Source organism: Vicugna pacos, chromosome 20 (genome assembly GCF_048564905.1).
Source record: "Vicugna pacos chromosome 20, VicPac4, whole genome shotgun sequence".
Lineage (NCBI taxonomy): Eukaryota > Metazoa > Chordata > Mammalia > Artiodactyla > Camelidae > Vicugna > Vicugna pacos.
The window spans coordinates 28,770,129-29,923,561 of record NC_133006.1 but is presented as its reverse complement, the minus strand read 5'-3'; the positions used below and the strand labels follow the sequence as shown (position 1 = coordinate 29,923,561).

The 1,153,433-nt window shown below is 39.3% G+C and overlaps 4 protein-coding genes and 2 long non-coding RNA genes across 15 annotated transcripts; 3 read left to right on the top strand and 3 right to left on the bottom strand.

Moving 5' to 3' along the window:
• The first annotated feature begins 151,340 nt into the window (after positions 1 to 151,340).
• Positions 151,341 to 156,266, top strand: SOX4 (SRY-box transcription factor 4). Its single transcript, XM_072945592.1, has one exon. It carries the CDS (start codon positions 152,146 to 152,148, stop codon positions 153,559 to 153,561), a length of 1,416 nt encoding a protein of 471 aa, XP_072801693.1. The 5' UTR covers positions 151,341 to 152,145; the 3' UTR covers positions 153,562 to 156,266.
• A 43,863-nt stretch (positions 156,267 to 200,129) lies between these two features.
• On the top strand, positions 200,130 to 1,143,629 carry LOC116284472 (uncharacterized). Of its 6 annotated transcripts, XM_072945588.1 has the most exons (11): positions 255,656 to 255,686; positions 290,135 to 290,178; positions 421,783 to 421,896; positions 486,942 to 487,075; positions 630,834 to 630,994; positions 893,772 to 893,837; positions 973,384 to 974,733; positions 1,130,412 to 1,130,489; positions 1,134,740 to 1,134,806; positions 1,136,037 to 1,136,268; positions 1,143,440 to 1,143,629. In XM_072945588.1, exons 1-5 carry the CDS (start codon positions 255,680 to 255,682, stop codon positions 630,958 to 630,960), a joined length of 426 nt encoding a protein of 141 aa, XP_072801689.1. In that variant the 5' UTR covers positions 255,656 to 255,679; the 3' UTR covers positions 630,961 to 630,994; positions 893,772 to 893,837; positions 973,384 to 974,733; positions 1,130,412 to 1,130,489; positions 1,134,740 to 1,134,806; positions 1,136,037 to 1,136,268; positions 1,143,440 to 1,143,629. The 6 variants fall into 6 exon arrangements, 3 of the variants coding, with proteins under 3 accessions (XP_072801689.1, XP_072801690.1, XP_072801692.1); XM_072945589.1 differs by lacking the exons at positions 255,656 to 255,686; positions 290,135 to 290,178; positions 421,783 to 421,896; ... (2 more) ...; positions 893,772 to 893,837; positions 973,384 to 974,733 and adding exons at positions 1,092,575 to 1,092,729; positions 1,095,736 to 1,095,809; XM_072945591.1 differs by lacking the exons at positions 255,656 to 255,686; positions 290,135 to 290,178; positions 421,783 to 421,896; ... (2 more) ...; positions 893,772 to 893,837; positions 973,384 to 974,733 and adding an exon at positions 1,122,881 to 1,123,732.
• PRL (prolactin) lies at positions 648,259 to 656,669 on the bottom strand. The gene is given in 6 exon segments (NM_001287199.1): positions 648,259 to 648,560; positions 648,562 to 648,605; positions 650,770 to 650,949; positions 652,996 to 653,103; positions 654,172 to 654,353; positions 656,642 to 656,669. Coding segments are annotated over 6 exon segments (765 nt in total). The 3' UTR covers positions 648,259 to 648,337.
• On the bottom strand, positions 751,394 to 757,725 carry LOC140687623 (uncharacterized). Of its 2 annotated transcripts, none has more exons than XR_012062018.1 (2): positions 757,626 to 757,725; positions 751,394 to 751,759 (listed from the first exon to the last, which is right to left on the bottom strand). It is a non-coding gene; the product is annotated as an uncharacterized lncRNA (long non-coding RNA). The 2 variants fall into 2 exon arrangements; XR_012062017.1 differs by having other exon boundaries at positions 751,394 to 751,714.
• HDGFL1 (HDGF like 1) lies at positions 856,520 to 858,447 on the top strand. Its single transcript, XM_006220447.3, is given in 3 exon segments — positions 856,520 to 856,637; positions 856,640 to 856,899; positions 856,901 to 858,447. Coding segments are annotated over 3 exon segments (834 nt in total). The 3' UTR covers positions 857,357 to 858,447.
• LOC140687783 (uncharacterized) lies at positions 1,073,189 to 1,094,255 on the bottom strand. Of its 4 annotated transcripts, none has more exons than XR_012062316.1 (5): positions 1,093,093 to 1,094,255; positions 1,083,541 to 1,085,359; positions 1,082,561 to 1,082,629; positions 1,078,722 to 1,078,829; positions 1,073,189 to 1,073,811 (listed from the first exon to the last, which is right to left on the bottom strand). It is a non-coding gene; the product is annotated as an uncharacterized lncRNA (long non-coding RNA). The 4 variants fall into 4 exon arrangements; XR_012062318.1 differs by lacking the exon at positions 1,093,093 to 1,094,255 and having other exon boundaries at positions 1,083,541 to 1,083,658; positions 1,085,250 to 1,086,981; XR_012062317.1 differs by lacking the exon at positions 1,093,093 to 1,094,255 and adding an exon at positions 1,086,552 to 1,086,981.
• Positions 1,143,630 to 1,153,433: the final 9,804 nt, after the last annotated feature.

Here is a 1,153,433-nt window from a genome sequence, read left to right as displayed (position 1 = left end):
GTGAAAGCCATCATTTTCTGCCCTACTTAGCGCTATGGCTAATTTTCATCTTCTGTTTATAAAATTATTAGCACTAGTGATGTAGGGAGCAGCTTCTGGGGTGGTGTTCTGTTGAAATTTCAGCTTGGGAGCTTGGAAGGAAAAATCAGATCAAAGTGCAGTCATACAAGGAAATGTAAATATTAGGGGAGCGGCCTGGAGAGGCTGGTGACGCGCCAGTCCCTCTGACAGGAGATTTCCATGGAGAACTGTATTTTCATGACCGGTTCACATGTAAATAGTCAATGGAATGGATCATTCTGGCAAAAATGAGTTCAGAAAATCTGCTTGATAATATTCATTCAACCTGCTTGGCTTTCCTGCCGCTGTCAGTACTTTGCAGCATAAGCCAGTGCCCATAAGCCACACGGAAGGTGGGAAGCCCAGGAGGGGAGTCTTCCCAGCATCAGCCTCCTCTGCGGCATGGAGAGACAGGTCCATCGGGTCTGCTGGAATGGCTTTGAGCCCTGGCGATGACGATGGACCATGAGGTGGCGCTGGGAGAGAGCCCTGCCTCCTTCCCTGACTCCTGCTGAGCCCAGAGTAAGTGACACTAGCACACCTAGGGGTTAACGTGGCATCACTGTTGCAAGGCAGAGGCAGGGCTGATGTGAATTATTTCTCCTTACTTCCGCTGACATGGGTACTGCTCTGGGAGTGACGGCACCATATGTTCAGTGGAGTAACACAGAGAGGTGGTTTTGTAGGAACCATGGACTGAAAAGAGTTCTAAAGATCACTCTCACCTTCACCAGACCCCGGCTGTGCGGGAAATACATTACATCATCAATAGCCTGAGACAGGCAAGCGTTACGAACGGGAGAGTGGCTGGAAAACAATACATTTTAATTTTATTCCTAAACGATGATATCTAATCATTCCTATGAGACTCACACGTCACTCCGTAAACCCAGTGCCGATCGTGAAACCCATGGAAGACCGTCTACAGTTTCGCTGGGGACCCACACCCTTCTATTTCCGATTAGAGGGTCCTGTTTCCAAATCATGGGGGTTTTAAATGCAAAGATGTACTGGTTTGCTAAGGCTGCCGTAACCAAGTACCACCCACTGGGGGACTTAAACAGTGGAAATGTATTGTCTGTCACAGTTCTGGAAGCCAGAAGGTCACCAAGATGAAGGTGTCCATACTGTTGGTTCCTACTGAGAGCTGTGAGGTAGAATCTGCCCCTGGCCCTTCTCTGAGGTTCGGGTAGTTTCTGGCTATCTTGGGTGTTCCTTGGCTTACAGAAGCATCACCTTGATCTCAGCGTTTACCTTCACATGGTGTTCTCTTCGTGTGCACGGGGCTGCATCCAAGTTTCTTTTTTTTAATAAGAACACCAGGCATATTGAATTAAGGCTTACCCAAACTCCAGTGTGATCTCAACTAACCCCGTCTCCCGTGACCCTGTCTCCAACTAAGGTCACATTCTGAGGGCCTGTGGGTTAGGACTTCAGCATATGAATTCTGGGGAAACGCAGTTCATCCACAACAGAAGAGTTGGTCTCTTGACCTAGGAGCTTATTAGCAAGTTTGTAGGATATAGTCTCTGGATTTTCCCCTTTTACTCTTTTTTTTTCTGCCTGGTTTCTTATAATAAAAGTTAGGCAAAGAAAGGGGGGAAAAAAATAAAGTTCAAGCCAATATATCTCACATTGTTGGACTAAGCTTCGGTCACAGGATGGGGATTTAAGTCTTTTAGTTCACAGTGTGTTTAAGTGGCTTCCCATCACAATGATAGGTAAGGAGGTGGTGGCCGAATTAAGAATAAGATATGAGACCTAATCGTAAATGACAAGGATGAAGTAAGGATTGCATTCCAATATAAGTCCAGAGCCATGATTAATATTAACATGTCTTCTTGCAGTGATGCTCCCTGCCGCGTGATTTATTTGTTTGACACCTTTGTCAAGTGTGTGTAAGTGGCAGGTTCTGTTCCAGGCTGGCCTTGGAGAGCCCACACTCCACAGGGCGGAGCTGGTGCCTCCCTGTCTGGAGGTTCAGGACCCAGAACGGGGCTTGAAGTAGATTGTGGTGCATTGAACAGACTGGGGCAGCCTGGAGGGCTTTATACCCACAGATGTGCATGTTTGCAGGTCAGAAGGTGATGCAGCTCTTATTTTTAAAAATCCTCTTTCTTCACACACATCACCACCTGGTTTTCCTTCTAACCCATTCTCAAGATCTCAGTCGTGCTCTCTTTCCATCTCATTCACTTATTTTAGGGGAAATAGTTTGAACAGCCTTCTCTGAGGGAAATTCCTCTGAAATTTTGACCACCAGAGTCTTTCCAGAACATTCGAAAACTCAGCAGTAACTTGGGAAGGTATCGAGGAGAAGATGCTTAGAAAATGACATTTCATTTTGCTAATCACCACGCCACATAGCTCTGAGCAGGCTGTGGTCAGGATTACGGGAGGAAGGCACCAGAGTGGATTACAACACACAGCTGACCTCTTACCACCCGGCTGAAGCTCGAAAAACAAAACCAAATCCCATCTTACTAAACCATACCTGCGTCTTTTCTGGGAAATACCCCAGATTATGAGTTTGTTTGTTTTTTGAGATGGTTTTCCTTGCCTGGGAGAGCCATCCAGAAACTTAAGTCAATAAGGTTCTCGTACTACATGGGCGTTTTGCCTCCTCGGGGCGGGCTTGAGCCCTCCCCCCCCCCCGCAAGCAGGCATCAGACACTTGAGATCGCAGTTTGTCTTGGGCAGGCTATGCAGCTTTAATCTTACAAATATGAAGATAAAAGACAGAATTAGAGCCAAAGCAGGATACTTTATTTTTAAACCAAAGACAGCAGAAACAGCAACAGAGAAGAAAGGAACCCAGCTAGGACTGTCTCCGGGGCCGACGTCCATTGGTCCTGGTTCCTTCTATTTTCCAGTTTGTTTTCTTCATCCCCGTCTCAGCCGCCTGAGCCTCCTCTGTCTTGTCTGCCCCATGTTCTAATTCGACCCCAGCTTCGTCCACTGAAACAGTGAAACTTAAAAGACAGATTTAATCAGATGTGTCTGTGGCCATGCATTTTTTGCTCTCAAGAATAAAGGGAGCTTTGGAGTTGGGGTGATGCTGGGGCCAATGAGTGAATTGCTGATGGTGGCCCCAAAGGGGCCGAGGTGTCTGCCTACTGGTATAGATCCCGCTAATAAATTATTCTTAATTAATTTTTAAAATTAATGGCTAATGCCTATTAAGTACTTATTATGTGTATGTCTGAGAACCCATTTGTATTTGATAACAGTCCATAATGACACGAAAAATGGTTTCATTTCACAAGGGAAGAATTTGAGGGTGAAAGAAGTTAAGTTACTTCACAAGTCACTTGGCATTCCTGGCAGAACCAGGAAAGGATCCCGGATCTTTCTGTCCAAAACATCACCCATGACTCTATCTAACAATAATGGGAGGAGAACAGGGAGGCAGAGATCACTGAGCCATCTTGAAAGTAGAGTCATACAAGACCTAGAAGTTGGAAGTGCCTGGCAAAGTCATTAAGTTCCAGCATTTTCCATTGTCCTTTATCCATGGGGCTGAGTGAGTATGGTTCTGACTATAGATGAGGCCCAAGGAAATGTTAAAACCGAGGTTTAATTAGATGTGTGCCTACAGTGGAGTATTACTCAGCCTTAAAAAAGAACAAAATCCTGCCATGTGCGACAACAGGGATGCACATGGAGGAGGTTGTGCTAAATGAAATAGGCCAGTCACAGGGGAACAAAATACTGCATGGTTCCACTGACATGAGGGACCTAAAATGCTTAGACTCATAGAAACAGAGTAGGATGGCAGGGGGTGAGGGTGTGGGGAGCTGCTGCTTAACAGATGTAAAATTTCAGTTACAGGAGATGAGTTATGTTCTGGAGACCTGCTGTATGACATTGTGTCTGCAGTTAATAATACTATACTGTACATTTGAAAATCTTGCAGTAGGTAGATTTCACGTTAACTGTTCTTACCACAATAAAAACAACAACAAATAACCTCACATGTGTGATGGAGCCAATCAACTTTATCCAGCAATGGGCTGGGGGTTAGTGGGCAGGCAGCAGAGGAGAAAGCCACTACGTGGAGCTTGAGTGGTGGGTTAGAGAGGCAGAGGACCAGAAGAGGACACGAGGCATGGGGAGTGCTGGCGAGAGAGGGCACTGGAGGACCTGGGGTCCACGCAGGTAGGTGATGAAACAAAGCCAGTGACTTGTCTTCTCATGATTCTCTCAGCCACTCCCTCTTGCTCGTTGCCTCCTGGTTGTAGTGTAACTTCGGCGCCTCCAGCTGACATGTCTGCTTCCAATAGAAGAAGGAAAAAGAGAGGTGCCAGAGGTGTCAGTCTCCCTGTATCAGGAAGACACTTTCAAGGACGTCCCCAGTCACGCTGTGCTTGTGTTCCATTGGCCAGAACTCTGCCTCATGGCACCCTGGGCTAGGCAGGCTGGGGAACCAGTAAACCAGCGGGATTGTAACGACAAGGAAGAAGAGGCCCGGGGAGCAGAGCAGCGAGGGCTGCTGCTGCTGCTGTTCACACCTCAGAGTAAATACCTGATCAGTTTGCTTTTTCACCTGAAAGCTGCTACACTGCAAGAAAGGAATTTGGCAGGTAAGCAGGACAGGAGCGGACCCAGCGTGAGGAAAGGGAGGGATGCTTTCGCTGGATGTGCTCTTTGAGAAAACAGGTTTCTGAGGAGTTCGAAGTGCAGATGGTTATACAGGTAGAAGATAGCCAGGCAGTTGAGGGGCCCGAGGTGGAAGCAGGATGCGATGCAGTGATGAAAGTAAGATGTCCTGGCAGCAGTGATGGACCCAACTTGTAATTTTCTCAGGATTGACAGCTTTTCTGGTGTCCCCATTGCTGAACATCTTCTCCAGTGCTTTTTTTTTTTTTTGTCATGCAAACTTAACTTCACAGATACCTGCTATAAAAAAAAGCACACCCAGGACCCTTTCCAGGCCATTAAGAAAGGTGCCAACAACTTACAACCTACAGCACAGCCAGGGCTGCAGGTGGAGGGGCTTAGGTCACTGTGGCCTCTGGGAGTCACCCAAGCTGTGTGGCCCCAGAGGGCTGAGGCCAGGATGACTCTCGAGAAGCTGCCTTCACTTTACTGCAGACAATTGTGGCCAACCTTGAATCAGTTTGTCAAGAACAAGGCCAATCATGAATTAGTTCAGTAGCAAGAGCCAAAAGGAGGGGAGGTCTTAAGTCACTCCATTTAATTTTTCTCTCATTTTTTCCCCAGTTAATTTTAGTTCAGTTTCATCTTGGAAGTTTCTTTGGCTGCAGAGATGTGGGTTTTCCCTGCAGTGAGGTCAAGGCCCTGGGCTGGGGGAGGATCATTTACATTCTTGGTCTCCCGACGGATAGAGATGCTGGCAGCTCTAAAGGCGGACAATGGCTCTTTGTGGACACCGCAGTGAGTGACTTGCCAAAGGTCATTTATGGAGTGAGGGAGAAGCCACGATCCTCAGGAGTTCCAGTTGAACTTGTAGTCCACAGGAAACCGAGAGAAATGTTTGCCCTCTTAGTTTAACTTCTATTATTTTCACCTCAAGCATTTGGCATTGAATTGCTGGAAGATGGTTTGTTAAACTGGCCTTATGTAAAGAGGTTCTGTTGATGTATCTTGCTCCTGCTACCACTTCAGCTTCCTGACACATGAGTAGGAGTGATTTATGAAGACATTTGAATCTTCTACAGTTGTCATTCTTTGAATATCGGTGTATTTTTCTCCCCCATCCTTAATTATTTCAGTCCATGGTGAACTCTGATCGCAGTCCCCCTTAAGTCAAGCTCTCTCTTCAAGGCTAGGTTCTTGTACCTGATGCTTTGATATTACACTCTCCACCCTTGTTTCCTACGATTTAAAAAAACATTTTTAAATCAAATTTTAGAATATTTTTACTTGGAGAAAATCACATAATGAAGGCAGTTCTACTTATTGTAGATTTTTGATATTCTGGTGGGATTAACATGTTGAGACAGTTTAATTAATCTTAATCACCAAAACGTACTTAGCAAGTGCTTGTGCGGGAGATGTTCCATGAGGCAGCATGTAAGGAAAAAATATATATGCACTTCTGGGAAGTAGTCTTCAATCTCAGGAATGAATTGACACTTTTCTGTTCAAGTTTACAAAATTAATTTAAAAGTGATTTGAAAATTAACTGTCAGACAGTTGAGTGTTTTTAGGTTCATCTTACAGATCGTTGTGGATACCACCGTTGTACCACCACATTGGATTCTAACTCTCTGTTTACTTCTCTCCTTTACCAGCCAGTAAGTTACCAGGTGCTTTTGGATGAATAAATAAATGTCTAAGGACGGGAAGGAAAGTAAAATTACACAACAAGCAATGAGTTAAAGCAGTCCTTTAAAAGATGGCAATTACTGGAACGGAAGTGCACAGTTTAAGGCTCAGTCTTATGAAGATAGCAGCAGAAAAACACACAGAAATATTTGCATCTTATTCCCCCAAATGTAGTCAGGGTCCTTCTGGCAGTGGAGGGTAGCAAGAGTGGAAATGCAGGCTTTATTTTCAGACCATCACTATAGTATTGACTTCTGTATTCAATTCACAGGGGTCCTGCCTTCTCTCACACACTCACCACCTCTGGTGGGTCCCACTGCAACAGCTTCCAGGTTTGATATCCCTGGTTTCTCCATTCAGATAACCTTTCCAAATTATGCGTCTGAATGTGTCATTCCTCCTTTAAAAGCCACCCAGTGCCTCCTCATCATCTTAAAGGAAAAGAAAGCCAAGCATCTCAGCGTGCCCTGCTCGCCGGGCTCCTCCACACTCACCCCCATACTACCATCAAATGGACCATAGTCATTAGTTATTGTAAATTTCTTGCAGCCCTTGAACTTGCCATGTTTCACATCTCTGTGCTTTTCACACATGCTGTTTGCTCTGCATGGACTGTCCCTCCTTCCAGGGTCTTCCTACAGCCCCATTCTCAGCCTTCTAAACTCAGCTCAATGGTCAAGTCCCTTGAGAGCCCTCCCTTGCTTCTCTCTCTTCCTTTGTGATTAAGTTTATCTGCTTTTATTGTGATACCTCTTACTCCATGGGTGTGATTTTGTGTATGTGATGGTCTCACGTGCCCTGGCAGGAGCTGGCAGGAAGCATGTCTACTTCATCTCTGTCCTGAGGTTCCACACAGGATGCGATATGTTGCGTTTGCCTGATTTGTAGCTGTGGGAATGACTGAGTGCAGGGCCATATGGAGACTTCGTTGAAGAGATAGGATTACGGGAGATCGCAAGGTGGTGGGGATGAGAGATGTAGAATGGCCTTGAATTCCAAAGTGTGTGTGGTGTGTGTGTGTGGATTTAAGTTCCCCCTTTCTGGTCCTAGAGCAGTGGTTCTTCCAGTGTTAGCCCCAGACCAGTAGCATCAGAGTGACCTGAGACCTTGTCAGCAATGCACATTCCTGGGCCCCATCCCAGACCTAGGGCCAGGACCCAGCAATCTGTAGTTTAGCAAACCCTCCAGGTGATTCTGAAACACGCTTAAATCTGAGAAGCCCTGCCCTAGGGAATGAGGAAGTCAGGATTGCGCAATCTGCCACTTTCCTAGCTTGAATTCAGTGCAAATGAGTGAGTTTACACAGGCTCCTCGGTGCAAGGAACACTTCAGTTTACTTCGTGTGCAAGACACCCCTTCTGATCAGCTCTTCTCTCTTAGACTGGATTTCCCACAGCCCTCGGTTTCTAAGAGCTGAACAGAGAGTTCTGGAAGATAAGATCTAGAATGTTTGATTAACATGAAAAGATATATCGGGAATGAAAAAGGCCTATTTGTATTGGAACAAGTTCATCGGCCTCAGGCTCTGTCGTACCCCACTGAGGGGAGGGAAGGAGACACCAGGAAGCAGTGGACAGATCGTGGTTTTGAAGTCAGGGATACCTGGTGCGGATCCTACCTCCAGCCCTGAGAAGCTGGCTAACTCCTTGGCTTTCGTGGGCCTTAGTCCTGTCAAATGTGAAAGGGAAATGATAGTCCCTAACCAACGCGGGTGTGGTAAGGATCGAACGGAACGTGACATATTCAGGCGCTCAACACACGACTGCCCCGTTCCGTCCCCCACCACCTGGTCAAAGGCGTGTCCGGTGCCAGACACAATGAAATACACAGGTAGGGCTGAGTCAGTCTATGTTACAATCTGAGGCCAGGCTATCCCATGGTGTTCTAGCAAGGTTTGGTAACACAGAAACCCTGGCAGTTTGCTAGCTAAAATACAGGACACCCAGTGAAATGTGAATTTCAGATATATGATGAATAACTTTTTTAGGTAGCATTCGTGTGTCCCATGAGCCCTTTGGGACCTATGCTAAACAGTTATTCATCATTGATCTGAAATTCACATTTCACTAGCTGTCTTGGATTTTTATTTGCTAAATCTGGTAACCCAGACTTGCCTTAGGGTAGAAGCGTGGTCCGTGGCAATGGTTTTCTCCCCACTAACATTTTAATAAAGGCCATCTCTGAGCAGAACATGCTGGGTACAACCTGATAAGGAAACTCAGTGCCGGAATATACTGGGTGATGTGGAGCAAAAAGGGGAGGCCCAGCTAATCGTCTTGGGAATTTGGGAGGAGGATACGGCTGCTGTGGCTGCTGCTGGTTGATGCATCTCAGACTCCTGCCTCCATTAGCAGAAGAACTGGAAGTCACCTCTTGCCCTTCCTCCCACCCCCAGGCACCTCCGGATGTGGAGCTGTGGTCATTGCCCCACTTCTGTGCACTTGCTGCCCAACTTTAAGTCAGAGGCGATATTAAAAGCTGTAACCGTTCTGGTTAGGATTCTGTGGTGCTTGTTTGTATTTTTCAATCTGGTATTAGTGTGGAAACGAGGCTTTGTTCAGTCTAACCAGTGAGCTGGATTTTAAAGCATTTGCTTATTTCCACCCCTTTGAAAGTGCTTAGCAGTTGAATTATTTAAACTAGAAAGAGATGAGGGAGTTAGAAAGGAGGGCTGCCTGCCCCAGGCACAGCCAGGGGAGGGTGCTAAATGTGGTTATCAAGAGATCAAAGACCAAGGAGAGACGCCTTTGATCTGATGCTTGCCAAAGCTGCAATTAGATCTTTGAGGCTCTGCACTTGGCCCCCGCCCCTCCCCACCCTTTCTGCGTATTTATTCTCTTTTCCTGGACACCTGGACGTGCTAGACCAAGGCATGCCCTGGAGAAAGCCGTGTGGCAGTGGGACGTCTGAGTGTGCCCTAGGACACAGGAGACATAATCTCTCCTAGAGGAAAACCCCTTTTCTAAATACAGTTGCTTTCATTCATCATTTTTGAGGGAATAAAAGGTAAATGTGAAATCCCCCCCGTTACACCTGCAGATGCATGTCCCAGTGTGTGAGCCGATAGGAATCAAACTGTGGTTTCAGTGCTCTTCCTTTGATGCAAACAGGAGCGGTACCGACTGGCTGCAACTATGAGTTGCCCGGATTTTCCAGATGTTTGAGGTGGGGGTGGGGGAGGCAGGAGTGGGAGACCCCGGGGAGGTCTGCTGCACACCCAAGCCAAATGCTAACTCTTTTGATTTCTCACTTTTGTTTTCGTGATGACATAGGACTATAGAACCGTCTTTAAGAGGTCTGCTCTGTCTTCCCTTTACTCTGAAAAGCTGCTTATCACAGTCCCTAAGATCTTATTTATGGCAGTCCTCTGAGCAGCCTCGGTCTCGTTCTGAGAATTTTTTACGCAACTTGTTCGAGTTGGAAAAGTACAAGAATAATGGGTACATTTCTGCAGATGAGTCAAACGCTTCATCCCTATCAGGCTGTGCGAGATACAGAATGTCTGTGGTTTTCACTCTTGTTTCCTTAATGGACATGATTTCATATGTGTTTCCTAATCCTGAGCTATTGAAATATTGATTCTCATCCTGACCTGGCCTCCTGGGAGCGGAGCCAGTCTATCTGCATCTCTGCTCTCCACATTTAGACTGTCTTCCTGCTGACCTAGACTGTGAACACCAGGATGAGATTAGATTTGTTTTGGGCAGGGGGTGGGAGGATTGGGGAATGTAAATCCCAGTGAAATCGCTGTCTGGCCTCGTTTCTGTTTGACAGAGTGGGGCAGCTACTCTCGACATTTTTGGCCAGTGTTATCATGTATTTACCCTAATGTCTTTTTTGCTTTTTCCTCCCTATTTGATTTTAATATATATAGGCTGTCCAATGAAAATAGGAAAATAAATCCCAGCTAAAGATTCATTTGAACTTCTGAATAGGATTGTCTGAACAATGTAAAATATTTTACAAGGAATTCCAGAAAGATGAATAATGTATACCACATCAAAAATGTCTTGGGCATGGAAAATATTAGACGCCTCTCCATAACTTGTGTGATCTTTGAGTAGAGATGAAAGATGGTTTAGAAGTAAGTTGTCAGCATCTGGTGCCGGGCACAGTGTCTGATAGGCTATAATTCCATCCTATTTGAAGATGGAGGGGTGGGGAAGTCTGCCAAGTGACCATTTATCATCATCAGTTCAGCTCCTTTGCACCATGACAATGTTGAGGAAATAGAGGTTCACGAAAGTGAACCCTGAGGAGACTAATAGGCCTTCCCATAACGCATTTAATGTCTTCTTCATGGCTGACTCCCCTCCTTCAGCCTTCTCTCTCACACCATTTCCCCAGTTCATACCCAGATCATTCACCTGGACCAGGGTGACGACTTCCTACTTCCTCCCTTCACGCAGGCTTGTGGCTTCCAATATTCGTCCTCCATACAATTACTGGACTGAGGTTTTAAAGATACTTACTTGTTTACAGTCCGCTAGGGACTTCCTACTACCCAGAGTCCCACGGCCCTTTTCTGACATAGACAGTCATCCATGACCCAACCCACCTCCATTTGACTTTCTTCCTAACCTATCTTGAACTTGACTTTCCAGAAATATTCAAATGCCGTGTTCCATGTTTGCCTTTGCATACATAGTTCATTTTCCTGGGAGGTCCAGTCGTCTCGCTCTCCCTTTTGAAGACTCCCCTCAAGCACATCTCCTCCAGGAATCCTTCCACGTTTCCCATCTCTCCCTCCATTAACTCCCTTCCTGGTACTTCCTGAGCAGTACCTGTGTTTGCTTCCATCACTGCCCCACCATACTGACTGATTCCTTTTGACCCATCCATCTCCTTGACTGCATTGTGAACTCCATGAGTGTCAGAGCAGGCTCTGTTTATCTTTGTATCCATGGTGGCTTACTCATTGGAGCAGAGAAGGTGCTTCTGAGGGTTGTGGAACTAAATTTAAGAGAGGATGCTGAGAGTAGAAACAGGAATAATAAAGACAAAAAGGAATGGCATCAATACATTTTGATCTTGGTAGCAACCCTTTGAGGAAGGTTTATTATCTCCATTTGACTGATGAGGAAACTGAGGGTCATAGAGATTGTTTGGCCAAAGGTCACAGAACCATAACCTGACCATAACAGTCCCAATTTGATATGGTAAAATTCGAGAACAGTCTCCTGGATTTAAATATTCATTTGTTAATTCCTTCTGCAAGTAATAATCAAGTATCAAGTATTTTCAAGTGCCAGGCACTGTGCTAACACATGGGGGTGTGCTTTAGGGGGAGCAGACGTGCCCCGCTGAGGCTTTTCTGGAAACTTTTCCGTCTAGAAAAATCCTGGTATAAATGTGAAATGAACTAACCGTTGACTTGCCAGTGGATGAGCTATTTTACCAACCAATATTTACCAATCATGTAAATCATGCACATTAGTAGACCCAGATCACTAAAGCCAGAAGCATTTATGAATCGCCAAGGAGCTTTAGATCTTTTGGGGTTTGTTAGTTGGAACAGAAAGGACTAGAAGCAGACAAGGAAAGTACTGAAAAGACTAGTTGGCTCAGAGAACCTCTAGGACAGCTGGAGGACCAAGCTCAGGAACTGGGCAGGACCAGAGTGAGGCCACGTTTCAGATTTTTGGCTGACATCCACCTGCAGAATGGGCCGATGGGGTCCCTGCCACCGCCCACCAGTCACTGTGGTCCACATGGCTGCTGGTGCTGACCCCTGAGGCCACTGGTACCATGATTGGCATGACTAGAAAAGAATTATCCCGTGTCCCCACCCCTTATTATCATCAGCTTCTCTTCCTTATGGGCACATATAATTGGTGAGCTCTGTGCACACTTGCGTCTGTGCCTTGACTTTAAGGGATGCTGGGAAGGTGGGTACCACACCTCTGCAGCTACTGTAGAGGGTCAGGGGCTCTGCCTCCTCAAAGTCTTATGCACAGGGGACTCCTCCAAACATCGGAGGGGTGTCTAGACAACCCAGCACAGCTTCCACTGTAGTCACTAATAAGGATTTTTTTTTAAACTTAGAATTGAGGTATGTCACCAGTGGCTACATAGTATAATGTGAAAATGAATAAATATTTATTTTGTTTAACACTACTAGTTGAATTCCTGAATGGCCTTGGGTAATTGGCTTCAGAGTTTTGTAGAAATAGTGGTCAGAGTTTTACTACATGCTTTTCTTTCTCAAAATAATAAAAAAATGGAACAATAATATTTTGTGATAATATTTTCCTCCCACCCTCCCTCCCTCCCTCCCTTCCTTCCTTCCTTCTGAAAAACACTTATCAAGTGTCTATTATATGCCAGGCACCATGCTTGCAAACAAGAAAATCAACAATAAAGAAGACACACTCTTTATCATCAGGTTTGTCCCTAACATCATGGAGGAGAGAGAGACAGACATGGAAAAAACAGTTGTCCCGCAATGTTAGAGGTACTAGGATAGAAATTTAGAAAAGTTTCAGCCAAGACACCAAAGGTCGTGTGTTCATCTTTACCCTGTGGGACTGAGAGGTTAGGCAAAGCTTCATAGACAAGGTGGTACTTGAATTGAGTATTCAAAGATGTAAGTGATCACCCGGAAAAAAAGCAGAGCGACATTCCCAGGTGGCAGGGGAACTCGGGATGAAAGAAGAGGGCATGAACAATTGCTGACTAATCAGAGCAACTCGGAGAGCTTGGGACTAGTGTTTGTGAGGATGGCTGGTGGGCTGTGTGAGGCAAGAGCTGAATGAAATAAAATGAAAGGCTCTCGTTGCCTGCAAAGGGGTTTGGAGCTTATCTTGAGGGACTGCAGAGCCAATGAAGGAATGACTTGATCAGATTTATATGTTTGAAAGATCATTCTGGTGGTGGTGAGGAATAAGATCTGGAATGGGATGAAAAACCAGGGGACCAATTAAGAAATGATCACAGTCCACATGGAAGATGGTAAGATCCTATAGTCCTGTCATTGCAGTAGGGATGGAAAGGAGGCTATGAAATAATATTTTAGGAGCTGGAATCTGTAGGACTGTGTATGACTGAGAAGGCTGGTGGGGTCCTTCCTCAGAGAACTCCAGAAGAGGAACAGGATTTTGTTGGGTGGAGACTGAGATGACTCTGTGCATTTTAACCATGTTGATCATCTAGATGGAGATGTTGTGTTGGTGGTTGCATATAAAGGATGAGAGCTCAAAACAGAGATCTGGGTCAAAAATAAAGAGTTTCATCTCTGTAGTTACCTTAGTAAGAAATCTCTAGGCTCTCCTGGTTATTAGAGGAAACCTGATGACATATGTCCCAAAGTCTGAAACTGGAAAATTCAGGCTTAGTCTCAAAATTCCAAAGTAGGAGCTAAAGTTTGCACCCTCCTAAATCTCAGACTACTGAAAGCAAATAATAACAAATTTAGGGGGAATTGCAAGTTTTGACAATGAAAGACACTGTGTTGGCAGTCACCCCTCTGTGTCTCTTATAGAAACGCTACCCATTACTTGCTTTGTCATGGGAGTAAATGAATCTGGACTTGAGTAATTCTTCTCTGCAAAATGAGGACTGATTGAGCTCTGTAGCCCTTTTGGTTCTAAGACAGCCTGAATGACCAGGGTCCCACCTTGGATACACATGAAGCCTCATCCTTTTGATTTTTAAGTTAAATCTAGCGTGGGCCTCCAGAGACTGGCAGGCTCTCCAGTCTCTAAGTGATCCAGATCACGCAGGTCTGGTAATCAACAGCTCCTGGAGAGGGAACTGTTATATATGACTGGTCCACGAGGTAGCCCCCTTGTGGCTGCTTTCTGCTCCACCCCTGCCTTCCAGGAGACCCGGGCTGTCACAGCTCAGTGCTCCTGTCCTCCCTTGTGACGATGCTACTGCTGGTCCGGATCTTTTGCTGAGTGGCCCTTTAGGACAGGATGAGGATCACACCCTCAAGGTCCATAGCTCTTGGTCTGCATTTTCTTACTTGGCTGTTTCACCCCAACCCCAGCACACCCACACTGTCCACCCGACCCTAGGACCACCTCTCCATCGTCCTGCTGTTGTGGAGCTGGGCTTGCATTTCTAGACCCTCCTTTTTCCGTCATGCTGAGACCCCCACACCCTTGGGGTCTTTGTTTGCCAGCAGACCTCAGTCCGTCTACTCTGACCCATCAGAGACTAGTTTGTGGATGCTCACTTGTTCTACATTAAAGTTATTCTTCCCGGAACAAAGGAAACCTCCAGGGGGACTTGCCCTGTCTAGGAAGTGGCTTGCAGATTTTAAATAACTCCCTACTTCATTTAAAAATAAAATCTGTAATTCTGATTAACCAGGCACCCATTTAACACTGCACGTTTCTATGAAGGATGAACAACAGTAAGAGAAGCGGGGACCACAAAAGGAGGGACCAGGAGGGTCAGCATCTGTAGTCAGCATCCCATTAAGCAGATACAGCCGCTGATCAGAAGTCCTTTTGTCAGGACCCAAGGTTTCCACTGAGGCTGTGGGAAATTCTTGTGGTGTGCAGCGGGGTGCTGTCCATCATAACGACAGAAGGGACAGATAATCTATGCCATCCACGCAGTGATCAGCCCTCCACGCGTGGCGGCCACGTGCCTGAGCTGCCCCTCCCGCTTCTCCCAACTTGGACGTGAACGTGAGGGCCAGCCACAGACTGCCTGCGGGTGCGGGCGGGGCTGGGGGTGAGACTGTCCACCCCGCAGCATCACAGGAGAGCCAGCCAGTGGGGGGCCTGTAAGCCTGCTGAGTGATTTTCAAAGAGAAAGGGCAGCTTTGCAAGGCAGCATGGGGAAAGCAAGCTGGATGGATGCAGAAGGAGGCAAAACAAGCTAGAAAAACATCACCGTTTCTTGCCCAATCAACCACTGAATATGTGTCTTCAAACATGAGGCCATCCTCACCTGGCAATAACGCAGTTGAAGTAGATCATTTAAGTAATTTCACATGAGGGGTGAGCCCAGCATGGCCCTTCAACTGATAACCATCCCATAACAAGAACACTGACACAGCAGCTTGAAGTGCAGGAAAATTTGATTTTCTTCATAATCAGCTGAAAATGTTGTGAATACAAGCCAAAGAATAGGCTTGTATTAGATGTTTTTTGGTGCCTTAAACAACTAATTTTTTTTTCTAAGTAGTAACTGCACCATCCTAGATAACTTTTGGGAATGAAGTGAAGAACTTGGGTTTCACTGGGAAATCTACATTCATCGTAGCGATGGCACCCCATATCCTCAACTTGGTTATTCTCCGAAGACGGATTCTTCCAGAATCGGGACCCCGTATTTGCCTTGCGCTCACCCCATGTGTCAGGGAAAGCAGTAAAGGCAAAGCCCAGCAGATGGCCTTCAGCCACGACAGGCTGATGCACAGAGCATGAAATGCATGAGGTCTGTGACTCCTGGACCCCACTCCCCATCTAACGAAAACCTCAGAAGGTGACTTGCTGATCCTCGGTTTCATAATTAGAAGTTTTTGCAGGAACAGACCAAGTCAACAGAAAAAGTACACTTTTATTAACTAGCGGTTGCTCTAATTAAAGTTATTAGTTAAGGAAGGGCTGTTACTCGGGGCAAAACAATCAGAAGGAAGTTTTAGCAATTAAGTCAAATTTACTGTGGTTGTGAGGGTTTGGGCTCCCCCGCCCCTTTCTTTCTGGAAAACAAAACAACCTCAGGCAGTGTTCTGTGCTTCCCAAAGAGTGTCCTGACTCCGTAGTGGCGGGAGAGCAAACGGAGAGCAGCGAATGTGCTGTTGATTCTATCAGCAGGTTAATTAAGAAAGCTGTTGGCAAGGATTAAAAAAAAAAAAAAAAGCGGGCACATTTTCAGTTCACATTGACAAAATTCATGACCTAGGCAGAACTGGTGTTTGTTCAATACTCACAAGACATGCCAGAGGCATTTAGAGGAAAAGGCCGACAAAGAAAGCTGCAAGTCCAGTACGGGATGTCCCCTGTTAATAATGTTAGCAGAATTGATCGTTTGAAATTCCACGTGCTTTTTTCCTCTCATATAAATTATGTAAGCAGAAGTGTTCAGGGCCTCAGACGCACTCTGAAAAGCCCAGTTCATTCGTAATGGAGACATCGTAAAGGAGCGCTGGTTTGGGAGTGGGGAGACTGGGTTCTAGTCTGGGATCTCAGCTAATGCGTTTTGTGGTTTGGGACCGTGGATTCGACTCTGTGTTTCCACTTCTAGCCTATGTGTACCTTCAACACAGCCCAGCGTCAGGAGCTCGGAAACCTTTCTCAGGCAGCATCGTCCTTTGGGGAAATCTGGTCTAAGCTCTTGTACGGGATGGTAGGAACGTATTGCTCACTGGGCGGTGGCACTAGTGAGACCATCCTTCTTCAGGAGCGAATCACTCCTGCTTTCTCTGCTGCTGGGGGCCTGGGCAAAGACTGATGAGGAGTTTGAGAGGAGACAGTACTGGGGGGTGTCTTGTGTTTGCAAATCCTAAAGTCAGACCTAGATCAGGAGAAAGCTCCCAGTTCCCTAGCTAAGCTTTTATTTCATTGACCGTGGGGTTGGCCGTCCTGCTCCCTTCCATGGTCGTTAATCACTCCCAGTCCCTCAAAGTGCGTCCCCTTGGAAACACCACGAGCCATTTCCTCATGTCACCGCCAAGCATGTAAGTACTTATGGGACTGCTTAGGGGACGTGGAAAGGAGTGAAAGGGCCCCTCCTAAACACTTTTGGCTTTGGCATTGGCTTTTGCTGCCTGCTGCCCTTCTCCCTGAGGTTGACCACCACCACTGGTGAATCCCCAGGAGGGACTGAGCCAGTGCAGGAGCCCCTGTAGAAGAAAAGAGAAGGTGAGAGAACAGGGACCTCTCCCAGGTGGCTCTTAGCTGCCAGGAAGATGTAAATCAGAAAGTCAGATGCACTCAAAATGTTATTTTGACACAGTCACCCCCCACCTCAGAGATGAGTTAACTTCATTTCTTGAGGCCTTCTCTGTCTATCATATTGGAGCATCTTTAGTAACTTAAGCTCTACATTTAATCCTGTGATATTCTGGATCCTTTAAAAGTGTGGTGGTAAAAGATAAAAATATTGACTCTCAAAGATGAGTTCAGAGATTTGACTGAGAAATTAAAACACACTTAGGTAATCTCACTCGCTCTGGTTTATAGGAGCGAGAATATTGTGTATCTGGATGAAGTGGCTAAATGGCATCTTGAGAAACCCAAACGAAAATGAGAAGGAGAGGACCTTGTAAGTTACAGGACATCCCTAGGAAAGTCTTCATAGCAAGAGTGGAAGGGATGATAGGAATTGGAATGAATGGACTTGGAAGAACTGAGCTCAGAAAGTACAGAAGGAGATGGAAGCACTACTCGGGGAACTAAACACACCACAAAGTAGATCAAAGCAGACTGGCAAAACTAGAATCTGTGCCAGAGGCATAGACAGGGACTCTTTTTTAAAAAAATATTTTATTTATTATTGTATTATTTATTTTATTTTGGTGGGAGGAGGGGAGAAGTAATTACGCTTATTTATTTTTAGAGGGGGTACTAGGGATTGAACCCAGGACCTCGTGCATGCTAAGCACGCACTCTACCACTTGAGCTATGCGTTCCCCCCCAAGACAGGGACTCTATTGTTTTTAAATGGTGACAGTGGGAGTAGCATGGGACTTTCTTGGTTATTTGCCTCCATTCCATCCTGTTTACACCTCTGATTTATTTGCTTCATTATGGTGACAAGCTTAACTTGTACGGTTGTGTTAACCAAGTTCCAGGCAGAAGGATGGAGGACGGAGTATGGCTAGAAATGGAAAATAAGGAAAGTTGGTGACAATTTGACATCGTATTTTTGACAAGTAGTCCTACTGCTTTCAGGTACACGTGCAGTTTCTCTGTTTTCACAAACTCTTGTTAAGTCTCTAAATATCTTACTCTGATTATATCATTTCCCTAGTCAGAATCCTGTAAGTCTCTTCATGTCTGCGGAATAAAGTGCAGCCATCTCATCCTGGTCCTTGTGAAGGTGCTTTGTTATCCAGATCCACACATGTTAACCTAAAACGTACAGCAGACCTATGCCCGTGTGGGGAAGGCATGTGACAGTTGTTGGTCCCACAGTGGATGTTACTGGTTTCCATCCCACACACATCTCTTTTCTTCCTTCCTTTATCCTAAGATAACTCTGATTTTTCTCAGATCTCCATTTATCCAACACTTGGAAATGTGTCTCAGGGTGAAGAAGAGGCTCCGATTGATCTAAGAATAATCCAAATCCCCTTGCCAGTGATTGTTTTAGGAATGTGCTAATAACACAGTTCTAGCCAATGAGATGTGAGGAGAGATGTGTTAGCGGCCTCTGGAAGTTCCCTTGCTCCTGAGAGAGTCTTAGAGAGAAGCTGAGTCGGCCTTTGGATGCTGCATGTTTGGCTGGATTTCCTGGAAGTAAGCCAACTCCAAGGTTGGAAGAACAGAGAGGCAGAAAGAACCTAGATCCTTAAAGGCATCCCCAGGCTGCTGAAGCAACTGCTAACTCTCCAGTCTGCCCTGCCTCTGGAGCTCCCATGATATGATATGACATTTTTTCATTTAAAATCTGAGTCAGTTTTTCAGCTACCTGCAGCCAAAAGCATTGTACACAGTCTTGTTCCATTTTTATTTTGTTTCAACCTAATTCCAATCCAGATCTTTATCACTTCAGCATCCCCAGCCAAATGTGCCCCTGCTTCTCTATAAATGCCCCCCAAACTCCTGCCCTCTCCAGCTACTGTAGTCCTAGCCATTAAAAACCTTACTAAAATACCATTACCACTTAAGAACTCTTTCCTGATAACCCACTCTTTCCAGCTGCCAGAAAGTTTTCCCTTCTTTGAATTCCAAAAACCCTTTACTTACCTCTCTTCAGGCATCTTTCATATTCAGGCATCATTATTATTTGTGTGAACATTATGTCTTGTTCTAATTGGAAAGTCCTGGAGAATAGGCGCTCATTTATAGTTTTGTATTTACCTCCCACCTAGAACAGAGCCTGTGTTTAATATAAGGCTCTCAAAATTTGTTGAAGGAATCAAATATTACTAGACTGATTTACCACCCACCTTCTGCGAACTCAGTGAACACTAATTGGTGTAGTAATAAAGTAAGAACACTAATTATGCAGTTGATTTTTCAAAATGTCACCTCCGTGAAAGAAATGTAGAGAAATGAAATTTTTAAAGAATCTGGTTCCTCTAGTAGGTCTGATTGAGTGAAATGTAATGATGGCAATTGAATGGCATTGTAAACAACAGTATCAATTCACTTCGAAATGTCTTTGCATTTAAAATGCGAGAGAAAATCGCCTGGAGAACTTGGCTCTGGTTTTTCAGTTGAGTGAAACAGTCAGATGCCCAAATTTCAAAAGCAAAATGGGAACAGAAGACAGTGCAGAAATTATGCTCCCAACTCATCTGATAAAATAATGGCTGGTGGGATTTACAATACTGTGATAAATACTCTCAGAAATCATGGGTCCTTAAGCTTGCCGGTCTCTTTTATGGGGTATTTTAAAACAATGACATTACTTGCTGATCTCTGACCCAAGTGTCACTGTAAGGATACCACTAAGGTTGGAGAGACATTTTGACTTTTATGATATTTTATTTATTTCAGTTAATTTGAAATATTTTATACATGCAGAAAAATCACAGAAGCTAATATTCCAGATACCCTATAATCCAGTCTTCTGGTTTAACATGATAATATTTTGTTATATTTACAATATTTATTTTATATTTTATACCTCATCCTTCTGTGTGATACTCAGAATAAATTTCTGCTCAGATTTTGAATTCACTAATGCATTGCGATTTTGAGTTTTATTTTTAATTAAGAAAAAATTTACATGGCGTGAAATGTACAGTAAATAAATGCGTGTCCAATGACTTTTGACAGACCTACACACCTGTGTAGACAACATCCAGTAAAGATGTACATTTTCATCACTAAAAAGTTTGCTCTTGCTATGTTGCATGCAGTCAGTCCACCTCAAGAAGCAAATCCTGTTCTATCACAATAGATTATTTTTGCCTGTTTTTAAATGTCATTTAAATGAAGTCATAGAGTATATACTGTTTTGTGTCTAACTTCTTTAGCACAACATAATCTTAGAGTTTGGGTTTTATATTGAGATCTGTGGTCCACTTTGAGTTAATTTTTGTATTAATCGGAGTTTTTTTTTGCATATGGATATTCAGTTGCAACACAACATTTGTTGAACATGTACTGACTTTTTAAGTACTCCTCTTTGCAATTTTCCTAAAAATGTAGCTCTAGGGATTTTATTATGCATTCCTGATTTATCACAGTTCACTTAAATTAATATTGTACCACTTCATGTAAAATATGAGAATCTTACAGTAGTATAATGCCATCCACCATCACTCCATTCTTTATCAATTGTCATATATTTTGCTTTCATATATGTTATAAAATTCACAACACAATGTTGTTATAGTTAACTTAAATGGTCAATTTTGTTTGAAATAAATTTTAAAAATAAGAAAGGCAGATTTTAAAAATTCACCCACATATTTACTAAGACTGGTGGTAGTGATTTCTCTGTATAACTGAGTTTCCATCTGTTATCATTTCTCTTCAGTCTGAAGAACTTCCTTGAACATTTTTGAAGTGAGCATCTGCTGGGTATGAATTGTCTCAGCTTTCATTTATCCAGAAACTTATTTAAACCTCATTTATTGAAGAATATTTTCACTGGCTGTAGAATTCTAGACTGATAGTTTTCTCTCTGTGTTTTATACATAACGTCTGATTGTTTTCTGACCTTCGTTGTTTTCTGTGCATAGTAGTCACTCATAATTCTTATTTTTGTCCACTGATACACAGTGTCTCCTTCCTCTGACTGCTTTACAAGTTATCTTTGATTTTTAATACCTGTTTAAAAGTTTTCTCCTACTTTTATTTTACTTAGAGATTTCACTATGAATGCTTACTGAACTGTGTCTTTTTAAAGTCATATATTGGAGTAATTTTCTATTTTCCCTGTAATTTATTAATGGAATAAATTATGTTGATAAAATTCTAATGCCCATTCTTCAATTTCTGTAATAAATCCTTATTTTATACACTGTTAGATATGCTTTTCAAATTTTCAGGTCCTTAACATAAATTAACAAAACAGAATAATAAGCTTTAAAATATAGAGTGCTTTAAACAAAAGAAATAACACTTACTACGTTTCAGTTACTTTGTCTTACTTAAACATACAAAGGCAAGTTGATCATTAGTTGTTAGAAGAAGTTTATGCTGCATTTCTCTACGTGTGCTTCTGAGACAACTGTATACAGCTTCATTGATGTATAGTTGGTGACAGTTGCACATTAAAGACTGAGCTGATACTCTGAAGTGAAAAGTGTTCAGAATCCTAACTCTACCACTTATGAGCCATGTGACCTTGTGTAAGTCACTTACCTCTCAGAGCTTCACTTAACATCTCTGTAAAGTGCGGGTGGAAATCACACCTACCCTGCAAGGTGAATGTGAACATCAGATGTGGTGATGGGTGGGGGTATGTTTTGTACATGATAAGTTATTGTTAGTGGCTATTTTTTTCTCCAGAACTGCTCTACTCTATTTCTTTTCCCCTCTTTTTCTCCTTTTTTCAAAAACTCATACTTTAGTATTGTTTAAAGCAGTTTAAGGTTCACAGCAAAACCAAGGGGAAGATACAGAGATGTCCCATATACTTCCTGTCCCCACAAGTGCATAGTGTCCCCATTATCAACATCCCCCACCAGAGGGGTACATTTGTTACAACCGATGAACCTACGTTGACACATCGTAATCACCCAGAGTCCACAGTTTACATTAGGGCTCACTCTGTTGTGCATTCTGTGGGTTTGAACAAACGTATAATGAATGATATGTATCCACTATCGTGTATCCACTATTACAGTATTGTACAGAGTGTTCTCTCTGCTCTGAAAATCCTCTGCTCTGTCTGTTCACCGTTCCCACCCCAAACCCCTGATAACCACTGTTCTTTTTGTTGTCTCCATAGTTTCACCACGGTTCTCCTTTACCACCAGTGGTCCTCAAGGACTGCACAGCTGACGTGGGGCTGTGGGAAGCTTCTCTTTTGTGGCCCTTGTTGTCACTGTCCATCACTGGATTCACTGTCCAAGCTGCTGGGCAGGACCCCCTGAGGGTCCTGTTGTTGTTTGAGGGGGCATAAAAGGGAAGAAGAAATCCACTCCCATTTCCTGAGAGGGGGAAAAAAGCGAAGAGGAAATTCATTTGTGTCTGAGGGAAAAAGGAGGAAGAAACTTAAAGGGACTTCAGTTCTAAAGAGTGGGATTGTAGGAAAAGCAGAGTTCCCACCCTGCTTCCAATGTCCCTGTTACGTCTAGCTCACTGCTTTTCTTAAAGAAACCATGGGAAGTGATTTTAACACTCTAATTTACCTACCTTAACATTTAAATAAATTTTTAGAGTCAGGGTTGGAAACCTAACCACCTAAAGAATTCTGTTTTTAGGGGAAAAAAAGTGCATTGTAGATTAAACAAACAAACCAAAAACCTTGCAAAGATATTTTGTAACTTAATCCACCTCTTTATCTCTACCCAGATCTTTCACATACAACTCCTCAGCTTGACGTCAGTGTTTATGAAGGGTTCTCTGTGGAAAGGGAGCTTTTGAATGGCCGAAGAAAGGTGATAAGACATCAGGATGTGTGGCAGAGGAGAGCGGCTATTCTGTTTTGGAAAGCCATGCAGATGCTTTGGAATGATCTTTAAGGCGCAGTCACCAGACCTCCAGGTGAGTGTCAGATACGCAGGGCTGCCCTGACACCGGACCGTACGAATCACTGAGAGTGGTGGCCAATTTCAGAGTTGAGAGCGTCCTAAAGAGAATCTCAGTAAGCCTGTTCTTGGCTAAGCGGCCGAAGTTTTACACGTGCCAAATCGGCATGGGTGCCCTCCACTTCGACTCTGGGCAATAAAACTATTAAGTTGCACTATTAGGACTTAAGTTAAATTAGTTCAAGTGAGTGTGCTTAAGTTTCAGATAGTGAGTCAGTTAAGTTCCTGGAATTTCCCTCCTCTTATATTTCTTTCTTCTGAATTTAAATCCTAGTTTACCTACAGGTTTCAGTATTCTGGGAGTATTCAGTATTCTGACTAAAACAGATAAAAAGAGAAGTCCTCTATATTTATAACCAGGACAGAGCACGTTCAGTGGTAGGAGAAACATCCCCATGGTTCAGCTCTAAAACCCTGAAGAGAGCTAAAAGAGAACTTGGGTTGGTGGGCAGCTGTCTGTTGATGGCATGATACATGTAAAAGATCTTCTGCTTTTCATTTGTAATGTTATCTGGTTGGTTGGTAGCCTGGGTTGTTGTTTTTCAGAAAAATACGGCAGAGATAAACATATGCTTCCATGTTGCTCTTCTTTTGGGTTCCACAATCCAGAATATAGATCTGCCTGCTTTCCCATTTGTCTCTCTTGGGAAACTCAAAATTGACTTCTTAAGTTGGATTAGCTTGGGTTGATGCAAAAAAAGGTCAGATACTATTTTAAAATAGTGGTGGAAAAAGGATTAATAAAGAAACCAAACAAACAAACATGGCAGGAGGAAAGAAAAAAAAATAAGGAAGAAGTGAAAATGGTGCTTGATGTTGACGATGCTGTTTTAACTGAGGACTTTAAAAGCTGCAAAACATTGAGAAATCAAATCTGGAAAATAAACTCAGATTACGAAATGTCAGATTGGAGGATAATCTTGATGGGGTAGAATTAGGAGAAACAAATGACTCCCCGCCGCCCCCCAAAACACACACACGAGAACACTGCAAAACTGCTTTGGAAGAATGATTTTTAATTCCTTCCATAAGCTGTACCTTAAGTTCCCTAATGCTTGATGCAGCAACAGCAATCTGTACTTTATATGTGAAATGAGAAATTCTTGCAGGGAAAAGGCAAATATCTTAACTTCCTTTGGCCACTGATGACTTTTTGTTTCTGCAGAGAAGCTGACAGAGCTACTGGCTTTGATTGTTTTTGATTATACAGGACTTCAACCAAAGCTATTAAGAGTACTAAACAGTATGAGTCAAATGCTTATCTGGCTAACTCCAATGATCATATTTAAAACACATACTCCCTTGAACTCTTATTTTGATAAGTATCTTTTCAAGATTGTGCTGAACCGAAAGAATTTTTGAATAGTAAAAAGAAAAGTGTTTTAGGCAGGATGTGAGAGGCAGAACATTTTCTTTGTTCCTGATCCTCCTTGGAGGTTCCCAGAATTTGTCCTGAAGTCACAGTGGGTGAATGGCCTTTTTATGCACTAGTCTGTTACACAAATAATAGATAACAGTCGTTGAGCAGCTAGTCGATGCCAGACACGCTTCTCAGTGCCTTCTATGTGTAAATTCAAATAGTCTTCACTACAGTCAAAAGTGGTAGGTATTATTATTATCCCCGTTTGTAAGATGAGAAAAGCAGGCTGCAGAAAGGTAGGTCATTGTGCCAGGTCACACAGCTATTGGTACCAAGTCCAAGCTCATACTGCTCATTGCACAACAGGCCAATTAATTGAGAGATGAGTGGTGAGGGCAAGGAATAGCAGCTTTATTCGGAAAGCCAGTAGCCCTCAAAGATGGTGGGCTAGTGTCCCAAAGAACCAAGTTAGAGTCCAGGCTTCTTTTACACTAAAGGGGGAAAGGGTGTGGTTGGTTGCTGCAGACTTCTTGCTGCCAGAGTCCTTTGTTATTGCAGCTGTCCGCATAGGTCCCATCACAATGTTCCTATAAAGCTCCAAGACAAATGTTACTCTCTGTTCTGCAACTTTTTCTCTCTATCTGAATGGAAAAGTGTTACAGCTTTAAAGGTCAGAGCCGGGGAAATGGGCTGTCCTATTATATATTTCAGTCTATAGGCAGCACACTTAACTTGTAGCAAAGGCGATAGACTACAAAGGTTAAAGTAAAAGAAACAGATCCATCATGGGGTCAGATTTGTTCTTCCCTATTATAGTTACAAAAGAGGCTTATCCAAGTTACTCTGGCTCCAGGACCCACACTTTCAACCACAATACTGTGGTTCTGAGTTATATAAAGACACTGGGATTTTTAAAATAATCTATTTATGGCCATTGGTGTAAAAATATATTCATTTATCCCAGGAATAGTTTTGTTAGCAAGAGGAAGTCCCTTTTTTTGTTGCCCAGTCGTTTCATAAAATCGGGTTAAATACAAAACAAGTCTGAGTCTTTGCCCTGCCGAAAAGAGTACGGTAAGGCGTGAAGAAAGCAGGAGAAGCAGGTGTTCAGAGGGGCTTGGTTTTACCTTCCTGACCTGAAAGGGATCAAGTTTGGTATTTTCCTTCTTGAAAAATATGGAGCTAACATTTAAAGAAGTGATTTTTATTTTTTTTAATCAATTTTATTTCCGCTGGCCAATGGCTGGTTTAAATTACACAGCAGCGATGAGTGATAAAAGAAATGCTTTAATTAAGAGCAGAGAAGAAAGAATATGTTTTGAATCATGAAGTCAGAAGGTGTGAGAAACCCCTGAGATTCCAGGAGCAGAGCTGCTCTCTGAAGAAAAGAATGAGTTGTTTGCTCCACCCCTCCCAGCAGTAGGAAGCAGTGTCTCTTAACACAACAGACAACTCGACACCAGGGGGTTAGAAAAAGCATTTTTTTTTCCACCCAAAGAATCACTTTAAACAGCCTGTCAAGATGGCTGAAGTGGCTGTAAACTGGCCAGTGTTCCCTGAAGAGTGGAGAGCACACGTCGAACAAAACGGGGAAGCGGCTGGAAGCGAAGTGGAAGAGGTTAGCCCCGGGTGTGAAGGGCAGGGCTGTGCAGAATCAGGAACTCAGAAAAGGGACACAAGGAGAAGCCCAGGGATGGCCGCTTCCATCCAGTCCGTCCGCTACTACGCCCATCACTCTTCTCTTCCTGCTTTGCAGTGTACGAAGTTTGCCATGAAAGTGGAAGAAAGGGTCTTTGTGAGTTTGAGAGCTCAAACTGGTGAGGGGAAAGACATCTAAAGTACCAGTGGTAAGAGTTGAGAAAAAATACTAAAAGCCATGGGATTCCATCAGAACTCAACAGCAGTAACCACTTGTCTTGGATGCCATTGCTCAGAGTCAAAGGGAGGCGTAGCTTAGGTCTCTACTTTCTACACTGATTTTAACAGAGGAAAAGCATGGTTGCTTTCTTTTTACTATGTTTTCTGGCTAGAGAAAAAAATTCCTCAGAATTTTGTGTGCGGAGAAATAGCTTAAATAACTTGAAGAGTTATCTCTTTTGCAAAGAGACTGCATCCTTCCAATTTTAGTAATTAATTTATTTGTGATATCACAGGTTAAGCCCGTATTTGATGAGAATCCTGTTGGATGAAAACATGGCCATACGGTGATTATTACAATGGACTAAGGTTCCAGATTCTGCGCTTGGAGGCACGGGTAAAGCAGGTATGAGGTCTCTTGGTAGATATTTTTATTTGTGAAATGGGACAGTGCTTCTAGGTGCTTTCAGTGGTGGGGATTAATGTTGTGGTGGTGCTGAGGAATCGTTCAGCACTGCATAGTGCTGGGCTCGATGACCAGTGAGTAGAGATTTGAGAACTTAGGTGTTGCAATAAGAAAGGAATTATTATCCCTTGTCATCTTTTAAATTATGGAATTACATATAGCAGCTCTTCCTGCAGACTGCACGTGACGCCTCTCAAAGGCACTTTACTTCATGGTTTCTGGTGTGGGAAAATTATGATCACCTTTATGCAAATCCAAAAAAAGAGTGGAGATTGGGTTAGACTTCATGGGAGATATGCGTTTGGATGACCCTTATTTGCACTATAGTCAATGTAATGCCAATTTACAACTGAGATGAAGAATTACAATTCTACTGAAGGTTTGTATTCTTACCAGTTGTATTCTGTATTCATTTTCCAAAATTATGCCCTTGGTGATTTTGTCATAAAGTTAATGCCCATTCATTAAAATATAGAAAAAGAGAAATCAATATGGCTCTCTTAAAGAGTCACGTACCTTGACTAATTCCACAAGGAGTGAGAGTGGACACTGAGTTAGAAACCAGGGACTCTGATTTCCAAACCAATGCTGTCTTAGCTACATCACAGTTTAGAGTTTAGTTAATGTAATATTTTCCTTTTTTTTTTAACTTAACATTGTACCATAGGCATATTTGACTTAGAACTTTCTTGGGGCAAGGTACAACGTTCTATCAAGTACCCCAATACTGGTTTTGAACATTTAATAAAAAGTCTTGTGGAATGTCAGTGTTTAGGGTGAAGATCAAGGGCGCTGGAAGGTCCGCACTGTGGGGTCTGGACCCCTCTGGAAACACAGGCTATCTATACCCAACAGCCTGCCCTGCTAATCCCACTTGGGGCTATATGTACAGTCGGTAGGAAGAGGCGGTGACCATGCCTGACCTCATTTCCAGGAAGTCAGAGAATGGTTTCATAGACTTTAGTTATGAGGGAGACAGAATTTTTAAGGGAAATATTTAAATCGTAAGCTAAGAGAGAGAGATGGGAACTTGTTTCCTGGGGAATCTCTGAAGAAAGAAAGGAGAAAAGTCTCATCTATCCAGCATGGGTGTAAAGTGTGTCTTAGATGAATGTATAAGCGTGTAAATTAGTTGCTTCTAAGCTTTAGATCTGTAGGCAATGGGAAAAAGCACAAAAACAAAACTAAGCAAAGCAAAAAGGGTAATTCAACATAATACTCTCAAAAGGCAAAGCTGAGTAATACTCTCACCCAGGTTATTCTAGGACGTGGATTTTACGATGGCAGGATGGGGAACCCTCCACTCCCCCCGGGTGTCCCCTCCACCTCCTCTGCTCTCTCCCAGGATGCTGTTGGCTGTTCCTTCATCCCCTGTTTTCTGTGCAACCCAATTTCCTTCCAGGAATTCACTCCATTCCACCAAAGATACTTGGCATGGATACACCTCCCATGTAGATTTAATCTGTAGTTACTGAAGTATCAGACTCATTTAACAGTTTGTATATTATAGTTGGATTGGGGCTTAGCCTCTCTACCATAGCCTTTGCTGCTAAGAGCTGCAGCTCGCTTCACGTGCCTTGAGTAGCCCCCACCTCGGCGCCCATCAGCGAGATCTGTTTTCTCTGCAGAAGCACATGCATTGCCCCACGCTGACAGTCACTTGGTTTAGCATTGGCTAATCACCAGTACCGTTCTGTGAAGTGAGATTCATAGATGCTGATTGCATTTATTGCATAAATTACTTCATTATTAAAATCAGGTCATTTGAGCCTCCAAACCATTAACATGAAGCTTATTAACATAATTTCATAAGCTAATAAGTCAAGCACAGGAAAAGAATTACAGGGTTCTTAGTGATAAGTGTTTCTTCAGAGATTAAGGAACACAATTTTCTTATGCATATATTAACATTTTCTGAGTAGGTTCCTGTAAGCAGTTTCCTTCTCTGCATACATGACTCAACACTCTGTCTTCTTCATACTCGGCCTCTGAAGCTCATTTTCAAAATTAAGGGTCTTTTTTTTACCTTTTCAAATAACTATAAAGCAATTTTCAACTGAACCCATTAGCCTTCTGTGATATCCACTACCTGTAAAATTGTTATCTTTTCACACTTCTTAGATGGCAAAAGCCTTGGGATGGGGAGAGCAGGTCAGGTAGAGTTGGAAGGGAAAATCCCTTGGATTGGTCTCAGGTAATGCAATTTTCATTCTAGGTGCATTTAAAATGTATTCCTAGTCTTAAGAGGTTCTGGTGAAGTTCTCATTATCTCTCTAATTACAACACATACTGAGGTTAAGTGTTCTTATCAAATGGTGCATTAAAAATGGGTTTTATTCCCGGGCTGGATCTAATAGGCTGAGACACTGGCCTGAACACACAGAAATTGGTTCCCTCGTTCATTTCACTTGCCAGATTGTGAGCGATTTGGAGGGACAGAGCCATCATTATCCAGTGCAATGATGTTGCCTAGAAACGAAGATAAGTTCCAATTTAAATTAGACTATAACAACTTTATCCGTTGTGCAATTTGTGTAATGTCTTTAGCAAATAGCAACTGATGGGTCATAATTGAAATACACGGAATGTTGTTAGTGAGCATTGCATGTAATTTTACAGGTGGATTTGGGAGATGGGTGTGACCAACGGTTCTTTCCAAGCACACGTGTAGTGATCACACCACGCTTTTTCCTCTCTAATCTTCAGTGACTACAGATATTCCCTTGAGTAAAGCACAAGCTCCCCTGGACTTCCTCCTCCCTGCCTGCTTAAAAACTTTCAACAGCATGTCATTGCTCTTAGGATTAAAACAGTATCTCTCAGCATAGCGCACAAGCCCCACGTGGTCTAGCCTGCCCTCACTGGTCCAGCCTTGTTTCACAGCTTGCTTTGCTATTCTGCTTGCTTTTTTCATAAGTGCTTTTTTTCCCTTCCTATCACAGGGCCTGTGCACAGGCTTCCCTCTCTGATGATAATGCTTTTTCTCTGCTCTCTGAATCCATTTACTTCTATTCATTCTTCAGATCTGACCTCAGGAGCCACTTCCTCCAGGAAGACTTCCCTGACCTCTATGATTAGATCACATCTTCCTGGCTGTGATAATACCATGAATGTCTCATTTAAATGTTATGTTTGTCACAATTACCATTTTAAATTTTATGGTGTTTTTTTCCAATGATAAATGTGGTTACATGATGAAAAAAATCAAAGTGAAATAGAAAGATATATTCTAAACTATCTAGCTTTCATTTCTGTTCTCATTTACCCCATTACCTCTCCTTTTAGAGGTAAACTTTTTTTTTAATTAGTTGCTTATTTATCTTTTCTTTTTTGCAAGGACAAATGCAAATCTATATCTTGTTCCTCCCCTTTTAAACACAAAAGTTAGCGAACGTACTTTGTACCTGTTGTACACCATGCTTTTCTTCCCTAACCATGTACTCTGAGCTTATTCTGTATCAAGACATGAAGAACCTCTCTCCATTTTACAGCTGCATAGAATTCCACTGTGTTAACTCTTCGTTGATTCTGGAACCAGTTCCTTAATGCTGGCAGTTGAGTTGTTCTCAGTCTTTTACTTTTTTTTTACTGAGTACAGTCAGTTATAATGTGTCGATTTCAGGTGTACAGCACAATGTCCCAGCCATGCATATACATACATATATTTGTTTCATATTCTCAGTCTTTTACTATTACAGATAATGCTGCAGTCAATACTCATGTGTTCCTGTCCCTGTTATGTTACGCATGTGCGAAATACCCACAGGTGGGGTGGCTGGGTCAAAGGACAAATGCGTCAGTGATTTTGATAGACATCGCCCTATTACCATTCCTGTGGGTTGTACCATTTCCCACCTTTATCAGTAACACATAAGTGCCCATTTCTTCACAGCTTCACCAGGGGTGTTGCCCAACTTTTGATGGGGAGGTAAGAGATGGTACTCAGGGCAGTTTTAATGTGCATTGTTCTTATTTTGAGTAAGATCTTCTCATCATGTGCTTAAGGAGAATTTGTAGTTCTTGTGTGCGTGAACTGTCTGTCCACGCTTCTTGCCCCTTTTCTGTTGGGTGCTTATCTTTCCCTTCCTGTTATCTCGGTGCTTTGAATGGTGGAGATTAACCATTTGTCTGTGATATGTGCTGCAGTATTTTCCCCAGTTTGTCATTTGTCAGTAGTGTTTTTGGATAGTTAATACCTATTTCTTTTGCTAAGACATTAATACCAGGGAGGGCAAGTCTCGCATCTCCTGTGCTACCACTGTGCCCCCCCCAGATCTGTTCCCTCATCTGTAAAAAATAAAAGCCTTATTAGAGGGCCCTCTCACCTCTGAAAGGCTATGATTCTGCTTTCTCTTCTTACTTTTCGGTTTATTAAGGTTCCCCTGTCTTCCCCACCTTTGGGTCCCATGTACCACTGGGAAATGTGGGGATTAATATAGTGTCACCTGAGAATGCCTAGAAAGGCTCCCTCCCCCAAGTATCCCACTTGGTTTTCATTTGAAACTTTGCCATTAGTGATACATTTTGTCTTCTCAGTTCCCACTAGCTTTATTCAGGTCTCTGGTACTTGCCACCTGGACGTAAGCCAGTCTCCAAATTTGTCTACCTGGATCCTGTCTTCCCCTTTCAGTCTCTGTGCTGTCCGCCTCCAGGTGTTGTTTCTTATAAAACAGCCCACCTGATCGGGGACCTTTCTCACCCACCTTTCTTGTAGTGCCCATTTCTTTTATTAAAGTGCCAGGTCCCTTCATGATAAGGTCTCAAGCTGCATTTTCAGCTGCGCGTCTCATGATGGCCTCCTGGTCCCTTTCGTTCCATCACATAGGCTCCTCAGTCTCATCCACCTCCACCTCTTCTCAGGCTGGTCCTTCCACCTGACATGCCCTTCTTTTATTCAGGTCGGTCTGATTCTGCCTACGAAATATTACCCATCTCTCACCATCCTCCTGTTGGGCTGGGATTGAGCTCTGCTTTCCCAGTGCACTCATAATAGTTTGAATAAAAGATCATACTGGGTGTTTTTCTTGGAAAGTGTGTGCATGGCTCTCTGTCTACCAGAGGATAACCTCTTTGAGGGCAGAAATGTATTCTTTTCCATCCTCACAGAGTCTGTAAGAAATAGTCCCTTAGGCATTTATTGACTAGAATTAAAGCAGCACTCACTCCCAGGAACTTTAATTTTAATTTAATTTGTACAATACTCCTGGGATGGTAGCAAGCCTTAAATAGATAAAAGTTAATTAGTTTAGCTTATTTGGTTTTTCTTCTTAAATTATGGTTCAGTGAAATATTAGTGTGCACTTTTGTGTATGGGTGCGTGTGTGCGTGCATGCGCAGAGACACACATGCACACACATACGTACACAGACTATTACATGCTCATGGGAAGGGAATAGTGTTGAAAGGGAGGGAAAGTATGTAGAATACTTAGAATAGAGGGGCACTGAGGAGAGTAGCCTTCACTTTATGGTTTTGCCAAAGAGCAGCTCTGCTCGTTCCTGAAACAGCCTGCCTCAGTGTCCTGCCAAATTCTATCTTTCCCATCTTTCTGATTTTGGATAAAATTTATCCATGGAAACTTTTCTAGTTAATCCATAACCACCACGGCCCTTGTATCACTCTGATTGGTTAACACACTCTGCAGGAATATATCTTGAGGTTATCTGATATATCTTGAGGTTATCTTATCTCCTCTTGATCCTTCCTGAGAAATAGCTCATGAATATCTGAGGGTGAAAGAATTCTCCAGGATATTTGATCTCGGTCAGATCCTAGTGCTCCTCCCCCACCGCACTCTCATTCAGCTGTGCCCTTGACTGCCTGGAATGAAGACGTCATTCCCGTCTCCCTTGCAGCTAGTTGTGGCCACGTGACTAAGTTTGGGTCAATGGGAGACGAGTAAAAGTGCCACATATAACTTCCAGAAATGGTTTTTGAAATAAGAAGGTGCCCCCTTTTGGACCCTTTCTCCATCCAGTGGAAAGGGATAGTCAAAATAATGGATGAAGTTGGAGGAACCATCTTAGACTATGAGGTGGCATCCCTTTGCTGAAACTGGCAGTATAGCAAGATAGACCCTGAGTCTGTGATGACTCTCTGCCGTTGCACTTCTCAATACCTGCCCCCCAGACTTCTTCTACATGCAAGAGAAGTAAGATGTTTATCTTGTGCAGGTCTTCATTATTATTTACGGTTTCATTATTCAAGGCCAAACCTAATCCTAACTGAGTATAGTCATAAAAAAGAGCAGGACCTGGAGAATTACAAAGAGCCCTCAAACAAGACCCAAACTGATGCTCTGTCTGGATAATAGTCGTTTTTTTTTAAATCTTCAAAAGGGAGGGGAAGAAGATCCAAATTGTATGCTATGGGGCATCTTCCCTTCTCCATGGTGAGAGCAGAGCATGGGCCCATCACACAGCCAGAAGTCTGGAAGGGCAGGAAGTACCAGAGAACTGAGGTACGAGCAGGAGGACTCCCGCAAAGCATAAGGAGCTGGAAGGTAATGAATGCTGGCATTTCAGGCTTCCAGAAGCTGAGTGCAAAATATGTGTGATGTAGACTTTGCTGGCATGGGATCTTCATTCCTCCACCATGGAACAAACTTTTGCTTATGGTAATTAATATATTAAATGACCTTGTAGAGACATAGAAAACAAACTTACGGTTACCAGGTGGGGAGGAGGATGGAAAGGGATAAATTAGGAGTTCAAGATTTGCAGATACTATTATATAATAAAACAGATAAACAAGTTTCTACTGTACAGCACAGGGAACTGTATTCAATATCTTGTAGTGACCTATAATGAAAAAATATGAAAACGAATATATGTATGTATATGTATGACCGGCCTATTACACTGTGAACCAGAAATTGACACAACATTGTAAACTGACTTTACTTCAATTTTTAAAAAACGACCTTGTAGTGATAATACCTCACCTTGTTTAAGCCACTTCTATTTGGAATTTGAAAGAAGAGGGCAAAGAAATTCCAGGCTGGCATGATTCCACAAAGCAAACTATCCGAGAAGATTCTTGTCAAGATGCAGCGACATGGGCATTACATGTGGTAGAGAAACTGCGCTCCGGAAGGGAAGGTGATTCTCCCTAAACCACCTCTGAACCCGCTCCCTTGAGGCTCCTAGGCCAGTTCTTTCTCCTCAACACTATTTTATCTGTGAATTTAATTTACTCTCCATTGGGAAAATTGGTTGTGCCCTGGGAAACTGGGCTGAAGTGGAATGGAATATTCATCTTTCTCCTAAAGTCATGGGTGATCAAACACTGAGCTTTCATCTACCACCCATGGAAGAGAAACGTAGCTTTCAAAATGTCTGCAAGAAAAGTTTTTTCAAATTGCGCTTGTTTCTGACTGTAAGGAATGAGTCTTGTGTGAGATAACGTGTGATAAAACACTCCGAGGTGCAGTCGTAAGGTCTGAATCTTCCCTGTGGAGTCAGAGATCTCCAGGTGGACAGTCACAGCTACAGAGCTGTGTGCTGGACAACGAAACAAACAAAAAATAAATATGACAAACGTTTTCTTTGATATTAGATGACAGTTTCTCAATGCACAGAGCTCTTCAAACAATAATACTTCTATTTTTAAAAAACCCAACGTGTTATTTCTTTCTACTAAATCTTTCAGCATATTTCTTACTCATTACAAATTTCTAACATCTGAATGTGTATAAAGGCACTAAATCCAGGTTGGATATAACAAATCCTCGTATCATGGGAGACGTGCTTTTTCAGACTCAGTTCACCATCACTTTAGGGAAGTGGCCTATCTTAGAATCTGAGGTTTTTTAACATTGAAAGAAGCCTCTTAGTTCAATATGTAAATAATCCAGTCCCTTCCTTTGTAAATGAGAAAAATTGAGGTCCTAAGAAATCTTTTTGGGCTCAAAGTCACAAAGCTAGTTGAAGTTTTAACAAATACCTTTTCAATTCCTTTTATATCTTTGCAGAACAGATTAAAAAGAAATAATTTTTTCTTCTCCTTCTGTTTCCCCATCCACTCAGCATTCCAGGTGAGGTTTCATGTTTGGAATCATAAACCTGGGACAACAAAGTACTACAATATACAATTTATCAAAGATTTTTTTTTTAAACTCTGAAGGCACAAAATGTATCATCACCATTCATTCTTTCTCACTTTTGCTGTCAGCTTTTCATGCATGGACTGAACTGGCTGTGCTTTGCACTGAGGTGTGCGTATGAAGCTGTCAGGTGTTAACAGCTAATTAGGAGCATTTCATAGCGGAAGCAGACCTCGCTAATACAACCAAGTTTCTGTGTCACAGTGGCGGTGGCGCTGGTGCTGGCGCCGGTTGTGCTGCTCTTTGGTGTCAACAAAGAAAGCCCAGCATAGTGGCAGCATTAGCCCAAGGCTGGGAGAAGCCTTCTGAGAGCAGCCAACGTCCTCATTTGGAGCCTGCCAGGTAACCGTGTTGGCCGTTGGTCTGAGCAAACTGCTAGATGCCCCAAGGCCTCTGGTAACCCAGGGCTGGCTTCTCTGACAGATATTTACATGCAGCAAACCACAGGCACCCAAAAGGGGGACCAAATACTTGTGAAAAGAGCCGGAGTCTAAGAGAAAGAGACTGAGATGGTAGCCACCAGTCTACCTCTAAGTGGGCGATGTTTCCACCCCATCCACTTGCATTGACAAAATAGCGGCTGGCCAGGCTTTCAGCCCTCAGGCAGATGTTATTAGCAAGAAGTAAAACAATTAATGAAACAGCAGGCTCTGGGGGAAGGAAGAGAGAGAATGACATGTTAACATCACATAACTGGGAGGTGATAAAATCCACGTCCTCTCTTCATAATTTATCTGATTTACTGTGGGCAGTATCACTAGTCTATAAAATATCAAAGTTCTATTTGATGCATTCCAGAGAATTCAATATTTTGCCTTCGCTGAAATTTATTAGGATGTAGTACTTTTCACTTTTAATTTCAGACTAGCTTCAACTCAAAAACAAACCCAATGAATGAATTCATCAGTATTTATTCAGTAACAACTCTGTATGCCGGGTACTGTGTTCAGAGATAAGACGAAAGCTTGGACCTGCACAATTCTTGGAGTACATTTCAGGCATCATGTAATCCATACAAATGCCCTGTTGAGCACCTGTTCTGGACCAGGCAATGAAGGCTGTTTTGACATTACTGTTTTGAGGTGGCCACTTGGTAATTGCTACCTTCACTTCCTTTTTTACCTCCTTCCCAGGGAATACAAAAATTTCTGAACTCTTGTCACTGATATTTAGTGCAAACTACTAGAAACTGATTGTCAGATGGGACACAGAGAATACAGTTGGTTTCACAATTATGCAGTGCTCCTAAAAACCAAACCATAGGGACTTCTAGCTAAATATGGCAGGTAGAAACTAAAAACAAAACAAAACATGACTATCCCTCCAGACCTGCTGAAAGTTCCACTAAGATGACAGCAAGAGAATGTAAAACACATGTCAGGAAGGATGCTAGGAATTGTGGATGGAGGCTTAACAGTCCCCCACAGTACCACATGAGTCCCTGGTTATGACTCAGGAAGCAGGGCATTCAATGCAGAAGTACCTCGGAAGCACATCATGGGTCAGAACGTCGCAGATGATTATAGAAGAGATGGAGATCACCAGGGTCTTTAAAAGTGATCTTCTAGAAGAGGATGGGGATGCTCCCAATACATAAAGAAAAACAACTCCAGTCATGACGGAGGAGATGGACGCTATACTACTGTACGAGACAACCCAGTCTGTCAGAAGAAGCCTAAGAAAGAGGCTGCAAAGAAGAGGTGCAAGTCTTCCAGGGTCTCTGGCTCAGAAGAAAGGTCAGGTAGCTCAGAAGAAGGCAAGTCAGGAGTGGACCACTGAGAGACAAACCAAACCACCATCTTCTATGAAGGTTTTTCCAATAAAGACAATAAACTTACTAACCAAGCAGCTAAAACATCACCACCACCACCAATAACAAAAACCTTTGTCACAGTAAAACAAATGAAAACAGTGTTTAAAATAAGAGGAAAATAAGATTTAAAAAGTTAGAGTATTCATAAAGGATATCCAACAGGAGCCCTAGAATAAAGCAGAAAAGTTACTAGATTGAGTCAGCGTGCCCACAACATGAACGAAAAAAGACCCCTGTCGAGACACATCGTTGTCTTTTCTTTCCCCCAAGAAGTTCAGTAGTAGAGATGACTGAAAAATTCTAGAGAAGAAAGCCTGATGGTGGACAAGGGAACAGGCATCAGAGTGGTCTCAGCGGTCTTAAAAATAGCTTTGGAAGGTAGAAAAGCAATGCCTTCACGATTCCGAAGAAAATAATTCCCACCCTCACTGTTAAACAAGTCTGCAGGTGGGCCAGTGTTTCGGACATTCCGAGTCTCAAAAAGCTGTCGCCCATGCACCACTTTTCAGGAATCCACCAGAGAATTTCCTCCAAGATAAGGAGAAAACTTGGAAGATGCTAGTGGACAAGAAATGGCATTCTACAGAAGAAAGTAGCCAAGGGGACCTCAGAGTGGTTACTCTGCGACAGGCCCACAGAAGACCCAGTCCAGGTGGGAACAGAAGGTTAGAGAGGTCCAGAGGGGTGACTCCAAGTGGGTGGGGGAAGAAACTGACCGTTCATCTGCTGTACCTGTTCTCAGGAAATGTATGCTTACTGCAGAGTTGGGAGCCGGATTACCAAGTACATAGATAAACTTAAGCAAACAGCTCAAAACAGTTATTTACTCTGAGGATCAGAGCACCAATCCCTATATAAGAAAGAAAATATAATTCTAGTTCACTATGAGATCTAGTTATAAATAAATGCCCGTCATTATAATAGAGTCAATACTAAATACTCAACTCTGATTGGTGATGTGCTATGTCTGTATGAGGGGAATTGTGGTGTAGTGGACGTGCAGGTGCATGTAGGAGCTCCTGGTGTCTGGTAGGCAGATTGCAAAAATGGCCACAGTTCTCTTCTCCGTGCATCCTTCACCATGTGACTTTACCGCATGTCCCACCAAGAGGTGCAGGCTGTTCGTCCTCTACTCAAATCCAGCTGGCCTTGTGAGCAAATGCAATGGGAGTGCCAGAGAGCCTGGGCCTCAGCAAGTTTCATGTGCTCCCACGGGGACCTTTGGAACCCTGCCCATCCTCTGTGTGAACAAGCCCAGCCTCACCTGCCATACGGAGTGTGGAAGAGCCACCCCCAGCTGAGGCCACTGGGGCCAACCAGCTCCCATCCACCTTAGCAACTGACCACAGCTGACCTTGAGCTCAGCCAAGACCAGGATTGTCCAGTCCAGTCCAGTTCAGATTGCTGGTCCACAGAATCGTGAACACATAAATGGGTGGTTTAAGCCAATACATTTCAGGATGATTTGTTACAAGCAAAAATTAATTGATACTGTGCATACATGTACATGTGTGTCTACAGGAGGATGTTAATGCAATCAAGCTAGGTTTTTGCGTTCTATAATGGGAAATCAATACAGCTACCTAAATCTGAGAACGCAAGCAGCACAACAGATGAGGTTATTTAGAAACAAGGGGACAAAACAGTGAAGGGATTTGAAAGTGTAAATCAGGGGTCAGGAGGGATAGAGTTTTTCATTACAGGCTTTGTAGAATTGTTTGATTTTTTAAAAAAAATTATGTACACATTTAATTTTGAAAAAAATGTAAATTAAGTGGAAACAAAAAAAGAAAAATAACTAAGCCTCCAAATTATTGATAGTCAGCTGGTGAAGAGCGTCTGTCACCGCCAGCAGTTGTCATGTGTTCCGCACATGCCCTGGCAGCTGGAGGAATTTCCTAAGACGCTAAGCCGCAGCCAGCCCGGCTTTGCCTTTGGATGAGTATTCAGTCCTCGTGCTTGCATACTTGTGGCTAGTGCACAGTGGGAGCACCGGGGGAGAAGCACATGGAAAAGTTGGATGCAGGGCCTCAGACACTGCAGGTGTTCTTCGAGTTGGTAGTCCCCATTCTAGCAGAGTCAAATAAGGACCACAAACATCAAAAAATAATGGAAAACTGACTGCAGCCAAAATGAGGGCATGGCAGAATTGGTCATTAAAAATCATTCTGTGGTAATACTGTTGAGTTGACATGGAGCAGATCACCGTATTTAACAGAGAAGTGGCACTATGAAAACAGAACACACACAACGGCAGGAGAAATGGTTCTCGTCAGACAGGCACTCTCTTTCTTTGCTCATACCATCCTCTCTGGGCTTTAAATGTATTTTTCTCTTGGTAATTATTATTTTCAAGTGTATTTATTAAATTTTCTCTCCCCTGTTAGGCTGGGACGAGATCAGCAATATTTTGAAAAATCATAGGAGGTAAAAATAAGATCCTAGGTATTAAGTGATGTGGTTATTAGTCGGGATAGACCACCAAGATAGAGGCTGTAGTCGTGAAAAAGCCCAGATCTCTGTGACTTAACATCACAGGCACAGTTAGGTCTTCAGAAGGATGCTGGTTACCTAGTTCACTCGAAGATCCAGGCCAATACCTGGTACCATGATCGCTTCCTCTCAGAGCTGACCACATGTGACACTCATCACTTCTGCTCCTACGTTTAAGCCATTTCACATGGCTGTGCCTAAATTCAGAAGGGTGGGAAAATATAATTCTAGCACTTATCCAGGAGAAAACTGGAGTATTTGTGACATATTCCAACTCAGTGTGCTTTTCTCCCTGCTGTTCAACCTAGTCAGACGTCACCTAGAATATAAATTCGTTATGTGTATTTTTATCGTTGACTGTCTTACTCCAGAAAATTATGATGCATTAGAGGCAGATGATGAATCTGGCTAAGGGGGAGCGCCTGGGAGCTTACATGAGGGATGAAAGTTAAGTAAAGTAACGTGGTTTCCCTTTCTTCTTCCTGCGGCTTAATGATACAGCACCGTATTTGCAGACCAGTCCTGGTCTTCCTCAAGTGGTTTCTATAACAAGATAATTTTCTTTCACCAGATCACTAACCAATGTGTTTTTGCTTTCAAGTAGAGCCTGATTTTTGCTTAAATTTTGAAGACTGTGAATATAGGGGCATGCCACTTTCTGCCTGTTTAAGAAATAATCTGAGGCAGCCTGGAAAAGAAAATGCTGATGTGTGGGTGAGGAAACTTTATTTAAGTAAGATCTCAAAGCAATGTTTGCGTTTTGAGAAGGAGAGGTTAAGGAGAGCAGGGCCTGTGGATCTGGAGGGTCAGAGAAGTCCAGCTTTCAGAGGAGACACATGGAGTGCAGGAGAGGAGCTGGGTTTCCATCTCTGGGGTCGAAGGGAGGAGACTGATTTTCCTGCTGATTTGTGAAGAGCTTCAGTGATAAGCACTGGGCTTCTCTCTTGCATCAGGATGGAAATAGAGAAGTAGGGGTTCCAAATATTTAGCCAAAGTCCCCAAACCCTTTGATCCTAAAACTTCAGATATGCCGTGCATCCCATCCAAGTTCGGTTACACTTCCTTGCTGAAGTCCAAACAATCAGAAAGCTGGAATAATTAGACCTCTCTATTGCCTGGGACTAAGGGGAAAAAAAAAAAAACAAAACAGATGGCAAGTAAATCAGTTGAAATCAGGCACACCTTCAAAAGAAAAGCAATTTCCAGAATGTTTCAGAGTTAAGATTGATTTCAGCCAATTTCTTGACTTTTCTGAAACACGTGGCACGTTCAGGCCGAAGTAAATTTTGCTGAGATGAACCATTTACCATACTTTGCTCATCTTGCCCTCTAAAATCCTTACTCTGGAAGGTCCCAACTGGTCTGAATCATAAGCGGTAAGTTGTTTGACATGGGACCTAAGGAGATCTGTTGCGAATATTGGTTGTGGATATTCATGCCCGTTAAGTATGTGCTTTAAACTTCAAGCCATGTATTTAGGGCTTTTCCTCATGAGCATGGTGGTGACATGTGACAACCAGGGTCTGAAGGAGTGGGCTGCTCCCTTGCCCCAGTGCCACAGCAATGGGGCGCTTCTGGCCTCGGGCCTTTTATATTGCAAATGGAAATCTATTAGTTATGGATTACTATGTCACATAAAGTCCATTATACAGACACAGATTGTACATTTGTCACTGGTTCACTTTAAGCTTTCCTTATACTTTATGAATTGATTTCTCTAGATCAGAGTTTCTCAACCTTGGCACTATTGACATTTTGGGTGGGTAATTCTCTGTCATTGGGGGGGAAGACTGTCCGGTGCATTGTTAAATATTTAGCAGCTTCCCAGGGGGCCTCTACCAACTAGATGTCAGTGGCATCTACTCTCTCCAGTTGTGACAAATAAAAGATGTCTCCAGACATTGCCAGATGTCCCTTGGGGGCCAAAATTGCCCCCATTTGAGAAGCACCAGGCTGGGACTTACCCCCCCTCCCCCACCCCCCACAACTGTCCTACAGAAATATAATGCAGGATGTGAGGGTGAGCCTCAGACATAACTTGAAGTTCTCTAATAGCTACATTAGAGAAAATGTAAAAGAAACTAGCAAAATAAATTGTAATTTTTTTAAATTTAACCTGATATGTCCAAAATACTATCATTTTAAGATGTAACAGTATTAAGAAATTATTCATGAGGTGTTTTCCATAGTTGTTTTTTTTTTCTTACTAAATCTTCAAAATCTGGTGTACATTTTACACCTACAGCACATCTCCATTTGGATGAGCCTCCTTTTGAGGGCTCAGTGGCTACATGTGGCTGGTGGCTGTCTTGCTGGACAGCACAGGTCCAGTTGGCTGTTAAGGACTTCGTGTTTGTCCCTGCAAAATTTAGGTGTTGAAACCTGACTCTGATGGATGGTGTGAGAAGGACGAGTTCGGGAGGGAACTGTGTTTAGCTGAGGCCATGAGGGTAGAGCCTTCCAGGCTAGGATTAGTGTCCTTTTAAGAAGAGACTAGCGCTTTCTTGCGGGGCACTTGAGGACACAGCAGGAAGCCTGCTCTTTGCAAGCCGGGAAGAGGGCCCCACCAGACACTAGTTTTGCCAGCGCTTTAATCTTGGACTTCAGCCTCCAGAGCTGTGAGAAGTAAACGTGGGTTGAGCCACCCAGCGTGTGGTGTTCTGTGCTAGCAGCCTGAGCAGAGTCAGTGGCTAAGCCTAAGTCAGTGGCTTTGCTTTTTTCCCCACTTCCTCCTACAAAACGCTGCCCATTTGGCTGGTTGATGGTTTGAATGCCATGGTCCTCTGACTCCGTAGCTAGAATGTAGGTTCTAGAAAGGCAGGGACCATAACTTTTCAGGCTCACTGCTGGAAATCCATTGCCTAGTACAGTGCCTGCCACAAAAGCAGTGCCCACTGTTGAATGAGTATGATGACACACACGTACCTGGGCGAGATGCCTTCTCTCTGTCACCTGTGGCCCCCTGCTTGCTGTGCTGGTGGAAAGGGCTGATGGAACACAGACGCTTCTGCTTAGTCACTTTATGCCAATTTTGTGTGGGTACGTTTTCACCTAAAGAATTGCCCAGTGAGGGATCAGCCGAATGGAGATGGATGGAAACTGAATTGGGGTCAGTGGGCACACTGTAGTGTACAGGAAAGTAGAAGTATAATGTGCACATGAAACTTACATCATGTTATAAATCAGTGTTACCTCAATAAGAAATAAATTTTAAAATTATGTTCAGAATACATTATATGAAATGGTATAAACATCCTTATTACTAATTATCACAATGTTGGATTAATTAAAATTCTCTACCAAGCATTCTGGGGGATAGCAAATTTGTCATTTTGTTGTTTGGTTTTATTGTATTACATTTTTGGATGAATCCTACTCTAACACTGGTCAGTAGAACAGTGTACAACAAAGAGGGTATAAGAAACCTCAGTGATAGTTGTTCTTCCCGTAAAGAGCCTTTTTTTTTTTTCATTTAAGACTACCATTTAGAGAACTGAAACAGGTCACAGAGTAACACTTGAATTTGAGCTAGTGGCACTGGGTCTGTTTCTTCCTTGGTAAGAGTGATCTCCTCTTCTCTGTACGTTATTTTCCTTTGTGTTGCTCCATCCGTGAATCTTCGTGCCCGAGAGCCATCTCCAGAAATGCTGCTGAAGTGATGAGTAAGACACCCCCAAACAAATGGCTTCCCTTTCATCCTTCTGTTCTAAAACAGAGTGTTCTTAAAATTTTCTAACACCATCTCCTTTCCAAATCTTCAAGATCATCAAGGTCCTTTCCAAGGCGGGGGGGGGGGGGCGGCGGCGGGGGGGGATGTTTAAAAAGACTAAAGGGAGAAAAAATAGAGATAATGGAAATGAAAAAAAAATAGACAAAGAGGATTATGAGAATCAGGCCATTTCCAAACAGGAAATAAAAAGCAATATGGAAGTGTGTCAGGCAGTTAAGTAGTAACATAATGTTATTCTTCTCGAAAAAAATTGTCATAAAGAACTCCACCTCTAGAGATGATATTTCGTTAGCTCCATGGGAGGTCCTGATCTTTGCATGTTTTTAAACTTCGTGGATGATTTTGATGATCAACCATGTTTAGGAACCAGTGGATTAATTTCCTGTGTGAACTAAAAGAGGGTTATGCGGTAGGGAGCTGTATCCTAAGATCCTTTGTTTTTCTCTTGTGAGCCCTTCTCTGGGCTAAATAACGTCTTGTCCAGAAGTGAGTGTAACATTCTGGATATAAATGAGGGTTAATGAGAAGTACTTTGAGCTAAAAGTGGAAGGCAGCTAGGTTTGATTTTGTTACTGACAGTCTGTCTTTAAATAGGTCATTTATTCTTGCAATCAGTTTTCCTACCTGCCAGATGGATTTTGTAAGCAATGACCCTTACTTTATGTTTTTTGAAAATGTGATTTGAAATGTATTTTCAAATACATTTGAAAGGCTGCAGAAGGTGATTTAAATTGTTATGATTATTCACAGGTATGTAAAACAAAAGATCAGACTTGCTTCTCAGTATTTCCTCCCAAACATTTTCTTGCTGCCTTATTCATTGGTAGAAGATTCTTTTTATTGTTCTCGTAAGAATTCACCTTAAGAGTCAGTCTGATGGAGATACAAAGACGTAGGACCACAGATAAAAGAGAGGAAGGCACAAATACGGTTTCTCTGATCACAGGTGAAATCCCAAATTAACACAAAATTAGTTCCAGAAAATTATTTCTCATTGATAGTAATATTTTAAATATGTCTTTTTTTCTTATTTAGGTAATATTTCATATTTAATGCATTAAAATTTAAAGCATCTAAAACATTCTTCTATTGATATTTTCTAAATGATAGGGCTAATTTCAATGAGACAAAAGAAAACTGTGGTTAATAACTAAGTACGAAAACAAGGCTAGTTAGAATTAATCTGCATATGTAAACCTAATTAATGTTTATTTTATTCAAATTGATAAATTTGCATAAAATTTGAAGGGTATTTCTTTTGTGGCATGTTTTCATTTTGTTAAAGCTCTGATGCTTTATGAATATCGCAATGGCTCCAAACAGTTATTATTCTGAGATAACAGGGTGTTTAAAAGATAGCTCAAATTTTGTGGTGAATTTATTTTCATGGATAGCCACTATCATAGACTCCATCAAGTAAGTGCATTTAGGATCTGTCTCCAGAGACAAAGGAAAAACACCTACTTACCTGTCTGTGTAAAATCTTGATGATCTAGAAAAATGGAAGGTAGTGTCACCCAGCACGGGGCTGCTTTGCCAAGAGGGTACTTCTCGGATTGGTCTTATGGCTCATGAGAGGAGGCACACACGTGGAAACCATCTCAGACCGAAGCCAGCACCATATGCCTCTTGTAGAATACCACCCTCTGAGGCAGCAGAGAAAAGCTCTTTATCCCCATCTCCACCCCATTTCCTGCAGCTTCTGTGAAGTCACAGAATTCGGGAAAATAGTGACACTTCCTGGCCTAGATTTATCACCATCTGGGAAGCAGAATGAGACGCCTGGTGCTGCCACCACTGCTTTCATCTGCCACGTCCTCGGAAATCCCTTACCCGTAGGGTGAGTCTAGCCAGTGCAAGCCACCCTCATCCTTTGGGAAGAGAAAGAAAGACTGGGAAGTGAGTCCTGCCGGAAACCTCCTCCGGGCTGCTTCTGTTTGCTACCACATCCTGTGTAAAATGCTGCCTTAGGCTGACTTCCAAGGCCACCAGTAATTTGGCCCTGCCCTGCCAGCTCCTCCCTAGCCAAGCTGGTCCCAGGGATCCGTGAAACACGCTCATCTCTGCTTCTGTCTTTATAGAGATTGCTGTTCTTCCCTGTTATCCTTCCAGGGGGGCGGCCCAGGCCTCCGATCTCATAGAAGTCCTCCCTGATTCCTCCAGCTCGCACTACAGCTCCTCCCTTCTGACCTTTCATCTGTAACAAGTAATGTAGAACCTAGTTATCTACTGGGATGTATTGTCCTTTGATTATTTCATGTGTGAATTTTAGTTCCTCCAATTAAATTGTTAGCTCCTTCGGATAACTTTTGTGATTCATGTCTATTTGCTGAACTCCTCACCTTCCACTTCCTCTAGTAACTATCAGAGTGCTAAGTCCATAACAGATGTTCAGTAATTCACAGCATCTTAGAGTCGGGACTTTGACATCCAGCTAATAGATAGGCAAATAAACTCTGCTGTATTAGAGCAATACCTACTTCCGTAGTCCTTTGTCCCTCCCTCCTTCCCTCCCTTCTGTCCTCCAGTCTTCCCTTTCTTTCTTTTTTTCCTTCCTCCCTCCCTCCTTCCATTGCTTCCACATTGATGCTGAGTTGAAATCTCTCCACCTTTAACTTGTATTAATTTCTTCATTCAACAGAGACCCTTGGGCACCTACTAGGAGGTAGACCTGGCAAGGCTCTGGGGAAAGACAAAATAATGAACACAATGCAGTGTGAACAGAATTGTGCTTAGAAGAAGGTTTAAAATTGCCGAGAGCACACCCGCCTCCCCGAGGGTCTCAGCTCTGCAGGCCTATCAGGTCAGAGCAGGTCGTCACCAAGGCTTAGCTCACGTTGATTGAGCTGTGAAGACCTCCTCAGATTGCTAGCAGGACAGTGGCTGAGGTTGACTTAAACTCATACAGGAAGTATGCAACTTATGTACCAGTGGTGTCCCAACAGCCCACTGCTAGGAATATTCTTTGAAACTCTAGAACACCTTTTTCTAATTCAGACACAGTTCTGTGTAGTGTGTCCTTGGGCCAGCACTGAAAAGTCTATCATAGCCACTAGGTACCTGAAGTTCAGCACAGGATATTAATACTATAGAATTTAGCCGTATGTAAATGGATTTTTTTCAGAAAACAATAGAGCTCCAACTTTGCACTTTGGGACCATGGAGCCCTTCCCCCACCCTCCCATTACCTAGGGAAGGGGACATGCTCTCCTTATCCTCCCCCCTCCCCCCATTTAAAAGACATTGGACTAAGTAGCCACAAGCCTCTTTCATGGCAGCCTGGGACCAAAGTTTCAAGGAGCTGGGAGAACGTGGCAGAAGAGTAGGAGAGCTCTGTGTACCAGAGCCACATTTTCTTATTAAAAAAATTGGGGATAATGTGACCAGGGATTTTTGCACCGTTTTCTTCCTAGGAGAGGCAATCTAGGAGATACTGCTTTGTCACCAATTTCTGCAATTTCTAAGACATTTTATCCCCTCCTGGCTTGTTGTAAGGACTAGAAAGAATGAGTGTAAAGTATCTACTTGTGTAGTAACGACAAGTATGAGTAAACTAAGTTTAGTGTTAGTGAGGGCTTACTGTTACTACTAGATACAGGTTAGACACTAGTAGACATTAGCAGAGATACATGCTATTTTAAGCTATTTATCATATTATCACTTTGAAGTCTCACTACAGCCCAATGTACTATTCCGGCCGATTTATTAATGAGAAACTGAGATTTAGAAGGTTGTGGAAAGTCACTCAGTGAGTACATGACATGGCAGAGCCGGGATTCAAGACTGGGCTCTCTAGTGCCAGCACTCTAGCTGTTGTTGCTACTGTCCACAGGGCCAGTAGACCTGACATTTAAAATAGAAGCTGTCATAGAAAATTCGAGACACCTGCTCTTCGTAGTTTCCAGCGGGTGGGCCAAGCCAAGGGCACAGAGCATCCCGTGTGGACGTGTGCGAGGGGTGAAGTGGGGATTAAGCAGAGAGCTGTTGGGCGCCGTCTGTCGTAAGCCCCAGCCCCCTCGCCCTCGCTCGCCCCTTGCCGCCAACTCACGCACACACTCCTGGGGCCCTTTTCAGCTCCTAGGCAGCGCCCTTTCTCCTCCGCCCCACTGGTCTGCTATCACACGTCCAGTTTTCTCTTGCATGGCTTTTAGAAACCAGGGTTCCTTTCTTCCTTGATCTCAGAGTTTTCTTGTTTTGCCATCTTTACAGCAAACACACAGAAGTTTGGGGCTTCTGCCTTCCCCCGCCCCACTTCTGTCTTTGATTTCAACCAGGAAAGGAGATAGATTCATTAGATAATAAAAGCTAACAGCAAGTTATTCCCCAACACCATCATTTAGAGTCAAAATTACATGTGTTCCTCGGGATCCACAGTGGATTGGATTGATACCAAAATCCAAAGGTGCACCAGTCCCTTATGTAAAATGGTGTATGTAGCATTTGTGCATAGCTTACATCTTCTCTTAGACTTTAAATATCTCTAGATTATTTATAAAGCCAAATACAATGTAAACAGTTGTAAATACAATGCAAATCACTTTCAGCACACGGCAAACTCAAGTTTTGCTTTTTTTGAACTTTCTGGAACTTATTATGTTGAATATTTTCCATCCAAGGATGGGTGAGTCCTGGGATGCAGAATTCACGGATACAGACGGGCACCTGTGCTCTTCTATTCTAGTAAAACCCCAGCTTCAGGGTACCACTGAGGACTGGCTGCCAGAATGGAGGAAAAGAAGCTTCGAGGGCTTCTGGAAAGTGGAGCTGGGGGTGGGCACGAGGTGAGGTGAGGAGGCTGTTGCAGGTGGGGAGGAAAAGAAAGGAGCGTCTGACTTCTCTCGCGCGCTTCTCCCTTCGCCCCTTACCTTTATCTGTTCTGAGGTCACAGTGAGATAAGGGCGGTGCCTGACAGCGGCAGCTGGAGAGCACCGAGGCCCGGGGGCTGGGTGGCTGCTCTGGGTCCGCTTGTGTGCAAGGAGCAGATGATGTCAGCTGGCCCAGTGCATTGCACTTGCCTGCAGTTTATTTTATTTTATTTTATTTTAACAAAATTCAAATGCCCCATTTAACATTTAGAAATTAGACACACAGTGCAGAGTGACTGTAGAAAAATCAGGATGCCTATTAATCCAGACTTTACTTTTGCTAATCTCTTTTTGTTCCATCCAAATAATGGAGTCTGCCTTCATGTCAGCTGCCTGCTCATCGTTTGTGGTTTTATGCTAACTTCAGATCTGAGGGATAATCTTAGATTTAGATTATTGGGGGTTCATGACTATAAAGGACTTCAGTAACTCCTTTGCTCCTAGTCCAGGCTGGAAACAGAAAGTAGAATAAAATCTATAAAAATAAACACAAGGCAAGACAAACTTTCGGAACCAGCATTTGTAATTTTTTCCAATTGAATGTATTCTAGCCCAGTTTCTTTCTTTCCCTCCCTCCCTTGCTTCCTTCCTGTCTCTTTCTTTCTCTCTCTCTCTGTGTCTCTCTGCCTCTGTCTCTCTCTCAGGCAATGATTTTGCCTACTTGTAGAGAAATGAGTTGTCTCAGGAGCATTAAATATTATAACTGATAGCAGTGAAAGATGAACAGGGAGTGGGCCGGCATGTTACACAGCTGATCCCATCGTGGACTAGGTAATAAGAGGAGAGGAATCCCAAAGTGATCATGGGAACTGTGTTTAGGTAACCTTGAACTCCGGAGAGCGGCTTGCAAAGAAAACCTGAAGTTGATGACTGCCTTTTGTGTGGAGAGAAAGGGAAAAGGTATGGATTTACGGCACAACACTCACTCATTCCTTGGCCGGCCACCGGGCAGAGTTTGGGGGGAACAAGACACCTCAGGACTGAAGTTTTGGGGTTTCCACACACCCCATCTATATTGTGCTAGGCGCTGTGGCAAATACAAACTGAAGCTTGCCTTCTTCTTAAGGGATCATAGCCTTACAAGGTGCCTCCTGGTTCTTGGTTTGCCAAGTAAATGTGTAGAACTGTGCCCTGTGAATGTGCAACTGGGGAGGGAAATCAACAGGGGACCTAAATTTGAAGCCGTAAGCCCAAAGGAAATGATCTTCCCATAGATAAACACCGTGTTTGTAATTGGAACCAAGTCAACCACAAGCCTGTACTTTGCTTCTTGACTAATGGCAGGTAACCTTTAAAGAAAAGAAGATAATTAATGGAGGCAGAATAATACAGAATTAACAATCATAGAGACCACTTTAAGGGACACTTCCTCCCCAGGCTCCTTGATTTGCGTGTTCTACAGCTGCCTGCCCATTGCTCGAAAGGTAATGAAGAGGTGATAATGACACGTATCCTCCCTTATCAAAGTCATCAACACATTATTACTGTTGTGAGCAGGCTGGCCATTGCCTGGTCATAGAGATGCTGCTTTAGGAGAGAAGTCTTTTAGTCTACCAGGGATTTCTGCTGTGATGAAGAAATTACAGTTTGGGAATGAATTAGCAGGTTACCTTCTCTGGGACTCTTTTGAGTCTCTTATTTTCCCAAACCTTGCAGGTTTCTGAGAACCCCCAGGGCCATTCTGACTCTCAATTTGACCTACAACGTTCCTCCTTTCCAAGCTGTTCTCTGTGAATCAGGAGTGGAACTGTCCCTCTGTCCATCAAATTCCACATCCATCATCCCTGAAGATTTGGCTCAAATCTTCACCCCTCTATCAATGGTGCTTTCTCTGAATTTATATTCAGATAAAGACTACAAATTCTCCCAACATCAGTTGGTTTCCCTGCTTTGGTTAGAACGTGGTATCATGTAAAAATGCACTCAGATTGTGGTGAAGTTTTGTAATTTTGTAATCTCTTAAATATCTTGGGAAAATGTGGGAGCATCTGCTTATACAACTTTTTCACATTTTAACGATTTCTACAGATTGGAGAGGAGAAGGGGGAAATGCATTCAGATTGGTGCTGAAATCTTCCAGGCTTTGCTGTATTAGAAAATGGTCTGTAGGATTTTTCTCAGCTTTGTGTTTAAATTGTATCATCCTTGAGGGCAGAAGTGTATCTACTTTACTTTTGATCATAACCCTCCTTAGAACCAGACTTATCACAGCTTACAAATAACTTCAAATTTATACAAATAAATATATATATTTTAAGAATCAAATATTACTAAATGGCTTTTGAAAATAGAGACAAAAAACCCACAGTAATTCTCATGCTCCACCCCCTTTACCACCAGTCCCTGCAGGCAACTACTTTAAATTAATTTTAGCAGTTTCTTCTGGTATTTACTTCCATATTTCTAAGTAATATATGTGTTCTACTAGATCATTATTTACAGTTGGGAAGAAGTTACGTCTCCTATCCCACAACACTGCTTCCTCTTGTTCCCCTTTTTGGTTAAATCAATATTCAGGATTTATATTATTATAACTGTGTAAATAATGTTCTCCACTGAGTTAACATTACACTATAATTACCTTTCCTTTCTTATACAACTTTTTGTTTTTCTTGGAGTTAATAATCGCCTTGTTTTTTTCCATCAGCCTGACTTTGTATATAACTGTCCCCAAGTTCTGCCACAACTTCCAACAGTCTCCTTCAAACTTTCCACATAGTAACATAGAACATGTGGCCTATCGGGTCTATGAAGACCTCCTTTCTGGAGCTCTTGACTTCCTTTTTCCAACCTGGACTAGTTTCTTTTGGGCAACTATGCCACTGTTCTCCCAGGACTTCACTCTCTATCATCCTGTTGATTCTCTTTGCCTCCTTCCTGTGTTGGAGCCCCTCCTTTCTGGTTCTCCTTTCTTGCTGTACTCCCTCATTTTGGTGGCACACCCTTCCTGAGAAAGAGTGCATGTAAGGTAAACTTACTAAGAGCTTTCCTGCCTGAAAATATGTTTATTCTACCCTTGCATTTATTTGGTAGTTAAGCTGAAATTTGAATTCTAGATTAAAAATAATTCTCACTCTGAATTTAAAGGCGTTGCACCATTATCTTCTAGCTTTCAATGTTTCTGTTCAAAAGTCCAGAGTCATTCTGATTCCCTGTGATTTTGATGTGAACATTGTGTTTACTCTGGAGTTCTGAAATTTCAAAATGATATGCCTTGATTGGGTCTCTTCTTACTCGCTGTGTTAGGCATTAAGTGGTCCTTTTAATCTAAAGATCCATATCCTTCAGTTCTATGAAATTTTCCTGTAGTGTTTCTTCACTAGTTTGTTTCTCCCCACTCCAACCCCCCCACCCTTAATTTCTCTTGTGGAATTCTTACTCGTCAGTTATTGACCCTTCTGAATTAATCTCACATTTTCCTATCTATTCTCTCCCAAATGCCTGCTTTATCTTTTTGTTTTACTTTCTGGAAGATTTCATCTACTTTATCACTCAAACTTTCTATTGATTTAAAAATATCAGGGCTCATATTTTTAATTTCCAAGGAATCTTTCATGTTCTAAGATTGTTCCATTTTTTTATTACACGTACCCTTGGTGCTATTTTATAAATGCAATATGTTTTTTAATCTCTCCGTGGAAATTCATCTTACTTTATTTGAACTGTTCTTCTGATCCCTGCATTGTTTTTCTTCCCTCTGACTTCCTTGTTTTCTGTTTGCTTGTTTTGTCTCTGCCTTTCATGTTGGAGGTTGTCCCTCAAATCTTGTGATCCTTGGCTGTGAGGGAATCGCATGCCAACTGAATGTTCTGTGTGGGTATGTAAGGCTCACCAACTGAGGAATTCACTATAGAATGATGGTCAGTAAGCCAACAATCTTACTAGTGTACCCCTGAATTCTACATATCTTTTCCCTATCGTTTAATTTCTCCGCAGAAGGATTTTCCAAAGATCTTCCTGGGGATTTTAAACCTGGCTGTGTCCTTCTGGGTGGTAGGTAGAAGAGGGCCAGAAGAGTCTTGTGATCAGACTTTTGTTAACAGCCCCTGTTTTTCTGTCTTCTGTGCCTTGGGTCCCTGGTCCTGATCTGTTTGGTTCACTTTTTGAGACAATAGGTCACCTGTCTCTGGAGATGAGAAGTGATGATGATGGATGGACCTAAGGAGCTAGCTGCTTTATGTTGACCTTCAGTTACCCTTGACATCATCCCTGTACCTTCTGCAGGCCATACCGCTAGTTCCTAAGTCTTCCCAGAGTTCCAAAGAATGGCTAGCTTGTTTCTTACTGGGATGCCTCTATGGGCACATAGAATCCAGCCTTTTCTGTTCTACTGAAACTGTTCCCACTCCTCCAGTCATTCTCATGTAGCAGATATTTGTTGACATCCTTGATGTCCTCTTTGCTGTTCTGTTTTTCTCGTGGGTTCATTATACTTTTGTATTCTTTTACTGACATGTAAGTGGGTTTCCAGGAGGGAGTGGAGATAAAAATATATATGTATGTATTCAGTGTCTCACATTTAAGTGGATATGAATTTTGTAACTTGATTGATGATTACTTCTGAGTTGCAGCTTATTTCTTCTAAGGGATGTTGGACCTTGTATCAGTAAATGAAATCAGAGTGGAAATTTATATACCATAAAAACATAGCATTTATTTCAAGGTTGATATGGCAGACCCAGTCTTCTATTATATATTAAATGAATAATATGTAAAAGTTGGATATGGTAACTAGGTTAGACCAGGGCCAGGGTTTGTCTGATTCGGTATTGTGTTGACTGTTCTCCTAGGACTTAGCACAGACTTTTACAAATAAACTTAAAAACAACAATGAATGAACAGAGCTGCAGGGTTTTTTTTCTTTTCTTTAGTAAACATTTTAATGGTCACCTATTATGTACAGTGAATTGCTATATAAGCTGGAGATATTATGATGAAGGAAACAGAGTCCTTAGCCTGGAAAACTTTGTAGTCTAGTGAAAGAGACTGATAAGAGAACAGATAAATATTAGAAATGTAATTCATCTTAGTTGAGAAACATGCACCCAGTGCAATGAGTACCAGCCCTTCCAAAGGTGATAAAAATGTCTAGGTCACTTTTTCTTGATGCTTTTTTTACATAGGATCCATGGCTCTGGCTAGTGTGAAAGTCGGAAATGTGTACTTACAGCTGTATGCTATATCATAGAGCTACAGCTATGTGTGATAGATAGATGGACAGACGGACAGACGCTCTATTTTAGCAGGCCCTGGACCTTAGAGGAGTATCACCAGAGATGGAAGGAGCTCTAAATACATCTTCTCCTCATCATGGGAAGATTCCCCAGGCTCTGCCCTTCAGAGTCGATCCACTGGCGTGTGTGGGTTCTAAAATGCTCAGTGCTGATAAAAGCCCTGGGCAAGCCTTGAAAATGATGTTATTATTACGATAATCATATCGTCGTTATAATTTGTAAACATCTCTGTAATCTCTGACAGCTGACAATCTCATTCATTTTGGGGAGGTCACGTAGTGCAGGGCCAAGAGCGTGGTCTTTTTCAGGGGAGCTGGGCCTGAATTCCACACATTAGCTGTGTGACTTTGGTCAATTCCTCAGTCTTGCTGCACCTAAACTTCCTGTGACATCAGAGCAGGATAATGACACCTAACTCCCAGAGTGGTTGTATTAAATAAATGAAACCAGATAAAGGGCCATGGGCGGTTCTTGATGGGAAGTAGGTAGAGAATAAGCGGTGGGTATTTTTTCTTCCTTCTCCAGCAGGCAGTGAACCTCTCAAATGGAGAGACCATACGCTATTCTTACGGGTAGCCCCACCCTTCGGGTAATGCCAGGCATGAAGTTGGCACTTAATGCATATTTACTGAATGAATGAATAAACGAAAGAATGTTTGGATTGCACAGGCTGAGGTATTTTCCTGATATATGAATTATTATTTGCCATTTTCTTCCTTTAGAATGTATTTCCCTATTTGCTGATACTCATAAGCCACTATTCTTTCCTGGATGACTTGTTCTGTGGGGCTGCAAACAGAACTAAGGAACACTAACATTATTTGTAAATGCCCAAATAACACTTCAAATCCAATGCTGCTTATGTACACCATAATTAGAAATAAGAAAAGGTAACAGATAGTCTCCATTCTTTGTGTAAAGGAGCCTTTGGCAGGTCTGCAGATGAGAGAGTCTCTGGCCGTAAGACTCTGCAGTGAGAGGAAAAGGCGAAAGGAGGTGGTGAGACGAAGCATCCGTGTGTCCTTTCATGCACAGTAGCTTTCATCCACAGAGCTGCAGTCTGGTGTCTTCTGATCACATCCGCTGTTCACTCTTCCTTTCATGAATGCAAGAGTGATACTGGGCTAAACCATCCTTCATCCTTTTCTGGCTTGGGCACTTACATTATATTAGGGCTATTTGTATTTAAAAAAATATTCTAGCCTCAATGCCATCCTTACTGTAGCAATCTGGGCAGCATCTGCTCCTGCTCTTTGTGGAGTCAAAAGGCTCCTTGGCAGCCGGCATCTTGAACCATCATAGAATGCCCCACCTTCCATAGCTGGCATCTTGCATTTTAGCTCTGAGTTTTAATACCACTCTTTGGGGCAGCTTTGCCCTCTCAGTTATTGTTGGAAGTCCTTTGTGTGCTGAGACCTTGCCTTCCTCATGTATTTCCCACTGTGTGTGGCATACGCCCTGCTCCGAAGAGATCTACCAGCCAACGGCCTCTTGTCTGTGAGTGTTTCCTTGAACTCTGCAACATCTGACTCTCTGAAACACCTTTTTAGTAAATTCTCTTAGAAGGACTTCTTTGATTATGCTTTGCAATTCTTCAGTATTATTGTAGATCATGTCTTTTTCTGTCATTCCCCACCCCTAGGAGAAGCCCACCTACTTCCAGCATTCTGATTGTGACTTCTATACTTATGACAGCCAGTCTACACACTCATCTCCACCTCTTAGGAAATTCACAATCAATACACCTAAAAGGAAATGTATTACCTTTTTGCACAAATTAGTGTTCTCCTCTTTTGAAATTTATTTTATTCTATCTTGTATTTACTTAGTTACTTTGGTATGTTTCACTTGATTTTCAACTCTCTCTCTTTCTCTCCAACTATACCTGTCAGTCTGAATCTATGTCTACAGGGATCTCTCTTTGTATATTTATCCCTGTACCTCTCTATCACTTGGGCTGTGCCTAATGACTGTTTGATGGTTTATCTTAATTCACTGTTCTAGCCTTACATGTAAATAAGGTTAGGTCAGAAGGGCAATGTTTCCCTTGAAGATCCTTCCAATTCCATAGGAAGGAACAGATCTGGTGTGTTCTTCAGAGATAATTATAGGGCTTCAGACCAGGCAAATTAAAAATAAAACTGTAAGAACATAAATACACAACCTTTTTAAAAAGTTAATTTTATAAAGGAAATCCTTAGGTCATTACAATACCAGATCAACTCAACTAGAATGTCTTAATTAGCTCAAGGTTGGATTTTTGAGGCATCTGGGATCAAGATTAGAAGAATTTGGGCAATATTATAGGGCACACGAGCTAAATCACCTTTCTTAGAATAGTCTTAGAGAATATCAGTTTTCATTATTTCCAAGAGATTTCAGGAGTGGTCCTTGAAACACAAGGAGAGATAACGAGGTTGTCCTTTAAATTTAAGAATTGCATAGACTCACCTTATCACGAGTACCTGGTGGTAAGACTGAGGAACACATCATCTCCCAGGGATGCTGTCAGTGTCCCACCTAGATTAGATGGAGAAAGCCTACTGACCTTGCCAGGCCAAAGGCGGGTGAGTCTGCTAAAGTGGTCCACTGCCTTAGAAACCTCCCAGCCAATCTCTCCCCTTGCCTATGACCATTTATCATGGTGCTTCAGGTCCACCAGCGTTGTGCATACCCAAACATCCCAACCGTGCAGACGTGCAAGGGAGGGAATCAGAACCTGCCTTTTCAACCCCAAGGTGTCTCCCTGGAGCCTCCATTCTAGTCTCTGTTTAGACTGGACCTTAAAATGCTAAATGTGTTTTTTCTCCACTAGACACTTGGAACAGAGGCTATGAAATTTACAGTGCGATTCATATCATGGCAAGAATATTTTAAAACAGTGGTTTACAGTGTTTAAGCAAGCTGATTAGTCAGCAGGGATTTCTGCCGATGCTCCTTGGGGTCTAGAGTTAAGAAGAGCTGGCTGCACGTCTGGGTCTGGGGTTTTGAAGTGCTTTGGTTTCTTGGGCCACATTATCGCAGACTTCAGTGCATTTTCAAACAACGCACATAATTAATGACTTCTCCAAGAAGCGCTCTAGGGCTTACCTGGATCCCTCGCTCCTTGTTTTGCACTCCATCATCTGCTGCTTACATTTAAAAGCCTTCTGGAGACTGTTTTTCATCTAGCTCACTAGTGAGGAGTAGTTTCTCATGAAGAACTGGGTGGTTGAAGTGACTGTAATTCTTCTCCCAACAGTCTTGGCACCGGAGTCAATTTAAAAACGTACACATTTAGCCGGGTTACTTTGGCTTGTCCTATTGATGATGGTGGATTTGGGTTGAATTCTCAGGCCCGTACATGAATATTCACATGCCTCAGTGCTTTAAGTTAAAGGAGTGTTTATAGATGCCAAGTCTCCAGTTAGATGCTAGAATGGTGAATATTGTTGGAGAAACTAGAAACAACAAAACTTTGCATGTGACATGGAAATAGCTGTGTATTAAGGTCCTGGTCTTCAGGCTGTATTTCTACACGCTCTCCTACCTGACAGTAACAGTGCCAGACGGTTAAGTAAAAAGGCTGATGGACGTAGAGATCTTTTGAGCTCACTTAGCACAGAGCACCCTTCTCTGCTTCTCAGAGGCTCTTGCTGTCTGTAACTAGACATAATTAAAAGATTAAAGAGACATTTAGAAATGTGAAGCCGGTCACTTTTTAATCAGGGAGATTGATTTCCCAATCCCAATGTGAAGGTGGAATTTTAAATAATTTATGGGATAGAAATCAGTGGCTTGTAACAACTTGGCTAAAAAGATATAAAGGCTGAGGGAAAAGAGCGATGTAACTTTCCCCTAAGTGCCTTATGGGAAGGCGCCTACAAGGGAGTGAGCCATGCTTCGGTTGTTAGGGATGTTTCCCAGCCTCTGTATCTCTGCTGGAAGAACGAAGATTAGGTTGGTTCCCTCCCGCCCTCCTTCCCTTTCTCCCTGGGGCTGGAGGTCTGGACAAATTCTCTTGACTACTCAGCAACATTTCTCTTTTATCCTACAGATACCAGTCAGGTTCCAGTGGGGTTAAGACCAGAGTCTCCCGAACAGAGATCATGACTGCAGTACAGTGATGCTTCCATTAGCCAAGTGAGGCATTCCAGGGACACATATTATCAGAGACTACACAATCAGAGTCAGAATATCAGAGGGTTAAAGGAGGGCCCATGGTGCTACATCAGGGCATTTCCGGTACTAGAAGAAAAAGGCTTCCAGTAGTAATGCAGGTTTCGGTCGATAGATACAAGTAGATGGTAAAGATGTGTCTTAGAAGCCTGGGTGTAAAGGGGAAGAATTGATTGACTGATTGACAGTCAGAAGCCAGAAGAAATCCTGCCGGGAGCAGATTGCCAGCTGAGGCTGTTCTTTTAAGAGGATGGAGTGTTCAGGAAGGATTGAAAACATTTTCTTCAACTCCCAGGTGGGCCAAGTTGGCAGGTCTTCCCCAAGTCAGGGGGCGTCGGGCAACAGAGGCTACTGCTGGTCCCTTCTGAGCACACACCTATTCTAATGCCTCTCCCCTTCCCCAGTGAGTCTTCAAGATTAAATCAGACTTACCTTCAGACAAAGTGATAAGCTTAGTGAAATTTCCAAATTTGGTTTGCCCTCCGCCAAGATCTCTTGGCTGCTTTTAAAGTCCAGAGTGGCTTTGCCAAAGTGAAGGGTGGAATGGAGAAACCCTTTAATCCTGCAAATACCCTCTGAGGTCATCGTCTGCTGTAGATGAGCTGCTGTTAAATGCATCGATCAATAAGGGAAGTGAGTGACGGCAGATGCTTCTGTAACCAGCTCTTAGTCATCTTCCCTTGCTCTTGGGGAAGGAGGGACTGGATAGAGAAGAAGGCAAATAGGTGAGGGTCAAAGAGTGCACACTGTGCTGGAGGGAGGTAGGAGGGAATGACTCCCATCAGAGGGAAAGAAGTATCGAAGAGGCCAGAGGAGATGGCCTCACATGGCATCTGTCTGCCATTCATTTGCTGGAACAATTAGAATCCGAGCACTGAGACATTTTTGCTACGCATCAAGATACACCAATTGAGTGATGTATTTATAAGGAAACTTCCTCCCATAGAACATACTAATTAGAGATATTACTGTAACAGGGGCCCAGGGCTTCTTAAAAGGATTGGCTGAGATTCCTGGCCTTCTCCTGGCTTCTGAGATGGTAATGAACAGATTAGATGGAGGGACCAAAATCCAACTCTCCAAATAGTAGACGGTCTGGCTGGATGTAACGATGAATTTCTGAATAGGGCATTCAAGGGCCACTTTTTGCATTCATGCTTTATACCTGTGCATTCCTTTTCCTGGGCAAGGTGTAACACGAAAGTTCTATATGATAGTTCTGTCATTTCTACAACCCTGTCTACTTGCCTCTAACCCTAAAGCAGGGTTTTTCAACTGTAGCACAATTGTATTTTGGGGTAGATAATTCTTTTTTGGAAGAGACTTTCCTGTGCATTGCAGGATGCTGAGCAGCATCCCTGGCCTCTATCCATTCGATGCCAGTAGTACCACCCCTGACTTGTGACAACCAAAAATGTCTCCAGATATTGCCAATAACTCCTGGGAGAATGGGGCAAAATTGCCCACAGTTGAGAATCACTGTCTTTAAAAAAAAAAAAAACCTACAATTTATATTGAATTAGTAGGCCAATTACAAATCAAACTGACTCTTGGCTTATTTGTGAAGTTTTCCCACAAATAAATAGTAAGTCCCCAATGGGCATGTGCCTCTGGTTTGAGCCATGCTGGAATCATTCTCTCATACTTGTTACCTACTCTGTTCACACCAGTGTTGCAATGCAATCCTTAATAAGACTCAGCACACAGAGTTGTCTCCATCCTTATTTCAGCTTTCTTCCTCTTCACCTCTTTTGGTAGCACCCCCCTCCCACTCTCTTAACCACCAACTGACTTCAGCATACCTCTTTGAAGAATGTCTTCCAAAAGGCCATGCCTAATGTAAGGAAATGATTCACTCTTGGTGGAGTGTCAGGCAACAGAGCTCAGGTCCTGAAATGGGAGCCCCTCCCCTGTTGCTAAATCATACCAGGCAGAGGCCACCAACCCCTCTATTTGTATGGTTGGCTCCGTCAGAGCAGATCATGTTATCAGTGTCCACTAACGACCGTCAATAGTAGTCAGTTTGGGGTAACTGTGCTAGGAAGCAGATTTGGTTTCACAGCGAAGGATACTGTCTTCAAGGGAATAGAGGCACTTTGCCCCAGGAAAGGAAGACTTATGCAGTCAGTGGTTCTCCCAGACCTCTTTGTCCAAGCAATTTTGGTCAGGTTAAGTGTTCCAGCAAATTGAACAAAGTCTTACCGTCGTAGATTATGAACTGCAGAATCTAACTTTAATAAGGTCACCAGTAAGTGTGGGAGTTCTGGGCCAATAATGGGGAATTCTGCGTGAGTGAGAGCCAAAGAAAGATTAGTAAGGCCAACCAACCAACCACAACCTGTAGGGGAACCATAACGAACTATCCACTTGAAAACGAGATGAGAACGGAGGAAAATTTCCACCTGTGAAACAGAGGGCAGTCATCACTTAGACGCCTTCAACCATAGCTTGCTTAATAAGTAATATCCTGTAGCCTGCCTTCACGGAATAATTGTCCTTGCAAACTGCATACCCTCTGAGCTTCACGTAGCTCGGGCAATACTCTGCCGCCTACAGATAACACGTCTGATGTATGATTGCCGTGGTAATGGCCGATTGAGTCGTTCTTCAGGAACGTGGAGTCAGCTTCTGTCCAGCTGGAGTCTGAGCCAGTTGAGACTGGCTGCGACCCCCAGCCCTCCAGCTAGGCATGCACGAGTGTCCACTCAGTGACCTTTTGCCGTCAGAGGGTCACAAACACCATCCTCAGATCATGCTAATGCCACCATTTTCCGAACATGTGTCAGATGGAAAAGCATGTAACTCAGATACGCCTGCACAGAGCAGTGATGACCTCACCTCCTTCCTGCCTCCAGTCACTTCCCTGCACCTCCCCCTGCACCTCCAACTCCCTTATCCTCTTCCCAAAGCCCGTTGCTGTGGGGAGGCTGATTTGCGACGTTTCTTTCAGCTCCTAGTTTAGCTGCCTTGTAGGTAAACCCCTTTTCTCCTGCAAACCTCAGTGTCTCAGCATTTGGCTTGCTGCAAGTCAGGCAAACAAACCTGGTTGCATAACATCCGCATTAGCACAGCACTGCAAATGATGTTTGATTATCAGGCACATGTCAGAGAGGACCTCCGTCCAAAGGGTCTTTTAGCATTTATGCCGCTCGAGGAGGGAGTGGGCATTTGGGGCCACTGATACCCAGGTCTGTCTGAAGACTAGGCCCTGAGTAACAGCCCGTCCCTCCAGCAGCATAAGTTGATCTATTCCTTATCATTCTGCTGCTGAAAAGAGTGAAAAAAGAAATGATCTTGTGGGTTCAAAATTCTCATGCTATCTATTTGTAAAAGTGTCTCCAATGACTAGAAATACACTTGTTTATTCACGATAATAAAATGAAACGAAACAAGACGGAATAAACTCAGAGGCAGCCCATTCTGTGCTTCTAGCTTCCCTGCTCTGGGATGGTGCTCCTGTTAAGAACACAGCGCCCCTGACATCTGCAGAGCAGAGGAGGCAGCAGGCTGTGCTCCATGACTGTCAGGTTCCCCCCCTTAAATCAGCTCCTATCTGTCTTTGGAGACATGCCGTCTTTCCTGTCTGTACATATGCCTTGACTCTTTCCTGAACCATTTTGAGATGTCTGGTGAAAACTGGATCTGGCATATAAATGCTTGCTGAGTTTCCAAGCTCTGTCATGCCTGCTTCCCTCCCCACATAAATGATCTGCTCAGCGTAAGTCAGGGCTGTCTGGTTTTTAGTTGACTTTCAAACTCTGGGTAACTCACTCCTAGGTGATCTTCAGTTTCATAGTTTAAATGCCATCTGTTTGCTGATGTCCTCTAGTCCAGAATCCAACCTGAACTCCAGCTTCTTATTCAGTATCACCCCTCGGATGTCTCTCAGGCATCTCAAACCCAACAAGTTCTGACCTCAACTCCTGGGTTCCATCCAGCAAACCTGTTCTTCCTGCAGTCTTCCCCATCTGAGCAGATGTCAACTCCACTCTTCCAAACCATCAGGCCAAAACTTTGGGATCATCCCACCCGTCATTACCCACATCAAATCCACCAGCAAAATGGTTGACTCCGTCTTCAGAGAACATCTATCCAGAATCAAGTCCTTTCCTCCTGCCTCCATGTCTGTATCCGGCCCAAGCCCCGCCTTGTCTCTCGCCTGCTTAAATGTAGCAGCTTCCTAACTCATCTTCCTGCTTCCTCTCTCTTGTGCCCTTATAGCTGTTTTCTCAGCACAGCAGCTACAGTTCTTCTAGAATTGCTGCTTTGCTTAGGAGCATCCAAAGTCTTCGCATCTTAGAGTCAAGCCAATGTCCTGTGGATGTTGGGGCCTCAGTGATCTGAATTGTAATTCCTGCCCCTTTTTTTTTTTACTGTGTTGTAAACCCACTGTCCTTGTTTTCCTTAAGTCCACCAAGAATTCCTCTCTCTGGGTCTTTGCACTTGCCATGACCTGCCTGGACTGCTGTTTCCCCAGATTGGAATCTGCCCTCCATCCTCCCTAACTTTGGGTTTCTGCTCAAATGTCAGTTTACCAGTAAGGGAGTCCTTGACCCAGTTGTCCAAAGCAGCACTTGGACCTTTGCTCCCTGCATACGCCCCTCTACCCACCTCCCTGACTTTTCTCCGTGGCATTTGTCACTTTTATTTGTGTCCTTTGTCTCTTCTACAGGGACATAAGGTTGATGAGGGCAGGGCTTCATTTTGTTAACTGCTGTCCCCCCAGGGCTGGTATCAATGACTGGTACATCCTAGGACACATTTGTGGAATGAACAGCACCTTTAAGTTCCATGTAAATGTTACTTTTGTAGGGAGCTTTCCGTGATCCTCCAAGTCTGGGTTAAACGTCCCTCCCACCACTCTGTGTTTTCCCCGTTGCACTGCTGCTCACAATGCATGATGATTTCATGGGTAACATGAAAACTCCGTACGAGCTGTTATCTTTTTCATTGATGAAGCCCCAGCACTTGCAAAGCGGTCAGCATATTACTGACACTCAAATATTTGTTAAATTAAATGCACATTATATATAATGAGACAGGCTTAAAATTCACATATGGAGTTAACTTTTTTAAGGCACACAATTCAGTGGCATTTCGTACATTCACCATGTTGTGCAGTCATCACCTCAGTTCAGTTTCTAAGCATTTTCATCAACCCCAAAGGAAACTGTACCTTATAAGCAGTCAACCCCCGCCCCCCAACTCCCTAACTCACTCCAGCCCCTGGCAACTACTAATCTTCTATCTCTATGGATTTATCTATTCTGGATATTTCACATAAATGGAATCATACAACATGGGACTTTTTTGGTCATTGAGGTTTTAATATATGTGACTTAGAAAGCCTTTATTATAGCAAGACTCTGTTTTTAATACTTTTGTCATGTGTAGCAAAAAGTTTAACCTGTAATCCCTTTCTTTCAACTACATATCGCTTGCAAAGGCCAAACGAATTACTGTGAAGGACTTTCTTCCAAGTTATCACTGATATTTTACTGAAAGCCTTTTCCAGTGCAATGGCTGACTGGCTGTCATCTTTCCCTCTGCCCCCCATCAAATGGCTTTTATTCCATCCTCCCCCTGCCCCTCCCCCCCACAGTTTACTGTCTCCGCTCCCACCTTGTTCTTGATGCTTGCTGGGATGATGGTATTGGTGGTGGTAAGAGACTAAAGCTGGAGGGAACTGAAGAAAGTCTTGTCAAGTCATAAAAGGTAGGGAAAATCTGTGAAAGAACTTGTTCCCCAAATCTCAGAATCTTTTTGAAGCTTAAAGGAGTTAGTTTAAGGGGAAAATAAAAAAGGAGTTTTATTTTATGGAGTAGATTGGATACATACAGGACTTGTTACCCTGGTAAAAAGATAAAAATAACTTTAGGGTTTAGACAAATACACAGACAATAATTCAGTAACCGCTGGGGAGAGGAGTTCACATCCAAGGGTAGTTCTATCCTCTCGCACAAATGCCCCCTCACTGGGGCAGGCACTGGGCTGACGGGCCAAGGGTGGGTCCCCCGGTGACAAGTTAACTGGGGCTTCCCCAGTGGATCTGCTCTTCCTCAGAAATCTTCCTGGAACTGCCATCAGATTTGGATTTTCAGAGGCTAATTTCCCAAACTCAGTGAACTTGCCCTTGGGTTGGACATTAACATATTTCTGACTTCGGGCTATTTCAGAACTTGGAGGTGAGAGGGTGACAGACGGAAAGGAAGGCGTAGAAGCCAATACATGATTTTCCTTGTTATCAAGAGAGGATTCAAATTTTCTCTTGGAGGAGGCAAAAGTAAAGTTTTTGTTTTACTTTAGGTTTTCACTGGCCCAGTTAATTACCATGGAACATTTGAGAATTAGCTGAATAGTTCCAAAACTTGGTATTTGATGAAACATCTTATAGAAGGAACAGTACCTCTGTTTTTACCCTTTGACTTCAGCTTGTGTTTTCACTTTTAGGTTTTGTAGTAATTTGGAGAGGGGGCAGTATTGAACCTGTTGAATTCAATCTATTGTAATATCCCAAAACAAGTGTCTGAAACTGATTTGGTCCCCAAATATTGCATTGTTTACCAGATTAATGTTAATATGTATGGTTTAAACTGGGGCATGGCAAAAGTTTCTCGGAAACAAATAGATGAACAAAAACCAAATATTGTTTCCTTTTGCCTGTGAAAACAGCTGGATGGCCGAAGGGCACTAAAACCAGCGTGGTGAGATTTTTTTTTTTTCCCCAAAAGCTTCGATCTCCAAAAAAGGTGACTAAAAAAACTCACAGGAGTTTTGACTTCTGAAATTGAGGGTGTGTTTTTCTTTTCAAAATAAATCTGGTGAAATTTAGTGTAAAAGTGAAAATAATGTCCAGGCTTTAGGCATGATGCAGAGCTTATTAATCTGGAAGCAGAAGGCACTTGGCCAGTTAAAATAATGACTTTAAACAAGGACTACCACTTTCCCAGCAATGGCTGAAACCCAGTGAGGTCTTTCCAACTGGAGTTGTAATTCGTTCTTCCAGATTACGCGGTTTGGCTTAATACCGAATGAGTAAACTTTCTTAGATGGGGAAAATATAATCAAAAGAAAATTAGATTGTAGAGTAGCCTGCCCTGAGCCAGCATTCATGAGAGGGGAAGGCGCATTTGCTAGTTAAAGAGGACATGCTACAGCCTATGGCTAGGATGTCCCTTGAAAAGAGATGACAAATCGAAGACAAATGTTTTTCATTTGTATGGCTTCCAGCAGGAAATAACGAATCAACGCCCACGTGTTTGTTTAGGATCTACTTCACCTCCAGCCCTGTGCTGGGGATTGTTGGGTCCCATTATCTGGGATGCTTGCATCCCCCATTGTCCTCATCATCATCGCCACCAGCAGCAACACAGCCCCCCGGGTGCAATGAAATGTGTCCCGCACTTTGAATTTGTTATTTCGTTGAATGTTGGCAAATCCCCTGCAAAGGAGATTTTATTTTACCTATTTTACAAATAGGAAAACTCATGTTCAAAGAGATTAAGAAACTTGCCCAAGGTCTTTTATCAGTGGCAGAGTCCAAACCAAAAATTCTACATTTTCAATATCTATAAATCTGATTAGAATTTACCAAGTTTTTTAAAAATGTATGCTAAATCTTTTTAGTTTTAGTTCTCATGTACTTTGAGGAAGTTTTAGTTCAAAGCAAAGCTGAAATTTCCATTTTCCATAGTACAACTTAAAGTCATCTTTGAGGCTTTAAGATTATTTTTACTGTACATACATATTAATGGAAAGCGGCCAACCTTTTGTTCCTCCAAAGACAGTCTCTAATAAATATAGTACATCTGAAATTATTTTATCTTGGCTAACATTTATTTCAGGGATCTACTTTTTTTGAGAGAATTCACATACCATTAAATTCATCTTTTTCAAGTGGACAGTTCAGTGGTTTTTAGTATATTAACAAAGTTATGCAGCCATTACATTTTCACTATCCCAGAAGAAGGAGACCCTAACTCATTAATAGTTAACACCCCATTCCCCCCTCACCTTAATCTCAGCAACCACTAACCTATTTTCTATCTCTATAGACTTGCCTATTCTGGACATTTCCTAAAGTGGAATCATACAGTATGCAATCTTTTGTGTTTGCCTTTTTTCATACAGTATAATGTTTTCAAGTTTCATCTGTGGTGCAGATGTAGCAGTAATTAATTCTTTTTCGTGATTGTATACTATTCCATTGTATAGCCGTATCTTTTTTTGTTTATACATTCATCAGTTGATAAACACTGTTTGTTTCCACTTTCTATTATGAATAATACTTCTGTGAACACTCATGTAAATGCTTTTGTGTAGAAATATGTTTTCAATTCTCTTGGATATATACCCAACAGTAAAATTGATGAGTTATAGAGTAACTTTTTGAAGAACTGCCAAACTGTTTACTATGGCAACTGTACCATTTTACTTTCCTGTCAGTAATGTATGTCATTCTAATTTCTCCAGTTTCCCTACTACTTATTATTGTCTTTTCAATTTTTTTATTATAGCTATCCTAGTAGGTATGAGGTGTTATCTCATCATGGTTTTGATTTGCATTTCCCTAATGACTAATGATACTGAACATTTTTACATATACTTGTTGGTCATTATATATCTTCTTTGGGAAAATATCTATTCAGGGCCTTTGCCTATTTTTAAATTGGGCTGTTTGTATTTTTGTTGTTGGCAAAAGTCTTAAGAGTTCTTTATGTATTCTAGATGTTACTAGACTTTTATCAGGTACACAATTTACAAATTTTTTCCTGTTCTGTGGCTTGTCTTTCAATTTTCTTGATAGAGCCTTTGAAGTGTGAAATTTTTTAATTTTTATAAAGTTCAGTTTATTTTTTCTCTTGTTGTTTGTGTTTTTGGTATCATGTCTAAGAAACCATTGCCTCAAGACAGATCAAAAAGATTTATATCTGTGTTCTCTTCCTGGAGTTTTATAGTTTGCTCTTATATTTAGGTCTTTATTTTTGTATATTTTGGTGTGAGGTAGAGTTCCAACTTTATTTTGTTTTCTTATTGCTAAAGTTAAGTGTTTTGGCAGAATAGCAGAGTGATTTAAAACCCAGGCTCTAGAGTCTAACTGCCAAGATTTAAATCCCTCTTCTTCAGTGGCTAGATGTATGATCTTAAGGAAACTCCCTAATTTCTCTGTGCCTCATCTTTCTCATGTAAACAGTGATAGACTAGCAACTATTTCGTTAGTCTATATTAAAATCCAAATCATAGAATTCATGTAAGAATTGAGTCTGTGCATTCAAAGTGCTGACAGACAGTAAGCACTGACAGATAATAGTTTTATCAGCATCTCTGGCTCCATGAGCTTTCCTTACACCATCTCCTCTATGTATATGTTTTCAGTGATGGACCTGATAAGTGTCTCATCAAGAATAAGACTTAGATTTATTTAACACACCTCGAATGTTCCAGCAGGGTTGGATGTGGGCCGAGTTTATAGTTGTAGCTCACTATGAAAAGAAGCCAGGTATTTGGAGAAAGGCATTTCCCATCTTTAACAGAGCTTCACACAAATAGAGACTAAAGCAAGGTGAATGTATTCGTTTGCTAGGGCTGCAGCGACAAAGTACGACAAACTGGGTAGTTGAAACAAATTTATTTTTTCACAGTTCTGGAGGCTAGACATTTGTCTTCAGTTTCCTCTTTTTATCCTCTTTGGTAACCCCGCCCCCTCACCTCCACCCCTCTGGGGGGGCCTGTCTTCTGATCTAGCTAGCATCATTTTGATCATGTAGAAAATTAGACACAGAAGCCTAATTCCTAATGTGCAAGCAACTTAAAACGTTACCTGTCGATCCAATACTGGACTTCTTACCTGGGTAGTACCACTGAACTCTGAACTCCATGTATTTGACTCTCAAATAGGAGGAAAACCTGAAAGCCGAACCCTATTTGCAAAAAAAAAAAAAAAAAAAAAAAAAGCTGCAAGTCCTGGTGTAACTTGTGGCACCCTGCCACGAGTGTTCTTCTGGGGCCAGCTGTCCCACGATCCCTGCAGAACTAACCCTCATGCTCCAGGGCCCGGTGTGGCCCTTCTGACCCGTCTCTGCTGGGCCCCCATCCACATGAATGGGTTCCAGTAAGAACCAGAAATTACTCCTTCCAGGGGTGGTACATTTTGATGCAGAGGCAAAGGCAATGATTAACTCTAAAACTGACGTATCTGTTGTGAAAGTTAGGCATTCACAAGCCCGCGAAGGCAGAGCGTTGGAGAGGAACGCGTTTTTGTTAGTGCTCTCATCTTTTCATGCAGACAACAAACTGCCTTCGTAGCACTTCGGTCCTACTGAGATGAAAGGTCCTGAATTTGGGTATGAAAATATTTACCAGGGAACTTTCAGTGCATGTAACAAGAAGCTTCCAGGTAATTGAGAATTATTTGTCTTCTCATGTGAACTCAGTATTCTTAAAAAGAAAAGGCAAGTGTTAGTTCTTCCTGGGATTTGGCTTCAGCTAATTAATACACAATCGCTAATTTCAGCGAGGGGAGTGGGCAGGGGGTAAACGTGTTGCCTAAGGGAGCCTTCTGTCAAATGGATAATTCAAAAAAAGTCATTCCTTTTGAGCTCGGAGTCATTAACTCCTCTAGGAACCAACTGTGAGAGTTGTGTTTGAGCTTGTCTTGAAAATGACTTTAAAAAAGGAACAGACAAGGGGCTGCGGACTTGGCTGCCGGTTTATTTACACGTCTTGAGCAAGGAGCTGCATATACTTGTCTTAAGATCCTTTTGGAATACTACCAACAACCTCTAGGATCTGATAGACAAATCCATCTATGTTAGAATCAGCCCCTGTTCCAGTGTGGGCCAGGCTCAAAAGTTGTCCTGGACCCTGGATAACTCATCCCTGTCTTTTTTAATCCAGGGAAAGTAATATTCAAATACATGTTCTTACATACTCCATCATTTGAGTGGATCAACTCAAAGGGAACTCTTGTAGGACAAGCTCACTGGCTGGTACTTCGTTCAACATGGGACAGCTCACCGAGGAGCTGTCACATTTGTTGGTTCTTACTCAGTGTGATGAACACGAGGAAAGGAGAGGGAATTCCAACTGTCGTAGGACCGGGGGCGGATGCGGGTATTTTAGTTTGCTAGTGCTCCTGTAAAAAAGTAACAGACTGGGTGGCTTCAACACCTTCAACACCAGAAGTGTATTGTCTCGCACTTCCGGAGGCTGGGAAGTGGAAAGTCAAGGTGTCTGCAGGGTTGGTTCCTTCTGCGGTGGTGAGGGAAGGCCCTGCTCCCGGCCTCTCCTTGGCTCGCAGTGAGCCATCTTCTCCCTGTGCCCTCCCGCTATGAGTGCTCTGTGTCCAGAGTTGCCCTTTTATAAGGACGCCAGTCATACTGGATTAGGGCCCATCCTAATGACCTCATTTTAACTTGCTTATCTCCGTAAAGACCCTGTCTCCAAATAAGGTCACATTCTAAGGTATCGGGGTGTTAGGACAGCAACACATGAATTGGGGCGGGGGATGACATTCAACCCACGGTGAGGAGGAGGTGTGGTATTCAGTGAAAACCCGTGTAAGAAGCACCCGCTGCTACAGAGACGCTGACTTCTGGTAGCCTCGCTGATACACTCAGTGCAATAACAAATGCTTTCAGTGTCTCAAAAACAACCCTCCTAGAAACAGTCAGGTTAAGTTCACTGCGTCCTATTAACTAATGCACAGAAGTGCCCAGCACCTTTTGGAAAGATTTTTCACCAGCAGCTGTGAACAGTTTGAAAGACTCAGTATTGGATGGGCCATCGTTGTAATTATCAGAGACTTTAACCTCTATGTTAATACCTCACTCACTGATTATTCATTCTGACTAACTGAGGTTCCTGTATTGAAAACTGTGCTGTAGCGTATTTCATTCTTACCCAGAGGATAAGACAGTGTGTCTTCAGCACTGAATAAAGAAGACAATCTTAATGACAGCTTTTTTAAGACTCCACGCTTTGGTGACTGATAGATCTGCCTCTTAAAACGTGGATTACTTTGGGCGCGTCCCTTAACCTTTGTGTGCTTCTCTTTCCTTGCCTGTAACGTGGCTTAGTAATACCTCCCTCATAGAGTTGGAGAGACAGATGGGATCATGCGGGTAAGCTCTTAGTTCGGGACCTTGCACATAGTAGATGCTCAATAAATCACAGTTGTTGCAACTTGATTATATTTTGTATCTTTATAAACCAAGAATGTGGATCAGGGGCCAGATCTTCAGCGTCTACAGGCTGAGAGCAGGTGGGGAGGGCCACTTGCCAAGAAGGGGCACGTCCTGAGTCAGAGAGGGGCTCTATAAGCAGGGTGATGCCGAGGAGAGGGCAAAGATAAAAGGTGGTGGTAATGGGACCCACACTCTCAAGATCCTGCCCATCTCTGTAAACTGCACAAATCACAGTATCATTGATCTGATTGGGACTTCCTGTGGGCATTGGCATGAAATAGAGGTTGACGCAAATCTGGTAGAGAGTGCAGGGTGGAGACGAAGTCAGAAGGGCAGAGAGACAGAGGAATCTATGAGTAAGTAAGTAAGAGCTGAAATTCAGAGTATTCAACCCTTTAATCACCTACAAATAAATGAGTGAGTGAAGCCCATGTTGTTTAAGATATGATACATCTATTGATAGAAAATCAGAAAAATCTCCTCAATCTTGTTATTTCAGTATTCTTCAATGTAATTCATCCCTTATTTAACTTTCAGTTTTCCCTCTAAAGTCTATTCTCTTGGTTCTCTCGGTTGTTTGGTCACTGGCTTTTCATCTGTATCACTAATCTCTCTGTGTAACTTTCTCCCAAACAGCTTATTCAACTATATCTATTACTTTCCCTATATTTCCGGCTACTTCCAGTCACTTAGGGTCCTAGTGGGGAGATAGCACTTAGTGGGAAAGTTCACCCTGATCAGCAGACAACTTAAGACCACCCAGAATGAGCCTCTAAACCATTTTTCCAGCCTCATTTACCACCATTCCTTACAACAAACCCTTTAATCAGGGCAAATAACTTACTGTTTCCCCTGAGTTCCCATTTTCCATGTTTTTTTTCCTCCTTGGAATAACCCTACTTATCTCCACCTCTTCTTGATCCTATCCCCCCTACTTCCCACCCAAGGCACACATACAAAACTGGAGCCTCCAAGTTCCAGCTCAAACACCACCCCTGCCCTTCCAAGAAGACATGAGTCCACTGGCTCTCCTAGGGGATTTTCCTCCAGATGCTATCACACACATCACCTAACAGGATTTTCAGTTGTATTCTTAATGATTTGCATGGTGGGACTCTCCCCAGAGCCTAGCTCACTGCTTGACATAGAAGGGAAACTCAATATGGATTTTCAAAAGTGAACAGTAATAGGGAAAATCCCAAACATCACATAATCCCAAAGCCATCTATATGTGACTTTGGAATGTACTTTAATACACACATTTAGAGAACATCAAACACAAAACTTCAAGCACAGCCACGAAGCCAGGCCTGTGCACATCCCAGTGGGGTGGGGTGGCCTGGAAAAAGGGTGGGAATCCCTAACAGGAAGGGAGGAAGCGTCTCACCCACCAAGCATCCTTCCCCAGCCTCAGTGGCTTATCTAGAAATCAGAGCAACTCCAAATGGCTTAGAGCTCAAGGGTGCAGGGCTGGGTAATTAATAAATGACTGTAATGCCTTTGGAAATGGAAGTGCTGTGCAAGTGCTAAATGATAATAATACAAAAATAATCATCTTCCATTATCTTCTTTAAAGATGTAAATGACATACTCTTTTAAATCTAAAGAGGGTTCAAGAAACAGCAGTAAGTTTAACAGGGAGGTGCACGAACCGATCATGCAAACCCATTCAGCGTTCTGAACACAATTATCGAGCTGACCATCAGCCCTGAAAACAAATTACAGTAGCTAATGACAGGGAACGGTAATTAGCATGTTTTTAGAAAATTACTTGGAAACAAAACTGTCAACAAAGACCACTCAAATATAGCTGTACACAGCTTAAATAACAGAATACTGTGGTGGCCTATGCCCCAAGTGACATGAAGAAGATGTTAAAACATATTCAGGGTCCCAAGTCAGTGTCTTCCAAGCGATTATGTACACTGTTTTTAACCTCAGCCCTTCTGGGTCATTCAAAATGTGGTGGAGCGCAGAACGCCCTTGAACATTCTGCTGTTTAGTAAGTCTTATCCGGGTTCACTGGTATATTGTGGATAAGTCTCCGTCTCCCCTCTCCTTTGCATTTTTTGTTATCTTTGGCATTCGTTTTTGAAAAAACACGCGCCTCACTTGGAACAAACCCACAAAAGCAAACAACCTTAAAACTTTCCCAGAGGCCCCCACTGCTGCGATCCCCAGGCAGCCCCAATCCTGTAGAGCCCACCTCCCAGGGATTACAGTGCTGGTGGAGACCCTGGCGGAAGAGTTTCTGGTTAGCTACGACGGAAACTGACATTTACATATCTCCATGTTAATTCCCCGCAGACGGTGCAGCTCAGACCCATGATCAGCACGCGGTGGGAGGGAGTGTGTAGGGAAAAAAGGCAGGAGCGGAGGAGGGTATGGAACAGGAGACAAGGACAACTGCAAGCCTGAGATTGAAACATGTTTTCTTAGTGTTTCATTAGTAACAGAGCAAAACCAGGGAAATCTGAGGAGAGGGTTCAATAAAAAGTTGCCACTTTTTTTTTAACAGGAAAGCTCAAGTATAATTCCTCATTTATTGCCTGTAATGAAGGACTGAGCAATTCCTTGCAGTTGTGTGTGTGCGTTTTAAGGCAAAACAAGTACCAAAAATATTTTTTAAAAAGAAACATATTCAGTGGAATTCTTTCTAAAATGTGTATTCCACATGCTTCTCTGACGAGACAGCATCCCAAGTAGGGTAAAGTGTCTTGCTATTGAGGGCTCCAATGTCATTGTTAGAGCCAACTGCCATGGGAAATGCCGGAATATAGTTAGCTTGGCACCTCATATTACATCATTTCCAAAATGTTTTGGTCCATTTTGGGGTGGTTTTCTCTGTCTCTGGACTTTACTGTCAGGGTGGCAGGTGTCACGTTTTTGCAGCCCCATACACTTTTCAGTTTCCTGCAGTTTCTCACAAGCTATGGCCTAAAACTGTAACTTGTTAGAATTGTGGCAAGAATGTAGGCTCCTGACTGGCTCTGAGTAGGAGCCTGAGAGCAGAGTGACATTCACTGCTTGCTAGAATCCTTTTACTTTTTACTTTTTATCTGTTTCGTGGCCACATTCCAAAGATTTGAGCTGACTATATAAATGGGGTACCACTGAAATTAAGAAGAGGTGAATTTCTAGCCTAGAATCTAGGCATCTGATAGACCCAAATTAGACATAACTTTGGCTTTGAATTTCATATTTTCAGGATGATACAACATGTAAACATCATATTTATTTTTAATTAATTTAATTTGTAAAAGTTCCACGAATTGAATGAATGTAATTCTATTATAGAGAATTTGTTATACAGAAAAGAGAAACAACCCAAAAATCCATAGTCCTATGGCTCTAACACCACCATGCTTTGCACTTTGCTGTACATCTTTTGATGTTTCCTGTGCATGCTTCTGCAAACTTACTTATACTGACGTCGTCTATATAAGTTTACATCCCGTTTTTACTTTTTTTTTAATTGAATTATAGTCAGTTGCAATGTGTCAATTTCTGGTGTACAGCATAACAGCCCAGTCACGCATATACATACATATATTTGTTTTCATATTTTTTCACTAAAGGTTATTACAAGATATTGAAAATAGTTCCCTGTGCTATACAGAACAAAATTTTTTTTAATCTACTTTTATATATAGTGGTTAACCTTTGCAAATCTCAAACTCCCAAAGTTATCCCTTCCCACCCCTTTTCCCCCGGTAACCATAAAATTGTTCACTATGTCTGCACATCTGTTTGTATTTTGTAGATTACTTCATTAGTGTCCTCTTTTTTCTTTTTTTTTAAATTCCACATATGAGTGACATCATACAGTATTTTTCTTCCTCTTTCTGGCTTACTTCACTTAGAATGACAATCTCTAGTTCCATCCATGTTGCTGCAAGTGGCATTATTATTTTTTTTAATGGCTGAGTTGTATTCCATTGTATAAATATACCACAATTTCTTTATCCAGTCATGTGTCGACAGACATTTAGGTTGCTTCCATGTCTTGGCTATTGTAAATAGTGCTGCTATGAACACTGGGTGCATGTATCTTTTCGAATTATAGTTCCCTCCAGATACATGCTCAGGAGTGGGATTGCTGGAGCCTATGGTAAGTCTAGTTTTTTGAGGAATCTCCATATTATTTTCCATAATGGCTGCACCAACATCCTGTTTTTAAAACACACGATCTCCTAACAGTTTTCCTTGTTGCTATATACCTTTATGGCTCTTTTTTAATGGCAACAGATTACTCCACTGAGTCACTCTATAATCATTTACCTAACTATTTTCTTATTATTGGAACTTGAGATTATTGTCAAATTGTTACTATTATAACCCTGCCCTGAACATCTCCCTGAACACAGCTTATGTTTGCTTGACCTGGGCTTCTATCCTTAGGAGTCTCAGAAGTAATATTACTTTAAAAAGACTATGACAACTGAGAACAAAGTCTTAGAAGAGGACATTTTTTGGATGGGTATTGGTAGCCATGGACAGCAACTGAGAGCGGCTCCAGACCAGCTGGCACGAATCCCAGAAACGAGAGCTATTGGGCCAGGGAAATGTGTTCCACAGCCCTGCTGTTACCCTTCTCAAGTATACATACAGCTGTACTTATTGGTAATAAGGATTTTGCCGTGTTTTAAATAAGATAATGTGAAAAGCATACTTGAATCATTGCTGAAGTGTGGCAGCTATGTGGGGATATCTGTTTCGTGGCAACAGCATGCCTGTGTTCAGGTTGATTCTTGTGAGGGACAAAGCAAAAGAACTAGCCTGAGAGAATCCTTCGAAAAGCGTTCATCCAGAAAGGACTTTTACCTGAAGGCCAATTAGTGACTGCCCTATATACTTCAGTCCTTGCTGGATGCCGTATGAGTGCAGTGGGATGGTTTTAGCAAGTAACTAGAAGATCCAAATTCAAACCTCAACAGGAGGGGCTAATTAGGGCTAATTACTTCGCATAACAGAAGTTCATAAGGAATAATCGTTTTAATAATTCAATAAATAAAAACTGAGGACTAAGTCCCAGGTATTATCTTAGGTTCTTAATATGTGTTGGCTCATTTACTCCTTTATATAAAGCTCATGATGTGCCCCAAACTGGAGGTGAGGCAACTGAGGCATGGAAAGACTAACAATTGCCAAAGGGGACACAAATACTAGAATTTAAACCCAAGCTGTCCAGCTTCAGATCCTACTCTTTTAACTATGACAACAGGACTATTCTCAAATAGTTATTCTGTGTTTCTGTGGCTTTAAAAATAATAGAAAATGCCAGTTCAGCCATACCAACTGGTTTACAGTTGGTGTTCCTTCTGATTGGTTGGTGCCTGTTTAAGTGTGCTGGTCTTAAATATCTGTTACATCACGTGGACCTAGGTAATTTCCAGCTCTCTCCTTTGACAGCTTCATCCCATCAACCGTGTCTTCCTTCATGCTTCAGAGAAACTCATTAACTTGAAGGCTCACAGATACAATGATGTTCAGTAAAGAGGAATCAGACATTTTCTTTCTTCCTCTTAGAATTTTATCCCTTAGCTTCTTAAATAGTTTAACATATATACACAAATCTTAAATGTTCAGCTTGATGAATTGGATTTTCTGGTAAAAGTTCATTATCACACAGATCAAGATACAGAACATTACCAGTGCCTTCTGCCCCTTGTAAGATTCCTACAGTTTTTCTGATGAAATTCTCAACTTTTCTATTTTTTTAAACATGTGAATCAAAGTCACTTCTTCCTTGTCTGATAACTTCAATCCCTTAGTCACCCTGAGGTCTCTGTATATAATCTGTTTTTCTTCGTTGGCTTTTGTCACTTGATCCCATTTGTTCATACACTGAATGTCAGACATTGGGTATGAAAAATTGTAAGGCTCTGGCTGATGATACTTTCATCCAAAGAGGATTTAAATTCCTTTCTGGAAGGCAGAGAGGCTGTTTTCAGGTCAGCTTGATTTGGCTGCGGGTGGATCCTAGGCTTTCTTAGGCTTCATCTTTTCATGCTTTGTTCTCTCTCATAGTAGACTTGTCTGGGGTCTCAGCACCACCTAACTTCAACCTCTATCTACTCATCCTCCTTGGAAACTCCAAACCCAAACTCTTTCCAGCCCAGTGAGATTGTCCCTCAGCCCAGCTGCCACTTTCTGCTCCACCTTCACTCCCCACACCATCAATGGGTAGAAGTAGTGTGTCCGGATAATGGAAAAGAATAAATAAATAGTTTCTTTCAGTTTGTCTCCTACCTCTCTAGGAATTTGGCCACTCCAGTCCTGTCTGCCTTCGTTATTCTTTCATGGCTTTCAACAGTTGGTTTAAATCTTTTATCAGCCTTTATAAGGAGGGGGAAAATCTATCCAGAATGCCCTCAACAGAATACCTCTCAGGTCCCAATGGCAGGGTTGCCTAAAAGAGTCAATGACAAGGGCAGGAGACCATCAGATACAGTTTAGACCAACTAGGCACATGGGCCATCTGAGACAAACTGAAGCTCTGCCAGAAAAAAACGGGGGGACTGGGGTTCCAGACCACCCATTTATATGATGAGGGCTTTCCTTACAGGGACCGTCGCCTGTTTGGATTATTTGGGGCTCTCCACAATCTTAATCTTCTCCAGATAGGCCCACCTTCTGACACAGGAGCTTCCTTTCTGCTTTGATGCCATTAATTTACATGCTCCTCTAGACCCATTCTCTGCCTCTCCTTATATCCCCAATCTAAAAGTGTCTAAAATCTAGACAAGTGAGGTTCCATTATGAATCATTTGATTTAAAATGTCATTTTCTTATGTGAAACCAAAATAACATTAAAAAGTATGTTAAAATTAAAGGTCATCACAAAACATGGAAATAGACAATTTTCTTCTCAGTACCAATAACTCTAAAAGGTATTTAAAAAATTACTATGGGAAGTTTGTATTATAGAAACCTATATAAATTATTTACACTTGGTTATATGTATACTTTTGTTTTAAAAAAAAAAGTGCTCAGCCATTATAGGATGTCTGCAAAATTGCAGAAATGCACAAAGAAGAGAACAAAATTAACTTCAATCTCACCATCTTGGGATTTACATTGTTAACTTTTGGAGACTAACCATCTGATACTGTTTTCCTCTGAGTGTGTGTGCACAAAATTAAAATGGTTTTTTAACACTGTGGGCATTTTATACATTTTCAAAACAAACTTATTTTTTATTGGTTTTTTTAAGATACAGATAAAATCTAATATTAGATTATCTGCATATTAGGGCTTCTGATTTAATAAAAACAATGTAAAAGTGATAATTCCTTGATACTATTTTGACAGTGTTCCTCTCCATTTAAAGCATATGACCACAAATCCTGGGAGTTGTGAAGAAAAAAATAAAATTTTATGAGAGTCAGGTCACAGTGAAAACAAACAAGGAATTCAAGAACCACCTGTGGAGTTTCACACTGTCATGCTTACAACTTCACAGCAAACCCTTGAGATTAAATTGTGACATTTCCAGACTGAGATCCAGAGCGCCAAACCCTTCTGTTTTATTTCACTAACATTTGAAGAATGCTGGTGGTCTCCTAAGAGGACCCAAATAGAAAGAGGAAACAGCCAACACTAGGGGATAGCCTAGGAAAAGAAAAATATGACTTCCTTTCCACCAGAAAATGTAGCCACCTGCTCAGCCAAAAGTAGTCTTTGCTTGTGCAAAAACCATTTATTGGGGTGCAAAAAAAACTATTAAAACTATCTCTTTAATTAAAAATCACATTTTCTGTATATGTCTTATATCAATACAGTAGGACTATAAATTAGTATGTATATGTAGATTGAGGTTAACTAAAATTTCTGTGTATTTACACAAAAAATAAAATATTTTCATGATAGGAGTACATAAAACAGTTGGAGATGACTACTTCAAAGTCACTTTTTAAAAAACTGAAGTATAGTTATTTACAATGGTGTGTTAGTTTCTGGTGCACAGCATAGTGATTCAGTTATACATGTATATACTTTTGCATATTCTTTTTCATTATAGGTTATTACAAGATAGTGAATGTAGTTCTTTGTGCTATATGGTAGGACCTTGTTGTTTATCTATTTTAGATACAGTAATTTATATCTGCTAATTCCAAACTCCCTATTTTATCCTTCCCTCTGCACTTCCCTTTTGGTAACCGTAAGTTTGTTTTCTATATCTGTCTCTGTTTCATAAATAAGTTCATTTGTATCATTTTTTACATTCCACATATAGGTGATATCATTAGTTACTTGCCTTTCTCTGACTTACTTCACTAAGATAAGCTCTAAGTTGCTGCAAATGGCATTATCTCATTCTTTTTTATGGCCAAGTAGTGTTCTATTGTATACATATGTACTTCATCTTTATTCAGTCATCTGTTGATGGACATTCAGGTTGCTTCCATGTCTTGGCTATTGTAAATAGTGCTGCTGTGAACATTGGGGTGCATGTATCTTTTCAAATTAGAGTTTTCTCCAGATAATATGCCCAGGAGTGGGATTGCTGGATCATATGATAAGTCTATTTTCAGGGTTTTTTTAGAAATCGCCATGCTGTTTTCCATAGTGGCCCCACCAATTTACATTCCCACCAACAGTGTAGAAGGGTTCCCTTTCCTCCACCCCTTCTCCAGAACAAAATCATTTCTTTACTGGAGTCTGAGGTCGTAAGTGTTGGAAAAATTACATCCTCACTGGAAAATATGCTGTTTAAAATTTTTATTTACATCTTTGAGAGCTAATTACTGAATGGAGTCTGGCGAAGGAAGAGGAAGAGGACCTTCTTTCCCAGCCCTTTCCCTGTGCTGATCAAGAATAGATTCATTCACTGGTTCAGCAAATACTGAGCACCACTCTTTGTAGAGCACTGTCCTGAGCCCAGTGAAGGAATCAGAAAAGATTAATGGTCCAAATGATAATCCATTCAAGGAAAAGTGAGAATGGTCCAAATGATAATCCATTCAAGGAAAAGTGAGGAGGGAGCTCTTAGTTCAGACTGGAGGGTACCAGGAAGGTTTCCGAGTGCTGGAGATTTGCACAGGCAGGGGAGCGCTGGGCAGTCCTGGATGAGGAACGAAACAGCCATGCAAGGACAGGAGGCATTTGGTCTGTTGGAGATGCCAGTAAGTAGTTCAGAGAGACAGGATCCCAGGGGACTCGGTGATAGTGCTGTAGACTGGACTGGAAAGGAGAGCCTCAGGTCTTGGATATCATGCCAAGAGCCTGGGCAACAGCCCTGAAAAGCCATATTACCACCCCCGTTTTTACACATGAAGGAGCTGAGGCTGAAGCTTAGTCACAGTGTGAGAATAGAGAACTGGCCTCCAAGCCGACATTCTCTTCACTTTTCATTTGTAACTTTTGACATCGAAAAAGAAAAATGCAGTATAAAGTGCTTTTCTGGCGTTATTGCTTAATTGTCATGTGGGTTTAGCAGAGATAGATTGAAACACCTAACAGTCCTTTTATCCCTTTCTATGATCAGTCCTTTTAAATCAGTGTGTTTGTTTGAAAAGTTTCTGTCGTGCTCACAACTGCAGTTGTTACAGCGTTAATGACAGAGCCTGCAGTCTGTCTCCCTCTGCATCCCCAGTGTCTGAAATAGTGCCTGGGCCCTCGCAGGCACTCAGTAAGCTTGAAGGAGATAAGCCAGTTCTTCTATCTTCATTTTAGAGTAAAGAAGTCTATTAAATTTGAATTCAATCAAGGATGTTGATTAGGGAAGCCTGCACACAAATACATTTGAAATGAATTTATGACCCTCAATTATGGATTTGGAATTTTATTTATGAAGACTAGGGTTTTTGAATTTCCAGGTAACACCTACCTAATTGTAGTACTGAACAGAGCACTAGTGATGGAAAAGCATACAGGACTTAGGAGTGAGACAGAATCAGGTAAAATTTTGGTTGTGTGCTTTAGTTACACATGGCTAAGACTTTACATTGGACAATTCCTACAGGTTGCAGTTTTCTCCTCTGTGACATAGGAATATTAACACCACTTTGCAGGGCAGCTAGAAGGGTCAGCGGCGTGAACTGTGTCTATATAAAGTCCCTGTCAAGCGGCAGACACTGAATACATTGTTGCTGTCATTATTTTCTGTTTTAATTTTTTTAAGACTCTTGTACTTCCTGACAAATAGTCATTTTGCTGGATGGAATTCTAAGCTTGTGAAATCTATGAATATGTGATTTTCTCAAATTTTGTATATAAGAATCCTGCAGGTCTGGAAAACTTCAGCTCAGTTGTTTCCTATCTGTGAAAACATCACCATTTATTGAACAACTGATGTCAGAATAGGATTAAAACAACCTACAAAATAGTAGTGAAATTGGGTTTAAACAAATCTGTTTATATTTAATTCCCTCCACTTACTGATAGAATGAACCGTTTTATTAGAAAATAATCGGCATGTGGATCTTTTTTTCCCTACACATTCTCTCCACCTTCACTACACAGACCCTCTTAATCTCAATGGTTCTTGTTGGGTTCTTAACAGATAACAATGAGTTTTAAGTATCTACCGCCTTCTTCATTCTCTGGGGAAACTGATTTGATGGGAACAACAGATTTGAAGTTCTAACCTGGGGCGATGTGGAGAATTTACAGAAAAAATAGATAACTCGGCAAAGTAAACAGTATCTTTAGAGAATTTATCATTCCCTCTCCAGAAGAGGCTAGCAGAGGGGTTCTTTTGCAATGTACCTTATTTTGTTAGAGACATAAATCTCAGTTGTAAAATCAGTTGAGGACTCTACTCTGCAACTTTGTGAAACACGAGCTTGTGGGCTTAACAAAGTTTCCAGGTACTTGGAGCATCCTAGTCACTCCCCATTCCCTCAGGAATATTTCATCAGAGGCTTGAGATGTGAGTTAATAGGGTCCGTGATCTCCATTCTGTTTTTCCTCTAAGCAGGTCTCCCAAGCGTCACTAATTTACGCATTCTATTTCAATAGAGACTTTCACACTAAAAATGTCAAATTATTACCCACAGAGTTTTTGTCACTTATTAGAGAAGTCTCAGTTCTCCTGTCCCCCTTCACCTGGGAAATTCTGAGGAGATGAGTTCCAGCTTCTCCACAGTCATCCTGCTGAAATTCAGTACTCTGGAAATTAGGTTATGTTTGCATATCTCAACCTGCAGGCGAACATTACCTTTTCACCTTCCACTCCCCCTTCAATAAAGACAGGTTTCGTCCTGCTAGGTAGGAGACATTCGTTAAATGCAAACAGTCCAGTCTTTTTTTTTTTCCTTCTGTTTTTGCCTTTTTATCAGCCGTACAAATTCCCCGAATTGTTTGCTTTTCTGGTAAAAGGGAATTTACACAAATGGGACCATCTCATATGGTAATGAGTTCTTATTTTGTGGCAAGAGTCCAAAGGTCTTTACAGAGGGTCCCTTGTAGTGTGTGCTGGGCCTCAGCCAGTCTCCATGAAGGAAGAGCAGAGTGGGAGGACCCTTGGCGTCCCCAGAGACCTCTCCTTGGTTTCCTGCTCCAGTGGAACTGGCAACCCTAGGTAAGGCATGGGTCCTGTACAAGTCTACATTAGACCCTTGCCTTGAGCCCACTGTCTAATGGAGCCGTGGATTTACAAGAGGTCTTCTCTGACCTTATAGGTCCAAAGAAAGTGGAAGGGCCATTACTGGGGTCAGGGAGGGAAGGGAATGGGGAGTTACTGTTTAATGGGCACTGAGTTTCAGTGTTACAAGATGAAGAGAGTTCTGGAGATGGATGGTGGTGATGGTCATACAGTACGAATATATCCAATACCACTGAACTTAAAATTGTTTAAGATGGTAAATTTTATGTTATATGTATTTTGCCACAATTTTTTAAATGAAGAAAAAATAGTAAGTTCAGAGATACCACCCCACATTTAAAGGAAAGCAGCAGCTCCTCGCAGCCTCAGAGCCTGGGCCAGGACAGCACTTGCGCACATGCCTCTCGTTCTCACCCCAGTCTCCCCAAAGGGCAGCTCTGGGCCTCCAGGCGTTGGTCAGTTTCTTAGCAGGAGTAATTGCCTGATTCCCCCTGGGGGACCCTCTGCACAGCTCACATTTGAGGTATGAAGAGCAGAGCCCCAGGGCGGCTCAGTGACTCCAAGGCCCCACTGCTTCTCCCCGGGCTTTGGTTGACTGGGTCAGCCTGATTCCAGGCCTCCATCGACAGCACAATTGTGAAGATGCTCTCTATCTTGGGGATATTTTATTTTAGATGATTTTTCACTGAGGGGGAAGGTGAGGTAAGGGCTCAGATGCTCTAAAAATTCAAGGACCCCCCAACTCCAAAGATTTTGCCACACCCTGCCTTTTTCCTAATGAGCCTCTCCTTGCAAACATGCCAAGGGAGAGAGTAGCTCTGATGTGAGGTGCAGATTCTCTCCTCCCACAGAGAAAGGCCTCCTGAAATGAGACCGTCCAGTCCTCTGCTCCGTACCTTTGCATGGTTTCCGCTCTCGGTTAAGTGGGGTGGTTAAAGTGGTCTCAGGGCTCTGCATGACCTGCCCCTTTGTCCCCCTTAGACCTCACGCCTCCTCCCTCTTTCATATTCCATTCCAGCCCCAGTGGCCTCTTGACTGTCTCGCCAATGCGGAAGCATGCTCCTGCCTCAAGTCTTCGTGCACACTGCCCTCGGCCTCTATCTGCAGAGCTCACTGTGGCCACCATTACATCGTCACTCAAAAGCCACCTTCTCAGCCAACACCTTTCCTGACCACCCTATCTAAAGCTGCACATATAATTTCCTACACTCCTCCCATCCTCCTCCTCTGCTTTATTTTTATCCTTAGCTCTCAGGACTGTCTAAGGTACTATGTAGTTGGAAAATACAGATAATTATTATCTGTCTGCTTTTTAAAGCATAAGCCCCAAGATGGTGGGTCTTCCATCCTTTTTGTTCGTTCCTGTATCTCGGGCACCTAGACTAGTGGATGGTGTGTGTTAGGTGTTCAGTGAACATTTGTTGAATGAATGTGAATGCATGAATGAGGAATAGACTGAGGGCGAGCCAAGGGCCTTTTACTGCCACTCCTGACTGTCCTTGGCCAAAGACATCCAGCGCTTCCTTTCCCAAGGGCTACACAGTTCTCAATGATGGCACCTCTACAGTTGATCAGAGGTGCTCCACCGACTCCGGTTGTGCCCCTAAAATCTGATGGAACCCCCACCTTCACTGGTCATTGACCTGGTGGGAGCTGCAATGGTGGAGGTGGCTTTCATATGCATAAACTGAGTCTCTCAAGCCTCACCCTTGTGTGGATACAAATGAGATTATATTTACATTGAATGATAAATCCTAAGAGCTCTCAGCTCCCATCCCCTGTAACTGCAGGACCTCGGCACATCTCCCTCTATGAACCTCTGTTCACATTCCTCCACGCCAACTTGGCCAAGGCACTTGCCCACCATCTCTGCTCCTCATGATGCCTTCCACCTGAACCTCTGAGAAGTCTCCTCCTCTCAGCCATGGAGCCTCTCTGGGGGCTCTGGAGGAGTGAGGGGAGAGGGGAAGCAGTTCTGCTTCTGCTCGGACCTTGGCGACCACAGCTGCTTTAGGGTCGGAGCCTGCAAGTAACAATCACACGGTCTGTGGGCAAACCCCCTGGCTGGTTGGGGGGGGGTAGAACACGTGTTCCCCTTTCTTCTGCTCCTTCCAGGTCATCATGTGAAACAGCACCCCTCAAATCCTGCACCCAACACAGATGTCTCTGTGCAAACGCACTCTAGGGGCTGGGCATCGGGAGTCATCACCCGTGGGCCGGAAGTCTCCCGTCTCCGACCTAACAGCACCCCTTGTAACTCATCCTCTAACCCTACCTAGAGGGTCCCTTAGTGTGCCAGTCCACTCTGTTTCTGACTCATAAGTTCACGCACTGTGGCTCCAGAGGCAATTCTTACTCTCCCCTGCTGGGAACGCAATCCCACTTCTCTGAAGGGTTTCTGGGGAAACCTGCTGCAGATTTCTGTGCACAAAGTCACATCTTTCTGTCTTTATGTATAAACTCACTGAATGAAGCAAAAACCAGCACAGCCCTAATGGATTTAGGGCCACTTGCTCTGAATTCAAAAATCAGTATTCTTGTACATCATAACTAAGTTTCCTCGCAGAGAAAAAAAAATACCATTCTGAAGTCATCCTCCCATGACCTCTTCCCTTACTTTTAAGATCCAATCTTATGCCCTTTTCTAAGTGGTGTTGGGAAAGCTGGACAGCCACATGTAAATCAATGAAGTTAGAATACTCCCTCACACCATACACAAAAATAAACTCACAATGGTTTAAAGACTTAAAACATAAGACCGGACATCATAAATCTCCTAGGAGAGAACATAAGCAAAACATTCTTGTATATAAATAAAAGCAGTGTTTTCCTAGGTCAGTCTACCAAAACAAAAGAAATAAAAGCAGAAATAAACAAATGAGACCTAATGCACAGCAAAGGAAACCATACATAAAATGAAAAGACAACCTACAGACTGGGAGAAAATATCTGCAAACGATACAACTGACAAGGGCCTGACTTCCAGAATAGACAAACAGCTCATACAACTCAATAACAAAGGCCCGATCAACCCAATCCAAAAATGGGCAGAAGACCTAAACAAGCAATTCTCCAATGAAGACGTACAGATGGCCCAGAGGCACATGAAAAGATGCTCAACTTTGCTAATTATCAGAGAAATGCAAGTCAGAACTACAAGGTATCACCTCACACTGGTCAGAATGGCCATCATTAAAAAGTCCACAAACAGTAAATGCTGGAGAGGATGTGGAGAAAAGGGAACCCTCCTACACTGTTGGTGGGAATGTAATTCGGTGCAGCCACTGTGGAAAACAGTATAAGATTACTTAAAAAACTGAAAATAGACTTATCCTATGATCCAGCAATTCTACTCCTGGGCACATATCTGGAGAAAACTCTAATGGAAGATACATGCACCCCAATGTTCACAGCAGCACTATTTACAGTAGCCAAGACATGAAAGCAACCTGAATGTCCACTGATGAATGTATAAAGAAGTTGTGATATGAACGCGCACCCCCCCCTACACACAAACAATGGCCATAAAAAGACTGAGATAATGCCATTTGCAGCAACTTAGAGATTATCTTAGTGAAGGAAGTCAGAGAAAGGCAAATATCTTATGATATCACTTATATGTCGAATCTAAAGAATGATACAAATGAACTTATTTACAAAACAGACTCACAGATACAGAAAACAAACTTATGGTTACCAAAGGGGAAGAGGATGGAGGGATAACTTAGGAGTTTGGAATTAGCATACAACCTACTATATCCAAAGCAGATTAACAAGGACCTGGGAACCGTATTCAATAGCTTGTAATAACTTTTAATGAAAAAGAATATATATATATATATATATATATACGCACATAACTGAATCACTATGCTGTACACCAGAAAGTAACAACACTGTAAATCAACTATACTTCAATTTTTAAAAAATTCTGTCCTTTTCCTATCTCTTCCATGCACTTTGTCCCCCTCCCTTCTCCTACACAAAGCCTTGGTCAATTTGTGGCACTGTATAGGCCTTAGGATTGAAAAACATGGATTTTAAACAAACTAAGGTACATCCTTCAAAAGGGAATATGCTTTTCAGCATCTTTTAATGATTTGGTTGCAGCTAAAAGACACCTGAGATGGTGGCAGTGGAACGAGGAGGTATGACTGCCTGAAGTGACCGGTGTCCGGTGCCCACCTTGGAATCAGGAAGGACAGTCGCCCAGCAGTTACATGTCGTCGGCAGTGAGCTCCACACAGCAGCTCCCCTGAGCTTTTGAGGTCTTGAGGCGGCTCCTGGGCCCCACCCCTCTGTCTGGTGTCACCGTTGTCTGCCGCGTCCCCTGTTACTTTGCACACTTACCCTACACCTTGCTATAGCTTTAGGGCAAACAGCAGTTTGCTGAAGCTCCCAACATGTGCTTCTCTTTTTAAATGGCTCAAAGCTGAGAAAACATTGAAGATCAACGTTCCCAGAGGAAGAAGAAAGTATGCAGGGCCTGTCACTTCAGGAACAGTGAAACTGCACTTCCACCCAGAATTGTACATTAGCCTTTTCCAAAGGCTGTTTTCAAACACCCTGGCTGGTTCTCACAGAGCAACAAAACAGTCGGCCCAAGTGGGATGGTGGACCGATTCAAATCTCTCACCCAGGAACCTGCTGGCCTCAGGCCAGTTGCAGGTGAAGCTTTTTGCAAGGTAGTGGCCTGGTTGGCTGTGTTTCAGGCTCAGTTCAAAGTCCACAGTTTTCATCAACAAATGTTTCTTGTGCAAAGGGTGTTTTAAGGTTGCTGTTTTGAGAGTCTGTTTTCCAGAAAATGTGAACTGTTTTTATTATCAAATGTCTTTTAGCCTTGTGACCTGAAACAAAGTATCACTAAGGTCTGAATGTCATCAACTTAAAAACAAAACAAACCAAAAAAAAAAACCCTGCCTACTCCAGCATTTTAATAAGTGAACATGTCAATTTGTAATTAAGGCTCAGATTTTCAATCGCCTAAGTGGCTGACACCGATTCTACTTGGCATCACTGCTGATTTATTTCTCTTGGAATACATGTAGTGCCATTATGTCTTGGTGACAACAGAAATAAGCTTTGGCCAGGTCTGTGAATAGTTTGGGGATGAAGAAAATAAGTTTTGAAAGGCAATGGGCACTGCTGATTACAGACTTTTATTAGGAACAGATGTGGGGCTCTGGTTTTGAGTGGTAGACAAACTGTTATTGAAACAAGCAGCTAAGGGCTATACTATCTTCTTTTTTAGGACAGAGAAATAACAAATTGAATTCATCATTTTTTTTCCTTCCAGGGATTGCCTAATCATCAAAAATAAGCTCTAAGATATTTATTTATGCATATGTTGAACAGTGCAGAAACGAGGTGGGGGGGACTGTTTTTGTTAACATATCTCCAGGCTGAAACAGAGGTTTAGAAAGTCATCATACAGTACTTCCTTTACCACCGTGCCTCAGACCTCTCCACTTCAACTTTGTTTATGGCCTCCCCCTTCTAACAGTTTCATCCATTTAGGGTGTAGCAGTACCAAGGCTAAGTTATATACTTATGATCATAAGCAACCTCAAAACTCCCTTTCCACAAGAAACAAAATGATCATTTCGTGTATTCCTGGCCGATGCCCCTCTTCCTTCCAGAACAGAGTGAGCATCTTGAATTACCGGCTGCCCAGTCTGGGGCTGGGTCAGCTGAGGGGGAGGCTTCAGACATTACAGATGACTTCCATCTCTCTCTGCCATTCCCTTCTTTCTCCAGTCATGTATTGAGACCCCCTCCCCTTCATTTAATAACACTTCCCAGATATTTCCAATGATGCTTCCAATCACATACCACTAGCCAGAACTTACTCACATGTCCACACTTAGCTTCAAAGGAGACCAGGAAATGGAGAGTTATTCTGAGTGGCCATGTGCCAAGTTAAAGAATCTGGGTTCAGCTTTGTAGAAAAACAAGAAATGGATATTGGCAGTAACTAGCAGGCTGTACCAATGGCTTGTACCAATTTACACTCCTGTCAGCAGCGTATGAGAGTTTCTTTTCCTCCGTGTTTTTATTAAAATTTAGTATTTTCAAACATTTTTGTCAATCTGAAAGACACTTGTTTATTTAGGGGAAAAAAATCCTTTTATACCCATATTATACTCCCATCCTCTCCTCCTCACAGACAACCAATCTATTTAACAGATATCTCTGTTTATATTGTGCATGATGGGTATTATTTGGTATGCATCTATTTTTAATTGTCTAATTCATCAAATTGTTGCATTGTATGTCTTTTTTCACTAAGCACTGTTTTCAAGGTCCTGTTCGGTGTGCATCTGTTCTATTGCTCTGTCTGCTACTTAGTAATCTGTGATTTTCACCCACACATCTTGCCTGTCTGTCTTCCCAATGATGGACACTCAGATTACCTCTAATTCCCCCAAAGCACTTATGCCTTACAACGAGCCTGTGTGATGTGTATTATCGTCGGTTTTACAGATGAGAAAACTGAGGCTCAGAGAAGTTTAAGAATTTGCCCCCAGTCCCATAGCTAATGTACCTTACTGTCTTAGGCTAACGGTCTCTAGACAGAAAAGAAAGAGTGCAGAGACAATCCACTTGTACATATAAAGGATGTCTGCTGTGATTTCAGAGATTCCGGGTAAGCTCTCCTGTTCCAAAGTATCTCCTCCAGTCAGCTTCAGTGATGCCTCAAAGTTTAAAGCAGAGACTCCTTTCTTTGACCTAGTATCTGTCAGAATCCAAATGCAGACCTCACTGGTTATTTATGCCTTGTGATTAACGGTTTTCAGCCCCTTTTTGGAGGTAAAGGATGAGGTGAGCTGTACAGCCATGGAGCGGTTAGAGGGCAGTGTATCAGTCGGGACTGTACTCAGCTATGAATATATAAAAATAGTGGCTTCCACGGATGGCAATTCACTTATCCAAGTGGTTTCTGTCCTGGAATGATTGAGCATCACCTGGGAACTTGTGTCAGGCCCAACCCCAGATCTTCTGAATCAGATCCTCTGGAGGAAGAGCCCAGAAACCTGTGTTTTAACAAGCCTCCAAGTGATTAAGATGCCCACTGGAGTATGGGAACCACAGGGTTATCCTGTACCAGGAAGCCCAGAGATGAGCAGTCTGGGCTGGTATCCTGTCTCAGTGATGCTGAGGACGCTGCCTCCTCCTCTCCCCCTGCCCTGACATCTTCAGCATATGGCTTTCATCTTCGTGGGAGCAAGATGTACTCTGGACGCCACGTCTGCATTCCAGGTAGGAAGAAAGGGCGAATCCAGAATGAGTGGGGCCTATATCCAGAAACAAAAATCTTTCCCAGACATCCTCCGCCTATGTCTCCTTGACAGTAAATGTCACACAGCCATGCCTGGATGCTGTAGGGTCTGGCTATAAGTGAGTATGTGTTAACTGTGTACACTTCCATTGTCCCCTTGCCCCCAAGCTGGGGTTCTATTAGCAACAAGAATGGGAGGATGGATGCTGTGTGCCAGCAAACCAGCAGGTTTTGCTATTTACACTTAAAAGCAGAGATGGGAGAAGCCAAAACCGAGCAGTGAGCAGTCAAGATGGACTTAACCTGCGTCAGAACTGTTCTGGAGGCCATCTTACTATGGAGAGGAGAGGTCACCACTCCTTAGAAGCCGGCACCCTCGAGAGAGGTTGCTGTTTCACCCTGCATGAACAGCAGTCGCTCGGGTTTGGGGCCAGTCGTCTCCTCTTGTCCTCAGAGATCAAGAGACCCTCTGAAATTCACAGTAACTGAACCTGACACACTGGCCTCAGCACCGAGAATGCCTCCTATCCTGCAAAACCACAGAAGCGATTAGCAGCCGGACAGAAACAGATTAAGAAGGGCTTGTTATGAAGAGTTTGTTTACATGAGCTCCCGGCCATCCAGAAGGGACGATCATTTATTTTTGCCTCTCGGCCTTGAGCCTGTCTTTTTCTTTTTCTTTTTTTTTTTCCCTGAGTATCTCTGCCTGTTGACTTACTCTCCAGCTTGGGGAGTTTCTCCACTTACTTTCTAGGTGGACATGGGAACAGGATCCCAACTGGAAAGAAAATAACTATCTTTCTCTTAGTCCTCTAAGGGTCACCATTTGAAAAGGGAAAGCCAGTCTGCACTGTCTGAAGCCTGGGGAGGTAACAAAGTGTAAGAGAGATGCTCTACCCAGCAGTCCTCGGGCAGGCTCGCTTCCTGCTGCCTCCTGCCTGGGAGGGGCGGGGCCTTTCCTGTCCCCCTGCTCCTGGGAGTGGGCGGTGCCCCTGACACTACAGGTGGGTCCCGTGCCAGTGCCAGACAAGCAGCTGCACAGCCCAGGGACTTCGAGCTGTTTGCAGCTCTCCTCTCTTTGTACCCCTGCCAACTCACACACACCTGGGATCTCACCAGCTGCCTGCCCACCACAGCCCCCCTGCCTCCCGGGACCTAATCCTCCTTACACCTGCTCCTCTTCAGGGCAGCCAGCCCCGTCCCCACCTCGCCTCCACAAGGCCTGGGGAGGGTTGAACAAGACTGACGTTTTTCACGCCTCCAACAGCCAACTCCCACTCATTTCATGGCAAATTAGGAGGGATTAAGGTTTACTGTGGAGCAAGGCTGGAGCTGACAATTAATCAGCTTGGTCATTGGGGGATCAAATTAAATTGGACCTGAGACCTCGGCTCTAAAATGGAATCAAATTCTCTCTTTGGCATGGTGTGTGTATTGGCCTGAGATTGTAAACACAGACTGTCCCCACCTTCCTTCTTTGCATGTAGATGTCAGCTTGTAATTTTAAAACGCAGCAAGGGGTGAAGCAAGTACTCCAGTTTGGGTTTTTGAAGTGAATGCCGGGCTTTAAGTCAGCAAGAGTTATTTTGTCCTTCTGTCTAAGAAGTCTCTGGGGTGCTGGGGCAAGAAGTCCGAATAATCTCAGATCTGTGTCCTCGGGGAGGTCAAAATCCAGTGAAGAATACGGAAATGCTATTAACATCAATTTGACTTTCTAGCACTAGAAGTATAAAAATCTGTAGAACCTCCCAGTTCTCCTGGGGGCCTGGCCATGGCTTCCAGAGGAAGTGACACCTGAGCTGAGTTTTGAAAGATGAGTATCATTTGTACTTTCTCTCTTCACGCAGACACTGGGGGGTGACCTGCAGGTGGGATCTCTTAATTGTGCTTGACACTGTCTTCCACCATCGTTGCTCCTAACATTTAGTGCCTGACTGCTGTCCAAGGCTAAAAGCGGTAATCACCTTTGGAAACTGCCAACAAACATGAATAACTCTTCTGGGGCCAACTTTTCTCGAGGAAGTAATAAATGTACCCTGGTGGCGAATGACAGCATGAACGTCTCTTTCTGCCTCCCTCGCTGCCTTGTGACTTTGGACAGGAAACATCAATTCATTGCCCTTACAAATGTGGTTTCTTTACGATGGTTTGAATCAATCAACAAATGAGTTGTAACACTCACTACATGCATGGTACTATTCATTGCCACTTCTCTGAGTCACCAGATTGCAGAAAAGACGAAGAATAGGGACCAGAAAGCATGCTAATGGCAAGATATAAGTAAAGAAACAGCCTTGTCATTTTAAAACAGTATCATCTTCAGAAGTCACTGGAGTGGCCGCTAAAGGTTTTATGTGGTTTGCAAGATTTAGGATTTTCATCACTTTTCTAATAACTTTTGGCCCCTACTCCAGTGCTCCCCTGATTAGAGATTGTTCATCATGGTAGATGGATAGGCAGAGGTGCTCACCAATATTTCTGGTCGTCTTTTTGGGAACACAGAGGGTTGCATTGCTGTAGCTCCCTGAGTTTAGGCATAGCCATACGTCTTGGTTTTACCAATGAAAAGTGGCATTCACTGTCTGAGTCAAAGCATCTGATCACCAGTGCTCAGTTATGTAATAGGGAAGAACAAATCCGACTCCTTGTTAGATGAGTTCCTTTAGCCCTAAGCCAGTGCTGCTTCCTGGGCTCAGTCATGCTGGTTCTGCACCTGCTGTAAAAGAAAGTTGCCTATAGCCTGAAATACACAGGATGGCCCATTCTCAAGGCTCTGACCTTTAGGGTAGAACACTTTTCCATTCACATAGAGATAAAAAGTTGCAGAACAGAGAATAACATTTGTCTCAGTGGAGGTTTACAGGAACATCATGACCTGACCTAGGTGGACAGCTGCAAGAACAAAGGATTCTGACACTAACAAGTTTGCAACAACCAACCACACCCCTCCCCTTTTAACACACCCTAGGTAGGACTGACACACAATCACCTCAAAGTATTTCTGTGCATCAAAGGCTGTTAACGTGCAGGCCTGTAGCACCCTCACATAAACAATCTCATTTTAATCCTCACAACAGCACTAGGTGATAGATACTACCACCCACATTGCACAGATGAGAGGACCAAGAATCACAGAGTTCAAATAACAGCCAAGATCACATAAAAGTGGTCAGCCTAATGCCCAAGCCTATATTCTTTATCCTTGCTGCCTCCCAAGATGTTTATCTAGGTTGTTCCCTCTTGACTGTATTATTTTATTTTATCCATATTCACATAAATCCAAAGTCCTCAGACCAGACCATTAACTTCTGTTTTTTAAAATAATGGTCTCTACCTTCAGTCCCACTTGAATTCTGAATCGTGTCTGATGATGTCATTTGTCAAACAAACCAGAGAGGAGACTAGAGACAGCATGGGGCAAATCTATCCCAACTTCTGGCAAAAGCAAACCAGATTATTGGCCAACAGAGTCATCACTGCGTATGAAAACCAAGCAAGAATTTTATGTAATACACAGATAAACAACAGAATTTAAAAGCTCTAAAAAGGTTGTTCTAAAAGTGATTATGTAATAGGGAGGAACAAATCTGACTCCATATTAGATCTATTCCTTTAGCTCTAACCCAGTGCTCTGTTTCCTGTGCTTCGTCATGCTGGTTCTGCACCTTTTGTAAAAGAAAGTTGCCTATGGCCTGAAATATACAGGCTAGCCCATTCTCAAGGCTCTGACCTTTAAGGGTATAACACTTTTCCATTCATACAGAGATCAAAAGTTGCAGAACAGTGAATAATATTTGTCTTGTTGGAGGGTAACAGGAACATCTTGACCTGACCTAGGTGGACAGCTGCAAGAACAAAGGATTCTGACACCAAAAAGTTTGCAATAACCAACCACACCCTACCCTCCTTTGAATATAAAACAAGCCTGAATTCTAACTTGTGTAAGATGGTTCTTTGGGACACTAGTCCACCAACTTCTCAGTGAGCTGGCTTTCTGACTAATGTTGCTATTCCTTGCCCCAACAACTCATCTCTTGATTTATTGGCCTGTCATCCAGTGAGCAGTATGAGCTTGGACTCAGTAACAGTTGTAACCCAACCAAGTCAAGTGTTAACAGTTCTCTGACGTCAATGATCGCCAATAAAGTTTTCACAATTTCATGAAGTAATTTGCATTGCTAGTACCCCTGACTATGGAAGTTTCTCCATATTGGCACACGGCCTTGCAGTCCAGCATCAGATTATACACAGGACAGAGTGAGGCTCTATGAGGGCAGGGACCATGACGATCTCATTACCCACTGGACCTCAGTGCCTAGGTTGATGCTTGGGAGGCAGTAAGCTATTACAGATAAACAGTTGTTAAACAAATAGAGGAAGTTAAACAACCCATGACCACTGACAAAGATGACAAAATAAACAGAAATAAGAATGTGGTTTTACCAAAATGAAAGCTCGCTTTAGCCAATCACATGAAGGATTGTCGCCTAAGATCTGCTTATGTAACCATAACTAGGTTGCATAGGTTTATTGGAAGTCTGTATTCAGAAATGAAAAATGATTCCTCCCTATACATTTAAGCTGAAAACCTTAGGTTTTTCTGTCTCACGCATATTAATTTAATATTGATAAGGATTCTATTATTATTCCTAATATAGTCCTTTGGTGAAGGATGAAATTTAAATTGGGAGCTTTACATGATAAAAAAGAAAACATAGGCAAAACATTCTCTGACATAAATCTTAGCAATGTTCTCCTACGGCAGTCTACCCAGGCAATAGAAATAAAAGCAAAAATTAACAAATGGGACCTAATTAAACTTGTAAGTTTTTGCACAGCAAAGGAAACCATAAGCAAAACAAAATGACAACCTATCAAATGGGAGAAAATATTTGCAAATGATAAGGCTGACAAAGGTTTAATTTCCAGAATATGTAAACAACTTATACAACTTAATAACAACAAAAACACCCAATCTAAAAATGGCCAGAAGACCTAAAGGAGCAATTCTTCAATGAAGATATACAAACGACCAATAAGCATGTGAAAAAAAATGCTCATTATCACTCATTATCAGAGAAATGCAAATCAAAATGACAAAGAGTTTATGACCTAACACCAGTCAGAATGGCCACCATTAAAATGTCCACAAAAGATAAATGCTGGAGAGGGTGTGGACAAAAGGGAACCCTCCTACACTGCTGGTGGGAATGTGGGTTTGGTGCAGCGATTGTGGAGAACAGTGTGGAGATTCCTCAAAAAACTAAAACTAGACTTACCATATGATCTAGCAATCCCACTCCTAGGCATATATATCCAGAGGGAACTCTTAACTCAAAAAGACACACGCACCACAATTTTCATAGCAGCACTATATGCAATAGCCAAGACATGGAAACAACCTAAATGTCCACTGACAGATGACTGGATAAAGAAGTTGTGGTACATTTACTGCAATAGAATACTACTCAGCCATAAAAAGAATTAAGTAATACCATTTGCAGCAACATGGATGGACCTAGAAATCATCATTCTAAGTAAGCCAGAAAGAGAAAGAAACATACCATATGATATTACTCATATGTGAATCTAAAAAAAAAAAAAGACAAACTTATTTACAAAATAGAAACAGACTCATAGACATAGTAAACAATCTTATGGTTACCAGGGGAAAGGGGGTGGGAAGGGATAAATTTGGGAGTTTGAGATTTGTGAATGTTAGCCACTATGTATGAAAACAGATTAAAAAACCAAGTTTTGTCTGTTTAGCACAGGAAACTATAGTCAGTATCTTGTAATAACCTTTAATCAATATGAAAATGAATATATGTATGTATATGCATGACTGGGACATTGTGCTGTACACCAGAAATTGACATGTTGTAACTGACTATACTTCAACAACAAAAATAAATAAATTGGGGGTTTTAGAGAATTTTGATTGGGGATATGCTAGCATCTAGACTTGACTTTTACAAGTGGAAACAAAAGCTCAATTGAGGGACAGTGGACATGCCCTGCGAAGTGAGGTGCCATGGCAGCAAGAGGCTGTTTGAAGAAGCATACATTCCTGTTTTAAGTGTAACCATCTGCTGGCCCAACAACACCCAGCAGGCCACTGGACTGTTCAAAGAATCTACTACTCAGCCATAAAAAAGTTTATTAAAAAATAAACTATTCCTTATTTGGTAAGTCTCATTTCAGTGTAGGTATCATCATTCCATTGAGAAGGTAAAAGATGAAAGTCACCAGAGGGATTTTATCAAGTCTATCTAAACCTGTGTGGTAGATATCACAAAGATGTACAATACAGCATACACAAACCAATGTATGCCATGAGGGTCCAGCTCTAGGAATCTGCAACTTACTGTGAATATGCCTCATTCTCCTGCATGAGGTCAACTCCGAACCCATAGCTCAATTTTCTTTCCTCTCTGCAGTTAGTTGTTAACATGTGTGTAGTTTTAAGGAAGGGTTTAAATAAATGCTTTGTCCACTAGAATCACATACAATGGGATTGTGGTTAAGGAACATACATGTGTAACCAGCTCATGAGTTCCATACAGGCAGACTCCAATATGACTACAGCTGACCCTTAAACAATTCAGGGCATTAGGGGTGCCAACCCCAAAACCCCCACAGTGGAAAACCCACATACTGCTGTCTCTGCCTCAAAACAAAGGAATTGATAAATGACCCACCCAAGGGCAGGCAGCTGAAAAAGTTTGACCCTAGTTCTTTTTTTTGGTGGGAGGGGAGATTAGGTTTATTTGTTTATTTATTTTTATGGAGGTACTGAGGATTGAATCCAGGACCTCGTGCATAATAAGCACACACTCTGCCATTGAGCTATACCCTCCCCCCTCGAACCCTAGTTCTCTTGATTCTACATACTGTGATCTCTAATCAAACACAAACTTTTCCCCACACTTAGTTCATTTAAAGATCTGTAAAATGGGAATACAGGTACTCTAATTTATTGAAAAAATCAGCTTATAAATGGACCCACGAAGTTCAAACCCATGTTGTTCAAGGGTCAACTGTATTTTAAAAAATACTTACAGCACTTGGCCTTGCATTACATAGGTGTCTAGCAAATGCTTGTCCAGTAAGCTCAGTATATACAGACCTTCCTCGAATTATGATGGGGCTACATCCAGATAAACCAATATACTTCAATAAATAAATAAAAATTAAATTTTAAAAATTCAAAGTGCAGTTTCTACTGAATGCATACTGCTTTCATACCATCATAAAGTTGAAAAGTCATCAGTCTACACATTGTAAGTTGGGAACCACCTGTACTTGTATCCTGTAATAAGGCTAAGTACATATTTGTGCAAAGTCTACAACAAAGAGGTTGCTGATTGCATTTTATTATTACCATTCTTATTAAAGACTTCATTTTTCAGAGGAGTTGTAGGTTCACAGCAAAATTGAGAGGGAAGTAGAGATTTTTCCATATAATCCGTGCCCCCACACACGCATGGCCTTGCCTATTATCAGCACCCCCCACCAGAGAGGGTCACTCGTTCCAGCTGAGGAACCTACACTGATGCGTCGGCATCACGCAAGGTACATAGTTTACTTTAGGGGTCACTCTTGGTGGTGTATACTTTATGGGTTTGGGCTATCCAGTTTTTTGATAAATAAAAACTTGTTGATTTTGCTTTTAAGATGTATTAGGTTTGGCTTTAGACTCATTGTTTTAAAAATGCCCCATTAAAATTTAAATTTCAAAGTAAAATAAATTTAGCTACAGTACAAAGAACATTTCTGAACATTTGAGGGTCAGTGGTGCCCTGATGCCCCATCACTCTGAATACTTCAGTGTGATTTTTCCATAGTATTACGGACCTTCTACATGAGCACAGTACCACCATCAACGTGGTGGGAAAGTCAGGAAATTAACACTGATACACGGCTGCCCGCTAATCCTCAGGGCCTACTCACCATCCTTCGGTTCTCATCAGTGTCTCAACTTTACAGCTTAAGGATCCGATCTAGAATCGCACATTGCCTTTAGTGATCACCCATCTTCACTCTCCTCCTGTTGGAAACAGTTCCTCTGTCTTTTTGGGGGGGGGGGGTTCATGAGCTTGCCACGCTTCTGAAGTGTATAGGACAGTTACTTAGTAGAATATTTCTCCGTGAGGATTTACTGGCTCCTCTCTGATGACTAGATTCAGGTTACACATCTGGGGCAGCGGTAACACAGAGGTGGCGCGCTGTTCTCTTCGCATCCTGCCAAGTGGTGCACTATTTCAACTTGGCCCCTTACAGGCAGCGTTCAGTCTGACTGTGCCTAAGCTAACGTTTGCCTAGCTTCTCGACTGCAGTTATTACTAATTTTTTTCCCTTTCTAATGAATAAGTGATCTGTGGGGTGCTAGTTTGTAACTATATAAATATACCATTCCTCATTCAATTTTTACTGATTAATACTTAAGGATTCATAGTTCCCTATTTTATTTGATTTCCTAAATCTCTTTATATAATTATTTACCTTAATGCTCAGAGTATCCCACATTTGGCCAGTACAAGTCCATTCAAGCAGCCTTCTGTGCTTTTTTTACCTGACACCATCATTTTTGAGTGCTCCTTTAGTTTCTGGCATAAAGATGTGTTTCAGGCTCCTGTTGTACTTTGCCTGCCCCAACCCTGGAATTAACCATTTCTTCAAGGAGCTGTGGTTCTATTTAGTAGAGACGCCAAGATCTGGACCCTGACTGTGTTCATTCCCCAGACACTCTAAGGGGACAGAGCTAGGAAATATATTTATTTGCACATACACGTTTTCATGTACATTTACCTCTGTATTTCTAGATCTATCTCTATATTGAAACCCTGAGTTTGTGCTAATGTCTCCACTTCCAATCCAACTGCACCACTTCATTCTAGTTTTCTCCCAGTATGTCTTTGTCATTTGTACCCCCCTTCTCTCGTAGCGAGAGATATCATAATGTAGACTGAATTGTATCCCCATTCCCCTCAAATTCACATGCTGAAGTTCTAACCCTCAATGTGATGGTATCTGAAAACGTGGCCTTTGGGAGGTAGTTAGGTTTAAATAAGGTCTTGAGAGTGGATCCTTGTTGATGGATTTGGTGCTTTTATAAGAGGAAGTGGGGAGGACATAGCTCAGTGTTAGAGTGTGTGCTTAGGATGCATGAGGTTCTGGGTTCAATGCCCAGCATCTCCGTTAGAAAAATAAAAAATAAACCTAATTACCCCCCCCAAAAAGAAACAAAAAATTTTTTTAAACCCCAATAGAAGAGAAAGAGACACCAGAGCCCTCTGCCATGTGAGAAAGGACACAGAAGCCATCCATGAGAGAGCCAGGAAGAGACCCCCGCAAGGGGACCACTCTAGCACCCTGATCTCAGATGTTCAGCCTCCAGAAATATAAGAAAATGAAGTTCTGTTGTGTAAGCCACTCAGTCTGTGGTATTTTGTTACGGCAGCCCAAGCAGACTCATTCTTGGTGTCCACTACTCTTGGTATACTTGTTTGATCAATCTTCTTCATTTGGGATCCGATCCTCCATTGTTGGCTACCGCTTCCTCTATGGGGACACCTTCCTCACCCTACTTGGGCTCTGATTTTCCATTCTAGCCGCCCTGCCCCCCTCCCTCCCCACACCGTGAACTTCTACTTTCCTCTGCTTCATCTGCTGGCTTTGGGACTGAACTATTCAGGAAGAGAAGGAAATGGATTTTGTTTAGTTCTCTAAAGATATCACCGGATTATTTGGAGAGATTTGCTTTTATCAAGCAAAAGCCTGAAAAGTTCATTATAATCATAAATTTGAAGCTAGAAGGAAACAAAGATAATCCAACTCAGCCATCTTATTTCATTTAGTAACTAATTTATAGGGACAGTTTTTCTTCTTCTGACTAATGAGTAATTGAGTCATTAAAAAAAAGCTTTTGCATTAATGGAACTGAGATTATTTAAAAAGCTTCTGGCATCAGAACCACTGCTTCATAGAACCTCCTTTTTATTTACAGAAGCTCCATGGTTACTGGGAATGATGGAAGAACTAATGGTATGTAACATTTTTAATGTAACCCATGGCTATTCATGTTATTTTTTCATCTCATTCAGTGTGTATCGCCTACTCTTTGCATTTCCAGGAAAGGGACCTGAGAAGCAGATGAACAATTGAGACTTTGCAGCAAAGTCTAGGCAACACAGTGACCACACTTAAGTATTTTACTGGGGAATTGTGTAGGGCTCGGTCTACAGGAGAGACTACAGACAAGTATGTGCCTTTAAAGATGGAGCAGATTTAGGGACGGGAGCAGAGAAGGAGGTAAACCAAGAATAAATAGAGTCCCACACACCTATGGTCAATTAATCTTCGACAAAGGAGGCAAGAGTTTACAATGGAGAAAAGACAGTCTCTTTGGCAAGTGGTGCTAAGAAAGCTGGACAGCAGCATGTAAGTCAATGAAGCTAGAACACTCCCTCACATCATACACAAAAATAAACTCAAAATGGCTTAAAGACTTACATATAAGACAGGGCACCATAAATCTACTAGGAGAAAACATAAGCAAAACATTCTCAGACATAAATCATAGCAACATTTTCCCAGGTCAGTCTCTCAAGGCAATAGAAATAAAAGCAAAAATAAACAAATAGGACCTAATTAAACTTATAAGCTTTTGCACAGCAAAGGAAGCCATAAACAAAATGAAAAGACAACCTACAGACTGGGAGAAAATATTTGCAAATGGTGCCACTGACAAGGGCTTAGCTTCAGAATATACAAACAGCTCATAGAACTCAATAAAAAATGAACCACCCAACCAAAAAATGGGCCGAAGACCTAAACAGACATTACTCTAATAAAGATATACGGATGGCCAATAGGTAAATGAAAAGATGTTCAACATTGCTAATTATCAGAGAAATGCAGATCAAAACTACAATGAGGTATCACCTCACACCCGTCAGAATGGCCATCATTAAAAAAATTCACCAACGATAAATGCTGGAGAGAGTGTGGAGAAAAGGGAACCTTCTTACACTGCTGGTGGGAATGTAGTTTGGTGCAGCCACTATGGAAAACAGTGTGGAGATTCCCCAAAAAACTAAAAATAGACACATCCTATGATTTAGCAATCCCACTCCTGGGTGTATTTCCAGAGGGAACTCTAATTTGAAAAGATACATGCACCCCAATGTTCACAGAAGCACTATTTGCAATAGCTAAGACATAGAAGCAACCTAAATATCCACTGACAGATGAATGGATAAAGAAGATGTGGTATACACATACACACACAGATATATATACACACACACACAATGGAATAGACTCAGCCACAACAAAGAATGAAATAATGTCATTTGCAGCAACATGGATGGACCTAGAAATTATCATACTAAGTGAAGTAAGTCAGACAGAGAAAGACAAATACCATATGGTATCATTTAAATGTGGAATCTAAAAAAAAAATGATGCAAATGAATTTATTTACAAAACAGAGACTCACAGACATATAAAACAAACTTACGGTTACCAAAGGGGAAAGGCCGGGGGAGGGACAAATTAGGAGTTTGGGATTAGCAGATACAAACTACTATACACAAAGCAGATAGACAGCAAGGTCCTACTGTATAGCATAGGGAACTATATTCAGTATCTTATAACAACCCATAATGAAAAAGCATGTATGTTTATATAACTGAATCACTATGCTGTATATCAGAAACTAACATAACACTGTAAATCAACTATTCTTCAATTTAAAAACATAAAGAATAAGTAGAGAAAAATAATAAAGGAAGCAATGCCTTCATGAACCTGTTTTGATTGGGGAAGGGAGGAATTTATAAAAGTGCAGTGGAAAAACAGGGCCTGCCTTGAGAATTTGAATTGATCTGACTCTTTGGCCACATGAAGTCTTTTAGATAATGCATTTCAGATAGTACTGAGGTCAACTGCAAGTAACAGAAAACCCAACAATAGTGGCTTAAAGGAACAGGGGTGGATTTTTCTTATTAGAAGTTTAGAGGTTAGTGGTTGCTGGTTCAATAGCTCAAAAATGTAAGACCAGTGTCTCTGTGACTTTCTTGCCCTTTCCCTCATGGTTCCAGGATAGCTACTGTAGCTCCAGGCATCACATCTGCATTTAAGACAGGAAGGGAGGAAAAGGGCTATTGCAAGACATGCTTGTGATAGTCTACCAGGAAGACAAAAACTTATCCATAGTCTTTCTTCATCACTACCCCCAACAGATATTTATCCACTGAACATTAGCCTGAGTTTATACTCACATCATTAATTCTGTCTACAAAGGAAGCTGGGGTAGTGACTGGTTAACTCCTCCAGATTCTATAGTGAAGATGGAATGGGAAAAAGTGATTAGGAGTGGATGTTAGGTCTATCAGTCTGTCTTCCACAAGAAGCCTGATCAGTTATTTTCCATCTATCATGTAGATGACAGAAGTTGTTTCAATTGGATGTAGATAAAAGTTTCTAACCCTCCAGTCTGACTACTGAGGAAGACAGTGATGCCTCTCTCCTTCGAGATCTTGAAGTTAAGAAATATTCATTATTATGTGTCTTAGAAGATTTAGACATTCTGTTACCTGAAGCCTGGATCAGGTGATTTCATTAGGTCTATGATTATTTGATTCACTCTTTCAAAGCTTTACATTCCCTGCCTCTCAAGGCACCATGAAATACCAGAAAATACAAGAACACCTCTTTCCCTCTCCATCTAGTTCATTGGAAAACTTCTAACAGCACTTTGCTTTTTGAGGTTCTAAGAGTAATGCCATGCCTCTTGTTCAAAACTAGTTTCAGGTATGTCAAGGAAAAAAAAAAAGAACTGGATAAATGAGGTCTAAGTAAAAGACCAGGAAATCAAGATTTGTTTAGTTTACTGAGATGCATTTGGATAAAGCTAAAAAGCGATCTGAGCTCCAGTGAGGGAGATGTGAAGCCATGACTTGAATATAATGTGGGCACTTGATGGTGGAGTCACCAAACTTCCCTAGACATAGCATTATACAAGATTATGTGTTACACTTACTTTTTAAGTAAACACATTTGTAAATCACTTGGCAAACGGGTCGAGAGCTCATGGTTTATTTCTACTTCATGCTGCACTGTGGTCTTGGCTACACCAGGTTCCGTAATGGCAACAGCTAACCTTTTTTTCCAGACAACCCTCATACCCCGGAGCAGAAAAGACGATGCCCTATTGTGAACTTACACAAGATTTGCAAATGTGGTGCAATTCGGGTGTACCAATGGCCTGAACTTCACAAACCCACCGAAAATTCCAGCTAGCCTGTGCTTGTCAGCCAGAAAGCATGAGGAAAACCAGGGTAAAGCCCCTTCTCTTAACCGATTGAAAAGACACTTTCTTCCCCTCCAGTCTTTTAAGTGTCCAGAACGAGAGTTGGGATTGATTTCACAATAACCAGACAAATCATCTCTTTCGACACATAATTATTTTTGTTACATTGCTAGATCAGTTTAGGGGAAACTTCTAGTGCTTCTGTAGAGCTTTGATAGCTAAAAACCCTTGTTTTCACCACGTGCCAGGCTCTACAGGAGGGGCACCAAACGTTATCTCAGATTCATTTCATCCATTCAACAGATTTAGCCCAGCATCTACTAATGAGCTGGTGTTCTAAGTGGCGGGAGGGACATGCTATCACAAACCCGTACAACATTACAAAGTAGTTATTACATACATTGTAAAAATAAGAAACTAAGGCCCAGAGAGAGTAAGTAACTTCTTGAGGTCACACAGCCAGTCCACAGCAAAGCTGCTTGAAAGGGATGTCCGTTTCAGTCCCTATTTCATGCTTTTTACCCAGTATCTTACTGCCTTCCTGCCATCAACTGGCCTTATCGTAACGGACCATCATTGGAAATGCATGAAATCTTTTTTGAGACTACAATTCCTGAACGTTCACAGTTCCTCTACTGAAACAGCCAACACTCGTAGTATGAGAACGCAAATGGGCTCTGCCTTTGTTGAACTTGGTCTAAGAGTTCACTCAGTCCTTTCCTCCCCAAACTGCTCATCTTCAGAATTTGATTTCAGAAGCCTTTAAGCTGTAAGGAGTGCTGTCCATGCTCCTGTGAATTGTCCTGGCAGGCTAGCCTCTGACTGGGCAGCAGCTGGGGCCTGGCTGGAATTGTCTCAGAGGGGTGAGGAGAGAACCCCGAGTCTGCCCAGGAGCTGAGCCTCCAATCTGCTCACTCACCATCTGGATGGCTTTCAGTTGTCTAAATTCTGTAGGCTCCAAGTTCGAGGTCAAATTGAGAGAACGTAGCTGAGAGTGGTTTGAAGACTGGAAAGTAGTATCTAAAGAACAGCCATTATCCTAACTCACAAAGCAGAAGGGACTGGAAATTCAAGGCAGCACGGAAGAACACTTCAGCTTAACTCTGCAACCTTTCTAATAATGCATCATTTAATGATAAGCCTCTAAAGAGGGATAATGAAATTAAACACTGTCAGTCACAGCACCTTTCTTACTGATACCTGGGGCATGAAACTCTGAAAAGCATTCATTCTTCTTGAGCATCAACACCAACTGTGGTCAAGAGTGGCTCCTTTTGACCCAGCAATTTTCTAAATACCAAGAAAGGTATGTAGTGGGCTATCAATCAGTTTCTGAATGGCAAGATCAGAGTGGATCAGAGGAAAGTGTAGGCCAGGTGGCTGGTTTCCATTTGGCTGATGGACCCCAAATCACCTCTATGTGTCAGTGGGCAAGAATCACAGAGGACGGTTTTTAAGTGTCCTGAGGTCTCAAAGAGGCAGGCAGAGAGGAAAGAGAACCAGAATAATTTGTGTTGGCCTCAAACCCTCTGGAAAATGAATGGTAAGAACTTTGACCCACTTCTTAAACCTAGAGGTGGGCACATCCTCAAGGCTCATCCCCTCACCTTCCCAAAGCCCCGCCACAAAAGCCCCGTCTACTGTGTTCCTTTCCGTCATCAGCTCCAGTTTTCCAACCAGCTTGCTTGTCCAGGTTTTACGCTGCTGTTTCTCGCTTTCTTGTAACTCCTACTTGGAGAGATCAGCCCTTAGTCTAAAGTACACGCGGTGTCTTATAGAGACTGCTTTAGAAGAATGGAGCCATCTAACACAAAAAAAAAAAAAAAAAAAGCAGCCCCAGGAAGGGAGGGAGTGGGCCTCAGTTCTTGCATGCTACAGCCTCTTGGGTAAGGGCTTTAACTTGCCTGAGACTCAGTTTCCACATCTGTAAAGGTGGGAATTATCCTTGCTTGTTTGTTCCATAGAAATCAAATGAGATGTTTGTGGAAATGCTTGAAAACATTCTACAAACATAAATGGTCCCATTCTTCCCCCAGTGATGTTACTTTGACAAATGCAGTCATTCAGCAAATGATTATTGGGGATCTCTGATGGACCACACTGGGCTGGGCCCCAGAAATACAACAGAAAATCTGGCATGTTCCCTGACCTCAGGGAGCTTACCCAGGGTTGGGGTACAGCAGGGTAAATGAGTAATTAAAATATACTCTGCTAAATGTTAGCTACTATATATAAAAATAAAGAAAACAAGTTTTTTCTGTATCGCACAGGGAACTATATTTAGTACCTAGTAATAACCTTTAATGAAAAAGTAATATGAACACAAGTATGTATGTATATGCACAACTGGGACATTGTGTTGTATACCAGAAATTGACACATTGTAACTGACTGTACTTCAACAAAATAAGTAAATAAAATACACTCTGCTGCATTTCTTTACACTAACAATGAAATATCAAAAAAGGAAAGTAGAGAAACAATCCTTTTTAAAATTCCATCCAAAAAAAAAAATACTTGGGAATAAATCTGACCAAGGAGGTGAAAAACTTATACATGGAGAACTACAAAACACTAAGGAAATTAAAGATGACTTAAAGAAATGGAAAGATATTCCATGCTCTTGGATTGGAAGAATTCATATTGTTAAAATGGCCATACTACCCAAAGCAATCTACAGATTTAATGTGATCCCTATCAAATTACCTAGGATGTTTTCCACAGAACTAGAATAAATAATCCTAAAATTTACATGGAATCACAAAAGACCCAGAATTGCCAAAGCAATATTGAAGAAAAGGAATGAAGCTGGAGGAATAACCCTCCCAGGCTTGAGACAATACTACAGAGCTACAGTAATCAACACAGTGTGGAACTGGCATGAAAACAGACACAGATCAATGGAACATAATGGAGAGCCCAGAAATAAACCCACAGACCTATGGTCAATTAATCTTCGACAAAGGAGGCAAGAATATATAGTGGAGAAAAGACAGTCTCTTCAGCAAATGGTGTTGGGATAACTAAAGAGCTAGCTGCATGTAAATCAATGCAGTTAGAATATTTCCTCACACCATACGCAAAAATAAACTCAGAATGTCTTAAAGACTTAAACATAAAAGACACTATAAACCTCTTAGAAGAAAACATAGACAAAATATTATCTGACATAAATCTTAGCAATGTTCTCCTAGGGCAGTCTATCCAAGCAATACAAATAAAAGCAAACATTAACTAATGGGACCTAATTAAACTTACAAGCCTTTGCACAGCAAAGTAAATCATAAACAAAACAGGAAGACAACCTATGGAATGGGAGAAAATATTTGCAAAAGATGAGACTGACAAGGGCTTAATTTCCAGACTATAAACAGTTCATATAACTTAATAAAAAACAAGCAGCCCAATCCAAAAATGGGCAGAAGACCTACACAGGCAATTGTCCAATGAAGACACACAAATGGCCAACAGGCACATGAAAAAATGCTCAATATCACTAATTATCAGAGAAATGCAAATCAAAACAACCATGAGGTACCACCCCACACCAGTCATAATGGCCGTCATTCGAAAGTCCACAAATGATAAATCCTAATTAGAGTGTGGAGAAAAGGGAACCACACTGCTGGTGGGAATGTCATTTGGTGAAGCCATTATGGAAAACAGTATGGAGATTCCTCAAAAGACTAAAAACAGACTTACCATATGATCCAACAATTCCACTCTTGGGCATATATCTGGAGAAAACTCTAATGGAAAAGATACATGCACCCCAGTGTTCACAGCAGCACTATTTACAATAGCCAAGACATGGAAGCAATCTAAATGTCCACTGACAGATGACTGGATAAAGAAGTTGTGATATATTTATACAATGGAATACTACTCAACCATAAAAAATAATAAAATAATGCCACTTGCAGCCACATGGATGGACCTGGAGATGGTCATTCTAAGTGAAGTAAGCCAGAAAGAGAAAGAAAAATACTATATGATATCATTTATATGTGGCATCTTAAAGAAAGACAAATGAAATTATTTACAAAACAGACTCAGAGGCATAGAAAACAAACGATTACTAGCGGGGAAGGGAGTGGGAAGAGTTAAAACTGGGAGTTTGAGATTTGCAGACACTAACAAATATATCTAAAAGAGAGAGACAGGTTCATACTGTATAGCACAGGGAACTATATTCAGTATCTTGCAGAAACCTATGGTGAAAAAGAATATGGAAGTGATTATGTGTCTGTTCATGTATGACTGAAGCATTATACCATACACCAGAAACTGACACACTGTAAACTGACTATATACTTCAGTAAGAAATATATATACAAAAAAATATATATATATACCCTTCTACATCTCCTAAGTGAACATCAGAGGGGCGCCCAGCTCAGACCAAAGGGTTCTGCAAGGAGAGAGATAATGCAGGAGCGAAATCTTGAAGGATGATAGGAGAACTCGCTAGGAAAAGAAAGGGGTTAAGGTCATTCCGGGGGCAAAGCAGCATGCACAAAGGCAAAAAAAGATGAGAGAGTGGAAAGCTGGAGGATAACAAGTATTTCAGTATAGCTGGGGCCTGAGGAGAGGGGAGCACGGAGAGATGACACTGGGGATTCAGGAGGGCGCGCGGCTCCGAGGGCACGCTGCGTGCTCTGATGACGGTATTTACATCGTGCTCACCTGGTGCCAGAACATCACATGTATTACCACTTTCAACTCTCCCAACAACCCCATGAAGTCAGTCCTGTTGTGACCCATTGCTTATTGAAGAGGAAACTGAAGCTCAGAAGTTAATTTGCTGGCAAGTTTGCCCAAAAGTTGGGTTTTTCCCTGGCTGTTGAGAGGTCACTAAGATTTTAAGCAGGCTTTGAGGAGCCAGTTCAGATTTCATTCTATTTATTCTAGTGCCTATCTGTTTCCAGGCTTTTAGATAATTTCTTGACAGTCTGCCTAACTGGCAGCGTCTGTCACTTTCTCATGTGGGAATGTATGCTGTCTCCTTAAATACTTCGTGATTAACTATCGCTTGGGCTTATCAATAAAGTAATCCAGTAATTGAAGTCTTCTGAGATGGGGTAGATTGTAAATGGAAATGTATACTTAATGACCAATTTAGCTTGGCTAATTTTGCTTTTCCTCCTTTCCTTAACAATCCTTTGTGAGGGATAAACAGAAGAATCAGTGGACTTGACAAATACAGAAACTTCTAAAAAGACAAAGTATATACATAAAACCTTAAACTGGACTGCTTTTTTCAAGTAATCTCATTTCTAGGAATTTATCGTAAGATCATCGGGGATACTAAGGTATACGTGCAGAAGAGTTAAGTCCACCTGATACTTGGGTACCATGTCATCTTTTGAAACAAAATTAAATCTGATTTATCACCACCAGCCAGGGTTCGTGGGATGCTCAGCCATTTTTCTGAGTCTGAGTTTCCTCTCTCATACTTTGGGATTGCGGAGAATCCTTGGGTTTAAGCAGCACAGGAATTTGGGAAAGGTAGTTCCTAGCAGTTTTACTCTCCAGGCTTGCATGCACATTGTCAAGGCCAGTGGCCGTTCTCACAACATCACAACCCTCTAGACCCAGCTCAGCCACAGGAATGCAGAGCAGTCTCCAGGCATCCCACAGTCCCCCATTCAAAGTTCTGCCACCACCATCTCCTGAGGATTGCTTCCCCCCTGAGGAACCCCCCGCCTCATTCCCAGCCTCGAAATAGTCTACCCTTCTGCTTCTGGTCTGGCCCTTTTCCCTCTTGACTCTAGAAATTCAAAGCCTCCAACACTTTCTTATGTAGGACTCTCAATTGACTCACCTCCCTGAACACACACTTGTGAAAACACAAGGGCCCACTGACTTGCTCCTGGGACCAAGGAAAGTTCAGGTAGCCACAGCTCGAAGCCCTGCTGGGAAGAGGAGGAAAGACCTGGGCTGTTTTATAACGAACCTACAGCCTGGAAACAACTCAGTTGGTTCTGAATGTATTCTGCCACATTAAAGTTATAACGTCTCCAATTACATCTGTAATAGTGGAAATCTGGAAAAATCTAAATGTCCCACTGGAAGGATTAATGGCTCTTTTTTTTTTTGATGTACTCATTAAAAAAAAGTAGGTTACAAAGTAGGATATGCAATTTAAGTCCAATCATTATAATTTATTTAGACACACACACAAAATTGTACCATATAGATAATCAGTGCTTGTCTCAGTGAGCAGTGGGATTAATGCTGAGGCTTATTTTATTTTTATGCTTCTGTGCATTTTCCCAATTTCTTTCATATATTTATTTTTGTAATGAGACAAACTGCACAAGACAATGATGGAGTAGGGGTGGGGGGGCATTGGCCCTTTTTCTGGAGTAGTTAACTCACTCAAGTGAAGTAGTGACCTAACTGGGCAGACTTATTGGCTGGAGGTAAGAAGTTAACTCAAAAAGGGAGTAACAATGTGAAAAGCAATATATAAAATACAGAAGGGGTAGGACAAAAACTTAAAAATATATCAGGATAACTGTACTGCAGTATTTTTTACGGTTCTTTTTGTTTCTCTTTTAGACGTCTAATAAGTGACACAAATACGTATTTTATTTTGGCCATAGTCAGCTCTTGGGCAATATGCCACTCTCAGAAATAGGTCTGATATTTGAGTGTGGTGGATGGTGGATCTTTTATTAATTCACTGTGTGACTGCGAACAAGTCAATAACCTCTCAGGATTTTAATTTTTTCATCTTTCATTTTTACTGCGTAATTTAACAAATGCTGTACTGCACCTACTCTGTGCCAGCACCCTCCTGGTGTTTTGCAAATATTACCTTAGTTAATCCCCATTCCTACCCTATGAGGAGGATACAATTACCCCTCCTGTAGGTATGAGAAGGGGTAAAAAGCTCCAAGTTCACACACATGTTTGCAGTAAAGCAACAAAAACCAGGATTCAGATCCCAGCTGACTGGCTCCAGACTCTGCGACATTAGCCCCCTTGTTTTATGCTGGACTAAGTGACATTAACACGGGGGTCATTTCGTGTGTAAAACACCCACACAGCCCCAGGCATACTCCCGCTCCGTATTTCCTGAATCCCTTTTTGTCCCCTGAATTTTCTTCTGGAAATCCAGTTGAAAAAAAATAGATTCTCCAGGATTTATTTTATGAAACAGCGACTCTCCGACTACTGGCTATTCATTTCTGAACTTCTCTGCCTTAAACGCGCCTCCTTCAGTGCTGAGTATTGAACTGAGTACAGTGAAAGAGGCCACGTCTTCAAGTCGCTCAATGAAATGGCGCAGTTGGGGCCACAGCTGTGCGGGTCCCACCTGTTACCCATCCAGTTCAGAGAGCTGCTGGCTTTCTGGTTCGGTCAAGTACAAAAACAGTTTACCTCTTTACTACACCCGTAGAGAGTCGTTTTCACCGCTTTCGCATACAGAAGGTTCTACATGTAAGCACAAAATGGACCTTTCATATTTTCAGAATTTACTAACTTTAGAAAACTTTTTGAATGAAAAACCTCAACCAGAGAACAAACTTTCCAGATCTTGGTGAATCAACAAGCTTCTTCCCTTTGTCCTAACAGTAAAGATTTACTTGTCCACCAATACAGCAGTAGCCAACCAGTCAAGTTTTGGGGGGAATTGGGGCCTTCCAAAGCCAGCTCAGGTTCAGGCCGTATACGAACGGAGGCCTCCCTACCACCTCTCAATACTTACAAATCAACTACAAATCAAGCCAACAGGCTGGTAAATGAAATAAAGCCGACTCTCTTACCTTGACACATAGGCCCTCCTAAGACCAGAATGGAACTACGTTGTCCCCCCTGCTCCGGGGTCCTGGACCAGGATGTGGCGGCGGGACCAGCGGGAGCCTCTGGGCTGACCACCCCTGCCCACTCCCAGCTCTTTCTGGCGTCAGGAAGGCCTTCCCCACCCGCGTTACTGAACCAAACTCGGGTCCGCTGGCCCGGGCGCAATAAAGCCGATCTACTGCCGACACCTGGGTGGTGAGGCCAGGGCAGCGTTTACTGCAGGAACCCAGCAAGGAGCCCCGCCCAGCTCGTGCTCAGAGCACGAGAAGCCCTCCGTGGGTTTCAGCAAAGCATTTTTAAAGGCCAGGTTGAGGGCGGGGCATCCCAGGGTGTGTGATCAGCGCATGCACATTCTCTGATTGGCTGATGGTGAGGTTAACAGGGCGGGTTAGGCTGGGGGGGGGCCCAGGGACTGCATTCTCAAGGTCATCAAGTAGTTAACACCTTCCACTTGGTGGAGTTTTCTCATCTGTAAAACAACTCAGGAAACGTGAATCAGCTATTGTTATCTAGGTGCTTCAGAGAGGAGCTAAAGCTGAGGACATGGGGGAGGGGTCTGCCCCGGGAAGACCCCTGCTCCCCTCAGCCTCCTCCACCCGCCTTGCAGGCCTAGGCAGGCACACACTGGCAGCATCCTTCATCCTCAGCCTGGCGGGCCTGGAGGTTCAGGAATGCTTCTGCAGAGACTCAGGACTCCAGGAAGCATGCTCTAGGAACAGGTGAAGCACAGGCTCTGGGGGCACATGTCCCCTTGACCCACTGACTTTTTGTCCTTGGTGGGGGGTGGTGGTGGAGGCTGTGACAGGGAATGACAGCGGAGGGGCAGAGCAGGGCCTTCTAAAATGCAGCTCTCAACAGCGTGGTGCCCAGGGCACAGGCCCCCCTCTCTGGGTCTAAAGGCTTTCTTTCTCTGGTATAGCCTCAGGCATCTGCTATGTTGTGTGGGCTGGAAAGGGGCAGGATATGATGCGGTAGGAAACTGAGCTTCCACAATTCCACCTCTGGGCCTCCTAGGGGGAAAGGCCCTGTGCCTCCCCCTTTTGTTAAAACTAAATTAAACATACGCGTGTGCATAGCCCACAGTTTGATTTTGGAATCTCCAATTCTCAAAGAATGAGGGCAGGCTCATGAGGGACACCTGAGGAAAACCCAGAGCGCTCACCTGGAAGAGCTTAATCATTCAGTGACTTTGTTGGCTGTTTCTGCTCCCCACCCAACCGAAAACCTGGGGGAGGGGCATGTTTAGACCTTCAGTAAAAGGGGGAAATTTAACAGGAGGTCCATCAAGATATGCAAATTTGGACATAGGAAGAGAAGGCAGTCTGCTAAGATCTGTTACATAGCCCCGATTGGTGGAGGGCCAGCTGGGTTCTGGGATGACTGTACCTTCGGTCGATAAGGTGATGGTGATGGTGAGGATGATAACAAGGACACTAACATACACTAAGTACCAAGTGGGTGCCAAGCATTGTGCCAAATACATTATGTACACATATCTAATAAAATAGCATATAATTACACGTTATGTAATATATACCTTTTATGTATATATAATTATACAATTTATAATTATAAATAAAATTTTCTAAATTATAAATTGTATACTATTTATATATAAATAAAGTGTCTATATTCTATCATATAAATAATTTAACACTCACAGCATCCCTTTGAAGAGATGAAGCTTAAAATGGTTCAGTAACTTAGCCTGGAGTAATGTTGCTAGTTAAGTGGTAACACAGATTACAAGCCAGGTTTGTCTTAACTACAGAGCCTAAACTCTTAGCCAGTGTGTTTATAACCAGTTGGTACTTTATAAAAATAGGTAAATTGGTGGCCATCCAGCCAAAGATAGACCCAGCCACAACTCTCTGATGTCTTTCCCACCAAATGAAAGCTTTAGGCATGCTGACCTGAATGAAGAAAGATGGCCTGAGGGAGCAGTCCCCTACAATGTGACGGCCAGGTGCACGAGGACCAAAGATCTGAGCATTTCCTCAGCCTGAGGGGTCAGGGCCAAGCATAACTTAAGAGGCAGGCCTTGTGCTGCTTCTGATGCAGAGGACCAGAGCTAGTGACCAGAAGCTGAGTCCAGGAAACTTAGCAGATGTGGGAAGTAGAGAGAATGTTCTCATGCATCAATACAAATCTTAGAGAAGCCGGGTCTAGGGTTCAGTTAAGAGAGAACTGGATAAATCTCACCGACAAGACTGGATCCAAGAGAGGGATTCATGAAGAGGGGGAGAGGGCAGGCCTTAACTCACTTACGTTTTCATTAAGACCGAGAGAAACGAATCCTGTAAGCGTTCTTGTGATTCTTTAACTTTGTTAAAATTACATTTGTTTCCCATCATCATTTCCTTGAAACTGCATGCCGAAGAATGACTTGAAAGATGAAGAGATTTGTTCCTTGGTTCTGAAAAAAACTATTAGGAGCCAGAAGGGAAGTGGAAAAGAGAAAAGCCAATCGGGAAAAGTGGGAGAGGAAAGGGAAGAGGCGGAGGAGAACAGCTGGTGACTTTTCAAGAGGCAAATGGGTTACGTTTCAAGGGCCTGCAGGGAAGAGAAAGGAAAGCTGGTCCAAGAAGGGGATAGACCTTGGGAATTAATTACGTATGTCCTGACACCTCCTCCATCCCAGTACTGATGTTGAGTTACCGGGGTCCCCAGGCTCAGAGGGTTAAGGCTCACCTGGGCCACAGGGATTGAGACTGGGGAGGGCCCGCTCCCCTCCACCATAAATGTGGGATTTGCACGTTTCAAGTTAAAACATAGGATCATGGGCGTTTGCAGGCAGCCACTCATCATGTTAAAGAAACAATGCCACATAAACAACAGTACGTTGTTTTCAAAATTCTGTTTTCATCATATATAATTTTAGTTAAAGGAAAGTACTGTAAACAAATGTTGAAGTCTAGTTAAGGTCTTCAGCAGGCATCCCCTTAAGGGTAGAGTATACTAGTGTCTGCAGCTTACTCTGAAATGCATTGTCAATAAGATGGATTGATGGATGGACAGAGGAGAAGAAAGCTGGATACAGATGTGATCAGGACAGTACAGAAAAATGTCATTTACAGAATCTAGGGGGTTGGTATATGGGTGTTCACTCCTTTTTAGCTTTTCTCTATGTTTGGAAATTTTCATTTAAAAAATGTTGGAAAGATTCTCTTACTAGAAAGAAGGGCCTCTTTATAAAGATAGTCCACAGACACAAGATTTTCAAACTTTTGATTGTGCCATTTTTTACAAAAGCCCCCCTGAATAATGTGGGTGCTTTCGTTTACCTTTACCTGTTTCTTTTGTCTCACCTGCCTTTTTCTCTATGGCAGCCTAGGGGAGCACACATATTGGTACTTGGTAAAGGCATGTTTCATTCCTACACACTTAAAACTTAGGGTAAACTGTACTATGTCACTGTCCTTGTTGCATATGTTAATTAGAGAAATCCCATGTCAACTAGGAATAGTCTATTTGACTATATGCAAAATGCATCGGTTCACCACAGTATGCATCTTGCAGAAAAGACTGCGATTATGAAATGATAAAAAGCACCAGGCATTTTTGTGGATTCTGAGTGTGATTCTTGATGTTTACATTTAAAATCACTCCTTGTGATTGTTGCTGATGCTCTGTAGTGACTTGGGAGTTAGGAGTTAGGAGGGAGGGGAAAACTATCTTTCTCGTGCTTACCGAAAACACACACACACACACACACTCAAAAATAATGTCAAGCCATGATTGTCTGAGATTCACCCAAATTAACCCCTGCTAGTATACTTTCACAGTTGTTTCTTTGCTTTTTCAAATTATCTGCAATTGTAAATTTCTTAGTCTTTTTCAACTATGTTATGCTCATCTAGAACGTTGTAAGACATATCTGTAGTGAAAAAGTTGGCAATAATGGATTAGAAATTATCTAAAGAACTGATTTTAAAATACTATGTTCAATTACGTTCAGTGACTCAGAGTTTGAAAAGAGAATTTAATTTTAGATAAACATTGGAGTCCGAGATTTTTAAGTTAGCAGCTCGAGATGATGAATCTTTTTTTGTGGCAAAACAAGGGAATTTCAGGATCATCAAGCACTAAGATGTGGCAGTACTAGTGGCACCTGCATCCTAAAGAAATAAAACAAACCCCTCAAAATTTTCCAAGAAAATGAAATACAAATACTTGAATCATAGAGCTACCAGCTTCAAATTTGCTATTTTTATCAAGTGAATACAAGTGGTGTCTGACTCCCAAAAAAGTAACAAAAATAATTTCCAATTATTCTTTGAAAATTTTAGGATACCTGTTAATACTTAAATATCAACATGTAAACCAGTTTGCTCAATCAGTGATTAATTATCCTGCTCCAATTTTGACTATTGGAGAGTTTTAAAACGCCAGAAATTAAAAACCCTGTGCAGACTATCAAAGCTATGTGTTTTTTTTAAATACAAAAGAAAACACTTTGGCACCTAGGCAGTGTGGGCTTGTGAAAAGCTCTTTGTCAGTAACAGCCAAGCTTCTTTCTCAAAAGATAAGAATAATAGGTCCAGAAGTAGAAATGTGAGCTATCGCACAAAACAATATGGTAACATAATTGATCTCTAGTGAATCGCTTGCTCTCTTTAAACAAATTATTTACTACGTAAAACTGTTTTCCCCTTTCCTTTGAAAAGCCTTAAAACCTTGAATATATTCAGAACAAGGGAACAAAAACTATATTTAAAGCATTTTTTTTTAATACCATGTTTTCATTTGTATTTAGAAAAAAACACAGGGGAAAAGAAAGTTGTTAGTTATCCCGAAGGCAGTGAGAATAACCGTAAGTGGAAAGAAAGTACAACATAAAAAACTCATAGCCACTGAAACCAGACAGCAAAGAACATCATCAATCATACAAATGATGAGAAATACAACTTACCTCCTTCTGACAGGCATTTGCAGGAGTGTGGGGAGGGGTAAACCGGAGTAACAGATTAAGAAAGATACCAGAGTTCAGGGGCTTCAGCAAACAACTCATAATACCAGACAGGTACGTGTCAGACCTACCTTCCCCCGCCCCCCGAGACTGTCAGCCCTCAGAAACCCCACCTAGACAGTCAAACTTAAGTCGCCTGACTAGGAGAAACCCACATACTGTTCTCATCATGTTACTGAAAGTGAAATTCCCTAAGTCACTGTGCCTATTAAGTGACTACAGTCCGTCCTCCACGCAGGTGTTAAGAACCATGCCACTCTCTCAGGGTGGCACTGTGAGCCCTGAGATTCAAAGTACAGCAGTTCAGGTGAGACTTCTACCTAGCGAGCAAGCAGACACAACCCCGACCAAAGTCTAGTCCCAAAGCTTCATTTACTCACTCAGTCAGACACACATGCTGTTAATAAAGGCTGCACAGGGTTATTCCTGGATGTGTCTCTTGAGCTTCTTTTCAGTCTGAGAGGTTTTTAACTCATCACACCAGGACTGTAATGCCCTGAAAGGCTCTCTGACCTGAAAGCAGACAGGGGTTTCAAAGAAGAAACAAAGGCGAACACTTCGTCCTGGCTGCATTTTTAAACTCCTCTCCCAGAACACAGTCTTCCCTCCCTTCTGGTAAACACATGCTTATATATATTAAAATTAAAAGGGTGTATAAATGAACAAGGCTACACTCTCCTGTATCGAAGGATCAAACCCAAATCCATGACAGCTCACCATTTCCCCAAACAGGCATTTGGGGTATAGGCATCGGAAACACACACACACACACATAGAAATGCAAACCCAACAAAAGAGACATTGTAACCTAGGAGAATGTTCTTTGCTTTGGGAGTTAAGGTATCACACACACTGCGTCACTTTTGTTCCAGTGCAAAAGCTCACGGGTGCCAGGCATGGTGACATACAATGGGCTTTAAAACCACACAGTCTTAGCAAATTAGAGATCATTTGATGGTATTCTATTGTTGCTATTGTAATCACAGTAATTTTCCCTGGTAATGGTGCTTCGTGATGAAGTGCAGTTCTCACAGGATAATTGTGAAAGATACCGAAAGATTCAGGGATGCAGCATCTGGTTTTAAAAGCTCTTCAGATTCCAATTGGCATTTTACTTTTATCTTGAAAATTTATTACAGATTCAGATCATGCCGGTTTAAATGGAAAGGTGAAAGCAGGGTAATTTCAATCTATGAATTATTCAATCTCAGCCTGGCGAAATTGCCATCCATGAACGGAGGCTCTGACAGTCCTCTCGCAGAGCCTCCATTACGCTTGTCATTTTTATTTCTTTATCTACGATCTCCTTCTCAGTTACCGAGCTGTCCCTTAGGGCTCAGCTTCACAAACCAAAGTATTTCCAATTGGCAATAACCTAAATGTGCAGCTGTCTCAAATTGCTGTCTCCACAGGCTGCATTTTTTTCTTTCCCAAATCATTAAACACACACACACACACCCCCATGATAATATCTGTTAGGCTGTTCAATTAGATGAAAACAAACACACATACACATACACACCCCACACACACACACAGAGGAAGGCATCATTGCGAAGAAGAGTTATGTTCCGCTAACATCACAAGAGAAGATACAGTGATGCTTTCTGCTTCCTTCTTTGTTGTCAGTGTGACCCATCCTAGTTGCATAACATCACGCAGGAAGGAGCCAGCACTAAACAGGCTCGCCTGGCACCCTGATTTCCAACCAGCGCAGATGAAGACTGCATGGAAGGCAGACTAATCCAGGCAACTGTATACTTAGCGAGCACGATTATTTAGGAAAATAAGAAGCCATCAGAGGACCGCAATTAAACTGTCATTCTCCCAGGCTCCACCTGCACCCAGACTGCAGTCGCAACGACTCTCCACTTGATGGCTGGTTGTGTCACTGCTAGTCGACAGCTGTCCCTGCATCCAGAGAGGACTGGGATGGATTTAGGTCAGTGAGTCTGGTTTCTCCTTTAACACCGTGTTATAACTGAGAAGTGGGGATCTGCACCAGCCCCGGTGACCAGCCAGAACGGGGAGCTGGGAGAGTCACACAGCATCCGTCCGGGGGAGTCTGCCCGCTCAGGCCCCAGCCGGACAAAGCTTTGGCAAGCAGCATCTCCTTTGTCCTAGCCTTTATTCCTGCAGGTGGAGCAGCGTGGCGTGACAAGCCCGCACACTATTCCCACAAGTGGTGGGGAACCAGCCGGGCTCCACCAGAGGCAGTCTGGCCCCCAGGCTCCGAGCAGGACCTGCTCTGCTGGAAATTCACGCTGCCAAGGGTGAAGCCGTCGTGTACATGCAGACTGCTTCTCTGCTTCTGGCTAAACCAAGGTAAATACTCCTCACGTCAGAAATGCTGAGCGGCGGCAGGAAAAAGAACACTTTCAAACTCTGTCGCTCTTTGCCTAGTTGTATGCCTGGTGACGTGGAGCCGGCAGCAGCCAGGGCTTGGGCAGCTGCGATGACACGGCAGTCAGCTGACTTGCAGGGCGTTTTATCGTTCAGTGTCCTCTCCAGAATCAGGCACCAGCCAGACGACCTTGACTCTGAAGCGGAGCTTCAGGAGGGCAGCCTTCCACCGGCCCCACCTGGCAGCACTACCCCCACACCTGGCAGGGACATCTCACAATGCGTGTCTCTCAGGCAGAGTTTTTAACTCCCAGCCTTCGGGACTTAACTATTTCTGTCCTGCCTGCTAAGATGGCAGGTGATGCTTGGGGTGACTGGTCCGATGTGAAAACAGGTGAAAATCCTCACTGTCCCTATTGCGTGGGTTAGTTTCAGCATCCACAGAATCATGGTGGGAGAGTTCCTGCCTGCGTTTTGATTTTAAAAAGCACATTGCTTTTTTGTTTAAAGCAGGTAGAAATTCCCTTAAGCTACTTGTATGCTGTAATGAACTAGTACACTGTACCTCACGGAAAGGCAAGAGCAATAAGAAAAAACCCGAAGGTAAATTAGTCCAGCAAGAGCCTTAAATCATGGTCCGGCTGCTGTAAAGCCGTGTGCAGGCTCTACTGCAGAAAGCAGGTCGTGCATCCCAATTAACTGACAATGGAGCAAAAGCCTTATATGGTATTACCCTAGTGATTTGAGGAATGCTAAAATAAGAAAGCAGTCATTACCAGGCATTTGTTTAATGACTGTAATCATACTGAATTAATTTAACTTGCTGCCATGTTGAACAGAAAGTCAATTATAAATCTGGGCTAAAAGAATAACAATACTAGCGTTTGCACGGCACCTTCCTCTGAGGAGACATCCCCTGAAGATAATCTCCTACCCCCGATATTTACCGAGCACTCAGGATGTGCTAAGTGCTCCGGAACAGCCCACCACCAGCCCGTCTGAGGACAGGTGCTTATTATGGTTCTGAGCCAGAAGGGCACATACATAGCACGCAGCACACAGAGGGTCACTGTGTGGGCCACTGCAAGTCATTTTATAAGGATTCCACAATTTTTTTCCCCACTTGTGCCTCATGAATTTAATTTTTCTGTTTGCTTCTTATTTGGTTCTCTTGACATGAATCCCACTGGAAAGAGGAAGTTTTTAGAGACCAAACAGACAGGTCAAAACTAGACAGGAGAGCATCATCCCTGTAATTTGGGAATGACTGTGAGTGTTAAGTGACATTTAAATAAAGGACTGATTCTGCTTCGAGGCGGTGGGCTGGTGGGAGTGAGCCTCAGGCCTATGCTGCAGGATGCTACCTGGACAGAGTCGAAGAGAGGCCTTCTCTTCTGTACCTTTTTCAGCTCTCATTCAAGAATCCAACTCTGAGAAATTCGCCTTGCCACCTTCTTTCAAAACCTGCTGTCAGGAAATGAGCCCCCAGCGATACAAATAACCAATCAGTTATAGTGTAATTCCTCAGAGGCACTTAGAGTTTTGCAGAAAATAAACCTCCCAGAAAAGGCATGGCTCTAGTAGGGGAATTTCAAACACGAAGGCTCCCAGTAGGAAATCATTTCTGTGGGGCAAGGAGGCCTTCTGGGGAGTCCACGTCTCCATCATCTGGCAGGTCTGCGTCCAGGGTGCTGACCTCCCAGTGGAGCGGGTGAGGCTTGGCCTGGAACCCGAGGAAGCCAGCAGGTGCCCTGGATGTGCGCGGTCGGTGTGGGTCATGGGGGGCACAGGAGACTCTGGCAGCCCGTCCTCAGGGCATCCCATCTTTCCTCATGATTTCCCTCAGGCCTCCAACCACCAAGGAAAAGTGGCCCAAACACCGGTATTTTTCAAAAGCTCCCCACACCCCACCACCACCAGGTAATTAATTCCACCAGGGATCCAAGATGGAGAACTGCTGATTAAACACTGCGACGCATTCCTTTATGCATGTTGAATTTCTGGTTGGAAATTCAAACACATAGAATATATCATCATTGAACATGAGAATAAAGAAATAAAATTGAGTCCTTAAACATGTCTATCTTTGCTGTTAAAATTCTGTCCAAATGAGTACAAAGGACATGATTTTATTGAGGAAACCTATGTGGTATGTCCCTATGTCCTCTGTAACTGGGGACAGTCTGCCACATGTGGTAGTCACACCCTCCCCGAGCTCCTGGCTCCCTCTTTTCTTCCAGCACCTCGTGTCCGACTTTTTGCTCACTTAGTGTCTTCCTCTGTGGACTTAGCTCTTCCCAGGCAGGGTCACAGGGTCTTCACTCTGCCTGGTCAGTGATGTGTCTTCATTATTGGCAAAAGGAACGGGGGAATGCTAAAGGACGTTTCCCTGTTAGAGAAGACACTTCAGCGACGTCCAGGTTTCCAGCATGAGAACATCAAGCTTTTCCTTCATCGTGTAGATTATCCTGAAATAACAGGCTTCCCAATTACTGGGGAAAAAAATGCTCATTTTCAACTATAAATAGTGATTCAAAGCCAAGGGAGCAAAGAATTAAAAAGGGTGGAATAGGTGGAAAAATGGATGACAGGTTTTATGAAAGTCTATCAAAATCCCATTAGTATTTAATGGCTAATACATTTCAGTTAAATTTAGGTGTTTGTTGCATGTATTTTATTTTCCTTTTCATTTTGGAGAGTGAGGCCAATGAGGTGGTGGCTCTTCATATTTTTACTAGGAATCTGCCCTCTCTCAGCACAGATGATGAAAAAAAATTCTGTTCCTAAACCCTCTGGAACTCTCCATTTGGATATGTTCACATCCTTTTAAAAAAACAACTGATTAATTAATTTTTTAACAGAGGTACAAAGGATTGAATCCAGGACCTTGTGCATGCTAAGCACACACTCTACCACTGAGCTACACCCTCCCCCGAACCCCCCATATCCTTTTTTTTTTTTTTTTGCCGTATGCTCTCTGGCAATCTGGTAAAGTTTGAGGATCAGTTCTCAACAATGCTTTTATATGCACATACAGTACAATAGATGAGATCACAAAGGAAACTAATTGTCTTCAATATCCTAGCCTTAGAAAATCAAAATACTTTCCAAGGTGAAATTGCAAAGTGACTTTGCCTCTTTTCCAACAATTACCCAATAAGAAAGCAAGTTCAAGAAGAGCCTGGACAAGATAAAGGGGTGGAGAGGGGAATAGATGACTGAATGTATTGAATTTCATTAAACTTGAAACTGAGTATTTCTTCTCAAAAGTAGGGACCTTCTTAATGACTAGCAGATTCCTTGGGTAGAGAAATAGCTGAAAAGAGGTGGGGCAGAGCCATGCTTACTTCCACTCTTCCCAGCCCAAGCACAAAAGAGCAAAAATAGAATAAAGTTACCACCGTGGTACCCTAGACTCAAAATCCCAAGGGAAGAGAGAACAAATTCAGGCAGTCCTTACAGACCGAGTGTTATCGGTATTAAGTTCTGTCAGTTCAAAGAAAGGACAGGTCTCCAAGCTCTCCCTGCCCTGCCTCCTTCCACACGTTGTGGGTCTCCTCGCCCGCCTACTAGGTTCTTGCTCATTTTTAGAGCCGAAGGTCCACTCCTGGAAAGTGGCATCCAATGTGACAACGGGAACTCTCCCAATAGCCAGTCTGTGGCCCAAGAGACATCACCTACTAGGCCCTAAAGAAAGGGGTGTTTTAACCCAAATACCAATGCTATATAATAACTACTGCAAAGAGAAGACCAAAAGCAATTCCCACTTTGTGAGTGTCCACATTGTGCCCAGTGCACATGATCAGATCGTCTTCCCGATTAAGAACAAAAACAGACACATGGCACTTTCTATGGCCAGAGTTCCGAGTACTTTCCATAAAATAACTCATTTAATACCCACAGCAGCACCATCAGGAAGACACTATTACTCCTACAGCAGCTCCATTAGGTGGGGAACCCAAAGCTTGAAGAGGCGAGTATTATTCAAATCACACATCTGGTAGATACAGGCTTGTGGATGCAAACCCAGGTTGTCTGATCTGAGTTCAAATTCAAATCTATGCTCTTAACTATTAATATTCAAGAATGAGCTTCCTACAATTCAGTGTTCACTTGTGACAGTCTCTCAGGTGGGTTGGAAGAGCCTAATAGAAAGAAGGAAAAGTTGGAACTGAGGCTTGGAGTCACTCAGGGGAAGGGTTAAAATCTAAGAGTTGGTGAGTAGGGAGACCCTGTCCCATATCAATTATTAGAAAACTGGGCTTTTCAGTGAAGTGTTCCTTCAGCGATGTTTGAACTCAGTGGTATGCTGGGAAACTGACTTGGGTCGGGGTGGGGAGCCCTGGCTTGTAGTGTTTCTCAATTTTCATGGTGTAAATATTCCCACTTTGGCTGACTTCAAGATTCCAAGTAACAGCCTGTTCCCAAGATCCCTGCGTATTTAGCAGTTGGTTCTCACAAGCTAGTAGGAGTTGCCTTCAGCACACCACAGTTTGGGCTCAAGCAACGGATTGCCCTGCCGCCTCCAGAAGCCAGATCATTTTATGACGCTTCTGTGTTCAGGACAGACTTCATCTCTCTGATTAAATCCCAGCTCTCTGATGCTTCAAGGTCTTAGATGGTTTCCTGTACCTTTCTTGCTCTCCCTCCCCTCCCAACCGGTATGCTTGTACTTCTTGCATTTAATGAAAGATGTTTTTGCTTGCATTGTTCTTGATCTTAAAGGAAGGTGAGACATTCATGTTTCTCTTCTCTTGACCATCTAATAAACTTAACAAAGGTGTGTAGCTTTTTAAGTGGGAGGGACCCTGGACTGACTGGGTAAAAGGTTCCTCTCCATGAATTGGCCAGCCTTTGGGGACAACTCAGGAGCCTGCAGGTGGGTGTTTACACGTGCCCATCCATACACACATGCATTCAAATAATGTAGATTGCAAGCCTTGGATAGCCAGGAGCAGGTACAAAAACACCACAGCCACCATTTTGGATTTGCATCTGTTCCTAAGTGTGTCCCCGTCCTTGAGCCAGTGCACAGAATCTGGAGACCCCAACAGCCAAGCAAGTCACTGTGAAAGTATCTGATTACCACGAGGTCACGATATGAATTTAGACCTAGCAAATTAAATTGTAATTACCCTTTGAGAAACCATGTAACTCTAAGGATAATCACCATGTTCTGTGTAATGTTTTTTTAGATCTTTGGGGGCGCTAATTTGTAAAGCACATATAACTAAATGAATAATTACAGCAAGGGGCTGAAAGGCAATTACAAAATAATTGCATACTATTTGATCTCTCCATGCAAACATGTTTAATAGAAGATTCCCCTAAACTGTTGCCTGTACCTGTGGAACACTTTAAAGTTATTCCTTTTGTCCTTAGTTCTGCTTAATGCTAAGCCATAGCTCTTTTTTTTTTTCCCATTGCGTCTTTTTAATTGAGGTATAGTCAGTTACAATGTGAGCCATAGCTCTTTTGAATAAAGTTGTTTGGTAAAATATACTAAAGTGTAGGCTCTAACTGAAGGTTAGAAACTCAATACAAAACTTGATTTTTTCCCTGTTATGTAGAGTAAAGGTTACTAGCCTTTAAAAGCTGATCATAAATGCAGTCTATTTCAGAAAAATATATAGCAGTGCAAGTTGCTTGTTGTGTATTAATGTCGGGCTTTTTCTAGCATCTAGATGTGCTTGCAAAATGCTCCTCAAGTATCACTGGCTTCTTATCCCATTTCCTTCGAATAACAAGTCTGGCTGCATCCCTCTCTCCCTGTCGCCTCTCTCACTTCAGGAATGAAATCTAAGAGATCAGAGAGAAAAGTAAAAAAGTGTATATATGTGGCGTGGGGGGCAGAGCTTTGAGCCAGGAGATCGAAGACACTGGGCAAATCACTTAGCTTCTCCACCTCAGTCTTATTCATTTTAAACTGGGAATGAATACATTTTGTGAGTCATGCACACAAATGCATAATGCATGTAAATGTGCTTTAAAAAAGCTGGAAGTGCTATTTTAAAATACAAGCACTAATGTAATAGCAGTCTTGAAATGTTGGAGTCATTCTAGAACTCAAACATGATCTGCTTATACACCATGGCTCACTCTCCGTCCCCAGCCCTCAGTGCTCCTAGACTCTGCCTCTCCATCCTGCCTTTGGCAATTTCTTGTTCTGATCATGCTTTGCAAATGGTCGAGAAAAAGGTGCAAAATCCAAAGCTCACAGAAAACTTGTTCTTTATATCTTAACAGGAGATTAAGTTAATTACTGTTTCACTTCTATGTTTAGGAAGTTTTAGGACTTTTCCTTGAAGGACATTGCTTGCTACAGTCCACTGGATACAGAAGTAGTGTAAGAGATAAAATTGAAGAATTAGAACTTTTGAACACCCACCAGTATTCCTGATATATTTGAGACGGTGAAGTTTAGAAATATATTACATTATACATGCAATCGAAACATGTTTTTCCATACCTTTGTGAAATTATCTACTTACAAAGTGTTTTGCCAAGAGGACTCGGGTCTTGTCCATGGTCAGAGGATGTGGTGCTGGCAGGGCCAATCCCAAGGTAGATGCAGACAATACACTTTCTTTTCTCAGATCCTCACGTCCCAATGCTTATTTCACTGATAATTCAAAATGGAACCAGCCAGTTTTCACTGACTGTATCACTCAGCATACCACCATTTCCATAACAAGTTAAATAGTGTTAAAGGCATCAAAATTACTTCCGAAATAAAAAAGAGCTGACATAGTCAGCCTTCTTATGTTAAGAATAATATGAGAAAACCAACAGTGAGCCAATAAAATCATACAGAGTTTAGGTTCACATTTTCAAGGTGAATTAAAAGTCGTATCAATTTAGTAGAACATGCTTGTGAAAGCTAACTTTGTAACAGACTTATGCATGCTTTCTGGACACAAATCAGATAAATGAGGAGCCCTTAAGATACAAGCATCCGACAAGCATCTGCTTGGTCCACTGCTTCGGCTTCTAAAGACGGCTGCCACCGAGGAGGGACTTATATTTTGCAACTGCTGGTGATGTTCAGCATAGTTGGAAACCGAGGAAGGTGTGAACGGGAGGTAAGGGGGCAGAGACAGCATGTGTTAAATATTCTTTTAAGAAGTATGGTTAACAAGGACTTACTAGAAGGAGTAGTTAAAAAGGTACATATTTCTATACATGAGGTTTGGGGGGGTTATTTATTTAGGACAAAAATTTTTTAAATAAATTCACTGGTGGAGGAAAAGTTAATTAGTAAAAAGCAATAAGTTGGAGATATGTGAGATAGAAGGGTCAACTGATGGAGGTCCAGAGAGACGTGGGATGGGGCCAAGGGCAAGGGGGAGGAGTTGGCCTTGAGCATCCTTTCCATCCTCCAAAATTGAAGCAAAGGTGATATGGGTGTACAAAGGACTACTGGTTCCTGTCTGAATGTGGTTTCTAGAATTTAGACCAACACTGCAAATAGGTTCTGATCAGACAAGACAGAGACTCTTCTCTTCCTAGACATAGATATTGTGATACAGTTAATGCAGCCCAAGACTGAATTAGCTTCTTTAGATATCACTTTTCCTCAGAAAATAGTATAAACAGAGGTCGTTAACAAGGGCCCTGGCCTTAGGTTCAAATCCCAGCCTAGCCACTTACTAGCTAAAGGACTTCGGTCAAGTAACTTATAATTCTCCATTTTCTCAAAAGTAAAATAGGGATGATGATGATGATGATGATGATGATGATAATATAATAATTTAAAAATCTATCTCAGAGAATTACTATGAGAATTAAATGAGATGTCATAGTAAGCAGTTAAGAAATGTAAACTAGTATGTTGATTGCTGTTACTACTCTCTCGTGGTAAATTTAAATTAATAGAGATTTTTACAAGGTGTGATTAAGAAACATTTCCCCCATTCTTCCTGTGTACAGTTGCTTCTTTTAGACTCAAGGGTGAGGCTTTAAGGCTATTGAATTCTGCACATCAGATTCATCTTATTCCCTTCTCCTGAGAGCCTTCTGAGGACCACTCAGTATATTTACCATCATTCCCAGATCTGTGACCCTCATGAGAATTCTGGCATCCACTGCTGTTCCATCCCCAATATCCATTTTCACCTTCTTCTTTACTAACAGATGCTTGATTTGGTTAAATTGTAGCAATGGGCTCAATTACAGTATATTCGATCCCTGAGCAACGTGGGTGTGCAGTGCACGCAGTTACACGCTGATTTTTCTCAGCTGTAAATACACCAATGCCACATGACTTGCAGCTGGCTGAAGCCATGGGTGTGGGAGCGCAGATGTGGAAGGCGGACTATAAAGTTACACTCAGATCTTCAACTGTTCAACAGTCAACTGTCCTCTGTGTCCCAGCATCACCTGCAGCTGGGGGTGGTCATGGGATACTGTTCTGGCCAATGAGGTTAAGATCAGAAGTCACTGGGTAGGCTGCCAGGTGAGGCCAGATCCATGAGGATGAAAGCCAGATTCTAAGAAAGACAAAGAGGAAAGAAAAGTAGCCTGGGCATGATGCCACTGTGTCACAGCTGGGACGGCCCTCACTCTGCATCCCCGGAGTCCACGACTTGTTACCAACACCACCCCTCTTTAGGCAAGCCTCTGTCATCAGGGTTCTGTGACATTTAGCAAGTGCAACTTCTGTGGGCTACAGATGCCATCTGCAGTCTCATCTAAATGTTTGGTTGGAGGGGGAGGGAAGGAACCTACACAGAGCAGAGCTAAAAATGTCAACAGGTAACTGTTTCACCTGTGCTAGGCGAGTCTCCATTATGAGAGCGTATAGATGATGTCTTACTTCCTTTGTGTTTGACATGGTGCCTAGCTTTCTCACGGATGGGCGGTGTGGATTTGGTATAAATCCATCAAACTAAAGGGAGTTTTGCAATGATCAGTTTCTCATGGTACAGATAAGGAAACCGAGGCTCAGGTGCCTTGTTCCCAACTCGGGCTTCCAGCAAGTCTTGAGGTCCACAGTCACTCTGAGAGTCTTAGCCAGTATTCACCTCACTGCACCACGTAGTCTGAATAACTCATGCAAAACCTCCTTTCATCTGACACCCTCTCTCTTCAAGATCTCATTTTACTGTACCCAGAATTATATTATTAACCTTTTCAATATCCTTGGGCATTAACAAGGAATTAAAGACAATTTTTGTTTTCCCGGTGAATATGCTTTGGCTCTGAGACCTGAGTGTCCTGTCCACAATCACAAGGAACCAGTGGCGGGAAGAAAAGCACACTTAAAGGCTTTTGCAACTACAGGAGCCATGGTGCCCAAAAGGAAACAGACTGATAAAGGGTCTCAAATCTCCATTTGGACTTGATTGCCTGGTCCTCACTCCCACTGTTGGGGTCTCAGTGAAAATAACTTTTCCTCAATAGTGACTGTCACTCTTTCTAAGTGCAAAAATCATTGGTAAGTGTCTCTTACTACCCCAAAGTGGGACAACACTGGCACAAACATTCCCTTGATATTTAATAACTCCCTCACTCCCTCCAACTGCTGCAGCTGCTGCAGGACAGACACAGGCAGAGATTAGATACGCGCTTGCACCTGGCCAGCTATAAACTGTTTCTTAGTTGCATAAGGTTAACAGGCCCAATTCCCTTCTCTCCTCAGACCCAGGATGTGGAAACATGAAAGAGAGCTGTAATTATTTATAAACAATAAAAACTTCTGTGGAGTGTAGAAAAGGCATGGATTTATTTGCCGACTCAAGAGTGGAAGCAGACGTGTCCCGGGTTGCAGGCAACTTTGGTCTTGTGCTTACAGACGCCTCCTCCTTGCCTAGTCCTTTCTATTCAAATGTTGGACGTTTTGAGGTTCTGTTTCTCCCGGAGGGGTGGGAGTGAACTCAGTGTGATTGTGTGTTCCGTCTGCTGGTTTTTAATCCTACCCTTCAACAGGTAGGACCTTTTCGCTCTGTAACTTGGCCTTGGTACTTCCTGGTACATCGGCGTCCGGCTGGCCTCCGCTCTGGCCACTCCAGTTTTCCTGACCCAGCATCCAACCTGGGGTGGGAGAAGTGTAGCTCAGCCTGGGAAAAAGGGTGCAGTTGGGTGCCTTTCACGGAGTCCTCTCCTTAGTTACGATTCAGTGCATCCTGGCTGGCTGAAAGCGTGATTAAAATGACTTGATCGACCTCCACAGCCAGCTGTCATCTGCTTAACCGCAATGTGGTAATTTGAGAGCATTGAAAAAAAAAGACTCCACGTTAGCAGATCATTTGAATGTGCTCCTTCCCTCCCGCCCCCGCCCCCCAAATCCCAATGCCCTACGCTTTTGTTGCCAGTGTGTTACATGAGCAAGATTCATTCTTAGACGTGAATAATTCCTTTGACCGTATGCAATTCAGAGGTACACAAGGAACTTCAGTTCAGACAGAAACTTGCTGTATTTGTGGCCCTTTCCACTCCTTTTTTTCTAGTAGTTTCCAAACGTTTCAAGTATGAGAGCCCATGTGTCACCTAAGAATAGTTTTGTTTTAGTCCTTGTTGGTTGACAATATCAGAGCTACCACGAGATCAGCGTATTTTGTCTGTATTAATTATTACAACAGCAACTTACACATGAAAAATGGTAGTCATATAGCCCAATGCATTATTTATTCTGTGCTTCATAGTACTTGGCATAAATATAGATTCCAGGACTCCTTAAAGTAACTCCAAGGGTTCTCAAGGGTTCAGGGCCCAAATTACAAATATAGCCACTCTTCAAAAAAAGGAATGACTCTTGCAGAAAGAATTCAGAGGGAGGGCTGTTAACATCATCTTGCAAAATCCTTGCAGAATAAGATCCTTGGTACACCAAGTTCCACGGGATCAAAGCAGAGAAAGCCAGGAGGAGAGCTTCTGCGTTTCCAGCAATAACTTAAGGTGTGATGCTTCTGCCATTCAGCTGATCTGCAGATACTGTATTTTTTTTTAATGGACCAGTGTAATTAGATAAAATTCCTAATCAGCTCAAATAGTTTTATCTTCTTAAAGTGCATAACCCTTAACCAGTACAGTCACCGTACATTAGCAATAGTAAACTACACTTGAAAATCCCTATTGAGTGAAACTAAATTAAGTAAAATATGAAGTACATGGTGCACAATCTGATTTAATTTTGATATGAGATTAACAAATACTGATCTATTATGTATTATCTAAAATCGTGTTCTCTCTACTCAGATCTGTAAAATAATATTCAGGTAATTGGATATGTATTAAAAGTTATTTCTAGCTTCATTTTCCCCTTTGGATTTGGTGCAAGCAATGGTTTCTAAAAGATTCTCCAATTCATACCTTAAAACACAAAGCAGAATGCTAGTGTGAGTTCTAGTCCTTTCTCCTCTAAGAAGTGTGGAGAAAAATACATTGTATCCCATTTTTCAGTAATCCCTGACAGTTCAGATTATCTCCTGGGAGTCTGCTCTTCCTGATGGAATTACATTCAGTCTGTAATCTGAAAACCTGATGTTTTCACTGGGGGAGAAGACATGAAAAGAGCAGCCTGGCACCTAAAACTCTCTCTTCCCAAGATAATCCTTTCCAGACAGCAAACAGCAGAAAGAGCACAGATAAACTTCACATGGGCGGCTCGAAGCCTGCGTATCCCTAGGAGGAAAACTTCCAGACTTCCCCGCGTGCCTAGTTACAAAAATGGTATGACCCGTGGCAAGAAAAGATACACATTCCCATGCAGAGTTTAGACGAGTCAAATAGTGACCCCTACCCAGCAGCCAGGGGCCCTGATAACCTCTCCTAGCTGGGCTGCCCAGAAAGATCTTTGAAAGCCAAAGGGCAGAATACTGACATAAACTCCACTGCCCTGACAATACGCAGTTAGCCTGCCAACATCTTATGGCTACACACCTTTGCAGACCTTCCAATAGGCCAAAAATCAAAGGCTTTTACTCTCAGTCCTGTTCTGAGCACAGGGTTGCATTCTTCACATAATGTAACACCTTCCTTCACCCCCAAGACTTCAACTCCCTCTCCCTGAGCCCACCACTGAGCCCACTCTTCCTGGATTTGCATCCAGGTGCAAATTCATCCATGTGGTGGGAATCCTTCATCCAGATGCAAATAATTTTGCAAGATCAAAATTCTTTTGCTAGGGACTGTCAGGGCTGGCCTCTAAGAAAATTTGCATTTTGACTAGTGATGTAGGCACAGCCATGGGCTATAGAAATGAAGGGACAAAGAGATCATTACAAAATCAAATTAACAAACAAATGAGACACAAATATACTCTATTAACTGTCTACATTTTTTTGAAACAGGAAGAGACTTGGATTTAGAATGCTGAAATGCACCCAACTGAAAAGGGGCAAAAAGAATTTTAATGAATTACAACGCAACTTGAGATGCAGACTGGATAATTAGAGCCTCCATTATTGTAACTCAGTGGAGAGCTGGCGTGATTTAGTCCCCTTCCGATGATTTGTTAGAGAAAACGACTGTATTTCAAAGTAAGAGTTCTATATTGCTTGTGGTTTAAGACAGCTAAGTTATAAAGAATATTCAAATGAGTATTGGAAACACTAATAACATTTCCAAAAAAAATATTTTTCAATAGCTCGCTAATATAACCTTTAAAGACAATATTTTTTATAAGAAACGAAACCAGAAAATTTTCCCAAATTTACTTCGAAGAAGTCACGTCTCATTTGTTCTTTATAGCATCCTCGTTAAACCAAATATATTGACACTGAGAAACTGAGATACCTAGAGTCAGTGATGTGGATTAAGTGTGAGGGCAATAAAAATGACTGATGGGAAAAGTACCACCTACACCAGCAATTTGTGAGATGGAACTGGAAGTACCTTGACGATTGAGGAGATCTACAGTGAAGACACAAACTTGGACAATGGCCAATGTCATACACCTTTGAGCCCCGTGGTTGACCTGGAGGCCCCTCCCCACCAGACACACAGATTCACATTCTCAAGAGCTTTGTGGGTACACACTGGCCCTGCGCAGGCCTGAGCCACCTCTGCATACAAGCTAGAAGGGAGTCAAGGCTCACCTGGTGGCGGATCTCCTGACTTGGATACACAGAACACAGTAAGCTCAGCCTTAGCAACCATGGGGAAGGAACGACACCAAGTGCATTTTCTCGAGTGTGGTTAAAGCTGTTCATGGACAATGATTATAACTGCTAATGTATTATTCTCATATGATTCTGAAGAAGACTGAACGTTTCTTTAGAGCAGGAAAAGTCTCTCTGCTGCTGCTCCTGCCAGACCCCTACCCCAACCCAGCGGCTGACATTGGACTGGTGAACCACTGGCCATTGTAGGAACCCTAGGCCAGATCAGCTGAGGGCGTCTATTAGGAATCATTTAATGTAATGACCGGCACAAAATAACCACATAGTGGTCTCTCTTCCTCTCTCTTCCCAGCTTCCCTTTCTGTCTCTCTGAAACCAGAGCAGAAGTGTGTGTGCATGCACACTTGAGTGAAGGTCCTATTCACATCTAACTGCAATTGTGTAACTCTTCCGTGTCACAAAAGGCCTAAAAGGTGTACCTTTATTAAAAGAAAGAAAAAACTGACCCCATCCCTACCTCCTTAACCCATCTCCATTCTACCAGGAAAACTTCCATTCCTTGATGCCACAGGGAGGTAACAGTTACATTTTTACAAAGTGTGCTTTCTTAACGCTTCCTTTAAAGAACATGTACTTAATATTTTCCCATTCAATCCCTCCCCAGAGTCAATATTGGACTCGAAATTCAACTATATTCCCAGGTCTAATAGCTGTTGTATAAGGTAGTCTGTTTAGGAAGTGCAAACTCAATGTCAGGCATCTATTAAGTATTCAGTGAAAGTTCTTTGCCTTTCTACCCCTTATCCTTAAAGCTAACTGAAGGTTAGATGTAGCTTATCCCCTGTGCCGTTTACTCCACTGAAAAAGCTCATAGTCTTTACAAACCATTTGAATGTTAAGCCTCTTTATTTTCTGCATGATTTTAAGCTTATTCAGAGTTCATTGTACATAACGTTATTTCTTTCCTTCAGCCTATGGTTCATTCAATAGACATTCATGCGGTACCTTTTACGAACAGGACCATAGAGAGACAGAGAGGTGATGTAATGCTGTGGTTAACAGAGCAGGCTGGTTGAGGGTGGACTCAGGAACAGCCTCAACCAAGTTACTGACATGCTGTTCCTCAGTCTCCTCATCTGTAAATTGGGGCTAATCATAGTATTTGCCTCATAGAGTTGTTGTAAGGAATAAATGGGGCAGATCATGTGAAGTGCTCAGAACAGTGGTAAGCATTTGTTAGGTGATAACTGTTTTTATGTATCTAGGAACTAGTGCACGGACTCTTAGTCAGGGGTCCATGAACTCCTAGGGTCCACAGATGGATTTAGAGTGTCCCAGAACTCCCTGAAATTATTTGCAAAATTTAAACTACTTTGTGTAGAGAGTAAGTTTACATCAGATTCTCAAAGGAGCGTGTGAAGCAAAAAGGGGAGGACCCACTAAACTAGGGCTGTAGAGAGACAAGCCAAATCTTCCTTTAACAGAGGAGGTGGACAGTTAGTGACAATAAATATGACAGCAGTTATGGAGAAGTGGTCCAAGGGGCAATGCACACAAAGAAGAGGCACCTGAGGTCAGCGATGCCACAAAGCTTCCTAGAGTAGGTGGCATTTCAGAGAAGTCCTGAGTATGCACAGAGATAGCCGGATGCCAAAGGGAGTAAGAGTGCCCCAGGGCCAGTGGCCATCACATGCGAATGTAGGAGCTAGTGTGGTCTATTTGAGAAAGAGCTGAGAGTCACGTGTGAGTGGGCCAAGAAGAAACTATACCAGAAGTAAGGAAGATAGGAGGCTAAGGCATTAGCCACAAGGTGAAGCACTCAGCATCCCAACGAAGGCAGTGGTCTTGGGTGGGGGACAGTAGGTAAGCTTGGCTCCTTTCTCATGCATCGGGAGCTCGTGGGCCTGCCAATTAATAATTGCAAATATGTACTGAGATGAGGCCTCTAGCGTATACCTAAAGCATATTATTCCTACCAACCAAGACTACCAGCTGTGGTTACTGATTTTAATGACAGGATTAAGAAAATCTATTGAGGGAAAAAAGGGCAAATTTGATGGCTAACTTATTTATGAAAAGGCATTTCCAATTCCATTTAAATTTGTTTCTACAATCTCGTTAGAATGACCTAAGCATTCCTTGTGCAGGCAACATAAAAGGTATCTGATCATTTCAGTGCTGGTGATGAGTTTTACATATTCTGTAGCTAAACAGAATTGATTCGGTAGCTTCCTAATGATCTGCCCTGAGGAGTTGTTATTCCTGATGGCAATTAATCAAAATTAAAACAGACCGCATAGAATGAAGAAAATTCAAACCTCCGGCCTCAGAACACCTGCACGTTAAGATTAATCATGCGCCCTGCTTGAATGTGACAGGTATATCGATATTATAGAGAAAAGAGAAGGGTAACATTTTCCATCAGAGTTCCAAGTGTATTTCCAAGGAGCAAAGGTTCTAAACCTGAGTCTATGTCAAATAAAACCACACAAAATCCATAGTTGTCCACTGCATTAAAATTAGAATTATTTTCTTCCAAAAGGCTTAGACATTTGTGTCAATTTGCATTAAAAAACATAAAGTGTAGAGAGTGGTGACAAAATGGAGGAATTTCACTGTCTTCCCCCTAAAGAACATCAATTTTGACATTCACTCACAAATGAGAGTGCCTTTGTGGAAGTCCAAGAGTCCAACAGAGAAGTTCCAACACACTGTTGGAGAAAAAAAATCCAAGATTGAACATATTGAAGAAGGTAAGAGGAACAATTTCACTTTACCCGTCACCTTTCTTCCCCAAGGTGGTACAGCTCAGTGCTGAGAGAGAACTATGCCAGTGAGTGAGTGCCCACCTTCTCCAGCTGTAAGAAAGGGATGCAGATTCTACTAACTGCTATGCAGACTCCATCAGAAGCTCAACCAGTAGTCACTGGGGATGTCTCATCTGTGGACCCCACCAATTGGCCCACAGGCACCCCCAACATTCTGTGCAGCTCACTCACACACATCACCACCACCACCTCCACGTGGTTGACTCCCTGTTTGTGCCCTCAAGGGCAACAAGTGCATGTCTTTGCAGACAGCTAGTGAGTAAGTGCAGAAAGGCAGCCCAACTCTACATGGTTGGGAGAAAGCATAAAAACTTGAACATTCAGCACTGCCCTAGGGAAGGCAAATGAAGACAGTCAGTAGAGACTGCAGGAGGTGAATGCTTCTTCAAATGCAAAGATAGCAAAGTAAGACTTCAAGAAACATGAAAACACAAGGAAATATGACACCACCAAATGAACACAATACTTTCCCAGTGACCAATTCTAAAGAAATGGAGATCTGCAATTTGCTTAATAAAGAACTGAAAATAGTTGTTTTCAGGAAGCTCAGTGAGCTACAAGAAAACAAAGGAAGACAATTCAATGAAATCAGGAAAACAATACATAAACAAAATGAGAAATTTAACCGAGACATAGAAATCATAAAAAAGAACTAAGCAGAAAGCCTGGAGTTGAAGAATATAACGGATGAAATGAACAATGCAATAAAGAGCATGACCAGCAGACTTGATTAAGCAGAACAAAGAAGCTGTGAAGTATATTCAGGTCATTTGAAATTATCTAGTCAGAGAAAGACAAGGAAAAGAGATTTAAAAAGAGTGAAGAAAGCCTATGTGAATTATGGAATATCATCCAGAAAAACAATCTACAAATTTCTGGAGTACCAGAAGGAGAATAGAGTGAGAAAGAGACAAAAAAATTAAAGAGATGATGGCTGAGTACTTCCCAGATTTGGGGAGAGATGTCAACATCCAAGTTGATGAAGCTCATAGGTCCTTAAAAAGATACTACTCAAAAAGATCTTCTCTAAGACAGGCTATAATAAAATGGGCTAAAATCAAAGATAAAGAGTGTTTTTGAAACCAGCAAAGAGAAAAAAACTTCACATACAAGGGGATCCCCATAAGGCTATTAGCAGATTTCTTAGCAGAAGCCTTGCAGGTCAGAAGAGAGTGGGATAATATAGTCAGAGCACTGAATGAAAAAAAATTGCCAACCAAAAAGACTTTACCCAGTAAAACTGTCCTTCAGAAATGAAGGCGAGATAAAACTGTCCCAGACAAATAAAAGCTTATGGAGCTCATCACCACTAGACCTGCCTTATAAGAAACAGTGAAAGGACTTCTTCAAGCTGAAATGAAAGGGCACTAATTAGTAATATGAAAAGATATAAAAATACAAGATGCATCGATAAAGGCAATATATAGTCAAATTCAGAGTACTCTAATACTGTAGTATGGTGATGTGTTAATCAACTTCAATCTAAAGGTTAAAGGACAAAATATTAAAAATAACTATAGCTACAATAATTTGTGAATGGATACACGATATAAAAAGGTATAAATCGTGATATCAAAAATATGAAATGAAGATCGAGATATCAAAAACATGAAATGAGGGTAGAGTTTTTGTATATGATCAAAGTTACAGGAAGAGGGTGTAGCTCAGTGGTAGAGTGCATGCTTAGCATGCACAAGGTCATAGGTTCAATCCCCAGTATCTCCATCAAAAGTAAATAAGTAAACCTAATTACCTCCCCCCACAAAACTGATCAAAGTACGTTATCAGCTTAAAACAGAATGTTATGACTATAAGATTTTATGTAAGTTTCATAGTAACAACAAAGCAAAAACCTACAATAGACACACAGAGATAAAGAGGAAGGAATTGAAGCATACCATTATGGAAAATCATCAGTTCACAAAGCAAGGCAGCAAGAGAGAAAGGAAGGAACAAAGGAGCTACTAAACAGCCAGAAAACAATTAGCAACATGGCCTTATTAAGTCCTTACTTATTGATAATTACATTAAATGTAAATAGATTAAATTCTCTAATCAGAAGGCATAGAGTGGCTGAATGTATAAAACAGGAACACCCAACTATCTGCTGCCAACAAGAGACTCACTTCAGCTTTAAGAACATACAAATGCCCAAAGTGAAGGAACGGAAAAAGACATCTCATGCAAACCTTCTAAAGAGAAAACAGGTAGTTATATTAGACAAGATAGACTTTAAGTCAAAAACTGTAACAAGAGACAAATAAGGTTATTATATGATGATAAAAGGAGTCAATTCAACAAAAGGATGTAACAATTGCAATATATATGCACCTGACAGTGGAAAAATGAAATATATTAAGTAAACACTAACTGATCTGAAGAAAAAAAAACAAACACCACAATAACATTTTTCCAAAGAGGGCATGCAGATGGCCAACAGGTACATGAAAAGATGCTCAACATCACTAATCATCAAGGAAATGCAAATGAAAACCACAATGAGATTTCCCCTCACACCTGTCCGAATGGATATCATCAAAAGGAACACAAACAACAAATGCTGGGTAGGATGTGGAGAAAAGGGAACCCTCATACACTGTTGGTGGTGTGTAAGTTGGTGAAGCCACTGAGGAAAGCAGTGTGGAGGTTTCTCAAAAAACTAAAAACAGAACTACCATATGACCCAGCAGTTCCTCTCCTGGGCATATATCTGAAAGGAACAAGAATACTAATTCAGAAAGATACATCTACAACAACAACAGAGGGAAAAAAAGGGAAAGAAAAGAAAGATGAAAACAACGTTCCTATCCTTAGAGAGTTTACAGTGTAGTGAGGAACACAGCTGAGTGAATAGGCAACTCGTGTACAAGGTGAGACGTCCTTTAATAGGGAAATGGCAGGGGGCTCTTTTTAATAACAGGTCCCTAGAACTGAAAGAGCAAAGAAAGCTTCTCAGCACCAAACTGAGATCTGAAAAGTTTACTGTGGTGATGATATTATCAAATTTGCATATTTGAAAAGATCACTGCCTGAAGGGAAGAGAAAGGATGGAAGGGGGACAATACTGCAGGGAGGCAGGAGACTGCTGCAGTGACCCCGGTTAGAGAGGACGGCAGTGGGTAGCGGGGTAATGGCAGGAAAGCTGAAGAGAAGTGGCCAGATTCTCAAGATGATTATGAAGTAGAATTAATAGAATTTGGTAATTGCCTGGAAGAAGAAGAAGAAAGGAAGGGATTGGAAAGAAGGACTGTGTCTTACTTTGCTTTTCCCCAGAAACTGACCTCAAAGAAAAGGTTCAAGTGCAAGTAGTTCATTTGAGAAGAACAGGGAATCTGGGTAGGAAAGTGAGGAAGTGATAACAGAGAAGGAAATGGAGCCAAGAAAGAAAGAGTGCTTTATCAAGCCAACTATGCTATTAATGTCATGGAGAAATCCTGGGAAATGGTGTAAAACAAAAGTCTCAGAGTTCTTCCACCCAAGAGGTTGAAGAGCTGGGGAATTTATAAGCCAATTGCCATGAGTCATTGGCTGATGGGTTTAATTCCCCAGCATTTCCAGTCTGCTCTGCACATGCAGAGAAGCTTACTATTGCTTCTTAAGAGGTCCTGGGCGAAAAAGACACAGATCCAGGCCTTTGGGAATGGATAGAATTATATGGAATGCTGAGGCCCAAAGACTATCTGCCGCAGATGACACTCAGTCTCCGGTGGGGGTCAGTGGGGTAAGGATGAAGTGGGGTAAGGGAAACCCATGGGGTGAAAGCAAGACAGAATGGTACTGGGGAGCAGAGATTATGAATTTGATTTTTGACATGGTACATTAGAGATGCCTGTGGGACATCTAAGTGAAGGTGTTTGGTAGAAAGTTGGATATATGAATGAGTCTTTGGAGAGCAATCTGATCTAGAGTTATAGATTGGGAAACTGTCAGCATGTAAATTCATGAAATCCAATGAGAAATTGTATAGAGCAAAGAACAAAGATGGTTAAGGGCAGAAACCAAAGATTACCAATATTTAAGGGACAGTGAAAGGAGGAGAAATCTGCAAATAGTTGAAAAAAAACTGAAGGTGAGTATCAGGTTAAGGGAAGAGTTTTGGTGAGAGAAGGACTGTTTATACAAATGGAAGAGACTTAAAATTTTGATGGGGAAGAGCCAATGAAGGGGATGGAGAATGAAGGGAGAGGAGAAGTGATTAAAAGGCATGGAGATTTCTAGAAGACAGAAAGGGGACTGAGTCCAGAGACAGGGGTTGGGAGTAGAAACTGAAGACTTTACATGGACTTTGTTTCTTTTGTTGCATGCAGGAAGGAGAAAAGTGATGGGTGCAGATCAAAGCTACTTTGCAGATTTGGTGGCAGGAAGTTAAGAAGGTACCTGTGTATTTTCTCCATAAACCAAGAGTTGAAGAGAAAGGTGTGAAAGGGGGAATCTGTGATATCACGGGATTAAGGAGTTTATGGCTAGAATGAAATGCGTCGGCAGGGAACTGAGAGAAAGATGAAGAGAAACACAGCTGTGTGGTTTCCTCTCACAGTGCTCAGCTGCCCGGGTGTGAGCCCAGAGACTAAATAGTTGGACTGTTTCAATATTGGGCTTCAACAAGTAGGTGGAAGAGAAAGACGGCAGGGCAAGAGAGTTGCAAGGTGGCTAAAGTGAGGATAACAGAAAACCGAAGCACACAGGGAAGAATGAAAGATAGGAGGGAAAGGAGCCATTCCCAGGAATGGTGGTCTAGGTTCCAATCAAGGGATTCTATTTCCAGGGCTTGGGGTGAGGAGAATGCCCGCTAGGAGGGAGACTAGTCATGGACAGGGAACTGAAAAGTGATGAAAATTGACCGACATGGACTAGCTTCTCATGGCAGAGGGATGAAGGAAGAGATGGCTCAGAAACAGAGGAGGAAGGAAACAAGGCTACCACGGCTGAGATGAGAACCGGCTGGCCCAGAGTCTAAGGAGCTAATGCTGTGGTCAGGATACGTCCACTGTTCTTCCCGTCCCTCTATTCTGGGCTGAATTGTCTTCTCCAAAAACATATGCTGAAGACCTAGATCCTTATGAATGTGACCTTCTTTGGAAACAGGGTCTTTGCAGATGTAATCAAGTTAAGATGAGGTCACTGGGGTGGCCCCTAAGCCAATATGACTTACAAGAAGAGGAGGAAAGACACAGATAAAGACACACAGGGAGAACACCATGTGACAACGGAAGCAGAGACCGGAGTGATGTGTCTATAAGCCATGGAATGCCAAGGACTGCTGACAACATCAGAAGATAAGAGAAAAACCTAGAACAGATTCTTCCCTAGAGCCTTTAGAGAGAGAACATGGCCCTGCTGACACCTAGAGATCAGATTCTAGCATCTGAAACTGTGACAGAATAGATTTTTGTTGCTTGAGGCCATCCTAATTATAATATTTTGTTTCAGTGACTGTAAGAAACTCACACACCTTTTGTTCTTATATATGTCTTAGCCTGTGTCATGAGACTATTTCCTAATGTCTCAGGGAACCAACAGAGGTCAGACTGTGGTTGACAAATACTGGGGCAATTCTCCATTTCTAATTAGAAATTGGACATTTTCATTATTAAGTGATGTTTTCAGCTCTCATCCAGTGATACAGTAATTCAATGCACTGTTATTCCCAAGCCAGGATGTCTAAAGGTTAAGTTCATCCAATAGGAAGAGAACTAAAAAGAAAGGCAAAATGCCTTGTATGTAAATTTAGAAGTGTCAGGATATTTTAGACTAGAGTCAATCATAGTGCCAGAATATCTGGTGTTTACTGTATTTTTTACTTTTAAAAGGAAGTCAGTGCACTTTTTCTGGTGACAGTACGTGCCCATTTTGTGTACTAGAATTTTTTTTTTCACAGCAATATTGACATACGATTTAATGTTCCCATCTCTGCTGAATGATTTGGCACAAACAATGCATGTATGTGCCAATGAATGAGATCTACGTGAGCCCCTTCTCCCTCTCTCACTAATGCACATGTACACACAGAGAAGACAGAAAATATATGATTATTTTTCATGAGAACAAATATTGAGAATAATGATTTAATCAACGAATTAATGAATTAATAATACCCTATGGATTGTTCCCCAAAGGCTCAAAATCAGGATTCTTTTATCAGCCAAAGACTTGATGAAAATTAGAGATTTTTCATGGCCTTCAAATTCTGTTAGGTTTTCAGCTTTATACCAATTACTTAAAACTTAAAGTTACAAACAGTTTATGTAAGTCGGGGAGGCAAACACAACCACCCTCAGAAGTTGGGCAGGTAATAAAAATAACTGAAGCAGGCCAGATTGTATTCTTGGGACGTCTTTTGTTTACACATTAAACACCCAGTTTCTCTTCCACCCAGAAACATGTTTTCTCCCACTTTTCCTGAAACACAAGGCCCTGCTCAGTCTCTCTCTCATTTTTTCATCTTTGCAGAGGCACGACTATAAAATTACTTCAGAATTATATAAATTCTGAAAAGAGACCAACAGGGCAAGCACGAGGCAGGCTGGCTGAGGGGGCTAAGGCCTCAGCGGTGAAGAGAACACAGTGAGGAGCTGGGGACACAGGCTCCAGTAAGGGGAGCAGGGCTTCCCGGGCTCCAGCTGGTCTACCCAAGTAGGACTGTGTGGCCAGCATGGGGCACAGACCAGTTTTTAAAGGAGTTTTATACAAAATCTCCAGATTTCTAAATGTTAGACATTAATTTCTTTTCTTCTCTTTTCTTTCTTTTATTTATTTTTATCTATTTGTATTAATCTTTTAGTGGTTTAGTGGCTACACTAACAATTTGCATATGCACCCTTGACTTATTATAGTTTACTTCTTAAACAATGCCAGAAATTTACAGCAGAAACTCCATTCACATCCCTTCCACTCTGCACTATTGTTGCCATATATTTTACTTCCATATATAAACCCATAAGACATAATTATCATAATTGCTTAAACAGTCAATATTCTTTAATATTTATGAACATACTTACCCCTTCTTATGCTTTTCATTCTTCCTGTGCTTCTGTGTTTTTATCTGAAATTATTTTCCTTCAGCCTGAAGAATTTCTTTTAATCCTTCCTACAGTGTGTGTCTGCTGGAAACAGAATCTCTTAGCTTTTGTTTGTCTAATTTCTTTTTCTTTTTAACCTTCATTTTTGAAGGATATTTTTTATTTGATCGAATTCTAGATAGTTTGTTTCAAATTTATCTTTCAACACTTTAAGAATGTAATTATATTGTCTTTTGACATCCATAATTCCTGTTCAAAAGTCGTAATTTTTATTTTTTTATTCTTTTAGTATAATGTGTCTTTTTTTTCCCTCTGGCTTTCTCTTGCTTTTAAGAGATGCACTTAGGAATAGTTTTGTTTTTAAATTCCTTGAGGTTCACTAAGATTCTTGGATTTATATCTATCACTAATTTTATAAAATTTCATCATCATCTCTTCAAACATCAACTCTGACTCATTCTCTCTTCTCTCCTTATAAAACTTTAATAACTCAATGCTAAACCATTTGTCTGTATCCCTCATATCTCTAGCACTCTGTTCATTCTTTCCATTTCTTTTTTCCTGTACTTACATTCATGTATTTTCTATTGACCTGTTTTTGGATTCACTAATCCTTATTTTCCAGTTTTATGTAAAACATATTCAATGAGTTCTTAATTTAAGATAGTCTACTTAATATTTCTAAAATGGCCATTTGTTCCTTTTTTAAAGACTCCAGTTCCCTGTTTAAATACTTTATCTATTCATCCTTTTCCATATTTTCTTCTATTAAACATAGTTATAGTAGTTAAAGTCCATGGCAGCCAACTCCAACATCTGGATGATCTATGGGTCTGCTTCTGTTGTCTATTTTTTTCTCTTGATCAATTAAATTTTTCCTGCTTCTCTGCATATCTTACAATTTGGTATTATATGATGAATATTAGATTTAAAAAAAAAAAACTACAGAGGTTGAAACTGTTGTTCTTTCTCCCTCAGAAAGGGTTTGTGGCTTTGCTTATTAAGCAGACAAAGTGAGAGGCTTGAGTGACAAGACAAGAATGGTGGTAGTCTGGGTGAGACTCAGTCCATCTGTGGCTTCAAACATCTCGAGGGTCAGATCTTCTGTGTTTATTGCAGACTCCACCCTCCAGTGAAACTTTGTCTCTGAAGTACCAGGAGACTTCAAGAGATTTTATTTTGTGTTTCTAGTCCAGTCATTTTCTTGGGCATGGCCTCCCTACAGTTTTGACTGAGAGGCTGGTGGGTCTGTCTCTGTCTCCGTGACCCTTAATGTGTATATTCTGTGTATATATACACATATATGTATATATTTCTCTTCAATTTTTTTGCATGCCTCTTCCTCTAGCATGACTTGTTCTGCAACTGATTTTGTCTTTGCGGCTCAGCCTCTTACACTGCCCAAGCACTCAGAAAATATCCCGTGGGAGAAAATGGCTATTTGATGATCCTGTAAATTCCACTTTGTCCATGGCAATCAACATGGATATTAAAAAAAATTGGTTTTCACCTTATTTGACTATGACAGTGTACACCCAGCCTTAGCAGATGCTCCCAGGCAAGAAAATGACCAGCAGCCTCAGCCTCTTCTCTAAACTGTATTTCTTCTAGTCTTAAATTATTCTAAAAGCTCTCCAGTACTTTTTTTAAACATGACTTTTGTAATCTTTCTAGTTGTGATAGCTTCCTGCTACTACTACATCATACTTAGAAGCAGAAGTGTTCATGTCTTTAATGATTTTTTAATCTTAATGTGGTTAAAAAAAACAAAGAATAATATCCTAAAGTGTTAGTCAAGGTTAAATTTTTTCCCTGGAAGAATATAGTTTTGATTTTAAATGCAGCTGAAAGAAGAATAGGATTTACTTAAAATGAATTCACTTTATAGAAAATTTAGTTGAGCTATATCAATTCCGTAAGTAATGTGGAGCAGATTTCTATTATTCACTCATATCCATTTTTCTTTTTTCCTAGGGCACAGATGACAGTCATATTTTCAAGCCTTCAGGCAGGGCCATGTGCCTAGCTGTATCCAATGGGCTATGAGCACAAATGACTTGTGCCCCTTTCAAGAAGAGGCATTTAAGGTTGAGTAAGAGTTCTCTTCACTCTCCCTTTTATGACAACCACGAAGGTCACATGTTTAGGTATGGAGCCACTTAGCTGCTTCCCTAAGCCACTGCTGGGCAAGGGAGCCACTCTGGAGAGTTGCTAGGCTCACAGTGGACTTGGTATCAAGAAAGAAGTTTACTGTGTAGAGTCATTGAGTTTTCAGGACATGTCCCACATCTCAGTACAGTCCATCCTTATAAAGGCAAATCTAGTAAGGAATGCCTAAACTAACACAAAAACACAGCATCTTCTCTGACTACTTTTTTTTTAATCCTCCAAATTCTAATATTCTAGAAACTGTTGTTTGGACTACTAGCTATTGGAGCCAATGGCTATCATAATAAAATTATTTCTAAAGGAAGATTAGCAAAGAATATCCTTTAATTACATGGTATGGCGTTTCCTTTGGAGTGTTTTTTATTTCTTTGTCATTTTACCCTTGAGGCATATACAAGAAAGGGAACGTATATCAATTCTGAGCTAAGCTGTATCATACGTTAAAATTGAAGTAATGTTAGTAATACCATTGTGCATATCAACATCAGGGACTTTCCAATCTCAAGAAATTAAAGCTGTATGTTTGAAGAGGGAGGCAAATTTTAACCTTTAGCTTTTCCTTTTCTCATCCACCATACCATACCCACTAGTGGAGAGCTCTACCTTTAAACCTTCCCTTCTCAAAGTGATCTCTTTTTCTCTCTCCTCAACCCCTCCTGCCCATGTTAAAACCTACTTGAACCTACTAGAAAAGCTACTATAAAGAACTGTACTGTAAGCTATTGTTGCCTACTAGTAGCTCAATGCAACACCTTCTTGGATAATCTGCATTTTAATTAGAAAATACGTACCATAACCTAAAGGGGTGAGTTGATTGGGGAGGGTGGTAGGTACCAGAAGGGATGATAAACATCTTCCCCATTTTCCATCAAAGTGCCTTCTTGGGTGGCTACTTATTCAACCTATACTTAACGACCATCCTTGAATAGTCGTTTCTCTAAGGCAGGGCTGTTGGTAAACATCTGTGATGGTTGATTTTACGTGTCAACTTGACTAGGCCATGAGGGACCCAGATCAAACATTGTTCCCAGTGTTTCTGTGAAGGTTTTCTCTAATGTGGGTGGGCTTCATCCTATCAAAGGCTTGAATAGAACAAAAAGAATGACCCCCCCTCAAGTAAGAGAGAATTCCCCCTGCCTGACTGCATGTACATTGGTACATTGTTTTTGTTTTGTTTGGTTTTGTTTTTTCCTGCCTTAAGATTCTAAATGAAACATAAACTCTTCTTGGATTTCAAGCCTCCTGGCCTTTGGACTAAAACCACACCTTTGGCTTTCCTGGGTCTCCTGCTCACTGACAGCAAATCTTGGAATTGTCAGCCATATTTATTATATACTTGGCCCCTTCTCTGTATATACATCTGCTGTTAGTTCTGTTTCTCTGGAGAACCCTGACTAGTACACCATCCCGTGGCATTAGAATTATACCCTGTATGTGACCACTACACTTTCCCAGGGTCTAGAGAGTTGATACTCATCCCACCCCCAACAATTGACTGAAAGAAATTTACAAGCAGAACCAGTGACCGAAAAGCCAAGATAAGCTAAAGAATCAAATAACTGAAGGCATAGTATAGTTGGTCTGTTTACTGATCATAAGTGAATAAATGTTGAAACAATAGCAGAAAATGAGAAGTGAGACTAGGAAGAAGGAAAAAGAAAAAAAAAAGTAGTGGAGAGAAAGGAGCTAGCCAGGAAAGGCCACAGATGGCAGAAGGAGTGACAGAGGTGACAAACAGCAGTGCCAGGGAGCAGCAGGTCTCCTGAGAGGAGAAAGAATTTCAGGAAAATCTGGGAAATGGCAAAGGAGCACCACTTGCAACAAGAGTAGATGAGCTGCCTGGGTTATTCAAGTCCAGCTAACCCCTATATCCACTATAGGTATTGATGAATATATTGCCTGAACTCATAATGAAGATCTGGAGTCATTAAGAAAAGCTGCCTTGTTGGGTGGATTTGAACTTTAGCATTTATCCCATGGTATTGTAATTAACACTATTCTGTCTTCTCTTACTGCATAACAAGCCACCCAAAACACAGTGATTTAAAACAACAATTTACTGTTCTCATAATTCTGTGGGTTGTCAATCTAGGGATTCTTCTGCTGGACTCATCTGGGAATCACTCATGTGGCTGAAGTCATCTGACAATCCTACTGAAGTCCAAGATAGCCTCAGTCACATGCATGGGACACTAGAGCTGGCAGGGCATCACGTTCTCCCCATAGGGCCTTTCATCCTTCAGTAAGACAGATTAGCTTCTTCAAAACACGATGCCTTTAAGGTTTCAAGTGGACAAACCCCAATAAACGTGCAGGCACTTATCAAGCCTCCTCTTGGGTCATGTTTGCTAATGCCATATTGGCTAAAGCAATCCACGTGACCAAATCCAAAGTCAATGGGGGAGAGAACACAAAGGCATAAATATCTGAAGACAGATTTATCGGAATAATCACATCCACTGTGAGTTTAAGACTTTGGCATATCAATAGCATTCCCATTTCTTGCCTGGCACTCTTAGTTTGCAACTCACATCTGGGAAGTACTCCCTGGGGAGAATTTTAGAAATTTGGGGATGTTCTAGTGAAATATAGCCTGGGCATTGCACATTTGTAATGTATATTATTGTATTATAAACTGTGTGCCTAGTTTTCCTTTATATTTTGGCTTGAGCATTATGTTGATTTAAAAAAATACAGTTTTATGGTCGACGAATTTTCTCTCAGAATGGTAAAGTTACATTACAAAATACTTGTTCCAACAAGGCAGTGTTCTGAGTCTCATATTTATGAAATTAATGAGTCAAGTTTTGAGTGTTCAGGAACTAGGTTTCAGTTACTCACCAGCCATTCTAGCCCAGATTAAGTACCACTAAATTATTATTTTTAAATTATTGTTGTTAATTTCTATCTGTGTTGTGAGAATGGGGGACAGGAAGCACGGGGCTGGGGGGGGGTAGGACAAGGAAGGGTCACTCAGACTTCAGGAAGCAGAAGAAAATCACCAACCTTTCATACCTTACTCTGCCAGACGCAACACCTCTCCAGACCCTCAAACTGCCTCAACCACCCTCCTTGGCATGGCGAATTATCTTATAAATTATCGTTCGAATTGTGAATTTATTACACAATATACACAACAGAACAGATGGTGCAGTTCCCGAGCCCAGCAGCTGGAGGGGACGCTCGGCACACAGTAGGAGCACCATAAGCATTGATTGACTGGCTTCATTGCTTCAGTTGACTCGAATGCATCCTCTTCCCAGGCAGGATTGTCGTATCTCTCCAAGCCCACACCCCTGGCCCGAGAGGCGGTGAGCTCAGAGCAGATGGCGCGTCCCGGATGCCAGGTGTGCAGCACGCCCGGCGCGGTCTGGGGCGCGGAGTTCTTTGGTCCCTGCCCCACCCCACCCCTCCTATCCCCAGAGCAGCCGTCTGCGCCACACGTGACGTCGGGCAGAGGCGGGATCCGGGGAGGGGAGGGCTGGGAGCGAGGAGATCTGGTGCCTGGCGGAGCCCGCGCGTCCTGCGCCCGCTGCCCACTAAGCGCCCGCCTCTCTTCCCGTCTGACCCGCGTCACCTGGCAGCCCGTGCAGTCTCCGAGCCTTCCCATTCTCCCTCTCTGCAATCAAGCGCCTCTCTTCCTCCTCCTCCCCTCTTCCTCTCTTTCTCTTATCTGACATTTTGATTCGCTTCCCTCTGCCCACTCCCCAGCGGGTTTCCCTCCCTGGCAGACGCGTCCGCCCCAGTCCGCCCTCGCACAACCTCCAATTGTAGGTCAGCTCGTTTGCTAACGCTGGCTTAGGTTTGCTCTTGTTTAAGCGTTTTTCCATAAGTGAAATCAGCCGCTTTCCCCCACGGGGCTCCAACTGTAATTGCTTCTACTTGGCTGTTGAACTGCGGCTGGGGATCCCGCGGGATGTGCTCTCATCCACACCGCGTGCTGGGGTCACTGGGATGGTTTGGGGCGCCGCGCGGAGGGGTAGGCAGCCCCTCCAGGACGCTGGCTGCCGCGGTGGCCTGCAGAAAGGCAGAGACACGGAATCCAGAGGGGACAAAGCGAGCCGTACCCCTCCACAAGGTTGTGCTTCCACGTAACTGCGCCTGGGGCGCAGCCCTTACCAGTAATTTACCTGCCAGAAGACCCCTTCTCCTAGACCTGAGACCTGGGGGCTGAGTCACTGGGGGCGTCGGTGCGCCCATACCGATGGGCCCTGGCACCCGGGGCGCCTCCATGGCCCTCGGGGATTCGGCGACTTCCCTCTCCTCCTGCCTTTCCCGTAGGAGGAAGGGCACTCAGGCCAGCCAGCTCCTCCTAAGTCCCTGGGGAGGGGACGCTTGAAGATTCGGGTGCAACCAATTGTCAACCTCCCTTCTCCGGGTGGCTTTTTCCTTTCCCTGCTCTGCCTTCCTGCAAGAGATCAGGCAGCTGCACGCTCAGTGGAACCAGGGAGGGGGTGCCCAGCCCATGCACGAATGTCTCATGCCAGCCGGAGCGTGGGTTCCAGACGCACAGCGCGCAGTGAGCACTTAAGAGTCCAGAGCGAAGGCGGTGGGCGCGCGGGAGACAAGGGGGCCGAGTGGCTGTCAGTTCCGGTCAGGAGCGGAACTGGGCACCGTGGCCGAGGGGGTGGGGATGGGGTATGGTGGAGCCGACCGCCCGGGAAACGACTCCCCCACCCCCACCCACCCCCGGCTAGCGGCGGCCAGTTGCAACTTCAAAGAAGGGCTAGGAGCTGGCGAGGGCGCGGGGACCTGTGTGTGTGTGTGTTGTGTTCTGTGTATCTTGAGCTTCTTCCCCTGTCATAAACCTAAACGGAAGATGGGTGTTAAAGTGCTGCTGACAGGATCGCCTGAAACATGTTTACAGTACGAAAGGCTTTCTTCCAAAAAGCACTGCCTGAGTCGATTCCAATTTATTTCCTCCCTGTAAGTGAAATCGAAAGGTAAGGCTCAGCCGCGGCGGCGGAACGAGGCAGGGCACCATTAATCCCCACCGAGTCCTCGCCGCGCTCAGGGCAGGAAGAGCGCCGAGCCTGCGCCGCCGAGTCGCTGCGCTCCGCGAGGCGTCTGGCCCAGGGAAACCATCTTTTCAGGAGGAGGGGTGGCCTTTGCGTGGCGCCTCTGCAGCGGCTCTTGGAGGGCGTTCTAACTCGTTCCGGCTTCAGCAAGATACGGACATGGTAACTGATAATCTCCCGGGCTGACTTACTAGATCCAAACGGGAGCTAGCCTTGGCTTCCCCAGTCTCTGGAAGATTCTGACAAGTGAACGGGAGACGGCGGTTCGCTGCCCTAAAACTTGATTAATGATTTAAAAAAAATCACAATTCACCGACACACCCTATTAACCGCTGATCGTTTAAACCGCTACCTAAAGAAGGTAGACTAGTAGAGGATGATAGAGGTTCGGGAAAAAAGGATAGGGGAAAAGAAGTAAGTCTGACCGTCCCCACGTTTTACCACGTCTCCTCGCGAGCGCAGGGAGGCTCAGCGCTGCCACCTGGCGGCCGCTTCTCCTCGGACGGGGAGCCTGCTGGCGGCGGAGCGAACCCAGGCTCCCGGTGGGTGTGCCTTGCTTCTGCGTCGTGAAATGGGGCAGAAGCTCGTATTCATGCTTCAAATCTACGTGGCCCCGTGGAAACACTCATTTTCTGTTTGTTCTCATGAGAAAATTGAAAGGAACGGAAAATTGAGCTGGCGCTGGTATGAAGTGCATACATAAACCCTAAGAGGTGCTAATCACTGATTAGAAGGGGAGAGAAAATCGTAAAAATTATTATAAATACAAGGTTCTTATCTATTAGTTTATTCTAAAATAACTCATGGACTTCATTTTACCCCAGATCCTATTTTGATACTTTGCAAAAAAGAATTATTCCATACATTGTTTTTCAATACTAACCGCCCCCCTCCGAAATCCGTTCCAATGAAACTTCATCAGCCCAAAAAGATGAAGTGCAAGTTATGTTTGTCTACTTGACTGACAAGTAAATCAGCTTCAGATGGAGGGTTCTTTTCCATAAAGTGTGGAACTTCCATAAAGGCTGTGGCCTTTCACTTGGCAAAGGCCAATGACATCAAATTTCTCAGGCTTGGTACCTGCCTGCTAAAGTTACAAAGACAAGGTTTTTCTTTTCTCTCTCTCTATTTTCTTTGAACTGAATACTTGTCAGGTCAGACCAGCTCCTACAGTCAGTTTCTACAACCAAGGCAAAGCAAAATCTTGCAAATCAGTGCAAATCCAAGAGATTTGTTAAACTAATTTCCCTTCAGGTTTTTTTTTTTTTTTTGGCTGCTATGCTATAGGAATATATTAAGCAGTAGGACAGAATCTTATTTCCATCTATACCCCATACCATTTTATGGATGTGAGATTTTATGCTGTGCAGGTGTGTGAGAGCAGAAGAAAAGAAATGAACTAGCAGATATTACATTACATCCCAAAGAGAGTTCCATTATTTAATGGAAAATAAATAAAATATTTACCTTGATTCAAAATTGAAATGTCTAGCATCATTGCTAATAAAGACAATTAGTCTGTTATTCTAAAACAGGATTTTTTTTGTGCGAAATTATCTTGGTTTACTGTTAATATGGCTTAAAGAGTAGCATTAAGAATTACTTCATGTGCTGCAAAGCCAGCAGAGGGAACACTGAGTACTGATTTAGTAGGGGCCACCAAATATCTGGTATTTCGGAAAAAAATGTCAGTAATGGAAAACTGGTTACAAAACATGTTAAGTTAGGTAATGAGAACACAGAAATCTTTCCTCATTATTTGGTATTCAGAGGCCCAACACATTCCAGTGTGCACATACTCGGTGAGAAAGATGACTTTAATAAAGGGCCATGTGTCACATGTTTTCTTACATTTTAACAGAACTATTAACACATAAGAACAAACCTGCTTCAGAAGCCTAAGCATTCATATATACTACAATAATCTTATAAAGTCAATGGAAATTACTAATACTGTATTTCTTCAATTCAAAGAAAAATTTGTCCTTTTCATTTTTAATATCTTAGATGTCTTACAACCCTGGGGATGTCAGTTTCACTGGCAGTTGCTCTCCCTTAACAGCATGTAACAATGGTATGTCTTAAAGACACCGATATAGAAAACACATCTAACCATAGAAATAGGGCAGTGCCTATTGTTTTTTAGTACACACTTTAAAAAAATCTGTGTGCTTTAAACATAAACAAAATTACTATGACTGCTTTGGTTAACTTCCACTTTTCCCTGATCATATTCACTGGTAGAACCATAATTGATTTTGGAAGTATAATCAATTATATTTATACCCACCTTGACTGAATTATGACAAACTAGCTACACCCTCTAATCATTAGCTGATACAAATCCCAAAATAAAGTATTGATTCTTTTTTTATTCTGGTGAAAATATTGATTTTATAAATAATAGACTTCTTAGAGTAATTTTGATGTCAGATTGACAACACCAAGGGGTGTCGTCTGGTGCGCACAGCAAAGAAAATGAAATGTAGGCTAACACACCCGACTTTGCTATATGCAAATGAGGTGCCTGTGGGCTTTTATTTGTTTGTTTATTTTTAAGATTTGTTCCTCCTTCTAAAAGAAAAAGTATATAACTTGGGTAGCTAATGGTTAAGAATTATTTGCTTTTACCCACAAAAACATTCTTGCTTGTGGTTGATCCTTAGAGATCCAGTCAGATGTCTCCAAAGGGTGTTCTTTCCAGTACAATTCCAAATCTGACAACCTGGGCCTCTCGCCAGCCTACATACTTTAAAAGTTTGACAAGATAAATAGAAATCTGCTGCCTAGCACTAGTTTGATCTGAATCAAAAGCTGACTTAATTAAGTTGGGTTAGCCCTACCTAACCACCTATCACTGGCCTGTAGGCCATCTGTCACTGGCCTGTTTACTATTATGGTGTGAAGGAAGACCAATTTTTGCTAGAATTTTAATTTTCACATCTTAGAACAAAGGTAATTTTTCTGGTAAAATTAACGTGTGTCCTGACTACCTAGGTACCTTTTCTTTGCCACATTCTTCACAACACTTTTCATGAAGTTCCTTCCTTTTCATATCATTGGGGAGACAGGGTTCCCACTATGGTCCCTGGATGGTTCACATCCATGACCTGTGATTATTTTTTCACATCAGTGGCCATCCTTGATTTTAGCCTCTCGAATAACAGGCTGCTTCTACTAAAGGGACTGTCTTTGGAATTCAAATGATCACGGGAAGGATAATAGCATTCACTGAGGACTTGCTATGAATCAAACTCACTGAACCCTCAGAACAACTGTCAAAGTAGTTGTTCCCACATCACAGACGAAGAAAACTGAGACTCTGTCACATCCCAAGTTTACAAGATCAGTAAGAAGGACTAGCCTCCAGGTCTAATATAAATCCAGAAGTTCCATTCTCTTTTGCTACCAGTTACCACTGCCTTCTACACTTTCTCTTTACCTTGGCCTTTTGGTTCCATTTGATCAAAGTAACAAATATACAGGTGGAATAAATAGGAGAAAATATTTATAAAGGATAAGGAGCAGGAGAGTTTGGGGGGATGAGGATGCAGAACGAAGCGATCTTTAGTTTTGAAAATGTGGAAAACAAATATTTAGAAAGTACAATCGATTCCCATTCTTTACTCAGCACTATCATTTTACTCAGAGTCCGATGGAAATTATTCCATCGAGTTAACCATGGAACACTGCCTAATGTGTTCCAGTGGAAAGCTCCTCTGTTTGGGCTATCCCGGATTCATAGAGGGGGGTTAAATCATTAAATAACCATGGTTAACCCCTGTTTGGTTAAGAGAGCAAGTAATTCTTGCAAAAATTCCTCTTCTCTGACTTCCACGAACAGCACCAAAATTGCTCTAAAGGGATTTACACAATACATCAACATCTGCGCTGTACCTAGAGTTGTTAAAATAACTGTGATGACAGGTGTCTAGGTACCACTTTCTTAATGGTTTTCAATATCCATTGATTTATTGCCGTGGCTTTCCCTCCCCCTTTTACGTCCTTGGCTTCGTGAAGGAGCCAACGAACAGATTTTACACTAGAAGGCTGATTCTTTATTCCAATACTGAAAAGAACTAATAAAAATAATCACTTGGCTTTTAAGCAGAAAGCCTCCATTTACACTATTTCACTCCCCCCGCAAGCCTCTTGTTATCTAACATAATGGTTAGAATACATTTCCGTCTCTCCCCTTAATAATTTCATGCATTAACATCCTCTTCACACACCACACACGCGCGCGCGCACACACACGCGCGCACAGCAAAAGGAAAGAAGGCAGCAGAAATCTCAGCTGTACTTCTAGCCCTTTTAAAAAGTTTGCTCTGTAAATTGGAATGAGGTCAGATTTGGAGCTTCTCATTGCACGCGGAGATTATTATTGCATCGGGTTCCAAGCCAATGGGAAGCCCGGGGGAGGGGCTTGGCACGAGGAAGCGTTGGTTACAGCGGCTGATTGGCCGCGGCCAAGACTGGGAAAGGATAAAGAGGCGCGAGGCGGAATTAGGGTCTGCTCTAAGCTGCAGCAAGAGAAACAGTGTGTGAGGGGAAGAGGCCTGTGTCGTTCCCGGGTCTCTAGTTCTTGCACGCTCTTTAAGAGTCTGCATTGGAGGAACTCTGCCATTACCAGCTCCCTTCTTGCAGAAGGGAGGGGGAAACATACATTTATTCATGCCAGTCTGTTGCATGAAGGCTTTTTGGCTTCCTACCTTGCAACAAAATAATTGCACAAACTCCTTAGTGCCGATTCCGCCCACAGAGAGTCCTGGAGCCAGAATCTTTTCTGCTTTGCATTGTAGGAGAGGGACTAAGTGATTGAGACTATGTTGCTTTCCTGAGCTCCTGAGAGCGCTCGTGAACTGGAATCAACTGCTTCAGGGGAAGGAAAAAAAAAGCCAGACTTGCCTGGGAGGCGGCGAGAAACTTGCATTGGAAGAAGCTTCAGCAACCAGCATTCAAGAAACTCCTCTCCACTTTAGCACAGCCTCCAGGACTCAGAGCCGAGGAGAGACAGAGCAAACTGCGGCGCGGTGAGAGAGACAAGAGCGAGAGAGACAAGAGCGAGAGAGAGGGAAGGAGACTCTCCAGCCTGGGAACTATAACTCCTCCGCAAGAGGCGGAGTACTCCTGCCCCGCATCTTTTGGAGACTTTTCTCTCTTCGCCCGCCTCCGCCCCGGCCGGGAGTTGAGCGGCCCGCCCGGCTGCCGCGCGCTTCCTCCCGCTCGGCGTGCGCTTGGCCCGGGGAGCCGGGAGGGCCCGGCGATCGCGCCGCGGCCGCCGCGAGGGTGTGAGCGCGCGTGGGCGCCCGCCGAGCCGGGGCCATGGTGCAGCAAACCAACAACGCCGAGAACACGGAAGCGCTGCTGGCCGGCGAGAGCTCGGACTCGGGCGCCGGCCTGGAGCTGGGCATCGCCTCCTCCCCCACGCCCGGCTCCACCGCCTCCACGGGCGGCAAGGCCGACGACCCGAGCTGGTGCAAGACGCCGAGCGGGCACATCAAGCGGCCCATGAACGCCTTCATGGTGTGGTCGCAGATCGAGCGGCGCAAGATCATGGAGCAGTCCCCCGACATGCACAACGCCGAGATCTCCAAGCGGCTGGGCAAACGCTGGAAGCTGCTCAAAGACAGCGACAAGATCCCTTTCATTCGGGAGGCGGAGCGGCTGCGCCTCAAGCACATGGCTGACTACCCCGACTACAAGTACCGGCCCAGGAAGAAGGTGAAGTCCGGCAACGCCAACTCCGGCTCCTCGGCCGCCGCCTCCTCCAAGCCCGGGGAGAAGGGCGACAAGGTCGGTGGCAGCGGCGGGGGCGGCCACGGGGGCGGCGGCGGTGGCGGGAGCAGCAACGCGGGGGGAGGAGGCGGCGGCGCGAGCGGCGGCGGTGCCAACTCCAAGCCCGCGCAGAAAAAGAGCTGCGGCTCCAAGGCGGCGGGCGGCGCGGGCGGCGGGGTCAGCAAACCCCACGCCAAGCTCATCCTGGCGGGCGGCGGCGGGAAAACGGCGGCCGCCACCTCCTCCTTCGCGGCCGAGCAGGCGGGGGCCGCCGCCCTGCTGCCCCTGGGCGCCGCCGCCGCGGCCGCCGACCACCACTCGCTGTACAAGGCGCGGACTCCCAGCGCCTCGGCCTCGGCCTCGGCCGGCCTCGCTGCCCCAGGAAAACACCTGACGGAGAAGAAGGTGAAGCGCGTTTACCTGTTCGGCGGCCTGGGCGCGTCGTCCTCGCCCGTCGGCGGTGTGGGCGCCGGCGCCGACCCCAGCGACCCCCTGGGCCTGTACGAGGAGGGGGGCGCGGGCTGCTCGCCCGACGGGCCGAGCCTGAGCGGCCGCAGCAGCGCCGCCTCGTCGCCGGCCGCCGGCCGCTCGCCCGCCGACCACCGTAGCTACGCCAGCCTGCGCGCCGCCTCGCCCGCCCCGTCCAGCGCGCCCTCGCACGCATCCTCCTCGGCCTCGTCCCACTCCTCCTCCTCCTCTTCCTCCTCCTCCTCGGGCTCGTCGTCCTCCGACGATGAGTTCGAAGACGACCTGCTCGACCTGAACCCCAGCTCAAACTTTGAGAGCATGTCCCTGGGCAGTTTCAGCTCGTCGTCGGCGCTGGACCGGGACCTGGATTTTAACTTCGAGCCCGGCTCCGGCTCGCACTTCGAGTTCCCGGACTACTGCACGCCCGAGGTGAGCGAGATGATCTCGGGAGACTGGCTCGAGTCCAGCATCTCCAACCTGGTCTTCACCTACTGAAGGGCGCGCGGGCTTGGGAGAAGAGGGCCGGGGGGCAAGAGAGGAAAAAGGAAAAAAAAGAAAAAAAACGGACGGAGAAAGAGTTGCAAGAGAAAAGGGAAAGGAAAAAAAAAAAAGAAAAGAAAAAGAAAAAAAAGGAAAAGGAAAAAAAAGTGAGCAGAGCCGGTTTCGGCCGCGTCCCGGAGAGCAGCGCGGCGGCGTTTGGGGCCTCGCGCTCCCATCCCCCACCGCCCCGGCCGGAGGGACGCGGCGGAGGCGGAGGTAGACAGGGGCGACCTTTTATTGTTGTTATTGATGTTGTTGGTGGTGGCGAAAAAGCGACTTCGAGTTTCCTCCCCTTTGCTTGAAGAGACCCCCCCCCCCCGCAACGAGCTTCCGGACTTGTCTGCACTCCCCGGCCAGAAGCCGAGTTGGGCTTTTTTTCTAGAGACTGAAGGAATCTCGTTCCTCTCTCATCGCCCCCCTTGGTGTTTTTGTTCTATTTTATTTTGTTTTTGTTTTTTGGATCAAGAGAGGAGGTGGAAAAAAAAAAAATCCAGCGCGCCCCAGGGGGATTTAGTTCTCCGCATCCCTGCCCCCACCTTCCCCCCTTCCCCGAAGAAGACAGAAGGCTCCGGGGCGTCGAATTTGACCGACGGCAGATGTTGGGGGGTTGAACGGCCTCGAGCGCCGGGACTGAGAGACTCCACGCTGGCGAATTCCCGATTGGTTTCTGGAGGTGGTTTTTTTTTTTTCTCCCCCCCCCCCTTTTTTTTTTCTTGCCCCTACAGCCAGAGGAGGAGATATTGATTGACCGGCCCTCGGAAGTGACCCGAGAACCTAGTTGGAAAGCCACACCAGCGAGGGCTAGGGGCGGGGAGGAGAAGGACACGAACTGGAAGGGGCGAGTCATAAAACTGAAACGGATTTGCACGTTCGGGAGAAGGTGGTGGCGTCTCCTGGGCCTCCGCCTCCTGCATCTCTGAAATCAGTGAGGTGAGACTTCACAGGCCCGCAGGCGTGGAGGAGAGGAGACTGATGTGGTCCCGGGGCTAGTGGAGGGCGAGTGGTTTCGGGGGAAAAAAAAAGGTTTTTTTCTTCTCTTAATTGGAATCGTGATGGTGTTGGATTATTTCCTGGTGGGGTTAATATAGCATGTTATCCTGTCTATCTTTTAAAGATTTCTGTATAAGACTGTTGAGCAGTTTTTAAAATAGTGTAGGATAATATAAAAAGCAGATAGATGGCGCTATGTTTGATTCCTACAACAAAAAATTATCACCAGCTTTTTTTCATTCTTAACTCTTTAAAGGATTCAAACGCAACTCAAATCTGTGCTGGACTTTAAAAAAAACAATTCAGGACCAAATTTTTTCTCAGTGTGTATGTGTTTATTCCTTATAGGTGTAAATGAGAAGACGTGTTTTTTTCCCTCACCGATGCTCCATCCTCGTATTTTTTTTCCTTGTAAATGTAATCAGATGCCATTTTATATGTGGACGTATTTATACTGGCCAAACATTTTTTTCTTACTTTGTCCCTTTTTCCTTTTTTTTTTACTTTCTTTTCTTTCTTTTTACTTCCTAATTTCGTCCTTCCTTTTTTTCTTTTTCTTTTTTTTTTCTTTCTTTCTTTTTTTTTTTTGGTAGTTGTTGTTACCCACGCCATTTTACGTCTCCTTCACTGAAGGGCTAGAGTTTTAACTTTTAATTTTTTATATTTAAATGTAGACTTTTGACACTTTTAAAAAACAAAAAAAGACAAGAGAGATGAAAACGTTTGATTATTTTCTCAGTGTATTTTTGTAAAAAATATATAAAGGGGGTGTTAATCGGTGTAAATCGCTGTTTGGATTTCCTGATTTTATAATAGGGCGGCTGGTTAATATCTCACACAGTTTTAAAGAATCAGCCCCTAATTTCTCCATGTTTACACTTCAATCTGCAGGCTTCTTAAAGTGACAGTATCCCTTAACCTGCCACCAGTGTCCATCCTTCCTCCCCAGTCTTATAAAAAGGGGAGGAGAATTAGCCAAACACTGTATGCTTTTAAGAAAAACAAATTTTTTTAAACAAAATACTGTTTTATCCAGAGGCTTTAAAACTGGTGCATTTACAGCAAAAAGGGATCCTGTAGCTTTAACTTGTAAACCACATCTTTTTTGCACTTTTTTTATAAGCAAAAACGTGCCGTTTAAACCACTGGATCTATCTAAATGCCGATTTGAGTTCGCGACACTATGTACTGCGTTTTTCATTCTTGTATTTGACTATTTAATCCTTTCTACTTGTCGCTAAATATAATTGTTTTAGTCTTATGGCATGATGATAGCATATGTGTTCAGGTTTATAGCTGTTGTGTTTAAAGATTGAAAAAAGTGGAAAACATCTTTGTACATTTAAGTCTGTATTATAATAAGCAAAAAGATTGTGTGTATGTATGTTTAATATAACATGACAGGCACTAGGACGTCTGCCTTTTAAGGCAGTTCCGTTAAGGGTTTTTGTTTTTAAGCTTTTTTTTTGCCATCCATCCTGTGCAATATGCCGTGTAGAATATTTGTCTTAAAATTCAAGGCCACAAAAAACAATGTTTGGGGGAAAAAGAAAAAAAAATCATGCCAGCTAATCACGTCAAGTTCACTGCCTGTCAGATTGTTGATATATACCTTCTGTAAATAACTTTTTTTGAGAAGGAAATAAAATCAGCTGGAACTGAACCCTAAATCTTGACTTTTGTCATTATTATGCCCAGAGCCTAAGACTGGGAGGGCCCTACGGTGTGGAGAAACTACACCATCTGCCTTAGCTTTGAAACAAGTGAGTTCTCAGGGAAGTCTGTTAAATGCCACCTTGTTGAGGAATACGGAGTTCCCCTTGGCGGATTTGGCAGGCCCTAACCCTGAAATGATGGCATCAGCTGAGTGTGTGTCAACATCTACATGCTTTTTAGGAATTTTCTGAGTTTGCATCATTTAAGTCAACGCCCTTTGTCTTGAAATTTTCAAAAGAGGAGAAGGGAGGGGCAGCGTGGACAGAGTTCTTTACAGGTGGAACCAGCTGGCTGATCCTTTTTTAACATGCTCCTAAAGCTGCTTTCTTCTTCACTTTCCCATAGGTACCATCTAGCAGTGGCTAGAATTGCTTCCCACAGATGAAGAACAAATAAGCCTGTTAAATTATCAATATATGCTAGAGGACAAAGGTTATAAAATATAAAAGTTGTCTGAATTTTTTCCTCAAAAGCAGAAAAGTTCACGTGGTGCTAAAATAATCCGTTTTGTGCCATGACCAACATGGTTATTCATGTCAGTGAAACAGCAGTAATAGGGGTGACCTGGAGAAGCTGGCTCCGGAAGGACTAAGAGGAAAGCTCTCCCCACCCCCACCTGCAATCCGAGAAACAGCACGCATTCAGCTTGTGGAGACATATTTTTTATAGTCATCAGGTGCAGGGTTATTGAGACCGGTATGCAAGCAGAAAAACTTGGATTTCCTAAGACCCATTAGTATTTGGTTTGGAACCTGCAACTTGCAAAAGAGCACTATTTCCTGTTTACTTTGAGGGTTAACAATTGCCATTAACTAACAAAACACATCTTCACTTCCAAATGTTCATTAAAAATGTGTGCTTTATATGTCTTCTCTTTTTTTTCCCCTCAACACTGGCGAGGAGGGGGTTAATAAGCAGCCATCTGTGGAATAACCCTTTAATCATTAGGACGTTCTTGTACGCAAGGAAGTCTCCTTCGTCCTGGAATATACAGCTGGAAGATTTTTGGAGCCTGTAGTCCCAAAACAAGCAGTTTTTTTGTTCAATGAAAAGCAGTAATTCCCTCCTCCAAAATAATACAATTATTGTGTTTCAATATTAATTTCACTCTTTAAAGATCATTTTAACTACTAGTCTCTCATGTATTCCCTGATATATTTAGTTCTACTTGCATTTGTGTCCTGCAATTGTAATACCTAATTTAAAAAAAAAAAAACCTTCAAGACTGGTGTCTTAAGCCTCTTCAAAGACCTTTGCAAAAGGAGGAAGGACTCATCTATCAAGTGTTTACATATAATTTTTGTTCACTGTTTAGTTTTTTCAGATTCAAAGTGTCAAAACCTTGATGTAAATGAAGACTATATGGTGCAATTTTTTAAGTATATTTCATTTTGTAGGATTCTCCTGCTAGAACTCTATTTTTTCTCCCTTGGCTTTCTCTGTAAGGGCAGATGCTTTAACTATTTTAAGAATTTTGATAACATTGTTTTACAAACAAAAGCTTAAATGAAGTGCATGTCCTTCCCAGGAGGTGACAGAGTAAATGTAAGGAATGTTTTTTGTACTTTCTTTCCTCTGAATCAATTTTGATTCATAGGGGTACTTATGTGGTAGGTAGTACCAGGCATAATAAACTTGAGAAACAATTTAGTATGACTTTTTCTTTCAGATCATTTGGATCAATAAAAAAGAATAAATTTTAGACTTTAAGAATAACAAGCCATTTTTCTTTCAAGATTCTGCTCTGGCCCTGGGCTCCATAAGAAATGTGAATCCGTAATACTTGCTTAAGCAAGTTTTGTCCATTCCTAGTTGAATACCTTAAGTGCCAAGAAAAAAATGTAAGCTGGTAGGATGGGCTGAGTACCTCAAAAGGCTTCCTGGATTCTGTGTTCACATTGCTGGGGGGCGGGGTTGCTGGAGGCATTAAGAGATTCTGAAAAAAGTGAGAAAGCGAAGGGCTGGGAAGCAGACATCCACATTTACTATTTCCTGTGTTTGTAGGGTACCCACAAATCAAAAAAGTGGTTTGCATAATAATGTTAGGGTTTGGACTATTTAATCATAAATTTAAAATGATTTCTTTTAAAGGTGCATCTGGATAGATCCATATGTCAAGAAAAGGCTAAGAATTCTGGTAAGAATACAAATCCATCTTACCCATTTGGATTTCTAAGGGTGGAAGGTTGGTATGCTTTGTTTTTCTTTCTGGTAGTTTTTGTTTTATGCCTTTTTTTTTTCCTTTTAGGCCTATAGTACAATATCTCTTTAACCCATATTTATTAACATTTACCCTACCCCTCCAATTCTCCTGGAAAATTCTCTCCACATGCATTTCCAGATCTTCACTCTGGCTGTCATTTGAAAGCCCAAGTGGAGAGGAGGGTCGGGAGGGATGCAATTCAGGCATCAGCATGGTGTTCAGACCCTTCTGAAAACCCACCAGATTCCCCCTTGCCCAGCATGCAGCACAAAATGCACATGTTGCCATTCCGGGCCCTGCACACAATGATTTTAGCCCATCTTCCAGTTCTCCAAAACTCTTAAACATAGCCAAACCCATCTCTCCCATCAGACTGGGATTCTTGGAAGACAGGAACGAGGTCTTAAATACTTAAGTTTCCCCAAATTTGCCATCTCTGTTTCATTGTGTAATATAAATATTTGATTGTTACTTGTTGACTTTACATTGACGTTGTTTCAGTGGCGCTTTAAGAGCTTCCAAAAATGCTTTTGCGTGTTAGGCTGTATTTTAGCTGTAGGAAGGGGGAGCCTGGGATTTGTTGAAAGCCTGGGTCATGGTGCTGCCTCTTAGACCCACTAGCTGTAAAGGACATTGGTCACTGTTCTCAGCCTCTTGATGCCTCAGTGTTCTAAATTGTTGACTAGGAAGAATGCTATGTGACATACAAAGCTGTTGCGAGAATCTAGTGGAATGACACATGTGGCCTTCCTGGCATGGTGCCTGGCTGCCTCTGTGGGCTCCTGAATGCTAGGTCCTTACCTCACGGGTTGTTCTAAAAAGATAACACATGTTCCAGCCTAGCATAGTGCAAGCGATACAGAAGATACTGTGTTCTTGACAGTAAATCCCCTGAATTGGTACCTCTCGGTCTGGTACATGAACCCTCACGTTGCAGAATTACCCCGAGATTCTTGTTACGGGCAGAGATTATAAAGATGATCAGATTGTGGGGCTGGGGATCTCCTGAGTCCCCCATACGATGCTCACTGAAGTTAGAGAATCACTGCTTCCGTGAGAGTTTGCTTTAGCATTTTCTCCTAATAAACATGAAGCAAGGGTTTAGGAGTCCCTTTTGTTCGATGGAAAAGTGGAATTAAGTGGTTCAGTGAGGTCAAAAGAGAGAGAAAAGGCCCAGGAACCCCTTGGCTTGAGCCCTGGTTCTGATTTCCATAAACAGATGTCTTTCCTCCTCGGGTCATGCAGATGGAGACTTAGCCCAGGCCTCAGGCCGTGGAGGAGGATTGGCAGGCCTCTGACTTCCTGTCCGTTTCCCAGGGACACCCTTCAGTCTCCCTGGTTGAAAGGGTGAGTGTCCCTGATTATCTGCATGTGCGTCCATTTTCCAGGTCAACAGACGCGCTAAAATAAAAGATGAAGTCAGGGACTGAGTTTTGGAGGAAATAACTGAGGCAGAACAGAAAAGGAGCGATATAAATACGGTGAGTGGAACTTCTGCTATGTTATCTGAAAGTGAGATAATTGGAAATTATTCAGAGGAGCATACTCAGTCTGTATAGAGAGGGCAGCAGCCTACCCATTATATCCTAATGAGATTGACCGTTGGCTACAGTTAACTTGAAGGGTTTTATGGTTTCCTGCATGTGTTGTTTTCCTTCTCAATGTTAAACAGAAGAAGAAGAAAAAAAAAAAAAGCCTCGCATCGCCAAACGGTATTTCCCAGGGGGCTGTTGGACCAGGCTGCTGCAGTTTGGTTTGTGCCTTGGTTAGCAATGCACCTTCATGTATGTGTATCTGTGGATCCAGGTGATAATAAATTTAGCCCATTTTGTTTTCTTCTGACAGGTTCAATGCAGGGCAGTTGGTTTATGGAGTACTGCCAAACAGGCCAGGCCTAAGTCAAGTCAGGGCAGGAAGCTTCACGTTTGGGCCTTCCTTTACCCTGCGGATGTGTTCTCCGAGGACCACGTTGTAACTCGCTGGTGTCTCAGTACACAAAAGTGCTCTGTATCTTTGCATCACACGCAGGACATTCAAATGATATTCCATTAGAGGTGTTTATTTTTAAAGGATAGGATGTAAGAGAAGAAACAAATATCATATTTATCATCATTTAGCCTGGTTGGTTCTTTAGATATCTACCCCCAAATAGAGTTCTTTGGACTGGTTCTTGGACAACTAACGAATGTGCTGTTTCCTTTCACAATGTGCAGCTAAAAGATGGGAGGCAAATGAAAACACTGAGGGTTATCTTTAGGGGGCTCTCCATACGCTGAATGCCCTGCGGTGTAGCATGACGATTGGCTGAAGTGTATGGTGCCTGTAACTGCTTTTATGAAAGCTGGGCAGCCAGGCCCTGTTTAACAGTCAGTTAGCTCCTGTTGTACGTGTGGTTAATTACCACTCTCTCACCAGGGCTTGTCCTAACTTCCCCAGCTCCAACACCTAAAACCTGTGAAAACGGTCTCTTCTGGGACTCCTGACCTTCAGCCTTGGCCTCTGCTTTCTTCTTCCCCTTTCCCACACTCCCGATGTGGGCCTTTTATCTCTCTTGTTTGCCAATCCTCTGAGGCTTTGAATAATTTATGTGAAGTTCCTGGGAAGTGGTGGGGCCCTAGTCTTAAAACACATTGCACTTTGTTCCTCCCCTGGCAGAAGCAGGTCCAGGAGCCTGTGTCTGAAAGAGGTGATGCTTAGGACATTTGGCGATTTGCTGACTTCTCATTTTTCGGTGAGCACCCAATGAATCCAAAAGTTGGAGGGGAAAAAAAACTAGGATAGGGGGCAGGGAGGTGTCGCTGAAGGTGAAAAGTTCTTTGCTTTTCCCAAATACTCTTTGAAAGAATGTCTCTTAAGATTCTAATAGGTGTTCTGTGAACAAATATCTTGTGGTCAAGTAAATTAAATGCTGGTTAAGAAGATTTTCAGTTTCGATTGTCATAACGATGTCTGTTTGTTCATATCTGTGCAAACATGTGAGAGATTTTCTTGACCAGCTTCTAGGAATGAAATTGCTAAATCTTAGCGTTAACAGACATCGGCTTGTGACAGGTTTTCCACCCTGGAGCTGGTTCAGTGTAAAGTGGGTGGGTGTTGGGGAGAAAAATTAGTGATAGGTCTAAGTGAACTAAGATTAAAAATTAAAGTAGACTTTGAAACAAATCATTTTACACCTCCCCCCACCCCCAGAGTATGAATAGATTATTTTAGCATGTTAAATGGGGCATCGCAAATCACTGTGAGATGATTTTCCTATCCCAAGTCTCTGATAACATACCTGATTTTAAAAAGAGAACAATGACGGACATAGCCCTTGACCCCCACGTGGTGACAAAGCAGAGGGATTTTGTGACAACTGAAATGTACATGAGGACAGAGATTACCTCCTTCTGGTCATTTTTCTTCTTCTGTTAGAATTCACCAGGCTCCTGTGTAACTGGCTCTACTTTTTTTTTAGGCCCTGTGATTGCAAGAAACAGACTCACTCGACTAACTTAAAATCAGGGGGCTTTATTGCAGAGAAAAGCATGACTGTCAGGGAACTAGAAATTTCGTGAGAGTTCTGAGAGAAACATCATTCAAGATCCAGGGCTCTAGGGAACAGGTTCATTATTTGCCCAATTTAACATCAAGACCGAGAAAATATTATTACTGATCAGATATTCTCTTGGTTTTCCTACATGTCTTAACTCTCTCCCAACTCCAGTTTCTTGATTCTTTTCTCCATATTTGTTCCTTCAAATTCCATTTTAAGACAGGACTTCGCATACCCAATTATGTCATCTATCACTTGCCAGGCGGCCAGTTGGCTGTTTCTGGGTTTCGTGCTCACTGCTGAGCCAATTGTTGAGTGTCTACCCACTGATGAGTTGAGTATATTCTTCACTCTCCCATCCTTCTTTTTTAACCTTTGCTCCTGGGGTCTGAACGCCCTCCTACTCCCACCTGTGTTCCTCTGAGGTCTCCCTGTCCTCCCGGAGGGCAAGCCCAACACCCATGGAGCATACGCCTTTCCTCCCCTGCCGTCCACAATATCGTCACTTGAAACAGCTCGGTTTTTATCTATTTAATAGAATGATTTTTTCCCCTTATAGCTTTAATTTTGTCACCAATGCTCAGAGGTACAAACACAGGGATTAAGTATACCACATCCTAAAGAGAGTGCCCAACATTGGAGGTCAGACAGCCCCTACGCCAGTCATCCAGAGCAGAATGGATCTTGATATAATCAGCCTTCTCTTTCTCACCCCACCCACCAAGTCCGAAGAAGATGACTGGGGAAAAGGAAGGAAAAGAATTGAGTCCAGAAACACCCTTGAGGGGAGCACAGTAGACCCTCACCCTGTTGTGTTTGGTCATACGCTTAGGCAACTGAGTTGCTCCACCAGAGAGAGAGTTAGAGAGAGAGACATGGAGAGAGAGAAAGGGAGGGAGACAGAGGGAGAGGGAGGGAGGGAGAGGGCCTGGAGGGGCTTGTTGACTTTGCTTTCTACCATTTGACACAGAAAGGACGTGACTTTGCACAAGTCAAATACACTAAAGTAGGAATCTGAGAAGCCAGTAGGGAGTACTTTGGAGAGCAGGCATTAGAGAAGTAAGGAAGACTCCAAGCTGGAATCCTCCAAGACAAGGGAGGGAAGGGGCTTGTCATCAGAAGAACCCACATACATGCCCTTGGGAAAACCAGCATTTGGATGCCCACTGCTCAGAAGGCCATCAGTGAACAGTAGGTGTTCACTGGAGATCAACACAAAGAGACAGGGCGACAGCTCTCGCCAGGTCAGTACAGGGATGTCCATACCATTCTCTCCCCTGCTCCCTCCCCTCATCACACTGGAGGAGTTAACGTTTTGATGTGGCACAGGGAGACAGTATTTTTCCACTCTGAGCTGCTGAAGTTGACTCTGAAGAGGAGAGAAGAGAGGAGATTTAAGTCAAGTTTGAGGGTAAATGTAAAAACTGTATTAGCTTTTTAAGAACTGGAAATGACCAACAAGTTATGGACCACACCACAGTGTCATTAGATGCTCTATTTTTCTTTCTTTCCTGCACCAGATGCCAGTCTTATCACACTATATCCTGCGAGGGAAATGGCCCGTGTGACAAACTGGCAAAACATGTTTTGGGATGGTGTAAGGCTACTTTATATAATCGGAAAGGGGGTCCACCCTGTCTAGTCCTCATAAAGCCCAAGGGTCACTACCTTCCTTTTCTTTCCCCTTTACACAGATGTGCTCAAAGAAACCTACATATAGACACACAACCAGAACAGTTCCTCTTTTATCTGCTTTACATAAAAAATTTTGCTCAAAAGTTGAAAAAAAAAATACACCACTGCTTTAGGATATGATCATAGCGTTTTAAACTTTTTAGGCAACGATATTGGAGAGGCCATCTGGCCCATTGCCTTACACTGATCCTTACTTTGCTTTACAAAAATCCTCCACCTAACCCTGGAAAGCAGTCCATGCCCCCAAATTAACTATTACCAAAATTGTTATTAAAAATCCCTGTCCCCTCAAAACAAGATAAAACCCAGTGTCTTTCCTTGAGGACCACTGTCAGGTAGGCGTGAGAAGAACATCAATATGGTTGAAACTTTTTAATGAAATGATGCTCAGTCTCTTAACTGCTAGACTTGTTTACATTTTAAAAAGGAAAATGCTGAGTTCAGTAAAGCCATTTATTTGTGGAAGGGTGAGTAGTTTGACAAAATGAAGTGAGAAAACTCAGGAAATGTGGGCGATTTCTTGAGCTGTAGAAATTTAGTCATCGGTCACCATTTGGGCAGACCCGCTGGTAGCAGGTCTGCCAGAGGGTTGATTCCTCTAAGTCGTTTCCACTTCTCCCAGTGAATTCCCCTTCCCCTTCCAAACTCACATGCTCTCTAAAAGAGTGGGAGGGTGTTAAGAGCAGCGTGCAAATGTTATAGGTTCAAATATGACTGACAAAATTGGCTAATTTCTCAATAAACCACAGGCATTTTATGAATGAAACGTAGCCTCAAAGTTTTAGGGAGTAGAAAAATCCAAGATATCCCCAGTTCTTCCAAGTCCATTTGTAGGAAGACAGATATTTGCAGACTAGGACTGCCAATTGCTTTCCCCTTTGGCTACGATTAACTGCAGCCTTAACAATCGTGGAACATTTAAAAACTAAACCCAATAAAAGATCACTGAAACCCTTCATTTCTAGCTCTTCCTCGTGTAAGAGGCTGGGGACCACTGTGGTTCTGTAACCTGTACGCGTTCATCACAGTCAGCGGAGGCCCTCCCCATCTCCTACCCTGGGATTCCTGCATGGCCTGGTCCCTTGGGAGGGAGCTCTTTTCTCTCCATCTCTGTGCCATCTCTAATTCACGTTGGTCCATCTGGAAGTAATATTACCCAGGAGTTTATATCCCGAGCCTGGCTCTCCACAAGTGACTGCATGTTTCCTGAAACCAACTATTGGCAGCTGTTACAGAGGCATTTTCTGCTTTTTAGATACCTATAATTACACCAATTATGCCAATCATTGATGTTTATAAAGGATTTAAAATTTTACACACCCAGAGGGGTTGATCAGAAAGCAGCATCTGAGGCAGAGGGACTTCCCCAGAGGGTCCCGTTTGGCCATTACACTTGCCGCCGGGTGTCCCTTACACTGAGCATCGCAGAGTAAGTAGGGCTGCTCATGCACCTGTATGTCCTAGGCTGGTTGATCCCATCACTGGAATAAAAGTCTGTTTGCTTAAGGACCACAGAACTCAATCTAACTTTTATTTTCCAAGGAAAGAGCACTGTCTCCAAGTTAATGAAATCAAGTTCTTTGACCCCAAACCCTCCAAACCACAACAGGAGGATGCGATGGTTGGCATTCCTGTGTCCCAAGGTCCACTTTAGATGCAATAAAAGGCTAGACAAGGACCATTTAGGCAGGATGCTGAGCCGGAGGCAGACAGCCATCCTGGCAGTGCCCAGCGGAGCCACACTAGAGCCTGGGGCAAAGGGAAAATAGGGTCGTACTGATCCTATATGTAAAATTTTGATACTTGGTTCATCATGGATTTTTTTTTGCATTGATTTTGATTTTTTTTAATTTTTATTTTTTTGGTGGGGGGAGGTAATTAGGTTTATTTATTCTTAGAGAAGGTACTGGGGATTGAACCCAGGACCTCATGCATGCTAAGTATGTACTTTACCACTTATGCCCTCCCTTCCTTTTTAAAAAATTTTAATTGAAGTGTAGTTGATTTACAACATTAGTTTCAGGTAGGCAGCAAAGTGACTCAGTTATACATACACATACATATGTATTTTCTTTTCAGATTCTTTTCCATTATATGTTGTTATAAGAAATTGAATATAGTTCCCTGTGCTATACCATAGGTCCTTGTTGTTTATCTATGTTGTTACATATAGTCATGTGTGTGCTGACTTTGATTTTTTAAAAAATACTTCATTAAGACATTATTTATCTTGATTACAGAGTTTTTTGGGTCCCCTGTAAACTTTGCACCCCGGGTGAGCACCTTCCTTGCTTCCCCCTTGTCCTTGCCCTGGGTTCCCTAGTGCAGGTTTGGTGTGTATGGTTTCCTGGCTTGGTGACTGGTCCTTCTATCTGAGTCCTTTTTATATGCTTTTATGTGCAATTTATGTTTTTGCCATTTGCCCAGCTGGCAGCTGGGCAGAATTTAACTATTTTTATTTGAGTTCTTGATACATTCGAATGGTTGTCCTTCATTGTTAGTATTTGTAAGGATCGTCTGGGATGTTTGTTAAAAACACAGATTTCTAGACCTCTTGCCCAGTTTGGATTTCCTGTGCCGAGGTGGAATTTGGATTTCTGCCTATCTGCGTTTTGAAATGAAAATGTTTCTAATGTAGGTGGTTTACAAACCACATTTGTCTAAAAGCCACTTTGCAGGGGGTAGTTGTATTTTGCAGGTTATGCCCTGTTCCATCAGGGCAACAGGGCTTACTGGGGACTGGCAGCCGCCTATGGAACAGTCGCCAAAAAGGTAACAGTAACAGAGTTACTCTCCACGCCAGCCCAGAGCCAGAAACTTCTGTTATAACAGGCTGTTAGCCATCTCCCACAGGTAGGATTGTCTGATAATTCAGCAGACATTAAATAAAACAACACATGTGTAAGCACTTAATATCTAAAAGCAGCTCACAAATGCAAGGAGTTATTGTTATTACCTTTATTCAGTGTTTTTAGAGACACTTAAAACATTGCACAAAAAGTTACATTCCTTTATAAATCCCCATCCTGCCAAATTCTCTAAATTGAATAGGATTATCCCCTAATGGAATGCTTTCACAGTATTTCTCCAATCGAGGTCCTAGGACTACCTCTTTATTGTGCAATCCGCAGATCAAAAGGTGGATTTTCCTGAAAATGTTACCTGAAGCTCCCCGCAAATGCTTTGTCCCAGCCTCGGGCACTTGGGGAAAGATGCAGCAGGATCTAAATCAAGATGGGAAGCCCTTCACAGCGACAGGAGTGGACACACGGTTACTGGGGAGCCTCTATGCATTGGCATGGATTCCCTACGGCACTCAGTTCTCCCACAGCTGGCAGGGACTTCACCCAGGGTCAGCGGGGGCAGGAAGTAGGACCCCGGAACAGAGCACTGAACCACCGCCCTGCGGCTGGCACTGCTCCAGGCTGTGCTCCTGCCGAACTCCCTTCCTCTCCAGGGTAACATTCCTGACCCTCTTATCAATCCTTCTCCCCTAGACTGCTTTTCAGGTAATCCCCCATCTCTGTTCTCTGCTGGACATTTCATATTTGTAAAGGGCCTTTGAAGACGGAGGACCCCCATCTTGCAGCATAAATCCAGTGTCATGTGTCGGGCTGGCCCCAAACCTTCCTAAAGTCACCCCATCTTCTGGGAGCGTGCCCACACTGCCGTAGTCTCTGAGTTTCCTGCCCTCCACAGTGTGGACTTCCTCTTGTGTGGTTGCTAAGCCTCAACATCCTTATCTGATTGTTGTGGGACCTGCAGTGTATCCCACTAGAATTTTATTTTAGAGTAGCATTGGCTGGTGTAGAATGATTTCGATCCCATTTCTTCAATGGTACACAAGCACTGACCTCAACTCTTTTCACTATCCCACACTGGCTGTGGTGAGGCATGATCTGTGTTTGGGATTCTCTGTTATCTTTCTGGAACAAGATTGGCCCAGGCATCTGGTTTGGCGAGTCCCACAAGGAAGGGAAAGAATGAAGTGCCTCCTTAAGGAAGGGCAGAAGCGGAAAAGATCTCTGCCCTCATCTGCGATATGCTCTGCTGTAAAAAGTGGCCGTCTAGTTCTCATGATTTCTGCTTTACTTTTTCAGGAGGTAGAAAGCTTTTTCATGTCCTGACTTTCTCTTCTCGGGGGAGGTGGGGAGCAGGGAGAGGGCAAGAGCTGGGATGAGAGGTGTGGAGGAGGGTGGAGAGGGAGTCAAGCCTGGGAATTATCAGAAAGATATCAGTGGATTTTTTTTTATGTTTGGAAGTTCACAGGGTGAAGTTAAAGGCAAATCTGCTTCCTTTGTCCACATTCTTTACACACGCACACACACACACATTCAGTCCCTTATGCCTGTTTCTACCACCATTCTCCTGTTCATTGCTTAGAAGAGGAAGGTGATTTTTTGAAGGACATTTGATCCACCTAATGGAAGAGGAAGCAAACGGGGAGATGAGATCAGGGGGATTTCTGGGAAAGAAGGCGTGAAACACAAGGGACAAAAGAGTGAGTCATCAGGCCAGAAGCAATCAGGAGAGACCATCTGGCTCAGGGTTTCCCAGTTGTTTTGTTTTGTTTTGTTTTGTTTCAGGGATATTTGCAAATTTTTGCATTGGTTAATAATTACCTGCTTTGCTGCCTTTAGGAGGTGGGGATGGTATGTTTATTTTTTTCATTACGTCTGGCAGTGAACATTTGTGCAGAGATTGAGGTAGGGCAGTATATTTTGCCTTAGTCTTCCGAAATGGGCCTTTGAAAAAATATATCTGATTAATAATGAAAAGGAGAAGCAAAGGTGAAATAAGGAGGCGAACACCGGTTCACCCTTTTTCTGGGTGGGAAAGTGGGAAATCTCCTTTCCCACTGTTGTGGCTGCAAGTGGCAGACACTTAATTCTCGGCCTCCCGTTGGGCGGGACCCACCGGGTGTCCCAGGAGATGAGCTGAGGGAAAGGCTGCAGGGCAGGGGAGCAGGGTGTCTGAGAAGGATTTTCTTGCCGGATGATGAGCCTGAGGCCTTTGATGAGTGCCTGTTCCTGTTTCCTTCCTGCTTGGAGCAGCTGCAGTAGCTTATCCTGTGGCCATGAGGGAAAAACCCAAGAGAATCGTGGAAACGCTGACCCGGAGCCATGACTCGGTGAACTGTGGAACCAGTTCAAGAATGGCACCACTGAACTTCTTGTTATGTAGGGAAAATAAATTCACGTTGACAAAGACGCTCTTAGCCAAGTGGTCTGTAGCTGGCAAAATCTTACCTGATAACAGATAGAGAAAACCATTTTCATGCAGAAAATATTGACTGGCTTGCTTGAAAGCAAATGAAATGACTACTAAACAGCTACCACCACTCAGAGCATCAGCATTTGTGGAGCACTGTGTATATTTGTGCTTTATGTCTATTGTTTCATTTAATACCAGCCCTTTGAGATAGTTATTATTATAGAGAAGGAAATAATTCAGTTGCCCCAGGTCTAATAAGTGGAACTGAACCTGTGTAATTCCACAACTGACCCTCTTTTCCATTAGGCATAGGACAGAAATTTTAAAGTATGGCATATATTTTAAGGTAATTTCTAGAAAACAGTTATCTGTGTTGTTCACTCATAATAGCATTCATTTAACCATCACATTTACATTGATCAACATGTCCATTTTTACAGTCATTTTTGAATAGCAGTTTAATTAGAATTCCTTTTGCAAGACTGTCCAATATCTGAAGCCATAAAAGCTTGCCAAGAATGAAATCACAAAAGAAAACAAAAGGCACTTCGGAAGAATCGTCAAATGACGAGTTTGAAAGCGACTTGGAGGATACCATGTGACTTTGTGAAATGTTTTGCTGAAATCAGAATTTACCTTAAATACAATATTCATATCTTCCAGATTAGTAGCCCCTAGCTAAGAAAGAAAGAAAGAAAGAAAGAAAGAAAGAAAGAAAGAAAGAAAGAAAGAAAGAAAGAAAGAAAGAAAGAAAGAAAGAAAGAAAAAAAGAAAGAAATCAGCATGTAGTGTCTTAATGAAATTTAGTTTGGCTCCATGTGATTGCTGAATTATTTTCTCAGTGATCACAGTCAGTTAAAAAGAATGAAAATGGTGAGTTTCTCTGGAGCATAATGTAAAGCACTTTGGCCGGCAGTTCATCTTACCCCTTACCTCCCCTCTTGAAAAAGAAGGAAGTTTGCCTTCTCTGCCTGTCTCTGTGATTGCACAGAGATGCCCAACGGTGGTCCTTCTGTCATCCATCAGCCTTTAGGGCCTCTGGGAGGCATTCAGAGACTCAGCCCTGGGGAGACAAACAGGGGAGATGTCACTATCTGCCCCCATCTGGGGCCTTGGTTGCTCAACACGCTCTTTTCTTTCCAGAGTCAAGTCTTCTGAAGGTGAAGACGGAAACAAAATGGAAGCAAAATTGTTCTTGAGTTTTCTCTGGACCAAGAAGTGGGCCTGTCCCTTTCTTTTTGTGCTGTTTTTCTGAGCCACAGAACTTTTGCTTTCAGGGATGTGCTTCAGAGGCCTCTGGGCATAAAGCTCTCTGAGTCTGTTTCAGGTTGATGCCCTTCTGTCATCATCGTGGTGGCGTCCTGCTTTCACGTCCAGCTCGTGCCCTTTGAAAGTCCGAGCACACCAGAGAGCTTCCCTGCAGCTGGCTTGCAGCTGCCTTCACCTTTTCTTCCTTGGGAAGGTTCTAAGAATACAGTCGCAAATGATCCCTATTTTAAGAGTCCTCTGTTCTCTTGCACTAGTTCTCATTTTCAATTGTACCCGTCCTTGAATATTTGGAATCTGCTCTCCTAATCTCTCAAAGAATATGTTGGACTTTGCTTAGCTTCTCTTTATCCAAATTTCAGTGTTAAAGGGAAGTTCACCTATTTCAGAATTAATTAAAATCTATAAATAAAGGAGAAAATGTATTCTTTACTCTTAAATGAATTATACATTGTCCTCCTTACTGGAGTTCATATAACGTATTCCTCTTAGGGCGTTACAGTTTATAATGGTGGCTCAAAAATCACACATAGTTGTGTTGATTTAATTGAAAGATTTTTGAAGTAATTTTTTTCAATTTTTTTCTTCTTTTAAAATTCTATGGACGCAAAACTTTAGTTGCACTGTGGCCATAAATCATGTTTATTTTTAAGAATCCTAACTTGACTGGTTCCTCCTAATTTTTTTAATGGAGCCTGTTTTCAACCCTAATTTTTTAAAAAAAATTAAAGTAGCTTTTGCTACTTTTGTGTTGGTACAGAGTGACCTTTTCTAGTTTTTTACGAGAGATCAATTTGGACTAAATAGTGAATCTAAGTGGTGTGACTAAACCTCCTTTGTTTATTGTTATAAATGGAATTCTTACTCTTTGAGAACCAAATGTATAGTCTTCAGTGCATAACACACTCTGTGTGCATGCGTGTGTATGTGTGTTGTGTATAATCATTTCTTTTCATTGAACGTATGCATGTGTTGCATATGAAATCATTTCTCTTGATTGAGAGGGAACAAACACCCTATTTAAAAATGGGTTTAATGTTTAGGGTCACTATCTTACCCAATAAGAAGTGAAGGGAGCAGTTCCTGATTGGTTGACCAGATTCACAGCATCATGAGAAACCCAGGCTCTCTCCTCCTTGCTGCTCCACATCACTTGGCCAAATTAATGGGTTCAGCAGCTCCAGGCATCTCATTCTCACTAAACAACCTCCAGAAGCAGGAAGGGAGGAGTTTCTCTTCTTGTCTGTCCTTTGTCTCTGTTCTCGCTCTCTTTCCAGGGAGGAAAAACTTTCCTAAAAACACTCCCACCACACACACACACACACACACACACACATGTATACATGTACATATATCTTTATGTCTTATGTACATGCATTTATAATGAAATTGAAATTTACAATATTGTAAATATTGAATATATTGTAAATTTACAAACATAAGCTACAATTTAAGCATTATGAAACATTGTTAAGGCAAGAAAAAATTAATTCTCCTTGCTCTCATTATTTAAAAAATTAGATAAGTAAACTGAGAAAGAAGAAATCCTTGAAATAATACAGGAGATGAGGTTCATTATCACCCTGATTTAGGCATGTTTGTTGATAGGTGGCATTCTCTGAAAGTAAACTCTACCAGCAGAAACCAAATATAATGCTATGGACTCTACATGAGGGATTAATTAACCTCCAGCACAAAAATTATAAAAAAGAAACCAGTTAATTCTATTAAAATAAAATAAGAGGTATGTACATATGGAAGACAACAGAACATTTCAGGACTAAACCTTAAATGAATCACTGTGCTGTGTCTGCAGATGATTGGAATTAGAATCATGTTCTAGGCTTCATCTAATCACATTTCACAGATGCGCACTATATTAACTGGTTTGAGTCAACGATAGCTTTTACATGTAGACCCAGCTTTGACCTGATGCCTCAGCCAACCCATTTCACAGATGAGCCAGTACATGAAAGTGAATAATTATGAAAGCTATAATTAAGGAAAGGGCATATACAAGTCCCCTGCTTATTTAATTGCCAACTAAATGAAAGTACTTGAAAAAAGTTTTAACTTTATAATTGGCATAAAGCCTTCAGCAAATAGAGTTCTAGATGAGCCCTTTGTTTCATTCAGGAAACTCTATCAGATGAGAACTTGAGTCTGGCTTCCATTCCCACAGGTCCCCTGACCCAGCTCTCACCTTTTCAGTCAATGCCGTCTTTGTTGCTAAATCTACTGTTTGCTCTTTGATCCTGATCTGACTGGCCATCCCTGAAGTACGGGACACTGCCTGTCACATCTTCCTGCTGGAGCTCTCCTCTCTTGGCTTCTGTGATGCCACCTTCTCCCAGGTGTCCATTGCTCCATGAGTGCTTCTCTTGGACTTTTTTGCTGCTGGACCACGTCTTTCATATTGGTGGTCTGTGATTCACCTCCCACCTTCTCCGGGCAGTAAGAGCATTCAACTAGCATGCTCTTGTTCACCTCCTTGGCTTTATAAGTGATATACGTTGTATACCTGTAACATATGTAATATCAACTATACATCAACTATACCTTAATAGAAAAGATTAAATTAAAAAATGATATACAAACTGGTGGCTCCCAGAATCTATGTTTATGTGCCGTAGCCTCTCGCCTGCTCTCCAGACCTACTAAACAGCTCCATGTGGACGAGTCACGTTGATTTCAAACTCACCTGTCTAAGCATGAACTCCTGGGCTCCCCTTCAAGACTGCTATTTCTCTCCCAGTCACTCTTGTTGATGAATGACACTATTGTCAGCTCACTGGTGCAGGTCATTAAAAGGAAGAATTCCAGATGCCTCCTTCAGCTTTCCTTCACTCCCGCGTCCAGTGATTTACGAAGTCTCCTGCAGTCGACCTTCTGGATATCTCTGGAATTTACCTTTCACTCCATTCCACTACGGTAGGCAAAGCCTTTTATCATTATCTCACTTGGGATTTTGTGGTGGCCTTTCACCTGTTCTCCTATCTAGTCTTGCTCTGTTTCAGTCTATTCATCACACGGTCCCCAGCATGGTCTATTTAAAATACAAGTCCAGTCATTTCACTCCCCTGGTTGAAATCCTTGAATGCCTCCACATCACCTACTGGAGGGTTCAAATGCTGTATCATGATTTACAGTACTCTGGGAACTGTTCCCGATTTAGCTTCTGATCTGGGTGTCATGAATGACCACCCCTCTTTCCTCTTTTACGATCAACCTCTCTATATTCTATACTTCAGCAGCACTAAAATGTTTTCAGTTACCAGAAAGTACCATGCTTTCTCACTCTGATGCTCCTGATATGGTTTTTCTGGCTTCCTCTTATGTCCTTTCTCCAACTCTTCACCTGCTAACACTTCCCTTGAGAAATCAGCATAGGCTTCCACGTTTGGTGAGGGCGTCCCCACACCGGTCTGGTTTAAGCCACCGCTGATGTGATCCCTGCTACTCTGTGAATATCCAAGCCCTTATTTTATAGCCATCTGTTTGCCTGTCTTTCCCCCTTCACCACAGAATCTTTGAGGGATCAACTGTGTCTTACTGGTCCTTGCAAACTCCCCACTTTGAATATGCCATTACTTAATATATGCTCTGAATGCAGCATAATGAGGCAACTATTAAGACAGGAAATAAATTTAGTAACTTTTTTTAAGAGAAACAAAAAAAAAGACATTTACAAATGACAATATGGGGTCATATTTTGGCAGGGAAGAGGGAGATTTTGACTGTAGTGGAAACATTAGCTTGCTTTTTTTGTTTACTTGTTTATTTAATTGAAGATCTTTGTTGAGGTGAAATAGCTAGGACATTGGAGGCAGACAAACTCGTCTTCAGACACCAGCCACGCCTCCTCTAGTCGTCTGCTCTTGGGTGAGGTACTTACACTTTGGAAACTGGTTTTTCTCATCTGCAGAATGAGGCGTGTGTTCCCCTTAGAAGTGTGTTGTGAAAGGCTAAATAAGAAACTTACCTGAGAAGGACCTGGATACAGTTGAGTGTCCAGTAAATATTGATCACCTTTCCCTTCTTTGAGTAGCTTATTAACCTAAGAGGTTAAGAGATGATGTTATTTTCAGATGAGAGAAACATCATTTGGCCTTCAGATAATATAGATTATAGAATTTAAGTCTCTAAAGATTGGGCCTAATTGTTAATTTCTTTAATTATAGTAACTTCATAAGTTGTGGAATAAACTCACTTTATAGCAATTAATAATTATATAAATTTTTTTCTCTGTAATCATATAGAAGCACCTACAATTTCCCTGATTATCTACTATAATCTACTACCACTACTAATCAATTATCTACTACTGGTCTGTTGTGTGGAGTAACACATTAACAAAAGTGGCCTCATTTCATTCCTTGCTGGAAAGCATTTTTAGGTACACTAAGTAACGTGTAAGTCTGCAGAGTTAGAATAAATCCACATGACAGTATATTGAAAATTACTAGGTGGGAAGTCATTTTATAATTTGTTTCTTTGCTATTCCAAGTGGCATAAAGCTGGGCTCATAATTCTGGGAAGTAAATCACGTGGCTCTGGCCAACTGGATTAGAAAGGAGACCATCATTCAGACAGTTACGAAAATAAATTTTCAGACAAAACAGCTAAATCTAGGCGGTAAATTGGGCACTTTAACATTTTAAAAATATTCTACAAACATTTGAAATGGCTTTTTAAAGGTTTTTAAAAGTCAGTTCAGTCCTTTTTTTAGGGTAAATAATTGCTCCACTTGAAAGCCTTGGCAAAGGATCGCGGGCTTCCATTCGCAATCCTCTTCACTTTATAGGTTCTTTCACCCCCAGATCTTTAGCAGGTTAAACTGGCTACACATTGGCTTCCTTTCACAAGATATGAGTAATTACTTTAAATTGCCCTGGTTTATTAAGTGAAACCCAAAGTAGCATCTGTGCCTCCTTAACACTTAGTTAATGAGCACAGTGGTACCTCCAGCAGATGAATGGAGCTTTGATAAGGGGGAAGCAGCGCATCTGGATTTCTTTGGGAAAGGGAGGGAATTATCCATATATTAGGATGCCATTTCATATAATTACATTGTAATTTTGGTTATTTATAATATTTGGGTATTTGGAACTGGAGGATAACTAATATAAGTATTTGAAATCTCTAACAAATATTAATTGAGTGTCTACTAGGTTCAAGGCTCTGGGGTAAGTATTGTGATAAATACAAGGAAATACAGGACTTAGTATCTCTTCTCCAGTAACGTACAGTGTAGAAAAGAAATTCATAGGGTCATACGTGTACGCACGACCATGTCTGGAACACTTCCATGTATTTTCACTTGATACTGTAATGATCAAATTTCCACTGAGCTGTCTGTGTAGGACATTGTGTTGATGATACCAAGAAATATTAAACATGATTTGTTCTTTTACTTAGAATGTGCATTGAGGTAAAAAAGAAATAAGTGAAAAGCAGCCTATGATAAGGTCAGATATTAATAACCCTGATATTTGCATAACACTTGAAAAGTGCTTTCATAGATGCCTCATATTAAAATTGTTCTTCTTAGTTCTGCTTCCCCCTGAAGCTACAGATCTACTGCCTTTTTCTAGTCACTGTCTCTTAGATTGTCTGAAAGTCTAATTTATAATCATGTCCCACTGCTGAGCCTTTCTTAACCCCACTGTGATACTATTTTCCCTGTCCACCCTTCCGAAGCTTTTCTCCCATTAGCCCAAATTAATGCCCTCTTTCAGCTCGCTTACCATTGAGTCTCTGTGTCATGGATGACACCAGAAGCTCTCCTCTCGTATTTGAAACTCACCCTGTGGCTTTCTTAAAACCGCTTTCTTCTGCTTCTCATTTGTCTCTGTCACAGGAGATGGAAGGAATTGTCTTGAGCAGCATTCTCCAAAGTGGTAGCTTGCCCCTGGTCGCCCCTGAGTGGTAAGATAACTTTATATGGTGCATGAACCCACACAGACATGGGGGTAGCTGCCCGGAGAGAACCTGAGGGACAGGAGAAGGAGGGTGGGGTGAGAATTTTAGGAAAATACAAATGGGAACAGGAGAGGGTGGAGATTTCCCTGTCTAACACCAGGTCTTTTGTGGCAGCCCCTTTGCATGTCCTCAAACACTAGTGCCAAACTTCCTTCTCTCTGGTTGCTCTGAGAATCTGTATCCGGAGCAGCCCGACACCCAGGGCTTAAGGACAGTCTAGGCTATTCCAAGGCCCATCACGGGGAGTTTGGGGTTAGTGGTTGGGGAAGATGGGGGCTGTAGCATTGGGTTTCAATTCAGCCGGGACCAAACGAAGAACAGAGTGAAGAGCCGCTCTGGAACGAGACCTTGGGTTGAAATTGAGCTGTGCCACTTACTAGCTCTGAAGCCAGAGGAAACCAAGGAGTCCTTCCTGCTTCTTCTCTCTCACCCTGAATCTTGGCACACATCAGCAAGTCTCGTTGACCCTATCTCCAAATCCACCCACTTCTCTCCACTGCCCCTCTGGTCCAGACCACCAGAACTTCCGGCTGGGCCAACACATGAGCTTTTCACTTTGTGTCTTTTTCTTTTCCCCTTTGTACATTTTTCCTCACATACCATCCAGAGGATATATTCGAAATGAAATCAGATTATGCTGCTCCTCTAATTGAAACCCTGCACGTGTTTTCCATTGCGGAGAATAACTTCCAAACTCTTCAACAGAGCCACAAGGGGTTTCATGACCCTGAAGATAACGTTCCCCACTGCTCTGCAGATTCTAGCCCCACATTCTTTCTTTTCCCTGAATGTACCAAGCTTGTTCTTGTCTCAAGGGCTTTGTAGGAACTGTTTCTTATGCCTAGAATGCTCTTTTCCAGTCTTCACAGGGCTACTTCTCATCATTCAGATCTCGCCTCCAACGTCCCTTCAGATAAGACTCTCTCAGCCACCCCTGCTGCTCTCCCTCCCCCATCGCATCTCAGGTGCGTAACTTACTTTCTACATAGCTGATCACCATCAGCAATTATCCTGTTTATTCCCCTTTCTTTCCCCAACCATCACTAGGACACAAATGACCAGACTCTGTCTATTCTGTTTGTCTCCATTATCTCAATGCCTCGTACACAGTAAACCATCAACAAATATTTGTTAATGTTGAATGAATGAGGTCACTACATTTCTTTGAGCCCAGAGTTTCCATTAAGTGAGAACTAAATGAGATTTTGGACATATCATGCATATGTATCTTATATAATTTATTATATATAAAATCTCATTTCGTATATGTGTATGTAATATGTAAAACCTCATTATATATAATATATGTACATAAAATGAGATTATATAATATATAAATGACAGACTATGTCTATATCATCCATGCAGCACTTAGCAGAGTATCTGGCCCATGTTAAGAGCACAGTGTTTTGAGAAGCTGTTATGTTTTCCACGCATAAGACACGATAAACAGGATCCTGGGGACAAGTTCTGAAACTTACATTTGTTCTGCTAACAGTACTTACTGAAAAACTTATAATTTCTTCAGAAATGTTTTCTGAAGAACTTATGAAAACATGTTCAAAATTATGGGGGAGCCACTTAATAAAAGGTTTTCATGAGTATTTTCTCAAACCAAATGGCTGTGATTCAGGGGAAAAAAAAAACAAAACAACCCTTTGAAAATCACTGTCCTGGGTTTTACCAAGTAACCGGCCCATTCAGATGATTTGGGAGTTCACTTCAGAAGACTACTGGGAAAAATAAAATTTGTTGAACAAACACTTAACATCATTTTCAGTAGGAGCTAGTTCTTAGTATCCCACCTTTCCTGAGAAGTCCTTTAAATGCCTTTTGGATGTTCAGTTCATCTTTATCCTGAACTAAGAAATGTTGAACTGAATATTCATTTTCAATTGGTAAGAATGAAAAAATGGGGCTTTTCCATATTTTCAGGTGTACGTTTTTGCAAAATAATTAACTTTGTCATTACTACTTGAAGATCATTATTTTATTATTTTTAAATTGAGTAGCATTCTTTTGTTTTCATAGTATTTGCTTTTATAATTATTTTCTCTTTATAATGTAAGACAGTGCTTATGGTGGTGATATAGTATCATTTAAAAATAAATTTATTTAAATAAAAAAGCAATTTTCTTTAAAGAAAATTATTGAATGCATGATACAGTTAGGGTGCAGATATGGCAGACCCATGAGGATGGCATATAGCCACTGAAGTTTGAGAAACAGAAGTGTAGAGTAGTTATTTCTATCTGTGGTGAAGGACCAGTTTTGTTTTGATGTTTACATTTTCAAGCCATTGCAGGATCTTATTTTTATAAAACACAGTAATAATTAATTACCAGAAAAATAAAAGTCTAAAAATATCAAAGACAGTAAAAGAACAGGCTTAAATTTTGAATTATTAAACATTCATAGAGTCAACATTCATAAAATAATTCTGTCAAATTGCTAAAGTAGTTTTAAACCTTTACTCTCAGTTTCAGAACTGACCTGCTTGTGTACTGGTGATGGTTTGCAGACTGGCAGGCTGGTTCAGAGACAACACTCTGAGTAACACTGGCCCAGAGGCTTCCAAAAAGTCACCACTAATTCCCATTCATTCTTTTCTCTCCATTCCTGTTGCCTTAGTTCAAACCCTTCCTTATTAATCGAGTATACATGTATTATTTTATAAAAGGGTTGTTTCTCATCAAGTTGTTTTTTTAAAAATGACACCTATAAAAGTTTCTAAGATACTATCCAATGACTATTGAAGCCGTTGTTCTGTACATAGCTCAAAATCTCTTTGAAGGTGGACCTGTAAAAATTTGCCTTTGGAATTTAGTACCAGGAAAATATTCTCTTCTTAAGAATCAGTATGTTTCCTTTTATTCCTTCAATCAGACAATGAGACTTACATAACACACCCTGTTATACACCTCATGGAGTTTTTTTTTGTCAGGAAACTCAAGGGATAGATTTAAGATACAATCATAGTAATTATATTGCTATTCCTTGTTCTTCCTCCTTTTACATCAGTTTTAGTTTTTATTATATGAATCCCCAAACTGAGAAAAGGAATAACCATTGGAAAATCAAAGATGTGGTTTCTTTTTCAGTATTTCCTTCTATTCAAGTAAGGTGAACGAGCTTAAATCTTAAGAAAAAGAATTAATAGGGGGAGGGTTTAGCTCAAGTGGTAGGGTGCTTGCTTAGCATCCACAAGGTCCTGGGTTCAATTCCCAGTACCTCCTCTAAACAAATAAATAAATAAGTAAACCTAATTACCTTCTCCCACACACACAAAAAATTAATAGACATTGAGTCAAAAAAAAAAAAAAAGAAATTAGTCTTACTATTTTTGTGAATTTCTGAAGTCTTCTAAGAGTTCTTAGTAGACAAAGCCCACAGAGCTAGAGATTGAAATGTGTATGTGTTTTAATTGTATCTATTTCATTGGCATGGAATTTAACTTGTCTTCTGAGATCGAAAGCGTTAACAGGAGAGATCATGATAGAGCTAGTTCTGCATGTATTTTCTGGTTATTGTTAGTCGCCTGTTGGAAGTGGACCTAGATTTGTTCAGGATATGAAGTAGGCATGATTCATCCATTTATTTTGAAAGGGTTGTCTGTCCCAGTTCCGGGAGCAATGCCGTTGTTTGTCTGCTCCGCTGAGGAGGAAGGCAGACATGCGGTGGATTGTATGACACCATGATTACTGAGCTGAGATAAGGAGTTGAAACTGCCGTGTCAACCTCAGGGCATCCAAGCCAAAGTGGAGGGGAATGGGATTTGGAAATACCAAGAGGCAAAGCCCTTGCCTGAAGTCATTTCAACTCTGTGTTCCTCCAGGTCCATTCCTTGTTTTGTTTTGTTTTCCCACAGTTTAACTTACCATGCATTCTTGCGGGAAGTCCAACAGTGACTCTCATTTTTCACTATTTCCTGTGTAACTGTTGGTCAGGTGGAGATACCATTCCCGGCCTATCCTGTAAGGTAGTCGAGGAGGAACCCATGAACAGAGTGTCAGTGTCAGGAGGAGATGACATCTTCGATACAAAGTATAGAAAAGTAGGTAAACAGCGAGTTTCTACTGCAGAGCACAGGGAACTGAACTCACTATCTTGTAGTAACCTATAATGAAAAAGAATATGAAGATGAATCTAAGTGTGCATATATATAACTGAAAAATTATGCACCAGAAATTGATACCACATTTCAAATGGACTATATACTTCAATTAAAAAAATAAACAAAATAAATAAACAGGACTCAAATCCAGAGCTTCTAATTTCTAAAAAAAAAAAAATAAAGTAAGAAAATATCATGGTTTTGGTGGCAATGATTAATTTATTGCAATTTGAATTGATATTTGTATTTTTCATCCACCCATGAACACTGATGTAGTGTCAGAAGCATATTACAACATTAAGATTATCATTCTTTTACTAGTGATTGAGGTCTAGGAAATCTTTAATGTGATGCTCAGTTGATTTAATAAAGAAGAGATGAGAGAGGAAACAAATCCCTGAAAGTACTGGCTGCTTGCTTGTCTAAAATACAGTAACACATTTAAGACATTTATATAAAAGTCACTTCCCCGATCTTCGTAAGGTATGTATTATATGTGAGTCCTGGCTGCATGGAACGTCTGTTTTTATTGGAAAGAGCGTTAGTACAGAAACTGTGACGACATTAGTGGTTTACCTGTGGTAGAAGGAATGAGACAACTTCTATTAGCTGCCTTTAATGTAAGAAATTATTTCCCAGCTGGATTAGGAATGTTCTGGAGTAGAGCTGCAACAACATACCAAGAAGTCTGGGCTAACACATTAAATATTCTATTTTATACTGTAAAAAAAATGATAAAAAGCAATGGACTTACTGATGTAGCAATACTGTTTGTTGCAAAGAACAACCAAAAAGCTAAAACAAATGCAAGCTTGGCAGAGAAGCTGAGCAATGTATAAACAGAAAAGTCCATGCTAGTTATGTTAATAAGTGATCAGATTTCACAAGTAATAGGAACACATCTTATGGAACTAGACTGTCCCTCGTATTTTGGCAGTAATTTAAATAGCAGTTCATTTTAAGACTTGCTGTCACTGTAGAATATTTATATTGCTGAAGTTGATTTGACTAGAGCTGATGCTTCTACCATTATAATCTAATTTTATAGAATTATGAGATTTGAATGCTAAAAATAGCAGCAAAAGAGTTATAGTCCCTTCTGACCATAATGAGAATTGTTTGTAATTCATATTAATATCCTTAGGTTATTCTGTGTTCAAGCTAAATGGTTACTGTGGGATTCATTTTTTAGGATAACTAAATTATACCTTGACATTAGTTTGACTGAACAGGTATTCTAGCATAAAATATTTAGTCACTGAGAAATTAGAAGTCCCAGAAGAACTTTTCTTTTTTTGTATTCCATATTCTCTAGACAGTTTTCCACTCAGATGAAATATTTCAAAAGCATGAGGGAAAATAAAAACTTTCTCTGTAAATAGATTCTAGTGTTTCCAATGAAATCTTTTAAACACACTCTGAAACTTTTCCTTTTCATGGCGTCCTTGTCACCTAGCAACAGGCTATGTAAGTAATCAACCTCACAGTATGTAGGAATCAAATTGTGAAAGTTTTTTATATTCCCTTTACAGTTGCTTTCCAGAATCTTCTGCTACTTACAGCACCATCATTTTCTAGACCCTTAATAAATCCGTAAAATTGCTAGAACCCCTGTTCTCTGTCTCTTGCTATGTAGTGCACTGAATTCTTGTGACTTCTCACGGGGATTTAGGTTATCATTGTCTTCTCTGGTTCTGGGCACCTTTTACTGCTGAGTTATTTAAGATTTGTGACTGTCTGTTGATAATGTTTTCTTAGCATCATGTTGCGCTGGGTAGGAAATTCATGCTTGGTGTTTTTTTTTTTTTTAAGTGCCATCAAAAAAAAAAATCACATCCAGAAGCATCCCCGCAGTGTAGAAGTCATTATTAAATATCTTGTCAGAGCAGAAACACTTATTTGTGAAAGTTCAATGATCTTCACTATGAAATGTTCAGAAGACCTGGCCCTGAGATCCTTTGACCTTTTCTAAACATGGGCTTTGGCTTCTAGCAATATTACTGTCTCTTCCTCTCTCTTTTCTCATACCCAGATATTATGGATTTTAAACACAGAATCACTGAGTATTCTTCATTACCTTTGCCCCTGTTGGCCCAAGCCCTCACCTCCCCACTAGCAGCTTAGCAAGGAAACCTAAACAAAGACAGTTCCTCCCCTAAAGCCATTCATTCTCTTGTATTAACCATTGTAGATGCCAAGATCAAATTTCATGCCCTCTGCTTTATCTTTCTTTTTTCATTGTTTGATGTAGGATTTCCAGTAGAATTCTGAAAAGAAACTGAGAACTCAGCATCTCACCTTTTTTTCTGATTAAAAAAAAAAAACTTCTGACAGTTCACCATTATGCATGATGTTAGCTGTAATTTTTTAAAGATACCCCTTATTATATGCAGAAAGGGCTGATCCACTCCTAATGTGCTAAGTTGTTTGTTTTATCATGAAGGGATCTAGAATTTTAGTAATTGTTTTTCTCAAATCATTAAGAAGATCTGATAATTATTACCCTTTAACTTGTTATTTTGTTAAGTAACTTCAAAAGATTCTTCTAATGCTAAATGACTCATGTATCCTTGGGGTGCACTATGCCTGTTCATGAGGTATTATTTTTAAAAATACAGTGGTAAATAAAGTTGTCTAATACTTAATCAGGGTTTGGGGAGGGTCTATGTTTATAAATAAGATTAAACTACAGTTTTCCTTTTTTACACTGTCCTTTGTCGATTTTGGTATTAAGGCAGTATTAGTTCCATAAAATGAAGTGGGGGACCTGCGCACTTTTTCCAATTCTGGAACAGTTTATGAAATTAGAGCTTATCTTTTTTATTTTCTATTTTTTTAAATTGAAGAATTGTCGATTTACAATGTTGTGTTAGTTTCTGGTGTGCCTCATTTTTTTTTTTTTAACTTAGTGAAAAATCACTATAAAATCATTTGGCTCTGATGCCTTTTTTCTGGGTAGATTTGTGCTTACTGATTTAATTTTTTAAATAATTACAAGTAAGTTCAGATTTTCTCTTCTTGAATCAATTTTGACATTTTATGTTTGTAAATAATTTTCAATTTTATATTTTCAAATTCATTGGCATAAAGTAGTTTCTAATATTTTCTCATGATTAAACATAAGACACATACAGATTCGTACAAACATCCTTTCTTCTCTCTTGACTACTCTTGGTGTATTCAAGATCTTTCTAGGTTGATCATCTTTGTAATGTCTTTGTCTTCCATTGCGATAATTTCTGTTCTTTATTTCCATAGAGATATCCAACTGTTCTGGCACCATTTGTGGTAAAGACTTCTCTCTTCCTATTTAATTGTTTTGATGTCTTGGCCAAAAATTAAATGACTGTATAAGTGTGAGTCTTTCTCTGAACTTTTTTATTTCGTGCCGAGGATCTGGTTGTCTGTCTTTACGTGAGTTCCATACTGTTAGATTACCCTAGCTTTAGAGTTAAGTTTTGAAATGAGATAGTAGACGTGCTGCCCTTCCTTTGAACAGCACAGGTTCCTGAGAGTCTGCTCATTTACATTTCTCATGCAGAGCCTACTGTTACTATTTGAGTACTGATCTTTCCCTCAAGTCGTATTTCTTTCTCACTACAAGTTGAATGACCAATTGTGAGGGCCTTTGTAGATTCACAATAGCTTTATGTTGCCCTTTTTCTTGAATGATAATTCCGCTGAGTATAGGAGCCTGTTATTTCCCCTGAGCACTTTGCTAATATTATTATATCATCTTTTCACCTATGTTTCTCTGAGACGTTTGCTATTCCTCTTACTGTTATTTGGTTTTGTGTACGTGTATATGTATTTCTGTCATTCTCTCAGGGTGCCTTGTTACTTCTTCTTTGGTTTTTCCAGCTTTTGCTATGTTGTGTCTGGACATATTTTGATTTATCCTGGGAACTTGATTTTTCAATCTATTGATTCATGTCTTAATTCTGAGAAGCTTATAAGCATGTATTTAGATATATATAATTATATATAATATATTTATGAATTTATAAATATATAATTTATGTGTATACACACATAATATATATATTTATATTTATATATACATAAAATATATATAAATAAATTGTCTCTTCCATTTTCTCCCTGTACAGCCATCCCTTAAAGATCCTGCAGCTGAAGTTCCAGGCCACAATAAAGCAAACATCACAATAAAGTAAGTCCCATGAAATTTTTGGTTTCCCACTACATCTAAAGGTTATATTTACACTATACTGTAGTCTGTTAATTTGCAACAGCATTAGGTCTAAAAATGCAACGTGCATACCTTAAGTTTTAAATGTTTTATTGCTAAAAAATGCTAATCATCATCTGAGCCTTCAGCAAGTCATAGTCTTATTGCTGGTGGAATGTGTGAAATATTGCAAGAATTGCCAAAATGTGACACAGAGATAGACCTGTGCTCAATGCAGGGTTGCCACAAACCTTCAATTTGTGAAAAAAATATGCAATATCTGCACAAAGCACAATAAAGCACAATCAAATGAGGTACGCCTGTGCTTTCTTCCTGAAAATTATTTAACGTATGATTGTCCCTCTCATTCTAGCCTCTAAATCTTTTCACTTCTCTTTCATACACTTTATCTCTATTTTCTTGCTTCATTCTAGGATATTCCGATGGTCTCTCTTCCAGCGTATAATGTCTCTCTTTAGCTGTGTTTCAGTCTGCTCCTTAACTCGCTGTAGTGTCAGCAGCCCACTCATCTCCTTGGGAACTTTCATTACTTTTTGGCTGACTTCCAGCTGCCAGTATTGCTTTTTTTTTTTTTTTTCCTGGAACAACAGGCTGGAAGTGTTGAGAAATAAACAGCCCTCCCACCAACCCCAAATGACTAAAGCAACAGGTAATAGAAATGTGGATTCTTTATCCATATACGGCACAGTCTTGGCATTTTGGTTTCTCACAAGACTTTCTTATGCACCAGATCTGTAATCTGGTGAAAATTTTCTCTGCTGTGTTCCTTAGTGGGAGATGGAGTTTTTCTGGCTCCTCCTTCATAGTATAGGAAGCCATATGCAGGGATCTCAGCTATAGGCTACAGTCTTGTGGGGCAAAGAGCACATCTTCCCTTGTAGCACAAAAAAAAGCCCCATGGATTAGGGCTTCATCTGGTGTCTGTTGCTCTTCTGAGTCTCTGGTTCCTTAAGTGTTGCTTTTACTACTATGTTTGAAGTTCTTTCTTTCTCTCTGGCACTTTGGTGCTTCCGTTTTATTCATGTGTGTGTGCATGTGTGTGGTATTTCTATTTGTTGGTAATGGTGATGGGAGAGGGAGGGGCACATCCGCTCAGTCTCCCACTCTGCCATACGTTGAATTTTTGAGATCATCTCTTTGATGAACAGATTGTTGTTGTAGCACCGTGATTTTTTAGGGTACCCTGTTTGTGGTCATTGTGTGATCCCCTGAGCTGTGCAAGGCTACAATGCTGGTGGTCCAATCCATGGCATGCAAACGCAGAGGTATGGGTTATAATGAATGGAAAAAAAGAACGTGTTTAAAATCCAGAATTTGGATGAAACAAGGTATTTCACCTCTGAGAAGGAGGAATTCCAAATATGGAAAGATAGAAGAAATATTTGTGAAGAAAATATATAGCCAAAGTAAGCAGGGCCCAGTGATAGATCTTTTCAAAAAGGGCTGTAGCTAATGAGTCTTTCTCTTTGATTTCTGAAGATGAAAATACAACCAAAGATAGGCTGTATTTGACACATGCTAACTACACATTCATATGGATTTCTTTATAAATACAGTCATCATTTTTAAAAATTGCATGTAGATTTTTTTGTCTTCTAGGAAACCACAAGCATACTGATTACTTCTGACTTTCAGTGTGAGACTCTGTGAGCAAAAATATCGCCACCATCTTTACAGCCACATGTTTCTAGGGTTTTATGTTCAGTGTTATATTTCTACTTTCAGGCAAGTCCAGACGTCTTTAATTGATGTAATAGTGACGATAAGTACTTCATGCAATCTTCTGTTTATTCAATTAATGTAATTTTTGAATAATGGTTTTCTAAAACATGTTTTGAAACTTAAAACTCACCTATTTCTCAACATTCTTTATGCCTCATACTCTATACCATACTTTATGTGCTAATATTATTTTTTATTACCAGCCTCTTTTTGAAGCTGGTGTATCTAAATTATGACAATGTTATTACTCTGGAACAGATTGGGTTCCTGGAAGTCCTGTTACTAATCTTCTGTTATAAATTCCAGGGACTCAGGGATTGTTTTACCCTAGAATCAGTGAGTTGTTTATTGGCCATATTGAAGTAAATCTTGAAAAATGCCCATATGGGATATAGAAGAATATTAAAAGTTAATAAATGGTATTTTTGCCTAGAATGGGGTAGTTGAAATATGTCAAACCTGAGCATAGAGACCCAGTAGGATATATGAGTGTATCTCAGATCATGTTCAAATTTTCTAATCCACCATCCATTCCTCTAACTTTCCTATGTCTTTCATCACACAGATTGCAGTCAAGAGCTCAAAGTTCAACCAGCCATTTTACAGGAAAGAAGGAGATTGAATAGCATACTGTGGGTTTATACTTTCAAATGGTTTTATATCTCAGTATAGAAATGAAAAATGGATGGGAACTCGAGTGAGCTATATCTGGGTTTGAATTCTGGTTTTGTCCCTTGGTACTGCTCTTTGAGCTCAGACAAATTCTTAGCCTCTCCAAGAAGTGGGCATAATTGATAATGCTGCTTTCTGGGTTAATATAGGGATTCAATGAAATCATAAACACTAAGACAGCACAATTATCTGTCATATAATAAGCTCATAGCAAACACTTTTCCTTCCTCATTTTTCTAACTAGTTCTTAGCTTTCTTATACATGTCAATATTACTATGGAGTCTGTCCAAAGGAAGAATTTTATTCTGAATTTGTCTCAACAAACATTTAACAGGTACCTCTCTTCTGGCAGCACGTGCTACACCAGAGTTAGTAATACAGGTTCTCAAGGAACAGACTGTGCCTGAAATTGATTTGTCCCTATTTAATGTATTAAGCTTCATAAATGAACTTGTGTTTCAAGTGGGTGTGTATTGATTTATCCACAGTGTTTCACTTTGTCCTCTGTGTGACCCAGATCACATGTGCTTCAGAGTGGGCACAGCAAAGGCTCCCTATGGAGAGAAGAAGTCCAGGGCTTACCTGAGGTGCTGTAGTCAAGACCGTGACATTAGTTTACCGGCAGGGCATATACATGGGCCAGGATCAGGACTGAATTCTGACGCTCCATTCCAACTTTTGTCCAAAACATCAAAGCAAGCAAAAATCATTTTTTAATTTATAATATTAAATAATTAATAGCATAGGAGAAAAATAACTTATGACCTGGGCAAACAGCAACTTTTCAAGGAAGGGTAAATGAGAAGCCTAAACAGAAGGAAGTTTCACCCTGTACATGATGGGGAAAGATGACACATGGTGGCCCAAGACCAACAGATGGAGCCTCCCAAAATGGAAGCTGAATGGGGAGCCAGTGTATAATAGGTACAGAGTTTCTGTTTGGGATGGTGAAAAATTCTAGAAATGGATCACAATGGTTGCACGACAATGTTATTGAACCTAAGGCCGCTGAATTTTGTACACTTAAAAATGGTAAAAATGGTAAATTTAATGTTATGCATGTTTTTTACCACAATAATAAATAATTAAGTAAATACACAAATTTATGTTTTAAAAAGCACAGTGGCGATGCAGTCATCCCCACCCCACCAAACAAGTGGAAGTTGGCTGGTTAAATCTGGGGATTCTCTAGGAAACCATCTCCCTTCCTCATTTCTGTGGCTAAAATGCTGAGGCATTGCGTTTCCCCTTTTTTTTTAAAACTTATGAACCTGCACATGGCTGTGTCTATATATGTGTATATATCTCCTGTGACCCGCTCGACTTAAAAGAAGTCAGAAGCTTTGTATATAAAGTATCATTAGGCAGCGATGATAATGATTTGTTTTCTGACTCAAAGCCATTCTCTAATAATCATATAGCACTTTATAGTTCTCAAAGTGCTTTTATATCTATTATCTCAATTGATCTGCAGAACCCAGGGGCCATTACCTTTGTCTTACAGATTTGAGGGAATGGAAATGCAGGAAATGGAAATCCAGGCCTTGCTAGAGTCTTAGTAAATAAGCAGGACTAGAACTTGTGTCTCCTGGGCACTGAGTTATCATCCTTTCGCTAGAAGACAGTTGGATTTTTGTTTTACAGGACTGACACTACAACTTCTTTGTGAAGAGTGAGAAGAGCCACTAATCACCTTAATGTTTGCTTTCAGTGATAATCACTAGGACCAACACCAAGATTATGGAAGTTTTTACTTTCTATCCAAGTGTTTTGACATTTTATAGTCAGACCCTGGATATGGAAAGAATTTATTACAAATGTTGGCTCAAAAGAATGTTAAACCAGACCATACTTGTCATCATAGATAGCTAGCTAGCAAATGCAAAAAGATAGTCCAAAAAGCTAAGTCTCATTGGATTAATCAGTCTTAAAGCTTTTCTTAAACTTAACAGCTTATCAGGGCATTTAATTCCCACCTTTGTAAAAAGAGACAGAAAATTGTTTGTGCCCTGATTCATGAGCTACATTTTACATAAATGCAAAATATAAACCTGAATTTTTGAAATAATTTTTTGGGGGGATGGAAAGTAAGGGTAGAAAAACGAATAAATCAAAGGATAAGATTTCACTTACAAACACACTTACCTTCTTGTCCTGAGTAGGTGCTAGACAGGAGAGGCAACGTGGGCTTCACATTTCTAAAGAACAGAGCGAAGAGGGAACCTGCCTAATTGTAAGATTTATCCATAAGATTAAAGCCAAACTATAAATGAAACACTTTTTCTGAACCTAAAACCTATCAAACATTCCTCCTGTAGATGATTCACATAAAGAGAACATGGAATGATACAGTGAAAGTGTCTTTAGCAACATTGCTCCAAAAGACACAAAAATGTCTCTGGGTCTTCAATATCCTTCAGTTGAGGCCAATGGCATTATCGCCAAGGCACATTCTACACGAGGTCACTAAGAATCAGTGTTCTGAAAGTCTCAACTTCACATGTAGTAAAAATCTTGGAAATATCAGACAGTTTGAGCTCAAATGCAATTTCAAAGTATATCTAAAATGCTTAAAATATTCATAGTAAACTTTAGCAAATCCTAAGGGTATGCAGACTAAATTCCAGTGTATATCATAAACAGTAAGGGAGGAGGTGGGAGAAGGAACAATAACCTTAAAAGCACAACATAATGGGCGGGACGTTCTTGTGACCAACTTTATGCTTAGGCAGATATGGTTTAGAGAAAAAGGTTATCAGGGATTGGATGGCAGTTGAATTAGGTGAATAAGTAAGCAGGTGAAATGTGAAAGTAATTAAGATAATGAATTGATATCAAAGTAGAGGGAAATTTGAATGCCCTTTCTCAGGGCTCTCCCCAGGACATATTAATCCCTTTATGAAGTCAATGACTTAGCTGAAGGTGCAGGATTTGTGATGGGTGTATCCATCATATTAGATCTAACTGCCAAAACAAAATCTTGTCAGATTGGAGTGATGAGATAATTCTAGCAAGATCAAAGTCAACAGGGACAAAATAAGGTCACCTACTTTTGAAGTAATAGGAGGGGAAATACTGTCTTGATATCTTACCCATCTTTTCTGTCACTCTTCCAATTCTTCAACACAGGAGTTTGGGGGAGACACAAACATTCAGTCCATGACCGAGACTCTTACAGTTTTTCAGTTAAAAGATGTTGAGGGCCTGAACTGAGTAGTAACCATAGGACAGGAAGAGAAGGACATTGGAGATGACAAGAAAATAAGAGACTGTTCTCTTCAAGTGTTTAGGCATTTAGGTATGGAGAGAGGCCTTTTTACCAGTGTACACGTCAGGGTTCTCCAGAGAAACAGAATCAGTAGAGTATATGCACCAATAGACTATGTAGATATCCTGTTGATCCTACTGGTTCTGCTTCTCTGGAGAACCTTGATATATATATGGGACTTACTGGCCTCTATAAACACGTGAGTCAGCTGAGAAGTTCCACAATCTGCTGACTACAAGCTAGAGAACCAAGAAAGCCAGCTCTGTAGTCCAGTCCAAATCCAAGTTCTAAGAAGCGCCGATGTCTGAGAGCAGGAGAGATGGACGGCCCAGCTTGGCAGTGAGCAAATTTGCCCTTCCTGTGCTTTTCTGCCCTACTCAGGCCCTCAGTGGATTAGCTGACACCTGCTCACATTGGTGAGGGTGATCTTCTTCACACAATCTATCCATTCAAATGCCAATCTCTTGCAGAAACACGCCGATAGACACACCCAGACATGGTGTACTAGCTTTCTGGGCAACCTTTGGCCAAGTCAAGTGGACACAAAATTAAGCATCACAATTGGTTAGATGGTAGTACTGCTAATAAGAGGAAGGTTTGTGGGGGAGGGTTTGTGATTTTGAGAAAAACTGGTAAAATTATTTAGCTTGAGTTATGTTAAATGTGAGGGATTTGTGGGACTTGTGGGTGAAAACCTCCAGTGAGCAGTTGGATTTAGAGGGTCAAGGAAGAACAATCTAGGCTGGAGGTACAGGGATGAGGGTTGTGAACACTCAAAGCCACAGTGGATAGGGACAGCATGGGTAGGCAGGTGGAATATAAAAAGGAAAGGCCAAGGATTAATTCTTGGGAAGAAACTGGGCATGGAGACACCAAAATCCCTTGTTAAACATCTTATTACTTTATTTTAAATTTAGGGGAAAGAACATGGAAATACTTTTGGTGTAATCATTTATTTATTTATTTTTTTGGCATCAGACTCTCACCTTTATTCTTAGTAATTTTCTATGAGCACATCCACACCTTTATGCTGACTCCAAGTGATATTTTTGCTAATAAAGGAGAGAATTCTCTGGAAGGTGCTGTAACGAGTAAAGGATTGCACTTAGCTGCAAATTTAACCTCTGTAACTCCGACTGCAGAATGAAGTCATTTATTACAGGGAGAAATCGCTGGCTCTCCAAGGAGAAGACAAATGGTCGCCTCTTTGCCCTCGTTTAAATAGGATGATGGCTCTAGCACAGTTCCTTAAAGATGAGGGTCTGTTCTGCGGAGGCCACTGGCAGCCAATTACTAGGCCAACAGTATCCCAGCTGTTATGGGGACCAAGTGGTTCCTCTTGGAGGATGGGAGGCCTGTTATCTGAGCTCCTGACTGTGCTCTGGATCAAGGGATCTGTCTCTAGGCCTTGTTATGAGGGCTAGACTTGCCAGCAAATAGAAAGCAAACTAAGTAAATAATGAGAGAAGAAAATACTACCCAACTGAAGGAAATCTCTTATGAACTAAGATAAACTGAAATGGCAAAGGAATATCTAAACTGAATGCATAAAGCCTGCTATTCTATGGCAGGTGCTGACCCCTGCAAAGTTAAAAGATGGTCTGTTCCAAATCATGGTCGAGAAAGCGTAATCAGCGTTACTATTGATACACGGGGCAATCAAGTAGAAAGCAAGGGAGAGAAGGCAGGTGTTTGGGGGAAAAACTACCTTGTTTATGCCTTGTGTTTTTAATTGTATCTATTAGTGATAGGCTTCCTGGACTGAGTAAGTCAAAGCTATAATAAAAAGTGTCTTTCTGAGAAACTTCTATGACTAGGATGACCTTGACAGGTTTTTTTTCAGCCTAGAGGAGAAAGTTTAATAATACCTTTTACACAAAACAAAATATTCATCAGTTCTCTTCTTGTTTAAGGCTGTTATCATCTCAAATAAGTATTTCCACAGGAAATACAAAGCAAGAGCAAAGTTACATGAATTCGGGAGCACAAAATGTTGCAAAAATTGGAAGAAAACAGGTAAGACCATTTCCATTACATTGTACGGGCTTTGGTCAAAGATTTTTCTCTAAGTTGGATATAAGGGGTAAATGTCATGAAACAGAGAATCAGGAATTAAAACCCCAAATTATGCCTTTTCACATGGAAAAGCATCAGGTTTTTTCCCCCTGAGGTTAAAGATATTACGGTTGCGTAGTTACTTTACCCTGAAGGACTGCTTTAGACAGCGTGAGTAATCATCCCGCAACATGAGTTGTAATCAGAAGTTGTGATGTACATTTTCCTAACAAAGATGACACCCATCTATCTAATCCATGAAGAAGGTTTCAGAGAAAGCTCTGTACTGGATGGAAACGATTCCATTGGGGGACAGACGTTATTACAGCACAAATGCAGGGATGGTTAGATGTTAGGAACTGGGTGAGCAACAGCAGAATGTGCAAAGTTGCTGGAGAGAGAAAGAAAGAAACCTCAACAGAGGGAAATGTTTAAATCTGTTTTTTAAAGATGCCATGCTGTTTTAGAATCTTCTAGAATAATGACATGGAAATGATCTGTGGTTCAGATGGGAAGACAGAAACTACAGAGTCGTAATGCTTTATGAAATGCAAGCAGACGCTGATGGATTGTGTTGGACAGATGGAGAGTGGAGTTTGTTAGGCTCTGTCCTGCACTAAAGTGGAAGAACGCTGCTTGTGGAATGTGTGACAAGACAGATTTGTACCAGTACGTTTCCAAACGTAAGGGAAGACGTAGTCCCCAAATTATCCTTCAGAAGAGGAGTCGGCCTTACACAAAAGTCCTTATGATATACTCTGTCAATTTCTCAACTATTTTATTTCAAACACATTATACTTGGTGATGCCACATTGCCTTCAACCTTTGGGGCTCAAGCTGGTTTTGAATGCTTATGGAGGTCCTCTAACAAATTTGAAATATAGGAGGCGAAAAAATTTTATCAAGACGTATTTATTTATTTATTCTTTTACAAAAATTTTATTTGGAAATCATTTGGAATTTACAGAAAATTGCAAAAATAAAAACAGTATAAAGAATACCTTTACCCAGATTCCCCTGCTATTAATATTTTACTCCACTTGCTTTTTATCATTAGTTTCCTCTCTTTTGCTTGCTTTCTATATATATCTGTGTACATATATATACATACACATACAATTTTTTCTGAACCATTTGCAAGTAAGTTACATACATTGTGGCTCTTTCCCCCTAAATAGTCAGTGCTTTTCCCAAGAGTAGGCATATTCTCTTACCTGTTTACAGTACAATTATTAACTTCATAAATTTATATTGATAACAATATTTTTCACTTAATCTACCATCTATATTCAAGCTTTGTCAGTGTACCTAATAATACAATTTATAGCATATTTTCCCCTCTAATACAAGATACAGTCAGGAGTCAGGTATTATTTTTAACTATCATGCTCTTTAGTTTCCTTTAATCTGGAACATTTCCACAGCCTTTAAGACTTATTTGTTTTTAAAAATTTGTTCCTAGGGATATGATCTCACATATCTCACCAAGTTTTGCCATCTTTGTAAAACAAATCTTCTAAAGATAAGGCGAGTGTTATGGCTAGCACAAACTATACATTAATAGGAAAGAGGAATCTTTTTTTAACGTTTATGATTGACTCTTTGTGGGTTGGGGTAAAATTTCCAATTTCTGTATCATTATCAGTCCGAGAAGAGCTGTGTTTTCAACAATTTGAATAGAAATAAAGATAGCGAGTTCTGATAAGAGGAGATAAATTAATCATAGTGGCTAGGGGGATGACAAAGATATGTGAGAAGAGAAAATAAAATTGTTTCATGAACTGTGAGTGGCAAAAAAAGAGAAATGCTTCTGAATTGTTATTTCTAAATTTATTAATGTGACTAAAAAATAGAACCATATTAAATAGGCAGATATATGATCTAAAAGTGTGTGTATTCAAATTGGCCAAGAAACTTTTAAAACAATCTTCTTATTGGGAAAATAGAGAATCACCATAAGAGTACTCAGTCACATACAGTACATAGAGCAGAAAGAGTTTCCCAAACTCCACTGTAGTGCGGATGCAATACTCTTTAGTCCAATACACGGACAATACATTAGACTCCTTGCTCTTTCTGAAACTTCCAGTGGGCTACGCTGGCCTAGATATATTGATGTAAAGACTGAAGCACTATTGAGTGGGAAATCTAGTTTCCGGTATAACTCCTGTAGCACAACTGTCTCTTGTGAGTTTGGGTAGCTTTTGTTTTCAGTGTCCATCATCCTTAAGGAAGAGAATTTACTGAAGTTCCAGACCTTTCTATCTGAGAAGAAAAGCTGAGAATCAAAATGAAATTTACCATCTGCTCTTGTACTACTTTAACTTTATTTACATCTACTAGTGATAATAAACACCCAATAAATGACAGCTCTTTTTATTGCTGTCAGGTTTATATGCTTAGCACTTTACATTTGTGATGAAATTTTGTCTGTGCAATCTCATGAAGCAGGGAGTGTTATGTTATTTTACACGTGGTCGCCGAGGTCAAAAGGTGAATGACTTGCTCACAGTCACACAGCTGGTGAGCGGCAAAGCCAGGTGATACACACCAAGCTGATGATTCTAAAGCTCACTTTCTTAATGAAAAATTCTGCTCCCTCCTGAAAGGACAGAGATACTCAATGGGATTAACGAAGAAGGAGCGCAGTCCCCTTGGGGGTTCCGGAAGGACGTCCTACAGGAGACGATGGTGCAGAAGGATCTGAAAGGTGAGTAAGGAAAGAAACAGGAAAAAGATGGGGGAAATGTTTTTAGTGAGAACAGCATGAGTAAAAGCATGTAAGGCTGAGATGGCATTGCTACCAGCAACTTAGTGTTACCAGGGCGTGAGGTGTGAGTCATTGATAGGAAATACCGATTGAGAGGGTGGAGAGGCTTTATGTGGAGGACCTTATATTGGAAGCTAGGGAGCTTGGGATTTTACCTTAGGAAATGGAAATAACTAGAAACAATAACAGTAGCAACAGCGAGTACAAAACCAACAATCCTTGGGGCTTAGAAGTAAAATGGCACTTCAATTTTCCAGGTATCTTCTGGGAAAGGGAAAAGATGGCTGTTCATTATTCTTAACAAAGTGACTTGTCCAAAGAAATTTAGTTGAAAATGTAGTATGATAAAGACTCATTGTGCTTATTACAGCATTGGTTAAAGAAGTTCTGAAAGTTGGTAAGCCAATGTCAGAGACTGGGGAGAGCTAACTTTTTCTGGGAGCAGATGCAAAAAAACATATGTAACTCCACAAAGTTCTACCCTCTTCTCAGTAATTTGTTGGTGGGCTTTTTTTTTTTTTTTAACAAGAAGATAAACTAATCTTTCATAAAGAAAACAATTTACCCAGCACAGTACCATTAAACTCGAAGTCCAGCTGGAAAATATTATGGGAAGTTCATGGGAGCTACTATATAAACTTTCCAAGATCTAAACCCATAAGGAAACCAAAAGAATAACTTTGCAAAGATAAATGACTGAGAGTATCTGAACAAATAAGAGTCAGCCAGGTTATGCTGTGATTACACACGACCCAAAAATCTCAGCGGCTTATGACCAGAAAGTGTTATTTTTTTGCTAACACAAAATGACCACTGAGGTTGGCTGGGGGGCTTACTCTGGTGCCCAGGCTCACTCAGCCCCCTTACCCAGCACTGTAGCAGATGGAAAGGCGGGCACATGAAATCATGCACTGGCTCTTAAAGCTTCCACCAGGAAAAGACACATATTATTTCTGCTCACATTTCATTGGCCAGAACAAATCACATGGCCACATCTGATTCAAGGGGAGTGGGGAATTGCATTCCCAGGATGTGCCTAGCAGGGGAACAACAAAAACTTGGTGAATAGCACTGAGGACAATCACAAGATGAAATGAAAAAAAGAAATCAGCAGTGAAAGCAACCCAAGAAAGAAAGTTCTAGGAGCTAGGGATGGCACTGAGGCTTATAATTATGTGGCTACTTGAGGACTTATTCATAATGACGGTTAAGAGGGGAATAAAATATGATATATAATTTCATAAAAACTGTTGCAAGAGTTGGCCAATTTATGCTGAGAGAAGTTTGCTGAAGAACACTGTCGGATCTGTCATGGGGAATATGACACTGAGACACAGTAGGGAATGTGTTCATTAGCCTCTTTCACTCTCACCCCTGGCCCAGTCAAAGCCCTCTGTTACTTTTACATCATTTTTTTTTTAAAAAAAGGAGATTCTAATAGAATTTCCTGTTGTATTGCTGTCTGTTGGCATTAGACTTAAGTAACTTCTTTATGACTCTATGTACATAAATTTCACACATGAGATACGATTTTATGTATCGCTACTTCTAAACTTTATTCAGTAATATATCTAATTTTAAACTATTACCTAGAAAATAAACTAGATATCTTAAACACTTTTCATGGCTGAAATAACCTATTTTCCAGAGAAAATCTGATTTTGTAGCTTCGTTCTCTGAATAGAATGGATTCCTCCCTTTAAAAGCACATATATCTGAGAGGTATCTTAGGTTGAGTTCCCCCAGAAGCTGACCCTGAGATTTGAGGGCAAGTACTGTGCTCTGTTTGCGATACAATGGCAGAAAGCACTAGAAGTAGAGGGAGACAGGTAAGGATGGCAGCCAACATTACTGCTGGGGGAAACTGAGGCTCAAAGTTGGGGACAGTGGGAGACTGTAGAATTCAACTTAGTACATAGAGTCCTACCTCCAGGTGGGAAGCTGGGGTAATTTTAAACTGACCTTCATCCTTGATTGCTGGAAGGCTGCTCTGAGGGGCATTATCTGCCTGGCACTTCTGGCTGGCATCCCTGCTCTGGCAAAGTGGGGTCTTCTTCTGTTCAAGGAAGCCCTTGAGCAGAGAGGCAAAGAGGAGAGAGACTTGCTGTAAGCTGCTGTTAGGCTGCGAGTTGCAATGAGAGGGGTGGAGCCCTAAGTGGGACTCCCATATTACCAGTACAGAGTGGAAATTTCGGTTTCTAAGCCCATTTGCTCATCTTTGAGCCTGGATATTAATTAATTTTTAAAAAGTAATAATATGGTGGCATCTGAGAAAAGATGGGATCCTTTTAAACAGTAACAGTGTGTAGGTCATACACCGAGCAACCCAGGAGGGGAGACGCCAGGAGAGTTCTGACTAACCAAGGATCAAGATTCTGGGAAGGAAACCACTTGTTCCCAATCAGGTTGGGAAAGGGAGAGACCTCAAACATACAGTGTTTCATACAGCAGGGAGAAGGCCTTCCTGAAGCCACACTGACTGTTCCCCTGGCACTTGGCCGCCCTCCTCATTCCTTGAGAAAAGAGGGGAGCAAGCAGAAGGTATTTTCAAAAGGTTTGGTAATATTTGAATAGATTCAATCAGGCCACGATAACAGTAAGTGGAGTATCGGGTATTGTGTAGAAGTTAGCAAGTCTCTGTTCATTTATTCCATAACTCGAGTATTTCCGCGAGACAGCAGAATAGAACTCTCTCGAAGTCCTGACTTTTCATTATTTTCCAAGCAGATCCCTGAGGACAGCGGAAAGTAAGGGTTTGTCAGCGGGGAGAGTAGACTTCTCCTAAAAGGAGAATTCTGGAAGTCATCATAATTAAACAAAGAAGAAAATGTGCCAGACTGGAGTGGGTGGGGGCTGTTTTCTCTTTGTGGTTGGCTGTGGTGCGTTCAGGATCCCTAACCTAAGACGAGGCTTCCGAGCTTCCAGTAGGCGAGTAGCCGCCCGAGAGACCCGAGGCTCCGGAAAGAGGCGGCGCAGGTGTCGGTGATGGGCCAGGTGAGCGGGCCGAGGCGCCAGGAGGCCGGGCGGGCGGGCCCGCGGTCCTGACTCTGCGGCGTCGCGGCTGCTCGCTGAACTCGGAGGGCGGGACGGGGCGCGCAGGAACCCGGCCCGACGGGCGCGGCGCACACTCGCGCTCGCTCCCGCGCCCTGGCCCGCGCCTCACGCGGCAGCCGGGGCAGCCGCCCTCCGCCTGCCCTCTTCCCGCTTCTCTTTGCCACCTCTTCCCTCGACCCCACTACCCAGCAGTGCACACATCCAAACTGTTAAAGAAACGCCTTTCCTTCTCTTAAGGGAGCCGGGCGTGGGCTACTCTCGCCCTTGCACCGTGGGTCGCCCTGCGCGCGGGCTGGGACCCGCGGCGCATGGAGTGGTGCTTCTCGTCCGGCATCTCTGGCCCCGAGATAAAGATTGCCTCCGTTGCTTCTTCTGTTCCCTGCGCCGCGCGCGGTAACTCTGAGGGAAGTTGGTTGCAAAGTTTCCGAGAGCGGCGTGGGCTCGTGCAGGCGAAGCAGAGGGCGGGGTGCGGGCGCTGGGAGGCGAGGACAGAAGCGCTCCTCGCGGCGTCTTTGTTCTGCTCCGGGGGAGAGACCTGGCGAGGAGTCGCCGGGCGAGTACAGGGACCGCCAGCCGCGACATTCCGGACTCAGCAGGGGCTCTTCGCTCCTTCCCCCGCCTCCTCCCTTAGGCATCTCCCACCCCTAACCCAGCCCCGACACTGTTCCCAAGTTCCCAAGTCTCCTTCTGCCTCATCCCTTTACCCCCAAACTTCACCAACACCCAAATCCCAAGTCTGGGAAGGGGAAGGAGAAAGGGTGGAGGTAAAGGTGCGCAATGGGCCGGATACCTCCTGGAGGGTGGACGTTTCCTTTGGAATGTTTGGGTTTTTTTCCTTTGCCCTAGAAACTGCTTCCCATTGCGGGTCCGCATTCTCTCCCATTTCCCCCACCTCTCGGCTTTCCTCCTCTTCAATTCTAGTGAAACCTAGATGGAAAATTAGCGCTGCTCTGAGTCACTCAGAGAGCCACTGCTGTGATCCGCAGTTAGGATGAGGGTCTAGGGATGGGCGAGATGAGATTGGGGGTTCCCAGTTGAGGACGTCGGGAACGGACCTGGGGGAGGGTCCGGAGCGGTTCCTGGTCCAAGACACCAGTTTTGCCCGGGGCAAGGCAGTGGGGGAGGAGACCGAAAGGCAGGATGCTCTGCCTCGCCAGGGGGTAGAGGATGGGGAGGCGGTCTGGGTCCCCGAATCAGATCTTGGGAGCGAGGACAAGGCAGTGGTGTAGGGAAGGGAACGGGTGGGGAGTGCTTGACTCCAGGGTCAGAGGGAGCGCGGTCACCCAGAAGCCTCCTTGCCATCGCGGTTTGAGGTTAGGGGAAGTTTGGGGTCTGAGAGGTGGGCGCGATGCTAGAGGTGGGAATCCGCCCTTGGAGCCCCTGGACCGAATTGCGCAGCGCCTGCAGCAACAGGTAGCCCCGAAGGGTGGAGATCCTGGTGGGACCCTGAGCTGGGCTTTGTCTTGCAGATTACAGGGCGCTCCCAAGGGACAGAATGGGTGGGGGGTGGGGGTGGCCGGGAGAGGGGAGAGTTTTCTAACACTTCTTGAAGGCCCTTTGAGTTGTTTTGGTGTTTTGGTTGGAAGGGGTGAGCCAAGCGGAGAAACCAGGATGCAGAGCCTAGTGTGCGCCCCACCTCTGATTGTGTAAGCGCCTTTATCTTCTGGGGTTGACCCCTTACCCTTCGCATTTTGTCTCTTGGGATGAGGAACTGACAGAAACTCGATGCCAAAGTGGATTGCTCACATTGATTGGCACGGAAAGTGCAAACAAAGAGGTGCATCTCCCGGAAACAATGATTTTGGAGATTCCGCCCCCTCTCGCCCCACTTGCGTCGGGAAGGGGGGCGGCAGTAAAAGAGTGGCGGGTGTGGAGGAGACCAGGATAGACATCTCCCGGGAAAAGTTTCGAGCAAGGTAGTGGGAGGAGAGGGTCGGGGCAGAGTTGCGATGAGCTGGGGACTGAGCAGCCCCGGCTCGCCTCGGAGGTTCCCGAGCCGGGCGGGAGATGCGGGGAGAGGGAGGGGGTGGGGAGGGAGGGGAGGGAGAGAGGAAGAAGGGGTGAGAGGGAGAAACCTGCCGCCGCTCGCCGCCTCTTTGTCTGCTCCGGGACTTGGAACAAAAGGGGGAACTCTGATAAACTCTCTCCTCCCCACTCCCCCGGACGCCCGGGTATCTCCCTCTCGCAACTTTGCTGCGACGACTTTCTCCGCTGTCAGGCCACACTAAGTGTCCGAGAGCCTCGCGGACCACAACGAGGGAAACGTCTCTTAAAAGTGCGATGAAGTGGGGAAGAAGGTGAGTGGGGATTGTTTTCTTGTTTACCTCTCTCCCCCTGAACTCGCACGGCTCCCCGCCCTTCGGAAAACAGAGGAGCAGTCCAGTGGCGAAGTTTGGCCAAGTTGTACCTCCTTTCCCCCATTGCCTTCTCTTTTGTTCTTTAACGAACTCGCGCAGATTGTTTTATTTGTTTATTTCTAATAGGCAAAAGCCAGGCGGGCATTTCTCTCAAGTGCCTCTTCTATGAGGAGCTGGGGGGATGGGGGAAGGGTGTCTCAAGAGGGCATCGCCTCGCTTTCTCCCAGCTGCGTGCAGACTGGAGGGAAGCGTGCTGAAATGGATGGGGACATGCCCGGTCTCACCCCGACCCCGGCCCTGACTTTGCTCTTGCAGAAGACAGAGATTTGGAGGTGGGGGTCATCTCCTCACCATTTTATAACTTAACTGTCTGCGGAGCGCTGTGCTGATCCAAGGCACGCTACCCAAAGCTGTAACAATAGAATGCAGAAGAGGTTTGAGTGGTGGGGCACTGGACTCTAGTGTTTGTGGTCAAGGGGGTTGAAGCAAACAGGTAAGAGTTCAGAAAGTTTTCTTTGGGGCTGGGGTAGGGTGGAGGAAGAAGCCACAGGTTCCCGACTGTCAGAGATGCAGGGATGGAGGGATGGGTCCTGGACCGCTAGTTAAGAGTGGGCCATCCCGTCTGCCCCTTTAAGTTTCACGACCCACCCAGAATAACCTGGGTCATGAAGATCCATCATCAAGTCTCTCACTTTACGCGCCCCACGACCCCAGCCCCATTTAAACGTGTTTGAGTAAAAAGGGGAACGAGGGCGCCAGAAGCTCCTCAGACCTAGCAGTCCGCCCCGCCTTTTGTGTTTTAACCTTTTGTTTCTGTCTGCCACGCCCGCACAAAAGAGGGATGGCTGTTGCTGCTTCTGCGGGGTGGAGAGGCAGCGCAATTCCCTCCGTGTTTATAGGCAAAAGGAAGACTCCCTAACTTTGTTTCCCAAGTAGCTTCGCTTTGCAGTGTTTCTAGGTTGGTTCTTGCTCAGACGAGGCGAACACAAGTAAACATCGCCACTTGATAGGAAATTTCATTGTGCGCTTTTCTACTTTATCACAAAAGTTGTTTATCCGCCCAGACACTTGGTTCACAGAAAGACATTTAGGGACAGAAGCTGGGAGTTTGTTGAAAGTAGGAAGACGTAGTATGTTCTAGCTATGTTTAATTAGGAAGGTGTGGAACAGGGTTCTTCAATTAAATGATGCTAATTTAGGTCGTTATCTTCAGGTATGTTTTGTGGGATCGGTTTAAATACCAAGGTAATTTATCACCACTGTCCTCTCCTATGCCCATTCCCGAGCTAGAAGCTTTCCTCATACCTTTTGCCTTTCTCCCCCGCCTTTAGAGTTTGACAGGACAGATGAAACATCAAATGGTACAGCCAGATACAGTCTACTTGAACTTTTTCAAGTTATGATTTTGTATAGTAGTATCCGTTATTTAGAACTTACAGCCAGAAATGATTCAACTGCCAGAACTCTATGTAGTTTTGAGTTTTCATGTCAAAGGAAAAAATATATTAATGCGATGGTTACCTAAAAAAAAACAACTGAGTTTGTCAAATGACATGGAAGCTAACATTAATTAATTTCAATTGTATAGGTGTGATGACTATTGTCAACATCTAGGAAGCATCATGAGTGATTGACCTCCTCCATTCTGCATTGTTCTTACTGGATCTTTCTATCAGTGTACATTATGGAAGCACCAATAAGACAAGTCATTTCTGGATCAAAAGTTGTCAAACTTCTTCCTTTGGAGTTACTTAAAAGTTAAAATGTTGGGATTTTTGATGATGCCTTCCTTATATGGATTACTGCAATTTGATCACTGGGCATTCACCACCTTGAGAAGGTATGTTGCTTTTTAAATACTCTACAAGCACTTCTTTTTTGTGGCTGGTACTTATGCCATCAGAGAATTGTCCAGTTAGTTTGAGCTGTTGCCTGATCAAAGTGATTTATGACTTTGGATTTCCTTGTTTTGAACTGGTTTTTGTATGTTCATTTTCATGTGGAATGATAATGTGTGGGTACGTCTAAGGAAATTTTTATTAATTTTACAATGTCTTCTTCAACATTATCCCATATAATGAATGTAGATTTATATGGTCACTAAGGAAAGTTATGTAACAATAACGGGTTGGCTAAGCAAATGTCCTATTTTATTTATGATTGATTTTGTTTTTAAATATCACAGTGAATGTTTCTATATTAGCAGAACTTTTGTGGTTTTCATTAGATTTTTCACTTTTGACATTTCATTTTGGTAAACAGAATCCAAAAGTGGCCAGAGAGAAATGAATTCCTTATAGCTGGGAGTCAATATAAAGTACAATAAGTTCTATGAGAATGAAAACTTCACTATATGATAACAGAAGAGGCTGCACATTTGTTTAGTCTTTATGGTATACATGGAGTGTTTATAGTGGTCATTAAGAGTCATATATTCCTTCTTTTACATCTTACAATTCATTGTTGATCATCTCTGTGAGAGAGCAGTTAAAAGTTCACATAAATACCTGGTAATTTAGAAAGTATTTTGATACAGTATTTACTTCCCTTGGTTAGCAATTGTTTGTCATGGAAAGTGAGAGTTTTCTTCGTTTAGAACAGGTTGCTTTGAAATGATTTAAGTTGTGGGATTTGGTCCTCAAAATGACTCAAGTTCAAGTAGTTTTAAATGTTACAGTTGAAGACTATCATTGATATATTACTGTAATTGAGAAGTGTTAAGGTGTGCTCAAAAAAGACAGTTGGGAATTGGAAATATTTTTATCCTGCTATATGTGCAAACTATCATGATTTGCTTCTTTCTAGTTGTGGAAACTTGGACAAGCTACTTAACCTTCCTGGTTAGTATATTTATCATCTATAAAGTAAAGGGTTAGGTTAAAGAAACTTGAAGAAATTTTTAGCTTTAGGATTTTGTGATTTTTTTTTATTGCTGTTATAACTAAGGAGCATCCTCTCTTGAAAAGTTCATTTTTAAATTATTGAATAATAGAGTTACAGACATGGAAAACTTTGTGTGTATGAATAATGATTATTTTGCATGACTGCTTAGCTCAGGGAATATTCGTTCAGGGAACAGGCTTTAAAATTCCTGTGTAGTATACTTTCAGCAAAGTGTGTTGTATGTAAATGTCAGATTTCCTGAAATGTTTTCAACAAAAGTTTATCTGCTGGAGTATTTTTTGGGGGGTGTAGAGTACAGTATTATTTCCCAACAAACATTTTACCTACAAATGTCTGACATGAATATGTTTGAATCTGTTCTAAGGGCTACCCAGAGTTGGGCTCAGAGGTTTAGAAACAGACTTTGGAATGAAACAGAGTTTCATCCCAGTTTTAAATCCCAGTTCAGGTGACTCCTCATCGTGATAACCTTGGCCAGGTTTCTTGACTTCCTGGGGTCTCACTTTTCTCATTTGTAAATAGGGAGTCATCACACGTATCCCATGGGGTTGGTGTGGGGAATATATTTTTAAAAACCATATATATAAGGAAAAACTTAGCAGATGGCTCAGCATTTGTAAATATGTTGAAATATAATAAAAGCTACTATTACCTTTCACAATGAATCAGTGATGTTTTGATAATTCCAACTTTCTTTGTTGACTGCATTGAAAGTTTCAAGCCACGTTAACCAAAAGTATTCACTGACGTATTCAAAGTCAGTTTGGATTGAATTTTTCACATGTTTGGATATTTTTTTTTCTACCAAAATATGTTCTATTAAACTCTTTTATCCAGTGAACTGTGAATTAATTCACTTCAACAAACACTTACTAAATATTGCTACGGGTCAGCCTGTTGGCAAAGGTCATGGTTTCCTCTTGTAATGTGTGGTCTGACCTTTTCTTTACAGAAATTTCTGTAAACTGAGATAAGTGCAAGTTTCTAGAATCCACTGATACAAATACTCTATATTTTCAGTGTTGTCAATTATGAGTAGACTTAGATATAGTTTTAAAAGTTTTGTTCATTCACTTTTCCCTATGATATAAAGTGATGGTTCAGTGATTTCTTGATGAGGAAATCAATCAAGAACTGGAACACATTTTCTGATATTATTTTTTAGAGAATGGTCTTTATTTAAATAAAAAAAACCTCACAGTATAAACAGCACTTAGAAGAATAGCGTATCATTGTGAAATGAAGTTTAAAGTCTTGGATTTTCATTTTCTAGACCTGTAATTTAGTAAAATACATTGTCATCTGTGAGTGATGATTAGTTTGAGGAAGATGATATTCATTTGCCCTTAGGAAGTTTCTGATGAGAATTTGAAGTATTGCTCCTTCTCATTGGTAATTTACCAGCAGATAGTTGCCTAGAAGTGATAGCATTGAAAAGAAAAATATGCGATAAATCAATATTAAAATGGGAAAAGTTTTTTTTTTCCTGATGTATTCAAACTTTGTTTGTGGACAACATTTATTTTAATCAGCCAGTTATGTATCTTTAGGATAGCAACTACTAATATGGTAATTTGTAATTATAGTGTTTAAAACGATAAATTCCTTGAAGTTTTTCTATATGATGTTGATTGTTAAATTATAACCAAATATACTTAATAATTTTTCTACATGTATCAAATTTTATAGCCTTGGTTATTTAAAATTTTCGTTGACATGGATTACTTTGAATTATTGAAACCAGAACCATCTGCCAAGGTATTCACAAGAAACTTACATAGGAAGAAAATCTAAACTTTCATCTGTGCCTTCTAAAATGATAACTACAATACATAATAAGCATCTTGTAAGGAAATAAATATCATTTATTTAACTTGGAACTTCATAATAAGTATAGAGGTGATTAACCAGATGTTTTCTTATACTTTGAGTACCATTTCTGCTTATTTGCTATAAGTTTCTTTAGGAACATTAAGTGTTCCCAAATTTACTTTGATTTCTTCTTTATGGCCTCAAATTTGCTGATTTTAAAGTGTCGGTCATTTCTAAGAACTTTAATGGTATTTCTACCTATTATTGTTGAAGATACAGGTGTTTAGAAATGTATTTATCATGAATCTGTGAAGTCTACTTTGTTGATTCATTCTTTCCGCATTCATTCTTTTAAAAGTCATGTGGCTTTTGTGTGTCAGGCATTGCTCTAAACTCTGGATACAAAAGAAATAAAAATCCTTGTACTCTTGGAGCTTTTACAAGCGACAGAAAAATATATATTGAAAAGTGACAACTACTATTGAGAAAAATAAGCCAGGAAAAGGAGTTACAATTTTCAGTGGGATGGCCAGGACTGACCTCATGGAGAAGGGGACATTTGAGGAATGGTACGAAGGGAGTGAAGAAATGAGCTCCATGGTATCAGGTAGAAAAGCATTCAGGCAGAGGCATGGCAGATGTCAGAAAGCAAGGAGGGTGTGGTGGCTGGAGTGGTGTGCACAGAGGGGATGGTGGTAGGAGATGAGATCAGAGAGGAAACAGGAGCATGGTGAGCAGATCACATGGATCCTTAAAGACCATTGTGATTTCACACTGAGGGAGATGGAGTGCCATTGAAGGGGTTCAAACAATGACTGACCTGATAGAAGTAATGTTGTAACAGAAGGACTCTGGCTGGTGAGTTGAGACCAGATCAAAGATGGGCAAGAGCAGAAACAGGGAGACCATTTAAGAAGCTATTTTGGGTATCAAGTGAGAGATGGTGGCAACCTGCATGAGGGTAAAATTAGCCTGGATGTAGAGAGAAGGGATTGAATTCTGAAGATAGGTTGGTGGGAGGCTTTTCTGGTGGATTGGATAAGAAGTATGAGAGAAAGAGGGGAGTTAACTATGATTCTGAGATTTTTTTTTTGACCTGAGCACCTGCATGGACCCAATGTCCATTAACTGAGATGAAATGTAGGCTTGGGGGAGGGGGAGACTATAGGAGCTCAGTTGGTGAACATTCAGATGAAGATACTTTTAAAGCATCTAGGCAATTTGATACACAAGTCTGGTTTTCAGGGAGGAAGTGTCCAGATACAAATTAGTGAGTTGGAAGAAATTAAATGCTATTTAAAGCCATGAGACTGGATGAGATCATCAAGAGAGTAGGTATGGAAAAGAAGGAGGTCTAGATACTGAGCATTGGGGCCCTCCACAAAGACAAGAGAAGAAGATGAGAAGGGGCTGCCACTAAGGTTGAAGCCCAGTGAAGAAAGTGTTTCCAGGAAGAAGGCAAGATCATCTGCTGATAGACTAAGCAAGATGACAATCGGAAATAGACCTCTGGGGTTAGGCATTTGGGAGGTCAGTGCTCCTGGGTAGTCCTGGCTAGAGCTGTTTTGGTAAATGGTGAAAGATCACATCTTCTTCCTAACTGGTGTGGTCCATTTCATATCTTTAAAAAATCATATCTAGTCTAACTAAAATTTGTCAATACTTTATAATTGATAAAATGCTTTCCCATGTTAAAGTCTCATAGTAGCTTAAGAGAGATGGGATGATAATATCTATGTTTATATTACAGAAAAAGAAATTGAGACACAGAAGTGAAGTAATTTGTCCTAAGTCACCCAAATGTAAGATAGAGCTGGTTTTTCTAAACTTCACACCCTTTGCCATTCATAATAGGGGAGATATAAATGATAAAAGCAAAAGCCAGTACAATGTGACAAAGATGGTAATAGCAGTGTGTACAAGATATATAATTAAATCAGGGCAGGGAGTGATTATCTTTTGGGGTCAGAGAAGACTTTCCCAAGTTGGGATTTAAAAGATGCATGGCATTTTAACATGTAGTCAAAGGGAAGAAAATTCTAGGCTTGGAAAATATGATGTGCAAAAAATATGGAGGTGTGAAACATGGGACAATAACTGGAATGTATTTGGGATGCTGAAGGCATTCGATTCATGCTGAACATGAAAGAGGGTGGATGAGAGATAGGCTGGAATATATCAAGTACTAATTCAAGCTTGGATTGAAATATGGTTTTAATAGAATAGCTGCCAGGTGCCATCTTAAATGTATCTCACGTCATATAAGGTGGTTATACGCAACCTAGTTAGAAATGCCTGAACGTATATACATCACCACAAATGCATTGCCTTAGTCAGTTTGGTAACTGCTGTAACTAAGTCCCGTAGACTGGGTGGCTTATATACGACAGAAGTTTATTTCTCAGTTCTGGAGGCTGAGCAGTCCGAGACCAAGGTGCTGTGTCTGGTGGGGGCTGGCTTCCTGGGTCATGGGTGCTGTCTTCTTGCTGGGTCCTCACATGGTGGAAGGGGCAGGGGAGCTCTCTGGGAACTTTTATAAGGACACTTACCCCGTTCATGAGGGCTGCACTCTCATGACGTAAGCACTCCACGTCCAAATACTGTAATGTTGATATTTTTAGGTTTCAGCATATGAATTTTGGGGGGATACAAACATCCAGTCTGTAGCATGTATATTTTCAAAATTTTATTCTTCCTTCAAAATTAAATGTATATTGTGAATCATATACTGCTAAAGAAGGTCTGGTGACTATATTTTTAGTCTATATCAATCAGGATGCTTTTGGCTTCAAATAAGAAATGCTTAACTAACAGTAGCTTAAAAAGGGAAGACTTTTTATTTTACTTTATGTTTTGGTTTCACCTTAAATAAATTTGATTAAGGGCTATTTCAAGACTTGGCGGCTCAGCAGTGTCACACGTGGTTCCTGGTTACCTGGCTTTCTTCTTCTGGTCCCGAGAGCTACTGCAGCTTCAGCCATCATGGTCCCACTTGGGAACCCAAGATAGTAGGAACTGAATCCATATACATATGGTGTGGGCTTTTTTGGTATATGTACAGAGTTGTGCAACCATGTGCACCTTTTTTAGAATTTTTATCACCCCTGTGCCCATTTGCAGTCAGTTTCTGTTCTCACCTCCTGATCTTAGGCAACCAGTAATGTAAAAGTTTGCCTTTTCTGGAAAATTTCATAAATGGAATTATACAATAGTAGTCTTTTTGTGTGGCTTCTTTTGCTTACCCTAAAGTTTCTGAAGTTCCTCCGTATTGTAGCATGTATCAGTACTTTATTTTTTTTCTATGTTTTATTGTATGGTTAGACTGCATATTTCTGTCCATCAGATGCAGGGCCTGTGGGTTGTTTCCATTTTTTAGCTATCGTGAATAATGCTGCTAGGAACATTCATGCATAAGTTTTTGTGTGGACACCTGTTTTCATTTCTTTTGGGTAGATGTGTAGGAGTTGAATTGCTGTATTGCTTGGTAAATTTGTATTACACTTTTTGTGAAACTGCCAAACTGTTTTCCAAAGTGGTGACAGCACTTGGCAGGTTTGAGGGTTCCACTGGTAATGTAGGAGGATTCCAGGCTCTCCATATCTCGATCCTTTATATCTTTTAAGGAAGGAGAAAAACTTTCAAAGTCCTTGAGAAGCGTTCCCAGGGTAACTAAAGAAGGCCTTGGTGAAAACTAGTCATTAACAAGGGGAATGTGTTTGCTCTGAGAAGTTCAGACTGATCAACCAGCACCCAGGGCCTGTGAGGGGGCCCCTGATGTGTATCAGTGCACAGTGTCAGAACAAAATTGAAGGGGGATGGCTGGTACCGAGGTAACCTCGTGTGTCAGGCTGAGGATGTATTACTGATGTAAACATACAAAGTAGGGCCAACTGCTGTGTTTATATGACAATTACCATTTAAACAGTAGCCACAAACTCAAACAGAAATAGTCCATTCTGTTGGAATTCAGGTTATTCTCTGTTTATCATGTGGAGAATTTGTGGACATTAACCTGCCCAAACTAATAGCAGAACGAGTGTAGCCTTGGCGGCTGACCCTGTGGGCGGATGCATTCCTTTCCTCTGAAGCACATGTAACTTTTTTGGCATCCTAGTTTTTTTTTTTTTTTTTTTTAATAATCTTGGTTAAGGGTAAGCTAACAGCCAACAAATCCTGTCTTTATCCTTAAGATACAGGAAGATACTTAGACTGTGTTAAGTGTTGGACAATTTGGTGGCAACTTGAAAAAAATTATTTGAACTTGGATAGAAAAAAAAAACACCCCACACAAGACTACACTTTCATAGTCCTATAGTTTTGTTAACTCTTTTAAATGTATCGTTTATTGGGAGGTTATGTCATACATTGGACAGATAAAAACCTGCTTTATGTGTAGGAAATTGATGCTACTCTGTGGGACAAAATCCAGAATACATGGGCCAGTCGAATGATAGAGTTTCAAGTGATTCGTACTTGAAAGTCCCAGAACATCTGATGCAGAAAATTTGGTAATTAGAATGCATCAATAAGTAATTCTAATAATTTCGGCAACTATAGGTAATTGTGGGGGAAAGTATGTTTGAAATTGATTTCTGTGACACTCCTGCTCTTAAAATTCTTTTCATCCCTTTCTCCAAATCTTAGAATAGGTACCTCTGTAGACTATGATACCTCAACTTTTGTACTGTAGCTTTAATACTAACAATTCGAATTATACAGTGACTTTAAAAAATCCAAACAAAACCAGTAATTCTCTTATAAGGAGTAATTTCATTCTAGAGATGGAGAAAGCCAAGAAGGGAAATTTAAGTTTCTTAATTATTGGTCTGAGTGGGTATAAAGCATACATCTAAAAATTCATAGTTCAGTACTCTATTTTTCAGAGAAGTAATAACCATTATAGAAACCTCAGACATTTGTGCAGCAATATCTTTCACATCCTCTTATTTGAGTCCCACTTCAATCCCAAGGTAGTAGATGTTAGTGACAGTCTCATTTTCCAGGTGAAGAAATTGGGGTTCTTAGAAGTATCTGGCCCAAGTAACCAAACTGGCAAATGGAATATCACAAATCTGTTAATTTGGGGCCAGCCGTGTAAATAGAGACAAGAAAGAATATCCCTTTGAGAGGCTCTGCTGAACCTGATAATTTTTCTACTTTTATGTTGATATGATTTGCTCTTATCCTGCAAGTTCTGCAAATATCTTTTGAGACCCAAACATTTAATCAGGCTTAAAAAGAGGACGGTCCGCTCTGCTGGTGTTTTTAAATCCCTGAGAGATTGTGTTGCAAGTAGCAGGTGAGAAGCTGGCAAGCTGGTGAAATTAGTCGATGTTCAACAGTTTTACTTGTCAGATTTTAATGGGATGGTGTCATCATTTGTAATGCATTTTTATACCTTATTTTTAATGGACTATATAAATAATGAATATTATTTGCAATGTTCTGGATTTTGCAAATGATGTATCAAAGGTGATACATAACAGTGTTCATAGAATCCTCTTTCTGTAGCCAAAGAAAAATGGATTTTGAATCTTTTCGTTTCATTTCTTCTTCAAGGAGGATGTCCAAGGAAGAGCTGTGGGCAGGCTTACAATTCCTGAATCGAAAACCCTGAGTAGAGGACCTCCCTGTGACTTCACCTTGCTTTGTCCTTGGCCTCTGGTCTCTCTCTCTCCATACATATGTGAAAAGGGACTCTGTGCGGTGACATAATCTTTATCCAAAGCCCTAGCTCCTATGCTTGGGTTGTCTGCTGCGGTAAGCAGCTGTTCTGGACTGTGATGAGGCCCTGGGGCCCCTTCTTGGGGACTAGGCCGGAGGTGGACCTAAGCTACCTCGTCCATCCTTCTTTCCCTTGTCCCTGGGACTGGCCTTACTAGCCTTCTGGATCGTATAGCCCTCGTGGGGGGAAGGGACATCTCTAAAAGTCTAGAGCAAAACTGGGCCCAGCGGGAGGTGCTTTGCTTCCTTTCTCGTGGGTCTGGGTAGGTGCCCTGTTTGATGTTGGCCTTTCCATGGTATGGGAGTCTCTTTTGGGGGAGATTGGTATACAATTTCTATATTTTATTGTATTCGTGTTTAAATTTCACCATTAAAGAGCATAAGTATATGCTGGCCTCATGTTCAAATTTTCAAAATGCAAAGATAAATGGACCAACGGCTTTAAGAATGTGATGGATTAGACCCTGCAGAATATATTAAACAATTAAAGAATCTAGTGGGTGGTTAAATTCTCTCCTGTACACATTTACACAGTTAATGGCATAAGGAAGCTCTAGGGACAGGAAAACAAACGTAAAGCTTTGGGTTGCAGGTGGAGGAAAAGCCTGCTCAGGGGTTGTGGGTGTCTTTCATTGGGAGACTTCCTGAAAAGCAGGGGTTTTTCAACAGTGGAAGGAAGAAGAGATCTTGAACCTCCCTCGACACTCCACACCAGAAGTTCTGTTGCCCACACTTTTTATGGCCCTCATTTTGTGTCCCGAAGGCTCATTTTAGCCAGGACTTACGTCTTCATGGCTCCTGTTTGGATTGAAGGGTGAACCCTTAGGTATTACCGTGAGCAGGCTGGGTTATTAGAGTGCACAACTGAGCCCCTTTCAATCCTTTCATTGGGATGCAAGTAAGATGCAGAAGAAAGAGGTTATCCCCAAACTCAGAGCAGACAAAGCTGGGCAGTTCCTGGCTCTCACTTTGTGCGGTGACCCCATGTTTCCACCTTTCATTCTAGTTAGCCCTCACCTCAAGTTGACTTTCTGGAGGGCTGTCCCTTCCTGTCTGCATCCTTCCTCTGGAAAAATCTCACAGTATTAGCACATCCAGGATGCTAGCTCCAAATGGTGGATCAGTGAAGAATGAGAGCCCATTAGGGGGCGGCACAATTAATTAAATATATGTCAACCCTGCTGGAACACTTCCTACTCAGTGATTAGAATAAAGGGAAGGTAATAACAAAAAATTACTAGCCCATGTGTCCAGCTTCTTTTGTATTCTGCAGGTTAGTATAGTTAAAAGAATAAATAAAAGGCACTTGTTTTCATTCTGTCTTTGGGATAAATAAACCATGGTTCTGTCATGATACATTTTCAGCTTTTGTCTCAGTGGGGAATGCAGGTGAAAGTTCCTGGAATGTTTTTTCTTCAAAACTTTCTGTCAAATTCTGCCTGACTCTGCAGCCAAATTCCAAATTCTCATTTGACTGTAATGATTATATTAGTATACCTAAATATATTGCGTAGGCTTTTAGCCAAATGGCTGTAAGAATATATTTGAGATGCAAGCAAGCAAGATCAAGAAGCATCGCGTTATCATTATTCTACTGCCAAATCCTTGCTGTGTGGAGTGGCCTCCTGAGTTCCCACAGTGTGTGCATTCTGAGGCTTCCAGAGCCAGGGATGGGTTTGGCTAACTCTGGCTTGATAGTCAGATCACCTTTGGAACATAGAGGGGAATCCAGGTGCCCAGAAAAGGGGCACAGATTCTGAGCATCTTGTGACTCCCATCTTATTCTCTTGACTCCTGGCTCTGCATCAAGTTTAATTCTTACTCACCTGCTGATTCAACATTCTTACGCAAATTCCATGACTTGGTGCACAGATTCAAATCGTTTGTCTTTGCATATCCTGGCCATTTGTGCTCCTCAGTGGTTTTGTCACTGGCCTTAACTCTGCCTGGTCCTATCCTGCCACTGCTTCTTGTCCTTGGTTCCCACCTCCTTTAGACCTCAGTCCTCAGGGCTGGTCAATTTCAGTGGCTCCTGGCCAACCCTGGACATCTCAGGCTCTAACTCCTGTTCTTATTGGGTCCTAATAGTCTGCTTTAAAAAAAAAAGTAATCTAGCATATTTTCCAAATCAGAACTGTCTATTTGCTATCACTTTTGCCTTTTCCCAGGGCGTTGCACTGATCCATAGACCAAAAATGACATCTCCAAAGTGTGGTGAAATACAGAGCCTCTCAATCATCTAAAAAGAATTAAGCTGTGCTAAGTACCATTTCTATGTCAAATGTATCCGAGTGTTCTGAGTCTTTGAAAACTGGTGATGGGGGAATCCTATATGTAGTGGTCCTTTATTAACCAGACTATTTGATGAATCCACACAAGGAATTGTAACAAACTAGCTGAAACAGGTTAGCCTTGCTGGAAGACCTTCTGGAGTGATGAATAAGAGTAGGGCATTTTGTTTTCATTTACTCATTTACCCAGAATGAGCAGTATTTAATTCTGAGCTTAATTTACAAGCAGCTGTTGACTGAAACTCTGTTGCTAGTAAAACTGGATGCTTCAGAAAGGAGAATTGGATGCCTGGGTCCAGTGGAAGGAAGGATAATTTATTTTCATGACATATTCTTGTATATCATTTGAATTTTGAACTATGTGACTGTATTTCACCCAGTTGAAACAGGAGGATAAAAGGAAAAAAAAGGAAGAGAGGGAGGGAGAGAAGGAGGAAGGAAAGAAACTAATACAGGAAACAGTACATCAATTAAGTAATATTCCTAAGTCATGTGCTTATATGAAGCACTTTGCAAGGCCCTCGGGAGATGAAAGTGTAGACTGGAAGGAACTCTTCAGAGATGACTATATGCTGGTCTTTAGGGAAATGATTCCTCTAAACCTGTCAACCACCTCATAAGAGAGGCACTGTTATCCACATCTTGCAAGTGAGGAAATGGAAGCTATTAGCGGTAGAGCTGGGAGTTGGACCCAGGTGTGTCTGGGTCCACACACTGCGCCGTGCTGTCTATTGCTTGGGTTGCTGTAACAAAATACTGCAGACCGTGTGGCTTAAATACCAGACGTTTATTTCTCACAGTTCTGGAGGCGGGCAAGTTCAGTATCATGGTGTGGGCACGTTCGGTGTCTGGTAAGGGCCCTCTTCCTGTTTTGCTGGCAACTGCTTTCTTGCTGTATCCTCACTTGGTGGAGAGAGATCTCTGGGCTCTTCATCTCCTTACAACAGAACCAGTCTCATCGTGGGGCCTCCACCCATTCAAATCCAATTACCTCCCAAAGGCCTCACCTCCAAATACCATCACATTGGAGACTGGGGTTTCAATGTATACTTTTTTGGAGAGACACAAACATTCAATCTGTTGCTTGCCTCTCCAGCAAAGACGTAGCATAGGGATCTGCAAATAGTCTCAGTATCAACTCCCTGCTCAAAATTGACTTTGAGCAAAATTGTCATTTAGGGGAAATTTGACTGCTACTGTCTGCTCTTCCCATTTTTTCAACCTCCTTTTCTCCTTTTGCCAATTTGTCTCTTTCTCTTTGTCCTCTTTCCTTTTCTGGATCATCCAGAGCCATTGAATCTCTGAAGATGTTATTCCTTCCATCAATCCATCCACCTTGCTTCCACCATACCTTCCACATGTAAGGACTGGACCAGATGCTGGAGATACAAAATTGAGCAAAAACGGACATGGTTCCTGCCATCATGCAGCTTAAGAGGAAAAGAGGCATCTGTGTCTGAATATGTTTGGAGAACTCTACACACTGTGAAGCCCTTTTTGGAGGCTCGGCAAGCCCTCTAAACACACTGAGATGCCCAGTGGTTAGAGTTTCACTTCTTTTTTGAATATGGAATCATGCCCCCTCTGATTTTTTATTTTGTTTTAGTTTTTTTTAATACTCAAAGAACATTCATTAACAAAACACCACAGAACTAATCTTTTGACAAATATATGTTTTAGAAATAATGAATCTAAAGGTTTCTTTCGTGAAGATTCATTAAGTCCACGGTTTAATGTGTAATCACTACAAAATAATATTTGAATTGAAATGGTGGGCTTTAGTCCAGAGAAGAAATGTGAGGAATTTTAGGCATTGTGATATGTCCCGGAAGGTAATCATTTGGGGCAACAGGAACCTTTCTGTGTCCCTCAGGTCATGTAAGGTGGTTGCTCACTACAGCTGTGAAAAGATTAACCCTAAAGCAAACAACAACAATAAAAACAAAAAGGACAACAAAAGAACTGTACCACATTGTAACGGGGTGGGAAACTTGGAGTGAGTGCAGTAGAATAAAGATGAGGCAAGCAAGAGACCATTAAGAACAGCCAGGATAATAATACTGGAGGGCTGAGAGCAGCCCTTCAGAAGCTCACGAAGTCATCTGAGGGTATCTGAGAGAAGATTAGCAGAGCCTCACCCAGTCCCAGGAGAACCATCCCAGTCAGGCAGCCTGGACCATATTCCCTGAACTCAGGCAGAAAGTTTGCTGATGCCACCCAGTTTACCACCTCTTAATGCTGCTTTGCTTGGTTTTTGGTCACTTCAGTTTGATGGCTGGGAGTCCTGCCTCCCAAACAGATAGGTCCTAATAACTGGAATGTGTAAATATCACCATAGAAAAAAAATGGTCTTTGCAGATGTGATTAAGTTAAGGATCTTGGCGTGAGGTGATTGTCTTGGGTTATCTGGGTGACCCTAAATCCAATTGTAAATGTCCTTCTAAGACAGAGGCAGAAGATCATCCCCATGGAGCAGAGCAGGAGGTGATGTGAAGATGGTGGCAGAGATTAGAGTAATTGGGCCACAGTGCAAGAAATGGCAGCAGCCACCCCAAGCTAGAAGAGACAAGGTGTAGATTCTCCCCCGGAGCCTGCGAAGGCTCCTGTCATGGCCCTGTCAATACCTTGAGTTTGGACATACGGCTTCCAGAATCATGAGAGAGAAATTTCCATGGATTTAAGCCATGGAATTTGTGATAATTTGTTACTGCAACCCTAGGACACTAATAAAGGCTGTAAACCTCTGAGGGCCAGGCAATGTCTTCTCCTCTGTACTGGACTTCTACTCAGTATTCCGAGGTATGCACCTAATGGGCACTCAAATACTCAAGTACCTGAACTGACTTCTTCACTGGTTCAGCCATTCAGAGCCTCAAGACTTGTATTTAAAATTTTATTGGAAGAGAAGTGAGCCCAGCAAGATCTGGCTATTCATTTGCAAAAGAAGACGTTAATACCCCCGAGGCTTAGTCTCTTGCGAGTTTATTGCATCTTAAAGCTTGGATTTACACTGCCTTTTAATGTAGCAATTCTTTTGCTGGAATATTAATAATACCACCAAGAAGACTTCATCTAGCAGAGTAAGAAAAGCGAGTCATTCCAGGCAATCGTTTGACATCTTAATTAGATACTACCTTGGTGCTGGCTTTTTCTTCTTTAGCACTGACAATATCTAAGTGACAGTGTTCTGGGATTTCTGGTTCAAACCCAGAATGTCTTCTGCTCAAATCTTCCATGAAATGTCATTTTGAAACGATGAGCTTGGTTCTTATTCAAGCAGAACCCTTTGTGTATTTACTGGGACTTTAGTTGAATGGACTGCGGGATGGTGTTCTTTGGGAAATATACAGTTTGTTTTTACATATGGAGACACTGTAGAAAAGAATCTGGAATCTTGACTCAGTAGGCTGGCCTGGGGGTGAACATTGTTCTCAATATTCAGTGGCATTTCTTTGTTGTTCTTCCGTAGGGAAACAGGGTTTCCTCTAAGACCGTTCCTCTAGGATCTCAATTACGTTATAAAGCCAGGTAGGAGTTAAAATAAATTGCTAGAACATCTAACCATATTATTAAACTAATGGGAAAGGAAAGGCAAATTGCACACCATACAGCATCGTGGAACATGTTGGTTTTGTGTCCGTTGATATGTACAGTGTAGGTAGTAGTTTCTTTACAGACTTACTGTAAGATTCATTTTTTAAAGCACTTACATCATTGCCTGATGCCACACAGAAATGTTAATACACTCTTTGACTTCTTTAGTCACTTTCATTGTTTTTAGTAAGAAAGTCTAGCAGATAATTACAATAGTGTGACTAAAGTGAAATTCAGTTCATCCCCACCTTGGCTATGCAGGTGGGGTGAGAAGTAGATTTGAAAGAGATCCTTGTTCTCCCTTGGATTGAATGTGCATTTTCTTGATTATGTTAACTTCTGATTGAGGCTGAAATTGACATCGGACTGTTTTAGCTTTAGGTCACCCCACCCCACGTGTCCAATTAATGAAATCCTTTAATCATTGTTGGCACCATCCTCATCTCTATCTGCCGTATTTTAAATATGCTCCAAATATGCCATTTAATTTTTACTAATAGCTACAGCCTTATCACTGAAGTATTAAGTGGTGTGATGGGAACCTTGCCTGAAAGGTCCCTTACGAAATTCCCAAAAGACAGGTCCGTGGATCAGACTTTGTATTATTTTGCCAAGGACATAGCAGTTGCTCAGTAAATAATTATTTACCTGAATGAGTTAATGATTGAATAATGATTAAAATCCATATGTTTTGGTGCCAGCAAAGCTTTCTCTAGTAAATTAGGTGTCATGGGCTCACGTATCAACCTTGTAACTCATCTTGTGGTGGGGATGAGCACAGAAGGGTATTCTTAACAGTTTATGCAGTGCTGTCCAAGAGAAATAGAATGCAAGTCACAGAAGTGACCCACGTAGGCAATTTTAAATTTTCTAATAGCCCCATTAAAAAAGGGAAAAGAAACTAATGAAATTCTTTTTGTGACATATTTTAACTCAGTAAGTTGAGCATATAATTTCAACATGTAATCAAAATAAACATTATTAATGAGATATTTTACCTTCTTTAGTCTTGGCAGTCCTATGTGTATTTGAGCTTGGAATACATCTTAAATTGGCTTTGCCTGGTTTCAAGTGCTCAAAAGCCACATGTGGCTAGTGGCTACCATATTGGATAGCGCATGTGTATACCATCTGGAGGCTCCTATTTTAAGTAATTATTCTTGCTAACTAGATGTAAAATTCGGATTTTATAAGCTATTGAGTGGAGTACATGTATAGTCCTGTCAATGAACTGATAGAAAAGTTGTATCAGCTGTGCAACTGAAACAGATTTGTGCAGCTCAGACAAAATTTACAAAAAAAAATTCATCATTTAGAAATTGGTTAAAATGTGCAATGCTTTGTAAATTTTGGGGTTCATAGCCAAGCTTCTGTTGCTCTGAGCTTTTATCTGTGTTATATAGTGGAGCAAAGTTACTTATCTTCTCAAGCCCCAGCTTCCTCTTCTGTAAAATGAGGATAATATTTATCTTAAGGTGTAGTGTCAACATTTGCAAAGGATTCAGTGCTGAAGGTTTGAGTACTCACTAGCTGGAATTAGTTCTTATTTAGAATTTTCTTTTGTACACAAAACTCCAGGGAAGAATGGGTGATTTCTCCCCTATATTTGCGATTCTTTCCGTATTATTTCTTTCCAAAGTCAACTCCTCTTTATGGCAAGAACTTGTTGTGATTATTTAATGAGTATAAGATAACTGACATTTTTGTTTAAATTGGTTCCACATGGGCTTCTCCAGGTAGCTCCTCTACAGAGGGCTGTGGAGAAAATGCCAAGAAAATACAAGGCTGGCATTTACAGGTAAGAAAACTTGGGAGACTCTTAGCTGACTTTCTTGAGCTAGTGAACTGAATTTGGAGCCTCCATGAGTGCATTTCCATTAAACATATACCAAGTCAAAATTTATTATCCAGTGGGGAAAGGTGATCATGGTAGGGAATTAATTACAGACACATCTAGACTGTTCATTCTCCATAAGACCTATTGCATCCTCTGTACTTTTCTGATTTTATACATTTAGGGAATATGAAATGCATGCCAGGAAAATGTTCTAAGCCATTGTTTGTTTGCCTTGCTTCGGGTGAGGGTGAAACAAATAGTAAGAGATTACTGGAGATAATTACTAACATTTCTTCTAGCATCCTGCCAGAGCTCATCTCAGCTTGGTCAAACACTTGTTTTCTAGTTTTTAAATGATGTAAATATGTTTGGAGTGTAGGAATTTCCTCTGGTACTTACTAAGAATTTTCTCATAAGTACCTTTATTTAAATGTAGCCACTGATTCTAAGTAAGATGATCTTCATGGTAAAGTGTGGATGATAACTATAATTCTGTTCTTGGGAATCCACAATCAGTTCCCTATTACTTTCACTAATTAAGTATTGTTCTGATCTTCCTTTAATTGTGGGAAAACACTTATCAAGGGAAGGATATATAATTTCAACAATATTTGACAAAATCCTGATAGACTTAGGGAGAATATTATTATTGAGGCCGATGTTGATTAAGATTCTTATATTTTCAATTTTTTTTCCACTTGGAAAAAACCCCACAAAACCTTTGTCTGGCTGATATCAAATCATGGCCCCCAAACTGCTGGACTTTGGAAAAAAATTGTTAACTCTGGTTAAAAACAGAGCTCTAAAATGTCTTAGTAACAGCAACATACCTTTGCTAAATACTGTATTTTCTAATAAATACATAAATTCAATGCTTTTTTTTTGCTTTTCATATTTATGTTAAGTTGAAAAAATATACATAAAAATACACAAAATGGACCTTGCATTTTTTTATGTTGCACAACATGAATGACTGTTTAGTTGAAATAGATATTCACTTAAATGGAAAATATAGCATTTCTCTTAGCATTTCTTTTAAAATGTTGCTGTTGAAATATTTGGGTACTAATGATGGTGAATCTAGATCATTGAAGGCAATGATTTTCCTTTTCTCTGAATCGTTGATTATAAAAACCACCTATTTGGCTTATTTTTGAATAGGTGAAACTTGGCAAACCTAATGTTTGTTTTTGGGTTTTTTTTTGAGGAAAATCAGTCTGAAGATCTCTTTGATTGTGAGGTCAAGGGCATTTGACCTCTTCTGATCTTTTCTTTGACATAGCCCACCTTAATGGAAATGTTGGAGACTCTTCTCCGAGACAGAATAAATTCTGCCTGATTTTGCACTGCACTTTATCCTGGGTAGAAAGCTCACAGAAAGGGAACCATCTCTGCAGAAGTTTCCGTACAAGTTGTGTCCTTGTAGTATTGAAGGGGTGGAGCAGATAGGTACATAGTTCCCCTCCTGTGAAAGTAAGATAATTACGCTGCAGTGTTCCTGAGTCAGGAAGCAGTTACAAAGCTCTAGATATCATATATAGCTTAAGGAAAATGAGGCTGTTTATTGAAGGGGGAAAAGAATAAGGAGAAGCAAAGAGCTGGTGAATTGGAAATAGAAATATTTGTTTTTCCTGTATCTCCTTGCAAATCTGGTTTTTCCTTTATTTTGTTTGTAAAGAAACCTAATAGGTGTGTGAGTCATTGCTTCATCTTGTGATTGTGCTTTTGAAACCTTTGTTTCAGCTTTGTTATGACAATCGTTGGAAATAGAGTGATTTTCCTCCTTGGACCTGTGCTCTCTTAATCATTTGATAAGAAACTTCTCATTGTCAAAGGAGCCCAGAAGCAGGTCTAGCTAATAGTTTTGAACCTAGGAAATATTTATTATATAAAATATTGTTCAGCTGAAGGGTTAGCAGGGAATCCCTGGATAAGATAGCTTTCTTCATGGTAAGAAGAAAATGTAGCTCAGTTACTTTTCTAGAGAGCTTTTTTGTTTCTATTTTCTGATAACTGTTCTTAGATTATATAAGCAGCTTATACGACATAATAAGAAAAAAAAAACAACCCAATCCAAAAATGGGCAGAAGACCTAAACAAGCAATTCTCCAAGGAAGACATACAAATGATCAATAGGCACATGAAAAAATACTGAATATCACTAATTATCAGAGAAATGCAAATCAAAACTATGATGAGATATCATCTCACACCAGTCAGAATGGCCATCATTCAAAAGTCCACAAATGACAAATGCTGAAGACGCTGTGGAGAAAAGGGAACCCTCCTACACTGCTGGTGGGAATGCAGTTTGGTGCAGCCACTGTGGAAAACAGTATGGAGATTCCTCAAAAGACTAGGAATAGACTTACCGTATGACCCAGGAATCCCACTCCTGGGCATAAATCCAGAAGGAACCCTACTTCAAAAAGACACCTGCTCCCCAATGTTCATAACAGCACTATTTACAATAGCCAAGACATGGAAACAGCCTAAATGTCCATCAGCAGATGACTGGATAAAGAACAGTTGGTATATTTATATAATGGAATACTATTCAGCCCTAAAAATGACAACATAATGCCATTTGCAGCAACATGGATGTTCCTGGAAAATGTCATTCTAGGTGAAGTAAGCCAGAAAGAGAAAGAAAAATGCCATATGAGATCACTCATATGTGAAATCTAAAAAAAAAAGAGAAAAAGAACATAAATATAAAACAGAAACAGACTCATAGACATAGAATACAAACTTGTGGTTGCCAAGAGGGAGGGGGGTGGGAAGGGACAGACTGGGATTTTAAAATTTGTAGATACTGACAGACATATGCAGAATAGATAAACAAGATTATACTGTGTAGCACAGGGAAATATATACAAGATCTTTTGGTAGCTCACAGCGAAAAAGAAATGTGACAATGAATATATATATGTTCATGTATAACTGAAAAATTGTGCTCTTCACGGGAATTTGACACAACATTGTAAAATGACTATAACTCAATAAAAAATGTAAAAAAAATTCACTTTTTAAGTTTTCAATTTTTTATCTTTTTATTGCACTATAATCTGTTACAATGTGTCAATTTCTGGTTTACAGCATAATGTCCCAGTCACGCATATATATATACAAATTCATTTTAAGATTCACTTTTAATAAGACATGATGCTGCTGTTAAATCCCAATGTCACTTTTTTAGTTTTGGGATACTTGGTTTTTATTTCATAAGTTAAAGGAGTTCTGTTCTTGACAATAATGATAACTATAGAGCCCTGGCCATCAGTCTTTGTTTAGGCAATAAAGTTTTATTTGCTTGTTCTTAAAAGCTTGGTTCAAAAGCCCTGACAGTTAGGTGGATATTATATATTTAATCCAGATTTCAAATATCTTTCTTTGAAACGAGGCAAGGGCCAGTTTACTTATTGGCTGTGATCTGTGAGAGCATTTTGGTTGATGTTTTCAACATTACCTGACACTCTCAGAGATGGTTCATTCTGGAACAGATCCTTGGGTTGTGAGAGAGGTGAGTGGTTCTTTCCACCAAAGCTGAGTGGTTTATTTGCCCAAAGGGTAAGGTACACAGCTGGAGATGAAGCCTTACCCTGCTATGCAGAGAACAGTGCCCGTTACTTGCTCTATGATTCAGATGGTCATCCAAGGAAAAGTGGGAATCAGTTTTAAGGAACATTTTTCTGGTTAGTAAAATTTGAAATTTTCCTAAAAGATTTGGTTCTTTTACATTGTATTATGGAAGAATTGGCTGGGTACCTACATTTTTAAGCACCAGAGACTTGCAGTAAGATTACTTACAAGTGTTTGAATACTTGATCAATATTATGTGTGCTATGCAATATGCCGAAGTTTTTGTAGTTACCACTGCATGCAGTGAAAGCAAAGCACTGCAACTCCATGAACGATTTGGGTTTCTTGCAGGCATAGAAGAGCCATCACAAGGCACAGTGCTGCCTTCAGGAAGATTCTGGCTTCTTGAAGACAACTCTTAGCACTGTAATACTGTTGTCATCTAATGGTTTAGACAATCTGTGTCCCTGAAATAGAAATTCTGTAGCGGGAGCACTAAATTCATTTTGATTAATATTTGGTTATGCATCATTTAATTATGTAATTTAACTAAAAAAAACCCCACATTCGTAAAGTTAGGTCTATGCAAGTATCCAGAATAACATGGTGATTTTACCCCCATCCCTCCCTTTCAAGAAAGGACAATATAGGTGTGGGCTATTAGCCTGTGTTCGGAAGTGATTGAGTGGATGTTAGCTGCTTCCAGCACTGAAAGCTTTCATCCCCTAGGCGATTTGGATTCTTCTCTTACACTGAATGGTCTCTAGGAATGTCTGATAACCTCGAACTCTGCAGATGGTGGCTACTGAATATTGAAAACACATGTCCGCCAACATTTTAAAATGCTGTGATGCCGACTCCTCACTCGTCATTACATACTGAGTATGTGGACCTGTCAGTGTCCCTCATTAATTACAGGGCTTGACGTTTCTAGGACTAACCAAGAAGATGCAGTCGGTTGTGAATCACTTTTTCCCCTGCCGAAATGCCAAGCTTCTGTTTTATAGCACTAAAGATTAACAGAGTCGTCACTATTCTCAGTACCAGAATTTTTTTGCCTCCATCCACTTGCTGATGCAGCATTTGTATAATAAAAAAGGACCTCTTCACCTCTTTAAAGTGCTTTAAATTTAGACAAATTTATGTTTTATCAAAAGGTTAATCCTGACAAATTACTGTAAATTATCTTTGGAAGGTCTGCTACAGGTGCAGCTGAATTAATTCTCTGCTATACGTAGCCAGATGTATGTTTTAGGAAAGATTTACTGCATTTGCTTTGGTATCAGTAGAACTAGAAGACACGGGATGCTCACAATGGGACCAGGATCTTTGCCCAACTGTGAGGATAGGTGATGTTCATGAAAGGTTAAATTAGAGCTTTAATATTCTTCAGTGCAAACACTCTACTTTTTAGTGTCATCCATCTTTTTCTGTCTTTGTGACTTTTTTTTTTCTCTTTTCATGTTCTCTTTTTAGTGGGAAGGTAAAAACCCCTATTCATTTATTTTCTGAAGAGAAGTGTCCTTTGTGTGTTCATGACAAGCACTTCTCATACCCATTGTTTCTAGAAGCAGGAGGACTTCTTTCATTTCTCTGCTTCCTGGGTCACAGAGATACAAAGAGAAGATGAAACAAAAGTGGGCCTTGAGAGAGGAATATAAATTAATGTTTCAAGCCAAAAAAACAAAACAAAGCAAAAAAAGTAACATGTTGAGTGCATACCTGCAGGAGATGGCTTGGTAAGTGGAACAGAGGAATTAGATGCAGCCCCTACCTTAGAGGAGCTTCCAGTCCAAGACCCACACAGACAGGATGTAATAGCAACTCATGAACTGATGTTAATTTGAATTGAACTCATGAACTGATGCAGCGAAGTTTCTGAATTTTGCACTAGGAATGGTCTGTTAGTTTGCTTGGGCTGCCACAACAAAGTGCCACAGGCTGGGTGGCTTAAACACCCAGAAATATATTTTCTTATCGTTTCGGAGGACAGAAGTCCAAGGTCAAGCTGCTGGTAGGGTTGGATTCCTCTGTGGGCTGTAAGGGAAGGATTCATTTGAAGCTTCTCTCATTGGCTTGTAGATGGACGTCTTCTTCTGTGTCTCTTCATATCACATTCATTTTGGGGGTGTCTATGTCCAAATTTCCTCTTTTTATAAGGATACTAGTCATATTGGATCAGGGCCCATCCTAAATGCCCTTTTAACTTAATTACCTCTTTAATGATCCTGTCTCCAAATAGTCACATTCTGAGGTACTGGGAGTGAGAACGTCAACACATGAATCTGGGGGAAACACATTTCAGCCCATAACAAATGGTTGCACTTATCCCTGAATGCTAACACTCATACTTCTTTTTCTTATTTCTTCGGTTCTTTCAAGTAGCTGAGAAATCAGAATTTTAAATGTTTTGAAGTTTCTCTTAGACTCTTCTGTGCTAATGAGCTGGAAATTGCTTTTAGAGTTTCTCAGTGTGTTTCGAAGTTCTGTGGTAGCCCTCACCATTGGGTGTAATTCAGTGACTTATCATTTCTTATTTTCTGGTAGTATCATTATTGGTCTGGTATTGAATAAAACAGTTAGTAAAAAGAAGGAAGGAACTTTTGAAGGATGAAATGTTGGGTTGGTCCTTATGGAGAACAATGTCCTCCTCAAACATTGAATACCTGCCGTATGAGCCCTTTCAGATAGTTCTGAGGTCAATGAAGTGATTTTTTTCCCCCAGTGTGTCAGCTGAGTTAAGAATTCTTGGGAGAAAAAGAAGACGTGAGAGTAGCATCTCTTGGGTATATTTTTTTATAATCTTTTTACTAAGTATAATATACATGAAGAAAGCAGACCCATCTTGACTGCACAATTCAATACATTATCACAAAGTGAACTCTGTAGATTAACAACGTTGATAGCTTCCTTTCTGTCCTCAGCTACTCTTCCCCCCAAGGGTAACTGTCAAGACTTTTATCACCACAGATACACATTTTATTCTCTTTTCCGTGAATATAAATGGAATCATATACTGTATACTCTTGTGTTTGGCTTTTTTTGCTCAACATTTTGTTTGTGAAATTCAGCCACGTTGCTGAGTGTAGCAATAGTTTCTTTGTTTTCGTTGCTGTTCAGTTTTCAGCTCTTTGGATGTGTCACAACATGCTGATCCATTCTCCTGTTGGTGACTGTTTGGATTGTTTCCAGTCTTTGACTGTTACAAGTAGTGCTGCTATGAATATTCTTGTAAATGTCACTTGTTGAGTGTATGTATGTGTTTCTTTTGTGGGATGGAGTCATAGGGCGTACATTAAGCTTTAGTAGTTACTGGTAAACAGTGTTCTAAAAGTGCTTGTACCAGTTCACACGTCTGCCCGTAATGTGTGAGCGATTCTGCATTACCGCGGCATTGCTCGTGCTTGATGCTATCATCAGTTTTTAGATTTTAGCCATTCTCTTGGACGACTACTGGAATCTTGTTGTGATTTTATTTTAAATTTCCCTGATGGCAAATAACTTTGAGTATCTTTTCATCTATTCCAACCATTCAGTTATCTTCATTTATGAAGCAGTTTAAAGTAATCGTGGCCAGCAAACCTTCCCTCTTATTTCCCAGAAGTTTTCTAAGTCTTATGCAGGCGAATAATGGATTGATCTTTTTGCACATTTTGGTTCCTTATTGCTAGGGTGAAGCAGCTGGTTTGCTTGGGGGCAGTCTAGGTATATACTTTTAAAGAGAATCCTCATTCACTCTCTAGAAGTGTCCCAATTTGGACAATAAGTTTATGGTCACCCTATTTATAGCTATCATCTCTTCTGTATTATTTAAAGCTTTCTTATCTGAAATTACTTGTTCGTTTATTCTGTCACTGCTGAGCTGTTACTTTATGCTGGTGGTGTGATAAACACTGGGGGTATAAAGATACATGGAGCTTCACTACCCTTAAGGTCTTAAGTATGGTGGGAGAAAACAGATTATAGAAGAACTGTTTCACCTGACTCAATCATAGTTCTGTAATTGCAACTGTAAATTCCAGTGGAGCTAGATTTCTGCAAGAAGAATATCTATGCTAGTGAAATGGTTTGTTACATCCAGTAGCTTGTGTTGATGATTTATGATATATTTTATGCTACAAATGGTGACTTAGCAATTATATTTGGCCCAAATCACTGGGAGAATTCATTGTATGTTTTCCTTTAGCTTTGTGAAGGCAGTAGTTAAAAAAAAATCCCTTTTGGCACTCCATTTGTCTCAAGATCTTAAACTGTGTTGTGTATTTATGGCCAGAGAATTCTATCATCAACAGCTTCAGAGAACTCATGGTGCAGATACATGCTTTAAACCTTTGAGTTATAGTAAGAGAAACTGGTCTTAATGAGTTGAACGAAATGTCTGTTTTAAAAAATCATTCTGGTCCCTCTGTCCTCATTCAGCTGGATCCAGCTGTGTTAAAAAGGCAATTTAATACTGCCTCTTATCCAGCAGAGAATACTGCTTTAATTTAAATGTATCTTCTCACATCTGCCCAGGTGCTTAGCTATCACTCTGTGCACACCCCACTGTGTGTATAAACCATAAACACTGTCGTGGACTTGTCTGTTTACTTGTCCACGTCCTGGATTAGATTATGATCGACTCAGAATTCCTGGCACCTGGCAAGATGCTGGTCGAATGAAGTGAGGATAAGCAAATAATGTGAGAACCTAAACTTATTTACTCACTCATTCGTTCTTCCTTGCCACATGTAATTACCGAGAAGCTATAATGTACCAGGCACAGTACCAGGCACTGGGGCTGGATAGGTATGGCCCCAAATAGATATGCCAACTGCCCCATAGGCTTAGAATTATGGGGTGAGGAGCAGACAATCATTAACTAATCACACAAAGTGGTGTTTAGTTACAGATTGCGAGGAGTGCTTCGAAGCAAAGGAGCCTGTGAAAATAAGCCTGATCCAGATTTGGAGGCTGGAAAGGCCTTCCAGAGAAAGTGGCACTTGGCATCTGAAGGATGAACAGGAATTAAGTAGAGGCAGGAGGTGAGGCAGATGGGAAAGCATCTCAGGCTGGGGAATGGCTTGTGCAAAGGCTCTGTGGTGGGAAGGACTGTCTGTGTGTTGGACCATGGATTTCCAGAAAAGAGAAACCCGGGGAGACAGGTTAGACTGTTCCTGGCCCAGCAGGATTCATGGAAGTTGCTGTTCTTCAAGAGCAATGGTTTGCCTTTTGAAGGTTGTCCAGGAAGGTATAGGAGTGCTGTGATCAGATTTGCACTGTTCGAGGAACTAGCTCATTATTTTGCAAATGTAAATAAAGAATCAAATATTCAATTCACTGTGAGTACAATTTATATTTCAAAGCAATTAGCACACGAAGAGAAGTTTCTCTATAGTGTTCCAGCTAATACCTGAAAAGGAGAGAGAGGCTACCACCCTTTCGCAGTCCTTAATGCATTGTATGTTTAGGCAATCATTATCAACAGCTGTGAACACTGCAAAAGGAGCTCTTCCTGGAAGTATATAACACCACCATTTGGTAGACTTGTTAAAACAATCAAACCTAAATCTGACCAGGCTTCTAGATCTGACGAGCATATTTTCAGGAAATGTGATGGGCAGAGGAGTATGCTACCCACATCACCACGGGATGCCATAAGTAAAATCCGGATACTGGGAGACACTACAGCACAAACGACCTTCATTATTTCAACGAAGACATTGCAAGGAGAAAGAAAGAGAGATGGGGGAACCTGTAGATTAGAAGATTGATATAAATGTATAATATATTACAATTGATATAAATGTTTGGATTCCGATTTGAACATGCTACTGTAAAATAAAACAAAACATCTATGAGACAATTGGGAGAACTTGAACACTGGCTGGATATTTGGTGATATTCAGGGATTATTGTGAGTTATTCTTGTATAATAGTGCTATTTGATTGTGTTTAAAGAATAGCAACAGAAGGAATCCTTATCTCTTTAGAGGTACTGAAATATTTATGAAAGGAATGATGTGATGTCTGAGACTGGCTTCCAATGAGGAGTAAAAGTGGATGAATGTTGGAGCTGGGTGAGGGTCAAGGGGAACTTGATTTAGTTTTTTTTCCCCCTTAACAGAGGCACTGAGGATTGAACCCAGGACCTTGTACACTTCAAGTACACCCTCTACCTACCGCTGAGCTATATACCCCTCACCATCCACTTTTATTTATGCTTAGCATTTTCCATTATAAAAAGTTTTGAAAAGTTATAGGTGAAAAAAAAGATGACTTTGGGTTTGATTTTTCTCCTCACCCCACCAAATTCTCAGTATGTTCAAGTTGAAATTTTATCAGCTGTTCATATTTTAATATATTAAAGTATTAAAATATTTTAGTTTTATTATCTTGATATATTAGTATATTTTAGTGCCTATTAGAATGATTAGTCTTTTAGAAAATTAATACTGTTAATTGTGGGAAATTTGGCTGTTTAGGAGAAACCCAACAAAGACAATTAATAGTGATAATCCCCTCACCCTGGACAGAGCTAATGTTAATATTTTTGGGTGCCCAGTCTCATTAATGATATATACATATGAAGTATAATTTTAATCATAAAATTATTTGATTGTATGGTAAGTTCTTTGGTTCTTTTTCTAACAGACTGTTGTGAACATTTTCCCAAGGCATTAGGGATTCTTTTATAAACTCATTTTAGTGGCCGTTTAGTACTATATTGTCTAGACATTAATGACAAAATTTATTTAAATAGTTTCTTTTTATTGAACATTTAAGGGTTTTGTTTTTTGTTTTTTTAAATTTTTCACTATGTAAAGGATGTGCTAATGAATAGCCTTATAGATATATCTTTGTGTACACTCTGATCATTTCCTTAGAGTAAATTCTTGTAATTGAATAGCTGGGTCAACGAGCGTGTACTCTTAAGCAGTTAATACATAGCCCTTCAAAGTGTTGACACTGATTTGCACTCCCATAGCTGTACATGAGAATGTTTATTATTTCCTATGCCTTCATTAACTCTGATCAATTTTCTATAATTTTTTAACTAGTTTGTTGATGAAAATGGTATTAAAATGCTTTGATTCGCATTTCTCTGATTCCCATTGAGCTTGAACATTTTTTACTATTTATCACTGCATTAGTCTTTCAATTGCCAGACATGTCCTTTGTATGTTTTTCTATCTCTGTGTTCTCTTTTATTATTGATTATGCATACTCTTTATATATTAAGGACAGTATCACTTTGCCAGTCACGTTGTAACAATTTTCCCTGTGTGTTTTTAAATTCAGCATAAGGAATTTTTTGGTATAGACATTACATATTTTTATATATTCAGATTGATTAATCTTTTTGTTCATGGATTCTCTCCTTGGTATTATAAAATCCTTTGCCATTTTAAAATTGTTATATTTGCTTTTTGTTTTTCCTATTTTTTCACTTCTTTTATATTTGACTCTTTAATTCACAATGACCTAATTTTGCTATATTGTTTAGAATAGGGATCTAATGTTGTTTTTCTAGTAGTGACCAATTATCCCAGAAATTGAACAAATCTTCTCTCTCTGGTTTGAATTACTACCTCTCTCATATATTAAAGTTTTTTATACATAGGCTTTCCATACCATGCTACCTAATCTTATGCCGGTATTACAGTATTTTAAGCATTGCAACTGTGCAGATTGTTTTAATGTATAGTATCAATATCTGTCTTTTTAAAATTTTGTTTTATTTTATTAAAAAGAAATGTCTTGGCTTCCTTCCCTCTCTCCACCCTTTTAATCTTCCAGTTGCCTTTATCATTGTATTAAGGTTCAACAAGAATTTTCTTGTAGCCAGTGGGATGACTTTAGACTTATTTAGGAGAGATTTGATATTTTTACATTATTCATTTTCTTCTCATCCAATAATGGATTATCTTTTACCCTTCGACAGTGTTCTTTTCTGTGTCTCAGACAAAGTTTTGTATAGGCCCTGCATCTTTCTTGTTAATGCCTAGATATTTATACTTGGTGATGTTATTGTGATTATGGTCACAAAAATGTAACAATTTTACTGAGATATAATTTACCTTCTATTTTGGGGCTCACTTTCAAATCTGATCTAACCCCTAGGTCAAAGCATACATACTATTTTCATGATACTTTTAGTTTTCTGTTTCATCTTTTTAAGGATGATTCTGACCATCTGTTGTTGTATATTGTCTTTCAAGACAGGAAATGGGATTATGTAATGTGGAGATCTCTGGATTAGGTATATGGAAACATTAAATTCTGGTCTCTGCTTTGTCATCACGTGGCTGTGTGATCTTAAACAAATCACTTAACATTTCTGGACTTTGTTTTTCTCTAAGGTTCTCTCTAGCTCTATATTTCTAAATATATAATAGCCCCTCAAAATATTTCAGCCTTGCAATTTATATTCTAGAGAGAGGGAAACCAGAACTGAAATGGTAGCATAGCAAATAAAATGCTACAGAAATAAAAATTTAAAATATATTCTGTGTTTCCTCCTCTTTCTATTTACCCACTAGAAGCTCAATTTTGCGTTTTCATTGCTCAGAATATTAACTCTGAGTCCTAAGTCTATCAAGCGTGACTAAGAATAAAGCATGACTTCATTCTGAAGGATCTGTCACCCCTCTATTTTGGATGCTAGTTTTAACACTTCTGAGGGGGAGAACACATTTTTATTTTCAGGTTTATTTTTATAACAGATGACCCAACTTGAATATTTTGAACCTGGTAACATTTTCACATAGGCTGTTTTTTTTTTTTTTCCTGCTGATATAAAAAAAGAGTTCACTGAAGTTGAGATCTGAAATGCTTATTGATTATGGAAAAGAATGGAAAACTGATGGCTGGTAATCCATGCCACAGACCAGTTGGGCAGAGAATGTGTTCCTGGCGGGGTGCTGACTATTACAAACTTCTATTCGTTGCTCTTCATTTCTGCCACTGAATATGTAATAATGCTGGGTTCTCAGAAGCAACTGAATTTGCAGTAATAGCTCATGAAGTCATTTTCTATTTAAATGACCTGCACTCTGTAGACTAAATACTCTTTAACTGGGACGATATTAATATATGTCTTTGACAGCAACTGCATTGAGAAGACAGCCTTTGCAAAAGACTTTTGTCACCCATCCAAGTATGGGTCTTTTATGACAGATTGTTGTGTATCTGAAGGAGCTATTGTGTCAACAAAGAGCATCATAATGAGTCTAAAAATCTGACTCAATGGAACAAATGTGTTTTAATGGCACGCATTTTACTTTAAAAGGATGTACCAAAATAGAGTGAGTGTCTGAAAGCAGGGCATTATTTTATAATGAAAGACTAATATAGGGGTAGTTCTAAGGAAGAATGGAACTGGGAATGAAAATTGACTTAGGGTGGATAAAATCACTCCCATCAGCAAACCACAAATGCTATAGGGGCGTCATCTGCAGTGGTACAGGAGGGAAAATTAAAAGGGGTACAGACCCCCCAGTCGGTCATTCACCGAAGTTCACCCCAGTGAGGTACAGGGTTATGTGGGGCATAAGACTGCCTTCCAGTGGCACTCAAAACACCGAACAGCTTGTTTGGGGCTTGCAAAATCACATTTACTAAAATGCCATGCAAGCAATCCTAGAATAGCCTGTTTCTGTCAATGTTTAAATTCTACTTATTAAGTGGCTATAATCCTATGGGGGCAAGAATTAAGTTTGGAGACTGAGATAAATTCTCTAACCGGTTCAGCACATAAGGGATTATTTGTAGGACTCAGGACCAAACTTGTATGTAAAAAGGGGATATTACATAAAAACAATTTTCTTTGAAATTGACATTGTTGTACTTCTGGAATTGATTTTTAAGGACTCTTTATTACTGATATTTTTGGTAAGAAAATTTGCATTTTATGAGAATATAGTATAGGACATTTTCTGCATTTGTATTTTTCGATTTATCTGAATCCCTAGCCTGAGATATTGGAAAACCTGTTCATGTGTACTTATCTGCAAAAAAAATGATGCATGTGATGTCAACCTGGGGATTATTTCTTCCCTTTTTTTCAGTATCTATGACTAGCCACATGTTTTTCTGTGTTGCATCTGCTGGCTGAAAACAAAAGCAACATCTATTCCATCAAAGGCCCTTAAGGAGGTGGATCCCTTTTTGGCAAGAGAGAACAGAGAAAACTGAAAGGAGAATATGAGTCCTGAAATGTCACTTAAGACATTTTATTTTCTGGGCAGGGTTTCCTGTTGACCCCAAGGCACCTTTTATGTCCCTTCCCATCTCCTCTTTCCTGCTTAGATTGCTACAGGGTTCTTTCTGGTTTCGTTTGCAAATTGCTCACTTCATAAGTGCATGGTGTGGTTCTTTTCTCCTTCCTTTAGCTGCCTCCTTTTAGCTACCAGTAACCTGGCATAAGGCAGCAATGCCCTTTTTAGAAGTACTGTGTGGTTTGCAACTTCTTGGGGTGGAAGTCTGGGGAGAGAGAAATAGCCACAATAATTAGGACGAGCACTGCAAATTGAGCGCCGCCACGGCGGATACGTGGACTCGTATGCACAGAGGTCTCCTGAGGAAGGTGTCTTACCCTGAAGTGCAATTCTGGGCGCCCTTGGGCAGGAAGCATCTACAAGGTTTGCAGACTTAATACAGAACAAGGGTTCCACGATCTGGAGCCAAAGGGTGGTGAAGCTCAAGGCGTATTTTCCAGTCTTCTAGGTTGACGGGAATATGATCCACCTTTAAGAAAGTAAAATGGACCAGCTACTTTGGTGCAAGAGGTACATGTTCTTAGAGCACAACTGTATGCTGTCTCTGCAACCATGTTATAAACTATTTAAGAAAACAGTCTGTATCCGTCTACCTCTGCCTTGTCTCTGAAACAATGCCTCCCATTAAGGCACAGATTGCTGTGGCCAAATGAATTAAATCGACTCTCAAATGCTAGTTTGAATGAGAGAAGAAAATTAAAGAACCATCTCTCCAATCCAAGCTCCTGAACCCTTTGCTCATCTGTCCTGTTAATTTCCCCCACTGATAAGAACCTGGGAATGTGCAGATGGCACAAAGAAGACATTTTTGTCAATTGGCACCAGGGAAAGAAGGGCAGAGGTTAAAGAGAACAAGGAAAGGCAAACTTTGGGGCTGAAAAGCAACCCCCGGTTGGTAAGGTGGATGGGGAACTCTCTTGCGGGGAGATGCCTCCATGAGTGTTGAGGCTGCCCTGGGAGGTCATGTAGCTCCATGCGAGGTCCCAGAAGTGAGCTTCTCTTCACAGAGTTCCAGACTAAATTTCAGTGGACAGAAGGGGGTCTTTTGTTCTTTGACAAACTGCACATTACATAGTCTAATATGGCGAGGTCAGGTTTGTGAATGATGGAGGGGTTCATTTAAGGAAAAGCCATCTTTGTTGAAAATGGACTGAGTCAAGGGTGGGAAGGTGAGGCGAGGCAGGTGTCTTTTTGTGTATGGTAGGACCCCATTTTCTAAAACATAGCTGTTGAGTACTAGGTGCTTAATACCTAGTTGTTGAGTGAATGCCTGATGGGTCTTTGGGGCAGTATTTGCAGTATATGTTTCACTAGAAGAGTGTGAAGAACTGTCCCTCTCCAGTGAGGGACAGTTCTCTTTCCAGAATGAAGCTTACCACCAGGAAAGAGTGTGTCTTACTGAAAACAGACTGGAACCGTTGCCTTGGTTGACATGTTCTTTCTGTGCTTAAATGAGTTTCAGAGTGCCTTCGGAAGCTGCTGGTAGAGTGGATTCCTGCCGGGTAACCAGAAGGCCAGCCCTGCGCATGTCTAGGTTAGACAAAGATAGAAATGTGCTTCTGGACTCCCTCCTAGCCTAAAACTACTCACTGGCACCAGAAACTCTTTTCTGTATTTAAAAATTATGGTAGTCTGTAATTTTGCACACTAAATTTGTCTGTGTTGGTATTGGCATCAGTTAACTCAATCTCCTTTTCCAATGCATCGCTCACCCACACATTTGTAACCCAAGATGGTGGCATAGGAAATATTTCCAGCCTGGAAACATAGTAAAGAGAGGAAGTGCTCCTTCAGGAAGACAACTGGAAACCTGCTGTCACAGTTCCTTAGCCATCTTTGGGCTTACCTTTTCAACCGTTCTACCTGAAATAAATTTGCTCAACAAAATAGATCTGATCATGGAAAAATTGGAGACAGGAACTTTGGGAAACATTAATTCACAATTCTGTGAACACTGGTTGCCCCTCCCTGTCCAATTTTATGTTAGGCACTCTCGTGGGCTTGGGGGCAGTGGTTATGAATAAGGCAGCCACCCATCCCTGAGGGTGTTCACTAAATTCACTTCTTCTCCAAGGGAAGTAAGCTTATGAGATGACACTAAATTTATGAATTACTTGGTGTTTTTTTTTTTTGCCAATCTCTATGCAAAGCCCTTTATATTCCTGTCCAGTCTCTGTGCAACGCGCTTACTCCAGTTATTGCTTAGAACAACTCTGTGAGAAAGATTTTGTGGATGTGGAAACTCCAGCTTCGAGGGTATGGATAACCTGTGCAAAGGCCCATGGATGGAATCAAGATTAGCCCTGGATCACGCTGACTCTAACAAGTGCTCCTGGGTCCAAGACAAGTTGCCACCTGCTCCTACATGCCCTGTGCTCCCACATACGCTGATGGGACCTTCGTGCTTTGTTCTTAGTGAGGGGAAGACCTGACACAGCAGAATTTCAGAGTTCTCTAAAACAAAGTCCGTCCCTGCCACCATGTCCTGCTTCTTCCTTGAATGCTTGGATACATACTTGTCTGGGCCACCACACTCTCTTCCTGAAGTGCTTACTTGGAAAAAAAAAAAACAAAAACCACAACAACAAATCTTGGTTTTCTTGAGACCCTATTGAACTATCAGTCATTTTTCATTGATGCAAACATACTAGCCTGGTGTCAAAAGAAGATACTTATTTTATTCTGGGAAGAAAACCTTGAAACTTAAATCTAAATTTTCTTCAAATCATTGAGAAGAAATGAGATCTTTTTCAGTAATCATACCTCCTAAAGTTATTGCTTTCTTGTTAAGAACTCAAAGTTTGGTATTATCTCAATTTACTGTGTTTCTCTAATGCAAGCTATAGCCAAAAGGTTGATAAATGGAGTGGTTGTTTTGGTGGTGGGAGGCAGGGGTAGGTAATTAGGTTTACTTATTTTTATTTATTTATTTAAATGGGGATCCTGGGGATTGAACCCAGGACCTCATGCATGCTAAGCACATACTCTGCCACTGAGCTATTCCCTCCCCCTCTGAGTTGAGTGTTCTGACAGACTAATAAGATGGCAAGAATCACTAGCAGAAAACACCAGGGGAGTGCAGTTGACCCTTCACAGGTTTAAACTGCATGGGTCCACGTATATATGGATTTTTTTCCAGTAAATATATGTAAATATGAATTCCTCTTTCACATTAATCATTTCATTTTTCTTGTCTACTCTTAATAGAACATATAACATCTAAAGTGTTTTGCGTCTCGTAAGACAATGATACACGTACTGATAGAAGATTCATCTTGTAAACAGACAACAAACACTTATGGTATCAACAAATACAATACAGTACTGTATATGTATTTTCTCTTCTTTATGATTTTCTTAAGGTGTTCTTTTCTCTAGCTTACTTTATTGTAAGAATAACTGCATAACACGTATAAAATACAAAATATGTGTTAATCAACCATTTATGTTATTGATGAGGCTTCTAGTCAACGATAGGCTATTAGTAGTTAAGTTTTGGTGGAGTCAGAAGTTATACTTGAAATTTTGACTGTTAGTGGTTGGTGCCACTAACCCCTGCATTGTTCAAGGGTCAACTGCATTTCCTATTTCTATGACTTTACTGGTGTCTCTAAAGTCTTCATCCTTCTTTGGATGCAAAGTCAAAGAAGAGAAAGGTGCTTCATTTATAATTTAGTAACACTTGCATGCCTTCCCCTTGAGGACATGGCATGCCATGTTTAATATTAGTTGCTCCTTTAAAGCAGTGCTGTTTTATTTAAGCATCTTAAAAAAGTGTGGCTCCACTATACACTTTGCTTGTTTCAATGGAAGTTAAAAGGAAACTATCGCACTCACACACAGTTGTAAGACACAGTTGGGTGTTTTATTGCTGAAGAGCGTGGATTCAGTACACAAGTTTCTAGCTGTGATGTACTCTAGAATGTGGGATTCTCTTATGATTGAAAGGATGTGGAGTAGCCTTTTGAGGACTGCCTCACATATTTAATGTATAGCTTGTTTTGTCTGGGGACTGCTGCTCGGAACTCTGCCATCTGTAGTGGGTGGCAACCAAGTCTCCGTCTTGAAGAATTCATCTGTTAATTTTCTTTCTTTCTTTGACTTGATGACACCATTGTGGTTACTTCTCCTCCCTCTCCAATCAATAACATCTCATTTTCCATTATTACATCTTAAGTATATTGCCATGGTTGCAAGCTGTTACATTTTCATTTTGGAAATGTGATGGCTGGAAAAAAATCTGCCTGGAAAAAGTAGTTGGAGTTCAGATTCTCCAGACAGGATGGTCTTTCAGATGAATTAGTGCTTTGATGGAAGCACAACTCCACCTGCCTACATGTCTCAGTTTGGCTCACCCAGCCGTGTAACCATTTTATAGAGGAAGACCCTGAACCTTGGGCGCGAAGTCACCTGCCCTCACGGGATGGCTGTAGCTCTCAGAGTGCTGGGTCCTGACTCTGTTCTGCCTTGTTGCTTCTTTTAAGCTTACATTTGAAAGAATACCAGGAGATTTTAGAAGCAGAGTCTTATTTCCATTTGGCTCTCAGGAAAGACGTGTTTGACTGTCAATAAAAGTCATCCAGAATTTTCTGTGTTATTTTCTACCTAAATGTTGGTGTGGCAGTCCTCATACAGTGACTGGACTTGAAGTCACAAGTTGGTCTTTTGACAAATGGAAGAAATCTGGAGGGTAGTTTCCTGTGTTTCTGTGTCAAATGGTTTTAATGCCTTGGTTGATCTCTAATGGACACCACTTTTTGGGGGGAGCTGGGGAGGGTGTTCTTACCTTTTACTAACGCATTTCAAATTTAGAAAAAATAACAGCGCATGTTTGAAAAGTTGTCTGGGAGCCTCTCTTGAAAAGACATGGAACTGTCTGGGGAACGTGTTCTCAGTCGGAGGAGGAGTGTGGTTCGGGAGTGCTTGGCTTGGAGGGGCTGCGCGCGTTTGGGACTGACGGTGGCTGCGTCTAGCCTGGCAATACCCGTGGGTGAGCCCATTGTGGGAAACACTTTCTCCTTCGTGGTTTGGGCCGGAGTGGTGGTGGGAGGCTAGGTGTGGGGGTTCTGACTTTCCCCTTCCTCCAGCCTTCCCGCCGGCCTGCATCCTGGGGCCAGGGTGGGGTGGTGGTGGTTCTGGGCTGGTGAACACAGTTGGGGAGGAAGGGGAAAAATTCAGCTCGTGAGCCACTGACTGCATTCTTTCAGGGAGCCTTGTCTTTGTGCAGTTTGAGTTAAAATGCAAATCTGGGTTTATTTCTATTTACAGGGGGTACAATTATGCCCCTTTTCCAGTAAAGAATAATCCTTAAGTGGAAGTGGTGCCCCAAGAAATGGGCTGAGCTGATTTCTCTGGTGAGAATAGGCCCATCTTCTCGACATCCGTTACTTCTTTCTCTCTCTCTCCCTCCCTCACCCTCACCCGCTTCAAGTCTATTCAGTCAGTCAGTTGATTCTGCCTTCATCATGTTTTCACGTGGGTTCCTGCCCCTGGGACACTGCCGAGGCTTTCTCATTGTAAAACTGAAAACCACTCACCTCACCCTTCCAGACCGCCCCTGTTGAAACATCTTAAAGTCCTCAGGAGCTGTGTGGACTTAGGTGGTTACCTGGCCTCTGAGTGTCCAGGGGCTATGTAAAATGAGCGTAATTATGGTACCTACCTCTTGGGTTCTTGTGGGGTTTAGATGAGTGAACATACGCAAAGCACTTCAAAACCGGCCAGGCGTACAAAGGTGTATTACCAGTGCTGGCTGTTCGTGTTGTGATGGGTAATGCTCACCCGCCACCCAGACTCTCGAATGGCTGAATCAATTGTAGGGTAGCATCCAACGTGGCCTGAAGCCGGCCTCCTCCCTTAGTACTGATCTGCGCCAGGAGCCAGCCTCACTGGGCTTCTTTCCTCTCACCTTCCTCCCCTTTGGTTGGGATTCACCCTCTAGCCCACCTCTCCATCTTCTGAGTTTGAACAAAGCACCCCTGTCTCCTTCTCTTCTCCCTCTGTTGCCTCCTGCTCTGTTTCCTCTTCCTCCCTCTCCTCCTTCTGCTCTTTTCTTTCACCTTCTACCTCCACCAGCCCACCCCCACCCTGTGTTTTATTATTAAAACAGCTTGAACACTGGGAGGTAGGTTGCACTGGATCGTGTGTTCTTAGTGGTCTGGCACATAGCAAGAATGGGTGACCAGAAAGGCTGAAAATTTACATTAGCAAAAATAATAGGCTGAGAGGACCCTGTGATGTCAAAGAAACCCCCTCTTTGTTTTTATGGAAAAACCATATTTTAAATTCTAGAGACTTCTACCTAATTCTTTTGACTTGTGCGTGTCTATATGTGTGATACACATTCGTTTTTTTAAAAGAGTCTTACTGCTAACTTGCTAAATTTACATCGTGTATGTTGTGAATAGGAGGGACTTATTTTAATACCACATATGTAAATGTTCTTGTGAAACACAATATATCATTTTTGAATAAGCTCTTTCCCTTTTGTGGCTTTTCATTCATTTTTACTCCAGATTTCCTATAAATCTTTCTGATAATGAAGGTGAATTAAGCAAGGCCCTGGCATTCTGATAGATTTATTTAAGATCTGGTTCGCAGCTTTTGTCTTCAACTGGTTTTGTGTGATAAAGGCCTTGCATGCTTAAAAAAATTTTTTTTGTAACCTCATCTAATAATTGACGGGACACTGAAGTTTGCAGTTGCAAAATATCCAGAGTTGAAAATGTGAAAAATAAGGCTACAAGAGCATGTTCCATTAACATGGTGAGTAATAATTCTTTCTTTCTGAAGCAAGTCGAAGGCTTGCCTTGGAAGGGTAGGTATTTCTCTGTGAGGTCAGGAGGTCGTCTCCTGGGTCCGAGAACAGGTGTTTAGAAATCAGCTTGTTGGCCTCCGCAGACATCAGGGGAGAGTTCAGGGTAAGCACGTGCCTCCCCGCTTTTCCAGCTGTCACCTTCCTTTCTGCCTACAAAGCCCACTGATGCTGAGCTGGTGAGAGCGGATAAATAATTTAGATGATAGTATCAGCTTTGTCAGAAGCCCGTAAAGATTTCTTGGAGGGGTTGGATCTAAACTCTTTCTGAATTAAGCCCTAAATTATTAATAATGTGAAACTAGGGTGTATTTCTTGCCTGTGGTGTATATGCTGCTGTATTTTGAAACTGCATGATTTGTGGGTCCCTTTACCAGTTGTTCCGCTTTTTTGGTCTAATGCAGACGGCGTGGAGGAGATGGAAAGTTCTAAGCATTTTTATAATCACCACTCGATGTCGTTTATGGCCCTGATAAATTCAGGAGACAAAACAGAAGTAGTTAGTCTCTCGGGCCTCAGTTTTCTGATCTGTAAAATCAGGAGAGGTGTTGAAGATTCCTTCCAGCTTTAAATTGCATGACTCGTTCTTTTAGAATTTAGGTGGAATTTGTAACATTAATGGGAACTAAAGTCTAAGCCATTAAAATACGAGACAGAAATCAGGTTATCAGACACAGGGTTGTTTTTTCAGCCTAGCCTCTGCCAATCCAAGCCTTGTTATAACCACAGTGTGGCCAGATCTCATGTTCCATTATTATTTCTTCCACTTGAGAATGCTTCAGCTGTACAGATCTATCATAGTGGTTGTTACACTGTAAGTTTCCCCATATCCATCAAAAGAAGAAAATCCATCACGCTTTTGACTGCTTTTCCTCTCCAAGAAAATGATCTTTAAGAGAATGACATGTAATATAGACTTTATATTCTTAAGGCATCGGAGAAACTGCGTCTGAAATAAAATCAATACGTGATGCAGTGGTTTATTTACACTTAGAATATTGAATGGCAAAGCGTTTTATCAAAGACTTTGGAACCAAATACACATTCCAGAGTTGCACAAAGTAAAAGGATAGAAGGATGTAGAAATACAGTTACTACAGTTCAGTTACTCTATGTATCTCAACTACACTAACCGCATAAAATAGATTTAGGAGAGATTAAGAAATTTGATATTAGGATTGGTATGTTTGGAGATTTTTTTTTTCAAGTTGCATCCCATAATCTCAATTTAAATTATAATAGTTACTAGGCAACTGAAAGGCACAAAAGCATAGTCTTACCCTTCATATTACTAGTTCTATTTTTATTTCATTCTGTTTTATAGGTATAGGTATAAATTATGTGTTGCTGTTGCATCTTTTTAGAGAATTCCTTTTTTTAATGTTCTGTAGCAGATCATATAGCATGGAAATTACTGGTCCTTGAAATTTAAAATAATTGGCCAATAAAAAACCAAATGGGCACTGAGTCTTTTTCTTGGTGTAAACTACTTGACACATTTTTTAATTTCTTCTATTTATCTTGCTTTTGAGAATTCAAATCTATGCAGAAAACCATCAGGTACATTAAGATTTTAAATTTTACCATGAATCATTTTGCGATCTGTATCAGTATCAAATCATACTGTGTTAAATTTACACAAATTATGTGTCAATGGTATATTGGTAAAGCTGGAAAAAAGACGAATAAAATGTTGCCATGAAATTATATGTTAGATACTCTACTTAATAAAAATTTAAACACATAGTTATTTCTAATTTTATTTGTGTTTTCTGTTTTTCTTTAATTAGAGCTGTACATTTCCCGCCACAGAATCTAGCCCTTAGATTCCTTTATTTATTCTAATCCTTTTTAGTTTTCTGTTTACTTTTTGATGTGATCTTTGATCTTTCAAAAGGTGGCATCACATTCACAGGTCAACCCGAAACCCACTGGCTTGTAGTCCACCCTGGGAACAGAAGGCCCTTTGCCTCCTCTGTGGAGAATTTTTTGTCTCCTTCATCCTCCAGAGGAAGGATGTAAGAACTCACAGGTTTTTACGTCTGTCTGACTCTTTCTCGCCCATCTCCCATCACCTGCCTTCGACTCTTGGCCCCATTGCTGCTCACAGGCTCATAGTTTACAGCCACCATCACTGTGCTGGGTTCAAATAGGGCATGCCCTCCCCTTGTCACTCTGGTCCGAGCTTGGACAGAGACCCCTCCCATTGCTCCTCAACAATTTCTGAATTGAGGCTATAACATTTGACGTGACTGGATGAAAGTTGAGGCTAACAGGAGCACAGAGGATGACTTACAGTTAGCTGTGAGCCATGGCTGTCATGGGAGCCAGAGGTCTGGGTCATCCACAAGGTGCTATTTTAGGGTTGATGTGCTCCCGGGCTCTAGCTGTCTTCCGTGGGAGTGGAGGTCAGTATCCTTCACCATTCTGGGGTACCTGTAAGTACATCTATACCCCTGAGTGTCCAGGCCAAAGTCTCACTAGAATTAGAGAAAAAAGAGAGTTTCTTTCTCCCCTAAGACCTTCCTTTCTTTATTTCCCGTTTCTGGATCTACTTCTTCCTGGCATGCCTGTGGAAAAAATACTCAGTTCCATCGAAGGAAACATCCCAGCTTACCCAAAGTGCTATTACCTTAACCTGTAGCCCTAGCCAGACAACCCCATAATCCAGTGGTCCACATGTTTTTAGCTTTATGGACACAGGCTTTGAGTGATCCACGAACACCGTGAAGCTATGTGCAAATTTTTGTGGGTGTATGCTTTTTTCTGGGGAACAGATTTATAGCCTTTATCAGACCGTTAAAATGATCTGGCATGAAGATTAAGAACCACTTTTTAGGAGTCTGCTTCCAGTCTGGATTACTTAGGGCATGTACAGTTTCCTCAAGGTAGGAAATTGCTCAAGGTGTCACCTGTAGTCCTTTCTCCATCAGCACATAAATATGGGTATCTTCTCTCCAGATATCTGTGTCTCTGCTTTTGATCTTTTACAAACAATTGCTCAAATGCAGAGATCTCCATGCAATAGTCTGTAGGAACCAAATGGTCCAAATCCATCCTTGGACAAGAAACATTTCTCCAGGACAAGAAACAGAGCCTGCAGGGATGCAGTTCTGCCTAGTCTTATAACAATCTTCATTTCATCAGAAATCTTTGCATAATGAAACTCTTATTAGGCTGGTTTTCCTACGGACAAAGAGATAGCCTTCTGCAAAGTGGTAGGATTCTGAAGATCTTAAAGCCAACACTTAACTAGGTCTGAATTCTTATGACCACATGTACCTCCTTTTCCCAGCAGTCTTTGCAGGATGGAGACTTCTTTCAGGCACCTGCCCTAGGACTTGGAGCCCCAGCAGAGAGATGATGGGAGCAAAAGTTTTCTTTTCTCTTATCACATCTAGCTTCAGACATCTCATTTCCTGCTGTACTTGGAACCTGGGCATCTGTCCTGGCTTGATGTTGGATTCCTCAATTTTCTCACAGTCCCCACGGACTCTGGCAAAGTTCCTCTTTCTTTGCTGAAACTGCAGGGCAGCTTAATTTGCATTGTAATGAGCCCAGTTTATGATGCCTGGCAATGTGTTCACTAAATGCTGTTTGTCTTTTTGTGTGTGGGACTCATTCACTCTTTCAAGTACTGCATGGATGTTCACTCTGGTCCAGATTTGGGGTTGGGAGTAAGACTGAGGTCAAGTCATTGCAGCTTTGAAAACTGGGAACCAAGGCAAATAGTCCTGAGGCCTCTTAACATAAAAAGGCTGTCCAGGGAAAGCTTTTTGGTGGGGCTCTCATCCTGCCTCTCCCATCCACTCTCAGCATTACTTATTAATTTGAAATAGGATCACTCTTTTGCCTTTGTCTACTGTTTTTCTATCTTATGTGGCTCTCCTTGTTGGAGGTGGGTTCTGGGGCTTTGAAAACTACTTGCTGGATAGTTTCTAATGCTATTATTAGATGTGGAAAAAGGAAACCCGAGAGATGCGAATTTGGGTCACTGGCCTGGCGGGTTGTCCATTTTCTCAGGATAATGTAGTTTCTCGCTCAGGTGCCATCAGTGAAGGTTAGCGGAGGCCTCTCACTTCTGGCCCTCACATCGTAACTCAGGAGGTAGATTGCAAAATGGTGTTTCTGAATCTCGCCACAATCAGTGCAAGGGTGGAAAATGTCTCCAGATTCTGATCATGCCTGCTTTCTGTGTTTGTTCCCGTGGTAAATTTCTCTATCTGTTAATATATTTTCATTTTATAGGAAGCTCAGACACTTTACTAGTATATGATTTCACTTGAAATTTTGAAAAACATTTTTTATAAAAAATGATTATACAAAATTGCAGCTTGTGATCATTTAGGCCATGAATAGGGAGTTCTATCCAATTTAAAATACAGAATCTTTCCTAGAGACTTTGAGAGTTTGGAATTTCATGTAAAGAAAATGTAAAATCAAGAAATGCCTAATAGAATTTAAGATTAAGAGATCTTTGAGTTTAACTTTAAAGTGTCTCAGTGAATTGTTTTATTGTAACGGATTTTATAGCCCACTTTAGTGTTCACGAAATGTCTTATATTGAACTGGGTTACAATAACTATTTTACAGCATTATTAGCACCTTAGTTTAAAACACAGTGTATGTAAAGAAATGCTGTTTCATGATGAACCATTTTGTAATTCGGACCTTCTCTAAATGGCACGGTCTCCCTCTTTATTACGAGCTTTAATGTGAATTCTTGTTCTTCTTTTGTGGGTTCTTCTTATTTTTAATACACTTATTGCCACATATGCTGGGAGTCTCTTGAACATTGTTAAATATAAATTGTTGAATAATTTCAAGTATTGGTGTTCATCGGTGCTCATAAGTACAAATGCCATTTCTGTCCCTTAAAGTGTACAAAACATAGGAGTTTGAGGGCTTCCCAGCCAGCACACAGGTACCTTTATTTTGAAATTTGTTTTGTGTGCAGTTAACAAAAGGTTAAAAAAAAAAGTCCTTTTTGACGGTTTGGCTAAAGTCCTAGAATTTGTACATGACTGTGCAGTATGCTCTTACTGCATCACATGTTTAGTATCCTTAGCCCCTGTTCTTGGGTTCTTCACCTGACCAAGGTAAAGATTAGTGGAAGAGGATTTCTATTCTGCTTCCAAGGGATTATATCACAGTAAATATATATATATGTACATATATATACATATATATATATATTAATTGAAGTGTAGCTGACTTACAATATTATATTAATTTCAGGTGTACAACATAGTGATTCAATATTTTTATAGATCATACTCCATTTAAAGTTATTATAAAATACTGGCTATATTCCTTGTATCATACAATATATCCTTGTAACTTATTTATTTTATACATAGCAGTTTGTATCTCTTAATTCTCTGTCCCTATCTTGCCCCTTCCCCCTTCCCTCTCCCACTGGTAACCACTAATTTGTTCTCTGTATCTGTGAGTCTGTTTTTATTTTGTTATATTCTTTTGTTTCTTTTATTTTTTAGAGTCCATATATAAATGATAACATACGGTATTTGTCTTTGTCTGACTTATTTCATCAAGCATAATACCCTCCAGGTCTTGCTGCAAATGGTGAAATTTCACTTTTTTTATGGCTGAGTAGTATTCCATTGTGTGTGTGTATATTTATATTTGTATCTCACATCTTTATCCATTCGTTTATTGATGGATACTTCCTATTGTTTCTGTATCTTGGCTATTGTAAATAATGCTGCTATGAACATTGGGTTACATGTATCTTTTTGAATTAATGTTTTTGTTTTCTTCAGATATATACCCAGGAGTGGAATTGCTGGATCATATGGTAGTTCTATTTTTAAGTTTTTGAGGAATCTCTATACTGTTTTCCATAGTGGCTGTACCAATTTATATGCCCAGCAACAGTGTATAAGGGTTCCCTTTTCTCTACATCCTCACCAACATCTTTTTATTTGTAGATTTTTTGATAATAGCCATTCTAATAGGTGTGAGGTGATATCTCATTGTGATTTTGATTTGCATTTATCTAATGATTAGGGGTGTTGAGCATCTTTTCATGTGCCTGTTTGGCATCTGTATGTCTTCTTTTGAAAAACGTCTATTCAGGTCTCCTGCCCATTGTTTAATTGGGTTGTTTGTTTTTTTGACACTGAGTTGTGTTTGGATACTGAGTTGTATATATACATACAACTATATATATATATATTTTTTTAGGATATTAACCTCTTGTCAGTCATAGCATTTGCAAACATTTTCTCCCATTCAGGAGGTTGTCTTGTTTTGTTGATGGTTTATATTATGGTAAATACTTAAAATTAATTTTTAAAAATTGTGGTAAAACACACATTACATAAAATTTACCATCATAGCTCTTTTTAAGTTTACAGTTCACTGGCATTAAGTACATTCACATCATTCTGCTATCGTCACTGCCTTCGGTCTCCTGATCTGTTTTCATCTCACAGAACTAAAACTCTGCATGGTAAAATGTATTGTATATACAAATACATCCATAAAGCTGAAATAGTAAAAAAAATTTTTTAATATTCTTCATGTATCTTATTCTTTTTTTAACATTTTTTATTGATTTATAATCATTTTACAATATTGTGTCAAATTCCAGCGTTCAGCACAATTCTTCAGTCATACATGGGCATATACACACTCATTGTCACATTTTTTTCTCTGTGAGCTACCATAAGATTTTGTGTATATTTCCCTGTGCTATACAGTACAATCTTGTTTATCTATTCTACAATGTTGAAATCCCAGTCTCTCCCTTCCCACCCTCCACCCCCCTGGCAACCACAAGTCTGTATTCTATGTCTATGAGTCTTGAAATAGTAAAATTCTTATGGTAGAAGATACAGCTTGATTTGTATCCTCTCTTTTTTCACCATTTTGGTGTCTTTAGCTAACATTTATATGGTGTTTTATTATAAATATTCTTGCTTACAATTCAAAGCTCACATGAGGTAGACATTAATATTCCCATTTTATAAGTGAAGAAATTGAGGTGGTCATAGAGAGGTAATGAAGGAGTCAGAATTCCAGCTTAGTGCCATTATCCTTAAATCCTTTCTTTTCTTTTTTTTAATTTTTCTTTTCTTTTTTTTGTTGTTGAAATAGAATTGACTTACACATTGTGCTAGTTTCTAGTACAGTGAAGTGATTCAGTTATATACATGTATATATATGAAATGAATGTATAAGATATATAATATTCTTTTCCATTATTGTTTATTACAGGATATTGAATATAGTTCTCTGTGCTATACAGTAGATCATTGTTGTTTATTTTATATGTAGTAGTTTGTATCTGCTAATCCCAAACTCCCAATTTGTCCCTCTCCACCCTCTTTTTCCCTTTGGTAACCATGAGTTTGTTTTCTATGTCTGTGAGTCTGTTTCTGTTTTGCAAAAAAGTTCATTTGAGTCATATTTTCGATTCCACATATAAGTGATATCCTGTGATATTTCTCTTTCTCTTTGTGATTTACTTCTCTTAGTACGATCATCTCTAGGTCCATCCATGTTGCTGCAAATGATATTATTTCACTCTTTTTTATGGCTGAGTAGAAGATGTGGTATACACACACACACACACACACACACACACACACACACACAATGGAATACTGCCTTTAAATCCTTTCTCTTTCTGCTATACTACACTTCAAAAGACTGTGATTAGTCCGTCCGTCCTGCCTGCCTGCCTGCCTGCCTGCCTGCCTGATCTATCTACCTGTCTCTTTATTTGGTAGCAATGGGGTGGGTATAGAGAAGGTGGATTTCTGGAGTTTTGTTTTAAATTATGGGTCTTGCCCTAACAACAGACCGTCTTGTTCATAACCTTGGGCGTTCTCATCAGAGCAGGGATTATTATGCTTTGCCTAAGCACTTAGTAGATACAGCAGATGTCTATTCAAATATCACTTTAAAAATGCCTGGAATTGTATTTAAATTGCTTCCATTATTCACTAATTAAATTGCAGATTGTTTCTCCTGGGGATTTTGCACTAGGCTGAGTTTCTTCAATTGTTTGTGTTGGACAATGATAAAATAAATCTATTGCATTGTAGCTTAGTGAAAAATCTTGCTGAATAGGCTAAATAATTCCACAATCATCCTACAGCAGACCTTTTTTTTTTAGTATGTTTTCTTTTTCCTGGCAAGACTGAGCATGGACAGATAGTGGGCTTTTGTTTGTTTTTATTTGCGTAATTTGATCCTGGTGCTTAAAATACCTGGAGGGGTCTTGGATACCAGGGAGACCCATGTGTTCTATTGAATGTGTCAGCTTCCTTGGTCTGCATGGATTTTACAAAGAGCTGCACAATGAAATTCAGATATTTTAAAACGACATGTGTGTTTTTCACATGGCTGCCACTATTTAAATCCTGAATCAGTCTTTTCAGGAGGTTGGGCGGAGCAACCTCTTCACCTGAAGGCTTCATCTAGGGTCCTTGTCAGCTGCCATTGCTTTGCTAGGTAGCAGTTACATTCTTCTATGTGCCATTTTCATTTACACTGAGAGGGTGAAAAGAGGAAACAGAATTAGGAGGAGTCAGCCAGAAGAGTTCAGTGCTCCTGCAGACCTGGGGCTTGTCACAATATATACCCTTGATGTTTTTGAACAGGAATGCTTGCTTGCTCTTATGGAAATGATTTCCATTCCCCTGAAAACAAAACAAACAAACAAACAAACAAACAAAAAACGCACAACAATCTCATGCTAACGTTCACTCCTATCCACAGATAATTGTGACTTTGCTCTCAAAATAAATAAATACTTGATACTTACATGAGTACTGGCTTTGGGGCAACCAGTGTCTCTGCTAAGCCTCATATACGTTATCATATTTCATCCTTACAACCTGGTGAGGAAGGTGGTATTCTCCCCATTTTACAGACTAGAAAAGTGAGGCTCAGAAAGGTTAGGAGACTCACTCAAACGTCCCACTGATCACAGGTGGCAGATCTGGGATCGCATCCTTTTTGTGATATAAGTGCTCAGCTTGTTTAAAAGTGCTCATTTTTTCAGGGTTGTTACTGATATTAGTGATCTTTAGACTGGAGAACACATACCCAAGAAGTGCAAGCATTAAAGACAATTTCAGACAAAGTGTAAGAATTCAGTTCTGTTCCATAGTGTGCTAATATGGCAGAGCTGAAGCGGGGGAGCTGTAGAGCCACCAAAATATTGGATGGGAAACGGAATGCTTTTTCAAATCAAGCGCTTTTGAATAGTGACCCTGGACAGTTGGTGAGAAAGAGTTTGTCACCAACATAAATAATCAGAAAGACATGTTGGATGAGTTTGAGGCAAGCGGGCGAGCCCCACGTGGAGCTGTTAAGAAGAAACCAGGGAGTGTGAAGAAATGCAGGTTGCTTGGTGTCCAGGATACAATCAAGGATGGGTCTTAGCATCGCAGATGGAAACTGCAGCAGCAAATAACCGAGAACCAGAAGAGAGACATTTCCATCTGGATCCGTTCCGAAGAGGATGTCGGACAACTCTAGCCACGAAAGCCAATAAATCTCCACTGGTTATGTCTGATCCAGATGCAGGACAAATTCAAAATGAGCCCTTTGCATACATATTCCTATTTGGAGGCGCCCTAAGCCGTATAAATTCTGTTGAAGGGAAAGACCTATTTTAGCCTTATATATTAAGTATATTTAAAACAAACACTTCTTTCTATAGAATCTCCTACCACTTTATTGTTCATTTTCAGAATAAAATGTAGATATTTTGTTCTTAATGTTGTTTCCCAGTGTCTTAGGAGGTGAGGTGGCAGACACAGTAGCCGTGATGTAGTGTTTGAGGAACGTTGAGGTGGTTCAGTAACCTTTTGGACGGTGGTGATGAAATTCAGAACTGGAGGGTGATTTATAGGTCAGTAGCAATAAAATGTTGCTGTGTGTTTCTGAAGTCATGTGACAATGACCTACTTTCTGTTTTGCTTATGTGTTTCCTGATTCAAGTTTTTCAGGCATAAAGAATTTGGGGGCCTTTGCTCTTTTTTTGCTGCCTTGTCGCCTACGATTTTTGTGTTCTGACTAATATGGGTAATATGGGTGTGTCTGCTAATCTGGGTATTTAAATCAGATTTTAAATGAAAAGGCATGGGAAAATTTTTGACACATTTCATTAGACAAATGGAAATTGTGTTGTATTTGTATACAAAAATGTTTTCTTTATTGAAACTGTCAGGATTTCATGAATTTAGGAGTGTGTGTGCAGGTGTATCACAGGCCCCTCTGAGAATTTCTTAAAAGCAATGGAAACTTGCCCCAAGAAAAAAATCCATATATTCACGCACATAAGATTTTCTCATACAATTTCAAATGATGGATTCATCCCTGAACTCTTGGTTATGAATCCTTTGTTCTGAGTTATCTACAGTCATTTTGAATGTACTTGGCTTTGGGCACTGGCTTTTTGTGTGATCCCCAGGGAAAGGTGGACTTTTGAGTCTGTATGAGACCTAGCAGGAGATTTGGAGATTTCTAGATTTCAAGCGAATGCGTTCTCAGCCATAATCACAGAGAGTGTGGCAGAGAAAGAACTTGACTTTGAGAATGTGTATCCTGGGGATGTTGGCTGGTGGAAATGAGACTAGAGAAATATTTGGAAGCATAATTAATGACTTATTAGTAAATTAATTAGCTTAAAAAAACTTAGACTATATACTCAACCGGAGGATTTCCAATAACAAACACATTGAAGACAAATAAAAGTAAATCTTTATAGCGACATTAGACCTTGAGAATGAAGGATGGAGATCCTTAAAGGAGGGACCATGGCCCCGTGATGTATGTTCAGGGAGCTCCTCAATGTGACTGAGTGCCTGGCTCTGGGAGTGGAAGAGGCCAGTCTTCGCTGGGTCTTTTCTGGGAGAAGATGGTTTTGGGTTCAGTTTCAACTCGAAGCTTATTGGATTTCAACTCTTTTCTGTCAAGGCATCTCAATGACATAGCACCTCGCTTGGGAGAAAAACCTAGAAGAGTTGTGAGACCTCCCTGCCCTCCTGCCCTCCTCCCTCCTCATGGCGGAAGCACCGTCACCCTCCAGCTCCAAAATTGCTCTGGAGGGAACTGCAGCTTAACAACTCTGGTCTAAAAGGAGCCCAAACTGTGCTCTCAGACCACACCTACCATCCTTCCAGCAATGAAGAGTAAAAGGCCACAAAACCAAAAACATGTCTTCATCTTCCTGTAAATGCCCATAATCCCCCTGTGTATACCGCACACCTAACATCTGTACAGAATGGCTTCTGATTGCCTTAGTTTGCCTACCAGATTGAAACGTCCTTAGGTTAAGGTCTGGGAGCTTCTCTCACACCATGCGACAGTCGTTTCCCAAGTGAAGCAAGCCAAGCTGATTGCTGGTATCCAGTGAACAGGGGCTGAGCGTATCATAAAAAGGCCAGTCAGTATCTCTTAAAACCTCTCAACATTCTCTTTTGAATTGTTTCCAATGCTGATCAATTTGGAACCACAATTCAAAGTTATGTTGTCAGAGGCTGAGCTGTTTGCTTGTAGCTATGACAATTAGTCTTGTAATTGACCCTGGATTTGCACAGCAAGTAAATGGTCGCCCTTACGTGTTTGGTTTTCCATTGATATTTATGATGTATAGACTTGAGATGGATGGATCTACAGTCAGGTTCTGATAATTTTGTTGTATGAATGAAGCAGATTCGTTCATTAAATTACCATTCATTGACTACCGTATACTGGGGATTATTTTATACACTGAGGATATCAGTATGGGTAAGATACCGTATCTGCTTCTAATCTGTTCTCACCTTGGTAAGGGAGACAGATCCATGAGTGGTCTTTGCAATATCTAATGTGTTAAGTGGCTTGAGAGAAGGAAGGAAGGAAGGCCAGAGAGACTACCTGATTCTGCTTGGGGGTGCCAGGCACAGGACAGGGTGAGGAATGCGACTGGAATGGCGACATTCCAAGTGGAGGGAAGAGCCAGGGCAAAGCACAGAGGAAGGTTCTCTGGGTAGTACTCCTGGAGTGTAGGTTGGGCCCAGGCATAGCTGGGGTGAGATAGAAGGGTGGTGTGTAGATTCTCTGAGTGGTTTTAAGCACCAACCCCTCTCCCCCACAGCTTTCCCACGCAGAGTAGTCTGGATTTTCTGTTGTAGCCACTGGGTGCTTCTGAATGGGTAAAAGCCGGTTCTGACTATCAGCTTTTTTTAGAGTAAACATCTACACTCAGATCTCAGTTCTTGCCTGGGGTAAATAGTAAATAGGGACTGTAATTGGCCAGAGGAACTACTGCATCACACTCCAAGGAATGATCAAGGAAGCTTAAGCAAAATTCAGGGTCAGGCAGGGTGATTGCCAAATTACCACAAAATCACTTTAGAGTGTATGTGTGTATGTGGGAGGGAGGGTCCTCTTGAATATACGTTTGCTTGTTTATTTGTTTGATTAGAATGAAGAGAAGTAAGGGAGAACTTTAAGTGTTTCTCATTTCAGCACTTTGACTCGGGATCTGAGTTAGACTAATGGTGTAATCCTTGCTGCCCTTTCTCAGCTGGCTATGCATCCGCCTGACGTCAAAGGGTAGTGGCCCGTGGTGTTGATGAAATAGAAGCAACAAACAGTCGAATACTGCATCTAGGTCATCTTGCGCCTGATGGGACAAGGAAATTACTTTAGACCCAGCGCCAGTGTAACCTGCATAACTGGATTTCCATGTTCTGCCCCCTGTTCAGAGTCTGAGAAGTAATTTTAATGTTAAAAAAAGCCACGTTGTCATATACCTCATAGCATCATCTGGTTCATTCCTTTATCCAATAACAAGTATTTATTGAACACCTACTAAGTGTTACTCTTATAGGTTAAACTTTAAGAGGGAGAGGGAGGATGGTACAGTGAGGATGGTGCCGGTGTTTGTAGGAGTATGTGCCAAGTCCAGGGTGAGAGAGAGAGAGTGCGTGTGAGTGTGTGTGGAGGATGAAAAGCACGCAGCCTGGCTGTACTCTGGAGTGTGAAGTGGAAGCAGAGAGGTTGGGCTGAAGCTTTGTTCAGAGCCCAATCATGGTTTGAACTATGTCCAGGTGTCTGGAATTCTTCCTAATGCCGATAGGAGATTTGCTTCCTAGAAGGATCAGTTTAGCTGGTGTGAAGAGTGGATGGAGTAAGGCAAAGTTGAAGATACACCAGTTTCGAGGTTTCTGCTCAATCTGGATGGGAGATAACAGTAGCCCTAACTGGGGGAGAGGCTGCAGGAGTGTAGAGACGTGGCCAGAGTCCAGAGAGGTTCAGGAGGTAGATTTTAAATGGGACTTGTTGACTGACTGGAGGTGGCGGGGGCGGGTCTTGGGCAGCAAGAAGAGGATGCTCTTTCTTGATCTGGGAAACACAATATTTATCTACGAGGGGGTGGGTTGGTAATTTCAGTGTAATTCAAAAACTATCAGAACTGATCTAGGAAGCCTCTGCGTTCCCTGCTTGCTCAGGCAATGAGTAGGTGCATTGGAGACGAGAGGAATAAATCAGAAGCATGATGCACTCCCATTCTGAGTTTTCTCTCTGCTGTTGAATTTCCAGGCCAGTAGCGGATGCCTCGGTAGTTTGAGGGAGACTGTGATCCTGTAGTCTTTTTTATTTTCAGAGAATTAGAGAGATGTAAACTTCCTTAGAGAAGGTGATTTTTGCAGCCCCTGAATTGAAAGCACAGCTAGTTCCACCTTTAGCTGAAAATCAATAATGTCTGGTGTTTATCAGAAGCCACCCAACACTCTTGTGTCCAGGTCACCAGCACTCATATTTTATGCTTGTCACTTTGAGCCAAATAATGTCCAGTGGTCCCCAACTGCTAGGTTATTGAGGCCCTGTTCTCTTGGATCTTCAAGTTTTTTTTTTTAATTAAAAATTTTTTTTGATTTCTAGAAAAGCACATTTGATTGTTGCTAAATTAATACGTTTTTCTCTTTCTGAACATGTCATCCAGGTCATTAAATGGAAAAATGTAGTCTATGATGCTATAGAGCTTGCCCTTTTTATTTTAATATGTACGTTTTCAACATAAAAAAAATCGAAATTGTCTGCACTTTGTTAAAAGAATGTATAGCTGGAATTTTAATTTGATTATCTTTCCCAATATTCCCAGGCTTTCATAGGCCAGCACTTTGTTTGAACAGCTGTACTTTTGTAAATCTTAGTAACAAATGAATCAGGAACGATTTTGTGGAGCAAGTCAGATGAAAGGAACTTCCTAAGAAAGGTCATTAAGAGAACGAAGAAGGAAAAAGCTAGCAAAATTTTGAGAAATTTAACAATTGGTTTTTTTAATAAGGCAATTTGTTCTAGTAATTCTTTTCTGATAATCTTAAAATATGCTGTCATTAATAGAGAAAGTGTCTTACTTCCCTTTAGGTTGTAATATCGGCTAGAAATAAAATTGAAAACTAAAGTCAGCAGGAAAAAACAAATGCTAACAACTGAGAAGCATGAAAAGGAAGATAGAGCAATGCAGTCAATTTTCTATTATCTGTAATTTTCTGTCATCTCTGTGTGTGTTATCCATGTGCTGGGGCTGGCGGGATGGAAGAGGAGAGGGTGGAATTGTGAACTCTATCTGCCTCCAATCACAAAAAGATCAAATTAACATGTGAAAAGATATTTGCCAGAGCCGGAGGATGGGAGGGCTTTTGCTTTTAACGTCTTACCTAGTGGATAGATTTGAACGCAGAAAATGAAGCTAAACTAAATTCAGGGAAACACTGATTCACACAACTGGGTAAACAATTTACTGAATTTGCTAATTAATCAACTTGTGCTTCTCCTTTCCAAAACAGATTCGCAGGCAATAAAATAAATTAAATCAACGTTTCCCGCACCAACCCCCCCAACCTCTCCACTACTAAAAATAAGCCTGCTTTCCCGGGTAACTCGGTCATTGAAATTCCCATGGCTGTCCTCCGGCAGTCCACTGCAGGAAGCAATTGTATGGATACAAAATCAGTTCTCTGCAGATTGCAGAGTTTGGGTTCTGAGCGTTACACCTTAGCCCTCTACCTAAGCTGATGAATAAAATAAATATTAACTGAAGTAATTTTTAGAAATAAATGGCCTACGATGATGCTGATCTGCAGATAGAGGAGCCTGTGACTTACAGATAGATCTTTTATGAAGCTTGCATCTCTGTTGATGGTAGGAAATAATGACTTTGGAGGAAAATCCTGAAAAATTAAGGATATTTAGTTTGAAGACAAAGTGTGACAGCGAAAATATTTCAGTTTATTAGTCTGCAGATCTGGTACCTACGGTTGAGTTTGCCTAACTTTAAACCACTAGGATAAGACTCAGTTTTAGATTGCATGTATATACCTATAATCATTTTATACACACATACATTCACTTAAACACAATATACAAGGAAACGTGAAGAACAGAATAAACAGGGATGAAAATGAATCAAAAGGTTGCGAAGTAAACAACAGGGTCATACTGTAGAGCACAGGGAACTATATTCAATAGCTTGTGATAACCTATAATGAAAAAGAACACAAAAAAGAATATATATATATATACGTATAACTGAATTACTATGCTGTGCACCAGAAACTAGCACAAGAGTATAAATCAACTATACTTCAATAAAAAAATTTAAAAATTAAAATAAAAAAATATTACCAAGTGGTGAATGACAAGTTTTACACAAGTCAGGCAAAATATAACACAGGGATATCCTAGTTATCAAGGTAATTATGAGTCAAGACGGTGTCACTAGGTTTTTCATTGTTTTAAAGGCATGATACTCAGATGCGGAAATAGGCGGATAGCCGATTAGAACTGAGAAAGAAAACAGTGTTGATAATAAAGTTCTGCTCACACTTGCAGCATTTCCTTGCCTTCATCATGATTGGGCACCCTTCCAAGGAAGGATCTAAACGGAAAGTGCTCCCAGCTGACTTCTTAATGCCACTAACCTTAATCACCTTCTGGTGCCCTTACCTTGAGGATCAAGACTCCCCAAGGACTGCCTTTCCTCACTTTTCCTTTTCTGATGGACCTATTCTGATTCTTAACAGTCTTGTTCACCCTCGGATATTATGCTCAAAACTCATTTACATGCTCAACTAATCTTAATTAAAATGTAAAGGAAGATCAGGGTGTGATCACATTAGGTTCTGAATATACTCAAATAGGTGGGCATGAGTGTAATGGATTAAACAATTCTAGGAAGAGCTCCTCTTCCCCATGGTGTCTTAGTCTTGTTGCCATTTCTTAGTATTCTCTTCAACTTCCAGTTTTGAGCATTGGCTGAATGTTCTCTTTTAACTTACAGACTATTTTGCTATCTGGAAACGCATGCCCATGTCTTTGCGCGTCAGAATTGCTTTCCTTACAGTCTGATGGGGAGAGTTGGTAAACATTGAAATGTCCTTCTGAGGTGGGCTATGGAATGTCGTGTAAGTTATTAATATTTTTTTTGGAATGCAATGGATTTTCATGTTTTGCTGGGATAGCTTGGGCAAATCTGTGGAATTTCCTTCTGTTTTATTGAGGTATAACTGACCTACAGCATAATATTGGTTTCAGGTGTACAGCAAAGGGATTTGCTTCTTTTATATATTGTGAAACGATCACCCTAGTCTAGTTAACATCCGTGGCCACACATGGTTACAGAATTTTTTTCTTTTGATGAGAATTTTTATGATTTACTCTGTTAGAGCTCTCAAATATGCAATACAATATTATCAGCTATAGTCACTGGGAATTACTTATTTTATTTTTAAACTGAAATATATCTTTTGAATCCCTTCACTCATTTTGCTCACCCCCTGTTCTGAACCATCAATCTGTTCTCTGTATCTATGAGTTTGTTTTCTTTTTCTTTTTTTTAAAATTTTGCATATAAGTGAGAACATATGGTATTTATCTTTCTCTGTCTGACTTATTTCACTTCACATAATGCCTGTAAGTACCATCCATGTTGTAGCAAGTGGCAGAATTATTCTTTATGGTTGAGTAATATTCCATTCTGCGCGCGCGCGCGCGCGCGCGCACGCGCGCACACACACACACACACACACCTATATACGTTTTCTTTATGCATTCATTCACCAATGGACACTTAGGTTGTTTCTTTATCTAGGCTATTGTAAATAATGCTACAATGAATATTAGATTGCATATATCTTTTCAAATTAGTGTTTTCATTTTCTTCAGATAAATACTCAGCAGTGGAATAGCTGGATCATATAGAAGTTCTAGTTTTAATTTTTTGAGGAACCTACATACTGTTTTCCATGGTGGCTGCGCCAATTTACATTCCCAGCCTCAGTGCACGAGGGTTCCCTTTTCTCCACATCCTCTCCAACACTTGTTATTTCTTGCCTTTTTGGTAATAGCCACCTGACAGGTGTGAGGCGGGAACTCATTGTGGTTTTGGCTTGCATGTTCCTGATGGTTAGTGATGTTGAGCATCTTTTCATGTGCCATGAAACATGTACCATGTTGGCTGTCTGTATGTTTTTAGAAAAATGTCTGTTCAGATCTCCGAAGTTTCCTTTTAAGCCCTGTGAGTCTCAGTCTTGTTGCTGTTGGAGTTTCCAGTGTGACCTCCTTGATGAGTGAAGATGTAGAGGGCAAAGAAGTAATTTTATTTAATAATACTATAAATCTGCCATCTCCATACTGTTAGGTGGTCAGATGTACTCAAGATTAAATGAAATGTTTCAAAATTGGTTATCATGGATTTGATTGTGCAGATGGCCAAACTAAATTGATTTCTAAGAATTTGCTTTGTTAATTTATCAAGTTATCCTTAATGTTCAAATTAGGAAATGATTTGGCTAGATGTGGGTGAAGAAGACGAACATGACCTTGTTTTAATAGTGATGGCCAACTCATCCTTAAAAATGCACCACTTCTCCTGTGAGATCTTCTCAGACCTCTCTCTCCACTGTCCAGCCATTAGTTACTACCTGAGTTGATCCATGTGCAGCACTAAGCATATAGTGTCTAGGACCATGAAAATGTGATCATAAAGGTTAGCTTTCACTATTATTATTTTTAATATTTATAATACAGTTTACTTAATAGATATAAAGGATTTACTTTCATTTTATAATTAAAATATTTTTATCTACTGTGTGCTCTTCTGTGACTACCTGTACATCATACGTGTATTCAATCAGGCATCGAAAATGTATTGCTTGCCTAATGTGTTTTAGGTGCTGGCACTAGAACCCAGAGATAGATGACTAAGGCAGAGGTGTCCTTTTGAAAATGATATTTTAGCTCTTACAATAATGTATTATGCTAGTGTATTTATTTATGTCTTTTATGTTGTGAGTTCATTTGAGGTCAAAACCATGAGAGCCAAAACATTCATATCAACTTGCCCTGAAATAATTCAGAATTAGAGAGATAAATCATTACAAAGTAACCCTGCATTGGTCAAACTACTTTTATTTTTTAATTTAAATGTTTAAATTTTTATTAGCATTTAGCACAGTATCTGACACCTAGAAAACTTTTAATAAGCACAATTACTATTATCAGGCTGTTTATTTCAATGTTGCACCCTGAATGACTTTTCATGAAACCTACTATTCAGTAAGGAGGCCAAAAAAAGGGTAGAACATCATGCTAAAAGGTTAACCATTGCTGAGTTTTTAACCCCCAGTTTGATTGAGATGTAACTGACCTGTAACATGGTATATGTTTAAGGTATATAACATGATTTGATAGATGTACATGTTGCAAAATGATCACTATAAGAAGTTAAATTAACATCCATTACCTCATATTGTTTTTTTTTCTCTTGTGACAAAATTACTTTTTAAAACACTATTCCGTATTCAGTTCTGGACACATTAGGAATGCTGAGGACTTCAGCATATTGATATTCCTATTTATCCTTTAGGAGACCATTTCCTATGAACAATAACTACTCTCATCAGCATCACGATTACTCCTTACTGCCAATATGTAGTGTTGTATGGGGCTCCCACACCTTAGAATAATTCTATGTGATGTGGAGGGCAGCAGATTCTTTTGTATTTTTTGAATGTGGTCAACCTTCCCAGATAACATAAGTGATTTCCTTAAGCTTATGCATCTAGTAAGTCTAGCATCAGGGCTCAAATCCAAGTTTCCTCAGTTCAAGTCCATTGTGTTCACCACTAGATGATAATGGTGGGGATATTACTTGGGTAGTTGAAGAAGCTGAGGTGGTTTCATTGTAAAAAAGGAGAACTATGTGGAAAGATGATTGCTGTCTTTACCTGTTTGAAAGCTCATTCTGTAGGCTTACTCTGAAACTTCTCAGGGTAAAAGTTGAATGTGTTTGTTGCTTATGAATGCTTCTGTTTTGGCTTAATAAGGAATTTTTTTTTTGATATGCAGAGCCAGAAGTCGGCAGGCCCTACCATGCCCTTGTGCACTGGCCTCTGTTCACTCATTTGCTTCATTTCATCAAATTCTTCCCCATCTCATTCACAACTCATTAGTCATCTTTTCTACCACAGAGCCTTTGCACTGCTAAGCCCTCTGCCTAGGTTGCCATTCTCCTTTCCCCAGTTTTGCTTGCTTGAATCTCTCATATCCTTTTGGACTCAGCTGAAAGGTTGCTTGGTTGGCTGTCTTGGATCTTTTTGGACTCAGCTTAAAGGAGAAGAATTTCCAAAGAGAATGAACGTTGTGTGCCAACCTCACAAAAGAGTCAGGAGTGCAAGCAACAGAAAATGCACTCTAACCAGAAGTGAAGCTTATTGACAGGATATTGGGAAGCTCGTGGGAGAGAGCCCTCCTTGGGAGCACTGAAGAACTAGGAACACAGTTAAATTTTTAGGAACAGTGTTCAGAGCCATGCCAGAGAACTGGCCCAGAGAGGAATCTTCCACCACCCGTGCTGGCCCACTGAGCACTAGAGGCTGCAGTCTGCACTGCTGCCAGGAAATCTGCTGTGTTGCATCTGCTGCTGGCAGTCGTGCTACTCTGGGAACTCAGCCTTGCCACCAGTGTTGGTCCCCTAAGCTGGACACCTCTGTTGCCATCTTGACCAGTAAAAGCAACTGGAATCCACACCATTTTGTATGGTCTTTCGTCTAGTTGTTCACATGTGAATGTCGGTTTTGCAAGGGTGAATCCAATGGGTGGTGCTGAAGTCACCGAAGCTGCAGAGAAGGCTGGAGAGCTGACTTTCTTAAGCTCTGTCTTGGTAAAGTGGGACTCAGAAAGCCAAAAATGACCCGGCTACATCCAGGGTGTTTCAAAGGTGCTGGCCAGCCAGAAAACAGGGCAAGTATCCTGACACTAAGACCCAAGGTTCTCATCTGTATTAAGGCCAATCAGACCTACATTACAGGGTTGTTACCAGGATTAAGTAAGGTAATTTAGATGAAACTGTTTAATAATAGATATATTTTTTACTATGATTTATATCTTTCGCCAAAGCATGAAATTGAGTGCTTAATAAGTTGATTCATCTCTAATTCACTTTAGAAGCTTTTAGAATAGGAAGGCCATTCTGCCTCTGCAAAAGGCACTGTAAATGTCTTGGAGAAATAAAACAACAACAACAAACACTTTCTTATATCCAAGAGCTGCCCTCATACATTTATATCATCTCCATATTTTAATTTTTTTAATGGAAACATACAAACTGATACCAAGCATAGAAATGGGAGTTTTAAAATTGGAGTGGGTTTTCAGCTACTTTTGACTTGTTTCTGAATTTTAAGTATTTGTTCTGCTTTGGTTTTTTACTCTGGTTTCATCGTGAATACAGACCTCTTGTTCCAAACCAGACAATGGGCTTATTCAATTCTCAGTGCCCTCTACATTTGGTTGTTCTGCCGTGGCCTTTCAGTGACTCTACTGGAGGGATTATTATCTTAGAAAAAATGTGGACGTGACAGATGAGTTTTTAGCACAACTAATAGCAATTGTGTAAAAGAGGGTGTGAGTGTAAATCGCTGGAGAAGTTGCCAGATTTGCATTAACGCTTATGCAATGGGAATTAGTCACATAAGGAGAGGTCAGTTTCAGTGTAATTTCAGTGGAGAAAGGGCTGTTTTCTTCTTTGACAGAAGTGTTTCTCTGTATAACATCTCAAGCTTTTGAGTTGGGCTACTTAATTAGCATTAGCTTTCCTTTTTTTTTGGGTAAATATTAAATAGAAATGATTGCTAGAAAAAGTAGCACATGACTTAGCTTTGCAATGCCAAATGCCAGGTTGTAATTGCAAGATTTTTTTTTTTTGCCATCCTCAAGTTATATCTTATTCAAGAATATGCAGAATTTTAAGATATGTGTTTTCAGATTTCTTCTTACTTCAGCAATGGTTACTTCATACTAGATTGAACTGCCTCCTGGATTTCCAAATCCCTCATGTTGAATTCAGGGGAATTTCTTCTTAATATATTCGTCTCTTCCTCCACATCTTCTCAGCCCTTTTCTCCCCATCTATACATATGTGCACACACAATCACTCATTCATTTATGCTTAACCTAAATAGGACATTTGTTTCAGAACATTGGAAGTCTGGAATTGTGTTTTGGTAGAGGTCTTAGCTTGAAAGTGGAGTCTATCTTATAAATAGCTTGTAGTCAGTAGAGCTCACTGGGGTAAAGAGAGCACTCTGGCTAACAGTAAATTTTGGTGATTCAAAATTTATTTCGATGATCTGCTATGTATAACTATTCGTGTGATCTGTGAATATTTTCCGGCCCTGAAAATGTCTAATTTCATCTCTTGAAATACGTACTGTGCATCAGGGAGCTGATGATTGGGGAGGGGGATGAGGTGGATGAGGGACATATGAAACACTCAGTGCTGAAGCTTTTGCTTTAATTGCTGTTGTTGAAAGTGACTTGACACTGTCCACCCCCACTGCCCCAAGTCTGCAAAGGAGTTCTCAATGTGGGGGTATTGTGATTGCCTTTTCTTTTATTGACTCACTAAATTCTGAGATTACTCTCTACCATTAGATATTGACAAACCATAAAATTCTTACGGAACCTGCTCAGTTGTGACTTATAAAGAATTATCTTGTTAATAAACTGAGCATCATTTGGAATTCAAGTTTAATTAAAATGGAAAAGTAAATGATTATGTAAAGATTTTTCCTCATGTAAGCCTGTATACTTTTATTGCCTCTGCCTTTTCTCTGAATTCATGGATTTTTATTTCAAACCCATTTTTGCAACGTGAATTTTACACAATCTGTTGTAATACCTGCTCTCTTGTTAGCTTTTGATTTAAAGATTTTTTTTTCTAACTGAAAAGGTTGAGAAAGGCTTCTGAAGTAGAGTCTGGGGGAGGTAAAAATGAAAAACAAATCTTTGGTATCCAGGGGGTTTCATTTTTAAGGATTCTATTTAAAGATAATGATTGTTTATGGACTCTTTAAAGATGTTTTCTCGTGTGAGTTGCTAGATAACAGATTAGTTATCTGAGAGTGGTTTGAAAGGCCTTTTGAAATTGCCTGGGTGACAATATTACCTTATGGTACTTATAAAGCTCCTTTGAAGTTGGCTTTTTATATTGGAAAACCAGAAAGTATTTTTTTTTTCTTCTTTTATTAAACAGAAAGTAATACGTGGACCAGAGATTTAGTAAAATGTTGTGGAAGAAATATACTTGTTATTTCTGTGACTGACTCGATTTTTTCATCTTTTGGTCTTTGTGGGTTACAGGATTTTTCTGTAAATCAGATTCTTAGAATCATGTGTATGCTGCTTTATGTAAATAGTGCATAATTACCAAGTATACACTGTCATGCCTCTGAAATTGAGGCCGTCTTCCCCTTTCTCACCTTCTCTTTACCTCCAGATATTATTTGGTGCAAAGTCTGGATTGCTGCTCCCAAGCTTGGTTGTTAAGAGAGCTTTGGGTTGTAGGGCACGAAACATTCCTGCACAACCTTTGTAATAAATACACAGTCACGCGAAAAGAACAGGGTCATTGGGATGGGCTGTCAGGGTCCAGGCTAGACACTCACAGAGGCAGATACTGTACTTGGGGTTGGCGGGAGTGTATGGGAACCCTCTTCAGTCCAAGCTTATCTGAGCTCACAAAGGAACTTCACGGTCCGCTGCTCTCCAAAAGCAATTTAGGCAGGCCCTTTTCTTCCCAACTAGCTTTTAAGCGCTCCTGGGGCCTTCAGGCCTATTCCCTTGGGCCTCTCAGATTATGAATGCATAAACCTTAATGATTTTGGAATCCTAAAGAAAGATATCCAAACCAGAGTATCATCAAGACATGATTCTGCTAATCGAATGAACAAATACATAGTAAGGTATCACAGATTCACTCGATTCTAACAGTAAATACAGCAGGTAGTCCCTGCAACCCTTGAAGAGCATTGATTCTGTTTTAGCCTTGATAGGATGGTTGACATTGATTTCAAATTTGCATTCAAATAGTGGAACCAGTCTCGTGTGAGAGATTAACAACTAAGAGCAGCAGAAATGATTTTAGTTTTTATGGTTTGACAAAAGACCAAGGCATTTGATGAATACACACGTTGGGTTATTTGTAGCATCTTGGAGCCTTCATCTTCCCATAACCCACAGTTACGTAGATGATGCAGCTTTTTGCCCCTTTCAGTGTTGTCTTTCAAAATAAAAATTGTTATTGGGATTATTTTAAATATATAGTTTCTTAAAAGACTTTAAATATTCGATTGTTTTAAGCAATCTTTGATGTTAACCTGAATCCAGCCCAAAAGCCCCTCATGAGAGGGTAGAAACATTCATATGGAATTTGTTTTAATAGGATTTAACCTATAGGGTTCTGATTCTCTCTTCCCTTCAGTTTTTATCAAGTTTTTAATTGCCCACCAGATGATTTATTTTAGAATTGGCCTACTTTTTTTTTTTTTTCACTTCAGTGCCTGTGGGCAAATGTAAATTTATAGCTGAATTAGCAAACCTGGGATCTCTGTATAAGTTAATAACTACAATAGGGACTCAAGTAACTGATTTCCCTGCTCTCCTAGGTTGACTGTGCTTGTTAGGTTGTGGAGCTAGGATCGGGAGATGAAGGGGTTCCTGGGGGCATAGCTGACTCCACAGTGTTTTATTTATTAATATAAAAAGAATATATGTTTATTGTAGAAAATATGGAAAAGTGAAAAAGAGGAAAAGAAAATCTATTATTCCTCCACCCAGAGATAGTTATATGAACACTTTGGTATCTTCTATTTCTGTCTTTGACTTTTTAAAAATATATTATATGTAAAAAATATACATATACTTCTGCAATAGATATATATATATATCTAGCATATATAAAAATATACAATTATGTTTATAAATATATAAAATAATATGTAAAGTATACTACATACATTTCTGTAAAAAAATAATAAAATGCCTACCTGTGTGTCCGCCATCCAGCTTAGCAGAGCATCACCCACTTTGTTTCATCTCTCAGTCGTGTCTCCTCACTTCTGCCCCGGTGCAGTTTTTTTTTTCCTTTTCAGTTAAAATTTTTCTTCCAAAAAAAAAAAGTTACTGTGATTATTATAAACACACTAAGTTCTCAAAATATTTTCAATAATTCAGTATCCTGGATTTTGTTGGTGTCCTTTTCTTGGGTTCCTTTATAATTTCACCACACATGTGTGTGCCCCTAAATAATAATTGTTTTTTTTGGTATGTTTTAAATCTTCAAATATTTAGAACTGTATTGCCCTTCTTTTATAGCAAGTTACTTTTTTCAGTTAACATTTTATGTTTTGCTACGTGTGCACCTGTAGTACATTTGGTTTCACTTCTCTAGAGTTTTACTTTGAACGAATGTTACCACAATTTACCCATTTCCTGTCGATGGACATTTGGGTTTCAGTTGTGCAGCAAATTCTGTCAGTGCCTCACCCATGACCCTTGGATCTTTCTCGGTGCTCTCACCAGTTTCCAAATGCTGTTGCCTGCATCTATGCCTGAGGAAGTTTCTCTGCACTATCTGCAGGGATGTGCAGCGAGTGCACAATGTAACAGGCCTGATGTGCCCATGGGAGTAGCTCTCCACCAGTGATGTTTGAGAATTGGGGTATAAATACCTCCCCTCCCTCAGATCACTCCCATCCCCATAGTTTACCCATGAGGTGATACTCCAGTGATCCATGTAGCACCTGGTATAATAATACAGTCGTTCCTTGGTATCCACAGGAGATTGTTTCCAGGAGCCCTCGTGTGTATCAAAATCCATGGATGCTCAAGTCCCTAATGTAAAATGACATAGTACAGTAGGTCCTCTGTATTTGTGGGCATTGCATCCCTAGATTCAGCCAGTCATGGGTGGAAATTTTATGGTTGACTCCATGGATGCAAAACCTTCAAATTTGAAAGACCAACTGTATTTATTGAAAAAAATCCATGTATAAGTGGACCCCTGCAGTTGAAACCCATGTTGTTCAAGGGTCAACTGTATACTCTTTACTGGCTGCCTTTCCTTCCATATGTTACTTCTCCACACATCTACCTGTCTTCTTGTTTATTTTTCCTTCAAAGTAACTTTAATCCTTACCCCAGAGTCTGCTTCTAGGAGAAGCTAAACTAAGACAGGTTGTTTATTGCTATGGACATGCTTGCACACGTATCCAGTTAGCCAGAGCAAGTATTTCTCTGGGCTTTATTCCCAAGCAAGATGACTGGGTTCCAGGGTATGCCTATGTTCAACCTTAGTAGATGATGCTGATGTCTTTTCTAGGAAGTAACCAACACTCATGAGTAGTGTGTGGGTATTCCTGCTATTAAACATCCTCGCTAACTCACCTTTGGTATTTTTGTGAGAATAAAGTGGCTTCTCATGATTTTATTTTGGGCTTTTGGATAATTAATGAGATTGTGTATCTTGCCATATATTATTGGCCATTTGTATTTCTTTTCTGTGAAGTGCGTATTTGTATCTTTTGTCGCTTTTTCTATTGGTCTGTAGTTTCTCTTTGCAGGAGCTCTTTATATATTCTAGCTACTAGTGTTTATGTGCTTTAAAGGTATCTTTTCCCAGTTTGTGGCTTGTTAATTCACTTTCCTATGAACACTTTCGATGAATAAATATTAATTTAAAGTAGATGAATTTAGAAGAAAGCATTAAGTCTTTCATAATTAAGTATATTACTTGTAAATTTTTCTTAGATGCCCTTTTAAATTGGAATGTTTAGCACATTTGTATTAAATATAATTGCTGATATGATTGGGTTTAAATCTATCATCTAATTTATTTTTTGTTTTTCTTATTTTCTTTCTTCTTCCTCCCCTTATTCCCCCTTCTCTTCCTCTTCTTGTCTTGTCCTATTTAATACTTCACACATATAAGCAAAAATCCAATAGAGTAAAATCTTGGCAGTGTTTTTATCATGTGGACAAGTGGAAGATTCCTTTCTCTTCTGAAATTGCCAGCTGTCTAGTAGATACCTGGAATACAATGTTTCTGACTGAATGGGTTTGGACATTAATCATATCGTGAAAATTATGGAGTGTGAGTTTGTAATACTGTGCCACATTCAGTGGGTGACGTTGTTTGCTAATAAGGTGGCTCTTGAAATGCCACAGAACCAGACAAATATGCTAGAAAACACCAAACAGTTGAACATGATACCTTTGAAGGGCTATGTGAAACAGGTAATGGGAAACATGTAAAGAGTGGAACTTAGAGGAAGTTCTGTGTGCAGCTCATCAGGTCCGCGACCGAGTTATTCTCACATCAAGGGTCTCGTGCAAGAGACCACCCAAAGCCGCGTCTTGTTTCATTCATCCAATAAAAGGAGGCTTGTTGCTCAACTTTCCTGTGATAATCTGCCAGTGAGCTGAGCAAACCTCTTTTGTCTTTTTTTTAAAAAAAGTAACTGAAATGACTCAAGAAAGCTTTATCAGTCAACCGAAGTCTTGCTGCTTTAAACATCTTAGTGTAGAGGACTCCTTGTAGTGTTTATAAAATGAGGTTGTGTGAGGTCACTTGAGTGGTGTTTGTTTTTCTGGCAACTACTGCAGTGGCAGTTATATACTGCTGGAGATGCTTTGTTTGGGAATGTGTAATATCATAAGCATACAGCTTTTTTGGTCTGTACTTCCTAAAGCAGCATTTCACTCTGTGCATAGATAGCATGGTATATAATAGTTCTTGTGATTTTAATAACAGAATTCTAATGTGTAAGACCTACAGTGGGTCTTAGACATCATCCAACTCTTTCCCTTAATGGAAAAATAAATAGTCACGGAGAAATTAAAGAACTCATTTCAATCATGCTGACTAGGAAATCTAGGTAGATCATGTAAAGTGGAGATTTAACTCAAAAAATGTGTTGGTGGTCGACTACTGATCTGGCAGAACCATTCATACAATTTTTTCTTTTGACTCTCAGGTCCCTTAATTCAGAAAGTAACTAAAGTTTCAGGAATGAGAAGGACAGGCTAAGTTTCAGGAGAATGTCTATTTCTCAAGTGCTGCATTCAGTGGACAGTGGTGGGATGGGGCATAGGAGTCATAAATCTATGCCTGGGGGCATTATATCCAGTCTCATCGGATTCTGAAGGCCGAATCTCATGCTTCCATGTCTTTGGGCAGCCCCTGTCAGTGATTGCTTAAGAAAGAGAGGATACTTTAAAATGTTTAAAATGGAAAATTTTATGTTATATATATTTTACCACAATTAAACAAAAAAGAAATACAAAATTAAAAAAAAAGTAGGCTGTGAATTCTCACTGATTTTTCTAGTTCCTTGGGTAAGACAGAAGGTGGGTTCTAATGGGTGTAACTTCTGTGACGTTCCTCAGGGGAGCTGCCAACTCCTGCAGACAGGGGTCCCTTGTAAAGGCGGAGCTGAGGGGTCATCAGTGAAGATTTGAAAATAAAAATTGGCCTGGATGAAGGAGGCCACCCAACCCTCTTCTTTCTGTCTTGTCAAATGACACTTCATTCCTTTTGCTCTGGCCCTGGTGCTGTGCATGACTCATGACTCCACGTAGGCTTCAATGGATGGTATTTATTCAGTATCTGTATGTGTGAGGCAATGTACTGGAGACTGTGTATCCATTTTCACAACTGTTTGTCACAGTCGTGTGCTGGAGGCAGTATTATTCCTATTTTACATACAAGAAAATTGAGGCTCTGAGAAGGGAAGGAAAATTACCATCCAGCCTCATGCAAATTGTTAAGTTAGAGTTAACTCCAGGTCTCTGTTGTTGAAATTCTCAATCTTTTTACTATGACATAATTCATTCAAATTTTTTATCCCATTGAAGTTAAGTGGGGGCAAAGATTTAGTACCTCAGACTTGGTACATATTTTTGCAAGAGAAATGAGTATAAGAAATAGGATTTTTTGTTTGGCATGAAATGAGCACTTCAGTCATTCATGAGGTTTTGAACGAGTCCACTTTGCACTAGGCACAGTGATCCGTAGCCCTGTACAAGATAGACATGGTTCCTCCTTACAGGGGAAAATAAATTATGCCAGAGCTGTGTAAACCCACTTCATCTGTATGCAGAGGTTTATTTGAAACCTAATTAAGAATAAAAGTAGACCTCTTAACCATTTCTCTGCTACTTTTATTACCACTAAGTGTTGTCTGGTTTAGCGGGAGCAAAATAGACTAGTTCACCAAAATGTCTTTCTTTGGAGAACTCCCCAAATACTACAGTAAAAATAAATGCATTTGGAGGGAGGGTATATCTCAGTGGTAAAATGTGTGCTTAGCATGCGTGAGGTCCTGGGTTCAATCCCCAGAACATCCATTAAAAGAAATAAATCAATACAAAATAAATAAACCCAATTCCCCCCATCCCCAGAACCGCCCCCCCAAATAAATACATGTATTCAGTTCTTTTTATTTATGGTAATTATACCTTATGAAATCACTGTGAACACTGAATTTGCAAATATGGAACCATTACTCCTAGGGGAAAGACAGGGTTAGGTTCCTATGAGCCTCTGGTCACTACATTTTTGTCAACTGAATAACACATAACCTTGTTTTATGTGTGTTTCTGTTTAAAGACGCTTGATTTAATATATATTGTTGATTGATTAACATTGAACTCACAGCCAACACCCCGTAACTCATGCCTGTAAGAAGCGTATCTAACACAAGAATTTTCTCCCTAAGCACACCATAGCCTTCCTGTGCACAGGGACGCTGGGCAGCACTTCAGCACCATCCTTAACAGTGGAGTCACCAACAAAAGCACAAAAACATGAAAAATGAGCACCATATAAACCAAAGGAAGGACATCTGTCTGCTGTAGGAGATTTGAAATGAGGAATCCTTCCCTGGTCAGTAGCACTTCATCCTGTTGGACCCCGACCTGGGAATGTGTGCCTTGAGCATCTCAAAATTTTTGCTGCTCTCTGCTGGTCCACCAATGAATGTGAAAGCACCAAGAGTGTTGATCTGGGGATTACAAAGAAATTTTAGCCAGTGAGACAAGCTTGTAAATACAAAAATCTATGACTAATGCAGTTGGACTCTACTGTTTTCAATAATAAAAAAATGATAGTGAAGAAAAACATCAGATGTTGCCCCGCAGAGAATTTAGGAGGGTGATGCAGAGGCCCCAGGATGGGTGTTGCTGGTTGGGAGGTTGGGTGAGGTGCCTCCGAAGAGACTTCCTCTAAAGTGGGATCTGAATCACAGGAAGGAGCTTGTCCTCTGAAGATCAGGGGAAGGGCATTGGACATGGGGGGAGCAGGCAGAGCAAGGGCTCAAGACAAGAAGGAATTGAGTATAAGGAGCCCCAAGAAGGCTGGTGTGACTGCTGAGCAGTGGGGGAAGGGCAGGACAGGTCACTAGGGCCTCGTAGGCTGGGATGAGGGGTGAGGATTGGAGTCTAACACCCTGGGACGCATGGGGATGGTTGAATATCGGTGCTCCTGAAGGTCAGTTTGGGGGCTGCCTGCCAGCTGGAGGGATTGTAACAGTGTCATGGTTATGTGAGCTCTTTAAACTATGTCTGGAAAATTCAGTTTTCCTGGATCCCACCCTCGCACAAGCCTTCCCTCACTCCGCGAGTGCCTTTCCTTGCTTTGCCGACAAATCTCTGGCCCGGAAGCCCTTCCCTGGTCAGAAGCACTTGATCCCGGCCACTGCTTTGTTCTGCATGTCCTGAGCACTCTTCCGAATTCCACTGGTACTCCGTTATGGATTCCTGGTCTGTTTCTCTGTCAATGTTATACCATTAAAAAAAATTTCCCAGTCACCTTCCTAAGTGCAGGGGTCATTTTTGCTTCTTTATTCTCTCTTGGTCCCCCAGGCACAGTTGCCCCTATGCGTGTTGAGTGACACTGAACCATTCGTCCGGTGGGCATTACGGTGGAGAGTGAAACACAGATGGATGATGGCATTGGAGTTGGCTGAGTGGTAGGGGCCGAGTGGTGGGGATGCAGGGAGAGGGCAGCACTTACAAAGGGTGAAAGTTACCTGTATGCCCCAGGACTGAGTTTTCTGTAATGGAGGCATAGCAATATTCGCCAGGAAACAAATGGATGGACCAAAGCATTTAAGGTCTTTGGTAATTCTTCTTCTTCTTCTTCTTTTTTTTAATGCAGAGGCTTTTAAAATTGTATTTATTTATTTGACGGGAGGAGGTAATTAGCTTTACTTATATATTATTTTTAGTGGAGGTACCAGGGATTGAAACCAGAATGTTGTGCATGCTGAGCACACACTCTACCACTGAGCTGTACCCTCCCCACCACAGGAAATATATGGCTTTATGATGGTCATAGAGCAGTGTAGCTAGCTCAAACTCTTGGGGAATGTGGCAAGGTAAACATAAAGATAATATACTTTACTACCTTTTGGCGTGTCGGTGACTCAAAACTGTGGCTTTGAGCATTTGATGCCATAGTAACCAATAGTTTGGTTCCCCGTTATCTGTATTCCTTTTAATCTCTGTCTGGGTAAACTTTCAGTAAATGCAGCTTCTTGCTTCTGTTTAGAAGCATTGACTGAAGGTGATAGAACTTGAGAGTTTTAAAATTGCATAGAACCTACCTTGTCTATTGTGTTCGTCAGACATCCTTCAGCATATTTGGTGAAGGTGGGCAAATTAAATTTGCCTTATCCAATATCCTCTGAACCTGTAATGAGCTGCTATATGTTTTGTCATTTTTTTTTCTGCCCATAGCTGTTGTTTTCAGTGAAACTGTGTTCCAGAATTCTTTTTTCCTATGAAAGTCAGTTGTTTCTTTTACTTTTCAAGACGACTTCTGTTCTTCTGCATGCAGGTGCCAGATTTAGTACAATATAAGGTGTGTAAGAAAAAACCTGAAAAGCTATGGAATCTGGTATATCCAGTATATAACTGACATATTTATTTAAGAAGAAACATGTTACCACAAAGGACATGTATTTCTTAGCTTTGGAAAAGTTTTCAAGTGCATCAGTACTTTAAAAAATCACCCTTGTGTTATCCAAATGTGAGGATGAGTGATTTGTCAGAAAGAAAAAGTGTGTTCCAAATAGATCTCAAGTGATTTCTTTAATCATACATTCATATTATAGGCCTTTCTTTAAAAAAAAAAAAGGAAGCTGAATGTTTTTACTAAACCCTATGAAAATGCAATTATAAGCTACTGTGTCAGTTAGGAATTAGAAGTTCTTAGACCTGTGAATTCTTCCAAAGATCCATGAGCACACTAAGTTTGCGTACTGGAATTCATTTTAACCATGATTAAACAGAAGGAGAGCCTTTTAACTACTTCACTGCTAGCTTTTGCCACCATCAGCCATGGTTGAGTTTAGCAGGATCAGATGATAGATTAATTTAACAAAAGATTTTTTTTTGAGAACCCTAAAAAATACAGGTATTTATAAATATTTTATTCTAGTCAACATTTTCTTCATTTATGCAAAATTATAATTTGGTTTTGGAAAACACCCTGATTGGTTTTTATCTCGGTTTTAAACCCCGAAAGAAGTTCAGTCTCTATTAAAGCCATGATGAACCAGTGGATGAGCTAAGTGTGTTTGTAAACAAACCCACACCTTCAAGATTAAGAACAAAGCCATCTCGGTTGTGTGATGGGCTTAGTTAGGGATCAAAGACTAGACTGGAAATTGTGGCTTTTTCTTTGCCCAGTTGCCTGCTGCAGGCCACTCATTGAACACAATGGTTTACATTGAGAAAAAGTGACAATTCAGCCCCAGATACATCTGTCATGATTGGAAATGTAACTCAGAGTATACAGGTCACTAATAGTAACTTCATAATTAGGTGAGAAGGGGAAATTATACATTAACCCTATGTGCATGAAGGCAGAGCCATTTAGAGTTTCCATTATGAATAATGGGATAATTTTATGAAAATATTACATCTTTGGCAAACAAAAATGTATATAGTCATCCCTTGGTATACTCCAGGGATTGGTTCCAGGTCTGGTCACAGATTCTAAAATCCATGGATGCTCCTGTCTCATAGTTGTCCCTCCAGTATCCTTGGTTCTGGGTCCACAGATTCAACCATCAACAGTTTGTGGAGTAATCTGTGTGTTTATTGAAAAAAATTGCACATATGTGGACTTGTGCAGTTCTAACTCATGCTATTCACGGGTCAGCTTGCATACATTTGTTACTATGTTAGTAGACATGAAAACTCAGCAGTATGGGTTTCTTATGGAACTCTGGGGGTCAGTGTCTGGGTGATGGGTGACCTTATAGCAGATACATACAAAAATGGCACATCTGACATTTAGGATTTTTTAAAATTTGAAGTTACAAGGGAACCTATTTAAAAGGAGGTTGAAGCCTCATTTTTACAACGTGCACTGTTATATTCATAGTAGGAACATTATACACTGCCAACCACGTCTCTTCTGCCTGTTCATTTATATCATCTCTATTACCCTGTATCTCCCAGAAAGTAGCTGTTGACTTGCCTCGTAACATTTAGTCAAAATTTCCTCATATCTTCATTCCATAGGTTTTGAAAAGTTTGAACTCACTTCCCTCACCATCCCTTATCAAGATTTCTTTGAATTTCTAGGGATCTTTTGGCCATTGGTTGTTTTAAGCTCTTTTTCCAACTGAGTTCTTAGTTTCATTTATGTGTCTCCTTTTCTCGCACAAAATCAGACATGAGCCTAAAATTTCTTTCCATGATTTTCACAGGAAAAAAATCACACCCTGCATTATGAATGTAGAGGTTTTTTTTTTACTGAAAGAGGGTTTAGAATCATAGTAATAGCAGTAATTTAAAACTGATAGCAAACATCCCTGTCTGTCAGTGTCTTACTGGCCATCCTTTCTCCATAGACTGGGATTTTTCAGGTTGCTGATCCTTTGTTCTCTCTCTCTTTCTCTCTCTCTCTCAAATTTCCATAAAATTGTTGCATAGAGAGGTTTAGCTACACTGTCTCCTCTCTCTCCTGCCTCCCTTGCCCCCAAGTGACTCATAAAGATGTTTTCCTAAATAACGGCAGTTCAGTAATTCTTGTTTTCCCCACAACAAATACACTTGTCATGCAAAATACTGCCAACTTCTCAGCTCATTAGCTATCTTTCTCTCTGTGTTTCTCTATCTTGGAGCTTATCTATAGATTTTTTTGTTTGTTTCATATTATGGCAGGCTTTGATTACTCTGGCCATCTGTGCCAAGGCAGGAAGGCATTGGTACTCACCAACCCAGTGGCAAAGTAAGAGTCATCTTGATTGCTTCTCGTGCTTTTCCACATTGTGGCCCATAAGATATTGTAAGGCACACATGCCAGAGTCAACGGATAAAGTTGCACATGGCCAATGATGACTGGTCTGGGGCCCCAGCTGTTCCGAAGTCTCTGGCCATCCAGGCTCCATCCAGCCAACCCAGGACTGAGGAGATCAATATGGAAGCACAACTGTAAACATCGCATGGCCACCTGTCAGGAAGGCCTAGAATATGGTAGCCTCACTCGGGCCAGGGAAAAATCAAAGCAGCTCCTCATCTGTTTGGGTCAAAAGGCTCTATTTGGGACTTCTTGTGATACTTCAAGGAGATGTATAGTTTTTCATACATAGTTAAGTATATATTGCATTAAGTTGTATTACCTTCAATTGTGGAACTCTTGAAAATACAAAACCCAAAGCCTGCTGTACACTACCGGTGTTACTGGGTTGTATTTCTTTAAGTCAGGTTTCCAAATGTACTACATTAAGATGCATCATAAAAACACTATCTTTTGTGTTTATTGTTATTTTAACATTCTAGGCATTGCTCCTTTTAATTAGCTGGATAATTTAAAGGGGCTTTAGAACATCTGTAGGAGAATCACCTTAACACGTGGATGGTTAATTCCAAAGCTCATTTTCAAAAGACATGGAGTGCTGTCATTCATTTTTGTCATTCAGTTATTCATTCAAGAAATTTTGGCTGGAGGCTGGGTATGTGGTAACGAGAGAAAGTAAAAAAGTATGGCAAAATTGCACCTTCCAGGAACTATGGAAACTACAGTCCAACAGAGAGACAATCCTGGGCTAGTTGAAGCATTAAATTTACAGATGAAAGAGTTTATTGTTAAGTGCCAAAATTGTAAATAACAACAATGGAAGAGGAATTTCCCCCCAATGCCTGCTCAAGGTGAGGGAGCATTGTTAGGGAGTAAGGTATAATTTTAGTTAGTTCTTGAAGGATGAGTAGGATCCAGAATAGCTGGAAGTGAGGCAGCCCTAAAACCATGGGTTCTTGCAGAGTTCAGTTTAGTGTAATAAAGAACTTGAACCTAAATGTCTATCAACAGATGACTGGATAAAGAAGGAGTGGTATATGTATACAGTGGAATACTACTCAGCCATAAAATGAAACAATGCCATTTGCAGCACCGTGGATGGACTTAGAGATTACTATATTGAGTGAAGTAAGTCAGACAAAGAAAGACAAATATCATATGATATCATTTATATGTGGAATCTAAAAAAAAAGATGCAAATTCTATTTATAAGACAGAAATAGACTCACGGACATAGAAAACAAATTATAGTTACCAAAGGGGAAAGGGTGTGGAGGGATAAATTAGGGACTGGGGACTAACAGGCACATATGACTATATATAAAATAGATAAACAAGGACTTACCATATAGCACAGGGAACTGTATTCAATTTCTTATAATAACATCTAATAGAGAAGAATCTGAAAAGAAAATATATATGTCTGTATATGTATAACTAAATCACGTTGCTGCCTACCTGAAACTAACATTGTAAATTAACTACGCTTCAATAAAAAAAATAAAGAAAAAAAAGAAAGGGTTTGTTTTAAAATAAAATACCTTTGAGAAGATTGGTAAACATTGAAACTAAGAGTTTTTCTAAGTAAAATTGTACTTATTTGAATGAAAGAGAGGGCAAAATGAAGAAATGATCAATGATGTTGGCATAATTCTAGTGTAAAACGATCCAGAATAATTTATTCACTAAATATTGGCAAAGGACCTCGTGTTAGCTGTTCAGATGGGCGCTTATTGTTCTGATAATGGAGAATAAGTGTGTCAAAATTGTTGCCTGCTAAGAGAGCAGAAATAGGAATAATACGCATTTTTAAGACCCTGTAAATATTTTATTTGTTCATAGCCAGCACCTTTATTGAAGGGAAACACTTTTGCTATTTTGTGACAATTTATCTTGTTAGACGTGCTGCAAGATCTGATTGATGATGAGAGAAATAAGGATTGTCCATCTGCCTCCTCACCCCAACTCAGAGGAACTCGCTTAAAAGTTATTTATTTTCCTCTTTTCATAAGAATTCCTTTAGGGACTGTAATAGAAATGATGTAAAACTGTGATTTTTGAGTTCCTCTGGGCTAGGGGGTCAGGACTGTTTTAAATCCCTAGAAAGAAGCAAGACAAAATTCTTCTTGGTTTTGTTCTTGAATGTCCTGGTCTGAATAAATTCTTCTTCTGAGTTTTGAAAATTAGTGTATTTGGAAAGTTGGCAGAGAATTAGAGTGTAGAGGGGTCAGAGAGGGAAAAAAGCAACACAAAAGAGCCTAGCTATCCTGTTTTTGTTGTTGTCATCAGTAGAACAAGTCAAAAATTGAGATTCTTTTTGCCAATTGAGAAGAAATAGACTCTTAGACCCGCTGAGCAGGTTAAACTTGTTTGGGAAGGCTTGCAATCTGAAACTTGAAATTGTTCACACAGTTCAGTTTATAAAGCAGCCACCTAGAGCATTTATCATTCATTCATTCATTCACTCATTCATCCTTTAATGTTTTATACCTACTTCCCAGGTAAGCTACCAGGTGTGTGAGGGTGGCCACACTTCTTTTTGTGTTGCTTGTTCCCCCCCCACATATTCATACAGTATGAGCATCTTTCCAAGCCAAAACATCTAGATTCCATTTACTTGTATGAGTGGCTTGGCAGTATTGGATGTGTCATAAATTATTCAAGGAGTTTCCTTTAAAAAAGTGCAGGAAAACTTGTCAGTTCTCATAATTAAGTTAGAGTTAGAGAAGACATTTAATATTTATTTATTTAATTTATTTAAAGAATTCCACAAGCCTTCAGAGGGGGGTCTTTTTATGCGAATTAGATATGGCACATAAAATACTTCAAATAGAAAAATCCGAAGCTAAAATCACCCCTAAAGGACAAAATACATTATGTCTTTACAGGTCCACACACAGCGACAAGACAAGCACTCTCTGGGCTGCATGAAAGTCTGCAGCTTGCACTGGCCTCCATTCTTTTCAAGGAGGAATCTGCTGTGGATTGTTCCATTGCCTTCCTCTGCGCATGTTCCATCATGGCAGGACTTTCGCTCCCTAACTGCTCTCCATATTCACGGAGAGGCACCTCCCTTCCCAGCCTCTCTGAGCTGGCAGGCATCATGCATAAGTTTGAGTGTCCTGAAGATGTGTGGAAGCCTGCCCACCAGGGCATCTTCTAGTCAAGACTTACTCTGCTGTTTTATTATGAATAGAGCTGGAGCCCCTCTTCTTTAAGGTTTGGTACAAGACCTGGTCCTGTTTTTGGAGAATCTGCTTCCTTCCCTCCCTCTGAATGTCTTGATGTTTTGGTCTGGCTGACTATAATGATCCTGATTTATTTTATTTTACCTACATGGGTCAAAAATATCAAATCCATCAATTCACATCTCTGTAAACATCATTATATAAAAGTAATTTGAAGATGGTTTTCCATGCAACAAAGAACAATATATCATATCTTTAATTTTGGCCCCAAAGTTGAAATAAATAAGTGTTTAAACAAAATGGATTCATTGGGAAGTCAAACGCAAACATTGCTGAGGAAGAAATGTGGTATGTATTATCTCTTTAGGAGTTTACCAAAGATAGCACTTTTGGAATTTGAGAAATAAATCCTTGCAGAGATATACAGAATTAATCCTACCTTTTGAATTATTGTAGTGGGAGAGGGCTTTTTTTGTTGTTGTTTGTTTAAAACTCAGTGAAGTCTGATACTTTTGTCTAAAATCCACTTGGCTTCATTTTGTTTGACATCACTGAACAGCACAAAGCAACCTTATCCAGCATGACTCCCATTCTTTAAAAAAAAATTAAAATGGGTCAGTGAGAAGATAAAAACTTAATTCCTTTTAAACAGAGGAACTTGAGAAAACTATAAAGTGTCTACCCAAAAGAAGATATTTCCACGGATTGGTAGCTCAGTAATTTAGAATAGATTGGTTGATGTCTAAATGTAAAATGATAGCTGTACCAAGATATATTTGCGAAATAGGAAATCTCTAGAAAATAATGAAAAATTATAAGCCATGCCCCCTACACAAGAGTCAGCAAAAACAGATTGTGGAAATACAAGAAGACAGAGTTCATGTTAGTCATGGTAGGGGGTGGAGAAAATTGGAGAATTAGGCACACTCAGAAAAGCCCTGTGCGGACAACAGTTCATATGAAGGCTGCCTGATTGCAAGCATTTCTCTTAATATCATCTTATAGCACTTATGTCTACCTGTGCACTGTCTTAAAAGAACTTACACCTCTCGACAGTCTTGGTTCAGTGCACACCATGTCCTTTTATTGTTCTGAGCCATATTCATTTCACAGGGGTGATGATGCAACTGATTACAGAATCAGTTAATTTGAAATAGATACAGCAAAAGAACTGTGAGTCATGAAATGTTTTTATTACTTCTTTTAGATTCTCATTTCCTTTGGTCATGGTCTTATGGGAGATTTAAGCAGTAATATAATTTTGATTTCTCTTTTTGGCAGTCTTTGCCCATGAGAAGGCAATCTTCCCTGTACTGTTTTTATAGAGTATATTCTGTGTTTTAAAGAAATCAGTTGTTCACTCACTGATAATGTATCAAGTACCTACTAAGTGTCCAGCACTGCATTAGGTGTTAATCTGATATTATTTCCATTTTTTTTCAAATTGTCTTTTTTACTGGATTGAAAAAAAATGGGCATTTGCATAGACTAGAATGGAGATTTTTGTTTTCTTTACCAGTTGTTTGCTGGTTACCTAAATGTGGACTAAATGGTTAGTTTCTTGGTGTTCCCACAGCATCTACCCTTCAGAGTTTTCAAGGCACGACTATGGAATTAAAATGAATTGATTCCCTCAGTGCCGGCCAAACTCATGGATTGGTGTTACTTCAGAATAATGCTGACTTTTAATGAACAGAATAGATTTGTATGGAAATGCCATTTTCAGAGAGAGAACCAGAGTTGGGATTTAATTTTCCCCTGAAGTTTTGCATTGAAAATTTGCCCCAGGCCTGCTCTGTCCTTATCCTTGGGTCATTCCAGAATTATCGCTTTTTTCCTGCTTGGGATTCATAAAGGTAAGAAGGGCAAACAGTCTGTTTTGCAGTGCAGTTATTTTTACTTTCCCATAAAATCATTTTCTCTGTCTTATTCCAACTGCCTTGTACAGATCACACAAGAAGAGTGAGTGTGAAGATGAATTCAGGGCAGCACTGAGGTCCTTTGCCTGCCCTGAACTGCAAGATTTTTTTTTTGCATGAAATTACAAGTTCATATTCACGGCTCAACTTTCAAACTTTAATGGAGGAGCTAGTCTTTCTTCTTCAGTGGTGTTATCAGTCAATTAAGTTTGTATTCTGCATCCTGTCTTAATATTTCCCTTCTCTGAGCTTCTCTGCAGCCCCAGAGATCAGATTCTCTGCATGTGTCAAACTTCCTTTTCTCTCCTCGTATTTCTTTCTTCTAGGATCTGTAAAGTGTCCAAGTTCTCAGAGCTCTCTTAAAAACGGATCAAGTCCAGAGGGACCAGTGCCGACTTCTCATTAATCTTGCAGCATTTCAAATGCACGGGTTTGCACCAGGAGAGGTGGGAGAGAGAGAGAGTGAAGGCTTCTCTCCAGGAAAGGAAGGCACTGCCTCCACGTCTGGGGCAGGGTTCCTGCCTTAAAGTTCACTCTCTTCAAGGTGAATCCTGCGCTGAGTGGTACGGGGACCAGTCACTTGAATTTACGGGGTTAAGTTTGGCTGGGACCCTGTGACTTAGCTCTGTGGTCCAGGAAGCATATGTAAATTCACTGAACTCCCAGGCCTTTCTGTCCTAAAGGAAGAGGATTAGGGGAATCCAAGAGTCTTGACCTTACTCGGAGGCTGAGTTATAACTCGAGCCTGTTTGAACTAGCACAGCTTGAGTTGCATACTTGAAATGAAGCTTAAATCAAAATATTCTCCACTCTTCCCATATTCTGATGGGAAATTTATTAAATGTTCAAGTCTAATCTGAAAGCAAACGTATCTTTGAATACAACTGTGCAGTGCCGTTTAATAGTGTTTATGACTTGAGGGATGAGTGTCTGGGACTAATAACCCAGAATGGAGAGGGAATTCTTGGCCCTCCTTCCCAATCTGGACCTGTCTGGAAGTGTTTATTTGTACGAAGTTTTCCATTCTGAACGTCTGTTTCGTTGTTTAGATTCTGCCTGAATAAACAGGCGGAATGATAAACTTCCTCTTCAGGTGAGGTTTTTAACTTTTGAACCAGACCATGGCCTCTAAGCCATGGCTTTCCTGTCCAGAAGCTGCATGATTCAGTTCTGCAAATGCTTTTGGGAGGCCCTACTGTGTGCCCAGACCTGCACTGTGTACTCATGCCATAATGATAATGACTGATACATAGTCCCTTATGAAGTTGTAGTCTTTTGGGGAAAGTGAATCTGACACACATGAAATAAGATGCTTATTTAGGAAAATCCTCAAGTGGATGTGGTCAAATGTCATAATGTCAAATGTCAAACTCAACTCAAGCAGATGTTTTAGCAAATTCAACGTAGCAATCAGGAAGAGGAAAAATGAGTGTTGGAGAAAAAGGGGGAAAATTTGATGAAATAAATTGGATTTGAGATGATCTATGTAGAATGTATTCAATTTTGGGTGCCAGATTTTTAAAAGAGTAACCAACACAATTAGATGAATCTTTCCATCTGGGTACCACGCATGGGTTATATGTGTGCTACACAACCGTGACCACAACCCCGGGAGGGGCCTGAGCCGAGAGTCCCCACACTGGTCAGCACTGCCCCAAACCCTCATCTGTTTCTCCCAAATGCTGCACCAGTATGATCATTTTCTCTGTACATATGACATGAACGATAGGCAGCACCAGATTAGAGAATTTTTTGGATGGCAGAGAGTTTTGAAACCAGGTCTCATGAGGAATAGTTGAAGGGTGAGACCAAAATAAGCTTGAAACTGAGAAGATTGGGGATAAACATAATAGTAGTTTTCAACATTGCGAAGACTATCATGTTACAAAACAAGGTGGTTTGTCAATCTAGGTGCGGAATTGGGCCTGTTGGATGGATGTCTCAGTGAACCTACAAGAATTCAGCTCAAATAAGAGTTTTCTCACAATTCAAATGTCTTGACAGAGCACTGTTTTTCAGAGCAGTGATTTCCTCATCCCTAAAAGTGTGAAGGAGAAGTTGGATGCCTGCTTGTCCGGCTGTGTGGAGAGAGTGGCAGGGTTGGACTGAGTGGACTCCATGGTTCTTTTCCATTCTAGTAGCTTGATCTCTGGGTGTGTATTTAGGGAACCCAGGCAAGTAGACAGTAAGGTGGCAGAGAACCACAGCATGAACCATCATGTCAGGGGAGCCAGGAGGAGAACTGGAGATTTCTCTGCGTCAGGTGTGTGTTGAGGGTGACAAAAGCATGAGATCGATAGCTGAGAACTATACAGATTCTGATGGGCAGTGGGGAACATCTTGCTTCCTGTTCTGGGACAGGATATGATAAAACCAGCATTGAGGAAGCTTTGCTTTCTATCCTATGTTCAAGGGATGTAGGAGAGAAGGAGGGAAGGGGAGAAAGAGAGAGAGAGAGGGAGAGAGACAGAGAGAATGAGAGAGATTGGTTCCAGGCAGGGAAACCACTTAGGAACTTTCTAATTATCCTCTGCCTTACCTAGGCTATGGTGGGGGGAATGGAAACAGAGAAAAAGGGAGCAAAATCAGAATTTAATGGAAAGACTAATATGGGTCTCCTTAAAAGTGGCTTTGAAATAGGATTCTTCAGATTATTATTTAAAAGGTGTGTGGTTGGGTTTTTAGATCAGGAGACCACAATCAAGTATTTACATTTTGTTTGCCTCTCCAGCTGACCAGTGACCTGGGACGAGTCATTCAAATTCCTCTCATTCTCATTCCCTGCTTGTATCATCCCAGTCAGAAAGAGTGTTTACAAGATAGTCTGAGCCCTGGATGCAAGGTGCCTTGTTCTGTTAATACCAGGCTGTAATAATTCTTCTTATTGGGGTTATTGTTCTCAGTTACAATGATGATGCAATTTTATATTTCCTACCTTGGGGATGTTTTTGTCTTAGCAGGATTCTGAAAGTAGGCTTTCCTGTGAGATTTTCTTCGAAAGACTGACAAATCTTTCAAATGTTTGTTTTAATATTGGTCCATCAGGAGAAAGTGAAAAATGTGGAATATTCAAGATGATCACTCCTATTCCCCCTCAACCTAATACCTAGCATAGACTGGAAATCCTTTGGCCTCATCTATTTACAAGAAACTATAATGATTTAGATTGGTGCTTTCCTGGGGTACTGATTTTTTTTTTCCTGTGGAATTCTCTGAACAGAGCTTTCCTGAAAAGAATACATTAAGACTGTCAGAATGATTCTTTTCAGCAGGCTAAGCTCTGCAGATGCCCTTTGTTGAGGGAAAAAATGCATTATTCTGAAAGTCCTTCTGATCTTCAGGAAAACTGAAAATATCAAATGTTCTTCTACCATTTGAACTTCCCTACAAGAAAACCCCAGAAATTTTTATTTTCTGGAGTAAGATCATTCAGAGCTTATGGTATTTTAAAACATGAGAACAGAAATGTCTGGGAGAGAAAATTAACTTTCAACATATGCATTTGCTGAGAGGAAGACGGCTCTGATCTTGAAAAACAGAAATCTTTGTGCCCCTTTCTCTTTTCCATTTAACACTTTTTTGGACCTGAACATTTTCCTGGATGAAGTGATGTGTCCAGCATAATTATCCTGGGATATAATTACTTAATGTGTGTCAGTAAGACATGGTTCCGATATTCAGTGGGCTCTGGTTGGCTGTGTCCTGAACAAGACTGTGCTATTTCAGAACTGCAAAAACCACTCCAATGCATTGGAAAATGTAAAAAGGAAGACGTTCTTCAAAAAGAGTTGGTTTCATGGTTTAGACATCCATTTTGTGCTGGTACCGGCAGACAGAGCTTAAGTGGGAGAGGACTCGCTCTGATTTACAGGACCTTATAAAACGTGCTGCTCTTTGTCCCCACAGACCTGTTGTTAATAGGATGTGCACCTGGGGTCTTTTTTCGGTTGGTAAAATTGATAAAGCCCAACAATAACCTCTTTGGGAAGCTCCTCAAGGAGAGGAATGAGTCTGTTAACTACAGTTTGGACAAGGTTTGGCATGGGGCCACAAATGTCTTTGTTGTTGATGACTACGGGAACGGGGAAGGGAGTAAGGAAGGAGCCCAGGTGTTTGCTTAGCATCACAGACAGGAGGAGAGCTCGGAGGTGGGAGAGAAAGATGGATGGGCAGGACAAGGACATATTTTGGCAGATGTTTTTTAAGAAAAAGGAAAAATGGCTCAAATGATCTTCCGGGAGCATCCTGGTCTCCTGCGGGGAAACTGGTCCCTGGTTTGAAGGTGTTCACCATGATTAGAGGTGAAAGGGCATTTGTGGCAGAATCCTGTCTTGTCTTTGCTGTCTGCTTACCCTGCCTGATCTTTTAGGCCAGTCCCTCGGCACCTTCTTTTCCTTCCTCTTTTCCTTTCTTCCTTCCTCAACTAGTCCTTCAGTGCTGCTTCTCTTCTAGGCTGGGAAGATCCCACTCTTCCTTCCTGTTTCTGGAGACCGTTTCCAGGAAGGTGGAGGCATTTCACATCGGCATATGCACATGTGAGGAGGCCGAGGCTTGCTTAGGGACAAAAGGGGGAAACCTAACAACGTTTTCTCATGTGCGTGTTGTATTTTCTTACCCCTATGGTGGATAAGTGTATCGATGGACCGTCCTGTCCGTAGGATGAATATAAACTTCAGAAATATTGTGGTTGATTATTATTATTTAAAATGTACTCGTTGAAAGCAGTTTTGTTGAGAAAACCTCTCAGTTTGGGGGAAGAGACAAAGAGTACAATGCCATATGCAGTTGTTTTATTGCTGAGTCATTCTCTTTCCTTCTCCTAAACTCTTTATTAGTATCAGGTGGAAAGAATTTATCTCTGCATTATGTCAAGGAGTAGTTTAAATAACTCCCCAAATCGGTTTCATGTCGCGTAGGATAATATGTTATTATCAGACAACTTCGCCTCTTGTTTTAAAGAAGCAAACCGTCGCAAGAGGCTCAAAATTTTTGTGAAAATAAATATTTAAGAAAGTAAACCATAAATGTAATTAAACCCCAGTGCAGTACATTAAACAAGTATTGGAGAAGCCACTATTACTCTGACCATCAACATTGTAGTAAGAAGTAAACAGTCTAACTTTATAGGGTTATTTATTAATCTTGCTGGAAATGAATCCCATGATTTTGAGAATGGAGACTCTGTATTTTTCCCTTTAGATCCTGAATAATAGGTTGAGAATATGGGAAACCCACATTACACAAGTCTCTTGATTCCTTCTCTGTTTGAGTTGTTCTTGAAGTAGCAAGAACAATGAAGAAAAATTTCTCTCAGGCAGTATAATGCAACTGAACTGAAATTCTAATTTGCACACATGTGCTGGTGAAAAGTTACAGTAATTTTAGAATTGAAAAACCTGTAAAACATGTATGTTACTAGTGAATAGTTACCCTAAATCTAGTTTTTTGTTGAAAAGATGATTTATAACAAAAGGAAGGAAATACACAGAAGGTATACAGTTTGCTATACTTTTAAAAGAGATATTGCATGCAAAAATTACTGTGATTTTGGATACAAATTTTTATTTTAAGATGTTCTTTTTAGTTTGATTCATAGAGCTCTGTTCAATGAGCACTTCTTACTCTGTATATTGAACAATAAACATGTTTTCTTCTCTTAATTTTTAATTCTTTTACTTAAAAAATTTTAAAATTGATATATAGTTGGTTTACAATATTATGTTAGTTTCTGGTGTACAGCATAATGTTTCAGTTATACACATATATATTCCTTTTCATATTCTTTCTCATTATAGGTTATTACAAGATATTGAATATAGTTCCCTGTGCTATACAGTAGGACCTTATTGTTTTATCTATTTTATATAGAGTAGTGTGTATATGCAAATCCTGAACTACCAGTCTATCCCTTCACCCCCTACTTATCCCTCTGGTAACCATAAGTTTGTTTTCCATGTTTGTGAGTTTGTTTCTGTTTTGTAAATAAGTTCATTTTTGTCATTTTTTTCTAGATTCCACACATCAGTTTGATATCATATGGAATTTTTCTTTCTCTTTCTGGCTTACTTCACTCAGTATGACAATCTCCAGGTCCATCCATGTTGCTGCAAATGGCATTATTTTATTATTTTTAATGGCTGAATAGTATTCCATTGTATAAATATACAACAACTTCTTTATCTAGTCATCTGTCGATGGACATCTAGGTTGTTTCCATGTCTTGGCTACTGTAAATAGTGCTGCTATGAACATTGAGGTGCATGAATCTTTTTGAATTGAAGTTACCTCTGGATATATGCCTAGGAGTGGGATTGCTGGATCATACGGTAAGTCTGTTTTTAATTTTTTGAGGAATTTCCATAACGGCTGCACCAAATTACATTCCCAGTGTAGGAGGGTTCCCTTTTCTCCACACCCTCTCCAGCATTTATCGTTTGTTGACTTTATAATGATGGCAATCCTGACTGGTGTGAGGTGATACCTCATTGTAGTTTTCATTTGCATTTCTCTGATAATTAGCGATATTGAGCATTATTTCAGGTGCCTATTGCCCATCTGTATGTCTTCACTGGAAAAATGCTTGTGTAGGTCTTTTGTGCATCTTTGGATCAGGTTGTTTGTTTTTTTGTTAGAGTTGTACACATTTTCTTCTGAAGTAAAGACCTCCAACCTGATTTTTATCTCTGTCCCCAGTGTGGTCTTCTTTAGGGGGAGTTTACTTTGTCCTATACTCTGGATGGTGGTGGGCCTTCATGGCCACAGGAAGGAAATGTTATTCCCTGTGGTTTCTTCACTGCTAGAGGTGGGATGACATGCACCAACTCCAGGCCAAGTTGTTCCAAGAAACAGGCTGTGTGCTCTTTGCATCGGGAACAGCCCAGTGACCATAGTCAATGGTGTCTCTCCTTGGATCCAGTTTTGCTTTAGGCTTAAAGTGACTCTACTCTCCAGCTTGTCCGAGATACTCCCATTGCACACCTGCTGTCCCAGGGTAATAACTAGCAGCATGTCTTTCATTCTCTGGGTTTATTACTGACTTTCGTCAGGTATTAGTATAGAGAGGCCAGGTTCAAAGTGGGCGTTACTTTAAACCCCATACTGTTGTATTGGGGCAGAGAAACCATTGTTGTCAGTAACTTAGTAACAATAGGTCTACATGAATAGGTTTCTGATCTGGGAAGTGGATCTCAATTATTTATTTAACAGATATTCATTCACTACCTATTTTGTGTCCGATGCAGTTCTAGGTATGGGGGGAATGTAGATGTGAAGAAAACATAGTCACGCCCTGAAGAAGCTTAAGTTTTGGCAGGGGAGGCTGACAAAGATGAAAGTAAAAAAGATATAATTTAATGTCAGGTACCAATAAATGCCATAACAAAATAAAGCAGAGGATGAGGATAGGGAGGCTGCTAGAAGGGCTGGTTTAAATGGGGTGTCTGGAGACATTTTCTGGCAAGGTGACATCTGAACCATCATCAGAGTCATCTCAGATCCTTACAACTGAAAAGGCCTCCTCAGATTATCTCAGATGCTCCTGGAGTAGCCTGGAACCTTATGAGGGGAGGGTTGGTAATAGTACAGTGGTGTGGCAGTTTGTTTGGGTCTTATCTTCAATTGCTGTGAACTTGCTTTCCACATCTTACCTCAGCCCTGACAATCCTATATCAAACATCTGTTACCTGGCATTTCCCCCACATTCCATTTCCATTCAGTTTCAGAGCTCTAAGAGGGATGGGGAGAGGTGGGCGTTTTTTCAATATGGCGCAGCACCACTACAGAATGTTTCCTAAGGCTGTTTTCTGTTGGTCATGTGGCTCCATGGGGAGGCATGCTGGGAAATTCTTCCTCTGCCCCAGGTCTTAGTTCAAAGCCTCCTGCCATCTGAGGGGATTGGAACATTTCCTGAACCTTAGAGAGTGAAGGGAAACGGGCTCCTATATCCACAACCTTCAGATTTAAATGTTTGCCAAGTGCTTTGCAATCTGCCTTTCCATAATTCCTCTCATTATCTCTGTGATGGGGTTTATCATGCCGGGACTGCACTTCACTGAGTAAATGGGACAGATGGAGGTGGCAGAATGGAGGAGAAGAGCAAGAAATGACATTGAGCTGTGAGCTCTTCGCAGGGATGGTCCGTCTGTGGGCCTCATGGGGGGCTGAGCATGTGACTGGCACATGGGATTGGCTTTCCGTAAACGCTGTGGCATGAATCAGATACGCAGGGTGAAGCTGAGCTGCTGTTTATGAGAAAAGTTTTGAATACAATTAGGTTGTACATTAATTAAGAGATCCTGCCATTGAAGATGACTGTTCTGATCCTTTTGCATGGTGAATTTTTCTTGATCTGGATTTTATGAAGAATTTAAAAGAAATGGCATTTGTACATTTTTAGTAGATGAAGAAAGCATGAACGGTAGGGTGGGTCAGCACACCATCCCGTAGAGTCTGAATTGCTAATAGTGTGTTGGATGCTGTAGCTGATGGCTGGTTGGTCTTTCCCTGAGTCCATTTGTCCATCTGTCCATCCATCCACCCATTCAAGTTTGTCATGTTGGAAGAGGTTCTATTACTTACCAGTGGTGTGGTTATTCCTCTCACAAGGACTCAGTTTTCTTATCTATAGAATGATGGGTTTTGTCTATATTATTCAAAGGGTCCTGTTAATTCTAGAATCCTGAGCTTCTGATAATTTGATTATGTGCAAGACATTGAAAAGGATACAAACAAATTAAACATGGGTCTCACCATCTCCAAAAAGCACACAGTGGTAGGTGTGCTGACCTCTAGAGGGGTAGTGGTCAGGCAGTCAGAGTGCCCAGGAACCAAACACAGCTGTTATTTGGGAGGGAAATTCAGAGAAGGGAGAGTATTTTTGGCTGCAAGTTAAGGAAGATTTGGGGATTTGTGGGGAGGTGGCGTTTAGTTTGAGGGGAGGGAACAAACACTTAGGAAGTTGTTGAGCACCCTTTGATTATCATCCTGGTCTCACTTAAAGTTCATGACAGTGAGATGGGCTTTATCATCCCCATTTAGCAGATGAAGCAACTGAGGCAGTGAATGAGATTAAATCACACGCCCAAAGCCACCAGGCTGTCTAGAGGCAGAGCTGTGATCCAGGAGGTCTATTAACCCCGTTTCATCTTACTGTCTTAAAGGGTGAGTCTGTAGATACATGAGGACGGCCTGGGCATTTCAGGTGAATAAAAGACCGTCACCATTGGCAGGACTGGACGGAAGTGCCCTGGGTGCATGAAGAACTGCAAGGTGGCCTGGGACCTGGAGCACCGCGAGCCCCAGTGCTATTAACAGAGACCGAGCCTTGGAAGACATTTTGAGGTTTGATAGGGGAGACTCCCCAGTGTCTGGCTATGCAATCTGGCCTTTTTTTGCCCCAGATGTGATTGTGTGCAGGGACAGGACATGATTAAAGGAGTACATTTCAGGGTGTCTGTGATGGTAAGACCTTCCCGTGGTTCTAAAATACTTTCTTGCAACTAAGCTCTTCAGTGTGGTCCTGAAGAAACTCCCACTCCACCGTGTCCCCTGCAGTCTAAGCCCTTGAGAGTTTTCATCCCAGAGTTTCTGGACTAAGGAACACCCGAGCCCTGGCTCCTCCATCCTGCCATTCTGAACATAAGCACTTTAAAAATTCCTGCCCAGTTCTTGGGATTTTCGAGAAGAAAATTCCTTAATTTTCCTCCTCTGTACCATTCCCTTGGTTTTAACCTATTTCTGCTATTTCAAAACTTCTGCTGCTTGATAGATGAATAATTAGATGTTCTTTGGCTTTGCTGGTGAAAAAAATAGCATAATATTTAGATTAAAACAGTGTAATAACGACACTAGAAAAATAGATCCCAGTTACATGATGAATTCCTCCTTTTCCTTGTTATTCGTGGTATCCTCGGGTGGCCTACTGGAGAAAAAATACTATTTGATTCTCCCTGGGTGGTCAGACAGGACTTGTAAAGACTCTTGTTTGTTTTGTGTTGAGGCTTCAAAGGCATGCAGGCTTTCCTACATCAAGCTGTACTAAGAAAATAGGGATTTTTTTTTTTTGAAGTTGTTATGTATAAAGGGAAATTCAGAGCAACCGTCTTCCTTTAGAACTACAAGCTAATGTGATTAGAGGGCTGCTTTTTGCCAGTTATCTTTGTTGTCTCCATCTTGGGTCTTTACCACCAGTCTGGCAGGGAAATTTGTACTTACAGAAACCATCTCCACCTGTGGTTTTTTTCCCCCCCCAGAACATCATACAAACATCTTGTAATTTTTAAAAGTATATTTATTGTGCATATTTAGATTTTTTAAGAACTGAAATTCTAAGTGGGGTGTGTGTGTGTGTGTGTGTGTGTGTGTAATTCAGGACTGTCTGGAGGTGTGTGCTAACAAAACATATTTTAGGCCACGTGATCTGTACTTTCCAATTAGTAAGGCCCTCCTGCTGTGATGTAGGAGAAAAGTTTGGATTGGGGTTAGGGCTGGCTAAACGTAGGATACTTTTTATTAATGCATTCTTTGCAGAAGTCCCTTATTACCACCTCGGGGTCAGTGGGAACTCGGGGAAGCTGGTGTCGTGTGCACAGCTGGTATTTTCTGCTGAGCGTGGTGTGTCTCAGCCATTTACCCAAGCTCCCTTTTCCCCATTTCATACAATTAATTGTATGTAATGGGGGAGGTGGGTAGTGCTGAGTTATTTTAAGCCTGGAGGGAGCAGAGCAGCTGTGTCCTAGATCAGACCACTGATCTATCTAATAGGCTGTCTTGCCTCCTGATTCACTGGACGAATGTGCGTGGCCAATTATGTGCATCCCTATATGGAAAGAAGAATGACCTTGAACCCAGAGAGCCAGACAGTTGCTTTATGCAGTGTATTCACCCACTGAAGCTGTTTCACTGCCTAATAGGAAAGTAGTATTTTGAATCCCTATAAATGTATTTCTCCTTTCAAAAAATAGCCACTGTGTGAAATAGTTGAATCTTTCATGACTTGCTGAAACCTTTGGTTTTGGAACTAAGTGCTGAGAAAATAAGTAGTTTGGGGATGAAACCTCTGATAATTTTAAGTGAGATCAGAACCTCTAAGCTTCTTCTTTGTTGTATCCAGACATAACCTGCTGGTATAAACTGTATTTTTCTGTTAAATGAGGAATATAAGAGAAAGGAAAATATAAATTTTTAAGTAAAAGCATTTGACGTGTTATAAGCTAATTTTGCAGGGTGTTCTGTCAGGCAATAATTTTATAATCAAATGCATTTTCACCAAATATCAGATTTTTTGAAAAGATAAGTCTGGGCACAGAAAACAAATTTAACCTTTGATGTAATCTTGCATGTCTTTGTAATTCCTGGAGTCAGAGTTCACGGTGGCTTCGATGTGACGGTACCAGCAACAGGATGGTACTTGGTCAGTCACCGATGGCGTAGTGGGAAGAGCTTCCCTCGAAGGGACAGCCAGCTCCCAGTTTTGATCCGTGACTCTGCTATTGCTAGTTCTGTGACCTTGGGCAAATTCCTGCACACTCTCAGCCTCAGTCTCTTAGTCTGTTACTGTCATGACTGGCCTTACAAAAGGGTTTTAGAGATTAACTGAAATAAGCTACAGAAAAGAACGATCTAGGGTCTAGTATGCATAGTTGTGTTCACTCCCTTTCCTTCCTTCCGATTACATCTCAGGGCTAGTATTTTTTCCAGTGTAGCTTTATACTGGAAGTCACTATGGTGAACGTCTGAAAAGCCTATCATTTTCCAGATAATGACATTAGGGCCCAGAAGAGTAGAGTGACGTGGGTGCAGTGCCTTGTCTTAGGAGAAGGAGGGCTGGTGCTAAAACCGTGCCTTGCTGGATGCTTACCGTTTTACTCCGGGTGGGAGGAGGGCTTAGCGCACTGGAGTGAGACCCTGGTGTGGCTCCAGGGCAGTCAAGTCCAAGGTGGGTCTTAAAGGTATAGTTTAAGAAATAATCAGCTTTCCAAATTTCCCTTAGGAGCCTTCAAGTTCGACATAACCATGTTCTGAAACTTTATTCTACCGTGTACTTCTTCCGTTTACTTTTACAACTTTTGACTCCCTTTCCTTTTCTTTCCTAGTACTCTCAGGTGACAGCAGAAGCGTCTACACCCAGCATATTCAGGTAAGAGACTTTCTGGATGGGGAAGATTTCCAGATAAATCCCTGACTCCCTTGGTGGCTACTGCTTGTTGCTTACTCTCTTCTGGGCTGCCCCAAAGATCCAAATGGTCCCCACTCCCTTGGGTCTTCTCCATTTTGCTTTTATTTGTTTTAGTTTCTTGTGTATGCTATTATTTTATCATTTTTTTTCCCATTGAGTTATAGGTGATTTGCAATGTTGTGTTAGTTTCAGATGTACGGCACAGTGATTCAGTCATATATATACATTTTAGATTCTTTTCCATGATAGGTTATTACAAGATATTGAATATAGTTCCCTGTGCCATACAGTGGGTCCTTGTTGTTTATGTTACATGTATGCGTGTATGTATGTTAATCTCACAATGGTTTTATTTTTATGCATTCAATACATGCATGTTAGAACGATATAAAACATAATGGGGATGGGAAATCTTACCTTCAAGACAAGGGTTGTCCATGAGGAAGATGGCAGGGTACATGACAGATGGCTACTCTGTCTGTAATGTTTACGTGTTTTTTTTCCCCCCATTGTGTGTCTCTTAAGAACTTCTTGTTTTTTAAAACATAGCTACAACATTTTTTTACACCTGAAACAATAGGTAGCAATAATTCCTTTATATCAAATGTCTAGTCAATGTTCAATATTCTTATTTTAAAGACAGATTCTGCAAAAACAAATCTCTTAGGGGATATAATGTAGAAAATGATGACTATAGTTAACATTGCTGTCTGGTATATTTGGAAGTTTTTAAGGTAGATCTCAAGGAAAAAAATTTTTTTTTCTCTTTTTTTTTTCTTGGTACCGCTATGAGATGGTGGATGTTAAATGGATGTTAAGTAAACTTACTGTGATAATCATTTCACAATATATGTAAGTCAAATCATTACACTGTTCACGTTAAACTTGTACAGGGCTGTATGTTAATTTTATCTTGATAAAACTGGAGGGAAACATGAAAAAGAAAAAATTAAAATAAAAGCAGTCTTTGGTATTTTGAATGTTTGTAGGTGCCGGAAGTTTGGTGAGGCCAACAGCACTAGCATCACCTGCGAACTTGTTAGAAATGCAAATTGTTGGGACTTTACCCTAAATGGACTGGATCTGGAAACTCGGGGTGAGGGGTGGTTTAACAAGACCTCCAGGTGGTTCTGATATCTGGTGGAGTTAAGAGAACCACTGGTCCAAAGGAAACCAAAATGTTATGCTCTCTACATACTCTGTTTTGCCTTTGTGTTTAACACATAGCAACATATCCGAGACCCTCAAAATACATAAGATGGTGCCCTTCTACCTGGACTGCTGTGATACAATAACAAATTTTTGGGTCTTTGTCTCCGGCTCCTGGCCAGAGGAGACAAAGGAAACTACCTAAAACCTTGGTAGTTTCCTAAGATAAGAGCAATAGGAGCATTTTGTTCTAAAATTTGGTTATTGTCCTGAGCTTCTGAAACAGTGCTGAAGGTGAAAAAGACCACCTTTTGTTATTCAAAACAAGCCCCTTTCAGCCAGTGCTGAGTTTACTTCAATGAGGTGATTTTGGAAAGCCCCTAACTGTGGAGGCGGGTTGCCAAGGGAACGAACCTTCTGATTAGAGGATAGGTACTTTTAGCCCCACCCCCTGGCCTCCCGGGCCGGAGATTGGTGCTGGAGGTTGGGCTCAGCACCTGTAGCCAATGAGCTAATCAACCGTGCTGCCGTGCTGCCGTAAGGCGTGCTGACGTAAGGCGGCGTCCTGAAGCCTATAAGAAGGGGGTCGGCGAGCAGCTGGGTTGAGTACACGGAGGTGGTGGGAGGTTGGCGTCCTCTGAGGCGGTTTGGAAGAACTAGACACCTAGCTGTATGCGTTTCTTCCTTTTGGCTGTTCCTGAGTCGTATCCTGTATGATAAACCAGTAATTCGGTAAGTGAACTGTTTTCCTGAGTTCTGTGAGCCGTTCTAGTAAAATTGTGGAACCTGAGGAGGGGGCCGTGGGAACCTCTGCTTCTAGGCGGCGGGTCAGAAGTACAGGCCACAGCCTGGACTTGCCGTGGGCATCTGCGGAGGGGGGCAGCCTTGTGAGACACCCCTGAACTAGTGAGGTCTGTGTAAACTTTGGGCAGTTAGTGTCAGAATTGAATTAAGTTGAAGGACACTTACTTCATGTCCATTGAGAAATGGAAAATTGCTTGGTGTGAAAAAAAAAACCCATACGTTTGATATCAAAAGTGTTGGGTGAATAGAGAGAAATGGGAATTTTTTGCTCTTTATTTTGTTTTCTTTAAAATTTTTATTTTTAATACGATTTAAAAGGTTGTTTTCCAGTAGTTAGTACAAAATATTGGCTATATTCCTCCGTATTGTACGATACATCTTGGAGCCTATCTTACACCCAGTAGTTTGTACCTCCCACTCCCCAGGTTTTAGCTTTTTCGTTCCCAGGAATGGAGCTGAGTGTTTCATGGCCTTGCCCCAAGCCTGCTCCCACCTGTAGCTGTGGAGAGTTTCAAACTCAGCCTGCTCCTTTGTTGGAAGGTGCGTATGGTGATGGTAGCAGGAGTGGAAGTAATGACCAGAGCTTTCTGGAACAGGACAGCCAGCTACCGTCGCATTGAATTTGATGGAGAACCTAGCTGCTTTTGTCAGGAGCACAGTTCTAAAGCTGTGGCTCTCATTTCCTGGCTGTGCATTGGAATCACCTGGGAGGCTTTTAAGAAACACTGCTCACCTGGTCTGACTTCAAGAGATTCCAGTTTCAATTGAGGTGGATGTAAGAGAAGAATGGGGTGGGACCCAGCGTCCCAATGGTGTGAAGGCTCTTCAGATGATTCTAATTGCAGCCTATGGTTTAGAACTACTAGGAAAAACTTAGGTTTGGTTTGGGATTCAGATGAGAAAGTGAAGATACCCTGGAAGCTTGTACTTGTAGGGATCTTACCCTTAAATGAGTAGTGCTTTTCGAACTGTTGGGTTTGTTAGACACCTGATTTGGGGAAGTGTTTTTTTGTGCCAATCTCTCACTTTTTTGGTTTTTGTTTTCAGCTGGTGCTGATCTGTTGCACAGTATTTCTGGCCAGTTCTAGGTGAGGGGCTTTAATTATGGTTTGTCTACTCATCTGTAGGTGTGTTGGGAGAAGACTGTATTTTTATAGCACACAAATGACACCACCTCTCACCTCTGTGATTCTCTTTATGTAAGGGGATATAGCTCCAGGAAAGAAACTCACATAGCCTGAGATTATATCTTGCAGCATGGGGCATTTCAATTTTTCTAATATGATCAATGGAACCAGAGACTTCCTTGCAGTTTTGAAGTTACCGAAAGGAAAGATTGAGCAGTATTTGTTGGTTGAATGTTGAAATATTCCATGGAAAAAGGAAAGGGAAACAAGTCCTGCCACTGATTTTTCTTGGCAGGGTTTATCGCCTCCCTCTCGCCACCCCTAAATTTCTGGCAAGTGTGATTAGAAATTGACTTGCAGGATTTGCTCATACTAGCTTCCCGAGACCTCTTTTGCTTGCTTGCTGCTGACTAGCAGTGGTTAATCTGCTATCTCTTACACGTGTTATCCAAAAATCACAGAACTCATTAGCAATAAACAGCATGAACTTGGTGGGTCACATGTGGAGGATTAGCCAGATGTAAATCTGGGTTGCACTTGGGAGGTTTCGTGTGCCTCGTTTTAAAAATAAATAGAACTCTAGCCTTGAGTAGAAACAGATTTTTTTTTAATGAACTATCTTACTGGAAAACAAACTTTATTTTTCCAATAAAAAAATAGGGGAGGAGGTACGTTTTTCTTGACACCAGTGCTTATTTGATTTCATGCTCTTTTACTTCTCCTTGCTGATGTTAGACGTGGCAGAAATAAAGACCCAATTTCATCGTTCAAAATGGGAGAAAAATTTAATCAATTCAGGAATTTATTCTTAACTGACAGCAGACGTTTAAAATCTGATTGGTCACGGTTGACTAATGTGCCTTTTCGGGAAATAAACATTTCTGTATTTCCCCCACCTTTTTGTGCTCTCATGACTGCACTACAGGTTATGGAAGTGTTGGCCTTGAAGATCCGATTCTTAGACCTTTTAAAAAAGTGTTTCTCACTAGGAAATGGTAAAAATAGGAAAAGAGGTATTTTTCATGTGGTTACAATTTATGATCGATGTGATTAGAAAATTTCTGGGTTTTGTTGATAGGCAAACTCACTGCCAGTGTTACCAGAGACTCATATGCACCTGTTTTTAATTCCAGCAGAATTTATTAGGATGAAATAAATACCTTACCTTTGAAGAGTCAGAAAAATAATTCAAATTTATTGAAATTTTTTGTTTATCATTCCAGATCATACTATATCAGATGAGTACATAAATGCCTGGGGGTTGATTCTACCAAGTAGATTTTGTTTCACGCAGACACGTGAATTAAAGACCTGCTAGACTGCTCATGAGCTGATTCTAGCACTCCCCAAATTTAACAATTGTATATCACACTACCTTCTGTTTTATATTTATTTATTATAAAAATGACTAACTGTAACCTGCCGTAGTAAAACATCTGCTTTATTAAAACCTATGCAGGCCTGTCAGCTGTCCTGTCTATCTTTTTGCCCATGAAATCATTGATTTTCTGTTTCTCTTCAGTCTTGAGATCCCATTAACAACGTATGTGTCTGCTGTTTTCTAGGGAGAAAGATAATTTGCCCAGTTAACTTTTATTGAGTGTTTCGGAAGAAATAGATGGTCAGATTTGCAGCAGGCTGACTTTCCAGAGTCATTAGAGAAGGGCTCTTCTTGGAAACTTCTGTCACTGAAGGTGTGTCATGGGGGATGTGGGAGTAGTGTGACTGATCTTCCTTACTTCCAAAGAGCTCTTCTTACCTTAAAAGCTCTTTGGTAGCAAGGTAGTATAACATTTCAATAAGGGAGGCCGCAGGGAAGGGTAAAGGGAAAGACAACATGAAATACCAGAAGCAAATAGTTGTATCCATATTCATATCATGTCCATATGGCCCAAGAAATGGATATTGAAGTGGCAGAACCAGGCTGCTTCTTGGTCCTTATGATCTTAATTTTATGTATTTGCACTTAAAAAGGATAACAGTGTTAGATCTTAATAGGATTAACCTAAGGGAAGTTTGTTACGTTTTGCTTTGACAGTAAAGATGATGGATGGCTCAGGTTCCATTTTGAGATTGTAGCTTCAGATCCTGTAACTTTCACCATTGCTTCTCTGCTGGATACCAAGGCTATCCAACAGAACTTGTGTGCTACATGACTGAGACTTGGAATATGAGTAGAGTTTGAATATTTTTCCTTTTAATTTTTTGGAGGCTAATTTTTAGCCTATTTTTATACTAAAGTGAAGTCTCTTCAGGTAAAACAAAGGGCAGCTTTAAAACAAAAAAGTTAAGACAGTGTTGATAGTTTGTTAAGGTCTCTTTTGCTCAGAATTATCTAGATTAACTGTTTTAATCCAAGTTCACTGATACCTACCTGTTCCTCCTTTTCCTCTGTATGTGTTGGAGGGCCTCAATAATAGCTTTTTGTGGTAAAAGATACATAAGATTTACCATTTTAACCATGTTTCATGTACAGTTCAGTGGTATTAAGTACTCGTCTTGTGCAACCATCACCACCATCCATTGCCAGAACTTTTTCATCTTCTCAAGCTGAAACTCCTTATGATTAAACATTAACTCCCAATTCTGCCCTCCCCTAGGCTCTGGAAATCACCATTCTACTTTCTGTTTCTATGAAATTCTCTATTCTAGAGACCTCAGTAGAGCTCTAGAATCCTACAGTGGAATCCTGCATGCTTGTTTTTTGTGACTGGCTGATTTCCCTTAGCAGAACGTTCTCAAGGCTCCTCCACGTTGTAACATGTATCAGAATTTCCTTTTTTGAAATTGAATGATATTCCATTGTATGTATACGCCACACTTTGTTTATCCAGTTGTCAGTGGGACAAAATGACTTCTTACACGTTTTGGCTATTGTGAATACTGCTACTAAGGACAGGTATACAGATATCTGTTTGAATTCCTAAATATTTTTTAATTGCTTCTCTGCAAGAGATGTCTTTCCAATTATTTAGTACATACTGATGCTGGTTTTGATGCTGATTTAGTGACTTTAAATGTTTGTGACAAAAGTCTTTTATGTAGCCTAATTGGAATTAGTATGTTGGATATGCGTTAAGGTCTCCAAAAGCATGTGGGACAGATAAACACACGGCAGCAAAAACCCATGTAGAATATGCCTGCCTTGATATCATGACCTACTTTCATTGATAAAGACCCATATGGAGAGACTTTTAAAAAAAAAATCAAATTTACTGTGAAGATCTGTGTTTTAGCATCTTTATTCAAAGCAGTGTTGCCACATGACATCTGGGAAAACCAAAGTGTAAAAATGACCTGTGGAATATCCTCTGAACCAAAATCCTCAGGGTGGAAGATAATCCATGGTTTCAGATCTATGTCTCCCCTAGAGGAGAGTTCAAGTTCTCTCTTAGAACGTAATGCAACAGCTCATATGGCCAACATGTATCACCCTATCCTCATGCTCTTGGTGTTTTCAGTGTGTTCTCTATTTCCCCAAATAGCGTTGACATTTTAATTCTTTTGGACACCTTACACTTCACTAGACAAGCTCCTCCTTGCAGTTAATACTGCTTTTTGAGCATGAGCCATATTTCAGCTATGATCCTATTACTAGCTAATGTTTATTCAGTATTTGGCATATATTGGGCATTGTTCTAAGTTCTTCGTATGTGTTACAGTTTATTTGACCGTCCCAACATCTCAATGTATTTGATACCAGCATAACCTCATTTTACAAAGGAGGAAAGTAAGATGCTGAAGTTAACTTGACTGAGAACACAGTTAGGAATTGGCAGAGCAGGACTCAAACCCAGGCATATGACTTCAGACCTTATGTGTTTGACCACCATGTTGTACTGACTTGATGCTTTTCAGTTGATCTAACTTATGAGCCATGTGGGAAACATTCTCTGGAGGACAGATTCTTTTTGACATGTATAATTAGAAGTTGTGTGTGTCTGTCTAGAAACCCAGGCCGTATTAAATGATGACAGAGTGGTTAAGAAGTTCAACACCAAAGGACCAAGGAGTCTAATGAACATAATGATCTTTATTTCACCTTTAAAGGTGAGCACATTTCATAGAAAATGAAATTCAAGAAGACCATGCTTAAGAATATTAAATACTTTAATATATTTTTATAAATGGTGTTATTACTTCTCTGTGAATTCCTGTATTGAAAAGAAATTACCAGAAGTCTATATTAGGAATCAGCCTCACTCAGAAATTGTTATTAAAGAGTTTGTAAGGAATACCTTCTTAGTCCACTTGTAAAGAGATTCCTCTTAATAGAAGATATTGGGGGTTTTGAAAGTACTTATAGCCACTTTGATTTAAAAATACCTACCTTTATTTACTTGTGTTAGCAAAGGAATGATTTTCTTAATGAGGTCTTAATTCTTAATGCTCATGGTGAGGTTTAAAATGTTTATTATAGTTGAAGAAACATTCATTGAGCAACAGTTTTAGTTGCCATACACTTTGCTAGATGTTGGGGCTTTGAAGACATTTAAGGACTAATGGTAACTTTTAAGGTACGCTTAACCTATGAGATAATAAGAAGTAAGAGGAGACTTCATTCTCTTGAAGAAAGAGGCTAGGAGAAAATAACTAGGCGGGAGCTTGGTTTTGAAGGTTGAATAGGAGTTTTTCCAGGCAAGGTAGGGTGAGAATGGTGTTTGGTGGTCTGAGGGAGAGAAAAAGCCATGCTCAAGGGCACTGAGACAAGAAGCAGCAGGACATGTTCCACAAACCTTACATAAGGAGTTGATTATAAAGACCATAGGCTTAGCAAACGTTTAAAAAACTACTCTTAAGTCTTGTTTTTACCCTCTCCAAAAAAAAAAAAAAAAAAAAAAAACACCAAAACTTGAGTCTCAGACGCTTTGGTTTTTGTTTTGAGGTTGAAAAATAATATATGTAAATTGTTCAGTAAAGAACAGTTTAATGACAAATTTAATTTTAATATTGATATTATCAATGATTACTATCATTTTAAAATTTCTGTCTTTTGGTTTACTGTTTTGAATAATACATTTGCATAATTCAAAACCTGAAAAGTAGAAAAAGCTCCCATCTTGGTGCCTCATGTATCAAGTTCCTCCTTTTTAGCCCCCACAGGAAACCACTGTTCTTAGTTTCTCATGTATCCTTCCTTAGTCCTTAGGCTCCAGAAGGAAATATGAGTACCATTTCTGTCCTTCCTGCTTTTTCACAAAAGGTAGCATATTACGTTGTGAAGTACCTTCCTTTTTTTTTTAATTAACCATATATCTTAGATCTTTCCACATAGTTTATAGGTAACTTCCTCATCCTTTTTTTAAAAAGGTGCTTTTTGTTTTTATGTAGCTTGACTCATAAGAAATTGCAGTGATATTGTTAAAGTTCCTGTGTGATCATCACCCAGTTTCTCCCAGCGATAATCTTACATAACTAGTGCACTGCCCAAACCAGGAAACTGACGTTGGTACAGTACTATTAACTCAGATAGAGAGCTTGTTTGATTTTTGTATGCGTCTTTTTGTATGCAGTTTTTATAGGATTTCTTTGGTGGGGGATACATAATTCTATGAGATTTTACCATCCTTACATATTCAAGCAACCATCACCATAGTCAGGGAACAGAACTAATTGTTTCTCACCACAAAGGAATTGCCTTCTACTACTTTTTAATAGTCACACCCTTTCTCCAGTCCTAACTGTTGGTAACCCACACATTTTATGTGTGCCTACTTTAAGAAAACCCCACCATATATTATACCTTCCTCAAGGGTAAGAAACCTTTCAAATTTTTATATTCCCTATGGGCCTGTGCACTTAATGGGTACTTAAGACTTGTTGAAGCACAAGAATCAAAACCAAGGCAATGCCAAGTCAAATAGACAATTCAGAGTTGAGAAACAAATGAGTCAGGATAATTTGCTTTGCAAAATAACAAAAGTTCAGACTTAAATAGGCACTCCTCAATGTGAATTAAGTGATAATTTACCATTTCTTTCTGGCAGGACTCACTCAGTAACATAAAAGTGCTAATGATCGGAAACACAATTTCTCTAAAACATCACTTTACACTTTTCAAAGCGTTTTCATTTTTATAATTTTTTTTTTCATTTTAAGGACCTCTGTCACTGCGATTTGATATGGTTTGTTATCTCTGGTTGACAGAATAGAAAACTGAGCCTGAGAGAGAAGACAGTGAACAATCCCTGAGTCTTAACTTGCTGTTTGATTTAATCTCCCCAGCTCTTTGGTCGACTTTGCTGTTCTCATTCTGCAGAAGAGAAGGGTGCTTAGAGGTTCAGTAACTTGTCTCTGGTCAGTTTATAACAGACAAGATTCCAAACTCCATACTCATCACCACTCCATTATCAATACTCTATTTGATTTTTAGCCTTTTTAGAAATGGTGGTGGCAGTGGTATTTCAGTACATCGCTCACTTTAAAAGGATAAATTCTGTAGTAGTTCATAGAAATGGTTAAGGGCTCTTGAAGTCAGCCAGACTTCTATCCAAATCGCAGCTCAACCTTCCTCTAGTTTCGCTGACCACGGACATACTGTTTTTGTTTATTGAGTTCGTGTTTACTCATCTGTAAGATGGAGACCCTCTAGTTCTTCCATCAGGCTGAAGCAATTAAAGGGAATAAAACATACAAAGCACTTAGCATAGTGTCTGGTACCTATCTACCACTCCTTCAAAGAACAGCAGCTGTTACTATATCTGAGCCTTCATTTTATGGACTTCCCACTTCTAATATCACATTTTAAGATTGTGTTATGTGCAAAACAACGTACTATTGATGGAGTTAATGTGGCTATATAGTGACTTGATTTTTAAACTTAGAAATTTAGACTGCATTTTGCCTCTATAATTTAAAAATTTGTCATTAAAGTTGCTGTACCTTCATATCTGAGGCTACCTTTCACCACACCCCTTTCACAGTTGATGATTTTGACCTGTGAATGAGTGGACTTCCCAGACATGAAGAGTTTGTATAGCATGGGACAACTGTGAATGAGCTTTTTGTGGCTTAGCTCTTTCTAAGGTTCTGGTAGTCTTACCCCAGTATATCCATGAACATGCATTACCTGAGAAATGGTGCAGTGAAGAACAGGTAGCTGGTGTGTGTGTTGAGGGATACTCGTGTACAGCTCCTGTAATAAGAAAAGATAAGTGCAGTCAACAGGCATTGCAGTCACATCCTTTGAATTGTTCAGAGAACGTACTTAGCTCTGCTTAGTGGCATGTTTGCTTAGGGTAAGATTGACGGTTGAGGTATCTGTGAGAAGCATTTGTATCACAGTGACGCTGCAGAGAGCTCTTTCCTGGGTTAGATTTCTAGGAGATTGGATAGGACCTCCTGAGAAACTTTCCCATGCCTTCCCTCAAGACACATTAGAGAGGCAGTGGGTGGAGGAGGGCCAGAGACTCTCTGGGAGTGAGCTGTGACTCCCACCCCGTGTGGTGTACAAGCCTCCTGTACTTGGGGCGCCTGCACAGAGCAGCCTGGAGGAGGCTTGGCACATCACGGAAAGTGTGTTCATGTTCCTCTGGGGGACTCTTGGACTTCCTCCAAAACCTGATCACCTCAAATGTTTCAAGTGTCTGTGTGATAAAGGTTGATGCTGAGTGAGTGGGGCTGAAATCAGATGGATAGAACAGTGGCTCTCCACTCTATATGCAGATGAGATGGGAGTTCTCTTGAACCTTCCAGATGATTCTATGCTACAGCTGGGGGTAAGAGCCACTGGGATAAAGAGAAAGCAATCTGACAAAAGGGCAAGAAAGGCCCCCCCCCCGGCCCTACACTGGATGGCTGGGTCCCCAGGCTTCCCAGGGAGGCCACTGGCTGAAGTTTCTCTCTTCACGTTCTGGGTATGGATGCACTGGGCAGAAGTGCTGTGGACTGCTGCATTCACCCAGCTGCATTTCCCGGCTCTGCTGGCCTTGGGAGTGAGGGGCGCAGCGTTTCTCTACTTGCCTTTGGAATCATTATTATTTAAAGCCTTGGTGCTCTGGCTTTAGACAGAAATGTATGTTACCTTCTGAAGGATATTGTGTTTAAATCTTAATAATTTGTCTCTTTCATAGAAGAGAAATAACTGTGCAGGGTGGACAAAAACCCTCGGAGAAAACCATGTGTTTCACATTTGCTAAGAATAAGTCATTCCCTCTCTTGAGCTCTCAAGTCATAATTTGGAAATCATTCTTTTCCTGTGAAAGCCAGAAACCTGGTTTTTTTCCCCCTTGTCCTTTTGATAGCAGCTGTAACAAAGGTTCCCATAGGCAAGAGCTCTCCAATTGACAGGATGCAGGGGCTAGTCGTGGAAAATGCATGGATGTGCTTCTTGTCCATTATGTCTTTTATCCCCTGTGCTGTGTGTCCGACCATGATGTCACTCACATGTCTTTGGTGCATCCCAAGTCCTTTTCTAAACATGAACTACGGAAGAAGCAAAAACCGGTTGAGGGTATGATGTACATTTCAGGAACATTTCAGGAACATTTTAAATGGTCTGTTTTGGAGGCACTCAGTTCCAAAGTATTTACTGACATTCATCATCCAGCTTCAAATGATTAAATGTCTTTCTGATCACATGGTGCCATGTTTTGCATAAGGTGACATATCTGTCCTCTTTTAAATGCATGGGCATTGGCAACAATCTCATTTCACTGGTGAGTTTGCTGAAGCATTATCATGGGACAGCCAGAGTGATGGAGCAGTGCTCTTCAGGTAGGGAAACGCTGCCAGCTTGGTTTGTGTTTGGTCTGCCTAGAGTTTTACTTCTTAATTGTCTGTTTTAGTTAAGAGTAATCCCTTTTCATGCTAGGAGCCATAATTACATTATAACAGACTTAAAAATTGTCACTTCCCAGTAGTATTTCTCAGAGTGTAACCATTTTTATTTCATGTAAGATTGCTTTTAATTTCCCCCCTAACATTGGGAGAGAGACACCAATACTTAGATTTCCTAGTTTTAATTGAAAGAACTCAGAGTACGTTCTGGTCAAGTGGAGAAGTTCAGGAGTGATGGAGGGAAGTCCTGGATCCATATGAAGTGGTAGCGATATGACTTTAATGTGATAGGAGACTTCATATACCTTGACAGTTTTTAAAGTAACATTTAACATTTTGCCTGAGAATCTGATGCTTTTGGTAAATATGGGATCTAGTGAGGCATACTCATTTCTGCCTCTCCCCTTGTTTTCCTTTGATCATGTTTGTTTTTGTGCCTTTCTTGAAGGAACCACATGTCTCTCCCTGACTGGACAGGCCCGGAGATGGAGATAAGTAGGGCCTTCATAGACACCTATTTCAAGTTTGTTCTTGCAGCAAGGCCAGGAGGGTGGAGGACATCTCTCTGTTTGGAAAGTGCAAATGTGTAGGTAATTTTTTTTTCCAAACATGAAACTGCATTTGGACTTAGTTAATTTTCAGGTAACTGAGCCATAGGGCATATGCCTTTAATAATAATAACTTTTTGTCTAGGACTTTTTTCATCTCACCTTTTCTAGAGTATTTTGACTGGTACATCTTTCAGAGAGCTATATTTTTTGGGCTTAAGATATACATTCTTTTTATTAGGTCTTTCCCCATTCAATACTAGGTATTTAGGAAGTTAACTACATGTTTGGAGGATGTGATACCATGATATTGCTCAACTGATTAATTGTATGGTTGTTGCAGTATGGACTTATAGATACTGCAGATAGTGTTAATGGTTAGTGGTCAGATAGGCAGAGCGAATTACTATTTTAAACTGGCAGGAAAATTGACTTTAAATGGAGGTTTCTGATTGGCTGCCTAAGGCTGTTACAGTGATGTCAATCTTAGAGAAGATGAATTGGGAGTATTACTCATTTTCATTTATGAGTTTAATCCTATGGGTAAGCAGTGTGGGACATCCAGGCAGTAATCCTCTGGCAGTTGGCACCTAAAGGCTGTGCGACTCTGTAGTAAGATGTGGAAACACATAGTTCTCATCTCTTTTGGCGTCTGTTTTTTTCCCTCCTTATGTTTTGGGTTCATGTCTCCTGATGGTCTAGGGAATCACTGAGATACACGAGTTTTATATTTTGGTTTCTTTGTAGAAAGGCAGCAAACAGAGTTCAAATTAAGTTCACAAGTATTTGCTTGGCTGCAGATAACTTTTTACCAGCTGATGATGGTCAGTGAACATGGAGCCAAGCCAGGGCAGGTGGAGAGGAGAGGGGTCTGTGTGTGTAAGTATATTTTCTGTCTCCCACAGCTTGGTTCCGTTGGACCATCAAAACTAAAGATGTTGATTGGTTTTCTTCCTGGGATGGTCTGTTTGATTGGCAAGCCCTCAATCAGCTATTGAATCCCACTGCCTAAGCCTTAGAGGGGTAAATCAAGTTCCTAACTGATGGAAGTTTCCAGCGCTGACTTGAGTCTCTCCTGCCCCACCCTCCACATGTGCTTCGATAGTCATGGAAATGGAGAAAAGTCCAAAGAATCAGATTTCCCACTTGGGTTTTACTGATTTAGAATTAGGAGTTGGCTTAATTAAATACCATCTTATTTTCTCTTAATTTGAAGAAAAACAGAGGCTGTGTGTGGGAGTTAGTGTGACCTAAATTGTAGCATGGGTATGTGACACCTATTGGAGGCTAGATATATTTTAGAAATGGGACTTTTGTACCCACAGTTGTTGTGGTAATTATGTGTTGGCTGGGCCAAACTATCAACATCTTACTTTGTTATGTTATGCCTCTCAGAGTAATCCAGCTTTTTTTAATTGTGCGATTCGGATGAACCTTCAAGGCAATTAATGTGAGTTGAGTTATATTGAACCTGCATTGCAAGATGCATGATGACTTCAATTTGTTCCATGATGTGCCAACTCCTATGATCTTAAAATCAGTGATGGGCAACATGTTATGACATTGGCCTCAGATGAATGCTTCCTAAACCTAGATTTTTCTTTTTCCCTAGTAGTAAACCAGACTGTTAACACCAGCATCGATGACATTCTTTGGCTGCAGTTCAGTCATTTGAGAAGAGTTTGAGAGGCTTTTTAAAAGTTCATGTATCTGTACTGTCTCTTCTAAATACAGAACCATATCACACCAAGAATGTTAAGTTCTGCAGTTAAAAGTCCGTTTCACGGTAATTATAATGACCACAGCATTAAAATCAGCTTACCAAGAATAAAAAAAGAGGGGGTAGCTGGGGACTGAGAGGAGCACTTTGGGTTTAGGTTGATCCTCTGGGGCTGGCAGAGTGTCTGGGCAGCAGAGCTCAGAGCTGGATCCAGGCTGCACCCTGTAGTTTCTCTTTCCACTTGGACAGAAATGGGGGTGCTGGGCCTTTAATCTGGTCCTTGCCCAAAGCCAAGTTAGTGTTAGGCTGCATTTCTGTTTTGAACACATTTGTCCTCATTTCCCCTTTTCTCTGCTTGCCCACTAGGAGGGAAAAAAATAATCAGATGTACTGCCTGGGTGGAGCCACCCTGGGATCCCAGTGCCCCGGGATGTTCTGGATTAGCCAATTTGAGCTTTTCAGCTGATGAGGAGGGGGTGGGCTGCAGCTGCTCTGTCCTGCCTTCTCAGGTTTCCTTCCTCCCCTCTCACTCTAAAAAGGTGAAAGCCCTGTTGTTGAGCTTGGAGGACATACTGGTTGGGAGCTGGGGGGCTGCTGACAGCAGCTGTGTCGTTTTGTGGGGAGGAATTCCAGCATATTCTTGAAAGGTGTGGGATGAAAAATACTCACCTTTGCGTTTGATACTTGTGTAACCTTTCCGTGTGTGCCTCGGAGCTCAGATGTGGATGTGCAAGGGTGGGAGGATGGTGTGTCTTGAGATGCTGCTAGTGAGGTTGGGTGGGGAGGAGATTGGAACCTCTTGGGCACCATCAGAACGGGAGTCAGCATCCAAGGAGGCAGAGACATACCCTTTGGCTTGCATCCTTGACGCTCCCCGGGTGAATTAGAAAGAACCGTGGCCCATTGTGTGGGAGATGGGAAACCCAGTGAGCCAGCTTGATTCCTCCTTGGAGGAATAAGACTTCTCAGACTGCCTCCCCCTTCTCTCTGCTGGGGGTGTGGAAGAGGCAGTGCGGGGTGGGGAAGAGGGAGGTTTTCTGCTTGAGTTGATTGAAAAAACAGCTGTTCTTCTCCATTCCCCTCCTTACCCTCGCCCGCCCTCCCCTTCGCCCCATCCTTCTTTCTGAGGCAGGATACAACAACTGTGCTGTCAACTTTGGCAGCGGTGAAGCATGTTAATACTTTTTGAAACGGAAACCTTTTTTTTTTTTTGTCTTTTTGGCATGGACCTGTTAGGTTAAAACTGGGGGAAAAAGAGCATAAGTAATATTTGATACAGTCATTCAAGAAATGATTTGTATTCATCTAGAAAAGGGTCAGAGTTCAGTGGGTTTGAGTCTACAAGAGCCAAACTCAGATAAGGGAACGAGCCAGCATTCGGAGCTGGCAAGCTCATGCTAGAACTTGAAAGCATGTGTGCAGCTCCTCCTTTATTATCATAACCTCTTGAACAGAATACGTCGTTTGAATCGACAGTAAATGCTTCTCGGTGGATAAGTTTATGACCTAGTTTTTTGACCAAGAGCACTTACGGGATTGAGCAGCACAGGGAAGAGCCAGGGAGCTTGGACACCATTGGCCAGAAGTTCTGGGCAAGCCGAGGAGCTCGGGGCTAATTAGGACCCTGAGACATTAAGCAGCAGCTGTTTTATGGTGTGAACTTTTGCACAGAGGGTTTCACGAGGCTAATTCTCCTTGGAAGGCTGTTTGCGAAGTGGTTCTTTCCTGGCTGTTGCTTCATTCTTCTTTGGAGGCCTGTTTTCACTGAGTTTGAGCATTTTGTGCCAAACCTAGCAATGACCTTATGGTTCCTGGATCTGCCGCACGGACCTGACCGGCAGGGCAGGGCTGGGCTGGGGGTGCACTGGCAGAACTGAACCAGGAGGGCAGGGGTCTTCTCTAAGCCCGCTGGCTCTCAAGTTGGTCCAAGGGGAAGAGAAAATGTTTCTTCTGCCTTTTCTGCTCGTAAAGGGGGGTGCTGGGCCCCCTCCTCCCTCTTGCTTCTTCTCTGAACTCTCACACCCACTCTCATCCTTCACCTCTGCACTTAAGTCTGAACTGGCTTTTTTGGTCCCACTTAACATGTGAGTGTATTTTACAAGGAAAATTTTGAAAAATGAATGAAAATGTATCCAAAGTTCACTAAGGTATAGGCCTTAGGGTATAATTAACAAGTTTTCTTCCCTCCCTCCTGTTTCCTGCCTTCCATTCTACACGATTGTTTTTTCTTTCTCTCCTCTCACAAGCATTTGCTCTTACAGTGAAACTACTCAGCTAAACATACTTAGACATGTTTTAGAAAGGAAAATCACTCTCTAAAAAGTGCTATTAAAGGCACAATAGAGTCTGGGATCCATGAGAAATAGCAGAGTTAAAAAGGGCGAAAATTAACATCAGTTATTTAATTTATTAATAAAAAGTTACTTAAATGATTAAGACTACAGAATACACTGAATTTTCATATTATGGCATTTCTTTTTTAGGAATGCATATCTTGCATTAAAAGATACACACACTTCTCATAGACACATGAAATCTCCATGCAAAAGGCTCTTTAAGTGGGAGAGGACTGTATCTCTATCATATACCGATAGAGAAATAATTACACACATTAAAGTGCATGAGAAAATATTGGACATTAAAACTGTTGATGCATTGCTTTTATTTACATTTAAGTTTGATTTACATTGGAAAATGTAAAAGGAACTAAGGTCACAGATACAATCCTATGTATGTAAAAATGCACTTCTGAATGTTTAGAAGGAGCTATGCCTGAGTATTTAACAGAAGTTGAATAGGGGTTATGAACATGTGAAACTATTTTCACATTTGCTTCTCTATTTTCTATAATCTAGCAAATCTGATGTAATTATAACATTAACCTTTGCTAACGTACTTTAATGAATGAGCACTAGAATGGCTCTCTCCTGTGTGTCTTTCTCTGACGTGATTCAGATGAGACGGGTTGCAGAACTTCAGCAAAAGTTACGGTTATAAGTCTGTTCACATTTGCAAGGCTTCCAATCATGTGTGTGACTTACACCCTTTGGAGTGAGCCTGGTGCAGGTGGTTTACACCTGGATCTCCAGAAAGAGACTGGAATGTTTTCTGTCTTCCCCGGTAGCCTCCCATCTTTCTCCTCCATGCTCACTTGATTCCTTTTCTTTGACTTCAAGGATGCGTCCTTCCTCCCTGTTCACATCCTGTTTCTGTGTTTTCCTTCTGGGATCTTGCCCACCTTCTTCCTCACGGTTGCTGCAGTGTATTCTCTTTCTGCCACCTTGGAGATGATCCCTGAATTACCTTATTAAAGATGACTCATAATCAGGGAGCCACCAGTCGCCAGTAAAGTTAATAGAGCTTTTCTGGGACCCCATTTGTGGCAATAAAATTTGCAACTAGGCATGAGCAGTTTCAATTTGCAACAGTGTCCTAATTGTTCGGAGGTGTCTATAAAAAGAGTGTGGCAAATTAAACTCGCTTGTGAACAGAGATGTTTTTTCTTACCATAAGAGGTGCTCCCTGGAAAGCACCCCTCTTCAGTGGTGACACCCGACGGTTGCCTCAAGCATTTGCTCTCTCTCACTGTACTTGACGTATGGCGCAGGGGTGCCCATTTCTCACAATGCAGGCTGTCTACATCTTGTCGGAGAGAACACTTAAACCAGAGGTAGCACCACCCAGGTTGGTGAATCGAAGAAATCGTTGTGTTACTGATGCATTTTAACCTTGAGTCAACCTTTTTACATACCACCTAATGAAAATCTGTTTGAATTAATTCTCATCATCCCCTTCCTTAAACCCTAAAAGCCACAAGTTAGAAATTAGAGTCTTAGGATAACCTCCTCCTTTTCCATGTTCCCAATCTCCAAGGGTTAAGCTGGGGGCGAGGGGATGTCTCTAAGGTGTCATGTTTTCACGAATGTCTCAGGCATGTCTTTCTATTTCTTGTCTTTATCTGCCCTTCTTACCTTCATTTTTCTTCGTATCATCCCCTCAACCCACCCTGTTCCTAAATCCCTTCAAGGGTGAATGTCAATAAATACCAGATTGTAGCCTACTTGTAATGCCTTTGATTTTGAGTAATGTCTTGTAAGGTGAAAATTCCTTAACAGAAGCTGTCACTCGTTAAACTTGGACGTATTGATTCGACCCGAAGTATTCTTCTTTAGTGGATAATTGGTGAATATTTCAGGCTGAATAAAGACGTTCTGGGTAGAACTTAACTATACTTCATACCAAGGAGAGAACTGAAGAAACATTTGAATTGTTAACCAGATGAACCTATTGCCTTGGTAACCATCCTCTAAAACCTAACAGAAGTAGCTGATTTGGGGAGTGAGTTTTGGAGTCAGGCTGCCTCATTCTGTAGATAGTTGGTGGCATATAAATAGGATATACTCTATATATTTGGCGGGTGGGAGGATACTAGTATATCAGAAATGAAAATGGAAGGTGAGCAGGAGACGTTTGGATCCCCAGGAAACTACCTTTGCTATCACTAGTAATTTTCCCTTAGAAATGCAGCTGAGAGAATCTGATAGTGTTGTGACCTCCCACTGACAGGAAATAGATTGCTGGGAGGCAGACAAGTACACGCTCCAGAATCAAACTTCTGAGTCCCTTACCTCTCTCTACCTTAGTTGCCCCATCTGTAAAATGGGGATGCCTCACAGAATTATAAATTCTCTCCTCTGAAGGAAATTTGGGTAACCCGGGCCTGGCTCAGCTTGGGATCTCGGAGCTGGCCTGTTGAGCTGCAGGAAGGCCCTGAGACCCTTCTGTGATTCATGTCCTGGGCTGGACATGTCAGCATCTCTGACTTGACTTCCATTGTGGACTGAGATGGTGGCGCTCAGTGATTCTCTCCCTTAGATCTCTCTGACCTCGGAGAGCCTGTCTCAGGGAGGCTAAGGGATTCCTTGTGGGGACCGCCATGCTTGGAGGGCAGGAGTGCTATTCTCCAAGCCCAGGTCTCTCTCCGCACTGATTCCCCTGGGGACCTGGGAGGGGCATCTTCATTGTGCTGGGTGTTAAGGACTTGGCCTTAACTGTGAACAACAACTTAGGCAGAGGTGGGCAGTGTTTCCAGAGTGCCCTCTTCTCTTCCCCTCTCCAGTGTGATTTTATTACTTGTGAGCAGAGCTGACTTCTGGAGGAAAAATAGAACCCATTGTAACGCTGAAAGAAAAAGAAACAACGACAACTCCAGACAGCTATTTGTGCTTGTTTTACAGCAGGACCCCACCTCCCATCATTCTTTCCAGTCCCCTGTGGGGTCCTGGAACCTTCTTTGCTTCAGACTCCCCCAGGTTAGACTTAATTATAAACACTAGAGCTGAAGGGTTGGGAGTGGTCCATATGCTCGGACAGAGCAGAGGACAAAGCTCTGTTTGTCCCCACATTCTGAGGCCCTTAGCAGAGCACCTTCCTTTTGAGCTGTTGCCTGAACTTAAGTACTTAACTTTCTAGGCAAAGTCACTTGTAAGCACACAGAAAAGTTCATTGTGTCTCCCAAATTTCTCTTGATCTTTGTGTTTGCAACGTTCTCATGTTACATCTTGCCAGTGACAAGATAGGTAAAGAACTTAAGTAGGGAGGATTTCCTCAATCTAAATTCTATCCATTTCTATCAGATCAGATTTTCTAACTTACGGAAGTGAAAGCTTCTGCTGTGCTTCTTCGGAAGGAATCAAAATGACAGTTTGTTTAGAATCTTGTTTGAATCAACTCTGTATCTGAGGGCTGGTTTCCCTCTGGAAAGGAAAATACTGTATTTTTTCCTAAAACTTTTTTCTCCAGCCCCTTTAGAACAGTGACTTGTGCACAGTTGATGCTGAATACATACGTGTTGAATGAATTAATAAACACTTTACCTAAATCTTGTCTCACCGTCTGTTTTGCACCCTTTGCTATTGCTGTAGTTGTTCAAAATCTGCTAAAGTCAAGCGAATCTGCTTGCTGTTTTTTTTTTGAACATAGCACATGAGTTTTCACTTCTGTTACTTTGCACAGTTCTTTGTACAGATTCTTCCCTCTGCCCAGGTTGCCCTCCTTCCCCTGTTCAGTAGCTTTTATTGCTGTTACTGACATTCTAGCTCAAAACCTAAACCTTCCAACAAATCTTCAGTGAGCAGCCCCCATCTCACAAGGTCTTCTCTACCCATTTACATCTCCACCACACACTAGTCTGACTTGCTCTGTTTGGAACACCCAGGAACGTGAGTGTATCTTTAAATAATGAGTACACTTTTGTATGATGGAAGAATGCGGAGTGTGGAACCTGGATGTTAGAAGGAACAGCTCGTCCTCTCTGGGCAGAACACCCCTGGGCTGACAGGTTGAAGTTCTTTGATGCCATGTTGGTGGCAGTCCTGAGTCCCTGTGAGCATTTATGGGCTCACATGTCCCTGAGATGAGGCTTATTTCAAGATGACTCTTCTTAGCCCTTCTCTCTTCTCTGGCAGCAGTCATTAAGAGATTAGATTTCTTGAAATATCAGCATTTTTTTGGCCCCCTGGCTGAGTAATGCTCAGTAGCTTAAGGAGGAAGGGATTCCAGAATAGATCTTCAGCAGTAAAGAAATGCTGAGCTTTGAAAATAAACTTTCATAGTGGAATGCACTTACTGTGAAGGGGCATATGCTTCTTAAAAACATAACTCAGTCAAGGGTATTTAGAGGTGCTGGTAGAGAGGGGAGGGGATTTGGAGTGTGGGGCGGTGGGGGGTGTGACTGGGGGAAGGAAACTGACTTTGGTTTCTCATCCTAGTTGACAAACATCATGCAGCAGTATTTGAACATCCCAGTTTTTAGAATATGTACACTTCTTACTTGGAAGGAATTGCTCAAATGGCTTCAAGACTTAGTTTTTGGATCACTGTTCATAGAACAAAAGGTTGCAGTATTTTTTAAAATTTAATTTAATTTTTTAATTGAAGTATAGGCAATTAAAATGTGTCAATTTCTGGTATACAGCACAATGTCCCAGTCATGCATATACATACATATATTTGTTTTCATATTCTTTTTCATTAAAGGTTATTACAAGGTATTGAATATATTTCCCTGTGATATACAGAAGAAAAAAATTTAAATCTGTCTTTATATAGAGCAGCAATATAGTGGCTAGGTTGCAGTATTTTTGAGTAAAATTTCACTCTGGCCTCTTTAGCAACAGAGAAGGCTAGACTTTCTGAAAGATGGTTTGTGGTTCTGAAGTGCCCACTGATGTCAGGAGAAGGAATGAAATGAGGCTGAGAATGCAGAATTGTAGTAAGATCTGGAAGCAAATTATGTTAAAATACCTACCTAAACAAGGGAAGGATGTGGCCGCTTAGGTGTCCTGGGTGAGCCGTAGGACTGCTTAGCACCTGAAAATGGCAGATGGAGTTTGGTTTGGTAATGAGAATACAATCCTGCATTTATATTTTTATATCTTCTTTATTAAAAAAAATACTAGTATTGGAATCTCTTTGGACAGGGAAAAAAGGGCAGAGTTGTATATCTATCATCTCCAAATCCATTAGCCCGATGAGTGAATTGGTTACTGTTTAGTGAACATGGGTGGGATTGCATTAACCCAAAGAATTGGGTTGGTTCTGATAAGGATACAGAGAAAGACTTTCTATTTGACTCTACTGCAACCAACTAAAGCTTGCAGCTAAATGGAAACCCAGTAAGACGAGATAAAGCATGATAAAAGACGAAAGTGTAGTTTCTCACAGTTGGAGCAGGAAGATAAGGAAGCTACACTTGGCCTTTGAATAGAATTTGTACATGCCAAGATCCCATGTGCATTAATTCCTGTGTTAGCACCTGCTTTCACTCTATTGCTGATGTTTAATTTAGTAATAAATCCAAAAGCCTTATGCTATGTTCTGGGTCTTCCTAATAGACACCGTGTGTTCACAGCAAATCACCTCTTTCCTGCCTGTTTCTTGACTCATACCTGGGAACCTGCTCTTCCAGGTACAACATACTATAGTCATTTCCTCCAACTTTTCTTTCTCCATTTGGCTGCCTATCCCAACTTCTCTCCCTAGAGTTGAAATGAAAATGTTGTGTATCTTAATATATTTCACATGGTCTATAACAAGCCAAAATTTGTGGCTGAAATATTTTGAGAATCATGTATATTTCAGCAATTCCTTGCTTCACTTCATTTGAATAATGAAACATATACATTTTCATCATACTTTTGGTGATAGAGCTCATGACAGCACATTGACAATGAAGTAAATTCCATCAGTCTGAGGAATTTAACCTAAAATGGAGCTAGTGATGGAGCCTGGAGCATGGGCAGAGTTTAAGACAAAAATGGATAGTAGGCACTAGGCAAGTCTCACATTATCTTCTCTATGAATCGCTGGTAGGGTCAAGAGATAATTTTCATCAGCGTCTTGACTTGTCTGGCTAATTAAGAAGACATGTCTCTGCAGTGTAAGCCTATTAAGTGAAAAGGGTTGGGTCTTATTGGGTATAATTGTAATTAAGAACAGTCCACCATCCCTTTTGTAATTTTACCAAAATATGTGTATCCTAAATAGAACAAAATCACGGTTAAGCAAAGCAAAACCTGTGATACTTATTACTTGTTGAATGATGTTACACCGATATCAATATGTGGATTTCATAGGGTTTTCTTTTTAATTCTGTGGGATCTGAGACTCATTTGAAATAACTTTGGCAGAAGAGTATTAGCTACTCAGAGCTATAAAGGATATTTTGGGCTGGAATATAAAAACCACATGTAGTAATTAATATAAAAGCAGCTGAAAGTGCCTGAGGTCAGTAGTTGCTACATCTATATTGCATGTAAACAGAGTATTAGCCAAAATTACTTTCAGAGGACCCTAATTACATCTGTTTTAAATTAATTTAGTCTGATTTAATGATATTTTTTTTATATGAATTTGCTTCACAGTTACTCTGATTGCAATTTCCTTTCCCTGAGAAGAATGTATACGAGATGAGATCATTGTAAACTTTGGTAATGATATCCAGGGTCATCAGACGAAATACCAAAGTGTGGTATCTTATTGCATAGAATCATCAGTCGAAAGAATATGAAGCTAACAGATACAGAGCCAGTCATTTTGGCCTCATTTCAATTTGTTTATATATCTTTTTCCATGTAAAGATTTCATACAGTGAAGTGCACAAATCTTGTGTGTATGAATTTTGACAAATGCATACACTTGTGTACTTTGGACTCTAGTCCAAAAGTCATTCTCTAGATCTTGATAGGAGAGATCCAGAGTATTCGCTAGTGTTAACTCTTGTCCCGGCTAGTTCTGCTCCTTCCTATCACTGCCTCACCGCATCAACAGGTAACCATTCCTCTGCCTTTAACAATTTTCCCGTTGTGGATGAGGTTAGCCTCTCCTATAGCTTCATGTAAATGAAGCCTCACAACATGGACGGTTGGTTTAAGGCTTCTCTCACTCATAAGCTTCATTGTCATGAATCGTTTTCATATCATGTATAATAGAAGCTAATTATAAGCGGTTGTTTAGGAATAAAGCAGAGTGGTCCTGTTTCAAGGAAGGAAGGTAAAAATAATTTTGAGATGCTTAGGCTAGCATAACATTGATCTGTTTTCTAATTGAAATTTTAACTGAGGTAATTATAGATGCACATACAGTTGTAAGAAGTAATGAAGCCTTTAACCAGTTTCCCCCACTGGTAACATTTTACAGAAATACAGTACAGTGTCAACCAGGAGATTGACACTGATGCAATCTACCAAGCTTGGTCACATTTGCAATGTAACCTACACTCTGGTGTGTGTCTGTATTTAGTTCTATACAATTTTATCCCCCGTGTAGGTTTGTGTATCCACCACAGTAAAGACGCTGAGCAGTTCAGTAGCAGGAGCATCTGTCTTTTTGCCCTTGTTAATAGCTACACCTCATTTCCTCCCACCATTCCTCTCCTGTCCCTAGCCTCTGGAAACCACTAATTGGTTCACCATTTCTTAAAAAAAAAAAAAAAAAGCTTTATGTGCATGGAATCATATAGTTTAAAACCTTATGGATTGGCTTTTTTGACTTAACATAACTGTAGATTGTTGCAGGTTGTTGCATGCATCAGTGATCTGTTCCTTTTTATTGTGGGATAGTATTCTATGGTACGTATATACCACCGTTTAACCATTCACCTGTTGAAGGGCACCTGGGCTGCTTCCAGTTTTTGGCTGTTATGAATGAAGCTGCTTTGAACATTGGTGTACAGGTTTTTGTGTGAACATAAGTTCTCATTTCTCTGGGACAGATGCCCAAGACTGAAATTGCTGGGTCGTATGTTAATTGCGTGTTTGGTTCGGCAGTTTCTTTTTAAACTATTTTTCGGAGTAGCTGTACCAATTTATACTTGTCCAGCAAAGTTGGAGTGATGTAGTTTTTCTGCATCCTCACAAGCATTTGGAGGTTTTTTTTTTTTTTTCCTTTAAATTTTCGTTGCTCTGATAGGTGTGAAGTGAGATTTCATTAGATTTAATTTGCATTTCTCTGATAGCTAATGATGTGGAACATCTTTTCATGGGCTTATTTGCCATCCATGTTATATTCTCTTCGGTGAAGTGTCTTCATGCCTTTTACCTGTTTTTCTAATTGGATTAAAAAAAAAATTTGTGCTTAAAAGACAGACTAAACAAAACACAACCCAAGTAGCTTTCAAGAATGTTTAAGAAATATCCCAAGAAATACCTCACTTGACTTGAGATGCTTTTACTCGCTAGGTAAGTAGGTAAATAAATTGAATCACTTAATAGATGTTAATGGTTGTTTTCCAACAAATGGGTGGAAAGAATTGCAAGCTTTCTGTGGCTCCCAGTTTCCCTGTCAATAGCTTGGGCTTCTGATCACTCCAGTTTTCCCAGGTTTTGTGCCCTTCTTGTCTGCCCCAGTTCTTCTGTTCTCTATTCCTTTTCTCTGTGACAAGCCCGGTGACAGATCTCATCCCCTTGACTAGTTTAATTCTGAAGCATATCGATGGATTCCTTAAATGGACTTTGTGGATCAAATTGTTATTTATTTATTTATTTTTTGGTAGAACTTGGACATTTGAGAACACCTATCTTTGCACAGTCCTGTAGTGTTTGCTTCTGTCACTGCAAGGCAGTGTCAGAGTTACCTTGACGGGGACGTAAGAAAGAAGCAGTCAAGTGACAGTGCAGAAAACCTTTTGAGTATACTTGGTAATGAAGTGACTGTAGAGTGTTACACAGGAGTCATCGGAATGTTTCCTTCGATGATGCTTTTCTGACCAAATGATTAAAAAAAAAAGAGCCCAAGACTTAGAGACAAAAGGACCTGGATCTGTGACCTTGTTCTGCCCTTATTAACTTACTGACATTGGGCAGATTACTTAACCTCTCTGAGCCTCCACTTAATGATTTGTGAAAATGGGTAATAATTCACATACTACTGCAGTGAGTTCTAAGGATCAAAAAGGATAATAATGCATTTGTGAGTGATAAAGCACTCTGGAAATGTAAGCTGCTATTATGTTTGTAATAATTATGCTTCTCCCCACAACTAAAGCAAACAAACACAACCTGGAAGAGAAAGTCATATGCATGGAATGAGGTCAAATGATCAGTGTTTCCTAAGGGCAAAGGGGGGGACCTCTAAACATTGTTTTCTTAGATGTGATTTTAATTCTGTTGGGTAGGCAAGAAACTGCTGAAAAATTTAATCAACAATAATTGCACTTCATTTAGGCTATGATATGGCCATTAAAGAAAGCTACCCAGAGTTAAAGTTGAGTTGCTTTAGGAGTTTTCTGATCTTACCCACTGAAATTCTATTTTTAAGGATGGGTTAGGAATCTATTTGCCAGTCAAAGCCTTATTCAAGGTCATAATTCCCCCTACTTAATCAACAGCTAGATAAGACTGATGGTGAAGAAGCCAGACAGACCTAGGTACATACAAGGAGGAGTATTAACTGGGTGTGACCTTGGATGAAAGATTAGCTCCCTCTTTATCCATACTACAGGTCCAAATGAAACTGCTCATTGATGGTGTAGGTAATAAACTATCCGAACATCTGTCTTTAAATAATAACTTTGAATGGTTTTGTACATAGTAGACACAGGTAACAAGGTAGCTGGTATCCCTGTCTAGAAATTGAGGAGTTCAGAGGAAAGGTCGATGAGGGCCTGCTCAGCAGCAAAAGCTTTTTGTTTAAAAATATGTCACTAAAAAATGTCATTGACGAACAATTGAAGATTTAATGAAACCAAAAGCCAGTTTGCATGCATGCAATTTCCCTCCACCCCACCCCCCATTTTAGTTTAGGCAATTTGTTTTTGTGATTTAGGATAATTAAAAGTTCTTGAGGCTGTTGTGAAGATCAGATAAGATAAATGTATGTAAAAGTGCTTTGGGAATCTTTATGTGTTACGCAAACTTTGTCTGTTTTCGAGGGTAATAGTAGTGCTGTGGAATGTCTTCATCAAGTTGGAAAACGTGTCTAAGAATATTTCCAGTCGTTGGATAGTATAGGACAAAGTTTGAAACTTGCATCCCCGATGCCATGTATATCACCACTCTACTCTTGGAACACACAGCCACAAATTGAATCACTGTCTACTTTGCATTTTTAACAATTCAGTTGTAGGTGGTAACGTTTACAAAATTATCCATGAAATCTGGGAGAAGCAATGCAGTGACTTTGGAGAGCACATGAGGGGAGACCCTTAGTTTAATGGAAACCCAGCCAATGATTACATTAGGTGACAGGAAGAGGGTGGAATGGATTATGGAAAAATGAGAAAGGAAGTGAATAAGTCATTATGCTCTTAGTTACAGTATATTTTTACAGTTGATTCTGTGGATGGTATATTGTTTAATTCATTACAGGTTTTAAGGACCAACTTCAGTTTAAAAGCATGAATGATTGAAGCTCTCACCAAAGTCTAATCCCAGCTACTAGAAGGCGATGACTCTTTAAATGTCCTTGAATCTGAAATAGAGTATAGTTTTCCTGTACTGTCGGACCCCTCCAATATTTGTTTTCTCTCAAATACAAAGGTTTATTTCACTCTTGACAAACTTCTAAGGCAATTGCTTCCTGCCTTTTAATATAGGATATTGGTATCTTTAAAAATGTGCATGTTTTAAATATGTTAGAAATTTGTTTAAACCTTGTCCTTCTTTTAAGAATAAAAAATACCTGATGATCATAGCAATGGTATAACCTTTGTAAAGTATTATTATTTATGTTACTTGGATCTGATGGTATGATCAGCTACTGTATTCACTTACTACCTTGAAAAAGAATTTTAGTGGAATTCAACAATAGCTTTCCTTGGATTCCTCCCTCCTTTTGTGACTGATTTCGCGTGGCTCTCGACGTGTTAAGTCAGCCCTGTGAATCATGTTGGTCAGCTCACCTGACAAGATAAAGCATGTGCCTGTATCCCTTTGTTTCAGAAGTAACCAAACAGATCAAGGCATCTAGCCTCATAGGTTTCTTTCCTCCTCTAAAATTCCTAGATGTTCATTAATTCACATGTGTGTAAGCAGCCTTCAGCTTTTCATACTGACCCATAATTGTGACTCTGGAGAGTGGAGTTAATATTATTCTTGTTGGATTTAGTCGATATGATTTAAAGGCATCAGAGAAGCTTTCTCTGTCTACCCTACTTAAAAATAGCAAAATTGCTCCCATAATCCTTTGTCATTTTCCCTCTTACTCCATCTTGCTTTCCCTTCCTGGCACTTGACTGTTTGATGTTATGTTAAATATTTGACTGGTTTATTGTCAGTCTACTAGAATGGCAAGGAGTGTGATCCTGTACATTAGGACCAGGACTGTGCCGGGAACATGCACAAGGATTGGTTGAACCAATTGATGTGATACATGAAACACAACCAACCTATGAGATAGATTCTCCTAGTATTTAAATTCTGTCAAGTTCTAAGTGCTTTTCTCATTCTGGCTTCTAAAACTATCTTTTGTTGTATGTTGTATTGGAGGAATAACTCCTGAAGAACATTATTCCGGGAGGAAGGAAGGCAAGTGAGTGTGGGTGTCAGGTTATCCAGTAAATTTTGGAACAATTTTAGCCTATGATTGGTTTGGGAATGTTTATTTTGTTCAAATGTGTTTGGTCTGACCTTGGAGTTAGAATTACTTAAGTTGCATAAATGTTAATGAATGTTTATCATGTGGACTGTAAGCTGAAAACACTTAAAACATAAATATTTAAGCCGTATGTTAGAGAGTAACCAGAGCATTTTGGCTGTTTTGGATTGTGTAGGGAAATTGCCTGATTTATTGACAAGAGCTGGAAATTTGGGAGTCCTGGGTTCTGTTTCCATTCCTGGTTTTGACAGTACTTCACAAAATGTCTAAGTTGAATAAATGTTCAATAGGACAGAACTAATCCCTTTAAAAATACTTTTATATCACTTAGACTTTTTTGTGCTCTAGTTGCTCTGGCTTTATTGATGTTAGTCTGTTTTTCAGGTTTTTTAAAACCGGTTGACATCCTCGTTTTAGTGCATGTGTGTGTGTATTTGTGGGGAGTTTGATTCCATCTTACCAGTGCCTCTCTCGTGCGTTTCTCTCCCTTATGGTTGTGTAAGAGTCACCTTAAAAAAAACAAAAACCAATGAATGTGGTATTTAGAATACAAAAAATAGTATAACTGTACCTAATGTAGCAAAAGTAACTTAGAAAAGTAGGAGCAAAAATTAAGATGAATGGGACAGATTTTGATGGTGCTAGGGAATGTCGTTCCCAGTGAAAGTCACCAAAGATGAGAGCCTCCTCTAAAGCAAAGAAAGTAAATGGGCTGGACCTCAATAAATCCTGAAAGAAGGCAACCTGGCACAAACAAGGTGCCCTATTTAAAGAAGCCCCATTTACCACCATTAGCGTTATCAGGGCTTTCATGTTCGTCTTTTTTCTGTCTGGTGTGTTGGGTGAATTTTTAACTGCACAGGCTTTACAGTTAGAGCACTGGAATAGATGATAAACAACAGCTAAAACCACTTGAGAATTCCAGGGGCCTGACTCAACTCCTCTCACTTGGCTCCCTCCTCCTGTGTGCTCACCCCCACTTGCTGGAGCTTCTTGAGGGGTGGTCCTGGGACCACTGGCATCCAGTCACTTGGGGCACTTGATCAAAGTGCTCGTTCAGGCTTCCCCAGTAGACCTGCTGAACCAGAAAACACGGCGGAGGAATTTTGAAATCACTTTGAACAAGCACCTCTCAGGTGATTCTCCGGCACTTCATGATTCGAGAAGCACTGGTATGTTATTCTGAGTTTAGTGCTGTCTCTTGCCTTAGAGTAGCAGGTGACTTTGACATCTTCTGGATCATGTTAGACTGTGAATGGAGGGGAGAAAACCAAGATAAGGAGAGACCTGTTTTCCTCTGTGGGGTCCAGTTTCTTAGTAAAAGTTGTACTGAGAAGCCACACGCACTTCTGCAGTGAGCCCACTCTAGTGGGATGTCCTGTGTATACTGGGTTTCATCGTGCTGATGTATATTTGCAAGGACAGCGTCCTAGATAGGAATGAGCAGCTATGAGCTCAGCAAGATCATACTCACTGGTGCACATAACCACGTGGAAGAGGATGCCATCTGGGTAACCAAGCCGGATGCGCTTAGTACACAGAGTGAGTTGGGGCTGACATTTCAGTTCTGGGTGACATTGAGGACTTTTAAAATGAGATTGGTATGGAGTCTTCTCTCAAAGTAGAGGTCTGTGACCACCCAAAGGTGGCTCTTGGGAGAGGGTTCAGGATAGAAACACTGCTAGAGGTTCTAACATGAGATACAATGTCATTGCACCCTTTGTGATATTTATTCAATGAAAAATTCCTTTAAGGGTCTTGGTTTCCTAAGACAGCCCATCTCATGTAAGAATACAGTCTACTTGAGACTTTGAGCAGAGGAGCAAGGCTTGAAAACCTTATCAGTAAGGAATTCTAGAGGTTTTGACTAACCACGGAAAAACTGAGTTTCCTTCTCTTAGGTTGAGCACCTGCGATGAAAGGAAAGAAAACAGTTTCCTGAGTTTATTTAAGTCAATAAAGAAGGTTGGTGTGCCTAGCTTTCATTACATCATTCATCAAGAGACTTCGTGTGGGAACTTTGCAGGTCTGGCTCCCTGCATGATGTGATGGAGAGAGTGATTAAGATACGGAACTTGCTCTCTGTTTGTGCTCTTCACCATCTCCAGGTGGGGGAAGATTTAGAAGTTGAAGCACAGTATGGAGAAGGAACTTATTTTGATACAGACAGATGGTTCAATCATGAGAATTGGTTGAAATGCCTTGATAAACTGCTACATTCGATAAGTAGGGGGTGTGTGTCTGGTTTTAAATAAACCAAAGGGCTTGAAGAGACCCAGGAAAGAGACAAGGTGTGCTTTTTTCACTGATGTGACAGGACGCACGAACTTAAAACTGTAGGGCTCAAGAAGAGCTTGGCTAGGCTGTCGGAAGAATTGTGGGTACACACAGGGCTGGCATGTGGGGCATTTGGGAGCTGGTGGCTGCACCCTCTTCTCATCCCATAACTTATCCAAGACATGTGGACTCAGAGAATCACACCTTCAGAAGAGATTCACAGGTAGTCTTGAGAACCAGTCCTGATGGAAATTCCTCCAGCTGCATCTGGACTGCACCCTCCTTGAGTTCCAGCTCAAAATTTAGATTCTGCCTCGGTTTCGCAGGCTTGTGGGAAGGATTAAATCAGACAACATTTATAAAGCCTGCGTCCAGTTCCTGGTGTATAGTAAGTACTTGGCAATATGCAGGTCCCCTCCATGAAAATAAATGTATGGATGGAGTAAAAGGAATGATTCCAGAAATGATAAAGCAATGTTGCTGCCAGTGGCCTTTGAGCATTTTCTCTTCTACCTGTTTTCACTGGAGACAACCCTAGTGGCCTCTTGCCTTTTAGTACTACATGAATTGTGTGGCAGAGCGCTGTTTCCTTACCTACTGCGCAGATTCTTCACCCCTTAGATGGGACCACTGAGTGGAGGAGTTGATGACTGTTCTTGCCCTTGGAGTTTGGAAGTGGGCATAGGGAGGCAGAAAACGCTCTCAGTGACAGAACCTAAGCTTGTTGGCCTGGGACAGCATAAGAACAAGCAGAATTGAGGTGTGATGAGTTGTTCATTTCCAGTAAACCAAGATTTGAGAAGTCACCTGTAATATCAGACATTTCAACAGAGCAGGCTCATGGTTTTGTTTTGATCCCCTTTCTCTGTGCGGATTCTCTCCCCCAACCTCCTCTTTTTTTTTTTTTTTTCTTTAAAGCATAGGATGGAAGAAGACCCAGGATGTAGAGGTTTCAGGGACCACCTTTGACTGAGGGTCGGCCTGGGGGCTGGACCTTAGAGCTCGCCCTGCTGATGTGAAGAATGACTAGTCAGATGGGAGCTGTGGAGGGAGGCCCTAGGAGATGGAGAGAACGCATGGTGGGCCGCGGGGCAGCGGGTGGGGAGTGTCAGCTTTAGATGTTTTGACTTTTGCTTTTATTGCTTAGACTTTTTGAGAAGCACAGCTTGACTTAAGATTAGCCAAAACTACATCTTAATTGAACTAGTAACAGCTATTGGGACAACCAAATATAATTAACTTTGATGTTTTCGAATTCCTTTTCCATTCTTCGGTTTGCCTGTGCTTTGATCCTTAATGATGTGTGCACAGTGAATTACACTGGAAGAGAAATGTCTGTGTTCACATTGAATATCACCAGACCATTCTTTTCATTGAGTGCTGGGGCATTTTCACCTCATGGCAAGGATTGGTAAGGAACACACTGTGCTCTGCTAAGTATGTTTTCAGTAGAAATGACAGCCAGCCAGCAACCTCACAAATTCAGGGTCAGAATAAGCTGTCTTCCACGGCCTAGACAAATATTTGTGATGTTAGGAAATGCAAAAGGTTATGAAGACAGACTCACAAGATGCCAAATTTCACTTCATAATGATCAGTCTTGAAGCAAGTACACTGCCTACTTACCTGTGAGGAACTTTGCCTCAACGTTCCTGACTTGGGGGTAGTTGGAAATTCATTAGGAATTTATTTTCCTGTGGCTTTTATTCCTCTTATTATTGTAAATTTACAAAGTTAATAATAAATGTAACCTATTACCCAGGAATCAGACGACATGAATTGTGGCTCTCTGGTCACTTCTTATTTTGTATCATTTTGGAAAAATCACTTAACTTTCCTGAATCTCAGTTTTCTCACATGTGAAAAGAGTGTGCCTTGTTGAATTGTGGTGGGATCAAACGAGAGAAATAAATATATGTGAAAATGCCTTGGAAACCCTAAAATTCTTAAATAGGGTTCTATAATCATGCATAGAGGAAGGCAGCCCAGACAAAGCAGGAGAGCATACATGCTGTTTTTCAAGGTCTAATGATTTATCTCACATATCCATACTTGCTACAAAAAGTGCCCTTCTCCAGGTCTGTGCCCTTCACGTTAGTCTCCCTTTGCCTGTCTTATCTCTGTATTATTTTGGAGCCTGTGGCCATTAGATGACATACTGTTCCGTGGAGTACACTGACAAATTGTCAGGAAATTATTGCTGGTTCAGTAAGCCACGGTCAGTGAGAGGAAGGGGAAATACAGCTTTTCTTCCATGGTTCTCCGTTTTTCCCTCTATTCCTTCTGCTCCCAACTTTTTGGAACATGTGTACTAAAATTTCAGTATATTAGTACAAATTTCTAGATCAAATAATGGATACAGGATTTTGGACCCATTTTATCCAGAACGTGTTTTTTATTGTCAAGATAGATGAGCTGGTTTATAAACCTGTGTTTAATCATCGTTTGTAATTGCAGCTTAAGAACTTGAGTACATTTCACCAGGTTGTTTCTGATCCTGCACCTATTATGTATGGTGAAATTCCGTTTCCAGCAGTTGAGTTTGCATTTTTATATTTTGATCATCTCCTGGCTGGATGTTAGGTTAGGAAGGTGATTTGAAGCAATTGATTCTGTCAGGTTTGCTTGATGGCTTCATTACATGCTTGTTCAGTCATTTCTCATGTGAAAACGAACCCATCACAAAATAAGACATAATCCTTGCAGTAAGTGTGTACTAAGTATTAGATGAGCGTGGTGCTGGCATTTAGAAATGCCCACCCCCCTGGTTGCCTTCAGTGTATTTTCTTGTTTTGTTCTGTGTGACATCGAATTTACACTTGTCCTTTTCTCTTAGAGACAAGCCGTGGGAAGGAAAAGACAAGATCGTAACATTAAGATTGAATGTGTTTCTCAATCTTCACATCCTTAACTGGTTTCTTTGATGCATTTGAGTTTGCTATAAAATGTTAGGGGAGGAAGGAAGGCAACCAGTGATAATCAAAGGGGAAGAAAGATCAGGGTAGGACTCGGTGACATTTGAGGCTAAGTTTTGGAGCTGTTGCAAGAGTTATTGCTGCCTGTGACTGTTTGGCCTGGCTACATGTCCGAGCCATTAACTTCAGAATAACAGAGCCTTTAAGAGAATGTCCTCTTTTAGAAAACTCCTCATTAACTTAATTTATGGGGGGGGAGAGGAGTTACTGAGCAGAGAGTTGGGAGCATGGGGTTTCAGCAGTGCCCTGAGCTGAGGTTAGGGGGGAATAACGTACACAAAAGCTGTAAATGCTGATTACGTGAATTTTTTTTTTAAACGGCCAGCTCTGCCTCAGGTGTTCTGAGGCCCGTCCTCCTTGAGATGGAGTTGACTCCACGGTGATGGCTTTTGAAGCTCAGTCCCTAACATGGGTCCCAGACAGGAAATCTTCAACTCTCATTAAGCGTTGGCTGATTTTGATTCTCTTCCAGATTTGTGGCTGAAGAGCTTTGTGTATATAGCCTTTTGCTAACAACTTTTCCCACAGTAGGAAAACGTACCTCTGTAGTGTTGATCCTTAACCCGAAAGGCTTTGGCCACCATCTCACAGGAGGTGGGGGACATGTGTACATCCCTCTCCCTCTGGTTCCCTACACACCCTTCACCAATTTGGGGAATGGAAGGAATAAAGCAGCCCTCATCACTAATAGAAGAATGGGAGAAGACAGCAGTGTCTGCTTCCGTGCAGCCATGGGAGCACGCCAGGACTGGCCATTCCTTTCTCTTAAGTGTGTTTTGCCCTGCCTTTCCTGGCCTGGGTAGAAGAAGTGGGAGAGATGGAGACTGAGTTTAAATCAGTAATGAAGTCATTCAAAAATAGTTAAACCTCCGTTTGTCATGTGTTCAGATCTGAAGAAAGGAAGGATGGATGTCTTCAGGCCAAGTCATCGCAAGGCAGCAATGGTGTTGCCGTGGTGCTGTGTATGTGGTAACATGCTAGCGGAGAGTGTGTCTTGGAGAGGCCAAGGGAAACTACTGAGCAAGTGGCGTTTTGGCCGAGAATTAGAGCGTAAATGTTAGCAAGGTTTTGGAGTGAAAGGAGGATGTTTGTGTGGATGGAACATCATGGAAAAGGGTGTGGGGGAATGAAAAGATAGGTCCACAAGTGGTTTATTATTTCTGTAAGTCATTCACTTGTTGATTTAATACATATTTAAGTGCATTTACTTTGTACTGAGTGCTGTTAGGTACCAGGAGTAAAACTGGTGAACAAGCAGAGAGTCAATAGAACTTTGTGATGTGTTGCAAAATGCATATGGGAGAAGGTCTCAAGGTATCCAGCACACCACCTAGATTGATGGTGGTCCACTTACCGAGCTTTGACAGGGATCCAGGGGTGGGCATGGTGTGGGTGGCAGATGATGAAATGATTTGGATAAGCTCCTTTGACATATCTCAAGGAAAATGTTAAATGGGTGGTTGGTTTGACAGCTTTGGAGATTCGGGGTGTGAGAGAGAAATCTTAGATGGTTATAAGTATATGGAGAGTCGGCAGAAGACCTAGATAGACATTTCTCCAGCGATGACATCCAGGGGGCCAATAGGCACGTGAAAAGATGCTCAGTATCACTAATTATTAGAGAAATGCGAATCAAAACTACAATGAGATATCACCTTATACCAGCCAGAATGGCCATCATTGAAAAGTCTACAAATAATAAATCCTGGAGAGGTTGTGGGGAAAAAGGAACCCTCCTACACTGTTGGTGGGAATGTAAATTGGTGCAGCCTATGGAGGACAATTTTGGAGGTTCCTTAACCTAAAAATAGCTGAAGCTGTTTTAGTGGCAGAGCTTGTCGCCTAGGGAGTGTACAGAACTTTCCTTTAAGTATATATATGTGGGCACTGTTTCTATGCAAATCTTACTCCCAGAATATTCAAAACTCCTTATAGGCATGGTGGTTTTGATTATTGAGGACAAAATGAGTTGAAAAATCAAAGGGAATATCGTTCCATCTTTGCTGAATAAGCTTAATTGGACTTCAGTGTGGGAGATCCGTGAACCTTCTGATACACAACATGCCTCTTGGTCTGGCTGCCTGGTCCAGCCTGGGGACCAAAGGTGCTCCTGAAAGAGACTAGTGACATGGTTTGTGACACAGGAAGGAAGGTTATACTGAAAACCGTGGCCAGTATACAAAATCAGGGCAGTTTATAGAAATGGCAGCTATGAGACCTGTTGATTGTTAAGACCCCTGCCCACCCCTCACCCCGACCAGTTGGTTTAAAAAATTTTTTTTACCTGCCTTTGAATTTTCTTTCGCCTTAATAAATCAAAGGCTAGAGTGTGTGTAATGATCCCAGTTTGGGTTGAGGTATCTTCAGTAAGGAGATTCTAGCTTTATCACCTAGATAGTCACTTCTCATGCAGTTCCTTTCTTTGACTCATTGACATTGGAACTTGCAAGTAAGATGTAAAATTAATCAAGTAGACTTTGTTTAGCTCTTGACTTCTGCATTTCAAAAATCACACCTTTTTGTGTTGTCCTCCTTTCTCTTTACCATTATGAAAAGTGGCAATGGTAAAGTTAGACCTCATGTGAAATCTGTATTTCTCTCCTTCTGGTAATTGAGTAACAGATTGGACAAGTATTTTTCACATGTTTCTTAGTCAACACTGGATGCCCTGAGCTAGAAGTCCAGGGTCTCCAGCCCTTACCCTGATTTTCACTGCTGGCGGGTTTCACTTTTACGGTTTAAAATCACGAAGTCGTAGGCTAGGAGACTGACTTCACAGGGGAGAGTCAACACATTTAAAAGCCCATTTGCAGTGCCAGCTGCGGCTAATGTGTGTCAGCATTTCCATCGTCATAATTCCCAACATTCAAGGGTTTATAACAAGGCTGTTAAGTTTTACCACAAACCGAAGCTTGGTATGTAAGGCTAGAGCCTGAAGCAAACTTTTTCATTAAAAAAAAAAGTAATTTCTCTATAAAGCCACTAATAAAGAAACAAAGCTAGTGATTATTGTTATAATACCCAAACTGTTTGGTTTACTTAATACTGCAGAGACATTAGTCTGTAACGTAAACCAGTCACTTCAGGAGTTTGGGGAAAAGACTACAAATGTGAGTGATTTTTAATTTTGAAGGGTGTCTGTTTGAACAACTGAAAACATTTTCTTCTCAATTTTAGTATAATTTTCAAGGTTTGTTTAACTATCCCGTGGGGCAAGAAAACTGCTTGTGACTCAACTCAGTAGAAATACACTAATGCTCAGGACCTCAGGCAGAGCCCTTCCTCCCTCAACCTAGGAACCGGAGCAATGACACATGTGGATGAGGGCGCCATGTCCCCTTGGCTGCCGTAGAGCTGGGACTATCTTGATTTGAGAATGTGGTTTCACTTCCAGGTAAACTTGATCTTGAAGGACTGCTGTGGAGAGGGCAGATACCTTGAGAGAGACGTTTCTTACAGTAATGATGATGGATTTCTGTGGCTACACCCTCATGCTCTGGCCCCCGTTATGATGAGTGAGAAGCATATGCAAGCTGCTAATTTGAGTGCAGCACAAAATCTGTGCCCCTGGAACAGAAGCAGTGTGACTCACATATGGTTGAACCTGTAACTTCGGCCTCTTAGCGCTCCATGTTTAAATCACCCAGGTGACTTAGCCCAGGGGTTAATGAATGAAAGGAAAGCTCAAGATAAACTTTGTGGGTCAAGTCCTGCCAGTCTTATCCTCCCTCTACTGTGTGGCCCATAGACATTGATTCCATTTTCCTTCTCTTTGCCTTGTACTGACTCATCTCCTTCTTTTCATCTGCATCTCCTTTTCTTGGTGGATCTGCTCTTTGCTCTTCCTTTAGATGACTTAGACCTGGGATCTGTCTGCACATGCACTGCTAAGTACTAGGTGCCGAGCTCCATGTTATCACATATATTCATTACAAAATTTGAATGGGTGGACTCAAAATTATTGAAATGATGTACATATATATTTATATGTATACATATATACACAAATACATGTATATATTAACAAGTAAACAGGCATATTAAAATTAAGACGTTTGAGCAAAAATTGATTCTACTTGGGCAGCATCCAATCGAGCAGTGAGAAAGGAGCTCTGAGGAGCTGTACGCAATGAAAGACTTACAGTTAGAAAGGAGCAGGAACAAGGAAGTTCTACCAGGCAAAAAAGTGGATTATTGCGTGACTACTCTTCTCTAGGGGGGGGTGGCTGAGGTCTATCAGGCAGGGTACAGAATGTGTGCTGATCAGGTGCGTCCTGATTGAATGGCTGAAGATTCCGTTTATGGGAGAGCCGAAACTATAAATTAAGCTTTATTATGGTGATTGAGGGGCTTAGCATAAGTGACTCCATTTTGGGCTTTTTTTTTTTTTTTCCAAACAGTAGGTATGTTTATAATCTGACTCCAGATACCTCTGCAACTAAAAAACCTACCCAGTCAGGCTGTTGAGGTTACAGGGTTATGGAAAACTTTAATAAATGAGAAAAAGATGTCCCTTCTGGTGCCAGGGCATGTGTGGTTGGCGAGCAATGAGGACTGACAGTGTGTCCCCGCTCACCTCTTTGCTTAAAGCATAGTTGTGGAGGGCAGAACTTGCATAGCCCGACGGAGTAGGCCTGAAGATGTCATTAATGAGCATTCATCTTCTCTCCAGTGTGCGTTTCTCTACTACTCAGTGTGGCCCCAGTTCTAAGAAAAGTGTCATGAATACTCAAGGGATAATAACTATTAATATAATGTAAAATTCTTTGATTATATAGAGGAGGATGTATCTGAATTTTCAGGTGTCTAGAAGAGGCAAATGATCTGAGGAATTATGTGTGCAGTTATCTATCTAGCTGTTTATTATACGGTATAATTTGCAGGCAAGGATTAGCCAGGCCTCTGAGTGTAATCTGTGGTCATTTCCCCCCTCTCAATAATTTAGAAGGTAAATCCAAGCATAAACATCTTGCTTTGTACCAGATAGCTAAGTACTATACATGCCTGGGGTAGGCCCCTTAGATTCCTCGAATTACATGTCTGGAGAAATAAGTATCTTAGTAATTGTTGTATGTTTTTATGTAATTCATATCCAGGCCTTCTCTCCAAATCCAGTGGCTTAATTGTAATTAGATAAAAGTTAAGAACTAAACCCAGTAAATAGGGAAATTTGGAGGATTGCTTTAAGACACTGAACTTACTATGGACTCCTGTATGCGTGTTTAGAAATGGGCTTAATAATCCTACCCTTACCACACCTGGTCCTTTTCCATACTCATTCATTTTCTTTCTCCTGTGTATGGAAACCATGACACATAATGCTGATAAAACTATGCTTTTAAAATCTCAACTATGTAGCATTGATAATATAAACATTATACTGACACAGCCTGTTAACTGCAAATGTAAGAGAATGTGACTATGAATCTGCTGCTCCCAGTATGAGACCTTATTTTTAGAGGGAGACCGAATCATATAAAGCAAGATGAAATGTTTGTAAGAACTGATTTAGGTCATTATAAACAGATTGAACAGTTTGGTTAACTTGGAGTATATTGTTACAGAATAAATGTTAACTCGGAGTTCTGTCTTTTTCCTTTGAAAATGATGAAGTAGTTTCTCAGGTGTGAGTCACTTCCTGTTTTGGGAGACAGAATGCTGGATAAATGGCAAGGCCCATAAACGTCTGCCCTGCTGGCTTTGCACATGGATCGAGTTTCCATTGCTTACCCAAGGAACAGGGCATAGAATTGTGCCTCTTGTCAAACTGGAGCAGTCTTCCTAGAAACAGAAGGTGATGCTTTAGTGGTATTTTATCCATAAAATCTTTCTGTTCTTTGGCCTTGGCTTTACTCTGTTATAAAATGACAAATTTCAGTTGGTCATTTTTATGTTTAGAGAAGACAGCTCATCATGTGTTGTGTATAAGAAGTGATTCATAGCAACTTAAATATGTCTCTCCTACTGCCACCCTACCTGCAGCAATGGCCAAGCATCTAAAAAAGTGCGTGTTTTACCTGAGATTTAAAATTCCTTTCCTAAAATCTCAGACCTATCTTCATTTCTGTGGTATACGTCAAATGCACATTGAAAATAACACCTGTATTTGATTTGCCCCAAACAGTAATCCTCTCCCAGTGTTGGGGACGAAAGGAAATTGTACTTGGGGTCAGGGAGGGAAAAGAAAATGATGATGGTTGTTTACTGCATTTTTTCCCGTATTTTGGGAATACCCCTCCTACATACATTTCTTTTCCTAAATTTTCTCTCAGCCATTCAGAAGCAGACATGATGCAGCTTCTTTCCACAAAGGAATCAAAGAAAAAATATAAAATTGGATGGATTTGAAAAACGACAAAAAGTTTAGAGTGAGATGAAGAGTTAAAAAATAACACCTCATGAGAACTTACATGCCATCTGCTTGGGAATATTGAGGAAAGAATTCATAATAAAGATGTCAGAGGAAGTAGATAGTGTGACAGCTAAACATACATGAAGGCTTCTTGTACTTGTTATAAATAGGAATATTGGCCTGGGTTCCCCTGTGTCTATTGAATCAGATTATTGGGCAGTTCTTCTCCAGGTTTCTTAAGACTTAGGATGGAGTCTATGTGTGTAGCCTCTGGAATCCCAGTTGGGGTCCGATTCAACAGGCCATTTCTGACTTTAATAAGGGTGTGTGAATTGTGAATACGTATGTTGGATTGGAGTTAGAGATCCTAAGACGTACAACAGCTTTACCTTTGACGAACTGGAGGAAGGATCGGGTTATGAGCATGGAATATTAAGGAAGGTGACATGATTATAATGATGGAACTACATATGTATTTTTTTAAATTGAAGTACAGTCAGTTACAATGTCTAAATTTCTGGTGTACAGCACAATGTCCCAGTCAAGCATATACATACACATATATTCATCGAAATACATATTTTTGGTGCCTCACCACCTCTCAGACCTGGACACATCTGGTCACACCGTTGCTTGAACCCACGATGTCACTGGCACATCTAGGCCTCAAGATGCTTACCAGCTCTTGCACGCTGAGTTGAGGCCAATTCTGTCACCATGATTAGCTACATGTGGATAACTTAAGACAATTTAGGACAAAAATCCACAATTGGCTTTTTCCTGTCACCAGCCGGCCACTGTCTGCAGTCGTTAGTTGGCTTGTACTGAGGGAATATAAAATTTAAAAATCTAAACTAAACTTAATTAGGGAGGGAAATTTGTTGCCAACATAACCACTCTCATATAATAAAACTAAAACCAAATGTAACTGATTTTTGGATGATCCAAATTAGTTTTCTCTTCTGCCAACTACCATGGAGCACCAAGATGAGAGAGTAATAACAAGGCTTTCTAATAGGTAGGTTTTGAAAAGGGCACTGGGAAGAATGCCCTTTAGAAACACTTAAATATTTATTTTTGGATTTATGATACCAGCATATTGCCTGCCAATTTGTTTCTTTATCGTTGAGTGCTCAGATTTTCGTGTCTTGCTTTTGATTTTTGTCCTGGTGATTTTTTTATAACTTTCAAAATGACAACACCCATTGCTTAGCATATGGGACAGAAGGAACTTTTTTCTTTTTCCTATCTTGTGTGTTTGTTTTTTTTTTTTAAATAAGGCATCTAAAACTTTTCATTTTTTTCTTCCCATTCTCCTAGGCCCTGGATGACCTAAGGATTTAGAGGTCTGGATCAGATTCCTTTCTTCTTCACTTCACACACAACTGTCTTTTCCTTACGTTGTGAGCCTTGTGATTTGTATGCGGACTCTGCAAGGGGAAGAGGGTATGTGGGTTGTGCATAAAATACATAAGCTTTGAGATCTGGCAGGGAGAATCTTCTCTACTTCAGCTTATGTAGGTGCATATGAAAAGTTAGATGATTCTGATTACATAGCTCCTGAATAGTCAGGACCCTAATTCCTCTTCTCCCTTTGAATCTACTTAGTTTACCTTTGGCCAAATTAATTAGGAAAAGGGACAGCTATATCACTTTATTTGCATGTTTTTGGCATCTAGGAAAGTACAGGGTGGGGCTCATCAGAGGCAAATTGAAAGAAGCTTGTAGACACTGAATTTACTCTGAGCAGATTAATTTTTTTTCTCCTTGTACATTATTAAATCTGTTGGAAAGAAACATCAGCTCAAGATCTGTCACTCTGGCTCCAGGCCAGCATGCCAAATTCTGTCATCTTCGCGGCATGGCCAGGCATCTTTATTACATGTTATAATTCTGGTTTTGGGCTGGATCCAGCTATCCTGATACAACATCAGATGGCTAGGAGTGTAGAAAGGGAAGCAGGCTATATTCATCTTCAGGCGAGGTTTGGGGAGAAGTGTGAGCATGTTGCACTTGTCTAGGGCAGGGATTTTTTCACGGATGTCATAAACGTCTTCGCTGTGCTGCCTCGAATTTGAATTACGTTATCAGTTTCTGTTGAGATTGATTTTAGACTGAAGACGACTTCGGGCACTGCTCCTGTTCTGGACACAGTGCCTCAGAGCCCCTCAGCAATCGGCACCAGCTTTGAGAGCAGTGTCAGCATCATAGATGTGCTGGTTTCATCCCATTGCTCTGTTCCTGGGACCCCTTGAAGACACTTGGCCTCCATCAGTCTGGGGAAGTGGGAAGCCTAACTCCTGAACTGCTTCTGCCTGGGCCGGCCTTGGATTAAGCATTGCAGGGTTAACTTTTCTCACTCCTTCCTTCAAAATTGCTTTAGAGGGGGAGGAAGTAGTGGGAGTAGATATAGTTAAAAAAAAAAAACAAAAAAAAGAACAGGAGGGGAAAATGTTTGCATTCACTTCTTGAGTATAGAGAGCCTTGACCCTGTCGTGTGCGTGCAGTCTCTCCTTCCTGCTCTTAGGGGTTTTGCAGATGAAGCGTTGGCTTTGGTTTGTTGGTGAAGGGCTGCTCTGAAGCCCCAGAGTGTGTTTAGCAGCTCTGCAGGAAGCGGTGACACAAGGTCCCAGGCACCTTCCCTGCCTTCCACTTATTGTTTCGGGATTGTCAGAAAACAGGCTGGGGTGAGGAGGAAGAGACACTGAAGGTGGGTTTTTTTTTTTTTTTTTTTGGCAGTTTGGCTGCTGAATGAAAGCAGGCACTTTATTTAGAAGTGAGTAGGGAGGGAAATGCAGCTTAGGGTTGACACCCTTCTGGTGCTTACCCATAAATATGAAATGGTGTTAGAACACCCGATACCAGAGAGCTTTCTGATTGGCTGCTGGTGATGTCATCTTGTCATTAATACTGTGCTCAGAAAATAAACTGATCTGCCTGTTTTCTTTTTCTTTCTTTCTTCCTTTTTCAAAGCTGAAATGTTTAAAATCCATTTTGTAATCTAAAATGAGGCACTTGAGAGCATTCTGAAAGAATGCATTTCTTATGTGCTCAGAGTCATTCTGGCCTTCCCTTGAGGAGCTGGGGCAATCAGCCACAAGTGTTCAGCCCGTCTTATCTTACTGCTTATAAGTAAGGCAGGCGCTTTTGAACACCTGGGCACCCACAGCCGACATTTGCCCACTTGAGGTGCTAATGCAGTAGATGGGAGTTTCTTCCTGTCCGTCTTTCAACATCCTAGGACGCTCAGATCCAGCACTGACACTTCTGGGTACGGGAGGGATGTGGATGGGTGATGAAATGTGCTTTTTAAAATTTTCTGAAATCCTAGTTTGGTTTCTCTATGTCTGATAACCCTGCAGTTAAACCTAAACCAGCCTGCTTTTTCACTTCATGCATGCTCTTCTCATTGCATGGTGTGTTTCAGCTGGAGGATCACACTTGTGGCACGTCCAGGCTCTGTGTGTGTGTCTGTGTATGTATGTGTGTAAAATCCAATAGCATTCTTGCTACACAGGAGTGGAATTCTCTGGAGGAAAGCCACTGCCCCAGCCACTCTTTGATCCCTGCATTGATTTGTGACCCTGGGGGTCTGGGAAGGTTGGACAGTCCTCCATCCCTCCTGGTTGACTCTAATCGAAGGAGGCATGCTGTGTTTCAATTAATGCTTGGGGAGCATTTTGTATAAATACAGCTCTTTATGATTTTTTAAAAATGTCCTTTTGAGGGAAGGCCAAGAGTCTTTATCATGAGAAATTTTGGTTCAAATCATCTTATTCTTTCTTGTAATTAACTTCGTTGGTGGATAACCCTTTAATAATATACTCCTTTGTCGATGTACTCTTAGGTGGAATCTTCTGATACCATGTACAAGTGTTGTATAGATTCAGCCTCCTCCCCTAGAAGCCCTTCTCTTTTATAGTGGAAGTGCATCTAAGTTTTCTCTGTCACTGATGAAAGGGCTGTCCAAGTTAATTGTATGCATGCTGTGGATTTGTTACTTGGATTAGCAAAATGCCCAGAGAGCAGATGTAACTCATTTCTGCCACACAATTGTAGCTCTCCTTATAGCAAGATGCCACATTACGTTTCAGTTTTCCCTCGTTTTAGTAAGGTTAGAAACCACAGATTTAGTGGCCTTTGGGGTCAAAGGGAAAAGAGAAAGACAATGAGTCTCATTCATTCTTGGGAGCTCTAATGAGTCATAGAAATAGTCTGTTTTCCAGGTTAGAGCTTTTTCCCTGACAGGTTTTAATTATCTGTGAGCTGAAACAAGGAGTGATAGAGACATGCAGAAGTCTTTCAGGAACAGGTTTCTGAGGGAAATGAATCACTCAGGTCCGTGTCCTGCTTCGTTCTTATGCAAGGGACCCAGCTCCTTCTCACTTGCCACTTGATCACATGACAGCTGTTTGCAGACTAAAGGAAAGAAACGATCCTTCACTAGCAGGAAACTTAATCCTGGGCAGGTGCAGTTTGAGTAACGACTCTGGGTCTGGGGGTCAGCGTGGTTGCAGACCTAAGCTTTTGCAGATGGTCTGAGTGGGAGGAACGAGATCCAATGGCCCTTCTCCCATCTGCAGCTCCCGGACCGTCCTCTCCTCTGGGATGGTGCTGCCGTTTCTCCAGATATCGCTGAACTTTTGAACTCGAGTCCAGTGCAGTATTTAGGATGTTTGTTTTATAGGCTTCAGATAAAGCAGTAGTGGGTTTTAAGGAAGCAGTAGAGAGATCCATTTTCCTCTTTCCTCCAGTGATGTTGGCGATCTAATTAGAAGTCAGTGTTTCAGCAGCTTCCTCTGTGTGTGCTTTGTGCTGTCTTTTTCTAAAAGACGCTCATGGACCTGAACAAAAGCCGGATGTCATCCCAGAGCGCTGAACAAGTGCTGCGCGTTAGATATGTCTGGAGTTGACACACCACACTTTTCCTCTGCAGACCAAACGAGATCCTGTCCGGTGTTATGACTCCTTATTTTCATAGTCAAAGCCGTTGTTTTCACTCCTTAACAGTGTCCCTCTGCCAGCACCACTCAGCCATAAAAAGATGATGATTTGCTATTTGCAACAACATGGATGGACCTGGAGGGTACCGTGCTTAGTGAAGTCAGTCAGAGAAAGACAAACACTGTATGATACAACTTATACGTGGAATCTTAAAAAGTTAAACTACTGAATATAAAAAAAATCAGACTCACAGATACAGAGAGCAAATTAGTGGCTACCAGTGGGGAGAGGGAACGGGAAAGGAGCAAGATAAGGGTGGGGATTGAGGTACAAACCACTATGTGTAAAATAAGCTATAAAGATACATCATACAGCACAGGGAATATAGCCGAAGTATTATAAAACTATAAATGGTGCATAATCTAAAAAAATTGTGAATCATTATATTGTACACCTGAAACTAACACAATATTGTAAATCAACTATACCGCGACTTAAAAAAGTGTCCCTCTGCCATTTTATTTCATATCCATTACTCATGACTGCTCTTTTATTTATAGTGCTTGAAACTAATTGAGATTCCAGGTGCAGAAGCATGTCACACCCAAGGGCTTGGGCGTTTGGGAAATCATAACAATGATGGAAAAGGATCAATAGTCGTCCTTTCTGGGAGTTAGCGGGTGGGTACCAAAAAACTCAAACAATAGTCAAGTAAGGATTGTGGGAAATATCAAATAAATTTGTAGGGATAAGAGTAACATTTTCTCAGTTGCAACCTTATTTATTGAAAACTGATTTTGGGGAAAGCATAGGATGTTTGCTAAACTAATCCACTTCTCTGACTAGCCCCCTCATTTCTTGTGGCTTGTCACCTAAAACTTAGAAAATCCACAATTATACTGTATAGATGAGCCTTGTTCTATATTTAGTGTTTAATCTCCACACTCAAGACGGACATATAGTCATGAGTACCCACTTAAGAGCTAAAAATATAAGTGACTGCCCACTTTGTCCTGAATTGGAAACCTACATAATTGCTCTATGCTTTAAAAGTCTTCCTTTGAGGAAAGAGTTCAAGATCAAGTTAGTGGACAATCCCGTATAAAGCCGAGAGCCATTTAGCCCTTCAATGAAGCTAAGTAAATTCTTGTTCTGAATAAGTGAAATAAATGAACCAGGAAGAATTTGCACCTCTCATTGCTTAATCAGAAAGTAAAATGGTGAGTCTAGAAGCTTTAGACTCGTCTTAGAAGTAAACACCCATCACGAAATGGGCATAGAATATCTAGACGCAGTAACTGGTAAGCTAGGCTTCTTGAACTGGTAAAAATACAGTATGCGAAGTCCAGTGGCTTCCAAACCTGACTGTTCATCAGTCATCTTGTCAGCTCTTAAACAACAACTAGCAAACGAAAACCACTGATTTCCAGACCTAATCTCCAGAATCTCTCATGTGTAGCCAAGGGACCACTGCCTTTGTCCACAGATCAGAAATGCTGGGGTTGAGTCAGGGATCTATGGATGGGGGTGGTTCAGGAAGAGTGTAAGCCAGAGAAATGCCAAGACTCCGCCAAGATAGACCAAAGGAATTACACCATCTTTCTGGTTTGTTTTAAAATAGACTTAGCAAACATTTATTGAGCATAACACATTGCATCACATCTTGTGATAGAAGCACACAAAACAAAACTCATTTCTGCTGACGGGCTCAGACAGATCTGTCTTGGACAGACTCACAATGCCACTTCAGGGTTAAGGACTTCTGGGCAAAATTACTACAGGAACCTGGAGGGGGTATATCTAATGGCTGGATTTGAAGAAGTCTTCATAGGGAGGTGATATTTAAACTGGCATTCTGAAGGAGGAGGAGAGTTTTTCCAGACAGAGGAAGGCCAAAGGGGAGCCTAGGAAGATGAAAGATCAAAGAATAGGAAGTAAGAAAGAACCTGTTGTGTTTGGGGAAATGTGGAGAAGACACAGGACAACAGGCGTAGCTCTCACCTCCAAGTGCCCATACCTTTGCTAGACTAAGACCTTCGAGATTTTATACCATCAGCAACACTTGTCCTCACCTACGGGGACAGTGTGGGTTTTACCTCCAGCAGAATGTAAGCCCTCTAAGGGTAGGGAAACATCTTCCAGAGGTGATTCTCATTCTCAGAAGCATGCAGGAGGCACTAATAACTACTCTTTGGCTAATTAAAAGACATCTAATATATGCCTCGTTAAGCAGAATAATCAGCTTCCGAAAATGCTTGTATGCCTTATTTTTCTCCTTTCAATAAAGACAAAAATTAGGGGGATAATAAATAATTACGGGCAATCTGCTAGCCCTCCATTTTCCCCCCTTGGTAATTCTTTGATTCTTTTCATATCTCTCTGTTGGATGACTTTCTCCCTCAACCCTGGCCTCCACCGATAACATGAAAGTGAACATAGCGCACAGAACCAAGAGGGTTTAGCACTGGTCTGTTACAGTTGACACGGCTTGCAAGTTGGGGCCACAAGGATGTGGAAATGGAGGGACTTTGGAGATTTGTGATCCCTGCCCCCTCCACCTTTAACACTGAGAAGCCTTCACAGCCGCCTTAAAATACAAAATGGCCCATATCCACAGGCCAGAGATGCTGTTTCTAAGAGCTTTTCTTGGTGCTCATTTTTACTGCTGGTTTGTTTCATGAGATAGAAAAGGAATGCTTTTTTCCCTTCCTTGAAGGATGCCAAATCCAGGTGGGGAGTAATGATCTTGATGAATTCTGGTGCTTGTCAGAAAATGTTCAGGGAAAATGAATGAAAGAGAGGATGGATTTGCTCATGGGCTCTCACTCAGTGAGGCAAGGCTGCAGCCACTTCTGTCTTCCTCTGCGTTTGAAGTGAAGAACTGGAACTGAATAACGGACAACCTTACAACATGAAGCATTATCAAGCTTGGGGGGGGGGTTTACTGGGTTTTTTGATATGTCGTTGTTTTCCAGTTTGCCTTCGTCTTTGATCACTTACTCTTCTGACAGAAATTTGGTCCTGTTACTGCTTTCCTCTTTCCCCTAAGCTTATATGATAGGAATAATTTCTCCTTTTTTTCCCACTTTCTTTTATTAATGTTGTTGGTTGCAAACAAATTATTTGTCTAGACCTAGATAAATATACCAATCAGTTGTAAATCTGCTTTTGTTTTCCCTTCAAACATTTTCAGTTTTTCCGTTTGTTCATAGGAAAGAATGTTAGCTATATGTTAAAATGTAATAGAACTTGTCAACCTCAAATGTTGGGCTAAAGTGTATGTTAGCTTGGTAAACCTTTATCAGTGCTTGAAATGAACAGCTAAATGATACTGTGGTAGATGGGGTAGTGATGGTGGGTGTCTAAAAATCCTAGAGGGTGAACCAGTTCTGAGTGTCCTCAGTACTTCCGAAGTCTGTTTCCACAGTGGCACTTGGTAGGGTCGTCATAGACGATTCTCCTGTGTTCATTAAAATAGGAGCCTGAGGCTCTGCTGACCATTTGTTGGCTTCCCATAGGTTGAAGATAATAAAATTGCTTTGCTTAAAAAAAAAATCTGTAATTCAGAACTTTGACTAATTCAGATGAGCTTTCTCTCCACTTTTTTCCCAAGTAGGTAATGAGAGGAGTTCATTTTTTAAATACCTCTGAGTAAATGAGCAGGTGCACCCATACTATAGAGAAGGTGTGGGCTGTCTTGGAAGGTGAATGTGATTGTTTTTATTGACATGGTGCCCAAAGGCCTGCAATTTGAAAGGCATGTTTGTTAATCCTCTCCCTCTTAGTTCCTGCAATCAGTCTCTATCCCCTTGTTTCCAAAAAGGGTATATATTTTTTCCTAAAACCGAAATTTCCTCAATGAGACAGGTATTTTTAAGAATGGGGGAAAATTTGAAAACATACCCACACTATAGCCAAAAAAACGGAAGCGACCCAAGTGTCATCAGCAGAATGTGGTGTTATACATACAGTAGAATATTTATTCAGCCTTAAAAAGGAGGGAGGTTCTGACTCATGCTGCCACATGGATGGACCTTGAGAACATTATGCTAAATGAAATAAGCCAGACAGAAAAGAACAAGTACCGTGTGATTCCACTTATGCCTGGTACCTGGACTAGTCACATTCGAAGAAACACAGTAGAACAGTGGCTGCTGGAGACTGGGGTGGAGGAGTGGAAGTTAATGTTTAATAGATACAGAGTTTCAGTTTTGTAGAATGAGTTCTGTGGTTGGACTGCGGTGATGTGTGAATGTACATAATGCCACAGAACTGTGTGTGCACTTAAAAATGATTACAATGGTGAAGTCTGTTAACATTTTACCACAATTAAATTTTAAGGAAATGTACAGAAAGGAAAACCTATTGGTTTTAAAAACTTAAGTTAAAATAATTGTGTCATTTCAGCTAATTTTTAATGTTTCAACAAGCAATATAGATTACAAATTGTTTAACACTATGACACCATCTAAAAAAACCAAGGATCCATGATACCTTTATGACAAAAACTGCATTTAATCTAAAAAACCAAGTTCGATTAGATTTTTGTCATTTGTGGTATTTGTGTCTCCTATAGACGCTTTGTAAAATCTGGATTCCCATCATAAGATAAATAAAATTGCTATGTTCTTTTTTGAATTCACAGTTCCTGAAACACATGAACATTGTCACATGTTCAAAAACAAAATGGATTGAAATGGCGGGCTATTTAACATGCATGTGAAGCACCTGGAGGTTTAACATCCACATTTTGATTTAGTGGGTCTGGGTTAGGACCTGAGATTCTGCATTTCTCTCCCTCTCCACCTACAGAGGTCCTTTGATTGGTTCTGTTTTGCCCAAGGCTAGTGAGGTGGTGCTCATATTTAGTAGGAAGTTACCAATCCCCTTTTCATGATTTGTGGCTGTGCGCTCGTTGTTGGGGGTCATCAGCTTTTCCTTTCATACCTAAAGCTCATTTGAGTTAAAGTTTCTTGAGCACTAAGCATGTGCTGGGTATTATGCTTGTCTTTGGGGTTGATAGGTGTGGCTCTTGCCTTTAGGAAACAGGTCGTATATGCCTTAGTGGGAAGACAGAGGGAAAGGTGCTCACATGACTTTGTGGACAGGGTATGTTCTTTGTCTGTCATATACTGTAGGTGACTATAAGTTTCTTCTTCAGAGCCAGCTCCACCACTGTGCCACATTTATCCCCAGGTGATCCAACTTGATGCGTTTTGTTTTCCACCCCTATTGTTAGAATGATTAAAGTGGAAAGAACCATACTGTCATTGGTTTCAAGCAGTAGAACATGCTGGTTTCTGTGAAAGGTTTTTGTGAATTGCATCCATGCCGCTTCATTATTGGCATTTCAGACAGAATTATTTGTTGTAATTAGGCAGTGTTTTATGGAGGGAGGTGTGAATAAACACAGGGTAATAACATTGTGAGGAAGGCAGAATTCTAATAATGGCCCTCGAGATTCCCTCGTTGACTCCTACAGTCCGTGCACCCTGAAACATCCCCAGGACTGTGAATATGGTGGATTCAAAGTTATGTTACATGGCAGTGTTGACCTTAAAATAGGGAGATGATCTAGGTGAGCCTGACCTAATCAGTCAGCTCCTTAAAAGCAGAGCTTTGCCTGGGTGATTGGAGACAGCATAAGAAGGATTCAGAGTACCCTTACTGACTTGAAGATGGAGTGGGGCCATGTGGCAAGCAATGCAGACATTCTAGAAGATGCCTGCCAACCATGAAATGGGACCTCGGTCCTACAACTGCGAGGAACTGAATTCTACCAACAGCAAGAATAAGCTTAGAAGGGATTTTTTTCCCCCCTGTTAGAGTCTCTAGGTGAGAACTTGTTCCACTCTACACTGATAGTTCAGCCTTTTGTTACATTGAAGAGAGAACCCAGTGATGATGTGCTGGACTTCTGACCTAAAAACCTGTGAGCTAATAAATGCTTCTTGTTTAAGCCAATAAGTTTGTGGTGGTTACACAGGAGTAGAAGACTAATATTCATTGCATATTCGTGTGCAGACTTAAAGGAACATACAAATCACAGCAGTGAAAACAAGCTAGGCAGCTGGACAAAGAAAGTCCAGCTCCTTGACATAAATGTCACTGAGACATGTGGTCTCAAACAGTGGAAAGAACATAGATTTGGACAGAAGAAACCTGATCAATTTGTGGCACTCTCACTGCCCAGTTTAGGCAAGGTACTCCCTTCTCTGGACCATGCCTAGACAAATGAAGAGGTTGACCAGGTGGCATCTCTTCACAGTGCAACCACTGGTTTTATTTATTAAGCAGTATACTCAACTCATTTCCATAGTTTTCCTTAATCCATCTTAGCCCTGACACAGTAGTTGTAGAGAGGGGTGCCTGTTATGTGACTTTCTAGGTAGTTTTTTAAAAAGCAGATGAAATTTTTCTTTCTTTTTTTTTTCTTTCTGGGTTGGTGTTTTGTAGGACCAGTCAAAAGTGTTCCCATGTCAAAACATTCTCATGTTTGCACCAAAAAGCTACATCAAAATATATTTCTTGGAAAAAGTAATGTCTGAGATCTGCTCTATTTCTAACAAAATTAATGCCCATGAACAGTTTGCAAATCCTTAAAATCTAGAGATTCCCTTTTTTGTGTGTTTAAAATAAATGATGAGAAATTTATCTTTAAAATTTATTTTTAAAACCTAGGGTAGTTCTAACTAGAACTATTTCTGTCTGGAACACCTGTTTGACTTGAATTCATTCTTACTGTGTTTCTGCAGCCTTTTGGGGTTGAGTGTGTAGTCCTTAAGCTTCACTGTGCATGAGCCTGGTCCCTTGAACTTAGTCATGTGCGTGTCCACATCTGTGTGTGAGTGCTGAGGTTGTAAAGGAAGTGGCTGCGTGGAGCTAAGTTGCCAGCCTTCCTCCTCTGAGATGATTCTTCCTTGAGCTGAAGGGTCTTGTTCACGTTGTGAAATGAAAATCTGCAGAAAATTAAGGATACTTGAAATATCTTCTCAAAATATTGTAACTCAAAGGCAAGATGCTGATTATGGTGAGTTCTTTCCCTCCAGCACCTGGAGCTGCTTTCCCTGCTGTCAGTCAGCGGCTGACTCCCATGCATAGGGCCGTAAGCCGGGAGAAAAAGACCCGGTAGCTTACTCACCAGGAAGAGGGGGGAAGGGGTCTCCCAGCCATTAGAAAAGGGGGAGAGACCATCTTACCCACTGCCAGCGTGCGTTGTGGAACATGCGTTCTGAAAACAAAGTATGGAAAACCAAGCTGCCTCCTTTGGCTGTATTTAAAACAAGAACTGCGGAGTTGCTCTCCTTTGTACTTTAAACCACATGGTAAAAAGCCCAGAGGTGAAAATACCGAAGTGATGTGGTTCGTGGCTCCATCAGAAATAACGGAGTCCTTCATTCCATCCACCCAAGGGGCATCCCCCCGTCGGGGAGGATCTGTGGTGTGTCATGTCCCCCTCCATCACTTCTACAGTTCTCCCAGACTTGCCACTTCTCATTTGACATTTGGCTTGTGAAAATCACTTGTGGAGCTACTGTCCCCTCAGTTGTTTTTAAACAATACTGGAGAGTGGGGGGAGAGGGGAGGGGCTCACAGCTCCCACACAGGCAGATGGCTATTTCAGAGTGCAAAAGCAGTAATGTCCCAGGAATAGCAACCTTGTTTTCCTTTCTTGTCCATTCTTCATCATTTGTAGATAAAATGTATTTTCTGACAGGGGTTGAAGGCCCAAAACCTTGGTTTTCTCCCGGTCTGCCACAGTTTTGAGAATGCTGTCTTGCGAATACATATACACGGTGACACTCAGTAACCATTACTGCCATGTCGTCCTAGTGGAAACCTCCCCAGTGCTCTGTTCTTGTGGGGTTACAGCAAAATCCTTCTTTGGAGTTGTAGTTCGGTAAGCACTTTACAAATGGTGAAGCCTTATGCGAATTAAGCTTCCAACATTTTTTCAAACAGTTGAACACTTAGAACTTTAATTTCCTCTTTCTCAATGTGTGTGATTTATAAAATAGAGGGCACCAGAGGTCAGTAAAAGTGTTTTGGTCTTAGAGTGCTTATGTATTTACCTCTATGCAGAATTTCTGGTAATCCAGTGTAGATAGATTGAGCCAGTTTTAATTTACAGGTTGCCTAACTTTCCACGTTACCAAACTCAAGAGATTTTTAAGCCATTGCTATGACCTTTTGAGCTGCAGTGGTGAACTAGTCCACCGTTTTCAGATCTTCTGGCCCCGTGAAGCGTCAGTTTGATGGGAGCATACCTAGAGTCTTCCTGACGCACTGGGTCCCCATGCTTTCTTCTGGAGCCATTTATTGTGTAATGAAATTGGAATTTCAACTGAAGTCTCAGGTTTGAATACTGGTTCCTCAACTCTTGGCAAATTGTTTCTCTTTTGGGGGCTTTCATTTCCTTATGTGGGAAATGGGTATGATCATAGCTGCCTCGTAGTGTCTTATGATTAATTGATTGTAAAACTAAGTGCCAGGTACCTGCCGCAAAGCCAGATCCTTAGTGGGCAACATATAAGTTAGCTCTTCCTTCCAGGTTTGCTTTTAAAATATGAAACATGATCTTAATGACATTAACTTACTCTCTTATGGATAACAAAAACAATGCCAAGTTATGTTTTATATAATAGTTTTAATTGTATAACTGACAGCACTGGCTCTCCCAGAACATAAGTTTAAGTAGTATTTCCTTTCCCTTATCTTACAATGTTTCCAATAATTATTTGGGGGCAAATCATAAAGAACAATCCAAGGAGAGGCTTGGCAAAGACAAGAAGCCTGCAGGCCTTGGGGTGGAGAACTCATTCCAGACATTTCTTGTTGGGCACCTTCTTGGTCTCGTCTTGGGAGTGAGTGGTGTCCCCCATACCAGCTAGGGTTTTGACTTTCTTGGCTGTTGCGGTAGGTGTGAGGCCACACATAATGCAATTAACAAGTAGATCACTATGTTCCTTTTTCCTTTAAACATAAGGAAAGATGCAGTTAAAACATGGGTGCTGCTTGCCAGCGGTATCTTTGGCAGTGTTTTCGAGGTAGGTCCAGGCTGCCGTGGCAGTGAGGTGTCGGTGTGCCGATGTTAGTTTCCATCCTTTGTTCCAGGCAGACCCTGTCCTTCAGCCCAGTGTTGTGAGTGTGGCCTTGGCTTCACCCTCTGCCGGGATCTTCGTACTGCCAGCACCCACTTCGTGGCCTTGCAGAAGGGCTCTCTTTGAGATCTTCAGAGGAGTGTGACAACTTCTCCTACAGCCTCCCACTCCTTGTATCACTTTCAGGTCTCTCTTTGCTGCTGGTCAAGTCATTTTGTTTTTCTTGTTTTGTCTTCAGAGATCTGTAATCTCACTAGGTCCGCTGTTCTCGTGGTCTCCGTTTTCCAGTGGTACCTTGTTTTGTGTGTGAACAGCTCAGATTATATTCTACCCTCTTCTCTTCCCCACTTCCCATCCTCGAGGTCCCTGGGCAGGAAGCAGGAGAGGCTAGTGCTGTTACGTGGATTGCTGGGTTCATGGATTCTTAGGAGTCAAGACCTAATCTAACTCATTCTTCTTCCTCTTGATTTCCTTGTGTTCTTGTGCCACAGAGTAGGGTAAGAACTCAAATTGTAGAAGCTGAGAAATCTGGACTATAGGCATTAATGTTTACTACAGTAGAAGTCAGAAGACTTGCTTCAAGTGCCTTCTGCTATTTTTCAGTTGTAAGGCTTTTGCCAAGCACGTTAACCTTTTTTAAACTTTGATTTCCTCATCTTTAAAACAGACATGGTATCTGTCTTTTCTATGGTGCCACTGGGAAAACCAAGTGAGATAGTTCATGAAGAACCTTCAAGTTGTAAAATGAGTATAACTAACTTGTCTGAGGTAATATGCTCAGTGTCATGGGAGAACTAGTCTACCTAGAAGAGTTTTAAAAAAATAAACCAGGCAGGGTTTAGAGTGAGAAGACCTGGGGTTGAGTCCCAAGCATGGTACTTGCTAGCTGTGTGATCTGCATTAAATTATTTAAACCTCTTAGAAGTTTACTTTCATAGACTTAAAAATAGAGATAATAACGTGGGGCATGAAGTGATGATGTGGTGTTAACATCAAAAATTACCATGGGTGGTGCAAATGTCAGCTGTTCCATTATTATTCTCCCAAATTGTGTAGTGATTCGAAGAAATAATTTTTGGATATATCTAAAAATACCATATTGTGGAATCCTGAGAAACTAGGGAATATTTTTTTATGATCAAGGCTGCAATTACCATAAAGGGGCTAATTTTGGAATCTACAGTTAACAGAAGGACACCAGCCAAGTTCCCTTAGCTTCCACATAGATAATAGTTCTCTTGACTAATGAAGTGCATTCTTTTATTTTTTTGGGATCTTGAGATAAAGAAAATGTTCCCTATTTCATCCTTTTTCATATTCAATAGACTTAATTGGATACCTGTGCTAGAACTTTTATTAAACCTTTGGCATCTTAATGTTCACATGTTTAAAAGAGAGATTAAAAATACTTGCCTTGCTAGGTGGGAATGTTGTCAAGGCAAAGTTGAGATAATTATAAGATTTTGGAAACATGAAAGCTAAAAAATATTATGCCGTAATTTCAGTGTTTTGAACCAAACATTAACCTTTTGTCTAAAAGTACTTCGTTTTGGATGGACTAAAAGATCCTTAAAAAAACAAAAACATAACAAGAAACTCAAAAGAACTAGGATTGCTCATTATTTTAAAAATTATTTCCTGTTGAAGATCTGTTTCATTATGGTGGCCTTGAATTTCATAATTCAGTATAATATGAAATATAGTTGAAGTCATTTCTTTAAATAGTAAAGATAAGTTTTAATACTGAAACTTCATGTATAGAATAACAGGAAAATTTTTACTGTCCCAGCCAGAAACAAAAATCTGAAGGGCAATATTATTTTTCCCACAGGGCAATTTTAAGGAGTAGTCAAACACCTTTCAATGTCTGGTGAGGCAAATACACAAATACCAAATAAGGGAGCTAAGGAGTCTATCAATGTAACTAACAAGAATTAAGAATTGAGGGATGTATTGTATTTTGTACCCTGCTGAGAATGGACTTTTTACATGCAAAAGACTTCTTCCCAAGAGTTCATGTCACTTCTACTATTTTTAAGTGTTAAAATAATTTGGTTCTATACAGTTAAGTTTTTTGGTAATAATTGAGTTGGACTTTTCTGTTGTCTTAGAATAGGTGCTTTGGGCTTCAGTTCAAACTGGAAGATTTGAAGACCTTGCAGTCTGAGAGTCTGGACCATTTGAGGCCGGACACCTCTCCAAAGAGCTTAGCAAAGGAAAGCAAAATTGGCCCTTCTGCCACCAGTTACGAACTCCTACCCTTACTCTGAATATTTTCTTATCTGCGTAGAACACTGGGGAAGGAGGGAAGAGAGAAAGATTCATTAGCTTTATACCAAAAATGTGAGGGAAAATTCCAAGAGAATCACCCACGGAGAGATTGAGGGTGCCTGGAAGAACGCAGGACTGGTTCTGGATTTTCTCGTTAAATGTCCACTCGGGCAGACTTGCCTACCTGCCTCTGTCCCTAACTGGGTTGGAAAAGAGCGAACTGGAGAGGCACCACAGGAAGTGGAGCAGCTGACACATCCCCTGTTTAGTTTGGCAAGGATGTGGGAATTCTCCAAGGTGAAGTGAACACTGAGAATGATCTTGAGCCATCTTGCTTGACTCTCTCCATACGAGGGTGGCTGCTGGTAAAGGGAGCCAAGAGGTGGGTGGAAGAGGTTGAGTCAGCACTGGGATCAGATCTACATCAGAGAAGCTGAGTGGTGAGGAGGTCCTATAGGGCCCTTGGGAGGATCCACACGCCAGCCAGCATTAGCTAAAGAAGTGATCATGGCCACTCACGTAGGGAGACACTTGACTTTCCGTCCCTCCTACCAGCTGCTTGCAGATCAAGCCCAGAGGAAGGGAATGAGTGAAAGCAGATCCCCGCCTTTCCCGTTTGCAGTCCAGGCCAGAGCTTTGCCTGCTGTTGGAGTGGGGGTTTGCATAAAACCACAATCCAACTTGAGAATAAAAATTTAAATAGGCCTGGAATTTTAACAACCAGAAGTGACCCCTAGATGTGAGGTCTGCCTAAGGTGACACTGCAAATGGGAATTGGTAGCTCTGATGTGAGTAAAGTGATTTTCTGTTAATTGCCCACTAGAGAGGATAACATGAATAAATCCAGTTGTACAAATTCTCCCTCTTGTCATTTTGATATCAAATACTCATTCCAATATCCAGATTCATCCCACAAACATTGGTATGAAGTGACTAGTCTCCAGGAGTCTTACTGTTAAGCACGTCACCCTTTTTCATACTGTGTATGGTGTAAAGTGTCTGTAAGGATAAGGGGACTCAAGGCACTAGATGGTGGCTTACGTGAGTTATCTGTGATACTTGGGTGGCCACTTTGTATGTGACTGGAAACGTCTTCATGGTAAAAGTTGGAGTTCTGAGGTTGATAGAGTGCAGGGCAGATCCCTGAGACATAGGAAGGCTAGACACTAGACAAAATTATGCAGAGAGAGCTTGATGGGGTGGAAGAAGCTTCCGTGCTCCTTATTTGCTTAAGAAGACTAAGTGCCGTATGTCAACACAACCTGGTGAAATGCTGCCTCATAAAGGGAGAAACGGATACACGTCTTCCCTAATGTTTTCCAGGAGGTCAGCAAGTGAACTGAGAGGTGGATCCAAGATTTCATGTATCAGCACCGTGGGTTTTATCATGTATGTAATCCTTTTTTCCCCCGTTACTGTCAAGGTTTTAAAGGGGGATTATGGTTGGGGTTAGAGAGAGAGCAGGAGATTCAGGCACACGGCACCGAGTTGTTAACTCTCAGAGGCTTGAGATTTGTTGGCTCCCTTTCAGTTGTGGAATAAGAGCACTCCAAGGGAGTGCTGTGAGGAGCTGGCTTCATGGAGAAAATGTAGCTTTTGGGAAGCTGGCTTTTGAAGCTGAGACAGGATAATAGGTTGGTGAGTGTGAAGAGGGAATTTGCTTCTGGTTTAGAAAACAGGGAGGGAGAAGGTGATGGTCCCATGCGGTCTTGGGCTGTAACCATCCTTCAGCAGGAGCAAATGGTTCTCTAGGTGAAGCTCAGTTTTCCATCGAGTGTGTTTTCTGAGTTTCGACAAAGCCTGGGTGTACCCTCTCGTGAAGTGTCTATCTCTGTGTGTCCCGATTGCCAGGGCTGGGCTGTCCTCTTGGCCAACTGCCCATTTCCTTTGTGTCTGAAAGGAATATTTCATTTCAGTCAAATCTTACAGATTTAGGGCTTGGGAAAAAGAAAGTGTCAACAGCGGCTCTTTTCCCTTCTCTCCCTCATGTTATTGAAAGTCCCGTGCCCATTTGGCAGATGAGAACACGAGTTATGCGTAGAAGCAGACACATTAGGTGTGAGGCTGGGAAGGAGAGGAAGAGCTGCCCCACCTGGGCTTTGCTGAGTGGGGAGTTCGAATCTAGGCAGTGGACAGAATAAGATGTAGGGAAGAGAGGCGGTGGGACTGCGAGCTCCTTCAGGGAGGGCATTCCAGGACAGGTCCCAGCTGCTTGGGGATGACAGGATTCCAGGGAAGAATGGAAGCACCTCAGTGGCCCCACCTCCGGCTCTTGTGCACACTGTTTTGATTGCTTCACAGGCACTGAGTCACCTTGTTAAGTGACATCCCTAATAGGGAGGTGGATTTACTCCTTGCCCCAAAGCTACTGGGAGCTTAGTCAGGAAAGACACGTAACACAAACGTGCAGATACCTACGCCACCAACGAACAGGGCTGCTGTCATTCAGTTAAGTGGCTTGCCAGACGGAATGAGGTTATCTTGTCGGGAACCCTCTGGCAGAGGGTTAGATCAGTTGCGGAGAGATTGGCAATTGCATGTGACTGCCAGGCATCAGCAGCAGTGTCGTGGGGTCGTGCTGCCTTCTAGGGAGACTTGCTTTTGACATAGAGGAGGAGAGAGTTAACGGTTCTCATCCGCCATGTGCTTTAGTGAGGTTTTTTTTTCCCCTTGAAGATGCTTTGTTTGGGATTATGAGAGTGCTTAAGTAGGTGCCTTGCTCATGCCACTGTATCAAGTCTTAGAAGCCCATGAATGTGATGGCCAAAAAGTCCCGGAGGCTCCCTGGGTCAGACACAGAGGGGCACATGTTTCCATGTCAGTTTCCATGTGGGTTAGAATTCTGGGCTGGAAGAGCACATCTGCTCTTTATTTTACAGATGAGGAAGTTGAGTCCCAGAGAGGGAGCAGTTTGTCCCTTCCCCTGAGATGAGCCAGCAGAGTTGATATAAAAATCTAGATCTTCTGATGCAGCCCAGTGCCTTCCTCTGTATGGGGAACTGTTTCCCTCATTAACTTGAGATTTGCTGGAGCCGCAGGACTACATAATGGTTGCGCATATGTGGCTGTTCGTGCTGCAGCTGAATTAACTCATCACGTTGGTCTGATCCTGAGCGCGTTTCCGCAACACGTGGTGAATTGGTCTTGGAACTGGGTGCCAAGAGGAGGTAGCATCTTCATCCAGGATGGTTCTGTCTGCTGCAGGCTCTGTGTGCTCTTCTCCTCTGCCTCGACTTGTCGCAAGTCTTTTCCGCCCGGAGGCAGGGACCCAAGGGGTGGAGCCCAGCGGAGCTCCTGTAAAGGCATGTAGCCCCGAGCTGAGCCAAATTTGAGCCCATGGAGTGGTATTAATTTTGACTCAATATACTTAAAAAAAAAAAAACAAAAACCAAGGGCAATCATGGTTTCAAGTTGGATTTAGCCCTGTTTTAAGACATTTGTTTGATGTGTTCTGAGACTGAGAAGGAGGAGTATTGCCCAGGCTTCCGGTGATGAGGATTCCCTTGAAGTTTCTCCTTCAAACTCATGTTACCTCTTACCTTATTTGTTGGCAGATTTGGTGCAGTGGATTTTTCTGATAAGAAATTCAATTTTTTTTTTTGGCTAGCTTTGTTTTAATTGAAGTATGATTGATTTATGATTATGTATTCGTTTCTGGTGCACTGCATGGTGATTCAGTTCTACATACACATTCGGTAAGGAATTGAATTTAGATCATGCAGTTATACGTAAGGTGATTTCTTAAGGGGACTTGTACCATTTTAGGCCAGCACTGCAATCAAATAGGCCCCCACGCTGTGGGATTTGGAGTGTTTGTGTTGTGGTGATGGTCACCCTCCCTGAGTTCTTCATTTAGTACTCAATGCATGGTGTATCAAGTTAAGTAACTGGATTGAGGGACCCAGACAGCAGCTACACACGGTTCCTTACTTCTGCGTGAAACGTGCTGGCCCCCATCACTGGAGTTACGCTCACTTCATTCACTGCCCATCCTAACTTTGTGCCCTGACACTCATTCTTAGAGAAATAAGAAAGGTTCCATTTCCTAATGTTTCAAGTGGCCCACCAAATTGGCTTTCACGGTGGTTTTTCTCTGGGTGCCTGATTCCTGAAAACCACTGTCACTAGAACCTGCCGCTCCATGCAGTGGCCTGAGGCCCTCGAGCTGCGGTGGGGGTGCAGCTGCTTCTTCTGTCCCAGCCCTTCTGAGGCCCCCTGGGTCTCCTCATTGCGTCTTCTGCTCCCGGGGTCCCAGGGACTGGTTGCTCAGTTAGCTCTGCTGCCTATTGGAGGCCTGTGCAGGTGGGAATTACCACACTTGGGTCTCTGGTTCTGTCTTCTTGAGAGCTGGGAATGCAGAGGAGGATGGAGGGCAGAGAGCTGTCCAGCAGGCCTATGGAGCTGGAGTGGTGGTGGCCCATTGCTTTAGCCAGATGCTCAGAGGCGCTGGGAGAAGGTAAATAAAAGCACGCTTCCTTCCTCCCTGTTCCTACAAAACCCATGTCCTCCTTGCCCCTGCCTCAGGCTCTTTCCTGCATAGGTTCTATAAATTACTAGCAGTTATCACCTTGGGTAGATATGGAATGAGAAAAGTTTCTGTGCGCCTGTATGGAAACGTAATCACTATTGTACGATACTGTTTCTATGAGACAGCTGTATTCTGGGTTCCAAATGAATTACCAGCCTTCCTTAGGGATAGGAACCAGGTGTGTGTTTAGGAAAGTAAATGGAGCTTTGATTTCTGGGTCTTTTTAAGCTAGTTCTTCACTTTAGAATCCAGAATGGTGATGGTGTTGAAGCTACCCAGAAGGGCAAAGAGCATCTTCTTCTCTGGCATTACATCTCGTTGGCTTCCTCCACCTGCTTCTAACGTCTCTGTTTTCCTTTTGCTGAATATCTTCCAGAGGATCATGTTTTGATTTTTGGATAATTTTACTTTGCGAATACAGCCGATAGTTGGGACTGGCTTTGAAAGTACTAAGCAGAGTTTTCTCATTTTAGAATTTTTTTTTTCTTGACTGACTTTGCTTAATATTGTAAACTCAAGAGGAGCTCCATGGTTGCAGGTCTGGTATTGATTATCATTAATTCTTCCCTTTATAACTTTGCCACTTAAATACACATTTAGAAGCAAACCAAATAAACATTGAATAGCGTAAGTAAATTTTTGACTTGGGTGGTCCAATTTCAACATGTGCTTAGCTTTGAAAGGTGGTTATAGAAACATTACAGTTCACCAACCCATTAAATGACTGCCATAGATTTAAAAAAATTTTAAAATGTATTAATTCAGATATTTTTAAAAAGAAACCTTGGATTACTTATAATTTATTGAAATACAAAATAACTGAAAAGGTAAATCGCACATTTGGGTGCTTAGTCTCTTTCCATTTGGCCGGTATAACCTGATAGACTGTGACTTCCAACTCTGTAACTTTGTTTAAGCCACTTAACTTCCTGAGCTTTAGTTTCCTCATTTGTGACAGAGAATATGTGCTCGTTGGTTCCCAGGCTCTCTCACTTCTGAAATGCTAGGACTCTGTATCTCTGTGAATGTCAAAGTTAACGTTAAAAAGGATCATGTGAAGCCGAAGGTAAGCTATTGACTCCACAGTAGAAGTGAAGAGATGGCAAGTTGTGGAATAATCAGTAAACGTCTAAAATTAGCATATAATCCTGAGCCTTCTTAAAAAAGTCAAGTCTTTATTTATTGTCCTGTTTATTGAACTGTGCCTACGGTTGGGAAAATAGACGGGGCATCTGGAAAAAAAATATTAAAAAAAATACTCATAGGCAGAGACTATGTGCCTTCAGTATGTTACATTGTGATGTGTGGTGACGCTGCCATTAAATGCGGTGCCAACCGCGTGAGTCAGCCCCCTGAGAATCAGTTTGGATTTGGCCCATTGGTGTTCTGGTGGCTTCTGGATTGTGGGTTTAGAAATCAGAGCTTCTTGAGTGGATCTTTTACTTCCACAGGCTTGTCACTCCCTAGTAAAGAGAGAAATCCATTTCCTTTTGGTTTCTGTTCCACATCTTTTTGTGACTATCTTTACTTTCCCCCTCTGGTGATCCATTTCCCTACATGACAGTTAGAGTTTCTTTGGGGGTGATTAGTTGTCCTGAGTTATTTCCATTAAGGATTCTTAGCTGGTTTCCTTGAGAAAGAATTGGGGATTAGATGTAAAACCATTGTAGAAAGGGTAGTTACATACAGAGCAAAGATACTAAATGTTTATTAAAAAAAATGACCCTTTAACTTAAGAGGCTCAAAACCAGACGTGGGTTGTTGTTTAAATCTGGTTCCTGAAGCAGAGCAGAGCCCGGGGCAAGGCACTGTGATTTGTCACAAAGGCAGCCCTTGGGCAAATGCTAATGACACCTGAAGGAAGAGTGACCACAGTGTTTCATTGAGGTTCCTTTGATCACTCTTAACTGGTTTTTAATATTACACCAGCATTGTATGAGAAACCAAAACATTTCTCAGTACTCTGGAAGTCGTCTGCCCCCCTTCTCTGAACTGAGAATGAAAGATGACTGTTTTCTCCATATCTCATGTAAGCAACTCTGTCTTAAACTGTAGCGGTGAGGACTTCTGAGTGTTCCTTCGCATTTGTTCTGGGAAGAGAGAGAGCACCAAGATCGTATCTTCCTACTGTCCCAGAACCCTGCTCAGTGCCTGCAATATAGGGGAGACTTGCTGCTGTTGGGCTTCTTGTTGAATTGGGGTTTTGAGGACCCTGCAGGAATCTTGCCTTGAAATCTTTATAAACCAGATAAAATCTAATTGGTCGGGGAAGGCAGAGAATAAGATGAACCTTGTCTCTTTTGTCCTTCTGTTTAATCTTTTTCAGAAATGAAGAGTTTTTTCCCCCTTAGAAGTGTAATCATGTGTTTTTTTAAACTATAAATGTGGAGTGTTAAAATTTATTACTAAATGTAAATATTAAAGCATAGAGTTGATGAAATAATTTAATAAAACCCCATAAACCTTATCGTTCAGTAGTAAGCTAGTGAAATACGATTAAATCCTTAGAAATCAAAGGAGACAAAACTCAAAATGTTTTAGGGACCTTGTTAGGGTCATGAGTTGCTTAAAGTGGGACAGAGTCTGGCCACGTGTATTCTGCCTTTTTGTTGAAGAAACATGGATCTATTACCATCCCGACTTACAGCTGAGTTTTGGGTAGGTCTTTTTCTGTATATTCTGTGGCCATGTTTTCGCTGTTACTTTGCCACCTCCTTGCTCGACTCGACACATTTACGTTCCTCCAGAATCGGTGGTTCTGCTGTCAGGGCACCCTGCCTTCCAGTCCCTCCTGCCGAAGGAGCTGCAGTCCTGCGCCGGGACCAATGTTAGGGCTGCAGGTCTGTGCAGCTGCGTCGATGCCTTGGGTACCTTTGGGCAGAGCTGTGTTTGTCAGTTGGTGGTTTTGACAAGTTATAAGTAAAACACCATGAAAGCCTCTGTCTAGATTCTTATCTTTCACTCCAGCAGAATCAGAGAAATGAAGTTGAATGTTGGGCCGCCTTTGTTTACAAAAGGAGGTGCTGGTGTTTGGAGCAACTCAAGCTGCTAAAACAGAACAGGGCCTAGGGATGGGGGAAAGACAGCATAAAGCTTTATGTTAAAAGCCCAATGTGTGGAATTCAGTTTATTTCTGAAAGACGGAAACAAACCATCCCGGAATGTAAAGGTGTTCATTTTATGAATAGAATGAAATCTTCCTCAGTATACCTGAGATCCCAGGATGGGTTAGTAAAGATACACTCTTAGATGTGAAACATGATCTCCTTTTAAATGTTTCCCTTTGTTTTGTGTTCATGAAAAAAAAAAAAAAAGAGAGAGAACTCCCAGGTAAGTCTGAAGGGCCGAGAAGAGGTCTGTTGTTAAGGCAGAGGCGTTTTGGCAACATGGGATGTTGCAGGGGATCTGAGTGATTGTGGGACTTATTTTTAGACAATACAGAGTCACCCCTGTGAGCAGGGAGGAGTTGGGAAGAGTAGATGTGTGTGGAGCCAGCTTAGCCTGGAGTTACCTGTAGTCGCTTGAAGCTTGTAGAAAACTGGAAGAAGAAGAAATTACCAACTAGAGACTCATGCAAACCTGCTCATATTGTGCTGAAGCCACGTGTCTGATCTGTGACCCTCCCAGCTTGCCTTATAAGGAAGATGATTGGGGTTAGAGGAGTTATATTTTAGTCCACAAATTCCTCTTTACCCTTCCTTCTTTAGCCCAATTGCAACTCTGGTAAGTGGGGAAACTGATAAGTAAGCACAAGTAAGAAGATGAAGTCATTTACCTTGAAGTTTCTTTAAACCTTTAATTATTGTCAGCAGAAGATCTCGTTTCTTTGGAGCTCCTGGTGATGTCTTAGTTTTGTGGCTGTTGGTGTTTTTTTGACTCTTATCAGAATGAGTCATCCTTTGATTTGGAGATCTAGAATAACATACCATCTACTACAAAGGAGTGATCATAGTTGTTGGTCTTGACACACAAAAATTGGATGAATAAGATTATCTAAAAGTTTTATTTAGTTCGTGCAGCAAGCCTGTGTCTGTGTTACGCCGTGGCACTTTGAAGACAAGACTGCTGTCCCCCTGCTTTCGCGGGGCTCTGGGGCTCTTCTGGCCAGTGCATGGCTGATGGCTCAACTCAGTTATCCCCGTTCCTCAGGAAAGGAAATGACAGAGATGCAAGGGAACATAAAGCCCTTGGCACACGACAGGTGTTTAGCAGACACGTGGTGGGCAGAATTCTGCAGTGGATGGTTGGCGATGGAAAGCTGTAACTTACCAGCCCCATGTAGACTGCGCAGGCTCACACAGTGTGGTCTGGGAGGAGAGCTGCTGGCGCTGACTACTCCCTTGCAGACTCAGCTTAGGGGGGCTTGGCAGTAGATGTTGAATCTTGATCCATGTTGTCCTTCCTCTGTGTCCCTGCTTTTGAAGGCATTCATTTTCTGAGGAGTGTGGTTGTCCTGATCTCGTTACCCTGTTTTGGCCAAGGATCAACAGGGGAAGCCTCACGCCCCGAAGACCTCCTGCAGCTTAACTGGTGGTATCAGGACGCCTGATGCTGTGCAAGCAATCTCCTCACTGAGAGCTTTCAGAATGAGATTGCTCTTTGAAATGTTAAAAGAAAGTGGAATAAAAATGTGCTTGCTTTTCCATGTAGATTGATTAGCTGGCGTGGAGGGATGGCTGGCCTTTGAAATCTATAGGCTTCGTGTTGCAGGCCTGACCCTCCTGACCTCGGTAGATTAGTGATGGTCTACGCAGCCTGCTCTGTCAGCACGTCTGGCCGGGCCAGCACAGATGGTGCCAGTTGGAGAAAATCGCTGCTGAACGCTGCAGTGCAGCCTCGCCTTGGCCGAGGAGCCTCGGGAGGAGGAGCCGAGACCCGGTTGTTTACAGATGAGTTGCTGCCCAGTGCCTTGGAACAGACCAGTGAGGATGCCAGCCTGGGTTTAGGATGCATTTGCAGATTATGACTTAAGTAATGCTTTCTGGTTGTAGCTCAGGCTCTCCTGGGCCATTAAGCTGCTGAGATTTCTAACAGGGTCTGTGGCCTTGGGGTTGTTCTGAAAGGGAATTTGAAACTAGGACTGAGCTCATTCCAAGGAGTCAACATAATGCAAGACTTGTTTTCCCAGCCTGAGGAAAATGCGAGTAGGCTGGAGTGGGGGCAGGAGGAGTCTTAAGAGTTTGAGTAATCAACTTAACTCGGGCAAAAAGAATTTTGTTTCAGAAAGTGGCACACATGACCTCTGTCCTTTCAGCTGCCAACGGTGTCTGGGTTGTCAAATGGGACCCTGAGAGTTGATGATTAATACTGCTTGTGTGGGGTCAGTCCTAGAAAAGGTGACTCTGCTCCCCAAAGATAGAAAAAGATCCTCATTAACATGTGTGTAGCCATTGCCTGGGATAGTCTCTCCACAGAGTTGAACTAAGCTGAGACTGTAAGTCTGCTCTTCCGAATTAGACATCGTACTCTGCCAGTTCTGGATTGGAGTTGCACTGGTAGCCTAGTGTTAAGGGAATGTATCCTTTTCAAATACTTGTATCTGAGCTACATCCCCACAGGTTGAAGACAGGAGGAAAACCTGTTGAATGTAAGATGTGCAGGTGTCTGTCACTGCAGAGCACCACTCAGGCAGTCCCTGGACTTCCACCGTTGGTAACTTTAATTTGTGTTCTTCCTGTCACATTTTAGCTCTTTAAGTCTCCATCCAGGTGAGTTCTGGCTTTGCAACTTATTACTGTTTAACTGACCTATGTATGGGATTCCTTTTGGGTTTGTTTTATGATATGCGTTGTTGTCTCACTCTTGAAGAATCTTCCTTGGAGGTGCTACCGTTGCAAAGTGAGCTGCTTTTTTAAGCTCTCACTTGAGAAAAGAAGTTGACAGTGACTTCAGAAAGCGGATTATGTTTTTCCCCAAAGATGTAAGGAAATGGATCTAGTGCGCTGCATGCCGGTGCGTTTGAAATCGGGACGTAGGGGCATGGCCTCGGGGGAGCTCTGGCAGAATGAAAGGGCATTTGCTCCGCTCACGCAGTGGGCACTCTCTGAAATACAGCGCCGCTTGCTAGAGTCTGGACGGGAGACTCGGCGGACTTCAGTCTGACAGAAGTCTAGCTCTTCTTGGTTAATAGAGCGTAGCTCAGGCCAGGATGGCTTTATTGATGAGATGTGAGGCGGAAGGAGAGCGGGGAGTCACGGATGACTCCCGAGAGGAGGTAGGGGTGGTGGGAAAGCTGGTGGGTGATGAAATGCACTGGCAAGAGGAAGATGAGCTCAATTTTGAGCAGTTTGTACTTGAAATGCCCATTAGGTCCTTGGATTTCAGGGTCGGGATTTGAGCAGAGAGGTCTGATCTGGTGTAGAGAGAGAAACTGAGGAGTTGACACACAGCCCATAATGAAGCCACAGGAGTGAATCCGGTTGTGCAGAGAGCTAAGGGGAATGGGAGTGAGTGAAATTCAGCAGGGAATGAAAAGCAAACGGCCAACCCCCTCCCACTCTGGTATTTGGACAGTGACGTGTGTTTCCCTAGAAAAGATGAGGAACCACAACTACTGAGTGACTGTGTCAGGGCCGTACTTGTATCTTCGATAGGAAAATGTGTAATAGTTTTTGGAAACGCAGAAGTTCGTCAGTAGCCCCGGAGCAGCATTCTGGGGGGCTGCGGTCCATCTCACAGATGCTCTTCCACTGGAAACAGATGCCAGAACAAACCAGAAGACAGAGAGCCAAGAGTCGGTGGTACCCAAAGCAAGTATGTACTGGTGCATTTAGCAGCGGGAGCAGAAAGAGCAGAGGGGACAAGAGGGAGGCAGACACCAAGAATAAAACCTGGTCAAGAGGCCACATCCACCCTGCTTGGCAGACAGGCCTCGTGGCTTTGGTAATTACACCAGTGCCTGCTGCACTGTGTGCCTTTTCCACTGAGTTTAAAATTAAAAAAGGCTTTCCTCTAACTACCGGGTCCCCTAGAAGTTGGGCCACTTCTGCCCTTGGTGGTTTTATTCCTGTGGAATCTTTGTTGTGTCTGTGGTGCCTGGTGTGTCTGCGACTCCACGAGGACACCTCGGCCCTGCCCGTCCCCTCCTGCCTGAGCTCCTAGAGGGTCCACGAGGACAGGCCCTTCCAGAAGAGCCCAGCAGACACCACGTGACCGCGTGGCTAGACTATCACACGTGGACTTGACCAAAGCCTTGTCTTTTTCTACTTTTTCTCTCTTAGTGCTTTTGCCATAAATCACCTGTAACCATTCTAAATCGGTAGAAATTTCAGAGTAAGGCTCATAATGAGTGGTGAGGGCTCATTAACACTGGAACTTCCTTTGGATTAATAATTTTATTTTGAAGAGAACACTTTTTCACACCTACATTTGCCACCAATTCTGTTTTCAGTTTCTAATTGTGGGAACAACGAAGGAAGAACGTATACTCAAGCTTGAGGAAAATGAATTCTGAAAATCTGTATTTTATGTATACCTCTGCCATATATAGCCCTGTAATAAATATCCAAGAGACTCTTAATTTTCATCCATAGCTGGGGTTTTGCTTGTGTTCATTTCTGAAAGAAGACAGTGAAAAGCGCTGGTTAGCAGTTTATTTTCTTCCTGTTACTGTATTACCCTTTAGAAGGGGACACGGAGTACATTGAGACTAGGATGTCTTAAGTATTTGCAGCTGTAAGTACTTCTGACATTGGTGGAAATTTTTGTTGTTTTAAATCTCCATTCTGTTTGTACATTTGTTTTCTTTTTGCCCTAGTCAGTATCTCTCTTTTAAAAAAATACTCACCCACAGCTTCCTTTATGTAAATACTTAGGTAATGATAAAAGTAAAGGTTAGCCTTTTCCCCTTCCTGTCATGTACTAGGCCCTGCTCTTCCTTCTGGAACTCAAAGATGAGGAAGAATGGTTCCTGTCCTCAGGGAACTTAGAGTCTAGTGTTGGTGGGTGTGAACATAAACAGAGGCTTTCAGCACAGTGCGGAAAGGGCTGTGGGAGTGTAAATAATCCATTTGGGGAGCTGGAATCAGAGGGTCACTTGTGGAAAAATGCTCTCTGATTGTTAAGAACGAGGTGAAGTTAATCTAGGAAGAGTGGCCTGTTTTCTAGTCAGAGGGGTGATCTGAGTTTTAAACATCATGGGACAGGCAGTGCAGTCATTCAGTACTGGCCAGTTCTAAGAGGGGAGGGTAGTGTGATGGGAGTGAGGTTTGAGAGTAAAGCCAAGGTGAGGTCTTGAACTAGGGGTCATCTCTCTAGTTGATGATGGGGTAATCATCTTTAGTGTGTAGTAACAGATGACTCCTCTAGTGCCATAGAGAATCGATGGAATTGGGAAATAGGAATCCAGTTGAGCGGTTAATGTGAAACAGGACAAAGGCTTGAATTAGGACGTTGAGTCAGGAGGAGGTGGATGTGAGAAATACTTGGAGATGACATTGGCGGGACTTTGATGTGGCGGTTATGTTATGTGTGTAGGGGGTGACAGCAGGTAAGGGGTGGAACTCCCGTCTCCTGATGAAATGATGGAGTAGCTGTCACCATCTGGGATTGGGAACAAAAGAGGAAGAAGAGTTAGGTGGGGATACCAATTGTGAGTTTATATCATTAACATCTCTTAAATATTCCTTCCACTTTTAAACTGCATCTCACATTGTGTTTTACTCCTTTGTATGTATATTCAAGCCTGGCAGTGATGATTTTTGAAAGTGTGTCTGTAAGAATTATTGGGTGTTTTGGACTTTTATGTCTAGAGGCATGAATTTCGGGAAATTGGAGCTGCCCTATTCTCATGATTTTGAGGACTTTCCACATCTAACCCACTATAAAGCCTGTCAGCTCATCTTTGTGATAAATTCAGTTTCTGATTGCTTGCTGTCTCACCCTTACTACGTAGCCTGCTCACTACCTTGATAATTTGCTCTCTAGAAAGCAGCAAGGGTGGCCCTTCTGTAACATAAATCAGATGATGTTACCCTCTGCTTCAGCCTCCAAAGACTTCTCATTTTACTGAAAGTTTGAAAAGAAACAAACAAACAAACCCCGAAAGACAAAAAGAAGGTTGTGAACTGAGTTTTCCAGGATATGAACTCAGAGTCTGCGATTTGCTTGTGGGAGGGCTCTCAGGAACATCACTAGGAGGGGCCAGGGAAGCAGGACTTGAGAGAGGGAGAGGTTGAGCTGTGATGCAAGAGAAAGCTAGCTGATCTCACAGGCACCACTGAAGCTGGGCTGACCCTTCAGGCATGTCCCAGTTACCCTTGATTGGCCAGTCATGGATCTGCCCAAGGAGGAGTTTCCTTTGGCATCCGCACCTGGAGAAGTACTGAGCTGGGAGCCAACAGCAAGCAACATTCCCAGCAGCGAGGAATGAGTGTCTTGATCCCGAAGGAATGTCTGGATGGCAGACCATGGCATCCCCTCCATGTGGCCTGCGACACTCTGTGTGGTTCGACTACTTACTCCCAGCACCTCTGTGACCTCTTTACTCATTTTCTTGTGATTTTTTTTTTTTTTTGGTCATTTTGCTGTAGCCACGCTGTCAGTATATCCCTATGACGTTATATACATTTAGATGGGTTTTGCCTGTCTTCTGTTATGGGAGTGTAAGCTTTGTGAGGGCAGGGACTGCTTAACATTTGTGTGTTTTTGCTTGTGTATCTTCAGTTCTTCTTGGAAAAGAGAAGAAAGCCTTAAAGTTGTGCTTTTTTTTTTTTTGAAAGTAAACATTCAAAGATTGAGAAGTGCAAATGAAATATAATTTAGGTGATAGTTGATACAGTGGTTTGATTGTGGTGAATTTACCTAGGATGTTTGACATATTATGAGATTTAAAAAGACTTTGCACATACCCTAGTTGTCAGGACTACGTCTATTGTATAAAATAATGTTACCCTTTTGTACCTTGAAAGAGTATACTAGTTTGTCATTGCAATATAATCTTACCTTGGACAAGCTTTAATGAAATAAATGTGTATTTATCTGAAGGCAGAAATTATGCTAGTATCATTAATAATTCAGAAGAGTTTTCAATTAAGCATTAACGACATCATTGCCTTTGGCTGTGATCTGACTGCTTGAGCTCATAATATCGAATTATTTTTCTCAGTAAAGATCAAATTAAACCCAAGATAACCAGAACTCAAATTCCAATTCTTTATTCAATATAGGCTCTCTTAGAGCAGCTCTCTTAGGAGAAAGAGGTACATGATAGTAAACATATCAAGGATTTTAATTCCTGTTAGCGTCTTTTCCCAGATAAACCGTGTGATCTGTGTACATTTGGCCCAGTATTGTATGATAACATCATCACACTTAACTACGTTAAAAATTCTGAATCAAAAACATAATTTTGCACTACTTAATTTAATCTTTGAGGATAAAGAATTTATGTTCTTTACATGGAAGCATGGACTAATTATTTCATTCCTAAAGATCTCTGTGATAAGTACAGTAAGGCTTCCTTTTATTGGGTGAGAGATTTGATTGGATGATCTGTATTGTCCTTGCTAACTTTTTTCTCCAATCAGAAGGTTTGAACCATAAATGGTTTTCTGGCTAATCTTTAATGGAATCAGAAACTCAGCTAACTAAAACACCTCATTCCACCTCTAGGAGTCTAATAACGCATTGAGTGCATGTACTTCTGGTCAGAAGAATCTTTAACATTTAGTGATTATAGACATGGGAATAAGTACTCTGGAGCAGTAGTTGATGCTTCTGTGTTGCAAGTAAACAGTGAGTTTTCAGACTGCCAGAGGTGTTGAAGGTGCTTGTATGACTCGGCATGCCTTCTTGTGTGTGTGTATGTGTCAAAATGGTGGTGGTACTGAGATTTTACCTACATTTAAAATTTTTAAAAAAATTTTTATTTTGCTAGGGTAATGTATTTTCATCCAGCACACTTCTAACTGGTCTGGCATCATACCCAATACTTCACATTCACCCCTGACTTTTTATAAAAAGGCACTTTCCCACCTCAGACACTAATTATTAAGATGGCATGATTTGTCAGACAAACATGACTCAGCAATGGTATTTGAGCAACAAATCAATGAGCAAATATTGATGCAACACATGTGTCACATGAGCGTGACACCATCTGTGTTTCTGTACATGATTTATATGGAAAGACACAGCATCTCTGCCTTTAAAGGGCTCAAAATCTAATTAATAGACTGGGGAGAAAAAGCAGAAAAACACAACCAAGACCAGTTTTCACAGTGTCGAGTGTAGTGTTTTTGCCATCCACACATTGAGTATTTGCTGAGGGTTTTGCTGCTTGTCAGGGGCTGTGCTGAGGGCGGGGGCTGGCGGGGTGGACGGGGAAGGAGACATAGTCCCGGTCCTCTCGGAGATTCCACGTGGGGCTTACTAGCCTTTGACCTTATACTCCATAAGATGAAAAGATGCTCTTCAGTGGTCCAGAAATGAGTGAGATAACTAGATTACCTAGGAGTAATTTTCTGGAAGCTTTAATATCTGACTACTGCAGGAAATACTCATCATCACTGTTAACTGGTAGATTTCCCTCTGGGTCCCTAGTACTGCTTAGAGCCTAACTACTGATGCTGGAGTTCACAGTCTTGGTTTTAGGATTGACCTTGGAATTCATCAGCTGTGTGAAGTTAGGTGCATAACAAAGTCCTGTGCCTCCACTTACACATCTGTCGGGAAAAGGCAGTAAGAGATTCTCAAGAGGTGTCCACCTCATGTGCTACTGATGGTTCAAAAGAGACTTATGTGAAACGAAAGGAGTTGGAAGATTACATTCTGTGTGTATTAGTTGTTGTTAGTACTGCCTGCTGGAGGAGGACTGGTCCTCATTAAACACACCTTTCCAACACAGTTTGCAGTTTTTGAGGGGTAACTGTGGCTGCATCCAAGGGGGATGTGTTACAGGTTGTGGGCTGAGTAGTACGATGGAAGTGGGAGGGCTGTCTCCTGCCTTTGATCACTGATAAAAAGAAATCAGTGGAGCCACTGGTGACTCCAAGCCTCTAAATTTCATGTGCAGTGAGGTCTGGGCTTTCACGAATGTAAAGAACTAAGTACAGGCAGGCCGTGCGCATGCTTTCTTTTGCACCAATGAGTAAATTTCCAAGCGATCAAGAAAAAATACTGTTAGCTCTTTAATGTTCCTCCATTATCCCCTCCAGTGTCACTTGCAGGTAAGCTCAGTGAAGGCTGGCATTTTCATTTGTTTGGTTCGTGGCTGGAACCTAGCGGCCAGGGCAGGGCCTCATCAGTAACAGACACTCAGTGGATTTTCCTTAAATCACTGATGCTGTGGAGGGCTTGGCTGTGTTTGAGGAACTCTGCAAGACATCTGGACAAACTGGGAAAGTAAATCCAGATTCCACAAACCCAGGGACCTCATCATCCAACAGGGAGAAAGAAAAACAAACAGAAAATCACAGTTTGTGACAAGTGCTCCCGTGGGGGAGCTGGGGGAAGGCTTCATGGAGGTGGTGGTGATAATTGTGTTCAAAGTCATGTGGTAAAGAGTGGGGGTGGGGGGCGGCGGCAGAATGTGGGCATGCTCCCAGCTCCCTGTATAGGCAGTGAAAAGGTTCATTGTAGAGAATTGTAAATAATAAAGCGGACTAAAAGTTGGTCTGCTGTTTTATTACTATTCAGGGAGCATTTCTAAGTAAGACCCTGCTTAAAAAATACTCCTCCTCCAGGGCTGCTCCCCACAAACCTCACTCCCGTCTTGGTGTGCGGCAGTTTTTCTGGTTGGGGTTTGTCCTCTTGAGATACTTGATCTTCAGAGACCATTGTCTCTGAGTGAAAAGCCTTTGCGCTTGGTAGTAATCATTTTACGTAAGTGTTCTGAAATAACACAAATAGTGAAAAAGCTTTAACGCTGTATACATACCTAATTCGAGACAGCGCCATAGATGTTTTCTGTAACACTCAGAAGTCAGGAAAGGCTTTCTTTTCCATTCTTTCAAAACATTGTGATTTCTTTAAAAAAAAATCTGCTCAATTTAAAAAATGGATCCTTTCTTGAATCAATTTCATGTACCATCACACTTTTGTTATCAAACAGTGACCTTTCACTTATTGAAAAATAAAATTCAAAAATCAATTTTTGGCAAAAAGCATTTTCATTTTGAATGTCTTACCGTGATCTATCAGTTGGTTATGGTTATGTTAGGTTTTTTTTTTCCTGCATTTAAAAAATTAACCTCTCTCTTGTACCAGCTAACTGTCTTCCAAAATTCACAACTTAGTGGTCATCATTCGCTGTCAAATTTTTATCTGAACATTGTCCCATATTTTGGATCTTGTCCATGTGACAGACAAATAAGGAACTGTTACCTCACTGGTTTTCTGGTGTATGGAATTAGGTGGGGCATTATTCTCAATCCATATAGCAAACAAAAAATCCATTTGAGAAAGCTCAGAATTCCCTGGGATGGATTTTCATTCCTTAAGGCAGTCACTTTAAGGCAGTCACTTTTCAGTGGATAGATGTACCCACTGGAGTACCTTGTTTACCCGGCAGGATCTACACCATTGATTTATGTAGAGTAAATCATAACGGCCTATTAACATTCCATTATGCTGAGCATGGGACTAATAAGGAGACCGTCCATGAGGTCAGAGAGCAGGAGTAGGTTTCCGAATGCACTACTCAAAAAAGGATGGAATGGACACCATTTCTGGAGGCCTGCGGGTAAAGCAAAGACCTGAAGGGAAGGTGGCAAAGAGCGAACCTGTGTAACTTTCAGTCCAGGGGATATTACGGCAAATTTTAGCTATTGCTAACCTCATACTCTTCACTAAAATTGAGCTGGCTTGAATAGGCAGACACCTTTTGAGCTTCCTTCAGTTTTCTCTTATTTGAGTTTTAAATGTTTCATTCAACTAATTGAGTTAGAAAATGGAGAGAAATCACTTAATGTTCTCATTTCATTTAATGCTGTTACACTAAGGTGAGATCCTCTGAGGGCTGACTTGGCGGTGGAAACACAGCAGGCGGGGAGTGGCAGCATCCTGTGGAAGTTCCTGCAAAATAGCTTGGGGTCTCTCTGATACCCACATGGCAGGGCTCTGAGAACAACACCATAAGGACAATGGAGTTATTCTGCCTCTGCTTTAGCTACTGTCTGGAGCTCATGTTGGACCCTTATGTGGCCTTGGAATGAAGGGGACAGTTGAATAGCTGGGGAACTTTTCTCAGTCAAAGCTGGCAGAGTATGCTACGGAGAGCGACTTTGAAGGTGAGAATTTAGTTATACTAAAAGTACATTGAACAAGCATCTTAAGGTTTATTAAGTGTCAGATACTGTGCCAGACCGAGGTGTAAGGCACATGAACTGGAATCCCTGTCTTCAAATAACAACTCTGGAGGACGTGCATCCTGGAGGCTCTAGAACCTACAACAAGCCTCCAAAGAACCCTGTGGTTGTGTAAATTAGTTTAAAGTAAATCTTACTTGGCTACTCATTTAGTTATCCATTAACCATTGTTTGATGGAAATTGGGGAAGAAAATCTATTAAGAACACGATAAGGAAAGGGATTACCAGGAGAAGATGGTGTCCAGAAAACTGGAAGAGATAATTCTTAGAAGGAAAAGGGTAGGTCAGATAGATCCCTTGCTGCATAGAATCTAAGATTAGCTCACAAAACTGAGTGGCAGTGGTGTGGAGCTAATGGGTGACCTCTGGGAGAGCTGTGTAGTGGGTGCGTGTGGGGAAAGGCTGATTGCAGAAGGTTGATGAAAGACATTAGAAAGTAGAAGCAACGGCTTGTAAGATTCTTTTGAAAATGAAGGGCAGGTGTGAGGTAAAGGAGGTGACGTATGAATCAGGTACCATCAATTTGTGATGATGATCTTGGACAAGTTATTTCATCACTTTGGGCCTCAATTTACTAGTCTGTAAAACAAGGGCTGATCCTAGTAGCTACTACTACAGAGAATCAGGTAAAACCATTACACTAAGGACATTCCTATTTGATGAATATCTGAAGAGAGGTACAGCAAAAATGCAATAGTAACTTAGAGCAGTTACTTCCAGATTGTGGCCTAGATATGTTTCTAACACTTTATTTTCAATTGTGGCAAAGACATAAACTTTGCTTGAGATAAAACATTTAACTAAGTGTTCAGTTCAGTAGCATTATGTATATTCACATTGTTGTGCACCAATCTCTAACTTTTTCACGTTGCAAAACTGAAACTCTGTTCCCATTAAACAGTTAACTCCTCTATTCCTCAGTTGTATTATGGTTTAACTGTTCAACTGATGATGTTCTTTGGCTCTTGGTCACTAGATAACTATATGATGCAAATTTCTGCTAAGGAGTTAATAGCTAGCTCTCTTATCAAGGGGATTTGATATCCAAGACACAGCATGGGGATTTGGGTATTGTGACAGGCAACTCAGTAAGAGATCATTTTGGAGAAGGAGGGCCTCTTTGGTGCTCCTGAAATAGTAGGATGTATGCTTAGGGAGCCAACTTTGTGGCTCTGGCTGTTCTGAAATATACTCAGTGTAGTGTAAATTTTTTTTTTAAATGCAGAGTTTTCTATTACTCATCATCATAGATTTTTATGAAATGTTACAGCTGGAAAGAAACCAACCTTGGTCTGGTTCTAAAGATCTTTTTCATGAATCAATATATGTATGATTTGTTGCCCTCTCTTGGGGTGAGAGACGGCAGGAAAAAAAACCCCAAAACAACCCTGGAGCTGTGATTCTCACTAGCAAAAAAAAAAAAAATAAATTTGGCCCAGTGACTTGTAGCGCTGAGTGAGATGGGCTGGGTGTTTGTGTTCTCAGGTCAGTAGTTTATTTAGCTGGTGTTCATTTGGGGCTAAATACTCAAAGCAATTTTACCTCGTGCCTGATTGTTTTAAGCAGTGGTTGTGACCATATATTGAAACATGCTAGGAATACATCTTGCTTTTGTAAAAAGAAAAGATAAATGGTGATTAGAATTATTAGAAAATGAGAGTTCCTTCTTGACTGTTTGCAGAGAAAAATCAAGACAAGACTGCTGTCTTTCACTGAGTACTTGGTGTCTTCTCCCAGCTGGTCCGGTTCTTTTTAGGTGGCATTTGTCCTTGAGTTGGTGTGAGTCAGCAAATGGATAACAGCAGCAAATGTTCAGCCATCTTATCGGTGTCAAGTCTAGCAAATTGGCAAATTATATGACTACACCAAATGCATAAACAAGTTGAGAGGAGCCGTGTATTCCAAACGAGAACAGCAGCTGTCCGTTCTGTCCTTAAGAACAGGAACGCCCCTCCTGATCTTCCAGTATTATGGCCCCTGGTTGGGAGATGTCAGCTGTACAATTTATAGATCGAGGGCTCGGGAGAACAGGTTGCCTTTTTGAATTTTTCATCTCCAAGAGCTTGTTGTTATCCAGCCATATTTATGCTTCCCTGTATAATTCTTGAGTCATGAACCACATCAGTGGTAGGCTTAACAATTTTTTTTTTTTTGGTTGGAAATTGATAGAAAGCCCTCATCAGTAAACTGTGAAAATTTTCAGATGACGTTCCCTTCAGCCAGTAAACTCTATTCATACTGGTACCTGGAGTACAAAACTCTTAGACTCAAACTTGTTTTTCTGTCTGAGCTTAGTTGAACCTGAGTGATACCCCTGGGATAATGGAAAAAATTCAGCCCCTCCTCTGCTCGTCCGTAACATCAGTCCTTTTTTTCTGTGCATTTTTATTCTTACTCCTCTCTCCTTGAACTTCCTCTTATAAATGTTGATGTTTGAAAGATGGTTTTATGCTTTGGAGGATTGTTGCTGTCTAATTGAAATTGAATATCTGTGCTTCATTATTCAGTGCTGAACTTGATAGGGGCGGCATTTCCTGGTAAATCAATAAACCAGCTTCATGGCTCAGTGTAAATTATCCAGTGGCAGGTAGAAGGGACTTCTGACCTGGTTGATCCTCTGCTTTTTATCAGAGAAATGGGTAAACTACTGGGTCTACGAATCTTCTTGTCTGCGATTTCAGAGTGTCAGGAGAACATTTCCATGGATATTTTGTTTATGCAGAAAAACAAAAGCCTAAAAGTTCAAGCTGCCGTTGTAAAAAAAAAAAAAAACCCACAAACTCTTGGGCTTTCATTTTGGTTGCAGGCTCCCAGCTGCTTTCTGGCTGTGTCCTATGTGGTGGGTGAATGAGTGTCTGATGGGTGTGCATTTTAAAGGCAAGGCAGATGTAAGGTTATAATTTAGTGACGTTTTGCTGAGTGCACTCTCCGCTATGCATGTCTCTTCATATATTTTACTATTTTAACAATATTTGGTTGTCTCAGCCTACTTGAGGCAGGCCTAATAATTTTGTGACTGTTTCAAACACACGAAGTGGCTCAATAGATGTGTCCGATGATGACAGTAGCCATTCTTGGTTTACGTTAGTGCTGTTTTTTGGCTGGATGTGCATATTTAACAAAGTGAGCTGACTAAATGTCATTAAATGAGTTGTCTTTATTTTGGCTTATGCTCTACCCCAATTTTAAGTTTTAGTGTCAAAATTTAGCATTCAACTGCTGCTTTTGAATCTCTTGCCTTTTAATTTTGGATAGCAAATAAGGCAGTTACTCAGGTGGCCAAGTAGACTCTTTCTGACCTTGAATGTGGTTTGCTGGTACTCCATTTTTTAAAAAGTCACTGTTCACTGTTTTAGGACAGCATAAGCCATGGGAGATTTTCTGAAGATCTTCTTTCAAATCTGACATGCAGCTACCTGACATCTACAGTATTAGCTTGAAGGTGCCTTTCTTGGGTTCATACTTAAGGGACCGTGGAATGCAATGGAGGGATAGTTGGCTGTGGGTTTATCTTGGGGTACATCATACCTGACAGGCGCCAGCATCATTTTTCTTTTTCATATAAGAAGAGTCTGTTAAGAACAGCTTTATTAATATGAACTATTAATACCTACCCACAAACTGTAAAGTGCTAAGAAATTTAAATATCTAAGTCGTAGCAAACAGAATCTGTGGTAGATGTTGCATTGTTGTTTAGGTCTAATAACAATCTCCTAAGCCTGATGGTATCGGGGGATATTGACTATGACTGATTTTCTTCCATTTGCATGGTTTCAAGCTAGGGGTAAAACATAACGCAAGTGTGATTTAAAAGAAAAAAATCATTCAAAAAGTAATCCATGGCACCAGTAAGGTTGAAGTAACCCCAGAAACTCATGTTTTGTGGTGGGATGTTCATCAAGATGATTTCCTTTTGTTTAGTAACTTATGACCATATACTTTAATATGGATGCCAGATATCTATTAATATAGGTTTATTGTGAAAAGGAAAATTTTGTATGCATGTACATTCAGGCTTAGTGTTTTTCCACAGTGCAACCAAGAAGTCAAAGCAGAGACTTTGGTTTTAATACAGTGTTAATGGAGTCTGGGTGAGAGAGTCCTCAGTTGAAAGTAAAGCAGACCACAGTTCATTCATACGCAGTCGAAGAGCTTTTGGCCCTATAATGTAGGGCATCTAATCTTATTAGAAAGCCTTGAAAATCAATAAAAAATAAAACAGCCTTAAAAGTGTGGTAGCACTGAGTTCATTTCTTTAAAAAAATCTATTTTCAATTACATTACTCATCTTTAAATGTGCCACAATGGTTTTTATTTAAAAGATACTTTTATTCTATGTATATATTTACCACTGTCAAAAATGTGTGTACTTTTTCGTTGTCCTGCAAATCCCTGTTTTCAACCATTTTGGAGCCTCCTCCTTGAGGAGACCATTTTGCTGGAAAGCAGTTAAAGCTGCCTGTTAGCCTGGTCTGGTTCTTGCTGAAAGAGTGTCATAATGCATTTCTTTGCCCAGAGTGAACTTTAGTTCCCTGTTTTTGAATGAAATAAAGTTAAGGTCAGAGAGTCAAATATAAGAAATAAATCTTGCAGACAGAGCACTCCTTAACATCTAATCATCAATCTCTCAAATCTAGGAGCTGGGAGACCATTGTACTGTTATCATGCTGATACTGAGCTGATATCAAATTTGATGAAACACACTGGCAGTTGTGAAGGGCAGGTGATAATCATGGTGCAAACTCAACAAAAAAGTTAGGAAAATCTGCAGGAGGTGTTTTCTATCATTTGGCTTTGTTCTGTTGGCTGTTGGCTTTTGATTGGCAAGAAGGAGGAGTTGTACTTATCTCCCCAGCTAGAGAGATTTTTAAGATGCTTAAAAAAGGTATTGAGCCTACACTTCTGTTACTGCCTCTCCCCAAAAAGACAAGTAAATGGAAGTCATACAGTTGTATACTGAGTAGGGAAAGCCACCCAGATTCATGCAATTCACGTAGACCTGAAAAGAGTTTGCATTTTTTTAATCAAAGTAGGCTCTGTAACTATTAAAGCTCTTTTTGTCTTTCTGTTCAAAAAATAGTAAATGGGCACAGTTTCTTAGAAAATGAGGGTCACCTCAGATATTTTTATTTAGGATTAATACACAGTGGACCCTGGAACAACATGGGGTTTGAACTGCATGGATCCACTAATGTGTGGATTGTTTTTTTCAATAAATGCATACTACAGTACTGCATCATCTGCAGTTGATTGAATCTGTGGATAGAACCTTGGATACCCAGGGATGACAGTAAAGTTATATATGAGTTTTCAACTGCATTGTTCAAGGGTCAACTGTATTTTGACTCTTAACTGTTTCTGTACAAAGTGAAATCAGATCTTTTGTATCATTGTGTGGCATCTTAAAACATGTGATTGGTCATGTTTCTGCCCTGCCAGATTTACAGGAGGAAAGTTGTTCTAACCATAGGGCCAGTCCCACTAATTGAAGTCATGTGCAGGTGGGTCAACATGATATAGATGTTTGGTTTTAAGAGAGTTTAGAAAGGGTACCAAGTCCTGAAATATTCTGTTTGGAAAGCTCTGCTCTATAAAATTGGCCTTTAACACGGCCGATGACTCTTAATTAGAGTGATATACTGGCTGATGTGCTGTCTATTTGAGAAGAAACAACACTGGTGTGCCTGAGCATCACTATTTGTAATGTATGAAGATACTTTCTCTGGTATGGCATTTCTGACTGCCAGTCTTCTCTGCTGTGCTTCAGGTGTGAATCATGATAATGTAGTGAAAGACGGTGATTTACTGCTTGGGGGGCATGTGTGTGGATGATTAAAGGGTGTAAGTGCAGGACTCCAAGATTTACTTCCTTCCTGTTGCAGCGAGGATAGCTGAGGAGAGTGAGTAATGGGATAATTTATAACACTGTAGGCCTTTCGTCAAGAGACCTCTAGTCAAAACAGGAAGATAAAACTCAAAAGATTTCAACCAGGAGAACACAACTTTTGATACTCTCTGGACATACCTCTTCATTGCAAGCGGTAGAGTCTTCAGAATTTTTCTTTTACTTTTTCAAGGTGACTTCCATCAGAAAGGTTAGTGTGTCAATCCTAGTTAAATTTTAAACATCTTTCCTCCATGATTTTTGTTAATTTGATATTGTGATGTTTTTGGGAAATCAAAGAAACCAAGTGGCCTCATATAGGACTCAGGTTCTTTCTGTGAGGTCAGGGTATTGTCCAGTGTTAGTATCAGGACAAACTCAACATTTTAGTGGGGAGCTTACCCTATTTTTTTTTTTTCTGGAATCTTTCATTTACATGTACTTCATTCCAGTTTTGACATGATGAAATGGGGGTTGGGTGAATAGTTTCCTTCCCAACTGTGTGTGTTTAGGGCAAAAGGATTTAACTGGCTTTGGAGAAGACTTTATCCAGGAATTTTGATATTGCAAACATATACAGGAGGAGTTGAACGGGATATTTGGTAATGTTCAAATGGTTTGTTTTATCACCAGTTGCTCTAGATAAAGGCTTCTGTGCTGTTTTCATGTTTTTAAAACATGCCGGATACAGCATTTAGAACACAACTCATCCTACAATTAAAGTGTATCATCACTTTGGAATTGCTTATCATTCAGAGGTTTCAGGCACTGTTAGTGCGATGAGGTCTTCTGATTTGCTACTGTAGGTGACATTAGATTTTGTGAAAATTGAATACCCTGAGTGATATTTTTATGTTAAAAATACTAACTTTATCTTTCACTTTGGAGTGTCTTAGTGGTTAACAGTAGGCTTTTTTAAAAATTGAAGTTTAGTTGATTTACAATGTTGTTAGTTTCTGGTGTACAGTGTACTTATTTAGTTATGTGTGTGTGTGCATGTGTGTGTATCATACATATACATGCTCCTTATGTTAGAGATCATTAAGATAAAATGGGAACAGTTCCAAGCTCTTCCTTTTCTCCCATCTGCCTTGGGTACCGGTTTTTCACGGTACCCTTTTGAACTGACCTTCAGTTCCATGTGATGTAAATATTAACGGCCTTGACATTTCTTGGTATGTGCACAGTTCAGGGTGTGCACTATTTCCAGATAACTAAAAGCAGGTGGATAGGAGGGTAGATAGCCGTGAGCTCACTGATCCCCATAATTCAGAGGGGCCCTTGCTATAGCCCTGCTTCTGGATTTTGTGCAGGAGGAATGTGTCAGAGGCAAAGTTCAGGTCTTTGAGGCATTTCTATATTGCAAACTCCCTGTATTGTCCCCATGTTAGTCTGGCCTTATAATACATCATCTAGGGCAAATAACATGTAGGTGAGCTGTTTTTCCTTCCTTTTAAAATTATGGACTCCAGTTCCACTACCAGGGTGATGCTGTATCATACTTAAATGTTTGGGCTCTGGAGCCAGAGTTTCCAGGTTCAAATCCTGGTTCTACTGTTTATCAGCAATGTGAACCGCAGGCAAATTATTTAACCTCTCTTTTAAAGCCTCATTTCCTCAGTTATAAAATGGGGATAATAATAACATATCAGAATTAAATGAGAATTGTCCAGTTGTGATTAGTACTTTAGTAAAGAAGTCTTGAACGTTAGTCGTTAATAAGCCTTCAGGTATCCTGTACCTAGAGACTAACCGGCAAAACTGGTAAGACCTACAGCTTAAGAAAATCTATACCAAGGGTCACACTCCTGGAGTATTTATTTGGTTACATGAAAATCATATATTTAAAGAAAAACATAGCACTGACTTTGTTAAGAAGCAGTTTAACAAATGTTATTTTGCTTCTGGTTTTAAAGTAAAATTTCCAGTTTTATGCAATGTGTATTAGGGATGGAGATGTTAGAATACTTTCTTCATTGTATTGTCAAGCATTATTGGTAGCCTTAATTTATACATCCATTGTGCTATAGTTTTAGTTGCAAACTACCCCCTGCAGGGATTATTGTAGCACCTTAGGGGATGGAATGACTGCATTCTGTTTTGGGTACTTTTTTTTTTTTTTTACACTAAGAAGCATGGGCACCATGAGATGGTACTTACCCATCTGTCTGTCGAAGCATTTATATGTATATTACCTGAGCACATAGGCACACCACCGAGAGAGGGGATTTAAAATGAAGAAAGAGGAAAAATTGAAAACAAAATAACATGATGGAAATGACAAAAGCCTGTTTGCAAAGAATACCTAAATAGCTCTTAAAAACAGATTTAATAGCCAAAAAAAAAAACCATTCACTATTGTCTTTAAGAAACAAAACCTAATCTACAAAGTTGAAACTGAAGTATAAATCTGGAAAATTTCCAGGGAAGTCAAGCAAGCCAGACTTCTAGATCTCAAATTCAAGGTTGGAGGAAAATTTTAATTTACAGAATGACTCCTTAACATTGATTGTGAGCTGTCTGTCCATGTTTGCTGGGTAGATCCTGAAACATTAACTGATTAAATTCTTCAATGCTATGTGGTCATGATTATAGTCTCACTGTTGAGAGCTTCTAAATTTGTGTATTGACACCTGGAATGTTCACTAAATGAGGAGTAGAGGGCAGAGTGGAACACTTTGGGCTCAGCTTGTCTTTCTTAAGGAGAACCAGTAGAAAGATGGTGAATTCAATTGAAATAAGATAGAACTGATGGACTGTGCCGTGTAGCACCTAATAAATTGTCCTGTCCCTTTAAAAACACCCTCCATCTGCCTCATTCTCCCTTTATAGTTACACTAGATACAAAAATACTCTGTACTGGTAGAGAGGGAAGATTTCAGGTGGACTTCACACCACGGGACTCCCTGCCAGCCCTTCCCCTTTGTGGTTGTGATGGCTTACACTTTTGAATTCCTCTTGGGGGACAAGGTGATGTGTTCCCCGCCCTCTATATTCAATGGTAGTAATTTTTTCTCTAGGTGACCACCACCTCTGAGAACATGTTTTCACAGAGCTCTTTGGCCCATGAGGTGAGAGTAGGGTCTGGCCTCCCATGAGTCTTTGTGTCTGTTCACACTTAGAAACCTGTGAGCTCAAGACAGAATTTTGATGGTGACAGGGATGTGGAGATCAACTTCATTTTATGGATGCAGAAACTGAGGTCCACAGAGGTGAGGAAATGTCCCCAAGGTCATCCAGCCAGCAACAGTCAGGGCAGTACTTGAAAGCAGTACAATTTTGGCTTTTGCGTCCAGGGAGGGAGATGTGTAATAGGTGCTGGGCTCCACGATGGTTAACAGGTTGAAGTGGACTGATGGAGGAATACGAGAAAAAGGGTAAAAGAATGAGAAAACGGGGTTTGTCTGAGATTATATTAAAGAGACATCCTTAGTCTGGAAATGTGAATGTTCTTACAGATAAAGAAAGGAAAAGATGAAAAGCACAATGAACACTGGGTGTCTTTAGTGGTTTACCTCTCACTGAAACAACGGAACAAGGAATATTCACCATCAGGTAATTTAGGGTGATGGAGTCTGGACAATTTCCGGTTCTACCTTCTTCCCTCCTAGGGTCCTTTGGTTTTGCTACAAGAAAAAGCAGGTGAGACACTTTGCAGAACTGGTACCTGAATCTCAGGTGAAATGACTGGCTCCCATCCCAGGGTGAGGTCACATAGTCTGATATTAGTTGGGTTTATGTCACCATGCTGACCCAAGTGCAAGGCATGTTGCCATGACTCCTCCTCAGCCGTTTATCAGGTCAGTAGAAGTGACCCTGGGTCAGTTGTGTATTGCATCATTCAGAAGCGTACCCCATCCATGGGCACATGTGTATCTTCTTTTTCTATGAGGAGTTTTAATTACTTGTGGAAGATGTGACTTAGTTGTAACTGGTGTCATGGCTTTGGCCCTCTGTGTTTCATTCACATTTTCAAAGTCACACTTGTCTGGGCAAGTCTGGAGATCTGGTGTTTTGATTTCCAGGAGTCTCTTTTCATCATTTTTTGTGGAAACTTGTTCTATGGGAAGACTTAGTTGAATTGGACAAGATATACTCAAGGCTACCATTGCTGACGCCTTTCTCAGAGCAATTAAGTATCTGTAAATGTATATATCTGAGAATAATGCTCACGGTAACTAATGGTTACCGAGTGCTTAAACCTGATGGAGTTAGTGCTGTTAACTCATCTTACAGACAAGGGAATGAAGAACAGGAGTGAACAGAAGAGACTTGCACAGTCTCAAGGAGCATATGGCGACGGTAGACAATTAAAAATACTTTGCTCAGTCCCATTGAATGCCTGTTAACCTCCTACTTTCTTAATCTGAATTAGGAAAATATGCGTACTTCCTGTGGTTGTTGAAAGGAGCTTGCAGTCAAATGGAGGAATGTTTCCTTAAACCAAACTTGAAGCTATGTTAATAGAGGGGAGGAGGATCTCAAGGAGAGCGTGCTAATCCTCATTTGGGTTACCTTCCAGTTGAACTCCTCCTGGAATCATGTTGGAAACCTAGGGAGACTGGACTGTGTTAAAACCGAAAGCAGAAACTCGAGAGAACTGACGTTACCAAAATTTTGTGCCACATTGAGTATGTGAAGTGACACCAGTAACTCCATCAGGAATAAGGTTGGCAGCCACAAGAGTAGGTGGCTTGGGCAACTGGGAATTGGCATCTTTAATGTCTCAGCAGCTAAATGAATATGTTGGGCATTAGAACCACTGATGTTGGTTCTCAGTGGCAGGTATCACTGGATAGGACTGAACAGGAGAGGAAGAAAGTGGCAGACAACTATGTGATGGATGAGGACATAGTGTTCAGGAAATCCCTAGTAACAGTTTCACACTTCAGTTGGGGTGTGCTTTGGGCACACGCATTCCATCAAGTGCCATTTAGCAGGTGCGTGTTCTCACGTAGCGCTGTGCCTCAGTCCTGTTTGGAAAATGGGGATAGTAATGGAGTTTACCTCACTGGGTTTGTTTACGGCTTAAATTAGTTAATACAAGTCAAGTGCTAACATTTGTGCCTATGAGCCATTATCTAAGTGCTTACTCTGATGATGGTGATGAAGAAATAACAGAAATCAATTCTCTAGAGTAAACGATATGAGACATCAGCCACTCTGCTAGAATCCCGGATAGGTTGTTTTTTCCCTCAAGGAGACTTATATCTTGTTGGGGGAGATAAGATACACATGATTGTAAAAGTAATTAACTCAACAATATCCAATTCCTATCTATCCATACCTGTCCAGACCAGGATTACCATTTACTAGCATGCATCCTCTTTCTCCCTGGCAAAGCCAGAGAACTCACATCACCCAGATTAGATTCTCTTCTGTCTTGGTGCATTTGCATATGCCATTGCCATTAGTCTAAACTTACTTTTTTTCTTTTTTTAATCTGCCTCTTGAAATCCTCTATGCAGTCTTTATTTCTTGCCTCAGCCCCTCAGGTCAGCTTCTAATGCATTGGAATGAAAGCTTGTGCCTTGGACATGCCTATTTGGAAATTGTTTGACCTGTGCGTTTCTCCATTAGATGTCGAACTCTCTAGAGGAAATCTATATAAATGGTCAGATTCTGTGTAGTTCAGCTTATTGAATGAGTGATTATTTTTGTAACTCCACTGTAAGGTCTTTGAACTTCATTGTCCTCATCTGTACAATGGATTACTTACAAACATCAAGAACAATGATTAGCTTTGCAGTAAGCACACATTAAGTGTTGGTTATTGTTATATAAACATAACTTTCAGATAGGTTTTCAGCACACTTTTTTAAAAAAAATAAAATCTGGTTTTATTTTACTATTTTCAGCCTGATTACATCTTACCTCTTTTTGTATCTCTTTTTTTTTAACTTTTTTTTTATTGATTTATAGTCATTTAGCACACACTTTTTGTTTTGTTTTTTATTAAGGTAGCTGCAGTGGCTGCTTTACATTTAATTATTTCTAAACTCCTAATCTTATTTATAAAAGGACTCTTCTTCCACTCCTATCAGGAGTACTTCCCTGGGGCCGTTTACCTCCCACTAAAAAGCAAATGAAGCTAATCTCCGTGGCTTGAAATCAATTCCATCTAGACCGGAAAGAATATGCTAATCGCCTTTGCTAAGTGCTTTTTGGCCAAAGGTGTAAAAGCCTGATTCTGCTTGGGATGGGGAGGATGGGACCGAAATTTCTGTCTTAAAATTTGTGATTATGGAATTTGCATCTAAGCATAAATTTTTGGCCCTTTTGATTGAAAGAACTACAGCAAGGCAAGATTTCTGTGACATGGTATTTAACTCTTGTTACATTCGATTTAATTTTTGTAGAAATGATGCAAATCTCTCTCCCCGCATATCAGTGACATGTTCTTACGAATGTTTAAGACCATTCATTTTCAAAGAGCACAGGCTGTTTTAAAGAACAGTATTTAAAGGCTGTCAGGCTGCCTCAGTTTCTTCGTCAGTGAATCTAACCCTGGCCACCTGCATACCTCCCTGGAGTGTTTGGGTGAACGGCTCTGAGCTTGTAAAGGACTTTGAATTTCTTGGATGAAAGGATCTCTGTAAGTACAGGTCTTATGAAGGTATTATATGAGGGCTTTCTAAACTGCCACACAGCCTGTTTTGCAAGAATGCTAATGCACTTCTGGTTTAGGGCTGTAAAAAGATGTGCGTTCAGAAGCCTCAGGCTGCATCTTGTGAGGTTCCTGAGGCATGTGTCACTGCTTGCTTACCTCTAGCACAGATTGTCTCTGCACTGCAGGTAGCTACAAGCACGCTTAGGTAGAGCAACCATTTGGATTTACAGCTGCCTGGGTTTGGCTTCTGCAATATGGAGGAGAAAGCCCTGGATGCTAGGAGAGAGGATGGGCTGGGTGTTCCTGGACCCATGGCCTCACCTCTTGGTAGCCTCTGGGTTTGCCGTAATGAGAGCACAAAGAAGTGTTGCAAGAGGCAGAGCTGAAGGTAGAGAGTTTGCTGGAGGAACTGAGCTGAGACCTGGATTTGAGGTCTGACTCTTCCAGTTACTGGTCTGTCCTGAGGCAGTTGGTTCTTGGCCTTGGGCCTCAGTTCCCTTCTTACGGTTCTTCATTCAAGGGTGGGGGTGGGGGGATGTGAAAGGGTATGAAAAGAGTGATCACAGAACGAGAGCGTGGTGTTAGGAGTTTGTGTGAAGCACTGTTGACCGCAGGAAGTACTCATGCCCTTTGGAACCGATGTTCTGGAATTTTTTCACTTCCATTCATCCGATGTTCATTCTCCCCTGGGTTTCAGGCACCGTCCTGGGCCCTATGAGAGGGTGAACATACTAGAGGAGACTTTAGTCCTTACGAATGGATCCTCTAATGGAGGTAACATGTAAACAATTTCAGAGCAGTTTTTGGCATATGATAATCACTTGAAGGTTAACAATTGTTCGTATCTGCCTGGGTCCCCGTCGGCAGCGTGAACTCAGGTCCTCTCCTTTCCTTTCTACTGTCTGCCTCAGAGAAATCTTGCCTGGACCAAGTCACACGGTGGGTGTGTGCAGAAAGAATTCTTTTCAGTGCCCTGGAGTGCTGTCCTTGGGATTCAGCTGGGTTCTCTCAAAGGGGGCTCACACATCTGGAAGGTCGTGGTATACTTATCCCAGCTACTGTGAAGCCACTCAGAAGTACTTGCTGCATCGGGTATAAATTTGTGAGACTGAATAAAGGAAAAGTCACCTCCTTCTCTCCCTTTCGTCCTTTCAACTTGAATTGCATTTTAAAAGTCCTTCTCTTAGGATAAATAGATGTTATTTGATCTGTGAAAGGGCCCATCCTTCCTGCTTTGGGGAAGGATTTGTAAATACCTTCCTGAAGCAGATGAGATGCTTTGGCTGCTGGTACCCTTGGTGGCAGAGGAGCTCCAGTTCCTGGTTTTGATCATTAAAAACCAGCTAGAAAGACGAGCACAAAAAATTATGTATGGTGAGGCGTAATTTTGACTATCAGCAGCTTCTCCCCTAGTAGACAAAAGAATCAGCCAACCTTCAGCGTGTATTTCTCAAAATTGACTACCCACGATGGTTTATCCTGATAAATAGGATTCTTCTGTTACGCAGATCGGTTAATTTTTGTGTATAAGGTGGTGAACTTTGTGTTAGAGAAGTGATGATACGTGACTGAGTCCAAAGAAGAGGGCTCAACCCCCTTTTGTGATTTTTCTTCTAGAGAAGTGAATGTGATTTTTAAATATCTAAAGCAGTACCTTTTGGGGTCCATACTTTATCCTTCAGGAGAGACTCTCTTTGTACATAACCTTCTTTTGGGGAGAAACTGTAGCTGTGGTTGCATTTCTGTTTTGAGTTAGTGGTGTTTCTCCCAGGCAAGTCTCTCAGCAGACTGATAAAAGGAACTTGCTGGGTTTTGATACCTAGGGTTTCTTCCCGGTTTAAAAAATTCAGTGATTTAATTCAACAAAAGGATAATCAGTGGAAGCTACAAAGTGTTTCATAACCCTGGCTCTGTGTCAGAATCATTCACTAGCCCACCCCTGTCTCTTTTTTCAAAATTCACATGCCTGGGCGCTGTCTACCACTATTCTGATTTAGTCGGTCGGTCAGGCGTGGGGTCTGGGGGTGTGTATTTTTCATAAAAGTTCCCTAGGGATTCTTCTGATGCACAGCAAGAATCGAGAATGACCATTGGCTGTTAGTGATTCTAAAATGGGGAAAGTACTAGGAGTTCTTGAGAATTTGAGAAAACTATGGACATTTTCCGAGAAAACCCTATGTGCACAAATTTTAAAACTGCAGTTTAAGGGCATTTGTGTTTAACAAATCTTAGGAGTCCCTGATCCAGAAGTCACTTCTAGGACTCTGGGTTTTTTTTGTTTGTTTGTTTTTTTCTTTTTTGGAACTTCTGCTCATCACCTCTCTAATGCCAAACACAGTGGGATTACAGTGACTATTGATGTGTCTGGTAGGAAATTCCACTGAGAGCCAGAGACACAGGAATTTGTCGAAACTAAGAAATAGTGGAAGCAGGATGGTTTTTTTAAATTTTATTTTTGCTTTGGCCTTATTTACTGAGATCTGACCTTTCTGATAGGTTTCATGACTATTTTGGAATGCAGAGTTGGGATACTAATATTTACCCCCAGGCAATATTTATTTAGTGATGTGAGAACTCAGGGCATTAGTTGACTGCAAGTGTGATTATTAACAGGACCCAGGAAAAAGCTACCAGAAATAATGGCACCTTTGTTATCGCAGTTTTTTTTTCTTCTTTTTCTTGCCAATAGCGCTGAAGGAAAAGTGATATTTGCTATCAAATCAGGCAGAGAATTTACAAATGATAACATGTTAGAGAGGCTGCATTCTTTCTAGTATCTCACTCTTGTAGTCGCAAATATCTTTCTCCCTTGGGAAGATAAAAACACTTGACCAGGGCCATAAATTCGCTGTATTCTATCACCAGGGCCTTCGGAAGTCTGAACAGCCTTGACCTCCTCCTGATCTTCTTTTATTGAAACGATGCTTATTGTGTGATTATTGTTTTAGGAAGGCAGAGGAGAAACAGTATAGACATCAGCAGAATTTCCCAAGAAGGAAGATTGTGGCCTTTTGGAGGACAGAAATACATACTTCTTGTTGTGGTGACAGTGGTGATGGTAAGTCCCCCCTCCTCCTCCAACGCACACAGACACAACATCTTACACAAGAACTCTGCACAGAAGTAGATGTGAATTGGATTGTTTAAGAGTAAGCACCAAAGGAAACAAAAACAAAACCCAACTTGTCTGTGTTTTCTAAACAGGTATCAGATTTCTGTTCTTCCCTGTTGATAATACTTGCCTAAATTGCTGCTCACTGTTCAGGCAGGGGTACAGCTGTTGCTGGCTTCAGTTTTTATAACCTGGAGGAGTGGCCTTGGGCAGTGATGGAAACCGATGTCCTGTTGAGAAGAATTTAACTTCTTTAATTTGAATGTGCTTAAACGGTGCTTCATGGCACCGTCTGAAGCAGAGTAACTTGTAGAATGAGTATTTCCCTGCATATTCTGAAATGCCGTAATTCGATACACAGTTTACTACCTCAGTATCCAAAATGGGAAGTGTCATTTCTGTAGGTCATTCGGAGTCTAGATTGATCCAGGGGGAGGGGACACTGGGGGCGTCTGTCTCCAGTCAAGCTGCCTATGGTGCTGTAATGGACCTGAAGCTAGCAGTTGATAATGATGTCATCTGTTGCTGGCATTTTTTTTTCTCAGTAGACTGGCACTAAACTGTTTTTCAAAACACAAAAGAAGGAATTCTGGCTCACTTTGCGTATCCGATAGGCTTGGCTGTTTCTTATGAGTGAGGTGTTGTCTTCATGTTTATCTCCTTGCAGGGAAGTGTCTGTTGACGCAGTATACATTTCAGTCACCTTTATCACAGAGCCGTCTGTGAAGACTTGAGGGCAAGTCAGGAAAGCCCCCCAGAGCAACTTCTCAGCCCCCGAACCCCGCCTAACCAGATACCAGCAGTTTTTATTTCTGTGTTGCTGGAGATTTCTCCTACGATAACGAGAGACCTCACAGAATCTTAAAGCACTGGATTTAGAACTGTGTGTTAGAAGTGAGCACAAGTCTCCAGGTGTTGTTCTCCCTCCTTCAGTGCAAGACTGCTTTGCTTTTGTGTAAATGAAGTTGCAAAGCTCAGGTCAACCTGGGGTGTTTGTTCTTTTCTATTCCAGACCCTTTGTTCTTCTCTATTTTCTGGCCCCTTGGAATCTTTTACAATATTTGGCTCGAAGATTTCTGCTAAGAAGGCTATTAAAATGCCAGCTTGAGCTGCTTTCCCAGCCTTGGGTCTTCCGGGTTCTGGCCGTGCGATTGCATCCTCTCTGGAGTCTTGGCTGGGGGCCTCTCTCACCTCCTGTTGGCTCTTGAGTGGCTAAAATTTGGTGGAGCCTTCCTTGCTCTTTCCCTCCACTCAGTCCTCCTGCTAGCAGTTCTGCCCACTTAGAGGTAAGCTAGTTGGACTTCGATGCCCCCAGATAATTCTAAGCAGGGGAACCTTCATTCTGCTTGGATTTTCTGATTCCAGCTTCCCTTTCTAGTTCTGACCCTTCAGCTGCTTTCTACAGATGTCAATAGCAATGTTTCTCCTTACCACATTTATTTTTGAAATAACATTATATTTGATCCTTAAGCTGCCTGCTGTGGGAAGAGTTAATAGCCTCTTTATGGCCTCCAGATAAATTCACAACAAAAGCGGAGGGGAGGGACAAGGCTGGGGGTGGGGAGAGGAGAGAAGTGCCCCGATGAGTGAGGGGTGGACGTAGCTTGGGTGTTGGCTGGAACGTCAGCAGAAGAGGGCCGTCTGTGCCATCAGCCGTTGGAACCCTTCCTGGGCAGGGGGCAGGCGTGTTGTTAACTCCCCTTCAGAAGTGGAGTTCAGTGTTGAGGATAGAACATTGTCTAACTATTGCCTTTCGTGATGACCATTTTAGAAGAGTGCTTTGTAAACTTCTTGAACCAAAGGAACCTTAATGTGTCCTAAGCCTTAATCACTTTTCAATCAGTGCTCCCTTGCCAAGGAAGCATTTATTAGAGGAATCACAAGAATGTATTTTCCATGTTTGATTTCGTCTATCCCCAGAGACTTCAACAGCTCATCAACGACTGACTCCTAAACTTTGACCTGTGGCCTCTTGACTCCTGAACCCACACTCGTGTGCTCACGGTACTGCTTCAAGTCTCTGTCTGGTTTCTGTCTGCGAGCTTCATCACATTGGACACCAGCATGTTCAAAACCAATTCATTATCTTCTTTGGCCCAAGTTTTTCCTCTTGTATTCTCTGTCTTTAGGATATGTTCATGCTACAGGCTGGGCCTCCTTCCTCACAGTTTGGTCACGAAGTCCGTTCTGTTTTATCTACTGAGCACCCCGGATGCTGTCCTTCCCCCATTTCTGTGGCTACCGTTTGAGTCGAGTCTTATTTGTTGCTGGGTAACTGCAACAGGTGCTACCTGTCTCCGGAGTTTGTTTTTTGAGGAAACTTCTCATCATGTCTCTCCTTTGCCTTAATCCTCTGGGGTACACAAACCCTTCCCCAGATAAGTCCTCTCCCACCTTCCCCCACCTCATCCTATGTTTAAAGTTCCTTAAGTTCCAGTGTTACTAAGGAATAGCGTGCTTCCATGTCCTGTCCTTCTCTTGGTTCTCCTCTTCCCCTCACTTCTCCTGGAGACTGTCCTACCTACTCAAAAGTCCAGCCAAAGGTCTTCTGTGAAGCCTGTCAATATCCCTTTGTGGCTCCGTTGTTATAGCAAATATCATATTAAATTGTAATTGTTTCCTTCTGTGTCTGTCTGTCTCTCCACTGAACTAGGAAATTCTCAAGAGTAATGACTGTATCATGTCTGGCACCCAATAGATGGTCAATATATATTTGTTAGATGAATGTAAGCTAAGGATGGAGGCTATGGGTGTTACTTTTTTTTTTTAAATGTAGATCATAGTAAAAATGCATATTGCATATCTATTAATTATATCTACACTATTTACTTTCTGGCATACTTTCCTTTTGCCTTTACATTGCTACCGTTGGAGATGAGAGTATAATTTGAAATTAGAAAATTAATTGCTGGCATAATATACATTTAGAATATTAAAATATGCTATAACCAACCCCTCCTTCATTTGACACGTCTGATAGAATATCTCAACCCTGACCTATGTTTTTAATAAGTCAGACTTTATTTTCTGTAGATTAGAAAGTCTTCTGAATGTCTCAAGTGTCTAAAAGACATTCACATTTCAGGAGCTGAGATTCTTTCAATCATGGAATGTCTGAACTTATCTAAAGGGAGGAGGAGGCGGCGGCGGCTGGATATACTGGGTCAGATCAAGCCTAGAATCTCAGCCTTGATGTAGTTGTATTTTCGAGCCCTGACCCCTTAAGTGTATATTGCTGTTTAGTGACTTATGAGCAACTACTGAAGTTGTTCCAGAGTATGGCTTAGAGGATTCCTTTAAATTTTTTTTTCATTTAAGTGTAGTTCATTTACAATATTGCGTTATTTTCAGGTGTACAGCAGAGTGATTCAGTTATACATACTCTTTTTTCAAATTCTTTTCCATGATAGGTTTTTACAAGATACTGACTATAGTTCTCTGTGTTATACCGTAAGACTTTGTTGTTTGTCTATTTTTTATATATAGTAGTGAGTATCTGTTAATCCCAAACTCCTAATTTATCTTCCCCCTTTCCCCATTTGGTAACCATAAGTTTGTTTTCTTTGTCTGAGTCTGTTTCTGTTCAAATGGTTCCTTACTGTTCCATACCAATGATGCCAGTATTATAGTGGCCATAGACTATATCTACCTTGTGACTGCCAAATGGCTAATTCCAGAGACTTAACTCTCTCATGATTTTCTTTTAAATGCACAATAGACTTAATTCGATGTAGCTTAAAGATTTTCAAGTATTATAATAACACATGTAAATGAAAGTAGTTTGAATGTACATGTTGAAATTTTATTTAAAATATTGGAGATTCTCCTGGTATTGATTTCTAGTTTAATTACATGATGATCTGAAAATAATGTATGACTGCAATCTTTAAACACTAGTTGCACTTTTTTTTAAGGCTCAAGTTATGGTTTATCTTGTTGAATGTTTCATTTACTCTTAACAAGAATGTATATTTTGCTAGTGTTGCATGGGGTGTTCTGTATATGTCAGCTGGATCTAATTGGTTGATGTATTATTGTTCAGTTCTTTTCTATCCTTATTGATTTTCTGTCTACTAGTTCTAACTATTAGTGAGAGGGGTGTGTTGATGTCTCCAACTGTAATTGTGGATTTATTTACTTTTTTCCTTAGTTCTGCTTTGTGTATTTTGGGCTCTGCTGTTAGGTACATATGCATATGATTGATACGTCTTTTTGGTGAATCAGTTCTTCTGTCATTATGCAGTATTCCATCTTTATCCCTGGTAATTTTCTTTGTTGTGAACTTTACTTTGCCTGTTAATATAGCCATTCACTTAAGTGTTTTTCTCTATTTGGAAAAAAAAAAAGGTAACAACTTTATATTGAGAATTGTACATTCACATGCAGTTGTAGGAGTGAACTCTTTACCTAATTTCCCCTGATGGTAATATCTTTGACTGTGCCACAGTATCACAACCAGGAAATTGCCATGGATACAAATTACTGATCTTATTCAGATTTATGTGGTGGTACGTGTCCTTGTGTGTGTATTAGTCAAATGCAATTTTAGCAAATGTGTAGGTTTTTGTATTTACCACCAGTCAAGACACAGAGTCACTTCCATTATTACCACAAGGATCCATTGTGTTGCTCTTTTATAATCACACTCATTTCCCATCCCCCTTCCCCCATCCCTTAGCAACTACTAATCTGTTCTCCATTTCTATAATTTGGTAACTTCAAGAATGTTACATAAATGGAATCATACAGCATATACCACCTTTAGGGATTGGCTCTTTTTCACTAAGCATAATTCCTTGGTGATTCATCCAACTTGTATGGATCAGTAGTTCAGTTTTGTTGTTGAGTAGTATTCCAGTATTGAATTTTATAAGAAACTAAATGTTGTTTAGTGGCTTTCCAGAATGGCTGTATCATTTTGTATTCCCATAAGAAACATATGAATGATTCAGTTTCTCTGCATTTTTCCCAGGATTTGATGTTACTGTTCTAACCATTCTAATAGATGTGTAGTAGTATCTCATTGTGGTTTTAATTTGGATTTCCCTAATGGCTGATTATATTGGAAATCTTTGCATGTGATTGTTAGATATCTTCATATCCTTTTCAGTGAAATGTCTGTTCATTATTTTTGCTTATTATATAAATGAATTGTTTGCTTTTCCAGCTTTATTTTGGTTTGCATTATATTTTTCTGTTCTTTTACTTTTGACCTACCTATATAAATATTTTTGAAGTGAATTTCTCATAGGTAGCATATAGTTGAGTCGTTTTAAACAATCGCTGACTTTTAATTGTTATGTTTAGACCATGTACTTTTAATATAATTATTGACATATTTGGATTTAGGTCTACCTGTCCATTAGTTCTTAGTTTCCTATTTTTTGTTCCTCTCTCTTTCCCTATCACGCTTTGGGTTATTTGAACATTTTCAGATTTCCATGTTAATTCATTGAGATTTTGACAATATCTCTTTGTATAACTTTTTTAGTGACTGTTCCATGGATGACAAAATATATATTTAACTTTTTAACATATGGCTTATATCTTAACACTTCATTTGGAATGTAGAGCCCTTATAGATCCCTTTACACTTCCTCCTTGGTGCCATTGATGTCTTAATGTGTAGCATCTACATGCGTTGAAAATGTCATTTTTCACTTTCAACCATCAAACACGTTTTAAAGAGCCCAAGAGGAGGATAGTCTATATTTGTCCGGATTCATTTGTTCGTCTTTTGTTCCTCTCGAATCATGTTTCCTTCTATTGACATTTTCCTTCTTTCTAAAGCTCTTCCTCTAGCAGTTCTTTTGGAGTAGGTCTGCTGTGAATTCTTAACACTTCCCTTCATCTAAGAATGTCTTTATTTCACTTGTATTATTGATAATGTTTTTATTATAATCTGAGATGACACTTCTTTTAAAATTTTGTGCTATTTCTTTCTAGCCTTGAAGTTTTGTATGGATAGATATCCACAGCCATTCTAATCATTCTAATCATGTACATATCATTTTACTCTGGCTACTTTGAAGATTCCTTTTTTTTCCTTTTAATTGTGGTAAAATACTCAAAATATAAAATTTGCCATTTTAGCCATTTTAAAGTGTACAGTTCCGTGGCATTAGTTAAAATCACAATGTTGTGCAGCCATCACCACTCTCTTGTTCCAGAACTTTTTTATCACCCTGAATGAAATATCTTTAGTTTTTAGCAGTTTCTCTTAGGATAAACCCCAAAAATTTCACGTGGCTTGGGATTTGCTCAGATAATTGAATCTGTACATTTGTCTTTTGCCAGAATTGAGAAATTTTCCACTCTTGTTTCTTGAAATGTTTTTAGCACACACTTTTTCCTGTATCTTTCAGGCACTTCAATGACATGAATCTTACGCCTTCTGCTATTCAGTCACACATCTCTGAAGCTCTTCTCATTTATTTATCAACCCTTTTGTCTCTGTTCAGATTAGGTAATTTCTGTTGATTTATCTTCAGATCTGCTGACATTCATCTGCAATCTCCACTCTGATCTGGAGTCCATCAAGTGAATTTTAAATTTTGGTTATTGTCAACTCCAGTTTTAGTATTTCCATTTGTTTCTTCTTTATACTTTCTATTTCTTTGCTGAGGCTATTTATTTTCATGTTTGTTTCAAGAATGTTCATGATTGGTCATTGAAACATTTGTATAATAGCTGCCTTAAAGTTTTTGTCACATAATTTCAACATCTGTATCATGTCGGCATTGGCATCTGTTGACTATCTTTTCCTGTGTGAGTTGAAATTCTCATGGTTCTTGGTATGTTGAGTAATTTTGGAATCTGTCCTGGATATTTTGAAGATTACATTATGAGACTCTGGGTTATGTTTAAATCTTATGAAGAATGTTGCTTTTTTTTTTTTTTTTTTTTGAAAGCAGGCCATTGACTTAGGTTCAGGCTACAAGTTCCAACCTACCTTAAGGGAGCTATTTCAGTATCAGTCCACTTTTCAAAGTCATGATAGTACTCTGGTTCTGTTCTGGGTGTGTGCAACCCATTGGTCAGTCTGTCACCTGTGTAGTGTTCCATTTGAGAATTCAGTTCTCACGGCCTTTGGTATGCTAATTACAATCTGGTTGACACATTCTTGACTTGGTGACAATCCCTGGAATTCATAAACGATGTTATAGGGTCACTTGCCTGAGCATCTTCCTCCCTGGTACATTTTAGTTCCTTAAAGTTTAGCTTTTCAGTCCTCTTAGAATCTGCTGTGCACTTTGCCATGTGGGCTTTTTTTTGGGCCCAACCAGCAGGAGGAGAGAGAGAGTAAAAGAAGCGCAGGGGTTGGCCTCAGCTTCTCGTGACCACACCTCCACCTAATGGATAGAAAGATTCCCCTCGCTTAGGGTTTTCACTCTCTCTGACCTCCATTACTGGTCACTGCAACGGAATTTCCTGGGAACAAGGTCCTGAGAAAAGTGACAGAAAAAGGAGGGAACAAAATTGTGGAATTTCCACGCTCCCATGAATATTGAGTCTCCTTTTTTGTCCCATGAGTGAGAATTAGAGGGCTCCTAGAGCTTTCTCCTCTGCCACCACAATGCTCATTTCTAGGTTTCCAGCTATTTTAAGTTCAGGCTAGAGGATACAGCTGGAAAATAAATGGTAAACCCACTGCCAGTTTGATTGTACTTCAGATTCCAGTGGACTTCTGAGGTTTGCCTGCTGCTATTTACTTTTCAGAGGTTTCAAATAGCTGCTCTGTGTCATCTGTCCAGGTTTTATAGCTTTATTCAATAGTAGAGGTAGGTGAAGTATGTTTTACACCATCTTATCCAGAACCAGAAATCTGGCCATTACAGTATTGATTGTAGAATAACATAGTGGGTGACTTTTTCCCTCTCATACTAAAGCAGTCATGCATGTAGATTGGAAGGACTGTCTGGATTTCCATACTGTTGATGAGTCCTACATGGTTCTAGGTAATCTGAATTATGGAATATAGTTAGGTTTTTTTTGTATACAGGAATATGGAAATCTATGTAATCGGACAGAATTTGAAAGGCATATGGTATATAAGTATGTATGCATATATACACTCACATGCTTGAGCATGATGATAATTTTGATAACCTTAATTTAAAAGCAGACTTTTTAGTAATGATATAATTGTCCTTAACTCAAGAAGTGTCACACTGTACTTAGTGTATTGGTCCTTTTCTATAGGATAAACGTAAGGAATCCAGAGTGTGCATGTTTGTCAAATGTTTGAGGTGGAAACTTGTGTTTTTTTCCTACTTTACCATATTCTGTGTTTTTGAAAATTAAAGGAAACTCATAATAATGGTTTAAAAAAATGAAAGAGTTGCTGTAGTTAGAAAACTGTCTTATTTGCAGATACTACTGTATATGTAAAATAGATAAAGGAGTTTCTACTGTGTAGCACAGGGAACTATATTCAATATCTTACAGTAACCTATGATGAAAAATAATATGACAATGAAAAAAAAAGAAAGAAACCTATGTCTCATATACTAATATTTAACCTTTGTCCAAAAGGGATCAGAAGAGGTGATTCTGCTTCTTGGCAACTCATAGTCACAGGTCAGTCAGGGACATGGAACCTATTTCAAGCAGAGAGGGATTTAATACAGGGGATTTGGTCACAATTGCTAAAAGGGCTGGAGAAGGAAGTCCAGATCTGGGACTGCAGGAATCTGCTACTGCTGGTGTGTGTGCTCACTGGCCCCAGCACTTTCCACTCAGTCATTGCATGGTAGCAGGGCTCCATGCTGCCCCCACTGCAGGGGCCTGGGCTGTAGGATTCTCCTGAAATCTGTTGCTGCTGGAGTCAAAGACAAATGAATTCTGCCATCTCCATTCAAAAGTGTGTCTTGTTCAAAGACCCCAAACCTGAAATCCTTGCTGGCAAAGGAATTTGAGAAATGTAGTTTCCAGTTTTCAAGCCCCTAAGATTGGGTGAGAGCTTAGAAAAATAGGGATGGTACTAATTAATATAAATGTTTAGTCATTGATAGATTTTAGTTTATTTTTGTCATATAATGTGTTTGGTAAACAAGGTGCTAAACTGCCTGAGGGTGGGAATAGGTTTTATCCTCTTTATTAACCTCACAAGGCAGAGCACAGAGCCTTGTGCTTGCTTAGTGCTCTGCTCATAGAATTGTGACCAAAACACCAAGCCTTCAAGTGAAAGATTGATCATCTTTATTTCTGGTTGGTTCTAGAACCATCAGCTAAAGAATATGAGGCCTTCTCTTTAGTCCTTGGGGCAAGAGCCTGGGAAATTTAAGACTGTATTTCATGGGATTCCTGGGCTTGGTCGTCATCACACAAGCAGACCTCAGAGATACTGCAGATTTGGTTCCAGAACACCGCAATAAAGTGAGTCACACGATTTATTTGGTTTCCCAGGGCACATAAGATACATTTGTACTATACTGTCGTCTGTTAAGGGTGCTGTAGCATTATGTCTAAGAGAATAATGTACATACTTTAATAAATCTTATTGGTGAAAAACGCTAACCATCGTATGACTCCCAGAGTTGCTAAAAACCTTAAATTTGTAAAAAAAAAAAAAAAAAGTGCAATATCTTCGGAAGTACAGTAAATGAGGTATGCCTGTATGATATTTATTTACCTTTTAAAAAACAAAATTGTCGTATAATATGAAGACTTCTGAGGTACAGGTATATGTAGGTAGGTCAGTTAGTAGTTAGTTACCCAAGTGACCTCGCATCTACTGTCCAGGAATTGTTTTTGTGCGTTTCCTATCTAGTGGGACGAGGGTGAATCTCTCATTTACCCTTCCAGCTGTAGTGAAAGAAGATCACAACATTCTGTTGCTGAAAAAACAACACACTTTTTCTAAGTATAACAAATTAAAAAAAAAAAAGCAAAAAGTCACAAAAAACCTGTCTACTTAAATACTGTAGAGATGTTGGCATATTTTTATCTGGCTTATTTTCAGTCTTTTTCTATTATGTTTTTCAGTTTGTGTAAGTGATCTTCATGAGTGTACTTTTTATTGTTGTGTGATATTTCACTCATTAGATATGCTAAAATTTACATTTCCTTACTTTTGAATATTCCTTTTTCACCATTATAATAATGCCACATGACATATTATGCCTAAAATTTTTCATATTTGTCAGCATTTCCTTAAGAAAAAGTTCTAGATGGAGAACTACTGGGGTCAAATAAATGAAGCATTTCTATATATATATCCATCCCCTCTTGTCGTCCTTTGGACTTGTTTGACCAGACACTGAACTCTGTATAGATGGAATATTGTTGTTTGTCTTTGGAGCTTGTCTTTCTCTCCCCTATTCAACATGCTGGAGAGATTAAATTTGTTTTAGTCACCCTATAAAATTCTTGTCTATGAATATAGACTATCCACTTTGGGCATAGGTTTTCTTATTTTTGGTGTTGTGAGTAATGATGCTGTGAACATTTTTCTTCAAAACTTTCGATACATATGGGTGTTACTGTTTTGTTAAATATACACACATCTATACAAACACAGGCTCTAGAAGCAAAATTGCCAGGTTGTGAAGTTTTCACATACTCAATTTTAATAGGCAATGCCAAACAGATTTTGAAACTGATTGTACTTCTCTATACTACCACTAGAAGTATAAAGTTTCTCATTGCTCCACATCTTTGTGAGGATTTGCCGTTGTCAAACTTCATTTTAGCCATTCTGCTGGGTGTAGGAGTATCTCTACATGATTTTAATTTGCATTTCCCTCTGACGGTTAAGAAGGTGATTATCTTTTCTTATTCTGAGGGGACATTTGGGAAGCCTCTTTCTAAGGATATTACCCAAATTCATTGCCATTGCCCATTTTTATTGATTTTTTTTTTTGACTTGTAAGAGTTCTTTGTAAACTTCGGAAATAAGTCCTTTGATAGTTGTGTGTTACAAATATCTTTGCCTGCTCACTCTGTGGTTGTCCTTTTTGCTCTCATAATGGTGCCTTTTGATGAACAGGAGGTATGAATATACTCAGATTCATCAGTCTTTTCCTCTGTGATTAATGTCCTTTGTCTTCTGTTTAAGATTTTTTTTCTATCCCCAAATCATGGAGATATTCTTCTATGTGTTTTCTGGAAACCTGATTGTTTTTTCACATGTAGATCTTCAGTCTACTGGGAATTGACTTTTATGTTGGTTGTGAAATAAAGGACCATTTTTTACCCCCTAATGGATATCAAAATTGAACCAGTCATTTGTTGAAAATAGCATCCTTTCCCAAATGCCCTGAAGGGCCACCTTTGTCGTAAATCAACTTCTGTATATGTGGGCTGCTTCTCATCTTACTGCAGAATGCGAGATGCCCTTGATGACTGACTTCTCCTTTGGTTGGTTATGTCCGTTGTGCCCTCTCCCCTCTGGCTGGGCTTGATGCACTGATTATCTTTGCAGTCTTTTATTGTAAGATTTTAGTTGTGACACTGCTACATACCTCTCAGACTAAAAACATAGTGTGACCACTTCTGCTTGGTGCCTTATGAATTAGGCATTCTGATATGTCTCTGGGTACCTGAAAGTGACCAGCACAGTGGACTTCTTCAGCATTTCTAAAGAGCTTGTGGGCTGTGATTAACTTTTCATTATTTATCATGCATGTGTTGACTCAAATAATTTCAAGCCCTCATTTTTAGCTGTTACTTCTTCTCCTTAACTTTTCGTCAGAGCTAGCTGAAATGCTAAATTACTCCATCTGTTTGATTTTTGCCTTCCCATTCTTTCATTGTTCGATAAAGGCAGTTTACAATCAGTAGAATTATCAAACGTGAAAGAGGTGAGGACAGTTGTGAGGAAAAGGGCAGAGGATTTGACTAATCCACAAAGTAATTAACCTCTTCTTAGAGAACCTGGAGGCGGCTTGAGAGTGGATTAGGAGTGCTAAGGGGTGGAGGGGTGTTATTTTAGGAAACTGACTTTAAAATTCTCTATTTTCCGTGGATATATTGTTATTCTCTAATTTTGCTTTCAGAAACCTTCAGATAGCCTCTCTCACAAGCAGACATTAGCGCTTCATGTCTTCTCATATCCTGAGACTAACTTGCAGAAAAGAAAACTTCATCAAAAATTTGTCCTGAGTTTGTTAAATTAAAAAAAAATAATTAGGCACAATAAAAAGAAGAAAGGATAAACACTGCACACAGTACTTTAAAAAGAAACATTAACATCTTTTAGCTGCACTAGTTGTCAGTGTTGCCTGCATGTTTTTGCTAAAGGTTAACCAAATTGTTTAGACATCTCCAATGGTTGGACATCCGTCTGCTATACCCAGCTGATTAATGTGCTAGATTTCTGAAGAATATTCCTTTAATTTTTTATTATGAGCTGAGAGTGGCTAATTTTCTGAAGCAAAATTGCTATATTGAAATTCTTTGCAACCCAGGGAGTTAGCAAATAGTCTGTACAAGGAAAAAAGAGCTTTTGATTCTTTGAAATGCAGTTGTATAACTACTGTTGGTATAACAGTGGCAATGTACGAAGGCTTTTTTCCTTTTATTTGCTTCTGCAACCATACAGCAATGCTCTGAGGACGGGAATGTTATGTTCTTATAAAGAAGAAAGCAGAAGCTCAGATTTCAAGGACTGGGGCCCAATAACTAGAAAGCTGGTGGTTAAAGCAGCTGGGGTTTATTGAGTGCATAGTGTTTCCTGAGAACTTTCCTAAGTGCTCTCTACATAGTACATAGGAAAGTTTTCAGTCTTCGCATTAGTCCTATTACAGAGGTACTGTTGTCCCTATTGTACCCATGGGAATGTTGAAGCATGAAGCTGAGTGACATTGAAGATCCTGGTAGATGCAGAGGCAGATGTGAACCAAATGTGGGCTACACCACTGTGCTCTAGTTACCAGTACTTGAACTCATATTTTTGACTTCAAGTTCAGGGCTCTTGTTGCTTCACAGTCGTGCCGCAGGGTGATACTGCTGGTGATGATGATGTGTGTGCATTGAGATACCCCACTCTTCAGTCACGGGTCCTGAATTGGAATCTTGGGTCCTGAGTCTGTTTCTGCTCCGTGCCCAGCATAGTGGTAGGGATGGAAATGTCTGAATTGATTTCAAATCTGATTCCTTTGCCTCCCATCTCATCTTTGTTTTTAATAGTTACCGATGCACCACCCTTGCTGTTCTTACGACACAGTCTCACGCTGTTTGTGTGGTTGTTGTGTGTCCCTCATCACTGTTCTTCCTGCTGCCATCTGTCTGTCCATCCGTCTATCCATCCATCCAGGAGAGCCAACTTCATGCTGTGTCTGTGACCTGGAGGTTCTCACTGCCCCCAGAATTCACTGTCCCTATGAACATCTCCACAGAGAATTCTCTGGCTTCAATATTCTGTAAGTCTCATATGTATGCATGTTGTGTTGGGTCCCAAACCCTAGATATCAGGCTGCCCAGCAACTGCATTTTGTCCTCCGTTTTCACACATTACTGAATCTGTGGTGGGAATGATTCTGTCTGATGGTCTAGCTGTCAGTCCTGCACTGTATTAGCTTGTCCCAATGACTGACTTTATTTAAAGAGCCTTGTTCCCTCGTAGGGTATGTCCTCCCAAGTTTTTGTTCTTGAAAAATTTTGTACTCTTTGCCTTTTGGTTTTCTGACTTAGGATTGGGCTTGTCGTGGTCCGCAAAACAGCATTTTTATTGATTGCATTTAATTTGTAGATTATTTGGGGGAGAATTGAGATTTTTCAGTTTTGAACTTATCCATTCATGAGTTAATTATCTGTCTCCACTTACTGTAATTTTCTTTTATTTTTAAGACAGTGGTCTTACAGTTCTTTAAAAAATTTTTTTTCTGTTGTACATGGTTTTATGATTTTTTGAACAATTTTAATGATTTATAGCAATGCTTCTAATTCTCTTCTGTTCAATATATACCCAGGGACCTTGTTAAATGTTTCTTTTATTTTTTGATTGTTAGATTTTCTGTGTAGACAGCGTGTAGTCTACCAATAACAACAGTTGAAAAAAATTCCTTTCTGGTTATTCACCTATTACATTATGACTGTTATTTTGTTGGTTAGGACTTTAGTACAATGTTGACTAAAAGGAGTTATAGAAGATCCTTTTTTCTGATTTTAATGTTTTATCAATTCTTGCAATGTTACAGTTTTTCATATTAAAGTTGTAAACTTGAACTACATCAAGACATCAACTATAAATTTACCTTTTTGTAAAATTTCCATCCTCTAATGGTAAGTACCATTTAGATTATGTTTCTTTGTTTTCTCAAAGTTCACATAGCTGTATCTATTCCTGAATATACACATTCACACACACATATTGCAAAATAACATCTTTATGTATTAATCTTCATCTGTTTTTTACATAACAACAGATCAAGGATAACTTTATAACTTAGCATATTTATAGGAGCCATTCTTTTTAAGGCTAAGTAATATATCTTGCTTGGGTGTATCATCCATCTATCAGTTTCCCTATTAGTGTACAATTAGGTTTCTTCCTTTGTGTCCTCCCTCCCTCCCTCTCACTCTATATAAGTATATGTATACACACTCGATGTTTGGGTTTACTAAGTATCGTGTTCTTTTGTTTTCTGTGTGTCCTATAAATTGGTAGTTAGGTTTAGAGCTGAACTGTCCAATAAAATAGCCATATATGAATATTTAAAGCTAATTACAGTTAAATGAAATTAAAATTTAATTCCCCAGTTGCACTAGCCACATTTCAGATGTGTAATACTTACATGTAGCTGGCGGCTACTGTATTGGATAACAAATATGCAGTGTTTTCGTGATCACAGATCTCTTGGACAGCACTGGTCTAGAGATTTGCTTGGATTTAGATTTTTGTGAGAAGGGGGCAAGAATTATCAGTAATGTTGTGTTCTTCCATCAGGAGGCTTGTGATATCTAGTCATCTTTTTATGATCTTAACAGCCATTGATAATCATCATGACCCAGTTGGATTATTTCTTTAGGATTTCCAAATGGGCAGTGTACTAATTCCTCAATTATTAGCTGTGATAACTTCGATAAAGAGAAACTACAGAGCTATGTAATTCAAAATTCTATTGGCATAAATGGTTTAGGTTCTCTTATTTTAATCTCTCTTGTGTCTTTATATGGTTTTATCCTTCCTGATATAGTTTACTTATGCTTTCTCTTTTTTCTTAACCTTGCCAGAGCATCATATCTTAATTTTTTAGAAAAGCTTCTGGCTTACTTGGTCATTTCTGTATTTCATTTATGTATTTTTTAGTATCTTTATTGTTTCCTTCCTTCTACTTTGTGCATATTCTTTTTCATCTTAAGTTGGATAATTAACTCATTATTTTTCATTCTTCTCCCATTTAAAGATTTAAGTATCTCTATTTTCTATTTCGACTTTAAACTTCAAGAACAAGTTCTATATGCTGTGGATTCTTTGAACTGTTATTGAGACATCATGTTTCACTTAGTACAGTGTCAACTTTAGTAACTGCTTCATATGTATGTAGAAAGAATGGATATATACTAGCTTCTGACTACTGGTTTCTATGTGTATTTTTGATACATAAATAAATCTTTTATAATTGTTCACATCATTACTAATATTTTCCTTGCTTAATAGTGTTCTACATAGGTGTGTTAAAATCTTTATCGTTTTGGGCTTGACAAGCTCTCCCCACAACTCTGTTAGTTTTTATTTTCCTTTTTAAGGCTGTATCTTTCAGTGAACCCAAGCATCTGATGGTTACAAATTCATAAATTATTCCTTTTATTATGTAGAGTCGTTCTTTAACCTTTAGATGTTTTTCCCTTAAATTCTACTTTTTCTGATATTGGTATCAAAATGGTGCTTGAAGTTTGTATTTGCCTGGTGTATCTTTTCTGATCCTGCATATTCAGTCTTTCTTGGAGTGGTGTTTTGGATTTCTCTTTTGATCCTGCATCGGATTCTCTTTTATTGTGTTTTGGAAATTCACACTTACTGTAATTACATACCTATTTTGACTTATTTCTACCCGCTTAAAACTTAGTCATTCCTATTTGCCATTTTTTTCCTGCCCCCCTCCCCCCATTTGCTGATGTGACTCCATAGAACTTCTGCTGATATTTTTCCCTCTCTGTTGGACTGGAAGGCATAGATGAAATTTCTAGTGTTTTCCAGTGATTGCTTTTAAATGTTTAATATCCTTTGTATTATATAACTATAAATTTTTCTAAAAACTATATGCTTACTTATCCAGTTTACCCTCCTCTTGAATGTGAAAAACACTTTAGCATGTCTTAACTCTCCATTAAACAGTGCCCCTCAACTTGTTTTTATTGGCCTGGATTTTTAACTTTACCCAGTTTAGCTTCAATTGGTTATTACTTTCTCAGTCAATCAAATCACTGATATTTTGCCAATTTTTGGTTTATTTTCCCATTTTTTTAAAATCCCTTGGATTCACTTTTTATTTTACTGAAGTACATTCTTTAATACTTGCTTTTGATTTTTGTTTTAGCATAATTTTTCTTAGGGCTCACCCCCCCCCTGTTTTCTAAAGGAGACATTTAAAAGTTATTTGGTAGAAAGAATACACACACCCCCAAACACATACTATATATATATGTATTATGAAGCATAATATTAAATGAATACCTGGTAACTTACCACAGGCGTTTCTAATGCAGTTCAGTTTACCTGAGTTTAATCCCTTACTTCCTCCCGAGAGGAAACCACTGGTCTGAGTTGAGTCTTACCCTTTTGCCTTTAAAAACACACACATTTGGTTTTTAAAAATAGGTTTAAATTGGTTTTAAAAATAGATTTAATATATTTAGATTTGCTTATATTAGAACTTCGTAGTACTATGAGCACATTGTAGGTAGTCTTCTGTGACTTGTTCTTCATTCAAAATAATGCCTCTCAGATTCATCAGTGTTACCCGTAGCCACAGTTTTTCTACTGTAGCTATGAATGTTACATTCTACATATACTGCAGTGTATTTGTTCTCCCATTAGTGGTGTTGTGTTTCCACTGTTTGCTATCAGGAGCAGTGCTTTTATGGACATTGTTGTGCCTGTCAACTGAAGTATGGATTTCAGTGTTTCTCTAGGGCAGTACACCTTGGAGGGAACCTGCTTGCTTATGGACTATGCTCAGTGACCTGTCAGGTGTCAGATTCAACCACGATTACCTTGGATAGCTCTGGATTCCAGCATCCTGTGCTTTACTCTCTTGCTAGTGGGCATTTTTGGTCTGATTCTGATCAGTAAAGATGTTTATGAGTTTTGTCCCTTGGGACTTCTCTTTGAGTGTTGTAAGGCACCATCATATGAAATCACCATCATTTCACTTGAAATGTTTAGTGGTCAGAATGGAGACCCTTCGTGGAATTTTAAGGTTGAATCCTTCGTATGATGAAGCTAGAGTTTTCACAAATTGTGTTTTTGTCTGTAAGAAATGAAGATGCAGCTCTACTATTTTGAGTTTAATATATATGATTATTTTCCAGCTGAGGGTGATTTTTGTCCCCAGGGCATTTGCCAGTGTCTAGAGACACTTGATTGTCATGAACAATAGTGGGTTGAAGATACTACTTAAATCTAGTGTCTGGAGGTCATGGATGCTGCTAAACATCCTATAGGACAATGAGCAGGATGCCTCCCCCACAACAAAGAAATGCTTGGTCTGACATGTCAGTGGCACTAGGGTAAAAATAAAGCTAAGCCTACAGTGTATAGGACAGCCTCCCATAACAAAGAATTCTTTGGTTCAGTGTGTCAGCAGTACTAGGGTAAGAAACTGACGTACGTGAGGGTGATCTGTCATTGTGTTCTGGAAGTACCAACACTAAATTTGACATAGTCACAACATTTTTTGCTTTTTCTTCTCATGTCACATCTTTGGAAGTGTATGTTGGGAATGCCTCGGTAAATAAGTTAAACAGATTCCTGGTATAATTTCTATGAAGTGCTTAATTAGTGCGAAATGAAAGATTACTTATCAAGAAGTAACCTGTACTGATCTGCTCAGCAATATGAAAAAAGCCGACACATAGAACATTTCTATTTCTGTATATGCTGGTGGGCGTTTTCCCCTAGGCTATTGCTCCTCATTCCTGACCAAAGGCTGGGAGGAGTCCATTCCTGCATGTCAGGAACATCTGGCTGTGGGGTGGCGGGTTTTGTCCATGGGTTTCACTGACTGTGGGGGTGGAAAAACAGGTCATACCTCCCACTACTCATTGGCCCCAGCTCAGCTGTAGGACTACTCAATAAATGTGAGTGAACAGGAAGTTCCCAAGTCTGATTGGCTTCCTTTTGGTTCCAGGTCTCTCCTGGTCCAACTGCTGAAACCTGAGAGTGGGCTCTGATGGAGGGAGGGAGGTGGGGGATGGAGGAAGTGCAGATAACAGCCGAATGTAATCAGCGTTTTTATTACCGTCCTCAGGAAGTAGAAATGGGGGGGGAAAAAAAAGAAAAGTGGGTTGGAGCAAGGAAAGTTAATTATGTGAGGTTATTTGACAGGAAATTACTAAATACAAACAGACAGAAGAAACACATTTTAAAGCAGGGTAGGAAATCTCAAGTTACTTCCCTGTGTGTATTCAAAACCTCCAAAGCAAATTCTGAAAATAGCCATTTAAACAAAAGCTATCTTATCTGATAAAAGTATTTCAAACACAAAGGAAAATTTATATATTGGGCAAGCAGTCTTAAAATAAACCGATTCTGTTGATAGCCTTGCAGATTTAATAGGGGGAAAACCCTCCTCAGATGTCTATATTTATCTTGTAAATGTTTTGAATTTGTTTTGAATCTGCCATTTCACTTCTGTCAAGGTGTGTGTGTGTCTCATCCTGGAAAACTGGGTGTGTGTGAAATGAAATGAAAAGTACCTATGTGCGTTTCTTTTTAGTATGTCAGAACTTTTTTTTTTTTTTGGTGCATGTGGTATTATCAGTTTTTCCAGAAGAGCATTATGTCAATAAAGCATAGAACTCAGAAAGTGTTACCTAAAATATTTATTTCCAGAGGTCTTATATTTTAAATGTTTTAATTATTCTGTGATTGAGTGATATAATATCATTTGTTGTTGCTTTGCAGCAGTTGGGGAAGCTTGCAGAATTTTTGTAAGCTAGCCAGATGTATTTGATTGTTTCCATTTAGAAGTCGAGTGATAAAGCAGCGGGGACCTTTTTCTACCCTTGATTACTTCTGGTCTCTAATGGCCTACTGCTAAGGAGTCCTGGGTGCAGACCTAGAAAGCGGCGCCAAAAATGGCTGTTGAATATTCTGGCCCTTTTAGCTAAGATGGCCATTCCCCCCTATTTCCCCTAAAATAGGCATGCACACGTAATTATACATGTTGATTATAGAATTATTATGCATTATTATACATGTTTGTGGAATTTACAGGGAAATGTTGAAGACAATTTATTTTCTAGCTCTCCCTTGTGAGATTCTCTAAGGACTTTTTAAAATTTTAAATAGTTGAGATATTAAGAGCCGTGTCACAGAAATACAGCCTGGGTGAATGTAAAATTGCACAGTCTGTGGATAAAGTTACACAATCCAAGTTAGTTCAAAGAAAAAGCAATATTTTGAAAACGTAAATGGAGCTCAAAGTCTGCATTCCTTTTAAAAGGCCAACACCTGTGGAAGGAATGCAGGTTGTTTCCACTTGACCTTCAACTGTGGAGCTGGGCAAGGTACTTAGATATTATGGTGATCAAGTAGGAGCACTTATCGCCATTGCAAAGTCCCAGGGGGCAGCACCTGTCCCGTCTGTTGTCAGGAAGGGGAAATATGGCAAACAGGAATAGTCAGAGTGCTTTGAGCTTGCTTTGTAGACCACTCAGTCACATAGTGATGAATGAGTGGGTGTAGATAATGTGAAATAAGCCATAACCTCTCTAAGCAATCAGGCTTCCATTTTGCAAGTCCTGGGAAGCCCCAAGATGAGACAGTGTTAGAACACTTTGCCCAAGTCCACTGTGAGTCGTCATCAAGGGTAGACATCACTGATGTTCCAGACAGAGAGTCTCATCATGCATAAATAATGCCTTTGGTTGAAATTAGCTGCCTCGAGTGGTGTTTCTACTCCTTCAGGTTACTTGCACTTGGTCAGCAGTTTACTGTGGTGTCTGAAGGACTAAATGCTCAGTTCAACATCAGAAAGAAAGTTACACAGAGAACATGCTTTTAGAACAAAGCATTTATTAGTCCACACTACTTCTGATGCAAAAGTATGGAGGTCTGGCCCGTTTGTTGTTTATTCGTCAATTCTTTATTCATGTGTTCAAATATTCCTCAGTTGCCTCCCGTGTGCCCAGAACTTGTTAAGGCTCGGGACACCGTGCTGAGCCGGAGCTGATGCACTCTGCACTTCCTAGAGCACCAAGTTCACTGGCACATGGCCATGCCTCCCCTGCAGCCCGCTTTGTGATCTTGGGCATGGGACTATTTCTCTCTACCTCTGTTTCTTTGTACAAATGGAATAGTTTTCCCAGGTGACCTGTAAGATCCTGTTCAGTGCTAATATTTTCTGGATATATGCTTTTGCTGTCAAATATTCCTCTCCCCGGGACCCTAGCTTGGTGTTCCAGCTAGTGCCTGAATAAGGTGGTACCGAATAGATCAGCGTAGATAATTATACTCAAATCAGAATCATTGATTTGATTTCCATGTGGGCTAGTTATATTTCCCGAGTACATACCACTTTGGTCTTTTCCAGCTGTTTGACTGGCTCATGTATACACGAAGTTTCCTAAAACTCAAGGTTAATTTCCACAGATGCTGCAAACATTTCAACAGTCCTGAGGCATGGTCTTCAAACACAGAAGATCATTGTCATATGTACTCCTTTGATGAGACATGAGCCCAGGGCATTTGGATTGTTTTTAGCTCAAATTCAGTACGAGCTGACAGAACTCTGCTTTAGAGACAGGGTTATTGAAGTTTGGATCTTCCACAATTTAATATTGGTAATGCTGATGAACTCAACCATTAATTATGTCAGTTGGTTTTGTAAATAAAGTTTTATTGGAACAAACCCATGTTCACCCATTCACAGATTGTTTATGGCTGCTTTTGGGTCACAAGATCATAATTGAGTCATTGAGACAAAGACAAAACCCAAAATATTTGCTGTCTGGCCCTTAATAGGAAAAGTTTGCTGATATCTGGATTGTAGGATATACTTGGAGAATATGAAGCCTCAAATTTTAGTTCTTAAGGTTGTATAGGGCCATAATGTATTTTTTATTTTTCAGGAATCATAGTTTGCATTTTTGTAACATGCTTGCGAGGAATGAGCCTTGTTAATTTGTAACCTTTTGATTCCATGTGATGGAGATTTGGGGGTGCTTGTTAGTGTCTGTGAGTAGCTTTGTCTGCTTTAAAAGCTGGGAACCCTAAATTATTGCTAAAGCATTTTATTCTGTTCAATAATTGGTCCTATGGAGCCCGAGAGCCTAGCTTTCTTCTCATTTCAGCTATGAGGAGAGATGAGACAAAACTTAAGTTGTGTAAGCCGTGGGAGACATGTTCATGCTCCTCCTGCGTCGCTTCCTCTGTGTGTGGTTTAGGGAGCTCTAGGTTGGTGTGCCTGGCCTCCAGGAGTGCTGAAGTCAGAACTGAAGAAAGCTGGGATCAGGCTCAATTCTGGCCGTCCATCCATCCATTCATCCAGGGAGCTGAAATGCAATGCCTCTGACTCAGCTTGGAAAGCTGAGTCCTCTAAGTGTCGGTGTGGTGAGTGGATGGCAGGGAGTGAACGACGGAGGTTGGTCTTCAGCATTGTCTCGGGGGTTCAGAATGGGTTTGTGTAGACCTGACAGTTCCATTTTAAAAGGACTTAGAGGTGCGGAACAGAGCTCCTCAGTAAATGTTTACTACAACAGAAAACATAACATTAAGGGGGAAAGAAAGTTTTAGGATCAAGCAAGGTTGCTTTGGAGTTCAAATTTGCTTTCTGTGACTAGTCCTAACAATTTCTGACTAAATACTGGTTTATTTAATATAAACCCCTTAGTAGTTGGAGTGAATCAAAGAGACATTTGACTTGAGGCTTCATGTTTGTAGCCAAAGTACTGGAAATTCTTAGTGTACCTGGCCTGCTTCTATTGAGCGCCTAGTATATATGGGTATGTTTCCTGCCCTCTTGGGGCTTACAGTCTATTGGGAGTGATTGAGAGGTTAAGATACTTTCCTAAAAAGGTGATCAATGTCCCAACTCCCCTTGAAAAAAAAAAAGATCAAGAAACCCAGTAAGATATGTAGTGGACCATAACGATATGGTTGGGGGGGTACCAATTTGGAAAAGGGGGAGTAGGGACAGGGCTATTCTGAGAGAGTTCCTGGAGAAGGAGAATGTTTTATTCTGAGCATCCCTGGGGATACTGTTTGTCTTAGAAGGGGCAAGTGTGAAAGCACAGATCCAGGCCTCAGAGGAAGGGCTGGGGAACTCCCCACCCACCACTGTCCACCTTCACCCACTTGAGTTTTTCCCTCCACCTGGTCCTGTCTGAGACGAGACAGACATTTCCAAGGACCCTGGTTGTGTAAGACAAACAGCTTCCGTCCTAAGAGTGAGATGGATTAAGTCATACCCTGTTGTGACCCAAACCGCAGTGCGCAGTGTCACCACTGAACTGGACAGATGACTGAGTCAGGAGTCCCCCCCGACCCCCAAACTTAGAACCTGGCCTGGCTTTCCGTGATTGGTTGTGCTCCTTTCCCTGGCATTCTATAGAATCCTTCTTCCCAGGAGATTTTTATAATTAAGTGAGATAAATAAAGGCAGGAAGTCCGTAATAAAGTACTAACTTCCATGGATGCCAGATTAAGGGGAAAAAAAACAGCCCACAGAGTAACACAGTGTGGTGGGAAGAGATCAAAGGGCAGCGTCTGACGGGCTGGCACAGGGCTTCTTTCCCAGGCCGTCCACATCCTGCCCTTCCGCGCGGAGGCCAGTGGAGGAGGAAGTGGTGAGCAGAGGCTGAGGGAGTGTGGTTCTCAGGGATGCGGCCTCAGTTCGGGGCTCCGGCTGCCTGCCTCCGTGGACGACAGGGATAAGCGCACATCTGCTTGTGTTCACAAACATGGCTCCAGGAGACTGGGTTTTAAGTTACCCCTCCTGCCGCTGCTAACATCCCCATAATCCTGGAAAGATGTCAGGGACAGATAGGGCTCTCCCCTCCAAGGTCTATCTGACAACCCCGTATCAAATAGCTGGAGAGCCTGGGGATTGGGTTGCAGCAGGAATACCCTCATCTTGATTTCATTGTTTTCCCTCTCCCTAAAAGGGTGGGATTGGATTTGAAGGTGGGAGGAGAATCTGCACTGGGGTTGCTGACACCATGTAAGGAAAACCTCAGAGGCCTCGATTCCCATTTGGAGGGCTCAGCAAAAAAGGCCAGCAAAACAAGCCTGCCTCTGTTCCATAATCCTCACCACCGGATCACACAAAGGCAGGCAGGCAGGCAGCAGCTGCCGCGGAGGGGCTGGTGCTGTTCTGATGAAGGGAAGCTGCATGTTGGTTTAGCTGAGCTCTGGGATTGTTACCTGTAAGTGCAGGCAGGCCAAGTGACTGCAGCTCTGACTGGGGGGCGTGGCGACCCCTCCCATGTCGGGCTATCAGCGCTCTGAATGTCCAGAGGAGCTGGGGGTTTATGCTTCCTTTGTGGTCTTTCTGAGCTTCTGTAGATATACTTAGCAATGACAATGCTGGTTTGGGAATTTCCCCGGGATGGGCCAGGACTTGTTTCCAAAATAACACCTTTCAAAGCATGCAGAGACTTTTAGAAATTAGATAATTGTGTGATATTTATAAAATGAATTACGTTGTGCTAACAAAGTCTGGGCAGCTGTTTCTTATGCTTAAGTAAATAACACCTTATGATTCATGAAGGTTGGGGGTGGGAAAAGACCTTTTTTAAAGTGGCTACTTCACAGCTGAGTCTTTGCAAAAATTTTAGACAGACTCACAAAGAAGGTAACAGTTTGAAGATAAAATGTTTATGTCTGGGTGTGCATAACATGTTCTGTTGCCCTATTTCGTTCATAAGACACTTACTGAGCATTTAAAATATGCTTATGCATGTATGCAGAGAGACGGAGATAACGCTTTATTGCTCTTGTCCGCGGTGAGTTCTCAGTCTAGTGAGGGAGGCAGACGTATAAACAGATAATTGCAATACAGTGAGCTAAGTGCTAACAGAAGGATGAAAGAAATGCTATAATGGTATGAGAGATGTATCCACTTACAGTACAAATGGAGAGGAGGCAACAGTTTCCCAGGGGAAGTGATATTTGAACAGCATGTGATAGAAGAGAAGGAATCTTGAAAGCAGAGAAGGATATTGTCTTCTTTAGGCTTCTCCTATTCCCCGGCCTCCTCTGAACCCCAGGGCCTTTGCACATTCCTTTCCTTCTGCCTGAAAAGTTGCTCTCAGCTCTTCTCCCTGGTTCAGTCCTTTAGATTCCAGATCCCATGTTACTTCCTCAGGCAAGTCTGACTTCTAAGTCAATTTCTTCCTATGAGAAGAGCTCACCTTTAGAGTGGTTATCACAGCTGTGCTTTGACATGATTTGCATGATTATTTGAATGATATCTTTTCCCCACTAGGCAGAGACTGTCTTTTTGTTCAGCTTGGTTTCTTGACTAAATATTTGTTGAGTGAATTACATGAAGCGCATTCCAGGTATGAGGAAATACTGTGTGTTCAACAAAGGGCAAGTAGCTGGATATGTTGGATCTTGGGGTATGCAGACTGGAGGAGGCAGAAATTTAGGTCACTTTAAGGAACTTTGGAGTCCTGAGCTTCTGTTTGTGTACAAGCTCAGTTAATATTTTTAAACATCAAGACATTTCGAAGATCTGCCTTTCAGTTATTACAGTATCATTATCAGATAGTTTAAGTTGAAGGTGAAGTGTTAAAAATATTTTAAAAATAAAATATTTTTGTATTTTAGGGGCTTAAAATTGTTTGTAGTTTAGGGGCTTAAATAGATACAACTTAAAACTGTGATTAAAGTATAACTTATGTACAGAAAAATACATGGTTCGTAACTGTACACCTGGGTGAATGATCATGAAGTGAAAATACATACAAGTCCCACACAAGTCAAGAAGTGGGTCTGCGCTCTGGAGCCTGAACTGTGGGAGTAGGGGTGTGCTGCATTGGAAAGGAAAAGATGAGGTGGATGATCCTTGGCCAGGCTGGAAGAAAACGCAAGCCTTCTGGAGAAGAGAGGAGAAGGATTTTCATAGTGCTTCCAGGCTCACTTATGAGGAAGTAGAGAGGGAGGGATGTAAAGCCCACCCCCTCCTCATGCATCCCCCAGCCGGGCAGGAGTGTGGAGTGGAGGGTGAGCTGCAGAGGAGCAGCTCAGGTCTTATCCAGGAAACCTTGACTCCTGGCTCACTCCTCACCTGGAACCCTGCTTCCTTCGCCCTCCCATTGGTGTGGAGCGGAGGTTTGAGTTTAGATCTTGTCACCCCCAGCATTCTGCAGGGAATGGCGTTGACTTAACCAGCTTCAAGCTCACAGGCGGCTTCGGGGGTCACCTATAACGAGATGGTGCTGGTGCCACTGGGTCTGAGTCTGAGTGCACGTGTTAGCTGGGTGTCCACTAGTTGTTTGTAGTTATTTCCTGTATCAGTTTCCTGATTTATTGCATGGGGATAATAATGTAATGGACTACATAGAGTTGTGAGACTTGATGCATTCATCTATGTAAAATACTTAAAACACAACCTAGCATGAAGAAGGCACTGGATACAAAAGACGCCATAGTTGATAAGACCTTGTTTTTGGCTTGTAATAATGTGGATTTCCCTACTGAGCTATCAAAGTCATTCCAGGACTTTTGAGAGACAAGGTAGTAGAGTCAACATTGCAACACTGGTAGAGGGGAAAAAAGTACAGGAAAGGGAACGACTGCCTTTGTAAATGAAAACAGGGATGATTTTTTAGGCCAAGCTTGCATATAAAAGTGATAGTCATGGATATATGGGTGGAGTGCATCTCAGAAAGGAACAGGAAGAATGCATGTTGAAAAGGAACATAAATTTGATCTTCATGCAAATCCAGCATTAGTGGGGCTGCCTTAAGGAAACTCTAAGGATGGGGAAGGTAACAGGGATGATCTACACTCAACAACCACAATAGGGGACATACCCATAATTACTAGAAGCAATATCCGGGGAAGGAGATGAGTGTTTATGAATGCAGGTTATGGCTTGGAGAATAAGGAAATATGGAATTAACCCAGAGAAGTAAACACAGTTGTCCAGATGGCACTGAAATAGGGAAGTACCCCTCTTGGATATGGTCATGGGAAGAGAGCAGACAGAAAGGAAGAGTACATGCACATGTGTATGTGGTTTGTATATGTGTATCTTTCTATCATATCAGGTGCCATGTGTAGAGATTTCCACTTCTATTTAGAAAGCAATCCTTAGAACTCAGTATGATGAGCCACATTTCACAGATAAGAACACTGAGATGGAGAAACAAGTTACATGTTACACATGTAACACCATGTAGACACTGGACAGAAGAACTAGGATAAGACCTCACACTGTCTAAATGTGAACCCAAGGCTTGTGTTCTATGTTGACTCTTACTTATTAAAGAGATTTGCAGCTATATTAAAAAACAAAAAATAAAAAACAAACCTTTGAACCTGAAGGTAGAAGTACTGAGAACAGCATTTGGGGAAGATTAAAAGGGCAAGAAAAAGATGTTACTACTCTGGTTCTCTATGAAAGAGTGCCAGGTCCGAGGGAGGAGTTCTTGTATGTTTGTTAAAGCTGGAGTTACAAAATTAACATAGTAAAAAGAGATGACGGAGGCGGGACTTCAAATGTTCAGACCTTTGCAGAGAATTTCATTTTTGCCAAGAACAGCATGTGGTGAAATCTGGACTTGCCTTTCAAATAATTTTTATCATTTTATCCACTGAAGTTTAAGTAAATAACCGAGGAACCTAGAGCACAGAGTTTAACTTTACAAATAAAGAACATTTGATGTTGTTCTGGAAGTGGCAGAAACCTGGGCAAAAGCAACATCATTTCAAAGCTCAGAATGAAGGGAAAGTGGATTGGTACAGTTTCATGTATACCTCAGATGCTGAATGGCCAAGAATTTGTACTGAATGGCAGTTCTCATTGGATGTGTTGTTTTCTTATGAAGTCTTTTAAGACGAACCAGGAGAAATCAGTTTCTGTAGGTGTTGGGGAGGTGGCTTCACATGTGCCGAGTCTACCCTCACTTTTAAGAGTGAGATTTGACCTAAAGAATACGTTTACAAGATACCAAACTTTTTATTAGCTAAAATGTTGAGGTATTTTGTTCATATTGTAAGTCAGGGCTTTCCCACCAATGCATTTTCAGTTCATTTTTTAAATCTTCAATGAAGGATTTTCTGTTTGTTTCTGCTAAACTCTGTGATGTGAGTTGGGGCCCATTGCTTCCTCTTGTCAAGATTTAGCTTAGTGGATATTTATGTCAAGGCTCTGGTGTGTGGAACTCTTGTGTTAAATGCTGTAGAGAGATCACTGATACAAGAGTCTCAGACAGGTTGTGCTGTAGGGATCAGTTTAAAAAAGCAACAAAAACAAACGTCCATCCCATGATGTTCTCACAATTCTTCTGTTAAAGGAAGGACAGTGTATTCAGTTGTGGGCAGTCAGGAAAGATAACCAGAGAACCTCTACACTGGGAAGACAAGGGGTATGATCTGTCTTTCTGCTGTAGAGACTAATACAGTGCCTGGTACAAACTTGACAAAAATAGGCACTTAATAGGTGATAAATGTTAGGGAAACTTAAAAATAAATCTTGAAGGAAGGACAGCTTTTAATGGTTTGGAAATGATTGGATGGGAATTCAAGGTATTCTAAGGGGAAGTGAGGTAAATACATAGCTCCCAATCATAGAAAGCTTTTCAGTAAAAGTGAATTGGTTAGTTTTTGTGGTATGTGGAGACATATTTTTGAAATTTGAATATTTAACATAGAATTCTATATTTTCTTTTTTTCATTTTCCTATTCTTTTTCGTTATAGGTTATTCCAAGATAATGAATATAGTTCCCTGTGCTACACAGTATAAACTTGTTGATTTTATATATAGTACAGTATTTTATATTATGCCATTCAAGTTACTAAAGCAAATATTGAACAGATCATGCAGAGACCTAATGATACTCTTCAGTCTTTAGATCATCAATCTGATATTTTCAGATCTACTTAAAAATACTCCTTGGGAGAAATTGTACAACATCCTTCCATCTGGGATTGTTTTCCTTCTGCCTTAAGAGGTCCCTTTAGAATTTCTTCAGGTTTTCTGGTGATAAGCTCCCTCAGATTTTATTTATTTATTTTTGTATCTATATATATTTATCGAAGTATAGTGTTTACAATGTGTCAATTTCTGGTGTACTGCATAATGCTTCAGTCATACATATACGTACATATATTTGTAGATTTTACATAAAGGACTTGATGTTGCCTTTATTTTTGAAGGATATTTTCACTGGGTATAGAATTTTTGGAAATTACCTTCAGTGCATTAAAAATAGCATTTCTGAGGTCATGCCTCCTGGCTACCATGATTCTGTTGAATCTGTTGGTCTGTCTTTTGCCATTTGAAAATACTGTCTCCGCTGTTAAGCTCCCCTCCCCCACTCTCTGCAGCTTTAACAATGTTCACTTTTTTTTTTTAAACAGTTTTAAGATTTTGTTTGTCTTTGGTTTTGAGCAGTTTTTCTATTATGGTCTAGGTGTGAATTTCCATGTGTTTACCTAACTCAAGATTTGTAGCACTTCTTGAATCTGTGATGTTACAGTTGTTTTTAATTAGGACAATTCTCAGCCATTATCTCTTTAGATAACAGTTTTACCCCTTTTCTTCTCTTGTCTAATTACATGTATAGTAACCTGGGTTTCATTTATTGCTTTCCTTTTTTCTTTTTTTCAGCCTTAATCTTTTTTTTTTTTTTTAATTTGAGTATAGGCAGTTAACAATGTGTCAATTTCTGGTGTACAGCATAATGTTTCAGTCATACATATGCATATATATATTTCTTTTTATCTTCTTTTTTATTATAGGTTAATACAAGATAATTGAATACAGTCCCCTGTGCTATACAGAAGAAGTTTAGAAAGTCTTTTTTACATATAGTAGTTTAATATTTGCAAATCTCAACTCCCAATTTATCCCTTCCTACCACTTTCCCCACAGTAACCATAAGTTTGTTTACTATATCTGTGTGTCTGTTTGTTTTATAGATAAGTAGTGTCCTTTTTTCTCTTTTTTTTAGATTTCAGAAAAGAATGATATATGATTTTTCTTTCTCTTTCTGGCTCACTTAGAATGACGATCTCCAGATCCATCCATGTTGCTGCAAGTGACACTATTTTATTCTTTTTTATGGCTGAGTAGTATTCCATTGTGTAAATATACCACAGCTTCTTTATCTAGTCCTCTGTTGATGGATACTTAGTTTGTTTCCATGTCTTGGCTATTATTGTATATAGTGCTGCTGTGAACATTAAGGTGCTTGTATCTTTTCAAATTAGAGTTCCCTCTGGATATACGCCCAGGAATGGTGTTGCTGGATCATATGGTAAGTCTACTTTGAGTTTTTTGAGGAATCTCCAAACTGTCTTCCATAATGGTTGCACCAATTTATACTCCCACCAACAGTGTAGGAGGGTTCCCTTTTCTCCACAGCCTCTCCAGTATTTATTTATAGACTTTTTAATGATGGCCATTCTGAATGGTGTGAAGTGATATCTCATTGTAGTTTTGATTCGCATTTCTCTGATAATTAATGATATTGAACATTTTTTTTATGTGCCTGTTGGCCACTTGTATGTCTTCATTAGAGAATTGCTTGTTTAGGTCTTCTGCCCATTTTTGGATTGGGTTATGGTTTTTTGGGGGGGGGTTATATAAGATGTTTATATATTCTGGAAATTAAACCTTTGTCAGTCACATAATTTGCAAATATTTTCTCCCATTCTGTAGGTGGTTTTGCTTATGGTTTCCTTTACTGTGCAAAAGCTTTTAAGTTTAATTAGGTCCCATTTGTTTATTGTTGCTTTTATTTCTATTGCCTGGGTAGACTGCCCTAGGATAACATTGCTAAGATTTATGGCAGAATATGTTTTGCCTATGTTTTCTTCTAGGAGGTTTATGGTGTCTTATGTTTAAGTCTTTAAGCCATTTTGAGTTTATTTTTGTGTGTGGTATGAGGGTCCCTTTTTCTCTTGATGCTCTAATCTGGGTATTTCCTCCTGATGTAGTATCCAGTTCACTTTTATCTCTTCAGCTATCCATGGTATGCTGTTAAACCCATATTTTGAATATTTTCATACCAGTGGTTATATTTTAATTTATAAGATGTCTTTTTGATTCAGTTTATGCTGAAATCCTTTAGTTGGATGGCTCATTAAACACACTCATCACATTTCTCTGAAGTCATCTGATAACTACAATGTCTGAATTTCCTGTGGGTCTGTTTCTATTGCTTCTTACTTTTCTCTTGATTTTTCCTTAGTTCTTATTTTTGTAAGCATGATTATTTCAGATGAATGCTGGGCATTGTGTATTAAAAGTTTAGAGATACTATTTAGCTGTGAATGATAACTTCCTTTGAAGTGTTTCCTTTTCTTCTGGGAGGCAGGCAGGGTAAGGATGAAACACCTTGATACATGGAGGTAATAACTGCTCCAAAGATGGCCCTTAGTGTTGGTGAGGGCTGCTCATTTACTGGTGTATTACGCATCCTCCTTGGGTTTAGAAACGGGGAATCCCAACCAAGGGTCTGGATTGTTATCAGGGAGTGCCCCTTTCCCTTAGCAGGCAGTGAACTCCAATTTTTACCTGCCCAGTTCCTGAGTTGATTGAGCTGTCTAGTTCTTCTACCGTCTGCAGTAGAATTAGCAGATGTGCTTGTTAAAGAGGAGGCAGACATCAGGCTCCCTTGTTTCCACAGTCATGGCCCTTCAAGTCTTTGTGCCTTAAAGCAGAGTCTTTGTTAACAAGTTTTTCCATAGTTTTTAAATTCTCTGTAGGGACAGTTGGTCTGGTCTAATCTAGTCCATTTTATTGAAGTGGAAGTTGAGGTGCTTGAAGGTGGTCTAATCCTAGATGTTTTGAAACCTTGGTACTATGTTTCAATAATTTCCAATGCCAACTTGCCATTTAGTTATTAAAATTTTTCCTCTGACCTTAATAAAAACATCACAATGTCATATGTTTGCCTTTAAAGATAGGTTCTAAATTTTTCTTCTATTATCTCATTGAATGTTCACAACAGCCATATGATGTCACACATTCCAGTGAAGTTCTCCGTGGAGACTTATCAGACTTATCCACAGTTGTAATTAGTGAATCAGTTGTGTCTTTATTCATTTATCTCCTGTTTGTGAAATGACTATTCTGGAAAATGGGGATGGGGAAAAGGGGGGCGGAGTTTAGAAGATGAGAATTTTCAAGGACTTGGTGACCAAGTGATTGTGGAGTGAGGAGGGAGTAGTGATTTTGCTTGGATAAACTGAGGCTATGGTAGTTCTCCCTTAAAAAAAAAAGAAGCATATTATAAGAGAATTAAGGTTTAGCAGGGGCAATAATGAATAGAGAAAATTAGTACTGAATTGTACTCCCAGGGGGAGAGTTACTGTCCCAGAGCGAGATTGTTAGTGGATGTTTTAAAGACGAGGAGAGAAGGGAAGGAGGGCAGTCTTGGGGGGGGGTGCTAAAATTAGAAGTACTCTCATCCCCTTTTCCCCTCTCCCCTGCTCCCCCTAACCTTCCTGTTTGAGGGCTCACAGAGTGCCAGGTGCTGTGCTATGTTTGTATATATGTTCTCATTTCACCTTTACTCCTGTAAGACAGTTACGTTTACAGTCCCACCTTAGAGCCTTGTCCATTTGTCAGGCACTGAAACCACTGTCTCTGAAGGAGCAACGTGGTAGAACATAAAGCTGAGTAGGAGATCGGTGCCGGTAACAAAGATCTTAGAATGGAGTCTGAGTGTTTAGAATTTCACTCTGAAGATGACTTGCCGGGACTTGAGCAGGCAGTGGAGCCCCTGGTGGATGGGAGGCTGGTGAGGAGGTGGGAAGAGTCTGTGCTGCAGAGGGAAGAACCACTGGGGCTACTTCAGGCGTGCATGTTGCATAACAAAGTCCTCTACAGAGAAGAACCAGCAGGCGGGGAAAGATGGGGCAGCTGTGAGATGTCAGAGCTAGAAAGGTCAGGTCTAAAGACATGAAAGATGCAGGGAGGAGTGACACAGACAGCCTCACGCCTGGGGACACAAGTTCTCCTTACTGCTCTCTCCTGCCTCCGTCCTTCCCACACACTTACTCTAACTCACCAGGCAAGCAGAGCAGCTCCTCTTCAAGACTCCATTCTCCAGCTTCTGCTCTCAGCCCAGCCTTTCCTGCCCCTCCCCTCTCTTCCTTCTGTCCTTGGACGTAGCTTTTCCCTCCCTGTTGCAGGTTTCTGTTACAGGTGTACTACAAATACTGTAGTCTGACTTGCTCTCCTCCTTCCTACTCTCCTTTCTTCTTTGCTCTTTAAAAAACATTACATACCTAGCACGACACTGAGCTCTTTGAGTGTAGACTGTGATTTCTTCTGGATTTTACTGTTATTATCGCATACTATGTCTGATATGTATTATATGCTGAATAAGTGAGTAAATAAATAGGAAATCATGGTGCTCCTGTCGGAAAGAGGTATAAATGAACAAAGCTCATAGTGACGTAGAATGGAAGTCAACTGTAATTGACTTGTCAAGTGCTGTTCTTCCTTTTTGTTGCTTTACAAAAAAATTCTACATGACTTTCAGGATATTTCACCTGTGATGACTCCACAGAATAATAGTCAGCTCCATAAACTATATTTTGAGACAGCAGTAACCAAGAAAAAGAAAATCAACAAAACATGCTACGCCACGCTAGTACTGATGAGTTCTTCCGTTGCCTGTGATAACTTCCATTTCTTTTGACAGTTGAGTTTACCCTTTCTTGTTCAAATTTTCTGCTTGATAAGATTTTGCTTGATAAAGGTTCTGATAAATTGGAAAATGCCCAGATATTGGACCAAAGAAGGGAGAGAAGGAGAGGAAACACTTGACAGAGAGACTCATTGCTTCACAGGGTTGAAGATAATGGAGTATTAGGGAGTGACTGCCAGTTCGGGAAAGCAGACAAAAACTGCACAGAGCTGAGAAATTAAGAGAGGAACTGGGGAACAAAGGTCTAAGAAAATCTGTTAATTCAGATCTAGATAGAGAATTTTTACATTAGGATGAGAAAGGCCAGCAAGAAGAACTTACCACCTCATCTCTAATCCAGCGTTATGTGTTTAAAAATTATGGTCTTAAGGTCGTTAGCCGGCTGGCGAGCCTTTCTAGCGGGTTCCTCTTGTGGCAGGGAAATCACACAGCCATAACTATAGCGTTTTTATCCATCTCTTGAAGGAGATTCTCTCTCGGCCCTGTGTTTAGTTATCTGACTGTCTCTCATAATGTAGGAAGGTCAGCATGTGCTTAGTAATTTTTAAGTTCCTGGGACCAAACTTGATTTCATTTGCAGTTTGTACAGTGACAAGCACATTGGTGAAGAAAAACAAATATTCACTATAATATTTATTAGTTCATGACCCAATTGGATATCAAAGCTGTGAAAAGAGTTTTAATAGCTTTTCCCAATCCCTGAAATGTGTAGCTCTCCGGTATCACGTGAACAAAGGTGGTAGCTGGATGCCAGTAGTACCTGGGATGCTGAGCATAAGGAATATAGCCCTGCTTTTCTATTGAGCTTCAAAACATGATATTGTTCTAAGACTAGGGAGAGTGGACTTTTCAGTTTAAATCCCTTTTGTTCCCTGTAGGTAGGACTGTGAATTTTAGATTTCATGGATGAATAGGTAACCTTAGTGAGTGATTTGAGACTACAGTACATAAAAATATGTCAATAGTTCAGGATGACTGATAGCTCCTCTTGTAGCGTAAGCCACCTGCAATTTTTTATAGTCCTACAGCATAAGCCATCTTGAACAGATAATCAATTCTATTGCACAAACAGTCACTTCTATTCACCAAGGGGGCCCACTTTCTCTCCCCTAAGCAGGACTATAAAAAAAAAAATCCTACATAATCCAAATTATCAAAACTCCTGAAATATTGGGGCACTTGCAAAGCTAGCCTTCTGCACCTCCTCTCTGTCTCGCCTCTGTCTTCCGTTATGAGCTGAGGAACAGGGGAGCCAGTGAGGCAGCAATAACAAACACATCAGGGAGAACTTCATAGACATACATGCAAACACACACACACACACACACAGACACACACACACACACACGCATGTGAATGTTTTGGTCAAGGTATTGTTTTCTTGGACAACTTTTCCCTAGAATTTTAATCTTTAAAGGATTAGGAGAAAATTTACTTTTCTCAAGCATCAGATTGCATTGTAACAACAGCCTGTCAACAATGGAATTCATTTTTCTTGAATGGCTTTCTTCATTTCATTGAATTAAAAATTTAAAGTTTGAATTTGCAACCTGAATTGCATGAAGTCTTTACTAAAAATACGCTTGTGAATTAATGTTTTTGATTAAAGATGATTGTTACAGATAAACCATTCATCAATGTTTTCTTCTTCCATTAAAATGCCATTGTCCTGCTAAGTTAGACATGCAGGGTCATTTTTTCAATATAGTATACACAGTATCATATTTGCTGTTTAACTATTTATTGAGCTTTGAATAGGTGATAGGTGCTGGTTTTCACTGGTGGGATTGGGGATGCAATGTTGAACAAGACAGTTTGTGTCCCCGCCTGTTGGAGCTGACTTTTGAAGAATGTAGTTATCAGGATCTAATGAATACAAATTTTAAATTCTCTCAGCAGCAGCTGGGCCATTAACAAATAATGATTTTGAAGGAAGCATTAAACCCCAGAATTTCACAAATGGGAAAAATCAATAATAAATGGTTCTGGCTTGTCATGAAACACTGTCTCATATCTGGATTTCAACTTCAGACATGGTTGTTACTACTTAAACTCAGGTACTTTTGTAGTGGTGATCAATGTCAAATCCAGTAGGTTATATCCTTTCTGGTTTCTGGCCTACAGCTTAGAAACCGTATAGAACACTCAAATTTAGAATTTTTTTTTTTTTTAATGTTAACTGGCCTTTCAAAGGATCCTTCAGTGACCTGGCAAGCTACATTCTCAAGTCACTGTTTTCAGTGTTATGAGAGTTTAAAGCAGCAGTGTTTCAACTTTTTTTTCATAGACCCTTTAGGGTCCTTGAGACCTTTTCAGTGGATCTACAAGGTCAAATCTATTTTCATAATAAGACTAGGATGTTATTTGCCTTTTTCATCTTCTTTCGCTGACACATGTACCATGAAGTTTCCCATCATACATTTGGAGCCTGTTTGCAACACAGTGAATCAATATTTTCTAAATAACCAGTGATTGATGTTACAAAACTGGGCATAGGTAAAGATCAAGTGCTAACCCCATCAATAGATTTTAATGTATCAGAGTGTGAAAAATTCACTGATGGGTTCTGATTCCTATGGAAAGTCACCAGCTGTTGAGTTTTGGTGTAGTATCAGGGAAAGAATATCAAAAATCATATGAAAAGGCTATTACGTTATTCCTCCATTTTTCAGTTACATATCTTTGTCAGAATAGGTTTTCTTTATGCACTCTAACTAAAATAAGGTCACAACAGATTCAATACAGCAGACAGACTCCAGCTGTCTATTAATCCAGGCGTAAAAAAATTTTACAACCCTGTAAAACAATGCCAGTGCATTTTATAGCAAAAATCTAATTGCTTATAAAAATAATCTCACTTAGGTTAATAGTAACGTGTTTTTAGATTGTTTTACGTGAACTAATAAGTATTAAATACTTATTAGTTTTAATTTGCAACATGGTAAATATTTGAGTGAGTAATTTTTAAGATGAGTTAAAGTATCTTGTAATTAACCAACTTCAGAACAGCTGATCTAAAGGAATACATTAACAAATCCACCTTCAGGAAGTTCAAGTATAGAGAGAATTTGCAAGAGTTCCATTCTCTGGGATCCATGATCTGCTCTTCTCATTTTGAAACAGTTTAATAGGAAGTTTAGATGGAATCTCCTTTAATGGCTTGGGGCTCTCCAGTTCTGTGTGCAGTGACGGAGGATGAAGACAGAAAGCCTGTACAGTAATTTAGTCAATAGAGTCCATTTTTAATCTCCAATCTCCTGTGTCCAAAGTCATGAAATCCTCCAGAACCATTTAAGAGTTTCAAACTGCAGCTACGGAAAATGGAGCATTTTGCCAGGGCTTCACGACATTTATTCTTCGAGATGCAGCTTGCAGCTCCGCATGCTAAAAGGCAATCAGAACTGCTTATCTGAAACATCTTCATCATCCATTTGGAAACGAAGAATCGCGCTTTTTCTCCTTCATCCCCGCAGGAAGCTACACCCAGCTGACTTCTCATTCTGGACTTTTTCTCAAGGTCACCTATGTAATTTTTTTTTTTCTCCCAAATCCTCAGTGTCCTTCCTCTTCTTGGAGATAATAGCACCTAGCCTCTGAGTCATCATTTCCTTGTCCTCAATTTTCTTTCTGGCTTCCTGCAATTTTAATCCCAAGCCTCTGCAGTTCCTTCCCATGGAGGTTTAAGTGGCTCCATTTACAACCAATTTCCAACTAATATTTGATGCATTCTTTTAAAATAAACCAAACTGTTCTCCTCTGCTGGCTTGGTACCTTGGACTTAATAAAATCAAAGGCCTGATGGGATGGGCTTTTAAACTGGTGGTTTTTGTTCTGTGATTTTTAAAGAAATATACAGATCTTTAGAAGTTGGAGGTAGATGGTTCCTGATGGATTAATTTCAGAATCTAGTGCTGTCATTAATGAAGGGAAAGAAATGCCTCTCTCCTCTGTACTTAGCTCCAATTCTTATAAAATGAGAGTGGGGTAGATGAGTGAAAGAAATCATAAATTTTCTTCTAGGGGCTGTTTCCTTCTAACCTCCTTTGGATCCCTTATCTCTGGCCCCTTCTGTAAGCTGATCCAGCTCATATCAGCCTGAGACATGAACCATGCAAAGCTGCTTTTTAAAGAAATTTTAATTCCTGCTTGATGGGCTAGGCTGAAGCCCCTGATCTGAAATAGGTGTTTTTTTTTTTTTTTAAACAAGACTGAAAGCCACAGTGCACCTGGGATTTCACTGCACACCAGACTTCCAGACTTAGACACACACACACACACAGATTCTTTTCTAGAACGGGGGAAAAAGCCAGTTAAAAATAGCTAAGCTTTAAGTAATAAAATGCAGCTTAGTTTGCCAGGAGTCACGTATTAAGAGCCACCATTTTTGGCGTGCCTGAATACTGTTTCTATCCCTGATCTGTTTTAAATCTTTTAAGGGTTTTATGGTTTTTTCCGCCTTTCCATAATATTAGCTTGCTGAATATATATACTTTTTAATCCTAGTCTGAAATTTCACCCTTAATTAGCCCCTGTGTGGTGAAGTCTCAGAGTACCACGTCACAGAAGATAAATGACATCTTTGGGCCCAACATACTTGGGTTTTTAACTCACCATGTTTAATTGTCCTGGGTGGGGGTGGAGCTAAAACGTAGGCTCAGCCTTAAGGATTGTGAGGCCAGATCTAGAAAAAAATGGAATGATTTAGGAGTTGCCTATGTATCCTCTTGCAGATACAAAATGAGCTGCCTTTTATTTACAACCAAAGCCAATTTCAACCAGCTTTTGTTTCCTGCCAGGAGTAGACATTGCAAGCAAGGTGAGGGTCTGAAAGTAACGGTAACTCTCATAGTAAGGGGAGAGCATGGTGGTTGTGCTCTGATAAGGTGGTGACGATGGGGGCGCTGTCACTTATTAACTGGGTGCTGGGTGTCAGACTTTGTGTTCGACGTTTTACATAATTTTTTTTCTCCTTTAATTTACATACCAGCTCTGAGCACCGGGTGTTGTCATTTCCATTTTACGGAGGAAGAACAAGGAAACTAGGCCACCAAAAGTTGAAGCGACCTGCTTAGTGGGATGCTTAGTGTAAGCTTGGTGCCAGAGCTGATACCCTGTTGCACAAAGTTGGTTTAATCAGCTGTTTAACAGAAACTCTATTTACATCAAGGGGAAAAGAGCCACTTAGAACTGTCTGGTGCAGCTGCATTTACATAAGCCTTTCACAGGCACTATCTTAATCCTCCTATACTGCTTAGGAGGCAGGTGGACTTATCACCCCTTTTTTGCACGTTGTCTTCTCTTTGGTGCGCTGGTGACTGATACTAATTGTGATGTCTTGAAAGAATTGCAGCATGCTAAAATAAGGAAGGTTTTTTTTTCCCCCTGGTTATGTGAACTCTGTTTATAGTTCAGCATTTGAGTAAGTTTTATTAATGTTCCCATGGAAGAGATTGTGCTCTTCTCATTATTTAAAACAGGCTTGCTGCATTCAGGAGTATAAATTTCGCTCGTGAGGGCTTACAGCACTGTGTGCTTCTCAGTGGGTGTATTTTAAAATTGTACATTAGTTACTTAGAAAACACTTGAAAGGTAGCATCGCGTACTGATCTGGAAAGTCCGGGTTCGGATGGTGCTTTGCTACTAAATAGCTCTGTGACTTCAAGGCTTGTGACCTTTCTGGGTCCCACTTTCCCCATCTCCATTATAAGTTGGGTGGGATGTTCAGTAAGGATATACTAGAATTTCTTTTATCCCTTTTGAAAAATTTGACACCAGGTTTATGAAACTTTTACCACTGTATAATATAATACATCACTTCTTGGTGTAAGTAAGTGAGTAATTATGTATCTCACACACATGGAAAGACAGATAAGAAGCCATTGGAAAATAACTTTTTAACTCTGTCTACTACGAGTTTCTGAATTCTATTTTATTTTTGGTTGTATTTGTAAAAGAATCTCACCAAGTCTGATTAAATCAGACTTTCAGTTTTGGAGTTTTATGAAACCGTTGTATCGAGAAGAATATAGTTTTACAAAATCAGGACATTTCTGGACAAGTGGAATGGTTTTGTACCTACACAGAGTCATTCAAATTTGACTAAGAATCAAACTGTGGAGTGTCCTAGGGTCAAAACTATGAATATTACCATGGTGGTGAGGCATTTTAGATTAATAGGACTATAAGTGAGTGCTCTGGAGTCAGTCTGCTGGGCTCACATCCCACCTTCATCACTTACCAGATGTGTGACATTAAGCTGGTGAACTAACCTGTCTGTTTTTCATGTCAATGGTAAAGTAGCTAATAGTAGTACCTATGTCATGGAGTTACTGCGAGGGCTGTGTGATTAATACCAGTAAAGTACTTAGGAGGATATTTGATGTAGACTAAATGCTGTGGAAGTGTTCTATTATTGCTACTCTTGCTACTACTACCACAGTATCTATAATTTATGTGAAGACTAGAGAAGTTGGTTAAAAGAAATTCCACTTGGTACTTGGAAATTTGGTTCCCTCATATACACCGATGAGAAAGAACGATAGTAATGCCATTGATTTTTGGATATGAACACTGTGCACTGGTGTTTGTGTGTAAGATGCTTCTCTTATCCCCAGAGCCAGCCTCCACCCTCAGGCACACCTTTGGATTTAGTTACTGTTTTTTAACAGGGACGGCACACATTTTAAATGTTCAAGAAGAACAGCAGAAATGAAGACAGGGTCAAAACAAGATACAAAGAAAGCAAGATAGAATCAGAATCAGAATCCAAAGGAAAATGTTTACTTTGGCCGAAATATGTAGGAAATATAATGACTGCAGGTCTTATTTCAGGTTCACAAACTGAAGTTCAACAGGTTTACATATTTGCAAATGCGAGTAAATTTGTGCACCAAAGTAGCCAGTAAACATGGACCATCCCTGAAGGGAGGGTTCTGTGCTGCTGTGACTGTTGCCTGTGAGGTGCTCAGCATCCTGCCACCTGCAACGGGCTTGCAAGGGTTCCCTTCTCTCAAAGGACAGCGGTTCAAGCTCCTGACAAATCACACATGATACTTAGCATTAAACATGATGCTTTTTTATTTATTTATGCTCTGTTCCTTTCCTAAAAGGGTTTGAAGAAAGAAATCAAGTTGCATATTACCCTAATGAGTGCTAAATTATCTAGGACAGACCAGCCTTAACAAAATATAAAATGAAAGAAGAGACCGGTTGACAAGAGTGAGAGGAGAGATTTTTGACCAGTGCCTAGAGGAATGGGTGATGAATGACTAATCAGAGGAAGGAAATGATGCTGGCAGTGGAAGTGGTGAGGGGCTTCACAGGATGTATTTCCTTTTGTCACTGATGTGGCGTTTCAGACCCCCGAGCAAACTGTGGTCAGCTAGTTGAGTGGACTCAGGCATAGGAGAGCCGGAGAAACGTCTCAACACAAGGTTCATTAGCTGCAGTTTTGCTTACAAAGCCCAGGCCCCCTCCCTTTCATTTGGTCTTTTTTCTCTATATTATCCTGACTGTAGTATTTTGAATTTTGGGTCACATTTATGTGTTTGGAGAAACTCTAGCACTCGAATGGGAATGAGTTACCAGGAATTCTTCATGCTCCTGAGGCTGTTTGAGTCTTCTGTGGAGTAGAGTATCTGGGTGGATGTCAGACAGTTTGAGTAGTGATGACAAACTTGGAACCTAGAGCCAGAATCCCTGGGTTCAAATTCTGGCTCTGCTGTTCATTGGCTACTCTGTTTTCGTCATCTGTAAAATAGCATTGGGATAAGAAACAAATGAACTTATATGCAAAAAAGCACCTGCAACAGAGGACACCTTCAAAATGTGCTGAACTAGTCTACCTTTGTGTAATGAATAGAAATCAGAAACTTTTGTACTTTTTGAAGACTTGGTGTATTTACATAACTCAGTAGTAACCATATGACACCTTTCTTTCACACAAAGTTCTAATAAATCACTGACTTCTGTCCACAGGTGAAATCATCTGCTGAAGGTGCTCCCTTCTCATCCCTTGGAGATCTGGATCTTGATTTGGAGGTTTTGACAAATCTTCTCTGTCTGACTGAATCGCAACATTACCAACTGAAGGTAAAAGCCAATTTTATTCATTTAAATATGAATTACTAGTTAACTGATTTGTGGAAAGATAAAAAAATGCACATGACTTAAGATCTGGAGCAAATGGAATAGACTCCTGGTTTCTTAATGTTGAAAAAAATTAAGAAAACTATTTTTAAGAAAATACAATGAAAAAGGAGAAACTTGTTTCCCCTGGAGGTTATGAAAAGCTTTATGTAAGCCATCTTCATATTGATTCTTGGAGTTTACAGTATCTAGTTGAAATAAACCGTAAAATATGAGGAAACTAAGGGGCAACTTACTGCAAGACTTCAGCAGTTGACAAACTGAATAGGAAAGACTCGGAAATGATGTAAACATTCCTGTTAAAAAAAAAAAAAGTAGCAGGAAGCGAGCCTAGGGCTCCTCCGACTGTGTAGTCCAAAGATGCAGGAGGTTTGACTGAGGTCAAAAATCTGTTGAGACCCCGTGTTCATTTTGTGTCTAAGGAAACTGTTTTATAGTGTAAATGTGGAAGCTGATTTTCTTTCTTTCTTTTTTTAAAGGAAGTATGGGAAACTTTCAATAACTGGCTTATTTTCCAGGCACCGCTCTTTTCTATTCTCCTTAGAGGTGGTTCTTACCTTCCCACTCCTTCTTTCTCTCTTTTTAATTAACATAATTCACATGCCTTAAAATTCTCCATTTTGAAGTATACAATCCAGCCCTTTTTAGGTTAGTCACCAAGCTCCAGGACTATCATCGTCTAATTCCAGAATTTTCATCACCACTGAAAAGCACTCCATACGCATTAGTAGTCACTCTTTATTCCCCCATTCCTCTCCCCACTTCTTGCCCCCTGGACACTGCTAATCTGCTTTCTGTCTCTGGGAGTTTCCTTATGCTGGACATTTCATATAGATGGAATCAGACAATCTGTGGCCATTTATGTCTGGCTTCTTTCACTTAGCATAATGTTACCAAGATTCCTCCACATTCTACATTTTCCAGCATTTATTAATACTTCATTCTTTTTTCAAGACTGAGTAATGTTTCATTTTGGAATGTTCCACATTACCTTGATCTGGTCATCAGTTGACATTTAGGCTGTTTCCACTTGGTGGCTATTTTGCATAATACTGCTGTGAATATTCACGTACACATTTTTGGGTGGATATGTTTTCAGTTCTCTTGGGTATATATCTCAGAGTGAAAATAACTGGGTCATGGGGTAATTCTTTGCTTAACATTTTGAGGAACTGTCCAGCTGTTTCCCAAAGCGGCTGTACCATTTCACATTCCCACAGGTGATGTATGACATACGAGGGTTCCAGTTTTTCTAGGTCTTCCCCAACACTTGTTATTGTCAGTCTTTTATTATTACCACCCTAGGGGATGTGAGGTGGTTCTTTATCTCGTAGTCTCTTTTAGGCATCATTTTCTCTGGGACTCTTCTGAACACCCCCAACTCCTCCCCTCTTCAGATTATGCTGAAATTACCTTTATTTTTTTGTATCACCCCATGCTTATACTTCCAACATCCCTCATCATGCTGAATTACAGTTGTCTGTTACCTTTACCTCCTCCATTTGAGTGTGAACATATTAGGGAGGGTATTAAAATACCATTTCCTGTGGTTATCTCCCAGGATTAACAGTGTCTGGCAGAGTTCTTTAGTCTTACCTTTTTTGAGGGGAGGGTCAGGAGGGTTGGGATCTTGCAGGTTAGACTTCATAACATTACCATCTGGGCACCTGAACATAAGCAGGGAAGTATCCATTGCTATTAATTGTTAGCTAATCCTTAGTTGTCTGTGAGAGAAGACAGGATTTTTTTAGCCTGTATGTTTGGTTTTCTAGGAAGTTAAATTTTCTCGACTGTTGTATGAATACAGTCCAGTGCTTTAATTTACCAAGAAGTTGGAGGGAAAGAACTTAGAGATACCATACAATATTACCATAAGCGGAGAACAATGAGGTGACTTTTTAAAAAAATTTGGGGGCGGTGATAATTAGGTTTGTTTATTTGTAAATGGAGATACTGGGGATTGAACCTAGGACCTCATGCAGGCTAAGCAAGCACTCTACCACTGAGCTACTCCCTACCCCCAGGGGTGACTTTAAAAATAGAGATCAACTAGCCATCTTTACTTTAACCCTTTGGAAAAGCATAACTGAAAACTGACTGTTCCTTAAAGAAACACACACACACACACACACACACACACACACACACACACACACACATACACCCCAATTTCATATATTACACTAAGTGGGTAGTCACCAAGGAGCTCGCCATGAAGCATGTGGACCATCAAAACTAATGCTTAGTTCTGAGAAGTTTAGTTATAAATATCAGAAATCTGAGATTCATTAGCCTCAGTAGAACAGGTAGGGATCAGTGCTGGGGAGCAAAAACTGGAAGTGGAATTAAACATAAAGGCTTAAAAAAAGTTTGAATTAAAAAGTACATGCACTTTGAGGCTGACTCATAGTAAATTATAATGTCCTGTGCATGAGCACAAGACTAAAAAGGCATGTTTCATTAGTTCTTTGGAGCTTTTCTCTCCAAAAATCGATTTGTCTATATAATCAATATTTGGATAATTTTGTTTCCAGTCATTATTTATGGTCTCATAAAGTTTTGCTTTAGTGTTGTAAGTTTTTCTTAGTCGAAACAAGGTTATGCTTGGGCTAGATGGCTATTCCCTTATATGATAGAGTTTTCCGTGTGTTCTTGGAAACTCTATCCAGCTTCTTTGGTATGATTTTTGGGTGCTTCTGGGATGGAGAGGAAATGAGGGAGGGAGGGAGAGAGGAACAAATGTAAGCTGGACCCAGATCAGTGAGATAGCATCAGATGAGGCCAGAATGAGTTTGGCAGATTGTCCTCTCATGTTTCTCACCCGAGCGCACACATACTGTTACTTGGAATACCACTTGCATTTCTGTCATACTTCTAAGATTTTCTTCAGCTTTAGTAACAAACTTTAACTTCAAATTAGAGCCAAGAATGAATACTGAGTGTTTTTTTTTTCTTAAACATGTGAATGTGCTTAGAATGAATATTTTGCTGTCAAGGTTCAGTTAGTAAGTAATAGAGTAGATGCTTTTCAAGCTTGGAAATGAAAATGTGGATGGGCAAAGACAGTGGAAGGTGTGTCACCTTTAGAGTCATGTGGATCTGAGTTTGAATTCTCATTTTACCATTGAATAGTTGCACAACTTTTGCACATTGATCTGGTGAGCTTTCCTTACAAGTAAAATGGGCACACTAATTTATACTTGAGAGCATTGTTGTGATAGTAAAGGAATTTAATGACACCCAGAAGGCACTCAGTAAATGGTAGCTCTTCGAAAATTGTCTTCACTGGAAAAAAAAGGGGCTCAGTAATTCTTAAGGGCAAAAGGTAAGTTTCTTACCAAACATCCTTTTTAATGTTGGCTAAGCATTCTCATGACATTCAATTTAGGTGTATCTGATAGCTCAATTTCCCTGGTTTCTGTATGTAAACATGATGGACAGAAATGAAAGACCTGAGAATATGTGAACTTGTATAGAAGAGAGAGTATGGTACCATGTGGTAATAAGTATTTAATGAAACTTTATTAATATTGAATGGGAGTAGAAGGGATTCAGTATTTCATTTCTTGTGGTATGTAGGTCACTGCAGACAACTGGGAATTAGCTTTGGAAAAAAATGTCCAAAAGAAATACATATTCAACTCCTATATATATCTCAGATATGTATTTGTGTTATGGAGTATGTCTCAAATATTACCATATATGAAGATACATTGATATTTCTTGATCTATTGGTATTCACAGGGGAGTGTTTGCAAGACTCCCCCAGATACCAAAATACCTGGATGCTCCAGTCCCTTTTATGAAATGGTATAGTATTTGCATATAACATTCTCCCCTAATACTTTGTCATCTCTAGATTCCTTATACTATATAATCCAATGTAAATGTAATAATGTAAATAGTTGTAAATGCAGTGTAAATCTTATGTAAATAGTTGCCAGGCATGCAGCAAATTCAAATTTTGCCTTTTGGAACTTCCTTGAATTTTTTTCCTGAAGATATTCGATATATACTTGGTTGAATCCGTGGATTCGGAACCAGTGGACACGGGGGAACAACTGTTTCCAAAGGAAAAAAGAAGCTAGCTAACCTTCCAGAAGGATCATTCTCATTAATTCTTTAAAAATTTATTTAAAAATAATTTTAGGTTACAAGAAGGTGCAAAATAGTAAGATTCCCATGACCCTTCACCTAAGTTCCCTGAAGTGATACCTTGAATACCATAGTAAAATAATCAAAACCAGGATATTAACATTCGTGGTTTACACTTTCGGAACTTAACCCATTTTAGTCTTTCGGAAGGGAGGAAATTCTTTCACATGAGGCACTTGATTTCTCATTCATGTGTGCTTTTTAGAGTCAGTATGTTTAAGGAAAAGACATTTCAAAGTAAGAATGCTTGGGGTTAAGTCTTGGCTCTGCCACTTACTTCTTCCTGCGTAACCCTTGAGCATCTATGGTGATCTGTTCCTCCATCTGTAAACGGGGATATCACTCACCTTAGAGAATTGTTGTAAGTGTCAGCAATTATATATCATAAAGAGCCTTTCCAGTGAATGGTAGCTTTCAGGGTTGCTGTTCTCTTGCCATTATTTTCATCAAAATTGAAAGTAGCAGGTCTTTATCTTTAACATGACATGTGTATTTTTGCACTTTGTAAACACCTGTGAGTCAGGGACCAGTAACCGGTAAATATACTTGGACAATTGTGTTTCCTCTGTGTCCATCTCTTTTTAATGAACCTATTACAGTTAATTAGCTTTCCTCCCTTTCCTCCTACCCTACCTGCATAGCTAGCTCTTAACCTTTTTTCTACCCGACAGGTCAGAAGCCATTCCTCTTTTTGTATGAACTACATTTCTTCTCCAGGTGTCTTTTGTTACATGGATTCTTTGGAACCCAGCTATTTTTAGATTTTTGTTACGCCTTCATAATGCCTCTTCTTAATTCTGTTCTCTGAGTAGTTGATTATGGCCCTAGGTAGATGCTGACTTCAAATGCAAGCTCATACACCAGTTCCTGGGTATCCTTGCACAAATGTTACCCTCCAGGGAACAGTGTCTCCAAGGGTGTATGTGTGGGGCTGGGGGTGGGGGGAACTTTAGAATTCTGTGGCCTCTATGTCTGTAGAGAGGGGTGATGGTCTGTTTCTAAACCTGTCTGCACCTTCTCCTCTCTGACCTTGGGTGCAGCTGCAAAGGAAGAAACAAAAGTTCTGTGTCCTGCTCCTCATTGTCATTTTTTTTTTTAAACCTCATTTAGCCCAGAAGTGTCTAACCCTATTTAAATTCTTTAAAATGACTATTTTCAGCACTGATCCAGTAAATGTGTTTTCTGGTAAGACTTCCTGATATAAGGAAGATCTAAAGCTGCTCTCAAAAGACAATTTTCAGTTGATTTGGAATGTAAATTTTTGTTTACTTTTAATTTTTAATTATTGAGCTACAAATGGGAAGGACTGACGGACTTTTCTAGTCTCTTAGGCAGATTTCTCCTCCTACTCTGACTTAGCTTCCTGCTCTCCTTAAGTCTGTGTAACTTAACTCCTGTTTCCAAGGCTTTTGTTTTATTATTTTGGTCCTTAGCACGTCTGCCCGTTTCATATCTTCCCAAACTTTCCATGTCCAAGAGAAGGACCTAATTTTTTTTTTCTATTTACTGTTGTGTTTTTTTTTGTACACACACACACACACACACACACACGTATAATTGTGTTTAAAGAATGTTTTAAAACCTTCCTTTATGTTTTAAAATATCCCTTTATACTTTAGCAAGTGGCGCATCATTTCCTGTTTTAGTTTTTCTTAGGCAGACGAGCCAGGGCTGAAGTAGGGGTGAAAAGTTCACTCTCAGGAAGTGCTGCGAAGGTCCAGATCACGTGACAAGGAGCGGCCGGGACTCGCAGTAATTCCCTGTGAATGTGAGTCTCTGGGACAAGGCAGCACAAGAGAGGCATTTTCTTGATTCTGCTTTCTATGCTTCGGTTTTTAATGAATGTGTGGCCTTACTATTATATCCCAGAAACTCACTATAATGCTCTTATTATCAGCTAGATCTGTGCCTCAAAATCGAAAGTTGTAACCCCATAGGTTAATGCGATCAATTTAGAAGATAGAGATTAGCATTAAAAATAGGAAAAAAATATAAATGGAGTACTTTACATGTAATAAGAATGTTATTCTGTAAAACTTTTGGTACGTGTATACACACGTATAAACACACCTTTTCCCCAGGCCCTACTTGTGTTTGTGCACTCAGGCATGCTGGCATTGGGACAGTACCCTCTATCCCCAGTTCTGTTCATTCAGAAACACAATTTTCAAAATGTATGTGTTTGTCAGTGAATGTGTTCTTGTAAGATACCCGTAATTTCATATTTTGAATTTCTTGTGCTTGCATTTTAATTTATGTAAATATGTTATAGATCTTATTTTGTTATTTTCTCCACTCAGCATTGGTTTAAGGTCCATGAATATTGCTACGTGTACACCTAACCCATCGCACTCAGTGCTCCTAGCATGTTACAGAGCTCCTGGGACAAGGATGAACATCCACGCTGTCTTCATCTTCTCTCCCCACTAACAGGGCTGCTGTGAACAGCCTCAGACAAGGCTCCTACTGGAAAATACCAAGAGTTTTTATTTGGGCTCTAGACAAATACTAGAATTGCTGGGCTGAGGGGCATACGTCCACAGCTCAGATAGTGTAAAAGAGTATGATTTCACTAAGTACTCTCAGATTAACCTCCACAATGATTCACCAGTCCACACTGCCACCAGCAGTGTGAACGTTTATATACCCACATTCCCTCCAATACTTAGCATTAGTACGTTTTCCAGTTTTCCCTGTTTCTGTATAGTGGGTGTACAGTGCTATCTTTTTGTTGCTTTTATCTGACAGATGAATTTGATCATCTCTTTATATGTTGCTATCTTTAAGATTCTTTTTTTCACTTCTGTAAATTCCCCCTTCAGATTTATTACACATTTGTCCACTGGAAGTTTCTGTATTTTTCCTGTTGATTTACATAAGATCTTTATATATCCCAGCTAGTCCCTAGCTGCTTTTAGACTTCACAAATCTCCTAGCTTGCCATTTTTCTATTACTTTGTCCATTGTGTTCTTTTAGTGAGTGAAAAATCTAAATCTTTAATGTAATTTAGTTCATCAAGATTTTACTTTGGGGGCTTTGTGAAGTAAATTATTCCCTATCCCTCTGTCATAAAATTTCTATTATCTATTATACTTAAAGTTTTACCTTTTGGCATTTAGGTCTCTGACCCATTGAGAGTCCATTTGTGCACTTGCTAGTGGGCAGGTGTCCAGTTTTATTTTTCCATATGATGGTTCTTGTTTCCTGGGCAGTGGATGCCACTCTTATGCTCCATTGGTCCCTTTGCCTTGTAACCACAGTTCATGCTGTTTTGTTACCAGAGCTCGGTCTTATATTCCAACATCGAGCAGAGTAAATCTTCCTTATTGCTCTTTTTCAGAGTGGACTTAGGTATCTGCAAGCTCTATTTTTCCATATGAATCTTAACTTCTGTTACGTCCCTCAAATACAACTGAAATTTTGGTTTGGAATGTATTTGAATTTATAAATTAAAACAGATATAGCAACATCATTTTAATAAGTCCATCTAGGAGCTTTCTCTGTTTCTCCATCTATTCCATCATCTATGTACCTTATTACAGTTCAGATTATGAACCTTATTACATTTCAAATTGTTCTCCGTAAAGATAGAGGTACGCTTGTCAGCGGTTGGAGTCAATAGAAGATGAAGGCAAATAAGACAGATAATCCACAGAAATGATTGTGAAATAGTTGACGTATAGAAATGGAGGGTTCAGCGTTGTTTCAGTAACAGTATCCTTTGATCTTAGATTATTTGTGTAAGAAGAAATCTTAAAGGTAATCTCAGATATCCCAACATGCTATAAATAAGAAGAAGAGTTCCCAGTGAGGTCAAATGACTCACTGACGATTACAGAGTCAGACAGTGAGAGAACCTCAAATTGAAATGAGGTTTTCTGACTTAGTTCATTACTTTTACCAACAAACCATGCCTGTAATCACCATATACCTCTAATGCCTTGACTTTCAGTGTGTGTCTGTTTTTCCTGGTAGAGTTAATGCTATGGTTTGCTTTTGCTTCAGAAGAAATTGGCTTCTTTTCTCACTGATGTTCACAGAAAGAATGATTGACCTGCCACAAAGCCCTAAGATAGGAGGAAAACAAATTCTTGAGTGGCGTATTGTTTCTTACTAATAACGGTGTGAGCTAGCATTTGGGTCATTTTCCACAGTTAGGTCCCTTGCATTAGCTGGGCTTGCTAGAGACTTTAAAAGATACAGAGGGAGGAGCTTGCGCGCGGCAGAGCGGGCCCACATTAGCATGTTAATGAAGTGCTGGATTGCTGAGCAGGGCAGCTCGCTGAAGCCTGGGAGACAGGCTCTGTCCTCACCGCTGCATCAGCCAAACGACACAGTCCAAATGGAGGCACCGTTAATACTGGCTGGCAGGACGTTGTTCGTTCCTGACACACATTTTCTTCCTCCCACCCTACCCCTCCTCCCCGTGCGTGTTGAAACTTGGTTTCTGCTGCCTTTAACCTATCTAATTTCCCCCCAAATAAGTTGGTTTGGGAACAGAAATGAGCACTCTTGCTTGTTTTAGACGGAAAGCAGAACTCATAAGGGAATAATTACAAGACTAATTCCTCTGTTTTAATGACATCAATTGAGAAACATTAAAAAGTCAAGGCCCGCATGATTTCGTAGCATTTTTATTCAGCACATTTGAATCTAAATAACGTGTCATTTTGCTGTGAGTCTGTCTGTGTTGTAGGGCCTTTAACTTAAACTGAATTCTGTGTGTGCTTCTGGGGCAAATCATGTTGGTGGGCAGCAGAGAAAATTCCTGCATGTTTCCTGAAGGTTGGCAAGATGTCAGTCTGCTCTTGTAGCCAACGTAACACCACTCTCCCACGTAGAAAACCGTAGAAATGCTGCCGAACCCCCGTTGGTGGAGTGACTCCAGAGCCACATCCTCAGGCTCAGCCTTCCTTTGGAACTTGAGTTTCTTATTTCCACTCACCTGTCAGGATTTCTTTACCCAGCTGTTCCCTGCATGCCTACCACCCATCAGCTCAGCACTTGTAAAACCAAGTTCATTGTCTTTGGCTAAAACCCAGGCCTCCCGCAGAGCCCTCTTTCTTGAGCCTTTGGTAACAGCACTGCCTCTCCCAGCCTTGTTGGCTCATCCCTCCCCAGGGCTAGTCCACCGGGTCTTCCTCATGATAACTGCGCATTGTCCCTTGTGTGTGCCCGCCTCCCGCTCCTGCCACTGTCCCCTCTGTGCTGGCCTCATCCTGCGCTCCTGTAGGCCTGTTCCTCTTTTTACCGTACTGGACAAGCTCTTGGTCAAAAACTTCGTGGACTGTGGGTGTCAGACATGACCTTTTTACTCTCTTCTCCTCAGGCAGCTTACTTAACTTGTATGAGCCTATTTTTTTGACCCACCAAGTGTGAGCAGTAACAGCCCAAAGAACTGCTTGGAAGATGAAGGAGATGCGGAATGCCCGATGCACACTCAGTGCTGGCATACGATGGGGGTACCACCCTCCTCCTTGATGTCTGTCAACAGTGGTTTCTTTCTTTTCCCGTCATAGGACAAGCTCCTCCTTGATGTTTGTCCCCAAAGCTCCTCTTTTTCAGCTCAGATTCCTCTTTCCCTGCTGGACCCCTACTTGCCTCGCCCCGCTCTGTTACAGTCTAGCACATGGCCTTTAGAGTTGGGTTTTTAAAAATCTCTTTCTCTCTCGACATGATCTTGCATTTATTTGTCTAACTTTTGCAACCTGTTCTTTTTCTCATTCTGCATTATAATGTGAGCTCCCTAAGAGCAAAGGCTGTGTCTGCTTGGCTGCTCAGCCTAGAATGAGCGAGGGAGCCTTAGAAAGCTTCTTAAGGCTTACGAGTCTCAACTCTCAGCCTTCTCACACGCAGCCCTTAGCCATTCAAAATATAAAGCAGCTGCAAGCAGGGAGAGGATGGAGAAGAGGCTTCTAAGGATGGGGATGGACCCTGTAGGGGATGAGAACTAATCTTGATAGGCTTTTGTGTTTTATACCCAGAAGAATCACCCTGGGCTGATAATGATGAAGACCCGAGTAATTCCTTGAAATTGTGTTTCTTCCTGTTGGATCACTTTGTTATGGCCATCACATTCCTGGCGTTGGATTTCTTTCAGTCTTGCCCCAAACTCTGCCCAGCCCTTATCCTGCCTATTCCATTGCTAGGGCCTTCATCCTTATTTATAATCCTACCACAGGCTGCCCAACGCTTCCTTTAGTGACCACAGATAGAACCTTGCTAAAGGCTTGGCCTCTGCATGGCCGATGCCCTGCTCTAGCCTGCTTCTGTGTGACCCCAGAAAGGCTTGCAGCATCACTGTCTTCTTTTCCCCGTTCACTGGGCAAATAAGCACGTGCTTTGTATACTGTGTGAGGCGCTCCCATTTCACTTCCAGTGTGTTAGACCAGAGTAGAGCACAGCACACTGACCCCCCCACTGCACGGATGAAAACTTGTCTCCAGGGCTCTGTTACCTCTCCTCCAACCCCTGCCTCCACATTTCCTGGCCTCCAAGTCCACCGCTTTGTATGTATTGCTCTGCTGCTGCAGAAGTTTCAGTGCTTTGCCAGTTATCATTAGGATGAGCTTTAAATTCTTAGACTGTGTTCCAGGCTTGCCCAGACTGGACTCCAGTTAGTTTCCAGTCGTGATATCTAAGTGGGAATGCTTTGCCCTGCTCCACCAGATACATTTGTGCTGCAGTATTTTAGCTTTGCCACAGCCACGTCCCCGCCAGCAACGACCCGTCTGCTCCTTGGCATTTACAAGTTTGAGCTGGACTTCAGTTGACAGTTCACTCTGGTTGTTCGAGGAAGCATCTCCAGCTATTCCAGTTAAAACTGACCCTTCCCTCCCCTGGAACTTCTCTCTCTTTTCTGCTCAGCCCTCATTTGGTGGGTAGCTTCTGCTTCTTAGGATGCTGCCCATGTCACTGTGAGTATGTTGGGCCCCTGATTAGGCTTGAAAGCCCCATAAGGGAAAGGATTTGGTTTATTCCCTTGTTTGGAAAAAAAAAAAAAGAGTAATGACTGTAGCTGTTGATTGCTGGAGATGATGATATTTGTTATTTTTCTGGGCACTAACTTTCACGTACTGTGCTGGTGTTTTGCATGCAGTATCTCATTTAATTTTCCAATTACCCTGTGACATAAAATTTGTACTGTTTTGCAAGAGAAAACTGAAGTTTATTTCATTTGGCTAATAGTTGGTGGGGAGCCTTGTTTTTAGATGTATCTGTTTTTAAAGCGTGTGCTCTTTCCACTGTTGAAATGGTATGCACTTGAAATTTGGATAATAGATATCAGAAAGAGGAGAGTGAGATTTCTAGTATGATCTGAATACTCTGGAACCTGCTACCAAAGAGAAGGTATAATGTACAGGCAGGGAAGGAGTCTGTTAGTGAGAGACACACACACAAAATTCTTTACATAAAACTGGTTTCATTCTCGTTTCCCTACTGGAAGATGAATGGGCAGTCAGTTCAGTTGAATCAGGTAATGGGAAACATTGACAGATAAGATGGTATCATTGATATCTGAAATGTATTTTAGTCAGTGGTTTTCAAGAGTCCTCTAAACTTGTTACACTAGAGATGTTTACAAGTAAGAACCCTGTTGGTTCTTGACTTTTTTTCTTCTAGACTTTCTTGGGAGGCAGCTTGTTTAGTGGAAGGAACATTCACTTTACAGCAGCAGGCAGTGTGGTTTTAGATTTTCATTGCATGTAAGAGGAGAAGGATGTAAGTGTAATTTTCTAAGTAGGTTGCTGGAATTACATTTGTCTTTAACATCCAGCGGGTTATATATCATTCTATATTATTATTTTGGGGCTTTTTACAAAGGTAAATATTCTCTCATGGGTTCATTTAAATCATTGACCTATACCATTCACTTGTGTCCTAAGGGAAAAAAACTATAACCTTAATGACAGTAAATGATTGATACTCATTTTTTAATGAATATATTATAATTTGATATGATTTAATTATTGTCATCATCACTTAAAAAGTCCCAGTAAATGGATACTGGAATCATCGAAGCCCTGAGCTCTAAGTAAATATTGATGTTGGCTTTTGATGCAATGTTCTGTGACAGAAGGAGCCCAGGAATAGAACTTCTGAGAAATTTGGGGCAAATGGTTTTACCCTCCAGGATCCAGGCTCCAAAAAAACCAAAATTAGAGAATCAGGCTGGATGGCCTCTAAGTTGAACTTTGTTTCAGAGTCTGTGCCTTTGGGTCCACTTCTTGCCTCATTAGTCTCTCCTCCAAAAGAAGACCTAATGTCTGACAGTGTCTGAGGAAATAGAAACAGCATGTTGATAAGGCTTGGAAAGACTATGGGAATGAAGTGGTTATTTCCTTCGCTCTGTGTTAAAAACAGCAGTGTGTGTCTTGAACATCAGAGAATGAATAGCATGCATCAAAGGGACTGTTAGTCCTACGTGATAAAGAAGTTAATGTCCTGTTGTGCAGCGTTTTTTTTTTTTGCTTGTTTTGTTTTGTTTTTTAACCTGTCTAAACATGGCCAAGAGTGGGTTGGGACTAAGGGTGGTAACTGTCCTGGAGCTTTTGTAACTTGAAATAACCAAAGACAATCTTACTATCACAGTGTGACTCCTAAAATACACACGTATTATTTGCTCTCTCTCTGCAGAGCATTCTACCCAGGACTGACTGAAAGTTAAGTCAGTATTACAGTCCCCATTTTTCAGATAAGGAAACTGAGGTGTAGGAGATGTGACTTCCGCATGGTCACACCAAGTACTAGAGTGACCATCAAGTTGCTTCTAATTGTGCTCCACCACTATCTCAGGTCGTTTCCCTCTGCTCATTTCTGTTAATATCAGGCATTTGGCCTAAAGGATTATTTACGGGCTCCAGGTCCAGCCCCCTGTGTCTGTAGTTAGCTGTGTATAGTGTGTTTGCTGAAACTCACTACCAGATCTTTTTGATGTGGTGACTTAATTAAATGTTGAATAATAATGAAACAAACTAGTATAGGAAGTGTGAAAATGCTGTTTACACCTGACAAAATCAACTCACTGTTATGTCTATCAGGGTACAAGAAGGCAAACTGTAAAGTGCTAGACAAAGGTCTTTTCTATCATCTTCTCATTCTCAAACTGAGGGATGAACAAAACTGATAGGATAAAATGAGTATTTGTTTCAGTTGTATGTTTCCTTCCCAAAATACTCATGGGGCAGTCTGATTTCCATTTTTAGAATAATTCATTGCCTTATTTTCTTGTAGATCCTAATATTGTATGAAAAATATATTTCATTAAAAAGTGAAAAGACACAGTATTTAAAAATAGATGTTTTGGGATTGATACCTCCTGGTAGCTTTCACCTTGGTTCCTAAGGGTAGTTGCCTCAGATGTTGAGAGTTGTCCTATGTTTGATCTGTTGACATTGAGTTGAAATTGTAGTTGTAGAATTTTTCTTCTATTCTAGGTTGCTGAGTCAGGGCTCAAGTAATGAATTTTTTCCTACTAATTGAACCTTCTGTCTATTTAAATTTAAAATAAAGTCAACTAACATTTAAATAAAAATGTGGCTATTTAAATTTAAAATAAAGTCAACTAACATTAAATAAAACTGAAAATTCAGTTCCTCCCTTAGGAAGAGCCACATTTCACATGCTTGTAACTGGAGGCGACCAGGCTGAAAGTTTTAGATACAGACCATTTCTGTTATTGCAGGAAGTTTTGTTGGACAATGAGGATTTAAGGTCATTTTAGTGATTTTTTTAAAATACTTTTATTTTTATGATAATTTAAAAAGTTGACTATTTAGAGGAATTTAAGGTTCACAGCAAAATTGAGAGGTTTTCCATATACCCGAACTCCACACATGCATAGCCTCCCCCATTTTCAACATTCTCTCACCAGAGTGGTACATCTGAGAAACCTACATTGACACATCATCACTGAAAGTTCATAGTTCATTTTTGATATTGTACACTTTTAAGGTTTGGACACATGTGTAATAATACGTATCCATCATTATAGTATACAAAGAATTTTCACTGCCCTAAAAATCCTCTACTTTACACCTGTTCATTTCTCCCCACCCCTGGCAACTACTAATCTTTTTACTGTCTCATAGTTTTGCCTTTTTGCACTTTTCCAGAATGTAATCGAGTTGGTATCATACAATATGTTAGCATTTTCAGATTTGGCTTCTTTCCCTTAGTAATAAGCATTTAAGTTTCCTCTGTGTCTTTTCACAGGTTGATAGCTTATTCGTTTATTTATTTTTTTTTAGAATTGAATAATAGTCCATTATCTGATTATACCATAGCTTCTTTATTCCATTCACCTACTGAAGGGCATCTTGGTTGCTTGCAAGTTTTGACAGTCGTGAATAAAGTTGTCATAACTGAGTGCAGGCTTTTATGTGGACATAAGTATTCAACTCCTTTCGGTAAATACCAAGGACTGTGGTTGCTGGATCATACGGTAAGAGAATCTATGGTTTTGGAAGAAATTGTCAAACTGTCCTTAAAAGTGGCTGTACCATTTTGTGTCCCAACCAGCAATGAATGAGAGTTCCTGTTGTTTCGCATCCTCGTCAGCATTGGTGTTGTCAGTGTTCTGGATTTTGGCCATTGAGATGGGTGTGCAGTGATATCACATCGTCCTAATTTGCATTTCCTTGATGACACATGATGAGTTATCTTTTCATATGTTTCTTTGTATATCTTCTTTGGTGAGGCATCTGTTAAGATCTTTAGCCCATTTTTTATTATGCTGTTTTCTTATTGAGTTTCAAAAGTTCTGTGTATATTTTGGCTAACAGTCCTTTATCAGGTGTGTCTCTTGCAAATGACTTTTTCTCTCATTCTTGTGACATTTTCTTTGACAGAGCAGAGGTTTTTAATCTTTTTTTTTTTAACAGAGGTTTTTAATCTTAATGAAGCCCAGCTTATCAATTTTTTCATGGACTGTGCCTTGGTGTTCTATCTAACAAGTCATGATCATACCCAGGGCCATCTAGGTTTTCTCTTTATGTTATCTTCTAGGACGAGGTATATAGATATGCATTTTACATTTAAATTTTCTGTGATCCATTTTGAGTTAATTTTTGTGAAGGGCTGTGTCTAGGTTAATTTTATGTGAATGTCCAGTTCTGGCACCATTCGTTGCAAATGCTGCCCTTTGTGCATTGTGCTGCCTTGACTCCTTTGTCAAAGACCAGTTTTGCACTGTATGTATGTGGGTCTATTTCTGGACTCTCTATTCTGTTCCACTGATCTGTTTGTTTATTCTGTAGGCAGGACCACACTGTCTTGATTACTGCAGCTCTATGATAGTTCTTGAGGTTGAGTGGTGATGATCTGCTCTTAATTATCTGTTTATTTGGATTAAAACATTTTGAACTGGGTTATTGCCATGAAAGGTAGCCAGATCTTGTTGCTGGAAGAAGTTCTGGTATGTGAAGTGTGCTGTGGGAACTCAGAGAGAGATCTAATTCCACCTATGCAGCTGTGGATTATGTTGTTTGCTGTAGTATATGTAATAGCATTGGCTACTGTAATTTAACCTTGTTTCACAGTATATATTCTAAAGAACTGTAATTTATTCATGACATTGCGCTGCTGATTTTGACTGGTTGTCTCTTTGGCAAGTGGACTTGGTAATAAGCAGCCACAGACTGAAACTAATTTAGTATAAAATCTGAACACAGGGAGTCTTAAGTTACAGAACTACTTGTTAAAGTTCTTTTTGTAGTCTAGAGATTGTCCTGCAGAAATTCACCCTTGAGGACCACAGAGCTGAACAGACTGTCTGGTGGCTGTCTGTCCAAGTTCCTTGAGGCAAAGAATAGAGACAATGGATCCTTGTTCTTTGACAGCTTTATTGAATGTATTCGGTCCCAAGTTTTGAATAATTTGTTCAACTAGAGATATTTTGTGCTGTGAGTAAAATTTTTTTTTTGGTATGAAATTGAATCCTTATAGTATCTTCAGAGTAACTTTAACATTTGCCAGATCTCTGTATCTACTGCCTGACTCTGGCTAGGTGTCCAAATGCCTTTACCATTTGAAAAAACTCTGCATTTCTGATTTTTGTCATCCTTAGTAACAGCTGCGAAGTGTAGAAAGTATGTTTAAAAAAGATATAAAAATGATAGGTTTTAATGTTTCTATCCTGCTCCCTCCAGGCATACAATGTTTGATCAGTGTTTCCTAACTCATGTGTTTTTCACTTACAGATTAACCAGTAGAGCATTGTATAAGTGATAATTTACAAGCTGCACAATTAGTTTAATGGCAATAAAAGAACAACTGGACAGGCGTCCTCCAAGGGCTTATATGAAATTGAATATGAACTTGGAGGATACTTTGTTTTTAACTGGTCCTGATGGTTCTTGAAAATCTTTGGTGGTTGTGAACACTTTTGCTTAACACTGTTTGCTGTGAGTTAGCTTGATATGATGCTTTTTGCTTTGTCAAGATGTTTTTCTTGTTCTGTTGCTACTATTTTTAAACACCAGACCCCATGTATAGTATTAGGGTGAAGGAACTGTTACCTCCTGGGCCCTGGCAAGCCCCCTCATTTAAGATAACTCTTTATGGCGAGGGCTGAAGCAGGAGTGAGTGGGTACGTTGGTGCCCCCAGTACTGTGATCTTAGCTTCCTGTGTTCTGTAGCTTACCATGGGTGTCAGCTGTTTATCATCCTTCCACATTCTGTGCAGTTCAAACCTGGTGAAATGAAAGCTTAGAATACTTCTGTAGTCAATTAAGAGTGCATGCCAAAGAGTCCATCTGGCAGATGGCTTCACAGCATTTACTGTCCTAAGAGTTGTCTCTGTTAAGTGATGACCCTACCGGTTGTGGTTGCCATGCTAGAAACCGGCCCCCTTGAAAGTGGTATGTTGTTTAGGTTGCGTTGGTTTTATGATTCACTTTGGTTTTAAGTAACTCGAAGAATTTAGTTAATGTAATCATCTCTAGTCCCTTTCTATTCTCGTGAATGATTTACCTAGATTTGAATAGCGATTGCGCAACCCTTCCCAAGTAAACAGGCAGAAGATGTTCATTTTGCAACCAGGCGGGGGCGGCACTTTAGAATTTGTTGGCTTTGTTTGGAGGCTCAGAGCAGAAAGAGAAAATGGATGAGGCCTATGTTTCAGAGTAGCCAGTGGCTCATGGTTATGCTGGAATACTTTAATATGAGGAGTTGTGGGAGTGAATGAAGGAAGAGATACGAGTGCAGTGTTGACTACTATTAAAGTAATACTGCCCAAATTTGAGATGCTTCTCATTCTGTGTGAAAGGAAGCTGTGAGTATATATGCAGGGGGAAAAAAAGAGATCATGCAAAGTTTGGTTTTGAAAAGTCAGAGTCTTTTTTTTAGTCCCTGCTTGGTATTAGGGATTTCAAGAAAACAGTATGTATTTGTATCTTCCATTTCTGGTTAACTTGATTTTCTAATCTTTCATATTTGGCCAGCTACTTTCTGAGAACATATTGTGCACATGTTCTGATGCTGTGTGAAGGCCCTCTGAGAGACAAGAGTTGATTGAAGGCTCTCAGTTCTACTGAAGTGGGTGGCCACAGGGCTCACACCGAGCAGCTGCCGCACATTCACTGAACTTTTGTCATTTATAAATTATTTTCCATGCCATCTGGAGCAAGAATGGTGCCATGGTTTAGAGATACACTTCGTGGGGTGCGTTCACACCCAGTGCTTTTGCAGTGTGCTCAGTACTACAGTCAACTGATGTTTTAAAATCTTGGTTTGCTTGGAGACTGAAGATGTGAATCAGTGAGTGATTTCTTTAAATGCCTTATTAAAGACACTACCTTACACCCTTTCCAGCTTTGCCCCCTTCCTCCCTCTGTCCCTTCCAGGGACTGCATCCTGCCTGCTTTCAGCTCCAGTGGAAAATACATTAATCCCAGAGTCTCCATGAGGTTTCCTGTTTGATGACATAATCAGAAAATCCTCCTCACTTTGCCCTTGGGGTTGCTGTCTGGATGTTATGTTGTCTTGGTGGGCGTAACTCAGACGTCAAAAAAAAAATTGACATAGGCTGTAAACTCAGAGCCTGAAATGCATTAATATCCTGGTAAAAGAAATAAAGTGGTGGGCGTGTCTGCAGCCCTTGTGGGGAATTTCATTAATCTGCAGATTCTTGCTGGCATTGCAGGCACTGGCTGGTGACTCCCATGCATACGGCGGCGTGAACTGGTGCAATGGCACTAGCAAGAGGCATTTGAACTGCTCTAGAGTCAGCTGCTAGACCACACCTTGTGGAAAAATACTATACGCTCTTGGCTACTCGGCTACTCGACTTCGGTTGTGTTGATTTAAGTTAGTTCCCCCCGCCCCCAGCCTGTTTACCTAAAGAGTTTTGCCTTTAGTCACAGGAAGCTGGGACAAAGAAAACTACTGGAAAGAGTCAGAAGGTGGGAATACGTTTTAAAATAGGGAAAAAAAGCAAAAAAACCATGAGGGTATCTGACATGTAAAGTAGTTTGTAAAAGTTCTGAAGTTAAGCTGTCGTGAGGCAGAAACCTCGTTAGCTGTGAATTCCTTGGAAAGGAGAAACTGCCATTTAAATGTTGAACCAAGAGTATGACCTGTAGCGCCAAAGGCCAGGTACAGTTTTACAAGTGTAGACGTTTATGGCCATAGGAAAAGTAATGTATGCTCAAACATGGATCTTCCCTTCAGTATTTGGAGCATTTTGCCTGGTTTTTGTTGCTGTTTTGGGAGGCTGCCATGACCCACCATTTGGTTGCCTTAGATTGAGGTCTCTCCTGCCTTGGATCTCGGAAGTCCAGGCTGGACTGGTGCTCGATCAGCACGAGGACAAGGAGCAGGCCCCTTTGCAGGATTTACACATTCAGGATGCGGGCCGCCTTCATGACTCTTTCTCCTGTGTTATACGAGCCTCTCAGGTTGAGTGCTGCAGGGACCACTAAGAACAAGAGGACAGATGTTGCCAGATGAAGTTGCCCTGAAGGAAGTAAAAGAAGGAAGGAGAGGGCATTAACCCCAGGCCCAGCAAGTTGAAAGCTTGGGGAGAAATGTCACCTTTTCTACTTCTTATGTTGGAGATGTCTTTGGGTTTCCCATATTACATTCTAAGCACCAGTATACCATTGACAGCTGCTACCCATGTGTTTGGGGGAGTTTGGACCACATGACACTGGAATGAAAAAATACATACTCCTTTATGGATGTGGTGAACATTTTTGAAGTTTGAAAATCACTGCTGCACGAACTCTAAAGCCTAAGAGTTCTGTGTCTCAAGTCCTGTGATTGGTGTAATGCTGTCGTGCCTGCACATCCACACTGTGAGCATTTACTCTCAAAACAGTTTCTCTTAACCATTGCCTTGTACTGCAACAGTGGTACTCTCAGGGTGGGAAAGGATCTGAAGTATCACATCTGGGTGAATCACTTTTTCTACTGATACTATTTTTTCCACATGTTTCCTGAGCTGAGTTGAGTGTAGCTGATGACAGAGTCCATACTTTCCAGTGTCCGTTCAGTCTTTGGTTACCTCACACACTTGTATTGGTCAGAAATCTAGGTTTCCTTTTTGGTGACTTAGTACTGCCCCTACTTCGCTAAGCTGAAACTGCAGTTCTCCAGAGTACTTTTCTCTCAAGAGTCCCCTTGTGAGGATCTCGATTAGGCTTGGGCACAACAGAAATGTACAAGGTTTCAGAGGTGGACGTGAAGGAGCAGCCGGTTTTCAAGCTCTGGGGACTGGCGTAGGGAGCCAGGCACGGTGCCTCTCCCATGCCTTGTTCACCTCTGGCCTCTAGTGCTGGGGTGGGGCTGCCCTGGGGTCCTCTCCTCTTCCATCTGCTCTTTTGGCTTCTCCAGGTCCTAGGGCTGTGCAGAGCGTGTGGCTCTGTGGCGAAGGCACCACCTTCTCCTGCAGGTCCCACCTCATCGTTCATGTTGGAGATGGTGAGAGATGTGGGTCTCAGTTTTTCCTTGTTTGCCCTCACTTCATGTCCAGCTCTCCTTCTCAGCTGTCTGCCTACATGAACTATTGGCAATTCCAGACCAGACCACAGACACAGCTCCTACAACTGCATATGATTTAATTCCTTTAGTAAATCCTTTATATTTTATTACTCATAGTGCTGTATATCATTTCCTGATCAGACTCTGACTAAGGAATGCTTGAATTGTTCTTTCTTTCCTCTCATGACATAGTCTTAACACATGACTTATATTTGAAGACAGCTGTTTCTCTTGCTACACATAGATAGCCTTTTCTCTAGTTGAACACCTGTCATTCCTTCAGTATTCTTTATTTGACGTGATTTCCTATAACCTCATCATCCTGATAACTGTTCTCCAGTTGTCGTCCATCCCTCTTATGGCCTTGTCAAAATGTTGAATGGTACCACTTAGGTGGGTTGTGACCAGCAGAGAGAAGGGTCACTGTGATCCTTCTTACTCTTGGTAATTAATACAGCTTGGCTGGATTAGCAGATTTACTGTCTCATTAAACTCATTGGGCCAAATGTTTTCGAACATCCATGTAACATCATGGCACCCATCTGGACTCACTGGGACTCTATTTGATGTCATTTCTCAGATACTTCCCCTGACTTAACGCTTGTTAAGATCTATTTGTCCTGCATCTGTAGTTCTTTACTGTCCCAAGTTTTAGTCAAAATGTGAGGTCAAAAGACTTGAGGTTAAGTCCCAGCTCTATTTTCTAGCTTTGTTATTTGAAATGAATAATTTAACCAGGATTTCTGTTTCCTCACTTATAAACTAGAAAATAATGTTTTAACTCCCTCATTGAATAGTTGTGAAGGCAAAGAGTTTGTAGTTCAGGTAGAGGTATTTGTAGGTCAAAAAATAATGTACAACACAAATATTTTCATTTAGCAATTTTAAGGTAAGATAAATACTCTTTCTTTTGTTTCACCCAGGTGATTGTTTAAAAAAACAAAAACAAAAACATGGTGAAGCAAAGGGACCAAGGACAAAACCTGATCTCTAGGAAACTTCCATACAATAGTATTGATTGGATGTTCATGGCATTTTGATTCAGATGCTGATTAGTCTAACAAAGTGCCCTGGCGTTGAGCCCATTTTCTTACAGCTTGTCCTTTATGTTGTCATGAGAACCTTTGTCAGATTCCTTCCTCAATTCCAAATGTATCTTATCTGGTGTCTTTTCCTCATCTTCCAGGCTACTCGCCTTGTCAGAGGAGGAAGTGAGGTTTGTCTTGTTCTTGGGCCCACATTGTGTGCCAGGATTGTTGCTTTCTCTTCTGAGGAACGATTTTCCAAGAACCTTGCTCAGGATCGACAGCTGAGTGCACTGGTGGGGTGCAGTGTTGGGATTCTTTCTTGTCATTTTTCTCTACTGTCACTTTGAAAGTGGGAACTTTACTTTCCTCATCTCCAAGCTTTTGGCACCAATTCTGTTTCTCCATCAGTATTCACAAGAAGGGAAATTCAAGAGCAATTAACTTTTGGGCCCAGATTGCATTTACATTGCCTTTCTGATGCCTCATCTCATTTTTGCCAAGGATGTGGTAAACCCTTAGCAGCGGTGCGGTGCGTCTCCTGTTGTAAAATCAGATCAGTTAAAATCCATGCAGATGGAAGACCTTAGAAATGTATCCTTAAACACTATAAGTGCATTTAAAAATACAGTTTTGCTTTCAATTCCTTTATGAAAGCAAAGCAAACAACATAAAAAGCCAATATATTATTAAGGATATTATAATAACAGAATTTTATTTTTGAAAAACTGTATTTGTTTGTAAGTGAAGAAAATCTGAGAAGCCTATTAGATTTTTTTTTTTTAACTGGGCCCTGTTAATGTAATGTAGACATGGACAGATGATAGAATGATTTGCTCTTAGGGTTTTGTTCTCAAATAATAATACTAATAAAATAATATTAAGCAATTAACTGCTATGTTCTATGCTATATTTCAGACATTTTACATGTATTAGTACTCTGCAAGGAAGGGGGTTGCAAATCTTGGAGATGAGAAAACTGACTGAGACAATTTGAGTAAAATGTTTAATAAGTGCAAAGCTGAATTGAATTTAGATCATCTGATTGCAAAGCTGCAGGTTTTTCCATTATACCAGAGAGTAACTTTCAATGACATTTTCCATTTGACTTTAAAATTTTTTACTTAATATTGTGATGACCATGCTGAGTGACCTTTAACTTGGGCCATGTCAGTGGGAATTCCTTTAATAAAGCTGTTTTATAGTAATAAGTTGAGTGATTGTTGAGTTGGACTGCTCTATAAACTTTACGTTAAAGAAGTTTACCAATGAAAACAGAGCTGCCTTTATCAATTGCTGGTCCTAAGTGGAGATTTTGCTTTATTTATTACAAATCAATTAATGGTTCTTTCCTCTAACACCCCATCCATCAATGTATAGAAGTTGCCATTGATAAGGATACCTCACCAGAAGAAATCAATTCTCCTTTGTCATTTTGACAGGAATTAGCTATAAAGGTGGATTAATCCAGAATGCAGTAGGGAAATACCTGCAGGCTAAGGCCAAAACCTAATTTTGTAAAATCAAAATTGTCTTAAGAACATTTCACAATCGATGATAACAAAAGGTTTTGCCCCTTGTTGCCATCGTAAACGGATTGATTTGCCTCTCCTATGTAAGAACTGAAAACCATTTTTGTTTTTTCATTTCTTCAACCTAGTCCCATTGCCAAATGCTGTAGAAAGGCTCAAGAAAGTGTCTGCTCTGTTTCCCAAGGCTTGGTTTGGAATTTAAAACGTTTTAATAGGGAACTGTATAAGAAAATCTAGTGTCATGCCTGAAAAATGTACAGTTGAAGATCTTGATGAGGCTGTTTGCTGGCTCTGATACAAGGTTTCTGTAAGAGTGGTCCGAAAGAATCTTTGCAGAGGAGAATTTCCATTAACACAGGCTCACCAGAGGAATGTTTGAACCGTCGCACAAACTAACAGCTCTGTGCGCACTGTGGTACTAACAGCATATTGGCTTGTAGCAGCCCCAGAAGCTGCATCTATGGAGTCTTACTTTGAAAGATGATTGCAACATGTGAGTAGTTATCATGATTCTGGCCAAAATTTAGGGCATGCTATTTCCATAGTGCTTACGGAAATTCATTTTTAAAGAAGTTTAAGAATTAGACATTAAAAATCCTGTCTACTTAGTTGTGTGATACAAAGTATTCAGGAAACATTTTTGCTTCTTCTAGTTCATGTTTATCCCCAGGCTGAAAATTTTTAAAACATTTTTAGCCCCTTCCTTTGAGGATATTGCCTTGAGTTTTGATTTATATAATTTAAATTATGTAGGTCAAGTCCTTGACTAGAAACTCTGCTAAATAAGGTTTGCTTCTGAATCTCAATGTTTAAATAGCTCTGGGGGAACTGTACCCCTAAATGGTTTTCCCTAAGGTAAGATAGTGAACATTGAGTAGTTTGCTTTTTCATTAAATCTTTTTTTCTCAGTATTTTTAAGTTACCATCCTTTTTAGAAATGTAGAAATAGTTTTATATGGTGGTTTCTCCTATAATATATTCGGAAGTCTTTGGAGAAAAGGTTCACATTTTTACTGTATATAACTTTTATGTATAAAGCTTCTTATTGGACAGTCTTTTATTGGAAATTTCTTAATGAAATCTCGAATTCCAGTCCAGCTCACTTTGCCCTAGGATAAATTTTAAGATTTCTTGGTCTCTTTATTGCTTGTACTTGACTCCTAGAGGTAGGGTAAATGATTAGTATCTGGTTTAGATATTTCATGATGGGCTTTAAAAAATGGTGTAACTCTAAGATATGGTTATACTATTTTCAGCCTCTTTTAGTCAACGCTTTAGGTAAAAAGAGAATACTTATGTCACTAAAAATAAATACTTTGTCCATTTTCCATAGGTGGCAATCAAACTTTCACCTAATAAATTAAAATTTGTTCTTAGCTTGCTTCTCCTTAAGCAACGTTATGATATTTTGAAGCAATATAGCCACAGTGACTACAGCTATGTTAAAGTATGTTACTTTATTTTAATTCCAAGTGGGAGACTATATGCTGAGATATCAAATAGGTCTCTGTAACTTAAAAGGAATTGAAATCATAAAGTGTATTCTCTGATAACAGCAAAATTAGAGGTTAATAACAGAAAGCCGTTTAGAAAATTATCTCCATTTGGAAATTATACAACACACTTCTAAATAACCCATATGTAAAAAAATTACATATTTTGAAATGGCAATAAAGCAAACTCAACATATCGTAGTCTGTAGGAGATACAGCTGAAGGACCACTTAAAGGGAAATTTATAGCTTTAAGACTTTGAAAGCCGTTATAATTTTAGCAATTATATTGAAGAACTGCAAAACTAGAGTTAGAAGAGCAGTTGCCCTTGATAGGGGGTTTGTGATCTGGGAGGGACCCACAGAGGGGCTGCAAATGTTCAGTTTCTTTACCTTATGTGGAATATGGGTGCCTGATATGGGTTGAATTGTGTTCCTCCAAAATGCATGCTGAAGGCCCAACACTTTGTACCTCATTATTTGGAGATAAGGTCTTTAAAGAGGTGATTAGTTAAAATGAGGCCCTTAGATTGGGCCCTCATCCTATCTGACCAGTGTTTTTTTTAAGAAGAGGAAATTGGGACACACTAGAGATGACAGGGACACAGAGAGACATAAAGCACAGAGACAACTGTCAAAATGTCTCCAAGTCAAGGAGAGAAACCTCAGAAGAAACAAACCTTGCTGACACCATGATCTTGGACTTCCAGCCTTCAGAACTGTGAGAGAATCAAGTTCTCTCATGACTCTCAGTCTGTGGTATTTTGTTACGGCAACCCTAGCTGACTAATACAGTGTCCATATTTTAAAAAAATTTTTTATGCTGCTTTTTCTCGCTGGCCTGAGGTTAAATACATTTTGGAGTGAGACTGTGAGTGTACTCTTGGGGACAGACTGTTCTGCCTCCAACATGAACACTGTTCTCTGCTTTTTTGGGACTGGTCGGCAGCAGCAAGACAGTGAGACAAAGTTCTTGATCCAGGACTGCTTTCCTTTAGGGCCACGTCTGTACTTTCTCCACTGGAAATCAGGAAAGACAAGGGAGCTTTTGAGCTACTTAGACTCAAGTTTGTGGACAGAGAGGCACACAGGCTGGTGTGCATGTGTGCGTGTGCACGTGCACATATGTATACTTAACATCAGGCATGTATAAATTTACATTTGATGTGGGGATAATGTTAGTAGTCACAGTGCTGTTGATGGGGGATCAGAACAAGTGTAGGTGGAGTGTGGTGTTACTAGAGAGCAATGAGAGTTAAGCAATTTCTCCAAAAACTTTCCCCCTAAATAAGTCTTTCTCCCTCTCCTTCCCCCTCCCTTTCTCTCTCTCCACCTCCCTTTTTCTCTCTCTCTCCACATCGTGCGTGGGATTCTATAGTTTTAAAAAGGTAACCTGCGGATTAAAGACGTTACTGTCTGTTCTAAGAATTTATTTTCATGTGATGAATATTCTTGGACAGTAAGATGTTCCATGTGAGAAGCTGACTCATACTGCTTTCCCACATGGTAGCTGGCCTGAGAGTAAGGATGGAGGAGCCTGTCTGGAGGCAGGTCCATCAGTTGCCTCCGCAGTCATCTGTCCAGAGCATATACCCTCAGGGAATTTGCTTCTCTACCAAGGCGTTTCAACTTTCTGTTTCTATTTTGATAACAATAATAAACTGATAAAAACACATCCTGAATCATCTGAATGGTCATGTTATAACAAGGTTATCCCATGAAACTCAGCACCTGTGTTAACATTTGTGCCAGCCTCTGAGTCGTAGTCTTTGTTTCTGGCTAATGACTGATTTCTCAGTGATGAGTTTCTAGCAAGTTTAGGCTGGATGATAATCCTTTTCTGATGGAGATTAGTGGAAAAAGAGGTGGGAGAATTGAACCATCCTGCTGCCCAGAGCAGTGCAAGTGCTCCTAGCACAAACGAGCCTTGGCTGGAGCATCAGTGCCATAGTCAGGCTGCAAGTGACAAGTTAGTAGTAGCAGGGCCTCAACGATCACATTCAATTCGTGGTGTTAAATTGTGTTATTATAGCTCTTTTTGTCTTTTTCTTATAAATGTATTTTAGCTCTATAGTTGTTTAGGCATTCAAGCTTAAGGAGTTTATTTCTAGTTGTGCTTATATACATATTTTTAAAATCTTATAAAATAGGTCAGTACTGGGAGGTTGAGGAAACCTTAGTAGATTACTCAAGTTTAAGAAATGCTAGCCTGATGTGTAGCAGAGAGTCGGGACAGGGTGGGTGCTGTAAGGGGGGATCTTGAGGAAAGTGTGTGAAGGGAGGGGGCGGTTAAGATGAGGGGTGGGCTGCTTGGGGATGAAGGACATTTGGTAGGTTATTTTGTAGGTGTCCTGGTTGAACACAGGGGAACTGGAAAAGGATTTTAGAAGGTCCCCTAAATCTTGATTGACTTTGCAATTTAACCTACAACTGGCACTCTTAGTGAGTTATTAAATAGTGGAAGAGCTAGCTCAGAAAAATCTGACATCTCTTTTTTGGATTATTTCAAAAACAAATGCATTTCTAAAGCAATTCATTATGAAAATTGAGGTCAGTGACCTCTGTAGAGAAAGGTGAAGTGGTGTCAGACCCTTTCCATTTAGCTACTAGCGGGTCCCTGGGCCACATGTGGGGTCTTTGGCTGGCACAGGGGAGCACATGGAGTCAGCAGCAGACAGGCAGGTGGGGGGCAAGCAGACAGCCCGAGGGCTGAACCCCATGCCCCACGTGTTTGATGGAGCCTCATTGCTAATGCTCAATTCCTGTGTTTAAACTGCTTTTGAAATAATACTGTTTTTTTATGTCCTTTGTAGGTCTTCATTAACTAATCCCTCTGGTGGATTCAAAGATGAGCTAGCTTTACATCAAATTCCTAGAAAGGGAGTTGTGTCCCCAGGTTCTCCTGTGGTTGAAACACATTTTCAGGAGGGGAGCCTGAGCTAAATGGCCGCATACTCCCTTTTAATTTAATAGAAACATAACCCTAAGTCTAAATAGAAACACACAGGTTTTTTAAAAAAGTTCCCAACTTATGTTTATTAACATCTTGCTGTTTCTGTCTGAAACATTTCTGCATAGAAAACAATGACAGTGCAAAGTAAAACATGGCGTTTTATGATTTCTGGGCCTTTTGGCACGTTATAGTGTACTAGAAGAGCAGGTATCCTGCAAAACTCAGGCATTTTTATACTAAACATATGCTAATGAGACCAAAATAAAATTTCAGAATCTTCGTTTCTTTTTTTTAATTGAAATATAGTCAGTTTACAATGTGTCAATTTCTGGTGTACAGCATAATGTTTCAGTCATATATATACATATATTTATTTTCATGTTTTCTTCTTTTTCATTATAGGTTACTACAAGATACTGCTTATAGTTCCCTGTGCTATACAGAAGAAACTTCTTTATTATTTTATATCTAGTAGTTAGTATCTGCAAATCTCAATCTTATTTTCTTAAGTAATAGAATCACCACTAGATTACATTAGAGAGGATGTAAAATTGTTTAAGCTTCTATATATGTATAAATATTAACATTTCATTATGTGTCATGAGAAATTTACATGTTTTATATATTCCATTTCCAGGCATACTTCATTTTATTGTGCTTTGCTTTATTGCACTTTGCAGATGTTGCATTTTTTTCCCAAGTAGGTTTGTAGCAACCCTGCATTGTCAGGTGATGGTTAGCATTTTTTAGTACTGAATTATTTTTAAGTTATGGTATATATATCTTTTTTAGACATAATGCTATTGCACACTCATTAGAGTACAGTGTAGTGTAAACATAACTTTTATTTGCACTAGGAAACCAAAAAATTTGTGGGATTGACTTCGCTGTGATAATCGCTTTATTTTAGTGGTCTGAAACTGACCCTGCAGTATCTCCAAGGTATGCTTGTGCAGTGACAAACTCAATATATGTTGTGTAGAAAACTATTTTTGTTTTGTGTATTTATCATGTTTCGCCCCGTTGTGGAGAGAAATACTTTGACTGGAAATCAAATCTTTCCACCTTCAGAGGAGTAGGAGACCATGTTCTCATGGAGAGCGTGGACCTCATTCAGCAAGTGGGTTTGAAGCTGGATTTAGTTGGCAGCTTATGCTCTCTGTCACTTAAACTTTACATCAACATCAAACACCAAAAAGCAATCCTTCTGAAAGGAAACAGCAGGGTGGGAAGGGCAAAGGGAGAAATGAGACTGGAGTTTTAGAAACTAACAGTGCTGAAAATATTTATGTGAAATTAACTACAACAAAATTGTTACCTAATGAAAATTTAAAAGATAACTTAGAAGACCTGAAAGAAGTATGAGACCTGGAAAAAAAACCCAAACAAACAAAAAACCAAAAAAAACAAAGCAAAAAATGATGTCGAGTGTGAGGTATAGGAAAAGATTGAAGAGATACAGATAGGAAAGAAAGAACAAAAAGCAAATACCTGAAATGTTACCAAGTAGGTTTGAGTTTCAGATCTTTCCTTAAATGACACCTATTAAGACTTTGTTAAATTAATTTATTATCATTTTGTAAACATGTATTTGATAATGAAAGATTTCTGAGTGTGTTATTTTGGATTGTTTAGCAATAAAATGAAAACGTGTGCTCCTCCTTTTTCCATACAAGATTCATGAATGTGTTCAGTGAAATGAAAAAACCAGTAAGATGTAGGTTTTTCTTTTGTGAGTTTTTCCTTTGATCAAGGAAACAAGAAAACAGTATCTTTCATGTTTGAAGTGATTCTATAGGGTGCTAAAACCATGTGCAGGTAAAAACATGGTTACATATATGTAAATGAAGGACAGTATAACACAAACATACAACTTCCACAGATAAGGCAATATCAGAATTGTAATTTAGATTGCTTAATGGATTGCCCAGTGATGATGATTATTTGCTTCAAGTTGTATGTTATCTCCCCTGTAGGAGGTAGGGAGGATTTAGGGACTGTAAATATTTGTGACTCCCACAGCAAGCCTTTTCTTTTCCTCTTACATGTAGTAATCCACTCAACAGCAGTAGCATTAAAGGGAGCACAGTGGAGGTTTTTGTGCTCATCTTGTAACTGCAGTACCAGCCTTCAGGATAAGTCCTTTAGTTAGATTACAGGGATGTAATAATGGTAACATGTATTGCGTGCTTTCTTTGTACTCAGCAATGTTGTAGGAGTGTCATGAGTGTTATCACATTGAAATGTCACAACAGCACAATGGAGTAGATAATATTTTACATCTGTTTGTCAGATGAGAAAACTGAGTGAAGCTCAGAGAAGAAATAGATACTGCCAGATGCTTAGTAAGAAATGGAGCCAGGATTTGAACCTAGACCACTTGCTCCAGGGCTTTTAATTTGTGCCCTTGATTGCTTCCCAAGGGCAAGTTTGCATGCTCTGTAATCTCTGCCACAGAACAGTAATTCTAGTTCTGAAATTACATGAAAAACTGCTTTTGTAGTGTTTTCTCAGTCATTCTGTATTTAATGGCATATTTATTTTTTTCACCTAGTTAAGAAAGCCTCTTAGGCTGGCCATTTTCCTATCTTGAGCGGTTTTTCAGGTGGTTAGTGTGTACTGTACAGCTGACCTTGAAACAACACACGTTTGAACTGTGTGGGTGGGTTCACTTATATGTGGATTTTTTTCAATAGTTAGTACTACAGGATCCTACAGGAGCCTACAGGATTACAGTTGGTTGAATCCATGGATGTGGAACTACAGATACAGAGAAACTGTATATAGACATGTAGGGCCAACTAAGTTACACTTTTTTTTTTTTTTTGACTGTGTGGAGGTTGGTGCCCCAATCCTCCTATTTTCAAGGGTCAACTGTGTTCTCACCAGGTTATCATACAGTTACTTTGAAGTCCAGAATTCTTTGTAAATATTCTGCCCCTTCAGACTTCTGTTACTTTTCTTGGTTTGACTTGCCAAAATCAGATACTGCTAGGTATGAATTTACTTCCTCCATAGAGATGAGTATACCCTGTAGTCACTATGGTGTTTAGATGGGCTAGTATCATCTGAGGTTCCCTGAGAGAGAGAAAGCTACATAGATATTCTGGAGAGGAAATAAAATAAGACTTTTGTATGCACCACATAAATATATTAGAAGTCACAAATTTAGACGTACAACGTAGAGAGTAAGGAATGGACTTCATGGTCACCAGAGATAACAGAAATCCCAGTGCTGCTCATTTTCTTAAAGGCCTGAGTATGTTCCGTGTTCATCAAGTTATTGTTACAGAATTCCTTTGAGATGTCAGTTTGCAGACCTAGGTTGTGTCCTTTTGGTAATTTCTAAAACAGGACAAAAGATTTTTCAGAGATTAAAAATATGCCCAATTAAGTGTTTGGAGTCTTCCTAGTGTCAGTCTGTTACTTAGTGCTGAAAGCCATGCTTGGCATTTCAGTACCATTTGAGTGGCTACTGGCAGGGGTTTTCAGTTCATCAGCATTTGTGTATAGTGTCTGCTCTGGTGGAGCAAAATACTCTATTAGATATAGTAGAAACCAAGAGCTTAGAGCCTCTTTTCAGCCAATCCTTGGATAGTTGGGGGACCAGACATCTGTGCAGCAAATATGGAACCCTTAATCCAGGTAGTAAGTAGGTGAGTCCTGACAAAGTGCTGTTTTTACTTGGAGGTGGCCTCTTCAGGGGGAGGTAGGACAACATTATGTGGAAGAGACATGGGAGGTGGGACTTTATCTCCAGTGTCAAAGGATTAAATTGAATAAAATGATGGTAGAATTTCTAGCACAGGGAATGGTCTGATTAAAACAGTGGAGCAAATCTCTATTGGGGACAGGGAGAGGTGATGGACTGGACCAGAGGAGAAGCTTTCTTTCTATTGGCGAAACTGGGATGTGAGATCAGCATTGATCATCAGAGTTGTCAGTGTAGCTTACTGATTATGATGAAGGGTAATTTGGGGTCAATTTCTGAAGTCTTAGTGCTGAGCTCAGGCGTTGAGAGCAACATTTTCCAAACTGTACTTTATGCAGCCCTGATACCCTATATTTTTGAAAATGCATTCCCTGATCAAATAAGAGTAGGCAACACTTCACAAAGTTTCTCAGTGTATTGAATTTACTAACGTATGCTATACCTTCCCAAGAAGGAAGACTCAGAGCATGCCATGGGTCTCACACTTTAAGCACAGAATCTTAGTTTCTTGGAACACCCCTGGGCAGCTACCTTGGATGCTAGTTTTATGCTCTTAAGGAAAAACTAGCTCAGACTGTTCTGTGTAGGATGAAGCCTTAAGAACCATCTCTGAAGAGGGCAGTAATAAAGTATGATTTAAAGTTTTATTCTGCTTATGCCTGCCTACAGTTTTTTATTCTCAGGGGCATAAATACATCTAAGCTAAGATTTAAGAAGTCAAAAGAATTCCTAAAATTTCATGGAATCCCCAAGTCTTTTATATAAACTAATTTCACGGCATTTAAAAAATTTAGTTACTGAAGTGTTATTAATTTGAATGCTGAACTTCTGGCTTCTGTGGGTCTCATTACTGACGCTGGGGTTAAAAGAGTTTTTCTTTGTGGATCTTATTTCTCAGTTGAGATGAGCATTACGTTGGGCATTGGGTACTGTTAGAGGTGTGTGGTTAGGGAGAGTGAATCATGAGCACCCACGTTTCCTGTAACATTGTCCACACCCTGGTGGTGTTGGAGGAAGGCTTCATTAGGACCTCAGGTCATGGATGAGGACCTGGTGGGCCTGGGGCTGTCCCTGCTTTCCCTGGCAGCTGTCAGTAAAGCTTTTAATGACATTTCTAGCACTCTGCTTCTAAAACTGTTGTGATAATCTGGCCTTGTATAACCATATGATTTATCTAATACTTTATGTTCTGTGTTGTCAACCCTGGATTATCACAGGATCACAGAAGATTGAATCGAAAAATTACTTCCTCCTCTACCCATATCTGAAGTAGAGTCCCATAAGAAATTGCATTTCATCGAGACATCGTTGGTGGCTTTTTTCTCTGCCTTTCATTAGGACCCTTTTCTTCTCTTAAGTTTTGAAATAAGGTAGCAAATAAATGTCTTAAAGAAAAATATCCCGATGAGAACGTTTGAGCCAGAGAAATGGAAGGAGAATCAAAATACAATTAGCTTGATTGTTGGTTACTAAGGCCTTCAATTAAAATCTATTCTTCAGGAATACAGGTTAAAAATCAATTTTAAATGAAAGTTGTCATGCCTACCAAGGATCATGTGTGAGATGCTTATGTAATTGTTTTAAACTCAGATTTAGACTGCAGTTAGGGAAAATGAGAAAATTAGGAGAGTGAAGTGCATAATGAAGTCATCTCAAGAGAAATAACTGCATTTAGTCCAGTCTACTTTAAAAAGTGGACGAATGTCTGTGGGAGAATCGCTTTTTTCAGGAGTGGATGGTTCCAACTTGTCTTTTAGTGAGGCTCACTCTATTTTTTTTTCCTTGCCACCCTTAATGGTCAGCAGTTTCACTACATCCAAATGGAATCTTTAAAATTTTATTTAAAGTATCCTCAGAAAGTGTGTGTTGCTATTTTCATTTGGTTTGTTTGCACTGGTACTCTTGGAGGTTTTTGCGATAATCAGAAAACACTTATGTCATAGACTGTGTTTACTGTCTTTAAACAATGGTTTACTTTTTTTAAAAATAGGAGTTGAGGTGTTGGCTCATGTATTTGAGAAAAAGAATAGACAGTGTGGGTATTCAGTGTGAGACACTGGAATCTCGCTGAGATTGAAATCCTGGCTCCACTACATTTAAGGATGTGACTTTGGTCAACTTAGCCTCTCTGTGCTTTGGTTTCTCCTTGTATAAAATGGGGTTGGTGATAGCAGTACCTACTTCACACGGTCTTTGTGGATATTGAAGGGCTTAGAGCAATACCAGATACATAACAAGTGTTAAATAAATATTGGCTATTAATTGCCAAATAAAGTAGTAACAAACAGGCATCATTTTTAGATTTTCCTATTGTCGGTGGGTGACTTCAGGAGGAGAGATGAAATGAGACAGAAGGGCAGTTTCCTTTTCTTGTTTGTTGTATGATGACTAGGACATCTTTAACTGGAAGGTAGGACTTGATGGTTAAATGTTTCTGTGCAGGAGCTGTGTCCTTTCCCTCCAATTAGCGACAAGCTCCAGACCCCTCTGTGCATGGTCTATGCGGCTGTGGAAATCTCTTCGAGCTTTGAGTTCTCTGCCAGAAACTTGAAAATAACCCAAGAGAATATTTAGTTTACCTTCCTACTTTCAGAAACCTTCTGCAGCTCTTAGACATGGAAGCTCGCAGAGTTTAAGGTCCTAAGAAACCATGAACATGGAGGTCAGTGGTTATTACTGTGTTGTCAACGGCAAGACGGAAAGGGCGCTAAAAATACCAGACCCTACGTACCTATTGGTGACACTTTTTTTGGTCGCAGTGTGATTAAAATCAAGTAATTAACCATAATTTATGTAGTTAAATTCCATAGAAAGCAATGTAATGTCATTACTAAATTTTGAACTCATTATAGAATTGACAGTATGGTATTTTAGGGTGACTTTTGCTTGTTAGATACAGGTCTTTTGAAATATTTTGAGAAATACGGTCCCTTTTGTAAGTCCAACCTCATCTTGAAGTATTTCCAAGTTCTTTAATTTAAAGTTTTGCTTAAAAGTTTGTCACTAAAATCAGAAGTTGTGATGTGTTGGAGAAATTCCTAAACCTTTTTATCCCATAGCCCCTGAATTCATTGTCTGAATGGTTTCTCTAAGCCTGTATTTGTTATCTCAATATCCCATGAGAGTGATCACTTCTAACCCGGGATCTTCTGTCCACAGGACTCACAGTTGCTGTTACCCTTACAGATGATACTTTATGAGAGTTACACTGTTTGCACCTCAAATTCTATGTCTTCAAAACAATCATTTTTCAAACTATGTCTGTCTTCCTTCCTGGTGCCTTATTAGTGGTATCCTTACTCTTCTGGTTACTGAGCTGTAATCCCAAGCAATTTCTCACCTTTCCCGCTATTCCTTATCTTCTTCATCTACAGTCACTGAAACCTTAGAATTTTCCCTTAATTCTCTTTTTTTCTGTAACCATCCCTCTTTCAGCATTTTCCTTGCTTCCTTCCTGGTGAGGAACTCATGACTTCATGCCTCCTGTACCAGAACAGCTTACTATGTACTGTGATATACCAGAGATGGTTACAGTCTGTTATAGATGGCCCTCATGGCCTTCTAGCTAGTCTCTAAGACACAGGTGTTCAGTCCTCTTCCCTGCGTAGTTTTCTGATTAAAGCTCTTATGTTTTATTTCACTCCTGATGTAAAACCTACGGTGGTAGAGCCTAGACTCTTCAATCCACTTGTCTTCACTTGGCCTTACTGTCATTTGCCCTTAACATCTTCTGTTCTGCAGCAGGATTTTTTTTTATGCTGAAGTGTCATAACTTCAGTCACATGAGGCTTATAACTTTTTTGATCCAATCCTTTGGAATCTTCTTCACCCATTTTCCCCTCATGTATCTTTTTATTCTCCCCTCAGGAGCTTTCCGTTGTCCTGCATGTATGCACCTCACTTACAGACTTATGACCTATATTTTTCTGTCACTTCTTGCCTTGTATGAACACTTAACTGTCCATTTTTTATTTCCGTTTTATGTTATCCATTGCTATAATTCCGTGTTTTATATTTTTCATTTAATTGGTTTCTAATTTCCTAGGGGCAGGTATTATTATATGTCACCTCAGTATGATTTTTATAGTGGGCACTAAATTAAAAATGTGGAGTGAATTCGTGGTCAAAACTTGGGGAAGTCAGCATACGCATGGGTGTGCCAAGGATCAGACAAGATACTTATGAAGCAGCAGTGTTCATACAAAGACAGTGCGGACGCAAGGTGGTGTGATGGTTGCACATGTTTTGGGCTTTGCTGATAACGTCCTCTATTCTGGAATAACAGCATTCCTCCTGACTTTTCATGACCTTCAAATTTTATTTGCAGACAATGAGATGTGTTTCCATAATAGGTCTTGCAAATACAGCCCTGTTTGCTCATGTTTTTTTACCTACATATATTTGACTTGGTCGTTTATCTGCTCACTTACAGATACTTGTTGGTCTGCCTTAGTACAACAGCTTACTAAGATAAAGTTATTGTTGTATTGTCACCTCTGTACTGCTCTGGTCTCTTCACTGTAGGACCAAGAACCTTATTTGTGTGAACACACACAGTTGCTCAGGGGCAGCGGTTCTATCAGAGTCCTCTCCATCTTTGCATTATATCTTGCTGCCCTCCCCTCCCCTTGTCACCCTTACCACATTATCTAATCTGGAATTTCAGACCCTGCACCCTGGAAGTCATTTCCACATTCCCACTCGTACCAGCTGTGAGAAATCGCAGGCTAAAGGCGAGAGCTGCCTGTGTTCTGCCACAGATCGCTGTATACCTGAGCATTTTGGTGACGGGGAATATGGTTTCTGTAGCTCTAGGGAACAAATGAGGTGTTTTTTGTGGGAGGGGGCATCTGATCAGTTTGCATTTTCTTCTGCAGAAAATCTGTGTTTTTTTTCACTCGTCTCTTTTCAGGTGGTTGTTAGTAAACATACTGGTTTCTCTTTGTAGGACCTGTATTTACTGCGTTAGTGGTGTCTAACTTGATGTCTTCTGCAAATACAAAATGTGAACCAACTTTTCCATCATCAGGTAACCCCGGGGTCACCACTGAAATCTTTAACTGCTTCTGAGCCATGGATAGCTGTTCTGTTGTGCATTTTACTAGATCTCCTTAAAACTAACAGAAAAGGGGGACAGCTAATGGTAAGGTTTCCCCACCTCTTAGAACATTTCTGACTTACTTTTAAGTGCTGCCAATGCAAGGTTTTTCTTATGAGTGGGTGGTATGACTGTAGTTCAAAAATGTTGTGTTTACGGTATTAAAATGTTAGGAACCATTTTTAGATTCCTTTCCTAAGGACAAAGCAGGAGGAAGAAGACTGAAGGAGTGTGTTACAGATAACTTTTGCAAGTATTCAAGTATTTTTGGCGTTGAGTTTTCGATCGGAGCGTTCTGTCGGCTTCTGGCTGTCACCCTTGGCCTGACCCGCCAGTGCCGTGAACTCAGTATAACCAGAGAGCAGCTCATTCTGCCTGTTCTGCTCTGACCTTTTCCTTTGAGTTTTGTGCTTCAAAGGTGGTGGTTGTCATTTGCCTGCTGCTCCCACGCCCTACCAATCACTCATTCCTTATTTCAGTAACTTACCATGTGCTCCAGATACTTTTCTAAGCCACCACCGTTTTCCCATTCTTACATCTGGCTGCTATCATCTCCCACCTTGGCTGGTTCAGGCTCTTTCTTACTGGGCTGTCTGGTCTCCTGTGGGTATCCCACCCTGCTCCCATCCTCCTGAAATAGATCTTACTGAGTTATTTCCTTTATTGACCAAAGAGCACATTGCAAGATTTTTAGCATTTCATATCCCGTTGGCCTCTTTTCCAAAATCTTCCCGCACCTGCATCCACTGCTGCCTTTGATTTGATGGTCTAGTCCTGGTCTAGTTCCTGAGTCAGTCCTGACTGAGCCAGGGTGCAGGTAAGTCTTTTCCATCTCTTTACTCTTCCTGCATGCAATGTGTACTTTCCCTAGACCAGGATGTGGTGGCCTTGTGATGCCCTCTGAGTTGCCTGTCATCCATATCACTGTCATCGTGGCCAGTTTCCTTCCTCTGTGTGTCATCACATAGTGTCCTTACTCTGCAGCTCTCCCACCCATCTTGTTCTCACCTACTCTGGACTTTACTGGGGCCCCATTACCTAAATTTTGCTAGTTACTCAGTGTAATATTCTAGACTTTCTCTAAGACGTCAGGTTGGACCTCAATGTCTCGATCAGTGTGAGATGCCTTCCATCTGAATTATTCCTCTCAAGACTGGTGAGTGTGACACCTGAGAGCACCTGGGGGCTGGCTCTCTGCCCACTGTGTGCATTAGTTTCCTATGACTCCTTACTCATGGCTACAAACTTGGTGGCTTAAAGCAACAAATTTAGGTGTTCACAGGGCCACACTCTTGCCCAAGTCCTAGGGGAGACTCTGCTCCTTGTATTTTCCAGCTTCTGGTGGCCGCTGACACTCACTCCTTGGCTTGTGGCTGCATCACTCCAGCATCTACCTCCCTCCCTTCTTCTGTCTGTAGTCCAGTCTGCCTCTTGGAAACAGATTTGTGATTGCATTTAGGGCTCAACTGGATAATCCAGAATAACCTCCCCATCTCAAGATCCCTAATTTAATTGCATATGCAAAGTCTTTGCCTTACAAGGTAACATTTACAGGTTCCAGGGACTAGGATCTGCTGTCTTTGGAGAGCATTATTCATCCAGTTACACTGTGTTTTACCCACCTTATATGACTGCTTGCCTGCTCCTGGAAACCCTGGTCCTGACCATCCCTGAGTCATGGTTACGCTTGCCAAGCCTGCTGGCTTCTCTGCCTCCTTACGCACTTCATCTCTCCCTAGAGAACTGGTCTCAGCAATGCTGCCAGTTTTCCTGGGGTCTGTCTCATGCCCGCGGCCGGCACCACCTCCCCTGCTCCTGTCCCTTTTGCCTCAGTCTCCTATATTGAGTTGTTGAAATAACAAGTCCTTTAAAAATGTCTTCCTGGGATGCTCTTTCTCCCACGAAGACTTGGGAATTCAGGCCCTCCCAGATTGTCTCCGTTGCTCCTCACCTAACGAGGGTGTATGTATGGGGCAGGCCGTGAGAATAGGGGCTGCTGTTTGCTTACCTAGAATGCTCTTTCCTCTTCTTTTGTGTTTGGTGTAGTTCTGTTCATCTTGTAAGGTCCTGTTCAAGTGTCAGAGTCTCTGAGACTCTTCTGAACCCCTCTCCTCCCTCCCTTTCTCCCTCCCTCCCTCCCTCTCTCTATGCAAAATCAATTACTTCTTTCTTTTTCCTCAGCCCTCTGTACTTGCCTCTAACCCTTACCACATTGTGTTCTGCTTTATTGTGTTTGCGTCGTCTCCTTGCTAGACTTTGAGGTTCATGAGAGCCAGAAATAGGATATTATTTACCTTTTTTAAATTTAGCCTGACACATGGCCCACAATAAGTGCTTGACAATACTATAGAACGAATGTGTTTAATCAATTCAAGTTTCAAATTTTCCATCATCCAGACTCTCAGTATATGTTTAATACTTCTCTCCTGATTTTCCTTATGAGCCCCAATGTAATTGTTTCTTTTAGGTGGCTACATACAGTCCACTTTGTTTTTTGTTTCCAGTACAAATGGATTAAAAATACCCCATGTTTTCTGTGCTTAAATTTCATTCAGTGTGAGGATATCATTACACTTACTCCTCTATGGAACCAATTTAATATGAGACTTTACTAAAACTGAAAAACTGCGAGTGTCATGTTGCTTGTTTCTCTTCTTGTAAATGTAGACCTGTAAGCAAGCATTTGGTCATACTTGTCAGGATTGCTTCTTTTGACTTACTAGTGATTTGTCGAAACAGGACTGTATTTTCCCCCCCTTCTCTGGATGTTTTGTTTTGACTGAGGAGATCAGAATTTCAGAGTTACTTCCCCCACCTTTTCACTAGAAGCTGGGGAAAGAACTGCCCACCGCCTCCCTCATCTTAAATGTGTGAGGTGTCTGCCCTGCTGAGTTGCTGGTGTCTATTTCCTGTTTCCTATATCCTTGAGCCTCTTAGGAGTTGTGTGAGGGTGATGGTATTTTATTAAATTGCGTGTCTTACATTTATGAGAAACTCAGAGGGCTTTGAGGATTTTCCTTTTTGGTATCTAATCTTCTAACAGCTCTCTGAGGTAGGTGGTGTGAAGTGTTATCTCCATTTTGCAGATGTTATAACAGAGGCATAGCACAACTTGATGTGGGCCCCATAGCAAATCAGGAGCTGAGTGGAAAATGTCTCCTGGGTCTTTCAACTTCCGTTGCAGTGATCTAGATGCCAGATGACTTAATTAATAATTTTTAACACCTCTACCCATTTTGGTGTTGCATGAAATACTACGGTCAGCATTCATATGGTAGCCAGTGCTCCAGTTTTCGTATTTTTCTGTCTTAAGCACTTCTCGTTCATTAACATGCACACACACTTGTGTGTGTATAATAAAAAAATGACGTGTGTATATATTTCTTTCAAAAGAAATATATACAAAATTAGGTTCTGCAGAAGGTTACTTGGTATGGGGTCTTCATGCAAGTAGGAGATTCCAGCAGCATCAGCTTACCTGATACTTTTGCCTAAGCTTTTGTCAGCTGAACATACTACATAGATGTGAAAATATTGTAAAATGTAACCCATGACAAAAAATACTCTAAAATTGTACTGTAGGTACTTAATAAGTGAAATTTTTTTTTTTAGGTAATTCTTCCCTGCAAATGACAGTATCCCCAAAGTGAGCCCCTACTGTCTCTTTCACATACTTTTCCTTAACAAATGTTAAGATTTGTTGTTGTTTGTTCTCTCTTAATTTAAAATTTTACTGCAGCTGTTAAGTTCTTGATCAGATCTGCCTGATACTTTAAAGGGAATGTCTCCAGGGGCTTTGTGTCTGTGGTGGAGGGTGTGTGGCCAGGCTTCTGTCTCCCTGATGACTGTGTTCGGAATGCCCCTCTTTTTGGCCAAGTGGCATTCATTATCCTGTTGCTCCTAGAGCATTAAAAACTGCCTGGCAGGAAAGTTTCCCCACAGTTTCTGTAGTCTTGGAGGCACAGTTTCAGTTCATTGCCATGGAATGGTGGGGAGGCCGATTCTGACACGGCTGCCTTGAGGGTCAGTCTGGAGACCTCTATGTGATTTCCCTCAGCCCAGAGAGGGGATTTAGAGCACCTGGTGAGGGGATGCAACTTGCCAGCCTCCACTTTGTCGGCCTGCCCTCCCACCCGTGCCCTTCGGAGCACCACCCAGCTGCAGTGCTCTTGCCTTGAAACTATTTGGAGCAGCTGGAATGGAGGCCACCCAGAACTTCTGTGAGCAGCTGTGGCTGCACGGCTCCTGTTGGCCAGAGCAGAGACGGTTCTCACTTATCTGCACTGAGCACGGGTGGCCGTGATCCCTTAGGATAATGCAGTTTCTCACTGTCTAGGGGTGGGAGCTATTGTCCTCCTTTCCAGCTTGTTGTTTGAAGTCCTTTTGCAAGGCTTCCGGCTTTTGCTGAGTCACAACAGACACACACAGACACACAGACACACACACACAAACACCGTGCCTGCCTCACTCCCCTCTTCATCCCCATTTAATGGCTTTTGAAGTTACTAAGGAGATAACAAATCTCCCTGCTGGGGGAGGGTAAGAACTTAAATAGTAAGTAGAAGGAACTGTTCACACAGGTTCATAAACGTCTGAAAAATTTCCTGTTGTCCTCCTCTTTCATTGCTGTTAGTGTCTCTGTTCCTGTCTCCCCCTTCCAGCGTTCTGAGCTGAACCACAAGCATCAGTGTGGTGGGCATGTGAGGACAGAGGCATACTGCACACCGGGGGTTTGTGCAGATGCATGTTGAAGGGTGCTATTTTTGTTTCCCCGATAGAAAATGGCCATTTCTCATGAACATTTTATTTACTTATTGAAGTACATTCAGTTACAATGTGTCAATTTCTGGTGCACAGCACATTGTCCCAGTCATGCATATGCATACATGTATTCGTCTTCATGTTCTTTTTCTTGGAAGGTCATTGCAAGATACTGAATATAGTTCTCTGTGCTATACAGAAGAAACTTGTTTTCTTTAAAATTCTATTCTTATATATAGTGGCTAATATTTGCAAATCTCTGACTCCCAAATTGATCCCTTCCCACCCCCTTTCCACTGGTAACGAGAAGACTGCTAGTGAACATTTTAGGAAGGCAGTTTCTTCACTGTCTGCTCTCACTTGTGCCGACCTGTAATGGAAAGGAACGGAAATCTGGATCCCTGGTGCATGCACCTGGGCTTTTTGGGGCGTCTTTCTTAGCAGTCTGCTGTGAGAACCACTGGCAGGTGATTTTCTAAAGCAGAAAATCAAGCTTACTCACAGGAGAAGCTTATGGTTTTAGAAACCACGTGGTGACGAGCACTGTCATTTCGCAAGGTTTGGCAGGCGCCAAGGAACCCGGGAGCCACGGAGACCAAAAACGGAGAAAGTCAGCTTTCCTACTTAATTACTTTTAAACTATGTTAGCTCATTCTCCGGGTCAAAACAACAGCTTCAGTCCTTCACTGTAGTGGTATTTTTTAGTGCAATAAAATAATTTTTATGAATTGAAGAAAAATTGAAAGAGTGTGTAGACAGCATTCCTACCTGGTGGTAGCATTTATAAACTTCTTATATTAGTAACAGGTACTGGCTCTGCACTTGGGACTTTTCGAACGTATTAGATCATGACTTGCCCAATTATATAAGCCATTTAACTGATAACATGTTCACCTTTCTCAGTGATAATTTAGACTGAGACCAAGATTCAAAAAATAGTGTCTGTCCTCTATTTTATTGTTACCAGTTCATGAAAATACTGCCAAAGGGCCAGAAAACACAATTTTCTCAGGTTTTACAACACAGCTCGTCAAGGTCCCTGGGCCTAATTTGTTCTTAAGTAATTTTCAAATAGAACTCTGTCCTTTAGCTCAGTGTCGGTGTCTGGACTCTCTTAAAGCAAGTTGCAGCCAGATACAGACACTCTGCCATTTTCTAGGCAATGGAAAGTTCTGGAAAGTAGATCATTTCCCCTCCGTGGTAGGTACAGTGTAACTGTTTGATGTCACGTGTGTGATGTGGTATTTGTGTTTGTGCTAGGAGCTGTATATGGATATGTCAAAAATCAGAAGCCTTTCACTTTCCCTAAGACTTGTCTCCAGTGCTTGTGCCTTGAATGCAGATGGTAACAGACAGAGGCAGGCTCTGTCTGGAAGTACGGGGTGTCTCTGCTTGAGCTGGAGCCCTTGTTCCAGGCCTCAGGGGGTAGAGACAGAGGGTTGTTTCCTAGCTTGCCCTTGGAGCCCCCAAGCCTCTGCAAGTTGATGTAGCTGCCTTTATCTGTGTGCAGAATCTTGCCTGCGGCCTCCCACAGTGTGGGGAGAGAGAGTCAGGGAGAAGTGGGAGGAGGGAGATGATTCAGCCTCTGCTAAGTCAGGCACTGCCCTGGGTACTGGACATCCATGCCAGTATGTCTGGACCACGGCTTTGAAAAGTAAGTAGTTCATAATGAGACAGTGTAGAGGTCAGATGTTGGAGCCAGATTGCCCTGCTTTGAATCCTAACTTCGCTACCTTCAAAGTCCGTGACCACCTGGTGCCTCAGTTTCCCCGTTTGTGAAGTGGGGATCATGATGAAACCAGCCTCCTCTGTTTGGGATAAATAAAAGCTGTAAAGTGCTTCGAAGAGCATCTGCCATAGTGTAGTAGGTAAATGTTAAATAATGGGATAGGAGCACAGGTCAGCAAACTGCCCGGTGTGTGTAAGTGGCTGGGTTAGGATTAGAACTTGGATCTGCTGGCTCTAAAGAGGTGATCTTTTCATCTCACCACCCACTGTACTTTCTTTTCATTTTGGTTGCATTTGAGTTGGTGTCCTGAGTCCGTCCTCTTCCTTCCTCACCTGATCAGGGGTGGTCCCTGCATCGCTCTGGTTTTCCCTTGTGCTTGCCCTTGTAGAGACGCTGTAGGGTTTGCCTCAGTGTGAGTATTTAAGGCGGTCCAAAAAGACTGGAATTGAACTGACATTTTAATTACATGGTCAGTTTTTCAGGGTAGAGTAAATGATCATTTGTTGTTTCCCATTGTTTTAATGTGTTTTCTTCCCTCAAACATGGGAGTGTCTTGTGGGCGGCTTCTGTGTCCTATGCTGCGTGTTACACTCCCCCTGAGCACACAGGCAGCAGCTTGTGGGTATTTGAGTTGAAGAAGGAAAGCACCACATTTAATGGCTGCTTCCTGTCTCTAAACTTAAAATGCCATGAGACAGCGTTTTTCCTTTTCATGGTGACGGGATCAAGAGTTTATAGTCTGGATTTTGGGGTCTTTGACCTGTCCTTTGTTTCGTCGGACAATTTCTGCCAGGATTTTCGGATCCAAGCTGTGTTCTGCTACCCCAGGTCTCCAAATGTTGTAGAGTTGGCTTGAACTTGTGTATTTGACACCAACTTTCCTTCTTTGCACTCTTTAAGAAATGGCGCTGAAGATGTAGAACATACTTACAAAGTCTTCAGGTGTGACGATGAGGAACATAACATTTGGTCTCCAGTAAGGAAAATAAGGGAGGGATTTGATTACTTTTGCCCCATTCCTTCCTAAGTCCAGTTTATTTAGGATGGAAGTTTTCAGTAATGTTAAAGTTTATGTAAAGTACAATGGGGTAAGGATGCAAGGTCTTTAAGGCAAGACAACGCTATTAATAGAATGTGGATGTGTGTGGTTTATTTTTGTTTTCAAAACTGAAATGTTTCTTTGGGGCTTTGGCATGCTCTTTGATATGTTGAAAGATGAGAAAACATCATTTGGGAAACTCAGCACTTCGACCATATTAGGAAATTTACAGTGCTTCACATTTCACATTTAATGTTTTAATTGCCTGGTTTGGTGGTAGAAAAATTTCAAGCTCCCCTCTTTGATTTAGAGTTACCACCACTTTAGCCCCCTCTCCAGCGGTGGGCTGTTGCTGGCTTCTGCTTCCTGCCCCAGCACGGACTGAAGGTTTGCTCTGAGAGGGCAGTGCTTCTCATATCGTTTTAAATGAGTATCATGTTGGCTTCTGATGTACTGGGTAATTTTTTCTTTTCTTTCTTTGTTTTTTTTTTTTTTGTGATACTGCACAGGCAGTTGTTTTCTGTGGTGCTTGTAAATATCCTTAAACTACAACGGAAATTGAGTTGCATTTTTGAAACTTCTAAGTTGTTTTTGTGTGGAGGGTGCTACTCTAAACATTATCTGAAGAACTGAAGAAATCAGAGACAGTGCTACTATGCTGGTCTGAGGGCAGCATTTAAGAGGACCGCCTATACATTGTGAAAGAGAAAGAGGGATGTTGGGAGAGAGGAGATGGCGGGATGCGGGGAAGAACAGAAGAAAGAGAAGGGTTAGGATATTCCTTGGGGTTTAGGCTTTCAAAAATCAAGATCCAAAATAAAGTTGACATTTACTTGTATAAATACTTCCTTAGGGAAAAGCAATGATGCAATAACTTGTGTAAGTCATTTCTCGTGCACAGCAGAACGTGAGGGGAGCAGCCCTGCACGTCACCCTTAGAGTCATCGATAGTTACGGGTTTAGAAGGATTAAGGCTCTGTCACTAGGCAGCTCAGAGGGGGAACTCTTTTCACCTGGCATGAACAGCTCTCTCTAAATGTTGTTAGCAATGAAAATGTTTTGTCTTTCAGTATCCAGATATAATTTTGAATTATATAGTGATCTATGCTTAATGTAGAAAATTTGGAAAATATAGACATACCTCCAAAAAATAAAAGTAACCCATAATTATATAACCTGGAGAGAATTTGAGTGTATTGCCTTTTAGTACTGATTTCTATGTGCTTAAGTCTTATATGCATTTTTATATAGGTAGGGTCACACACATTTTGAATTCTGACTTTCTTCCTGTAACAACAAAATTATCATGGTATTTAATGATTGAGTTGCATTTCTTAATGTGACTGTATCACAGTGTATTTCACAAGCTCCCTCTGGGTTTTCTGCTGTACTAATTGTGTTGGTGGTGGTTTATTTTGTTAGGTAAGCTGTGCTATAAAGAGCATCTTTGGGCATGAGTGGTTTTTTCCGTATTCCTGATTACTTACCAAGTTAGCATTCTGTATGGGAACTACTGTGTCTATTAAAGGACCCCTGCCCACATTGCTAAACTGCTTCCCAAGGAAGTTGTATCCTCCTCCCAACCATAACATTTCAGATTGCCCACCTTGCTGCCCTTCAGCCAATACTGACCTCCCTGTTTGTTTCTTTAATTTAACACTTCCCTAATCTATCAGGAAAAATCTTTACTTGTTACATTTAATTCACATCCAGGCATCTAAAATTTAAGTTTTATCTGGTGATAAGTGCTTTGTAACATCACTTTTATTTCTTTGTTTTTTTTCCTTTAGTTTTGATCCTTCTTTCTCTTCTCTTTCTACCTAAATTCCCTTCACATTTTTCTTTCCTTTTCTACGTAATCTGTTATCGCACTTACTCAGCCTGCTTTCCCAAATTCGTGCCTTACCACTATCCCAACCAAGCGTTATTACTCCCCCCCCCCACCGTGTATCCGTGTACCTTGCAGATTTCACTTCCTTTCTGCGCTGGTTTCCATCACTTGACGTGGCAGCCCAGGCCCTTCTTTAATCTTCTAAGACAGAGCAGTCTCCCCGGGATGACGTCAGCGTGCAGTGCTCTGTCCTTCATTTCTCCACAGTGCTCGTTTCGCACTGTTCATACACCATTTTGTATCTTTTCTCAGAACATAGTAAGGAGGTACTGAAGGGTCTGGAGACTGAATGACATGATCCCGTCTGTGGCGTAGAAGGACCCCCTGCTAGAGGATAGCCCTCAGCAGAGGTCACACCGTGATTCTCTTTGGCCTTCGGAGTAGCAACCTGGCGGAACTGAACGGCCTCTTCCAGAGCACAGCTATCATTAAACGAGACCAAGAGTGGAGTCTGTGGTCTTACATGATTTGGATCCAAATGCACGGGCCTTGTTCCAGTTCTTGTTAACATATGTGAGCCTCAAGTGAGGGAAATGGCCTAAAAAGCCGTAGTGTCCACATAGAGCTGGCATTCAGACTGCTTTTCCCAGCTCGATAACTAAGCACAACTTTGATGCCATTAAAATTGTATACTTTTTTGCTTCCAAGATGTGGGTCTAAAACACAAGCTGTTTTAAAAATGAACATATTTTCCTAAAAATTTAGAAGATTGTTCAAGTATCTATAGCAAATGTAACTTAAAAATCTGTAAAATACAAAGTGTGGGTCCAGAACTTTTCACTGTGGACTGGGCTCACACTAAGAGCACACTGCAAAGGAAAGCGAAGAAGCCTTTTTTCTCTTGTAGTCCGTTCTGCGTTTTTCTCATGAGCAACTCCCTTGAGATAATACTTGATTTTCCCTTCTTTCTTCCCAAAAAGAGAGCTGGTAGAGTATCCCAAGTTATTGGTGGGAAGGCACCCGGGGCAGGGTGCAGGGGAAGGAGCCACCGAGGACTTAGGTCCATACAGTCCCTGGAGAGCTCTGGGCTTGCTGCATTTCCCTTCAAGGGCCCACTGATGGCCTCACTGTTTCTATTACCTTCGTAGAAAGAGTGTGTGACTCCCCTGCCCGCCTGGCCGTCTCGTTGCTATGGAAACTTCCATTCCACACACCTGATTCACACATCATGCTTGGCTGAGTCCAGACAGAGGTCACAGACTGGCATTTGCCCTTTGTTTCCCCTTCTGGTGTTTTCCAGACGCTTAAAAATGGATACAGAGAGATGGGGGTGGGGGGCGGTGGAAGTGCCTTGTGTGAGAAAGCTTTGTTGTCAGGGGCAGAAGTTTGGGAGTTTCAGAAAAATAATACCTGTAAAGGGAGGAGAAGAACAAATGGAGAAGTCTGTGTAGTTTTAAGCTTCTCATAGCAGGAAAGGCTTTGATCCTCTGATGCGTCTAAAAGTGGTATTCTGGGTTTCTGGGGGGAGCGGAAGTGAGGAGAAGGGATTTAGGGAGCTGTTGCTCTTTAGTGAGTTTTTGTCCCATTTTCAGCAAATGGTCCAATCGGAGCTTTGTGATGAACACGCTCCTATTGTAACCTGGGTTTAGGCAAACCATCAGTGGCAGCTGTGTATTAATCAAGTCCTCTGATGCTGCTTAAACATGACTTGACTTTTATGTACGGTGTTATGTTTTAGAAAGCATGAATAACTGAGGACGTTATTGATCATTAAGCGTCTACACACTTGCTGCAGTCTTTTTGTTTTCCCTCTGATGTTTCCCTCTGCTTACATATGTAACTTAGAGAAAAGGACACTGTAGGAGAGCAGATTATTAAGTTTGAGGCCGAGTTTCAGAAATTAAAAAAAAAAACCTTCAAATTAACATGGTAACCAGCCCTCATAAAATATTAAGTTTCCAACCTTGTGTGCAGTGTAGTTGGGTACCACTCACGTCTTGGCAGTGGAGTTAGCTAGCCAGTGCCTGCTTAGATTTTTACCCCTCCTGACTTTTCTCTTTCCTCTGGTTTATTAATATTCCTCCGATTTGGATGGCCTCTGTGTTTGAAGTGTGCCCTCACCGCCAGCAATCAGGAGCCCTAGTTTGGAGCAACCAGACCTGAGTGAAAAAAAAATCTCATCTTCCCTGTGCTCTCCGACAGATGATTTTGTTAATCTCAGTTTCCCTCGTCTGTGAAATAGCCTTAATAGTGTAAAGTTGCTGTCGAAAATATTAAAACTTTTAAAGTACTTCGGGCCATGCCTGCTGCGTAATGTCTACTGTTACTACCTTGCTAGATCATTTTAGGTATCACTTATGGCATCTGAAAGTATATTTACCATCAAGTATGGGTAATTTTTGTTGTTGCTGACTTTGACAGAGGTGAGGACAGATGGGGTCCAAGAATAGGAACAGTGGGTTTAAAGAAATAGATCATTCTTACCCAAAAGAGAGCATGTGCATCCACTCTCCCTTTCTTTCTCTCGCTTGTTTGTGTGCCCTTGGTCTGATGTTTGAATCTGATTGCCAGTTGAAGCAGCAGAATGAAAAGGAAGTACATTTCTTGGAAGACAGAGTGCTGTCATAGAGACCATCTGGTTCAGAAGCAGTGATGCTCAATCAGCACTTGAAGGCAGTCATGGGTAGACGTGTGAATTCCTACTCGGACGATGCAACGGTCATTCTAATCTTCCTGCCCCATCCGGCTTCTCACCTCCTTACCTTTCCTCTCGTCATATTTTCTTTTTCAGTTATGGTAAAATATACTGAACATCGAATATATAATTTTAACCATTTAAAAAGTCTGTAATTCAGTGGCATTAAGTTCTTTGGTTTTGTTCGGTAGCCATCATCATCATCCATCTCCAGAACTTTTTCTTCTTCCCAAATTGAGACTCTTACCTATAAAGCAATAATTCCCTATTCCTCCTCCCCTCTGCCTGGACAACCACCATTCTGCTTTCTGTCTCTGTGAACTTGACTACACTACATACTTCATATTAGTGGAATCTGGCAGTATTTGCCCTTTGGTGGCTGGCTTATTTCACTTAGCATCATGTCTTCAGTGTTCATTCAGGTTCTAGCATGTTAGAATTTCATTTTTCAAGTAATATTCCTTTGTATGTATATGCCACATATTGTTGATTCACTTGTCAGTGGACATTTGGTTTGTTTCCACCTTTTGCCTGTTGTGAATACTACTACTATAATAATTGGTTTACCAATATCTGAGCACATTTTCTTCTTTTATTATTGTAAAGGTTGCTGAGATGTTATGCTGGGTTATGGTCTCCATTGTGGACTCTTTGGTAGCAGTAAAACTGATCATGCTAGGCATGCTTTCTTCTTTGTGGTGGTAAAAAAAAGAACAACCTTAAATTACCATCTTAACCATTTTTAAGTGTACAGTTCAGTTAAATATATTTACATTGCTGTGCGTTAGATTTCTAAACATTTTCATCTTGCAAAACTGGAACCCTGTGCCCACTGAACAACAACTCAGCTTTCTCAGCTTCCCTCGGCTTCTGGCATTCACTGTTGTGCTTTTTTGTTTCTATGAGTTTGATTACTTTAGATGTCTCATGTAAGTGGAATCATACAGTGTTTGTCCTTCTGTGACTGGCTTATTTCCCTTAACACAATGTCCTCCAAATTCACCCAGTTTGTAGCATATGGCATTTTTTTCTTTAAGGTTGAATAATTTTCCAGTGTATGTTTAAACCACATTTTGTTTATCCATTCATCTGTTGATGGACATTTGGGTTGCCTCCACCTCTGGGCTGTTGTAATTAATGGTGCAGTGAACATGGCTTTGCAAGTAGCTGTTTGAGATCCTGCTGTCAGTTCTTTTGAATTCATACCTGGAAATGGAATTGCTGGATCTTTCATTTTTCTTGAGGAACTCCCATGCAGTTTTCCATAGTGGCTGCACTGTTTTACAGTCCGACTAACTGCACAAAGTTTCCAGTTTCTTCATACCCTTACCAACACTTTCTATTTTATTATTTTTCTTTTACAGTGGCCATCCTGTGTGTGAGGTAATAACTCATAGTGCTTTTGATTTGCAATGAATTTTCTTAAAACAGAATTAAAGAATATCTTAGAGGCAAATAATTGGACTGAGAGAACCATTATGTTTAGGATGAGGAGAAGCTTAGAAAACTGTGGGGTTCCCAGAAGAGCTGTTTCGTGTCTGTCTGGCAGTTTCTCAGAGCGTGTGCTTGGTCTCTTGCTCTGCTAAGTCTCCGTCATAGGACTGAAGGTCGTTTGGCCTTGGTGGTGTGGCCTGGCCGACAGTCTGTCGCCCTCTCATCCTTCTGGAGTCCTGGGTGATGAGTAAGCATTTTCTCACAGCAAGTGACTCAGAGTGAAATGTAGTTCCAGATACAAAAGTTATTTCAAAAAACGACTGTGCCTCACTCTTTTTTAACCATTTCTATTGACTGCTTCTATGTTGATATAAAAATACTAATGCTGCTCTTAAGTCAGCATTCTTTCTTTCATTCAACAGAATCAATGGGATACCCAGAACCATGCTGTCCAGTAGAAATATAATGCCAATATGGTTACTTAAGTATAAAATTTTAATGTGATTTAAAGTTTTCTAGTACTCATGCTTAAGAAACTGGAGAAAACCAGGTGAAATTAATTTTAACAATACTTTAACATTTTTTACTGATTTATAATCATTTTACAATGTGTCAAATTCCAGTGTTCAGCACAATTTTTCAGTCATTCATGGACATATACACACTCATTGTCACATTTTTTTCTCTGTGAGCTACCATAAGATTTTGTGTATATTTCTCTGTACTATACAGTATAATCTTGTTTATCTATTATACAATTTTGAAATCCCGTCTATCCCTTCCTACACTCCACCCCCTTGGCAACCACAAGTTTGTATTCTATGTCTGTGAGTCTGTTTCTGTTTTGTATTTATGCTTTGTTTGTTTGATTCTTTGTTTGTTTGTTTGTTTTAGATTCCACATATGAGCGATCTCATATGGTATTTTTCTTTCTCTTTCTGGCTTACTTCGCTTAGAATGACATTCTCCAGGAGCATCCATTGCTGCAAATGGTGTTATGTTGTCGGTTTTTATGGCTGAGTAGTATTCCATTGTATAAATATACCACATCTTCTTTATCCATTCACCTGTTGATAGATATTTAGGCTGTTTCCATGTTTTGGCTATTATAAATAGTGCTGCTATGAACAACAATACATTTTATTTAACCCGGTAGACCCGAACTATTACCGTTTCAGTATGCAATGAATATTAAGAAAATGAGATACTCTGCTTTGTTTTTCATACTAAGTCTTTGTAATCTGCTGTGCATTTAAAACTTGCAGCACTTCTCAGTTTGGATTGGCCACATTTCAAGTGCTCAAGAGTCATGTGGTTCTGGTGGCCATCCTATTAGACTATGCAGACCTAGCATATTCAGCCAAGGACACAAAGTCCAGAAAAGGTCAGCCCTCCACCCTGCCTAGTGGGCAAGATGCATCAATAAAGCACTAATGATGGTGGTGAGAAGTGCTCAGAATGTCACAGGAGCCCGGAAGAGCCCGACTTGGGTCATACTGCCACCTGTACCTCTCATTCCTTTGAACTCGTCCTCAGTCAGGAGGGCACTGAGCTGGAGTTTGGTGTGGGCCCCAGTCCATCAGACATGAACTTTTGGCCTTATGTGTTATGAGAGCTGCTGGCAAGTTTACATTAATTACAGGCTTTGCTCTGGCCATGGGTCTGGGAGCTGGGATTTCAGTATCACCACCTCACCGCTCCCCGGGGCCGGCCTTTCATTCCCATGAGCAGAATCACTCACCTATCCTTCGGGGGGACTGCTTCCCGGCCAGGCACACCCCCTCACCTTTTTGGGCTGCAGCACCTAAGGAAAGCTTCACAGTGTGGTGCTAAGAGATGGGAAGGAAGAAAATGTTTTGATTTCTTTGTCCAGACACCCCTCTGCTCACCTCTCAGAAGTGACGCCAGGAGCTCTGGTTGTTAATGGAAAGGGCTTCCTTGGATCCAGCCTGTCCCCGCCCTGACCTCCCTCCATGCCCAGCCTCTCAGGGCCTTCCAGGCATGCCCGGTGCGGGTGGCAGGGCTCCCGCGGTCAGGCAAGCCTGTGCAGTCTCCCCAGGCGCCTGCTGGGGAAGGGTGGCCAAGCTGTGTTTACAGACAGGAAGCACAGGGGAAGAGGAGGAGCTGTTTCCACTTATCCTCCCACCTCTTTTGGCTTTCCCCTCCCGCCTTGCCTGAGGCCAAAAAAGGGATGGGAATTTGGCAAAATAAACGTATAGGAAGGTATTTCCCTACCTCTCTAGCTCATCTCCCTCCTAAGGAAGCCGGGCTGGACTTTTTTTCCCACCTGTGTCACTTCACACGCAGGGACTTGAAATTCCTTTCCTACTGCTGATGTGGAAGAGGTTTGGAAATAAGTTTCTTTCCAGGAGATGAGTGATATGGCAGAAGGGCAGGGTCAGATGAGGCCAAGGGACTGGAGCCAGAGTCTTACCAGACTCTGTCAGGCAGCATAGTGACTGCCTGGCATGCTGTGCTGAGGAGGGGGGAGGCCTCGGAGCTCCACGCAGTCCACTGCCCAGACTCCTCCACCGACTGGCGGAGTCAAGGAGGGTAGGGAGGACTTTGGGCTGGAGGGGAGGCAGCGATGAGCCTGGCCCTTCCGCAGATGCTGCTGGTATATGTTGATATGTTATAAGGTGGAGCAAGTAATGTTGCCAGTCTAGGCTCTGCTTCTGACAATGCCTAATTTCTTTTAATCATATTTTAAACTTTTTACACTATTAACATAGATGGCTCTGGGAGGTCTATAAACCTTCCACCCTTAGGAATCAGAACCATGTTGTAAAGATCATAACAATTTAAATAATTATCTAAATTAAAGAGGAGGCCGAAGTAAAAGTACTACTTCTCCCAGAGAAATATAATAGATGACAGAACAGCCACTCCTCTCACTAGCCTGCACTCCTGAATCTCCTAAAACTCAATGTTCGCTTTATATGTATATTAGCAGGTGGGATTTTTATGGACAAAGAAGTGCAAGAAGTATTCAGTTAAGGAGTTAACTCTGGGAAAATTATAACTGATTAAGAAGAGGGAAAGACTACACTATTTGAATGTCACATGTGCATGTTTGTTTTCTGCTGGAAGAACAAAAGAGGGTCATTATTACTACTATGGCCTGGGAAGCTGTGCATTTTGGTACCAAAAGTATATTGTATTTTTCTCAGTTTTACCAGATGAATGGAGTAGAAGCTGGAGTCCCTTCAGCGTGTCAGTAGACCAGGCCAGAAGCTAGCTGTGGTTATGACGTGGGCTGTGGTCAAGTGCCATGAACAGTGGCCAGTGTGGCAGGATTGTGGGCTCTGGGTTTGAATCCTGACTCCGCTGCTAATTAGCCCTGTGTGAATCACTCAGCCTCTCTTAACCTCTGTTTTTATCTGTAAAGTTGGAATTATAAATTTATATTCATGTACTGATGAAAAGTGATTCATGGACTACGGACTAAGTGCCTGACGAAATTGTGTGGGAATATTAATTGCTGTTAACACTTTAGCTGCAAATGTGGAGTATAGTTGGCGATTAAGTTGCCTTTTTAACTCTTTTTGTTCCCATGGCAAAGCAACACATTGGTTGCTGTTTGCTTGCACTCTTCGAAAAATTCTTCAGTGGTGTGGACTTTTTCTTTGTAGCATGGCATGGTGTGTGTGTGTTTGGAAGGCCAGTAGTTTTCTCCTGCAGATGGGGCTGCCCAAACAGTCTTCCCCATGGCAACTGAAAAATAAAAAAACGAGGTTACATAAGTGGCGTCACTGGACTTGGAAGTGGGGAGATCACGAAGGGCTTTTGGTGTGTGTATGTGGCTTTTGGTTTTCTTTTGATTGAAGGTGTTGGGTGAAGATACAGAGGTCTTACTGAGTAACTGAACAGGATGCTGTTGCTTGCTTTGAAGTGAGTAAATTGGTCAAAAGTGCACGTCGGAGGGGAAGTTGAGGTTTAATGAAGAACGGTCTTTATTAATGTTTCCATGGTTTTAGCAGTTTAAAAGTTGGGAGTTTAGATAAGGTTGTTGGTTGTGGGGAAATCAGGCCACAGACATTCAGACATGGTTGAAGCTGAGTCTTTTAGTCTTCATTTTAATCTGAAAATAAGGAGCCAAGGCTTCTGAATAATAGCAGAGGGATTGCTTTATAGCTTTAATAGTGAATGCTAATTAGCACATGTTCACAATGCCAGAAGATTTAGAAAACTACACCATTCTTTTCAAATCCCAATTACCTGGAGATTTTTGGTGGGGTTTGTTTTGTTTTGTTTTGTTTTGAGGGAGAAGAAAGAATATTACTGCTTTGGAATCCTAACCCTTCTTTCAAAAAGACTCACATTAACTTACCAACTAAGCCTGGGTGGAACCAAGATCACTAGTTTTCAGTGAACAGGTGGTGTCCTTTTCCAACATTTATAAAATTTATAAAATCTTATGTACATTCACTTGGTATCCTCTACGAAGGTAGATGACTTTATTTGATTGGAAGATAGGACTGACTTTTCTTCTGGGGATTTGGTCCTCTTGATTCTAGAGCAAAGACAGATAAACCTATTAGCCTCCACCTCCTCCCACCCCTGCCCCAGTGTACATTCAGCTCATATTTTTATTTCCAAAAATTGGATTGTTTTTCCCTCCAAAGACCCAAGAGATAATATAAAGCCAACTTTACATTATTAATAATAAGTTTGGGGCAGAAAAACATGGAGAGCTGAAATCTATAAATTCTCCGAAAACACAGTCTTCAAAAACCTCTCTACTGCTCAGCTCTTTTAAGGATGGAAGAGGAAAGAGATAAAATACTATGTTCAGTAAGTGCCCATGGTTTAGTGCACTTGGAGTCAGGAACTCTGGATTAGAAACCAGCCTCTTCCAGTTATCTTACTAGTAAACACTGGGAAATGTTTGTAACTTCTCTGAGTTTTCCTTTGGTCATTTGTCAGATGGACATGTTTACAATGCTTGTTGTTTGTGGTGGTTTTATTAGACAAGCTAGCAGATTATCTGTTGGACACTCTTTATCTCTCTCTTTCGATTCACTTGATAGAGACGAGGACGAGGCTCACACAACCAGTTGCCTGAGTTACATGTTTTGTATCATTCACCCTGGATTATCAAGAGTGGACTGTAAACCAGCAACCTTCACTGTGTGACCTCCAACAGCTGTAATTGCCCCAGCCTAAGAGCTGTTATTGGTAAGATAAAAATCAGTAAAATAAGATTCGCATCCTTCTTGTTCATTCTTCCTCATCCATGATGGTCGATTGAGGGTATTTACTTTGTTCTGACCTAGGAGGCTAAATAAGTGAGGGTTTTTCTTTTCTTTTTTTTTTTTTTTCCCATCCTCTCTGGAGATCGTCTGCCATCAGTTTCAGTCTTCATATGTTATGGGAGCTAGGGATTTCTTTTTTCCGATTTCTTGCTTCTTTCACATGGATAGCCTAGGGAACAAAATTTGAAACTCTGGGGAAAGAAATGGAACAGTGGCAGTTTCCTTTAGCCTGAGAGCTCAGGGCTTTTGTAGTATCTCTGCTCCAAGGTTCTGTTCTACTTAGTTTATCCGGGACTTAGGTTAAGAAAATTTCTCTCTATCCTCCATCATCTTGGCCTTATTATAATCTTACAGAAGTAAGTCTTTTCTAATAGTTCTGCCTTACTTTATGGGTTTTTTAAACCTTCTCTTCATTTAAGAGTGAGATGAAGATCTCATCTCTCTCTGAACTGGTTTTGGTCCTAACCAGGGTTGAAGAGTGGCCCTGTGTGTATGTGCTGGGGATGTGGCACACTGGCATCTCCTCTCAGGCTCCACACTCCATACAGTAGCCAGTGCTCTCATCTCTCCTAGGGTGTGCTTATGTCCAGACATGAGCATGTACGTGGTGATCCCAGGACCCTTGGTAAATTCTGAACACCAGTTATTAACATTCAGCCATGAGAAAGGAGTGAATCTGTGGTCTGATTAGAAATGGTAGACAGTATAAAAATTCATTCAGTGACATAATAAAGAGAAATAGGAGTCTGGACTGGAGATCTAGTCTTGCTTTTGCCACCAATTAGAATTGTGAATGCAGTGGAATAACTTGAACTTGATTTTTATGAACCTCATGCCCAAATATGAAATTATTTCCTATTTGAATTTATGAAATTAGATTTTAGTCTGAATTATCTTTAACACTTCTCTCAGCATTATAATTGTCTGTTTTCTAATATTTCTGATTATAGGTTAATTGTTTTCTAAAGGATTACAATGTTTGTACTTTATATTACCTAAAGAATATTGTATGTTATTCAAAGTTGGTCATTTCCATTAATATGTTCAACACTCCAAGCGCATTAGAGATATAATATAGTTCTCTGTGACTGACTAATCTTGTCTACCCAGTGGGGCATGGATAGTGGTCAAAGACTATTACCTCATAAAAGGATCCAAAGAAAGAGAGGTGAAGACAGCTTGGTGTCATGCCTTTTATTGGGTCTTTGGAAAGGAGACTCTGTGTAACTAAAAGATCTGCTGAGCTGAGTTCAGGACTAGATATTTATTGTTTTTGGAATCACTCCTTTAAAAATGGGATCACCAAACGATTCTGAAGATGGGAAAATTTTAATTGGCCTCTAAAGACTGAGTCTCAGCCTTGACCAGTGTTCAGATGCTTCTCTGTAACACCAACCTTTGTTGATAGTTGATGGTTTCTTTTCAGGAGACATTTAGAAAAAATACATAGATGCTTATGAAAGCCAACAGAACTGTAGTTGGAAGGTAGGTGTGTTCATGTAGAAAGCTTTATAGGAAAGCCTGTTCCTCAGAAAGATGCAGGAACAATGAACCAGCCTGTCCTTGTTCTTGTTTTAAAAAAACATATTGGAGACTTGTAGTTGGCTCCTGGGGACCGTTCATGGAGCCATTTAAGGCATAAGCTCTGCCTTGGTATTGAACCAACTGAGAAGAAGCTGTTTATAGCCTTGTGTACCTTTCCAACATAAATACTATCTCTTAAGTAAAACATTTTTATGTTGGTTTATATATAACATGTGGGAGCTTTTTCTTTCACTTTTTGTCTGATCTGGATTTCTAGCTAGGCATTCATATTCCCTGATGGTGGTATTCTAGGTTATCTTTTTATGTTCCAAATTTGTATTGAAAATTGAAGCAAAAAATGGAAACAGCTTTAAAAAAGCTTTATGCTTTTAAAAAAGTACCCACTGACTTTATTTTCTCCTTGTCAAGGGATAGTACTTATTACTATATCATACTGTACCATTACTGTATCATAACCACTGATCACATCAGTACTTTTTAAAAGCTATTTCAATTGTCTGCCTACATATACAGGTATACCCTTTAAATGAATACTTGTGTTGAGGAACCAGGAAGTGTTTTTCACTCATTTATATCTCATCTTTACTTGTCCTCATCCTGAAATTGTTTCTGTAGAGGGTCTTATGGAGCTTGGTTGTCCATGAATATATATTCTGTTGATTATATATATATATATGTGTGTGTGTATATATATATATATATATATATATATAATCAATATTTAAGAGGATAAGGAATTCTGTGCATTTTTTCAAGAAGATGAAAATTAAAAGTGTCAGTATGACTATATTTTGTTCTTTGGTTCCCTTTTTTAAAAAATTATTTTTTAGAACAGCTTTAGATTCACATCAAATGGAGAGGAAGCTACAGAGATTTCTCATATATCCCTTGGCCCCCAGATATGCATAGTTTCCTCCATTGTCTGTATCTCTCATTAGACTGGTACATTTGTTACAATTGATGAACCTACATTGACATATCATTACCACCCAAAGTCCATTGTTTACATTAGAGTTCACTCTTGGTGCTGTACATTTTATGGGTTTAGACAAAGGTATGATGACATGTATCCATCATTATGGTATCATACAGAGTATTTTCACTGCCCTATAAATCCTCTGTGGTCCACCTGTTCATCCCTTCTCATCCTCCCAAACTCTGCAAACCATTAATCTTTGCATTGTCTTGTTTTTGCCTTCTCTAGTGTGCCATAGAATTGGAATCATGCAGAATATAGTCTTTTTAGATGGGCTTTTTTCAGTTAGTAAAATGCATTTACGTTTCCTCCATGTCTTTTCATGGTTTTGATAGCTTATTACTTTTTAGCGCTGAATACTAAATCCATTGTCTGAATGTACAAGTTTCTTTATCTTTTCTCCTGCTGAAGTCATCTTGGTTGCTTCCATGTTTTGGCAATTATAAATAAAGTTGCTCTAAATATCTTTACAGATTTTTGTGTGGATATGTTTTCAACCCTTTTGGGTGAATACCAAGGAGCATGATTGTTGTGTGGTAAGAGAATAGTTTTATAAAGAGCTGCCACCTTGTCTTCCAAAGTAGCTATACCATTTTGCAATCCCACCATCAGTGGTTGAGTTTCTGTTGTTCCACATTCTTGTCAGCATTTGGCATTGAACATGGTCTGGGTTTTGGCCATTCTAGTAGATATGTGGTGATATCTTATTGTTTAATTTGCATTTCCCTGGTGACATATGATGAGGAGCATCTGTTTCTGTTTCTTTGCCATTTGTGTATCTTCTTTGAGGCATCTGTTAAGGTCTTTGGCCCATTTTTAAATTGAGGTGTTTGTTTTCTTACGATTTTAAGAGTTCTTTCTGTGTTTCGGATATACAAAATACTTTGAGATGTCCTGCAAATATTTTCTCCCATTCTGTGAGTTGTCTTCTCATTCTCTTGAGAATTTCTCTTGCAGAGCAGAGATTTTGCATTTTAATGAAGTCCAGCTAATTGATTATTTTTCAATGGATTGTGCCTTTGGTGTTGTATCTAAAAAGTCATTGCCGACCAAATTCATCTAGTTTTTTTCCTATGTCATCTTCTAGAAGTTGTATAATTTTATGTTTTACATTTAGGTCTGTGATCCATTTAGAGATTTTTTTTTTTTTTTTTTGGTAAAAGGTACAAGGTCTGTGTCTGGATTCTTTTTCTTTTTGCATGTCTTGTCCGGTTGTTCCAGCATAATTTGTTGAAAAGTCTGTCCTTGCTTCCTTATGTTGCCTTGCCTCTTTGTCAAAGATCAGTTGACTATACTCCTCTGGGTCTATTTCTGGGCCCTCTATTTTGTTCCATTGGTCTCTTTGCCTATTCTTTTGCCAATCCCACTTTTGTCTTGGTTACTGTAGCTTTATAATAAGTGTTGAAGTCAGCTAGTGGTATTCCTCCAACTTTCTTCTTGTCCTTCTGGCTGTGCCAGGCTATTTCATTTCCTTTTTATGTGTTTAATGGATTCCATGAAAGCTGACCTTGGATTTTCACAATCTAGAACAGTGTTGTTTTTGCAGATAGAGTCTGGATGTAGGAGATAATCATGATAAATAAGGTATATCCTAGAAATTTGGATGGTTGGAAAAAATGACTTGTTGACCAACCTTTCAACAGACCAGAAAGCACTGTTGGGGGAGAATGGTTTCCGTTATTTAAAAAAATTGTAACTGTCTATAAAACATACCATATCTCTTCCTCTTAAACATGTCATTTTCCTAATAAACACTTGTAATGGCTCCTTATAACTATGGAATAAAAGATAGTAACACTCACTGGCCACCATGAGTTGGACTCTAATCTGCCTTTCCAGGAGTGGCCTCCACAGCTCTCTGTTGTGAATGTGTATTCTCAGAGGAGGCATAATTTGATGGGGAGGGAAAGATGCTGGCTTTAGAAAACTCTGAGCTCAAATCCTTGTGCTGCAGCTAGAAGCTGTGTGAACTTGATTAAATCACAACCCCCCTCTGAATCTTAGTCTTCCAAAGGCTATATACATATAATTTGCTTTCGTCTGTGATACCATGTAAGTAAATATCGTGTAGGGTCAGAAATTTAGATCTATTTCTTGAACTACTTATTGTGGCTGGTATTTGCAGTATATGAACATAGTATATGTGGAATTTGAGAAAATCCATTCTTTCCTTGTCATTTATTTAGGTGGCAAATTCTTCTTTTCCTTTTATCTAATATCAAAATCTTTGGCCACAAACAAAGATCATTTAAATAATAGATTTGGGGGCACAAATAAGCTATTTAAAAGTTAATAAAAAGGCTATTACACAAATCTTTTTGAAGTTTATGTCCAATTTTTAAAAATATGTTGCTCAGTTATAAAGGGGAGAGAGAACATAAAAGCTGGTTTTTATTGGATAACTTACATGCACTGTATCATATATTTTGGTGTTATCTAATTTTGCAGAAATACTTGGGAAGATCTACAGTTCAGTGTTCTCAGATACTACTCACCATCTGTTCTCAAAGTGAAAAATGAGCATCATATTATGCCTTTATTTCCTTTTGTCTTCTAAGTCCAAACTCAGGGGAAAGAAGTCACTGTTTATTCTGTTCACAACTAACTTCATATGACCATTTCATGTTCCTTGGTCTGCTTTCTTTGTATAGTTTTACGGTAACTACCCTTTCCTGGCTCCGTCACACACTTACTACAACAGATATCCTTGGTTTAAGGAAACAGGGAACTTATTCATCAGGAATGTTTGATTGGGTTCTTCCAGAAACAGAAAATTGTTGTATTTGTTTGTTTGTTTATTAGTTTTAGTTTTTTGGGTTTTTGTTTGTTTTTTCTCACAGACCTGATCCAAAGTGGAAAGGAGAGAGGAACAAGAGAATCTTGGAAACCTGATGTAAATCACAGCAAGTCCACAGGTTTAGATAGAAACTGGGAGGAATAAAAATATAAAGACTGCCTGAATCATCTGTATATTAGATGCTCTTCTAGACATAATTTAAGTTTTATCAAAGCATTAGCTATGGTGAAGGTTGTGACAATGACTAATGTCATTGGACAAATAAGGAAACAGGCTCTGAGAGGCAAGTAACCTGGCCCAAAACATTTTGTTACTAAGCATTGTAGGGTTTTCCTTCTTTATTCTCTTGTGTGTGGCTCAGAAAGATTTTTTTTTGTGTGTAATCATATGGATTGTAGTGCAGCCAGTACTATAACTGTATTTCCTTTTAAAACCTTCCATGGTTTCATACCCTATAGGAACATAATTTTATAGAATCAGGTTTTTATACTGTCAACTCTGCCTTAGGCTCAAAATGGCAGAGACGTTATGGCAGAGGTTTGCTGAGGTGGGGCATTTTCTTGTCTTCTGGAAATGTTCTAGGACAGCAATCATTTAAACGACAGGAACATTTGAAGATTACCATGCAGCAGTAGCTCTGCTATTTAGGCTGTTTAACGCGTGCCGCGTGTGTGTCTGTTGGCCTCATCTCTGTTGACTCCACTGCTCTGCATCACGCTCCTGGCCAGTAGGCACCATTATTTTTTCCTTTCACAGGTGAAGAGGCTGAGGCTCAATAGGATTTCTAACTTGTCAGGGTCCCACAGCCAACGTGCACTCAAATCCAAGCCTTCTTGCCCCATAGCAACCCTACAGTGGAATCTTTAGCCTGGTGCGTTAGTGGCTGTGGCTCTCTAGGAGCTTTGCTTTGGCCTCACTTGACTTCGGAAATGATTTCATGTGTGTGTATTTCCAAGACTATCCTTTTTTTTTTTTTTTGGTAAATATATACTCTTTTTAAAATTTTATTTTATTGAGTTACAGTCAGTTTACAATGCTGTGTCAATTTCCAGTGTAGAGCACAATTTTTCAGTCATACATGCACATACACGTACTCATTATCACATTCTTTTTCACCATGAGCTACCACAAGATCTTAAATGTATTTCCCTGTGCTATACAGTATAAACTTGTTTATCTATTCTGCATATGCCTGTCGGTATCTACAAATTTCAAACTCCCAATCTGTCCCTTCCAACCCTCCTCCACCTGGCAACCACAAGTTTGTATTCTATGTCTATGAGTCTGTTTCTGTTTCATAGTTAAGTTCATTTGTCTTCTTCATTTTTTTGTTTTTGTTTTTTTAGATTCCACATATGAGTGATCTCATATGGTATTTTTCTTTCTCTTTCTGGCTTACTTCACTTAGAATGACATTCTCCAGGGACATCCGTGTTGCTGCAAATGGCATTATGTTGTCATTTTTATGGCTGAATAGTATTCCATTGTATAAATATACCACATCTTCTTTATCCAGCCATCTGTTGATGGACATTTAGGCTGTTTCCATGTCTTGACTGTTGTAAATAGTGCTGCTATGAACAGTGGGCTGCAGGTGTCTTTTTGAAGTAGGGTTCCTTCTGGATATATGCCCAGGAGTGGGATTCCTGGGTCATATGCTAAGTCTATTCCTAGTCTTTTGAGGAATCTCCATACTGTTTTCCACAGTGGCTGCACCAAACTGCATTCCCACCAGCAATGTAGCAGGGTTCCCTTTTCTCTGCAGCCTCTCCAGCACTTATCATTTGTTACCCTATTTTTTCATTAATTATAAGTAGTGTACACTTTTTAGGATAGTAGTTGTAATGTACCCCCAAGCCATAGTTAGAGGATGGAGGAGGAGTAAGTCGTTGGGAATGATTGGGAAAAGCTCTCTGGGAGCCTTTCCAGGGTGGTAGCTGGGCCTTAGGACTCTGAATGCTTGCAGAGAGTGGGAGATTTTGTGCTTTCACACTTAAGTGTCCCTGCGTTATTTTGGTGTTCAGTCTGAACCACTCAGCGATGGAAAAACAAATCGTGGGTAAAGATGAAAGGATAGGACTGAAGGAAATCCCACATAGGTTTTGAAAGACTAGAATTTCTCAGGTATAATTTATAATGCCTACTGTTCTTGTGATATTTTACATGAGATGCTTATCTTTTTTCTGTTTGGGAGTATATTTCCCTTTGTATTGAAGAGTATCGAATCCTTTCAGTATAATGATTGGAGCGGCAGAAATAGGGGAACTAGGTTCTTTTCCTCCTAGCCTTTTTTCTTTTAGTCTTTGGGGTGACTAAAGACTTTAGTCTTTTCTTTAGTCTTTCCATGTTTCTTGAGTCGCTGGCATAGTTATTCAGCAGATGTTTGTTGAACACTTGCTGTATTCCAGACTCACTACTAGACTCTGGGGATAAAAGATCAATAAAATGCTGAATCTGTCCTCAAGACATTTGAACTCTGGTGGGAGAAAATGTCCTGAGCCCAACTAATCAGGGCTGATGAGGAAGTCGGGTGTAAGCACAAAGAAAAGTTCTGTTAAGGGTACAGAGGAGGGAGGAGGCCACTCCTTCTGCGGTTTTCAGCAGACGTTTGAGCTCAGTCTATGCAGAGTGTTTGGCTGGGTAGGTGAAGGTTGGCAGGGAGGGTGTGGGAGGCTAGACTGCTCAGAAGCCTGGAACAGTGGGAGGACCAGAATAATTGTCATCATCTCACAGCTAGGAAACTGAACACTGATGAGCTGGGTTACCGGTGAAGGAAATGCCACCATCAGCACCCAGGGTTCAGGGATCTCCCTAGCCAGTCTTCATTCATTACTGCATAAAACGATAAAATGGGGCTGCTGCTCCTCCTTCCCCTCTCCTCCCCCTCCCCCTTTGATAGATGTGAATTAGGTATAGGCATTTCCCACATTAGGCCAAGGAAGTAGGGGAAAAAAAACCAAGTTGCCTACTGTCGTACAATGGAATACAAGGTTTTCTGCCATTTGTTTCTATGTCATTTCATATTTCTTTTTCTCAGGAAATTCTGTTTTTCATTTCTACTGTTGGAATATCTCTTTGATCACTAAGTGCCTGTATTCCTGCTTCTCTTGGGTTTTTTGTGAGCCATCCTGGATAAGTGTGGCATGTCAATGGGGAGACTTCCTTTGTTTAGAATGAGAGACTGGCTAATTTGGGGTTTTATACTGGGACAGCAAAATACTTGTATTTAAGTAACTCATAATTCCTGGGAAACTCATAAAACTGCCTGACATGATGTTAAATAGTTCGTGCCTATAAGAAGCTTTGCAGATGGCTAAGATAAGCATGAAGAATGTTTTATATGTTTTGACTTACTGTCTCTTCAACTACATTATATAAAATTCAGCAGATTTCTCTGTGATCACTAGGGAAATGAGTGATTTTCCTGTCATAAATCCCAAATGCCACAAACTACAGAGGACTGTCATTGACAGGTATCCATCAGTAGTTTATTTATATTCTCCAAGAGGACCCACAAAAATGTAGTGTCCACCATATTTATTCAGAAAAATATATTCTTAAAGAAATAAAATTACCCTGACACTGGCTGCTGTAGTTAAGCAACTTTAAACATTTCAGTTGCTCACTTGGCTTAGTAAACTAACTGGTGTCCCAACCATGGTTGTGTAAGACAGATGAATACATGCGTGTACACATACACACACTCGCATACCGTTGAATACACTGTTTACAATGTTCTGATACAGCAAAAGTAGAAGATGATTTGGAGGTATTATTATGACCAACGTCACATTTATTCCAGAAAATGTCACTTGGGGAGAAAATGCACTCTTGGCATGCAACAAAGCCCCACATTTTGTCATATAGTTCATTTTGTGATTTAAATTTTTATGGTTTATTCAATAAATCTAATACATAAGGTAGTGTTGGATAATAAGTAAATTTAGTTTTATGAGTTAAAAAGTACATGACTGATCTACTGAGCTACCAGTTTACAGAATGAACCCCTGAATTGTAGACATGGATAGGGTTTTGGAGGAGCCTCTCCTCCTCCTGGTCTTCTAGCTCCATCCATGTATCCTTTCTTCTCACCCTAATTTCCTTTGATCAAAGGAAAGCACTTTGAGGAAAGAAATCTTTAGGCATTTTAATGTAATGACATTTAGGATGACAGTTGGGTTCAATGTAACATCACTGGCTGATTTAGTAACATCTTGGGTTCTGCCCAGACTGGAAAGTACTTTGGGTGTCCATTGTCCATTGCTGAATACTACTGTTGTCCTCATGCTTTCCTTCTGGGATTGAGCTGGACAGGAGTTTGGTTTTTAAATACGTTCTAGTGGGTGTAAGCACGTTGTCTAGTAAGGATTTCCTTAACCTGGTTACAGTAGAAATGGTCCCGTCCCCTGCCCCTACATTTTCTCCTTGAAACCAGAGATAAATGACGTGCTGTGACCTCCGTCACCTTGATAATTCTGTCAACAGTGGTTTACAAAAGCAGCTTTGGGGTTAGACCCTGGGAGAGGCCAGGATGGAAACAAAAGTGGATCCATGTTTTTCTTAAGTTATGCATGGACAGTTTCATAAATTGAGTTACCAAATTACGTTCTGTGTTCTCTTCACATAAGAGGGAACATTTTGCCAAAGAAATCTGTTCAAATAAAATTTCCTTTGGAGTATTTTTCTTCTACTCTGAGGACACATGCCTTTTCCCAGTCCATTTTCCCTGCTCCCAGTACTTTGTGTATGGTGAGGAGTCAGGGAATGAATCCCTCTGGCCTTGCGTCCCTGCCTTGCTGAGTGGAAGTCTGCACCCGCACGATAGCTAGTGGATGGTCTGTGCTGGGAAGTCCTGGGCTCGACTTCTAAAGCGACTTCCCCATCCTGACAGGGCAGAAAGTGTCCTCCTCGGGCTGGGAAGTCACAGCTCTATCCCCATTCAAGATGACACCTCCCTTGTGCTTCTTCCCTTCGCAGGAGTTGAGTCCACATGTGGCTGCCAAGAGGAGTCCAGAAAAGCCCAAGAGCCCACACATGTCAGACCTGCCCACAGCCACACACAGACCCCGAGGATGTGAGCGAGGATCAGTGGGGAGAAGAGAGCTGACCAGGTGAGCATCAATCTGAGGGCTGAAGCAGCAGGAATTCTCCTGGGCAGTTCTGTTTATTTGGCAAGATGGGAATATGACCTGAGCTTTCACTAATTACCTCACAGTGAGTTGGTTTTTTTTACCAGGCGTTATAAATGTTAAGATGACTCCGCTGAGCTCTTGGGCTGACTACAGATGAAAACATCACAGACGACTCATTTGTTTCTAGGTGTGACTGAGGAAGTGTTTCTCTTCTTGCAGGAGAAGGTTAAATCCCAACTTTTTGTCTCCCTTGAGAGCAGGTTCTTTTGTGCAGAGCCAGTATGAGAGCTTTAACACAGAGGCTTCTGGTTTTGGAAGGTATTGGTGTGGGTGTGTTTGTGCTTGTGGGTGGGGTGTGAGTGTGTGTGTGTGAGTTTGTGTATTTCCACAGGAGGTGGCCAAGGCTGTTTTTCCTCTGTAAATCTTTATCTTTTCTTTTTTTTTTTGCTATGTTTGTGTCTGTATGTTTTGAAGCTACCTTCTAGGTGAATTGAGTTAGACTGTGCTATATTTTTTAAGCCTTGTATTAATGACATTCACTGGTTGGAGCCTTACACAAAATTTGATGCTGTAACAGGATTTTCCAGAGTTCCATTGTGATTCTAAATTAGTTTTAAATTTCTTCCCCTTGCTTTCCTTTGCAGTTACGTTAAATGTTACTATTACGTGGAGGGAAGGTTTTTTAATAATAGCAGGATGCATATAGAAACACCTCCTGTTCTCCTACTTCTAAAAACTGTGTACAGTATGGACTGAATAATTCTGTATTGTCGGGGTTTTTTTCTTGTGTATTGTGAAATTTAGTGGCACCCCGGATTCTACCCACTAGTTGCTGATAACATTTCATACCCCTGTATGCAGCCAAAAAAGCACCATGGAGAACACTATTGCTCCCAGTTGAGAACTGCTGCTCTAGGGATAACTTTAACTATAGAAAAGAAGGAAAAGAAATTAGTGAAGATGTAGAATATGGAGTTACTGTTTTTGCTTTTAAAATACGTTACCTGTGTGGTTCCAAAGAAAGTACCTCTTTAGCAGTTGAAGTCTGCCGTTAAAATTCCTACTTCTCCACCAATTATCTATCCATTGTTGACTGAAATTTGGTTTAGATGGATACAACAACTGCAGATCACTTAGAACACGTGTTGATTTTGATGCTCATTATCAACTGAAGAACTTCCAGGTGGTTATATATCCTGGAGTCTTTTCTTTGAAGGGGCACCCTGATCCCTCGTGTTTTTATAAAAGTGCCGGCTTCCTTGTTGGTGAACAAGATTCCAAAGAGGCGCACTGTAAACTTGAACTGAATGTGTGAATTGAATGAAGAAACACACCCACTCCACATCTGACTTCAGTTTTGCGAATGGGAGGTCAGATACACGATTTAGACACGTTTCACCGAATTCACCGTCTTTTACTTACACTGAAATTGTCCTGAATATTACATTCTTTCTGTATAAGACTGTGATTCATTTTCTCTGTACTCAATCTCCTTCCACATTTACTTCCACCTCTGTGCTAGAATGTTTGAGCTGCCAGACAAGGAGGATCATATCCCTACTGTGATTTAACCTTATATGTCCTGCTGTCTTTATTTCAAAAAAATGTTTTTCCTCTTTATTCTCCCTTCCCGTGAAAATACATGTTTGGCAGGCACGTTCTTGCTTTTCCTTTCTTCTCTTATTTTCCATCCCTCTTGCCCTTGTTTTCTTCCCTTTTCTCTGAGTATGGAAACTGTCAGGTAGCCTGGCTGGCATCATCCTACCTTTTTTTGGGGGGGGAACTGTGTTACCCAGAGACTCCATTTATTATGTCTCGGGCCCTCTCTCTCTTTAATTCTGTCTCTCTCCGCGGGATAGTTAATGATCTTCGCAGCAAATGAAGGTGAACTCTAGCCACATTATTGCTATAATACAGCCAACTGTATGGAACAGATTGTGCTGCGCTTTGAACAGCTGGGGCTGGCAGAGTGAGTCTTGACTCCTCTCGGAAGAATTCCAGAACTGCCAAATCATCAAACTGGAAGGGGAGAGAGGGACAAGAAAGGTTATGGGGAGAGCGGTTCCTGCCGATACTTTTTGCCTTTGTGATCTGCCTTTCTGAAATTTCCCCTGGTCTGTGGCTCTGGGAAAGCACAGACTAATAGAACCCAGAGGCTGCCGTCACCGCTCTTGGAGTTGCCTGCTTAGTGGCTGGGGTGGGATCTGACTGTCCTTTTGCAGGTACTGACCATGGGAGAAGATGGATGCTTCTGTTGTTAAAGCTCGTGCCTCTCTTCAGTTCACTGAAACCATTGGTGGTTTTAAGGAGGGTTTTGATTTGCAAAGTGTACGGAACTCTAATGTAAGCTAATAAGGGGCTTCCGGACTTGGACTGTAGTGTGGCTCCTGATGGACAGAGGCTATGGGCACCGGGCGGGCTAGGCAGGTGCTCCAAACTGGTGGACCACAGAGCTGAGCCAGCCCTCAGACGCGTTGTGTGCCCTGCAAGGAAGAGAGAGTGTGTGTGTGTGTGTGTGTGTGTGTGTGTGTGTTTAAAGAACTAGCTACTAGTATTTTTTTAATTACATAAAAATCTGGTTAATCTTGACAAAAAAGCCAAAAGATCTGGCTTCTGCGGAACGGTAGTCTCCCATGGTAAATGTCCGTTGAGGATAAGTACTAGCTATGCTGTACCTGCCTTGAGTAGACAGGGCAGGGGCTTGGCAGCTCCTTAGCGTCCCACCTCCCACCCTCACGCTTGCTCCCTGATGGGCCTCCGCAGGAGAAGTCAGGAGAGAATAGATAGAGATTTGGGATGGGGAAGAATTGGGTTTGACATTGAGCTTCACCACCTGTTTTGTCTGTTTGGGCAAGTTACTTAGTTTCTACATCTTGGTTTCCTCATGTGTAAAGTGGAAGGAGGATTCTTCACCTCAAGGATTGCTGGAAAGAACATTAGTGAGATAGGATACTCGACATCCTTAAAAAAGAGCTATGTATGTGCCTAACACGTGCTACACACATGAGCCGTCACTGTAATTTTTGGTTGCTATGTTTCTTAGGTGAATTGATAGCAATTCTTTGGAGTCACATTGACGATGCTATTACTTCTATTATTAATAACAATAATAGTACTACAGTAATATATAATATTATAATAATGCTATTACTATTCTATTAATGCTTCTATTAGTAAAATGGGAGGACTTGTGTCTGGGATTCCCATATTTCTATTTTTGTATTGCAATACAGAATTTACTGTCTTTAGGGAAACCATACTGTAGAAACTGAGTTCTTGGGGGTGGCATAATCTGAAGAGAGAAAAATCATATAATTTAATTCATATTAGGTAGACACTTGGTTTTCTTTTGACTGGATCATGACTTTGTGCTTTTGTTCTAAGCCCCTTAAGTTTCTGTCTCCCCATCCCCACTGCAGTTACATTCAAAATCAGGTTGGTGACAACCCTGAGGACTGAAGACACTCAGAATCGTCATGAAAGGAAAGATACAGAAATGAGAGCACTCCATCAATTAATACATTTTCTTAAAAGTGGGACTTGAATTTAGTCTTTGTTAGGCTTGGTAACCTATTGAAGACAGCCGTTTATCAGTACTTTGTGCTCATGGATTCTTTAAAAATTTCCAAGGATTTTTTTCATACATTATTGCACTCAATTGGCATCTTTTCTGTCTAATCTGTGACCTTTGACATCTGTCCAAAGGTTCTAGCACACTTTTGGCAGCTACACTAGGTAGGGGTGTGAGGGCTTCCTGATTATTATATATGTAGTTAATTTTTTTCTGTTAATTTTTCTACTTCCTGCAAGGATGGGTTTCCTTTAGATGTGGATATTTGACTTAAATGCATACTCTTCTCTCAAAGTGGTAAAGGATACCAGTGCAGTAATCTTACTGTACTTGGTGAAGGTATCTGGAAAACTCTGCTGTGTTCCACTGGGAAGCTTCTTGGAGAAAGCAAGGTGACTAGAAAATGTCAAGGCAATTCTGGACCAGTGGGAGAAAATTGATGTAAAAGGTGAAAACTGATTTGTGACGAGCTCAGTTAGAGAGTTCAAAACCCAAACCATGTGGTGTGTGTAACCAGTTAGGTTTTCAAGGGTTGTATTAAATTCACCTTGGATGAGTGAATGTCACTATTAGGATAGATGGTCCCTGAACAGAAGGCATGAGTGGAGAAGACATTTTTAGAGCCCTACTTTTAAAAACTTTATGAATGGGTGTACAGGTCTACCTCTGGACCTGGAAATTGGGCTCAAACCCAGATCTGGTTCCAGGTAATTACTCAGGATCCCGCCTCCGTCTGTTCAGGGAAGAGACACAGGGGAAGAGGGAAGGGAATGAAGAGAGAAAGAGGGAAGAATATGGCTGAAAATGGGAGGATTTAGATAATGAAGCTTCTCTGCACTTCATAAGCATTCTGTCCAGATCACCAGAGGTATTGTGGCATGTAGAAATCTAAGGAAATAGGTTGATCCATGGGAACTTGTCAGTATTTCAATTGTATAGAAATGGCAGTTTTTCATAGTTCAACTAAGTATAGTTATTATATTTTTGCTAGAATTTCTACAGTTCTATCCCCCAGTTGGGTGTATGGAGTGGTTTCAGAAGCCAGAAATGTTTTGGCATCCAATTGGTGATTTTTTCTTTTGCATATATTTTGTTAGAATGTACAGGTATTTTCTGGTTAGATTTTTCTTACCAGTTTTTTCTAAAATTATAGTTATTGCTTCAAATGTCATAGTAGAAGAGACGAAGAATAGCATGGTGTCAGGGGTGACCAAAGCCTGTGGAATCTTACCAGATTGTTCACCTGGGGACGTGTAGGGGTTTGGTTGTGGGGCACCAAAGATCCAAAGTTGGGTTTTTCACTTAGCTGATTTTATGTTTGTTTTGTTTTGAAAATAAGAGATGAGTGTGAAAGATGAAAAGCTATCTACATGGACTTGATTTATTACCTCATGTCCATGCTGGGGGAGGTTGAACCTTGTTCAAAGTTGTGAAATTTGTTCAAGAAGGTGTCTTTTCCCTCTATTTTTGTGGTTCAGAATGATTCCATGAAAACTGTTACACTTCGGGCCAGAAACAAATTCACTTAGTCAAGAAAGATTAAGTCTCTCAGAAGGCCTGGAGGTGATGAAGTTGATGGTCCTCAGGTGGTGGTGGTGGTCGCGGTGGTGAGTGGGTGTGTGTGTATCTGTATGATTCCTGGGGGTGGGTGGTTTTTCAATGAAAGAAACAGATGCTTCCTTTGCTTGCTTGTTTCCTGGTTTTCAAAGCCTCTTTGTTGTTTTATTTTAAGTCTGGGTGCCTTTTCAGTCCGTCAGTGAGGGTGTGGTGAGCCCAGGGGCATGTTGTTCCTTGTGTAATAGCAAGTGGAAGTGCAAAGCACCACAAGCTGATTTGAGCCGAGCCCACTTCCCTTCACCCACAGAGACCGTGAAGCAGTTACACCAACATCAGTCAAGGAAAACCCAAAGGCTGCACTCACACCGTTGAAGCAGGTGTGTGAGTGAGCATCCCCAGCAGACACACGTGATTGAGGTGTGCCTCGGCGTCTTGCCCACAGATGTCAGTTACGATGAGTACATGGCGCTGTCCCTACTCTTTGCAGAGCCAAGACAAGCCTGTCCTACTTGGAGGACAGAGGAAGTATAGCTCTTGGCATCTCAGTAGCTGGTGTACTGAGACTAAGGGGAAGAGTCCAAGGTGTAGTATCTGTGTGTGTCTGTGTACATACATGGGTGTATACCAAGTATATGTATATGGATGCATGCATACACATATATATGTAGGTCTGTGTGTACGCACACATGTGTACACACACGTCCCTGTGTGCATGCACACACGCCATTTGGAGCAAAACTCAGATGGGCCATGAGATAAAGAGAGAATATGAACACTTAGCATATTCTTCAGTATCTGATGAGAAGGGAAGGTCATACTTTAAAAAAGAGACATTGTCACCCTAAGTTTCACCATTCTGATCTGTATTGAACTTTAGGAAATTTCTACGGAAGTGTTGGATGATTCTTTGAAAAAAAAAAAAAAGAAAAAAGGAAACATTTAACCCCAGGACTTCAATATATATTGTACCTTTTAAATAGTATTAGGTGCCCAAAGCTTCTTGTACTTCTTATTGAGTTGCTTCGAAATACTATGCGTATTATTTATATTCAAATATGTGAACAACCAGCCTTTCTCTAAGCCATGTAAAGCAAAACACATTTTTTTAAACTATCAAGACTGGCTAAGTTTGAGAATAATCATAAAATCCAGTGTCACTTAGGTATGGGAAAAACACACTATTTGGGGGAAAATGTGTATATGGTATCTGGAGGTTATTTTGTAGTATATAAGATCAGAGGTCACAAAATGTGTTTATTCTTGCTCCTGGCAGCATGGCTTCCAGGCAGATTTGTCCCAAAACTATGATGGAACATGTGTAGAAAGATTGGACTTCAAGAAGGTTTTATCACAAACTTTTTTTTGATGTATTTTGTTACTAGTATCTAAACATATTAGGGTGTTCAAATAAGTTATAGTAGAAATAAACAATAAAATACCAAATGAAGCATTCAAATAATGCTATAGATTTTTCTGTGATTTTATTTAAAAAACAAAACAAAAACAAAAACCCCAGCCTGCTCTGCAGGCATACATGAGCAGGTCTGCACTGAAATGATTTAGGAGGTTATATATGAATCTAAAAGTTATTTAATTATTCTCAAATCACCTAGAGATAATGCCTTTATTTTGCTTATCTGTTTGCTAATATTCATATGTATTACCTACGTATTAAATGCAGCATAGGGCCATCATGGAAACAGCATTTTAAGCATAAAAGCTATCTAGAAATATTTGTGAAGACCAGGAAGGGAAAGAGCTTTTCTTTTTTTTTCCCCTAGATGTTTAGCAGATGTCAAAGACTACTGGTTAATTCAACAATATATATATGCCTGTGTGCACCAGGTACAATGCTGTGATGTTGCTCTGTGCTTTTTACATGGCAAATGGCTTAATTGGTTCTCTTTGATGTACTGGTTAATGTGGCTTTACTAAGAGTTAATAATATCAATACAAAAGTTCTCATATGGACATGTAGATGTTAAGATTAAACAGTGACCTTTTGCTTCATGTTTTTACATGTTTTATCTGCTCTATACTGTCCCACGTGGTTCAACTTTTTCCTACCATGTGGATAGTTGGCAACCTTCAATGTTTGGTGAACCAAAGGCGGAATGGAAAATCACTGAGAAAACTTGACACCATTCATGAGCAATTTAAGGGACACTAAAAAGCTTATCGGCAAGTGCTTTGAAAAATTTGACCTCTCCTTATTTTGTAGGTTTTGGCTTTGAAACTCAATCTCGGTTTAATGTTCAGCAGGTGTCCTTTGTGGAGTTAGGGCAGGATTTGAAGGGTGGCAGATTAGTGTGATGAATTCGGTGTCTGTCCATCTGGAATGCTGAGATGATGGAGGATATAAATAGGTTTAGATTAGGGATGTCTGCTTGGAGGAGGATCAGGATTTGGGCAGACTGGGGATACTCATCCAGAGGGTTTAAGTGCTTTTTTGAGACCCCAGGATTCTGCCCCAAGGTGGTCTACTTCTGATGTTCAGTTTCTTTCTCACCATGATGATCCTAGAAGTGTAACTTTCCCTGTGGCCTCTCAACACCTTGACCTCTAATCCTAGTACGACATTAGAAATTTAAAAATTCCAGTCTGAACCACCCAAGGCTCCAAAATAAAAAGATTTTTTTCATGAATACAGATATAAAAATAGCAAAGATTCTCAATAAGAAGGATTTGTTTTGGATGAGTACCAGTTTGCCAAGTTGCTCTGTGTGTGTGTGTGTGTGTCTGTGTGTGTCTGGGGGAATGATTATGGCTTCGTTAACTTGGTTCATTTCTTTCCCATTGGTGAAGGGAAGAAATTAAACTTAACTTTGGCTTTGGTTCTATTTCCATTATCCAGTGAATCAGGAGAGTTAGCTCCATTTGTTACTCTACTGCTGTGGGAAAATTTGTCATAATCACCTCCTCTTTTTTCTCTCTATCCTTCTCTTGTTAAACTGGTACAGTGTCCTTAATTAATTGCCTTGGGATAGTCTGAAGTGTAAGGGGTGGGGGTGGGGAGGTCTACTTTGAGCTATTCCTGAGACAAGCCCAGAGTGGTAAAATCAATAATTTAAGGGATCACTTGCCTTTAAAAAGAACAACAGACAGACTGGTAAATAGAACAAGACTGTGAAAAACATGTCTTTAGGCAAGCTAATCTAATCACACAAGAAGGCAGCCTGTTTTCTTACTTGCTGGACCACTTCCACTGTATATTCTCCCAGGGAACAATATATTAAGTGCAGTGTTTAGAAATATTTATTGAATCCTACTGTCTGATTTTGGCAAATCCCAAGGAAAAAAAAAGAATATATGTCTTGGACTGCTTGAGCCTTCCTGGAGGATGTTGGAGTTTTCCCAGAGAGGCTGGCTTCACATGGTGGGAAACTGGTTTAGTCGATAAGACTGTGTGAATTTATACTCAGAGGGCATTTAGTTTTCTTCAGGTTTTCGGAGCAACCACAGCTGATCTTACATCTCTCATGATCTGAAAGAGCCCAAAATATATGCTAATCTTTCCTTACGTTGGCGTCGTCATTTCCTTTTGAAGGGCACCCTAGTTTGTAACCCCCTCATCCTGTTACAGCAACAGGCTGAGCTCACCAGCACCAAAATACCCAGTATCAGAAGAAAAGACGTGGGTGACAACAAGTGAAAGTGGGTGAAAGATAGGGCAACATGGGGTGAGATATCCACTGGCTAATACTTTTTTTTCTCATGGAATGTCGGAGCGTCCAGATTAAAACTCCTAGAGGAAAACATAGGCAGAACACTCTGACACAAATTGCAGCAATATTTTAGGGATCCATCTCCTAAATCAAAGGAAATGAAAGCAAAAATAAACAAATGGGACCTAATTAAACTTAGAATCTTTTGCACAGCAAAGGAAACCATCGATCAGAGACAACCCACTGAATAGGAGAAAATAGTTGCAAATGTTATGAGTGATAAGGGGTTAATAGCCAATGTACATAAACAGCTCATACAACTCAACATGACAAAACAAACAACCCAATTAAAAAATGGGCATAAGAGCTGAATAGATATTTTTCCAAAGAGGAAATGCAGGTGGCCAACAGACACATGAAAAGATGCTCAGCATTGCTAACCACCAGGGAAATGCAAGTCCAAACCGCAATGAGATACTACCTCTCACCTGGCAGAATGGCTGTCATAAAAAACGAAACAAAACAAAACAAAGCAAACTCAAATAACAAATGTTGGTGAGGATGTGGAGAAAAGGGAACCTTTCTACACTGTTGCTAGGAATGTAACTTGGTATTGTGGAAAACAGAAAAGCTAAAAATTGAACTATCATACGACCCAGCAATTTTACTCCTGGGTATATATTTGAAAAAAAAAACAAAAACAAAACCCTAATTTGGAAAGATCCATGCCCCCCAGTGTTCATAGCAACATTATTTACAATTGTCAAGATACAGAAGCAACTTAAGTGTCCATCAACAGATGAATGGATAAAGTTGTGTGTGTATATGGTATGGTGGAATACCACTTAGCCATAAAAAAGAATGAAATTTTGGCATTTGCACCAACACAGATAGATTTGGAGGGCTATTTGCTAAGTGAAGTAAGTCAGTGAAAGATATACTCTTATGATGTCACTTACAGGTGGAATCTAAAAAATGGAACAAACTAGTGAGTTTTAACAAAAATGCAGACTCACAGATGTAGAGAACAAACTAGTGGTTACCAGTGGGGAGCAGGAAAGGGAGGGACTCAACATACGGGTAGGGGATTAAGAGGTACACACTGTTAGGTGTAAAATAAGCTTACAAGGAAGTGGGTCCTGCAGGTCTCCGTGCTTGCGCACTGGCAGCTGGGGCAGGCGCGGGAATTCCTGCGCTATCCAGCTGCTCTGTCTCGCCTCACGTGGTCTACACCGCCTGTTTGGAGGGGATACCTGTGGTAACCACATGTGACCAGGTGATGCCAAGGCCGAGGAAGCCTCAGCGGTGCCGTCCCGCCCGCCCTGAGACCCGTGCCCGCGGCAAGTGAGGAGAACCTGGGCCTTTGCCCATGATGAGGGCTCCCGGCTGCCCGAGAGCTGGAGGCCGAGGGCAGCCGGCCTGAGGAGGGTGCGGAGTTGGAAGGAGAGGACGAGATGGAGGAGGAGGTATATATGTTAAAAAATAAATTAATTTAAAAAAATAAGCTACAAGGATATACTGTGAAACATATACCATGGGGAATATAGCCAATATTTTATAATAACTATAAATGGAGTATAACCTTTAAACGTGGCTAATCACTACCTTGTGCACCTATAACTTACACGATATTGTCCAGCAACTGTACTTAAATAAATGAAGAAAAAAAGGTTTTGGCAAAATCTTAACCTCATTTTTGTTTAAATGTGATCATCACACAGCATTGACATTGATGGAGTAATTTAAATTTGTGACGAGTATAAAAATGAAATATTCAGGACGTAGAGTTACGGCCCCTCTATTTAAAAGTGTACTAAAATAAAAGTGTATTCTGAGGAATGCAAGTGACACAGATCCCTTTAGTTGAAGTTTCTCAGCATGTATCTGGCATAAAACCATTTTAATAGAGCTTATACAACGTAGGACGTTACAGCCTTACTGCACTGGTGCTTAAGGGAGAGGAGACGTATCTGACCACGTTCTTTTGCTCCTTAGCTTATAACTTCGGGAAGTTATGTAACCTGTGATGTTTCATCTCTAGAAGAGAGACAAGAGCATCAACCTCAGAGGGTTTTTTAAATTAGACTTTATTTTAGAATAGTTCTAGATTAACAGAGAAGTTGCCAAGAAAGGCAGTGTATTCATACACTCTTACCTCGTCTCCCTTGTCCTTACCACGTTACCTTACTGTGGATGTTTGTCAAAGCTAAGGAACCAACACTGGCACTTCATTATTACCTGAACTCTACAGTTTATTTGGGTTTCGTGAGTTTTCCCCTAATGTCCTTTCTCTGTTCCCAGGTCTGATGTTGGATACCATATAACATTTATTCATCATGTCTGCTTAGGCTTCTCTGATCTATGACAGTTTCTCAGACTGGTTTTTGATGATGTTGACAGTTTCGAGGAGCACAGGTGAGTATTTTGTAGGATGTCCCTCAGTTGGGGTTTGTCTGATGTTTTTCTCATGATAGGACTGGGTTATGGGTTTTTGAGAGAAGGCGTTCAGAGGTGAATCATTACTCCCAGCTCGTCATGTCAAGAGTACATACCCTCAACATGGCTCGTTACTGTTGAAGTTGACCTTGTTCACGTGGCTGAGATGATGGTGGCCAGGCCTCTCCTTTGTAGAGTTACTCCTTTCCCCCTTTTCCATATTGTACTTTTTGGAAGGAGATGACTAGGCATAGCTCATAGCATTGTTTTAAGGTTAAAGATGCTAAAGCTCTTACCACAGAATCTGGTACTTAGAAAACCCTCATTAAATGCCGGTTGTGACCATAGTCATTGCTTTGGTACTAGTCTTCCCCTTCAGTACTTAAAAGCTGGTAGTCTTTAAAGCATCTTCCTCGTAGTTATACCATTCTTAGTCATTTATTGATGTAGATCAAAAAATAAAAAGAAATGAATTCTCAACAAACTTCTCAGGTGAGGTGTCTGTGCTCCAAGGCACTCGTGGATGGGGGTATATGAATTCACTCAGGCTTCACTGCTGAAAGGCTCAGCAGGGATCAGCAGCATGTCGTCCTGTTTCAAGGGCTGGTGTCAGTAGTCAGGGATGAGCATGGAAGTGGGGGAGTGGGGGTAATGGTGCCTGCAAGTCTTGGGCATTATGGGGAGAAGGAAAGTAATTTAGGTGCTGAGTCCACAGTATGGTGAGGCTTGTTTTTTTTTCTTCTCTCCCATGATCAAATTTGATCGCTTTCAGGTAGAATTTAGAGTTCTTAGAAAAAACTTCTTCAGCACTTCTATGTAAAATGAAGGCCTTGTTCTGTGACCTGAGTTGCTTCAAAGCCCTTGCAATTGTTGCTGGAGTAGTTTGCTGAGCCTGGATAATAGAGCTCAGAGTCCTGTGTAACCATGTCTGTTGGAGTAAATAAGAACAGCTGGTCTCCTGTATAGATACTGTTCGGCATGAATTTTTTATTCAAGTCTCTCCATGTGTCTAGTAAACAATAAGCAGGATTCTAACATTACTAAAAGCCTCCCAAGTCTCCTTCCGATACATTTCCTTCACTCCTCCCCATTTAGAAGTTCAGGGTGTGGGGCAGGGTTAACGTACCAGAGAAGGAATGCTAGGCAAGTGTTTCTGAGCTGGAGGGAATAAGGTTTCTCTTCTATGTGTTCTTGACCTTCTGCTTCTCTCTTAGATAAGACATTTTTTGGGCTGTTTCTTAGGAAAGCAAGAGTTGTGCCGACATTCTTTTACTGGTCTGTATGTACTAAGTGAAGAGACATATTTGTATCAAGATGGAATACCCTGTCCCTGAGTGCTTTGTGGGGAGAAAATTTACATCTGCATTAAGGGTAGATGGGTGAAATATTCTCTTGGTCTTCTTTAAATGATGAGCAAGGAAATTCTTTCCATGTATCTGTGAGTTTCTGTCTTGACAAGGTTACTTGAGACTGAGTACCCCTCTCCTGTCCTGCAAAGAATGCAGGGAGCACTTGAAGAACAATCATGGCATCCATCGTTTATTCTGCTATCTTTGTTAACAGCAGGGAGAAGTTTTTTACTTAACCTGCCAAATTAGTGTTGGGGTCCATAGGAGTAAAAACTGTCATAGATAAGTTACCCAGTCTCTTTTATTCTCTCTTCAAGCAGACATTGAGTTCCCTGGCCTGGGGGCTGAGGATGTAAGTAAAAATAAGATGGGATGTATGTACCTCAATAACAGCTGATAATCTTCATGAGCTCTAGGAGGTTTTTTATTGCTTTAAGCCTTTGTAGGACTCCTGCGGTCTTCAAGGATGCTCACGAATGTATCTGGGCCTCTTTGGGGACACTGAGTACAGTTGCGCTTTCTTGCCTCTTGTTGGGTTAAGTATGACCACATGACTGGCTTTTGCCCATGAAACGTGAGCAGAGGTCACCTCTGTTACTTCCCAGGTGAAGCTGCAGAGTCATTGCCTCCCAGCTACCTTAGTGGCAGCACACATGGAGGTCGGAACCTTCACCGTCCGGTCTCAAAGGGCCCCTGAAGGAAATAGCTTTGGACCTAGGTCGGACTGTGGTGCAAGCAAGAAGTAAGCTTCGGTTACTCCAAGTCAGGGTTTGGGGGTGGTGTGTTGCTGGGTATCGTCACTGTCCTGACTAATGCTGTTGGCGTTATCTCTTTAGAGTCACGGGAATTGAGTCCTAGATGTTTGACTTGGGAGGGGTGTTCACAGCTGTGATTGTGGCAGTGCTAGGAAACTGTACTCATGGTAGTTCCTGTGACACAAAAACTGAGTGCCCAGCTTATGCTCTGAGAGATGTGCCCTACATTTCAGTATAGTTGTTACATTTCTTCAGGGAGATGACAACCCTTCTGACCTTCTGACACGGCATGTATACTTCTCAACAAATATCTTACATAATAGAGCATATTTCTAAGGAAGGAAAAATGAAACTGTACACACACACACACACACACATTAACTTACCCTCCCAAGAGTCATATGAGAGATGTTAATGCCAAACTCCTGGTTGTGTGCCAGGAAGATTTTCTTGGGTGGACATAATGCTTAATTTATATTTAGGGAATTTCCACTGCTGAATCACAGAGCTTGTAAAATTTGAAAAGAGGAGGAGGGGGTGGAGAAGTGGGAAAAAAAAGGGGGGGGGCCCAGGGATGTGGTTGACAATATTCCTTTTAGTTTAAAGCCACCTGAAGGCTGCAGTTGAATAATAAATTCCCATATGGTTTCCGTCCTTTCAATGTTCGAAACTCAGAAATGTGATCTACTTTTAGCCTTGGCTTCTCCTTGCCTCTTTGTCAGGCTGAGAATGCTTCCCGTCTGCTTGCTGGTAGGAAGTGTAAGCCAAGCCCACTGCTCTGGGGGCCACTTCCCAGGCTGTACCTTCTGCTCGGGCAGGTTGACTCTTCTGGCGGGGACAGTCCACTCCCTCAGGGCCCTCCTGACTCCTGGGTGGACAGGGACGGCCAGTGCCACCACTCTAGATGACTTCATGCTTCATTAGTGAGAGAGCCTCCTGACAGGCACTTTCTCAGCCCCCTTTTGTTCTTCCCAGCCGAACAGCTCTGTTTACAATAAACCTTTCACTTCAAGGAAAAACCCATCATCCATTTGGGTTTTGTTGTTTTCCCTTGATGTGTTTTTGTAACCCTCAGAATCTTTGGAAGGGCAAATACCCAGTAAATCCTGAAGCTTGAATATAGAGGTATTATCAATTACTTGTACTTTCATTTTCAATTTTTCCTCTTTTCCTTATCCTGTGTAAATTTACTTTCCTCCTGTGTTAGGGAGTTCATGATCAACCCAGGAAGTTTATGAAAGAAGTAGTTTTACAGTATGAGGATGCCTCTAAACACAGCTCTGCCTCCTCTTTTCTCTTAATTTCCCTTTCAGTATCAATACAAAAGCTACTTCATGTCATATATTAATGGAAACATACCCACTTTTCTTTTGAGGGAAACTTCAAGGAAGATGGAGATCTATATATATATTTAAATTTGGATCAGAAGTTTTTCAGTTTTTCAAGTTGATTAAATTAAGCTAGCTAAGGACTAGAATTCCATTATGACTGTGTTCTCTTGGTTGTGTGAACTGTTCTGGTCTGAATTTGTGAACTTCTGTGCTAATGTCATTAAAATGACATAAGATAACCTTATTGTGGCTCAAAAGGAAGCTACCTATAAATTAGAAGGATTTTGATCCTACCACCTCGTGCTGGTGTCACTATTTAACATCTATTCCTGCTTATCCACTTAAACACTGAGATGTTGCTCCGTTTTCCTGTCTTCATGGAGATGCAAAATGATTTCTTCACACAAGTGCAATCAAAATGATAAAGTGGCCTGAGTCTTTGGAAGAAAAATCGTGCAGAAGTATAGGTAGCTGGAGGTAGAGGAAGACTATTTTATATGGAAGAACAAAAGTGTTTGAAAAGAAATGGGGTTACCAGCTATTTGAGCTGGCGAGACAGTACCAAGTGAAAGCTGTTCCCTTTCCACCAGAGCCAACCTTTTGAAGGGGACACTCTGGCAGAGTTGCTGCATTAGTTTCCTGTTTATTTGAAATGAGAAGGTACGTGTTGGGTACTGAGGCACTTTAAAGATGCGCTCCTGTCAAAATAGGCCTTCATGATCCTCAGAAATCACTTGTGGGATATACTGTTTGGATGGAAATGGTATTACCTGGCTTGTCAATTAAATGCTAGTTTCTATCACCTGCGCAGTGTGTCCCCAAGTGGTATTTCATGTGTTTCTAAAAATGCCTTCTGGAAACTAGACTAACATACAGCAGTTTTTCCCCTTTTTGCTTGATTTTTAATTGTCAATTGCTAATGGAGTGACTTTGAATCAAATGTAAAACAGAAGATCAAGCATGATCCCAGCACCAGTTTCATTCGACATGAACGTCTCTGTGTCCTATACTTGTTCTCAATACAGATTTTTCAGTGGGTGTATCACTTGGAAAAAAATAATAAACCCTGGTTTCTTTGGATAAGTTTACAGTAGTACATTTAAAAATCTGCTTCATGAGTTGAGGATACAGGCATTTTATCCTTTACCCTAGCTCTTCCTAGCCTTCTACTTTCAAACATGTATCAACTGTACATTTCCCATTGCTGAAGTTAACAATTCTGTAACTGTTACGAAGTCTCCCATGGTACACATTCAGATTGTTACTAAAAATTGAAAACCAATCATCAGTGTTTATGCTGTATCTATGCAAATAATGTTCACTACAGGACCAAGTAAGATGCTCTGATTGTATTCTTTTCCAGTTTCATGATCTCTGTGAAAGGGGTCAGATGAAGACTCCTTATTTAATTGTATCAATTCATTGAAACCATACAACATTCAGTTTGCTTCAAATGTGACCTCCAAACTTACTAGACAATTTGTTAACTCTGAAGTATTAGATCTTTGTTTTTGGGTGGGAAATAAATACAAGCCTTTAAAAAAATAAATTAGATTTTGCTTCTAGATTCAATGTTGTTTTCTTAAACTTTTGGCCCTGGGCCATTTTCTTTTATTATTTTGATATGTTTTCCTTAGGCTTTTTCTGTTCTTTCTTAATGGTCTTCCTGTCAATCAGATGTTGGATCCTCTGAGTGGATCTTCTATGTTCCTTATCTTTCCTTCACATTTTCCATCTTTCTGTCTTTGTCCATATGTTGTGAACGATTTTAACTATCTTCCAATCCTTAGTGGTTGTTAGCCATGGCATTTTTAATTTCTAGGAGCTCATCAAATTTTTAACTTCTTAGTTTTATTTGTTTGGCTTGTATTTTGAAATTCATTAAAATAGTTGTGTAAAGCACCAGCATTCTACCAGGGATTTGTCTGTTGTGAAGATCTACACTATGGAGTCAAAATTCCCTATGGGTATTTGAAGAGACATCTAGAATTACCCTTTAGTTTTATAATCTGTCCACTTGAGAAGAAAATGTCATCAGGTTCTCATTGGCTGTCTGATTTGATTTTTAGGTTACTGATAATGAGTACTGGACAGCAGCAATACAGAGTGAGAGATAAAAGACACACAGTTGCTGCCCTCAAGGAATTTATGGTCCAGTTGAAAGAAAAGACAAAAAGCAGAAGCATCTTAAGAATAAGAAAAAGCCAAATTATGCAGCATGGGGTTTTAAGCCAGGAAAGCTTATTTTTTAAACTAAGATGAACACTTTTGTACCCACAGTTTTTGGATTTTCTTGTTTATTGGAAAGTCAGATTGTTGGATGGAGACTACTGCTTTTGGCGTATAAGTTCGTGTTCTTTTTATAGGGCCATCTATCTATCACAACCTCAGATCTACCCAAATCTTACTAGCAGTGGGTGTTGTAATTTTTAAAAAACTGAGTTACTTATTATGCATGGAAAGTGGCATTTTATTATATTAGCTGAATTATTTAATTGCTATATTGCTACCTTTTATCATTCATTGACATTTAGGTATAAATCATAGTATACCTATATGCAAAAGATATTATCTTTTTCTCTTCTTCCTCCTCCTCCTCTTCTTCCTCATCTTCTCTGTCTTCTGCTTGTTCAGTCTTACCTATAGTATTGATACAAGAATATACCTGTCCGCCTTGTGTCTGAATATTTTCTGCACGTCTTCTACTCAGTGCTATGATGACATAGGATTATTTCCTGAAGAAGTGGTTGATGTATGTTACATATACTACTGGTTAGGGACAGTGTTAATAATAACAGTAGGCCATCTGTTCTTAGACAGTAGGAAATGTAAATATGGATTCTGTTGAGTTAGGACTTGAGTTGGAGAGTGGCAGACATTTGTTTACGCTCTTAAACTTTTTCCTGAATGTTAATTTTCATAATTTGTTTAAAGGCTATCTTCACATGGAATGCAAGAACCATGTTTGAGGAGTTGGATTCTAACCTGGCCTTAGAGAGGGATTTAATTGATTCAGCTCCTCACGGTGTTACTTCTGTTCTGATAGCTTTCTACAAAGTCTAATGATTTCATTGGAAGAGAACAGTAATTGATCCTACTTAAAATATCTAAGTTTCTATCACCAAAAAAGTTTTGAAGTTTGGCTGTCAGTATATTTTGGCTCAAGAAAACTCAAGAAATAGTGTACCATTTGGAATTAAGTGGTATGTCAGTTAACTATTGACGAAAAGTCTTATTTCTTGGGTACACCAATTCTGAAAACATAAATGCATCTTACGTGATATTTAGAGTAAAGCTATTTGAATAGGATTTTTAGGATGAGAAACGAGGCTGCAGCTATAGTAGCAGGGTAACCACTCTGTGTAGAGTATTGGTAGTTGCATAGTATGTTATAATACTTAGATTTTTATCATACCAAGTTTCACATTCAAGAGAGAAAAATAGCTTGCTTTAATTTAACCCAGAAGAATTACCTTAAGCTAGTAGGTAATTAACATCTAAACACTGTGATGATGGTCAGAGCTCGGGACGAAGGTATATAGTCTTGAAAATACTGCTGTTGCTTCTTTGAGCACCATCTGGCAGAAGGACATGTGGTACAGACGACAAGAATCCTGGAGACAAATTTAATTCAGTTAGATGACTTACAGAAGAATAGAATTATTCAGGTACAATGTAAATGTGGAAAGTCTGTATCAATGTAGCTTTTAATTTCTTTGATTAAAGCAGTCAGTACAATATAGGACTCTCAAACTTCGTGTAAACAAGTTCCTGTACTACATGTCACCTTATGCCACAATATTTGTAGGATGATGTTGATGAATGACTTGATTGCTTTTTTTCTAAATTGTTGGTAATAAATGACAGTGATTTATCACTTTACTTTTAAGTGGGCTGAAATGATGGTAAGGAACTAACCTATTCGATAGAACAGTGGACCTCTCTGTTCTCCCAGAAGCATATGTCTAAATATTAACAATGGAGAGTGAAGATGAGGAAGGAAACTGGTCTAAGGATTATTCTGGGAGTGTTCCTTACAGTCAGAACTGAATGGAGGGCTCCTTCTCATGCCTGCCTCTCTATCTCTTTGTCAGCAGCACTGGATCTTGTATCTGGATCTTGATCAGGTTACTACTCCTGGTGTCTACATTTTCATTTACCTTGGCTGCCATTTAATTAAAAAAAACCAAGACAAATGGTTAAGGTGAGGGTAGGAATGCAGCTGAGAGTCTCTATTAGAGTTTGAGTCTGTCATATCACCTGTGATGTCTGTGATGGGGTAAGTTAATAATTTTATCAAGCCACATTGCCAATTCTTTCCTATTTTTTGTACCTTTTTATAATTTTTTGAAATAGTAAAATTAACGAAAACTCTGAGATCCCATTTCTAGAAGTAGGTCTCTTTCAAATTGTGTTCTAAATAATCTTAAGTACAAAGATGCCTCTGAAAGGATGGAAGAGACTAGGAACATAACATCTCTCTGAGCTTCTCAGAAAGAAAAGACTTCATCCAGGTCTCTTATATATTGGACTTCTATAAAATTCCTTTTAGAAAAACTGCTAAATCCAGTTTGAAAACCGTTAGTCTAGGCCACCATAAATTCTGAAACGTCTTCCTTCCTCCAGTAGCCCAGCATGGACAGTTGTTGTTTTCTGCACTGTACAACACATTTGCAAAAAGCACTTTGACGTGAATCATAGCTGGAGCTACTTTTCTCAGACCTTCATGCTTTCCCTAGTGTCATAAATGTTTCTGCTACAGGGTAGGTGGGTGGTTAAATTGATGGGTGGACACATAAGGATAGGAAGAAAGGATGGAAGGAAGGGCACACAGTTACTTCCATTTGTCTATTCCTTTATGTATATGCATATATTTTTATATTATTTAATTATATTTCTTACCACTTAGGGCAGGAAATGCATCTTGCCCACATTTCATTATCTCATATGCAGTTGCAATCATAATGAACTCACCAGTCACTCCCCTGTGTACCTATGACTCAGGCACCATTCTAGAAGTGAGGATATAGCATTAAGAAAACATAAAAATATGTGACCTCATGGAGCATCTTTCTAGTTGTAGGAAAAACAGTAAACATAGAAGTGAAATATGCAGTGGGTCAGTTAATGAAAAGTGCTGTGCAGAAATAAAGAACAGCAAAAGGAAAGAGGTGACTGTTTAATACCCAGTGGTTCACTGACATACACACAAGACCTGAGGGAGGGGACTTGGTAGCTCTGTCGGTTAGAAACGTCTAGGTGGAGGGAGCAATAAACGCGAAGTCTTTCTGTAAGAGCTTTTTTGGTATATTCCAGGAGAAGCAAGAAGAACATGGAGCTAATTGCTATGAGGCCAGGGATGTGGGGAGGGACTCTGCCTTCATTCTCTTTAAGTAAAATGGGTGGTGTTGACTACAGACTTCCTGTTTCTTTTCTTTTTTCTTTTTTCTTTTTTCTTTTTTGTGCAAATGTAGCCATGAATAATACATAAATGAATGGCCATGGCTGTTTTCCAGTGAATTTTATTTAAAAAGACAGATGGCAGCTGGATTTGGCTTACTTGTGAGTTTTGCCAATCACTGGATTAGACCATTTGCCTAGTGGTTTTGAATTGCGTCTGTGAGCTGGTAATGATTGTGTATCACTTATCAGCTGTAACACACCCAGGACAGGCTATCATCAACTGATAATTTTTGTGCACATCCCCATCTATATAATTCATTGGTTATCACTTCAAAGCTATAGATATAATTTAGTAAGTGTTTACTGATGATTTAAGAAGATGTGTTTACTGAAAGTTAGAAGAACATAGGTTTTCTGTATTAGTGTTTTTATATCAGTCTAAGGAATTGGCTATCTGGGACTGTTCTGTAGTAATTCATTGTAGTGATTATTCTGAGCCCTATTTGTGCTGAGAGCTTTCTTTCCTATTCACTCTTCTCATTGGTTTAGCCCAGTTCTGTCCAAGAGAAATGTAACGTGGACCTCAAATGCAAGCCACGTCAAGAAGTTTAAAATTTCTAGTAGCCACATAAAAAATGTGAAGGGAAACAAGTAAATATTGTTTTATTTAAACCAATATATCAAAAGTGTTATAATGTAATATGTAATCACTGTAAAATAATATATTTTTACATGATTTCATACAAAGTCTTTGAATCCCAGTATGTATTTTGCAATTTGGACAAGTCACATGGGAAACACTCCATGGCCACATGTAGCTAGTGGCTGCCGTATTGGACAGTGCAGAACTGTAGGTATTGGAGAAGGTTAAGAACTCAACCTTCTTTGATGTTAAATGTCATTATGTAAAAGCCCTAACAACACTGAAAACCTTATTATAATCATTAAGCTAGCCTATGAAAGGAGTTTACTTTTTCCTTGAAAGATTATAAATATGGACCACTTTAGAAATGGTGTGATCTAAGTCCTTATTGCTGTCCTTGGGTTAATCAGCAATGAGTAACAGCAAAGTATGACATAAGGGGGACTTTTGATATTCAATGTATTTCTCCTTTCCTAAATCTTATTTTTTCCATTTAAATTTCTCATATGCTTATGGATAACTGGCTGTAAACATAAAAATAGCAAAAGTCAACTCTTGGCTACCTCCCTATCCCCACCTCCATCCCTCAGCTCAACAACTAATTCCCACATGATTTGGTAATTCTTTAGAACTGCATGGATTGTACCTTTCCCTCTTTGATGGGAATCTTCTATGTCCTTTGTCAGTTGTTTCAAAGTGAAACAGAACTCAGAGGTGGAGGGTGGTGATGGCCTAACCTATGTGTACAGTTTATTAGTAGTCGTTCTGCCCAACTGAAATATGTGCACAACTGAAATATTTGCAGTTACTTATCTGTAACTGCTGCCCCCTCCCCATGACACATTTATCTGGAATTTGGATAAGTAGCAAAGATGAAATCTAAACTGCAGAAACACCTAAATCGTTAAAAATTTTTTAATGAACATATGAAAACGTAGGATTTGGGAGTTGGGGGAAACAGCAGAAAGCCTATTAATACAAACCTACAGAGCTGTTAGACTGACAATTCTGAGACAGAGAGAAGCTTGCAGCCCCATGGCAGGCTCCTCCTGTGGCTTTCGACACCAGGAAAAGCAGCCTTCCTCTCCTTGCAGAGGCCGCCATTTTGGCTTTATCCCTGTGAGGATTCCCACGCCGTAGTGGGAGTGCCCAGTGGTGTGCACAAGGTCCTCACAGAGAGAACTGGGCTTGGGATCTGGTGAGAGACATGCTGATAAGGAAGGGCTAGGAAAGTTTGAGTTATCCAGGCTTTCTGAAACCACAGTTGATACTATAGGGAGGTATGGCCCGGGTGTCTTGCTTCGGTTATTTTCAGGCACAACCAGGCAATTGAAATAGTAACTGTCAGTTATAAAAGGGCCCTTCCTTGTCCGTGTCCTTGTGGATTTGTAGATACACTCTTCGACATTAAATTTTACCTTAAGCCAAATAATTTCAGTTTTTTAAAGGAAGGAGCTTGGCAGATACTGAGATGGATGGGGCCACCTGCTGCTTGGAATTTTTTTGAAATAGAACATTTTTGAATCTAGGGGGAAAGCGGAAGAAAAAATAGTATTTATATTCTGACTGGTTCTTAGATATCACCTCCTCTGGCCAGGCACAATTTTAAAATGCTTTCTGTCAAACTCATTCTCACAACCACCATGTGAGGTAGGTATTGCTTTTTTCCCCATTGTAGAGTGGAGGAAGCTGATTCCAAAAAGGCTTCATAACTTGCCCAGGGTCACACAGCTTTTAGCTGGTGAAGCTGGGATTTGAGCCCACGCCACCTGACTTCCCAGTTCCTGTTCTTAATCACCACACTAAGTAAATATCCATATGCATGATGAATGGATCCCTGAGAAATATTTTACAAATTAACTCATATTAAATGCTTTGAGTTTGAAATGTAATGCAGTCATCCACTGAAGCCTTGTGAAAATGACATACATTGGGGGCAGTCTTACATTAGCAGGTTTTAAATATAAATTAAAAAAAATCAGGCTAAATAGTACCTAAAATAGAGGTCATCTATAGAAAAAGAAAAGACTTTGAGCTGTTCAAGAAATATGTACTAAATAAATAATTAAAGGAATAGAATATTGTAAGGCAGGATAGTTGGTCTAATGTAGAGTTTCTAGGTAAAAAATAGAATCTTTTAAAAATATCTTTTATTGAAGTACGATCAGTTACAATATATCAATTTCTGGTGTACAAAAAAACTGAATCTTGACCTGTCTTGCTTTTAGCTGTTTAAGCCATTCTGATACTTCCTATAGACACACCCATGCGATAGATGAGACATTCAGGCAGGAAGACTTGCAGAAATCACCTAGGATGTCCTTTGTTCCTGTGTTCTCTGACCCAGCTCCTAAGTTACAACTTTGCAGTCCCAGTATTGATACTACCTTGACCCTCTAGGCTCTCTTTCTTTCTTTCTTTTTTTTTTTTTTTTTTTTTTTTGGCAGTTAGTCTTTCCAGTGTTTGAAACTCAGTTTTCCCTAAATAGCTCCTGACTTTCATCAGCTCTTAGACCCTTACAATCACTGTCTGGGTAGGAACCTTTAGTGTGGGTCCTGCCCCCGTGAAACACAGCAACCCCATCTGCCTTCATGGACGATTTTTTGAAACCAAATGTGCTAGTGTAGTGTCTTACTCAGAATTCCTTTTTCTTAGATATCTCTCTGGAGATTTGTTCGGGCTAATGGCTCCCCACCCACTTGACATTTTGCCCATTACATGTTTCTTCCAAGGAACAAAAATATAACTCTCCCTTTCTGACAGCATGGGAGACATTCTCTTGCTGTTGCTCTCCAGGAAAAATCTCATAATCTAACTAGACGAACCCTTGCTGAAAAATTAAACCAAATGGCATTTGCAAACTCCAAGGAAAGCATATTTCTTCTATGAAGTATTTCCTAGCAGTAAGTGTTAGGAACTTTACATTTAGTGATACCCGTTAGGCTCATGGAAAAAATGAAAAGCTATAAACAGCTGGATATACTGTCAGAAATGAACCCTGTCAACCTCATTTTTTCCCTAGCTCTGTTGTGCTGAGAAACGTAGAGTATTTTTAATTCACATTTATGAGATGAATGAGAAAACTGAATGGATGAAATTTAGTTGCTGAAAGAAACACTAGGTAGCTAGGTAGCTCTTTTTTGCTTACGTGGTAAGTTTAAAGGAAGGAAATAATATTAGAAAATTTATGTTGGGATCATGTGCCTGTATCCTCTTTCTCACATTAAAAATTCAGTGCACATTTAATTTATCTGTATGCCTGATAATCATTGGTGGTGGTTTTGTTTCATTTTTGTTTGTTTGTTTGACACATGGTCTAAACTCATTAGGCAATGAAATAACCAATCTTGAGAAATCTCTTTTGGGTTACCAGGGCATCATAAAAACCTAGAGATCTGTGGTGTTTGTTTTCAGTGTCAGACCAAATAAAAATGTTAGATTTGGGGGAAGGCAATTTATGCCACATAAATGTGCTTTTTAAAATAAGGTTCTTTTATTTACTATTTAGCACTCCACTGTCTAATGCATTATAATCTTCTCAGCCCCTTTCTATGATGAGAAACTCCTAGTGAAGGAATAAACAGCCAATGACTCATTTAACGTTTGTAGGCTCTAGGTACACACAATTGCATCATCAAATGTTTGAAACAAAAATGGGATGGAGTGAATGTGTTCTGATCTATGGCTAATATGAAATGTAACTAATGTCATTGTCTGATATGCCTTCTTTTAAGAATTAGATTAGTGGCATGTCTGAAATTGGACCTTAAATCTAATGTATTGTACAGAAATAAATTTTTGTCTTGAAAAAGCAATTACTACTTGCTTTAGAGTTACTTGCTTGTCTTATGTGTGCTATATATTACCCCAGTTTAAGTGATATTTATCTATGCAGCTTATAATCTGTCATGACTTTCTGTGGTACAGTGAAAACTTTAAAGCTAATTGTACCTGCAAGTTTATATCTGACATTTTAGCTACATGTCTTTGGGTAAGTAACTTAATTTCTGTCAACCCTCAATTTTGACAAGTATAAAATGAAGTGTTATATCATTTGAACTGCTTTTATAGATAGAAATAATGCAAATAAAATACCTTACACAGTGCCTTGGATACAGTGATTATCCACAACTACCATGTTGTGGCCCAAATGGTTTCACTGGTGAATTCTGTCAAACAACTGAGGAAGCAGTAACACCACTGCTACTCAAAATCTTGCAGAAAAGAGAGGAAGTGAGAACACATTTTATGTAGCTATTGTAATCCTGATGAGAAACAACATTTTTTTAAAAAGTAGAGCTCTTAACAAAATACTGTGAAGTAAATATGCAGCAGTGCATAAAAATGATGACATATCACAAACTAGTTGGGTTTATCACTGGAGTGCAAAGTTAAGCATTTGAAAATTAATCTACGTAATTCACCAAAGTTACAAAACAGAGGAGAAAAATCATATGATGACATAAATAAATACAGAAAAATCATGTGACCAAATGGAACACCTATTTATGGTAAAAACTTGGGAAAAGTAGAAATGAGGGAACTTTTATTTGATAAAGTGAATCTGTGGAAAATCTACAGCTAGGATCATACTTCATGGTAAAATGCTGAATGTTTTCACCCTAGCACTGGTAACTAGACAAGGGTGTGCACTCACCTTTTTTAGTTATTATTCTTTTGGAGGTCCTAGCTAGTATAACGGGACAAAAAGAAAAGAAATACAGATTGAAAAGGGAGCAGTACAACTCTCCGTATTTATAGAAGACATGGTTGATTGCACCTTCACTTCTAGGTGTTTTCCAAGGATAAAACATATGTCCACAAAAAGACATGTCCAAGAATTTTTCATGGTAGCTCTATTTAGAATCACCATAAGGGGAAATAACCCAGCTGTTCGTGAGGAGGGGAGGGTTTCCTACGTGGAATACTCTTGGGCCTTAAGAAGAACAAACTGATTGACGCAGCAATTTAGATGAATCCTGAAAACCCTTTATGCTGTGTGAAAAACCTTGCACGAGAGGGTATCTCCTGTGTGGTTCCATTTATATGAAGTCCTTAAACAGGTGAAACTAATTTATGATGCAAAGAGAACAGAAGGGGTGGGGGCAGGAATTGATCAGGAAGAGGCATGAGGGGAATTTGGGGGCTGATGGTGATGCTCTTTACCTTGGCGGAGGTTTGTGTTACACAGGTGCACACATTTGTCAAAGCTTATTAAATGGTACATTTAAATTTTATGTATCTCACTGTATGTTATCAGGTGCTATAAGGATTTTGAAGTCTGTCTCATACATGCTGAGTGAAACCATATTTAGAGGTAAAGAGTATTGACATTTGCAACTAACTTTGAATTAAAAACATAAGATAGATTGAGTAAAAGATAGAGGGATGGAAATCTGACTCTAGGTGTTAGGTGGAGCCAGTGTGGGTTTTGATTGTGTAACTCTCAATTTTTCTGTATATATGAAAATTTCATAATAGAGTATTGGGGGAGAAGGCAGGTTTTCTGTTTCAGCGTCCAAAGTTAGAAAAGATCTTAAGTTACAGGCTAAGGCACTGAAATCTAATTCCTCAAAATCCAGAGTTGTTAAACGATAGAGTTGGTATTAAATTGCAGGGGCCTCTAATCCTGCAATCGGTATTCTTTTGGTCTCACTGCACCACTTTCCAAGTCCAAACGCCCAGAGCCCATCCGTTAAAATGAGAGTAGGCATGAAACCTGCTTTCCTCTGAAGCCCTGTGGCTACTCTTAAGTCTTTAATCAACTGACCTTTTTTAAAAAAAGATATTCTTGAGAGAAATGATGGCAGTAGTAGTCAGGTTATTGAACACACCTTAACTAAATACCCATCTAAATATAAGTATTCAGATGTAATCAGTTATAAAATAAGTCTTCTTTCTCAAAGAATTACTTTTCCTCCTGCGCTTTTACACTGGGAATTTTAGATACAGAAATAAAATTCCAAGTATCTTAGAATTATAAAACCAAGCCTGTATGTATTTTTTCCCTAATTCAAGCCAAAATTCAGTGGAGTCTTGGAGGTGATAAGTCAGTCTTCTGTTCAGAGGACGGCCTCTGGCAGGCTTGCTTAGAGCAGCCTGTGGCCATGGAAACAGTGCAGAGCTGGGTGTGCAGTGACTGGGACTCTAATCCCAGGTCTGACCTTAATGAGTCCTGTGACTTTGTATAACTCCCCTAACCTTTCTCAGGGCCATCCTTTGATCTTGCTCTCCTTATTAGTGTGAGGATAAAAATAAAGCAAATTGCAGAGTTGAAAGAGTTGAAAGATACTCAAACCCAACCTCCTTGTTTTATTGGTGAGAAAATTGAAGCCTACTGATTTGTTCAGGGTAACAGAGCTTTGATAGAAGCAAAGCCCATGCCTTAAAACAGTCTTTTCCTGACTTACAGGTTTGTGTAATTGCCCCATCATAATTACCTCCATTCAATCGCTATGAAAGCACTCCAAGATAAATGTACCATAGGAATGCAGAGTGTTGGTGGTAGTGATATTTCTTAAGATAGACGTAAATATTGTGTGCATAGTTTTTCTTAGAGAATAAAAAAGTCTTGTGGATTTTAACATATATACTAAGATTTTATGTTAAATTTGTAACTAGAAAGCCATATGTAGATAATAGTTTATCTGTAGGGAAGTGGTCCCTTTGGTGAAATTCATCATTTTTGTTTAATACCCTGATCAGTATGCTGGACCTTTTTCTAGATTATTCTTAAGTGTAATAGTCAATATATGTAATACGTTAAAAGATTCACTATTTCAATTGTAGATATTCCACTGGGACATGGTTGATAAAAAGGATATAAAAACACTGTACAGTATTGCATTTTGAAATAATAGGATTTAGGCAACACTCTAACTAAATATAATGGCATCTTTTCAAACACATTATTTTTTTATCCTTAAAAAGCCAAAAACCGTTTTGAGGTAAAAGAGGCTAAATGAAATTTCTTGAAGGCAGGTGTGTATTGGCAGCTTTTTTAATTTGGGGTTATGTTTGTGTTTCGTAGCCTTAATGCAGAAGCATTATATATATTTTATATATCGATTGAGGTATAATTGAAGTACAGTGAACTTCATTCACATATTTAATTATAGTTTGGTCTAATTTGATACCTTCATACACCGGTGAAACCATCACTACAATCAAGATGAAGAAAATTTCCGTCAATCTCTTGCTCAGAGCTTCTTTGCAATCTCTCCCTCTTTTCATCCCTGGGCAACCAATGACTTGCCTTTTTTCCCACATAAGTTAGTTTACATCCCCTAGAATTTTATGTAATAGAATTGTATATAAGAATTTTCTTCCTTTTTTCTTTTTGCTTAGTAGTATTCCATTATGTGGGTGGCTTGTCCATCTGTGCGTTGGACATTTGGCTTATTTTCAGTTAGTGTCTGTTTACAAACAAAATGGCCACATCTTTGTGTGGATATGTATCTTCCTTTCTCGTGGGTAAAAACCTATAACTGGAATGGCTAGGTTACATATGTGTATGCCTAACATTTATGAAGCTCTCAAAGTGGTAATACCATTTTGGATTTCCACCATTAGTGAATGAGAGTTCATGTTGTTCAAAATACTTGTCAGTGCTTGGTATGGTCAGTCTTCTAATTTTAGCCAATCTGATAGATGTGTATTGTAACCTCATTGTGTATTTAATTTACTTTCCTCTGGCGACTGATTTGTTTACATCTTTTCATGCACTTTTGGTTGATGGCATATCTTCTGCGAAGTGTCTGTCTAAATCTTTTGTCTATTTTTTTAAACTGGGTTATTTCTTACTGAATTTGCAAGAGTTCTTTCTGTATTTAGAATACAAGTTCTTCATCTGTTGGATGATGAGATTGTGTTGAGAAAATTTCCTTCCTGAATGTGGCTTGCCTTTTCATTTTTAAAGTGGTGTCTTTCTAAGAACGAAAGTTTTAATTTTTGATGAAGTCTGATTTACCAATTTTAGCTTTAATATTTTGTATTTTTTGCTTTCATTCTGTCTATGGAAACTACCATAAGATTACAAATATTTTCTCATGTTTTCTTTTTGGAGTTCTATAGTTTAAGGTTGTACATTTTGGTCTATGATTTGAGTCAGTTTTTGTGTTGAGTGTGAGGTAAAAATTTTGATTTCCAGTTGATCCAGCATCATTTGAAGAAAAGATCTTCTTCTCACCATTGAATTGCCTTGACATGGTAATCAAAAATCAGCTAACCATGTTATATGTGCATCTAATTCTGTACAGTCTGTTTTGTTCTGTAGATCTATATCTGTCTTTCTTCCAGTAACCTACATCCTTCATTATGTAGCTTTATAGTGTATCTTTAAATTATGAAAGCAAATTCTCCATCTTTTAGCTAAGTTCTTTGTATTTCCAAATTAACTTTAGAATCATGTTCTCAGTTTCTACCAAAAGACAAAAAAAGCCTGGTTGATTTTGTTTGGAATTACATTGAATCTATATATCAGTCTGGGGAGAATTGCCATCCATGAATATGGTGCATCTCTTCATTTATTTATGTGTTATGTAATAAAGCAGTATTTCAGAGTTTGTAGTGTAAGGTATTGGATATCTTTTCCTGGGCTTATTCCTAGATGTTCTTGTTTTCCCACTCCTGTAAAAGGAATTGAAAAATTCTTTTCCATTTTTTGCCACTAATATATCATTATAGAACTAACTTTTAATAATAATCTTCACATGCACATTGTTAAATCAAGCCTCCATGGTTTCAGATGAAAATCTTCAATATTTTAACCCATTTCCCTGTGTATAATTTTTATTGATTTTTTTTCTTTCTCTTTTACTTCTGGTGGTCCCGTTACATATGTTAAATCTGTGGAAATTGTCCCATAGGTCTCCAAGGCTCTTTTCATGTATTTCCTTCTTTTTTTCACCCTGTTTTTCTGATTGGATAATTTCTGTTGATCTTTTTCGAAGTTCCTGGTCCTTTCTTGCATTTCCATACTGCTATTGGGTTCCTTCAGTGAGTTTTTCATTTTAAACACTGTATTTTTCGCTTCCAAAAATTTCCTGATTTAAGTTATTTTTCTCTGGGATTGTTACGTTTTCATTATTTCAAGAGTGTTTTCCTTTCCCCATGGAGCATAGTTAAAATAGCTGCTTAAAATGTCTTTGATTTCATCACCTAGATTCTTTTCTTTTCCCCCCTGAGAAGAGACATGTTCTTGGTTCTGCATGGTTTCAGATTGTATTCTGGCTATTGTGAATATTCTGTTGGCTAGAGTCTGTTATAATACTCCTATTATAACCATCTGGAGAATGATACTTATTTTAGTAGGCAGTTAAGCCAGTCAGATTCAGACTGTAAGTTGTTTCTCACCTTTGTTGGGAGGTGGTTCCGGTCTTAATCTGGTTCTCTGAGCCTTGGCTGTGTTGGTTTGAGTTTTCCTGGTGCATGTGCACTCAGATTAGAGTGAGACTTGTATGGAAGGCTCACATCTCTCTGCGGCCATCGAAGCCTCTGATACTCTCATTTGAGTTGGTGTCATGCATGCTTAGCTCAGGAATTAAGGTGATATTTGCTGCATAGAATTCAGGGATCCCTGTCTTTCACTTTTTCATCTCTTAAGAGTCTCCCCGAACTTTCTGGCCTGCAAGAATCCTTATTTCTGATTTATCTTGCCAGAAAAACAGGGTTTATCTACTCGTGCAACTGCCATTGCTCACCATGTTGCAACCGGGGATTTTACCCTTGGAGTCACACTGCATGAGAGAAAACATAAAAGCGAAAACCAAATGAGAGCCATCACTAGGCAGGTCACTTTGCCAAGTTTTGACTCTTCCATAATCTGCCAGCTTTTGAGAGTTCCCAGGTGGTTGAGGTGTGTGTGTGTGTAAAATTTAAAGTTTTTAGTTGTAATCAGCATAAGGAATGGGTGATACTGGGCTTACCCAATAAGCTTAGCCAAACCATTGTGACTAAATTCTCTTCATGTGTAAGCTGTGTAAAGTAGAGCAGAAGTGATTGTCAAATTGTGTCCATTACCCACACACACAATTGAAGAATATAGTTTCTATTATATTTTAGATTGTACAGTCCAGCTATTCTTTGCATATACTGTGATTTCAAGGACATGGAAGATAATACTGTTTCCTTCCTCCCCTGAGTTATTAAATATAAAATCGATTACATATGTAAAGTGCTTAGAGCTATCAGAGTCAAAATCTGTATAAATTAAAGTGGTGTTATTACTTTACTGCACAACTAATTCTTTAGATACTGGTATAGCTCCTCCTTAGGATCAATTCTTTGTGGTGATTTACATCTATTTTAATTAAAGAGTTTAGGAATTAATGTTGGTGACAGTATTTCCTGTTGTGAAATGTGTATAATAGATCACCTTTTTTATGAAATACAAAGTTTATAAAATATAAAAATCAAAGGACAAGTTATTATTTCTGAATGATGTGTATTTTGGAAATAGTACAATATTCCAATATTCTTTTTTTCATTTCTCAGAATGATAAGAGGCTGATGGGAATTGTGTGTTATGTATTTCTACTTTTTTTTGGTAATCATTTAGTGACTCAGAAGGAAATGAAGACTGAGGGCAGCAAGGCCATTTAATGTAACAATGAAATTACATTGTGGTTGAAAAAAATAATATATGGATTTATGATAAAGCATAAGATTTTTCCATATCCTTAAGAAACCCTTCTGACCCTGAATTAGATCAAGTTATTTAAATAGGGCTCAGTTAAGTAGCACATGACAGTTCAGGTGAAAGAATTTCCTAATCGGCGCTTTCCAAGCATTTATTATTCTGTTGGGGTTCTTGAAATTGTGGGTATAAAAATAGCAATTTTCTGAATTTATCTTATTTGTAAAATGCACTGTTTAGTTAGATATTTTCTTATATGGCGACCAGAATTTTAAAGATTATTTACCTGACTAATCTCTGTTGTATCAGATTACCTTGATGTTTTGCATTTTAAAAATTAAGATCTAATTAGCATTCAGTAAAACACACAAATCTTGTGTAATGCTTGCACAAATACATTTTTAATATATGTAACCCAGGTCAGGATAGAGAACATTTCTCTCATCCCTGAAACTTTTTTCCTTTCGGTATCTTCCAACCAGAGTTAATCACATTTGATCTTTGTCCAGCACATCTTAGTTGCCTGTTCTTAAATGTCATATAAATATATTATACATGATGTTTTCAGATGCATATGTATTGTGTGCATCAGTAGTCTTTTCATTTCTTTTGTTTAGGAGTACTCAGTTTATCAGTATGCCCCAGCTTGATTATCCATTTTTCTCCTGCTTGCTTGCTTCCATTTTGGGGCTACTATGAATAGAAGTACTTAGATCTCACTTGTACTCATAATTTTGTGGATATAGTTTACATTGTTCATATTATATAAGTTCATCATAAATTATTTTGAATATAGCAATTTGTTGAATTTCTTTTTGTGTCAATTTGTAGAAGATATTCTGCTATAAAATGAAAAACTGGTCCCAAGATGTAAAAATTACACTAAGAGACTGTAACACGTTTTGAAAGACTATTTTCCCTTTTTTCAAAACATGGATGGTCCATATTTGATTCTGCTGTACAAACTATAAAGAAAAAATAAATTCTGTTAATCTATTAGATGCATATGAAAACTAAAATGCACCACATATGAAATTCTTATCTTTTTTTCCAAATAGTTTATATGACTATTTCACCACCCCAAGGACCAGCCACATGGTTCTGTATCTTTTCTCTGTTACGCTGTTTCACTGTAGTTAGTATACGATAAGCAGTTTATGTGTCCATCTCCCTATGAGACCATAAGCTCCTTGGAGACAAAGACCATCTGTGACTTACTCTTCTGTTCCTAGCATCTAGCACTTTGCCTGGCACATGGTAGGTACACATTATATATTGAGTGAACTGAATAACTACCTTTTGTCTGGAGTGTTTATTTGCCTTGCAAAAGTCATCTTTGCTATGGAAACATAACACACACTTAGCTTTAACGCAGGAGTTTACTATACCCTTTATGTCTTAAGTCTGGTTTAATACATGAGCAGGCTTTTCCCAGTTTCCTGTTTATACAGAGTAGACTCTTGACGAAAATACACACTACCAAAAACCTGTAAAAGATTTCTGATTTATTTAATATCATTATGTTAAACTTCACCAATAGGTCATTGAGAAAAACAAGTTCGAGTGAAGACATTCTGTATATGCACACAAACACATATATACACACACATATACATACATTATATAGATAGATTCTTAACTCATCTTTGCTTTTAGGTACATATTACTTAGTACATGATATATTTAGTACATGGAATATGCACATTTTATTTATCTTTTTTTTAATATTGGCAAAAGACCCAATATCTGTCTTAGACAATTAAAAGACCTTGAAATTATGCATGATTTTCATCATACTAGGATTTCTGTGTTGAATCAAAGGTCATTATTCTAATCGTCTCAGGCCTCTCTTTTTTCCCCTAGTAGATCTTTGCAATGCCCATCTGTCTGTGGTTCATGGTATAACGTTTTCTGATAGGGGCAGGATGGCAGATGGGCAGCAGATGGGAGTTTGCCCTGCATCTTGGTTCAGATCCTGGCCCAGGCAGAAACTGTCAGGGACTGTCAGTTTGTCCTCGCAGCTTGTGGGCTCCAGTACTGTGTTCGGCATCCCAACTCATCTCTGAATTGATGCAGAGCTGGACCAGCTATTGGTCATTGTGACAAGTTAATGGTTAAAGACTAACAATAAGGATAGGAGGCAGCCAGTGGGTCTGTAAAAGCACTTGAGAGAAAATGTCCTCTCTGTTTCACTGTGCACAGGGTCCTCAGGACCCGGGAGTCAGCTTGTTCTCAAGATCAAAGTGGCAGAATTAGGAAATAGTATTGTTGCATAGGTGTTTACCTGCTTTTGAAATATATAACTCAGTTTCCCCAAAGTCCTTCTTTCTGCACAAAATCATACAAGGAAGTGAGAAATAGAGATAGACAGTCCGTGTCTTGATCCTTAAACCAAATATTTTTGTCTAAATTATTGAACATCTTGTCATCTTCTGGAATTCCTAAGGATACCACATGATTAAAATTTGGACTAATGATAACATTTTGAATGCAATAACTATAATATCTTCTACCAAAGCATTAAAAAACAGTTTCATGAAATTGCTAGTCTTTCCAAAGGGAAAGGAAAAGGTTTTTGAATTCTGAGCTATCAGCGCATACTCGTTTTTTTAAAAAAATGTGTACATGAATTTGCTGCTTTACAAGTGACTCTCTTCATTTTAGACTGAAACCAGATTGGAGTAAACAGATGAGGCTGGGTAAATCCTCCTAATGGAGCCTTGGCAGTGACCATGAATAAAAGGCAATAATGAGTCAAATTGTATGCTGAGCGGAGAGCTTGCTTTCTTTTCTTTTCTTTTCTTTTTTCTTTTCTTTTCTTTTCTTTTCTTTTCTTTTCTTTTCTTTTCTTTCTTTTCTTTCTCTCTCTCTCTCTCTCTTTCTCTCTCTCTTTCTCTCTCTCTCTCTTTCTCTCTCTCTTTTTCTCTTTCTTTCTCTCTTTCTTTCCTTATTTAGTTTCTTTAGACTTAGAGCTTCACAGAGATCATATTGTGTCCTCTCCTCAGCTGAGCTGAGTCCCAGATTTGATAGCACAAGAGAGTTTATGTAAGGAATATGTGTCTGTGGGTCTCTAAACAATTGTCCATCATAAGTATAGGAACAACAAAACTATCACACTCTTTCTACTGAGCCGTTGTAACTTATCACTCAGTATTAACAGAGAAGCCTAGAATACTCCATGCCTTTCCTGTAACCTGAACTAAACTGAAATATTGTGCTCTGCTGGTTAATAGCATTTCTGTTTATGTAATAGGTAGATGATAACATGATTGCAATAATTTACTAATACAAGTTGTTTATATTTAAATATTTTCTTGTGTTCTGGGAGTCAGTGGTTGCTTATACATATGTGTAATAAATTGTGCTGTTCCAGATTATCTCAATAATATTGAATGGTTTTACTCAAATTATGTTTGGATCAGTTCAAGAGATTCCTTCAGTCTGATTTAGATACTTTGTAGTGTTAACCACCATAGGGCACTTTAAAATCCAGGCTCTAACAGTTAGCTGGTCAATCGTTTACCTAAATATTGAGTAAACACGTATGAAATGAATGTATGTTGTAGTCCATATCCCATTAGATATTCTTTTATCTTTTTAATTGTCTTCTTTCTTAATAAATATATGTAAATTTTTAGAACCTCTGTACTTATGTCCACAGATGAGATTGTGTGTGTCTCTGTGAGGGAGATGGGGGGAGAGAGAGAGAGAGATTATCCATAAGGTTATATGCTTGACAGGTGACCAAAGTACCTTAATTTTGGAAGCTTGGCACTCTATCTCGGGCTCGCTTGAAACCAGCTCATTTATTCACTCCTTTTAAAAGAACCTTGAAATAGAAAAATCTTGTTACATTGCTGCCCAGGATGGCCTAAGGACTGTTACACACCAGCTAACTCTAAATGTACTTGAGCATGGATCTTGCTAACATGATTTCAGGTGAGGTGTAGACAGGATCTAATTAGTTATAAATCTGTAAATGTTTGAACAGAGGCTTAGGTTGAAATTCTCCATCTGACTGATACCACTGCAACACTCTAAACCCAGAAAGCTGTCTTATAATGAATTCCTATTAGCCACGGAGTTCAGGCAAAGTCATGAACTTGAGGAAACCAAGGAATCCCTGTGACTTAATCAGTTAGTAGGAAGCTCTGCTTTGCCAGTGTGCTGTCTGCTTCCCCTGACTTGTTCTTGCCTTGGGGTGGCAGCTGTCAAACCACAAGGAGCAGTTCTGTAGACGTTTTTAAGCTATCTTACGTAGAACGTCTTCCATGAACTTTTCCATGAACAAGCTCATTTCTTGTATTTAATCATCCTTTAGATAGTATAGTGTTGGTGGATTTCAAAGTGCTTTACTCATGCTTTATTTCTTTTGATGTTTTAATAACCTACCCACCGCATTCAGCAAGCAGAGAAGAAATCGAAATAAGCAAGAAAACAAATCGAAGTTCAGCATCCAGAGTTTCGTTGATTATTGCCTTTTTGTCATAGTCCTTATCATTGGGTATATAATGGCAATCTACAAAAAAAAGTCCTGACCCACAAGAAACTTACATCCTAATCGGCGATGCAGAAAATAAATAGACAAATATATGCTAGAATGTCAAATGTCAGATATTATCACAAATATTAAGGCAAATCAAAGTGTCAGCGAGTGAGAGGGAAGTGGTACTTTATGTAGAGTGATTGGAGAAGGTCTGTCTACAATTGTGTGTATGGTTTTTTTTTTTTTGCATCTTGCTTTATTAAAATACGGTTTACAGATTGAAATCACACAAATCTTATGTGTAGAGTTTGAGTTTTGCTAAGTGTATGCACCTAGGTAACCTTTACCCTATCAATATATAGAACATTTCTGTCACCTTTCCCAGATAGCTCTGTCATCATAGCTCCCCAGGAGTCACTGTTCTGACTCACCATAGATTAGTTTTGCCTCTTCTGAAACTTTGTGTAAGTAGAATCATACAGTGTGCACTCTTTCCTCCTCTTAAGGTTTTTGATGTTCATCCATTCCATTGCTCTATTGTGATCATTCATTTTATTGTGTTCCATTGCCTGGACCTGTCAGCGATTTGTTCTTTCTCTTGCTGATACGCATTCATTCGGGTTGTTTCCAGTTTGAGGCCATTATAAATAAAGTTGGTAGGAACATTTTGCATCACATTTTTAAATGTATGTGTTTATATTTCTCTCAGGTAAATACCAGAGGGTAGGTTTAACTTTATAAGTAATTTCCATGCCAGTTTCAAAAGCACTTGTACCATTTTAGAGATTGTAAGAGAGTTCTGTTTTTTTTCCCTACATCCTCATCAACATTTGGTGTTGTCAGTCTTTTAAATTTTAGCCATTTGAGTGGGTGTATATTGGTGTCTCATGTGGTTTTAATTTGCATTTCCATGATGACTGATGATGGTGAGCGGTATTTCATGTGCTCATTGGTTATATACATATGTATATATTCTTTTGTGAAATGCCTATTCAAGTCTTTTGCTCATTGTTTGTCCTTTTTATTATTGCATTGTAGGAGTTAGATAGAAGTCTTCTGTCTTGCAAACATTTTCTCCCAGTCTGTGGGTTTACCTGCTTATTTTTCTACTGATGTTCTTCAAAGAACAAACATTTTAATTCTGATAAATTCCACTTTATCAATTTTGTTTTCATTTTTGAATATCTTCTTCTATTCTTTAAGAAAATTTTGCTGTCCCGAAGATCACAGATACTCTTACTGTTTTCTAAAAAATTGTATAGTTTAATTTTAATGTTTAGATTTATGATAGTCTAGGATACATTGATGTATATAATGTGAGGTTTCATCCCCCCTCACCCCAAATAATTAGTCAATTGTCCTAGTATCACTGGTTGAGAATATTTATCTTCTTTAAGATTTTCTGATAGAAATGCCTTGGTTGGAAAATCAGTATTTTGAGCTTTAAATTTAGGATGTAGAAAGATGAAAAGAGCAATATTCCTGCCTTTACAACAACAACAACAAAGTGGTAGAAAATTTGCAAATGCATAACTTTTCTCGAACCCACGGAAGAGCTGAGGTCTCAAGGAAATGACCTAACCTAGAATCCGAAGAACAAAGGAAAAGTGAGGTGCAGGCACTTGCTTACCAGAGGCACATGTGTATGGACAGTGGTCAGAATTCAACTAACATTTTTAACAAATTGCCGAAAGTCAAGTGTGGGATGGCCAGAGAAGGTAAAACTCTTGAGGACTGTAGATACTAGGGAAATTTGCAGTCATTCCAGGCTCTTCTACTGATGCATAGGTTGTGTATAAAAAAGATGGGCCAAACATCCAGAGAAATCATTCTTGTGAGCAGACTTGGGAGAGTGAATCAGCTACAGCTGGGGAAAAGGCAGGAAGTCCCACCTGTGTCATTTTCTTTTCTCTCTCCTGTAGAGTAAAAGCCTTAAACCACATGGCAAAGAGCGACAAACTCTTGTCTGTAGGGCACTGGGAAAAGCTCACAGCAGCTGAAAAGAGGATATAGAAAAAAACCCTATCTGTCCCTGGGTAAGGTGTACAAATACTTCTTGGGGCCAGACTTAGAGGTTGTTGTGGAGCCAAACCCAGGGGGAGGTCCTGTTTCGAGACCCAGGGTACTGCCCGGTTACTCAGAACAACAGAGAATATATCCCAGCCTCCACCACCTGGCCAGCAAGTGTTGAGTGGCTAATGCTAGCATGATTCCCAACTTACAGATGGGAAACTAGGGGCAGAAATTAAATGAGGTACCCCCAAATCTCACAGTTGGTAAATGGAAAAGCTGACATTTGAGACAAGCTAGTCTGGCTCCCTAGTCCTCATACCCACTGTGCAGTACTAATAGAGGAAGAAGGCAAATCAGAAGAGTGGGCTGTTCCAGAAGAGAGGAAGGAGGCAAATCAGAAGAGTGGGCTGTTCCAGAAGAGAGGGAGGAGCTCCAGGGAACAGAGAGTTTTAAGAAGGGGTGCTGTCAGCAAGACCAGATTCATCCCCACATGAGGAATAAAGTGTCTATTGGACTAATCAGTTTAGAAAATTGCCTGTAACTTGAGCAGTGAGTTGTTTCACTAGAATGCTAAAGATTGAAACCAGAATCCGTTGGATTCAGAAATGAATAGTGAAGAAGAGGGGTCAGTAAAAAATCCCTCACTTCCCCTAAGTTTGGATGAGAAGGGAAGGATTGGTGCATAGATGGTGACATGGCAACAGGAGTGGTTTTTATGGATGAAAATGATTTGAGCTTGCTTACAAGACAAAGGGAAGGAGACAGAATGGGGAAGTTTGTTGTCATAAGAGAGAAAAATAGACCAGAAAAAAGAAAAATAAATAAGGTAGTGTCAGGAAGTTTGTTGCTGTGTCTGGGATATGTATTGAGGGAGTTTTCCAGAAGTATAAATCCCTTATGTACAGTGGTAAAGGATGTATAATTTGTACAGTTTCAGTATATTCCTTATGTCAGATAAAGACTTATCCACACTTAGAGACACAGGCATTAATCTCACATATCTTCCTTGTAATTTTTTTTTGAATGAGTTAGCCAGGAAAAAGTTATTTCATCTTCACTGATGTGTGTTGATATGCACTCTGTCAGAACACAGCTTTTTGGTAATGGTGCAATAAACAACTGTCACCCTGATGTAGTAGTCTGTAGCAGATACAATAACTCAATCATTCCATCTTGCTTGACATAATAGAAAGTGGCTTATAAAAAAGACAACCCAAAGAACCTGGTTGAAACTCCAGGTAGCAGGAGTTTTATCATCTTTGAGGACAAGGGTTGTGTAAACTTCCATGTCTTTACCTTCATTCCTAGTAGAGTAGATGCCTCAAAATGCCTGATCAATTGAAAGAGAGTATACATTTATGCTGAGTTTATTATCATCAACATATGGCTACTTCAACATTTTAAATCTTGTTTCTGACAACTCATAGAACCTCTCGAAATTGTGGAATTTCAACTACAGCCATGAAGTTTCAGTTGACTTTAGAGATTGAGTCATGATAGACAATTACTCTGGTCAATCTAGAAGGCATTTCGCCTGGCAGAACCACTGGAAACATTCTTCCTTTATGTTTCTAAATCCTTGACTGTGTGGATAAGATTATGTGGTCAGGTCCATTTCCGTAATATCCATCTTATTCTAAATATTCACTACTTCCAATAATGCCAATACGGTATGTTTTTATTTTTTTTAATGCATTGCTTTATTTATACCAAACATGAGATGAATTTTCTTATATCTGTGTCTTAAATGTTAACACATACTAATGAATAAGTAAAGTTTTCATTTGGAAATTGAATTGACATTGAGAACTCTAGGTTGGCTGTCATAGTGGGTCACATGGAAGAGCTTGGCCAAGTTTATCAGCCGTATTTGGCCTTGTTTTCTGCATATGTTTGCCAGATGCAAAAGCCAGTTTATTGCTTGAGGGCACAGAAACCTGGAGGAAAGGCTTGAAAATTGTGCCATTTAGTCCATTGGGTGTCTTTCTTTTTGCTTAGATTTTGCCTAGAGAAGTCTGATTGTACCAGGAGACTATAAATAGAAGTCCAATGCTTCTCTTTGCCTTTCGTCAGCTATTGAACTTCGTAGAATGCTCTTGTTCAGCCTTTATGGGGGCACAGGTGAAAAAAAGATTTTAAAAATGAGGTTTGTGGCCAAAACTACAGTTTTAGATATGAGTGGTTGACAGATAAGTAAATTGACAAACATATTTTATTTAAGGGGTCACAATCCCTTAAAATGGGACAGCGTGAAAACATTTGTATTCATATGAAGTTAGTCCCATATGTAACATATTTCAGAAATTTTGACAAATCAATCACACAATTAAAGGTCATATATTTATAGCTGATTCAAATCCCAGATGAATAGAGATGTCAAAGCTTTGAGCATATTGGACGTTTACACATGAATAAGCAAGGTGGCAGAAATTGCTTTCAAGCAGATTTTTTTTTTTTGCCTTTGTATGTTTTTTGGTGGTTCTTCAACTTGCAATTTTCAGTGTTTTCTTCATATTTATATTAGCATGTAATTAGCATATAATTGTATAGTGGGATATGTAAATGATCCCCCTTTGCACAAGAGGCAAATGGGTATGGATTTTTATTTTCCTTACTGTTATATCTCCAGACTACTTAATATTTTGGGAATATGTGTACTTTTTCTTTTTAATTGAAATGAATAGTTTTTTTAAGTGATGCAGCAGCCTAGTAAGTTCCATTTTTAAGTCAAGGATCTTAATATTTCAGGGCAGGTGTCCAAATTCCAGGACTAGGAAGAACAGAATTCTGATATGTTTGTTACTTTCCCTTCACCACATTTGGCATTTGAATACTCTTTAGATACCAAAGAAAATTGTGCGTTAGTCTCATAAAACCTTCACATAACCAGATGCATAAACACGAACTCAGTCACAACATACCTGTGGAGGGAGTCTCCCTGAAACTCTTCTCAGATCGCTGGAAAACATCATATGCGAGGAAATAAAATTTTCTTGAAGCATAGTGACTTAAGTTATAGGTGTACAACATACTGATTCATTGTTTTTATAGATTGCACACTGTATGAAGTTACTGTAACATCACTGACTGTATTCCCTGTGCTGTGCATTATATCTCTGTGACTTACTTATTTCATAGCTGGTAGTTAGCTTGTACCTTTTAATCCCCTTCATCTATGTTACCCATCCCCCCAACCCCCTCCTCTCTCCTCTGGAAGTCACTACTTTGTTCTCTGAGTCTGTTTCATTTGAGAAAAGTGTTTGAATGAAGTTGAACAAATTTATTTCTTTAATGCTGTGTGTGTCTGTGTGTGTTTGTAATAAACTACAGTTGATCCAGAGAGGAGCTATTTGTAATGTGTTGAGACTGTTGAAAAATAAAATGGCCAGTGATAAATGGGCAGAAAGTGGACATGGGTGGCTCATGTGGCTTCCACGTCGCCATATGCTCTCCATGTGTGTCTTTGCCTTTGTGATTTCCAGATCTATTGAAACAGGCACTTCCCACTGAGTAATTCCTCACATCCCAACATGTATAATGAAACTTCTACCGGTAGAATTACTGTGAAGTTCTAGGAACCATTTGAAGCATGAAAAAAAAAATGGAAACCCTGAGAGCCTAATGATAACCTAAAATCCACACATCCCTGAACTTGCTTCAGGGCATTATAATTGCATTTGTCTGCCTGCCTCTCTATATTGTGATTTAATTAACAGCAAAGGCAGTTATCATAAGATTTACAACCTCTAGCCCAGTATTTGTTATGTCAGAGGTAGTCAATAAACGCTAGTTCAACGAAGAAAACAGTGGAGAAAGAAGTTCACTGTCTCGTCAGGATTTCTCTCTTTGGTAGTTTGCTGAAGTCAAGTACTGTTTTGCTTGGGTGGGTGGCAGGGATTCACCCCCGTGTACCCCCTTTTGGGTCGGCTGGCGTTGTCAAGGAACTTCTATATGTACTCTATGTATTGGTCGTGAGAAGAATATTGGAGTTACCATACAGATGCTTGAATTCAACTTTTGGCTTCACTGCTCCCTTGCTGGGCCTCCCTGGGAAAACATTTATCTTCCCCAAACCGTCATTTCTTTGTCTATAAAGAGGACTAATAACATCTGCTCCTGACGATGGTTGTTTCACAAAGTTACCTTTCTTCCTTTATTCAAGAAGCTCTTGAAATCTCCCATAATCTTAAACAGCCCAGGTTATGTAGTAAGAGTAGAATTTTGAAATATGGAATAATGCTTTTACAAAATCCCCTATAAATCTTGCTGCTCTGCAGCTGCCGCACCCACGAAATCAATGGCCTTTATTGCTGTAGGCGTAGGGCAGATAGTCTGGATTCTAGAACAAATGTGTCATTGTGTGGTTGGCAGAGATGTTCTTACGCAAGCCAGCGTTTGTTAAAAATGCAAAACCTTCCATTTTTACATATTGAGAAGAAAGCCTGAGGACTTAAGCCTAGATCTTATAAAAGTGGGACCCCACCGGGGAAGCCCCCACCCTGTGCTGCAGCGTGATACTGGAAGGGGGATTGGGATCGAGAGTGGGGAGATTTTTAAAGAAAACAGGCAGATTGAGGAGGGAGATGAAAGCAAAGGAGGCTGCCTTCCCTTCTGGAACCTTGGAAAACGCCTCTGGGGAATATCTAAGCCACCTTGGCAGGGGCAGTAGAGTTGAAAAGTGGCCTCTTGAGAAAAGACCACCTTTCCTCCTGGTACCTCATCTCTTAGAATTGACTGAGACATTCTGATGGGGCCAGTTTCATGAACAGAGCTTATGAGCAAGAGTCAGTGTGCCCTACAGGGAGGGGTCCCAGGAACACAGAGCAAGAGGATCTGTGGCAGAGACTACAGGGTGCCCCTCCACATCTGGGGTCCTGACAGCAGACACAGCCAAGTCTCTTGAGATGAGGGGTGAGAGCCAATTCTGGCCGGTCAGGAAAGATGGCCAGAAGTGAGGTTTGTCCCATATTTCTGCTGAGAGAACCACCCCATACACTTCAGAAACAGATACAGTGAAAGTAGAGACCAAAACTCAAAGACCAGGGCCAGATCAGCTCTGCCCACTCAGACGAGGCTCCGTCCCTGCCACCACACATCACACCAGCTTCTTTTTGAGGCAAAGCCAGGATATCAGCAGAGGGAGGAAGGGAGAGAAAACCTAGAAAGGCTAAAAGTTGACCCCAAATTGACTATTTTCTGAAGAACCAGAGTTATACCAAATGAACAAATTTTCAGTTTTTGTTTTGTTTTGCTTTGCCTTTTTCTTTTTCTTTTTTTTCCTTACCAGCAAGTGAGAATGAAGTCTTTTGAGCAAGATTAGGTCAGTTATGTGACAGGATAAATAATTTTTTTTAAATTAGTTTTTGTCCATCTGTTATATTGAGTACATTTCAAATCAGCCACACTAGTCTGTCTTCCTTTGTTTATAACGTAACCATGTGTATAGCGTTCTCATTTATAATTTAGGTATTTGTAGCATTTTATAGCCTATGGAAGGTTTTAACATCCACCCTCCTCTCTGTTTCTTACCATAACACGATGAGATAATGTCAATATTTACTGTGCTTATGTTTTGTAAGATTTGTCCAAGAGCAGATACCTGGTGAGAAAGAAGAAAGAGAATGGCTTACAAATCAGGCACTCTTTGCAAGCCTGGAAACTACCCCAGAGCTACTCTGCTGGGCCTCATTATGTTTCTCTCTGGGATTCTGCGCTCTGTTTGCAATGCTATGGTTATTTGTTAGCAGAAAAAAAAATATACACACACATACAAAATTTAAAGAAATATTGTCACCTACCTTTTTTGGATTTGGTTGCTGTAGTCTGCTTCTCAGAAGGGTCTGTGTAGGTGGCACATTATGAGTATATCAGGGGAAGACGAAACAGCCTATGGAAACTCATTCTGATCATTTTATATCTAGGAAAAATGCAGAGAACAACAGAAGTAAGTCAATATGTTACAAATTCAAGGTCAGCATTCTATGTCAATGTCTATAGTGTATGAGTTCCAAAGGATTTGTGTCACTATTAAATTAAAAATGATCCACTTTTATCTGATGTGTAGTGGATTTAGCCATGTAATGGACAGAAACAAACAATACGAAGGATAGAGAGCAAATGCATTTTGTAAGACAATCCAAGCTTCTTATGAGCTTCAATATAAGTAATAGAGACCATCTCATCTCTTTGGCTATTCATCCATCTTTAGCGTTAGTGAATTTGTAGCTTGTGTTCTCAACCTTGACCTGAGCCCTGAAGTGCAACGTGTGCTTCAGCAGATACATTTCAGAGGAGTGATTGTACGTCACATGTTAGATATCTTTAACTCTGATCTTAGGTAGATGGGTACTATTAGAATTGAGAGAGAGGCTCTAGTTTGGCATTTCGGGAATTTCTCCCTGTTTTGTATGTTTATGTGCTGTATGTCCCCTTTCATTGTAAGGTTTTTATTCTCCATATTCAGTCTAGTTGAATTTGTTGAGCCATCGGTCATAGAAATAGATCTGCAGGGTTTTCTTCAATGATATTTTTCATTGCTAATGTATTTTGTAACCAGCCAAGTTTATGGATAACCCAATCTGAGTTCTCTGAGAGGTGCGTATCAAAGCAGGTTTCTCCTCCTTGCTGAGGAATTTCTGTTTTCCATCAGAGTTCAGTGGGTCATGCAGGGCCATGCCAGTCACTCAACTTGCTCTCACTATTGAGGCAATTTCTTGCTCTCACTATTGAGGCATTGTCCTTCTGTATAACTTGTATTTGCTAAATCAGACCAAATTTGCCATTAGAGTGTTGTAAATTCACCTCTTAAATTCCTTTGGAATTTCTTGTTATATTCATATTTTTAGAGTCTTCACACCAAGCAGAGTTTTTGCCGCCCAGCTTTATTATCACTGATGAAAGAAGGCAAGAGGAGCAAATCCCTATTTTTGTGCACCTTTGGCTACATACTTGTAATAATCACTATTTGATACAGAGGACAACTAATTAAAAAATGCTTAAGTTGAATAAGTTAAATCTCTTTATCCAGCACTGTAGAAAAATGACAACACAACATGTGTACAGTTTAAAATGACTTGTTGAAATATTTTTGGCTAGATTGGACAGCCCTCTCTACGGATAAGCCCGTTTGATTTATCACAGTTTTCCATATTATATATTTAAGTCATTATTCTCAATAGCCACAGCTCATTTTTTCTACTGATAATGGCTCTGTTTTGCAACTTATAAATATAACCAAAAATACCTCTACCTGTAATTTTAAAAATTGAAGAAAAAACCCACTTTAATTGTCATGGATTGAATTATGTAGTAAGCTCAGGACTGAAGTTATGTAACTTGAGTTATAGATGGAGGCACAACCTAAGAGATGCCTGGAGTATCGGGAAGGAGAATGGAGTAGGGCACGTAGTGATGTGCTTAGAATGAGCCTACTTCTGCCATTATTAGAAGAGAGTTCTCTTTTTATCTATTATATATTTTACATGCAGTGATCTTTTCTCTTTGGCTCTCCAATTTCCAGTTAGCTCTTTCAGTGGTGTCATCTTTTTTCCCTCTTTCTGACATAAAAAGGGCATTAACTGGAAATTGTAAATAGCTTTGAACTATTTAAGGAGGGGAAGAGAGAGAATTTCCCCGGCCTCACGTATTTCCACATCTGAATCTAGGACATAGAACATATTGATACGAGTTCCCTAGTCATGTCTATTTGGAAGGATTGCATACACACTTCAGTAAATTTTGGCAAAAACCATGTCCTCCGTTGAGGAAGTGCCTGTCCTCCTCTTGTGTCATTTCCCAGCCCTGGAGTCTTGTTTACACCAAGCTCCTTTGTTACAGATTCAACATAAAGGTCTTTGATACTGTGGGGCCTATCCCTGACTCATTATTAGCTGACACTTTGTGTCTGGCTGGCAATTTTTCCATGAGTGGTAAGGTCAGCCTCATACAATATTACACAACCTTCCTCCTTGTCTTGTGCGTCAGTGAGAATCAAATGACTCTTCAGAGTGAAAAACAAAATCTTGGAGTAGGGTAGAAAGATGACCAATCTCTAAATAAAGCAAACCAATGTTCAGACTAGAAGGATTCTCTCATGTTTGTTGTGCATTTTACTGGTTCTCTGTTGAGAGCTTTCTCTTGCTAAAAGGACTCTTAAAAATTTTGTCTTTGCTATAGGTAGTCATCATCTAGAATTTGTGGTTCCCTCTTTAATAAAGTTATGGAACATTTGAAGGCTATTCAGGGTCAGCACAGTGTAGGGAACAAGGTATTGAGTCAGCAGGTGCTCATTGCAAGGACCCTTAACTTTTCACTCAGTCTGTGACTTCGTCTGTACCATGGAAATAATTGTACCTACCTCACAGGGATGATGCCAAATTTAATGTGTGGAAGATAACTTGGCAAATTGTAAAAACTTACTTAAACGAAATGGGCTGCTGTTTATCTAAGAGCCAGAAGAGTTTTCTGTCATTACTTGAGAGAAGGTTGGGGTACTGGGACCTCTTGGAAATTGCAGCATACTGTTTTAGAAGGAGCGATGTGATGAATATTGGCTGAAACTAGCAGGATTTTTCAATAGCTCGATTGCAACACTTTTTGCTTTGCATCTGTAAGGCTACTACGCTATATTGGAAAAATCTTCTCCCCTTAACCATGAAATTAAAAATGGAACTGGGTTTGAGGTAGCTGCTATTCTTTCAGTGACTTTTGGGCAGTATATTTTGAGTAATTTGTTCCTTACAGCTGTTTCTGTGCTGACACCCGTCCTCTTTCCTCAGTCCTTTCTTCATTGCTTGGAGAGAAGCAGTGGGGGATTTCCATTGACTCTTCTCTGCCCAGTTTTTGATGGACATACACTTTTTTTTTTAAAAGCTGGTATATTATTCAGAGAAAATATAATACATATTTTGAACCTAGTGACGGATACACCAATTAAGGAACCTATAAATGAGGTTGAACTTTGGAGCCAAAATGATTGTCAGGGCTCGCCATCTTCATTGTGAACATCTTTGCCATTATAATCTCATTTGGCAAAAATGCCGTTACCCCCTTGGGAAATGCCTTGCCAAATTTTCATCCTTAATTCTGAATGGATGCCAGGCCCAACTGTTGTCTGAAAACTACTTCACATGCTTTCTTTGTGCTCTATTCCCTTAACCTCAAGGATTCAGCATGTGAACATTGAACAGCCAGAAACTGTAAATAGGAGAAGAGTGCTTTTTAAAAAAATTGCAGTCATTAAGGTAGAATGCCATATGGGCCCAAGGGGTGGCAAAGAGGGTGAGCGGCTTCTAGTTCATTAAGGCTGAAATATTTATATGAGCAGTAATAATAGCATCATATTTTAGAATCTGTGTGGTGTGAAATTGAGCACTGATGCAGTTAGATAGTATTGACAGCCCCTATTGGAACTAGGTAAATAGTACCAAGTTCAGGTCTCCCTTTTTCTTCCATTTCCACGTACACGTGCAAGGAAAGGGCTAGAAAGCAAATGCTGGGCTGGAGTGCTGGGCTATTTATTTACCTGGCAGAGTAGCCTGAAGCTTATGTTACTCTGAGTAATTTTTTTCATCCAAATTAAGCACATCTGGTGGCTTGCACAGAAGGGACACACAAATATGTGTTTATTTGGAGGAATGCTTGGTGGTAAAGCATCCACTTAAACGCTGCCAACCCAGTAGGTCCATTTTGAGTTTTTCCATTTCAGAGCTGCGTGTTTGGATCCCACTTGACCAACACCTATGGTTTTCTTGTTACCTTTGGAACAGATCAGTTTAGATGGTTCTCCATAGGGATGTTTTTTATGCCCAGCTTCCTGTCATTCTCTCCATGTCAGTGCAGAAGTATTTGATTAGTGTATTTAAAGTAATAAAGATGTCAAGTCATGTCACCTTGATTAATGCTAATTATCAGTCTTTAATGGTTACTCTGCTTTGGCCACTATCCTTGCAGATTGTGATTTTTATGGTTAAAATAGTACCCTGCCATCCAATGGCTTAATCATAAATTCTGGTCTTTCTTCAATGATTCCAAATGCAGTGGTATAATCCCAGCAACATACATTATCTTCATTCGTTAAAAGCAAGCAGTGACTTTCATAGGGGCTGATTAATGCATTTATAAGGAGCTTGAAGATTCCTTGTTGGGATCACAGCAGAGGTTATGATGATTATGCTTGCTGGGCATTAGAATTAGGGCAGTGTTACGTAGTCTGCCTGAAAGTAATTGAAGATTTTCATGCAGTCCCTGTTTAGCACATTAATGTTGTAAATGAAACTGTAACTGCCACGGTAAAAAAGACTTAGATTTTGCAACCTTAAGATGCCATCAATATGTGGTTGTCACACCAATGAAACGAAGAGCGAGTTAAATGATGGGAAGGTTTTCCTTCTTTAGAACAACAGTCTCGTTGAACAGATTTGGGGTCACTCAGTTTGAAATATCCGTTGATTAAAATGTCTTTTCCACCAGGGTTTTTCAGGCTGAATTTTCACAGTGCTAATATATGTTTAGTCTTTAATCTCCTTACTCTCAAGCCTGGAGATAGAGTTTTAAATAAGAGAAAATGTGCCCAGTCCTCTACACATTTGCAAGACCTTCAAGATATGGATAATTTGCTTATGTAAATATAAGCCTGTATGTACCACACAATAGTACTTCTCTGAAATGCTGTCTCTTACTGAGGAGAAGCTGAACATAAATTAAAAGGATGCTTTATATTTTATAAGAGCTGTTACTGTCATATCTTATAACGCATAGCTCCTTGCACATAGTAGACATTTTAAAAGTATTGTAATGGTGTTACTGAAGGTATTTACAACTTTTTAAAAGATTGTTTTTGAACTAGTATTACTGTATACCTGTTTCTTCTGTGTTTAATTTTACTATTTTCTATGCTCATAAATTAACCTAGATGGAACTTTAATCTACTACAATCTCAAATATGCGAAGTTTTGTTTTCTACTAATTTTATATTCAGTTCTAATGATAATCTGATAATAATCTCTACTAGATCTGACCTCTTACATTTAGACAAAACTCCTTAATTCCTAGGAAGGAGAAAATATTTGAAGAAAATTGAACCATATTCATTTTTAAATAGGAAAATGCCAAATTGCATTATAGGAAGACAGTTATTCCCCGAGTGGTACCAGTTGAGAGGAAGAAACCCAGACCTCAGGGGCCAATCTTAGGAGAGTAGTTCTCTTATAATAGTATATATTTAACATTTCTGGGAAGTGGTGATAGAGTTTTGGATGATGATAAATTCTACCATATATATTTCTTTGGCTGGGCATTTGAGGGTATAAGCCAAGCTATATAGTGTTTATTAGTAGGACCCTCAATTTGAAAGCATGATTTGGAGGCACTTTAAGTTCTTCTTTGGGTTTTTACAATGATGACTCACTGCAGAGTCTTTTAATCTGGCCGTCCTACAGTTGGAGATGGTTGAATTGTTAATTTTTATGTGTCCTAATGTGCTCGTTAGATAATGGGTGAGCCAGTGCACGTCTCTTTACTAGAGTGCTGATGTGGAAAAGATACAGGGGATAACCTCTCCCACAGGAAACCATTTTCTTTTGGAGCTTTGCAAATGTGAGTGGGCCAGGAAGGGATGTTAGAAAGCTTGATAGGGATAAGGAAGGCCAGGATTAATTGAATTAGTATTAATTGGGAGAAAAGCCTGGAATGGGAACTTAAGGGAGTACTCTAGGTGATCTGTACAGTGATTAATTTACCGTGAAGTCAGTACCTATCCCCAATGTGTTTATCTACTTAGTCCCATAAATGTAGCATTCCCCTTAAATTGTGGATGGCGAGTCTCATTAGAATAAACAGAGACTTTTCTATGGGTGCCAAGAATCACTGGATGCCACAGAGGTGTAGTCTTTAGAATTACGTCGTGTATGATTCTGCAAAGAGAAATACAAACTGCTTGATCAGAGGAGGTGTTAGCCGTGTTGCTTAGTCTCTTACTGTGTGATTATTTTCTTTTGTTATTTTGATAAGTTAACATTGGCTCATGTATTCAATAGGAATATTTTTTAGTTTTTTTTTTTTTAAGCCCCAAGGCTTCTGTTAAAAAATGCAGGTTAATTCTCAGGGGCTTTCAAAAGCATTTCTGCATCATGCTACTAATTAAGATAAGGTTATCATTTTAAGTTATACCAGGAATGCAATTAGAGCTTCTAGTGAGAACTGTAGCAATCAATTTTATACAAATTATTCAGACCTTCTAAGGTAGAATACAGTTTTAATAGGACGAGTGAACGTACTGTGGTTTATTAGATATCATGTGAATTCAAATGGCACCTGAACATGGCATCTGTAACCCATCGTGTGCCCAAGTCACTGGGAATTCAGTTCAACAGCCTTTCATGAGAAGAGATTTAATAATATGCCTTCCACTCTCTATTGTTCAGTGCCCATTATTTTGGATTTGAGAGGGATTTTTGTTTTCGGATTTGAATGGTTTTAGACATGAGAAAGTCAGCTGTGGATTACAAAGCATGTATTACCTAGCCCTCTTGTTTGTCTGAACTGACGGGGGCTGCAGAGAAGTCTGCTGGCCCCACTTGCTTGCTTTTTACTTTTGTGTGGTCTGCAGAGCCAGGTGACCAGCTGACAGTGTAATTAATTTTTCTGTGCTATCCGTCTCTGCTGCAGAGTATTGGGTGTTGGATAAGAAAGTTACATGTCTTAACCTGCCAGTGGTCAGTAATTGCTTATTTATTAAACGGATACCTGTCTTCTCAGGATGTATGAGGATGGCAGCGTTGAATAACTCCTGAGAAGGTTGTGTATCTTTTCCTCCTAAGATCACTGCAGGTCATTCAGAGCTCTGCATTAGGACGTGTATGTATTAAGGACACCTTAAAAATATGCACAACATCTTTTCCTTTTCCGTGGTTAGCTTTTATTCTCATTTGACATGTCAGCTGTTGTACATTTCGCTGTGTGCCCAGTTACTCAAATGGCAGTCATTCATTCAGTTTGCATTTATTGAGCATCTATTGTATTCCGTGTGTTGTGCTAAGTATTTAGCATATTGTGATGAAGAAAAGATAGTGCACTAGTGTCTGTAACATGAGCCTACCTTTCCCACCTCTACAGTTAACCATATAACATCCTCTCTCCTTTCCTTACAATTTACAGAGAAAATAAATGCCATCTAGTCCAATCTCCTCCATCTTCTCTCTCCTCCATATCTACTTTCAGCTACAGCTGAAAGGTTTTTTCTTTCTGTTCAATCACACAGAGAATGTCTAATATATATATATATCTCTGTGTGTGTGTGTGTATATATTTTTGCTTTCTTACCTTGTCACCAACAACTCAGGTTTGTTATGAGTCTCCTTATGGTCTGAAACTGATTTGATTTGTTAGTTTTGGCCACCCTCCTGTGTTATTTTCTTTTGTAAAAGAATGGAAGCTAGTTATATGAATGCTTTAAGGCTAGGAGCTAGATTTTTCTCTTTTCCTGGAAGGATTTTTAGGGTCTAACCATTGTCTCTGGAGAACGTTAGCATATAGGGACTTCTCAAGCTGTCTGACCATGTCCGTGAAACTCCTGCATATCCGAAGTTACTGAATATCACATGTCATAATTTAAAGTATGCTTTATGATCATTAATACTCTCCTTTGCAAGGGCTGATTGGCAAATTTAAGACATAATGGGCATAAACTGTGGGTGCACACTTTTTAGCATTGCTTCATTACAGGACAAATTGATCAGAGGCCCCCTGCTAGTATCCTGAAAACTAGGCGTGTCCTTTGGATACAGACTACCAGTCCCTATGTTCTCCTCGGACTCTTGTCTGTGGCGTTTGGTACCTCCTGGGTTTCTGCTCACAGTTCTCCCTTGAACTTTCAGTAGCTTATCTTCTCTGCCTTCATCATGCTACCAGTTAGATTACACACAGAACCAGCCCCCTGCTTGCTGCCTTCCAGAACAGGCCCTGTGTACATGTTACCCATTTTTTCTGCTCAGTCCTGATTCACCAGTGACAATCCAGATAGAAGCTTGCTGTTCTAAGCAATATTTGTGCAAGAGTATTTTCTTTTGGGTCTTTGTTCATATGTATCAGTTCAAAGATCCCTTAGTAGTTCTCTGAAGACATTTAAACAATTTTGTGAATATATGGGCATAATGAGAAAGTACACCCTAGTAACTTGGATACAAGATTGGATGTTAAGAGTTAAATTGGGTAAATCCCCCACAAAATGGTATGATTTATCATAAGTAACAGTTAACCCAGAATTTTCTATAAATACATGACTTAAGATGTTACAAAGCCCCTAGATTCTAACCAAGGTGGTCTCTAGAAAAATGTGCTAATCAGAAGCATAATCAGAGTACTGTATCCTCCTTTGAAAAAGGCTGTGTAAACATAACCGAGTTAGTGACTAAGAAAGGGTAGAAAAGGAAAGTCACAGAAGCAAACGTTGATGCCTATTTAAGTGTAGTCTGGTGGAGAGGAATTCCGGATAAAGGACTTGAACATTCTCAGAATAACTGAATAACTGAGCATGAATTATGGGCTAAAAACTTTCTCGTCACTGTTCTCATGAATCTTCAGAAGGTCTTTTGAGCGACCCTTTTGCTTGGAGGTATCTGCATTTTACAGATCAGGACAATAAAGCTCAGGCAGGTTCAGGGATTAGCAGTTGGCTTCTTACCAACAATTCAGGTCTAGAACTGGGAGTTGAACTCAGATTCAGGGGCTCCAAGGCCCATTTTCACCAGCTGTGCTATGTGACTTTCTTGGACCAAGATTATTTCCCGCAAACAAAAGAAACATCTTAAGATCTTCTAAATACACAACACAATCATGTAGCCATCAAGACCATCAAGTTATAAAATTCCTTACTTCCCTACCCCTCAAAATCCTTCATGCCAGTTTGAAAGCACTCGCTACTCCTGCCACAAGGTCCTGGCAGCCATTGGTCTGTTTTCTGGACCCATCCACATTTCTAGCTGAGATTCACCAACCTGTAGCTAGCTATAACTTGTCTGGGATAAAATATAGGGAATTGTTCAGATTGACGGGAACATCTGGTTGAAGTGACAGTTTCATGTCTCATTGTAAATTAATAGATTGTCATTCTGATTAGAATTTGGCTTCCTATTATTGCTTGCTTAGTAAGAGAGAATTCATTGACATGCTACGTACAGGCATGTGTTTGCTTGAAATTACTCTTTTTTGATAGAATAATAAAATGACGTATGTATGTTTCTGTATTTGTGGGAGTGATAAATACAAGTCTGGATCTAAAAATATGCATACATCAAGTTAAGATGCCGGGTACATTCCAACATCTTTAAATATGACTCAGCTTTATATTGGGAAAAAAATATTATATTGGTTACTAAAAGCAGAATTGTGTTGAGACACATCCGAAATCATATTGAGTTGCAGAGGGCTTTTAGTTTCAGCATGTGTCTTGAGCACAGTTCATTCATCCAACAGCTATATATTGAGCATCTTTACCAGGACAGAAGCTGGATAAAAAGGTGGGGTATCGGGTGGAGGGTAGAACCTTCTCGGTCAAAAAGAAGACATGTGTGAAGTATGTGAAGTGAGGAGAACTTGACATACTGAATTATGGAAGGAGGCAGAGATAGTCAAAGGAGGATGAGGAAGCTGACTCGAGGATGGTAGGAGAGCAGCCTGGAGAAGCAGGCAGGACCCAGGTCTGGTGCTGGTTTCCATGGCGTGGATTACGTAGAGCATCATTTCAGCCTCTGGCTCTGCCTGAGGACACGTGACTATTTGTCTCACATCTGTCTGCTGAAGAATTCACACTGTCCGTCCGTGTGCCCTTTTCTCTCATGTATACTCATCTCCTCCGTCTCAACTGGATCCTTTCTACTGACATTGAAGCTTGGTAAAAGCTCTCTCATCTTACACACACACAACCCTTCCTTGACTCCACATGCCTCCACAAGTACTGTTTTCTCCTCTCCCCTTTATGGCCAGATTTGTTGAAAGTGTTCCTGTCTTCATTTGCTTACTTTTCATTCACCCCTCCCTAGCTTCCATCTTCCTCACTGTGTCAGAACAGCTTTACGATGACCTTCGGTTCTCCATCCCGTGGTCCTCCTCTTAGTAAACTTCCTAATAGCATTAAAAGAATACGTTCTCTTTTGAACACTAACTCCTCTGGACTTCCAGGGTGTTTCAGTCTCCTCTTTTTCTTAATATTTCTGGCAGTACCTTCTCAATCTGCTTTGCAGTTAATGAGTTACTCAGTCTTAGTGCTCTCAAAGTCCCCCTTCTGTTTTACTCCTACTGTCTCCAAAGTTAGTCTCACTCCCTTCCTTTGCTTATTATGAGAGGCAGTAGCCTCATGTGACAGGTAAGAAGCACAAGCAGCAGGGACAGTGCCTGGGTTTATATCCTGACTGTGTGATTGAGGCAAGCACCTTAATCTCTAATAGCTTCATTCTGTGTTAAATAAGGTAATGATCATATCTTCCTCATCTAGTTGTAGTGAGGATAACATGAGTTCACATATGTAAAATGCTTAAAGCAGTGTCTGGCAAATGGCAGGTGTCCCTTGAATGTTTAGCCTCCAAGATCAAGTGCATAGGATTCTGGTGCTTCATCCCCAGGAAAAAAAAAATGTGTGGTCACGTCTAGTGTTTCCTGCCTCAGTAAGTAGCTAAACCATCCTCTTGTTTTACGCAAGCTGGAAAAATAGATCCCATTCCCCGTGACTCTTTCTTCTCACTTCCAGTTTGTCACCAAGCCCTGTCAACTTGACCCACTAAATTTCTATTAAAAGCTTCCATTTTTCAACGTTTCCACTGCCACCAACCCATCTAGAGACATAATCGCTCTCATCTTAAGTACTATAAAAATAGGCCTCTCTGTTTTCACTCTATCTGCTCATCACTTACAGCAAATTCTCTACCCTCTTGCCAGAGTTCTCATTTCAAAAGGCCAACCTGATGATCCTGCTTTGTTTCAGACTTTTCCATGGCTTTTCCATTGCTCTCAATATGATGACCAATGTTCTACTCATGGTCTACCTGTCCCAGCCTCTGAGGACTCTCTAGCCCATCACCCACCCAACCTCCTGCTGCTCCCTGTGGTCCAACCACACCCATTCACTTTCAGCTGCTTATATACACCCTGCTCTCTTCTGTGTGTGCACTTCCCCATGCTGGAGGCCTCTCCCCACTCCTACCTCACTAATGAAGTCTTACGCATCCATTAGATTTCAATTCAAACATCATTTTTCAGGCAAGCCTTCCTTGATCTATGCCATAGGTAACTATGTTATAAGCTCCCACACATTCTTCTTTCAGAGTATGTGCCTCAGTTTTTCATTGTAGTTGAATGTTGGGGGTTCCCAAGACCACTCTTGGGCCCATTGGTTTGCCATAAGGACTCAAGGAAACTGTTATGCTCATGGTTACAGTTAATTACAGTGAAAGGATACAGATTAAAATTGGCAGAGGGAAAAGGTGCATATGTGGAGGCCAAGAGAGACCAGGTATGGGCTTCCAGTTGTCCCCTCTCAGTGGAGGCACAGGTGCAGAGCTTACCTCTCCGCTGTAATGTATGACAGCGTTTGCCAAGTATTGCCAGCCAGGGCAGCTCACTTGAGCCTTGGTGTCCAGGGCTTCTGTTGGGGTTCAGTTATATAGACAGGCAGGTACCTAGCTACTCAAGTCTGCAGCATCCCCAAAGGTCAGATTGATACAGTGTGGCCCAAAGCCTCGGGCATACAGGCAGTTGTACCCGTAGAGATACTCCAAGGACTAGGAGGCTGTTTCCCAGGTGCCAAGCCGAGGATACACTCCTGAAGACGGGAGTGTGCAGGGTTTAAGCAGCCCAGGCCTCCTAGTTTTCCCTTTCCTGCATGATTCCAGCAGTGCTGCTATCTGATTAATGTCTATCTTCCTAACAGACTACATGAGAGCAAAGTCTGTAACTATTTTCACTCAGCATAATATACCCAGCTTTTATCATGGCTTCTGACTGATAGCAGATGCTGTATAAATATTTGTTGAATGAATGAATACAATCTACTTCTTACTGCCTTTCTTTCTTTTCAGTCCATACTGTGCTCTGTATCTTTCTATCTCACTGTTTTCATGTCCTTTTTCTTTATTATGGAGTCTTGTCATGTGTTTTATGCCTAAAGTTCTTTCGTGCTGATGAATGTTATGGAGTGAGCACCTAACATATTTACTATATACCTTTAACCTTCAATTGTATTCCTCTACTTCCAAGTGCTACTGGCCTGTATTTTAAAAACAATTTTCAAAGGGCAAATGTTTTTCACATTTATCCCTGAAATACATGTAGTCAGTATATTGGATTGTGTGATATCCACTTACATCATCAGAGTTATCTCTAGGAGAGTGAGGTATTGATCCAGCATTTGCCTTAAGAATTTCAGTAACCAAGTCATGCTCAAATTGAAGCCAATGACTGCGTTGAATTCTGTCCTGGCTGTATCAGAAATAAAGGGGGAAACTTCCTTGGAATGAGGGCGTGTGTCCCCATTCTCTCTGTGAGATGGAACAGAGAGAATGTCCTCCTGATGATCATCAGCATCTTCATCTTCATGGTCCATGAGACATCCAAGGGCTTTGTTGCACTTAGTCCTTTTGCTGGGCCAGGAGTCGAAAGGTGGCAAGTCCACTTTGGCCAATGAATTTGAATAAATCTCCTTTCAGATTTTCTTTATTATGGTAGTACTGGATTTACAGCCCAAAGTATAAAATAAATATCCATGAAATCTATACGGATATAAAAGAGTTGCATAAATAAATGAATGGGAGAGAAGAGACAAGTTTTCCCCTGCAGGAGGATTCCGAGTAATTTGTGTAGCTATTCTGCCCACGAGTAGGTGGGACGTAACTTCCCACACTCCAGTGTGGACTGCACTTAGGTCCCTCCAAAGAGCGCAGTGTGGGGAATTGGGTGGGGTGCGGGAGGAAGAGTAGTTTTCCAGGAGAGGAGTGCCAAGCACTAATACAGCCCAGTGATCAAGGTCAAACTGTCAAGATCATCAAAATCAAGGGAAGTCTGAGAAACTGGTATCCTAGAGGTGCTTAAGGGCACATGACAAATAAATGTTATAGGGTATCCTTGATGGAATTCTTGAACAGAAAAAGGACATTAGGTAAAAACTAAGGAACTCTGAATAAAGTATGGACTTTAGTTAATACTGTATCAATTTTTCATTGTGACCAATGTAAGATGTTAATAAGAAGGAATACTGGGAACCCTCTGCACTGTTTTTTACATTTACCCATATTCAAAGCTATTCTAAAAAGTTTTTAAAAGATAGAAAATTTTATTTTGTGATAGTGTTTCAGTTCAATCTCAGTGCTTTTCAATGAAATTAACAGTTTTGTGTTTGATCAGGCGTTACTTCAAGTTGATTGGAGTTACTCAGATTTTTTTTTAACGTGATTGTCATAAGATTGATTTTTCTGTAACAGAGAAATCATTGCATCATTGTTGAACTTTTGGAAAATGAATTCCATCTTTTGTGACTATGAATTTCTTAAGATTCTTTAAGAAATTGGAAAGAGTCAAAGATGTTATGTGTTGGAGTATATCCAGTTTAGATGTAACAGGACAGAACCATTAAATTAGCTAAATGCATTGGCATAAAATCAGAAACAGTATTTTTGAGAGTAGGAGTCCAGACAATTTGTCTGTAAGATAGACTTTACAAACTTAGTTTGATTGATTTTTTTGTTTTTCTGAGGATATGATTCTTTTCTGTAATTATGGTTCTGTTTCCCCTGGCAGGCTGTCCAGTCCTGGCCTCTCTAAGCTCCCTGTGAATTGAATTATTCTCAATAATACTCTGTATTATGAAGGCATGATTTGAGTGGCTGTCCACTGTGATCTGGTTATTTGGAGCTTTACATAAAGCAGGTGGTTCTTCCATCTCATCTGCATTTCTTATTATCCAGAATTCACCGTCTGTCAGTGGCTCCTCATACTTAGTCCATTGCATCTGTGGCTCTATCCTGTAGGTGGTCCCATTTTGTTGGGCTTCCTGTTTACATCTTGGTCATTTCTCTTAGCTACTCCAAGTTCCCTTGTTTTCAGACTATAACAGGGCTCATATTACATGGCTGTGTGTTTACCCACACTCTGATTAATTCCCCAAAGACTTTGCAGCAGCTAATTTTATTTGTTTGGCTCTGAGAGGATGCAGGCCACTCTGATTCCAATCAGGTGGCGTTTACTTTCAGTGGGCACAAGACTGAAGCCTGTAACCAAACAGCAAGCCACGTCTGATCTGCAGTCCTGCTGTCTGATCTCAGTGGTGCCATCTTAATGACCCAGATGCCTGGGGTTTGATCCTGTTTGCCTGGACTTCTCTATTGGTCTTTTTTTGATTTAGATAATGCTTTGAACTTGACCTTTTATAATAATGAAACTGATCTCAAGAGCACAAGTTATGGAGTCAAATAGAAGAAGGTGTGAATTCTGCCTCAAAGGTTTGTTAGCTCTTTGATCTTGAGAAAGTTGCTCCATCTCCAGAAGTCTCAGTTTCCTCATCTGTAAAATGAGAATAATAATAGGATTTGGAGAGCTGTTTTAAAAATTAGATTAAATGGTTCTAAAGCTCTGGTAGAAAGCCTGATTCTGTGTCTTGGATGCATAATAGACACTTGCTGCCATCAATAAGATTCTTTAATTGGGTTTATCTACCTCTTCTTGCCTGGCTGTCTACTATTCCCAGCCACGTCTTAGCTCCCCACCACTCCCTGCCCTGTGTTGAGTTGTACATTCACATGCTTTCCTAGTCACTATCTCTGTGGTATTATGAAAACTTGTCCACTTTTGTGCCCTGCTTTAATTTCCCTTAACTCTGGGGTGTCATTGGTTATTTGTCACTAGGTAAACACGTCCATAGAAATGTTTTATTTTCTTCCTTGAATTTTGCTGTCTGTTGTTTTCATAATAATGTGAAGAGCTGGGCAGACCCAAGAGCAAGACCAGCCTAAGATCGCCCTTGAGGTCTGGAGGGAGAGGGGAGGAAGGATGGAGATACGTCAGGCGGAGTGGTGGACTCTAGTGCGAGAACTCCGGAGCTTGACTGCCTGAGCTCGCAGCCTGGCTCCTCTACCTGTGTGCTGTGTGGCCTTGGTCAAGTGACTTCACATCTCAGTTGCTACAGTTTCCTCATCTGTAAAATGAAGATAAAAATAGTGTCTAACTCATGGGTTTCCTTGTGACGATTAAATATGGAGTGCTCAAGACACCGCCTAGCCTGTATTAAGTAATAATTAAGTGTTCAGTATTATTACAAGTATTCTTTCCTCGATGTCTCACAACATTTACTACATCAGATAATCTTACTGATGATATGTATGGTTTGTTACAGCCTCAGTAACTTCAAAGTGATAAGATCGTCTTTATCTTTTTAGTATATTCACACAAAGAAGTTTGTCCTTTCAAAGTACTCATATGAAGAGGTACTATACTTATGTTGCTGTATAAACACTTTAAAATTACCTAAAATTTTTCTTCAGATTTTTCAAAAAGAATATTCTTTTGAATATCCTCAGGAATGACACATATTTGCCTTCTGAATATAGAACATCACAAGTTAGAGCCAACTTTATTTAATTTAAATGGATAATCTAGGTTGACAGTCTCTTCTGTATATTTGTGTAATTTTATATACTTGTGAAATTACATAAATTACCTAAATTTATAATATTACTAAAATATATAGACATAATACCATCTATACACAAAATGTGTGTGTCTGTGTACTTGAAAGGAAGAGTATCAAGAACCAGTGTTTAACATAAGCTGAATTATTTTCATGAAGAGAAAGTTCATCATTGAGTCACAGCTCACTTAAAAAAGCTATATATGACAAACCTCGAAAAATTTTTAAGAAAGTGTGAGTTTCTGATCTTATGGGATGCATTCTATATAAACCATGCATTCAGACAAATGGAGGGAAAAAAGAACATCTGGTCTTTCTGATTCTGGCTCTCTTATCTCCTTCCATGTCTTTATATTCCTATGGACACCACGATACTATAGTTACGATCTTGGGAGACCTGCAGAAAAGGGTCTCACATGCAGGAGCACCATGCTCCTAAGAGATGCTCAGCCTGACTGCAAGTTTCAGGTGTATGCCTAACCCTGTTGCTTGAGAAAGCTGTACTGTTTTAACAGCGAATGATACATCTGTATGCCTCTGGCATCCTAAACATAGTCATTTTAATTATTTTTAAAGTTGCCACTACAAAGTCTGCCTCATGACTTGAATGGAGATGTGGTCATTTGTGATAATTGGATTTTAGAGTCTCTATAATATGGGTGACAATACACTAATGTTTTCAACTTCTCACATCAAGTACCATTAGACACTTAATGAAGTAAAAGTTTACTACCTAGCTCTTCTTTGCAAATATGGAAGAGCATCCATCTCTCTCTTCAGTGCTGCCTGTGTATGGAATACATGGCATGGCGTAGTCTTGGCTTCTCATCAGGCTCTCTGGTGTGCCGGGCGACACTTGTTACCTGAGCCCCGGATCTTAGCTGGAGAACTCTGTCTGACTCACAGGTGGTGATTGGAAACTGAGACAGTATTATTGGACCTGGGGCTCTGCCATGAGGCTTCTGAGGATGAGGCAGTGTATGAGACAGTATAACGTGGGGATGTCCAAGGTCATAGACAGCTGGGAGAGTTTACATATGGAGGACGGAAGACCTTAAAAAGGGGGGAAAAAGAGCTCTGACATACACACACAGACATTCACAGAACTCCTGGCTTTTCAGAGGATGGTACTGAGGCCAGAATGGTGAAGGGACATCACCAAAAAAGATAAGCCCAAAACTGGGCTTGGATTTTAAATCTTTCCAATTTTCATTTTTAGGTTTTTGATCTAAGAGGAAAACTGCAGTCTAATAGTATACGGAGTCAGAAGATTAATGACTGTGCTCTGTTAGGGTTAATGTTACGAGGGTTGGGTGCTTCTTAGCATCTCATTGTGGAGTGAATTTTATTTTAACGCAGGATCTCAAAATGAGCTGGTGTCCTGTAATGACTGTATGCCATCACTCCTTCCCTTCTCACTGAGAATGTGATAGTGTTCCCATCATGTGAACTGCTGATGGACATTAAGCAACTCTGTTGTCATGGCACTAGTTAAAAAATGTGAAGGAAACGAGGTCTTTTCAACCTAAAGGTTCTCTCTGAATAGTTAATTAAAGACATTTTCAGAAGACATTTGGATTATGGGAAAGCGATGATATCACATTATGACATTTATTTCATTCCTTACCCCAAGAATCTCAGTAATTGGTTCACCTATTCAAAACTGTTATTTTATCCAAGGGTAAAGATTCCAGGACCCCCAGTTGGACTCACCTAATTTATCTAATTGGCATCTTCTTTTAAAAACAACTCTAGACACATGAGCTCTTTAATTTGTGAATGTGCCGTTCACTTGTTTTGAGATGATTTAATGTAAAACTTAACCTAATTTCAATGAAGGTTTTTAGGGAATTTTAGCCAAGGGTTAATATTTTATTCACACCATTGTATTAAAGAATGGGTTTTCAGAAATTTAGTTAAAATTTCACGTAAACTGTTGAAACGCTGGGCAGCTCAGGGTACGTTTATTGTTGAGGTTGTCACTTTGCAAACGAAGGTTTGGAAAAAGATGAACGGCTTACCTATGATCATACAGCAGATGCAGAGATAGTTAGCGGTCAAATGGTTAGCAGAACCCAGAGCTATTGACTTCCAGTCCAGTCGTCTCCCTTCTGGTCCGGGCCATCTTACATAGTGGGAGGTATTTCATTTTCTGCAGTGTGATTGTGACACAGGGAAAACAGGAGGTGTACTCCTTGCCGCCTTCTAAGAACTTGTGCCCTCATGGGGATTGTTTCTTCCCATGGAAGAGACAGTGTGTGTATTTACAAACTCAGTTATGTTTCCTGCAAGGACTGTTTACTACTTCTCCTTTCCTTTTTATTTATGTTTTTAATGCCATAGAATCTGATCGTGTATGTCAACCAAACATGAAAGAAAAACTGTCAGAGAATTGCATAAAGTCACTATCCAGTGATTTAGTATGAACGGGCACAGGTGAGCCCAGTGAGTCCGCATTGTGATGTGCCCACTAGGAAAGCACAGGCAGATTATGCCACCTTGTCTGAAATCTGGTCTTTTAAAAGGAGGCAGGTGGTAGTTCTGTTTACTCTGTGTGGCTGCACTGTGGGACCTTGTGTTGTGTTGCATGTGACATATCATTCACTGGGTCACTGATACACTGGAATGTATTCGTAGGCTGGAAAAGAGGATATTGAATGGAGTTGATGTCACAGAGTAGCGGCTAAAGAAACTCAAATATTTCATCTAGAGGAAAACCATCTGAGTGGTTGATGATAGGTTCCCTCTAATATTTGAAGGATCATCATGTGAAAAGCACACTAGACTTGGGCTCCCAAATCTCTCAATTGAGGGCCAATGAATAGAAGCTCCGGTGAGCCTGACCTTTTTGGCTCAAGGCTTCGAAAGATGAAATGTCCTGTCTCCCTCCCCGGGCAGTGCATTTTCAGTCACTGGAGGTGTTCCCTCCGAGCCTGGACGGTTGCATGGAAGAGAGATTTTTAAGGGCAGCATTCACAATTCAGATCTGCAGTTGGACCAGATGACCTTTAAGGTGCTTTCCAGCACCTGGGGTTTTATGATTCTGTTTCTGTTATGCTTCGACGCTGGGTATGTGTCACATTGTTTGAACCAAACACTGGACAGGAGCACAGTTTGGAATGTTGATGGTGCTCACATCTATTCTGTGTTTCAATTTCTGGAAGCGGTCTTTGTCTTTGAGGCAGTTTGGTCCCTGACCTTCTGTAACATTTGGAGCCCAGCCACACTGTCTTTGTTTACTGTAAAGAGCATGGAAAAACTGACTTCCTGACAGTGCTCTGCAGAGTCTAAGGGCAAAGCACTCACAGGTGAACAAACACAGTCCTTCCACCTTCAAGTTGCCATTAGGCCCCTGTGAAATGGATCGGGGTAGTAATCCCGGGTAACAGAAAGAGGGGAAACCAGGGCTCTGCCAGGGGCCAGCAGTTAGTCACTTTGTCATTCTGCTTGTGAAGAGCTAATCTTGATTCAGTATCCATTTTGGGAACATTAGAAAAAAAGGTATGCAGTTTTAAGTACTCTAGTAACCTACTGTATAAGCCTCTACATCCTTCCTTTCTCTACACTCTCGCCACTGTCATTAATATTGCCCAGGGTTGCAAAAACAAGATGTAGCGTTCTCCACTGAACAGGTTTAAGAGTCACACACATTGAATATTCATATCATCCAACCTATTTCCTTTATGGTAAGACCTCAAAGTGGCCTAGATGGGTTGACTTCTTTCATGAAGCCATATCCTTTTTGTTTTTCTTTTTTTAAACCAATCTCTGCTATTCTTGACTCTTATCAAAAGCAATAGGTCCCCTTTGTCAAAGGGGCAAAGTGACTTCCTGGGAAAGAGTAGCATAAGTTCTTGAGGGGCCTAGACAGTGTCTCATTCATTTTACTCTTCTCCCATCATGCTTAATACACCATCTCATGTTAGAAGGTCCACCTGACACATTTGTGTGAGTGTCCTGGAATAAAACGATGACCTTGTTCACACAGTACCCATTTACTCAAAGTCGCTCGCCAGATCCAAGTTTCCATCTTAATATTTAAAGATTAATTACTAGAATTGATTGAAAGCAATATAAAAATATCCCTGACATAATTCACATTTTTTTTCTTTTTTCTTTCAAGAATGGAGGAATACATTTGGCTTTGACTGAATTTTTTCTTCTTTTTTTCTTTTTTCCCTCAGTCTCTAGTGTAAGCAGGCTCTTGAAATGCCCTAGTTATCTAACGTCACTCTTGAACTCCACTTAGAGATGATATACTAGCCTTTTACTAAAATATATCTGGGTATTAAAAGCCCAATTCTTTACTGCTGATGAGAAAGATTATTAACACTTTTTTTCCCCGGCTATAATATGAGGCAATAACACCCCTTTTTCCATGCAGAGCCAGAGGCAGTATGTCACATTTACCTTCATTAACTGCCTACAAAATGAGGTACATTTGTTAATGTAGTATTCTGGTTAGCTAAAATTGTATGCGAAGGCTGATAAACTCGTGTGGTTTGCCTGCTTTGCCTCATGTCAGAAAAATAAAAGAATGGTAAAGTACGTAAGCATGCTGATTTTACTGCCTTGGTAAGTGCAGTGTTTGAATTAGGGGCTGGACCTGGAGAAGGTGGGGGTCTGCAGGAGATGGGCAAAGGGTGACGTGGCTGGAACAGGTCAGGACAAGCACCTCCTGATCCAAATCAACCTGGAGAGGAGCGTCTGAGGTGTGTGGTGGGTGAACACAGGCATCGTTGAAAATCTGGGCCAAAGGTGGAAAGGAAAGATGAGTTCTATTTCTCTTGTCTAAAATTTCACGATGGACCTTTCTTCTTGGATATTCTATGAAATACTAAGTTATCTGTAAAGTTATTCCTTCTGTGTGGCATCACTTTTAATTTTCCCATTTCTTCCTCCATTACTTTCATTTAGTCACTCACCATTTTAAAAAGATTCGTAAAGTGTTGTGCTTGCTACTGGGAAAACAGATTAATGACACACCTCCTAAGCTCAAGGCACTGCTTGCTTTATTTTTCCAGGCTTAACAAGACGTGCAGTCAACTTTGCTGTCATCCTTTTCCCCGTCCCCCGAGAATACCTTAGTAATGTCATTTCTTTCTTTGTAGAACCTCCAGAATCTATCTCAGGTTTTCTTCTGCCACCACCAGAGTTCAGGCACCATGCCCTTATGGTCAGGCTATTGAAGGGAGCCTCTTTATTCCTCTTCTGAAACCTAGTTTTCCTCCCCCCTCTATTTCAGCCTCATTCTCTTACAGTTTGGTTGTTCCCATGGCTTAGGCTGGTAAACGCCCTAGCCTTATAACATGGCTCTCCTCGGTCTCAGTCTCACTTGTACAGAACTATTACCCTCCTTGAACCAAATTGATCCCTTCATGCACCTGCAGGCACGGTTGCGCATTCTCACCTTTCTGGTTTCCCTCCCACTATTTTCCAACTCGGAGGCAGTCCAGCCTGGTGGTCCAGAAGATGTGCTCGGGGCCAGAAGTGCTTTACCAATTGCTCGCTGCACAATCTTGGGCAGCTTACTTAACCTCTCCTCTGTGCCTCTGTCCTATGTCATTGAAAAGAGCTTATTAAAGCAGTAAGTCCCTCACAGGATTGTTAGGATTAAGTATGTTTGTGTGTGAAATGCTTAGAAGAGACCCTGGCACATATTAAGAGCTAGTGTTTGGCTACTGATGTTACTGTTACGACCCAAACCCCTCTCCCCTCCCCTGGCCAGACATTTCATAGCTCACTGCAAATCTCGGGGTTCTTTGGGGATATTTCCCGACAATTTAGGTAGAAGTAGTCTTCGCCTTTTCAGCCCTTCTGCTGTTATTTATGCAACATTCCTTGAGTGGGCAGAGTTAGACCTATTTATTATTTTATAGGAAATAAAACTTGAAGAGATAGCAATTCAAGATAGTAAATGGTTAGTGCTAATAGAAAAGTAGCCCAGATTCTGTAGATTATAGGTTCTTTGAGGGCAGGGATAGTGCCTTATGTGTCTTTTGTTTTTCTTACGGTCTTCTATGCATGGTTATTACCAAAAGTATGCCAGAATTATATTTTTCCTGATTCAGTGGATGCTGTGTTCCGAGGATCAGGAATAGACCACTCTACTTAAATAGATAGCAGCCAGTCAGATAATTTACAAATAGGTAATGTACAATCAGACCAGTGTCTTTACTGGTGGCAGCTGCCTGCGAGAAATAAGGAGCCATCCTCGGTTTTGGACAGAGGACCATCCAGACCACAGGAACAGGGGTTCTGGACATTGACAGCATGGTGGTTTAGTAGGATTCATCTAGAGGCAGGTTGCCCGATGGACTGGAACAAAAAGAGGGAGACCAGAGAGAAGATGGTTGAGTGTGAGGGCATGAGTGCAGAAGCATGGACTCCAGAGCCATGAAGAGGAAATCTTATATTCAAAGGTAGTTTGTAAGGAAAGAATCTGTAGAATTTGGGAGTTCATACGTGATGTTGGCCAGGAACGAGTGAAAAAGTGACTACTGGGTTTCTTTGTTGGATAGCTTTGGAGTATTCAAATTGAGAGAAGGAGAAAAAAAAAAAGGGGAAAAGGGCATGCAGTTACTAGACTGTGAGCTTCAAGATGACAGAGACCACGCCCTCTTGCTCCCCAGTGGATCCCCAGTATCTAGGACAATCCTGGGGGCTGATCAGTGCATCTTGAATGAATTCATGGCCACTTACCTTGATGTCTGCAGTTGAATAAGACAAGTTGCAGACAGTTTTCGCCACCTGTTTAATGATTCTCTGGTTCTAGTTAGCTGGCATGATCTAATTTTCTAAAGAAACATACCTCTCACATCGTGGGCAGGATGTCCTAACGAGGCAGTTCACTTGATTCCAGGATGAGTGATGAAATCTCCAAGGCCCCGAGGCCGTCTCTCTCCTACAAGCCTTAATGAAACTAGTAAAACATACCTGGCAATGCGGTCCCTCTGCAGAGAAGTGCTCCAGAAAGCAGTTGTTTGATCTCGCCCTGCTGAGAAGTAGCAGTATCCATGTGCTCTAGTGCAGCCACTGAGCAGTGTTAGAAAAATATCACCACCATTTGCCAGCATGAGATGCCAGACTGCAAATAAGGGACATGTCAATTCAACGAAGCAGAAACATTTCACTTGTTTTTAATGCTTATTTGCAGGAGAACTTTATTATGTGTTTGTATGCCTTTAAATAAGAAATTGCATTTTTTGAAAATGATGAAAACCGTCTCGTCTCTTCTCCCTACAACGGGACGAGCTTCTCCCACTTGGGTGAATACTGCCTGCGCCACTCGCTGAAGAAAGGGAGCGGTCTTGGCAAGCATTGTATTAGTCTAAAAATAAATTATTCAGAATGCAGGTTCAGATACAGATTGCAGGGAGAGATAATAGAATTGGTTTTCCAAGCCTGATCATGCTATGAAGACATGGTGTGTGCTTTTCAGGAATCCACTTAAGTGGAATCAGCTTTGGCTAATACAAACTAGAAATAATATTGCTGCCATCCAGCTAGTGTCTGCGGTACAGCATCCTCAAAAATGTCTCCAAGCACCCATGGTCTCTTTAGTAAGTGTGCATGTATAAAAGTCTATGGGCATTCCCAGGCATTTCTTCAGAGATGCCTTTTCCTCATTGTTCTTTTAAGGAAATTTCTTCCTGGCAGCGTGTCTCGCTTAATGTTTGTCTCCCTCCTGCTCCCCCTGCCTCGGCAACATAGTTGACCACATCAGCAGCCGACTCCAGTTGTCATGTGGCTTCTCATGTGACGCTGGGTCTGCAGTACTTTGGAGCAAAAGCCTTTGTGACTCGGCAACTCATGGGCAGTATCTTTCAGGGGCAGAAGAGATTTTGGAGGGGGCGGGGAGGCCAATAAACCCAGAAACGTCAGAAATAAAAGTCGCATGAAGTCCTCTGATCTATGTTTTTTTTTTTCTTTTTTTTTTGGAAATTTGATTTTAACTCTTGCTTTTTTTTTTTTTTTTTTTACGATTTGTGTCTGTTTTTTTTTTTTTTCTACCCCCGCAGGCGCTGAGCTGCGCTGTTTTGTGTTTCTTTCCTGTTTTTTTTTTTTTTTTTCCTTCTTCTCATTCTGAAGCCAGACCAGACCGTCTTTCCTCACAGCTCCAGGGCTGCATCGCTGTGGGCACACCAAGCTTCCCCTGGTTACCTGCGCTGCGCCTGCTGTCTCCTGGCCTCCGCTTCGCCATGGTGCACCCCAACCTGGAATCGTTGGTCTACGCAGTGCGGGAGGAGGACCTGCCGGTGGAGCTCTGGCCAGGGTCCCCTCGCAGCCGGACGAGGGGACTGGAGGACAGGGTGACGCAGCAGAAGACCCGGGGTGGGGTGGATAGACAGCGCCAAGGACCGGGGAAGGGGAAGTTAGGAGGAGCACTACCCATCCGATGCCCACCGGTCCTCTGCCGGGCAAGCGCAGCCTCAGCCCCCGCCACACACACTCAGCTCGGGCTTCTCCCGGGGATGAGTCTGTGGGGACAACCTGTGCCGAGATATGGTGGCATTTTACCTGAGAGTGGAGCTGAAGATGGATAAACCAGGTATCTGATGTGTTTGCCTGCCTGACAACGAGGCAGAGTTGGAGAGAGGCAGAGGAGGGAGCGCCTGAGAAGAAAGAGGAGATGCCGAATGCCGTTGTGTTTTTCTGCCGCTCGCTCTGCATTCTCATTCTAGGGAGGATGGCATAATTTATAACCAAGTACATGGATGGAGGAACTGTAAATTGTAGTCTGGATGTTCCCGGTGCTGTCAGGGAAGAAACTGATGGGCTAGGTGACTGTACCAGTGTCCCCGGAGAAAAGAGCAGCCTTGCAGCATGGAATTAAATGCATGTGCATGCATGTAGAAACAGAAGAAAAGGAGAGATTTCTGACCATTTTACACAGGAAGTCTGTCACTTTGCTGGATCGGGCTTGATTGCAGCTTGTATTCTCAGCTTCAGCTCAACACCCATTTCCTGACGAGCTAGAGAGCATGGCCAAAGCAGCTGCCTGCAGAATTTTCCTGTTACTGTGAAAGCAGCCCTCCTCAGCTTTAACTCCTTGAAGTTCTGAGTGCTCTGTGCTTTCCTGGGACTGATTGCAGGGTTTTGTTTTCTTCTTCGTCTACAAATGCCTGTAAACACAGCTGTATTCAGCATGGTGAAAAAGTCTATCCTGTAAATAGAAATCTGATCAATTTAATCAAAATATATGTATCCCAGATGAGTTTGAGACCAGCTGGCTACCACAGGCTTCAGGTGCTACATGTTCAGTGGAGATGAATGCAGTCTAATATTCATGTGTTTCAGAATTCCAGGATCAGTCTTTAATTAAAAAAAGAAAGTCCTTTTCTAAGGAAGATAGGTGGTCCTACCAACTCGCCGGTAGATGGTTAGATACAGATGCGGATGCCGTCATGAGGTTTGGGATCGCGGTGTTGCATTTCCAAGGGCGTGTGCCATGTGGCAGAGCATGGTCATACTTAGTGCATCTGCCTTGCTGTATGGAGAGGCGGGTGCCCTTGGAACAGCCTCTGGTCAGGTTGGTGGAGGCACCTGGGGCTTGTTTTGGATTCAGATGAGTGAGCTGGGGTGCTCTCACCCCAGCTTGGTAGAGTCAGCTCAAATCTGGGGATGAGGCACTTTCCCAGTTGTCATGGGGAGCTCTTCTGGGACGCCTGTCTGGCCCTTCCACTGTTTGTTACTATTTCTACAAAGGCAGCTCTGTGTGTTGGATTATGTTTGGCCAGCTGTTGATGCATTCCTGCGGGCGGGGCTGGGTGGGGATCTTGTTACTGTACTTCCAAACTGTAGATCTGTGTGTGTGTGTGGAGAGTAGGGAGCAGATGGAAAGAAAGCAGGTTGGAGAAGCCGGTCACTCTTACTGATTTCTCCAGGTAGTTCTAGAGCGAATCACAGAAAGAAGGAAAGGGGGAATGATGGTGGGGGAGGAAGGAAGAGGAGAGCAATGAGGGAAAGAGAAGGAAACTGAGCAAGCGCATAGGGAAGAAAAACAGACTTAGAACTTCAAAGCTGCACAGACAAGCAGAATGTCAGCAGCTTGTAATTAGTGGTTCATGGTTGCGTCAGTGACTGTATCTCTCCAAGAATAACTGTGTGATGTGTGCCACAAAGTGAAGAAGATAGTCATAACTAAGTTATCAAACCCAGTTCAAACAAGGGCAAATGGATTAAGGAATTTTCTGTGTTTTTAAATCGAATACTGATGGATTACACGTCTAAGACTTGCTGAATTCTGCATAATTGAAGGCTGAATTACCAGTTTGTTGGGCAGGGGATACTCTATGTTCATTAAATGAAACCATGAACCCTTAAAAACGGAGATTAATCGTGCAAGAAAATAATCAGTGCCTGCCCTATCAGTACAAGATATTTCCCCAACTAGCTGGAAACCGCTCTGCCAGCTTCCCTTATCTCTGCATCCACATGTAATTTTTGTTTGCTTGTTTTTGTGAGTCATTGTGGAGAGGAGTTAAAAATTACATTCAAATAAATATGGTCAATTACATTCTGAAATCCCCATGTTAGCATTGGAAAACTCACATTGGGGTTCTGATTTCTGTTGGTAGCCCTGGTATAAACCTGGAAGGAGCCGTGGCTGTCTTGAAGCCAGACAGCAGTCCCTTGGTAACCCCCTGGGAAGTCAGGGCAGCACAGTAGTGGAGATTTGAAGGCTGTGTTCACTTCCCTCCCTTGGCTCTGGTGCTTAGAGGTTTTGGTGTGACTGCAGCCCCCACAAAGAGACAGTGGGAGGAGCTGATTGGTTGGTAGGCTTAGGATGTTTACTCTTATTTGTTTTCAGCACTCCTCCCGCAGCATTCATTTCGTATTTGTATTTGTGTTCACTCTGCACAATAATTCCTCACCCGCTTTGTTTCTCTGCCTGAAGTCAATTTTAGTTCAGCTCCTGGGTAATATGTGCATATGTATTGCGTTACCCTGTGTATGCATTTCTTTCTTTCTTTCTTTCTTTCTTTCTTTTTTTTGATGTGGATTAGGGGAACCGTCCGCAGGGAAAGCCGTGGATATTAAATCAATAGCTTTTTTGAATCCCATGTAATATAATTTAAATATACTTACTCTGAGGTTGCCAAAGCCGACATGGTCGGAGCCCTTTTAATTTACATCTTCGATTTAGTCAAGGAGTGGAACCTGCCAGATCAGAATAGCGTCTTCTGTGCACCCAACAGGGTGGAAGACATTATTTTGTTTGTGTTAGCTCAAACAGCTGGTCATTAATGCAGTCCCCATTTCTCGAGTGAAGTGCTGGTGGACGTGAATGGCTGCCTGATTAATGCTGTCCCTCCGAGGGTCCTTCCCCTGGCAGTCATGCTCCAAGCAGAATAATGTAGCATGATGCGATTGCTCTCCACCAGGGTAGTATGTCATTGTGTCACCAAGCAATTGAGGTTATTATGGGGCAGGGCAGACAGACGGGACAGTGGGGTTACTAGACCGTAGCATTTTTAGAAATACAGGCCTGACCTACTTAGACTTATTCTCTCTGCCTGGCAGCTGCATGGTCCATAAAGCCTCCTGATAGGCTGAGGCTGTTGCTAGGGGGAATTAGCATGAATTTTTCCACACACAGACTCAGTGACTGAATGATAAAAGCCGACTGGAATTAAAGAGATTTGGTTTAGTATTATACAGATTTATCTGCCCCGTTTTTCTTTCTCAAGTGCGGAGGAAGGGAGCAAAATTCAGATTTTTGTTTCCATTTTGTTCTTTGACCCTCTTGTTCTCCCCACCAAGGAGGCACCAGAGCAAGACAGTTAGGAAATTTTGGTTAATCTCTTAACATCCCCAGGTCATTGAAACGATGTTGCAAATTGTAAGATATTTAAGCTCAAAGACTGCTGCGAATGACTAACAGAAGGTTAGATTATTTTTCCTCTTCTGTGCACTAAGCTGTTTTGAAGTTGGGCATGCATCTTTCATGACTGTATATTTAAACCCTCTTTCCCTTTTGGGCTGGAACAAAACATTTATATAAATTCTTTTCTATCCAAACAGATTGAAGCGTGCAATTTCTGGCTTGTTTAAAATTTAGATAGTAAGGATTCCAGATTTGGACGGGAAAAATATATATAGTCCTTTTTTTTTATTATAAAATATTTTTTTTGTGGGCTATTTTGGGTTTGGCTTATTTTTCAAAAGCCAGCCTGATGTTTATGCTTATGGATAAAACTTAACTGCTCCCACCTTACCCTCTTTTGCTTTACAATGTACAGAAAGATTGAGGCTTTTCTCCAGAAGAAAGAATATCTGTCGAATTTATCTAAATTTTGTTTTTCCTGGTTGCTGACATAGGTCCTGCATGTAGAGAGTTCACATGATCAATTTTATAAGATGATCCTTTTTTTTTCCCCTTCTGCTCCTGTATTCTCCAAGTGTCTCTGTGTTTGTGATTTTTAATGGATCTTTTCCAGGGGAAGATTTTTAATGGCTCTTTTAATGTAAACTGAAAGCCCATCAGGAGAAAAATAAAAGCAATATATAGTCAAGAATACTTTGATTTTTCTTGTTCCTAATTATATACTATCTGTGCTTAAACCACAGTGTCCCTCTGTTGCCTTATCTGTCCCTCTGCTGAAAGTAATCATTATCCTGCCTTTTTGATGTGGAATTAATTTTTGTAAGAACATGCTGTGATATCACAAGTACACACGAAGCTTGACTACATCAGAGAGAGGAATAATGCAGATTTCTTATAAACTTGTAAAGTCAGATTACTTGACCACGTGGAAAAAAAAGAAATTTAGATGTGAGTTTTTCTTTTCATTTAGGTTTTTAAAAAATATTCATGTCTATTTAGCAATATATGTTTTCAGACAGTGATTTCCACTTACACCAGAGACCACACAGTCAAAACAAAACAAAAAATCCTCTAATGGTGTCAGAGCCAAGAAACCCATCAATCTTCTTATTCTCTTTTGTAAACCAGCATTTTTTACGTTTCAGCATAGAAATACAGCTTATTAAGCTAAAATAGAGTGTATTTTCTGATGTTGTAATTCATATTTCACACCCTTCCTAGCTTTAAGAATCCCCCAAATAACATTTTTTGTAAAGATTTCCAACCATACTAACAGTCATCAACTGAATAAAATGCCAATTTATATTTGTTGAATAAAAGGTTACCTTGGTGTGCTGCTCCTTCCAAAATGAAGCAGTTTCATTTATTATTTTAATTAGTGAACATTTTAACTCTTCTGTGGTACATACTTTGGGTCAGTGGATGATCATTTAAATGCTTAAGTTCAAAGTTACAGACATAAAATGTCACTTTAAAATCACTTAAGTAGGTGAAAATGTTAGTATAAGTTTATTAACATTTGTAAAGGGCAGATGCATAACATAAAAATTAAATACAGTCTGCTTCCAGGTACCCAGTCGAATCAAATGTTTATTGTTTGATTCATCATAAATTGATCATGCTGAAATTGTCCAGTGTAAGTCTTACTTGGTGGTTTAGGTTGTTAAGAATTTTTCATTGTTGTGGCTTTCATCTATTACTAGAGAGAGCAATATTAGGTGGATCAAAAGCAAAAGTGAAACAAGACTAAGTGTCACTTATGTTGCCTTGCTGTAGTTAAGCTTAACTTCTAGATACTTGCTTTGACGATGTATATTCATAGTATGACTTTTCATCCACTGCCATTGATCAAAAAGCCAAAGGTGCAGTCATCATCATTTCCTCAATCACTTACTCATTAGGTAAGTATTTATTTTCTGTTCGCACATGAGGCTGGCTTCTACAGTTACAGGGTTCAAACAAGGATCGATGAGTTTTGGGGATACTGTTGGGAATAAACAAAAAAGGGAAAACAGCAGTTGGTTGTTGTAGCGCACCAGACACAGATCTTGAGTTAAATTGCTCCCCTGACTGTGTTCTGCTCGACACCTAATGCTATGTAATTCTTATAACCTGGGGGCAGAGCTGGTGATACCAGTGCTGGAAGCTTGGAGATGATCAGCTCCCCTGATCTCACAAACAGCTCCATCTCTTTCCAACCATCTGACCACTTTTCTAGTACTGAAGATTGAACACTAAGCCAGGATAGGTCTTTATGTGTCTTTTGTGAAGTCATGAAGGCATACTATAACCCAGAGGCTTTCGACATCATGATTTAAACAATTAATAGTATTTTAAAAACCTTTTAAGTGCCCAAATGGTATACTACCTGGAATGGCTTGAGTCACTCTAAATGTTTTTGTCTTTGTTTGGTTCCTCCTCCTTTCCTTTAATCTCCTTCCACTTGTTTAAGTATAACTAGGTTTCCCTCTTGTGTGCGCACCCCTGAGTTTGCCAAGCAAAGGGCTGAACGAAATGTATTCTTGCTTTTTACCCTTCTGATCACCTCTCCAGCAAACTGGTTTTAAATCTGCCTGATTGCCTCCAAATAGCTTCCAGGCGTCCTTCTCTCCGTGCTCCTACTTTATTAGAGTAGACGCTGCATGGTTTTTTGTTTGTCAGTTTCTCCACAAGTCTCTAACCTGTTCTTCATCTGTGTGCCAGGTGCCTACTAGTTGCTTCACAGACATTAGTTGATTAACGACTGAATCAATGAGTAGATTAATGGGAACCCAGAAGACAAATTCTAGGGAAGAGTAACGAATCTCTTATCTGGTGACTTATCAATGGTATAGGGGCAGGAAGCCATAATGTGTTTTTCTGAAGGTGAGACAGTAAATACTTGAGGCTTTGTGCGCCATAATGTCTCTGTTGCAGCTATTCAACTCAGCTGGTGTAGTGAGAAAGCATCTGCAGATGATACGTAAATGAATGAGCATGGCCGTGTCTCAATAAAACTTTATTTACCAAAAAACAGGCAGTGAGCCAGATTTGGCTTATGAGCTTTGGATTGCTGACCCCTGGAATAATCATTACCTGTGATATTTTGAGGGTGTAATTACACAGGATGTGTATCCTGAAGATCAGTGTATTTAAAAAAGAAGAGAATTTCAAACAATTCAATAACAATTAAGACAAAGGAGCAAATAACTATTTACTTGAGATGAGAACTCATTGCTAGTCCACTAAATTTCGTTTGCTTGGTGGTGACACAGATGGAAGGGTTTATTTTAAAATTCAAAGATGAAAGCAAGGATTGTTGGTTTTTCTGAAAACATAATGCTGTTGTACGGTTCTATACATAAGAAGAATGGAAAATTTTTACTTTTCAAAATTACCCTTTTAATGCTGGTTACCTAGGGGCAAGGAGGAAGCCCAACCTCTGTTTGTTCAAATTGCTGGCAGAACATTCAAGACATGCACAATGGTAAACCTGGAAGCCTTGCTCCGTCTCTTGCTGTTGTTTGCAGATTCTTTTCATCAATTTGAATTCTGTGTTATTTCAACAACCTAAGTCAGATCTTCCTTTTTTTCGCATCTCCCCAGTCCCTTCTCCATTAGATGGAAATTAACCAGCAGCATTAGAAGCTCTCCGCTGTCCCTTTTTGTCCCCGCTCTTGTCGTGCTGGGGCCCCTTTTCTTTCTCCCATCATGCAGCAGTATGCGCTGACCTTGGTTGATGGTGTTGGAGGCAGTAAGCAAGTACATGAAGTGGTGCTGAAGGCTTGAGCCTGGGTTTAAATCTCACTCCACCTACCAGCTCTGTGACCCAAGGCCCTTAACTACCTTCCCCAAACTTACACTTCCTCATGTGTGAAATAATGGTAGTGATAGTACCCACCTCATGGAAGTTGTGTGAGACTGAAACGAGATCTTGAACATGAAGCCCTTCTGGCACTTTGTAAGGGTTCAGTGGAGTCTACCTGCTGGTACTGGGGCTTCTACGACTACTCTTGATTTCATTATTGAGAATTTTTCTGCAGACAGAGAAGTGTGTGATCTGGCATTAAGCTTGGAGATATTGATGGCATCATTATGGGTCACCTTCCTTAATGTGAGGAGCTACCTATTTATTTGGGGGAACCAGGTATCAGAAGTCCTGAAGTCAAGAGCAAAGCAGACAGAAGCCTTGAGGTATCCAGAATATCCCAAGGAATTGTGTGCTCACTGTTTCATCTCTTACTTTTTTTTTTATATTTACTATCTGGAAGTGCTCTAGCATATCTTCTTCTAGGACTGTCTGAGAGGCGCAGTGTGGTTCCCTGTCCATGTAGAGGAAGGCCGAGGACTGACGGAACACAAAAGACTGTTGTTCTACCCTAAAGCTACAGTTTCCTTTTGGGCTTATCTCCTACAGAAAATTTATCCTGATTAAGTGGCTTAGGAGCAACATATGTCTGCAAACGTTCCTCAGTCTTAAGCTGATTTTGTGTCAAATGATTTTTGTTTAACGAGCATTTGTTCATCATTGCCTGGCTGACTCTGTCCCTTCCAGGCCTCTCTTCAGTAATCATGTTCCCCTGAAGCCTTTTCTGGCCCCTGAATGTGGCCTCAGTTATCCGCTTCTGTGAACACTCCTTAATTCCCCAAGCAAAACACTTAGTAAATCGTTACTCTTGCTTTTCAGTGCTCTGATCACCACCCTCAGTGGGTCATCAGTACCACAGGGCAGGAGAGCTGTGTCTGTCTTTAGTGTGATAGGCCTAGTAAGTAGGAGAGCATGCTAAGTGCTCAGTAAATATTTGGGGACCAAATGGCTATTAAAGGCTCATTCAGGCTGTATATTCTTTTTTTAAAATTTTTTTTAATGAGTTAGTCATTTTACAATGTTGTGTCAAATTCCAGTGTAGAGCACAATTTTTCCGTTATACATGAACATACATATGTTCATTGTCATGTTTTTTTTTTGATGTAAGCTACCACAAGATCTTGTGTATATTTCCCTGTGCTATGCAGTATAATCTTGTTTATCTATTCTACATTTTGAAATCCCAGTCTGTCCCTTCCCACCCCCCGCCCCCTTGGCAACCACAAGTTTGTATTCTATGTCTATGAGTCTGTTTCTGTTTTGCATTTACGTTCATTTTTTTTTTTTTTTAAGATTCCACATATGAGCGATCTCATATGGTTTTTTTCTTTCTCTTTCTGGCTTACTTCACTTAGAATGACATTCTCCAGGAACATCCATGTTGCTGCAAATGGCGTTATGTTGTCGGTTTTTATGGCTGAATAGTATTCCATTGTATAAATATACCACAACTTCTTTATCCAGTCATCTGTTGGTGGACATTTAGGCTGTTTCCATGTTTTGGCTATTGTAAATAGTGCTTCTGTGAACATTGAGGTGCAGGTGTCTTTTTGAAGTAGGATTCCTTCTGGATATATGCCCAGGAGCAGGATTACTGAGTCAGGCTGTATATTCTATTAACTCATATTAAATAAGTCACTTGGAATTGTGCTGTACTTGATGTAGTCAGGATACATTCATGGTGAAATTCATGAATTAATCTATCTCAGTAGTCATAAGACATCACCAAAAGGTGAAAAGTTCTATCTATATAGTTATGGAATTTGTAAATGAGAAAATAGATATATTATTATCACTTCTGAAATCAGAACCAGCCAATTAGACATTTTATTTTGACATAGTGAACATAAGAGAGAAAATTTTAAAGTAGCAAAAAAAATGGGAAATGTTATAAAGCAAGCATTCTATACAAAAGAATGATCATTCTTCTTTTGTGGGGATTTCATAAAACATGTAACTTGCTCCAGGAGTGAGATGTTCTTAGTTCTGACGAACCATAGAGAAGCTTATTAAATGAAAAGTGTTCAGGAAACATCCATTGAATTTGATATTTTGGCTTCTCTTTGTATTTTTCTTTAATAACAAAAATTCTTTAGCTTTCTATCCACCCAGAAAAATGTGACTTTGATGCTTTTAAGAACCCCTTCCTAAACCACAAGACTAAAGGATATTAATAGCAGAGAGGTGTCGATGCAGGAGGGGGTGGTGGTGAACTGAATGTATCTGGTCTCCCTGGGGTTTTTCCCTTGCTGCTGCTAGTGGCCACAAATGTCCGTGTACCCCAGGGGAAGTCAATGCAACAGCATGAGAGTGAGAGCCTTTTTGTGTTTCCTGCCAATTATTAGGTGTGATTGAATATTTTGAAAGAAGCCAGTACATAAAAATTGGCGTTTGGCTAGTGCCTTATACAAGTGATCTTTTCTCCCCCTGTTTTCCTTTCAAATGTGTTTGATACTCTGACATTAGACTCTGCCTACCCCTCTTGGTAGCAGAGGTATATACACATCAGTCTTACAAAACACTGTAGATGCGAGGTGGATGACATTGGGTTTACGATATTTTTCCTTCTCGAGCACCTACGGGTTTATATGTTTTTCCTTGTTTTGTTACAGGGATGCCTTTACTTCATCTTTTTCTTCCAGGACTGTAATAATCAATGTTCATACCGCAAAGGCTCTTTGGTTTAGGCTTCTAGTTGTAGGAATGAGGAATGCCAATATTGTTTTCCAAGAGTAACCACTGGTACATTTAATTGATAGTAGTATTCAGAATGCAAGACGTAACAGAATTTGTAAGTTTTGTAATTTTATTAAGGTAATCTCTTTACATTTCCTTATTGGAAAAATATTCTAGGGAATTGTGCATTTCACATTATTTCAACAGAAATACAGTGATAGCAGGATGATATTTGGCAATCACTAATCTTTACTAGAATCTTTCCTTTCTTAGAGAATTAAGGAAGCCCCAGGGTTTTTTTTTTCCAGATATATCTATCTATCTATCTATATATAATCTTAAAAAATTGTTTTTTATTGAAGTACAGTCAGTTACGTGTCTGTTTCTGGCGTAAAGCCCTACGTCCCAGTGAAAGAAAGACTCATAACAAAATACTGGTCGCGTGAAGCCAGCCTGGGTGAGGGCCAGCAGGTGAAAGATGAACAGTTGCATCCCTCTTTCCAGCAAACTTCTGTGTCGCTAATTGCTGGGAACCAGGAGTAGGGGGCTTGTCTTCATTTGGGGGCATCACGGGAAGGATAGATAATTAAAAAATCCTTGAGAAGGAAGACTGTGATGCTATGCAAAAAATGTATATGCTTACAGTCTTCATGTCTCAGAAGCCTTTGGAACTTTGAGGAAGCACTTGAGCACACCGTACCTTACTGTATTTCCAGAAGCTTCTACATCTAGTACTTTCTTTAGAACCAGTGTACTCACGTCTGTCTTCTTAATGACACATACAGGTAGAAAGGTAAACATAGATTAAGGTCTGTATTTTTATAGAGCTGTTTTTTTAAGATCAGTTTTTAATATTGGAAGGTCAATGTGGCTATATTATGTACTCAACCCTTAAAGGATCATTAGTTTAATTTCCTTTATATGTTTATACATTGGGCTATAAAATTCATGGGGGCAGGTATTACATCAGTTTAGCTCACTATTGCCTGGCTCAAAAAAGGTGCTATATATACGTATCTATTTAATGAATTTAAAGCAGTGGGAGAAGTATTGAGATATCTTATACCAAAATTGCCTTTGTAATCGATCATCTTTCAGTTCGAAGTGTAAAAAAAAAATCCTATCCATGCAGCATTGTTACAGGTCATCCATTTCCCACTTTTATTTCAGTAAAGTGAAATTTTCTGAAGGAAGATGTAATTTCAACCATGCTATTATTACTTTGTAGGATGCTTACTGCTATAGGAGCCTTGCTCATTGAGAAAAAGGTGTTACAGTAGTTATTGCTGGGGACTTAATTCTTTTCTTTACAGTTAGTAGTATTTGACCAGTCCTCAGAAGTATCCATAAAGAGGACAGATGGCAGCATTTTTTTTTCTTAGTAGATGACTAACTTAGAAAGGTTGTTATTATATAATAATTTGTCTAGCAGGAATTAGAATAAGTATCTTAGAACTGGAAGAGACCTGGGAAATAATCTAATCCTCCCACTGCCAGTCATTTTGCAGATAAGGAGATTGGGTCATGGAGAGGTTAAGAGATTTGCTCAAGGTCATACAGCTAGTTTTCACCAGAGCTAGAGCCAGAACTCATTTTTACTCATTGATTCCCGAGTTGTGCATGTTCTGTAAGCCTGCTTTCCCTTCGGTCTCCTTCCTCACTGCAGAACTAGTCTGCAGTTCTTTCATTATGGAAGTCATTTGTGCTTGTTGATGCCTAAGATATGTATTACTCAGAGCTCACATAGGAAAATATGGGAAAATACTGGTGTGATTCTGTGCAGTAGAAATACATACAGAGTAAGCTTGATTCTGTGACAGTCAACATACTGAACAGAAAGTTACAAAACTAGAAATGGAGATTACCAGTCTCTATCTTCTGTCCGCTAGCTGTGTGAGTTTAGGTGAATCATTCCTCTCTCTCTCGGGACCAGTGTTGTACAGTGAGAGGGATAGCACTTTGATAGTTGTTCGAGGTTTCCTCTGTTTGCTTCCTCTAACAGTCTATCAGTGCCCTGGAAAAGTGATCCTACATTTTTGAAGCTGTGACCAAAGTCTCATTTTAGTCAATCATGGTCTATAGACTCTGTCATGAATTAAAGGAAAGCTGCTTCCAAATAAAGACATGCCACAGTTAAGGTTGTATTATAAGGAACTGTTGCCCTGGTGGTGTGTCTCATATTAAAGGAAAAGAAGAGTTCTGGATCTGAGATTCTACCAGATTTGTACTCATTTCTAATCTCGGGAGCATAATAATAGACATGGTTACCTTGAACCTGTGTTTATAGTTGGGCAACATTAGACAAAAACAGAAGAATGACTATGTAGCAAAAAAGAGTACTGACGAGTGTGCTATCTAATATGGTAGTCACTAGCCCCGGATGTCTACTGAGTACTTAAAGTGTGGCTAGCATGAATAGTAAGGATACAATGCTCTAGATTTTGAAGACTTAGCATAATAACAAGAAAGTAAAATATGTATCTGATTAATTTTAATACTGGCTTCATGTTAAAAAGGATATATTGGATTAAAAATGTTATTAAAATTAATTTTCTTATTTCACTTTGTCAAATGTTGCTTCTAGAGAGTATAAAATTATATGTGTGGCTCACATTGTATTTCTGTTGGGCAGCACTAGTCTGTGCTGTGGCTTGCCTACTTCTAAAGTGGAGAATAGCTCTTTTTGTCTCAGAATTTTTGTGATGAACAGAATTTAAGAGACACTAGGGAGTGTACTGGGAGCTTGGAAAGGACAGATGACTATGGAATCCTTGAGAGGAGTGACCTTCCCACAGTTGGGGTGGCAGCTTCTTTCTTGCAGTTGCTAGCTTCTTCATGATCCTGCATTCCTGTTTTTAATGCTAATGAGCTTACTTGGAACACTGTGAAGTGATGTAGAGAAGAGTGTGATCAGCTACCAATTCACAATCAACTGATTGAAATCAATTCTCAAAACACTTCTAATCTCCACAGTGCCAGATGTCTTGACTTTTAAAGGGTTTTTCTTTTTTAGTACAGTTTGTTGGCTTCAAGTAGATTTAGTCTGAAGTTCTTAGAATGCCAAAAAGGCATAATTACCCAGAGGATTCATGGTAATAGGGAAATTATAGAAGGTAGAATAGAATAGATGGAATAGATACCCTAAAGGGTCATAAAAGGGCTATTACAAATTTGCCAGTAATAATGAAACATTTGAGCAGTAACAGTTGTAAGCTTGTGGGATAACCACCGTCATCATAAACAAGGTCTTTGAAAATAGTATTGAATTTAAGTTTTGAGAAAGAACAGAACACTGATTATGTTAATGATATTCAGTGTATTTCAATATTGCTTTAAACTGTGAAAGTACAACTGCTTATTTAACATTATAATACATAGATTTATCATATCTTAGAGGCTTTTCCTGTATAGTTGAAAGCTCACTGCAGTCTGAAGAGCTGAAGTGGGCATTTGTAGTGATGAGAAAACAGAGGTGCAGGCAGACGGGATAAGCGACTTGGTAGTGCTAGACCTGGGGCCTACATCTCTTGATTTAGAGTCAAGTCCTGCTTTTGTGTTACCTGAGAAATATACTTCCTTAAAGCTGCTATTTATAAAAAAAATTACATTACTAAATGACAAAATCTTTTAGCTCCTAAATCCTCTTGACAACTTGTTTCTTAAATCAGAGAGCCATCTAAAACCCTCAATCCTCTAGTAAAGTTATTTGTTTATGTACAGAAGTGTGGCAATAACAAAAAAAGAAACAAATATTTTTTAAAAATACAAAAAGGGCATCTTGTTTGCTGACTAAAATAAAGGAAAACTTACTTTGACAAACTAAGAGTAATTCTCAAGGTCAGGGCCTCCTGAAACCAAAAAACAGTATCAAAGGAAAAGGAAAGGAGACTTTTGCTTTATGTCATGACTAAGTATGGTTCTGCTGACTGACACTTTGACCAGAAAATAGCTATAAATTCTGGAAAACACAAAAAGCAGTCACTTGAAGGCACTAGAGTAAACACAATAAAGAGTCTAATAAAGAAATCTTGAAGAGAAGTTAAATGGAGTTATTGCCTGTTTTCATGACTTTTAATCTTTGGACATGGCATGCAGAGGAAGAGGGTGCTAGTAAACAAATCTACAGTCCTCAGCAGAGAGCCAGAACCCTAAATCTGGGAAAAACACAGCCAGCGGAGATAAGGGGAAGTTCTAGAAGGGAAAGGGCTGTAAGTGAGATTCCCATATTCTCTTTCCCCACTTACCTGACTTACCTGATTCACAAAAACAGAAAAGAATCAAAGCAATTTGGCTAAAGTTAAAATATCTGAATCAGGACCATTGCTGTCATCCGAAAATGAAAAATTGCAGTTCTGAGTTGAGGCAAGATACTTGTTTGCTAAACCAGAAGGAACAAGACTCATAGGAGAAACATAACAGGATCCAGAATCTCTACATCTTAGCATCTATAATGTTAAGGATACAATCCAAAATTACATACATACAAATAAAACAGACAATAGAGTGTATTCCCATAAGAAAAGGCCACTAACTGAAATCAATACCAAGATGGCACAGATGTTGGAAGTAGCAGATAATTTTTAAAACCGCTATCATGACCATCTGCTAGGAAGTAAATGCAATATATTCAGAGTGAATGGAGGGATAGAAAATCTTCTGCAGAAAAAAATAGAGAAAATAAATAATGGGAATTCTAGAACTGTAAAATTCAGTACCTGAAAAAGAGATGCTCTTGATAGAGTAACAGCCAAATAGAGTTGGTTCAAAGGAAAAACTAAGTGGACTTTAAGATAGATTAATAGTAATTATTCAATATAAAGATCAGGGAAGATCAGATTAAAATAAATATGAACAGAACTTCAGAGATCTGTTAGGTAATATTGAGTGGCTTAACTTACATGTACTTGGAGTTCCAAAAATAGAGGAGAAGAACAATAGAGCACAAAAAAATTTTGAAGAAATAATAGTGAATGTTTTCCCAAATTTGGTATAGGCTGACTTTTCTTTAGAGATAATTGGAGCCAGAAGAGTGCAGAACAGCATTTTCATAATGATGAAGGAAAAAAGAAAACCCCCAAAATGTCGACCTAGAATTCTGTATCCAGCAACAATATTTTTTAAGAAATAGGGCAAAATAAAAACATTTTTCAGATAAAAGAATGCTACCAGTATTCCTTATCAGCAGATTTACTATAAAAAAAAGTTATTCAGGCTAAAGGGAATTAATAGTAGAAGGGAAATTTGATCTTCATAAAGGAATGAAAAGCATGGCAAGTGATAAATATATGGGTAAATTAAAAATATTTTGTTTTGCTTTTTAAAAAAAATCTCTGTATAATCTGCATGGTTGTTTAAAGGAAAATCAGAATTTTACATTTAAGTTGTTTATAACCGATGTAGATGTAAGATGTGTAATAGCTGTAGAATAAAGGAAAAGAAGGTGCAGGGTATCAGCCTGAAACAAATACTAAAAAGGAGTTGCTTTTTTTCAGAGAGGTCAAAAATTAAGTATTTTCTAGAATATCACTATCCAAAACAATTTTATGCAATGATGCAACTATGTCCTCACTGACCAATAGAGCAGTCACCAGCCACATTTGGCTTTGAGCACTTGAAGTGTAGCTAGTGGATCTAAGGAATTAATTTTTTGTATAACTTAATTTTAATTAATTTAAATTTAAATAACCACACGTGGCTAGTAGTTACCACATTAGAATGGCTCTGGAATACATACACTTGAGTCTTCAAGGCAACAATTCAGTGATTTTCAATAGACAGAGACTATATATAGATACTGACATTAAAACTGTTAAAGGTTTTAATTTGTTAAAAACAAATACTTAACGTGCGAAATTTCACGTGAGTAAATGGTTTATCTGTAACTCCCAATCAGCCGGCTATGCTCATGACTGGGATGGTACTGGGCAAATTAGTTTCGACTAAATTCAGAGTTAAGAAATTGAAATCGTATTTGGATAAGATAGTCAATAAATAATTTTAATTGAACAGCTAATGTAAACAGTTCAGAAAGAATATTTCACATTAAACCTTGAAAGGTATGAAGATCACTATCTCTCAGTTATTGAAAGCCACACACAAACTGCTGTTTTGAATCTTATCTCTGACTTGATTTTAAATGATTTTATTCTTCTGATATTTCTAACTGTATAGCAGTTAGAAATATCAGAAGTATATGGTTGGAAAGCCAAAAGGAAGAAAGGATAGGGAGGCCAAAGTAATGCTAAACCCCGGATGGGAAAATAAGATACTGCTTGGCTCCCTGATAATCCTAATAAAAACAGTAATCATGATAACTAAATAACTGAAAGTTACTGAGCAGTCATTTCTACCCATTATTGTTTGAAGCACATAAATTCTCTCTTTTACTTCTCACCGAAACCCAGTATGGTAATCAGTGTTAATATCTCCGTTTTACAGGTGAGGATATATGAGACTTTAATGTGTAAGTAAGCCACCCACAGTCACCTTATTTGTGGTAGAAGAGTCACTTAACTCAGAATATTGTCTGTGTTTCCTAACCAGACTACTCATCTAGAAGGCAGACATCAGTTGTCTAATCTTCATCTCAACCAGAAGGAAAGTCTGCAACTTGAAACAGTTAGTTCTAAGAGATTTCAAAGAAATGAAAAACCGATGTGACTCTGAGAAATCTGAGAAGGCTTTATTTTTAAAATGAGTAACAACTAGGTCCTGAGTTGCTTTTTTATGTCATTGGTCTGATTTAAGCAAGAAAGCTCAAGTGGGGGGACCTGTTATGATAGGACTGTAAACAAAGTTCATACCACCCCCCACAGTTGAAATAAGCATGGTAAAACAGAGCACTCGAGGTAAGAAGAGAGACAGAGAATGAATCAGGATCATGAAGGGCCTTAAAGGCCATTTCAAAATTGCTTTGTCTTATAGTAGTAGGTCCTGGATCAGTAACCTTTCACTTTGGATCTTGACTCCTTAGTAGGTTATGAAATTAATGCATTTGGTCACAGCATATTTGTTTTAATGCAATGGATAGAATAGAGTAGAATGGAAAGAAATCGGTGGCTTATAGTTATAAAGATTTTTGTGAAGTGCTTGTTTTAGTTACGAGCAGTCAATTCTTGTTATTTGTGGTAGTTACGTTCTATGGAGTTGGCGAAAACATAAATTAGTAAATATGGAACCGTTGCTCCTAGGGGATGTACAGGCTTCTCCCAATATTTGAAACTTGAGTGTTCCTATGAAACTTTCTGTAAGCTGAAATGGCATAAAGCAAAGAGGCAGTTACCTTAGGACACAACTTGCTAACTGGCGTACAAAATAAATCAAGATAAAGCACAGATGCTCGTGGACACAGTTTAAGTTATGGTGACTTGATGTTGAGTTGCTGAATGTTTCTGGGGAAGGTGTACTTCCCACCACTGCTTGGGGTGCAAGCTGCCTCTCTGACACCCAGCTGTAAAACAGGATGAGTGCAATTTTTACTCTTCACTTTTTTCTGTAAAAGTGAAAATCATCTTCAAATTGTTTTTCAGTTAGTAAAAACAGGTACTAACATAGGTGTTTTGTGAAAATGAAATGGTGTGAAGTGAAGAATCGGATAGTTAGGTTCTTCTGATCCTCTGGTTACAAAGTTTTCATCAATCAATCAGTACAGAACCTGGTTTTACATGTGTTTGTGTTTAAAGACACCATATTTGATATATACAGTTGATTCATTAACGCTGAACTCACGGCCAGCACCACTACAACTTATGCATGAACAAAACTTGTCCAGCACATATATTTTCTCCTTTAGATACATAACAGCCTTCTTGTGCTTAAGAACACTAGTTAGCCCTTCAGCACTGTTCTTGGGGGACCCTTCTTAAACAGCAAAATTACCCACAAAAAAAGCACGAAAATGCAGAAGATGTGGCATTAAACAGACTGTGAAAAGGATCCTTGTTTGCAACCTGAGAGCTGCAGCAAGGAGGCAGAGCATCACATGTTCAGCCTCCTTGGGGGCATGAGCATCAGGAGACTGGAAGTTTTCATCTCTACACACGTGTGTGAAAGACTGCAGAAGTGCTGCGAGTGTTGATCTGGGGGTTGTAAGTCTATTTTAGCAAGTAGATGAATTTGCACATACCTAATCTGTGAATAATGAGCATCAACTGTATGTGTATAGACACAAAGATATGTTTATTACATCACAATGTAAGATATATTACTCAAGAAAAAATATTTTTTGAGAACTATTACCCTAGATAATCAGGATACTGAGAAATGGCATGGTGAATGGTGTTTTAAGATGGATACAGCATTGATATGCAGAAGGAGGGTAAGAGGCAAAGAGATAAGCTAGGGTAGAATTCTCTTGTATTCTAACCCTGTAAGGTAATGAGGGAAAGAGGAGGGATGGGGAATAAGGATGGAAATTAAGCCAAGAAAAAAAATTTGATGAATTGATTACAAATTGAATATATGAATGAAGAAGAAAAAGTCACAAGGAAATCAAGTCAGTTATTATCCTGAAGATTTCTCGTCTAGAAACACGAAGAGTGGTGGATATGGAGAAATTATGCATAATGGAAGGAATAGCACTTAAGATGCTGGTGGGATCCAGTTTGTCTTGGCTCTATGGCTTTCTTAGCCTTGTGGCCTTTGGCAGATCACAAAGCCTTTCACCTCATCTTTAAAATAACGCTGCTTGAAGTGCATATTAATTATGACAGTCAAATGATGCAGTGTATGTATATATGATACTAAACACAGTAACACCTGGGATCTAAGTAGCTGTTGTGTAAATACCAGGTGATATGTTTATGTATTTAGTGTGTGTGTGTGTGTATATATATATGTGTGTGTGTGTGTGTGTGTATAAAATGCATGCAAAATATACCACATTTTCTCCTGAAGAAATTGGGACTGCTAAAAAGAGGTACTCAACTGGTTAAAAATCTGAGACCAAAATAAAGCTAAGAGGCTAGGGTTATAGATTCATGCATCATCAAAAACAAAGAAAGAAGCGAAAGAAAGACTGAAAGAACCAGGAGTAAAATATTAAGTAAATAAGCAGAATCATATAATTCAGTCATTCACATATATTATGAAAATACATATTATGAGACATTTATAATATGTATTTACAACTCTACATGTATATAACATGTTAAAATTTAAAATAATGTACACTGTATATGTTTATAATACTGTTTTATAATTGTACCAGTTTTCAGAGGTCTAGAGCATAAGAAATACACAGTAAAATTGCCTGACAAAATGTAACTTTTGTTTGAGAAGGCAGCAGCATCATGCAAGCAGCCATAATCACGAGTTATCGATTTTTACCATAATGGCAAAGCTTGGAATTGCTATTAGAGAGGAGCTTCTGGCTGAAAGACTACCAAATATGCAGGCTTTTACTGTAATTTGTTCTACAGGCTAAAGTTAGTATTGTCAAACACTGCAGGCAACATCATAGATTTTAAGGCTTCAGTATCATTATATCTCCCAAGGTATTAAATGCAATTCAAACACAGAAAAATGCTCTTCTCTCATTTTGTCTTTTCTTTTTGATGAGAGATGAATGGATCCACTTGAGAAATGATTATATTGACTGTTGTAGTTTAAAATTTTCTTTAGCACTACAGAGCTGACAAGAGGTGGCAAGCTGGTAAGTCCAAATAGGCTGATGAGGTGTGATTTCCCATCCCAGATCTTTTCTCTGCAGCATAATGGAACAGAGTGTACTGTAATGAGTCATTCCCCAACGAATTACGTCCCTCTTGCATCCTTACAAACCGTTTTCATTAATATTAATCTTACTAATTGTAATTACAACTTGCCAGTGAATAATGGAAATTACGTTTTTACAAATTTGGCCTCCTAAAGACTTCATCCCCCCCAGCCCCCCTAGCATCCCGGTCATAGCAGTCTGATGGCTTTCAAAGAACAAGCCAAATTGTCAAACTCTGTGTGTAATGTCATGTTCGATCTGGAGCTGAAAAATGCGGCCTCAGGTTTCTGGCCTGTCTTTTATGTTGCAGAAGCACAGAATTGTTAAACAATCTGGGGAAATTGAAGGCAGCAAATGTGCAGTAAAATTTCCTGTGTCTTTCAATGCTGCATAACAAGAGGGACCCATAAAGCTTGCTCTGCTCCTGCATTGGATGCTGACTTATCTGCAAGAACACCAATCACAAAAGATGTAAAGAAAAACAGAACTTTTTAAAAAATAAACTTCAGGAAGTAGTTTTAAAGTTTCCCTCTTTCTCTCTCCTCGGAGTTTCAGCTAAAGCTCAAAGCTTTGCTAAAATGTGCTGCTTGAAACTATGAAAATGAAACAAGCTCTACTTTCCATTTTCTCCCTCAATTCCCAGCTTTCAGAATGGCCTTGTGATAATCTGAACTTATGGATGTGTTTTAATTAAGGACTTCATCACTAAAGTATAGTAACATCAACCCAAGATCTCCTGTGATGGTCCTGCTTTATTTCCGGTTTTCCAACATCCTGTGTTTTATCTTGTTGGTGTGTCACCGTCATATCTTGGAGTTTCTTTTGAGGTTGCCAAAAAATCCCGGAAGCTTAAAGGAGAGAAAACATCTTCAGCCACTTTGTCTTTTTTTCTTTTTTTCCCCTTGATGAAGTAATTAATCTCTGAAACCGTACTCAGTTCAGTACATGGGACACATGAGTACCTTTTTTTAAAATGTCATATTTAGATCAAACGAGGAGTGACTGTGTTGAAAAGAAGGCAGTGATTTTAAAAAAGAATTTTTCTGTCATGAGCATTATGTGTATTTTCCTTGCATCAGGCAGTGGGCATATTTTTGATGCCTTTTGCTTTATTTTAGAAAGTGCTTGCACTTTTGTCTTATGTGGAAGGTCAAAAATGTGAGCAGTACCAACTGTTCATCACCTACATTAATGTACGTTGAGATAAAGTGTTAAAGGAATTCTCCTTTCTTCCTCTTTCTAACTCTCAGATTCATCCCTAAAGCTATGATGTGTCTGTCCATCTGCAGCAAGGAAAAAGAGGGGGAGCAGTGATGGCTTAGAGCAGGGTGTCACACCCCTGGGGATGAGTAGGCATTGATGGGAGGGCAGCCTGGTCAGGAGGATGGTCATTTGTGGGGACAGCCTATTGTGGGGTTTTAGAGATAAAGCAGGGGGAAGAAGATACACATGTGTGTAGTTAATTGAAATGTAGGTCCCAAATGGGTATGTCCAGGTCCTAACTCCCAGTACCAAACTCTGTATTAGTTTACCAGGGCTGCTGTGACAAATTACCGCAAACTTGATAGCTTACTACATCAGAAATTCTTCTACCTTTCTGGAGGACAGAATATCAAAATCTAGGTATTAGCAAGGTGTTTCCTTCTGGAATTACTGAAGGAGAAGCTTTGCCAGGCATCTTTCTACCTTCTGATGGCTGTCAGCATCCCTTTGACGTTCCTTGGCTTGTAGATACATCACTCCAACCTCTGACTCTGTCTTCCCATGGCCCTCTCTGCTCTTTCTGTCTCTTATCAGGACATCCATTAATGGATTTAAGGCCATCACTAATCCAGGATGATCTCACCTCGAAATCCTTACCTTAGTTACATCTGCAAAGACCCTTGTTCCAAATAATGCCACATCCTGAAATTTTCAGTGATTGTATTCTTTTCCAGTGGGCTGCTATTTAACCCACTACAATATGGTAGGGGGTGGCTGATCTTGTGGAGTCAGAGATCGAGGGAGATGAGGGGGGCATTCCTGCGGAGGGGCAGTTGCATCAAAACCCATACAGGGCAGAAGAGCATCCACACAGGAAGTGACCTGGCAAAAGTCGTCAGATCCAGAGTGGGGCGAATGGGCATCTGCATGCGAATGGGACAGGAAGGGGATATGAGAACTTGGTTACATACGATGAACTGATCAAATAGGCAGATACATGGAGGGTAATGGAAGCCAAGTTGCTCACTGTCAGAGAATTTAAAAATATGAAAAAGAAGAAAATACTGGAGTTGAACACATTGATGTGAACTCTATATTTTTTAAATTAAATATAGATAGCTATAATAATACATTAAGATGTAAACGTATGTAGATTTGTATATATGTGTTATTCCCTAGCACTATCCTCTGGATGAGCCTGGGAACAAGACACTGCAATAGCAGTGAGCACGCTTAGCACCCATATCTTGGCTTCTGATGATCAGTTTGCATTATAAGAAAAGAGAGCCCCTTGGAAAAAATGGTTAATTTCAGAGTTTGGATAGAGAAAGTACAGTATAAGCCTGGAGCATCTTGTGCCAGAAAATGTGATGGGAATATGTCAAAAGGACCTAGAAGTCATCTTAAAGAGGCTCCCATAGGCCAAATTGGGAATAATTTGATCAAGAAAATAAATGAATATTATGTATTATAGCCTATTAAATTAAGAAAATCATAATTCCATGGTGATAGCCATAAATAAGTGAGTAAATTAAAATTTGATGAATGGGAGATTTAGATACCTTCAAATATTTCCCCATAAGACACTAATGATAAAGGAGGAAACAAGTAACTTTCAGGTGGGAACCCCTGGCAGATACCAACTTAACCAAGTAATGAAAGTGGACACCATCAGTGATGGCGTAAGTCCAAACTGTCACCTGATAGAATGCAATGAGAAACAGCTGTTATTCTTGCCACAGACACATAAACAGAGTCTAATCATGAGGAAGCATCATAAACCCTCATGGAGGCATAGTCTACAAAAGAATTAAACTCTAATTCTCAGAAATGTCGAAGGTATTAAAGTCCAGGAAAGACAAAGGAACTGTTCCAGTCTGAGGCATCTTGAAAGACATGATAACTCATTGCAGTGTGTGATTCTGAAATGGACCGATTGTTTTGAGAATTGGTAAAACTTGAATGGAGTCTGAAAATTAGATTGATGGTAACTCCTCAGTGTATGAATTACTTAGGAAATACCTGGAGCAGAGTATGCACTCGTTAATTTTAGCTCTGATTATGATAAAAAGGAGGAGGAGGTGGAGAAGAAAGAGGAGGAAGAGGTGGAGGGGAAGGAAAACAATGACTGAAGTTCCACATGAAAAATAGATCTGGCAGCTCTCTATCATAATATCCTGAAATCTGGAAGATGAATGTTCTGGATTCATATGGAGAAAACTGTTTCCCTCAGGTCTTGTCAAGTTAAATTGAGATGTAAATGTAAGTTACGTTCTTTTTAGCCCACAGAGAAATAAAAAGCGTTTGACCAGGAAACTCAGTACATGTGACCCAGGAATTGTAAAATTAAATTGTTTTCATGGAAGTGAAAAATTCAGGTTTCTTCCAATGTCTAAAGAAAAGAAACGAACATGAGAGAGGGAGCTTGAAATGTCCCAGCATTGGAGTATTGGGAGCAGTTCGCTGAACTGTAGGTTTGGGAGGGATAATGAAAAGCTTGCCAAGAGCCTCATATAAAGGCAGTTGGGAAGCACTGATTCCTCGTTCCATTTTTCAAGGGAAATATAAATCCCTGTGTAGTATCAGTACTTGCACGTAGATCTTGGCTCCTGTGAAGTGTAGAGTTCAAAATGTGTTGCCATTTGTGGTCAGGGAAGTCCTATGAGTGTCCCTCACTTATGTTGGGATGGGATTTCTTTGGCTTGTGAATTTCCATAGGCCAGTGTTTCAGGAACCCCAACCTCATGCAGCACTACCTCAACTAAGAAGTCTGGAAAGAAAGCATTTCCCTGTTCGCCGCAAAGCCCTTGTCTTGAAACTCCCCATGTTGTCTTGAGTTGTCATGAGTGTGGAGTTGACCCATTTAATACATAATCCTCAACATGCTTGATGATCTGATTTTCCAGAACCCCTCACCTAGGAAATAAGAAATTATTGATAGAACCTTAATGGAGAAAGTTAGTATGTGGAGAGATGGTGGAAACAGAAAGTCGACGCCAGCCACCCGACAGGAGGGAAACAGCAATGAAAATGGTCATGCAGAAGTAGTTTATATCACAGTCCAGAAGAGGGAAGTGTAGTTAGGAGAGCACTTGACAAAGATTAAGACTTGAGTTTTAGTCTTACTTATTAGCTGTGGGAGACCTCCAGGGAATTACACAATTATCTCTGTTTGCATCCACAAAATGGGGACAATGATAACTTCCCTGGCTACCTCACAAGATTGTAGTAAGGAACAATTTTACAATAAAAATGTATCATACATTTAAAAGTTCTACCCAAATGTAAGGTATCATTCTTTTACATGTTTAAAGTGCTGATTGTTCTTTAAATAACATTTAAATATGTTAATCTCTACTTAAGCTCTGAGCAATATACAACAAATATGTGAGGGATTTGCGTTAGAGATAGTGAAATTAAAACACAGAAATGACGGTGCTTTAAGTGGTAAACCCCGGGTAAGTGAAAATTCACTTAGCTGCTGGTTTAAAATTTTTGGTTGCAAGTGACAGAAACCTTAGGTAGGGGAAGCACATACCTAAGAAGTCCAGGATGTGGTTCAGTATTCAGACATGGGAAAATGCTGGGACTGGCTCGAACATCATCTGTGTTTTTTAATTCTTAAGCAGTCTCTTTGCATATGGTAGCAAGGATGAATATCTGCTAATAAATGTCTCTTTTATTAAAGGGTCATTTCAAGCCATTCTAGAGAAGCATTGAAAGGTACTTTGGAAGAGCTGAGAGCATGATGTTTGCGTTCCCTAGTTCATGATGAGTGGGACCCTGAGCTGAGATGTAGCATGATGTCCCATAGTGCAGGGGCTGGGATGGTGTAGCCAGTGGGCTGGAGCCTGTTTTGCAAGCTTTCTAAGAATGCAGCCCCAGCCATTCATTTACATATTGTCTATGGCTGCTTTCAGGCTGCAACAGCAGAACTGAGTAATTGTGACAGAGATAAAAACTATTTGTCCCTTTCCGGAAAAAAAATTGGCTAAACCCTGCTCTGGAGGAATGTATGTGTCTAGTCTCAGCAATAAACTTCTTGGACTTTTGTTTTCTCCTCTTTACAATGATGGCTGCAGACTGGATGGCCCTTGAGACTCCTTTCTGAAAGCTACCGTCTGTTCTCTGATGACTCTCTGGCTCTGTTCCTAAGGCTCCTGAATGCACAAGTTAGTGCCCTGTAATCGCCTTCTCTGTCCTGTTCAACTCATGCCTCTTCACAGAGTTAAAATCCTAGACGTCTCTAAAGTGATTTTCCTCACCTGAGAAGAACTGGATTCAAGATTACCCATTATGCCGCACACACTTTGGTTGGAGAAAAGCACTTCTTTTATGCATTCTGTGAACTTGAGCACCCTCTCAGCTTCCCAGGTAGCAGGGAAGACTCTTCTGCAGCATATATTTTCGAGATAGGGACCAGTCCTTTTTCCTATGAGGGTGATGGAGAGGCGATATCGGGTGACATGGTGTGAAAGAATATTATAAAGAATCAGAATCTGGAGACTTAGACAAAGACCCCTGTGATCCAGTCACTCCAGATTTTAGAAATGAGAAAAATGCCTCCTTGGCAGCTTTCACCTCCTTAAACCACTGTTAGACAATGTCTAGGTACTGGTGTTTAAAAGTCTCATGCTGTCGGTTTTAAACATTTCAAGTGATGGAATTATAAAATTAAGGCACATTAAATAGACAAAACATTCCAGAGCTGGCCTCTTCCTCTTCCCCCTTCATTCTTCCATTGCTGTTGGTTCTAATTTCTCAAACCAGTAGGTGGTCTTTTGCACTTTACTACTTGCTTACTGATGGCCTTTGCCGTTTGTAGCCATAGTAATGGGATCATCTGTACATTTGCGACCTTGTTGAATGTGTGATTATGTCACTAGAGAAAGGACAGTGGCATTCTCTAATTGTGTAGCCTTTCAGCACCTTGACATGGGACCATCATCTATATTCTGTACCTTTTGTGTTTGTGCAGAGGATGGGGTGTTAGTATATTTAGCCTATTATCCTAATCACCAGTGTTTTGGGGAGGGCTGTGTATACCTTTACATTATGATGGCATCGTTCCTGTTTTAATGTAGAGCTGATCAAAGATGGACATAAGCATTGCCTGTTTTTACATAATGCTGACAAAATTACTTAATTGTTGAAAAATTGGAGCTCGACTCTAGGCACTTCGTCATTTCAAGTAACCCTAGTATTTTAAGGCATACGTATACAACTATCTTCAATAACCTGAGAACAAAAATAAATATTTTAACAAGGAAAAAAAGTATGCCTTGACAAGCTGTGACTTGATAGAGGAAGACAAGGAGTGGTCTCCATAGACCAAGAGAAAAATGGGGCCTCAGATATGTTTGTACTAAAGGAATGTTATGAAGATAAAAAGCTGCTTGTCAAAAAAAACAAACAAACAGAAAACAAAAAAAAACCCACCAGACTTTATTTATGTTATTGCAAGACCAATGCTTCTTAATGAATAAAATGTATAAATTTTTTACTCATCTGTGTGTAATCTTAACTTTATATTTTATAATTATGTTGCTGGATGTTTTAATTTCAAGTACAGTAGGATGACCATAACAGTTTTAAGTAAGGCAAATGTGAAAACGTACATAAATGAAAACTAAATAGTGAGAAATGGCTAATGGGTATAAATCTTAGCAGAGGAACTCAGATGTACAAGAAACGTAACAACGTATCTTTCTTTCTTTAAACCTAATTTCGCTTTTAAGCCTCCGATTCCCTGGGTCTTAATTTTGTTCAGTTCAGGGATGCTTCCTTCTTCCTAAGGGTTGCACCTAAGTTTAAGGGGATGGCTAGAGCCAGAGCATGAAGGGGGTGCGAGTTCAGAGGGGCTCTGCTCTTTTGTGGCACCAAACAGCCGTTGGGACTCTTCCCACGCTGACATTTATCCACCCTGGCCTGGACCGAGATGTCTTCTTTCACATGTGATTCTTTGTTCTTTCCTGCAAGGGGTTTTCTTTGTTTCTGACTCATTCTCAAGTATTGGTTCACATGGAGACCTTCTGTTTCTTCCTTATGCTGATCCAGGGGTGGGAGACCCTCTTTGCCTAACCACACCTCCCAGATACTTCTTTCCTGGGGTCTTGCCACCTTCCTGGGGTAAAAGATTGTGCATGCTCTTTCTTTCCTCTTAGACCTTCCAGACACCCAAATCTAACCAGCAGTTTCTGAGAAGTCCACAGAGTTTAAACACCCTCTCCTCTCCTCCCATCTATTCTCCTTCTCTGTGGGGAAACTTTGTCCAGCTTGGAAGTAAAGTAGCCTGTCTTTCCCTCTGGAGCGTAGTCTCAAGACTCTTGCTTATTATTTGAGGTTTTTCATTTCTTCCTGAAGAGTAGGCTGTTAAAACAAAACTTGACTCCCTTTGTCTTTCTCCTTTAGTCTTCTTCTGCGTTATGCCTTCTCTAAAGCAACAAATTAAAAAAAAATGCTTTAACTGAATAAATGGGACCAGGGTCAAGGAGGACAAGCTAATATTTCAAAATACTGTCCTGTTGTAAATGAAAGTATAGTTTAAAATACAGTGGTGGGGTTACAGGTGATTGAAACACTGCCTCCTTCATAACTTCCAATGCTCTTGGTTTTCTAAATAGAAGGGGAGTCTCAGTGGGCTATTGCAGTATCCGTCTGAAATGAGACTCAATTCTTTGGTGCAAGTGCCCACTTATTTTTAAGGTCCAGTGTACATCATTGTATTCATTTATTACCAACTGCTTGCTGGCCACCAGCGGAACGACAAGAGTAATGGGTATTAACTAGCAAGCAGAAGTCTTAGGTTCAAGAGCTGATTCTGTCACTAATTATTTCTGAAAGTCTGTATTTAGTAATTGCCTTCTTTATTTCTCATTTAAAAATATACAATAAAGAAGAGGATTGATTTTTGAGACTTACATTCTCGTTTTATTTGGTTCTAGCATATACCACATTGGGTGAATTTCAGGTATAAAAATAGGTGAAGGGAAGATCTGGACCTTGAACATCTAGGAAATTCAGGCTAATGGAGGATGTCTTGGGGTTCTTTGAACCCCAATGCAATGGAAGAGTTAAGGAGGTTACATGGAGTGTTGTTTGGCAAATAAACATTCCTTATTGAGCATTTTTCTTAAAGCTGTTACATGCCCACGTTTTTAACCTCAGCCAGATTGAGCTGTTTGACTCAGTTGATATTTCTGATATAAAACTCTGTGCAGTAAAAGCTGTGGTTTTGCTGTTTTAGGTACATACTATAAAGTGCCCACATGGATTATAGAAAATCCATCCAAAATCTCTGGTCCCAAAGGATTTGTGTTTGTATTATATAGCACTTTCTATTTTCATAGTTCGATGTAATAGAAATTGCTTAAACATATAAAATGATGACCTTAAAATGTGGGGATGGGAAGAGTGAGAACACTTGACCTCCCTCTATACAGCTGAATTGCTCTTTGTGTTTAAAGTTTTGACAGAGAGAGAGAGAGAGAGAGGGAGAGGGAGAGAGAATATCCTTATTTGGTAATGAAGCCCATTAAAAGGATGGTATATTGCGTTTCATTTTCCTTCTTCACATTCCTGTTTTAAGGATTTATGAGTAAAGTGCTGTGAGACCTCTAGAGTTAAGAGGCTGGAGAGAGGTAGTTTGGAGGATATTTAAAGGGGCACTTAATAGTATGTATAGTCTGAGTAGTGAAGCTTAATTGGCTTCAATTAAATCTAAAGCATACTGAGCAGCTACTGTGTTTCTGACACTGTCCTGTGTGCAGAGGCGGCCTACAGATGAAAAGAGCCATTGACACTTACAGATGAAACAATAACTTAGAGCAACTGATTGCCTGCCCAACACACAGTTAAAAGTCACTGGTGCCTTCTTTTAACTTGCTGATCATTGTCGGTCCCTCATCCCAGATAGGTGGTGTGATACAATTGGAAGATCACTGTATTTAGACTCAAAAGTCCTGGGTTTGAGTCCTGGCTTGAATGTGTATTTATGAATCTGTTAAATGGAGGTAATGACGGTCCCACCTGCCTTCCTGGGTTGTTTTAGGTGGCAAATAAGATGGTGTATATACCAGCTTCTTGCAAACCGGAAAAGGCTCTTCTGTGCTAAGAATCTTGTTATGGGCTGAAATATGTCCCCTAGATTCATATGTTAAAGTCTTAATACTCACATTACCTCACAGTGTGACTGTTATGGTCTTTTTTTAAAAAATTGAGGCATCATTGATACTTAACACACTAGTCAGGTGTACAACATGATGATTTGAAAAAAATTGTGTACATTGTGAAATATTCACCACAATAAGTCTAGTTAACATCCATCACCACGCATAGTTACAAAATGTTTTTTTCTTGTGAGAATTTTTAAGATCTTCTCTTAGCAACTGATCAATATGTAATACAGTAGTATTTAACTGTAGCCACCATGCTATACATTACGTTCCCGGAGCTTAACTTATTTTATAACTGGAGGTTAATACAGCATGCAACTAAGTACCCAAAATGACGATATGGGGTGATATTTGTTAAAGCCAGTTATTAAGTACATATAATTATTTCAATTTATAGCTGTATTCTGATTTTTCAGTAGACAGAGTGAATTATTAGTCAGCTGGGTTGCAGGAACAGAAGAGGAGTTCCTTGATGGACCCCAGTTCTGCTGTCTGACAGCTCTCAGCTCATGATTTTCTGTAGCTCTTGACTTCATCTTCTGGGATATCCTTCCTACTTGGTCTTTGGCCACCTCTGAAGGAAACATTGGGGAATATATCTTCCTTGGGTACTGAGCAGATTTTTCAGCCTAATGTCTCTTTTGGAGAAAGTTGGGGCCACCAAAATTGATTTAAGTTCTGAGTTGTCATAGTCTGTCTTAATCCTGGTTGGTGCCACCTTTGCCAGTACAGCTGTGATATGTCTGTTGCCTTCTGAACTGCTCCACGTGTCGATAGCTGTCTCTACAGTTGTTTTTGAGACATGCCTCTCTGTAGATTTATTTTGAGTTTACTGCCTCCTTGGGTGAGCTACACACACATTCTCTGTATTTTGAGTATCTTTTTCCTAACTGAGATTTCCTGTGGATGACCTTAAACAGTTTATAGTGTTTAACTGAGGAAGTGATGACCATACTTAAGATTTGGTCTTCACCTTGAGATCTAGTCTCATTTTGTTGCTTGAATATTTCTCAGTACTTCCTTTTACTAGTTACAGATGAACAACAACAACAAAAAATAACTGCATCTTTCAACCCTGCTAGAAATGAAGTTGCTGGATTTTCTCTGTATCCTCTCATTCCTAGATTCTCTCTACCTACTTTCATCCTAATTTTGTTGAGCTGCTTTTTCTCTTGTAATAGCTTGTTAGAGGCAGCTGATAGTGACAACCCAGGCACACTAGCAAAATCCTCACTTTGCCATCTCTTTACCTAAAGCCACAAGTTCAATAGGTATATTAGCTGACTCCCATGCTATCACAGAAGACATTTTAAATCAATATCACATAACATTGCTCATCATTTTTCTTAGCCTCAAGTAATATTTCCCTCACCACCTATACCACCTGGCTCCAAGGCCACTGCCTCATATTTTATGTATTATTAAATCATCACCTACTTCTGGTACCAATTTCTTTATTCTGGTTCAGACTTTTTGTTTTTTTTTTCCAGATTTGCTTCAATAGCAACAACCATAAAATCCCATTAATTTGCAATGGCAAACATTTATTTCTTGCTCTCATTACATTTTGGCAGTGAGTGAATCAGTGGCTGCAGCTCTGCTTAATGAGTCCTCGCATCATGAGATGCTCATAGAAGGGACACCCTCTATATTTCCCATCTACATTTCAGCTCCATAATATACATTCTTTCTGCGTGTTGTATCATAGAGAGGAAGACCAACAGGGCTTCCAGAAACAATCAGTGTGTCTTCAAGCTTCTACTTGCATGTGGCTCACGTTACGTGAGCCTTTGGCCAAAGCAGGTCCCATGGCCAGCTCATACAAGAGAATGGGGAAAAATGCTTCGCTTACATGACACTGCAAGTCACGTGGCCATGAATGGGGATGTATTATACTTTGGTAATGAAGAGGGGAGTGAATAATAAAGGAAAATAATATCTCAAAGACACCAAGGCCAATTGTGTCTAAGAAGCTTGACCAACTTGGTAGGATGACTTACTAATGGATTGGCGTTCCTGTATGCTCAGATTTACTGCCAAGACAGACAATTTAGGAAGATCAGAATCCTAGTTACAATAAGAAGAGGTATATTACAAAGATTTTTTTACTGGAGAGCAGTTGAATTGTTACGATGCTCATTATTAGATTTGTTACTAACATGGTGTTAGTCGTATGTACATTTCATATTGATTAAGCCCTTACTGTCTGTCAGACAAAAGAGTAAGCCTTTTCCTGTCTTTATTAAAACCTAACAAGAGTCCTGAGATGTAACTATTTCTCTTCCAGTTTATAGTTGAGAATGTTGAAGGACAGAATAGGTAAACAGTTTACCCCTAGTCACAGATCCCTGCTCCTCCTCACTGTGATATATTTTATTTTTCCATTTTTCTTTTTCACATTGTGCAGATTCTGTGAATATCACCACTCATCCTCTGTTTGGACTTCATGAAGCAGTGTATTTACCAAATTACCACCTCATGAAATAGTGTACTCTAAATTAGGGTAGCTCAAATTACTAGAAAAAAATATGTCTTTGATCAGTTTACCCTATTTTTTCCAATTGATCCTAGTTTTTATTTTATGGAGATAAACGTATAATTTTCCTTCATGTAGTAGAAATATCTTTGAAGTTTTATCTTCTCTAAAGATAATTTCTTCAGCAATTGCTTATGTGACATGGGCCACTAGTTTTCACCATCTCAGCTAACTTACTCTTGGACTGTCAAACCCTTTTAAGTGTAGAACAAGAGCTGGTGATAATATAGCATATATATGAATATTTATGCTAAATTTGCAAGAAATAATGGTTTCTGTTCAACTGAAATATCTCAAAACATAAAAGAGTACTTGATGTTTTACGAAATCTGGCTCCTACCTCTTTCTCTGGCCTGAATTGATATATTTAACGAATGGCTGTATTCTGCTGAGGGGCCAATTCTGCAATTTTTAGCAAAGAATCGAAGTCTGTCTCTAAAACTTTTGTTGAATCCTGGCCTGAAGGCTCCTTGATCATCTCAAAGTTTAGAAAAGGATTAAAGGTGAGTGATGGGTATCTCTTAGTTGCTGTGGTAAATTTATGTCCTCATATAGAACATTAATTTTTTAAGTTAAACTTTGTGACTCAAGATGAACACTTGTATGTTTCTATTTGACACTTGTATTTGTCAAATCCCAAAGCAACGTGAACCCTAAACAAACCAGCTTCTTGGCGTCTCCTCCAAACAACATGCACAGCAAATACTTGAACTTCTGTTGTGCTTTAAAATGTCAGCTCAGTCATTCTTTTACTCATGGGGCTATTAGAGGATCTTATTTAAAAACCCTGAACTTGGAAATGAATATTAAGTTCTTTTTTTAACCATTTGGTATGTCTCTTCCTAGTGATCATATAAATTATGGAATTTGCCATTTCAAAAGTCTGTTTGTCTTGTTCTATGTAATAAGTAGGTCAGGGTGGAGACATTCTAATATGACTATACAGATTAAAAATAGCATGTTGTAAACAGGCTAATCATGTTAAGAAAATGGAAGTTATCTGCTGTATTTTCTAGGACTTCTAATGATTCTAGTGCAATATTTATCTCAGTCTTGCAGGCATTTGAATAAAGGAAATAAAGCCCAGAGAATCCAGTACTGCTTTCTGCCGTTTGATCTCACTTGTTTGTACGTTTTGTTGTTGGAATTGGAGAGCTAATCTTGCACTTGCTCAGAGAATCAGAGTTCTTAAGTAGTGAAACTTAGTTTAAGGCACTTTAAAAAAACAGCTTGCTAGGTCCCACTGCCAGAAAATGGGGCCCAGGAATTTACATTCTAACACATCCCCAGGTGAAGCTGATGCTTCTGGCAGAGGACTCCGGATTTAGCTCAAATGGTGTAGAGAACCTTTGAAATAGATGTCTAGCGGGGGAGTTGAGGCCTCCTCCAGCTATTTGATGATGTGATTCATAACCTACTGATTAATGTGCTTGAAGAGTTCCTCCTTTGAGCTAGAACACTGATTCAGTGTAAAAGAAACAAATCCCAGCAACAGGATGAGGGTGGTCCTGGCTCAGAGATTATTCAGTGTGGCATATATAAAGTAGAACGAGGGACTGTTTGGGTGAATGGAATCATTGTTTAGCCTTTAAAAAATGTATTTTAAAATTTCTATCTTCCATCTATCTATTCTATATCTGTCTGTTTATCAGTCATTGTCTGTTACAAGACATATGAGTACCATTTCCCAGAAGAGAGACTCAGGTTTTGAAGATATTCATAGTATTAATTTTTCTGAAAAAAAAAAAAGAAAAGGATGCATTTTATAATAAGGAAACATGTTAACATATTGCTACACCCAAGGGCCTAGGTTAAGGTTAATACCTCATTAGCTGCATTAATAATGTGACACCTGTATTTGTGATGCATAGTCTTAAAATAATACATACTGTTGCAGCACCTTAATTCAGGGAAACATTAATTTATTTGAATGTTGAATATTTATATATACATTTATTAAATTTAAATGTCTTATCTGATATTAAATTATTGTTCAAGCTTTATTTGATTAGAACTTCCTGGTAATCTTTTTCCTTTTTTCCTATTTTAATTTTTTGATGTGTGTCATTGTCACTCTTGGAACAGAGCAGAATGGGTTTTGAAAAATCTAGTATGAAAATCCCTGTCTTTCAATAAGCAGGTTTTATCCTTTATGTTTATTGTGATTATTGCTGTATCTAATCTTCTGCAATCTTATTATGTGTTGCAATCTTATTATGTGTTTTCTGTTTATCATTTTTGGACTTCTTTTTTTGCCATTAATTTTTGCTTGTTATGGGAAAATTGAAGAATTTTGTGTTCCATTTTCCCCTGAAGACTTAGGTGTTATTCATTCTATTTAACTTCTTTTAGAGGTTCCTTAAATTTTTTACATACGTGCCTAGCAAAGATCCCCCAGAGATGTTCCCAGAAACTGTGAGTGTGCTAACTCACATGCCAGTAGGTCCTCTGCAGTGGACAAAATTAAGAATCTTGAGGTGAGGGAGATTATCCTGGATTAGCTGGGGAATGGGCAGGGTAAACAGTAGGATCTTTATAAGAGTGAAAGAGGGAGGCAGGAGATGTGATGACAGAGGCAGAATCAAAGTAATACAGCATGAGGAAGACTTGACTGTGCACTGCTTACTGGGTTTGAAGATGGAAGGGGCCATGAACCAGGGAACACAGGCAACTTTTAGAAGCTGGAAAAGGCAAGGGAAAAGATTCTTCTCTGAGTCTCAGGAAAAAAATAGAGCCCTGCCCTGCCAACACCCTGATTTTAACCCAGAGAGACCTGTTTTGGACTACTGACCTCCAAAAATGTAACATCATAATTTTGTGTTCTTTCAAGTCATTAAATTTGTTGTAATTTGTTAAGAGCAGCAATAGGAAACAGATACTCTTTTAGATTATTATGATGATTTAAAAACTTAATTGATAACAAGAAAGTGCTTTGTAAACTGAAGTACTATAAATGTTAATTATTATTAATAAAATTAAAATGGGTTCTAACAACTCTAATTAAAAGGATGAGGTCTGTCTCAAACAAAATTTAGGTTAGAAATGGGCTAGTGGGTCTTTGCCATTTTCATCAACTTTAATAGGGTTTCTCTCAAAGTGAATTAACAGAACCATTTAAAGCAACCCCTCTGGGACCAATCTGAAATTAATTTTTCAGCTTGAGCTCCACAACATTCTCTAAACCGTAAATGAAAAGGGAGCAATACTTCTTCTCTGAGTAGTGTAGCAGCTTAAGTTAGAGGTCCACTAGTACAACATACAAGTGACCTTAGAATAAAACAATCTTTGTTGGTTGAAACTTTTTTAAATCAGAGAAGAACGTTTTATATATATGTCATAGCCCATGGTAGTGTAATCCTAATAATAAATGGATTATTTTTAAAATTTGTAGCCTGCAAATATATAGAGGAAACATTTTCTGGTAGTACTAAGCTCAAGAAACTGGTCTAATTCTCCATTTCTCACCTTCCTCCTTCCTTCCCCCAACCTCAGCCTCTGGTTGTTACCACTCCTTAACCCTCGTGGAAAAATACAATGACACTCTTCACTGGTATAGACTATAAAATAACCCAGTTGGTACAAATTCTTAGAAATTACTCCTTTTAAGCCAGTGATTTCCTCCTTTGTGCGCCTGAAAACTATTTTACATTCAGGAACAATGATGTTTGACATTTAAGTCACCCATATGATTGCTTGAAACTATTCACATATATCACATTATATAGAAAAACAATTAATTTTCTAAAATCTTCACTGTTACTCCAGATAAATTTTGGTCATGTTAAAAATAATTCACTTCTGGATAATAAAGCAAGAACCTTCAATATGCTGCATACAAGAGACCCACTTTAGGGAGAAGGACACATATAGATTGAGAGTGAAAGGATGGAAAAGGATATTCCATGCAAATGGAAAAGCCAAAAAAGCAGGTGTTGCAGTACTGATTTCAGACAAAATAGACTTTAAAACAAAGGCCATAAAGAAAGATAAAGAGGGACATTTTATAATGATTAAAGGAGTGATACGAGATGAAGACATTACACTCGTTAATATATATGCACCCAATATAGAAGCACCTAAGTACATACAAGAATTACTAACAGAGATACAGGGGGATATTGATGGGAATACAGTCATAGTTGGAGATTTTAACACTGCATTAACATCACTAGACAGATCTTCCAGACAGAAAATAAACAAGGCAACAGAGAAATTAAATACTACAATAGAAAAACTAGACTTGGTGGATATTTTCAGAGCATTACACCCCCCAAAAATAGAATATACATTCTTTTCAAGTGCACATGGAACATTTTCCAGGATCGATCATGTACTTGGACACAAAAGAAACCTCAACAAATTTAAGAAGATAGAAATTATCTCAAGCATCTTTACTGACCACAATGCCATGAAACTGGAAATCAACAACAGAGAAACAAAGGAGAAAAAAAGAAAAGCATGGAGATTAAACAATATGTTATTGAAAAAACAATGAATCAATGAGGAAATCAAAGCTGAAATTAAAAAATACCTTGAGACAAATGATAATGAAAGCACAACCACTCAAAACCTATGGGACACAGCAAAGGCAGTGCTAAGAGGGAAGTTTATAGCGATACAGGCCTTCCTCAAAAAAAAAGAACAATCTCAAATAAACAAGTTAACCCACCACCTGAATCAATTAGAAAAAGAAAAACAAAAAGCCCCAAAAAGCAGCAGAAGGAAGGAAATAATAAAGATCAGAGAGGAATTAAATACAATAGAGATTAACAAGACCATAGAAAAATTCAACCAAACCAAAAGCTGTTTTTTTGAAAAAGTAAATACAATCGACAAACCTCTGGCCAAACTCACAAAGAAGAAAAAAGAGACAGCACAAATTAGCAAAATAAGAAAGGAAAATGGAGAAATTACAACAAACAAAATAAAAATACAGAATATCATACGAGAATATTATGAAAAACTATATGGAACCAAACTGGATAACCTAGAGGAGATGGACAAGTTTCTGGAAACATACTGTCCACCAAAACTGAATCAAGAAGAAACTGAACACTTGAACAATCCGATCACTAGAAAGGAAATAGAAATAGCAATTAAAAACCTCCCTACAAATAAAAGTCCAGGACCGGATGGCTTCACCGGGGAATTCTACCAAACATACAAAGAAGAACTCATACCAGTCCTTCTCAAACTCTTCCAGACGATTGAAAAGGAGGGAATACTCCCAAACTCATTCTATGAAGCCACCATCACCCTGATACCAAAACCAGGCAAAGACACTACAAAAAAAAAAGAGAATTATAGGCCAATATCACTGATGAACATAGACGCCAAAATCCTCACCAAAATTTTAGCAAATAGAATCCAACAACACATAAAAAAGATTATACATCATGACCAAGTGGGGTTCATCCCAGGGACACAAGGCTGGTTCAACATACGCAAATCAATCAATGTAATACATCACATCAACAAGAGAAAGGACAAAAACCACATGATCATCTCAATCGATGTAGAAAAAGCATTGGATAAAATTCAACACCCATTTATGATAAAAACTCTCGCCAAAGTGGGTATAGAGGGAACATATCTCAACATAATAAAAGCTATATATGACAAACCTACAGCCAGCATAGTTCTCAACGGTGAAAAACTCAAAAGCTTCCCACTAAAATCTGGGACAAGACAAGGATGCCCACTATCACCACTCCCATTCAACCTAGTCCTGGAAGTCCTAGCCACAGCAATCAGGCAAGAGAAAGAAATAAAAGGGATCCAAATTGGAAAAGAAGAGGTAAAAGTGTCATTATATGCTGACGACATGTTACTATATATAGAAAACCCTAAAAGGTCCACACAAAAGCTACTAGAGCTGATTGAAGAATTCAGCAAGGTAGCAGGTTACAAAATTAATGTTCAAAAATCAGTTGCATTTCTTTACACTAACGATAAATCAACAGAAAAAGAGAGTAAAGAAACAATCCCCTTTAAAATAGCACCCAAAGTAATAAAATATCTGGGAATAAATCTAACCAAGGAGGTGAAAGAATTATACACAGAAAACTATAAACCATTGATGAAGGAAATTAAAGAAGACTTTGAAAAATGGAAAGATATTCCATGCTCTTGGATTGGAAGAATCAATATTGTTAAAATGGTCACACTGCCCACGGCAATCTACAGATTTAATGCAATCCCTATCCAATTACCCAGGACATATTTCACAGAACTAGAACAAATCATAATAAAATTTATATGGAACCATCAAAGACCTAGAATTGCTAAAGCATTACTGAAGAGAAAGAAAGAGGCTGGAGGAATAACTCTCCCAGACTTCAGACAATACTATAGAGCTACAGTCATCAAGACAGCATGGTATTGGTACCAAAACAGACATATGGACCAATGGAACAGAATAGAGAGCCCAGAAATGAACCCACAAACCTTTGGTCAACTCATCTTCGACAAAGGAGGCAAGAATATACAATGGAATAAAGACAGTCTCTTCAGCAAATGGTGTTGGGAAAACTAGACAGCAGCATGTAAAACAGTGAAGCTAGAACACACCCTTACACCATATACAATAATCAACTCAAAATGGATTAAAGACTTAAACATAAGACAAGATACAATAAACCTCCTAGAGGAAAACATAGGCAAAACATTATCTGACATACATTTCAAAAATTTTCTCCTAGAAGAAATAAAAGCAAGAATAAACAAATGGGACCTAATGAAACTTACAAGCTTCTGCAGAGCAAAGGAAACCAGAAATAAAACAAGAAGAAAACCTACGGAATGGGAGAAAATTTTTGCAAGTGAAACCGACAAAGGCTTGATCTCCAAAATATATAAGCAGCTCATACGACTCAGTAAGAAAAAAAGAAACAACCCAATCCAAAAATGGGCAGAAGACCTAAACAAGCAATTCTCCAAGGAAGACATACAAATGATCAAAAAGCACATGAAAAAATGTTCAATAGCACTAATTATCAGAGAAATGCAAATCAAAACTACAATGAGGTATCACCTAACACCAGTCAGAATGGCCGTCATTCAAAAATCCAAAAATGACAAATGCTGGAGAGGCTGTGGAGAAAGGGGAACCCTCCTACACTGCTGGTGGGAATGCAGTTTGGTGCAGCCACTATCGAAAACAGTATGGAGATTCCTCAGAAGACTAGGAATAGACTTACCATATGACCCAGGAATCCCACTCCTGGGCTTGTATCCAGAAGGAAATCTACTTCAGGATGACACCTGCACCCCAATGTTCATAGCAGCACTATTTACAATAGCCAAAACATGGAAACAACCTAAATGTCCATCAACAGGTGACTGGATAAAGAAGAGGTGGTATATTTATACAATGGAATACTACTCAGCTGTAAAAACCGACAACATAATGCCATTTGCAGCAACATGGATGCTCCTAGAGAATGTCATTCTAAGTGAAGTAAGCCAGAAAGAGAAAGAAAAATACCATATGAGATTGCTCATATGTGGAATCTAAGAAACAAAAACAAACAAACAAATAAAAACAAAGCATAAATACAGGACAGAAAAAGACTCATGGACAGAGAATACAGACTTGTGGTTACCAGGGGGGTAGAGGGTGGGTAGGGATAGACTGGGATTTCAAAATTGTAGAATAGATAAACAAGATTACACTGTATAGCACAGGGAAATATACACAAAATGTTATGATAAATCACAGAGAAAAAAATGTGACAATGAGTGTGTATATGTCCATGAATGACTGAAAAATTGTGCTGAACACTGGAATTTGACACAACATTGTAAAATGATTATAAATCAATAAAAATGTTAAAAAAAATTCACTTCCGTATCCTCAAAATTACATTTGTCCTTGCTGAGATTTTCAAAAGCATATCAATTGTTGACATTAAAATAAACTTGTCTGTTATAGACATAACCTTGGTTTCAAACAGATTCTGATTAATCTGTCCAGCCCAGCACAAAAGGAAAAACAGATATTGGAAGAATACGGTTTGGCTAGTGGACGTTATAGGGATATTTACTCTGTAATTTCACTTGGACTTTGAATGAGAGAATGTTCCTTTTTGATTTAATTCCTATACAAACTATTTTAATCTAACAATTTAATAGCAAAAACCTCCTGGGGAAGTTTGAGTCACTAGACTCCTGGAAATTGTTGTCGGTTACAAAAACAGAGGAGCTTAAATAACTCTAGGATGAACATGAAATTCTGTCTACAGGAGTTGAAGAGTGCCAGGGAAATACGGGCTTTATTCCTAAGGAATTCTCTTTGGGCCCAAACCTAAGGCAGTAGGGGTGGCATGCATTTCAACAGAACAGAAACCAAGAAGAATTTTGGTTCACTTTGGTTTGGTGTGTTGGCATTGATATACCTAACTATGAACTGTGTTTTTGCATTTGTAATCCTTAAACTGCTCTAGCAGTTGCAAAAGGTAGACTGGAACCTGCTAGTTCTAGGCATTGGACTTCTGCATCCATGTCCCTGGATACGTTCTCTCTAAAAGAACACAGTCCCATCTGACTATTGGATTAGTCCTGTTCTACTAAAAAGCCTTCATGCTTTCCAGTACCTAGTAGCCGCTTCCCTTACTGTCAAGCTGCTCACACCTTTAAACCATACTGAGAACAAGAATGCAGCCTAGCATGGCCGCAGAGAATATTGCTGTTTATTCAGACCTCATCCCCCAGGTTCTTTGCTTCCCCTGGAGTCTGTCAAATGTCCAGGATGGTCTGTGCTTATTCTGTCACTTTCCTCTTCCTTCTCAAGCCATAGGAGAAGCCTCGCCTCTCCATCTATGCTGAGTTGGGAGGATCTTGCTTCCATGTTTCCACTGTTGACAGGGGATTACTGACAGGGCTTTGCTATCCATTTGCACTGTTGTGTCAACTGACTGGCCCTGACCCCTACATGGTGAGATCCCTTATACGAGTACCTGATCTTGTCCCTCTTTCTAGGTGACCACACACTGACTCAGCTAGGGTTACTGTAAGGTATCCCCTGCTCATTTTGTTCAGGTATTTATTTATGTTATGTTCACAGGTGCTTTTTAGCCTAATTATTTTTCATTTCCGGCTCAAGAACTGTATCTTTACCAACTTGCAACACTGTCCATCGCACTTTTTAGAAGACTTTGGTATTCGGCTCACAGTGAAACTCCTACCAGAAGTTTTTATTCTTTGTAGCTGCTTCAGACAGTAACGTCCATTCAATGGAAGGGTCCATTTTCTTATTACTTCTCTTCCTTTTATGCCCAGTATGGGTCTTAGAATTGATTCCACCTTTTACCAGCACCTCTTGGTTTTTTTTTTTAACTGTAATATTTCTGCTCCATTGAGCTACAAAACTTTAGTATGAAATTGATGATATAATTTGCTTTCAGAATTGCCATGTGAAACTAAAAAGGAAGAGAAGAAAGGATGGATGGACCACACAACCCTACCACCTCTTCAAAAATTGTTGGAAATACCCTGTACTGCCCTGTCTTAGACTAGAGCTCTACATTCTGGCTCAGTAGTTCTAGGTGGGGATCAGAAATAGAGTATGCATTTCTGATAAACTCCAGGGGTCACCATGCTGCTCTTTCTCTGATTGCATTTTGAATAAGAAGGCTCTGAACTGGATCTGAGTAATTAGCCTTTTGATTCCAATTTTAAATATGTAATTGATTCTTGTAACTTTTTTGTTCTTGTTGAAATGTATAGCAGTACATTTGCAATCAGTATTGGAATGCTTGGGAGAATTTGAAATTTGCTATATTTGAAGTTAGTTTAACTTACTTAAACTTTAAAGATGTCTTCAGAATGCTGTAAAGATTTTGCTTGTTAAGATCATAAATTTACCCAGTCATGTGAAGTAGAACATTTTCATTTATAAGTGCAGCTTTAAAATTTTAAGGGGATTTAGTTAACTGAGTTTTTTTTTTTTTTAAATGAGACTGGTTGTTTTAAGGTGAATTTAGTTTGTGTGACTTGAGTTTATCAAACACTAATCAAAGTTTCCTCTACAAGTTGTTCTGTTTTATGTAACATTTACTAGATTTCTAAATGAATGAGATTTGCAGGTTGAATTTAAAGCAAATTATGTTTCAACAGTTTTTTTTAAGTTTAGTAGACAAAAATAAATTTAAAACAGCTCTTTTTATGAAAAGAGGAGCCCTTGGATGAAACTCATCTGACACTCTTGACAGTTTGTCCAGCTCTGGCACATGTCTTTGAAAATGCCTAATTTCCTCTCCAGGCATTCTTTTTAAATTTTTGTTCCACCTTGGGTGGACATCTGAAAGTACTTCGTGCATTACTCAGGGCACCCAGCTCACTCCTGAGCAGGTGGGGCTTTGTGCTTGATTCCAGGGGCTTTCTACACAGTCGCCCCCTGCTGGTTTGTCTGGAGGTCTCCCCCAGGTGATTTGTCTCTGTCTCACACTCTCCCTATCCCCACAACCCACCACCTGTCACAGGTTCCTCAAAGACTCCTCTCTATTAATCCCTTCACCTTCCTCTCATCACATCCCACACAGGCAGGGACCTACTTCCCTTGGTTCTTAGTCTTTTGGTCCAGGTTCAGTTCCATCTGGTTTTCCATTGTGGAAAGAGCAGGGTTGGGGGATGGTGTTCAGAACCATGAGGACAGAGAAGGGATTAAGGAAGAGAAAACATCTACAAGACAATAAGAACTTAAGCAAATCCTTTATTATGCTACAAATATTCTTTGACTCTTTTCTGTGAATTGAGTTGCATTACAAAAATCCCCTTCCGAGGTGGATACTGACCTAGCTTCCAAATAGGGGAGCGAAAGTACAGGCCTTGGGAGACAGTTGGGATGGGGTGTGTCATCCCGCAGCATCTCGAGAGAGCACTCTTACCTGGCATTTTAATCGAGTTCATCATAATTCTCTTTTCACTTTTACTTCTGTGTGTCAGTTCCTGCATTCTCCGGCCCGACCCTCCCTCTCAAGAACATGATCTCTTGAAAAAATTTTAAGACTGCTTTTTAGAGCAGTTTAAGTTTCACAGGAAATTTGAGAAAAGGTACAGAGGTTCCCCATACACCCCTTACCCCCACACGTGTGTAGCCTCCTCCATCATTAACATCCCCCACCAGAGTGGGGCACTGGTTACAACTGGTGAGCCTGATGGACACATCATTATCACCAAAGCCCAGAGTTTATGTTAGGGTTCATTCTTGGTGTGCATTTTATGGGTTTAGACAAATGTAAAACAAGTATTCATTATTAGGGTATCATACAGGCTGTTTTCACTGCCCTATAAGTCCCCTGTGTTCCACCTGTTTATCCCTTTTCATTCTCCCCAACCCAGGAAACCACTAATCTTTGTGCTGTCTCCTTGTTCTGCCTTTTCCAGAATGTCACTGAGGTGAAATCATACAGTATTTAGTCTTTTCAGATTGGCTTAAATGCATTTAAGTTTCCTCCATATCTTTCTGTGGCTTTTTTATATAGCGTAATAGGAGCCCCTTCTCATCCCCAGATGACTGTGTTCTGAAATCAATATGCTCACTTAAGCCTCATATCTGGGATGCTCATTAAGCTGAGGCCCTTCTCCCCACCTCTCTAGCCTGTGCCTAACTTTCTAGTTTCCTGGTTTGCCTTTCAATTTCCTGTTGGAAACAGAGCCCTGTCCTGGCCCTTACGTTGATGAGCAGCTTATCTTTGAAAGCCGCAGCCTCAGGTTGATGGACCATGTCCTGGAAATCCAAATAGTTGGAGATTCCACATCTGCTGCTAACCAGTTAACCTACTAGACTGGAGACATGATCTGCCTGCATTGCTAGTACAGAGATTTTGTGGTCTCATGTTCCCTGCACCTGCATAGTAGCTCCTGAATGTATCAGCCTTGATTGCAACGTGAAGTCCCTCATCTCCATGAACTTTATTATTTCAGCTGCAGGTTTTACCCTTGGGGGCAAGTCATGCCACCTGGTCAGCTTTCCCAGCTCTAGACCCTTCCAATCCCTGCTGTCATTAGTCTTCCTGCTGCCCTGCTCATGCTCCCAGCATGCAGAGAGCCCATGTGAGTTACAGCCTCGCACACCCGTGGCTCAACTATAATGGATGTTCATAGGCTAAGTCACTACAGGAGCTATAAAGGTGCCTTCTAAATCATCGAGAGAGTAAATTATGTTCAGTAAAACTTTATTGTTCCCATATTTTCATTTTTTAAAACCTGGTAGTCCACATAGGAAATATGGTTAGCTCTGTATTAATCAGATTCATCAACAGTCCATTCCTGAATAGCTTGAAATTTACTGCCTTAGGAAAGATCTAGGTGATTGAATATTTCATCCCATCCAGATAGTTGACATCATTTACACAGATTTCAGGCAGAATTTAGTTAGAACAGGAAGGTAATTTCTAGAACATAAGCCCTCAGCTCCTTGGTCATTCATGCCAACAGTCTCTACTGTCTGCTCATTCTTTGGTTTTAGTCATTGATGTCTGTAGCCTTCTGGGTCGATTCCTGTCATTCTTTGAAGAATGAAGCACCTGATTCACCATCTCTCTCTCCACTGTTGCCTCCTTGATAATTCTTAATAATGAAATATTTACGTTGTGGCAGCCAGAATTGCTCACTAAATATTCCATGGGCACCTGTACACTTGGTACAGGTTGTGGGGCTGTATGACCAGCTTTAGCTGATGAAGTGATGAGTGGAAATATGAGTGTCATTGTGAGCTGAAGCATTTATGAGTTAGTGTGACATCTCCATTTTCTCTTTTCTTTTGGCAGGAAAGGGGATAGTTCTTTTAGTGATTACAGATGCCACATGTTGAGACACAGAGCCAAAACTGGAAAGCTGCCTGACCCTGTAAGTCATTCAGGGAAGAGAGCATCCTTGGAGAGTCCCTGAGATAGAACTTGGCATGTGTTAGAAATGTGCATGTTTGTTACCCTGAGACACCGGGATTATTTGTTACTGCAGTCTCGCATCACCTGTTCCTGCAATTAATGCTTTCAGCACGCTGAACTCTCAATTCCTGGACCTCTTTTCCTCCAGTGATCTTGAATTTGACCTTACCTCAGCCATCCATTCCCTTGCTTGTATCCTGGTTGCCACCAATTACTATATCCTTCACATAAACTAAATCTTTGGTACCCTACTCTCCAAACACTTACCCCCTAAATTTCCAAATTATTCCTGCTGCCATCTCACCTCCAGTAACTTGTCAGAACCTTAGTTTTTGTAACTCCTCAACCCACTGGATATCCTCATTTCCTGACTTAGCCTATATTCCAGTGTCCACTACTAGGACAATTCCTGTGCACATACCCTCAACTACTTTATTCTTTCTCCCTTCTTGGCAGAGTCCCTGCTTGGGTTAAATGCATCCTTCTTGGAATACCCTCATGTTTGTGTGAACAGGCAAGTGGTTGTAACTAGAGAGAAGTATGAAATACTTCTAACTGGATTCTAATGATTATTTAATTATTCCTACCCTGTTTTCCAAGTCTTTTCACTCCCACACTATCTGGGATGAACATTTCATATCTCCTCCTCTGTCTTTAACTCCCCATCACTTTTTCTGCTTTTACATTCTGATGACTTTGCTTCTTATTGAGAAAATACGAGCAAGCTGAAGAGCACTTCCACACACTCTCACTACCATATCTCCCAACCTGTTTGCATCTTTGTCCACCTGTTCTGCTAACCCATCTGCTACTTCTTAAGGACAGTCCCATTATTTGTGCACCGAATCCCATCTCTGTGCCTACTTAAGTTTATTCATCCTGCAATTGTCTCCCTTTTCTCCTGGCATTATAAATTTCCTCTCTCTCTCTTTTTTTTTTTTTTACTAAATCATCTCATAAACAAAAAACATGCTCTGATATCCTATCTTAGAAAGAACTTCATACAACATAAACATTCCTGCAGTATGTCACATTTCTCTGCTCCCTTTTATAGCTCAGTTTGTACAAGGGATGGTGTACACATCCTCTTCTCCCATTTCCTCCTGAATTCCCTCTAATGAAAGTTTTATACACCTCATTCCAGTGAATTAGTTCTTGTCAGGTGCTCCTCCAGCCTCTGCTTCACCAAATCCAGAAACCAGTTCTCCATGTTCATCTTACTTCATCATTTGGTGTAGTTGCTCCCTTCATCCACATGGTAATACTTTGACACTTGCATTCTCAGACATCACTTTCTCAGTTCCTTCTACCTCACTGTCATTTCCTTCTTGATTTCCCTTGCTTTTCATCTTGTAGACCTCGTGTCATGTTGGCAGGACATGGGGCTTGATTTTCATTCCTTTTTTCTTTTATCTGCTCTGACTCCCTAGTCTGTCTCTTCTGATTCCATGACTTTAAGTAATATGTATATCCTCACTACTTCCAAATATGTCTCCATTGTGGACCTGATAGTCAAGATCTAGAGTAGAGGCACAATTATGGAAAAACTCATCATAAAGAACACAGAGTACCACTGTACTTTATTTTGCTTTTCATTCTATAAATTGAAGTGCAGGAAGATAAGTTTTGCCATACAAACTGTACAGTGGGTCCCTAAGATATTTCAGTCATTCTGTTTGAGTTTTTAAGACATATGAATACTCTGAGAGAAGGGGAGAGACCAATTATACTCATAATTAATTTCAAAAGCATTAAGATTGAACTTAGGTGAACTTGTTTCATTTCTTCTGTCAGAGACTAGGATCAAGTTAACTTTTTCTAAGTTTTATTTTAAAGGCCTTCTCATTTCTCTTTCTGAACAAAGATACGGTTCTCATTTTTCGTTCTCTCTTTTGCCAAATTTTCCCCACAGCTCTAGGGGAATGCATACAAAGAGTATAAAATCCATGAGTCAATAGTTTTGAGACAGATTACAATTTAAATAATTAGATTATCATTTAAATAATTAAGGCTGGGTACAGTGTGTTACACTTAAAGCTTAAGCTAAGTTCAATATAAATTTTGAAAAATTTATGTTGGTACCTACTCTCCTCTAATATTTTAGATTTTATTTATTGGCTTTACTGAAAAACTTTTGTGAGCAGAGAAGATCATTTAAAATTGTAGCAGCTCTGAAAATCAAGGAATATGGTCAATAATTATCCAGAATCTTGGCGGTATTAGTATTAACTAGGTTCGGATGGGCTCTTGCAACATAGTGGGAAGAGCCCTGGACTAGAAGTCATGGTACCTGCCACCAGGCAGTGGTTTTGAATGAGTCCCTTGTCTGCGGACTTCAGCTGCCTCATCCAAATACGTAATAAGGTTGAATTTAGTGGTTTGTGAGGGTCCTTTTAGGTACTTACTTCCTACAACCTCTCCCCCCGCCCCGCGCCCATCTTTTCAAACATGGTTGAAATTGGATGGGAACTTATGCCTTCCTTTTGTAGTATAAACTTTGCAAACTTGTGCATGTGACTTTCCTCGCAGAGAAAGCAAACCCTGCACGTATGTTCTCTGAAGTGGGGTCCTTTGTTTTCTCTGTGTAGTATCCTTCTGGTTTTGTTAGGATGTGCTGTCCCTCTTGTGAAAACTGCTGTTGTTCCCTCCCCAGCCTTGTAATTCTCTTGGTTCTTCCCTGTTCTTAAATACTTCATCTTCTCTTTCATAATGGTTATGAAATCAAGCTGCTCCAGCCTCAAGAGTCTTTTCTCCTGATTATGCGTGATTGGTCCCAGAGACAGGCATGTGACCAAACTGGGCCATCAACATTTTTCCTATAATTGTTCAGACTAAAGATGGGGGGAGAAAGGCATTTCCTCACTTGCGATGAAGGGAAATAGGAAGCAGGTGGCTTCACAGTCTATTGTTTCCTGATAAGTGGAGAAAGTTGGTACGAGAGTGTGATGTGACACAATGAGAAGCCAAGGCAAGAGATGAAAGAGATGGCCTTGGTGGGGCTGGAGTCCGTGGCCAGCTGAATCACTCTACTTCCTGCAGTTACTTGAGCCTCCCAATAAATTCCAGTTTTTGCTTATGTTTGTTTGAGCTTAGATTTCTGTCTGTTGCAACCAAGATTAATTACTGACTTTTGATTTCGTACCCAATCTGACTGGAAAATTTGTGAAGAAATAGTCACTTTTTTCTTCTTTCTTTTCTCCACCCTCCCACACACCTTTTTAAGCTATCAAAATAATTGAGGACACATGGAAGGATTCTGGTATGAATTAGTATCAGTCACATTAAAAAATGGCTTACTATTGTTTTTATTCATTCTACACCTTCTCTCCTTTCTTCTAGTGATAGTCCTTGGCTCCCTGGTCCCAGGAATGAGGACTTGACCCAGGATGCTGTAGTTGTGTGTGGGTTTTTTTGGTTTGTTTTTGGCTCTGGGCACAGTGATTAGTCCAAGATGTGAGCACACTAACAAAACCAGATCAGTGAGGGTCCTTCTCTGGATTTTTTCAAATTGGACCTGAAAAGATACCTCTTAGATTCTTTGGTCACAGAATTTCTATCATAGGAATCTGATGTTTCCATGGCTGTGTTGTCCACAGACAGGATTGAGAAACTACATCTTTGGTGGGAGAGAATTAAGCTGATAGGCAGAGAAAGACAGAAAATATTGGAAGATTCTTAATGCTATGGTGTTTCTGGTTCCAGTCATCACCAGCTAGAGGCCCACAGTCATCGTTGGGTTCAGAAGATGATGCTGAGATGGGGTTGGGCAGTCTGGCTATTTTTAGGGATCAGCGTCCATGGATTGTACATTGTGGGGGCCACATGTTATTTTGCAGGCAAGAGGTCTCTGCATTATTTTGAATCAAGGGAAGAATGCCAGCTTTTAATAGGAATGTGAGGGCCACTTTTGTAGGCTCCAAAGTTGCAGAGCCCTCTGGGGTTCAAAATTTGGAGAGTCCTTTTCCCAAATGGGCCCCATCTCAGATGAGAAGGTCCCATTGTCCCAACAGGTCCTGATCTTCATCTAACAGCCTGCGTTGGGCGGGTAGGGTATTTTCCTTCTCTAGAGTTTGGTTGTCCTGAGTATTGAGCCAGAATCTAGTCCATTTTCTTTCTTTCTTTCTTTTTTTTCTCCTGTTATGGGAAATGGTCTATTAGTGAGGGACCACAGAGGGACCACCTCTGGCTTTCACATTTGGTTTTCTTTGTCTGTTAATCACTTTCACTTTTTCATTAACCTCTTCTAGAGGAGTCCTTTCCAAAGGAGGTCCTAGGAGCAGCAGCACTAGTATCACCTTGGAACTTGTTAAAAATACAAGTTCTTTGGTTCCATATAAGGTGTTTTTTTTTTTTTCATTGAAGTATAGGAAGTTTACAATGTTGTGTTGATTTCTGGTATACGAAATAATGTTTCAGTCATAGATACACATATGTATACTCATTTTCATGTTCTTTTTCATTATAGGTAACTAAAACACTTAAGTATACCTATGGGGAATGTATTTTTTTTTATTAACGTTAATAATAATGATTTAGTACCACATAATCACATAATATATTACTGCTTACAAAGTACTTTCATATGTGACTTCATGTGATCATAATGGTAAAGCTGTGAGGATAAGGGCCAAGCTGATTCTCCTGTAGATGCTTAGGGCTGTCTCTATCTTTGGATCATATTTAGCTTTTCTTTAATTATGATATAAAACATAATACATAATAAAGATAGAAACTTCTGGTTGTTCACTGTAGTGCAAGGTGCTCTCATTCTTCTATTGCCTTTAATTGAAACTTGCTCCTGTAATCTCAGAAGGTCTGAAAAGATAAAGACCTGTCCTCTGACTTCCTCAGAGGCCTCTTCTGCAGGATATGCTGTCACTCGGATGACACAATCCATCCCCAAAGCATATGACAGTATTCAGTGACAGTTTTCCTCATGTTCTCTCTGGGTGCGTATGCAGTTACCAAATGACACTTTTGATCCTATCATTTTGGCGGAGCTCACATTCAATACCACTCAATGCTCTCAGCAAACTCTGATTTACAAATGTTGTTAAGACAGAGGAACAGATTTTTCCATTGCATGGTTTCTGTGTTTTGTATCTACATTCTTGGTCTCTGGGTCTTTAAAACTGAAGTTTTAATGCTCTTTATCCTGTAGATATTTTGATTGTGGATGTTTAAGCCAATCAACCAGAAATCATTTGTGTAAGCACCTAATATGAGGCTGGTATTGTTAGATACCATGGCAGAGAAAAGAAAATAAGTAAGAAATAGTCTAAGTCTAAAATCCACTTTTTGCTTAGGCGAGTCTCTTAGGCTGTTTTCTTTAGATTCTGAATCTGATGTAGGAAATGTGCAAGTGAGTAATTCAGGTGATGCACTCAGGAGGACCCTGCAGGCGAGTGAGGGAAATGGGGTAGGACAGGGCAAGAGGCTAAGCAAATGCATGGTTTCAGAAAACGTCCAGCCACAGATTGTTCTCTTTGCAGAACCCTGCAGAGAGAGTCATACAGCAGAGCTTTCCTTCTCAGAGAAGAGGGGACTGGGTGGTCTTACCTTTTGCACTAGCCAGTCATTGCTGTGGCTCCAGGGGAAGGGACATAGCCTCTCAGATATCTTCTGCGGGGTTGAGTCCCACAGCCACGGGCAATCTTCTGTAGGAAGTTAGGGATAAGAACCCTTGTCCGCTAGTACCTGCAGCAGCTGGGCAGTGGGTGCATAATCCTGGTACTGAGGAATCAGAGCAGCAACAGCATCTTAACACAGAAAAAATACTGACCTGTAATTCTAATAATAATATTAATAGCAGACCGTTTTATAGCACGGAATATGTATCAGACACCGTTTGAGTGTTTCGCAGCTACTTAATCCTCACAACACCCTGTGAGCTAGGTAGTGGTATTGCCTTTATTTTACAGTTAGAAAATTGAATAGTTGGGACCTTGGAAATAATGGAGAAGAAAGGGCAAGCAAAACCCAGGCACAGTGGAAAATGCAACCCAGGCAATGTGTCTTTGGGGAAAGAATAGGCTAGACCTGGTGCTTGCCCGAAAGATGCCATCCAGAAAGATACAGTTCTCACACCAGCAGGAATTGGCAGGTACACAGACAATGGGTCTATTGATGATAATACTCTACTATTTATAAAATACACTTGCTAACAATCTGATCAGATTTCCCCAATAACCTGTTGAGATAAGGGTTTGGATTTTAGAGAAGTATCAAAGTGTTTATGATCGGCTTAATGACACTCAGGAGAGGAGTCCCAGCTAGGTCTCCAGACCAGCCCAGCTGAAGTGGAAATGTTTTCATTTGTTACAAGTATAAGTAGAAAAAAAATATGTTTGAAGAGTGTTCTGGACTGAATTGTTTCTCTGCAAAATTCAGGTGTTGAAGCTCTACCCCTCTGTGTGACTGTTTAGAGACAGTACCTTTAAAGAGGTAATTAAGATTAAATGAGGTCATAAAGGTGGGCCCTTTTCCAATATGACTGGTATCCTTTTATGAAGAGGAAGAGACATCAGAGATGTGCACAGAGAAAGTGCCATATGAGGACCACAGCAAGAAGGCACTGATATGTAAGCCAAGGAGAGAAGTCTCAGGAGAAACCAATTCTGCCAACCCCTACATCTAGAAATTCTAGTTGCCAGAACCACGAGAAGATCGATTTGTGTTGTTTGAGCTGCCCAGTCTGTGGTATTTTGTTACGATGGCATCCCTAGCTCGCCAGCACGAAGGCCACAGTTAAAGAGGATGAGTGACTGAGGCCGCCACTACTAAATGCAATGAACACACCACTGAACTTCAAAATGTCGACGATGCAGGCATATGGCTCAGTCTACTCTGCAGACTGTTAGTTTGCCAGGGTGACCGTAATAATGTACTGCAGATTGGGTGGCTTTAACAACAGAAATGTATTTTCTCGAAATCCTGGTGCCTGCAAGTTTGAGATCAAGGTGTTGGTAGGCCTCCCGAGGCCTCTTTCCTTGGTTTGTACATGGCCACCTTCTCCCTGTGTCCTCATGTGATCTTCTCTCTGTGTGTCCTAATATCTTCTTATAAGGACCCCAGTCATGCTGGATTAGAGCCCACCGTAATGACCTCATTTTCATTTCCTCTTTAAAGATCCTGTCTCTACATACAGTCCCATTTTGAGGTAATGGGGGTTAGGACTTCAATATATGAATTTTGGAGGGGACACAATTCAATTCGTAACACTGACCATTTCTGAAAAAACGCAAAGTACTCTATAGTTGTAATATGTCTCCCTCCTGAGAAAATTCGCTTCAGATGTTTTCTTTTGTCCTAGTTGTCTTAGTTTTTACTATGTGCCTTTACTAAGAAATATAGATTCAGTGGCTGAATCAGAGATAGTCATGAAGGGGGCTCACCTTTGGGAGAATTCTCCTTAATAGCATTGATTTCAGTTGAGCAGGGGAAAATCAAGCCAAACATGCTCTTTCTTTCGGTGGGTTTGACTTCATAGCCTACAAAGAGACAGAAGTTAGAAATAGAAGGTAAAGCAGAGACAGAAGTGCTGAATCATAAACATGGTGCAGTGGTGGCGCTGGGAATCATGATGCCCCCTATGCTAAAAGTGGCCTCTTTGCCCTCTGATTCTTTCTCTAAGCCTCCCCTGCATTGATCTGTGCTACTAACTTCCAGTTACATTAAGCCAGTGGAAGGCACTGGTAAAGTGATTTGACTACAGGAAAAAGGCAGAAAACCAGGGCATTTCCCCAACTCTTATCTCCACTGATGTCTTGGGCGAGACTGTATTACCTTCCTGATTCCGATTCTGCCTGAAAGGGTCTCCTTTGAAAGTCCCAGCTCCCATGAGGCAGGTTCCATTTTTGCCTCAGGTAGCCATGCTTTGTGGATTCTAGTAGCACCATTCTCCCCCTTTGTTCCTCCCGTCCTCAGGGTAATAGCAGATTATTGCTCTTTTTAATGAGCTCTGCCATCCCCTGTAGGGCTATCACCTCTTTTGTCATTTGTAGAACCAATTCCTCTATTAAATTCCTTCTACTTGAAATACCTAGAGTAATTTCTGTTTTCCAGGCTGGACCACAATTTCATCCTTTTCAAAGGAGATGAATTCTAGAATTGGTGTTAAGATACCATAACCCTAACAAATTGCGAGTAGCTTTCTGTTTCCAATCTTTGATGGGCATTGCGCTGATAGTTTTTGGAGTTTCTTTCCTTTCCCTTAGAGCTTTCCACTATATCCTTCATTTAAAATACGTTGAGCGTATTTCTAATTCTTGCAACCTGAAAGAGTCCAGCATAACTCAGGCAATGACCTATAGGGGAGTAGAACTCTTATCAAAAAGGATAGATTCTGATAGCAGTCTTCTTATCATTTACATGGATGTTTATTCCATTTAACCCTTTATAAGCTGGAACTCTTATACTGGGCCCCACCAGGAATGGCATACATACTCTGATTGGAATATGAATCTATTTCAGAGCTACTGTAACATTTAAAGTTATCCACCCCACCTCAGTTACTCAAACAGTGGAGGTGGTCAGGGTTATTTTTTAATTATCCACATTCCTATTAGACCTCAGAGTTAATCTTATTATTGCAACAGAACCGTAGAAAAATCTTAAATAGCCTGATATATTGGGATAGAGTACAGGCAACTTGGGGCCAAGGCAGTTAAAATTTTTTAAACACCCCATAGATGATTCTGATAACACATTCAGTGCTGAGAAGCACTAGTATAGATTGGTAGAATGATACAATGTCTTTACATTTTTTTTCCCAGTAATCATCTTGGCTGTGTGGTAGATTTTTGTGCTCTAAGTTGACATATGATATTAAAAGCACATTTGGAAAAATAAATATGATTTGGCATTATTTCAAATTGAATCCACAGAAAAGAATTTAGCATGTTCTGGAGGATATCAGTGGCTAGAGCATAAAACTCAACTCTCAGACCGAAGCTGAGCCAAGAGGAAGATGGTAGTGTCACAGTCCCTGGCTGTCACATGTCAGAGCCATTAGTCCTGAGTTTTCCAGGCAGTTGCAGTGGTGCCACTTAGAAAAACATCCTCATTAAATCAAACGATAGGAGATTCCACATGATAGTCTGGAGTATTGCTCGCTGACAGATTTTAAGCAATGCTTCTTATAGCACAACTCTGCTGGGAGGAGCTGGGACAACCCAAGCCATTTGCTGAACATCATGGTGAGTGGACTGACCAAAATCCAGTTGAACAGAAGGACTACTTTAGAGGCAGCCAAAGCTGCCTGGTGGGAAGAAGACTGATGAGTAAGAGGAACTAACAAATCTTCCTAGTTATGGGGTGGACAAGAGGTAGAATGCTGATTTACTGGAAAAGAACCTTGAATCTGACTCTTCATGCTTGCCGGGATGGAAGGGGGACTACCTTGGGCTAATGTGCTCTCAGTTTCGGGGATGGCAAACCCAGAGTAGGGTCACAGTGGGAGTTCTGGATAGAATTTTACTTACATAGCTGACCTGAATAGTTCTTGGAAATGGCACATTCTAAGGGAATAAGAGAATCAAGAAATGCAAGGCACAGGAACTTTCCCCTATTTGCATCACCCTGTGGTAATGGGGTGGGTTTTCACATCAATCCGGGCTAGTGGCATCTCTGGGGGAAAAGGCACTGCCAGGGGATGGTGGAACTGGAGCTCCCAAATGGGCAGAAGAGGGAACAGCACCAGGAATATGAGCCGAGTGTTTTCACAAAGACTCTGGGACCACCTCTTTTCTTAATGTGGTCAGTTTTGTTTATGTCCTTATAATTTTTCAACTGATGCTTCTTTCTTACAAAAGAAAAAATGCCAAATCATGAAGCATGTCTGTATTTTACTCAAATGATAACTTATTCAAATGATCTGTGTAATGTTACTCATTTCCATATTAATGGAATCACGGTGATTAAATAGATAATATTTTATTGATTTATTTGGAATAGTTATTCGTGCAGTTATTTTACTAATATTTTCTATTTATGGTGTAAGGCTAGTAAGATAAATCATTGTAGGTTGATGAGGAAAATAAGGGAAAGACTGTAGTTTTTTTTTCCTTGAACTTTAATGCTTCCAATGAAAGGACCTCAAGGCATATGCTTCTTTGAGATAAAATACACTTTACATCACTGTCTTTCCCCTCACATCATGGGTCTCTGCCTTCACGCCATCGGATGTTGGCTCAGAGGCATGTCTTATCTCTTCCTAACATGCATCCTGCCATGTTATATTTCTTAAATGAATGGAAACCTTGTTTAAACAGAGTAGAAATATAACGATCACCTCACCTGTTTAAAATGACTGCATGAGTACGCTTTGGTCATTGTCATTAAAAATGTATTTACTTGGCAAGTTCTAGTGCTGTATGAATTACTCTATAAGAATTCCCTACAATAGTTATTAGGAGATGGAAATATAGTTAAGTGACTACTTAGGCATGTATTTTAAAATTAAAGGTGGCAGTTTAATAAAACGAAACAGGAATAAATTTTGGAGTTGGAGCTTAATTCTGATTCTAGGTTTTCCATTTACTTTTTGTGTGACCTTGGCCAAGACATATGACCTTGTTAAGACCTCAGATGCTTCATCTATAAAATGAGAATAAAATCCATTTCATTAAGTTACATTGAGAAAGAGATGCTTTATAAAAACACCTGGTGGAATACTTGGCACAGAGTAGAAAGATAAGCATAATTTTTTGCTTCTTTTAGCATTTTCATTTTCATATTTTTAATTCTTCTACTTGAGAACTCACTGGTAGTGGTTCATATTTTATTATATAGATGTTTAAAAGCTGATTTTGTATGTCTTCCAAGAGTGAGTCTCATTTCTCTTTTCTTAAGATAACAGATAAGAGAAACTTGAGTGAGGGTACAACTGATAGGTCAGGCTAAGGCAACTCTGGTGATTTTCTCTTGCCTTTTTGCTCATTTAGCATCATTTTTTTTTTCATTTTAACTTTAAAACATCCAAGTGTCAAGCAAAACAAGCATTTTCTAGTTCCACAGAAAACAGTTCAAATTTTACATTCTAGAAAGGACTAAATCCGTGGCAGTATTCTGCATACTTGCAAAAACAGCTTGGCAAGTTCACTTTAAAGAGAAAGGAACATAAGTAATGGGCATTAAAAAAAAAAAAACCCTCCAAAAAACGCTTACAGGCACGAATTCAAGCTGCTTGACTTTCCCAGAATGACTAGTTTACAGTTTTAAAGGACCCACATAAAGAGCCCTTTCTATAGAGGAGAATGGCATGATGACATCACTGCGGCTGGCAAGGACAGCTGGGACGCTGGCTAGGTAACAGTCAACGTGTTGCTTGGCTTCGTTTCCTTCTAAACAAGGGCATGTTCCACATTTTGGACAGAATACCTATCATTTCAGAGATGGAGAAAGAAACCAGGTTTAGAAGCAGTGCGGAGTAGTAAAAGGATTTGAGTTTTGGAGTCAGATATACTCAGCTGAGGTCATATGACAGCTGGACACATTTGAGGAAGTCATTTATCCATTAGTACTTAAGCATCTGAAAAATGGGGACAGTGTCATCCAGTCTGCTGGCTGGTGGTGAGAATTTGAATGAGGTGGCTGGCATATATTAGACCCTCAATCAGAGTCACTGTTTTTATTTTTTTATTTTCATTTTTTTTACTAGTAATATTCTTATTTGTAATTTAATGGTTAAAACAAGCTAATCCTAAGAGGCCAAGAAGATTTGGAAACCTCAGAGTTCTCGTGAAGAAACCTTTTAAGAACTTATGTAAGATAGTATCATAAACACATGGAGTAGATTTCCCACCCGAACACAGTGTGGCCTCAAGATTAAGATGAAAATTATTGACTTTTACCTTTCCTAGAAAGTTTGACAGGAGTTCAACACATATGACCTCTCACAAACCTAAGTTTGCCAACACCCAGGAGCCAGGAAATGTTAGATGAAGAAATTACCTGCATCCAAGCCTTCAGAATTCACCTGATTTAACGTTCAGGGTTATACATACAGCTGACCTATTGTGAGACTGACCATGGAGACATCTTAATTTTTTCCCCCTTCTTTCCTCGATTTACATTTCTGGTGGCGCTTCTTAGAGATTAAATCACTAGCTCAACCAAAGCATTTCCTCCAGCCTTACTCTCCAGCTCATTCCCAAAGTTATGCTACAGTTGGATGAGGTTCAGTTGCTTCTGAGAGACTGTTCTTTGACATTTGGATTCCATTCACATGACTTTATCCTTCATAACTCATAGATGATCATTAATAATAAATACTGTCATAAGCATGTTATGTGAAAAGTAATATTTAAGAGGCTGAACTAAGGCAAGACCTATTAAGCTATGGTAAGACCTCAGAGTTGCAAGGAATCTTATTGCTTCTCTGAATTATGCTCAATCTCAATCTTTCTGATGAGGCTTCTCACCTTAATGCAGTTGTATTATAGAATTAGAGATTTGGAAAAGGTCACAATTGAGAGTTCATGAATCCAACTTCCTATTTTTACTGGTAAGATAACTGACAAAAAAATGTTTTCTTCAATGTTTTTGTTTTCCATGATGTATCTTCATACTTGAGACCAAGTCCAAATTTAGGAATAGGAAACTAAGTTGCCTATATGCCCATTGAAGATTGGAGAAGAGAGAAAACATTTTGGATTTCAACAAATTGAGATTCACCTCACACTTTTTCTAGTTATATGACCCAGGTACTTCACAAAGCCTCAGTACCTTTAATCTTATAAATGAAAGAATGTTACCATGTAGGAATGTTGTTAAGTATTGTAGTAAACATGCAGAGTACCTAAAACAAACCTAAAATATAGTATTTCCCCAATGAATGGTAATTCTGAACTCTCATATTAACCAAAAATATATCGTGGATCTGAATCACCATAAGCCACAAGAACTACGCTCTTTGAGAGACAGAAAATGATAGATAGCTCTAAACGCCCTACTGCTAGTCCAGAGTTATAGACCAACCTTAGCAAATTTGAATGATTAAAAGTCTTGGTTTGCTCAGTGTAACAAGATGACATTAGATATCACCAAACAGCCCAGGTCATGAGATAGTAGAATATGGTGCAGACTCCTATGAGCCCTGGGGCTTGGAGACCTAGGTTTGCATCCAGGAGCTTCTGCTTCCTATTTATGTGATCTTGAAAAAATCATTTAATCACTCAGCTTCAGTTTCCACATCTGCAAAATGGTGATGACAGTAATATCTCTCAGGGTCGTTGTGAAGATTAAGTGAAGCAACTCATACAAAATGCTTAGTCCAATGCTGGACACCCACTAGGAACTCTGTGTGTGTGTGTGTAAATATGAATTGTGGCAAAGTATATATAACTTAAAATTTACCATTTTAATTATTTTTAAGTACACAGTTCAGTGGTATTAAATACATTGACAGTGTTGTGCAACCAGCAATACCATTTATCTCCAGAGCTCTTTTCATGTTGCAGAACTGAAACTCTGTACCCCTTGACAATAACTCCTCAGCCCCCTGGCCCCTGGCCCCTGGAAACCATCATTGCACTTTATCTCTCAATGAATTTGAATTAGCTACTTTACCTATCTCATGTAAGTGGAATCATACGGTATTTGTCCTTTTGGGATTGCCTTATTCCACTTAGCATAATGTTTTCAAGGTCCATCTTTATCCTAGCTTGTGTCAGAATTTCTTTCTCTTTAGGTTGAATAGTATTCCATTCTGTGTATATGTCCCATTTAGTTTATCCATTCGTCTGTTGATGGACACTTGGGTTGTTTCCACCTTATGGCTATTGTGAATAATGCTGCTATGAACAAGAGAATACGAATATCTTTGAGATCCTGCTTTCAGTTCTTTGATTTATATCCAGAAATGGTGCTGGATAATGTGGTAATTCTGTTTTTAATTTTTTGTGGAACTGCCATGCTTGTTTTTCTTAGTGTCTGCACCACTTTACATTTGCACCAACAGTGCATAAGATTTCCTAATTTCTTCACGTCCTCCAACACACTTGTTATTTTCTGTGTTTTTTAAAAAATTATAGCCATCCTAATGGGAGTGTGGTGGGTAAATACGTATTTTTTAAAATGCCAGCTTCATATTATTACGTGCGTGATTGTCTTTTTGAACTATGGCTTAAGGTCCCCACCGCTCAACAATCCTAGGCAGAGATGAATCCTGGAATAGTAGATAAATTCAGTATTAGGACTGGAGTGAGAGGCTTGTTCGACAATGGGTATGTCTGTGGAGTGGAGGAGGCTAAAAGAATCTAAAGCATGGGGAAAATGAGGAAGGACTATGGTCATAGGAGGAGATAAATCAACTTCTCCTGGCCACAGTAACCATTATTAAAAAAAAAAATTTGGGTTGTTGTAGGTCGTGACACTTTGAGCTTCAGCGAGGGGCATCTGAATGGCCCACTCCTTGAGGTGGTGGTGTTGAGAAGTAGAGTTGAAATGAAGTTGACATGATGGGGATGATAAAGAGGTTACTTTGTGGTTTGCAGTGAAATCTGGCTGGAGACACTCAAGGTAGCAAGCCTGCTCTCCTGAAGCCCATGCTGTCCAACCTTGGGCTTGAGAGGCACCTCTGAGCCCCTACTTTCTCTGTGGTCAGGGACACTAAGCAGGTCCCCAGGAGGGTCAGTGTGAGTGGTGGTAGGAGACCTCCAGTGGTAGGAGCAGCCACTAGACAAAGGGCGACTAGCCTTCATACTGCGCTGGGCAAGTTATGGGCTTGGAGACCTCACAGACTGAGTGTTTAAAGTGTGGTTGTACAGTAGATCTAAACCCAGGGAACGTGTGCAAGGTAGTTATATATGTTAATACCCTCCACGTATGTCGATTCGCAGAGCAGCTCAGGTCTCAGGAGTGTTGCAGCTCGGAATGTGGTGGATCAGCGTTTCTTTTAATTTGCTGTGACCACTGTTCACGTCCAGACAGACAGCAGAGAGCAACAAGCACATTTATGTGCTGGGCAGAAACTCAAGTCCATGAAGGGCACTGCAGCATGAAAAGAGAAGAGCGATTACTCTTGAAATCTTAAAAAGTGGGGAAAAAGCCAGAGAGTGTGAGGTCTGGTAAGAAATGGATAAGAATATTTTAAATAATTGTCATTGATATCTCAAGTTACCGACTGGTGAGGAAGGTGAAGATCTGAGACACGTGGCTGGTTTTGCATCGTTGGAAGGGGGTTGATGACACGGCATGAGCAGTTTCAGTGCAGGAGTGGGGACAAGTCAGACTACTGTGAGTTGAGGAATAAAGAGGAGTAAGAATGCAGTGTCAGATAGCATGGAGAAAGTTTCCAGCAGAGTTTCCAGAGAGGAGGAGGGGGAGTGGAAAGAATACAAAAATCTAGTGATAGAACTTACGTGAAGGTGGAAAAGATCTAAATCTGCACTGTTCTCTATAGTCGTCTTTTGCCATTTGACATAAGGCTAATGCCGCTGAGGAACTGAGTTTTTAATTTTATTTAATTTTAATTAATTTAAGTAACTACTCGTGGCTAGGGACAACCACAGAAGACAGCAGAGAGCATGGAATCTATAGAAAGAGATTTCATTGAAGGGTATTGATGGAGGTTTTTGTTTGTTGTTTTTAAATGATTTTCAAAATGATAAGCATTAAGCAGCAAAAAAGGAGCTTTTAAAGTTGAAGGCCAGGAGCAGGGAAGTAATCAGTCAAGTCTGGGAGAGATGTGGTGAGATTGGTGAGACCTGAAGGAGAGAAGGATGCTTTCAGAATACATGGGACCGTGATTCTACAGGAAGAGTGAGGGAGAGTCGTGGGTTTGGATACTGTTAGGTGTGTAGGCTGGTGGCAGGAAGTGGAGTCGGTTTCCAGCTGACAGATTCTGTTTTCTCTGCAGGATGGGAGTTGAGGTCATCTGCTGTGAGGGAGGGGAAGTAAGAGGTTTCAAGAGTTGAGAAGATTTAAAACATCTTTGTGGAGAGGACAGGAAGCTGATGAGGGAAACATATGAAGTTTGTTGAGCAATTCTTATTTTTCAGGTGGGGAGACTGAGTCATAGGGAGGTCATGTAAGTTGCTCAACATCTCTTAAGTCCAGGGGACAATGGAGCCTTGAATTTTTCTAACTCTATGGCCATGGTTCTCTTTTTTTTTTTTTAAACTGAAGTGTAGTCAGTTTATAATGTGTTCAATTTCTGGTGTACAGCATAGTGTTTCAGTCATACGTATACACACATGTATCTGTTTTCAGATTCTTTTTCATTATAGGTTACCACAAGGTATTGAATATAGTTCCATGTGCTAAAGAGAAGAAATTTATTTCTTATCTATTTTATATATAGTAGTTAATGTTTGCAAATCTCAAACTCCCAATTTATCCCTTCCCTCCCCTCCCCCTTCCAGTAATCATAACTGTGTTTACTATGTCTGTGAGTTTGTTTCTGTTTTATACATAAGTTCATTAGCGTCTTCTTTTTTCTTTCTTTTCTTTTTTCAGATTCCACATATGAGTGATATCATATGGTATTTTTCTTTCTCTTTCTGGCTTACTTCACTTAGAATGACAATCTCCAGGTCCAACCATGTTGTTGCAAATGGCATTATTTTATTATTTTTATGGCTGAGTAGTATTCCATTATATAAATATACCACAACTTCTTTATCCAGTCATCTGCTGATAGACATTTAAGTTGTTTCCATGTCTTGGCTGTCATAAACAGTGCTGCTGTGAACATTGGGGTCCATGTGTCTTTTCGAATTAGAGTTCCCTCTGGATATATGTCCAGGAGTGGGATTGCTGGATCATGTGTTAAGTCTCTTTTTGAGGAAGGAGTTTTTTTGAATCTCCATACTGTTTTTCATAGTGACTGCACCAAACTATATACCTACCGAGTGTAGGAGGGTTCCCTTTCTCCACACCCTGTCCAGCATTTAGCATTTGTGGACACCTCCACAGTTCTTAGCACTGCCAGTAAGCTAACTGGCCTTTGCCAACCTCCTAGCACCTTATCTGTGCCTCTTATGACACTTTTCACCTCCATCTTTTACATGTATAGTTATTCATGTAAAGGCTCTATTTCTCTCAGTAAATTCCAGGTGTGCAGGATCTATCATCTAATTCACCCTTGTATCCCGTGGTGCCCAGCCCACTCCATGCACACAAAGGAGGCTCAGGAAATATTTATTAAGCAGTGGACGGATGAATATAGAAAGGGAAGATGCATGAGGCAGAGGAAAAGCCCCTTTCTCATCCCTGGATTCACCCTCATCAGTCATATGCATGATTAACTCCATTTCTACTTGGCCTTTCTGGCTTAGACATAGCTGAAGCCTCTCCCTATTATAAGAATGGTTTGGAGAGGCATAATTTAAAATTGGGTGAAGTGATGCAGTGTGAAAAAGAAGGGCTGTTATTGTTGAGGTTTTTTTTTTCTTTTTAAAAAGTGTCTTATTTTGTACTTTTTGGGAGTCCAGACATGGCTGGAAAGCTGACACTTGGGAGGTTCCCTTTTCCTCAATATGACTGACATCACAGAGTTCACTCCCTTATCTTTCATTCTCAAGGATGTAAACAAACATTGAGTTTGGGCAGAGCCCTGACCTTGTGGGTGACTAAGGCCCCCTGGAGTTAAAATCTAACTAAGATTTTCCCCCCGGGACTCAAATTCTATCATTTTGTGCTGTATTTACCAATTATGTTAGACTTTATCTTAGCAAATATTTAATTTGTTGAGAGAAAACATGTCATGAATGCATTACTCATAAGTTTCCATATTTCCCAAAGATTCTGGCAAGTGGCAGAGATGGACCTTCAGGGATCCTGTTAATACAGTTGAAACAAAGCCAAGTGCCAACCTGAGTGGATTCAGAGGGGCAGAGATGGGTGTTGTGCAGAGGCTACAGAAATACACTGAATGATGGACATGATATGGCTTTTCCTTTTCAATGGTTGGCTTAGCTCTGAAGTCAGATGGTGTTTTTTGTTTTTTGTTTTTTTTTTAAGAAATAGGCATCTGAGAATCAAGAAAATATAGCCTACTCACTGAAAATATGGGAAGCGCATCTTTTCTTTTCCAATTCCATTCTCCTCTGTCCAATTAAATATGCATGTAGCTGCCGAGGGATAAATCTAAGGATTGACTGAAATTTTGCATCACCTAATTTTTGTGCTAATGTAGAAGCTTATGAACTGAAACACCTCTGAGAGAATACAGTACCTCTTGTCGTTGATGGTTTTGAGACTACCGAAATGCATTGTATTTTAGAAAACCAAAATAGGCTGTTTAGAGAAGAGTTTTTTTTTTTTTAATTGATAAGCACCCTTAAAACCTCGTTATTTGTACTGAGAGGTGAAATCTGACCATAGAGGCTGTTCTCTTGATTTCCCAAGTGACCTCATAAAGGGTTTGGGCTTTCTCTAATTTCAAAATCCAAAGAAAATAAATTTTATCCAGATGTTGAACTTGGAGATTCGTGTTACATTACAAACAAAACTGAATATTTGTTTTTGGAAAATCTTACTACTGTATATAATTGGAAGTAAAGGTTATATGTGTTTCTTCATTCTTGTCACAGCTTCTAGTTTTTTTACCCTCTGAATGCCACTCTCCCACTTCTGAGTCTCAGGCACTTCTAGGTTTGTTGACAATGCCCATGATTAAAATGGTATTTTCATATTTCAGTGTAGTTGGGGCTCCTTAAAGCAGAGGGTTGTAAGTGCAAAAAAAAAAAAAAAGATATGCAGTTCCCTAATGGCTTATTACCATCACATTTGCAATTCAGATCAGCTCTAAATTGACTGAAATTTTTAAACACATAGCAGGCAGTTTAAACTAATGATTGTCTGGAGGTTCACATCTGACATGAACTAAGCTTCTGTTCAAAACAAATTGCAAATAATTCCTCCCTTAGAGTCAAAATGTCACTTTTAAAACTCAGTGTTATTGCTAGATTTTTGTCAGTTACATATAAAAAAAATCTGCTTTTATAAGCGAGTGTTCTACCTTTGAAAGGACTGAGTGACACCATTTCCCTATTAAAACACACACACACATTCAAGACTGACTATCTATCTATCTATCTATCTATCTATCTATCTATCTATCTATCTATCTATCTATGTGGCTCTACATCAGTTTCACTAGGAATCACCCCCCTTCTTCCCCCTCTTCCCCTTCAGAAATCCTAATTGTAAAGTAAAACACCCTTGGGGCAGTGGTAGGCCCGAGTTGCTTAGCAACCCTCAGCAGGTAGCTCGGATTCAGCTGCAGGTCCTGATTCCTTCCTAAGAACCTTCTTATTACTGTTTATGTTAATCTTTAACCAGGTTTTTAAACCACAGTCTTTCTCTCAGGTCCCTCGTTGTGAGATTGCAGAGGCCTCCTGAAATGTTGTCCCAGAGGTAATGGTATTAAGGGTGGCTATTGAATGTTTGAAGAGTGATAAGCACTGAAAGGGATTAGAATTGCATGTTCCAACTAACCTTATTTTACATTCTTAAAAAATATCGAGAAAATTGCACCCTAATAGGAACAATGGTTGGTGTTGACACACAGCGCTGAGCCTGCTTTCTCTCCCAGCTTGTAAATATGATGAGGCCACCTCGCGATAATTGTTCTTTTTAAAAGGCCCACATTCTCCTACAAAGACCACGTAACAGAATTCATTTAGAATGTGTCGATAGCCTTAGACTGAGTCCCAGGTCTCTTGATTTAATTACAGCAGAGCTAGATATGGATGAGTTGACATAGAGACAGATTTAATAAAGGGTTGAGAGAATCTCCCTCTTTAGAGAAATGTTTCTGCCTCCATCAGGGGAGGAGGGTCTTGACAATCTGAAAACTCTGTGGTTGGACTTAAATTTGCCCAATTCTTCAAGGATATATCAGTGTCCTGTGATGAGAGAAGCACAGGTACTTTTAAAAGTGTGGAGATTTCTTTTCTTCCTTTTCTCTGTGGTGAGGTTTGGATAAATTTCAGAGACCACCCACAACTGTTATTAGCCAATAGGAGTAAGCTCATAAAATATTTAAAAATAAGGTTCTTTCTGCATTCCCATTACACAACACAAGGCAGAGTGTCGATGACACAGCTTCTTTGAGGTCTTTTCACTCCTCCTCAGTAGATTAAAAAAATCATCACAGATGAGTCACTCCCAGGACCTTGATTCTGTGTCATTTAAAAGGAATTCAGGCCTTTTTCCAACATAACATTTGGCTACAGACCTGGTCCTATTATGCAACATAATATGTGCTTAATAATACTGATTAACTGACTTGGAAATTGGAGAAAGGTCAGAGCAGATGTTGGAGATAACATTTTCGTATTTTCCAGACCTTACTGAAGTTCATCTCTATCGATACAATCTTCAAATTTTGGATTGAACACACACACACACACACACACACACACACACACAAACAAGACATTAGTCCCCTGATTTTCTGAATTCCATTGCTATTCTCCTTTTGTTTGAGGATATTTTAAAAACGTTTTGATCTTAAGTGAAAAACAAGAAGTATAGCATCCTCCAAAAGATTGACAGTAAATAGGGTCCACTATCTGCTAAGACATGTGTGGACCAGTTCATTTTTATTCCTTTGATCACACCAGACATCTAACACAAGAAAAATACCTTCTAATTCTGATGGAGAAACTGAGACAGGGAGCTGGTTACCCAGTTTTCAGACTGCCACGTATGGGTGTCCTGAAAATCCCATGATACCAGGTAAGTGTCCCCCAGTGTAAGGTGGCACTTAAGCTGCCACTGAGATTAGTTCTGCGTTTAGAAGACCAGCTCATTGTCTTTCCTTGGCCATACCATTTAGAAATAATAACCCTTCTCTCTAATTTTGATTTGTATCCTATTTAAACTCCAACCTCTGTCTTTTACGTTTCTCTTGCTCTAAGATAAATTATTTTGTTACATGATGATTGCCCAAGTGGGTCAATTAAATTCTGGATACAGCTGGTGTTGATTACAATTCTGCTAATGAAAATATCTTTGTGAAATCTTCAAGGCAACTTATAAAAATAAGCTATTTGATGAACCTAGGAGAAAATGTAAAAAAAAAAAAACTATCCATAAACATGTTGATGGATTCCACCCTATCAATCAAAACTTGCTTTGTCAAATAATAATTTGTCAAATGCCAGTAGAAGAGAATACCAGTTTGAAAGAGCACAATTTGAAACAATGTGCTTGTGTCTAGGTTGTAGAGCCGTTTCATGGGGTTGAGTTTGGACTTTGTCTCTGCAGGTAGTGGGAACAGTGGCTCCACACCTCCAATCAGCAAGAGCCATGTTCCTGGTATCCCCCTGTTCTGTCTGTGTCTACTCAGAGCAGAGAGCTTTGTGGACCTCACACCCTCTCCATTTTTTTGCCCGAGACCTGTAGCCTCAAAACCATCAATCCACATGGCAGAACTGCAACCCCAGCCCTAAGGCTTATGTTGTTGGGGTGCCCATTGTAGGCTCCATGGCTTCCATTGTGATTCATTATTTAGATACAAACACACATTTTTAATTTTTCTAGAGCCCCAAATTGCCTTCATTTTGGCTTTTGAATCACATTTTATTCCTTATTACTATAGTTTATGTTAAGTGGTGAAGATTCTTAGATTTGTTTAGGCTAGGGTTTTTGAACCTTGGCATATTGCTATATACGGCATTACTGATATTTTAAGTCCAGTAATTCTTGAGGGTGAGGGCTGTCCTGTGCACTGTAGAATGTTTAGCAGCATTCCTGGCCACTACCCACTTATGCCATTAGCACTTGTCCTCAGTTGTGATAGCCAAAAATGTCTCCAGGCATTGCCAAATGTCCCCTGGAGGCACAAAACAGCCTCCAGTCAAGAACTACTAATTTATTCCCTTGCTCAGTGTGTAGAATTTGTCAGTGCATCAGCATCACCTGCAAGCTTGTTAGAGATGCAGAAACTCAAACTCACTCCAAACCCACTGAATGAAAATCTGTGTTTTAACCAGATCCTTGTGTGCCTTCATATGGACATGAATGTGTGCGAAGTGCTGCTTTAGTCCATCATCTTGAACAGAAGTCTGGACTTATTTATCTCTTAGGCTAAGACAGCATGATCCCCAGGTCTGAAATGTAATTCTAGCGGGATACTCAGGCTGCAAATTGTTGTATATATTGACAGATATCTTTAGAGCAAGATTAATTGAAATATTTAAGACAAAATAAAAGGCACTGACTAATCTAAAAATCTTTTTTTCTCCCAATATTTATCGTAATGTTTTCCATTTTGGCCCACTTCATACCGTATGAATGGAAATTAATGATACTAAGAAATATTTTTGTTATCTCCCGAGTTAATCCATCAGTAACACTAACAATAAATACTAGAGTTCATCAGATGTTTATGATCTACTAAGTGTGTGATAAGGTACCTTAATCCTCACAATAACTCTTTGGGGTGTTAACCCCATTTGACAGATGAAGAAACTGAGACTCAGAAAAATTAAATACCTTTGTCTTCATCACACATTTCTGCAAAGTGAGAAACCCAGCACCCAGGCCCATGTTCTTTCCATCCTATTACTCTGAGAAAAAATAACAATGAACATTTTCTCCAGCTAGTTATGCCTAAAAACATCCATTCGGATTCTCAGCCCCAGGAGTAAGCAAGGGGAGAGAATCATTATTTTTCTTTAAAGCCCTCTTTTGCTCTGCCTTCTTTGGCAGTCATCTCATTATGTCTTGAGAATGTCTGAGTGTCGCCAGCAGCTTGAGGTGAAGGACCAGACTCACCCATCTCCATCCCTTAGCCCTGACAGAATTAACATTCAGCAGCGACAAAGCCGCGCGGTCCATCGTAAGACGCATTCTTGGAAAGGATGATTTTGTCTCTCGTTTTTGAGATTCGCCCACTGATTGCTAGGAATATGTACCTTGGACTGATTAGCTAGCCCAAGGGTTTGATGAGTAGACAGAAAGAAAACTAAATGTGGCATTTACCTGATTTAATTGGAAACTAATACCTCTGGAATTTTTTATTTTTACTTCAGTAGAGAAACCCTCCGCTTTTGCTTCTGATCCTTTCTTTGGCTGAACCTTTCCTGCTGTATCACCAACCTGTTTTTTAATTCAACCCATATTCCATCAGAGGTATTCCCAGCTTCCTTTTATCACCATGGTGACACCATGTGCTTATGCCTTTATTAAAAATTTATCTTAAATAGATCTTCTAGGAACCAGTCTTTTAGGCAATGACAATTTTTCAGTTTCAAATCCACCATTATGTCCAGATACTGGGAATTTGTGTGCAAATATTATTCTACTATTACTATAAAGGGAAATAAAGCAAAGTGTTTAAAATTAGATAGCTGCTATTCCTGCTAGCTGCCTATGCATGGAAAAAGACATTTTATATGCATTCCATTCTTACTTTCCAAGTATACTTGGCACACAGTCTTTTTAAAGAAGAACTTTTATGTAATCTTGAATTAGGTTATATGATCACTTATCACTGGTAATTTTTTAACTTTTAAGCTTAATGTTGCCTTTCCTGGAACATGTCCTACGAGAAAAAAATTGGAAATGCTAACGAAGATTAACATGCATATAATTCGCCTCACATTGTTTATAATAAAAAGCTTAAAAACTACATATATGTTCAGCAATGGGGGAAGAAATAAATAACAGTGTAGCAATTTATACGATTGCTATTGTATGATATATGTTGCATAGTATATAGTATAGTATAATTGCTATAATATAAATTGTTCAAGTATAGTAATGACTGAATATTATGTATTCCTTAAGAATGATACTGCAAATAATTTTAGTAATGGAAAGAATTATGTTAATTGAAAATATAGTAAACTTACATGATATGATTTCTATCTTTATAGCTATGTCTATAGCTCTTTAGTTAGTTAAATATCTATGATTATATGTGTATAGATTTATAAAATTGAAAAAATTCCAAATATTAATAGTGGTATACTGTGAATAGTTCAGTGATGGGCAAAGGATTATAATATATTAATTGAGAATACACTGCTTACATATGATATGACTTCTATCTTTATAGCTTTGTCTATAGATCTTTAGTTAATTAAATGTCTTTAGTTATATGTGTATCTGTCTATTATTAAAATTGAAAAAATACCAAATATTGATAGTGGCTATACCTGGTTGGTGAGTTTATGGTTGATTTTAGCTTTTTGAAGCTTTTCTCTGTTTTCTATGGGTTTTTTTAGTGAACATAAAATGCTTTAGAAATCAGAAAGAAAAAATGAATATTTAAATATAAAATTAAATAATTTAATTCTGCCTGGATTGTAGTAATGTGATTAAGAGGTCCCTGGGACTTTGTGTATTTTTCTTGTATTTAAAGAGTCTATTGTTAGGGAAACTACTCTTAACCTGGTACTTCTGTTTTAAAAGAGGATTTCAAAACAATTATTCCAGATGAAGGACAGAGACTATTGTCTATACCATAGATAATTAAAAATGAGTTACAAGGAGATAGGAACAAAATCAAGGGACATTGTCCCGAGTGTGTATAAATTAAATAGCTAATTTTTCAAAAGGTCAAATCTGTAGTCTGCAGATGGGTTTGACAAAAGAAAAGATTGCAGGGATATTTTTCATTATAGTTAAACAAAAATGTATTTAAATAAAGCAAAATGTAAGAAGATGCGTTTATATAAGGATGCGATTAATAGGTATTTTCAGGGGAAATCCTCAAAGGATGGTGCTAGGATACTAAGAAAAAGGCATAGGATTTGGTCACAGGAAGCCTGGGATTCTAGTTGTGGCTTCCATTTCCAAGACTTGGGTAAATCGTTGAATTGTCTTTTGGCCGCAGTCGCTTCACTTTATAGTATAAGGGGTCTGATTGGAAACTGTCTAAAATCCCTTACAGCTGAGAGTCTGGTTTATTCTGTTGTTCAACGTGTCCTTGAAGCACAGATCACATTATGAGTGTTTACACTTCTGAAACTTAGGTCAAGGTCTTGGCTGATTCTCAGCAAGAACAACTGTGTGGGCATCTCTGGTGATGATAGGAATTCTTTGGTGCCCAGTCAGCTCTGTTTTTCTCTCCAAGTAAATGAAGCCAAGCAATATGGAAAGTAGGCCTGGACACACAAAGTCTCCTCTTGATTTCCACCAAACAGTGCTTTTTCGTTTGGAACACTGTTTCCACATGTGTTAGTATTTCATCTTTCATGAAGTGCTTAGTGTAAATTTGTTACGAGAACCAGCCAATGGTGATAATAGCTCTTTTGTTTTATGAATGTAAGTATCTGTTAAATATATCTAATATGAACTTGTATACAAGAATGTGCATATTAAAAAGATAAGTAATCAGTAAGTGTAGATAACTATTTTTTTTCAAATCAGTTTTACTCAAGTATAATTGATATGCAACAAACTGTACATATTTTAAATACACAGTTTGCTGTTTTGATATAATATATACACATACGTCTTCACCAAAACCAAATTAATACCCAAAACATCACCCCCAAAAAAGTTTCCTTGTTTCCCTTTGTGATTTCTCTGCAAACTCATATGTGGTATCAAGTATGGATAAAAGTTTTTTCTTTCTTTTTTTTTTTCTTTCCACATTGTGGATATCCAATTTTTCCAGCACCATTTGTTGAAAAACTGCCCTTTGTTCCCCTTGCAACTTTGTTAAAAATCAGTTGCACACATATGTGTGGGTTTATTTTTGAAACAACTGTTTTGTTTCATTGGTGTAGTTCTCTGCCAATAAAACACATTTCTCTGCCTTAGTTGCTACAGTTTTATAATATGTCTTGAATTTAGATAATATAAATCCTCCAAATTAATTTTTATTTTTTCCAAAGTATTTTTGGTTATTTTAGTTCTTTTGCATTTTCATATGAATTTTAGAATTAGCTTGTCAGTTTCTCTGAGAAATCTTGAGATTTTTATTGGGACTGCATTGAATCTCTCACTCAGTTTGGGAAGAATTGATATCTTAATCATACTGACTTTTCAGACCCATGAGCACGGTACATCTCCCCATTTATTTAGGTTTTATTTCTCTCTGCTAAGTTCTTTAGTTTTCAGTGTATAGGCCATGCATATCTTTTGTCAAATTTATACTTAAATGTTTCATATTTTGATGTTTATAAATGGTATTACTTCTGTCGATTTCCATTTCTGATTATTTATTACTAGTCTGTAAAAACACCATTGATTTGTCAGTATTAATCTTGGATTTCATGATCTTATTAAACTCAATTTTTGGTTCTAGTAAATTTTTTGGGTAGATTTCATAGATTTTCTACAGGGATGATTATCACTTGTGAATACTGATAGTTCAACTTCTTTGTTTCCAATCTGAATGGCTTTTATTTCTTTTTTCTTATCTTATTACAGTGGATAAACCATCAATAAAATAATGAGTAGACGTGGTGAAAACAGACATTTCCTTCTTCCAGACTTTAGGGGAAAAGCACTCAGTATTCCACTATTAAATATGATGTTAGTTGTGCATTTTTTTATAGCTGTCCATTATCATGTTGAAAAAATTTCCTTCTAATCCTACTTTCCTGAGATGGCTTTGGATTTTGCTAGAATTTTTTGTCATATATTAAGACTGTGTGTATAGTGTTTTAATCATTAATATGGTGAATTCCATTGATTTTTTCCATTTTTCAGTTTTATTAGGTAAAATTGATACAGTTTGACTGCACACATGCAATATATTGCATGTAAATACATATATACAACATATTGCACATATTTTAAAATTTACATATATGTACTATTTATTGTTTCTAAGAACGGTTTAGAGCTTTAGCTTCTTAAACTTACATAGTTATCAAAGGAATAAAGCCAACCACAAAATAAGAGTCAACAGAATGCAGTCATCCAGTCATAAAGGACAGTCAAATGTGCTTAACATATATTCAAGAGATCAGTCATCTAAGTTATAAATAGTAAGTAGTTCTTTTGTTTCCATTTTTTTTTTAAGATTCCACATGTAAGTGATATCAAATGGCATTTTTCTTTCTCTTTCTGACTTGCTTCACTTAGAATGACAATCTCCAGGTTGCTACAAATGCCATTGATTACTTTCTAATATTAAACCAGACTGATATTCCTGGGATAAACACTACTTGGTTATAATGAATTATCTTTTTAGAATTATTTATTGTTGGATTTGATTTGCTAAAATGTTAAAAAAAATTTTTTTTTGCATTTGTGTTCATGAGGAATGCTGGTCTGTAGTTATCTTTGTCTGATTTTGGATTTAGAGCAATGCTATAATAATTATCATAGAATGAGTTGGTAAGTGCTACTACGTTCTCTTCAAATTTCTAGAAGAATTTGTGTTGAATTTATTTCTTCCTTCGTATTTGATAAAATTGACCAGTAAGTGACAGGTGGTAACTAGACTTAGCATCATGATCATTTCATAATGCTGAAAATATCAAATATCAAAAATATATATTATGTTGTATACTGGAAATTAATATAATAATGTTATGTCAATTATAATTAATACAAGAGGATTGACCAATAAAGGCATTTGTACATGGAGTGTCCTTTGTGGGAAGACTATAAATTACACATTGGATTTCCTAATAGATACAATGCTATACAGATGATCTGTTTCCTCTTGAGTGAGCTTGAGTAGTTTATGTCTTCTTAGGAATTCGTCCTTTTCATCTAGTTGTCATATTTATAGGCATAAAGTTTACAATATTCCTTTATTAGCTATTCCAGTTATCAATTTATTGCCTCTCAGCTCCAAATCCACTCTTCTTTACCTGCTCTGTAGTAAGGGAGCCTTAAACATTTCTCCTTTGCAGCAAGCATGATAGTAAGGTTTGTTAGTGGAAGGCAGTAGAGGGCATTATAGAGGAGAGACTTGTCTTTCTCCTTTCTGTTGGGAGTCAGTGTTCTATGTATACGTTCACGTGTTTGCTCAGGGCTTTGAGCAGAGAACATTGGCACCTGGGTTAAAGGATGATTGACTGGAACCATAAAGATAGAGACATCTGGAGAGATACACAGGTTTATCTCCCCAGAGCCATTTGTTTACATTTGTTTATATTCCAGGGTGGTGATTTAGTGGGGAGAAGATGGACTCCCCAGAGAGGATTTGTTTATATTCTGGAGCAAAGGTCTCTCTAAAGAGGAAGCTGGCAGGTGTGCCAGCAGCACTGTGTAAGCTTTGAATTTCATCATTTTGGAGTTCCTTTCCTGTGGTGCAAAGCTGATTTTTATGCATAAGGTACATGTGTCTTACCACATCACAGCACATTTTCATCTGGAACAATTTCCACATGGGGAAATCGTGATGTGATGTGGAAATAGAGCATGTGATGTTCCACTGCATCACCCTGTGGGAAAACTGAATCATGAGGAATGGACACAGACGGCTCTGTATGTAAAAGTACTGTTGCCTGAACAAGAGGTTTACACACACACACACACACACACACACACACACACACCCCTGTGGCAGGCGCACACACACACACACACAGACACACACACACCCCTGTGGCAGGCTTACTTGTTAGCTTTTACAGATTGCATAACATTTCAGATCTTCCAAAGTTTCAGACTTAAAAGTCCCAGTTTGCCACTGTCTCACCACTTCTTTGCTCCTGCTGAGTGGCTGTCAGCAGTGCACTGCCCCAGCACATCCAGAGTGCTCGACCCCTTAGGAAGCTCACAGCCCTGGCCATGGTGCTCACTGGGGCCCTGCTGACGTGGACACCATATGCTCCAGGTGTTGCTCTGCCCTTTTGGTCAGTAGGCTCCCAGCACTCCAACCTCCTCTGCACAGTGTCCCACCACCCTTGACCCATCTGTACCCCATAGGCTTGTTTCTCACAGTCCTCCTGACAATGACATTCATACCCCTGGCTGCTGTCCCTCTACCTCGGCTCCTTTTGTGCCCTCATTGATCAATATTGTTTCACCTGAAACTGGAAGAGGTTTTAATTTACTTTTTTTTTTCCCTACTTGCTCAACATCTGTGGACCAGCTCAGGCTTAGGCAATTCAGCAAAACGTCTCTGCCATTTGGTGAGCTACAAGTTCACCTTTTCCAGGAAAGTCTTAATTGAGCTTTGGGGAGGGGACCCCCTTCCGAGTTTGTTCCTCCTTGAGTATTCTCTCTCAAATTTATGTTATTCTGTAGAGTTTTCTTTATATTTTCATTGTTACCTTTCATTAAAGTTCATTATTCTTTTCTATAGTTACTGCAAACTTTATTTATAAAGGAGTCTTAAATTAGTTGTATCATGCCTTGTGTTTGTACCGAGTGCAGTGACCCTTCAGAGCTACGGGAGAAGGGCTCAGTAACTCAATAGTTAATTATTCTTTTTATCAAATCTTCTCTGTTCAAATCACTGTGTGTTTTCTGTCGCCTGATGAGAGTCTATCTGATACGTTACTTACGAAAACAAATTTGCACTCAGCATACAATAAACTGCACATCTATAAAGTGTGCAGTTTGTTATGTTCGACATATGAGTACACCCATACTATACAATCAAGATATGAATGTATCCATTATCCCCAAATGTTTTTTTCATTTCAAGTGGTATTGTGGGTACATCGGGATCAGTTTATGGGATTCATAGTCACTTTCATGTAGAGTTAAATCACTGCTGGTCATTCTGGTTTAGGAATGGCTTCTGGAACTACTTCTGTTGACTCCTACTCTCACTAGCATCTGTATAGGAAGGATCAGGGCCATATGAACGTGTCCTGTGGTGCTGAGCATGGACCTGTGTGGCTAATGGAGGAAAAATAAGATGTATAATATATAAACATATGGATCCAAGAACTTGTATGTGGAAGATTGTTCTAAATTCTGCACTCATCTTAACAAAATCTTGATAGAGCTTGATAGAGGTTTTTGTAAGTTATCAACAAAACTTTTAATTACATTACTAGTAATGCATCAAGAAGCTAAAAACTTTAAAAAAATATATCGATAATAAAAAATATATCAATAATAAAAAATTTAATTAACCATGCTCAAGGAGAGACTAAATTAGCTACCATCTTTGCAAAAGAGGCAATCAAAGAGACTGAAGCCAAAAACCACGAGCACAATTTATTGTAGAGGTGAGCCTGTCAGGTTATTAATAGGAATGTTTATTTTCCTTTGATTATTTGTGGTATTTATCAGCTTTTATATGTTGAAATCTGTTATGATTTATTTTTCATTCCAAGTATTTATACTTAATTTTGAACTCATAATTTTGTTTTTTTTCTTATAATGTGTCCCCTAAAATGCTTTGATCCCCACAATCTGGATCTGCCCCTATCTCTAGGCATCATTTTACTTACATGTGTGAAAATCTACATGGAGTATAGGCTCCCAAGAGGAAGTAGGAAGACGAGTTCCTCCTCTATAATGTCCTCCAGCGCCTTCTGTTGACAAAGCTTATTGCCGTGCTTGCTGCCAAGAAGTGTTTAAACTTCCATTATCAGAAAGCCAGTAAAGAAAAGCAGACTGGGGCTGAAAGGCCATAAATTGCCCAATATATGGAATTTTTTTATGATGACAGAGACCATGTGAGGGTCTTGAAAATGCTGAACATGGTGATGATCATGACAATGGCAATAATGGATGGTGATGACAGTGATGATTGGTGGCTGTTTTATGTTTAGAGACCAAGTTAAATGCATTAACTACCTTTGCAGATTTGAATGACACATCAAAGTTTTCTTCTTTATCTCTTATCAAAATTGTACCTATTACAGTTTAAACTTACTCTGTTTTGGTATACTCTTAACTACACAGTGAGCGCCTCTGGTCGGTGTTTATCCTGTATTTCTACATGTGATCAGTGTCTGTGATGACTCTGTTTTATGAATCCAAAATCAGAGCACACAGCTTTCCCCTAGGTGACACTTTTATGGCATATACGGCATGATATTTAAAGCCTTATACAAATGTCCAGTTAATTTGTATTTATTTATGTACTTAATTCATCGCCTTTATTATAAAAATACATGAAAACTGAAATTATTTTGAGTAAACATTTCACATAGATATTAAAGTACATGAAAACTGTAGTGGAAAATTAGGGACAATGTTATTTAGAGTATTATTTGTCTAGTCTTCAATTGTAATGTTTTCAGGTGTGTTTTTTCGTTTAAAAGTTAGCATCGAAATTGGTGGCTTCAGGCCTATTTTAGGTTCAAAGCAAAGGTTAGAAATGCTCTTGTGTAATATGCCTTAAGAATTATTCAGCAGAGCATAAGACAATTCATAACTATACTTTTATCATCTTTTATTTATCTGACAAACATCTTTTTCAGATGTCTATATTTTGCTTTTATTCTTCATATGTATCTTGTTAGTTTGAATTGATCTCTTTCCTTTTTTTCTCTCTTTGTCGTTTTTTTTTTCACAGTCAGGTTGCTCAATCCCAAGACAAAGAGCTCTTGGATAATGGAATAGAAAAAGGGTTAAAGAATGGTTTAGAACTAATTCAAGAAAGAACAATTCGATTCCTACTTGGTGAAGGACACAGAGACTGAATCAGATGGGGCTGTGGAGCCTGGGGAGGAAATTGTGAGTACTCACTCTTGATTGAGTATCATTATCCTCCTGTGGTCGAGGAAGATGATTGTTATAATTAGCAACAAATGTCATGGGCAACTATAATTTACCTTTCCCTGTAACAACTGATAGTTTACCTTTTTCAGTGCCTTCTTCTATCTACCCACCTTGTCAGTCTCCCCGCCCCTCCATCACAATCAAGTATAGAGTGAAATGTATTTGTCTTACAGTGTTGTATTTCAGTGTATTCTGACAGCAATGATGTGACTATGAATTTTTTAAAAAGTCATTAAATAGTCACTAATCCAAATTTCACCATCTTTTAAAATTAAAGTCCCTACTAGGAGAAATTAGAAATCACAGGGTTACATATTAGGCATGCACGAGAGATCCTTTGAGATATTTTAGGACCATTTCTTATTAATCTTACTTGTAAGTATAGTATAAATGGATGCTGTTTATTTTCTTGCACCGTTCCTTTAAGGACAATTTTAATAGTCTTAGGATTTTATTTATAATGTATTTTTTCAGTTCCTCTTGAATTTATTGTCATAATTCAATAGAAGTACGTGTGACTCAACTTGAATTTTAACAATAGATTGCAAAGCACAGTGTTTTATAAAGCATCATATAACTAATTGTGAAGAATATTTCACTAACATTTATCTGTGCTAGGTATTTACTCTATGATAGAGATGTTGAATTGCCTTTATATGAAAGTAGTTCAAGTGCTCTTTTTAGGAAATACCCCACTGTTTTGGGATTTGTACTAAATCTAGATGAAGAGGTCCCATTGCAGATTTTAAATAACAGAATATTATATTGAGAGTAGTAATTAAATGAAAAAAAATCAATGTAGTAAATAAGTGATAAATCTAGGGCAAAGATGAGTGTTCCCACACTGAGGACAGATGTGAATAATACCTCATAATGATGTGTTTTCGTGTCATATGTGTAGCTGCTGCTCTGACATTTCTGCTTCTCTTACTGCCACACTTTTAGGATGAATGGTCAACATCTCATGTCTGTGTGTTTACTCTATATCCTTATGATCTGAATTAATTCTGTATCTTTTCTGAGACTGTTACAGAGTACCATTAATACATTCTTTTAACCATATCTGATGGCCTTGGCTCAGTGTTCATTCTCCATAACATCTCTGCAAATTTTAATATTTTGAACCATGCATTGTTGAAACAATTGTCTTTTGAGGCATTGATTCTGGGCTGTCTTCTGTCATCTGGACTGCTCCTTATTTCACTGGTTTTTTTGGCCACTCTTCTGAATGTGTGTGTTCTGTAATGCTCGTTTCTAGAATATCTGTTCTTTTCCTCCTCCTTTGGGGAATATCTGATTTCTCAACTGTCATTTCTCTGTGGATAAGACTATGATAACTAACAGTTTTCCACCTCTAGACTTATTGTCTTGAATATCCTAGAGTGAAGGAAAATGAGAGAATTAACATAATTAAGGAATTTTTTTTTTTTTTTGCTGTTGATCATAAAACTGTCTATCTAGTTAGAGTGTTGGAACTATGGAAATAATTGGAAAGAGGAAGATTCTGTTAGTCAAAACAAAACTGGTGTTTGTTTTTATTTTTGCTCTAATTTGAAAGACAAATTTTTTTTCTTTAAAATGTATTTTAATTTTTCATTCTTCACTTAAATTTTGAGGTGGTTCTTGTGTTGTTGCATAACTTTTGGCTAAAGGTTAATGAAAGATGTGCTATATCTGATAATTTTCAAGTAATTATTTCAGGTACTAAGCAAAGGTATATAGTTTTTGAGACAATGGGAAAACTCGATTAATGTTTATACTCAAATTTATATTAATAGCATCAGGACAAGTCCATTATTTTAAAACACTTGCTGATTTTACTGGCAATGACTACGGTACAATATAATAATAATTTTTATTTATAAAAGCCTTTTAAGCTACATACTCAGAGTGCCTAGATCTCAAATGACACTCAAGGTTGTCTCTTCCTTTTGTAATTTCACTTTCTGAGGCCTGATGAATGTATTTGCGTAGGGTTCATTCTTCTGGTTTCTGGGGTCACAAAGGCCAAATTTATTGCATGTGTTTAGATTATTATAGGACTACCCAGTAAAGTCTTGATTTTTTAAAAAACCATATTATTCTTGTATAAGGTTAGTATTTAAAACAGAAAAACAAAACTTCTGTGTGAAAGTCCTACACTAGGGCACAAATTAGATTTTTGTTTACTAAATAAAATATGACTATAGGACCGTGAGCCTAATTTTTCTATGACTGTGGGATTTGTCTTATCTTAAAATCACACGCTGACTATTCTTGTTACCATAAGAGAACAAAGAATAGTTCGCTGCCTAACGCTTGGTTTTGCTAATGAAGAAAATATCTCTTCGCCACCACTAAGCTGTCGGAAGGCATTGCATAAAGAGGCTCCACAGTTGCTTCTTAGAAGTTAAGAGCGTATTTGCTTAACAGGTTGATTTTCTCCTCTAGTTTCATTTTGTTCACATTCATTCACCTCTTCTTTATCAGTTTCCTTCGTTTCCAAAATGTTTAGCTAATTATTATTTATCAAATTTAAAATTTGAAAGATAGTTTTACCAAAAAGAGTTTTTTCTTTTGTACCTCACTTTCTGAATTGAAAATACCTACATGTTCACATACAGCATGCAGCATAAAATTGTATTTGACAGTAAATAAAATGTTATACCAAGTATTTGATGGAAGAAATAAAATCTTAAAATGATAGAGAACATATAACTAGAAAAACCACTGCACGTTGTCAAATATTTGTTATAAAAACATATTGAAATAGAAAATCCATGTTACTAAAAACAGTTTTAAAATATGGCTACTCTGAAAATTTTGGGATGGAAATATTCCTGTTAAGCTTTTTTGAAAATTTCTGTTCAAACTAATCAGTAAATTGGAGTACATGAATTACCAAATATTGCAAGACTTACAAAAATACCATCATAGTCACATCCTTTTTAAATTCATTCTATGGTCTAGTGGCTCTAAAACGATAGTAATATTATGATAAAACTGTTGAAGGGAATTTTGGGATATATGTAGTAGTTGAAGAAAATGATACCTGTGTGACATAGAGCAAAAAATTGATATTAGAAGTAATTCACAAAAGATTCAAATTTTATAACAAATGATTCAAGAAGTCTTATAGTATGCTAATTTAATGTATATATACTAAACATTTTGAAATTAGTTCCATTTCACAATTAAACTTTTCACAAATAGTCTTAGCTAAAACAACAACAATAGCAATCTCCCTCATCCCCTAAAAATCTCTGACACTTTAGGGGAAATCAATTTAATTTTATTTTTAAACTTTTAAGAATATCATGGAGTTATGCTTTTCATGTTCAGTTCTGTTCCGAAGCAATAAAAACAAAAGTCCACGATATACTTATTTTGTCCTCCTCCAATCTTAGACTGATTGTATCGTTAGTCATCTGATTAAAAGTGTACACCAGCTTTGTTTTCTTGTCTTTTTTTTTTTTTAAACAAAGCAGGCTACTCAATTCCACATTGTTCCTGAAGAGAAAACAGGTTGTCAGCAAGTCTTCTACTATTGTAGATTTAAAGGAGATTCAGAACAGAACAAGAAAGCATAACATCACTGAGTCAATTGAAAATAATTTAAACTTCAAAAGATTAAGAAAAACCATGATAGGGATATTAAATACATGTTGTACAAACCTCTACACTGCCACAAGTGGACCAAAAATCAGCACTAAGCTTTTTAACAATTAACTGAAAATGGTAACCTGAACAGTTCCATAATTCACAGAGTTTATATGTTTAAAAGTAGACCAATTGTTTCAGAGGCACAATTATTTTGTGTACTAATTCCAGAAAGAAGTTTCATGTAAGGTTTCTCATTAGGAGGAAAGTGTAAACAATGAGGGTAATGTAAACTACATTCTCTGTGAGATTTCTACAGAAGAGTTCAGAAGGTCTATTTTTAAAAAAATGATATACTTTATAGTTAATTGTCTATTATAATATGACATATTAATATATGTAAATTAACATGTAAATACAGCAATTAACCACATACATATATTACATATTAAGTATATGTTTTCTTAGAGTATGACAACAAAGCAGAAAATAGAGAGGGCATCTTAGGTTCTATGGAAGTGCAAGGTGTTAAGTACCATGAACCAGCAAGGGCTTTAACAGACACCTGGCCATGCTATTTGTTCCCAAAGTAGGGGGTTCAGGTGCATCACTCCAAGACAAGTTATTAATTTGGCAAACTATCCATACAACTGCCTTATAATTTATGATCTTATGCAATAGGTTAACCCATTTGTTTCTCTAGGTATCTATTTTGCAATCAGTTTTACTATATAGAGAATGACCTGCTATTCAAGATTAACTGCTCTAAGGGTACTTTCCTTATACTTAAAAAAAAAAAAAAAAGGCCAAAGAGCACGCATGATTGGTTTGCCTGCATGTATAATTTTCTCCATCCACCCTTGCTAGAGAACTTTGGGGACCTGTTGGTCCCTTCATCTGTATGTATGAAATTACATCATGAGGAACTTCTTGCATCTTCCCCTAGGGAGTGAGAGGCTTCCTATGCACCCTATGTCCTGTTGGGTGGGCACATTAGCTTACCTAAGAGAATGTTAGTCCATCCCAATTCAGACATATGCTTCTAAGCTAAGGCACAACATGGGACAGCTGCACTCTAGGTAACTGTCAAGGGATACTACCTGAAGCTCCCTGCTGCTCCAATTTTATGAAAAGCTCAGTTGAACAAAAGTATATTTATAAACACACACACACCCACACCCACCCACACACACACACACCCACCCACACACCCACCCACCACTGGAAGGACATGAGTCCAGCTGCATTAACTACGTTAATTGCTTATTGCTGTTGGCCCCTCGTATAATTGCCTTTACTGAATTGCTTTAGTGCAATGCCCCTGCCTGGAGTGAGTAATTTTATAAGAAATGGTCTTATGAAGCATGCTCCTGCATTTAGTGTAAGAATGCTGTTGGGTTTATTTCATCACCCGGTATCATCTTTATGAGGATTCATGGGGCAAGACTCTCTTACATTTCAAAAATTGCAGAATCTGTCCTGGGCCCCATTCCACCCCCGCCAACCTGTGCTAGGAATAAGGTACCTGATTGGGCCACATCTGAATCCTCAGCTCCCTGGCTCTGTCCCCCAAGGCCCCCTTGCCCTGGATGCCAGAAAAGGTAGGGTCAACATAGGACCTTCTCCTAGCAAAGGTCTGGATCCACAGGCAGCTTGTGTATTCACTTTAGTCTTGTCTTTAACCCATTTCTTCTATTGTCATTTCCCCTTGATTCCATTTTTTATCCTCTTAGTTTTTATTTTATCTTCTCTTAGTGTGGCGTATGGATTTTGAAAGCTCCCTTAAATAATTTATGGAAGTGATTGTGAGACTTTTGAGAACAGTAAAGGCCTTGACCTTTCATTGTTACACGTCCTCCGAGTCTAAGGACCCCTGTGTTCTTTAAGCTGCACCCATGTGCGGTCAGACTGTGCTCAAGATTGGCTCATTCTTCCCTCTGCAGGATTTTTCTGTACTGAAAAAACGGTATTTTACCGCCTTCCCCAGGGAGGGCGTGAAACACGGTTACTGTTGCATGTCACTTGTGCTGTGCTCTTTGCGCATATAGATTTTAATATAAAATTTAAGTGTTCTTGGAAGGATTAGATTCTGTGAGCTTAACGTTTTTGATGACTCAAATTGTCACTCAGTTTCTTGAGTGATTTAGTAAAAGATCTGAACTCTTCTCTGATATAAATACACTCATTTAATTAAAAAAATGAAATGTTACATAATTTTCTTGATAGGAGTCAACAGTAAAGCAGAAATTCTGAGAAATGCTGTTACTAAACATTGTCAGTAAACTCATTTCTCCTGTGTCTGAAGATACTTCTCACTTAAATGGGGTAACAGTGATTCAGTAAATCCTGTGAGTCACTTGAGCAGTCAGACTTTTTGACTAACCGAGAAGAATGTGGGAAAATCATCTTGATCAGTTTATCACTCATTGACACTCACCCTCTATTCCTACTGCCTACGACTCTGGACCCTGTGCTGTTTTAGGTATTGAGGATGTAGTGATGAAAATTCAAAATCTCTGTCCTCGTGGAACTTATATTCTAGTCAGGAAAGACATAATAAACACACTAATGAATTAATAAACAAACAGATGAGATCATTTCAGATGGTTGTGGATGCTATGCAGAAAAAGAGGTGGCTAAATGTGGTGATGATTCTGGTCAGAGGGATGGGACAGGCCAGGGACCTTTGATACAAGACCTGAACGATGAGGGAACCAGCCATGCAGAGATGTGGGGAAAGAATCCTCCAGGCGAAGAGAATAACTAGTGCAAAGGATCTGAAATGGGAGCAGGTTTGCATGCTCAGGGTCCAGGGAGAAGTCCTTTGTGGTTTGACCACAGAAATGTCACAAGTGGAGAGCCAGGAGGATGAGAGGCAGCCAGAGAGCAGGTCACTTGGGTTATAAGCTGTGCAAGTCTTTTCTGTGGGGACCTTGAGAATGTCACCTAACTGGTCTTGGTCTCAGTGTCCAGAAGTAAATGGGGAGGATGAAAGCTACGTCATAGGCTTTTTTTTTTTTGTGTGTGCAGATGTTGCATGTTAATCAATGGTAGGTGCTTGGAAGACTGATTGGCACTTGGTAAGAAGTATATGTGTTATCTATTATTATTACGTAGATAGCCATGGTATAAATTTCCTCTGGCTAATAATCTCATGCCCTGATAGACTTTTAAAGCTAGAATAAGTCTTAGTAATCATATGCAGTCTTGACATTTTACAGATGAGGTTTTAGCTCAAGAGAGGTCACATGGCTATAGGAGTTCCACAACTAGTACGTGAATGTTTAGACTAGAGTCTTGATCTCCTGACTCAAGCCAAGACCTTCCTCTATTAGACAGTGTTGGTCTTTAGTTACCAACCTAGTGGCTTAGATTTATTTTCCTTAGTATTCACCTTGTAGGGTTGTATTTAGAAAAGTATTATTGAACCTGTTTTTGTATATATATACACATATATATATATATATATATATTTTTTTTTGTAGAGAATGAGATAGTTACCATGTTGGTAAGTGAATTTACAAGCTAATGATTTACTGATAATTAAAAGAAATTTGGAAATAATTCAAATTCCAGATTATTCTGTTTTAACTAACAGATTAGCCACAGATTCGAATACCCTATTTGTAGCTTTAGCATTTATACTTTTTGAGTAAGATGGACCTATGAAAATAGTTTTATTGTATCATCCATCCATTTATTCATTCATTCCCTCTTCTGTGGCCAATATGAAGTGCCTGCCCTCATGGAAATTATACTCTAGTCAGAGAGGTAGGTAATAAACACATGAATAAATTAACAAATAATAAAAGGAGTAATTTCAGAGTAGTCCCCACAATATTTTAAAATGGGGAAATCAATCAGTGATTTGTCATTATTATAGATAAGAATGTTAATCACTAAAACTGGAAGAGCTAATCATACTGGAAGTAATTAACTCATTTAAACAATTTATTTTCCAAGCCTCAGTCCTCTAGCCTCACTACCTACCAATAAACTAATGTTTTGCATAAATTTGAATGTAGTTATTATGCATATGATGTTGTTAACACTGGGGTTTAGGTTAATATGTAGCATAGTCTTTATTAAACCATCACTGTATACGGCTACATTTTTTTATCCAAAGTGTATGATTTGGTGACTTGGAATAATTTAAAATTTTAACCTATCTCTTGCTACAACTTTGTTTTCCTCAACATAGGAAAGTTGGTTCCTGGGATAATTTTTCCCTTGGCTCTTTATAGGAAATCACTTACCTAGGAAAGATTTTGTTCCAAAAGTTCATTTGTAAGCCATTTTGAACTCATTTGCAATAGAAGTAGGCTTAACATGGTGATTGGTTTCAAGTACCAGTTCACAGAAATTTATTTCTTTATTCTTGAAGCTGAAAGGTTATAGTAGTGATGTTTCCTTAAGTTCTGACATTTGGTTTGCAAGGAGTAAACAGAGGAGATACACTTCTCTCCTTCTCTGAGTTCAGAACGGGATCCAGTCCATTCCTCGAAGCTGACGTGATCTCCGCTTTGCACATTCTTCTCTGCCTTCTGCACCCCTGCCTTCCCATGGCACCCTTCTCTTTAGGCCCTTGTAAAGTTATAAGGGTTTTTTTCCCCAGTAAAAGCTGTGTCCTTTATTCTGTTTTCCATTTTATTGTAATAGTAACCAAAATTGATAACTGGGTATACAAAATGAATATTTTATTTTCAAGATACCAAGCATTTATTTCACACTGTTGAAATGACTTCTTTTAATGTGTGTTCAGATAACTGTTTTTAGGAGCCAAGAACTTATTTTCTCAGGGTCGCTTTCCTTTCTTCTTTAACTGCACCTCCTGTTCAGTCAGGGCTGCAGCTGACTTGTCCTCCAATGTTCATAGAATGTCCTTGTTTCTTGCTCTGAGACAGTACATGGGATTTGAAAGTCTGTGAGGTATCACTCAAGGCCAGCTTAGTCCTGTAAAGGAAGGCTGAAAAATTATAACGATGTTATTCTATTAGTTTGGGTTCACCCTGCTTTTGGCATCTGCTTTATTCTCTATATTGTCTTTGTGCACATTGCTGTCACTTTAGAGAAATATGCCACACGGAGTCCTAGCCTAAGCAAAAAGCAAATGCAAGCAGTGAGTTTATCCCACACCACTCTAAAGGCAGTGCATAGGTCTGCTGCCCGCCAGAAATAGATGCAGTTTACAGTATGTTCAATGCCATGGCTCGTATTTTTTCATTTCCTCTTCCCAGATGAATAAATGGGGGGAAAAGAGAAAAAATTACTCCCATAAAAAGTACATTTTTCCCCTCTGTTCAATTATGGAGGGACATCTATAAACACAGGCATAGAGCCCATGTTTTCAAAATGTTGTTTGATAGTCACTTTAGCTTCCAAATAAAAATTGTTTGAAAATACATTTAGGACATATAAGCAGAAATATTGACATGTGGTATGTGATGTTTGGCTGAGTTCATGGATGCTATATGAACCTGCCTGCAGGAGCTTTGCTGGTAATTGTGTAACCTAGGAAGACACGGTCACGGATACAGACATTAGGGATCTATGGAAATTTAGTAGTCATGTAGGAGAATTTATTTGGTGATTAAAGGAGTGTAACTTACACCAAATGTGAATAAAATTAATGAGACTTTTTAGAAATAGCTGAACTATTCAGTTTTTATTTTTGCAATTTCCGAAAGATGCAATTTACTGGGCCCAAGGTCACCATGGCAAACGTGACCTTTGTCAATATCTACTGTTGAATTCTGGTTTCCAGGCTGCTTAAGGTATAGCATTTATTTGTTCATTGCAACTTTACCTCTGAAGTTTAAAGCACATATGCTTATAGCATACTTAAAGTTTTAAGGTAAATAGATATATGAGAGAGAGCAAGATTTGCGGCAGTATATGCCCAAAACTGTGTTTACTTGAAAAGTAGAATTTCAAAGAGACAGTCAAATTTATTGGAAAGCACATTGGAGTAAACTTAGGAAACTTTGTTTCTATTTCTACTTTTGCCATCTAATTTTAGGAGTTTAGGTAAGTGACTTAATTATTCTTGTATTTTTTAAAATATATCTCTAAAATGGGAGGATTGTCTAGTTGATTTCCAGGGTTCCTTCCTTTTCTACATATCCAATGAATCCCAGTGGGTAATTATCTGGGTTAAAAAAAAAACCTTTTATATGCCAAGAATATTAGCTGAAATATCTACAAAATTATATAAAATGCAAAGAGAAGAAATCTGAATCATTGATTTTTTTAAACAACTTTTTTACCTGATCTGTGGTATGTATCTGTATTTATGTTTTTGTTTCTGGGCAGAGGCAGCAAGTTTTAGGCTCTTGGGGATAAAGAGAGTTTTCAGGCCCTGCTGCCTGGGTGGTTGGATCCCATCAGTTGGGTCTACCTACTCACCCTTGTATCCCCATTGTGGAAGGGAGTTTGAGGCTGGTGGAGGCTTCCCCGCCAGGTACTTGTTCTGACAGGATCTTCCCTGCTGTGGGGGACCAAGAGTGCTTCCTAGGCTGGCCTGCTTGCCGTGGTGGGATCGCCTTACAGGCGCCCCCTGGACGGGAGTCACAGGCAAGGGGGTGAATAGGCTTCCAGTACCCAGTTGCTTGTGCGTTATCTCTTGCTGTGCCGTGTGTGGCAGCCTCGGAGTCTTCCCCGGGGGAGTGCTTCTCCCCATCCGTCCCCCTTGCTGATTTGCCCAGCTCACCTGGTGTCCGTTCAGATTCAGTCCTGGGGAGGAATGGCCCTACTCAGGCTACCTTATGATGTTAGGTTGGAGGTCAGGACAGTCTAGGCCTGGGTTTTGCCTTCTGCTGTTAGATGCTGCTGTGTTGCTCCTTCGGGTCCCAAAACTAGTTCACCTTCTTCTTACCAACTGTCAGAGGTCTCCTTTAGTGACCTTTGGTTATTTCCAGAATCGGAGTGGTCACAGACTGATCCAAGCCATCCTGTCTGGGCCAGAAGTCTGAGGTCCGGTTTACACCTTGGGAAGACATTTCGGTGAATGAGGTTGTGGAGGAAGGTGGAAAAGACCCCACGGTAGGCAGAGGGGGTGGGGGTCCTGGAGCCCTTTCTCTTTGGAAGACACGGGGAGCTGAGAAAGTACACTAGATGAGAAGCACATTCGCCTCTGAGTGAGTACACTTGCTGCTTCATCCAACTTTACATCCTTTGTATTTCTTTGTTAATTCTCTTTACAAATGGATATATATAATGATATCCACATTACATTTGGAACTGTTTTTACAGGCCATTGCTCAGGTTTTGGCATGACTTAGATTTAAGCCCTTGAAGAAAAGAAATCTATTGTAAAATTTGGATTATTTAGCGGTCGATGAATTGATGGAATAATAAAAGGACTAATGGTAATTACTTAATTGAGCTTACAAAATTTTATGTATGCATATGAAGAGAGATATTCACATATAATTTTATTCCCAACCCCTTGTGGCATTCTGAGAGCTCTGATTTAAATTGTATGTAAAAGAAATTATTTTATTATGTGAGTTAAACAACTGTAGTATAATTGTGTGTGTGCGTACAGAATCCATTAGTCCAGTGATCTTAAAAGTGACTGTCCTCATCCTTTTGGGAAGGAAATATTAGCATTTCTGTTTATTTTTATCTGTCATTTAAGTTGCATTTTGCGTATATTTTTAAATGTCACAATAACTTAGAATAACAATAAATGAATATAATATTTTTACATCATCTGATTTTGAGCACTGATAGTCTAGTGTAAAATGAAAGTAATTTGGAGATTAGTCCTTTGGGAAATGGGAAAGTATCAATTTTCTGCATAAAAAGTTACTTTGGGGGAGTTGACTCTAAGATAATTTATATCATCTTTCAATTCAACTGAAGAGAGACAGAATGTTTAGAACATTCATGTTTGCGTGAGTTTGCGTAAAGCCTCAGAGATGGAAACATTTTTTTAAGTTGTGCGGAAGAGAAAGACATCTGCTTGGACAGGGCAGAGCTTGGGTCTGGGTGTGCAGGAGAGCATGGGTTTGCATGATTTAACAGAGGAAGTCGGCTGTTGCTGCTCTCAGTGAGCTCTAACCTGTCATTCAGAATCACTTTCCTGCCTTCACCAGTACTCCCTGAACTCCTCACTTTGCTTTACTGTTTCTTTTTCCATAACACAGCTGGTGTGTTAACATACTACATAATATACTTGTATTCATGTTTACGGTGGGTTGTCTGTCTTCCCCCAGCTAGAATGTAAGTTCCACATGGATAAGTGTCTACCTGCTTTGCTCATTTTTGTAAACTGAGCACCTACAATAGTGCTTGAGTCAAGTGGAAATTAACAAAATATTTGTTAAATGACCAATAGCAGGATACTGGGCTGGCATATCAGTTTTAGGATTGAGTGGTTTTTAGTAGCTACTGCAGCTAAACTGTTCTGCAGTTCATGTTACAAGGTTAGACACTTTTCTGTTTTCTTTATTAGCATAAACATAAACTACTTTAGGAGATAAGGTTTTAGACCCAATATGCTAGTTAGAATGTATCTTTGGGGAAAAAAAACTATTAGTTGATTTGCTTTTTTAATCCAAAATATACGTATATTCCTTTAAAAACACTTTACATATATATTAGTGTGTATATATATATATATATATGTATTTGTTTTAGGTATACAGCATAATGATTATATAATCATTACTTATTACTAACACTGACATATAACATTATATTAGTTTCAGGTACACAATATAATGATTTGATATTTGCATATATTGCAGAATGATCACAATAAGTCTAGTCAACATTCGTCACTATATGGTTATATTTTTTCTTGTGATAAGAACTTTTAAGACCTTTTAGCAACTTTCAAATACACTGTTAAGTATATTCTTCTTTTGACTTAATGCAGTTAAGTGGGACAAGTGGCTCTGAGTCTTAGAATCGAAGAATCATGTATAAACGGAGCAGAATAAGTCTTAGTGCCAATTCATATAGAGCTTTCTTGAAAAATCCCCCCCACGCCCCGGATTAGGCCCACCTGGCTCCCATCTCACTGGTATGGTGTGTAAGCGTAGCTGTTTTTAAAACATATGTTATCTTTTCCACTTGTCCATGCGTTACTTTCTGAATGTCTTTCAGTGCCTCATTTGTCTTCCCTATCTTTCCTACCCGAGTAGGTTATAATTACTGCAGAAGATTACTGAGTAGCGGATTCGCAGCTGGCTACCCACTGGGCATTTTGGGACGAGGCTGGGAAGGAGTCATTCCAATGTTAGAGTTTTATTTTCAGGGAATTAGAAAGCTTTCCAGTTTCAAGGGTCCTTCAATATGAATATTATCTTAGGAATGGACGCTTTTTAATTATTTGTTTGATTCGTGATCAGCTGACCATCTGCTTAGGGTAAGACAATGAAGGGATAGTAAACAGGGATGGATTCAGGAAAAAGAATGAGAAAGTCTTGGAGAAAGTGGACAGATGTTGAAAGAGAACATTACTTACGGTCTGTTTAGGTTTGGGGTCTGGCTGGCTCTGTAAAGAAATGGATTGTTTGCATTTTATTTCCATTCATCCACTGTGCTTTACAATGTGTGTCTTATTTGAGTGGTGAAAGAGACTGCTGACTTACTGCTTGTTATTACTGGGTAGTGATGCTTTGGCTCTGGTATTTGATAGAGTCTAGGAGGGGCTCTTGAGTGTTATTTCTGTGATTTGCTAACGTAACTAACATTTTTGATGGTTTCTGGTGCAAAGTCAAGGAACTACGAGAAAGTAAAATTTAGATGCACTTGGACAAAACCTTAATTTATCTCCTCTCTTCTGTCTGAATTTCCCCTTTACTTACTCATCTAGTTCCATGTTTTTGGATGCCTTTCTGACTCTTTCGTCTGCCTCCTTCCCTATGTCTATTTAAGGCCCATTTCTTTTCCCACATCTCTCGCATTCTTTGCTTCTTTTCACTTGACAGAGCCCTCTTTGATTTTCTTTTAGCTTCATAATAATATTCCTACCTGTCTCTGGACTGCTGTTTTTTCTCTACTAGTCCCACACTCCCACAACCCTTCAAACCAGGTTAATGTTTTTATTTTCCAATTCTGGACATACTGCTCTCTCCTACTATAATTTTCCGGTTTCCTGTTGCCTTGTAGAATAAATACAAACTCTCCAAATTGGTATAAATGATCCTCCACGATGTGAAAAACATCCTTACAAGATTTTCCCCATTATTACCCTACAGTAATGAGTATAGCATATCATGGGAGCATACTAAAGAGAGATATCACATGTCTCTTTAAAAAAATAAACATTTCTTATGTTTTGGTCGCACTTGATTATTCACTGATACCTTAAAATGCTGTTAAGTCTTACTATCTCAGTTCCTTTTGCCCAGGGTATAGGAGATACATCATAAAATGATTCTCAGTGAATTGGCAGATGGGCTGTCTTCCTATTTTTGCCCATCAGTATCCCATCACAGCTCCATCATAAAGCCACCACAATTGTGTCATTCCAAAAAAACCTCCTTGTTCTCCCATCCAGGTATCTTCTGGCTGTCCTTTGATTCACTGTAGCACTTTGTTTGGCATCACCTCTTATGCTGACTTTTCTCTTTCATATAATATAGTAATTTACATGTTTATGCCACCCTCTCTCCACAGTTTGAGAGCCAACTTTTGGAAAGTTGAGTTTTTTGTTTTAACCTCGATGTAAGTTCTTGTTGTATCCATCACATGCGATTTGCTCATCTGTGAGATCTGTGAACTTCCAGGGTTTTCGTTTGTCTGTGTCTGTTTGGTAACCACTGCTACTGTTCTTACTATAGCAGGGCCATTTCTTCACGTGTAATCTTACATGGAAATCTGTAAAGAGGGAAACAGCAGACTCACTCTGGTTGGCAGGGGAGTGATTGCTGTATACTTTCCAAATATCCTCTTCTCAGCTACCCCTTGCTGACTCTACAGAACACCTATGGCTCTGCTCAGTATTGTCTGAAATCTCCAGTATTCAGTTTATATGTCACAGTCAATCAGGGAGAGGCCTTTCAATATCACCACCTCGGTTGTTTTTCTGAAGTCTTAAGTTTATGCTTGAAATAAACTTTTTAGGAGAAGAATACATGGAGGTGTGTGGGGGCTAGTGGTGAATGTATGTTTCCTACAACTGCATTGTCCCCCTTATTGCCAGATTTCACCTCTGATAAATACCATCCTCTCTGTTGGAAATATCTCGACATTGACGGAAAGTTAAGTGGGTAACACAATAGAATTAGATATTTCCAGCAATAAATGAGTTAGAAAGTGCATACAGGTTTTTTCTCCCCCCATAGTCTTCTGCCTTTTAAAAGAAGAAAGCAGAAATATGAGAGAGCTGACATTTTGCATGCATGCAGGAGCAAAGGGAGGGGTTGATAGATTGGTTTGGGGGAGAGTATTCTGTTGTGTTCTGAAAGGTTTGGGTCATCACAGCTAGAGACAGGAGCCTCTTAGACTGAATAACCCTGGCTCTGAAGGAAAAGGTTGGTTTTGCAGGACAGTGTTCCTATACGTGTGTGAAAGCTTTCTTTGTGTGACAAAGACAATTTTCTTGCCTTGAATTCTGATCCTAGGAGGTGTCCAGTTTTGTTCATTTCTAGAGCTATGGCAAGTCAATTAGTAACAGTAAAGAATAGTCCTAATACAAGGGAAAATTGTAGTAAAGGAAGAGAGGAGAGGAAATGGAAGTAAAAGGAGAATAAGAGATGATATTTGCTCTTAGGGGATAAAAATGAAAGCAAATGTATTTGGGTCTTCACCAAATACAGTATTCTAATAGCATCTTCTCCTTCACAAGCCAAGGCTTGTACTTCTTTTTCCTTCCTTCCATTTCCCTCCTCTTTCCTTTCTCTTCATCCTCCTTCCTGTCTACCTTTTAATTTTGTCTCCATCAGGATGTTGGATGGGCTATTTCCCATTGCCTGTTGCCTAGGGATTCCTGCCAAAGCCTTAAAGATGCTGCAGAGACAGCCTGGCAATACCACTGCCTTCCCAGGAGAGCTAGCAGAGATTGGGCCTCATTCCAGATTGTGCAGAGGCAGTTGAACAAGCTGAGCTACACTAATCCAGTCACCTCTCTCCATCTCAATAAACAAGGGACTAAGTAGATGAGGAGGCTTTTGCAATTCAGGGTCCTTGTAAGGAATGTTTCTAAGGCCAACAATCTAATTGACAAAGATAATTACTCATTGGTCCAAAAGAAGGAGAGAATGGCACCTCACTCCTCAGATGAATGTCTTTTTATGAATCCAACTTTCTGTGTCTCTGTGACCAGAAAGACAAGAGAATTGTCCTGCGATCCCAGGATGGGGTCAGATGCACGCCAATATTATTGCCATTCAGTTGTTTGGAGTGGTTATGGTGTATGACTTTCCTGTGAGAGAGCTAGTAGACAGCTGACCTTAAGCCAGGTAATTCTCTCCAGTAGGGTATTTGTAGAGTGAGGGCCCAGCAGCAGAGACTGGGAGGTGCCAGAATGTTTCCCCTGGTAAAAAGAAAACAAACAAAAAACTATGCAGTAAGTTATTCCCGACTGGTGAACGTCCTGGAAAATCACAAGGTGCCCCACAACAGAGACACTTGTCACTCCCAGGGAATTCCAGATGGGTCACTGTTGGCTGTGAGAAGGCTGCAGTAGCTCTACGTAAGTCTGTGACGTCAGGGTGTTTCCGTCTCTCCTTATCCTCTGTCCCATTCCAGCACAGCCAGAGGAATGAGGATCTTGATTAGGGAGGGAGAAGAAGCCTTGCAGAAATTGACTGCATCTGCTCTCCCTGGGAGGTTCCTTGAGCCTCAGTAGAGGAGAGGAACACATTAAGTAGGTCGAATGTGAGATGGAATTGAAACTTGACTGGACTGGGCTTGTGAAACCCAGAGGGACTAGAACGTATGAAATATGTACAAGATGGCACAGAGCATGGCTGAAGGCAGGGAGGATAAAGCCATTTCACGTTTGTGTTTGCTGTGGTCTTTGGGTCCCCCTTGAAATTTCATGTTGAAATCCTAACCCCCAAGAGGTGATGGTATCCATAGGTGAGGCCTTTGCAAGGTGATTAAGTCATGAGGGTGGAGCCTCATGAATGAGATTAGTGCCTTTATATATGAGGTGCACAGAGCTCCCTAGCCCCCTTCCACCATGTGACACCTCAGTGAGAAGTGTGAGACCGGAAGAGGGCCTCCCCTGACCATGCTGTTGAAATCAGTGTCTGTTGTTTGTCAGTCTCTGGTACTTTGGTAGAGCAGCTCGGAAAGACTACGACAGTATCCTAACAATTTTTAGACAGTTCAGTAAAGCTCATGCTACTGGGGTCCATGGCAGTTTCCTAGCACTTACATTTTCTGTCCTAACGCTGTAAAAGTTGGCTGACAGTATGTGGCCGGCTTTCATAAAGAATCCTGAGAATTCAGTCTTCTTGGGAGCATGACTAGCATGATTAAGAATTACCTAATTCTTTGAATCTAATGACTTGACCCATCATAATTTGCGGTGATTCCAAAATAAGCTGTTAATAGTCTTATTTGTAATGCTAGCCTCTGCTGTTTGTGACAGATTTTAATAGGAACTTCTCAATGGTAGGGATGGATTTTCTTGTGATTGTCTTTGAAATGAAGAGCAGAAACTTTGATAAATTATCTTTAGATTTTGACATCTCTACAGAGTCCATTTTTATTTTTTGAGATGAGACCCATTACAGCTAAGCATGCATTAGGAAGCTATAAAACTAAAAGAAGGTTTCTATGGGATGGATCATTAGGAACTGTCTCAGAAATGGACGGAATGGATGTGGGCTTAGCAGTTGCTGTCGTAGATGATTCGGCACTTGAGGAGCTTGAGATAATTGTCGATCTTATGTGAATCCCTGCGTAGGCAGTGGAGCAGGTTATAAAAAGCAAAAAGGCGAGTGTCTTCATCAGCCATCTGCAGGGATGGAAGTCCAGACCACACAGAGTAGATCTCATTTTCCTTGACTCCAGGATGAACCTATATCACCCAAAAGATAATGACTTATTATTACTTTTATTAGTATTTGCTTATCTTTGTTCCTTCTGATTGTCACATTAAGATTTGGGGAAGACACCATGAATGCAAAACTCTCTAGATGTGGATTTTTTTTTTTTGAGTCACTGTATCAGAAATCTACCAGTAATCTAAAAATTAGAAGCAGAACTCAAATGTAAGTTTTCTTCAATGTATGTGATCACAGATGCAGTCTGCTTGGACAGGAGTAGAAAGATGGGGAACCAGAAAGTTGCTGTTTGAATGTAGATATGAGTGTGATAAAGGGACACAATTCTGTCACTCGAGGACTATTGCTTGTCCTGAATCTTGTCTCTGATGTACATGTTTAACTGTATTTCTTCTGAAAGGTCACCATCATTACTTTTATCTGTCCCCTCTTTGAATGGATACCGTTCCCTGTATAGCATGTGTATTAAAGGCCTTAGAAATGATGAGGATTGTACTAGGTGGTTTAAGGGGCGTATAATCTAATGATGACTGTGACTAAGAAGTTCTGCTGAAATAGTCAGGAGATGTTCACAATCTAGCCAGGACATATAACCCCCTAATTTCCATGAAGAATATGTGCTTTCTTTTGATGTCTCTGGGCTGGGAGGTACTGGAAAAAATACCTATAAAAAGGGGGTGAGGGATCGGTGGTAGGGTGGGGAACAAGACTGTGATAACAAAAGAACCCTAAGCAGCATGAGGGAGGAACTCCATACGTCTTCATACTGATGAACCTTGATTAGTGTGCTGGGAATCCCTGGAGAACCACGAGACCAAGTCACCAGCTTGGGAGCTCTGGATGTCTGCTAGTTGGAAGGGCTTCTACGTACAAATGTGGGATAACTGTAGACCCTGATTTGCTAAACTAACTTTCTCCTGCAGAGGACAGATATATTTTAAACCTGAGATTCCTTATTGGAATTTGAAGTATGTGTGTGTATATGTGTATGTTGCCTTGCTTTATATTTATTTTTTAATTTTTTGTGCTCGAGCCCTAAGACAAAATTTACTGTGCAAAAGGCAAGGATATGAAGAATAAATAAGTAACCAGTGAAAAATAACAAAATGCAGTATTATGGAACAGATGAGTGACCTCAAAAAATAGTCCCACAGGAATGAAAAAAAAAAACAACTTGAAAATCTAGGTGTTGATTTCGTACGTCCCAAGGTTAAAATGTGCTTTGTATTTGTGTTGGATATATTCTTCTCCCCTGAAAATGACAAAAATGACACACAATAACATGTACCTTGTGCACAATAAGAGAAATATTAAAGTGCTCCTATTATGCATATAATCATAGTTTTCTTGAGATGATACATTATTTCTGAGATCTTCAGGAAGCTGTTTAGATGCTACCTCACTCCTGTTGAAATTATCCCATCTAAATGGAGATATTGCAAATATTAACTTAGTCTAAGTATGAGAAATTACTTGGGGAGACTAAATGCAATGATAAAAGTTTTGATTTTGGGATCCCAAAAAAACCCCCAAAATTTAGGATGGGGAAAACTTTCTGTAAATTATAAAAAAAAACAACAACTGAGAAAAGAAGCATCCCCATCTTTTGTGACCCACTGAAATCTAGTGCTTGTGGGACAGCATTCATGCTATAGCCTCATCTTTCAGTCTCCTTCCTTCCCTGACAGATATATCTCCAGCAGAGAGGAGAGGCTTGAGAGGAAGAAACACCGTCCAATCTGATTTTGATTTTCTCTTTTCTCCCTTCCATTCTCATCCTTGGGTTTGGGGCGGACAGAGAAAGAAGATGAGGGAAGAGTCTCAATAGCAGATGTCTTGAGATGCTCTGAAGGAGACATTTATCTTGCAAATTCTATTCTGTGGTTTTCTTTCCCTTGAACGTATTTCAAACACTTGTCCCCAGGAAGAGGCAGGCTTTTGGTGGATTTGTGTGCGGTGTAGGGAAGGCTGCACCTGTCAAAAATCTTGGTAGAATCCTAAGACTCACTTACAAAAGGATCTATCATTGTGAATTACTTGGCTCTTGCTTTATTTAATAGCAGCCAAGAATGTAGAATGCCTGCATCTTGTTTCTGCAAAGTGAGATATTTCCGAACTCATTCCTCATCACAGAGATCACCTGTGAGGAAAGCAAGGCCGCGTCAGGAGGCTGCTCACCTGGCCGACTATCTTCTCCATGCCTTCTAGAAGTCGTTTGTTCTGTTCTTCAATCTCTATGGCTTTTGAGAGGATAGCGTCTGGGGCCTCTTGCATACCCCGCACTTCTGTGACTAGATGGTACAGGGGGTCATTCCAGGAGCGCAGCACTCTGAGTACCAGGTTCAGAAGGTCTTCGTGCTGCGCAGCCATGGGAAACAATCGCAATAAATAAGCCCGATGCAGTGGATTCAGTTACGTGTGATTTTTGCTCAGAGAGGCTGACCTAAAATATCTTTGTTATTCCTGTGTGTTTGCAAAAATTTTTGAAGGTGATAAAGGCTGTCAAAATATAAAATGTAAGCTATGAGCTTACAGTTTGCTAAAATTAAGAAAGAAAAGTCTGGCTTATTTAAATAACTAATTCTTTTAATGAGTTCTAATTTATAACATGAAGAATTTTGTCTTTCCATCTTTAATTCTACCATCCGGTCCCCCAGTGGATTCTCTTCTATGTGACTGCTTTGCTTGTCCACGGAGGGGAACCTGAGCACTTTGTTGGAACTGTATGTGCCGATGGACCCTGACTCGGGAAAGATAGAGTCCGCCAGTGTCAGGGGCAAAGAACCCACATCACTGTCACTCAAAGATTGATTCATATCAGTGGATCAAATCATTCATTAATGTATTCGTTTTTGATTGGTAGCTTTATTTTATGAGATTAGGACAAAGAGATAACAAAGAAGACATGGCATTTGTAAATGGGCTTTCCTCAGTCTGTGCCGACACCGGTCCCCATGCTGCTACCAGAGCAGTCTATGTTGTTGACATAGGTAGATGAAAACAATTGCACAGTAGCAGCATTCATGGAATTCACAGTGGAGGGTTTTGCCCCTTACTACCAGGATCAGGCATGAAATGCCAAGGGGCTTATCATCTGTGATTTAACATGCTTGCTTTCCTGGTGTCCACGTACTAGTCTAGTGGTAAAGGAAATGAAGAATGGAAAGAAATTGCATAGACATTGCAGTGGAAACATGACTAGGATATGAAAATAAGGAGCTGGAAGGGAATGCAGACTGCATAGTGAGTGGCGGTTTGCTAGAGGCATGGTAGCATAACGGTTAAGAGAGTTCTGAACTGGATAAAGCCTACACTGACTACTTGCTACCCACGTGACTGGTGCAAATTCTATAACTTCTCTGAGCCTTGGTTTCCTTACTTCAGTATGGGTAATACCAGTACCTAGGTGATAGGATTTTTTGTGAGGATTAAATATAGTAATGCACATCACATACATTGTATGGCAGTGTAGTAGCTCTCAATAAATGTTAAATTTATTAAAAAAGTTTTCTCCATCTTCACCTTCTTCCTTCATTTTATTGTCATCATCATCCTAATTATTTATGAGCTTAATAGACAGAATGCTGGTGTCATTAGCAAAGTCTTAGAGAACAGACTGTATTTAAGGGAGAGATATATATGAAAATATTTAAGTCATGTTAAGGCTGTGGTTGGGGCAGAGAATCAGAAGGGAGAGATGATGATAAAAAAAAAAACGAGCTAGGATGAATGATCAGAGCTTGATGTGCAGACTTTGTTGTCATCAAAGGAGAGGCCATGGCTGTAGCTGTGAGAAGCGAAACAATATTTTTTAGGACCTGATTTAGGGGGAGACTTACAGTTAAGAATAAGAGGTGACAGAGGAGTCAGTGAAGAATGAAGAAAGAAGTAGGTGTCAGAGAAATAGAAATAGAATCAGGAGAACCTTGAAAATTAGAGGAGATGGCTCGAGTGGTGCAGGGGTCTGTTGTGTTAAATGCTGCTCATGGAGGAGTCACTGGTAACAAGGAATAAATGAACCTGGGTTTGTATTTCTCACATATCCATGAATTTTGAAAATCTAATGTTTTATACATGGAAGTCCAGTGTGGTTCATGCTTTCACACAGTATAATATATGCAATCCTCAGTCTACTGCATGGATTAAAATAATGCATGGACAATTTGTAGATCTGTTACTTGTTTGGCTGCTACACGTCTTTAGTCAGCACTTGATTTTGCTCATACTTCGTCAGCTACGTAGTGCCATTTCTCTTTGCTCATTCTTCCTCCACATTTATCTGCATGTGCAGTTAGCTTTACCTGATACAGAGCAGTTACTGTTACCTGATAACACTGCCTCTAGTAATCTGCAGCCTGGTAACACCTGTGTACTATTTCATTTGGGTGAAAAACTCAAACTCACATGGATCTGTTGGGCTTGCTCTTTGTCTTCAGGGGTGGAGAGAGAAGAGGTGTGGCAACTATTGATGGCTTTGGTCATGAATCCTCTGCCCTGGGCATACCGTTTGTCCTGAAAGTGGTCAAGCAAGTGCAATTAGTTAGAGTCGTTTGGGTATTGAATGAAATGAACCCACTACCAGAATATGGACACATTTGATAGATGTGTAATTTTTAAAATGAGAGCTGCACAAAAAGTCATTCTTTTTCCTACTTTTTCTTTCCGTTATCTGTATAAACAAATTTTTTTCATCTGACGTTTCTATCCCTTCTTTGCTATTCCCTTTTTTAATTTCCCCCACCCACAAGTTATTATTTGGCTAGCAAACACTAAAAATACACAAAATATGAAATGTTAAATATTTTATTCAGTATCTTTTTTCAGTATTTGAACTAAGTATAGTGCATATGTACCTATATTTAGCCATTTAATCTCTTGCTTACTATGTGCCAGAAAAATATGCTCCCTTAACAGAAATTATAAGATTATAACTTTTCTTTGAGTCCACACACCTCTAGCTTAATGTTCATCTTAGATGCAGAATACAGTTTTGTGACCCAAACGGTAAGTCAGAAAAGCATGGCATAAAAATCTAAGAAATACTAAGCAATAGACTGAGAGTAAGAATAGACAAATCTAGCTGACACATTAATAGAGAAAAACTGAACTTCAGCAAAATATGTGAAAATTTAAAGAGATTACTTGGAGGATTTGGAAAAAAAGGCCAGTCAAAAAATGGAGAATGAAAGAAAAACTAGTGAGTAAAAAGAACTACATGAATATACATTTACTACAAACACTGAGCCACATATTTTATGAGCTGTCTGCTCTACTGCCTGCTCTTTGACCTAAAAAGAGTTAACATACAACTTGCAAAGTACCTTCATGAAAAACAGTAATTGTTTCCAATTAAAAACTTAATTAAAGGAAATTAAAAAAAATTAGTACACTCTTGAAGAATCTTCGAGATTTCACAGAACTGACCCTTTCTTCTGCATCTTATGAGCTGATGCATTCTTCTACCCATAAGGTGTATTATTTGAAATTTGGCTGATGTAGCTTTCTTGTTTAGAGTGTGGTGTAGCCCAGCCACTCACATGAAGGTTCCTTCTGGAAAGAAGCCAGAAGTGTGGTACTTACAAACTCATTGAACATTTCCGAGGAGAGGTTATGGATGTAGTGGGACAGGATGACTGCGCGGTCAAACAGGTCTCGAAGGGACACCTGGCAGTTGACAGCCCCGCTGGGACAGATGGGCAGGGAGGCCACGCTCTTGCACAAGAGCAGATTTGACACCAGCAGCAGCAGGAACAAGAGCGACCCTGCTTAAATAAAAACAGAGCCACTCTGAGATGATCTGTTCAGCTGAGGTTATCAAAAGCCGTCCTGTCCAGGGAACCCTTATCTCTCCCGTTGCCCTCAGCATGATTTGGTGCTGTAATAGCTGGGGCGTGGAAGAATCAACACCTTCCACTCTGTAAATTTAGATACATAATTATATTTGCACAAATATACAGTTTGAGAAGTAGGTTGCTCCCTGCATTTTTGTATTGTTCCCAGAAGTGCTTCTGTGCTTTGCAAACATTTGGAGCTTAAATTAATTCTCAGCCAAAGTGTTTAGGTCATTCTCTTAAGATAGTTTAATGTGTTGGGAGTTTCTGCAGATTTCAGCAGCCCGGCTCGCTAGGAGTTGTCATTTTTTAACTCTGTGTTGACTACCATTTGCATTTTAGACACTGAAACAGCCAGAAGAGAACAGTTGATCTTTCTGGTTTACCTTCATGCCTGATAAGAATAAACACATGACAGATTGATTGCTAATATTGAGTTCAAAGAGAAGTCTAAGATACAAAGGATGCTGTAGCCTAGATACGCTAACTCACCTTTATAACCCTTTTATATTTTATACATTTATTGTATTTTATACGTTTCCTTGATACTTTGCCCAAAGCTTTAAAATTTTTAAAAAATTGTGTTTGACAATAACCCTGTGAGATAGCCTTGACCTTCATTATTATCATCAAATTATATTAATGAAATAAGGATTAGGGTATGTGATTTCCCCTAAGTCCCATTATTAGCAGGTGGAAGTGGCTCGACGCCAGTACTGTTATCTTTTCACTTCCTCATGTCACATCACACGTGTGTGGGCTCTGTCTGCATATGTGTAATAGGGACCATGTCACTATCTGTGAAGACTCATAGTTTGCAGAGATCATTGCAATTACTTGTAAAGAACAATGTTTTGCCTTTGATTACATGATTAACAGTGACCCTAGAAAGCTGATTTTATCTTCTTGTTCATTTTTAAAATCTTTGACAGTTATCAGAGATGATCTAGCCACCAATTTGGTATCTTAGCAGATGGACAAATAATTATTTATACTTTCAAAAGGAAAGAAACAATGTATTAAAATCAGTTTTTAACTTCAGACTGCTCCAAAGGAATATTTAATATGAAAATGTGTTTATCAGAAAGCTAATTTCCTGTGGAATCTTCAATATATGTAATTGGAAGTGTCCAAGATAAAACTGGGGAAGTGCTAAGATTTGTGGTTAAAAAAAATACCTAACCCTAAATATCTAAAAATATCTTAAAAAATGATGTAGTATAGAGTGTAACTAATCAGCTTTTAGCTGCAAAGTAAAAAATACTAATGCTGTGAGATGATTCATGTAACAGACTTAATTTTTCAAAAACATGTTGTTTCCAAAGAGTTTATTTTAGGTACGCTGTAGTCATGTAACAGCTGATTAGGTGTCTTATCTCCAAGTATAAATAAAGAGTGCTTTGCAGATAGAGAAATTGGAACATTAGTTCTAGGAAATTCATAACTGGATAGATATTCTTTAACTCTGACTACATTTATCTGTACCTTCATTATCTGAAGGATTTTCACAGTCCAAAATGAGATAAAATAAATGTTTTTGTTGTTTCATAAAATAAATTTTATGGTTGTTACTAATTTCTTTTTCTTACAAATGTCAACCAAGAAAGTGAAGGCAATTAGTTATTACTAGCCTGTTTTTCCTTTTAAAATGTTATTTGGCTTAAACCCAATCAACAAAGTACTGTAGGAGACAACTTTGCTATCATTGTCTATATTATGGCTGCAGAGTTAAAAGTTTTATCAGGCTGACTCATCTTGGCCAAACCACATAAGAGGCCTGGGAACTAGAAAATGTTAGTTTCTGCCTTCTAGAGTTTTGATCAATTAGACTCGGAGACACTTCTGGTCTTATTTCAGTCCCGAGTTTCTCAACTTTGGCATTATTGGCATTTTTGAGCTGGATCATTCCTTGTTCTGGGGGCTGTCCTGTGCATTGTAGTATATTTAGCAGCATCTCTGACCTCTATGCCACTAGAGACCAATAGCATCCTTCCCTGAATTAAGACAACCAAAAACATCTCTAGACTTAACCAAATGTCTCTGGAAGGTCCTCTTCTCCTGTGCCCTCTATACAGTTGCTTTCTGATTATGATTAGATCAATTTTGTAAACTGTGTAATCATGAAACCTCCTGTGAAGAGAGTATTAGCTAAAATTTCAAAGTAATACCCCCGCAGGAGTGTTGATAAAGCCAACAGCTCAGTGAGTTGCTGCACCTACCTTTCTGTGATGACCCTTTGTTGTCCATGGTGGTGATGATTTCGAGAAACACACTCCACCAGAGATCTGGTAGTCCTGCAGCTTTCTCTTTCCCAGATATTGGCTTTATAAGCCTTTGACATCTTCATGAATAGATTTAATCAGGCATTCCCTTCCTTTTGCCCGTCATCTATTTTCGTCATTGAGATTACCCCCATAATTTCAAACATCGAATGGTATTTTATTTCTTATTCATATTCAGGAAGACATACTGGCCAGAAATGAACATCTTGGAAGGATTTTGATTAATTAGACCGAAAGGAAATGAGAGATAATGAAGGTGAGATCTGGAGACTAGTTTGGGTTGGAGGACCTGTAAAATCACAGAAGTCATATACTTTAAAATTTACTTTTATGCCTCTGCAGTTTCTTAAATATAGCATTATTTCTCACTAAGGTGTCTAATGTATTATCAAAGGGTATTCTTTTTTTCACCCACTATTGCTGGGTGAAGTCAAGATTTCAAAACTTACACAGGGAATACCCCGAAATATAGAATAAGGATGAGTAAGTTTTTCAGTTCCTGTTACATACTCAATATATTTCCCTTATTTTTTCTTGATCTTACACACTGGGTTTTGGCCTTTTAAAAATGACATATCTGTATGGTAAAACGTACATTTTCATTTGTTTATCTCTTTCGATTTTAACATGTATGTAAAGTTATATTTTCATCCCCAGTTTACAGATTGAAAAATGGAGGATCGGAGCGATTGAATGTCAAGGATATAGAAGTAATTAGTCAGGTTAGATGCTGAAAGGATTATTGTTTCGAGAGAAATGAGGAGGAGTGTGAAGAAGGCTGATAAATGCATCCTTTAACACACATTGCCACCTCATCTAAGATGAACAAAAACATCACCCTTGAGGTTAGGGGATCTAATCTGGGAAGTGACTCGGTGATTTTTCAAGGGCAAACACACATGCATCCTGGCACATAATGCAGTAAAACAAAGTTCCTGGCAGTCATTTCCACTTCCCTCACAGATAGGGGTGGGCAAACTGTTAGTAACTTACGATCGCTTTATTTCTCCGACCTCGAGCCACTCTAGAGCCAAGATTGCAAAAATTCATCTTTCATGGGCTCAAAAGTTCCACTTGCCTTTTAGAGGTTTCCTGAATGGAATGACTGTAATGAATACAAACTAAGCTGCTGACGACTTTCTCTAATTTTTAAGTCTCTGCATCTAAAGCAGACTGTGACCTTTAGTTTCAGTGTTGCCATATGTCTCTTATGGTAAACTGACAGGTGAGGTAATTTTTTTTAAAAAAATGTCTTTCTATGGCATTTACTTTCTCCATAGTTGCTACTGCTGCATTTGTGCTTTGGCAATTACCTGACTCAGTGCTCTTATGGGGACTTAAAAATCTCAACAAAGACTAACATCACTCAAAAACTACCTTCTTAATTGCCTTAGCTGAAGCAGTATTAGATTTTGAATCATATGACTCAAGCGCGATGGTACAGGCTCTGTCAACCTAAAGCTGGGGGAGGAGTCCATAGGCTTATGCTAGGTATTCATTTCCCACCCCCCACAAAGTATGAATGATGAAGACAGCAGTGCCATGTGTTAGAGATTAATGCCACCCTACGTTTCCCTGCTCTCCTAGAAACTTCAGGGTAAGGAAACCTGCCACAAGAACTGATGACTTAATCTTAAAATTTAAAGGTGCTGCAGCTTTTGTAGCTGGCCAGGAAAAGAGTCATCTAAGAAAACCTGAGTTGTGTTTATTCAGTAGAGGCGAATTGATTTATTTGGCTCCAAAGAGGTACATGTTTCTCTGTAAAAATTTCTTGTGTGGTACCTTGCTGCTTCACAACCCCATATTTCCTGTTTAAGGAATATTGCAATATCTAAATAATGCAAAAGACATGTTTTATGTAAAAGTCATAGTTGTCCTGTATTTTCTCCCCACACGTTACCCCCTTTTCACCTTAGTTTTCATATGTGCTCTTTTGCAGATCTTTCTCTTCATCAAAACCTGCCCTCAGTTTAGAGCAATCAAGAAATTCACAGAATGGACATGTCCATTTCCATTTACGAAAATTCACTTGTTGCCGTTTTTTGTTTGAGGGTTTAGGATTAAATGTGATTGTTTTCTGTCGATTAGCTGAGTAAATAGCTCAAATGATGTGAGAGGCTCCATGATATTTTTAGTACCTGAAACTAATAAACAGGTTTGTCATCCTTTCTAAAGGGCTCTAATTTTTAACACTAAGTAGCAGAAGTTTGGATTTCATTCCTAACTAGGAGCGAAGCTGGTTTGTTCTTTATGTTTTCTTTTGTTTATCTGTTTTTAAGTTTGAAATAATATTTTTTTCTTCCATCATTAGTGATGCAAAAATACTTAAAATACTTGACATGACTTGAAAAATGTCTACTGCATGAAATTTAAAAATGACTAAAGGCATAATGCTTATGGATTTAAAATTGTAAACCTCGGGTTAATAGATCAGATAGGATATGTGTATTTTTTAATTTTTTTATTGTGTTATAGTCATTTTACAATCTTGTGTCTAATTGCAGTGTAGAGCACAATTTTTCAGTTACACATGTACATAAGTATATTCATTGTCACATTTTTTTTTGCTGAGAGCTACCACAAGATCTTGTACACACTTCCCTGTGCTATACAGTGTAATCTTGTTTATCTATTCTGCATATGCCTGTCAGTATCTACAAATTTTGAAATCCCAGTCTGTCCCTCCCCCCCCCATATGTGTTGTTTTTAACATAAAGTATCAGAAAATGCAAAAGGCACGTTGCAGAAAAGATGATCACAATGTGGCTTTCTGGAATTACACTGTTTTCAGGATAAACAAAAGTAATGATTTGATTACATTCTAACATTTACATTAACTTATGCATATTATGGTATACATTTCCCCCTCCTAAGTTCAGTGCTTATCTCTTGCTAGGACTTTGCAAATCATCAACTTCCCTAAGTGACTCCAGAACCCAAGTTCTTAATCTGTCAGCAGTGTCTTGAAGGCATTTGCTCCTTATATAAGAAAGCAATAGTGGAAGCATTGGGAAATTTCTCCTGTAATTTCTTTTTTCTTTTTCTCACTAATAAGATATTCATATCCTCTGATCTAGTTCTGTGAGTTCTCTGTGTTAGCTTAGCCCATGAGTTTCTATCACATGCTTGTTTTGAACCATCTGTACCTTTGGACAAATTTTAATGCCTGCTATAAGACAATGCCAGATCCAAGGATGATGTGTCTTTGAGATTACATTTATTTTTCAAGCAAAAGCATCAAATATTTCGCTATTTACTGATGCTGAGTGTTGCAGATAATAACTTACCTTGTAAAAGATTCTTGATGTTTCTGTATTGTGTGTATGTATGTGTATATGTGTGTGTGTGTGTGTGTGTGTGTGTGTATCTGGAGGGTAAGGGGGTTTATTCTTTGCCTAATGGGAAGTAGATCTGAAGCATGCTCACGTCCAGTGAGAGGGAGAGATTGATTGTCTAATAGGAAATGGGACTCTGAGCCATGTCTTCTTCAAGGGATACTTTTATATTTTATAATTATCACAGGCACCACCAAACAGAACAGAAAGCTTTAGCAATAGACCAGTGTCCTTGAGTTTCCTGGAACCGACAGGCATCAGTTCTTTAATTGTTCCATTGTCATGAGACAGTGGGGGTCCCAGAGGAGGGGCTGGAGCCTTCAGGAGGAGTCAGGGAAACAAATCTGTGTGTATCCTGAGACAAGTATTTGGATGTTGCGATAACTCATAGAGCCATACGTGTGCTGACGCACTGTCACCCCAGCCTTTCTCCACTCTTCATCTTTCTCAATATAATGAGCAAATTCAGATTGAGAAATAGAGCAGGTTCTTCACAGGAAGTAATATCCTCTGGTTCCAGTCTGCACTCCCATCATCCTCCAATACATTTTTCTATTAGAACATGTCTAAAATATCTTAGCTGTGACATGTCCATCTATCTTTTTCCTTACTTATTCATTAAGTGCATCATGGCTTACTAGTGTAATATATGTGCTGATATTCAGGGATTAACTAAAGTGACAACTGTTGGCAAAACTCTATCATTTGGGGTTGAAATATAAATAATTATTTGATGGAATGCTCTGTTGATGAAAGGAAATATATGTATGTGTGTATAGATATATATAGTATGTAAATACAAAGTGTGTGTATGTATATACTTTATACTCTATATATCTATGTATGTAGATGATGGGTAGATATATACTAGGATATATATAAAATATATGTTTTCAAACTGTAGGGGAAAGTAAAGGTACAAGGTGATGATGAGGATTTATGAGATAAGGACACCACAGAATCTTGACTCTCCCTAACTCTAATAAAATGAGCAACCAAATAAGCTTTTTAAACAGCTAGCAAAATTACGCCTCTGTCAAAGGTGGAAGGAGGTATGAGTGTATTATCTTTTTCATGTTTGAGAGCTGGTAAGCAGTAGTTCAGCTGATTTTTTAAAAAATAAAAGATGTCAACACATGATGCAAAGTTACCTTCACAACCACTGGAAGATGGAGAACCAATTATAAACCTTTTAACTTCTCAGAAAAAGGAATACGACACACACACATACACACCCAGAGAAAATGTATTTTCCATTTAACAAAAGATAGAAAAGAAAGGAAACAGAAGCAATAAAAATATAAAATTAGAGGTCAGAATAGAATCAAAACATCAAGCACTGTGTAAATTTATTCATTAAAAGAAAAAAGTGACCGAGTTTCCCTAAAAGTGGCAAATCCCAATTAGATGATATATCCCAACAAAAGAAGTGATACATCCAAAGCAGTTGTTTTCAAAGGTTGAGGAGTTAGGGGTTGATTCTGATCCCCCAGGGGACATTTGCCAATGTCTGAAGACACCTTTGATTGTCATAACTGAAGGTGGGGGTGCTCCTGGCATCTACCGGATAGAGACCAGAGATGCTGCCGAATACCTTACCATACACAGCACAGTCCCCCAAACAAAATGTCATGCCATCCAAAACGTCAGTAACTCCAATGCTGAGAAACCTAATGTTGGGATCTAAAATGAAGTGGCTAAGAAAAGTTCAGGTGTAAGAACACAAAAACCACATCAAGCAAATTATTTAAAGTTGTTGGATTAATAAAACTACTAATAGGCAAGTTTCCATGTAAGGCTATAAGTGTGAAAGCAGAGGGTCATGGTCTGTAATATTGTGTACAACCAGCAGTGGAGACAAGGCTGTCAACAATCTTTTTGTGTATATTAATAGGACCCCAAACATAAAGCATGTACTAAGCAAATTCGAGCGGAAATTAACCGAGACACAGGAGTAGGAGATGATATGTGTGGATATATTTCAAACACCTGTGAAACGTCTATAGTAAATGATGTTATGTTTGGCCGTGATGAATATGTAACAGTTTTCTAAAAGTTAGAACACAGGGCAATAAAAATCTATTGGTAGTTCAGTTTTTGTTTTGCTTTCCCTTAATAGTCACCAGTGATTATTTAATTCCTGAGTCTAAATAACTCTGATAATAACTCCTTTGCTGTCAACACTTCTTGACATTCAACCCTGCATTCTCCCCACTGGCTGTCATATTCAGTGTCATGACTTAACCTGTCATATCCATGAAGATGATCCAAACTCTATTTTTCTTTCCCTGACTTCTGAGCTGCCATCTACTCTCTAGGCATTTCAAACAATATGTTTTGAACCAAGATATGCTGAATTATTACAAGAAAATCTTTAACTCTTCAGCTTTTCTCTTAAACGCCTCTTTTCACCCACACTTAACCTCTCAAAGTTGTGTTTGTTTCCTTTTCTTTTGTCTCCCTTGACTCACACTCAACCGGTTGGTATGTTGCAATTATTCTGCCTCTTTAACATCCATCGAATTTTCTCTGCTCCTCTCTCCAGGTTATCTTGACCTGGATATTTATAATAGCTTCTCTTCTATTTTCTCCTGATTATGTCCATTTCGATTTCGGTCTGTTCGTCCATCGGGAACATTAGTCATCCTGAAGGGCAGCTTCTGAACAGTCTCCAGTTTGTCTGCATCGTAATGTTTGAGACTGGAGGAACCATAGAGTCAATCTAACCAAACACCTCATTGGACAGGTGAAGAAAATGTGGTAAACATAATTGATTATTGACAGAACTGGCACGGAGACTCCAGATCTTTTGCTTGCTGTACCGCTAACTACTTGAGCTCACTGAGTGTCTTCTGCATCTGATAGTGAGCCTTGGTGAGGAGATACAGATGTGACCTTGAAGAAAAATGAGAAACATATTACTTCCAGAAAAAGTGTCAAGGTAATTGGGTTCCCAAAAAGAGAGGAGAGAGAAATAGTATGTTTTCAATACTTTGGCGCCTTTAAGGAAGCATTGCCACTGCCAAAGAGAATTTGAGTATGATTCGAAGTCATGTTATAAAACAATAATTTGTTCAAATATTTCTTAATGAATTATGTAGATAAGGAATGAAAAGCTATTAATTTTATTTCTTCTTCAAATTGGTCTTTGGTTTATCTGCCATTTTGGTCTCTAAGAATTCTTTTACTAATGTGAGTCTTGCATATGTCATAAAATCTTCATTTAACTTTTTCACTTGTCAATTCTACATCATTAGTAGAATGAAAGTCAAAGAATTCTTGTAGATTAAAAAAAAAACAAAAGGTTATCTGTCGACCACTTGAGAGAAGCAATATTATTATTACCATTATAGGTGATGTGGCATTTGAATGTTCTCTCTTTTACAGGCCATTTTGTATTCCTACCTTATAAATTAACTTAGTAGATGAGAGATAGGGTGTTTCTTCCAGAAAGAGGCATTAATTTTATAGAGAAAGAAAGAAAAAGAATATAGCTATAAGTTTATGTTAATAACTGTAGAATAAGAGCTAGATTTTACTTTCAGCTGCACCTTAAAATAGGGGTAATAATGTCCATTTGGATAAACAGAAAATTGTGGATGCATATATTGGAAACTGCTATGAAATTGTGAGACTGTTTTCATGTTTGGTTTATATAAAGCTTTCTCATTAAGGTCACATCAAGCATATAGGAACATGTATTTTACCATTTACGAATATTTTTTGAAGATAAGTCTGTGAAGTAACTCTATCTTCCAAATTCTTGTCTACATGAAGTTGAAAAAAATGAAGTAATATTTATGTGATTCAATCTAAGGAGAACTTTCATCTCAAAAATATCAAGACAGGAGGTTTCTTCCTGCTAATTTTTTCAAGCAATTTCAGTAAGTCCATTTGTCCCTTGGTATCCACAAGGGATTGGTTCTAGGAGCCCTTGGGTGCAAAATCCACAGATGCTCAAATCCTTCCATAATGAGGCGTTTAGGACAGTTGGCTCTACATCGCTAGGTGTGGAGGGCTGACTGTATTCTTTGCATTTGCTTGTGTACATCTGTGTCTTATTTTTGTTCAGAACCTTTTAAATTTTTGCTTACATGTGAGCAAATTAGTTAAAAACAGCCAAAGTGTTTAGTAGGCTTTGTAGACTCTAAGCAACTGTTCGTGAAATCATTAATAATTTTTACTTTTCCAATACCTTGATGACATACTGATGAACCAGTGTTTTTGTGCTCTGAGCAGAATTCTATAACTTGCACACTGATGAGTGTATTTTTTCCAGTACTACTTGAATATTTTAACTTTAAAAATTCAGTAAGTCGCTTTTACTCACTGTATTTGGAGGACTGGCCATAGATGTGTGTGTCTGTTCTGAATTACTCAGATAATTGTCACAGTTTCACTGTGGATCACAAAAATATGTTACACGAAATATATATTTTTATTTCTCATCAGTGTTTTAACATTTTTAGAAAGTATATCTTTAAAAAGATCACATGTAGCATTTCTATTATATGAAATTATTTCTAGCAATACAACTCAAAAATTCTGTAAAAATGATGCCACTGGAGCTTTCAGTGACTTAGCATGAAAGTCAAGGCTATGAAAGTGAAAATAAGGCAGCTCCAATGGATTTAAAATTTTTATATAACATGTATATAAAATAAAAGATGAAAACTTAGGTCTAGATAGCATCTTATCACCCAAGTCCATTTCCACTGATAACCACTACTTCCTTCAAAGGTTAATTAACTCATAAACACACACCTGCAGAATATTTGAGTATTTAAAAAATTTATTGAAGATGGAATATACCTTCCTGTTTGGCCAATTCCTTAATGAATATATTTGCATTTAATAATAGCAGCCCACCTTTAGAGCTTTCCTGCTCATTTTCTCTGCCTTTATCCTAAGCAGCCAGATTTCCAAGGTTAAGACCAAAGGCTTTGTAAAATGTCATGGATTTGTCCTTGTCCAAAAAAAAAAAAACAAACTCAAAAGTCTTTTCCTGGAGTTTACTTCAGTGTCATCATAAGCATAGAAAACTTTATCATCCCCAACATAACACCAAAAATATGTTTTGTAATGTTATGAAATATTTTATTCTATATATTCTCCCTTTTAACTAACACATTTTAGCACAGTTCATAAAAATGACATTAAAACTGCTTTACTTTCATTACAACCCCAAATTATAAGTTTGTATCTTAAGCCTTATCTTTTAGAAAGGCTTATGTCAGAGCAAACTCCAAGATTTAGGAGGGAAAAATATGCTTATTTCTTGGAAGAAATTGTATGTATGTCATTATTAAGAAATTATACAGACCTACGCATAAATCATTGAATAAGAAAGGACCATTGACTCCATTTCTGGCTTACTAAGAATGTACTTGTATGATTGTGATAGTTACTTTATTACCAGATTTAAGGGATGTGATTTGTCATGGCTTATAGAGGTTCCTGATTTTTGCATGTTCTCTTCTGCTCATGAAGCTTACTTTCAGTTCTATCTAATTCTGCCAAGGTATCATGAAATGAATAGGTCAAAGAACTCATTCGGAATAGTGATCTCTCTGTACAGGACTGATTTCATGATGCATTGAATAATGTTAAGAATATTCTTTGCATCTTTCATAAAAGAGACTATAGATGGTTGTTCTGATTATCTACTGCTGTGAGAAAATTACCCCCAGTTTAGTGGCTTGAACAGCTACAATCAGTGTATTATTTCTAAGGGTTCTTGCTTAGGATCTTTCATGCAGGTGGTAGGCAGGTGGTGGGTAGGACTACAGGCATCTCAAAAGCTTCCTCACTCAGATGTCTGATAGTTAATGCTGGATGTCCACAGGAACCTCAGAAGGGACTTTCCAGCAAAACACCTACTCATGGCCTCTTCATGTGGTCTGGGCTTCCTTACAGTATGGAAGCTGGGTCGTAAGAGCAAGCATCCCAAGCCTTGGAAGTTTTTTAGCATCACTTCCTTCCTGTTCACCAGCATGCCCAAATTCAAGGAGACTTCGGGGGTTGCCAGACAGTGACAGAATCTTTCGCTGGCCAAAAAAAAACCTGTTTCTAAAACTATTTCTTATAACCTGAGACACAGTCATGTGAAGAAATAAATATAAGAAACTTCATTTTGGTCTTTCCAGTCTAGATCAAAGGTCAGCAAACTTTTTCTTAAAGAGCTTGATGGTAAATCTTTTAGTCTTTGTCAGCCAACAGGCAGAATCTAGGATATTTTGTGAATACTTATTAAACTACTTAAAAATATAAATAATTTTCTTATCTCATGGGCTGTATAAAAATAACTTGTTTGCTGGAGTTGGCATGCATGCTATAATTTGTCAGCCTCTGGCCTAGATCATTAGACAGTGGTACAAATCAAAAATTTAAAGCCTATGAATTATTTTTCATTTGGTCTTAAGAATGTGAAGATGTTAAAAATCTGACCTTACGTATGCACTGGTCACAGCAAATACTCTGCTTAATGCTTTCAATTTTAATTGCTGAGAATTACTGCAACACAGTTTGATGAGACTTTCAGAAAACCTGTCAATCAGTTGAAGTTATCAAACTAGTGTGGAAGTGAGTCCCAGCTATCAAGAGCAGAAAAATAAAGAGGAAAAAAAAAAAGTAAAAAAACAGTGTTCAGAAAATTCAGTTCCTTTTCTTTCTTCTTTCCTTTTTTCGATGGACCTTAAGTGGGTACAGAGGTAGAGATTATCCATTCTCTCACGATACATCACCAGTATTGCTCAGTGTATAGCTATCTCCATTATTTCTTTTTATCTGTCTGTCTGTCTGTCTTTCTACCTACCTACCATCCTTTTTTGTACTCCCTTTCTTTTCCTTTTCTGAGAAACAACCATTCTAACATGTTTATATGAATTAGTTTGAAAGTGTTTTTATTAGATGTGTATTGTTAAGTAACCATCCATTTTAAATTTACCTAAAAGGTATGATTTTGGATTTTGTCTGATCTTTATCTTGATTTTTCTTCACTCAGTTGTATTTAGAAGATGCATTTAAGTTGCTATGTGTACATCTAGTCTATTGTTTCTAACTCCTTTACAATACTTCCTTGAACCCTTCCACATTTGACTTATCCACTCTTGCAGATTATACCTACTCCCTTCCCACTGTAAACAATATTGTGATAAATTGTTGTGTACTTGCCTTTATGTGAACTGGTGATAGGAAATTCTCTTCACAATAGAGTTGAAATTAGGAATCAAATTACTATTGTAACTAAATCAGTGCTTTACAGATCCCTTTGAACTCTTAAAATTTGTCATAAAATGTAATTAATAACACACACTGAATGTATTGAAAAGAAACAATGCAAAAAAAATTATTAAGGATTGTGATGCCAGTTCTCATTGGCCAAGACGGTGGAGTAGGAGGATTCTGAGCTCACCTCCTCCCATGGGGAACACCAAAATTACAACTATTTATACAGCAACTATCTATGAGAATGACCTGAAGACTAGCAGAAAAAAAATTTTCACAACTAAAGATACAAAGAAAGAGCTACAACAAGAAGGGTAGGAGGAGCAGGATGTGGTGTGGGCGAGACCACACCCCTGGGTAGGTGACCCGCAGTGGGAGGATAAGCACAGTTGCAGAGGTGCTCCCCAAGGAGTGAAGGGTCTGGCTCCATATCTGGCCCTCTAGCCCCAGTATCCTGCTCTGGGAAGATGAGCCCCCAGAATGGCCTTGACGGACAACAGGGCTTGCATATGGGAGGGCTGGAGGGCTGTAGGAAACGGAGACTCCACTCTAAAAGGGCATGTGCAAAATCTCTCCTTCTCTGAGGCCCAGCATGGAGGAAATAATTTGAAAGGCACTGGGTCAGACTCACTTGCTGATCTTGGAGAGCCTCTTGTGGAGGGAGGAGGCAATTGAGACGCCCCCTGGGGATATAGATGCTGGCAGCCATTTTGGGAACTTGTTCTACCACGAGGACACTGGTGCTGGCTGGCACCATTTTGAAGTCCCTGCTCGAGCCTGTTAGTGCTGGGGGCTCACCCACTGACCAGCAGGCTGGCACCAGTTCTGGGAGCCCCTCTACCCCACAGCCAGCAACTCCGGGTGTGCATGGTGACAGAGGGGCACTAGACTGACTGTGGTGATCATTCTGAAATGTGTAAAAATATTGAATCACTGCTATACACCTGAAACTAACATAATTATAATGTAGTATAATTGTAAGTCAATTAAGTTGAGTATACTTCAATTAAAAATAAATTGCAATACCAGTGATTATTCTATTGGAACTAAATTTATTCACTTCCTTAGATTTGATTGAGGTGATAGTCACTGTCTTGAAAATGAGTTATGATATTTGAGTTCTCTTAATATTTTAGTAGTTACTCTAGAAATTACAATAGATGCCTATAACTTTTTACAAATTAGGTATATTAATAATGTCTTATTCCACATAAAGTATAAAAACCTTGAAACTATATAGGTCCATTTTCTACCCTCTCCATCTTTTATGCTGTAATTGTCATATGTGTTATATGTACATACATTGGACAACTCACAAAACAACGTTATGCTTTTTTCTTTAAGCAATTATCTGTATTACGTAGAAAATAAGAGAGAATATATGTTTATGTACTTGTCTGAAAACTTACCGTTTTTGGTGTTCTCCATTGGTTCCTGGAAGTCCCATTAGACCAAAAAACTTCCTTTGGCATTTCTTACTTTCTTCTTTTTGTTTTTTAGCGTTTCTTATATTAAAGATTTGCTCATGACAAATTCTCTCATTTAAAAAATCTAAAATTTCTCTTTTTTGCCTTTAGTTTTGAGGAATAGCTTTGCTCAATATGAAATTCTCAGCTCACATTTTTCTTTTTTCTTTAGCACTTTGAATGTGTCATTCAAATATCTTCTGGCATCCATCATTTTAGATCAGAAGTCATTTGTTAACTAATCACTGTTCTTCTGTGTTTCATGTATTTTTCTTCTAGTTGCTTTCAGGGACTTTTCTATTCTGGGTTTCAAATAGTTTCACTATAATATGCTGAGATATGATATTCTTTGAACTTGTACTGCTTGGGTGTCATTCAGATTTTTATATCTATATATTTATTATTTTCACCAGTTTGAAAACTTACTGGCTATTTATTTATTTAAATATTTTTGCCCCATAGTCTCTCCTTCTGAGACACCAGTTAAATGTAAATTGGACCTTTAAAAATTATCCCAGGGTCCATAAGGCTGTGCTCATTTTTCTTCTATTTTTTTCTTCAGATTAGATAATTTCTGTTGTTCTGCCTTCAAGTTGACTGAATCTTTGTCATCTCCATTCTGTGAATTTTTTTAAGAAAAGATTATATATCGTACTTTTCTAGACTTTTTCTTTGGTTCTTTTTACTCACTTTCTTTGCTGAGATCCCTACCTTTTCATTTATTATGAACATATTTATCTTCATATCATTGATTATAGTTATAAAAATCATTTTAAAGTTATTGTTTGCTCAAGTTCCTCAGTCATCTCAAGATTGAACTCTGCTAATTGTCTTTTAAAGATATAATCCTATGTCAAGTTATTTTATATTGCATTCTTGTAATTGTAAATGACATACTGTATTTGGATTTTGTTATAATCTATTGAAGAGAATTGCCTTTTGTTTGTTTGTTTTAGCTGGCAAGTAACTTAACAAGACTCAAACTTCAAACTCCATGTCTTGTCTCGGACCTTTGTTCAGTTCTTTAATCTTTAGGTGTGCTGCCTAGAGTCTGCCACACACCCAGAGGTTAGCCAGAAATTTGCACAGAATTTATCCACAGAATTTGGGACTTCTCTTCTCTGGGTCTTTACTTTCTGAGATTCTCTCCTCACTTTCGAGTGGCTGTAAGTGCCCAGAATAACTGTGGGTTTGTAACAGAGTTTTAACCACCCAACAGAAGGTTATTGCAGTTTGCTCTCAGGCTAAAAACCAGAAGATACAGAAAAATCATTGTTGTCATCTGCTTCTTCTGGACATGAACTGTCCTCTAGAAATTCCTTGCATTTGGTATTAATCTTCAGTATGTTCAAGTGTGGTTTTGCTTGTTTTTCTTTTCTTTCTCCTTCCTCCTTTTCTTTCTTCTTTCCTTCCTTCCTTCCTTCCTCCCTCCCCTGACTCCTCCTCCTCTCTTTTTCTTTCTTTTTTATTTCCCCAGAGCTCATAATTGTCATCAGCAGAAGGATATAAGGTATAGTGGAAGATTCAAGTACATGTAAATTTGAGGATGATGATAAATCTTTCTTTGAAACTCACCGAAACACAAATCTTTTGATATCCTGCACTGAAAATATAAACATTCCCATGGTTATAAGATGAACCATGATCTGTTTTATATAAAGTATCATTATGTGCAGTTGGATAAAAAATAATTCATAGTATTTTCAAAAATGTTTACTCGTTTTCCTTTTTATAAAAAGGATATCAGGAGACAAGCAAATTTTCTTTTAATCTAAAGTATTTTATTCTTATTGTTTTAAATAATTAAAAAATCTTATTATAAAAATGTTTCTAAGAAGGGAATTTATAAAAGATGCCTACAAAATCTGATGTAGTCAGGTCTGTCCTAAATTTCCTGGTGCCATCAAGTTAATAAACCTTGATATGCTTTTTACCCATGAAACTAGAAAAAAAAATACTGGAACCTGATTTTAGAGTGGAAGAATAATGTAGCTAGTGACCTTTGTACGTAAGCAGAATTCAGCACTGAAGTGAACAAGAATTTAACCTGGACAAGGACTGATGAATGAGAGAGATTTTATCATCCTGAATGAGATCTGAACATGATGGTTTTTCCAATTTATCAGAAGAATGGTAATTTAATTAAGGATAAGATATCAGCACTTATTAGATTTTCTCTGCTCTTAGTCAATTGGAAATGGTCATCGTATCTAAGAACAAAATCGTTATTTGTAATTAGGTGATGAAAACAAAGGAAATGGCCCTCAAAAAGAAGAAATATGTTGGAGAAACGTGGGACCATATCTCTCAACATTCTAAGAGCTTATGGTGACAAGCAAAGGGGAATAATATCTCATGTAACACAGACATGTTTGTGCCCCTGTACTTCTGGGTATAGACACACGTGTGTTGTACATAAACATAAATACACATTTAACCATACGTGGAACTTTGAGCCTTATCTAAATTAGATTTTATATGAGGCAATAAGTGTACCAGAATGCCTTGAGTCCTAGTGTAATCAATCATTTATTGGTAGATGAACAATTGTATGATTTTGTTCTGTTAAAATGTTATTTTATGATCATGTAACATATCCAGATAGCTAATGCATCACGAAAAAGGGTCTCAATGAGCCATCCAGACTGTAAACTGAAGGTCTCAGTTATCATTGGATGACTATGCATTAACCTTATGAGTTAATGAGAAGAATAAACTGATAAACACTATTGTCTTTGACTCAGTGTCAGAGCAAGATGTAATTCCCTGCCTACCTTCACTTTTAGATGCTGTAGTGTCCAAGCATTAAAACCAGGGTTATTCCCAGATGTGGATAGATATGCGCCCTGCCCCAGAGGTTTTGCTCTTGGTGCTGGAGCCTTTCATTCCCTGGTCCACCAAGTCCAAGCTTTCACTCCTGAGCAGCCTCTGGTTCTGCCATTTGCACAAGTCTTTGTATTTTGATTTTCCAAGTTGATTCTCTTTTTCTTTTGATTAGACTCTCAAGCCTCTTGATGATTTACTTTTCAGACCCTCTTGTGCTTTGGTTTTCCTGATACTCATATTTGCTCTCAGATCTACCTCTATTCCCGAATTGCAGTGTCTACACACACCTCACTCAGCTTCTCTTACTGTCTGAATTTTGACTTTTAGCTCCCTCATATTTTTATGAATTTAATTTTCCTTCTGGTGCAGTTTCTGGTATACAAGTTAAGCTGATTCCTCATATCCAGCTTGTTCTTGGCTTCTCAAACAATTTTGAGAACTTTGCTTTGTCTCTAGGGCACACTGCCCCTCTTACTGGTACCATTGCTGACTTTCCATAATTTCACTTCCTGCCTCGTATTCTGCCTTTGTCTTTCTCTATCCACTATACTTTCAGTACCATGTGTCTCTATGTTGGTACTAATATTCATAATATATTGTTAACCTGATGTACCAGAGAATTAAAAGAAATAAAATTGCAACAGTAATAATCAGTCCCCGCAATTATAATCCATTAATGCTCCCATTTAAAAATGATTTTCTACCTATATATTACTGTGATCCCCTAAGTCAGTTTTCCTTACTGGATGATTCAGTTTTGAAATAGGATGTAGAGAACAATGGGTTGATAAACTCTAGAAATTATATGCCTTTTATATGTCTCATCAATGAGTGTGTAAATGTTAGTGTTTGCCCAGTGGGGCTCCTCTGGGCCTTTATTATGGCTCACTGTGGAGTGACTGCAGCCCACAGTGTGCATCCTTCACTCAACAGCAGTCACCAAACTGGTGGGTGGAGAGGAAAGAAAGCGAAGCCAGGAAGACACAAAAAGTTTTTGTTGTTCTAGAAGGAAAAGCTTGCTGTGTCTATCATATGCCATCTAAACTTCAGATTTATCAAAACTCTTACTCTTCCTTTGCTTATCTAAAAAAGTTGAACTATTTGGGGTTTTTTGCTATTGATTTGCATGAGTTTTTAAAATATATTTTGGATATTGAGCCCTTATTGAATATGTAGTTTGCAAATATTTTCTCTCATTCCATAGGCTGCCATTTCATTTGATTGATAGTTAACCTTTGCTGTGCAGAAACTTTTTAGCTTGGTGGAATCCCACTTGTTAATTTTTTTCTATTGTTGCCTTTGCTTTTGGTGTCAAACCCAAAAACTCATTGCCAAGACCAATGTCAAGGAGATTACTCTCAATATTTTCTTCAATGAATTTTATGGTTTCAGGTCCATTTTGAGATGATTTTTTTGTGTATGGTATAAGGTGGGGTTACAGTTTCATCCTTTTGTATATGACTATCCAGTTTTCCCAATTCCATCTATTGAAGAGGCTGTCTTTCCCCACTGGATATTCTTGGCTCCTTTGTCATAAGTTAATTGACCATATGTGTGTGTGTTTATTTTTGGCCTCTCTGTTCTGGTCTGTTGATCTGTGTGTCTGTTTTTATGCCAATACTATACTTGTTTGATTACTATAGCTTCATAATATGATTTGAAATCAGAAACCGTGATGCCTACATCTTTGTTCTTCTTTCTCAAGGTTGCTTTGGCTATTTAGTGTCTTTTGTAATTCTATACAGATTTTAGAATTTTTTTTTATTCCTATGAAAATGCCTTTGAATTTCTATAGAGGTTGCACTGAATCTGTAGGTAGCCTTGGGTAGTATGGACATTCTAACAGTATTAATTCCTTCAATCCATGAGCATCAAATATCTTTCCTTTTATTTGTCTTTTCTGATTTCCTTCACCGGTGTCTTAAAGTTTTTAGTGTATAGATCTTTCAACTCCTTACTTAAATTTATTCCTAAGTATTTTATTTTTTTGGTGCAATTGTAAATGGGATTGTTTTCTTTATTTCTCTTTACGATAGTTTTTTTTGGTGTATAGACACCCAACTGAGTTTTGCATTTGATTTTATATCCTGTAACTTTACTTGAATAGACACATTTCTTTCTGAAGAAGACATACAGATGGCCAACAGGTACATAAAAAGATGCTCAACATCACTAATATCAGGGAAATGCAAATCAGAATCACAAGAGCTATCATATCACACCTGTTAAAATGGCTGTTACCAAAACGACAAGAAATACATTTTGATGAGGGTATGGAGAAAGGGGAGCTCCTATACACTGTTTGTGGGAATGTATATTGGTACAACCACTATAGAAAACTACTATGGAGGTACCTTAAGAAATCTAAATTAGTACTACAAGATGATCTAGAAATTCCACTTCTGGGTATATATTCAAAGGAAATTGAATCATTATTTCAAAGATACATTTGTATTCTCATGTTCATTGCAGGATTATTCATAATAGCCAAGATATAGAAACAACTTAAATGTCTGTCAACAGATGAACAGATTAAAAAATGTGATATGTGTGTGTGATGGAATATTATTTAGCCATTAAAAAGGAAAGAAATCCTGCCATTTGTGGCAACATGGATGAAGCTAGAAGGCATTATGCTGAGTGAAATAAATCAGACAGAGAGAGACAAAAACCATATGATCTCACTTATGTCTGGAATCTAAAAAAAAAAAAGTTGAACTCAGAAACAGAATAGAAAAGTGATTGCCTAGGTCTGGAGAAGCTTGTAAAAGGTTACACATTTTCACTTATAAGATTAATAGAGTCTGAGGATCCCCATGTATAACATGGTGACTAACAAGATTGTGTTGTGTAATTGAATTTGTCTGAGAGAATGGCACTTCAGTGTCCTCTTCAAAAATAAACGGTAAGTATGTGAGGTGATGACAGTGTTACTTAACTCAGAAGAAAGGGGAATTCTTTCACAATATATACATATATCAAATTATCATATTATACACTAATCTTACAATTTTGTCGATTATACCTCAAAAAATACTTACTCTTCATACTAGTCACATTTGTGACATTTGATATATTTGTATTAGTGTCTGTGAGGGGGAAAAATAAACTTGTCCTTCACGCTATCCTCTGAGATAGGCAGAATGCAGAAGTTTTTTGATGGCTTAAGTACCATTTAAACAAAAGGGTTAATATTTAAGTAGTTATTGGTGGACAAAAAAGTCCCTCATCCACCAGCTTCAGTTTTCATAAGACTCTTTTTTATCTTTCTCTTACCTTCATAGGTTTCAACTCTTTCAGGACCAATTAACAGGCCAGCCTTTATAAAAAGGATCATTACTATAACTGGGTGCTTGGTCCCCAGAGGTGCCAAAGTCCCTTATCATTTGAAACAGCTTGTGTGGAATAAAAGCCTCCCCCTCTCTCACTTGCATTTTTGAGGTGATCAAAAAGGCTGAGGTAATGTAATGCTCAGGGAGGCATTCTGCTCTCCAAGCTGGGCTCCTCCTGTCAGGACGAGATCGGCGGTGTCGGGGGTTTTTCGGGCTGCTTGAGCGGCAGTGCAGGTTTCATGCGTGTGCGTGCATGCCCCTCCCTGCCATACAGACCACACGGTAAAGCCAATGGTATGCAGCCAAGAGGTAGAATCCCGCATTCCAGTGAGCGGAGATAAAAAAAAATTTAGACTCCTTGTCTTGTTACCTTCATTCTCTTCTTTCCAGAGTAAAATCTGAATGAAAGAAGTGAAAATACCACACCAGATTGAAATCAGAAGAATCAGAAAAGAAGAGAATTTTAATGTGTAATCAGAAGAGAATTTTAGCTTTCTTCCTGTATTTTTTGAAACAAAAGAATATTAAGAATACTTTTAAAAATAAACATACACGCACGTCTGCATGCATACACACATATACATGAAGTGTAGCTGAGGAAATCTCGTAACAAGGATGTCATTAACTTTTATGTGGCAGGTTTGTGACTGTTTATGCTGGCTGGTCCCTAGAAGGTGGCAGTTTTGGGCCGAAATATGTTTTTTTTTTCCTGGACCCTTCAGGTTGTAAAGGCTTTGTGAGGCTAGGGACGAAAACAGAGAAACTTGCCCTTGTGTTGCTGTTACCATCTTTGTGGTCCATTTTGAACCTCTTAGAGGGTCTTATACACAAAAATCTCATCTGAAACGGCTGCTTTTACAGTTTCTCTTCATTGTGTAGTGCATGTTCTATTTTGAAAATATTTTTATTATTTGTCAGCATAATAGATGGAATTTTAAACTGATTTTTCCAATTTGTAGGAGATGTTACTTATTAAAATGTGCATGTTTGTATGCAAGTTAGAGGGACTTTGCATAAGAATTTTATTTTATTTTTTTTACTTTGACCATTTTAGAGCTGGAAAACATAGTTGGGGTGACCTAGTCTCTTTCATTCCTTTTGCTCGGTTACAAAGTATGAACCACATCAGACGGTGACCATTCTGCTCCTTATACAATTCCTGGGAAGTCCAACCACAGTCTCCTTTAATGATTCATCCATCCCAGGACTCAACAACCCAGACTGTTGGAATTTCTTATTATACATACCTTGAGGCTTGAAGTTGCCCCATGTTTTTTTCTCATTTTCCACAGAGTTTGAAACCTCCTTGGTCTAATAATCCCTAATATACTTGAATGTGATTATTCAGTGATCGTGAACCTAATTTTTTAAGGTAAGCGATCTTATGCATTTAATATTTCTCATGTCTTCCTTTCCACTCTTATCTTTTGTGTATTTCAGTAAATGAATGAATAACCATGGTTGAAATCATTACAAAGCTTCATAGTTTACAAAGGAGTTTGAGAACCATGCTGTCTTTTATTTGGTCCTCTCAAGAACATTGTGATAAACAGGGAGATGAGTTTTTCACGTGTTCAGACAGGAAGGAAGAAATCTCGGAGGAGGATGGAGTTACACTGATGTGCAGTGAAGGGTCAGACAGAAAAGGCGATGTATATGGGAGCATGAAACTATGTGATGCTTGTGTGTTTCAGTGGCCAAGCCATGTAGGATAGATAGATCTGCCTAGAACAGTTTCCCTCTTCTGATTCACTAATTTTCATAGCAAAGTTAAAGCCTCTCATCATTTTTTTCTTTTTTTTTTGCCAACTCTTGCCTGGTCAAATACCATCCTGACCAAGTTGGTACACAAATGGATTGCACACCAGATGTGCATAGACCTTTATAAATGAAATGAGTTCTTTTTTCACATTGTGGCTACCAATTGCTCTTCGGTCTTCTCCTCTTTCCCTCCAGTTTTCTGTAGTCTTTATGTCTGTCCACTTCATCTCTCACTGGGTAGGCAGTTGAAAATGGGGCGCTCAAATATATCTGTATATTAAAAGCTTGAGGATACAGTTGGCTCCATTAAAAGTTAAAGTGTACCTCCTTTCAGGTAGACCTCAGAGAAGTCATTCCCCCATCACCCCACTTTTTATTTTTTCTGGCTACTGCTGAATATGTGTGTTACATTGAAAAAAATCAGAGTAATTTGTAAACTTTCTAACTGAAGGATGAGTCAATTAACTCAGTCCCTCAGTGTTTAAACTTTTAGAACTTCCTTAGGCTGCGATGACCACGATGAGACAGTCAGGGTTGAGAAATAGAAAGTCTGATCTTCTCTCCACAGGGAGGTGGCTACCAGGTGATGCTGTGCTCCGAGTTTGTTGTCTTTGCCTCTCTTCTGGTTGTCTCCAGCATGTAGAGCAAAAAAGCTTAAAAGGCTATTAGGGTTTTGTGGGTCAGATACCCAGTGGCAAAATTTTTCCCCACTCCCCAATCCCACAAAGAAAGCAACTCTTTTTGAAATTGGAAACTTTCAAGGAAGATTTATGAACTTTCCGGTTTATGAAACCATCTGGTGCTTTGGAGTTTGCCGACTGGTTGCTTTGACAGTTCAAAGTTTGGACTGACCCCCACTCCCTGTTCTAGAATAGTTCAGTTTAGTCTCTACATTGATACCTAAGAGGCTAGTCTTTTAAACTTACTGGACAACTTGTAAAAATCAGTAGGATTTCGAAGACTATACCTGTTGCTTTTTAAGGGCATTTTTACTGTTGTTACATTCTGCATTAAGGAGTCCAGTTGGTGAACTCTGAGTTTCCACTCTGCTTAGCTTCCTTGCAGGAGCACTGTGTAATTTTGGTTTTGTTTTGACAGTTGGTGACCTTTGACCCCTCTCAGTAAAATGTTTAGGCTGAGGAGGACTGAAAAGAGCTTTCAGATGGGATATTTCCAACCTCTTTCAAGCAGAGCATTCTTCCCCTCAGCATAGCAAACCCTTATATAGAAATGGTTTTCAGCCTCTATAGAGTGTTCTGGTGGAACAAATCAGATCAAAGGCTTGCTTAATATGTTTGAAAAATGCGCATCCGCATTGCAGAGCAGAAAACATGTTATGGAAATCAATAATATCATATTCAGGCAGCCCTAACTTCAAAGTGACTCCTATGTGTGTTCTCAATTTCAAAAGAAAATGGAGAAAATGAGAACAGGGTGCATAAGTTTTCTCTGCTTAATTCTATTTGTAACTGAGCTGAGATCTCAAATGTCTCTTAACTGCTATTTGACGGGTCCCCCAGGACTCTGGGCGTAGGGCAATCTGCTTATTAATTGCCTACACCTGTGATAATCTTGTACACTTAGGTTACAAGAGTGACAAACTTTCTTCCACCCTGTGCTTTTGGAATGCAAATCATTTACACTTTATGGGAGGAATAGCATTTTAGTGGAGAATATAAAACAAGAAGCACAGAGATAATGTGAATTAGCCCTTTTGATTCTTTTATTCCCAGAAAATTGGTTGTATTGTTAGGTGTTTTTCTGTTGTTGTTACAGTATTTGCTGAGTTCCTGTTGTATGGCTGTCTGCACTCTTGTCGGTACTGTACAATTATATCTTTATGTTATACAACTTTCTAGGATAGGACTTTTTCCTTTATATGTTGAACATGTTTTATGATAACATTAGGATACATAGTCTCGTTTGCATGTATGCATGTAAACTAGTGCATTGTATAAATACTTAGGAAGTGTGTGTCATGAAAACATTATCTGATTTGCTAGAAGCTAAATATTAACCATATTGTGTTGGAGGGATACATAATGTTAACATGTCAAAGTTCATTTGGCAGACTGAGATGAAAACTGAGTTGTGGGTTTTAAATGATACTACACAGTTATTTGTTTAGAAAGTGGGGAGACTCCAGATTGACCAGATATGATGCACTGATATTTGTCTAAATTGGTTCTGAACCTGACTCATCTGTGACTGAATCTGGGTTGCCAGAACTGCATTTCACTTCAACTCCAACTCCAAAAATGCTTCACCAGGTTCTTGTGAATTTACTTTTAGATAATTCCCTTGGATGCAGTTTCTAGGCCAAGGGGCGCCTCCCAACTCTTTACAGAAAGAAATTACATCCCCTGAAATGGTTCCTTCTTACACTATTCAGTAACTGATTGGCATAAAAAAGCAGGCTGACTTGGGCAGCTTTCTCTCCTACTGTTTTGCAGTTTATAGAAAAGAAAAGAGCTCTGTAAGCACTGATGAGTGAATACACAGATAGAGGCTCAAGATTTTAGAGTCACCTTTCACTCACTCACTCCTTTATCATCCTCATATCTTATCCATCACCACTTCTCCCTGACTTTCCCTCCAGAGAGCAGGTATTTCTACCTGACTTTCATGTCAAGTGCACTGAAAAGATTTTGGAGTTTGACAGATGTACCACTGTCAGTTTTTCTAACTTGAAGCACCAAATAAACTCTGTCCTGGGGATTACTGACCTTAAGTCTGCCCACTGGGTTTGCTCAGTGGTTGCCATCATGTTTTAAAAAAGGACATTTGAAAACATCACATGATGTGACTGTCAGTTGTACAGAATCCAGCTGTTGTCCTGACTGAAATATTTAGAAAAATCTCTGAAACTGTATACAAACAGTTTTATATAAATACATATAATTTATAATATATAAAATGTTATATATATACACATATATGTATATATATTTTTTCAAGGGTTATTTATATTATCTTTCCTCACAAACTTCCAAATCAAATTCTAATTTTTGCTCTAAACTTAGTGAAATCCAGACAGTATTTGTTACTGCCCCCCCCCAATGAAATACTTCATCATGGGGTCTTCATGAGTTTTCTGACCTCTAAATTTCACCAGAGCAAACCCACAGTTTGTCTTAAAACCATCACAAGAGTTTGCCACCCTTGACCTCTCAATCATTTGAGATTCTTATACTAACCACACATTTCTGGGTAAGTGAGTACACATATCCATGCCTTTCTGCAATATTATGGTAAAAGCCTTGGTCAGTGGTTTTCAAAGGGGCGGGGGGAGCTGTATTTTTAGTATTAGACTGACCCCTGGGTCCTGGGTAAAATGCCGTTTGCAGAAAAGAAGACATGGCCAGTCCAAGAACTTTGGCCTTTGGCCCAGAAATATATCTTGATGGGTCTCTGGCTGAATTTCCACAGCAATTCTTAGCACAATAAAAATGACAACTGTGAGTTTTCCCCAAATGTTTACACTGTAGTTTCTTAACAACATGTGAACACAATTGAAGCATTTGGAAATAACCTTTGGATTCTCAAAGTTCACAGCCATTTGTCTGACCTTGAAAAGTGCTTTAGGCAAGGAATTTGAAATTCCAAATCTGGAATAACTGGGTTAAATGAGATAATGTATGTGAAAATCCTCTCTAACTACCAGACTGATGTCAGTCATTGGTATTTATAGTTTGATTGTTTTCTTTTGCTTCCATGAAACAAAGTTCATTTTGGGTCAGTATTACTTGGTTTATGTATGTGCCATAGTGAAACATAAGTTGAATGGGATTGAGAGTAACTAACTCTGTTCTTGCTTCTGTGTACCAGATATATGTTGGTTCTGCCTGTACAGTATTCCTTTCACCGCTACTTCTGGGGAATAGTTCTCTCTCTCTCTTTAAATTTTCTTTCAGAAACCAACTGTTCCTTCCCTGGGTCCGTGCCTTTTTGGGGGGGGACTATTATCCTAGTCAAGAGATGGCCAGCTGTTTGGAGCTGACCAATCAGAATTCACTGATTCATTCATGGGTGGGAATGCGAGTGATGCTGGCTTAGCTACACTCATCTGTGGGACTTAGCTAGAACTATGGGGAGGAGTAATCTTATAGCTCCCAGTAGTTGTATTTTCCTTCCTGTGGGGACAGTCTGCCTGAAAATGAAGTCAATGTAGACAAAGCAGAGGAATGGAGAAAAGAGACACAGTCCTGATGACATAGGTCAGATTCCTGTGTCTGTCCATGCTCAAACTCAGTTCCATTGAACTTCCCAGCTCTGTGGTCCAATGAACATCTCCACCTTTCTGTCTAACTTGTTTCAGGGAAGCTTTTATTACTGGCAATGGAGTGTTCTGGTGTATTTCCACTCTGCCATTCACTGACTGGCTAAGTAATCATGTTACCTTGACATGACACCTAACTTTTCTCAGATTCAGTTTTTTCATCTGTGAAATTAAATTTTATCATTTGGAGTTTGAATAGAAAGCAGACAGCGCCCTGAAATTTGAATGTTTCAGGAGTGTTTATCAAGTTACGGGAACTGGATGGCATTCGATGAGCTGGTATCACCCTAAGAAGAGGGGGCATCTCTGGGACCTGAATGTAATCTTGCAGAGGAGGACATCGTCAAGCAGCTGTGACTTGCATCTGGGGCAAACGTTAAAGAGGGCAGCTGGGGGAATAAGTTACTAGCCTCATTCTCCTTTTTTCCTTTCATCCATCTCCTGCCAGGGCTTCCCATTTGCTGATCCCAAGAGGAAGACTGAGGGTAAGGGGGCCTGTTGATGTGTCCCATGGAGTTCACCCCATGGAGGCAGGAAACAGGGCATAGAAGGGCAGAGAGTATGTCTGGAGGGGCAAAGAGAAGGAACCTGGCTCAGCAGATAATCTTGAATTTGTCTTCCAGTTCTAAAATTAAATGAGAATCAATGAAAGACTAGAATGAGCTGACTTTGGGGTCAGTTTGGATTTATGTACATATATGAGTGAGAAAAGCAGAGGGAAATCTTAAAATTTTTCCCCATTTTTCTGCACATTTAACATTCCAGTTCATTAAGAATGGAAGTAATTTGGTCAATGCTATTTTATTGTTTCTAACGGCATGGAAAAGAAGGGCTAGCTAATTTCCTAGTTAAATTAGATAATACATTTATTCGAATTATTCTTGAAAGTTCCTTTGAATAATTAGAGTGGGACTTTGAATGTCAATTTTGAAAATAGATTTTTTTAAAAAGTACTTTTGTATGCAGTGGCTTTCACTTACTCAACTAACATGTGCTTGAAAAAAAGTAGGAAACAGAAAATGTATTTTATTTTATTTATTTTTTTAACAAGAAAGCCACTGAACATAGTCCTGGTGTTTCATCTGGTTTTTCCACTTAACAAACAGCAGTTTATTTCAATACTGGATGAAAAGCTGACTGTGTGAGGCTCATAGTAAGGCTATAAAGTATGTCTCAAACCATGTATATACCATTCTTTGTGGGTGGTTTAAAGAATGTCCAAGAATAACTTTTTTCTCTCTGCATTTTTCCCCCACTGACTTAATTGCTGCGTAAGATGTGACTCCATGGTAATGGCACAATAGAATACTCAGGGAGAAAATAATCATTTTGCATAATGATATGCAGGTCTTACAAATTTAGAAATTCTTTTATTAGAACCACATCCTTAGAAATATGGGGTATAATATATGCATGTTAATCTGTAATATAGAAAGGCCACCCTCCTGCTTGGTGCTAGTGATGGTCTGTGTCTCTGGTTCAAGAAACAGGACAGGCTCTATCTGCCTTGGGATTGTTCTCCTGTGCCCTGCCCTCCAGGGAGGTCAACATGTGGCCAGCTCAGTCTGTGTGTACTCTGTGTGTGAGTCAAACATGGTTCTGCAGCTTGCTACCCTGCCGCGTCCCCCTCCCGCCCCCGCCACTTCCAAGAGCCTGGCCTTGGCCATTGTGGGGTGGAAACTATGTGGTGTCTCAAGATTTTATTCAATCCCAAAGGATTTCATCCTGAAGGTTTAACCCATAGTGGTAAAAATAGACTTCCTGGAAAAGAATGCAGACTCATGGCCTTGATTGTCTTCATAAATTTAAACTAGAAATCTCACTAAACTGATTGAGGTATCTTCTCATAACGTTGAGAAGATACTTTATTGGCTGTCTACATGTTGAATGCCTGCCAACATGCAAAGGTGGACCATTCATAACCTGGTAGACTCAGTGTAGGTGATCTCCACAGAGTGAGCACTGCACCACTTGCCACGTTCACTTCCATTTGCACTGGGGGGCTGTGGTTCTTGCACACAACGTACAAGGTCAAAGATGAGGGATTTGGCCCAGAGAAAAAATGCGACTCGCATCACTTGTGAGAAGCATGAAATTTTATTTCACTTCAAAAATAGGCATTTTCCTCTTTTTCTTTTTTTTTTGAGTTTCTGTTATGCACTGGGCAGTGTAAGAGATGTGTACTATACATTGTCACATTTACATTTTTATTCACACAATCATATGTGGCAGGGATGATCCTTATTTTATAGCTGGAGAATCTTTCTCTCTTGCTTTCCTTATTCCTCCTATATATGGTTTGTTGTAAATTTTAACCATTCTTTTTCCTAATCTCTTACCAATTCGTCTGTTTCTTTCTTGACCTTCTACCACAGACTGATCCATCCCTCTCCTGGATAATCAACAGCCTCCTAATTAATACCCCTGGAATCCCCTTTTGCCTCCTCTCATATAGGCTCTGTTCTTCAGCTAGACTTCGCTTTAAAAACACAAACATAATTGTGTCTCCGCTCCGTAAACCCTTCCCTGTGTCCTTAGAATAAAGTCCCTCTTCCTCTGACACTCTTCCTAGGTCTCCCCTGGCCCTGGCCGCAGCCTCACTCCTGCCCTGTCCTCTCTCCAGTCCAGCCACACCAGACTTGATCAGTTCCTCGAATCCACTGTGATCCTCCACTGTCTTGCTCTCTCTTGTTTGCTTTGCCTAGAACGCCTCCTCCTATGACTTCATCAGCTTTTGCCCACTTACCCTTTAGATTTTTAGCTTATATGGCAGCTCCTTGGACAGTGACTTATAACCTTTTAGACCAGTTCCCCCGGTTAACTGCTCACAATGTGCCCATCCTTGCCCTTTCAACATGCTCTTCAGGGTTGCAATTACTCCTTCAAATATCTGTCTTTTTCTGTACTCTTAATGGAATCAGTGATCTCACCTGTCTTGTTTATTAAGGTATTTTCACCTTGTAATGCAGATTCTGGCCCTGGGTAAGCATTCAGAAAGTAAACATTTATTGAATACATAAAGGTTTTTAAAAACACAGAACACCTGAGAGGTTGAGTCGCCTGCCCTGAGTCACATAAGTCATACATGTAGCAGCACCCGGATTAGAACCCACGTGTGTTTATTTAACAAGATAGCCCAGCTGTCACCCAGTTTTACTGCTACTCTGTGGAAGGGTCTGCGTGACTGGAAAGGTTCATGTGTGCCTTTTCCGATTTTCTTCCCTAGGAATGGTATTTTTGACTTGGTCTTAATTATTGACAGGTTCTAAGTTCTTTGCCATAATAGAACATATACTTTAAAACGGTATTTTGGAAATGACAGATAACTGCTTAGTGATAACTGCATGTTTTGAAAAAGTTATATAACCTGCAACCCTCCTGTGAAACCCATTGTAAACTACTTCTCATTTTCATCTTGTGCTTACTGTGTAGATTTAAAGGAATGTTTGTCTTTTAGCCTTCATTACGTTTTCCCCGAAAGATCGCTTACAAATCACAGTATTACTTGGGTATTTACTTCTGCATGTGCGATACCGAGAGGAGAGAAGTTGCTCCCTTGTAACTCTGTTTGTTTATATCAGTAAAGAGGAGAAGTGCATCTGTTGGCGAGCATTCGCCATGAGGAAAGCGAGTCTGGTTTGTGTTTGTCAGTAGTTAGTTCATCGGTGAAGTTTGTTGGCTCCCGGTGCAAACAGTGGCGAGTAACAGAAGTGCAAACGTTGGCTCTGGTTTTGTTTAGCTTACTTCTCCTGTTATTTATAAACACCTCTTTCGTTGTTAGCAATTTGCAAAGATTACAGATTGCCTGAAACCATAGATAATGAGGGATATAGATGCATCCCTTCATTTCTCCTCCTGGACCTTATTTTTTCAGGCACTTCTAATGAGACGGGAATAACTGAAGACATAGAGACGAATCTCTTTGGATGGCTAGCGGTGGGAGAGTGGGCATTTACGTTGTTTTAAGTTTTAAGGAGCCACTGATATTTAGTCTGTGCTGCCTGGCAGTTACCTGCTTCTAACTGGTGCCAGTTCAAATCTGGAGGGAGGTTTGGGGACAGAGAGGCTTTCTGGAATCCAGTGAACCCAGCTTTCTTACTGGTGAAAGTTTGAAAAGCGGTAGCTGTGGAGATCTTTGCTTTCCAACACAACTTGAATATTAGGGAGATTTATTTATTTTTCTTGTTACCTGCATCCATTTTGTAACTTTCCATGGACACTCTGATTTCCAAATTAACTTAGACAGCTGTGATGTAGAACTTGTGATGTCTGTTGTGTAATGGTAGAATACAATCTTTGAAGGTTTTTATTTTGTTGTTTGAAGAATATTCAGCCTAATGCCACTGCTCTTTGCTTATAAAACTGGCCAGTTACAATAATTGCAGTGTTTAGTTTGTAAACATGAGTGAGCTTAGAGTTTTCTTCAGTTACTACATCTGAAGCAACTGTCTGTTGCTTACTACTCACATTAGAAACAGGTCTAAAATTCTTGGGCTGGAGTGCAAGAAAAGTCATCACTGGAGTCCTGATCATTATTTAAATTCTAATTAGATTGCATATTTTCTGCTGTAGCTTTGTAAATGCCTCATGGGTTGCAAATTTATTTTGAACCCAGGCAGATGCTGTATCAATAAATCATTCATGTCTGCCTAAATGCTTTTGGGTGACAGATCAGTGCTTCCAGTGAAATTAAGAGCAGTATTTTTTTTTTTTACCAAATCTTAATGGTCAGCTTACATTTAATTATAGATGAGACAGTGCCTTGAACTTTCCCAAACCATTCCATTCCATTCCATCCTAATTGGAAAAAAGCAAAATAAATTCAGGATATCTGATAAAAGCCTTTGGATGGCTCAGACAGAGAAAATATTGTGGCCAGGATCATCTTATATTAAAGACATTTTTGTCTACATCAGTCAGGTTGTAATACATTAATTCATTTATTATGTTTAAATATATATTGTAAACACCTTTTCTTAGTACAACATTGCAGCATTTCATCCATGGGGTACAAATAAGCTGAAAGCATATTTCCTACCTAAACAGGCCCTGTAGTCTTGTTGAGAAAACAGGACATATGGTGAGAAAAAAACTTCACAGAATTTTTTCTTAATGATCCCGAATGATTTTAGATTTGAAAGAGGCTTTATGACCTTTCAAATCAAGGTCCTCAACAATGTCTTTCATGGAACCTCATCACATGTGAACCTCTACACAAGTGACCCCCACTTAGTTAACCCTCCAACTGTAGGGATGTCTTCTGTTCTCCTCTAGAACATTCCCCAGCTGGCTGAGTAGTCACCCCAGGGCCGGGAGCCCTCTGTAGCCAGCCCGTCACAGCTCCCTCCAAGTGAGTTACTGCTTGCCCACAGTTTTGTGAGTCCTCCTACTGGGTAATGTCCATGGTGCCTGCTGTTATGACTCTATGATGTAATGAAATACTTTGTAAATCAATGACATAGGAGTGTGATAAGAGAGCTGTTTCAATAAAAACAAAAATCGAATACTTTAATAGGACCCTTGAGTCTAAACACATTATTTTCCAATTAGGAATGGTCTACCAAATGTAAACACTTCAAAAAGTAAAACTTAGGAGTTTGTACTCAGATTTCCTTTCAGTGTCTTTGTATTATTTTACTTTAAAGGAATTGAATTTAGTAATCATAGATGATGTGTAATACATTTGATTTTGGGGGGAAAAAAAGGTGGGGGATGTTGGAAACTCCACTCGCTGGTCCTCTCCATAGAGGCCATGGCCACAAAGGAAGAGAAGCATGGGAAAATGTGTTTGAAGGACTTTTTCAGTTAACAGAGAAACTACTAGTGCTGATCAGTTAGGTTAAGAGGGATTCTACCATTGACTGTGGCTTCCTCGGGGATAATCATAATGTTCATTTGCATAGTTAAGGCTCTGATAACTTCTGTGGGAGAGAATCTCATTTTTTGGCTCAGCATCTCACACACTTTTTGGAATTCACAGCTTTTTTCTGATTTACATTTTGTGGAGTTATAATCCCAAAGCAAAATTTTAATTCCGTACTATTCCTTACTATTTGTGAACTATCAGCAGTGTTAAAAGCTGTGCTATGCTCTATGAGGAAGACAAAGACGAGTCACACATAACCTTAACTCTCAGGGAGTTTACAGTCTAGTGTAGGAAAAACACACATGCATAATTAATTGTAAATATACTGAGGCTGATACAAATCCCATAAGACGCATACAGAAATGTTTATTGTATGTGTAGAGAAATGGGATACAGAGAAGTTTAAATATCTTACCCCAAATTAGGCAGTGTAGCATGGACTAGCAGCCTAATACATCTGACTCCAAATCTAATATTCTTTTCAGTTTAATAGCATAGTATAAAAGATACTCATAAAGTCTGCAGAAAGTAAGCTGCCATAGCTTTCAGCTGAATTCGTTATTTTTAACTCTGAAATGAATTATAAAAATAATTTTATGACTGACTTGAATCCCCAGTTTTGTTTTCCAGAATATGGAATAATAATGTTTAAGAAGTGATATGTACCCTTTTTTTGTATGCTTCATTTTAAGTACTTAATTTTTTTTTAGAATTATTCTTCAATAAGCCAAAGTTCCCCTGCTCCCCTTCCATATTGGGATGGAATGTTTTCTCCTGGAGAGAGAGCCAGTTTGTTGAGATCTCACTGAAATATTCAGAATGCCATATATGTCTAAGGCAGCTAAAGCCTCATCTTCCATGTGATAACATCCAGGAGTAGCACAAGTGGGTTTTTATTGAAAAATCATGTTTCTGGAAAACCTTTTAACAGTTTGTTCCAATTTATTAGATTAAAAGACCAGAGAAGAGAATACAGATAGTTTTTCAGAACTCCGACCTAATATTCTTAGAGAATATGTTACCAAGTCCACACTTGTTCTGCTTACTGCATGGCAGGCCAATAAACTGGGAGCTGAGGCTCTGGGGCAAGGAATAATGACTTTATTTGGAAAGCCAGGAGACCGAGAAGATGGCAAACTAATGTCCTGGAGAACCATCTTGCCCAAGTCAGAATTCAGGTTCCTTTTATACTAAAAAGATGAAGGATGTTGCACACTTCTTGGTGCCCGAATCCTTTGGTCTTGCAGCTGTCCATCTAGGTCAGGTCATGAAGTTTCTGTAAACCTCCAACAAGCCAAATGTTGTTCTCTTCTATGCAACTTTTGATCTCTATGTAAATGGAAAGGTGTTCTACCCTAAAGGTCAGAGCCTTGAGAATGGGCCATCCTGTGTATTTCAGGCTATAGGCAACTTTCTTTTACAACAGGTGCAGAACCAGCATGACTGAGCCCAGGGTTAGAGCTGAAGGAACAGATCTAATACGGAGTCAGATTTGTTCTTCCCTATTACAAATACACTTGATTAAAATGATATTTGTATATAATAAGCGTAATGGTTATTTGTTGAAATGGTTACTCTTGGACAAGAAACTTAAATTATGTTTTTCCTTTTTCCTTACCATGGTAAGGATCCTCAAAAGAGAGGAAAGAATAAGTTAAGAAAAATAAAAACATCTAAAACATTATTTACAGTAGATACTAAGACCATTATATCTTTATAAAACTTAATAGAGATGTTTAAAGGGCAAACAGATAATAATGTACATTTTAAATCAATGTTTTCATTTTATAAAACTGGAGGATACAAAGTCCCTTGAAAGTTTTGAAATGATACACTTGAGTATTTCAATATTTCATAACTTTCCCTTTTGGCCTTTTTTCTATTTATCTGACAATGCTGCTTTATTTTGCATATCTGTTTGGTTTTAAAATATAATCCCCATGTCTTAAGCAGTAAGCATATCTTCTTATTTCCTGGAAGTGAAACCTGAGAAATGCCTAAATAACTGGATGGTTTGAGAATAGTAGGAATGTCATGTCAAAAGCATGGCTTTGAGTGAGTGAGCTTGTCCAGAGAGCAGCTGAAAGTTTAATGTTCATAATAGTCCATTTTGCCTGGAGCATTGCATATGTAGTTGGGATGTTTAGAATAATTTAGGGTCAGATTGTCAAGGGACCTGTGTGATATGTTGATACATTTGGATTGTATCCTTAAGGAGTGGTGAACTTTGAAGGAGGTGTGAACTTATGCAATTTTTAGGAAAAATATGAAAGCAAAATATTTTTTTCCTAATGAATCTGCTGGACAAGCAGGCTGTAACATATTAGCTGTAGACTCTGAATTTTTTGGTTGTAAACCAGACATCGAAATTGCCATTGCCTCAGGTGTAACCGCTGTGCCTGCTAAGAAGAAAACTGTGTATAACTTTTCTTATATTTTAATTGTTCATTTCAAAAGTAAAGTACTGCTTTAAGTGGTACATTTCTAGAGTTATTTCACCGAAACAGAATTCCATGCTCTGAAACAACTCTCTCTCAGAGACTTCTGCTGCTTTCTCTGCATGAGATTTCAAAAGGGTATTGAGAAGACTGAGAAAAGGTAGGTTGAAAACAAGCTGTTAAGTGGGTTTAAAATGCCATATAACCTGGGGAAAGGCAAACTCAGGGAGGGACCAGGAGGCTGCTTACAGTGCAAGCATGAGGGTCACGGAGGCTGGAGTAAGGCAGTCAATCCAGGGGGGCTGTGCGGAGAGGTTCAAAAGATGTTTTGGTGGGACTGGCACTTTCGGATGATTGTAAACGGATTCCAGTTTGTGATTTGGGCAGCACACTGGATGGTGAGGGAAGAAGACCAGTAAGGTCAAAGAGAAGTGACATCAGTGGCTTAAAAGTAGACTTCTTGGGTTTCTGTTACCAGACCAAGGAGTCTAAAGCCATTCTGTCATTCAGAGGAAGTCTGAAAGTTTCAAAGCGAGAAAAGATCTCCATACTTATCAGGGCTGTGGGTCCCACATGGATTGTGATCCCGCTTCCCGCTAAAGCTACCGAATGTGAGTTTCCGTGTACAGCATGCCCACAAGTGAGTGAAGGGTCACTCTACCGCTCTTACTTGGCCAGACTAAAACAATCCCGGAGTCTGCTTGTGTTTTTTGTAACGTGTTTGGTTACTTTTCAGTAGTTACTGTTTTGGTAGATTTTAATATATGTAGTATTTATTTATATGTGAGAGACATGGTTACCCTCTAGACATACTCAGATCCATGTAATAATATGCTGATATATTGCATTTTTACCAAAGAAAGTAGTTATGTATCTAATTCTGTCTTTCTTACAAAGGCAAATTCCTGTTCCTCAATGTAAGAAACGTTGGTCTGGAGGTTGTTGAAGACACATATGTGTATATCTGGTTGGTTATGAGTGATGTAAGTGATATAAAAAAATGAAGTTAGTGAATATCCATTATATCATCTACCAGAGATTTGACATTCATTGAAAATTGGACAGTATTATTATACTTTATTATTGAAATGAAATGAAACGTGTAAAATGAATGAGTTATATTTATAAGGCACAACCACTTTGCAGGCGATGTATTTGTAACAGTATTTTATTATGCATGTCCTGATGTGAGGGAAATATAAATTGAGATGTAGTGTTCTGAGGTGATTTAAATTTCGGAAGGATAAATGAAATGGAATTTTTGATTGAGATGAATACATTAAATTGTTTGGTTTTACATTTAATTTTTCTTTATGTATAGACTTCCTAATAGGGCTTCAAATACGTAGAAGGGAACCATTCAATAAGCTAGAGTTAAAAATTTGTTTTAAATATTTAATGATTTAATTAAGTTTTATTAGTGTGATGTTCTTTGCTCTGCTGATTAAAAATTGACAAGGGTCTCATCTGTTTTGTTCCATTTTGCATCATATCTTGGCTAGATTTGTTCTGTATTTTTATAAACAGTGATAAATACTAATTTCTTAAAATAATTTCTCACATCTACTAAATTTGCAAAGAAAAAAATAGTAAACAATAGTGACACATTAAAACCCACAAAATTTACTCATTGCATGGCTCTTTTGATTTAAAAACTGATATGTTACACTGTGTCTCTAGAGAAAATTTGATTTGCTTTGCTCCAGTTTTCCCTTTATAGTAATAGTCTTTGCCAAAGTACAGAAACTGTTTCATGTCTTACCACTCAGGCTGGGTACAAATAATGCTTGATATTGCACTGGGCCTTCGGGCCTGGGTGGGAGTGAGGCAAAATGGTGGTCAAGCAAACAAACAAGAAGTAAGGGTAAAGAATAAATCACATGAATTATAACATTCTCAACAATGCGGCTACTATGAGAGGTTTGTAGGGAGTAGAAGTACTCCAAGTTCATACCTCAGAATTATGCATGCACTCTTAGTGTATTGGCTATGGATTTACCATAAAAGTAGAGCGAGACTTTAGCCATATGCATTTTTATGGTCCCTCATACTCATAATCCACTGTATTAATTGACCTAAGAATCTACTACCCAATACATCTACAATCTACATGTATCTCTGGATAACTTGATGGCTTGATAAATTTTACTGATAATATAGGGGAAAGGAAGAGAATCTAGGATGCAATATTTATCCAACACGCTGTTGACCCTCGGTAACAGAATAGGGTTCTCCAGATTTTCCTGACAAAGTCCCTGCCCTTTGCCCTGGTGGTGATCAACAGTAAAACTTACCTTCAAATGTGCTTCTGAAAGAAAAATAAAATATGTTTTAAAGCTAATAGATATAGATAGTTGTTAACTACCCTCTTTTCTTTTTAGGAAAAAAAAATGCCATTATCCAAAATTCACACTTACTTTGTCAGATTTTTCAAGATTCAGGACCACAGCTTACCAGTAGGTAGGGAGTTATGTTGAAAACAGCCTTGTGTTCTGTTGAATGTTGGAATGTTATTACTAAAGATGAGAACTAAGCTTCCTGTTAGGACAGTCACTAGCAACATGTGGTTATTAACATTTAAGTTTAAATGAATTAAATTTAAATAGGTAAAATGTTAGCCCTTTCAGTAGCCACATGTGGTTTGTGGCTGCCACGTTGGACAGTGTAAAAATTTCATCACAGAAAGTTCTTTGTATCGCACTGGATTAAAAAGTTTACGGATATGGTACCTAGGAAACAGTGTTTTTAGTTGGGCCCTACTAGGCATAGCAACAGTAAACACCAGCATTTCAGTAATGAGTATTTCTTGTTCATTTAGCCTCTAATGTGGGTGCTCCTGGTTGTAAGAAAACTTTTGTCTCTGTGGTAAAGATCCAGTCCCTTCTGCCTTGTAATTCTGCCGCGCTCCAAGTCCTTGGGGTCCTGCTTTCTCCTGCGGGAAGGGGAAAGTAAGGGTGGAGAAGCTGTACTGACTTCTTACCGATCTTGACCTGAAAGTGGTAAAATCAACTTCCTGTCAGAATCCATTGGTGAGAGCTAGTCATATGGGCCAGCTAGAGACAAAGCTTTCCAATAGCAACTCTGTCTTATGGAAGGAGAAGGCATTGAGAAACTGCCCCAGGATCTCAGTAGTTGAGAAACTCTGTGAAATAAATATTAATTTTATATGAAAAAGTAAATGAAATGGTCAAGGGGCAGTTTTGTGACTTATGGAACTAGTTGCATTCCCTCATCTTTAGCATGCATATATTGTTACTTTCTACCTTTTTGGGAATTGGTTTTCACATAGTAATTTGATAATATCTAAGAACCAATTAATATCTTTATCTTCCTATTCTTATACATTGAAACTTCTTATGTTTTACAATTAACAACAACCTGGTAAGGCAGCTTCATTTTTACTTATTTATATAACATACATAGATTCATTGGAAATTTAAATAAAATAATTATTTTTATGTCAGCTTTTTATTTTGTAGATTAGTGATACCCTTTGTTGCTAGAAATTTTTCTTGTGGGTTTAAGTATAATTTAGTTTAGAAGAAGAGAATTTGTATAAAATTAGGATTACATGTATTACATAGAGTGAAGTATGCTTGCAAAGGAGTCTTCCTTATTGTGTTATGGAAAGAGCTGTTGGCAGAACTCTCATAAAATTCTCTCTTGTAAATCAACTCTCAGGTTAAAAGGTAAACCCTAAATGACCCATACTCAAAATCTGCATACTATATGCATGTGCATATTGTGATTGGATATCCAGTGCATATATATACAAACATACTTTCCCTTATTGAACCCGGCACTTAGGGGCGCAAAAAAATATAGTTCAAGATTACCCTATGTTTAAATTGATTTTGACCATTTTCTTCTATTTCCCTCTATATATCTCCATTTCTGTCTCTATCTCATCTCTACTTCTACCTCCATCTCTATTAACTTGTCCTGTACCTGTCTATCTAATCCACCATCACCTGCCATTTGTCATCGTCTATCTGTATCTATTGGCAGTCTTCACTTTGCACACTAGTACAAAATTTTACAGTCCCGCTAATGTGGGATTGTAAAAATGACCTTGCAAACTGGAAATGCACAAAGCAATTTGTTCAGTGACCTTTACAATTTTTGGTTAAAACATTAAAAACGCTCTTTTCATAAACATGGAGGGAGATGAAAAAACAGTAAGATGTCTGTTTAGTGTTTTATAACTTAAAACAGAACTATTAGTAATTAGAGTGTTGATTTCTTTGTAAAAATGTGTTGAGAGTAGTTTGAACTTCTTGGTTCAGCCTTACCTTTTTCTCATCATGTAACTAGTGGTATGGAGTGAATATCTTCTAGGTCATGGCAAATTGCTCTACTGCTTTCTAAGTTTGGATCACCTTCCAACATTTTGTCCTTTGTGTTTTCAGTGTCATGAAATATCACTGAGAGTTATTTTATTGTGAAATTTATTTTTACTGATGTTACTTCCTGTGGAACATCTTCATCCTTTTCATCATTAATTATTTTCCTCATTTCTGTTGGTAAGTTCTCTTTCACTAAGTTTTTATGGCTACGTGACCAGAATCTCTTGAACAGTGGCAGGGTTAGCATTCCCATGGTCAGCTGTTGATGTAAGATTCTAATTTAACTTCCATTGTTAGCCCTTTCCTTTCTTTGCTGTACTTTCATCTTTGTTGGCCGTTTCCCTCTTGATTATCCTTTTTGTAAAATGTTATGTGCGATTTTCACTGGGAGACAAGGGGGCAACACAACAATGTGCCTTTCTGTCTGTGCGTGCACTGAATCACAGGTACACAGAGACCAGTCACCAACAGACTTTGGAAGAAGTGCTGTGATTGGTCATGGAATAGGATGCACACCCGTTCTTGACACAGATTTGTGGCCTGAAGAGCAAGAAGCAAAGTTTATACTCCAAGCGATTGCTCACATTTGATACATTGTGGGAACTGAAATTTGAACCATGTTGTTGGAGACTGGTATTATTTCACTAAACTGTAGTAACTGAACTTTTTGTATATTGGAATTGTGCAGACAAGGATTGCTTCTGTGTGTGTTTTCCTTTTATAGAATCCTCTCTCTGGTCCTCGAATCATTTCCCATTCTCTGCTATCATGGCTGCTGCTACACCCCACGTAAAAAACCCTTTGAGCCCTTTATTTACTCTCCTACAGTGTGTCTATGACATAAGCTGGGGCACGTTTGAAGAAAATAAGCATCACCATTGAGATAAACCCATTATACATTTACCTTTGGAAACTGGATATTGCAATGAATTAGAGGAGGATAAAGAACACTGCAAATGGCAGGAAGAGCCTCACCCAAGTCTGTTGATGTGATAGCATTCTAATTTTAGAGTAAAATGTTCGTTACTCGAGATGGAAAGTATAACTTGAAACTAGTTAATTACTAGGTTTGTGAAAGAGCAATGCTGATGTTTACAAATAAATTAGATGTGACTCTGGTGTGCATACAAAACAAATTAAAATAATTCAAAACCCACACTGTAATGAATAAGGTTTTCCCTTGGGTTATCTATAGTAGAATTTAGATTCTTGGTTTTCAAACTTTAAAATGCATTTCAATCACTAGGTTTTTTTTTATTATTAAAACATAGATTCTTGGGTGAAGTGGATTCTGAGATTTTGTATTTTTAACTACCTCCCAGGAAATGCTAATACTGCTGACCAAACATGGAGTATCAAGGATCTAGAGCTACCTAGTTTCAGCTGTGTAGATTTAGAAAGCCAAAGTCTTGAGCAAATAAAGCTTCCTCTTATTTAAAATTGCCTTATTTGGCTACTTTCCACTTTCATGAACGTGGAAAATATGTACTTGTTAAAGACAACTTTGTACCCTCTATCTCTCTCACTCTCAAACTTCTGCCTTGTGTTTGCCTTTTTTTCCAGCACCCTTTGAAAGATTCAACTTTCTTTGCTCCTAATGATCACCTTCTATTCATTCACCAGCTCACCAAGGCTGGCTTCAGTCTAGATCTGCACCTCGTACTTTCCCCCCATGGCTCCAGTCCCCATGTATATTTCAGTGACTCCTAAATTTCCATCTTCCTACCTCCAAGGCTATCATTGTTCCACTCCCATAATGACCTTGGGCAAGGCTCTAAACTATTCTGATTCTCACTTTCTACCGCATGATATTCTTGTGGGGATTAAGTAATGTATTACTTGTGAACTGCCTGAAAGAGTACATAGCATCTAGTTAAGAATGCAAAAAATATAACCTATTATGCATTTGTTGAAATTTTGAGAAAAAAAGAGAAGCTTTTTTTTTTTTTTAAACTGTATGCCACATGATTTAGGCATATCCCTAATGGCTTTGAATAATAATAATCATGAGATTCCTCTGATAATATTTCCCTTTCTCTGCAGGCTACAGTAAATACATCAATTTGAATTTCTCTGGGACGGGGCCCTCTGTTACTAATTCACTTAGTAACGGTTGATTTAGTGGGTGCACCCAATGTACGGATATAATTCCTTGCTCATGGTTTTGGTTGTGGGCATTGCTCTCCGTTTAAAGCCATGCCAAGTATAACTGTCAGTTTTTTCCAAAGATTATGTTATCTGTCAAGAATTTATCTTTATAGATAGAATTTTTGAAATTATTCACATTTGGAAAATATTTGAACTGATTTAGAGTTTACTATATTCTATTCCTCACATTAATAAAAATTTAATATTAACCTAAGCCATAGCCTAAAGAATTTTAGCATGAGAAATGAGCTTGATAATCAATTTATAAATAAATGATATATTTAGTACATTTAATTTAACATACATTTGTTAAATATTTATGAAGGGTCACTATTTGAATTTAAGTCTTGCTGGCCTCAAGTTTTTTCATGAGGAGATAAATGTGTGAAAAATTCAAATTATTTTCTTTTCCAATTTAGGAATGAAAAAAAAAATGAGTCCCAAGGAAGTTAACTGACTAACTTAGAGAGGCAGATTGTTGCATCAATGCTCCCCTCTCCCAATTGTTCCATCTCCCTGCATCTGTTTCCTTGTGGTGTTGCCTTCTACTCTGGCTCAGCTTATGCATATGATTGCTCTCCTCCATCATGGAACAATAGCAAATGTGGCGCAAACAGAGGCTTGATAAGTGCTTGTTCATTGATTGCACTTGCCCTTTCTTCCTGCTGAGAATCCATCTGCTGAGGTGGGGAGGCCTGGGCTGGCCTCCTGGAGGCCCAGCTGAGGCCTCAGACATTTGGATGAAGTCATTCTGCATCAACCTGCACCAGCAAGCCAGCCAAGGGGGTTGAACCAACCAGAGAACCCACAGAATTACACACTAATCATCGATTTTGTTTTAAGGCCCTGTGGTTTGGGGTGATTGGTTCAATAGCAAACACTAACTTGAGGCAGGACCAAAACCCAGGTCTTTATTATTCAATTTCAGCACTCCTTGGAGAATGCTGGGGAAAAGTGGGTAGTTTACTCAGATTTGGAAAACATTGGTCAAAAGGATTTTAAAAATTGAAAAGGGAGAAATCAGATCCTTTTACAGTGATATTAGAGGCTTTAGTTTTAGTTAATTTTTACAAAATTCTTTTATCTTTTCAACTAAATAGTTGTTACCTACAGGCATTTTTTTTCCCTACTTTTATAGTTGCCCTGCACTCTGTTGCATCATAGTATGTGGCTTTTATTATGGGTTAAATTTTCTAGTAAAAATGTAAGATAAAACCATTCAAGCTTATTCATTTATTGTCTTAACATATTTATGACTCATGGCATATGTATTTTACTTTATACAGGCCTATGGAGTTAAATAAAATAACCAAAGTAGTATAAAGTAACATTTTTTATTTTCAAACCTTCCTCTGCAGTGCTTTTGCACACTCACATCAGTAGTTCACAACTGCTTAAAAATAAAACAAGTTATTTTTGCTGTTGTTGTTTTATGTGACACCCAAAGTATTGTGCAGGGCAGAGTAACCCAATGAAAACGAACATCCATTTTTTCGTATTTGTTGTCTTAGTAGTTGCTTTGGTGAATCTTTTTTTCAACTCTTCATCAAGTTTCTTCTGGGTTTTGTTTGTTTGGTGTTTTGTTTTGTTTTGTTTTGTTTTTGGTACTAAGATTGATCTTTTTCAGGCACCAGATGATTTTTTAAAAATTAAGATTTCCTTTGAATGGGGATGGGGGATGGGGTAAAACCATGGCTTTTCAGGGGAGGCTGAGCAACTTTGAAGTCCAGAGCTGTAGCCATGGCTTCATAATGCCTTATTGGGGGGAAAAAAATCCCGCAGAAAAGTAAACATTTTGTCAAGGATCTAGACATCAATTGGAGCTTATCCAGTATTAAACAGAAACACATGCTTTGTTCAAGGCATTTGCAGAAACACAACCATCCTGCCTTGTTTCATTAATTTTTTTTTTTTAAGTTCAATCTTCTATTTATGCTATGTCATGGCTAAAGGAGGCCCTGGAATTGGGGACAAAGGCAAATTCTTTCAACTAAAGCTGCAGCCCTCCCACTCTCCCCTCCCCAGAGCCTTTATTCATGACCTCAGGGCCTATTGCCCACCCTGCCCTTCCTTACCCTCTACTTGTTGCTACAGACTTGGTTTAGTCAAGTGTTAATTCTAAGTGCTGATAAAAAGGAAGCTGAACATACACCTCTTCCTTTGAGGAAAATGCTGTGAGTCAACCCTCTTTTTGGTTTTATTTTCCACCTTATCTGAGCTATACCTGCTTGTGCTGGTGTTCCCTGTGATGTGGAAGTTTCCTTTTCTAGAAATGGGGAACCTATTTCCTCCTCTAAAAGTTTGAAAGGTACCAGGAGAGGTTGTACATGCTTCTTCTGGACCGTACAATGCTCAGATTTGAAGGACTGTGATACATTAAGTAGAATAGCAACAACGTAACATAAAACTCAGTAGTCAAGGGACTTTGTCAATCCAGTGGGATAAATCAGCATCAGACCAAAACAAATCCTCCTCAACTCCAGAATACTTTCATTTTTTAAAATAGTAACAGTACAGTTGGTTAATTAACTAAAATTTGCACTTTTTAGCTCATTATATTGATATGAATTTAGTACCTTTTTTGTTCTATTAAAAACACAACTTTGGAGTATTTGTAGAGTGTGGGTACAATGAAGCACTGACAATGTTTTGGCCAAATTTCTTTAAGAATCACTTATTTTCTAATCACTGTAAAATAATCCTCTGAGTAAGGCAGTTTTACCTGTTAAATTTCACAATTACCTGTTTATAGAGTTTATAGGCAGTGAGATGGAAGAACATCTGTATTTAATATTTCTTTAAAATCACAATTGTAACTGCTATTTCCAAGGCCACCCACCTGAGGGGTGAGGAGGCACAATGTGGTCGTAAAAGTGACTCTAGACCCACATGGTAATTCCATGGTTTGTGCTCACCAGTTGGCTTCCTGGAAGGAGTTTGAGCTCCTATGCTGCTTCTTCCAGTAATTTCTCTGTCAAAGGTAGAACTAAGGCAGGTAGGGGCATAAATAATTTCTCATTAAGAATACCTTTTGTTGTTTAGGGGTGGTCTGTGTTGTTCCCCTGTATCTGTCATTTGTATTGCGATTGTTGGCATCATCTTTTGGATCCTACTGGCCACGGTGGAGATCTCTGTCATTAAAAAAGGGCTGTGGGCTGAAACATTCTGCCATCATGCTACCCGAGGTTAGACTACGTCATCTCCTCTGTCCTGGTTTGGCGCAGGGCCTCTTTCTCACAGCACCTCTAGGGCAACATCTTAACAATCGCTATTCCTCAGAAGAATTAAAACTGCCTTCTCTCTCTGCATGTCACACTCCCTTCACTTGGACTTCAGATTAAATCCCTCATCTATTCACTCCATTTTTGAGATTCTCATCCCAATTTATTTGCTGATTATCAACACCATTGGTTACATGGCAAGTTAATGAATGCTTTGCCCCAAATTAAAAAAATTATTAAAACATTGGATCATTCAACAAATATTACTTGTTACTAAACCAAGGTATCCTGGGTACATGATTTCCAAGGGTTATGCTCATGTAGAGAGTTTTAAGGGAAACAATTTTCAGATTCTCGAATTCTTAATTTTCAGGCTCTCTTTTCTAAATTTTTCTCTCTGAAAAAGCATTTGTATTTGAAGACTCAAATACAGGTCTCTTTCCCACCTCCCCTTTCAGAATTACCCTTATCCTCTTCTATAAAGAAAGGCATGCCTTTCACTCATTTGGAATCTTACCATTGTGTGATGCCCCAGGGTGTACAGACCTCTGGGATGCCAGACAAAAAGACCATTTGAAATACTCTTGTCGACTAAGCCTTCTTTGATCAAGGCACCATGAGCTCATGCTAAGTCTTCATGTCTTTCTGCCTTATATTTATTTCTGTTAAATGTATAGCAAGAAGAGTTTCATGTTGTAACATTCTTAATTCATATATATAATGGAAGAAAATGGCAGGACTGGACAATTTTCATTCAACAACCTTGCTTCTTTGGCTATGCACCTGCCTGTGAACACCTGATTTAAGTGGAAAAGGCAATATGTTTGCAATATAGCAATTATAAGTATGAATCCTGGACTCCAGTAGCACTTGTATGTCTTCCCTCTCTACCAGTCAGTAGCTCTGAAATTTTAGGCAAGCCTCCATTTCCTTATCTCCAAATGCCATTAAAAATAGTGTCCACCTCATGCAGCTGAAGTAAGGATTAATGGAGACAATGGAGGAAAAACATTTCAGAGAAAGACTAGAATAAAATAAATGCTTAACAAATGTTTGTTTCATGTATAACCACACTACAAGATTTTCTTATTGCACAGTTACAACAGGAGAGCATCCCCATGCAAAATCAGCTATCCAGCAGTGTAGTAAAGAACTCAACTTCATCCAAAGAGAAGTCTGGCCTTTGTCCTTGTCTCCTAGGAGCTAATCTCTAAGCCTTTAGAGTGTTTTCTCTGAGAAAAGTTGACAAAAGTTGTCAAAAGTTGACACTGAGGAAACTGCCTTTGTTTACCTGGAGGCCTTGGGCCCAGTATTCTGGAGAGCATGTATTCTGACAACAGTCACCTTCCAGGTGGTAAACACAATTCATGCATTACCTCATTTGGTCCCCATCACAACAATGTACAGTCTCTATTATTTCTCCCATTTTAAAGATGAGGAAACTGAGGATCAGAAAGAAATTGTGAACCTCATGCAGATAGTACAACCAGAAGCAGGATTGACATCCATGATGTCAGATTCCAAAGTCCAGGCTGTTCCCTGCCTGCAATGTCATGCTGCATCTTGTGTTAAAGGAGTCTCTCTATAAGTTTGTTTGTCTCATTTTTTTACATTCCACATATGAATGACACCGTATGATATTTTTCTTTCTCTTTCTGGCTTCCTTCATTTAGTATGACAATCTCCAGGTCCGTCCATATTGTTGAAACTTATTTACAAAACAGAACAGACTCACAGACATAGAAAACAAACTTGAGGTTACCAGAGGGGAAGAGGAGGTAGAGGGATAAATTGGGGGCTCTGGATTTGCAGATACTAGCTACTATATAGAAAATAGAAGACAAGTTCCTACTTTGTAGCACAGGGAACTATACTCAATATCTTATAATAGCCTGTAATGAAAAAGAATGTAAAAAGGTATGTGTGTTTGTGTGTGTGTGTGTGTGTGTGTGTGTATAAAACTGAATCACTATGCTGTACACCAGAAATCAGCACATTGTAAACTAACTATACTTCAATAAAAAAATAAAAATAACGAGAAAGACCTATAGAATAGAAAAGGGCCAGCTGTAAAACAACGTATATGAGTTTAAACAATGCTGTGTTAATAAACAGGCATGTAACAGCAAAAAAAAACGTCTTGGCCAGGCTTGCTGAAGGGAAGAGTGACTGAACCAGCCCTGTGTGAGATGCACAGACAGTGGAATCAGTGCCCACTGCACTGAAGAATCTTTGTCCTGACAAGTGAAGTAAGATTACTGTACAAGACAGAAACATCACACAGGCAAATGAGGACACAAGAAGCCAGCTGGTCACACCTAGGGAGTCATCCACGTAAAGTCATGAATTGCAGGTACCAATTTGCAAGAGTGTGGATAGGCAGCAGAGATGGACCAGCTGGACTCTAAAGCCTGACACCAGGCTCTCATCTGAGTTCTAACATAACTGCTCTTTATAAATCAATCAATCAATCTATCTATCTATCTATCTATCTATCTATCTATCGAAGTGTAGTCAGTTTACAATGTTGTGGCAATTTCTGGTGTACAGCACAATACTTCAGTCATATAGGAACATACATATATTCATTTTCATATTCTTTCTCACCGTAAGTTACTACAAGATATTGAATATAGTTCCCTGTGCTATGTAGTATGATCTTGTTCGTTGATTTGGGAAACTCATTTTCACTTCTTTTGGCCTAAGTTTTCTCAACTATGAAGGGAAATTAGATTAGAAAATCCTTTACATTTCCAAGATTGTGCAAATCTGTGTATAAAATGTGATCTCAGGCTGAGTTTTTGTTTGTGGCTTTCTCAAAAAGAAAATTACCGATTTGTTGTGTAGCTTCTTTGCTTGAATCTTTTATACTCTTCATTACCTGCTCTATCTCACAGTGTATCTGTCTAGCTTCACTCATGAAAATCCTTGATAGAAATAATAACTCTACTGTTACAGGATACTGTTTTTATCTCTTTGGTCTTCCATTTACAAGGCTGAGCTATAGTCAGTGTACTCTAGTAAGAAGAATTATTTCAGAATGTCAGTATGTCACCTTGAAGACGTTTACCAGTTTAAAAATGGGTCTTAAAGTATACAGAAGAGGCATAATTTGCATACTTTTGTTTCCTTCAATAGTGTTTTTCCAAATAACATACCTGTCCTGTCTCTATTTGCTTGAAGCTGTATAGAATGCATCCTCTTGTTGAAAGAGAAAATTAAGTACGCATTAGGTAACTTGTATCTGGAATAGCAGTTCAGATTTAGCCCAGTCATCATCTAATCCAGGATTTAATGTCATTTGGGGACCAAAGTCCCTGGGAGGATGGAATTCATGTAAATTGTCATTAACCTCAACTTGTCATTCATTGTGTTATGTGCAAGGACCCATGCTATGGGAAGAGTAGGAAGAAGAGCAGATTCTGAGAGATTCAGTTTCTCCATCTCTGAGATGCTTACAGTGATGTATCACACAAAGAAGTGAGGTGGTGTATGTAAAACACCAGTTTCTGGCATGGTTGAGATACTCAGTAACTAGTAACTTCAATGCACTGAGTGTAGCTCTTGTTGCCCTGAAGGAACTGAATTTAAGTAGTGGGAATTGGTGTTGTCCAATTAATTCACTATGATATAAGCCAGAATGTGGTCAGTAAGGTAAAAATGGTGAGAACAAAATTAGGAGGCAGCAGGGAGGGAGATGGTACTTTTGTCTAGAAAAATTAGGTAACGATTCATCAGGCGGTGTCCTTTCTTTTGGACCTCAGCAAAGAGATTAGGTATTCATACATAGTGGAAGGATTCTGTGTTGTAGACTCTCCTTCGGGTATCCGCCATGGTGAGGATAATACAGCTCAGAAATTGAACTTCTGTGGTAAAGTATCATAATCCTGTAGGATGAAGTGGATTCACGTGGCCGGTTCAGAGCCCTAGTCAGCCTTTTTTGTCAATGACTTGATTATCACATTATATGACGTGAAAGTGGGAGGGCTAGTGTGTGTTGAATAACAGATTGCAAATCCAGTGGTTTCAAGCTACTAAGATGATGATTAAAAGCAAATGCATTTACAGTTCTACAATTATGTCCAAATAATTAGGCATAAGCGTTTGGGTGGAAGAAAAAAACCTCAGTGATTTTAGTCCACTGTAAGTTGTGGGAGGTAGCATGTGAAATTTCATTGAGATTTTACTGCAGTAATACAATCGTTTTAATATTCAACAAACACCTAATGAAGACCTGCTGGGTGCAAAGAACAGACAGCAGTGAAGCATACACACAGGGATGTTTTACTCTCAGGACTTAAATTTTGATAGAAAAACAGACATGACATGAATTTCACAGTTAAATGTTGCACTACAATGGGGACACATGTTGGGAAGGAAGAGCACATGGTGCCACATATGCACATAACAAGAAGACCCGAGCTGTGTCAGAGTCAGGAAAGGCTTCTGTGAGAAAGTGATTTTGACTGAGATCTGAAAGATGTTTAGGAATTAATCAGGTGAAAGAGAGAGGGAGTCTTCCAGGTGGAGGAAACAGCATTTAAAAAGATCTTTAGCCAAAAATGAGAATATAGATTGAGAAGAAAAGACATGCCAGGATTGAACCTTAAAGGAATTTAGTTCCATTGGTAAGACTTTTGATAACTGGACAACTAATATAAGGTGGAATGTGACCAGTGCTGTGAAAGGGATATGAGTCAAGTTTTGCTAAGTAGAAGGGGTATTTCCATTTGCCTGGGGAATTTGGTGAAGATTCACCGAGAAAATGACATTGCAGTTGGGTCTCTAAAGAAAGCTCTAGTTTTGGTAGGCAGAGTTGGGGTGTTCTCAATATACCAACACTGGTTAGAGGAGGGTAAGAGAGCTGTACTTTAAATTATTAAACAGAGAGGTACAAGGGAAATCAGGAGAATATGAGATCACAGGAGTTAAAAGGAAGACAGCATTACAAGGAGGGTGTCACAATGTGGAATGATTTAACAGCTTTTAAATAATACGAGGACTGAACTATATCCACTATATTTACGGAACTGCAAGTTACTGGTGAACTTAGCATGAATATAAACATAACACGAACATCAGCTGTTAGTGTAAAGTGAGGACATGGAGATAACAAGAGCTAGAAGGATTGTGGGATTCCAATGGCAGGGCCCTTGTGATGTTCGTTTTTTGTGTTTTTGGAAGGAAGCCTCATTACAGTAGACATGTAGTACTTATACAAAAATTAATTTCAGTTGTTGAATGAGTGAATATGTGGGAAAAGAAAGGTTAATTATACTAGAAATAGGACACGACTTTGGGGAACAAGAGTTGAGATTATACACTGGTTCTAGCAAATTACTAACTTTGTGACCTTGGGCAAGTCTTTTAACCAACCACACTGAGTCCTAGTTTCCTCACTTATAAAATGAGGATAATGATAACTGATCGTATTTCTCTAGAGGGTCGGTGAAAGCAAGACACTTTGGATGAATGTACTTTGACTGTAGAGTTCTTACCTAATAAAAGGTATTATTTTAATATTAGAAGGAATAGAAGCTATACCAAAGCATAAAGGACTTCAGTTCCTCCTCTTAAATGACATTTCCCAGTGGCACATGTCTTAGTCTGAGCCAATGGCAATGACCAGAGGAGACGTGTGCCACTTCCAGGACTCAGCCATTGCGACCTCTCACAAGGGCTCCTACCTGCTCCTTCTGTTTCTGCTGGCTTGATGCAGGGGAGGGGGCTTTGGAAGATAGATACTGATGGATGTACAGATTGTTACTACCAATTTGGAAACTAATTTGGCAAGAGCTTCAAAATTTGGACGTTCTCATACTTCAGAGTTCTGCTGTTGTACTCCTAAGAATATTTACTCTGGAGAAACTTGCAAATGCTCTTTTAGAGACATATGTGAGTGGATTTATTGTTTATACTAACTTCAAACTGAAAACAGCCCAAATGTCAAAAGCCAAATGCCCAGCAACAGAAGAATGGAGGAAACGATTTATATTCACCGAAAGATTAAATAACAGTGAAAATTAATCCCTATATCTACGTGAAACTACGCAGATGAGAGTAAGAAGTATAATGGTAAGTGAAAGAAACAGGTCACAAAGGAAAGGACGTGTGATAAAATTATCAAAAAACTAAAAAACAGAGAAACAAATAGGCAGGACCAAATGCTGTATTTTTCAGCACCATAAGCATTTGTGATTTTTTTTTAAGTGGAGGAGAATTGTATAAGTAATCTGTTGCCAAAACAATTCTGTAAATGACGACCTCAAAACGTATTGGCTTCATGAAAGAGACAGGTGCTAATATCTAGCTCACAAGTCTGCTGCATTCATCTGATCCTGCTGGTGCTCTGCTGATCTGGGTTAGGCTTGCTCATACTTCGTGGGGGCTACAGGTAACCCAGATGGTTCTGCTAGTCTTGGTTGACACCTGTTCTCAGCTTGGCTATCGACTGAGCTAAGATAAACATGATCTAGTGTGAACAGCTCTGCCTCACGTGTCTGTCACCATCAGTGGGCTAGCCTGGCCCTGCTCTCATGGCCAGCCCCGGAGGGAAAGGACAAGCAAGCACATTCCTGCAAAGGGGCAAGGAGGAAGAGGCACGTGCTTTCCACAGCTCTACTTGCATCGCGTTTGCTTACATCCTGTTGGCAAAAGCAAGTTACGTGATCCAGCCTGGGCTCAGAATAGACAGGGACAATAATGTTACAGGCCAGAGGCCGTGGGAGGACATTAGTGGAGCTGTGAATGCAATCAATCTGCTACAAGAACACTCACCACAGAATTCAGGATGGCGGTGATGATTCCTGTCAGGAAGGCAGGGGTGGAAATGAGAAAGAATACACAGGGGGAAAAGAACCTTCCAATATATGAAAAACTGAAGGGCCCATTTAGGAAGTCCAGTGGAAGAAACAGCCTCTCGAGTCTCTTTTTGAATTCCTGCAAAATGGGCTATTAATTGTCACTTTTTAATAGAAGAGTGTGACTTTGAGCAAAAAAAAAAAAAAAAAAAAAAAAGAAAGAAAAAGAAAAAGAAGTTGAAGGGCAAGCTTTGTCAAACCGGTGAGAATTCTCTTTCTCCTGGAGACCTCAGCTCAGATTCCCTCAACATAGAAAATGCATGCTGGTACTGCTCTCTTCTCACTTCTCTTATGCTGTTTGTTTCACTCCTGGAACAAAGATACCGCAGTTTCTTTTGGGAAGACTTCCACATGAGTTTGAAAGAGTGTAGAATTTGGAACATGCTGTATAGTTAAGATAAAACTCCTGATTTTTTTTTTTTTTTTCAAAATGCTTCCCCATTGGACCTGGATCCCAGAGCTCTGGGGCTGGATTCATTCATGTGGGGCTGAAACTAGGTTTTTTCACCCCTCTCCAGAGGACTGCGAGATTTAAAAAAGGACACTTGCTGCTGCTTTTTTTTTTTCACATCACAAAAGAATGAATGTTCATGCAGCCCTTTGAAGATGGGGTGTCACGCATGTGCTATTATTAATAATAAACTACAGATCTGCTTCACACCATCTGAAAAACAGGGCTGTGCCCCCATGAAAGGACTTTTATTTCCACCAGTCCTCCATTCTGTTTAGCCCAGATCCAGCTCAGCCTCAGACTGGGGCTGGTCTCAGAACACAGGGAAAGAAAGGAAGCAGCTGGAGGGAAACAAAACAACATATACCACCCAATGTATTAGGAAAAGAAAAAGGAAAAAACAAGTAAAAAGGAGGCTTTTATAACCATTAGACATCAGTGCCACCCACTGCAAGCATTTTAACTGGAACGTGGGTTTGGGATGCAGCACCTGCTGAAGACAGGACTTAAAAGAGGCATATCTTTGATTCGTGATGCATTTTAAGAGGAAAGTGAACATTCCCAGGGTTCCTGAGCCTGCATGGACAGGAAAGAAGGCACTGATCGCAATCTGGTGTTAATCTTTCCTGCTGTATTTGCTTAGTGTTTGGAGTTGTTCTTTCTCTTTTCTGAAACCACTAATACGGTTCCTCCAGTAGCTGTTTTTGCATTTACACGCTCCCTTCACCTGTCTGGGTTTTGAGGCCATAGCTGTGAAGTGAGGCTCCTGGAAATAACAGTCCAGTCAAGACTCCAGGACAGGTTCCATTTGGAGAGGCGAATGCAAACACACAGAGCTGAATGCAAAAGACGGCTTCTGTGGGCCCCACCACCAACAGGCACCCCCGCTGGCCACAGCAGCCTCAGCAGGAGCAAATTGGATAGCCGGGTCTGTTATTTTTGTTGGAAAAAAAATTTTGCACCTGTCTTTGGAGGCAAGATTCTCAACTCATTTCCTCGGTTTCAGCCTACCCTAGGATCTACTGGTTTGGGAGCTTGTGATTCAAAATGAACTCCAACCTTCTTTCTGAATTCCAAGGGTTTGTGGAAGGGGAAAGTAGGTCTTGCTCCACTTCAGGCCTGGACACTGAAGGTGTTGTATGTGGGAAAGGGACCCGGAGAGAGAAAGGGAGAAGGAGAGAGAGGGAGGGAGGAAAAAAAGAGGAGCATAGACGAAACTCAAGGAAATCAAGACCATGCTGTGCAAAATTGTTACAGCTGTTTCTGTTTTTACTGGCTCTTTCTTTTGGCTTCACTTTTTCAGCAAGTGTGGTTCATATGAGCAGGAAGGCATCCAGCATGGCCAAGCTGCACGGGGGTGGAAGGAGGGTGGGTGGGGGAGGCCAGGAGCGGAGAGTCAGGAGGGTGTCTCAATTGTGTACAGCGCTCGGAGGGGAGACACATCAAAGCATTTCTTCCTGATAGTTTTGCAGCAGCCTTAGCAATAGAATTCAGATGCACTTAATAGAAAGCTCCTACAAGCCTCCCATCTCCCTGGCTGGATCAGGTTAGTGGTCCATTTACGGCGTTGTACTGGCGCTGGAAATGACGCTCAGATCTCTCTGAGGAAATAAAGTGTCAGGACACATCCCCTTCCCAATCTCTCCCCAGCTGTGATTCACCTAGACCATTGCACAGGGCCCAACATATGGAGAGTGCATATTTTCCCTGGGGGACTCCATTTCTCATGGTAACAAATGGAATGAGCTATGCGCCTGCTCACTGACCCTACGAGGATCCTGGCAGCTGGGATACAGCGCCATAGGGCCTGGGGTAAGCTGCTCACCCACCTTGATCCCCCTGCTCAGCAGCTGGAAGGTGAGTCAGAAAAAGGCATGTGAGGATGCCCACAATCTCTCTCGCCTACTTTCTTAAAACTCCCTGTTGGTGATTTAAATGACATCTTTAAGGTTTATAAAACTGCTTCAACTGGAGTTCTTGAGTTTGATACAATTCCTAACCACACTTGCTCTAACATACACACATACACAATACGCACACTCACATGCATGCTCTTAATCGAATTAATCCTACAAATGCTATAGAAATATTATTCTAAAGTACTGTTGTCCCCAGATGAGGGCAAGTGGGCAGGAGAACTGGGAGGTAAGGGATGTGATAAGGGGGAAATATTTATTGTACTTATATTTGGTTGGCAGTTATAGCACAAGGGAAAATATAAGGAAAAGTTGACTAATGAAAAAACCCTACATCTGGTGATAAAATGTTGCATACGCTCACACTGAAGGAGGAAAAAAATCCAAGCCAGTGAGTCCAGTTGCAGAGTGAAAGGCGAATCCCAACCCAGTGCCTGTGTGTTGATTCTGTTTTAGAGACATACTTGGTTTTTCTGAACTGGAGTTCTGACTTACTGGGCCACAGGAGGGAAACATCACAACTTACACGCTTCTGTGCTCTCATCTAAAAATGGAGCTGGACTCGGGAAGATGACTAATTAAAGGTTACAAAGCACTTTGAGACTATAAAACCCCAGATAATTGCAAACATTAAATCTAATAACATAATTAGGTGTTGAAGGTTGTGTCTTGGTCATTTTGTTTTCTGAATGCAGGAAAGGACTCCTTCAAAGCTTGTTCTGTTTATTTTCCTAAGGAAGTCATTGAATAACTTTAAAAAGTGGTGATTTGGACTAAGACTGTCTGGACAATTATATAGTTTGAGATGGACCCTGCCTTTCCTGCATTTTGTAATATCATTACTTCTATTCATTATTTCTTTTCTCCTATGTGTTAACAGTGGCTGACAATACATCACTATTAACAAATACTAAATTTGTTTAAAACTTTACAGTTGAGATAGTTGTGGTAAATGTAGAGTGAGGCTGTCTGTTTTTGAAAGGCTTACTGACCTCTTTAAAGAGGAGAATGAATGATTTCAAGAATTAGCAATGCTTAGAGAAAGCTATTCTCTTGTTACAAAGGTTGAAATTGTTCCTCATGAAAAAATAACCTCACCAAATTTCATAGTTAGCACTGACACTTGAAGTTTGGGATAAAGAGTAGTTCATTCTCAGCTCAGCCTCTGACCCAATGTAAGGGTTGGTAATTTTTTTTTCCCTTTGGACTTTAGCCACAGAAAGGGTTGATAGTGCTAGACCCCAAATAAGGTAAGTACAATTGAGGTTTGGAAGTGCACTGAATTTCTCTTCTTTGAGAACATTTTCCCCTTGTGCATCTGTTAGCTGTTACTACAAATCTGAGATCCCATTCATCAGTAGCATCTTTTACAAATGAATAGTAGGTGTTTGCATATTGAGGTTCAGCCAGGCACCCCCATTGGTTGGCGAACATTGAACCTCACTTGCAAAAACATGTTTCTGCTATTATCCTTACAGCGGGCTGTGTGTTCACACACAGGCACAGTTATGAGACTGAGCACGCCCTTCTTTGGGGTGCCCTTTGATCTTTTGTTGTTTTGCCCCTTATGTCCATATGGCAATGTTACCAACCAGCGAGCAGTTCCTTTCCACTATGATTCCTCATCCAGAGTTTCCGCCTGTTGTTTTTTATTTGTGCCGGGCTCCAGATTGATGCCAGTATTTCAAAAGAGTGCACCTCATCGAATTGAGAAGCTCAATTTGCTTTAAGTAGCCATCAAATCTTACACTTAGATTTAAGTATCTGTTTGTACTCCAGTTTTCCTGCTATGCCATGACAACTTGGGCATCTCAAGAGAAACTAAGTTTTCTTGTGAGCCTGGGGAGACCTGTGGGATTAGGTGGGTCATGAATACTGTCAGGGCAGTGCTCTCAGCAGATATCCATATTGGTCTTTACCAACTAGGGGTATATATAATGCTCACCCAGGCATGACCTCATCCAGAGAAAATTTACTGAAAATTTTCAAACCTAAAAAAAAGCTCAATTTGTGGATGGCAGTTTATATCCATTCTTTTTTTTTAATTCTTTTTTTTTAAACCTTTTTTTAATTGAAGTATGGTCAGTTTACAATGTGTCAATTTCTGGTGTACAGCATCATGTTTCAGTCATACAGATACATACATATATTCCTTTTCATGTTCTTTTTTATTGTAGGTTACTATAAGATACTGAATATAGTTCCCTGTGCTATACAGTATAAACTTGATGTTTATGTATTTTATGTATAGTAGTTAGTATCTGCAAATCCTGAACTCCCAATGTATCCCTTCCCACCTCCTTTCCCCCTGGTAACCATGAGTTTGTTTTCTATGTCTGAGTCTGTTTCTGTTTTGTAAGTAAGTTCATTTATGTCCATTCTTAAATTTTCTTCCTATCCCATAGTACCCAGTAACTCTAGTCCTGGAAATGCTTCCTTTTATTATTCTGGAAAATACCAAAGATCTGAGCGCATAGAAGTATGTGCTTACTAAGGGAGCTTGCTTTCTTTCTTTTCTTTTCTTTTCTTTTTTTTTTTTTTAGAGCCTTCTGAAGCTCCTCCCTGGGAGAGATTAAATAAAGTCAGTGCTTCCTCACTTCCCAAAGTTTATCTCCACACATCAAACAAATGAAAATCCTTCCAAAACTCATCTCCCTTCGTGCCCACACTCATATATGCTGTTTTATGTGGGTCGACCAAAGTCTTTTTCTGATTTTCCTCCCCATCTGTTCTTTGAATAAACATACATCCTAAAGAGAAGAAGGACTTAAAGGATCAAATTTGGTTCCTGTATTTGGAAATGTTTTCAAAAGACCACACCGCACTTGGCTATTTGGTCAAATTAGGTTCCGTTTGCTTCTAATAACACTTAATTACCTCCCACATACTTCTCAGACTCTTCCACGTTTTAGTCTGCACAACTTAGCTGTTATGGTGTCCAAAAAAAATTTTTTTTTTCTTTTAATCAAGTGTGTATACCGGTAGAGCAGCTGGTAGAACTCTTCAGGTGACCAGAGCCACCCGTCTTTCCAGGTGACCAGACTGGCTGTGCTGGGAGCCTGGAATTGTAAAAACCAAATCATCAAAGAGATAGTTGGTTTTTAACTTTTTAAGTCGTTGTTTGGTTGCCATAGACACAGTACCTCAATGTCTTTCCTTTATAAATAAATACACTAAACCATGTGCACTGGTGAAAGTACACCTCAGATCAAGTTACAGTATCTTCAAGGTGGGATTTGGTTATCCTGATTAATTAGCTTTTATTTTTCTTTCTCCAGATTAAAAAGGAGGGGAGAGTGGAGTAAAGTCCTTCTGTGATGTGTAATGCATGTTTTCAGTTTTTAGTATTTCCAGCTTAAAACCTCTGGATAGGTTGAAAATATGTTTTTTAATCTGAATTGAATTCCAGTGACATAACTTACAAAGACTAGTTATTTTCATTGTCACAGTTTAGTGGCAAACCTTTTTTATTTCAAAGGGCCAAATAGTAAATGCTTGAGACTTCGTGGATCAAGAGCAAAACTGAAGATACTATTTAGGTACTTATATGATAAGAGAGAAAACTCTTACCTCACTACAGTCCAGTTGAATGCATTTGGGTCCTCCTGGGTGATGGGTGTATAGCTCACAACTGTTGCCAACTGGAGACGTTCTCTAGTCCCAGGGAATGGGTCTTATTGGGCTTGCAGGAGTGTATGGGGCTCAAGGGGTGGGGATGGGAAAGGATGGGTAACCACTAGTCAGAGGGTAGGCATTGTGAGCAAAAGGGGGAACTGGGGTAGAAGGGGACATCCTAGCGTAGCCTCTATGGCTCCCAGTGTGAGGGCCCAAGGGCCACACAAATACAAGTTTTGGTCTGGATTTGGTTTCCTGCCTGTAGTTTGCCAACTCCTGGTTAGACAAATACCTAGATCCCAGTGACTCCCAAATTTATATCTCCAGTCTGAGCTATCTGTTGTACATTTCCTCTTAGTTACTTGGCAGGCACTTGAAAGAAAGGATGTTCCAAACGGAACTTGTTATTATCTTCTTCCCTCTGTGCCCCGTTTCTGTAAATAGCACCACTGCTCACTGGTTGCCCAAGTCAGAAACCTTGTGTTCATTTTCAGTGACTCCTTTCCTTCCTCCTATTCTTTGTGCCATATAGCTGCTGGGCTGGAAGCAATGTAAAGGCAGGATTAGACCTAGCTTATAGTTATATTTCACACTCTTAGAGTGCCCGGAACACAGTAGGCTTTGAAAAACTGGTTGTTGAATTAATCTGTCAATCATCAAGCTCAGTCAATTCTTCTTCTTTCATTCTGCCATTGAAATGCTTCCACAGCTTTCCTTTGGATAGAGAGTAAGTATTTGGTAGATCATGCAAAGTATTAACTTTGTCTACCCTAAGGACTGACTGTATTAACATGAAATATACCAACATCTCTCATCCTTCATGCATGTCTCTATTCAGGCAGTGCTGTTTCCTCTGCCTGCAGGACCTTTTCCCACGGGTTATATATAGTAACTTCCACTGATCCTTGGGGTTTGACTCACTGATCATCTGCAGGAAGCCTCCCCAGGTACCTCCCTGTTCATTGGGATTTTTTTTTGGATGCAGTAGGTTTTCCCATCTTCCACAACGCTTCATCAGGGCTGAGGTTGTTTGCCAAGTGCGTGTAGCCCTTTTGAGATTATATAACAGCACGGAGGCACAACTTTGTCTGTGTATCCTCCTATCTTAGTTTGGCACTTGGAACACGACAGGCAAGAAATTATCATCCAGCCGAACTAAACGTGACCTCTCAGTGTGACAGAAACCTCAGAACACTGTCTGCATCCATGCAGACCTATGAGGGCCTTTTCTAGGCTCCAGTGGGCCTTTCCCAAACCAGTTTTTGTCTTGATCCCTAGGGAGTGAAACCGAGCAGGACCCCACAGGGCCTTCCCCGGGGAACAGATACCTCTCCCTTCTCTCCATTATGTCTGCCCGCCTCGTATTTGTAGAAAAGCTTTAGCTTTTCTTTTTCTTTTCCTCTTGAGAGAAGGGGAAATAGAGTTGGGGGGGAAAGGGGTTATTATGAGATTATATGAAATCATGTGTATGAAACTTTTGAAAATTGTAAAGCATTGTAGAATTCAAATAATTTTTCATTCAATAAAAATAAATGAAATAAAATGTAGAAACAAAAACATTCTCCCTGAAAGCTGTCAGGGGTTTGGGCATTTGAGCATGACCTGCCCATTCTCCTTGCTTGGCCCCACGTTGGCCCCTCCAGCGTTTGGCCTCACCATGTTAAGTGCCCTGCAAAACACTGGTCTTTCCTTCACCACAACTCAGTGTCGATAGACTGGCCTTACTGTATGTCAACGAGCAGACCCAAGTTTGGTTCGGTAACAGGAAGAGACTATAATTAGTCTGTATCAGGGAGTGTTTTATATGTTGAAAGGCATAGGGCTCTAAAGGGAGAGAACCTGGCGGGAGAGAAAGAGGAGGACAGTTGTTTGGTGAAGAAATCCTTCTGGCTCTGGATTTGCATTGCACATAAGACAAGGAAATTGCGCTTATCAGTTACCTAGACAAATAGAAGCGGAGTCTGCCTGGGCCCAGCCATTTGGGGACAGCACTGAGGTGTAAATCTTGTCTTACGAGTCACGACAAGCATGTGCAGACAACTGTAAAGAAGGTTATAAGAATCTCGATATATTTCTTCATATGCTTAAAATAAGAAGAGGCCAGAATGATCACTGCAATCCAGGATTGTAATACCCTCTATGTAGGTGTCAATATTGAAATAAAACAAATGACAACAACAAAATCAAGCCATATACTACTTAAATCCTTTCTTTTTTGAAGTCTAGGTAAGTGGTGAATTACAAAGAGGCAAAACTATGAAGGCTAAACAATCAAATCACTGTATTAATTTAGAGAATCTGAAACGAGGCCCGGTGGCAGTGACAAACAGAGGGAGTATCATATTGGCTAAATTGTTACTTGGATGTAAGCATTACGTTGTTTCATGCATCCATCATGTAATTAGGCATCATTAAAAATCTCTCTCACAGACCTTGATGATTGAGGTAACATAAAGGGAGAGAGAGAGGAGGGAAGATGACAGACTTTTGGAGGAAGCTGTGTTTTTGAGTTTAATAAGGTACCTGAGGACGCTGTATTCAGACTTCCCAGTTGTATTCTCTCTTCAACCACAAGGGCTTGTAAGTTACATGAATTTGAATTATTATTATACAGGAGGAAAAATTACAAAATTGGGTGCTTGGAAAATACCTATTTTACTTTCTCCTCCCCTACTTTCCTTTCACCCCAGTGAAAAAAGGCTGAAGTTTTCCAAAAGTCCCACTTCCAAATGATGGAGAGACAGGTCTTTTTTAGTAACCAAGAATCACCCTCCCACCCCCAACTAATGCAATCAATTCACTAAACCTGTGACTCATTAAAACATCTTTAAAGAGAAAACTTCCTTAAGTTTTCTGGAAAAGAAAGTAATACATAATTCTTTGATCCATAATTCATTACAAGTGAATAGAATTCATTCTTGCCCTGAAAAAGTTGATTTTGGTTAAAAGTGGCTATAGAATTTTCCCTCTATTTTCCTTCTTTCTTTTTATATGTAATAGGGAAGAAACTGGCAGAAATTAATAAACCATAAAATTGTCTGTGGACAAATCAGACCTCTGGAATTAGATCTCTCCAAGGAGAACTTTCTCTAAGGCCAGGTTTGGGCTCTGGGGGGAAAAAAAAGTATACACTTTAAAGATGGAAACTGTTTCCTCTGCATGGTAAAGCTGAAAAGGATTTACCCACAGAATTTCCCCAGGGTCCTCACTAATAAGATAAAGTCAGCTGAAAATCACTTTGCTAAGCATAGACTGTGACTTCTGAAAGGCTTATTGAAATTAATCTGTACATTTCTGTCTTTTACTGTCTTTCTGTTTCTCATATAAGAATGTTCATTAGGACCAAGCGAGGAAGAGATGGTTTTCCAGACACGGTCTTGGCAGGTGTCACTTACTTACAAGGTGGGCTGACACAGGCGGAGAGCGGTTCAGCTTAAAGGTTTTGTCTGTTGCTTTCACTGACGTATGTGATGAGTGGGGCTGACAAGCCTCTGTGTTATCTACTTTCTTCGTTCTGGATTTTTCTGCTCAGGAGTATTTAATGCAGGCTTCCAAGGCAGCATAAAAGACTGAATGACCACACTGCCAGGCAGAGATTAAAGGGAGCAGCCAGGGGAAATGTATCACGTGCTGGACACAATACAAACCACTGGGAAAACAGCATCTGCCTTTGGGGGAGACCCCAGTGGTTCTTTCTAGCCCTGGTGTTTTCATGGCTTACTTTGAGATTCCACCATCAGTGACCTTGTCCTTTTATTTCAGGAATGTCTGTTTTTCTCATCTATTACACTGTCATCTTTTAGAGGTTTGGAATATCTCTGGATTTCTTTAGCCTTGCCATAGAACTTTGTTCGGTGCTGTGAAGAAAGGAGATACTACATAGAATTTGAGAAATTGGATCACAAAGTGAATGACTGAAATGATGCACAAACTCTCACCCTACAGAAAGATAGTCCTGGATTTATCTTTCACTTTTGCCGTTAAAGTGAAAGACTTAAGATCACCTTGCACGTTTATGTGTCAGTTTTCCTTTCTTTAATTAGCATATTTTTAAAAAAGTTTTTATTTTTTTTCTGGCATTTGTAGTTTATAACTCTTTCCTCCTCTTTTCTTAGCTGAATCAGTAAATTTCTAGTGAGGCTTTATGTCTCTTCCTCTAGATCAGTTCTTTCTAATTATAAATCTGTGAGCTCACTTGCTAATTCTTCCATTTTCACTGTTTTCTTGTATAGTCTGGAACTACCTCTGAAGAGGTGGCAGAGATATGCTTTGTGTTCACCAAATTTCAGTTGATTTTCCTCTAACTTGGGTACACGGCACATCACACCTCCTAGCCCCTCTGAGTTATGTGGTGGTAGATGATGGATTCTGGCTAATGAAATGTGAGAGGAAGCAACACCTGTCAGTTCTGGACTGAGGCCCTGAAAAGCCCCGGCAGGATTTTCTGGTCCATTTCGTCCTTGCTGTGGAGAACGTGGAGGCCTCACGTTGGGATGGAACAACCTTAAGGTCAAAGTCCCTTGGATTGTGGGGTTGCTGTGTGGAGGGTGCCTGCATGGAGAATGGCCTGGCCCCACTGCCAGACCTCACGTCTGTTTTGTTAAACAGCTAAGATCACCGGGTTCTTGCTTATGCAGCAGCATCAGCCCAGCTTGTTCTAGCTGATACTGAAGGGCTGCACTAGGGGTGCTTGCCTGCTCCCCCGTGAGCATCTTTGTTTCATTGCTGGTGATGACGTGGGCTGTAAATGATAGTCTTTTTTTTTTTTTGGTAGCAATTTTTTTTAAACAATCATTAACTTTATTTAGATTTCACTGCTTTAACATGCACTTATTCGTGTGTGAATGTTTAGTTCTATGCGATTTTATCCCACGTATAGATTTGTGTAGCTGCTGCCACAGTCAGGATACAGGCTTGTTCCATCTCAGGGGTCCCTTCAGTCATCGTTTCAGAGCGACAGGCATCTTCCTCCCTCACTGGCTCCTTCCTAACCATTGGTGACCACTAACCTCCTCTTCACCTCTATTTGTTGTCATTTCAAAGGTGCTATATATTATGGAATTACACAGTGTGCAAACTTTCAAAAAGTAATATTTCTTTTTTTTTTTTAAATCAAAGTGTAATTGACCCACACCACTATCTTAGTTCCAGGTACACAACAGAGTGATTGGATCTATCTGTACATTACCAGAGAATCACCATAATAAGTCTAGTTACCCTCTGTGACCATACAAATATATCAGATTATTATTGACTGTATTCTCTGTGCTGTACACTTCATCCCCATGCCTCATTTATTTTGTAACTGTGCAAACAACTGTCTTGAGCTTAGGAGCCGAGAGTTTTTTGGATAGTAGGCTCCTAACTTATTATTAGTGTGCTAGTCTTATTTATCAAAGGGTAAAATAGTGAGAATAAGATACATATTGAAGACAAGGTGCTGCAGTGGAAAAAATAAGTATGTTGAAGTTAGATGGCCCTGGATAAGATTTCCAGTCTGCCTCCTATTACCTCTATTTATTTGAGCTTTGTAATTTACTTTCTGGGTCTCAGTTACCTCATCATTAAAATGAAGATAATATCATCTGCTTTATAGAACTGGTGAGAGGATGTGTTGGCATATGCATCTTTCAAAATAAAACTCATTGGATTTTTTTTTTCACCATTAATAAGCTGCATAACCTTGAGAGAGACACTTGACCTTTGCAGGCATGAGGGGTCTTTTATGTTTAAAAGTAGAAGCAATACCTTCTTCCCCCTACTGGGGGGTTGTGGTAAGGATTAAGGAGAATGTATATGTCCTGTGTTGCCTGGGATATGCTAAATCATGATTCCTATCATGACTTGATGAGCAGACTCATTGGGATTTACTCTTCAAAGTGGTATCTCCAAGGGCTGGGTCTCCTACTTTGATTAAGGACATGGTGAGTTTCCCTTACCCATTTAGAGCTGAGTGGTTTCTTTTTATTTGGTGTGGTGATGCAGATTAAAAAAATGACACTGTCCTTTGTTATGCTTAAGTTCTGTCATTCACTGTTTTTATAGACAGACTTCAAGTCCATTTTGGATTCTTCATGGAGAGAAATCAGCTTCAAATATGTTCTCATTCTGGGATTGTGGGGACATAGAGATAAAAACCTAGTTCGAGTTTGCTTGGAATTTTCAAGGAAATTTACACATCGTCTACACTGGTACTTTCACTAGTTCGTTTTTCAAACCATCCTAATCTATTTTGACTAAAAAACACCCAAAGGAAGGGTAAGATAGAGAGTTTGTTCTGCATCTGAGGTCAGACTTTCCGTTCTTGTTTGTTCCCTGTTTTGGACAGTCAGGTTCATTTGAGAAGTGGAAGCACGAATATCAAGCTAGCATCTTGCATCCATTATCTTGCAGTAATTCACAGTACAATAAACAGCTGTTAATGAGGAGTCTCAAAGCAGAGATACTGGTTTTATGATTTACTCTATACAAGTAATTAAAAAAGAAATTTTTATTGCCTCTTCTATCCATCCAGCCCCTTCACAGCATTTATGACTTTTAGGAGTCTTTTCTTAAAATTTTGTGAGTGATATTGTCCCACATTGGCTCGTGTTCCAGATAGATTAAGATGTAACTGGATTCTCTGAAATCCCCACGACTACCATTTTTGCCACTTCCTACACTTTAGATCTTCCACTTCTCAGAAGCTCCAGTACCCTCTGGCTGTCCTGGTCTACCCACCAGCAACCTGTTAAAGGAAATCATTCAAAGTTTGTAATGTCTTTATTATTTTTGTGTTATTTTCTTTTAATTTCACTTTAAAAATCAAAGTATAGTTGATTTACAATGTTGTATTAGTTTCTGGTGTACAGCACAGTGATTCATTCACACTCTTTTTCATTATAGATTATTACAGGATATTGAATATAGTTGTAGGGCCTTGTTGTTATCTATTTTATATACAGTAGTTTGTATCTGCTGTAATGACTTTATTAAGCACTAAATAACTGCATGAATTTGAGCCAGTCACTCACCTCTTGGCGTATTTCTTCATCTGCAAAATAATGACATTTGACTAGATGACATATTATAAAGTCATTCAAGGGCGAGGATTCTAGGACTACCCAGAAATCATGCAAGAGCATTAGGGCTTTCAAATAGAAGACTAGAAGGAGGTGATGCTGAATTTGACCATGTAATTAATTTCTAGTGGTAGACTGTGTTATAATCATCCACAAATGTTTGCTGACCACATCCCATATGCATGGCACTGCGTGTTAGGGTGGAACACACACAAAAATGCAGCAGACATGTTCCTGCCCTGAAGGAGTTTTCAATTCAGTACTGGAGACATGTATATGACTAATGGTATGTCATAGAATTAAATTAAATTAACTCATGTCCTAATGGAGTCACAATCAGCACAATGGCTAGTTTATGTCCATTTTCATTAGCTAGAGTTTGGTAGATAATTATAGCTGATAACTGCCTCAGAAATAGGATCATTTGGGGGGTGAAACCAATGCTTGAAATAGTTGCCAGCATTCTGTTGAGAGATTTGAGGTCTACTTGTTTATTGCAAAGAAAACATATGTGTTCTCTAGAAACACGTTAAAGTCCAACATGTCCTCCATTTTGAATTTCCAGGAAATGAAGGAGATGCACTGAAGATAAAAGGAGGATTTTTTAGTGGCTTACAACAGCCATTTCAATTTGCTGACAGTTGTGTGGGAGTCAAGGATTTAAGAGGGACTCAGCTGGGCAGTTCACCTTATCCATGTGAGTCATCTGGGGTTGGAGGATCTAGTTCCATGAGCCTTCTTCGTGAAGTGTCACATCTGGCCCCTCCTTGTTCCTTGACTTATCATTCTCCACATGGTGTCTCATTTTCCAGTGTCTCTGTGTGTGGTTGAGCTCCTCATGGCAAGGTGGTCTCAAATAATTTTCCTTTTTATCTGGTGGTTAGATTCTAGAAGGGCAGAAGTACCATTCTCTTAAAGGTTAGGTCCAGGAACTGGCTTTACTTCACTTCTATCTTACTCCATTGGCCAAAGCTGTCAAAGGGAGCACTCCTCTTGACGGGAAGAGTGTCAAAGAATTGAGGTCATCTTTAATCTGCCACACACTCTTTAAGTATGTGGTCTAATATGAAATCATATTGCCTTGATTTTTCATTTGCTCATTTTTTTTTTACAAGAAGGAAATAAATGGTTCATCCAACCAACTTTCTTAACAGCATTTAACTGGCATTCTGAGTGAGATAATTCTTTGTGTGGATACGTGCTGAAAGTCATAGGATATTTAGTATCTAACACCTACTAAATGCCATGTGTGCCTAACCCACATCACTGGACAATAAAAACACAAACTAAAACATTTCAAAACTCTCTATAGTAGAGCAGACAGTACTTCACCCAGATGACAACTACAGATCTAACGTCTTAAGATAGTAGATTTCCTAGTGAGATGATAATCAGGTTACTGTTTGGTCTTTATTGATGTAGATAATAATAAATAGACTAGTTTCTGTTCTGTTCTGCTGCAATCCATACAATTCAAAATTCTGACTTAGTACTTATATCCTCTGTATTTCTGTCAGTGCAAGTTGTTGCAGAGTTATAGGAACATACAATATGCACCCTGCCCTCAAGCAGGATATAACATTATTGGAGACATACGACTCAATCTTCAATGAAAAATACTTCATGCCACTTTCAGTAAGAAACAGGCATTTATTATGGGATATTAGAAAATGTAGAAAACTAAAGAAAACACACACACATACCTTCTTCAGTTACATAATTCAGATGTACCACTGCTGACATTTTTGATAGATGTCATTCCAGTTATTAATGTGTATCTTTATGGAAGGATTTTATATATATGTATACATAGATAATACATAGTACTTTATAATAGAGATGCTATTATATATAATACTTTCTGTAATATGATTTTAACAACTCTTACCACTGAAAAACACTATAGTTTATGTTTTAATATAAAATATTACTTAAATGAAGTGTTAGACTCAAAGGGTAAAAAAGTGTGTATGGGGATGTTGACCAGAGTTAGTGACAGTGACTTCATGTGGTGACTGAAGCTTCATCAGGAGCTTGAAGAAAGGGTAGAATTAGGATTAACTAGGTCCTAATCGATAACTTCATGGTAAGAATGAGCATAATATAATTAGTAGACAGTCTAGCTTGTATCCATGTTATTTTTTTCTAACTTTGGTGAATATGATCATGTCTTAATAGGTTTTACTGAGTTTTTGAATTTGAAAATGGTAATACATTCAAGAGAGATGGGGAAATTGGGAGCAGGCATTGGTTTTTAAAAAGCTCTCAAAGATGTCATTAAAATCTGCCTAGCATTCTAAATAAACCAACAGATGGAGTCAGTGACAGCTGTGATATATTGGTCCTACATGAAACGGTAGGGTGGGAATTTCAGAAGTTGGTGAGTGAGGAAATAATAAAAGACAACCTCTAAGGAATAGTCATTATTCACGGTAAGATCAACTCCAGAGTTTCTATCTCTTTCCCAAAGTGAAAGGAAGGAAACAAAGCCTTCCCGTATTGTTTTCAGTTTACTCTTGTCCTGATAAAGAGTAGATAGTTGTTACCTATCACCTTGACAGTAAATATTATATTCAAAACAATACTAATGCATTTTCTAATATTACTCATGGTATAAGTAACCAAAATTACTAATACACTAATAAAATAAAAATAATGAAAATGAATGTGTTACATGAGGGCAGAAACGTAATTTTGTTCTCTTCTCTTTCCTAACCAGTCAAAAGTTACTAGCATATTGTAGTGTTGAATGCCTGGTTAAATGAATGAAAGACTCCACAGTAATAAGAATGTACTTCCTTATGAAAAATGGGAGAAGAAATAAATGGCATGAGCAAAATAAGGGATTACTTCTATAGCAAATGTGAATTTTTGCCTATAAAATCTGTATAGGAAAATGCTGTTTTTGTACTGTTAAAACGTGACTGAGTATAATCTACCTGACAGCAAATCCAGAAAATCTTTGTGTGAGCAAAACAACTTTAGATTCTTGCCAGCATCTATGGCTAATCTAGCTATAATTGATTTAAGACAGTATATTAGAAGTGACTAAAAGATTATTTTGTTATATTTGAGAGTGTTGATTCTTATTAAAATTCATGCAGTTGTATAAAATAGAAAACAAAAATATAGTAGGCAGAGAAACAATGCATTATTTTCAACATCATTTAGTATAGGGAAATAGATAAGTACTTTCTAAATAATTGTTATTGAATGAACAAACGGTCTATTTGTATTATATCATAATGAAGCTGAGTCAGTAGGAGAAGAGGCTACTAATGGTGGTTTCTAAAAAAAAATAATAAGATAGTAATTTTAGTTCATACTTATAAAATTTTTATTAAAAAACAGCCATTGCAAATAAGTGCCTCACTTGATGAAGTCGGTATTGCAAGTAACATTGTTGTTCCACACGGTAGGGTCCATGAGTAGAGCCACCCCTTAGGCACAACAGTGGTTAAACTTAGACGTCAGAAAAATCCGTTGCGAAAGTTGTTAAAAGTCTGATCGCTGGGCCGCAGCAGAAATGATTCTCACACAGAAGTGTGCGGTCAGGTTCCTGAACCTGCATTTCTAACCTGCATTTCAGGTGATGACTGTGCAGGTCATCTGCAATCTGCATTTCAAAAAACAGTTCCTGGAATTGCTGCTACTTTGTCCCTACTTCGAAGATTCAATCTGTAAGTAATTAAGGGACCCAAGGTACTTTTGGTGGGGTCATTTTTGTTGTCGCTTCTGGTCGTTCTTTTGGGGCTTGCCTTGCCACAAGATTGAATTCCCCTAAAATCTGCTTTGCCTCTCTGAAATAATCACTCAGGACGTACGTTCACAAGGTAAGACTGGCTTGAAAATTCCTTTATTGTGTAATCTTTACTGGGTATTAATAACCATGCTATACGTGTCTTCCTTCCTTTTCTATGCTATGGAATGGATTAAGTTGCATTAGAATGAAGTTTTTAAAAGTTTGAAAAATTCCCCTGTGAAACCATGTGGTCCTGGTGCTTTTGATAAGGGGAGGGGACTGGATCTTTGAGCAATTCTTGTCTCTTTTCTTTGTATTTGAACTTTTTGGCTATTTTATCACTTCTAGACTAAATTTTGAACTTCTGAAAATTATATATTTCATTCTTGTTTTCAGATATTTTTGTATTTGCAGGATTCGGTAAACTAGTTTCATATGATTCTTTGAATTCATCCATATTTATGATTATTCCTCCCTGTTTCTTATTTTATGTGTTTTTTTCATCTCAGTCTTTTCCCATCAGTTAGCTTATGGGTGAGCCATGGAGAAAACGGCAAGTAATCTAAATGGAATACTTTTTAAAATTAGAAAAGCAATTAAAAGTGAGTTTCCCCGAAGATGGGAAACGTGTATAAAAACACACATATAAATCTGCCATTTTCCATTCCAATTAATCTCTTAGTGTCCTTGACAAATGGGGCTTGTGGTATTCTAGTGCATTTATACAATACTTATGTGGAAGTAGAAATAAAAGAATTCATTTCTATTTTACCAATAGTGTATGCTGAATATAGACTATTTAGTTTTAACTTCTGACATTGCTGTGTTAATATTGATTACATTTTGAATACCTACCAACCTATATGCCAGGAATATCTCAAAGATACTGCAAGTTTGGTTCCAGACCACTGCGATAAAGTCAATATGGAAATAAAACAAGTCACACAATTTTCTTGGTTTCTCAGTCCATACAAAAGTTATGTTTATACTATATTGTAGTCTGTTAAGTGTGCAGTAGCATTATGCCTAAAAAAGCAATGTACATGCCATAATTTAAAAAGATTTTATTGCTAAAAAATGCTAACCATCATCTGATCACTGATCAGACATAGTAGTAACATGAAAAATCACTGATCACAAATCACCATAACAAATACAATAATAATGAAAAAGTTAGAAATATTATGAGAATTACCAAAATGTGGCACAGGGACACAAGGTGAGCAAATGCTATTGGAAAAATGGTGCTGATAGACTTGCTCAGACAGGGCTTCCAGAACATTAAATTTGTATTAAAAAAAAAAAAAGCAATTTCTGCAAATTGCAATAAAATGACTGCACTAAAATAAGATATTCCTGTATCTATACATAGATTTAATTGGATTAAACTTTTGTTTTTCAAAACTTAAGAATGCTTACAAATTTAAAAATTCTCCTAAGCATCTAATCAAGGGTTGAGATTCAGGAAATATGGTGGAATGAGATGAATAAGGTAGCAATGAATTGTGTTCAATGTGTGTTAGCATCAGAATGGTCATTTGTCCTCGCTAAATCCTCCCTACATCTTACATGTGACTGTTATTGTTCGTCATTTTGTTGGCAGATCTGAAAAGTAGGAGAAATAATATAATATTAAATGTCTTAATTATACTGGGTAATATTAATCATTTTTTACTTATTTCATTCTAATAGGTAGAGTTCCATTAGTCTCATGGGGGTACAAATTTGGAGACTGAAGATAGTTAAACTTGGTATTTTCTGTGCATGAAAGTAAAATTTTCTTTTTTTTGCAAAGCTCATTTGTAGCCCTAGAGAGGTAATTTCCTATCTGTAGGTAAGTGGTGGGTTGAAGGCAGAATTCTAGTAACATTTTCAACACATGTAGACACCTGTAGTCTTCTCTTTCCTTTGTTGTGTGGGAGTTGGGGGGAGGCAGTGGTGGCACTGGTTATGTACAGAATTGCTATGAAAATACCCTCTGTCATAACAGGTGCCGGGTGCACTGCCAGTGCTCAATAACTGATGGATAATGAGAGGGTATATTCACACCTTGAAAATGAGGTGGTGGATTTTTGGAATTTTTTTTTATAGATCTCAGCACAATGAGAATCCCTGTGGAGGTACACAAGGCGCAGATCTGTCCCAATGATAGCAGGTGATGACAGGGGGCTCTGTTTCAATATGTTTTGTACAGGAAATCGCAGCTTTGGTCTGCTGAAACTAGTGAGTTTTCATCAGTTATACACCAGTGGTGTTACAGACTTGTGGAATCTGTCATTCTGAAAGCCAGAGAGTGACTCTTACTCCAGATGACATTGGCATCCCCTGGCATTGAAAATTAAATGTATGAAAGTGAGAACTTCTCTAACAACGAGAAAACACACACAACTTGGAGGGCAATGAGAAGGTGGCGGTGTTTTTCCAGTTAAGACTGGAAAGAAAGAGCTTTTCAGTCTCATTTATAGCAACTCATGTTACAACACAATATATAGACAGGCAGTGTTTGGGGATGGATTTAATCCTATTTACATTCTTTAGTAATTTCAGATTCTTTTTAAGAAATTGTTTACTAGACAATTGGAGTTGGATGCCAGACTGGTATCTACAGGCCATTGTTCTCCTACCAAAAAGTGGAATTCTAAGTGTATCAGTACTCCAGCGGGAGTCTGTATTGGAGAGCTTTATTAAAAGTGACCCTGATTTAGTAGTCTTGAATTTCCCATGCAGACTGTGAAGTCTGTTAGTATTTAGTGGGGCTCATCCAGTGTTATGTATGAAAAATGAAGGGTTACTCTATCAGTTTGGGGGTTTATGTACACCCAAAAAGCAGCTCATTTCCACGGAATAAGGTGAGGACAGATGGGACCAGTCCACCTGCCCCATTCCGCGCAGAGTCATCTTGCTTAGGTCAGAGAACCAGGGCAACGAAACCCTTCCTAAGCTCACTAAGTGAGTTACCTCTTGGCTGCACAGTCCTGGCCAGTTCCTGAGGTCCTACCTGACCTAAAGGTCTGTCCTCTATGGGTTGGGAAAAAGGACAAGGTCGGCAGAGTAGACACTGCAGGTCATGCTGCCCTGCCATCCCTGAGATACAGACATTGGACTTAAAAAAAATAATTATTTCCCTACTAATCTTTTCCTAGTATATATTTTCTTCTTTTCTGATTTTTCCCCAGTTCCTTTCATGGTTCTGAAGGCAGCTGCTTTCCTGAGCCTCTTGCTAGGGTAAGCCTAGCTTTTACAAGCTGCATTCCTCTATTTTAGGTACTGTACAGCACACTTTTGAAAACGTTTTCAGGAATTTTGAGTGGTTTAATTATTTTGCCAGCAAGATTTCAACCCTTAAATATAGTTCATGTAGCCTTATGAAAATGCATCACTACCATGAGGCAAAGGTGAAAGTTTCGAACCGTCCTAAGTATTTAGATAGACCATGAAAATGGAGCCAATTAAGCCAAGTGTGATGTGTCTTAATGACAACACTGATTCAGTTATTCAGCTTCAGTTTCTTTTCTCTAGGATGTGACTAGATTTTGTTTTTATTTAACTTGGTTGATTCTGGTCATCTGAAGACAGTGTTTGTGATTAAACAGCACCCTCTCTGTCCCAGACCCGACATCTACCTCTGGGTTTTTCCTGGCAACTGACAGCAAGTTCCCAGACTCAGGTAGCTTTCTACTTCTTTCATTTCTCAAAGCTGCCTTATCTTTTCTTTCTATATGTCTTAAGGTTCTGTTTGGGCATGCCTTTGAGAGCTTTAAGGGTTTTGTCTTAAGACCCCTGGATTGGAGTCTTTGATTTAAGTTCTGGCCAAGGATCACCCAGGAGTCAGCAGTCCTGCCGCTCCACACTGGCCCAGTTAGCAGCAGCCTGTAGGGCAGGGGCCAGGCCTGCCCCTTTCCCCGGGAGGACAGCTGAGACAGCCTAGACAAGTGTGCGTGCTGGGAGAGGCACCTTGGGGCTCCCCAGAGGCCTAAACTCCAGAGGTTACTTTTCAAATTTAGAAAAACACTCTGAGGTTCCGTGCTACATTCCCCGTTAGCAAAATGCTGACCAGTTGGAAATGCAAAAATGACTCAAGTTTGTAAATAAGTGGAGAATGAGCTCCTGTGGCTATGTTGTCCTCGTCCTTTCCAGTGTCCGGATGTTAACCCGTGGGATTTGGAATAGGGTCACATAAATGCAGGAGTGTTAGGTTTGTCTCTAGGTTTGTCCAAGCAAGTGAGTTAAGGGGCTTTTCTGAACAAAAGTGCTAGGATTTCCAACAGTTCCTTTCTTTTTGACCTAACGAGACATGTGAAAGAGAAAAAGCTATTTTGTTGGCTTTCTCAGTTTGAAAAGTTTCACCTATGGATGTACGGGTCCAGAGTCCAGAGATGTGATCTCCCCAGATGCACCTGAGCAGCCAGAGGTCAGACACTGAGTTTTGAGATGTGGTCACCCTGACGACCACTTCTTGAGCCAAACAGTTGTCATCGTGTGTGTGGGTACATAAGAACCAGGGAAACAAAACTTGGATTCAGCCGCACGGCCTCTGCAGAACTTCTGTTAAGACTGCAGGATCCTTCCTTTCCTCCGACGTGGGCCTCAGGTGGTCACAAACGTGCTACTCAGTTCAAGAACAGATGTTTTGAGACGAGGTAACCTGAATGTCACCCAGCTGTGGTGGTTTCAGGTGTGGTGCAACCCAGATTTTGTAGGAATCGGGTTTAGTATATGGTGAGAAATGAAAAAAACTGAGGTGAAAAAGGAGGAACTCCCCAACACAAGAATTCAAATGACAGCTCTGACAGGAAGCCTCATTTCAAGAGAAATGAGGGAAAGTAATAGCAAAACGTTGAAAGGATTCAGCGATCTTCAGAGCTTCTGTTCAGGCAAATTGAGACCAAAATAGATAGAAAAATGCCTCATAATTTCCCTAATAACTTGGACCTCTGGTTTTCTGTGAGAAGGCTGTTTTAACGGGGGCTTGTGCTGTTGAGAGAGAAGTACACTTAGTGTAAAGGCTGAGGGAATAAACGTACAGATTTGGGAAAATCCAACCAGACAAGTTATTTTTAGGCCTTTAAAATTCACACTTAATCTGAATTATTTTATTTTTCTCCTTGTAGTGTTAACTGAACTAGTCTAGCGAACAACAATCAGCTTTATCCTGATTTTCCTCTTTGTTTTTTCGTCTACCGTATTATTTGATCATTTGAATGTTTTGAGGAATATAAACAATTTCCCATCGCCTAAGTGAAGAATGAAAGATTTAGAATGTAGGCTAACCAGACAACTAGAGCTCAGAAAAGCCAGTGTCTTGTGGGGAGGAACATTGCCCTTTTATCCTTTGTGTTTCTTTATTTGTAGTTAGTCTTTGTCTGAAAACTTAACATTTATTGTCCATGTGATTATAATCTCTATAGGAGCACCAGAATCATGAGACCTGTCTCATTTTCAGACTCCCACAGCAAGATGATTTCTTAGAATGTATTTCCCAAAACATGTATATGTCACAGGCGGTAATTTGTACTTGTTTCAGCTTGGAGTTGTGTAGCTGTGGTTCCTGTCAGCGGGATGGCATCCATTGTTAGGCTGGTTCTGCATTATATTGATGAGCTCTTCCTTCTGGACTCCAAGGACACTGGTTTTCCTCTGCAGAATATATCTTGAGTCAGTGTGAAACTTTCAGCGTTAAATCTGTTGTAGACTTCTTTGTACGACTGAAGGGAATTTTCAACTTACCCAGACTTCTTGTGTATAACAAATTACATTCTGTGTTCCCAGATGCCTTGTGCACACTGGTGTTGTTTATTTTGTTTTGGGAGTCCTAGGGACCTCTAGATCTTTCTGCTTCTCCTAGAAGCTGTGCAGTAGATTTCTAGAACGCCCATCGTGTTGAATGATGATTTATGTTCATCTCAGGGTCTGTAATTTGAGGTTGTTGTGATCATCTGTTTCCAGATGTGCTATTATAATCAGAAAAATTTCCCCTATAAGTGTTTGTATCCTCCCCCTTGCCATCACCTTATGACCAGACAGTCCCTTGGCCTACTGAATTAGAAACAATTAAGATTAAAGTAAAAAGTCATCCAGCCACATCTGACTAGCAGAAAGCAGGGACTCTTGAAATAGCCTGTCAGTTTAAGTTAAAGTGTCCTACTTTTGGTAATGTTTTCATTTTAAAATGTGAAAAAGGATGACATTTGGCTTTCAGAGATAACATTTCTGACGTTTTTGTGTTTATATATTTGTGGTTTTAGGTTTGGTTATGAAGTTGGTCTCAGGTATCTTAGAGCATTAATACAGAATTTATAGAAGTAAAAGTTATTTCTTTTAAGTATATAGATTTAAGATTTTTGCTGCTTGGTGTACTAAATTCATAAGAGTTTCTGTAATCTACATCACCAAACTTACCTCTGTTTTATCGATTTTTTTTTTTTAAATAACTGGGACTGTCCCAGTTTTAGTCCTAAAGTCTGATATCCCAGGAAACTCCTCAGGCCCAGGCAGCTGGGACATCTGGTCACCCTACTCTGTAGCCATGTTCTGGTTCATGAGCTTCCCCTCGAGCCATGACTCTTAGAGCCAATGTCTACATTTGTGTCAAATTGGATTAGTCACCTTCTCTGTCCTTGGGATTCTGAATGCTGAGCTGAGAGAAGCACACTGAGACTAGGAGCTGTTTGCGGCCGTACTATGTTAAAGGCAGCCCTTTAGAGTAGTTACATATTGATTGTACTTTAAAATCCCAGGGGAAACTTAAAATATACTGCTGAATAGGCCTTGACCCCCAAAACTGCTTTAATTGGTTTGGAATGGGGCCTGGGTATGGTACTTTAAAGCAGTCTTATCCAGTGGTTTTAAGATGTAGCCAGAGTCCAATCCACTGCTCTAAAGAAAAGATACACAAACTCCCCAAGCTCCCAGCATTGAGGCCTCTGGAATTGCCTTGATTTCTGCCCTTTCTGAAGCTTGCTAGTTCAGCAGTTTCTTGGATTCCATAAGATACTTGAATTTGTGCCCTTACAACTGTTTACATACATTTACATAGTATTTACAACCTTTACATAGCATTTAGGTTGTATTAACTATTCTAAGTAATGTAGAGATGATTTAAAATACACAGGAAGATGTGCCTAGGTTATATGAAAATCCAGCGCCACTTTGTATCAGGGACTTGATCATATGCAGGTTTTGGTATCTGTTGTGGTCCTGGAACAGGTCACCTGTGGATACCGAGGGATGATTGTACATAAATGTTATATGTAAGTTAAAAAACAAGCACATACGATGCATTTTCACTATGTGTGCGCACAGATACATACACACAGTTACCAAAAATTTTACTAGGACATTTACCTGTACTACCATTATTACTGATTTTTATTGACCTTTCTCTACTTCCTACATTTCTTTAATGACTGTTATTAAAACTAGAAAAATTATGTCCAAAATTGGTAGCCAATATATGTAAAAAACCATTCTCTTGATTTCGTACTATTCTGAAGAATTCACGATAGTTTTTACAGCTGTATTAGTTGTTTCCCACAGGTGTGTATAGTGTTGAGAAAGAAATGGGATGTGTGTATGTAGCTACCATCCTGTGATGGAGGCTGGATGATCTTTGCCTGACTCTGAGTTTATTATTAACAGTTGAAATGTATCCATGAATTGGGTGCATGAGGGAAGAAACTTCTTCTATTGTGTACTTTTAAAATTCTTGGCATAACTGCAGATGTGTGCTTTGATTATAAACATTACAGACAGTCATAAATTTATACGTGAACTTGTTTGTTAGTATTACTAGGCTTTACTACCTTACCGGAAAATTAAGATACAAACCCTAATTGTGATAACCCACAGAAAGTCTCTCCTATGGGCTAAAAGCTACAGTCAAAGCCTTTATGTGAATAGTTACATTTTGGAAGAGAAGGAATAATTTAAACTTTGGGAATACATTGATTATTCTTATTTCGCTATGAGCATTGCCTGTTTCTTAGGTTAAATATATTCATATACATGTGATTAAGAGTATACACAAAACCAAATTTTGTCATGATTTGTTTGACAGAAAATTTTAATAAAGCTGATTAATTTTGATACAGTATTAAATATGAGGTATGAGACTAGATGCTTTACATTCATGTAACTTAATTCTCTTAATAGCCATTCAAGGTATGTAACTATTCCCATTACAAGGCGGATGCAAATAAGTAATTTGCTTATAAGTTAATTATTTTTCATCATCACCTTTATTTTAAAAATACATAGTTAGAATCTAATCCTCTAAATCCTATGATTGATTTATACATTTATTTGGCACAATATATATTTTTTTTGTGGAATATGCATTGTAGGTGATCATAAACTCTCTGAGTATATATTACTGTATTCTAGTGTAAGTAGAATTTGAGGTTATTGCTTTTGAGTCTTTGCTCATAAATCTGAAATGTGTACTACCACAAATTTATTGCAACTATTAATAAAAAATTGGTGAGACTTCTGAAGAACTCCATTAAGCATCAGATACAGTGGTTCAAATTCACTGTTTTAAAATATCAAATTAATATTAAAATATAACATGGGGAAAGTAAAGTATAAAACATTAAATTACACATGCATTTTAAAAAAATATTAATGGCATGAGCTATCTTCTTCTATTTTGTTTTATTAGAACTTGCATCTCCAAAAAAACTCTCCCTATAGTTTTGTTGCAGCTTGTCTGTGGGATGCATTTTTTAAATCCCTAGTGTTCCATCATTACATAAGCTTGCAAAATCCTGGGTTAAGTGAAATTAAACAAGTTATTTGGTGTGGGACTTCACAGAATTTTTAAATGGCTGATATACTCTATAAATTGCCCAAAGAAAACTATAGTATGCACCATTTCTCAAATGTATTTGTTCGCAGAATCCTATTTAAAGAGAACATACCCTGGGACTCGAGTCCTGTGAAACACTGAGAAAGAGTTATGACATCTGGACCTGCTAGAGTGGAAATAATGAAAATGGCTTTATTTTTGGCAACTAGAATGTGGTCTCAGGTGACACCGCCATTCCCAAATGGGCAGATATTTCTCAGCAATAACTATTGCACATACAGACTGTATGTATATACCTGTGGGATTGCTGTCTAAATATGTGATTTGAATTTGAAGACCAGTTGAATGAGTCTATTAGCATATGTGTAATAACATTTGATTCACAAAACAAAACAATACAGCATTTAATATGGTCCTTAAACCTATATTGGATTAACATATCTCACTAAAAAATTACCTTATAATATCTTTATTTAGCAGTAGCAGAAATATTTTTAATCAAAATTCAGCATCAAAAATGACAAGCACAGAGGACGTTGAGGGCAGTGAAATTAATCTGTGTGATACTGTGATGGTGAATACGTGTCATTATACGTTTGTCAAAACCCACGGAATGCACACCACCAAGAGCGAACCCTAGTGTAAGCTGAGGGCTTTGAATGATAATGGTGCATCAGTGTAGGTTTATCAGTTATAGTAAACGTACCATTCTGGTGTGGAATGTTGATTGTGGGGGAGGCTGTGTATGTGTGGTTATGGGAAATACACCTTCCACTCAATTTTGCTGTGAACCTAAAACTGCTCTAAAAAATAGTGTATAAAAAAAGTGACGAGCATATACATTTTCAAAACATGAAGGAGAACCTCTTCTCTCTTCTAATGGAGGCATAAGTTGAATGAAGATGAAAGAACAATGTAGATACAGAATCTGGTGGATCTATACAAGTTTTATACTCTAAGCACATTTTACATAAAAATACGGCAGTAAAAAGTTTTGCCCATGGATGGACAATCACAGCACTGCTGACACCAAATATCTCAATGGCCAGAAATTCTTCAGATGTATTTCCTTTCTCATACAGCTATTTCCTACAGGTAGGAAAGCCAGCTTTTGTTTCAGAGAGGAGCAAATATGCAAAAAATAATAATAATCCCTAAAATAGTATTGATAACCAAGTTTGACAATTTTTACTGAAGTATAGTTGATATATAATATTGTGTTAGTTTCAGATTACAGCGAAGTGATTCACTTATACATATTTTTTCAGACTCTTTTCCATAATGGATTATTGTAAGATACTGAATATAGTTTCCTGTGCTATACAGTAAATCTTGTTGCTTATATGTTTTACATATAGTATAAGTTTGACATGTCTTGAAATTAAAATTTATTTTAATGGATTTTCAGCTTTTAATTAGGAGTACAAGTTTTTCTTACAGCCCTTGAGTTAGGAATAGAAGTGGAAAGGGTAATGTGGAGGGTGTGATAATGAGTTTAAATGAAAATCAATGAAGGTTCGGAGACTGGACAAAGCCCATGAAATCTAGAAAAGATTTTTGCATTCTACCTGATTGAGTCCTTCCAGATTGTAAGTCTCAGGTACAAATGTTGGCATTTGAAGATGTGTGTCCATCTGTTTTCATTTTTATTTTGTCCTTATTTAAAAAGTTGTCGAGGTATGATTGACATACAATATTGTATTAGTTTCAGGTGTACAACATCGTGATTTGTCATTCAGATAACTTGAGAAATGATCACCGCAATGAGTCTAGTTATCATCTGTCACCATACAAAATTAGTGCAATATTATTGACTGTATTCCCAATGCAGTACTTTATACCTCCGTAAGGTATTTATTTTGTAACTAGAAGTTTGTACTTCTTAATCCCCTTCATTCATTACACACTCCACACACACACCTCTCTCCCCTTTGGCAACCACCTGCCCTTTCTCTGTATCTGTGATTCTAGGTCTTGTTTTGCCTTTGTTTGTTTGTTTTGTGTGTTTGTTTTTAGTTAATTTCCAGATTCAAGGTGTTTGGTTAACTAAGTGTATATTATTTCCATTTTTTAAATTCTAGCACTGGTCCTAATCTCAGGGAAGTTGTTAAATGACCAGCCCCCCCCCAAATCAGATTGTCCCAGATCTTCCTAACTCAGCCACACATATTCATCAACTTAAGCCTTCTTAACACCTAGGTTCTTCATGGAGAGATCAAGGTATTGGGGCGTAACACACAAGAAAGAATTACTCCAATCAGTTATCCTGCCTTTCCCTGTATCCCAAGGATGCCCTTATGATTTGAGGATTCTTTCTTGGAATACCTTTGGCCAGGGATGGATGTGATGATAAGGACCTCTCTAAGACTTTGGCTTACTGCCACTGTGCTTTCACCTCTGAGACTTGACTTCAGTTCTATCAAAGTGTCATGTAAAAAGCAACAGATACATGCAATGACCGTCTTCTGAAACCATTGCTACCCTGTGAATTTGTCATCAATAGCAGGCTTTTCACTGGCTTATTTCTCCTTAGATTCTCATTACCTCTTCACTCAACTTATACCATCAGTATCTGATGCTTACATCATGTTTGCTCAATGGCTTCTCTATAATCCTTGGTAAAGCAAAGTTTATTGTAACTCCAAGGCAGCATTTTGGGGGGTCTTTTTTGGTTAGCAATAGCTGACAAAAAGCAAAATTATCTTTTTTAATAAACAATCTTTTAATAATTAGCCATCTTTAATTTTTCTCATTATCTTATCTTACCTTAAGATAAGAAAAACACAAGAAATGGAATAAATGCAATAAGGAAGATTACTTAGTACAGGCATATCTCAAAGATACTGCAGATTCAGTTCCAGATCACTTCAGTAAAGTGAATATCACAATAAAGTGAGTCACACAATGTTTTTGGTTTCCCAACGCACATAAAAATTATGTTTACACTAATCTGTTGTCTGTTGAGCATGTAATAGCATTATATCTAAAAAAAAGTATATATTAATTAAAAATACTTTACTGCTAAAAAATGCTAGCCATCATTTGAGCCTTCATCAAGTCATAGTCGTTTTGCTGATTGAGGGTTCTTGCCTGGATTTTGATGATTTCTGACTGATCAGGGGTAGCTGTGGCAGTTTCTTAAAATAAGACGACAATGAAGTTTTCCTCGTGGATTGATGCTTCCTTTCATGAACAATTTCTCTGTAGCATGCAATGCTGTTTGATAACATCTTACCTACAGTGGAAGTTCTTTCATGATTGGAGTCAGTCCTCTCCAAATCTGCTGCTGCTTTCTCAACTAAGTTTATGTAATACTCTAAATCCTTTGTTGTCATTTCAACAATCTTCACAGCCTCTTGACCAAGAGTAGATTCCATCTCAAGAAACCACTTTCTTTGCTCAGCCATAAGAAGCAACTCCTCATTCATTAAAGTTTTATCTTGGAATAGCAGCAATTCAGTCCCATCTTCAGGCTCCATTTCTAATTCTACTTCTCTTGATATTTCCACCCCATCTGCACTTACTTCCTCCACTGAAGTCTTGAACCCTCCAGAGTCATCCATGAGGGCTGGAATCAACTTTTTCCAAAATCCTGTTACTGTTGATATTTTAGCATTAAAAAATTCTTCCCATGAATCATGAGTGTTCTTAATGGCATCTAGAATGGTGACTCTCTTTCACAAAGTCTTCAATTTATTTTGTCCAGATACATCAGAGGACTCACTGTCTATGGCAGCCATAGCCTTATGAAATGTATTTCTTAAATAATGAGACTTGAAAGTTGAAATGACTTCTTGATCTGTGGGCTGCAGAATGGATGCTGTGTTAAAGGCATGAAAACAACATTCATCTCACTGGACATCTCCATCAAAGCTCTTGGGTGACCGTGTGCATTTTCAGTCAGCAGTCATATTTTGAAAGGAATCTTTTTCTGAGAATAAAGTCTCAACATTTGGCTTAAAATATTCAATAAACCATGTTGTCAACCCATGTGCTGCCACCCAGGCTTTGTTGTTCCATTTATAGAGGACAGGCAGAGTAGTTTAGCATAATTCTTAGGGGCTTAGGATTTTCAGAATGGTAAATGAGCACTGGCTTTAATTCTGGTCACCAGCTGCATTAGCCTTGAACAAGAGAATTAGCCTGTCCTGGGAAGCTTTGAAGCCAGGCGGTGACTTCTCCTCTTCAGCTATGGAAGCCCTAGATGACTCTTCTTCCAACAGAAGGTTGTTCCATCTGCATTGAAAATCTGTTGTTTAGTGTAGCCACCTTCATTAATTCTCTGAGCTAGATCATCTGGATAACTTGCTGCGGCTTCCTTATCAGCACGTGCTGCTTCACTTTGCACTGTGATGTATGGAGACGGCTTCTTTTCCTAAGCCTCATGAACCAACCTCTGGGAGCTTCAAACTTTTCTTCTGCAGCTTCTTAGCTTTCTTGGACTTCATGGACTGGAAGAGAGTTAGGGCCTCTAGATTAGTCTGTTTTTTAAGGGAATGTTGTGGCTGATTTGATCTTCTGTCCAGACCAGTCAAACTTTCTCCATATCAGCAATAAGGCTGTTTCACTTTCTCATCATTCGTGTGCATAGTGGTGAAGCACTTATAATTTCCTTTGAGAAATTTTCCTTCACAACTTCAGTAGCGGGCACAAGAGGCCTAGCTTTCAGCTGATCTCTGCTTTCCCCATGCCTTCCTTGCTGAGCTGAATCATTTCTAGCTTTTGGTTTGAAGTAAGCCTTCCTTTCACTTGGACACTTAGAAGCCATTGTAGGGTTATTAGTAACCTAATTTTGATATCGTGTGTCTCAGGGAATAGGGAGGCCCAAGGAGTGGGAGAGAGACAGAGATTGGTTAGTTGGTGGAGCAGTAAGAACACATGCAACATTTATTGGTTAAGTACGCCATCTTAGATGGGCATGGTTCATGGTACCCCCAAAACAATTACAATAGTAACATCAAGATCACTGATCACAGATCACCACAGAACATGTAATAATAGTGAAAAAGTTTGAAATCTTGTGAGATTTATCAAAATGTGACACAGGAGACAAAGTGAGCAAATACTGTTGGAAAAATGGCTCCGATAGACATGTTGGATGCAGGGTGGCCACAAACTCTCAATTTACTTAAAAAAAAAAAACCTGTAAAGCACTATAAGACAAGGTATGACTGTAATAAGTTTAGGAGCATAAATCTATAACAAAGATTTGTGAGAAATTAGTAAATTTCCTCAGTATTAACCAGCTACTCAATTCAGGAGCTTGAAATTTCTTTGAAGGCTAGTACAGGAGACTCAGATGTGCTTTCTTTCTGGCTCAGTGGTTCTCCAGGAAAGTCCTGTTGGAACGTGGGTAGGAAGTGACTTCTTTTGCAGAATGTCTGATTACTGCAGAACGTTTCATCCCCCACATGCAGTAAGCTCTCTTCAGGCATTCTGACAACCAGAAAGCCACTCCTTGCAACATAGTTCCTGATGGCCCCCTAGGAAACACAGTACTGCTCCAGGTGAGAAACTTCGCTTCAGTGGAGTTGTACTGATCTAATTCATAAGACAATTAACTCTGAAAAAACAGTGTTGTAGAAGCTGGTGAATGTTTCATGAATCAGAATTGCCAGCCCTTTGACTGAGAATTCACTGTACTTTGTTTCTGGGTGCCTGTAATGATTATATCATGTCCTCATGAAGACCAGACCCATTTCCCTCTGTGTGTGGTCCCTTTATTGCCCACCGAAAGTCATACTGACAGAAAGAAGGTTCCTAAGAGTCCTTTAGATGTCCTGAATGCTAAAGCCTCTAGACAATCTGCTAGAAAAGTCTATTTCACTTTTTAATATAGCACATGAGAAGAAAATCAGCTTATTATTTAACAGATGGAATCATTTTAACAGTCACAATGACAAAAGTTTAATTAGTATTTAAGATCAAAATTTTAATAGGGAGGATAAATCTAAGTAAAAGAGTAGGATGTCATAGTATCTTAAAAACAGTAAGTGTCGTAGGAGACACAAGTTCAAAGCCTGGTGCTGATTATACATGGATGCCTGGGTGGCCTGGATTTTATCACCACTTCAGCAGCCCTCAGTTTTCTCATATATAAAATGAAGGATTTATATGTTATCAGTTAGACCTAAAATTCAATCTTTCTGTAATGTCCAGTTAATCTGCACAAAAACAAATAGCAACAGCACCTAAATTGAAAATAAGTATCTCCAGAATTATATGTCATAACTGTCAAAAAATGAGATTTGATCCAGGCAAGATGACCAACAGACTCTTGTTTTTATAATATCACAGCTGTATTAAAGAAAAGCTAATTTACATAATGTTAACTCCTAGTGAAGTTCTGGGTAAGGTAGCAATGACTTCATTTTTATTTTGGGGTCAAATTTCTTGAGAAAGTTGCAGTATGATTATATGGATTACTGTGGATTTATTCAGCCCCTTTTCTGTGTTGAATTGTGATACACAGTACAGAAAATCGCATGGAGTCTAGACATTATTTAATACCACATGCTGCCAAATCGTGCTAAGGGCCCCTTTTGCTGCTTCTGAGTTGTGTTTGGAGGGTGACTTAATTCAAAATGGAAGACAAGTGAAGCATTATATAAAGTCTTATCTCTTTTTGCTCCCCTAGTAGAATGGATTAATAGTTCTTATCCCAGGAAAGGCTGACAAAATGTAGCACCTTCCAACAGTGTGTCTATGCTCATTTTCTTAGCTTGAATTCTTCCTGGCATGGTTAATGAATTCCAGGGAAGAAGAACTTTTTTGCTGATTAACCTGAGGTGTATATAACGTTCCAAAGAAGCCATGTTTAAATGAACTTACTTACTTCGTTCATCTGTCTCCTGTGCCTTTTGGAATCCTACTTTATACCAGGCAATGTGGGAAGGGATTAAAATAAATGTGAACTGGACACATGCAGGGTCATGCAGGGCAGTGTGAAAAACAGACATTGAAACAAATGATTGCAATTCAATATAATTGTTACGGTAGAAAAAGGTGCAATAGTAGAATAAGAAATGGGAATAAGACCACAGTCTGCCTGGATGATTGGGGAATATTTCACAGAGAAGGCACTTGAGACTTCAGGGAAAATCAGAGGGTACACTGGAATTTGGTCTTATAGATTAAGAGCAGGTGGGTGGGAAGAGTGTTTCAGGAAGGGGCACCACAAGGATGAAGGCGTGGAGGATGGAGAGCCTGGGGTATGGGAGGCACTAGAAACATTTGGGGGCTTTGTAGGTTTTATGATCGAGGAAGCTGAGACAGAGCAGACCACGGAAGTCACACTGTAAATCTCTGCATTTCATGCTGAAATGCTGAGGTTCAATCATGTCGCACTTGCTTCCTGATACAGAGTTAATTTAACCTCGGGGTTAAACATAAACATGTTATTGGATACTTGAACTTGCTGGACACCAAAGCATTGTCTTCCTTGAGCAGCAATTCAACTCATCTTAAGTAATGTGAAATTTTTATTGATACATGTATATAGTAAGAATTAGAAAACAAGCATCGTGTATTGTAGAGATTAAACATTACATGTCAGAGAAGTTTCCCTAATGAAGGTGATGTTGAGGGCTACGTGCCCAGAACCTCGGTGGGTTTTTTGCCTTTGCTTTCCTTGATCATGAGGGCCTCTTCACCACAAGAGCTTATGAAGGTTTCCTGGACTCTGATATATTATGAGGTTTCAAAAACAAGTGATGGGGAAAAAGTGGACAAAGCTATTATTTACAATGAAATGGAGTTTAACTTTTTTTTTCTTACAACAGTAAGAAATATTCCCAGCAAAATAATTAAATTTTGTTGTTGGTATCAGCAGCCTTGTTCACGATACTACTGCATCGTGCTTATCAAGCTTAAGGAGTACAATGAAAGGATTCTTCTTCGTTGTATGAGACAATCCAACAGTTTCATATTGCTCTTTAGAAATTGAGAATTAAGGCAGCCCTGAGGGAAGACATATGCCCCTAAACAGATCTTCCAGGAGACATGAGGAGTTGATGACTAAAGTCTAAGCAGTTTTGTCATATTGAAAACTGATATTTTGTATCATATTCTGGCACTGTTATAAAATTGCAAGTAGTTAAATGAAACATTACCTTAACATGAAATCAAGAGAGATAGGCCACAATAATGATTATTTTCTTTTGAGTCTCTCTTGTTCGTGGCCCACGTGGACTTTATGTTTTTAGGGAATGGCTGAAAATCTTTTTTATTTAAAAATGATTACTTGAAAGGAATTCAGTAACAAATGTCACCTGTTAAGCTGAATGCAAAATTACTTAACTTAATTGAAGAAGTGATAACACAAAAGTGAACACAAAATCACTTTACTCAGTGTATTTTCAACAAACCAGTAAGGAAAAATATTTGGTAATTTAAAATATATCAGCTATTTAAAGTTCTAGTTCCTTAAGAGAAGCCTGAAAGCCTTTATTTGTAAAGTGGATGCGATAATAATGTTAATGAAAATTCTGCTTTCTATTCCTATTTCACACCCTTGAAATCTCTTTGACTCTGGCCAAGGTGCTTAGTCTCTCACCTCCTTTCCATTTTGAGAAGGCTATAAAAATATCTATCTTCTTAGTCTGTAATTAAATGAGATAATGCCTATAAACCAGAATATTTTGTGCAAATGTAAGGTGGTGTTATTATTCTGTTAGTGGCCATAAGTAGCCCCTCACAGAGTATGGTAATTTTCCTTTCCTTTTATGAATTTAAATGACCAGTTTCACGTAGGCAAGCTTGTCATGCTTTTGATAGTTTTGTCCGTATCTTGAAATTGAATTTTAGTTCACATTGTTTCCTGTTTTCATGTTGCCTTTTCATGATTTTGTAGTTGTCATATTCTTCCAATTCAGAAAATTAATGTCACAAGATAAAGTAATACAAATGTATTGCAATCACGTTTCCCCCCAAGTTAAAAAATAGAGGCGAGAAAGAGAACAGCCACGTTACTACTACCCAAATACAACTGCTACTTCCTGCCAGTCTTTCTTCCTATTTACTATGATGGTATATTTATAGAATGTTTCATGTAATATTATAGCATAAAGGTTTTTCTAGGTAGTGCTGCCCTTCCTCCTCCCTCCTCATTGTGTGAATCGGGGGGTTCGCAAACCTCTCCTGCAAAGGACCAGATGGTAACTATTTTATTTCAGGCTTACAGGCCATTGGGTCTGTCACATCACTCAACTCTGTTGTTGCAGTGGCCACAGACAGTATGTGAATGAATAAGTGTTGCTGTGTTTCTGTAAGAGTTGACTAATAGATGCAGGCTCAGCGTTAGATTTGGCCTGTGGGTCCATAATTTGCTAACCTTTCAAGAAAATGATTACAAGTTATTTTATTATTTAACTGTGAAATTGTTGGGTTTTTTTAGAGTTATTTTATATTTCTTTCTTTGTTATTTTTTTGAACAGTGATATGAATATAGATCTTTTATTCTGTTTTTTGATAGGGGAAGGTAATTAAGTTTATTTATTTGATGATGATGATGATGATGATGATGATGATGGAGGTACTGGGAATTGAACCCAGGACCTTGTACATGCTAAGCATGCGCTCTACCACTTGAGCTATACCCTCTCCCTTGTTTTATATTTCTTTCTTCCTCAACTCGAATTTGTCTTAAATCATCATTTTTAATGTTGGGCTGATTTTTTTTTCTTTTTTTGGTAGTTACTCTCTAAGAACAAAATGATCACCACAATAAGTCTGGTAACCGTGAGTCACTGTACAAAGTTGCAAGATTTTTTTTTTCTTGTGATGAGAACTTTTTAAAGATCTACTTTTTTTTAGCAACTTTCAACTTTACAATACAATGTTAATGACTGTAGTCACTATGCTATACATTACATCTCCTAACTTCATTTATATCTGGAATTCTGTAGGGCTTGATCCCCTTCATTCATTTTGTTTTCTCTCTAACAGCCCTCCCTTCAGGCAACCATCTGTATCTATGAGTTTTATTTTGTTTTGTTTCTTCATTTGTCTTGTGTTTTAGAATGCACGTGTGATATGTATTGTATGACAAACCATACGGTATTTGTCTTTCTCTGTGGGACTTATTTTACTTCGCATAATAACCTCAGAGTTCATCCATGTTGTCGCAAATGGCAAGATTTCATTCTTTTTTATGGCTGAGTAGTATTTCATTGTATGTATAATACATCTTTTTATATCCATGCATCCCAGTGCACACTTAGATTGTATCCATATTTGGCTGTTGCAAATAATGCCTCAGTGATCATAGGGAAGCATATATCTTTTTGAATGACTGTTTTTGTTTATTTTGAAAAAAATACCTGAAAGTGGGATTCTGGACTGTATGGTAGTTCTGTTTTCAATGTTTTGAGGAACTCCATGGTGGCTGCACCAATTTATATACCCACCCACAGTGTGCTATGGTTCTGTTTTCTCCACATCCTTGCCAGAGCTAATTTTTTGTCTTTATAATAGCCATTCTGATGGGTGTGAGGAATTGACTTACAGTTCCCTGATGTTTGGGTGATGTTGGACATCTTTTCATATTCCTGTTGACCATCTGTATATCTTCTTTGAAGAAATGTTGTCTTGTGAATAGATTTTTTTAATTGGATTGTTTGCTTTTGTTATTGCTGTTGAGTTGTATGAGTTCTTCATAATTTTGGGTATTAACCCTTGATTGGAATATGGTTTGCAAATATCTTCTCCCCTTAAGTAGGTTGCCTTTTAATTTTTTGATCTGTTTCATTTTACATACCCAGTATCTCCATTAGTTTTTTTCCACATAATGACCCATTTCTGTATCCTATCTAAATATCTTCCTTTATCTCTTCAAAGACATTTATTACACTTACTTTAAGTTCTTTATCTGTCTTGTGTATTAACTGCTTTCTCTGTTTTAATTCTTTCAATTTCTTGAATTTTTAAAATAGAATTTGTGTTTAAATGCCTCATTATTTTTCCTCATGAGATCATTTCCCTAGGGTCTTAGTAATGTGTTCTTGGGCAAAAAAATACTGGCAAAATACTAGATTGCATCCCTCCTGGAAGGTTTCAGAAGGGGAATATGTTTCAGGGAGAAGAGTCTTTGATATTGCCATCTATCAGGAGGGACCCCTTCCATGTCCTTCCTTCTGCTGTATCAACTTGACCTAGAAAGTTTCCGTACACCTGAGTTCAGTCACTGCTCTTTCCCAAATGCTGATTCTATGAGTTGTAATTATCTGGTCCTCAAGGTATTTCAGCAGAGTGGAAATGCTCAGGGTCCACAGTGGGCCTACAATTGTTCTTATCCACTCCCTCACTGGTCAGGACACTGCTCTCAAGTGACTTCCAGGCTACTGCTAGCTTGATACGACTGTGGATTTTATTTTATGTTATGTATGTATGAATGTATGTACATATGTATTGATGTTTTCATCCCTCAGAGCCAATGGCGTGCTCAACAGTGTGATACAGTGATGTAAGGGGGCAATAAAGAATGAATAAAAAACTTGCTGTGCTGTCCATTCCCAGTGTGGCTGCTAGCCTTCACACTCTGAATTTCTGTTCCTGTCCCCAGCAGAGGTGCCAGGACTCGGGCTCCTTCTGTTTCGCCCAGAGGATTATTGAGGTTTCTATGATAGTTCCTCATACCCATCAGTTTCCCTTTCACTTCTGTGACATCTCCAGCCTTGCACTGTGGGGGAGAAAGTTACCTAATTCCATGTCTGGTTTACCTTCTCATCGGGAGGACGAATCTAGCTGATTCTTTAAGAAAGCCTTATGAAAACTATGACTCTGCTTTTGTATATCCTGGAAATGTCCATGTTATACTTGATATTTTGGCTGGGTATATTAATTTAGGACTACACTTTGTTTCCTTGGGGCTTCATATGTATAGCTTACCTGTTCTAAGACATTCTGAGAACTGATTATTTTCCCCTTTAAAGTACCTTGATTTCTCTGCTTTGATTTTTCAGATGGTTTCTTTATCTGTGAAGTCTAGTAGTTCAATAGTTTTACTACTGAGTCTGGTTGTTAATTATATGGTAACTTTTCTTCTTAAAACGGCAGATTTAATCATCTTTGGTTTCTGAAGTTTCTTTGAATTAAACATTTAAAAAAATTTCTGTGGTATTTATTTTTTCTCACCTTTTAGAGACACCAATTATGCCTATGTTGAATCACCTTTGTATTACATAACATGCTATTTTCTTTAGGAATTGAGTATTTGTTCACTTCTGTTAAGTATTTCTTCTGTCCTTCTCCATTTTTCTGCTTCCAATGCAGACTTAATTTTGTGACAGTTTTATTATTTGCATCTTCTCTCAAGTTCTGCCAAATCATTTTTCATTTCCTAATCTGCTGTCTCCTCATTTCTTTCTTTAATCTCTATCTCTCTTGTGATCTCTTATTTTATAGACTTAGTATTTTCTTTAATTTCATTTGTGTTCTTAGAAATGGCTTAGGTCATGAAGTTTAATCTGTAGAAACATGTTTTCAGAGGTATTCTTTGCCATTTGTTTTCCTTTTTCCTTTATTGCTTTTTGAAGAGTCTTAAAAATATGCTGCACTTGTTTTGATTATTACTCATCTTTTAAAGTATACAACATACAAAGTTTAATATCTAAAATGAGCCTAAACCATTAGGTTCACAGAAAAAGAATACCAGTATATGTTTTCCAAATTTGATTGATGAACCTATAGAGGTTAAACATAGTAATATTTTAAACTAGCACATTGATTGCCATTAGGCCTCATTTTTAGCCTTTGATTTATTAATGGTATAGGAGTCTAGATGCATAGCAATTTTTGTTACTCACTTATTTTCTCTGGAAACAATGGTTTATTGTTTATTTGTTTTTTTTCTGATACTCTTTATGTAGATTCCAGTTTCTGACTTAACATCATTTTCCATCTTTCTAAGGAACTTTTCTTTTAATCTTTCTTGCAAGGCAGGTCTACTAGCAACACATTTTTTTTTCCATTTTTGTTTGAGAAAGTTTTTATTTCTTCTTTACTCTTAAAGGATACATTCACAGGCTACAGAATTCTAGATTGATGGGTTTTATTTCTCTCAACTCTTAAATATTTGTCTCATTTCATTTTCTTTTTGTTGGAATGGCTTCTAAAAAGAAGTCAGATGTAATTCTTACCTTGTTTATAGGGAAGGTATCTTTTCCCTCTTGTTTCTTTCAAGATTTTTTCTTTATCTTTTATTTTCCATAGTTTGAAAGTGATATGCCGAGGTATAGTTGTTGTGTTTTGGTTTTGTTTTGCATTTATCCTGCTTGGTGTTTTTTTCTGAGTTTCCTGGTCTGTGGTTTGGTGTTTGACATTAATTTTGGAAAATTCTCTGTTGTTGTTTCATATATTTCTTCTGTTCCTTTCCCTCTTTCTAGTATTCCCATTACACATATTTTACATCTTTTTTAAGGGGCCCACAATTCTTCGGTATTTTGTACTGTTTGCTTTTCAGTTTCAGACCTTTTGATTAAGATGTTCTTAAATGCAGGGATTCTTTTCTTCAGCCATGTCTAGTCTACTAATAAGCCCACAAAGACATTCTTTATTTCTGTTAGTGTTTTTGATCTCTGGTATTTCTGATTCTTTTCTTAGAATTTTCTCTGTTTACATTGCCCCTGCATGCTGTCTACATTATCTTTTTAGTGCCCTTAACATATTGATCATAGTTGCTTTAAATTCTCGATCTGATAATTCCAACATCTCTGCCATGTCTGAGTCTGATTCTGATTCTTGCTCTGTCTCTTCCAACTGTGGTTTTTGCTGTTAAGTATGTCTTGTAATTTTTTCTTGATAAGCAGGTGTGGTGTACTATGTAAAAGGAACTGCTGTAAATAGGTCTTTAGCAATGTGGTGGTGAGGTGTGTGGGAAGGAAAAGCATTTTATAGTTCTAAGATTAAATTTTAGTCTAGTAATGAACCTATACCTCTGGGCTGTGAACTTCACACAAGCTTTTCCATCCTACTCTCTTCCCTCCCTGCTTTGAGTGGACAGGATGGCTGCAGGATTCTGGCGTTGGGTATATCCCTTGCCCTAGGTCTGCTAGGCTCTGATAAAACCTCAGCAGCATGGGCTTTGATTAAATTGTGTCTCCTGAGGGAAGGCCTTGTTAAGAGGAACAGAATGCTCTAGCATTTTTTAAAATGGCTCCTTTTTCTCTCCCTCTTCTGGAAGCATGAAAGGTTTAAAAAGTTGGAAAAGGTTAGCCCTGTCCTTTATTTATTGAGACTTAATTTTCTCCTTTGTATTTCCATTGTATTAAATAAATAAATGTAAATGTAAAATTGTAAAAAAAAATATTTAGGAGGATCTATATTTACGTGCCTAACAGTAGCTCTGGGATTTTATCGCCTGTGGATATAATAAAATGTCTATTTAAAGAGCAAAAAAATTTTTTCTAATATATTTTCTAATGAGTCATTTAGGAAATATTTGTTGGGCACCTGTTGTCTGAGAAATAGCAATACCAGAGTCATAGCGACAGATAGAAGATAAATCAGACATGAATGCCTCTCTCCACGAACTTAGAGTGTAAGAGAAGAAAGTCTACATAACACGGGATAGAAAGTAGGAAACAGTGAGGGTTATTAGAAGGGTTCTTGCAAACACCTGGCTGCTCCATAGATTGCTGTGCTGTGTTTTCTGCATCATTAACTCACTAGGAGGTTGAGCCCTTTCTGTGATTCCCACAGCAACAATGTACTTACACAGACTTGGCAGCTAGGTTGCAGGTTTGGTGGAGCTGGAGACTGAAATACATCTTGTAAATAAACAACCTTAAATTCCGTATTAAATTTTCTTTCATTAAAATTTATTTGGCCATCCTGCTGTCTTGATAGCCATCCAGTCCTTGTGTATAAGTACCATTTTCATCAAGAAGTGTTGTGTTTTTAAGATATATTCTCAATTTTGTGCCAACAGCCAGCAAATGAGTATAATCTGTGTATCTCTAATAAGAAAAAAATATTGTTTCGGGGTAAATACGGAGATTCCAAGTCTGCTGTTACTTTGCATGGGCTCCACAGATGCTCATCGTATACTGCTTATGAGGCGTGGGGCACACACAGGGCACTGCTTTTCCATGGGGATCCAATTACTTCTATATGGTCCCTTTATGTGGAACTGGTAACCTAACAACATTTATTCATGGTATGAAAATTGGTCATATGAAAAATGGCCCATGTAAAAAGTCTTAGAATCTCAAGATATTAGACCTTGAAAGGATCATAGAGATTCTGAGCTTAATCCCTTTATGTTACAGTTGAGAAACAGAGACATAGAAAGGTCTACCAAAGGACACCTGGCTATCTTACGGGATCGAGCGATTTATAACCTTCTCTTACAGTTCCTAAGATTTACATGCCATAAAGTGGTGGTGTGAAGTCGTAATACAGGGGTTGTAGGACAAGATTTCACCCTTGAGAATTGTTTTTAAGACCTTTAGAATTTATGTGATTTTCCATCTCCCTAGATTGATCATTTCTGACGCTTTATAGCTGCAAGTTAATACAAAACCCAGATCCAAATTGTTTCCAGAGGAGAGTGGATATCATTTCACAATATAATGTAAAATTAGGTTTTAACTTAAAAATTGAAATGAAAACCCCCTTTCAGAATGAAAATCTTTTCTTTCCTAAACTTCCCTAGCACATAACTGTATCTTTAATATAGCTGTCATACCTTTACTACTTATATAATTATTTACCTATTACATTTCTTCTAATTGACTGTAAGTACCCTGAAAGCAGAGACTACCATATTGACACCTCCCTCATGGGTTACCCCAGTGCTTTCACATAAACATTTGTTCCAGAAATGTTTGATGCATTAATGAATAAATAAAAGGAATATCTACTTGCTAAATTTGAACTTACTACCTGCTTTTCCCCTTAAAAAAAATAGAATGGAGGTAAAATGGAGCGAAGACCTACACTGTGGGTGAATGACCGGCTTTTCTGGCTGATTGAAGTTACCTTGTTGTCACAGGGAAGTAGCTCAACATAAATGGCACGGATTCTTTTCTCTTCGTAGCTACAAGCATTTCATTCTTTCCCTTGGCCAACATGTTTTACTTTTATGATGCTCTTCTATTTCAGTGAACTTATTAACACACAGTGACTTACTGTGGGATTTTCTGTCTTTTTCACTCTGATACTGTTTATTTTTTAGGCTTGACTTGCAGTGTGGATTCACTTTAGCAGAGTCATGCAGTGAGTTTGTAGTGAAGATAATTGTAGGACTTAGTTTTTTTCATTTTACATCATTACTCCTAATTGCTGACTCTCAAATTTAGAAAGATTTCTCATACACTGTCTGCAGATTCATCTTTTGGACCATTTTCCACTGTAGATGAGCCTGTTAACATCAACCTCAGTTCTTTAAGATCATCAGGGTACAGTACAGAATGAATGAATATTTATATTTATATTTATTTATATTTTTATTTATTCAAAAATTTTTGTTATTTCTAGGCTTTGTTTGGTTTTATTTTTGTTTTTTACAGAGGTACTGGGGATTGAACCCAGGACCTTGTGCATGCTAATTAAGCACATGCTTTACCACTGAACTATACCCTCCCCCCATGAATATATTTTAAAAGTGTTATTCCACATTGGGCCTTTGCTTAATTTCATTTTTAATGGAAAAAGCTTAAAGCTCTTCAATAAACCCGTTTACAATCAGTAGTACAAAAAATCATTAAAAAAAGTGAAACAATTCATTATGGATGAAGTGGGGTGGTGGTATCATCCCATGTTATTAACATTTGTAAGTTCCAACAGTTCATAATAAATCTGTAGAGTGGGGAACAGAAAATATTTTTAAATGAATAATTAATTTGCTGGAGGATCATTCATTAAGGTCCGAAGTGATTTACCAATAAGGAAATGAACAGTTAGAAGCAATATTGTATTTCATTCCTGAGAAATTACCGTTTGGCTGAGGAATAGAAAAGATCCAGAGAGCATGAGAGAAAAGTTATTAATCCTAACTATTTCATCTGGAGGAAAGATGTAGGTTACAAACAAGTGGCTGAAGCTTTTTTTTTTTCTCTCATTAGCCACACGTCCAGAGTCTTTTAGGGCCAGTAACATTTTGCTCTGTGAATCAGAATCAGTGTAATAAAAAGGGTGCAGCATGAGTAAGTTAGAAGTTTGTGCTGATAGCGACTAAAAAGCACAGAGTCTAATATTTCTGCCTATAAACTGTTGAGAGTGTTCTAGGTGACATTTTCACTGTCCAAATAGGTTTCCCATTTGGGAGAGAAATCTGAAGATTATTTCAAGAAAGGAAGATCGTATTTCCTACTAAGGAAGCCAAAAGTGGATATGAGTGGGTTGAATAGATATAGCCTTTTCCTGACTCCTGTTAAGAGACACTTGACCTAAGCCCAGCTCCTCCCAGGTCTCTGAAGCTTGAGGAAATGACACAAAGGTGCAGGGTCAGATAGAGAGTTTTTTCTGGCACTGTTTGGCGTTGGGAATCTAACAGTAGAGCAGAAGCTAGAGTCAGCATCCTTTCCATGGCAGCGTCTGGGCTGTGGTCTGCCCTCCTCCATTCTTCCTCAAGCCAGAATTTTTTGTACTTGCCACAAATGCTTTCGGTCACCAGTTTCTTTTTTCCCCTCTGTTATTCAGTGTTTCATGTATGTATGTATGTATGTACATATGTATGTGTGTATGTATGTATTTACAGCTTTATTATGGTATGATTCCTATGCAGTAAACTACACATATTGCAGATGTACCATCTGATGAATTTTGATAGATAAATACACCAGTGAAACCACACCACAATCAAGATAGCTAACATTTCCATTACTCCCCAAGAGGTGCAAATTTCAAATTTCCAATTTATCCCTTTCTACCCTTTTTACCCACTGGTAACCATAAGTTTGTTCTCTATGTCTGTGAGTTTATTTCTGTTCTGTGGTAGGATTTGTGTCTTTTTTCAAGATTCTACATATAAGCTATATCATATGGTATTTTTTCTTTTCCTTTCTGACTTACTTCATTTAGAATGACAATCTCCAGGTCCATCCATGTTGCTGCTAATGGCATTATTTTATTCTTTTTTATGGCTGAGTAGTAGTCCATTGTGTGTGTATGTGTGTATATAAAACTTTTCTCTCATATATATATCTCACATCTTCTTTATCCAGTTATCTATTGTAGTGCTGCTGTAAACACTGAGGTACATGTGCCCAATTTCTGATTAGAGTAACCAGAGTTCCCCCCCACCCCCGCTGATTTATCTGTATTATATTTGCTTCATCAATAAAGTGGAGATTAAAAATTTCACCTATAATATTTGTATTGAGGATTAAATGAGATAATGTGAAAAGTGCTTGAGCCTTGGCTCATTGTGGGTACCCAGCAGTGTTGGCTGTTATCATTTTCATCAGTACATCAACGTAGTTGGTATCCATTAGATTCTGCCCCAAAATATTTTGTCTTGGACAAATGAATTTTTACCTGTTTAGTGCAGTGGAGCTAGACCAAATGACCTTTTATAGCTTCCTCTATTCATTTTCTAAAGGCTGCTTATTCCTCTGGGGGCAGCAGGAGCTTCTGGATTCTTGTTTAGAATGTGGATGGAGTTCTCAAAATAGCCTTGGCAAATTCATTGCATAAGAAGATGCTATTAGAAATGCCATAAATACAGATCACAGAGTAATTTTGGAAATACGAAATCAATGTTTTAGGTCAAAGTTGAGGAAATTTTATGATTGAGTTTAGAATTACATTTCAGTAGATTTGAAACAAACAGCCTCTTTGTGGCTGCTTTGGGTGGCTTGGCCAAGGTCCTCCTTTTTTCTGGGGTAGAAAACTGAGTCCAGGAGATGACTAAGGACTCTTTCTCTACCTTCCTGAGGTCTTGGAGGCCCAGGGTCATACAAGACCAGTATTTCCAGGCTATTGGAAAAAAAGTTAGATTCTGTTTCTTTCCAAGAGTCACTCTGTCTAACTCTCTCCAGAGTGTACCCAATATGAATATCTACATCATGTTCCTCTTTGGAAAATGAGTATACCAATAGGACTCAAGTAGAAATTAGTGTTTTTCACCTAAAGTGCTTTGCATGTTTCATTTAATCTTGCATACCCATGACTAGGAAGACTTATTAACTGTGTATAAGTGGAAAAAACTGGCATACAAATGTTACGTGGTTCCTCCATGTGAGATATTTTCAGAGTGGAGCTAGGAATGAAATACTGGTTTCCTGAAACTAAGCTTAAAGGGTAAATATATGTTTGGTCTCTGATGGAAAGAGGTCTTTTTCTAAAACTGTATTTGTTAACTTTTGATGGAAACAGATTGTTTTTCTGAAGCTTTGATTTCTGAAGATCTAATTTTAACTGATGACATAGTGGCATTCTGTTAACTTGAGATCATGCTTTTTAAACCCCAATCACTTAACTTCATCAGCCACTTTCTTCCCTTCTCACCAAGCTTTCTTCATTCATTCTTTATTTCAGTCAGTTATCCCACATGTTTTTCATGCCTGTATTTCTGCCATATGTCATGCACTTTGCTAGTTTCTGGTAATGTCAAGGTAAATAAGGCATTGTTCTCACCTAAAAATATCTCTCTTCGATGAGGAAGATGGACAAGTGAATAGAAGATTATAATTTAGCAATAGATTTTGTCATGCCTACTCCATCAGCTACTAGATTATCCCAAGAGAGCAGAGACATCTAGTTTCTAGCATCATGTCTGGAATATAATAAACACTTAATAAATATTTGTAAAATTAATGATGTAGGTAAATAAGAGGAGGGGCAGCTCATCATAATAGATAGTAGATTTCATCTATCTTCCACAAAAATTGTCAGAGGATACCATCACACATTGCAGTCTATAATTCACAGATCACTCTCCACTCTAGCAAATGAATATATTTAGTGCTTTTCTTCCTTGTTGGAAATCTGATTTTCATATACCAGTAAGAAATGTGGGTAGGAAGCAAAGAGTTGACACAATGCAAGAATATGGGTTTATGGTAGTTTTGCTATTTATGTCAGTTCTGGGTCTTGGTATACATGAGTGATGTAATTGGAAGTATTTGTCTTTGCCTTGACTGGTCTCACCTCGTACCCAAGCAGTGTATATCACTATTATCCATTATGTTGGCTGGTCTGCATCTCTGGAGGTGAAGGATGATTTTTCAGTGATGGATGTTTTAATTCTTCGTCTGGTCTAATATTATAACTCTGCAGATTACGCCCTTTCTCAATCTGACATCTCCCACTGTCAGCAAATTCTTCCTGGTATTCAGATGAATGATTTCTCTCCTCCTCCTTTATTCTAACCCTTTGTGACAACAGACATAATTCTTCTAAATTTTTTTTCTTCACTCTTAGAAAAATATATACTAAATATTAAAAGTCATTCAATATAATAATAATATAAATATCTGTAGACTCTATAACCTTAATTTATCTCACTCTTTTCCCTGTAGTACTGAAGTCAAGTTAAATTGATTTTTTTCTTATCACAATTAGATGGGTCAGAAACTCATTTAAATTGTTAGAGGATAAGGATAAATTGCAAAATTACCTTAATGTCCTTAATGTTACCTTAATATCCTTAATATTACCTTAATAGTGTCAGTTATTTTCTTAATCTTTACACACTTTTCTTGTGAAACTTAAACTAGAAAACAGATAGTCTAGATCTTTGTTCCCTGGATAAATGAAATACATACATAAATCCTTGGATAGTTATTTAAACTATTTTTTTTTCAGTCATTTCATTCTCTTCATTCTTCTATGTATACGTTTTACTCATTCACTTATTCAACACATATTTCTGATCACTGGTAAGACATGATGCTAACAGTACATGTTAAGAATACAAAAGAGAAAGCCTAACTGCAGGGAAAAATCATGAGGATTGCATGAGCTACCAGGGGAAGCTGATTTTTATTTATCAATATTCAATTAGGTTTTAAATGATTTGTGCATATTTGCATTTTACATTCACATCCATATTCAATGTGTGGAGTATTTCACATTTTTGTTCACAACGTTTAACATGAGTAATCAGTAATTAATTTTTCCTTCAAATTCCTTCCTAAAAAAAGTCTTGTCAGTGTTGATAAGAAGTACCAAAGACGACTCAAAGTTTCGGGTTCACTGTCCACTCATTGTTCATGGGAATATCAGTCTTACTTTACCAGAATGGCAGCTGTATCCTCCCCATTCACTTGATCCTCCCCATTCACAGAGTTTACACACTGCTTTTCACTCCTTTGTGCTCTTTGCATCTCAATTCTCACCTTTCATCGAGATGTACTACCTTAGTGCATGCTATGGCTTTCTGCTTGTGTTAGGGTGGGCTACAGTTAAAAGTTAAACCTGAACCTTCAATGGTTTAACACAATAGAGGTTTAATTTTTGTTCACATCATATGTCCCCTATGGGCTGATTTAGGGGATGGAGGAAAGTGGTCATTCAGAGACCCAGGGTGACATCACTGGTCAGGGAGGCAGGGGAAGACAGAAATTGAAGGATCACATAGTCTTTTTACCACCTCAGCCTGAATTAATCATGTGGCCCCAGGACTAGGAGTCTGTTTCTTTCTTAATGTGTTCTATTTATTTACTTCCAAGTCTATATATATAGTATTTTTTAAATAAACAAATGCATTTATTTATTTATAACAATGTTCAGTGAACTACTTCCAACTCCCTAAGACCATTTTTACTTGGATATCTTTGTATCTTCAAACTGCAAATTTAGCTTTGTAATCTTTCTTCCTTAAACAAGCTCCTTCTGTGAATTTCTAACTTGATACCCAGTGCTCCCCGTTAACCAACTCAAAAACTCTTTAAATCCATTTCTTTACATCTCTCTACCTCATTCCGCATAGACTCAGGTTCTACTAGTGGCTGCCTTGGCATGATCGATTCTCCATCCTCATTCACCCTTCCCAGAGCTGGGGTCCAGTCTGGCCTCCTCCACAGTTCCCTGATGCTACTAAAACGGTTCCTTAGGGCCCCGATCAAATCTACATAAAACTACCAGAGCAGTCACTGTTGGGGTTTTGCTTACATTCACAAAAGTCTCGATCTTCTATCTTCTTATTAATACTGAAATCTGTGTTCTTTTTTCGAGGCTTTCTCCAGATTGTTCACTACCCTAATTTGGGCCTATTTCTCAATGTGTAGCCCCTAATTTCATCAAGTTGGTCAACTTTATATTTTACAAACACACTTGTCTCTTCTCCCTTTTCACTTCCTCATCTCCCTTCCACTTGTTTGAAGCCAAATCCATCCCTCCAAGCCCAGCCTAACAGTGGTCTTGGAGTCTTCCCTGCCCTCCATCAGTTCATTGATACTCTTCTGCTCCCAACTCCTCAAGTCCTTAATTAGTACAGAGTCAGCATCAGATTGCATGTTATTTGAATTCATTCATTCATTCAATTCATATTAATTGACTGGCTCTCTGTGAGAAAACATGCACCTTACTGCATAGGCAAGATATAAACAAAACAAAAAAACATTTCAGCTCTTACAGAGATTACAATGTAATTGGGCAGCAGACAATAAACAAATGATCACCCAAAATAAATATAAAATTGTAAATGATGACTGGAGCCATCCAGGAACGTTACAGGGTGATCTGAGAATTACTGGAAGAACTATTGAGAGATGTTACAGAGTATGGTGTCAAGTACACCGACCTTGGGCAGAGAGTTCTCGAGTTCAAATCCTGGCCTCACCACCTAGAATCTATAAGATCTTTTGCAAATTGCTTCACCTGTCCAGGCCCTCAGTTGTGTGGTGATGTCGTGGGAATGCTCATCACACCTACTTGGGCAGACTGCGTGGGTTAGCTTGCAGTTGTCCATTTCCAGCTCCATCTGATTCATTTCCACTATGGTTATGAAGGAAGCCATGTGCTCTGCAAACCTGCCCTGAGTGGGCCTTTGGGGTCATGTGACGGAGTTCTGGCTCTGGATGAAAGTCCGAAGGGATGTCTGATAAAGCTTTTGCTTTGCTGATTTGGAGAGGTGATAAACACATCTCTAAGAGGTTTAGAGTTTGATGGCTCAGGTTGGTCACTTTCCAGTGGAGTCTCCCAGGAAAATTTGTGACCTGTGGGGCCTGAACACACCTCTGTTCATCGCAGTGTGGAAACTCCTAACGTAGCCACTGTGAGAGACAGTGGGCTAAACCTGTGTGCTGGGTGCCTGTGGAGTCCTCTGTCTGCTCACAGGAGCTTTCCCTGTGCCAGTGCCAGGAGGGATGATACAGCACTTTCTGCTCAGGCTGAGCTGCTGGGCCCACGCAGGGCTTAGATGGAGGTGCCAAGGCTTGAGTGGCTGCTCCCTGACATTTCCTTTATATGCCAGTATGGAAAATTGGGAAAAGTACTCATAGTTCAAAGACATCATCATTAATGTCTTTAGGAGGGAACAAGAGAAATCCTTTGTGGCAGTCCCACCGCTGGCATGACACTAGCCAAATACTCGCAACTCTGGTGTGGCATCAGGCCATGGTATAAATTGCAGACATTAAGGAAGTTTCTGCCCTAGGTAAAGTGGGTTCAGGCCTTTACGTGCTCTCCTTGGCACTCTTGTCTCTTGTCACTCACCTTTTAGCTGACAGTGACCTCTGGCTGCCCAAACAACTCCATAGTCACCCAGCCTTGGCCTGCCCTGTTCAGCAGTGCCCAGTGCCCTCAAATCGACTTTGTAGTCAAGGTCCAGCCAAATAGGCTTTTTTGTTTTCAGTTTCTCTCATTACTTTGTTCTTGGCTAGCGTTAGTTAAACTAAATTATACGCAGGTACTCCTGGAGTTGTTGCTAAAAGCATCACAGATCCCAGTAATTCATTTGTAGGTTAATAGGAATCCTAATGAAAACCCTGAAGGAATCAAAGATTGGTTGCAAATAATACTCACCGAAGACCTGCTGTGAGTTAGCTACCGTGCACGGAGGCTTGGTGGGTATCTGTGAAGCTTCCCAACCTGATGATATGGGTATCAGTATTCCTTTAGTAAAGTTTATACATTTTTGTATAGCTAATTGGTGATGAAGCTGAGATTCAGAATTAGTTCCTTTAACTCCCAGTCTAGTGATGTATCCCCGTTGAGGGTAGAGTGTAGCCTAATGGTTAAGAGCATCAATCCGGAGCTGCACAGCTTGGTTTGATACTGGCTTTGCTGCTAATCAGCTGTGTGATCTTGGACAAATTATTTGATTCTCTGTGTCCCAGTTTCCTCAAACGTAAAAATAAAGATGATGATGGTGATAATAATAATAATAACAACAACAACAACAACAACTATGCCATCAATTGATTATGTGAAGATTAAGTGAGTTGGTATTTGTAAAGGACTCAGAGTAGTACATAGGTCCTAGTAAATGATTGTCAAAGTGTTAACAGTTATTACACTGGGCAGTGGGTTGTTAGTGACGGGGCATTTCAGGATCTCTAAAATGGCATCACATAGAAAACCCTCTACCTGATAAATCTCGTATCTGGATCATTGTGAGATACAAGAAGGTCTTGCTAATGGAAAATGTAGAATATTCTTCCAGGTAGACCCATTAAAGTAGAAGCGATAATTCAGTACATGTGGGACATTTTAGTTACACTGTTCAGTAAAGGCCAGGGCATAAAAGTATCACTTTAAAATAACCTTTTAGCAATTCACCTATGACTCCAACTGGTCACATATCAGCTTGTTTTCCACAAGTCTTTCAGAACCTTCCAAAGAAATGTAAGTGTCATTTTCTGAGGTAACTATCTTGGCTTGTTAAATTCACATTTGCATCCATGTAAAGTTTCCCAGACCCATCCTGTATCGCTAAATTACAGTTGCATTGATCTTAACGTACATCACTTTTATGGCATAGACATTTAATGTAGAGTATAAATATCTTGTCCTCCTAATGTGCTTTGCATGCAGTGATATAGAGGGACTTAAATGGAACTGGGAAAGCCTGCAGCATAATTCCAGGCATGCGGTGGATAGTCTACCCACTATACTTGGTGCAGATGTGATTTAGGCTGATACCAGATCTGACATTCTGCAGTAAATCAGCTGCTTCTATTAGCCTAAAAGGTGTTATCTCATCCACTGAAAATCATATCTGCACACATTAGGTCCTGAGGATATTAGTGAAGCCAAGCAGCGTTACAGAGAGGAAGCCCATGGTTTGCACCCCACATATTCATCAGTCAGCAGATTTGGGTTTAAGTCAATGCAGCAATCACTTATTCAAGTGCTTTGCCCTGGAAATTCTAGTTGTATTAACAGAATTGTAGAAATAACAACACTTTAGCCCATTAATTGTTATCATTAGAAGAGCAATGGAAATAAGGATGAAAGTGCACATGGGGAGTTGTCATACTCAACCGCAAAATACTGGCTAGCTCCATCTTAATTAGACAGTGCAGCAACCTACTATTTAAGGAAAAATTAGAGCACTTTACATACATTGTCTCATTTAATATCTGCCTAATACAGCAGAGTAGGTATTTTCATGCCTTTTAGATAAGCAAATGAATGCTCAGAGAGTTAACTGGCAAGAGGTTAAAGAGACGACACATCACTGAGCTCAAATTCAAATTCACATACGTTCTAAACCCTCAGTGCTATTGAATTTTTGTTAAGACTTCAACCTATGCTTCGTACTATGGTGGAGACTATTTTATTCATTTCATTTTCTCACTTTGTCACCTCTTTGGTCCTATGACAGTCAGGAGAAGAAGTTATTAATATCCTTATTTTTCCAATTGAGTAGACTGATGCTTAGAGAAGTTCAGTGGTTTGGCTAGATCCAAAATTTAGTAAAAATAGGAGCTAGGGTTTTAATCCAATTCTAAGTCCAAAGATAGTGCTGTTTCACGGAAAAGAAAGTCACTATTAAATTTGTGAGATAGTCAAAGTTTGTGTTTGCTACCACTCATTCTTTGTGGGTCCAATCTCAAATCCTGTTCAGTGGTCCCACATTCAGTGGCTAATTGGAGTTTCATTAAATAAGCTAACCCAATAATTATTCTATGCTGTTATAATTAATGAGTATCAATAGGAATGTATAGCTGCTGGTAAGGTTTCAGCCACCCAGAGTTATTTGGAACTGGAGATTCTCTTTGCTCCACCTCAAAAGAGTATGGAAATACCCTGCCTGATTCTCAGAATTGACCACAGTAATCCCCCCATAACTAGACACCCTGTTTGCAGACAAAGTCTTCCCCAGCCTCCAATACCTCCATTCTCATCGCTGTAGGTTCTCATCTTGTATTGAGGTCTTATCACATGTCGTCTGCCTCATCCCTTAGGCACACACACACACACACACACCCCTTTGCCTAAATTAGTGTTGCAGCCTTCTGCCAGTTATTCCATTTCTTTTGTCTGAATGTTGGACCTTCCGTGTTCTGGAATGCTCTATACCAGTGCCAATGAATGAAGTAGTAGCAGGTAGCTGAACCTTGCTACCTGGTGCATGAGTTTTCTAGTCTGTATAACAAATTACTGGAAATTTAGCAGCTTAAAACTATACATATATTTTTTTTATTTAGCTCAGACTTTTGGGAAATCAGAAGTCTCCACTTCAGGGTCTTACCAGGTTGCCACCTAGGTATTGGCCAGACCTGTGTCCTCATCAGAGGCTCAACCAGGGACGATCCATTCCTAAGCCATACCAGGTGGTTGGCAGAATTCATCTCCTTGCAGCTTTAGGGCTGAGATATAGTTTTCTTACAGGCTGTCTTGGCTGGGGGCAACTCTGAGCTCTTAGAGGTTATCTTCAGTTCTTCGCCATGTGACCCTCCCAGGATGCCCTCTCTCAACATGACGGCTGGCTTCAAAGCCAGTAAGTGGAAGTCTTTTGCTGCAGTCTGTTTAGGCAAAGTCTTATATAATGTAATGTAATCATGGGAATGGTATCCTGTCACTGCTGCCATAGTCTGTTGGTTAGAAGCAAGTCACAGGTTCTGACAGGATTCAGGGGGAGAGGATTATTCAAGGGCATGACTCACTGGTGAGAGTCAATTAGAGTGTGTTGACCACATCTGGTAACAATTTTCCTTAATGCCAAAGGCCATTCATGTGGATTTCTGCGACCTGTTACTCTGACATCTTGATTTCCCATCTCTGCCCATTTGATGGCTGAGTTGGACTGAAGTACAGCTCGGACAGTCTGCTGGAATAGGGCAGTGACCTCTAAGCAGAGCTAAGCATCACTGAATTAATCAGAAATATGATGCCAGTAAACTGAAATTTTCATGTGTGACTTTTATATAACAATTGCAATATAATTAGAACAACCTCTAATGAAAAATTTTGAAAGCTTTTCATCTGTCCAGACCTGATGATGTCAAATAACTTTTCAATGTGCAAGTAAGAGTTGGAAGTGGTAATTCTACATGCCCTGGGACCAGCCACTTAACTGGTACCTGGAATCAAGTGAAATTCTGAAACCAAACACTTGGCTTGCCAAGATTTGTCATGAATAAGTGATTTCTTTATTATGAGTTTTAAGCTATTTTGTGGCTCTTTCAGACATTTGTCTACTGCACAAAATCGTAGTTCTAGGGCAACTCCTAATAAAATTTTATTTTCTACGAGTTTTACGTAACGATTTCCTTATTTTGAAGATGAAATATTTTTCAGTAGAAAATTAGTTTTTTCCAGTCCTTTAAATAATGTTTAATAAAGACTTAAAGATACTGCTTTCAAGGTGTACCCAATTTTTACCCTGACTAGGATGTCCATAAGTCTCCATAGGGCCATGCCTGGCAGAAACTACTTTCCCTACTTGTTTCTTACCACCAACTGCTTGCCGAAGTTGCCACATGTTGGTGCTCATACCCCTTTGGTCCTCTGGGTGTCTGCTTGTGTGTTTGTCCCCTTAGCTTGCCTCACTCCACGTGTAGGTTTAGTCCCTGGGGTCGAGCCCCATGCTCTTATTCTACATCAAGCTGCACTTGGAGCTACGATGGAGCTGGGCACCAGGCCGTGCATGGCATTTTATAGTGCTTCATAATTTATAAACAGATAGCATCCTTTATCTCTCTTGATCCCCACAAATAACTCTGGTGAGGGGTGTATTGCCAGTCTTTGCGTATTTCATAATTGAGGATGGCTTTATTGAGAATGGGGGAAGGGAGATAATGTGGTTTGTAATTGGTTCTTGTTTCTTTTTTACAATTAAAAAATTTTTTTGTATATATATTTTTTATTGAAGTATAGTCAGTTTACAGTGTTGTATCAATTTCTGATGTACAGCATAATGCCTCAGTCATACATGAACATACATATATTAATTTTCATCTTTTTTCACCACAAGTTACTACAGATACTGAATATAGTTCCCTGTGCTATACAGTATGAACTTGTTTATTTTATAGATATTAGTTAGTATCTGTAAATCTTGAACTCTCTTTTTATCCCTTACCACTTCCAATTTTATTTTTTAATTTATTGTAGTACAGTCAGTTTACAATGGGGTGTCAATTTTTGGTGTACAGCATAATATTACAGTAATACATATAGATGCATATATTTGTTTTCATTTTTTCCTTCATTATAGGGGTTCTTGTGTTTCTTTTTGGAGCAGCAGAGAGGCCTAGAACTTGCAACCCTGTAGTTTAACTTTTCTGTGATAGTAACCTGGCCCCAGTCCTTCATGGTATCCATAAGTCTTGCCACAGGTTGAGGGACAGACACTTGAATAGACAACATCTCGACCCCATCTACTAACGCTGATCCTTATTTAGCACGATCAGTGATCAATGCAATTGGTTTTTTATTTACACATGACCTAAAAGGTAAGAGAAATTACCATAAAAAAATTACTTTGAGTGAATTAAAAAATGTGTAAGTGCCAAGTTTAAAATCTCATTTACTCTGCCACAGTAGCAAATTGGAGGCTGGAAATGCAGCTAAAACTGATAAAAGATAGAGGTAGACATGAAATGGCAAAAATATAGCTCAGCGGAAGCAAGTTATTGGCAGAGAGGAAGCTAAGCAAATTCTACTTGCCCAGACCTGTCAGAAGTACTTTTTCCTGCGAGATGTGATAGGATGTGAGTCACACAGAATGGATGAGTTAGTGCCTTCAGACCTGGAAAGTCTCCTCTCTCTCTCCCTCTCCCTCCCTCCGTGTCTCTGTGTCTCTGTCTCTCTCACAGTCATTTCCATACTAAGATTTTATACAGCATATTCACTGTCAGAGCGAAGATGCAAGTTCCCTTAGACCTGAGTATCTGTTAATTCCTCTCTTTAGCAGGATTCATGTGCAGGCATTATGTGGTTATTTTCTGTGTGTTATGCTCTGTGGCAGGCGCTGCTAGGTGTAGAAACTTCAATAAGAAACTATCCTGGTTCTTGGAGTGTTTAATTCAATTTAACCAAAAGGGAATGGCTAACATGATGGCCAAACGTTTAGGTTCTAAGGTAGTCTCTAAATTCAGTTTGTAAGTTAAGAGCTCAAAACAAACAACATGCATCTACACTCCATACAGCTGATTTTCTAAATTCTGTGGCCTCATTGGTGAGTTTTTCTGCCTTATGCATAAAAATCTTGCCTGTACTACCTTGTCTGACACCATTCTTTCCTGTTTCCCCTGTTTGTCCCTTTCATAATCTGCTCCACTTTTATTTACCCATCAGATGTTGGTATCTCCTTGGGTTTCCGCTTAGCAACTCTGTCTTTTCAATTCCTTGCACTCCCGTGGCAGCCTTTCCATTGTTTACTGCGTCCAGGTGCTACCTGGGTGCTGACGACTGCAAATCAGTATCTGTGTTCCAGGCTTCTTTCTTTAACTCTCTACTCTTCTTTCTTTTTCTTTTTTGGCTGCCTACTATTAATTACCAACAGGATATCCCACAGGAAAATCCATCATATTCGAAACCAAAATTCTGGTATTTCTCCCTAGACCGGCTCTTGCTCTTATATTCTGTGTATACCAAAAATCTGGACATAATTACAAACGTCTCCCTTTCTGCCAATACCTCATCTCTCACATCCATTTGGTTACAGGATATTACAGGTTCTCTTTACTTAACATGTCTCACCCTGTCAACTGTTCTCCGATCCCAGCCCGACTGCCCTAGTTTAGGTCTTCATCATCTCTCTTGTGGCCTATTTAGAGGATTTCCTCACTGTTCTTTCTTGCGGTGGTTTCTCCAAGTCTATCTTCCACATTGTTGGTAGTTGAGTTTTTTTTTTTTAATGAAAATTATATTATTTTACTTCCAAGCTTCAAATTTACTGGCTATAGAATAAATCAGGATCATCTATGTATGCCATCCAAGGTCTTCTGTGATTTGGTCTTTGTCTACTCGCCCAACTCATCTTCTGTTTTCTTCTGTGTTCAAACTCTGCTTCCATTTTAGATCCCTGGGCGCCCCTTGCTGCTTCAGGTTGTCCTGCTTTTGCATTTATTATCCCAGCCTCCAAGGCTTTCCGCCCCCTCTGCCATCTGTCTGGTGAGTCTCTACCGATCCTTTAGGACAGGACCCGTATCAAGCATGATCTGTTCTGTGAAGAACTCACTCTGTTTTCTCCACACTCTGCATTTCTTCTGTTGTGCTGCTGTAATATCTCATTTGTTGCGCCATGTCAGCCTGTTAATACAATTGTCTGTTTACATGAGCACCTTCTTTAATCTGTTTCTTGAGCTAATAAAATAAATATCGGTGATTTCTAACTTCAGCACTGATCGCAAGTCTGTGTGATGCAGGGTAGGTGAAGGAATCAAAGTAGGAGAGGGCAGAGGAAATATTTTATCAAAATGTTCTAACATTTTAATCAAACTTTTAAGTTAAATGTGATATTTTGGGATCTAGTCCAGTGGAGTTTGCCAATAGAAAGTAGTATCGGTAAGATTTTGTTGCAGTGTTCACTGTGGGAGATGGACAGGCATCATATATACAGACCTTTCTTTTTCTCTTCTTCCCTCCTTTCTCCTCTCTTCTTCCTTCCCTTCCTCTTTGCTGTGTTTCTTCCTTACCTTGCTTCTCTCATTTCCTTTTTCTCTCTCTCTGTCACTCATTTTCTAAGCTCACATTGAATTATTACTTCAGTATTTGCCAGATACTAAACACTGTGCCTTCGTCATAATTACACAGTTATTGGATAAGTCCAAGTACATGTGAAAGAAAAAGAGTTTATGCTGACATTTTGTTTTCCTTATTGAATTACAGATAGACATATGTGAACGTATCCTAACAGGAAAGCAGTGGTTCAGTAAGTTAGTTATTTAGGGCAGCAGTGTTGCAGCCAAGATGAATTGAGGTAAACAATACAGCTCCCCTTATGCCTCAATCCCCTTCTGCTTCTGTGTTGACTGTACTTCTGAAGCCTGGTCTTCAAATTTTATCCTGGCATTTTCTCAGTCTACCAGGAAAATGCCTTTCTTTGTCCATTTGCATGTTTAGTCTTGAGAATTGTAGCATTTAATCTGGTGTCATAAATTCTGATATACTGGGAATTCTAAAGGAAGTGATGACTGAAGCACCCTACTGGCCTTTGTGTAAGATGTGCATGTTCCTGTAGGTGAGGTCTTCATCTGGGTCTCTGATGCCATAGAACATGTATCATTCCATGTGTCGCCATCACAGGCAGGCACTGAAGTGTCCTTCCTGAAGCAGTTTCCAATTCTGTTATGAATCTCTGGAAAATCCCAATCTTAGGTGCATCTTTTCAGGATAGGGAAAAGAAGCCCCTTCATGTTTTTGGTTGCAACCAGAAAAAATTATACTTATGACAGGTGGCCATAGGTGAGTCCTGTTCTATACAAAAGGTAATGTAACACCAGCAAGTAAGTGGTAAGGAAAGAAGGCACCCGATTGTCAATTGTCTCCTGGTAGTGTAACACACTTGCAGAGTATCTCAGGAAAGCCTTCAGTTTTGCATCCGTCGACTGTGACTCCTGTCTGAAATATGCATTTTCCCTTTCATCTTCCTCTTCTATTGAAAATGCTGGGGTTAAAAAAAAGAGGCTTATCCTATGGGAGGAACTGCATTTGCTTGTTGACTCTCTGATACTGACTTTCTCTGGCTCTTACTAGTAAAACATGAAATGCAGTTGTTCCTAAGTGCTGACACATTCGTGTATTGCATGCTCAACGTAGGAATATTAAAACATGTATTTTAGATTTAGTTCCTTTATTTAGAAATGTTTTACCTAAAACTTCACTGTGGAGAGCTTATTAGGACTCATCAGCCAATAAACATGCTCTCCTATTGATTGCTTTTTACTTACTCCTTTATTCCTTGTTTATATTGATAGCTATTATATGGCAGCAACTGTGCTGGGTCCAAAGGTAGAACCAAACCAAACCAGAAAAAGCATCTTCCCTCATGGACCTGACAGTCTAGTGAAAGAGACATGCAATCAAATATTTCATAAACAAATATAAAGCCATGATCTCTATTGGGAGGCATCCCTGGATCAAAGAGATGTGTATGAGAAGGGTTTCCACCTGGTCAAGAAGATCAAGATGGTGTCTCCAAAGAAGTGAATTTTGAGCTGAAGAGAGTCAAGGAAGAGAAGAGTTAACTAGGTGGTCAGGGAGGGACAAGAATTTTAGGCATAAGAAACAGAACTTGTTCAATTTCAAAAGCTCGTTTCTAGTGTAACATGGAAGCAACATCTGCGTTTGTTAGTCCTACATTTTTTTAAATTGAGAAATAATTGACATAAATTGTATTAGTTTTAGGTGTACAATGTGATGAGATATATACATAATATATTGCAAAGTGATCAGCATGTTTAGTTATCCATCACCACACATAGTTACAGTTTTTTTTCTTGTAGTGAGAACTTTTAAGATCCACTCTCTCAATGACACTCAAATATACAATACAGTATTGATTACTGTAGTCACCATGCTGTGTAGTATATCCCCAAGAAGTTAGTCCTACAGTTAAATCTTAGTTTCTATTCCACCTGACTGAGTGGCCTTGGAAAAGTTTTCTTTTCTTTTTTTTTTCCAGCCAAAGATAAAATGTACCTCTGTGGCTTGTTTTAAGGATTATAATCTAAAATTACTAATTAAAAAATTAAAAATTATTTACTTAATTACTAAAATTTTTGTTTTATTGCTTTGTCTTCTTTCCTGCTTTGTTCAGACCAGCTTTTTTGAAGATAAGCCCCTACCATTGGCCATTAGGGAAAGAGGGGGCTAAGAAATCAAGAAGTGTGCATTCTGCTATAGGGTATTGAAGAAAGATTTTAAACACAAGCCTTTTGATTTCTCAATACGTTTTGTTCTATTCATTTATGGTCATCTTTTTCTTTTCTATAGTACTAAGGAGGGTTAAACCCAGTTACTGCTCAAAAACGTGAATTATCTTGTTGATTGTTATTGTTGTCCTTTAAAAATGCAAGGTAGTGACCGATTGGTTGTATTAATTATTCCAATCCTCCCTTCTCTGTTATGATGCCTGTGGTCACATGACTTTGCAGCTTTCCTCACTAACCGGGTAGAGTCTCTTGCCCTGTTTCTTGGATCTGAGCTGAACTTGAAACTTGGCTTTGGCTAATGAGATGTCAGCAAAGACAGCTGAGGCTGGAGGAAGCCTTTGTGTGTTTCTGCTTGCCTTTGCTCTTCTGCCATGAGAATGTGCCGGGGCTAGCCTCTTGGAAGGTAAGATAGGTGGAGGAAAGTCAGATCATTCCAGTTGTCCTAGGGCTTGCCGTCTTCATCAGCAACAGCTGGGTGAACCCGGGCTGGAACTGTTCAGCCAAGCCCGGCTGAGCCAGCCAGAGTCACTGACCTGGAGACTTAGGGAACAAAACAGATGCTGTTGTTTTAAGCTGCTGCGTCTTGGGGTGGTTTATTATGCAGCACTATTGTGTCAGTAGAAAACTGATACGAGAGGAAATTCTTAGTTATAACTTTATTATCTCTTCATGATTTTCTTCAGTGATCTGTATTTGATTTTCCAATGGAAGCCAGTAAGAAAATTGCAAAATAGATATTTGGCTATGAGTAACCTTTCAGGAGACTTTATCTTCTGTGAAGCTGTAGTTAGACACTGGAAGTTTAAGGGGGAAAAACAACTTCCCCCTTTTTCCTATCAATATAATAAAATATTTTCTATAAATATTAAAAAAGATAAAATATAATAAAATAAAATTTATTTTTGTCCCAATATAATTTGTTTTATCTATGAAGAGATTCAGATCACTCTATGACTATGGTCTAGAAATGAAAATGCCCTGTGAAGAGAGCGTGACTATTTGCTTTATTATGAGAGGTACACAAAGCCGTGCTGGGTTGAAGTTTTATCGTATAGAAACTCATGTTAATTTTACCAGTTGTAAAGAAAGTTTCTCCTGTCCCTACTCTTTGGAAATGTGCCTGCCTTCTTAGGCATGGAAATGTGACTGCAGTGCCAAGTTTGACAGCTGATTCTGGATAACCACTTAACTCCACATCCGTGAGAGGAAGTGACTCTAAGAGCAAACACATGGGAATCCTTGAGTTATATAAGTTAGGGTGTTGTGCCCAAGCAGCAGAGTCACACACTGTGTGCGTGTTATGTATATTTTTGATTAGTTTATATTAAAGGAAGCGGTGAGGTTATTAAGAGAACTTTAGGTTTAATTTGGATTGTTTTTCCCAGCTATTCACAAGTATCTTGCCTTCTCCTTGCCAAAAGTCCAGAAGATGGGAAAACTGCCTAATCAGTCATGGGGGGAAGGTTGCAGAATGGGAATAGAGTGGAAGGAGGTCGTGGGGCATGTGAGAGGTCCTGGCCACCTCTGAGGGCTGCTTTATTTGAACACAGCTCATACTGTGCAGATCATGACAATTGACTACATAAAGGTAGCCCGTTTTTAAGAAGATTAGTTCCTCCTATCCAGTACACCATCTTTATGGATATACAGCTATTTACAGTGTCATCAAGTAGTCAGAGATTTACTTTCATCTTTAGGTGATGTTGAAATGATTATTTCATAGACTATCCATATAATGGAGTATTATACAACATTAAAAATGATACCTTTAAAGAAAACTTTAATGGTTTGGAAAAATGTTTTATAATTAAGAAGCAAAAGGCCAGTTTTAAAACTGCACATGTGGAATAGTCATAATTATATGCATGCACATTTATCTACTTGTAACATATCCAAAGGAAGTATACCAGTACATGGTGGATTTATGATGGTTTTAATAACCTCCTTCACACTCTTTTTGATTTTCCCACTTTAAAAAATGATTTCATGAGAATTTATGATTAGAGAAATTAACATATTAATTAAAATATACTGGTTTAGGAGAACCTTGAGGACAAGTGTGTCTTACTTTTTTCCAAATTCGAACAACTGGCACCTAATGCTTAGAAGGTTGTAGGGGGAAAAACATACTTGATGAATACAAAGGAGACCTCAGACAAGGGTTCAGTAGGTTAAATAGGGACTCAATTAATAAACCAGAATGCCAAGGCTGTTTCAAGATGCAGTTACACTAAAGCAGAGATTCTGTTTCCTTAATAGTTACTACCATCCTTATCCTAGAATACCAGGAGCTACCTGAAATCTAGGAGCCATTTTTTCATCACTTGACAACCTTTGGATTGTTTCTTAATTGCTTTATGTTTTGTTTTTTTCTATAGTTATACAAATATAATTATTTCTGAAGGAAGTCTTTCCCTAGAGTAACACTGTTCTAATGGGTATATGATATAAGAGAAACTATGAATGACAAAGAAAATAAAGGGAGCATGTTTTTCCTATTTTGGTGAAAACTTCATTCCTTTCCTCCAGGAAATCGTCCATGATTACTGCAACTACTATTCTGTTTAACTACCTTCATTGCCTACTCTCTTACAGACAAATACTATGCCAAATGCATACTTGGTTTTCTACTTATTCCTTTTGGTACTGTTCTCCACAGTAATCGTTGCATAGAATTTTTCTTTTGCACTATAAAGGGAAAGCTCTGTGATGGCCAAACATGCATGTGATTGCTAACTGTGTGTTGGACACTTTTCTAAGCCTTCTGCATATGTTGGCTTGCTCATCCTCTCAATAGCCATGGGAAGAAGGTGACCCTTGTTAATCTACCATTTTACAGATGAGAAAACTGGGTAGAGAAGTTAAAGACCTTGCCCTAGGTTACATAGCTCATAAAGAGCAGAGTATTGCTGCTCTGATAACACTTTCCTGTTCCCCATCACAAGGATATAGTGCCTCTTCAGTGATATTAGCAAGTGCTTAGTCAATGTGTGCCAATTGCTTAAAAGGAAGTCCCAGATATTTTTATGATTCCAAAACCACCATAGACTGAAAATGGAGAAGAGTAATCATACCTGACAAGTGTGATTACAAAAGTTTGGGAACTTGATCTGACTTGAAATAAGTCCCAAGCAAGTGAGATTTTAGTTATGTTTTTGAATTACTCAAGGGAACACCAGCAGTTGTACCTTTGGGATGAGTGTCTGTATGTGGACACATTAAAACACCTTCTTGTGCTGTTGGGAGAGGTACACATTTCCATTTTCTTAATTCTGCCTTTAGTTTTGGTTCCTGTTTTGTATAGACATCCAGTTTCTAATGCATGTTTAAAAAAACAAACACACACAACCTCTATACCTGTTTAAATCAGGAGGTGAGTTAATGGGATAGGAAGGCTTGAAAACAATACATCGAGTGCAGAGAGTTTGCCCCATCTGGGCAGCTCCCAGGAGCAAAGCAGTCAGTCTGCGTGGACAGTCAGGCCCTATGGAGTCAAATAATCCTGCAGGATGGAACGTGATCTGAGAAGGCCGGGCCTCAGTCCTTTCAGCTGTGCCCCGACTCACATGTGTGCTCTGGGTCGAATCACGTTCCTTCTTTCGGCTTGAGTTTTCTTATCTGTCATTTGGGGAATAAATAACCGGCCTTTCCTTGGAAAGCCTGTTGAAACCATTCCCTGAAAGGTGTTGGTTGTCCCCGTTGTTAGTCATATTGCAGTATCACGGTTACAGGCCAGCCTCGGGCTCAGAATGGAAAAAATGAGCCGACCTTGCCTGACGTGACTGGAGCGCTCTGAGCCTGTCCGCTTTCTTTTCTCTCTGACCCTGATGGCCTCGTGCTACCCGATGAGGCTCAGCCTTTTGACAGCTGGCCCAGGGTCATCGGGTTCAGAGCAAAAGTGGGCCCTGTGGACACAACACTTTGAGGGCTCTCTGAGTGATCCAGCTGGGGCAGGTCCAACTGTTTTTGTGCCAAATGGAAAAAGAAGCCTGCGCTCGCTTGTCCTTGGGAAGCACCGTGCAGGGGGAGCAGTTTTCCCTTTCTCCCAAACTCACGTTTAGTCCGAGCTGCTGCCTTTATATTCTTGATTACCAACCACTAACCACGAACATTTCCACGGCCCGCGTGCTCTGCCTCTTGGCTTTGAACTCTTCAGCTATGACGGAAACTTTATATTTTTATGTCTGCTTGGCTGGAATCTCCTCTGGGAGAGAAAGCAGTAATTGCCTTTTGGGTGATTTCGCCTCCACTCATTCTTGATCCCATTCAGAGAGGGGTTTTGATAAAACCTAAAGAATCAAACCTGCATCCTGGGCTGCATCAACATTAGAAGAGTGGACTTGAGTGGCAGCAGCCTGTTTATAATCTCCTGGGCCCATTTCTGTTTTCATTTTCCTGAAGATTGAAGGGGATGTAGGGCAGAAAACAACAGCAGGATAATTCTGTAATCCCCTCGGCTCCCACACGTGTTCCTCACTAGCATGCGTTCAGAGACGTGTGTGAGGGTCTCCCGTCCTGAGACCCACGAGTAGACAAAGAGGATCCCACAGTCTGTTGCCTATCCCTGGGGAACTAAAAACAAATGCATAGGCTATAATATTCCCGAAGATTAAGTTATTTGAAAGGCATTTTATTTTATAATCATGCAAATACATCTGTTCTTGTTTTTCAGGCTGGTAACCAGATCTCAGACGGCCAGTAAATAATCTCTCTCTCTTTCTTCTTTGCTCCTCTACCCTGTGCTCCTTCCTCTTTGGTCTTTGATGCTGATGATGGGATAGGGGTCATCAGGCACTGAGAAACCACAATTGCTGAGGGTCATTTTTCATTTATTATTTCTTCGGAGGCTTTTGCTTTTCTCGACTTTACGTGGTTCCTTAACCCAGGGAAGGGGAGGGAGAGAGGTTGATGAGGAGGTCAGTCTATTGTGTTGCCTCTGGATTCTGTGTATTTGCTCTTCCTAAGTCTGTTTACACTCTGAATCACTTGACATGCTGCACATTCTTCCGTAAAGTCTCGCTTGGAGCAGCAGCCTTTGGGCACTGTGGAGGTACACTCAGTATTTCTAGGATTTGAATAATTAAAAAAAAACTGGCGGATTTGTTTTTGTAAAGACTTGAAGCCTAGGAGAAGATAGTTTCCTTAATTAGTGGTGACAAGTTCTGTAGTTTTCCTTTTAAATAAGATTATTATGCATAAGATATGGAAGCATTGCTCTTTTATGGGAATAAAGTTTACATGGAATGTGTCCATTTCTGGTTTACTGAACGGAAGTACCATGGCACCTGCTAAGCACTGCTTTTCTTTGCATAAATAATGTAAATGGTAGAATCAAATATCCTAACGGGCCACTAGGAATTATCTGATCTATTATTGGAATTCCAGTAAAATTATATTTAAAAGATTTGGATAGAAAGGACATTTATTTAAGAACACCTTTATGTATTTATCATGAACATATATTGCAGCTAAAGACAGAATGCTAGTAATTCACAAAATCTATCTACCCATTTGCAGATTTGAGAATTAGCGATTAATATATTGTTATTTTTTGCAGGATAGTCAAGTGCTTTTCTAAGATAAAGTTGATTACAGGCATCAGCATTTGAAAACCTTGATTGAATCTGCCTAAAATATGTGATCGATGTATGAAATCCAAACACAATGAAAACTTAAACATATTTATAAGCACAGATGGATATTAAGAAAACTTATAATGATTAAAACGTATTACTAATTTTTAAATATTAACTAATAATTATGAGTAGTCAGATTTCTAGGCAAATCATTGCTCACAAGGAAAAAAGTTAGTGTGTTTTCGAACAAACTTCTTTTAATCGTTTAGTAAGTCATACAATCTGTTACTTTCATTGTAAAATAATCCATAATTTGACTATTTAAAAAATTATTCACTCAATCTAATCTCTCCAGAGTCATTAAGACCTGACTATGTAGGAGTGACATTTTGCTAAACGTGAATCTTTTAGTTTATGCTGGATTCTGGCTCTTATTGGCATTTTGCTGAGTAATAGACCAAAGGGTCTATTCTGTAAATCCAAGTGTGTTACCCTCCTGAGCTTGATCCACCTGAAACCAAGAGACTTCTGTGTGTCACAGCATGGATTCTGTTCCTGATTTGAACAGTGAAACTAAAGGTTGAATTAAACCATTCCTTTTTTCAGTTCGACTCTGTACTGGAATCACTTTAGACTTTATATTTATAGTTTCAGTAATACAAGAATATATGGGAATGAGTGGACGCTTTTAATTGCTTTTCCCTGCAGTGAAGAGTACTTTGTGTTTAGTCCTTAGCCATGGCATTTATTCAGAGCAGCAATTCTTAATGGTGGGGATGGAGAGTGAAGTAGAAGAAAGAAATCAGAATCTCTGGGAAGGAGGCTTGAATTGGGTGTTGGGTTTCAAAAAATATGCTTGCCTACTTGAGAATTGATTCCGTAGTAAAACTACCACTAATGGGATTATACGAGGTGAAAATGATAGGCTTGCAGCCATTGATGTAAAGTGTTTGTAGCAGAGGAGTCAGTTTAAGTGAATGCAAAGTTGTCTCTTTCCCAAAAGGGCTTTTTTCATGAGTTGATATGTAATGAGGAGTGTGTGTGTGGGTGTGTGCACATGCATTCATGAAAGAAGTTTAGAGAGAGGGTGGTGCTATTATCCCACTCCAAATGATAGGAAAGACAGGAAACTGGAGGACAGGGTGGTGTCTGTTTCCTGTCCTGTCTGTGGAGACAGTCCTGACTCAGATATGCCCATGTGCCGTGCCTGTAGGGACTCTAAGAATACCTGAGACGCCTCTGTAGTGGTCTGGGACCCTGTAAGAGTCCAGTCTTGGAGGTGAACCTGTGAAATCCAGCTATTAAGATTGACATTTCATTTTCCTACAGGCTTCTTAGACCTGAACAGACTGGGGTAACATCTTTTTTATCTCAACAATTAAGATAATGGGTATTTTAGTAATTCAAAACTCTATGTAAGTATCACAGCCTGAAGGCTGAATTTTAGAGAGAGAATCATCGGCATCAAGAAAATATAAAAATACTGATTTTTTTTTTTTAAGGAAGAATCCTTCCAGCAAAATAACACATTCTGAGAAACTTTTCACTTGTTGATTAAAGCTAGTGAGCATTTTAAACCCTTAGATAAAAATTAATGGCTGGGATTATTCCTGACTCCAACAATTTATTGGCTGTGTGACTTTTAACAGGTCTTTTAAGTCTCTGGGCCAGTTTTCCTATCAGTAGAAGAAGGTTAACTCATTGCTCTAGATGCTTCAGGAAAAGTGCCTTACTCATGTTTTATTTTCATTCCTTGAATCCGTTGCCTTAAGCAAGGAAAGCTTGTTTGTGAATCTGGTTTATCAGAAAGCAGAGAAACAAAATTTCAGAAAATCATCTGATGGTTTCCAATGTTACAGCAGAATTCTCACGTAATTCCTATTCCCTCACTCCCCCCTAACCACCCCACCCCAAAAAACCAGACCACCCCAAAAAACCACACCTTTGATAGGAATGAACTTCACACATATTATTTATTGTGATTAAAATAATGAATTCTCTTTGCCAGCAGATATCAATATTTTTATGTATAAAATTTCTGAATGTAACTAAGGTGAGTACATTTTGCCTCAAGAAGATTCTTGGACAGGGAGGGGGAATCCAAACAGAATCTCTCAGTCTTGCAGAGTTGAGGCAGATACTAGATTTCAGAAGGTCAATGTTTAGAATCTGTGAAGCATAGAACTGGGAGGAGGGAGCTGCACAGAGGAAGAGGTCCTGATATATGCATAAGAGACCCCTTGAGACCTGTGGCATATAGTTTGCAAATGCATGTGATGAAAACTGCACAAGGCCAGATAAGAACAACTTCCAAGGAAATAGCTATTACTTGGGGCTATAAGACAAAAAAGAAAAAAGAAAAAAAAATCTCGGAGGTCACTCAGGACTCAGAATTTTTTGTGTTCCTTCTAACTCAATCCAGAGTGAAGAGACCCTGGGGCATTCAGGTTTAACTAAGAAGTGGGGCTAAATTTGAGCTAAAATGAAACCCTTCTATGCATATGCCAAAAGGATTTTTAAAACCATACAACAAGTGGGTCAGACTAGCCCACAATCAACTTAACTACTTGTTGGAAAATTCCAATGCTCTTTAAAGGAATACAGCAAAATTAATTGCTCAAAAACAGAAAAATCTAAATGTACAGCCTCAAAAAAAAATCACCAGAGATTTGAAAAAAATGGAAAATATAACACATAACCATAAGTAAATAAGTCAATATAAAACAGATCTAGAAATGGCAGAATGAAGAAATTAACAGAAAAGAAAATATGCCTCCTATGTACAAGATGTAAGGAAATCATGAATATGATGAAGAGAAAAATGAAAAGTATAAAACATAATGCAAATATAGCTTCTAGAGATAAAACAATTATAATATTTGAAATAAAAAGTATACTAAATGGAAATTATAGCAGATTCCACACTGGGAACAAATTTACCAGTGAAATTGAAGTCATAGCAATAGGAAAAATCCCAAACAAAGCATGGTGGATTAAAAAATAAAGTCTTAGTCATCCATTGGATAATATCCCATGGTATAATTTATGTTTAATTGGAAGCCTAGATGGTGAATCAAAAAATACTTAAAAAAATGATAAAAATTTTTCCAAATTTGATGAAAATGATAAAACCCCATATTTCAGAAACTCAGTAAACCCAAAGCAGAGTAAATATTTTAAATGACACAGACAAATGCACATCATAATAAAATTTCAGAAAACTAGTGATAAATATAAAATAGTAAAACCGGCCAGGAATGTTATTTAAAGAGAAAGCCAAAAACCCCATAAGATTTACTTCAGACTTCTATCAGAAACTATGCAAACTCAAAGAAAATGAAGTGACATTTTTATGGTGCTGAAAGAAAAAAAAATTAAAAATTTCAAATTAGTAACCTATACCTAGTATAAATATCTTTAAATAATGACTTTTTCAGACCCACATTACAAGAAATGCTGAAGTAAGTTCTTTATGTGGAAAAAAAAATGACACTAAATAGAAATTCAGATCTGCACAAATAAGGAAAATCAAGAATGGTAAATATGTGGGCAAGGATGAAGTATATATTTCCTCATTTGTAAATTTCTTTTAAAAATATTGTCTAGAGCGAAAGTGATACTGAAGTATTGTGGAATGTATAATTTAAAGAACGGCCGGGCTGAAATACGGTGTATCATTGTAAGGTTCTTAAACTCTGTGTTAAGGAATGTGATAAAGAAGTTTATACTAACTGTGACAATTGTGATCAAATAGACAAATTTCTTAAAAGACAAAAACAAAGATACAAGCTTACCCGCAAAGAAATAGATAACATGAATAGCTTTGTATCATTGAATTTGTAGTTAAATTCTTCTCACAATATCGAGGTGCAACAGGCTTCATTAGTAAAGTTACCAAAAATTTAAAGACATAATACCAATACTACACAAACTTCTCCAGCTGACAGAAAAGGGACACGTCCTATTTTATTTCGTTAAGCCAGCATTATCCTGATACAAATACATTATAAGAAAGTTGCAGACTAACACCCCTCATAATTATAACTAAAAAGTTATTAATGAAATAGCAAATCAAAACCAGCAGTATATAAAATGGATAATATATTATGACCATTTGGAGATTATCCGAGTAATGCAAAGTTGTCTTACTGTTTTAAAAAGTCAGTGGAAATAACTTACCACAATAACAGACAAAGATGGGGAACCATGCCATCATTTCAAGAAAGGAAAGCATAACACAACAATCAAACCTTTGAGAAGAGTCAGTTCACTTTCAGGGTGAAAACTCAGCAACCCAGAAATAGAAGGGAATTTCCTCAACATGATAAAAAGCACCTCCAAATCACTACAGCTAACACCATCTTTAATGGCAAAAGACTGAATATGTTTTCCTTAAGAAAAGGAACAGAGCAAGATTGTTCACACCAACCATCTCTATTTAATACTGTAGTGATGGTCCTGGCTTGTGCAATGTAGGACTAAAAGGAAATTAAATGTACTCAGATTGAGGGGAGAAGGGAGTAAATTCTCATTATCTTAGATAACAAGATCCTTTATTTAGAGAATGATAAGGAATCTCTAAAACAGATACTAGACTAATAAGTGAGTTTAGCAAGGTTGCAGAGTACAAGGTCAATATACGAAAATAATTGTGTTTCTATATATTAGCAGCAAATAATTGGAATTTGAAATTAAAAAGATAACATCAATTAGAATAAAAAGGCATGCAATAGAGAGCTAAATGTAACTGAATATGGACAAAACCCTGACAACTACGAAACTTGGAAGAGAAAATTTGATTAAGTGAATGGACAAATATAGCATGTTTATGGATCAAAAGATTCAGTGTTTTTAAGATGCCAGTTCTTCACAAATTGATGTATAGAGTCATTGAAGCTCCAGTGAAAAAAAAAAAAATCCCAGCAAGCTTTTTTTTGGTAGAATTTGACAAGCTGATTCTAAACTTCGTATTTAAATATAAAGGGCCTAGAATAGCCAATGTAATGGGAAAAAACAAAAAGAACAAAATGGAAGCACTTGAACTACTTGATCTCTGGAATTACCACGAATTTACAAAAATAAAAACAATATAATGATTGATGCATAAGTTAATGGAATAAAACAGAGTCCAGAGATGGAGCAACATGTACATATTTGTAATTCAGTGGACTAGAAAAGAATCTTTTCTTCAAATGATGCTGGAACAAAATTATCCATAGTGGGGAAAATGAACTTCAAATCTTACCTCACATTGTATACAAAAATTAACTCAGTTTGGCTCATAGGGCTAAACATATGTGCCCCAATTATAAACAGAAAGAAAACAGGAGAAAAACCTTATGACCTTGAGTTAGACAAAGATTTCTTGGATCACAAAAAAGAATCACAGACCTAAGTGTAGGAGCTAAAACTATAAAAATTCTAGGAGGAAATCTTTGTGACCTTGGGTGGGATAAGATTTCTTAGATCTCACACAGAGACCATGTACCACAAAAGAAACTTGATAAGTTGGACATCATCAAATTAAGGAGTTTTGTGCTCCATGGTACACCAGTTAGAAAGTGGAAAGGCCAGTCACAGAATGGGAGAAAATATTTACAAAACGTATATCTGATATAAGATGAATCCAGAGCATGTAAAAAATACTTAAAACTTAAAAGTCCCCAAACTGCCCAGAAAAAAACAAGTAAAGGGATTAAATACTTCACCAATGAAGATTACTGAATGGTTAATAAACACATGAAGCTTAGCATCATTAGTCAATAATGAAATGCAAATTAAAACTACAGTGAGTCACCTCTTTGTACATTCTGGAACTACTAAAATTAAAAAGAATGAAAATACTAAGTGCTGGTGTTGATGTAGAGCACCTGGAAATATCCTGGAATTGCCAACGATAATGTCAAGTGATACAGCCTCCTAGGAAGACAGTTTGGAAGTTTACTCTCAAGTTAAATAGCCTGAATGAGTCTAATCTTAAAAAGATTTTCTGAACCACAGTGCAGCTCACTATGCATTTATATACTCATCCACTTATTCACTTAACTATGTGAGCAAGGGTCTTGCAATTTGGTCCACTTATAACTACAACATGGTAAACACAGCTTGATGCTGAAAGAGGGTGCAGTTTAGCTGAGGTGACAGTTAATCGGGCTATGAGTATAGTGTCCAGAAGTGTCTCTATGGGCCCATGTAGAAAAACTGTTACCAGATTTATGGGATAAGGGAAGGCTTTTCAGAGGTAAAGACAGCCAAGTGGGAACTGGAGGCCTTCTAAATATGGTACCATCTAGTACTGTCTATGCCTCACCATGTAGCTTTTCAGATTTGTGCCAGGCTGCACCCCAAAACCAAGGAATCAGGACTACACCACAAAATGATGTCCTCTCTAGTGAGATGAAGTTAGGGAAATGGACAACGAAATGAACTGTGAGCTTTATCGCAAGACAAGATGTACTTGAGCTTGGCCACCATATCTTGTCCATCTCTGTATGCTTAACCATCCATAGAGTGGTTGAATGAAGCAGAGAGGTGCTCTACGAATAATCTGCTGAATGAACAATGAGGGGCTGGCAGGGCGCTACATGAATCAGGACCCAAATGCAGTGGGGATGAGGTGTACTGGGTTATTTGGGGATCCTGGTCTGTGAGTGAACAGTAAGTAACTGCCACTGTTTACAGTGAGACCTAGTTGGTTTTGTGGTAGTGTCACACATAGTGGGATGGGTTTGACTGCTAGATTTGCAGGTAGGATTTGGGGTGACCTACCTCTGCTTTTACTGTGTCTATCATTCTCCTCAAATAAATAAGTACTAAGCCGGGAGAAAAGCTTTCTAACACTAAAAGCTCTAGAGTGATAGGGAAAGCTCAGATATCTCCAGATTATTCTTAATTCACCTTACCAGACTGAAGATTCCTTGATATCTATATTCTCTAAGAGCACAGGACATATATATTATTTTAAACAATTTGGTTCATAGATGGAATCAAATAACAGAAGTGCTTTTATTCACAGCAGTTGATTTTTAAACATCTCTGGTCATAGCAATCTGGACTCAATGTTATTCAGATTGTGTTAACTGAGGAAAAAGATATATTATTTGGTCGCTAATAAAAAAAATGAGTCTTATTTTTTTCAAAACTGGCTAAATAATGGAAGGTCCTGAGGTCATGGAAGTGAAAATGAAGGATTTGGTGTCCTTTTCTTTTTTCATAAAATATAAATCTCTCTTCTCTTCATTTCATAGTGCTCTTTATTTTTTCATTTTTTCCTTTCCATTTTTCCTATTCCAGGTATTTTTACTTCTCATTTGGCTTTGTTTCTATTCCTTAGCTTCTGAAGTTTCTATGTTCCCTGTTTAAATAATGATTCTCAAGCTTGTGTGTACATCAGGATCACTTTGGAGGGTTGGTGAATGCAGACGGCGGGGCTACAGTTCTGAAGCCTCTGATTCAGGGAGAGAAGGAATGTGTGTGAAAATTTGCATTTGTACTAAGTCCTCAGTGAGGCTACTGCTGCTTGTCCTGTCACCACCCCTTGAGAATCACTGACTCAAAAGTTATCCTGCCGGTAGCAGCTAAAGGAGGTTGTGAGTGTTCTAGAAGGGGCTGAAGTGCAGTGTAAGTGGTCTGGAAGCCTAATTGCTTGAGAGCCAGGTAATGAATCTGCAATCTCAAGGTTAATGGCTGAGCTTGTTTTTAACCTTGAGATTAAAAATACTTCTAAAATCTTTTTATAGCAGTTTCAGTAGATGATAAATTCAGAAAGTGTAGAGTTGAGAAACTATTATCATCGTTGCCTCTTCCCTGATGAGTTCTTTTTCTTGGTTTGCATAATCACCTTGTAATCTTTAAGCTTTGCTGAATGTTTTCTATGGAAAACATTATAAAGTAGATGATGGTTCTGACAGCTGAAGAAAATGAAAGGGATATTGTTTGTGTTTAATAGGGTAAGAATGAAAAAGTAATTGGTTAACATAAATGAAAACAATGCAGAGATCTGTATTGTCTGGACGCTTGGCTTGTCACAGGGTTGAGACAGCATGTTTTTTTACTCGCAGGCTTGCCAGTTAAACCCTTTCTGTATGTTTCGCCGAAGCTGAACGTAACAAAATTAATAAATAAAAAGCCAGGATCTTGCAGAATTTCCATCAAGCTTCGGGAAATCTCTTTTCTTCTATTTTGTTCGTACTAGTTTTGGTCTTTCTTCATGGGACATTTCTGAATTTAATTTAATTATATTTATGGATTTGCCATTCAGTCTTTCCTATTCATGCTTATTTGTTTGTTTGTTGTTTGTCTTTCACAGTAAAGTTGGTTTGTCTCTTTATTGAAACTCATTTTAAGCTTCAAGGCTACCTCTTACTCCAGTAGACTTTCCCTCTGACACCTGAAGGGCGTTTTGTGCATTTTGTGTAGGGCATTGATAGCTGGAAACAGTTGAGCCCCTATTAGTCAGTTCAACCTGGCAAGATATGGATTGAGCCCTTTTGATCCAGACACGTGGTGCTTATCACTGGAACTTAAGAAAATTGCCTGCTTCCCCAGCCATCTCGTTTTTGTTGACGGGACCAGGAACCTAGATGATAGGGAACACAGGTGAGGGAGAGAAGATTTTGGAAGAAATACACGGTGCTCATCCAGAATCTTAGGATGCTTTGCTTACCATTAAAAAGAAAGTTCCTTAATGATTAAGGTTTGCTCTTTGTTCTCAAAATGCTTTTAGATTCCTCGTTCATGGAAAGTTCAGGTCAACAGCTAGAGAGGACCACATTACGGACACTTGAGTGTGTTTGTGTGCTTAGGAAAGGGTGGTTGGTGCATACCAGCCATACCAGCACACACGTTACACCTCGGCCCTCTTCCGAGCCCTTCAGGAAAGTCAATGGGATCTTTGTGTCAACAGGTAGCAAAGAACTGGGCTCATTGTGTTTGCTTCTTTGCCTTCGGTCACCTGCATTTGGATTTTAATCTCCTAAACTAAGCCTTGGTGAGTCATGACGGCCTGATTGTCCCCTCAGTCTGTCCAGGCCTCTTCCTTGGAAAGCCTCAGTCATCTGTGTTTTAAGAGGGTACAGATTGGTAGGTGGTGCTGCCCCCAGCTAATGTGTTAGGAATTAATGAATTGTGCCTGAGACTGGCATTGTTTAGGGGCTAGCAGCTGTTTAGGGATTAGTAATATGAAGAAAATGAGAGGAAAATGAGATTGGAGAAGTTATTTATAATGTGGTGGCAGTCCTATTAGAGGCTCGATAGAAAGTTTTTAGGACAAAGAGCTTTAGAAATTCATTCTCATTTTTAATCAGTCCCGTACTTTTTTTTTAATTATCATGATTTTATTCTTTTTTTTAAACATCTTTTTATTGAGTTATAGTCATTTTACAATGTTGTGTCAAATTCCAGTGTAGAGCACAATTTTTCAGTTATACATGAACATACGTATATTCATTGTTACATTTTTTTTTGCTGTGAGCTATCACAAGATCTTGTATATATTTCCCTGTGCTATACAGTATAATCTTATTTATCTATAATGTATGTTTTAATCCACATGCTGCAAGAAGATGCTGTTTTATCAGCGACTTCTTAATGTTCAGAAATCTTTGTGTAGATGTTCTTCCTTCACTGAGATGTTTTTTCTTTTTCTTTTTCTTTTTTTGCTTCTTTTTTTTCTTTTTGCCATGAGGAAGTTTTGTTTGGCCTGAAGTAAATGAAACTTAGAGCCCAAAAGGCTCAGTTAAATTGAGTTTGAAACTGAAAACCCATGACACGCTAGTGAGTGCTGAGCAAAAATGGAGAATATTTACTGTGCTTCACCCCAGTGGAATCATTTGACTTTTCTAGTCCTATTTCCTCTTTGCTTTTAGAAGTAGAAGATTAAAAAAAAATTATGAATATATAAAACTAAACCTTCTGAGATATTAAATTTGCATACACTGGAACTCTTTAATAACTGATGCAGTAATTCAGATGAAACTAATGTTGGTCATGTGCAAACTTTGTTGACGGCGTTGCAATGAAATGCCCTGGCACTTCATGTCAGCTGCCAACTGTCCATCATACAGATGCCACAATTGCGACTGACAGCCATCAGACCTGTGCCAGTTGTCAGCTTGCAAAGTCACAGATCCCACGGAGCTAGAGAAAGTATTGCTCCCTACTCTTGCCTGCTAGACCAGTCCCATGCTCCATTCAGGTTTGGGACAGCCCAGCATAAGCCCCCCTAGATAAAGTCAAGAAAACTCATTAGAGGCACCTGTTTAAGAACTTCACTGGAATGGAATAGTTATACCTGTCGACTCCCTGCAAGAAATTAGTTTCAATGTTAACGTTAAGCCTGATAGAAAATTCCAGCTGAAGTCAGAACACAGAAGTGGCAATGATTTCTTCATTGTAAGCTAAAATTGGTGTGCAGAAGAATGTTTTAGGGGAAGACTTTGAGAGCTGGCTGGCATTTTAAAATTGGTCTCTGCCGTCTGGTTTGGTACATTCCTTATCATAAACCTTGGTAATTACATTTTGTACATCCCTGAGGCTTCAAGACTGATGGGACTGTGTTTAAGGAGAAGGAATGGAGAACTCCCAACACTCTGTGAATTCACCTTACTTGGCCGCATGCACTATGACAGCATCTCTCATCATTGTAGTAATCTCACATAGTAATGCTAGGCAGCATGACAATAAATTGCTTTTATCTTGGCACCCTCCCCTTTTTTTAAGCTTAAAGAGTTCCCTTGTAGCAAACATTTTTCCTTAGAAACTACGTACATTTTTCGTAGTGTTTCCTTGGGGGAGGAAATTGGGTAAGTGGATATGTTTTTACATCTATTTGGTATTTTAGATTTTGGTAAAGAAAATAAATGCTCACGTGTTCAGGGCTTCCCTTGGTTCTAAACATTTAGTGTTACCACATGCACATACCTATCTTAATAGTATTATTAAGAAGGTCTAGCTTTATGCTCAATGTGAAAAGTGAGGATTGGGTCATAATGGGAGGACAAGAAAAGGTAGAGATAAGGTGAATATATTGATGCTACCTAAAACGTTTTAGATAAGGTTTTTGTACACATATAGTCTTGGTGACTAATTGATGCTGTTGGTTTTTACTCTGGTTATGAAGTTGGTCCTGTTTGGACATGAAAGTTGTTTTGTTTCCATTTTGCTTGAATTAGAAGAGAAATTCTAGTCCTTTGTGAATCTTCGTGTTCTCAGAAAAACAGTGAAAGCAGCATTCAACATCAAGCTTCCTTGTATGAGATGGTCATTCAGATTCTAAAGGTCTTAAACCAAAGTGAGGAATTAAGTCAATGCGAGGTGAATAAACCTCATAATAGCATGTTAAAATTTACAGGTGAAATCAAGTGAGTGTAGTAGATTTTTTTTTTCCATTTGGACATTTGATGCTTTGACACATTTGGCGTCTGTTGAAAGAGCTAGAATGGTTTAGTAGTATGTCTTAGATGCTTTAAATATGTCACTTTATTGATCCTAGTAACAGCTCTTGAGGCAGGTACCAGTATTGTCTCCATTTGTAGATAAGGAACTTGAAGACTCAAAAGTTAATCAGTTTCTTCAAAGTTGACCAGTTAATTGTGAACATGAGATCCAATCCAGGGGACTCTAACTCAAGAACTTTTGCTTTTAAATATTTTTAGCATTAGAGACGTGAATATGGCTAAAATTCTGTTGCTTCTTTGCAAACAAACCAGGTCAGTGGTTGTGTTTCTTCTTGTAACTGTCCATTAACCTTGACATTGTACACTCCAGGTTATTTCAGTGATTTATAAGTTTTCTTTGGGTCCTTTGCTGGGTAGTAGGACTTATATTGGAGATTTGTGACTGAAGACCTTTCCTGTTAGGTGTCTGCCCCAAGTCCTTATCTTAGGACTAAATTTTGACATCAAGTGGACCAGAAGGCAGTATCAGCCCTCTGTGGCCCCCTGGGAGAGTCAAAATGTCCTGGAGACTTAGGAGTGGTTGTTGCATCCAGGTCCTTGTACAAAAGTTTCCCAGATAATTAGCAAGCAATTTCTCACCCACAGGTTACTCAGTCTTAGGCCTAATTTGTAAAGTTTCTTTAAAACTTTGGTATCCAAAATGTGGTGCCCAGAACCCCCAGCCCACACCTGGGAGAATGCTACAAATGAACATTCTTGGCCCAACTGAACCAGACCAGCTGAGCTAGACTTTTCTTTCGGTGATTCATATGCACAGTAAAGTATAAAAAGCTCTGCTTTGGAGAATGTGAGTGTCTACACTGCTAGAAGGTCATTCAGAGACGAAGACCCTGCTTCTGTCAGATATTCACTATGTAAACTCAGGCAAGTCACACAGTCTGTGAGCCTCAGTTTCCACAACTGTAAAAGAGAGGAAATAACTGGCAACAGAGGGTCATTGAAGGATAAAAGTGGGGAACACAGGTAGAGCCCTTGCAGTGATGCTGGTGTAAGTTGTCAAATGACTCCGCTCAGCTAACAAGTCAAGCTGACCCTTTGTGGATGTGACATTTTATGGCAGGAAGATCTTGAGGGCAAGGACCACCCCATTCTTTTAGTCCTGTCCTCAGACTTCACCAGGGCAGCACGGTGTGGGCAGCAGTGGAAGAGGTGGGTGGAGTGGTGGAGGGTCACGTGTTCATGATGGCCAGAGGTCTGGAAGCTCTGATGTCAAGGAATGTTCTGGAAGCAGGAGGAAGGTAGAATTCAGGGAGACTTTCTAGCTTCAGCTTCATTTGTATATTAGTTTAATCAGTGTGTTCATAACACATGTGGGTCACCCCACATCTAACCCAAATCCAGAGGCCTGTTCAACATAAGAATTGTAAAGGGGAAATAAGTCAGTAATAAAGGAATTAAAACCTAAGAGCGGAAACTAAGAAGATAGTGAAAAGGGAGTGCTGGCCACACTGAAAATCTGAGAGCTCTTTGAGGATATTAATGCACCCATAAGAAGTGTTCCACGGGCAGGTCTGTCCTTCTCTCTGCCTGCTCGGGGGTGTGCAGGTGAATGCAGGGATGGAGTGGGGATTTTCCTATTGCCGCCGATGGCTCAGGGCACATTTTCAGAATGCATTATAAATACAGCACTTCCTCGGCGTCCTTCACTGTGGTCACACTTCCTGATCGACATGGGTTATGTTACAATAGTTTCTTTCTGTTGACAGAAATGTAGTTGGCGACCTGAGGCAGCCTGCAGCTGGACCTTGAGCCAAAACAAACACACCCTTGGGCTGGTCCTAGCTTCAGATGATTGTAGTTTTTGAATAGGTGCCCTGGCAGCCTGCACTGCTATCAGTGTTATTATTTCAATCTATTGTTAAACTTTTTATCATTCTAGTAAAGATATACATTCCATGATAGGACAAGGGTTAGCTGAGTTCACTGAAAGAAGAGAAAAGGCACAGAGAGGTGGAAAGCTGCCTGGAGCAGCACTCTTCACCAAGGGAGTTCATGACCTTTAGATCACCTTTCCAGTGTCCTGCAGCCTGAGTTGTTTTTCGGATGATATGGGCCGTCTGAGCCCCTGAGTGTGAACTATGCCAACAAGATCCAGAACGTATCGGTTATGTTCTCCACCTGGTTTTAATTCTGGTCCCCTACAAGCAAGATAAAATTAATAAAAACAAATAGGGCTTCAGTTAATTTTTTCCCCTTATTTCCATGATTCATTTATTATTTCCATTTCTATTTTTGTTTTGATACGCCTGGGCATTGGGGATTAATGTGAACCCCTGAGATTGTAGCAAATGGAGGGCATCACAGTTCACTGTATTCTCTCTGCCTGCCTGCAATCTGCTTACTCATTTATTTTCTCTTTCTCCTTCTTGGAGATACTTTCGCTGTCTCCCTGATGCTTCCCGGCTGGAAACGTAGCAGCTGTGTAGGTGCTGGAAACTTCCACTGGGGCTTGTCTACTGTGTCATGCATCCCACTTCCCACAGCACTGCTTCCTCATCCTTTGCCCATTTCCTGCATTTATTTTTATAACTTTCATCTAACACTTGTCATCTGCCTCGGGTTGTTAAGATGCTGGCTTCTCTGACCAAAAGGTGTTGTCACTTGTAAAGTTTCCTCATTTGCATCCTCATTTGAACTGGCAACCTTATTTTGAGCTAAGGAGCTGAGAAGTCTGTGTTTATAAAATTATTTAATTCCATCCTGTCCTGCTCTGGGTCACTAAAGGATGATGACAGGACTTGATAATATCTCTCCGAATTTCCCCAATGCTAAAGAAGTAACCGGACTTCATGGTTATCTCATAGAGAACCTTAATTAAAGTAAATGGAGACACTACCAAGCAGCCAGTTTCCTGTATCCCTACAATCTGTCCTGACTCCCTTTTTACTCTGTCTTAACTTAAATGACCTGATTTAGATAAAAAGCAACAATTGCATCCTCTCTCTGCACCCCTCCTCCTAGACACTGGTCAACATTGTCAGGATATCTGTAAGTTACATATTTCCTTCCAAGCTCCAGAGCAGAGCAACAAATAGATGATCTTTCTTCACCAACTAAGGTCTGGGCTAGAGGGGAGCCTCTGTTAACCAGCAAACTGGCCACTACATAAAACTCATTTGTGATGTTGCCAAAAATGCAACTATAAGAGAAATCTGCCAAAGAACTCAGGATTGCTTCTTCCCTACTATGGGAGTGGAGGGATAAATTGGGAGTTCAGGATTTGAAGATATTACTATACACAAAATTGATGAACAACAAAGTCTTACTGTATAGCACAGGAAACTATACTCAGTTATCTTGTAACAGCCTATAATGAAAAAGAATATGAAAAGGAATATATATATATATATATATATATAAAACTGAATCACTGTGCTGTACACTAGAAATTAACACAACAGTGTAAACTGACTATATGACAATTAAAGAAAGAGGTGACCCATCTTTTGCCTCTATGTATTCCTATGTCTGGATGCGAAGCCTTGCTCTTCTGTAGCCATTGTGTAAGCAGTTGGGGAATTGAACTGAGACAGAGAGTTGGGGTGGATAGAGGGTTTTGATGTTGAACTGCTGAATCAGCCAACCCTGAAATCTGCCCCATATCTACACATTTTTGTGTTGAGAGATAATGCATTTCTTTATTCTTAAAGCCATTAGAATGAGGATTTTCATAGCCTGATATCCGGACATGGCTTGACCAGGTCCTCTGCAAAGCTGTCATCAAGGGGCCAGCCAAGGTTGGGTCTTCATCTGGAGGCCCCCAGCGAAGGGTCCAGTTCCAGACTCACATGGTGGTTGGCAGAGTTCGGTTCTTTGCAGGCTACTGGGGGGCTTGACTTTTTTGCCAGCCGTTGGCCAGAGGCTGCTCTCAGCTCCTTGTTGTATGGCCTTCTCTGTGCGGTAGCTCACATCTCAGCTTGCTTCTTCAAAACCGCGAAGAGAGTCTCTTCAAAGATGGCTGTATAATCCCATGGAATGCAATCACGTACATGTTGTCACCTTTGCTGTGTTCTCTTGTGAGAAGTCAGTCTCAGGTCCTGCCCACACTCCAGGGTAGAGGATCTTACAAGAGCTTGCTCATGGGGCCACCCAGGAGTCTGTTTGCCAGACCTCCTCACTTTAAAGGTGAGCAAATAGGCCCAGAGGGATGATTTGACTTTCCAAAGATGGATCTGCTTGCTAGAACAACTAGGGGTGGATGCTCCACTTCTTTTTTTTCAACCTGAGACGCAAGCTGCAAGCTAGCTCTGTGAAATTATCTATGTTGCTGAATCTATTTGAGCCTCAGTTTTCTGATTTCTAAAACAAGGTTGTGATGTTATTTTTAGGAAGCTGTTTCAGAGAGTTTCATACAGTAACATGTGTATGTGCCTGTCAGGATTTCTGCAGATATTAGATGTTAAAAAATATTAAGCACCTTATGCTTCCTTCCCTTTTCTGCTCTATCGTAGTCTTACTCTCTTATCTTCTTAGTCAGGAAGATAAGAATGTTTGGCTTGTTTGTGTTTTAATTTTGAGTTTTTTAGAATGTTATCTGTTAGGTTGAAAATAATTGTAAGCAGGGTTTTTTGAACCGTGTCAGGAGTAAAGACCTAGGTCCAGAGTCAAATGGGGATCCCTTCTTTAGAAGATGCTAACATAACTGTGTCTTTGCTTTGGCCACAATCTCTGAACTTAAAGTCAAAGCAATTGTATTGCTGCATTGGGCTCTGGGGACTTTTTCTCCCTAGCATTTCGATTTTAGCTTTTTAAATCGAGGTCAGCCAGCTCCAGTGGAGGGCATTTTTTGATGCCAGCTGATCGTCATAAATAATACACCAATAACTGCTTTAAAAGGAGGGTACAGGCTGAATGGTTAATGAAAATTCCTAAAGTGGTGCTGTTATGCTGTGATTCTTGAGATGAAATTCAAAAATTTCCATGGGTTCAAGATAAGTTCACTTCATGAAGTCTGCATGAAAATTCTATTCCTTTCCTCTGACCCACGCTGAATTGTTTTATAGCAGAAGGTCAGTGGGGTATGCGTTCTTATTCACTACACTATCAGACCGCTGTCCTTTGGGGACCCGAGTCTTTGTACACTGGTGAACTGTCATGTGTGATATGAAAGTAATGTCTCCTGATAGACTTTGACAGAGTTAAGAGCCAGACTATTGTCCCCTTATGTATTAAGTTAGGCTCCTGAGGGAGAGATGTGTATTAAGAATGTTTCTACAATACATATGGACCTTTCTCCTAGGTTCTGATTTCCATGGTACCATTTTGGCCTTTATTGCAAAACAGAATTGCTTTAGGTGAAATGATTTTGTAGTCTCTGCCTTGTAATGATCATAAAGACAGCTTGTATTTATTGAGATCTGACTACGTACCAAGCCAAGCTTTGTTCTACGTGCTTTACAAACATTAAGTCACTTAGTCCTTTTAAATAACTCTCACGATAGGCCCAACGATCTTTCGAGGCATGTGTTTTTTAAAGAGATACAGGTACAACATATACCACCAACTTATGTTTGTTTCTTATTTTGTCAGCAAAACACAAAATATTATTCATGGTCTTGCAGATGGAAGCAGATATGGTCTTCTTATTTGTACCTGTCCAGTGCAGCATCCAACTGTTTTATTTACACTTGGCTTTTACCAAAATTAAGAAAGCCAAGGCATAGACTCTTATAGTGGATTATGGAGACTACCCCAGATTCTTGAGGATAAGGACCATTTTACATCACTTCTTATTTTCTTGCTCATAAATATTGTTCATGAAATATTATAAAACTGGAATTGGAGTTAATGTAAATATGCTTCATGAATTATAAGTGATTGATATATTGTTATGCTATGGATTTACTAATTATGTACAGATGTTTCATACATAAGTAGAAGAAAAGAGCATTTCTTAAGATTTACTTGAACATGATAATTAAAATAATTGTGTACAATATTCAATTCAAATGGCCGATGACTATGTATCAATAATTAATATATTTAAACATTCTTAGTTTCATGAGCTTTTAGAAGGGATGCAGTTTCTGCTGGTATCAATAGCACTGTGCCTCCTTTTCTCAGCTGATTTTTATCACAGGAGAGGTGCTTTCTCATAGTTTCTGTGTCATACACAACTATATTGTTACCTGTTTTTATTGGATTACCACTAACGAGCAGAAGTTTGCTTCTTCCCCTTGAGGCGTGAAAGAGGATTGCATGCCTCTAATTTTGACTCTATAGAAAAACTACCGAATTACATAGTTTGAGTAATCACCTTTTAATGGAGGGCTCTAACAAATCAGTCATCATCAGGATGGAAAAAATGATACTCTGCTTAAATATTCTGTGGCCAGGAGATACTTTGAATAAAAAAGTTATTTAATGATGAGAGTTTTTTAAGCTAATAGCTATGAATGATACTTCAAAGATAACCCATGGTTTTAAGTTGTTGCCAAGGCCTTTCTGATGTAGTAGTTTGCTGAATTCCACCTGGTTTAACGTATCTTAGCATCTTCCAGAGGTCACATAGAAATGAAAATCCAGTGTTAGAAGTCATTTCAAGGAAATAATATGCGTTATTATTTTGAGAATTATTCAAAGAATCTAGATCCAGCAGAGCTTTGGAGTTACGTGTCAGTAACTGGGCAAGCTGCTTTTTGTTCCTCAGTGCCAGAATAACTAGGTAACAAAGAACAATGGATTTAGTTTAAAAGTTTTATTTCTCCCATGAATGTTCATGAGCATTAGAAACACAGAAATGGCCATGATTCTTCACATGGCATCTTCATATTCAATAGACAGCTAACATTTTAACTGAACAGATAGGTTCATAAGTAGCTTGGGTGCTAACAGATGGTGGTATTTCCAATTATAGGCCCCTACTATACAGTAGAATGTCTGATTTTTTAAAAAATTTACTAACACAAAACAAAGGTCTCTTAATGTCCATTTCCTAAAATATCTGAAAGAAGTTGCAAAATAGTTGAAGGTGTGCGATATAACTAAAGGGGAAAAAATGTACTACAGTTGATAATCACAAGAATATGTTATACTTAGGAAAATCAAGGCATGTGTATTGTCGGAGAGATTTGCTGTCTTTCAAAGCCTTATACCTGGGCTTGCTTAGATCTTCAATGCCTGGATCAAATTAGTATATCCCAGGAGAAATTAGCAGGGCCGATTACATTCTAGATTGAAAATCCCTGGAAGAGGCGCTTTCTCTTGAAGTCTATAGTGCGTGTGGTGTGGGGCAGCTGTCTACTCAACTCTTAATGAGTTGCTTAACCAGGAGGTCAGATAAAAGCATAAGCATCTGGAGAGAATTAAATTCCAAATTTCTGATGTGTAGTTTTAATATTTAATGTGTAGTTCCGTATTTGTATGTGTATATGTGTGTATGTAAACTTAAGAACACGGTTGAAGAGGAACTTTGTATACTTCAACGGTGAGCTACTTACATTCGTCTCTACCTGAAACATGGTCGTTAACCCTATTTCAGTATTTTTTCCTTTGAAGTGTGCTTTGATTTGCATTTCTCTGTACTGTATTTTGCTTTGAACTAATGCCTATAGGTGTAACTATTTGGCTTGCTTGTTTGAATTCTAATAGTTAATTAACAAAGTGAAAAAACAAAGGTGTGTGTTTAATTTATGTCAACAAATTTATTAAAATTTTGTTTTAAAATTAAAATGAGATTTCTTTGATTTTTAACCAGTATTTGTCTTTTTTTCTTCTTGAGGTTTTCCCAAGGAAAATTCCCTAATTAACTAATTAACCTATTGACATTTCAAATTAATTTTCCACCTCAAACATGCTATTATAATTAGAGAAATAAGACTGGTTAGAATTAAGGGTTAACCTTTACATTCTCTAATAATAAAACTGTGTAAAAATGGCATTCATTATTTGTTACCCTAATTCTCTGTGTGTATGAACAGGGAGAGTAAGTCCAGGGTGTGTGTTAGTAAAGTTAGGCAGACACAGAAATACGTCCACAATCAACTAACAGACATTTGTGTGTGGAACCTCTGTGTTGGTTTATATACAATAGAATCATTTTCTGTTGGCAATTGCTAACTTTTCAGCATGAAATTGCCGAGGGGATGGCCTAACTTTACAAATTGTTAACCCTTTCTCCTAGTATTTTATGATTTCTCAAATTCAGCTTTTTTAAAAATAGAAACAGATTAACAAAATTTAAACACCATTCTAATTAATGATTTGAAGTTTAGCAGCATTAGAATTGCTGGGAAAACAGGTTTTCATTAGGAAATTAACTTTCTTCCAGACAGAAATTAGATTTGCTTCTGGTTTGTGGGCTAACACCTAAGTAGTTAAAAGAAAAAAAAATCTGAAATATAGTCTTTAATTTGACAAATATGAAGATCTTTTGAATAAAACCCTACTAGATAGCACTTTAAGTAGGATTAACTTCAAGTTTCTCCATGGACATAAGACAAGGAATTCATTATAGTAGATATTTCAAACCCTTTGCCTAACAAATGAGAGTAAAATTAGAGTGGCAGTACAGACCTTAAGCTCTCGTGGATCCATGAATGGATTTGTCTATAAAGAATGGATTTACGGGAAGGCACAATACAAGAAGGTCAATGTCTATCTTTGATGTTGGAAGGCAAGGAAAGAAAGGAAGGGAAGAAGTAGGTGTGGGAAATAGACAGTGATGCAACTGTCTTGTTCCCTGCATAACTGTGTTTACAAACAACCAAGAAAACATATAATTCTCTTACCACAGCTTGCTGATTTGAGGTTACTTTCAAAAGCCTTTTATTATTTTCTTGTCATGGGCACAGTAAAATGGGCAGTGAGACAATAAAAAATGGTCTCCTGCTATCCTGGAATTCCAGTAGATTGGGAGATTGATAGGCCTATAAATAACAATTATATCTTCCATTGTTGCCATATTTCAAAATACAGTATATTTCTTGCAAAGAACACAAAGATGGCCAGAAACTCTTTGGGGGAAAAAAAGGAAAAACAAAAGCAAATACTGTATGAAAATGGATCTATAATGTTTGAATGAGTGAGAGTAGATGATACTATTTTCCATTCTTGAGGTCATCCCAGAAGAAGCTGAAAGCTCAGAGTGTTCAAGGCTCTCTAAGTCTACCCCACCAAGGAATTTCAGTAGAACCAGATGAGCTACGGGCTCATAAAGTGACAAAGTCTTTCTCTAGAACTCCAGAAAGCATTAGCACTGAGGGAAAGGGAAATTTGTTTAGTTTTTGGAAAAACTATGGCAAAATTTATTTATGTCAAATTAATTCTTTCTGGCAACCCTCTGTATTTCGTGATCTAGCCCACTATAACCAGTTTTTTCCCTAAGTTTGCTATACACAGTTGACATCGACACTTCTTTCAGATTTAAACAAAATTGTCCAAATTCTGAAATCTGGTAGTTTGTCAAATTACCCTTAATTTTTCTCTGTATGATTTTTTTTTCATTGCCCAGTGTTTTAGAGTAGTACCTGTCTATTCATCTCCTTCAAAGGTTGAGCTTTGTCTCTAGTAGGTGTTTGCATATGTGTGTATATTATCTTTTTTTAGAATAAGTGAATAGGCATCCTTGATCATATATTTTTAAAAATGTTTAGTGGTTTATATACTAGATATAGCAAAGATCTTTTGTATATATGAAGACCAGGAAATTTTTTCTGATGAGAAAAAGGAGAGATTTCTGCGTGTTGAACTACTCTAAGTGATTCCAAAGCACTTATTTATTGGGGGGAAAAAAACTTCATAGAGTTGGATGAATCCAGATGTACTTTCAGATTGTGAAACAGTTCAGGTTATTACGTAGATGTTTGGGTTGTGGTAGAAACCATAATATATTTTTCCAAAAGCCATTGCTTCTTCCATTTTAAATCTTTGTGCTCTTTGAGGGAAATTTAGTCCATGTGTTTGTGATTCATTGACACTTAACTCATCAAAATAATGTTTGCTAAGATCTTTTGGGTATCCAGCAAGCTTCTTAATCTATGTGGATTTCTTTTATAAGTTTCTTTTTCCTCCTTAGAACCAAGAAGATACCTTTGATCAAACACTTGAGTTTTGTTTTTTTGATTTTCCCAAACTTAGAAACCTAAAAGATACAGTAGATTCAAAGCAGCAAGATACTTACTTTCTCTTATCAAACAATTACTTTCTCAAGACAGGGATTATAAGAGAAATCAACTCCGAACAAGTGAACTTTCTAGTGTTGTTAAAACAGGTTACTACAGAATGACTAAAACTTGATGTGTTGGATGGGCAGTGAGTAAAGAATGCAGTGGTGAGGCTTGTCCATTTAAAAGTAATACTTCCTTTGCTTTTAGCAGACACGTTTTAAAAAAAAATAGTCTAGTATGGTGATGTAACAGAAGTGGTCAGTATGGTGACTGTAGTTAATAATGCTGTGTTGTATAGTTGAAATTTGCTGAGAGAGTAGATCTGAATTGTTCTCACCAAAAGCTCCCCCCCTAAAACAAACAGACAGACAGACAACAAAGAAACAAAGTTAACTTTGTGAGGTGACTGATGTGTTAACTTACCCTTACTGTGGTAATCATTCTGCAATATATACGTATATCAAATCATCACATCATCCACCTTAAACTTACATTATGTCATCTGTTATTTATATCTGATAAAGCTGGACAGGAAAAGAAAAAACAGACAAGAAGCAAATGTTTTTAAAAGGGGTTTTGATAAGGCAACATAGACATTACAGCTCTACTTAGAGTGATCAAACTTAAAAAGCACATAGAACATAGTGCTGTCCAAGAGCATCCTCTGGGGGAAAACAAGTGTTTTTAAAGTTCTTGACTCAGAGAAAAAGATACCTATGTAGCTCGTTAGTTCACAGGTAATTTCTCCTCTAACATTTTTGTGAAGTTGGAAAATTATAGATAGGCAGGTGGATTTTGCCTTTTCTGAAGAAATGAAGACTTTTGTGATAGCAAAATTCATATTTTACTGTTGTTGCTCAGAAGAAGTGAGGGGAAAGTGTTACCAAGGAAAAGTGAAGGGGAATATCTACCATGATATCGTAGGCAGCAGTCGGTCTGTGCAGTTCCCCTTTGGGCTGGAGAAGGAGTTTAGATTCGGTTTTAACTGTCATGGAAAACTACTTGTGGATTTTAGGCAGGGGAGTGACATGACTTGATTTATGCTTCATGGATCACTGGGCTGCTGTATGGAGAATGGATTACAGAAAGGCAACGACAGAAAGAACAAGACCAGTTAGGTGGCTCCGGGAGCAATCTAGAAGGAGATGATGGTGGTTTGGCCTATGGTGCTGGCAGCTCAGTTAGAGGAAAATGAACAGATTTGTATTATATTTTGAAGACAGAATCCGTGGGACTTGCTGACAGATTGCATAGTGGGGACACAATGAAACCAGAGATGACTCTGGTCTGGCTTCAGCAACCTGGAATACGGTGGTATCATATATCGAGAGAGAAAGAGAGCTGGTTATAGGGGTCATTTGTTTTGGTTTTGCCAAGTTGCTATGTGGCCTCCTAAGATGACCATTAGATACTCACATATAAATGTCAATCAAAGTGTACGTAGTGATAATATGTATTAGGTATTTTCAATAAATGTGATTGATTGGTATCAAAAAGATTCTTAGGTAAAAATATTCCTACCTGTACCATCTACATGGATTTTTCAGATTATTTTAATGAAAACCCAGGATGTCAAAGTATTATACATGGATAATCCTATTTGAAATTTTCTTTAAGACACATCTACTTAAGGATTTTAAGGAGAGGAAAAATTAATATCATCCACCTGCTATTCATTATTTGTGGAGTACTATTAATTATTTTATACTAAAATTAACTGGTTACTGTTTGCATATAATTCATTACAACATCTCATACTCAATCCTTTTGTTACAGTTATAGAGTTCTTTGGGTGCTACTGAAGATAAGTATCTTTTTAAAAATGCCATACACAAGATGAATTTATTAAAATGGTGTTCTTTTCTAAAAAAGTATATACATGTTAAGTATAAATGTTTTATATGTCATTTTTACATGTATAAATATGTTTATACATCTATTTACATTACATCATAGCTATTTCTGACCCCCGACCCCCCAACAATCCCTAAGTTCTGTTTGTATACTCACAGCCAGTCAGTACTTTCAAGGATTTTCTGAGTTAAGTATGTTTTGCAATAAGTTTTGTTTATCCTGCTGTGGCCTCTCCTTCTGCCAATGATTTATGTTTTGGCAGTTTTGGTCTATTAACTTGATAAAAATAATAGTGCTGAACTTACAACAAAGAGATTAGCAGCATGGTTGTTATTATTCAAGTCTCCTAGTAACGTGAAATACCTTCAAGAAATGGCCCATTATGTGGAGGGAACAATCAGTAGACAATAAGGGACTGGTAGAAGTTCAGTGACATTACAAAGTGCTTCATTCATATCACTGCAGCCTGGAAAAATTTGCCTGGTACTGTATGAACTATACCTGGGAGCATCTATGGCTGGACAAAATGCATCTTTTTAGGGAATATACTGTCATGACATCACATAGAACTGGGTCAGGTAGTGATAAGATTTCCAGAAACATGCCTAATGCAAAATGAGGTGTTTATTTGTATGCGTATCTTCTGAGCTGAATGAGTACCAAATAAACCCAGTGTCAGCAGACCTGGTAAGCATTCTTCTCATAGAATGAGTGTGGGCAAATCTTGTTAGATTTAAAACCTCCCTCGTGTTAAGTGAATTCACTCAGGACAATGTGTTGAAGCAACAGCGTTCAGCTAGGTTTTTTTTTTTCCTCATCATGATATGCAAGTTGAATGATATTTACTTTGGTAATACTTTCTGAAGTGAAATTCCCAATGTCCTAGCTGAAACTTTCTCACATTTTTCCTTAGGGAAAGTTAGGTATAGAAGGATAGAAGTGTATGATAATAAAAATATACAGGTACTCTTATCATTGCTCTATTTGTATTAAAACATGTATATCATACACTAACTTTGATTCTTTGTTATTAATAATTAATTGCATTGAACACATCTCACAGCTAATGGCTGTATTGATGAGTGGTTCTAAGATTCTAAGTATAGCAAATTCGAACACTTTAATGATCCATGTGTGACATCTCTACCCAGAATCAAACCAACACTAAGCCTTAACATTCCACAGTCCATTTTTAGAATGCAGCTTTTTTTATATTATAACATTTGGCAACTTTCCTTTTATGCTTTTTGAGTTGTGTGCCACACTTAGAAAGGCTTTCTCTTTACTAAGATTCTATTTTTAGAAATAAATGTATGTTTTCTTCTAGTACTTTTATGATTTACATTTTTATGTCAGTATTTGGAACCTCTGCTGTAATTGAGCTATGGAGAAATCCTATCACAGATAGCTCCTTTGCTTAAAATAGCTGAAAGACTTCACCACATCTTAAATCTGGAAATAAGGGTTTGCAGACTTTAGAGATAATAATCAGGTTTTAGAGCAAGAATATGCTGTAAAGATGATCTAGTAAAATGTTCTCATTTTCAAGATGGGGAAATGGAAATGAACATAAAGAATGCCAGCATAGTTGGCTGCATTTATTGATTGTCTTGTTTAACTTAAGAGGATAAAATGTACTCCAGGTTTTTAAAGTTTTTTGGAGGGGAGGATTGGAAACTCAGTACAACCCAAGTGTCAAATTGCATATAGTTTACTTCTTGCCCAGATTCATAGTATTGTCACTGGTTATGATAAGTCTAGGGTTAATTATAAAAATATCCCTTAATGTGAAAACAATCTGTCTTTATTTAGCACTTGTAAGAAGGTTGAGAAGAGAAGGGTAAAGAGTTGAGAACCCATCCACTGCCTACAGCAACATCACAGCATCCTAAGTGAGCAGTGTATTTCCCACCATTATTCTGTAGTCTCACTGGATTACCGAAGTAGCAACAGGATGCTTTCAGAGGAAATTGTGATTTAGTGAGATGTAAAATACAGAGCCCAGTTTTCTATAACTCAGACATTATCTAGGTTCATCTTGTTCTCATGTATACAGAGAGGTATAACTGTCGATTGTATGATCTATCTTAGGGAAACCTATGAAAAGACTAGATCTGCTTTGGAGAATATGCTTTCTTTGCAGAGACTACAGATTATGTAGCTATCTCTCCATGGGACTCAGTATTTAAACTTACAAAGCTGCATGCAGATAATTCATAACAGTGATTATTGTTTTAAAGAAACCATATTTCCCACTTGACACCACCCCACTCCCCTCCAAAAAACCCTGCACCTTTCTCACTCCATAGTAGCATATCAGGCTGCTAAAAAAAAAGGGGGGGGGGCAATGGGTATAAATAGTAATCTAATTATAGTTTAGAGAGATTTACAGCTCTAATTACAACTGCTGTTAAATTTCAAAGGGACTGACATAAGCAATCAACACATCCCATACAAGAATCCATCTTGCTATTATAAAAGGTACCTGCCAATTGTTTGTCAGTTGAATGACATGCAACACTGCCCACATTATCTGCAGAATTAGTGATACTGACAGTGTTGCCATGTTTAATGTATGTAGACAGTATGATGCAAAGGCATAGAGCCTAGGAATTACTCAATTAGGGACTGCCGCGTTGCCAGTATATGCATATTTCATCAAATATGTTCTCTTAAATGGCATTTAAAAAATTTAGCTCAATGAATGACATATTTAGAAGTTCTGTATGGACTTCTAAATATATACACATATACTTGCAATCTCTTTATTAAACATCTAGATGAATATATACTTATATATAATACATGTATTATATATATATTCTGTAACAATTAGAAGGTATTTGATATGTATCAGGGTTGACATTTTATAACAATCTCATTTGAGGCTCAGAATAATCCTTCAGTATATATGCTATTGTATCTATTCTTTTGGATAATGTCTGTTGTGGAATGAATATTGTAAATCTTCTGGGATGAGGCAGGCATAGGTGCTTTTTAAGGGGTTTGCTGATAACTTCTACAGGCCAATGAAAATCGATCAAACCATATCTCAGCCCCTACCTTCATCACCCTTTCATAACTGGATACACTGACCTCCACATCTGAGGCCTTGGCCTTACCCTGGATACCTGAACCATCTGGATAAGGCATATTTAAATTCATTCTAGACCAGTTATTTCCTGGGATGTCACATTAGTCATGCTCTGCCATCTGGGATTTGGGTGTCCCAATGCAAACCAGCCAGGAATGCAGGAATGTTCTCGAACTCAGTACTCCCCACTTCCAGGCCTGACTACTTGCTTGAGCTCCTTCTGCCCTGGAGACCCTGGCCAGGAAGAGGAGCTGTACTAACCAGTTTCAACCCAGGTGTAAGGTCCTGCTGTCCTGTATTTGGACCCAATGATGATAACTTCTCACTGACATGTCACCCACTCTCCACGGGTGTGTTACCAACATATTCTTCCTGCTCTTTAGAACCTGCAGTTTTCTGGTCTGGAAATCCAGGTCTGACTTTAGTGAAATCAGGATTTGTGTTAGGATTAATATTCAGATGGTACGAACCAGTGTGAGCACATCAGTTGCTAAAACAGTGAGATCCTTCCCAGCAGTTGGTAATGAGCTGTGTGTCCCAGACCTCCTTCATCTCCAGGCGCTCCTCATTTTCCTCAGCTCTTCTGGGCCCTCTCTTAGGACTCCCAGGCGTGCATCTTACTCAGCAACTGAAGGGTGGTGCCCTGGCACATCAGGAGACATATGGGACCCTAGTCCAACCATAACTCGTATCCATTCTTCTTGGTTGGTGGTTGTATTTGTTGTGCTGTGTCTGTTAGTATTTTGAGTATTACTTCTGACTTTTCCCTTGCCATTTCACTTTGATTTAGACAAAATAGATAGCTCCCTTCTTCAGGCTACAGGATGGATTTTCTGCCAGATCGTTTCTCCTTTTCACTCCTTAGGTTTTCCATGTTGCCCTGAGAAAGCCAGATGCCCTCTTACCACCTTTACTTTCCAAATGATGGATTGACATTTTCATTTTTTATGGACTTAAATTTTTTTTAATGCAGTGATGGACAACAACTTTTTAGTCAGTATACAAAGAACAAAGATGCATTAAACTAGCAAAATGAAAGAATTCTAAAACAGGGGTTTGGCAGTGATAATGCAGCTTAACTAGATTGTAGGTCAAGGCAGTTGGTCACGTCTCTGATCCAATGACATTTGAAAGACATAATTACAGTAAGATGGCTGCATTCATGCCAGCATGAATAGTTTTTTTCTTGAGATAACTGATCCCAGAGGATGGCAGGAACTATTTTCTTATGTATTCTACTGGCATTTGTTTAGTCAGAACATAACAAATTATACATAAATCCTGTTTTATAAATGGTATGCAGTGCTTTAAATACAGCCCAGTATGTCATCCTGTCAGAGATTAGCAATAGCAGACTGTTTTGTTGACTGATTCATTATTCTCAGTGCCCAATTGAAAAAATTATTACCGAATTTATGATGAAAAATTTCCCTTAAATGAATTATTTAAATAGTTTACACTGAAAAAATAATAAAGATGTTTTTATTTTTTGCATGTTAAAATTATGAATGAGCCACTGACATGTCTTCCTTATCCCCCTGAGAATTCCCTATAGCACTAATGATGGATTGGATTGTGACATAAGTGATGTTCGATTACAATTAATGCGAATGTGTGTGACAGCATGAGTTCCTTTTTCGTTAGTACCTGGCATCTTTCAAGAAACTCTGCAACCTAACTTTAAATCATGTTTGATATTTTGTTCCTATTCATTTTCATTTTGAAATGTCTAAATGCCCTCACTGATTAAGAACACATAGCTTTGGCAAACCCGATACTTGTACTTACTATGTAGAAGACTAAACTCAAAAGATTACATCTAAAAGGCACCACTGAATCAGTGACAGAATTAAGCCCATATTATCATTGAAGATTTGACCTTTGTCTTTTGGCAGCAAATAAGTTGGTTGTCTGGTTTTGAAAAATCAAAATAATAAGTTCTTGCTCGGGTTTTGTCTAGCCAATTCCTTTAGGAATCCACAGTTGTAATTCTCTGGGTTGAAAACTTACCACGTTCGCCCTATTTATGGTTTCCTGGTCAAGATTTTTATCACTATACCTTCTGAACTCTAGGCTAATTACCATGAGTTCAGAAGTCTGAGTTTTCCTGTCTGTATAATTTTGACCTAACTTTTTCCTTTCTTTGATCACAGAACTCTTTCCTTTCAACTCAGTCTAAGCAACACTAACTGTGGAACTCTTGTGTTACTTTCTGTTCTGAGAGGCCAGATAAGGACAAAAATTTGATCTGTCTGTGTAACAAGGCAAGGAGTTCCTTTTTATCTCATTAAGGATTAGGCAGTGATCCTCTGGTGATTGGGTAAATCCCAATATGGATTCAGTGAGTCCCCATTTTACTGATTTGGTTTCAACTCTGAAGCCAGAGAAGAAAATCTCCAAAACAGATGACCTGGAAGGGCCTTTTTAGCTTACTTATTCTCATAGTCTTCTAGAGGAGCTCACTCTTTCCCTTCAAAGAGGGAGTTGGAAGACTAGTACATTAAGAGTCTCATTAGCTCATCAGCTAAATACTACCTTCAGCCTAAATAAACATTTCACAAAATTTAAGATTTAGAAAGAGCTGTTAAACTCACACTAACAGAAAGAAAGAAAACCCCTTGTTTGGAAATCCTTTAAACTGTGAGTATGAAGGAATGAACTTCTCTCAAATGCCCTGAAGAAAGCACTAAATCTAAGTCAATAGAACTTACTGGAGAATGCTTGGCGCTAAATAGAAAGGTCGAGCATTGGACAATAACCTAAAAAGAAGTAACTTGAGAATCCTAAATCCAGCCAAACACCCTGTGATAGAAAGCCCCAATTGAGTTCAAAAGAAAATTGAATCTGTATTAGAGACAAATTGTGTACCTTTCTTATACATTTATTAAATTTCTGGGACTTGTGTTAAGAGTCTAGATATAGATTGTTTTGCACTTTAAAAGTATGTTTCTGACAAAGACAGAGTCCTTAATAAAAGTCCAGTGAATGAAAAATTTCACACTGGAGGCAGTCGATATATTCTTGGACTAAATTTACATGACTTGTCTTAAGAGAAAAAGACCTGGACAGTTGAAAAATGCTCTGTTTTCAGATGAAGTAGAAGTCAATTTTTGTCCTATTTAGGATCTAAGTTAATTCTGGAAGTATACCTGAGATGTAAAATTGTTAAATGCTTTCAAATTGTTAATAGCTTTTGTATTTTTGAAAAATCTTTTTTCCCCTGTGGTTAGTGTGAATTGATAAAAATAGACTCATGAAAAGAAATTCATTCTAATGTCATTGCCACCACTCATACCTGATTTCATAAAAATTAAATCACTTATCTTTTCATCCCTATCAGTGCTAGTCTTGAACAATTTTCTATATATATATATATATAAATATGCATATATTCATATACCCACACACACATGCATACATCTCTTAGGTCAAGTTCCTTGGCAAAGAAAGACAGGATTTGCAATAGGCTCATGGAGGAGTGTTCTAGGAAACACCAGTTTCTGGGGAGTGCAAGAAGTGGCATTGGACAGAGAGAGGAGTTGAGCTATGATGCAAGCAATGCCGTCATAACAGAGCTCTCAGCTGATCCTTTAGGAAGCTCTGGAACTGACATCCCCTTCAGAGTTGTCCCACATTGAGGTGAGAGGTCTTGCCTTTGCCTTCTGCCTTAACTAGTCAGTGGTCATAGGCTGCCCCTGGAGAGAGTGTGTAATGGATGAGGTGGTTCTTTGTTTGAGGGTAGTTTCCAGGGAGAGACTCAACTGTGAACCACCAGCACCAGCCACTTGGGCAGTTTCAGTTCTCAGCAGGTAACTGGCCTCCACTTCCTACCACTTGTTTTGTAAAATAATTTCATCCCACCTGAAAAGAGCTTCCCCAACCTTCTGGTTGAGTTCTTTCACTTAGGAAGCATCTAAGAAAGGTGAAAGATGAGTCTAATGTTTCTGGGCTGAGCTATTTGAGGTATAAATGTAACAAACGGGGTAAGACAGAAAGACTTGGGAGGATTACTGTACTGAAGGTCTTGGTGGTATCAGAAGACGTTGGAGTCGGGATATTAAAAGATGTGAGGTAGTGGTCAGAAGCAGAATTCATAACATCAAGGTTATGGGTTGTTTGGAATTTAAATGAATTATTAATGATAAGATTTTAATTAGAGGAGTGAGCATCTGCTAGAGTGTGGAGGATAAGATTTTTGGGGGGAGACCAAGTGAAGGAAGAGGCTAAGAAATTGGAAGGATTGTCTATGTGAATATGAAATCACCAAGTATGTTGACAAGAGTAGTTTTGTAGAGAATGACAACTGACCAATAATAAATACCTACAGGGAATGAAGAGGGGTGTTGTGTTTGCAAAAAGTAGGTGTGTTGTGAGTTTCAAAGCTGGTGTTTTAGGAAGGAAGGAGATTGATAGCCATGTGGTCCTACATAGTGAAAGGGACAGCAGGCCCGGTGAAGGATCCATGATAGAAAAATTAGCTACTTCTTGAGGGTGCTCCAGGGAAGGCTGTGTTTTGAGAATTAGATTTTAGCTAGAGGAAGAAGATGGCATTCAGAGAAGTGGCTAAGATACTAGGGGATTTTGCTGATAAAGTGTCCCATGTTTCAGAGGGGACAGTGGAAGAATTTTAAGAATCAGGAAGGAGCAGAAGATGCAGTCAGAAAAGGGATGTAAAAAAGTTCTATCACAGTCAGAGTTGGGGAATGAGGAGTGACCTGGAAGTCCTGGGCTTCTTGTATGACTGACATAAGTAAGAATTGAGGTCCTAATGGCCCCACGGCAGACAACAGTGGTGAAATGGTGGGCACTGGAGGGGAAGAAGGGCGAGAATTTGGCAGGAGCATGCAGACATCTGGAGCTCCCACTAATAAGGGGTTGTAGCCAATGGAAGGGGGCACATTTTTGATCTCTTGTAACAGCCTTCACTTCTCTACACTGGGTTCGGAAGGAAAATGGAGGCATGAATAACAGTGTAGACAGAAAGCGATGAAGCTTCTGACCATTTCTCTCGGTTCCTACAAAGTCTGCACGTCATTACCAGGTTAACCTTTCTAAAACTCTGATTTTATCATGTAATTTTCTTCCTAAAACCTTCATTAATATCTTATTTTCTACCCTGTATAATATTCCTAGTTCCTTCACTTGATATTTAAGACCCTCTCTAAAGTGTTTCATAACTACTGTTCATTTCTCATTCTTTGATGTTAGCAGTTACCTATATTTATTGAGCACCTGCTTAGTGCAGACACTGGGGGTGCAAATGGTGAATATACACTACCCCATCCCTCTGGGTAGTCTTTTTGTTGTGCTGTTTTTCTCAGTAACATTACACTTGAGACCACTGTTCCTGACCTCCTCCCATCACTAGTGGAAGAAATGTTACACGTACTCAAGTTTGAGCACTTGCTAGAGGTGTTTTCCTGCCACAGCACCTCTCCCATTCCTCTGTATTTACTTATCACGTATGTATGCGTTAATGGCCAGCTCAGTTTTGGTCTCCTTTTCCAGACAATATTCCAATCACAGAAATATCTTCCTTTCTGATGATAGCATATTGTTTTCATCACCAGAACAAAGCCTAGCACTAAATATTTTCTCACTAAATATGTGATGTCAAATGAATAGTAACTGTTAATGCATCATATAATGTATTCTAGAAAAACTGAATTAAAGTAGCCAACAGGAGTGTATCTGTTCATATATTCCTTCTTCAAAATTCACCTGTTGAAAAAGCTATTGTGTGCCAGATATTGTGTTTACTTTATGGGTTCTTTTAAGCTAAGTTGTCTTCTAGTTCTTTTGCCTGACACACATCTTTCTGAAAGTCTTTTAAAATTCATTTTCACGAAAATTGCAATTGACATATGCCTCCAAGTAACATTATTAAGCCATATTTAACATTTACACATCAGCAGATTTTCATTTGATGATGGACTTATTTTAAAATGTCCTGTATTAGTTACCCACTGCTGCTGTAACAAATTAGTACACATTTTGTGGCTTAAGACAGGACAAATTTATTATCTGACAGTTCTGCCATCCAGGGATCTGAAGTAGGTCTTCATGGGATAAAATCAACATTTCATCAGGCCTTTCTGGAGGCTCTAAAGGAAAATCCACTTATTTGCCTTCTCCAGCTTTTAGAAGCTGCCCACTTTCCCTTGACTTATGGCCTCTTTCCATGTTTAGCCTCCCTTGTCCATGTTTAAGGAGCTTGTGATTACGCTGGGCTCACGGGCTTTATCGAGGATAATTTCCTCCTCTCAAGGTCTGTTGATTAGCAACCTTTATTCTTCTACAGTCTTAATGCCACTTTGCCATGTAACCTAATATATTTGCGGGTTTTGGAGCTGAGAATATGGGTATCTTTGGGGGCAGTTATTCTGCCTACCACATGCCCTTTGGAAGTAAGGCATCAGATACCATCGCCTTGGAGGTGCCCAGGCTTCTGAAGGTTTGCCGTTGGTCTGCCCCTCAGTCAACCTTGATGCCTTTGCATTTAGAAGTCAGGGTGCAGGTTTAAAAGTCACCCACCAGCCAGCACTCATTTATTATCATTGTGGATTGAATGTCATTTGGACATGAAATATTTAATATCTAGCTTTACAGGTCTTGGTTAGGGAAACCTACAGTCCTATCATTGAATTAAAGACCTTTTGTCTAGAGAGAAGAACTTAATAGAATTAAGCAGAAAGAACAGTTGAGGGAATTGTACTAAAACAAGAAAATGATAAACTTGGCAACAAGGCAGGTTGTGTTTTGGTTTACTTGCTGGAAATCATTCATTCTCTCTTAATCAAAAAATAATGGTCATTCTGTTCCGATGAATAGAGCTGGGGGTTTATTTGAAATTAGGAATACTATATTTGTACTATACTGTACACACTTCAGAAAAGGGTTTTGTGTTGGTTGGCTCTGTCATATGTCCCTAAAGAGAAAAGTTTAAAAAAAAAAAAAAGGAAAAAAAAAAAACTCACTGAAAGACTTAAGTGAGGGAAACACCCAGGTCAGGAAAACTAACTTTATACAAGAGATATTACAAGGCAGACAATTGTTGATATTTTTTTAAATTAAATGAAATAACTCTCCAGAGAAAAGGGTAGCTAGAGGCTTCTTTTAGTAAAAGGGAAATTGAATGTCTAACATGAACATCAAGATGAAAATCTACTGTATGCACTCTCTTTATCTATGAATTAGAACAGAATTAGCTAAAATCTATTAAAAATTAATATGTATATTATTAAAATGAAAACTATGTTTAAAATAAGTCAGAAGCTCTGTGGCCCATTTATCTAAGGATGATCAAACATACACGATTCTTTCCTAAGATGTACATGTTAGGAATGGGGATGCTTTTTTCCTATCAGTATATTTATCATGCCATAAAACAGAAAGTTATACACACACATAAAATTTTCACTACAACTTTATTTCAGTTGGCTTTGTTCCTCACATTTTCCCTTAGTGTTTCTTTCCAAAAATCCCATTTATTGAGACCATTTTTTCCAATCCACATTAAAAAAGCTAATTGTAACAGAATATCTTTTACTTTTCTTACTTAAGATTTTACTCATTATGTTCATCAAATACTAGGGAAATAATGTGTTGTTTAATTACAGAGTTCTTTTCCAAACGTCTGCTTGCTTTTAGCAATTAAATTGAAGGTATGCTTTCAGAAAACAGATCTTAGCATTTTCAAGATTATTGACCTTCATTTCACTTTTGAAAACACAGATTAATTTGAAAATTGTGGCATCTTAGAATTGAAATGTAGGCTTAGTATTTGTAAGGAAACCATCTATATCTCCGTTTGTTTATTTGATGTTTTCATTTTTACCAACTTGGACACAGTTTGGCCCATTCTCCTTGCCCTGGCAACAGTTCTAAATTTCATAGAGCTGATTGTGATCTTAACACACTGTTCTTATTTCTGACAGTATTTTCAGTTTTAACATCTCCAAGAGCACATTCTTTTCCCTGTGCTGTTGTATCTAGTCCTGTGAGGAGTAGAGACACCATGCTCACCACCTGGATTCTTTCCTTAATGACAGACCCATAAAATTGTAGAGCTGGAGGCAGCCCTTAAGTGTGTGGAGTCCTGGAAGATCTCTGGGGCTCACCCTCAGTCCTCCCCTCACTCTGGCCTGGGAAGGGAAGAGGCTGTCTTAAATATGAATTCTAATGTATCTTTGCCCAGCTGAGGAGGGCCTTTCTGTCTGGGAAACCACAGAGGGGTGTCCAAGGGAAACCTGTCTGGATTTCTGCTGGTCACATCTCTTCTCTGTGTTGAAGGGTGGGTTTCTTTCTCCTTTCAAAAGAATGTGTCTTCCTCTTCAGTTCACTATGAAAGGAGGTTCTGCCAGTTATGTTGCCCTCATGCGGATATATTATAATACATCTTGTGATGAGTAGATAACAGAAGTAGAATAAATGTGATATTCAAACTGTTGGTCAAGATCATATGCATTTTTGCATAGCTCTTTTTCTTCAAGCTGGCATCAAGGGTAGGTAAAATAAGACAGGAGAAAATTAAATAGATACAGATATAAAGATATAAAAAGATATAAAGATAAATACAAAGGCTTGGAAGATGTAATAGTAACTCCACGGCCCAGTAGTGAAATAGAAATGTGAGAGAGAGCAGAGTTGACGTCAAGAGTCTGCTGGAGTTTAGGTCATTAGGTAGGCAGTATGCCTGGAAGTTCTGCTCATCGGGAACCTGAAAGTTCTCAGAAGAAAGGAGTCTGCAGTTCAACTCACGGGTAGAAGCCAGAACCCAACAGGGGCTCTGGCCCTCAAAGTACCTTATCCTCACCCTCCATTTATGTAAAAGGCTGAAATAAACTACTGCCAAATTGCTGTCGTTGGTTCTAGATAATGGAGCTGGTCTAGGTGACCAGGAACTAAAATAGATCAACAGCTAATTCAGCAGTGAGTCCTGCAATGTCTTCAATCTTACTGCAGAACTCAGGCTTCAACCAAACATTTTAAAACCTGCTTCTGGGTATGGTTACCAGAGGGGAAGATTGAGAGGGGGCAGATGAATTAGGATTCTGCGATTTGCAGACACTAACTACTATATGTAAAACAGATAAACAACAAGGTCTTACTGTTTAGCATAGGGAACTATATTTAATGTCTGCAATAACCCATAGATAAAGAATATGAAAAAGAAAAAAAATATATATATGTAACTGAATCACCATGTTTTACATCAGAAACTTAACACCACATTGTAAATCAACCATACTTAAGTCAATCAATCAGTCATTCAAACTTGCTTCTGTAATGAGGACAAAGAGCTTAGGAGGGGCAGAAATAATTTGTAAAATAATAGCAACATCAACAAAACCAAGAATTCAGCAAGAAGAGAAAATAGAATAAGGCTATAAAAGAATGGGACAGCAAAGTTGGAAGGCTTGATCTTATAGACTTGATCCAATGATATGTGATACTCACAAGTCCCAGTCCTCTTAACGAATATGAAATACTTTTAAAGTGCACATGGAACATTTGCAAATATTGGCCACAAAAATGAATTGCAAAAAAAAAAGTCTCGACAAATTTCAATGAATAGGCATCATGCAATCTAATGCTGTAAATTTCACAACAGAATTTTTGTTTTCATCTTTCTGTTCTTACTGTACTGAATAAGCTATCTTGCGAGGCTCTTGTTTCTTATGTCTGATGGATAGTTGAAAGTTGTTATAAGGCTTATAACCAAAGAATTAAAATATGATAGTGGGTTGACCAATGGTGAGATCTAAAGCAGAGAGATCCATTTAGAGGGCTATTGAAGTAATCCAGTTTCAGGTAAAGAGGGATTTATACCCGATGTGATGGGAGAAAGGTAGCTTATATAGAAGTGGAAAGACTAGGCCTTGAAAAGTACAAACTTATGTTGACTTGGAGCTTCATTGATAAGTTATACCTTTCTGAGCCTCTTTTGCCTCATGTGTACAGTGAGGTTAACAGATCCTACTTGGCAGGGTGGTTGTGAGGACTGGAGATAGTATATGTAAACACCTTTGCAGTTCCTGGTGCATAATTACTACCCACCAAATGTGAGATTGGTGGTCATGGGGAGTGAAAGTTAGGGGTGTATGATGTGTCTATGTGAAAAATAGAATGACAATTACTCTGTAATTGACTCTATTTTTAAAGCACAGGAGATTAAAAGACTATTATTGTAGGAGCTGCAGGAACCCAATATGTGAATAAAAATTGAAAAAAGATATGTTTTCTACATTGTTCCAAACATCTAGGTGTTCATAAATGTCCAGATAATTAGCTTACATTTTTTTTAGCTTTTATCCTCACATTTGGAGTCATGTCAGTAGCCCACAGCCTACAAATCAACTTGGCAGTTACATGATTCCTATTTTGACCACAGCTAAAATTTTTAGATGTAAAAATAAATATGAAAAGGTATAAAAAAAATTGCACCCAAAATTTAAAATCCAACTTTTTATTTAGTGAGTGTATCACCATTTTAAAATTGTACTCAGTGCATAAATCAGCCTCAGGTCCCTTTATAATTGAAACATGCACTTTCCCTTGAATACAATGTAAATTTAACTAAATTGTAACTCACGTCATTATTAGTAAAATGGACCTTTATCTAAAGTCCAATCTTTATGTCATTTTCTGTATAGTATTCACAACATAAAATTATGAATACTTTAAATTATTTGTCACTTTTTAAATAAAAATAGAAAAATCAAAGATCATGATATTTAAAATCCTTTTCTTACTGAGACAACTTTACAGCTTGTCTAACTTGTACATGGGCTAGAACAGAGATGGTTAAAAATTTTATTTTCAGTTGAAAGCCATGAGGGGAAAAATTACAAACTGTGAACAGAAAACATGAAAGATATGTGATACTACAAATAAAAAGTTTATCCATGTATTTTAATATTCTGTATCACTAGTTAGGTGGAGACACCAAAGGAAGATGGAGAACAAATTAAACAAGCAAGTAAATAAACATAATAGAGAAGTATGGAAGAAATATGGAAAGCTTGACCTCAAAAATATGAACTAAACAAAGAACTTTGTAACCCTTTTTAGAAGGGAAGCAGAGACACAGATAGAACCTTCTTTAATGTGCTGTTAAGTCCCATATATACTATCCTTTGTTCCTCACTTAAATATCTCTGTATCTGTACCAACTGCCATCCTTTCTAGATGCAGAAGGCATGATGTCCTTTCTCCATTTCAGGAAATTCCAACTGGTTTCTTCTTTCAATCATGTCACCTTCCTTCTGTTTATGAATTATTCAGAAGTGTTTCTTTTTTTTTCTAGTGTCTCCAGTGTCTTCTAGAAATCTAAGTTTTGAGATACACTGATGGCCCCAGAAGCAGCCATGTATACTGTGTTTTGCTCTGTTTACATTATAAAATGTGTTCATTGAGTTTAATGCATTCACCACTTTGCTTTTCTTGATATCTGGTCACGTGTAAATTCTACCACTCTTAACTGAGCTTAATTCTTGCTGAGCAGCAATAATCCAACTAACCAATCCAATGTTCTTTTTAAAGTCTGCCTTTTAATAGTATAGATACCTTCCTTCTTGTTCAAGATCTCTTTGTCTAGGTTTGTAAAAGCACAAAATCCTAGTTCTTCACCTAACCTCCCAGACTTTTCCTTTTTTTGCCTCTTTTAGAGGTTTATTTCCTCATTCCACCCCCCCTCCATCCAAACACAGATTTTATGACTTTTCTTGTTTAATACCTACTTATTCATAGAGATCTCACCCACCTTCTCAAATGTTGATAATCACTTTCAACATAATGACTTCCAAAGATCCAAATTGAACTCTTTCATCTGCCTACATGGCATCTATCTTCTTCTGTACTTTCCCACCTGGGTGTTTACCTACCACTTAAAAGCTAGCACATCCAGAAGCAAATGCCTCATCTTCCTCTCTAAGCATAATGACATCCCTGAGTTCAGGAGATTTGGAAGTTGTGCTTCAGTCTGGTTATGCCACTCTTTGGATCAGCTTATTATGTAATTAGGCCTCAAGAATAATCTGGATTATTCTCTTCATTATGCTTTTTGAACATTTAAAACATGTATATTCCACTTGTATTATGATCATCTTAAATCAGGTCCATCCTTATTTGTGTGGTGTTGGAATAACTGCTTAACTGGTCTGTCTGACTTCAGTCTTTTTCCCTGGCAGTAATTTATCAGGAATACCCTTGCCCAACTGATTTCCTAACATCTATCACATAATTTCCTATGGCTTCTTACAAGACATTTCTACCTACTCCTATCCTGGTATTCAGTACCCTCTGCTGACCATTTTTGCGGAGATCCCCATCCTCAGGGCATCTGCCCTGGCTTGGGTGTTGTATTTAGCACGAACTGGGTGTGACTGATACCTCACCACTCAGTGCTTTGTTCTTGCTGTCTCTTTCCCTGGAGCCCCTTCCACATCCTCTGTGCCTATGGAAATACTTCAGTTGAGGATCAACTTAACCAATTTTACCCTCACTTCTTTCTTAACACCTGTCCTGACCATCTCAGCTCAAATTAGCCTTTTCCTTTGCTGAGCATTTTTAGTACATACTGTTGTGTATTGTCTTTCCAACTATAATTGACTATAATACAAGAAGTAATACCTGGTATTTTTTAAACCCTTCAATACCTGGAAGAGTGCTTTATACCATACTGGGTGATTAATAAGAATCTTTTAACTGAATTTTGCTGATTGGAACTCATTTATTCAATTATATCTCCGTCCTCTGTAGATGCCCTTACCTAAGACTCAATTTTTCATTCTCATCCACCTTTTCAAAAAAAAAAATAAAGTCACATTTAATTCTTAGCTGTTGGAAAACAAATACCACTCTTCTTAAATTGCTAGGTCAAAAGCCGTCAGTTAAATACCATTGAGGTTAGCTGACTGACTTTCTACCAGCTGGCTATCTGATTTTTTTTTGCTGGTAAGAGCCATTTCATGGGCCAACTGACTTCGCTTAAGATGACATACATACAGGTTTGCCTGGGATGGTTCTGGTCTTTGCTTGTCATCCTGGATTAATGATTAATGGTACCCCCTTTCACTCTCAAAACTGTCCTGGTTTTGATGATAGATTGTATGGTTACTTTCCCTGTACTGCCTCCTGAAAGAATGAATTTTTTAAACAGAAACTAAAAGGAAACACTGTAGTATTTTAACCAGGTGTCATTTAATACTCCTCTGCAATAAAAGCCTGCAAGCGTTTTTATTAATGAGCTGAATTTTCTGATTTAGATGGGAAATGTGTTTGCTCCGAAATGGCCTCAGCATGTTTGCTAGCCCCCTTAGATGACACGCGGCCAAGTGTGAGGATGGGCTGAGGTTTATGAATTTTTAATAGGTGCCACACTGGGAAGGGGTAAAGGCAGAAAGTTGGATATACCTAGAGAAAACCAGAGACACAGCTTTCAAAGAACACAGGGCCAACTCGACTGCGCTTGACCTCAGCTTCTGCTCACTGAGAAGAGGAAGCAGTATCTAAATTCGATTGAGTTCAAGCCAGGGATCAGAGAGTGAAGATGGATGAAGCTGGGACTCTGTAGGGAGGAAAGCGTACCTTCGATGCTGGCCCTAGCATCAGGGAAAGTTTGGCTGCACGGGTTAAAAGAGTCAAGAAACTGTTTATGTATCTCCTCTGAGACATCATGGCTCTTAAAAAAATTCTTGGCAGTGTTTCAGTTATACTACAGAAATCTGTTCGATGTGGGCTCTCAGATTTCAGCAGGGGATTTGCTGTCAAATGTTTTGGTTCTGATTCATGGCAAATTTTCATATCCTTTATAGGAAACTTTTAGATTAAACTCAGAGAACATACAAATACAGGGAGTTAAAAAAGCATGTTTTTAAAGCTTAAAAGGAAAAGGAATCATTTTTAAATCTCCTCTATATTTATATATGTAAAAAATCAGCCCACGTACTATTCCTTTCCTAGAGAGGGCTTCCGTTCTTATTTGAAATGCGATTTGTATGTAATGGTTTCTTGTACTTGTAAAAAAAAAAAAATGCAGCCCCACTACATAAAATCTTGCAGACACTTTTTGACAGTTTTCAGAAATTGGGCTCCTTAATACCCCATTTGCTTTGTCTAGAAGCATGTTCCGAATGGTCTGTTGCGACATCTCAGCCTTCTTTTGTTGTTATTCGTGGTGGATTCCGATGGACAGGCTGCACTTGCAGTCAAACTTGTGTCTCCTGAAGTTGTCAGTTCTGCTCTGAAATAGCATGACTGAAGGTTCATTTGTCTTGTCAGAGTTCAAAAGGGCACCCGGATTTTTTCCCCCAGCCCCCTCCCTTACCTTGCTTTTCCAAATAATTCTGCAGCGCCGCTCGGATGTTGGCCTCGACTCCGGGCACGTGCATGCTGGCAGGATGAGGCTCCTTCTTGTTCCCCTTCCCAGTGGAAGGAGCTGAGGCCATAAGGAATGGGGAAAATGAAATTTGAAGGTATTAATTTTTAAACTCCCAAATCAGTTGCTATACCTGTCACCTTAGGCTTCTGAATTTCATTAGTGTTGACAGAGATGAACGACACCTCCTAATTGAGGGTGCGCACCTGCGCCTTGACAGCGCCGGTTTCTTGATTAGCACGAGCATAGGGCCTCATTCCCCACGCCTGATGTTCTGAGAGGCAGTCACTATCTTCAGGAGTGTACAGCTGGAGGAGGGCAATGGAACCGCAAGCTAGCATCCAAAGAATATCTCTTCTTCTTTCTCTGTTCCTTTCTCCCTTCAGCCACTCTCTTGCAATCCCTTTACCGCTAATGTATGAAATACATCCATGTTTGTCAGCCCCGTATTATATAAATGGAAGAGAAGCGAATGAATGAGAACAGGAGGAAAACAAATAGAGGAAAGGGGAGGGCTATGATAAGAGAGAGAAAACAAGAGAACGAATATTTGAGCTCATTTAAATGAAATCCCATGATTTTTACACTAAGTTTTCAGGTCATTTTTCTGCTCCCATCATGCTATCTTTCAGTTTAATCAGTTGTTAAAAAGCAGTGGCTTTGTGTCAACGTCATGTCCATATGTAGATTTGTATGAATGCAAAATTCACTCATGCCAATGAGTCTGTTATGTTGTAACTGTTTTACTAAAGTTATTCTCAAATGAGATCAAAAGGGTTCAGTGGACTGTACTTTTATCCACCACTCTTTATAAGTGCCAGCTTATGCACACTTAGCAGTGTTGTAAATAAGGCACACTTGGTATGCAGAGGACGGACATTTAATAACAGCTCATTTGCTCTCCTTAGTAAGTGAAATTATTTTCACAAGCCATGAATGAAAATTTGTTTCATTATTTGTGTATACATATAACTGAACATGTTTTACTTGAAAATTTACAATATTTTAAAACACAGAATTATTTAATATCTGTATTAATGAATACAATTATTTGGCTTTTTCCCTAAGTTGTTCCGTAGCTGTTGTGGAGGACGATAGCAATTACGAATATTTGACTCAGATAAGAATTTCATACATATTTTTGATACTTATTGTGTGTATGATTCTTGATAAAAATCTCTTAAACTACAAATTAGTAAGAAAAGTGGGTAATTTTCTAGAAAAACGAGCAGATAGCTTGAAGATGCACTTCCTAAAAGAGGCAACCCAGATGGCCTGTAACCATCAGGGAACGTCAGGGTGGAATCCTGATGACAGATAAGTGCACCATCAGGAGAGTGGCTCACGTGAGAGAGGCTGCCAGTGCTTTTACAGTAACTCTTAGAAATTTCTGGTGCAATTTCAAAATGGTGAAACCACTTTAAAAAACAGTTTTCCATTCTCTTACAAAGGTGTGTATAGGCACATCTGTGTAATTCAACAACTCCAATTCTGGGTATATGTCCTAGAGAAATTACGCATATGTGCACCAGAAGATAACAACGGCAAAGTGTGTAGAAGCATTATTCGAAACAGTCACAAAGTGAAAATAATGCTAGTATCATCAGTAGGAGAATGGATAAATTATGAATTAATGAAAATAATTGAACTGCAGTTATAAACAATACCAGCCATGGATTGTCATCAACATAAGGTTGAACCAAAGAAACTGGGCATAAATGAATAAATACTGTATGATTTTGATGATAAAAAGCCTTAACTACATTGTATAAAGAGGAATATTTAATAGTAACGTGATAAAATGATGAGTATAAAAGCGGAGATGGTGGTTATCTTTAAGGAGGAAGAAGGGGATTGGATTAAGAAGGAACATTTAGAGGGTGTCTGGGGGGCTGGTAATACTCTATGTTTTGACCAGGTGGTCCTTTAACATGCTGTACACTATTCCTTACATGTGTTGTTTTCACAGTAAAAGTAAGTCTTTAAAATGCAATACTTTTAGCTCTCTGTACCTGCTTCTACCAAATCTCCCAAGCAAGAAATTCACAACATCACAAGCAGATGTATTTGGCTTTTTAATCTAATCAAGCCTTTCCAATTTTTAGCCCCATGTCCTTAATCACATTTTTATTCCATCTCTTTGACCTGATGTTCTTAGATTAAAACGAGGAGAATCAGAATTTTAAAATGATTATTTTAGCCTGTTGTGTTTGCAAAAGAATCATACCAGTTAGGAGGGAAAAACCCTTCTTTTTTTGTAGTTTGGGCTCGATTAAGAGTTGAGCTCATAATTCTTGTCCTTGATTGGGCTGTTCATATTCTGTAGCATGTCTCCCATATGTTTTTTTTCCATATTTGCCCCACACCCCCAGGGTGAAAGTAAGCCATCTTCCATGGGAACTGTGCAGCAAGGATTTCTGAGGACCCACACCTGATGGTTATGTCCCATACCCTACACCTCACCTTGTGCACTCTGGCAAGACAAGGCACTGTTGGAGACTTGGGCTACCCTAGAAGAACTTTCCAGACCCTGTACTTATCAGTAGTTCATACTCCATCTTAGGAAAGTTTGGAAACTTTTTAAACATGTGTTTGGCTGGAGTATCATCTAATCTGCTTGGTTAATTGAGAAAGGACCTGAGGTTCGACCCGGAACTGAGGCAGCTAGGAGTTCAAAATAAGGGGAGGGGATGAGTCTCAGGGTGGAAATCCCCAGGATGGAAAAACACAGCTAATATCTCCTATTTCATTTTGTCCCATCAAGTAGTTCTTCCTTCATTTTCACCGTCAAACCCTCAAGGAAGAACATACTGGGGGGTTGGGGGGTGGAGAGGACTATATTCTCCCAACCCTGGAGGTTTAGAGGAGGACAGGGAAAGGAATGTTGGATGTTAGTCAATCTTCACCTGTATTTTTTGTTCACCTGCCTACCCCAGTAGGGCCTTGCTTTGTCTATATCTTAGTCCCACGCACACTTTGGTGTGGGCCGTCAGTGAAGTCCTAAGGCAATGGTCCAAGGTCAGGAAAGAACAGAACTAATGCCATCTCTTTGTATTTCTGCTCTCAGGGTGGCCACCAATTGCCCACCTTTTCTGGTTGCAGTGCAGAGCAGCTTCAGTTTCTCCAAAGTTTACTTACTTGTTGTGTTGCTACCACTCTTGTTATTTCCTGCATTACATGTTTCATTCTTTATTTTTTTTCAAGGATGTGTGTGTGTGTTTGTGTGTGTGTGTGTGGCAGGTAGAAAAATTCGGCTCAGTAAGATGAAGAGCCTGAGTCAGTCTCTGCTTGGGTGTTCATGGGTTTGACAAGTAGATGCTAAAATGGGCCAAAATCCTGGAAAACTATAGAATTCATTACATGTTAAGTCCCTAGTAGATAATAAATGCAGATCAAGTCAGAATCTGAAGGCAAGGCTATCAGCGAGAATTAAAGCCAAGAAATCAGGTCCAAAAAAAATTAGAAAAGGTGGAAAGAGCAAGCAAGGTAAAATTGTGTGGACAAAACAATCCACACAAGTTGGGAATGGAATAGTATTAGCCTTTCCTCTGAGTTTAAAGATACTGAGAATGCGTACTGTTGCTTAGCAAGGGTAGCTACTCACTGAATTCGTGATGCAACTTTTAAAAATCGTTACTGAGTATTTCCCACCTTCAGCATTGTTAAGCACCTTTTTTTGTGACATATACTCTTTTGGGCTAGTGAGAACATGACAGACAGTGTCACTGCTCACAGGGAGCTGATGATAGAGAATGGTATATAAAGGAGTATGTATAATAACATAGGCTCATGTACTTCAAGTTCAGGGTGATTGAACAGAGAGCTCAGGTGAAGAATTTGGTCTTATACAAGGATAGGAAGTCTTCTTCCGCTGTGAAACATGACAAAGGAAAGGGTTGGTGTGGGGAAGCAGAGAGAGTTGGGTTTTCCTAGGTAAGAAACTGATGAGATCACCTACTATGAATGAGAAAGGGTCAAAAAAAATTGGAAGATCTGTGGAGATTGTTAAGGGTTTAAAGGAGCAAAGAACAGAAAAAAGAGAGATGATTATAGAAACAGAGGAGTAGTGTCAGATGACTAAGACCAGGTGGGACTGCAAATCACAAATTTACAGTGAACCAGTATGGGTTAATTTTGTGGTATTTTTAGCCATTTGCAACCATCCAGATTAGATTCATCCGTGATTGAGGTTGTTGAATGGGTCCAAGTGAAAGAAAATTGAGCAAGATTTGGGGATACCAGACCAGAGATGTAACCAAACTGTTGCAAAATTAAGAGGACACTGTATTGAAACCTTTTGCTCAATACATCTTAACAGTCAGGATGATATCTCCAAGACTGAAGAATAACCACCCTACTCAACAATAGCTGGGACGACCTTCCATTAGTCAATTGATACTAATTTTGCTTTGTAGAAAACCATTTCAATTAGAAATCAAAAGAAAATTGTGTGCAAGATAAACACCTTGAAGGCTTTTTGGTTTCAGCGTCTACAAAAATATTTAAAAGAGCTACAAAGTTGGGTAATTTGAGAAGCAGCTTCCAGACAAAATGTGACTTTTTTAGTGATGAATGTGCTAGGAAATAAGAAAAGTTTAGATGGGATGATGACTTAAACATCACCTCATTAATGCACAGAGAAATACTTGCCAAGATATTTAGAGAAGAGCTTAAAAAAAGTGTGAACATAATCTGTGGCTGATTGTCTCTTCTCACAAAACATATTTTATAACCAAAGCAAACACAAAGAGTAAAAATAATAAATCTGATTTTCTAAGATTTTTGCTTTTGTTAATTACAAGTAGGTAGAAAACAGGTTCTACTTTGTGTCCCTTCAAGTTAAAATTAAGCACAATGGAACTAAACAGCCACTTAATATGATTACAGATACAATCTAGCAAAACATTATCAGTCCTGGAGACAATGGAGACTAAAGATGTACTATTGTTAATAGATATCTGAAAGAACCTCTCAAGTGGATAATGCAAACCTTGGCAACACTAGTATAGGAGCATCACTTGGAACTTTGAGTCACTCTGGTTCTGAAAGTTTCTAAATATGGAGACTGGCAGATTTATTTTTTTTAATATGGTATCTTTCAGCAGGAAGAGATGCCAACAAATCAAAGCCAAGAACATGTGCTTAAAAACATACAATGTAGCCATCAACTAGCTAGTCAATCTTGAAAAAGACTTTACTTTCTTAGCCTCAGTTTCTTCAACTATAAATCAAAGAAATGCTACCCAATAATTTGTTGAAGTTTTTTCAGTTCAAATATTATGTTCCTTTAAAGATAGTATTTTGTGGTGTATGCATGTTATCTCTACACAGTAACTGGTCCAACCTTCCCATAAAAAGAAAATGAATTATTCTGATGATATCTTAAGAGGGTGATCGAACAGGTTTGTGGAGTGGGAAAGGTGACCAGAAAACTTAAAACTTAGGTTTGTGTCTGGTAATTCCATCAAATGTTGCTGACAACAGTTTCCATAATGGTAGCATGGGAATTTTCATATACCCTTCCTGTTGCCGGATCAAGATGCAGTAATGCATACAAAAGAACTTTGATCGAATAGCACAAGATCATAAAGGACTATAAAAGTATAAGAGATTTCTGGTCTGTGGGGCTTTGATCACATGTCATCATTAACCTTTCCAAGCCATGGAGCTGTGCAGTTGCTTTGTGGTTAAGGGCACAGTATTTATAAGTCCACTAGGAAAATATTTAGAAGATTTGTTTGGATTATATGGGTTGTATGTAGAAGATCTATTAGACCAATTATCCACCCCCCAATTAATCCTTTAATAAAAACAATCCCAGATAATATCCCTGAAGCTTTATTTAGATGACCTTATAGGTTGGATAGTCAAATTTATTTAGATGAGAAAATGCACAAGAACATCCAAGGTAGTTTTGAAAAAGAACAGTGGTGAAGGCAATGGCAGGGCTGAGGGTAGGGAGAGGTTTGTTCTACATGATAACAAAACATTTTAAAGAATAGACTTGAGAATTCTGTCATTTCCAGACAACCTACAGAATGGGAGAATACATTTGCAAACAATGAAATCGACAAGGGATTAATTTCCAAAGTATACAAACAGCTCATACAGCTCAATTAAAAACAACAACAACAACAACAACAATAAATAACCCAATCAAAAGTGGACAGAAGAAAAAAGAAGGGCAGAAGATCTAAATAGACATTTCTCCAAAGAATACATACAGATGGTCAACAGGCACATGAAAGAATACTCAGTGTTACTAATTATTAGAGAAATACAAATCAAAACTGCAATGAGATGTCACCTCACACCAGTCAGAATGGCCATCATCAAAAGTCCACAAATGATAAATGCTAGAGAGGGTGTAGAGAAAAGGGAGCCCTCCTACACTGTTAATAGAAATGTAAACTGGTGCAACCACTATGGAGAACAGTATGGAGGTTTCTTTAAAAACGAAAAACAGGCTTACCATATGATCCAGCAATCCCACTCCTGGGCATATATCCAGAAAAGATGAAAACCAACTTGAAAAGATATGTGCACCCCAACATTTATAGCAGCACTATTTACAATAGCCAAGAAATGGAATCAACCTAAATGACAATTGACAAATGAATGGATAAAAAAGATACGGTGCTTTTATTTTATATATCTATATGTATAATCAAATGAAATACTATTCAGCCATAAAAAAGAATGAAACAATGCCATTTGCAAAACATGGATGGACCTAGGGATTATCATAATAAACTACTATTCACAAAAAAGATAAGCAACAAGGATTTACTGTGAATACAGGGAAAATAAAGGTTATCTTATAATAACCTATACTGGAAAATAATCTGAAAAAGTGTGTGTGTGTATAGATATATATATCTGAATCACTTTACTGTACACCTGAAACTAACAAAACATTGTAAATCAACTATACTTCAATAAGAGGAAAAAAAAGAATCCTGTCATTTTGGCATAGGAATAGTAAAAAAAGTACTGAGAGAATCTAATTTGCCAATTTAGAATATTAAAATGGGAAAATTTTGAAATTTCTACACCGTGGCGTCAATTTACTGTCCTTTATTTCAAAAATTAGAATCCTAACTGACATTCATGGAATTCTAAATGTGAAAGAACAAATCTATAAAAATCATAGAGTCAGATATAGAACATCCTCACAAACTGGATCCTGGGTTGAGCATATTCTTTATCAAGGTACAAAATACAAAAGCCATAAAGAAAAAATATTTAAATAATAATGAAATGCTAAGTAGAAACTCTGTAAACAAAGTTAAAAGATAACTTGCAGACTCAAAATATTTATCCCATATACAACAAATGATTAATATCTAGAATGAAGAAAAAGCTGTTATAAGACATTAGAAAACCAAAAGGAAAAAAGGTAGAGAAAAGAAGGAAGGAAGCGAAGAAGGAATGAAAGTAGGGTGGGTATGGACAATACTTCACATATGGGGAAGTATAAAAATATCTGTATGTATTATATACATTGATATATTCTTTTATGTCTACGTACTGTTTTTACATCTGGTATCTGTTTACATATGTTGCATAAATATTTATAAATGAATATGGCCAGTTGATGAGGACTGATTGATGTTCAGTGGGCAGAGTGATTGGACCATTGAGAATAAGCAAACAAAACCAAAAGTCAGGGGTTCAAAACTAAAGGTAGGTCTTGTATTGGAAAAAGCATAACCGAGATTGGAGAGCTGGGTTTAAACAAAGCAAGCTTTGAATATGAGAAGCAGGATGTTGAGAGTTCGGGGCAAACTGACCTTCCAATGTGATGGCACTTTTATACACCTAGGCTGAGAGTAGGGTACTTTAAAAAAAAAAAAAAAGGAGGCATCTTAAACAGATGCCTGTAAACTAAACATGGGGGTAGATTATGACTGACGTTATCAATGCTTCATCAATAGCACTCTTGAAGTCCAAGTGTGGGCTGAAACTGCTTTGCGCTTTCTAAGGACTTCTGGATGTCAGATGAACATCAAGGGGTTAGGGTTGAAGTAGTTTTACTCATGTCTCTAGGTTTTGCTGACACCAAAAGATTTTATGAGAGAGACAGAAAAGTCGAATAGGAAAAGTGGCCCTACACGATTTTAAATTCTCTTCACAGCTGACTTTGTGACATTTTATTCCAGGGAATGCAAAGCCAAATTAAACATAACCAAATCAAAATAAAGTTTCCCGATGATGTGGTTTGGCTTAATCCAGCATTTAAATATACTCTAGAATTCTGTTTAGGTGACGTGAATTTTAAAAATACAATCTTGTGTCGAGGTGGGCTGTTTCCATCTCCTTTTCTTCTGTTCTTACACATTTGAAGCTGTATTTACAGGTATTTATGTGAAAATAGCACATTTAATCATTACTTAGCCATGCCCAAGAACAGTTAATAGATTTTATAGAGCTTGGTGAAGGTCTAAATTTATGTGAAGGGCTCACGGTGGTCTTGAGTACACAGTTTTGTTTTGCTTTAAACATACATAGATTTCATTATGTGCCCAATAAACATTTTATTGAGGGTTTCACAGTGTCCGTGGCCATATAGCTATCTTAACAGCCAAAACATCTGTGGGGCTTCAGTCCCTTCAGTCATGTTAGTTATGGGAAATTGGTTGTTTGGGAACTGGGAGGACAGTCTGCTTAAGGCGGAGGGAAGGTAGCCTGGGGCTGCCCTCTGCTCTCTCTGCCCAAGGTTCTGTCCCACAGAAAGGTCTGCCCACTCCTGGGAGGTGATGCGCTTTCTCCAGCCCTAAGGGCAGTCTTGGGGCAGGATGGCAGCGGAATATTCCCACCACACCATTGCTCTGCCCATCTCAGTACTGAACTCTGTCTTCTGTTTCTCTTCCCGTGTCCTCACATCAACTCTGAACCGAAAGCAGTGAAATACCTTATGCAGAAAACGGGCGTTGGATGCTTAGAATAAATCACAGACTCTGGAGCTCAGAAGTGAAAGCCTTCTGTGATCTCATCCTGAACTGTCACCCTGCCTTTCCCACTGCCCTTCATATCTCTCGACTCCAGGAGTTCCTTGTGACCTTCTTACTCTCTTCACGCACAGCACTTCTGCTCAGCATCAGTGCTCTGCCTCTCTCCCGCCCATCGCTGCATATTCTAAATTTTGCCACTCTTCAGGGCCTACCTTGACTTCCACCTGTTTCTGGAAAAGCCTTCCTCATCCCCTGATCCATCTTCACTGATAATACCCTTGGAATATCCTTGATAATAACTCCCTCTGATAATTCATCTCCTTCTGTCTTACCTTGTGACATGTCTCATTTGCAAAGTAAATCCTGAAAAACCAACAAACCAACTTTGTTAAATGATTAAATGAAGATAGCAACAACCTCCAGGCTTTCTCTGTTTTATTTGGTTGTGAAGTATGCCCCTGGCTGAAATGATGGCTTTGATCTCCCTAGGCAATACGAATCAATGAGGGTAAATTCTGAGTCAAGGGGCCACAGGACACTTGAGGGTCGCATTATGGAAACCTGGTTGGAGCAGGTCCAATCTTTACTGGGGCAAACCCTGAGCTTTAATCTGAAGTAGATGAGGAAGACTGTGGGAAAGTGGGTTTCCATAGCACTGCTCAGTATATTTGTCTAGGAGACGCTCCTCTTTCCCTTGCACTTAATAACAAAACCGTTTTTTATCTGGACATATGGCTACCAGCTAACATATTACGTATCCCTTCATTCCCTGGACTTTCATGTAGGCCTGTGACTGTTTTGTTCGAAAGATGTAAGTGAAGATTTTGTTTGTGAACTATCCCTAAAGTGTGATTCTTTTGCCCTTTCTTCCCCCTTGCTGTTGGGCATAAGAAGACTGGACTTCAAACAGCCATCTTGGACCATTAAGAGAGAGCTGCACTGTAGACCCTGTGGGAGGTGGGGGCAGTTCAGGTACATTGTTATGTTCGGGTTTGGGTCACATGCAGCAGAACTTGCTTCTGATATGCTCTGTAGAGCTCGGTTCACTTCTGCAAATTTGAGTTGTGAACTCAGTTCATTCCAAAACCATAAGAAAATGACGGGTAACAGAACTGTAAGTCCACCGTCTGCATTCTGAGAGATCATGAACAGATCAGACTCTCTGAAACCAAGACCAGAAAAAAACTGACCTAAGACCAAGACCCCAAGCATGATGCTACTCTGGCCTCTCCCAGTCCTGTTTCCACTGTCATGTCTGGTTTTAAGCTGTGTCACTTCTCATCTGGATGACTGGAGAAGTCTCTTCCAGTCTGTCCTTGTTCAGTTCTCCCTAATATGTACTGCCTAGTGGAGCTACCTCTTCAAAGTAATGATGTTGAATGTCCTGCTGTTTGCTAAAAGTGCGGTTTCCCCCCATTGCTGTCTGATGTTTTTGAAGCTACTTACCTGGTAAGGCAGTGCATGCGCTCAAATCAGACTCTTTCTCTGCTTCTGTTCCTGTGTACTCTTCCTTGTACTACCTGTACTCTATCAGAATTAATCATCTGCTGTGTCTGTGGTGAGCCCAGCAGTGGTTCAGCTCCTGCACACAGCATTGTCTGTATTACTCCTGATTATTTGTAGTGCTTTCTCACACCATTTGTAAATGGTCTCATTCTCCCCATCCTTAAAGATTCAGCTCAAATGCTACCTCATCTTTGACATACTCTTTGATAATAATAGTGCCTCTTAAATTATGAATACAGGAGTTTAATAATAATAATGATTAAGTTTTGAGTAACTACTGTTAAGTAGTAAATGGTCTGAAAGTTTACGATACTTGCAAGCTAAAAATTTAACCTGTTATCTATCTGGCTGTCTATTCATACATCCACCAACTATATGTATCTGGGTCAGAGACAAAGGCCATTTATTACACACAACACAGCAGCAACAAGAGCAAGACTTCTGCGTGGATTCCTTAAGGCTTTGGTTCCCACAGGGTGATGTGATGAGTGCCAGATGTTACTTGTGCATCAAAGGAAAAGGACTCCCAAATTAGGAGACTCCGATTTTCTGTAGGGTGCTAGTGACATGACTATTCTCTACTCCAGAAACAGAGAGACACCTTACCATTACACTGAAATATGAGCAGATGTCCCCAGAGGAAGAAGGTAAAGGCATCTTTAGGTTTATTACCTTGAAACGTAAAGATCTCTGGGGAAGGGTAGGGAAGGTCTTTACCTTTATTACCTTGGGACGTCTCCAAAGAGGGGATATCTCTAGGTTTGCTTTATGGAACATCTCCTTTTATAATCATTGACTGTAAATGCCTTTTCTCAGAGGGCTTGAAACATGAGATAATCATGGAGAATTGTCTTCCAGCAACTACCATGTGTCAGGCACATTATATACATTGTCGCCAATCCTAACTATAGCTCTATAATTTAGATATTAGTATTCTGGTTTTGCAGATGAGGGGGCTGGGATTTTGAAAAAGTCAAATAACGTACCCAGAGCTACAGAATTACTGAGTAATAGAGTCAGGACTCACCGTGGTCTTTGGGTCTTAAAGTCAACACTCTTTCCATCACAAAAATCAGTGCAATACCTCTTGCACTGAAAGCAGTTTTATCATGCTTAATGTAAGTTTATTTTATGGCGTGTATTTTCTATTTTTCCTACTCTCGTGAGGACAGAATCATGTCTTACATCCTCTAATGTGCCTAATAAGCTGGATAGCTTGTGATTACTGGATGCCTTATTAGGACCATCTGAATGAAAGAAAATTTGTCGAAATATGTATGATGAAAACTTGACATTATACCACCTGAATAATACATGATTGTGGAAAAGAGGTCACATCATAAAATTCAAATGTAGCAGCCTCTTACTTGAAATATTAATAATGATCTCAACTATTTTTTATTTGGCTGACAGTTTAGCTTGAATGTTTATGAAAATTTGATGTCTAAAGTTTAGAGAAAGTAGCTAGGAGTGGATAATAATCAATGAGCAGGAACATGCAGAAACAATGTATGAGTCAACTCACATAAGAACTGATGTCGCAGTATAGGATGTATTGAAAAATGAAACATTCATTTCATTTTGGAACTAAACAGCTTCCATTTTAACCCAAAATATGCTCTGTGCTGAAGAGTGAAAACTAGTGGTTAACTTACAGACTTTTCCCCCTTCAATGTGGTTCTGGGGCTGAAGTCTTTTTCTTATAATAGTTTATTCTAAAATACTCATCTTCTATTTACATAGTCCATCTTCTGTCTTCATAATTTATATCACTGGAATATGTGTCTGTATGTCTTCCTTGACTGAAACCAGACTGCTCTCCTATCAGAACTTAATGAGCTTCTTAAATAAAAACATTAGAGACTGTCAAACACCTGTTGCAAATGTTAGTCCCAGCTTTGCCACTTAAATACTCTACTCTACTCAAGTTATTCAGTAGAATAAATAAATTTGGTTGTGTTTCCCCCTTTGTGTCAGTATTCACTGCTTTCTTTTCCTCCTCTGTCAAGTCTTTTCGTTTTTAAGGCTGTTCCTGCGTTACTACTAAATCCTTATTTTGAATACCTGTCCCTTCATAAGAAACCTGTATTCCCAACATACATGGACAGACAAACTACATTTATATAATATTTTAATAAGTATGAAAAGTGAGGTTTTAAAGTAAAGGGGATATTTTTGCCTTTCCTCAAAAAAGATCTAACAAGAAAATAGAAATGCGAGTACACATGCGTGGGAGGAAGATGATGTTTCATTCTGCTTTAAACCACTTTGGCAGTTGTTTTCCTTACATATATGCAGGATATTAAAGTGTTAGCTGTGTGTGTGTGATTTATTGTGAAACCTCTTTACCCAAAAAAGCCCTGCTATTTTAGTAGAGTTGAATATATTTCCTTGGGGGGAGATTAAATAAAATATGTTAACTCAGTTAAATTTGGAGTCTGATGACAAATGACTAAATGTGTTCAAATTAGGCAGGCACAGGAAGTCTGTCCAGCAAAGGACTAAACTGGGAAATAATGTTTAAATGCACGCTGGCGAAATTTTGTGGTTTGTTGCTCTAGAGTTCAGTATGACAATATGCCGTTAATTTTAAGTAGTAAACTAAAGAAATAAGATTCCTTTATTCTGGCACATGCTCACGACTCAGCTATTCAGCTATACACTAAAGTTCAAATATACAGATAAACATGAAATGGAATTAAGATGGGGTAGTGGAATATATTTTAGATTTTACTTTGACATATGACATTAAAAAAGGGAAAGATATCTCACTTAATCCCAAATTGCATGTCCGAATACACTTGGGGACTACTCAGTTATCATATTCCAATAATGGAACTAAATTACTCTGGAGGTAGGAATACTGTGAATTTTATACTAATTATTTTATGTAAAGGGTAATCATACAGATAGGATTAGGAATTAACAGTTCAGTCAAGTTCAGGCTGGTTGACTTTGGTAGGTAAAGCTAGGAAAATAAGGACTGAGACGTAGTTTTAAATGTTTTGCTTAAGATCAAAACTGAAGTTGATGGCATTTGGACATCCCAGCTATACATGTTCCTGAAAGTAATTTAGAATTATTAAGATAATGTTCATAATCCCAGAGTAACTTAGCTGAGAGGTTTAAAAGAAAGCCTATTGCTATTAGTGCTAAACTCACAAATATAGGAATAGTTTTTTTCCATGTTGTGAATTTCAAACCTTAGAAAAGCACATACAGATATAAACAGAGACCTGGAGAACAATACGTGTGCTCCAACATCTTCTTTTCATTTAACCCTTGATGCCCAAACAGAGCTATGTTCCTTAGGAAATACCCAGAGCTCCCCTTTCACCCTCAGAACAGAAATTGGGTTCCACTTCTATGTCTCTTCATAGAATAACTGTTTCTCCTGAAGGACAATCCATACTTGAGCCCCTCATCCTCATTAAAGGGTGAATCAAACTCAATAAGAACAAAAACCTGGTAACAGTAATGTAATCAAATGATTTATCTCTTAATTATTCTTACATTTCCTGTGAAGCCTGTTTGCTTTCCCAATGTCATAAAGCTCAACAAATGATCATCTTATAAGATCAATTATATGGTTTTTTTTTTCCTTCTGTAACAGCCAGAATGCACCTCTGGTATGGTGTTTTCTGTTGATTAAATCAACAGAGGAGGTATTTGTATCGCTAAACCACAGTGGTTTGTCTTTTTTCTTTTTCTTTTTTTTTTTGCAGTTTCTGTGTAAAGCTGTTTCTGATATCTAAAAGAATTATAGCCCAGGATTGAGGATTCAGGCTATTTAGTTAAGGATGGTTAGGGTTTCTCAGACAATTGGAGTTTAATTTCAAATAATGAACCAAAAGACTTTTAAAGTTGATGTTTTCAGTGAGGTTGAGTTAGCAGTATTTTCAGATGAAGTTTGCATCACCTTGAAGGAATGATATCTCTAGTTTTTGGAAAATACACTGTCACACTACAGAAAATGTAAAATGAACTGTACGTATGAGACACTGCATGACCAAAGATGGGGCCTGAACAATACAGGAAAATGAACCATAGGACTTAATAACATTAAGCAAAAAATTTAGGAGCTGGAAAAAATCTCCCACCAAAGAGAAAAAAAAATCTGTTTATTAAACTATTCTTGAGTCCTAGGCAAAATGGACTATATAATTGCAGTTTAGTGTAGAAGATTTCCCAGGTCTTTCAATATGTCCTAATCCCACTTCTGTCTCCAGACCAATGCACTGCCATCCGGCCACTCACACAAAGCATTAGTAGCTGGAGGTACCATCACCCATGGTGTTGTGTTAGACCTCTGTCGATTTTGATCAATTTTAAGTGTAAATGATTGAATAGTTTAAAAATGAGTAGCTTTTAGAGAACTATTATAGGTGAGTAGACCTGCACTTAAAAGATCACAAGATGGGGGTAGGTTAATGTGTCTGGCAATCTAATTGTTATTGGAAAAAATAATCTCCTTGAGCCTAACAGCCGCAGGGACTTAAGCAGCAGGACTTTGACAGATAGGCATCAAGTCTCTGTTTGAACTAAGTGTTTTTGCTTTTATCTCTGTCTATTCATGATAACTTCTGAGGAAGCTGAAATGACTTTGACCCAATTTTGTAGAAAGTTCAAGATGTACCTTAATTTCAATTAATGAATTCATTGACCATCTTGATTTAATAAAAGTTTGGAGGATTTTGGTCCATTAAAAATTTTTTTTTCTGTCTTTTGTATCAAAGAAAATAGCTAGGACCTTTCTTAGTGCCTTCCTTGATATAACTGTTGATTGATAGTAACTCTTGGTTTGATTTCCGTGGAGGCAATTTGTTTCGGATAACGTATACATTTGGTTATAATCTTCACCATAAATAATAATGGTGGAAGTTCCTCTCATTTTAAAATCAAACAAATTAAAGTTTGGAAAGAATTTTTTTCCTGCAGTAGATAAAATGGGACAGTGTCAACCTCTGAGAAGTCTAGCAGCAAGCTAAGTTTTGTGAGACACCTGATAGAGCTTGAGTCTTTTATAACCTATAGTTGGTAGATTTTGTGCTCTACCCACTCCTTACCAATATAGACACAACATTTTCAAGAACTACAGAATCTAAAAATATTACCCAGGATGTGTCTCAGGTACATCATGAAACTGATCTGGTCAATTCCTATGCAGCGGTACTCTTTTTTTTCCTCCTTTTCTACTCAGTTCCTCTCCTGTGCCGTTGGAAGCCTCCCTGCTTCTGAGACCCACTGACTCTGCTTCTTGCCAAAGGATTGTTGAATTCTCTGGACTTGTCCAAGTGTAAAGGCAGGCTGTATTCTAAGCAGTGGTCTCAAGAATCCCTTTCGACAGCATAGTGTTACACGTTTCCATAATGGTAATTTTAAAAATAGCCCTTAAAAAATTACAGCCCCTCCCCATCAAAGATTTTTGAGGCTCCAGTGACTCCACAAAGTAGAACCTGGGCAGGGACAAACAGCTTAGTAACAAAGTCCCTAGGAACAGCTCTCCCCACTACTAATTAGGCTTACTTAATGGACCTTAATTGTCTGCTGGGTTTTTTGTTCCCATAGAAGTATCTTCAGTCTCTCTAGCTGGTACCCTTAGGGTGGGCTTCCCCATTAATGTGTCTGACTGCCACTGTTTCAAAGCAGTGGACAACACTGAATCTTAGCCACTTTCTTATCATTTCCATTACTTTTACAGATAAAAATCCTCTGTAGGTAGAGAAGAATGATTGTGCAAATTATTACTAAATCATCTGAATTATCCTCTGGAGACCTGTAACTGCCGAGAGTAGAATTAGATTCTGGAGGTAGCTCAGGGTCGTTGCTATTACAGGTTTCCCAAAGAGCTAACACGCATTATTACTATTGGTGGTGTAATTCATGCTCCTGGGGTAGTCATCCTCTGGGAGTTTATTAGTGAAACACAGTGACCCATGTGAGTAGCTACATATCAAAATACATGTGTAGGTTAAGATTTCTGAAGATTTCCTCTGAACTAGGGAAATGCTACGCCTGTGCTCTTTCAGAATTCTGTGGCTTCAGGTTACCCTGCATCTGATCAAAGTTCATCTGGAGCATGTGGAAACATTCCCAAGATCTCATGAGCTTTTAAATACCCCATGGCCTCTTTGGGGCTGACAGGGAGGCAGAAGGGGCTACCTTGTAGTGTAATGTATCTCCCATCAGGTCTTAGTGAGTGCAGGCAACAGCTTCATTGTCAGAAGTCCCCATCCAACGAGGAACTCCATTTCTGCTCGAGTCTTTTTTGGATGGACCCAGCACACACCTCCCTTCTCTTGACTTTGTCTGGTCTGATGCCACAGACACTAATTCTTTCAGTGTCAAACCGGAACCACCACTCTAGTGTCAGCTTCCTGAGTCTCCATATTCTGTGATTACTGTAAGTATCCGAGTAGTTTGGACACAAAACTGAATATGGTCAACTAAATGTGTATTATATTGAAGACACGTCTCTTTTTGCCTCTGCAACTAAGTATCACAAGAAGAGTGTGTGCCTGACTGCCTCTGTTTCAAAGCAGATGTAATAAATCAAGAAGTTAAAATAGTTCACCCAGAAGGTAAATCTATCTCCTAAGGACACAGCTGTAGAAAGCAAAGAAGAAACTTCCGTATATGGTATTTCCCCGGCGCTTCAGAACCTGGCTCTTAAAATGTGTCTCTTAGATGTATTATACCATTTGAGGCAAACAAAATACTATCTACATTTTCAAAGGAAAAGAGAACTAAATTTCTCCAAAAAAATTCTCACATTTCAAAATGAGTTTTTTAATAATTGTGGAAATAATAGATGTGTATTATGGAAATAATAAGTTATATGAAGTAGAGAAATAATTTCCCATTCTCCCATCACTGAGTGTTAACAGATGTCAATGTTTTACTCTGTTTGCTTGGAGTCTGTCTATCTGTGGACATGCGCACCCATCTATAAACTGCCCGTACTCTGTGCTAATAAAAATGATGACAAGCAGTAATGAAAGCTGACATTTATGGAGCGTGTTCTATCTGTCTGACACAGTTATACATGCTTTTCAAACATTAACTCATTTACTCTTCATGTATCTCTCTGAAAGAAATAGTATTAAAAAGAAGTAATAATAGGCAACTAACATGCAACTTACCTGATATTTGTAGTGATACATTAATTAAAAGTAAGACCCAACATGTAGTAAGTGGTCCAAAATACATTATGGAACAGTTCGAGGTCAATTTTAGTTGAAATAAACGTGAACAAGATGCATATTGCGCTTACTTTGAAGAGTGTACCATCTTATTCATTACACAAGTATTGCTTATGAATTTACTGTCCTAAAATTTACTGTGGGGTTGAAAGATGCAATAAAATGGAGTAGACTTGAGAATTACATCTAGGGAAAAACTAGATATTGAAGACAAATGGTCAGAAATATTAAACCATTTGAAAATTGTTATTCATGATGACAATCCCCTTCTCCCTTTGCAAAATGTCAGAATATCTCTTTTGTGATGCAAAAACTTGATGCTTTGGAGTAAGAAAGCATTTGTGTCAAGAGTCTTGGTAGGGGATGTATTGGTGTATGTGAAATGGCTACAAGATATTTTCTGAAGATAATATGATAATTTTTGACCACAAAATAACTGAATTTATATCATGACCTAAAACACTTTGATGAGCTGGCCAAATCATCATAGTGGTCATGTTTGGGACACAAGTCTTAAGAAAACTTCACTTTAAGTTTCTTCCTCAGATCCAAGGAAGCAGCTGAAAGTTGGCATTGCTAGACTGGCTCCCTTAGCTACTGTTTGGAAATCCAAATGTCCTCAAAGTTACCTTCTGACCCCAGTGACAGGTGCCTTAGTCATAACTACCACATGGATTTAAATAGCAAATTAATTTCATATGTTTGGCTTGTGACTCATTTGTTTTTTAGTTCTCTTATTCCAGCAGGTCTGTATTGTCAAGGCTACATGATAAATGTGCTTTTTGCCCAGCACAATAATCTTTATCACCAACAAAGATGATAATTTATTTCACAGTTCATTGCAGCTATCATTTAGTGAATTATTTTCAATGCTCATCTTCAAGTATCAGTAGATATTTATAAACACATGCGGGGTATAGGAATACCATATTTTTTTCTCTGTGGACTGTCTGACATTTCTTGGTTAATGAGAGATTAAATGAGAATTCTGATCACTGCATGGATCATATCTGCCTGCTAAGTATTGTTGATACTCTCTTTGCCAGCATCATCTCAGAACAACACTAAAGCCCCAGGAGGGGCATGGCAAACATTTACAAACTGTCAATATCACATTTTTATGTTATATGCATAGGCTTAGTTACTCAGAGAGTCTCTAAAACTCCTCCTGTGATTATTCTGTTCCTTCCTTCAAAAGTTTGAGTGGTTGCCATTGTTTGCATTGAGACAGTGGCCATTACTTTCTTTGATCTGGAATGAAACTTAATTTCTGAGTCAAATGCTATCCATTTAGTAACTATTGAAAGTACTATTTTTAATTATAATTGCATGTATATATATAATGTCCTATTTCTTTAATTAGATTATATTCTCATTGAAGCTAGGCACTCTACTCTTTTTTCATTTTGTTTTGTTAATATATTTTTGTTGAAGTATAGTCAGTTTACAATGTTGTGTCAATTTCTGGTGTATAGCACAATACTTCAGTCATATGGAAACATACCTATGTTCGTTTTCATATTCTTTTCCAATATAAGTTACTATAAGATATTGAATATGGTTCCCTGTGCTATACGGTATAAACTTGTTTATCGGATTTTGTGAGAATCCTCCTGTACTTCGAAATGAGAGACATTCTGCCAGAGTTCAGTAGGTGTTCTGTGCAATTCAGTGGGTTTGTAGATGTAATTCTTGGTGTATTTGTGGGAGAGGGTGAGCTGTGAGTCTCTCTACTCTGCCACCTTGGTTCCGCCTCTCCCACTCTACTCTATATGCATCTAGAAGTAGCTGGGAAGATTAAAACTCTTAGTGATCATTGGCTACTTTTAAGTGCATTTGGCAAGATTTACAGGAAAAAGAAAAAGTCACACGAATAAATGGTCATTTTGAAACCAGAAATAAAAGAGAATGGAGGAAGCCTAGAACTCAGATGTTGAAGACTAGAAAATCCTGCTGGTTCTAGATGCAAGAAATAGAGGAAAAAACATCTTTGAGAGATGAGAGCTCCTAGAATCCCAGTCTTGTGATGAATGTCAAATTGTGTTTATGGTCTTATAAGTCTGTAGCTTCAAAGTAGCTACCCCTGAGTAGAGAGAGGGGTGTGGTGGGGTTGAAAGATGCAATAAAATGGAGTAGACTTGAGAATTACATCTAGGGAAAAACTAGATATGGAAGCAACCTCAGTGTCCACTGACAGATGATTGGATTCCACACATACAATGGAATACTACTCAGCCATAAAAAGGAATAAAATAATCTGCATCAATGTGGATGGACCTGGAGATTGCCATACTAAATGAAGAAAGCCAGAAAGAGAAAGAAAAATACCATATGATACCACTTATATGTGGAATCTAAAAAAAATGAGACAAATGAACTTATTTATTAGACAGAAACGGACATAGAAAACAAACTTGTGGTTACTAGGTGGGAAACGGGGTTGGGGTGGAGGGATAAATTTTGTGTTAGGGATTTGCAGATATTAACTTATAATATATAAAATAGATAAACAGCAAGGTCCTACTGTATAGCACAGGGACCTGTATTCAATACCTTGTAATAACCTATAATGAAAAAGAAGATGAAAAGGAATCTGAATCACTATGGTATACAGCAGAAATTAACACAACATTGTAAATTGACTACACTGTAATAAAAAAATAAGTATTAGGAAGTTTGCAAGACTAGTGGAGGAGAATAACAGAGAGATAAACAATTAAAAATATTGAACCTTCAAATATAGAATAAATTTGAATAAATTAAAATTAAAAAAAAAACTCTATGTGTAAATATTGATCCATGGAACTAACCAGAAGAAAGGATCAGAAGCTTATGAATTTTTTGTGGGGTATGTGTTGCCTAAAACACCAAAAGCCGGGGAAAAAAATTGTTTTTGTTCAAAGATAAAACACACTTGAGTTCCTACCCTTCTATAAACAGGAACATGTTCCAAAAACTGTACACCCTCAGGAGGGTGTATCTCCTAATGCCCGCTTCAGATAGAGCCGTGAAGCCTGATGAACGAAGACCCCTTCCCTGCTGAAGTCAGAACCGGAGCTGTAGAGATAAATAGAAAACTGAATCTAATTTAAAAAATTCCCCACTGTCAGTTCAAGAAACTTTATATGCCTGCACTGCAGTAAATTGCAAACCAGCAACTGCTGAGTGTCTTCCTTTTTCCTTTTGCAAATAGGAGTTTGATGCGGCTAGTGCCCCTGCTCCCACATTGTATATTAATGTGTATGGTGAGGAACAGCAGATCAACTTTGACTCTTTAGTACATGTTTTACTCTGTAGTACATGTGTGTTATTTTCCACATTCCCCCTCAAAAATGTTGCTTGACTGTATGATTCCAATAGGATTTAATTTAATTATGTTCACTGATGTTGATAATATTTCATGAATGGTTTTCATTTTTTAAATTTCTCAAGGAGTTTCTCTTCCTTTCAAAATGCATGGGCACTCCTATGACTACCCTCATTTGGATGCTGCCAAGACCATCTCATACTGGAAATTAAGTCTGGCCCCAGTAACATGATAACAAACTGTGCAGGACCCTTCAAGCTCACTCAGTCCAAACCAGGCACTCATGTGAAAGGCAAGCTGTTGGAAGTCCTCCTTTTAGACACCATAATATTGTGTTCTTAGTGTCATGCAATTTTACGTTTACTTGTTATCGCTTAAATGTTACTTGCTATAAGCATTTACAGTGTGTTAGTGTAATCTGCACTAAGGACAAATTGATGAATAAAACAGATTCCATCCTTTCTAGAAGTCTTTCTAGATGTTGTTGGATATGCACTGCTGGGTAGTAAATACTTGGATAGTAAGTAAACTGCCTCTGCTGGCGTTTTGATGGTTTTACTGGAAAACGCATTGTTTTCTATACCTTTCACAATCATGAAATGTAAGTTAATTATGATTTCCACAGATACTCCCTGGTGTGACATTTTTAAAGGCATAGTAGTATAAGCCGTAAGGAATGGCCTGCTCTACTTATCTTGACTAACATACTCTTACGGTGGAGTTTGTCTTAACTAACTTGTATAAGTTCAGTGCTATTCTTTTTATTTGCTAAATTTATTTTATTATTATTATTATTGTATTAGATTTTATCACAAAGTCATAAAAATAAATTAATGTCTGAAAAGTTATCCACTAAAATGTAAAAGGAATCAATAACAAATTTGAAAGTAAGATTTTATTGGAGACTCAATCCATTTTCCTTAACTCTTCAGAGTATTGTTTATTATGAAGCTTTGTCAATGGGTGACAAATTCATCAAAGATTTCTTGTCATTTTCAAAGTACAGTGACCTTTCTTATATTCCAAATAACATTTCCAGAATAGGGCAAAATAATGCTCTCAGTGTGAAAAGGCTTCACTCAAAAGAACAAAACTAGATACAAGTCATGGTATGGCTAAGAAATTGTAAAACCTACATGCTTCATAAAAATGTTTTTTCAGAGAGAGAGCAGATGATCAATTGGTAGTGTCCTTTAATGTGAAGGCACACTTGGGTATGGTGTCCGTGGCATACAAGTTGCAGGTTTAATTAATATCTGCGTGCTAGCAGATAGTCTTACATTGCAGTTGGATAAAACAATTGGCCTTTTGTTCAACTAATGATTATTTTAGAAAACAATATGAACTGGAAATCGCATTTCCTAACTGACATAATTCCAACTATCTGATCAACATGGAAAGGCATTGTCACATGAACAAAAGTGGTTGCCCAAAGATAACAATCCACTTACCACATTAATTAGAGAAAACAGTTGGAAGTCAGTGATATGTCTTCTAATTTTGATTCAATGATGAAGAAAAGAATTAAAATTGAAAACACAATCAAATTTTGCCTCTAAAGTTATGCTTTTTCACCACAATACTTGCATCTATGCTACAGTGTCCTGACTATCAAGGACAGGTACTCACAGAAGTATCTAAGAGGATAATTTCTTCAGGTGATTGATAATGCCGAAGAAATATTCAAGATCCTGAGTAACACTACCTAATACTTGAGAATCAAAGAATCATGGTTTTAATCACAAGACTACCAGGATTTCTGAAAAGAACTGTACTGTCACCTAAATGACTTCATTGCCAAGAAATTGACTTTTTACTGTACTCATTGGAGGAAAGGGCCAGTCATGTGTTACTGGACATATTTAGGAATACCATCGGGTTTCCTCAACAGAACGTACATGTTTCTCAGCACTGAATGCACTGAGAGACAGATTAAACGAGCAGTTACTGTTACCACCCAGTGAAAGCTCTCGAGCCGCTAGCTTCTGAGCGCGAAGTCAGCATCCAGTCTCTGACAAACTGCTGAGTGGTCTTCAGTAAGGGAGAACACGTACTTCTAGATTCAGTCCAAACGGCCAGAACCATCTGACAGATACATCCACACTTGCTGCTTTTCTCAAGGGCCTTTGATTGTGAATTCATTTTCTGATTCAAGGTAAATAGAGAAGCAAGAAAAACTCATCTGGTTTAAGCCATCCGTTATCAAATTGAATACAGAACAAATGCTAACAATTACTAATTTAAAAATAAAAAGATGCTTTTTCATGATTTAAAATTATGGTAGACCTATTAAAATATCCCAAATGAATGGTTTCTTTTTGTCAAGCTGGAGTTAATGAGTCATTAGGTCGAGGGCTCCTGACTGCTTCCACCCCAGACCCTAGAGACCTTTACAAAAAACATCTTTGGACCCAGCTGTGACAGCGGTCTAGCACACTTCTAGACTCTTTATAGAATCTGCTCCCTTTGCTTCCTGTTCTTTCTAGGTTCCCAGAAGCCTAGATAAATAACCAAGACTCTAGACCAGAAAAGAATCAAGTCTTCAGTTACCTCATCCCATTTGCGTACATCACGTGACCTGTCCTCTGTAGGTACCTTTTTAGTTTTGGACCAGACTCCTCATTCTCATTTCCCTTAGGCTGGGGTACTTGCTCTAGCTGGAGGGCAATGCCCAGAGGCTCACTGAAATGCTCCTAAGGGCCAGTCTATCAGCCCCTTTCTAGTTATGCTGTCATTTGCCAAGATCTTTGTAAAAGCTTAGGTGCTAGAGGTTCTGATGAAGATAAAACCACACACCCATGAGTAAACAAATGTGTTTCAACAATTCACAAAGCTCTTTAGTTCTTATTCTAACCTAGTATCAATTCTGATCAAAGTGGGTATTTTCAGCAGAGGGTCAGAGTAGGGAAGAGAGAGCATATGCAAAAGGATTTCACTGAGCATACACTTACTAAATGAACCACATAAAGAGGTGTGATCAGGGTTCCAAACGTTTACATAATGAGGCATCTGAGGGTCAGCTTGTAAATGTCAGTCTCCAGTGACTTCTTCTGGAATTCTTATGGACTAGACTTTCTCTCATTCTGATATTAGAAATCATATTTCATTCTCTTATTTTTCTCCAAGAATTGTATTTCCTGGCATTTTTATTATGGGATAACATCGGATGTAGCTGTCCAAGTCCATTCACCATTTACCACTGAGAAATTTATATTGTATGGGGCCCCTTTTCAGAAATGGGAACTTAGATAGGAGAGGTCTCTGGCACACCGTTGGTGGCACACTTAAGTAGAATTGTGGGTTTATATATATGTGAAGTACACAGACGGAGAAAGGATAGGCTGTGTGCAGAATATGTAAATAAGTAAAGCTTAATTCCATTTTGAGAGTCCAAAAACATATTTGAAGTTAGCCACAAATGAGAGGATTTCTTCATAACCTATAAAAGCCTTTTTAAAATCTTAATTATGCACACTCTTTAAGAAATGCCAAATGGTCATTATTTGGAAAGGAAGGAACCAAACCTCGAAAAAGGGCATGTCCTTCCCTAAGTCAAAACTGATGGTACGTGCACATAGTTCGTGTTAATTACAAAAAAAAAGTCCCTTTTTCTTATTCATAACATATGAGGCATTCTGATGTTGGGTTTTTTTTTTCTTCTTTTGACACTGAGAATAAAAAACTAACTTTGACTTAAGAAAGTCACAGATACCTACCAACCTTAACTCTGCTGCTAATTAATGCTATCAAAAGACCTCGCAGGATGTTCTGCAGCCCTTTTATCTCGGCAGGATGAGTAGCTTCAAACAGCCTCCCATCTCCCATTGCCAGTTGGATGTCATCTAAAAACTGAATAATAGCAGCAACTGTTCTTAGTAAAAATACTGCAGCCTCTTCCTCTGGAGTATAGCATAAAAGAAAATGGGCAGCCACATAATTATCTATTTTTTTTTCTGCACACATACCCCACCCACACTCACACCCGGCTCTTGCTCACCATTTCAATTTGGGAAAGATGTTCTCTGCATTCTTTAGCTGTGTACATTAGAATGTCTGAAATGTTTCAAGGTGAATTCATTTTCAGATTGTATTGCACTGTATGATAGGAAAACATGACCGGGTTTTTGGTAAAATAGCTCCAGAATCTTTATGGGCTTTGCAGTAAAATTCCTTTGAGAGCATAAGCCAAACCATGCATGTCACTGTCATGCTCTGTATGACAGTTCATGCTGAATATCATCAGAGGACACAGCTCTGTGTAGATATATAAAGGACTCTTATCTTTCCCAGATGTACTTATAAAATCATGTCTTCTGACTGCAAGTCTCATTTCCAAAGTGTTTTATTTTTTCATATTGCTATTAAATATCAATTTATCGTATCAATGACACAATTTCTAGTTTTTGTGAATTGATGAGATAAATCTTTTAAAAAGTAGATTGCATGGTTTTGTTTCCATTATAGAAGATGAAATACTATAAATAAATACATACAGGAACATTTCTAAATGGCTTGAGAGCCAAAACATTTTCTGGGAATGAAAATGGACATATACAAAATAATTCCACATTTTCCATAATATTCCAAAAAGGAACTAAAGTGAAAATTTTCTTACCAACACTAGCAATTAAAAAATATTTATTCCACTATAATTTTCAATTGGATTAGGAAAAAAAGTCTTAGAATATGATTTCATTCTTACCACAAATCAAGAAATGTAATACCATGATTTGAGATAACACTTTTTTTTAAAGTCATATTTTAATGGCTTATAATAACTCTTGAATAAATAAGCAGTATTTGGGGAGAAATTTTAACCAACGTTTTTTCTTTGTTCACAAGCTAAATTGTTTGCTACTTCTGAGAGTAATACCATTGTACTTGTTAGATAATTTACAGTAAACACACATCCTCTTAATCACATCACAGAAGCTTAAATAGATTTGTAAAACCATTAAAAAATCAATACTTAGCTTTTAGGTGATGAATTAATTAATGGAGTGTGAATGCTTGAAGTCTGCACTACCCAGCATGCACTACAGTTTTTCATAACATCACTGTCAATGGGAACACTATACAAAGTAACATAATGTAACTAGCTGGGGAAGTGCTGATAAAAATATATCAATCTCTGCTTCCCAATGAGAATATTCCAGTAAAAACTTATTTTTGGTAAGAAATGCAATTCAGTATTTTTCTGTTACACACAGTGATGGAAGAAAGAATTGTTGTTGATAAGTGAAATTCAGAGAAAAAGTCATCAGGAATGTTCCAGCTTTTTTAAATTCATCAGGCAATAGGTGATGGTATAAGCAGAGGCATATGAAATTGTGGAGAGCCGTACAGATTGGGGTATGAGATTTTACTGTTTCCTCCAATAACTTGAAGTCTTTTTCTGAAAAATAGATCATATTTTTCTGTTTTCATTTGGGTTTATTCTATCCCATCCCTCTTCCAGTAACTCTTTCCACTCTTTAAAAAAATTTCTTTTCCTTAAAGATGTCAACTAAGATTTCTACAGGAAAGTGTAATCAGATACTGGTTCATGCCTTCAAGAACTTACACTCTAGTTGAATAACATTATAAAGTAGACCAATATTAGTAATAAAGGATTTACTGAAACAGAAGTTTGAGGTGGCAAAACACATAATTTTGATGATGATTTTTAAGAACACGAAGTTACAAATATAAAATTAAATATGAAGTTTTTTATTTTTGATTTCAGCTAGACTTAGGCTCTCACTGAGAAGACCAGTAAAGCTGAGAAAATTTTCTTATAAATAGCCTGCTTAAGGGAACTGAGAAACTGTTGTGGCAACAAGGACTTCTGGGAAAACAGCCTCTGAGAACCGGGAACCATGCAGGGAGTAGTGAGGCCACTGTTAACTCCAGGACATTTGGTGACTCTGGATAGAGGACAACAAGCTGAAGATTCCCAAGCTTTGGACAGAGAACCTCTACTAAGAGGCAGGATAATCAGTAGAAATTTTGGCAATCTGGCAGGATTAGAGACCAAAATTATAGTCTTGAGGATCCAAGACCCTAATTAAGCTAAAAATCAGTAACAAAAAATAACCAAAAAGTACCCAACTTTTAGAAAATTAAGCTATACACTTATAAATAATATGTTGGTCAAATAAGAAATCAAAGGGAAATTTTTTAAAAATTGACTATATGATAATGTGATATATAAGACATTGAATGATTAGAATGCAACTAAAGCTGAATTAAAAAGAAAATGTACAGTCTTGCATTCATGTATTAGAGAATTCAAAAGGCTGGAAATTGATGACCTTACTATTTCAAGAAATTATAAAAAGAACAGTAAATTAATCCCAAAAAAATAAAGGGGAAAAACATACATAACAACAGAAATGAATTAAATTGAAAAATCAACTACCACTTTCTGATTTATATGCTATATATTATTACAAGCATTCAATTCAATATTGTTTTTATTATCCCTAGAAAGTATTGTTGTTATTGCTTTATGCAGTTTATATTTATCCAAATGTTTAACATTTTCTTTTTTCACCATTTCTTCTGACATTTTTTTTTCTTCTTAAACTGGCCTTTCAAAGGAACATTTGTGAAGGATATTTTTGTGACATTAAATCTTCTAAATGTCTTTACTTTGCCATAATATGTACAAGATAGTTTAACTGGCTATGTATTTCTAGGTTGTAAGTTATTTCCTCCTAGCACCTTTAAGAGATTGTTCATTGCCTTCTCATTTTCCCTGCTGATACTTTTGGTCATTTATGACTTTTCTTCCTGGTGTTATTATTCTTTTTCTCCCCCCACTGTGTTATGTTGAAGAATCAATTTCACTGTAACTATTCCATGGGGGTTTTCTGAATCTGGGGATCTTTCTCTTATTAAATAATAATAATAATAAATATTTATGAGAAAGTTTTCCTTCAGAAGTCTGAGTTTAGGTAGAATTAGAGGGACAGGTGTGTTAGAAAGATAAGAGGGAGAGGGCTTTCTCTGCTCAGATACCGACTTTGGGTACCATGTTTTTTCTCCCAGTTATGTTTCTGTCTACCAGGATGTTTCAGGATGTGGCAGCTCTCAAGGAAAACGCTACTTTCAGAGTTAGTTTATTTCTCTTGAGTCACATTTTCACATTTTTTTATGCCCTTGAACATTTCCTTTGTTTTTCTGCCTGTTAAGCAGGACATTTGAAGAGAGGCTTACACAAAATTGTTTTGGGTCAACTTAAGTGTTTTTTGTTAGGATCAAGTTTCTAGAAATCTAGTCTGCCTTTTTACTAGAAAAGGTATTATAAAAACAATCTGTGTACATTCTTTATGTGCAGGTTTGTTTACCCTACTGGACTGTGAATTTGATCTAGTTTGAGACTCCGTTTTAAGTTACTTTTGATTCCCTGGACCCGGTATATTACTTGATATGTAATGCACATCAGTAGATACTTTAGTTTTTAAAGGGGTGCGGAAAGCAAAACAAAGTTGGTATTGCTTTTGGGAAGGAGTGAGGAGGAGTTCAGAGGAAATGGCATTTACAGTCAGGGACAAAGAGAGGTGACTGGACATTAGACACTAGGTAATTTTGAAAGAACAGTTTGTAAGGTGGTAGAGGTGAAAGGTATAGAGGTGAGCAGAGGAGTGAGAGTTAAATGGTGAAGATGATGGGGAAAAAATGGAGAAGGTGAGCTTGAGGAGGAGGAAGGATTGAGAGAATAACATTTTTAATACGAAAACTCTCTAATCACAGCTTAGAGTGGGAAGATCTGATAAAGGTTGAAAAATTAAAGGAAAAGTGAGTAGTTGATGGAACAAGTTTGCTGAGAACATAGTAGAACTATGAGACAAAGAGTATAGTTAGAATGGTTTCACTTCAAAACAGAATAGAGAACAATAGAATGAGTGGTAATAAAATTCAGTTAAGAGTAAGAGGCAAGAAAGGTAAAGGAAGATTGTACCTGATAGAAACTGTTTTCTCGTTTATTTGTAACATATTTCCCACCTATTACATAAAAAGGATTAGAGCATGTGGAATGTTGGTAAAAGGGCAAGAAATTGCATCCTGAATAATTTGATTGATACAGCTGCAGGAGAATGTATAACAATAGATGGCTAACACTGAATTCCATATGGAAAGGCAACAAAGAGAAAAGATTTGGGGATTATGCCCAGATGATTCAAAAGAAAGTATCATCTATATTCTCATTTATTTTCATTTAGCTCTCTCATCTGAGAGGTGCAGAACATCGGTCTTTTCTTCTGTAATCATTATCAGATGTAATCAGTATCAGATGTACCAGCATAGGTTTGCTGAGAGCAATAATTTGGGATCCCAAGGGAAAAGTTGTGAGTCTTTCCTGAGACCAGAGTAGAAACATCCCCACCCCTTCAGCTGAGATGATGACAAGAGTTGAGACTGTGTCTGGGCTGATTTTCCCCTCCATTTTCAGCTTTGGAGACCTAGGGACTCAATGTTGAGCTTTTGTCTATGTGGAAACTTTACAACATGGTACCGCATCTGCTATCAAGGTGCTGAATCATGTACAAAATATAATGTGAATTTCTATATGGAACAGACCTTGAGAACATTTTTATAATCAGAATTTGCTACAGACTCCACTAGCATTCTAGGTATAATTGTGTTGGAGAATGTTTTTCCCAGCACTTAAAATATTGTCTAATACTCAAGATAAATGATGTCTAAGGCAGGTAGGTATTCTTTGAATCATTGACCAGAAAGTAGATATTTTGTGGAGCCCCTCTTCTACCCTTAGATTTCCACAACCAATTGCTTTTGGTAGAAAAGAAATCCACAGCTCTGAGTATCCACTTACTGGGTCACTGAAAGGCAGTGGCCCAATACAAATATCATAACAAAAGATGAAACTCAGAAAGACCAAATAAGAAACAAAGATCAAGTGGAAAATGCTCTTTCCAAGATGAAACACAGTCCAGGAAAGCCTCAGTTGTTAGACCTTGAAGCTGAGAAGACCTTGGCTCTGAAATCTTGGCCTCCAGTACATAGGTGTATCTGTTCCTCTCTGTGTGGGTCCATGTGACATATACTTCTCAAGCATGGAAAAAGAAAATTCATCCCAGCCCGCAGTGTAGGGCTCTAAAGACAGCTTCTTGTTTCTCGATCCTCCACCCCATCCTCCACAGGTTGCTATCATCATCTAAGTTCCTCTTGCCAGCCCCAGGACCAGCAATAACCCTGTTCTCTGTGGGCCATGAAGGAGGCGCTCTCTGCAGTGTCCGATTGAGAGACACTTCCCTTTACTGCCTTATCAATCGCAATGCAAACCTGTCCCCCACTTACTCAAAACATCACCAGTTAGGAACTAGGACTCTTCATAGGAAAGGCCAGTGTAACCAACTCCTCTTATGTATCACAAGTGTTATTATGGGAGTCTTTTTAAGGAAAAAAAAAACGCTTTCGTCAAAAAGAGTGGCTGTATCGGAGCTAATGTCAGGAGGTGGGATTAACCCGTGGGAAGGCACAGGTTGAACCTGGCCTTGTGTCTCTTCTTGTCCCAGACTTGCAGGTGAAGAGAAAGAATTTCCACTGTGTAAGGATACTGAGCATGGCTTTTGTGTCTCTTGCTTTCAAACGCATTGTATCTCTTAACCCTTCTAAGGACAAGTGAAGAAATAAGTCCAAAGGGTTCAGCAGCTTTCCCTCAGAGGATTTAAGCCCATGTGTGCTTGAAACTTTATTGTGTTAATTCCCCACTTGACCCTCCAGTGGTTTCTAGTCACACTTAGAGTAAAATCCAAAGTGTCAGTCATGCTCTGCAACGTCTTACCTACCTGGCCTCTGTCTCTGTCTCTGCCTTTATCGCTTGCAGTCACCCTCACCCTATCCATAGTCACGGTTTGCATGCATCCATAGCAGGTTTCCTTGCTCTCCTAACAAAGCAGCTTTGCTCCACGTGCAGGTCTCTGCCTCTCCTGGTCCCACTGCTTGGGAAGCTCTTCCCTCAGATGCCTGTGCAGTCTAGTCCAGCGTCCACTCAAACATCTCCTCCCCAGAGAAGCCTCCTCTGCTACCTGGTGTAAAAGAACATCCACCATCCCCAGTCGTTCTGCATTCCTTTATCCTACTTCATTTTCCTTTGAGGCCTTTTTCACTCTAAGGGATGTTATCAATATCACATTATGATTTGTCATGCCATATTTTTATTGTGTTTCACACTAAAATGTAAGTAAACTCTGTGGGTGGAGGCATTTTATCACATCAGTGCTTAGAACAACATCTGGCACTTAGGAGGTGCTCAATAAATGTCGAATGAATAAATTATATGATTAGTTTCTCTCCGCAGCCCCGTGCACCCTTTTGATGCAGCAGTAACGTCAGCATTTTCTAGTTGTTGCTGGTGTTTGCTGGGTGCTTACTGCATTTGGAGCATGAGCTAAATGCCTTGCAAACTTCATTACGTTTAATTTTCACACACTCAAAGAGATATGAGTGAGAATTCTGTTATACATTTATTATTACCTTAACTGTACCCTAATTTACATGACGACATCTTACGCTCAGGAAAACTAAATAGGGAGTTGCAAAACTAAGTGGGGCAGCTGGGATTGACTCTTCAATCCATGTCACAGGCGCTGTTGACAGACATGCACATGCTAGCTCATCAGTGAGTGTGTTACATCCATCCCCTGCTGGAATCAGTGAGTTAGCCCTGCCTCTTCTTGCCCAGATTAGAAAAATTGAGGCCAAGCGTAGTTTAGAGAATAGAAAAGACAGTGAGATCTAGAACCCACACTGCTTTACACTTCCCTGCACACACCAAAGCAGCCTGTGACTAATAAAGAATCTGTTGGAAAATGTTAGCTACCAATCAAGAAGGGAAAATGTTTAGGTACCTACTGACAACACTGATCAAAATAATACTCTCCGTGGCAAATTCAGAAGGAAAGTATGTGAAATTGACATTTGAAAATGTGAACAATATTGAATGAAATAAGAATCCTTTGGATATAAACTCAAAATTAACTCATAGTAGTTGGGAGATTTTAGTACATTCGTGTGTGACAAAGACAGGCTCTCAACTCAAAATAGATTTCTGATCCACTTTGCAGCCATGTTGAAGATATTTAAATGGGAATAACCTAGATGACCAAGAAACTCACTCTAGCACTTATTTCTTCACAGTGTACAGCTTTGAAGATTACTGTTGGAGCAAATTTCAGTATGTTTTACTCACGGGGGTTGAAAATAGCATTGGCATTCTATTGTATTAAAGGGGGAAATCATCAAAAAACATAACTGCTGAATTCATAGGAAATAGAATATGGCTGGATGGATGGATTCCTAGACAGAGACTGGTACTCATACATTTTTATCTCAACTTTATTGTTTCAAATAATAGAACATCATAATCCAGAAGGCTCCCATTTAAGCATTTTAACTAATTACCTGCCAGCATGGAAGAAGTTATTTACACATGACATTTATCTATTTTCTCCTGAAACAATACAGAAATGACATGGCAAAGATAAAGGGAGCACAGATTCCCCAGGAAAAAGAACTGGAGGGGAGACAACATTAGAAAAGAAAGTATTTTAGAAACTTGGGAAAGAATAGACATGTAGTAGCTTATTATAGAAGAGAGAATCTAGCTAAATCTCAAGAAGGAGAAGGAGGGGGAGGGGGAAGAGAAGAACCAAACGCTATATAAAAGAGGAGTCAGAATTGGAGAGTACTCTCATAAATTTAAAAAGAGTACAGAAAAAATAAATCTAGGGGTAATCAACCCAGAAAATGGAAAAAGACATGCTCTTTCTTCCATGTTCTTCCCTGTGGGGCCTCCTTGCTGGCCAAGATTCAGCAGTGAGTGACACCTGAAGGTGATTTGGAGGGCTGAGAGGACGCCGGATCGTACAGTGGTCCGCAAGTGCCTGGGTATGGCAGGCAGGGATTCCACAGTGGCCTCTGGATGTCCTCCTGGGAATCACCACCTCAGTGCTGAAGGGAGCTGCTGTTTTCTCAGATCCCTAGATCCTCGAAATCTAGGAGAGCTTTCACTTGTCTCATTTCTCTAGCCTTTCCACTGGTTTTTAAACATATAATTTCTGTCTTAAATGGCTCTTTGCTTATAATACCTTGAGTAGTTTCTGTATCCCAGAGAAATTCTCACACAGCAGGTAAACAAAAATGAAAACCTTTTTTTTTGCTGTCTTTTTTCTTTTTTCTTTTTAATTGAAGTATAGTCAGTTTCCAATGTTGTGTCAGTTTCTGGTGTACAGCATAATAGTTCAGTCATACATGAACATACATATGTTTGTTTTCATTCTCTCTCATTATAGGTTAGTGCAAGATATTAAATATAGTTCCCTGTGCTACACAGTATAAACTTTTTTTGGTCTATTTTATATATAGTAGTTAGTGTGTGTGTTTATGTGTGGAATTGGAGGTAATCCAGGTGTTTGTCACTAGAGAAATTAATAGGTGAAACATTGTGGCTGTGGTTAGTGGTGCATAGTAACATGTATCAGTTGGGATCACCAACTATCCATCTATGAAATAACTTGGATGGATCACCAAGACAAAGACGACACAGTATTTACTGGAAAGGAGATAAAATGAGACTGATGACACACTGCACTTATGTAAATGAAAACACAGAAGCAAAACAATACTGTACAATTGACACTGGAATGTGTGTATATATGGGAGAAGGAGATGAGAGTTAGCATCGAGTGTGGATAAAGAGGAGAACATAATACTGCTCTTGACAGACTGATAATAATGACGCTCTTGACTAAGGAGCAAGATTAACTCAGCTTTCCACACCTCTCTCTCTCTCTCTCCCCCCCTCTCCCTCCCTCCCCCCCTCCCTCCCTCCCTCTCTCCCACTCACACGCAATTGAAACTGGGCAGCCAATTTGGAACCAGTGTCCATTGATGTTTAAGTCCAGGAGTGATCTGTGACAATGGCAGTAAGCATGCAGTGACTATTAAGATGAAGGTTAGATGAGAGTATTTTTAGCTGTACACTCATTGGGGACAGGGATTGAGTTGAGTTCATCGTTGTATTCCCAGTGCCTGTTGATGCTCAGTAAATTTTTGTGAAACTGAACTGAGCTGAAATCAAACTACCTCCTACCACAGAGTTCAGATTCTAAGGGCAAAATTTCCTAAATTAGAGTAAGTCATAAAAATAATCAGATCTCTCTTTTTAGTGCTGCTGCATCAGTAGAGAATAGTGAGCCATGAATAGCAGGCTCACCGTTGCCTTAGTTTTGATGATAAAAGTGTCAAGTACAGAGAAGTAAAGTTAGCCCCCTGCTTTCTGACCATGAGCTTTTACACCAGCTCTCTAGAGAAGGGGTTACTGGGTGGATTGGGGTAGTTTAGTCAGAACTCAGTCTCTTAGCAGTGTCTGTGATCTTACACACAGCCACATCTGGAATGAGAGGGCTCAGTCAATGACCATGCAAGAAACAATTATTTTTCATGCATTTTTAAGGAATCTTTGTTTTAGACTTAAAATGACCCTAAACTTGTATATAATCATTGGAATAATTCCACTCATCATGTGGGAAGATCAGGTCACTACATAGAAGATACCTCTAGAAAACTGGTATTCAATAACACATGTTGACAATTATAACAAAGGTTAAGAAATATAGTATGTATGTATGTATGTATGTTTACATTTATATATACAAGTACATATACACATACATACATGTTACACACACACACACACACACTTTTTATGGACTTGACCCAGAGGACATTTGCTCTTATACACAGCTTTATTGCTTAATTGGTAATTAGGTCCTGCTTGCTTGTGTGTGGCATTAGCATAAATTGAGAGCCACACCAGGTGCATTCAATTAAGAGTTTTAAAGGGAGGTATCATGTTTTACCCACTTGGTTGCATTTTGAAAATATATTTAATAGGTTTATTCCAATGTCAGGGTTGCAATAAATGAAAGTCAAGCTGACTGAAAGCAGACCTGTCTTGTGGGTTAATCTTCCTGTCTCCTGATTCCCATCACCAGCTTTGAACCGATTTAGTCATCTTATTGCAGGCGTTGCCAAAGCCTGTGGCTGAGGCCTGCAGTTGCTCTTCCCCTGCACTAGAAGAGCTGCATATTTTTCTTCACTTGGAATGTTATTAGTCCGGGTCAGGCTAACTGTCAGAACTAACAAGGCACGGGGCCAATGATATCCATTATTTCTATAAAATAGCTGGATAGACTTAGGGGCAGCAGGAATAAGAAAGACGTAAACAGAGGCATTAAGTAATGGTGGTTCTGTTGGCCAAGGTCCTGCCTCTTGTTACTGTTCTTTCACTGGCTCTTGGCATGCCTGATGAACCCCTAGGAAGGGCCTTGACTAGCAGGCATCCGAGGTCTACTGGAGCATCATGCAATGTGATTATTTTTAGGCTTTTCTGAGAATGTGAAAAGTGTGTGGAATACCTTAAAGCTGAAAACTCAAGTAGAGAGAAGTAAGATACTTAGCTTTAGATACTGGATTTCTCTGGGAAATTAGTCAATGCTGATCCAGTTAGTTGTTGCTAATACTTTCTTGGAAGAATATTCTTTTAAATGCAATAACACAGTACTTAAGAGTTTTAATGTTTCTTAGAGGGCACAGATAGGTGCACATATATTCGCCTCTTGCATCAGCTTCTCCAAAATTGAATGACTCCTAGGACAAGTTTTTATGTGAAACTGCTAGGACCCCCATAAAATTCTCCCTCAATATTCCCACTGGATTGTGTACCCAGAGCTCTACAGTTTAACATGCTATCTTGGTAGCTGTCAACACCACTAATGCAAGGTACTTAAACTATATTTCCTGTCCTTTCAAATCTTACTCATTCCTTAAGAAAATCCTCCATGCCTCCTGCCCCATTCAAAAAGTCTCCTCTGACTATTTTTGTATAAATGCATACAAGTTTTTATATTTATTAGAATTTGTGTTGTATTCTTTCAGTGTTTCATGTTAGAATGTTTCATGTTAGAATCTTTTCTCCTCAATTAACTTGCAGACTGCTAAAGGGAAAAGGTAGGCATGACATTTTATAACTTCCTGATACCTAATTAAGATGTTATAAATTCATGCTTTGAGACCTTCCCTTTTTGATCCAACATATGGCAAATAGCAGATAAAATATAAAAGATACACAATTAAATAACTTCGAAGTACTAAATGTACTGAGAGACCAGAAATGGAATGAAATGCAAAATGTTAAGAGACACTAACACTGCAGGTCTGTTGGGATCTGCGGCTGGAAGCAAGAAGAGGTGTTTGCTGCGGGGTAGAAGGAAACATGGCCCCTTATGTGCAGTGGGGCTCAAGAGCTGATCTCGCTGCTCAGCCATGTGGAACTTCCTGAGACTGAAAAGGCAGTTAGAAAAAGCCCTGATTTACTAATTTTGGGGGATACAATGTTTATAATGTTGCCTCTCATAGATGCCCAAAGAAGCAGACAGCCTTATAGCCAGGTAACCTTGAGCCAAGCCACCACTTGGCAGCAGGAAATGAAATCATGACAGCTTAAATAAAAATAAGAGAAAAATATCAGTGGTTTTAAAATCAGTGTGTTTGGAAGCTCTGAAGGACAGAGAAGTGAATAGCTCCACAAAAAGAAAAAGCAAGTATGAAACCAAAATAGACATAAATGAAATAATGGAGGGTAAATATTTAAAAAATTAGAAATTCTTAAAATGAGAACTATTGTTTTTAAATATTGATTATAACTGGGATAACCTTTAAATGAGACACAAAGAATCAATAAATGGGAATACAGTTTTGAGAAATTTTACAGAATGTAACACAGTGGGTAGAGACATAAAATATGTGTAAGAGATATGAGAGACTGAGGTAATCATACTTGTGTAAGTGTTCCAGAGGAGAACTGAAGAAGTGTCTGAGAGGATCTATTTAAAAACGCAAGAATTTTCTGAATTGAAGACTGACATGAGCTTAGAGTAAAAATCTCCACCAAGTATCAAATCATAATAAATAAAAATAAGTTCATAGCCATGCCTGTCTTAATGTTACTGTAGTATACCAAGGATAAAGAGATTTGATAGCTGGGAAAGAGAAAGACATGATACCTGAAAAGGAATAAGTATTATAAATGATAGAAGAGTACAGAATAATGCCTTCATAATCTTAAAGGACTAAAAATTTTAAATATAAATTATATACCCCACTAATATACTCTTTAATAATGAGATTGTAATAAATATATCTTTATATAAAGCTAAGAATTTATCTACTAACTATATCCTCACTATAACAATTTCGGACATATTTCCTTTATTGAAAGTAAAGGAAGAGTGTGTAAGAAATTAATGATAAAAGCTATGAATACATGTAATAAACTAATTGTAAAAATTAACTATTAGAATATTTCAAAAATGTGAAATTTGAGACAATTACAAAGTTGAGGGTTACGGCTACTTAAAACATGCTCAAGTCTATAGACTTCTTTAGACAAGTTTAGAGGTATGCATATTAAATACTAATTGCTGAAGGAAGAGTTACCAAACCAGCAGAAGGGAAAACAGTAATAATGAAATAATGAAGGTGTTTATGATACTTTATCAGTCCACAGGAAGTGAGAAAAGCAGCAAAACAAAAATAAAAACAAAAAAACAAACAAAACCCTGTGAAGACATAATAAATCAACACAAAATGTGATGGTAGACATAGAATGCATCTCAGCATGTTAAGAAGATTAAATTCCCTTAATAAAAGATGAGAGTGAAAGCAATCTACCTTGTACCATTGGCCCTCTGTATCTGTGCATTCAGCATGTGCAGATTCGACCCACAGTGTGTTGGATCTGCGGAAGTAGAACCAGGGATACTGGGGGCTTACTGTACTCGCCATTTCATATTATGGACTCAAGCGTCCATGGATTTTTGGTGTCAGGGGAGGTGGATGAGAAGTGTCTTGGAACCAGTCTTCTGCCCATATAGTGGGAGGACTGTATACTAGTTTCAAGGGTGTAATTAAACAAAACTGCATAGAATGGTTAAAATTAAGAACTATTAACATTCAAATGCTAATAAAAAAAAGCTGCTGCTGCATACTACTATCAAAGTAGAATTTAAAGCAAAAACCTTCAATAGGGCAATTATTTTATTCCAATAAAATGAAGATTCTAAGAGAAGCAAAACAATATAAAAATAAAGAATATGTAGGTGCTTAATAATAGAGCCTTGAAATGCACAAAGGAAATACAAACCTAATGAAGTAAACTGACAAATCTAGAAATACCATAGAAAATCTTAACATATTTTTATCATAATTAGACAAAATATTAGCAAGTATATGGAAATACTGAACAAAACAATAAGATTGCTCAAGTATATTTATAATGTATAAATTATTAAACAGATCATATAGCAGATCACAAATAATATTTCAGAATATATCAAAGCCTTGGTATAGCACAGACCACTTGGTATGGTTAAAACATTCTGTACTCATGTCTTTCTCTCAGCACGAGCTTTCTGGTGGCCACACAGTAAGCACTCAGATATTGGATAATGTGAACTGCTGTCCTGAAAGATACATTATATTCTAGATTTCAATTTTTGCTGTTTTCTACAAATGCAGCCTACAAACTGCCTGTCCACTCATGGGAGTCCTGTAAAGTGAATTGAAGAAAAAACTGAGAAAACTGAACAAAACCAGATTATCTTTCACAATATGAAAAAGCTATATGTGTCCATCTTTTTTTTTTCAGTTATATGGAAAATGTGAAGCAGCAGAATTAGCGAAGGCAAAAGAACTCAGTTATTTCAAAATTATAATCGATGTGTCATTAGTTAATTATGAATTAATATTACATTGTTCTGTTTAATAGTTAAGCATTTTGTATTTATCTGTTCAATGAAAACTTTATTGATTTGCTTTTACTAAAAGAGAAAAAAAGCTTGGTCAGCCATCATGAAACAAGATGGCAGCTGGTAGAAAGCTCAGAATATATCCCTTTTGAAAACTTAAAAAAAGATTATCTCACATAGTTAGTTTACAGCTATAAATATCCTAGGTGAAAAAGAAAGGCTGGACATTTTTAAAAGAATTGACATTTTATCTATTAAATTTATATTGGATAGATAGAATGCCTATACCAATATTTCCTGATGTGTAGTTAACGTCATTTTACCTTTATAAATATCTACCAATCACAGCACATAAGTATAATTGTTGCTGTGCTGAGAGACTTTTTTTTTCAGGGTTTTTGTTTTGTTTTGTTTATAATTGAGGCGTGAAAAAGTTCTAGGTTCAGCTGAAGTTCCTAATGAAGAAACACATTTGAGAGACTTTCTGGTAAGGAACATAGTCTCACTCACCCTTAAGATCAAATCTGCACCCTTTAGTTCTCGTTCCCCAAACTCCATCATCAAAGACATACATACCTGATAACACTATTTTTAATGCAGTGTTTTTAATGTAAGGATATATATAAACTGAACTCAAATTGTAACTGGAAAAACCTCAGGAAACTGGAACTGCTTTAGGGACTGACAGTTTTTTCCATCTCACTTTTATGATCCTTCTGGTATCTTACTATTCGTCACAGTTTTGCTTTCTTGGCATCTACTTCATTCTTCTCTCCATTTTCTCTCAACCAACTTCTCTGGTTGGTTATAGGTTATATTTCCTCGCTGATTGTGCTCACAGTGAATAGGTGGGCAGGCCAAAAAAAAAGGAGAAAGGCAGTATAGCAAAGTGTTTTAGAAGTGAGAAGATTAAGTGCTTACATCAGGGTGGCATTAAGTGCTCAATAAATGGTAGTTAAAAATTAGTAGCTCTCTTGTAGTTTTGCTTATTGTGTATATATTCCTGCTGGGGTTCTACTTTGACAAAAGTAGGAACAGGGTGCAGGCTTTCATTATGTCTGGTTTTGAAGAGCTAAGATGCTAACTAACTGTTTAACTGTTTCATGAGGATCCAAAATACTGTATTTTGTCAAAGAGGAAAACTTTTTTACTGTGAAGAGTGACCAGAGAGAAAAGTGAGAATGATATTTGTTCAAAGAGTCATCATCCGTGTCATACAGGACATTTTACTGAGGCATGTAAAAATGTCTTTTTATCACCAACTCCAATTTTAAAATAAACTCTTAAAAAAAAAAAAAGAGGTATTGCTTGTTGAAGTTTCCCTAAACTCAAATGCTAGTTTAGGAAAGTTATGTCGAGTTTCTACTGCCCTGATTTTCTTTTACTTGATCTCTGGTCCACGCTGTATGAGTTTTTGAAGTATATAAAAACCACTTAACTCCTTTGAATATTTATTTATTTCAACAAGTAATACACACATTCCCTAGTACAGAAAAACGTAACCCGTTCCAAGCACCAAATATTTCTTTAAAGTGTTTAAAAAGAGATAGTCATCCACCTCCAATAATCCCTTGGTTAAAAGATAACCATCAACTCAACACAGACATCGCTAAACCAAAACTAAATGAAAAATTAAAGTCATTTTGTAATCATAAAATAGGAAACGCTTGAAAAAAATCAAATTTACTGTCCACCTCCACATACCATTTTCATTACTTCAAAAGTAGCCATCTTGGTTTAAAAATTCCCTCCTTTTCAGCGTCATGCACATTTGCTGATGACGTCCTTAAACAGAAGTGGTATAAAGTACTTATTCCCAAAGATTAATGTTTTGGTAATTATATTGAAAACTAGGAGACTATTGGAAATAAAAGTGAGGAACGATTGATGTGAAGACTGAAGTTACATCATCAAAAACTTTAACATGACTTTCTGAAAACTTTGGTCATTTTAACCATTTATATGATGTTTTAATGTAATGGCAAGAAGTACAAAATTGAAATTGCAAAGCCGAGTTCCATAATTGCTTATAGATATGACATTGTTGATCTTGGATCTTTAAAAAACAAAGTGTTTTTATTGTACAAAGAACATACCTCCTCCAAAAAATAGGAAAAATATATGATTACAATAAAATTAAAGGAACGTTGGCAAAGTATCAAGCTAAAATTAGAACCAGAAACAATTTGCAGGGAGGCAGGATTGAAATAACAGTAACAAGAAAAAATGTGTATCACACACTCAAAAAAATTGCACTTAACAAAATAGAGCTACTACAGGCTACTTTAATAGTAATGGCTAATAGTAACTGAACACTTAATAAGTGCCAGGCAACACACTTGGCGCATATTGTTGTTTATTTCAAGCAACCTTCCTCTCAAATGGGTACTGAGATTATCCCCACTTTAAAGAGCTGGGTTTCACACAGGCTGATAAATTACCTATGTTGCATATATTTTGTCCTGTCTTTCCACTCAACTTTATATTGTAGGCTTTTTTCCAGCCACTAAATTATTCTTTAGAAACTCGAAACACACAGAAGATGGTCATCAAATTATATAATTATTATGTAAGTAGACCATTCTTATTTGCATCCAACCCCCAATTTTTTTTAATACTCACCAGCACTGATAACTTGTTTAAACTTTGCTAATTAGATTAGATTAGAAAAAAAAACTCATAGTTTCATGTGGCAGAGCTCAAATACGTATTATCATTACAAGATTCAAATTAGAGCAAATATTCATATTATTTAACACATTTTATTAAAAATGTTTTCCCAAAGAGTAGTTAAAAAAATTTAAGCCCCCCAAAAGTCAGTGTGATGAAATGTAGTTATTCTTATCCAGCTACATTTATCCATTTTGGAGTGGCCATTTTCCTTCCATGGCCACGAAAACCGCATTTTTGCAAACAACTCTGATCTTTGCACTTGCCCCCTCCTACTCTCTACCCCATTATATTTATGATTGGCCAAGGGGGTCCAAATCACCAGCTACACATATATCACTTGGAAAATGTGCACTCTCATCTCTCTCTCCCCAAGCCCCATCATCAAAGGCAGATACAGACTGGACTCGCGATTCACGTTGATAATGTTGCAGCTCCTTGGGAACATTCCTTAACATTATCCCTTGGCTGCGGGACATCCGCACTGGTGCTGAGTTTATCCCCACTCCCAGCAGATCCCGTGGATTTCAGAAATCCCTGAGGCTTTAAAGGTTCAGCTAAGTGGACACTGATGAAATGTAGAGATGACAAAATATAGAGCTAGCTCACCTCCTGTAACTTTTAAAGAAAGGAGGATGAGGGGGTGGATTTTCTATCCGTGGTGGGGCAAGGGATTTATTTTCTATATAATTATGTCTGCTAGAACATTTTAAAAAGAAAAGCCTTGACCCCAAATACCAGCCTTGTACAAACACTTCTGTTGTACAAACCCGGAGGCAGCTAGTATTTTCTAATGAAGACAAAAGCACATAGAAAACAGTTACATTTATTTTAAATCATAGTTTACACCAAAGTAATTGAATTTAGAACTAATTAAACAAGAAAACATCAATTAGATATCTATTCTCTCTCTTGTACAATTACTTAGTTTTATTGCCCGTGTGTCATAATTGTTGCCAAACAGCTTTTAAATCCGATCATTAGTTTTCCAGAAAAGGAAACTGTGAAACGTTGTATGTTGTGGAATCGAGGTGTTTTGATAGGTATGTTGCTGCTGCTGAGATTAGGTCCTTTTTACAAATGGGTGTTCTTGGTACATGTGATTTTGTTAGAAATATTTCAGCTTGTGGAGATCTAGTTGCTGAAAATTAATAATTGTAGTTGCCCAGGAGTACTCTTTATAAAACAGTCAAATCTAAACCTAACCAAGTCACCATCAACACCACTTACTGCTCTCCTCACTGAGCAAAAGAGAGACTGTACCTTTAAGAATAAGTTGGTTTCAAGGGTAAAAGATGCCAAGATCGTGCTTTGTAATTGCATCACTGAGCATGCAGGTATAAAAGGAAGGGGGTGTCTGTGAAAGGGGTGTCTTAACTCTTGAAATGCATTTAACTTGTGCTCAACCTTCCTCTATTCTCCTCTCTTTGGAATTAGTTATCATGAGGTGATAAATTTAGTTGAAGAACACTGTTTAAAAAATACCTGGTATTTCCAGGTAACAAGAACCTTTATGCTGTTTCATTCAAAAGTTGTGCTGGGTATGATTCCATATGTAATTCCATGTGTAGTATAGAATTCGGCAGGCAGATGACTTCTCTTCATTCTTCAGTGTCCTTATACACGGCTAGTCTCCTTTTGATACATCTATTCCTCTACTTAGCCTAATAATAATATCCTGATCCCATCCATAATGTAATTCTACATCACACTTGTTTGTACATCATTAAACTTTATACCCATTGTCTGAACTTTCATACTCATAATCTCGTTAATACATATAACAATCCTGGGGGAAATTCTAAATATTACTTTAAATATCCTAAGATCATGTAACAGAGGCTCAGAGAGATGGTATTTATTCTCAGCCTTATAAGGCTGGTAAGCAAGTGAAGGATGCCAGAATTCTGTTACATCTCCTACCACTCTTCCCCAAAGCCTGCCCTGATAACCACACTCCCGTTGATTTCTCCTGGATTTCCTTCAGTATTTATGTAAGTTCATGATTCTTAACATGACTTAGCACTTGAAGACTAGCTTGCATTTCTCTGTAATGAAATCTTTATATTTTAAAGACTTCAAAGATAAGTATCTTTTGTGCCAGCCCTTAGGCCCACACTGTGAATCAGTGGGCAAGGGGTGGAGGTACAAAAATGACACTCCTTTGCCAAGTAGAATATCTATTACCTTCTGCAAATCTAGATTCTTCTCTGCTAGATTTTCTTCCCTCTATTTCCCTACTTTTGGTTTCCATTTTTTGATAGGTTTTTGGTTGTTTGCTTTAACCCTCAGATCCATACCTGTTAACCTGCAGTGATTCAGCTACCCACCAGTTTTTGATATTTGGCTTATACTTATGTGGTCCATTTGCCTAAGATCACGCTCAACTTAAACAGCTGGCTTTAAGGTTTGGTTACACCTTCGGACTGAGCCCATGGGACAACTAGGTACCCTTTCTGGACATGCATTGTAGGTGTCAGTTAACTGGTAAAGTTGTAGATATTTGTGAAACAGATAAGCATTCAAAGAAAATGGCTTGACAGAAGAGCTGAAAGAACTTGTTTAAAATTAACAAAGCGTATCATATTTGTTTTGCTTTGTTGGGAGAAGGTAACTTCTTTTGCTGAGAACAGGTCTCTACCACCCAGAGATAAAGTGGCTGATCCAACCCAGCAAACCAGAAACAGATTTGAATTGTATTGAAATGGGTTAATGGTGCTAATGCCCCATTGGTCACTGTTGGTTACACTAGGGAAAAAAAAGAAAAAAAAACTTTGTTGTTAATTACATGATTGATATTGAAAGGTCTTTGTCATAATAGCCAAGAGCAGTATTATGATAAATTTGGCTAGGTTTCAGAGTGCCAGCTTACAGCTAGCTAACAGGACTCAAAAACTATGTAGACAATTGTGTAACAACTGCAGTTACATGGAAACTCCCATAAATATCAGTTAAGGAGGAAAGTCTATTCTTAAAATAGTCTCTCAGCTGAGATGATGCTTTTTTAGTCTGTAGCCCTCAGAAAGGTCTAGTTACCAACAAGATATTTGATATGAGCAGACCTCTACCAAATTCTTAAGCCCAGCTTTCCCCTCTGTAAGTAGATACTGAGAGCATTTGACATACTTTCCGTTTATAACCATACAGTGTTATCTCTCACAACATTCAAGAATCACCAGAAGGGTAAAGGCTATGCCTAGCATCCTGTGTATAGGAGGAGATTTTGACATGGCTGGTTTGACATGGTCATGATGCTGCTATACACATTTTGTGTCCTAACCCCCCAAGTACTACATGTTTAGGGTACTGGTTCCCAAGGGATGTGCACTCTAGACATGCCATCAACATTGTTGACTCTATCCATTTGTCTCCACTCTGGTCTTGAATCCCCTTGCAGGGTTCCAGTGTTAGATATCAAGGAGATCAGAAAAGGGGTGAAACCACTGGCCCAGGCATCTCATCACTGCCTCCGGAGGCAAGAGTGGAGTTTTCTGTATGAGCAGATTAGTGGTCCCAAGGGATACTGCAGGTTTGCACTAGTCTGTTACTAGTTTCACCGAAATGTGTGCTAATTGTGTCACTGCATTTTCTTGTCACGCTGTCCCATCTGCCCCTTTCTGGGCCACTCAGGCTCACAGTCAAACAATGCCAGTTTCACGGCCCAGGTGCCCTAGCGATCGATTTGCACAGGACCACTGTCAGCACAACCGCCACCTGGGACACCCAAGCTCTCCCCTCTTACCTTTTTAGAAACCCTGGCATGAATGGTTGGTCCAAACAGGCTTCAGGTCTCAGAGATAATGCACTCTTCACTCTTCGCACTAGAACCTTCTCAGTGCGCCCGAGCATTGTGGCCCTGCGGTGCGCGCCTGGGGCCCCCTCGAGGAGGGGCCGCGTGCCACCCAAGCCCAGCAGCCGCTGTCCTCGCGCGCCGTTGGGGGTTGCTCTTTCCCGCCGCCGCTGAGGCTGGGTCCTCAGCCATGTAACGGTTCTGCCGAAACGGGTACAAGAGCGGGGACCTGGTGTTCGCCAAGTTAAAGGGCTACGCCCACTGGCCGGCCAGGATCCAGCATACGGCCGAAGGCAACCGCTACCAAGTGTTTTCTTCGGGACCCACGAGACGGCCTTCCTGGGCCCCAAGCATCTCTTCCCGTATGAGGAGTCCAAGGAGAAGTTCGGCAAACCCAGCAGGAGGAGGGGGTTCAGCGAGGGGCTGTGGGAGATGGAGAACAACTCCACCGTCCAGGCTTCCGATTACCTGTTCGCCCGAGAGAAGAGCTGCGCCGAGGGGCCTGAGCCCGAGCCCTAGGCCACCGAGGACGGCGGGGACCCGAAGAGCCCCACAGACGGCGGCGGCCATGGGGCCGAGCAGGGGGGAACCCGGCATCCACCTGCCGGCGGAGGAGGACGAGATTCAGCCGCTGAAGAGAACCCCAAATGACCCAGAGAGGAATCACAGCCCTGTGTCTGAGCCGAGCCCCTCCTGCGGGACGAGCCGGAGCCGGAGGAAGAGGCTGCCGAGAGAGAGGCGGAGGGCCCAGGCGTCTGAGGCTTCTAGAGCTGGTAGTCACCAAAGTTTCAAGAAGAACCCCTGCCCGGTTCCTGCTGTGGCCTGGCTGTTAACTGGGGAAACTGGCCATTGTCTGCAAACTGGGACAGCCTCCCCCCCCCCCCCCCCGCACTCTCCTCACCCACTTTCCCACTGCACGCCTGGCCCTGGGGGATCGACCCGGAAGGGGCAGGCCACCAGGCCCTCACCCTGTGCGCCCACACCCCTGGGCTCTGAGTCAGGGCCTCTGCTTCCTGGGATGAGATGAGACCACCATGACCCTTCCCTGCCCAGAACTGCTTCCCGAGGCTTCTGCTGGGGCCTGGACCATCTGTTTCCACTTCCGGACATCCCTCTGTCCCTCCCCCCAGGCATTCTGGAGCTGTGCATTGGACTCAGGGGTAGGAGTTTTGGAAGGGGTGGAAGATAAGGAGCAGGGGACACTTCCAGGGGCCTGGAGGGGGCAACCCTCAAACTGTCGTTGGTGGGGGTGGGGCACGGGAGAGTGGCATCTTCCTGAGCTCTTGTCCACTCCTCCCAGACCTACTGTATCAGCGGCCTAGATTCTGAGAAAGTGGGACAGTTCATGGGGAAGGGCCTCCCTTTTGCTGACCCAGGGAGTTCATGGAGCTGTAGTTTTTCATCACATAATTTGGGCATTTCCAATTTGTTTGTGAGGTTGTAAGCTCAGCTTTGCCTGTCTTTTAGGATTGGGTCGTTGAGGGGCGTCTGTCCCCATTTAGATCTTTAGAGCCACCTGGGATGTTCTGGGAAGACCCGTGGCCACCCCTTTCCCTCTTCCCACAGCCTCCAGGTCACCCTGAGGTCGTAAGCTTCCACTCCTGGCCCTTCCGTGCTTCCTGCATTTCTGAGATGAACTAGGAAGTTCTTTTACTATTTGGGGTTTGATGGCTTAGTAGAAGAGTTAAGGCGTTGGTGTTTCTTTGCAGTGTCATTTCCCATCCGATTCCCCAGCCTGCTCCCCACAGTATTGTCACCGGACCTGACATGTAACGGACTGAGAAGACAGAGGGAAATAAGCGGCCCCTCCCCACCCCTTCCTAGTGGTCTCTCTCTGCCTTTTTCATCTTTTGTGTCTTCCACCCCACCTTTCTCCCTTGGGCTCCGATGAAAAATGATTGACTGTAGCTTTGGAAGTTTAGGTCTGAATTCTTTCAGTTCTAGGAAATAAAACCCATTGAATACTTTAAACAAATCTCAGGTCTGTTCCTTTGGTTTCTGAAGAATTGACTCTTACGTGTAATGCTCCTGTTTTCTGTACATCCTGTGTTAAAAAGCAATTCTCTGTAATGTGCCAGGATATTTAGAATTGCTTTTGATAAACCTCTGTTATCTTAAGGAGTCTACTCTTCATTCTGCTGATCAGAATGAATAGGAATAAGTCAACTTAAAATGTTCAAATACTGACACCTGGCATGGTCGCTGAGTTTCTGATTATCTGCATGCTTTGCCAGACAACAGGTTTGGAGAAAAATAAGGGCGAGAGGATTGGTTCTTCTTTTGTTGCCGCTAACCCAAATCTTGTCACTATTTCCTCCAACACCTTTTACAAGAAGAAAAGGGAGTTGCTTTCTATTTCCAGTTCTTAAAATTGGTATCTACAGAATATTTTGTGTCTTTTCAGTGCTTGGTGCAAGTATCTGGGGCTGTTTGGGTCCACTTAATGATAATTGCATGCTGGGTTTCAGTTTCTGTATTCATCCAACACTGTATGCATGCAGAGATGTAGTAAATACTGAGTCCTCCTTACAGAACATGCCAGACCATCACTAACCAGTAGGGCTGGCGACTGAAGACAATCCTATTTTTCCATCCCTGTGTAAGATAGTATTATTTTATTCCAAGGCATATAAATCAGATGATTCCTTGCTTTTCAACTACTGCTATTGGCAATCATATTACTACTAGGAGTTACTGTTGAATGAATGTGTACCGTGCACACGGAAGAATGGCTTTGTTCAGTCGTTGTAATAATCCAGCAAGGGAGGCGTTCGTCACACTTCCCCCTTAGAAACAGCTCTGGTTCAGAGAGGTTAAGTGGCTTTTCTTGCACTTTACAGAACACGCAGAATTCAAATACAAATTTTGCTGATCCAAGTCTACTCTGTGTCCCCTGAATTGCACATTCAGAAAAGCACTAACCATGAAATCAGAAGTTTAAAAAAAATGTTATTTTAGTAGTAATAACAGGTAAGCAGGAGAGTAACAAATATTGCGTCTCTAAAGTGAGCCAGGCCATATACTATGTTCTACACTTGAAGTCTTTATTAATACAACTGCCCTATTAAGTACCTACTATGATCTCTATTTCAAAGCTGAGGAAACTGAAGTTCAGAGTTGATAAGTAATTTTCCCAAGGTCAGGCAGCTAGAAGTTGAACCAAAATTCAAAGGTGCACATCTTTCTCATTCTGAATCATAGGTGCTATGTTTTATTCTATTTTACTGTTTCCTATTGTTTAGAACTTCCTACTGAATAAAATGAGAGTCCTTACTCTCCTCTCCTAGTTTGACGTGAACATTGAGAAATTTGTATGGCAAAGAATATGTTAGCTAACATTACTTGTGGGTGTGTAAAAATAAATTAATAATAAAAAACATTTGGGGCACCTGACAGTTGTTAGAATTGTTCTGTCGTAAATGACTTTGTGAAATGATGAGGACAATGGCACCTTCAGTGTGTTTCAAGAAGTTTGTGACTATAGGAAGTCTGAATGTGGATTGGTATGTTTGCCACAGGCAGGCCTGTGATTTTGATAAGGTTTTCTTTATGGAGGTATGTCTTCTGAAATGATTCAATAACCTGAAAGATAGAAAATGAAATTATTACCATTTGAGTTCTTCTCTTTGTATTATTTCTTCCTTCCTCTTTTTGTTTCTAATCTTAAAGATAGAAAAAGTTGGGGTTTATTAGAGAGCATCGCACACATGTGCTTTCTTGGTGACTATAATATGGTAGTGAAAGTGGTGATCTGGCTAATAGTACACCTACAGAACGAGTCACAGAGTTAGGGAACACAACTAAAACCCAGTAAAGAAAGGGAAACTTGAGAAATCAGTGTTCTCAGCCCTCTTTGGGCAGTAGACTCTGTATGTATGCTCTGGTGGCCAAAAGATGTTTTGAGTGGACTAAAAAGATGCTGTTTGCTAAAGAATTTCTTTGATTTAAAAATTCCCCGTAATTCCAGTGCCATTTTTTGTTTTCTTCTGAACAATATGTCTCAGCGACAAAATTACTAATCAAGAATTAGTTACTTTACTGAACAAAGAGCACCGCCTGGCCTCTTGCACATGCTGTGCTGTGTTGGGGGGATCCAGCTGTGTTCATGAGGGTTCTGAAGATCGTGTTTAAGCATTGCATGTAAACGTGTGTCACACTGTCGGTGCATGACCTGCAGACACATTTAGCGCATTGGTTTCTGTAAGGCTGTCCCAAGTAGTTGATATTTCACACAAACATCACTGGTCATGTCACTTTGTCAAGGGACTGAGATGCCACTGAGGCTTGTAAGTTTTGTTTCTTTCTTCCAACTCTCACCCGCTCTACAAATTATCACTCGTGGTGCAGATTCTTCCGGTTCATACCTCCCTTTTATGTTTCCTGAAAATGTAGTAGTCAGGGCCTAGGGCACCTTCACTTGACTTTCAACACTCTTGTCAAAGAAAAGCTTCTGCCGCACGTGCTAAGCACACATGCTGCTCCTTGTGTTTAGACAGAGCTGCCTCCCCCTCTGAGCCTGGCCAGCAAGGTAGGAGCCACCTTCCGTGTTTCTGTAGCACTTTATGCTCATACTGATCGTATTCTGCTTATTCCCAAAACACGCCGTAATAAGCTCACAATAGATATTTCCTAAAAGCGTGAAAGTCTGCTGTCAAATACTCCTTATAATCATGGTGATGGAGTAAAAGTCATATGTGAGGTTGAATACATTCTAACTCTGAAAACTGGGAGGCAGTGTAAACTGGCCCATAGACTAAGGACATGTGCAGGTTGGTGTGATTTTGTGTCCACGTAAGTAGCTTCCTACATCAGTTGACTTGAAGAGCATTGACAATTCTCAGAGAGCCAGAGAAATCACTTTCTGATGCCAAAGTAATGCTGTTTATTTTATTCAGGTTTTCCCAATATTTGAGTCATCTGTTAAACCATGTAAAATGGAGCATCATTTTCACAATGCTTCAGCCCTCAGGTAGGCAGGAGAACTCTCTTGTTGATGTCTTCTTCAGACAGGAGTCACGGATCAACCATTTGGCCCAGATTTACAGCAATTAAGTATAAGTATGCCAAGGAGAACTTGGATCTGTCCTTCCTTCTGTCTCTTACGGTGTCGACAACTCACTTGTTGTAGACATCTCTAAGAATTTAATGTACTTAAAGGAATGGGATCTATTCACCACACAATATGGCCCCATTCTCACAAGCCAGCTCTTTGGCTTACATATAAATGCTTCTCTTTCCTACGCCTGGTGGAAAGATTGACCATGTTAGGCTTTGAGATCGCTAAAATAGAGACCTCTCAAGGGGTTTTCTAGAGTAACTGACCTCAGACAGCTTTCTCTTTGCAGTCTGATTTTCCACGTAAACTTCAGCATCACTGAAATGGTCTTGAGAATGCCAGAGGATACACGGGAGAGGTCATGGTGAAAGGCTCCAGATGGCCAGGGGCTGCTTGGGGCCTATGTTGATCAAGGGCAGTGCTAGTCACAGTGTGGCCAAGTCTTTGGTGTGGGGTTCAGAGAGTACCAGACTCCACCCACTTCCTGTCCTGGGGTGTGGTCAGTGCCCGAGGACTGTGGGCCGTTGGGGAGCACTGTTTTCTTCCTTGTTTTTAATTACTTTGATTTAATCACAATCAGGCACAAGTTCGTTTTTCTGTCCAGGAAGCTGACAGCTCTATTCCCTTCTTCCCTGATGACCTTCCCCTAAATTACTGCTTCAGAATTAAGCATCAGTCCACTGTGTTCTCGTAAGACCCCAGCTTTCCTTACTCCATTTCTATCTCCTCTACTCTCTTATCCACATCTCTTCCATCTCTCTCCAGTCCCTTTACTGGTCTGTATCAACCAATAGATTGTACTGCCTATGCAGATAGGAACTATGATCATTTTGCTTATTCTAAGAACCTAGCAAGGCACCTGGTTCACATCAGGCATTTAATAAATGGTGGCTAATAAGGAAATAAATAAATGAATGACTAAATCCTTTTGTTCTTCTTCACCCTCATCTCTCCTAGGGATGAGGAGCCCTCCTAGGAAAACTCAGGGAATTTTGTCATGCCTAATAAAACACAGTAAGAGGAGCCTGAGGATTTTTTTTTAATGGTGTATATCATTGATAAAATAAGGTTATTTTGTGTGTGTGTGTGTGTGTGTGTGTCTGTGTGTGTGTATGTATGTATGTATGTAGATGCTGGTTTCATAAAATGACAAACTTTCACAAGACTGAAGCCCAAGAGGGATAAATCAAATTATCCAGTGTGACCATCTGAGTCAGTGTGAGTAAGCATGTTGAACACAATAAACCCAGCTCCTTATGTTCTATTTTCTCTTTAATAACTTGACTCTTCATGATCAACTTCCTTTAGTGTAGAAAACCCCTTGATGGCATCTGAATTGGGAGCCACCCAGACTTAGATTCAATTTCTGGCTCCACTATTTGAGAACCATGTGATCTCAGTTTCCCTCAGTTAAAAGTTGTGATAATGATTTTGATATGACAGGTTTGTTGTGTGAAGCAAAATAGCTCATATATGTTAAGATGTCAAACAGTACTCAGCACAAAAGTGGCATGCTATACACAGAAATTCACTTCCCTTCCATGTAGTCCAGAGAACTAACCATCCAATTTGAAATAATTAGTGCTCAACTTATCACTTCTATTTAGGAAATGCTGGAGGCCTCTGTCTGATGTTACCACTCCTTCCTGTTTTGCTTGCATGATTCCACTGCTTCCCAATATTAAGGTGGCAGAATAAGTTTTATTTTATCCTTTGGTTCTTGCAATACTCCATCTGGTGACCCTCCACCATCCTTAATAGTCTCAGCAAAGTTCTATGGAGGGCGTCTATCTGGGAATTTATGCTACAAATATACTCTTGTGTGTGGAAAATTGCATATATGTAAGATTTTTTCATTACAGTGCTGTGATAGCAAAAGTTTGGAATTAACTTCAAGGTTCATTGGTGTATGTATGTATTTGCAGTGAGTTTGACCATGTATTGGAATAGTATGCAGCCCTGAAAAGTGAAGAAGCATCTCAGGTTCTGATTAGAAGCTTATCTAAGGGACAGTATTACTGTTAAAAAAGGGGGGGGCAGGTGACAGAAGTATATGACTTTCATTTAATTTTTCGTAAGAGCTAGATACCTTCAAGTCTTTCATGAAGAGATTATCTCCTCAGTGAAAAGATAAGAAAATACAAATCAGAATAGGAGTATGGCTTCCATAATTTGAACTTATTTTATAGGTACTCCTTAGTAAATTAAATTTGCTTGTTGATTTTGGATGCGTTACAACCCACTTATTGGTAGTGGTTGCACAATGTTGATCATATATTGACTATAGTAAACACCGTAACTCCTGAATTGCCGATTTTCACAGTGGTATTTCCTTTGTGATGATAGGTGGCTCTTCTCTATGAATACAGAAAATGGTCCACTCAGGAAAAAAAAAAGTAGCAGCTTCCCTGTCGTGATATTCTATGTTTACTCTGTCCGTACATGGAGAGAAACTGAAATCTTATCCTCGCATTTCCTCATATTGCACTTTAAATCATTTCTTTAAATTCCCCGACTGTTGGCTGAGTTATTTTATGCAAGCATATCCAATTTTAAATATTTCTCTTTTGGGGCCTGACTCATCCCTCCTGTGGCCAGTTTGATGGCTCCTGTTATTTCCCTAGAATTCACTCACCGTTTTCCAGTGGGTATTTCTTAAGTGCATCTCCTCCAGTACTGTATAGTCCTGCTGTTTTTCATCTGCAGATACAGTCATTGTATTGCTGCGCTTATGTCTCTGCTCCCTTGTCTTTTTTGCCAGAGTATCTATCTCTTCACACATAATTTTAATGAGCTTCCCAATTCGATTACTAAAAGACATTGGAGTGTTACGAGGGATTGACCATTCTTTCCAGAAACTCTCTCAGGTTTCATGTCCCCTGTGATTTACCAAGTGTCACTTAATTTTGCGTTTGCATCTTTTTCCTCCCTGCACTCTGGCCAACTCTTTAGTGCAGTTATTATCCACCTCTCTGGGTAATCTACTTAACACTTTATTAGAAACTATGTTCAGCTCAGCTACATTCTCACCACTTGTCACTTGTCAACAAGACCTGCTTTTTCCCTTCCACTTGTGATTCTTCTGATAGTCAGAAAGTGTCCATCATTCGTTTTGCCCTCGGTGCGGCTACTTCACATACCTCTCCATGGCCACCTGTGTATTTCCGCCCGTGCTTACCATCAACTTGTATTCTTTTCTTTTTGTCCTTGTTTTCACCCTGAGAGGTCAGGGCGAAAGCACTGATTTCAGTCAGTGGATACTTTGATGACTACACCTCAGACAGCCTTTAAAACAAAGCCAAAATAGAAAAAGATAAGCATCACCCTTCCAGGTACGAGAGTCACTTTTTTTTTTCTTGTAAAAATTAAAATCAGCTGAATGATACACAATGAAATAGCAGCTTTGCTTTCACAGTTTTGGGTTTGTTAGAGGGAGAAACTGTCTTTGGGCTGTGGAGACACTGGGGACAGAGCAGCAAGTGAGACAGACAAGCTATCCACCCGGAGGAAGCTTCTGTTCTGCGGGAAAAACAGACAAATAAACCAGGAGTAAATACAATGATGATTTCAGGCTGCGATAATATCAGACATGATCAGAGAATGACTAGGTGAGGAACATATGTTTTCAACTATGTTAAATTTAAACTTGAGATATTGTAAGGCTCTTAGGAATCTATGGCCAATTTCAAATTAAACCCTTTTTAAAATTGAAGTGTAGTTGATTTACAATGTTGTGTGAGTTTCTGGTGTATAGCATAGTGATTCAGTTATACACACACACGTATATATATGTTCTTTTTCATATTCTTTTCCATTATGGTTTATAACAGGATATTGAATATATCTCCTTGTGATTTAGCATAGGACCTTGTTGTTTATTTTAGATATGGTAGTTTGTATCTGCTAATCCCAAACTCCTAATTTATTCTCCTCCCCACTTCCCCCTTTGGTAACCGTAAGTTTGTTTTCTATGTCTGTGAGTCTGTGTTTTGTAAGTAAGTTCATTTGTATCATACTTTAGATTCCATATATAAGTGATATCATATGCTATTTGTCTTTCTCTGACTTCACTTAGTATGATAATCTCTAGGTCCATCCTTGTTGCTGCAAATGGCATTATTTCATTATTTTTATGGCTGAGTAATATTCCATTGTACATATATACCACATCTTCTTTATCTAGTCATCTGTCAATGGACATTTAGTTTACTTCCATGTCTTGGCTATTGTAAATAGTGCTGCTTTGAACATTGGTGTGCATGTATCTTTTTGAATTAGAGTTTTCTCTGGATATGTGCCCAGGAATGGGATTGCTACATCATATGGGAACTCAATTTTTAATTTTTTAAAGGAACCTCCATACTGCTTTCTATAGTGGCTGCACTAATTTATATTCCTACCAGCAAAGTAGGATGGTTCCCTTTTTTCCACACCCTCTCCAACATTTATTATTTGTAGACTTTTTAATGATGGCCATTCTGACTGATGTGAGGTGATACCTCATTGTAGTTTTGATCTGCATTTCTCTAATAATTAGTGATGTTGAGCATCTTTCCATGTGCCTGTTGGCCATCTGTATGTTTTCTTTGGAGAAATGTCTATCGGTTTAAACCCTTTTAACAGAACAAAATATTTCTATCCTACTGTGAATTCACAGCACCATCGGCTATACATACAAATGATTCAGTCTTTCTAATGCATAGAAAAAGATCCCAGAGACTTCCAGGCAGTAAACATTCTATGTGTGTTCAGTAACAACAAAAACAAAATAGCATCCATGTATTGAGCGCTTACCATGTGTCAGGGCTTGAGATACATCATGAGGCCATGTCACCAAAGCACCTGGCTTCTTGATGCTTCCGTCTGAGCAGGTTGAGAAAGGCAGTTAAGACTATACTTAACAAGTAAAGAAGTTACATTGTATGTTAAAAGGTTATAATGTCACTGGGAAAACCGGAGCAAGGGAAGAAGGGCGGCACAAAGGAAGCTGTGCGGCATTAGGTAGGGCAGTGAGGGTGGCAGCCAAGTTTACGTGTGCACCTGGGGCTCTCACTGTCCTTGCCCCCGCCTTTTGTCACATCAGAGTGTAAGTGAATAGTGGCATCCTTATAAAGATGACCTTGAATGATATGAAAATGTAAATACTCCACAAACTCAAATATTCATGATTTATGATAAATTACTAGTGGCACATCTCACAGCAGAGAAGACACACAAACCCCATCGTACTTGAAATGGTTGCTCAGTTGCACTTTTTGCACATTTATCAAACACGTCCCTGTGGCATCTTTTGCCCTGCAGTGTAGACCAAGGTTTTATCTTTGTATCATTTAACATTTTATATGCTTTTTTTCCTCCTTAAATAGAAAATACTCAATCACAAGGACCATGAAGTTTTCCATATCTTCTGCAGTACCTAGTAGAGTGCTTCATAGAGACTCATTTTTTCAACTAATTTAAAGTAGCGGAGTCCAATGTGGGAAGATGTTAATAGCACAACTCAGTGTCAGGAGAGTTTTGTGCACACGAGAGGTAAATTTCATGTGAGCTACCAGCTGTGGTAGGGGTTAGAGGCCGGCGTAACCTGATGGAGGATTTGTGAGGCACCTTGTGGTTGCATGCCCGTAGATGAAGGTTTGCAGGGTAGGGATATTCACCAGAACAGTTCCCCACGCCAGTCTTTACCAGCTAATCTCCCTGAGTGATTCACACTGGCGTGTGCATAGGCGAGGAGGGGAGTATGTGTGCAGGTGTGGAATATTTTAGAGACAAATTTCTATTGTAACTCTTAAGGTCCAAGTTTTATTTAGATTGTATCAGAAAGAGGTTGAATTTATTGATAGTCTTAAGTCATTTTAGGTTTTGAAAACCTTTTCCTTTTTAAAAAATCTCTCTCTCGTCCAGATTCTGAATTGTTTCCTGGAGGGAGCAGAATTTGGAGTTGATATAATAGCTATAAATCAGATATGTTTCAGGGGTCCTGTTTTCTATTCAGTCTCCCAAGGAGAAGCCTTGTTTTTGTTTTGTTTTCCTGGTTTGAAGTGCCAGTGTTTTAGATGAGCAGTATAAGCCTGGATTGGGTGATGGTGCAGAATGTATCAAGAGATGGTTTACGAGAAGTTAAAAGCCCCCTTTCACACTATAGAGAAAACCAGTAGTTTTGCTATTTCCACTTGATTGACATTCTTAACAGCTGCTCACCCAGTAGCAGGCATTGCCTTTAGGTCTGAATGTCAGACCTTGGAAAAAATCCACAGTAAGTTTCCCTTGGTGAGGCAGAAAAAGGCTGGTGGGCCACATCGATTAACGAGGTAGCTGAGCATCCACCTTCTCGTATTTCTGGTGACTGTCATGCGAAATGGGTTCTCTAACTATATTTTAATCATGTTGCTTGCTATATGTATTTGAATGCCAAGCAGATGTCATTTAATGCAGGTACTCTGTAATATTTCTGACTTTGTCGGTTAAAAAGAGTGGGAGAACAGTGAAAGTGGTATTTTACATCCCAAGTGCTAAGTGTGGAACAAACACACCAAAACCAAAACCCAGTCTACTTTCTCCTATCTCCACTTCCCTGAGAGGTCGCTTCTCTGCCTCCTCCAGAAAATATCACTGTATCGACTCTCAGAAACAAACATTCCACCATGCAGAAGAACAGTCCTCTGGCCCCTTGGCTGTGCTCACCCTAGAAACTGCTTAAAGAGACTCTCTCCACACTGAATATAAATAAAAACAAACACATTAAAAATGGTGGACACCGATAGCCCCCAAACCTTCACACTGACACCGTTGCCTTGTGTGTTATTAGAGAGAGTCAAAGAGAACCTTCTTTCACAGCAACTGCACATTTGATCTCTTTTCCTGCCCTGGCAGGACCAGGATGGATACCGTATATTTATCAAATCTGAAAAACAGACAAACCAACCCTGAGCCACAGATGGTTAATGGCAAGGTGCCTCATGCTACGCTCGAAGGGCTGTTTGTGATGTTCAGATAAATAGATGCCCCCAAGAATTATATTGCAAAAATAATTAGCATAGCATTTATCTTCAGGGCTGCTCTTTCTGCACTTTCCCTCTCTGGCTCCGGAGAACAGATGATGGCATATTGCTACTGCTGCCACCACCTCCCTCCAATAATGGCCATTATTCAGAGCAGGGCGCTTGAGGTCACCGGTGTGGTCCTTGTACTCAGGACCCTGCTGTTCATCCTGTATCGTCCCCTAGATTGTGAGCTACAGTAGATGGATTAGAAAACCAGTTTATTCTTTGTAGATGAGATGTAGATTTGACCTTGCGTTGTCCTTCTGTGTCTTCTATGATCTTGTCAACCTGAGACACAAGACTTTCAAGCAGCCTTGTTAAAAAAAAAAAAAAAACTCTCCAACTGTGCTTTGGTTTTGAGTTTTAATCGTTGTATTCCAATCATTTGTTGGTTTTGCTGTAAAGATGCCTGGGGCACCCAGCTGCAACTGAGAGGACAGGCCTGTCACTGTTAGTAATTAGAAAGAGCCTGCTAGTGATTCAGGGTAGCTCAGAATTCATACATTTCTTTTTCTTTCTTCTTTTTTTTTTTTTTTTAAACCAAACGTGTTAGTGAGATGCAGTTTGCTGAATTCATTCTAGCTGCGTGGCTGCCTTTTTAACCTTGCTGCCCTGCTTATTATAATGCAGTCGGTCACCAAAGACCCTGGTTCCCTGTTGTGCTCCTGAAGCCTGATAAAATGCATCAAATATTAGATGAATCTTCTGGTCTTCCTCTCTGTTGGTCACCATCTCCTAAGATTTCAGCTACAGCCATATAGCTATAAATTGAAATAAATTCCTAACACTTAATATGTGTGCTTGAGTTGAGTAGGCCAGAGTAAATGCCTCATGAATTAATTAATCAATAAATGACTAAATGAAAGGACATTGTCTATGGCATTTCAAAGAATTATTGCTTTTCTAAAGAAATTAAATAATAGAGGGTTGCCTCATCTTGCACATCCAAGAAACTCTTCTCCTGGAGGTAAAATTCTAGGCCTTCTTTTCAGTGTTTTGCTTAGTTAATGAGTAAGTGGTGCCTCGATGTGTAAAATAGTTTCACTTGACCTCAGATCTCATTTCAGGAAGTATTTTATTGGCACTCAAGAAGGTATTAATACTCATTAGCAAGTGGACTCTCTGCTTTGAACACTGGCTTTCTGGAAATAGACAGGGATGCTATTTCAGGGGCAAAGATCATTTTAGCAGTATAACCAGGAAATGTTGGTGGGTGGCAGAGTAGATTAATGGATGTCAATTTGTGATCATGCATTAGTAACTTCATCCGATAAATTCCGAAGTTTAAGATTGAGGTGCGCACGGTAGAACCATTGAAACGTTTGTGAGTTGTTTACATTTTCATTTGGGTAACATCTATATGTCTTAGGAGCTCTTTTATTAAAACCAAAACTTTATTCAGCTTTCTTGATCTACTCTTTGATATACTGGCATAACTTATCTGGAATTTAAATTTTGTTGAAATCGAACCAAATTGGATTTTAATGTAAATATGCACAAAAATGATCATTAATTAATTTTCTAATTAGGCTTTGCTATCGGACCTATAAATATACCTTTGGTCTTTTTCTAGTATTACCAACCTTTTGAAGCCTTATTTGAATGATGAGCAGCTATAATCATAAAAAATGAAGCTTAAGATTTAAAGAGAATTAAAGTAGAATTGTCATAAAAAGTAGAAAAGGGGATCTGGCGAAATTTTTCTGCACCAAGCAAAATGTTCAAATTTTGCATGGTTTGAATAGGACTGTGATGCAGGCCAGGTCCAGTTCTCACTGATGGCTTCTGGTGAGCGGCTCAGCCTTGTCCCTGTGCTGTGCATCATGTCTTATCAGAGGATTCTAGCAGCATTTTCAGATAAACCCATCAGACACTTCCTGAGAAATTTGGGGGAACCACAGGAATATTTTTATGCAAAATTATGCCCCGTTACTCAAGAAGAACAAAATTTCTTTATACACACGTAGCAGCAAGCATTTAGATACATTTTCCAAAAAAAATTTTCTGAGTCCCAGCTTTCTTTATGATAAAATACTTCCACTTCCACCTCCTTTTCTAAGATAACAGTGAAGTTCTTTTTTTTCTTCCTATGTTAGCAAGTGATAAATTTACATAGGAAATTTATAAGAAAGAATTTCTGAAAACTATAGATTAGCATTGATAACTTCACAGATACATTTTTAAAAGCTCAACATTTGAATATTTTTGCATTAATGGGGAAGAGGGCTATTTCGTGAGAGCTAAGGATGGACTATGAGTGTTAATTTCATGTTCTTTGAAAAATGAAGAAAGTGCAGTGATTTCAACCAAATTCTAATGCGCTTATCCACTGTCTTATTTGCTTCCTGGTCAGTATTATTTACAGCGTATAATTGAAGAGGTGTTAAGTTTCTTTAAACGTGTGAAAGAAGCATGCAGTTTATGAAAACTGTAGTGTACATGAATTATTTAAAACCCTTTCTATTCAAACAGGGTGGTCAGGGTTTTTATTGTTGTCATGGTATAAAACACCCATCTTTAACCTAAACCTCCTAATATTCCCTCTGCACTTCAAGTATCTGGCAGACTTGTTTAATGTAACTGTTTCTTTTCTGGCACGTAGAACTTTATTTAGTGACTGGGATAACTCGTTACCCAAATCCCAGAAATAGAGTTTTCCGTGAGAGTCAGCGTTTGTGGTTTCTGATTATGAACTCTAAAAAGTGACGAGATTCTCACGAGCAAAATGCTCGTGAGAAGAAAGCCATCCACTGTCAGGGCAACGTGACTTTGCTTTCCTTCCAAAGTTAGACAAGTCCCCCTTAGTAACAATGGAACCTATAAAACATTTTAAAAGAGATATTTCATTATGCTACAAATGAGGTCAGTACTCAGTTCCTAAGTTTGAGAATTGGAACCACTTGGTGCCACTTACCATCACGGATTTCAATCAAGGAAACAGGAAATGTGAGAATAGTGAAAATATATGTATTTGACAGCTCTTGACAGCATTATCATAGAGTCAACTTGACTAATGTCTTTTGTGCCATGTGAAAATTAAAGCACGCTGGAAACCCTGTAAGCTCAGCCCCAAGAATGTCTCACATTCAGACAAGTGAGGCTGTAATGTTCTGCAACTCCAGCATAAATCGGGCTGGGTGTTTGACCACTGGTTTAGTTGTGTATGTGATACTGGCCGTAACCATGGGTGATGGTCTATTGCTTAGATGCGTGTACTATCCCCATTTCACATTTGAGTTTTTATTAAATACATAATCATTCAGAGTAAAATTGTGAAGCCAAGCATATGTAAAAGAACAATCTTTGAGCAGCTGAAAGAGATGTCAGTTACAATTGATGCTTGAGAGAATCTGATAGTGTCCCTAGGAGTTTGAGGGACATGATGGAGAATTGTGAAGGCAGGTGGTCAGTCTGCCCTGTGAGGAGACCCCAACATTAAGATGCTGAAAAGGTGTATTGTGGCGGATCGGAGCCAAGTAGAGGAGTCAAGGGGGTTACACGAACTCATGTGGCACGTGGGAAACAGTACCTCTGCAGAGCCTCTTCAGGGGCCAGCATTCTCCCTCTATGATAGCAAGTATCCATTGACCTGTGACACAGAGCTCTGATGACACAGCCTAAAGATGACACACAGCAACACCATCTAAGGAATTTTCCCCTTTTTTTTGTCCCACCCATCCTCCTGGTGGGACAACTCAGAGATGGGAGGGCTCAGAAGAGAGAGGAGGGCAGGAGAGAGAGCAGCAGGTTGTGGCCGACAGGGTTGAGAGTCACATGGACTAGGGGAAGCAAAAGCATTCCCCAGGCTGGAGACTGAAATTTTAAACTGAGTTAAATTAGCCTAAACTTTTAAGCAACTGATAATAGTTAAAAATGATAGAATTTGATTGAGGTGACATTGAAGGACACAAAGGCGGATTTTACCGAGCAGTTCTGACAGTAGTGGTTAGAGAGAGATGACAGAAGAATCATGTTTCTGTTCTGTTAGTTGTTAGGTAAACTTCTCAATTTAACCTCATGTTCAACAGGTTTTTCTTTTTCTTAGTTGTTATGTTGAATGAATGAATGAATGAATGAATAAATTTGGACCTTACCACTAACTGCAGAGTTAAGTGTGTTTTTATACACTTAAAACAAAATCAAAGCCTCAGTGAGCAGATGGTAGGGGCTTTTATTTTCCAGGAGACAAAGAACCTGACCACATCCTTTAACTTACAGCAATGGGAGGCTACATGCCCCTACCCAGGTACAGTCAGCCTGAAGAAATCACAGATTGTCAGGGAAGCCATGTACAGCTTTCACATTTTTTATTTCATTTAAATTGTCAAAAAAAATCTTGTTTTTCAGTGAGCTTCTTGATTTTGGGGAAAATTAATACGTTTATATTGGTGTTTTCACTTTTATTAAAATTGAAGAAAAATACACATTCAAAAAAAGAACATTTGGGGTGGGGGGAGTAGCTCAGTGGTAGAGCGCATGCCTAACATGCACAAAGTCCATCCCCAGTACCTCCATTAAAAAAAAAAAAAGAAAAAGAAAACGAACAAAAAAGGAACAATTTATCCAATAGGGAAACCAGAATTACCGTGAATATAATTTTAAAATCCCAATACTTGAGATTAGCACTGTCAGAGCCTGAATTCTAGAAGGACTGAAATTTGATGATGTGAACTAAAATATGCCCACTCCCTTAATGTCACAGATTTTAAGAGCATTATTTCAAGAAAAGCAACTGAACCTACCCATATTATTTGTTATTTCATGGCATACGGTACTTGCTCTTATCAGAGTCTCATAGTTCAAAAGAGATTCTCTGTTTTCTAATGCCAATATGAAATACTTCCTTTGGGATCTGAGAGGCATGTATAAAGATATATCATTTGCCTTTTAATGGGGCTTTCTGGTGACTCTACAGTTTTAAATTGTTCTATATGCATCACATATTCCTTACTGAATGTTTTTGCCATGTGCTCTACAAATGTGGATGGAAATAATTATAGTGAGGATGGCTTCATGTGATGATGTCACCCCAGAGAAAGCCTGCACCGCAGGGAGCATTTCCAGTAAAGTATGGCAGAAACTGCCGGGTAATCAAAGTGCAAATTCCAATTTATTTAAGCAATATTGTTCTTGCTCCTCCATTTCACAAAGCTGTCCTTTCTCATTAAATTTTTGAAAGAGAAGGAATGAATTTTACCAGCATAAATCTGAATGCTAGTTGACCTTTTTGCAAACTCTGCATGGAACGCTGGCATCAGCTGTCTTTTCACACATGTGGTGACAAAGGGAAGAAATTGAGGCTTATAAGGAGTAAGCTGAGTATACACAAGACTTGATGTCATCCAGCTTGGCTTGTATTTGAAGGGAAATTTGTGTGCACTGAGGGGAATAGATTTGGTTTTGACCCCGTGAAGGGCTGGTTCTGGATGGACAACCCAGGGACTGGCTTTGATTGGACCGTATTTTGCTCTCTGGTGACAAACAAACGAATGGATATCCATAGAGGTGATGCCATCTGTATACTGGTGACCGTCTGAAAGAGCTAAATGTCTTCGTTTATTTAATAGTTTATTTTTTTATCAGATGTGTATCAAGTGTCCATGATGTATCAGTTGATGATGTACTAGGTGGAGGAAATATAAAGTAAAATTAAATGCAGTTTTTGCCCTTAACATGCTCACAATTAGGAGGAGGCTTCTTCTTCTTAGAAGATTACAATCCAGTGTGGCCAGTCCTATGACAGAAGGAGACCCAGGGTGCTGTAGGAGGACCTAGAAAGGACCCTCACCCAGATGGGCATGAGAAGGCATCTTCCCAGAAATGGTGATATCTGATGTCTGATTTGGGTCTTTAATGACCAATCCCTTAGGGAGGGAGTGAAGTGAAAGGATTTGAAAGCAAGGGGGCTAGAGTTTTTCTAAGTACCCAACAATAAATAAATAAATAAATAAGCAAGCAAGCAAGCAGGAATAAAGTTACTTCCTTTTGGCTGAAGAGGAGAACATGTGGAAATTGTCCAGTGGCAAAAAGAAAACAGTATTTGGCCCCTTAGAGAGTCTTGTCTTCTCCATCGTATTTAAAATACATGAATTTTAGTGTAAGAGTGTTACTGATGTAACTGCTCTTTGTCTGAAGAGGGGCCCTTGCTGTAGAGCCCACGTGCTAGAAGTCTTTTCTTTAACAGTCACACACACACACACTAAGTCATTAGAGCAGACAAGACGACCTCTGGGCTCCGGTTTTAGCAGGCATGGCCGGCCCAGGTCAACACATAGTACAAACATCAGCTTTCGTGACGACCATTGGGGACCTAGGGAAACACCTCTCCACAGTGGCCCTGCATCCTCAGATGACTGGTCCTCACCTTGCGAAGGTCTGTGACTGAGGCACAGCACCCTGGGAATGGACATGGCTTCAAAAATGGGAACAACTTGAGAGGGGGAGGAATGGAAGTGATTTTCTTTTATTAACTTGTGCTCATTGATGAAAGCTTCTCAGATAAGATGTATGCAGTAGATTCTTGCCTAACAGAGGATAGTTTTCAAACAGGACCAAATGAGCATCCATTTCCTTACTTCTCTTTATGTTCTAATTTGTAGACAAAGAGATACACGGGGCTTAGGGTGGTATTCCCAGAACTTGCACATGAAGGCTAAGGAATATTTTACAGTGTTAAATATTTATATTACTCTTTCTTTATATATATACACACATGCTCACATACATACTATATATACATGTATATCGATATATAGATAAAAACACATAAAACATAATTTTACATTGAATGCTAAAATTCAAAAGGCTTTATTCATATAAAATATTAAATTCTTTAAAATTACATATAAACTTCAGCTTTATTTTAAAATATTTTATTGATTCTTGATAGTCTTATACTTTGTCTTTTGTCTTTTAATTTTATGGATAGCTGTGACTGTTTTAGATGAAAAGACTTTTTTGAAAATATGACAAATACTCATTTTTCATTTGTACTTGTAACTTACATCTTCAGTGAGTGCAACTATATTAAACTTTTGTGTATTTGCAATATTTTTAATCCTTTAGATCACTGCAATCACTGGAACATAAATTTTATGAAGATACTGATTCTAATAACAATGAGTTATTTTGTTGCAATGAAAATTACAGAATATATAAAAATCTGTATTTTGTGTGTTTTTATTACCCATTCTAAACTCACCAGACTCTAAACAGAATACTCAAACATGCACAATAATAATACAATTTAGTTGTTTTTACTGTTTTCCTGACTTCATTCATATAAAAAACTGTAGCTCTACATGTTATGTCTATATTTTATCATATATTAAGGCATATTTTTCACAGGACATGTTCTATTTATTAGTTTGTTAAATCAATTTATAGTTTTCATGTATTTAGCTGTATGTTTGTGGGATTCCATTTGTACTCTTGCCCCTTGCCCTTCATGCCCCGGTTGCTGACCTACCTTCATCACTGGAGTAGTAGGATCAGCCCTTCACTTGAGAAAGATCAGTCCGATGGAGACAATAAGACCAGTTAAGAGGCTGACTTCTGTGTGGATAATACTTTGGCCTCTAGCCTGAACTTCTGAGTCAGCGCCACTCACTTCTTTCCATATCATATTTTTGGAGAGGTTTTGAATCATGCCACTATAAGTTTCCTGGCCAGCAAGTTCCCAGCTATAGGTCTATATCCATTTTCAGACCAGATATTTTTGACAGCTCAGGATGGATGGACCAAAGGTCTTCTGTCCTTAACTAAAAAGCAAGTTGAGAATCCACAGGATCCTGTCTTGAGTCTCAAAACCCAAGGCTCATGTGATATCTAATGCCAGCCATTAACCACGGGGACTATTCAGGCAAGTAACAATGTTTTGAGTCCATAGCAAACCCATTGGTGGGAAAACCTTGCAGATCTGAGTGGCAAAATAATTGAGCCTCTTTAGAGCACTTGAACCCTTCAGCCTGACCACTACCCTGGTGAGTCTGCAAGGTTTCCCCACGTCTTCTCGGGTTGCAGCCTTCCAGACCAATCCACCATGGGCCCCTCAAGACTTAGCCATCTAGCGTCTTTAGTGACAAATAGACAAGAGCCGGGTGGATTTGAAATGCTATTTCAAATATTCTGTATAAGTTCATTTCATGGGCAGAAGAGAATTATGAGAACAGAAAGCAGAGGGTTTTTTTTTTTCCCCACAGCACTTTTCATTCTGGCTTCAACCTGAAATTGAAGAGGACATCTCCTGCCTACTGTCAAGCTGAAGTAAGATGTAGAATGCAAGAGCCAGGGGTGCTAATTACAGGTTTTCTTGGACTTACACATTTAGAAAGCTTTCCTCTCTATTTTTATCTTGAAGTAAAATACAGAAGTAAAATTTGATGGTAATGCCTTGGTGACATAAAGTTTCTAAAATGGGAAGCAAATTTTGTTTAGAAAATACACTCTATCATCTTACAGTGCTTTTATGTTTTATCATCATTAATAGGAAACTGTATCTTGATGGAAATATTGAAGGTTAATAAGTACTAAATTATTAACTAGGAAATGAAATTGAGTAGTCCTGATAAATTAGTTTATGCATGTAAATGTATAATTTATGTATATATGCATAAATTTGCATATATGATGGTATAGATACAGAACAGTATTTTAATAATGTAATTTCTATTTTCAATTTGTATAAAATTTATGAATTTCTAATCACATCAGTAAGACTTCTGAAATGGGCTTATGTCATTAAAACTAGATTTAAAATAATTTTAGGTCTGTTACTATGATTACTCTTATTAGCAGTTTAACCTGGCCCTAATACATTTTATTCTATTCTGTGCACGACATCTCTCCATTTCCCACAGGAGTGAGATGTGGTAGCATCAACAGCTCCAAAGACAGCTTTATACAAGATTAGCATCTTCACCCAGAATGTCAGAGGCATGTAGATGAGGAAAATGTAATCATGATCACTCACTATGAATTTTCTAGGACAAAATTATACTTAAATAGCAACAACAAAAGGTGAATTTGGTTACGATGATTGATGGCCAGTTCTCCCTGGCTAAATCTCATTCAGAATAGCACAGGTCATACTAGAAAATGTTCTCATCAAGTACTTGATTACTGCTCTGGTTTAGTCTGAGATTTGCTACTTGCTTTCTACATGTGGGACCCTAGTCGTGTTTTCTTTTCTGTTACTCTATGTACTCATCTGTAAAATGGGGAGAATAATGGTGCTTGTTGGGATGTAATGTAAGTGAAATCATATTTGTATGTCATAAGGATTAAAATGTTGTGCAGCTAATGAAACACTCAGCACAGATACTGGCCCGTAGTAAGCTCACAATATATGTTAGCCATTATTGTAGCACCTGAAAACTGTATTTTACTGATAATTGAACAGCTGGTTTTTCTTGATATTTGTCCAAAAGAATTGGCTACATTGGATATTTATTTTGAGCCATAATGAGAATGAAGTCAAAAAATACACCTATCATCACGCATCTTATAATTGTAAAGATCATCTTTAATGAACTTCAGTTATAAACTCCCAGGAAAGAATATTCTTTGTGAAGACAAAGAGAGCTGAGGCCATAAAGCTTTGTGCCTCACTTACACATTCTCTCACAAGCCTGGGATAAAATAAGGTTGACTGATGTCAGGTAACAATTCTGTCCTTTTGGCCACTGGGATTGTGTTTGGCAAAGACAGAAGAAAATGGTTTTTGTTTCACTAAATGAGATTTCAAAGCCTTGCTTGCAATCTCTCTGTGGGTAGGCTTCCACTCAACAGAGAGCTTAGCCTGGTGTACAGGAGATCAGGAGTTAGCCCCCGGCAGGACAGGGCGGTTCTCTAAGGTGTCTGAGGCAATCCAGACTTACCACGTCGACTGAGAGTCACCAGAGTGAGCCCACGCAGGCACAAGACACAGCGTGGGAGACTCACAGGTTAGCACTTGGGAATATTTATTTTGTCAACTTCTGAACTATTTAGTCTGGACCATTTAAACTACTACTGTTTTTGGTGTACACACCTGTCCAAATTTATAGCAGCCGACACTGCATAGAGCTATGGGGACTCAGGTTCATGGCTAGCTGATTGTTTAGAAAAGCCCATATGCGAAAAGCCAGATCTCTCTGTGAACGGAGATAAAAAGTGGGTCAAGCCAAGTGTATGGAAAATGTGATAATGGGAGAGTCAAAGCATATTCCCATGGGGGCTGATTTCTCTCATGTCCAAGTGAACTACATATTAATGAAGGATGAGAACCTCTCACAACTGATAAGCAGACCGTCTCCTGGCAATTAGCCTAGCTCCTGTTGCAAAATAGGTGCTTGATTTGGACTTGATCCATTCCTCGACTTGCTCCCTGTGAGGAAGCACAGCCTCAAATAATTGCGGGTCTATTAGCACATCAATTATCTCAAGACCTTGATTTTAGCAAGGAGTGGATTTTAATCAATCACTGCAAATGTTATCGAGAGATTAGTTGTCCCAGAGAATAAAATAAAATTAACTACAATTAGACTGTAATAACTTGCAAGTGCCAAGAGCATATATTTTCTAGTTCCTTTAGAATTAATGCATTCGCCTCTAACTTGTGTAGGAAAAAGATGTTTAGACTTTTGCAGGAATAATGGGAATTAATGTGACCTCTTATTTTCCTTTTTTGTAAGGAACTGAAAGTAGGTAACTAAGCTAATAAGTAAATAGCTCATATGTTAATATATCCAAGATCTTATGAATTGAGACAGTGTGAGATAATTAATAGAAACTAAAGAGTTTGTGAAAGAAGGATCTCATTGCAATCCTGGAATTCAATCTGATGTTTTTAAAGTGTTGGTAAGAAGTTGGGAAGAACAGGGCATGGTGAGGCGTGATGAGGGAAGATGCAGAAAGGTTCAGCGCTGGTCAGCTGAAGTAACAAATGACAGCATGGGTGATCTGTGGACATGTGAGCATTCTGTCAGGCATCCAGAAATACTTGGTGAGAGGACTTATTAGAATATTGCACTTGCTGTATTCAGGCTGACTGGGAGACTGTCATTGCAGTGTCTGTAATGATTTACTTTAAAACACTTTGGCACACACTGCACAATATTATGTATGTGCTACTTAGCTGAAGCTTCAACTCTAGGGTCATTCAGTTTCTCTAATCAAGAATCCACACTCCAAGGATGGCGCTTAACATTATATGAAAAAGGCTAATTCCAAAGGTGGCTACTAAAAGCCCTTTAACTATCCAGAGCTCAATCAATACCTGAGGATGTTCTAATCAGCATAATCAAGGTCAGACAAGGATTTGCTCAGTAAATTAGTGACTTGTTATTTGGCGTGATCACTGGTAGACCTGGACTCTGATTAGATAAAATGAAAATGGTGCAGAAGATGCCACTTACTAAAATATTTTAGTGGCGTGGCACATAGTTGCATGGACACGATGTAGGAATTCAGGGAGGCTGAAAGCCTGGGTTCCCAGGGATGCTTGATCCCTTAATGGCTTTGTGGTTGGTCCTTGTTTGTCTGATGCTGACTATAAAGGTCACAGTTTTACACCTCTGGAATGTTTGAACATCTACCTGGTGTGAAAATTTCCTGCAGTGTGGTGGATAGGGCTTCTACAAAGGCAGAAAAGTGAGATTTCATCAAGCTTACAGTATAGGTGATATTAACTGTTTGAGGTTTGATTGCACATAAATGTTTGTGTAATATATTGTATATTTATAATGACAGAAGTTGATCTAAAACTTAATTTCTCTATAAACTGATAAATAAGTTTCTATAGCTAACTTCCACTCACCTCAAACTATTCAGTGATTAACTTTCTCCACCAAAGAGCTGTTCTTGCCCAAACTGTCTTAGACCACTTTGCAACAGGTCATCAGATTATTCTTGTTTCAGAATTAAGTACCACTTTTTAAGAGGGGTAAAGTCAGAGATATTTGAGTTGCACTTAATTTATGATCTTTCTAGCACTGCAGGAAGATCTCACAATTCTGACTCTAAAACAGGGATTCTTAACCTAAATTTAAGGGACTCATAACCCAGAAGGTGAAACATTACATTTGTAGTTTCACTAACCACTCACAGAATTTATTTCCTTCATTTTTGAATGTAGACAAACTGCATCTTAGCAGCACTTGTGATTTTGTTACTAATGGGAATCACAGCTTTTTCTTGTATCACTTAATAGTTGTTGCAGATGGCTCTAAATATCATTTAGAATCATTGCCACTTAAAAATTATGGTAGTTATTAGACCAAGTGCTGGATCTTTTTACTTAATGTCTCAGTAAAGAATTGTATAAATAACTATAACACAAACCTGCTTTCTTAATATTTTGAAACTTTATTTCAATATAACTGGCTTTCTTTTTAATCCTAAGTATTTTATCTTATGCATTTAAAACCATCATTTGATTCAGAAAGATACATGCACCTAATGTTCATAGCAGAACTATTTATAATAGTCAAGACATGGAAGCAATTTAAATGTCCATTGACAGATGATTGGATAAAGAAGTTGTGATATATATATGTGTGTATATATATATGTATATATATGTATACACACACACACACACACCATGGTATACTACTCAGTCATAAAGAATGAAATGCCATTTGCAGCAACATGAATGGACCTAGAGATTATCATATTAAGTGATGTAAGTCAGACAGAGAAAGACAAATATCACATGATATCACTTATATGTGGAATCTAAAAAAATGACCCAAATGAACTTATTCACAAAACAGAAACAGACTCGTTGACATAGAAAAGAAACTTATGGTTTTACCAAAGGGAGAGATTGGGGAGAGGGATTAATTAGGAGTTTGGGATTAGCAGATACAAAGTACTATTTATAAAATAGATAGACAACAATGTCCTGCTGTATAGCACAGGGAACTATGTTCAATAGCTTGTAATAACCTGTAATGAAAAAGAATATATATATATATATAATATAATATATATATATATATATAAAAAGTCATATATATATGACTGAATCACTATGCTGCACACCAGAAACTAACACAACATTGTAAATCAACTCTACTTCAATTTAAAAAAAAAAAAAGACATTATTTGGACAAGAGGTTGACAAGACACACCAGACTGTAAAAGGGTTTCATGGCACTGGAAAGGTTAAGAACCCCTGTTCTAGAAGGTTCCTTCAATGTCAAATTTTCCTGTTGCCAAAATTAAACCTAGCTGCTTGAACTATTTCCTCAGTTATGTGATATCTTAGAAATAAATGAGTGGTGTGTGTATGTGTGCAGGAGGGTTTGGGCTGAGGGGTCAAACAGAATGTAAAGGCTAAGGGCAGCTAGAAGAGCAGTTCCAGGAAAGAAAGGGGCTAGAGTGAGAGTGGATTGTTGCTGTGCTGTTCTTGAAAATCTCTTTGCCAGCTTGTACAATGGAAAAAGCAGATTTCATGGAGAACTATTTGCTGAGACTCTTACCTAATCTTTCTGCTGCCTCAGCATCTCTGGCCCAGGAGGTTCGTGAAGTGAAATAGGCACTTGGGATGGGGGAGGTTGGCGAAGTGCTGTAGCTTTCAGAGCTGTGATACTGGACCACAGACTAAGGCTTTGGGCTGAGTAGGGAACAAAGTCTCTGAGACCACATTCCTTGGATTCAGCTTTCTTATGTCCAAATATGTGTTGCCCAAATTAGGAAAGGGGTTCCAGATCCTAGACTGCCCTCAAAATAGATGTGTCTATGCTTGGCAGGTCTTCACGGAGAATCCTTGCACTGCTCATCTGTGAAACCTGGAGAGAAATGACTTGTGATTACCAGTAAAGTTGGGGATAGGTCTCTCCTAGGTCTTGACTGACTTTCACGGACAAGTCTTATTGGTAGCTCCCCCTGGAAACCTCAGGTGTGAAAAAGCAAAAACTATAAGCACTGACTAGCCTGGTTTGATTCCTGACTATGCACCTTATTGTTAAATGATCTTATGCAAGTCGTTTCACTCGTCTTCTAAATCTTGACCCCTTTTAACCACACCCCCTTCTTGGGTGATCTCTTGCGCTCCTAGGGTTTCAGTGAACATCCATATGCATGATCTGTGAAGGTGGAGACCATGTCTTCTCCTTTTACCTTTGTTTCTCTAGATTGAGCACTAGGTGCAGCTCAGAGGAAGTACTCAGTTAATATTTGTTCAATAAGTGATTGGTGACTCTTAACTTCTCCCTGGATTTTATAGCCATTGGTTGTGACTAGATGGTATCACAGGGATCTCAAAACTGCTTTCAAAATGAAATGTCTCACCTTTCCCCCCGAAACAGCTTTTTCCTTCTGTGCTCCCTACATCAGCAAAAGTTAGGAGCATCTACACCGTTGCTCAAGCCAGAGACATCATGATGGTGATCCTGAGCAAATTTCTCTGCTGCCAGTTGCTATTGAAATAGTCTAAACTCTGAGATAATCTAAACCCTCTGAGGTCCTACATGAGCTAGAGCTTACTCCACTTGTTTTATTTCTTTCGACACTGCCTGTACCCCTGCACCGCTCCACGTTCTATGCTAGGACGCTCTCGTAGTAAATACTTGCTCATATTTAAGGTGGCAGGCGTGCTGCTCCCTCAGAGTGTAACACGCTTCTCCCACGCCCATTTTATTCAGGATGTCCCACCAGCACTGACCCCTGACCCGCCTGACAGCAACCTCACACAAGCTTCTCCTTGATAATTTCTCATCCCTTTTTGAGACTCATTTCCTCTGGGAAATGAGCTGTCTCCCTTGACTTCCCCAGACTAAAACATGGTTCTGATTCAGGATGCCTGGAGCAGAGTCCTGAGAATATGTATTTTTAAAAAGCCCTCCAGGTGATACTGATCAGCACGATCATGAATCATCATTTAGTAACCACTAACTCACTGTATTGTTGTTGGCCATTTAGTTGTCTGGATTCTTCACTAAACTGTGAGCTCTGTGAGACGGGACCTATCTATCTTGTTCGCTTCCTAAGAAACACACAATCTAGCAATAAGAGACACTAAATATGCTTTTGTTAAATAAATGCATAAACTTTGTGATTTTTTTTTTCTGGGCTGCCCAGGGCTCCATTCTATAATTTTAGGGTTAGTGAGTAGGTGTATCTGGTATGTGAGATGGCGCTAAGTCATTTTAGTAAGTCAAATCTCACACCAAACTATCGTGATATTATTCAGATTTTCCCATAGCTTTGATATTCCCAGGATTGTTCGTGAGACATATACCAGAGCTTAAATCCTGAATGCTAATGGTTTCTGATTCTTTTTATATAGAAATGGAAAAAAAACCTGCTGAAAGTCAAAGCCAATATTAGCTTCCTTGACAAATTCCTTATCCTTGACGAATATTTACTAAGAGCTCCTTTTGAGAATAACATTGTAGGATATGTGTTAAGAATATTGTTAAGTATAAATGCCATCACCAAAGTCCATGTAAATGTCAAAGTGAAGGTAAGCAGTGGTGATTAGACAGAAGTTTACACACACATGTGCACACACACATGTGCGTAGAGACACACACACTTTACACCAAGTAATATTTCTGCCTGTGAATGTTAACTAACATTTTTCCAAGTGTTATACTGCAACTAATTTGAAGGTTTAGCAATTGAAATAGAAATGAAATGTTTTCCCCTTTGAAGATGATTCTTTCTTTATAACCTGTATGCTCTACCTACAAGTTTCTGCCAATCATCATGTGGACAAGGATGTGTAAAATTTATTTTAGTATGGATAAGGCTAATGTTTGAGGAAATTAGATAGTGAATTGGTGCAAAAAACTTTCAAACCCTCCTACTCAGTTGTATGCAACCTATGATGTCATTCCTTATATGTGAAGAATTAATCACATTTTATCAAATATATAGTATTCACATTTATGCATTTTCTTTAGTGTGCCTCCTACCATAGACATGGTCCTTTCTATTAAGTGCCTTTTTTCTTTAAAAATATACATTTCCACTACAGGCCAAGCATATGGGGTTCACCTCTTAATTATCACCTTTTAAAATGTGTTTACCATTATTTGCTCGCTATTTTTCCCATAAAAGAGCAAAATAAAGGGCTGAATGGAGGAAGGGGAAAAATGGAGAAGGAAGAAGAAAGAAAGGAAGGGAGGAAGGAAGTGAGACAGTTAAGGAGGAAGAGAGAAGTAGGAGGAGAGCACACCGACTTAGATTAATTGCAACAGCCATTCCCAAGAGAAAAGAAATATGACTCCTTAAAAGGAAAGTGGAAAAGCCTAAACTCTCTCAGACAGCCTTCTCTGGGGATGCTGACTGGACACTCTGTTCTCTTGTAATTGATACGGTCATTTGCAATTAAGGTAAGGGAGAGGCCAACGGGTAACAGGGATCCCTGCCTCCACTCCTGTGATCTGAGCTGTGGGAGGAGCAGAGGAAGTGTCAAATGGATGCATGATGTCAGGGAGCTGAGGTGGCGATGGGAGCAGGTAGGGGACAGAAGGCAGCATGCTCAGGGAACTTCTCCTCTTGCGGGTGGGGCCCTGGAGGACTACTTCTAAACTCGCTGACCTGGAAAAAGTCCGATGCAGGAGGGAGAACGTGGAAGAAGAGGGAGCTGTGGGAGCCTGAACTTCAGGAGGTTCTCTGCATCCCGCAACCATGGGGTGCAGGAAGAGAGATGCAGGTCAGCTGGGCTCACTAATGTGTCCGGGGACGGCTGGAAACCCTTCAGCCGAACTAACCATTTGTTAATGGAAATACTAGGGGGAAAGGTAGGAAAGCATTTTGTACTGGGTGTTTGCACTTTGGCTAATATGCCAGAAGGGAAATTGAGTTCAAAACCTATGGCTTTATTAATGGGCCATGCACACAACCACATGGGAACCCAGCTCTGCCCTCCAGCTGGCTGGCAGCAGCCCCAAGCCACCCTGGGCCATGCAGCCAACTGCACAGGAAACTTGTTCTGCCCTCCAGCTGGCCCACGGCCCCTGCACAAGGTATGGCCTCACAGCTGACCAGGCCCGGGGGGCCTGCCCTACCTGTCAGTGCATCCACAGTAATTGGCCCTGCCGCAGCAGAAGGGCACACACAGCCCACAGAGAGGGTGGCCTTAGAGCATATAGTCTGATAAACAGAAGGGAGCATGTTGCTGCACCCCATAGGATGTCTCCTACACAAGATCACTTCTCCAAGATCGGGAAACATAACCAACCTACCTACCACAAGAAATAAACACAGAACTTGGCAAAATCAGGAGACTGAGGTGTGTGTTCCAAACAAAGGAACAAGCCATAACATCAGAAAAAAACTAAGGGAAGTGGAGATGAGTAATCTACCCAATAAAGTGTTCAACGCAATAATTATAAAGATGCTTACCAAACTAGGTAGAAGAATGGATGAACACAGCGAGAATTTCAACAATGAGTTAGAAAATATAAAGAAGAAAAATAAAGAAGAATCAAATAGAGCTGAGAAATACAATAACTGAAATAAAAAATACACCAGAAAGAATCAAAGTCGATTAGATGATACAAAGGAACAGATCAGCAATATGAAAGACAGTGAAATAGAAATCACTCAATTAAACAGAAAAAAGAAAAAAAAAAGTTAAATGAGGATAGTTTAAGAGACCTCTGGGACCACATTAGGCATACTAACATTCTCATGATAGGGTCCCAGAAGGAGAAGAGAGAGAGGAAGGGACAGAGAACTTACTTGAAGAAAAAATTGCTGAAAACTCCCTTAACCTGGGGAAGGAACCAGACATGCAGGTCTAGGAAGTACAGAGAGTCTCAAGTAAGATGAACTCAAAGTAGCTTACATCAAGACATTATAATTAAAATGGCAAAAATGAGAGAGAAGAGGAGAATCTTAAAAGTAGTAAGAGAAACACAACTAGTTACAATCAAAGGAACTTTCTTTCATAAAACCATGAGCCAACTTTAAGCAAAAACTGCAAGCCGGAAGGGAGTGGCACCACATACAAAGTGATGGAAGGGAAACACCTACAACCAAGAATGCTCTACCCAGCAAGATTATCATTCACATTTGAAGGCGAGAAGAAGAGTTCTGCAGACAAGCAAGAGGTAACAGAGTCCAACACCACTAAACCAGCTTTGCAAGATGTGTTAAAGGGGTATTTCTAAGCAAAAAAGAAAAGACTGCAACTAGAAATATGAAACTTGGGGAAGGAAAAAATCTCACCAGTAAAGACAAGTATATAGTAAAGGTAGTAGATTAGCCACTTACAGAGCTAGAAGGAAGCTTAGAAGACAAAAGGAGGACAGTTACCTATAGTAAGTGGTTAAGGGATACACAGAACAAAAAGATGTGAAATATGATGTTGAATACATTATACTGAGGGTAGAGAGTAAAAATGTAGGGTAGTTAGAATGTGTTCAAAATTAAGAGATCAACTAAAATCATATATATATATATATATCCCCAAAACCTATTATAGGTACCCACAAAAAGAAAAAAGAATCCAAACATAACACTGAAGGTAGTCATCAAATCACAAGGGAAACTATTCAAAAAACTGAAGAGGAAGGAACACTTCTGAAATCATTCTATGAGGCCAGCATCACTCTGATACCAAAATCAGACAAAGAAGGTACATCAACTATATCTCAATAATTTTAAAAAAATCCCGTGGCTTCACTGAAATACATGTACTCTGCATTCTGCTTTTATAAGGTATAGTATTAATTTACACTGATACATAAGAACCAGTGGCTTCAGCATTAAGACTTTGGGGCTTTTAGTTAGAGAGGCTGTAGAGAGAAGCCTGCTGTTCTAGCCCGTGTAGCTGACGTCCTCCTCGTCAACCTCATGGCAGTGGTCCATCTCAGACACATCGGAAGGATTGGGCTGAGAGGAAGCTGTTGCCTAAATCCACGGAAGCTGGTTGGGATGGAGAGGGTTGCCCCTATCTCAGTGTGTTCAGGTTACTATAACAAAATACCACAGACTGGGTAGCTTGTGGACAACAGAATTTATTTCTCACAGTTCTGGAGGCTGAGTGTCCGAGGTCAGAGTACAAGGAGGATGGAGTTAGGACCCTCTTTTGGGTGGAAGACTTCTCTTTGTATGTTCATGTGACAGAAGAGGCTAGAGGTCTCTGTGAGCCTCTTTTATAAGGCACCAAATCCATTCACGAGGGACCACCTTCATGACTTAAGGACTTCCCAGAGCCTCCACCTACACATACTGTCACCTTCAGGGATTAGGATTCCAACATATCAGTTTTAGGGGGACACAAACTTATAGACCATGGCAGTCCCCAAAGACAATGCTTTGAGACAGCATTTGCTTAATTTTCATAAATTCCTTTTTATTCTGACTTCTCTGAACTTTGCATAGCAAATAATGAAAATAGAAAGTTTGTCTTAGCGCCTTTGAATGGCAGCAGCATGAATAAGGTGGAAATATCTCAGGATGATTTGTGCTTTTGAGTATTTTCTCTGATTTTTACTAATTCTAATTCATATAGTTGTTGTAATGATTAAAGAGTACAACATATAAATTCTCTGGTACACAGAGGACTTACAGTAAATGCTAGCTCTCATCTGCTGTTTACTTTAGAAGATTAGCCATAGTTTATTGACTGATGTGTGCTAAGGCAAATTTTCGCCAGTAGACCATTTCAGGAATCATATACAATTATTCTTTTACAATTAATTCTAATGAAATATCTTAGACTGATTATATTGTATCCTTGATCATCTATAGTAAAATAGTATATAGTGATAATATATAATACCATAGAAAATTTAATTCCCTTATCATAGTTTTGAAATCAGTTTTTTTGGAAAGAGATGGCACCCTCAAACAAAAAGAAATTAAAGCAGGGACTATTCATGGAGGTATGGCAAGGTTAAGAGAACTGGGGAGACTGGAAGATGTCAGAGAGGGCAGCCAGATGGAACCATGACCTTCCACGTAGAAATGTAGCCACTGCCATCCAGTAGCTGAGCTCAGGCAGAACTTAGGATGTACATACCCTGACCTCACTTTGCTCCTGCCCTCTGTCCTACCAGAGCTTTCCATCAGCTGAGTTCAGTGAGAAACCAGAGTGAATCTGGGAAAGGAAACAAAGATTACCCAGCGTAGTTTTGTCTGTAGATAGACATACACATATACAAAGTCAAAATCAAAAGAGGCCTATACCAGTACCTCCACCAAGAGTCCCCCACCCTTCCCACCAGAAGGGTAAATGCTATCACGTGATTGTTTGGGTCTGGAAGATAAATAACTTAGGCAGTCAACTATATCAGGGCAGAAGGTCAGAGCAGTGATTCATCACACAATTTTCAGGTTCATACTGTACACCGATCAGATAGCTTTGAAATTATTTCACTAGCCTGAAGTTCAGTCTGTTCTTTGGAGGAAAAGAATGATGGCTCCAAACTGAAATCAGATGTGAGTGGGTTAAAATTTCCATCTGCTTTTTGAGAAGGGCTGAAATAAATTCCCCAGTGAACAGGCCATCTATTATTTACGTCCCTTAATCTAGGACTCACGGCACTAGAAGTATCACCACTGGGACTCTAGTTTGCTCTTTTGACTCATAACTTTCTTGGGAGGGATCTGTTTTGCAGTGAGAGGAGGACTGGATGTTCTATCAGATGAAAGCTTTCAGATGTTAATGAAATTGGATTCATCCCTGACCCAATTCCTAGTCCTTAGTGTTTCACCTGAGGGTGAACTCAAGCCATAGCCAACTGGGAGATAGTGTTCTAGTGTGCTTTTAACATTTGTTTTACTGGGGAAACTAAGCAACTGATGATGTCATGTATCACTAAGATGACAAGCAGCATTTCATATTTTCAAATGAATTAAGAGCATATTTGAAACCTGTAATTAGTGAGCTGACAACCTAGTCACTGCTTTTCATCTGCAGGCATCTGGATTAAGAGAGAAAACAAACAGTCTCTGAGTTTGGGGAGGGTTAGAGATGGCAATCTTCACCAAACCTACAGAACATACCCAAGAAGTCCCTTCGCTTCTTCAGCTAGAAGTATGTGGAGCTGTGGGGGAGGCAAGCCATAAATGCTTTTACAAATTTTGGCAACGAAAGGAATTTTTTACATTGTATATTGGCAATGTTAAGTTATGGTACTTCTCTATAATTACATTTCTCTTTAGACAACCTTGAGATAAGACTGTTTTTTATTTCTCATTTTCCTTGGATTTCTATGAACGCAATGGTGATGCCATCAACCATCAAATTTCAAGAAGTCAGCTGACTGGAATATGTAAAGGAGAGGGTAGTGAGCTAGGTGTTACTACAAAACACTTCAGAGAATATTTTATCTATTGGAAAATAAGCATGTTGATGCTGAAAAGGTATTTCATTTCCAAATTTTCTCAGTATGGACGGAAGTAGGCTTCTACACAAAGTGCCAGAGTAGTCTTTTCAAAGCTGAAGCATTGTGTTTGTGTTGCTTAAAGCCCTACAAATGAGTTCTCTTTTCAGTTAAAATAAAACCCAAGCTACCATCATGGTTTTGAAGGTCCAACATCATCTGGTTCCCATCTGCCTTTTCTACTTCATCAACTCCCATGTTTCCTCGCTCTGTGCCTCAGCTACGCTGGGACCCCCTGTTGATCCTTGAATGTGCCAGTCTTGTTCTTGCCCCAAGCTCCCCTCTGCGTGGACGGCTCTTCTCCCAGCTCTCCATTTGAGTCCCTCCATTTGATCGTCCAGGAGCATGTGAACATGTGACCTCTGAATAGAGGCAGTCCTTGAGGACATTTTTGAAACCAGTGCCTTGTCCCAGTTAGCCTTTATCCTTTGTGTCTTCTTCAGAGTACGCATCAGTAAGGGAAATATCCTTATTTGTTTATCTATAGACAGACCTTGGAGATGTTGCGGGTTTGGTTCTTGACCACCCCAATAAAGCGAATATCTCAATAAAGCGAATGTCATGAATTTTTTGGCTTCCCAGTGCATCTGAAAGTTACGTTGACACTGTACTGTGGTCAAGTGAGTGTGCAATAGCATTATGCCTTAAAAAAAAAAGTACATACCTTAATTAAAAAGCACTTTACTGCTAAAAAATGCTAACCATCATCTGAGCCTTCAGGCAGCAGTAGTAGCAGCAACCTCAAAGGTCACTGATCACAGATCACCATCACAAATAAATAATAATGAAAGAGTGTGAAATATTGAGAATTAACAAAATGTGTCACAGAGAAATGAAGTCCGCAGGTGCTGTTGGAAAAAGGGGGCAGATAGACTTGTTGATTCAGGGTGGCCACAAACATTCAGTTCGTAAAACATGCACTATCTGCAAAGTACAGTTAAGTGAAGCACCCTAAAATGAGGTATGCCTGGAAGTACACATGGTTTGTCTGTCTTCTTTGTAGAGTATAATCACCTTGAGGGCAAAGACTTGACTGAAGACAGTTTTATGTCTAGCACATAAGGCCATTGTTGGCCAAAAATAGCTGTCTTCTGGTTTTATCTATAACCTTAAAACAAATATTGGATAAAGCTTTAAGTAAGTTTGGATAAAGCTTTAATCTCTTTAAATTTTAGATGACCAATAATGATAATGTCAATTCTTAACTTGCTCTGAGAGTCACGCTATCCTTAAGTGGCTTGAAATTCTTCCATGCAGCCACATGAGATCTGGGAGATGAGCTTGAGAAAAACATTTGGGTGCTTAAGTAGCAAAATTTACCTAGTGTCATTAAATATAACTAAATGACTCTTGCCTGAACAAACTTGCCCTTTGGGCTTAGCATGGTGGAGGTTCTGTGCATAGTGCAGTAAAGGGCATTTATTAGCTAATGTTTCTTGTTCTTGTACTTGTATAATAGGGAATTTTGATCTTTTATAAGATTTTCTAGGACTGTAAGAATTTGAAGTGGAGCAGATACTGAAGAGAGGAAAAGTTAGCCCTGGCATTGAGTTCTTTTAGTAAAGCCTGCTACGAAAGGAAGGATGTGACTTAGTGTGAACCATCAGTCATTTTCAGAATATTTTATCACCTGTCTGGTGTAGGCACTGGTCTCTCATGTGGATGCCAACCATAATAGGCTTACAGCATAAGGGATGCATGCTAGTGCGTTAGCCCTGGGGACCAAGATGCTAAGACCATCACGGACTCAGAAGGAATTTGAGAAAAAAGTGATGTATACAAAAGAGAAAATATGCTATGAGTAAATAGTTTTCTCCACAGTTTTGCTTCGACCTGGACTCTAAGTTCAGTAATAAGAAATCTAAATTCTGTTGTTAACCAGTATCACTAATCCATTGTGTGAGGCCACGTAAGTCAATATCAAGTTTACTTGTATTTTTAAATCTAGGAATAATATCTTCCTTATTTGTCCTCATTTGTTTCAGATAATATAGGTTCGGATTTGAAAGTCAGTAAAACCTATTACCAACAGGAGATATTGTTGGATAATTAAGGGTAATATTAAGTGTTTTGATTCCTCTTAAATCTAAAAGTGTGATTTAAATGTGAAAATGTAATGTATAAAAATATTTTCATTAGATGTACATTTAGATAGAGCACCATTTAAAAGTTGTTTTGAATTCAGAACAGAGCTTAACCTTACCAAAATTAAAAAAAAAACCTAATGTTTGTCATAAGTCTTATGACATTTAGTTTTTTTATCAGTGTTATGTGAATGATAGGCGAAAGCTTATAGCATATAAGATATTTTCATTAGCTATACATTTAGATATAAGAAAACTCAATTTAAAAGCAAAATGTAACTTACAACAATATTTATAAAGCCTATCAAATTGAAAAGTCTTCTAATTGTTTAGTGACAAGTCTCATGACCTTTAGATTACCTATTGCATTTGATTTTATTTTTAGTCCTTTCAATTATCTTCCTGATCTCAGATATTTTACAGTGAATTAATTCTTGTGTGGAAGAGTTTCATCTTCATTGTGGGGGGTATGAGTCATTACTACTTTCATCTTAGGCACAGCATTTCCCCATAGTCATTTGGTAGTAATGAACTATTTAAGCATTTCTGAATATAGAGAGGAGGCAGGAATTTGATGGTCATTTATTTGGAGTGAGGAAAATGATCTTATAATGTTAGTGATTATGCTAATTACTTCAAAGGGGTGAATTCAGCATGTGAACAGAGAAAATGAAATACGAGAAACTAATAATGTTGCTAAAACACAGAAACAAGCATCTATATATGATTTAACTTTATGGAGCATTAGACAAATATGTTAATTAAAATTACATGGGATATTTTTAGATTAAAATTTGATCAACTTTTATATAATCTGCCTTTGCCTTTATGATTTTCTAAGATTCTCTTTGTTCAGATTTTGATGTCAGTATCTTATATGCAATTTTGTTAGCTCTCCACTTCAGAACTTAAATAAATCGTTGCCCTTAATATTGCCTATATGAGGCAGATATTTCAGTCCCTTAGAGAAAAACGTGAGCATCTCTAGGTCAACTTGCTTTTATAATAGTTCTGGGAAGCCCAAAGGCCGCATATAAATAAGCGTATTTGAAAGCCCTTGGCAGAGTGGTGCATAATGTGTAGGTAATGACGAAGATACAGTGAACTGAATTTCAATTCAGGCAGGCTAACAGACTAGAAAACGAACATAGCTAATTTAAACAAGGTGGAGGGAAAAAAAATCACTTACTGCTACTCTTAAAATGGATTGTGAATGTTATTTAATTATTAGTACCACTGCTCTGAATTAATTAAGCAACCACAGCCTTGCTGGATGTTGTGAAATACAGGCAGACATGCCGAATAGGGGCTGGGGTTGACATTCTACTAAAACTGCCTGGGAAGTAATATTATACCAAATGGTCTCAGTGAGAACAAGGCAGTTGTTCTGGAAAGATAAAAGAAGACCTGGGGGACAGTCCACAAGTAATAATGGGCAATAGCATATTGGTTTCTTTTCCTCACTATCTGTCTCAGGGTAAGTATATATATGGAGTTCTCTTACTAATTTCAAACAAACTACTATGTGCTTATTTTGTTTCCTCTTTAACTACAGAAATATTTTATAATACAACATTAGATAATACAGAAAGAAGAAATTATATTATATATTGTTAATGGGAAAAAATTTATGATGGCTATTCTCCCATTAATGATTCTTAATGCAAATATTGATTAAAATTGTATAATACTATCTTAGAAAAAATGATTGTGATTCTATTGGAAATTCACCCAGTGTTACTGTTCTGGATTTTAAACAAATACCACTTAAATGACATTTATTCAGAAATAACAATTGAATACTAAGTGGCAGAAACTTAGTTACCTGTCAGTTTCCATTTTCCCTTACTTAATAATTAAGTTTCTTAGTTTTACCTGAATGCATAACCACCCAGACTGGAACTGTATTTTCTGTCTTCTCTTACAGTTTGGACTGCCATGTGACTAGATTCTGGCCAGAATGGAGCAGAAGAAACAGGATGTCTACTTAAAGGTATGGCTGCTTCCCTTTCCCTTTCACTGTGTGGAGATAATTCTAACATGAAACCAGTCATCTCCACCCTGTATTCAAACTCCAGTATTATAAATCCCTTGCAGTTTGAAGTCTCTTAATTATGCCAGCTTAGCCTGTTGGTTAAATAATACAGGTATTATAATTAGTGATATTGAGAACATTTTCATGTACCCATTGACCCTTTGAATATCTTTAGAAAAATATCTGTTTGGATTTTCTTGCCCATTTTTAATTTTTTTGCTTTTGCATTATATGAGTTCTTTATATATGCTGGTTATCAGCTCCTTATCAGATGTGTGGTTTGCAAATCATTCAGTAAGTTGCCTTTTCATTTGTTGATGTTTTTCTTTGGCTGTGTAGAAGCTTTTTGGTATGATGTGACCCACTTTTTTTTTTTTTTTTGGTTGCTTATGCTTTAGGTGTCATATCCAAAAATCATTGCCAAGACCCATGTCAAGAAGTTTTCCCTATGTTTTCTCCTAGGAGTTTTATGATTTCAAGTCTTACATTGAAGTCTTTAATCTGTTCTGAGTTAATTTTTGTGAGTGGTGTAAGATAGGGGTCTAGTTTCATTCTGTACTTGTGAATATCTAATTTTCACAGCGCTGTTTACTGAAGAAACTGTCTTTGCTCCATTGAGTGTTCTTGGGTCTCTTGTCAAGTGTTAGTTGACTGTATATGCATAGGTTTACTTCTGGGCTCTAGATTCTGTTCCATTGGTCTGTGTGTGTTTATATGTTTATGGCAATAGAAAACTGTTTTGATTACTATAGCTTTGTAATATAGTTTGAAATCAGGGAGCATGATGCCTCCAGCTTTGTTCTTCTTTCACAGGCTTGCTCTGACCATTCAGGGTCTTTGTAGTTTCATATGAATTTTAGGATTGTTTGTTCTATTTCTATAAAAATTCAATTGGAATCATGATAAGGATTGCATTGATTCTATACATGTTGTAGGTAGTATGGATATTTTAACAATATCCATTTCTGTCACCAGGTTTGGGCAGTTTTCAGCCATTATTGCTTTAGGTATATTTTCTGTCCCTTCTCTTTCTCCTCTCCTTCTGGGATTCCTATAATACATATATTGTTTTCTTTTATGGTATCCCATAAATCCCTTATGCTTTCTTCATGCTTTTTTTTTTTAAATAATTTTTGCTCCCCTAACCTTACCTTGTAGTTCACTGATTGTCTCTTCTGATTGGTCAAGTCTGCTGTTGAAGTTACATATTGAACTTTTCAGCTCAGTGATTGTATTCTTCACCTCAAATATTTCTTTTTTTTTCCTTCTATTTCTTTGTTGAATTTCCCATCTTGTTCATGCATTGTTTTCTTAATTTCATTTAGTTGTCTGTTCCCTATACTATTTTTAGAAGAAGATTATTCTGATTTCTTTTCCAGATAGTTCATAGATCTCCATTTCTTTAAGGTCAGTTGTTGGAGCTTTATTACTTTCCTTTGGTGTATCAGGTTTACCTTATTTTTGTATTCCTTCACTCCTTGCATCAGTATCTGCATATATGTGTGAGTGGCCTCCCCTTCTAGACTTCACAGATTCTCTTTAGCAGGGACGGTTCGTCACCAGTCAGTTCAGGCTGGAATTCTGGACAGGCTAGCTGATGGTGTCCTTGGGAGGGGAGGCTTCTATCAGGGCCTATTCTGGGGCAAAGCCACAGCCCAGTCTCTGAGGTCAGGAGTGGTGCCGCCTGCTGGGAACGCTTCGGGTAGGACCTCTGGCTTGCTTCCCTGCCCTTGCATGGCTGTGGGGTAGTCTCTGCAGTTGTCTGGATTCTAACCAGGTTTTCTAGCTAGGAGGGTGGCGGGGCTTGGGATAGGGGAGCTGGGCACTAAATTCAGCAGTAAGCAGTGCTATGAATTAGCTTCAGCGCCTGGTTGAAGCAGCAGAACGGGCCCCAAGGCTGACATGGATAGTTGTTTGGGGACCCAAAGCAGGTGGATATGTGCACTGAGTTCCCTGGCCAGGTGGGACAACTGGGTTTGTTCTGTAGACAAGCAGAGCCACTGGCTGGCCTGTTAGCTACATGCCACTGTAAGCAGGGCTGTAGAATGGGCTACATAGCTTTCTGAATGCGTTCATTAGTTTTTCTAGTGGGGTAGGTCTTTAATGCTGTATTCAGGGCTACAAATTAGATTCCTTGCCTGGGCTGGGCCACAGAAAAGGCTTCAAGGCTGGCAAAACTCAGTTTTCGGGGGCCAAATCAGACAGGGCTGCACATCAAGCTCCCTGGCCAGGCAGGGCTACCGATTTGGCTCTACAGATGGCAGAGCTACTGGCCAGGCTTTCTGCTCAAAAGCTGCTAGGCTCTTTCCAGGTGCTCTAGCCAGGTTTCCTGGTCAGGGGGTGCTGGGGTATCACTCAACAGTAAGCAGGGCTGTGAATTATCTTCCCTGCCTGGGCAGGAGCAACAGAACAGGCTTCAAAGCTGTCAAGGCTTGTTGGTTGAGGTCCCAAATCAGGCAGAACTGTGCATGAAGCTCCTTAGCCAGATGGCTGGTTTGGCCCTGCAGAAGGGCAGAGCCACTGGCCAAGTTCTCTGCTCTAGTGCTACTGGGCCACACAGCTTTCCAGGTGCTCCAGCCAGGCTTTGTGATTGGGAGGGACAGAGTATTACCTTCAGCAGTGAGTGGGGCTATGAATTAGTTCCCTGACTGGGGAAGGGGAGAGCAGCAGAATGGGCGTGATGGCTGGTAAGGCTCATTTCCAGGGAGGTCCCAACTCAGGCAAAACTGTATGGGAAACTCCATGACCAACCGGGGCTGCCAACTTGACTCTGCAGAAGGGTAGAGTCAGTGGCCAGACTCTCTGCTCAAGTGCTGTTGGGCCATGCCGCTTCCTGGGCGCTCTGCCCAGGTTTCCTGGTTGGTCAGGGCTGAAGGCTGCACTCAGCAGTGGACAGGGCTACAAATGAGCTCTCCTGCCTGGGTGACATGACAGAACAGGCAACAAGACCAGCAAAGCTATTGTTTCAGGTCTCGAATAGGCAGAACTGTATGCTGAGTTAGCCGGCCACAGGGGCCAGCGCCTGGCTCCGCAGATGAGTGGCACTGCTGACGAGGCTTTCTGCTTGAGTGCTGCTGGCCTTCCTGGCTTCCCAGGTGCTCCAGCCAGCCTTCCCGGGCAGCAGGGCCGCAGGTTACACTCAGCAGCAGGCAGGGCTGTGACACGTGTCTCTGCCCTGTGATGGAAGGAGTGTCAGAACAAGTCTACTTAGATGCAGGTATTTTCAAATAGTAAATAGTCCAGTACTGCACGGTCTCTGGTTGGTTGAATTTGCAAATGTGGAGGAACCGTGGATACAGAGGGCTGACCAGAAGCTACACGTGGATTAACTCCCGCATTGTTTAAGGGCCAACTGAATGTTCCAAAGTAACAAATAACCTTCTGATTTTACAGTAGTTTTATTTATTATTGTTATTTCACCTACAGATAAATGATTCCCATAGAGTGGTTTCCAAATAGGTTTCCACCCCAGATCTCCCGAGACAACCTAGGAAAAGCCATGATGCTCAGGAGACAATTCATGATCACTTAGGAATTTTGGAGAATTTCGGCAGATATGATGGCATCACAGAAATAAGCCTTGAGTGTTTCTAAATATTGTTAGTCATCACAGTGGGTATTTATAAACTGATTTTATATTATTATCTGAGAAACAGAACTTTTTTACAATAATGGGAAAATATTGTATGTGCATATATAGGCAAACAGTATATAGAATGGCCTTGAAAATGACCTGTTTATCAGCCTGGAACAGTACTGATTGATCAGGTAACTAGGGAAGCATCCCAATTCCAAAAATTTACTAAAGAAGGAATATTTTAAAAATTCATTGGTAGTAACTATTGTGTGTATGAAGTCTATTAAAAAATTTTAAGTACTTTAAAGCTATGTTTCAAATTAATGTTGGCTATTTCTTGTTATTGAAACATTTAAAATATATCCACCAAGTCCTTGAAAGTACTTGGATATATTTGGGCATATTTTCCTTGTGGCAGAATGTGGGTCACAAAATATAATAATCTTTCATTTTTAGAATAGAAATATACTGATGCATAAATGTATTGCTTTATAATATATCAGTCTGCAGGGTATTCTTTTTTTCATAATGGGAAATGGCAGAAGCAGGTAACTATATTCTTCTGGTATAAAATGGAACTGAACAATCTTTTGCAATTACAGTGCGTAGACCATCCTGGTCCTAGTGAAGGAAGCATAACAATTTGCATATTTTAATTTAGAGGTTAGGGACCCCTGTCAAAGTAACAGCTTGGACCAGGTCAGCAAGGAGAAATCGAGAAGAGAGAAATAATTGAAAAGGCAGTCCCTAACAAAATGAAATTTGTCTCGTTGTCACTTAAGGATGTCTTCTTGTCTTTCTCAGGGAGCAAGGTCAGTTTAAGAATGAAGGGAGTGTGGAGCGCGGTAGATCGCTAAGGACCAAAGGATAATTTTTTTAATAACAGTGGCAACTGCAATATATATTTATGAAGGGTGGAGGAAAAGAATGCCCATAGCTTTCTGGTTAAGAGTCAGCAGATGTTCTTTGAGTCGAAATATTGCAGACGTGTACACAGCCGATCTAAAGTTTGTCCTCAAAGACAAGCAGGTTACAGAGGAGATGAAGTACTTAATGAAATAATTTAGTGTGACATATTGATATTGAAGGCTGGAAGGCAGAAAAGGATTTGCAACAAAATTGAGGTATGTCTCTCTTGAAACAGTTCCCTCTTCCTTTCTCTGAGGGCTGATATGAGATTTCATGAGAAAAGAAGCCCATTTTCTTTCTTTCTCCAAGTTTATGCCAAAACAGAGATGCCAGTGTGACGTTCAGGAACAGCAGCCACATGAAAATCTCATTGGGATAGAGTCCAGAGGAAAGTCAAGTTACAAAATGTTTCTTCGCTTATGTTTTAGAGAGGTTTTAATCTCTCCAGTGTCATGTGTTTTCAGTTAAAATGTACATTAGTAAAAAAAAAAAAAAAGAAAGAAAAGGAAAAAAAAAGAAAAGAAAAACTAGGGCACCAGCAGTGAAGGGAATTAGGCCTGGGGAATGTTAGTTTTCGATAGAGGCAGTGGAGGATGGCTCGAGCTATTATCAGAGCATAAAAGCAGCAGCCAGATTTCAACTCTGAGTGGCGATAAACATTGTCACAAGTATCCGGGTGTATTGAAAAACTCTCGCTTGAGAACATGAAGATAAGCCTTTCATGTTCATGATATAGTTTCATCGTTTACATAGAAAGAAAAATACACCCACCAAGAAAGGCCAGATTCTGTGGTTAGCAGGCAGTTTCCCATCCCAGCACACTGGAGGGGACACCCACCCCTCATGGGGGCTTGCTGTCAGTGGTTCTCCAGTGGCGGAACATTGCACACCAAGGTCTGCAGATAGGCAGGCAGGGAGCATGAAATGTATAAGACCCTCTCTCTTCCTCCCTAGCTGAGAATCAAGGGTAGAACACAAATCCCTAGGGGGAGAATCACAATGTTAGAGATGGAATGCTAGCTTTCCAGATAATGCCGCCGTGGACAAATCAGTTAATAAGTCCAAATTTTAGTCTTTTCCACCTGAAACAATACACTGCTGTACTTTACAGTTTTCATGAAACAACATTCACAGTATGCTATCTGAAACTATAAAGTGTGTTGCAAGTTTAAGTTCTTATTAATTGACAGAGATAAATATACATACTTGGCTTTGAGATTCTTGCACCCACCCTCATCCCCATCTGCTTCATCATTTCCCTACAGCTAAATCTCCCACACCTATGCATCCTCTTTGGTCTCAAGCAGATAATGTTCCACCAGCTTCTACACACCTGCCCAGGGCATCTCATGAAGAGAAGTAGACTTGTCCTCACAAGTCCATTTTCAATATGAAGAACGACTGTTGTTCCAGAAATGGTCCCCAAATTCTTAGTGACTTTGAAATTCATTGTGATTTTTTTCCCTTTTAAAAAATAAGAAAATGCATCCGTTACAAAACATATCTAATAATGAGGTCATGTGAAACTCATATAGCTCTGGTAAGGAGCCACTAAGTGGCAATTTTGGAAAGAATCTACTTGGCAGTGTTGAGGCTTTCCATTAAAAAGAAAAAAAAGACCACACAACACTTGCTGTGAAAAGATATTACGTGTTCTCCAGAGAAGTCACACTTCCGCCTTTGTCCTGGAGGTTGTCCAACGACTTTAAAACATTTTTGCATATTACTTTAGCTACAGTTTTTAAAACTCACAAAATAGCCATACAGTAGTGAATGGAAACTATTAGTATACCAAACAGATACAGGAACAGTAGTCCTGAGAAAATATGACCTGTCTGAAACCTCTTAAAAAAAAACTCACATAGATCCAGAAATAGAATCTAAGCTGCTGACTCGCAACAGTGGGTAACACTTCCTCTCTTCAGAATTATTGTTGTTAATAACCTTTTCACATAAACAACCTCCCGCTCCTTGAGGATGGATGAGATCACGCTCACAAGCCACCCACTATTTCCATAAGAAATGCTACAGTCACGGCCCATGAGCTAATTCATAGAATGTTCATGCACCATAGTGGACACATGCACACATGCAATAACTCCTGTCCTAAATTCAGATTGTTTTGAGTTTGTTTTCTTAAACCAGGCTTTAGTTGAAATTCTAATTTCAAACTTTAGCCCACTATTTTTGCCTAAATTTCACACTCTTGTCCTTTTCTATTCCTGAGTTGTTCTTCCCTCCCTAAATCGAATCATGAAAAACTAGACCATGGTAGAATGGATTGTTAATAGATTTTATAATTTAGCTATTATCACTTCCAGAAAGACTGTTCATTCAACTAAGATGTATGATGGACATGAAATAGAATTTGGAAGGTTGAAAGTCATTCAACCTTGACTGTGAAAAAACTATCTGACAATTTAAAGTGAATTACATCTGGTCTAAAAGAGGTAGAAAAGAAATGAATATTTTTAAGAGAAGAATACTTGCAAGTAGCATCTCAATATAAGTGATTGGTGCAATTTGTATATATACCTTTTTCTGCCAAAATTCTTCTGAGAAAAGGAAATGGAAAAGCTGTGATAGTAAACAGAACTTGGCTCTTCAGAGACCAGCTGAAGTTATAGTCAAAAGGCACTTTGTCCATGTGTATGGCTTAGAAAAGACTGTTGGCGTACCCTGGGTTTTCAGTCAAGCTGGCGCAGGAGGGCAAAAGCCATTACCAGCTTCATCTTTATATGTGAAAGAGGGTATTCTGGCTGCTTAGTTGGTAATCAGCAGTTCCTCATTCACCCCCTGGAACCTTTCCATGACAATGTTCCTGAAAATAGGAAAAAAGATACAGTTTCAACAACCGTGGAAACTAGAAATGTTGGTCAAAAATGTGTCAAGCAGAAGTTGGAGAGTCAACTAAGGAAAGCTTAGCCTGGAGGCAGGATGGCAAAGCCATGCCTCTTCATAAGGTGGCGGATTTCCATCTGCGCAGACTCAGAGAGGCATACGTCTGCCTTTCTGCTTTGTGAAAGCTCCTCAGCATGGAAAGCAAACACGCTGTTCCACCCTTTGGCCCCTCTTCAGTCTTTAATGCATCTCTCAGCTCAGTATTCCTCAGGAATGAAACTCTGCCGAGGCCAGTATGGTCGTAGTAACCTTTTAGATCCAGATGTCGGAATACTTATTTCACCATTTGAGGCTGGTTTTTTTTTTTTTTTCAATGCAAGAAATACACACAACTTGACTAAAGTGTACAGGCTAAGACTCTTCTTTGGTGATAAAATAATCACATCTTAAGACTGTGGGATTGTTCCTCAGGCCAACGGATCCGTACTAAAGACAACACAGAACCAGAAAGTTGACTGGGATTGGAAACATTCAGACCTCCTCTATCTTGAGATCTGTGAAAGGGTGATTCTGCCTGGGCTCAAATAAAATTGATTAATACCAGCAGGTTGATTAATACCATTCTTTTCAAGGATAGAAGAGTATCTTTTCAAAACAAATCAGTATCATATGAAGTGATTCTACTATATGAAACAGAAACTATATAGCATCAGAAGAGAAGAACATATTTTGGAAACATTTCTAAATTTTAAAAAGTTTGTAAATTACTGTATTTGTATTCTAAAAATTTTAGGAAAACTAAATTCCTTCACGACAAACTAATCATTAAATCTTTAATATTTGCATTATTAAAATATTATTAAAATAGCCTGAGATAGAGAATGAATTGGAGAAACAAAATAAGACGGCATATATGACAGGGGCTGGAGTAGGGAGAATGGGGAGTTGTTGTTTAAGGGTTCCAAGTTCAACTTCAAAAGATGAAAAGAGTTCTGGAGACAGGTTGGTTACAGAACAATGTGAACTAGCGCATGTAATCTGCTCGCTTAAAAATGGTTATGTTGGTGAATTGTATGTTCCATGTATTTTATCACAGTTAAAAAATTTAAAAAGAAACATAATTAAATGTAAAAGAAATAAATGAATTGGAAGAGGAGCAAGCTAAGTAACCGGAAATAAGAAAAGCTTACTGTGCAGTTCGTTGAACGGGTTTTAGATTTAAAAATGCCTAATTATGTGTCCTGGTTCCACTGTTTTCCAACTCTTTGATCCTGAAAAAGTTAATCTCAGAAAGCCTTATTTTTTCACCTGTAGAAGAGATAATGATAGTACATTCTTCACAGGATTTCTGAAAAAAATTAATTGTGATAATATATTCAAAGTGTTTAAATGGCATTTGGCATATAGTTAAGTGCTCATTAAATATTAATTAGTATTAATATATTCAAAAACTAAAATGTAATTGCAGATTGAAATGATTACTAGAGATAATAAAGAGCTGTATCAGCATTATAGAAAATTGAGCTTTTAATAATGAATAAATACTTGAGTGTTTATCTTAGAACACAGAAGGAAAAAATGAGGAAACGGAAACCATGAGAGAAAAGGTAATAGAATGTTAAAAAAAAAAACTTCAACATATACTTAACTGGTAGCATAATAAAGAAATGAAAGTAATAAATAAATTATAATAGAAGCTGAATTTCCTAAGCTAATACTTTAGTATGCAGAACAAATTATTCACCGGTCAGGTAAATGAAGAAAAACAGAAACAGGTTCACTTTTTTTTTTTTTTTCATGTACCTGTAGTTTCAACTTTTAAAGAAGTCTTAATTCCATCCAGGCAAAGCATTAAAAAAAAAAAAAAAGTCACAACAAATCAAACAACAAAAGCCAGAATTGCTTCACAATTTTCTTCAGTAATGCAAAGTTCTAGAAACCAGTCAAGCAACATCAGGGCTCACAATCCCAAATGCCATCAGAAGTCAGGCAGGTTAACGCAAGAGAGTGAAGTAGCCTTAGTGCTTGAGATGGTGAATTGAAGATTGCTGGTTCAGACTAAAGGCAGAAGCTGCCACTCAACCCTCTTTCTGTATTGCTATGTGCAAATGCTATTCCAAGACTGCCAACTGTTATAACCTTTTGAGAAAAGCCAGAAATGCGAATTTTTATGTGAAATCTCCAGATTTTTTTAAGCCATTAACAAATTCACATTTTCTGTTACTACTCTACAGGCTAAGAAAAACACATCAGCAGGCAATATGGTCTCTAAATTAATCCCTCGTCAAAAGTTCATGAAGAACAGAGCTTTATGAAAGGATTCCATTTCTAGCCAAGTTTTTATTCATGTGTAAGAGAAAAATATATTTTCATATCTTGGTCGTTTTTGTCCATTTCATAGGTAGTGCATCTTTTCCTATCCTTTTGCTTTTAGTGTAATTCTTACATTTATGTAATGCATTTCTTTTAGGCAACATACAGTTATATCTTTTGTGATCTAGTCATATAATCTCTGCCTTTTAACTCAGGTTTACACCATTTAGATTTGATATGATTATATATCATATATTGATAGTCTATATCGGTATATATATTGATAGTCTGTTATCAGATTGCTGCTTGTTTTCTGTTTGTCCCATCTGTTCTTTATTTTTCTGTTTTCTTTATTTTTCTTTATTTTCCTTTTGTTGGAGGATTAGTTATAACTGTTTATTATGTTATTTTAGTGTTTACTTTAGGAGTTGAAGTACACGTTTTTAACTTACCACAGTCTACATTCAAGTGATATTCTACAAATTCACGTATACTCTTAAGAAACTTAAAATGATGCATTTCTGCTTCTTCCCCTCCAGGCTTGGAACTGATGTGATTATACATTTTGCTTTGACATGTGTTATAAACCTTATTACACGTTGTTATTAATTTTGCTTTAAAAGGCAGATTCTCTTTTAAAGATATTTAAATAATTTTCTAATAAAGACTTACATGTACCTACATAGTTATCCCCAGTGCTCTTGATTGCTTTCAGGTTTTGTATGTTTCAAAAGACTTTATTTAATCTTTGTTTTTGAAAGATATTGTCAATAGGTAAATAATTTTGAGGTTGACAGTTTTTCTTTTAGTACTATTAGTTTGCATTACTTCCAATGAGAATTGATACTTATTTTTGTTCTTTTACATGAAATGTACTTTTTTCTCTGCTTCTGGCTGCTTTTAAGATTTTCTGTATTACTGATTTTAGGCAATTTGATTATAAATGTGACTTGGTAAAGTCTCTTTCATGTCACTTGCACTTGAGGTTTATTGAGTTTCTTGGATCTGAGGAATATACAGTTTTCAGTAAATTCAGAAAAACTGCTGTGCCCATTATTTTTTAAAATACTCTGTTACCTCTGATTTCTTGTCTTTCTGCAACTCTAATCATCTGTACATTTGTTCAGAGCTCCTTGGTGCTACATCCAATGTTTGTTTGTTTTGCCTTTATCTTTTATATCTTTCTTTCATATTAGGCGGTTTCTGTTGATATGTTTTCATTTTCACTAATCTCTTCCTATTCCTTATCTTTTCAACCATGAATCCCATTCAGTGAATTTTTCATCTCAGATATAGTTTTTATCAGTATAAATTCAACTCATTTTTAAAAATATATCTTCTGTGTCTCTATATACCATGTTCAATCTCTCATCTAGTTTCCTGAACATAAAGAATACAGACATCATAGCTTTTTTAATGTTCTTGTCTACTAATTCTATCATTTGTGTAATTCTGGTTCTCATCAAATGTTATATTTAACTTATTCTCTGCTTCTAGGACTCAGTTTTATATATCAAGAATTGGTAAACTTTTTCTGTTTAAGAGCAGATAGTAAATACTTCAGTGTTGTACAAGTCGTTTAGTGTGTTAACAACTGCTCAGCTGTGCCACTGCAGTGAGAATTCCATATACAATGTGTAAATAAATGGACATGACTTAGTGATAAATATATCTTCTTTTCCTAATGTTTCTTTTACCAGTACATAACATCCTTCTTGGCAGTAAATTATATTTGTCAGGTATAAGATTACTATGTCAATTCTCTTTTGGTTCATATGTGTTTGATACACCTTAATATTTTTTCTTTATAACACATATTTTTGACACTTTTTAAAAAATACATTATTAGAGTCTGCTTTTTAACTAAAATGTTTAACTCACTTTTATGGATAATACTAGATAGACATAACAACTATTATATTGGTAATTACTTTTCATGTAAACTTCACATTTTTTTCCTGCATCTATGCTTTCTATTTGATAGATTGTAATTTGATCTGCTGTTTAAAATTTATACATGGCATTTATTTATTTCATTATTATGACAGCTGCCCTCTACAAAGACCCCAAATCATGACTATTTCCTTGTAAAAAAACAATCTTAAATGTGTATTATGTATATATACACACACACACACACACACACACAGTAATTTTATGTATTTTTCTTCTAACAACAAAAGCAATGAACATAACTTTCCCAAAAGGACATTTTTCTTGACAAAACAACTGTATTAATTCACTGTCATCCCTCAGGTTGCCCACGACATCAAATTGAATCATGTTGAAATTTATTTCTGAATTACTCTATACTATATATGTATTTCTCCATTTGCTCTTGATGTTTTCCCTCTCTCTCTCTCTCTCTCTCTCTCTCTGTCTCTCTCTCTCTCACACACACACACACACACACACCCCCACACACCCACACACCCACACACACACACACACACACACCCCCTCAGTCTTCACCAACATCAGCTGTTACCGCTGTAGTTGATCATTTCAGTTATCGTATCTATTCTATCATCTTCTAGGTTTGTTTTCTTCTAATTTGATCACATCCTCTAAAATTGTTTTCACTTGGAGTACTTTTTCTTTCTTTTGCCTTCTATTTAACAGTATTCAGAATTTTCTCTCATACTTTGATTTTCTTAAATTGAATTGTACTCTGTCTAGGTGTGGGGTTCATTGTCAGTCCTATTTGGCAATCAGTGGTCCTTTTAAATCCAAAATCTTTCATCTTTCTTTAATTCTGAGAAAAAGTCCCAAATTTTTGTACATCACATTTCCATTTGGAATTTCTTCTGTGGCTTATTGTTCTTATTTATATGGCTAATATCTTCTAATATTGCTATATTTATCGCACTATTTTTAATTCTTAATCGGTTCTAATGCTTTTGCTTCAGATGGTGCTTGCTGTCCAGTTCATTCTTTCTGTTTTAGGTAATTGTAGGCACTGCTGTCCGGGTGTCTCGGTAAGTTCATACTCTCCTTGTGCATCAGCTGCTCTGTTTCAGCAGGATCTCTGAATTTCTGGAAGTGTGTTTTGGGTAATGGCCAGAGGCGAGGCTTCAGTCTGTGTGAATTTTGGTGAATTTTAAAAATAGAGGAGGGGTTAAATCCTTGGGCAGAGAGTCTGAGGCACCACAGACCCTCTGTGGATTCTGGGCTGTTAACTATCACTCCCACAAGGGTTTCATCTGATCAGTGATTCATGTCTCACTTTTGATGGTAACACAGCAATGAGAGGAGGCAGTCTCCCTAGGCTGACATCCATCAGTGTATGGATATTGATGGGGAAGAGTGAATGCCCAGGGGCAGCTGGTCAGTCTTCACCTATTTTTAACAATTTGTCACTCAGGCAGGCTCTTTGTACTGCCTAGTATTATCTCAGAGAGCCCACTTTAGTGATCTGAGCTGCTGGAGAAGACTTCTGGTGAACGGGAAGGTGATGATTGTCCAAAGACCATATAAAAGAATGGCAAGTGCAAACTGTAAAAGGCTCTTACCACTTTTATCTCCTCAAGGACATCTTTGGAGCATTTCCATGGGAGGATGCAAATCTTCTAAGGAGGATGCAGCCCCCTACTCTTTCATATGCAGACATCCATCAGCCTCTTCAGGGCCTTCTGTTAGTTACTTTATTTTATTTATTTATATTAGTTATTTTGGTTAGCATCTCAAAGATGTTTTCTTGTATTGATACCTTTATAAAATAGACTTTAAGGTTGATCTGAGGAAATTGAGCCTACAGTATAAGTCATGTCACTGTCATGGCAGGAACTGGAGCCTTAAGGTCAATGGCTTAGTTAATTTTACAAGTAATTTGCATTTGTTTGTTGTTTATTCAGATAGTTTAAAATACTTCTCCCAGCATGGATTTATGTGCATATTTTTCTGCTCAAGGGTTCTTATATATTCATCAATACATGGACAATCCATTATACTTTTAAGAGTTCTATGCCAAAAAGTGGTGTCCATTTCAATAAAAACTACACAGTTTAAATTCATGTCTTTTAAAGTGGAGGAAGATGGAAGAGTTTGAGCTGAGAAGGGTTCCTGTTCCTGGATCTCTAATTAAGAGTAGGGCTCTCCTGCTAGTAGTTCAAGCTGACAAAAGGACAGATCTTAGTGTGAAAGGAGCTGAATTTCATTTTACCTCCCTCCTTCAATTCAGGTGCATTTTCAAAATTTGAGATCAAAATGCAAAAATAAAAAACAAATTAAAATGCAGAAATTACTACTTGCATAAAATCTGGACAATTTTAACTCTAAACATTTCTAAAAACTCTTGTAAGATTGCGTGTTCTTTTTTTTTTTTTTTTTTTTTTTTGCAAGGGAGGTGGAATGGATAATTTGAATTACAAAAAAGTCTTGATAACCCCCCACACATCAATTTACCTGTGAACAAAAAGATTCACACTGAGAAAATGGGATTTGGGACTATTTGATGAATTACTACAGACTACTTGAATATTCCATTAGCAAAATAATAGCTCGTTATGGAACCTCAGAAGAATGCGGTATAATTACAATAGTACTATCCTCCCTTAGGGGGCTTGGGGGAGGAATGCAAATGTTAAAAATGATAGCTATTTAACCAATGCTAGGGAAAAATGCCTCAAAACAAACTGAGAGGGTAAATGACTTCTGGAATTCAGTGAAGTTTTTGTAGTTTTCACCAGCTTGAATTAGTTGACTGTGTTCTGCCAAGTGGAAGGGTTATTTGCCTTCTTGGACTCATGTAAATAACATATTCATGCACACCTCGTGTGCTAGTGATGATAGAATTGCCTTACTCTCTTACATTTTTCTGTAAACCACGCCTGGATATGTTGGAGGGGTGGTAGCACGTTCATACCCTCAGTACGGGGTGAGAAAATTCTGAGAAGTTGACTGTTGACCAGAAGGTAGGTGATGATAAGAGGAAGAAGGATGGAAAGAAAGAATGGAGGACAGGGTGAAGGGGGAAAGAGAAGGAATAAGGAAATAATTAAAGAAGCCTAATGTCTAATAACATAGAAATATGGTAACTCCTGTCAGAAACCTGAAGTACAAAATACTAACTTAGTAAAATCCTCCAAGTTCAAGAGCTAAAGGATTTATAGCAAGTGCCCTTGTCTTGCTACTAAACTAAAATGATGATATATAAATGAATAAACAAAACTCTTTTTTCTTTAAGAATTCAGCTTAATTTTTCAGGTCTGAGGTTGTTAACTGATATTCAATAAACCACGTGGGGAAAGCTAAACTGTGCTAACCAAGTCATTAAAAATCTCAAAGTTAAAAAGTTACTTTAAGATAATAAAAGGTATAATTATTAACTTCAGCTAGGGGAACACAAATAAGGGGAAAAAGAAGACTGAACTCAACCTGTGCCTTTATTTTTTATTTTTTGTCTTTTGGAAAGCTGACATATTTGTCTCAATTTAGGAAATTTGCAAAATATTTCAGGGCAAGAATTTTACAGTGAGTGTTATGCTCAACGAGCAGGAATATTCATACCTAAACCACATTGTTATGTTTAAGATCACTCAGTTGAACATGAAGTTTGTAACGGCCCCAAACTCTCCATGTGGTGTACATTTGAAAGAAATGTGAACTGTCCGGTCTCCATCCTGTTGTAAAGATCACCGGAGGCACAGTCTGCCTGCAGAATCAGTAAGAAAAAACATGTGCATATTCAGAACAACAACACAGAACAGCTGTGCTTGTCGGCAAGCCTGCAATACTTTATTCAAATATCCACACTGATAGGATGAAGACAGAACCTTAACACATTTATTCACTGCCACGCTGTCAAAGCCAGAATAGATGACCACTCAACAGATCTCTGCTAAATGAACAATACAATAAAGAATGTATGAAATTGCATGTTACAGTACCACTATACATATATTTTCAATCTATAGCTACCTTCCACAAATTAGTACTGTTTGTACTCATGATGGTAATCAGTGGCATGGATAGTCCAAAATCAGGACTATTTAAATTTGGAAAGTGTTTAGGGACAAATGCTTTAACTTTCTAAAAGATGATTTTTATGGACTCAATTAAAATATCCCCCTAGTTCTTCAATACATATTGGTAGCAGTGTGATGGGAAAAGTGACTAGGAATATAAGGAAATTCGATTCCTTTGAGTAATCTATAAACAGAAAACCAAAAGTGACTAGTTTAGCATTCATCTGCAATAATATTACCCAGAGGTGCAAGAAGTCAAGTTTTATAATATTTAGTAATTTTCCCAGAATGTATATTTTTCTTATCCTTGGTTGAAATTATTCTAGAAGAATGAGGTTCCGGTTCTGGGTAACACAGAGAAAGCACTCCTTGTCTCCCCGATGGAAAGCAGGTGTAAGATCCAGATAGCAGGTAGGGAGCAGCTGTTTGTGGGCCCTGTAAAAGAAATAGTAGCGGGAGGACTGGGGATGAGGTACGCATGTCCAGGACTCCTGGACCCCGCAGTGAGTGGTCCTTTTTTGTCCCTCTGATATTCCCTGGCCTGGACCTAACATAGCCAGCACTCTGGAAGTGAGCACTACCAGTGCAGTCAGAGAAAGTTCCAGGAGAAACCTGGCTTGAAGAGTCACGAATAGGACTTAACAACTGTAAGAGTGAGGAGATCAACATCCTGCCTCCATTGTCCCTCCCTGCCCCCACGCCAGCCACTAGCTAATCCACGGCAGCACTGGGAGTTGCAGCCACGGAAGCCCACGGGAGACAGACTAACTGAGGTTTCCAGCAGCTCTGATTACAAGAGGGCAGGGCTAATTCCCATGACTTTTTCTCTCTGTCCCCTGGCTGCTCTGCTCAGGATGCAGGCAGAATTTTTTGTAGGTGGTCCTTCACCATATTTGGGAAGTTTTCAGCATTGTTCCTTTTAGTTTTTTTTTTTTTTTTCTTTGCAGGTCCACAGTTTTTTCTCTTCTCCTTCCGACACTATGATAATACAAGCATTAGACTTTTTGGTATTGTCTCACGGTTACCTGGTGCTCTATTCATTTGTTGTTTTCTTAATTTTTTTCCCTTTTTTCTTCATTGTTCAGATTGAATAATATCTATTCAAGGGATCTTCAAGTTTGCTGACTCTTTCCTCTGCCACCTCCATTCTGATCCTTGAGACCATCCTATGAGATTTTTATTTCAATGATTACACTTTTCAGTTCTAAAATTTTCATTTAGTTCTTCTTTATGTCTTCTATTTCTTTGCTGAGATTTTCTGTCTTTCCTCTTGTTTCAAGGATGTTTCTGTCACTCTTTCTAGTTGGAGAATTTTTTGTAACTGCTTTCAAGTTCCTGGTAGATAATTCGAAAAACTCTATCATCTCAGATTCTTTTCCTATGCAAGCTAAGATTTTCCAGGTTTTATGTATGGCAAGTAATTTTGTGTTACATTGTGGACATTCTGAATATTACATTGCATCTCTGGGTCTAGTTGAAGCCCTACAGAGAATGTTGATACCTTTGCTTTAGCAGCCATCAACTTGATTGGGTTCAAGTCACATTTTGACCAAATTTCTTTGGGTTGTGGTCCCAATGTCAATTTGGTTTTAAAGTCCTTTACAGTGCTGTTCAAATTTGTCCTGTATGTTCTTCAGGCAGCCAGCCAGTCTGGGATTTGGGCAACAGACTATTTCAATGTTTCTTCTCAAAGTCTATGTGTGCTGTTTAGATTCAGATCCACACTGGTGCGGATCAGGTGAAGACAGGAATTCATGTACTGTGGACAAAACTGCATATACCTGGTTTCTCTGAAAGCTTTTCATTTAGCAGTCTAAACAGTCATTTAACTTGCTTTCAAGCTCTTCCCTCTCCTGCTATCTCCCTGGTAATTCCTTGTTCCTTCAGATTCCTCTTTTTCACTCCTATAGCCTGAAATACATTCTGCTTTAGTACATCCTGCTCAGCTGCCCACTTTCCTTGACTGCACCCACATCCTGATCAGGGGGGTGAGTGAGCAGGAGGGGAAGGAGAAATGGGAAAGGAGGATGAGTAGGGGAAGTAACTGAGATGGGGGGAGCTCCTTCCCTTTGTTTGGAGGGGAAGATTTTCTTCCTTCAAAGTTATGGGGTCCTGCTGGGTCTGGCTGCTGTCATTGCCACCACTGCTCTAAAATCACTTGGAGGCTGAGGCACTAAAGAATGGAACAAAAGGGGGGAAAAAGAAGAAAAACAGATTTCCATGCTCTCTCTGAGCATTAGGAGGCCCCCCCTCTCTTTTATGAACAGAATATTTATTGTTCTGTGCATTTCTTTTATGCATTTGAACTTGAGGGTAGAGAGATAAGAGCAAAATATGGATTAATTCACCTCTAAAGTTAGGAAATCTGAGATTTTAGTAGTGACTTTCACACACCAAGTTATTGCCAAGTCCTGACCACTGGGCTGACGTTAAGGCACCATTAGAGTCACTAGGGCAGAGAGGCAGCTGGCTATACATAGACAGTGCAGCCATCAACTAGAGTGCTTTCTCCTAGGTTTCTGTGTGTGCCAGGGCCCCTTCCAGTTCACGGGCCATCTTGAATTCAGGCCATGGAACTCTGGAGGGGAATAAAATTGGTGAACTCACTGTCTGTTTGGTGGTACTTTCAATTTTGGTCTTCTTATCCAACCCCCTTACCTCTGTTTTCTTTTCAACATCCTCAAATAGCTGCTCCATGCACATTCTTTCCAGGTGTTAAAGCTGCATTCAGTAGGACAGATGGATTGGAGTGTGCTTAGTCCATCTTAGCCAGGAATGAATGAATCTCTCTCTCTCTCTCACCTCATTCTCTCTATCCAACTGTCTGTTTATCTCTGTGTCTCTGTCTTTCTGACTTGCTGGCTAGTTATCTCTGTTGGGTTAGCTTAGATGCTTGCCTCTAAACTTAAAGAGGTGATGAACATTTTTTTTTTTGCAGCCCTATTAAATGTTTGGGTTAAAGCTTCTTAACCCAAAAGCTAGTTTCATGATTCCTTGCTATAAGATACTCAAGGTGTATCGAGGTGCTTTAGGAAATGAGTTAAATATGGTGCACACATGTCCAGTTATATATATTTTTTCAAACTACCATAAAGGTAAAAACTTAGACCCATAATGAACTTTGTTATTCTGTGTGAATTCATGATTTAAGGGATCTGGCATACTGAACTGTCTTCCCACCACAAGCTTGAATCCCCTTGGTAGTATCTTTGCTAAGTGGCCATCATTCTGGGATGAATCAAGAAATACTATTTTCTAAGGCAGTTCAGTTTGATTACTATAAAATTCTTTTCTAAACTGAGGCCAAATCAGGTTTTCTAGATTTTCCACCCATGTTTCACTTTTTCTATCTTTTGGAAGCTTAAAGAAGAGAGTTTTAAAAAAGGATCTATTTAATTTTTTTCCAAACAAGAAAGCCTTTTAAATATTTGAACACAGCTTAGCTTTCCCCACCTACACACTCCTGGTTTCTCTGAAAGCGTTTCATTTAACAGCCGATGGCCATGTTTCCCTGGGTGGTCTGCAAACCATCTGGGTGGTCTGCAAACCATCTGTTGCAGAATCTTCTGAGGTTCCTATTAAAAAATGCCGAGCTTTAGGTTTCACCTCAGATGTACTGAATCAGAATGTCAAATTGGAGAGCTGTTGCTCTGTTTTGTGGGAGTTGGGCCCCAGCTGGGCCCCATGGCAGCCTCCTCTGCAGTCCTTTCAACTGAGTTTTCTATGCCCATCAAGTGAATACCAGTGGGGAACTCATCCTTAGAATTTTAAAAGTGCTTTAAAAATATTTCCAGAAATTGGCAAGGGATTTCTGCATTCTCTGATGGATGATAAAATTTATAGCAAGCAATGGAGTGACAATCATGTTCTCTGAGAGTCTGAGGTACTGAAGCTACAAGTTTAAGTGGCTCTGTTTGGGTCAAGGAGGCTAATTAGGGAGAAGGAACTAGAGGTGTGAGGTTTGGTAAAGTGACCGTTGCTGTGATATTCCATTTGAGCTCACAAAGTAAGTTGGCAGAGTCTACTTCTCTGTCGGGGGAAGGAAGGAAAAGTGGGGTTCTAATTCTTTCTTTGTGTCCTGATAGAAATCCTTTTGTACAAGTGTTGATCCTCAGCCACAAAGAAGTGGCAGCTTCCTGGGAAGAGGGGTTTTTAGCCCCGTCTCCCATTACTGTAGATTCAACTGAGAGCTAGAAGCAAAACACCAACGACTGGGTTCCCTGTGTAGAGATTATGGTTTAGCTCGTCTGGAATAAAGCCCAGACACCTGTTTTGTTTAAGCACTCCAGGGAATTCTAATGTGCATCAAGGACTGAGAAGTACTATCCTAAATAATTAAAATAGAACTACCTTCCTGCTGGCATGTATTGTCAGAAGTGATGTGAACACTTCCAGCTAATTGATAACAGAATCATGAAAAACCTGGTAACGATTTGGGGATAAAACTCCTCTCTCCCAATCCACTGCTTTTGAAAAAAAAAAAAAACTAGTTTGAACCTCTAGAGAAGAGAGAGAGATGTTTAAATTATTTGGGGAAAAAGAAATCTTTTTGCAGCAGGGAATAAATAAAAGCAAGTAAGTCCAGAGAGAAGAATCTTTTACTTTGCTTCTGAATCAGTAGGATACAGCAGAAATCAGGCACTCATTTTTTAATAATTTTGTTTCACTAACTTGCTTAACATTTAGGATTACTCCCCCCCAACCCATTATTCAGATCATAAGAGCTGGGGGGGGGGGGGAAGCCCTGAAAGTAGTGAATGCTTTTGGAGATATAAGCTGCTAAAATATATCTTAGAGCATTTCAAAGACAAGTAGTTATTCATTCTGCCTCTAGCAGCACATATATAATTGGGGTTGTGGGCCCAATCTCTTTAGCTTGAAATAAAATGAACATGTTTTTCTCATTTTTCACTCTCTGCATATTCATACGTAGTGGTTTTTCCCTCTTCTGAAAACAATGCACTCTAGTAAAACCACATTATAACCAGTCTTGACCTTGTTTTTTGTTTCTTTTTTTTTTTTTTTTTTTTTTTTGCCCCCTGCAAGATTCAACTTTTACAGCTGTTCTGAACTGTGGGCCAAATCAAAGCTGAGAGAAGCTTTGTAGTTTCTGAAATTTCCCCTTTCCAGAAAGTAACACAAAGTCTTGGGATGACTGAGCCACTGCCAGCTGGTGACACAAAGTCTTGGGATGACTGAGCCACTGCCAGCTGGTGACAGCTCTTGCAAGCCCTGCCTCCCCTCTCATCTCTCGGGACCTCAGCCGATTGAAGAAAGCCACCTGTTCTTAGGCCAATGGCTTTCACTGTAATCAAGAAATAACCACATAGGGGAGAAGAATCTCTTTGTTGGTTTTAGTGAGTGCCTTCAGAATTTGTGGTGTAACCAAACATGAGCACACTTCAGCTGAAATGAATGCCATAGCAAAGTAGAGGCAGATTAATAACCAGTTATCTTTTTTTTAAAAAAATTAATTTTTTTCTTTTATTACCATATGTATCTCTATTGATATTTGAGCTACTGTTTCATGTTTATGTAGCTATATAAAGAAGGTCTTTTTTCTCCCACTTTGAAGTTTCAGCTTTTTTTAAAAATTTTTGTAATCAAGAAGACCTTTGAAAGGAAGATGTTCCAGTGGTTAACAGTGACTTGTAAAAAGGGTTTGGGCAAGGAATCAGCGGTCTGAACACACCAGGACATGACCTAGGCTTGACCAGTAGATGTTTCCAACTCACAGTATTAAGTTGGAGCAGGCAGTTCAGAGAGAGAGACTGAAGGTGCATTCGTAGCTCTCTCAGTGTCCAGCCCCATCAGTGTTCAGTGGTGGGGCAGCACCTCAACTGGACATTTCTGCCAAAAGCAGTTGTTTCTCTTCTTGCTTCTTGTCTGCAACAAATTCCTTTACTTTTGGTCTGTGACCTAAATTTAATTTTTATCTTCTGCTGATTCTGTGAGCCCATTATATTTCCGATAAATGCTTTTCTATGTACAGGATCAGTTTCTATTGCTTGCAAACAAGGATCTTACTGGATACACATGGGGTGAGAATGGTACAATCACTAGGACAGGAGGTGATAATTGTAATCCCAAACCTAGCAGTATTTCTTGGGAATGTTTCTGCAGTTTTGCAATATATGTGAAATTATAATCTACAGCATAAACACAAGATTGGAGATAAATATTGTAAAATTCCATTACAGAGTAATAAAAAGTTATAAGAATTTTTGAATTTTGAGAGTAAATATTTTTGATGGAATTCCTTTATATTAAGTAAATGCCCATTTTTCTAAAATAAGGTGAATGCAGTCCTGCTTTGAAGGAGGCCTTGTCTGCGTTCTTCACAGATGATAGATGTTCAAGGCTCTCAGCAGTCAAGTTCAGTGCGAGAGATATTGCCATTTCTTTGTATTTTAATATTGGATTGGAAGTCTCATCCTCTGATGATTTGAATCTGGGTCAGATATTCACTATTGTGGGGTGGGGGAAGACCAGGAATAACCTTTCTATCTTTTGGAATGTTCCAGCCCTTTTATCAATCACTTAGGTCACCTACTTACAAAGGATTGCTCTCTGGGGCACCTAGACTTTGAGGAACCCCAAAGGAAAGAAAATAAAAGCATCTAAGCGGGCCTTTTGGTTGTGTGAGGGCTGCAGCAGGTGGATGGAGGGAGTCTAAGCCCTTGTCTGGTGAGCCAGAGCGAGTTGAACAAGAGAGTGGGGAAGCCCCCGGGAGTGAGGCCATTCTCTCTATAGTTTTCCTTTGTAAAGGATAAAGTTAGGGTTGAGTGAACCCAGAAGCTTTTTCCTGTCAGGGGGGAATTAGAACAAAGATTTCCTTTAAAGACAGTGTGCTTAGTACTGTTTAGTGACGGATGAATCTCAAAAGACTCAGTCGTGATAAAACCCCAATGTGTAGATTCTTGGTAGAAGCACAGAGTAACTTCTCTAAACTTTTCTCTACTTGTCCTTTGTTCCCCTGACATCTCATTTCCTGTTTCTGGCTCTCTTTCCTCATTCTCCTAATCCCATCTGGCCCTTTACCTACAAGTATTATTATTTAAAAAAAAAAAACCAAAAAACTGCAAGCTGTCCTTTTTCTGAAAAGAAATGGAAGTTCAAGGTGTTGAACAAGCATATTTTCACAATGGAGTGGCACAGCGCTGAGATGGTGGGACGAGGTAAAGTTCCTGTTTAGCATTTGACTTTCTGCCTGATCTTAACCTTCTAAAGTCATTTTCTCAAGAGGCTAATATTTATTTACAGTCCTCGTCTTGGAGAAACAAATAATAACAGTTTGTAAGCCACTTAAAACACCCCCTGCTCCAGAAATGATAAATATGATGAAAATCCTACCGTCCACGCTGAAGGAAGAACTCTGTTCACTTTCCTATACTAATCCCCTAATTCCGGCTTTTCCTCAGCGGTGGGGTGCCTAGCTCCATGGGGTGGCACAGTTGCTTATTTCTCTACATGTCCTAAGACATCACGTTGACTTCTTATTGTGACTCATGTTTAAGATGAATTTTTACTCCACGAGAATAATTTTTGTATGACCTTATCTTCAAATACAGTCCTCTGTAGTATTATAAAGCCAGCATGCGCTGGACAAATACCTGTGGAAAATTGTTGAAAATCATTTGACTAAGGTGGCCTAATTACAAAAAGCCAGTGGGACTATATAGCCCTGGTGTTCTGCACTTTGATTTCGTGTTCCTCTGTCACTCATATTTCTCCTTAGCAAATGTCTCTCAAACATCTACAGAAGTGAAAATAGAGAAATGGTCTCCCAGCGCATGCTTCCCAGGACTGCTGTGTGTGTGGCTCTTGCACAGATTTAACGGGAACCATCTCATTGTAGTCAGTCTGTGTGGCTGCCCTGATGCACGCCATCTTCCTGCATTTTCTCCCTTTCTTTAAGACAGGACTTACTAAATAATATTCACAGCAAAGGTATCCATTACATCACCAAACCAAATTTAAGCATACTGACTTTGCCAGTTATTCCATGATTTTGTGGAAGTTGGCTTCTATTTCCAGACTCACAGCACAGTAATTCCCCTCCATTCGTTTATGTTGTACTTATTCATTGGGTTTCTACTCTAAGCCAGGTTCTTATATGATACCCCATATACTCTGGTCGTGCTTGCAAAACCTGAATTTGCTATGCTGTATTATATTTCTAGATCTTTGCACATAGACTATTTTGGCCTTTTTTTAAAATTAAGATATAATTAACAGACAGTAAAATTCATCCTTTTAGGGTACAGGTTTATGATTTTGGGAGATGCGTATAACCGAGTGACCAGCACCACGATTGAAATCTGGAACTGTTTCATCAACCCCACAGTTTTCTTCATGCCCATTTAAAGTCAGTGCCTTCTCCTGTCCCATAGAAAGCACTCATTTGTTTTCTCTCCCTAAGTTTTTCCCTTGTCCAATGTGGCACTTGGATGAAATCAGACATTATTAGGGTACTGGGAATGGCTTCTTTCACTTAGCATAATGCATCTGAGATCCATTCATGTCATTCTGTGCATCAGTAGTGTCTTCTTGTTATTGCTGGATACTAGTCCGTGGTAAGAACATACCACAGTTTGTTTATCCATTCACCCACTGAAGGACATTTGGATTGTTTCTAGTTTTTTGGAGATTATGAATAAACTGCTGTAAATAGTCATGAAGGATCTTTTGTATAAACATGATTTTTCATTTCACTGAGGCCAGTACCTAGGAGGAGGAATTGCATCATTTGTTCAGTGGATGGTTGACTTTGTAAGAAATTGACAAACTGGTTTTGACAGTCGCTATAGCGTTTTAATCCCCACCAGCAACATGGGAGATATCAAGTTGCTCCCGGCTCTCTCCGATTCTTGGGATTTCAGTAGTTTGTTTTTTATTTATTTATTTATTTTTGTCCATTCCAATACTAATGTAGTGGTAACTGTTTAGGGTTTTAATTTGCATTTCCTTAATAAGCAATGATGTTTACACATCATTTACTTGCCTGTACTCTTACCTAATTTTTTCCTTAGTGTCTCTGTCGCATGCAGTTGCTTCACAATACAGCAAATACCATCTTGCCTAGAACACCTCAGGCTGCCCCAGTCAGGGATAAGCTCTTCCTCCTCCGTGTCTGAGTGTCAATAGGAGCTCGCCTTTTTGGTGCATTTCTCACTTGCCTCCACCTGCCTATTTCATTATAAAGATGATGCATCGCAAATGAGTAAGACTCTGCTCTATTCAAGTGTGTATCTTGAGTGCCTATTTCAGAGCCTGACACTTAGCTTTGGCCGATTTGTGATTAAATGTATGAATTCAGCTTAGTTTCCTCGTGTACCTAATAACAGGGTTAGACAGTGTAATTATGGTAGTCCTGTCTGTACAGATGCTGTATGATTCTATCCTTTGGTCCGCCCACAGGAACAAAATCTAGTAAGTGTGTTGAGACTGCAGGGTGAGGGCAAATAAGTATCTACATGGCAATCGATAATATAATAATAAACTGCTATTAATAGTAATGTACTGAGTGCATTACAGGTAGCAAGAATTGTAGCGAGTCAGAGGTCTAATGCATTATTTAATTTGTTCTCCGTAGCAACCTTATGAAGTTGATGTTACTGACTAATATCTTCACTTTACAAATCAGGAAACAGAGTATGGAAGAGGTTTAAGGATCTTTGTCGAAAGTCACCCAGCTGTTAAGTTGCAGAGCTGGGCTGTGAACGCTGGTCTATCACTGTCTACACCCTCTGCTGTGCCCTGCTGAGCAGCTTGGTTCCTGTCCTGTGCCGTGCACTGTCCTAGATATACTGCAGCCTCTGTATGCTCATCTATCCATTCTAACAATCAGAGCTTAAAGACCTAGGAAGTTAGGGATCTCCTGCCTTTGAATTAAACTAAATAAAATGTTAGTGTCTTATAAATATCTTCTTTGAATAGATACTGAGGGAACACAGAAATAATGGGTGGAATTTAATGAGCTCTTTGGATGTCCAAGGTACTTTATCAGAGTTGAACATCTGTACCTTTGTATGAGAAATCACAATGCTCTATCCTAGGTGGATGAATGAGGAGGCTGATTTCCTGCTGCTCGGAGTTCACAGCTGTTAAGTACCAGCAGTTTATGTAAGCTATTTGGGCAGGGGGCAGAGGGTCTGTTTCCTCCATCACTCCTGTCCCTCAGCCCAAGATCCTGTTGCTTCCCTTAATTGCTTCTGCTCTTTTTTTGGTGGTACCTGACAGTTTATTAAGGCAGAGGGAAACAACAGTGATTTATCATTAAAATTCCACTGTAATTACATTTCCACACACACGGGCTCTTGTCAGCCTTACAATTCAGCCTGATATTGCATAAGTTAGTATTATTAGGATATTAACAACTACTAGATGGTAGGCAGAGCAGTCTGTTGTTTCATTAAGCAATAAGTAAGAGGCAGGTATGTGCTGTTGAGGTTACTGACAAGTGAGCAAAGCCCTGGGTGCAGAGGTAGACTCCACTTGGGAACTGAACGCTGCACTGCCACCCACCTCGTTACGGAGATGTGCCATCAGTCACCCAAGTTGTTTCCTGAAAGTGTCTGGCCACGAGGAGCCTTGGAGGTTTGGCGTGGAGGGAACATGTTGAAATGCATTCAAGAAACTTAAATAGCCTTAACATAATATCCTTTCTAGGGTAAATTCCTAAGGTTAGAGGAATGTCATTCTACCACACTGTGAGTTGCATGGACAATATCCTTGTCCCTTTCTTCTCCTTTTCATCTCTCTCAGGCTCAGGGGCCATTCTTTTCTGTTCCACTAGAGAAATTGAACAGTGATGATCCTTCCTCCGAGCTTCTCACTTAGTCAACCTACAGACCCTACTATGCTGAGATGTCATCCAGACAGATCTAAAATCCTGTCTTAATCAATGAACTGTGTGGTGATGAAAATTCTGGTGATTATCTCTTTAAGTTCACAAGACGGTGAACAAAATGTATGAGATGGCTGTTGGTAGGAACACAAAAGTCTACTTTAAATTCTTCAACGCAAAATGGAGTTTTCATTGTGTGGCTGAAACTTGATAAATGAATTCCTGTGTTCTCCTAGGTCTGTCTCCATTCATGGATAGCTGTCTAATTATTGTTCTTTGTTGGGGAAACAGCCCGGGGTCTCCTATCTGCCACCCTGGTGATGTTCCTCCCCTGAAATTATGTTTTATTTGTTAGCTATGTTATGGGCCAAGGCAGCAACATGTCTATGAAAATGGAAAAAATATAGTAGTCAAAAGGAAATGTAGTAATATTTCTAAAAAGAAATAAAGTAAAATAAAGTCGTGAGAAATTATTTGTAAGTTGCGTGAAATGTCACAACTTGATGGGATGGCTTTAAAAGCAACAGAGTGTTAGCTTCCACTGAGGTGAGGTTTATGTGTTGTTATTATTTGCTTTATTATAAAGTTTCTCCTTTCAGAATGTGTTGACAATTATCACGGATTTTGTGTAGCCTTATAGATTTCTTCCCAGTTAGAAGTATCTATTAACTATCTAGGGTATTTGTAAGTAGTGTTCAGAATTTGTTGTAAGGTAGGACAAAGGTGTAACTTGAATCACGGAGGGGTTGGTGGAGGATAACTCTGTTAAGAAACAACACGCATGCAAGTAGCCCTGTCATTTTTGCTTCTTGCTTCCATCTGGCAGGTTACTGTGCCTGCCCCCACCTCTTTCTCAATCTCTTATCCACATTGTAAAAGCAGCAGTTTGGTCTGACACTTTGGGGGATGGTGAACCATGTTAATCTCACACCATTGCTTTCATGTCTTGGATTTCTCATTAATTTGGACTTAGTAGTTTGCTAGAGATGAGAACTTAAAGCCACAGAAGGGCCTCTCCTTCTGTCTTAAGTCAGGCATTCCAACCAGATTTCTTATGGGCTTTAATTGGGAGTTATGGACAGTTGGATAATTATAATAATGTGGTAACTGAACTTCTCATTTGTCACTGTCTCTTGTGTGTATAGCTCTTTCTGAAATCTCGTAAGATTAGATGATGAGACCATTGCAGGTTTGGAGCCTTCCTCCATCTAATTCTTATAAATCGAGATAATAAAGAACCTCACCCTGATTCCTAATATTTTGGTTATTGTGTATTTTTCAGTGGATTAAGTCCAGTGATTCACTTTCAGACCTCTGTAAGATGGTAGAAGCATACAAACCCTTCCCAGATTTGGTGAACTATAAGAAGAGGGGCGTTCGTGGACGTTATTTATATTTTGTTTTTCAAGTATGTCTGCATATATTTTTCCAACAGCATTGTAAGCACCTTGAAAATAAAAATGACATATTAGTCATATTTTTGTACTCTTTCACCAGGCAGAGCACGTGGTTAATGCTCAGTAAATGTTACATGAATAGAGCTGATGGCTGTGTGTTAATGTTAATTGTCAAAAGGACTCATTTTCTGCAGACAGTTTTGTTATATTTCTATTTTTGACATTTTAGGAATATCATATTAACAGTTATTTGCAGGTCTTACTTTTGACCTTCCCGTATGAATTTATAAAGAAGTGTGGATCATTGGTACATTTGATTTAGAAATTATAATTACATTGTCGTTAATAGAAAGAAAGATTGAAAGTAGCAAAAGCACTGATCTTTCTGTTTATTTTCAGTACAGACTGTCAATCAGCAAGTCCTGTATGTCAGCAATACCAGTTCAGTTGCATTGTTGAATGAATACATGTAAAATTAAATTTACTGAATTAAAGAGTTATGTAGCAATTTTAATTTGTTTACAGTTTTAGACAGGCTCAATTTGCTTAGCAATATATATAGCAAATTCTGTTAGGGTGTTTTGTTTAAAGACATGAGGGAGGGAGTTATTATTGTCTTTCCCACTTCTGTACATTTTCCATCCTAGTTTCTGCAGTTCTCCACTGCTTTTGGCAGAAGCCAGCCAAGTGGTCTTCTTTGTTCTGGTGTGCTTAGGCATCACCACTAAAAGCTTATGGGAAGAAGGCAGTTACTTCCAACAGTAAAATTTTACAAGGATTCTGACTTTGTGAAATTTTATGTGAGAAAACTTGGTGATAAGAAGAACAGTTTTGGTCCAGGCCACATCTGACCCCATCAAGTAAGACTGATATAGCACAAAGATAAAACAATTGAATAATATTTGACTTGGCAAACTGTACATTTAGATTCCTTCCTAATCTAATTTATTCCAGTGCTAGAGTGCTTACAGGTAAAGTGCTGAAAATTGTGTCCTTCCAGTATGGAAAATTATGTCTTTTTGTGACGCTCATTCAAACCTTAAAGCATGATTACACTACCCCATAACTAAAAAGACCTTGAATTCTTTTTTATATTTGCAGTCTTTTTTATTGAAATATAGTCAGTTACAGTGTATCAATTTCTGGTGTACAGCATAATGTCCCAGTCATGCATATACATATACATATACATATATATATTTGTTTTCATATTCTTTTCCATTATAGGTTACTACTGGGTATTGAATATAGTTCCCTGTGCTACACAGTAGAAACTTGTTGTTTATCTATTTTATGTATCGTAGTTAATCTTGAATCTCTTTAGGGAAGACTGTCCACTCAGCACTCTGGTTGGACTGTTGTGTATGAGAAATAAATTTTTAATGTTTAAGCTGCTAAGATTTTGGCTGGTATGGTCTTAACTACTACAGTCACTAAACTTCAGTTTTTCTCATAGATTAAAATGAGGGTAAAGGTATTTAATCTTCGTGTATACAGTGATTATGAAGATTCTATTTAAGTTAATGCATGTAGAGCATGAAGTATGGAGGAAGCTCTGAAAAAATTAGCTATTGTTATGAGGTTTTGCTATTTGTTATTCTTATATGGTCTCCAGCCATTTTACTAACACTGGCATTTTCTAGAAGACTTGCAGTAGCAGACACCAAAGGATTAAACAGAAGTATATGTGTAAAGTAATTATCATGAGGAATATAGTCAGTGATGCCATTTCTTTTCCCCGGGGTTGGGAAAGGTTTCCATTATTTCAGGTTGCTGAGTGCAGTATGCTCTGGGAAACATTGCCTTGAAATTACGTTGAGTAACCAGTGTAGCTTTGCTCTGTATGTGAAAACAGGAGATCAGTGCATAGTCCCTCCATCTTTTCCACTTCACTTCTCTTGTATTGAGAGATTACTTTTAAGCATCTTTCATCTCCAAGTATTACACTGGTTGATTTTATTTGTCCTTTAAAGCAGGAGGTATAACAGGGGGAACTCACTGGTGAAGCTCCCAGGGAACAGTAGTGGGAAGTCAGGCATGAGCTTCACCTGCAGGCACTGCAGAACAAGAGAACCAAAGTAGCATGCAGGGCAGAGAAGGAGGCCAGTGCCAGAGCTGGTCAGCCAATGCCACCATCACCTAAGGGCTATCAGGAAATGTGAATATGCTGCTCAGGCTTACTGTAGGTTGCACAAATTCCAGTTTATTCCTGTGTCCCAGTTTCTCAAGTCTTCTGAAGTTCACTAGTCAAATAGTCTCTTTTCTAAAGCATTTCTGCCTCCTTGAAGAGAAGTGATGATTTTTTCCTGACCCAAAAAACAGGCTAGTATTCAAGTGATGTTCCACTCCTCAAACTCTATTCCAAAAAGAGTCTCTGTCTACTTTTTAGCTTATGAAGTACATTAATATGTTATTTTCTCGTATGAAAACTTTTCTAGGTCTGTGCATATGTTGGCTGTTGCTTTGGGGGCCATTTTTATTTGGCATATTATAGTGTGATATGAAGATTTTTATACACAAAGTAGCTGGGATGATGAAGTTGATAGAAACAAATTTAACCAAAAGTTACTTTAGAAGTATACTTTATCTCCCTTCATTTTTACCCAAGACAGAAGTGTTTTTGGAGACAATAAAAGAAGGTAAGATGTCCACTCTAAAGAAAAGCAAAATGTAAATGTTGTCATTCTATGAGGGTTCTCAGATAGCCTTGCATTCAGGACCAAGTAACTGTTCAGTAAAGCTCTGTCAATTCTAAGTGTGCTGTTGGTGTATGCAATAAAATCTGACGCTATGTTTACGTTCCAAGGTCACACAGCTTTGCAGTGTGAGAAGACTGGATTTGGATCATTAAAATTGTGGACACAATATCTCACTCACATGCTGCATGCTGACTGAGAAGCTTCTGTTGACTGAGCAAGTCTATCATGTAAGAACTTCTCTGAGCAGCATTCTGTCAGTTAATGTCAGAGTGAATTGGAAAGAATTCAGGCAAGGCTGAGAGCCCTTGATCCAAATGGTATTTTGCTGACAAACACATCTGAACTGGAGAGTATTAACACAGCAGAACTTTCAAGAAAACCAAGACAATTTTTGATAGCGAAGTTCCCTTATATATGGTGGTTCCCTTTGTCTTCATACTTCTCCCTTGTAGAGTTTTATTCTTACATATTCTCATTCTAGCAGAAGGCTGATGTAAAATAACACATGATTTTCTACACTAGGTAAGATATAGAGAGATGGACAGATAGAGATAGAGATATAGAGCTATCTCTCTCTGTAAGTCATCTGTCTAACTGGAGAAAAGAGGTAGAGATGGAATACTTTAAATATTCCATGACATGTTAGGTTTCTATAGAAATTCTTTATGGTATTTATGTGATCAAAATATCTTACAAATTTAACTTAGAAAAACAACATTAAAATATGTAATATAGCAGAGCTTCTAAAATGTGTGTGTGTGTGTGTATATATATATATATACACATATACACATGTATATATACACATATATATATACACACACACACACACACACACACACATACATACATACATACATGACTGGGACATTATGCTGTACACCAGAAACTGACACATTGTAACTGGCTATACTTAAATTAATTAATAAATAAAATTTAAAAAATAAAAAGTACCTAAAATATCTAAAAGGCTATTCCGAAGTATGCCATTTATCACTTTGCTACTCTGAACAAGTTGCTTGTTCTTTCTGGTCTTCGGTTTCTTTATTGGCAGAATGATAAGGGTAATTTTTTTATTGTGTTTAAGTACACTTGTTCTAATTTAATAAAAGTATTAAAGTAATAAGTCATTGGGATGTAACATGCAGCATCGAGAATGTAGAGTAGCTTTGTATGGTGACAGATGGAAACTAGACTTATCATGGTGATCATTTTGTAAGGTATAAAAATGTTGAATCACTATGCCATACACCTGAAACTAATGTTGTAAGTCAATTACATTTCAATAAAATATATAAAATTAAGGTATTTGTATTATTATAAAACTTACACTATGTTTACGTATTCAATTGAGTATGATAAATTCAGTAAAAACAAATCTCAGTTTTATCAATCAGTATTTTTTACTGATTTTATTAGCTAGTAAAATAAATGGTCTTTGTGCATCGCACATTCATCTGGTTGTTTGTTCCCACAGATACAGTTTTCAGAATTTAAGTTATCACTATGACTATCTTGACAATAATCAGAGATCTTTTTTCTTGATAAAAGATACAAATTTTATTGCAACAGAAATCCGTATTACTCCTATATCATTCATGATTTTATCAGGAATTTAATATAGTTTAAATATCTATAGTGCTTTGGAAAATTTTTGTTTCTTTAGGAAACTGAGAAAACCTCTGAGAAACCTGTCTTAGTAATACATTAGATTTTCTCTTCTGAAAGAGTGATGGAGATGTAAATGGTTTGAGGGACATCCTTGCCTTCTTGAACTGCCTACTTTTTCTGTTATGCATATTCTATGTACTAGGCATTTAGTCACGTTTTCTTGACTGTAACAAATGAGTTTCTGCTCATGCATCTGTAACTATACTCTCCATTTCTTTCTGGGCTGCTACAATATGATTTTCTCACAACGTAAAAGCAAAGGGTCATTTTGAATGTGCTCAGAAACATTTGCCCCTATTCAGAGGACAGAAATTGTTGAGCTTGAGGAAAATCTCCTTTTCCCATAACTTTCTCTGTCCAGAAATGTTTCCATGATTTCCCATAGTTGATTCACAAACCCAGATTACAAATACTTTTTTTATAAGGGAATTTCACACTGGTGCTAAACAGAAATAAGAGACTGTTCCTACTTTTTTTCCTTTTACAGTTTGATGGATTAGTTTCTGTCTATGCCCTCAGTGTTTTTATTTAAGATATTTACTAAAATTTAATTTTTTCATTACTTTTTCTATAGCCAAATTCTTTTAAAATTTGCCCATTTCTGGTAACTTAGATTTTTTTGTTTTGTTTTGTTTTTCCTTTACTCAGAAAAACAATGATAGCTTTCTTCACCCTTACTCACTTTTGGTGGTCAAGCCTGTTTCACATAATATTGGTAAAGGAGAGTAAATTCCAGATATTCTGCAGGTTTAATTCAGCTTGCTTTTATGAGCAAGGGTAAGCGGGAGAGGCAGATGGGAAGCTCTTGGTTTTATGATGTTCCTTTGTAAAATGGGCCTTTTCCTATCACACAGTGTCAAAAGTGGCACCCTCAGCCTGCTTCCTGTTCCCTATGGAATCTGGCAGGGTAACTGACAGTCTTGCATGGAAACAGAGCTGTATCAAAAAGCAATTTCATTGTGGTCACAAGACTAAGGAGGAGACAGATGCTGTGCTGGCAGCAGTACAGGAGCCAAAGGATGAGCAGCCCCTCTATCTGATGTCCCCTGGTTGCTCCATGAGCCACTCTGGGCTACATACACCCCATCAAGAACTGCGACTCACAGCTATGGAAACCCAAATAGAACAACACTCACTTTTGACTGGCAGGACCTCTGACCATAAATGAGAGTAAATGAAAGACATATGCTGATTATCACAGAAAAGAAAAAGGTACATGTATTTACTCATTCATTTCGTACTTTTTTCTAAAAAATGTATGAAAGTGGTTCTATACATTGTGAAATGATTTTCACTGTTTTCAAGGACAGTTTAAAGAAGAACTTTGCTTTTTAAAATATCTAAATAGCTAAATATTTAGACTATCTAAAACATAAAATATTCACACTATTGAGAACCTACAGTGAACTATCATTATAGAGTCATACATGCCTCTCTGGCACTAAGCTCGGTGGAGTGAGATGGCCAATGAGACGAGGGTGCCATTTTTATTATTTATTTATTAAGTGTAGCCACATAAACGGAATGGACCATTCCGTGAGTAGTCACAACATGCTAGCAGATTTTAATCTGTAGCCCATTTCAAGAGAAATTCACCATTTCTATTAAAAAGAAATGTGTTTTTATTTTCATTTATGTTCTCCTGATCTCATTCCATTTGGGCCCAATTTGAATAGATGATGAGATGAGTTAATCAAAGCTAATTAAATAAAACTTTGCTGATAATGTATTTCATTTCTTCTAATACTTTGAATTCAGATAAGCTTAGAAGAAAATAACAAAACAAACTATAAAGAAAGTTGGAATTTATGCATTGCCTTTGGCTGTAAACAAGCTCAAAGACTGGGCTATTTGGCATTATGACAATTAAACTGGAGGACACTGAATACGCACCAATGTTGATAAGTACGATCTATCCATTCTGCATTATGTCCCCATCTTTGGGACTTAGAATCTGGCAAATAGAAGGGGAATTTTATCTTGTTGGAAAATAGAGTTGGAAAATCAACCCAAATGAAATTGCAGAAATCGAGGGGTGAGAGTTCTAGAAATTTTCTAATTTCTCCTTTGCACTTAGCTAGACTACATAAGATGATTCTATGTATTCATTATTTTAATACACTTTATAAAGAGTAGCTTCAATTGCAAAGACACTATTAAGATAATAATATTAATGATAATTTTAAAACTATGTCAGCATTTATATTATTTAAAAATAAACTCAGAATGGCTTGGCTCAACTTCCTGTGTAATACTTGAGTAGGTTAGACAATTTCAGTGGTTATCTTTTTGACGCTTTGTTAGCTGAGCATGTTTAACTTTCTCTATCGTGATTCTAAGCTTTTGTGTCTATGTTCTGATCTGCATTTTACTGCCATTCTCCCTGCAGTATTATCAGTGTAACTCATGGTTAGAAGTGGGAACAAGCATGGATATGAAAAGGTTCAGGTGTGTGAATCTAAACAACAAAATTTTCTCCGAAAAACAGTCATCAGTGTCCATGTATTTGCTTTGAGCAGCAGTTGACTTAATAATACTGTATTGTGCCATCTTTATATAGAAGTCAAATAAACTTCAGTGAAGAAGTAGCTTCATTTAATCAAGTCAGCAAATATTTACTGGATGCGTAACCTACACAAGGCAATGTATCTCCTTTGTTGTATACTAACACTAAATGCAAAGAAAGGTCCAGGGTGAGTGGCTGGCCAGGAATGGAAGAGGTGGAAGAAATCATATTAAATACTATATATAAAATTATTCTTTTGCCTATATTTTGTTGATTAGCAAATGATACAATAAATATGAAGCTAATCTTCCAAAGAGTAATTGTGGAGACTTTTATAACAAATGTTCACCCTATTTTTGATTCTGGTAAAATTAGTAACTGGGCTTTAAAAATAAATTGAAAGTCCAAAGCTATAAAATAGTAAACCCAAACATTCTGGTCTCAGAACCCATTTACATGCTTAAAAATTATTGAGAACACCATGAAAAGCTTCTGTGAATGTGGGTTATATCTGCTGGTATTTGTATCAGAAATTAACATCGGGAAACATTTCAGTATTTATTAACTCACTTAGAAATAACAATAGTGATGCCATTACATGTTGACATAAATGCATGTTCTTATGAAAAATAACTGTCTTTTCCAACACAAAAAATGATGAATGGCATTGTTTTATATTTTTAAACATTTTTTTATTGGGTGGTTTAATAAAAGACAGCTAGATTTTTAGATTTGCTTTGCTATTCAGTTTGTTACAACCTCACATATCATGTACCCTCTGGAAAACCCCATTGGACACTTGTGAAAGAATGAGAATAAAATAGGAAAATACCATTGTACTTTATTACAAAATTAGTTCTGACCTCATGGACCCTTTAAAGGATCTTAGGAACCCCAGGAGTCCTCTGACCACGCTTTGAGAACCACTGCTATTGAATAAATCTGCTGCAAACTCAATTGTTTGTTATGTTTTAGGTTTTAACTCTTTTTCATCTTATATTATCTGAATTTGAGCTTTAGCAATTCAGTGTATTGCTTATCTGTGAGTTAAAATAAAAGAACTAGATAATTCCTTCCTAGTATTGATATACTTCATATATTTTAAATATCCATGAATAAAGTATAAATTTAAAAAATAAAGACAAGTGATAGTCTCTAGTAGTCCAACACCTAAGAAGCTGCAAGATGGTATGCAATCCACACACAGTCAACTGAGCCCCAGATTTACTGAGATAAATGGCTAGACCAAAAGACAGCTGAATAAATGGACAGAATTTGATACACGTGCAACTACCTCTCGGCATCAATGTTTGGCTTAATAAAAACAATGCTTCCCATCTATCGTTTTGTAATGTATGTTAGCAGTCTAATAATTTGTTCTATTTACCTTATCTTCCTGGACTCCTTTTAAAATAATCTGCAGTTGTGGAGATTAGTAAAGGCAGTGCCACTCTTACACAACTGACATGGCTGTCTAGGTGGGAATAGCCAGTGAAATGTTAGATATTTATAATTCTTGGAATAATTTAAATGTGTTGACTATTGAAATTTTGCTGGTTTCCTTTGTTGTATTTGAAATGCAGGTGCACAGCTAGCAAGAGTGTTTCTAAGTTGCTCCTGATGTGAGGCTTCAGGTCCTTTAGTTTTCCCAGGGTCAAGTAGGCATGGGCCCTTTTAATTTTACAAGGAATGCTTACCATTTGCCTTCTATTTACACACAGCTATTGAAGTAATTCTTTTCCTTTTTAGGGTCCAAATCTGTCATCTACAGAGCCTTTTCAGTAATATTGTGATTTAGTTTTCAAGAGAATAGCTAGCTTCTATTGTTTCAAAGGGGTCATTGAACAATTTCAGATTGGCATTTTGAAGGAAAGCACAAACAAAAATTTATTTTGAGAACAAGGAAGAGAAAATTTTTATCCCCAGGATGGTAAACATTTTGGCAAAAGAAAAAAAAAAAAAAACCATGACTAAGAGTGAGTGTGTGTGTGTGTGTGAGCTTGTGTGTGTGTGTGTGTGTGTGTGTGTGTGTGCTCTACCCTTTCCAAGAAAAGTTGACACTATCATGATCATTCAAACTAATCTTTTCTGCTAAGGTGAAGAGATTTCTAGCTGCAGTATCTAATGATTACCCAAACAGAGCAGAGCAACTAAGTCTGGGCTCTCCTCTGTCCTTGGAAGTGCCTTGGCATGGTTGAAAGCTTGAGTGACAATGGCCAACTGCCAAGCACCCACATACAATAGGAGTATTCTGTTTCTCAGTTACTAAGGGGACCCTGAGATTTCCTCCCATATTTGGAAGCAAGGAGTCCTCTTCTTTCCTTGGCATCGCTCTTTGGCAGCTTTAGGAGGGTTTGTTACCCAGTCTCAAAAGAATGTTCTTAAAGATAGCTCATGCTAGAGTGAATTAAAATATATACATTTACTTAGAGCAGACCATAACAAAGTAGGGTGGATAAATGCCTTCAAAACTGGAGACTTTTACATTTTCTTTCTTTCTTTGGTAAGGTTCATTTATTCCATTTTCATGACGTTTCTGAAGTGTCTGTCTTCTGAAGATTTTTCTTTGAAATTAGTTCTAGGTTCATGTTTGTAGAAATAGCCCATTTTCCAGTCAATAATAAACACAGTGTTGCATAATTAAGGCAAAATTGTGCTCCAAAGTAGGGATTAACTATACATTGTCAGTGAGTTGGGACACAACATGAGCTTGATCCACTCATTTGGGTCCATAAGTAGCAGTTTTGCTGTAGCTGAATCAATCACATAGCAAACCACATCAATTGTTAAGATGGTCAAAATGAAGAAATAATAGTGGAATTTATTATACCCAGAAGTTACAGATGTAGCCAAAAAATAATAAAGAAATCTACCAGACATTAGGAGACAATACATAAATCTCAGTGGTCAGTGTATTTTTGAAAAAAATTTTGTCTACCTGAATATTTGGAGTTAGGTTTATACAGGAACGTTCTGTTCTGTTGGGGTATCATCTTTGAAGCTCGTATACAGAACAGTTTCTATCCAAAGACCCTGAACTAATGAGACCAGTCAAAGTGGGAGAAATACATGTATTTAATTATCTTGAAACTTCAGTACAAAATTATTATTTCATGATGTCTCTGTTATGTGCATACATATAATATTTTAAAAATACTTTTACTAATCAAAGAAGAAATCTAAATAGAATTGTGTTCCACTCTGATCAACACTGTCACAAAATCCCAAAAAGTCTACACAGAGGACCACAATGGAGCAATTTTTGGTGATCTGGTGTTGAAATTGCATCATTTCCTATCCAGATGGGTGAGAGATTTTTCAATACAGAAAGTTTCTGTCCAAAATTTCCATTCTTCTGTAACATTTGTTCTAATCATTAAAAATTTCTCTATTGCTTATAGTAAGTCACTTGTTGTCAGTTACAATTTAAAGAACTCACTTTCAAATATTTTAGTTTCTCTAAATAAAATTATGCCATGATACAGAGCATTGTGTTGTCATGAACATATTTATGATTGTGAGCTCATTGTAGATTTCACTGATGGAAAAGTAGCAGAGATAAAACAGTAAGTCCATAAAGAGCAGGAGCTAAAAGTTTAAGTTGTAGCAGCTTTTGGATATGGTTGAGAACTTAGAGGATAATGGACTGCGGAAATATTCTTTAGAAGATAATGATCGGAGGAAAATTATGGGTCAGTTGCAACTGTTGTGGTGAATAGATATTCAGATTTCACATTTGAAATGAAATCACTGTTTCTTTTCAGTGTAAGCCTTTAGTGTCTGTCAGTTAGCAAACAGGAAAAATGAAGAAGTATATTTTTTTCTTTCAGGTTGTAGCACATGGTACAGATATTCCAGTAGAATTCCTAAAGTGCAAGGTGAATCAGTCTCATGAATTGAAACTTTGATTTTGTTCTTGAACCAGGACTGTTTACAGAGTCCCGTGAAGAAGGACTTCTATAAAATATCTTAAAATATGGTGCCCCTTATTTTGAAAGAAAGGTGAAGTATTTCTCCACTGTGAATATGCCCTTTGTGCTAATAACTGTTAGGACATGACAGCTAAACAGTTGACTCTTTCTTCTGATGAAGCCTCTTTTGCTTTGGTTAATGCCATTGTTTGAGAGGATTAGGCAATATGTTTCTATGTTTCTAGGCTTTCTGACGTTGCTTGATGTTCCATGTAACCTTAACGGAATAACTTGATAAAATAATCCACCACAGCGTTGCTCTGACCCTGACTTGCCCTTAGAGGCCAAGATTGAGGGCACTTGGGTCCTAGATGAACTCACTTCCTTTAATGACAGGTTTTCCAGATCAGGCAGCTATTTCATGTTCAAGAAACTGACCTGAGCCTTTCTCCTGAGGGAGAAGTTGGTTGGAGATGAAAACAAACCTAGATCCCAGTTTTCACTCTGAAACTTGCCTCCTGAACTTGAATATTTATAAGTGTGAATATGAGATTAGCTTTGGCTAATGACCATAGATGGCCTTTCTGACCATGGATGTCTAGTGAAAACCTGAGACAGGGTCCACCAGGCAGATGACCTAACTCACTCATCAGATGATTCCCAACTAAGTAGTTAGGAGGCCATTTCTGGGAGAGCCGAAAGTGTAATTAAATCTCGATTGGGTGATGTGGGGCTTAGCATAAGTGACTCCATTTTGTGCCTCTGGTCTCGTTTTTAACATCCGTCTTTAAAAGAACTGAAGCCATATTCTCCTTTGATAATCATGGTTTAAATTAAGTGTCATGTCTCTCAACCTGTAATCTATTATGAACAAGCTGAACTACAGTCTTAGACAAAAGGTTGATTTTTGGAACCAGCATTTAATGACAAAGATCACTGGACTTTGCCTCTTTGGAAATGTAGAACATGTTTAAGGGCATTTTTTAGTATGTAGATAAATGTTTTACTGTTAGGGTTCTTTAAAGGAAGTAAAAACTGGCAACTCGTTAAGAGTGTGCATACGTACTGTAAACAGCAGCAGAGTACCTCTGGCATATTTCATGGTTCAGACATCAAAAGGAAAGTCCATAAAATCTGCTTGCAGTAAAACAAAGTCAGTTTTTCCCCCTTGGCATGGCTGGTATCTATTAGCTACTTCATGTATAAAGAAAATAAAATGTTACTAGTTCTTTAGTCAGATATATCTGAGTTTTGTGAGTACATGTGAAATATGGAAACATTTCTGTATTTTAAGTTTACTTTTTTCTACGCTATACAAGTGAAAATGACCTTAGTCATATAAAAAGTTCATTCTCTCTGTTTCCAGTGGGACTTACAATCAGTTATGTTTATTAAAAACTTTGTTAATAATTTACAATAGTAGATGTTGTCAGTTATTTAGTTTTTTAGTTTAAGGCATTGACCAAGATTGTGTTTTTGTTTCCCATGTCTCATGCCAAAAAAGTGTACATTAAAAAATGCTGACAGAAGTGAGTTGTTGCTGTAAATATGTGAATTGAATGGGAGTTTTCTGGGCTATGTTCTTATGGATATTTCACATAGAAGAAGCTAATATATCACACCAGAATGTCAGTGGGGTACAGAGCCAAAGACATAGATACACCTGGAGTAGAGTGGATTACACACATGGGGTTTATCTTCTCCTTTAAGCCAGGGAGCTCTGGGAATGTGCTGTCCCCTGTGTAGCAGAGCAGGACAAAACTGGAAACTAATCACCCAGTGCTACCAATGCAGTTCATTAAGTGCAGTTGACAGCCTCCTCTCTGTATTTCTAGATGGCTGAGAATCAAGTAGCTGCGCATCAAAATGTGAATTTTTCCCCCTTGCTTCTTGGCACAGCACCTTTATCTGTCATCATTTCATGTCCTCAAAGGCTTGAGAGAAACTGCCATCCTTGGACAACAAAGGCTGCCATGCAAAGCAGCTCAGAACTTGAGTTGTTTCAACAGATGCTGTTTTATGTTCTGCCAAAGAATGGTCCCTTTTATTTCTGTCATGAATACAGTCTTTCTTTCAGTTTCTAAATGTTTTCCAGTATTAAACCTAATCCTTATCTATCATTCTTTGGGATGATAGGCTGTCCTTTTGCCTTTGGAACCAGCACAGCCTTCGCCATGTGAAAATGGATTTGCAAAAAAGTAGAAACTCTGTGTTCTCCACCTTGCGGCTCCTGCTCATTTCTTGATGAGGTGGAGGGGCTGCATTTCAAGGTCAGAGTCGCTGAGCCAAGTTGTTCCCAATGTAAGAAAACTTGCTGAGATGGAAATGAACAATTTTACCCTGTAAAAATTTTCTGCTTATGGTGGTGGAAAGATTGTAAAAAGTTAGCTGGTTGAGGAAAGAACTAGAATAAACAAAATAAGCTCAAAACTAGTTATTCCTATGTTTGTTTATTAAAACAGAGCCAGGAAGGGCTGAGGAAGACCTGACTTAATGTAACTCACAGGAGGAGAGCCTCTCCTACGAGATAATCCAATTCTCTCTTTCCAGGGCTGTTAGCAGGGGTGACTCCCTAGAAATCCAAGCCATGGCAGGACAAAGATGGTGCCCAAGGTCTTTGCCACCTCTGCACCTTTGATTCTAATAGGAGGGATTCACATGGTTCATGAAAGTGGCTTTGATGACATTTTGAGGGTTGTGCTGTTTCTTGTCACTCAGAAGTGCTCAGAAATTGAATAGCTCAAAAGCGTTGTCCTTAGGGATCTGATTTTCCATAATATACTAGTCTTTCTTCTCCTGGGGTCAGGCAAAGGGCTAACCAGATCTCAAAACTAGAACTTCTCCTGATGTACTCCCTGAGAGCACTTGAAATTTGCTTGTTTGGTCTGTCTGCTCCATGGCCACTTTAATTCCCGAAGTCTTTATTTTGCTTTTTAAGTGCAAAACCGCTGTGCTGGTGATTATGGGGTCTGTAACGGCACATGAAACACTTGCTTAAGGAAGTTCGCAAACAGAGTAAATACCCTGTAATCGGCAATAGCTGCGAAGAAGGAAAGGACACAGAGACGCGGGGAGTAACGCGTTGCAGAGATGCTCACGGATTCCAGGGATGACCGCCCAGTCCCTTCTGTTCCCCTTTTCTGTCTCTGGTGGGAGTTCTCAGAATAGCCACTGTCTGCATGTCTAGTCTGCACAGAGGGAGGATCTATGAAGAGCAGGAAGCGGCTAGCCTGTGTGTAGAGTAGATGTGCTTTAGACACACATCAGCTACTATTTTTGATTAAGGGCGTAGAATGAACCATCTGGGCAATCAGACTTTTGCATTAACATGCAGTGTTGGCTAAATCCACAGGCAGCTGGCTGAGCACTATTTAAACTGGGTGCTGAGATGGGAGTGGGCCCTGACAGGCAGTAGTTAAGGGACACTCATCTGTTCTACCCGTGTCAGTGGTAACGATACTGTAATTCCCTCCCGAGTGTAGTCCTTTTAGTGTACTTTGACAGGCTGATTGTTATTCCAGGGGTCTGTGTCACTGGAGATACATAGACTAGACAGTGATATGCAGATATGCATATGCATGTGTTTATATGCTGGTATATATTTATGAAAAGATTCATGAGAGTCAGTCATACATAATAAATATTGATGACTATGAGAAGTGCTTTATTGTGTGATATAGGAAAATATGGGAGAAAGTTTAAGAACTCTTAAGTCCAGGAGATGTTGATATTCCAGAATTTTACTTTGGGTCTCTGTCCAGTGAGTGATAGGGACGAAGCAGAATCTAATAGAACTTCTCAGTCTTTTCTGTGATTCTGTCCTTCTAAATAAAAGAATAATTATAATGTCAAAGACGCGTGGATTCGATTAGTGGTTAAGAGCGTAAGCTTTGGTGCCAGGTTTAGTTTAAACACCACTGCAGTTTCTGCCATTGAAAAGCTCTGTGATCTGTGGAATTTATTACATCTCACTGGACTTCAGTGTCCTTAAATGTAAAATGAGAAGTTGGAAGAGTGATCTACCTCATAGAATTGTTGTTGTATGGACTGACTGCAGTAAGGCACGTAAAGGATTTTGCAGACATCGTGGTAAAGAATAATTATTACAAAAATGTTAGCTGCTATTATGGGGATAGTTATGAGAGTAGTGAAAATTGGGAAAAGTAAGTCAGCAAAACTGAATAAACTTGATTTCTTTGTGCTGACTGTTTGGTTTGAAAACTTGTTGACTGAATAAAATTTCTCTGTCCTGGGGAAAAGTAAAGTAGTGCATTTCTTTGTAAAGGTTACAAGTAAATAAGGAGCTTTTCTATAAAAATCATAGTGATTCTACTAGCCCTAATTATTTCCCCAAATGATTCCAGGCTGTAGGTTATGAAACACTTGCATTTATTGAACTGGTTCATTGGCAGCGAAGGGGTGTGTGAAAATATGTAAAATCATCTTGCTTTTCATGTGTCTATGAGAAAGAGCCAGGGGCTATGGTTAGGAAGGCAGGAGACTCGGATTCAAGTCCAGTCTCTAATACTAATTGGCAGTGTTATTGTGGATGAATTAGTTAATCTATGCAGCCTCAGTTTACTTTGTGCAGTCGGGGCTTTGGCTATTAAATTGTCTCAGCTGAAATTGTCCTAGAATTCTGTGACTCTTTGTCAACAACAGTTTCAAGATGAAAACCTCCACACTAGAAGATTGACTAGGATGCACTTCATTCTTGTCTAGTCCAGTGTTTCTCAAATTAGAATTGGACAGCTCAAGAGGTCAATGTCAACTCAGTCAGCAGCCTCGTGACCACCTAGCCAAGGTCGTCCTGTTCAGAAGTACTGTCCTCTCCATCCACCTCCGCAGCCCCAAATCCAATAAACTGGGAGCCAGCTGTATGTTAAGCACTGTGCTTGATGCTAGAGAAGTGAGAGAGAAAAATACATTAGCCTAGTAAAGAAGACATATGATAGTTACACTGTGTTAAAAGCTAAGAGAGGGCAAAGGAAATTACTAAACATTCCTGGTAAGGTCTCAGCTTTCCACACAAGTGTCTTTGGGAACATATTTTAAAGACTGTCAAAGAATGGATATAGTGAATAAGGTGATGAAAGAGTGGTAGAGGTTCCCAAGCATCGGGAACAATATTTGTAAAGATATGAAAGCAGGAGACATGTTGATGCATTCAGAGAGTGGAAGCGACTTCGTTACTGCAGAAGTGAGGCCGAGCACGCTGGCTCAGAGGCCAGACCCCACCGTCTGGTGGTCTGGGGTCAAGTACTCACTCTGTCACTTCTTTAGGTGAAACACTGGGTAAATTATTTGACCGACCTGCTTCAATTTCTTTATTTGTAAAATGAGAATGAAAAGTTCTGTAAGGATATGTTTTGGGAACATTCTCAGTAAATGGCTATGTTTATTAGTAGTAAGCAGAGGGGATTACTGAGTCAAAAGGGGAGAAAGGTGAGAGGCAGACAGGGGTCTGGTCATAATGAAAGGATGTTTTACACGTGCTTTACCGAAAAGGGCCTCGTAAATCCATCACAAAATTTATGCTGGAGAGTCTGGTGGCCATTTTCATAGAATTAATGAAGGTAAATTAGAAGAAGGGCAAACTGTAGGAAGAGAGTCATTTTATGGAAATAAATGAGTGGAATATACTAGTGTTCTGGCTTAGGTGACTGGGTGAGCTGTGGCTGTTTACAGTTGAAGAGGAGGTGTCAGTTATCAGGAAATACGATGAACTCAGTGTTGTTGAGTTACAAGTGTCTGTGGGCGTCAGCTGGAGGTGTCCAATGAGTGCTTGGCCATAGAACAGCGTCTCAGAGAAAAGTCTAGAATCCTGCTATCCAACAGAGAAACCTAACTTGAGACCCCCATGCAAACTCTCTGGTAGCTACTCACAAATGAAAGTATAAAGAAACAGATGATGTTAGTCTCAATAATACACTATATTTAACAAAATAGGTCTAGAATGTTAGTTCACTTTGTAGTTGGTACAAAATTATTAACAAGACATGCTGCATTTTTTCTGGCCAAGTCTCAAACTCTGGGTGTACTATACACTCAATGCATCTGAAGCCACATTTCAAAGTGCTCAGAGGCCATAATGTGTGGGTCAGGGACTTCCCTGGGCTACAGCGCAGTGTTAGAACATAGTAATGGGTAGAATTTAGTTATCTACCAATTATTAGTTGAGCAATTCCAGGCACTGTATTAGGAGCTGAGAATTCAGTGGGGAATGACACAGACACAGTTTTCCTTTGCTAAACTTACCAGTTATTCGAGAATAGGGGCTTCTGCTGGCCTAATAGTTCTCTTTGTGCAAATTAGATAAAGTCACAGCCTCTGGGCAGAGCCGTCCCACTCCAGGGATCACACAGTGCAGAAGAGTTTTCTGTGACTGCTCACCTCTTCTGCTCTGAACCTTTGCACAGGACAAACAGCAGCACACCCCCAGTAGGGATTCTACAGGGATACAGACATTTCTAAGTAATTAAAAGTAAACAGATTGAGTTTTATAACTGAGAAAGTTCATGCAAGGTGACTCAGTTGTGTAAAAATCAGAGTAATCCATCCTGAAGGAGCGACACCTAAGCTGAGACCAGGTGGATGACCAGGAGTAAGACAAATGGGAAGGGAGGTAGGGGATTACAGCAGAGAGTAGGGTACATTGGAAAGCGAGGAGGCAGTGACCTCAGGGCGAGTCAGGAAACTAAAAGAAGTTCAGACCGTGCCTGGGATCAGAGAGCTGGCAGGGCATGTGTGGAATAGTCTGGGGCTTCCTCTGTCAGGTGGATTAGGGGAACAAGGGACAGGTAGAGTCCTGGATACGAATAATATCAGCGGTCCATGACAAGGGGTCAGAGAAGGAGCAGTCAGAAACATGGAACAAAACACAGGGGTAGGGTATGTCATAAAAGGCAGAAAGAGCGAGCAAGCTCACTTTTTAAAAGGGGCGAACCAGGTGTCAAATGCAGCCAGAAGGTCAAGGGGTCGGGGGCGCTGAACAGCGGCTGCTGAATCTAGCAGCGGAGGCAGCACTGAGGGGCACAGCTGGGAGAAAAGGGGTAGAAACTAAGTTGCAGTGGTGGGAGAACCCATGGAGCACAAAGAGGAGACGATGCTTTAAAGAAAGTGTATTGTTGGGAAGCGAATGAAGGAAATAATGTGCTTGCAAACAGCAAATTACAGTGCAGTGCGTGGAAGTGTTTGCCTTTTGATTGTCTCCAAGCCCCTCTGTAAAATTCGTATTTCCATCATTTGCTCTCCAACACTGTTATACCACAGCAGAGAAATAATCTACAGAAAAAAATCATTTTTCACTCTTTCAGTAAATACTCTGTAAGCAGGTACTTCACACCAGGCGCAGGGCAACAGCTACAGCAACAATAAAAGAGCAGGTTTATTGATACGTTTATTGTATGTCAATCACTTGTCACGCTTTGGGACAGGTATTATCTCATTTAACCTTTCCCAAGTCTTCATTGCTTATATGCCGTGACTTATCCCACTTTACCAGTGAGAAAACTTGAGACTCAGAGGGATGAAGTTGCCGCCTAGAGTTACATACCTGGTTACGCCAGCCCACCGTGTTATGGCTCTAAAACACGTGCTCACAACTGCCGTGCTACCGGCGAACAGCGTCAGAGGGCGTCCTTTGGTCTGTTACCACTTCCTGTTGGAACTTTGGTCAAAACTCTTCTCTTGGAATTCTTCCCTAAATATCATGTCCTCTGAGCATCCCAGGACGCTGAGTTTACCTGGTCACAGGCTTCTTTTGAGTCATTTGCACTGCTTTCATTAGATATTGTGATATTGTGTTTCTAGTTCATATTGACATAGCTGTTGTACCAAATCGTTATTATCCTTGGTTTAGTACCTTTGGTAGACATAAGGACCCTTCCAATTCTAAAATTTTCTAACATTCTATTTAAAAAAAAATTATAACGGGAAGGTGCCATGAGGTTAGTTTCTCTCGTAGGGTGGTCTTGACATCTGAACTGTGGCTGGATGGGGCATCCTCTCTCCTGCACCTTTCTCTTTCTGGTCTTCTCTTTCTTATCTCCATTTAGCTCAGTGTTGATTAGATGGCCAAAGGTACCTGGCCTGATGCCAGCTGGTATAGAAAACATGAAGGTGTCATCACTGTTTCACAGAAGCCTACATTCCAAAGAATCTCATCAGAACATAAGAGCTCTTCAGGATAATTAGTAATTGGTCCTCACAGCACCCCTGGGAAGTACCTGGGTATGCAGCAAGAGGTATACAGAGCATAAATGAGCATTTCCAGAGTGCAAGACAATTTCCTCCTCAGTGCAATGAGGACAGTTACAAAAAACCACCTTACAGGGGTGTTGATTACTCATAATCTAAAAGCCCTGGGAATCACACACCACACTAGGAATACGTACCCATGGCATCGCGGTGTTGCAGTTAATTGACATTCTCCTTTCCCTACCCTATTCCCTGCAAATCACAGCGCAGTGACACCCTTGGGTTTACCCTGGGTCCTGGTTATTGACACGGAGCCTGTCTCTGTGCATCAAAGATCTGCCTGGATCACACCGGAGGATAGAAGAACAAACCTGCCAGGTGCTGATGAGCCGATGACAAGCAACTTAAACAGAATTCTGACAGGCCTTTGCAGCCTTGTACATAAACATAATTAATCAACACAGAACACAGACGCAATAGCTACAAGTAAAGCAGGAAGCAGAGGGTGAAGATAAAGGGGAAAACAACAGACTGATCCAGCTGGATGAGTGGCGTCTCAAAAGCGCACCTGAACGGTGCCAGCACAAGGGAGGTATTCCAAATAAGCTGCTGTTAACAGCCGCCTTCCGTGACCCACACATCTTTGGATCCTGTTCATTTGAGCCTTTGGTGTCTCCTTTCTCTCTTCCACCCTCTACCCCTACCACCTCATTCTCACCTTTTGATATGCAACTGTCCTCACTCTCTGATGAATTGAAATTGTGAGCCTCAAGCAAGGAATAGAGCCTGTATGCTATTTTGAGTCAATTAAATATGAAACACAGTTGCAAACACAAAACCACCATTTCTGCTTCACTGCTCTTCACCTGTGGAACTGCTTGTGCATTTCATTATTGGCACATTTACCACTCGACTCCTTCTATGTCCTTTGTTTCAACATTTCTGCCTCATACAAAGGAATATTTCTTCATTTCGTGCAGCGGCTCTAATTTTACTTGTTCTTGCACCAACTCGTCCATTTTTCCTGCAGAAGGAGTTGTGGAGTTATTCTAATTAAATAAATATAAATATTTCTGGATCAAAGAGCTTGCCTGTATTCTCCACTGACTGCTACCTAAATCCTGGACTCCTTTAAAGATACGTGGGACATGGATGTTGTCCAGGATGTGGAGGGGAACTGAGGAGAAGAAGATGGAACTGAATAGTCATCAGATGCAGAGTCAGAAGCAAAATAAAAATTGATAAATAAACTATCTAAAGACATGTCTTTCAAAATATAAGCTGGAATATTCTTTAGAACCTGTGTCTTAACTAGAAAACATCACTGCCCAATACTTTTCCTCCCAAGCATGTGCAGTGACATACTCTCCACCTGGACCCCTTTGAAGGAGAAGTAATGCTACTATTACCGCTACAATTTCCAGGGAGATTCAAATAACTACAAGGAATCATCCCTTGCTGTAGAAAAGGAGACAGAAAGAGTCAGGAGTATTAGAGCCCAGAGGTCTTGGGACAATCGCACAAACTCCTCAGACCCAAGTGGCTAGGAAAGTGCCGTGTTTTCATTAGTCATACACTTGCCACATAATCATCCACCTGTCCCCTGGCTGATTGCCCACATGATGGAGGAATTGGTTCAGTGACCAAGATGGAGGTTTTTATGTTTGCCTTCGGAAGATGAGGAGTGACTGCATACATTTTAATTCTAAAGCTGCATCGAATAGAAGAAAAAACTGAAAATACAAAGCAAGTCATTGATACAGCAAGAAATGGCTTCCAGAACTCTGTTTCCAAACAGAATACATCCACGTGGCTGGAAAATCATCCACTGTAGAGCTACACAAAGAGGATTCATCTAGCATCCTTCGCGTTAAGTGGGGAAGGAGAGCCCACCGACCAAGGAAATCAACAGTAACTCTCCTCCATGAGCTTCAGGAGTGTTTTCAGCCGTTCAGGTCACTGACATCAAACCGGAGGAAATTGAAAGAATGCCACCCAGAACCCACAGTGGTGTCCACAGCGCATGTGGATAGAGAGAAGTCAGTCTCAGAACAGACTTGTCAAAGCTGATTTAAACTGCTCTCTCACGCTGTTGGAAACACCTCATTATAAGGAGGAACTCCGCTTTGGGGTGGTTGGTATAAACAAACACAGCATTTGAACTTTAAAGATTAATGCTCTCTTCATATTTTGTGCAACACTTTAAAGACAGGTATTATAAGAGATATGAGAATGTAGAAACCAAGAAATACAGTAATTCATACGATGGAAATGCATAAAACATCCATTTAAAATAATAAGCACCAAGCTACAATATATTTTTGTGCCTGAATTATCCAGTTTAAGTATTTACATATATTAAAGTACCTGTCAGTCTTCCATATCCCTTTTGTGCTGCATAAATCCGGTGAAAGAAGGGCCCAGGGCAGTAATATATTATTTATTCACTTATTTGCAAGATTTATCCAGCATACAGTCTCCAAATAGCTAACAGCATTTTGCCAGGGAACTCCATACTTGCAGTACTTAACTTGAGGACCCTGGAAACAAGCAAGTGTTTGGAGAATTATTTTGACTTTTTGAGCATTGTGGCTTTGTAGAGGAACAAAACAATATGGATTTAATTTAATAAATTTTATTTAGAAAAAGAGATTTAGAGAATAACATGGTTCAGATATATGTAAGTCATGTATCCCTAAAGATATAGAAATAATGTTAATATTTGATACAACAGGCTGTTAAGACAGTATCCTTGGCTGGAATTGATGCTGATCAAATTTCAAGGTAGATTTGCAGTCACGTGATAAAATGTTTATGGGCCTAAACACAGCAACCCCCCCAATTCTCATTTCTTTTTATTTTTGATAAGGGGGTCTCCCAGGATCTGTTGTTGGTCCCATGAGAGCTTTATTTCTCACAGTTGCCTGTATTTACCTGCTCCCTCCAATGCCTCACTGAGTATTTTTAAGTAAATACCTCAGGCTTATTTACATTAAAGTCCCAGTAGTATAATGCTGTAAAATGTCATATGTGGGTTGAAGAATGAGCTTTTTGGGGTCCAGGATGGCCATTGTCATAACAGTTAGCTACTGATGGGAGGCAGAATCTCAGTGAGCTACAGCTAAAGTTTCCTGTGGTCGTTAGGGAACAAACATGGATTTGGTCATAGGTGAGTCTGGTACCAACATCCAAGTTTGTGCCTGTCAGCTCTGTGGGAATTGATGTGGTTCCCTCAGCCCACGTGGGTCTTTCCTCCAAAATACATGGAAAACAGAGATTTTTTTCAAATAAACAAATATCATATGCTATTACCTATATGTGGAATCTTTAAAAAAATGATACAAATTCTATTTACAAACCAAAAACAGACTCACAGACACAGAAAACACATTATGGTTACCAAAGGGGAAAGGACAGGGAAGGATAAATCAGGGTTTGGGGATTAATAGACACACATGACTATATGTAAAATAAACAACAAGGGCCATATAGCACAGGGAACTATATTCAATTTCTTACAATAACATATAATGGAAAAGAAAATGAAAAGAAAAAATATGTATGTATGTTTATGTATAAGTGAATCACTTTGCTGTACACCTGAAACTAACATTGTAAGTCAGCAACACTTCAATAAAAATTTTTTTAAAAAATCAAATAAATGAGAAGAAATCCATTCTTCTGAAGTAAGAAGAGACTTTCTGTTCCCAGGTATTTCCTGCAGAGAAAAAGGTGGTTTCCATGTAAATAGGCTTTAGTACCATGTTAAAGGGAGCTGGGGGTTTCCGCTTTAGGTTTAAAGAATAACTGAATACACTTGAGATGCTGCACCGGATGACCTCACAGGCCTTTCTGTCCATACCTCTGTGGACAGGGCTCGTTAAAAACTGCCAATGCCTTGGAAAGACTTCAAGCCACATCTTTTCAATGACAGCCTGAGTTTACAGCACCTCTGTGTGACAACGGCCAAGTGATCTGGCCAGGATTTTTGTCCCTTGCCTGAACTCACTCTTTGCTGATAAAGCTAAACTTCTTCTGATGGCCAGTTTTTGCGCCCTGAGTTTCCACAGGGAATTCCTCAAGTTCAGCCCAGCACTCGCTCAATCCTGCTCTGTTCAAAACTGCTACGTGGACTCCCAGCTACCACAACCAAGGCTTGTGTATCTCCTGCTCCTCTTCCTGAAAATTGACCCTCCCAACTAATTCAGCGAGATTGTCTAGTTTTAGTCCGAGGTTGAGGCTACTCAAACTAGAAAGAGCTGTTTTCTGTTGATTAAATGAAAGGGTCTGTGTCCAAAGAGTGGTTCTGGGGAGACACTTTGCTTCTACCTGCTGCCCCCTCCCCTGTGTCTCTTGTGAGCACATAGCACACGGGAACATCCTGGAAGGGGTCTGTGACTGAGTGTTACAAGGCTTACATCTAACCTGAAAATTAACTACTTGCTTTGCATTTAGGCAACTTTTGGAATCTTTTTGAGTTGTGGCTTCCTCATATGAGCCTGAAGGAGACCTCCTATATGTCGTGTGGGCAATAGGTGTAAGAGAGTTTGGGAAAGAATTCTAAGGGCTACACGTGAGTGCCAGTGCAGAGTGGTTTTGCACTTGTAGGAGAACTGTTGCTTTTGTCTTGTCCTTTCTTTCTCCTCTTCTCTATTTTTGTTTCTGTTGACTCATCTGTTTATTCAGTGGGCTTGAGTTAGTGATTCCAACCACACGTTGAGGTCCTATCATAGGTGCTGGGGTTGTGAAGATTAATAGCCTTGGTCTCTGTCTTTAAGTAGTTTACAGTCTCAAAGGAGGGCCACACCCAACTAGAGAGTACGCTTGGAAAACCCCAGCAAGTCACCTGTATGGGCTTCCATCATCCAAGAAGTCTTCTTGGATGAGGTGATATTTCAGATGAGGGCTGATGGAAAAAATGCAGATGGCGGCAAGTTGAAGCAGTGAGGAAGACTAGCTCCATTCAAAGAGAGGAGAATGAGCAGAGGCTCAAAGATAAAGTAGCATTAAATACCTGGGAATTCAAATCAGCTTGGTATCACTTCCGCACAGTGTGAGTGGTGGAGAGAGAGGGCAAGGCATGAGGCCAGAATGTTGGTCAGGACCCTTTCAACTCCTCCTAAAAAAAATCTCGGTCTTTATCCAAGGCCTGAGCAAACCTTGAGTCATTGCTGTTTGAAGAAAGATCACATCTGTGTCGTGGACGTGTGCAGAGGTGTGTGGCCAATTACTGTATAGTAGTTTCCATTTTGAGAGCATCCAGATTTGCAACCTCCCACCCCCATATATAAATTAACTGGTTGGGTGATGTCCATCAAAATGGTTTAAGTTTTAATCCTTCACAAAATGGGAGTAATTTGAGTTGCTCAACACTGGTAGCTCTTCAGTAGCCTGACTTTAATGAGTGATTTGACTAAAACCCAAATATGAGGAAATGGAACGTCACACTCTAAACCCACAAGCACAGTGGCCATTAAATTGGACTTGTTAGGGCATTTGTAGTCATTATGTCATGGAGCAAATATGTATGATGACGGATTTAAATTATCATTTCATGGCATTTATGTTAAAAGAACTGAAGGAAATTTGAAAAAATTTATAGTGACTTGCTGGATCATATGGAAAGACATTCATTTTTCAGAATAAAACGTAGTTGTTGTGAAAGATATCCCCCCAAAAGATGGTTATCTTGTGGTTAGATATTAATCATAATGGAGATTTTGAACCATCATATTCCTTTGGTTGATTTATTGGCTCTGCTGTCTGTTTCTAGAATCTCCATATTTCCAATGGTAAAAATTAATTTATGGAAGTTAGTTACATCTAAGTTCAAGTAAATCAATTCACGTTGGGAAATTTTCAAGGGGAAAGGTTTCTGTTGGCACTGCTGTTGTTCTAAAGGCTGGTGGTTTTTATTAAAATTTTCCAGCCCCTGTTTCTGTAACTTATTGGTGGCATCAATAGTATTTTATTAACCCAGGCCATAAGATTTATTCTGTGTTCTGGACCTACAGATACTTGGTTCTCTTTCTCCTTTTTCTCCCTTTCCTCTTCCTCTACCTCCTCCTCCTCTTCCTTTTTTTTTTTTTTTTTTGCTATTCATTTCAAGTGATCTTTTTTTTTTTTTCTTTTCCCCTGCAGTCTTTGACGCTGATTTTGTCAAGCCTCCAGAAACCATTTCAAAGTCTCTTCTTGCTTATTTTTGGATACAGAGTTTCACCCCAGGGGAATTAATTTCCTGACCTTTCCTGGATCCTAATAACTAACACACCCACTCTAACCCACATCTATTCAATTACAGTTTATCCATAATCTTTGGAAATTAGTTAAAATTACTTAAAAATATTTGTCTTCTATTTACATGGGAATAGCAACCTAGGTTCATTTCCTGGTGTTTCCTTTTTCGATTTAAACTGAACAGTTTCTGTGCTTCATGCTCGAAGAGGCCTGCAATAGATAATTTTATGAATTTTCTAACCAGATACCCATGTGGAGGTACAGAAAGATTATTCATTTGAGACCAGTATGCATGTAGTTAGAAGACTCTTTTACTTCTCAGTGAAGCAATTGGTAATAACATTAAATCCAAAGATTCTTTTTTAAATTTTTGCTTTTGAATAACCGGCATTTTTACCACAGTCTTTCTGGTTGAAACTGTGTTCAGCACTCTACAATTTATGTTTTAGCCTCTCCGATGGTAGCAAAATATTAATATATGCATGAAGAGTTGCAGGGAACATAATTACAGTGGCAAAGTGATAATAAACACATAGCTATTTTGCCTGGTAATATTATGTGTTTAACAGGTTTATTTGTTCAGCAGTTCTAACTTTAATTATATTTTGCCATTTGGGATTTTTAGACATATAACAATCATACCCCTTCTCTGGCTATTAGTCTAAGAAGATTGCATTCATTATAAAAATAATCTGTATTTGTTTATTTAATTTTTTTCCTTAATGCTGCACAAGTAAACTGAAGGAAAATGATAACTTTCTTTGCTGCTGGTGTTATGTGACTCATTTGGATGCTAGATAATTTATTGCCTATTTCTACACATAGCAGGACAAGATACTAAACAGAGTTTTGTCCCCAGGCCTGTAGGGTCCCAGGAACTGTGCTGAGTTTTCTTACACAAACTTAAGAGTTTGGTGTTAGTCCACAGGACCGTGGTTCCAGATCACACTGAAAATCTCAAATGCTTTGGGAAGCAGGGTTAACAACAACAACAACAACAACAAAACAGGCACTGTGTAGTACAGCTCATATGAGTGCAGAGGGCCTGTCTTCTTAATAGCCAGCCACGGCCCTTTTGTGGTCAACCACAGCAAAAGAATCTCTCTGAAATTCTGCCCTGTCAGTAAAGAGAAAATGTGGATAAACCCCAAGGAGGTAGGTTTGTGAGAACAGCATAAGCTCAGGATATATCAGAGAAGATTTGAGAAATGTGCTGTTGGCTCTTTTGCCAATTGCGTGTTATAGAATGAATTCATTATTTGGGTGCTTTGACAGAATGCAAGGAAGGCTTTAGGACCCAAAGCCTTCTTATGCCTCCCATCTCCAAATGCCTATTCAGGAATCTACCTCTATGGTGCTCTTTTAGCTAAGCCAAATCATTTCTGCAGTAAATTTTTTTTTTTGATAAAAGCAGATTTTTCCTTATCTGGCCTCAAGACATTTTATTTGGCTTCCATAGTGGTGTTGTTGGAGGTGTTGGAGGTATAATTTACACACGGTCAAGTGCGCTGATCTCAGGTGTGCAGTGTGATGAAGTATACTTAAGTGTGTTCCCATGTGACCCCCTCCCACCCAGATCAGGATGTGGAATTTCTGTGGCACTCGACAAGGTTCTCCCATCTCCTCTGGCTCCCCCTTCCCACAGGGCAACTTGCTTAGAGTTATTTAATTTTTTGATAAAAACAGACTTAAGATTAAAAAGATAGTGATAACTTTCTGATAAGGTATGGTTATTAATTTTATTATTTGGGAATCAAAGAATTTAAGTACAACTGTTCATCCCTGATTGATAGAACTTCGAAGTACAGTGTAAAAGAAGAGACAAAAGTTCTTCCTTATTCAGTCATTAAATAAACATTCATTGTAATACATAAACTGTGTTAGTTGCTGGAAATAGAAAGATTAAAAAAACAAAAAGAACAGAAAACACCCCACAGGCCCTGCCCGGATGGGGCTTGTGGTTATGTCCCTTTAAGCTATTATTTTAACTATGGTTACAAATGTGTGTTTGCACACACATATTCACACACAGCTTTTATTTATTATACTTCCTTTTTCACCATACATAACCCCCCCACAAAAAAATCAGATGATGTGATCATCATGCTGGATGAACCAGATCAGTGGCCTTAATCTTCCTGCCACCCAGGCATGCGGCTAAAAGCATCCTATAAAAGCTGCCAGGTGAGCCAGCCTGTTCTACACACGGTAGATTTACTCTGGTATCTTTGATTTGCATCTTGTTGCCTTAGGACTGGCACCTGCCTTTTTGCCCAAACCCTTTAACTTAGTTTAGACCACCTGCTTGGTTCTTAATAACCCCTTTCCTAGAATGGGTTTTCATTTTCTCTTGGCCCATGCTCCAAAGCCCATGGACCATCTCCTCAGGCAGCTTTGGCTGCCGGCATCCTTTTCTGGGTTGTATCCCTGCTGCTACTTCAAAAAAAGTAGAAGTTCTGATTGCAGGCTCTTGCTGTAAGTCACAGGATTCTGTCGTCCTCAACATTCATAGTTACAACCCATTTTCCAGTTCCCTTGGTTCCACTGGAAAATAGAACTTTTCCCTTGGAAATTCTCTTTCCTTAGAAATTTCTTTGGAATCCTCTCGGAGAATTTCTTTATGATTTAGTAGCTCAGTAAGTCAACAGCTTTTTTTTTCCTAAGTAGATTTTCTTTACACCCTTGAGTTAGGGTGCTTTGTAGTACAATTCCTGTTTATGAGAACACAGATCTTTAATGTGACCAACAGCACCCATACACTAAATCACAGATACTCCTAATCTCATAACTCAGCATACTTTTGTATTTTTGCAACTGTGGTTTAGAAATTAATTATTCTTGCAATATTTAAAGTGAGATAGGAACCCACCATGAACTTGTTTTCTCCCTTTACAAATTACGCTTCAGTTTGAAAGGAAATGCAACTGTTGAAGCAGTCGCTGTGTATCATAATTTATAGTTGTCGGGCGTGCATCATAAGGAAGAAACAGTAAAATCTCAGGGTGCTTTACATGTATATGTGTATATTCTGACAAAGAAGGAGAAACACCACACTCTAGATCTCAGAGTGTTTCATCTACCAAGGCTTTGCTTTTCTCTTTCTTGTTTGTGCCAGGTTGAAGTATTTGGTTCCACGTCTTGTGGCTCTCTGCAATTAGCAGGGTGTTTATCTGTGGAACACAGGAAATGGAAGCTTACTCCATATACACACAGAATGACTGTGTCCCTTCAGTCACACAGAGATAAAAACAATGTGATTTTTCCCCTCTTGTTCTTGTGCTTTCTCTGAAGTTTTAGAATATGAGCTACTTTTGCCTGTGACGCAAATCTTGAATATTTTTACGCTCTGGTGGATACACTGCAGTTGAACCTGGAAAATGATGACTGCTTTCTTGGTGACATGCTGTCGTGGTCATTTTTGACATCCTAGCACACTTTTTTTCATTGTAGTAGGTGCCTGATGAGTGGGGTACTTTACATTGTATAAAAATACCATCCTAATCTTTCACCAAATCACTGTTGAGCCATTTTTTGAAAGGTATTCTATGAGGAATAGAATAGAATTTCAAACGTTAGCAAAATGATTCTTTGGGAAAAAATTAAGTTCTGGTGAAAAGCTTATTGTTGCTAAATTTTGTGAACTGCATGATTTGCTTCTGGCCTTGGATTAGTATTTTGCAGACCGTAACATCAGTAAATAGCGCCTTCATGCGTTCTCAAAATCTTCTTTTAGAAGCTGGATGTCTTTCTCTCAGAAATGTATTTTGGATCTAAAACTTTCAAAGTGCTGTTAGATACACGTGATAAACTGGCCCTTAATATTATGGTCAAATGATAATATCTATAAATTATATAGTCTCCTACAGAATTTAGTTGATTAAGCAGTTATTTCTTGTTTGTTTTGCAAATTTGTGACTTCTTTAGAATTTACTTTTCTTCTAATACTTTGATACACTAGACTTTATTATCTGAGAATAAGTTGATGTTTTCCTATGACATTTGCTAGAGTAAAATAATAGTGAATCATTGCTTGGTTTTCCCCTTCTGTATGTGTACGTGTTTAAATTTTTGTATGTTAAAATGTTTCCTTAAAATTTAAACCAGAACTCTCTTTTGAGCATTTCTGACATTTTGATACATAAGAATATTATCAGTTTAAACTGTTTTTCACATGTCATGTGTGGCAGTTTAACATTAATAAACATATATGAAATTAACATTTTTCTTTAAAATCAAAATTAGTAAGCATGCACAGGAACAAAAAAAGAGAAAAAGAGCAAAAATGCAGTAATTTCTCCTTAAGTTATCTGATATTATTGGCACATTAAAAAAAAAATCTAAAGCCAGTCAATTTTGCCTGTTACATGCTTCAATCTGTGAGCTGCCGTGAGCTGACACTCAGTCCTCTGACTGGATACATGATGGATAAAGGGCAGTGCACTTGCACCACCATTGGCCACAGCACACTGAAGGAAAAATCAGTAAAGAGAGTCAGTGAAAGATCTATGGTCCCTAAGTTTGTATCCTCTGTAAGTACAGAAGACCACCATATGCACTCAGGGTGTTAAGTAATGAAATATCAATCCATAAAACTGAGGAAAGGAAACAACCGTCATCATTTTTCTGCCTTGCAAGGGCCAACATTATAATGAGTATATTTCTGGGTAAAAAAGAATGAAGACTGTATTACAAATTCCGTAAAAGGCTGCCGAGTATATGAAATGTATGACTAATCATAGTTAAACAGATATCTTAAGTTGTGCACCCAGATAATTTTTAGCATTTGAACTAAATACTACTTAGTTAGCACTAAGTGATTTTGCATGTCCTGGTTAAAATTAGAAGCAGTAAAAACTGGTTGAGTGGGTTCCTACAAAATAATATAAAGATAAGTTCCTTTCACTGATAATTAATTGATATTGTAAGCAGAAAACACATTTTTTATATCAAAACTAAAAATGATATCCAATGAGTCATTGCTGGGTTAAATATAAGTAGTTGACTGACTTCAGAGTTTAGTCTAAAGGAGGAAAAGGGTTATATCCATCAGACCAAATAGTCCAAGTCACGCCTATGATTCAGCTGGAGTTTGTTGGATCATTGGTGTGAAGACCTCATATTAAGTTAATAATGAAAACCTGGCTATGCCCAGAACATAGCAGATCTTAATAATATAATTATTACCTTGTTAAAAATGTTATATATGTATTCATATGTTTTATCTGAAACACAGTTACCAGTCTCATTATTCTCAGATAAAACAGTTAATTCAGTGCTTGGATTTTGTGAAAGCAACATGGCATTGTCCAGAACAAAATAAAGATTTTGAACATTACAGGCAGATTCTACCAAAAGCCATCCCTGTCACAACTCAAAAGCATATACGTACTCCTTACCTTACACTAGGCTCTTAAGTTCCCCAAAATACACACAAATGCATATTGTAGAATTAATACCCATTTTCTTATAGGAATTACTTAAGGCTTTTTGAGCAGCAAAATAAATAATTTCTCAGAAATGTATAATTTTAAAAAAGGTGAACAGTCACTGACTGAACTATTTTCAGTTGTTTCTGTGACTGCTTGGGAATTAACCCATAAAGGTATTATTTGCATTGCTATTTGATGTTTAGGCATTAATTTATTGGAGTAATGATGTGAGAAAGTACATGCAACTGTGCTTTTGGTAGAAGTAACCAAGGCATTTCTATAGTACATAAAATGTGAGGATGAGTTTCTGAATCTCCAAACAATCTAACATTCTACTCTACCTTTATGGGGCTGGGGACACCCCAAGGTTCTGGGGACAGTGGCTTGTGTCCATAGCAGTTGCTTCATCCAAATCCATTACACATCCATAAAAAATGAGTTGTCAGTCTGGAAGGTCGGTGTTTAGGAGCAGTCAGTGTATATAAAGACATGCAGGAGATGGAATGGTCGGAGTCTGATAGTGAATGATCAGCATGTTGAGCCACCATCTCCAAAACCCGGGCTTTGTGTAGTCAGGGATGTTGGTGACAGCGCAGCCAGGTGGACATGGTCTCTGAAAACAAGAGCCTAAACTTGAGTCTCAGCCCTGTCTCTAATAAGTTCTGCAACTTAGGGCAAGGCACTTACCCACTCTGACTCGTATTTTACTCATCCTGAAAACAGAAATGGTAATGGTCTTGCCTCTTAGGGTTATTAACTGTAAGAATAAAATGAGTTATGCTTATAAATGTTTAGCTCCTTGTCTTTTATAGAGTAAGGACTCAATAAATGGTAGCTATGATATTATGGCTACCTATTATATTTGCTTACATAGACTATATAAAGCATTTATTTATTTATTCAGATATGTATATGTCCAAGGCTTAGCTTGACATGATTTTATGTGATTAGTAAATGCCAGCACTTTTTTTATGGGGGGATCAGCCAATAAATGATGCCCAGGTGACCTTATGAAAATCACATGTGGCTGAACTTTTGGGAAAAATAACCAACAACGTGTCTAACCGTTATATATAAAATTGTGTCATTACGTGTTAAGGAAGAAGAAATACTGCTGATATTGAACCTTTAAGTGTAACTTTGATGCTGTATATACTAAAGGACTCCTGCTAGGTGTGTGATCAAGTGAAGTGAATGTTACAATAATAAAGTGTTTGAGAAAGATATTCCTGAGTATTATTAGATGGTCAGCAGAATCTAGGGGAGTAAGGAGTAAAAAACTCATTGTCTGAGAAGTTTCCACAAAGATAATAGAGACCTATTTTCTGATACAACAGGCCTGATTTTCTTTTATGCTCAGTCGTTATTGATCAACTGAGGCACTTAGGAATTTGGCTCATACAAATAATGGTCCTCCTACAGACATTATATAATGTGGACCCCTTGGGATCTTTCTGTTTACTTAATATGTGATCCCAGAGGAAGTCATGCACTACCACCAATTATCTGATGTTCTTTTATATTCATAAAGCACTAAAATTCTTTTTGAGAAACCCATAGGCTGTGATTTGTAAATTTTGCCAATGAAAGAACCAAGGAAACAAAAGATCACCCAGATTAATAAAAAGAAATCATTGCAAAACCAAGACTTACAGCTTCTGAACCATTACTTTGACTCTCACTCTGTTCAGTTTGGTCACACAGACCATTTTCGACAAAATAGAGCATACTTATATTTGTGGCCCAAAACACAAGTTTTTGAAATTCCAAATTGAGTTTGATTTACCTGTTTGTTTCTCAAAATTACTTATTAGATCAGTTTCTGACAATTGCTAAGATTGAAAACATACAAGTATTAAAGAAGGACCACATGCAATTTTCACCCAACTTAGAACAAGAAATGTTGGCAAGAGTATAAAATTCTTCTTGGATGCTATCCCACTGCTTCCAAAGAGAGTAGATAAGCAATGTATGAATACCCAAACATTTGGGTATTCTTCACTATTTTTAATTCTTTATTTAATTCTTTATTTATTCTTCACATATTTAATCTTCACTAAATCCTTATACAAACTTTAAAAATCCTGTCTACCGCTCATTTAGCTACAGAATATATTTGGAAACAATAAAGGAAAATCAATGAAGCATTGAGCTGGCAGGGGAGTGGAACCTGAATTCAGCGCTTGGCTTTGAAAAGCACGGCTGTAGCTGTGCTGCTGAGACATTCCACGGGGAGAGGAAACCCAGAGATAAGGCAGGAGAAGGTGCGGCTTTTGGTGTCTGTGGAGATGGTGGGACTCACGTACGTGGACGAGAATCCCTAGCAACACACCATCACTCATCTTAAACTCAGTCACCTGAGCTGATAAAATGGATGCCACACGGCATCAGGGAGCTACCATCCAAAGTGTACTTTAGTTCCTCCGCCAATTATAGGTGCCTGCCAAAACTGCTGGGGATGATTAGGAAGTCTGTGTGTAATGGCAGAAAACTGTAAATCAAGTGACAGTCTAAAGCCTGTGGGAGGCACTTACTGAATTTACAAGTATTCTGAGAGAGAGAGGGCACTCAGTCTTGGTGTTGGATGCAAATATGAGGCTATCTATTTGTACAGTCCCTCTGTTCGTTAGGTGAAATGTTATTCCAGATGCCTAAATATCATAAAGGAAGAGGAGATTCTATAACCTTAGATTGTGCTTCACTCAAAGGCAACGGGGCTAGTCTTGTTCTAGATTAAGTAGACTAGAGTTTTTGGTTTTCGTTTTTCAAATCCTAGAATTCGATCTACAAATCCATCAGTAAAATCTGTTTGTTCCCTAAGTTAAACCTATAATGATCTCCAGACTATTCAGATCTAAAGTTTTTATTGCTAATTATGTTTGTCGATTGCCACCTCTGTACAGTGCTCTACCTTCATTTTATTGTTCAGATAAAAATGCCACATCAGGTTTACAATAAAGATTGTAATACAGATTTTGGGTTAATGGAATGGATATTGACATGCTTGGCTGTTTGTTATTAACCTAATTCTGAAAGAACAAATCCTATTTATTTTATTCTACACTCTTTCTAACTTCTGCAGTAGCCCTGTGTATCCCATAGCATAAACTTTTTTGGATTCATTCTTAAATTGTTTGTGTATGTGTCACTTTTCTGAACTCATGTGTACGTATGAGACCAAGAGAACTCTAAAGGACTCTCTTTGAATCGCCTTAGAATGGAATGGGTAATGGTGACACAGTGAAATGGGAAACATTTTTATTTATTTTTTTAACATTTTTTATTGATTTATAATCATTTTACAATGTTGTGTCAAATTCCATTGTTCAGCACAATTTTTCAGTCATTCATGGACATATACACACTCATTGTCACATTTTTTTCTCTGTGATTTATCATAACATTTTGTGTATATTTCCCTGTGCTATACAGTGTAATCTTGTTTATCTATTCTACAATTTTGAAATCCCAGTCTATCCCTTCCCACCCTCTAGCCCCCTGGTAACCACAAGTCTGTATTCTCTGTCCATGAGTCTATTTCTGTCCTGTATTTATGCTTTGTTTTTGTTTGTTTGTTTTTGTTTTTGTTTTTTAGATTCCACATATGAGCGATCTCATACGGTATTTTTCTTTCTCTTTCTGGCTTACTTCACTTAGAATGACATTCTCCAGGAGCATCCATGTTGCTGCAAATGGCATTATGTTGTCGGTTTTTATGGCTGAGTAGTATTCCATTGTATAAATATACCACCTCTTCTTTATCCAGTCACCTGTTGATGGACATTTAGGCTGTTTCCATGTTTTGGCTATTGTAAATAGTGCTGCTATGAACATTGGAGTGCAGGTGTCACCCTGAAGTAGATTTCCTTCTGGATACAAGCCCAGGAGTGGGATTCCTGGGTCATATGATAAGTCTATTCCTAGTCTTTTGAGGAATCTCCACACTGTTTTCCTTAGTGGCTGCACCAAACTGCATTCCCACCAGCAGTGTAGGAGGGTTTCCCTTTCTCCACAGCCTCTCCAGCATTTGTCATTTTTGGATTTTTGAATGACGGCCATTCTGACTGGTGTTAGGTGATACCTCATTGTAGTTTTGATTTGCATTTCTCTGATAATTAGTGATATTGAGCATTTTTTCATGTGCTTTTTGATCATTTGTATGTCTTCCTTGGAGAATTGCTTGTTTAGGTCTTCTGCCCATTTTTGGATTGGGTTGTTTATTTTTTTCTTATTGAGTCGTATGAGCTGCTTATATATTTTGGAGATCAAGCCTTTGTCTGTTTCACTTGCAAAAATTTTCTCTCATTCCGTAGGTTTTCTTCTTGTTTTATTTCTGGTTTCCTTTGCTCTGCAGAAGCTTGTAAGTTTCATTAGGTCCCATTTGTTTATTCTTGCTTTTATTTCTTCTGGGAGAAAATTTTTGAAATGTATGTCAGATAATGTTTTGCCTATGTTTTCCTCTAGGAGGTTTATTGTATCTTGTCTTATGTTTAAGTCTTTAATCCATTTTGAGTTGATTTTTGTATATGGTGTAAGGGTGTGTTCTAGCTTCATTGTTTTACATGCTGCTGTCCAGTTTTCCCAACACCATTTGCTGAAGAGACTGTCTTTATTCCGTTGTATATTCTTGCCTCCTTTGTCGAAGATGAGTTGACCAAAAGTTTGTGGGTTCATTTCTGGGCTCTCTATTCTGTTCCATTGGTCTATATGTCTGTTTTGGTACCAATACCATGCTGTCTTGATGACTGTAGCTCTATAGTATTGTCTGAAGTCTGGGAGAGTTATTCCTCCAGCCTCTTTCTTTCTCTTCAGTAATGCTTTAGCAATTCTAGGTCTTTGATGGTTCCATATAAATTTTATTATGATTTGTTCTAGTTCTGTGAAATATGTCCTGGGTAATTGGATAGGGATTGCATTAAATCTGTAGATTGCCTTGGGCAGTGTGACCATTTTAACAACATTGATTCTTCCAATCCAAGAGCATGGACTATCTTTCCATTTTTCAAAGTCTTCTCTAATTTCCTTCATCAATGGTTTATAGTTTTCTGTGTATAATTCTTTCACCTCCTTGGTTAGATTTATTCCCAGATATTTTATTACTTTGGGTGCTATTTTAAAGGGGATTGTTTCTTTACTTTCTTTTTCTGTTGATTTATCGTTAGTGTAAAGAAATGCAACTGATTTTTGAACGTTAATTTTGTAACCTGCTACCTTGCTGAATTCTTCAATCAGCTCTAGTAGCTTTTGTGTGGACCTTTTAGGGTTTTCTATATATAGTAACATGTCGTCAGCATATAATGATGACACTTTTACCTCTTCTTTTCCAATTTGGATCCCTTTTATTTCTTTCTCTTGCCTGATTGCTGTGGCTAGGACTTCCAGGACTATGTTGAATAGGAGTGGTGATAGTGGGCATCCTTGTCTTGTCCCAGATTTTAGTGGGAAGCTTTTGAGTTTTTCACCGTTGAGAACTATGCTGGCTGTAGGTTTGTCATATATAGCTTTTATTATGTTGAGATATGTTCCCTCTATACCCACTTTGGCGAGAGTTTTTATCATAAATGGGTGTTGAATTTTATCCAATGCTTTTTCTACATCGATTGAGATGATCATGTGGTTTTTGTCCTTTCTCTTGTTGATGTGATGTATTACATTGATTGATTTGCGTATGTTGAACCAGCCTTGTGTCCCTGGGATGAACCCCACTTGGTCATGATGTATAATCTTTTTTATGTGTTGTTGGATTCTATTTGCTAAAATTTTGGTGAGGATTTTGGCATCTATGTTCATCAGTGATGTTGGCCTATAATTCTCTTTTTTGGTAGTGTCTTTGCCTGGTTTTGGTATCAGGGTGATGGTGGCTTCATAGAATGAGTTTGGGAGTATTCCCTCCTTTTCAATCATCTGGAAGAGTTTGAGAAGGACTGGTATGAGTTCTTCTTTGTATGTTTGGTAGAATTCCCCGGTGAAGCCATCCGGTCCTGGACTTTTATTTGTAGGGAGGTTTTTAATTGCTATTTCTATTTCCTTTCTAGTGATCGGATTGTTCAAGTGTTCAGTTTCTTCTTGATTCAGTTTTGGTGGACAGTATGTTTCCAGAAACTTGTCCATCTCCTCTAGGTTATCCAGTTTGGTTCCATATAGTTTTTCATAATATTCTCATATGATATACTGAATTTCTATTTTGTTTGTTGTAATTTCTCCATTTTCCTTTCTTATTTTGCTAATTTGTGCTGTTTCTTTTTTCTTCTTTGTGAGTTTGGCCAGAGGTTTGTCGATTTTATTTACTTTTTCAAAAAACCAGCTTTTGGTTTGGTTGATTTTTTCTATGGTCTTGTTAATCTCTATTGTATTTAATTCCTCTCTGATCTTTATTATTTCCTTCCTTCTGCTGCTTTTTGGGGCTTTTTGTTCTTCTTTTTCTAATTGATTCAGGTGGTGGGTTAACTTGTTTATTTGAGATTGTTCTTCTTTTTTGAGGAAGGCCTGTATCGCTATAAACTTCCCTCTTAGCACTGCCTTTGCTGTGTCCCATAGGTTTTGAGTGGTTGTGCTTTCATTATCATTTGTCTCAACGTATTTTTTAATTTCAGCTTTGATTTCCTCATTGATCCATTGTTTTTTCAATAACATATTGTTTAATCTCCATGCTTTTCTTTTTTTCTCCTTTGTTTCTCTGTTGTTGATTTCCAGTTTCATGGCATTGTGGTCAGTAAAGATGCTTGAGATAATTTCTATCTTCTTAAATTTGTTGAGGTTTCTTTTGTGTCCAAGTACATGATCGATCCTGGAAAATGTTCCATGTGCACTTGAAAAGAATGTATATTCTATTTTTGGGGGGTGTAAAGCTCTGAAAATATCCACCAAATCTAGTTTTTCTATTGTAGTATTTAATTTCTCTGTTGCCTTGTTTATTTTCTGTCTGGAAGATCTGTCTAGTGATGTTAATGCAGTGTTAAAATCTCCAACTATGATTGTATTCCCATCCATATCGCCCTTTATCTCTGTTAGTAATTCTTGTATGTACTTAGGTGCTCCTATATTGGGTGCATATATATTAACGAGTGTAATATCTTCATCTTGTATCACTCCTTTAATCATTATAAAATGTCCCTCTTTATCTTTCTTTATGGCCTTTGTTTTAAAGTCTATTTTGTCTGAAATCAGTACTGCAACAACTGCTTTTTTGGCTTTTCCATTTGCATGGAATATCCTTTTCCATCCTTTCACTCTCAATCTATATTAGTGTCCTTCTCCCTAAAGTGGGTCTCTTGCATGCAGCATATTGAAGGTTCTTGCTTTATTATCCAGTCTACCACTCTATGTCTTTTGACTGGAGCATTTAGTCCATTAACATTTACAGTAATTAATGATAGATGTGTGTTTATTGCCATTTTGAACTTATCTTTGCAGTTGAATTGGTATATCTTCTTTGTTCCTTTCTTCTTCCTTTTGTGGTTTGGTAATTTTCCTTTGTATTATCATGGATTTTATTTAATTTTTGTGAGTCCCTTGTAAATTTTTGACTTGTGGTTACCCTTTTTTGTAAATCTATTAACCTATACCTGTTTTTATTAAACTGATAATAACATGATCTCAAACCCATCGTACTGTTAAAAAAATTTAAAAAAGAAAGAAAAAAAAATTCTCTATTTCCCTGCCTCCCTCTCCCACTCTCAGTGATTTGTATGTCTTCTTTTATAATTTCTTGTTTTCTTTATTTGCAATTCATGAGTTATCACCTTTCCAGTTGTGAGTTTCTCATTTCTGTAGCATCCTGCTGCTTTTCTATTTAGAATAGCCCTTTCAATATTTCTTTTAGCATGGGTTTAGTGTTGCTAAACTCCTGCAGCTTTTTTTTGTCTGTGAAACTCTTTATTTCTCCTTCTATCCTAAAGGATAGCCTTGCTGGATAAAGTATCCTAGGCTGCATCTTTTTTTCATTCAGGGCTTTGAATATATCTTGCCACTCCCTTCTGGCCTGTAGTGTTTGTGTAGAGAAATCAGCTGAGAGCCTTATGGGGGTTCCCTTGTAATTCACTCTTTGCTTTTCTCTTGCTGCCTTTAGAATCATTTCTTTATCCTTGACTCTGGCCATCTTGATTATGATATGTCTTGGTGTGGGTCTATTTGGATTCTTCCTGTTTGGGACCCTCTGAGCTTCCTGTACTTGGATATCTGATTCCTTCTGTAAGTTTGGGAAGTTTTCAGTCATGATTTCTTCAAAAACCTTTTCAATCCCCTTTGATCCTTCTTCCCCTTCTGGGACCCCTATTATGCGAAGATTGGGACGCTTTATATTATCCCATAGGTCCCTTATGCTATTATCATTATTTTTTATTTGCTTATCTTGTAGTTCTTCTGAATGGGTGCTTTCTATTGCCCTGTCTTCTAGATCACTAATTCATTCCTCTGCATTAACTAGTCGGCTTTGCACAGCTATTAGATCATTCCTCATCTCTGTCAATGAGTTTACCCATTCTGCTTGGCTCTTCTTTATAGCTTCAATTTCATTTTTGACATATTTTATTTCTCTAAGCACTCTCTCTTTTAACTCCTTCAGCAATTTGATCACTCCTTTTTTGAAATCTTGATCTAGTAGGCTATCGATGTCTATTTCATTGATCTTTGTTTCAGGGGATTCCTCTTGTTCTTTTAATTGGGAAAGGTTTCTCTGCTTCTTCATCTTGCTCATACGTCTCTGGCACTGTGGTTGATGGAGTATCAGTTGTCTATTTTGGATCTTAAGGATTTTATCTATCAAATGCCTATTTAGGAATAGAACTTAGAAAAAATAAGAGAGAGAGAAAGATTTTTAAAAGAAGGGAGAAAGAGGGTTTGAAAACAGTGTATAATTAATAATAGAGCGAGTTGAAGCAGAGTATTAATCGGGTTTTTAAAACCTTTTAAAACCTTTAAAAAAAAAAGGGGTGGGGAGACGAATAGATGTATTTGAAGCCTGTGTCTAATCAATAACAGGACATCAAAACCCAAGAGAAATAGAAATGAATTAAGAAGTAAAAATTAAGAGAGTAATTGAAAATAGAACAGGTAAAAACAGATTTAAAAAACAACAACAACAAAAAAACAAAAACAAAAAACAAAACAAAACAAAAAAAGGGGTTGTCGGTGTTCTCCTGGAGTGTGCGTGCTTTTAACGTGATGTCCTTCTGTCTTCGTCCTGTTTTGGAAGCTCAGCTTGTTTTCACAGGCCCTCCGTTGGCGCCCTCTTCTGTGCTGCTCCCAGCACCTGTCGGCAAGCAGATCGCGCCTCCTCCTAACACGGGGTCAGATGCAGCTCTCCTCTGCTGCGGGCGGGCGGGTCACTGCCCCTCCGGATGCCGCAGTCAGATGTTGCAGACTGGCCAGGCAGGAGGGCGGGTCGTGCCCCTTCCCAGCACCTCGGTCAGGGGTTGTGTTCCTGCCCGACAGGCGGGGGGGCTGCTCTCCCCCTGCCTGCGCCGCCGGTAGCTCCGCTGCTCTGTGCGGCTGCGCGCTCTGCGCCGGCGCTCCGCCCTGGTCGCGCTCCGGGGGTGGGCTCGGGGAAGACCGAGGTGCAGCCTCGTCCTTGCTCCGAGCCAAGACCCAGCTGCTTGTTTGTCTTTGTGGAGCAAGTTCTCTGGGGGACCAGAATGGAAGGATCCTATCTGCCCAGGGCTGTAGGCCCGTCTCAGTCTGGCCCTTGAGGCTGCTAAGCCCTTCAGTGCAGACGCAGGTTTTGCCTCTGCCCCCGCCTGGGTGCTCAGCGCAGGAGAATATGGCGGCTCTGCCTGGGCCCCGCCCCTCTTCCCCTGAAAAGTTTCCGTGTGTTTTCAGAGATGGGGGTATGCACCCTTCCCCCGAGAGCACTTCAACCTTGCTGTTTTATGGAGGGCCCAGGTTGTTCTGTCCTGTACACCCACAGCCCCGGCGCCCAGCCCCTTGCAGTCCCCTGGAGCTGCCTCCGTGCAGCCGCCCCCCGTCCTCCGCCCGGCTTGTGCAGCCTGGCCCTGCCCGCCGCTGCCGGCCCGCGTCTCAGGCTGGGTGTCGGGGGGACACTCTGTGCCTGTTTAACTTAGTTCTGTCAGACAAGGGCTGCTCTGTACAGATCCGAGCCTTGGAGGCTCCCCTTCCGTCCCGCTGGCCTCTCAATTGGAGAGGGGAGACCCAGCGAGCAAGCGCCAGTCCGCCTTTGCCGCTCCGTCCCCGCGGGACCCGTCCCACGCTGCTTTGCCTTTTGTTCTTTCTTTTTTCCTTTTCTCCTACCAGATTTTTGGCGTCTTTATCTTTTGAAGAGGGCGGTGTTCTGTCGGAGTTCCGCAGGTGCTCTGGTTGGCTGAGTGGGTCTGTAGATGTGGATCTTGGTGTATTTGTGGGAGAGGGTGACTTACAAGCGTCCTTCTACTCCGCCATCTTGCCTCTTCTCCTCGGAAACATTTTTAAAAGTATTTGTGAGTCAATAAACCATTGATGCATTTTAGGAGCGGGGATGGCTTTAGCGCTATTTGTAGCTTTCTTTCTTATACACCCATAGTAAATGGAACTTTCCTGGTTTTATAGAGGAAAGAATGTATTTTATTAATTCATTTAACAATCACTGATTGAGGAAATGACGATGCCAGTATTTAAAACAAAGAAGGCCCGTGCATTTATGGAGATTATATGCCAGTAGGAAAAGAAGAAAATAATATATTACAGATTTAATCATTTCATATGCAGATAAGTTCTGTGAAGGTGGATCTGGTCAGGATGTTTCCTGAGAGCTTAAACAAAGGTATTTTAGCATAATGCTTGGGCATGGGAGACGGGGTTCCCTGAGATGGGCCATTAATGTACACTTTAAGCTATAGGCAACATCCTTTTAGTGACTGACTTGTAACAAAAGCAATAGAATATAAAGATCAAAGTAAAAGAAACAGATCTGATATGGAGTCAGATTTCTTCTTCCTGATTACAACTCCATAAGCCCAAGTGCCAGGCTCTTGCCTCGTTTAGGGACTTAACGGTGTGCCTGATATAGTGTGCTGAGAATGAGAGAGAATGCAAGGTATACCTTGCTCAAACTGCAATCTTCCCGATGTAAAATATGAATCCTCTTTAATTTAAAAAAGTCATACTTTGATGCCTTTTTATATATATACTCTTTCTTTCACACAAGGCTCTCTCCTTTGTTTCTGTGTCCTTCCATCTGTCTTCATGTGACATGTGGTTTAATGCTTACTGTAAGACATTTCAGCTTCCATGGTGAACGGTGGGAAATTACACTGAGAGTGGTAATAAGCTATCTTCAAGAACCAAACAAGGGGAAAGAGACTTACAGTTCAGTTGCAGACACACGAGCACGGCACAGTAGAAGAGCTTCCTTGTCCTAGCTGTTTTGCATTGCAGAGAGAAGGAAAGCTTTCCTTCTTTTCAGACTTTCCCACTCTCATCTCCTGGTTTGGAGCTCTGAAGGACTTAAGAGATACTTCAGTGCTTAGGTTAAAAAACTAGGGCTGAGAATGTCGGGGGCAAAGAATGAGCTTTGTAGCCAGACAGGTCAGAGTTGGAAACTTGGCTGTGCCATTTTCCATTCCCATGTCCAAGTCTCAGTTTTCTGCTTTGGAAAGCGATTTGGCTATATTTTAAAAAGTTCAATACACACGCCAAATAACATGATCATTCTACTATTAGATGTTCTCCCTCTTGAACCTCTAATCCATGCTCACAGGAAGTCATATAGTTATGGTTATTGCACTGCTGTTTGTAATAGCAAACAAACAAATGGAAAAAAAAACAAAAAAGAAAATAATAGAACTAGATCTATTTCTATCATCATGTACCAATCTCAAAAACATAACATTGAATAATAAAAGCTAATTGCAAACAGATACATCTAATCAGGTGCCAAATATATAGTAAAAGACTCAAAATCATGTGGATAGAGAGACAATAGATGGATAGGTAGGTTGGCAGATAGACTGAAAGATGGATGGTCTGAGCACAGCAATATGAATGGGAATGACAGGCAGCAACTCCATGGTGATTATTACACCCTGGGAACATGGGCTAGAAAAAGGGAAGGAGTATGGTTTTAGCTAATTCTGTAATATTTGCTATCTTTTAAACAATCTAAGGCAAGTAAGACCAAATATGCTGACATCTGTTTAATCTCAGTGGTACGTAGGTATCAGTTACTTTTTATTTATGTATTTCAAATATTTAATAATTTTAAATAATTTGGAAGAAGGAAACAAAAAGGGAACAAGCAAGAAAGAGGTGACCTACTGGTAGGAATTTTGTAGTAAGTCTGTGCCTTCCCTGTGGCAGTTTTATTTGATCCTTCAGTCCCCTAAAATAGCCATCTGAAGAATGAAGTATTCCTCAGTGAGGATTCAGTGAGGAATGGAGGAGGTGACGTGTGTTCTAGGTGACAGGTGGGGGGTGACATCTCGCCAACAAGCCTCGTTAGTTGTGTGTGCACCCCAGGGTCAGGACAGCAGGGATGTTGCTGGGATTTCTAACAGAAGGCAACTTGGCAGTACTGTCAGAGCAGGTCTCTCTGGTTGGTAAACATATTCAGGAGTCCTCACACCTGCCTGCTGAGGTCTTTACCTTACAGGCTTGTGAAGGTCAGCAGGAAGGGCAGGTACAGCCCAACTCCTCACACTTTCGACAGCCTGGAAAAATAAGCCACATGCGGCCATCAACCACCATGAATCTTGACACAAATGAGTTTTCTTCTCCTCAGCAATTATTCATGGGAAAAAATTCTTATGTAAAATGATTAAATTCCCCAATAATTTCTATACTATTTATGAACTTTTATCATAGTTGCCTTTTTTTTCTTTCCGAAATGTTGTTGTTTCCATTGCTCACTCCCATTTGCAAGCAGCAAAGAGAAACTTCATCTGGTTTGTAGGACAATTGAACGATCGTTTCTTGAACACCTGAAGTACCATTTCTATCTCTGCCACTAAGTCTGTCAGCTTAAGACCTTTGAATTAACCAAGTGTTTCTTAGCTCACCTATAAAATAGATTTTAAATACAGTTGTTTTCAGTGAGGGTGAAACAAAATTACTCAGTACAAGACAGAGAAATTAATATTAATATGTATCTATTACAACAGTAATACAACAGGGTAATTACAACAGTAATTCTCAGAAACATCATGACCGTAAAGAAAATGAACATTGCAGATAGAGAAATTGGAATGTATTCTGGAGTACATTGAGACATTTTGATGGGAAAAGCAATTCACCTTTGACAAAACAACACTGAACATTCTAGGAAATACTTTTTAAAGCATCTGGAAAGATTGAATCCAAAGGAAATCAGCAAGTCATAGTGGAAGCATAGTCTCTGGAACCAGACCACCTGGGCTGGAATGCTGGTCCAGTTGTACTTACTACACCAGCTTGAACGAATTTACTCTGTTACTCTGTACCTCAGTTTCCTCATCAGGTTGTGAGGTTAATAAATGAGGTGGGGTATGAAGTCCTTAGAAAAGTGCCTTGGCACATACATATGGTGATGGCCTTTTTGATGTGACAACATGGCCAGGCTACAGCTGCCAGTCATCCAGTGTATCATGGATGTAGGTGTTGCTGGGAAGGTCCTTGGTGGATACTATTAAAGTCCATAATCGACTGAGTTTAAGTAAGGGATAGAAAATCCTAGATAATATGGAAGACTGGATTCCATCAACTGGAAGCTTTAAAAGCAGAACTGACGTTTCCCTGAAGAAAAAGAAATTCCTCCTGTGGAATGTCCACTTCTGTTCATGCCCCAGAGTTCTAGCCGACCTTTCCTGAAGGTGCGCACTATGGATTTCAGACTTGCTTTGCCAGACCCTACTACTGCATGAGCCACTTCCTTGCAAGAAATCTCTTAAAGTCTATCTCCTACTGGTTCTTCTTCCCTGATTGAACTGTAACTGGCACCCATTTATAGCACTGTAACATAAAGCACTTAAAAAAAAATCACAGTGTTTTCGGTTAGAGGTTGACTGGTGTTGGCAGAGAGAGGTTATGACTTAAAGTTTGCTTGGGAGTTCAGGAACAGGGAAGAACATCAAACATATTTGAGGACAGGTAGTTCCTGGATTCTTGTCCTGTCACAAGACCCAGGAAGAGGCCCCTGCCACCTTCTGTCAGCTCACCCGGACTCAACCTCCCCACAACTGAAGCCCTCTGGGGACGATGGAATGTTTCTTACTGCACCCTCAGGAGTATTTTTGTGACTTTAAAAAGAGCGGTGCAGTCTTCTACAAGCTTCAAAGTGTCCCTTTCTTTTTCCATTTTAGATAACGGATTTTAATTGTAAAGACCTTAAAATTCCTGAGACATAATTGCACCTCACCTCCTCTTACAGACAGAGAGTCAGTTACTACTGGGGCCTGATGGCCAAGGAGTCCAGCTGGTGTGGGAATCCTTTTTATGTTTGACTATTTGAAAATTGAAAATAAATAATCCTCGATTTCACCAAGGCATTTCGAAGAATGCGTTCTGTAAGAAGAGAAGGGAGAGTCCTTCTGATATGAGGATACTTTCCAAGTTGGTCAAATGTGAGAGGACAGAGGCACGGTTTGGCAACTGGTGTAGTTTCGCTTTGGTGTGTGTGTGTATGTGTGTGAATTAAGAGTCTGTCCTCTGTCAACAGTGACTTGATTTTCTTTTACCTGCTCAGCATTTCTTTGTATTAATGTATCTTCCCCACTCATTGCACTTAATGATGGTGGACTCAATGCAGTGCATCCAGAGGGCAAGTGGGGGAGGGAAGCTGAGCGCCTGAGGTTTTCCCCAGGCCTCTGCTTTTATTTAGGCAAATGAATTAATGAGATATGTGACTATTTTCTCCTTTGTGCCTATATTTTGTTCACATCATTAAACTATTTTTTTAATAAAGAGATTGAATTACAGTGAAGTATTAAAGATGACAACACGGTGCTATAGATTATACCTGGAAATAAGGCAAATTTATTATGTACCTGTTGTACATAAAATCATGTATAGCAATTCTAAGCCATATGACAAAATCAGCCCATCCTTTCTGGATCTGTCTCTTCTGCCCTTCTAACCTTCCATACCGTCTCGACTATTGACACTTGACCCCAGGACATGATGGGAGATGATCAGTTACATGGCATTTATGCAATAATGTAAACTAATCACTATGTTATGAGTTGGGGAGAAGCAATTTTTAAGTCTTTCCTCTGATCATATAGAGAGTCTTCCTACATGAGTCTGAGTGTGTGGTGGAAGGAGATAGTGTGAAGGGAAACCCTTTTTTTTTTTCAGGCAGGGGAGGTTATTGCCAGCTCCTTGGGGACAGCAGCCAGGGCTGAACACAGAACAGGAAGACATGGATTCAAGTCATGACCTGATACCTGATAAATGTGTGTCTCTGAGTAAGCCCTTTCATCTCCTGAACTTCTGGGTCTTGATCTGTAAAATAGAGGTCATAGCCGCTTCCTAGATTCACTTTGAAATCTTAAAATGATCAGTTACTTTACAGTTCTTTGTAAGTGGCAAGCACCCTGTAAATGGAAAGACTTATTTTCTCCCTCCGGGAACACATTGACATGTCCTCCTGCCCCCCTAGGTCAGGCTTCCAGCCAAGAGCACACTGTCCGAAGGGCTAAACGTCATAAGAGCTGCTACATACTGCGTCCTTACTAAGTGCCGGACACTGTTCTGAACACTTTGGTTAAATAACTCACTTGATCAACACAACAGCCTTCTCAGACAGGTACTATTAGTATTATTATCATCCATGTTTTGCAGAGGAGGAGTCTGAAGCACAGAAAGATTAAGTGACTTACCCACATTTACACAGCTGTTAAGCGATGGGCTAGAATTTGAATCCAAGTGAACTGGTTTGAAAGCAGGGTCATAATAACCCCACTCTGTCACCACGAGTAGAAGCCCTGCATAATGAATGTTTTCTCTGTGAAGTAAGGCTTTTCAATTCTTCCATAGAAAAGAAGACAGGAAAACAAGGAGTCAGATAAAAGAAGAAGAGGAGAAAGTCACTTGGGAGACATGTTGGGCACAGATAAAGGAGCACCGCTTGTGTATCTTGTGTCTGCAGGCGGATGGGAAGGGATGGAGGGACCAAGGAGACAATATATATTCATGAAGCCGTAAATCAGCCACCTGTGGGTGGTGCTCATTCTGGCCCCATGTGCCCTCTGCCTGAGAAATACAGATAAATTGTAGCTGCTCATCAGGCTAATTGGCAAGTTACAGCTATGCTATGGGCCAGATGGACTTGCCCTGTGTCTTTTGGAAAATGCAAGTGTGTGTTGGCTCCAGGCATCTCCCATCTGCTGAGCCCCCTGGCTCAAGTCTCTACTCTGCTCCTTACAGCTACACCAGGAACACGGATGGCTGATGGGTCAACCGGGAGGGTATAGGAACATTGCATACCCAGGATTCAGGTAGGGCAGTCCTTCTGTGAGATTCACACACTACCCCCAAATTATTAACACCCTGTTTCTTCCCCTTTCTCTCACTGTATGTTTTAAGTTGATTTAATAGGCAATGCAATCATTTGGTCTATGAGCATCTCTTTTGAGAACAGAGGCACAAGTTGATGTCCTTGGAGGTTACGTGGTGTAACTGTCCACAGGGTACCCTAAATTTCACTGTAGATGATAATTTCAAACTCTTCCACTGAAAAGCATCCATCAAGTTATAAATAAGTAGTGAAAATCATATTTCATTTTTTATAACCTCTCTTCCTTTAGCTACTCACTGATAATGAGAATGAAGCCGACAGTGATAATGATGACTTTGAAGATGATGTGATGGTTTCTCGTATTTATTGCATACATGATGTTCCAGGATTATGACGAGCTGTTTGCATGTAATATCTCATTTAATCCTTGCAACAACCCCATTTGCTGGTTATTATTATTATCCTGATTTTGAAGATGGAGAACTGCAAAATTGTTAAGTAGTTCAGGAAATTTCAAAGTAGTGACATGTATTAATACCTAAATCATGTATTTATTAAATTTCTGAGCAGAGATTCAAATCCAGCTCTGATGCTTGAGTTGCCCCTTTTACCACTGTTAAGTGATATTAAGAGACTTAACTTCCCCAAATCAAGTGCACACTTAAAGGAGAAGATAAATAAGAGAAAGACCCAGGGAAGCTACAAATTGAATCTGCAGCCTTTGATGTCAAGAGTTGACAGAATATATATGCTTATCTAAACACTTGAAATTTTATATATATTCATATATATATATGTAGCTATAGATATATAAATTGCTATATATATATATAAAATATAGTATAAAAATAGGTTTTAGACAACTATTTGAAAGCATTCCTTAAAAATGGTACATTTCACATGCTAAATGCTGACAGCCATCACCTCTGGAGAGTTACATGATGAGCAGTGAAAAAGGCCTTTCAATTTTTATTTTTGCAATTCTATGTTATTGGAATCTTATACACCTATATGATTTGATATCATTTTAAAAACGAGAAACAGGAGGAAAGAAGTATCATTTACATCCCCATATATGATGCTAGCAGACCAGAACAGATTTACCGTGATATTAATGAAGCTTCAGCAGCAGGGCCCTTTCACAGACCTTTGTGCTGAACTTTGTATCGGCTTCCAGTGCCACAAAATTTGAAATTGCTCTATGAAGATATACTTGGTAACAGAGAAATAACAAAATATAAAAAACTTAGTCAAATGTGTTTACTATCGCCATCAAACAGTGCTATGAGACAAAGTGCACATTTAAAAGCAAGTTTAAAGACCTTTGGATAAAATCGAAAATCATTTTTAAAACATAATTTAAATAACTTAAAATGAAGTTTAAAAAGTGGTCCATTTCCTATTCTTTGTTTCCTTTCTCTGTGCCTTTTTTATTTCCTCTTCCCTCCAAGTGTTTCTGTGTTTTCCTAGAAGGCTGAAAAGATGGCAGGGTAATTTCAGCAGGGAATTTTATGCAGATGCAGTATTTATGACGGTAGTCCTAGGGAGAGTTGGTGATTAATGATCACACATAACATGGTTCAATATATATATATATTTTAAATCGTCTTCCTTATTGGCAGCAATACACTACAAAGGGGAATGTACATGACAGGATCTCTTAATCCGAGGACACAGACCAATGGGTCAGTTGGGTATTGTTTATAATCTTTAAGATCAATGATTTTGAAGGTCATGCATGGCACACATTTATTTAGCCTGCCAGTAGCTAGTCTGTTTCCTGGATGTGTTAACAAAATTGCTAACGTTAACTATTTTCTTTGCCTGGCTTTGAATGCTATTTATTTTTCCAAACAGCTCTTTGAAGACAGATGTGCCATGCACATCAGAGCGTAGGGAAACTCAGCCACAACATTCCTCTGACTCCCAGCTTCTCTGTAGAAATGAGCCAAGAACTCACACATTTGGGAGGAAATTATGTATCTGAAGTGGCAGCAGAAATAACAACCATCCAAATAAGAAACTCACCGAAGTGAGGTCATTGGAGAAGGGTGTTAGAATCATACCACCTCTCAGTATCTTTTAGTTTTAGTTAATTTTTCCCCCCAGAGTCTCTCTACTGCAGGATGTTTGCCTGCCTTGAGAGGCCCTAAGCCAGTGATTCTAAATCCTGGAGCTTTAAAAAAAAAAAAATGCCAGGGCTATATCTCTAGAGACTTCATTCAATTGATAGAATCCAAGTGTGGGTATTTTTAAAAAACTTCTAAGAGGATTTTGAGGTACAGCAGGGTTGAAGCTACTCGTCTGTGCCCCAACTAACCAGTCCTATCCCTCTGCTCTGCCACAGATATGCAGCGTGTCTCATCTCTTGAGCAGCCTTTCCCTCCCCACCTTCCTCTGGCTCCCCAGCCTTCTCTTATGTGCTCATGCATTCATTCATGTGTTCAAAAAGTACTTACTATGTATGTACTAAGTAAATAATAGTAATGGAAATACGAGCACTGTCTTTGAAGAGTCAGTGTTTATCAGACTAACTGTACTGATTTGCCCGGGGGCAGGGGGTTTTCTGGATGTGGGATGTTCAGAGCTAAAACCAGAAAAATCTTGGGCAATGAAGAAGTAACATTTAATAAATATATACGTGTATATATATATATATATATATATATATACTATATATATCATCTCTCATTTTTCTTCAAGTTCAGAGAAGGTAGGGACTCAGACAGGAACCGTGCCTAGTAAAATTTGAATTTCAAATAAACGTAATTTTTGAGAAAGTACACTTGTTCTATAGTGGGTGAATTCTCATTTCAAATTTCCAGCTCATCTAATGGGGAGATAGCAACTTCCCAGAAAGATGGGTCCCCCTGTATAAAGGTCTGTTCCTGCTGAGATACGGTGGGGTTCAGTCTCTTGGTAACAGCAGCACATGCCTCTGGTGGACAGAGATATAAAGTGAGTGAAATAGCTGCTTGTGAACATTTTGGGGTATTTTTGCTACCACCAATCCCATATAACCAAACTGCAGTAGTTTTCACTGAGCAGGAGAATCACCCCACCCCCAGCATGTTACTCTGCTAGTGTTGCACTGTAGAATGGCGCACCATTCTACAGCGGGATGGAGACCAGACAATTGATGCCTACCTAGTGCAATCTGGGGGAAAGTCAGAAAACATTTTTGGCTCATTGTCAAGTACTATTTGTAATTCATGACATTTTAAATTAAAACTTAGGCAAGGAATGCATGGATACATGGTGATTGTTTCAGAACTGGGGGTCTACCCCTAGCATGTCTATTATTATTTCAGCTCATGGTTCCTCTTGGAGCACCTGCACGGGGCCACACGTTTGGAAGAGGCTGAGGCCATGATGTCTCAATGACTTCAAAGAAAGTCATGTCATATTATGAAGCAGGTCTTTGTGGGACTTTGCTAACACTCTCTCATCCTTCTTGTGTATTCCTATGTACTTGACTTTGTTTCTTCACCCTTCCGAAAGAGCGTCTACTGACCTACCCACTGAATATGGGATAAACCTGTGACTTGCTTTCACCAGTGAAATTTGTCAAAAGTGACACCAATTACTTGGGCCTCGAGATGCGGGTGGCTTCTGCCTCATCCTTCCATCCTTGTGGCTGAGCCGTCAAAAATGGCTGGTCTGAAAGCGGGTAGGCCTGTAGCCAGGGACTGGCTGGCCAGTGGGAGGACTCAGATCCTCTTCAGAGATGTGGGAAGACGTGAGTGGTGTTGTTTTAGAGGTTCTGGTAGAGGTTGAAATGCTACCCATGCAGAGGGCAACCAGCCTGCCAGAGAGTCTTACTGTCTGCACGGGAGTGATCTTGCCTGAGTGCAGTGTTTATCAGTTACTTCCTTGTTTGAGATTTTTTAATTACCAAACCTGTCCCTAATATTTGCAGGGCTTGGGGCAAGAGTACAAGTGAAAACCCACATAGCCAAATATATAAAAATTATAAATCAATTTAACAGACTGATAAAAATAATATCCTTTATGTTGACATATTCTTTTTATCTGTTTTTTTAAATGAATATTCCATTATGTTGACAAGAATTAACACATACATGTAAAGCTATGGTTTATATTCTAATGAATCAAGAAAATAGTAAAAACAACTAAATTGTATTATTGTGTATATCTGAGTGTTTTAATACAGTTTATTATATTAAGATGACTAAGAAAATAGACACATGAAATACATAGCTTTTATATATTAATTCTGTCATATTAATCTTAGCAAAATCGCTGTTATTTTCATCAAGACTTTCATATAATTTGTGTTCTAGTGACTGTAATGATCTAAGTAATTAAAAATATTTAAAGTGTACAAAAATTAATTTTGGATGTATTTTCCTCAAAGTGTATGATAAAGTAAATATAAAAGATGGAATATGAAAGTCATTTTTCATATGTCTTTTCAAAAAAGGCCTTTCTCCCAGAAGGTCAAAGTTATCTATAAAATTAAAAGGCAGAAGTTAAATTATAACAAAAGAATACCAAAATATTAAATAAGATACTTTTAAGTAAAGCTTTCACCCTCACGCCAGCTGTTTCGCCACCAGGTACTGCGGGATGAGAAACCACGAGGAGGAAAAGCGAATCATAGAACAGAAGCCCCGGTGGACTGTCAGGCACCGAGTGGGAGGTCCGGGTGACCCAGGTAAGCCCAGGTGAGCCCAGTCCGATCCCCAGAGGATGCACCAGCTGAACGCAGCTTTCTGAGAGCGCCCAGACAAGGTAAGCAAAAGAACCAGCCTGCCGATACACGGAATCATAAGAAATCATAGTTCGTTATTAGAAATCAGAGTCAGTATTATTCTCATTTACAAACAGGGAAGAAAGAAGAAACGACCTGCCCAGTGTAATACTGTCAGGAACTGTGACGGGAAACAAACACTCCATATTTTGTTTTCCTTTCGTCTGTTTCTTAGGAAGCTGCAGAAGGGAATCTTCAGGAATTTCAGGAAAATTGTAAATGGATCTAGATAATTGCTTTGGCCCATAGATTTTATGGTAAATTATATAGGTAAAGTTAATCCTTGTTTTTAGATTCCCTGACACTTGCAGAGCAGCAAAATAGTAAGAGCAAATTCTGTATTTGGCCCTGAGTTAGTGCAAGGAGGAAGCTATATCAAGTGAACTAAATAAACAAGAAGACTTGAGGTGTGTTTAGCAAAATCCCTGGTACTAACAGAAATACTGTTACACTTCTAGCTGCACACATACAGACCTGACCACAAATTAGCCTTCATTATATTCAGTGAAACCACGAGCATCTAGTTTTATAAAAGTTAGTAGCTGAGGCGTCATTAGTCAGGCATTTCAAATTAACAGACAGATATATGTTGAGCCATCCTGTGCATGAGGCTCTGTGTTGGCTGTTGTCTCACATGGTCCACCCGAAAAACCAGTGTGGATGACCTCTTGTAGCCGGCTCAGGTCTCTGGAATGATGTGAGTGTTCCCCTTTGGTGGTGACAGTGGATGAGTGAGGACCCTGGATTCATTGTTGTGCACCCTTGAGGGTATGTGAACTAGTGGTCATCTGTGTATCAGATAAAGGGTTCCTGTTGCACACATTTGGCCCAGAAATGTATTGATAACCTCATCTATCCATTTCAAATAGAAGAGGGGAAACGTTTTTTTATTTTATGCTCTTGAGTTGTTTGAATATTTCTTTACAAAAATTACAAAGGTAATTTTTATTTGATACTACTAATTTTTTATAAGTACACGTGCTCAGAAGCTAAAAGGGAAGACAACCTGTGTGTATCTTTTGAATCATTGTGTGAACATCTATTTATGTTATTTAAAGTACTTTCATTTTCTATTAGTTTGCTCAGGATCCCAAAACAAAATGCCACAGACGGGAGGGCTTAAACAACAGAAATGAATTTCCTCACAGTTCTGGAGGTAGGAAGTCCAAGGTCAAGGCGTTGGCAGGTTTGGTTTCTCCTGAGGCCTCTCCCCGCGGCCTGCAGATGGCTGTCTCCCTGCTGTGTCCTCACCTGGTCTTTTTGCTGCGCGTTCGCCTCCCTGGTGTCTCTGCCTCTGTCCAAATTTTCTCTTCTAAGGACGTCAGTCCGGTTGGGTTAGGACTTACCCATATAACCTCATTTAATCTTAATTACCTCCTTGAAGGTCATATTTCCAAATACAGTCACATTCTGAAGTACTGGCAGGTAAGGCTTTAACACATTCATTTAAAGGGCCGGGCACAATTCAGCCCATAACAATTTCCATTATCTTATTTATAATGACAGAATATGTAAATCCCTTTATATTTTTATTAAAGAGTATTTTATGTATTCCTCTATACATTATTGCAACATTCAAGCTTTTATGACTATAAGAGTAATTAATATTTAACATTTATGTGGCACTTACTCTCGGTCCGGCATGGCACTAATTATTTTATTTGAATATATTGTGTTAGCTTCATGCAACCATTTGAGCTAGCGCCTGCTATTATTTCTATTGTGGGGGTGAGAAAACGGGGATTGAGAGATGTTCATGGACTTGGAAATTGATTACTGATAAATGGAGAGGACCAGAGGCCCTTTGCAGGCATAACAGCTTTGTGAAGTCCACATTGCAGGTGTGGTGTAATCTGGGAGGCTGGGGGAGCAAAAAGTTCCCTTACAGATTTTGAACTCCTAATAAATAAATAGAGTTTATTCCATTTATTCTTTGTATTTCTAGCATTTTATTGCCTCGCAAATAATTGACACTCATACTGATGCCGGTTGGTTTGTCGGTTTTTTTTTTTTTTCTTGTTTTGAAAAATAAGGAAATTACAAAGAAGTAACTTTGCAGTTGATTCAACCTAACATTCTAAAGCCAAATATCAGTAAACATTCTGTTGAACTTGAATGCAGGCTGCTTCATATGAATCAAACCAAATTAAGAGATCGCATGGTTTGCCTAAGGCTACCCAGTTCTTTGCGACAGATTAAAAAATTAGAACTTAATTCCATTTCTGGTCCAGTTATTTTACTTTTGCACCAGATTTTTCTCTCCACGAGTGGAAAGTCCCTGCTGACATTTGTAGGAGAGAGAGAGAAACATGTTACATATTCTTTTTAAAATGCTTGTTAAAGTTCCCTCAAAAAGTGAAGCCCAACTCACAGCTTTTCTCTTCTGGCAGCCAGATAATTTGACTTAATAACTCAGAGCCAGCCTGAGATGGAGGAAATTTAGTGCTATCTTCAGAATGGCCGCAACTGCGTTTAAAATTTATCATGGAAAAAAAAACCCACTTCCATTGAGCACGACATTAGTATTACACCTGCCTGCAGACTTGATCGTGAACGCACCCTTGCTTCCCGAGCTGCTTGGCTGTAACACCTACCACTGCACTTCCATGTTACAATTTCAGCTGTAGCTTTGAATGGAAAGCCCTGGGGGCTCCATGTGCTTTCTGTTAGAATCCAGGTCATCATTGTTTCCCTCCTTCCGCCATCTGGTTACTACTGTGAGGAAGCAGGACGCACGGATGCTCTGTCAAACCGCAGAACGATGAAATCCCAGGCACACCCAGTGGTTCCTCGTTCTTCCACTTAGAAATCAAATTCAGTCCAGTTACTCTTTTTGCCCCTTTTTTGTAGCCATGTTCTGTGTCATCTTTATAGGCCTTCTTTGACTTTCCATCTGGTGAAAATCAGATAGGCTGGTAATTTCTTAAACGTGTTCCTTACTGAAATAATCACAGGGGTGTTTCACCGAATTCTAAGTAGGGGTTTTCAATTCTAATTCAATTCTAAGTAGGGGTTACACCTGCTCATGATGTACATAGTTCTTGTTATTGTTTTATGCTGCATGGAAAACGGACTGATTCTGTCATTTTAGTCCATACATCATCTTAAAGAAATAATTTTATTTGTTTTTACCATTTAATTTGCTCACCTGCAGTGTAGAGACAGTATGTCTGAATTCTTTCAGAGGAAACCTGGGGAAATAAATTCCAGTTATGAAAGAAGTTTGAGGGTCTTTGCTGAAAGATTTTGTAATTGATATTATTTTTGTTTCTATCAAATAGGCTGTGGAAAGTAACAGGAAAAAAAATTAAAATGAACAGGGGTCCAAGCCTCATGCTCCGCTGTTGAAGTGTAATTCTCTTTCAGTATAGATGCCTTACGTTCCATTCTGTGTGTGATCGGACCCACAAAAGAGAGAATCCACAAGCTCATTACAGTCAAATGGGACTTGAATTCTCTTGTCTAATGTCATAATAAGCAATTATGAGCATCTTCTCAGCATTCAAATCGGGTAATGGTGAAACCCTAGAGAGACATTAGATGCTGGCAGGCTCTGGCTGATGCAGTGTGCATATGCTCAATGGCTCCCTGAAGGCAGGATGGATAGCGAGATGCCAGGGCAGATTGCCCTCAGTGTTTAGAATAGACACTACCTTCAATTATGACTTGTGTTTTATAATCTGAGCAGTTATAATAAGATGTGTGTTCATTCTCGAGAACTCTCTGTGGCAACAGAAGGAACCGCCTTTTACATCAGTCTCCCATTTTCATGAACGAATAGCAAATGAATCTCTTCTTTCAACTTCCTGTTTCTCTGATTGTGAAGTCAAGGAAGATACAAGTTGCCACTATATGCTATCATTTCATTTTAAGCTTTATCTCCTTTTTGTCCACTCTGGGAAAGGTAGCAGATTTTGCATTATCAGTGAGCCTCTTTGTATACCTAATTAGATAAGTAAATATTTGTGGCTCTACAGCAAGGCATTGAGTAGGACGTCTCACTTATTGGAAAATTCCCCTGAACCCAAGTTAGTTACTGAACTGCACTGTTCTTTTCAACTGAGTCCTCACAGCAAAATGAGATGGCCTCTCTATTTTTTCACTAATTAAAAAAACAAAACAAAACAACTGTTCAGCCAGATGACTTCTAATAGTCTTGCTCAAAATAGTATGATTCTGTGAAAGACCAATCAGATGACATTTATACACATTATAGAGTTCTTTAACTTGGAGATCTGTAGAAGAATGTACTTTACATAAGGACCAGTTTAGATGGTACAAGTGAGACAGAAAGGTGGACCAGATTAAACAGTTCTGGAAAGAGTGCTTTGGGGAAGAAATCTTTATAAAGAAAAAAATGGATGGTTTACAGGAATTATTGCTATTATTTTCACATATCTGTAAGCTGCACCTTATCTACTTCCAAAAACTCTTTAAGGTATAGAATGCACATTGAAAATTAAACTGTTACAGATACTCTAAGTGTGTAGAATAAACTGTAAAACTTCAGTATTTAAAGATGTTAGATCTAAGATGTGATTCATACCTCCCTGCCTCCAGCATAATCAATGTAGGTATTTCTTTTGTGTTAACAACCAAATCACCCTGCTGCATGGTTGGTCTGATCTGTGATGACCACATAAATTACTGCAATAATCAAAATCCTGATGTGGTCATCCCATTCAAATATGGTCATATTGTCCTGTGAACCAAACCCGAGCTGCCTCTCAAATAGAGTCCCTTTGATGCAATAAAGCAAGAAGGGAGTCTTTTTTTGACCATCAAAGTGAGTTATGTTAAGACAGTCTTACCTTGAAATGACCATTTTTCATTTTGCATGTGACAAATGTCATGCTTTCTCTTCTAGGTATTGTAGTCTCTCTAGGTTAACAAAGACAGTTTTTAAAAAACAGAATAACATTCTCCTACTTATCAAAATCTGATGTAGGAATTTGCATAGCTGGTTGAAAGAAAGATGAATAAAAATGTATCAGTAGTCCCAAACACATTTACTCTGAAATTATTTTTGAATTGAAAAAAAAAATGGTTAGCTTTATTTCCAAATTGGCACATAATTGACAGTAAATTTTATTTATTGCAGTTAGGCTTAAGGATTGGGTGAAGGGATTAAAAACGAGCGAATCAACAACAAACATCGAATAACGATGGGAGATTTGACACAGTTCAAGAGTTGCCTGAAGTTCAAAAGGCCTGCTTCTTACATCAGCTTTCATAATTCTGATGCCCTCTGCCTTGACTCCAGCCCTCTGTTTCTGTCTGGTATCGAATGCGAGTAACACTAAGGAAGAAGCACAAAACAATGCTCCCAAGTGCAAGAAAGACTGATTTTTTTCATGCTTTTAGCAATGTGACCTTAGGTATTGATTTATAGCCTGCTGCAGCACCCTAGGGCAAAAGGGAACATTGGTAATTAAGTTGGTATCTGCACTTTTCTCAAATAGTGCTGACTCGCAACAAAGAGAGACCCTTTATTTTCCCTCTCTGTCTCCCAGTGAATGCAGATGTAGACACTGACCTCTGACCTTTCTCCAAATTCTGTCTCTGCAGCTGTTATTTTTTCTCTCTCTGGGCCTTTATCTGCTGGTAGACTGGTAAGATTCACTAAATCATGTGTGCAACTTTCTTCTAAGCAAACATGAAACAGTTTACCCCAAGCCTTATAAAATATGTCTTTATTGAGCTCCGAATGAAAGTAAATGCCTTCACTGGGAAACCTGTCACATTTGCCAGATAAGTACACAGGCTGATTGACCACTTTAAGAAGGCACAGACATTTTTTTGAGGCATTTTATATTAAACATGGAACTTACCATTGTAAAACTCCCGACTGTAAAGTGAATTGAGTCAGAAATCTCTTTTTTATATTCCATTAGCACCATTACTGAAATAGGGCCACAAAAGGTAATAGCAATAAAACCAAATACCTTGAGGTGTGTATGCAAATTATATGCTAATATATGGTAATCTGAGCACCATGTTCAGTGGCCATAAAAATACTAAATACAGCTAATTAAAGGTAGGTAAGTTGCTGTGTTTTATACTTCACAGCAATATGAGAGAAGTAGTATATTATGATAATTATAGCATTGCTTGCCTTGGGGAATACATCCCACATTTTAACAGGATTTCTTGTTCTGGTATATTTGTCCATTTCACTGAATGTAATCACTTTTTCTCTTTCCTATCCCAGGTTGTAGATCCATGAAGTTAGTGCAAAACTAGGTAACAAATTAAGTCTTTAGCCCAAAGGAAAACAAACACTATTCTCCCTAGAAACTTTGGAAGAGTCATGCCCACTTAACCTACCTATTATAACAAGTGCCCCCCACTGAGGTAGTGGGGTTAAGTAATCAGCCACATTGAAAACTTGGATGCCCAGAGCCAAGAATTCTCAGCATACATGGCAAATAACTATTTCTCCCAGAATTGCAACGTTAATATAGGGCATTCTCTCTTATAGTGAACTCAAGTCATGGAATAAATATTTTTAATTCCTAGGAAATTCTAAGGAAATGAAAAAAACCACAATGAAATTTATAAGAGAACAAATTGATGTGAAATCTGCCTGAAAAATACTGGATTTTCCTTAATATCACTAAAAAGTTATGTATGTATATTCAGCATGCTAATAGTGCTTTAATCTCTAAAATGCTTTTTATTACATGAAGTATATACTTTATCAGACTGAAAATTACAGAAGGTAGGCAAAAAATTCACCTGAAATCCAACTTACTTGTGAAGTTTATGTTAATGCTTTCCTGGTTGCTGGGTAGAGATTTCACAGCTCTGCTGTAAGGGAAGTTGATATTTCATGAATTCATCACGTATCTCATGTCAGTATTTTGAACAAAACTAAATGCAAAAAAATAACACAAACCAACCAACTAACAACAAAAAATCAACGGTATGGTTCGCGTGCAGGATAGAGGGTCTCAAACCTTAGGAAGCACTTGAATCACCTGGATGACTTGTTAAATCTCAGTGGATTTGGCCCCACTCCCCGAATTTCTGCTGAGATAGGTCTGGAGTAGAGCTTGAGAATGTTTGATGCTTGTATGTCTCCAGGTGATACTGCTGGTCAGAGCCCACATTTTAAGAACCAGTGCTGTAGGCTAAGGAAGGCTAATTGTGGACCTGCAACAATGAAAAGCATTCATTAGCTTTCTCTGAAGACCTTCCAGGCCATTCCAACAATGGGAGTAACTTTACCTGTCTCCGGGTGTTGTGACCCAGGTTTTGTGAATCACTTGGATTTTATTTTTTTGTAATTACCCTGACTTACATGATGATAGTTTATATTTGTCAGGACTCTTTCAGTTGCAAGAAACATAAACCTAATTTCAAATGACTTAAGCAAAATAGGAGATGTGGATACACGATCCTGGACTAGTCACAAAATTGAGCCTGGGGAGGGTTAGGAGTCAGAGCCACACCTCATATAGACCTCAGATCCTGAAGGGACTGAGAGTCTCAGATTAGTGACTAGACACATTCAGTCATTTCCCTTTCTTATTGCCTGTCTTCCTTCTCACAGACTGTTTTTTTTTTTGTGTGTAGCAGAGAACAAGAGTGAGAGCACAAACAAGGAAACATCCTTCCTAGGCTTAAACTACCATTTCCTTTCTTCCTTGTGGACCACATGGGAGGTCCAGATTGATATTGACCCTTGTGATTGCTTTGGGTTTATGAGATAATGCAGAATAATCTCCCTTTTCATAAAGTCCGATGATTAGCAACCTTAATTGCTTTTTGCCACATGACATAATCACAGGTTTGGGGAATTAAAATGTAGCTATCTTTTTTTAGAGGGGGACATTATTTTGCCTACTGCACTGGTATACATGTATGAGGGAGTGGATTGAGACATGAACAAGCCATGATCCTACCTTCCATGATCACATAGCCTATGCCAGAAATGGAAATACAAATAAATACTTACCATCGAGTTTAATAAATAGTATAATAGATGCATCTCCATGGTCCACTGATGGACCAAAGGAAGGAGTAGCAGATTAAGTCTTGATGGATCATTTAAAAAAAGTTAAGAGACTGGGGAGAATTTACCCAAATTTTGAAGGAGAACATTTTTGCTGAGATGTCAGGTGGGTGGAGATTCAAGGCAAAGGTAAAATCCACCTTGGATGTTAACCTGTATCCAGTGAGATGCCATTTATAGATTTTGAGCAGTGTAGATACCATCCATCCATATCCAGTATTATTATATTGATAATGGAGGAGACTTTATAGAGGAATTAATCTGGAATTGGACATATCATTGAAAGATGATTGCAACATTTAAGAAAAAAGGGTGCTATTAGACTTGAACTAACTAAGTGGCAGAGAAACTGGAGGGGAAAGGATGTATTTGAGACAAATGTGAAGGGATTCATTGGGAGAATTTGCTGAGTGGTTGAATGTAGAGCACCAGGGGAAACAAGAGCCAAGGCATCACTCCTAGTTTCTGCCCTGGGTGACCAGTTAGATTGTGGTGCCATTAACTTGGATAAGGATTGCAAGACAGTGAACTGTGATGGAGAAACAGACAACTGCTTCCATCTTGGATGTGTTGACATGAAGTGCCTGTGGGCAGACATTGAGGATTCATCTTTATAAGGATTAAAGTGGAAAGATCAGGGATATTTGGTTGACATTTAGGTTTAAAATACTCCCCTCTCCCCAATTGTAATCTTAGTTTAGTTGGATGAAGCGGTGCTTTAGGAATGAGACAGCATATGCAGAAGGGGGCCTACGGCCCAGAGTGGGTAAGGGGACGTGGCACAGTGCAGCATGAATAATTTCAAGAAGAAAAAAGGCAAGGAATGCACAAGCATTTTTAAGGATAACTGAAGACACTCTGTTATGCATATTTAGAGCTAAGAGAATGTAAGCAAAGGGCATGTTATATAATATTAATAAGTGACACAGTGAAACAGAGTAAACAGTGATTTTTCTTGTGTCTTCACAAAAGAATGATCTTCAGATTTAAAATGGGCAGAACAGAGATGGTAAAAAGGGTATTGGATCCAAAGATAGATGAGAGAGATACTTAAGAGACATCTATTTGCTTTAAATGAGTTCCTGTCTTCAGGCTTAGATTATTCCAGGAGACTGAAATAATTTCCAGATGTTATTGTAGGGCCATTACTCAGAATCTTTGAGGAGTTATGAAGAACGGGTCCAGCGCCAGCTGCCTGGCATCTAAATGGTAAGGACCTGGCGATCAGGCCTTTACGGTTAGTGATCTTCTGTCTGATTCCTGACAAATCCTCGAGTGAATTACTTATACATCTTGTTTGTGGGTGTTGAGAAAATAATCAGTCACTGGAAGGGCTTAAGAAAAATGCATTAATAGGAAGTCATTTCATTTTTCTTTTTCAAGAAACAAGAAGTTTAGAGAGAGCTGATACCTGGGGTCAGGATCAAAATGGAGTGTTTCCGCTTTGAAATCATAGACCCACGTGAAATAGACCCCGTGTGAAAAATACAGGGGCCGATGTCAAAGTCCTCAGTTTAGGTTTAAAAAAAAATCAAATCAAGTGGAAGGATGTTGAGGATCTGACTTAGAGCAGTTAAAGTAAAAAGGTCTGCCTATTTGGTTGATATTTAGGTTTCAGAGAAATACCCAAAACTGTAAGTCACTTTGCCTTTATAGACAAGTATCACCTCTAACAAGGAAGAAAACAGCTTTATCTGTCGTGGTAAAGATCCCATTTCACCTATTGAGCTATCTTTTGAGGACTATATTTTAAAGGGACAAAAGGATCTGGAAATTATGTTGAATGAATAATAGTTCAAAGAGCTAATTATGATGTTTAGGCCAGAGAAGATATGTTATGTCTTCAAATATTTGAAGACATGATAAGAGATTGGGCTCCTCATTTTCTTTAGCTCTAGAAGTGAAATTAGTATAATGAGGTATGATTAAACTCAATATTGAAAGAACTTTAAAAAATTAAATTGTCTAAAAATAATGAACTGCCTGATGAGAAATAAGATTCTTTTCAGTAGCAGTCCTCAGACACAAACTAATGACCACTTGACAAGTATATGGAACAGGAAATTCAGCATCAGATGGGAGTTTGAAACATATTATTTGCTCCCTATCTTTTTAACTCTAAAGATTCTTTTTAATTAAAAAAAAATTTCCATGGGTGTTCATATACTAAAACTGCTAGTATCTGTTACATGAGAAAGTATATATAGCAATAGAAAAACATTTGGACCCAGAACTACTACTGATACATATATATATATATATATATATATACACACACACACACATACATACATACATACACATACATACATTAAAATGGCTGAAAAGTATTTTTATACTTTTATACAAATTAAATTCTCAAGACGCATATTTATTGTATAGGTGATGCCCGCTGCTCTTTTGGATTCATGACTCCTGTAAACAACCACATGTCCTCTCATGTTTCCAAGGTTCAGATTAAGAACTGAGCAAGATAATAAAATTGGCATTCATAAGTCTGGGTGGTACCTGAGAATTTGCATTTTTAACCGATTCTGAGGTGACACTGATGCTGCCAGGAGACAGATCCCATCTGGAGTAGCAATAAAGTATTCCAGGTTCAGAATTTGTCTTCCCCTGAGTTTTACCCTTTATCCACGTCCGAAGGTGATACTGCTCCCTGTGGATAATTTAGAACACAGTCCCCTGGCCTAATCTGAATCCTGGGTTTACCATTGATCAAGCAGAATGATCTGGAAGGAACTCCTTCAGATTGCTGATTCCTTCATGAGGTTGACATGTAAGGATCCTCTGAAATCAGAACAGTGAGATGCTTAGCATAGTAGCTGACATATAGCAGTCACTCTAAATGTGTGGTTAGTGATGATTTCAGTGGCAATGAATGTGAAGGTGATGATGAGAAATAAGTAGAAAGAGAATACAGCCATTTCTTCTGTAACACAATGTTTGTTCCTAAAAAAAATGCACATTAAAAAAATAGAGTTCAGGGAAAGAGACTGTCCAGCAGATCTTTGTAATCAAAGCACTAAAATAACAGAATAATGGTTTATTCCTGGGGTGTTCATTCAGATGGCCTAGGCAGAAGCTCAGCATTGCTGAAAGCTGCCACCATGGATATTAAAACTAAGCAAAACCATTACAGAAGAAATCTGGCAACACTGTAACGAGAGCAGCATTAATGGGTGTGGAGAGGTCTGGGGTGGTGAGGCTGACAATAAAATGGGCAAGAGGGGTAGGCATTCCAAGGCAGCTTGAAGTAAGAGCCCAGAAGACTGGCCTCGCCTTTCAGATTCCTCCAAGTACAGTACTGTATTGGCTGAACTGATTTTTTTTTTCCTTTCTTCCTGAAGGTTATAATTCTACTTCTCCTATTTTGTACCCATTCATGCCTGGGGGTGGGGAGAGCAGGAATCCCATATAAACCAAGCTGACTTCTGCAGTTCACTAACACTGTTCTACTTAGAAAACTGTATTACAGAATGAGTCACTAATTTTAGTTACCCAAATCCGCAGTACAGCAGAACCGAACGTATTGGGTTTTATAGTCTACATTGAATCTGGAAGACACTGAGAAGGAATGCTTCCAGTAGCCTTCTTGGATTCGCTAAGATCCAGGTGAGAAGACCCCCCAGCTTACTGTAGTGGAGAAAACCTCTTGCAAGCAATTGACCAATAGAAACAAAGGGGCAGAGTCGCCAGTCGCAGGGGCCCTTGGTTAAATCTCTCCCTTACATCTTCCCTTCTTTTGTGCTCCCTTCGTGGGTGACGCCCAAACTCAATTTAGAAGCATTTTCTCCTAGTTTAACTCATTCCTAAACCCGCTCTCTTCATCCCAAACTGCGTCATTATGCAGCTTCCGTAGATGACAGCAACATAGGCTGGGCAAGTGAGCATCTTCAAAGGGAACCGAGAGGATCAGGTGTGACTTTTTGGTAGGCAACCTCATTCCCTTTGGGAAGGAAAGGATTAAAAAACTACATATAATCAAAAAGACTGCGGCTCTTGGCCCAGCATCCGGGCTCACTGTAAAACTTGACGGCCTTGCCTTGATGTGAGCTTAATCAGAGGCCTGCAGTTCGGCACAAGGCGAAGTTTTCCTCCACTTGTTTTATTCTAAATAGTTTCCAAAAGCTCCCATGGAACACAGACTGTGGCTTTGATCCGGGATCTTATTCAGGACTGACGTTCCCACGAACAGCTCCGGCTCGGAGCAGCTTCTGCCACTTTTGAAATTCTCATTTCAATTCAAATTCCCCGTAATCTTTACAGGCAAGAGATAGACCTCCAGCGAGGAAGGGAAAGTGAGACAGTGCTTACGGGTCCACAAGGCCCTCAGATCAAATGGACCCATCCAGGCAGCAGGAAAAGAGTAGAAATCCCTGAAGAAAAGAGCAAGATAACTTGATGTGTGCCAAATGCCTTCGAGATCAGGGTTTCTGACTGACACTTGGTTCGGATAAATCTGCAAAATGTGTATGAAGGTTTCCATAGACCTTGCAAATCAGAAAACAAGTAGTCAGGCTATCTCTTGCAAGATTTCTGAATTTTGAGTGGGGAGCACATTTTGGGGATTAAAAAAAGAAAAGGGCTGATGCGGTGAGCAGCGTGTGTGGAGGGAAGCACCCCTTGCTTGCATTCATTTTATGGACATTCCTAAAATCTATCCTTAGAGGTTTTTTCCCACCTCTCTCTCCACAGCCTCTTCCAAATTGCACACTCCAAAGCCTCTCCTTGTCCTTGGTAATTTGAGGAACTTTCTCTACATTCGAGATACCGGAAGATGTTTGGAAGTTACGCACACTGAGAGCAGATTCACCTTTTGTCAAGGTTGATACACAGGAAATACGCAATCCTCTTTCTGCTTTTCACCTCTGGCTGCAGAGCAGTGGGTCTGATCTCTCATTTGCCTCTTTTGTTACATGACTTGGATACTCTTGGTTTTCCATTGAGCTTTCCCACCTCTCTGTGCCCTCATCCATTCTGCTCTGGATTTGGTGGCTTTTGGTGACTCGACATTTACACTAGAGGGTTTCTTCGCTGACCTCTCAGGTGCGGAGACCTGTTCTTCGGACTCCGTGGACACCAGCCTCGGGGTTCTGCTCTTGTCTGGGCTCATTGGTTTCTGCACCAAAACAGGAAAAGACGGTTATTCCCCTGTCATGCTCTTCCTACTCTTAACTTTGGGGGGAATAATATGAGATAGGCTTTCTTGGCCCCAAATCTGATTTTTCCAGGAGAAGAGTTGACAAAGCGCAAACTAACGGTGACTTAATTGTATCACTGCCCTTCAGGATACATTTGGGGCATGTTACGGTGTTCTAAGTCACAGATCAGTCACTGGGTAAGGATGATGCGACAACCTGTTACTTGCTGAAACTATTTTCTTTTTCCCTCTCCATTCCTTCTGCCATAGATGAGGACCTTATTCTTGATCACCAATAGCTGCTTAATTAGTCCTCTGCCACCAGGCCTAGTCCTGTTCACGTCGTCACCAGAGGATAGTGTCCAAAGTGTCAAGAGTACAGACTGATAAGGTCTTTCTTTTGCTCTGTGGTTTAAATCATTTCACTGTTCATCCAGCATTTCTATCAGCATTTCCTAAAGGGCTGGGAATCAGAGAGGAACTTTAGCAAATAAATAAATGGCTGAATCTGTCTTTAAAAAAAAAATTGATGTCCTGAAACCCCCTCTTGGGGATTCCATGTGCTTTTTTTTAAATTTTTTTATTGAAGTGCAGTTGATTTACAATGTTAGTTTCAGGTGTACAGCAAAGTGATTAATTATGCATATACATACATGTATATATGTTTTTTCTCTTCAGATGCTTTCCCATTATATGTTGTTAGAAGAAACTGAATATAGTTCCTTGTGCTGTACAGTAGGTGCTTGCTATTTAACTATTTTATATATAGTAATGTGTTTTTACATGTGCTTTTATATCGGAGCTGATTCTGAAGAATTCTACAGTGAAGAAACTGGTTCAGTTCAGAATTTTCTTAATGCAGTTAATCATGGAATCCCTTTTCAGGTTTAACCTACTAAATATCTATGGTACTGATTTCCAGACACTTGGGTAACGCTATCTAGGATAAAAGACAGCCGGCTCACCCTGTAGCCCTGGGCATGTCCTGGCATGTTATTTCCTGTCTGCCTATCCTGCCTGGCTTTCCACCCCTGGAGGCCTTGCACTTTGGCATTTTACCTGAACCAGGTGAGCAGGAAGTTGTCACCTTAGCCTATCTCTCTGCCTAGTGTTTCTCTTTCCTTTGTCTAACTGGTAAACTTCCCTCTCCCATCTTTCCAAACCCAAAATAGATCCTTGCAAGGGGACTTCTTTATTAATGCATGCCCATTCGGCCCCCTCCTTCCTTCTACCACTCTGCCCATTCCCCTCCACATTTTGGTGGACTTCATAGACTGGTTTAGAATTGTGTTTGTGGTTGTAATGTGTTCATCTGGCTATGAGTGTCTTGATGAAAGGGGTCGAGTCTGTGTACTCAGGTTCCGAGATAATGCCTGGAGCACTGGAGGGGCTTAATAGATGATGGCAAAACAGATGAATCGCTACATACCGCACGTTGGTAACATCATTCTGGATTCTGAACTTCTGTTTGGTGCCTTTTTTTAAAACTTTTTTTGGGGAGTGGAAGGTTATTAGGTATATGTATTTATTCATTTTTTTAGACTTCTTAGGGGGGAGGGCGAGGTAGTTAGGTTTATTTGTTTAGTCATTTTTTAATGTTGGTACTGGGGATTGAACCCAGGACCTCATGCATGCTAAGCACACACTCTACCACTGAGCTATACACCCTCCCCTGTTAGGTGTCTTAAGTTAGATTAACATGTGTACATCTAGAGAAAAAGCGAAAATATCCTCATAGGGAAATGAGATGTGTGAGGTGTATGTGTGTACACACCTGTATATATACACAAGGATATGTACACATGCATAATACTGAAACATAGATTATATGTTTGCAAGGAGCATTCACAAGCGTACACCATGCCTTCACAGACCTTTTCTCCAGCCATAAAACACAGCTATTTAATAACAGATTATTAGGAAATATAGGAAGAAAAGCTTCACTGAGGGCAACAAAACACATCAGCTGTCTTAGACATAACACCTTGGGGGGTTTAGACTTTACACATAACCTTAGCTTCTAAGGTCTCGTCCAGACAGCAGACCTGCAGCATCCTGAACAGATTTCCACTTATCTGCTTGGGCTGGGCTGACCCCTTTGGAAATCGAACACTGCTCCAGGTATTGATCCAGGCACACTGACACTGGCGAGGTTCCCTTTGTGTGATATCTACAGAGGAGCCTGCTTGAGGGATCTGATGCGCAGGAGCACCTGCGAGGCTGCTGCTTCCCTCACGGGGCTGGTAGAAGGGCATCTTGGACCGCTTCTATCCCCGTGAGGAAATGGCACAGCTCTGATGCCTCCCCGACTCTCGTGCCGGGCGCGCTCTGCTCTCCCGCGCTTCTCTTATTCCTGGCGCTCCGTCTGGCTCTGACCCTGACTGTAACGTGACCGGTTAGTCATGACCTTCACATGCTGCAGCGGTGCTCTGTTCTCCCTCGGCTCTGTCTCTCTGGCCTTAAGCTATAGTGAACTCACTAAGCACGAGATTCCCTTTTCAAAAAATTGAACTGAAAGGGGTGTTGTTCGCTTTCTGGCCCTCGAACACCAAGGCACTGTTGTGCTCCTTAAAATTGTAAATTATGTCTGTTTAAGAAAATGTCAGTGTTTTTTAAAACAGAATAACAGTGCTGGAAAAGACTTGGCTGTGCTATTTGCTACCAAAGTTTCATGCAAGAAAAATGATGCATTCATCATTATGAGCGCCGTCAAGGGCCGTAATGACTGGGACACAATGCTGCTTCAGTTCTTTTAAGTAACATGATGGATTTTTTTTTTCTCCTCTGCAAGTTATCTGAGTAATGTAAAAGCTCATAAACTGAGATCCAGGGAAACTCTGTCGATAAGGCACTATACTTAACAACAATTAAAGCGTAAGATACATCTCATATAATTACATTGATTTTTTTTTTCTATTTTGTCAGAAACAAGACTTTTTCAAGTAATGATTGCTTTGGTTGTCTAAAATTGGTATTTATTGAGATGGAGGAGGAAGAGATCTGTTGTACCACTCAGACATCACTTCTTGTATCTTCGAAATCTGATTCTTAAATAGGCCGATTGGATGATTTTTGAGTACAGAGGTGTGAATAGATATGGGTAATCTGTGTGATCAACGTAGCATCACTGCCCTGGTAAACATATTATTTGGAATTTCAGCAAGTGGACTCAGAGGTGTAAGAAGGGAGGGCTAAGGGCGTTAACAAAGGGGCCAGGCCTCTGATTTTGATGGGTCACTGTCCAGTTGGGACCCTGAGCAAGGCTCTTAATTTAGTCATGGATTCTCTGGTGTAAAGCAGGCATCAAATGGTCACATTTTATGTGTCTAAAAATATGTGTTAATATCTGTAAAACAAGGAGCTTTACTTTTCACATTAAAAATTGCCTCTCAAGGGTAGATGTAGCACTGCCCCCCGCCAAGCACATAACCCCTTTCTGCCCCCTGGATAACTCCGCTGCGTTGAGGGATTTATCTGAATTTTCCTTACTTGGCCTCCACGCATGTCAAACAGCTGTTGGAATGAATACAAAGGCAGTTGTCTGACTTTCTAGTAATAACCTTGATTTTTTTTTCCCTTGGTGTCTTGAAAGCATTAATAGTGAATTAAGTTTTACCTTTTCCAGCAATGGGAGTGGCTGTTTTTCCATTAACTAGTACTGAGTTTAATGGGGCTAAAGATATTAAAAGAAACTCTAGCCATATGGAAATTTCTAAAGAAGGAAAGAGGAAGGAAGGAAGTTATTTGTTGTTTTCTTTTATTTTTATTCAATTTTTTAAAAGCTCGAAGTACCCCAGAGGAGAGCAGACAAGGGTTGTGTGCAAGAAGGTGAAACATATTTGCTGTGAAATAGGATGGAATGTTTACTGAGCTATTTTCCATAAGAATCAAAATGTTTCTGCCCTCATATCCCATTTTCACAGCAGTGGCCTTTTAAAAAATGTTGCCTCAGTGACCGGTGGTCGGATTTCATGTGTTGCTCCCTTTGGAAGTAATGGTCCTAGACTGTGACCAGCTTTGCTCACACTATTGGGCAAAAGCACTGGGAGATGCGCTCCATTTCCAAGCCTGTGGGAGTTGAGTTCATCTCCATCCAATACGGACTGGAGAAACGTCTAATGGGTTAGGGCGTGGGAGAAAAGTTACCCTAACAGAGTGCTTCCTTGCTGGCCGGATTAACATTTGCCACTGTGCCTGACTCTTGGCCTTAAGGCTCTGCCTTCGCTGTCATTTGGCCCTGGGTGGATGATGGAAGGTGGCGTGGCAGGTGGACACTGGGCCACGGAGAACCATCCGGTGATGGTGCACATGAGCGAGTCCCTGTCCTCTTCCAGTCTGTAAGCTCTGTCAGGTGAAAGCAGTGGTACAACTTGACTCCAGCAGGACAGCTGTTTGTGATGATTATGCGCAGCGGGAGGGATGGAATTTAAGACGACAAAATGGTAGAAGTGGTTGTGTTAGGGTAGTGGGTTTAGGTCAGCCAGTTGTTCTGTTTCTCTAGATTTCCTGTAATTTTCCCTGCATACACGTATGCACACGTGAGCACACCAGTAACAGCAACAAAAACAACGGTAAAGGGTCTTCAGGCAGCTCCCCTACCATGGAAGATTTTGTTTTACTCTTCACACGAATCAGTAATCATTAATTTGTAAAAATAAAATACAGTTGATCCTTGGATAACATGGGCTCGAACTGCTTGGGTTCACTTATATGCAGATCTTTTTTTTTCAGTGAAAACTGTTCTGCATGATCTGAGATTGGTTGGATCCGAGGATTTGGAACACCCTTACAGAGGGCCGACTGTAAAGTTATATACAGATTTTCAACTGCACCAGAGGGTCAGCGCCCCTAACCCCTGCATTGTTCAAGGGCCAACTATACATAAAAAGTATATAAACCCTGTTATACTACTCTGTGGGTTATTTTGAAATTCAAATTAAGTGATCAAGTGAAAATACTTAATATCTTATAGCCTATTTTATAGGTAGTAGTTCTTCTTTTGGAAATCAAATTCTTTTTAAATAGTGACGATGAATATCACCATTGCTTTATTTTATCAGGAATGCACTTCACACACTCATGGGGACTCTGTGAGTTACCAGTTGTGGCCTCACTACTGTTATAGTGTCCTACACTCTTACACTGGTGTAGACATTGCACACACTATAGTGTATAACAGGTAAGGGAACCGTGAGTTAGAGAGTTTAGCCACTAATCCAGAGTCACACCTGAGATCCAAACCAGGCTGTCTGACTCCTGAGATCTTAGACTCATTGCTTACCGACTCTCTGAGTCTGGGAACTGAAACTGGCTCAGTCTGACACCAGTTTACTCATCTTAATTATAGCCATCTGAAGAATGTAGTTTATATATATATATATGCCTTTGAAAATGGTAAAATTTCAGTTTAATTTACTGAGCTTTTCTTTTCAAATATCTAGTAGCGTTGCTATATGTCAGTGAATCCTGTCACTTCTTTTCTAATGCCCAAAGCTAACCAACTTCTTGATTATAGAAACATGACAAAGCTCAGTGATAAATTATATGTAGTAGTCATTTGAAGTAATACTGTGCTTAGGCCTTTGATGTTTCACAGCAGCCTCCAAAATGTGAACACTGAGTGTCAAATTTGAATTTATTCAGGTGAGAGGATGTTAATTCAAGACTTTATTTTTTTGCAAATGTGAAGATAAAATCTTTTGGTGTCTACCTTTAGTCATTAAATGGTGTATGTGTGTGTTTTAACAAAAAAAGGCCAGACCTTTATGTTGTCTTAATTACCAGTGTAATGTTTAAACAATTTCATGTTTTAAAAATTTCCACCTATGTCCACTACTTTCTCTCTTTAAAGTACACATTAGGTATCTGAGGTCCTTTCACTTCTTTCATTATTAATGGATCCTGCATTAGAAAACCACCAACTTATTGTAGCTTGTAATTAGAAAAAATATAACTTTATTGTCTCTGACTTCAATCTTATAGAACAATGAAACCAAGAACAGAACACTTTCAGCAAAGTGTTTTTATAGGATTTTTATCTTCAAAATTGACTGGGACTCCGTGGTTTGTTGTGATGTGTCAAACCACGTTAGTTTGAACTTTTATCAAATCAACTCAGCCTGGTGAATTTATTTTGTTCTACATTTGACCAAAAGCTTGTTAGTGATAGCATAAACTAGATTTTTAAGGATAATAGTAAAGACTGGTAAAAGTACTAACTTAGGAAATACACTATTACAGCTTATCAATGTTAGAACTTGAAAACACCTAAGCAAACCCAAAGCAAGCAAGTAAACAAACAACAAGACAGAAAAGAAAAGAGCTAAATTCGGAGATATGCAAACAGGCAGTGTAATATTCCAGGAAGGACAGCAGGTCCAAATCTGAAGAAGAGTTCCCACCTGAGCTTTAGACATTCCTGTGAGGATTTAGGTGAATTGCCCCAAGACCTTAGTGCCCTCTGCTTCTCAGTGGGGTTGACTGGGCCAAAGAAATGGACGGCTTTCTAACAGTTAAAGTTCTGTAGGATTTACTAAGGGAAGAAACTGTGTCCTGCACACAAAAACTGTTACAGGCTCTACTTTTGTATGTTTTATTAAATTCCTGTCCATGTAAAATTCAGTTTGGGGTAGGGAAGTGTTCTCTGTTTAAAAACCTTTACTTACTATCTATCTATCTATCTATCTATCTATCTATCTATCTATCTATCTATCTATCTATCTGCCTGCCTGCCTGCCTACCTACCTACCTACCTACCTACCTGTCTATGCCTCTCTAAACAATCAGTGAGACTGAATGGTCTGCCCTGATATTCTATGATGTGGTATATTCCTCAGTGTAGAAACATTCACGTATCTGGAACAATGCTTAGAATAAGCATAGTGCCAGTGAAAAGGATTCATTTAGTCAACAAATATTTATTGACTAAATATTTACATCCACTACATGATAGAAAACCATGGCCTCAAGACACAGAAACTTGGAAAATAAGTTCTGGAGTGGTTTGGGGAGATCTAGAATCCAGTTGGGTCCAACAAACACCAGCTGTGTCAACTTAGGTAAGTCAGATTTCTAGACTTAAGACAGCTCATTGTCTGATTCTCTGAACACACATCTTGCCGAATCTTGCCCCAGATTCTAACTGCACACCCGACACTTTCCCCCATTACAAGACTCTTAACATAGTCCGTTTACTTCTGCAACATTACTCTGACAATGTTCCTGGCCTAGTTTAGATTTAATTGCTCATGGCTCTCAGGTTTCAGTTTTCTGAGAACTGTTTTTCAAAATATTTTTGTCTCCTAATTTTGTGTTTGTTGTCCTGTTCTATCATGAGAGCATCATTTCTTTCCTTTACTTTCTAAACTCCTAGAAAATGCAACTTTGGGAGGCACATGCTTGGACCCATGAGCACTTTTGCATGAATAACTTCAGCAAGTGTTTGTCCACAGCCAGTGGGATTAAGCATGGTGGGACTGAGTCTCGGATCGCCTAACTTTGATAAGAGAGAGAAAGGAAAAGGAAACTCTGACAAGTAAATAACCGCAGAAAGGGAAAATGGGAAATTGCCAGATACATCTACAACTCAGATTTCTAGATGTTCACAGGAGAATTTAAGTTTCTGTCATCAAGAAAGCTTGAAAAATATTTTAAAAGAAAAAGCATATACCAAATAGAACTCAAATAATTATATGGATAAGTAACAGTTCACTCTTGAAGTTAGTGGATCATAGAGTTTTATGGGAATCCAAAGCCTTGGAGGCCTCTTTGTGGGATGATTTCTCTATCAGTAAACACCCAGATGTAAAACCTAAAAAGAGTGCCCTGAACTAATGTCCTTCTCCCATCCTTATTGTTATGAAAAGTTGTGATAACATTTCAAAATCTCAAATATTCTTATTCTGCTTAATAGGGTGGAATAACTCACACCAGACAGATAGCTATGTCAGTCAATGGGTGGAAATACATTACGGAGTTTTAGGTCTCAAAAAACAAACAAACAAACAAAACCCAGAAAGAATGAGTTACCCTAACTAAGGCTGACAACAGCAGCAGCACCTGCCCTGGCTGGCAGTTCTGTATTCAACCCACTCCCATTTTTATTTGTTTGTTTTTTAATAAAAATGATTACTTCTCACATGTTTCTATTCAAATAGGGACTGAGAAGTCAATAAATGCATTTATTCATTCAGTTGAGAAAAGCAATCCTATTTTCCCAGTATGTGCATATGTGTTTGTGGTTTGCTAATTTTTTTTTTCTTTTTGAGAAATACATATGATGTAAGCTTCAAGGGTGGAAAATTTTACACACTTATATAGTGAGGAAGTTTTATGGTAACCCTTTTGCATGTGTTTTTGGAGAAAATCTTTTTTTTTTTTTTAAGATACTGCCTTAGCACCAAAGAATACAAATAGCGTACTGTATTTGAAATCCTCTCGTTGGCTCTCCAAACGAGAATATGAGGTGACTGATTCTTTCTATGCTTCATCTTGGGGCTATGCTGATTCTATATAAATACATCCTAGAAAACAGTGAGGGAGATACGCCGCTTGTGACCTTCCAAATCCATTCCACTTCCCTGCATGCTAGAATATATTTAAAACACATTATATTTCCCCTCTGTGTTTTTTCACAGTTAATGAGACAGGCATTTCCATGGCTGACTTGCTGTTTTCATGGGTAGCAAGCATTCTGATTAGTATTCCAGATATCAAGTTTACCAAATTTTATCCCGAATACAAAGTGCCATAGACATGAAAAGATTTTGCTCCTTGCTGTTTATATATTTCAAACGTCAAAATCACACTGATCGTATTGTTAAATATGTAATGATTGCTCTGGTAGCTGGTGTTTCTTGTGAAATGTCCTTTGAACCAGTGTGTCTTAAAGGATTTTCATGCTAAATAGAAGCTGGAGAGATTTAAAAAAATAATAATCTCCTAGCATTAATCTCATATGCAAAACTGGAAAATAAAACCTGGCTTTGCACCAGGGAGAAGACAAGCTGCAGATTCATGACATTGAGACTTATGAGTTTCAGTTCCCATGATGTGTATTTTTTTTGCTGCTTTATACACAGCCAACCTTTAAACCCCCACCCCTGCCCCCACTAAATGGAAGATAGTTGAAGGTAGTGTCATGTAAGCTGTGGGCAGGGTTTTCTAATTATTTTTGTGAAATTAACCAGACCTGATTAGCTTCCCAACCTCTAGCTTCACGAGGAAAATTGACCTAGCATTTCCAAAAAGAGGAATCTCAGTCATTTCTTTCTACCAGGAAGGACTTTCTCATATGGATTCATCTTAGATCTTATGATGTTAAGGATGGGACCATAATAAATAAGATAAGTAAAATTCAGTAAAGTGATTGAAAGGAAAATGGAGGGAAAGGAGGAAAAATTAAGAAAAAAGGGAAAATGGTGTTGGAAAATGGTCATTTCCAAGGGGAGATGACAATGCAACAACATGTAGGTCACATGAATTTCTGTCACAGCTTCTAAAGATCAGCCAAAAACTACGCAATTTTTATTAAATTTAAATACTATATTCTGCGTGAAAATATGATAATTTCACTAATAGATACATTTTATTTGTAAGCCTAGATTTCATTCTTAATTAGTTTAACACTAATATTTTGAGTTGGATGCACTGTAAACCCTAGGCTGAGAGCACCTGCAGCTAATTGAATATCCAGGACCTACACTGACATCGCGTGTGCCAGTTGAGCTATTTGTCAGATCTGATGAACTTTTCTTTTCCTGTTGAGAATTTCCCAGAAAGGAATATATTCAATTCCGTCTGGCGTACTATAACTGACACCTTTAGCTCAAAGATAAGTTTGATAGGAGATGTAAGGGTACATTGCTGAGTGGCCACCTCATTAACATTTAACAGTAGGTGCTAGTTTTAGCAGTGAGCATGGGTATTGTTCTGCCTGGAGTCTTTTTTTTTTTTTCAGGTTAATCTCCGCATCTCCATATTTGTAATTTATTTATATCTGTAAAAGTTCTTTTTTCAATTTTTTTTATTTTTAAAAATATTTTATTGACATATAGTCAGTTTACAATGTTGTGTCAATTTCTGGTGTCCAGCGCAATACTTCAGTCATATAGGAACATATTTTTGTTTTCATATTATTTTTACCATAAGTTACTACAAGTTACTGAATAGAGTTCCCTGTGCTCTGCAGTATAAACTGTTGTTTGTCTATTTTACATATAGTAGTTAGTATCTGCAAATCTCAGGCTGGCTTATGGTTGGAAGACTCTAGAACTTCTGGAGAATAACTTATGCAGGACCTTCTCCTAACTATAATTTCAGGTTAGATCCAGAGCAGACAATCAGCATGATGCCATTGTCTTTTTCGAAAAGTTCGTTACACAGATGGGAAGGCAAATTGCTATTAGGAAGGAAATATACGTATTTCTATTATTTTTGTATTTAAAAGGCTTCACTGAGGGATAACTGACAAAATCGTAGGGTATTTTAAGTGTACAGTGTGATGACTTGATGTACTTTAACATTGTGAAAGGACTCCCAGAATTGGGTTACTAATACGTTCATCATCACGTGTTAATTTTTTGTATGTGTTAGAACATTTAAGATTCACTCTTTTCACAAATTTCAGTTACACAGTACGGTATTATCAAAACTATAGTCACCATGTTTTACATTAGATACTCAGACCTTACTCTTATAGCTGAAAGCTTGAACCTCTTTACCATCCTCTCAGCATCTCCCTTACTCCCCAGCCCCTGGCAACCACTTTTCCACTTTGTTTCTACAAGTTCAACTTTCTGTCTTTGCTCTTTTTTTGTTTAATTCTACATGTAAGTGGTATCATGAGGTGTTTGTCTTTCTCTTTCTGGCTTATTCCACTTAGCATAGTGCCTCCAGTTTTACCCATGTTTTCACAAATAGCAGAATTTCCTTCTTTTTTAAAGGAGATGCACATTAAAAAAAAAGAGAGAGAGATATGTGTCAGGATACAATGGCCCTAATGTGTCTTTAAAAATAAGAAACCTTGTTCTCATGGGCAGAATCAGGTCTATTATCTAAGGATTTGTCTTCCTATAGTACATCAAAAGGGAAGGAGAAAAAAAAGAGAAAGAGAGAAAGGAAGGGAGGGAGAGAGAGAGAGAGGGATAGAAAGAAAGGAAAGAAGGAAGAAAGAAAAGAAGAAAGAACGAAAAGAGAAGAAAGAATACTTAAGAATAAGCTACTTCCTGAAAATTATCTGAGTAGGTAAATTATAAAAGCAAAAAGGAAATCTAGATCTAGTCACATTTATATAAATTAGCATTCAGTTCTCTGTCAGCTCATTGGTGAGTTCTGTCATTCATTCATTCTTCCAGCCATGTGCAAAGAGCTAGGAGAATGGTAGGACAGAACTTGTCAGGTAAGGCAATGATTTAAAACCACGAGAGGGATCCTGCCCTTAGCATGCTTGGGAATATTTGACTCTCAGCAAAATGATCTCCATGAAGTGCCTTCCAATAGCTGCTATTCAAACAGCTCTCCTGATGTTTTGGGGACAAATAGATTCTGCTTTCTGTATTGAATATTTGTAAATTGGTTCCATGTCTCAGGCTTTGGCTTAAAAGCCACATGAGACAGAGCGAAGTATGAAAGAGGGTAGTCAGATTGAGAGAGAAAAGCAAAGAGAGGAACAGAGTCTCCACAGAGCTGTCGTTATTTTCTGTAAGCAACTGGCTCTCAGAAGCAACTGACACCCTCAGTCAGATGCTGAGCATGTGAGGTGGGAAGGCCAGGGCTGGCACCCCGCACGGAGTGTCATGCGTCTCCCCCGCGCAGGTGTTCCTGCTCCAGAGGACTGCCAGCCAGCAATCCGATTCTCTGAAGGGATTATGCACAGTTGCCTCTTAGTTAAAATGGGACACTTATGCAAACACAGGAGCCACTGTTGTTAACTTTAGTTGTTCTCATTAACTCCCATCCTCTCTGGTTTAGAAATGAGAGAAGCAGATGTAGGCAAAGCAGGCCTGGCAATTCTTGTTTTTCTACTTGTGAAAATTGGCACCCACAGTTTCTACACAGTGACTACCCAACTCTGAAATGATGCATGAAATGAAAAAAATGGAAACAATTTTTGCCCTGAATAGTCAGGTCACAGAAATTACAGACATGAGTTCACACAGCAAATCGTGATAAGTCTCCCCTTAGCTTCAGCCAAGAGTTAAGCCGACGATGGTGGGTCATCCCAATAAACCAAGTCAAAGAGAACAGAATGTCTGTCTCCCCTGATGCCCTATAATATGAATCTTCTCAAGCCTTCCGACCCCATCCATCAGGTTTTCTTATCACCCACATTGCTTCCTGACTTTTTGCTTTCCCTTTTGCTGCATACCCTCTCGAAATATTCGATCTTTCACTTGTGTGCACTCCTCGCTTCTTCTTTCTACTTTTTCCTCTAAGATTCTTTATACTTAGCAGCTGCTCAGGAAGCATGTTGAAAGGAGGCAGAGTGGGAACGGGGTTCCGGAACTTCAGTATTTCTTTAAAATACAGACATACCCAGGAGGCAACGGCACCAAAAGCTGCCTATCTTTAGATGCCGATGCACGTATTCTAAAGACAGAAAAGCTATGTCATGTCACCATTGTTATGACTGTCAGTCAAATGTCTGCTAGGACACACTTGGGAAAGACCACTTTCCTGTGCTTGCCTGCTCACATGTGTGTACCCATAAAACATGATCTGGATTACTCCCCAGATGTCTGTCTCTGTCTCCATCTCTGTCTCTCGAACTTAAAGAAAGAGATTAAAATGGAAGAGTAGGAGTCGTATTAGAGTATAACTTTGAAATTTATTTAGAAGAAGGGAAATGAAAAATTCATGCTAGCGATCTAAAGGCTGTATTTCTTGGAAGTTTTGCTGTCAGTTGTATACATGAGGCTGAGGAAATGGGTTATACTCTCCATTGCTTCTCTTTCTTTAGGAGCCATTACTTGAGTTTCGAGAATTCTCAAGGTTTCCAGGAGAAGTACGGGAATTGACATCGGGATACTGGCAAAGAGCTCTGACTGTGATACCTTCTAGTTATAGGAACTGTTGAAGTTTTCTTAACCTTTCTAAGCCTTGATTTTTTTTTTAACAAGGTAAAATTGGAACAAATCCCTTTTGAGAATTTTGTGAATTAAATGAGATGGAATGTGTTTGAGACTTTTTAAAATTAAGCAACTGTGCACAAAGAAGGTTATTACCTGCTTTATGATGCTTGCCCCTACTTCAATTTCAGATGGCTCGGCTGTGAGAATGTTGTTTTAACATCTTCAGATTTCACCACATTAGTTCATAACCGACATTTTCAAAGTGAGAATCTTAAGTCCTGCGTTCAATCTGTAGTACCTCCATTAAAATAATAATAATAATAATAATAATAAAATAAACCTAATTGCCTCCCTCCGCCAAAAAATAAAATGTAAAAAAAAAATCAAGTCAATGGAAAGAATCTATTTCATACCATGGAGAGGAGTGTAGAGTCCACGGCAAGTATATCTGAGCTCAAACCCCAATTTTGCTTTTTGACTCTGTTTCCCCATTTGTAAAATGTGCATAGTAATACTACCTCCAGCACAGGATGAGGACTCTGTGATGTAGAATGGTGCTTGGCACACGGAATGTGCTCCATTAAGCATTTGCTGAAATAAAATAGAATAGAATAGAGTAAAATCAAAGCTTTTATTACCAAAACTGTTCTCATTGATTTTCTTATCAAGTATCTCAGGCTACGAATACCTTTGCTCTTGGAACTTTTGCACAGAGATCAGCACTACAAGTTTCATATGGTTCCAATAAGATATGTGAATCCTTTCTATTCTTGCCTTCCCATCTCCAACAAACCACTTCCTGTGATTCATTTTTATTGGCAATCAAACATATGCTGTTCGAATGCATGTAGAATTTAATCAATTAATGGAGTTCAGTAGTCCATTTCCAGTTTCAAGTTTCTGAGAAGTACATTTTGCAAACACCTGAATATTTTGGAGGATTCTGGAGCAGCCTCACGTTACAGCACATGCTTAGTCTCAGTGGACAGAACAGAGAATGATCAGGACAAAAGTATAATCTCTTCTCTTCCAAACATCCTTGGGCAGATGCTAATTCCCCACCGACTCAGTATCTTTATCTTAAATTTACATTTCCAAGCTATTTTCAAAAATAATTTTGCAGAAAATTTGTTCATAGCTTTGGTGATGTTCCTCATGTATACTAGCTTCCTTCTGTACCATGCCCACCTCATTTCTCACATTCCCAGGAATAAGCAACTATTTATGGCAGAAATATTTATTATTCAAACATAATATATTATTAAAAACCCTAACAACAGCAACAGCAAAAAGCAACAAGAAATGAAAAAGGGAAGAGTGTATGTGTGTGTGTGTGTAGATACAAGAATAATTAATTAGTTCTCAGCCATTTCAATATTATAAAGGATGTTTTATACCAATAGTCATAGAACATTGTTAGCAAAACCGATCTTTTTATAACTAATATCATATTGAAAAATGTGAGTTAACTGATTCGTATTAAGAGTTAACGAGTTGGTCATGCTTTAACAATTTCCACAGATGATACAAATGCAACCAAGTATGTTCTTTTGCCATTGAATTCTCAAACTTTGGTCTGCGTCAGTATCACCTGGAAGGCTTGATAGACAGAGATTTGTGGGCATGTGCCCAGAATTTCTGACTCAGTAGATCTGGGGTGCAGCCCAAGAATTTGTGTTTGGCAAATGTTGCCCAGTTATGCTGTTGCCGCTGGTCTGGGGACCACATTTTAGAACCACTGTCCCATAGTTCTCTTGCAACAAAGGTAACCAAATTTTGCTGTGATGGACTGTGAACACTTATTTGGCCCCTGTGAGTCACACCTCCTGGCATCAGTTCCCTTTGTGTGGGTGTGGGCTGTGGCTGTGACTTGTTTTAACCAGTAGAAGGAGGCAGAAATGATGCTGCGCCAGTTCTGGACCTGGGCCTTCAGATAGCTTGGCTATCTTACTTTTTTACTTTTCTGCTCTTGGAAATCAGCCACTGTAGAAGTCTAACCACCCTGAGACCTTCATGTTTGGGAAAGTTCAAGATAAGCACATGGAGAACTAACATGAAAAAGCCCTGAGGAGCCCAGCCAACAGAGAAACCCAAGTTCCCAGGCAGACAGCCTCAGCTGGTCTCCCAAGAGCCAGCCAGCAACCAACCCACAACTTGTGGGTTGAGGGCGTTTTAAACCTGCTAACTATCAGTCAACACGAGGTAAAGCAGAAAAACTGCCAAGTCAACTGCTGATTGTGAGAAATAATAAGCTGTTGTTAAGTTTGGAGGTTTTTTTTTTTTTTTAAGGCAACAATAGAAAAATAAATGTCCTCAAGGAGACTTCTACTAAAGGCTTGGGAAAATAGGAAGAGTATTGCCATTGGCGGCTGGAGTAATTAGATCAGCAGGAAAATGAGTGCGTCTCCCATCAATAGTAAGGTGGATGATATACAGGATTCTTAACAAAATTACGGGTCTGGCTATGGAGATTTCCAAGCAGAATGTTGAAAGTACAAATTAACTTTCTTTGATAAAGATAGGAGGAATGAGATACGATAATTTTAGTTTTAGTTTTCAAGTGATATTTAAAAGACAAAGAAGCCAGGATTTGCATCATTTGGTTATAAAGCTGTTTCTTATTCTCAGCTTTTCCCATGTTGAATAATTCAGAAAATAGTAAATCGTCTGAGGGCAAAGATCAAATGGGGTTTCTGTCAGTAAAATGTGGGGTTTGCATTAGGTTCAGGTCTCAAGACACTTCGTTAATTCTTTTGGAAGATCTAAGGTGATGTTTGCTAGTTCCTCTCTGTTTGACAATAGGGTTTCTGAGAATCTTAAGGAGGTACCAGATAGAGATCCTTAGCTAGAAAAAGAACTTCTAAGAACCATAGGACATTGTCCCATACCCAGAATTAGAGGAGGCTCTTTTGAAGAGATTTGTTGTTGTGACCTATATCTATTTTATAGTAATAGGATGAACTCCAATACGATTCACTGGAAATCTTCAAAACTTTTAAGATAATTGTATTAACAGAAGCACTGCCAACTGGAATTAAAAGGGACAGACATCATTCAAAATTAACAGCTTTATATTGGCAGGAAGTAGGTTGAGAAACTCGCTTATCTACAAAAATGAGTTATTTATTATGGAAAAGGAAGGACAGAACAGGATGAAGCCATAAGTCTTGGAGTAACAACTGCCAGCCCTAATCAAGGAGCTATTTATGGTTACCAAAATAGATTTCACAGTTGCTTTGGACTGATAATTACTGTGCGCCTCCCATATTCCCTGTTTTTGGATGAAAGGGTTTATTACGATTTTCTTGTCCCTGTTTTACAACTGTATGTTGAAGATATGAGGAAGAGATACGTTCTCTTATTTTCTCACAAATCTTCAAATCGGGAGAATCCATGCCTTATGAACATCATCTGCGCCTAGATTTGATGTAGCGGACGAGAATCTGGACGTCAAACCTGACTATACTATAACAAGATGTGGTCTTGTGGGTTGTTGGAGGGAGTAAATATATTTTGTATGTGGAAAGGACTTGAATCATGGAGGGCCAGAAGACAGGTGACCCTAAGAGTAGGAAGAGGACATGTGAGGAAACACTGTGGCCCTTGCTGGCAGCCCCGAGCTTCTAGCTGACAAGTGTCAACTTGTCAGAAAGTGAGTGAGCCATTATGGAAGTAGACCCTCTGACCCCAGCTGAGCCACCCCAACTGACACCCTGTCAAAGACAATTCAGCCCAAATTGCAGAATTGTGAGCAAATAAATTATTTGGGTGATTTGTTATGCAAGAGAGATTTGAAATGTTTTATCTCTAGAACAAAGACAGATTAGGGTCCATCCTAAAAACTTCCACCCCACTCTTCTTACTTTATTTTCAAGTCTACTATACTTCCAATTCTCTTTTAGGATCAAGTGGTTGAGTTATTGTGATTTTATTTGGGAGCACTAAATTCAACACCAAGGCAAGATTTTATTTATTCTTTTAACTACATGTAAGTTGTTCAAAGGAGCAAGAGAAATTCTTGACCCTTGGAAAATTCCAGGACTAAGTTAAGATTCTTCTTACTTTCCAAATATGGCTCTATTTTATCTTCTAACTATAAACCTGAATAAACATTTAATGTGAGATGTATTGTAGCATTGAACCGTCTGTTCTACTTAATTCCACATCATTCATTCATTCATCTTCACTTATGAATCCATCCACCAATTTTTTATGCTTATTCCTTATTTATAAACCTATATTAAATATTGAGAGAAACACAAAATAGAAAATAATGTACTAATTCTGATGGATTTTTTTTATCTAGTTGGTTTCAAGAGATCTAGGAGAAGTAAATTATTTTTGAACTTGATCACCTTAAATCTACTAGTTACTAAAAACGTTAAAAGAAGCAGATAGGAAAATAGTATTTCTGGCACATTGTAGATTCCTTGCAAGTGTGTTTAATGCCTAATGAATGAGTAGATGAAGGAAGTAAATGAAATATCATCTGGATACTTAATCTAAAGCCAGGAAGATAGAACAAATCCAGGGAAATTGTGTTTTGTAGATTGAGATGTGTTCTGCTGAGTTCAGGGCTGTTTTGCTTTGTCCCAGACTCAGGGATTTTCAGATTAGTAAATTGTTCTCTTTTACCTAGAAGCCAACCATATGAGAGAACACATGAAAAAAATATCTTTACGTAGGGAAGAAGCAGCAAGCTCCTTCAAATGACCACATGAACTTATTTTTTAAAAAAAGTCTTAAAGCCATTAAAGAGTCCTGTCCTCTGTTTGCAGTAAACTTAGTGACACTCTGTCTAGGAGACAAAGTAGAGGGTGGAAAAGACAGAACATCACAATTGAAGAGGATCCTGTGTTTTATTACTTGTGAAAAATAAATTCTATTTAAGTTTTTAAAATGTAAAAGCAGTGAAGGCAATAGAAATATTTTGGTTATGTACGGCTGTGTGCAAACAGCTCTGAAACTTAATGGCTTCAAACAACTGCTCTTTTATCATTTCTCATAATGGCACAAGGAAATGGTATGTGGTAGTGTCCAAATGGATTTTTTCACGAATGTGCCTCAGATGTGTGTATGGCCCCCAAATGGCTCAACTTGGGTCGTATATCTGGGACTTATTTCCGTTCTTTCAGCTGGGTTTGTCGGTCGTCCTCCAGTAGTGTCAGGGTTTCTGCTCCCCACATAGGTCTTACCACAGGGTCTCTCGAACGGGGGAGCCATGCTTCCTACCTGGAAGCTGGGGCTCCCAGAGATGCAAACCCAGAAGCTGCTGGACCTCCTTCAGGCTTAGGCCTGGAACTGGAACATCATTGCTGCCACAGGATTCTACTGGTTAAACAGACTTTCAGGCCCAGCCCAGACTTAAGGAGAAGGCACTACACAAAAGTGTGAATACAGAAGGTGTGATTTATTGTGACGCTCCAATGGAACAGGTCACAAAGTGCAATTCTTAGTGCACATCACCTGTAGTCACAAGTCTAAAATCAAACTTGCAAAACATTCATTTGGCTCCTGCAAAATATACAGATGACACGGAGGGAGGATCACAGGATCATGACTAGCTCATCTCCCAAGGATGGACTAAGTATAAAAAAAGTGCCCTGGAGGAGGAAAGACTCTTTCATGTGTCATCTTGAACATTAATTGTTTTGATTGAAATCATTCTTTTCCATGTCAGAGAGCAGAATGAATTTTACCATGCTGCTGTGAATTACCCTCTAGAAAAGTCAGACTCTGAATGTAGAAATCTCTATTTCAGGAATGTGTATCTCTCTGCAAAATTCTTATTCTTCATGCCAATTTTGCACAAAAAAATTATAAAATTAAAGGAAGTAAAGGCATGCTATCCTAACAGAATCCTATGTGTTTTATCTAAGGGCTGAAGACTAATGCCCAGAGCACACTTGTACATCAGAATACCACCATTTACACCTTTTATTCTCTTGTTTTCTTATGTATTGTGCAAGGTCCTACCTAAAAGTGATTTAAAGGGCAACTATCAAGATGACAGCTTAAAAATAATCTTTTCTGCATTGTTTCTTTGATGTTCAATTGTGTAATTTCAGAAACAGACATATTTAATCATCTCATTTGATGAATCTACATTATCTCATTGTAGGATAGTAAAAGAATGACAAGGCAAGTTCATACTTTTTAAAATATTTTATTATCTGTTGCTCAAGGACTAACTCAGTTTTGCAAATTAATATTGGAAGAGAGAGTGAGAAACATTTCAGGGAAAAAGATCTTAAGTGGATCTTCATAGTTTTGAGAGAATAAGTTGTTTTCTATAAATTATATTTTATATATTATTTTAATTTCTCAAATGTGGCTAACCTCCCACATAGTGAAATTTTAGTTCTGATCATTATCAACCTTTCTATTTTTCTGTTACAAAAAAATGGTACGTTTTCCATATACATTTTTATGCAACTCTGCCACAGTGCATGAGATGAAATATTTGAATAGCATCTGATGTTGTGTGTGCTTTTCACCCCAGGAGATTGCTTTCAAGAAAAAGCAGTAGCCAGGATGTCTCGGAGTCTTTCTGTCAGTATTCAGACATCTTTTATTTTTGGCTTCATTCTAATCCTTGGGTATAAGAATTGGAACCCCAAGCATGTACTCTTGGTTTACCTTATACTAAATGGTCAAGGAAGAGGGAAAGGGAGAAAAAAAAAGTGGAGAAAGAGATTGTTTTAATATGAATGTTTCCCTGGTGTGAAGACATTAGATGTGAAACTATAGCCAAAATTAACATGTATGTGCATGTGTGTGTGTGTGCGCGTGGGTGAGTAGCAACCTCTTTGTTGAATCATAATCAATACCGTTCTCAGAGAAGCTTACAGGCAAGAATGCCTACTCTGATACTTTAACGTGCTAATTCTTTTGAATTTGCAGCCTTGGAATGTACGAGTCTATGTCCATGTGATCTCCTATTATTAAAAAGAACATATTTGATTATGTTTCTTTATTAATAGGGTGACTTTATGACTTGCCTGAAAACCACAAGATAAGTCAAAACCACCTTCTCCCGCCCCAGCCCCTTTACCACTGGTTTTTCTGAACTGCTATGAATAATCTAAAGCCCTATTCAGCTTGCAGCCAGATGTGAACAATCACCGCTTGACACAGGGTACAAATAACACCTACTCCAGCCATTACTCTTAAATTGGAGCTGTGCCCTTGATGGAGGCTGGAGATTGCTCTGGCTTTTGTAACTTGCACGTGAATGGTGGTAGGCACAGAGTGAGAAGGAGGCCAGAGTATTTAGGGGACAAGCTGGAGGCAGATCTGGACTTGTCTCACATGAGAGTGGTCTGTTTTAAAGCAAAGTGAGGTCACAGGTCACAGTTCAACCTGTAGGACTAAGTAGACTAATGTGTTAGGCAGACACAGACCAGTTAAAACCAAACCAAACAAAAAATAAGGTGAGGAAGGGTCCAGCCAACTTTGAAACCTAAATGACCATTTGTTCTCCTTCTTTCAAACTTTCGGGAATCTTCCAACCAGCCAAGGGTAGAGCTGTTTATGATTCATAGTTTGAGAAAATGGGGTCCTGACATCTGACCTTGCATTAACCAGAGATACAGAGGAGGATGAAAAAGAGTCTGGACAGGAAAAGTGCTATTCTCCTAGCAAGCTGCTCTGTTTGATGGTCAGATTTTCCCAAGTTCCTGAGATTATGCTTCAATGAAGTTAGGCTGCATTCTTTCCTTCCACCTGGATGTCTCGTATTTGTTGTGAAGAATAACAGCATGCCATCTGCAGAGACGGCCCCTGCTGAGTTAATGTTCAAGACCAAGGCATGAGAGCTATAAAAACCAGGAAAACAGGTAGCCTGTCTTAATTCTTTATTCTTGAATTATTTCTGTTTTATTTACTTCAGCATTTTTCTTAAACAATGTTTTTCTTAAACATTTTTGACAAGAATGAGATTATCCTCTGTGTACAATCTTCATGGTGAATGAACTACCTCAGGGGAAAAAAATCCATGAAATGATTGCCTCTAACAGGGTAAAAATAAACAAGGTCCACAAGTTGTGATCAGTACTAGTGAAGTTCATAGTTCAATGATTAGATAAGCAAAGGAAGTGGGGTACAGTATATTCTTTAAAAGAGACCCAGGTTCCTTAAGAAGGCATAAAGTGTGTAGAAATTTCCCCCCATTAAGAATTATTTAGTGGAGCGATGGGAATTCTCATATCTTGCTGTTGGGAATGCAGGCTGGTCCAGCCACATTGGAAAACTGTTTTGCTGCTCCCTACAAAACTAAACATACTCTTATCATAAATCCAACAATCATGCTCCTTGGTATTTACCCAAAAGAGTTGAAATCTAATGTCCACACAGAAACCCGCACGTGGATGCTTACAGCAGCTGTATTCGTAATTCCCCACACTCGGAGGGAACCAAGGTGTCCCTCAGCGAGTGGATGGCTAGATAAACTGCGGTACACCCAGACAATGGGATATTGCTCATCACAAAAAGGATATGAGTTACCAACCCATGAAAAGACACGGAGAAACCTTAAATGCATTTTACTAAGTGAAAGAAGCCAATCTGGAAAGGCTATATACTGTATGATTCCAACTCTGGAAAAGTTGACATTCTGGAAAGGCAAAACTATGAAGATAATAAGGAGATTACTAGTTGCCAGAGGTGGTGGGTGGGGTGGGGTAAGAGTGAATAGGCAGAGCACAGGGGATTTTTAGGTCAGGAAAAGTACCCTGAGTGGTATGCTATGATGGGTAGATGTCATCATACATTTGTCCAAACCCATAGAAGTTACAGCAGCAAGAATGAACTGTAACGCAAACTGTTGCTTTGGGGTAATTATGAAGTGTCAGTGTAGGTTCATCAATTGTAACATATTTTTATAACCCACTCTGGTGGGTGATGTTGATTATGGAGGAGACATGTGCATGGCTTAGGGGGGTGTTTGAGAAATCTCTGTACCTTCTTTCAATTTTGTTATAAACCTAATACTGCTATAAATGTTTTTAAAAATCATTTAAATCATTTAGAAGTGAAAAATGAGAATTGGAGGAGGGAAAAAAAAGCCTTCATATTCATTAAACAGAAAAAAGAATACTCTTAATGTTAACCCTGGTTCCATGCTTGTCGCTGTGATGCTGTCTGACTCGGTTATTGGTGGTCCAGGTGAAGTCTTAGTAGAAAAAACCTCACTGGCTTAATTTAAATTTCAGCCACCCTAGCTCTTAGAGCTATGAATAGACTCACTCTCATTTGTTTGGCCTGTGGGGAAAATCACCTCTTAAAAGTATGCTTTGTGCACAACATTGTAAATCAACTATACTTCAATTAAAAAAAAAAGTACACTTTGTGAGAAGGGTAGTAGATTTCCCTTGAAAATAACATTTATGTACTGAACCTTTTAAGAAAGAAAAAGTTGCTGAACATACAGCAAAGGATTTAAAAACTGATCAAGTACAATATTAATATTGAGAATGCTGATGAAAAGAAATTACATGATTGTTGGAAATACTAACAAGAACCAGCTTAATTTTGTTAATTAAGTTATGTCTGTATATATTAAAGTGCACAGAGCTTAAGGGAAGATCTTAGTGAATTTTTATATATTGTGTTAACTTCTTTTACCACCACCCATATTAAGATATGGAACATTTCTAGCCTTTTAGAAGGCTCCCTCCCAACCCTGCAGTCAGGATGCATCTCGAAGGGAGCCGTTATTCTGTTTTTCCTCTTTTTGAATTCCATGTACTTGAGGTGTATGGAATGTATGTTTTTGTACCTGACTTCTTTATTCGGCATCATGTCTGTGAGATTCATCTCTGTTACTATGTGTCTCATTAGGTCCTTCCTTTTTATTGTTGTATAGGATTCTCTTGTAGGTATTTATCGCGATTTATTTACTTATTTGCCTGTTGATGGAGATTTTTTCCCCAGAGTGTGGCTGTTATATGAATGTAACTGTATATATCATTTGGAGGGCAAAAGCATTCATTTTGGATAGATGTGTACTCGGTAGTGGAGTTGCAGGTCACAGTATATAGATTTACTAGGTCCTGCTCGTATTTTCCTAGCGTCATTGTACCAATTAACAGCCCCGCCGACAAGACTCAAGAGTTTTCATCCTCCTCGACGCTTCATATTCTTAACTTTAGCCATTCTGCTGGTTGTTAGTGATATCTCATCTTAACCTGTATTTTTCTGATGAATAATTGTGTTGAACAAGTTTTCATATGTTTATTGTCTTCACCTTTTTTAAAAATAATAGAAGATTTGGGAGTTCAGCTTAAAAGTTACTCAAGAAGCTTGGGTATAAAATCAGTTTCTTGGCAGTGAAAAAGGAGGTGAGAAAAGCGAACTAATGTTTACATCGTGCGGATCACGCTGTGAGAACTTTACATACGCTGTCTCAGTTAATTCCTATCATAGCCATATGTGGTAGATATTTTTTAATGGATGGTAAAGTTCGCATATCTGTGAACAGAATTCATTCAATTTTGTATTCCCTCTACCCTGATATCCCTTAATTTCCCTTCACTCCCACATACATTGGAAGTTAAAGTTTTTTCCAGACTGATGAAGAATCTGTGTTATTACAATGGCTTCCTACTGATGTTTCCTTAACCCCTTAACAATCTACCATCATGCTAGACAGTGTTCCATAGGCTTTTAGGTGTTTAAATTTTTATTGTAAATCATTACCATTATAATTTAAGAAACTGATAAGTTTTTTCCATTTTGAAAAAAAATCTATCCCTTCCTTCTGGCCAAATGGGAAACCAGATCCTTGCTTTTTCAAATTGTATTAAGAGAGGTAATCAATGACCTGCTTGCTTTATTAGTTATTTTCAAAGGCCTTTCAGATCCTAGCCTTAAATTAATGAGTAGGCTTATCCCAACTCCTGAATGAAATATTTACACTCTTCTTTTAGGTTTTAGCAATTCTTCCTTATCTAGGATTTTCCATTTACCATAATGTCCTCATACTTAGTCTCACTGACATGAATAGCCTGTTTAAAGAAAAAAGAGACTAGATGCAAAATGTTAACTTGAGAGGAAAACCAATAATTTTCTTAGCCTCAGAAAGACGTTTATGTGGTACCTTGCTAGGGGGTGTCCAAGTTGGCTGACGGCGTTACTGACTTCATTATTGGGTAAGTTTTCCTACATCCCAATGCTCAATTCCTCTCTTCTTACTCAACCTGCAACCAAAACAAAACAAAGCCCAGAATCGAAAAGGAAGAAAAACTTCACTGGAAAAAAAGTAAATGACAGTTATCTATTTTTAAATAAGACAAAAATATACCTTAAATATTAAGCAAAGCCCTTCCAGTGTGGTTCTCAAAAAGAAGGTAAAGGTCAACTGGAAAGGTAAACTCAGTATATAGAGTTAATGCCTTAAGCACTTTACTCAAGGCTGGGCACATAATCCTCAGAAAATTGTTTGATTCATCTTATTTTGCCTTGTCCAGATACTTTTAAATATCAGTATTATCTTAGTACGCTTGCTTATTGTGTTTAAACAAAAGCCTATTCACTTTTGGCATTTATTCCTTTTACTACAAAACTAAAAACATCTTCCTTGAAATATCATAATCAGCCACTTCAACTTCTAAAACGTCCCAGGTCTAGATCAATTTTTCATATCTTCAATAAGGATGTATACATTATTGACAAGTGTCACCAGAAGCAAATGCATTAGCTTCTGAGCTTTATTGAACAATGTCAGATGACATGGCGTAAGTCCAGCTTGCCTCTATTGTACAATTTTGTTATGGGAGTTGGGGGAGGAGAGGTAATTAGGTTTGTTTGTTTGTTTGTTTGTTTAATGGAGGTACTGGGGTTGAACCCAGGACCTCCTGCATGCTAGGCACATGCTCTACCACTGAGCTCTACCCTCTCGCTGTACAATTTCTGAATTTACCCTTGTCTGTGTTTTTCTATTTGGTATAATGTCCAGTGGTTGGAGCTGTTTATATAAAAAATTCAAATCCACTCTTTGCCATACATTTGAGTGGATTTACACAATCAAGTGAGTTGAGAGAAAGCTTATGGATTTGATATAAAAGTGCTACCTTGGGTTTGGCAATGTCAGTTACATATTTGGATAGACAACAGGGCTGGCTGCCAGCTCTCTGAAGGGGTAACAATTTCTGATGCCTTTTCCCAAGTGTCTTTATTTTGCCCTAAAAGTGACTTTATTAAGTTAAAGAGTCACCAATAAATCTCTATTGTAGCATTAAAAACAAAAAAGAAAACCTTACTTAGGTCTTTTTTTGGAGCAACAGTGTTTTCCTAAGGGAGCTGGGAATATTTCAGCTCAGTTGCCTTCAGTCCAATCTCATTCGAGAAGACAGAATTAGCCCTTTATTCAGACAGAGTGGGGAAGCTGGGAAACAAACAAACAAACACACAAACGAGAGGTCAGAATGTGAATGAGACAGTGACCAGGTTTTTGGTTAGCATTATTGCTCAAATTGTGGGAATGACCTTTCTAGGCTGCTTTTTAGGGTGTACGTGAGTGGCTGTTCTGAGATTTAGGGATAGGCGGAACGGGGTATGGCTGGGTGTAGCGGAGATGTGGCTTCCCAGGGAAAGCAGCCTGACCAGGAGGGGGCATGACAGAAACGCATGACCTTCCTTTAGAGAAAGATTCCTGCACCCTTGTGTTTGAAGTCTTCATCCGTAGAAGTGTGTGTATAATGCCAAGAGAAAGGAAGAGTGATTTTCACCATTCTCTTGTTTAGCTTTCATTCTCATTATATACAACGGGGAGCTATGGTACGTTCCTCTGAGGGTGCATCTCTCCAGGGCAGCAAGTCCACAAGGGTGGCTGCCGGCTGCGCACGACAGAAGCTGGGAACAGAAGAGGAAGGACCATTTGGCATGAAATGCAGTATTGGAAGGAGAATCATCAGGGCTCACATCTTACCACCTCTGACAGGACCTCAGGCTTAGAACCAAGTAGTAAAGGCTTTGGAATATTTTAGATCAGTGACTGAAAATGAGAGCAAAGCACCTGGTAAATGACAAATAAATCATATAGGTGCCCCTCATCCAAATCCACAAAGCAGTTCCAACTTTAACTCCATTCCGTATTAGAATGGTTCTAGAGGGCCGTCTGGAAATACTTTCTCATTCTTATTGACTCACTTTTGACAGATAATCTTGAATATGTCGGTACATAAGAGTTTCACATTCCATGAGTGTGAATTGTTAGGCGGGAAGGTAGAAGTTAAAGTGTACAGACAATCAGTGATCAGATAACGGAAGGCTTGCCTTTTTTTCCCTAAGTACTTATTATTTATTCTATAGGACCTAAAAAATAGTACACATAATGAGGAACCATTGAAGGCTTCAAAGAGGGAAAATAATTGCCTTTAAGTACTACAAATCGTCAACATTCACTTTTCTTTTGCTTTAGGTGATTGATTTAAGACCATGATCCCCAAATTTATCTGAACATTAGAATTGTTTAGGAATCTTTTGAAAAATCCAAAGCACAGATCACATCCCAAACCAATTAAATCACAATCTCTAGGAATGGGTGTTGGGAAATATGGAAATTAAGAAAAGAAATAGTAAATACAATTTAGAGCAGATTGAATTGACTTGAAATGGGCTGGGCCAATTCATTTATTTATTTTAGATTTGTTTTTATCATGACCTTTTACATGACATAATGAAACAGTGCCAGGACTCTCACCAAAATAGAAATCGATCCAGTTGTGTTATTGCACAGGCACTTTGTAGCTTGTTAGAAGATGTAGGAGCTTGAGGTAAGGCAGGAAAGATGATTTTCCAGAGACTATAAACTTGGGTCCATAAATCCCCCTTCATTTCTCCCATGGACTCATGCCCCCATAGTGATATTTTCACTGTAACTTGATGTATTTGTATAACATTTGTGCTTAGGGAGCAAATGATATTTATCTTTACCACGATGTAGTGCTGCGTCTGAGCCGGCACGACCACACAGGTCAGTTATAGGTACGCTCTTTCCTTGTTACTTATTTCAGGTAGGGATCACGTAACACACAAAAGGGCTTCTCCATTATGTCCTGTGTCTTGCCTTTTTCTTCTACTTTGGGTGCAAAGCAGAGCTTTTTCCCATGACCTTTCTTGGGTGTTGAGGAGGAAGGCCCCCCCCCTTTTTTTTAATTGAAGTATATGTGATTTACAGTGTTGTATTAGTTTCTTGTGTACAGCATAGTGATTCAGTTATACATGTATATATTCTTTTTCATTATAGATTATCACAAGCTATTGACTGTAGTTCCCTGGGCTATAAGTAGGACCTTGTTGTTTATTTTATACATAGTAGTTTGTATCTGCTAATCCCAGACTCCTAATTTATCCCTCCCCTCCCCTTCCCCTTTGGCAACTGCAAGTTTGTTTTCTATGTTTGTGAATCTTTCTGTTTTGCAAAAAAGTTCATTTGTGTCTTTTTTTAGATTCTACTTGTAAGTGATATCACATGATATTGGTCTTTGTCTAATTTACTTCATTTAGTATGATAATCTCTGTGTCCATGCATGGTGCTGCAAATGGCATTATTTCATTCTTTTTTATGGTTGAGTAGTATTCCTGTGTGTGTGTATGTGCATGTGTATCTATAACACAACTTCTTTATCCAATCATCTGTTGATATTTTTTCCTTTTTAGTTACAAAATGCTTTTTAGTTAACACACACGCACACACTCCAAATGCAAACAAACTATGAACTTTTTGTGGTCTAGCTTGTGACCTTAAAGTAGAAAGCATGGCTGAGATGTAGTCTAAAGAGAGTGATGCTGTGCCGCACCTCCAGATTTGGTGAATATAATGTGTTGCTCAGAACTCTGAATTTTAAACAGGTGCTCAGATACTTCTGATATGATTGGTCTGCTTTCACTTTTAGAAACACTGATTTTGGCAATGAGGTTCAAAGATAAATAAGGGGGGGGACTGCTTGAAAGTGTTTTGGATCAAAACAATATTTGTGGTTTCCATATGTGTCATAGACATTGTTCTGAATCTGAACGATGTTTCTCCTGCCACAAGGTCTAAGAAAAATGTCCAAGCTGGACCCACCTCCTTCTTTGAAGCCGTGTCTCCTCCTCCCTTTCCCAGCCGTTCATGGCTGTTCTCTCCCCACCCACACTGTATTTGTTGGCGATTTTGGACTCTCCTCATTCCTTAGCTTTGTCCCCTGTCCTTAATCCAATTTTCTATTTATTTATCTATTTATCTATGCATTTATTTATGACTTTCATGGTGCTCAGCCATTAGGGGCTCTACCTGGCCAGCCCAGCCAGTGTGCCACTAGAGCCAGGTAAGCCTCCCTGGCTTCGTGGTCTGTTGGATAGTGATTTTGCTGCCCAGTAGGAGGTTGCCGTGAAATGAGAATTAAAACTAGAAGCCCTGTGATCTGATTTTGCTTTAACATTTAGCAACAGAACAATCTTGAACAAATTCCGCTTTTAAAGTGTGTCTTCTTCTTTGGAAAGTTGGACAAATGAATATCTGTTCTGCCTACTTCGTGAAGTTACTATGAGAAGAAGGGAAACTGCTCTATGTCAAAATAATAGGTAAATCCCGAAAGCCGCAGAAATGGCTAAGGCAATGGTTCTCAAGATTTAGCTTGCCTCGGACTCATCGGGAGGGCTTGTTGAAGCACACCTTGCTGAAACCCACTCCCAGGGTTGGTGACACAGTGGGTCTGGAGGAGAGCCCAGGAGCTCACTTTTCTAGAAACTTCCAGGAAACATTGAGGCTGAAGTTGCTGACTGCAGGATCACACTTTGAGAACACTGGTCCAAAACATTATTATAAAATGGTCTCATCTCTCAGTTTCCCTGTGTTCTTTGTGGTTCACAGTGGATCTAAAATCTCAAAATGCCATTAATGAAGTTCATGGGCGCCAGTAGTAATATGAAAATTGATCAAGAGTGTAGGTCTTCATCAGGTACCTATTACATGAGAGCTGGAAACATAAACAACACACAGTTGTCATAGGGGGAAGCTCCACAAATGTTTAAGGAAGTTTTTAAAACTTTGTGTTTTCTTGGATAATGAGCTGATTTCTTTTTCTGGATATGGAAGCAGCCAGTAGTATCTCTGAATTGAAGCCAGATCTGCCCCACTGGGGCAACTGATGGGGGGCGCTCCCCCAGGTCTTTTTGCTGTCTGCGTGTTCAGTGGTGCCGTCCTGGCTGACTGCTGAAGAGAACAGGATGCAGTCAGCTTCGAAGTGAATTTGCTGTGCTGTAAATGGTAATGCAGAGAGCACACAGGACCATTTTAGCCAGAAAATTGAAACATGCCATGACATGGCTATAAAACTCTTTGCCCCCAAACCAGTGTCATTCTGGCTTATAGTTGGGACCTCAACAAAGGAGGTGAATAATAAAAACAAACCAGTTGTAAGATGGTGTAAAGGAACTCTGATTGGTTAGGACAAACTTTGAGGTGCCAGATGATTCGATGTCTACCTAAACACAGAAGGAACTGGCCGGATGTCAGAGAACCTCAGAGTGTCTGTGGGTTTGTATGTGAATCTGGCTTCCCCTGCATGTCTGCGTATGTAGTGGGTGTCTTTGACCAGGTGTCAGAACAGTCAGGCCTTTGAAGGGATGACGGGTCAGCCTAATTGGTCTTTTCCAAGCAGTTGAGAGCATGCTGTTAAATTAAAAAGGAACGATGGGTCAGTGTAAAGCCATTCACATGACGGAGATTAGCTGTTATGGTCCCACGAAGGCCCAAGCTAAGCATCCTTGCTCACCGCTCCTTCAGGGTACGAGGCTGCATCTGGCCGGCAGTGCGGCTCTTGGTTGCCCTCTGCAGGGACAAACATCCAGAGCCTTGTTTGGGGAAGAGGCTCCAGAGAATTGCAGGCCTTAGAAAGATATATATATACCCTTGTGGCAGTAAATTTCCAGGCATGCCTTGCTCTTTAAGGACCTATCCAGTGTGGGTGATTTAACCAGGAGGCAGTATTTCCAGGAACCAAGTTTAGTGCTTCAGATGTGCAAGGCATTGGCTGACTTGGGAAAATGGAGTCGTTCGGGCCTGGGACCAATAGGAGAATGATGAAGATTTGTTTTCCCCCTTTTCCTTTCATCAGAAGGCTATAGCTTTGTGGGGGTGATCTCAGGATAAAACAAAAACACCACACACACACACACACACACACACACACATATCATGCTTCTACATATTTAGCACTGATGTTAGTGGAACTAATGAAAAGCATATTGGTCACAGCAACATGGAAAATCAATTCTCAAGCTCTTTCTTATTCAGGTTTTTGATAGTACATTGCTCTCATCTGATACGTGAGGGTCGCAACATGAGTTTTAAATGGGTTGTGCTTTAGAGTGGAAATGAAGACACTTGCCCTGGGGTCACACACAATAATAAAGAGTGACCTCTTTCTTAAAATGGATGCTTTCCTTGGTCTTCAGTTTCAAGGCTGATAGGAAAGAACTTTAATAATTCTCTTCCATGAGGCTTTTTCTGGGTAATAGAAATCATCAGCTGAAAAATGACGTTTAATGCATTACACGTGCATTTATAAATTAATATATTGATTAACCTTTGGGATATTTTATGACTTCATGATGACCTAATGCTTTGTCATTTCCTCACGTTAGCAGAACCTGAAACTAGTAATCCTGACTAGGTAAATGTGTACTCAAAGACAGAGCAGAGATACTGTCCCTAGCCTACAGCCGAAGAATACACGTTCCCATCAGAGGCATCTGCGTCAGTGTGTATTTAGGAAGTATGTGGAGAGGGGACATTTAGGGAACAGTGTGGGAATGAGTTCTATACAGACATCTACATTGTTGCTGTTTTTCTTTGTTGAAAGGAGATGAAAGCGTGTTCAGCCATTTGGGGTAAAAATGCAGTAAGAAATGTCTGTGGGGCCAAGATGGCACATACGTGAGGAAGAATAGTAAGATTTTAGAGGATTGGAAATAAAAGAAATGAGAACTAGGCAAGCAACCACTTGAAGCCTCAGCTTTCTGGTGTCTAGTTATAAATTTGAGTGATATTAACATTTCCAAAATGGATTCCACCGGAATGTGATTTCTGTTGGATGTAAGTATGGATCCCCCAAAGGTGCCATCATGAAACAGGTCGGACGAATTGAATAGTTGTATTAACTGTTGGGCTTTCGGGTTTTCATATATCAGTAACAATGGGGATTTCCAAGAAGCTGACATGACGTACTAAGTTCCCAACCTTGACCATGCAGCCTTTTTCTCCCCAGTGCTATAAAAGTGCTGATTTTCATTATTGTTAGTTTTTTTTTCCCCCTGGTTCCCAAATGATATGAAGACATGTTGAGAAGATAGTCCATAAAAAGAGACAGTATAAAATGGAAAGTAGATACAATAAGCCATGTAATTTGGGTGACAGTGACCTTGTTTTGCATCCCACAACGTTATAGCAAATTATTATTCTTATTTTTCCTTAGCTGTGTATACATTACCTTACTAGGATAAAGAAACTTAAGGTAGAAAAAAGAAGTCATTAGTAAGAAGAGAAAAGACTAGCTAGTGACATGGCAGTGAGAGAGCGTTCTGTGTTAGGTGGGTATTCTTGGAAAGCTGCACAGCAACACGTGGCTAGTTTGAAGGCAGCACAATAACCAGCCGCAAGACCGAAGCTCTTCCCCCTCTTCATTTCCCACCCTGCTAACTCGCACAGTATGCCAACGCCAGGCAGGCTCCCCGCACTGCGCCCGTTTGGGGCCTTCATAATTAAGGGAGAAAATGTGGAACGTTCAAAGGTGAGCCACAGAGATGATTAAGTATAAGAAAACAAGCCCAATTTGAAAAGGTTAAATGACATAGGATTTTTTTTTAGCCTGGGGAAGAGTAAGTAGAGATGCCAGTTAACAGTGATTTCTACTCTGTGAAGTGTGGTTGAACAGGCGAAGGTGACCAGCTCTTCTCCGTGGTCGGTGTGGAAGGACAAGAGGACGTGTGCTTACCCTCCGGCCCTGAGGACTTATTTTACTGAAGGGGGACGGATGGTTTTGCGCCATGCCTGCAGTTACTTCCCATTTGATTAGGTCAAAATATACTTTCCAAAGGGTACTTTACCAATGAGTAACTAATAGTGTTAACCTTTATTAAATTCTATTACAGGCAAAGTACCATCCTGGGCACTTTACATACATTATATTATTTAATTTTCACATGAGCTTTTCGAGAAATATGTTTTTCTCTGTATTTTATAGATGTAAAAAATAAGCCTTAGCGATATCACTAGTATCCCTATATAGTGAAGTCACTTTTCAAAGCCAGATCTGCCTGACTTCCAAAGCCGTGACGCCGAGCCCGTGATGCACAACTTCCCCGCTGCCAGGGCTCCTTGGGTGGGTCAGTTAATATTTCCTTGAGTCTGTTTCTCAGCAATAATATGTAATACAGATCTACTGTGGTAAGTAGACCAAAGGAAGGGTAAACAAGTAACTGGCTTTGCCTTTCTTTCTTGGTACAAGGAGACAAGTGCGCTCTCACTGGGGAGGAGCGACTGCGGTGGTTCTTGGTGGCTCTGGGGGAGGAAGATGGGGTGTCCTGGGACCTTCACTACTGCCCCGCGTCTTGCCTTGACTTTCACTGATTCTGCCAGCGAAGACAAACGGTGGGAGGTGAGACTGTGTATCGGAAGCTTGAGTCCTGATGGAGAGGGTCTGTAACTAAAGGACCCTTGGGTGCTTTGTGTAAGAAGTTGCTGAGAAAGATATTATATGAAGTCCCTGAAGGTCAGTGCCACCTTCTTGCACAAAGTCTAAGTAGTTAATGAAATTCCAGCTGCACGTAACGTTGCTGTGAAAATATGTGTGAGTTTGCATGACTGTATCCGACTTTGAGAATCTTATTCAAGGCAGTAAATCAGCAGTAAAGAGAAAGAGAAGAGTGGTGCAACATTAGAAATGCTATCTAAATCTTCACTATGTAGCCTTAATTTATATTAAGAGAGCGCCAGTCCCTTAAGATGTATTATATATAATGTGGGTGACACTAATGAAGTTCGGGAGCCCATGCAGACTTGGAATAGCTATCCGTGTTTCTTACTACTTGTTTTAGTTTTCTGATCACCCTCCTGGGAAGAATCCAGCAGGTCTGGCAGGAGGTATCCTAGGGATCTGAGCTCGGCAGAAGATTTGTACAGTGTTTGATGTAGACTCCAAATTCTAGATCATGCTGTCTTCATCCTGAGGCAGTGCCTTGAGTCTGTGGTTGTGGTGCATGGAACCAGGGCAGCATCCTGCCAGAAATCCAAGTCAGAGAATCAGGGCAAATAAGTGAGAGCATCTTACCAAATGGGATCCACAGCATGAGGTCAAGCAGCTGGTGCTGAAGAATGGTATGTGGGGATATTTGAATAAAACTGGAAAAAAAGAGCCTACAGGAATGGTCCAACAGTGTGTGTGTGTGTATGTGTGTATATATGTGTATATGTATGTATGCATATGTGTGTGTGTGTGTACATATATATATACGTCTATATCTATATCTATATCTCAACTGAATTCTTGCCAGGCTCATTTCATCACATCACACAGGAGACCTCTACTCAAGTTTTCAGTGGCATTGCATCTTCTTACACCTGATTTCCATAGACTTATAGGCCATTTGTCTGATATCTTTTTTTATCATCTTCCTATCCCACTTGGAAGAAAAACATACTGAAAAATTGAATCTACTTTCCTGATGTTCATCATTACCTTGCCTACTCAATAATGAGTCTGACAGAACCCCCAAAGTTGCTGTCTGTCAGTACTGCAAACACACAGAATTGCACACCAGCATCATTGGCTCATCAGTGTCTTTTATCAGGTTGCTCAGCAGAATTACTGATTGTCCCTGATAAACTGCCTCTTTAGTTGTTCTCAGTGGCTCTGGCAAACTTGCACAATTCTCAGGGTCTCCTTCCTCTCCCTGGTTACCTTCTCTCTCAGCAGATTAACTGTTTTTCATCTCATTTAATTAAAAATATAAAATGGAAGAGGCTCTCAGGCCTGAAGTCCTTCAACTCTAAATCCATATCTGCAGAGTGCTTACCTCTTTTATCTCCAAAGAAGAGGGACCCTCATCCTCTCTAAAATGGTTCTTTCCACCTGGGTCCTGAGTCCCACAGCTGCCCTCCTCCCCAGAGACCTTGCTCCAGTAACCCACACCGTCCTTTCCTACTTCTTCAACACCCTCATCCTCCACCTCTCTTCTCCCTTGGCATAGACACATGGGGAAGTATCACCCGTATTTTTAGAAAGACCTCCTTTTCATAGTACTACTCTCTATAAAGGAATGAGGTTTTGATATATCTACAGAGTGGATGAACCTTGAAAATATCATACTAACTGAAATAAGCCAGTCACAGGAGGCTACGTATGGTATAATCTAATTCATATTAAGTATCCAGAAGAGGAAACTGACAGAGGAAGAAAGCAGATTTGTTGTTGCCAGGGCTGCAGGTGGGGAGAAAGGGGATTTACTGGTTGTGGATTTTTCTTTTGGGGATAATGAAAATATTCTGGGACTAGATAGCAGTGATGGTTTCACAACATTCAATGCCATTGACTTTACCCTTTTAAATGGGTAAAATGCTAAATTCTAGGTTATGTGTATTTTACCAGAATAAAAAAAAATTACTGTGCATAAATAGAATTTGATGATTCATATAATCAGGTAGAGTGGTAACTCTTTTTAGCTGGTTAAGGAAATATAATGAAAAGATTCTCAGCCATACTTAGGTACCACTGAACTCTTTACACTATTGTTTCTTCTTCATGCTCTAAGATACTAATTGTTTTCACAAAGCTCCGGAAATAGGGAGGGACCAGGAGTAGATGAAAAAAAAAATGTGTTCAAGGTTCATATCTTGAAATCACAGAAAAAGACATTAAAGTATTTGAAAAAGTATGAATTGTAAGACTCTCTTTGAAGTGCTCATGTTTAGTTAGCTATTGTTTTAATATTTATACTTTATTATTGAAATGAAAACTTTAGTGATTTCCTAGGGCAAGGATTATGGATGTATGCTTTGCAAGAAGGAGAAAAAAAGGAGCCATTCAGCAAGATATATACAATTTTTTTAAATATAGGTTTGTAAGCAACAGCCTTTTGGAATACATGAAAGACATCTCCTATGAAAGGAACATTTTATTTTCTTGTCAAGGAAGGCTAAAATGTTTCATTCCTTGTAAAACACATTGAGAACACATTTGTTTCTAACTGACTGTTGATTAATTCCTGCATAACATGCTGACTATTTTTAGGGGGAAAGAAACCTTTTTATTTTTTAAGAACAAATTGAGTTTGTATTGATGAGATTTCATCAGTATGGCTTAAGCTCTCATCCAGTTCTGCTCTTTTCAATTGCAATGAATGCAAGTTCCCAATTGCTAACTCCATCTTACAAACATAACTTGCCAGACTCAACTGCTGTCATAAATGACGTTTTTAGGAACACTCTACCCTTGCAGAGATGTCTTTGATATTCCCATTTCTACTTCGTGGGCATAAAGGCTTGTGTTTTCACATAGAAGTAAGCTGTGTTCACCTGTTTGGATACCATTTATGAAAGAGAGGTGGAAGGCAGTGGCGGCTTATTAGATTTGCTTGATATCAGTGTCTGCATTTTAAAATGTAGGTATCAGATGAACCTAGAGCAGAAATCAATATTTAATAGCACATTATTAATATAGACGATAGAATGCAATATGCATATGAAATACACACATATTTTGTATGTATGTTAAATATAGCATCTGAATTTTATGAGGTAGAAATAAAGATCTGGTTCCTCTGTACTTTCAGGCAAATGGGAGGATTTTTCTAGTAATAACAATCTGCCTTCATTTAGCCAATGAAATTTGAATGACCGTAACGTCTAGATGAGAACCAGTGGGCAATTCTTCATCAGCCTTTCCACAATCCTGACCATCAGAAATGGGTCAGCTGCTGGAAACTCTGTCATCATGAGTTCTTATTTGAGGAAAACATGAAACTCAGCTTCAGCTGAATCAAAATGAACATGTTGCAGAAGTGAGTTTTAGATCATTAAGACGTAGGAATTGTTTGTTACAGTAGCATAGCCTACTTTTGCTGAGACAGTACGTTGTAGACTTAAGCACTATCTACAATGCAATATGTAACATATGTCGTATGAATGCATTTAGAAAGTATATCAAGTGTTATAATACAAAATATGGTAGTATACACACATTCCTATATTCTTTCAACAGTAATTTTCTTCTCTTCAAGAAACTGGTGTAACCCTGTACTAGTATAGAGATGCGTTCACCCTGGCTCCCATCGAGGTCCTCTCCGTTTGTCATCAAGTTCAGCGTGATTGATGGCCCTATTTCTGTGTGCTAGGCTGAATCATAATCAGCATTAGACATTAGGCATATTACTTCTCCGTATAAAAGCCGACATGTATTACAGAGAGTTCTCATTAAGTCTGAAATTTTTGGAAATTTAAATCTACAAATTACATCTTCAATATTTTATTGAAATTACCTGAGCTGTTCTCTGTTTCTGATTATTGATTATTCAGAAATTGAAAAATCCTGCAAATACGGTTGTGCCTGTGTTTCTGAAAGTCCGCTGAAGAATGCTTCTCGTGGCCTTTTCGTTGCCTCCCTAGGGTTTTGCTTGTCTCCTTGGGATTTTTCTTGCAAGTTTCATTGTCATAGAACCTTGTAATTCTCTTTCACGGCAACATCACAGTGGTGATTATGTATTTATGTGAGCAGTCATTTTTTTAAATGTCTCAAGAATTAGGCTGTCAGTTCTAGGAGTATCTGCTTTGTTTACTCCTTTGTCCCCAGAGGCCAGCACCAGGCTTGTCACACAGTAAGTTTTTAATAAATATTTATTAAATGACTGAGAGAATTTTCCAAAGTTAATTTCTTCTCAGCTGTGTTTTTTTTTCCCCCCTCCTCCCAGGGCCACTTCTGTTTACATGAGACTTCAGTGGAAATCTATGGAAAAATGAATTGTGTGATTAGTCTAGACTTCTTTTTTTCCCTTCCCTCCATCCCACCTGACTTCATCTGGTACATGATAGCAACATAACTGAAGTATGCATGTGGTTCTGAATACCAAGCACGTAAAACCATGTAAATCACTTCATTTTTTAACTTTTTTATGACTGTGATTTATGGTGAGACTGGATGTCAAGAGGGAGTGTTGCATTTGTAATTAGAAAGCGAAACAGATGTTAAAGCCTTCGTTTTAAATGATGTTTCCATTATAATAGTCCTCCTTGCTCACTGATCATTTTCTAGTTCACCTATTGAAATTCTCCCTGAAAAGATCTGGGTCTCAAGATAATGCTCACCATATGAGGGCTTCACCGCAGTGCAACACTGAAAAATTTCTGATTCATTACAGTTATAAAACCAGACCCCCAAAGAGCCCATGCGTAAAGGCACAGAAACAAATAAAGAAAAAAATAATTTTTTTTTTTCCGGGACCCAATGGATGTATCATCATGTTTACACACTGATTTTTGGACTCTGAGTTACAACAGACTTTACCTAGCTTATTATCTTGATCAGCATTCACGTTTTCTAGCTGATCAAAGGACAGAAGAAAGAAAACCTGTACCGTAAATCAGCCTAGCCCTGTTCAAAGCTAAAATTGCTAGGGTAATCAAGTGTGTCTCAGCACACTGAGTTATGTGATGAAGAATACCATTTGTGCTCGCCCCACGTGTTCCCGAGTCAGAGCATGGGTCACACAGGCTGCCCGGATGGAGGCTGGGCTGCCTTGGCTTGCTTCTGTTGCAGGAAAATGGGGCGCGAGAGGATGGTTGTGTCCTAGGTCTCCGGCATGTCCTTGGGACGTGCCCACCAACTGAGTGTCCTTGGCGTTCTGCAGGAAAGAATTCAAGAATGAACCATATAGTAAAGTAAAAGCAAGTTTATTTGGAGACATACACACTCCACAGACAGAGTGTGGCTGTCCTGAAAGGCAGGAGAGGTGGCCTCAGGGCATGGGGTCATCTCCGAAAGTGAGAGCAACCTCGGCGATACACATTCCATAGGCAGAACGTAGGTCATCTCAAGAGGCCAGAGAGGCCCCAGGTGTGGGGGTGGTTAGTTTTTAATGGCTGGTAATTTCATATGCTAACATGTAGGAGGATCATTCCAGCTGTTTTGGGGAAGGGGCTGGGATTTTCAGGAATTGGGCCACTGACTGCCCACTTTTTAACCTTTTATGGTCAGCCTCGGAGCTGCCACGGCACCTGTGGGAATGCCACTTAGCGTGCTAATATATTACAGCGAGCGTGTACTGAAACTCAGGGTCTACTGGAAGTCAGGTCTTCCGCTGTCTTGGTTCTAAATAGTTTATGTCCTATCCTTAGTTTCTGTGTCATTCTTTTAATGGTTGTGCCCTGTCCCCTCCCCTCCTGTCTCACTTCTGGTTTGCTGACACTGACACTGGGCACTAGAAAGGATGTGGTCCTGTTGATTTTATTTCTGTTAGGATTTGTAAGAGAATGGTGTCATTGAATAGGAATAGATATGGAAATGTTGGGAGGGGACTATCAGAAATAGCTTTAGACCCACTCATATCTCCCTCTGCTTCCTTCACGCTGCTCCCACCCCTCACCTTGAAAATGGGGCAGTATAGACGTGTCTGGCTGAGGTTGGAAAGAACTTGAGTGATTGCAAATATGTCTAAATGGGGAGACTTGAGAACAAATGCATGCCTGTCTTTCCACCTAGAATACATCACGAGGACAGGCATTCATGTCTATTCTGTTTGTCATTATATCTCCAGTGCCCAACACAGTCAGTGGTAGATGGTAGAGTCTTAGTAATTAATTATTATTAGACCATCTAACACACCAGCCATGTTACTCCATAGTAAATGGTCGCCTGCTAGTTGTGAACATTGAGTCAAGTAGACCCAGATTTTAGGCTCCATAAAGCACTAAAAATATTTAGAACCAGATCTCAGATGTGAGTCTGCAGACAAGCTTCTCTTGCCTTGAGGGGAAAACTTTTTTTTTGGTCTGGTTTCACCAGTGGAAATAGTTGTCCACATCTGAACCTGGGCGAGCCAGTCTGCTCCTTCCTCAAATAGAATGCTACTCTTTGGAAGGAGTGAACATCAGCCAGTGAGCAATGGAACTACCTGGGAGATAGGAAAGTCAGGTAATGAATTACAGAGATGCAGTGAACGAATCTGCTTTGCTGTGACATTGGAGTGCTGGTGGCAGTAAGATGTTGGCCAAGCCCACTTGATAAAGCACACGAGAAGACAAATTTAACCTTCGAGCATAAGATCCTGTACAAATGCGTGTGTGTGTGCTCACATCACTCTTTGATCAGTTAATGGAACCCCCTCAGGAAAACACATTTTCATCCCCAAATGGCTGAGACAAGTTTTTCACCTTTTGCTTTACATACTTTGCCAACGCCCCTTGATTCTCAGAGTCACCCTCTATTCTACTTCAGAAAGAGTTGTCTGTTTATTATCCCTATTGTGTACAGAAGAAAAAGAAGAAAAAGCTTTTAAATAGAGCATTGCAAATTTGCCCAGAATATATATCATTGTGTAGAAAAATGATTGTGTACAAGAGCAGACCTGCAAAATCCCCTTCATTTACCAGGAGTTGTCTCTCAATTAGAGGAATTTTTCAAGCTCACCCCTTTTCATAAGTGTGGGCATCGTTCTTCCTCTGATAAAGAGCCATCTATCAGGTAACACATCAATTTTTAATTAATTAGTGCTCCAATCTTTTCAGACAATGAGGGCTTCATTTTATTTCTGTCAATAAGCTGGAAGAATAAATACCTAGTTCATAGGTGACTCAATGCTGTAAGCAAAAATATTTTACTGTAAACTACATGAAACCAGCCTTCAAAGTTGATTAAAAAAATCAAGGCTTCTTCAAATTAGGGTAGCAATCTCATTCTCCCTGGGCATTGTCGCTGTCACTTTGTATATGTTTAGATGCTCTAATTATAACTTGGGAATCGCTCACAGGAGTGAAGGATCCAGCATCAGAGTACTGGCTGTCGATTAAGGATGGCCAAGATGGAGAACCTGGTTTCTAAAACCCTACTTTTGAGTTGATACAATTTGAATCAAAAGAGAGGCAGGGTAACTTGTCATTGGGGTTCTGGGGAACACTTCTGCTTATATGTATCCCTTAGAAAGAAAAAGCAAGATTGAGTTACTTATTATTGATGGACTTTTTGCTCCTCTTATTCCTATTCTCCCACCTGAATTTTTGAATAGTCATGATGATCAGATCAGGACAGGCAGTGCCATTTTTGCATGAGACAATCTGGTGTCTGTCTTGTTTGTTTCACCTGGTAGGTCAGTGCCTCTCCATTAGCACCCGTACTGCTGTGCAGGGTCTAGCGCGTGGCAGCTGGGCGTCTGTAGGTGATGGCTTCCAGGTGTTAGCCTACAGAAAATCGCTGAAAGTCAATGCAAACGTCAGAGCTCTCGACAGTCAGCTGCAAAAGCCTCGCAGGCAAGGTCATGGTTTTGGTACTCATAGCAGAAACTGAAGAGAAACTCTGAAAGCACTACCCACATTGTCCCAGAGGGAGAGCTGACAAAAGTTTTGCTCCACTGCAGAAAAATGCTTCACACACATAAAATGTCCACTGCTCCCGGAGGCAAGAGATGGAGTTTAAAGTGTGCGTTTGAAGGAAAGCAAAAACTACCTCCACATGTGGCAGGTAAATGAGTCTTTTCTAAGTGAAGGCTCCTTTGTCTCTTGGCAACTCAGCATTTATTCCTTCATGCTCAGTGATGAGAAATTTCCCCCTTCCAAAATTCAAGCCATCTGTCCTCTTAGCAACATAATCAATCCTAGCCAATAAATCACCCCACCCAATATTCTTGACAACACAAATTCTGCAGCATGTTAAAACGTTATAACAAGTGACACGTGGTATGATCTATGCGGCCACGTAGTGCTAGCCACTTCGTCCAGCTGGGAAATTGCTATGGTCTCCTAAATCTTCATAATTTTGAGCACTTATGTTTGCTGAACAGACTTTGAAAAATGTGTCAGTTATGTGGAATTTTTAAACCATGCACCCATGGAAGACACATTCAGCTTTCCCTGGAAGTAGTCATTGGGATCAAAATGTCTTTTTAGTTCTTTCTGTGGTCAAGCAGTCAGAGAGTTACTAAAAAATTGACAATCTAGAAGCCAGTTAATAACGCAAAATGGCTTCTTATGGTAGAACATAAACCTTTTTTTTAGCCTGGCTTATTTTGTATATAGTTCTATGTCTTGAAGTCATGTTTTACAAATGAAATATGCTGCCCCTAGCTCTGAGACTATATATAGTGGCTTGCAAATATTAAGCCATTAATATCCTCAGTGTCCTGAGGGCAGACATGTTGGGAGCACTCTATTTCAGAAATTCAGTATTAAGACCACATCTACCACTTCCCACGAAGATAAAAATGAAATCTTGTGCAGAACTGCACCGAGTGACTCATTTTGAATCTTCTCAATGATTTCTTCACCAGGTAACTTTTCTTGAGAATCTACCAACTTCTGGAATAAAAACTTTAATATGTGGTGATTCCCAGCACCAGAAATGATAGCCTATGTACACTTCTGAAAAGCCCCGGGGGAACTTGTGGATTAGCTCTTATCAGTAATAGAGGAGATATGAAATATTTAAAGGGAGATATAAATAGGTACCTGGAAGCCATCACTAAGCACATAATATAATGGATGGCTTGAAGATTTGTTTTAATCCAACTTTGGCATTTCCTCTGCCAGAGTGACAGAGTGTCAGTCGCGTCGTGCAGGTATGCTGATCAGGAAAACATTGTTCAAGGGAGGGCTAAAGCCCATCTAATGTGCAAGAGGTGGAAATAACAAACTAGGGAGAAAATTTCAAAACTATAGAATATAGCAGAGGTGGGGAGCTGAGCGAAGCTCTGTTCTTAATGCAAGGCTAGTAGGTATTTACATATTGAAATCCATGTGACTTATATGTCATACACTATTTATTGTCTAAGTATACACAAAACACGTAGGTCATCTGCACATAAAGCCATTTTGACAGTTCCAAGCACTGAGATTCAATGTGTCATTCTAGAGGTTTTTCTCTTGAGTGACAAACTGTCTAACTTTTAAAATATCTTCAAAGAATGTTTCTCAGAATAGCCCTGCCTGATTGACTCCAGCATACTTCATCACTTGTCAATCAGTAGATCATTCAATCAATCAGTCAGTCAATCAGGTGTAAGTATTCTCATACACAGCCACTCTAGGGCTTTGTGCTTCATCAGCTAATGAGATTTTAAAAATATACGAATTGAGAATTGACATATAGTTGCTAACATTTTGTTTTCCAAAGAGGAATTTAAATAACAGAAACTTGTAGTGTTGTGTATCTTTACCACTGCTCAGGAAAATAAATTATATTTTAACACCAGAAAAGAAATGAGGATATGCTTCAGATAAACCTATAGTCCTTTCCAAAAATGAGGAGTTGAGACCTTACCCTGATAAATGTTTACCCATGCTCACACACAGAGTTACATACATACATATTTTATGGATTCTCAACCACCAGTCACTCTTTATATGATCAAAATTTGGTAAATTGATGGTCTAGATATAATTCCAACCTGGAATAATTCCTACCTGTATGGCCTTAGGCTGATACTGTGAGAGATTTCCTAGTCATCATCAATCCTAAAACATTGGCTAAAAGAGAATTTGGGTTTTGACATGTGTGCCAATTAAACTATTGTGTCTCAGCTCCAAACCTGCTCTTCTGTGCGTTTTGAAGGATTTGCTGGGACTCTGCAAACCACGTTTCTGCTTTGCCAGATCATCAGCCAATAAAAGACGCAAAAAGGGTGGGTGGGAATGCAAGGCTACAGAAACAAACAAACAAACCCCGAAACTTGTGAGTTTCTGTTTGTTCCCCCAGAGCTTCCTGTGGGCTTGCTGACTGCTTGCTTTGAGCATCGCCCCAGCGTTGCATCTTTGCCTGGGAGGCAGCAGTTCCGTCCAGCTGAACCTAGCATCCAGTTTTCTTGATATTTGCAAAACCAGCTTGACCACGCCCCTGTCATCCAGCTGGTGCCCCCTTCTCGGGACCGTGAAGCCCCTCTTCTATGCTTCCAAATTGTAACATTCCCATCCTGTCTTTTTATTCTCTCAGTTCTAATGGAGGCTGCTTCCTGAAATTGCTACCCTAGTGATTTGGGCAGGGGTTGGCAAACTACAGCTTGGGGGCTGAATCCCGCCTGCTTCCTGTTTTTGTAAATAAAGCTTTATTGGGACACAGCCAGGCTCAGTCCTTACGTCTGGAGCTCCTGCTTCCTTGCCTCAACAGCAGAGTCTCAAGCAATCGTGACAACCTGCAGAGCCCAAACTACTTACTGTGTCTGACCCTTTGTAGAAAATGTTTGCTGATTTCCAGAGTTCTCTTTTTACCTTTTCGGGTACTAAGTTGACAATTTCATATGTAGTTTTTTTTTTTTTTAAATATTGAATTCTCTTTGTTCCAATAACTGGGAGAGGTTTCTGTTTTCAAGCTGATACAACGTGAGACATTTGCAAATTAACAAGAATTTGGCAAGTAGTAGGATTGCAAAGGAGACCCCGGCAGGGTGAAAACAAAGAAAATAATCATAGGTTAGAAGGACGACCTGAGAAAAAAGCCAGCAAATCACTGGATTCTGGAATTACCACATTCCTAATGTAAAGAAAACAAAATGAAAGTTTTATACCAAGAAGAAATGATAAATGGTCAAGAGAAACTTTTTAACTGCATATATACAAAAATCAGATAAACCTGCAGCAAGAGTATTTATGAACGAGGACCACTGCCATGGAGACAGATACAACAAAAGATCAAAAGAACAACTTTAAAACCGAACTATATTTCAATGAAAATGAGCTGTAGGTCTATCAAGCATATTTCTTCACTCTGCTCTAATCATCTTAAGTAGATCTTATGAAAGTTGGAAATATGGGCTCAGATTACATCTCCATACAATGCTATATTCCTTTCCTTCATATGGCACTTTTTTTTGGCTATATAAAAAAAAAAAAGAGCTATGTGAAAATGAGAAAAGAAACATAGGTATCTACTCATTATTTTTATTCCATCTTTTGACAGGAACCCATTAAGGATGTAACTAGTGGGAACAGGGTTTCGACATGATATTCCATTAAGCAACTTATTTTGGGCTGCTTATTAAGTCGTGTTGCCTAATGCACTGTTCTAATGCCTAAATCAGGTTTTTCCTACCAGGTACCTGAGGAAAGCTTTCTTGGCTTTCAAAAGTAAATGTCAGTCACTGTAGAGAGAGAACAGTTTTGTCTACCATCTCTGGAGATTTAGTTAGCAACATTTCTTTTTTTATTAGAAGTCACTTTTGTAAGACATTAAAATCTTACCAATATTCGTGGTCACTAATTATTAGATGAGCCAGCTAGCCTTTCGAGACTTTCTGCCAGGATTTGTAGTTCAGTCTTAGATTTTCTAAGAGGATATTATTTGATACACACACTGGCACACATAAATGTACAAACTCATACTTCTCAATAGAAAAAAATTATTCCTCTTTACTCTGATGTTTCTTAATACATGCTTCATATAAGTTGGTAACTGCTTTGTATTTGAAGCCTGCCATAGTCTTTAATCATGAGAACATATATGTGTATGATAGAAATTTGTATTGAAAGGAAATATAACAATTGAAGGATGCTTCCAATGTGCCTTTAGTATTTAGACAATTGAAAAATGATCTAATTTAATGCTAGTAAAATCCCATAGAAAGTATTTCTTGTAGTATCCTTTCTGTATCAAGGCTGCCCCCATATCAGGGCTTGTCTAGCTATGGATGGCCCATTGCTTGCTTTTATAAATAAAGTTTTATTAGAACACAGGCAGTCCCATTTGTTACATACTGTCTGTGACTGCTTTCACACTATAGGAGCAGATTTGAGTCGTCGTGACAGAGTATAAGGCTTTCAAAGGCTAACATATTTATTATCTTGCCTTTTGCAGAAAAAGTTTGCCAACCCTGAACCATACAAATCCAGTATTCTGGTTATATTATTTGATCTCAAACTGTATTCTGCCTTCTTGCATTTGTCTTTGAAGAACCAAAGGTTCGAAAGTCAAAATCTATCTATCTCCCAGTTTCAGCGTTTCTAAAGTGAATGCATCCCTTTTTGTTCCTTCCTAATGTTCTGCATCTGCTGCCTTGACATCTAAGTGGACATCTGAGCAGTCCTTCCTCCCTCTTCCATCCATTTTCCTTCATAAGGAAATCTTTCTCTTCCACTCTCTGTGCATCTTTCTCTTCTCTCTATTCAAACGGACATAATTCAATTCCTTTTCTAACCTATTGTAATTACCACACTCCACCTCCATGCTTTGCCTTCTTCAATCCATACCCCTCATATAAATAGAACCATCTAACCAGAATGCGAACTGAACACGTCACTATCTTGATGCCATCCCTTGACTGCTTCTCATCATCTCTGAGAGTAGTTCTTAACCGTCTTATCATGGCACATTGATATGAGGAGAGCTGTTCTGTGTGTGTTTGTTCTAGATAGATAGCTAGGCTCCCCCCTCCCCAGGAATTAAAGACCTGAATTTTGAGATTGTTTTTTGATGACTAAGAAAGAATTCTAGGTTATTCCTTTGTTTACCTTCACTACCTAGGATTCAGACGTGTTTTGATTAAGAAAGCAAAATTGAGATGAAGTTGAATTTAGTTCACCTGGAATTCTGCATTAATGTGGAAGGATGGAGCACATGGGAATTCTTTTCATGAGAACTGGTGGTCTACAGGATAAGGTCTAGAATCTTCACCTGGAATGATCAGATCCAGGACGGCTTTCTCCCTGGAATCTCCTATCTATTCATCACGTGGTCCCTCAACTAGTGATGATGATCTATCCCTAGTTCCTCAGCTGTCCCTTAGTCTTCATCACCTCTGTGCACGTGGAATGCTGCTCCCTATGCCTGCAAAGCCCTTCCTCTTGATGCTTGATGTATTACTATTTCTTTTCCAAGACTTGGTTTAAATCATTCCTATTCAAAGGCAGCCTTTTCTGATCTCTCCAGCCAGTGTTACATATATCCTTCCCTCTTCTTCCCAAATACCATGTTTATACTTTGGTCACAGTGACTGTCAGATGTTCTCCTTACAACCGGTGTGCACAATATTCATTTATTATATTGTCTTCCCTCTAGAGGATCTCAACTTTTTTTTTTCCTTTCTTGTTTACATCTCTAGTGCCTGGGACCCTGCAGTATAGTGGGTGCCAAAGAATTACATGTTAAATGAATGGATCTCTCTACACTAGTTTTAAACATCAGAGAAAACACTAACGACTCCTTCTGTAGCTCCTCTCCTCATGAGTAAAACAAGTGAGGAGCTCCATTCACTCCCAAGAGTTAAAAGAGTTGAATGTTACATTTTTTCAAAGCATTAATAGCTGAAGAGACGTAATTCAAATAAATGAATTCTTAATGATGCGATCTCAGACTTTGGTAGAAGTGTTTCTGGAGTAACGGCATTCTTAGCATCATTTGTATTGAACTGTATCTTCCATCAGCTGGGAAGTCCCTGCCCTCTATTCTCTATGTACAGAGTGGCAAATTGAGGAAGACTCTTGGAGAATCCCATAAAGTAACATGGAAATATTTGTACAAATTCTGATGTACAGCAGATGCCAGATGTAGCAGGAGGGTTTCTCAAGAAGAGTTTGTCTAGAGTAAAACCACCATCTCCCTCTTAATCCTTCACGTACGAGCTGCTAAAAATCCAGTGCTTAAAAGAATATGACCAGTCTCAAGCCAGTATTTGGAACTTTGGGGGATTTTTTTTAAAATCAGAGGTTCTCTCTCTCTTGATAGTTAAATCAACCAACTGATAGTGAAAATTCCAAACAAGTTCATGTACTGCAATATTATGTAACTGTTTTAATTTTTTAAATTAAATTGACTAGCTGTATTTTTCTCATGAAGTCACAGGGTTTCAACAGAGCTTATGATCCAGTACCAATGAAATAGCAGGTTTTCACCTTGGAGTCATTGTCTTTAAAAAAGGAGGATAAATCCATTATGGAAATAGTTTAAGAAATTTACCATGAGATAATGCAAACTGAACGTGAATTGTGAGTAAGAAGTTGATTCCTGAGTTTTCAATATTGGCACAGGAAATCATTAAACTCGATCAGTGACGAAAATCCTGTGAAACTGGCAATGTTAATGGGGCTCTTTTGCCCTCAGAAGTTTCCTTGAAAACATAGGGTAATGCCATTAGTGCTGAACTTGCCCACCTGTAGCAAAATTGTTTCCTTAGGGGAGAGTAAATGTGATTAGAAACCACAGTGTGATGAAGAAAAAGTCTGGGATGATTTATGTGTGTGGTCTGGCTTGAAAGTGGGTGGCAGAAGTTAGGGGAGAAAATTAATGACCTTTTCAGGGCTCTTTTCTTCCTATAATTCTATAGCAAGGGCTGTGTTCCACAGAACTAGTGTGATAAAATGAAGGCTCAAGGAAATCATCACGGGGATTATCATTAAATTGTTCTCACAGAGATGGACGAAGCATGTGACTCTGTAGAATCATTTTCCCTGGGATGATATATATCACATATATATTGACAGTTGGACCTAGTAAAATAGAATAAAGAAAGCCAAACTCTAGGAGTATTTGCCCAAATCCAACAGTTGAGAAATAACCAAATAAGTAACTTTATTAATTTTATTTAACCCTTAGTGTTCGTTGTGTGTATGACACTCTTCTCAGGGCTTTATGAATATCAACCGACGTGGTAGGTACTGTTCTTATCTTCATTTCCCTGGGGTCCAGAGAGATGAACTGACTTGAATCGAGGTACACAGCTAGTGAGCAATGAGGCCAGGATTCAAACCAAGGCAGTCTGCCTCCTCCTCTTGACCTCATGGAAAATGGGCTTCTTCAGAGAGAGAAGGAGTGAGATATCCTGGGAATGCAGCCTCATCAGTTGTGCAGAGTGTTGATACTAATGAAAGAAGCACCAGGTTAATTGTTTTGTAGCACTAGAGCATCTTCTGGAGGACACTCCCTCATTTCCCCCACTTGTCATCCATCATTGATTCTTCTCCAGGGGGAAGAAAATAAAGGAAAAAAAGGAAAAGAGAAGCAACAACAAAGTGATCCAGATAATCTGGTGGATGTTTCTTGACTGAGATATTTATTAATGTGGTGGCTCTACTAATAATGCTGAAGTAAGAATTGCTTTAAACAATTTTCATGTTTCACAAAGGAAAGTTTTTTTCAATTTTTTTGAGAAGCTATCTGTGATTGCCCTTAAACCTTTATCTCACCAAAGATACAGGGAAATGAGAGATGATTACCCTATAGCTGAATCTGTATGTAATTAAAATATTGCATGACTGTCCTTACTCTGTATTCATAAGACTGCAGAATTCTCTGTTATGGAGAAAGGTGTTAACTTCCTTCAAAGTCAACTGGAATTGATTGAGCATTTTCTGTGTGCAAGTGAGGTGGAAACCTATATGATGTCAACAACATTCTCTTGGCCACCATGCAAATGAGTCCCTTGTCAGAAAATTTGACACCTCTTTTCCTAGCCCTCCTGCAACTTCTCTGACATTTTGTACATGCGTTTGGGGAAACTGAAGTGACTAATTTAGCATATGACTGCCTCCATTCTAAAGCTTTCCTTGATCTTAAAGGACAATCTGCTCCTATGGTCTCAGGCAGGGTTCTGGTGAGTCACGTTTTTGAACCGTTCTGATCTGTAGAGTCGACTAGCCTTGTACCCAGCAACACTGAGTCTTAGTGTAGTTCTTGTATCTAGTCCTTGTGGATACAGCACAGAGCAAAATAGACAGCAAGTGGTGTAACCTAGAATCCTAGCTCCTAATGCAAAATCACAGTGATTTCCCAAGCAAGGCATAGGACAAGTACCTTGTAAAGGAAGATGACTGTTCTGTCAGTTTCATTAGGTAAGGAGTACCGGTGAAGACCTGTGTCTTCCACTCTCTACTAAAGTAGATTTCTGAAAGGATGATCTGTATGATGTCTTACTTAAATCTGCCAGCCTGGATTGATCCTTACCATGAGTGATGCACGTGCAGTGGTGTAAGGGTGCAGTTACTGCATACTAAATCATACAGCATATGTGTGCATATATATCACAATTCCCCTCCGAATTGCTAAACTCTGAGAGGACAAGGGAAATATTGTACAGAACTTACATTTTAAGCCCAGTGCCTATTACACAAAAGACCTAAATATATGTTCATCAGATGCCTGATTCATCTACAGAGCTTGTCTTGCATCCAGGAATGTCTTTCAGCCCACAGGTATACTGACACGGTGAGCAGTGCTGTTGAAGCTGTTTCCCTGGGTACAACCAGTGGTACATCTTGCTTCTCTCTCTCATTTGTAAAATAAGATTTTAAGAGAGTGTGAAGTTATAAACAGCTACAAAGGCAGTCTCTTACTTGAGATTAAAGCAAATCACGTCTTTAAACACAGGAGGATGCTTTGGAGACTTGGGTATCCTATCTTGCTACTCTTTTGCAGCTCTGAAGAGTTAAACCAAAGCTATCTAAATATAAACTTTTTAGATCATTAAAGATATAACTTTAAAAGACACTAGAGATTTATAATATTTCCAGATATCTCTCTCTGTCAGTAGGACTAATGCTCTCCTGGCTACCTAGTGTAGTGGGGAAAAAAGTGATTTTTATGGCTAACAGATCTGAGTTTCCACTCCTGCTGTCTCATTTCCTAGCTGTCCAAACTTAGGTAAGCTGCATAATCAGGGGCTTGGTTTTCGTATCTGTAAATCTGGTGTAAAAATGATTAATTAGCAAGGATATTACAAGATCGGATCATGTAAGTCAGAAAATCCATCTGTATTACTTAACACAGAGAAATGCAGTATCAATCAGTTTCTCTTCCTTTTTCCAGTTGCGAATGGCAAGTGGAAGCACTCCTCTTGAAGACAGTTGGGGGGTCTGATTTACACAACCTGACCACCCTGGAAAATCAGTCTTTAACAAGAGAAATTCAAGAGAATTTCCTCCCACCCTCATTTTCTTGTCTTTGATAATTGAGAGACTGCGCTGTTTGTCCTCAAAGGCAGGAAGTTTGTACATCTGCTCTGCCTTGCACTCGGTCTTTATTGGATTATGCAGCATTACCTAAATAAACAAGAACATACCAAACACATCCTCCCAACTGAGTGCTAAGCCAGCTGAGTCACAATGTCATTTCTTTGTAGTTTGACACACCTTCAGGAAGATCAAATACCAAGCCACTTTCCAGCTGCAAGTCCCTAAATAGAGCTGACTTTCAGGGTGTGGCCATTTTCCTGGTGTCTGAAAGTCTTTGGGTTGAGTCACAACCGCTTACAGGCTGGTGATGGGATTAATAACAGTTAATGATCTGACACCTGCTCAGTTACCCGCTGTAACAATATACTTAATATATTTTTATATATTCATATTTATTAGTATATAATTGTTATATATTATGATATATAATTTAGTATATTATACAACATATAAAATAGGATGTTTTATTACATATAATATAAAAATAGTTCTATGTTAAATATATTTAAAAGTATATATATTTGTGTATCTATGTTTCCACATATATACAAACATACACTTTTTTGAGTTATGTATATCCTGGTAAATTAAACACTTAAGAAGACATAATGTAATATTGTGACTTACTAGTCAAATATCTGCCTGTACATGCTCCCCTGTTTCAGAACACAAGTAAGATTTGACTTTTTCTCTTTATTAACTTTCCTTCTTTCAGTTTATCATCCAGTTTTGTAGATTCTCTCTATTAAATGTATCTCATCAACATGCTTTGGTTGAGGCCTTAATTTCTGACCTAACATATTGCTATAGATTTCCAGTGAGATTTTCTTGCTGCCTTTCTTGATTCTCTTCAGTCTGTTCTCCAATTGTAAAATATGATCTTTTCAAAAAGTAAACCAGTTTAGGATAACAGGTTAAAGGTTACTTAACCCAAGTCACAGAATCCTCCATCCTCCACCAGGAACACAGATCCTCAAATGTCACAATGTCTCACATGCCTGAAGCAGACATGGGACAAAACCCAGCCTCTCCTCACCATCCAAGGCTGACCCAGCATGACAGCAGAGACACTGACAATTACAGCCAAGAAACATCTTCATCTTCACAACAGTATCCTCATGACCATTAGCTGTCATCTCCTTCCCTCCCCCTGCCCCAGCTTTAAGCAATCACTGATTGACTTTCTGTCTCTATAAATTCTATCTTGTAGTTTGGGCAGTTCATATAAATTGAATCATATAATATATGGTCTTTTGTGCCTGGTTTCTCTCGCTTACTGTAGTGTTTTGGGGGTTTATCCATGTTGTGGTGTGTATCAGTTTTTCATTCCTTTTTATTGCCAAATTAACATTCCATTGCATGGATAGGCCACATTTTATTTGTCCATTCTTTGATTGATGGAATTCAGATTGTTTCCACTTTTCACCTGTTATGAGTAATTCTCCTGTGAACTTTTGTGAACAAGTTTTTGGGTGGACATAAGTTTTCATTTCTCTTGAGTTTACACCCAAGTGGAATTGCTGGGTGACATGGTAAATTTAGGTTTAATTTTGAGTAATTGCCATTTTTTTTCCCCAAAGTGACTATCTCATTTTACATTCCCACTAGCAATATTAAGAGGGTTTCACTTTCTTCACATCCCAACCAATGCTTGTTTTGACTGTCTAGTGGGTGTAATGTGGTGTCTCCCTGGAAGCCGCCCCTTCTTGAAAGGAAAAAAAATTAAATAACTATTCTTTGCTCTGTCATAGGCAACCCAATTGTTGTCAATAACAATAGGTTAGTGGGTGAATTCTGCATCTGATACTAGAAGAAAAGGACTCCTAGCTGTGGTTGGTGGTTTTCCACTTTAGGAATATATGGCATGAAGAACTGAAATGACTAAATGAGAGGCACCTTGTATTTTAAGGTCGAGGTCTGAACCAGAGCCCGATGGATGGATAAACCCTTGTGTTCTTCTCAAAGTGTACCTAGAATGCCTGGATCTATGACTTTGAGCCGGCATGTAATTAGTACCCTCATTATGAGAGGAATGTCTCACTTAAGGGTAGAAAGCAGGAAAACAACTTCTTTAATTCCTACTTTGTCAGTATATTCAGGAAAGCTGCAAATTTCATGGACCGCTGTGAAATGAACAGATAAAGTGGTACAGAAGCCAGCCCCCTTCCCGCCCCCGCCCCAGAGCAAATGCCCTTAGCGATAGGCTGGGATGGAAGCTTCCACTCAGCAATCTTTGCCACTCATGTGTCATGGCTTTCATATTAGGCTAGGGTTGGCGTTAGTCAGGAACACCAACAGTTTGACATCTTGCTCTGCCTGTGGTCAGTGTTCTAGGTATGACAGTCTCTTTCAACAAAAAAAATCAGTTAATGGCGTACATTTCAATTAGGACATAATTCAAATCTCTTGTTGAACCACTGCTCAGAGAAATTACCCAACATGGGTAATTCCTCAGAAACCCCAGTTCTCTGAAGCTTTAAGAGTAACCAAAATAGGCTTCAGTAAGTAGGTAACTGCCGAGGCAGTGAGTGTTCCAGCTAAGCTGTGTTGGGATGTCTCTCAGCATCCACTACTTAGTAGACCCATGTTGGAAGTTAGCCAGCATTCTTTCTTAGTCAGTATTGTCCAGTGACAAGGAATCCCCTCAGAACTGTGCCACCAAGAGGGGAGATTATAATAATACAACAGAACACTGGAGTTGAAATCCATGTGGTCAGTCATCATGGGAACTTACTATGAGAAGACACTGGAACAACTACAGTTGTCCCTTCGTATCCTCAAGAGGATGATTCTAGGATACCTTTAGCCAGTATGCTCAAGTCCCTTACACAAAATAGTATTTGCATGTAAGCTACATGCATCCTCTCGGATACCTTAAATCATCTCTCGATTCCTTATAATACCCAATACAATGTAAGTGCTATGTGAATAGTTGCTGGTAGGTGGCAAATTCAAGTTTTACTTTTTGGAACTTTCTGGATTTTTAAAAATATTTTCAGTCTGCTGTTGGTTGAATCTGCAGATAGGGAGCCTGTGGATACAGAGGGAGAGTGTAATTTTCTTTGCATGTTTCAGGACTGCATGTTTTGCTGTCTCCCTTCTCAGCAGAGTTCTGCTGCTTTCTTCCCACTCTGCATCTTCTGGTCCTCTGTCTCAGTGTGCAAACCGGCTGAGATGTTGATGTGTGTACAGAGAACGAAAGCAAGAGACCAAAGGGAAGCCAATTGTACTGTTAGACTGTGGGCAGTGGACACTGAGAAGGAATCTAAGGATAAGTAGGAACTGCGAGTAGCCTGATGAAGGGAGAGAATGGACTGTAGCAGAGGCAGTTCTAGAACAAATTACACAAGTAGAGAAAGTTGATGGGATTTTCTTCTTGCATGTAGCCTGGTATGTTTTACCAACCAGGAGAGAACTCTTAAAGGGACTCATCTAATCTTAGAAATGCATTCTCACTTTTCAGAGGTGGAATTACTGTTTAGGCCTAAGTGTTTGCCTTTATGAAATCACTGGATGTCAATTGTAGTAATGGTAGTGGAAATACATGACATGCTCCTTAACTTTTACAAAAGTGTGAGACTCTTGTCGCATAAAAAGATATTGCTTATTTAAGCTGAAAATGAAAGAGATTTAACCTAAATGAATAAATGTATCTTTGCAGTTTTAGTCAGTTAAGATTTTATATGAGACAAAACTAAATGCTTTCTTCAGAACAAGAGCTCTTCTTGAGGGGGCGCATTCACTCAAGATCTGCTTTGATGCTCTGGAAACACATTGCCTGTCACTTCTTATTGCTTGCTGCTTAATTAGAAGGGATGTCAGACACTTCTGAAAAGGCTCTGGTAAATTGTCAAATTCAACAAAAGAAAGAAAATTTTAGATAAAAAGCACCTTATGTAAATTATGCCTTCCCCCTAGCCCAATTTCCTTCCTTCTTCTAAGCACTGTTACCGTCATTTTCGGTGACTTTTGTCTGGCATTTAAAAATGAAATGCGATTCTCTGATTCACTCCTTGGCAACATTCCCTGAAATACTGTGTTAAGTGTTCTCAATTATATGCCAGTCCCAATAGGATCCCGATAAGAGATTTTAAAAAGATATTTTATCTAGTGCATTCTATTTTGCAGTTTGAATGCTATCCATGTTGCAATAGATATAGATAAATTAAGCAATGTTAAAAAAATCTGGTAACTTTAAATCAATAAATTTGTACATGGCTGAACATATATACCAAAAAGTTGAAGATTTTATTTCATTTTTTAATTTTTAAAAAACTTTTTACTTTTTTTTGGTGGGACTAGATGGGGAGGGGAGGTAATTAGGTCTGTTTGTTTGTTTGTTTGTTTATTTATTTATTTTAGAGGAGATACTGGGGATTGAACCCAGGACCTTGTGCATGCTAAGCATGCGTTCTACCACTTGAGCTATACCCTCTCCCCCAAAAGTTGAATATTTTAAAGGATCATTTCAAACCTTTGCATTATAAATACCATCAAACTTATCAGCAACTAAATTGCAGACTATTAAAACTAAAATTATTACTATAACAACTGGGCTCCTGGTATATTTGATTATATTTACTTAAAGTAGAAAATAAGTTCCTTATTGCCATTTAACTTGTTAAAATTATAAGTTAAAAAAATTTGTTACATAACAGGGGACTAGTGTTACTTGGTGGAAATGGCATGAGTTTAAGAAAGAGAACTCTTGGTTCCTAGTGCCAGGTTCACAGTCTTCTAAGATGTGGAGTATCACTTCCGTGGAGTATTTAAGCATTCCCCACTTCAATTTCCCCATCTTTTAAACAGGGATAGTAGTCAGTGTCCTGCCTGTCTTATGGGAGTGTAATAGTATTTAAGTGAGCAAATGGATGCCAAAGGCTTTGTAAATTATAACATGCTGCATAAACGCAAGGCACCGTTACCATTTTCTCTTCTGGTCGTGGTAGATCATTGCCACTCTTTAACAGATGATGGCTTTAAAGTAGATCATCATTTTCAACTTTTTTTCCAACTCTCTTGGCTATAATGTTAGACAAGGGAGGACCCTATCAGAGTCCGAGTAGGTGGATTGTGACATTTCTAATTTGCTGTCCTGTTTTGCTGACTTTATAATGTGTTTAGAGATCTATGATCCAAGGCTCCAGGAAGTAAATCAAGTAGGAAATGGAAACAAAAGGTTGATGATAGAAATCTAAGCTGGAATTAACACAAAATTAATTAGAAAGTGAAGATCTTTATAATTCCTTTCTGCCTTAATGATTCTTGAGATGTTTATACCATTAAGGCATTGTTACAGAATATTTAATATAAACATAACTGAAAGTTATAAATGAATTTTTTGGAATACTAAAATCAAGAATTTACAAACTCTTACTGTAATTTGTGAAAACAGAAGTTACCCGAACAAGTCAACCCTTCTTAAACTCCTATTTTGATAGATTAACTAGACTGGGAGTGTTATTGCAGGGAAAACACTCTGTTCAAAAAACAAAAAGAGGTTAAAATCCTTTGTTAATTGCCATCAGGTTAAATGCTGTAGTAAGTAATTGTTCTCTGAGTAGTAGCTTCTCAAAAATGTCATTTCATTCCTTTTTTGCATGTTTCGCCAATTTGAATATTCCCCAAAGGCAGTAGTATGCCTTCAGCATGAATAAGATGATTATAGGATGACAGAATTTTTCTTGAGCGCCATTTCAAGAATCATCATATATACTTTGTCAACTTGCAGTTGGATGCCAGATGCATTAGGCTATGAGACTAGTATTTAAAATAAAACAGAATAAGATAATTATGGAAAGTAACCAGTTGCAAAGTGAAAAGAGAAGTCTGCATACTATGTTTTAAAAAATTTATTCTTGCATCCAAGAGCATGTGATTGAAGTTTAATGCTCCACTCAGTGACTTTTCTTTTCTCCTTCATGTCTCGTATTGATTCCCAGGTTATGAGATTAGGCAATTAGGTTATGAGTGATGCAATATTCACTTTCACTCCTGTGTCGGTCCCAGTAATCAAACCACAAACAGACTCCCCCCACCCCCAACTTGCTCTAATGAACACAAATTTATATTTATAATTTTCTGTTGTCTCATATCGATGGAGAAATTTCCTTAGATAACTTTTTAAAAATACACATGAAGAAAATCTACTCTTTAGGGAAAAGATGTTACCTACTTAATGTGCATTTAGTGTTCAAGTTGTCCATAAACACAAATATTTTATTGCTTTGGACTCTGAAATGGGATAACTAGGTGACTATGGAAGTGCATTCATTATTTTTTTCAATGAGCAGAAATGAAAGAGAAAATTATGAGCTATATTATCATGTGTTCTGACTCTCAGATGTGGCAAAAAGGGATGCAGAATGTTATTGATTTTGTATTATTTATCATTGATTGATTATATTAGCATAAATTTATTTATGAATTTATCCTCCTGTGAATCCTGAGCTGCCCATCTGGACTGCTCAGTTTTGGAACTAGATGGGAATCTGGCAAAGCATGGAGATTCATGACACAGGCAGAGTCCCCAAAGTCCCTGTCCTAGTAGGTCTTACATTTTTAGTTTATAGGTACTAGAGAAAGCCCTCTCTGGGGAGGTGACGTTTAAGCTGAGTCCTGAACAGTGAGAAGGAAATGTTGCTGGAGAGAGAGAGATCAACAAGTAGAAAGCCCAGTGGGAGGAAATGAGGTCTTATATATTTGAGGAACTGAAATAAGGCCACTTGCTCAAAGTGTAACAGTAAGGGGAAAGTGTTATAAGATGAGGTCACAGGGCAGTTAGCATGAGTCTAGCTGTTTGTGGAAATACATCTTTTTTTTTTCCACTTTAAAAGTTTCAGTGAATATATAGTAAAAAATTAATGTAACGAGCTACTCACGCCATCCCTAAGATATTCCCAGCATGCTTTGACCAGCTCACCTGACATTATCAGAAGATGAAAATGGCCATCATATTAGCATCGCTCTGCCCAATAGACACCGCTCCGCTGAATGATGTATGAAATTAAGGGAAAGAAAGGTTGTTTGATCTATAGGTTGAGGATTTTTCAAAAATTCTGACATGAAGGCATACTATAAAATTTGTTTTCCTTAATAGTGGAGAAATAAAGGATACCTCAAAATCCTTTTTTCTTCTATTTTTTTATTGAAGTATAGTTGATTTACAATGTTGGTTTCAGATGTACAGCAAAGCAGTTCAGTTATACATATACATATATATATATATATATATATATATATATATATATATATATACATGTGTTTTCAGATTCTTTCCCATTATAGCTTATTACAAGAGATTGAATATAGTTCCTTGTGCTGTATAGTAGGTCTTTGTTTATCTATTTTATATATAGTACTGTGCATCTGTTAATCCCAAGCTCTTAATTTATAATGTTACCTAGAAATTCTTAAGGATTTGGTTCTTAAAGAGAAATTACTCCATTCATCTAGACAATTTTCTATGTTAGAAACAAATAGTGAAACAGCATTCTGTTCAACTTTTTTTCCCCAGTTCTTTCTTTTAGGTAGAACAGGTGATCATGGCATCATATTTTTCAAATATTCTAAAATAGCAAACGTTGCCATTTGCCAATCTCAAAACTCCCAAATTTATCTCTTCCCACCCCCTTTCCCCTGGTAACCATAAGACTGTTTACTGTGTCTGTGAGTCTGTTTCTGTTTGGTAGATGATAACCACTATGTATAAAATAGAGTAAAAAACAAGTTTCTTCTGTGTAGCACAGGGGACTATATTCAATATCTTATAATAACCTTTAATGAAAAAGAATATGAAAATGAATATATGTATATATATGCATGACTGGAACATTATGCTGTATACCAGAAATTGACACATTGTAACTGACTACACATCAATTGAAAATAAAATAGAATAAAATAAAGAGGCAATTGTGGCCAAGCAACCTCTAAAATAAAGATTTTTGATCTTGACTTTGAGAGTTGAGGGAAGCCTTTTGAAATTGTATGGGTAATTTTTTACTTACCTGTGTATGTCCAAGTGTAGGGCACTAGAGTGGGCTGTCCAGCCAAGGAGATTCTAGAGCCACGCTACATGGGTTTAAATCCCAGCTCTGCTGCTTATTAGCATGTGACCTTTGATGAGTTACCTGTATGTGTCACCATGTCTTCATTTGAAAAATTGGTATAATAGTGTTACCAATCTGATAGAATTATTGTGATGCTTAAATGATTCAGTGAGTATCTAGCATATACTACAGTGCCTGGAACATGATCAACATTTCTTATTATGTGAATTTTTCTAGAAAGAGAGTCTATGCAAAACCCTCTCGCCCCCTCACCCCAAATAGAGTTAAGAACTAACATGTGAGCACTTCAGGAAGATTATTTTTTGAAGGGCAATAGGCTGACATGTTGAGGTAATTAAAATCTCAATCTGGGCTTGTTATTTCCTCTCTGAGGATATATATACTCATTATTCTGATCTTTTTTCAGTACCACTAAAGTTAACATCGTACCTTCCTTTATTACTAATTTCTCTCAGTGTCATATTAAAGATTTTGTTCCAGTAAAAATACTAATAACTCTCAGCCTTGAAGCCTACTTCCAGTATGGCATTATCTATCATGAAGGAGAAAAAGAATTCGAGTTTGTTTAAATAGAACTTTAAAAATAATCTTTAGTTAAAGCAATTATGTTTCCAAAAAAATAGTCCTCTCTGTTTTTCCTTTAATTGACCTTTCTATTGAGCTCCCACTCTGGAATCCTTCTGCTAATTCTAAACTACAGAGTTCTCCCCACCAGTAGTAACTGCTAAATACTTGTGTATGTCAGTGTGGTTGGAACATAGTAGAGAGAGAGACTTTCAAAACTCTAAGGAGAGGAGTGTTCTGAGTTGAGTTTTCTTTTTCTCTTTGCTACTTCCAGCGATGCTCAAGGATCACTGGGCAGGAGGGGAGGGTCAGGCGTGTTTCTTAAACCCACGTGAACCATCTCATCTTGTGTTGAGTTCTGCAGTTGTGATAAAGCTGAAGAGTACCTGCCCTGGTGCAAGAAAGAGACAAAATTTCACAGAAAGAAATGCAATGTATTGTGGTCATATCTCAACAGTCCTCTTTCATAATTTATTTAACATACAATGTAACTGAAAACAACTTGTGTGTTTATATGTTTGTATGCATCCAACAAAAGAAGTCAGAAAACTATTTAAATCAAATATGAAATCCCCTATTTAAATCATGGCCAGAGTTAAATAAGCATTTGTGTGCTAGTCTGGGAGTCTAACATTTATTCATCACAGCTTCTGTGAACAAAAGCATTACATTGTTCACATCATCAACTTACCAATAAATGTTTTAACCCACAAACTCTTTGTAAGCAGGGTGATCCCTGAATATAAATCTACATTTCAGCAGGTACTTTTCAGTATTGCTCTGTCTTCCACCTCTCATTTCTATACTGTTTTGCCTTCTGGCAAATTTTCTCATGAGTACAACACTTCATTAGTCTGATCGACAGAGTCTGGCCACATCTGTTCAATTTGTCTGTACAGCGTTGAATTAAGGCTATCATTGACAGGACTCCAAGAAGCAAGATTAAAGCCAATTCAGTATCGACTTTTACCTTGTCCCCTAATCCTGGTCCTGGACCCAACCAGCTGAACAAATCCCACAAACAATCAGGATCTAACTTAGAAATCCAGGTAGCTTTCTGTTTGTTTCCATGTTAACTTTTCCTTTGGATTCAGTGCAATAATTCAGGTACAGTAGGATGCATTCGTGATGGCTCAGACTCTGCCTTTACCTTCAGGGAGGATGTCTACATCACTCATAAAAGCCTGGTGAGTTAGTTGAGGCTCATCTGAGTTGAGGCTCATTCCTTCCAGGGCCAAGGTGGTATAATTGATCAATGTAACTGAAGTCAAGGAAGGACAGATTTTATACGCACTTTTGTAAATGGATGACTAACATTGTAGTTTTGAGGAGGGAGATAAATTAATGTCTGGCTTCTACACAAAACAGAGAATCCCAAGACTGTGCATGGGAACTCTGGAAAAAACAGTGTTGTTTACAATTGTTGGGATTTCCTATGTGGGACCTACATCATTCAGGGTACACAGATTAACATAACTCCCAAGGTAGTCTCCCAGCTAGCTGGTAGACCTTGGAATTCCTAGTTCCATACAAAAAATTGAGTCTAGTCCTTGTTTGTTGAAGGAGTCAGTCCAGTTGGATCTGTTTATCTGCGTCACTACCCGGGTGGTGTTCATTTATGCTATGGAATGCCTGAGAAAGGCGAGGTGGGATGCAGGGAGGCAGCTGAAGATGTTTTGCATGAGAGGAGCAGGAACTGAGACCCCTTGCTTTTTCCTGCAGACTCTCAGCAAGGTTAAAAGGAACTGCAGTTGAGTCATGGTTGGCATCTTCCATCAGGGGATGATAAACCCATAAATCAGAGAGAAACAGGTGAGGGACTAACAAAATAAGTGAGTCCCAGTTATGAAATACATGGTGTGGGGAATATAGTCAATAATGATGTGATACCATTTTATGTGACAGGTGACAACTAGACTTCTCATGGTGATCATTTCAAAATGTATAGAAATATTGAATCCCTATATTATGTACCCATAACTAGCACAGTATTATAGATTAATTATACTTTAAAAACAAACTCATAGAATAAAGGATCAGATGTGTGGTTACCAGAGGCAGGGTGAGGGTCGGGGGACTGTAGTGAAAATAGTCCAAATGTAAGAATTTCCATTGCATAAGATAAATAAGTACTAGGGATGGTAATGCATAACATGAAAAATATAATTAACACTGTTATATATTACATATGGAAGTTGTTAAGAGAGCAAATCCAAAGAGTTCTCATCACGAGGAAAAAAAATTTTTTTCTATTTCTTTACTGTTGTGTCTATGTGAGGTGATGGATGTTCACTAAACTTACTGTGGTACTCACTTCATGATGTATGTGAATCAAGTCATTAATGCTGTATGCCTTATACAGTGCTGTATGTCAAATATATCTCAATTAAGCTAGAAGAAGAAAAGTATTAAATTAGTACAAATGTTTCAATATGTCAAAGTGAAAAAATTAAAAATAATTAAAAGCAATATACCTGGTATCCATGTCAGGAAAGTGACAAGTCCAAAACCTCAAGGGGCACTTCCAGATGGAAGCTGCCTTCCTTTTCCTGATAGGAAGATTCATTCATCGTTCCTTTAGGAAGATTCATTAGTTTCAGAGATGAGAATCTCCAAGAGGACATTAGGGTTATGGAGCCTCAAAGGTAGAGGGTATATCAGTGCAGGCTGTTGGTTTGGTTCCCATTCAAAGGATGCTGATTTGGGGGGTCACTAATATAAATGACCAAGTAGAAAGTACAGGTGAGGAACACACTGTGCAAAGATTCCAGTAAGATCCTGGGTGGCTCGGTGTTGGGGGCTGAAGAGAGAGTGTTCGATAGCTGGAAGGACTGAACATCGTGAATCCAATCAAGTGGCCCCAGTAAATTTCATGTGTTGAGTGGTCCCCTGAAGTTGATCAAGGTTTGTCAGCTACCCCTGTTGGCAGAGGTATGATAACACTGTAGTCCAGGCCATTGAGACTGAGGCTTCTGACTTGCCTCCTAGCAGGACATTCATTGTCTATGTTAACAAAAGCTTTGGAAATCAGAGGCACCTGTGCTAAATCTTGAACCAGCCACTGGTGGCAAATGGCAGGGAAGTTTATACTACTAGGACTTCTCTATATGCTGCTGTTTCCAATCAGAAGAATCTCTTTATGGGCCAAGGATATACAAGCATATAACTCATTGGATATAACATTCAGATGTGAAAACAACCAAAAATACATTGAATTGGCATAAGACTTACATTAGCCTCTCAGTGTCACTGTGGACCCTTCCCAGACCACCTCAGTTGAATTTAGATCCTTCAGGGACCAGGCCAGATGGTGATTTTGATTTTGGTGCCTGTATCCTATGGTTTCCTAAAACCTTGAGTCCTTCCTCTTTGCAGGGTTTGCCAGCTAACTCAGACCGATTCATATCTCTTTACTCCCCCTTGAGGACAAGGAAACCTTAGCCCAAACCCTAATCATTTTTTTACCCTTAAAGAACTAAGGTCAAGGAGTGGGGCAGAAGGTAATCAGGAGATACTGAGGGAGACAGTAGGTCTGTGACAGTTAGCAAGTCACAGTGACTGCTTGTGGCTCAACCAAATGAACTTAACAAAGCTTTCTGTCCACCCAAAGTCCAACATGAGTTTTGGGGACCCCTTGACCCTTCCTCCTCTAGCTTGGAGTTAACCTGCTACAGTTCTATGAAAATTGCCAGCAGACATGAGACTCCTGGGTCAGAGACAAAGAACTTTATTACTGGTGGCACAACATGAACTTAATGTACCCCCTGGTTCCTCATGCCCTTGAAGGCTCACAGGAGTCACTCAGAGGGGCCATGGTGCATGCTGTGTCTACACTGGGCTTGGGTCTCAGCTAAGTGACCCTGAGCTTGAGAAAACCTCAATCTATTAAAAGGAGCTGTACCCAAAGCTGTGTAACCTTTGTTCCAGAAAAGACATTGTCTTTATTAGAGTAGACAGCAAACCAACTTGTCCCCTGCTCCAAAAGGAAGACGTAATTTCTGTCTTCCTAGGCTGTTCTCTGTACAAACATCCCTGAAAAGATAAACCATAAGAAAAAGCAATCAGTGACTCTACTTGTAAGCTATGCAGATAATTCTCAGAGTGACCCACTGAGAGTTATCTCCCCACATACCTAATTCATCATGCTATTGGGATGATTAAATGAGATAAGTTGGCTTATAAAGCATTCAACCAATATTAGTCATTATTATGTTATTTTAATTCTTATAGAGGAAGACTTATTCTTTAAAAATAGAGTTAATTTATTATTTAAAGACATTTCGATTTATTAAGTTTAATAAAAGAAGTTTAAAAATGTTTAATAAAGAAAAATACAACTGTATATGCAAGTAATGTTTTGGACGCTTAAAGAACTCTGTATGCCCATAGAATATAAAAATGCTATTCAAGTCTTAGTGTACAGAAGATTCTAAAGAGGGTATATATGAATAAAAAACAGTTCCTGACCTCTTATAATACATGGGTTTATGCATTTTAATATGGTTAGGTTTTTTCCACAGTTAGAGCAGTTTAAATTGAGTGCTTTAAGTTAGTGATATATTAATAATTAATATATTATCAGCAAACATTTTGCTTAGGAAAGCTGATAATTTTTTGTATTATTTCCAGAGCCCTAAATGGTGTTTTTCACAGCCTTTAGACATATTTATCAGTCTCTTGTATGTGTTAACAAATTCTTGTTTTTCAGTTCGGAAAATATTTGTGTCGACATCTGCTTCTCCCCATCTCTAACCCTTTCCCTCAGCTTAGTCATAGAATTTAAGATTTGTGGAAATTTGGGTGAGGAAAATAGTCCCTGTATTTGTAGTATCACTCCTTAAGTGAGCCTTAATATTTTTCTATGTTTTCATCGTGTATAATTTTAAACATATACAAAAGTAGAGAAAATAATACAATGAACTTGGTTTACCTATCACTGAACTTCGATAAATTATCAATTCATAGCCAATCTTATTTCATCTCTACTCCATGGAACAGGAGCCTTTCCCTCTTTGAATTATTTTAAAACTAATCCCAGATGGAGTATTATTTCATCTGTAAATATATCAGTAAATTTCCCTAATACTTAAGGACATAGCTACAATGCCTTAATCACACTTAGAACTTAATAATGTCTTAATGTCATCAACTATCTAATCAAGTTCACATTTCATCAACTACCTTAAAATACAGTTTTTATTTCAGTTTAGTTGTTTAATTTATTAATTAGTTAACAGATACATTTGAGTTGGGATTCAAATAAAGCCCTGATGTCAAGATACATGTTTCTTAGTTCTCTTAAAAGAGCCAAAAGGCAACTTTTTTTAAAAGTTGAAATATAGTCGATTTACAGTGTTGTGTTAGTTTCTGGTGTGCAGCTTAGTGATTCAATTATACATACATACATATATATATATATATTTCCTTTTCAAATTCTTTTTGATAGGCTATTATGAGGTATTGAATGTAGTTCTCTGTGCTACACAGTAGAACCTTGTTGTTTATCTGTTTTATATATAGTAGTTAGTATCTGCAAATCCTGAACTCTCAATTTAAAATGTTGCCTGGTAACCATGGGGGTGGGGACAGTGGTTTCCCCCCATGGTTACCAGGCAACATTTTCTGGTTGAAGAATTCAGATCATTTGTCCTGTGGAGTTTTCCACATTCTGGATTTTCCTAATTTTATCCCTGTGGTTTCATCTGCCGTATTCTCTGTCCCTTGCATTTCTTACATCTAAAGACCTGATAAAATTCAAGTTCATTTTGCTTTTTATTGGTTTGTCTATTTTGATGAGACAACCGCAAAGGTGAAATTGTGTAGGAGGTGATGCTATCAACAATTAATGACTAGTACTGGATCTCTTCTTTCATAAGGGCTTACGACATGGGGGTATTCTCAATTTATTATTTCTATAAAAAGAGACTTCCTCTCATCAATGATCTGTTTCTCCTGTGGTACCCCCTACAAAGAAAAACCAGGATAACTGCTTGCATCTTTCTCTTTATTTACTGGTTCACATAATGATGAAATGTTTTCTTAGCATCTAAAGTGAACAATTAGGTCTTTTTTAAGCACCCTTATAAACACACAAACTTAAGCATATTTTATTTTCTAGCTAAGGCAGTTTTTATCTTTACTGATGGTTAAATTATTCCATTTTTTGCTAGTGAGAATTTATCCAGATTGGCTGCTAAGTCTTTTGATAAAGAAGCATCTTCTTTTCTTGTATAAAATGGTATCCATGCTTATTTTGTATTTTTTGCCCCAGATCTGGAATCAGCAGTTTCTCCAAGAAGCCTATACCTTTTTATGGAAAATAATATTTATAGGCCATAATCATGACATTTTTAAGGGAAGAAACCATGCAATCTAGTTTGGGCGATCCAGGAAACCAGTAAAAGACTGGGTTATGTTTGATACGAGACAAAGAAAAACAGGAGGAAAGATGTTGGAAGAATGTCTACTTTTCTGCTTTATGAACCAAGTCATAATATTCATGTTTCTAAAAAGCCCAAGAAAGATTTAAGCCAAATGACATTCTTTGTTTCAGATAAGAAAGCATAGTAGTTCTGTTTGCCTGAGTGCACATTTATAACCTCAGAATTTTTATCAAGTGAAAAATTCTTAGTACTGCCCTTAAGTACCTCTTTAAAAACTGAATTTGCTTTGAGAAAATGTTTAAAAAACCAGGCGTGGTTTCCTACTGATGTGACTGATTTAATAATGGTCCTCTTCGTTTGGTTTATGCAGCCTTATTTGAACTGCTTGCTCTAGCCTGGTTTAAGCTTGATACCATAATGTGGTCTATTTTCTGTGGGTAGGATGCTAAGGAGGGAGCTGAAGTGAGCAGAGCACATGTTATCCTCTGTGATCCCCAGCGCTGGGGCAGCTCTGCCTTTGGTGACCTGCAATCACGGAGCCCGTGGACGGGCAGCTCCTAGCTTGGATGTGCATTTTGATGAGGCTCCCATGACAAATCTAATGGAAGGGTCTGGCTAGCTGATGCGTAGCTGGCCTGCTGCCCTCATTTAACACACAATGCATTTCTCATTTCACATACCATAGTCTATTTATGGATTCCGCTCAGACTCTCTCAGAAAATAAGATATATTTTTGGCTTGTTTAATAAAACTGGACACAGGAAACGGAGGAAGGGAATTGATCAAATTCTCAGCCACGTTTTAGCATACAGATGGTAACGATAGGAGGTGTTAGTGGCCAAAAAAAAAAAAAAAGAGTTTATCGGGAAGATTTGCTTGAGTGAATTTTGATTCTGTTTCCAGCAGACCTCCTCACATGGCATTGTTTATGCAAATAGGCCCTCTTTTCAGAAACCGTCTGGCTTCAGAAAGCCCCTGTCAGTAGAGCATAAAAGCTAAGTTGTACAGCAGCAGTTGAAAGGCTGGCTGAATGGGGCAGTGGATGCAATAGGCAGGCAGGCTGACAAACAGAGGAGCCATTCTTCTCTGGGTCCCCGTGGTGTGCAGAGAGGCAGCAGACCCCAGAGGAGGACAGAAAAGGCGTGGAGAAAAGGGGCAGTCACCCTTCTGCTAGACAGAAAGAAAAACCTCCAGTCACAGTTGCCCAGGACTGCACCCGCAAGTGTGCTGAAAAGACAGAAACAGATTTCACCCTTCCTACTTCATTTTTAGTGGCTCTGATATAGGGAAATATTTTTTATTTTTATTCTATCATCTCACCTTTTAGTCCTCTTAGGTAAGATCTAGGGAAAGGAAGAAAGAGTGTTATTTAGTCACTTACAAAAAATGAAACATGCTTTGGCTTCCATTTTCCTTTTCATTTGTAGCCTGACTAGCATTTCTTAGGGGAACAGATGAGTCAATTTTATGAATATTGATGGCAGGGGTGGAATGGGAAACCTGAAGGTTTTTTCCTTGGTAATCCATATTTTCCTAGATAGTGTGCTGGGTGCAAAAAAGCAGGAAATCTCCATTTCATTGCAGACTGCTTGTATTTACGTGTGTTTATACACACAGAGAGAGAGAGAGGGAGGGAGAGAACACTGTCCTGTATGTTGTATGTATACCATTCATGGATTGGTCTAAAAATATAAATACTGCACTAAGAACAATGACTTTATCAATCAAATAGCAGGGAACAAAGAATCATCAATTCTGAAGTAGGTTTCTGTTCTCATAGAAGATATTTTATTTGTTTTTTCTCTTTGTGAGGAACACAGCTTTTCCCAGAGAATTTTCTAGAAGCAGAGGAAGCATAAAATCAGAAGTGGCTGAGAAGTCAATGGATTGAATAACAGTTGATTTAATTTTTCCCTAACATCATTTATGACAACTTGGTTTAGAAAGAGCTCAGATTTTCCTTTTTTCGTATGAATGAATATTTTTTCTTAATTGAACATGTCAGCATATGTAGTGATATAGATTGCGTAACATAATATGGTTGTGTATAAATACAGAAAACATCGACACTTCAGTAATGAACACATACTCTTTACTTCCATATAGGGTAGTGTTTACTGCATCTATTCTGGCCACGGCTTTTGGAGTATTATTTATTCTTTTTTGACTTGTATAGAAAGCTATCTATGCTGATCACGGAGAAAATAAAAACTAAAACCCTAGTCTAATACTAAATAAGATAAATGAATAACGCATTTTAAATTTTAATAGTTCTGCCTCTCTTGGCTTTTGCTGCCTTTTAAGAACAAGTCCTAGCAGAATTTTCTGAGGGCATTGTGTGTCACAACAGAGAACTTCAGCAAGCGTTGTCTTTATTGGGTTTGGAAATCGCTGGCCATTATGTCCACCTTAGAAGCACATCTTTTTTACGGCACAACCTAAACAAAAGCAAAGAAGGGGAGCAGTGGTGTCACCTGCATTTCCCTCCTTTGGAAACAGTTTTGCTTTTCTCCCCTGTACCACCCACAAGAATAACAACAGATATTTTAGGGGGAAAGTTGGGGGCTCTTAGCAAAGGGTTATTTTCCATCTGTCATCAGTTTGGATTTTGCATATCAATAAAAAATTAATAAACTAATTTCAGGCATATATGACACGGTTAATGTGGAAGGCCTATTGTTGGAGAGGAATAGTATATTCTTATCAGTGGCTTTAAACAGCTATTCATCATTTCTAAAGGGCAATTATTTGGAATCCATTAAACTGGAATTCATAATACCCCTGCATACTGAATTTTAAATAGAAATCTGTATTTAGATGAAGGAATACATTAGTATAAGTCATTAGAGCACTGAAAATCCATGACTTGTTCATTTTTCACTTTTTTTTCAGATAATATGAAACACCAAGGATGTTGGTACTTTAGTAAAACCAAACTAAAAGAACACGATGCACTCTTTCAGTAGCACTGCTAAGGATAATAAAGCTTTCTCCCTTTCTCCCTTTCTCCCTTTCTCCCTTTCTCCCTTTCTCCCTCCCTCCCTCTCTTTCTTTCTTTCTTTTCTTTCTTTCTTTCTTTCTTTCTTTCTTTCTTTCTTTCTTTCTTTCTTTCTTTCTTTCTTTCTTTCTCTCTTTCTTTCTTTCTCTCTTTCTTTCTTTCTCTCTTTCTTTCTTTCTCTCTTTCTTTCTCTCTTTCTCTCTTTCTCTTTCTTTCTTTCTTTCTTTATTTCTCTCTCTCTTTCTTTCTTTCTTTCTTTATTTATTTCTCTCTCTCTTTCTTTCTTTCTTTCTTTCTCTCTTTCTCCCTTTCTCCCTTTCTCCCTCCCTCCCTTTCTTTCTTTCTTTCTTTCTTTCTTTCTTTCTTTCTTTCTTTCTTTCTTCTCATCTTCATGTTCCAGTTTTTCTAATTATGACATATAAAATGAATCAAGCCTTGAAAAAATCCCCAGTAATCAATAGAAAACTCCCGACTCAAACTTCTCTCTGCCATTGGTTTCTTCGCTGGCCACCTAGGCATCTCTGTCCCAAAAGTTGCTACTTAAGATTAGCGTAGCAAAGCTAAAGGGAGATCTTAAGCACAATTACACAGTTTCTGTTTCAATTAATGAAAATTTAAATTATAGAGCATTTAAAAATAAATTTAGGCCCCATCATTTTAAATAATTTGAAAATATTGGTTATTCGACTTGTTTTAATATGTAGGTTGGAAACATTTATAGTTATATTTAAGTATGCAGAATTATGGTTTTTATTGCTGTGAAGGAATGAATAGTAGAAAGCTTGGTTACCAGACGTCTAACCTAGTCAAGAAATAAATTTTGCACTGTCAGTTTGCTTAACATCTCCTTTTCCCCACAGAAACCATGCGAAATAAATTATAGTCCAGCCTATATTAGAATTAACGCCAGCTCTGAATTAGTGTGGGCTGATAGAAATTTTTCTGGGTAACGTCTCTACTGTCTGCTCCCAGCTTAGACTTCTGTTACCATCTATGTACTAGTTACTTACATTGACTTCTTTAGTAGATATATTCAGCCAAGGGAATAAGAAAGGTAAGGACAAGGAAGCTAAGAAAGACCACGGTAGTCTGGACTTCACTAAGCTTCCGCATCCCCCAGCACACCCACCATCCCTCTCTTACATGCAGATCTTAACGAGACAGCCTAATAGAAAGACAGTGAAAATAATCGTCCATGTGTTTTAATGTGCTCTGGCAACAAATCAGATTTCTAAAAAACACAACATATGGCCCTATGACTTGTGGCCTTGTTTGGAATGGTGTGAACACAGTCTGTTCCAGCATCCATGTTACTAACATTTTTCTTGACAAGAAACTAGGTTTTAAGTACGTGCACAAGCATGTACATCTGGTCGTATGTGCAAGTACACACAAGCCAGCCCACGCTGAGTTCACCTCCCGTATGCTAGTACACATATAGGCTGGGTAACACTGATTTACAGGCAGCAGCTCCTTTTGAGTTGCTGTTTGAAGTCTTGGATGATAGACAGTCATGCTTAAAATGAACAACAGTGTGCTTGTCTGTGTGAAGGCAAGAGGACACCCAGCCAGGTGCTGGAGTTTGTGTTTGTGCCTGCTTTGGACTTTATTCTAGATATACATTTATAATGTTTATTTTCCCCCCTAATCTGAACAGATGAATTTGACCTCACTTTCTTAATTCACAAAATGAGATTATACATTTGCTAAGTGCTTTTAAAGATTCAGTAAACTATATTTCGTATATAGTAGATAAACATATATGTCGTGTATTAAATAACATGCTGTATATTACTATTATATACATACTATGTTGTGTATGTTTATGTGTCTAAAGTGATTAGCAGATGACCATAATAGCTACACTTACATGGAGCCTTGTTTTGGTTTGCTAGACTCCTGTAACAAAGTACCGCAAACTGAGTGGCTTAAACAACAGAAATTGATCGTCTTACAGTTTTGGAGGCTAGAAGTCCAAGGTGAAGGAGCTGACAGGGCTGGCTCCTTCTGAAGGCGGTGAGGGAGAATCTGCTCCAGGCCACTCGTCTCATTTCTGGTGGTTTGGTGGCAGACTTGGGCTTGTTAGGTCCCTTGACCTGTGGGCACATTTGCTGGTCTCTGCTTTCATGTTCACGTGGTGTTCTCCCTGTGTCATGTCTGTGTCCAGATTTCCCCTTCATATAAGGAAAACAGTTATACTGGATAAAGGGCCCACACTCCTGAGGACTGACCTCATCCTAACAGCTCATTCATCTAGAGTGACTGTTATTTCCAAGTAATTCCACACTCTGAGATACTGGGGTTTAGGACTTCCATAAATTTGGGGGATACACTTAAACCTGTAACAGGGCCTATAGATGCAACCAAGGAGGATAGCCCAACTTGTGAACCACCATTAACGGCTTTTGGATGGGTGGGCTTCAGTGAATGGTGAGTTCTGTAACACCACTCCTGTTCTCAAGAGTGGAATGAGTCTACCCCGGTGGGCTAGACCCAAGGCTGGCTTTGCCTAACTCATGGGTGTATATTTACTTGAGCCAAGAAATCGAACAAATCATAGTCCAGCCACAGCTCAAGAAACAGTGAAACTGGCAGAGATAAGTTCCAGTGTGTGCCTTGGAATGGGAAAAAGGGAAGTGAGCAGACCAAGAAGCCACGCTGACCCTGAGGAAGACTTCTTGCATCCTGATGAATCAGGAGGAGCCAGACTGTCCAGGGCTGTGCCTTCCTCTGGCATCATGCCAAGAAGGCCATTTGTGTATCACATGACTACACTTTTTCCAAGCAAGAATTATGTTAATACTTTGTAGGTAACTTGTTTTGAAAATTTATGCTAATACTACTACTACAGTTGAAAGTCTATTAACCAACATATCATATTATAGAGTAATAAGACTAGAATGCCTTCCTTTTAAAGTGAGCTTACTACATACCTTGTACCTTTTGTTTAATTTCACTTGGTCCCATTTTAATAGAAATACAGTGCTCTATCTTCAGATTTCTAATGTTAAAAATATGAAACATGCAAATGAAAATAGAGTTGCCCATGATATATACTTAAAAAATGTTTATGAAATGGGTTTTGAAATTGTATTCGGTGTACATTAGAAAGAAGAAAATGATAGATGGCCCCATGGGAGGTATGAATTTTAAAAATGCATAGTTATTTGGTGAGAGATAGATAGCAGTTTGGGAGTAACTGCATGGAAAAAATCAAGAAAACTTCAGACAAAAATTAAAACAGTAACATGATTAAAGGAGATTTAGTTGGAGAAGGCCTTTTGCTCACTGATTAGAATGTCCTCTTTATCCAAAAAGTGGGTAAATTGTGTCTATCCACATAACTAGTGGCATATGAAGAGTAGATAACAAGCTTTGAATCAATCCCAAAACACAGAGCTTGAAGGAGCATATTAAATAGTATTAGAAATAAAATAAGTGTTATTGAGTAAATTACAGTATTATCCACAGTGCTCTTTTTCCTTGTGTTGGAATTTTATTCTTTGCATCTGTCAATGCCATGGTTATTAAAATTAATGTTACTTAGTTAAAATTTTACATAAATAATTTTACTTTTGATAGATTAGTTATACTCTCAGTCCTATTTAGGGATAGCTCAGTTCTTACTTTAAATAACCGATTTTGTTAGCTCATGAAGCACTTACGAGAAACTCGTGGTCACCATCTCACAATGGTGAATCACTGCTGGCTGATTTTCCTAAGGCCTGACTGCAGACGGCCATACAATTCCTCAACATTTATGAATAGACAAAGGTGGTCATCTCAGATTATTTAGTTAGAAATGAACTGGTTTTTATGGGTTGGGTTACATTTCCCACAAAGGTATCTTGAAGCCCTAATTCCCAGTGCTTGTGACTGAGACCTTCTTTGGAAATAGAGTCTTTGTCAGTAAGCAAGTTAAGGTGTCATTAGAGTGGGTCCTAGTCCAATCTGACTGATGTCCTTATAAGAAGAAAACGAAGAAGATGCCATGTAGAAAAAGAGGCACACAGGGCGAGAATGCCAGGTGACAACAGAGGCGGGGGTTGGAGAGATGCAGCTACCAGCCAAGGTGTGCTAAGGAATGATGACCACAATCAGAAACTAGGAGGAGGCAAGGGAGAGTCCGAAAGAGAATGTGATCCTGCTGACACCTTGATTTTGGCTTTCTAGGCTCCCAAACTGTGACAGAATAAATCTCTCCTGTTTTAGGCCACCCAGCACTTTTCTACTTTGTTACAGCAGCTCTGGGAAACTGATACATTGGGTTCTGGGTAGTTAGCATTTTGCATTACTAGCTAATGCTTGCTGTTACAGAAACTGAATGCCTACACAAATCAAACTGCAAACTCCTTGAAAGCAAGTATCTGCTTTTTCTGTCTCTGGTCCTACTTTTAAAATACATATTTTGCCCACATACACATATTTTAATCCTTCATGTAATTAAGTTATGCCTGTAATAGTTAAGGGTATAACAACCTAAGGATAACACCTGCCTGTGTGTGAGATGATTCAGTAAATGTATCCAGCTTACAAAGTCCAGGGATGGAGTGATTTGTGTGTTATTTCAAGTAGACCCCAAATCTGGACCTAAGTAAACTAAGTAGGAAAGCTACATCTTTCCACATTCTAGACTCTTTCTAGATTTTTCCCTTGTCCAGATAATTACCATCTCTTCTTCCAAACCCAGGAACCCACTGACCTCATGATGCTCTTTGGATTCACAGAGCTTCTCACGGTGGCTTTCCAAGCCTGTCCTCACATGAAGTGCCCTTTTCTGTCTTCCCATTAAGGGCATAAGGATCCGAATCGGAATGTCTGATTCCTCAGTGAGACTCATCTCAGTCGGGTGGAAGCATTTTGATTAAATCAGTTCACTTTAAGGAATTAGCGGCAACTTGCTTGATTTTCCCAAAGATATTTGCATTTTGAAAGAGGGAAATTATTAACATGAATTAGTCTTTTATTAATAGAAGTTCAGACAGCATGCAAAGCAAAGAACTGCATGGTGTATAAAGGTTTTGAAGGTGGTCTTTCCCATTATTCATTATATCTTACCATTAGATAATAGCCTACTTGAACATTTTAATCTGGCAACCATAGTTCTCCACTCTGATCACTGTGGGTACACAAGGAGAGACTGTATTGTGAAGATACTGGACAATTTAAAATGAGTTTTTAGATTCAGTGTTCATGGAACTTTTAGGATAAGCACATTTTTAGGGTTTACAAAAAAAGAGTAGATTTAGGTTTAAGCTTTGGAGTCATCTCATAGAACAACATTGAACTAATTATCTAACTTCAGAGTGTTCTAACATAGTGTATGTGACATTAAAATTAAATGACAAAAGACATATAAATTGTCTGGCATAGTGCCAGAACTTCATTCATTCAAAAATATTTATTGTGTGCCTGTTCTGTCCCTAACACATAGTACACACTCGATAGAAGTTGTTTTATTTCCTTTGTTGGCAGGCACACGTACAAAATACGCAATAGCGTGACATTGTAAAGACTGAAACATACATGGTCAGTTATGTTGAGCAAACTATCATGTGCCTGCCAATTTGTTGTGCTTTCTTTTTGCCATACCACTTCCAGTTTTATGTATAATTTCCATTATATGCAATGCAGAGTTTATATTATCACATTAATCTCAAAGAGATTTGAGTTACATTAAGTATTGACATGAAACCAGAGGTACTTGTCCTGTGATAGAGGTTGGACTACGGCAGCCTTTCTAACTACATAGGTAGGTTTTAATAAATTTTTTAATACAGACCATTTCCACCTGACGTTTACTATAAAGGAAAAGTATTTTATTGTTTTTATTAAGGAAATATCTTATATGCATGCATGGTCCATAAGTTAAAAAAGTCTATTTCTGAAGTTTAAAGAGCAATGAAGCTAGATTTTTAGAAACCAAGTTTGTCCTGATCAATTAACTGAGCTTTAGGAAGTTGCTTCTTTTCCTTCCATCTGAGACCAGTTCAGGAGCTGGCGTCTTACTTCCCAAATAAGGCATGATTTATAAAGATAACGAGTGCTTAAGGTCATGATTTAGATTTACCCTTAAGCTTCTGTCAATAGTTAAGCTCCAAAAACCTTCTAGGCAACAATTCTTCTTGTTTTCAAAGGTTAATTGCAGGGTTTTTCTGTGCATTTCTATCCTTTGAGTAAATATTCCATTAGCAAATTAGTTAGCTAACTCGGTGTATCTGATTATTTGTGTCTGTTTGCTAGCTGTAAAAAAAAAACCCTCAAAAGTTCATCTTTAGTGTCTAGACACACATGTGTCTACACGTTAGTATTATATGGCTTTGAATGTGATTTGTAGCACACAAAAAGGATTATGTGATTCAACCAGTAAAAACCGTATCGTGTCTTTTTTTTCAGTCTGTCCATCTGCTTACCCTCTTATCATTTATATGTTAATTTAAAAATAAGATAAGCAGTAATGCTGGTCAGTCAGAATCATCCCTGTGTTTTCTCCGGACTTTTTTGTCTATGCTCATATTGGTTGGCTATGATTCGGGTTGACCTTAGTCAAGTCATTTCACGTATGTAGACCTTAGTTTCCTCTTCCATAAAACAAAGGAGTAGATCAAGGTTGGTTTCTTTTTTTTTTTTTGAATTTACTTTCCCATTCCGTTATTTGAGTTTCTGTGCTGGGCGACGCTGCTGCATTTGCAGTACATCAGAGGCACCCCCACCCCCAGGGATGTTTGTCATTTGGACCTGTGTTCAGTAGTGATGAAGTCAGTAACAGGGACGAGTGTGGAAAACTCACTGATTGTGACTTGTGGGATAGTAGACAGTGGGCTAAAGTTTGCTCTGAAAATCTGCCTTTGGTGACCTCAAAATCTATACAGTGTTTGGGACTATTTCTGATCTATTTCTGAGTAGGACTTGAGCATCCAGCAATAACTTCCCTAAAAAGGTCTTCTCTAGGCTCACACTGGTTCTGAACACTTCAGGTGGCTAGTTAGACATACAAGCTTGGATGAACTGATTCGACTTTATCTGTCTCCATGTATCAAATTAGTGAAGCCAATGACTGTATCTTTATTTTGCTGCATTTTCCATAAAGATGTTTGTTCAACTCAAACTGGTATCTATCTGTGTGTGTGTATATATGAATTTATTTAGTCAATAATTTTTTAATGAGTACCTATTATGTATCACAAACTAATTAAGGCGGGTCCAGGGAGAGGGACTCATACTATTACCAAAGGAGAGCTTGATTCTTTCCCAGAGTTTGTTTAGCTAACACTTGCAACAGAAAAAAAAAATCATTTCTAAATAGTATTCTGATCTCCACTGACTTATTTGAGGCTGACATCAAGTTCCATTACCAATGTAAATAGAGGAAGCAGAAATGGCATGGAGGGACAGCACTGCATACTTTTAAAATACAGGAATGCTAACAGACCTCTTATTTGCAAAATCCAAAGAAGTTCACGGAGCCCAAAGCTTAACAGAATGATCTGGAAGAACATTTGCTTTGATAGGTGGCAGTTTAACGTGTACTTTCTCTTCTCTGTAATTTCTTCCTGCTTGGAACACACTTGCTTACTTAAATCTTAGCCTCATATGCCCCATGACTATCCAGCTAGAAACAAGCTCTTCCAAGAAGTTTTCCTTGATGCCCAGAGGACATGTTGACCTCTATCTATTTCCCAGTCGTTGTAAGCAGTTACTGTCATGCGCATTGACTTTTTAGCTCCTGTGACAGTCTCTACCTCACTGTTAATTCTTTTGATAGGTTCATATCTTGTATGTCCAAATCTTACATATCTTTTACATATCTATGTACGTGTACTATATATTATATATATACTTTATAACACGAGCAATTTATGTATCATATCTGTATATATCACGTGTGCCCAAATAGCTGTGTAATTATTTATATTGCCCATGGAATATCTTCAATAGGAACTTAATGATCAAAATTTCCAATAACATAGATCAAGTTAGAAATACATCCAGATTGCAAAATATATTCCATACAGCAATATTTCTTGGGGGTATGGATAGACATCTCTTGAAAAATGGGTCCTGTGGATAATTAATTTGAGGTATGACAAGTAAAAATAACTTGAAAACATTTATTGCAAAACTTTTTAGAGTCTTTCATATGTAGTATGTGCTATGGATATTTAAAATGAGGATGTAACCTGCAGACATTGTCAACTTTATTTAAAAGTGGTAAGAGTGGAGAGTGTGCTCCAGGGGAGTATCTTGACTGCTGGACTGGAATTTAATAGGGTATATTTCAGGAAACACCAGATATTTACAAAACACTAGAAGGTCCAATTTTATAGGTTACAGCTAAAGATACTGTAAAAGCACCTCTGTCAATAGTGTTTTAACTCCTGGTCCTGAATAACTATTTTCACACCTTAATATACACCCAGGAAACTCCAGTTTCCCATGTTAGGAAGGAAGGGATGGGGGAAATTGTATAGTTTATCAAATCAAGTATTTAGTGTTATTCCAAGGAGAGATGTCAACATAACCAGTACTCCCATGGTCCTGATTCCAGGGACTTATTTAGGGCAAAGATCATGGTTAGGATTTTTCTCTGGGTGTAGCCCTGACAGCAGATGTATCTATAATTCTAGCCCCTTTCAAAGCATTACCCACTCCATCCCCACACATACAATTTTGAGTGTCCAGAAAATTAATCTATATATTTTTAACAGATTACTCATCCAAACTACCTCCTATAAACTATCCTCCCCTCCTTCCTGATTCCCTTTAGATATTTCTGCTCTTCAGACCTCTTAATGTTTTGCATGCTGTACAGATATGTCTTGCCGTGGGTTCTGATAATAGTGTTCACTGTGGATGCACATGGTTCTCATCATTACTCAAGTTACCATAATCCTTCATCTGCCTTTGGCACCTTCTCCCACTGAAACAGAGCCCTGAGAGCGTAACCAACACTGCAGGAATCACCAGGCTCCCACGCATCTATTAAGGTCTTGGCTGTAGTAAATGTTACCATGGCATGCTTAGCGAGGATGCTCCCACGTCAAGGGCATGTGTGTGTATTGTGCCAAAAGCTCAACGGGCCCAAGACGTGCTTTGTTGTTCAGAGCCCTCAATATTCTAAACTCAGCTTCTTTCTCAACTGTGTTAAAGGGGTCCTAAAGCAATACTCTCATGTGCTTTCAGTATCTTATTGGGGATTTAAAACAATCCTCTTCCTGTTTCCACTTTCAGTTCCTTTTCACTCTAAGTCTCAGATCGTGAGGGCTGAGCTAGAGAACAAATCTAAGAGACAAATGTTGTAAGTATGATTATAAGTAAGTCTTTCCATTTGATGGAGGCATAATTCCCACATAGAGCTGTTCTTTTGGAAGCTTCTTTCTCTTGAAATCATTCATTTTCCAGTTGATTCTTCAGGCTGTTGCATACTTTGGTCATTGCTAAGTATGCTCTCCAAGTCTTTGAGACATGGCCAGATAATCTATGTTCTAGGGTGCTTACAGTTGAAAAGAAAATTTTATTTAAACATTAAAATGTGATGTATCTTGTGATTTTTTTCCTCTACTTTCAGTTAAATTAAACAGTGTGACCCATCTGAAGTAGGAATGTAGGTTTGAAAAAATGGAAGCTTTTTGAAGACAGTTTCTTTTCCAGCCATTTGTAACTCTAAGCTCAGTGAAGAGATTTTACTGGATATGTAGGTAAGGGAAGGGCAGATGCCTTTGAAGAGAGAAAGACAAAGAGATTTGGGAAGAGACAAAGAGATTTTTCCTAGCAAAAGGAAAGGATAGTGATTTCTGAGATCCATGACGATTTGGGATTCAAGAACCACTTTCTCATAACATACAGTAGTGGTTGGATCCCAGAAAAATAGCTAAACTGAACTCTGGAATTGGAACTCTCAGCCCTGGAAACATTTATCCTATGTGACATGGGAGATTCTAGATTTCAGTGACTATATGGGCATGGAAAATGGTTTTCCTGGGGTACCTAGGGCAGATCAAAGACTGGAGGACCCAAATGTTTGTCTCTGTTTAAGACCTCTGGATCACCCTCATAAGGGATGGAGCCCTAATAATTACCAGAGTTGAGTTTCCTACCAATCTGGATGATGGAAGCTTGCAGTTGAAATTAATCGATGGAAAGGAAACATGGTTCTGATGTGAGACTTGAACTTGCAAGAACAATTTAAACCCAGAGTGCAACCCAGAAACACTCAGAAACTTAATTAGAATCTTTGACCTCATGAAACTTACATTTGATGGTTTAACAACACAACATCTTCTAACAATGTGAAGTAGTATAAGTCAAGTGAAAAAATGAATACAGAACATACAAAGTTTCAAATTTCAAAGCAGAACATACATTTGAAAATAACATGGAAGGAGTCTACTGAAAAAATAAGTGGCCTCTCTTGGGCCATAAATAGTGGGTAGGTATGGATAGCAGAGGAGAAAGGGGAACAGTTCCAAGGAGTCAACAGGATGAGCAAGACTATGGGCAGGAAAGAGAATCCTGTTTTCAGAGGAGAGTGAGGAGACCAGCGTGACTAATAGATCAGTAGATCAGAATGCAAGGGGAAGCAGATCCAGGAAGGAAATTATTAGGACACAGTGTCAGACTTTGGCAACTCATGTTACACCACACTCTGCAAACCTACTGTTGACCAGAGACTATTCAGTTCAGTATTTAAATGAATTAAATGTATAAGCTAACAAGGAAAATTCATTTTTATACTTTGCTTTATAGACCAAATCTAGATAAATAATAGATATCATTTATAAAGTACATATTATGTGCCAGGTTTTGTACTAGGTGACTTACCTATGTTGTATCAAATCCTCATTATAAACAAGCATGGGGGTATCAATGTTCCTATTTTACATGAGAAAACAGGGAGTAGAGAATGACTGACTGGCTTACTTTAGATCAAATGGACTGAAAGTATTTCATGTCCATTTCATGAGCTACGAATCATGGTCAGATTCATCACCGGCAAAAGTCTACATTTTATTTTAACTGTATCACATTTTCTGTGTCATTAAATGTTTTTATAACATATTTAACAATTCAGTAGATAATTATATTTTGGGAGAACATAAAACTAAATTAATTGAAAGTAAATACATACAAGGCTATTTCTTATTTTCTTTCAGCTAGAAGTTCATGTTAGAGGAATTTAAAAGTAAGATGAAATTAAGCTCCAATTTAGAGCAATGTTCTACAATCAGATGGAAGATGTATGAAATGTACATCTCTTAAAGCCAAATAAAATCAGAAGAGAGCAGAATTTCACTGTGCCAAGTCATAGGTTAATTTTTAATTTACTTTAATATCGTGATCAAAAGGGGGCAGAATCAGCCATCCCTCCCATGTGGATAACAGGGAAAACAATAGGATGACAACTGTAGGGGATTGAATGGGGGGGCCCCAAAGCCCCACCCAGAGCCTGACCAACAAACAAAATAAGTGAAGAAAACTGCATTGAGGGATAGACTGGGGTTGGCTCTCCGTCTGCTTCTAGAAACTGAATTTTTTGCAAGCAAGAGTGGACATCCTGAGGAAGCACCAGAGTTGCTGGAATTCATTCTTTCCTGGTGGTCAAAGGATTTTGTCCGCCGTGTTTGAAGCTTTATCTGAAGACTGAGTCACTGCATGCTTGAAAGTACAAATACCTATTTTCACCCTGTCTAAGCGCAGATTTAGGCTTTCTTAGCTTTTGATTTCCTTAACTTCAAACGTAAATACATTTGTCTGAAGCGAGTAGTGCCCTCCTGCTCATGTAAAATGAATATTTGATGATTCAGTTATAAATCAGATACAAATGCCCCCCAAAACAAAGTGTTTATTATAAATTTAATTACTTACGTGATTTATTTTGTTTTTATGGGACCAGTGTTTTAATAGTTTTGTCTTTTTTTAAACCGTGGAAACACTTGATTATGTAACCACCGTAAGAAAGAATTAGTATTCTCATAAATAACAGTGCCTGCATTTAGAAATAGAGAATTACCAGACTCTGGAGCTCATCCTTCAGTGCTATATTTTGCAGACTATAAATCACTCTTAGGGTCCCATGAATATTTTAATTATCTTAGCCATTTATAAGAAGATTTTCTCCCCCTCAATTTAAAACATGACGGCACATAGAGCAGCCATCTCAAATCCAAGCCCCAATAACTTATTTTCTTGTTCACAATGTAAAACAGCTCTTACCTCCTCCTATCTCTAAAGATGCTTACTTGACACTAATGCCACTCTGTCCATGAAGCCTTTTGCTGTCACGCTAGTCAGAAATCATTGTTCTCTAAACAGGTTTTACTGTCATATTACTTTTAAAAAAAAATCACCACCTGCTGCCATGCGGTATAATGATTTACAGATGTTGTGTTGCCTCCCCACGAAGGGAAGAGCTACCCAGGCAGAGGTGGCAAGTCAATTTCACTTGATCGGTCACCTCCAATGACTGGCATTGAGGTGCCATGTTGAGGAGGATCTGAAGGTCCTGTTCTGACTCAGCAGGAAAAAAAACAAAATAATACTCTGATCAAATAAGAATGTCTGCTACTCACATGAGAGCTTCTGTTCTTTCTGTCCTGCAACATAGGACCACATTGCATTTATCTGCCTATTTCCAAAACAGCCTAGCACTGGGGCATCTGTTTATCTCCTGTTGGCCTCTTTAAGTCCTCAAGAACTTCACCAAAATTAGCTCCACATACTCGATCTCTTGCTCGTGGAATTCTAGCCCCATCTTCCTTCAATTGGTTTCAGCTATTATGTTGGTTTCCTCAGGTCCCTGATTTATTTGAATCATTTCCTTTTCTTAAATATACACTTTCGGATTAATACTGGATTTCAGATTATTTGGTGTAAAAACACTTCCAAGTGGATTTCTCAAATTGTGGTTATAAGCCCAGTTTAGAATGATAGTTATAAACTGTGAGATCAGCACTCACACAGACATTGGAGAGATGGAGACATCATTGACCCTGTAGCTTTCCCGAGGCTGAACTCCATCACTGCCGCACACTCAGAGAAGAGGAGATCTTGAACACAAGAGGCTGTGAGTAAATAGCGCTCAGTAGATTTTTTTAATTGGCTGATTTTTAAATGCACCTGTATGTTTTGGGAACCCATATACCACCTAAAGCCTCCTTGCTTTTTGTAAAAAATGTAATACTTTATACTTGAGTTATTATATAAAAGTAATGAAAACATTGGCTCATTGATCTGTCTTTACATTTTAAGTGAAATATTTGGTACTGATAAAAAAAAAATTGAACTGACCCTGAAATCTGTGGTTCTCAAAAACACTTAGGTATACAGTTTCAAAGAACAATTTGACCTTCACAAGAGTAAAAGGCCCTGTTTTATTTTTCTGCTTTTATGTTTCATTTTGATGGTAGCAATTTTTTTTTTTTTTTGGTGGCAGAATGTGTCTTTTGAATAAAATCTCACTGGTAAGTCAAAGAAAAAGAAAGATCTTTGTATGGATCAAAGATGTTCATGATTTTAAAAAGGAGGGTGGAGTGTTTGTTTTGTTTTGGCCTTTCCACGGTCTTTCAGAGGTGATATTACATTGGTGTTGTGTTTGCAACCACCCGAACTTGTTGATTGAGAAGAAAATAATTTATTCGTGAGCTTTAGGGTGTTTTGGAGGGCACCGTATGCCCTGGGATTAGGCATTAACAGAGCATGGAAGGTTGACATGTCTATCGCTTTGTTGGAAACTGTGGGAGTGGTGAGGATAGAAATATAGTTTTCTGAATAAGTGGAATGAGGCATATATATGTATATATGCACTTTCACATGTATGCATACACACATATATAATCATATGCATACATGTGTATGTATATACACACATATATATTACATAAAGGCTAGAAAGGCAGAGGCAAGCAGATAGGTATTATAACCAGGCAACCAGTTAAGAGAATTTTAATACAAGAAGTTAGCCAAAGCAGGAAGGTATGGGGGGTATAAAATATACTCTGGCATGAAAAAGATTTAAAATCTAGGGTACTCAGCTTAGTCAAATGGAGACAGAGAATTCCCATTGCCATGAGGTGTCGATGGACAAGAATTCTAGATTCCCCTGGGGTGGGGTTAAGTGTCGGTCCGGGAGTGGTGGTTCTGAACTCCTAAGAGATGTAGACACAAAGGTCTTAGCTTTAAGCTAAACCAAGAAACCAGGTAAGACGCAGTCAGGGTCCAGGTTTTATATCTTGTAAAAAAAATCATGGCTTCAGCCAGCGTGGTGCAGGGAGTGAAGTTAGACTGAAGGAGGGCTCAGTGTCACTTTAGGCAACTTTTGCTCAGAGTGAGTGGCAGCAGTGCACAGCCCAGCACCGGAGTTCAGGGCTTCAGGAGGTGCCTGGGGTCCCATCTCCCTAACCTCTGTACAGTAGTGCTTACAGCACTGGCTTTGGAGTCACAGCTGGATGTAAATTTCACTGCTTACTAGCTGTTAAACTCAACAAGATGATTAACCTTCTGAGTGATGGTTTCCTACAATCTAGATGGTGGCTAATACTTCAGTGTTATGATGGCACTAATTGGCACGATGGCAAAGCACTTAGAAAATTGCCTGGCGTGTGATACACAATCCCCCAAACAGTAAGAGGAACACTGAAGATCAAAATACAGATACAGTTCTAGATGGGAAATCTGAGGATCAGAGATTTTAGGTAACTCGCCAAGTCGCTCAAGCAGTAAATGGTGAGCTGGGATTCACAATCAGATTTGTCCTCATCCAAAACCTGAACCCTTTCAACTGAATCACACTGAGTGGGGGTATAATTCAGGCCAGATGAAGAGGCTATAGGGAAGAATGAGTTCACCCTCCATACTATCAGCCGCATGGCTACGTGGCTTTGATGAGTCCATCTCTAAGTAAGATCTGCTGTCACTTTGTCAAGATAGATTTGAAAAAAAAAAAAAACGAACCAAAAACCCTCAATAGTTTCTGAATTTTGTTTGATTTAGATTCAGGTGACTTAAAATTATCACTGCAAAAGACTCTTCTTTTGAAAATAATATATATTCTTTGGATAGTATGCACAGGCTAGGCGCTTTTCTCAGGTTCACACAGTGAGAGAGGGTGAAAGGGCTACTTCCAACATCTTCAAACAGCTTTCATGGGAGCCAAGGCAAGACTTAGTATGGAGTTTCTCCACATCTTGTGTACCTTGGAAAAGTCTGCCCTCCACATCTCTCTCCTCACCTATGGCCGCTTGCTCCTTTTCTGCCAGTCCCTGGAGGTTAATACAGAATCTGAAGGTAGGCAGCGATGAGCTCGTGACATTTTCAAAATCTGCCCAAGATCCATTGGGTTACAGTCCTCAAAGGGTTTATGGAATTAGCAGTTTCCACCTAGAGCCTAGTATTTGGCAATGTGTTCAGGAACAGATCTCTCCGATGGCAGCAAAAGAAATGCTCTGTGTAGAACTCGGCAAAGAGGCAGATCTTGTAGCTCTTTAGATTCTTACTTTGATTTATGAAGAGAGAAAAATAAGACAATACAAAAAATGCAATGCTAGTCAGAAACCAGTGAAGTGAGATCAAGAATAACACTTTGTTCTGATCAGTGGAAGGTCAGAACCAATCCTCTCTCTCCCCCGCGTTGTGAGATCATCAGAGTGTGGTTTTGCAGAGGGATGATGAACTGGGGGTTGTCTTAGCTTGCTAGGTGCTGCAGAGCTCATTTATTTTATTTTACAAGTCATTTGGCACAATGGTAATAATGACAATGAAATTGGATTCTTGCTCCTTAAAAGGGCCTTCGACTTTGTGCATACTTTGGTCCATGCATTCAGTTGTCAGGGGAGGGCCATTATCCAGTTACCACCTCTAGGTGTAGTAACTTTAATTCCATAATTTTAGTGGCACAATCAGGCTCATGCAGAAGCAGAAGAATTTGCCTATACAGTGCTTTTTAGAGGTCTGAAAGTGATCTCTTTCTCCAGAATATCTTGTCTACCTACATGTTAAAAAAAAAAAAAGCATAGGTCTTTCTGTTAAAGAACTATTTCTTTCTTTTAAGACTCTATATCCCCACATATCTTTTAAAAGCCAATATTCTGCTGTTATAAGCCATTTACTCATTAATGTAAAATGTGTTATCTCCTCTAGGACAATGAGCGAAGGTTTTAAGTAACAGGAAAGACATGCAGTTGTCTGATTAGATTCCATACCAGACACCATACCCAGTATATTCTCATGCATGTGCATTTAATAAATTATTTTAGATAAATATTAGTACCTGATTTCAGTGTTCAGGGGGAAAATAACTTGCAAAATTCCAGGTGCTGTGGGATGAGAAATATTGGTGGCAGATAAAGGAAGAATAATTAGGGAGGACACAGGGACAATTGAGGCACTGTCAAAGATTGGCAGGTAAACAATAAATATATCTGGGGCCTGGATAGGGTGAGAATGAGGATAGCCAAAAGAAAAATGAGATGCTTAGGAAGGGAATGTTAGGAAAAACTTCCAAGACAAAGTTCACAGCTCTGTCTTAGCATGCTCCTGACAGAAAAATTTATAAAATCGTGCGAACTGAAGTTTTTCTTAGCAATCAGCTCCACATAGACTATGTCAACCACAGTCATCCGTGACAAGGGGCAATATCTTAATACTCTTTAAATGCGTTTTTGTTAAATAAATTGAAGGTCTCTTTTTCCTGAAGCTGATCCCACTGTGGCATAGTTGATGTGGACTGTTTTCAGAAGTACCCCTTGTAAGTTTCCTGATGAAATGCACCAAGCACATTTTGTCCCCTTGAAGTGAATGTGCTTTCCTTGGTTCATTAAATCACCATGTCTCACGCATAATTCAACTCCATTCTCATGTACACCTTAGAGTTAAGCCACGCATTGCTAAAACGCCATCCTTCTTAACTGTTGTGGAATTTGATAAAATTATATTTTCTTAAAATAAAAGATATTTTAGAATGAGTTTGTTTAGTTCAGGTCTTGTGCCTCTCAGGTACTGTCCAGCTTTAGGATTTTCAATTTATTTAACAATACTCCTTTAAATTTAAAAGCAGCTTTTCATTCATCCACTCACACACATACGTATGAAATAGAATTTTTTTTGCCACCTCTTGCCGCTGGTGACTCTGAGTTAATATTCACTATGTACCTATTGTTGATATTTGAAGCCAGTCAACCCATTTGCCAAAGGAGATGAACCATAGTAGTTACTGGTCAAATAGAGCTTTTTAGCTTTCTGCTCAGAAAGTTCTATTTTCTGTCTTCAAAAGGTGACAGTTTAGAAATTTAAGACACCTGTTAACTTCTAGGTGCATTGAAATCATGACAGGCCACAACACTGCGAAGCTGAGGGCTTCAAATGTGTATTGTAGAAAAAGTGTTTACAGGTGAAAATATTTATCATTGTTATAAACAATCTACACGCCTACAGAATGTGTACATTTTTTTCTTTCCAGGTTCAACTCATGATTTCTTATCTTATGCTGTTCCATAATTTCTTATCCTACTAACCCTACTATGGATAGATCTGTCATATTAGGTCTTTTGATTGAAATAATAGGTCTTGTCTTACCACCACCAAGGAAGATTATATGAACAAAAAGGCAACATTGCACTTCAAAGGCCACAATCATTGACTCATTCATCCATTTAGCATTTATTCACTGTGTACCATGTGCCATGCAGGGTTCTAGGTGTTGGTGAAAAAAGATGAGCAGAATCTTTGCACCAAAGGAGCTTACATTCTAATGGAGGATGATGGATGTTAAAGAATTGTACCAATAAATAAATAAGTAAATAAAATAATTTTAGAGCAAGTTAATACTAAAAAGAAACCAGAGTACCAGATAGGGAGAGATGGATTATGTGGTCAAAGACAGTGTTTCTGAAGATACGTTGCCAATTGAGTAGCTCTCCAATGATGGGAAGAAGTGGACCCTGAGATCTCGGGTAATAATTCTCTAAGCCCATGGAATAGCAAGGGTGGAAATGAGCAGTCATCATCAATGCAAGAAGACCATTGTGGCTACAGTGGGATGAAAGAAGCTTCCTTTGGGAGGAGATGAGTTGGAGAGGAGAGAGAGGGATAGGAAGGCACAACAAAGTACAGCCTCATAAGAATTTCTGATTTATTCTAATGATTTGGATTTTCAAAAGATCACTCTGGCTGCTCTTTGGAAGTGGTCTGTCCTAATCTATTTGGGCTGGTGTAACAGAATACCATAGGATGGATGGCTTATAAACAACAGGAATTTATTTCTCATGGTTTTAGAGGCTGGAAAATCCTAGATCAAGGAGTCAACAGTTTCACTATCTGAGAACCTACTTCCTGTTTCATAGATGTCTGTCTTACCACTGTGTCCTCACTTGGCTGAAGAAGGCAGGGAGGTTTCTGGGATCTCTTTTATAAAGGCACTAATCCCATTTGTGAGCACTCCACCCTTGTGACGTAATGACCTCCCAAAGGTCCCACCACTTAATACCATCACATTAGTGTTAAGATTTCAACATACAAATTTAGGGGAGACATACACATTTAGTCCATTACATGGTCTTAGGGAGCTAAGCATGGAGTCAGGGTAACTGGTTACGTTCCTTCGAAAGCTTGATAGTTTTAGGTGTTGCTTCTTAATTCTTCTTGGATACATGGGCTTCTCTGGCTATGGAAGTACACAGCACTGCTCTCTTCTACTCCGTGTGAAGAAAGGGAGCCCAGCCTGCAGTCCGTACAGGTTCTATGTCAGGGTGCCAGGGACGGGAGAAGACCTGGTCTCTCCAGTTTCATTCCACGTGAGCTTTGTGCATGAATCCCAGATAAGAATAACCGTCAGATCACAGGGTTTTTTGGTTTCTATTTCTTACTTCTTGAGGCAAACTAGTAGTAAAGAAACAACGTTAAGATTCAGAGTCAGGTTTAGAGTGCTCTCTACCACTTATTAGTTGCATTATTTTTGGAAAGTCCATTAACATACCTGGACCCCAGTTGCCTCCTCTTCAAAGGGAATAATACGTCAGTGTGTAAGATCAAGCGAGACAATGTATGTGACAGCACTTATAATTTTAAAGCACCATGCAGAATTGGGCCCCAAGGCTGAGCCCCTGTCTCTATCCTGAAACACCTCCCACACCCCAAATTCAAGGCAAAAGTGGGAATTAGAAAGGGAAGGTGATAACATTCATATTAAAATAAAAGATTGGAAAGGGAATTTGAAGGTCCGTGTAGCCCAGGGGTAGACAAACTTTTCCTATGAAGGGCCACGAGTAACTGTTTAAGGTTTTCCTGGCTCTCTTGTCTCCATTGCAACCTCTCATCTCTGCTGTTGCAGCGTGAACACAATAGATTTTTGTTAAAAAAAAAAATTAAATGTGGCTGTGTGCCAATATAACTTTATTGATGGATACTGAAGTTTGTATATAATATACTTTCCACCAGTCAAAAAAGTCCTCCTTTAAATTTTTTTCCAACCATTTAGAAGTGTAAACATTGTTCTTAGTTTATGAGTCGTCCAAAATGGGGTACGGTGGGCTGGACTGGGCCCAAGGGCTGTCGTTTGCTGACTCCTGATATAGCCCATTCTTCCTTTCCGTGGTTACCTGTGGGGAACAACGCAGCCAACTAGCTGCTCATTTATCTGTTAGGGATACTTCAGAAGATCAGATAATGAGAACTTTGCATGAGAGAACATTCAAAAAACAAATTATGGGAAAAAAAAAACCCTTTGCTTATAAAAAGAATTTTTGGAAGTCTTCAATTAAATAAGGAGAATGACTTACAAAAGGCTGCACCACAGCCGGTGAAGGCGGGATCTCTGCTGATAAGAACATCCGGCTAGATTTAGAAGTTTGCTAATTGACGCACATAAGTTTATAAAAGACAAATAGAGCTTCATTTGTCGGACACATAGGCGGTGTTGTGATGCACAGACAGACCAAGTTCCCTGTTGCTAAGAATCCTGTCAGATTAAATCAACCTGCAAATATACAATTGTGACATCTTGTTCTCGTTGGTACAATGCGTGCCACCACAGTCACTGCCTCACAGCCCGTTCTCTCTGAGGAGCATCAGTGTTTAATTATATTCTTTTATGAGGCCTCATTCGTAGGCATCATCCTCTTTCAGAGCTGGCTTTGCTCAGGAAAAGTAGGTTATTATTTTCAAGACTGTCCCCAGTGGCGCCAAACATGAGGCCTCTCAGTGGTGCCCTTTTCAATAGAGCATCTTGTGGAACCAAAACTCCATGTTCTTGCTTCACGTTCTTTGGCTGTAAGTTGACAGATGAACTTATTTCCCAGTTCCTACAGGCCCTCAACAAGGCTCAGAGGAGATGACAGGTTTGTGGTCTGTTCAGTTGAGCAGATGGGTCTTATTCTTCATAACAAATGGGGACAACAATTTTTTATGTCCATATTTCAGATGAAAAGCCAACATTATGAATAATTTGAAAATAGTTTCTAAGAATCTCTGTGAGGGAAGGAACTGCAGTTAACTCAGGAAGTGAGAGTTACCCAAGGCCAGGGGTTGATAAACTGTGGCCCGAGAGCCACATCCAGCCCCCTGTCTGTTTCAGCAGATACATTTTTATTGGCTTGTGGTCATGTTCACTTGTTTATGTATTGTCTATGTCTGCTTTCTTGATTCAAAGGCAGAGCTGAGCAATTGTAACAGAGTCTTATGGTCTGCAAAGTGTGAAACACTTACTGGTCCTTCATATGAAACCTTTTCTGACTCCTGCTAAAGACTGTGGAAAATGCAGAGTTAAAAATATTTGAGTTAGCATGTTTGTCAACACTCAAGGATTTTTCCAGAGTTAAATTCTAGCATGCTGTTTTCAACTTACAATGAGACCTCATATCTAAAGTGCTTTTGTTCCCTTTGTTCCTGTAAATTCACAGTATCTAGCAATGAATACCATGTATTCTACTGGCATTTTAAAGAAGACCCAAGTAAAGTTCTTTCTGGGTATATGCACTTCTCTGTGTCTGTGCGCATGCATGCGTGTGTGTTTAGTAGAAACAAAGATTTCTGAGTTTTTAATTTTAAATTGAAATCAGAGGTATACACTCACGCTGCCAGATATAACATACCCAACCTGCAAGGGCCTGATAATTCGTCAGAAAGCATCAGGCATGGGAGGACATGAAATTTCAAAAGTAAGAAATTCCTCAGATGCTTTCAGAAAGAACCAGTACTTTTCCCTTCTGTGGGACTTACTGTCCTAGAATCACTTTTGAGTAAGAATCATGGTGTACCCTACCCTTGTCTAGATCCCCCAAAGTGGTGTGAGGGCTTACTCAGGAGAGAGATGTTATGGATACTATCTCACAGGTAATTTTGTAAGTTTAAGATAAGTCAAAGTTTAAGCTAAATCTACAAGATTACCAGACAAGTCCAACTGATTTAGCCTTTTATTGGAGGCAGTCAACACAAGACCACAGTAGGTGTAGAGAAAATAATCTGATTCAATACAAGGCTGGATTCAGCAAAGAAACAATAGATCTTCTTTAACTAAATTCAGATAGAATTGTTTTCTTTTACTTTCCCTGAATCATTTTTACACACATACACTGTTGAGCAGTACCACCTATACTGTCTCCCCGTCAGCTCGCAGTTGGAAAGTGGGGCTCTATTTGGCAATTATTAAAAAGCTAGTTTTAAGACCGGGTGCATATGAGATTTTTTGAGTGCCAAAGATACGGTTCTGTTTCTGAAAAGAAACTTTACCTAACTAGAATACATCCAGCAATGCCAAACTAAACACTGTGGTCAAATACAGCACAAGAAAATTATATATATATATGCATCTTTTCTAGAAATTCTGATTTTTATGATGTCTTATTCTTTTGAAAGCTCCCAAATAATCTGAATGTCCATCACCTAACCCACTGAATACTTAACGTTCATCATGATTTACTTATAAAGGTCTTCTGTTATGTGAACAAAGGTTCAGTATATGGAATGGCAGCTTGATTTTCCTTCTTTTGACATCTGTTAAAAATGAGGTATGATATCATCAATCATATTAACTCTGCAGTATTGTGTTATTCCTTGGGTGTTCCCAGATTTCATTTGACAACTTTTTCTAGGATTCAAACCATAAACACTTTCTCCAGAGACTGTAATGAGAGGTACAGATGAAAATCCAGGGACTGGAACTGATTAAAAACAAAACAAAAAAATCCCTAAAAAATAAAAGAAACCCAAACATAGTTTTACAAACTCCCTCTTTCCCCAACTACGAAATTAAGTCTTCACCATAATTTCTTACAAGTATAAGAAAACATAGAACCTGAAAATCTAAAGAAATGTAAGTTTAATGATCAGAAGTAAAGAATAGAGAAAATTTGGGCACAATATTAAATTTATCCTGAAATGATATGAAACAGTATGAGAAAGTGTGTATTGTCATCAATTTGAACAGAATGAAATAACCCACACAGTGATAACTAAAATCATGTAATTAGGCGTGAAGATGATATCACTTTATTTAAGAACAAGGCAGTATTTTATTGACAGTTTCTAGTAGGATTCCCTCTATACAACAAGGAACAATGAATAAACTAGTTTTGTTTAAAACAATGACCTTTATAGGAAAATAATTTCCTCGTTTATTTCCTCATATTTAGAACTTTCTATTCACCTTTTTGGACAGCTACACGCAACCCAAGAGTTCAGAACCCAGCTCTCAATGAAATGTCGAAGTGTTGGATGTAATTTCTAAAGTTACTTAATGCTTATTAGGATTATGAATGACAACATCGTAAAGGAGCACTTTGTCATAGTAATTTATCTATACACTGAATTTAACAAATATGGCTAAGTGATTTTCGATTCAGTTTATATTAAATGAACACGCCTTTTTTATTATCATGCATTGTGAAATAAGCACTATGAGAGCGCTGTGAGGAAACGAGCTGCTTTTCATCCCATTTATTTCTCATTCTCCTTGGGTGGAATGCGGCTGTGCTGGCTTTTTGGCGCAGCTCTGTGACTGCTGGCCAGTTGAGTATGTATGGGTGGAAGTGATGTCTGCCACTTCTGGGCTTGGCCCATACAGACTTCCCACATGCAACACTCTACATTCTTCCCTCTTTCACGGTGACCTTGGGAACTATTTGTGGAACATGGTGGAACCATAAGATAGAATGGGATCAGCTCTTTGAAACATGGATAAGAGCCACTTAACAATCAGGGACACTGACTTAGGACTTTAAGTGAGTGAGCAATAAAACACTGGTACTTGGGAATTTATTTATTAGAACAGCTAGAGTTACCTTTGTTACTACAAGTTTGGACTAACTTAGATGCGATTCTGAATTGTTTATTAATTCTGGATACAACGTGTCTATGGAAATGTCGGGACAAAGTTATTTACTAATAATTTCCACAAAATACTCAAGTCCTAGTGAAAAGGCCACTTTCCCTATGACCTGCTAGCCAGCTTTATGTGAGGAAATTGAATAATTTGAGAATAAAAATAACAAAACCATTAAAAAAAAAAAGCTTAAGAACTCACTTATACCACCAGCTGCTTCATGTTTCCATGGTAGAAATATGTTGGGAGAAATTCCAGTTACTTACAGCCTCTACTTATATATAAAGCTCAGAGTTTTTTTGAAACTTAGTTCTTATGTTCAGACCACAGGAACGAATTGGCTTCCAAAGGAATGATTTCCAGTTGTATATAACTTTCGCATCACACTTAACCCCTAGTATAATTGGCCTTCTTTTCTTAATTGAAGGTAGTGACCATGGGGGAAGGAGGAAAAAAAATCACAAATATTCACCTTGACTTAAGTTTCATGCCCCAGCCCATCATTTTTCTGTTCATGTAGAAATACACTTTCCTGGACATGCCAGCTTCCTTTTTTTTTTTTTTCTTTTCTGCAAGCACCCTAGAAATAGTTATAGACAAGGAAAAGTCATAGAAAAGAACCTCAGCAAATGTAGACTGGCATTGTGCGAAAGGTCACAGTGATGTACCACACCCCCAGATCCCTCTGGTGCATCTAAAGCAGAGTTATCCTCAGTAGCAGATGACTTCCTGGGTGACGCACGACCCATGGGCCACCCGCTCTGAGAATGCCCTCCCCATTCAAAAGAGCTTTGTGTCCAGAACTCTGGTGTATACGCTGAGACTCTACTCCTGACCACAGGGCATTGGATCAGTTAGGCAGATGAGAGTCTCCCCTCAGGGAATCTGGGATTTCAATGCAGCATTAGCAGTAAGTCTGGGTTATACCATGACATGGTGGTATGTAAATTGTAGTATCTAATGAAAAGTGGTGCTGGTCTTCAAAATAGAATGATTCAGGCCTAGGGATGAGAGAGTCTGAGCAGGAGAGGGAGGGGGGCGGAGAGGGAGATAAAGATAGAAATGAAGAATGAATAAATAGATGCGAGAGAGCCTAGATTCCTACTGACTTTCTTCTTCCTGGTTACAAACCCTTCTCTGGAACGTGGTTAGCTTCTGGACTGGCCCAGAATGAAGGTGCAGTTGAATGGCACAGTCAAGGCTCCCCAGTACAGGCCTTTTCTGACTAGTGATAAATTATGCCTTTGATAAGCCTTTCTCTTTGAACATCCCCTTTCCAACTTTCATGGTATTTTTTAATCTCTACTTTCCTGGTTTTTCAGCAAGTCATTTCCTACTTATCTGTAAAGATCTGGATCAAGTATCACCTCCTCAGTGAAGTTTTATCAAATTCTGTTAGACAAAGTTAGTCATTTCTGCACCTGTGTTTTCATAGGACTTTCCACATTCCTGAACTATAACTATTTGTTTATGCAACCCCTCACCCCTCGAACTGGGAGCACTTGTGGGTGAAACTAGAATATACTTTTCTTTGGATCTCTAGCATCTAGCAGTTTCTGGCACATAGTAGGTTCTCAGTAAGTGTTCATTAAATGAATGAATCAATGCTGCCAACTTAGTTGGTGTTACTTCCTCTGTTCCTTGATGTCTTAAAGCCCCAAGACACTCTTTAAAACGTGTGCACCCTCAATCTTTTGAAGAGAACTTTTAAGGAACTCTTGGCTTCTTTCCCTCTGTCCACACTCATCTTGAGGCAGGGAGCTTTCTAGAATACCTGTTTTTCTACAAGTAACACATTTTCATAAGAACTGACTCAGTCCTACCCATAGCTGGGGCTCATTAGCAAATAAAGCTTTGCATTCCAAAAATCACTCCTGGAATGAGTTTATACTTTGAGAAATTATATAGAAAATTTAATTTGAAAAGCTTCAAAACTACTATGATTTAGATTTATGAACAAGAGGCTATCTACTTTATCATTCAAGCTAACAAGGTATATTAATTATACTATGAAACATCAAACTGATCTGAAGAAAAATATGGATTATAATAGAGATATTTTAGAGATCCAAAGAAGCCTAAGATATATTATCAGAATAATGAGTGAAATAGCTGGTATATCCTAGGTCTCAGCAATGCTATGTTTCTGTCACTTTGGAATCAAGATTTCCAGGCTCACTGCTGTTAATTCAGGGGGTAGATAGTAACTCAAATCCATGTGTGCCTTGCATGGTTAAAGGGTTTTGCTTTATTCTTGTTACAAAGAACCATGAGCTATTAGATTACCAGATTCTTTAATATCTACAGAGGAAAAAAGAAAGGAACAAAAACAAAGGGATTTTAAAATTTCTGCATGTGTCTTTCTCTCTCTCTAGTGTGTGGTGTGTGTGTATATATATATATATAATTATATGTATAATATACACATATGTGTATACTCCAGTTATATGTATACACACACACACATACGTATATAGGTAAATCTGAAAGAGCTCTTCTGATTTTTTTCTTCAACCTTTCATAAGGTGAAGTTTCATCAAACCACATCATGTGACTCTCCAGGAACCTCACTGAACGGGTCTGACTCATCGTCTGGGAATTTTAAATAGGCATGTGCTTCCATGAGAGTTAATACTTAAAAACACACATACACACAAACTGGCAGTGAAAGAGAGAAAGAAAAAAAAAGCTCAAGTGAAACTTTTGCTTGGCACAAACACTCGGGTCAGACACTGGCCACTCAATATTTCACAGTTAATTACCAGGTGGAGTTACCTTTCGAGTGGAGGTGGTGGCTCAGTGCTCAGGGGACAGACACAGTAAATCTACAGTTTATATTGTTAAACACCCAGCCAGGTTGGATTAAGCAGTGAAAGGAACAGCCCCTGGAATAGCTGACCCTGCTTCCCCTCTGAGATATGGAGCTTCCCTCAGAACCGAGGGCTGTGTCTGCCCACTAGTGGTCAGACGGCAGAGCTGGAACCCACACATTCCCTAGAGGACTTTATGCCAAGCTCTGTCTGGGTCAGTGCGGGGATGGCAGTAGTCACCTAGTCTCATTTTAAAGCAAGGATTGAGGGATCCATCAACTCAGTTCTGTTAGAGAAGTGAGAATGACAAAGGCTAAGTCAACTTGAAGCAAAAGTTTCTATTTGCAAATTTTACTTAAAACCCTATTGATGGAGAGCAAGCTTTGCAATAGCAACCGAGGTTTCAGATCTATTACCAAAGGATCAGCTGTGTCAATAACACACAGTACAAACTAGTCACCTTCTCTTTCTTCCCAGATCTTCATAGAATACCACACTGGGATATTTTCCAGTTTGACAAGCACTGAATGTTCTTCCATCGCCAGTGGAATTAATTTGAAAACCCTTAGGTTGGAATTAAAACTCTTAAGCCAATTTGTCCCAACCTGTATCTTCATCATTATCTCCATTAAGTCTCTGAAAAAATCTGTCATCTAGCTACATTCAGTTAAACCCTGTCCGCAGCAGAATTTTCAGTTTGTCCTTCATACTTTGCTCACTACTGCCCACCTGAACTCTCTACCATGTTCTAATATCTCCGTATACAAGGACTACCTTTGATTCAAAGTCAAATCCAACATCATCATCAAACTCTGAAACTATTACCATAGCATGTACTAATTATGTGGAACTTGTTATTGTCAGCTTTCATTGTCATATTTGTATCTCAAACAATCACTAGATATATGCCTTTGCTATAGAAAGTATGTCTTAGTCTCTTTTTCAGCCTCAAAGTGTTTAGCAAAGGTGTTTTCCTTGTAATAGGATATCTACAAATATTTGTTGAAATTAACATGCAGAAATGAATTAGTGGTTTAATTTCCAAGTCAAGACTCAAATCTGGCAGTTTTACTATGGTCCAAGGCAGTGTGCCAAAGCTCCCCCTCCCGGGGCTTTCCCTTAATCACGTCTAACAACGTCAATCTTACATTATGGGTAAGAGGCCACTGGATGGCGTACTGTCTCCCTGGTAAACTACCAAACTTTCTTTGACCTTCACATGAGTTTTAGAGTTTATGATATGCAAATTGTTTCAATGTTTTAACATCTTTTCGAATAAAAATTTGATTCCTATGAATACCACTGGAAAATTTAAACACATTTTAAAAATAGCATATCTGTCATAAATGTTAAAATTTGGTATTTTCCCTTCTAATTTCTTAACTCTTAGTTCCTCACTCTAATTTACATCTCAAATACTGATTCAAAGAGTACTTTGGTTTACTCATCTACTCATTTAATTTTTTTTTTTTAGGTTTTAAAATTTCTTCTTAGAGTTTACCTTTAGTTCCATTTTCATAATTGTTCAAAATAATTTGTCAGCTTTCCTTCATTCCAGTGCTTTTCTGTCCTAGTTTAAAGAACAGTCATTAATCAACAAAAACATCTCAAACACATTTTGCCTTTCTCTTTAAATTTTCTCCTTAAAGTGGGTTCTCTCATCACAATGTAACTCAAGAGTTATGCTCAGAAAATCCCTACAATGTGGTCCTTTCTAAATATAAGGTGGAGTACTTCTAGTCATGTGTTTGTCTCCTTTTCTTTCTTTAAAAAATCTTTTAAATGATACACATAGCTATTCCTTTCTCTTAAAATCAGTTCACTCCCAATACAGGCATTGTAATCTGCCTAAAATTGAAGTTGCCCCCAAACAATTCCACAAGATCGAAGCTCTCTTGTCAGCTTCTTCAGGAATGATGTATTAACTCAAAGTTTAAAAATCCAGACTTGGAACAAAAGAATAAAACAATTCCCTAAGTTTGATTTTACTGTCTCCAAATAAATTCACTAGAAAATATTATCAGAAGGGGAGAATTAAACAATCACGCTAAGAACTGCCAAGAACTGAGCCATTGTACTTTTTAAATCTCTTCTCTTTAAAATATCATCAGAAGTCGTATTTCAAACATGGAGGAAGACAGCTGTTGGTTTACAGGGAATAGTTAGTGATGTATTATGGATGTGAAGGATTGTTACTTAACTCTTGGAAGAATGTATCATTTTGCTACTACGAAACTGTTCTCAAAAACTGCAATTTCTTCTTTAATACAGAAGACATTTATTGAGCATCTTTTATGTTTCAGGCCATGTGGTAGAAACGTGGAAATATCTAGAATATTTGTTATCAGTTACAGCTGTGATTCTTTGCAGACTGGGGGATGTTTTGTGTGGAACTTTCTTACAGTATCAACTATGACCATGCAGATAACCAACTACTACATGTTATTTTCTAAATCATTACTTTTTTGTCTCTTTACTTACTGATCAGATCCGTTGTTCATGGACATATGGTACAGTCACTGAGAAAACCAAAAACACTTGAATAACTGATATATCCATTGGCATTTATCACTGGCTTGCGTGTTATCCATAATACCCCCTTAGAAAGCAGGGTTAGTTAGGAAAGAAAAGGGATTAAAAAACAGAAATAATATAAGAAAAAAGATCATGATGACTTTCCATGACAAATGCATAACACAGTCTAATCTTTCTAGTGCACTGGCGGCTCAGGAAAGGGGAGCAGTTTGAAGGGTATCATCTTTCAGAAATATTCTATGAAGTTATCTACCTTAACAGGTTGGAATGAACAGGAGTGAAGTGCCTGTGCAGAGATTTTCCTTAAGGCATTTGTTTCTCCAATCCACAAACTGCACAATTATGTGACACAAAAGACACCAATGATGACAGATAAGGGCTGTCATGAAAGAGTATGTCCCAGAGCAGGACGTTAAGGTGAAAATTTAGCCTCATTTTTATATGCAGCCCAGAGCAGCAGAGTTCCATTATCATCCAGGCTGTTGGTAAATTCTTACATAAGGTCTGTGTTGCACATGCAGGCACAACTACATTCTGTGACAATTGTGAAATGGACTATTAGAGCCATACTTTTCAATTTTTCATAACCCTTATTTTGTTTTAGTCACATGAAATAGACTTCCAGGAAAGCACTAGAGGGTAGTTTTAAATTTATTCTCCTGTTGGTTTGGTTGACAGTGAAAATTTTTTAACTATGTGGTTGAAATCATGGAATTACAAAGCTGGAAGATAATTCACTTATCATTTAATACAATCCTCTATTTTATAGTTGGGGGAACTGGGGGCCAGCATGTTTTAGTGACTTTCTCTCAGGGTCACACAGCTAGTTATAAAAAACCACAATCCAGTATAGTTTCTATGCCGTGTTTCCTCCCTGATGTTTTGGTGGTGGTGACATCTGATTTAGTGTTTAGTGTGAAAGCTTTTAGGTAATGTTCTTTCATAATGCATTGATTACTATAGCTCAAGACCTAAGGCTTCTAGATCAAGTTCAATCACAAATTATACCAAATTTTCTTCAGTGGCTGGTAGTTCCTGGTATAAAGAGAAGTTGGTACAAGTTACAGAGATGGGCAGAGGTATCTCTGCCTTAGCTCAAGCTGCTATCATAAATTACCATAGACTGGGTGGTTTTGACAACACATATTTAGTTATCACAGTCCAGGAGGCCAGAAAGTCCAAGATCAAGGTTCCAGCCAATTTGGTTCCTGGTGAGAACACTTTCTAGTTTGCAGACGGCCATCTTCTTGTATTTTCACATGGCAGAGAGAAATGATGATCTCATGTCTCTTCCTCTTTTGATAAGGGCACTAATTTCATCATGAGCTCCCCACCCTCATGGCCTAATCTAACATTAATTCCTTCCTAAAGTCTCTACCTCCAAATACCGTCACATTGGGGATTAAGGTTACAACACAGGAATTTTGGGAGGGCCACAAACCTTCAGACCATAATAATACCCACAGAAGAAAATTTTCAGCATAGGCCAAATTCAGGTGCACAAAAGATATGATAAAATGCTTAATGTACAAAAGTACTGTGAATGGTTACAAAATGCATACTCTCCTATAAAAAACACTTCTAGAACTGTATCACAAAGCACAAGATGGTCATGGATTCATAATGGGGAAGAGGAGTTTCTTCTTCATTCTTACCAACATTGTAAAATTCATACTTTTAGAATGTACTTTTTAAAAATTGCTATTTATTCTTCTGTTTTCTTGGTGGGAAAGTAATATGTGCTGTCTGCAAATGTGTTGAGAACCTGAGAAGAAAGAAGGAAATAAAAATCACTTATAATCTCATCATTCCAAGATAAAAACAATTCTAGTGTTAACTATTTTGAGTATTTGGGGATACGCATAGCATATATATAGTTATCTCCAGAAGGCAAAATAAAAGCGTCCCAATTCATTAAGTATTTTATGGTAATTTCATTAACATTTTTCATGAAGAAGGAAAAGTTTTAGAAGAATACTATTCTACAGAAACATTCAAAGGCTAGCGCTGAGACAAAGACCACACATTTTGCTTTAGACAAGAGATGGGAAGTGCCAGGTATACTTATAGCCGTGTCCTTCATTTTAAAGTTCCGTTGACCAGCCACTCCTGGACTTAAGCTTCCTGGTTGCTTTTTCAATGTTTACTGGACAGATCTTCACCATCAAGAGCTTTTCTCCACACTGGTTATTAACCAGGGTTGTCAGCAGCAATGTGCTCAGTGTATTTAGATGAGCTGCTCAACTCTGCAAGTATTCTCTGAGACAGATTCTTGCACCCGATCTTCTCAGGCTCCCCCTGGCTGAGATTCAGTCATTTCACCTCAAGTGATCTTTGCACTCCTCAGAATACCTTTATATCAGACAGACAGTGTGCTTCAGCTACACAAATGAGGCACCTTCTGAAAGAGTATGATCTAATTGAAACTGTCTTGAATGTCTTTATTCTAGACAGCCCCTATTACCGTATCTATTTTTACATTCACTTTATATTTTCCCCCTTTCAAGCTGATTAACGTTTGAAGCATGGAGAAGAATCATACCTTTTGGTTTTTTTTAAATGTTTTGGATACTTCTAGTGGTCAGTCCTTAGATGAGCTTGTATCTTAAAATGGGCAATTTTTAAAAAATTTGTAATAAAAAGGTCCTGATGTATTTCATGCTGTTCGGGCTACATGTAAGAAAGAAAAAAATTTTTTATCTTTCTTACATGTAGATAATTATCTTTTATCTTTTATCGTTTTTATCATTATCTTTTCCTCTGGAAGTTAACAGTTGGAATAAAACTGAAGTCAAGGTGGTAGAGAGTATTAACTGCTTTCCTTATTAGCTATGCAATATCCCCAACTAATTTCTACCCTTTCTTTTCTATATATTAAGATAATTACAGTCATTAGGATTACATTGTGGGTAAAGACACTATTGCTATCATAGTTTCAAGTGAAATTGTCCTGGTACCTAAAGTGAGACAAAGCAGAAGTTTGTCCTCAGAGAGCTTTAATGGAGTGATCTGTTAAGTCAGCGCCTGGCATGAGAAGGGAGGAGCAGAAGTCAGGGAAAGAAAAAGCTTGGAAGCTTTAAACGTAAATGAACGTTAATCATGAAAAACACTGATTAAACTGTAACGATGTAAAAGTTCATCTAGCTACTATGCAATTAACTCAAAATTACAATCATATATTGTATGTGTAATCACATCCTGAGAAACATATTACATTTTAAAAAATGAAACTGCTTTAACAGGCTGCTTATGGGAGTCCACGACAGACAGCTACACCAATTTGATAATTAACTTTTTAAGGCTAGTTCACATTTTGTGTTCCTAATTAATGCCTACTTAATTTTTTGATACATTCTGTATTAAGTGAAGTGCCAATTAAATGCTGGGCAAGCTCTGGCTAGTGGAAAAATCTCTAAACCTCAAAAATCATGTGGTTTTATCATTAAATTTGTTCAATAGAAATCAACTAGGAATATCACTTTCTCACTAACACCTTAATAAATCTACCCTTGAACAGAATTATTAAAGCACAAAATGTAATTGGCTATGATGACTTAGTGAATTCAAGTCATCACTATGATGATAGTGTCTAATTATACGGTCACTTATAAAAAGTTTCTTAACTTCACAAATTGCGTAATAATCTCTGTAAGGTCCCATCAGATGTACTTAATTATTTCTTTATCTACTAAGGAAAATATTAGAGCCCAGGGTTGAAACCTTGCTGTCCTTTACTTTCTGGAAGCTTCATTTTACCTTTCACATTTAGACCTTCAATCCATTTGGAACTGATTTTTATGTGAGGGACAGATCAAGATTCATCTTTAAAAATATGGATATTCAATTTGTCCAGCAGCATAAAATTCCAAATACTCTGCAATGATAATGTCATGAATTAAAGGTCTACTTGTAGCTTTGATTTTTTTTTTTTTCTGGAATAACTACTCTGTTCCATTTTCCAGACCACACTGTTATTAGTGTAACATTATGTCAAGTCTTGATACCTTGTTTAAAAGGCCTTCTCACATGATCCTTCATCAGGAATGTCTCAGACGTCCTTAGCACACTGAATTTTATTACAAAATTTAAAAATCTTTGAGTTTTCACACTTTTGTGGGATATCTATTGGGATTACACTGAATCTTTAAATCAGTTTGTAAATAAATGGCACTGTTACAATATTGAGTTTTCTAATTCATGAGAAGGACCTTAATCTCTTTATATATTCATTAATTTCTTTCAATAAAGTCTTAGTTTTGTATATAGGTCTTTTAGTTTGTTAGATATATTTCTATATATTTGATAGTTTTGCTGCTTTTGTAAATCATACCACTTTTTACTTAGCTTTTCAAAATTTTCACTTGCTGCTGGTATATAGAAAACCAACTGAATTTTATATAATGAATTATTATCCAGCAAGGTTTATTATTTATATAATAATACATATATATAATATATATATAATATATATAATTATAATAAGAGTTTGCTAAACTCTTATTAATAACTAGCGTGATTATTATTTATTTGTGGGTTTTTAAATTTTCTACTAATACAGCCACATCATCTTGCACGTAAGGACTGTATTATTGCTTATTTTGATCTATAAAATTAAATAGATAATACTGAATGAACAGGTGATACTGGGAGTCTTCTCATTTCCAATCTCAAGGATAAAAAATGTAAATATTCTCTTGATAAGCAGTTTTTCATAGGATTTTTGTAGCTAGACAATAAGCTAGGGTATGCATCTATTTTAATTTAGTAGAAACTTCTGGTTGTTATTCAAAGTGGTTTTGCCAATTTATACTTCTTCAGCACGTAGGAGTCTCCATTCCATCATATCTTTGACCATGTCTGAAGTTGATAGTCATTTTCTAGTTTGCTGAAAGTTCTACCATGGGTAGTGATTCTTAACAGATAATTTTTTCTGCGTCTGTTAAGATGATAATGTAACTGTTCTCCTTTACTGCATCAGTCTGATGAACTGTACTGATTAATTTTCCAATGTTACTTCATTTTTGCATTTCTAAAATAAGCCCAGATTTATCATGGTCTGTCAGCCTTTTTAATATATTGCTGACTTTTGTTTGTTAATATTCCACTTAGGATTATTTCATCTGTTACTCAGTAAGAGTTCTCATAAGTTTCCTTTCTATAGTATCCTTGTCAGGTTTTGGGTTAAAGGCTGTGCTGGACTGAAAGTAAAATGAGAAAAGCTATCTCTTCTTCTGTGTTTTGGAAGAGTTTGTGCAGGTTCAGTGTTAATTTTTCTGTAAATATTTACCAGAATTCATTGGAAAACTGTCTGTGCCTAGAATTTTATTTTGGAAAAAGTTTTACATGTAAAGATAAAAAAAATAGTTATTCAAGCTTCCTATTTCTTTTTGTGTTGGTTTGAGAAGTTATTTTTTTCAGGAACTTTTTCATCTAAATTTTCAAATTTATTGACGTGGACTTTTCCATTATATCTTATTATGATGATGTCTTAATTAATTTTTTGAAAAGACAACTTAATGCCTGGTTGTTTCTCTCCACTGTATTTTTTTGAACTGTTTTATTAATCTCCGTCCTCTCATCTACATTTTTGGGTTTAACTGGACTTTTTTCCCCCCTAGTTCCCTTTTCCTAGTTGCTAGTTTGTTTTTCTGCCTCTTTTCATTTTCAATTACATGAAGTTAAGGCTATGTTTTCCTATAATCATTGCTTTAGCTATATCCAGTTTTAGTGTTCATCATTATTCAGATCAAAGTAACTTACAATTTTCATTATGACTTCTTTGATGCGTCGCTTATTCAAAAGTGTGTTGTTTAATGTTTGAGAGTTAACAATTCTTTTTGCTCTTTACTTGTAGCTAAATTCCACTGTGATCAGAAAGCATAACTATTTGATTTTAATTCTTAATAATTGCTGAGACCTGATTTGTGGTTCAGTATGTAAAACAGTTTTTTAATGCTTCAGGTGTATTTTCAATTATGAGTGCAGAATTCTGTACAGCTCAGTTTTCACTTTCATAGCAACTAGCTGTGTTGCATAGTATCTAACTTTTAGAATTATATTTCTTAAACCTTTCATTATTATGAAGTACTCTCTGTCTAAAAATGTTGTTTTCCTTAAAGCCCATTTTGTGTGATATTAATATATCTACAATGACCTCAAGTTAGTTTTTATGTATCTGATTTTCCCTTTATTTCAGTTTCAACATTCTTATATTTTATATGTATCTCTGATAAGCAACTTGGGATTAGGTTTCGTTTGTTTTTAATTAAGTCTGATTCTCACTGACTTCTTAACATACTGTAATTTGGCTTTCATATCATAACATTAAATTGCCTTGGCCCAGTGGCCTCCATGTTACCAAATCTAACACATGCTCTCCAGTTCATACACTTCTACATTTCTTGTCATATTTTTTATTTGATACTGCTGACCAAGTGTTGTTATCTTGAAATTGCCTTGACCAATTGTTCTAGCTCTTTGGCTTCAGATACACCATACTCCTCTGGTTCTTCTCTATACCTTGAAAAGTTCCTCCTGCTCTTTTTAGGATCATCTTGTGCCCATCCTTTGAACAGTATGGTGTTCCAAGTGTTCTATTTTAAGTCCATTGCTCTTCTCATTCAACTCTGTCTGCTGTGGGGTTTTTATATTGTGCTCGTTATCTTTTCCTTGATGCTAGCAACTCCCAAACATAAAATCCACTTGGACATTCTGAAGCCATCTTATACCTAAAATGTCCATAATCATCATCATCATCATCTTCTAAGATTTACTTCTTCATCAGGACTTCTGATTTAATTTAATGCAACAATAAATCTATTCATAAAACAATCATCACGTAGGTCCCTTTATCGTATCTTTACTCATGGAACCACGGAACCCTTTGTGTGACGAAATTCTCTCCTGGGAGCCCAGTATATAAATCAGAGAAAAGCAAGGCTTGCTCTTTTTCAGTGTGTTTGAAGTGTGTGTGCTATCTGGGGTTGCGTACTGCAGACGCAGTGCACGGATTCCCACCTTCCTGGTTTTCTCTTTGCTATCAATCATGGTGACAACTGGAAAAGTGCACGTGTAAAATTACCTACCTAAAACTATTTCTACCTGCATCATTCTTCCCTAATTGGGACTGTCACCCAACATGTGATGGTCCAGTTACACCTGCTTCTCTGTCCTCTCTCATACACGCAGCAAGCTACATCTCACTTAAATGATATTTTTCATATATTTTTGTTTTCCTGAAATGTCATTCCCTGTCCCTTGATTGGTAGTGCCTTTCTGCTCTTTAAAATCCAACTGCAGTGTAACTTCCTGTAGGGATTCTGGGTCCTGTGTTGTGGGGTGAACATCTCTCAGTATGTTGCTAGTAGGGCTTGTGGAAACATCTAAGGTATTTTCAAATCACATGAAAATCAGGCTCAAAATTCATCATAGATGGGGCACACATTTATTCTTTTTCCATCTCTGGTGCTTAGCAGAGTGCAGGGCACAAGAGAGGTATTGATAAATGCTTATTGAGTTGTTAAACTCAACTGTCTAGTTGTGTATTATTTCACAAGCCAATATAATAAAACTGAATATTTTGTAAAAAGAGCTTAGCGATCAGAAAGAATTTTCAACTCCATTTTTCTAATTCAAGCTCCACAAGAATTTCATAAAATAGAAGCACAAATATTATTTACCCAATTTTACACTTAAAAAACAAAGTACAGAAATGTGGAATTTTACTACCACATACTTAGTTAAAAATAAAACCAGATATAGCTAAAAGCTGTCTTTGGAATATGAAACTCAGCATTTCTTGAAATTTTGTTAACTTTTTACTCACTATACGATTAACAAGGGCTTTTGTGGGGAGGGTCTCAAGTTGTATCACTTTTACCTTCACAAGAGTTCCTTGGACTTTTCATGATGTGTTAATGTTTCAATAATATCCAAGAAAGTGAACTGATTGTGACTACAATATACTTGTATTAACATAACATTTTAGATTTGTTTATTCTTTTGATTTTCAAAATGTCTAATTTCTCATCATCAAATATCCCCATGTTTATATTAATGGGGCCCACGGCAACCTGACTTTGGTTTTATAGAATTTATTTTCATTAATAACCATTTTCGGCTATAAGTACTATATGGGAATCTTTTTCCTGGACATACCTCTTTCACTCAGTCCGTGTAGATTTAGACCTGTTAGGAGACCTTGTTTTTCTAGACTTTTTACTTATCTATGTTGGATAGTATTTTTATGCTGTGCCTTCTTTTGAAATGCCTGCATTTCTGTCTCTTGACTCATGTGTCTGCTCTATACAAATTGCAGCTTCCTCTAAAGATCAGGGTAACACTTGTCTGCTGTCCCCATAGGTGGTGTCTCTGTATTTAAACGGAAATATTTTACCTTGTTCTCTATTTTTCTGTCTTGCTGTTCTTACAGAAAATGCATTTATCTCAAGTCCAATGATTCATGAGAATAAAAGGGAAATACTTGACCTCATTTAAATTCTAGGCATGGGATTCCAGATGGTCACAATTATGGCTGTGGGAAATTGTGCCCTAGAACTCTTTTTTTTAAAAAAAGGTTTATTAGGGCCTAGATTTGTCATCAATTTTCATGAGAATCACAAGTTTTCTGCTATCTGAAACATTTGGCCTATTTTAAAGCCAAAAGCCTGGTGCACTGTAGGTATTTTTATTTACATAAATGATTTAAAATTACTGCTTTATCCATATTTTCAGAGGGAAACAGAAATTTCCCCTAGTTTTAATAATATAGAGTTATAGCATGATAGATTAAATAAATAAATTGACTTAAATCTCTTAATCATTCTCTTAGATACCCTCTTGCTGTGACCTCAAAAAATCTCTATTATGAAGTAAAACTTTTATTAATTACTATTGAATGCTGAGAAAATGTTCTAAGGCATTTATTTCTTTGTCAGACCATTCTCTAATCTTTCTTACAGCTAAAATGAACTATGCCAGAGCAGGGCCTTGTCTTCATGAACATAGTACTTGTAACAACTGGACTGTTCTCTGCTATGCAATTAACACGAGTAAAGGCTTGTGAGAAAGAATGAGTATGAGCTTCCCAAGAAAAACAACAACAGACAACTACCAATATTAGAAAGAACGTAAGAGGTCTGCTTACTAGAAGATTTACATGAAATTTTATTTTCACTTTTACTGTATCAATTAGACTAAGCTGATGAAGGAAATGGAAGGAGAAAAGATATTTTAGATAGCTTCATACTGTCCATTCCACATCAAAGAAGTATATACTACTTTTAATTATTACTTCCTTGAGATGGAGAGTGAGATTACACTATCTTAAATTTAAATATGACTTTTTTTGGACAGTTAATCTGAGAATTCTGACCTGGTTGATCAGATGTCTAGAGTAATGGGTTAAGGATAAAGGATAATTAATGTCTTTGTGAACAGTGCTGGATGATTTTATCATAGCCCTGTTTATCTCCAGGGGGTCATACTCGTCATACTCACAGTATTGACAGAAAACTCAGTTGTTGTCACCTCATAAACCTGGTTTAAATTCTTTCATATTATATCCCTTGCTAGTTGAGTGAACTTGGCCAACTATATAACCTTTTTGTAGATCTGCTTAAAAAAAAGAAAGGGTTGTAAGACCAACCTCTAATGGATTTGAGCTGATTACACAACAGCTGTGAACAGTCCAACTACCCCATGAGAAAAATGCTCTATTCAATAAATACTCAAATATTTGTTGTAAAGAATATAATTGGGAATTCTCCCAGTGAACTTACCTCATGTAAATTCCATGTTTGATTGTGACATCAAGAATTGATATGTAACATTTTACTGGCCTTTAATCAGGTCCTCATTTTGTATAAAACCAGATTTCTGCTACCAAACTCTGGCTATATATCTTCCCTTTGTTAGTGGAAACCAAAAAAAGATTGAATCTCTTCCTTAACATAATTAAAGATAATGACGTTATTATAGAATTATCATTCGAGTAGAATCATTGCAAATAGATTGCAAAGAGAAATGAGTACAGGGGAAAGAATGAGAAATGCAAGAGCCAAAAGGGTACCTAATACGTTTTATCTGTATTCATATAGAGTTTCTTAAATATATTTTTATTTAAGTATAGTCAGTTTATAACACTGTCAATTTCTGGCATATGGAGTTTTCACTATAATAGTTTTACTTTTAGTTCAATGTCCTGGTTTATTTTGAATAGAAAAAGTCCAAAAAGATCTATATATCCTTCTCCACTATTTTGCAGATAACTCCATACATCAGCTTGGTGGATCTTGAGTCTAGATGGGTAGGATTTGAATGAGAAGTGCCAGAAAGTCCCCTTTGTTGTATCTTCAACAACTTTAAAACTGAGCTTTAGCATCTCAGTCCTTGTTGAAAAAGACTACGAGCCATGGTGTAAGGAAGAAATAGTAAGGCTGTTAAATGAGTCTGTGAGTGGGAGGAAGCACTTATTATTAATAAACAGGACTTTAGCCTCCAGGGCCCATCATCACCCTAGCCATCGATTCACTTAGAAAAATAAAATGTCATTTAATTGCAGGAAAATTGCTTAAATTCTGTGTGACAAACCCAAAGAAATGTGTTCTGTAGATGGAAAAGGAAACAGAAAAGGATATAAATTAAATGTTAAGATGATTAAAATGTAATGATATAAAAAATTCACCTAGCTCCTTAGTATCTGACACAAAATTAAATAAATTTGGGATATGTAATCACAATCAAACTAATATTATAAACTTAAAAAAAACTGCTTAAAATTGATGCTTAGGTTCCATTGTGTTGACAGCTATCTACGGAATCTGTAGAGAACACTAATTTGATAGGAATGACTTGCATGTAAAAGTCAGCTTAGATTTTAGGGTAATTGGCATCCATTTAACTTGTGAAGTCTACCTTGTTAAATATAAATTTAAAAAAAAAAGTAACGCTAATAGAAGTGAGAAAACCATTTGACATAAGGCAGCAGTTAACTATATAAAGCCAGAATTCAAGATTCTAGAAGTTGGTAAAGATGCAAACTCCTTTACTTGCCCTTGAATTTACAAATCAATCATATGTCAGAATGAAATGTAGGAAAATGACCTGCCAAATAGTCTAAAAAAGTAATCAGAAAATCCAGGAGAAATGGAAGTACAGAGGTTAATACAGAAATGAATGAAGTACATGATGAAAAAAGCCAGATACCTCCAAAAAGTCTTGTACCTCTTTGTAGCCTAATTTAATACTTGAATTTATTACTGGTTAACATCTCTGAGTATTCTTTCATCTTTTATGCAACATGCTTTTGTTCATATTGTTATAGTACATAATTAAGTACATTCTGATCTGGAGGATGATGTTAGTGAAAAGCTTCAGTACTGTTTTAGAATAACATGCCTCTTCTCTCCTCCTTTATCTTCCGGGTCTTTCATATTTCAACACAACAGATGCTCATTCATGCTTTCTTGCATTTGAAGCAATGAAGTGCTACTGAGGATATCCATCTCTTAATTCAAATGTCTATATAACTATCGATGAGAGGTTTCACAGTTACTAGAAGACTTCTGCTGACAGTTTCTGCAGTATAAATAGGGAGAGAGAGATGATCCTGGAGCCAAGATCAGAGCATTGGCTGAGGGTGTCTGAGGAAGCACAGGATAGTCAAATGCAGACTGTAGACAGAATTTAGGGATCTAAAAGTGATGAGGTGTCTATTCATTTTGAAAAATGAATAAAAGGTTGGGACAGGTTAAAGAATTTGTGAAATGAGCAGATCTGAAATGAGTAAGACACAGTTTTGTCCCCAAAGGAACTCTCAGTGCAACAGTGGGCACATGCTCACCCTTGTTTTGTTCAAGCTTCAGTCCGCTTCAGGATAGATCCTAGCTCTGCAGCTTGTTCTGTTTGACTCTGGGCAAACTGCTTAAATTTTCTGCCAACAGTTTCGTCATACTTAAAATGGTAAAGATGGCAATTGAGAGTCTAGGAGCCTCAAAATCCATCTTGTATGATTCAGAGAAAAACAGAACACTGAAAACACAATTTCAACATGAAAATGCTCAAAAATGCATGCGTTAAATACTAATATCAAGACATAACACAGAGAAAATACTCAGTAATTAACATCTCTGATGTTTCCAGGTTTAAAAGGAAAAAAAGTGCAACAAAGGAATGAGACTAAAGCTGCATAAGAAGTCTCCTTGGCAACTTGGCAGGTAGTGGGTGTTGGAGGGAGGATGTTACCTTAATGCACTGAGAGAAAATTATTTTCAAATTAAAATTCTATACCCAGCCAAAATGTTAGTTACTGTGATAGCAAAAGCATTCTTACATGTGCAGTGACTCCTCACATATCCTTTTATAGGTAGTACATTAAGGAGCTTCTCTAGGAAAAATGAGGGAAGAAATAAAGAAATCCAAGGAGAAAGAAATGGTATAGAGAAAAATAAGTAAACAATATAATGAAAGCAATCAACAAATGACTAAGGGGAAGCAGGGTGGGAAAAATTTTTAAAAAGGAAAGATAGATAGAATGCAAGGGACTCAACTGTACTTCAATTAAAAAAAGAATGCAAGGGCATCTATATATCATATATATTCAGATTTAGGAAAAAAACATAATTAGAGCAATATAAGCAGAAAGATATTTAATAGACTATGAAATATTTTTATTAAACTAGGATAAGATTAACAGTTATTTAATCTGATATAGGACATCTTCCAACAATGGTAGTGCTCATGGTTCATAATCATGGGAAAGGGTAGAAACATTCCCTTTAAAGTCATGACACTGGCAACAAAACCCAGAGTCACTTTTTTTCAGGGCATAGATAGTGAAACACAAAAGGAAAAGAACTGTATGTATTAGAAAGAGAGAAAACTTGTTATTATTCACTAGTGATTTGTCTGTATATTAAGAAACAATATAATATACAGGGAGATTATCAGAATTAATAAGAATAACATAGCAGCAAAGATCATGATGCAGAAAACACAGGAGACAGAGAAAGAGGTAGAAACATACAGGAAATGGAGAATCTTAATTCACTACTCTTAGTACACGCCAGATTAAGTAGACAGATAGGGGTATAAAAGATTGATATGTAATTAATATGGTCCTCATGATTGTTATAGTAAATGCTGCACACTCTGAAATACAGAATCTGCATACAAGTTCCCGTGGAACCATTATAAAAATTTGCCACTTACACAGCCATGTGGAAAATCTTAATACATTTCAAAAAATATGAGAGACAACTGTCTTTGTCATTGAGGGCTGCTAAAAGGAAACACCACAGAGTGGGAGGCTTAAAGAACAGTTATTTCTCACAGTTCTGGAGGCTGGGAGATTCAAGGGCAAGGTGCTAGTTTAATTAGGCTTCCGGTGAGAGTCCTCTTTATGACTTGCAGATTGCTGCCTTCTTTCTGTGTCTTTATATGGTGGACAGAGAGAGACAGAGCAGTCTCTCTGGTCTCTTAGAAGGTCCTACCATGAGGACACCACCATCATGACCTGATCTAAACCTAAAAAATTCCCAAATCCCCACCTCTAAATATCATCACTTCGGGAGTTATGGCTTCAACATACAAATTTTGGATATAAACATTCAGACTGTAAGAACAACATTCTCTAATCAATGCAATGAAACTAAAACTTAATAACAAAACATGAAAAAACACTTACTTATCCATGGGAAAATTTAAACAATACTTGAGTGAAAGGCTATTCAAGTTGGGTATGCAAAATATTGAGAAATTATCAGTAATGAAAACAGTACCTGTAAGAACAGATAATGTACAGCAAAAACCACAATCAAAAGAAAATGTATTAAATGCATCCATTAAAAATACAATGTAATAAATATCTGAATTAAAAAGCTGGAAAAGAAAAGAAAATGATCTAAATGAAAGAATAAAAGACAAGAGGAAGAAATTAATAGAGAAAAGCAGATATAAATAAGTTAGAAAACAGAAGATTAGTAGTGTAAAAATGTTAATTTTGGGGAAAGAAAACAAAAAACCACACAGCCTCGGGTAAACCAGTTAAGGAATAAACAGATGGTGATGGGAAAAGGAGCGGGAAATGTGCCAACCAGCCACATAAGAATTTTTATGTAGAAATAACTATCAGATCTAAAGACATTTAAGAAACAATCTTAAGCCAACTTTTAAAAAACCCTTGACAAGTATGTATAAATCTTATTGAAATGGATACAGTCTTAGAAGTTATCAACCCAAAAATTTCCACAGATTTCTCTGGAAGATAGAGAAGCTAGTTTCTCAAACATCCCAGGCCAGAATGGTTCCATTTTGAATTTTACCGAAACTTTTAAGAGTAGATGATGCCAGTGCCATTTAAACTGGTCTAAAAAATAGGAAAAGAAGTAAAGCCTCCAAACTTTTTTAAAAATCACATTAATAAATAGATCTGAGGGGAAAGAAAAATTGTAAGTATTTCTGTATAGGCTGAAAAAGAATTTGAAAAATTTCAATAACCATTTTTTTGGTTTCAAAACACTAAATCATGTCTTAACATGTTAAATGTATATGTCTCTCGCAGCATTAAAAGCCAGTTTTATGGAAAACATTGGACATACTCACACTGAAGTCAGGAATGAGGCAAACTACCAGTAGCAGCCCTAATCCTCAGCTTTGTTCTGGAGATACCAGCCCCTAGGCTGTTTGAAATTACCATGAGAATAAAGCTACAGGAATAGAATTAATAAATTAGGATACAAAATGTATAAGATTAAATCACTACTTCATATTTATCCCCCAAAAGCTGAAAACACTAATTCAAAAAGACACATGCACCCCAATGTCCACTGCAGCATTATTTACAATAGCCAAGATATGGAAGCTACCTAAGTGTCTTTTGATAGATGAATGGATAAAGATGATGTGAGATATATTTATATACACAATGGAACATTACTCAGCCATAACAGAATCATTTGTTGACACATGGATGGACTTAGAGGGTATTATGCTAAGTGAAGTAAGTCAAACAGAAAGACAGATACTACATGACTTCATTTATATGTGGAAACTAAAAACCAAAAGAACATAGTAAAAGAGAAACAGACTCAGAGATAGAGAACAAACTAGGGGTTGTCAGAGGGGGCATGTGTAGGGGGATGGCTGAAATAGGGAAAGTGCATTTTCTATTTATAAAATAAATCGTGGGATATAATGTACAAACATAAGAAATATAGTCAATAATATTATATATAATGTATATATAATGTCTGACAGATTGCAACTAGACTCATAGTGGTGATCATTTCATAATGTATAAAAATATTGAATCATTGTACACCTGAAACTAATATAATAAGTCAACAATACTTCAGTAAAAAGACAGTGGTTCATATACACAGCTGGCATTCAGTTAAATGCTATAATGAGAAATAGATCCCACTTACAACAGCAACAAAAGGATAAAATTCTTAGGAATAAATTGAAAAAAGTATACAAGGAGCCCAAGAGACTTGGAAAAAATGAGAAGACACACCATGTTCTAGTTTTGGAAGATGAAATATGTCAGGTTTCCATAAATTAATTTATGAAATTAATGTGATTCCAGTAAAATACTACTAGGGTTTTTTTTTAGCCAGCAAATTTATTAGAAGTTTTAGAATTTCAGGGAATCATTGAAAAAAAGGAAGAGAAACAGTGGGAAGTTTCTAGGAGACTAGCCTTACCAGATACTAACATATAACACAAAGCATTAATAGTTAAAACAGTGTGGTAAATTTGCCTGGATAGACAAACCAATGAAACAGAAGGTCTAGAAATGGACTCTGATGCCTTAGGGTCAACTTTATATAAAATACAAAGAACATCTCAAATTATTGTGGAAGATAAATAAAAAATGAGTGATGCCTAGATTCATAACCCAAACTTACACGTGGATAAATTCCCAGTGAATCCAGTGTTTAAAGGAAAAAAAAAAGAAGCAATAAAATTAGTAAAACAAAACAAAGAATAATTAATTTGTTGTAAACTTGGAGTGGAAAAAAAACTTTAAATTGTAACTCAAGACCCAGAAGCCATAAAGGAAAAGACTGATAGATTTGAATACTTAAATATTGAAATTAAAAATAAAAACCTTCTAGATGGTAAACAGCAAGAACAACAAAATAACCCAACCTATCAGTATGGGAAAGAAACAATAACAAAGATAAACTAATATCACAGAAAAAATTCAATTTTTCTTAATGTATCTAAAACCCCTAGAAATTTTAAAGGAAAAGACCAATAACAGTCCAATAGAAAACCAAATAAATACTTAGAGATATTAAGAATTTGTTAAACCTTATTCATAATAAAAGAAATGTGGATAGGAGACAGAAAATTTCATGTAACAAATTAGCAAAAGTGCAGTAGTTAAATAACGTATTCTGTCAACAAGGACACAGAATCAGGGACTTCATGTGTTTCTAGTAGGAGTGCAAATTCTTACCTGATGGAGGTCAGTTTGGAAAAATCTCTTCCATATTAAAACACACACATTTCACACATGTGAAATTACATATACAAAGGAATTTTTGCAGCACCATTTCTATTAGAAAAAGATTGGAAGCAACTTAATATTCATCCATAGTGGACAAGCTAAATAAATGATGATACATTCCATAGACTAGGATACAGTTGAAAATAAAAATGAGAAATCTTTTCTGTAGGCTGAAAAAGAATTATCTGCTGGGAGTATTGTTAGGTGAAGATGCAAGAAACAGAACAGAGTGGACAGTGTGCTGTCCTCTGGTGGGTGTCAGGGAAGGACAAAAAATAATATATTTGAATTTGTTTCTAAGTTCAGAAATAAATGTTGGAAGAACAAACAATTATGAAGACTATCTGAGCATAGGAATGGCAAGATAGTGTTTGCTTGGATGCTAAATAGAGGTGAGAAGGAGACAGTCACTTAATTAAATGTGTATATTGTATAACTGTATTATTCAAAAAAGTTATTAGAAACCAAATATAGTAATATATATGCAGTAAATGTTGTAACTCAGATATACCAAGTGCCAGGGAAGTGGTGATGAGGGGATATTCAATTACTTCTAGCTGGTAGGAAGGTTTGCAGACATAAAATGGTAACAGTATTGCTACTGGTTTTAGAATCTTGAGTAGAAATCCACCATGGAAACACGGTGGCAGGAGTGAAAATGAATTTCAGTCATTCAGACTGAATCAAAACCTTATGTAGACATGGGTGGGTTCGTGGGACCTGAAGGTTTCCTACCCTGACTACTCACAAATCCTGGTGAATATGTAGTCCTCAGCCTCCTCAGAATGAAGCAAGTAGAAAGTCTACCTGGATTTAAAATATCGGTTTTTTCTGAGTGCAATTTTTTTTCTTATGAGATGAACACCAAAAATAAGACAAGATTTGAAAAAAAAGATCTTTAGTTATATACCAATTATAATATTAGTGCATCAGTATCAAGATTTTGTCCACAAAATTAACAGGGTAAACCACTCATTGTGCTGAATTCTTTTCCCATGTGTGTGGTACCTTTGAGGCTGAGCAATCTTGATTTTCCCTCTCAGTCCTCTTTGTGATGATTGGCCATTTGAGAAATGATGGAATCAGTTCCAATGCATGGAAGCATGGAATCACCTTCCCCCCTCATCCTCTTTCAAATTCCACACATCACATCTCACCAAATCCCACCTGTCCCCTTTGTAAAAGCTTCTTACCACTTTCCCTACCTTTGCACATTCCCACTGCTACTGTCTTACTTTGCTGTCTCAATACCTCCCATCTAGACTCTTCTCTCGTTTTTTCAATCCAGATTAATAATATCGTAATGCATTTTCCTTTCTCTGGCTTCTCTATCCTCCAATTTGAGAACACTGTCATAGGAAATTGTAAGGAAGATTAATGAAGTTACCAGGCTTAAGTATTTTTCTGAGGCATCCAGTGACTTATTGAGGTGCTTTCTAAATTCTCTTTCAGCACACACTTTTTTTTCCCCTGTATTGACTGCTACACCAATGGCCAGTAATGCCGCATGAATTTGTACTCTACTTAGAAATGTGTTACAATTCAGGCAGAGGTAGAGCTGCAGTTCCCTTTGTACTTCTTATATAGAATTTTTTTTGCAAGAAAATTAACAGTATCATCAAGACTGCCTGGGTAATTTCTAGGCTATTTAAGAGAACAAATTGTTTTCAAGTGTTGGTAGGCAGTGCAGAAGAATCTATTTACATTTAAATTATTTCCTAATTACAAATCATTATTAGCTATTAACTAAGAAAAGTCACTTAAAGACAACCACCAAGCAATGCTTTGTTAGACTTGTACTAATTATGGGGACTGGAGAATAATAAAACCAAGATTAAAAATAGTTCATAATCCATATTTCTTTTCATCAATTCAAATATACCTCCCCTCATTTCCACTAAGCCAAATGCTTGTGGTTTTATTGGACCTGCACAATATCTCAGTACAAAATAATACATATAATAGAAAGGCTGATCAATTGTCTGAATTCCAGAAATCTGATCCCTCAAGGTTATTCCCCAACTAGACTCTCCCTGGATTTTTTAAAGCCTATAATCAAAGAGGTAAAACAACACAATCCCAGAAAAGACAGCTGCAGGGGAAGCAGGGATAAGCATTTGTCTCCACTTTGAAAACAGATTTTGGGCTCCTGTACAAGTCTTTCCAGAATTACACAAAGATTTGAGAGCAGGAGAGAAACAATGGCCCAAATTACATTTGATTTAGCACAAAGTTCTTCAAGGCCAGACAGAAAAAAACCAAAATAGATGTCTCATCATCTACCATCGAGGTCAATTTAATGAAAGAAGGAATACAGCTCTGCTTCAGTCCTGTAATTCTATCCGGGGGCAGTATTAGCCCAGCTGATTTCACTGGGATAGAGAGATCATAGGTTCCATGTCGTGGAAAAGAGAGCACTGGAATACAGTTCACATATACTCCTTCCTGAGGCATGAATCGTGCTTAAGTTATAGAAGTAGGAGGAAATGATGAGAGCTATTTAAGTGGTTTGCAAACTGCGTAGTACTCTCTACAAGTAGGTGATATTAATACTGGCTGAGTGGACACTGCTAAACATATAGACCAAGAATGGCCAGCTAACTGACAGGAATTGGAGATTACCTTCTCAAGTAGTTGTGTAAAGACATGACATGATAGCTCTTAAAAAGAGAAGGCAATGTGTGCACCATCAACACGTGTTACGTGAAACCTGTGGGCACGTCACATCCAAAATAGCATTTGTGCTAATATATTTACGTAGACTTGGAGTGAGAGAGTAAGATGAATGAAGGAAGATCACATGGAAATGATTTCTAATGTTTAGTTTCTGTGTAGACCAGTGGGTCACTGGTCTTCCATGTATTACTAAAGCAATCAAACAATCAAACAAATAGCACCCAGCCTGGCACCATAAAAATCTGTCATGAACGAAGAAGTAGGATTCATCCTATTCCGTTCACATGATAGGCCCTTAACACATGTTAGCAAGTTATTTAAGAAAGGCATTGTTACTCCTACCTAATTTTCACCTAAGCTCAATTCAGTCATTAGTGTCTCTCAACTGTCAGTCAAGCATTTGAATGTGAACTCTTTGGTTCCTCTACCAGAGACCCCGTGCTTCTCCAAGTCCCCTAGACAGACTACCAGTTGTAACAAGCTAACAAATGTAAGGCCATCATGGTGGCCCTACGAGTGGGGAACTTACCTAATGAATGTTCTAACTGTTCTGTGCCTGAAGGCATTAGTCCCCGTCTGGTTCTTCAGTCTGAAAACAAAACACCTTGTGAATTTAGTCAATTTGATCAAGACAAACTCTTTAATGAAGGCATGGATCAAGCCAGTTGTTTTAAGAAATTTAGTAAAACCACCAACTGAATGACCAAAATAAAATTTTTTCTTCCAATAGATTTTGTTCACAGAGTGGGTATTGTGCTATTTAGCCCACTGGTGCTTACCTGCCAAATACTCACACCATGTATTCACATGCCTCTGTTACGGGCAGTGTTGTTCTGTAAGCAATGGCAGGAGAGAGCCTTCTCATAACCTCTCCGAGTAGATCCTCCTTCACTTTCAGCTGCCTGATCTCAAGGCTTGTGGGTTTCTATTTTCCCCCTTTTTTGTCAGAGATCACCTGGCATCAAAAACATGACCCTCAAGTAGATAAGCAACAAGGATATATTGTAGAGCAGAGACTTGTAGCCGTTACCTTGTGATAACTTTCAATGGAGTATAATCTGTAAAAACATTGAATCACTATGCTGTATACCTAAAACTAATATAATACTCTTAAGTCAACTATACATCAATTTTAAAAATTTCAAAAACGAAACAATGACCCTCAAAATAATTGGGGATCTGATTCAATTCAGGAGGTAACAAAATTACTTTTGACTCATTTATGCCAAGTGCTTATGCAAATTCTAAAGCATTCCTTTATGTTAACTTTTATAATTTTTTACAGTATGTAATGGTAATCTCCAACAAGTGGCTGGGGTGATAACAGAACTTTTAGGACACTGCCTATTGAAATATTGTGAAATAGGCACTGGACGCTAGGAAGAAACATGAAACAAAAACCAAACATAGCCTTCTGGTTTCTGTACTATCACCAAGTAGAAGAGGGGACACCCTCTATGACTCTTTGCCCACATACACCTTAGCCAAGATTGGAAGTTTAGTTACGGAGTATTCAGCTGTGCTGTCGAGCCCAGTGCTTTGCTGGACTGAGACTCAAAAATGCCCTGCCACTGCTTTGCTGAAGGAAGGAAAAAAGAATGTTGATGGTATTTTCTTTTTGGAACTTTGTCATGCACAAACTCATGAAGGCTCTGAGAAATCCTACCTAAAGAAACCTGTTCAATTTTATGTAACCCCAATTTTTCTGAACATGTTTGAAATGGAATCCTAATGTATCAAATTCCCATGACACTGCTTTTTGACAGTGTCTTTTGTGGGAATGCCTTTGGGGAAATACTGGCTTATACATAGATAATTTATTTTCCTGAGTGTGATGATCAGACTATGTGAGAGGAAGCACTCAATTCAGGAAAACAGAGAGGTAAACCTGCAGAGGCCACTCATGAGGGAACCAGTTAACACAAGACCATCATTTTCACTGACGAACAAGTCATCTTCCTAATACTTGGAAATTGGCATGTGTGTAAATGTGTATGAAACTTTTAAGAGATTACCAGAAATTAAAGCTTCTATAAATAGAGCAGGCTTTTAAAAAATATGAAATGCTGAAGAATGAAATTTTGCCATCTGCAACCATATAGGTCGACTTGGAGGGTATTATGCAAAGTGAATTAAATCAGACAGGGACAGACAAATACCATATGATGTCACTTACATATAGAGTCTAAGAAATAAAACAAACTGGCAAATATAACAAAAAGGAAACAGACTCACAGGTATAGAGAACAAACTAGTGGGGGCAGGGGGAGGGGATTAAGGTATTATGTATAAAATAAATAAGCTACAAGGATATACTGTACAACACAGGGAATATAGCCAATGTTTTATAATAACTATAAATGGAGAAAACCTTTAAAAATTGTGAATCATTATGTCATACAACCTGAAATTATCTAATATTGTACATCAACTACATCTGGGAGAACATAAACTTTGTCTAAGAACATCTTTGGAGAGTTGATCCAGAGAAACGTGCTCCTCTCTATTCCTTAAAACTCTTCAATTTGTGGCATGCCTATGTAGTGACAGTTCTATTTTGTGCTCCCCCACAGCCACGCTCTGAGGGTTTCGTATGACCCACTTCTCTTTTCTTGCTAACATCCTCATCGGGCACCAGTGGTCCACAGTGATGAGGTGTGGGGCAAGCGTGGTCTGGTCCCAGGAGGAATGCTGGGAGCACCAAGGAGAATGTCAAGCATTTCATTTTACATTCTCTCTGTAAATCTTGCATATTTATGTAAGCCACTGAATAGAATGCAAACAAAGGGGTAGATGGTTAGCATATTTTTGGAGTAGTTGTTTCTTTCCAAAGTAAAGATTCAATGTCAAGGCTCTTCTTGGAATTTAGGGGAAAAAAATGAAATGGATGGGAAAAATGTGTCCTGTTGTATAAATGCTATAAATATTTAACATTACAAACGTGTATCTATGAATCACCAGACAATAGGCCAAATAACAACTGCTTATTTATTCTCTGGCCAAAGATTTATTTTCCTGAAGTATGAGGGCTGGCTGGAAGAGTTATGAAGGAGAGAGAGGGTAAGAGACAGAGAGAGAGAGAGAGAGAGAAAGACAGAGCACTTTCTCAATTTACATTTTCCATGAGAAGGGCATTCAAATTCTGACTCAGAGGAAACAACTAAGATTATGCTTCCTGGAAGCAAAGCTCTCATGTGTTTAATAACAAAGGGTCTGTGTATGCCACAGACTGAAATGATCTGAATGTCTATTGCATGGAATAACTTCTTCACAAACCTTCTGACACTGGAAGTTCTCTATCCTGAATAAAAAAAAAATATGTATATCTATGTATTAAAAATTGTCATATATATGCATAGTACTATATACTTCCACATAATAATAATAATAAAATAATAGCTATAATTCACATTGAATGACTTAGTGTGGGCAACACTGACAAACGGTAAATACACACTAGGTGAAAATTAGGTGATCACATGCAGTCGTACTTACGAATGAATGCACAGACTCTCCCCGAACTCCTGCAGCTCTGGTAACTTTGGTGTAGCTCTTTCCAAAGCAAGCATTCAGCATATCAAAGCTCAATTCCCCCCTGATTTCAAGGCTTTCACTTGAGTACTTGTTTGAATGTATTATTTGAAAATTATAAAGGAAAACTTTGTTCCTTGAAACAGGTTGATATCATGAGATAGTAAGAATGACTGGGCTAACCTGAATTAGGATTTAAATGGTCAACTGAGCATGCCCACAAGAGCATCTGCACCATGTTTAGACATACACCAGGATTCAAAGGTGGCAGCAGCAGTATCTGGGGTCTTAAGACTCTGCATGTTTCTTTAAAAGTGATGATGCTGATAGTAATGTAATTGGAAAGCCGAAAGTTCTGGGTCTTGAAGACTGAGGAAGCAGTCTAGGAGTACATGGTCACAACGTGTCGGTTCTGAGAGATCTGGGCCAGCTTAGCTTGAAGCTGAACTCACACGGAAGTTGTAGATTTTGATCCTTCACACATTCTCCATCCAAACAATATCTGGGAATGGTCTTCTCAAAATACAGACTGGAAGTGACGAACCTTCCAGCTATGATTCTACTTTCCCTCTGTCACCGTAACAGGAATTTTTTGCTCAAACACATTCTGCTTTTTATTAAGCAGACGTTTATTGCTTAGTGGTTAAGAACTCACCCACAAGAATACTTGAGTTTGAGACATTACTTCTTTACATGATGTATGTGTGAGCTTTGGAAAGTTATTTTTTTCTCTCTCTACTTATTTCTCCATCTGTAAAATATGGCTAAAAAGCTTATCCATTGTATGGCAATGAATGAAAACAAAATTCATTCAAATTACTGAGCACATGTTGATACACAAATAATAAAAATATAAGATATAAGCTCTAACTGTGATCTAAACTGGAATTTGAGAAAATGTGCCAATAATTGTACTGGCAGAAATGGGCTGGTTCTAATGTCTTCCTACTGAGCTGAGTCCAGTTCTATTCCCACTAATAAGGCCATAAGCTTTTAAAAGGAAGGAGATGAACTAGAAAACTTTCAACTTCTCTCTATCCAAGGATCACAAATACTCTATTATTTATGTACAGTAATAAGAGTGTCATTGATTTACTCAAGATTGCTATTAATTTCATGTATAATTAGACATAATGTAATATTCACATTATTGAACTAAAAAGTCATAGAAATGCTGTTCTTATTCCTAATTTTTTTCATTGCTCCTGACATAAATGAAAGATAGAAACTTTAAAGGTTAGGATTTGTATTTTATCAAATTGCAATGCAAAGCCATTTGCATTAGTCTGAGAGTAAAGCCATTCCTTTCATAGTACTTTGCTGACACGTGGACCATGGACACACACAAAGACCATCATGGCACATGCATTCTATATAGTATTTTCACTTATAATTTGGCCCATCAAAGGTTTCTGTAATATGCTCTGTAATGGTTAATGGGGTATTTAAAAGAAATAGATTATTTCATATTTACTTCATTTTAGCCCTTGTTGTCATATATTGGTCAACTTATAGCTCGAAAGGAACAACTAGTTTTATGACAAGACAAGCAAGCAAACAAAAGAAGGATGAAAACCACCATGAAAGCACAATACTTTCCTCCTAATTCTTTAAATATATCAACCATGAACACCTTGGTGTCCTTTTGATGGCTCAGTAACTGAGTTATGTGGCTACAGTAGAGGCCCATCTCCGTGTAAATCTGACCGGCTGTGAACAAAAGATTGAGAACTCTGCTCTCAGAAAACCAACATACTGTTTTATGGAGTCTAATCTAGTTCTAGAAATCAAATCCCACACACGAATTTTGACGACCATGGAATCCATGACTTCTTAACTGTGCTCTTCTCTTCTTTTGGAAAGCCTGAAGAATTATTTTACAGTTAAAGGAAAGGGCTACCTGAAAAGGCCTTTCTTTCAGCTTGATCTTCTGTCCTGCCCAGTATGTGTGTAATCTCTGCCCCTGACTCACCACCTACTTTCTGGGATGCTGGGCAGAGAAAATGCCCTGACTATAGGGATTGTACAAAAGCCACTGAGGTCACTTTATAAACAGACTATGTTTAAAGGAGTTTTTAAGAGACCCTAGGAAATGTGAAACCCTCAGAGGTTCTGCCCAGGGAAAAGGCATCCCCACTCCCTAATTCTCTCTTGCTCAATCCGTGGAAAAAGATTCAATCAGACAAGTTGCTGAGTTTAAGGTCAAATTGAAATTCTTTTCCCACCTCTTTTCATTTTTTCCAAGCCAAACACTTCACTGGCTCTAATGCAGAAAGCATAGAAGTTTATCCTTACTTGCCCCAGAAACCCTGTTATTTTCATCTTAAATAACCACTCTCTGGCCTGGAACTTTCAACCCGCTACCGAGTGAGGTTTTATTGGATTTTCTGTCCTCTGATTTGTCTCAATTTGTACCATTTTAATTTACAGATATACATGCCAATGCATTGAGTTTTGCTTACCTACACATAACCAGCCACCATACTCCACCTATAAGATTTCTCTCCAGCTAAAACCTCAATTTCCACCTACCGTTTGCAGCAGAAGTCCTCTGAAGACAGTCTCAATTCTGTTCTTTCATTTTCTTTAAGCTATTCCACCTAGGTCTTTGCTCAAATTAATTAACACTCATGTAAAAGTCACTGATGACTTCCGTCTTCCAAAATCTAATAGTCATACATGTAAAATCTGCACCTATGAAACTTCTAGAAGAAGTAGGAGAAAACTTTTGTGAACGTGGGTTAGGCAGAGTTTTCTTTAAAATGACAGGAAAAGCTTAATTCATGGGGGAAAAAAAAGATCTATTGGACTTTATCAAACTTAGAAACTCCTGCTCTTTGGAAAACACTGTTGAGGGAATGAAAAGACAAGCCACAGACGGGGAGAAAATATTTGCAAAGCACATATCTGATAAAAGTCTGGTATGCAGAATACATAAAGAACATTCATAAGTCAATAATAAGGAAACCAACAACCTGATTAAAAGATGGGCAAACAATTTGAACAGATAGTTCACCGAAGAGGATAACAGGAAGGGCAGATAGGTACCTGGAAAAGTGCTCTGTATCATTAGTCATTAGAGAAATGAAAGCAAACACTACAGTGATAGATTGCCTTGTAGAATGGTCAAAGTTAAAAGAAAGGAAAAAACTATGGAGCAAATAGAACTCTCATAGATTGCTGGTAGGGATGAAAAGTGGTTCAATCATTTTGCAAAACAGTTTAGGTTCTTTTTTTAAAGAATTAAACTTGCAATTACCATATGGCCCCAGCATTCCACTTCCGAATTACTTACCCAAATGAAATGAAAATCTACATGAGTATTTACAGTGGATTTATCTGTAATCTTCAAAAACTGAAAGCAACACTCAAGAAGGGGATGGATAAACAAACTGTGATTTATGCAAACAATGGAATACTACTCAGCAGTAAATGGGATGGAGCTACTGATACTTGTAAATTCCTGATGAATCTCAAATGCTTTATGCTCAAGGAAAGCACTGAGATTTAAAAAGCGACATCCTGTGCAATTCCATATACAGGTCACATCTGCAAGAGCAGAGGGGCAGAAAACAGATGCGTGGCTGGGGATGGGGGAGGCATTTACTACAAAGAGGCACTGGGATCTTTGGGTTCTGATGAAAAGTTCTAAGTCATGATTATGGTAGCAATAACACAACTGTATTTGTTTCTCAAGACTTACAGAAATGTACACTATAAAGGATGAATTTTACTCTACTTATACCTTGTTTTAGAAATAAGGAAAAAAAGTCCATGGACAGTTACTTCATAAACTTCTATAATATGTGATTACCATTCAAAAACTAATACAGTGGTCAATTCTAAGTTCACCTGTTATCTGACCTCTAAAAGCATTTGACAAAGGTGATCACTTCCTCCTTTCATGAATTACTGACAAAATTTTTTTTAGCCAAGCAGATAACCCACTTTTCTTGTGTTCCTCTCTCTTTCACATTCCTGCACAATCTCTCTTTTGACCTGTAATTTTCTCACCTCATCTGTTACCACTGTCCTGTTCACCTACTCTGCCCCAGGCACACTGGCTTCCTTGTTCGTCTCCCAAACCAAACACCTCCCGCCTCAGGGCCTTTGCACTAGCTGATCCATTAACAGAGAACAGGGTTCTTTGCAAAATTTATTGTCTACTTTTAGGCTTCTGTTCAACTAACATATGTAAGGAGACCTTCCTTATCTAAAATAGCTGCCCTTCTCACACCCGTCTTCCTATAATCCCTTTTACTTAATAAACTGTTTTATTCCATTTATCTGGAATTATCTTTGTTTACTCTGTCTTCCATAGGGACACATACATTTCATGAGATCAGTGGCTTTCTCTGGCTCTTTGCTGTATATCTGATTCATAGGACAAGGCCCAGCACATAGCAGCCACCTGGTAAACACACACACGCACACTCACACACATCTTCTTTCCTTTACTACTTGCCATAAAACTCTCCCAGGACCCTTCGCTCACCCTAGGAGTAAATTAATAACAGATTGAACCATATAAAATTGTGAAATTGTCAATATTTGATCATTTTGGAACTACAAAATGGTAACTTTATATGGTTCAAATTAGCACTGTTGTATTGAAAAATAAAATTAAAACACATGAATATGCCTATGACACAGTAAGGTAATATAAGTGTTGGATAGAAGAGGTCAAATATCATGAACAGAATATTATTACACAGAAATAAAACTTGGCGCTGCCACTGCGATGCCTCTAGCTTTCTGTGAAAGTTAGTAAGCCAGCAGAGAGTGACAGAACACCTGCTTCCTGAGTGATAAGTACAACTGAATGAATTTCACACTGACAGCTTGTTAATCCATTACCTGGCAACCACAATATTGGAGACCAGTCCCCAGTTTCAAAACTCCATGTTCTCTCTTGAAGTCTTATTTAAGTAGTATCTGTGCAATCTGTGAATGAAGCCAAACCAGAGACATGTATAAAAATCATAATGGCATTCCCTGAAAGATACTCACTCCTTCTCTGCTAAACCAGAGAAAGGATTTTTTTTCATTTTTCTACCCAGCAAACCAGTTATTATTAAATTTAAGAAATGCCAAAACCTAATGCTTTTTTTTTTCTTTCTAACAACTGAGACATATAATCCCATGGTATTTCTACATTACACTTAACCAATTGCAATTATCTTACGTTAGTATGCTAGCTTCAACGGAATCTGTTTGTACTTCTAACCTTTAATACTGCAGATGGTTTAATACTGAATAATCTTTATTTTTCAATATTTTCAGTTACTTTTACCTTTATATGTTTTCTTACCCCAAATTTTTCCAGTAGTTTTGTAAGTATAATAGGTCTATGGATGCCAAAAGCCCGTCAGCTGAAGGCGTTATGTAATCAATATTCATACTGTAGGTTTGTTAATTGAGCATAAGACTAGAAATTTCTTCCTTATTCCTCATTTTCTCCCATTAGCTAATATAATTTATAAGCATATGCATCTTTTGAGGATACCCAAAACCTGTTGTTTATGCTTTTGAAAAATATGTCAATCATCAAGTTTACTCTTCTGATAACTCAGTTTATGTGCATAATCATTAAACCATGCTGGCTCAGTCAGTGATACAAATGGCCCTCCTATTACAAAGATGTGTAAATCCTCTTGGTTATTAATTAGTTGGACTGGGATGAACAAAGGATTATTTCCAGCAAGAAAATCAATTCAGTTAAAAGAAGAGTGACATTTTTGCCTATGAAAGCAAGTCAGAGTTCTTTAAATATACACAATAAATACTTAAAATTTCATTTCATAAGACTGTTAACTAGACAGTTTTGAAAAGTCCCAACAAAATGAGTGGTAGCTTAAAAATTTCACCATAAAAGCATTGATAAAAACTCACAAAGGAATTAATACATATACCTGTAAGTATATATATAAAAGTATAGCATGTATATATATTATAAGTATATAATATATAGCTTGTGAATATGTATATACACAGTGAATCTTTTTGTATTTATATACAAAGTTTTTCTATGCTAGTACATATAGGATATATATGTACGTGTGTGCGTGCAAGTGCGCTGTAAGGGGGGAGAAGCAAATGGTACTAGCATGGTCTAAAAGATCAATGTCCAATAATAAGAGACAAAAAAGATGATTATGTCTGGTGGGAGGAGAAGAAAACAATGCAAGCATAGTCACTTGATTTGTCCCTTATTAACTGGACATTGAGGGATATTTGACTAATTTGCATATGTGGGCACTTGGGAGGAGTACACATTTTAACTCACTTTTCAAACTACATAGGTTTTTTGAACAAAGATGTTCCAAACAAAAGCAGGATGGTTTAGCAAAACAGATGTTAATAGAAATGTTCTTAAAAGAAGGAAAGATAAAGAATTTGAAGTGCTTTTTGAGGCAACTAATAGATCTTTATTAGCACAGTGCAGTTCCCATTTGGGGGGAATCCCTACATAAGATAAAGACACTTGTTTCATATACTCATATCTAATTATTGTGCTCTCTGACTTCTGAATCTGGCAAGTATTGCCTCTTTTGCTGTAAAACATGTCTTCCTTGATTCTTAAATCTGTTAAGGTTTGGTTCTACTCTAACAAAGTTCTCAATGCTGGTTGCATATGTATCTATCCTGAGAAGCTTTTAAATAAAACTGATGTTTACACTCCTCTACTGAGATATTAAATCAGAATTTCTGAGGGGTGAGATGTGCAAAATAGTATTTTTAAGTATCCATTTTAATTGAAGTAAAATACACATACATAAGGATGCAGCTACTATAAGTGTACAGAATAAGGAATTATTATAAAATGAACACACCTCTGTAACCACCATTCTGGTAAATAGACCATCACCCGTGTCCTAGAACCCCCACTCTTACGTCTCTCTCGGTAGGCACTAGTACTGTTTAAAAATCCTTCAGCACATTCTAATGTACGGCCAAGGATGAGAACCACTCTATTAACTGCTAATTGTTTTCTATACCAATTTCTTATTTTGATTGAGCTGTAAGCAATGGGAAATGAATACTTATTAAACACATGCCCTATGCTGGTGATTGCACAACATGATCTTACTTTATCATTAAAATAACCATGTAAGATAGTTACTATTACATCCTTTCTTACCAATGAGGAAGGAAAGGCTGAAAGAGATGGTATAATTTGTGAAAGCGGTACCATTAAAGTGGCAACACTGAAGCATAAACCCAGGTCAGCTTAGTGGTTCCAAGTTCAAACTGGAATCACACAGACTTAGGTTGGAATACCAACTCTACCCCTTCCTACATGCGTAACCTTGAGTCAACAGGTTCAGTTTTCTTGTCAATAAAATGGAGATGGCAATGTTATCTAACTCATCTAACTGCTATAAGTATTACATGTAAATAATGTGTCACAATGCCTTGTAATGATTATCTTGACCTGTATTGTATGAGTCCAGTCCCAACTTTTCCCATTATCCCAAACTGCTTCTTCAAAAAAGTCAAACATGAAGAAGTCCAATTCATGACTTCTTGCCAGATCCTTAATATGATGAATACTCAACTAAATTTCTATGAGAAGGTGGTCATAATATAAACACTAGAGAGCTTCCCCAAATTCTGAAAGCAGGGGAAAAAACAGCATACTTACCATGACTTTTTCAGATTACCAGTTAGGTCAATTGATTTAAATTTAGAAGAAATTCATCTCAAAAGATGTCCAGATATTAGAGAAAAACATACTGAAATATCAATTAAAATGAAACTGACATGCTGTTTTATAATAAATTTATCCTACATTTCTTCCCTTTTTTGGACTGAAGATGATGGATGGCTAGACAGATATAAAGATATATAGAGAGCTCTCTCTCTCTGTCTATATATAATCTTTATAAGTAAGTTAAGGAACCAGCTGAATTCATACAAATGACGGGGCTTTCCTCTCCTGGTCCTGAGACTGAGCTCACCAACCCACAGACACTTTAGAAAGTCAAGTGAGACTCTCGATGAGGAAAATAACATTACATCACTGTTGTCCTTTCAGGTTTGCAAACAAAAGCTGGATACAGCAAATTACATAAGTCTGAGCCAGATACCTTTGCCTTACCAGATTACAATGTTGGGGAATTTCCACTACAGTCCTGGGATGTGCCCTGTAAATAAACTACTTCCTAATACCTCACTTGACCTACTCTCACTGATAAACATGTCATTCTCCTAGGAAAAAAAGAAGAGAGAGGGAAAAAAAGGAATGGGAGCAGTTAATGATCTTATCTGACATATAATTTACCCTTCTACTTTGTAATGCGAGGCAGTAAAGATGAACAGCTTACTTAAAAATTTCACCAGTTAGATCAGGCTTGTGCTCAAGGAACTCCATAATTAAGACAATATATTTATGGAAAGAGCTGTAGCTAATTATCAGCAGAGCTGTTTTCGACCTGACTCTGACATTTAAAAGTCAGTCAAGTCCTTTAGGCTTCATGTGCCTCTTGGGTAAAAGTTTTCCGTTCCCTCAGTTTCCCCATGTGATTTGACTTTGGGAGGATGAAGACAAAAGCTGATATGTCATAGGACTTCACTGCTGTTGTTTTGGTACTGTGGTTTATTTGTTTGTCTTCAAAGCTTTGGGTTTATATCTGTGTTGAAGCAGAAATTTCCTGGACAAGTTAGTCAGACTGGCCGAGTAACCACAAGTTCACTGTAATATTACAGTGTCAGTACATCTTAAGAGCAGTGATATCCACTCACACAGAGTTTTCTACAAGTCTCAATTCTGACTCATTTCCCCTGAACTTAAGCAACTTTTCTGGTTCTTACATTTTTATTATTTTAATCTAATAGATTAAATCCTAGAAAACCTTGTTTTAACATCACGTATTTACTCTTAATATTATATAGCACTAAGTAATATTTGTTTAACTACAGACGAAAGTCTGAAACAAGAGCAACTGACAGAACTTCATCAGATAGGAGTTTATGAGACTAACGAGAACTTTCTATATGAACCATTCTACCATGTTTTCACACTGTATGAATTTATGTCAAGGATAATGCTGAAAAGAATAAGAACACAGATCTAAAAGTTACTTGGAAAAGACTGAGCGGTTTTCAATTATAAGCTGTTAGTACACAGTTGCTGCTATTTGAGAAGTATAATTTGACTAATTCCAAATAAAAAGGTATAATAATAGGTAAAGGTTTTTCCATAGTAACAAAGTTCTTAGTTACTTTAATAAATATACTTTATTATAGTAACTCTGTTAGGCATATTTTGGATATAAGACTTAGCCTTGTTCTGTTTTGGTAGACAGATGTTACTAGGGTATATATCCTCATATTGAATAAAGATCAAGTTGATGGTGAGCCATTTGAAAATTATATGATTACACCATTCTTTGGAATTAGAAAATCCATCCTCATCCTTACAAATCAGTGTTTACCAAAGTTAATTTCACAAATTTAGTCTAAGGAAGGCTTTCTCAATTGTGGCACTCCTGACATTTTGGACTGGATAATTATTTGTTGTAGAGGGCTGTCCTCTGCATTGTATAGAGTTTAGTAGCATCCCAAAGCTCTACCCACTGGATAACAACAGCACACACCCATTTGTGGCAATTACAAGTCTCCAAACATTGCCAAATGTCCCCTTGGGGGTAAAATGACCTCAATAGAAAAGTGTTTTTCAGATGTTCCATCCCTCTTCAATGATCTTATCAGGGGAATTATATGGCAAATTCTGCAGCAATATAACTCCCTCCTAAAGATTCACATTTAGTCTTATGTATTAAAGACTTGAAAAAGTCTTACTGCAATGAAGCCAATTTAATTTTAATTTAACATTTCCCAAATATTTTGACTACAGAATCGTCTGTATCTCTGTAATTGCTATTATAAGTTTCTGCACTTTGTTACAAAACACACTGGAAAGTCCTGGTGAAACTGAATGTTTACACAAGAATGTGATTCACTTAGAAGAAATTCTTAAAGCTTCAGTGTTCTTATTAAATGTGTGTATTTATATCCCTTTAAATTAAAAAAAAACTTCATTTAAGTAATAATAATAGCCACAACATCAGCCATAGTAAACTAGCCAAGTTTTTATAGCACATAATAGTTTACAAAATGACTTGGCAGGTGTGAAATAATAGAAAATGCACAAAGTGGTCTCTGACCCTAGTTCCTAGCACAGATCTCCTAAAACCCTTGTAATTTCCTAAGTGACAGGAACACCAGGAATATCTTTTGTTCTGGCATTTGTTCTTTGAGCCAGGTTCCTGTCCCAGAGCCCCTAAATCCTTGGGATTTCCTGGGTGAGAAGAGTGTCTTTTATTCTAATGAGGCAACCCTTGATGGGCTCTTCAATGGCTTCAGAATAGGGGCTGGTCACCAGAAAGACCAAGCCATGATTAGAAGCTTGAAACTTTCAGCCCCAACCTCCATCCTCAGGGAAGGGCAGAGGGGCTGGAGATTGAGAGAGTAATCTACCATGGCTAAGTGATGGGGGCTCCTAGAAATCTCAATAGTATAGAGTTCACAGAGCTTCGGGTTAGTGAACATGTGGAGGTGCGGGGGCAGTGGTGTGCCCAGAGAGAGCCTGGAAGCTCCCCTTCCCTTCCCACATATCATGCTCTACGTATCTCTTCATATAGGTGTTCATCTGTATCCTTTGTTATATCCTTTATTATCAACCAGTAAATATAAGTGTTTCCCTGAGTTCTTTGAGCTATTCTGGCAAGTTACTGATTCCAAGGAAGGAGTCATGGACACTCTGCTTTATAGCTGATCATAACCTGGGACTTGCAGCTGGTATCTGCAGTGGGAGCAGTCGTAGGGGACTGACTGCAAATGTAGCTTGTGGGATCTGGTGGTAACTCCAGGAAGTAGTGTCAGAATTGAACTGAATTATGGGACAACCAGCTGGTGTTACAGAGAATGGCTTGATGTGTGGAAAACCTACATACCCAGTGTCAGAAGTGAAGTCAAGTGGGTAACAGTGTGAGGGTAGAGGAGAATCGCACAGGGAATGTTATTCCCTCTTAGAGCAGGCATTTGTCACTTCCTTTTCAAGACAGATACTAGTATTATTCTTGTTTCCAAGTGAAAAAATAGTCTTACAAATGTGAAGTGACTTGCCCAGAGTCTTACAATTTCAGTGGAGGGAGGAGAAATCTAAACCACATTCTCAGATTCCACACTTCTGGTTCCCTCCTCACCTGTCACAGTACACATTGTACAAGTAGCCATTTCATCACACTGCTATTCCTCTCTCACTGGGTACCAGTCATGCAGTTAAGTTGAGATCATCCTCCCCTGTTCCATCTCCAGGGGTTATCAGCTTCCTCAACTCAGCTTGAATCCATCCCATATTCACAATAACTGGATCCGTGCCCGAACTAGGTAGAAAATAGCATTTGAATGATTCTTTTGGGCGTTTACACTTGACCTAAATTGGTCTTGTCAAACAAGGGTCTAGGATTTCAGCAGTAGTTAGGGGAAGGAAAGTTTTTTTGTTTAGGTCAAGCAGGCAGTCAGATGAGCAGATGCCAGGACTCTGACTGATGGATCCTTTTCACTGCCATGTAGAAATCTGACCTGCATTGAAAGCCAGCATTTGGAGGACAGACCCAGAAATTCCAGAGTAAGGGATGGATGCCTATTCGAACTGCCTAAATCCAGATCTACCATTGCCTTTATTGTTTTGCCCATTTGTGTCTGGGTTTCTGTCAATTGCAATAGAAACAATTCTTAGTAATAGACCTGAAATGGAAATAGTAATAATTGGCATTTCAAAAGTTATACCACCATGTATTTATAAGTCCTAACTTAGGCGTGTTTAAACTAGATTGCTGTTAATCACAAACTAAAACAGAATGAAATTCCAGGATGGTTAGATGTGATTGGTACAGTAACTCTGAAGAAATGTTTATAGACAACCAGCTAACTGCCAGATGTAAAAAAATATATATATATTTGGAGAGAATGGCATGGGTGTAGCTTCGTAAAAGGAGAAAAGTCATGGCGAACAAAGAACTGACTATTAACATGGTGTAATGGTATTTAAGAAATTTCATCTGAAGCAGTAAGAAAAATAAGATATCAGTTGCATTAGTTTTGACAAAATAGATGAATGATCCTGCCTAATTATTTAATTTACTGTGGAGAAGCTGGAATTGAGGAAAAGATTAAGATCAATCCAAATATTTTTCCAGTTTCTTCAAAAATAGATTTGTGTAAGAATGGTTTCTCTTTCAATTCAGTATCTAAGATTGATTTCAGGCAAAAGACATATTTCTTTATTATTTCTGTAGCTAAAAATATTCTAATTTGGCTAGTTTTCTGTTCTTTGATGTTCAGACACACTCACAGTAGTGGATAACAGAGAATGCCTCTTTAAATATTGTCACATGCCCATACCATTCAAAGAAATGCCCAAGGTGTCACCAACTGAATGCCAGGGTGAACTGCTAATTCTTAACTTGGAAAAGCTATGAAATAATAGCTACCAGAAGCTACTGCCTAGGACAACAAACTGAGTTCTGAACAACTGAACTCAGCTCTGTTGTCTTAGGTAGTAGTTGTCATTTACAGGGAAAAAGAAAAAAAAGGAAAAAAAAACTAGCTTCTGGTAAAAGAGGATCTATGACATGGCCAACTTCCAAAGGAGCCTCAAAAAGAAAGGTATTCCTGGATGCACAAGACATAAAACCCTCAGCAGCGGTAAGTTAGGGATCTCTACTGTATACCCTGCTGTGCCAACAATACGACACAAATACTCTCCACATGCCTACTTTCAATGTCCTATGAAAAGATGGTTTCTTTACCCTTTACTTTGTATTTTTTCTCTACCTAACTGCTCTGCTTACTCATAGTTTCTGTTACCTCATAACTTTGGCTAAGTCCATCACTGTCTTTTCAGCTGATTTCTATAACATTTAACTTTGGTTCCTGCTGCTAAATGACTCATTTCCCTAGAATTTCCTACTTCAAGAGAATCTCACCTCCTGAGCTCATATTTTGAGAGTGAGGCCACATCACAGTTTCCTCATCAGCTCCTAGACTGACTGCCCTTGAGTCCAGTTGGGGATCACTAAGAAGGTAACAAACTGTGCAGCAAGATTCCTGCGATGCAGTGTATCCTCGTAAGGAAAGCATCCATGGTGAGCAAGGTACTTGACATGTGACTAATGCAACTGAGCTCTTGCTAACTGGTAAAGCAAACTGTCTATATCCCACCCACACAAATTGCAAAATTGCCCCTACCGCACACATTCCATCCAGCACACATCACAGGCTTTGTACACACACCCACATCTTGCAGCTTATCTTGTTCAATTCCATCTATTGCCTCTGGAAGTGATGTCAAAAGGTCATGTCAAAAACTGCTTGAGGATCTTAGATTCTCCTGGGTAATGGTCCATACCACCGATCTGAAGCTAGACTATGAAATCTGGCTGTGGTATTTAATATATGGGCAGTTGTGTTAATCTTTTTATTTCTCAGTCTTCTAATCTATAAAATGAGTATGCTTTTCACCTAGCCTATAAGACTTTGGGAAGGATTAAGTGAATCAATATATCTAAAGTACTTCAAAGAGCACTTGGAACATGGGATGTTCGCTATTTTTTAAAAAGTACTATTGAAATACATTCCAGTATTATTTGTCTCCTCTCCGCGTCTGTAAATTGCATAAATACCACTAAAACACTAATATAAAATAAAAGTAAAAACCTAGAACTGACATAATAAGCAACTTCTATAAAGGAGGGAAATGAGAATAAACTTTCACTTCTCAGTACCTGGAACTATAATAACACCATTCGCTTGTTCTGGTTCTCAACAAATGTTTCATTTTCTAGGATAGTTCACTAACCTTGAGACATGTGGCACTGTAAGGCCATTAATTTTGGGATGGCAGGACATTTAAGAGGATGAGTAATTCCAAGGGTATTAGCATGCTGCCTAACTTCTTTTGTAATGCAGAGCCCATTCTCTGGAAATCACAGATCAAGACTTTATTAGCTATGTCACAGCCACTGCAATGCATTAAGTAAACCTGATTACACCTGATCCCTGGTACAGATTTAAATTTTACTTAAAGTCTTTTGGTTAAAAGTAAACAGACTCACTCGAGTGGCCTCAACAAAAAGAGAGCTTCTCTTAAAAACATATGTGCTCCAGATCTGAGACAAGAGTGTTGACAGGAAAGGAAGCAACTCTAGGAATCAGCTATTCTATCTGTATATCTCAGGATAAACGAGACTGTATTTTAATGTCTTTATTGTTGTTGTTTTTCTGAGTTTCTATTTTGGAGCTTCAGTTTACCATCTTCTCTACCTTAAGGCCCCAATACTGCCTCATGGTTTCTTTCTTTAGGCCTCTTTCGACCTTCAGCAATGGCTACCCATTGCTTGATTTTCTCTGTCTTCTCAATTAAAATCCCAGAAAAGGTGAATCCCACTGGCCTAGCTTACCATATCAGATTTTCTAGTAGTTTGAGTGCCCGTGGTCAATACCCACTCCTGCTCAATTTACAGAGGGAGGGGAGGAGATTTCATTGTTTTACCCAGGGCTGCCTTTTTCTTGGGGCCAATGAGCAGAAACATTTCCCTTGGAAGGTCCTGCATGCATAGAGGTGTTATGAGTAACATAATATAACAGCTTAAAAGGAAAGCAAAACTTACTCCTCAGGGCATGACCACAAAGAAAACTTTCTATTTAGTGGTGCCAACTCAGCAGATTTCTTCCAAGGTGGGAGGATTTACTCCATGGACAATCAGCAAACACTGCAAATGAAGGCTTCCCATCTCTGCACTGCCCGCTGGCCCCCACCACCCTGCTTTCCCAACACACTGCCTCTTACCCAGTAATTTCAGAAAAAAAAGTCCCATTGACATGGGCCAGGCACCCATTCCTGAATCTTAGTGTAGCCAGAGTGTGGATGAAACAGGTTGTTCAGGCCTGAGGCTCCCAAAACCTTCATGGAGTTAGGGTGTTGGTTGGCCCTGTAAGAACTGCAAAGTTGAAAGGGAACAGAAGCGGTTTCAAAATTAAGTTGACCTTGTTCAAAGAAAGAGCTGTGAACAAGGAGCACGCAGAAACCCTACGGCAAGACTCCTGCAGAATCTGAGATGTTTTGAGCCAGACGGCAAAACGGGACAGGACAGGCAATAAAGGTCATGAAAGGCTGCAGGACGCTGGGGGATTACACTGATGTGCTGGTTCTACCTCGCTACTCTACGACAGAATTCCTTACTTTCCTAAAGTAAAAGAAACATTTAATGTGTATAAGAGAATAAGAATATACAAGCTTCTGTTTCCCCTCTAGACTGTGAACTGTTAGGAAGTAAGAATGATGCCCTCATAAACCCACAGACCTATGCTCAATTAATCTTCGACAAAGGAGGTAAGAACACACAATGGAGAAAAGACAGTGTCTTCAGCGAACGGTGTTGGGAGAACTGTACAGCAGCATGTAAATCAATGAAGTTAGAATACTCCCTCACATCATACACAAAAATAAACTCAAAATGGCTTAAAGATTTAAATATAAGACAAGACGTGATAAACCTCCTAGAAGAAAACATAGGCAAACATTCTCTGACATAAATCTTAGCAATGTTCTCCTAGGGCAGTCTACCCAGGCAATAGAAATAAGAGCAAAAATTAACAACTGGGACCTAATTAACCTTAAAAGCTTCAAGCTTTTGCAAAGCAGAGGAAACCATAAGCAAAACAAAATGACAGCCTATGTAATGGGAGGAAATATTTGCAAATGATGCAAGTGACAAAGGCTTAATTTCCAGAATATGTAAACAGCTCATACAGCTTAATAAGAAAAAACCAAACAACCCAATCCAAAAATGGGCAGAAGACCTAAACAAGCAATTCTCTAATGAAGATACACAAATGGCCAATAGACACATGAAAAAATGCTCAATCTCACTAATTATCAAAGAAATGCAAATCAAAACTACAATGAGGTATCACTTTACACCAGTCAGAATGGCCATAATTCCAAAGTCCATGAATGATAAATGCTGGAGACAGTGTGGAGAAAAGGGAATCCTCCTGCACTGTTGGTGGGAATGTAGTTTGGTGCAGCCTTTATGGAGAACAGTATGGCGATTCCTCAAAAATTAAAATAGACTTAACATATGATCCAGCAATCCCATTCCTGGGCAATATATCCAGAGGGAACTCTAATTTGAAAAGAGATATATGCACCTAAATATTCATAGCAGCACTATATACAATAGCCAAGACACAGAAGCAACCTATATATCCAACAACAGATGACTGGATAAAGAAGTTGTGGTATATTTATATAATGGAATACTACTCAGCCATAAAAAAATAAAATAATGTCATTCGTAACAGCATTTTGGCATCTTTTATCTGCCTGCATCTGATGCTAAATGCTGTCAAGATTCACAGAGGTTTCAAGGGTTCAGATGTGGTGCAATCATTTGACTTCCCCTACCTACCTTATGGTTTCCTGAAGCATTGAAAGCACAGACAGAAAGCAGTTGGCTTACTGCACCCCCCAGACCCCCCACAAAAGGACATTTTAATTTCTATTGCATTCCAACTCTCCTTCACCAGAATTAAGGAGTTATTCTTTTAAGCTATGGTAGTGTCAGAGACAGACGGAAGCAAAGATACAAAAACACCTTGATTATATTCTACACGTATGATGCTCAAATATACCCAAACAAGACTTGGATTTTCCCCACCCCTTTTTTTGTTGTATACCCCTTAAAAGATGCCAAGTATGAAAACAAGGCACCTCTGGTGAATTACAGACATTCAATAGTCCTCCAATGCCAGTCCTTCCTCTCTGACTCTGATCAAGACAATTTTATAGGAAAATGATAAAGATATCTGCCATACTTGTTAATAAAACTTCACTGAGACTAAACAGGTTGAGGAGCAGAAAATTAAAGCTGGACCCACTCGGGCTGTATTGAGAATACCTGACATGAGAATACAGTCCCAGCGACCTTTTCGCTATCTCTGTTGAATTGACTTCGATATAGTTCCCTTCATCCCCATATAGAAGTGTACAAACCACCTCCTGTGGAGGTTGAGGCTTACACGAGGTCTCTCTCCCTTGCTAAGATCCCTACTCAAAAGAAAGGTCATGGAAGCTGCATACTGATCACATTCTAAACCTTTTCACCCGGGCCCCAGTGGAAGCCCAGATTAATGAGACTGATAAACTCTGATTTACCCTTTAGGAGAGTCGGAGAAAAACACCCCATGGCGATCATTCAAGGCCAAAGAAGAGGCCACGCCAACTCTCAGCTCTCTTAACCAGCTATTGTTCCAAAGACATTTTTGAATCCCAATAGGCAATGGCAAGTGTGCAAACCTTCCTTTCTCTCTCTTTCCTGGAGTGAGAAGAGAACACCATCAAAGGTCAGAATTTCCAGAATGAAGTGATAGGTCAAAGGTTACCAAAATGTTTTATCGAACTTATTATCAATAAGGCATTTTTATCCATACCCTCATTGTGACAATTTTACGTTCAAATGATCTATTTATGTTACACTGGTATCTCTTAATGTTTCCTTTTAGTTCTTCAGGTTGGGTGAAAATGGCAATCAGTCATAAAATGCTCAAAACATTTGGGGAAAAGAAAAATCTTATTTTGGCAGAAAACCTAACAATAGATGCATGTTGTTTATTCATTAAGGGAAAAATATTTGACATGTGAGAAAAATGGCTCCCCAAAGATGTCCATGTCTTGATTCCTAGAATGAAACAAAGGCACCTTGCAGATTGTGACTAAGTGAAGAATCATGAGATGCAGAGATTAGCTCAAATTTACTGGAAGGTACCAACAGAATCACAGGCTAAGGCCTTGTAAGTGAAAAAGGGTGGCAGAAGAATCAAGGTTAAAGGAGATGTGACAACAGAAGAAAAGTTAGGAGTGATGTGAATGCTGGCTTTCAAGATGGAGCCAAGGAACCAGGGCAGCCTCGAGAAGCTGGAAAAGGGAAGGAAAGGAATTCGCCCCTACAGCCTCCAGAAGGAATGCAGCCCTGCAGCACCTTGATTATAGACCAATGGGACCCATTTGGATTTCTGACATCCAGAACTGTAGATTAATAGATTTTTCTCATTTAATCAACTAAATTTGGGGTGACTAGATACAGCAGCAATAGGAAACTAATACCTGGTCCTAATAACTATTACTAAGTCATTGTAAAGAATCTATGGGACAATATATATAAACCACCTAATTGACCATCATTGTTAAAATGATTATTAACAAATCTCAGTTGACCGCCCCTTACTCTGCACAGAATTAGGCCATCTTTGGACTCGGTGGGGACCCATGACTAAAGTATCAAATTATTTCCTACTCATACTCAAACTGATCCATGTTATCTGCATTAAAAGTACTTGCAACTTTTATCACTTTTTAAAAAATCTAGTCATCTAAAATTAAGCTTTCTTTATTTAATATGTTGCCCACTGCATTGTTGGCAATCAATAAAACAGTATTCAAAAACAAAAGATAGTATCAAAATTCCTGTTTTATTTTGAAATAAGATATAAAGATCTTCTAATCCTTTGTGGTTTGTAAGAACTAAAACTAGCAAGTTCACATTTAAGAAAGAATTAGGTGACGTTTTAAATTCCTCAAAACCGAGTGAGTTATTTAAAATATGCACTCGGGGCAAACAAAATGACCAAATAATTAGGCCTGTATTTTTATTTTAAAAGAATGAAATGTTTTATTATTGCATCAGACTTAGGAAATTTCAAACAATGCTTTTAAACATCGCATATATGAACTCAGATATGTTATCACTATTAATTATCACCAGTTTATATAAAAAAGAAGCTTTGGTATTTTTATCAGGGGAGACAATGCTTTTAATTCCCTTGCATTTGTTCGAGAAAAGTCTAACCTCAGACTACATCTGTGCATTTAGAGATAAGGATAATATTCTTCCTAACATCAAGGACAAAAGCAAATATGTGAAGCTCCAGATGGATACTGTGTCTATAAATTTATGTACTTTCATGGGGGATTAGCATGGGAATAAAGCATTTTTTTTTCTATACTATAAGATTTTTGACTAAGAGGGTTAGTAAATCTTTGCTAAAACTTGGAATAATTATTTGGAAAATTTTAGTATGAGAACCTTCAAGAAAGAAAATAATTCAGTTGCAACCAGAGTATTTGGCCTGTGTCCCATTTGTAATTAAAGGTGACCTAATGGACGTCACACTTCACTAACTGGGCAAACTCTACCTTTAGGACTACAAGTGAAGTCCTAATTGCATACATAATTTAGGCAAAATCTGACAACAGTAATTTTTTAACTAAGGTATATGTACCTAGAGTAAAACACTAGTTACTTCTAGGAAATTTATGTTTATTTTATATGCTTTCAGACTGAAAAACATAATACACAGAAATACATGCAAACATAATCATAAAGGAGATGTTGTTTTGTAATCTGCTTTTTTCCACCTGCTTCCACATGTTGATCCTCCCTTCATAAGGTTAATTTGTTTCTGAATAACCTCACTGCTATGTCAAAAAGCATTCAATGAAGACAAATTTCTCTTAATTGAATTTGAAGAATTTTTCCCAACAGAAAAATATTTCATTTGAACAAGTTTACCTAAATAATCACTGATAATTTGGAAGTAAATGATACACTTTGTACATAAAATATGGTGCAGTGAAGGTTTCTCTTACTCACCGTAGGAGGCAGAGACCTGCTGGGTGGCGGTGAATGGTGCCAGAGGGCTGTGAAGGCGTTGCTATGGAAACTTTCTTTTCTACGTTATCTCTTCACCAGATTTTCAACCCTTTGATCCTACAGTCATCTTGCATGCCAACTGTGCTTACAAAAATAGTTCAGAGCAACCCCTTGAAGGCAATTAAAGTTCAAAAATGAGAGCTCGTCAAAACATGAGGAAGTAGCCTTGATGCACAAGGGTCAAATAGGTATATAACTTACCCTGATCCAGTTTTCGGACACAGGAACTCCCAGTAAAACACCGGTCTTTGGGCTCACCCAAACATGGGGTGTAATTTAAATTTGTTCCATGCAACATTCTCAGACCACAACCTGTTACATCAACTAAATTATCTCTGAAAGAACTGTGTTAAAATATTTCTTCTTACAGCATATTTTGGAACAAACTCCTTATTTAAAAAAAGAAAGGGAACTGTCTGAAAAACAGTAGAGCTTTGCAAGCACTATTAGGAGAAAAAGTTATTAACTGAACAATGTTTATGTGAGATTAGCATGTTGCGAATGTAATTAGAGATGTTACCAAAGGTATAGACTGTGGTCTTCTTATTCAGAAGCAGTCCAGTTTAGAAACCAGACGGTATTCCATCTATGCTGAATAGCAACTGTGAGAAAAATTATCTAAGAGAAACATGAAGGAACATTGGTAAGGAAATGCAACCATTAGATAAAAACTTAAAAAAAAAAGTCCCTAACCTTAGACCTAATAGTTCACTTCAGAGAACTTACTTAAAAAAAGATTAGAAATTTAAGTACCTATACGGTTATTGCTGTGTTCTTTATAACAGTGAAAAATTGAAAATGATTTCTATGTCTAAATAATTAAACTACTTAAGTAACTTAGGTACAGCCATATACTGGGATAATTCAAAGCCATGAAAACTTATCTTAAATGATAGTTAACACATGAAAAATGCATTTCAAGTATTGCTAAATTAAGACAAATCAGATTGCAATATATTCAAATCAATCTCAATTTTGTCAAATCTCTCTCTCTCAATGTTGATTTACTCTTAGAGAAGTTTGAACAGAAACCAATCAAATATTAACTGTGGTTTTCCCTACTGTGAAATTTGGGGTGATTATATCTTTTTTATTATTCTTTTCTATATTCTACCATTTTTTTTCCAACAGGTAATAATACTCAATTTTTTCCTTTTTTTTTTTAACAAACGAGACTTTCAATTGGAAGTGGTTTTTAAGATAGCCTGATATAAGAGAAGACTGAACACTGAAAAATAGGCTCAGGCAGGAATCATGTTGTGAAGTAATATAGGCTTGAAGTTATCAAGGTGTAAATTAAGGAGCTTGTAGTTGAAAAGGAGATTGGGGGGGGGGTTCTGCAAAGGGAAATTTTAACCAAATTACTCAGTGAAAAGTTAGCCAAATGCTCAAAATATTAGTCATTAAACATTTAGTTTTAAATAGAGAAGGAGATGGGTAAATTCTGGGTTTCTCCCAAATATTCCACTTTGGTTAGCCCGACAGTTCTAAATCTCTGGGCATTCTAATTATCTTGAGATCTGGGACTAAGTACGTTCTGATTGCGATGTTCTCTGAAGGAGCCACCGTGCAGCCTTGCTCAAAGTGATCTGTAATACTCGTGTGTGAATTTCACCACTGCAAAGGCTACCATGTGGTCCATGTGGACAGAAGTGAGGAGTTCTGATGTTGGCCAGGGATTTGAATTAATATAAAGTGACTGGTTGCTCAGCCCTGTTATATATTCAGTAATCGGTACCTTTCATCTTCTTACATTATGTTTTATGAAAGTAAATAGATGTGGGATTAATTCTATTTATGAAACAGTCAGCTGTACTAGTAGCTGTACATATAATATTTTGAATTCAAACCTTTAGAGCACATAAATATGGAATGAAATATGAAATAAGAAGAGTCAATGAATGTACAATTTAGAGATGTTTTTCGTTCAACATTTCAATATACTTTAAAATAAATTTAGTGTATCTTAAAGTCTATTTCAAATATTCAGTGCATAGTTTTTTTTTAAAACAGGAATATAATAAATACTGTACTTAGACTCTGAATGCCCAAAGTTCATAATTATCTCAAAGAATCTTTTCACTCCAAGCCACCCGGAGGCTAAATTTTAAAGTTAGGCAAGTTTGCATTTACCAATTCCTCCCCTATTACCTTTCACCCTTAGAAGTGAATCTATTACGCCAGCCCGGAGCTAACCTACACTCTTACTCATTGCCTTTTGCTCTTAACTCCGAAATAGTTTTTCTGCCTGTTGCACAGGACTTGGTACTATCCTTTCCTGACAGTCCTGATGTAAGAGCAAGTAATTGCTCTTCCCTCCTGAGTGCTAGCCATTGTTCTCTGTCTGAAATGGGGTCTCGTACTGAGTGATGACCCCTCACCATCAACCATGCACAAAGCATCGTACGCACAGTCTTTAGTATTTACACACCTCGCACGGGATCAGAAGTTGCATAAAATAAACATGCAGTCACAGCTATGTAAACCAGCTTTGAGTATAAAAATGAGAAATTTCCTTCTGGTGGTTGTAGCTGAATAGCCCTGATAGGCTTCCACGTAAGTAGAGTGGGGACTTCAATTAAAATTTCATGGGAAACAACACTACTTTGAGTATTTCAACTGATGTTACTTTCTTCTGTCACACTGGGCTCCAACTACCCGAGACGTCACAGGAAAGGTTCATTTTCCTCTAGTTCACAACCATTCTTGCCTTCACTGGCTTTCTCTACTGTAGTTAAGACAGAGCTATCCCAGGGGATCAAGACATCATTCTATTTATTGCCTTTCCTCTCATCCTTATTTTTCCCTTTAAAATTAATTTTATAGTGATAGCTCTTTAAAAATAGCCTCAGGTACCCTTGTGTGTGTGTGTGTGTGTGTTTTTTTTCCCTAAACCGTACCAATCTAAAAATAAACTAACAAAATCACATACGAAAAAACTGGAAAACCCAAGATGCAATTCAACAAGGACAGAATGATGTCTTGTCCCCCGGGGATAGCACACATCTACTAGTACAGCTGACTGTTTGGTTCACCTTGTAAATTAAATTTGGCCAAAGGAACATTGGTACAGGTAGCTACTGAGAGATCTACATAGAAACAAAATGACATACTTCCCAAATTTATGACTTCGGCTTCCAGGTGTCCCTGTGGAAATCTTGAGGTCATGTCAGCAGGGAACAGAGGAGGACTGAACATGAAGTAGGAGCACTGCCTGCAAAATTGATCTAGAACAACTTTTCTCAGTTCAGTTCAGTTCAGTTCTGACGGTGTGTTAACTCACAAGATGAAGATAAAAACAAAAAGCAACCAACCTAGATTTAGACAAATCTTAATTTCTTAAAGATACTTAAAGGTATATTATTGATAATAAAATAAATTTTTGCTATAAATTATTATGCTCTTTGTCACTATCTGCAAGTAGAGCTGACCATGTTCCTGGTTCCCAAGATGTATTAGTGGAGATGAAGACACTGATTTATGGGAAATATGAAGGATTTGCCCAGTGTCACCTAGTAACTTAGTCAATAGGGAAACAAAGCAAGCAAAATACAGCCCCACCTTCAGATTTATGGAAGATCCCCCCAAATTCTGTAAGCTACAACAGCCTAAAGAAATGACTGTGACTATGTATGTTTTTAAAAGGGGGTGAGGGGGGACCACAGAAGTATTCTTGAGATCTCAAGAGGATAAGGCTCTTTTTGTTGAAAATGAGGTCAAGTTTCTAATGCACCATTTATGCCTTTTGGAGGGTCCTGTTGTGCCCCTCACCTGTTGCCCAGTGGGCTTCTTTCTCTGCCTCAAGTTCTTCAGTGGGAACAGAAATGCAGGGACAGTTAAGAACAAAAATCTCTTGTAAGCTGAAGTTGATCTTGGATAGCTGCCTTTAACCTTTCTCTCTCTCTCTGTAGATTTTATGACTTTATATCCACTTTCCTTTGTGAAATCTAATTTAGTCATATTCCAAGACATCCTCATTCATTTTGTGATTGAGCTCCAGTTTTCTAAATGGAATGAGGGTTGGGTTGAATACATAAAGGTAGGTGACCTTTACCCAATGATGGAATTGTAAGAGCGATTTATGATCTTGAAAGGATTCGTGTCTACACAGATGGCAAATCCCAGCATCTCCAGTCTCTGCCACTGCTTAATTTCCCTCTGCCACATTGCTCTGCTGCAGTGTTCAGTCACTGTCTTCTTTGGTATGTTTCAATTGACAGGAACATTTACAAATGAAATCTTTACTAAAGGTGAAGTAAAACGATTTTCTCCTTCAAGGTCTGAATTTAGGAACCTGTCTTTTCTCATAACAGCTGACGACATCCTTGGTGTCTAGGAACACAAGGGAGAATCTATCTGCTGGCAGGAAGAGAAAAAAGAATGTACACAAGGTACTGTATATTTGCAATTTTTTTTAAACACTGGAGACAGGAAATGTTTGAGTTAGAGTAGTAATGCTAAAATGTCTGGGTGCATATTCTTTATTATTGCATGCAAAAGTTGCATTTGAAATGAACTTAGAGTTGACACTTTAAATAGTCAGTTCCCACCCCCCATTTTTTTAAATATAATCTATATTATTAAAGTTAATGACATGTTGGACAAATTAAACTAGGAATACAGTGCACTTTAAAATCATCACTGCCCTTTGGTCTGTTTCCACTACCATTTTAACTTCCCTGATGCAGAGAGAAATGTAGAATGAGATACACCCATTAGTGTGGAGTTTTAGGATATTTCTCTTTATATTTAGATGCTTTTAAAGCCATTAATTTTCTCTTAGTTTGAGAAAACCATGTATTTAAAAGACCCCCCCCTCCAAAACCTGACTGAATCAGCAGAATTACCTAATCTGTCTGGCTTCTGGGTATCAGAAATTCATTATTACCTAAAAATCTGGCTCTTGTGAACAGCCTGATCATTTTAATGATGTGTGACAAAATAGAGCTGAGCTGCTGTAAACAATCTCTCCTTTATTTAAAAGAAAGAAAAAGACATAGGACAAGGACAAGTGAAAATGTTTCCTGTTGCAAAGTGATCACTCTTTAAAACAACTCATATACTTCTTACAACATTCCTCTTTGCCTGGCCACCAACAGGCACACACGCCCAGGGCAAGGTGTGTATGAGCGTACGCTCACACACGTCTATTCCTCAAAGACTCTATTGAACACTTGCTGTATTTCACTATAGCCCCCCAAATTAAGATTCTTCAAAATTCTTTTAAGGCTATAAAAACACAAATTGCCTAAAGACTTGTAAGGGATGGAAACTTCTACCTGGTCAGGTTTGCTGTAGTGAAAACTGCATTGGACTCCTGGTTCTTTAGTTGACCAGCTACTTTGGGAAAACCACTCACTGGCATAAACAAAACCTATCCCATAGACTTACTGGGATTCACCTAAATGAATGTGTATTCAGTACATTGTAGTTGCTCTACTATAAGCATTAAAGTCATTGAATCTGACTTTAATTTATTGTTCTTTATGACAGTCCAACTAGTATTTCAAAAGGTATCTCATCATTTGGACCAGAAACCAAACAAAGCATTGAAAAATACGGACACAAACACACATACAACCTTTAAAAAAGAACCAAAGCAAAGAGCCCAACTTTAATTAGAGGGGAAAAAAGACATTCAAAACATGATTCAAGTGAATCACTGGGACCATTAAAGATGCATCTTCTTGTATAAAGTGCTCTTGCACAATGGCACAACGGTCTTGAATTTAGCTTCTCCTGCTCAAAGCTCCCCCTGAAGTAAAGTAACCAATAAACTGGAAGTTACGCTTTACTTTGTTTTTCTCTTCTTACCTTCCCATTTAGCGTGACCGCGATTTGGATGGAAGAGAAGTTCAGTCAACAGAGAAAAGCATACTCTCTGATCCTTTTCATTTGCTTCCTTCTGCTAGTTTCATGCTTAGTTTCTTCTTCTTTGTTTTAGTCCCTTGAGTTATAAATTTAGGTTGTTTATTAGAGCTCCTTCATTTTTTCTTAAAGATGTAGATGTTTATTGCTGTGAACTTCCCTCCTAGAAGGGCTTTTGCTGCATCCCACACATTTTGGTATGTTGTATTTCTAATAAGCTCCCAAGTGAGGCATTGCTGCTGATCCTCAGACCACAGTTTGTCTTGGTTCTTGGAAGACCCTCCCCAAATACCTATCTCTTATCCATCCATAGTTCACAGGGTACCAAGGAAGGTTACTTCCAGGAACACTGCTCTCCCTACTTTTTACTCAGCAGATTTTTTGCACGGTGACTGTTTCCTTCAGGCTCCACTAAATAGAGTATCCAGATTTCAAGATCCAATACCTTCTTCTACTGATTGTTGACACACCCTCCTGTAAGACTGCCTCCTCCTTTGATGTTGCCACCCTCCACCTAGTTATTGTCATCTGTTGACTTCCAGGTCTCTTCTCCACATTCATTGCAGGCTCTGGCTCCTGGTGTATGATTTTCTCTTTCCTATATCTTGATACCATCCATCACACACTTCTTCACACATCCCACATATTAGCCCCATCTTTAGTTCTTGCTACCATTCCCCACAACAGCATTTCTGATATTCATTTCTCTTTTTGACTGTCCTAGGACTAGGATTTTTGTTATACTGAAAAAACTCCTAGTATCCTATTTCACAGAGAATATCATGCTTTCCAAACTCATTAATATGTCTGTATCCACTTGCATCTTTTCCTCCTATCCTGACGTCTTACAATGAGAAGTTCCTCCTCCATCCACGATTAATAACTTCAGCAGGGGAGAGTATAGCTCAGTGGTACAGTGTGTGCTTAGCATGCACAAGGTCCTGGGTAAAACGCCCCCAAAACTCCATCAAAATAAATAAACCTAGTTTACCTCCCCCCTAAACCAAACAAATCAGAATTTTTAAAAATACTTTTTAAGAAAGATTAATAACTTCACCTGAACCCTGAGGTCATCAGTGCCTGCTTCCACAACTCACTGGCTATCTCCTCTCATCTAAAATAACCTCTCTCTCTCTCTCCTCTGGCTTATTTCCTTCAGCATAAAATCATGCTCAAAACACTCCCAACTTAAAATTTTGCTCTGATTTTTCTTATCTAATGATCACACATTTCTCTCCTTCCTTGTAGTAACAAAACAATTAGAAAAAGTAGTCTGAACTTGATGCTTCAAACTCCAATTCTCAGTTTCTCATTTGATGCAAGGTGATTTCTGCATCCATCATCCCATAGAATCTGATCTGGTCAAAATCATCAAGGATTCTGCTGCTAAGTGCAGTAGGCACTACAAAGTCATTATCTTGAGCTTTCTGAGGTATTAACGCTGCAAATCATTTCTCCATTTTAGGATCTCTTCAGTCTTCTAGTTCATCACTCCTCTTTGATCACTTCATTAGGGATTACCTTTTTCTGAGAGCTTCACCATTGGCATGTCAGGTGCTCCAAGGTGATACAGTTGTGCTAGAGATAGTGATGCTACAGAATTGACCATGGGTGTGGAACAACAGGAGTCTACAGGTTATGCATAATGTAAACAAATGTTCATTCATTTTCACCATATGCCATAATGTTGAAAAGATTCGGAATCAGTGATCTAAACCTTAGGAAGTTGCTAGTCACACGGGTTTGAGTTATGGTCTTCTTTAAGATCCTCTTCTCACTCTGCTAACAACCCCCCCACCCCCAGTGATCTCCCTACCCCTACCTGTGGGTGCTTCCCATATGTAAGTTCTGAGCCACATCCTAGACACGCAGATTCAACTGCTTCTTCCCCAAACTAACTTGTTGATATTTCAGGCATCTCAGATTCCTTGAAATGTCCCAAACTGAACTGTATCCTTTCTCCTCAAAGTAGATCTTTTAGCTAAATTTTCACATTCAGATTGACCCAGTACCCTAGCCGGTTGTCAGTACTAGAGAGAGAGGGTCCTCCTTTGCACTGTTTCCTTTCCCTCCATCATATCCATTATGTCCTCTTCTTTTTATTTCCTAAATACCTCCCATATCTAACCCCACACATATTTTAATAGGTCAATCTCTATCTTAAAAATCCATCCGTAATTTCCTACTGTAGGGAAGCAAATCCAAATCCTTTTTAATGATACACAAAGCCCTCCCTGGTTTTGTCCCCAACCAGTTCAGTTTTATTTCTCACCATGTTTCTTCTCCCCTTATCTGCATCCACTCTCTAAATGCTACCTGTACACAACTTCTTCAAAGTTTCCAGTGTATCACGTTCACTCACTTTTTTTGTCTTTTGCATATTCTTTTTTACTTCTAAGTCAGCTTTATCTTTCATGACCAGGTTGCTACAGCATCCATATAGTACCCAGGACTTCACTTAACCCAAGTATCTGACACCCTATGGTGAATTTCCAGCTCCTTTCATGGCTATTTGATTACACTGTGAGATGCTTCGTGGCAGGGAAGATGTCCCATACATCTTTGTATCACTTTCCTTTACCACAATACCAGGTGTTACAGGTTGACTTGTGTACCCCTAATCTCAACCAAAAGACATGCTGAAGTCCTAACCACCTGTACTCACAATGTGATTTTATTTGTAAATAGGATCTATGCAGATTTAACCCAGTTAAAATGAAGTCATTAAGGTGGTACCTAATCCAAATATAACTGGATTATATTTCCCTTAAAGAGGGGGGAAATCTGGACACACGCACACACAGAAGGAAGACTATGTGAAGACACGCAGAGAATGCCAGGTAAGGATGAAGGCAGAGACTGGAGCAATGCCCCTGCAAGCCAAGGGACGCTAACAGCTGCCGACAAACCAACCAGCAGAGCTAGAAGGGGCAAGGAAGGATTTCCTGCAGATCTCAGAGGGAGCACGCAACTCCCAGTGCTTTGATTTCAGACTCCTAACCCCCAGATCTCTGAGGCAGTAGGTTTCTGTTGTTTCAAGCCACCCAGTTTGTGGTACTTTCTAGTCACAGTGGCCCCAGGAAAGTAGTAGACTGAACAATACTAAGATCTTGAATAAACGGATGGGCAGCCTCTACCCCTAACACACATGAAACATTCAGAAGTACTGAATGTCTAGGCTCTATTTCTGTAATCTAGTAGAAACAGGGTATGACTTTTTTTTTTGTAAAATGCAGGTGATAACAATTATAATACTTCCTGAAGGAGCTGTTGCAGTTGAATGAGTAGATACACATAAGACACAAACAGAACAGTGAATGCTCAAAAGTATTATTATTACTATCATCTCATTGCTACTATCATTATTCCCTGCGGCTCCTGGGAGGGCATGTTCACACCCAGACATGCAGAACTAGGACATGGGTCCCGTACGATCCCAGCCCTTGCCCCCTATGCATGCTTTCTGCGTGACTGACCTGCTGTGAGACTTTCCTTCCATCGGAGGCCAGGCGCAGGCTGTCAGCCACTGCTGTGTCTGGCTTTGGGTCACACTTTTTTCTGCCTAAGAGTGAGTCCTGAAATTGTATGGAAGTAATGGAAAACAAAACACACACATGATTCACTTTAGATAAATATTTGTTCTATAAATAACAACTCAATTACTTCTTTCATAAAGTAAACTTGTCAAGAAAAATCCACATTTCAGAACACAAATAAGAGCTGATTATTCACATCATATGTGCATATCTGTTTTCCAGAATTTCTTTAACAAGATACACAACTGACTTAAGGTTGAATAAAAATATGAGTCTATTTAGAATTTCTTGGTCAAATAGCTAACCCACAGAGACCATGTAGTGTGGACATTCTGGCAACAGACAAAATGCTGGTGATCTTGCAGACTTCCTTCTCTCCTTAGAAGTGTCTCCTCCTTCCTTTAAGGATCCTGTATCCTCGTATCTCCCAGTTGCCTAGCCCCTCATTAAATCCTGATCACAGGATCAAATCTAATGATATAAAAATTCTAAGTCATAAATGGCACATAAATTTAAAATTTCTGTCATTTCCAGGAATGGTTAAGAAGACCTTCTGGCATCAGACAGTTCTTGAAGTATTTCATGCATGAGAAAGGAACATGCAGGCGACCTCAGCATTGCGGTCACTTACTGGTAGCAGTGAGAGAAATACTAACAAGGCAAATGGCACCTTGCGGGCTTGAGCGTATTACGCAGTTCTCCAGGCCCCTGTCAGACAGCAGTGGGGAATCCGGTTCACTAGTTTCTACATATTCTGGGGTGATTTGTAAGTGTTAAGAGAGGAATTTCTTTAGTATCCAATGTCTTCATTTTTTCATTCCTTCAATAAAGCTAGAGAACCAACATGAATAAAATGCTTTAAAGACATACCTTGAGATTCAGAAAGAAAAACAAGTGAACAACAGAGTTGAAAGGAAAGCAAGAAAGAAAAGTTTTATTGAAAAACAGATTAGAGGGTTGGCTGTAATTTGCTGAAGATATTCTGTGGCCTGGAAGAGCCTGGCTGTTCATGAAGTGTGGTGAAATCTTTTATACTGAACAAATACAGTTTGCTTGGGGAAAAAAAAGATAAATAAAGAAAAATAAGAGGAACAAAGCATTTTCCAGTTGGCCTGTGTAATTGGCAGCATGCAAAGAGTGAACTGGTGGTTTATGCAACCAGGAAAGGGTGTTTGTGAAAGAGAGAGAGATTAAGTAAGCAGTTTCAGATTGAGCTCACGTGGCTCTTTCCTTACATTCACACCAGTGCTCTTCAAGGTTTTTTTCAAGGCCTGTATCAAATGATTAATTTCACTGCCGGAATGGAGAGGGTCTTGTTCCCACATAATGGTGTTCTACTTTCTTTGGGGTTGGGTGTATTTTATTTTATGGATAACTGAACTGTGATATATCACTTCTCCAAATCATTATGCATCATGACTATTTTCCCACCAAAATAATAAAAGGAATAAAAATGGTGATTTGCAAACCATGCTACATATAAGCAAGAAACTTACCTTTTGGAAGGGATGGCTGAATCGTGAAATCATAGTCTTTCAGAAGAGCTATAATTTCTTCAACTGGGGAACGTTCCATTTCCTGAAAACTAGTCCGAACACTGACGATATCGTAGTAGGAGTAGTCATAATAATAACAGATACCTGAGTTTGATTCCTGGGGGAAGAAAATACCATAAATCTTTTCTCTTCTTTATATACTCATGCTGAAGTACCACCACTAAGATTACAAATGTGTATTTGTCATCTCAGTCTAATAAGTGAAATAGTAAAGATGTTCTTCCATTTCATGTTTACATTAAAAAAAAAATCACCAATGGTAGAGATCAGTATTTCTCACTGGGGAGGGGGTTAGTATTTTTGACGTGTGGAGCTGGACAGTCTGGCAAAGCGCAGTGAAACCAGCATCCCTGGCTCCTGCTCACTAAGTGCCCGGAGCATCCTTCCCCCCAACATTAGGAATACCAAGAACACGCCCCGCCACACACATGCACACATTCGCAAGCCTTCCCTGCACAGATGGAACTCCAGTTTAGAGGCACAGATCTAGAATAAAAAAGCATATTTTCTTGAAACAGGAAAGACAATTCTCAAGAATAACATCTGGCACAAAATAGGTGTTGAATCAACACCAGGTTTCCTTCCTTACGTCCTTTTCCAAGAGGAGGAAGTAAGGAAACATTTCATGGTGAAATCTTTTGGTTATGACTTCATTGCTCCCTCAGAAGGGGTAAGTTGTTTTCTTACCCATTTGCTTATCAAAAGCAGGCTGTCCACTCTTGTTTTTTCACCTCGATGGAGAAGGCATACTTTGTTTCATATTCTTCACACAAGAGCCAGTCTTTTCCAGTCAAACTGCAGGCAAATTTCAACTGCAGGGGTTATCAGCCATTAAAGGAGGCCATGTATAGCCAGCACCGGCACTTCGGTGACTGAGACAGCCTGCTACTTTATTTTTGGAATGTAGCCTACAGCTATTATGGCTCTGGGTTTTTGACAGGCATCATGTACTGCTATTTCAGAAGAAAATTTAACTTTAAAAATCAAGTAGCCTAAGGGTTTGGAATCATATTTAAATTTTTAATAAGTTACCAAAAATTACTTTGCACTGTTCATTTGGAACTGGACTCAACTTTCTGCAAATTAAGATGTAAACCATCCTGACCCCAATCGTTATGAAAAAATAGTTAAAATACCAGTTATCAAGTTTATTACTAAGAGAAGTAAGGGGTGCTTACCTGTTTATTCTCTTTGTATTAGACAGCAACATACCATCTGGAATATATTTCCGTCTAGAACTAAACTTGTAACTGATTTAGACCTTCTTCTGGTTGTTTTCAATTTGACTATGCAAAAGAAGTCCTCGGAACAGACCCTGTAATAGACTGTAATTACCCATAGGTAACTGAGAAACCTATTCAGCATCCAGAGAGAGAGAGAATCCTATGACTTAGGTGTCACATCAATCAGTGACTTAGTCATCTACAAAGCAGGCACCAGAACTGATTCTTTGATCACTGTCATCTGGTTAAATGCACGAACTAATTAAAATGTTGACTGATTGGTTGTTACTGACCTGGGAAGCTGGTGGGTCTAGGATAGAATGAAGGGACCACGGTGGTTTGGATGAAGTTTAGGAGAGATGTATGGTGTCATCATGGAATCTCTGAAGACTCATGGGGTTAAAGTGCAGTAAGCAAGACTTTGTGAAATCTGATAGAGTTTATTTTAAAGTCTACATATTCCTCTTATAAGCTATGTAACTTTGTTTAAGACTTTTCTTCTCTTGATGTAAAAACTATAATAACATCAAACATGGAAAAATAATTATGATGATAAAAGTAATACTTGCTTTATTGCATTGTGATGAGTAGTAACAAAATGTATCAGAAACAAGGTCTGAAATTATTTCTGCCTTGAATAGCCATATTTTTTTCCTGTTTACTCATACTTGGGACCTGGGGTGAATAAGCGGCTCAAGTAAATCTCTAGAACTTATTTAGGCTGTTCAGGCCGACCAACATATGGGCAAAGTACCTGTGGAGTGGTATTTGGCTACTATGTACCAGAGTTAGCCTGTATACACCTTGCCAGAAAGCAGAGAGTGGACGGACAAGTTAGCTACTTTTTGACTTGCTGGGATAAACCCTTGGAAGATTATTTTCTAAGGTGTTTAAAAGTTCATCTAAAATGCAGAATTAACCCTGTATGGTTGTACTGTCAGAATGACAAATGTATACATAAAATAAATGAGAATCTGAGAACCCACAGGAATTGGGTCCCTTAGGCTGAGATATTCTGGAGAGGAACAATGAGAGTTCAGCTACACTTTCAGGGGTGGTTAAATTAAAAGAGATGGGAAGCACAGACTAAAGAAATTCTAAGGGGTCCTGGGTAATTCTAGTCCTAAACATGCAAACATTTAAGACCTATTGCAGGGATAGGCCAAGCTGTTTGGAGCAGAAGGTTCTAGAGATTTCCTATGAGAGAAAAATGGAAAGATTATTTGGAAGTGGTTTTTGAAATCTCAAATGCCCAGTAACCCAGGCATCTTCAAAGGTTTTGTTGTGATGAGAATGATGCATTCAGAAAACTCAGCAAGGATGCACTGAATGGATGGAAGGGCAAACCAGAAATACGTGCTAAAGAACTAGTCATTGTGTGCCAAGAATAGCATGTATGATTTCCTTTAAAACACAATATAAAATCAAAAAGTGGTAAAGAACAGATAACAAAATAAAATTGACAAAATGTTGCTATACTTTTGAAATTGAATGTTAGCTACTTGGGAGTTTCTCCTTCTCTGTATTTAAATTTTTTTGTAATAAAATAATATAAATAAATACATAATATTGGCATTTCTTAAATTTGGGGGGGGGGATGGACCACTTTGAATAGCTAATGAAGGCAGCTGATAGTCTGTACAGAAATATGCATGCATTCAAAAATATCTGTATACATACCTTTGCAGTTCATAGCTCTCTCTTCTCCCTTAACCTCACCCTGAAGTCCATTCATGTGCCCCCTGGATTCAACAGATTTCTTGTTAATATACAGGAAATATCTCCAAATCAAGACTTCTTGGAGACTTTGGCCTGGGATTTTGGATCTTCAAGTGCAGTTTGTGGCTCTCATTCTTCAGAGCTTGGCTCTCACTCAACTCAGGTTTACTTTTTAATCTTCCCCAGCACCTTCTGCTCTATGTCACAGAGAACTTTCTCAAGGGTGACAGTGCTTTTCTCATCCACAGTCTGTTTAAAGAAAGACAGGGAGCCAAGGGCAATTCAAAGGAAAGAAGTGGTTTATGATACCATGCCACAAGGCCATGGAACTGTTTATGATAGCAGAGGCATTTTCTAAACTCCAATGAAAGGAATTTAGTAGATCTCTCAACAGCTAATTGGTATTACACATGTCTGAACTGATTATCATTACATGAAATGGGAGCTATGTTGGTAAAACCTAGGAAAGGGAGACAAACACCCTATCAGTTAATAACTTGTATTTTGGAGTGACAAAGACCAAAACTCAAAACTCAGTTTCATAAATTTCTTATCTTTGAGACCCCAAGAAAATCACTTATTTCCATGAGCTTCCATTTTTTTCTCTTCTGTAAACTGTGTAAACTCTCAGTTGTTGAAAAGATTAAAATGCAATAGTAAGGATGGTATCTCCAGTTAATAGTGGCGATTAGCTATTTCTAACCCAGGCTTTTCCAAGTTTTTATGTGATAATCAAGACTTCATCATTTATCTGAATAAAGCCCTCAAGCATATTGACAATATGGCATCAGTACAAAAACTCTTAATTTGAAAAGATACATGCACCCCAAGGTTTATAGCAGCACTGTTTATAATACTAAAGACACAGAAGCAACCTAAGTGCCCACTGACAGATGAATGGATAAAGATGTGGTATATACAGATATGATGGCATATTACTCAGCCATAAAAAGAATGAAATAATGCCATTTGCAGCAACATGGATGGACCTAGAGATGATCATACTAGGTGAAGTCAGACAGAAAGACAAAAATCATATGATATTGCTTATTTGTGGAATCTAAAAAAATAACACAAATGAACTTATTTATAAAACAGAACCAGACTCACAGACATCGAAAACAAACTTACGGTTACCAAAGGGGAATAAATTAGCAGTTTGGGATTAGCAGATACACATTACTATATATAAAACAGACAAACAAGGACCTACTATAATACACAGGGAACTATATTCAGTATCTTGTAATAACCTATAGTGGAAAAGAGTCTGAAAAAGGAAATGTGTATATAGCTATATAGATATGAATCACTTTGCTGTACACCTGAAACTAACACAACACTGTAAACCAACTATACTTCAATAACGAAGCAAAACAAAGCAAAAAAAAACCCCCAAAACCAAAAAACAATATGGCTTCAGGAATCTCCAATGTGCTTATATATCATCATCTCCTTTTCAGAATTTTCCTCAGGATCACTCCTTATTGTACTGCCTGCTTTTTCACCTTTCTAAACATAGACCCTGATTATCTTTCAGGTCCTTCCAACCATCTTACTCTATAAATGAATCCTCACAATCCCATACAATCTTACAGTTTTAATTACTACCTATACACTGAAAATTCTCAACTGAAAGAAAAAAAATCTTCAATCCTTTATTATCTCATGAGCTTCAGACTTGGAAATGCAAATGACAGGAAATGAGCATTTCCAGACCTGAGCTTCTAGTCCCTATCTACTCCCATCCCTAAAACTATTGTCATTCTTGGACTTTCCATCTCAGGTAAGGTTATCTCTAGCCAACTTGTGAGATCCTGTAAATCCTCCCTCCCTTACCATCCAGATTCAAGCAACTCTTGCTAAATCTTCCTCTTAGTTGTTTTTTTTTTTTGTACTTTCTCCCCTCATCTGCTCCCCTGTTGCTACTTCCTCAGCTCAGAATGTCATTGTCTCTCCCCTAGACTTCTAAAATAACCTGCTGGCTAGTTTCCCAAACTCTCTTGTTTTCTCCTTGTCCAGTGCCAACATCTCTCAACACATGGCTTATCTGAAAGGGGAAGCTGGTTTTGCACGTCCCTGCTTAAAAGTCAGCTAGGCATAAATGGCCACTACAGTCAGACTGGCCTCCATCTCCCACTCCTCCCTGACTTGTATTTTACATTTGGGCAAAACTCAGGGATATTTTTGTATCTCCTTGCCTTTCATCTTAATATCCTGAGTGTGTGGAATCTTCCTTTCCACTTGTTTTTCTCATGTCACGACTCACCCTCATTCTGTGAGATTTTCTTTGCTTCCGTAACTCTTTCATTGGCTGGGACAGCTGCATAGCTCTGTACTTCATTGCACTGCAAAGCTCTGTCATAACTCTTGAATTATTTCTGCCTCTCCAGGTAGACATAAGCTCCTCAAAAGCAAGATTCTCCCATTATTTACATCCTGAATTCCTAGGATGTATCATGTAAAGTTCCTAGCAAGTGTCTGTTGTAAAACAAAAAAAAAAATTAAGCATGGTCTCTGTAATCACAGAATATTTTAAAAAAATGAATAGGTCAAAACTTTAGGAAAATATGAAGTCATAAGAATTTTCTAAATCTAACATTTACTGTCATGAGCAGTATTCAGTGAGTTTTTGTAAAGTCAGTGATCTCCCCTGAAATGATTTTCTTCTTAATCAACAAGAAGGCTGAAGCCAGGGTAGAAAGAATGGCAGGAGGTAGAGTCCAAGGACCTTCTGGTCCCCAAATATTTCCCCACATATCCTGAAATCAATTACTTACTGTGCTTTGGAAGTTCCACCAATTAACGATCACTTTTAGCTTACAGAGAGACATCAGTCATTAATTCATTTGTGTCTACTGAAAACCAGAATAGTTCCCTCATATTAAAGACTTGAGATAATATTGGTAAAGGGGATAATTTTGAATGTAGGTAGTGGAGAAAATGAGGGTGAAAATTTTTTTCAAATGTTGGGGGATGGAGAAAAGGGACAGATCTGAGTGGAGTGACAGAACTGGGCCATATCTGAGTAGTCTAGTGGCAGATGGGTGTTCTCCCTGCAGTGTTGTTGCAATAGTTGTACAGGCTACCACTCCAGTGGGCATTGTTTACATACAGTCTACGCAGACTGAGCCCCTTGTGTTGCTGTCAGTGGTTCTGGCTGGGCTTGACGGGGGAAATGTACAAATTATTAAAGCAATGCAAAATCAGAATGGATGGACACAAAAATCCAGATCTTGTGCTCAAAGCTACCTTGGTGCCAGCATGCTGCTTTCTAGCAGATCAAGGTATAAGACATATAGTAGCAAAGTCAATTGTTAAAGTAACAAAATTTCTTAAATTCACTGTGTCTGCACAAGCACTATCAAAAAATAAGCTATCAGAAAATCTCTACTGAATGAACATTGGGCATGTAAGCATTTTTTTTTCCCTCTGGCAGATGGAAACAACCAAGAATCGAGGTTTCTGCATCCTGAGAGATCTTGCACTGCTATCATGTAAGATGGAGCAAATTTTGCTGGACATTTACTGAGGACACTGAGTCTTACGAAGAGAATGAACCTGTATTTCAGAGTATATCCTGACCATTATATTAAACTTCTCCAATAAAAAAAATTAAAATAAACACACACTAGATATGACAAGCTATCTTATTTTTCCAGGTGGTGAAATTAGTTATAAGCATAGAAAAAGAACCACATAGTTAAGAGTAGACTCATCTTAGAAAACCCGGAATATACTGTTGCCTGTGTTTTTATGCAGAATTCCCTTGGTCTATCTACTGAAAATGTTTTGTATTTTAGTGGTCCTTTTAATAAAATGCAGTACATCTTTACAGAATAGAACAGTTTCTTAAACCAGAAGGTAGTGGATTTGTATTATGAAGTTTAGAAACCAGTGTCAGTGAAGAAGTAAGAACATGTCATGACATTATGGCCCAATGATTTTTAGTTCTTGGGCACAAAAGAATTTATAATCAGAAAGATTATAAACAATGAAGGGCTTCAAGACAGCCCTTCATATAAAGTTACTTTTATCGTTCTTTTCTATAGTCTACGAGCCAAAAATATGTTTAATCAAATGTTAAGAAGACAGAAAATTTCTGCCGACTGCAGAGAAAGTCTAGATAGTTTATGGATTTTTCTGAGAAAGTTTATCAGCAACTATAGCATCTATGAAAGCAAAAAAAAAAAAGATTCTATCCTCACTATTGAAATAATTTTGAAGTGAAGTATTTTCCTCCTCTAGAACTACCCCTAGTGATTTAGTCAAGGAATGTGACAATAGGAAATAACCAGATTCAGCAAAATTTAGAATTAAGAGAAACAGATTTTCTGTTATTTCCCTTAAAAACTGAAATTTACCAAAATAAACGTAGGGGGAAAAAGCTTAATAATATGAAATAAGAAAGGATGTAGCTGGAAGAAAAGAAATTAGAGGGATACTAATATTTTTAGAAATTCAACATTCCCAATGTTTTGCTCTATATGAATGTGAGATAAGGTAAATGTTTTCAGAAGGTAAAAACAGACACATTCTGGTCTTCTTTAAGGCTAAGTAGAGCTGTTTAAGAAACCATTTCAACAACACATTAGTTCCCAACCAGTCTGGTCCCTCTGAAAGAAGTTACTAGTCAAAACATTTCACCAGCAGCTAATCAAGATAGCTAATGGTCTATGTATATATGTACTTTATGACCTGGAGTAATTCATACTAATCTTATATGACTGACAGCTGTCAACTTTCACCTAGCTTGTGGGCTAAGACCAATAATAAGAAACCAAAGATTCAAAACTCACTCACAGTATTATACCAGTTTGTTTTCTCAGCTATTTTAAATACTGGCTTTTCAAGAAATCGGAAGGGAATGTTCAACTGTATAGTTTTTCAGTTCGACATTTTCAGTAATTTTAATGAATTATTTCTGTAGAGTAATTCTAGTGGAAAGAAATCTGAATATGTATTTAAAATGGACACAAAAGTTGACACACATATTCATTAGAACCAAAGTCAAGTCTGAAAAACATTACAGTTAAAGAAACCATTGGGTAAAATTAGATGACAAAGACCATTTTCTAATGGACAGACACATCCAGGACAGGAAGTTACAAAGCCCTGAGTTTAGTTCCTTACTCAGTTTCTCAGTACTGTGAGCTTAGTTAAGTCATTTAAACTCTTATTTTTATTGCATTGAACTAAATTTAACAAGTCCAGTAATCTTTACAATGTATAAGTTGGATGAAATAAGTTTTAAGGTTCATTCAAGCTTGGTGATTCTTCAATCAGCTGTTAAGTAAAGCCTAATTAAGTCTGTACAAATGATTTACATTTAAAGAAATCTAAACAAGTGAGACCTAATTAAACCTGTAAGCTTTGCACAGCAAAAGAAACCATAAGCAAAACAAAAAGACAACCTACAGAATGAGAGAAAATATTTGCAAAGGATGAGACTGACAAAGGCTTAATCTCCAAAATATATAAACAGCTCTTACAACTTAATAAGGAAAAAAACACACAAACAACCCAATCCAAAGATGGGCAGAAGACCTAAACAAGCAATTCTCCAATGAAGGCATACAAATGGCCAACAGACACATGAAAAAATCCTCAACATCACTAATTACCAGAGAAGTGCAAATCAAAACTACAATGAGGTATCACCTCACACCATTCAGGATGGCCATCATTCAAAAGTTCATGAACAATAAATGCCAGAGAGGGTGTGGAGAAAAGGGAACCCTCCTACACCATTGGTGGGAATGTAGTTTGGTGTAGCCATTATGGAAAACAGTATGGAAATCCCTCAAAAAACTAAAACTAGATTTACCATATGATCCAGCAATCCCACTCCTGGGAATATATCCAGAGGGAATCTTAATTCAAAAAGACACATGCACCCCAGTATTCATAGCATTATTTTCAATAGCCAAGACATGGAAACAACCTAAATGTCCACCAACAGATGACTAGATAAAGAAGAAGTTGTGGTATATTTATACAATGGAATACTACTCAGCCATAAAAATAAAATAATGCCACTTGCAGCAATAAGGATGGACCTAGAGATCATTATTCTAAGTGAAGTAAGCCAGAAAGAGAAAGAAAAATACCATATGATAGCACTTATATGTGGAACCTAAAAAAGAAAAAAAAAAAGACAAATGAACTTATTTACAAAACAGAAACAGGCTCACAGACAGAAAACAAACTTATGGTTGCCAGGGGGGAAGAGGGTAGGAAGGGATAAACTGGAAGTTCGAGATTTGCAGATACTGACTAATACATAAAAAATAGGTAAACAACAAGTTTATATGGAATAGCAGAGAGAGCTATATTCAATATCTCATAATAACTTATGGTGAAAAAATATGAAAACAAATATACGTATGTTTATGTATGACTGAACTATTGTGCTGTACACCAGAAACTGGCTGTACTTCAGGAAAAAACATGCATAGTAAAAATAAATAAATAAAATTAAAAATAAAGAAATCTGCATCCTTTATCTAAGGTCCAGGATGCAATTTGCATTTGTCAGACAGACTTCTGTCTGAGGCAGATCATTTAATGTGTATGAGTAGTTTTCTGGTTTTCCAGCAGGAACATACTAGGATATGTTTAGCCTAGCATCACATAGCTCTAGAACAACATTTTCCAGGTAGAATACTATAGGCATTAATATTCATTAACTAAAGCCATTGAATTAATGACTAAGAATAGGGAAAATACATGCAGTAATAACTCATTTGAATCTTTTTTTAACATTTTTTATTGATTTATAATCATTTTACAATGTTGTGTCAATTTCCAGTGTTCAGCACAATTTTTCAGTCATTCATGGACATATACACACTCACTGTCACATTTTTTTCTCTGTGAGTTATCATAACATTTTGTGTATATTTCCCTGTGCTATACAGTGTAATCTTGTTTATCTATTCTACAATTTTGAAATCCCAGTCTATCCCTTCCCACTCTCCACTCCCCTGGTAACCACAAGTCTGTATTCTCTGTCTGTGAGTCTATTTCTGTCCTGTATTTATGCTTTGTTTTTGTTTCTTTGTTTGTTTTTGTTTTTAGATTCCACATATGAGTGATCTCATATGGTATTTTTCTTTCTCTTTCTGGCTTACTTCACTTAGAATGACATTCTCCAGGAGCATCCATGTTGCTGCAAATGGCATTATGTTGTCAGTTTTTATGGCTGAGTAGTATTCCATTGTATAAATATACCACCTCTTCTTTATCCAGTCACCTGTTGATGGACATTTAGGCTGTTTCCATGTTTTGGCTATTGTAAATAGTGCTGCTATGAACATTGGGGTGCAGGTGTCATCCTGAAGTAGATTTCCTTCTGTATACAAGCCCAGGAGTGGGATTCCTGGGTCATATGGTAAGTCTATTCCTAGTCTTTTGAGGTATTGTGTTGGTTAGCAAAACCAGTCCCCTTGTCTAAAGTTTTAACTCTATTTAATTTTAAACTGTCTTTATTCATGTGGATGAGAAGAAAGATACTTTTTACTTCTATAATTCCCCTCAAAAAGCACTGAGTCAAAACACTGAAATGCCCCTCCACTGAAACCCTGTCATAGTAAGACCTTCACCTCAGGCTTGCTGTGACTTTTAGGATGCCAGTTTTGAACAGGATGATAAATATGCGCTAGGCTAATAAACCTCACAACCTTTGTATTATTCACAGAAGACAATGCTGTTTATATAGTCTCAATTGTCTTTTTTCTTTCAGTTTCTATGCCACAATAATGTGTAGCCATTATTATGCTGAACTGACACAATACTTGGAGCAAAATCTTAAAGCTCTTTTGTTTTTGTTTCTTACCATCCTTTTAATTTTATTCAAGATTCTAGTTCTTCTCTTGTCCCTGCATGGAAACTGGCAGAAGTTCTAGAACCTTACTGGTTGCTTTCAGTTGCAAAATAAAACTTCACTTCTGGAATAAAATATCCTGCCCACTATGAGAATAAAAACTGCAAACTTGACTTGGTATGAAGGTGTCTGCCCTGCCCTCAGCTCAGACCCCACAGATGGGGAAGACTGCCATGAAGGAAAGAAGGGGTGAGCAAGACCTTCCTTCTTTCCACCATCCCCTGAGCGTTCCCACCTTCAGATGGTTCTGCAGTGTCTGACCCTTGGGGTTAGGGCGCAGGGGAAGCTGCGAAGGAAGGGCAGGAAGCCTTTAATTGAACAAAAACTCTCCTGAGCTAATGTCAGTGCTCTAGGATTATGGCAGGAGTTTAAAACTTATTTTGCCCTGAGATTTGTGAAATCTTTGGAGACCTCTGTGTGTCCTCTCCACACCTCACTTCTACTCATCTAAGAAGTTTCAAATCTAGTTCCCTTGGGTATGGTAAATGTCCTAGAAATCCAGCGACAGTTCCAGTGTCCCTGTGCCAGGTGGCCCTTTTGGGGTCATGAGTTTATCTGGGGGAAGCTTTTATACATCCTTCACTGTGGCAGTCGCTGGGGGTACAGTCAGCTCACCAACCTCTGCCCTCTCTCTGCCAGTCCTTTATGTATCTTTAGGATGACGCAGTCATCACTCTTCTGTAACTTCCTTTGGCTGGAGGGGAACTACAGAGGATGCACGGGCTATTTTGGTGATTTCTTTAAAGCCCTGATCTCCTCGACATGAGATAAGGAGAAGATACTCTCATTTCTTCCCTTCCCTTTGGGAGAGATTTGAAGCACCACTTTCTCCTAAGAAAATGTCCTCAAAAGTACTCTCAATTCCCCAGATCCAAATCCTTTTCTACTCTTCATACATGAGAAGTTTCAGATTGTCTAATTTATTCTTACTGCTATCAAAAAAATTTTTTCCCAATCCTGCACTAGCACTGTCTTTAAAATGTGCTCCACCTGAGACTTTCACTTAAGCATCCTCTTACGTAAATAACACTGTGAAATGTTCCTCTGTGCCCACCCTTTACATACAGATAAATGTGTTAGGTGGTTTGTTTCCAAGAATTTACAAAAATAACCCTTTGAAACATTATATGTCTACCAATATCCTATAATAACATTGTATATGGTTTATAATGATGCAAAATGAAAATAATTGGAATGTAGAATGATTATCCACAGGTGGAACTTAGAATTCCAGATTGAAACGCCCTGCGTTAGACTTCTCACGTATCGTCCTCAGAAACTAGTAGTGAGCTCGTCACCCCAGTCTGGGGGTGGGGAGGCTTAGTATTTTTCACATTTAACAAAATAAAGATGACAAATGTTGCTGGTTCTTTAAATATACATTAAGGGATTCACAACTAGGAAGTACATTTGGGAGAATTCTGAAGCTGCATTATTTAGTCTGGTAGTCACGAGACACATGTAGCTATATAAATTTAAATTTAAATTAATTAGCTTATATAAAATTAAAGCTTCTAATTCTTATTTGCACCATTGTAGACATTTCAATTGAATAGCACAGCTCTAAAGACAGATGCCACAATGAAACCCAGACGCGTGGAACCACACTCTTCCTGTCAGAGCAGCAGAGGAATGTTCTAGAATTGTTCAGGATGGGCCGTCTAAGGCAGGGTTGAGGGTTTTCCCCACACAAATGATTAGATGCCTTTTGAGGGGCAGCTTGTCTTGATGATATGATTTGGGAAGATGTCCAGTTGGGCAGTGTATTACAGCACTGGCTCCGCTCAGTTACAGGCTTATCGCTGCTGGAAATTTCTTGGTATTACTCCACCTAGACCTGATGCCTCAGAAAAGCTTAGAGAGAATCTTAAAAGAGGCCAAGTAAGGACCTGACGTGGTGCAAACTGAACTCACTGCTAAATGTTAACATGTTTGGGGGGAAGAAACCCACTTGACTTGTAAGTGTGAGGTATCTCCATTTTCTCTTCCTGTCTTTAAAATAGTTACGATTTAGATCCAGTTTTTATTGGGATAATGAGATCAGCAGTCACCCTGTGTAAGATGTCACTGGAACCTTACTGGGAAATCTGTAATGCATTTTCTCTTTTTAAAATTTATTTATTATTCTTTTTCGCTTTTAAAAAATGATTTTTTTTTCAAAAGAACAGGAAAGAATGAGATAAAACCTGGAGACAATGAAAAAAATATGTCCTGTTTGTTTTCTGTGCAAAACAAAAGGTTAGGGCTATTTTTTTTTTCAAAATAAAGCAAATAAGTCTTTGGTCATCTATAATAGGGCAGAGCTATTTTGAACAGTTTGATGTCATTTCTACATCCCTCAAGGAAACAAAGGGGAAAGTCAGAGGAAAGGGAAAAAGCAGCTTTGATAAGTTACGCCGGCCATTGGGCCCTGAGAGTGAAGCATCCTGTTTTTATCATGTGGCCGAAAAACAGTGGAAAAAAATTTACTGTGATCAATGGTATTCATTCTTTTGTTATTTCACAGTTACCTGCCTTAATTCCCTAAATAATCGAACTAAACGAGGGCCTTTTTAGTGACAGCTATGAAACAATGGGCTAGTCTGTGTAAAGGTCACTGGAAAATTACAGTTTGAGGTGGAGAAAGAATGGTGATAAACCAGAGAAACTTCATGATAGGACTAACATTCAGTCTTGACTGCCTGTCGCTATTAGACTTTATGACATTCCTATCAATGCCATCAATTAATACTTTCAATTATCGTGTTAGTCAGTGGGCTACACCATACACAAAAAGCAATAGAAAATGTAATGCTCATAAAAGGAAAGAATTCCTTCCGAACAAAAATGGCTTCTAAATGGACTTTCTGTGGTTCCTAGGATTGCTATATCTATTAATCATCCAATCATTTAAAAGGACGTCTAGCAAAATGACCTCAGAGATTGCTACCACTTGGAATTCATATCCTTTCAGTCGTCTTATCTCTGGGTGTCCAGGTGCAATCCCACAGCACTTATCAGCACAGCATCTATAGGATGTCACTCTAGCACAAGTACACTCGCAGCAATTATAGAAGAAACACCTCTTTACCCGTCTATATATCAGACTGGCTTTCTAGCGCATCCTCCATGCTGAGACAGAAAGAGGAGGGCAGAACAGCATCTCTACAATTTTAGTATATTTAGAAATAATATGGGAGGCAAAATTGTAAGGTCTTTTCCTTCAAGAATATGGTTCTTTAATCAAGCTGATCAGACATGGAATCATCCTTACTGTCCTTGTCAGGACTTATGAGAAATATTTAAAAATCCTGTCGGTCACCTGGATGTTTGTTTCACTCACTGCCAAACATCTGGATATTTAAACACACCCAGATAAAATAAGTTTCAGTGATTTTATATGAATTGTGTAGACGCAGCCTCAGATTGTGGGCAAGACAGCTTGACAGGATTCCAAAGAGCTATTTATACAATTAAGCCTCTATCAAGAGAGACTGAGATTTAAACCTCTGTCATTTGGAACACATTATGATTTATATGAAATTGGTTTACTGTTTTAGAGTTTCTATATATTGTTTTCTTCCATTATGGCTTCAAGCCTCCCAGTGAATTGGAAATATTCAAGTACTTAGAATCCCAACGGATTGCCACTGGGAGTAAACAGAAGCTCGCTCTCCCTCCCCCCTCTTTTTCCTGTTTTCAAGTTCCAGGGCCAGATATATGGCTGTGAGGCAACACAGAAGCAGTGTCAAGAAAACCATTTTGCTCAAGGGACCTGGCAGCTGAACTCTCCCCAAAAGCTTTTAAAAAGGAAGAAGAAAAATATATATATATATATTAAATGCCAATTTTAAACAACTGCAAAGATTTGCAGAGCCCTTGTTCACTTCATGATGTTGCTGTAGATATGAATGTACACCAAACGAGCTAACAGATTATGAAAAGTCGATGGTGAAAGTCTCTTGAGTTTCCTAACAGAGATCTGGGAAGTTTAAAAGCATATCAGGTTTCCCAGAGATTATTAACTCTGGACTGCATTTCAAAGTGTATCAAGGGCTGTCTGCTTTATACCAAGCAGAAGGGAATGTACTACCAGACTAAGCAGACAGAACTAATAAGAGCAGTAATAAATCAAGTTAAGAAATATTTATTGAACATCTCTGCATCTCCAGCATTGAGATGTTAGGTGTGTGATAAATATAAAATATAAATGAAAAGGTCTGTGGTCTCAAAAAGCTTAAATGAATTTGGAGCAATAAGATAATTGCACAGAAAATAAATAATAATGCAGAATTTGAAGAGCAATTCAAATAAATGACTCAAGAAATGTCATAAATAATGAAAACTAATCAAACCAAAGACATTTAAAAAAACACTTCTTACTTAAAGTTTTAGGCTAAACAGGCAACTTCATGAAAATGTTGCTGTGGGAAATACTGTTGGGTTTCAAGACACAGATATTTATACTTCTTTAGAGATGCCATGCTTTGGCTGAATCCTGCACTTCCCCGTTTGATGTGTTTGCAATGGGGGCGGATGGCCAAAATGGCTACAGCCAATGGCGCTCATGGAATGAAGTTAAAACTACATCATTAAAAAGAGAAAAAAAACAAAACAAAACAAAACAAAAACACTATGGTCAAGTCATGGAATTGCAGGGTAGGAAAAAAAATGGGCCCAGACTCTTGAAAATACCAACACATGACACAAAAACTAAAGTTTCTATTTAACTTGTAAGACTTCCCTGAATTATCTACCAGATCTTCCCCTCCTTCAAAAATCACTGAAAGACCAAGCTTTGTAGCAGTTTCCACTCCTTGCTTCTTTCTTACTTTTGCTAATTATGCTTATTAAGAATATCAGAAATTATTTAAACTAAGGTCAGTTAAGCATGTCCCCATTCTCTTTGACCTGCAGTCACCAAGACTACCTCTGATGCCCATGAACTAGCTTCTCTTGATATTCAGTTGTTGTTGTTACATCATTAGGATGTACAACAAAGACTTTAAAGAAAGAAAAATAAATAGCCATGAAACCCCAGTATAAAGTAAATAAACAAATGAAATATTTTTAAATGAAGAAAGACTTTACAACCCCGGAGTAAATTAACTAACACAGAGAGAGTAGGAGAGGTGAGAAAAGGGCCAAATCCCTTATCTTGAAGAAAGAGGGATCAAAAATTATTTTTTAATAGATTTTAGTAGTTTAACATGGTTCTAAGAATGGTATTAAGACACTAAGCTAATCTCAAGTAGAACTAAAATAGACTGCTTCCCTTTAAGGTTTCTTCTGAAAACAAAACTGATAGAGATCCTACAGCAAAATAGAAGAAAAAGAGCAAAGAGTCAGAATTAAAACATATCAGGATGAAAAAAATTTAACCCAAACACAGCACATCAGTAAGGGATTGGCAACAGAAAGATGGAAGTGGGTAACTGAGTAAACAGTGCTGTTTAAAATGTAGGGGCAGGTTTATGGACATCAGTAAGTTAAGTCAGTACCGTGGAGCCAGCAACATCAGGGACCTTTTCCACTCATTCGCCTAAAGGGCAACAGCAGGAAATGGTTA

Bases quoted from the DNA above. Each gene is read 5' to 3' on its own strand.
- SOX4 (XM_072945592.1), top strand. From the start codon at position 152,146: ATGGTGCAGCAAACCAACAACGCCGAGAACACGGAAGCGCTGCTGGCC.
- LOC116284472 (XM_072945588.1), top strand. The intron at 421,897-486,941 runs GTAAAAGCCAAT...TTCCCTTCGCAG, and splicing joins CGCAACATTACCAACTGAAG to GAGTTGAGTCCACATGTGGC. The intron at 487,076-630,833 runs GTGAGCATCAAT...TTTTTTTCACAG, and splicing joins GGGAGAAGAGAGCTGACCAG to TCAGGTTGCTCAATCCCAAG.